Below are 1,153,433 nucleotides of genomic sequence, written 5' to 3' on the forward strand. Positions count from 1 at the left end.
TGCACTTGACCAGTCTTTCTCTGCCTCTCACTAGCTGCTGTCAAAGGAGGAAAGTGCAGGAGTCTTGGGATCCATGTTGCAAAGGTTGATTAATGAGGCTATGGACTTGTTTTGGGGGACTTGGAGGTTTCAAGATTCTGTTTACTCTTATTTGAACTAAGAGTGACAAAAGACAAATGTAGCAGCTTTCTGAAAAAAATAAATTCTTGACTTCTACAACATTACAAAATCTAGTTAGCCTCCTGGTAAGATAAGTTGATTAAAATAAAATCAGCCTCTCCTTCCCATAAAATGTTGGTCCCAGTTGTACAGTTTAATATATAAGAGAAATGATTGGCTGTCTTTAGTAAGACTGGCATTTATATCTGCATGGACCCACTGAATTTTTAACCTGATGCTGTCATGGTCATTTTTATGAGTTTCAATTTTTATCATGGAGAGATTTGTACTCACAACTCCTTTGTTACTAATGTAGATCTCAAAATACAACCAAAAGGATACTATACCTATGAATGAACAATGGAAGCCAAAATGTAGAAGGAACACAGTAATAGTTAAAACGCACCATGAGGAAGTTATTTTCTATTATCTGTAATTGCCCCAAAATATATTATGTCATAACTATTATTTTCAGAGAAGATGAAGCTGTTTTCGTGAATAATCTAAGGGGAGAATGATTGGAGAATTGATAGCCTTTGGAGTAAAGAATAAGTCTAACTTGTTTTTAGCATTTTGGTCTCATTAGTACCAGATTGCAAGAAATGGTCACAATGAAGTGCAGAAGATTGGTACAGTAATGTATATAATTTATATAGTAATATTTAACTGAATGTGTATAGATGTCAGCTGTCCTCCAGGCTAACAGAGTTCACAGTGCTTTTTGGAGCTTACCTTGAGCTATTATTCACTAAACGTCTCTTTGGTTAAAGGGTGTATTTTAAGTATGTGTATTCAGTAGATTAAAAAAATCTTTATAAAAAATGTAACTAAGCCTTTTTTTGTTTGTATAAGATATAATGTTAGCAATAAGGAGTGTTGTTCCTGAAGTCAGGTTGATAAGAGAAACTCTTATTCAATATAAAAACTGAAGGGAGAGAAGCAAGGTCCAACGACTGAGTCACAAGAGACTGCAAACGCTGGGTTTTGATTCAAAATGTCATCAATTCCTTTCCTCCCACTGATGCTGTTCAATCTGCTGACTTCCTCCATGAGTCTGTTCATTGCTTTATAGACTAACAACTGTGCATTTAAAAAAATATATATATACTGTATATACGGTACAGGGAAAAATTGTAGCATTTCATTCTGTAATCTGGATACTGATGGAATATTGCAAGATTCTGTTGCATCTCTTTGCTACAAATTATGTCGATAATGAAAATAAACAAAGATCTACATAACACACACAAAATGCTGGAGGAACTCAGCAGGCCAGGCAGCCTCTATGGACATCTACAGTAAAATTGAAAGTCTATTCCTCAGTGTGGTGATTATATACCAACAAGACAACACGAGTGAATCTGCGGATGCTGGAAATAAATAAAAACACAAAATGCTGACAGAACTCAGCAGGCCAGACAGCATCTATGGGAGGAGGTAGTGACCTCCCATACCAACAAGAGATATGTTAAGCCTGAACGAAAAGGGCATTAAAATAAGGATTTAATGGATTTGTTGAAAAAAGATCAGTTTAACCCCAAAACCAAACAAAATAAGCAAAGAGTTAAAACTGTTTTCATGGCTAAACTATGGTTGATGGAACTGGACAGACTCAGGATCATCCAAAATTCTGAGAATTTCATTGATATGAGTTTTATTGAAGAGGTCAAAATCTAAGGTGCAGGCAGAAAATAGTTTGGTGACCAGCAGGAAACGAAAAGGGCATAGGCAAATAAAGCAAGATTCCTCTGCAACCATTCTCCTCTAAAGCAAGTATACTGTTTGGATACTGTTGGGGGGATGACTGTTCAGGGAAGAAGCAGTAGTAAGGGAAGAAGTACCAGTACTGATCCTGAAGTACTGAAGCAGTAGTAAGTAGTAGTAGTAGTAGATCCTGAAGCAGTAGTAAGGGAAGAAGCACCTTTACTGATCCTGAAGCTCAGTGCAGAAGGCTGAAGGCAGAAAGGACTTTGTGATAAGGAACTTGATAATGTGTTTTTTTTCTTTTGAGGTGGGGGCATACTGGAGATTCCATGATGTCAAAAGGCACTCTAGAATGGTATTTTGCCTCCCCGGTATTTTGCCAAGGTCCATCATGCCAGAGTAACTATAGAATATTCTCAAGTATGAGGAAACCACCCAGAAGATATTGTGCACCTTAGCACTAATGATACAGTGGACAAAAGGGATGATGTGCTGCAGAGTAAATTTAGGGATTCAGGAAAGAAGCAGGACCTCAAGTTTAGTCATCTCTAGATTACTTGCTGTGCCATGTGCTAGTGGGTGTAAGAATAGGAGAATATTACAAAAATGTGGCTGAAAAATCGGTGTAAGGGCTAAGGATTTATTTGGATACTTGGAACTCAAGGCCTGCATATTCCTGTTAGAGTGAAGGAGAAGGCTGGTAGGAGTTGAGCTTGCTGGATGAAGGGTGTATTGAGCCCCTGGTTAGGAAAGAAGAAGGAGTTATCAGTCATGTACAGGCAGCTTGAATCAATCGAATCTCTAGGGGAGTATAAAGGATGTAGACATGCACTCAAGGAAGATACTAGGAGGGCAAAAAGAGGAGATGAAATAGCTTTGGCAGAGAACATTAACAAAACTTCAAAGAGATTTTATAAATATTTTAAGGAAAAAGAGTAACTAGAGAGAGAATAGGGTCTTTCAAAGACTAAACTCTGTGAACTTGCAGGAGTTGATCAAGGACCTAAATAAATATCTCTCCTCTGTTTTGCCATGTAGAAAGACATGAAGATTTCAGAACTAAGACCAATAAATGGAGAAATCTTGGGTTTAGTTTGCATAACTGAAGAGGATGCTTTTGATGCCTTAAAATGTATTAAGTTAGACAAATCTTCAGGAACTAACCAGGTTTATCCAAGAACACCATGAAATAATAGAGAAGAATTTGCATAAGTCCTGCTTGAGAAATTTGCATCATTATTAACCACAGGTGAAGTGCTTCTAGTCTGGAGAGTAGCAAATGTTGTCCCTTTAAGAATGGATGCAAAGAAAAATCTGTGAACTGTAGGTCAGTAAGTCTAACTTCTATAGTAGGCAATATTCTAAGGGATGTGATTTATGTACATATGGAAAGATATGAGCTGATGAGGTATGGTCAGCATGGCTCTGTGCATGAGAGATCAGGTTTTACAAATTGATCAAGCTTTTTGAGGAGACCAATGAAGTTGATGAGGACAAAGTAGTAGGCCATAATATATGGGAGCAAGACTAGGCCATTTAGACCATCGAGTCTGTTCTGCAATCCAATCCTGACGGATTTATTTTCCCTTTCAATATCATTCTCCTGTCTTCTCTCCATAACCTTTAATGTCATTACAAATCAAAAACCTATCAAAGACGGCATTAAATATCCCCAATGAATTGACATCAAAGAAAATAAATTCCACAGATTTACCACTCTCTGGCTAAATTCCTCCTCATCTCTGTTCTAAAGGGATATCCTTTTATTCTGAGGTTGTGCCCTCTGGTCCTAGACTTTTCCACTATTGTTAACATCCTCTCCATATCCACTTTATCTAGGCCTTCAATATTTGGCAGGTTTTGGTGGTAACTCCCCTTGTTTATCTAAACTCCAGTGAGCAGAGGCCCAAAGTAATCAAATGCTCCTCAAACATTAACACTTTCATTCCAATTTTCTTTGTATCATCTGCAAACTTGCCGAACTGGACATTGTTAATATGGGTTAAGTTAATGGCTTTGATAAAGTTCTGAATGATAGGATGCTCTGCAAGGTTAGGGCGCATGGAATCCACAGAAAGCCGGATAATTAGATACACAATTGGCTTGATGGTAGAAAGCAGAAGAAGTCTGGGTCTTGGGCTGGAGGCTCATGAGTCAGAGGTGGGTCCATTGTTGTTTGTCATCTTATATCAGGAATATAGATAAAAATGTGTAGGTAAGTTTGCAGGTGACGCAAAAAACAGTGATATAGTGGACAATATACTGTAGTTGGTATAGCTATCAAAAATTACACTGAGATCTTGATCAGCTGAATAAATGTGCTGACAATGACAAATGGATTAATTCAGATTAAGAGTAAAGTGTTGCAGCTTGAAAAGTAATTATATGTAGGACTTTCACAGTGAACAGTAGGGCCTTGGTGATTGTTTCAGAACAGAGGGACCTTAGAATGGAAGTATATTTCCTTCATCAGGTAGGCATCAGCACAAAGGTTGGGAGGTCATGGTTAGGTTATACAGGATGAACTTGCAGTATTGTGTTCAGTTTTGGTCACCCTCTATAGCAAGTGATATAAGCTGGAAAGAGTGCAGAAAAGGTTCACAGGAATGCTACCAAGACTTGGGACTGAGCTATTGGGAAAGGATGGACAGGCTAAGAGTACAGGAAGCTGAGAGGTGATCTTATTGAGATCCATAAAGGGATAGGTTTAAGGTGAGACTTCAGAGATTTAACAGAAATTCAAGGGCAACTTTTTGACACAATGTGGAATGAAATGCTAGAATAAATGGTTGATGCAGGTAAAATAATATTAAGATGGTAGATAGGTACAGAGATTGGAAAGGCTTAGAAGTTATGGGATAAATCTTGTCAAATGGGACTAGTTTTGATCAGGCACTATGGTAGGCATGGACCAGATGGGGTGAAGGGGGTACTTTGTGCTGCATGACTCTATGACTTTGAACACTTTGAATTCTATGGAAGGAAGGAGTAGAAGGGAGATTGAAAATTTTGTTGAGTGGTGCCATACAACCTCTCACTTAATGTCTGCAAAATCGATAACTTGATTATCGATTACAGAAGCTAGACATCCATGAGCCTTTCATCATTAGGGGATCAGAAGTGAAGAAGGTCCGTAGCTTTAAATTCAATGGTATTATCATATCAGAGAATCTTTTCTGGGAACAGAATGTAGGTGTCATCACAAAGAAGAAATGACAGTGATTCTACTTTCCTTGAAGTTTGCATAGATTTGACATGTCAACTACAACTTTGACAAACTGGTATAGATGCACGTGGAGAGTATCCCTACTGGTTGCACCATATACTGCATGGAAATACCAATGCCCAGGAATGGAAAAGTTTACAGAAAGTGGTAGATGCAATCCATTTCATCGCAGGCAAAGCCCTCCCCACAACTGAGCACATTAACATGGAGTGCCACCATAAGAAAGCAGGATCCATTATTAAAGATCCCCACTCTCCAGGCTATGTGTTTTCTCGCTACAACAGATGCCTTAGATCCCACATCACCAGCTTCAGGAACAGATATTATTCTAAAAACAATCAGGCTCCTGAACCAATGTGGATAACTTCACTTACTACCACTCGGAACTAATCCTACAACCTACAGACTCACTTTCCAGATTTAGGACTGTTTAATGTCATTTCCAGTACATAAGTGAAAAGAGGAAGAGAATAATTGTTACTTCAGATCCAATATATCTAAAAAAACACGATAAAAAACACAATAAATATAAATGGATAATATAGATTATATACTTATAATCTTTCAAGTTTATAATCAATCATGTTCTCAGCATTTGTTTTTATTTTTATAATATGTCTTCTTTTGCACAATGGTTATTTGTTAGTCTTTGTTTATTTATATATAAATATACAGTATGTGTTTATATACAGTAATTTTTTTCATAAATTATACTGTATTTTTTGTAAATGCCTGCAAGAAAATGAATTTTGAGGTAATATATGTAACATATTTTGATAATATATTTTATTTTGACTTTGCTCTAAAATTGACTTTGTTTCCTTTCAGTCTAATTATAGTTTCTTGTAAAAATTGTGCATAATTTAAGTTGAATTTATGTTTTTCTGATGATTGATGCTATATGTGTTTCTGATGCTGCTACAGGTAAAATTTTGATTGTACTTGTACATATAGATGAACAGACTCGATGGACCAAATGGCCTAATTCTGTTCTATATCTTATGGTTTTATGCTTATGCATATGACAAACTCAACTTTGACTTTGAAATGGAACATCATTTAAAATGAAGTTAGCATTATATGTCTTCTGTTGTTGTAGGAGGGAAACATGCCTAATACTTGTTCAAACCATAAAGTATTCAAAATGTCACATGGCCAGAGTTTGAAAGAATAAACATCGTGTAAAGTTGACTTTGAAATTATGAAATGAAAGAAAGCTGTTCAAAATGTCTGAAGTCTCCACCATTTTCACCATCTAAAGCCTATGTGATTGATGGAATGTTCAGAACATTTAATTCAAGGGATGACTTAACATAGGTAGAATTAATGTTGCAATGAAAGACACCTAGAATTTAAGCTTGCCATTGGATGCAGTATTACACTGATGACCCAGATTGAGGAATTATCTTCATGTGCATATAGCACACTGCACTTGGATGTAAGAGAAGTTATTGGCTAAAAGAAATTTCCTGGTTGCAGGTACATTTAGTGCATTGAGATGAGTGAAGCTGGAACATAACAGTGGTTCCAGAGAGACACTTTCAAGGATGATTTGTGCACATTGAAGGGCACATAAGAAGAAATCCATTTTAACACTGACACTACATGAAAGTTCTTCAGGCCCAGATAAGACTTGTATGCAAGGAAAACCAAAATTAATAGCAGAAATTGAGAGGCTACCGATAAGAGAAAATCAGTGAAACTGTGAGATGGCAGTACCCTTTGTATTAAAGAATGATGCATCCATCAGGGATTGTGGAATTTGCAAGTCTTCATCTGGGGACAACATTTTGAGAATGGAGAGTTATTTTCAGGTTTATCATCAAGTCAGCAGTTCACTAACTGAGTCATTATATTGACAGATTATGTTAGATAATGAGTCTGAAACTTTGTTCTCAGTTAATTCAGACAAAGGCTTGTTCACATATAACCAAATATACTTAAGAGTTTTGTTTACACTGACTATTTCAGAGAAAAATCCAGAGTTACAACTGGGCATTGCCAAGGCTGACATACAATTAAATGATATTCTACGTCTGGGAGCCTTGATGACCAACACCTACAGAATCTTTAAATGCAGAGCAGAGTGGAGACTAGGAAATCACTCACTTGATGAATGAAGTACATAATTTAGAAGACTGTCCAGATGTTAAGCAATACTGCCAGTTTAAGAGATTACATGCCATTACTGATGATACCTCTCCAACTAATGTAATTGAGCTGTGGCATATCTGAGATTGTTGATATATTATGATAAATTCTTGCCAAATTTAACACTGTTCTTCACTCTGCTGCACTAAATGTTGTAAACAAATTTGAAGCAGAGATAGACTGAAGGTCAAGAAAGACTAAGGTTTGAATACAATTTGTTGATGTACTACTTGACAGAAAATGGTTTAGCTTTATCTAACAATGCATAGCATTCTTTACCTCATCCTCATTGTCAATATATTATACTCTAGCAGACAGAAAGAAATGGAGGCTGTGCTTTGATTTTTAACCTACCGTATTCTCATGTCTGTAAGCACAGCACTTGTGGAGATCAAATAAAGTGGCAGTTGCCTGAGAACAAACAAGTGACACCACCTCAATCCTCCAAAAATTATGATCCTTGTAAGCTTAGAAAATAATTTTCCATTATATTGCATTAAATTACATTATTGCAGTAATTATGGGTTCGGCTTGTTAATATTCACTGATCTGGCTTGAAGAAAATAAGCATATTTTCTAAAGGAAGAAAGGTAGCCTCTATCTTTTTCTTATGTTATGATATAATCATTGATTTCCACTTCACAGCAGGTAGTTCCCTATTTTTAGGTTAATCGTTCTTCACTGCAAGAACAGTGCTTGCTCCAGCATTGGCTTTCTTGCCATGATCTCTTGGCTTCATCACTTTTCACTCCATCCTTATGCACACTGTAGCAAACAGATTATTAAATGAGTACTACAGAGCCAGGCCTGAATGTATGGCCTTGAGCCTGTCTTGAGAGAAGTGTTGATATTATGCTAAATGATGAGCAGATACGTGTTAAAAGGAAATTGCCTCAAGAGCAGCATGTGGTGCATTCTGTGCAAAATGTTCATAATCTGTCTACAGAACAATTTTCTTCAATAAGCTAGTTACTACAGAAAGAAAACACTGCATTTCATCAGGAACTTGAAGGAAAGGATTCCCCAAACATTGTTTGCTCTGTGCAGGTCCATGGCCACACAGGAACTGAAATGCTACCTTGCACATAGCCTTCAATGCCACATAGCTGGAATTGGATGCAGCTAGAAAAAGCATACAAAATATGAAAGGTACTTCATATACCCTTTAATTCGTAAATAAAATCAAGAGTATATGATTTTTTTAAATGTTCATTCCAAATATAAATAGTATGCACATTAGAAAGAAACATTTAATGAACTGTGCAGTTTTCAAACTCTGTAAAAATTTCCTGCTCAGAGCAATGGTTGGTCAGTGCAGCTGTAAAAAAAAATTAGAGGAAATTTTCTCCCCAAATATGATATTAGCTAAGCCAGCATCTTCTAAAGGAGTATTCAAGTAAATTATCATATTCAAATACTTCTAATCTCAGTATTTTTTTTTAAAAACCTTAGAAAAGATGCTCTTATGATAGTTTTGAAATATGGTTTTCCTGCATAAAAAGGGTAACAATTTGTTTATGGATCATCAATAATTGTTACATTTGTTAAAAAAGGTTCTTCAGTCACAATCTATAAAATATTTAAAAGAATTCTAAATATTACTGCATTAATTCATAGTCTGTTAAAGTCAATAACTGTTTTCCTTTCCAATATTGAAGTCTTTAATAATGCACATGGAATTCTTAGCCAACATTTGCCCCCAGCACAGGATTCTTCAATGTCAGTGTTTCTTTGGTTAGTTCTAAAACTTCAATAAGTATTCAGATAATGAGATAACAACAATTAATAATTTTGTTCAGGATCATAAGAAATAGAAGCAGGAAAAGGCATTCAGCTTTTTTAAGGCATCCTGCCTCAGTACTACCGAAGAATGTCTGCTTGGTGTAATGATCAGGGAACATATGCACTCAATTTCCTCCATAAAATATTTTTGATAACTCTCAGAGGATAAGTTAGTGACCTACACCAAATAGACTGGTTCAGGACAGATATGGCTGTTCATTTTAGATTCAAGTGACAAGATTGAAGACCACTAGACATAATTTCTCCAGTTAAGGTTTAGCCATATCTTCGACAAACCTCAGTTACTTTGCACCTTAACCAACATCAATGCCTAGGTCACCCCTCACCCTGCTGTCAGAATCGGAATCAAAATCATGTTTAATATCATTGGCTTAAGTCATGAAATTTGTTATTTTGTGGTAGCAGTACATTGCAATACATTATTATAAAAACACAAATTACAACAATTATATCAGTATATATTAAAAAGTTAAATTAAACAGGAGATGCAAAATGAAATGAAAATAGCAAGATAGTTTTCAAGCCTTCCTTGTCCATTCAGAAATCTGATTTCAGCGGGCAAGATGCTGTTCCTGAAATGTTGAGTGTGTATCTTCAAGTTAGCAATGAGAAGCGGGCATGTTCTGGTTGATGGGAATCCTTAATGATGGATGCCACCAAGTTCAGGCATTGTCTTTTGGAAGGTGTCTTGGATGCTGGGGAGACTAGTGCCGGCGATGTAGTTGGCTGAGTTCACAACTTGCTCTCCACAGCATTTACCCCAGCTTATCTTGTCCTAAGAGTTATACAATGTTAATATTCTTAACCTTTTTTCACATTCATGGTATGTCTCTTCGCCATTTTTGTCACATTTCTTCCCCTGAAAATTTAAATTCCCCCCTTTCTTTTACAAAATCCTCTTTGCATAGTATTGGTGCAATGCTATCAAATCATTAAGTATTGAATTCACTCACTTAATCATCCTCTCTCCACATTTCGGTAGGCACGTATCAGAGAGAATGTGTTAGTTCTCAGCATGGTGTGGTTGAGAAATTATGGGAAGAGGACTGGGAGGCACAGCAACTGGCTGGATGCAATGCTCTACTTCTGTATCATTTAATTCTGTTTTCACACACCATGATTCATTAAGATGAAAATTAAAACTCAAATGTTTGACCAAGATTTTAGAACCATTCTGTCATCTCTCTTGCTGGAATGCATCAACTTGAGGGCTGACGGAATGTTAAAAATATGGCAAAAATATTATGGTTGAAAACCAGTTTCTCAAGATATCACCTCTTTTCCAACCCCTTCACAACTCTGGTTGCCTTGGCATCAAAAGGAAGAAGTTACTTGATCTGATCATTAATGTCTGTTGCTGCAAAGCAATATGAATTTTCTCCTCTGATTTCCTTTGCTGCACTGGTAGTCTGGCCTAATAATAATGAAACAGTTCACTACTTACTCCTAAATGGATCTTTTTTAAATTAACAATTTGTCATGGCTGCATTGTTATAATAAACATTGCTTTATTCTTTCAGTAGGCATTTAGAGTATTCTGAAACAGACAAGTTCTATCAGAAATTCAGCAACATTGGTATTGATTTTGACAGACTATTTAACAAATTTGTCAATACCAACATGTTGAGTCACAGACATATGACAGTTATGATTTCTGCTGGAAAAAGGAATAATAACTGTATTGCTTTATGTTTGCATGTATTATCTAAACTTTAGTATTTTAATATCTCCGGTTTAAATCCTGTTTGATCCAGGCACTGACACTCAGCATCACAAAAGCAAACCCATAGTAAAGAGAACAGAACTGAGATAGTTAATCCAATCTATCTGCCATCTCCAATGGGATCCCACCACCAAGCTCACTGATCTCCCTCCTGGCACTTATTCTCGTAGGCAGAACAAGTGCTTACACCACAAACCTCACTACCATTCAGGGCCCCAAACATTCCTTCCAGGTGAGATGACACTTCACCTGTGAGTCTGTTGGGATTATCTACTCTATCCAGTGCTCCCGGTGTGGCCTCCTATATAGGTGAGATCCGATATAGATTGCAAGACCACTACGCTAAGCAACTATGTTCTGTCCACTAGAAAAAGCAGGATCTCCTGGTGGCCATCCACATCAATTCTACTTCCCATTTCCATTCCAACATGTCAATCCATGGCCTGCTCTACTGCCGTGATGAGACCACACTCAGGTTGGAGGAGCAACACCTCATATTCCATCGGTGTAGCCTCCAACTTCATTTCACGAACAGTGATTTCTTGAACTTCAGGTAATTGCCTTCCTCCACTTCAGCATTCCCATTCCCATTTCCCTATTCACCTTATCTCCTTACATGCCCATCGCCTCCCAATGGTGTTCCTCCTCCTTCCCCTTTTTCTGTGGATCTTGGGGTCCGAGTCCATAGGACACTCAAAGCAGCTACGCAGGTTGACTCTGTGGTTAAGAAGGCGAATGGTGTATTGGGCTTCATCAATCGTGGAATTGAATTTAGGAGCCAAGAGGTAATGTTGCAGCTATATAGGGCCCTGGTCAGACCCCACTTGGAGTACTGTGCTCAGTTCTGGTCGCCTCACTACAGGAAGGATGTGGAAGCCATAGAAAGGGTGCAGAGGAAATTTACAAGGATGTTGCCTGGATTGGGGAGCATGCCTTATGAGAATAGGTTGAGTGAACTTGACCTTTTCTCCTTGGAGCGACGGAGGTTGAGAGGTGACCTGATAGAGGTGTATAAGATGATGAGAGGCATTATTCTTGTGGATAGTCAGAGGCTTTTTCCTAGGGCTGAAATGGTTGCCACAAGAGGACACAGGTTTAAGATGCTGGGCAGTAGGTACAGAGGAGATGTCAGGGGTAAGTTTTTTACTCAGAGAGTGGTGAGTCCGTGGAACGGTGGTAGAGGCGGATACGATAGGGTCTTTTATAAATCTTTTGGATAGGTACATGGAGCTTAGAAAAATACAGGGCTGTAGGTAAGCCTAGTAATTTCTAAGGTAGGGACATGTTTGGCACAACTTTGTGGGCTGAAGGTCCTGTACTGTGCTGTAGGTTTACTATATTTCTATGGTCATGCGGTGACACCAGGGGCATGGCAGCGGAATACTCTAAATCTTGTTGAGCTGGTTTAAGGTGATCTACCAAAATACATACAGATTTGCCTTTCTTATACATGACAAATGTCTTTTCTTCCCATTGCAAAATGCAGAATGACCCATCGTGAGGGGGCCTAAGGGAATGTTGGTGTGCATCATCATGGATGAAATGTAGGTGGAATGTAGGTCAACAGGAACCCAGGAGTGCTGTACACCATGTTGGAAGGTAGGAATAGAAGAAAAGGAATTTGATTTACTGAGGAGAGTGAAACGCTGTTGTGAGGCTGACTCTGCCTTGTGTAAGAAATGAAATTATCTGGCACTCATTACAGCTGCCTGTATGCCAACTCTGCCAAGGATGACTGCAGGTCCTCTTTTGGAGCAGTTCTGAACCCCAGTTGGATCCAGGGGAGGTGATCACGCCAACACTCGCCAGTCAGAGAAGCCCTCAGAGCAGCCTTTAAGGAGCAGTGAACCTGCTTGGAGAGGCCATTGGACTGCGGGTGATATGTTGTGGTGTGATGTAGCCTCACTCTGAGGTTCTGGGTCATCACAGCCCAGAGGTCAGAAATGAATTGGAGAGTGTGGTCAGAGGAAATATGAGATGGGGTGATGAACCAAGCAACTCAGATGAAGATGCACACCTGAGCCACATCTGCAGTCATTGCTGACGTTAGAGGAATAACCTCTGGCCACCTACTGTATGGTTCACCATGGTAAGAAGGTGTGTGAAATTGCTGGGGGTGGGAGAAGAAGACCAACAAAGTCCACCTTGACATGGTCAAACTGTCGCTCAGGGACCTCAACAGGTGCCAATGGCACTTGAATGGACATGATGGTTGATTTTTGCCCATTTGCACTCCACACAGGCTGAAATCCAAATACGCCCAACCCTACCGAGGCCATGCCAAAATACTTTAGTGCAACCAGTTTCTGTGAGGCCTTCTAGCCTGGATGCAACCCATTTTGTGGGCACAATGGGGTGAGAGTGACCGGTTAAGACATTGTACAGGAGAGAAATCCTAGCTTGCCTGAACCTAATGTCAGCCAACTGCAGCCCATGACTGCTGTTCAGTAAACCTGGACCTCTGGGTCAGTATCTTGGTTGACTGCCATGCCAACATAGTCAACTGCTATGTGTATGGCCTCAATGGCTGGCCATGAGAGGCAGTCAGCCAAAGCATTAATTCTCTCCTTGATATGTTGCATGTGGGCTGTGAACTTAGTCATGTAGGCCAGGTGGCATTGCGGCTGTGCAGACTAAGGGTCTGGTAGTTTGGCCATTGGACGCACGAGAGGTTTGTGGTCAATGAATGCTGTGAAATAGCAACCCTCTAGAAGAAAATGACAGCCAGCTGGAGACTGAGAAGCTTATGCCATCATGCTGTATTTCCTTTCGGGAGGACGGAGCTGCCGACTGACGAAGGTGAGCGACTGTCACATACCTCTGACCAACTGTTCACGCACAGCACCCACAGCATAGTCTAAACTGTCAGTGGAAGTGGCTGTGGGTGTGTTAGAGAGCAGGTGTTCCAATGGGGTTGCATTAGAAAGAGCTGGTTTGGTATCCTGAAATGCCCTGGTCATGTCCACTAACCACTCAAGCACTTGATTAGGGGTTTTGCCTTTAAGTGCACAGTACAAGGGGAGCCTAAGTTCAGCAGCTCAGACTAAAGTGGTGATTGAAATTCACCATGCCTAAAAACTCAGGTAGCTTTTTAGTAGTGCAGGGTGGCAGAAAAATCATAATAGCACTACCTTTGATGGGAGGAGTTTTGCACGTTTTTGTGGAGATGCAGTGGCCGAGGAAGTCAATGTTTGAAAACCAAAACTGGCATTTAGCAGGGTTAATAATCAACCTGTGTTGGTTTAAGCACTTCAAAAGTGTGCAGAAATGAGATACCTGTTCAGATTTGGACACACTGGTAAACAAATAGAAAAATTAAGTCTTTTAATAATAAGTCCATCAGTCATTGGAAAGTTGGTGCTGCATTTTTCAGTCCAAGCGGCATGCATAGAAACTCAAAGAGGTCAAACAGGGTTATCACAGATGTTTTAGGAATGTACTCCAAGCACACAGGCATCTGATGGTAGCCCCTAACTAGATGGACTTCGCAGACATTAACTTTCCAGCAAAATGTGCTGAAAAGTCTTGAATGTGTGGGGCTGGGTAATAATCGGAGGTGGAGGAGGTGGTGATCAGATGTCGATAAGGCATCAGTAATCACCACCATCAGAGTGAAGCCCAGGGACTATTTGACTGGCATACAATTTGGACTCTTTCCATGTTGGCAAACTCATCTTTCTTGGTCCAGTCTACACATGTGGTCATGGACTGGCAGCAGAATGGCAGCAGTCGAGTAAACGTACATGTGGTGGTGCATGCGCATGGCAGAGTCATTGTGGGGAACTTACTGGGGGAGCAGGATAATGACCCAAATCCTTGACATCCTCAAGCCAGCAGTTCTTAAGGTCAACCAACGGTTTACTATGTTCAGGCAAGTGTTCAAGCAAACTCACCACTCTCGCAGCCGTGAAAATGCTGAGTGGGGCTACCATGTAGTAGAATTTGGTGTCTCTAGTGGAGATTTCTCACAGAGCAAGCTGGGCCTCCACTTGTACAAACCAAGCAATGGCATATGGCTCCCAAAACTCCAGTAGTTTTAAAGTGACCTCATTAGCCAACATATTCAACAACTCTAGAATTATCCTTGAGTGTCAGGGTCACCAATATAGGTTTTTGCATATAAAACAAAGTGAAACATTTCATGTTTAATGTAATCCATAACACAATTTATTGAACTTGCAAAACACAAACATGAAAACATGCTAAAACTCCTTACGTAAAAACATTATTCACATCAGACCAGTCTCTTAAAGTGAAACCCCAGCTCAATGTCGGTGGTTGTGAATTGTAAACATTTCTCCCAATTACATTACCCTACAGCAATTCTATATGCATCTACCACATTTTGCCATGAAACTGTCAGGCATTTCTGAATCCAGAGGACCCAAGATTCCTGAGTGAGCATTGTCTCTGTTGTTCCGACAATGATCCAGTTTTGGACTTCTGATAAAGATCAGGATCTGGAGAACCAACTCTTGCAGTTTCCCAGCAGTCATAGCAATGAATCATCTCACTGGACATAACTCAGATTAGATCTGGTCCAGCTTCAGTTCCACCATTTCAACAATCATGGTACTTTAATTTACTAAATGTGTGAACAAATCTGTTCAATTGATTTTAAGTTTAATCCAGTGTACTTTAGTGCTTCATTAAAAAATATATAGTTTAATAACATATACAAATTTCTAAGGAAATGACTAATTTGTCATAGTTTTAGATAATTTTCCTCCAAGAGGACCACAGCTTTACTGTGGTTTGGAGGTTTCTGTGCCTCAATGATGTGGAGAGCTATGTTGACTGGAGGCAGGGTTTTATGCTTTGCTCTTATTTGGATCACCCATGCCAAACAGGTGAATGGGTAGAGGCCAGACTAAGAATGGTCCACCAGTTCTCCAAGTTTGGGGGTTCAGCTTAGGGGCTAACATCCCTGACTGGTAAAATAAAATTTGTTACAGAAACAGCAATGAAGATTCCTTCTATATATGAGTGCGATGGTATTCCAGGGTCTCCACCATGTACATGTATGGCTGACAGTAGTAAAAACTGAAGGGAATCTACTGATATGCTGAAGGAAGCATTGAAAACCACCAGAGATAGAAAACCTTCATTGCTGCCCTAAATACCACTGGTGTAATGGGCAGTAAGCAAGTAGAGTATTTTGACTGATTGTGAATGCTGAATGGATGTTCGAACATTCAGAATTTAATAGGTCTGATCATGGGTCAGCATGTAAGCAGGGCTCAAACAGCTGCCAAAGTATCTCAGTGGTTGAAGCTGCTATTTATGGTCAGTCAGCCTAGTTCTCAGCAGGGAGTTGCTGAAGGTTTGGAAATTACATACAGGGCCAAATAACTGCTCAAACAACTGTTTCAGAAGGTTGCAAACCCTCAGGTTAGCCTGCTTCAGCCAGAAAATTCCAGGTCAATAGCATTAATGGTTCATCAAATATGTTACTCAATCCTTATTAGGGAACACATCAGAGGGAATGTTTTTGTTTTGCTTGCCCATTAACACCTGTCCTTTGTAAACACCAGACCAGTTTTTTTAAAATGTTGCCAATTCTTAATATTTGTTACAAACCAAATTTAATAAAATCTGATTATCAATCTGATTCTTGCTTTAATGTTGATAATTGCTCAAAAGGCCTAGATTTCAATGCTAATGAAATTCAAAATGTTTCCAATGTATATTATGTGTTTTTAAAATTTATTTTATTAAGAGACATAGTATGGACTAGGTTAGTCCAGCAACCCCTGACAATCCCAATTTAACCTCCCAGTCATAGGACAATTTTACAATGACCACTTAACCAACCTGGTACATCTTTGGACTATGGGATAAAACCGGAACACCCAGGGTAAACCCACGCATTCTATGGGGAGGATGTCTACTATGTGGTTGTCATGTCTGTATGCTTGGGATTTGCTGCTGCTACAGTGAGACTGTTTTTCCTTTGAGTTGTCAGGCATTAATTTATAGCTGCCCAACTCCTCTGAGACTAATTTAAACTGACAGCATCCTTGTGAATCATATGATGATTTGCTCACTGAGGACATAACTGCTGTGCCAGGGTTCTCTTACTTGTTGAGTTGGTCAGTCATTAGTTTTGAATCAGTTTCACTGGGATTTTCTTGACTCAGGGAACGTTATTGAGATTTCATGTGGACATTGAGGTCTGAGTTTCTATAGCTGCTTTTACTGAGTACAACTCTCTGTTGATGTGAGATAATCAATGCCAAGCTGTCATTAAGTATTTGTTTGGACATTCAAACAAAATAAAGACACAGTCTACTTGGGCCTACAACAAGATGTCATGATTTATCTCATCAATGGGCCCCAATGGCAACCGTAACTATCTCCACCTGAAATCAATTCCATATTTACCCACTCCTTGTACAAAATAAATAACACATCTTCACAATTCAATATAATTGAGAAAAAATATATTTATTTCTCTTCATTTTCAGGAACCCTCTATTTACTTTAGTAGTCAAGTACTTAAATACTCTTTAAAGTAGCAGTATACCCCATTATATACAGTAAATATTGTGTCTTCTTTAGCAAAATTGTAGAAGTGAAAGGAGAACAGATAGTATAGTGAAGTGCAGTATACATAGAAACATTGAAAATCTACAGCACATTACAGGCCCTTCAGCCCACAATGTTGTGTCGACCATGTATCCTCTAGAGCTGCCTAGAATTTGATGTAAATGTAATTTGTTAACGGTGAATCTAATTTAGATGGTGGTAAACTTTGCCACTGCCTTCCAGATGGACAGTCATGGATATGGTGACAAGGCAGGAAAATACATTATGGGCAGAGACAATCTTGTATTCACTTTCACACATCGCTATGCCTTCTGGATCACATGAGATCTGGTCTTGCTGGTAAAGCAGCTGAATCAGTCTGGGTACAAAACCAAACCATCACCAACTTCAACAAAAGAGAAGGTATATTTCATCAGCTCAGGGTTGGCAATTTTAATAGTCATTTCCTGATCTCTCAACTCAATACCAAAGATTAAGTATGATCATAGCATCGTAAGGATGAAGCCAGCTATAGATTAGGAGAAATTGGAGTCTAAAGTAAAAATGACTAATAGAAAATAAGTTAATTTCAATGATATGAACAAAACTCTACCAGAACAGTGGTGGCTTTAAAGAAAAGAAAGTTCAGATTTGGTTGAAGCACATTTCCATAAGGGACAAAGGGGGAAAAAAACAATTCCATAGCTCTCTGGGTAACAAAATGAAAGTAAAACAAAAATAAAAGGCAGATTATGACATGGTCTGCTGTACATACCAGTGGAAACCAACATCATTACAAAAAAAAAGATGAGGTGAAATGACAATTAAAAAGAAAGATTGCATGAGAAAAAATTAACTTTCAACATTATTGAAAATCATTAAATGGGTGCTGCTTGGGAGAAAATGGCAAACCTGCACACGGTTGCTGAGGGCAATGATGAAATACCAGTTCCATCTTCTCCAGAGTATAAGGTGCTTACAAAATGATGAAGACAGAGATATTTGAGACACAGGATATGTTAAAAATAGATGGCACAAAGTGGGTAGAAGACTTGGTTGAACTTCACATAGGTAGATCACCAGAACTGCATTACAAAACTTGAGGGGAAGTACAGGGAAAAATTAACAGAGGTACTGACATAATTCCAATTCCATTTGGATGTAGAATGATACCTAAATACTGAAGAGTAGCAAATGTTACTCATTTGTTCAAAGAAAGGAACAATGATAAGCTCAGGACATTCAGGACAATCATTTTAATCATGGTGGCGGGAAAACTTATACATATTCATGTAATCAGCAGAAGGAGTATGATTACTTAAGACAACACTGCATGGATAGGCCATCGTCATAATGTCATGATAAATGAAAATAACCCCTTCAGCTTACTGAATCCCTGCTGGTCAGGAAGCACCTACTTACACCAATCTTATACTCATCCAGTGTTATTTCCAGAAAAATTCTACCACTCACCCATACACTACAGGTAACTTATAGTGTCTAACTAACCTTCCAAACTGCAGATCTTTGAGATGAGGGAAGAAACCTAAACAACGAGGGAAAACCATGCAGTCACTGTGGGATGTCCAAATTCCACACTGCAGCACCCAAAGACAAGAGACAGTCCAGCTGGTTGGTTCTGTGGGGTAGTGTCTATAAGAGGTGTTAATGGTATAAGCCATTGTTAATGGGAAATCAGATTCAACTAAACTGATGAGACAGTGAAGAGTGTTGATGAGGATTATGATGTTAGTGTACATGGGCATACTTCTTCAGACTTCCTGCTTCCTCAACACTAATCGCCTCCACACCTATCTTCATATTGTGTACAAAGTGGCCAAAAAGCCATCAATTCTGTCATGCAAATCGTTGACATTTAATCAACAAAAAGAAGCGGTCTATTACCAACCCCGGAGGAACATCACGAGTCACTGGCAGCCAAGCCAGTATGGACCACATTTATTCCTACTGTTTGCTTACTGTTGGCCAGCCAATCTTCTATCTATGCTAGTATCTTTCCTATAATACGATGGGCTTTTAGCTTGTTAAGCAGCATCATGAGTGACACCTTATCAAAGACCTTTTGAAAATCCAACATCCACTCTCTCTACTTTGTCTATCTGTCTGTTATTTCCTCACAGAATTCCAACAGATTTGTCAGGCAAGATTTCCTCTTAAGAAAACCATGCTAACTTTGGCCTACTTTATCATGCGGCTCCAAATACCCCGAAACTCATCCTTTATAATGGACTTCACCATCTTTCCAACCACTGAAGTCCGGCTAGCTAACCTATAATTTCCTTTCTTCCACATCCATCCCTTCTTAAAGAGTGGAGTAACATTTGCAATTTTGCAGTCAACTGGAACCATTCCAGAACCTAGTGATTCTTTGAAAGATCATTACGAATGTTGTTCAGTTATCTCTTTCAGAATGCTGGGGTGTAGTCCATCTGGTCCAGGTGAATTCAGAACTTTCAGTGTCCCAAGCATCTTCTCCTTAGTATTAACCACTACACTCACTTCTGCCCCCTGACACTCCCAGATTTCTGGCACAGTGAAGACTGACGCAAAATACTTATTAAGTACTTCTGCCATTTCTTTGTCCTCTATTACTACCTCTCCAGCATCTTTTTCCAATAGTCCAATATCCACTCTTGCCTCTCTTTTACTCAATATATCTGAAAAAAAAACCTTTGGCATCCTCTTTTATATTATTGGCTGGCTTACCTTCATATTTCATCTTTTCTCTCCTTATATCTCTTTTAGTTACCTTCTATTGGTTTTTAAAATGCTCCCATTTCTCTAATTTCCCACAAATTTTTGCTCTATCTTATGCCCTTGTTTTTTCTTTTATGCTGTCTTTGACTTCCCTTGTCAGCCACGGTTGCCTCCCTTCAAAATACTTCTTCATCTTTGGGATGCATCTATCCTGTGGCTTTCGAGTTGTTCCCAGAAACTCCAGCTATAGCAGATAAGCCATCACCACTGCTAGTGTCCCCTTACAAACAACTTCAGCCAGCTCCTCTCTCATTCCTCTGTAATTCCCTTTATTCCACTGTAATACTGATATATCTGACCTGATCTTCTCTTTCTCAAACTATAGGGTGAATTCTATCGTATTATAATCACTCCCTCCTAAGCATTCCTTTACCTTAAGCTCCTTAATTAATTCTGGTTCATTATGCAACACCAATCCAGAATTCCCTTTCCTTTAGTGGGCTCAGCTGCACAGAAAAGCCATCTCATAGGTATTCTACAAATCCTCACTTTTGGGATCCAGCACTAACCTAATTTTCCCAATTGACTCAGAAATCTGAAATATTACACCCAGCATTGCTGCCTCAGTCACTCATTTATCTGTCCTATTACCTTATTCCTGTCCTGACTAGTACATGGTACTGGGAATAATCCAGAGATCACTACCTGACTCCCCATATGCATTGCACAGAACCTCTTTCCTCTATCTACCCATGTTAATGATGCTAATATGTACAGTGACACCTAGCTGCTCACCCTCCCTCTTGAGAAACTTGTGCAGCAGCTCTAGCAACTCGGAGGCAACAAGCCATCCAGACTTCCCTTTCGTGGCCACAAAAACTGCTACCAGCCCCAGTTTCTATTGAGTCTCCTATCATTATCAGTCCGCCTGACTTAATCCACCCTGCTGAGCCTCAGAGCTGGCTACAATGCCACTGGCCTAGATGCTGCTGCTGTGTCCTGATTGGAAATCCATAACCCCCCCCCCCCACAGTATCCATGTGAGTACAATTGTTGGGGGGGAATGGCCACAGGGGAAACCCTGCACTGACTGCTCAGTGAGGCAGAGAATGTGCTTCATAAATGGGTGATTATAACAGTCATAATCAAAATTGATAAAGTAGATACAGACAGGCTGCTTGCATTAACAAGAGGAAATTGTAAACATTTCTAAGATGATTAGGAAAAAACTGAGATCATGAATGTGTTTGTACAGCAGATCATAAGATTTGGAACATATCTGGGTTCAGTACAAAAATTCCACAGAAATTGGATTTATTTTTAGAAAGCAGTAAATTGCAGAGAGTAAGTAAAGATACGATTACTGTTTGCAAAATTTGGCAAAAGTACAATAGATTAAATAGCTTCCTCCATTGAAACAAATTGTTTTGCCCAGACATTGGACTCCGTTGTACAGGTATTTTGTGCACAGATTGTTTACTCTGTATCTGATGTTTATCTTCAACATCATTCAGTATACAATGGGTATTTCTGTGCTTAGAGACAGAAACCCGATTTTACATTATGACCTACGATCTGCATTTTTCACTTACATAAAGAAAATGTAAGCTCCACAGCAAGTCAAGGAAATGAATGATCTCCACATTTCCTTCAAAGTATTGCATTCTATATCTGTCAACCTTAGTTTTTTTATTACTCAGGATTCAGATCAGTGCTGTTGATTCCAAAAGCAAGGGTGACAGATACTTTGAAATTACATAACTTACCCTTTGCAATATTTGTCTGACTACGACAACAGTGTTTCCTTCAGATGCAGTCTGGCCACGTTGGAAAGAGGTTTATGAAGGAATGTCTTCCTATGCGTTGTAGCAGCTCTGATGTGACATCTGCAATCACTGCATGCAGCTGTTTTGGAAACTGAGCAAGTGAAGTATTGATACATGAATAAGAATGAAAATAACTTTGATGACTCTTTTTTGTGTATCTCTCCCCCCTCGCACCCAATTCCTTCACTGGGCATAAGTATGACATATATGAAATTAAATGGCTTCACTCCTTTTCTATTCATTTGTTCTGATCAGTGATTTTCTTGCAGCACAACACAGTCTGGAAAGAGTTTGATTTCAACTACAGCTTTTTAGGAAAGCGGTTAAACTGCAAAGAAATATAATAAAAGATGTCCAGGTATCAGCCCACACAAGCATGTATTTTAAACATAATACACTTTCACTGTGAAAGCCCTAAAGCCACTTGCACTGAAAGAAGAACTTATCTCTGTCAGCAGATCTGCAATCACTGTCACCTTCCTTTGATTCATATTTTAGATCATTCTTGCTGACATCCTGCTGGTGTCTGCCTGGGCTCTGATCTGTCATTGTGCTCCCCTGCTTTAATCGGTAGCAACTTCCCATCTTAGTTTCTGCAACATCTGGTTTCGATGCAGATCATGCAGCTATGATGTGTTCAAGGCTTGATTCCCTTTCTCTCCACCACCTGCAGAAGCACTTTGTTCTGCCTTTTCAAACTCTAAGAAGGATTTTCTTTTCTTTCCCCTTGAGGGTCAACAATTGTTATGGAACATGAAAATGTGCTTGACCCGAAGCCCCAGCTGTGAACATTTACCTCTCATGGATGGCAAGGCCCTAGATTCTAAACACCTGTTTCTTTTAGCAGAATGCTCCTGAAGACATCTGGCAACAGAAAGGAGCTCATAGAAGCCACAGGGGCTCAGAAAATGTTAAACTATAGTCAGTGCATAAATACTCCTGATTATAATGTCAAAAGCAGACCAGAACCTTAGACAGCTGACTCCATTTTCAAGACTATTTTGCTTCAAGTTGCCAATCATTACAAACAGATTGCAAACTGAAACATGAAAACAGCACAAATGTCTCACTATTGGCAATCAAGACTCAGATGACGAGCCCGTACATTTTCCTTCATAGCACTGTGGTCACTCGGTGATCTGGGAGTTGTCCCAAGATACAACTGCAACTAGCGGCACTAAAACAGGACATGGGGTAGGTTTACTCCACACAGATCTCCTGCTATTGCTTCTGATTAGGCTCCAACACCACTGATCCTCACATACCACAGAATCAATACCTCTCTGCTCCTTTTCTCTTCTACATGCATCAAACCTTGTGCAAGCTTTTGCTAAATGCTCCACAGCTTTAACATTTCCACGTAAGCCTTTTCATGGTGAATGCTACTGCCGGTAAATTGTGTGAGAGGTTTAATTCCAATATTTTTAAGCTTTTCAAATTCTATATCAGGATAAACAGCAGCCAGGTTCACCTGTTATAGGGGTCTGTGCTTATTTTGTTGTTAACAGGTAATAGACCATTCACTCTTTCCACTGTGTGCAAAGAACAATGAGGGTTTTTTTGCTCCCAGGACACAGTTAAGTGAAAGGAATGCCAAAGCCCTTAAAATATACATTAAATTTGAATCTTTTCTTAGAAAAAGTTTAACTTTTATTTTGCTTACTTCCAATTACAAGATTTATTTAACTCATTGCCATAATTTGTTGCAATAGGATCGGAATTTGGATCTCTGAATAACTAGATGGCTACCACACCACAAATAGAACCATAGAACACTACAGCACAGTACAGGCCCTTCAACCCTCCATGTTGTGCTGACCCATATAATCCTTAAAAAAAGTACTGAACCCACACTACCCCATAACCCTCCATTTTTCTTTCATCCATGTGCCTGTCCAAGAGGTTCTTAAATACCTCTAATGTTTTAGCCTTCACCACCATCCCTGGCAAGTCATTCCAGGCACTCACAACTCTTTGTGTAAAAAACTTACCCCTAATGTCTCCCCTAAACTTCCCTCCTTTAATTTTGTACATATGCCCTCTGGTGTTTGCTATTGGCGCCCTGGGAAACAGGTACTGACTATCCACCCTATCTATGCCTCTCATAATCTTGTAGGCCTCTATCAAGTCCCCTCTCATTCTTCTACGCTCCAAAGAGAAAAGTCCCAGCTCTGCTAACCTTGCTTCATGCGTGTGTACCTTTCTGCAAAAGGACATTGATTGTGAGTAAGCACAAGTTTAAACAAGAAGATTCAGCTGAATGAGATGTGAATATAAACTGAGTACCCTGTATATACAGATGTTTTATGGTAATATGTGTTAAAATCTGAAATGAACAAAACTCGTTTAGAACCACTAAGTGATGATGACTAACAGCTGTACAATAGAAAAAAACGTTTAAGACAGGACCCACCATTCAGTTTTGTTGTTAAAACATAGTTAGTCTTTCCCTTAGATTATTAAAAAATGAACATTAGTCAGAAAGAGTGAATATGTGAAATGTGAAGTAAAAAAAAATTGCTTATATATGTGAGAACTTCTATGCCTGATGTGACCTGAGGGGCACCTTTTTTTCACTTTGTCCTGTGCACATATTGACGTACATGATGCACATATTGAGAATGAGCACAACTGCAATTTTTAATAATATTCAGAAAATCATACATTGGAATTCACAATTTCCAACCTTTCTTCTTATTTTGTAATGGCATTGGAGGCCATTTTGCACAATCGGTCAATTCTAGTTCTGAGAACACTCATTCCACCACCTATTTCCTTGCAAACTGCTCTCTCACATCCTCAATAGATCCAATTCTACCACACACTTACACTGCAGGCAATGTACAATGGGCAGCTTTGGAACGTGGGAAGAAAGAGAAGTGTCCAAAGGAAACCTATATAATTCCAGGAAATATCTAAGGTCAAATTTGAACTTGGATCACTGGAGAAGAGAGGCAGCCATCTACAAAACAATTCAGCAATCAATTTTAAAAATGCAATAAAGCACAGAAATAGAAGCAGAACCTAAATACATAAGAATATCAAAGTAGGTGTAGATTACTTTGCCCCTCAAGTCTGCCTGTCTATTCAATAAGCTCTTCACTGACCCTGCCTCTGGCCTTGTCTACTCTTGTTTAGTAGTTCCTCAGAGCTCTCAACTCCTTGATCTTTCAAAAAAGTATCTGCCTCCTGTTTAAATACCACACTTTCACAATCCTCTGCAGTAAAGAAAAACAGTGATTCACCACCCAGTGTTGGAAGTTCCTAAGCCCTTCAGTAATAACCACGATCTAATCTTGTTATCATGTTCCTTTGTGCAAGATTCTTCCATTAGAGGAAACATCTCAATATCTTCTCTGAAGACTGTTTTACTATGTGTGCACAATAAATAATTCAGTTCCCTCTGGGCAAAGCGAGGGGTTCACCTAGAACTGAAGCTATGACAGTGACTGGATTGTGCACCCATAGGGTTGAGCAGTTCAGTAATAAAATGTTCTAATGTAAACCCACGTCAAGTTTGTCTTCATTAAGGAAAAACATAACATGGTGCCGGAAGACAGCATGGGGTACACACGCAGACAGTAACTGAAAACTATGCATGAGTGAGAAAGACGCTGCATGAGTATAAAAGGTGCTAGCAGCGTGAGGTCAGAACAACACCCACAAAATGCTGGAGGAACTCAGCATCAGGCAGCATCAATGGCAAAGAGTAAACGGTCGACATTTCAGGCCGAGACCCTTTTGCAGGACTGGAGGAAAAAAGATGAGGAGTAGAGTTAAAAGGTGGGGGCAGGGGTGGGAGAAACACAAGGTGATTGGTGAAACCAGGAGGGAGAGGGATGAAGTAAAGAGCTGGGAAATTGATTGGTGAAAGAGATACAGGCTGGAGAAGGAGGAATCCAAAAGGAGTTGACAGAAGGCCATGCAAGAACAAAAGGGGGGAGGAGCACTAGGGGTGGGTGATGTGCAGGCAAGGAGATAAGGTGAGAGGTTGTTAAGGGGATGGGGAATGGTGAAGGGGGCTGGGCATTACCAGAAGTTCGAGAAATTGATGTTCATGCCATCAGGTTGGTGGCTACCCAAACGGAATATAAGGTGTTGTTCCACCAACCTGAGTGTGGCCCCATTGCAACAGTAGAGGAGATCATAAATAGGCATATCGGAGTGGGAATGGGAAGTGGAATTAAAATGTGTGGCCACTAGGAGATCCCGCTTTTTCTGGCGGATGGAGTTTAGGTGCTCGGCAAAGCGGTCTCCCAGTTTACATCAGGTCTCACCGATATACAGATATACAGGAGGCCACACCAGGAACACTGGACACAGTATATGACCCCAACATCACTGGGGGATCCCATTTTCCCTCTCTCACCTTATCTCCTTGCACATTGTTCTCAACGTTCAATGGTCACCAGATTCACTACAGTTATTTGGCTGAAAAGTCGGAAGTTCCCATCATGGATAAGCTAATTTCTTCCGCACCTAGGAAGTTTACAGACTAACTAACACTTCCAACAGCGATTCAATATATATCTAGCTGCTAGCAGAGTGGGAAGGACTGATGAAAAATTGAAAGCATGTCATTGGCAAAGATGGTTTGGAAATCTATAATAGTTTTCAAATTGATGAGATAGTTTTTACATTGGACACCCCGATGGCAAAATTTGAGGAGTATTTGTCTCAAGAAAAAATAACGTGTTTGGAAGATAAGTTTTTTTCCCTGTGATTGGAAACAAGGTGTTAGCTTTGACCAATACTTAGCTGAGCTTCACACACTGTGTAAGTCCTTTGAATTTAGAGATTTGAGAAAGTTACTAGTTCAAGAGAGTATACAGTGCCACACAAAAGTTTGGGCACCCCGGTCAAAGTTTCTGTTACTGTGAATAGCTAAGCGAGTAAAACATGACCTGATTTCCAAAAAGCATGAAGTTAAAGATGACACATTTCTTTAATATTTTAAGCAAGATTACTTTTTAATTTCCATATTTTACAGTTTCAAAATAACAAAAAAGGAAAAGGGCCCGAAACAACAGTTTTGGCACGCTGCATGGTCAGTAACACCCCCTTTGGCAAGTATCATAGCTTGTAAACGCTTTCTGAAGCCAGCTAAGAGTCTTTCAATTCTTGTTTGGGGGATTTTTTTCCATTCTTCCTTGCAAAAGGCTTCTAGTTCTGTAAGATTCTTGGGCTGTCTTGCATGCACTGCTCTTTTGAGGTCAATCCACAGATTTTTGATGATGCTTTGGTCGGGGGACTGAGGGCGATGACAAAGCCTTCAGCTTGCTCCTCTTGAGGTAGTCCATTTTGGATTCTGAGGTGTGTTTATGATCATTATCCTTTTGTAGAAGGATAATCTTTTCACCTTTAGCTTTTTTGTAGACGGTGTGATGTTTGCTTCCAGAATTTGCTGGTATTTAATTGAATTCATTCTTCCCTCTACCAGTGAAATGTTCCCCGTGCCACTGGCTGCAACACAAACCCAAAGCATGATCGATCCAGCCCCGTGCTTAACAGTTGGAGAGGTGTTCTTTTCATGAAATTCTGCACCCTTTTTCTCCAAGCATACCTTTGCTCATTGCAGTCAAAAAGTTATATTTTAACTTCAGTAGTTCACAGGACTTGTTTCCAAAATGCATCAGGCTTGTTTAGATGTTCCTTTGCAAACTTCTGACACTGAATTTTGTGGTGAGGATGCAGGGAAGGCTTTCTTCTGATGACTCTTCCATGAAGGTCATATTTGTGCAGGTGTCACTGCACAGTAGAACAGTGCACCACCACTCCGGAGTCTGTTAAATCTTCCTGAAGGTCTTTTGCAGTCAAATGGAGGTTTTGATTTGCCTTACTAGCAATCCTAGAAGCAATTCTCCCGAAAAGTTTTCTTGGTCTTCCAGATCTCAACTTGACCTCCACTATTCCTGTTAACTGGCATTTCTTAATTACATTACGAACTGAGTAAACGGCTAGCTGAAAATACTTTGCTATCTTCTTATAGCCTTCTCCTGCTCTGTGGGCATCACTTATTTTAAATATCAGAGTGCTAGGCAGCTGCTCAGAGGAGCCCATGGCTGCTGATTGTTGGGACAAGGTTTGAGGAGTCAGGGTATTTATAATTTGCATCACCTGGCCTTTCCTAATGATGACTGTGAACAAGCCATAGTCCTAACAAGCTAATTAAGGTCTGAGACCTTGGTAAAAGTTATCTGAGAGCTCAAATCTCTTGGGGTGTCCAAACTTTTGCATGGTGCTCCTTTTCTATTTTTCACTCTAAAATTGTACAAAACAAAAATAATACACCAATCTTGCTGAAAATGTTGAAAAGAATGTTTCATCTTTAACTTGATGACTTTTGGAGATCAGTTCATCTTCTACTCGCTTAACTATTCATAGTAACAGAAATTTTGACCAGGGGTGGCCAAAATTTTGCATGTCACTGTAGTTTGCTGAATTCTGAATAATGGACTCAGAGCATAATGGACTGCAGTCTGCAGCATGAAAAAGATTTGACACTGGAAAAGGCTGTGAATATATGTAGGGTAGCAGAGAACACATGAGCACAAGATAAGGAGATGCTTAGGGTAGACACAGCAGAGCATGCTGTGAAAACAGAGGAACAGCACACAAGGCATTTCCCAAGCAACAGTACAGCAAAGAGGAAAGCTCATGCAGCATATGTAGAGATAGTTACATTCCAAAGTTGTGTAATGCTTATGAAGAATCATGCAACAATTGTGGGAAAAAGAATCACTTTGTAAATTGCTGTAAAGCTGGGGCGATCAAGAGAAAGGTGCACATGGTTGATGAGGAAAGGGAGGAATTATTTGTAGATTCTCTGCAGACTGCTGGTGCTGGTAGAACAGAGTGGATTGTTCAAGTGACTGTGAATGAGACAGTAATTCCATTGAAGCTTGTCACCAAAGCCCAGGTGAATCTGTTATCCATGGATGATTATAAGACTCTCACAGTGAAGTGCAAGATTTACCCAGTGAAGTTAAAACTGACAGGCTATACTGGAGGTATCATTCCAGTAAAAGGGGGCTGTATAGTGACCTTCAAGCACAAAGGGCAGCACCTAAAGGCACACTACTGATTGTAGAAAAGATATTTCAGCCAATATGAGGTCTGAGTGCATGTGAAAAGGTTCACCTGCTGAAGTTTTCACAGTGGTTTGACTGAGCAAAGATGACCACACAACATGGAAGAGTACAAGATGTCTTTGAGGGGATTGGATGCTTACCGGGTGTGCACAAAATTCATATAAATGAGATAGAGATTCCTGTAGTCCATGCATGCAGGAACGATCCCTTTCCACTTAGAGACAGATTTAACAAGAACTAGCATAGATGGAATGGATGAGTGTTACACAGAACACTGAAGAACCAACAGATTGGGTGAGCTCATTGGTCACTGTGTGAAAGAAAAATGGAGCATAGTGGATGTTGAGCTCTCAATAAAGCCATCGAGAGAGTTTAAATTGCCAACACGGGAGGAAATCGTGTCACAGTTTGCAGATGCCAAGTGGTTTAGCAACCTCAACACATCACCTTCATTTTGGCAGATGAAACCTGATGAGGCAAGTTCGAGGCTGTGTACTTATAACACAGCACAGGGAAGATATTGCTTTCTTTGGCTATTGTATGCAATTGTGTCCGAACCAGAAGATTACCATAAAACAATCCACATGAGCTTCGAAGGCATACCTGGTGTCGAAACCATGATGGATGAGATCATCATTTGGGGGTCCAGCAAGCTGAACATGATACATGGCTGAGACAAGTGATTGTCATTGAATGTCAATTTAAAACAAAATAAAGAGAAATGTGAGCTTAGTGTTAAGATACTGACTTTCAAAAGAGATGTCATATCTGAATAAGGAGTGAAGCCTGACCCAAAAAAAGACGTCAGCCACTGAAAACATGAAGAGGCCCCAAAACAAGGAAGAGGTGAGGCACCACTGTCAACTGTGTCAGCACCTCTTAAGTCACTCATTCAGCAGAAGTATGAGCAGATTTGGTTTCATGATCAAGAACAGTGTTTCCAGACTCTGAAAGGGGTCATAAGTGTAGAGCCTGTGCTGAAGTTTTATGATCCAGAAAGGTGTACTAGGATCTCAGCGGATGTGTCCCGGTTCGTCCTTGGATCATTAATACTACAGCAGCATGATGACATATGGCAACCTGTGGCCTATGCATCAAGACTCTAACAACTATGCACAGATGAGAAAGAACTTCTCGCCAACACGTATACATGTGAAACGTTCCATCAGGACATCTATGAACACTTTTTGAAGTGAAGACAGACCATAACACACTGGTCTCAATTCTGTCCAAACCACTGAATGACTGTCCCATGAGGATACAGCTTATGTTGACAAAGCTGCATGAAGATGATCTACACACCAGGAAAATATACGTTTGCTGCTGATGCACTGTCTCGGGCAATTGACAAGAAAGAAAAGAGGATAAGGCCTATGCTGATATGATTGTCACCTCCCTTCTGGTATCTCCTGATAGAAAGAAGCAGATTAGGAAAGCAGCAGGGTCAGATGAAACAATGAAAGAACTTAAACGATGGTCAACAGCTAAGAATGATGCCCAGTGTGTATTCGGGATTATTGGGCATGCAGAGCTGAACTGTCATTAGTGAAAGCTATTGTTTTCAAAGGGAGCAAGGTTGTGCTTCAGTGTCGCTACATAAAGAAATACCACAGAAGATACACAAAGGGACTCTTAGTGAGGGAAAATGTAGAGCTCGGTCAGTGATGTACTGGCCAAGAATGAACCAAGACATCAGCCAGACCATTGCTTCATGTGAAATATGCCTTATCTACAGACCAAAGCAGTAATCAGAACCACTTATACCAAACCTTGTACCAGACAGGCCGTACTTCAATGCTGGAATGGATTTATTTGAATGTAATGGGAAAAGTCACATTGTTGTAACAGACTATTTTGAATTACTCAGAGGTTGCAACCCTGCAATCAACATCCAGCAAAGTGGTCATCCCCTTCCTGAAAGCTGGGTTTGTGAGATATGGAGTTCCATGTGAAGTGGAGTTAGACAATGGCCCACAATTTTCAAACTGTGAATTTGAGTCCATTGCCAATGTTTGGGGGGTTATGACATATAACTTCAAGCCCACATCACCAAAAATCTAATGGCCTATGAGAGAGTTTGGTCAAGGTAATGACGGACTTCATGAAGAAAGTGCAAGATGGATGACTGGTTTTCCATAAAAGTCTAAGGGTTTACAGAAGTGTGCCACTGCAGAATGGCCTTTCACCAGACCAAATGCTGATGGACCGACACAGGCACGCTAACGTACCCTTGCATGAAAACCTGTTGACACCACACAAGGTCAAATTGGCTAAAGTGAAAGGGAAAGAAAAACAGAAGACTGCAAAAGGCCTACCAGTCCTGATGCCTGTAGACTCAGTGCAAATTTGAGATCATGATTCTGATACATGGTCCATGCAAGGAAATGTGAAAGAAGAAGTAACTCCACATTCCTACCAGTTCCAGACAGAGTGAGGGACACCTCTGAGAAGGAACCATGTGGAGTTATAACAACGAGCTCCAATCCATAGCTGTGATGCGTCACCTGTCAGTACACCAAAGGAGCTAGTAGATGTAAAAAAAATTAATATAGTGATCGGAGTTCTCAGAAAGACACAAATATGAATACAGCAAATGAAAGCTATACACCAGAAACAAATAGCAGACCACAAAGAATTGTCAAACCACCTCAGAGTCTGAGTGAAAGTTCATGAGGGACTGTAGCTTCTCATTACAATTGAAGTTGAAATGTTGAACAGTTGAAAATTCAAAAGAAAAGAACTTTCCAAATATCTTTTTGGAAAGGATAATTGTTCCTTACAGGTTTATGAGGACATAGCATTATGTTTGTTTTTCTTTCAAGGGGGAAGTTGTGGTATTATGTATGCATAATAAAGAATTCAGTTCCCAGTGGAGCAGTGTGAGGGTTTCACCTGGAACCAGAAGCTATGATGGTGACTGGGTTGTGCTCACGCAGGGATGAGCAGCTCAGTAATAAAATGTTCTAGAATAAATCCAAACCAAATTCGTCTTCATTAAGAACAAACATAACAATGACTGCTTCCTGCACTAGTGTGAAAACCATTAAATTTATCAGCCTTGTTGGCAACTTCAACCCTGTCCTCCAATTCACCTGGATTAACTCTGGCACTTCCATTTCTTTATAGGATCTCTCTCTGTCTCCATTTAAGGAAATGAACTATCTGCCAATATCTGTTATAAACCTATGGACTCCCACAGTTATCTAACTGCTCTTCTACCCACGTTGTCTCCTGTAAGGGTTCCATCCCCATCTCTCAGCTTTTCTATATAAACACATCTGTTTCAAACATCAGGATTTCTGCTAGGAGGATTCTGAAAAGTTCTCCTTCTTCATGAAACCTGGCTTTGCCTCTGCTACAATTGTTGGAGCTCTTGTTTCTCACTCATTTTCCCTATTTTCTCCACATCCAATCTCACAGCCATCTCACAAACAAAAAAGAGATAGAACTCCCTTCGTCCTCTCCTTGCATCTTACTGGCCTCCACTTCCAGCCTTCATCACTTCCACCAGCTCTAACAGGATCCCTCTTCCACCCACAGATTTTCCTCTCCTACCCTTTCTGTTCTCTACTTATACCTTCCTATGACCCCCTCCATCCCTTTAAACCACAGGAAGTTCAACACTTATCCTTACGCAACAACCCTCACGACTATCTAAAGACCTAAATAATCCAGTCCTTCTGGAGGAGGTAGTGATTCACATATACTTCATGCAATGCATTTGGTACTTGCAACGTGGCCTCCTCTATATTGATAAGAACAAATGTTGAAGAGTTAAATGTTTTACAAAGACACTGCACTTCATCTCTGATAGCTGCCCTGAGCTTCCAGTGGTATATTTCATCTCCTCTTCTCAGTCCCAGACCAACCAGTGAAACCTCAGCCTTCTTCACTGCCAAGGTGTGGCCACGCACTATCTAGAACATAACTGCATATTCCACTTTCGTCACTTGCAGCCCAATGGCATGAACAATAATTTTTCCCAATATCAGGTAAATAACATCTCCTATGTTTCCTTACCACCCACACCAGACCACTTAAGGTGTCAAAATCTTACTTTCTTTGCTCACTGTTTCCAATTCCCAACCCTCCCTCCCCCAACTTCCTAGACTCATCTCCCTCTTCCACCGGCTTCCACCTACCCATTAACTACATATCTCTCCAGCTGCTTTTTCATTCCCTTGGTTCACCCTCCCTTTCTTCTCCCACTCTTGTGTTCACCTGATTACCATCCCTCCCTTGCACTCAATGTCAGTAATTTCAAGTTCCTGGGTGGCAAGATCTCTGCAGATCTAAGCTGGTCACAAAGTATCAATATCCCTATAAAGAGGCTAGACGGAAGCTATATTTCATTTGGAGTTTGAAGAGATTTGGTTTGTCAACTAATGTACACGAAAACTGCTATAGATACACCATACAGAGCGATCTGGCAGGCTGTGTCACTGCCTGGCATGGGGGTGTGGGGGGGGGAGGAGGGGGCTACTGCACAGGACCAAAAGGATCTACATAAATTTCTAAAATTAGTCAGTTCCATCTTGGGTACTAGTCTCTGCAGTGTCCAAGACATCATCAAGGAGCAGTGCCTCAGAAGGGTAATATACTTTACTAAGGACCCCCATCACCCGGGGAGTGCCCTCTTCTTATTGTTACCATCAGGAAGGAGGTACAGAAGTCTGAAATTAGACATTCTGTTATTCAGGAACCACTTCTTTCCCTCTGGCATATGATTCCTAAATAGACATTGAACCCATGAACACTACCTCACTTTTTGTAATATATATTATTTCTGTTTCTGCACTATTTTTAATCTATTCAATATACATATATATATATATATATATACTTACTGTAATTGATTTACTTATTTATTTTCTCTAATATCACATATTGTATGGAACTGCTACTGCTAAGTTAACAAATTTCACAATACATGCCAGTGATAATAAACCTGATTCTGATTATCTGATTCCACCTATCACCTATCAGCCTCTGTCTTACCCTTCCCTCCCCTTCACTTGTCTGTTCTTATTTTTCCAACTATCACCTATGAGCTTCCATTTTGAGATTCTACACACTCACCTTCCCCTTACCCACTTCATCCGCACTCAACCTACCTGTATTCAATTGTAGTGCTCAAATACAGGCTCTTCAATGCAACATAGCCTTTCACCTATTTTATTACAGAACTTAGATACCATCCACTCTGCCTCATCTTCTAGACGATTAATATCAATCATAAATAATTGGTACCCAAGAACTTATCCTTTGGGCACTCCATTACTGACATCCTTCCAACCAGAAATAAAAGCATTTACTCTGACCCTTATATATTTATATCCTTACAGATATAAATAGTCCTTTTTAAGATATCTTCATTCTTGTACTCAAATTCTTTGTTATAAAGACTAGCAGATCATCTGTTTTGCTTATTTGAAGTTTTCTTTTAACACTAGTTAAAACAAAGCTCTTCTGAATACACCTATTTTACCTTTACCATCAGACCAGTCCTGCTCATCTCCGGTGTGAGTATTTTGACTGATAGCTTGTGGGGAGGGACTCTTTCCACTAGCACCATGCCCTCAAGGATTATCGTGTCATTTATACGTGTGCACTGATCATTTCCCCAACATTTCACATCACATGACTTATCCATTATGCCCTGATGGAGATTTATATTTTGCAAAACAGAAAACCAGCATGAAATCTGTTTGTGGAGTCACAGCAACTTAAGCACAGAAGGAGGCAATTTAACCAATTTTATCTTATTTTCCCATATTGGAGCTATCTACTGCTACCTCATTTATAAGTACCCTTATATACTGTATTTTTCCTCACATTTATAAAATTCCCTTTAAAATGAAGTAACCAATGTCTTCAAAAATTTCAGATAATGCATTCTGTTTTCTAAACGCCTAACACAACCTGATAAAAAACTTCTTTGAAAATTGCAAATTTAAGATTTTTTTCACTGATCCAGAACTTACTTGCATTAATTTACAGTCAATCAGCACAAATGATCTTTAAACAAGTGGTTTCCTTAATTATTAGCATACCATAACACAAAATCAATGGCGTAACAATATGTTGTATATAACGAATTCCCACTGCTTGATATTTGCAGAAAAGTGCATATCCTGTTGTAATTATTAAATATTCTGCATGGTAGAAGCAGAACACTTGCATTGAAGTTCTAGGGGAATTTAAATCCAGCTTAACACACCATTGTCGTGCAGGGCGATCAAATGTTCTCAAAAGTAATTTCATGAAAACTAAAAAAAAATCTTGTGATATTTTACCTAATCACTTCCAAATTGGTGCATTTAATCTGAACAACACTATAATCTATTGTTCCAGACTAAGTGCATCTCCAGATCCTTTGCAATATTTATAATAAATTGCACAGAATATATTTCTTTTCTTTTATCACTACAAATAAGACTGTAAAATATACTTCCAAACTGCTATTTATGAAGGCAGTTCTGAAAATTCCCTCTTTTCCAGGTATCCAAGACTTCAGCATGGGAGGCACAAGAGAATGCAGGTACTGGAATCTGGAATAACTGACTGCTGGAGAAACTCAGTGGGTTGAGCAGCATTTCAGTGTTTTGCATCAAAACTCTGCAAAAGGACACAGGGTTTTGGCCCAAACTGATCACGATTCCCTTTCCACTAATGATGTGCTCAGATTGCTGAGTTACTCTGGTTAGTGGTTTATTTGTTACATCGGCATGGGAAGCAGATTATGTAAATCTCTAATTGGCCCATTGCTTCCACCAGCAGCAAATATTCTTTGCAGTTTCCACATTCTAGTGATATTATCTGTATAATTTAAAATGTTGAAAGTGGTATAGAATCATTCATGAGCCAAGGCTCACAACTTTTGATAAAGATTTTATTGAACTTTAGACCACAAGACCATAAGATATGCCAGTAGAATGAGACCATTCAGACAATTGAATTGGCTCCATGGTTTCATCATGGCTGATCCATATACCCTTCAACCCCATTCTTCTGCATTCTGCACATGATCTTTCATCCCTGGACTAATCAAGAATCTATCAACATTCAATTTAAATGCAACCTGTGGCAACAAATTCCACAGATTCACCAAACTCTGGCTAAAAAAATTCCTCTTCACTTCTGTCCTAAATGGACAACCCCCTATTTCAAGGCTGTGTGCACTGGTCCTAGTCACCCCAGTGCAGGTAACAAACACTCCAGATACAATCTATATAGGCCTTTCAACATGGATTACATGACACCTAATCCAGAATAGTTGACCCCTGCGTCAAACACAGGCTGATCTAAAAAAAAGCAATCTCCTTCCGCCTGTCGAAAGATTGCTTTTCTCACTTTGATGGCTAGAAGATCTATTTTGTTGAATTGGAAGGAAATTAATCCCCCCACTGTATTTCATTGGCTTTCTCAAACTATGTTATGTTTAAATTTAGAAAAAATTAGAAGTGGTGTATTCAATACTTCTATTAAATTTGAAAAGATATGGAGACCATTTATTCAATATTTTCATATGATGTAATATGACCCTGTTCCAAGCTTATTGGATTTTTCAGCTTTAATCTTATTTATGTTGAGAGGATCGGAGTTGACGACATTGATGTTTATGTATTCTTGTGAGATATTATAAACAGCCCTTTTTTTCTCTTTTTTTTAGTTTTTCTTTTTTTTGCTTTTTTGCGTTTTTTTCCTTCTTTAGATATTAGATTAGTAGGTTAGTCAATTTTGCAAATATATATTTTTTTCTTTTTTATATTATATATTATGAAATATCTAGATTTACCTCGTTCATACATATACTGTATGGTTTATGTTTTGGGAAAACTTATTTATATTGTAATCATTGCTTATGTATTCTTTCATGTGTAATGGGAATTTGTATGTTTGTAATCACTTTATTAATATATCAATTGTATTTTGTTCATAATATTATTAATACAAATAAAAAGATTGAAAAAGAAAGAAAAAAACCAGTAACATTGTTACTCAGCTCTCTCACCAGTAATCAGCACCGCTACTCTGCTCTGTGACCAGTAAACTACAGTGATACTAAGCTCGGTGACCAGTAAACAACACTGATACCCAGCTCTGTGACTAGTAAACAACATTGATACTCAGATCTGTGACTAGTAAACAACATTGATACTCAGATCTGTGACGAGTAAAGAACGTTGATACTCAGCTGTCTGACGAGTAGACAACTCAGATACTTAGCTCTCTGACCAGCAACAAACATAGTTACTCAGCTCTCTCATCAGTAATCAACGCTGCTACTCTACTCTGCAACAAGTAAGCAACAGTGATAGCAAGCTCTGTGACCAGTGAACAGCACTGATACTCAACTCGGTGACCAGTAAACAACAATGATACTCAGTTCTGTGAACAGTAAACAACACTGATACTCAGCTGTCTGACATGTAAACAACACTGTTATTCATCTCCGTGACAATTAAACAACAGTGATACTCAGCTCTGTGACCAGTAAATTACACGGTTACTCAGTTGTCTGACCAGTAAACAACACTGTTACTCATCTCCATGACCAGTAAACAACACTGATACTCAGCTCATTGACCAGTAAACAACGCTGTTACTCAGCTGTCTGACAAGTAAACAACACTGATACCTAGCTCTGTGACTGGTAAACAACACTGATACCCAGCTCTGTGATGAGTACACAACACAGTTACTCAGCTCTGTGACTAGTAAACAACACTGATACTCAGATCTGTGACAGCAAATGAACACAGATTCTCAGCTCTCAGTCCAGTAAACAACACTATTACTCAGCTCTGTGGCCAGTAAACAACACTGATACTCAGCTCTGTGACTAGTAAATAACACTGTTACTAAGAACTTTGACCAGTAAACAAGACTGTTACTCAGCTCTCTGAGCAGTAAACAACACTGATACTCAGCTCTGTGACTAGTAAACAACACTGATACTCAGCTCTGTGATGAGTACACAACACAGTTACTCAGCTCTGTGACTAGTAAACAATACTGATACTCAGCTCAGTGACCAGTAAACAACACTGATATTCAGATCTGTGACCAGCAAATGAACACAGATTCTCAGCTCTCAGTCCAGTAAACAACACTATTACTCAGCTCTGTGGCCAGTAAACAACACTGATACTCAGCTCTGTGACTAGTAAACAACATTGATACTCAAATCTGTGACGAGCAAACAACACTGATACTCAGCTCAGTGACCAGCAAAAAACACTGTTACTCAGCTCTCTCACCAGTAATCAGCACTGCTACTCTGCTCTGTGACCAGTAAACAACAGTGATACTAAGCTCTGTGACCAGTAAACAGGACTGTTACTCAGCAATGTGACCAGTAAACAACACAATTACTTAGTTCTTTGACCAGTAAACCAAATTGATACTCAGCTCTCTCATTAGTAAACAGCATGATACTCAGCTCTGTGACCAGCAAACAACACAGATACTCTGCTCTGTGTCTAGTAAACAATACTGATACTCAGCTCTGTGACGAGTAAACAACACTGATACTCAGCTCAGTGACCAGTAAACAACACCATTACTCAGCTCTTTGACCAGTAAACCAAATTGATACTCAGCTCTCTCATTAGTAAACAGCATGATACTCAGCTCTGTGACCAGCAAACAACACAGATACTCAGCTCAGTGACCAGTAAACAACACTGGTACTCAGCTGTCTGACAAGTAAACAACACTGATACATGGCTCGGTGATTAGTAAAACAACACTGATACTCAGATCTGTGATGTGTAAAAAGCACTGTTACTCAGCTCTGTGACTAGTAAACAACACTGATACTCAGATCTGTGACCAGTAATCAAGACTGTTACTCAGCAATGTGACCAGTAATCAACACTGTTACTCAGCTCTGTGACCAGCAAACAAAACTGATACTCTGCTCTCTCATCAGTAAACATCATGATACTCAGCTCTGTGTCTAGTAAACAACACTGTTACTCAGCTGTCTGACAAGTAAACAACACTGATACCTAGCTCTGTGACTGGAAAACAACACTGATACTCTGATCTTTGACCTGTAAACGACACTGACACTCAGCTGTCTGACCAGTAAAGAACACTGTTACTCAACTCTGTGAACTGTAAACAACAATGATACTCAGATCTGAGACCAGTAAACAATACTGTTACTCAGCTCTGTGACCAGTAAACAACATTGATACCCAGCTCTGTGACGAGTACACAACACAGTTACTCAGCTCTGTGACTATAAATAACAGTGATACCGAGCTCAGTGACCAATAAACAACACTGTTACACAGCTGTCTGACCAGTAAACAACACTGATTCTCAGCTCTGTGACTAGTAAACAACACTGATACTCAGATCTGTGACCCGCAAATGAACACTGATTCTCAGCTCTGTTACTAGTAAACAACAATGATACTCAAATCTGTGACGAGTACAGAATGCTGATACTCAGCTGTCTGACCAGTAGACGACTCAGATACTCAACTCTGTGACCAGCAAAAAACATTGTTACTCAACTCTCTCACCAGTAATCAGCACTGCTACTCAGCTCTCTCACCAGTAATCAGCACTGCTACTCTGCTCTGTGACCAGTAAACAACAGTAATACTAAGCTCTGTGACCAGTATACAACACCGATACTCAGCTCTGTGACCAGTAAACAAAACTATTACTCAGCTGTCTGACAAGTAAACAACACTGATACCTAGCTCTGTGACTGGTATACAACACTGATACTCTGATCTTTGACCTGTAAACGACACTGATACTGAGCTCTGTGATGAGTAAACAACACAGTTACTCAGCTCTCTGACCAGTAAATGACACTGATACTCAGCTGTCTGATGAGTAAACAACAAAGATACTCTGTTTTGTGACCAGAAAACAACACAGATACTCAGCTCTGTGAAAAGTAAACAACACTGATACTGAGCTATTTGACCAGTAAACAACACTGTTACTCACCTCTGTGACCAGTAAACAACACTGATACCCAGCTCTGTGACGAGTACACAACACAGTTACTCAGCTCGGTGACTAGTAAACAACAGTGATACTTAGCTCAGTGACTAATAAACAACACTGTTACTCAGCTGTCTGACCAGTAAACAACACTGATACCTAGCTCTGTGACTAGTAAACAACACTGATCCTCTGATCTGTGACCAGCAAACAAAACAGATACTCAGCTCTGTGTCTAGTATACAACACTGATACTCTGATATGTGACCAGTTATCAAGACTCTTACTCAGCAATGTGACCAGTAAACAACACAGTTACCCAGCTCTGTGACCAGCAAACAACACAGATACTCTGCTCAGTGACTAGTAAACAACACTGATACTCAGCAATGTAACCAGTAAACAAAACTGTTACTCAGCTGTCTGACAAGTAGACAACAATGATACACAGCTCAGTGACCAGTAAACAACACTGATACTTTGATCTCTGACCATTAAACGACACTGACACTCAGCTGTCTGACCAGTAAGCAACACTGTTACTCATCTCTGTGACCAGTAAACAACACTGATACTCAGCTCTGTGACCAATAAACAACACTGTTACTCAGCAGTCACACAAGTAAACAACACTGAAACCAAGCTCTGTGACTAGTAAACAACACTGATACTCTGATCTGTGACCAGTAAATGACACGGACACTCAGCTGTCTGACCAGTAAACAACATTGTTACTCATCTCTGTGACCAGTAAACAACAATGATACTCAGCTCTGTGACCAGTAAACCACACTGATACTCAGCTCTGTGAACAGTAAGCAACACTGACACTCAGATCTGTGACCCGCAAATGAACACTGATACTCAGCACTGTTACTAGTAAACAACATTGATACTCAAATCTGTGATGAGTAAAGAATGCTGATACTCAGCTGTCTGACCAGTAAAGAACACTGATACTCAGCTCTGTGACCAGTAAACAACACTGATACTGAGCTCTGTGACCAGTAAACGACATTGATACTCAGCTGTCTGACCAGTAAACAACACTGATACTCAGCTCTGTGACCAGTAAACAACACTGATACTCAGTTCTGTGATGAGTAAAAAACACAGATACTCAGCTCCATGTCTAGTAAACAATACTGATACTCAGCTCTGTGACCAGTAAATAACACTGATACTGAGCTCTGTGACCAGTAAACAACACTAATACTCAGCTCTGTGACCAGAAAACAACACAGATACTCAGTTCCGTGACCAGTAAACAACACTGATACTCAGCTCTGTGACCAGTAAACGACACTGATACTGAGCTCTGAGACCAGTGAACAACACATATACACAGCAGTCGGACCAGTAGACAACACTAATACTCAGCTCTCTGACCAGTAAACAACACTGATATCAGCTCTGTGACCAGTAAATAACACTGATACTCAGCTGTCTGACCAGTAAACAACACTGATACTCAGCTCTGTGTCTAGTAAACAATACATATACTCAGATCCGTGACCAGTAAACAACAGTTACTCAGCTCAGTGACCAGTAAACAACACTGTTACTCAGCAGTCTGACAAGTAAACAATACTGATACCTACTTCTGTGACTGGTAAACAGCACTGATAGTCTGATCTGTGACCTGTAAACGACACTGATACTCAGCTCTGTGAACAGTAAACAACACTGATACGCAGCTCTGTGAACAGTAAACAACACTGATACTCAGTTCTGTAATGAGTAAACAACAGTTACTCAGCTCTGTGACTAGTAAACAACACAGTTACTCAGCTCTGAGACTAGTAAACAACACAGATAATCAGCTCTGTGACCAGTAAACATCACTGTTACTCAGTTCTGTGACCAGTAAACAACACTGATACTCAGCTCAGTCATCAGTAAACAACAATGTTACTCAGCTGTCTGACAAGTAAACAACACTGTTACTCAGCTGTCTGACCAGTAAACAACACTGTTACTCATCTCTGTGACCAGTAAACAACACTGATACTGAGCTCTGTGACCAGTAAACAACACTGTTACTCAGCTATCAGACAAGTAAACAACACTGCTACCTAGCTCTGTGACTGGTAAGCAGCACTGATACTCTGATCTGTGACCTGTACACTACAACGTTACTCAGCTGTCAGACAAGTAAACAACACTGATACCTAGCTCTGTGACCAGTAAGTAACACTATTACTCAGCTGTCTGACAAGTAAACAAAACTGCTACCTAGCTCTGTGACTGGTAAACAGCACTGATACTCTGATCTGTGACCTGTACACAACACCATTACTCAGCTGTCAGACAAGTAAACAAAACTGATACCTAGCTCTGCGACCAGTAAACGACACTGTTACTCAGCATCCTAACCAGTAAACAACACTAATACTCAGCTCTGTGACCAGTAAACAACACTGATACTCATCTCTGTGACCAGTAAACAACACTGATACTGAGCTCTGAGACCAGTCAACAACACAGATACACAACAGTCTGACCAGTAGACAACACTGATACTCAGCTCAGTGACCAGTAAACAACACTGATATTCAGCTCTGTGTCTAGTAAACAATACATATACTCAGTTCTGTGACCAGTAAACAACACTGATACTCAGCTCAGTGACCAGTAAACAACACTGTTACTCAGCTGTCTGACAAGTAAACAACACTGATACCTACATCTATGACTGGTGAACAGCACTGATACTCTGATATGTGACCTGTAAACGACACTGATACTCATCTCTGTGAACAGTAAACAACAGTGATACTCAGTTCTGTGATGAGTAAAAAACACAGTTACTCAGCTCTGTGACCAGTAAACGACAATGTTACTCAGCATCCTAACCAGTAAACAACACTAATACTCAGCTCTGTGACCAGAAAACAACACTGATACTCAGCTCTGTGACCAGTAAATAACACTGATGCTGAGCTCTGTGACCAGTAAACGACACTGTTACTCAGAACATTGACCAGTAAACAAGACTGTTACTCAACTGTCTGACCAGCAAACAACACAGATACTCTGCTCTGTGTCTAGTAAACAATACTGATACTCAGCTCAGTGACCAGAAATCAACACTGATACTCAGCACAGTGACCAGTAAACAACGCTGTTACTCTGCTGTCTGACCAGTAAACAACACAGATACCTAGCTCTGTGACTAGTAAACAACACTGATCCTCTGATCTGTGACCAGCAAACAAAACAGATACTCAGCTCTGTGACCAGTAAACAACACTGATACTCAGCACAGTGACCAGTAAACAACAGTTACTCAGCTCAGTGACCAGTAAACTACAATGTTACTCAGCAGTCTGAGAAGTAAACAATACTGATACCTACATCTGACTGGTAAACAGCACTGATAGTCTGATCTGTGACCTGTAAACAACACTAATACTCAGCTCTGTGAACAGTGAACAACACTGATACGCAGCTCTGTGAACAGTAAACAACACTGATACTCAGTTCTGTAATGAGTAAACAACAGTTACTCAGCTCTGTGACTAGTAAACAACACAGTTACTCAGCTCTGAGACTAGTAAACAACACAGATAATCAGCTCTGTGACCAGTAAACATCACTGTTACTCAGTTCTGTGACCAGTAAACAACACTGATACTCAGCTCAGTCATCAGTAAACAACAATGTTACTCAGCTGTCTGACAAGTAAACAACACTGTTACTCAGCTGTCTGACCAGTAAACAACACTGTTACTCATCTCTGTGACCAGTAAACAACACTGATACTGAGCTCTGTGACCAGTAAACAACACTGTTACTCAGCTATCTGACAAGTAAACAACACTGCTACCTAGCTCTGTGACTGGTAAGCAGCACTGATACTCTGATCTGTGACCTGTACACTACAACGTTACTCAGCTGTCAGACAAGTAAACAACACTGATACCTAGCTCTGTGACCAGTAAGTAACACTATTACTCAGCTGTCTGACAAGTAAACAAAACTGCTACCTAGCTCTGTGACTGGTAAACAGCACTGATACTCTGATCTGTGACCTGTACACAACACCATTACTCAGCTGTCAGACAAGTAAACAAAACTGATACCTAGCTCTGCGACCAGTAAACGACACTGTTACTCAGCATCCTAACCAGTAAACAACACTAATACTCAGCTCTGTGACCAGTAAACAACACTGATACTCATCTCTGTGACCAGTAAACAACACTGATACTGAGCTCTGAGACCAGTCAACAACACAGATACACAACAGTCTGACCAGTAGACAACACTGATACTCAGCTCAGTGACCAGTAAACAACACTGTTACTCAGCTGTCTGACAAGTAAACAACACTGATACCTACATCTATGACTGGTGAACAGCACTGATACTCTGATATGTGACCTGTAAACGACACTGATACTCAGCTGTCTGACCAGTAAACAACACTGTTACTCATCTCTGTGAACAGTAAACAACAGTGATACTCAGTTCTGTGATGAGTAAAAAACACAGTTACTCAGCTCTGTGACCAGTAAACGACAATGTTACTCAGCATCCTAACCAGTAAACAACACTAATACTCAGCTCTGTGACCAGAAAACAACACTGATACTCAGCTCTGTGACCAGTAAATAACACTGATACTGACCTCTGTGACCAGTAAACGTCACTGATACTGAGCTCTGTGACCAGTAAACAACACTGTTACTCAGCTGTCTGACAAGTAAACAACACTGATACCTACATCTATGACTGGTGAACAACACTGATACTCGCTCTGTGAACAGTAAACAACACTGATACTCAGTTCTGTGATGTGTAAACAACACAGTTACTCAGCTCTGTGACCAGTAAACGACACTGTTACTCAGCATCCTAACCAGTAAACAACACTGATACTCAGCTCTGTGACCAGTAAACGACACTGATACTGAGCTCTGAGACCAGTGAACAACACTGATACTCAGCTCTGAAACCAGTAAACAACACTGATACTCAGCTCAGTGACCAGTAAACGACACTGATACTGAGCTCTGAGACCACTGAACAACACATATACACAGCAGTCTGACCAGTAGACAACACTGATACTCAGCTCTCTGACCAATAAACAACACTGATATCAGCTCTGTGACCAGTAAATAACACTGATACTGAGCTCTGTGACCAGTAAACGACACAGATACTGAGCTCTGTGACCAGTAAACAACACTAATACTCAGCTGTCTGACCAGTAAACAACACTGATATCAGCTCTGTGACCAGTAAATAACACTGATACTGAGTTCTGTGACCAGTAAACAACACTGATACTCAGCTCTGTGACCAGCAGACAACACTGATACTGAGCTCTGAGACCAGTTAATAACACTGATACTGAGCTCTGTGACTAGTAAACAACACTGATACTCAGCTCTGTGACCAGCAGACAACACTGATACTGAGCTCTGAGACCAGTGAACAACACTGATACTGAGCTCTGTGACCAGTAAATAACACTGATACTCAGCTCTACCAGTAAACGACACTGATACTGAGCTCTGAGACCACTGAACAACACATATACACAGCAGTCTGACCAGTAGACAACACTGATACTCAGCTCTCTGACCAGTAAACAACACTGATATCAGCTCTGTGACCGGTAATTTACACTGATTCTGAGCTCTGTGACCAGTAAACGACACTGTTACTCAGAACTTTGACCAGTAAACAAGACTGTTACTCAACTGTCTGACCAGCAAACAACACAGATACTCTGCTCTGTGTCTAGTAAACAATACTGATACTCAGCTCAGAGACCAGAAATCAACACTGATACTCAGCACAGTGACCAGTAAACAACGCTGTTACTCTGCTGTCTGAACAGTAAACAACACAGATACCTAGCTCTGTGACTAGTAAACAACACTGATCCTCTGATCTGTGACCAGCAAACAAAACAGATACTCAGCTCTGTGACCAGTAAACAACACTGATACTCAGCACAGTGACCAGTAAACCACACTGTTACTCAGCTGTCTGACAAGTAAACAACACTGCTACCTAGCTCTGTGACTGGTAAACAGCACTGATACTCTGATCTGTGACCTGTACACAACACTGTTACTCAGCTGTCAGACAAGTAAACAACACTGATACCTAGCTCTGTGACTAGTAAACAACACTGATACTCGCTCTGTGAACAGTAAACAACACTGATACTCAGTTCTGTGATGTGTAAACAACACAGTTACTCAGCTCTGTGACCAGTAAACGACACTGTTACTCAGCATCCTAACCAGTAAACAACACTAATACTCAGCTCTGTGACCAGTAAACAACACTGATACTCAGCTCTGTGACCAGTAAACAACACTGATACTCAGCTCTGTGACCAGTAAACAACACTGATACTGAGCTCTGAGACCAGTGAACAACACAGATTCACAGCAGTCTGACCAGTAGACAACACTGATACTCAGCTCTCTGACCAGTAAACAACACTGATACTCAGCTCTGTGACCAGTAAACAACACTGATACTGAGCTCTGTGACCAGTGAACAAAACTGATACTCAGCTCTGTGTCTAGTAAACAATACATATACTCAGATCCGTGACCAGTAAACAACAGTTACTCAGCTCAGTGACCAGTAAACAACACTGTTACTCAGCTGTCTGACAAGTAAACAATACTGATACCTACATCTGTGACTGGTATACAGCACTGATAGTCTGATCTGTGACCTGTAAACGACACTGATACTCAGCTCTGTGAACAGTAAACAACACTGATACGCAGCTCTGTGACCAGTAAACAACACTGATACTGAGCTCTGTGACCAGTGAACAAAACTGATACTCAGCTCTGTGTCTAGTAAACAATACATATACTCAGATCCGCTACCAGTAAACAACAGTTACTCAGCTCAGTGACCAGTAAACAACACTGTTACTCAGCAGTCTGACAAGTAAACAATACTGATACCTACATCTGTGACTGGTATACAGCACTGATAGTCTGATCTGTGACCTGTAAACGACACTGATACTCAGCTCTGTGAACAGTAAACAACACTGATACGCAGCTCTGTGAACAGTAAACAACACTGATACTCAGTTCTGTAATGAGTAAACAACAGTTACTCAGCTCTGTGACTAGTAAACAACACAGTTACTCAGCTCTGAGACTAGTAAACAACACAGATAATCGGCTCTGTGACCAGTAAACGACACTGATACTCAGCTCTGAGACCACTGAACAACACATATGCACAGTCTGACCAGTAGACAACAATGATACTCAGCTCTCTGACCAGTAAACAACACTGATATCAGCTCTGTGACCAGTAAATAACACTGATACTGAGCTCTGTGACCAGTAAACGACACTGTTACTCAGAACATTGACCAGTAAACAAGACTGTTACTCAACTGTCTGACCAGCAAACAACACAGATACTCTGCTCTGTGTCTAGTAAACAATACTGATACTCAGCTCAGTGACCAGAAATCAACACTGATACTCAGCAGAGTGACCAGTAAACAACGCTGTTACTCTGCTGTCTGACCAGTAAACAACACAGATACCTAGCTCTGTGACTAGTAAACAACACTGATCCTCTGATCTGTGACCAGCAAACAAAACAGATACTCAGCTCTGTGACCAGTAAACAACACTGATACTCAGCACAGTGACCAGTAAACAACACTGTTACTCAGCTGTCTGACAAGTAAACAACACTGCTACCTAGCTCAGTGACTGGTAAACAGCACTGATACTCTGATCTGTGACCTGTACACAACACTGTTACTCAGCTGTCAGACAAGTAAACAACACTGATACCTAGCTCTGTGACTAGTAAACAACACTGATACTCGCTCTGTGAACAGTAAACAACACTGATACTCAGTTCTGTGATGTGTAAACAACACAGTTACTCAGCTCTGTGACCAGTAAACGACACTGTTACTCAGCTGTCTGACAAGTAAACAACACTGATATCTAGCTCTGTGACTAGTAAATAACACTGATAAACGCTCTGTGAACAGTAAACAACACTGATACTCAGTTCTGTGATGTGCAAAAAACACAGTTACTCAGCTCTGTGACCAGTAAACAACACTGATACTCAGCTCTGTGACTAGTAAATAACACTGATACTGAGCTCTGTGACCAGTAAACGACACTGATACTGAGCTCTGAGACCAGTGAACAACACAGATACACAGCAGTCTGACCAGTAGACAACACTGATACTCAGCTCTGTGTCTAGTAAACAATACATATACTCAGATCCGTGACCAGTAAACAACAGTTACTCAGCTCAGTGACCAGTAAACAACACTGATACTCAGCAGTCTGACAAGTAAACAATACTGATACCTACATCTGTGACTGGTAAACAGCACTGATAGTCTGATCTGTGACCTGTAAATGACACTGATACTCAGCTCTGTGAACAGTAAACAACACTGATACGCAGCTCTGTGAACAGTAAACAACACTGATACTCAGTTCTGTAATGAGTAAACAACAGTTACTCAGCTCTGTGACTTTTAAACAACACAGTTACTCAGCTCTGAGACTAGTAAACAACACAGATAATCAGCTCTGTGACCAGTAAACATCACTGTTACTCAGTTCTGTGACCAGTAAACAACACTGATACTCAGCTCCATGACCAGAAAACAACACTGTTACTCAGCTCTGTGTCTAGTAAACAATACATATACTCAGATCCGTGACCAGTAAACAACAGTTACTCAGCTCAGTGACCAGTAAACAACACTGTTACTCAGCAGTCTGACAAGTAAACAATACTGATACCTACATCTGTGACTGGTATACAGCACTGATAGTCTGATCTGTGACCTGTAAACGACACTGATACTCAGCTCTGTGAACAGTAAACAACACCGATACGCAGCTCTGTGACCAGTAAACAACACTGATACTGAGCTCTGTGACCAGTGAACAAAACTGATACTCAGCTCTGTGTCTAGTAAACAATACATATACTCAGATCCGCTACCAGTAAACAACAGTTACTCAGCTCAGTGACCAGTAAACAACACTGTTACTCAGCAGTCTGACAAGTAAACAATACTGATACCTACATCTGTGACTGGTATACAGCACTGGTAGTCTGATCTGTGACCTGTAAACGACACTGATACTCAGCTCTGTGAACAGTAAACAACACTGATACGCAGCTCTGTGACCAGTAAACAACACTGATACTCAGTTCTGTAATGAGTAAACAACAGTTACTCAGCTCTGTGACTAGTAAACAACACAGTTACTCAGCTCTGAGACTAGTAAACAACACAGATAATCAGCTCTGTGACCAGTAAACAACACAGATACTCAGCTCTGTGACCAGTAAACGACACTGATACTGAGCTCTGAGACCACTGAATAACACATATACACAGCAGTCTGAACAGTAGACAACAATGATACTCAGCTCTCTGACCAGTAAACAACACTGATATCAGCTCTGTGACCAGTAAATAACACTGATACTGAGCTCTGTGACCAGTAAACGACACTGTTACTCAGAACATTGACCAGTAAACAAGACTGTTACTCAACTGTCTGACCAGCAAACAACACAGATACTCTGCTCTGTGTCTTGTAAACAATACTGATACTCAGCTCAGTGACCAGAAATCAACACTGATACTCAGCAGAGTGACCAGTAAACAACGCTGTTACTCTGCTGTCTGACCAGTAAACAACACAGATACCTAGCTCTGTGACTAGTAAACAACACTGATCCTCTGATCTGTGACCAGCAAACAAAACAGATACTCAGCTCTGTGACCAGTAAACAACACTGATACTCATCACAGTGACCAGCAAACAACACTGTTACTCAGCTGTCTGACAAGTAAACAACACTGCTACTCCTAGCTCTGTGACTGGTAAACAGCACTGATACTCTGATCTGTGACCTGTACACAACACTGTTACTCAGCTGTCAGACAAGTAAACAACACTGATACCTAGCTCTGTGACTAGTAAACAACACTGATACTCGCTCTGTGAACAGAAAACAACACTGATACTCAGTTCTGTGATGTGTAAACAACACAGTTACTCAGCTCTGTGACCAGTAAACGACACTGTTACTCAGCTGTCTGACAAGTAAACAACACTGATACCTACATCTATGACTGGTGAACAACACTGATACTCGCTCTGTGAACAGTAAACAACACTGATACTCAGTTCTGTGATGTGTAAACAACACAGTTACTCAGCTCTGTGACCAGTAAACGACACTGTTACTCAGCATCCTAACCAGTAAACAACACTGATACTCAGCTCTGTGACCAGTAAACGACACTGATACTGAGCTCTGAGACCAGTGAACAACACTGATACTCAGCTCTGAAACCAGTAAACAACACTGATACTCAGCTCAGTGACCAGTAAACGACACTGATACTGAGCTCTGAGACCACTGAACAACACATATACACAGCAGTCTGACCAGTAGACAACACTGATACTCAGCTCTCTGACCAATAAACAACACTGATATCAGCTCTGTGACCAGTAAATAACACTGATACTGAGCTCTGTGACCAGTAAACGACACAGATACTGAGCTCTGTGACCAGTAAACAACACTAATACTCAGCTGTCTGACCAGTAAACAACACTGATATCAGCTCTGTGACCAGTAAATAACACTGATACTGAGTTCTGTGACCAGTAAACAACACTGATACTCAGCTCTGTGACCAGCAGACAACACTGATACTGAGCTCTGAGACCAGTTAATAACACTGATACTGAGCTCTGTGACTAGTAAACAACACTGATACTCAGCTCTGTGACCAGCAGACAACACTGATACTGAGCTCTGAGACCAGTGAACAACACTGATACTGAGCTCTGTGACCAGTAAATAACACTGATACTCAGCTCTACCAGTAAACGACACTGATACTGAGCTCTGAGACCACTGAACAACACATATACACAGCAGTCTGACCAGTAGACAACACTGATACTCAGCTCTCTGACCAGTAAACAACACTGATATCAGCTCTGTGACCGGTAATTTACACTGATTCTGAGCTCTGTGACCAGTAAACGACACTGTTACTCAGAACTTTGACCAGTAAACAAGACTGTTACTCAACTGTCTGACCAGCAAACAACACAGATACTCTGCTCTGTGTCTAGTAAACAATACTGATACTCAGCTCAGAGACCAGAAATCAACACTGATACTCAGCACAGTGACCAGTAAACAACGCTGTTACTCTGCTGTCTGAACAGTAAACAACACAGATACCTAGCTCTGTGACTAGTAAACAACACTGATCCTCTGATCTGTGACCAGCAAACAAAACAGATACTCAGCTCTGTGACCAGTAAACAACACTGATACTCAGCACAGTGACCAGTAAACCACACTGTTACTCAGCTGTCTGACAAGTAAACAACACTGCTACCTAGCTCTGTGACTGGTAAACAGCACTGATACTCTGATCTGTGACCTGTACACAACACTGTTACTCAGCTGTCAGACAAGTAAACAACACTGATACCTAGCTCTGTGACTAGTAAACAACACTGATACTCGCTCTGTGAACAGTAAACAACACTGATACTCAGTTCTGTGATGTGTAAACAACACAGTTACTCAGCTCTGTGACCAGTAAACGACACTGTTACTCAGCATCCTAACCAGTAAACAACACTAATACTCAGCTCTGTGACCAGTAAACAACACTGATACTCAGCTCTGTGACCAGTAAACAACACTGATACTCAGCTCTGTGACCAGTAAACAACACTGATACTGAGCTCTGAGACCAGTGAACAACACAGATTCACAGCAGTCTGACCAGTAGACAACACTGATACTCAGCTCTCTGACCAGTAAACAACACTGATACTCAGCTCTGTGACCAGTAAACAACACTGATACTGAGCTCTGTGACCAGTGAACAAAACTGATACTCAGCTCTGTGTCTAGTAAACAATACATATACTCAGATCCGTGACCAGTAAACAACAGTTACTCAGCTCAGTGACCAGTAAACAACACTGTTACTCAGCTGTCTGACAAGTAAACAATACTGATACCTACATCTGTGACTGGTATACAGCACTGATAGTCTGATCTGTGACCTGTAAACGACACTGATACTCAGCTCTGTGAACAGTAAACAACACTGATACGCAGCTCTGTGACCAGTAAACAACACTGATACTGAGCTCTGTGACCAGTGAACAAAACTGATACTCAGCTCTGTGTCTAGTAAACAATACATATACTCAGATCCGCTACCAGTAAACAACAGTTACTCAGCTCAGTGACCAGTAAACAACACTGTTACTCAGCAGTCTGACAAGTAAACAATACTGATACCTACATCTGTGACTGGTATACAGCACTGATAGTCTGATCTGTGACCTGTAAACGACACTGATACTCAGCTCTGTGAACAGTAAACAACACTGATACGCAGCTCTGTGAACAGTAAACAACACTGATACTCAGTTCTGTAATGAGTAAACAACAGTTACTCAGCTCTGTGACTAGTAAACAACACAGTTACTCAGCTCTGAGACTAGTAAACAACACAGATAATCGGCTCTGTGACCAGTAAACGACACTGATACTCAGCTCTGAGACCACTGAACAACACATATGCACAGTCTGACCAGTAGACAACAATGATACTCAGCTCTCTGACCAGTAAACAACACTGATATCAGCTCTGTGACCAGTAAATAACACTGATACTGAGCTCTGTGACCAGTAAACGACACTGTTACTCAGAACATTGACCAGTAAACAAGACTGTTACTCAACTGTCTGACCAGCAAACAACACAGATACTCTGCTCTGTGTCTAGTAAACAATACTGATACTCAGCTCAGTGACCAGAAATCAACACTGATACTCAGCAGAGTGACCAGTAAACAACGCTGTTACTCTGCTGTCTGACCAGTAAACAACACAGATACCTAGCTCTGTGACTAGTAAACAACACTGATCCTCTGATCTGTGACCAGCAAACAAAACAGATACTCAGCTCTGTGACCAGTAAACAACACTGATACTCAGCACAGTGACCAGTAAACAACACTGTTACTCAGCTGTCTGACAAGTAAACAACACTGCTACCTAGCTCAGTGACTGGTAAACAGCACTGATACTCTGATCTGTGACCTGTACACAACACTGTTACTCAGCTGTCAGACAAGTAAACAACACTGATACCTAGCTCTGTGACTAGTAAACAACACTGATACTCGCTCTGTGAACAGTAAACAACACTGATACTCAGTTCTGTGATGTGTAAACAACACAGTTACTCAGCTCTGTGACCAGTAAACGACACTGTTACTCAGCTGTCTGACAAGTAAACAACACTGATATCTAGCTCTGTGACTAGTAAATAACACTGATAAACGCTCTGTGAACAGTAAACAACACTGATACTCAGTTCTGTGATGTGCAAAAAACACAGTTACTCAGCTCTGTGACCAGTAAACAACACTGATACTCAGCTCTGTGACTAGTAAATAACACTGATACTGAGCTCTGTGACCAGTAAACGACACTGATACTGAGCTCTGAGACCAGTGAACAACACAGATACACAGCAGTCTGACCAGTAGACAACACTGATACTCAGCTCTGTGTCTAGTAAACAATACATATACTCAGATCCGTGACCAGTAAACAACAGTTACTCAGCTCAGTGACCAGTAAACAACACTGATACTCAGCAGTCTGACAAGTAAACAATACTGATACCTACATCTGTGACTGGTAAACAGCACTGATAGTCTGATCTGTGACCTGTAAATGACACTGATACTCAGCTCTGTGAACAGTAAACAACACTGATACGCAGCTCTGTGAACAGTAAACAACACTGATACTCAGTTCTGTAATGAGTAAACAACAGTTACTCAGCTCTGTGACTTTTAAACAACACAGTTACTCAGCTCTGAGACTAGTAAACAACACAGATAATCAGCTCTGTGACCAGTAAACATCACTGTTACTCAGTTCTGTGACCAGTAAACAACACTGATACTCAGCTCCATGACCAGAAAACAACACTGTTACTCAGCTCTGTGTCTAGTAAACAATACATATACTCAGATCCGTGACCAGTAAACAACAGTTACTCAGCTCAGTGACCAGTAAACAACACTGTTACTCAGCAGTCTGACAAGTAAACAATACTGATACCTACATCTGTGACTGGTATACAGCACTGATAGTCTGATCTGTGACCTGTAAACGACACTGATACTCAGCTCTGTGAACAGTAAACAACACCGATACGCAGCTCTGTGACCAGTAAACAACACTGATACTGAGCTCTGTGACCAGTGAACAAAACTGATACTCAGCTCTGTGTCTAGTAAACAATACATATACTCAGATCCGCTACCAGTAAACAACAGTTACTCAGCTCAGTGACCAGTAAACAACACTGTTACTCAGCAGTCTGACAAGTAAACAATACTGATACCTACATCTGTGACTGGTATACAGCACTGGTAGTCTGATCTGTGACCTGTAAACGACACTGATACTCAGCTCTGTGAACAGTAAACAACACTGATACGCAGCTCTGTGACCAGTAAACAACACTGATACTCAGTTCTGTAATGAGTAAACAACAGTTACTCAGCTCTGTGACTAGTAAACAACACAGTTACTCAGCTCTGAGACTAGTAAACAACACAGATAATCAGCTCTGTGACCAGTAAACAACACAGATACTCAGCTCTGTGACCAGTAAACGACACTGATACTGAGCTCTGAGACCACTGAATAACACATATACACAGCAGTCTGAACAGTAGACAACAATGATACTCAGCTCTCTGACCAGTAAACAACACTGATATCAGCTCTGTGACCAGTAAATAACACTGATACTGAGCTCTGTGACCAGTAAACGACACTGTTACTCAGAACATTGACCAGTAAACAAGACTGTTACTCAACTGTCTGACCAGCAAACAACACAGATACTCTGCTCTGTGTCTTGTAAACAATACTGATACTCAGCTCAGTGACCAGAAATCAACACTGATACTCAGCAGAGTGACCAGTAAACAACGCTGTTACTCTGCTGTCTGACCAGTAAACAACACAGATACCTAGCTCTGTGACTAGTAAACAACACTGATCCTCTGATCTGTGACCAGCAAACAAAACAGATACTCAGCTCTGTGACCAGTAAACAACACTGATACTCATCACAGTGACCAGCAAACAACACTGTTACTCAGCTGTCTGACAAGTAAACAACACTGCTACTCCTAGCTCTGTGACTGGTAAACAGCACTGATACTCTGATCTGTGACCTGTACACAACACTGTTACTCAGCTGTCAGACAAGTAAACAACACTGATACCTAGCTCTGTGACTAGTAAACAACACTGATACTCGCTCTGTGAACAGAAAACAACACTGATACTCAGTTCTGTGATGTGTAAACAACACAGTTACTCAGCTCTGTGACCAGTAAACGACACTGTTACTCAGCTGTCTGACAAGTAAACAACACTGATATCTAGCTCTGTGACTAGTAAACAACACTGATAAACGCTCTGTGAACAGTAAACCACACTGATACTCAGCTCTGTGACCAGTAAACGACACTGTTACTCAGCATCCTAACCAGTAAACAACACTAATACTCAGCTCTGTGACCAGTAAACAACACTGATACTCAGCTCTGTGACCAGTAAACAACACTGATACTCAGCTCTGACCAGTAAACAACACTGATACTGAGCTCTGAGGCCAGTGAACAACACAGATACACAGCAGTCTGACCAGTAGACAACACTGATACTCAGCTCTCTGACCAGTAAACAACACTGATACTCAGCTCTGTGACCAGTAAACAACACTGATACTGAGCTCTGTGACCAGTAAACAACACTGATACTCAGCAGTCTGACAAGTAAACAATACTGATACCTACATCTGTGACTGGTATACAGCACTGATAGTCTGATCTGTGACCTGTAAACGACACTGATACTCAGCTCTGTGAACAGTAAACAACACTGATACGCAGCTCTGTGACCAGTAAACAACACTGATACTGAGCTCTGTGACCAGTGAACAAAACTGATACTCAGCTCTGTGTCTAGTAAACAATACATATACTCAGATCCGCTACCAGTAAACAACAGTTACTCAGCTCAGTGACCAGTAAACAACACTGTTACTCAGCAGTCTGACAAGTAAACAATACTGATATCTACATCTGTGACTGGTATACAGCACTGATAGTCTGATCTGTGACCTGTAAACGACACTGATACTCAGCTCTGTGAACAGTAAACAACACTGATACGCAGCTCTGTGAACAGTAAACAACACTGATACTCAGTTCTGTAATGAGTAAACAACAGTTACTCAGCTCTGTGACTAGTAAACAACACAGTTACTCAGCTCTGAGACTAGTAAACAACACAGATAATCAGCTCTGTGACCAGTAAACAACACAGATACTCAGCTCTGTGACCAGTAAACGACACTGTTACTCAGAACATTGACCAGTAAACAAGACTGTTACTCAACTGTCTGACCAGCAAACAACACAGATACTCTGCTCTGTGTCTTGTAAACAATACTGATACTCAGCTCAGTGACCAGAAATCAACACTGATACTCAGCAGAGTGACCAGTAAAAAAAGCTGTTACTCTGCTGTCTGACCAGTAAACAACACAGATACCTAGCTCTGTGACTAGTAAACAACACTGATCCTCTGATCTGTGACCAGCAAACAAAACAGATACTCAGCTCTGTGACCAGTAAACAACACTGATACTCAGCACAGTGACCAGTAAACAACACTGTTACTCAGCTGTCTGACAAGTAAACAACACTAATACCTAGCTCTGTGACTAGTAAACAACACTGATACTCGCTCTGTGAACAGTAAACAACACTGATACTCAGTTCTGTGATGTGTAAACAACACAGTTACTCAGCTCTGTGACCAGTAAACGACACTGTTACTCAGCTGTCTGACAAGTAAACAACACTGATATCTAGCTCTGTGACTAGTAAACAACACTGATAAACGCTCTGTGAACAGTAAACAACACTGATACCCAGTTCTGTGATGTGCAAAAAACACAGTTACTCAGCTCTGTGACCAGTAAACGACACTGTTACTCAGCATCCTAATCAGTAAACAACACTAATACTCAGCTCTGTGACCAGGAAACAACACTGATACTCATCTCTGTGACTAGTAAATAACACTGATACTGAGCTCTGTGACCAGTAAACGACACTGATACTGAGCTCTGAGACCAGTGAACAACACAGATACACAGCAGTCTGACCAGTAGACAACACTGATACTCAGCTCTCTGACCAGTAAACAACACTGATACTCAGCTCTGTGTCTAGTAAACAATACATATACTCAGATCCGTGACCAGTAAACAACACTGATACTCAGCTCAGTGACCAGTAAACAACACTGTTACTCAGCAGTCTGAGAAGTAAACAATACTGATACCTACATCTGTGACTGGTAAACAGCACTGATAGTCTGATCTGTGACCTGTAAACGACACTGATACTCAGCTCTGTGAACAGTAAACAACACTGATACGCAGCTCTGTGAACAGTAAACAACACTGATACTCAGTTCTGTAATGAGTAAACAACAGTTACTCAGCTCTGTGACTAGTAAACAACACAGTTACTCAGCTCTGAGACTAGTAAACAACACAGATAATCAGCTCTGTGACCAGTAAACATCACTGTTACTCAGTTCTGTGACCAGTAAACAACACTGATACTCAGCTCCATGACCAGAAAACAACACTGTTACTCAGTTCTGTGACCAGTAAACAACACTGATACTCAGCTCAGTCACCAGTAAACAACACTGTTACTCAGCTCCATGACCAGTAAACAACTCTGTTACTCAGTTCAGTGACCAGTAAACAACACTGATACTCAGCTCAGTCATCAGTAAACAACACTGTTACTCAGCTGTCTGACAAGTAAATAACACTGCTACCTAGCTCTGTGACTGGTAAACAGCACTGATACTCTGATCTGTGACCTGTACACAACAACGTTACTCAGCTGTCAGACAAGTAAACAACACTGATACCTAGCTCTGTGACCAGTAAACAACACTGTTACTCAGCATCCTAACCAGTAAACAACACTGATACTCAGCTCACTGACCAGTAAACAACACTGATATTCAGCTCTGTGACCAGTAAACGACACTGATACTGAGCTCTGAGACCAGTCAACAACACAGATACACAACAGTCTGACCAGTAGACAACACTGATACTCAGCTCACTGACCAGTAAACAACACTGATATTCAGCTCTGTGTCTAGTAAACAATACATATACTCAGCTCAGTGACCAGTAAACAACGCTGTTACTCAGCTGTCTGACAAGTAAACAACACTGATACCTACATCTATGACTGGTGAACAGCACTGATACTCTGATCTGTGACCTGTAAACGACACTGATACTCAGCTGTCTGACAAGTAAACAACACTGTTACTCATCTCTGTGAACAGTAAACAACAGTGATACTCAGTTCTGTGACCAGAAAACAACACAGATACTCAGTTCCGTGACCAGTAAACAACACTGATACTCAGCTCTGTGACCAGTAAACGACACTGATACTCAGCTCTGAGACCAGTGAACAACACATATACACAGCAGTCGGACCAGTAGACAACACTAATACTCAGCTCTCTGACCAGTAAACAACACTGATATCAGCTCTGTGACCAGTAAATAACACTGATACTCAGCTGTCTGACCAGTAAACAACACTGATACTCAGCTCTGTGTCTAGTAAACAATACATATACTCAGATCCGTGACCAGTAAACAACAGTTACTCAGCTCAGTGACCAGTAAACAACACTGTTACTCAGCAGTCTGACAAGTAAACAATACTGATACCTACTTCTGTGACTGGTAAACAGCACTGATAGTCTGATCTGTGACCTGTAAACGACACTGATACTCAGCTCTGTGAACAGTAAACAACACTGATACGCAGCTCTGTGAACAGTAAACAACACTGATACTCAGTTCTGTAATGAGTAAACAACAGTTACTCAGCTCTGTGACTAGTGAACAACACAGTTACTCAGCTCTGAGACTAGTAAACAACACAGATAATCAGCTCTGTGACCAGTAAACATCACTGTTACTCAGTTCTGTGACCAGTAAACAACACTGATACTCAGCTCCATGACCAGAAAACAACACTGTTATTCAGTTCTGTGACCAGTAAACAACACTGATACTCAGCTCAGTCACCAGTAAACAACACTGTTACTCAGTTCAGTGACCAGTAAACAACACTGATACTCAGCTCAGTCATCAGTAAACAACACTGTTACTCAGCTGTCTGACAAGTAAATAACACTGCTACCTAGCTCTGTGACTGGTAAACAGCACTGATACTCTGATCTGTGACCTGTACACAACAACGTTACTCAGCTGTCAGACAAGTAAACAACACTGATACCTAGCTCTGTGACCAGTAAACAACACTGTTACTCAGCATCCTAACCAGTAAACAACACTGATACTCAGCTCACTGACCAGTAAACAACACTGATATTCAGCTCTGTGACCAGTAAACGACACTGATACTGAGCTCTGAGACCAGTCAACAACACAGATACACAACAGTCTGACCAGTAGACAACACTGATACTCAGCTCACTGACCAGTAAACAACACTGATATTCAGCTCTGTGTCTAGTAAACAATACATATACTCAGTTCCGTGACCAGTAAACAACACTGATACTCAGCTCAGTGACCAGTAAACAACGCTGTTACTCAGCTGTCTGACAAGTAAACAACACTGATACCTACATCTATGACTGGTGAACAGCACTGATACTCTGATCTGTGACCTGTAAACGACACTGATACTCAGCTGTCTGACAAGTAAACAACACTGTTACTCATCTCTGTGAACAGTAAACAACAGTGATACTCAGTTCTGTGATGAGTAAAAAACACAGTTACTCAGCTCTGTGACCAGTAAACGACAATGTTACTCAGCATCCTAACCAGTAAACAACACTAATACTCAGCTCTGTGACCAGAAAACAACACAGATACTCAGCTCCATGTCTAGTAAACAATACTGATACTGAGCTCTGTGACCAGTAAACGACACTGATACTGAGCTCTGAGACCAGTGCACAACACATATACACAGCAGTCGGACCAGTAGACAACACTAATACTCAGCTCTCTGACCAGTAAACAACACTGATATCAGCTCTCTGACCAGTAAACAACACTGATATCAGCTCTGTGACCAGTAAATAACACTGATACTGAGCTCTGTGACCAGTAAACGACACTGTTACTCAGAACTTTGACCAGTAAACAAGACTGTTACTCAACTGTCTGACCAGCAAACAACACTGATCCTCTGATCTGTGACCAGCGAACAAAACAGATACTCAGCTGTGTGACCAGTAAACAACACTGTTACTCAGCTGTCTGACAAGTAAACAACACTGCTACCTAGCTCTGTGACTGGTAAACAGCACTGATACTCTGATCTGTGACCTGTACACAACACTGTTACTCAGCTGTCAGACAAGTAAACAACACAGATACCTAGCTCTGTGTCTAGTAAACAACACTGATACTCTGATATGTGACCAGTTATCAAGACTCTTACTCAGCAATGTGACCAGTAAACAACACAGATACTCTGCTCAGTGACTAGTAAACAACACTGATACTCAGCACAGTGACCAGTAAACAACACTGTTACTCAGCTGTCTGACAAGTAAACAACACTAATACTCAGCTCTGTGAGCAGCAAACAACACAGATGCTCAGCTCTGTGTCTAGTAAACAATACTGATACTCAGCCCTGTGACCAGAAAACAACACTGATACTCAGCACAATGACCAGTAAACAACACTGGTACTCAGCACAGTGACCAGTAAACAACGCTGTTACTCAGCTGTCTGACCAGTAAACAACACTGATACCTAACTCTTTGACTAGTAAACAACACTGATACTCAGATCAATGACCAGTAATCAAGACTGTTACTCAGCAATGTGACCAGAAAACAACACTGTTACTCAGCTCTGTGACCAGCAAACAGCACAGATACTGAGCTCTGTGACCAGTAAACGACACTGATACTGAGCTCTGAGACCAGTGAACAACACAGATACACAGCAGTCTGACCAGTAGACAACACTGATACTCAGCTCTGTGACCAGTAAATAACACTGATACTGAGCTCTGAGACCAGTAAACGACACTGATACTCAGCTCTGTGACCAGTAAATAACACTGATACTGAGCTCTGAGACCAGTGAACAACACAGATGCACAGCAGTCTGACCAGTAGACAACACTGATACTCAGCTCTCAGACCAGTAAACAACACTGATACTCAGATCTGTGACCAGTAAACAATACATATACTCAGTTCCGTGACCAGTAAACAACACTGATACTCAGCTCAGTGACCAGTAAACAACACTGTAACTCAGCTGTCTGACAAGTAAACAACACTGATACCTACATCTGTGACTGGTGAACAGCACTGATACTCTGAACTGTGACCTGAAAACGACACTGATACTCAGCTGTCTGACCAGTAAACAACACCGTTACTCATCTCTGTGAACAGTAAACAACACTAATACTTAGTTCTGTGATGAATAAACAACACAGTTACTCTGCTCTGTGACCAGTAAACAACACTGATGTGCAGCACTGTGAACTGTAAACAACACTGATACTCAGTTCTGTAATGAGTAAACAACAGTTACGTAGCTCTGTGACCAGTAAACAACACAGATACTCAGCTCTGTGACCAGTAAACATCACTGTTACTCAGTTCTGTGACCAGTAAACAACACTGTTAATCAGCTGGCTAATGAGTAAACAACACTAATACACAGCTCTGGAACTAGTAAACAACATTGATTCTCAGATCTGTTACGAGTAAAGAAAACTGATACTCAACTGTCTGACCAGTAGACAACACAGATACTCAGCTTTCAGACCAGCAACACACATTGTTACTCAGCTCTCTCACCAGTAATCAGCTCTGCTACTCTGCTCTGTTACCAGTAAACAACAGTTAAGCTCTGTGACCAGTAAACAACACTGATACTCAGCTCTGTGTACAGTAACCAACACTGTTACTCAGCTGTCTGACAAGTAACCAACATAGATAACTAGCTCTGTGACCAGTAAACAACACTGATACTCAGCTCTCTGATGAGTAAAGAACACAGTTATTCAGCTCTGTGACCAGTAAACATCACTGTTTCTCAGCTGCCTGACCAGTAAACATCACTCATACGCAGCTCTGTGACCAGTGAACAACACTGTAACTCAGCTGTCTGACCAGTAAACAACACTGATACTCAGCTCTGTGATGAGTAAACAACAGTTACTCAGTAATGTGACCAGTAAACAAAACAGATTCTCAGCTCTGTGTCTTGTAAACAATACTGATACTCAGCTCTGTGACCAGAAAACAACACTGATACTCAGCACAGTGACCAGTAAACAAAATAGATACTCAGCTCTGTATCTGTAAACAACACTGATACTCAGCTCTGTGACCAGAAAACAACACTGATACTCAGCACAGTGACCAGTAAACAACGCTGTTACTCAGCAGTCTGACCAGTAAACAACACAGATACTCAGCTCTGTGATGAGTGAACATCAGTTACTCAGCAATGTGACCAGTAAACAACACTGATACCTCACTCTGTGACTAGTAAACAACACTGATACTCAGCTCTGTGATGAGTACACAACACAGTTACTCAGCTCTGTGACCAGTAAACAACACTGTTACTCAGCTCTGTGACCAGCAAACAACACAGATACTCTGCTCAACGTCTAGTGAACAATATTGATACTCAGCTCTGTGACCAGTAAACAACACTGATACTCAGCACAGTGACCAGTAAACAACACTGTTTCTCAGCTGTCTGACAAGTAAACAACACTGATACCTAGCTCTGTGACTGGTAAACAGCACTGATACTCTGATCTGTGACCTGTACACAACACTGTTACTGAGCTGTCAGACAAGTAAACAACACAGATACCTAGCTCTGTGACTAGTAAACAACACTGATACTCTGATCTGTGACCAGCAAACAAAACAGATACTCAGCTCTGTGTCTAGTAAACAACACTGATACTCTGATATGTGACCAGTTATCAATACTCTTACTCAGCAATGTGACCAGTAAACAACACTGATACTCATATCTGTGACAGCAAATGAACACAGAATCTCAGCTCTAAGTCCAGTAAACAACACTATTACTCAGCTCTGTGGCCAGTAAACAACACTGATACTCAGCTCTGTGACTAGTAAATATCACTGTTACTCAGAACTTTGTCCAGTAAACAAGACTGTTACTCAGCTGTCTGACAAGCAAACAACACAGATACCATGCTCTGTGTCTAGTAAACAATACTGATACTCAGCTCAGTGACCAGAAATCAACACTGATACTCAGCACAGTGACCAGTAAACAACGCTGTTACTCAGCTGTCTGACCAGTAAACAACACTGATACATAGCTCTGTGACTAGTAAACAACACTGATCCTCTGATCTGTGACCAGCAAACAAAACAGATACTCAGCTCTGTGTCTAGTAAACAACACTGATACTCTGATATGTGACCAGTTATCAAGACTCTTACTCAGCAATGTGACCAGTAAACAACACAGTTACCCAGCTCTGTGACCAGCAAACAACACAGATACTCTGCTCAGTGACTAGTAAACAATATTGATACTCAGCTCTGTGACCAGTAAACAACACGGATACTGAGCTCTGTGACCAGTAAACAACACGGTAACTCAGCTATCTGACAAGTAAACAACACTGCTACCTAGCTCTGTGACTGGTAAACAGCACTGATACTCTGATCTGTGACCTATACACAACATCGTTACTCAGCTGTCAGACAAGTAAACAACACAGATACCTAGCTCTGTGACTAGTAAACAACACTGATACTCTGATCTGTGACCAGCAAACAAAACAGATACTCAGCTCTGTATCTGTAAACAACACTGATACTCAGCTCTGTGACCAGAAAACAACACTGATACTCAGCTCCATGACCAGTAAACAACACTGTTACTCAGTTCTGTGACCAGTAAACAACACTGATACTCAGCTCAGTCACCAGTAAACAACACTGTTACTCAGCTCCATGACCAGTAAACAACACTGTTACTCAGCTGTCTGACCAGTAAACAACACTGTTACTCATCTCTGTGACCAGTAAACAACACTGATACTGAGATCTGTGACCAGTAAACAACACTGTTACTCAGCTGTCTGACAAGTAAATAACACTGCTACCTAGCTCTGTGACTGGTAAACAGCACTGATACTCTGATCTGTGACCTGTACACAACATCGTTACTCAGCTGTCAGACAAGTAAACAACACTGATACCTAGCTCTGTGACCAGTAAACAACACTGTTACTCAGCATCAAAACCAGTAAACAACACTAATACTCAGCTCTGTGACCAGTAAACAACACTGATACTCAGCTCTGTGACCAGTAAATAACACTGATATTGAGATCTGTGACCAGTAAACGACACTGATACTGAGCTCTGAGACCAGTCAACAACACAGATACACAACAGTCTGACCAGTAGACAACACTGATACTCAGCTCACTGACCAGTAAACAACACTGATATTCAGCTCTGTGTCTAGTAAACAATACATATACTCAGTTCCGTGACCAGTAAACAACACTGATACTCAGCTCAGTGACCAGTAAACAACACTGATACTCAGCTCAGTGACCAGTAAACAACACTGTTACTCAGCTGTCTGACAAGTAAACAACACTGATACCTACATCTATGACTGGTGAACAGCACTGATACTCTGATCTGTGACCTGTAAACGACACTGATACTCAGCTGTCTGACCAGTAAACAACACTGATACTCAGCTCTCTGACCAGTAAACAACAGTGATACTCAGTTCTGTGATGAGTAAAAAACACAGTTACTCAGCTCTGTGACCAGTAAACGACACTGTTACTCAGCATCCTAACCAGTAAACAACACTAATACTCAGCTCTGTGACCAGAAAACAGTAATGATACTCAGCTCTGTGACCAGTAAACGACACTGATACTGAGCTCTGTGACCAGTAAACAACACTGTTACTCAGCTGTCTGACAAGTAAATAACACTGCTACCTAGCTCTGTGACTGGTAAACAGCACTGATACTCTGATCTGTGACCTGTACACAACAACGTTACTCAGCTGTCAGACAAGTAAACAACACTGATACCTAGCTCTGTGACCAGTAAACAACACTGTTACTCAGCATCAAAACCAGTAAACAACACTAATACTCAGCTCTGTGAGCAGTAAACAACACTGATACTCAGCTCTCTGACCAGTAAACAACACTGATACTCAGCTCTGTGACCAGTAAACAACACTGATACTCAGCTGTGTGACCAGCAAACAACACTGATACTCAGCTCTGTGACCAGTAAACGACACTGATACTGAGCTCTGAGACCAGTGAACAACACATATACACAGCAGTCTAACCAGTAAACAACACTGATACCCAGCTCTCTGACCAGTAAACAACACTGATACTCAGCAATGTGACCAGTAAACAACACTGATACTCAGATCTGTGACAGCAAATGAACACAGATTCTCAGCTCTCAGTCCAGTAAACAACACTATTACTCAGCTCTGTGGCCAGTAAACAACACTGATACTCAGCTCTGTGACTAGTAAATAACACTGTTACTCAGAACTTTGACCAGTAAACAAGACTGTTACTCAGCTGTCTGACCAGTAAACAACACTGATACTCAGCTCTGTGACCAGCAAATAACACTGATATTGAGATCTGTGACCAGTAAACGACACTGATACTGAGCTCTGAGACCAGTCAACAACACAGATACACAACAGTCTGACCAGCAGACAACACTGATACTCAGCTCACTGACCAGTAAACAACACTGATATTCAGCTCTGTGTCTAGTAAACAATACATATACTCAGTTCCGTGACCAGTAAACAACACTGATACTCAGCTCAGTGACCAGTAAACAACACTGATACTCAGCTCAGTGACCAGTAAACAACACTGTTACTCAGCTGTCTGACAAGTAAACAACACTGATACCTACATCTATGACTGGTGAACAGCACTGATACTCTGATCTGTGACCTGTAAACGACACTGATACTCAGCTGTCTGACCAGTAAACAACACTGATACTCAGCTCTCTGACCAGTAAACAACAGTGATACTCAGTTCTGTGATGAGTAAAAAACACAGTTACTCAGCTCTGTGACCAGTAAACGACACTGTTACTCAGCATCCTAACCAGTAAACAACACTAATACTCAGCTCTGCGACCAGAAAACAGTAATGATACTCAGCTCTGTGACCAGTAAACGACACTGATACTGAGCTCTGTGACCAGTAAACAACACTGTTACTCAGCTGTCTGACAAGTAAATAACACTGCTACCTAGCTCTGTGACTGGTAAACAGCACTGATACTCTGATCTGTGACCTGTACACAACAACGTTACTCAGCTGTCAGACAAGTAAACAACACTGATACCTAGCTCTGTGACCAGTAAACAACACTGTTACTCAGCATCAAAACCAGTAAACAACACTAATACTCAGCTCTGTGAGCAGTAAACAACACTGATACTCAGCTCTCTGACCAGTAAACAACACTGATACTCAGCTCTGTGACCAGTAAACAACACTGATACTCAGCTGTGTGACCAGTAAACAACACTGATACTCAGCTCTGTGACCAGTAAACGACACTGATACTGAGCTCTGAGACCAGTGAACAACACATATACACAGCAGTCTAACCAGTAAACAACACTGATACCCAGCTCTCTGACCAGTAAACAACACTGATACTCAGCAATGTGACCAGTAAACAACACTGATACTCAGATCTGTGACCGCAAATGAACACAGATTCTCAGCTCTCAGTCCAGTAAACAACACTATTACTCAGCTCTGTGGCCAGTAAACAACACTGATACTCAGCTCTGTGACTAGTAAATAACACTGTTACTCAGAACTTTGACCAGTAAACAAGACTGTTACTCAGCTGTCTGACCAGTAAACAACACTGATACTCAGCTCTGTGACCAGCAAACAACACAGATACTCTGCTCTGTGTCTAGTAAACAGTACTGATACTCAGCTCAGTGACCAGTAAACAACACAGATACTCAGCTCTGTGATCTGTGAACATCAGTTACTCAGCAATGTGACCAATAAACAACACTGATACCTCACTCTGTGACTAGTTAGCAACACTGATACTCAGCTCTGTGATGAGTACACAACACAGTTACTCAGCTCTGTGACCAGTAAACAACACTGTTACTCAGCTCTGTGACCAGCAAACAACACAGATACTCTGCTCAGCGTCTAGTGAACAATATTGATACTCAGCTCTGTGACCAGTAAACAACACTGATACTCAGCACAGTGACCAGTAAACAACACTGTTTCTCAGCTGTCTGACAAGTAAACAACACTGATACCTAGCTCTGTGACTGGTAAACAGCACTGATACTCTGATCTGTGACCTGTACACAACACTGTTACTGAGCTGTCAGACAAGTAAACAACACAGATACCTAGCTCTGTGACTAGTAAACAACACTGATACTCTGATCTGTGACCAGCAAACAAAACAGATACTCAGCTCTGTGTCTAATATACAACACTGATACTCTGATATGTGACCAGTTATCAAGACTCTTACTCAGCAATGTGACCAGTAAACAACACAGTTACCCAGCTCTGTGACCAGCAAACAACACAGATACCTAGCTCTGTGACTAGTAAACAACACTGATACTCTGATCTGTGACCAGCAAACAAAACAGGTACTCAGCTCTGTATCTGTAAACAACACTGATACTCAGCTCTGTGACCAGAAAACAACACTGATACTTAGCTCCATGACCAGTAAACAACACTGTTACTCAGTTCTGTGACCAGTAAACAACACTGATACTCAGCTCAGTCACCAGTAAACAACACTGTTACTCAGCTCCATGACCAGTAAACAACACTGTTACTCAGTTCAGTGACCAGTAAACAACACTGATACTCAGCTCAGTCATCAGTAAACAACACTGTTACTCAGCTGTCTGACCAGTAAACAACACTGTTACTCATCTCTGTGACCAGTAAACAACACTGATACTGAGATCTGTGACCAGTAAACAACACTGTTACTCAGCTGTCTGACAAGTAAATAACACTGCTACCTAGCTCTGTGACTGGTAAACAGCACTGATACTCTGATCTGTGACCTGTACACAACATCGTTACTCAGCTGTCAGACAAGTAAACAACACTGATACCTAGCTCTGTGACCAGTAAACAACACTGTTACTCAGCATCAAAACCAGTAAACAACACTAATACTCAGCTCTGTGACCAGTAAACAACACTGATACTCAGCTCTGTGACCAGTAAATAACACTGATATTGAGATCTGTGACCAGTAAATGACACTGATACTGAGCTCTGAGACCAGTCAACAACACAGATACACAACAGTCTGACCAGTAGACAACACTGATACTCAGCTCACTGACCAGTAAACAACACTGATATTCAGCTCTGTGTCTAGTAAACAATACATATACTCAGTTCCGTGACCAGTAAACAACACTGATACTCAGCTCAGTGACCAGTAAACAACACTGATACTCAGCTCAGTGACCAGTAAACAACACTGTTACTCAGCTGTCTGACAAGTAAACAACACTGATACCTACATCTATGACTGGTGAACAGCACTGATACTCTGATCTGTGACCTGTAAACGACACTGATACTCAGCTGTCTGACCAGTAAACAACACTGATACTCAGCTCTCTGACCAGTAAACAACAGTGATACTCAGTTCTGTGATGAGTAAAAAACACAGTTACTCAGCTCTGTGACCAGTAAACGACACTGTTACTCAGCATCCTAACCAGTAAACAACACTAATACTCAGCTCTGTGACCAGAAAACAGTAATGATACTCAGCTCTGTGACCAGTAAACGACACTGATACTGAGCTCTGTGACCAGTAAACAACACTGTTACTCAGCTGTCTGACAAGTAAATAACACTGCTACCTAGCTCTGTGACTGGTAAACAGCACTGATACTCTGATCTGTGACCTGTACACAACAACGTTACTCAGCTGTCAGACAAGTAAACAACACTGATACCTAGCTCTGTGACTAGTAAACAACACTGTTACTCAGCATCAAAACCAGTAAACAACACTAATACTCAGCTCTGTGAGCAGTAAACAACACTGATACTCAGCTCTCTGACCAGTAAACAACACTGATACTCAGCTCTGTGACCAGTAAACAACACTGATACTCAGCTGTGTGACCAGTAAACAACACTGATACTCAGCTCTGTGACCAGTAAACGACACTGAAACTGAGCTCTGAGACCAGTGAACAACACATATACACAGCAGTCTAACCAGTAAACAACACTGATACCCAGCTCTCTGACCAGTAAACAACACTGATACTCAGCAATGTGACCAGTAAACAACACTGATACTCAGATCTGTGACAGCAAATGAACACAGATTCTCAGCTCTCAGTCCAGTAAACAACACTATTACTCAGCTCTGTGGCCAGTAAACAACACTGATACTCAGCTCTGTGACTAGTAAATAACACTGTTACTCAGAACTTTGACCAGTAAACAAGACTGTTACTCAGCTGTCTGACCAGTAAACAACACTGATACTCAGCTCTGTGACCAGCAAACAACACAGATACTCTGCTCTGTGTCTAGTAAACAGTACTGATACTCAGCTCAGTGACCAGTAAACAACACAGATACTCAGCTCTGTGATCAGTGAACATCAGTTACTCAGCAATGTGACCAATAAACAACACTGATACCTCACTCTGTGACTAGTTAGCAACACTGATACTCAGCTCTGTGATGAGTACACAACACAGTTACTCAGCTCTGTGACCAGTAAACAAGACTGTTACTCAGCTCTGTGACCAGCAAACAACACAGATACTCTGCTCAGCGTCTAGTGAACAATATTGATACTCAGCTCTGTGACCAGCAAACAACACAGATACTCTGCTCAGCGTCTAGTGAACAATATTGATACTCAGCTCTGTGACCAGTAAACAACACTGATACTCAGCACAGTGACCAGTAAACAACACTGTTTCTCAGCTGTCTGACAAGTAAACAACACTGCTACCTAGCTCTGTGACTGGTAAACAGCACTGATACTCTGATCTGTAAACTGTACACAACACTGTTACTGAGCTGTCAGACAAGTAAACAACACAGATACCTAGCTCTGTGACAAGTAAACAACACTGATACTCTGATCTGTGACCAACAAACAAAACAGATACTCAGCTCTGTGTCTAGTATACAACACTGATACTCTGATATGTGACCAGTTATCAAGACTCTTACTCAGCAATGTGACCAGTAAACAACACAGTTACCCAGCTCTGTGACCAGCAAACAACACAGATACTCTGCTCAGTGACTAGTAAACAATATTGATACTCAGCTCTGTGACCAGTAAACAACACTGATACTCAGCACAGTGACCAGTAAACAACACTGTTACTCAGCTATCTGACAAGTAAACAACACTGCTACCTAGCTCTGTGACTGGTAAACAGCACTGATACTCTGATCTGTGACCTAAACACAACATCGTTACTCAGCACAGTGACCAGTAAACAACACTGTTACTGAGCTGTCAGACAAGTAAACAACACAGATACTCAGCTCTGTGACCAGAAAACAACACTGATACTCAGCTCCATGACCAGTAAACAACACTGTTACTCAGTTCTGTGACCAGTAAACAACACTGATACTCAGCTCAGTCACCAGTAAACAACACTGTTACTCAGCTCCATGACCAGTAAACAACACTGTTACTCAGTTCAGTGACCAGTAAACAACACTGATACTCAGCTGTCTGACAAGTAAACAACACTGTTACTCAGCTATCTGACAAGTAAACAACACTGCTACCTAGCTCTGTGACTGGTAAACAGCACTGATACTCTGATCTGTGACCTATACACAACACTGTTACTGAGCTGTCAGACAAGTAAACAACACAGATACCTAGCTCTGTGACTAGTAAACAACACTGATACTCTGATCTGTGACCAGCAAACAAAACAGATACTCAGCTCTGTATCTGTAAACAACACTGATACTCAGCTCTGTGACCAGAAAGCAACACTAATACTCAGCTCCATGACCAGTAAACAACACTGTTACTCAGTTCTGTGACCAGTAAACAACACTGATACTCAGCTCAGTCACCAGTAAACAACACTGTTACTCAGCTCCATGACCAGTAAACAACACTGTTACTCAGCTGTCTGACCAGTAAACAACACTGTTACTCATCTCTGTGACCAGTAAACAACACTGATACTGAGATCTGTGACCAGTGAACAACACTGTTACTCAGCTGTCTGACAAGTAAATAACACTGCTACCTAGCTCTGTGACTGGTAAACAGCACTGATACTCTGATCTGTGACCTGTACACAACATCGTTACTCAGCTGTCAGACAAGTAAACAACACTGATACCTAGCTCTGTGACCAGTAAACAACACTGTTACTCAGCATTAAAACCAGTAAACAACACTAATACTCAGCTCTGTGACCAGTAAACAACACTGATACTCAGCTCTGTGATCAGTAAATAACACTGATATTGAGATCTGTGACCAGTAAACGACACTGATACTGAGCTCTGAGACCAGTCAACAACACAGATACACAACAGTCTGACCAGTAGACAACACTGATACTCAGCTCACTGACCAGTAAACAACACTGATATTCAGCTCTGTGTCTAGTAAACAATACATATACTCAGTTCCGTGACCAGTAAACAACACTGATACTCAGCTCAGTGACCAGTAAACAACACTGTTACTCAGCTGTCTGACAAGTAAACAACACTGATACCTACATCTATGACTGGTGAACAGCACTGATACTCTGATCTGTGACCTGTAAACGACACTGATACTCAGCTGTCTGACCAGTAAACAACACTGATACTCAGCTCTCTGACCAGTAAACAACAGTGATACTCAGTTCTGTGATGAGTAAAAAACACAGTTACTCAGCTCTGTGACCAGTAAACGACACTGTTACTCAGCATCCTAACCAGTAAACAACACTAATACTCAGCTCTGTGACCAGAAAACAGTAATGATACTCAGCTCTGTGACCAGTAAACGACACTGATACTGAGCTCTGTGACCAGTAAACAACACTGTTACTCAGCTGTCTGACAAGTAAATAACACTGCTACCTAGCTCTGTGACTGGTAAACAGCACTGATACTCTGATCTGTGACCTGTACACAACAACGTTACTCAGCTGTCAGACAAGTAAACAACACTGATACCTAGCTCTGTGACCAGTAAACAACACTGTTACTCAGCATCAAAACCAGTAAACAACACTAATACTCAGCTCTGTGAGCAGTAAACAACACTGATACTCAGCTCTCTGACAAGTAAACAACACTGATACTCAGCTCTGTGACCAGTAAACAACACTGATACTCAGCTGTGTGACCAGTAAACAACACTGATACTCAGCTCTGTGACCAGTAAACGACACTGATACTGAGCTCTGAGACCAGTGAACAACAAATATACACAGCAGTCTAACCAGTAAACAACACTGATACCCAGCTCTCTGACCAGTAAACAACACTGATACTCAGCAATGTGACCAGTAAACAACACTGATACTCAGATCTGTGACAGCAAATGAACACAGATTCTCAGCTCTCAGTCCAGTAAACAACACTATTACTCAGCTCTGTGGCCAGTAAACAACACTGATACTCAGCTCTGTGACTAGTAAATAATACTGTTACTCAGAACTTTGACCAGTAAACAAGACTGTTACTCAGCTGTCTGACCAGTAAACAACACTGATACTCAGCTCTGTGACCAGCAAACAACACAGATACTCTGCTCTGTGTCTAGTAAACAGCACTGATACTCAGCTCAGTGACCAGAAAACAACACTGATACTCAGCACAGTGACCAGTAAACAACGCTGTTACTCAGCTGTCTGACCAGTAAACAACACTGATACCTAGCTCTGTGACTAGTAAACAACACTGATCCTCTGATCTGTGACCAGCAAACAAAACAGATACTCAGCTCTGTGTCTAGTATACAACACTGATACTCTGATATGTGACCAGTTATCAAGACTCTTACTCAGCAATGTGACCAGTAAACAACACAGTTACCCAGCTCTGTGACCAGCAAACAACACAGATACTCTGCTCAGTGACTAGTAAACAATATTGATACTCAGCTCTGTGACCAGTAAACAACACTGATACTCAGCACAGTGACCAGTAAACAACACTGATACTCAGCTCAGTCACCAGTAAACAACACTGTTACGCAGCTCCATGACCAGTAAACAACACTGTTACTCAGTTCAGTGACCAGTAAACAACACTGATACTCAGCTCAGTCATCAGTAAACAAGACTGTTACTCAGCTGTCTGACCAGTAAACAACACTGATACTCAGCTCTGTGACCAGCAAACAACACAGATACTCTGCTCTGTGTCTAGTATACAGTACTGATACTCAGCTCAGTGACCAGAAAACAACACTGATACTCAGCACAGTGACCAGTAAACAACGCTGTTACTCAGCTGTCTGACCAGTAAACAACACTGATACCTAGCTCTGTGACTAGTAAACAACACTGATCCTCTGATCTGTGACCAGCAAACAAAACAGATACTCAGCTCTGTGTCTAGTATACAACACTGATACTCTGATATGTGACCAGTTATCAAGACTCTTACTCAGCAATGTGACCAGTAAACAACACAGTTACCCAGCTCTGTGACCAGCAAACAACACAGATATTCTGCTCAGTGACTAGTAAACAATATTGATACTCAGCTCTGTGACCAGTAAACAACACTGATACTCAGCACAGTGACCAGTAAACAACACTGTTACTCAGCTATCTGACAAGTAAACAACACTGCTACCTAGCTCTGTGACTGGTAAACAGCACTGATACTCTGATCTGTGACCTATACACAACACTGTTACTGAGCTGTCAGACAAGTAAACAACACAGATACCTAGCTCTGTGACTAGTAAACAACACTGATACTCTGATCTGTGACCAGCAAACAAAACAGGTACTCAGCTCTGTATCTGTAAACAACACTGATACTCAGCTCTGTGACCAGAAAACAACACTGATACTCAGCTCCATGACCAGTAAACAACACTGTTACTCAGTTCTGTGACCAGTAAACAACACTGATACTCAGCTCAGTCACAAGTAAACAACACTGTTACTCAGCTCCATGACCAGTAAACAACACTGTTACTCAGTTCAGTGACCAGTAAACAACACTGATACTCAGCTCAGTCATCAGTAAACAACACTGTTACTCAGCTGTCTGACCAGTAAACAACACTGTTACTCATCTCTGTGACCAGTAAACAACACTGATACTGAGATCTGTGACCAGTAAACAACACTGTTACTCAGCTGTCTGACAAGTAAATAACACTGCTACCTAGCTCTGTGACTGGTAGACAGCACTGATACTCTGATCTGTGACCTGTACACAACATCGTTACTCAGCTGTCAGACAATTAAACAACACTGATACCTAGCTCTGTGACCAGTAAACAACACTGTTACTCAGCATCAAAACCAGTAAACAACACTAATACTCAGCTCTGTGACCAGTAAACAACACTGATACTCAGCTCTGTGACCAGTAAATAACACTGATATTGTGATCTGTGACCAGTAAACGACACTGATACTGAGCTCTGAGACCAGTCAACAACACAGATACACAACAGTCTGACCAGTAGACAACACTGATACTCAGCTCACTGACCAGTAAACAACACTGATATTCAGCTCTGTGTCTAGTAAACAATACATATACTCAGTTCCGTGACAAGTAAACAACACTGATACTCAGCTCAGTGACCAGTAAACAACACTGATACTCAGCTCTCTGACCAGTAAACAACAGTGATACTCAGTTCTGTGATGAGTAAAAAACACAGTTACTCAGCTCTGTGACCAGTAAACGACACTGTTACTCAGCATCCTAACCAGTAAACAACACTAATACTCAGCTCTGTGACCAGAAAACAGTAATGATACTCAGCTCTGTGACCAGTAAACGACACTGATACTGAGCTCTGTGACCAGTAAACAACACTGTTACTCAGCTGTCTGACAAGTAAATAACACTGCTACCTAGCTCTGTGACTGGTAAACAGCACTGATACTCTGATCTGTGACCTGTACACAACAACGTTACTCAGCTGTCAGACAAGTAAACAACACTGATACCTAGCTCTGTGACCAGTAAACAACACTGTTACTCAGCATCAAAACCAGTAAACAACACTAATACTCAGCTCTGTGAGCAGTAAACAACACTGATACTCAGCTCTCTGACCAGTAAACAACACTGATACTCAGCTCTGTGACCAGTAAACAACACTGATACTCAGCTGTGTGACCAGTAAACAACACTGATACTCAGCTCTGTGACCAGTAAACGACACTGATACTGAGCTCTGAGACCAGTGAACAACACATATACACAGCAGTCTAACCAGTAAACAACACTGATACCCAGCTCTCTGACCAGTAAACAACACTGATACTCAGCAATGTGACCAGTAAACAACACTGATACTCAGATCTGTGACAGCAAATGAACACAGATTCTCAGCTCTCAGTCCAGTAAACAACACTATTACTCAGCTCTGTGGCCAGTAAACAACACTGATACTCAGCTCTGTGACTAGTAAATAACACTGTTACTCAGAACTTTGACCAGTAAACAAGACTGTTACTCAGCTGTCTGACCAGTAAACAACACTGATACTCAGCTCTGTGACCAGCAAACAACACAGATACTCTGCTCTGTGTCTAGTAAACAGTACTGATACTCAGCTCAGTGACCAGTAAACAACACAGATACTCAGCTCTGTGATCAGTGAACATCAGTTACTCAGCAATGTGACCAATAAACAACACTGATACCTCACTCTGTGACTAGTTAGCAACACTGATACTCAGCTCTGTGATGAGTACACAACACAGTTACTCAGCTCTGTGACCAGTAAACAACACTGTTACTCAGCTCTGTGACCAGCAAACAACACAGATACTCTGCTCAGCGTCTAGTGAACAATATTGATACTCAGCTCTGTGACCAGTAAACAACACTGATACTCAGCACAGTGACCAGTAAACAACACTGTTTCTCAGCAGTCTGACAAGTAAACAACACTGATACCTAGCTCTGTGACTGGTAAACAGCACTGATACTCTGATCTGTGACCTGTACACAACACTGTTACTGAGCTGTCAGACAAGTAAACAACACAGATACCTAGCTCTGTGACTAGTAAACAACACTGATACTCTGATCTGTGACCAACAAACAAAACAGATACTCAGCTCTGTGTCTAGTAAACAACACTGATACTCTGATATGTGACCAGTTATCAAGACTCTTACTCAGCAATGTGACCAGTAAACAACACTGATACTCAGATCTGTGACAGCAAATGAACACAGATTCTCAGCTCTCAGTCCAGTAAAAAACAGTATTACTCAGCTCTGTGGCCAGTAAACAACACTGATACTCAGCTCAGTGACCAGAAAACAACACTGATACTCAGCACAGTGACCAGTAAACAACGCTGTTACTCAGCTGTCTGACCAGTAAACAACACTGATACCTAGCTCTGTGACAAGTAAACAACACTGATCCTCTGATCTGTGACCAGCAAACAAAACAGATACTCAGCTCTGTGTCTAGTATACAACACTGATACTCTGATATGTGACCAGTTATCAAGACTCTTACTCAGCAATGTGACCAGTAAACAACACAGTTACCCAGCTCTGTGACCAGCAAACAACACAGATACTCTGCTCAGTGACTAGTAAACAATATTGATACTCAGCTCTGTGACCAGTAAACAACACTGATACTCAGCACAGTGACAAGTAAACAACACTGCTACCTAGCTCTGTGACTGGTAAACAGCACTGATACTCTGATCTGTGACCTGTACACAACACTGTTACTGAGCTGTCAGACAAGTAAACAACACAGATACCTAGCTCTGTGACTAGTAAACAACACTGATACTCTGATCTGTGACCAGCAAACAAAACAGATACTCAGCTCTGTATCTGTAAACAACACTGATACTCAGCTCTGTGACCAGAAAACAACACTGATACTCAGCTCCATGACCAGTAAACAACACTGTTACTCAGTTCTGTGACCAGTAAACAACACTGATACTCAGCTCAGTCACCAGTAAACAACACTGTTACTCAGCTCCATGACCAGTAAACAACACTGTTACTCAGCTGTCTGACCAGTAAACAACACTGTTACTCAGCTCACTGACCAGTAAACAACACTGATATTCAGCTCTGTGTCTAGTAAACAATACATATACTCAGTTCCGTGACCAGTAAACAACACTGATACTCAGCTCAGTGACCAGTAAACAACACTGATACTCAGCTCAGTGACCAGTAAACAACACTGTTACTCAGCTGTCTGACAAGTAAACAACACTGATACCTACATCTATGACTGGTGAACAGCACTGATACTCTGATCTGTGACCTGTAAACGACACTGATACTCAGCTGTCTGACCAGTAAACAACACTGATACTCAGCTCTCTGACCAGTAAACAACAGTGATACTCAGTTCTGTGATGAGTAAAAAACACAGTTACTCAGCTCTGTGACCAGTAAACGACACTGTTACTCAGCATCCTAACCAGTAAACAACACTAATACTCAGCTCTGTGACCAGAAAACAGTAATGATACTCAGCTCTGTGAACAGTAAACGACACTGATACTGAGCTCTGTGACCAGTAAACAACACTGTTACTCAGCTGTCTGACAAGTAAATAACACTGCTACCTAGCTCTGTGACTGGTAAACAGCACTGATACTCTGATCTGTGACCTGTACACAACAACGTTACTCAGCTGTCTGACCAGTAAACAACACTGATACCTAGCTCTGTGACCAGTAAACAACACTGTTACTCAGCATCAAAACCAGTAAACAACACTAATACTCAGCTCTGTGAGCAGTAAACAACACTGATACTCAGCTCTCTGACCAGTAAACAACACTGATACTCAGCTCAGTCACCAGTAAACAACACTGTTACTCAGCTCCATGACCAGTAAACAACACTGTTACTCAGCTGTCTGACCAGTAAACAACACTGTTACTCAGCTCACTGACCAGTAAACAACACTGATATTCAGCTCTGTGTCTAGTAAACAATACATATACTCAGTTCCGTGACCAGTAAACAACACTGATACTCAGCTCAGTGACCAGTAAACAACACTGATACTCAGCTCAGTGACCAGTAAACAACACTGTTACTCAGCTGTCTGACAAGTAAACAACACTGATACCTACATCTATGACTGGTGAACAGCACTGATACTCTGATCTGTGACCTGTAAACGACACTGATACTCAGCTGTCTGACCAGTAAACAACACTGATACTCAGCTCTCTGACCAGTAAACAACAGTGATACTCAGTTCTGTGATGAGTAAAAAACACAGTTACTCAGCTCTGTGACCAGTAAACGACACTGTTACTCAGCATCCTAACCAGTAAACAACACTAATACTCAGCTCTGTGACCAGAAAACAGTAATGATACTCAGCTCTGTGAACAGTAAACGACACTGATACTGAGCTCTGTGACCAGTAAACAACACTGTTACTCAGCTGTCTGACAAGTAAATAACACTGCTACCTAGCTCTGTGACTGGTAAACAGCACTGATACTCTGATCTGTGACCTGTACACAACAACGTTACTCAGCTGTCTGACCAGTAAACAACACTGATACCTAGCTCTGTGACCAGTAAACAACACTGTTACTCAGCATCAAAACCAGTAAACAACACTAATACTCAGCTCTGTGAGCAGTAAACAACACTGATACTCAGCTCTCTGACCAGTAAACAACACTGATACTCAGCTCTGTGACCAGTAAACAACACTGATACTCAGCTGTGTGACCAGTAAACAACACTGATACTCAGCTCTGTGACCAGTAAACGACACTGATACTGAGCTCTGAGACCAGTGAACAACACATATACACAGCAGTCTAACCAGTAAACAACACTGATACCCAGCTCTCTGACCAGTAAACAACACTGATACTCAGCAATGTGACCAGTAAACAACACTGATACTCAGATCTGTGACAGCAAATGAACACAGATTCTCAGCTCTCAGTCCAGTAAACAACACTATTACTCAGCTCTGTGGCCAGTAAACAACACTGATACTCAGCTCTGTGACTAGTAAATAACACTGTTACTCAGAACTTTGACCAGTAAACAAGACTGTTACTCAGCTGTCTGACCAGTAAACAACACTGATACTCAGCTCTGTGACCAGCAAACAACACAGATACTCTGCTCTGTGTCTAGTAAACAGTACTGATACTCAGCTCAGTGACCAGTAAACAACACAGATACTCAGCTCTGTGATGAGTGAACATCAGTTACTCAGCAATGTGACCAATAAACAACACTGATACCTCACTCTGTGACTAGTTAGCAACACTGATACTCAGCTCTGTGATGAGTACACAACACAGTTACTCAGCTCTGTGACCAGTAAACAACAATGTTACTCAGCTCTGTGACCAGCAAACAACACAGATACTCTGCTCAGCGTCTAGTGAACAATATTGATACTCAGCTCTGTGACCAGTAAACAACACTGATACTCAGCACAGTGACCAGTAAACAACACTGTTTCTCAGCTGTCTGACAAGTAAACAACACTGATACCTAGCTCTGTGACTGGTAAACAGCACTGATACTCTGATCTGTGACCTGTACACAACACTGTTACTGAGCTGTCAGACAAGTAAACAACACAGATACCTAGCTCTGTGACTAGTAAACAACACTGATACTCTGATCTGTGACCAACAAACAAAACAGATACTCAGCTCTGTGTCTAGTAAACAACACTGATACTCTGATATGTGACCAGTTATCAATACTCTTACTCAGCAATGTGACCAGTAAACAACACTGATACTCATATCTGTGACAGCAAATGAACACAGAATCTCAGCTCTAAGTCCAGTAAACAACACTATTACTCAGCTCTGTGGCCAGTAAACAACACTGATACTCAGCTCTGTGACTAGTAAATAACACTGTTACTCAGAACTTTGTCCAGTAAACAAGACTGTTACTCAGCTGTCTGACAAGCAAACAACACAGATACCATGCTCTGTGTCTAGTAAACAATACTGATACTCAGCTCAGTGACCAGAAATCAACACTGATACTCAGCACAGTGACCAGTAAACAACGCTGTTACTCAGCTGTCTGACCAGTAAACAACACTGATACCTAGCTCTGTGACAAGTAAACAACACTGATCCTCTGATCTGTGACCAGCAAACAAAACAGATACTCAGCTCTGTGTCTAGTATACAACACTGATACTCTGATATGTGACCAGTTATCAAGACTCTTACTCAGCAATGTGACCAGTAAACAACACAGTTACCCAGCTCTGTGACCAGCAAACAACACAGATACTCTGCTCAGTGACTAGTAAACAATATTGATACTCAGCTCTGTGACCAGTAAACAACACTGATACTCAGCACAGTGACAAGTAAACAACACTGCTACCTAGCTCTGTGACTGGTAAACAGCACTGATACTCTGATCTGTGACCTGTACACAACACTGTTACTGAGCTGTCAGACAAGTAAACAACACAGATACCTAGCTCTGTGACTAGTAAACAACACTGATACTCTGATCTGTGACCAGCAAACAAAACAGATACTCAGCTCTGTATCTGTAAACAACACTGATACTCAGCTCTGTGACCAGAAAACAACACTGATACTCAGCTCCATGACCAGTAAACAACACTGTTACTCAGTTCTGTGACCAGTAAACAACACTGATACTCAGCTCAGTCACCAGTAAACAACACTGTTACTCAGCTCCATGACCAGTAAACAACACTGTTACTCAGCTGTCTGACCAGTAAACAACACTGTTACTCAGCTCACTGACCAGTAAACAACACTGATATTCAGCTCTGTGTCTAGTAAACAATACATATACTCAGTTCCGTGACCAGTAAACAACACTGATACTCAGCTCAGTGACCAGTAAACAACACTGATACTCAGCTCAGTGACCAGTAAACAACACTGTTACTCAGCTGTCTGACAAGTAAACAACACTGATACCTACATCTATGACTGGTGAACAGCACTGATACTCTGATCTGTGACCTGTAAACGACACTGATACTCAGCTGTCTGACCAGTAAACAACACTGATACTCAGCTCTCTGACCAGTAAACAACAGTGATACTCAGTTCTGTGATGAGTAAAAAACACAGTTACTCAGCTCTGTGACCAGTAAACGACACTGTTACTCATCTCTGTGACCAGTAAACAACACTGATACTGAGCTCTGTGACCAGTAAACAACACTGTTACTCAGCTGTCTGACAAGTAAATAACACTGCTACCTAGCTCTGTGACTGGTAAACAGCACTGATACTCTGATCTGTGACCTGTACACAACATCGTTACTCAGCTGTCAGACAAGTAAACAACACTGATACCTAGCTCTGTGACCAGTAAACAACACTGTTACTCAGCATCAAAACCAGTAAACAACACTAATACTCAGCTCTGTGACCAGTAAACAACACTGATACTCAGCTCTGTGACCAGTAAATAACACTGATAGTGAGATCTGTGACCAGTAAACGACACTGATACTGAGCTCTGAGACCAGTCAACAACACAGATACACAACAGTCTGACCAGTAGACAACACTGATACTCAGCTCACTGACCAGTAAACAACACTGATATTCAGCTCTGTGTCTAGTAAACAATACATATACTCAGTTCTGTGACCAGTAAACAACGCTGTTACTCAGCTGTCTGACCAGTAAACAACACTGATACCTAGCTCTGTGACTAGTAAACAACACTGATCCTCTGATCTGTGACCAGCAAACAAAACAGATACTCAGCTCTGTGTCTAGTAAACAACACTGATACTCTGATATGTGACCAGTTATCAAGACTCTTACTCAGCAATGTGACCAGTAAACAACACTGTTACTCATCTCTGTGACCAGTAAATAACACTGATAGTGAGATCTGTGACCAGTAAACGACACTGATACTGAGCTCTGAGACCAGTCAACAACACAGATACACAACAGTCTGACCAGTAGACAACACTGATACTCAGCTCACTGACCAGTAAACAACACTGATATTCAGCTCTGTGTCTAGTAAACAATACATATACTCAGTTCTGTGACCAGTAAACAACACTGATACTCAGCTCAGTGACCAGTAAACAACACTGATACTCAGCTCAGTGACCAGTAAACAACACTGTTACTCAGCTGTCTGACAAGTAAACAACACTGATACCTACATCTATGACTGGTGAACAGCACTGATACTCTGATCTGTGACCTGTAAACGACACTGATACTCAGCTGTCTGACCAGTAAACAACACTGATACTCAGCTCTCTGACCAGTAAACAACAGTGATACTCAGTTCTGTGATGAGTAAAAAACACAGTTACTCAGCTCTGTGACCAGTAAACGACACTGTTACTCAGCATCCTAACCAGTAAACAACACTAATACTCAGCTCTGTGAGCAGCAAACAACACAGATACTCAGCTCTGTGAGCAGCAAACAACACAGATACTCAGCTCTGTGTCTAGTAAACAATACTGATACTCAGCTCTGTGACCAGAAAACAACACTGATACTCAGCACAATGACCAGTAAACAACGCTGTTACTCAGCTGTCTGACCAGTAAACAACACTGATACCTAACTCTTTGACTAGTAAACAACACTGATACTCAGATCTGTGACCAGTAATCAAGACTGTTACTCAGCAATGTGACCAGTAAACAACACTGTTATTCAGCTCTGTGACTGGCAAACAACACAGATACTCTGTTCAGCATCTAGTAAACAATATTGATACTCAGCTCTGTGACCAGTAAACAACACTGATATTCAGCACAGTGACCAGTAAACAACACTGCTACTCAGCTGTCTGACAAGTAAACAACACTGATACCTAGCTCTGTGACTGGTAAACAGCACTGATACTCTGATCTGTGAACAGTACACAACACTGTTACTCAGCTGTCAGACAAGTAAACAACACAGATACCTAGCTCTGTGACTAGTAAACCACACTGATACACACTCTGTGAACAGTAAACAACACTGATACTCAGTTCTGTGACCAGCAAACAAAACAGATACTCAGCTCTGTGTCTAGTAAACAACACTGATACTCTGATATGTGACCAGTTATCAAAACTCTTACTCAGCAATGTGACGAGTAAACAACACTGATACTCAGATCTGTGACAGCAAATGAACACAGATTCTCAGCTCTCAGTCCAGTAAAAAACACTATTACTCAGCTCTGTGGCCAGTAAACAACACTGATACTCAGCTCTGTGACTAGTAAATAACACTGTTACTCAGAACTTTGACCAGTAAACAACACTGATACACAGCTCTGTGAACAGTAAACAACACTGATACTCAGCTCTGTAACCAGCAAACAACACAGATACTCTGCTCTGTGTCTAGTAAACAGTACTGATACTCAGCTCAGTGACCAGTAAACAACACTGTTACTCAGCAGTCTGACCAGTAAAGAACACAGATACTCAGCTCTGTGATGAGTGAACATCAGTTACTCAGCAATGTGACCAGTAAACAACACTGATACCTCACTCTGTGAATAGTAAACAACACTGATACTCAGCTCTGTGATGAGTACACAACACAGTTACTCAGCTCTGTGACTAGTAAACAACACTGATACTCAACTCAGTGACCAGTAAACAACACTGTTACTCAGCTCTGTGTCCAGCAAACAACACAGATACTCTCCTCAGCGTCTAGTGAACAATCTTGATACTCAGCTCTGTGACCAGCAAACAACACTGATACTCAGCACCGTGACCAGTAATCAACACTGTTTCTCAGCTGTCTGACAAGTAAACAACACTGATACATAGCTCTGTGACTGGTAAACAGCACTGATACTCTGATCTGTGACCTGTACACAACACTGTTACTGAGCTGTCAGACAAGTAAACAACACAGATACCTAGCTCTGTGACTAGTAAACAACACTGATACTCTGATCTGTGACCAACAAACAAAACAGATACTCAGCTCTGTGTCTAGTAAACAACACTGATACTCTGATATGTGACCAGTTATCAATACTCTTACTCAGCAATGTGACCAGTAAACAACACTGATACTCAGATCTGTGACAGCAAATGAACACAGAATCTCAGCTCTCAGTCCAGTAAACAACACTATTACTCAGCTCTGTGGCCAGTAAACAACACTGATACTCAGCTCTGTGACTAGTAAATAACACTGTTACTCAGAACATTGTCCAGTAAACAAGACTGTTACTCAGCTCTCTGACCAGCAAACAACACAGATACTCTGCTCTGTGTCTAGTAAACAATACTGATACTCAGCTCAGTGACCAGAAATCAACACTGATACTCAGCACAGTGACCAGTAAACAACGCTGTTACTCAGCTGTCTGACCAGTAAACAACACAGATACCTAGCTCTGTGACTAGTAAACAACACTGATCCTCTGATCTGTGACCAGCAAACAAAACAGATACTCAGCTCTGTGTCTAGTAAACAATATTGATACTCAGCTCTGTGACCAGTAAACAACACTGATACTCAGCACAGTGACCAGTAAACAACACTGTTACTCAGCTATCTGACAAGTAAACAACACTGCTACCTAGCTCTGTGACTGGTAAACAGCACTGATACTCTGATCTGTGACCTATACACAACACCGTTACTCAGCTGTCAGACAAGTAAACAACACAGATACCTAGCTCTGTGACTAGTAAACAACACAGATCCTCTGATCTGTGACCAGCAAACAAAACAGATACTCAGCTCTGTGTCTAGTAAACAACACTGATACTCTGATATGTGACCAGTTATCAAGACTCTTACTCAGCAATGTGACCAGTAAACAACACAGATACTCTGCTCAGTGACCAGTAAACAATATTGATACTCAGCTCTGTGACCAGTACACAACACTGATACTCAGCACTGTGACCAGTAAACAACACTGTTACTCAGCTGTCTGACAAGTAAACAACACTAATACTCAGCTCTGTGACCAGTAAACAACACTGATACTCAGCTCTGTGACCAGTAAATAACACTGATAGTGAGATCTGTGACCAGTAAACGACACTGATACTCAGCTCTGTGTCTAGTAAACAATATTGATACTCAGCTCTGTGACCAGTAAACAACACTGATCCTCTGATCTGTGACCAGCAAACAAAACAGATACTCAGCTCTGTGTCTAGTAAACAATATTGATACTCAGCTCTGTGACCAGTAAACAACACTGATACTCAGCTATCTGACAAGTAAACAACACTGCTACCTAGCTCTGTGACTGGTAAACAGCACTGATACTCTGATCTGTGACCTATACACAACACCGTTACTCAGCTGTCAGACAAGTAAACAACACAGATACCTAGCTCTGTGACTAGTAAACAACACAGATCCTCTGATCTGTGACCAGCAAACAAAACAGATACTCAGCTCTGTGTCTAGTAAACAACACTGATACTCTAATATGTGACCAGTTATCAAGACTCTTACTCAGCAATGTGACCAGTAAACAACACAGATACTCTGCTCAGTGACCAGTAAACAATATTGATACTCAGCTCTGTGACCAGTACACAACACTGATACTCAGCACTGTGACCAGTAAACAACACTGTTACTCAGCTGTCTGACAAGTAAACAACACTAATACTCAGCTCTGTGACCAGTAAACAACACTGATACTCAGCTCTGTGACCAGTAAATAACACTGATAGTGAGATCTGTGACCAGTAAACGACACTGATACTCAGCTCTGTGTCTAGTAAACAATATTGATACTCAGCTCTGTGACCAGTAAACAACACTGATCCTCTGATCTGTGACCAGCAAACAAAACAGATACTCAGCTCTGTGTCTAGTAAACAATATTGATACTCAGCTCTGTGACCAGTAAACAACACTGATACTCAGCACTGTGACCAGTAAACAACACTGTTAGTCAGCTGTCTGACAAGTAAACAACACTGCTACCTTGCTCTGTGACTGGTAAACAGCACTGATACTCTGATCTGTGACCTATACACAACACTGTTACTCAGCTGTCAGACAAGTAAACAACACAGATACCTAGCTCTGTGACTAGTAAACAACACAGATCCTCTGATCTGTGACCAGCAAACAAAACAGATACTCAGCTCTGTGTCTAGTAAACAACACTGATACTCTGATATGTGACCAGTTATCAAGACTCTTACTCAGCAATGTGACCAGTAAACAACACAGATACTCTGCTCAGTGACCAGTAAACAATATTGATACTCAGCTCTGTGACCAGTACACAACACTGATACTCAGCACTGTGACCAGTAAACAACACTGTTACTCAGCTGTCTGACAAGTAAACAACACTAATACTCAGCTCTGTGACCAGTAAACAACACTGATACTGAGCTCTGTGACCAGTGAACAACACTGATACTGAACTCTGTGACCAGTGAACAATACTGATAATCAGCTGTCTGACCAGTAAACAACACAGATACTCAGCTCTGTGAGCAGCAAACAACACAGATACTCAGCTCTGTGTCTAGTAAACAATACTGATACTCAGCTCTGTGACCAGAAAACAACACTGATACTCAGCACAATGACCAGTAAACAACGCTGTTACTCAGCTGTCTGACCAGTAAACAACACTGATACCTAACTCTTTGACTAGTAAACAACACTGATACTCAGATCTGTGACCAGTAATCAAGACTGTTACTCAGCAATGTGACCAGTAAACAACACTGTTATTCAGCTCTGTGACTGGCAAACAACTCAGATACTCTGCTCAGTGACTAGTAAACAATATTGATACTCAGCTCTGTGACCAGTAAACAACACTGATACTCAGCACTGTGACCAGTAAACAACACTGTTAGTCAGCTGTCTGACAAGTAAACAACACTAATACTCAGCTCTGTGACCAGTAAACAACACTGATACTGAGCTCTGTGACCAGTGAACAACACTGATACTGAGCTCTGTGACCAGTGAACAACACTGATAATCAGCTGTCTGACCAGTAAACAACACAGATACTCAGCTCTGTGAGCAGCAAACAACACAGATACTCAGCTCTGTGTGTAGTAAACAATACTGATACTCAGCTCTGTGACCAGAAAACAACACTGATACTCAGCACAATGACCAGTAAACAACGCTGTTACTCAGCTGTCTGACCAGTAAACAACACTGATACCTAACTCTTTGACTAGTAAACAACACTGATACTCAGATCTGTGACCAGTAATCAAGACTGTTACTCAGCAATGTGACCAGTAAACAACACTGTTATTCAGCTCTGTGACTGGCAAACAACTCAGATACTCAGCTCTGTGTCTAGTAAACAATACTGATACTCAGCTCTGTGACCAGAAAACAACACTGATACTCAGCACCGTGACTAGTAAACAACATTGTTTCTCAGCTGTCTGACAAGTAAACAACACTGATACCTAGTTCTGTGACTGATAAACAGCACTGATACTCTGATCTGTGACCTGTAAACGACACTGATACTCAGCTGTCTGACCAGTAAACAACACTGTTACTCATCTCTGTGACCAGTAAACAACACTGTTACTCATCTCTGAGACAAGTGAACAACACTGATACACAGGTGTCTGACCAGTAGACAACACTGATACTCAGCTCTGTGGCTAGTAAACAATACTGATACCCAGCTCTGTGACCAGAAAACAACACTGATACTCAGCACAGTGACCAGTAAACAACGCTGTTACTCAACTGTCTGACCAGTAAACAACACAGATACTCAGCTCTGTGAGCAGCAAACAACACAGATACTCAGCTCCGTGTCTAGTAAACAATACTGATACTCAGCTCTGTGACCAGAAAACAACACTGATACTCAGCACAATGACCAGTAAACAACGCTGTTACTCAGCTGTCTGACCAGTAAACAACACTGATACCTAACTCTGTGACTAGTAAACAACACTGATATTCAGCTCTGTGATGAGTACACAACACAGTTACTCAGCTCTATGACTAGTAAACAACACTGATACTCAACTCAGTGACCAGTAAACAACACTGTTACTCAGCTCTGTGAACAGCAAACAACACAGATACTCTGCTCAGCATCTAGTAAACAATATTGATTCTCAGCTCTGTGACCAGTAAACAACACTGTTACTCAGCTCTGTGACCAGAAAACAACACTGATACTCAGCACAATGACCAGTAAACAACGCTGTTACTCAGCTGTCTGACCAGTAAACAACACTGATACCTAAATCTGTGACTAGTAAACAACACTGACATTGTGATCTGTGACCAGTAAACAACACTGATACTCAGATCGGTGACCAGTAATCAAGACTGTTACTCAGCAATGTGACCAGTACCCAACACTGTTACTCAGCTGTCTGACAAGTAACCAACACTGACACATAGCTCTGTGACTAGTAAACAACACTGATACTCTTTTCTGTGACCAGTAAAGAACAATGATACTCAGTTCTGTGACCAGTAAACGACACTGATACTCAGTTGTCTGATGAGTAAACAACAAAAATATTCTGCTCGGAGACCAGTAAACAACACTGATACACAGCTCTGTGAACAGTAAACAACACTGATACTCAGTTCTGTGATGAGTAAACAACACAGTTACTCAGCTCTGTGACCAGTAAACATCACTGTCACTCGGTTCTCTGACCAGTAAACAACATTGATTCTCAGATCTGTGATGAGTAAACAACACAGTTACTCAGCTCTGTGACCAGTAAACATCACTGTTACTCGGTTCTCTGACCAGTAAACATCACTGTTACTCAGTTCTGTGACCAGTAAACAACACTGTTACTCAGCTGCCTAACCAGTAAACAACACTAATTCTCAGCTCTGTGACTAGTAAACAACATTGATTCTCAGGTCTGTGACGAGTAAAGAACGATGATACTCAGCTTTCTGACCAGTAGACAATTCAGATACTCAGCTCTGTGACCAGCAACAAACATTGTTACTCAGCTCTCTCACCAGTAATCAGCACTGCTACTCTGCTCTGTGACCAGTAAACAACACTGTTACTCTGCTGTCTGACCAATAAAGAACAATGATACTCAGTTCTGTGACCAGTAAACGACACTGATACTCAGCTGTCTGATGAGTAAACAACAAAGATACTCTGCTCTGAGACCAGTAAACAACACTGATACACAGCTCTGAGACCAGTAAACAACACTGATACACAGCTCTGTGAACAGTAAACAACACTGATACTCAGTTCTGTGATGAGTAAACTACACAGTTACTCAGCTCTGTGACCAGTAAACATCACTGATACTCGGTTCTGTGACCAGTAAACAACACTGTTACTCGGCTCTGTGACCAGTAAACAACACTGATACTCATATCTGTGACAGCAAATGCACACAGAATCTCAGCTCTAAGTCCAGTAAACAACACTATTACTCAGCTCTGTGGCCAGTAAACAACACTGATACTCAGCTCTGTGACTAGTAAATAACACTGTTACTCAGAACTTTGTCCAGTAAACAAGACTGTTACTCAGCTGTCTGACAAGCAAACAACACAGATACCATGCTCTGTGTCTAGTAAACAATACTGATACTCAGCTCAGTGACCAGAAATCAACACTGATACTCAGCACAGTGACCAGTAAACAACGCTGTTACTCAGCTGTCTGACCAGTAAACAACACTGATACCTAGCTCTGTGACTAGTAAACAACACTGATCCTCTGATCTGTGACCAGCAAACAAAACAGATACTCAGCTCTGTGTCTAGTAAACAACACTGATACTCTGATATGTGACCAGTTATCAAGACTCTTACTCAGCAATGTGACCAGTAAACAACACTGTTACTCATCTCTGTGACCAGTAAACAACACTGATACTGAGCTCTGTGACCAGTAAACAACACTGTTACTCAGCTGTCTGACAAGTAAATAACACTGCTACCTAGCTCTGTGACTGGTAAACAGCACTGATACTCTGATCTGTGACCTGTACACAACATCGTTACTCAGCTGTCAGACAAGTAAACAACACTGATACCTAGCTCTGTGACCAGTAAACAACACTGTTACTCAGCATCAAAACCAGTAAACAACACTAATACTCAGCTCTGTGACCAGTAAACAACACTGATACTCAGCTCTGTGACCAGTAAATAACACTGATAGTGAGATCTGTGACCAGTAAACGACACTGATACTGAGCTCTGAGACCAGTCAACAACACAGATACACAACAGTCTGACCAGTAGACAACACTGATACTCAGCTGTCTGACAAGTAAATAACACTGCTACCTAGCTCTGTGACTGGTAAACAGCACTGATACTCTGATCTGTGACCTGTACACAACATCGTTACTCAGCTGTCAGACAAGTAAACAACACTGATACCTAGCTCTGTGACCAGTAAACAACACTGTTACTCAGCATCAAAACCAGTAAACAACACTAATACTCAGCTCTGTGACCAGTAAACAACACTGATACTCAGCTCTGTGACCAGTAAATAACACTGATAGTGAGATCTGTGACCAGTAAACGACACTGATACTGAGCTCTGAGACCAGTCAACAACACAGATACACAACAGTCTGACCAGTAGACAACACTGATACTCAGCTCACTGACCAGTAAACAACACTGATATTCAGCTCTGTGTCTTGTAAACAATACATATACTCAGTTCCGTGACCAGTAAACAACACTGATACTCAGCTCAGTGACCAGTAAACAACACTGATACTCAGCTCAGTGACCAGTAAACAACACTGTTACTCAGCTGTCTGACAAGTAAACAACACTGATACCTACATCTATGACTGGTGAACAGCACTGATACTCTGATCTGTGACCTGTAAACGACACTGATACTCAGCTGTCTGACCAGTAAACAACACTGATACTCAGCTCTCTGACCAGTAAACAACAGTGATACTCAGTTCTGTGATGAGTAAAAAACACAGTTACTCAGCTCTGTGACCAGTAAACGACACTGTTACTCAGCATCCTAACCAGTAAACAACACTAATACTCAGCTCTGTGAGCAGCAAACAACACAGATACTCAGCTCTGTGAGCAGCAAACAACACAGATACTCAGCTCTGTGTCTAGTAAACAATACTGATACTCAGCTCTGTGACCAGAAAACAACACTGATACTCAGCACAATGACCAGTAAACAACGCTGTTACTCAGCTGTCTGACCAGTAAACAACACTGATACCTAACTCTTTGACTAGTAAACAACACTGATACTCAGATCTGTGACCAGTAATCAAGACTGTTACTCAGCAATGTGACCAGTAAACAACACTGTTATTCAGCTCTGTGACTGGCAAACAACACAGATACTCTGTTCAGCATCTAGTAAACAATATTGATACTCAGCTCTGTGACCAGTAAACAACACTGATATTCAGCACAGTGATCAGTAAACAGCACTGCTACTCAGCTGTCTGACAAGTAAACAACACTGATACCTAGCTCTGTGACTAGTAAACAACACTGATCCTCTGATCTGTGACCAGCAAACAAAACAGATACTCAGCTCTGTGTCTAGTAAACATCACTGATACTCTGATATGTGACCAGTTATCAAGACTCTTACTCAGCAATGTGACCAGTAAACAACACTGTTACTCATCTCTGTGACCAGTAAACAACACTGATACTGAGCTCTGTGACCAGTAAACAACACTGTTACTCAGCTGTCTGACAAGTAAATAACACTGCTACCTAGCTCTGTGACTGGTAAACAGCACTGATACTCTGATCTGTGACCTGTACACAACATCGTTACTCAGCTGTCAGACAAGTAAACAACACTGATACCTAGCTCTGTGACCAGTAAACAACACTGTTACTCAGCATCAAAACCAGTAAACAACACTAATACTCAGCTCTGTGACCAGTAAACAACACTGATACTCAGCTCTGTGACCAGTAAATAACACTGATAGTGAGATCTGTGACCAGTAAACGACACTGATACTGAGCTCTGAGACCAGTCAACAACACAGATACACAACAGTCTGACCAGTAGACAACACTGATACTCAGCTCACTGACCAGTAAACAACACTGATATTCAGCTCTGTGTCTTGTAAACAATACATATACTCAGTTCCGTGACCAGTAAACAACACTGATACTCAGCTCAGTGACCAGTAAACAACACTGATACTCAGCTCAGTGACCAGTAAACAACACTGTTACTCAGCTGTCTGACAAGTAAACAACACTGATACCTACATCTATGACTGGTGAACAGCACTGATACTCTGATCTGTGACCTGTAAACGACACTGATACTCAGCTGTCTGACCAGTAAACAACACTGATACTCAGCTCTCTGACCAGTAAACAACAGTGATACTCAGTTCTGTGATGAGTAAAAAACACAGTTACTCAGCTCTGTGACCAGTAAACGACACTGTTACTCAGCATCCTAACCAGTAAACAACACTAATACTCAGCTCTGTGAGCAGCAAACAACACAGATACTCAGCTCTGTGAGCAGCAAACAACACAGATACTCAGCTCTGTGTCTAGTAAACAATACTGATACTCAGCTCTGTGACCAGAAAACAACACTGATACTCAGCACAATGACCAGTAAACAACGCTGTTACTCAGCTGTCTGACCAGTAAACAACACTGATACCTAACTCTTTGACTAGTAAACAACACTGATACTCAGATCTGTGACCAGTAATCAAGACTGTTACTCAGCAATGTGACCAGTAAACAACACTGTTATTCAGCTCTGTGACTGGCAAACAACACAGATACTCTGTTCAGCATCTAGTAAACAATATTGATACTCAGCTCTGTGACCAGTAAACAACACTGATATTCAGCACAGTGATCAGTAAACAGCACTGTTACTCAGCTGTCAGACAAGTAAACAACACAGATACCTAGCTCTGTGACTAGTAAACCACACTGATACACACTCTGTGAACAGTAAACAACACTGATACTCAGATCTGTGACCAGCAAACAAAACAGATACTCAGCTCTGTGTCTAGTAAACAACACTGATACTCTGATATGTGACCAGTTATCAATACTCTTACTCAGCAATGTGACCAGTAAACAACACTGATACTCAGATCTGTGACAGCAAATGAACACAGATTCTCAGCTCTCAGTCCAGTAAAAAACACTATTACTCAGCTCTGTGGCCAGTAAACAACACTGATACTCAGCTCTGTGACTAGTAAATAACACTGTTACTCAGAACTTTGACCAGTAAACAACACTGTTACTCATCTCTGTGACCAGTAAACAACACTGTTACTCATCTCTGAGACCAGTGAACAACACTGATACACAGCTGTCTGACCAGTAGACAACACTGATACTCAGCTCTGTGGCTAGTAAACAATACTGATACCCAGCTCTGTGACCAGAAAACAACACTGATACTCAGCACAGTGACCAGTAAACAACGCTGTTACTCAACTGTCTGACCAGTAAACAACACAGATACTCAGCTCTGTGACCAGCAAACAAAACAGATACTCAGCTCTGTGTCTAGTAAACAACACTGATACTCTGATATGTGACCAGTTATCAATACTCTTACTCAGCAATGTGACCAGTAAACAACACTGATACTCAGATCTGTGACAGCAAATGAACACAGATTCTCAGCTCTCAGTCCAGTAAAAAACACTATTACTCAGCTCTGTGGCCAGTAAACAACACTGATACTCAGCTCTGTGACTAGTAAATAACACTGTTACTCAGAACTTTGACCAGTAAACAACACTGTTACTCATCTCTGTGACCAGTAAACAACACTGTTACTCATCTCTGAGACCAGTGAACAACACTGATACACAGCTGTCTGACCAGTAGACAACACTGATACTCAGCTCTGTGGCTAGTAAACAATACTGATACCCAGCTCTGTGACCAGAAAACAACACTGATACTCAGCACAGTGACCAGTAAACAACGCTGTTACTCAACTGTCTGACCAGTAAACAACACAGATACTCAGCTCTGTGAGCAGCAAACAACACAGATACTCAGCTCCGTGTCTAGTAAACAATACTGATACTCAGCTCTGTGACCAGAAAACAACACTGATACTCAGCACAATGACCAGTAAACAACGCTGTTACTCAGCTGTCTGACCAGTAAACAACACTGATACCTAACTCTGTGACTAGTAAACAACACTGATATTCAGCTCTGTGATGAGTACACAACACAGTTACTCAGCTCTGTGACTAGTAAACAACACTGATACTCAACTCAGTGACCAGTAAACAACACTGTTACTCAGCTCTGTGACCAGCAAACAACACAGATACTCTGCTCAGCATCTAGTAAACAATATTGATTCTCAGCTCTGTGACCAGTAAACAACACTGTTACTCAGCTCTGTGACCAGCAAACAACACAGATACTCTGCTCAGCATCTAGTAAACAATATTGATTCTCAGCTCTGTGACCAGTAAACAACACTGTTACTCAGCTCTGTGACCAGTAAACAACACTGATACTCAGCACAATGACCAGTAAACAAGACTGTTACTCAGCTCTGTGACCAGTAAACAACACTGATACTCAGCTCTGTGACCAGAAAACAACACTGATACTCAGCACAATGACCAGTAAACAACGCTGTTACTCAGCTGTCTGACCAGTAAACAACACTGATACCTAACTCTGTGACTAGTAAACAACACTGACATTGTGATCTGTGACCAGTAAACAACACTGATACTCAGATCTGTGACCAGTAATCAAGACTGTTACTCAGCAATGTGACCAGTACCCAACACTGTTACTCAGCTGTCTGACAAGTAACCAACACTGACACATAGCTCTGTGACTAGTAAACAACACTGATACTCTTTTCTGTGACCAGTAAAGAACAATGATACTCAGTTCTGTGACCAGTAAACGACACTGATACTCAGTTGTCTGATGAGTAAACAACAAAAATATTCTGCTCTGAGACCAGTAAACAACACTGATACACAGCTCTGTGAACAGTAAACAACACTGATACTCAGTTCTGTGATGAGTAAACAACACAGTTACTCAGCTCTGTGACCAGTAAACATCACTGTTACTCGGTTCTCTGACCAGTAAACAACATTGATTCTCAGATCTGTGACGAGTAAAGAACACTTATACCCAGCTGTCTGACCAGCAAAAAACATTGTTACTCAGCTCTCTCACCAGTAATCAGCACCGCTACTCTGTTCTGTGACCAGTAAACAACAGTGATACTCAGCTCAGTGACCAATAAACAACACTGTTACTCAGCTGTCTGACAAGTAAACAACACTGATACCTAGCTCTGTGACTAGTTAACCACACCGATACTCTTCTCTGTGACCAGTAAACAACAAAGATACTCTGCTCTGTGACCAGTAAACAACACTGATACGCAGCTCTGTAAACAGTAAACAACACTGATACTCAGTTCTGTAATGAATAAACAACACAGATACTCAGCTCTGTGACCAGTAAACATCACTGTTACTCAGTTCTGTGACCAGTAAACAACACTGTTACTCAGCTGCCTAACCAGTAAACAACACTAATTCTCAGCTCTGTGACTAGTAAACAACATTGATTCTCAGGTCTGTGACGAGTAAAGAACGATGATACTCAGCTTTCTGACCAGTAGACAATTCAGATACTCAGCTCTGTGACCAGCAACAAACATTGTTACTCAGCTCTCTCACCAGTAATCAGCACTGCTACTCTGCTCTGTGACCAGTAAACAACACTGTTACTCTGCTGTCTGACCAATAAAGAACAATGATACTCAGTTCTGTGACCAGTAAACGACACTGATACTCAGCTGTCTGATGAGTAAACAACAAAGATACTCTGCTCTGAGACCAGTAAACAACACTGATACACAGCTCTGAGACCAGTAAACAACACTGATACACAGCTCTGTGAACAGTAAACAACACTGATACTCAGTTCTGTGATGAGTAAACTACACAGTTACTCAGCTCTGTGACCAGTAAACATCACTGTTACTCGGTTCTGTAACCAGTAAACAACACTGTTACTCAGCTCTGTGACCAGTAAACATCACTGTTACTCGGTTCTGTGACCAGTAAACAACACTGTTACTCGGCTCTGTGACCAGTAAACAACACTGATACTCAGCGAGTGAATATTGTCATGGGAATGAAATGGTTTAGGAATCTTGAGATATCAATAAAACATGCAGCTCCTTCACTATTTCACATCTATGCACAGCTGAAACAGTATCTATTGATTTCTGATGTCACAATAATTGTTTACAGAATTTGAGATTGTGATGAGGAGGCCTACAGGTACTGAGAGATCAGCTGGCTGTGTGGTGTCACAACAACTTTGCAGTCAATGTCAGTAAGACCAACTAATTGATTGTGCACCTCAGCAAGGGGAATTCTAGGGAACACACACCAGTCCTCATTAAGTGATCAGCAGTGGAATGGGTCTGTAGTTTCTAGTTCCTTGGGTGTCAACATCTCTGAGTTTCTATTCTTACCCAGACATTTTGATGCAATTATGAAGAAGTCATGAGAAAGCTATATTTCATTTGGAGTTTGAGGCTACTTGTTTTGTCACCAAAGACGCTTGCATATTTCTTGAGATGTACCATGGGGAGCATTCTAACTGGTTGCATTAGTATCCAAAATGAAGGGACTGCGGCACAGGATCATAAATGTTGTCAACACAGTCAGCTCCATCATTGGCACTCGCCTCCCCATTACTGAGGACATCTTCAAAGGGCGATACCTCATAAAGGTGACATCCATTATGAAGGACCAAAATCAGCCAAGACAAGCCCACTTCTCAGTAGTACTATCAAGGAGGAGATACAGGAGGCTGAAGACACACACTCAGTGTTTCAAGACCTGCTTCTTCTGCTCCACCATCAGATTTTGGAATAGACAATAGACAACTGCTACCATCTCAGTTTTTTCCCCTCTCTTTTTGCACTACTTATTTAATAAATGTTCTAATATGTTTCTTATTGTAATTTTTTGATTTTTTAAAAATGATTAAATATTGTAATGTTCTGCGGCCACAAAACAACAAATTTCATCACATATGCCATTAATAATAATGCCATTAATTGGTGGCAGCTCAATAGCATAGTGGCGTTACTGAACTGGCGACCCAGGTTCAATTCCCGGCGCTACCTGTAAGGAGTTTGTAAGTTCTCCCAGTAACTCTGTGGGTTTTCTCTGGGTGCTCCATTTGCTCCCACATACCACATTACTGGCTGGTAGGTTAGTTGGTCATTGTAAGTGTCCTATGATTAGGACCTGAATCTAGTCTTGAATCTGAGCTTTATGTAACTGAATGCTTCATTTATTAAAACTCACAAAAGTAGTTAAAATGTGTAGATGATGTAGAATATGCAGTCTGTGAATTACTAATAATATTGTATCTCAATTTTCTTTCTGGGCCTGTTTCTCCACCAGGTCCATGCATTAGTCCAATTCTGCACTGATTCTGCTTTTTAATGTATGGTTTAACTTAAAATGTTATTGATATTGAAGTACTGATTGAAAAATGCTGCATGTGATATTAGCTGATTAAAATCTAATTTATATCCTTAACTACAATGAAAAAAATCACTAAGTATATTACAACCCAATTGTGGACAGTTGTGGATCTTAAATGATTAACCAAATGCAGAAGTAGTAATACACAAATATATGAACAACTGATATCAAGAAAGCTTTGGAGATGTAATTTAGTTTTGGAAAATTCATAGCAGTCTGAAAAGTCTTCAAACATGGCTTAATTTTACATTGCAATTTGTAGGTAACATCTTTCAGATAAGATATAAAATCAAGGCATTTTTGCTCTTTTTAGTGTTGGTCAGATCTGACCATGATCCCACAGCCTTCTTAGAATAATACTGTATCTTTGCAACTTTGACACCTACCAGGAGGATCTCAATTTAACTTCTCATCTAAAAGCTTGCATCTTTAACAGTGCAAAACACCCTCAATGCTGGTCGAGCACGACAGTACTAATCCTTTGGCTCATCCAGTCTGTGCCAGTCTGGTATTCTGCCTAGTCCATATTACCAGCACTTACATCTCTATCATCCATGTATCTATCCAAACATCTATTAAATGTTACAATTAAACTCACATGTATCACTATTTTGGCAGCTCGTTCCATGCTCACATCACCCTCTGAATGAAGAAGATTCACCATTTACCCTAAAGCTATGACCTGGTACTAGAGTCTCAGACTGGATTGTTTAGGCTTTTCAGGGTTTTGAGAAACTTTAGCATTTCAGCCAAAGTGAATATTTTTCTGAATTCCACTTGGGGTGATTTATTCCTTGTAATTAACTCTGATCATAAAATGAAATAAATATCAAGTACCTAAAATGTAAACAATCAGATTGTAATTTCTCATCATGTTGTAAATGCCTTGACTTTGCTTGATTTAAAATGTGTTAATAAATAATTAAAGGAAAGCACAGTAGCCTCTGCAGAGTTGGCTGGAGGACTTTCAAAATTAAATATGTGCAAAGGGAAGTGACAGAGCTATTAAACCCATCAGCAGAAGCTCATTAAAACAACTAGGGCAGTCTGGCTCTGTGGTGTTATGTTGTGTTTGGAGGAATGAAAACTAATGAGCCATGTGTATAACTCTTAATTTTCCTTCTTGTTCCTCTCTGATGCAGTGTGTGTTGTGCCAAACTCTGACATTATCAAAGGTTAAGAACAATCAAAGTCTGCACACATGGGAACTCCCTCTGTGATTATTTGTTTTCAAGTTTATACCATACACACATGCGACAGAAAGCCGTGGGTGAGTTCTGATGATTTATTTCTTCCTGTTTGTTCTCAATTGAGTCTGTCAGAGAGGTTTCAGCATTTTCAAGTATGGTGGGAACTATTTTAATAAAGCCATCAGTTTATTTCAACCAAGTTATTCTCCATTAAAATTCCGCAATAAGTTTACTCAGAGGCAGCAGGGCTGAGAAAGGTAACAGAGTTAGTTTAAATTGGGGAATATGAATTGATTTTAAAACAAGAGTGAGACATTTCAGATCATGGTGCAGGTTCATTAAATGGTATAGGGCAATTTGCCACTGCAATTAAATAGAGCGAATGAAGGCAGAAAGGAGAATGTTAAGTTAGTCAATTTGTGAAGTAACAGAGGTGTGAATGTAGGTTTCTGCACCAGCATTAGGAATAAGGCCAGGTGATGAAGACAACTGGCAGTTAGGATGTCGATACAAGATCAAAAGCACACTTCGGTTAAATACAATACCCCAAGATAGTGACCATTCCAACTGAGCCTTAGACAGTGGTTGGGGAAGTGACTAATGTTGATGGGACATTTATGGTGAGGAGAAGTACCACTGGCTTTGCCTCCCCGGTATGTAGTTGGAAGAAAATACTGGAAATTGGTCAAACAGCCCAAATTTTGTGATGGTGGAAGCGTCAAAATCCAAGGTGGTAAGATAGAGCTGCTTATCATCAGACAATATCTATGATCTAAAGTCTCTTTGAAAGATACTGCTGAGGACCAGTCTGTAGATTTTAAAGAATGAATATGATGGAGAAGGTATGTTTAGTGGCTGATGCTTTCCAAAATTGACCTCATTTGGCACCATGCAGGACTGATGCTCTGGATCTGCTTCTATTTCTCCCCCACATGGCTCAATTGACTTTTGAGTTGATCTGCATTCTGCTTTGTTGGTGTGAAAAGTGCAGAGTGAAAAATGGGACATTGCTGGGTGGTGTGACTCAGAGGGCCAGGAGGACACATTCCATAGTGTATTTCAATAAAATAACATAAATGATCTTCTAATCCACTTGTGCACACCTTTTCCTTTACATCGAGCCCTTCCTTAGTACTCTATGACAACTCATAAGACTTGTCATATTCTTCATTGTTTCAATTTATTGCACCCTCTTCACAACCTCCCCCCCCCCCCCCCCCCGATCTCAATGCCTTTCAGATCACCCCTACATATGACCACATTTGGGAAAATTTCATGGCTCAGATTTGGTATTCTGATTCAGAAGCAATATCTAAATGTCAGGACTTCATCCTTCAGTAAGTCTCAGTTTCCCTCAGTTACTAAGTTATTGGAAAACAGTCAGAATTTCAAACTAACAACAGTGGTAATATTATTTTTTTTAAAAAAACTTGACAGTATTGGACAGCATTTCTTACTGTAACTTTCTTCCACAAAATTGGGCCAATCTTCTCAATGATCATACTAAATGTTGTTGAAACACCACAGAGAACAGTTAATCGCATGGTAAGACCAATAAAACGTTACAGCCTTAAAACAGCAACAATTAATATTGCACATGAATGCTACCAGGCAATTAAGGAGCAATCCAGTTGAGCATGGTGTGGACTGGTCTGGTAAACAATATTGTAGTCAGCATGCTAAAGTCTGCAGAATGATCACTTTTATAATAATTACATAATTTCAAGGTATTTTTGAATGAGTCAATGTTGTACACTGGTGGGGGCAAAGATCTAACTAAAGATTTTTAGGTAAGGAAATCAGGGAAAAATAAGCTTGCAGTCAGGAGATGATAGTGTATTATTTGTCTTTAAAGGGTAAAAAATTAAATTGGAAATGTAATTCTAATTTCTAGTAAAGTGTTTGGACAGGAGACACTATCCAATTTTATTTATAAGTATATGTCACCACCATCACAGACTTTATTAGGAAGTGTGCAGAAGATTGCATACCTAAAAGGTCAATCTGGGTTCTTCCAAACCAGAAACCATAGGCGTATGAAATTTCCACTTCCTACTGAAGTCCAGAACTGCAGCTTTCAAATCCGGTAACCCAGACTTATGGAATGTATCAAGATTTGACCTTGATAAAGCTATCAGAGGTGCCAAGAGGCAATGCCAGTCCATAATTGAGTCCCAGCCCATCTGCAAGTTGTGGCAGTGATTACTGTAGATTCCGGACTACAGAGCGCACCTGATTAAAAGCCGCTGGCTCTAATTTTAGAAAGAAAATCAATATTTTACTTGTACAGGCCGCACTGGATTTTCGGCCACACCGGATTTTCGGCCGCAGGTGTCCCACGTTGTAATATGAGATATTTACACAGAAAGATATTACACATGAGGATTTTTAAACTTTTAATTAAATCCATATGGTAACATAAACAAATACATATTGCAAATGCTTTTTTTCGAACCGTGCCTGTAACGCGGCTACTTTTAAATATACGTTGCGTATACTTTTTTACTGAACAACATTCCAATATCTCCTAACGACTGGTAAAAAATATATATACTGCAGCCTACCAGGAAAAGTTATTGATCGCCTTTAACTTAAAAGCAGCGTTTTGGCTCCGCCGCTCGCCCCCGCCATCCCATTTATCGCAAACGGCATTTTTCCCACAAGACGCGGCGAAACCGGGTGTGACGTCATAGCATCCCGCGATGTAGTACAGAAAACAAATATAGTTAAAACACTTCTAACTTTAACTAACAAATGAATTACTAAGCGAAAATATTATAAACTAAAATAACTGCCATAAAGGCAGCACAATGCTTTTCTTCGAGTGTTTTCCATGTTGATGAGGGTGAGTACAAATGACTGATTTACAATAATTTAATTGTGAAAGTGCGCTTGATTTATCGTACAATTTCATTGGACCTCTGTGAACTACTCATCAATTTTATTGGTCTACTGTTACGAGGCAAAATGTTTTTGGCGGCATGAAAAAAAACCATGTATTAGCCGTTCTGTATTAAAGGCCGCAGTGTTCAAAGCTGTTCAAAATGTGGGAAAAAAGTAGCGGCTTAAAATCCGGAATCTACGGTACATGTTATAATGGACTACAGAACAAAGTTCAGAAGTATTCCTGACAACAGAATACCCCATGCCAATGATCATAGCACAGAAAGGGGCTGCTATATCACCCCCCCCCACCCTGATGGCCTCCACTGCACCTAAACCCACCATTACCACTGCAGTCGTAAAATCAGTCTTCCACAGAATAATCTGCGGAAAGCATCTTGTCTGTATGATGCTCCCAAATGCTGTGCAGATTAGCTGATGGGGATACTTAGAGACATTTTTAATCTCAGTCTGAGGTTCCATTTTGCTTTCAGAAGAACACTGTCACCCTGGCATTGAAGAAAAATAAGGTAACATGGTTTAATGACTGCTGTCCAGTGGCTCTGACATCCATCATCATGAAGTGCTTTGAGAAATTGGTTATGGAACACATTAACTCCAGTAAACCTTGGCACACTGCAATTTACTTATCACCAAAACAAGTGTCATGGTGGACGCTATCCAAGTTCTGAAAAGTAAACTTCACCAATGGCCTGTTCAAGCTGTTCTAGTCCAACCACTTAGAAGGCATAGTCAAGGAAATGCACTACTCTACTTTCTTAGGAGACTAATGAAATTTGCTCCCTTTGACCTTCACGGATCCTGTTTGATGCATCACAGAAAGTGACCTATCTAGGACTATCACAGCTTAGCACGGTAACAGCTTTACCTAAGACTGCAAGAAGCTGCAGAGTTACGCTCATCACGTAATGGAAAGCAGCTGCCCAGGACTGAGAGAGGGGAATGTGCCAAAATGTGGCCAATTTTTGGAGCAGACGGAGCCAATTCAAAGTGACAGATCTGAGGTGAGGTGGTGGGGTCTGGGCCCAAGGGTGAGGAGCAACTGAAATTTGAACAATTTAAGTGATGGGACAGACTGGAAAATCAGGTGTGAGCCCAATAGAGGTGGCAGGTCCTGGGCCTGGGAGCAACCCACTGTTTGAATGATTTAAGCACTGGGGCTGGTGACAGCAGATTCCATCCTTGCAGTCTTGAACCCTGCAATTCTGCTTTTGCCTTTGACAAACCCAAGACTCTGATTGGGACATTTAACTCTGAATTATAAGATGAGGCTCACTCAACATAAAGGGTTAAAAACCTGTATCAGTTTCAGTGTCATTTTCCATTCCTGGCTCATGCATCATGGCATCTTCGTCTGCCTCCTCTGGACTCTATGTCTCTGGTGGCTCCGGTACTGGAAGACCATCATCATGTGGCACAGGTCTCATGGCTGAAAGGAGACTGGGAATTCGATGGATTTCTTGTTTTTAGCAGAGAAACCAGACAGACGAGTCAGAGAGATAAAGCAGTCTGTCACATGATCCTTCAGCTCTCACCACATCATCGGGACAGCGAACTATGTTGACTTCCAAGTACCTCTTTTCTTCTTCAATCTTTCTATTAATTTTCAAATTCATATACATAACAACAGTAATAGTGCAAAGAGATTGGGATTACATCATTGATAATTCTGTATGCGGATATAAACTAGAAATAACATAAGTATACTAAGCCTCCCAAATACATAATATAATTAAACATGATAAAAAAAGAAGTGAAGAAACATTAAAAAAAAACCCAAATTGAAAAAAGAAAAAAACCCAAAATATATTAAACTAAACAAAGCTGGGCTATTATATTACATCGGATAGAATCATTAATGTCGTTAGATCTGCTAACAACATTATATTAATTATATTTAAGGTTGATAAAAGGAATTTGGAAAGGTCAATTTACATCATATGAAAGTGCTAAATAAATGGTCTCCAAGTTTCTTCAAATTTAACTGAAGGGTCAAAAGTGATACTTCTGATTTTTTCTAAACTTAAACACGATATAGCTTGGGAAAACCATTGAAGAATAGTAGGAGGGTTAATCTCTTTCCAATTTAACAGAATAGATCTTCTAGCAATTAATGTAGCAAAAGCAATCATCTGACGAGCTGAGGAGGATGTTCCATCAATGGTAAGCCAAAAATTGCGGTAATAGGATGAGGTTGTAAATCAATACGCAAAACTGTTGAAGTAGTATCAAAAATATCTTTCCAATATTTTTCCAATAGTGGGCAAGACCAGATCATGTGGGTCAAAGAAGCTGCCTCAGAATGACAACTATCACAGACAGGATTTATATGAGAGTTAAAACGAGCTAGTTTAACTTTAGGCATGTGGGCCCTATGCACCACCTTAAATTGTATTAACGCATGTTTAGCATTATTGAGGAAAAGTTAGCATATAGAGGAAAAGTTAACTAATTGAAAAATTTTCTCCCAATCTCTATGGATAATACATGTTGAAGTTCCCTTTCCCATTCATTTTTAATTTTATCAGATATACCTGGCTGTATTTTCATAATCAGATCATAGATAGTAGTTATTAAACCCTTCTGACAAGGGTTTAAACCTAAAACTTTTCCATGATATCAATTGGATATGAAGTTGGAAAAGTAGATAATGTAGTATTCAAAAAGTTTCTAATTTGTAAGTATCTAAAAAAATGGGATCTGGGCAAATAATATTTATTAGATAACTGTTCAAAAGACAGGTAACAGTTATCCAAAAATAAGTCACAAAAGCATATTATGCCCTTCATTTTCCATATCAAAAAGGCTTGATCCATTACAGAGGGTTGGGGGAAAAGTCAATATAATAGGGCTTGTTAGGATAAATTTATTCAGACCAAAAAATTTACGAAACTGAAACCATATTTGTCGTGTATATTTAATTACTGGATTAGCCATTTGTTTATTCAGTTTAGAAAGAACAAAGGGAAGTGAAGTCCCTAAATAGAAACCAATGAAAACCCTCGTACAGATTTACATTCAAGGTTTATCCATTGTGGACTTGGAATTATATCCAAATATTGTGTACAAAATATTAAATATTGGATATTAATTGTCAAATAATAAAATCTTAAATTTGGTAATGCCAAACCACCATCCTTTTTAGACTTCGGTATGTATTTTTTACTTAACCTAGGATTTTTATTTTGCCATATATATGAAGAAACCTTAGAGTCAACAGAATCAAAAAAGGATTTAGGAATAAAATTTGCTACCGTTTGAAATAGATATAAAAATTTAGGTAGAGTAATCATCTTAATAGCATTGATTCGACCAATCAGTGATAAAGACAATGGGACCATTTAGTAAGCATTTGTTTAACCTGATCAATTAAAGGTAAAAAATTGACTTTAAATAAATCCTTATGTTTCTTGGTAATTTTAACACCCAGATAAGTAAAATAGTCAGTAACCCATCTGAATGGTGAACGTTTATAAATTGGAACCTACATATTTAATGGGATGAGTTCACTCTTACTAAGATTCAGTTTGTAGCCAGAAAAATTACTAAACTGAGCAAGCAGGGATATTACTACAGGAATGGATTTATCAGGATTAGAAATATATAGTAACAAATCATCTGCATATAGTGATAACTTATGTATCTCATTCTCACGGGTAATACCAAGTATATTAGGTGAGTCTCGAATATCAATAGCTAAAGGTTCCAAGGCAGTATCAAATAATAATGGGCTAAGAGGAAGCCAAAGGGGTATATGGTATATGAATTTGATCCAAGATATAAATTTCAAGCTAAAATTAAATTTCTCAAGTGTACTAAATAAATATGCCCATTCAGCTCTGTCAAACGCTTTCTCATCCAGCGAAATGACACATTCTGGAGTTCCAGATGAAGGAGTATAAACAATATTCATTAGTCTCCTAATATTAAAGGATGAATAACGATTTTTAATAAATCCAGTCTGATCAATAGAAATAACTTGAGGCAATACATTCTCCAATCTGGTCACCAGTATTATAGAAAAAATCTTGTAGTCTACATTCAGCAAGGATATGGGCCTATATGATGCACATTCATTAGGATCCTTATCTTTTTTGAGAATTATGGAAATAGAGGCTTTGTAAAAAGATTGTGGTAATTTACCTATAAATAATGCATCCTTAAGGATTCTGCATAACCAAGAAGAAAGTATAGTAGAAAAGGATTTTAAAAATTCTACTGTATAGCCATCCAGACCAGGTGCTTTATCTAAATTCATCAAAGAAATAGCATCCTTTATTTCTTCTTCCATGATAGGTGCATCCAATGTTGAATGTTCATTGGATGGTAGTTTCAGAATATTGAATTTCATTAAAACCTCATGCATTGTAGTAGGGTCATCAGGAAATACTGATTGATATAAAGAAGTATAAAATTCTTGAAAAGCTTTATTTATCTCATCATGATTAACCGTCAGAGTACCATCTCGTTTACGAATCTTAATAATTTGGTGTTTAACCGAAGCAGAGTTTTCAATTGATTAGTCAATAATTTACCAGATTTATCACAATGTCATAAAATTGACTCCTAGTTTTAATTAATTGATTTTCAATCAAGGATGTTAATAATAAATTATGCTCCATTTGAAGTTCAACCCTCTTTTTATAAAGTTCCTTACTAGGAGCAGTAGAACATATCAATTTATTTAATCTTGTCAACAAGCTTAAGTATTTCATTATTACTTTGTTTTTTCAATGTCATTTCAGTGTCATTTTCCATTCCTGGCTCGTGCATCATGGCATTTTCATCTGCCTCCTCTGGACTCCATGTCTCTGGTGGCTTCGGTACTGGAAGACCATCATCATGTGGCACAGGTCTCATGGCTGAAAGGAGATTGGGTATTCTGAGCCAAGCTGTTAGATCAACCATGCATGTTGCGTAACAAATGTGAGGACCCCAGGCTTAGAGGTTGCCAGTTTTACACCCAAAGTAGAGTTCGTAGGTTTTTCTTTTAATGAGGAGTCATGCTCTGTCTTTGAGATTTAAGGGTATACGCACCACAAATATAACAGAAAGTATCGTGTTTATCACAATATTAGTGAGACATTTTGCTATCAAAATACTTCTCAAATGCAATTACATTATTATAATGAGAACATACAATGTGCTATGCACGTAGAGCATGCACATCAAAATGATCACAAACCGATATATCTGTAAATGTAATGCACAGAATGGTGTGTGTATGATGCTTTTATAGCCTTTCTAAAACTTGTCCACTCTACCTAAGGGATCTTCATCTGAAAGGCATGTTGCTGAAGAGTTTTCCTACAGAAAGGCTTGCAAAAGCAAAGATCTTACACAATGAACTGAAAATTGAAGGTAATTGTGAATATACTGCAGGCTGGCTGCAGGAATTTAAGGAAAGGTACAGCATTAAATTTTTAAAGATTTTAAACATTTTAAATGTAAAGCATGTGCTGATCATGAAACATTGATATGTTTATGAAGAGCATCACCAATGAAAACCTAACACCAGAGCAAGTTTACAATGCAGATTGTTTTTATACCTTACATAAAACCCCAAAAAAGTACAACCACGTGCCCTGTAACAAAAATAAATAAATAAATAACAATAAAAAGAACGCAGCCTTAAGCAGTGGGCAGCTTCGTTTGCGGGCAGCGGAGTGAGCCGCGAGCAGAGTGTAGGGCTTAGGCTCAGAGGGCTTAGGCGGAAGAGGGCACTGTAGGCTTATCTTTTAATTCTCCTTGTTATTTTCAGTTATTCGGGAAGTATGAGTGTGAGGGCAGCTTGTTGTTCTCGGTGTCGGATGTGGGAGATCCTGGAGTCTCCGAGCCTCCCGGATGTCCACATCTGCGCCAGGTGCGCTGAACTGCAGCTCCTGAGGGACCGAGTTAGGGAACTGGAGCTGCAGCTCGATGACCTTCGCCTGGTCAGAGACAGTGAGGAGGTGATAGAGAGGAGTTACAGGCAGGTGGTCACTCCGGGGCCACGGGAGGCAGATAGGTGGGTCACGGTCAGGAAGGGGAAGAGGCAGGTACTAGAGAGTACCCCAGTGGTTGTACCCCTTGACAGTAAGTACTCATGTTTGAGTACTGTTGGGGACGACAGCCTACCTGGAGGAAGTGACAGTGGCCGGGCCTCCTGCACAGAGGATGGCCCTGTAGCTCAGAAGGGTAGGGATAGAAGAAAGAGGACCATAGTAATAGGGGACTCGATAGTCAGGGGTTCAGACAGACGGTTCTGTGGAGGTGATCGGGAGTCCCGGATGGTAGTTTGCCTCCCTGGTGCCAGGGTTCGGGACGTTTCTGATCGTGTCCAAGATATCCTGAAGTGGGAGCGTGAGGAGCCAGAGGTCGTGGTACATGTAGGTACCAATGACATAGGTAGGAAAAGGGAAGAGGTCCTGAAATGAGAGTATAGGGAGTTAGGAAGGCAGTTAAGAAGAAGGACCGCAAAGGTAGCAAAGGACTAGGAGGGCCGGAATGGCCTGTTTCCGTGCTGTGATTGTTATATGGTTATATGGTTATATGGTTAATCTCGGGATTACTGCCTGTGCCACGCGACAGTGAGAGTAGGAATGGAATTAGGTGGAGGATGAATGCGTGGCTGAGGGATTGGAGCAGGGGGCAGGGATTCAAGTTTCTGGATCATTGGGACCTCTTCTGGGGCAGGCGAGACCTGTTCAAGAAGGACGGGTTACACTTGAATCCTGGGGGGACCAATATCCTAGCGGGGAGGTTTGCTAGGGCTACAGGGCAGACTTTAAACTAGTAAGATGGGGGGGCAGGAATCAATTTGAGGAAACTATGGGAGAGGAGGTTAGTTCACCAGTAGAGCAAGTAAGTAGACAGTGTGTGAGGGAGGAAAGGCAGGTGATGGAGAAGGGATGCGCTCAGCCCAAAGATGTAGGGGAGAAGAAAGAAAAGGATAATAAATTTGAATGCATTGTTAGGGATGAAAAGAGAGGAGGAGGTGGAGAGTATCATAAATGTATCTATTTTAATGCTAGGAGCATTGTAAGAAAGGTGGATGAGCTTAAAGCGTGGATTGATACCTGGAATTATGATGTTGTAGCTATTAGTGAAACATGGTTGCAGGAAGGGTGTGATTGGCAACTAAATATTCCTGGATTTAGTTGCTTCAGGTGTGATAGAGTAGGAGGGGCCAGAGGAGGAGGTGTTGCATTGCTTGTCTGAGAAAATCTTATGGCGGTGCTTTGGAAGGATAGATTAGAGAGCTCCTCTAGGGAGGCTATTTGGGTGGAATTGAGGAATGGGAAAGGTGTAGTAACACTGATAGGAGGGTATTATAGGCCACCTAATGGGGAGCGTGAGTTGGAAGAGCAAATGTGTAAGGAGATAGCAGATATTTGTAGTAAACACAAGGTGGTGATTGTGGGAGATTTTAATTTTCCACACATAGATTGGGAAGCTCATTCTGTAAAAGGGCTGGATGGTTTAGAGTTTGTGAAATGTGTGCAGGATAGTTTTTTGCAACAATCCATAGAAGTACCGACTAGAGATGGGGCAGTGTTGGATCTCCTGTTAGGGAATGCGATAGGTCAGCTGACAGATGTATGTGTTGGGGAGCACTTCGGGTCCAGTGATCACAATAGCATTAGCTTCAATATAATTATGGAGAAGGACAGGACTGGACCTAGAGTTAAGATTTTTGATTGGAGAAAGGCTAACTTTGAGGAGATGCGAAGGGATTTAGAGAGAGTGGATTGGGTCAAGTTGTTTTATGGGAAGGATGTAATAGAGAAATGGAGGTCATTTAAAGGTGAAATTATGAGGGTACAGAATCTTTATGTTCCTGTTAGGTTGAAAGGAAAGGTTAAAGGTTTGAAAGCGCCATGGTTTTCAAGGGATATTAGAAACTTGGTTCGGAAAAAGAGGGATGTCTACAATAGATATAGGCAGCATGGAGTAAAGGAATTGCTCGAGGAATATAAAGAATGTAAAAGGAATCTTAAGAAAGAGATTAGAAAAGCTAAAAGAAGATACGAGTTTGGTTTGGCAAATAAGGTGGAAGTAAATCCGAAAGGTTTCTACAGTTATAATAAAAGCAAGAGGATAGTGAGGGATAAAATTGGTCCCTTAAAGAATCAGGGTGGTCAGCTATGTGTTGAGCCGAGGGAGATGGGAGAGATTTTGAACGATTTCTTCTCTTCGGTATTCACCAAGGAGAAGGATATTGAATTGTGTAAGGTGTGGGAAACAAGTACGGAAGTTATGGAACCTATGACAATTAAAGAGGTGGAAGTACTGGTGCTTTTAAGAAATATAAAAGTGAATAAATCTCCAGGTCCTGACAGGATATTCCCCAGGACCTTGAGGGAAGTTTGTGTAGAGATAGCAGGAGCTCTGACGGAGATCTTTCAAATGTCATTAGAAACAGGGATTGTGCCGGAGGATTGGCATATTGCTCATGTGGTTCCATTGTTTAAAAAGGGTTCTAGAAGTAAGCCTAGCAATTATAGACGTGTCAGTTTGACATCAGTGGTGGGTAAATTAATGGAAAGTATTCTTAGAGATAGTATTTATAATTATCTGGATAGACAGGATCTGATTAGGAGTAGCCAGCATGGATTTGTGCGTGGAAGGTCATGTTTGACAAACCTTATTGAATTTTTTGAAGAAGTTACGAGGAATGTTGACGAGGGTAAGGCAGTGGATGTAGTCTATATGGACTTCAGTAAGGCCTTTGACAAAGTTCCACATGGAAGGTTAGTTAAGAAGGTTCAGTCGTTAGGTATTAATGCTGGAGTAATAAAATGGATTCAACAGTGGCTAGATGGGAGATGCCAGAGAGTAGTGGTGGATAATTGTTTATCGGGATGGAGGCCGGTGACTAGCGGGGTGCCTCAGGGATCTGTTTTGGGCCCAATGTTGTTTGTAATATACATAAATGATCTGGATGATGGGGTGGTAAATTGGATTAGTAAGTATGCCGATGATACTAGGGTAGGAGGTGTTGTGGATAATGAGGTGGATTTTCAAAGCTTGCAGGGAGATTTATGCCGGTTAGAAGAATGGGCTGAACGTTGGCAGATGGAGTTTAATGCTGAGAAGTGTGAGGTTCTACATTTTGGCAGGAATAATCCAAATAGAACATACAGGGTAAATGGTAGGGCATTGAGGAATGCAATGGAACAGAGAGATCTAGGAATAACAGTGCATAGTTCCCTGAAGGTGGAGTCTCATGTAGATAGGGTGGTGAAGAAGGCTTTTGGAATGCTGGCCTTTATAAATCAGAGCATTGAGTACAGAAGTTGGGATGTAATGTTAAAATTGTACAAGGCATTGGTAAGGCCAAATTTGGAATATTGTGTACAGTTCTGGTCACCGAATTATAGGAAAGATAACAATAAATTAGAGAGAGTGCAGAGACAATTTACTAGGATGTTACCTGGGTTTCAGCACTTAAGTTACAGAGAAAGGTTGAACAAGTTAGGTCTCTATTCATTGGAGCGTAGAAGGTTGAGGGGGGATTTGATCGAGGTATTTAAAATTTTGAGAGGGATAGATAGAGTTGACATGAATAGGCTGTTTCCATTGAGAGTAGGGGAGATTCAAACAAGAGGACATGATTTGAGAATTAGGGGGCAAAAGTTTAAGGGAAACATGAGGGGGTATTTTTTTACTCAGAGAGTAATAGCTGTGTGGAATGATCTTCCTGTAGAAGTAGTAGAGGCCAGTTCAGTTGTGTCATTTAAGGTAAAATTGGATAGGTATATGGACAGGAAAGGAGTGGAGGGTTATGGGCTGAGTGCGGGTAGGTGGGACTAGGTGAGATTAAGAGCTCGGCACGGACTAGGAGGGCCGAGATGGCCTGTTTCCGTGCTGTGATTGTTATATGGTTATATGGTAACCTTTTAATCAAAACATGGCAACAAAGATGGAGACTGAAAGCTTGCCGTTGTTTGTTGTTGTTCAACAGCTGATTCAGATATTCTCCTGATGCCACTGTGCTGCTTTTGTTACCCTGCACACAGTATTTCTCATTATGTAATTTTTTTTACTGTTAAGTGCATACGTGTGATGAGCAAGTGTGAGACAAGGACTGCTTACCGGTAGTACATACATTCAGAGCCAGGATTGATGGCGCTCCCAAGCTATCTCATAATATATTCCAAAATCTGAAACTCTTCCAGCCGCAAGCATTTTGGATATGCGGTACTCCACCTCTACTACCTCAGCACTGTTCTGTGGGAAAGGCATGCAAAACAAAATTTTTCACAGTATCTTGGTACATGTGGCAATAATAAATCAATTTACTGACTTTGCAAGCAGATCTTTCTGTGAATCAGTTAAGCAGCTTCCTGCCATACCTCATCAGATCGGATTTCATTTGACAAAGGGGTGAAGATGAGGGCTACAACACCGACAACACAACCTTGCTGTGAGAATGTAATTGTCATCAAAGGACTAAGGTGCCATACATGAAGCTACATGTGGTTATTTAGATTAGTAGCTATCAGAATGGTGAGTATTTGGAGGGGAAATGGTGTACAGCTCAGACTTTTTAAAAGCTGATTCATTGGAAATGGAGAGGGATTTTCATGGGTGAAAATACAAATGGAAGGCAGATTAAAAGAGGGAACAGTGATACAGACAGGGAGCAGTACATGTGATGGCTTGGTCTGATTTTGAATCTGTAAACAAGATGACTGTCAAATCCTTTGGAGTCATAACTATCTGCTTACTTTAATTTTTTCATCCAATTCTTTTCCCATGAAAACTTTATGGAAGAACTGTGGGAACGGTATTGATATTAGTGCAGCCCCCTCACTGGGCTGAAAGCAAACTTGGCTTGTTTACTGGCTCTACTAACAGCCACGGGTCTCGGTTAAATGGCGATTTTTCACAAAAAATCTCCGTTCAACTAAACGGGAATGCTGTGATGTTCTGAATAAAGAAACCTCTGTTGGAGTGAATGGTGTGTGAGGGATGCCCATACACAGTCATTGGTCAGCAATAAATAACAGATCGTACACTGCATAACATTATAAAGGATGTATACATACTAAGTTCCTTTAATTAATTGAATTACTTTAGGAGTAGGTAATGGAGGCAGTAGTTAGGGCAGTTGAGTGCTCCGTTTACAGTATGTGGGAAGTCACGGCGAGCACTGTTGTCCCTGGTGACTACACCTGTAAAAGGTGCATCCAGCTGCATCTCCTGACAAACCGTGTTAGGGAACTGGAGCTGGATGAACTTCGGATCATTCGGGAGGCAGAGGGAAAAATAAACAGGAGTTACAGGGAGATAGTCACCCCTAAGAGTCAGGAGACAGGTAGTTGGGTGACTGTCAGGAGAGGGAAGGGGTTTAGACAGAATGAGCAGAGCATCCCTGTGGCCATCAACATTAAGTATACCGTTTTGGATACTGTTGGTGGGGACGACCTACCAGGGACAAGCTGCAGTGGTTGTGTCTCTGGCACCTAGACTGGATCCTCAGCTCAGAAGGGAAGGAGGGAAAAGAGGAGAACTGTAGTGATAGGGGATTCGATAGTTGGGGGACGGATAGGAGGTTCTGTGGAAGAGATCGAGAATCCAAGATGGTCTGTTGCCTCCCTGGTGCCAGGGTCCACGATATCAGGATCGAGTTCTCTGTATTCTCAAGAGGGAGGGTGAGCCAGACGTCGTGGTCCATGTAGGGACCAATGACGTGGGTAGGAAGAGTGAGGACATCCTCAAAGGTGAGTTTAGGGAGTTGCCAAGTTAAAGGACAGGACCTCCAGGATAGCAATCTCAGGATTGCTACCAGTGCCACGTGCACGTGGGTTTAGAAATAGTAAGATAGTGCAGATCAACACGTGGCTGAAGACATGGTGCAGGAGGGAGGGCTTCAGATTTATAGATAATTGGGCAGTTTTCCAGGGAAGGTGGGACCTGTTCCAGCAGGACAGATTACATCTGAACTGGAGGGAGACAAATATCCTTGCAGGTAGGTTTGCTAGAGAGGCTCCAGTGGATTTAAACTAGATACAAGTTGGGGAGAAGAACCAGAGTGTAGGAACAGATGTATGGGAGAAGGAAGAAAAAGAAGATAGTAAAGTTGTTTGCACCGTTAGTGATAAACAGAGAGTAAGAGGTGGAGAATTTCTTAAACGCATTTATTTTAATGCTAGGAGCATTGTAAGAAAGGTGGATGAGCTTCGAGCATGGATTGATACCTGGAAATATGATGTTGCAGCTATTAGTGAAACATGGTTGCAGGAGGGGTGTGATTGGCAACTAAATGTTCCTGGATTTCGTTGCTTCAGGTGTGATAGAATCAGAGGGACAAGAGGGGGAGGTGTTGCATAACTTGTCAGAGAAAATATTACAGCGGTGCTCTGGCAGGATAGATTAGAGGGCTCATCTAGGGAGACTATTTGGATGGAACTGAGGAATGGGAAATGTGCAGTAACACTTATAGTACACTTATAAGTGTACTGACCACTTAATGGGGAGCGAGAATTGGAGGAGCATATTTGTAAGGAGATAGCAGATATTTGTAGTAAGCACAGGGTTGTGATTGTGGGAGATTTTAATTTTCCACACAAAGACTGGGAAGCCAAATGGTACTGTAAAAAGGGCCAGATGATTTGGAGTTTGTAAAATGTGTGCAGGATAGTTTTTTGCAGTAATATATAGAGTTTCCAACTAGAGAAGAGGCAGTATTGGATCTCCTGTTAGGGAATGAGATAGGTCAGGTGACAGAGGTATGTGTTGGGGAGCACTTCGGGTCCAGTGATCACAATGTCATTAGTTTCAATATAATTATGGAGAAGGATAGGACTAGACCCAGGGCTAAGGTTTTTCATTGGAGAAAGTCTAACTTTGAGGAGATGCGAAAGGGTTTAGAAGGAGTGGATTGGGACAATTTGTTTTATGAGAAGGATGTAATAGAGAAATGAAGGTCATTTAAAGGTGGCATTTTGAGGGTACAGAATCTTTATGTTCCTGTTAGGTTGAAAGGAAAGGTTAAAAGTTTGAGAGCGCCATGGTTTTTAAGGGATATTGGAAACTTGGTTCGGAAAAAGAGAGATATCTACAATAAATACAAGTAGCATGGAGTAAATGAGGTGCTCAAGGAAGATAAAGAATGTAAAAAAGAATCTTAAGAAAGAAATTAGAAAAGCTAAAAGATACGAGGTTGCTTTGGCAAGTAAGGTGAAAATAAATCCAAAGGGTTTTTACAGTTATATTAATAGCAAAAGGATAGTGAGGTATAAAATTGGTGGCTTAGAGAATCAGAGTGGACATCTATGTGTGGAGCCGAAAGAGATGGGGGAGATTTTTTAACAATTTCTTTTCTTCGGTATTCACTAAGGAGAAGGATATTGAATTGTGTGAGGTAAGGGTAACAGGTTGGGAAGTTATGGAAACTATGATGATTAAAGAGGAGAAAGTACTGGCACTTTAAAGGAGTATAAAAAGAGATAAATCTCTTTAAGGAATATAAAAGTGGATAAATCTCTGGATCTTGACAGGATATTCCCTAGGACCTTGAGGGAGGTTAGTGTCGAAATAGCAGGGGCTCTGACAGAAATATTTCAAATGTCATTATAAACGGAGATGGTGCCGGAGGATTGGCGTATTGTTCATGTTGTTCCTGTCATAAGGGGACATGAGACTGGACCCAAATGCAGGACACAGGCACTGAAGTACTAGGGGCAGGACAGGAACAAATAAAGGATAGAACAAGATGGGGAGACCATGGCATGCGTGAGAAACGTGACACTCAACATGATCCTGGGGTTCAGAGATAGTTCATGGCAAGGCTGGATCCTGGAGTTCATGGCAAGGCCGGATCCTGGAGTTCATGGCAAGGCCGGATCCTGGAGTTCATGGCAAGGGGCCGGATCCTGGAGTTCATGGCAAGGGGCCGGATCCTGGAGTTCATGGCAAGGGGCCGGATCCTGGAGTTCATGGCAAGGCCGGATCCTGGAGTTCATGGCAAGGCCGGATCCTGGAGTTCATGGCAAGGTAGGATCTTGGAGTTCATGGCAAGGGGCCGGATCCTGGAGTTCATGGCAAGGGGCCGGATCCTGGAGTTCATGGCAAGGCCGGATCCTGGAGTTCATGGCAAGGGGCCGGATCCTGGAGTTCATGGCAAGGCCGGATCTTGACTAGGCTAGAGGATGGGTCAATGGGACAAGGAATGGGTGGGCCACATAACTCCTGGGTAGGGCCCGGCCTCCCAGGCAGGAACACAGGGGTCTGGGCAGGTCATAGGGCACCTGGGCAGGATGCAGGGCACAACCCGACAGAGGCAAGGAATAGGAAGGGGCAGAGTCCCCCGCCAGGCAATGGTAGTTCAGCCTGCGTACCTGACAGAGGCAAGGAATAGGAAGGGAGCTCAGTCTAGGATGACTCCAAGACTGACTCACAGAACTAGTTGAATTACAGTGGGTACTCCAAGCCAGGGAAAACAGGACGAACAGAACAAAACCAGACAAGCAGCGCAAACAGGACAACCAGGTCAAAACAGGATAGACAGGCAAACAGCACAACACCACAGACCAGCACATACAAGTCTAACATGACAACTCCCAACTAGACTCAGTCCCAGAGCCCCTTATATACACCTGCCAGCTGATAGGCATCAGATATGCCTCCTTAAGTCAAGATGATCCTATTTGGGCTCAAGGGTGAAAGGAAGGATGGCTACAAGACCCGGAGTCCGGAGTCCGCAGACTGGATCAAGACCCGGAATGCGTGCTCCGGACCAGACCATAATAGTTCCATTGCTTAAAAAGGGTTCTAAGAGTAAACCTAGCAATTATAGGCCTGTAAGTTTGACATCAGTGGAGGGTAAATTAATGTAAAGTATTCTTAGAGATGATACATATAATTATCTGGATAGACAGGGTCTGATTAGGAACAGTCAACATAGATTTGTGCATGGAAGGTCATGTTTGACAAATCTTATTGAATTTTTTGAAGAGATTACTAGGAAAGTTGACAAGGGTAAAGCAGTGGATGTTGTCTATATGAACTTCTGTAAGGCCTTTGACAAGGTTCCACATGGAAGGTTAGTTAGGAAGGTTTAATCATTAGGTATTAATATTGAAGTAGTAAAATAGATTCAACAGTGCTGGATGGGAGATGCCAGAGAGTAGTGGTGGATAACTGTTGGTCAGGTTGGAGGCCGGTGACTAGTGGTGTGCCTCAGGGATCTGTACTGGGTCCAATGTTGTTTGTCATATACATTAATGGTCTGAATGATGGGGTGGTAAATTGGATTAGTAAGTATGCAGATGATACTAAGATAGGTGGCGTTGTGGATAATGAAGTAGGTTTTCAAAGCTACTTTAGGTCAGTTAGAAGAGTGGGCTGAAAGATGGCAGATGGAGTTTAATGCTGATAAGTGTGAGGTGCTACATTTTGGTAGGAATAATCAAAATAGGACATACATGGTAAATGGTTGGGTATTGAAGAATTCAGTAGAACAGAGTGATCTAGGAATAATGGTACATAGTTCCTTGAAGGTGGAATCTCATGTGGATAGGATGGTGAAGAAAGCTTTTGGTATGCTGGTCTTTATAAATCAGAGCATTGAGTATAGGAATTGGGATGTAATGTTAAAATTGTACAAGGCATTGGTAAGGCCAAATTTGGAGTATTGTTTACAGTTCTGGTCACCAAATTATAGGAAAGATGTCAACAAAATAGAAAGAGTACAGAGGAGATTACTAGAATGTAACCTAGGTTTCAGCACCTAAGTTACAGGGAAAGATTGAACAAGTTAGGTCTTTATTCTTTGGAGTGTAGAAGGTTGAGGGGGGACTTGACAGAGGTATTTAAAATTATGAGGGGAATAGATAAATTTGACATGGATAGGCTATTTCCATTGAGAGTAGGGGAGATTCAAACAAGAGGACATGAGTTGAGAGTTAGGGCGCAAAAGTTTAGGGTTAACACGAGGGGGAACTTCTTTACTCAAAGAGTGGTAGCTGTGTGGAATGAGCTTCCAGTAGAAGTGGTAGAGGCAGGTTGGATATTGTCATTTAAAGTAAAATTGGATAGTTATATGGACAGGAAAGGAATGGAGGGTTCTGAGCTTAGTGCAGATCGGTGGGACTAGGTGAGAGTAAGCACTCAGCATGGACTAGAAGGGCTGTGATGGCCTGGTTCTGTGCTGTAATTGTTATATGGTTATACGCTTATGGTTATGGTTATGGTTAATTTCAGCTTTATCAAACAGTTACTCAGAGAAAGAAAAGAAAGTAAATAAATAAAGTAACCCATTAGAGTTAAACCAGACTAAATGTGCACACAACACTGGTTATCTTCCAAAACTGGATATCCAGGGGTGTACCTCCTATTCACGCTCAGGATCCTTGATCTGTGTGAAAACACTCACCAACTTTTCGAGCTCCCTCGAAAACCACCTAAAGCAAGCAGGTTCTCTCTCTCTCACTCTCAGGAGTATTGCCCTTCCTCCTTGTAGCCATTCATCTACATAAAATACTTCTTGCCACAAGGACTCACATTCCCACAGTATTCCGATGCATCTTTACTCCAGTCCTCTCCACAGCTCCTGCCAAAAAGACCAAGAACCAGAACACTGTCCATCATAAATCTCTCTCCATACCACACTCTCTAGAACTTTCTCCTGATTCTACTATCCTCGTTGGTTGACACAACATTTCTAAGAAGAACAGTAGGGCTTCTTATTCTAGCTAAAACCAATGCATTTTGCCAGCAGGCCACACTGCTTTTGCAGGAACTGGTGAAATGAGATATCTACAGCATAGCAGTAGAAATCTGAACCAGGGCATTACAGTGAATATATTGCAGCTTCCACAGTAATCCTTGAATTGCAAATAGCATGATTGTTATACCACTCTGGTAATAGTAAAAGTATTAGGACCATTGATCAGAGAAACACAGATCCCAATCCTATTATAGCACTTGGATAGAGTTAAGATGCCTAATTCAACCATGCTAACTCCTAGCTAGTCCCATTTGTCCACATTTGGCCCATATCCCTCTAAACCTCTCCTGTCCATGTATTTATTCTCTTTTTAAGTGTTGTTATTGTATTGGCAGCAACTGCTTTCTGAGGCAGCAACAGGAAAAGCAGGATCTCCTGGTAGCCACCCATTTTAACCTAAGCAACCTGTTCACATATATACCTTCACAGTATGGTCCAGGTCAATTTTGACCTGGCCCAAGAAACCCCTCATAACAAGTGTCTATACCAAATTTTGACCCACAGATCTACTTATGTATAAATAGCCTATCTGACATTAATAAATGGGTGATTAATCATTAGTTAATGTTTCAGAGATCTAAAATCCATTTCAATAGATACGGGACAAATTTGACCCAGAACAGCCTCAATGTACAAAAATTTGTAGCTCTGTACAAAAGTCTAAAATTTTTAAATATTTTCATTTTTGTGCATTTTGGGTCACTTTAGGAAAAGTCATCAAATTTTGGCAAAAAAAATGGTATTTAGGGTGTTTTTACAGCTGTCAAATGTCAAAACGGGTCAAATTTGACCCGAACAGTATGTAAGGCTTAATTCTACTTCCCATTCCCATTCTGACATGTCAGTCCATAGCCTCCTCTACTGCCATGATGAAGCCACACTTATGTTGGAGGAGCAACACTTTATATTCTGTCTAGATAGCTTCCAACCTGCTGGCATGAACATCGATTTCTCCAACTTCCTGTAATGGCCTCCCACTCTCTCCTCATTCCTTATTCCCATTTCCTTCTCTCACCTTATCTCCTTACCTACCCATCATTTCTTTCTGGTGCTCTTCTCCATCCCCACCGTTTCCCTTTCTTCCATGGTCTTCTATCCTATCAGTTTACCCCTACTCCAGCCCTTAATCTCTTTCACCAATCAACTTCCCAGCTCTTAACTTCACCACACCCCCACTCCCAGTTTCAGCTTTCACCTACCACCTTGTGTTTCTTCCTTCCCTTCCCCACACTTCTTATTCTGACTTCTCATCTTTGTCCTTCAGTCCTGATGCAGGGTCTCAGACCGAAATGTTGACTGTACTCTTTTCCATAAATACTGCCTGGCCTGCTCAGTTCCCCCAGCATACTGTGTGTGTGATTTCCAGCATCCACAGTAATTAAATTCTGCCTGGAAGTGTGTTTTCTAGAATGATAAGGTAACTCATAACACCAGACATGTCCAGAGAGCATGACAGACAGCACACTTATAAAGCCACGCTATTCATTCGAGATCAGGATAGGTCCGAAATGATGGGGTACAAAGATGAGTTTGCTTCATATGGAATGTTATGCATTAATCTCCTTATTCTTGCAATACTCTTCCAAGTACTGAAGTATTTTATTGACAACCATTAGCTTATTTCTTTGGAACTTCCTCTTCCAGGATGGCAGACATCTTCTATATTTTGTTTCTCTTCAAGAACCAACAATATGGTACAATCTAGTAGGGTAACTTCCCAATTCAGTATTTCTTCTGAAGTTTTCATCTCTGCTGATTGCTCATTGGTTCTTTGTTCAAAGCTGGAACATCTAGACAGTAAAGATGCATACAGCAGGATGTGCTTTATCAATCAGAAGTCAGCATTTAATACCATCGTCCCATCAGAACTAATCTACCATTTCCTCCACCATTCCTCCACCATGAAGCAGCGCCACCATTCCAACGTGCTTCAAGGCCACCACCATCGTCCCCGTGCCGAAGAAGTCTTCAGTGTCCTGCCTAAATGGATGCACTTACATCCATCATCATGAAGTGTTTCGAGAGGCTCGTCATGAGGCATATCAAGACCCTGCTGCCCCCTCACTGGACCCCCTGCAATTTGCGTACTGTCCGAACTGCCCAACAGATAATGCCATTGCCACCACCCTCCACCTGGCCCTAACCCACCTGGACAAAAAAGACACATACGTTCAGATGCTGTTCATAGACTTTAGTTCAGCATTCAACACAATCATCCCTCAGAAACAAATTGGAAAGCTGATCCTATTGGGCCTGAACACCTCCCTCTGCAACTGGATCCTAGACTTCCTGATTGGGAGACCTCAGTCAGTCCGGATCGGGAGCAGCATCTCCAACACCATCACACTGAGCACGGGGGCTCCCCAGGGTTGCGTGCTCAGTCCACTGCTGTTCACTCTGCTGACCCACGACTGTGCTGCAACACATAGCTCGAACCATATCATCAAGTTCGCCGATGACACCACCGTGGTGGGTCTCATCAGCAAGAACGACGAGGCAGCTTACAGAGAGGAGGTGCAGCGGCTAAATGGACTGGTGCAGAGCCAACAACCTGTCTTTTAATGTGAACAAAACAAAAGAGATGGTTGTTGACTTCAGGAGGGCACGGAGCAACCACTCCCCGCGGAACATCGATGGCTCCTCAGTAGAGATCGTAAAGAGCACCAAATTTCTTGGTGTTCACCTGACGGAGAATCTCACCTGGACCCTCAACACCAGCTCCATAGTAAAGAAAGCCCAGCAGAGTCTCTACTTTTTGCGAAGGCTGAGGAAAGTCCATCTCCCACCCCCAATCCTCATCACATTCTACAGGGGTTGTATTGAGAGCATCCTGAGCAACTGCATCACTGCCTGGTTCGGAAATTGTACCATCTCTGATTGAAAGACCCTGCAGCGGATAGTGAGGTCAGCTGAGAAGATCATCGGGGTCTCTCTTCCCGCCATCATGGACATTTACACTACACACTGCGTCCGCAAAGGAAGCAGCATTATGAAGGACCCCATGCACCCCTCATACAATCTCTTCTCCCTCCTGCTGTCTGGGAAAAGGCTCCAAAGCGTTCGGGCTCTCACTACCAGACTATATTACAGTTTCTTCCCCCAAGCTATCAGACTCCTCAATACCCGAAGCCTGGACTGACATCTTGCCCTACTGTCCCGTTTATTATTTATTGTAATGTCTGCACTGTTTTTGTGCACTTTATGCAGTCCAGTGTAGGTCTGTAGTATAGCTTTCTCTGTGTTTTTTTTTATTACGTAGTTCAGTCTAGTTTTTGTACTGTGTCATGTAAACCATGGTCCTGAAAAACACTGTCTCATTTTTACTATGCACTGTACCAGCAGTTATGGTCGAAATGACAATAAAAGTTGACTTGACTTGACTTGACTTGTCAATAAGCTCCAAGCCCTTAGCTGCAATATCTCCTTGTGCAATTGGATCTTCGATTTCCTCATTTGCAGACCCCAGTCAGTTTGGATTGGGAATAACATCTCCTCCATGATCTCCATCAGCATTGGTGCACCACAAGGCTGTGTGCTTAGCCCCTGCTCCCTGCTCTACTCATTTTACACATATGACAGTGTGGCTAAGCCCAGCCCCAATGCCATATTCAAGTTTGCTGACAGCACCACTGTTGTAGTCCAAACTAACGGTGATGATGAATTAGTAGAGAAGGAAGGAAATTAAAAATTTGCCTTAGTGGTGACAAATCAACAACCTCTCACTCAATGTCAGCAAGAGCAATGAGCTGATTATTGACTTCAGGAGAAGGAAACCAGAGGTCCATGACCTAGTTCTTATCAGGCGATCAGAGGTGGAGAGAGTCACAGCTTTAAATTCCTCAGTGTTAAAATTTTGGAGGACCTGTCCTGGGCCCAGTACTTAAGTGCAATTATGAAGAAACCACAGCAGTGCCTCTACTTCCTTAGGAGTTTGCAAAGATCCAGCATGATATTTAAAGCTTTGGCAATCTTCTATAGATATGTAATGGAGAGTATATTGGCCAGCTGCATCACAACCTTGTATGGGAAAGACGATACCCTTAAATGAAATTTTCTCCAAGAAGTTGTGGATATTGCCCAATCCATCAAGAGCAAAGCCCTCCATACCATTGAGCATATCTACATGAAATGCTGTTGCAGGAAAGCAGCATTCACCATCAGGGACCCCACCATCCAGGACACGCTCTCTTCTCATTGCTGCCATCAGGAAGAAGATACAGGAGCCTCATGTTCATAAACAGTTACTACCCTTCAACCATCAGGGGTTGATCTCACTCAACTTCACTTGCCCCATCATTGTAATGTTCCCACAATCAATAGACTCACTCTCAAGGACACTTCATCTCATGATCTTGATAGTTATTATTTATTTATTTATTTATTTATTTATTATGTCTTTCTTTTTTGTATTTGCACACTTTGTTGTTTTTTTGCATACTGGTTGAATATTCAAGTTGGTGCAATCTTTCATTGATTCTGTTATGGCTATTATTCAATAGATTCATTGAATACACCATCAAAAATGAGTATCCAGATAGTATATGGTAACATACATGTTCTTTGATAATAAATTTACTTCGAACTTTGAACTTCTGAACTTTAAAGAGAACATCATCCTTAACAATAAAAATATGTTCAATATTGGCACACTACAATTGAAATTGAGAAGAAGTCTATGAGGAAATGTTCATTTTATCCAACTTAGGTACTCAAGTTGACAATGGATATTTAAATATAACCACAGACTGGAACACTGAAGACCAATAGTTTTGTTTTTCTCTCCTCTACCCATAAGTAAGTTTTTGAAATATCACGCTGGATTCATCGTGAGTTTTGAAACCTTCCATCATAAACAATATTTGCAACCGAAATGTAATGAAATGGTCCCCGAGCTCTAATGCAGCCTTTGAAATATAGCGACATTTGTTCACTGTACCCTGCCTGAAATCTCTCAGCTCTATAACAGTGTGCAAAAACTTTCACTCCATGGTCTGAAGAGTGGTGAGGGTAGCTCACCACATCGTCACAGGGGATGGCGCATGCCTGCTTCACCAGTGATGCCCATATCTAATGAATTAATTTTTTAAAAATCTGTCAGGATACATTTAGAGTCACATGCATATGAGAATGAAATATTGAAGAGCTTTCAACTCGTTCACATTTCCATTTTTATCACTTCCTCTTGAGCCAGAATACAATTCTTTTGTTCTTTGCCAACCTGTTCTGCCCCATGAAGACCAGTATATTTTGAACTCGATAGCTCGCAATCACTCATCCAGAACAGTGCTGTCATTCTAAAGCCCATTCTTTTTGAATACTTGTTTTCTGTTCATTCTTCAAGTATCATCCACAGGAAAGCTTGCAACCCGCTGTTACTTTGTGATGCTATTTTCACAGAGGCATTGAACTGCCTGGGTGGAGTCATTCAATAGCCATGCTTGTTGTGCACAGATGCTGGTAAAGGTCACTGAAAGCCTGGGTGTAAACTTTGTTGAAGCAGAAATGTGCAACTACACATTTGCTCTCCAGATGGTGGGCACTCAGAAGAATATTTTGAAGTATGCATGAGCATGGAAGATAAAGTGAATACAAACTTGTTCACACTCCATTTGAAACTAACCAGAGATCACAATAACACCCAACATATTTCTGAAGCGAGAAAATCTGCAGATGCTGGAAATCCAAGCAACGCACACAAAGTGCTGGAGGAACTCAGCAGGTTAGGCAGCATCTATGGGAAAGAGTACAGTTGCCATTTAGGGCCGAGACCCTTCAGCAGGACGTATTTCCCAAATGTGTTTAAATGTACTCACTCTTCAAGAGAATTAAGGAGGAAGATATCAGAGAATTTTCATTACTTTTAAGTATAAGAAGTGACTTGCATACTCTTACTTGCCAAACTAAAGTTTGTTGAGCAACAATATGTGCTTATATAGATTAACAGTTCACTTTCTGTGCATGGTGTTGATAACTTGCAGTTTCACTCTGTGCTGATAAGATACTAGTCAGTAAAACGATTTTTAAAAATTGTCTCATCAAAGCACAGCAAAAGCAATGGTCCCTGTTTACCTTAGTTCATGTCCCAGGACAGAAGATTGGTGATTTAGGTAGATGCTGTTAAAAGAAGAGATATTAATTTAGTTCTAGGTTATTGCTTTCAAGCCACAGTGATGCCATTGTCTTTTAGTTAGCATGAGAGATTTTAGTTAGCAGTCTTGTTGGCCTAGCATTTAACATTTTCCTTTGTTCATTACAGTTCTTATTAAAATTCAAGTGATTGTTTATAAGAGCATAAGACATCAGAGCAGATTTTGACCATTTGGCCCATTGAGTCTGCTCAGCCATTTCATCTTGGTTGGTCCACTTTGCCTTTCAACCCCATTCTCCTGCCTTCTCTCCATATTCCTTCATGCCCTGACTAATCAAGGATCTATCAACTTCCACCTTAAATACACCCAGTGACCTGGCCTCCACAGCTGCCTGAGCGATTTCCACAGAATCACAACCCTCTGGCTCAAGAAATTTCTTCTCATCTCTGTTCTAAGTGGATGTCCCTCTATTCTGAGGTTGTACCCTCAGGTCGTAGACTCACTCACTATAGAATACACCCTCTCCACATCCTTTCTATCGAGGCCTTTCTACATCCAATAGGTTTCAATGAGATTTCTCTCTCATTCTTCTAAATTTCAACGAGTATAGGCCCAGAGTCATCAAATGCTCCTCATACAATAAGCCTTTCACTTTTGGAATTATTCTCATGAACTTCCTCTGAACCCCTCCAATGTCAGCACAACCTTTCTTAGATAAGGGCCTGCAAAACTTCTCACGATGGGAGGCCTCACCAGTGCCTATAAAGCCTCAACATTATATTCCTGCTTTTATATTCTTTTGTACTATTTTATAAATGGGGTCTTATATGCCAGACTGCTGCTTATAGACTTTAGTTCGGTGTTCAACACTATTGTATCCTAGAAACTGGGGAAACTGTCCTTGCTGGGTCTCAATACCTCCCTCTGCAATTGGATGCTGAACTTCTTAACGATAAGGGCACAGTCAGTCTGTGTGGGCAGCAAAGTCTCTCGTCCCATTACACTGAGCACTGGTGCTCCCCAAGGCTGTGTGCTTAACCTGCTGTTATTCACACTGCTGATGAATGACTGCATCACAGGATCCAGCTCAAACTGCGTCATCAAGTTTGCAGATGACACTACAGTGATTGGTCTTATCAAGAACAATGATGAGACAGAGTATAGAGAGGAAATGGATCGGCTGGTGGATTGGTGTGAGAAGAGTAACCTAATCCTGAACGTGGAGAAGACAAAGGAAATCATGGTGGAAGGTGCAATAAAACTATCCATGGCTCCTCTGTAGGGACAGTTAAGTGCACCGAATTCCTGGGAGTTCAAATAATGGATGACTTCACCTGGTCCCTTAAGATCATCTCCCTGATTAAGAAGGCACATCAGTGCCTCCACTTCCTAAGAAGATGGAGGTAAGCAAGGATCCTATCGCACTCTTAACTATGTTTTACAGGAGCACCATTGACAGCATCCTGACAAGTTGCAATCTCCATCTGGTATGGAAGCAGTCAAGCATTGGACCAGAAGTCCCTACAAGGACTGTGAGAACAGCTGAGAAGATCATAGGGGTCCCCCTACCATCCGTCGGGGATATTTATCAGGAGTGCTGCATTCACAGGGCCCTTAGAAGTATTAAGGAACCCACCCATCTGTCCAGCATCCTCTTTGGCTTTCTACTGTCAGGCAGGAGACTCTGATGCATTAAAACAAGAACGGTCAGGATGGGAAACAATTTCTTCCCCAGGACATTAGGCTTCTGAACTCGCGGCCACATCATATTCGAAGTGTCTCTGGTTAATATGTTCAGTACCTTACAATATTTCATGTTAATGCACTTTAGTTTGTTATTAATGTGTGCTTCATCTGTAGATTTTATCCTTACCTTCAGATGTTATTGTGTGTAACACGGTGCTTTACACCGTGGTTCAGAGAAACATAAATGCTAACATTGCATTTACCTTCCTCACTCTGACTCAACCTGCAAGATAACCTTTAGAGAATCTTGTACGAGGACTGGCAGGTCCTTTATACCTCAGATTTTTTAATTTATTCACTGTTTAGATAATAGTCTAAACTTTTATTCCTGATATCTGCCACTTCTTTGCCCATTGTCTGACCCTGTTTAAGTTCTTCTGCAGTCTCCATGCAGAACACTACCTGCCCCTCCACCTTTCTTTGTACCGTCCACAAACTTGTCCACAAAGCCATCAATTGCATCATCCAAATCATTGATATATAATGTAAAATGAATTGGTTCCCATACTGACTCCTGCAGAACACCACTAGTCACCGGCAGCCCACCAATAAAGGCTCCCTTTTTTTAACCACTCTTTGCCTTCTGCCAGTTAGCCAATGCTCTAACCATTCTAGTATCTTTCTTGTAATACCATAGACTCTTAACTTGGTAAGCAGCCTCATATGTGGCACCTTGTGAAAGGCCTTCTGAAAATCCAAGTACACAACATCCACCAATTCTCCATTGTCTATCCTGCTTGTTATTTCTTCAAAGAATTCCAATAGATTTGTCATTCAAGACTTCTCCTTAAGAAAACCATGCTGACTACAGCCTATTTTATCGTGTGCCTCCAATTACCTGAAGACCTCACTCGCCCTTAACAATTGATTTCAGCATCTTCCCAACCACTGAGATCATGCTAACTGGCCTATAATTTATTTTTTTCTGCTCCCTCCTTTCTTATTCATTCCAAGTCTGTGTCTTTCCCTCTGCACTGGGGCATTACTGAAATCCTGTTGTGACCATATTAAATCGAAAGTCAGCCCACTTGTACCCTATTCTTCTTGTGTTCATGTCTGAAATCATGTTTGGGGGTTCAGTGAGTGGGGACGTTTGCTACTGGTAAGTAAGTTAACCATTTTTTTACAGGACAAGACAAACACCAATACAGTATACCCTCCAAGTTACACACAGTGGCAAGTACTTATCTAAAATATGTGCCCAAGCCCTCTTACTACAGCACACTTCTACTGCTCACCATTTCCAGGCAACTGTTATGACGCAAGTCTGTGGTGATCCAGAGAGCGAAAAGAAACCCCATGCTTACAGTATGCTAGATTTATACTCTACTAGCACCATGACATCATCATTAAGCGGCTGCTAGTGAAAAGGTAGAAATGTTCCTTGAATGGGCTAGCATGGGTGATCGGCTTTCGATGAACAAGTAAGATGGACACTTATTGCAACAGTGTTCCTCTCTGCAAATTCAGGGTGTTCTATTGTAGCTAATGTCATGCCAGCTATTTCCAGGAAAACCAGGACTACATACAAAAGAGGCCACAGTAGGCTGTAAGAAAAATGGTGTTTCAAGTATATCGTTAAGGAATTATTTTCAGTCAGTGCTACAAATGAAATATAATTGGGTCAGCATCTCGTAAAATAACTGAAAATTAATATTTAAACTTAATTTCCTTACTGGGAGGTTTCATTATATAGCTTCCTGTGTACCTTCCTGTTGTTTGACTGGAGGCGGGGTAGTCTTACTATTTCAGGCAACTGGTAGTAACAATGAGTTCTAATAGCTTTTATATTTTGCATTGTTCTTGTGACGGGTGATATAAGCAGCAACGGGCATTTATTGGCCATCCCTTGTCCGTTGGTGGTGAGTCATGCTTAAATGGCTGTCTTTGAATGATGTTGTCTCCAGTAACATAGGGACTCATTTCTGAATGTCCCTTCTATTTGTATAATAAATTAGATTTGATACAATTATGTGTTACGAAACCAGTAACTGGTTTCACTTACCAGCAAAGATAGATATGTCAGTTGAAGTCCAATGGTACTATTTTCAAACGTTTTATTCAATAAGGGCACAAACGTATGGTTAATACAAACATTCAAATCGTCAAAACTCAATCTAAAACACCGGTGTAACCATAATCAATCAGAAATAAGCTCTTTCGTTGTCTAGGGTATATAATACTGAGTCCAATTGGAAATATAAAGAGTCACTCTGAAGTCTGCAGGCTTTTCCCTTTTTGGTTTCACGTGTTGGAGAGAGAGAGAGATTGTTAGGAAAAGATAACACTTGCCGTTGTCTTTATGAATCAAATCCTCAGCCTCAGGGGATTTGGCTTCCCTGGTGTTAAATAAAAGCGATCTTCCGTTGGTTCCAGCCACAAACCCCGCATTCGGAATTTAACGCACGTGGCTTATTTCAAAATGGCTTCCCGTTCCCATGGGAAGCGGTATCGTGCTTCTTGGTGTCTCCTTGGTGCGTCTGAGGGTCGTCCTCTTTCAGACCCTTCTTTATACTGCCTCACGGGATCTCAGGTGTCAATCAGGTTGCAGGTGGTGCAATCTCTCTCTCAACCAGCCCACTTTGCCCGAGGGCTTTACAATGTCCCTGCGAGTTGGCACGTCTGCAGTCCCCAGGTGTCTCCTGAGAACAATGCCACAGTCACCAGCTTTTGTCCCAGTGGAATGTCTTTCCATTTCCTGTGTCCATTCAGCCTGTCTCTCTCTCTCTCTTGGGTCGTTGACCCCCCTTTTACTAGGGCTCTTGCAATTCTCACAAAGGAGGGGGCTGGTATCATAACACCTCCCCTCTTAAAAAGGTTTTTACCAGCGGTTAAAACCCAGAGTGGTACAGTCTTACAGAAATTTTGAATCTAATACAATACAGAATCTTCTCTTTTCACTACAGAGTAATACAGTTATACATTCAAGTCAGCATCTAAACAGTTAACAAGTACAGTGCCCCTTTAGTTAATATCTTAACATCTTAATATCTTAAAGTCTTGTAGCATCAGACTTCAATTCAATAACCACCTATTTATTTATTGTTTTCAGCCACAAAACTGCGGAGGTGTGATCTTAGCTTAGGTGCATCTACAAAAGTTTATGCGAATACTAATCGTTTCGGTCGGTTTACTTCGCCGGCAGGTCTCCAAAGGTCTGTCTTTATTATTCACAGGCTTTAGCGCAACCCGTAAAACCTGCTTTGCTGTTTAAAAAAAATGGCATCCCCCATTAACCGTCACCTCTTTTCTGGCGAGTCCCCCCGTTGGGACTTTGAGTAATTTGGCGTGGTGAACTCCCGCCCGCCTCGTTCATCGGGGCTATTTTTTCAACACCATGCCCCAAACTGTCAAGACCCTTCAGGCTATTTGTTTTTAATTCCAACTCCTCTTTCAGGTAGCATTTCGAATGCAACCTCTTCACACCCCACCCTGGCGTAACAATAGAGTGGGGGGCCCCGCTATTTCCCGACTCACTCTGTGAGCGATCTGCCAGGTTTAAAATTTCTTCCTTCGACTTGGGAACTACAGACTTTCCGTTTCCTTCAATAACAATCCTCATTCCCCCCTTAAATTCGGCATTAACCTTGGCCCCACTCTCGAATACAAACACCGTGGAACTCACACTTCCCACGGTTACCAAGGTTAACCCTTTTCCTACTGAACCAACCCTATCTGATCCACAAAGACGGCCACCCCGTCCCCCTGAATCAAACACCTCAGACTTCCCCTGAGCTCTGTTACCAGGTTCAGCACCACGTGCGCCCCCATCTTGGACACACTCAAACGGGACATTGGCCCCTTCCAGGCTTTCAATACCCGTACCTTTTTCAAATTCTAACGTCCCCCGATCCTTCCAGTTACTCTCTAGGCAGCCCCCCGTTGGGGAAGGCGCAACCCTGCGAGCTGAAACAACCTCCTCGGCCATTTCAGCTGACTTCTCCACAGCAAGGATACCCTTCCTCTCTAAGACTGCCCTCATTTCACTCTCGGGACAATCGAGAACACCTTTAGAACTCTGAACTTCTTCAAACAATTCTGCCAAACCAGACAGATTAACCATGTCCAACTCTGGACATTTTAACAACTTTATCCGTTTCTCAACTTTAGATCCTACCTCTAGGACCTTTCTCTTCACTAAGGGCAGGGCTATTTCCTCTCCCTTACCCCCTTTTACTATACTGCTTTCTGTTTTACCACCCTCGGAACCCTCATGGTACAGGGTCGGTAAAAACATCTTGGCCAGATCACCGCTGGCTTCATTTAAACTGTCCTCTTTCTCAGCCGCTTTTTCCGACAGGCTGCGAGTGACCGCGCATGCGCGATAGCTTTGGGACTCTAGGGGCGGGGCCACCGTACACGCCGGTCGGCGGGTGAGCATCATGGCTGCCCAAATCCTCCCTCTTGCTAACACACTTTGTAACAACGCGACCCACTGCTCTTGTGGCCACTTCTGGTTCACTGCCACCTTTTCAAAAAACAAGAAATAACTATCAACATCCGTCTTTTCGAACGGAGGTACTACTCTCAGCTCCCGACTAACATCAAACCGCTCTCTCCTTAGCTCCTCCCTCTCTCTTTCTCTCCCCGCTGCCGCTCTCTCGGCTGCTGCTAACTCTCTGATCCGAATTTCATGCTGTCTTTGCCTCTCAGCGTGATTCTGCTCGTTTTCCACCTCTAACCCCTTCGCCAAATTTAACAAGTCTGCTTTGGCGCTCACCTCTAGCGCCGCCACAGTCGCGTTTTTCATAAATTCACACACGTCCATCTTTGCTGGTTTTCTGTCTGGCTACCTGCGAAACCAGATTTAAGTTTGGACTTACAGCCCGATTCACTGACCCTCCCGTTTGGTTTCAAATCCCGAGACGAGAACCCCACTTGTTACGAAAACCCCGTAACCAGGTAACTTACCAGCAAAGATAGATATGTCAGTTGAAGTCCAATGGTACTATTTTCAAACGTTTTATTCAATAAGGGCACAAACGTATGGTTAATACAAACATTCAAATCGTCAAAACTCAATCTAAAACACCGGTGTAACCATAATCAATCAGAAATAAGCTCTTTCGTTGTCTAGGGTATATAATACTGAGTCCAATTGGAAATATAAAGAGTCACTCTGAAGTCTGCAGGCTTTTCCCTTTTTGGTTTCACGTGTTGGAGAGAGAGAGAGATTGTTAGGAAAAGATAACACTTGCCGTTGTCTTTATGAATCAAATCCTCAGCCTCAGGGGATTTGGCTTCCCTGGTGTTAAATAAAAGCGATCTTCCGTTGGTTCCAGCCACAAACCCCGCATTCGGAATTTAACGCACGTGGCTTATTTCAAAATGGCTTCCCGTTCCCATGGGAAGCGGTATCGTGCTTCTTGGTGTCTCCTTGGTGCGTCTGAGGGTCGTCCTCTTTCAGACCCTTCTTTATACTGCCTCACGGGATCTCAGGTGTCAATCAGGTTGCAGGTGGTGCAATCTCTCTCTCAACCAGCCCACTTTGCCCGAGGGCTTTACAATGTCCCTGCGAGTTGGCACGTCTGCAGTCCCCAGGTGTCTCCTGAGAACAATGCCACAGTCACCAGCTTTTGTCCCAGTGGAATGTCTTTCCATTTCCTGTGTCCATTCAGCCTGTCTCTCTCTCTCTCTTGGGTCGTTGACCCCCCTTTTACTAGGGCTCTTGCAATTCTCACAAAGGAGGGGGCTGGTATCATAACATATGTAAGTCCTACTTTGTAACGGTGAGGGCATTCCAGAAGTCCATTAGCCGAGAATTGCTTTGAAACATCCTGTGGTTGTGAAAGGCACCATATGAATGCAAGCCTCTATGCTTTTATGGTTCCTTTGAGGTAAGCTTCCCCAGGGTTCTTTGAAGGAGCATAACAATATATGTTCAACACTGGGTTACATAGTAACATAGACAGTCAGGTCAAAGAGTTGGTTTGGAAATTGTTTTTTAAAGAATTAAAAATTGAGATCTGGAAAAGGGAGGAAACTTCAGAAGTGGGACATTGAGAGCTGGAAGAATCTTAGCCAGTAGTGGAAAGAAGAACATAATGTTATGCAAAAAAGTAGCATATTTAGAGGATCAAAGTCACTGATGCTCTCATTGCACTTAAATGCACAATCATTGCAAATCAAGGCATCAGTATTGTATTCTTTCTTCATAAAATTTTCAATGAGGTTGAAGTATAGTGAATTTGCTTGACTCAATGAGATAAAACCTTTCATCAGATTTACCCCAATATTTCAGTTGGCTGTAGAGGCCCCAAGAGCCCCATTATAGCATTTCAATCTCAGTCAGTATGGACTGCAGCAGAAATCTAATACTAATTAGCAGTGCCAGCCTGACAGGTAAAACATAAAGATGCATATTATTTAGAAGAGTTAGCGGAGGGAGTGTTGATGTACAACAAGAGATGAATGCTCTTCTTTTCCAGTCATTGAAAAGTAAGTGTGCAGGCATAGCAAGAGTTTAAGATGATGTGTTAAGTTGGTCTTTATAGCTATGGGATTCCAGTAAATGAACTAGATAGTTTGCTACAATTATGTATAATGTTGGTAAGAAGTTGCATAGAATAATAAGTGCAATTTTGAGCTTCTTACCTTAATAAAAGATAAACATCATCAAGAGAGTGCAATAAATGTTCACCAGACTGATTCTTGGGATGTCCTTATTCTGGACTTCTGAAGGGGCAGAGATTATGCTGAGCAAGTTTGTATTCACTAGGATGAGAGCGGATCAGAATGCCACCTAGAAAATTCTGAAAGGAACAGGAAAACTGGACGTAGGGCATTTCTAGAACAAGGGCCCACAATCTCAAGCAGGAATATAAAGCTGAGGCTAAAGATCCAATCAACCAGATTCTCACTGAAAGCCCAAACAACCTCAAGCCTACCTCTGCTCTGATTTTTCATATATTCTTAAACAGACCTTAAACAATTTTTAAATTGGTTCCGAGGTCATTTAGTAGTTGAAATTCTAGATGTATGTGTTGTTATTTTGCAATTGACAGAAATATGGGAAGCTCCTACTCTCAAGTTTACACTTCAGTCAGAGCATCAGGTGATAGCTTTTGCTTGAATGGATAATTGAACATGTGCTGTGTGACAACGCTCATGTGTCAACTTGGTTCAGACTTTTTTTGTGGAAGTATGCTTCCTCCTACAGATTCAATTACACTGATTAAAAGATACATTTATATTAACATTATTTTAGCTGCTAATGTTCAAACAAGTAATAGCTTCCAGTGGTTTACATGGTATATTTGTACAGCAAGAAATCAAAATGTTGCTTTGATGTGCTCATCCAGAATTATTTTCTGCCCCGCAGCTAATTGTGTAAGTAAGTGCACTAGTAATGGGCCATTTTAGTAATTCCTTTTGAATTTTGATAGAGCTCACACACCACTCACCAGGCTGTTAAAGTGATCTTACCCCAGCATTTTTTTTTTGTGGCTGTGTCTTTTCTTGCTTTCATCATGAGAGCTTTTAAGGATTAAACCGTTATCCTCACAAAGAACCCACAGAGTCACAAAAGACTACAACACAGAATCAGGCCCTTCAGCCCATCTAATCCATGTCAAACTATTGATCTGCCTACTCCCTTTGACTTGCACCCAGAACATAGTCCTTCATACCCCTCTCATCCATGTACAAACTTATCATTTCAACTTAAGTGTTGAAATCAAACCTACATCTACCACTTCCACTGGCAGCTCATTCCCCACTCTTACCACCCTCTGAGCAAAGAAATTCTCCTGATGTTCCTCATTAACACTTGACCTTTCACTCAACCCATGACCTTTAGTCTTAGTTTCACCCAATCTCAGCTCAAAAAGCCTGCTTGCATTTGTCCTATCTAAACCCCTCATAATTTTGTAAATCTCTTTCAAATCTCCCCACATTCTTCTACACACTAAGGAATAAAGTTTTAATCCATTCAACCTTTCCCAATAAGTTGGGTCCTCAAATGTTGGCAACATCCTTGTAAATTTTCTCTACACCCTTTCAATCTGATTGATAATTTTCCTATAGGTGAGTGACCAGAACTGCACACTATACTCCATATTAGTCCTCAGCAACAACTTGTACAACTTCAACATAACATCCCAATTTCTGTACTTGATACTTTGGTTTATGAAGACCAATGTGCCAAAACTCTTTTTACGGCTCTGTCTATCTGTGATTTTCCTTTCAAAGAATTATAGATCTGCATTTCCAGATACCTCTGTTATACCACATTTCTCAATGCCCTACCACTCACTGTGTAAGACTTACCCTGGTTTCTCCTCCCAAAGTGCAACATCTCACACTTGTCTGCATTGAATTCCATCTGCCACTTTTCAGCTCATTTTTCCAGCCGGTCCAGATCCTGCTGTGGTTTGGAAATGCTGTTGGCTGGGTACATCACAAGGCTTGGCATGGTTATAATTATTCAAGCTGTGAACCCAGTGAAACAGAAGCCTACATGTTTTTAAAAGTCAAAGTCTACACAAATAAGTCAAGACTTAACCTTTGCTTCATTGATCATGCAGTCATGAGAATAACTGTGTTTCCATAGCATTGCGTCCAGTCAATTACTACCTGAAATAGACTGTATGTATACCAAAAGACCTCAGCTATCTATTAAAAAGGACATTTTGTCTGAAGCATTGGATCACTTAGACACCACTATTTTTTTAAATGGCGTTGCTTTTATTAATACTGTAGAAGAGATTATTACACAAGATTGGAATATTTGGTACCCAGTAAAATGGATTGGCTTGGATTTAAGACTGGTTAATGGAATGAAAAACTGAGGATATACACTCACTAGCCACTTTATAAGTACACCTATACACTTGATCATCAGCCAAACATGTGGCAGCAATGCAATATAAAAAAGCTTGCCAATATGGTTAAGTGTTTCAGACCAAATATAACAATGGCGAAGAAATTTGATTTAAATATCTTTGACTGTAGAATGATTGCTGGTGGCTGGAGGAGTGATTTTAGTACCTCAGAAACTGTTTACCTCCTTGTCTCCTGCTACTGTGGCACATCCACTTCAGGGTTCAACGTGTTTAACCATATAACAATATAATAATTACAGCATGGAAACAGGCCATCTCGGCCCTTCTAGTCCATGCTGAACGCTTACTCTCACCTAGTCCCACTGACCCGCACTCAGTCCACAACCCTCCATTCCTTTCCTGTCCATATACCTATCCAATTTTACGTTAAATGACAATACCGAACCTGCTTCTACCACTTCTACTGGAAGCTCATTCCACACAGCTACCACTCTCTGAGTAAAGAAATTCCCCCTCATGTTACCCTTAAACTTCTGCCCCCTAACTCTCAACTCATGTCCTCTTTTTTGAATCTCCCCTACTCTTAATGGAAAAAGCCTATCCACATCAAATCTCACAATTTTAAATACCTCTATCAAGTCCCCCCTTAACCTTCTACGCTCCAAAGAATAAAGACCTAACTTGTTCAACCTTTCCCTGTAACTTAGGTGCTGAAACCCAGGTTACATTCTAGTAAATCCTTTCTGTACTCTCTCTATTTTGTTGACATCTTTCCTATAATTTGGTGACCAGAACTGTACACAATACTCCAAATTTGGCCTTGTACAACTTTAACATTACATCCCAACTCCTATACTCAATGCTTTGATTTATAAAGGCCAACATACCAAAAGCTTTCTTCACCACCCTTTCCACATGAGATTCCACCTTCAGGGAACTATGCACCATTATTCCTAGATCACTCTGTTCTACTGCATTCTTCAATGCCCTACCATTTACCATGTATGTCCTACTTGGATTATTCCTACCAAAATATAGCACCTCACACTTATCAGCATTAAACTCCATCTGCCACCGGTCAGCCCACTCTTCTAACTGGCTTAAACCTCTCTGCAAGCTTTGAAAACCTACTTTGATACCTTGGTATCATCTGCATACTTACTAATCCAATTTACCAACCCATCATCCAGATCATTAATGTTTAGCATTCAGAGATACTCTTCTGCACACCACTGTTGTAACACATGGTTATTTGAGTTACTGTTGCTTTCCTGTCCGCTTGACAAACACAACAGTCTTTAGAATTTGCAGAGAATGGTGCAAAAAACAAAAATCATCCAGTGAATGGCAGTTCTTTACATAAGATAGGTCAGAGGAGGATGGTGAACTAGTTCAAGCTGACAGGAAGGTGTCAGCAACTCAAATAACCATATGTTACAACAGTGGTGTGCAGAAAAGTATTTCTGAATGCACAACACATTGAAACTTGAAGTGGATGGCCAACAGCAGCAGAAGACCATGAACAGACACTCAGTGAATTTATTAGGCACCGGAGGTAACTAATAAAGTGGCCACTGAGCGTAAGTGGGAAAGTTTTGAATTAGATGCTGTTTCAAGTGGGGCGACTGAGAACACAGTGCTTGGGTCATAGTAACTCATAGCATTTATCTGTGATTTAGATGAGAGAATCATGTGTTAATAATCCAGGTTAATAGATGATACCAAACCAGGAGGCAGGTTGAGGTTGCAAAGGGAATTTAAGGATAACATACCCAAGTTAGGTGAATGGATATTGACATAACAAGTGGAACATAAAGTAAAAAATATGTGAGGTCATCCACTTGGTTGAGAAAAAACAACAGGAGAGTAGAGCTTTAAACTGTAAGAGTTTGAAAGATCTTGCTATTCTGAGGAATCTCGACAACTTTATTGATAAATCACTGAAAGTTAATATTGGTCATCAGGAGGCAATAGGAAATGCAAGTATTATGCTAGACTTTATTTCAATAGGATTGAGTAAAGAAGTAGAGAAATATTGCTCGGGTTATGTTGAGCCCTGCTGAAACCTCATCAAGTATATCCTGTGTGTTTAGGGAGCATGGGTAAGGGATAATAGATTGATCCCTGATGATCAATTTCATGCCTTTAGCACATTAACATAGCTTGATAGAATAGTAGTGAGTTTGAACATGTCTGAAACTAGGGAGCATCATCTCAATATACATGAGTGGCCATTCAGGACATAAATGGAGTAATTTCTTTCCCCACAGGGTCGTTAATTCTCTATCCAAAAAAGACCATAGCATCCAACTGGCTGAATATATTCAAGACTAAGATTTAAGCGTTTTTGAATACTTGAGGATTGAAGAGATGTGAGATTAGTGCAGGAACGGGTGGTGAGGTAAGTGATCAGGCATGATCTTAGCGAATGGCAGAGCAAATTCAATAGCTCAGTTTAGCTTCTTTGCTGCATTCATAAGATCAGTTGGGCAGCAAGTCTGCTGGTTTTAAGGCTGCAAAACTATTGACCCTATTTTAAAAGAAAGTAAAGAATGAAAATTGACCCTTTTGGATTAAGGAATTGCTTATTTGTCATATAGGGTGGGAAAGACAAAAAGCATGACAATAAAATCATTTAGCCATGAGAAACAAAGCTTGTAATCATGTCGGCAGGAAGGTTACAGTACATGTTGCTCCCTCCTATTATGCATCTTTCCACAGGCAAAACAGTTGCACAGGAAACTCATAAAAAATCTATTTAAATAGCACTGCCTTAATGGATCTTGGGCAAAATTGAAGACAGAAGGAAATAAAGATTAGGCATATCAGAAACAACTTGGCAGAGAGTAACAGGACACAAAATTGAAAGCCCCAAAGGCCAATCCAAAACATATCATAAGTGAAAATATAAGAGAGTAATGCAGTATGAAACAAAAACAATATGTACATATGGAAGGCAGGAAAGAGATATGAGAATGGGCAGCACATTACTCTGCTGATAGGTAAACAGAGCGTCAGTGAGATTTGCTTTTGTCAGTGAGTCCAATGGAACTATCCAGATAAAAGGATAAACAGACAGCAGTGCTAATGTTGCTGATACACCTGGCAATAACTTCAAAATGTTTCTTATTACTGCACACTTCTGGGCATTTTTTCATTGCTTTTGACCCACTACCAGTGAAATTCTTGGTTTGTTAATGAATGCAGAAAGTATCTCAGGAGCCCCAAGCTGAGTTTATAGCCTGAAGCCATGTGCAGTTTTATGTTTCTTTGAAGATTTGCTGGTCATTCCAATTTCTGTTTCACTTCTTGGTGCAAATAATCTTACTAAACTGGGATTGTGTTGGTCATCAAAAGAAAATGTCTGTCAAATATTGAAGAGATGGATTCAGATCACTTTCAACTAAGTGCACTGCAAAATGCAAAGGACTCACTAAAACACATATCAATATTTTTAGAGCAGATTAACCTCACTGGCTCTGCTCACTAGGGATTTGCTGTCACCCTGGATTATATAAAAAAAACACTTGCAGTATACGAAACCTGCCAGAAAATATGAACAGTTCTTAACAAGCAGTGACTAATCAAAAGCTCCACTGATTTGGGGCACCTTCAGATCTTCAGGCAGTATTAATACATCGTCCACAGAATTAACAATTGTTGAAGGCCATTAGAAAGTGAAAAGTGGAGATTCCAGTTTAAGTTGGCACTCATGTTGCCTAGTGATTACCTAATGGGTGCAATAAACAAAACAAAGGTAACTACCATATACCTTATTAATAAAACTTCATTAATAATGATCAGTGCTAACAACGCTAACAATGAAGAAACAAGCAAAGGGTGGTCGAGGCAAGCAGAGACAAGCAGTGGCAGAGGAGCGAGGAAGGCCTGATGGTGGCAAGTGGAGTCAGGGTCGAAGCAGAACCATGACACCCTCAAGAGCGAGGAAAGTCCCGATGTTTGATTCACTTAAGCTCTGGGCTGAATTGGAAAGGTTGGGTGTGGGTTGAATTGTGGTGGCGCGGTCGAGGCCCAGAACAATCTGAGAGGAAGGAACGACTTGATATATGGACGATTTAAATGCTGGGTCAGATTGAGAAGGCCAGCCTGTTGTGACCGCTGGTGGGGCAAGGACCTGTTCTGTTCACCGATCCATGATGTTTGCTCAGCTCTACACTGAAATGCAGTGTTGGCAGCTGTAATGCCTGGCTTTGTATCTGTGGTGTCACAACATTTACTCAGTCTGCAATGAACTGTGGCTGTATACCTGGCTTCATGTTTTTCATAAAAATCTAGCTCTGCATGCTATTTGCTTGCTTTTACTGTTTGAACGATTTGTTCTCTGCACATTGATTATTTGATATTTTTAATGGGTTTTTTAGAGGTTTCTTTGTTTTGTGGCTGCCTGTTAGGAGACAGATCTCAAGATTGTATATGTGTATATATAATTTGATAATAAGTGTACTTTGAACATTGAATAGTAGAATTTGCTTTGATTGTTCCAGTTTTCAACTATACCCAGTTATGTTCATCAACAGTGCAAACAAATTATTATCACTGTGCAAAGTCCCCATTGTTTTCCGTATACAGTGGTTACTGTTATGTAAAGTACAGTAAGTTGCACATGGACACATTTTGTCAAATTTTCAGTAAACAGAGCTAAGAAATTTATTAAGTTGGTTTCACCCTTGCTACATATTACAAAGAAATCATATACACATTGCAAGCAGAGAGGAAGGTATTCATTCTTTTCTGAAGTTCTTCCAAACTGCACAGAAAAGTTTCGAATAGAAGTTAGAAGTCAATACAAAGCTGGATGGGTAGATGTTCATAATTTTTCAGGAAATAGCAATCATCTTGTGTTACTCACTTAGATCATTGCAGCTTTTATTAGCAAACTAGTAATTTAAACTCATATTCAAACAGTTCATGATTGAACCTCCAAAGTTGATGGGACATCAATTTTGTAATATGATTCTTAACATTGCCAGCTGAATCTATCCCTGAAAAGATTATAAATATTGCATATTTTGTTCTTCACACCATACATTAAATTTTACAACTTTAATTTGATGACATTTTAACTATCTCAAGGTGTTTTACAAGAGCATTGGGGTGAGCATTAGGAACAATATCAGTTATACTAAGCCAAGGAAGGACACATTTTCACAGGTGATTTCAGGGTTAGATTTGAAGTAAATTATTAAACTGAAAGAGAAAAATGTGGAGGTGAAAAATATAAAGTAAGGAATTCCAGAAATCATAGGTAGGCAGATAAAACCAGAGCCCCAATGTTGAGCTGCTGGATATTAGTGTGCACAAAATTAAACAGATGTTAGGTACTCAACAAATTGCAGGAGTGAGGAGGCTCCAGAGATAGGGAGGGTGAGGTCATGCAGGGAAAAATTCATGAGGGTGAGCGTTTTAAATTCAAGGTGTTCTTAACCAGCTTTCACAATATTGCCATTGGTTGAAATTAGCATAAGGTCAGGGTTATCAAAGGTGGAAAATTGTAATCATCAGGTTTAATTTAACAAAGATAGAGTTAAGGGTTTCTGACTATGCCTAAGGTGAACACGGATGGAAAAATCCTAAATTCAAACTAAGGGCATATCAAACTATGTACAATAGCTGGCATAGTTAATGCATTATAAGCAGTAGCTGTGGGAGTTCAGCAGCCACCACCCTGCGACCAGACATTATCCTTGTGTCTGAGTCTACAAGCAGGTGGTGATGCTGGAGCTGACAGTCCCATGGGAAGATCACTTGAAAGAGGCCTTTGAAAGGAAGCTATCTAAGTGCGCAGGACTGGTCAGTGACTGCCAGCAGGCTGGATGGAGAGCGAGGTGTCTCCCAGTCGAAGTTGGTTGTAGGGGATTTGCAGCCCATTCCTTAGACAGAGCCTACAGTAATTTGAGCATCGAGGGAGAGAGGAAGAGGAGAGCCATCCGCAGTACCACCGATTTGGCAGAGAGGGCCTCAAGATGGCTGTGGCTCAAGAGAGGGGAGCCATGGAGTCATGTGTAGCTAGCCATCTGGACACAAGGTGGGGTCTGATCAGCCCCGGCTGGGTCATCAGGAGGAGGATGTATGATGTTGAAAGACCCGAAACACCCGATGATTCCAAAAACATCACTGATGATGTGTCCAGAAGCATCAGTAGATGTATGTACACAGCAGGGTTTCAGCATCAGGTGGACTTTAACAATAATGAAAATGGAAACTATTAAGGAAACTAATGTATCTTCTATAGTATGGAAGATGACCTCAAGGTGAAAATTTGGTTCATCTTAAGCAATAACCAGAAAAGGAGATGGAAGTGTAATTAATGACTGGAGTTGTAGAGAATGTCCAAATCCAGATGTCATGGATGACAATTCTAAACGTAAATCCCAGTTCAGTAACCTTATTTGCACCAATAAGTAAGACAAAAATTGGAATGACCAGAAAATCTTGAAAGAATCATAAAACTACACGAGACTTCAGGCTATAAACGCATCTTGGGGCTCCTGAAATACTTTCTGTATTTATTGACAAATGAAGAATTTCATCTGGGGTTCAGAAGCTCTGAAAAACTGCTCAGAAGGTGTTTTACTAAAGGAAGTGTTTTATTTCAGTTTTTTTTTGTATAGCATCCAAAGATTTTCCTACTCAAGTATATGGGTGCATATGTAGTTCTGAGAATAATGCAGAATGCTCGATGGCACAGTAAGTTAGAGCACGGATGGGTAAAGATAACTTTAGATAAATTATTCAGATACATATTTTATACTCTGCAGTATCAGATATGAATCAAACCACTGACTTTTTAACCAAGTAAAAGTCAATTACAGGACACTTTTTAAACTTTCATACCTTAAAATCAAATAAATGTTAAAGTCGAGAATATTTTGCCATAATGTGCACAAAGTGAGTCACCTGAAGTGCAACAAATACAAGATGTTCCATTTTCAGAAAAAGTGTGCTGTGTTCCCCCGCATGCATTTTTAATTTCGCTATCCTCTTCAAATAGAAATGCAACTTTTCTTGCAAATTTATAAGATGAGGTTACAACTCAGAATCAGAAACTGTGCTACTGCTTTGGATCCGTGCGATTTGCCATCCTGGATTTAATCTAAATAACACATAGGTTATTTGTTTACTTAAATGCTTCCTGAACATGCTCTCTAAGTATTATGAAAGCCATGAGCACATCTGTTTCCAGTATAGCAGAACCAGCACAGTTTTCATTACAGAATTTCTCTCTGATGCCTATATGAGAATACTTGCTCTCACTGAAATTAATGGTTGGAAATCATGTCAAAGACACAGGGAACATAAATATTAGGAGCAAGTCTATGCCATTTCACCTTAGTCCCATTTCCACCACTAAATTGAATCATTGCTACAGATGAACATTATTTACACACTTCTGTTCCATATTCACAGCATTATTATGAAAACTGCCTATGTCTGTCTTGAATTGTTCCAGCAATTATTTCGTCCTTTACGGGCAAATTTCCAAGTTTCCATTATATTTGTATGAAAATGCTAATTTTTTTTACCATCTGCTGTGACGTGAGCATTTCTACCAAGGCCAGCATTTATTGCTTCTCTGTTTTGCCTTTGAGATGATCATAAAAATTAGAGACATTGAGTATCAGTGAGCAGAAACAAACCTTTTGGCGCATCACATTCATGACAACCTTTGATGCTGTGAAAAGTGGAAGTGGGGAGGATGGAAAGATGTGGGATAGTGGAAAGGGGGGAGGAGGCCTTTCCACAGGGATCACTTGTTTACGCAACTCCCTTGTCTACTTGTCCCTCCCCACTGAACTCCCTCCTGTTACTTAGCCTTGCAAGTGGAACAAGTGCAATACCTCGCACTACACCTCCTCCCTCACTACCATTCAGGGTTCCAAACAGTCCCTGCTGGTAAGGTGACACTTCACCTGTGAGTCTGTAGAGTCATCCAGTGCTCCTGTATGACTAGTGAGATCCAAAGTAGATTGGGAGACCGCTGCGCCAAGCAGCTTCACTGTGTCTGCCTCAAAAAGTGGGATCTCCCACTGGCCACCTATTTCAATTCTACCTCCCATTCCCTTTCTGACATGTCAGTCCATGGTCTCCTCTCCTGTTGTGATGAGGCCACACTCAGGTTGGAGGAGCAACATCTTATATTCTTTCTGGGTACCCTCCAACCTGATGGCATGAACATCGATTACTCAAACTTCCAGTATTTTGCCCGTCTCCTCTTCTGCTTCATCATTCCCCCTTCCTGTTTCCCTGTCTCACCTTATCTCCTTACCAGCCCATCAGCTCCCTCTAGTGCTTCTCCCCCTCCCCTTTCTTCCATGGTTTTCTGTCCTCTCCCATCAGGTTCCCCATTCTCCAGTCCTTTATCTCTTTCACCAAGCAACTGCTTGCTCTTTTCTTCACCCCTCCCCTCTCCTGGTTTCAACTATCACCTGCCACTGTGTACTTCTCTCTCCCTTTCCCCTACCTTCTTATTCTGATCTCCCTTGCTGCCCAGTCCTGATGAAGGATCTCTGCTCGAAACATCAGCTGTTTGCTATTTTCCATAGAAATTGCCTGGCCTGCTGAGTTCCTACAGCATTTTGTGTGACTTACTTGGGTTTCCAGCATCTGCAGATTTCCTCGTGTTAGTGGAATTTAAATATCTGGACACAGAGAGATCTTGGATGTTGCAGCAGATTGAATGAAGTTGCTCAACGAAACAATCCCCCAGTCTGCGTCTGGTCTCACCAGTCAGGTGACACTGCACCAGGTGCAATAAATAACATCTATGTACTATTTCACCTGGAAGGACTGTTTAGGGCTCATAATAATGGTGACGAAAGAGATTGAAAGTCAGGTTTAACGCTTAGTATGATTGCAGGATTACGTGCCTGGAGAGGGAATCAGTGGGAAGGAACAAAGGTACAAGAGACTCATGGAGAAAGTAATCCCAATGGAAAGTGTTGCATGGAGGGGAGAGAAAGCTGTACCTGGTGGTGAAATCCCATTGGAGATGGTGAAAGTTGTGGAGGATGATGTGTTGGAGGCATAGGGTGGTCAATTGCAGTTGAGGACTTTATCCCTGTTCTGTCTTGGGAATGATGGAGTGATGACAGACATATGGGACATAGAAGACATGTGGTGAGGTTTCCATTGATAGCAGTGAGGGAAAAGACCCTGCTTTCAGAAAAAAATGGAGTGGAAAGCCTCATCATGAGTACAGATGAGGCGGAATTGTGGGTGCTGATACAAGTGAATTGTGTACTTGCAAGTGACAGGGTAGGGAGAGGTGTAGTCAAGTGGGAGTTGGTGGGTTTGTAGAAGATGTAGTAAGTAATTTCTCTCTTGAGATGGAGACAGAGAGATCAATAAAGGGAAGAGATGTATTGGACTTGTTCGGAGTGAATTTAAGTGTGGGGTGAAAGTTCACAGTGAAATTGATGAAGTTCATGAGATCTGCATGGATCCAGTCATCAATGTAGTGAGGAAAAGAGTTAAGAGACAGTGCGAGTATAGGATGGACCTTTACCAGTTTGAAATCCATGCCTAGCAAGTTGATGTGAGATGTAACAAAATTTGGAGTCAGTTTTAGGTACAATTTGGGCCAGGACAGATGGTGTAGATTAAGGATGTACGTGGTGCCCCGAGGATATTGAAAAGTCAATTGAATTGTCGAAAGCAAACACTAGGAAAATTGGTTAGAAATGGCTCTGTCTGGAATATAGTGGATATCTTGGATGCCCTGACAATAGGGAAAGTAAGTTTAGAAAACAGTATAGGGTGATGCAATTGGTGGAAATGTACATCATTCACAACCACAGACATTGAGTTGGGGTTCACTTTAAGAGGCGAGTCTGACCTGATGATGAAATTACATAAGGTACTTTTACCGCATTTTGAGTTTAGTGTTTGAGTACAATAAATGAGTTGTTATGGTTTTTCTTAATCATAAAACACATTTGCTGTTTTCATTTGTGATACTTTGGTGACCCTGATGCTTTAGGATGATTCCAGAGTTATTGAACATATCGACCAATACAGTCACTTTGAAACTACTGGAGTTTTGAGAACAAAATGTCATTGCTTGGTTTGTACAAACCAAGGTTCATTTCACGCAGCAAGAAATCACCACCGACAACACCAAATATATATCTTTGTGGTAGCATCGCTCAGCTATTCCAAGGCTGTGAGACTAGTGAGTCTACTAGAACACCAGCCTGAACGTGATAAATACCAATTGCTGGAAACTCTCCTTTTAGACTCTCAGACTCTTAGACAATCAGAGTCTGAGCATGGTATACAGTTCCTCTCCTTGCCCAGCCTCAGTGATGCTAAGCCATTGAAGCTAAAAACATGCTGTTTAAAAAAAAACTCTTCTTGTAGCAAATACCTGATTAAGGTTGTATTGCCCTCAGTAAAATACCCATGAAGGACTATAGGGAGCTTACTAAAGTGGCTGATAGATCACACTCAGCCAGGCAGTGGTGCATAATACCCCATCCTTTCCCTATTTCAATAAGCCTGGTCAGCAAGGCCCCCAACAAAAAGTCGCCCACAGCTGCGAAACAGATGACCTTGGGCCTATGTTTTTACCATGCTCACTTGGGTAGGAATGTGAGGATGTGCCAACTGCCTTCCAGTTTTGACAGTGTCAGCATGCCTAGACATCAAAGATCTGTGAACACCGTGGGTTCCAGCTGCCAGGATAGTCTCGGATCCCCTTTCAGGAAACATATGTGAAATGAGTGCTCAAATGAGTGTGCTGCCAGCAATGCCTATCAATGAGAAGGCAAAGACGAATAAATCTCACTCCAGGGAAACAACGGCAGCAGGATCCAGACTTACAGGACACAAAAGGTGACACTTTGCTTCAGTGGGCAATGTTACACATGGGACTTTGTCCTGTCTAAATTGGCTAGACATCTGCTCAGTGGAGTTTTCCTGTGTGTCCATGGCTCATCTTAAAAAGCATGTCATTAGTCAGTCTTAAGAACTGCTGGCTTGTAGATGTCAAGGAATTTGTGGCATAACCCTGCTCCCCCAGTAAGTTGCCCAGAATGACTCTGTCAAGTGCATACACCACAGCATATGAGTTTGCTTGATTGCTGGGTGAATTCCCAAACCTCAGCAAGCACACATTACAGTCACAAAAGATAGGGTCGAGCACCACATTTCTACATCTGACCCACCAGTCCATGCACATGCACATTGACTGGACTCAGTAAAGCTGACAACTGCAAAGTTTGACTTTGCCAACAGGGGAAGTCTTGGAATTCTACGCTGGTCTTATAGCCCCTGAGCATTACTCCTCCATATGGTTCCTAGGCCGAGTGGTGGTTACTGCCCATGTGGTGATTATCAAAGCCTTAACGAGGCCATCACCGCCATCATTACCCGGTCCCACACATTCAAGAATTTTATGGCACCTTTAGCTAGAAAGTTAATTGTTTCGAAAGTCGATCAAGTTAGAGACTACCATTAGGTGCCTGTGTGCTTGGAAGACATTCCCAAAATGGCTGTGATAGTCCTGTTTGTCCTCTTTGAGTTTGCGGTTATTGATATTAAGTTCAGGCAAGCTGGGGTTTCTCCCTTGTGTGAGGTCTCACCCCATCGTGCCTGCAGACTGGTGGCTGATTGTTTTGACTCCATACATGGCATCTCACATCCGGGATGTAAGGCCTCACAGACACTGGTTGCATTAAAGTTTGTGTGTCATGGCCTTAGAAAGGACGTACGTAACTGGGCAGCAGCCTGGGGTGGAGTGCCAGTGGGCAAAACTTAACCATCCTGTTCAGGCACTATTGGCACCATTTGAGATCTCTGAACAATGGTTTGATCATGTCAATGCAGACCTTGTTGATCCCCTTCCCCCTTACTTTGGTAGACTGTACCACCAGGTGGCCAAATTCCATCCCTCTAGCATCAACAATGGCTACAGATGTGGCTCGGACATTCATCAGCACCTGGAGTGCTTGGTTTGTCACACCATCTGATATTTCCGTTGACTCGGTCCCCAATTCAGAACAGACCACTGGGCTACAATGACCCAGAACCACAGCATTAGGCTACATTACACCACGGCATATCACCCGCAGTCTTATGGCCAATGCGAGCAATTTCACCACTCCTTAAATGCTGCTCTGAGGGTTTCCTTGATGGCAAATATTTGCATGATCATCTCCCTTGGGTCCTGCAGGGACTCAGAATAGCTACAAAAGAGGACCTGCATCATCCTTGGCGGAGTTGGTATACAAGTAGCAGTTATGAGTGACAGGTGATTTCATTCCACGACTGCCTGGTTGGCCTCTCATCCGTGTTTCACCCTCTTCAGTAAATTCAGTTCCTCTTCACCTATTCCTACCTCCCATCATGCACAGCATACTTGGGTTCCTGTTGACCTCATTTGTCTTTGGCCACCATTATACAGACCAACATCCCCTTAGGCTCCATTATAATGGCCAGACTCATGTTTTGGAACAGAGAGAAAAGATTTTTATCATAGATAAGAGGGGTAAGCCTGCATGTATTTCAGTAAATCTCCTTAAACTGGCCAACCAAGATGTTGAGGATTTCGCTACCCTGCCCCTGTTGTCATGATGTAACCATGTGTGTATCAACATACCTCTGGATAAGCCAGAGGCCTTTGCTGTTCCTCCACACATGGAATACAGGACCTGAGCCAGCCAGTTCGTCCGAAGTCCAGACAGGCTCAAAATCCAGTTTCAGTGAATTCTGGGCTGGGGGTGGGGGTGCCCAGGTAGGGTAATGTAATTGGTGAAACATACATAATTCACAACAACCAACATTGAGCTGGGGTTCACCTTAAGAGGCTGATCTGACATGATAACATAATTATGTAAAGTACTTTTACTATGCTCTGTATTCAGTGTTTGAGTACAATAAATAAGTTGTTACAGCTTTTCTGAAGCAGAAAACCTCTCATGTTGATTTTATTTGCAAAAGCTTACAATAGAACATAGACCAGTACAGCACAGCATGAACTCTCCATCCCACTATGATGTGCCAACCATATAAACTTACTCCATGATCATTGTAATCCTTCCCACCTCCACAGCCTGTAACTCTCCATTTCTTACATCCATGTGTCTTTCAAAGAATTTTTTTAAATGTCCCTCATGTATCAACCTCTAACACCACCATTGACAATGTGTTCCAAAACCCACCTCTCCGTGTAAAAAAACTACCTCTTCTGGCATCTCCCTTAAATTTTACTCTATCTTAAATGTATCCTCTCAAGCTGATCTAGAAAAAGGTTCTGGCTGTTTCCAGTATCTATACTTCTTGTAATCTAATACACCTCTGTCAAATGGCCTCTCTTCCTTCTCTATTCCAAAAAGAAATGCCCTAGCTTGCTTAATCTTTCCTTGTGCTCTCTATTCCAGGTATCATAGTAAATCTCCACTGAACCCTTGCTAAAACTTCCAAATATTTTCCATAATGAGGTGACCAGAACTGAATATTCCAAGTGTGGTCTAACCAGTGTTTTATAGAGCTGCCAATTTGCCCATTGGCTCTAGAACACAGTCCTCTAACAAATAAAAGCCAGCACACCATAACAACTTGTATGGCAAGGGATCTACAGTAAGCACTTGTTTCACAAGATCTCTCTGTTCCTCCAGAATTCTGCAATTAACCTTATACTCTGCCTTCTCTCCATTGATAATGACCACAGTCACAAGTCACCAACCAGGGAGAATTTAATTCATTTACTACAACCCTCTGCTTTCTATGGGTCAGCCACTTCTGAACCCACATTAGCATCTATAACAAATGACAAGACAAGCCCCAGTCCTCCCTTTAAGGTTTACTTTGGTGTGTGTGGCCCACAATGTTCATTAGCTTCCAAAGTGCACAAAATCCTTTGCACACGTGACACCAAACATGCACATGACTTTGATGACACTGCAGGTGCTTAGTACATGTATGTTATTGGTGCTTAATAGGTGCAAGGATCAAATAAAACACATAAAATTGGATACTGAGCTACAGAAAATGGTTTGGGCAGATGATTGAATATACAGGGATTTGTGAGAGCATTTGAAAATGTCAGAGAAATAGAAATTATTAAGGGCAGCATTAGAATGCTAAGGAGATGATCTAAGAGCTGAAGGACAAGGGAGAAGTTATTAAAATTGAGGATGTGGGCTTCCATTCTGCTGTAAACACTCTGTCATTGAGCTTCATTACTTTCATGTGTATATCCAGGGCTGTGCACTGCAATTTGAATCTGTCAGTCTTCGAAGGGGAGCACTTACATGCTTTTAATGATATGCAGCCAATATGTTCACAAGCATTTATAACCTTAGGTATTTTAGAGATGGTGATTGAGAGACCCCATGCTGCGATTGGTTTTCACTCTCATGTGTATATATTGCAATTGCTTTCTTTCCAAGTTCATCACTATAGGTGGATCATTTGCATAAAGTTTCATATTACTCCTGTCAACTTCCCCATAGCTCCTTGCAAATAATTATAAATCAATTTATGAAATAAATCCATTTTAATAATGATCATTATTTTAAGATCTATTGTGATTTTTGGAGATAATAGTAGAAAACAAATAGGCAAAGCTATTAATAGCTTCCATGAACTCACCCTGGTGTAGATGAAGAAAGATGCGTAATGTTTTTTTTGGGTGACATGAATCACTTATTTTCAGCTTTGCATAAAGTGAGGATTTCCTTCAAAGAATTGGCAATGATAGTCAAACACTAATTTAAAGAGGTGTTAGTTTATTTTAGTTCTTTTCTGACGGCTGTTTTTTCCATAATTTGTTTATATAAGAAACACTGAAGGATTGGTAGCGTAGGTCATAGTTTGGAAATGTCCAACATGTTAATACCACCCGTGTGCAGTAGGTCACTTCAATTTACAACTGAATATCTTTCATATAACTAGAAAAAGAAAGTAAATAATCTAAGTTTTTGAAAGACTAAATTTTGGTGGACGATTGTCCCCAGAGTTGGAGCAATAATGGAAGATGCAAAGGAGACGGATACTGGGAAGAAAGGTTAGCTCAAATGCTCTTAAAAAGAGGATGTACAATGGCACAGAAAAAGGTTCAACATTCACATTAATTCCTGAGACAATTAATAAGTTGTTAGTCTGTTAATTTCAATTAACTCCTTGCATGCCATTTTCATTGGAAGGATCAAACTGGTATAAATATTCACCACCTTGCTTTGACTTCTCATCTTTTTGCTCAGTCCTGTTGAAGGGTCTCAGCCATAAATGTCAACTCTTTACACCTCTCCATAGATCCTGCCTGGCCTGCTGAGTTCCTCCAGCATTTTGTGTGTGTTACTTTGAATTTACAGCATCTGAAGATTTTCTTATAAGTATTGAAGTACAAGTTTCATAATTGGTTACCACGTGGAAGAGTGGTTTAAGCTTGCTCCTACTATTTAGCATTGCTAACATGATGAGGCAGTGCCCCTACTCCATTAGTCAGGTTTGACCATGGATGTTGCGTCCCTGCTGTCTAGATACATAAGTCTGTGCAGTACAATATGGAGAGCAAGCTCCCCCTCTCCGTGCATTTAATAAACCCAAAGCAACCGTTTGGCACCAGCAGCTTCGCATGAGTTGGCAATCATCATTGATCTCAAAGTAGGACTGCTGCAGGGACTCCGGCTCTGGATTTTTCCCTTGAGGTTTACTCATAAAGCCTTCTCCATGAGTGGGTATAGCTGCAAAGTAGTGGAGGTTTAAGATCAGAGTTTTCCTTCTCCTAGGTGAGCTGCCAACCACAGCTGATGAGCCCCATCTGCCCAAAGTGACTGGTTTAAGGTGCTAGAAACCTGCCTTTGCCCCTTCTGCTGTCAGTAGAAACAGACTGTCAGGCTTAGTAGCTAAGCCACATGTAATGGCCAGGAGCTGGACTTGTCTGTCAGAGGCTATTTAAGTCTCACGCCATTGGAAGCATTTAATAGATAGTGGGAGCTTATCCCCATTACCACCCTCGGCTATAACAACCTTAAGGAAACTATGTGCCCTGTAACTGGATAAGATAAACACAATAAAAGAAAGTGAATTAAAAGATGTATCCATAGGAAAATTGCTATCCCTATTTTATTATTCCAGGATGTTAATAAAAAGACACCAGAGTATGAAATAATTTATTTATTTCGAGATACAGCATGGTAACAGGCCCCTCTAGCCCAATGAGCACAAAAAATATTACCAGTCAATTGGATTCATTTCAGTGTTAGATGCAATATTGTCCTTCAAAGAGTCAGCATAAGGTTTATATCTAGTTGGCTGTCACAGCACTTCGTGTAATTCCATCCAGTTGGCATAACACTAACCAAGGCTCACAGATCAACAACTTTTTAATCTTCTTTAAAACATTTATTAAAACTAAATAAACATAATAATAATAATAATAATAATAATAATAATAATAAACTAAAAATAACATTGCATGAAAGATTACAAGAAAGTAAAAGATAACATGATATAAACCACAGGAAATTTTCCTGCATTAATATAACTTTTATACTCTAACCCTTACAAGATTGTAGATCTTAACTGTAGATATAGTTTCAACTTTCTCTAACTTTGATTCTGTGTACTGTACGTTCAAGGGGTCACTCAGAAGATCGGAAATAAAACTGTAGATGTTGGAAAACTAAAATTATAATTTCAATGCTGGAAGTACTCATCAGATTAGCTCACATTTGTGTGAAGAAATTAACATTTCAGGCCAAAGATATTTTTTCAGAAGTGAGGAGAAGACAAAAGGACATCATTAATCTGCATGGAGAGTGGGGAAGAGGGGATATCTCTAACCTCATCCCCCACACTCCATACCGTTAAGGTAGTACTGAGATGCGAGGTTGTGGTTCTGATTTAGTTGACTTTTAAGTCTGTAGGGATGGTTTTTGAGGCAATGTGGGGTGTTAGGGTTTAGGGTCAGGAATGAAGAGAATTAGAGGTCAGGACGGTTAATAAGGAGTCAGTGGCAGGAAGTGGTTGTTGAAGCCCAGGTCAGAGTGCTTCATAGTTGAAGGCCAGTGAACCCCATGGAAGAATGTTGAGTTGGCAGGCATTGAGGATGAAGATCAATCCCCAAGAGAACTGGCCAAGGTCAAGGGCTGGTAACCCCCAGGCTCAGAGGTCCAGGTGGCATAAGGGTTGGTGAACCTCTCAGTCAGTGAGTTCCAGGGCTGGTGGTCCTTGCAAGTTGGATGTTTGAAGACTGGAGGTCAATGTTCCAAGATTTGTGAGTCCTGGGTCAATACCTGAGGCCAAAGCCAGAAGGGAAAAGACCAAAGTTGGTGTGTCTAGAAGTCAGAGGCCCGATGTCTGCAAGTCCAGGCCTTATGTTTATGAGCGTAAGAGTCTGGGGCCAAGATCTCCAGGGGCAGTTAATCCTAAGGTGGGAGGCCTGTCTCTGTGTGTGAGGGAGTGTGAGAGAGGAAAGAAACTGGTTTTGCTTTTATTGTTATGTTTGGATGCTGTTGCTGTGTTGTTGTTGCTTGTGTTATTCTGTAGAATATTTTGAGAATGCTATGTTGGCACTGGAGTGTGTGGCAACACTTGTGGGCTGCCCCCAGAACAACCTTAGGTTGCATTGTTTCACTGTATGCGTGATGAATAAATGAATCTGACCTCTGATGAAGGAAGATGGCGGCATGCATGGACGCAGCGGCCCCTCGGGGAGCGATAAGTGTATCTAGTGATTGTTCTGTTTGTCCTAGACGCATAACATACAGTCGGAATATGCTCGTTAACATCAGGGCAAACCATTTTGGAAAAACTGACGAGTTCTGGTGTGACATGGACAGTTTATGCTGCTACGGGCCACTATCTGCTACCAAGCCGGCTGCTTCCCGAGGGAGGAGGAAGCAAAAGCGCTGTGAGAGAAGACAGAGGAGGGGTAAGAGGCCCGGCATCCATGCCAGGCTAAAAGCTAACCCCACCAGGCCAGCGGTACCGTCCTTCCTGCTCTCAAATGTCCGTTCCATCGACAACAAGCTGGATGAGCTGCATCTGCTAAGAGAAATACTCAAGGAGTTTAAAGACTGCTGTGTGTACGTTTTCACGGAATCCTGGCTCCACGACAACATACTGGACGCGGTGGTACAGCTAGAGGGAATGACATCGTTTCGTGTGGACAGAGAGGCAGCTAGCTCCATTAAGAACCGGGGAGGGGATCTGTGTATCTACATCAATAAAGACTGGTGTGCAAACGCTACAGTAGCTGCTAAACACTGCTCACCTCTGGCTGAATCTCTCATTGTGAAATGCCTGCCGTTCTACCTGCCGAGGGAATTCACCATCATGCTTGTGGCAGCTGTTTACGTAGCTCCCAGTGCCAATGCTGAGGCTAATGCTAACGAAGCACTGGGAGGCCTACATGAAGCCATCAGTGAGCTACTGACTACACATCCTGACAGCTTCGTGGTGATTGCTGGGGACTTTAACCACACCAGCTTAAAGACTGTTCCCCAAATTCCTGCAATATGTGGACCTTAAAACCAGGGGAGACAACACACTGGACTTGGTTTATACCAACACCCCACAGGCATACGAAGCAGTCCCCTGCCCCCATCTTGGCCACTCTGACCACATATCTGTCATGTTAACACCAGCATATAAACCATTGCTTAAACGTGTGAGAGCAGAGAAAAGACAGATAAGGGTCTGGCCAAAAGGAGCAGCCTCAGCACTACCGGACTGTTTTTTGCACACAGACTGGGACATATTCAAGACAGCAGCCTCCTATGATGACCATACAGACATTGAGAGTATGCTGAGGCAGTGATCAGCTATATCCCAAATGCACGGAGGACGTCACTGTGATGAAAACCTTCACTAGGATGTGATATTCAAAAGCCATGGATGACAACAGAGGTGCGTTCACTACTGAAGGCCCGTGACACAGCCTACAGATCGGGGGACAGGAGTGCGCTTCGCTCAGCCAGGTCTGCGCTTTCACTAGGGATCAGGAAAGCGAAAAGGGCCTACGCAGGCAAAATACATGGACACTTCTGTGACACAGGTGACACCAGACGGATGTGGCAGGGAATTCAAGCTCTGGCAGACTACAGGATCAGGCAGAAAACTGATGCCTCTCTTCCAGACAGGCTCAACAATTTCTTTGCACACTTCAAAGCATCAGACACTACAGCAAGGGGGAGAGCCAGTCCCTTCTTACCATCTGACCAGCCAGCTCCAATCATTGATTCAGAGCACACACAGAGGACCCTTACCAGGGTCAACCCACGAAAAGCGGGAGGTCCCGACAACATCCCTGGACGTGTGCTCAAAGAATGTGCTGACGTATTAGCAGATGTCCTGACAGACATTTTCAACATCTCCCTTACTCAAGCCATTGTCCCTAGATGCTTCAAAACCTCCACAATCATCCCTGTAGCAAAGAAATCAGTTGTAGCCTGTCTGAATGATTATCGTCCTTTCGGCCTGACCCCCATAGTGATGAAATGTTTTGAACGGCTTGTCAAGCCTCATATCACAGCCAACCTCCCCTCATCGCTAGATCCTCTACAGTTTGCTTATCGTCCCAACCGCTCTACGGAGGATGCAATATCCACCACACTGCACACAGTTCTCTCTCACTTGGGCAATAAAGACACTTATGCCAGAATCCTGTACATTGATTTCAGTTCAGCATTCAATACCATCATCCCGCAGAGACTAGTGGAGAAACTGTCGCTGCTTGGCCTTAACACTGCTATGTGTTCGCTGGATTCTGGATTTCTTGACAGAGAGAACACAGTCAGTCCGTGTTGGCAGGAACATCTCTGACTCCATCACACTGAGCATTGGATCCCCACAAGACTGTGTGCTTAGCCCATTGCTGTTTACACTGCTAACACATGACTGTGCAGCCAGATTCAAGGGGAACCTGATCATTAAATTTGCTGATGATACCACAGTGGTGGGGCTCATCAGCAAAAATGATGGAACAATGTACAGGGAGGAGGTCAAACACCTGGAGAGCTGGTGCAGTGACAACAACTTGATGCTTAATGTCACCAAAACCAAGGAGATGATAGTCGATTTCAGACGGTCTCAGCCTGAGCATGCACCCCTCAGCATCAGTGGCTTCACAGTGGAGAGAGTGGAAAACATCAAGTTCCTTGGGATGCAGATCTCGGACAATTTCACCTGGTCCAGGAATACCACTGGGATTGTGAAATGGGCCCAGCAGAGATTACACTTTCTGAGGGAACTTAAACAAGCATCACTCCCCAATAACATCTTAACTACATTCTACAGATGCGTGGTTGAGAGTGTGCTGACCTTTTGCATCACAACTTTATACTCCAGCTGCAGTGCTGCTGACAAAAAAGCCTTGCAGAGGGTGGTTAGGGAAGCAGAGAAGGATATTGGGGTCTTCCTACCTTCTGTCCAAGACCTCTTTCAGAGTCAATGCCTCCAGAAGACATGGGACATCATTAAAGACCCTCACACCCTCTCCATAAACTGTTTGTTCTTCTGCCATCAGGCAAACGTTACAGGAGCATCAAAACAAAAACCACAAGGCTACTAAGCAGTTTCCTCCTACAGGCAATCAGACTGCTGAATAGCTGCTCTACCTGACTGTTTGGGACAATTTTAACTTGCACTGGACACTTATAACTTGATTTTAACTGACATGTGGCTGTTGTGTTTTACTATTTACTGATGTGTTTACTATTTGTTGTGTTTGTTATGTTATGATTGCGCTTGCCCCTGGCAACCGCTGTCTCATTCTGCCCTGCAGAGCTGATGTATGGTTGGAATGACAATAAAGTTTTTGAATCTGAATCTTGAATCTTGATACAGTAAATCTTGAGTAAACATGGGTATAAAATGTAAACAAGGTAATCTAGTCAAGAAGTAAATGGGATCAGACTGAATGAGAGTATAGATGGAAGGGCATTGACAAAAGAATACAGCAGTGCTAAACACCCCTGGGCATTTTCTCCACTTGTACAGAGAAAAGAGAAAAAGAAACAAAAAAGCTGAGCCAATATCACAAATGAACAACTGATGCAGACAGAGAAATGAAGTTGTAGAATTCAACAGAGTCCAGAAGGCTGCATCAATTCCAGATAGAAGGTGAAGTGCCATTCTTTGAACTTGTGCAGTGCCGCACACAAAGAGCTGGAGAAGCTCAGCAGGTCAGGCAGCACATATGGAAGTGAATAAACAGGCGATATTTCGGGCTTGGAGCCTGCATCAGTTCTGGAATGGAAGGGGGGAATACAGAATGAGAAGGTGGGAGAGGGGAAAGAGCACAAGCTGGCAGGTGATAGGCAAAGCCAGATAAGAGGGAAGGTGGGTGGTGGGGGAGTGAGAAGCTGGGAGGTGACAGGTGGAAAAGGCAAAGGGCTGAAGAAGAAGGAATAGTTAGGAAAGAAGAGTGGACCATGGGAGAAAGGGAAGGAGAAGGGCACAGAGGGAGGTGATGGGCAAGTGAGAAAAAGGGAAGGGGTAAGAGGTGAGCCCGAATAGGGAGTAGAAAAGGAGAGGAGGAGGAAGGGTGATAAGTTACCAGAGGTTAGAGAAATCAATGCTCATTGTCAAGAGAAAATCTGCAGATGCTGGAAATCCGAGCAACACACAAAATGCTGGAGGAGCTCAGCAGGATAGTCAGCATCTGTGGAAAAAATACAGTCGACTTTTCAGGCCGAAACTCTTCGGCAGGACTGGAGAGAAAAAGCTGAGAAGTAGATTTGAAAGGTGGGGGGATGGGAGAGAGAAACACCAGATGATAGGTGAAACTTGGGGGGGGGGGAGAGATGAAACAAAGAGATAGAAAGTTGATTGGTGAAAGAGACAGAAGGCCATGGAAGAAAGAAGAAGGGGGGGGGGGACAGGTGCTACACCTGCCCCTACACTTCCTTCCTCACTATCATTCAGAGCCCCAAACAGTCCTTCCAGGTGATGCGACACTTCATCTGTTGGGGTCATATACTGTGTTCAGTGCTCCCAGTGTGGCCTCCTATGTATCGGTGAGACCCGACATAGATTGGGAGATTGCTTCACCGAGCATCTACAATCCGTCCACAAGAACAAGCGTGATCTCCCAGTGGCCACCCATTTCAATTCCACTTTCCATTTCCATTCCAATATGTCCATCCATGGCCTCCTCCACTGTCCGGATAAGGCCACACTTAAGTTGGAGGAACAACACCTTATATTCCATTTGGGTAGCCTCCAACCTGATGGCATGAATGTTGATTTCTCAAACTTCCAGTAGTGCCTCCAACCCCCTCACCATTTCCCATCCCCTTGTCCCTCTCTCATGTATTCTCCTTCTCCACCCATTGCCTCCCTCTGGTGTTCTTCCCCCTCCCCCCTTTTTTTCTTCCTTCCACGGTCTTCTCTCTCTTTCACCAATCAGCTTCCCAGCTCTTTGCTTCATACCATCAGGTTTCACCCTATCACCTGATGTTTCTCTTTCCCTTCCCTACTACTCCTTAGCTTTTTCTCTCCAGTCCTGCCGAAGGGTTTTGGCCCAAAATGTCAACTGTGGTTTTTTTTTCATATATGCTTCCTGGTCTGCTGAGTTCCGCCAGTATTTTATGTATGTTGCTTGGTCAGTTAGTAGTAAAGAGGCAAATACTGAGAAGGAGGATGAGAGGGTGTCTTGACAAATGTGGTATAAAATGATAAAAGGCATAGGTAGAATGGAGAGCCAGACACTTTTCCGCAGGGTGGAAAAGGCTAGTGCAAGAGGGCATACATTTAAGATGATTGGAGGAAAGTTCAAGAGGGTTATTAGAAGTAGCTTTTTTACCCAGGGAATGGTGAGTGCATGGAACATGCTGCCAGTGGTGGTGGTAGAGACAGATACATTAGGGACATTTAAGAGGCTTAGACAGGCACATAAATGAAAGAACACTGGAGAATTATGTGGGCAGGATGGGTTAGATTGATGTTAGAATAGGTTAAAAGGTCAGCACAACATTGTGGGTCAAAGGGCCTGTACTGCGCTGTACTTTTCTGTGTTCTGTGTTCCATGTGTTATGCAATGTTTTTGGGATGGTACCAGGGATTATACAACAAATGGGAGGAAATTGAGTGATGAGGAGAAATAGGAGGACCTTGGAGAATGTGTCCACAGACCTGGACAGCTCAATAATTTGATTTGAAAGACATGCATGATGTTTTACTTTATTAGACAAGGGATAAAATGTAAGAACATGGAGATTATGCTGGGAATGTATATTACACTAATTAGGGCACAGATTCAGTATTGTGTACAGTTCTACTCACCATATTACAGGAAAGATATAATTGCTCCTGAGAGGGTGCAGAGGAGATTAATGAAGATGTTGCCAGGATTGAATAATTTGTAACTACTATAAAAGGTCTAATGAATTCTGGTTGTTTCCTTTGAGTAGGACACTGAAAAGGATACTTAACTGAGAGATATAAAATTATGAGGTGCCAAGGTAAATTAAATCGGAAAAACTTATTTCCTTTAGCAGCGGGATTAGAAGCCAAGGGGCATACCATTAAATTAATTGGTGGAAGGATGAGAGAAGATGAAATAAATGTATTTCACATAGAGGTTGGTGGGATTCTGAAGGGTAGGGGGTTCAGAAAGCCTCATCATCTTTAAGCAGTCCTTGGATGTGGTCTTGCAGAGCCATGACCTCTGTAGGGCTCCAAGCATTGTGCTGGTAGGTGGCCTTGGTGTGACCAATTTATTTTTTACCTGCTGTAGCAATTACAGGTGAATGATCTTCTATTGTGCTGTATACGTTCAATGATTCTCTCTTTCCAAGAGGCTATTCATGAGCCAGGGGATAGTATGGCCGCCTAATTTTCCTACATTTCCATTCTCAAATCTCTCGATTTTGATTGAAGCACTTATTTCCCTTTTAATAAGAGGATATCTGTAACATAGACTAATAGGACTACTTCACCTCCTATCAAGAAGGCTGCAGAATTAGATGAGTAAAAGAAAATTAAGTAAATGTACCATCATTACTAGGACAGGCCCTCGTCTACAAATGTTAGTGCCAACCACAAAACCAAAGGAAACTAATTTCACCTGTTTGCACATGATCTATGACAGTTTATCAAAGTGGGCAACATTCTATTATATTGGATATTAATATACTGACATTGTGCCATCAAATAGACTTAAATAATATAATTCAAAAGTTTTATCAATTAATGTGAAGTCATTTAGGAATCAGGATCCTCTCATTTTCTTACATGGTCATGCAGAAAGATGAAAGGGATTAATTCATTAATATTTGCATTTCTAACATGTCAGCAGGCACCCACTGTGACATTAAAATAATTGACAGAGTGAAAATAATTTTTTTATATAATTGGTAAACACTGAATTTTTTGTGTATTTGGAACAGAGAAAACCTGAGCTCAAAAATCCATCAGTGCCATCTTTGAAAGTTTCATTTAGTTGGTTCCTCTTCTTTTGAAGAAGAGATCTCATGAAATCTGAACACATCATTAGTGATGTAACTTAATGTTATCGAGTGTTTCGGGTCTTTCAACATCAGACACCCTCATCAAAACACCCCAGCTGTGAGTGATCAAGGCTCAATTTGTGTTCAGGAAGCATGTGCTGCAGATCCCATGGACTTGCCCTCTTTATCCAAAGCCCTCTTGAAGCTTTCTCTGCTGCCTCGGTGATGTTGCTAATGTCTCTCTGCCTCCTTGTACCAGTGAGACAATGCACTGAGGGCTCTCTGAAGAAGCTGTCCAACAAAGCACCAACAACCTACATCAATGTGCATGCACTTTGCCTTCCATTTCTGCCTCCGACTGTCACTAACCAGCTCCTCGTACCTGGAAAACTTCATCCCACAGCACTGGCAGCTCCAGCAGATGATGTATTTTGCTACCTCTGAGACCTGAAGGATGTCTGGTCTTAAAGTGGCCTTGACGATGAGCTGTGGGAACTTTAGTTGTCTCTCGAGGTCAGTATTGAGCTGCCAGTCATGAGTGGGTGCCATTATCCATGTGGGTGGCTTTCTCTTGCTTCTAGTTGCTCTCCAGCTCTCACTGTTACAAAGGCTTATTTGCTGTTACTGATACTGAAGAAGATTACTTGCGCGAGGATCTTCAGCAGTCATGTCTCCAAAAGGTTCAGCACTTTCTACGAGCTTTCAGGCAGCAGCTCAGGATGTGGTCCAAGCTTCCTCTCCTGGAACACAACAAATAGTCTAAAGTATCAACCTTCCCCCAGCAATGCAGGTTGGATGGGCTGGGCAAGAAGTCATAGACCACCTGGACAAGGAACTTGATTTGGTGTGGCTCTGCTCACTGGAGACCAGTCCATGTCACTTTCCTTTCCATGGCCCAGTCCCGCCTGGTCCAAGCTCCCTGCTGCATCATGCCCACTGCTTTGGTGGATCTCTCTTCATCCATGGCTGCACTAACTTCCTCCTGGATGAACTTGCACTTCTCTCTCCCCTTAGCCACGTCATACCTGGAGAAGCTTCCTAGGCCAGCTGTTCCTTGGGTCCCGCTCCCACCGGGACATTGTGGCCCAGCCGAGCTTCAGCCTGCTGCACAGCCACTTCCACTGTCCACTTCCTCCCCTGCCTGAGTCACCTTTGGGTTACTGGACTCCCTATACTGCATCACCTCTTTAACTCTTATCTCCTTGAACTCTTCATCCAAGTATTTTAAAGGCAGCCACAGCCTGGTGCTGCTGAGAGTCCTGGGCAATCACAGCCATCTCTGCAGAAAGCTGCTGACCTTTCTCTCTCAGTTCTTGAGAGTGGAAATTGGAACTTCGTATACCAGCAGTGGCCAAAGAATCCTTGGTAGTATGCTGTGCTGGTATATACATGCCTTGAACTTGCAAGATAGTCCTGACCAGTCAAATGCTTTCGACCAGCATTTCAGCTCCTGATAGGTTCCCTGGATTGATGATATATCCTTCAGGCTATTGTCAAACACCTTGTCAAGGCTCTTGCTGGCTTCTTGGAGATTGTTGGAATGAGTGTTCCTGTGATGTTAAAATGGAACTTGTCAGTGACTTTGCCTTTCTTCAACACAAATGATCTTGATTTTGTGAGCTTGAAGCTCATTTTTGTCCAGTTGATGAGCTTCTCCAGTCCTTGCAGAATCCACCTGGATCCAGCCATGGACTCCTTGGAGTCTGTCAGGACATCTATGAAAGCTCGAACTGGTAGCTGCTATACTCTAGACTTGGAGTGGGGTCCTCTGCACTCCGGTTCAGCAGAGTAAATTTTGCTGGGGCAAGAGCTTTGGCTTTTCAGTATAATTTGCACACTGGCACTCACAGATGTCTCCACTGAACTCTCACTCTAATTTTGACACATCCACTCATTTTTAACACTGAGGAAACCATTTTTTTCTTCATCAATCCAATCAAATTGTTTGCCTAAGTGGCTTTTGTGAATTTTGAAGACAAAATTGGTCAGATGAATCATATTTTTTATGACTACTATTTTTAAGAATATAAAGTTTTTAAGCTTTGAGCTAAAGTAATGACAGAGACAAGTGTGTGTGTGGAGGGGTGGGGGGTGGTTGGAAATCTGGTTCTATCCATATGAACAAAGCTTGATATAACACACAGCAGGAAATTGTCAAGTTACTGTTGTTAATTTCACAGTTCACTGTTATTGGACATTTCAATGAATCATTATAGAAGTGAATGGAAGTGTGTGAAACAGGGTTCGCTATCTACAGTAGTGGTCACCAACCTTTTTAAGCCCAAGCCTTAGTGAAAGGTGAGATCAACCCCAGATTGATTAGTTACACACGCGCACACTGGAGCAGAAAAGACCGGAAGTAAAACCCCACAACCCGGAAGTAGAAATAATGTATAAACACCAGGGGTTCCCACCCTTTTTTTGCACCGCGGACTGGTTTAATATTGACAATATTCTTGCCGACCGGCTGACGGGGGGGTTGGTGTTAAACACGACGGGAATACAGCGATACTCGAAGCAGGTTCCTTATGTCCAGTCTATTCTGCAATTTAGTTTTTGCGGCTCTCGGCACTTAGCTTCTGTCCCGCGCTGCTCACGGTTTTTTTATCTGAAAAAACTCAAAATGTTTGTCTTTAAGTGCTGGGTGCTTGGACTCAGGGTACCGAAGCAGTTTTGAGTGCTTCATTGCCTCATTAGACAACCTCCGGGCCCAAACTTCAGCCTCCCACCTGCCTGCCACCAGACGCCTTGGCCAGGTGTGGCTGGTTGTGGGTGGGGTAAGAGGACAAGGTCAGGGTTAGAGATCCCCATGCCGGGGCCGCGGCAGTCGCAGTCCGGAGAGAGCGACCGACCAAGCGAGGAGTGCAACAGGGCGCACGTATGCCCCCCTTGTAGGATCCATCGGCCGACAAAAGTTTGTTTCGGTAGATCGCAGCAAGGTAGCTGCTCTGCTATTTATGAAACGCTGAGCCCGAATTAGGTCATCTGCGAATATTTTAGCACCGGATTCCCCACGAACATTCGGTGTGTTAAACAGGTTTAGAGGCAGTGCTCCAGGACAGTAGCAATGGCACTTCCCGCTGGCCGCCTGAGGCCAATCAGTGATCCCTGGCGCGAGGGTGTCACTGCGTTTAGGCGATTGATGACCTCGCATGGGTTCGTTCAACAGTGGGTGTGACAGGAAATGAGGAAAGGTGCAGCTGACTCAAATTGTTTCCTCGCCGCCCGGTGGTTGGGGACCACTGAAGTACACTGTGCAGTATGGGGGGAGATACAAGCATGCGCACTGGGCAGAAAGAACAGAACTAAAACCCTGCAACCCAGAAACAATCTCTCAACAGTATTTGTGCATTTATTTTTCTTTTCTTTTCGGGATCTACTGGGAAAATCTCAGAAATCGGCCAGTCGATCGCGATTGACGGGTTGGCGACCACTAATCTACAGCATGGGACAGCATTACTCCCCTTCTCCCTCCTGCACATCCATACACCATCTCATCCCTTTATAAACACTTTCAAACCAATTGAACAGTAACTGTAGCATCAAACAGACACAATTCAAGCAATTTACTTACTATGTCCTTTCTTTAATCATTTAGCTTTATGATAAACTCAGAAAAAAAAACAAAGAACCTACTTTACTATTTTTTATCTAAATCTGAGGAAATCACCTATGACAGTTGGAGACAACTGAGACACAAGCAAAGAGTCAAATTCAAAGTTCAAAGTAAATTTATTATCAAACTATGTATGTCACCATATACAACCTGGAGCTTCATTTTCTTGCAGGCATTTACAGGAAATATAAGAAACAGAATTGAATCAATGGAAGACAGCACCCAACAAGATGGATAAACAACCAGTGTGCAAAAGACAACTAACTGTGCAAATGCAAAAAGAAAGAAAAATTAATAATAATAATAATAATAATAATAATAATAATAATAATAATAATAATAATAATAATAATAATAATAATAATAATAATAATAATAATAATAAATAAGCAATTAACATGAGATAAAGAGACCTTGAAAGTGAGTCCATAGGTTATGGGAATAGCTTAGTGATAGGGCGAGTGAAGCTGAATGAAGTTAACCCCTCTAGTTCAAGGTCCTGATCGTTAAGAGGTAGTAACTGTTCCTGATCCTGGTGGTCCTGAGGCTGGTGTGCCTCCTTCCTGATGGCAGTACATGAAGCCTGGATGGTGCAGATCCTTGCTGATGGATGCTGCTTTCCTGTGACAGCTCTCTGTGTAAGTGTGCTCAATGGCGGAGAAACCTTCACCTGTGATGAACTGGGCTGTATCCACTAATTTTGTAGCACTTCCATTCAAGAGCATTGGTGCTTCTATACTAGGCCATGATGCAGCCAGTCAATATACTTTCCATTGCACATCTGTAGAAGTGTGTCAAAATTTTAGGTGACGTGCCAAATCTTCACAAACTTTTAAGAAAGTAGAGGCACTGCCATGCTTCAGACATAAAGACACTTATATGCTGGATGCAGGACAGATCCCCTGAAATGATAACATCAAGGAGACCCTCTCCACCTATGATCCCCTGGTGAGGACTGGCTCATGAATTTCCAGTTTCCTCCTCAATAATCCACTGTTTGACCTTACTGACATAGAAAAAGTAACTGTTGTTGCGGCACCACTCAGCCAGATTTGCAATCTCCCTCCTACATGTTGAGTTGGCCAATGACAGTGGTGTTGTCAGCAAAATTAAATATGCCTTGGAACTGTACTTAGCCTTACAGTCATAAGGGTAACACGAGTAGAGCAGAGGGCAAAGCACGTAACCTTGCAGTGCACCTGTGCTGATGGAGATGTGGAGGAGATATTGTTGCCAACCTGAACTGATTGGGGTCTTCAAGTAAGGAAATACAGGATCCAGTTGCATGAGGAGGTATTGAGGCCTAGGTCTTGAAGTTTATTGATTAGTTCTGAGAGGAAACTTTTGCTTCTGTCAACATAGCAAACTGTATTTAAATCTCTGTCCTCTCCATATATTTAGTTCAGGCAAACTTGCAATCATGTATGCCAGAGTAGTATAGGGTTTAGCACAGCACTATTACAACTCAGGGCATTCTGGAGTTTGGAGTTCAATTCCAGCACTGTCTGTAAGAAGATTGTACATACTTCCCGTGACCATGTTAGATTTCTTTGCGTGCCCTTGTCCAAAGACATCCCAGTTAGTGTGTTAATTGGTAGTTGTAATTGTCCTGTGATTAGGCTAGTGTTAAATAGATGGGTTGCTGGATGATGTGGCTGATTGGGATAGAAGGGCCTTTTCTATGCTGTATCTCTAAAAAACAATGTATGGCCAGTGCATTCTCATGAAAGTACAAAAAAAAACATTCAGATGAGGCACAGTGTTTAATCAGCCCTCCTAAAACCAGAGTCTTTCACCATAAGAAAGCTTAAAGAAACTAAATTCTTTGCTGGCTGCAACTCAAGCTACAGACTCATATTTGATACTTCTCTTCACAAGTTAATTTGTTCATTGTAAGTAACAACAAGACAAAAGTAAATTTATAAATATATTATCATTAAGCAATATGGAGCTGTGCCAGAGGTGCCAGAGTCCTCAGGTGCCCAAAGTCCAAGGGCTGACAATTAGGGCAACTCCTCCATGCAAGCAGAAGTTTCATGACTTAATGTAAAAGTGCTTTTCCCTCTTAATGAAAACTGTCCTCAAAATAATGACAGAAGCTTGTTAACAAAGCATGCTTTCTCATTCAGGCTGAATGCCATTACAAATCTGTTCAAGTACTAACTTAAAAGCAGAGTATCTGTAATATTTTTGTCCTCACATCTAAACACATCTTGTAGTCAATGGACTTTGGTAATAAATTTACTTTGAACTTGGAACAGATGGGCTGAAGGGCCTGTTTTTGTGCTGTAGCACAAGCTACAGCACTATAAACCTAAATGGGTGTCCACTGGGAGATCCTGCCTTTATAACCCTAGCTAAGACTTTTGCACAGTACTGTATGTATCCTCCACTTGCTCCAATTCCCTCCCCCATTCCCTAAATGAACAGATTAGTAAGGGTTAGTAAATTGCAGGTGTGCCATATTGGCTCAGGAACCATGGCAACACTTGTGGGCTGCCCCCAGCACATATTCAGACTATACTGGTTGTTACACAGACAACAAATTTCACTGCATGTTTCAATGTTTTGATGTATACATGACAAATTAAACTACTATTCAATCTTTAATCTTTTGAATGCCCTAGTTAACCATTGAGTTCTATTATCACTGCTATGTTGAAACAGGAAATGATTAAAACTGAGTTGCTCATGGTTATATGTACTGAATTAGGATGTGATTGAGTTAGTTCCAGTTCAGTTCATCTTGCAAAGGCCCTTCATAAACACCTCATGGCTCTTAGTAATGGAAGCGCTTAAGTACAAGATTTGTTCCTGAGATTATCCAAGTCTGACATAATCAATCATATATAATCACACCTTACAGACAAGATGTCTGATTTCTCTGTCACCATCCCTGCATACAGGATTAAAAAATAAGTGAATGTTGACCACTGAGGGTACAACATAGAATATTACAGTATAAGAACAGACCCTTCAACCACTTTACCAATCTGAATTAATCCCATCTGCCTGTATGTCCATGTTCCTCCATACCCTGCCTGTTCAGCTGTTTCATGAATGCCCCTTAAGTATCTGCTTCTACAGCCACATGTTCCGTGTGCCATGTTCCAGGCACCTAAAACTCTCTGTGAAAAATACTTACCTTGCAGCTTTCTCTTTCCCCTCTCATTTTAAAGCATTGCCTTCTAGTAGTTCACATTTCCATTTTGGGAAAAAGTTTCTTAGAATCTACACCTTCTAACCTTACATAATTTTATATACTGTACTTCTGTTGTTTCCAATCAGACTTGATGCTCCAGAGAAAACAATCCATTTTTGTCTAACCTCTTCTTGTTGTATATTCTTCCTATCGGGTGTCAACCAGAATTGCACATAATAATCCAAACGTAACCTGACTAAAATTTTATACAACAGCAAAATTACTTCCCGACTTTTGCACTCAACACTCTGAATGCTGAAGGCAAGCATGCAATATGCCTTCTTTACCTTGCTATTTACCTGTTTTTCCTCTTTCAGAGAGCTGTGGATTTGTAACTCAAGATCCCTCTGTACGTCAATGCTCCAAAGGATCTTGCCAATATACTTTGAACTTGATCCTTGCATTTGCCTTCCCAAAAATGCATTCTCTCACTTTTACAGTGTAAACCTTTAATGTATGGATCTATTTCTTTTAGAGCAATGACCCCACCCCTTAGCACTACATATTGATCTGCAGTCTGCACATGCTCTGTTGTCTGTGCATGCACATCATTTTCTCTCTCTCCCACATGCATGCTTTAATCTAATATATAGGTGGTTGTGCACTGATACAACAAAGTGGCGATGAGTACAAACCTGAATATTAGGAACTGCAACAACGGTTACAGGATGAAACAGCAAGAGTACAGCACAAGAAAATTGAAGGGCGTGTAAGTAATAGTGAAAGATGCACTGAATTTAAAGTGAAAATAACGTGGCGATGGCTTCAGTTTGGAAAGTTGACAAATTTGATAGCGCTAATGAAGGTTGGAAGCAGTATATTTAGAAATTGGAACTGTATTGTAAAGTAGTGAGAGGCAAAAGAAAGCCCCTGTGCTTCATAGCTTAACAGATGCAAGTACATAGAGTCTCTTATGCAAGCTAGTAACTCCTGCAAAGCCAGCAAGCAAAAAAAATTCAACAAAAGTGTTACAATTTTACAAAATCACTTGAGCTCTAAACCGCCGGCAATAGCTGAGATATTTAGTTTACAAAAGGAACTAATCAAAAGATGAAAGTCTTTCTAAATACATTGCAGAACTGTGCAAACCTGTACATGTACTGTGAATTTAGAGATGGACTTTCTGAATCATTAAGTGGCATGCATATTCAAAGCACTCAAATGAAGCTACTGGCAGAAAGACATCTAATCTTAGAATAGACATTGACCATTGCAATATTGTTACAGACTGCAGCAAAGGATGCAGCAGAACTACAGAAAAGGTTAGAATGCAAAATGATCAAAATGTCCCTGAATGGTGCAAAAAGCCAGAAATGTTATCAATGTGGCAAATTCTTTCATGATCCAAATGACTGTTGGTTAGAAGAAAAACTATGCGAAAGAATTGTTACAGACAAGGTCACATAGAGAGAGTGTGCAAGGCAGACAAGAAGCACAACAGAGTGAAACGTCTCAAACACAAAACTAAGTAAATGCATAAAGTTACTGAATGTAAAACAGAATTAGACAACACAGAGTGTGACAAAGGTGAACTGTCATGCCTGAAAGTATATAGTATAACTGAAGCAGATCACAGAGTCAACTGGATGCCAATAGATGCGTCCAGTGTAAAAATGAAAATGGAACTGGATATAGGGTCAGCTTTCTCCATAATTCCAGAGGCTGACTACAACAGTCTGCTTTCTAAGATACAATTTGAGAAGACCTCAGTGATACTAAGGACCTATACAGATGAAAAAGTGTCTCCAAAAGGCAAACTGAAGGTAAATGTGATGTATGAAATCCAAACACTGCAGTTAGAGGTTTATAACCATATAACAATTACAGCATGGAAACATGCCATCTCAGCCCTTCTAGTCCATGCCGAGCGCTTCCTCTCACCTGGTCCCACCAACCTGCACTCAGCCCATAACACTGCATTCCTTTCCTGTACATATACCTATCCAATTTTGCTTTAAATGACAATACCAAACCTGCCTCAACCACTTCTACTGGAAGCCTGTTCCACACAGCTACCACTCTCTGAGTAAAGAAGTTCCCCTTCGTGTTATCCCTAAACTTTTGCCACCTAACTCTCAACTCATGTCCTCTTGTTTGAATCTCCCCTACTCTCAACCTTCTACACTCCAAAGAATAAAGACCTAACTTGTTCAACCTTTCTCTGTAACTTAGGTGCTGAAACCCAGGTAACATTCTAGTAAATCTCCTCTGTACTCTCTCTGTTTTGTTGACATCTTTCCTATAATTCAGTGACCAGAACTGTACACAATACTCCAAATTTGGCCTCACCAATGCCTTGTACAATTTTAACGTTACATCCCAACTCCTATACTCAATGCTCTGATTTATAAAGGCCAGCATACCAAAAGCTTTCTTCACCACCCTATCCACATGAGATTCTACCTTCAGGGAACTATGCACCATTATTCCTAGATCACTCTGTTCTACTGCATTCCTCAATGCTAACAGTGTCTTTAATATACACTCAGTGGCCAATTTATTAGGTCCTGTACCTAATAAAGTGGTCATTGATTACATGATTGTGGTCTTCTGTTGCTGCTGCCCAACCACTTCAGGGTTCAATGTGTTGTGCATTCAGAGATGTTCTCCTGCACACCAGATGTATGTCCTATTTGGATTATTCCTACCAAAATGTAGCACCTCACACTTATACACCAAATAGATGTATGTCCTATTTGGATTATTCCTACCAAAATGTAGCACCTCACACTTATCAGCATTAAACTCCATCTGCCATCTTTCAGACCACTCTTCTAACTGGCCTAACTCTCTCTGCAAGCTTTGAAAACCTACTTCATTATCCACAACACCACCTATCTTAGTAATATCTGCATACTTACTAATCCAATTTACCACCCCATCATCTAGATCATTAATCTATATGACAAACAACATTGGACCCAGTACAGATCCCTGAGGCACACCACTAGTCACTGGCCTCCAATCTGACAGTTATCCACCACTACTCTCTGGCATCTCCCATCCAGCCACTGTTGGATCCATTTTACTACTTCAATATTAATACCTAATGATTGAACCTTCCTAACTAACCTTCCATGTGGAACCTTGTTAAAGGCCTTACAGAAGTCCATATAGACAACATCCGTTGCTTTACCCTCATCAACTTTCCTCGTAACCTCTTCAAAGAATTCAATAAGATTTGTCAAACATGACCTTCCACGTACAAATCCATGTTGACTGTTCCTAATCAGACCCTGTCTATCCAGATAATTATATATACCATCTCTAAGAATACTTTCCATTAATCTATCCACCACTGATGTCAAACTTACAGGCCTATAATTGCTAGGTTTACTCTTAGAACCTTTTTTAAACAATGGAACCACATGAGCAATACGCCAATCCTCCAGCACCATCCCCGTTTCTAATGACATTTGAAATACTTCTGTCAGAGCCCCTGCTATTTCTACACTAACTTCCCTCAAGGTCCTAGGGAATATCCTGTCAGGACTGGAGTCTTATCCACTTTTATATTCTCTAAAAGCGCCAGTACTTCCTCTTCTTTAATCATCATAGTTTCCAATAACTACCCTACTTGTTTCCCTTACCTTACACAATTCAATATCCTTCTCCTTAGTGAATACAGAAGAAAAGAAACTGTTCAAAATCTCCCCCATCTCTTTTGGTTCCACACATAGCTGTCCACTCTGATTCTCTAAGGGACCACATTTATCCCTCACTATCCTTTTGCTATTAATATAACTGTAGAAACCCTTTGGATTTATTTTCACCTTACTTGCCAAAGCAACCTCATATCTTCTTTTAGCTTTTCTAATTTCTTTCTTGAGATTCTTTTTACATTCTTTATAATCCTTGAGCACCTCATTTACTCCATGATGCCTGTATTTCTTGTAGATCTCTTTTTCCAAACCGAGTTTCCAATATCCCTTGAAAACCATGGCTCTCTCAAACTTTTAACCTTTCCTTTCAACCTAACAGAAACATAAAGATTCTGTATCCTCAAAATTTCACCTTTAAATGAGCTCCATTTCTCTATTACGTCCTTCCCATAAAACAAATTGTCCCAATCCACTCCTTCTAAATCCTTTCGCATTTCTTCAATGTTAACCTTTCTGTATTGAATTTATTCTGTATTTATGTTTTGAAAAGTGGAGGACCAGCACTTTTCGGAGGTGAATGTGTCATGGTCCCTTCTGGCTATACCTCATCTCGATCCTGTCTCCTTGATTATGCCTTAATTCCATTTGTCTGAGTCCCAGTTGCTGCTGGTTCACTTAATTACAGCACACCTGGTTCTCACCAGAGACTGCAAGGTAAGAACTCTGGCATCACAACCACGGTTCACCAGTTCATTGGTCAATTCCAGTGTGTGTTAACCTCATTTCCTGATCTCGTAGGACTGTTAGTTCTAAGCTCCACTCCACTCTCTAGATATTCTATGAATACCTCATCTCCGAGCCAAGACTTCCTAGGTTATCTGTTCCATGTTTAAGACTGTGCTAACACCTCTTGACCCTGTCTCCCTGCCTGTGTCCTGCACTTGGGTTCATCCCCAGTCACTCCTTGCAACGGAATGGTTGACAAAAATCCAACTAGACTGGCACTCAATCAGAGCTCACAGTGTGGCATCAACAAGGAACTGCAGCCCAAATGGTAGCACTAACCAGAGGCTGTCACAGCTTCTTAATTCTAATCAAAAGGTATTTGAGAAGAGAATAGATAAACAGATCAAAGACTTGGCCAAAAGCTGTTCAGAATGCTAAAAAGTTCAAAATGCACCCCCACAGGCAGCGTTACGCCTGAGGGAGTGGTTAGCCACCATGGCAAAGAGTGCATATTGACTTCGCTGGGCCATTCATTGACTTCATATTCCTGATTGCTGTTGATGCTTATTCAAAGTGGCCAAAGGTTATACCAATGAAATCAACCACCTCTTGTCTTTGCTCTGAGGACTATCTTTGCCAAAAATGCCTTACCAGCTCAAATTGTGAGTGACAACGGACCACAATATACATCAGAAGAATTCCAGCCATTCATGAAGAGAAATGGCATCAGACATTTCAAGTCCCTCACCGCTCAGCAACAAATGGGTTAGCTGAAAGATTTATGCAATTGTAACACCTGTGTTGTGCTTGTCTTATCTCTTATGACTGGTTGCCGCACTCTTTATACAAAAAAAACCAAAATACATAGTACTACACTAGGTTGTAGTAGGCCATCTTGTGCGTAATTGTCAGGTATAGCACTTGAATGCATTGTTAAGGATCGAACATATGTAATGGCAACATCTGCGGCAGGTTTTGCTTGTTGGATAAGACAACTTTCACATGCAGCTTGCACAACATCAGCGCTAACTTCCACCACATCACCCACCCGAGTTCACTAAAAGACTTGCAGTAAACTTCAAAATGTGTTACCGCTCTTTCAGGGACTTTGTTTCACCGAGCAACAAATTTGGGACATGTTTTGCCAACATCTATCCCCATTTGTCCCACAAGAGGAACTGTTTCTGGTTTAAAATGAGGCTCCTGAGTACCATGACATCTCTCCCACTCACTCCATCTTTTTTCAAGCTGCCTTCACTTTTCAGCTGCTAATGCTGGATTGGGTTTGTAGCAGCAGTAGCTGGCTATGTGCCCATCTTCTCCACATCTAAATCAGTACCAAGGATTTGGTTTGACACTTGGCTGTTTGTTAGTGGTTGTGCACTCTAGTTTATCCTTTGTGTCGGCCTTTCCTTTTGGTGGCGTCTCTCTTGCTGACTTAGGGCTCGTCTTTACCGTCTGCTGTTCTGTGGCTTGTGGAGTAGCCAGTTGACTTTGAAGCTCAGCAACCTGTTTAATCAGTTGAGAAGTAACTGAAGTTTGCTGTGCTATATCATCATCTTTACAGGTGCCTGTGGTCTGAGACTGTAGAACGGCACGATGTTTAACTGTTCCTAAATGCTGTTTCATGCGTGTGGTTCGGGAAGCATGCTTGTCTTCCTCGATGCGTAGAAAGGTCACGAGTTCGGTAAACAATGGTGGGTTTTGTTTTTTCTGTTCCAGTTGTAGCTCTACATTGAGAAGTGATTCCAACCTCCCCTACAAAACTGTTTTAAGAGATGCTTGTTAGCCTCAGTTTTGGCAACTTCACCTCACGTTACAGTCAGTGTCAATGCTACTTGTAGCTGCTGTAGGTAGGCAGAGGTAGGCACCACTGTTCTATACCATGTTCATGAATTTGGAAAATAATTCATCACCGTCTTCCATGGCGGCAAAAGCTGAATGTAGAAGTTGTATGTAATTAGTGGGTGAAGTTCCAATGTTTATTGTCTTGATGATGTCAGAAGATGGTGGAAGAATGCTTTCACATATTTTTCGTGTTCTAAGAAGATCAGACACACTTTGGTCTTGCAAGAGTAGTTCAACACTAGCTCGCCAAGTCTCATAATCCACCTCATTAGGTGGACGAGGGATTCTCCCAGAAAAAATTCGGAGCTTTAGAGGTGGATTGCCATGAGCCATCAAGTCATTACTGCATGCAATTTGCTTGACTATGACTCTTTGAATACCTGGAGGGTTTAGATCACTGGGAGAGAAGGATGGCTTCACTGCAGCTCCATTAGATTGAATTTAAGGGATTGAGTTATTCTGCATAGCAGCTGGAGCTGTCTCAGGGTGGTTAGTATCAGAGGAGCCTGCTCTGAATTGAAGAGTTCTGGTCTTGTTACATACATCTCCAGCAGTCTGACCAGTGGCTGTTTCCCTACTCTCAATAGTAAGGGGTTAACTAATCTGGGGTAACATCTCTCTCATGATTTTTTCATAATCTTCCCACTAAAGTTTTCAGCTCACCAAGGTAAGCTTAAGTGGTGACTTTTCCAACTTTCTGAGCATAAACACTGGCTAAAGTAACTATAGGGTAGGAAACTTTTTGGTCACTGCTTGCCTGTTGAGTGTACGGTAGCAAAGGTTGGAGACCTTGCACTGCAGAGTCAAAGTTGTACTCTACTATGAGGGACTTTGGAGACTCCGCATCGGGGTCAGTTAGTAGAATAACTCCAGCATCTAAACCATATTCTTTTAGAAAGTCTAGTATTTCCTCCTCTTTTTTATTCGTTATGCCACTGACTAAAACAGCATTTGGTACTTTGGCATCCTTTTCCTCTATGACTTCCATTTTCTTTCACTGTAGGTCTTAATTGAACGAGTGAGTTGGAACAATAAGATTCTTTGAGTGCTTTGTATATTAATCAATGTGTTATGATTATCTAATACCTCCTGGCTGGCTCGCCAAGTTTTACGTAACACCTGTGCAGCAATTGTCTTATCTCATGTGACTAGTTGCTGCACTCTTTATGGGAAAAATCAAATTACATAGTACTATATTAGGTGGTACTAGGCCATAAGAAGCTCAAGATATTGGAAGGAGGCAGTGAATAGAAAACACACACTTCTGGGGGTAATGTTTTGTTTATATAAAAAAACAAGATATACAAAATATTTACATGAGTAAGAATAATTCAAAATACCAACATTCTGTTTGGGTTCCATATCTCAGATATCAATAGAAAAACAAATTCCTGTTTAATTAGAATCAGCGATATTCATTAGAATAACCTTTGTAACTCAATTTCTCTAACTAATTAGATCTAGTGTTTAAAGGCTTACAGACTAACTTTTCCTTATTATCTATCCCTAGTTAGAAACCTAATGGAACTCTATTTTTAAGTATTATGGTTAACTTCAATTTCAGTTCAATTCAGTATATCTACAAATTGGAATTAAAATTCAAAAAAATTATATATCTATACAGCTTAACTCATTTCACAATTCTCCAACAACACAACTTCTAAACAAAGTAAATCTCATTCATTAACTTACCAAAGTCTTTGCAAAAATAATCAGTTCTTGCAGAAAATCAAGAAGGAACTAGCAATCAGATTGAGTTCATAGCAGGTAACGTGAGAACCATTATGAGGGATAAAACTATTTGACATTTTTCCTCACCAGTTTATCATTGGCAGGTGCATCTGTCCATGAATGTATTGGTAGAAGTGACTTCTAGTCAGTTCATGTGTAGACAGTCTCAGGAAATGTACTGAGGGTACTCTCTGTCATGTTTTGTTTTCCCAGGGCTAAAATGGTTGCCACAAGAGGACACAGGTTTAAGGTGCCGGGGAATAGGTACAGAGGAGACGTCAGGGGTAATTATTTTTTACTCAGAGAGTGGTGAGTGCGTGGAATGGGCTGCCAGCAATGGTGGTGGAGGCAGATATGATAGGGTTTTTTAAGAGCCTTTTAGATAGGTATATGGAACTTAGTAAAATAGAGGGCTGAGGGGAAATCTAGTAATTTCTAAGGTAAGGACACGTTTGGCACAACTTTGTGGGCTGAAGGGCCTGTATTGTGCTGTAGGTTTTCTATGTTTCTATGACAGGCAACTTATTGATAAAGATCGAGCACAGCTCAAAACTGTGTATCCATGAAATTGAACAATGATGCCGTAATAAGTGTGGCTGCTTAACCTGCATTCAGTCTTGTCCTTGACTGCGGTGTGTGTTACTGTCATTACTGCCACTTGCTCCAGATTACACATCATCCTCAGTAAAGACAGGACTCAGCATGAGAGGGCTGGTACCAAAACTGAAACATTTGCAGAAGGGCTGAAGGTTATCCTCCTAGGATCTTTCCAGTCATAGAAACCAGACTTCAGCCAGTTTCAGTTCCCTACTGGAGATTGCTTCCTAACAGCACCATGGGAATACTTTCACCCAGGAAGAATGCAGCAGTTCAAGAAGATGGCTCACCATCATTTTATCAAAGTTAGTTCAGGAGAGGAAGCAAGTGTTGGCTTTGTCAATGATTATCAGTTCGTGAAAAAATAAAGAAATAAGATATGCATAGTTAAATATAAATATTGTTAAATGCAAGCACGAGGAAATCTGCAGATGCTGGAAATTCAAGCAACACAAGAAAAATGCTGGTGGAACACAGCAGACCAGGCAGCATCTATAGGAAGAAGTACAGTTGACGTCTTGGGCCTGAAGGATCTCGGCCCAATACGTCAACTGTACTTCTTCCTATAGATGCTGCCTGGCCTGCTGTGTTCCACCAGCATTTATTGGTAAATGCATCAGTTTTAAAATAAAATGAAATTATTAGTGACAATAAATGTATTTGTATCACGATCCTGTTCCTTCCAGCAGCTGACAGCATGAGATAAAATGCATCCTTTCTCCATCATCAAAGGCCTCAGTGGAGGTGACTTTCAGAAGGAAAGCTCATGAGGAACTCCCAGTGGATTTTAGCCTGGAACGGAGGGTTTTCCAATTTATTGTCTGTACTTACGAGATCTTTAATATTTTAAACTAGCTTCACCTCTTGAGCAAGAAGAGAGGCCTGGAAGACTGCAGTGAGGTTTAACACAATCCGCACACAAATAATTAAACCTGACTGGATCAGAAGAGGATTCTTAGATATGAAAAAAGGTGTTATGCTGAAAATTGCATTCAACAATCTAGTCAAAGGGCAACTGAAGGACAATAACAATAACCGTTGAGAAAAGTCTGAGACAAAGTTTACTAGGGAAAGCAACTGTTCCACTGTTTGGAGGTTGTGGCAAGCTCTGACATGAAAAAAATCTATTGGTATTTCTCAGAATCAGAATCAGAACCAGGTTTAATATCACTGCCATATGTTGTGAAATTTGTTAACTTTATGGCAGTAGTACAATGAAATATATGATAAATACAGAAAAAAACTGAAATACAGTAGGTATATATGTGTATATTAAATAGTTAAGTTAAAATAAGTAGTGCAAAAACAGAAATTTAAAAAATGTGGTGAGGTATTGTTCATGGGTTCAATGTCCATTTAGGAATCAGATGGCAGAGGAGAGGTGCTGTTCCTGAATTGCTGAGTATATGCCTTCAGGTTTCTCTACTCCTACCTGATGGTAACAATGAGACAAGGGCATGTCCTGGGCAGTTGGGATCCTTAATGATGGACATGCCTTCCTGAGGCACAGCTCCTTGAAGATATTTTAGATACCATGGAGCTTAGTACCCATGATGGAGCTGAATAATTTTACAACTTTCTGCAACATATGTCAATCTTGTGCAGAAGTCCCCTCTCCCCTCATATGAGAAGATGATGGAGCCAGTCAGCTATAACCTGGCTGTAATTTTTATATACTATTAAATACAGCTTTGTAGATGTTTCCACAATGTAGCAGTTCACTGTTTAAACATGAATATTAGCTGAGATAGAGATGGAAGATAACATTCCATAAAAGGACTATGTAACTCTAAATCTTTCCTTCTGCATGCACTATGACCCAAAAGAAGCTCCCATTTTCCCTGTTGATATTACATTAAATGAACTGGTTGCTTCTCATACCTACCCTTTCCTTCCATTAATTAGTCGGGGTCCAATATTATTTAGTCCGATGCATTGCATGATAAGATAAAGGTAATACTATTTCAACTGGAAATAAAACTGCAAATGCATTTATTTATTATTCAACTGAGCTCCACTGAAAATGGCACATAGACCTAGACACCCAGTGGAATAACATGCCAGTCATTCCAACATGCAGTGGCATTTAATCACTTCCTTGTGCAAGCAAAACCCACAGACACCAAAGAGATTAATTTTGTCATCCACTTGTCAGATACTTGGAGTCAATGATTGCCTCCCTCAAGCCTTTGAGTCTATAATCTGCCCAATACTTGAGCCCTCTTCAAATTTCCCAACCCTCCAATGTACCCAAACATCCAAAGCCTTGCCTAGATATTAATTATCTTAGCATTTGATTCCCTAGAACACAGAAACTCCACCCTGATTGCCTGACCACCACAACATTCACATGATTTCCGTCCCTGATTTTCACTCTCCCCGTATCTTCAGCCCTGATCCTAGGCCAAAAACATTTACTCCCATGAAGTTCATAGTCAGGGTTCAGAACAGAAATAGTGTACCAGAAGGATACTATAGAACCATAGAACACTACAGCACAGTACAGGCCTTTCAGCCTTCCATGTTGTGCTGACCCATATAATCCTTAAAAAAAGTACTAAACCCACACTACCCCATAACCCTCTATTTTTCTTTCATCCATGTGCCTGTCCAAGAGGCTCTTAAATACCCCTAATGTTTTAGCCTCCACCACCATACCTGGCAAGTCATTCCAGGCACTCACAACCCTCTGTGTAAAAAACTTACCCCTGATGTCTCCCCTAAATTTAATTTTGTACATATGCCCTCTGGTGTTTGCTATTGGTGCCCTGGGAAACAGGTACTGACTATTCACCCTATTTATGCCTCTCATAATCTTGTAGACCTCTATCAAGTCCCCTCTCATTTTTCTACACTCCAAAGAGAAAAGTCCCAGCTCTGCTAACCTTGCTTCATATGACTTGTTCTCCAAACCAGGCAACATCCTGGTAAATCTCCTCTGCACCCCCTCCATAGCCTCCACATCCTTCCTATAATGAGGTGACCAGAATTGAACACAATACTCTAAGTGCGGTCTCACCAGAGATTTGTAGAGTTGCAACATGACCTCTCTACTCTTGAACTTAATCCCCCTGTTAATGAAGCCTAGCATCCCATAGGCCTTCTTAACTACCCTATCAACCTGTGCAGGAACCTTGAGGGATGAATGGATTTGAACTCCAAGGTCCCTTTGTTCATCTACACTCTTAAGTAACTGACCATTAATCCTGTACTCAATCTTCTGGTTTGTACTCTGGAATTTTTTCAAGGATATCTTTGGCAGTGAGAAACTATCTCCATTATTGCACAGAAGAACCACCACACAACTTGTGAGGATTAATCCCACAACCTCTGACCAGAGAGAAAATGGAACTTTACTTGGAGAGATCAACCTTAATTATTATCTCAGTGCTCAAGGTGGGAGAATGAATATTATTTTTCTCTCAATTTCCAATATTTCTCAGAATTCCTTTACCCAGGTAATCTTCCCTCTTGAAATTAATTCCATTAAGGTAACAGCAAACCCTTTTTAACAAAATAAAGCAAAATCTTTTCTTATTGACTGCATAAAGGTGAAACATTTCTAATCATAAACTGCAATTGTCTCTATTTTAATCTAATCTAGCAAACATCAATTAGTAGAATTCATAATGTAAAATCCAAACAAAAATACTGGCAAACGTCTCATTTCAGTGTTGCATTGTCTTTGAGTCCAGTTTTCAGGCGAGATGCCAGATAGAAGGTCTGTTTGACCCCACACCTGAGAATTATTTTTAACAAACAGTAGAAGAATTTCTCTACTGTGCTGGCTAGTAGTAATCCTTTAGACAACAGTATAGAAGCAGGCGGATCACACCTCCAGGCTGACCAACAATTACCAAGCTATAATTATCCCATAATTCTAGCATTCAGCTTGTAAATCTGTATGATATGCTATTTCATGTCTTCTCAAAATGCTTCACATCATATTTTCAGGAGTAAACAATCTGGTACTACTCTACCAGTTCTATTAACTGATTAGTATTATATAAACTTTCATTTAATTGTCTGCAAAATGCTAAAGTATCCTCAAAGGTATGTGAGCTGTGCCAAATAAGTGTAAGCTTTCATTGATCAATCAACCAATAATCAAATTATTGCAATAATATTTGTTAACATAAATGCCTTTTTATTCTTGTTCCAGTTCACTAATTGTATGATTCTAAGATATTCACTTGTCTATTTTATTGATTTATCAACCTTCCTTTCACTTTATTGCACGTCCCACATTTGGCTGAAGCCTTTATCACTTTACTTATGAATGTAGTATAGTTAACGAGACACATAGTTGTAATAATTATTTGAGTTAAAGTACGTGCTTCATTTAATTTTATCCATTGTCCCTTTGCTCTCCAGAGGAAACTATTAATGGAAAAGACTCTGAACAAATTAAGGTATTAGCTCATACAGGAAGGAGACTAATTTAGTGGGGCCACCCTGATAAGAAGTACAGTATCTGTAAAGTCTTAAATTAAAGCTGAACAAAAGTTGCACTTCTTTCAACGTTCTTTGATACACTAACTCCTTCCTATTAAACCTACTGACAAAACACTCTAATGGAGAATTGTTTTCAGGGTAATGCTAGAGTGACAGGAATGCAATTGGAGGAAAAATGCTTTTAAGCAGTTTTCAGCTATCTGAGACACCATTATCATCTTGTCGGGGTGTGTTACTTTGGCGTCGCCTGTCTCTAAGGCAGCACAATGCCCTCAATGTGATGGCTGAAAAATGATCCCAGGCGAAGCCTGGTCTACTTACCTCCACTGACGATCAGTGAAGGGCTGTTTCTGCTAACTCAAGTCTGCTGCTTCTGCACTTTGGTACTGGCTTGATGGCAGAACAACAACTCAGATTCCCTGAGGTTGCATAATCTTCCTGGAAATTTGTTGCTAGCCTACAAAAATATGGAAAAAGAAAAAGCCATCATCTTCAAGCCTTCAGAGAAATGTTTCAGTTAGTGTAATACAAAGCTGTTGTGCCACAATGTGATTCTTCTCCAAGTAAAAGAATTATTATGAATTGCAACTCTTGATTTTTACTTCTCTCAGTCGTTCTCATAAATGTGATAAAACTCTGATATTGATTAAATAGTCAGCATTGTCACTGAACTGTATCAGTATAATCCATTTCCTCAGCTTATTACCTGCAGCATCTGTGTGTTTTAATATGGTCACTTCATCTTTGGGAATTTTGTTAATTACTTGCCATCTTTATTCTATTGTCTTAATTCAGAAAGCTGTGCACTTCCTGGTTACTGTTCAGATGCCTGTATATCACTGCCATTGGGGTCTTTTTACCCTTGCAGTTCTTTAACTCTACCCACCATGATTGTACATCTTCTGATCCTATGTTCTCCAGTGAAACTTGTGCAGCCTGGGTACAGTATTTGCAGATGATGGTCAATAGACAGATACAAAACAAACATTACTGATGGTAAATAGTGGTAATCCATCACTGCAAAATATCTGTGTACAGGGATGATCACATACCATCATATTTTCTCATGAGCTATGAACTAGGAGTGCAAACTACCACGTTATGTATCTTGCCACAAGCATGCCAATAGATGCTAAATGCTTATTGTCTGTTGGCACAGTATTGGTGAATAAACCATAAATAGCAGGAGCATTGAGCAGAAATTTCAGGCCAGTGCATCAACAGAAACACCTGCTTGGAGGAGATGTAGATCCTGAAATTGACATGTCAAAGACATTTTACATAGATGACAAGATTGTTGATAGTGACCTGTTTCTGATTACATTTTCAGCTTCCCAATAACTGTGCTGACGTAAAATCTAACATATTCAATATTTCTATCCCATTTACTAAATAGGCTCTTGATGTTTAACCACGTACAGCATTCGTGGGAAGTACATCTGAAATCCAGTGGAGAGATTGATTTGCAAGGATCTCCTGCTTGTTTTCTTTATGACCTTGGTTACTCAATGAAAACAAAAAAAATAAATATTGATCTCCATTTGATATATGCCTTCCCAGTGGGCATGAACCTTTGAAGAGTGTAGGACTACATAAGTACAGAAAATTTCTGTTAGTCTAAAACTAATGGTCACAGAAAATTCCTGTTAGTCTAAAACTAATGGTCACAGAAAATTCTTTTGTTCCAAAGATTTAATGTCTACACAATGGACTAAAGCACAATTCTCAAAGGTGTTAGCTTGGCTCTGTTGGTTAGAAATTAAATCAATTCCATAGAAAAAGGTGACATAGGATTGGAAGATATAGACTCATTGTGGGCAGACTTAAAGAACTGCAAGGGTAAATAAACCCTGATGGGAGTTACATACAGGCCTCCAAAGAGTAGCCAGAATGTGGGATACAAATTACAACAGGAGATAGAAAATCCATGTCAAAAAGGCAACATTACAATAGTCATGGAAATTTCAATATGCAGGAAGATAGGGAAAACCAAGTTGGTGCTGATTTTGGATCCCAAGGTAGAGAATTTGTAGAATGCCTATGAGATGGTTGAGCCTCCTAGGGGATCAGCTATTCTTGATTAGGTGCTGTGTAATGAACTGGATTTGATTAAGGAGCTTAAGGTAAAGAAACCCTTAGGAAACAGTGATCATAATATGATCAAATTCACCCTGAAATTTGAGAAGGAGAAGCTAAGGTCAAATTTATCAGTATTACAGTGGAGTAAAGCATGAGAGAGGAGCTTGCCAAAGTTGACTGGAAGGGGACACTGACAAGGATGACAGCAGAGCAGCAATGGCTGGAATTTCTGGAAGCAATTTGGAAGGCACACGATAGATACATCCTAAAGAAGAAGAAGTATTCTAAAGAAACCACATCTTTTAAATTATTTCAATTAAATAATTCAATTATTTGCATGATGGAATTGATGGCTTTGTGGCTAAGTATGATGATGAATCAGAGATAGGTGGAGGGGCATGTAGTTTTGAGGAAGCTGGGATTCTGTAGGAGGACTTAGAAAGATCAGGAGAATGGGCAAAGAAGTGGCAGATGGAATATATTGTCAGGAAGTGTATGGTGTTGTCCTTTGATAGACAGAATAAAAGCAATTGCATGTTTTCTAAATGGGGAGAAAATACAAAAATCCAAGGTGCAAAGGGGCTTGGGAGTCCTTGTAGGATTCTATAAAGTTAACTTGCAGCTTGAATTGGTGTTGACAAAGGCAAATGCAATATAGGCATTCATTTTGAGAGGACTAGAATATAAAATCAACAATCTGATGCCCAGGTTTTATAAGGCACTGGTGAGCCCTCACTTGGAGTGTTGTGAAGGATGTACTGACGTTGGAGAGGTGTTAAAGGAGGTTCATGAAAATGATTCCAGGAATGAAAGGCTTATCATATGAAGAGTGTTTGATGGCTCTGGGCCTGAATTAGCTGGAATTTAGAAGAATGACGGGGGATCTCATTGAAACCTATCAAATGTTGAAGGGCCTTGACAGAGTGGATGTGGAGAGGATGTTTCTATAGTGAGGGAGTCCAGGACCAGAGGGCACTAACTCAGAATAAAGGGATATCCATTTAGAATGGTGATAAGGAGGAAGTTGTTTAGCCAGAGAATGGTGAGTCTATGGAATTTGTTGCCACAGGTGGCTGTGGAGGCCAGGTCATTGAGTGTATTTAAAGCAGAGGTTGATAGGATCTTGGTAAGTCGGGCTGTGAAAGGTTATGGGGAAAAGGCAGGAGAATGGGGTTGACAGGGAAATAGATCAACCATGATCAAATGGGCTGAATGGCCTAGTTCTTTGCCTATGTCTTAAGATCTTATGGTTTTAATTCAACTGCAGACATTTTTATAACAAAGGTTAACGTTTGATCTGCTTCAAAGGTAAGGGGAATAAAATTTGAAAGCATTTTTGGGCAGATACATGCAATTGGCTCATTTTCATCTGTCCTGTGTTAGTACATAAGAACAATATTTCATCTGCATTCTTCATTTAAGCGAGAGAATATCTAATTCAAACACACATCCATTACAACACAAGGGAACACTCATTATCATGGATGAGCTGTAGGGTTTAAATGATGTATTTCCTTTAAATTTTGCTGTAAGAATACATTTCAAAACTTCTATTCATTCTACCAGTTAATTATATTTCAATAAAAAACAAATAGTTTCATTGCAAAGAGACTTGGCACAGTGTACTGTTTCAAAATTGGCATGCATGCATATTAAGGTTGTTTGACATGGAAGAAATTTGTTTTAAAATTAAAAAAAACAATAAATCATTCAGGAGATTACACTGCCGGGAAATCTGGGCCGGATATTTGCAATGACAAACAACCATTAAATAGCATATCTTTATGAAAAATGGATGTGTAGAGTGACAGAAGACTAGATCCAAATAGAGTCAGATAAGACCTTATGGTAAGTCATGCCTTTGCTTCCTGTCTGAAATGTCAGACCACACTCTGAGTGGCCAGTAAGGCCATGATTCTACCTCCAGTAACAGAGAGCTTCCAGTTGCATCATTACTGAAGCACGCATTAAGACCATAAGACCATAAGACAAAGGAGCAGAAGTTAGCCATTCGGCCCAACGAGTCTGCTCTGCCATTTTCATCATGAGCTGATCCAATCTCCCCTTTAGTCCCATTCCCCCGCCTTCTCACCATAACCTGTGATGCCCTGACTACTCAGATACCTATCAATTTCTGCCTTAAATACACCCAATGACTTGGCCTCCACTGCCGCCCGTGGCAACAAATTCCATAGATTCACCACCCTCTGGCTAAAATTTTTTTTTTCGCATCTCTGTTCTGAAAGGGCGCCCTGCAATCCTCAAGTCATTATCATTATCATTTAACTTTATTGTCACTAAACAATTGATACTAGAGCATACAATCATCACAGTGATATTTGTTTCTGCGCTTTGTGCTCCCTGAAGTACAAATCGAAGTAAATATAATAAAAATTTAAATTATAAATCATAATTAGAAAAGGGAAAGTAATGCAAGTCAGGTCCAGATATTTGGAAGGTACGGCCCAGATCCGGGTCAAGATCTGTTCAGCAGTCTGATCACAGTTGAAAAGAAGCTGTTCCCAAATCTGGCCGTACGAATCTTCATGCTCCTGAACCTTCTCCTGGAGGGAAGTTTGTTGGCTGGGTTGGTCTTGTCCTTGATTATCCAGGCAGCACTGCTCAGACAGTGCTATAATTTTTCTTATAAGAATTAGTGAGGGTTTTAGGGGACAGGCCAAATTTCTTCAGCTTTCTCAGGAAGTAAAGGCTCTGGTGGGCCTTCTTTGCAGTGGACTCTGTATTGTCATGTCCTCTTGTACTAGACCCCCCCATCATGGGAAACAACTTTGCCACATCCACTCTGTCCATGCCTTTCAACATTCAAAATGTTTCTATGAGGTCCCCTCTCATTCTTCTAAACTCCAAGGAGTACAGTCCAAGAGTGGTCAAACGTTCCTCATATGTTAACCCTCTCATTCCTGGAATCATTCCAGTGAATCTTCTCTGAACCCTCTCCAATGTCAGCACATCCTTTCTTAAATAAGGAGCCCAAAACTGCTCCAAGTACTCCAAGTGAGGTCTTACCAGTGCCTTATAGAGCCTCAATATCACATCCCTGCTCCTATACTCTATTCTTCTAGAAACGATTGCCAACATTGTATTCACCTTCTTCACCACCGACTCGATCTGGAGGTTAACCTTAAGGGTATCCTTCATGAGGACTCCCAACTCCCGTTGCATCTCTGAACATTGAATTCTCTCCCCATTTAAATAATAGTCTGCCCGTTTATTTCTTTTACCGAAGTGCTTGACCGTACACTTTCCAACATTGTAATTCATTTGCCACTTCTATTCCCATTCCCCTAATCTATCCAAGTCTTTCTGCAGACTCTCTGTTTCTTCAGTACTACTGGCCCCTCCACCTATCTTTATATCACCAGCAAACTTAGCCACAAAGCCATCTATTCCATAATCCAAACCATTGGTATACAACTTAAAAAGAAACGGCCCCAACACAGACCCCTGTGGAATACCACTGGTAACCGGCAGCCAACCAGGATAGGATCCCTTTATTCCCACTCTCTGTTTCCTGCCAATCAACCAACGCTCTATCCATGTATGTAACTTTCCCGTAATTCCACGGGCTCTTATTTTGTTTAGCAGCCTCATGTGCAGCATCTTGTCAAAGGCCTTCTGAAAATCCAAATACACAACATCAACTGCATCTCCCTTGTCTAGCCTACTTGTCATTTATTCAAAAAACTGCACTAGGTTTGTCAGGTAGGACTTTCCTTTAAGGAAACCATGCTGAGTTCTGCCTATCTTGTCATATGCCTCCAGGTACTCCATAACCTCATCCTTGACAATCGACTCCAACATCTTCCCAACCACCGATGTCAAGCTAACAGGTCTATAATTTCCTTTATGCTTCCTTGCCCCCTTCTTAAATAGCGGAGTGACATTTGCAATCTTCCAGTCCTCTGGAACCAGGCCAGAATCTATCGATTTTTGAAAGATCATTGCTAATGCCTCTGCAATCTCCACTGCTACTTATAGACAATAGACAATAGGTGCAGAAGTAGACCATTCGGCCCTTCAAGCCTGCACTGCCATTTTGAGATCATGGCTGATCATCTACTATCAATACCCGGTTCCTGCCTTGTCCGCATATCCCTTGATTCCCCTATCCTTAAGATACCTATCTAGCTCCTTCTTGAAAGCATCCAGAGAATTGACCTCCACTGCCTTCCGAGGCAGTGCATTCCAGACCCCCACAACTCTCTGGGAGAAGAAGTTTTTCCTTAACTCTGTCCTAAATGACCTACCCCTTATTCTCAAACATGCCTTCTGGTACTGGACTCTCCCAGCATCTGGAACATATTTCCTGCCTCTATCTTGTCCAATCCCTTAATAATCTTATATGTTGCAATCAGATCCCCTCTCAATCTCCTTAATTCCAGCGTGTACAAGCCCAGTCTCTCTAACCTCTCTGCGTAAGACAGTCCTGACATCCCAGGAATTAACCTTGTGAATCTACGCTGCACTTCCTCTACAGCCAGGATGTCCTTCCTTAACCCTGGAGACCAAAACTGTACACAATACTCCAGGTGTGGTCTCACCAGGGCCCTGTACAAATGCAAGAGGATTTCCTTGCTCTTGTACTCAATTCCCTTTGTAATAAAGGCCAACATTCCATTAGCCTTCTTCACTGCCTGCTGCACTTGCTCATTCACCTTCAGTGACTGATGAACAAGGACTCCTAGATCTCTTTGTATTTCTCCCTTACCTAACTTTACACCGTTCAGATAATAATCTGCCTTCCTGTTCTTACTCCCAAAGTGGATAACCTCACACTTATTCACATTAAAAGTCATCTGCCAAGTATCTGCCCACTCACCCAGCCTATCCAAGTCACCCTGAATTCTCCTAACATCCTCATCACATGTCACACTGCCACCCAGCTTAGTATCATCAGCAAACTTGCTGATGTTATTCTCAATGCCTTCATCTAAATCGTTGACATAAATCGTAAACAGCCGTGGTCCCAATACCAAGCCCTGTGGCACCCCACTAGTCACCACCTGCCATTCCGAGAAACACCCATTCACCGCTAACCTTTGCTTTCTATCTACCAACCAGTTTTCTATCCATGTCAATGTCTTCCCCCCAATGCCATGAGCTTTGATTTTACCCACCAATCTCCTATGTGGGACCTTATCAAATGCCTTCTGAAATGCCTACTTCCTTCAGAACACGAGGGTGCATTTCATCTAGTCCAAGAGATTTATCTACCCTTAGACTATTCAACTTCCTGAGTACTTTCTCTGTCATAATTGTGACTGCGCATATTTCTCTTCCCTGACACCATTGAATGTCCGGTATATTGCTGATGTCTTCCTCAATGATGACTGATGCAAAATACTCGTTCAGTTCCTCCCCCATCTCCTTATCTCCCATTACAATTTCTCCAGCATAATTTTCTATTGGTCCTATATCTACTCTCACCTGTCTTTTACTCTTTATATACTCGAAAAAGCTTTTAGTATTCTCTTTGATATTATTTGCTAGCTTCCTTTCATAGTTCATCTTTTTCTTCTTAATGACCTTCTTAGTTTCCTTTTGTAAGCTTTTAAAAACTTCTCAATCCTCTATCTTCCCACATTTTTTGCTTCCTTGTATGCCCTCTGCTTTGCTTTTACTTTGGATTTGACTTCTCTTGTCAGCCCACGGTTGCATCCTTTTTCCATTCGAAATTTCTTCTTCTTTGGAATATATCTGTCTTGCACCTTCCTTACTTCTCGCATAAACTTCAGCAACTGCTGCTCTGCCGTCCTTCCCGCTAGTGTCCCTGTCCAGTCAACCTTGGCCAGTTCCTCTCACATGCCACTGTAATTTCCTTTACTCCACTGAAATACCAACACATTAGATTTAAATAAGTACCTCAGTAACTAAACACTGAAATAAGCACTGAGGCCATTTAAGAATACACTCTGGTTTGTGGGTAGTGTTTGATCGGCTTGCTGTTACCTCTGTTGACCGAGAATAAGCAAGAAATTTGTGCTCCTGGTGCTACAGAGTCTGTTCAACAAAAGTTGCATGTTGTCTTTTTAAACTTTAGTTCAACTCAGTAAGGGTGGGAATAATACCTTTCATTGTGTGATGATGTTGGGGAAATATGAATCATCCAAAGAGAGGCTGGATTTAATTTCATACCTGATGTGATTTCACCAAGAAAATATGATGTAGTCTTGCTCAAGCTGGACACAAAGCACAGAGCATCTGTTGAATAGGCAACAGTTGCTACAGAGCTTACCTTCTTGAGCCATCAGAGGGGCAAAGCGTGCACACGCCCAGTGAATCCACAGCCACTTCCAGAACAGCGGTGACACGTGGCACATGTGGAAGGGCATCCAGGACATCACCAATTACAGGACAACATCACCTGATTGTACAGGTGATGCCTCCCTCCCAGATGCGCTGAATAACTTCTATGCCCGTTTTGAGGCAGAAAATGACATGGCAGCGAGGAAGTCCACCCCTCCTACAAATGACCAGGTGCTGCGTCTCACCATGGCTGACGTGAGAAGATCCCTGTGCAGGGTCAACCCATGGAAGGCTGATGGACCAGACAACATCCCTGGTAGAGCGCTCAGAGGATGTGCAGACCAGCTAGCAGATGTTCTCACTGGCATCTTCAACATCTCCCTGAGCAGCACCACCGTTCCAACGTGCTTCATGGCCGCTACCATCATCCCCATGCCGAAGAAGTCTTCAGTGTCCTGCCTAAATGACTACCGTCCCGTTGCACTCACATCCATCATCATGAAGTGTTTCGAGAGGCTCGTCATGAGGCATATCAAGACCCTGCTGCCCCCCTCACTGGACCCCCTGCAGTTTGCATACCATCCCAACCGTTCAACAGATGACGCCATTGCCACCACCCTCCACCTGGCCCTAACCCACCTGGACAAAAAAGACACATACGTTCGGATGCTGTCATAGACTTTAGTTCAGCATTCAACACAATCATCCCTCAGAAACTGATTGGAAAGCTGAGCCTATTGGGCCTGAACACCTCACTCTGCAACTGGATCCTAGACTTCCTGACTGGGAGACCTCAGTCAGTCCGGATCGGGAGCAGCATCTCCAACACCATCACAGTGAGCACGGGGGCTCCCCAGGGCTGTGTTCTCGGTCCACTGATGTTCACTCTACTGACCCATGACTGCGCTGCAACACACAGCTCGAAACACATCATCAAGTTCGCCAATGACATGACTGTGGTGGGTCTCATCAGCAAGAATGATGAGTCAGCTTACAGAGAGGAGGTGTAGCGGCTAATGGACTGGTGCAGAGCCAACAACCTGTCTCTGAATGTGAACAAAACAAAAGAGATGGTTATTGACTTCAGGAGGGCACGGAGTGACCACTCCCCACTGAACATCGATGGCTGCTCGGTAGAGATCGTTAAGAGCACCAAATTTCTTGGTGTTCACCTGGCGCAGAATCTCACCTGGGCCCTCAACACCAGCTCCATAGCAAAGAAAGCCCAGCAGTATCTCTACGTGCTGCGAAGGCTGAGGAAAGTCCATCTCCCACCCCTCATCCTCATCACATTCTACAGGGGTTGTATTGAGAGCATCCTGAGCAGCTGCATCACTGCCTGGTTCGGAAATTGCACTATATCAGATTGCAAGACCCTGCAGCGGATAGTGAGATCAGCTGAGAAGATCATTGGGGTCTCTCTTCCTGCTATCACGGACATTTATACTATGCGCTGCATCCGCAAAGGAAACAGCATTATGAAGGACCCCATGCACCCCTCATACAATCTCTTCTCCCTCTGCCGTCTGCGAAAAGGTTCCGAGGCATACGGGCTCTCACGACCAGACTACGTAACAGTTTCTTCCCCCAAAGTATCAGACTCCTCAATACCCAAAGCCTGGACTGACACCTTGCCCTATTGTCCTGTTTATTATTTATTGTAAGGCCTGCACTGTTTTGTGCACTTTATGCAGTCCTGGGTAGGTCTGTAGTCTAGTGTAGTTGTTCTGTGTTTTTTTTTTCTCTGTGCTGTTTTTTTACATAGTTCTGTCTAGTTTTTGTACTGTGTCATTTAACACCGTGGTCCTGAAAAACGTTGTCTCATTTTTACTATGCACTGTACCAGCAGTTATGGTAGAAATGACAATAAAAGTGACTTGACTTGAACTTTTTAAAGTGAGTCCTTGGAAGCCAGACTAGTCACACCTAAAACAATATTGTCTACCAACAGCAATAAGCAACTTTTCTAAATCATTTTCTAAATAAGTATTACAGACAACAAAACTCATACTGGAAAGTAATGCTCACTATTTCATGAACACTGATGTTGGAGCTCTGAAGTGGACTTCTATAACACAGGATTTGATCACTACTCAAGCAAAATTTAGTTTAGAAAATTTCTGTCCAAAGGCACAAAATAGAAGACTGAAGGAGAAAAGGACTGTTTGGTACCCCTTTTCCATGGTGTTCTCCTGGGTCTGTGCGTGGAATGGAAAGATGTGATATCAGGTATTGCAGCACCAGTTGTTGTGGGAGACAAGCAGATTGAGGGAGTTGAAGTAAAAAAAAATTGGACGAATGTTAATGACCGTACCCAGCAGTTAGAGATACCGATCATTCTCAATGTCACATTGGTTTCTATGTAAGTGTGCCCACTGGAAATAAAAGCCACTGCAAAAACAATTTGAATAAATCAATGCTTGCTTGCTGGTTAATTATGGTTGATATCTTTTACTTCACGGCTTGATTGTAAAAGTGATACTTTGTATTTTAGGTTGAATTTTACAAGTCTACGGTTAATGCTGTGCAGATACTGAATGACCTTATGCTACTTTGATAGCTTCTGCACAATCAGTTGTTTCCATGTGTTGGAAATCCAATACATGAAAATGAGTAGATGGCCCATGGTTCAGGAGGTGTTATTAACCCTTACAATACTGTTTGGGTCAAATTTCACCCATTTTGACATTTGACAGCAGTAAAAACACCCTAAATGCCATTTTTTCTTGCCAAAATTTGATAACTTTTCCTAAAGTGACCCAAAATGTGCAAAAATGAAAATATTTTAAAAATTCATACTTTTGTACAGGTGCTACAAGTTTTTGTACATTGAGGCTGTTCTGGATCAAATTTGACCTGTATCTATTGAAATGGATTTTAGATCTCTGAAACATTAACTAATTGTTAATCACCCATTTATTAATATCAGATAGGCTATTTATACATTCTAAATAGATCTGTGGTTCAAAATTTGGTATAGACACTTGTTATGAGGGAATTCTTGGGCCAGGTCACAATTGACCCGGACCATACTGTGAAGGTATAAACGTGAACAGGTTGCCTGGGTTAATAGAGGCAGCTGAGGAAGAATAAGGGAGAAGGATTGAAAGGAAGGTGACAAGAAGAACATGGACAAGTTTCATTTGATTATGTTCTCTGCATCTTTCTTCATTTATTAACAAAGTTGTAAGTGTACAGTTGCCAAATCCAGTATAAATAAGAATAATATTGCATTATTCTGAATGATAGATTTAATTCAGATAGGTTTTGATATATATATCAGTTTACACTTTTACTAGCAACCAATTATCATGCACTCAGATAAACACCCTAGTTATCGGAAGACATACTCTTTCTCTTTAATTTCAAATCTTCAGTAGAGTTTAAAGATTCTCTTTTAAAGTTCATGTAGAAATAAAGACATTGGTTGATTGAAACTATGGTTACTTAGAATATTTTTTATAAACCTCATTTATATAAACCTCATTGGGATTCTGGTTTATGTCTTTTGCACATTGTTAGGTACATATTGCTAGAACCTCTTGTAGAATGATAGCCAGTACCTCACACAGTTACATTGACATCCATCCCCATCTACCACCACCCACAGGATGTCCACAGCCACAGATGGTCGCAGGGTTTTAATTTTTGAAATGCTGTCATTGTTTCCTGTGAGGAAATGCCACAATAAAATTACATGGTTCATGCTTCTACAAAGAGGAAATAAATATTATATGATTTTTATTTTTTGGCAGGCAGCAATATAATAGGAGATATCTGTATCATCTCTCCACATGCTGGTGGATATATAGAACTAACTAGTTGAGGCAGATCTATTAGATGCTTTTAAGAAGTAGATGGACAGGTGTATGGATGACAAGAGTTTAGAGGGAATCAGAATCAGATGTGGGCAGGCTGCTGCAAAATGAGATTAGCTTGAATATACATATTAGTTGGCATGGTCATCTTTGGGCCAAAGGGCCTTTCTTTGCGATGTAAAACTCTATGACACTCTGTCTCTTAAATTTGTAATATCACCCTTCGTCTCCTGTTCATGGGCTCCTCATTAAAGAAAAGATGTGCTGGCATTGGAGAGAGTTCATAAGAGGTTCACAAGGATGATTCCAGGACTGAAAGGGTTATCATACGAGGAACATTTGATGGCTCTGGATCTGTACTCATTGGAACTTAGAAGGATCTCATTGAAAACTTTTGAATGTTGAACGGCCTAGATAGAGCAGATGTGGAAGGTATGGTCCCCATGTTTGACCAAAGGGCAAAGCCTCAGCATAGAGATTTAAAACAGAGATGCGGAGAAATTTCTTTAACCGGAGGGTGGTGAATTTGTGGAATTTTTTTTTACCACAGACAGTTGTGGAGGCCAAGTCATTGGGTCTACTTAAGGCAGAGATTTATAATTCTTGATTGGACATGGCATCAAAGGTTACGGGCAGAAGGCTGGGGAGTGGGGCTGACGAGGGGGAAGAAGGATCAGCCATGATTGAATGGCAGAGCAGACGCAATGGGACAAGTGGCCTGCTTCTGCTCCTATGTCTTATGGCCTTAGGGTCTTATGGTTATGAGTTAAGTGTAGCGTCGGTTTAATATCTTCCCTGGAAAATATTACCTGTGAAAGTCAGTCAGGGGATGAAATGCTTCCAGGGACAGGCTAGAACAGAGAGTTGAGGCTACAACTGAATCAACCATGACTTTATGGAAGAGTGGAACAGGGAGCAGGCTTGAAAAGCCAATTGACTTAGAACTGTTGCTCATTTGTATTTATATTTGTCCCTCAATACTGATTAGGGCCTTGAACCCTGACTTTTTTTGGAATGCATTGCATATGCTGCTGTTATATATTGTTTGTAACCAATTTTACTGACATTTGTCATCATTTGTTATACTTATCATTGATTACACAAATTGCTCTAAGACTAAATTTCAACTCTTAGACGTTTTTAAGAAAAAAACATCCTTTAAAAGTTTCGAAAACTGATATGTTCATTCAATGAAAAGGAATGGCAGAGGCATGTCATCATCTAAAGGAAAAATCACAACTTTAAAAACTATGTTGAGGGACAATGGAATGTGAAATCTGACATCTGACAATTTTTGAGTATCAACTGCAGGACTGTTGAAAAAGATACCATAGTATTTGAGTCTGGCCTGGTGTACTGTAACTGATAAGTAGATGGATTGACTCAAGGAACTCATGCATGGAGGGGGCCTAAGGTTAATTCTGTTTTTTCCTGGTGCAATGTATCCTGTAGTAATTCAATACATCATAGTCCACAAATAAAACTATGGTTGCATGAAAATGTATTTTCTTTTTTCAGTCATCTGCAGGATGACCCTTCTTCTGTGAAGGAGGTTGAGATGTCAACAGTATCTCACTAATGGCATGTTAATAATGCAAAGAGGAATACTCAGAGAACACAAGTAACAGTGACAATAATTATACAGTGAGAAAATAATGCTTACACATAAATCATTTTTTCTTTCTAATAATTATTTGTTAACTACAATAGTAATACATTTATTTAATGGAATTGAAAGACTAAATGGTATGAACTCTGATTTTTCAATTTCAGGAACCCTTATTTCCTATTTCCTCACTTGCTCTCCCTTCCAATCCAGCTCCAGACCTCTTGCTTTTGTGCATTTTTCCATCTGCTTATGCAGCCATCATTGCATACATTTGTTCCTGTCCCTCTCCTGGTTCCACCCACCTACCACCCATGTAATTCATCCCACTGGACTTCCACTTTTATCTGGTTCAGTCTGCTCTCCATTTTTCTCTTCATTGTTCCCATTATCACTTCCCTTACTATCAGATTCCAGCACTGGTAGTCTTTGTGTCACTGTCTCCACCCTCACTGTCCCTCCTTCTCCACCTCATACAACCTGCCTCTGCTTCCATACTCTGTTTCTCCTCCTCTCATCACTTAGCTCATTCTTCCCTTCTTCCATCACCTATCACCTGCCAGCCCTTGTCTCACCACTCCCATTCTCCTCTCTAGATGGGCTATCTTCCCTCTCCATGCTCAGTTCTGATGCAGCTTGTTTTGTTTCCTTTGGTACACCTCTTGTTTCATATCTTGATCTCTATTGTCTTTACACTTATTCAATGAGGAATTGGTTTTGATGATGTCAGAAAATAGAATCTGCTGATGTTTAAACAGCTCACTTCTCTCAGCAATATAATTGAAAATTTACATTTCTTTGATGAAAAGTATACATAAATTGAATATAAATTGTATATACATAAACATACATAAATATGCACTGAAGGAAGAAGGAGCAGAGATACAAATGAGATGCGATCCCAGTGTATAACTGAACAGAGCTGGAGGCTGAATGATCTGCCCCATCCTAAATTTTACATCATACTATTTCACTAGCAGTCAGTCCATAGAAATATGTTAGAGCCTGCTGATTCTAAAATGATTCGCATTGTTGTTGTGGAAATTTTTTTTTTAAGTCAGTCTAGCATCTTCCCTGGTCTACAGATTTATCTTCATGGAATCGAACAAACCTTTTTAAGACCTCGACATCTGATAAACCTATATATAGTTTCACCAAGAGTACTGGAGTGATGAAATGAGCAGGCTCCACATCTGCACCTCTGACCAGGACAGTTTCAGTTTCTCTGAGATTAACCGATATATACCCAGAAAGAATTCATTATCCTTGGAAGCTGATCCCACTTACATTGATTCAGCAAGAAAGCACCCTCCCCAATGCACAAAATTCAGAAAATAGAGATAAACCAAACATGTTTGGTTCAACAGGGCCAAGCCAAAGATTATCTTTCCCCTTAGTTTTGCTGGGGGATATTCCCAGAGAGACTTTTTCTTTTTGATGTAGTAATCAGTACTGATAGCAGATAAATGATGGCGGCCAGCACTAAATCAAAAATAACCTTGGAAAATGTTAATGATGAACACCACATATTTCAGTACTTTAAAGTTAAACATTGTTAGTAATTTGCCAGAAAAAGATTTGCTCATTCTTATGTCTAGTCAATATTAGTTCTTGTATATTAATTCATTTTAATATATTCATGGTGTAATTTATGATTTATTTCATTAACTACCCTTGTACATCATTCCAAGGCATGGTATAACTGAAATTTCAAAAATTTAGTTATTCAGGACTAAAAGTGATGACTGGTCAGAGATTTTGCTACAGAACAGGTCTAACTGGGGCTCTATTTAAATATACTTTTCACAAAAAGCATTCAAAGGTTTGGTTAACTGTCATAGAGAAAGTGTTGTACCTGTATGTCTTTCTTTATGTCCTAAGTATTGATCAACATGTGACAGTGGTAATATTCCAGGGAAACCCTGTAGCTCATCTGTACAGAGGAAGGGCCTACAAGCAATACATAACCAGATAATCTGTTTTTGACAGTGGTAACCATATACCATATAACCATATAACAATCACAGCACGGAAACAGGCCATTCCGGCCCTCCTAGTCCGTGCCGAACTCTTAATCTCACCTAGTCCCACCTACCCGCACTCAGCCCATAACCCTCCACTCCTTTCCTATCCATATACCTATCCAATTTTACCTTAAATGACACAACTGAACTGGCCTCTACTACTTCTACAGGAAGCTCATTCCACACAGCTATCACTCTCTGAGTAAAGAAATACCCCCTCGTGTTTCCCTTAAACTTTTGCCCCCTAACTCTCAAATCATGTCCTCTCGTTTGAATCTCCCCTACTCTCAATGGAAACAGCCTATTCACGTCAACTCTATCTATCCCTCTCAACATTTTAAATACCTCGATCAAATCCCCCCTCAACCTTCTACGCTCCAATGAATAGAGACCTAACTTGTTCAACCTTTCTCTGTAACTTAAGTGCTGAAACCCAGGTAACATCCTAGTAAATCGTCTCTGCACTCTCTCTAATTTATTGATATCTTTCCTATAATTCGGTGACCAGAACTGTACACAATATTCCAAATTTGGCCTTACCAATGCCTTGTACAATTTTAACATTACATCCCAACTTCTGTACTCAATGCTCTGATTTATAAAGGCCAGCGTTCCAAAAGCCTTCTTCACCACCCTATCTACATGAGACTCCACCTTCAGGGAACTATGCACTGTTATTCCTAGATCTCTCTGTTCCACTGCATTCCTCAATGCCCTACCATTTACCCTGTATGTTCTATTTGGATTATTCCTGCCAAAATGTAGAACCTCACACTTCTCAGCATTAAACTCCATCTGCCAACGTTCAGCCCATTCTTCTAACCGGCATAAATCTCCCTGCAAGCTTTGAAAACCCACCTCATTATCCACAACACCTCCTACCTTAGTATCATCAGCATACTTACTAATCCAATTTACCACCCCATCATCCAGATCATTTATGTATATTACAAACAACATTGGGCCCAAAACAGATCCCTGAGGCACCCCGCTAGTCACCGGCCTCCATCCCGATAAACAATTATCCACCACTACTCTCTGGCATCTCCCATCTAGCCACTGTTGAATCCATTTTATTACTCCAGCATTAATACCTAACGACTGAACCTTCTTAACTAACCTTCCATGTGGAACTTTGTCAAAGGCCTTGCTGAAGTCCATATAGACTACATCCACTGCCTTACCCTCGTCAACATTCCTCGTAACTACTTCAAAAAATTCAATAAGGTTTGTCAAACATGACCTTCCACGCACAAATCCATGCTGGCTACTCCTAATCAGATCCTGTCTATCCAGATAATTATAAATACTATCTCTAAGAATACTTTCCATTAATTTACCCACCACTGATGTCAAACTGACAGGTCTATAATTGCCAGGCTTACTTCTAGAACCCTTTTTAAACAATGGAACCACATGAGCAATACGCCAATCCTCTGGCACAATCCCTGTTTCTAATGACATCTGAAAGATCTCCGTCAGAGCTCCTGCTATCTCTATACAAACTTCCCTCAAGGTCCTGGGGAATATCCGGTCAGGACCCGGAGATTTATCCACTTTTAAATTTCTTAAAAGCGCCAGTACTTCCACCTCTTTAATTGTCATAGGTTCCATAACTTCCTTACTTGTTTCCCACACCTTACACCATTCAATATCCTTCTCCTTAGTGAATACCGAAGAGAAGAAATCGTTCAAAATCTCTCCCATCTCCCTCGGCTCCACACATAGCTGACCACCCTGATTCTCTAAGGGACCAATTTTATCCCTCACTATCCTCTTGCTTTTAATATAACTGTAGAAGCCTTTCGGATTTACTTCCACCTTATTTGCCAAACCAAACTCGTAACTTCTTTTAGCTTTTCTAATCTCTTTCTTAAGTTTCCTTTTACATTCTTTATATTCCTCGAGCAATTCCTTTACTCCATGCTGCCTATATCTATTGTAGACATCCCTCTTTTTTCGAACCAAGTTTCTAATATCCCTTGAAAACCATGGCGCTTTCAAACCTTTAACCTTTCCTTTCAACCGAACAGGAACATAAAGATTCTGTACCCTCATAATTTCACCCTTAAATGACCTCCATTTCTCTATTACATCCTTCCCATAAAACAACTTGACCCATTCCACTCTCTCTAAATCCCTGCGTATCTCCTCAAAGTTAGCCTTTCTCCAATCAAAAATCTCAACTCTAGGTCCAGTCCTGTCCTTCTCCATAATTATATTGAAGCTAATGCTATTGTGATCACTGGACCCGAAGTGCTCCCCAACACATACATCTGTCAGCTGACCTATCGCATTCCCTAACAGGAGATCCAACACTGCCCCATCTCTAGTCGGTACTTCTATGTATTGTTGCAAAAAGCTATCCTGCACACATTTCACAAACTCTAAACCATCCAGCCCTTTTACAGAATGAGCTTCCCAATCTATGTGTGGAAAATTAAAATCTCCCACAATCACCACCCTATGTTTACTACAAATATCTGCTATCTCCTTACACATTTTAACTAAGAAATAAATATTGACGAATTAGACATTTATCTGTTTTTCAAACAATGTCATAGATCAGATGTGAAAGCAATGCCTTTTACGATGTTCAGCTCACTTGGTTCTGCATTGAAATGTTCAGCACTGAAACTAAAATAAAGAAACTGCTAGATGCTGGAATTCTGGAAAAAAAATCAAAATGGCGGGAATACTCAACAGGTCAAAGATCATCTGTAGAGAGAGAAACAGAGTTAATATATCAGATTCATAAGCCATCTAGGAGAATGGGTAGTGGACTTTGTCTACATGGACTTTAGTAAGGCTTTTGACAAAGTCCCTCATGGGGGCCTGGTCAACAAGGTTCAGTTGTTCTACATTCAGGATGATATAGTAAATTTGATTAGACATTGGCTTTGTGGGAGAAACAAGAGAGTGGTAGTAAAGGGTTGCCTCTCTGACTGAAGGCCTGTGGCTAGTGCTGGGTCCTTTGCTTTTTGTCATTTATATTAATTATCTGGATGATAATATGGTTAACTGGATCAGCAAATATGTGGATGACACCAAGACTGGGGGTGTAGTGGGCAGTGAGGAAGGCTATCGGAGCTTGCCCGGGGATCTGCATCAGCTGGAAAAATGGATTGAAAAATGACAGATAGAATTTATTGCAGTCAAGTGCGAGGTTTTGCACCTCGGTAGGACCAACCAGGGTAGGTCTTACACAGTGAATGGTAGGGCACTGAGGAGTGCGGTAGAACAAAGGGATCTGGGAATACAGGTCCATAATTCATTGAAAGCGGCATCACAGTTAGACAGGGTCATAAAGAAAGCTTTTAGCACAATGCCCTTCATAAATCACCGTACTTCTGAGGAAGCTGCAGTCATTCAACATCAGTGGTGGTCAGCTTTCTACACTACACTGTAGTCTGCTGGGGCAGCAGAGTGAGAACAGCTGACACAAAGAAGATCGATAAGCTCATCAGCAAGGTTGGTTCTGTTCTGGGGGTGGAACTGGATTCCCTGGGGGTTGTGTCCGAGAGGGGGATGCTGCAGAAGCTACGGAGCATTATTGACAATCCCTCTCACCCCCTCCAAGACATACTGGACAAACAGAGGAGCAACAGACTGATTCCTCTGAGGTACACCACTGAACACCGCAGGAGATTCTTTCTCCCTGTGCCTATGAGACTCTACAACTCCTCCTCCATGAGTATACAAGCATATGGTTTCATTGCACATCTGTACTTTGTACTATTACTCTTTAAGGCACATTTTTTTTTCTTTTTTGTACCTCAATGCTTACATCTTGTATTTTAAAATATTTGTTTCTGACTGAACAACCTTGCAACAATAATGTCCTTTGGCGTAAATAAAGTTCTATCTTATCTTATTGAGTACAGGAGATGGGATGTTATGTAGAAGTTATATAAGATGTTGGTGAGGCCTGATTTGAAATATTGTGTCTGGATTTTGTCATTTACCTACAGGAAAGATGTAAACAAGTTTGAAAGAGGACAAAGAAAATTTACAAGGATATTGCCGGGTCTGGAGGACCTGAGTTATAAGGAAAGATTAAATAGGTTCGGACTGTTTTCTTTAGAATGTAGAGGACTGAGGGGAGATTTGACAGAACTATACAAAATTATGAGGGGTATAGATAGAATAAATGCAAGCAGGTTGTGTGGGACTACAACAAGAGGTCATGGGCTAAGAGTGAAAGGGTCAGACGTTTAAGGGGAACATGATGGGTAACTTCTTCACTCAGAGGATCATGAGAGTGTGGAATGAGAAGCCAGCACAAGTGGTGCAAGCGAGCTCAATTTGAATACTTCAGAACCGTTTGGATAGGTACATGGTTAGTAGGGATTTGGAGGACAATGGACCTGGTGCAGGTCAATGGGACTCAGCAGGTGAAATGGTTTCAGCATGGACCCTCTGTGTCTATTGCCACTTTGCCAGTATTGCTTGCTGCCAATCAACATTTCAAGATTTTCCTTTGAGAACACAGAATATGATATCACCAACCTGGCTAAGAAGCTAGTTACATTAAGGAACTGTGACAGCCAATAATACAGGAAGGAGGAAGTCTTAGCTAATAATTTACATGCTTAATAGAGTATGAAATAATAATTACAGTATACTCAGATATGATTAAAAGAGAAACTGAAATGTCAGAAAGAAACTTGGAAGAGTATTTCTAATACATTTTGAAATATTTATCTGAAATAATTATATAAATACAAAAATATGCTTTTTATTCTCAAAAAATGCTTGCTAAAGAGTAACTGTGGCTTACTCTGGCATAAAAAGTACATTCCACTAAACACAATTTTTTAGCGTATTTTACTGGTTCATGAATACCCTAAATTGATATTTCATGTTTATTGCGGACAAGGCTGGTACAATCAAGGTCAAGATTGTTTAATATCATTTCCAGTACACAAGTGTAATGGAAAATGAAATGATTATTATTCTGGATCTGTTGCAGCACAAAAAAATAAGATAAAGAACACAATAATAATACAAAAAACACAATAATATAAATACTGTACATAAAATAGCTTATACACAGAGATTGATTGTATTCCATGAAGTGACACTACAGTAGAAACAGGAGTACAGATAAGTACAGACAGGAAATTATAAAGTAGTGATAGTTTGGGATGTGAAGGGATGGGTTAATGGGTGGAGATGTTGATCTTTGTTACTGCTTGGAGAAAATGCTTTTGAGTCTATTGGTCCTTGTGTAGATGCTACATAAACTTCTTCCTGATGGGAGTGGGAGAAACAGTGAGCAGGGTGGGTGGGATCCTTCATGATATTACTGGCCAATTTATGACACCTTTCTGTATATATGACCTTGATGGCAGGTAGGCTAGTGCCTGTGATGCATTGGGCAGATTTGACTACCATTGTAGAGCCATCCTGTCTGCTTCAGTGCAGTTTTCATACCATGCAGTGATGTAACTTGTTAGCATGCTTCCTATTGCACACCTGTAGAATGACATGAGTATTGATGTGCACAGTCCAACTCTCTTCAGCCTCCTCAGAAAGAGGAGCTTTCCTGTTCCATGCCTTCCATATTTAATATTAATGCACTTTATGTGTTATAATGTTATTTATGTGTGATTCATTTGAAGATTGTATCCTTACCTTCATAAGTTATCACATGTCATGTGTACTACTGTGCTTTACACCCTAATTCAAAGAAATTTTGTCTCGTTTCTATATACAGTATATATATATATATGTAAAGTTAAATGACAACAAACTTCACTTGACCTGAGCCTGCTACTTTCTCAGCTGAACTGTCGATGCTGGGTCGCTATTGTTAGGTCTAGAGTCTGTAGAAGCGCTATTCCATTGTACACTGCTATTAACTCTGCTGCCAGCAGATTAAAGGTAATTTTGTCTAAAAGTTCAGTGGTGCTGTAATCGTGGTGCTTTAGGTGACTGAAATTCCTAAATAGAGACTTCGAAACACTATGTAAGAATTTAAAACTAGCACTAATATTGGGAGGCCAAGCTGCATCTCTGTACACTGCCATTTTCAAATCAACATCGACTGTGGAAATGTGCTAAAAGACTGACATTTTTATGGCAGCATCCATGTATGAGTACACTGAAGATGCTCAAAGCATCAGTATATAATAATACTAATTAATAGTAGTTTCATTGTCAGTAAAATCATAACATTTGGGGATGATGATATGGTACATTCCATTTGATTAGCTTAACTCAATTCTGAAACTGAAATCATAAAGGGAAACGGAACAACTAGCAGTCGGCTGGAGGAACTCTGTGGATCGAGCAGCAACTGTTGAAGCAGGCCTGTTAAAGAGACAATTCCTTTCCTTCCACAGACCCTACTTGACCTGCTGAGTTCCTGCAGCAGAGCTTCTGTTGCTCCAGATTCCACATGTCCGTAAGTCTCTTCTGACTCGATAAGGGGAAAGGAATCTTTCACTTTCATAAAAACTGTAACTACTGATGCTGCAATTCATTTATGAAAAAAATGAGAGAATAAAAGCACTTCAATTGCTGAAAGTTTGATTGTGATTTACTTTAAAAACAATATAAAATTTACAGTCAGATGCTAATTCTTCATTTGTAGCTCAGTATCTGAATACCTGTCTTTTGTGAGATTGTTGTGTGCATTCTAAGTATATCATTCAATAAAATTCAAATAAATGTTAATCAAAATTAGTTTAAATTAATTATCATAATAGAATAATTTGTCGAGAAGTCCAAGCATTTGTTATGGTCCTTGAGATTACAATAAATTAGGATTGGTAGAGAAAAGAAATGATATTTTGGACTAATACTAAATAAGAACAGATTTTTGTTATAATTTGGTTATCCCAGATCTGATAATATTATTCAAAAGCCTGTGGAAATCCTATACTGAACGGTGCAAGATTCAGTAAACCCTATGGAAATTCTTCATAGCATTGTTTAGTGATAATCCTTTTCCCACCTTTTATTTATTTAATTTGAAAATATTTGAATGTAAAGTTTTCATATAGTTTAACCAACCTTATTCACTACCCTGATGATACTTAAGACACAAGTATTCTTACAGTAGTTCTTTTCAGCTACTATGTAGCACTTTCTTATGTGCAATGTTGATTGGTGAGCCTTTTTTTCCTAATGATACATTTGATTATGTTTGTTAATAATTTAATTGTTAAGGTATAATTACCATTTTGAGAAGTGGTTTTCATTCCTAGTGCTCATGGATTATTGATGATGATTTTGGCTTACATACACAGTAAGAGGTATCATCTGGGAGTATTTTCTGAGCACTGCCTGTTCTATAACATAATCCCTCCATTCAAACATCAGAGAACTTGTAAGGTCTGTCAGTTCTTGACAAGTTGTAATTGATCAATCAGCCAGCTATCAGTCATCCTAGACCTTCAGGTCCATTTCAGTAAATCAGCTTCACTTCAAGATTTTGTATTGATCTAATAAGACCATAAGGCACTCACACAGTGAAGTATCACTTACTTCTTCTCCAATATTGACTTTATTGTGTATTTTCCTTCCTGTAGATCACAGGATATAATATAGAATTAATTGTCTTTTGATGAAAAGCCTGCTAGGCAGTCAGGAATGTTTTACAACTTATTCATATCCTTGCACATTTTGGTTCCAACAATCAAAAAGGTTAATTCTTAGAGAATAAAAACACAAAATGCTGGCAGAACTCAGCAGGCCAGACAGCATCTATGGGAGGAGGTAGTGACGACGTTTCAGGCTGAAACCCTTCATCAGGAGTGACATCTGCAGATTCACTCGTGTTGCCTTTTAATTCTTAGAGATACCTTTTCCCATTACTGTTTCCATTATTAGTGCAATATAACAAAATAGATTTAAATTTAAATAAATATTGTCATGTTGCAGCAAATACACTTTATTTGTGCTTCCTGTATGTAACAAAATACCCACTGAGTGCCTTTTCACCATCTCCTACCGCTGTAGACCTTTCATTCACTTCAAGGCTTGATATGGTGTGTATTCAGAGTTATTTTCTGCGCACAACTGGTATAGTGTGTGGTTATTTGAATTATTACCACCTTCCTGCCAGCTTGAACCAGACTGATCTTTCTCCTTTAACCTGTCTTGTAAACAAGGCACTTTCACCCCTGAACTGCCACTCACTGGATGCTTTCTTACAGGCCATTCTCTATAAATTCTAGAGACTGTTGTGTGTGAAAATCCCAAGAGATCAACAGTTCTTGAGATACTCAAGCCACCCCTTTTGGCACCAATAATCATTCCACAGCCAAAGTCACTTGGATCACATTTGTCCTCCATTCTGGTGTTTGGTCTGAACAACACCTGAACCTCTTGACCATGTCTGCATGTTCTTAAGCATTGAGTTACTGCCACACGATTAGCTGATTAGATATTTCCATTATCAAGTGTGCATCCAGGAGTACCTAATAAAGTGCCCAGTGAGAGTATTATCATTATTTGACAGTCAATCATTACTTATGTAATAATAAAATTTCTACCTATTTCATTTAAATTTCCGCTTCCTAATCAGATCTCAGTACAATATGTTAAAAAGTATTATATCAAATTTCTCAGAAGATATATAGATGAAATAATAGAAAATGCTTTAACAACATTATATAAAATAAGAGTAACAGTTCAACCTCTGTTTTAAATACACTGAATTACTTGGCTTCTACAGCTGCTTGCAGAAACAAATTCCACATATTCATCACGCTCTGGCTGAAGAAATTCCCCCTCATCTCTGTTCTAAATGGACATCCCTTGATTTTGAGGCTGTGCCCTCTGGTGCTAGACTCCACCACCAAAGGAAGCATCCTTTTCACATGCACTCTCTCTAGGCCTTTCAGCAGTCAAAAGGTTTTAATGAAATCTCCACTCATTCTTCTAAATTCCAGCAAATGCAGGCCCAGAGACTTCAATCGCTGCTCACGTGCAATAGCAGCTACATTAACTTCTGCCTCTTTCCACTTTCAAACTTCCAGTTTACAACTCATATCTTCCACAGTGAAGACTGATTCAGTTTGCCTGCCATTTCCTTGTGCCCAGTAATTTTCTCTACTGCGTCATTTTCTAATGGTTCAATATTGACTCCCACCTCTCTTTTACTCTTTATATAGCTGAAAAACTTTTGGTATCATTTTTTATATTATTGGCTGGAATATATTCATATTTCATCTCCTTCCCTTATGTTTTTTTTTAATCCCAACTCTCTAATTTCCCAATAATTTTTGCTGTACTATATGCCCTCTGATTCCCAGGAATAGGTTACATGACTATGTGGAATATTTCAATCAACCTTGAAAGCTGTTTCATTATTCACTTTTGGGGGGGGGGGGGGAGAGAGGGAGAGAGGGAGAGAGGGAGAGAGGGAGAGAGGGAGAGAGGGAGAGAGGGAGAGAGGGAGAGAGGGAGAGAGGGAGAGAGGGAGAGAGAGAGAGAGAGAGAGAGACTGCTCACTGATTGCACTCATTTCTGCACACTCAGTCTTACCGAGTTCAGTAGAAGCAAATGTGCAAGAGATCATTATATCTTGTGTGCAATACTGCATCATGCAAATAACATTGCTGACCAAATAAGATTGTCTCTTATGTTGTTGCCAAACAGATAATAATGAGAAATATACGTACCTCAGTTCCTTAATGAAACAATCCTATAACTTTACTGTTCCTTAATGAAACAGTCCTATAACTTTACTGACTGCTTTTATACTCTCAATGAATCTTCAGCATGTTTTAATGTTAATAATTGGATTGTACTGCAAGTCGAAGTAAATTTTAATTATGGTGATTTGTACAAAAGGCTTTGAACACAGAACAAAAATCAGTATATCACATCAACAGGCCCTTCAGACCATAATGACTGGCAAATTAAACTATCCCTATATGCCTGCATGTGCCCATATACTTCCTTTTCCTGATTCACTGCTTTGTTGTCATCAATCATCATCATTATCCCTTCACAAAAATAATCAATCATTCATCCAGGATGAACTCTACTACAAGAATCATGATGACTGTCTCAAATAAGCCTGTGCTCTCCCAATTATGAGTAAGAATTCTCTCCAATAATCTTCCCTCACACTGAAATAAGTCTCGCTGACCAACTACTTGCGGTATTATCCCTATTTTCCTTTTTGATTAAAGGGACAACACTGTCTCCTCTCCAATCTTCTGGGACCTCACCTATCGCTAGAGAGGATATAAAGATATCCAAAAAGACCTCAACAGTTTCCTTGCTTGCATTCTCAATAACATGGGAAAGATCCCATCCCATCAGGTTCTGGGGAATTATCCACCTTAAATGTTGAATGCTATATTGAAGAAGATCACTATTATAATTTCGTGGCATGGAAGATTAAAGATTCTTTTCTTCATTAGGAGTAACAAATATGTTGCAAATTATTTTATTGCATTCAATACACTTTCTACTTGTCAGGATCCTTTTAGATTCCTTTAGAGTGATATTCTCACTCTACTTCACCTGAATATCGATATTTTACCTAATTGTGGCTTGTTTTACCTGTCAATTGCCCCCTGAAGTTTTACCATGCTGTTTATCGGTAACTGCAGGTTTCTCATGGGACCTTGTACTATTTAGGTTGTGAACGCTGAGCACTTGTTGCTTGGTCATGAACTAACGTCTCCATAGTGACTTCTGATCTGAGTGACTTCTGTACCTACATTGATTCTTCTGTGAATAAACTCTCATTGGTGTTTTATACTCAAGTCTCCAACTACTCCATGTCTGGGATCACTAGCCTGAATATATTGTTACAGCAAGACTGAGCCGTCATAGACCCAGCAGAGTGTGAACAGCTGTGTACGGCATTAGACTGTCAAGCTGTTGGATACATTAATACATGCTCCAGGAGATATTAACCTCAGTGCAAAAGTTCTCTATGTCTGGTGGGCTAGAGTCATGTTCTTCTGGGATTGGTTCTTTTTCCGAGCCTGTGTGTCCTGGCATGAATTTCCTTCACTCCAATGAAGGATCATTAATTCTATTGGCCTCTGAATGGTTTGATCCAGGCAACCTGTTCACATTCTATACCTTCACAGTATGGTCCAGGTCAATTCTGACCCGGCCCAAGAATCCCCTCATAACAATTGTATATACTAAATTTTGAACCACAGATCTATTTAGAATGTATAAATAGCCTATCTGACATTAATAAATAGGCGATTAATCCTTAATTAATGTTTCAAAGATCTAAAATCCATTTCAATATATACAGGTCAAATTTGACCCAGAACAGTCTCAATGTACAAAAATTTGTAGCACCTGTACAAAACTATAAAATTTTTAAACATTTTCATTTTTGTGCATTTTGGGTCACTTTAGTCATCAAATTTCAGCTTAAAAAAAATGACAGTTAGGGTGTATTTACTGCTGTCAAATGTCAAAATTGGTCAAATTTGATCCAAACAGTATGTAAGGGTTAACCCCAAATCTTGCTGGGGGTTTTTGTTACAATCTCCTTAGCATTTGAGTTACAGCCTTCCAAGTTCCCTTCATATTGATTTCATCTCACTACTTTTGGGCAGGGCCTTCTTTTGGGCAATGGCACTAAGGGAGAAAGATTTGCTCAACTGCCTCAACATAGACCTCTTTACTAGAACAATGAGGAAGCTGCTCAATTGCCCCACTGGTGGTCAGGAGGCAGCCAACTAGCTTCATCCATCTAAGTCAGGATGCCCAGTCTGTGGTGGACTACTCCAAAGAATTTCGCACTTTGGCTGCACACAGAGGTTACAACATGGAGGCGCTGACTGCCATAGTTCCACAGGTGCTTAATAACAACCTTAGAAATGTTTTAATGGGCAGAGACCCTGATGAAGACCATCAGAGGTCTCTGAGATCTGGCAATCGAGACTGATAAATGACTATCCAAGAAGAGATGAGAAAGAGGTGGTGAATTTTACCAAAGGACTTTCCATCATGCCTGTTCAACATCTTCTTCGACCCCACATTCAAGAACTTCAATATTTCAAATATATTTGAGTAATCTTGTAAGTATATTGATTGATTAAGAATTCTTATTCATTTAAATAATCCATATGGGTCATACATACAAATACGTGAAATGCATACGTCATCATGGCTACCATGTGATACACCTCGCTTAAATTAAACATTAAGTTGGATTCACATTCCAAGACACCCATTTCTTCCCTTTGAATTAGTTCAATGTTTTGAAGTTACAAAACATGACATTGGTAACGAGGTATTTTTAAAACAAACCTGAGACTGCTATTGAAATGCAGCAAGACGATTGATACAAAATAAAATTAAATACAGTATGTGCAAAGATGGTTGAGTTCAAAATGAAAGCAGCCCACCACATGTTCTTCAGATGAGAAAACATGATTGAGATTTTTTTTTTAAATAGTAAGAAAATGGAAGAATGCATGGATTCATAAAGAGTGAAACCTATTAGAAACATAGGAAACCCACAGCACAGTACAGCCCCTTTGGCCCAAAAAGCTGTGCCGAACATGTCCTTACCTTAGAACTACCTAGGCTTACCCATAACCCTCTATTTCTCTAAGCTCCATGTACCTGTCCAGGACCCTCTTAAATGACCCTATTGTTTCCGCCTCCACCGTCGCCACTGGTAGCCCATTCCACGCACTCACCACTCTCTGCATAAAAATCTTAGCCCTGACATCTCCTCTTTAATTACTTCCAAGCACCTTAAAATTATGCCCTCTCATGCTAGCCATTTCAGCCCTGGGAAAAAGCCCCTGACTATCCACACAATCAATGCCTCTCATTATCTTGTACACTTCTATCAGGTCACCTCTCAACCTCCATCGCTCCAAGGAGAAAAGGCTAAGTTCACTCAACCTATTCTCATAAGGCAAGCTCTCCAATCCAGGCAACATCCTTGTAAATCTCCTCTGCACCCTTTCTATGGTTTGCACGTCCTGCTTATAGTGAGGCGACCAGAACTGAGCACAGTACTCCGTGGGATCTGACCAGGGTCCTATATAGCTGCAACAGTAGTACCTCTTGACTCTTAAACTCAATACCACGAGTGATGAAGGCCAATGCATTGTAAGCCTTCTTAACCACAGAGTCAACCTGCGTAACTACTTTGAGTGTCTTGTGGACTCGGAACCCAAGATCCCTCTGATCCTCCACACTGCCAACAGTCTTGCTATTAATGCTATATTCTGCCATCATAATTGACCTTCCAAAATGAACCACCTCACACTTACCTGGGTTGAACTCCATCTGCCACTTCCTAGCTCAGTTTTACATCCTACCAATGTCCTGCTGGAACCTCTGACAGCCCTCCGCACTATCCACAACACCCCTAACCTTTGTGTCATCAGCAAATTTACTAACCCATCCCTCCACTTCCTCATCCAGGTCATTTATAAAAATCACAAAGAGTAAGGGTCCCAGAACAGATCCCTGAGGCACACCACTGGTCACCGACCTCCATACAGAATACGATCCATCTATGACCACTCTTTACCTTTTGTGGGCAAGCCATTTCTGGATCCACAAAGTAATATTCCCTTGGATCCCATGCCTCCTTACATTCTCAATAAGCCTTGCATGGGGTACCTTATCAAATGCCTTGCTAAAATCCATATACTACATCTACGGCTCTTCCTTCATCCATGTACTTAGTCACATCCTCAAAAAATTCAATCAGGCTCATAAGGACAACTTGCCTTTGACAAAGCTATGCTGACTATTCCTAATCATATTATACCTCTCCAAATGGTTCATAAATTCTGCATCTCAGTATCTTCTCCATCAACTTACCAACCACTGAAGTAAGACTCACTGGTCTATAACTTCCTGGACTATCCCTACTCCCTTTCTTGAATAAGGGAATAACATCCACAACCCTCCAATCCTCTGAAACCTCTCACATCCTCATTGATGATGTGAAGATCATCACTCAAGGCTCAACAATCTCCTCCCTCGCTTTCCACAGTAGCCTTGCGAACATCCTGTCCGGTCCCGGTGACATATCCAACTTGATACTTTCCAAAAGCTCCAGCACATCCTTTTCCTTAATATCTGCATGCTCAAGCTTTTCAGTCTGCTGCAAGTCATCCCTACAATTGCCAAGATCCTTTTCTGTAGTGAATACTAAAGCAAAGTATTCATTAAGTATCCTTACCATCTCCTCTGGTTCCATACACACTTTTCCACTGTCACACTTTATTGATCCTATTCTCTCACATCTTATCCTCTTGCTCTTCACATACCTGTAGAATGCTTTGGGGTTTTCCTTAATCCTGTCCACCAAGACCTTCTCATGGCCCCTTCTGGCTCTCCAAATTTCATTCTTAAACTCCTTTCTGCTAGCCTTATAATCTTCTAAATCTCTATCATTACCTAGTTTTTTGAAACTTTCATAAGCTCTTTTCTTTTTGACGAGATTTACAACAGCCTTTGTACACCATGGTTCCTGTACCCTACCATTCTTTCCTTGTCTCATTGGAACATATCTATGCAGAACCCCAAACAAATATCCCCTGAACATTTGCCACATTTCTTCTGTAAGTTACCCTGAGAACATCTGTTTCCAATTTATGCTTCCAAAATAATAATCATAAATAAAAGCAGAAATGGCTGGCTCTATTGGAAAGATTGACAGATCTAATTAAACAATGGGTAACTGGCTCATGCATATTGAGCTAATTGAACAGCATTTTGAAGCAAATTAAATCGCTAATGAGAAACAAGTACCAATTTTGTTGAGTGCTTTGTGTTTAAAGGCATACAGTTTGCTTCAACATTTCACTGTTCTAACCAAATCAGCAGAAATGAGCTTTACTGCTATTGTCAAAGTAATGCAGGAGCATTTAGAACCAAAGCTATTGTCAATTGCATGACGATTTATGTTTCATAAATCGAATCAAAAGGAAGGGAAGTCCATTTCTGCGTATGTGGCTGAAATGAAGAAGTTGACTGTGAATTGTCAATTCAATGATGGTCATAATGATGCACTGAGAGATAATTTAGTTTTGGAATTTTACAAGAAAACATTCAAAAGTGGCTGCTAACTGAAGCATAACTTACATTTAAAAAGCAGTTGAACTTGCTGTTTCAATGGAAACTGCAAAGATGAAATTGAGTTGCAGTCAAAAGCGAAAGTGAGCATGAACAAAACTGCAACATCTAAACAGAAACCAGCCTGGTCAAACAAATTGTATTACCATTATGGCAGTAACTCACATTCAGCAAACTAGTAGAGGACACTACCAGTATGCTGGGAAGTTCCAGGTGTCAGGGGTCATGAAAATCTAAGAATACAATATCAACCAATTCTCCTTTGTTATTTCTTCAAAGAATTCCATCTGCCATTTCTTTGCCCATTCCCCTAATCTTTCTGTCCTTTTGTAGCTTTTCTACTTTCTCAAAACTACCTACCACTCCAACTACCTTCATGTGGTCTGCAAACCTTACAACAAAACTATCAATTCCATCACCCAAATCATTGACATATAATGCAAAAAGCATCGATCCCCACACAGTCCCTTGTGGAACACCACTAGTCACCGGCAGCCAGTCAGAAAAGGCTCCCTTTATTCCCACTCTTTGCCTCCTGTTAATCAGCCACTGTTTTATCGATGCTAGAATCTTTCCTGTAATACCATGAGCTTGTAGCTTGTCAAGCAGCTGATGCACCATCAATAACTCACGCTGAGACTTAGGAAGTGAGATATCGGCTTTTATTGACTGGAAGAATAAACAGCACTACATCCTGGGGAAAATGAGGGAGAGCAGCAGCCCACAGTTGCCTTTATACAGGGGTCTGTGGGAGGAGCCACAGGAGCAGTCAGACAGGTATATCTAGTTCACCACAGCAGCCTCATGTGTCAAAGGTCTTCTGAAAATCCAAGTACACAGCATCAACCAATTTACTGTTGTTTATGCTGCTTTTTATTTCTTCAAAGAACTCCAACAAATTTGTCAGGCAAGATTTTCCCTTGAGGAAACAATGCTGACTATGGCCTATTTTATCATGTGCATTCAAGTATCCTGAGACTTTATCCTTAATAATCAACTCTAACAACTTTCCAACTGTGGTGAACTACATATACCTGTCTGGACCCGCCCCCTGCTGACTGCTCCTGTGGCTCCTCCCACAGACCCCGGTATAATGGCGATGAGGCCTGAGCCCGGCCTCATCCTCCAGGATGTAGTATGGTGGTCAACTACTGCTTTTCTTTCTTCCAGTCAATAAAAGCCAATATCTCGACTTCACGTCTCAGAGAGAGTTATTGATGGTGCATCACCAACCACTGAGGTCAGACTAATAGGTCTAGAGATTCCTTTCTTCTGCTTCCCTCCCTTCTTGGAGTGTCACTTACAAACTTCTAGTCTTCTAGAACCATTCCAGAATGTAATGATTCTTGAAAGATCATTACTAATGCTTCCACGATCTCTTCAGCTAACTCTTTCAGAACCCTGGGGTTTACACCATCTGATCCAAGTGACATATCTACCTTCAGACCTTTAGGTTTCCTAAGAACCTTTCTCTCTAGTAATGGTAACTTCACACACTTCCTGACCTCTGACACACAGAATTTCCACCATTTTGCCAGTGCCTTCCACAGTGAAGACTGAAACAAAATGCTTATTCAGTTCGGAAGTCATTTCCTTGTCCTCCATTACTACTTCTCCAGCATCGTTTTCCAGTGGTTCGATATCCACACTCACCTCTCTTTTACACTTCATGTACACAGACAGACAGACAGACATACTTTATTGATCCCGAAAGAAATTGGTTTTCGTTACAGTTGCACCAACCAAGAATAGTGTAGAAATATAGCAATATAAAACCATAAATAATTAAATAATAATAAGTAAATTATGCCAAGCGCAAATAAGTCCAGGACCAGCCTATTAGCTCAGGGTGTCTGACAGTCTGAGGGAGGAGTTGTAAAATTTGATGGCCACAGGCAGGAATGACTTCCTATGACGCGGTGTTGCATCTCGGTGGAATGAGTCTCTGGCTGAATGTACTCCTGTGCCTAACCAGTACATTATGGAGTGGATGGGAGACATTGTCCAAGATGACATGCAACTTGGACAGCATCCTCTTTTCAGACACCACTGTCAGAGAGTCCAGTTCCACCCCCACAACATCACTGGCCTTAAGAATGAGTTTGTTGATTAAGCATTCTTGGTCATTTACATAATTCATTATGAGTTGTAATGCTACCAAAAGACACATGAACACCTCACTTAAAGTAAACACAAAATTAGACCCGCATTCCCAGTCTCCTGTGTCTTCCTTATAAAATAATTTAACGTTTTGATGTTACAAAACATAACAGACTCCACCCAGACTTCCACCCACTCCTTCTCCTGAGGGACCAATGCAAATAAGCAGAACTGGATTCTCTCCATCTGAGTGAGAGAGATAAAGAAGAGAGAGGTGTTGTGATTATTCTGGATGGGCTGGCCACAATCACTCTTCTTGCCCTGAACTATTGGGAGAATCTCCAAGACCAAACGGGAAGGGGAGGACTGTGGTGGTCTCTAATTTTTCTCCAAACCTGCTACTTCCAGAGTGGTGCTACCTTCTCTATTACCTGGGAAAGAACAGCACCATGCCCTTGGAGGTACTTAGCAAGAAGAGGGTCACCACGTTTCCACCTCATCAGGATTAATTGAAGTGAGGCGACACTTCACCTGTGAGTCTGTTGGGGTCTTTTACTGTGTCTGGTGCTCCTGGTATGGCCTCCTGTATATTCGTGAGACCCGATGTAGATTGGGAGATCGCTTCGCCAAGCACCAGAAAAAGCGGGATCTCCCAGTGGTCACCCATTTTAATTCCACTTCCCATTCCCATTCTGATATGTCAAACCATGGCCACCTCTACTATCGTGATGAGGCCACACTCAGGTTGGAGGAACAATACCTTATACTCCATTTGGGTAGCCTCTAGCCCGATGGCATGAACATCAATTTCTCAAAATTCTTGTAATGCCCCCCCCCCCCACCTTTACCATTCCCTTTTCTCTCTCTCACCTTATCTCTTTGCCTGCCTATTGCCTCCCTCCGGTGCTACTCTCCCTTTTTCTTTCTTCCATGGCCTTCTGTCCTCTACTTTTATATTCCCCCTTCTCCAGCCCTGTATCGGTTTCACCAATGAACTTCCCAGCTCTTTACTTCACTGCTCCCCCTCCGGGTTTCACCTATCACCTTGTATTTCTCCCTCCCCTCCCCCACCTTTTAACTCTACTCCACATCTTTTTTTTCGCCAGACCTGATGAAGGGTCTCAGCCCAAAATGTTGATTGTTTACTGTTTTACATAGATACTGCCTGGCCTGCTGAATTCCTCCAGCATTTTGTATGTTTCTTGGATTTCCAGCATCTGTAGATTTTCTCTTGCTTGTGATTAAACTAAGTATGTATGTATGTCTATTAGATAGTTAAGTTAAAATAAGTAGTGTCAAAACAGAAATTAAAAAAAGTAGGGAGGTAGTGTTCATGGGTTGAATGTCCATTTAAAAATCAGATGGCAGAGGGGAAGAAGCTGTTCTTGAATTGCTGAGTGGGTGCCTTCAGGCTTCTGTACCTCCTTCCTGACAATAACAGTGTGAAGAGGGCACGTCTGGTGTATTGGGGATCCTTAATGATGGACGCCACATTCCTAAAGCACAGCTCCTTGAAGGTGTCTTGTATACTACAGAAGCTGTTACCCATGAAGGAGCTGACTAATTTGACAAGTTCCTACAACTCCCATGCTCCCCACCCCCCATACCAGACAGTGAAGCAGCCAGTCAGAATGCTCTCCATGGTACATTTGTAGAAGTTTTCGAGTGATTTAGTTGACAAGCCAAATCTCCTCAGACTCCCAGTGAAAAATAGCTGCTGCCTTGTCTTCTTTATAGCTGCAGCAATATGTTGCATTTATGCTAGGTCCTCAGAGATATTGACACCCAGGCACTTGAAATTGCTCACTCTCTCCAGTTCTGATCCCTCTGTGAGGATTGGTTTGTGTTCCCTCGTCTTACCCTTTCTGAAGTCCACAATCAGCTCTTTGGTTGAGTGCAAGGTTGTTGACACCCCTCAGCCAGCTGGTATATTGTATCTCACTCCTTCCTGTACACCCTCTTGACACCATCTGAAATTCTGTCAACAATGGTTGTAGCATCAGCAAATTTATAGATGGCCTTTGAGCTCTCCCTTACCACATAGTCATGTGTATTTGTCAGTACCTCCAGTTGAACTCTGTCTTTTTGTGTGTTTCCCCCTATCAGTCTGTGGTTTTGTATTGCCATGTGCTCTTCTCCCCACTCCTGCTCTACTCTGGCCCCTGCATTACTGAGTATTCTGTCTCTCATCTTTTTCTCATTATTATCTGAATTGCTGCCACCTGTGTCTCATTGTGCTCCACCTATCATCTGCCTCTCTGTTTATTGCTCAGTGTAGTTCAGTCCTGTGTTTTCACCTGTTTGTTATCAGATTGTGCCAATGAATTTTCCTGAGTATTTCCAGCATTTATATCTATACTCTGCCTGTTTCCTGATTTTAAATTTCTCTGGATGTTTTGATCTCTGCCTGAACTTTGATGCTGACTTTGTTTGCACTTCAGGATTTGTTACTCAATTAATATCACTGTGTGCACAGTACTGGGTCTGAGACTGGATCCCTGCTCCAATGTCCTGACAACATTTGAAGGAGTTTTCAATATGAAGGCTGTACTTAGAAGAGAAGAAATGGTAAGGGTGAGAATTTAATATACAGAGAACAAAATTCTGGGTTCAATTATGAATATAGATGTTCTCCTTCTAGTAAAAAAATCTTTCCCCCTCTGTTCCCTCCCCTCTTCTATTCCCCACTCCAGACCCTTAATTTTTCTATTGCTTGCCTATCACCTCCTCATTGGTCCCTTCCTCTTTCCCTTTCTTCCATAGTCCACTTCCTTCTCCAGCCCTTTATCTTCCCATCTACCCAGTTCCACCTATCACCTTCTAGCTATCCCCTCCCACCTTTTTATTTGCCCATCCTCTCTCTTACTCATGTTCTGAAGTATTGTCTTGGCCTGAAACATCAAATGTTTATTAATTTCCATAGATGCTGCTTGACCTGTTTTGTTTTTCCTGCATTTTGTGTGTGTTTCTTTGGATTTCCAGCAATTGCAGACGTTCTGGTGTTTATTTTTGGTTCGTGTTTATTTTTGGTTCTCGTTTATTGAGTATTTTAAAAGAAATTCATCTACATTTCACTTATTGCTCTTGATTACTTTAGAATCTGAGTTTCTGAATATTTCTGAAGTGTCTGGAAACATGTATTAAAAATGGGACATACAGCATATCAGTAAACCTCTTTCATCAGAGCCTGCTGCTACAGAGTTCTTTTGAAACGAGGAACAAACACATCAAGGACAATAGCATTTCTTCTACTTTCTTGTCATTCTAAATAGGGTGAGGGAAGGTGGGAATTGGGTCAATTGGGTCAGGTTAGGGCAGAATGGTGGAATCATGATTGGTTGTGAGTATGATTTGAGGCCATCAGAAGAGGGTGGTGGGGTCCATGGAGAGAAGATTTCTACTCCAAGAGCATCCACCTGAAGCCAGACTGCAGTGTTGGACTCCATGGTCTGGCACCTACTGAAGCAGATTTGCTTTAATTATTCTCCAGATCACACTTGATATACATGCCATGGGGAAAAAAAATAGAATGCTGGCAGTCTAAAATAAAAACTTTTATTTTAAAAAAAAAGTTGAACATCATAAGGACATAAGAATATTAAAAAAAATAAAATAAATAGGAGTAGAGCCCATCTGGCCTATCAAGCCTGCTCTGCCTTTCAATAAGATCATAACTGATCTGACCACGGACTCATTTCCACCTATCTGCCTTTCCCCACAACTCTTAATTCCTCTACTCTGTAAAAACCTATTTAACTTTGTCTTAAATATATTTACAGAGGTAGCCTTCACTGCTTCATTGTGCAGAGAATTCCACAGATTCACCACTCCTTGAGAAAATGTTTCTCCTCATCTGTTCGAAATTTACTTCCCCAAATCTTAAGTCTGTCCCCTAGTTCTAGTCTTGCCCACCAGTGGAAACAACTTCCCTGCTTCTATCTTTTCTACCCCTTTCATAATTTTGTTTCTATAAGATCTCCTCTCATCCTTCTGAATTCTAGCAAGTACAGTCCCAGGTGACTCAATCTCTCCTCTTAGTCTAACTCCCTCATCTCTGGAATCAACCTGGTGAGCCTCCTCTGCACTGCCTCCAAATCCAACATATCACAGTACTCCAGATGGAGCCTGACCATTACCCTATACAGTTGCAGCATAACCTCCCTGCTCTTAAACTCAAACCATCTAGCAATGAAGGCCAACATTCCATTTGTCTTTTTGATAGTCCGCTGCACCTGCAAACCAACCTTTTGTGATTTATGCACAAGCACTCCCAAGTCCCTCTACACAATCTTTTACCATTTAAATAATAATCTGATCTTCCATATTTTCTTCCAAAGTGAATGAGCTCACTTTTACTAAAATTGTACTCCATCTGCCAGGCACTTGCCCTTTCTCTTAACCTGTCTATATCTCTCTGTGGACTCTCCATATCCTCTGCACAATTTGCTTTTCCACTCAATTTAGTGTCATCGGCAAACTTAGATACGCTACACTCATTCCTCTCTTCCAAATTGTTAATATGTATGCATTAATGTGTATGCGGCACACCGCTCACCACTGATTGCCAACTAGAGTAACACCCATGTATCCCAACTTTCTGCTTTCAAATGGTTATCCAATACACTATCTATGCTAATACATCACCCCAACTCTATGCATCCTCATCTTTTGGATGTTTTTTATGTGGCACCTTATCAGACACCTTCTGGAAATCCAAGTAAATAACGTCCATCTGTTCTCTATCCACTGCAAGTGCTAGTTCCTCAAAAAACACCAGTAAGTCTGTCAAACAGGACCTGCCTTTGCTGAATCCATGCTGCGTCTGCCTGATGGACCCGTTTCTTTCCAGTGCCTTGCTATTTCTTTTTTAATGATGGCTTCAAGCATTTTTCCAACTAGAGATGTTAAACTAACCTGCCTATAGTTACTTGCCTTTTGCCTACATCCTTTTTTGAACAGTGGCATGACATTCCCCTTCATGCCAGAACCTGCTCAGAGTCCAGAGAATTTTGGTAAGTTATCACTAAAGCCTCACTACAATTTCTGCCATTTCTTTCAGTACCCTGGGATGCATTCCATCAGGACCAGGGGAATTGTCTATGTTTAGGCCCACAAGTTTGCTCAGCACTACCTCTTTAGTGATAGCTATTGTATTGAGGTCCTCAAACTCCCATTGTATCCATGTCATCTCTCCAGCATGTTAGATATGTCCTCCACAATAAAGACTGATACAAAATAGTCATTCAAAACCTCTGCCATTTCTCAATATCAATTCCCCCTTCTCATCCTCCAAGTCATTCACTTTGGCCACCCTTTTCCGCTTTATATAATTATAAAAACTTTTCCAATCTTCCAGTTTCCCACTACTCTGTGATTTTGTACACGAGCTCTTAGTTTAATGCCTTCCTTTATTTCCTCAGTTGTCCATGGCTGGCTCTCCCCATCCTTACTGTCCTTGCTTTTAACTGGAATATACTTTTGTTAAGCACTGTGAGAAATCTCTTTGGAAGTCTTTCACTGTTCCTCAACCATTCTACAATATAGCTTGTTCCCAGTTTCCCCTATCCATCTCCTCCCTCATCCCATTATAGTCTCCCTTGTTTAGGCATAATACATTGGATTTAGATTGAACTATTGCACAGACTCAATCATACTGTGATCAGTCTTTCCAAGAGTATCCTTAACTACAAGATTGCTAATTTTACCTGTCTCATTGCACAGGACCAGATACAAGATAACATATTCCCTTGTACGTTCAGTAACATGCTGTTCAAGAAATTAATCATGTATGCATTCTATGAAGTCCTCCTCAAGACTGCCTCTACCAATTTGATTCACCCAGTCTATGTACAAGTTAGTCTCCCTCAACAAGTACTGTTCCATTCTTACATGCCGCTGATATTCTGTTTATTGCCTATGCCACTCTAGTGTTATTATTCGGAAGCCTGCAGACAACGCCCACCAGTGATTTTTTTTTTTCCCTTTACTATTCCTAATCTCCATGAAGATGAATTCAACATTCTGCTCCATAGCTCTTGCATCATCTCTCACTATTGCCCTGATTGCATCTTTAATTAAGAGTGTTACCCCAGCTCCCTTACCTTCCTGCCTATCCTTCCATATTACCTGATATCCTTGGATATTTAATCCCCAATCCTCTCCACCCTGCAACCATGTTTCTGTAATGGCCACTAAATCATACCCCTTTATACTGATTGTGCCACAAATTCACTGACCTTGTAACAGATACTATGGGAATTCAGATAAAGTGCCCTTACACTCACTGTTTTTAAAATCCAGTAATCTTTTTCTCTTTTGCACTTGACTTTTCTTTATTCCACTCTTACTTTCCTCTTTTTTATCTTTTGATTTTATCTTTATCTGCACTTTCCTCTTTTACTTTATCCATACTTCTCTAATCTGTTTGAACCCCCCCCCCCCATCTATTTAGTTAAAAGCCCTAACCACAACCCTAGTTATGCGATTCACCAGGATCCAGGTCCCATCACGGTTCAGGTGGAGCCCGTCTCAATGGAACAGTTCCCCCTTCCCCAGTACTGGTGCCCATTTCCCATGAATTCACACCCACTTCTCCCACACCAATCCTTGAGCCATGCATTTAGCTCCCATCTTTTTAAGCCTATGCCAATTTGCATGTGGCATGGGTAGTAATCCAGAGATTACGACCTTTTTGGTTTTGCTCAAATCCCTTCAGCAGAACCACTTTCCTCATTCTACCTATGTCATTGATACCCACATGGACCACGAGAACTGGATCTCTCCTTTCCAACTGCAAATTCCTCTGCAGGTCAGATAAGATGTCCCGAATCTGGGCACTAGGCAGGCAACACAGCCTCCGGGACGCTCTATCCTCATGACAGAGAACGCTGTTTATTCCCCTGAATATACTATCCCCCATTACCACTACCTTTCACTTCTCTACATCTCTTGAATGGCTCACTGAATCACTGTGCCACGGTTAGGTTACTCATCCTTCCTACAGTTCCCACTCTTGTCCACACAGGGAGCAATAATCTCAGACCTGTTAGACAAGCTCAAGGGCAGTCAGCATTTCAGGTCTGCAAAAGCATTGATGTCCTGCTAGTTTTTCCAACAATTTCAATTTTTATTACACCTTTTCTAAGTGCTGTCTGAAAGCCAATGAGTACAAATACATTGTAGAGAATGGTTCTAGGCATCAAACTTCAGAGGGTCAAGTCAATACATCAATTCTTCCTCCTAAAGTTTGCTAAAATTTACAGGGTTCTGCTCAGGGATTGACAGTAACATTAAATGGCAGGAACCTGTTGATGTCTCCCATTACAGTAATATTTGTGCCTCCACCCCTGATTCTGCTTCTTGTCTACCATCCTACCAGCCCAGACAGTTGCTTGTCATGGTAAGAAGGTGCAGTTTAAAGATGAACCTTCCAATTCGGAACCGGACAATGTTATTTTGAGCCGCATGAAGCTTTACCCATTGCAAGTAAACAGCCTTCCATCTTGAGCAGAGTAGACACTGGGGAAAAGCTGCACAGAGCATCAAAAGCAGACAGAAGACCAGCATTTACACAAAGTGTTTAATGATTAATGCTTTGTGACTTCTGTTATAATTAAATGTGTGAATATAATCTGCAATATTGAATTGCAGCATCTCTTATAATCAGGCAGATTGTGATAATCAACAAACAGTGAGAGTATGATGCAAACAGGTGTGCAGAGAATGTTTTTACTTTATAAATTTGGAAGCTGCTATGTGGATGCTGTTAGCAATGTCAAAGTACTGTGTATCATTTATTTCTAATAGTCCTTGTAAAGATGGCAGTGACCCATTATCATGAATAGCTTCAGCCTTTAGGACAAGGTGTAAACATAGTTTAAGGGCAAGGAAATTCCAGAAAAAAGAAAAGGATTTGTACTATATTTTCACTGAGAGAGTTCCCCCATATATGTACTGCTTCTAACTTTGTGTTGGAGAGTGGCAAGAATTGTTGAAGACGCCTTAGTGAATACTAGTGGTAAATTTGTAAATACTATAAAATTTACCACAATGCTCTGTGCATCCATAATGGTCTTGTGGTACAGAGTGGTGTTCTGGCAGTATGCATTGTGGTGTGCAGCTTCAGAAGGAAGTAATTAGATGCAGAGTTGCAGCTGGAATGACATAACACTTTGCGCTGGAGTCAGTGATCTAGTGGTAAACACTGGCCCTGGTGTTCTGGTGATGCACAATGCAGCCTAGTAGTTTGTTTGATGGAAACAGACTTTTTTTTCAAAATGGTGTTGGTGCTAGTTGTTCGTTGCTCTAGTCCAGGGAAATGGGGAAAAAAAACAATTCCCATTAAATTTCCTGTTTCTGAATAGCTCTGTATTTGTGACTGGCCTAGTTAAGCTTGTGTTTAATGAGAATTGTTGAGAGTAGGAGATTCTGCAAAACTAATGCTGTTGAGGGCTAAAAATAATGTTTGACTCTCTCTTAGTAGGAGATTAGTTTCTAATGTTAGTCTGTTGCCAGAGTTACTTACTACTTTTATGCATAAGCCACTATGTTTATACTGATGTTCGGGTAAGACTGAAACATTGGGTCTTAACTACACTCCTCCCCAGTGTCCTCCTGGATAAAGTGTGTCCTTTAGAAAGGAAGACTAAAGATCTAGTATGATTGCAATATCAGATGTGCATGAGGAACTACTTTAATCCCGTTTCACAGAAGCATGGCACTCTCTGAACTCTGTAACACAACGCTGCAAGCTGATGGTTTTACAATCCACTGCATGGACTGAACATCATCAGGTATGGGAAATGATGGCTATGATACCTTTATGATAAACTTGTAGTTGTGCATAGAAGCAGTATTCTTGTCTCATGTGTGCTCCCACACCCACCCTAAACTCTGACCTGTAACGCTTGACAGTGAAGTGCTGACCATTCTACCATCCGCTATTGCCCTGACAGTAGCCTACATCTTACCTAGACAAACATCAAGCTATCACTTGAGGAGTTTGGTGTTGTAATCAATAACAAAGAAGCAGCATACCCAAATCCTGTTACATCAATGCGGCAGACTTAAATACAGCTAACTTGAAGAAGCCTCTGCCTAACTACTGTCAGCATATCAGCTGCAACAGTAGAGATTCAACACACTTGACCACTGCTACACCACCATGAAAAATATGTGACCACCTGGCTGTGCTGCTTCTGCTTTCATACAGGAGCATGGCACTGGTGCAGAGGACTTTGGAAGTCTGGGTAGGAGAGGAGGAGGATCAAATTTAGTGTTGCTTTAAGCTGGTGAACAAGACTAGGTTCAAGGAGTCATCGGCAGACCGAAATGAATATGACACTTCATAAGGGCATATGTGGATGAGTGCTACCATTACAAACATTTTAAGTCTCCTCAACCATAACCCTGATGAACTAGGAGATTTGGCAATGGTGAAGCAGTATCATATAGGAAATTCAGGTACAACCTCTGGATGGCACAAGTAGACAATTTTACACTAAACTGGGACCACAAATGGACTCTTAATAGCTGTGGCAAGAGTTGCACAATGTAACTTCCTCTGGGCCATCAGCCTTCCCAGTCTGAGATATTGCATCGTGCCATGAACACAAGAGTCCAACAGTTGTCTAGCTGAGTAAACCTGTTGTCCGTGGACAAAACAAGGAGTGGGAGGAGCCTTGGGAGCAGGCACCAAGGGACTGGAAAGTACGGGGTTGAGGCCAGAGACATGAAAGGCAGGAAGGATATGCTAGGTTCTGGATAATTGTAAGCAATATGTCACTGCATTGATTTTTTTTTTTTGGAGAAACTTACAAAGATTGATGGTTTTGGAAGCCAATTTCTGAGATTCCATCTGCATGAAAAGGTCCTTGGTGAAATGCAGGATGAAGGACCTGGTCACCTTTGACAGTTAACCTGTTGCTACTGCTGTTGAGATTTGGCCATTAAAGTCGATCTTGCATTAAGAGGTGCAGGCAGACATGTTCTAATCAAATTATCAGCTACCTTGGAGTCCTGCTCCAGGAATAGTGGTAGATTGTAGCCAAACTGGTATTCAAAAGGGGACATCCCAATAGAGGAGCGAAGAAAGATAAATGTGCCCAAATATGATGGTCATTCCATGTAGTGGGACTTCCCAAGGCTCTCTCCAAATCCTTATTCACATTATGTCTGCCTATTAGCTAGTTGATGGAATTCTAAGGATAAACTACCAGTCATCCCAATGAGAAGACCAAAGGCCTTCCAGAATATGGAAGTGAATTGCTACCATAAGGAACAAAGTGACAAGCCTTCAAAAACCGATCCACCACAACCATAATGACAGCATTCCTTTGGGACGGAGGGAGACCAGTGATAAAATGCATTGAAATATGCCACCATAGATGTGGAAATATGTGACATAAGATATGATAAAACTTTATTTATCCCAAAGGAAGTAATTGTTGCAAGGTTGCTCAGTCAGAAATATCTCCTTTAAAATGCAAAATATAAGAATTGAGGTAAAAAAAAATACAAAGTATGTTTAAAAAGTATGTTACACCTGCGCCCCAACTCTGAGGGGCCGAAGGGTAGAAAGTAGCCCCCTCCTTTTTGAGAATCGCAAGATTGCTATTAATTCAGGTCAGGAGACCCAGGAAATGACAGAGAGAGACGCAGAATCCACAGGGGGTTTGGAATGTCCTGGCCCTCAGCGATTTCAAAGCCACGGGAACCGGCCATTGTCTCTTGGAAATGGAATTGTGTATTGAGCGCTGCGCTATTCATCGAAGTCCTCAAGGAATGAGCAACGTGGGCTGGTTGGGGGGATGGCATCCTCCCAACCTGATTGACATCCGAGACCCCGTGAGTAAGGATAAAAGAGGGTCTGGGGAACAACCCCTGACACACGCACCAGGAGAAACGCTAGAAGTCCCGTGACAGCGTTTAATAGCGACAGCCGGTGGAGGGCCCACGTGTGTCCTTTCCCGTTGCCCCGGGATTGAGGCCCTACCATGGAAGGCGGCTTAGCTAAGGAAGAGATCACCACCGACGCCATTTCGAAGGATCAACATCATAAAAAGGAAAAACGGGCAAGTTCTAAACCCCGTCTCTCTCTCCAACCAAAAGCTGCAGCCTGAATGAACTTGAGTGACTTTTATATTTCCATCGGACAATACATTATCCCCTAGACAACGATAGAGCTATTTCTTATTGATTATTATTATACCCGCACCTTTAGATTTAGTATTGACATATATTATCTGTATGTTTGCATTGATATTATTTTTATGTATTTTTATCAATAAATACTGTTAAAAATAGTACCATCAGACTTCAATGGACTTCTCTATCTTTGCTGGTAAGTGACCCGGTTACGAGGTATGTAACAAGTAGTAGTGCAAAATAGAGATGTGCAATGAAACCATATACGTGTATACTTAAGGAGGAGTTGTAGAGTCTCGTAGGCAAAGGGAGAAAGGATCTACCATGGTGTTCAGTGGTGCATCTAGGAGGAATCAGTCTGTTGCTCCTCTGTTTGTCCAGTATGTCTTGGAGGGGGTGAGAGGGATTGTCAATAATGCTCCGTAGCTTCTGCAGCATCCCCCTCGCAGACACAACCCCCAGGGAATCCAGTTCCATCCCCAGAACAGAACAGGCCTTGCTGATGAGCTTATTGATCTTCTTAGCTATAAAATAGAGGCTGTAAAAGCACTTATGACAGTGCTCTGGGTTCTTTATTCCAGGTATACCCATCACATGATGAAGCGTAGTCCTTGAGATCTTTGGTCATGCCTGGTCACCTGAACTGCCTTTTTATAAACTCCAGAGTACATGAAATCCCCGAATGACCGATCATGTTGAAGATACGATCAGGTAGCTTGTTGCCGGGATTAGCCTCATGTAGTTCCTGGACACTCTGTACCATGGAATCGATCCTTGGGAATTCCTCCTTATCCGTTGTTTCAAACATCCTAAAAAGAGCATCCAGTTTCTGATCCTTGTAACCAGGTCTGTATAACATGTTAAAATAGAACCTACTGAAGTACAATGACGAGTGTACCTTCCAAGAGTTCAGTCTCTTGGCATCCTGGATATAAGCTGGATTATTATGATCAGTCTAAATCAAAAAGTGGTGTTTGGCTCCCTCCAGGCAATGCCTCTTCTTCATGTGCCACTATCAAAGGTAGGTCCAGAGCAGGTGAAATAAGTACAAGTATCATGGTAAATCTGTTCTTGAGACAATGAGGTTGGTAGCTGGAGATGTGATCACACTGAAATTGTGAATGAAATGCTGATAGAAACTAGTGAAATCTTAAAAAAAGGCTTTGTAGCTGTCTGACTGGTATAGGTTGTGCCCAGTTTCATACCACTTGGGTCTTCTCCACATCCATCTGTAAATTCCCATTAGAAATGTCAAAACCCAGAAAAGGAACTTGGAAGATGTGAAGTTCACTCTTTTCAAGTTTAACAAATAGATAACTTTGGCAAGTGTTGAAGAACATTCCAAACGTGGTCAACATGCTCCCGAAGCAACCAAGAAAAATATAGAATATTGTCCAAATTAACAAGCACTGCCCAGAATGCATCGTTGACAAAAGTTCTGAAAGTCTGCTGGAATGTTAACTAAATCAGTTGGTGTCACAGGTTACTCATAATGTCCAGTGGGAGTGCTGAAGGTCATCTTCCTGTAATAACTCAAATCCTGTGCTCATTAGAGGAAGTGGGTACTAGTTATTAATAGTAATTCTAGTTAGACCTCTGTAACTGAAACATAGTCTGTCTATCATCCTTCTTGCATAAGAAAAAGAACCCTGCTCTGTCATATGAAGTGTGTGGTTGGATAACCCCAGATATCAAAGCCTCCTTAATGTACTCCTCCATAGATTGTCTCTCAGGTCACTCAGACACTCAGGCCTCTTGGTCTTGGAAACTTAGGTAGGCCTCTCGGAACGGCTGGGTAGGCATATCTCAATGTAGGGTTGACTGACCCTAAATGTTGCCAGAAGACCAGTTAATCCAAGGATTATGAAGATGTAATCACGGATAACCAAGAATTGGGGGAATGTCTGGAGAATGAATGAGATGGAACTCAATCATCTCGTGTTCCAATAGTCAACTTCAGAGTGACAGAAAGATAACAGATTTGTCCAGGTTCCAATGGTCTACCATTCAGGGCCATAGCAGAGATAGGTTGATTGAGGTATACCTTAGGAATCTGGATTCTCTCTGGCAGTCTGATGTCCAAAATTCTTCCCACCAAACTAGAATTTACCAAAGCTCTCTCAGAATGCTGATGTCTCCCCCAAGATAATAGTGATGGTAAAACCCATCTGGCATTTGACAAAATGGGAGGGAGGCATGAGACCACTACATTGTCCCCTTACTGGACAATCCTGGAAGTTTCCTGACAACTTAGGGTGGGTGACTTGGAAATGGCTAGTCTTGCCACATTATAAGCAACAGATCTGTTTCGTATGTCTCTTTCTCTCTGCTGGGGTGACCCAGCTTCTTCCAAGCTTCATGGACTCTTCCAAAGATGACTGTGGGATTGGCATTGGCTGTTGCATTGAGAGCCAGTTGGCAATTCTGAGAACTGGCCCTCTGGGTGATCTCACCACATCTCTCCCTCCCTCCTCTCAGAAATATGGTTGATGATTCTTATGGCCATGTCCATAGTTCCTCCAAATCCTCCATGTGGTCCCTTGTCACAAGAACGGCTTAAACTTGCCATTTAATCCCTGTCTGAACAGAGCAACCAAAGTGTCATTGTTCAACTGGCTCTCTGCTGCTAGGGAGTGAAAATCAATGAAAATGTGTTTGTATCAAAACACAAGGGAGCATCCTTCTCCCATAAAGCCAAGCAAGGCATTCTCTCCTTCTCCAATGCCATATTTAGAAGCATGACAATTATTACCATCTTCAGAAAGACAGGCAATTCTAACTGCAAACTATAGTGGGGACTGCCAAATGAAATGTCATCACCAGGATCCTCAACAGCCTTCTGCCAGTGGATGAAGTCCTAGTCCCCGACTCATTCTGTGAATTCCATTCATCTAGAGCAGAGATTCCCAAATGTTATGCCATGGACACTTACCATCAACCGAGGAACTCCTGATCTAGAGGCATAATCTTCATTTCGGACATACTAGTGTATCCTAACTGGTTGCATTGCAGCCTGAGATGAAAACACCATTGGCCAGGAATGAAGAAGGCTACTGAAAGTGATAGATACAGATGCTGATACAGATAAAAGCCCTCCCCACCACTGAGTATATTTACATAGAGCAGGCATGAACATACCATGGTCCTGCCTTTGTTTCTGTCCTCACTATGCAGGATCATCATGGTGAAATTGCACACCACCACACATGCCTATGTAGTGGAGAGAATCTCTAGTGATAGAGTTGGCAACTGGTGTGTCAATGGAAAGGCCCTCTGTTATTCTGTCCATTGCCAATCAACTCAGACGCTGAAATTTCAGGGAAATAACATCAGTTCAAACATTTATAGATTTGCTGGAGGTTGACTCCACACAATAGTGATGTCCTAAGGAATTTGTTGAAGACTATGAAAGAAATATTCAGGATAATAGCAATGGAGCAATGAAATGATTGGCATTTTGTCCAACATCAGATTAATAACATACAATGAGCAGGATCATGAAGGACTCAAAATTTCACATATCATGGGAGGTTGTGTGGAGCAAAGAAAGCTAGCATCCTTGTGCTAGCTGCTACTGACAATTCAGTGAAACCTCAGTAGAAGCTATTTCCATGGAGGGGCAGGCTATGGAGGTTTAAAACCATCATGCCATTATAGAGTCTGATAGTTAACCCAACAAAGATGTGCTGAATGTGGGCTAGCAATCGGTCATTCCCCAGGAGAAGCTGAGTGGTCTTTGGAGGAATACAGAGGAATGACTCTGGTCAACATTATGTCCAACAATGAGCAAACAATAGTTTGACTGCACCAAATATCTGCTGGAGGAACTCAGTGGAGGGAACAGAATTGCTGGTATTTCTTGACCAAACCCTGCGCCACTACTGAAAGTAAAAGGGGAGGTGGTCAATATAAAGTGAGGAAGGGCAGCTGTGGAAGAGGGACCAGTGTTGTTTGATTGCCTGAGGGGTGAAAAATAACGGGCAGTTTACACCAGTTAAGGGAGAGGAGAGGGGGTGCAATTGGGAGACAGTGGTAGGTAGATGATGGATAAGACACAAAAATAGAGGGGGAGAAAGACTGAGAAGCAGATTGAGGAAAATGCAGGGAATGGAGCATGAAGGCCGGATGCAGTCTCTGGGGGAAGACAAGAGACATTCCCCTTTTGAGCAATTGGCTTTGCATCACATAATCAAAAAATGCCACATGATCAAATGTATACTGGCAATTAAAGTGGACATTCCACTTGTTTTTCAGCAATCTGCGAAAGTCGTAGTTATTGATATTGATCCTCAAAGTATGATGCCTAACGTGAAATGTTCTGACAGGTTTAAAATGGGATAGCTGGTAAATGATTGAATTCTGACCTTCAGTGCTGTGTGTGTGGAGTTTGCATGTTCTCCCTATGATCGTGTAAATTTTCTGTTGGTGCTTCAGTTGCTGTTCATATCCACAATGTTTGCAGGTTTGGAAAGCTCATTGGTCACTGTAAATTGCCCCTAGTGTGTTGGTGTGTCTTATAGCCTAGGGAAATTAATGGTTATGTGAGGAGAACAAAAATTTAATTGTCCACTCACTGTTTAGTAACTGAGTATATTCAAGACAGGTTGATAATTTTTTAGATATCAAGAGTGGAATTAAGGGAAATGGTAAGCTTTGATTCTGTTGAATGGTGGACCAGACACTTCTGCTTCTAGTACTTGTGCAAGAAAACAAACTGCCCAATGAAAGCAGGTAAAGCAACATCTGTGGGGGCGAAGAGATCATCATCATTTTGTCATGGCTCAGCAGCTGGATATAAATGTGCAGCTTTGAATCATTTGAGATTACAATAGTAGCATGGGGAGAAAACCTAAAGTTATCCTTAATGTCCTTAACACCTCGATGCTGATTTGGTCAGATCTGCTGTGCTTTGATTTGAAATTCATCCTCAAGAGGTGGATGCTGCTGGGAAGTCCAGTGTGCAGCTTGTATAGTACTTCTCCTAACATGGTACCCACAGGCTGATTTATTGAGTTGTGGTTGGTGATAAAGTACTTCAAAATGTTATTCGGTAGGAATTTTAAGGGGCTTTCCTGTGGTAAAGTATGCCAATAATTGTCCAAATCAGGCTGAATTGTTACTTGAAAGAGAAGTTGCAGATAATTTCCCTATGTATCTGAGGCAGATGTCCTCCTTGGTGGTGATGGTCAGAGAATTATGAAGTTCTATTGAAGTGGCTCTTTTGAGTTTTTACTGCTATTTCATTTGAGATTTATTTCTAGCATTTTCATTTTTTTTGTTAATGCCAAAAGAAGTAACTTGCAGTGCAGAAATACATACCATTTCTAAAAATTACTGATTAAAGTTTAACTAATGCTACAAGGCCTCATTATTGTACCCATTGATTGGAGCTAAAGTTTACCAAATCAGTTTAATAGGTTCAGCAATGGGCCATTTACCAGCATTGAGTCAATACTTTCCACAGGATCCAGATGTTTCTAATTGTGCTCTACCCAAACATAAGGATCCATTTGCACTCTATTCTAACAGCTGCCTTACCCACCAAATTACAAAGCCCATCCTACAGTTTAAATACTTGACTGTTCCTATAAATTGTTACCTGGTGCTTAAGTAAGGCTCAGGAGAAAATGCAGAGGTGATACTGAAGCATAGCATACATTATTAATTGACCCAGATGTTGGCAAAATCAAAATCTAATTGTATCATCAGATTATATGAAGTCATGATTGTTTTCTTCCAGTCCAATATTCATACCGCTATAAAAGCTTTGACATAAAAATGTTAATAAGAGAAATATTGAATAAATCATGGTACCAACTTTGGGAACTTAATGAATCATTGTATAGCACAATACAGAAGGACATTCTAGTCCACTAACTTTGCACAGATCCTTACAATAACCAATTTAATCAAAGTAAGTGCTAAACGCTGACTTTCTGGTCCTTTCTCAAATCCCTGCAGATCAATATTTCAAAGTATCGAATTTCTCCTAGAAGGACATATTTGATTTTGCATCTGCCATTATCTTTGACAATGTAGCATTATTAGAATACAACCTTTGGTCTTTTTGACAACACCTTCAAGAGGCACTGAAGCTGACCTTTCAGGACCATAAAGATTATAAGAAAAGATCACCTGGAATTGAGTGAACTAGACCATAGAGGTATGATATGTAACTTGGTGATCATAGGTTAGAGATTTATTAAATGGCACAATACTAGATGGGTAAAAGCATGAATACATTGCAATTTCGGAATAAAAAGCACAAAATAAAATGTGACTTAATCATGAGTAACAAAAGAGTTATCAGATCTGAACAGATGTACAAGTTTGCTAGAAAATGTAATGGGTATGAGCATATTGAAGATAAACTTGCAAGGATTATAAACGTTTCTATAAGCTTGAAAATAAAGAATAATGAAGATAAATGTGCTTTGCTTGTTGCAAAAACTGCAAATTAACATTATTATAATAATGATCAAAAATGGCAAAGCAATGAAACAGATACATTGATTCTGCCTTCATGGAAGAGAAGCCAAATGACTTCCATGAAATTCAGGGCACCAGGAATCTAGCAAAAAAAAGAAACTAAAGAAACATTTCTTCAGTAAAATAAACAAAAGATACGGCCCTAATACCTGATAAGTCATCAGCTTCACTAAACTGCATCCCAGAGAACTAAAACTGAATGTTTCAGCTGGCACCAACAATCTGTGCCCTCTGCTTTCTTGCTCTTCATTCAGTGGCAAACATTTTCTTTTGTTCTTTTCATTCTTCTGCTTCTTTATAACTAAATTTAAGCTTGTTTTCTATAATTTACTTTTTCTGATGAAATTTCATTGACTTGAAATGTGAACTATGTTACTCTCTTTTCAGCTGCTGCCTGCCTGGATTTCTTACTTTCCATTTTATGACCCTTGGGTTTGAAATGTCGAGGAATCACTGACAAAAAACCTGGCATTCAAAAACAACTCAGTGATTGGGTAGGATGATAGAGAAGATTAAATAATGAACTTCTAATTCTGGGAACTGTGTTAAATTGCAATTGACATTTTTAATGAATAAAAATCCAATATGGATTGTGCATAGTCCTCAACATCCAAGTATCCAAAAGTTACATAACAAAATTCTCCTCATATGGATCTAATTAGCAGAACTGTCTGAAGAAATCAATTGATAACTGCCAAGTGGTTCTTCTGAATTTGGGCCTGGTGATTTATTCTGACAAGAAACATCTTAAGAAAGAAGAAAGCTTTGATTCTTCACAGGGGCAAACCAGTATACATGATTACACTGGCAACTTTCTCCCAGCATCATGATTGCACATTTGTGTAGATTTCTCCCAATTTCCCATCTTACTGTTAAATTGTAAGATGTTACTAGAAGCATATCGGGAAGATTTACATGTGTTTCTTGGCTTAATATCATACAACTTTTGCAGGTAAATGGGAGTGAAATAAGATCGCTGCAATATTTATATAACTAGATTACTTTAATATATGTAATACCAAAGCACAAAAGAAAATGAAAAAAGATTACAAAAGTAAGGCAAATTTGAATATGCGAATTTTGCAAAACAAAGCTTTATTTTGTTTCTTTGTTCAACATGGTGAGATGATGTAGATACTGGAAAGGTCTACATTGCTATTCATTCAGAGTGCACTAGCTATCTTATAACAACTAAAGTTTCAAATGATATCTGAGGTATAATTGAGCAGAGTCTGCAGTGGCCATTTATACCAATCAGACTGTAGATAGCAGATGAAAATACCTTGGTTACAGCCTGCTGTTATTTTGTGATTATAGCAGGAAGAACAGATATAAACCGATATAAACCCATAAAATCACATTGACTTCTCTTGCATTAACCCTACTCCTGCTCTATTCCACAAAAAATCTGCTTCTGAACTTAATGTGTTCCACCAGTGAGATAATTTGGCAAACAACTGACTATATCTTTGAAAATGAGGACCAACTTTCATCTAAGCTGTCTGTTCAGGCACACGCAGGGACCTCGGCCACAGTCTTAGTATCAGCACATGAGGAAACGATTGATCCAAAACTAGAGCATCATTGGGCTGTCAATGGGTGTCCTGCTGTCGTTGCTGACATTAGGAATGCTTCCTCAGAATCACCTCATTCAGACTTTGACAAAAGTTTACCAAAGTCCAATGAAACTCTTCTCCTTGATTCCAGCCTATTGTGCCCCCACTGAGAATGTGGGGAGTTTCACCATAGACTCTTTTTAAACCTAAATAACTCTTGAGTTTAATAAAGTGTATAGCTGTAAGGAGTGTAAAATTGACATCTCAGAGAGCTGCTCATTCCCACGTTATGATCTTCATGTATGAAGCACAGCTATATAAGCATTCATTTAATTTGTTGTATTCTGTATTGACATCACTTGATTATGCAGATCTGAACATATCTACAGCTTAACCCTCATACCACCTCAGTCAGTGCAGTACTAGAATCTAACTGTATAAATGAGAAACTTTAGAATAAGGTACTGCATAGTAAAAGGTGGATTATTACAATTTGTAGCTTTGAAACTCTATATCAAATATTCATAGTGTATCTTCTGAGACAGAAGAGATATCAAGAAAATAGGGATGGGCTAGTTCCTCAAACCTTCTTATGAAACGTCCCTTGTACTGCAACAAAAACTAAGAAATGAATGGGAAAAAATAAGCCTGGGCTTCTGACACTGAAGTGACTGTACAAAATACAGTAATGTTGCAGGAGCACAGAGGACTTAATATGAAGTAGCAAATGGCTTGTGAGAATGAGTCATTATTCGCTGTAGTTTCAGCAGTAAATGTTGAAAGCAAAATGCACTTAAATATATCAGTTATTTATATTATATGTACAGTATATTGTATATGCTAATTAATGTTAAATAAATATTTAACAGGACGAGCTTAATGGTTAAAATACAAAATAGGAGTCTGCATTTAAATATAGACAGCATGGTTTGTGTGTTTAGTAGCCCTCGTATGTGAATGCCTAAAAGCAGAACAGCACATCTTGCAATCGCTAAGATTTGCTTAATGTAGAGTTACAGAATCTGTAAGTAGCCCTTTCCTGTAATGAGATATCTAAACAACTTCATATGTGAGCAATGAATTGTTCTTCAGCCTTTGTTCAACTGGAAGTAGTGATATTTATAGTGTGGTATGTGTGTAACTTTTTAGTGCTTTAAAATGATAGGGGTTGGAAGGCTGGCAGGAAAACAGCGGAGGAATTCCAGATATCCTAGTTAGTGTCTGCAAAATAACATGGGAATTTAGCCTCCTTTCACCTTACAAGAATGAGTGCACACATCCTGAGCCATCTGTGATGTCACTCTGGATTATTAGCAGGTGATTAATGATGCAGAGCAGAGGACAAAAGTCAGACCATCACTGCAGGCCGTTCTAGATCATTGACTGCACTGCCATTGATAGAAGGGGTAAAGTTCCAGGGAGGCAGACTAGACTCAGCATGTGTGTGCCACAGAAATAAATGGGATGGTCCTTTGGAAGGATTAAAGTGACAGTCTTTCTGCTTTCTTGTACTCTTTAGTCTAGGTGCACAACATAGAAGAAGCAAATAATGTTTATTGATTGCAATATCAGTTGCTAAGCCATTTGGGAGATGGATAAGATGAACTAGTCGAAAGGGTTTACACTGTCTTCATTTTAATTGGCTGTATCTTTCAACATGGTTCCGTCTGTAAACTCTGTATCCATCAAATCCTGCCCCCATCTTGCCATTGCCATTGGCTCTGATTTAATAAGGAGTGGCATAATAAGTTTATGCCAAAAGTTGTGCCAGCTTTACTTAAAATATGTTGGCAAACTGGTGGATGTCACAATGCAACATGCACACATGGTAATGGGTAAAACAGAGGTCAGCTAAACTACAGAAGGAACAGATCGCAGCTCTGAAGCCTAGCCATGTCCAATTGTAAAAGGTGTTGCTCTTTTTTTCTTTTCCATATAAAGGAATTAGAATCTCTTGCTGAATATGCTTTGCCCAGAAATAATTTTTGCGCAATAAGCAATCAACTTTAAAAGAAAATAGTTTTGGAAAACAAGGAGCTTACTGCAAGTTGCATGAAGTCTTTAATTCTCCTTTAGGTCCTCAGTGCAGCTCAGACGCTAAAAATCAAAAAAGAGTTGAGTTCTCTAAGTAGAATGGTGCTCAGTAGTGTCCAAAGCAAGGTTGGGTGTTCTCAATTTTAAGCTGTGCATAAGTGGCACATGAATGAGGAATGCATTCATGAAGAAATAAGTTTTCATGGTGATTGTGAGCCCACTTCTGTGCCTTTGTTAGAGCAGGTCTCAGTGGAGAATCCAATACTGGGAATCTACATCAGCTGGACCAATACTAGATGCAATACTGAACAGTTTTCCACAAGCCCTTCCTCTTTGCCTATCATGATGAAGATAAACACTCATCACTGACAATCCCACACAACCCACCATTACACATTTCAGATTTCTCTGCAAGATTTTCTGTACTGAAATTGGTAGGTACCTGAACTGCACTGCTAAGGGAAGAGGTGGAGGCAGATATATTTGAGAGATACGTGAGTAGGTAGGGACTGGATGGATTTTGACATGTGCAGGACATGGAGGATAGTGAGATGGGACAGACACATCCTAAGGAAATTTGATATTGAGGAGGAGGTGTCTCAAAAATCATGAAAGTGGGTTCCTGGATTTATCCAGGTCAATGAGAAAGGAAAGAAAAGATATTGCTGGGGCCTTGACAACTAGTTCTGTATTCTTTTTAGCCACAGGAAAGGTCCCAGAGGACTGGAAAATAGCTTGTGTTATTCCTCTGTTTAAGAAAATCAACAGGGAAAAATAGGAAATTATAACCCGCTGTATCACATCATTGGGAGGAAAACTATTGCAAAAGATTCTAGGAAAAGAATTTACTTAAACTTAGAAAAGCATAAACTTATTAAGGATAACCAGTATGCAATTGTGTAGGGGAAGTCAATTTTTTGATACCAATTGCAAACAAAAATGGGCCTAACACTGCCCCTGAGGCACATCAGTCTGATCCAAGAAACAATATTCCACCACAAGCTCCTGCTTTTCAGTCAAGCCAACAGTGCATTTGATTTGCCAGCCCTGCTTGGTTTCCATATAATCTAACCTTCCAGAGCAGCCTACCATGAGGTCCATATAAACCACATCTACAAACCTGCCCTCATTGATCTTCTTGGTCACAGCTTTAAAAAAAAAAACTCAATCAAGATTTCAAGACAAGATTTCCCATTTACTGATCCATTAAGGACTATCCTGTAACCAACCTCATCTTTCCAGATGTGTAAGTACTTTATCCCTCAGAATCTTCAGTAAATCACCTACTACAGATCTTTACAGATCCTTAGTTCACAGGGTTTTCTTTGCTGCCCTTAGATGTTTAACTTCACTACTGTCCAATATACCAACACTTCACCCGTGTCTCATGATGATGTAAACATCTCAATCAGGATGTCTACAATTTCTCCTCTAACCTCCTACAATGGAGCTGTTAATCCCTTAGATATCTGTCTAATGTTTTAAAAGATCCACAAGCTCCTCTGTTGTAATGTGGACAGTCCCCAAGACCTGCCTTTTAAATTTTCCTAGTTTTTGTGTCCTTCACAGTAAAATTGATGGAGAACTATTCACTCAGGACCTTCCGCATTTCCTGCAGCACCATACAAAGTTGTCTTCTTTGGTCTTTGCGGGACTACAGGATTTTCTCTCATTTAAATTTTCCCTCAAAATACTTATAAAATCTGTTTTGATTATCCTGAACCTTCTCTGAAATTTTATCTCATGTTCCCCCTTTACTTCTTGAGTACATTCCTGCATCTCCTATACCCCTCCAGAGATGCACTTGATTCCAGATGCCTGTACTCAATCCATTTCTCCTCCTCTATCCTGTCCAAGATCTCAATTTCTCTCATCATATGAGTGTTCCCGTACTCCTACCACCTTTTTAAGCCTCCCACTTGCATGTGGTCCATTTTTCCATAAGCAATGTACTCCAATCAACCTTTGTCAGCTCTTGTCTAATGCCATGTAAATTTGCCTTGCCACAATTTAGAACTTGAACCTATGAATGAGTTCTCTTTCCATAAGAATTTTGAAGCCAATAAAACAATGGTCATTGGTCCCAAAGTTCTCACCGCAGTAATCTTAGTTATCTGCCAAACCCTATTACCCAAGAGTAGGTGGAGCTTTATTCTCTTCCTAAGAGAGTCTTCTTTTCATTGTCCAAAGAAACTTCCTGTATGCACAAATAAACTCTTCTCTGGCTTCCAGCTAGGTACAGGTGTTGATTTTAACCAACTATTCAATGACAAATTTTGTCATCAAAACATCAGTTAAAATCAATATCAGTACCCGGATGGTAGCCGGAGAATAATTTATTTGTCATATACACCAGGAAAGCATTACATCCTTTTCCTGCATGCACTTAGCAAATACTACCCCTTAACAGTGTAGCAGTTCCATTCTATGTTGGAGAAGTTAAAATCACCTACCTTGACAATTCACTTATTTTTATAACTCTCCGCATTATCCCTGCAGTTCTTCCATTCCCATTGATTGCTTGGGGACCTTTAATTCAACCTCAGCAAAGTGATCATGTTCACCTTGTTTCTTCCTGTTTCTCAGTTTCCACCCACAAAGCATTCGCTGGATGATCCTTTAGAAGTTTTGCCTGTGATTATTGCTGTGATATTTCTGTTAATCAAAAATGCAAATCCCTTTCCTCTTCCCCATAAAGCACATATACCCTGGAACATTAGTTAGATTAGAAGTGATTGTTATGTCTGCAGGTGAAACGGAAATTGGTGAGTTGTTGATAGTGATGAAGATTATCAAAGGATTCAGCAGGATATATGTAAATCAATTGGAAAAGTGTTTAAAGACAAGATGGATCTGTTGCAATTTGAATACAAGAGAAAAGTATGCCATAAACAACAGGATATTTAGAGTGGCAATGTACATAGGGAACTTGACGTGCTCCTTTCAAAATAAATGTATTATCAAAGTACAATATGTCATCATATTCAATGCTGAGATTCATTTTCTTTAGGCCATACTTAATAAATCCATATAATAATAACCATAACAGAATTAATAGAAGACAGCATAAACTTGGCTACTCAACCAATGTGTAAAAGATGACAAACTGCAAATACAAAAAGAAAAATAATAATACATTAGAAATAAATATTGGAAACATATGATGAAGGGTCATTGAAAGAGTCTATAGGTTGTAGAAACATTTCAATGATGGGCAAGTGACATTGAGTGAAGTTATCCCTGCTGGTTCAAGAGCCTGATATGGAGGAGTAGTAACTCTTCCTGAATCTGGTGGTGTGAGTCCTGAGGCTACTGACATTCTTCCTGGTGGCAGCAGTGAGAAGAGAGTATGGCCTGAGTGGTGGAGGTCCCTGATGGATGCTGCTTTCCTGTGACAGCATTTCATGTAGATGTGTTCAGTGATAGGGAGGGCTTTATCAGTGATGGTCTGGGCCTTATCCACTACCTTTTGTAGGATTTTCCATTCCAGGCTGTGAAGCAACCAGCCAATACACATCTATAGAAGTTTGTCAAAGTTTTAAATGTCATGCCATATCTCCGCAAACTTCTAACAAAGTAGAGGCATTGCCATGCTTTCTCTGTAATTGCACTTACACACTGGGCTCAGGACAGGTCCTCTGAAATACTAACACCGAGGAATTTAAATTTGCTGACTCTCTCCACTTCTGATCTCTCTATCAGGACTGGCTCATGGACCTCTGGTTTCCTCCTCCTTGGTCTTGCTGACATTGAGTAAGAGATTGCTGTTCTGACACCATGCAGCTAGTTTTTCAGTCTCCCTCCTATATGCTGATTCATTGTCTCCTTAGATTTGACCTATGACAGTGATGTTGTCAGCAAACTTGAATATGGTGCTGGAGCTGTGCTTTGTCATACAGTCATAAGGAAAGAGGAGTAGAGCAGCGGACTAAGAACACAGCTTTGTGCTGCACTTGTGCTGATGGAGATTGAGGAGGCGGTTGTTGCCAATCCGAACTGACTGGGGTCTGCAAGTGAGGAAATCCAGGATCCAATTGCACAAGACGGTATTGAAGCCGAGGATATGAAATTATTGAACAGTTTTGAGGGAATGCTGGTATTGAATGCTGAGCTATGATCGATAAAGAGCATACTGATGTATACGCCTTTGCTGTCTTGCTATTCCTGTTTTGAGTGAAGAGCTAATAAGATGACATCTGCTGTGGACCTGTTGCTCCAGTAGGCAAACTGGAGCAGATCCAAATCAGTCCTCAGGCAGGAGTTGGTATGTTTCATCACTAACCTCTCAAAACACTTCATAACTGTGGATGTAAGTGCAGGATGATAATCACTGAGGCAGGTCCACACAGTTTTCTTAGGTATTAGTGTAATTAAAGCCTGCTAGAAGCAGGAAGGTACCTCAGACTGCTGAAATGAGAAGTTAACGATCTCGGTGAACACTCCAGCCATTTCAAATCAAATTTAATTGTCATTCAAATCATACATGGATATAGCTGGATGAGACAGCATTCCTCAGGAGCCAAGGTACGAAAATATACCCACACATTCAAAATAATGAGAAAGAACAAAAGAGAACATAATTACATAAAAAAAAATAAACTTTAGACCATGCGATCCATGTTTCAAGACCTGCAAATTAATGGTTCCTGACAGCCAGCCTGTAATTCCACTGATCCACCACGGGAGGGCAGCACGGACAGGAGTAAGCATCCCCAGCTGAGTCCGGGTGCTACTCTACAATGCAAGCCCAAGGACTGAGGCCTAGTTCTAATTACAAATGGGCTTCGCTGCCTCCTCACCTCCTGACCCCACCAAACTATGGAAGCCGGCCTGTGGCAATCAATGTGGAGCAGGGTCTTGCAATTGCAGAAGAATCATCCAAGACAGTCAGTCACAGTTTCACTGTAGGCTACCTTTGCGCCAACTCAAAGGCACCAAATTCAGTTCCTCTGAGTAGCAGACAGCAGCACAGCTTCCACCCAGATCAGCTCTTCCAAACCCAGTCCAGTTTCACTTGTAGCCTGATGGGCGACTTGAATCCCCTGGCCCAGTGGCCCGATTCAGCATCCCTGGCCTGACTTGCTCTCCTTCCCTGCCTGACTGGCTGACAGGAAACCCCAGCTGGCTACTCCAGTCAAAGAGCAGCTCACTGATTCAGTGGAACTGCTATACAGAGTTGTTGGAGTAAAGAATAATCTTATGTACAAAAACAGACTTAATATGGAAAAAAAGCACTGGTCTTTAGTTCTTGGCCAGTTACCCAATCTGAGTCAAATACTTCTCGTGTTCACCGTTCTGAAGGCTATGTGCACATCAGCCTCAAAGACTGAAATCATATGATCTTTGGGGGCTGTGGGAGTTCATGAAGGCTCCTCCATGTTTTGACGGTCAAAGTGAGCATAGAAGGCATTGAACTCATCTGGAAGCAAAACCCTGCTGTCACCGATATTGTTTGATTTTACTCTGAGGTGATAGTATTCAAGCCCTGCTAGTATTTTCCAGTAGCAGATAACTGAACGGTCCACTGTGTATCAGTTGTTTGTAACACCTTATTGCCATTATTCAACATATGGAAATGACTTTATGATCTCTGCCATTGTCGTGGTTGGAGATAATTCATGGAATCTCTGCAACCTCTTGTTTCTTTTTTCAGTTGGAAGGCTTGTCAACATTCATGGGCTGATGAGTGTGCTAGTAGGACCTGCACTCGAAATGTGGTGGGTAATCACATTGTCAACAGTATTGAATATTTTCCTTATTCAGTATTGATTTCCTTCAACTTCTCAAGGATTACCAGCAATCACAATCTCAACTAAACATATGTGTGTGTAAGAAGCAGGGCATTCTGCAGGAACAGATTAGTCTTTCCATTAATAGCAAAAAAAAACAACATGAAGAGATGCTTTGTTTACCTAGATAATCACAGTTTAAACATAGTGTATTAAGCTCAAAAAGATGTAGAACAAGGCAGCCAATTGATTAAAACCCAATGCACCAACAAAATTATTCCCTCCACTGCCATTTGCAAGGCTGCAGCGTATGCAATATACAAGATATGTTTTTGTTAGCTCCAAGATTATTCAACAGCACCTCTAAACTTGTAACGTCTACCTTCAAAATGGACAAGGGCATCACCATCCTCTTCATACCTATCACAATCCATGCAATATATCAGCATTATCTCTGTCTCTAAACCTAAATTCTGGAACTTACCATCTTAACTTTCCAGAACCTTCTTAATGACAACTGAAGATGGGGGAAAGCTACTCTCCTCTCCATGTGCATGATCCAACTGATGTTCCTTTGCAAACTTCACTATAATCAAATGGCAGCCATAACTTGTATTTTACATCCATCTAGTATTTACATGCTCCACCTGCACACTGTATGTATTGTGTTGTATGAATAATGTTCCAGGACAAGGTGAACTTCAAGTTTTCAATACAGCTTAATACTGGAAGAATGCCCAAGTATTTTCTGAGTACTTAAAATGGGAAAAATTCTAATTTACCTAGTTTTCCTTGTCCAATTACTCTAAGTAATCTGTTACTTTATGAAATAGTTCACCTATAACAGATGCTAGTTATGAATAATTTATTTAATAATGGGTACCAAGTTTCTGGATTTGGTCCACATTGCACATCAAGCATAAACAAATCAACTCAATTCCAGTAGTCGATTTAGAGTGATTGCCCTCATTTCAAAGCTTCAATAGATTTTTTTTTGTATAAGGGAACCTTTGTAAGACTGAAGTTAATGGGAACTGTGAGAAAATAACTTCACTTTAGAGAGCCAGTCCTTGCATATTGAAAGATGTTGTGGTTAAGGAAAGCTAATCACCCAAGGCCCAGGACATTGGTGCAAGATATATACAGAGCTGTTCCCTTGGCCCATTTTCAGCTGATTCATCATTGTCCTTCTCTCCATGAAACGCTGATGGAATATTCATAGATGATTGCAATTGTTAGTTCCATTTCCATTTCTATTAATGAAGTAGCCTGTGCCCAGAAATCACAACACTTGGAAAACATTGAAGATTGAATTTGAAGTTGCAAATAATTGTAATGTCACACAAATGACAGGCACAGATAAAATTCTAGCATTTGATTAAGTTCCTTTGCTAATTCTCCCACCATTGATATCCAGTTTCATTGGAAATTGGAGGTCATTAGCCAAGAGGATTATGGGCTGTGGACACCAAAGGTAAGCCCCATCATTTTAAGGACCTTCTGGGATCATACAGTAATTTGCAAATATATGGAGATTTTTTTTGGACTGATATGTTGCACCGACAGATTAGAAAGCTCAGAAGTGCAGAAATTTTTCATGAATTCTGTGGATTCACCTTTACATCTAATGTATTGATATAAAAAATACTAATAAGGTAAACAGTGAACAACCTGGTTGAGTAAAAGGCTGAAATGGGAAGGGTAAGATGCTATCCTTCAGTTGACTAGAATTTTGGCAAAACCTCAAATGGAATATTGTGCACATAGGATGTGTGATAGCAATGTGCAGCAAGTGGCAATAATATAGGCTGGGCTGGCTTCAGGATGGTCTTCTCTCACAATGCTTCTTGGAACTCAGCCCTCTTATCGGGGAAACAGATAGTGTGCTGAGCTGCCCTGAGTATCAGAATACAATACCCTGCTTTCCTGGAGCCCCCTTTAATAGCAATGGTTGGTAGCTGGTAGAAACCACATCAATTAGTAAGGTGCAAATAGATTCCTTACAATCCTACCTCAGGCTGAAATTATTCTCAGCCTGTGGCTGCCACATAACTTTACCCTACATGCATTGCCACAGTGGGCTGATGTCAAATGGATACCAGATAATATGCTAAAGGAGGAGGATTTGATTGTCAACGAATTTTATGAATAGGGTTTATTTCCCTTTTTTTATTTGTTGAAATAATATGTAGAGCAAGAAATGGCAGGAAAACTTATTTTAACTAATTAAAAAAACAAAAATGATTACAAAAGGAGATAAGCAAAACAGCAAAAACATGAAGGATATACCGTAGATTCCGGACTACAGAGCGCACCTGATTAAAAGCCGCTGGCTCTAATTTTAGAAATAAAATCAATTTTTTACTTGTACAGGCCGCACCGGATTTTAGGCCGCACCGGATTTTCGGCCGCAGGTGTCCCACGTTGTAATATGAGATATTTACACAGAAAGATATTACACGTGAGGATTTTTTAACTTTTAATTAAATCCATATTGTAACAAAAACAAATACATATTGCAAATGCTTTTTTTCGAACCGTGCCTGTAACGCGGCTACTTTTAAATATACGTTGCGTATACTTCTTTACTGAACAACATTCCAATATCTCCTAACGACTGGTAAAATATATATATACTGCAGCCTACCAGGAAAAGTTATTGATCGCCTTTAACTTAAAAGCAGCGTTTTCGCTCCGCCGCTCCCCCCGCCGTCCCGTTTATCGCAAACCGGCGTTTTCCCACAAGACGCGGCGAAACCGGGTGTGACGTCATAGCATCCCGCGATGTAGTACAGAAAACAAATATAGTTAAAACTCTTCTAACTTTAACTAGAAAATGAATTACTAAGCGAAAATATTATAAACTAAATAACTGCCATAAAGGCAGCACAATGCTTTTCTTCAAGTGTTTTCCATGTTGATGAGGGTGAGTACAAATGACTGATTTACAATAATTTAATTGTGAAAGTGCGCTTGATTTATCGTACAATTTCATTGGACCTCTGTGAACTACTCATCAATTTTATTGGTCTACTGTTACGAGGCAAAATGTTTTTGGCGGCATGAAAAAAAAACATGTATTAGCCGTTCCGTATTAAAGGCCGCAGAGTTCAAAGCTGTTCAAAATGTGGGAAAAAAGTAGCGGCTTAAAATCCGGAATCTACGGTAGATCTATGAGAGGTGTGTGGGGAGGGGTGAGAATAGTAACAACCTTGGCAAATTTGTTCATTTACTTCAACTAATTTATGCACCCAAGTGGGTAACTGCGTGGGGGAAAAGGCATGTTCAGGACAAGCTCATCATTTAAGGTTCTAAGTAAATTTATTATCAAAGTACATATATGTCACAATATAACCCTGAGATTCATTTTCTTGTGGGCATACTCATTAAATACATAATAGAATAACAACTATAATAGAATCAATGAAAGACCACACCAACTTCGGCATTCGACCAGTGTGCAAAAGATTACAGACTGTGCAAATACAAAAATAAAGAAATAATAATAATAATAATAAATAAGTGGCAATTATCAAGAACATAAGATGAAGAATTCCTGAAAGTGAATCTATAGGTTGTGAGAATATCTCAGTGAAGTTGAGTGAAGTTATCTCCTTTAGTTCAAGAGCCTAATTGTTGTGGGGTAATAAATGTTCCTGAACTTGGTGGAGTGAGTACCTCCTTCTTGATGGCAATAGTGAAAAGGGAGCATGACCTGGGTGGTGTGGGACCCTGATGATGCATGCTGATTTATTGTAGATGTGCTCAATGGTGAGGAGGGCTGTATCCACTACTTTTTGTAGGAGTTTCCATTCAAGAGCATTGATGTTTCAAACTCAGGTGTGATGCAGCCAGTCAATACACTCTCCACCACACATCTATTGAAGTTGGTCAAAGTTTTAGATGTCATGCTAAGTCTACACAAACTCCTAAGGAAGTAGAGGAGCTGCTATGCTTTCTTCGTAATTTCAGTTACGTGCCAGGCCCAGGACAGGTCCTGTAAAATAATAACACTGATCTGGATGATGGGGTGGTAAATTGGATTAGTAGGTATGCAGATAATACTAAGATAGTTGTGGACAATGAAGTAGGTTTTCAAAGCTTGCAGAGAGATTTAGGCCAGTTAGAAGAGTGGGCTGAAAGATGGCAGATGGAGTTTAATGCTGATAAGTGTGAGGTGCTACATTTTGTTAGGAATAATCAAAATAGGACATACATGGTAAATGGTAGGGCATTGAGGAATGCAGTAGAACAGAGTGATCTAGGAATAATGGTGCATAGTTCCCTGAAGGTGGAATCTCATGTGGATAGGATGGTGAAGAAAGCTTTTGGTATGCTGGCCTTTATAAATCAGAGCATTGAGTATAGGAGTTGGGATGTAATGTTAAATTTGTACAAGGCATTGGTGAGGCCAAATTTGGAGTATTGTGTACAGTTCTGGTCACCAAATTATAGGAAAGATGTCAACAAAATAGAGAGTACAGAGGAGGTTTACTAGAATGTTACCTGGGTTTCAGCACCTAAGTTACAGGGAAAGGTAGAACAAGTTAGGTCTTTATTCTTTGGAGTGTAGAAGATTGAGGGGGGACTTGATAGAGGTACTTAAAATAATGAGGGGGATAGATAAAATTGACGTGGATAGGCTTTTTCTATTGAGAGTAGGGGAGTTTCAAACAAGAGGACATGAGTTGAGAGTTAGAGGGCAAAAGTTTAGGGGTAACACGAGGGGGAACTTCTTTACTCAGAGTGGTAGCTGTGTGGAATGAGCTTCCGGTAGAAGTGGTAGAGGCAGGTTCGGTATTGTCATTTAAAGTAAAATTGGATAGGTATATGGACAGGAAAGGAATGGAGGGTTATGGGCTGAGTGCGGGCCAGTGGGACTAGGTGAGAGTAAGCATTCAGCACGGACTAGAAGGGCCGAGATGGCCTGTTTCCATGCTGTAATTGTTATATGGTTATGGAATATAAAGTTGGTGAATCTCTCCACCTCTGATCCTCTGAATTAAAGGACTCAGAAATGAATCAGTACTTGGAAAGTGTGCATTGCTCATTTCTTTGGGCCTATCTCTGCAACATGGTATTTTGCTGGCAGCCCAGTATGCCAATTGAATAGAAGAAACTTTGTATAAAGATGCAGTCAAAGATCTATTTTACATGCACTTCACTATGGTAGAATATTCTGAGAAAAGTAAGTGGGAAGGTAGAGGAAACAGTCTAGAGATTGGGGGTACAGGAGGGGCATGAGAGGGATGTCAGTTTTTGAAAACTTTTAAATCAGATAAGGATATTAGGGGGAGGTCACATTCCACCTAAAGGGGAAAAGAGTCATAACTATGAGGAAAATTTACCAGAAAAGATATATTTAGATAGATAGATAAATACTTTATTCATCCCCATGGGGAAATTCAACTTTTTTTCCAATGTCCCATACACTTGTTGTAGCAAAACTAATTACATACAATACTTAACTCAGTAAAAAAAAAAAATATGATATGCATCTAAATCACTATCTCAAAAAGCATTAATAATAGCTTTTAAAAAAGTTATTAAGTCCTGGCGGTAGAATTGTAAAGCCTAATGGCATTGGGGAGTATTGACCTCTTCATCCTGTCTGAGGAGCATTGCATCGATAGTAACCTGTCGCTGAAACTGCTTCTCTGTCTCTGGATGGTGCTATGTAGAGGATGTTCAGAGTTATCCATAATTGACCGTAGCCTACTCCGCCCTTCGCTCAGCTACCGATGTTAAACTCTCCAGCACTTTGCCCACGACAGAGCCCGCCTTCCTTACCAGCTTATTAAGACGTGAGGCGTCCCTCTTCTTAATGCTTCCTCCCCAACACGCCACCACAAAGAAGAGGGCGCTCTCCACAACTGACCTATAGAACATCTTCAGCATCTCACTACAGACATTGAATGACGCCAACCTTCTTAGGAAGTACAGTCGACTCTGTGCCTTCCTGCACAAGGCAGTCCAGTCTAGCTTCTCGTCTAACTGTACTCCCAGATACTTGCCTTAAGTACACCATTCTGATTTGGTTCACAGCAATGGACTTTACAGATTATATCTAGATTGTGCTGATCCATTTTAGGTTTCTTTTAGAACAATGGCTCCCCCCTGCCCCCGACTTAGCATAATATATTGATCTGTTGTTTGCATGTGCATTGTTCTCTCTCGCTCTCACTGTAATGTGAATACACCAGTTAAAGTCATCTTCTGTGTCCATACTTTTGTTTAATTGATATGTAGTTCTGCATAGATACAACAAATTGACAACAAGTATGAACCTAAATGTTATCATCAACTTCACTGACAGAGGATGAAACAGCGAGAGTTAAACAGCATAAGAAAGCAATCACAGAGAATAACAAACACACGAGTACAGTGCATAGTAAGAGCGAAAGATGCATGGAATTTAAAGTGAAAATAGGAAAGTTGATGAATTTGATGGTGCTAATGTAGGCTAGAAGTTGTAAATTAAGATGGCTGAACTGTATTGTAATGCAAGCAATGTGAAAGAGCAAAAGAAAGCCCCTACACTTCTTAATTTAATGGGCCTAAGAACATAGATCTTTTACGGAACCTAGTAACCCCTGCAAAGCCAGCAACCAAGACATTTGATGAAATTGTTTCAATTTTACAAAATCCCTTGAGCCCAAAACAACTGGTAATAGCTAAGAGATTTAGGTTTTACGAAAGAAACCAGTCAAAAGATGAAAGCCTTCCTGAACATATTGCAGAACTGCGCTAACTATCCCAGTACTGTGACTTTAGAGATGGACATTCTGATACATTAAGGGACAGGCTTATATGCAGCATGTATACTCAATGTACTCAGAAAAGTTTACTGTCAGAAAGAGACCTAAACTTAGAATAGGCTTTGACCATTGGAATATCATTAGGGACTGCAGCAAAGGATGCAGCAAAACTACAGTAAAGGAGGTTTGAATATGAAATGCCCAAAATGGTTCAAAAACGCAACGATGCTATTGATGTGGCAAATCCTCCCATGATGCAAATGCCTGTTGGTTCAAAGGAAAAGCCTGAAGAAAGTGTCACAGGTAAGGCCACATTGAGAGAATGTGCAGGCTGAAAGCACAACCAAGTGAGAACTCCCAAACACAAAACTAAGCAAATGCATAAAGTTACCAAATGTAAAACAGAATCAGACAACATAGTGCATGACAAAGGTGAACTGCCATGCCTAGAACTGCATAGTATAATGGAAGCATATCACAAAATCATCTGAATCACAATAGATGGGTCTGGTGTAAAACTGAAAATGGAACTGGACACAGGGTCAGCTTGGTCCATAACTCTGGAGGCTGACTACAACCGACTGTTTTCTAAGATGCCATTAAAGAAGACCTCAGTGATGCTAAAGACATACACAGGCAAAAGAGTGTCTCCCAAAGGAAAATTGAAGGTAGCTGTGATGTAGGGAAGTCAAACACGCAGTTAGAGCTTTATGTATTGAAAAGTGAAGGGCCAGCACTCTTCAGGTGTGAATGGTTGAGACAAATCCAACTAGAAAGACACTCAATCAAAGCTTACAGTGTGGGATCAACAAGCAACAACAGCCCAAATAGTAGCACTTACTAGAGACTGACACAGCTGATTAATGCTAATGAGAAGGTGTTTGAGAACGAAATAGATTAACAGATTGAAAAGTCGGCCAAAATCTTTTCGAGATGCCACAAAGTTCAAAATGTGCTCCCACAGGTACCATGTGAGTGACTGTTATCACCATGGCAAGGAGTACATATTGACTTTGCTGGGCTATTCACGGACTCCATGTTTCTGATTGCCGTGGATGCTCATTCAAAGTGACCGGAGGCCATGCCAATGAAGTCGACAAAGTCAGCAGAGTCTTGGCTCTGAGGGCCAAGAATGGCTTCACCAAAAACATATTGAGAGTGAAAATACATGCCAAAAGAATTCCAACTGTTCATGAAGAAAAATGGCATCAGACATTTCAAGTCATCTCCTCACCACCCAGCAACGGATGGGTTTGCTAAAATATTTATCCAATCTTCAATAAGTCCATTAAAGTAATGGAAAAAGAGGTTGTTTCTCTACAGCACAGGTTAGACAACTTCCTTTTTGTATATTGGAACTCTGTTCATGTGATGACAAATCAAACACCTGAAATGCTGTTCATGAACATGACTCTGAGATCTCATATAGACCTCGTGAGACCAGATCTACTGAGGAAAGTGAAGAATAAACAATTCAGCCAGTTGCCAAGTGAAGCAGCAAGGAGCTTTGAGGTTGGACAGGAAGTCCTAGCATGTGATTACTGAGAAGCCAAATGGACACCTGATAGGATAGCTGCAAGAACTGGCCACTGAGGTACACAGTGAATGTTGGAGATCATTCATGGAGATGTCATGTGAACCAGATACTGGGAACTCAGCCAAAGAACACACCTGAGTCGACTGCATCCAACACGACAGATACGTTACAATCACCGGACTTGCCTCTCAAGGATGATATCACTGACAGCAATATGGCACCAGGATTGAGAACATTGTCTTAGACAAGACATCTGCCAAACCTGATGCCACTCCTCGGGTACAGAGGTGCTATCCCGAAAGAATCAGAACACCACCCAAAAGACTGAGCCTTAGAACTGTGAAGTTAGTTATGGACTGTTATTGTGAAAGCATGTTCATTTGGAATATGGGTTTATGGAAGGGAAATTGAATGTTCTGTACATATACAGTTTTATGTTGTATTAATCTAAAGGGAGAAGAAGTGTAATGTATGGATCTATTTCCTTTTGAGCAATGACCTTTCCCCCCCCCCCCCCCCCCCGCTGCACTACATATTGATCTGTTGTCTATGCCTGCGCATTGTTTTCTCTCTGTCTCGCTCACTGCACTGTGAATACACCAGTTAAAGCTATCTCCCACATTCTCAATGTTCTGGGAGAATGCAAAGCAGAAAAATAAGGCAATAAATGAGAAGAGGAAGTTGATATTGTTGCTATTGACATGCTGGAGATATATGAAATGCTGTTGAATTTACTTTTAATGGGACTTTTAATTTGCTACAACTGGAAGTTTATGGGAGCTAGAAGTTTGACATACTCAAACAAAGACTAAAGGAAATGGAGGGTAATTGCCTGGTCAGGCTGAAGGCATTAGCAAACAGCCCAGACTTCTTCTGATACAATGCTACCAATCATATAATACTTGGAATAGCCAATGAGAGAAAGCAGGTAAAATTAAATAATGCAGAGGACCTGACATTCAAGGAAACACAAAATGGCCATCAGTGTGGTATGAAAAGATTTCATTCTGAGCATAATTGGAAGGATCAAGAAATTTGTCAGGCCACTGAGATGGCAATCATGGGCTGGTATTGATCTAAGGCTGAGTTATTCATGCTTCAATTGGGCCTGCTCTTTACACTGAATACATTCAAAGTAGAATTGAAAGACAGAAAAGAAAGGTCAGAGGAGTCGATCTCATAACTTCAAAAGAGGAAGAAAAATCCAGTGTCTTTGTTGAGTCAGAATGAGAGTTTTGATAAACACAAGAGATCCTACAAATGTTGGAAATCCAAAGTAACGCACACAAAATGCTGGATGAATTCGGTAGGTCAGCCAGCATCTATGGAGAGGAATGAATAAGTCCAGATGAAGGGTCTTGACCTGAAACTTCGAGATTATTGATATATGATACCAGCAAAGGTGTAAAGGTGACGAGCTGTAAGTCACAGCCAAAGTAAAGATCAATGTGACCAAGTTCAGCTCTTTATCAAATACAGTACATAATCATAGTTATTGGTAAGGATTACTGAACTCTGTGCTAAGATTTATGTGAACAGTGTTGGTGACACGAAGAAAATGTTGAACAAGAATACGTAACACCATTGACCACAGGACATAAGAGTAGAATTAGGCCATTTAGCCAATAATTCAATCATGTTTGAATGCAATATGTTCAAAGTCAAGAGATCAGTTGTAGAAGATGTTATGAATGTACCACAGCTCTGAGGGGCCAAAGGGTGCGGGGGTAGCCCCCTCCTTTGTGAGAATCGCAAGATCACTATTGAGTCAATTCAAGAGACCCAGGAAATGAGAGAAAGACATGCAGAATCCACAAGGCGTTCGAATGTGCCTTGGCCTCCAAGAGGCGGACCCATTGATGCTGGCTATTGTCTCTTGGAGACAGACTTGTGTATTGCATCCTGGACGATGCATCGACGCCCCAGGCAATGAACCAAGGAGGAGGTTGGTGGAGGGATTGCATCATCCCCAACCTGATTGACACCTGAGCCCCTGTGAGTCAGGATAAAAAGAGGGTCTGTGGGAACAGCCCGTCAGACGCACCAGAAGAAACGCTAGCGATCCCGTAATAGCGGGAAGCCATTTGAAGGAGGCCACGTGCGTTCAGTTCCGTTGCCTGGGACTGGTGGCTGGTACCACGGAAAACGGCTTTTAGCTAACAACGGGGAAACCAACTCCCCCGACTCAAAGGATTGGCATCATAAAAGACCCGGGCAAGTTTAAACCGTCTCTCTCTTAAACCCAAAATGCTGCAGCTTGAACGAACTAACAGTGACTGTTATATTTCCATCGGACAATACATTATCCCCTAGACAACGTTAGAGCTATTTTTCATTGATTATTATTATACCTGCGCTTTTAGATTTAGTATTGATGATGTATATTATCTGTATATTTGCATTAATCTTATTTTTGTGCCCCTTTATCAATAAATACTTTTAAAAATAGTGCCATCAGACTTCAATGGACCTCTCTATCTTTGCTGGTAAGTGACCCAGTTACGGGGTACGTAACAAAGACAATCAGAGAAGCAGATAGGAAACAGCCCTACCTGTGATTATTAGTGGTTGGATTGGATACCTCAAAGATATCGATTGCCATTTGCTTTAAAGTGGGCAAGAAATCAAGTCAGTTTATAGCTGACTCAGTGTTAATAGTATGAAGAGTTATTTTGCATCAATTACATTTTTATCTTCTGAAACGTTCTATCCAAACACTGTAGTTTTAGTTCAAAGATTCTGTTTTCGACAAAGGATGTTTCAGTTTTTCGCTCAACCTCTTGCTTATGTTTGCAGCATTACCAAAGGACTACAGGGGAGGTGTCTACCATTAATTTTCTGATAAGATCAGGCAATAGAAATATCTATGTATTGATATTTCTATCAACAAAATGCCATATTTATGAAATGCAGCATACAACAATCATGCTGTGATTTTCACAAATGAAAGGGCAATATGGATTGGATTAATTTAAAGCTACAACTAGTGGTGGCTGGATATGTTAACTCTATTTTATGATGAGTATTTCCATATGAGATTTGGTTGACACACAGCAGCGTGATTCTCAAGTTATTGTACTGCACAACATTTTTTGTGTAATACACTGCAAATCTTATCAAAAACCTAATCATGTACATCTTCCTATCCTTAACTTCAAATAAGGCCATGTTAAGTTTAAATTAGAAAACGTGTGTTTAACTTGAAAATATCAAAAGGTTTATAACAAATATACCTAAATGAGTTGCAGTCAGCAATATCCTGGGCAAAGAGTGGGAATAAAGGGGGCCTATTCTGGTTGGGTGCCAGTTACCAGTGTTATTCCACAGGGGTTGGTGCTGGAACTACTTTTTTCACATTATATGTCAATTATTTGGATGATGAGTTTGATGGCTTTTTGGCCAATTTCCTAGATGACACAAAGATAGATGGAAGGACAGGTAGTGTTGAGGAAGCAGGGAGTCTGCAAAAGGATTTAGACAGATTGGGAGTATGGGCAAAGAACTGGCAGATGGAATATAATGCAGAGAATTGTATGGTCATGCACTTTTATAGAAAGAATAAAGGTGTGGACTATTTCAAAACGGGGTGAAGCTCGGGTGCAAAGGGTTTCGGAGAGTCATTGGGATTCCCTAAAGGCTAACTTGTAGGTTGCGTCGGTGGTAAGGAAGGCAAATGGCACCTTCTGGTCAAGATAATGCCTGTGTACAGATTGGATAGATCATGAAACCTTATATTTCACTTCTTTTATGTCTTTTACATCTATCTTTCATCTTGAATGTGACTCTGGAAATGTTGGAGACCAATTTGCAGTTGAAGATCGTTGGGGTGTTCCAGCGCTCTGCAGTCTGTGAGAGGATTCGGAAAGGCACAGACAGTGCCGGGAGTCTTGTGGCAAGAAGGCTATGGGAGCTGTGGGACATGAGCCAATGTTCAACTCCATTTTGATGATTAACGCTTCCATTGTTTGCTGATTAAAGCAACAAGAAAAATTAAAATATTGTAGCAAATGTGAAAGGTGAGTGCCAGCTACCTGCCTTTTGATTTCTGGTGGGATCTCTCTGCTATTGGAGTGCGGAGAGGCTGCCCCTGTGCCCAGAGAATGTTATCAATGTTTTCTGCATTTTGGATATGCACTTGGACTATAGACTTTTTTTCTGTCTTACAATTTTTTATATTCTGTATTTTTCAGTCAATCTTTCTCCTTTTCTTCTGTGGGGGAGGGGGAAGTGGAGGTCAATGTGGCAGTTCCATTTCTGTATTTTTTGTACAAAGAGGAATGATTTGGAGGTATTGACTATCATACTACCATTCTTTTTCTTGGTTTCATGGCTATCTGGAGAATAAAAATTTCAGAGTTGTATACTTTGATAATCAACAAATCTTTGAAATGCAATTTTATCATTCATTTCCAGAGGACTAGAAGATAAGAGTAAGGACATGCTGCTGAGGCTTTATAAGGCACTGGTAAATCCATATTTGGATTATTGTGAGCAGTTTTGGGCCTCTTGAAGAAAAGATATGCTAGCATTGGAGAGGGTTCAGAAGTGGTTCACAAGGATGATTCTGGACATGAAAGGGTTGATGTATGAAAACCGCTTGATGGTTCTGGGCCAGTACTTGCTAGAGTTTAGAAGAATGAGGGGAGGGAACCTCATTGAAACCTATTGGACATTGAAAGATCTAGATACAATGGATGTGGAAAGGATGTTTCCAATAGAGTTAAGACTAAGACCAGAGGAAACAGCATCAGAATTGAGGACAACCATTTAGAACAGAGATGAGGAGGAATTTGTTTAGCCAAAGCATAATGAATCTGTGGAATTCATTGCCATGGATGGCTGTGGTGGTCAAGTCATTGAGTATATTTAAAGCAGAGTCTGACAGGTTCTTAATTAATTAGGGAGTCAAAGGTTATGGAGAGAAGACAGGAGAATGGGGTTGAGAGGAATAATAGATCAGCCGTATACCTGATGGGCTGAATGGCCTAATTCTGCTCCTGTGGCTAATGGTTGTATGGACACAATTGAGAATCTCACTAATGGCTAATTCTGGATTTGCTCAAAATGGGGAAGTAACTGAATTGATGGTAAATGCTTCAATTGAAAATATTTTTCTTTTAATGGTTTAATTGGTTGCACGTACACTGCACCACATTTAAATTTTTGGCCAAACTAAGCTAACTGTGTTTGGAATGACCAATATTTAGCCGCAACTGGGTATTATTGAGACAAATCCAGACCCACTGTAAGTGTAGCACACACTGAGTGACGGATGCAGGAACATCTGTCACTTTGTTCTTTCACTGTATGGTACCATGGTGTTTCACAGTAGAGGCCAAACATGTCAGGAATTTCCAGCATAATACTGAGGAGTCCACCTCACTCATTATGCCTTTCAGACCTGTGAGTAGCAGTGACAATTCGAAAAGGAGTGACAATCCAGTGCTACAGTAGGATGGATACAAGTCATTAAAGGGAAGTTTCATTATTTATTTTCCAATTCTGATTTTACTTTATTTTAGTTATTTATTGGCTTCATTGTGTTGTTTTATTTTTATGGATGTTAATTTTTGATTATGCAAAGGATTTAATTATCCAAAGTACTGTCACGTTCAGTATATTATCTAAAACTTCGACAGACTTCTATAGATGAGTGATGGAGAGTATATTGTCTGGCTGCAACACAGCCTGGTATGGAAAAGTCAATCCTCTTGAATGGAAAACCCAACAAAAAGTAGTGGATATCACCCAGTTCATCACAGGTAAAGCCCTCACAACCACTGAGCATATCTACATGAAGCATTATCGCAGGAAAGCAGCATCCATCATCAAGGACTCTCACCACCCAGGTCTTACTCTCTTCTTGCTGCTGCTGTTATGAAGAAGGTAAGTGAACCTCAGGACTCACACCACCAGGTTCAGGAACAGTTATGACCCCTCCACTGTTAGGTGCTTGAACCAAAGGGATTAACTTCACTCAACTTCACTTGCTCCATTACTAAAATGTTCCCACAACCTATGGATTGCTTTCAATTACTCTTCATGTCATGTTCTCAATATTTATTGCTTATTTATTTATTATTATTATTTCTTTCTTTTTGTACTTACTCAGTTTGTTTTTTTACACGCTGGTTGAATGCCCATGTTGATGTGGTCTTTCATTGATTCTATTATGGCTATTATTCTATTATGGATTTATTGAGTATGTCTGCCAGAAAATGAATCTCAGGGTTGTATTTGGTCACATCCAGTATATGTACCTTGATAATAAATATACTTTTCACTTTGAACTTTGTTCTTACCAGGTTTTAAATATTTCTCAGTATCATTTTGTTTCTCTCATAATTTGATTTATTGAACAATCAGACAGAACTTAATATTCTTTTCAACTTTCCCTTCAGCTGAGGTAGAATAACTTCCTCATTAAATCTACAGTAATTCCTTTATTTCCTATGAGGATATAATGAGCACAGTGGAATAGATGGACGTTATTTACTTGGATTTCTAGAAGGCGTTTGATAAGGTGCCGCATAAAAGATTTATCCATAAGAAAAGGGTGCATAGAATTGGAGGTGATGTATTAGCATGGATAGAGAATTGGTTAACCAATAGAAAGCAGAGAGCTGGGATACATGGGTCTTTCTCTGGTTGGCAATCCATGGTGAGCGGTGTGCCACAGGGTTTGGTGCTGGGCCCGCAACTGTTCACGATATATATTAACGATCTGGAAGAGGGGGCCAAGTGTAGTGTATCTAAGTTTGCTGGTGATACTAAATTGAGTGGAAAAGCAAATTGTGCAAAGGCTATGGAGAGTCTGCAGAGAGATAAAGGTAGGTTAAATGGGTTGGTAAGGGTCTGGCAGATGGAGTACAATGTTGGTAAATGCGAGGTCATCCACTTTGGAAAGAAAATTGAAAGATTAGATTATTATCTAAATGGTAAAAGATTGCAGCATGTTGCTGTACAGAAAGACTTGGGAGTGTTTGTGCATGAATCTTGAAAGGTTGGTTTGCAGATGCAGCAGGCTTTTGAGAAGGCAAATAGAATTTTGGCCATTGCTAAGGGATTGAGTTCAAGAGCAGGGAGGTTATATTGCAGTTGTGTTAGGGTACTGGTGAGGCTGCACCTGGAGTACTGCATAGAGTTCCAGTCTCCTTACTTGAGGAAGAATATACTGGCATTGGCAGTGGTGCAGAGGAGGCTCACCAGGTTGATTCCAGAGATGAGGAGGTTAGACTAGGAAGAAAGATTGAGATACCTGGATTGTACCAGCTGGAATTCAGGAGGATGAGAGATTTTATAGAAACATATAAAATTATGAAAGGTTTAGATAAGGTAGAGGCAAGAAAGCTGTTTCCACTGGTAGGTGAGAATAAAACTAGGGGACATAGACTCAATTTTCAGGGGAGTAGATTTAGGAGGGAGCTGAGCGGGAACAGCTTTTCCCAAAGAGTGCTGAATCTGTGGAATTCTCTACCCAATGAAGCAATGGAGGCTACCTCAGTAAATATACTTAAGGCAAGGTTTGGATAGATTTTTTCATAGTAGGGGAATTGAGGGTTATGGGGAAAAGGCGGGTAGGTGGAAATGAGTCCATGGCCAGCTCAGCCATGGTCCTATTAAATAGTGGAGCAGGCTCAATGGGCCAGATGGTCTGCTGCTGCTCCTATATCTTAAGTTCTTATTTTAAACTGTTACGTATCCCATAACTGGATCACTTACCAGCAAAGATAGAGAGGTCCGTTGAAGTCTGATGGCACTATTTTTTAGAAGTTTTTATTTATAAATGGGCACAAAAATAAGGTTAATACAAACATTCAGATAACATACGTCGTCAATACTCAATCTAAAGCGCAGGTATAGTAATAATCAATAAGAAATAAGCTCTATCGTTGTCTAGGGGTAATATGTATTGTCCAATGTAAAAAGTCTCTCGAGGTCACTGCATTTCCACCAGCTGCCGTCTTTTGGGTGTCGCGGTGGTGCACTTTGTTGGAGAGAGAGAGAGATAGGTATAGAAAGGAACAGTTACCCGGCGGGTTTTCCAACCTTTATGAGTTCGATCCGTCGGAGTCTCGTTGGGGAATGGCCACTCACTTGTGGCCTCTCCTGTAGCTAAAGCCATTCTTCCGTGGTGAGGTCGCCAATCCCAGGCAAGGAAAAGATGCACACGAACCCCCCCACCGGCTGTCGCTATTAAACGCTGTCACAGGATTTCTAGCGTGTCTTCTGGTGCATCTGGGGGGCCGTCTTTACAACCCCTCTTTTATCTGAACTCACGGGGTCTCAGATGTCAATCAGGTTGGGATGATGCAATCTCTCTCCGTCTCTCCACCCACGTTGCCCTGAGGGTATACACGTAGTACAGTTCCCAATTCACAAAGGTGTCTCCACGAGACAATGACCACAGTCGCCAGCTTTTGCCTCGCTGTGAAACGAGGGACACCATACGTATCTTTCTCTTCTCTTGGGTCATTGACCCCCCCTTCACTAGGGCTCTTGCGATTCTCACAAAGGAGGGGGCTGGGATCATAACAAAACTTTGTTGTCTTTTCAGTGGTTTTATCAATTAATTCTACTAGTAATCCCCCAAGGCAGTTTTGATGTTCCCATGTATGACATTCTAATGCTTTTCTTTGGAAGCGTTCAGCTAGTCATGTAGGTCTCCCATTGAAAATCTTCATCTATATTAGTTGATTCATGCACGTGCTAAATATTGGCTGTGATATAGCCACAAAATGTACCCTATACAAGAACAGCAAGATGAATGGGCCAAATATGGATGTGAAGCACCTGAACTAATAGGGTACTATGTTATCTGTATTTTCAGATAAAAGGGAAGTTCATCTCACCTGACTGCAATTTTTCAAATATAAGCAAAATAGAATATCTTAGTCATTAATACATTAATGTTTTTGGAGTTTCCTGCATGTAAATCATTTGGCACATTTCCTCTATTTTGGCAGTGAATACACTAAGATCTATTTAATGTATATTTGGAATTCACGGAAGTTGTTCTTCATTTATTGAGAGAATATATCTTCATGGGATATCTATGAAAATTAGTGCTTCTTTGCACTTACGGCAATTCACATTATCTTCTTTCAATGTAGTCGTTTAGCAGATTCAAGACATGAGAACTGTAGTTTTGTACTATTCTTTGATTTTCCAGGCCATGCAATTACCTAGCAATAGAACCTTCGAGAACCTTCAACTGTAACATTTTTATGAAGGTCTAGGAGATGCTGGTACAGTAGCATAATGAGTTAGTGCAACACTTTACAACATTCACTGTAAGATTAGGGTTTGATTCCTGCTGCTGATGGTAAGAACTTTGTGCGTTCTCCCCATGACCAAGTGGGTTTCCTCTGGTGATCTCGTTTCTATGCACATTCCCAAAGCATGTGGTTAGAGTTAGTGAGTTCTCAGCACGCTATATTGACGCCAGAAACGTGGCTACATTTGTGGGTTGCCCAGCACAATCCTCACTGATTTAATTTGACACATTTCACATGTTTCAATGTACATATGACAAATAAAGCTAATCTTCATATTTAAAATATGTAACAGGTAAGCAAATTAAATTTAATGACACGTATACAAGAGACAAACATTTTTCCCCAAGTGAAACCAACTGGCAACCATTTCCAAAACACTTGACATTCTTTCAGAAATTTAATCAAACATTCAGTGTCATAAGTCATGATTTATTTGTCAAGAATACCAGTTTATAAAAGTTTGAAAAAGAATACCAGTTTATGTCATTTTTTAGCTTTTGAGGCGTGTAGGGTGTTCACAAGCTCCCCCGTTTGGGCACACAAAAGATGACCTGGCTGATGTCAGAGATATGTAACACTCTTGCCTGTTGCATCAGAACCTTTCAGTGAAGGGCTAAATAAAAGAAAACGGCTTGTACCCTGCTGCTAAGCCTGTCTACGGGATCTTTTAGGAGGACCAGAAACTTTTAGCATTGATTCTTATATTCTGTATATTGAAGTGTTCTGTTTTCAGGATGAATTCAGCAATAATATAACCATATTCAAGTAAGCTTCAGCAAAACTTCAAGCCCATAAAACTTAACAGTGACAAGTTAGCACATTGTAAATCTGAATTTAAATTGGGCTGAGTTTTACAGTTGTAAGGTCTACATTTGGCATGTACGACACTCTCTGATGTTAAGTTCTTGGAGACACTGTGCCCAGAGCAAAAGGATGAATGCCTATTCTATTGACTGCTATATATGAGATGATGTCACTCAATTTCAGTTTCTAGAGAGCTAAGTCAGAAATAACATATGAAATGGGTGTCATCAGCTTCACTCAAATGTTACTGTGATTATAAAAACTGATGCTCTGATTCTCCAAATCATGCTTGTAGTTGACTTTTCACATCACTTAAAATGCATATTAAAAATTACCAAGTTTGAGACAATTCTTCTTTTCTGAGAGTATTTTCCAAGATCTGATTTTTAATTAATATAGCTTGTTCAGCAACTGGGCAAAGGGTCTTGAAACCTTGACAAATAACAGTGATAGGGACCTTGTGCTCTCCCTGGAGAAACAGAGTAAAGAATTAAATGTTACAATTGAATGAAAATAAAAACAGACTTACATTAGCACTTTTTTCTTCACAGTTTTTTTCTGGTCAGAATATTATTTCTATAACTCAATATTTTTTTGTTCTTATGATATGGCCATTTGGCCCATCAACTCTATGCTAGTTCCCAGAAAAATTCCTATCAATTCCACTTTCTACTTATATCCCCATTAGTCTCACATCCCTACAAACCTGAATACCTGGAGAAAACCCACATAATCACTTGGGAAGCACACAAATGTCATCCAGGCAGTACTGAGGTCAGAATTGAGCCATAATTGCCAGAGTTGTAAGGTAAAAACAGTAAGTGCTGCCTGCACTACTGTGTGGTTCCTTTCATGTACTTCAACAACACAATCTTTTTCATTCTTTAACTATTAATTTTTCTTTAAAACCAGAGTATTCCAAATTCACAAATATAAGCAAGTTCAAGAAGCATTATCCAAGCAAGGTTATCATTATTGTGGATAGATTGACAATAATTTCAGTTTGTTATTATTGCAAATATTTATTCTCAGTTTCTAGTCTTCCCCCGTCCCCTGTCTATCTTTTGTCCCACTCGTATTAACTTACTGCTTTGCTGATTATAAACAGAACAGCTGTTGTTATTGGTTCCCTCATGGTGCCATAACAAACTGGACAGATGTTGCCAAAAAATTAATTTTGGATTGAACCACTTGCCAGAATTCTGTGATGTTACATCATTAAATATTTGCAAAGAAATTAGGAAATTCTATTCATTATTTTGGCCCAAATTAAAATTCACTACTTGTGACTAGCTGTGAAATTACTTTGTGACACGAAGGTAGGTACATCCATTTATCACTGAACACATACTGTCCTACTGTGCATAAGCTGTCCACTGAGAGTGTGGCATAACAGAATTACACGCCTAGCACTTATTTCTTCACCAACAGGGAGAATTAATTACTGCAGAGTGACAAGAGATGGATCCCACTCCTCATGTTTCTCAACACATAAAATTAATTGTGAGTTGATAAAACTCTTTCAGATGGATCCTGTTTCCTGCTGCTGGTAGCTTCATTAACATGTTCATCGCAGAGAGGAAAAAGTGATGCCTTGTATCCTCACCATTTCTCTCCTTGGAGTTCAATTTATAGAGAAATTAATGGCAGACAACAAGATGTGTTGAATACTTGAGGCACAAAGCCAGAAATATCTACATACAATGCTTTGAGTTTTTGTATTTTGAAAATTAAATTCACAGAAGACTCTAGTAAAGTATAGAGAGCATGCAGGATGTTCTCAGCCAGAGGGAACAGCAGGTGATAAATAATTTGAAAATAACAGTCAGAGATTGAAGTCATCTATGCACCAAATAAATTGGTGCAATATTCTGTTCCAAAGCGACTCTTAGATCACATTTACTCAATATTTCCAACAAGATTAAATAACTTCTTACTATTGTGAGACATCTTTACAGAGACAAGCTGAGGTTGATGTTCTTTGTTCTTTGTTATTGCAGGAAAGGAACAATTTCTAAACCTGCACATTAAAGAAGGTTGTAGAACGCCAAGATTAATAGACACCTATGCTCTAAAGCTAGATTTAAGTAAGATGTATTCAACTCACAAGATTCATTACTTTGGTAAATTGAATTTTCACTATCAAAAATCAAGGATTACATTTATGGTTGTATTCAGATCAATGATTAGTGAAAGGGAAACAAACATTTTATTGGCACTGTTCTCTCCCATGATGCATGTTGTTTTCTCTGTAAGTCGTTCACCACAACAGTTATGTTTTCACAAATATTATCCTCATTTGGTGTCACTGAAGAGTTTTGGAGTGAGCTCATATTTGGCATCCTGTAGAGCATTTTTTTTTAAACAGAGTCGCCTCCTCTCTGAAATTGCATTTATTTAAGTTTTGCTTGTAGCAAGCTTTCAATGAGGGCAAAGCTCCCGTTTCCTTATGAGTGATCACATATCAGATGTTCACCACGGGCTATGACATTACTTTCAATGTGTTATTGTCTAGTTATAACCAAACATGGGTCATTACACAGACTTGCCCATGTTTCCATGACCCCCTTTATTACATAACAGTACATGTTGCCAAGATGTTGATAACAGATGCTTGCAACAATGTGTTTGCTGCAGCGCTTACCACCTATCAATCTACTAAACATTCCAGCAGCAATTTCAATGAAAAAAAACAGCTGAAAACACTATTACTAATAAAGAATGGAATATAATTGAATCATTATGCTATTTATATATTTATAATAACCTGGAAATTTGTGCACTGCCAGAAAAAAAATTTCATTACTGGCTTCTAATTGTCTGTCTCTAGTGGGTGGGTTGAAGTTCACTGCTTGAGTACTGTGACCCACTTACCATCTGGCTCAAAGGGAATGGGCAATATGGCAGCTTTGGGAGTATTATGGGAAATGTTCTTGGTGCTAAATATTTAAGTACATTGGCCTGCCTGTCTAGCTAAATATTTGATTAAAAAGATGTTTAACCTATCACCCTAATTTCCTGACTGCTATCTGTTATCACCATGCTTAAGATTCATCCAGAACCACCTGAATTACATCAGTTGACCAAAATAATCTCGCAAATAGTTTTATGGAATTTCATTGTAATATATGAATCTTAATGTTATGTAAATCTCTTGTGGAAGTAGAGTCAAAGGCTTATGGGTCTTTTGGGGAAACCCTTGCTTGCACTGCTAGTAGAATGCTTCAAACCCTGGCAACTTCTTTTTGAAATTCTGTTCTGATTGCTAATTACTTTTGAACGTGCAGGAGCCACAAGAGACTGCAGATGCTGGAATCTAGAGCATCAAACAATCAGGAAATCAGTATCTGTGGGGGAATGGAATTAGTCAATGTTGCAGATTGAAACGCTACATCAAGTCGTTCATGGACATCCTAGTTCCATTTTCAATGAACACCACTGCTGGGAAAGGATTCAACTACCAGTACTAGTTAAAGCAAATCTCACTTCTCAACTGAATGCACTGAAGTTGGAACTGTATTGAAATAATGCAGGGTTAGATAAGCTAAAGATGGTGAAAGGTTGCAATTATTACAGTGGAGATAATTTTTGTTGCTACTTTAGAGATGGGAATGTTGGGAGTTAGTAGAAATAAGATATGATACCAAAGTTATAATGAAATTAAAAATATCTTCCCATGACCAAATTTAGGTAAGGAAGTATTAGGGCAAAATAAAGATCAGGTAATGAATATTGTATGAGAAGAGATTAAGTATGCATGTTGATATTGAGTAGATATAAGAAGATAATTGAGATTTGAAAAGTGGAAATTTAGGTGAATGTTGAAATATTTCTAGTTCAACATCTCCTGTCCTGACAAGTTCTAAAACTGAAAAGTTTGTTGATCTGCACAAAGAGTGATTTGCATCAAATTCAAGGATGATTCATTGAACTCTACTGAAACGAGTAAGGTCATTCACAGTATTGGTTCTAAAAGCAAAGGACTCATACCATTCGATTTTAGGTAAGAAAGCAATAGAGGCATAGAACTGATGAATACGATTACAGTACATGAAAGTAGGATGCAGTGGGATTTTGCTGTTACTAGTCTGAATTAATTAATATTTCTAACAATATGACACCTGTTTCTTGTTGACTTAACCAATCTGTGTGAGATGAATCTTTGTTAATTTTGAATCTATTATTAAATCTGTTAAACATGGTATTATTGCTACACAATGTTGTCTGTGGAGACCTAATGTAAGGCTTCTATTGCCTTTTCCCTTCGCTCCCTTGATAGCTATGATCAGAAGGTCAGTTATCTCTGATGCTTTATAATGTTGAAACAAATAGCATTACTACAAGAATGCTAAAATGTTAAGTTGCATTGAAATGTTGCTGGATTCACCTACCGTCCATAGACAAGTAACTTATCTTTATTAGTACACCTGCTGAGAAATATGCTGCTGTTAGCATCTGGCAGTTCAATGTGCTTCTCTTCAACATTCACTCCTTAAAAATCTGGAGCAGAAAATCAAACTGATTTCCCTTCCATTTCCCACAGGAAATGGGCACTAGCTCTTACGGAAAATTGCTGGCTTCCATTGATGTCTATGGCTTGTAATGTGAGGCTCATAAAATTGTACAATGAGTGTCTGACAACAAAACAATGTATGCCTGAGAGATCTGCTGTAAAGTCATCTGTCTAAAAAGATGCAGCGGAGACATAAATCCTGATTAAAGCATCCTGTATGGATGCATCTCGGCTTGGGCTGTCAACTGCTCTGCCCAAGATGTCAAAAAATTGTAGAGATTTGCAGACACAGCTCAGTCTATCATGAAAACTAGCCGGTCCACCATTGGTTATGTCTACACTTCTGGATGCCTCCAGAAAGCAGCCAACATAATCAAAGACCCCTCTCACTATTTTCTCTTTGTCCCTCTTTTATTGGGCAGAATATACTTAAGCTTGAAACACATGCACCACCAAGCACAAGAACAGCTTTCATCCTGCTGTTATGATACTCTTGCTAGATAAGTAAGGACTCCTGATATCACAATATACCTCGACATATATTTCTTGCACCTTACTGTCTCTACCTGCTCTTCACCTGCTCAGGAATTGGAACTGGAACACTATATTCTGAAATACTATATTTCAGAATACGCTTACATTTTGCAAATGATCTGTATGGACGGCATGCAACATATAAATTTTCACTGTATATTAGTGCATGTGACAATAATAAGCCAATTACTAATGACCAAATCCAGCAGCTGTAGAACTATTCTTTGTGGGGTTCTATAAAGAGTAGGAGTCATATTTAGTGTCATATTAAATACTATGGGAGTTATTTACTGATTGTATTTTAACTTTAAACACTGCTCAACTAGTGAAGGTTGTTCATTCAGTAAACAAAATATAGCTAAGCAAACATTCTATAACAAGGCACACAATATAATAATAAAAAACTATTCCATTTTCAACTTTTGTTACTCTCCAATCTTACTATCTTCTCTCCAACTTGTACATAAGATTTTCCTCCTGTTCTATAAGTCTCTTTCCATTAAACTGCTAAAAACTAGTGTTTAACACCAAGTGTCATTTTAATTTAAAACATGAACTGTTCAATCTCACTGGATATTGACCTTGTTCTGTTCAAAGCTACTATCCATTAATAATCTCCTCCTCGTCCATTTTGTTCTGGTGTTGTATTCTTAACTTCAACTTCCTTTCATTTCCAATCCATTTTAAGATATTATCGATTTCAAAATGTATTACTACTGTAATCCTAGATTTAAATCTAATCAGGTATCCATCTCTGCTTCATAAATGGAATGGTCAGACACAATGTCACAAGGTCCAGTAAGTGTGACCATTGTTCATTATTATTTTTCCCTCTTTTAACTCCCTGGAACATTTAACACTTTACTCCTTCAGACTGCCTCCTCTCCATTCCAGTTGTTCCAATTTAGTTACTTTTTATTTATTTTTCCAATTGTTTTGTTTCCTTAGTTCTACACCATTACTGTGGCGTCTTCCTCTTCCTCACCTGTATTGAAACCATTGGCAAAATCATGCACAGCTGGGGTCAGACTGACTGTCAGTTATTGCTGATTGCAGTACTGTGGAAAGCTTTGGGATGCTTTGAATTCAAATTATTAATGCATACACACTATAGAGAAGTTTCAACTGCTCAAAATTCCCTCTTGATTATAATTGAATACATATTTTGTGGTTGAACTGTAAATTCTTACCATTTTTTTCAATCTTGGTATCAAGTTCTGAAATACTAAGGTCAGTTAAAAAGTTGCTGGTGGGGAGGGGTCTGGCTGATGATAAGGGATGTGGGGTCAACTGTTTTTGAGGATAAATTTAATGATGCCAACAGTCTTGATCAAAGCAATCATTTACCTGAAATGAAATATTTTGTTCACAATGCCCTGATTCATTCCTTATAATCCAGAAATGAACTACCTATCCTCTTTTCATTAATTTACTTCAGAAATGCTCTCATTGTCTCAATAGATGAAAACAAAAACAGGAAAACCACTGAAGAAGAATATTAATAATGTGTAATCTTCTGGCATTTGAATCTTACATTAAGTGACAACCAATGTTACAATTTAAAAACTCCCCCTTTCTGTTCTTGCTGCAAGATAGCCATTTTATAAGCAGTCAGAAATGAATTCTTTCAATGATTGCATAATTGAAACATATTGAACAAGGTCCCATTGACCTCACAACCTCATCTTCATCTTTATCGCTCAGCTAGATCATCTTGCTATGCATGTTTGGAAACAGCAATGCCAGCACTTCTTTTCTCAGTAAACTAGAACTACCATAAACACGAGAAAATCTGCAGATGCTAGAAATCCAAAGCAGCGCACACAAAATGCTAGAGGAACTCAGCAGGCCAGGCAGCATCTGTGGAAAGTAGTCGGCGATTCGGGCCAAGACCCTTTGTCAAGACTGGAAAGAATGAGGAAAAGTCAGAACAAGAGGGTTGGGGGAGGGGATGAAGAAGTATAAGCTGGTAGGTGATTAGTGAAACTGGGAGAGAGAGAGAGAAAGAGTAGGTGAAGTAAAGAGCTGGGAAGCTGCTAGGTGAAAGAGATAAAGGCCTGGAGCAAAGGGAACCTGATAGGAGAGAGTGGAAAACCATGGAAGAAAGGGAAGGGGAGGAGAACCAGATGGAGTTGATGGGCAGGTAAGGAGATAAGTTGAGAAAGGGAAATGGAAATGAGGAATGGTGAAGGAAAGGGGATGGGGGCAATTACTGGAAATTAGAGAAATCGATGTTCATATCATCAGGTTGGAGGCTACCCAGATGGTTGCTCTGCTCCTCCAACCTGAGTGTGCCCTCATTGTGGCAGTACAGGAGTCCTCTGCCAGTTTCACCTATCACCTACCACCTTGTATATCTTAACACGTGCAAAAGCTGGATGAGCTCAGCAGATCAGGCAGCATCCGTTCAAATGAGCAGTCAACGGATGCTGCCCGACCTGCTGAGTTCATCCAGCTTTTGTACGTGTTGATTTGACCACAGCATCTGCAGTGTACTTTGTGTTTATCCTGTACTCCCTTCCCCCCAACCTTCTAACTCTAACCTCTTTCTTTCCAGTCCTGATGAAGGGTCTCGGCCTGTATCATTGACTGTTTACTCTCTTCCATAAATGTGCCTGGCCTGCTAGACTAGAACTACCTTTAAATGGAGAGTATGTTTCTCATTTTGTATTTAAACAAATACAAAAATAATTGCACCATAGACTGGTAAGGAAACACCAATGCCCTCGAGTGGAAAATCCTACAAAAAATACTGGATACAATCCAGTCCATCTTGGATAAAGCCCTCCCCACCACTGAGCATATCTGCACAGAGTATTGTTGCAGGAAAGCTGCATCCATCATCAGGGACCCCCATCACCTAGGTCATGCTCTCTTCTCAATACTGCCAATCAGGAAGAAGGTACAGGAGCCTCTGAACTCACACTACCAAGTTCTGAAACAAAAAAGATCTCTCAACCATCAGGCTTTTGAACCAAATACTTCCACTACCTATGGATTCACTTTCAAGAACTCTTCATCTTATGTTCTTGATATTTATTGCATATTTGTTTATTATTTCTTTCTTTTTGTATTTGCACAGTTTGTTGTCTTTTGCACACTAGTTGGATTCCCATATTTGTGCAGTCTTTCATTGATTCTATTATGGATTTATTGAATATACCCATAAGAAAATAGATCTTAGGGTTTTATATGGTGGCATATACTGTATATACTTTGATAATAAATTTACTTTGAACTTTAAATTATTCATATTTTCTTATGGCATAGAAAGAGGTCACATTAAACCTATTCAACTTATTTTCTTGTAATACATTTCCTGTCACAGGTTCACCAATCTCTCTATTGACCCTCTGACACCCATTTGCAATACAGGTAATTTACCTACCAGAATGACATTCAAATGTAGGATGACTCAAACACCCAGGTTTCTGTAAAATCAGTACCAACTACTGTGTCACTGCTCAGTTTCCTTCATGCAAGTCTGTCTGTTGATTCCCAGCAAATTCTGTGTCAAGATTATTGTTTTTAAATTATTTTTAATATTCTAAAAGGATCTGAATTCAATACGTATTGACTGCTCATTTTTATTGAACATGCTGATAAAATAAAGGGGGTGAGCATAGTCCTGCTCACTCACTCCCGTTTTTTTTAACCCAGTTTTTGTCTGTACCATTGAGGGTCTATTGAGAAATGAATAACCGGTAAAAGATTGAACATAGAACTACATTTTTAAAAACTGCGCAAGATTATTTTTGTTCAGCATGTGTCTTATTTTTTTTCTCTACTGAGAGTAAGTGTAAAGTTGTGAAAATCTTCATTGGTTGATCAACAGTCTTATAGGTAACAATGTGAATACACCTTTCATTACCAAAACCACTTCAATGATGGTTGACAGAATAGATAGACCTTTATGAAATAAGTGTTCTGTTGACTTTCCCAACCCACTTGATGAAAAGTTTGAGTCATCTCTGGAGATAAGTTTTTGACTCCATGTTAGTACAGGACTGGTGAAATTGAATTGTTTTTTTTTATCTTTCTGAGGCTGTGAGAGTACTTATAAAGTAAAATGATTAAAATGAAAACAAGTCGATCATTTCTGGATTACCATAAATGTGCCAGAAGTCTATGGGCGTGGTATGTCATTTCAGGCAATTAATCTATCTGGAAGACTTGAGGCACAATGACCTCTGCTGTATCATCCACTTTATCATTATTAGAATAGCTTTCTGAACATGGCCCCATCAACCACTCTCCCTGTTCCCTCAGCCTATCCCACAAGCTCAGCTGAGACCGAATGCCACCACTGGGTCATGAAATCTGCTGCTTCACACAAGTCGCTTGCATGGAAAATGAAGAGGTGGATCCTTTGTTAAGATTTCATACATTGCAGGAGCAAAGTTGAAGGAGCTTTACAACTAAACAAGATTAGCTATCAGCTCCATATGTTTAAATGTGCTTCTGTTTACTAAACAAAGAACTAGTAATTGAAACCGGACTCTAAATGTTGTTTGTTTTCATTGAGTGTGTCACTTCCTTAACCTCAGAAGAAGTTTTTGTTAGTATATAAGTACATCCATAGAACACTATCCGAAGACAAAGAGACAACAGATGCTGGAATCAGGACTGAAAAACTAACAGCTGGAGGAATTTAGCAGGTGAGGCAGCATCTGTGAAGGCAAAGGATTGGTGACTTTTTGAATTGAGATCCTGCACAAGAACTCAGTCTGTCCTTGCTCAGTCTCTGTCCTGATACAGACTGTTGACCTAAAACATTTGCCATCTGTTTATCGCCACACATGCTGCTTGCCCCATTGAGTACCTCCAGCAGACCATTTTCTTGCTATACTTACCTGTGCTGTTCTTGCAATACATATGTGCTATTTTGAATGCCCATAGGTTATTTCCTACTAAAATTAGTAAATGTAGGAATTTGGGGACTCCAATATGGAATCTGTCTTCAAACTGCTCATTAGCCCAGATCAAGGGTATTTGATGTTGCTTTCTGTACAATCTCTGGAAAAAGATGTCCGTTCATGAGAGACATTTCCAGCTGAGAGTGGGATAAGGTGGACTGAAGCTTTTTAACTAAGACAGCAAACCAAAGGTGCTAACTATTGTTATGCATCACTTTGGATAAGCATGAAGTAAAATGCAGAATATATGCAACAGTGGCATCTGTCAAGTGCGAAATAAGAGTTTATGTGCTGGAAATAGAATCTTTTTTTGCTGTTGTTGCTACCCTATGGATGGGAAGTGCAAAATTGATCAGGATATGTGATCTGCAATTCCCTGTGAAATTACATCACATTTCTTTGTAAACACAACAGGCTTGGGCAAGGAGCCTGCTCAATACACACTGATATCACTCATAGTGCAAAGCACATTTCATCTTATTGTGGAAACTTCTATATGTGCATGCAGATTGAACAAATTTCACGGGGCTCCAGCAGAACTACAGGCTTGCTCAACAAAACTCAGAGGGCTCAGTTCCAATCTAAAGACCCATGGAAAACCCAGTGGTGAAGATCACAAGGGAATCATCTTTGATGGATTAAATATTTCCTCCATTGTTGATGGGATTTATTGTTGTCATTTTTCAGAAGGGGGGGTTGATTGTCAATGCATTCCAATGACTTCCTCAAATGTCTACTTCCAACAAGACAATTTCATCAGAGAGCCTATATGCCATTCTTGGCAAAACGTGTTCCAAATCAAACCCACTGCTTGAAGGTGTGTTTTGCTCTAGGGGCAATCACTGTCAGGGTTCATATCAAGTGGAAATAGTGCTCTTCAATATTTGTATTTCTTGCACAATTTCTGAAATTACAGACAATTGCCAAAAGCAACGAAGGATCAAGGTTCATGCGGGGTAGGCACACGGCTCCTTGCACACGTAGCAACATTCCTCCCCATCACCTCTCTTCCAAAAGAAAGCATCAGTTGTAGTGTAGCTGTATCTGAGCATGTTAAAATATCTAGGCCAATATTTCAGGCTGAGAGTATAATGTGTTTTATTTTAGTTTTTCTTCAGCATTTGTCCCATAGAATAATCTTCGTTAGTTGTTAATATCTTCCATGAAATTGAAAAAAGACCACTTTACATAAAGTATAATATTATTAATAGCTTCAGATTTGTTGTTATTTGAAGTCTATGCCTAGTTACAAAAAAAGTCATAGTTTTTAGCTTACTGATTTCCATCACTGAGATGTAGAGGAGAGGCGGTGATTTTCATGCATTAGTACAGATTTGCCTTGAGTCACAGTGCTTAATTCAGGTCTAACATGTGTTTCCATGACAGCCCTAAATCTTTCTGAAATGTAGTCACTGCTGGCAAAATGCTCCTCCACAGCCACCTCCACTACTTGTCCATCCTCAATCCCTAAAATAGCATCAAAAATCATTTTGTATCTTAATTTAGCTAATCCAACACAGTATAATGTCTTCAATAGCCTTTCTGCTTTGAAAAAAAATCTAACAACATGCCCAAAATTTTAAACATTTTTTTTAAATTTCTCAGAGTTTTGGAAATCTTTTGCCATTTGACAAATTGAATAGAGTCAAATTGTTAAAAAAATCTGAATGCATCAGAAGGTGGCTGCAAACCTTCAGCTTCTGATACTTAGCAGCCTAGGACAAGTGCTTGGAAGCAGCCCTTTCCATGGTGGCAGGTCATCATTTTAAATATGCTAGTAAGCTTGCTGCCTCTGATTCAAACTGCACCATAGATTTTACTGTGGGAAGCCATGGTTCCAATGGAAGCAAGGTGTTGGCAAATTTGGCATGTGGGTAACAGCCTTCACTATATACCCGGTGGCCACTTCATTAGGTACACCTGTACATCTGTAGGTTAATGCAAATATCTAATCAGCCAATCATATGGCAGCAACACAACACATAAAAGCATGCAGACATGGTCAGGAGGTGCAGTTGTTGTTCAGACTAAATATCAGAATGGGGAAGAAATGTGATCAAAATGACTTTGACCCTGGAATGATGGTTAGTGCCAGATAGAGAGGTTTAAATATCTCAAAAGCTGTTGATCCTCTGGGATATCCACACACAGCAATCCCTTGAGTTTATAGAGAATGGTGCAAAAAACAAAAAACATCCAGTGAGCAACAGTTTTGTGAGCAAAATCACCTTGTTAATGAGAGAGGTCAGAGGAGAATAGTCAAACTGATTCAAGCTGACAGGAAGGCGACAGTAATTCAAATAAGCATGTGTTACAAAAGTGGCGTGCAGAAGAGCATCTTCGAACACACAACACATCAAACCATGAAATGGATGTGCTACAACAGCAGAAGACCATGAATATACATTCAGTGGCCACTTTTTTTAAGTACAGGGGGTGCGTAATAAAATGGCCACTGAATGTATGTCCTATGGGCTATATGACGAGACTGCTACAATGGTGATTTATTTTGCCATTATCCAGTCCACCTCAATTTTAACTCTAAGACCTTATGATCTGATGAGAGAATCTACGATGGGGCTCATTACACCTTGTAAATACAAGGCATTGGTATTTGTGCTACAGTCTGTTCTAGATTCCTTATCACTGAATTGAAACCAAGCTTCTGAATCAGGCTGATGTCTAGATGAAATATTTGTCGTGACAAAGAGAACCTGCTGTTGTTTAAGATGAAGAGATGTGAACATTTCTTCTCTGAAGCTGTTTGTCACCATCTATCCATTCCAGTGAATAGCCAAACCTCCAGCTCTGGAAATATTAACAGTGCACAGGTGAATTTATCCTTAACTTATCCTTAACTTCCATTGTTTTTGTTTGTTTCTTTGAATAGCTGGAAACTAAAATTAAGTTCCTTCAATTGCTACAGAGAATTTCAAGCAACTTTTACAAATTAGCTCACGCACAAAGACAGTGTTAGGAAGGTGGAATTACTAGTCTGTATAGCGATGCAGCACGCTATCTAAAAAATCAGATCTTTCTGCAGTTAGCTGGAAGATACTTTGATTTCTTGTTCACATTAAAATAAAAAGCCACACAAAGCAATGTTGTGAAGTTCATTTAGTTTCAGCTTTTGAAACGGTATCTACTGTACTTGCTCTGAAAATTAAAGAAAATCTCTTGGAACAGAATGTTGAGTCCAACTGCTTGTCACTATTTGTCATTAGTTAAATGCAAATTTAGAGATGTTCCTGATCATTTAAGAACATTCAATTCCAGACATAACACACGTCCAAATAGTTTGCATTTGAAAAAGCAGAAATGAGTTATCATTGTCAGAGTTTCAGGCAACAGAAAATATTTTTTGCACAGTACTGTATTTGTCATGATGGTGTGGTGAGTGAGTTTCTAAGTCTGGCAGGAGTAAGCAATGTTGGGAGGTGAGGATGGAATGCCACAGGAGGATGTGGGACAGCTGACTGAGAAGGGATGCTGGGGGTGGGGATGGTGCAGGTCCAGACACACCTACGTCTAACACCAGGCAAGAATCAAAGAACACACTATCAAAGAATGTATAAGTTATATGCCTTGAGATTTATCTACTTACGGGCATTTACAAAGCAAGCAAACTGAAGAACCCAATTTAAAAAAGAAAGAAAAAGCCACTGTGCAGAGAAAGAGAAAGAAAAAATCATACAAACAGTAGAGGTAAGCGACAGTGTTCCAAACCAGACTGAGTCCTTTGATCCACTCCGTGGAGCAGTCAGATTCGGACCAAGCCTCGGTCCTTTGATCCACTCCGTGGAGCAGTCAGATTCGGACCAAGCCTCGGTCCTTTGATCCACTCCGTGGAGCAGTCAGATTCGGACCAAGCCTCGGTCCTTTGATCCACTCCGTGGAGCAGTCAGATTTGGACCAAGCCTCGGTCCTTTGATCCACTCCGTGGAGCAGTCAGATTCGGACCAAGCCTCGGTCCTTTGATCCACTCCGTGGAGCAGTCAGATTCGGACCAAGCCTTGGTCCTTTGATCCACTCCGTGGAGCAGTCAGATTCGGACCAAGCCTCGGTCCTTTGATCCACTCCGTGGAGCAGTCAGATTCGGACCAAGTCTTGGTCCTTTGATCCACTCCGTGGAGCAGTCAGATTCGGACCAAGCCTCGGTCCTTTGATCCACTCCGTGGAGCAGTCAGATTCGGACCAAGCCTAGGTCCTTTGATCCACTCCGTGGAGCAGTCAGATTCGGACCAAGCCTCGGTCCTTTGATCCACTCCGTGGAGCAGTCAGATTCGGACCAAGCCTCGGTCCTTTGATCCACTCCGTGGAGCAGTCAGATTCGGACCAAGCCTCGGTCCTTTGATCCACTCCGTGGAGCAGTCAGATTCGGACCAAGCCTCGGTCCTTTGATCCACTCCGTGGAGCAGTCAGATTCGGACCAAGCCTCGGTCCTTTGATCCACTCCGTGGAGCAGTCAGATTCGGACCAAGCCTCGGTCCTTTGATCCACTCCGTGGAGCAGTCAGATTCGGACCAAGCCTCGGTCCTTTGATCCACTCCGTGGAGCAGTCAGATTTGGACCAAGCCTCGGTCCTTTGATCCACTCCGTGGAGCAGTCAGATTCGGACCAAGCCTCGGTCCTTTGATCCACTCCGTGGAGCAGTCAGATTCGGACCAAGCCTCGGTCCTTTGATCCACTCCGTGGAGCAGTCAGATTCGGACCAAGCCTTGGTGACAGTAGCACAGCAACTGGAGCAGTTCACAGCAGAGAGATGAATGAACATCACAGGACAGCGAGCAAAACCAGCACAACTCGGTTTCTGACCCTGACACTCAGGCTTTCTGATCTGTCCAGACTGGTGCTTAAATTGTCCAAGCACCGGGTAGTGCCTTGCTCCAGGATCTTGACCCTAGCAGAGCGATACGCTTGGGCTACCTAGCCCAAAGCCATTCTCAATCTCACCAAATCTGCTTGGCATTTGGAGCGATCCAACCTCTACCTGGATTAGGTGGACGGGCATCAAAAGTCCTCTGCATTAACTTCTCTCCTAATCATTCACTCTAACTCCAACTCCGACAGTGAACAAGACTCTGTCTGCAAATTCACTTTTGCTTCAGCTTTGTGATGCACCTTTGAAACAGCTTTGCCTTTGCTTGCTTCTTCATTGTTTGCAGTGATAATTTACCACAACTTCCTTCAGCAAAAATGATATTGTTAATGATTTTAGTTGAATTTCTTGCCATTCCAACTACTAGTGAGCTCCTGCATGCCTTTGGTGGCACTATCTTAAACCAGAAGAAGCCTCCTTTTTCACCAAGATCACCAAGGTCATTTGAATCCAAACAATAGGTTTATTGATTATTACAAAATGACCCTGGTGCTTCCCACTCACTTCCTTCTCCCTTCCTTTTTTCCCAACCATGATTCCTGTCTCTGAGAAAGTCATCATTTATGTCACTGCATCTTCCATGCACTGGCATCAGAGAATTTAGGCTATTACATGCATTAGATTTCCATTATGATCTGCAGCTGATAAGCCATGAAAAACTTAACTTCTTTCCTCCATTGGATAGTTGAGTAAAAGATGATACTGATTTAAAGATAAAATGCTTCCTCAGGAACTAAATGTGATATGTATGCTCTACATTCTACTTTTAACCAAGGAGCATTTTTACAAGATACTAGCTCATACTTTTATTAAGGTAAGCTTGTCTAGAAAGTGGATGACCTTTAGTTTTAGTACATTAAAGCATTCCTGCAGTGAACACAAGATCCAGTTTGATTTCCCCTGAAAAATTTATGGAAGTGTTCATCTTAGTGTTTCCCAAGGGATGTAGAGCCAGGATGCCTTGGTCTCTACTCTGGTGATGATATGTGCTGCTCTACTGGGATCAGCAATAATCCTGTCACATAGCATCTTCTAGATGAGGTGAGAAGTGAATCTTTCAGTTTCAGCGCGATTTCACACTAATCTAGCTGGAGTTCTGTTCTTGACCATGCTAGGGCAGTGTGAAGTTCCTCCAGAACAGCAATAACTACCAGGAAGCAACTCATGGTTCTCATTCAGCTGTGAATGCCATTCATAAATGAAGTAGGGATACCATCCATGAGTAGTACAGTGTTATCCATGAAGGGAGATATTAAACTTGAGATGATAACCTTCTCACATTACCAGAACAATAGCATGCTTGATCCAATTTCTCTCCTACTAAAAAAAAAGATATATAGGCGGAACAAGTGCCACATGTGACCCTACACCTCCTCCCTTACTACCAGGGCCCCAAACAGTCCTTCCAGGTGAGGCAACACTTCACCTGTGAGTTTGTTGGGGTCATCTACTGCATCCACTGCTCCTGGTATGGTCGCCTGTATATCGGTGAGACTCAATGTAGATTGGGAGAGTGTTTCACTGAGAACCTAAACCCTATCTGCCAGAAAAAGCCGGATCTCCTGGAAGCCAACCATTTCACTTCTACTTCCCATTCCCATTCCAACGTGCCAGTCCATGGCCTCCTCTACTGCCATGATGAGGCCTCACACAGGTTGGAGGAGCAACACCTTATATTTCATCTGGGTAGCCTCCTCCAACCTGATGCATGGACATTGATTTCTCTAACTTCCAGTAATTGCTCCCCACCCTTCAACATTACCCATTCTTGTTTCCCTCTCTCACCTTGTCTCCTTATCTGCCCATTACCTCCCTTTGGTGTTCCTCCTTTTTCTTCCATGGTCTTCTATCCTCTCCTATCAGAATCCCCCTTTTCCAGCCCTTTATCTCTGTTACCAATTGACTTCTCAACTCTTCACTTCACCCTCCCCCACTCCCTATCACTTACCACCTGTACTTCTTCCTTCCTTTCCCCCCACCTTCTTCCCCTGGCTACTTCTCTTTATTTCCAATCCAGGGCCCCAAACAGTCCTTCCAGGTGAGGCAACACTTCACCTGTGTGTCTGCTGGGGTTGTCGTGGTTTTTCGTGCCTCACAAATGACCAGGAGACGCAGAAGATTCTTCAAGAAGGGTTAAACTTTAATTTGCAAATCAAAGCTGAGACAGTCAGTGAGCTAGTCGCTGATTGCCCACCGATCCTTGTACATAGCATTTTTTATAGCAATCTCCTGGTTTAGTTGCATTAGCATATCCAATCGGTCTATAGGTGCATATCACAAGTACATCCGCCACTATTGTTTCTACCTATTGACTTATTCATGTTCTAGTCTACATCTCTTAGCTACCTCTCATTAACACACCATTGTCTCCTACATTCTTAAGATTTCAAATAGCAAGTTCAAACTACATAATCTACATCAAGGCTGACTACATAGTTTTGGTTACACAGCAGACAAGTTCAAAGCAAAACATCTCTTAGCTACCTCTCATTACCACACCATTGTCTTCTACATTCAATTGGCTACATGCATAGCACATAGCAAACTTCAAAGCTGACTACATCTCTTAGCTACCTCTCATTAACATATATTAACACACCACTGTCTTCTACATTCCTAGCATTTCACATAGTTTTGGTTACACAGCAAATAATACAAGTTTTATACTCCATAATATTTTATACTCCAATATATCCCCCCTTTGAGACCCAGAGGGTCTCACACAGAGAAAGAAGACTAAGAGTCCGCGCACAAAAACCCCAATAAACTCAAGCACTTATTCCCAAATCTCGGGTTAAACTATAATTTTCTGCGCCAAGACCTCAAAGTATTCTCTCCCTGTTACCCTGGGCCGCTGAGCCAAAAACCTGTCCCTTTGTACCTGAGACAGGGAAAAAGACTCAAAAGCTCTTACAATCTACTCCCACACTGTCATTTTGCTCTTGTTCATCCTGCATGTGTTGTAGGCTGTAACGATACATTTTCGGTGTTTCTTTCTCCACTAAGCTAGCTTCAGTAATTGCCACGAGCATCGGAAATTGTTTGGTTGCAGCACGCACTACAAGAGATTTGAGACAAGGAAGAAAACAGCACAGCACAAGCACACAGCTCAACAATACAATAATGACAGTTATTGCTATTTTAGTCATCCATGCTCCCCATCCTCCGAATCTACTTTCTAACCAATCAAAAAACTAATGTTCAAATCCTGCATTCTGTTTGACCTCCGTCCGCAGATTCTTTAATTTATTCATTGCTCTAGTGAAAGACCCGTCTGGGCTAGTATTGTTCGGTATGAAAGTGCAGCATTGTTCTCCAAACATTACACGCACACCCCCTTTTTCTGCCAAAAGCCAATCTAGTACCTGTCTGTTTTGCCACGCCATCCTGCTAGTTGCATCTAGCCGTTGCCCTAAGGCCTCCAGTGCATCATCGGTGTAGTTGATGAATCTCTGCTGATTATAGTATATATAGTTTATCCATTCAACATTTTTGCTCACCCCTATCACAGGTATGATAGCTTCCCAGCCTGCATCTCATGCGGTGTCAGGCATGTCACTCAATTAGTTTGCATGTGGTAACTCATCAATGCTAACGGTAAAGCATCAACCCAATTAAGTTTAGTGTCTGCACAAATTTTGTTTAGTTTGGCTTTCAGGGTTCCATTAATTCTCTCTACCATGCCCTGCGACTGAGGGTGGTATACACATCCAAATCGTTGCTTTATCCTCAGCGCCTGTAGTACCAGTTTGACCACTTTCTGGATAAAAGCTGAACCATTGTCTGAGCTAACTTCTGTAGGTATTCCAAACCTTGGGATCACTTCATTTGTCAGAAATTTTACCACTGTCTTTGCCCCGTGATCTTTTGAAAGTACCGCCTCCACCCATCTGCTAAAGCGATCAATTACTACCAGCATGTATCTTTTCCCTCTCACTGTCTTTATCATGTCTACGTAATCGATCACTAGATGTTTAAATGGTCCTTCAGGTACAGGAATGTGACCTATTGGGGTTGTAATTCCCTTTTGAACATTATTCTGTGCGCATACCGCACACTGTGACGAGAAAAAGTCCACTGAAGCCTGTAAATAAGGTGACCAAAATCCATCCTTCTTTATTTTCTTTATCACTTGCCCCCTTGCACAATGGTCCATCCCATGCGCTTCTGAAATCAGAATCGTCAGGAGAGGGGTGGGCGCTACCAACAAACCGTCTTCCGTGCTCCACAAGCCTTCTGGGTTCTGCTTGGCCCCCCTTTTTCTTCACATTGTCTGTTCTGCCAAAGTTGCCTTACCTTGTATTTCAATTAGGTCCTCTACGTCAGGTTCTGGAGTTAGGCTTACCTGGGGGGCAATGACAGCTGATGTACATCCAGACGCTTTTCTGGCTGCCTCGTCCGCAGCTTGATTTCCCTTTGTTATTACATCATTTCCCTTTTTGTGTGCCTGGCATTTTACTATAGCCAATGCTTTAGGTTTCATTATGGCTTTTATTAAGTCTAGAATTTGCTGACAATGTTGTATGGGATCTCCATTACCTTTTTTAAAACCTCTCTGCTTCCACACTGCCCCGAACAAATGGCATACTCCGTGAGCATATGCTGAATCAGTATAGATGTCTACTTTCTCACCTTCCATCATTTCACACGCAGCTGTCAGGACTTTGATTTCTGCTAGTTGGGCGGAACACGGTTGGGGACAGGACTCCATCCTAATAATCTTATAGCTCGACTGATCCTGCTGCACAACTGAGAACCCTGCATGATTTCCATCATAGTCCCTATAACAAGAGCCATCTACGAACAGAACCTTTTTATCTATCTCCTCTAGTGGTGCTGACCATAAATCTGCTCTTAATTTGGCAAATGCCATCATCTTCCCTACGCAATCATGGGGTTCTCCTTCATAGCCCAAAGGGACAAAATCGGCTATATTACTGGTAGTGCATCTCTGTATAGTTATGTCAGGAAATGTCAATAGCATCTGATACGCTGCTATCCTGGCTGGCGTCAGCACAAATTTCCCTCTTTCCAGCAATTCTGCTACTTGGTGGTGTGTGTAGAGAATCACAGGATAGCCCAGGGTTACCGATGATGCCTTTTCATATGCATAGTACAGCACCGCCAATCCCTGATAACAGGGTGGATACCCCTGAGCCACCTCATCTAGTCTCGTACTGTAGTATGCTATCGGCTGCTTTGCTTTTCCTGTTCCTGTCTCCTGTGTTAGAACCGCTGTGACATAACCCTCCTGTCGGTTGGATACATACAAATAAAAAACCTTCTCGTAGTCAGGCAAAGCTAATGCTGGTGCTGACTGCAATTCCTGCTTAATAGTACTGAAAGCTATCTCCGCCTCTCCATTCCACTGTAAGCCATTCTTCAAACTTGTATGTCCTGCTTCTTTCATTATCTTTCTCAAAGGTGCCACAATCTCAGCATATTCTCCTATCCAATCTGAGCTGTACCCTGCCATTCCCAAAAACGTCATCATTTGCCCTACAGTCTGGGGTTTGGGAGCCTTAGTTATTGCCTCAATCTGATCTGGTGCTATTGCCTTCACTCCCTTGGATATTACCCTGCCTAAGTATTCCACTTGCTGCGTGCAAAATTGCAGTTTCTTTTTGGATACTTTATGTCCTCCGTGCGCCAGCTTCTCTAACAGAGTTATAGTGTCCTGCTCACACTGTTCCTTACTGTGGGAGCAAATCAACAGGTCATCCACATACTGTAACAATGTACTTTCCAATGGTATGCCCTCTAGGTCTGCTTTCAACACCTGATTAAAAACATGTGGTGAATGTTTAAATCCTTGCGGCATTCTGGTATAGGTATACTGAGCACCTCTGTAAGTAAATGCAAACAGATACTGACACTGGTCGGCTAGAGGAATGCTGAAGAAAGCTGAACACAAATCGATCACAGAAAAGTAACTTGCTTCTGGTGGAACATTAGTCAAAAGCGTGTGTGGGTTGGGGACTACCGCTGGCCAGTCCTCTACTACATCGTTTACCGCTCGCAAGTCATGCACCAATCTCCACTTAGATTTATCTGCTTTTAAGACCGGCAACAACGGGGTATTGCATGGACTGTTTGTTCTTTTAAGCACTCCTATTTCAAGCAACCCCTGCACTGTCGATGCTATTCCCTCTTCCGCTTCTGGTCTTAGAGGGTATTGTGGTCTCCTGGGTGGAATTGCTCCCCTTTTCAGCCTTATTTCCACCGGACTCGCTGTTTTTATTTTCCCTACATCCGTGTCATGCTGTGACCACAGAATAGACGGCAACTCATCTAACCTTTTATCTGTCTGCTGGCTTCTTTCCTTTCCCAGCACGGGCATGTGTGGTTGGGGAGTTATTTTGACCTCTCTCACTGTCCCTACCATATCTACACTTACCATTATTTTAATACAATTGTTGTCTTCTGATATCCACACCTCTGGTGTAATTTTCTTCCACACTGTTATAGTTTCAGCACTCTTAACTAAGGGTCCTAAGTCTTTAGACTGATATCCCTTATTTATCAACAACGTTACATGGGGCGCAGCCTCCGGTATCCTGTACCATTTTTCTAAAAAGGTGTCCCACTTTACTTGTAAAGCTGCCCCTTGCTTTCCAATTATCACAGCCTCCCCTTCCAGGTGCTGCTGGGTACATGCCTCTAGGTGCCATTTCTCCTCTAACTCCCTGTTCTGAGTCTCGTCAAAAATCACTGTACAATGTAACTCAGATTTGGGCATTACAGCCCTGGGTAATATAGCCTGCACACCCTTTTTCCATTTTTCCCAGGTTTCCTGAATCTGATCTGCGATGTCTCCTATCCAAAAGACATTAGCCTTCTTGTCTTCTCGCACTATCAATTGAGCCCCTGCTCTTTCCACATTCAGCCCATTTCTGGTGCATTCTAATTTTAATTCCAATTTCAATAAGGCATCTCTGCCTAACAAATTAATCGGAGTTCCTTTAAATACTAGCACCAGCAAAACAATTTCTTTATTTCCCATTCTCAACTGCACTGGAGCCGTGCACTGTGTCAACTGTGTTTTCCCCGAGAACCCTACCGTCTTAATGAACTTTCCTGACATGGGAAGGTGAAGGGCATACTGTGGCTGTACACAAGTGTACGTGGCTCCAGTATCTATCATCATTGGTGTCAGTTGCCCTTCTAACATACCCTGAACACTGGGTTCCTCATCTGCCTCCCTTGTTATCATTGGGTAATGTCCCTTCCCACTCAAGTTCTCGGGGCACCCCTAATACCTCGCATAGGGGTTCACAGGTCTGCTTGGGCCTGTGGGGGCTGGTCCTTGGCTAAACTTTAGTTCCCTTCTTATCGGTTCCTGCTGGTGTGTGACAGGCCATAGTATAAACGGACAATCTCTTCTCATGTGACCTGGCTGATTACATTCCCAGCACAATCTCTCTACCTCTCTTTCCCACTGTTTCCTCACTGGTCCCCTTTGCCCATAGCTCCTCTGTCCCCCTCCTTGGGACTTCCAGTCCTGTCTGGGCTGTTTGAATTTAGTCTGTTCCTGATAGAGCATTTGTGGGAATGCTCCCTCAAAGTCAATTATTGGCATGGGGTTTTCCAGCCCTTGTCTTACAGTATGATCGGTCCCTCCATATAGCAGTGCTTTGTCCAGTTCGATGGCTGTACTCAAACCGGTGGCTGTTGGCAGCATCTTTTTGTTTTTCTCTTTTTCCTTCTTTTTGAGTTCTTCGAGCTGCATTTGTATTAACTTTCTTTGCACCTCTTCCTGCTGCTCAGCCAACCTTCGTTTGTCTTTCCGGTATTTCTCAACCGCATGGACTACGTGGTCTCTAAATTCTTGTGGGGTCTTTGACGTTAGCCCAATCACTTCCTCCAGTTTGGATTTTACTTGTGGTGGCATTGCATCCAAAATGCTATGTCGGAACAGTGAGGTCATAAATAAGCTATTCTCCACCTCTTGCTCAGTCTCCAGTCTCCACCTTTTCAACTGGTTTTCTACGTAGGCTGCTGGGTTTTCAGTGTCTCCCACTGGATCCCCTTTTAAGGCTTTGGGGTCCACTTTGGGTGGATAAAGCTTTCTGAGGGCCTGCCATACCCTCTGCCTCACTCTGTCAAACCCATCTCCATCAGTTCTCGGGTCGTTCGAGTTTACAATGCCAGTCATTTCCACTAGTTCGTTAAATTTGGAGGTTCCCATCAACTTTATCAACAGTGCCTTCAAATCTCCCATAGCCAATAATCGTCCCGCTGTTTCTTCTTCAAAGGCTCTAATCCATTTCCCTGCTCCTTCATGTAAATTGGGCAGAGTGTTTTTCAGCCCTTCTAGGTCCTTAGATCCCCGAGGGATATACTGCACTTGTCCTGATCCTTTAACTAACAACAGCATCATTCTTCCTCCTCCTTCCCACCTGCCCTGGCTTTCCTCCTCACCTGACTCCCCATCTGTCTCAGGGTATGTCTTTACTGCCTCCCACACAAATGTCTCCGGGGTCCTCTTCTTCCCTCGGTCTCCCTGTGGAGTCCTTCCTTTCTGTCTTGATTCAATACTTGGTTGGCCCCTGGAGTATTTTTCGCATCTCTTCTGGCAACCCCCTCTCAGTAACTTATCTATCTCTCTCTCTATTCCCGCAAGTCGCTCCCCTATCGCCTCCTTCTGTTCTTCTAGGCTTCTGCCCCCTACCTCTTCCCCACAAATTCTCGTATCCTCTCTCTTTCCACTTAACTCTTGCTCCTCCAATGAGTTACCTTCTCTTTCTTCCTGTCCTGATGAGCCACTTTCTTTACTAGTCTGTTTATTTCTATAGTATAACCGATACTCCTCATACTCCTTTACCTCTCTCAAGTATTTCATCCGTTCAATTTGATCTTGCATTTCTCTCTGTACCTGTTCTATCTTTATCCTTTCTGCCTGTATCTCCTTCCATATCGCTGCTTTTTCCTTCTCGTATTGTTTTTTTCCTCCTCATTATCCCAAACTTGGACTTCTCCCTGCATGTTTACTGTTCCCGTCAGCAGGGGGCACTGCTTAGGGGTTCCTTCCTCATTATAGGGAGGGGGCTTTTCTGTTTCTTTCGCATCCGGGTATGGAGCCGAAGCCAGCTTCTCGCCGTACCCTTCTCTCTCTTTAACAGGCTGTTTCTCCAGCACCTTAGTGTCTTCCTCGCTTGTAATCAATATTCTACCTGTCCTCCTCAGCCTTCCTCCGTTCTGAAGAGTTTAAGTACTTCCATTTCTCGTTCTCTTTTTTGCTCTCTTTTCTTAGATTTATCTTTTGATTTGTAATTTTTAATTAGTCCTTCCATTTCTTCGCACAAACTTACATCAAACGTTCCTTCTCTTGGCCACTTTGTGACCAGGTTTTTGGTTCTTTTTTCCCATTTTTCTGAAGTTTTTGTGATCTCATTTTTAATTAACAGGAATTTTTTGCTCAGAATCTCTACTGCCGTTCCTTTACCTGTCATGTTATTCTCTCTTTTAAGGTATTTCAGAGATTCACAGTTTGTTTACTGGATAATATTATTTACTCTAATTCTACACCTAGTCCTAGTCTAACACCACGTGGACTTTTTCTTCCTAGTCTAACACCACGTGGACTTTTTCTTCCTAGTCTAACACCACGTGGACTTATTCTTCCTATAACACCACGTGGACTTTTTCTTCACTAAACTTACTCTAATTCTACACCTAGTCTAACACCTCACCCGTTCAGACCCTTATCTCTTAAGGCGGTATCTACGAGGATTTTCTACTCTGATTCTATTCTAACACCTCGCCCGTTCAGACCCTTATTTCTTAAGGCGGTATCCACGAGGATTTTCTACTCTAATTCTATTCTAACACCTCGCCCGTTCAGACCCTTATTTCTTAAGGCGGTATCCACGAGGATTTTCTACTCTAATTCTATTCTAACACCTCGCCCGTTCAGACCCTTATCTCTTAAGGCGGTATCTACGAGGATTTTCTACTCTAATTCTATTCTAACATCTCGCCCGTTCAGACCCTTATCTCTTAAGGCGGTATCCACGAGGATTTTCTACTCTAATTCTATTCTAACACCTCGCCCGTTCAGACCCTTATCTCTTAAGGAGGTATCGACGAGGATTTTCTACTCTAATTCTATTCTATTTTCCTTTCCCTGCCCGTTCAGCCCTTCGTTTCATACGAAGCGGTACCCACAGGGATTTACCAACACCACGTGGACTTTTTCTTAACTTAACTTCTTATTAACTTATTTGTACTTACCTTCACTGCAGTGTTCTTGATCAATCCTCTGAGCCTCCTGTTAACCCCCAATTCTGCCAGATTCTTTGGACCGGAGAGACCCTTCGGCAGTGGTTCCACACTTCTGAGACTCCCAGACCTCCCCAAAGCCAACAGAATTCTTAGTCCAAATTGTCACAAAAGCGCTTACCTTTTGTTTGGGTGCACCCTTAATTCTGTTAGCCTTGTGGGGTCCCGGAGGACTGGGAAGCGTTCCCAATCTGCCGTTTCCTTTCTGCGGGTCTCTTTCCGGTCCTGCCGCGGTCGCCAATTATGTTGTGGTTTTTTGTGCCTCACAAATGACCAGGAATCGCAGAAGATTCTTCAAGAAGGGTTAAACTTTAATTTGCAAATCAAAGCTGAGACAGTCAGTCGCTGATTGCCCACCGATCCTTTGGACATAGCATTTTTTATAGCAATCTCCTGGTTTAGTTGTATTAGCATATCCAATCGATCTATAGGTGCGTATCACAAGTACATCCGTCACTATTGTTTCTACCTATTGACTTATTCATGTTCTAGTCTACATCTCTTAGCTACCTCTCATTAACACACCATTGTCTCCTACATTCTTAAGATTTCAAATAACAAGTTCAAACTACATAATCTACATCAAGGCTGACTACATAGTTTTGGTTACACAGCAGACAAGTTCAAAGCAAAACATCTCTTAGCTACCACTCATTACCACACCATTGTCTTCTACATTCAATTGGCTACATGCATAGCACATAGCAAACTTCAAAGCTGACTACATCTCTTAGCTACCTCTCATTAACATATATTAACACACCATTGTCTTTTACATTCCTAGCATTTCACATAGTTTTGGTTACACAGCAAATAATACAAGTTTTATACTCCATAATATTTTATACTCCAATAGGGTCAGCCCAAAACATTGACTGTTTACTCTTTTCCATAGATGCTGCCAGGCTTGCTGAGTTCCTCCAGAATTTTGTGTGTGTTCTTAATAGTTGAACTCATTAGCAAAGGTACACACACTCTCCACCCACGCTCAAATACCTGCTTATCTGTGTGCTCTGATTGCACAAATTCTTGACTCCAAGGGGAAGAGTAAAGACAGCAGGGACTAGACACATGTGATTCTGGATTTGCCAGCTGCCTTAGTTCCATGGTGAAACTCATAAGATTGCAGTCTGGGCATCTGAAGACCTTCCACAAAGTCTGAAAGAGTACTTGGTATGCAGGTATAGGTCACTGATTTCTTCTCTCATAGCCATCCTCCTCACATTGCACACTGAATCAAACTCCTTAGCCAATCTTTGTAAGCTGCTCCCTCATATGGAGTATGTAGTCATCTGAAGCTGACCTACAAAGCTTTTTGTGGGTCACTAAGGTCAACTGTGATTCAAAGTGGAAGGGTAATCGTACAGCACCTGATTGCACTCAGAGAGAGGATGCCATGACATAGCACAAGACTATTCAAACCCACCTGCAAGTTTGACAAAAAGGAAAGCCATTGGCCTATGTAACCTTAAAGACAAATGTCATAATTTCCGGGTAATGTATTATTTCATCTTTTGTATAAAATGGCTCTCAGGACACAGCAACATTCTCAACTGTTCTGATTTAACATAAATAAATCCTTTATCACATCGAGATAAGATGCAACTCCTGACAATGCTGCTCATCCACAGATTAATTATCTGGAAAATTGAGGTCTTCTATATTTCATGTCAACATGCTCAAGAAATCCCCAATTGCTAGGGGATTGTGAAATATGTTAATTTTTCATGAAAAATATGATAGCTTCACTACAGAAGATACTGAAGTAATTGGACTGATGCTATTGCTGCCATGTTATTATCGCAATGGTAGAGTGCACTCTCCAATGTGCAGTTGGGATTCTTCTGAAATGTAATCAGTAAATGCCAGATGCTCAGTAGATCATACAAGATCTGTGGAGAGAGAAACAAGGTTTATGTTTGAGGATTGACAATATTTTGCTAGGTTGACAGAGGCTAAAAAACAAAAGCGAGGAGGAACAGATGAAAAGTCTGTGATAAAATAGAGCCAAGAAAGAGTGAAAGATGCAGATGGTGTCTCCAGCAACTGAAAGAGAGTGTGTCTGGAGGTGAAATACCATAAATAGAAGAAGATGCATTCATACAGCTCAGAGACAAAAAGCATACTTTCATGCAGAAGGCTGAAATTGCTAGAATTCTGAGACTTCATTTCTGTCTTGCTTGCTTTGTTCTTACAACCTCTGAAAGGTGGAATACATCCAGAGTTGACATATATAAGTAAGAGCCTATGATGAAATGTGTCATCTGCTCTTTAGAGCTGTTCTCTCAGAGCATTTTCTTATGCTCATGAATGAAAGGAAAAGGAATAGCTGAAGAGGATGATCAAAGTGGTTATTTAGGTAAGTGTGACATGCCATTAGTCACATCCAGTTATTGTAAGTAAATTGAAAGATCTTGAGACAAGGGGACATCACGTGGGTGCCGGGCAAGATGGCTGCATGTTAGTGGAGCTCCGACAACCCAATATAAAATTCTATCAATTAGAGCATACTTATCCCGCCTTATTTGGATACAGCTGTTCTACAGTTAAAGACTGTTTTTTTCACTAAAAAATAACAACTCTGCGAGATAATTCGGTACGATGCCAAGACCTTCGAAGAGCACTACAGCAAGCCACGTGGCTACAAGACAGGGCCCGCAATCTGAAGCTCAAGGCACGCTAACGACACAGACGGACCAAGGCTCCAACATAGAGAATTTACTGGTTGAGTTGTATCAGTTCCATTTTGCTCAGGGTGGCTACCGATGTATCTACAATTAAAGAAACGACAACAGAGTTGAAGAACTCCGTCAATGTCATTCAAGAGAGGCTGATGGAAGCTGAGGGTCACCTTTCCAGTGTGGAGGACACCACGGTGCAACTGGTGGGTGCCAGCGAGCAGAATGATAAATGCCTGGACCCGCTGTGGAACCGTGTCGAGGAGCTTGAGAACAGGAGCAGACGGAACAACGTCAGGCTGGTCAGTCTAAAGGAGGGTGTGGAAACGGGCGGTCTGATTAAGTGTGTGCAAAGAATCATGTCCGAGGGATTTGGCATCGAACTGAACGCAGAGTTTGAGATTGAGAGGATGTACTGATTCCCGGCTCCGAGGCCGGGTGAGGATCGCTCCCCACCCCCAGGTTGGTCCTAATACGATTCTTGTGCTCTTCAGCCAGAGTGAAAGTGCTGCAAGCTGCCAAAGCAAAAAGAGGAGTTGAGTGGGAGGGATGCAAAGTCTCCTTCTTTCCGGATATGTCCAGAGAATTGGCTGAAAAACGGAGGGCATTTACTACGGCTCAGAAAATGCTGCAAAGAGTCAACGTGAGGTAGACATTCATTTATCCAGCAGTTCTATGCTTCACGTGGAAAGGAAAGAAAAAGTTGTTTACTACTGCTGGAGAAGCAGAGAAATTCATTCAGGAAAAGTGCGGCACTGGCATTGACTGAGAGACAGAAATAGGTGGAGATAACTTTTTAGGTACCACAGGTTGGGTGGGGAGCTGGATAAAGCGGTCTGTTTAGTGCTGGGCTTACTAGCTGGCATGGTACTTCGTGAAACATATACTGTATAATTGGCCCAATAGCATTATCAGACCATGCACTGGTTGAAATTCAAATTGATTTAAATACTGAAAGGGGAAGGAGGGGTAGATGGCAAATGAATATTATGCTGTTAAAAGATGAGGATTTCAGTGATAAGCTGGCTGAGGATCTGACTTTGTTTTTTGAACTGAACGTAGGGAGCACAGTAAAGCTGTCCTCGGTATGGGAGGCATCCAAGGTGTGTATAAGAGGAAAATTAATAGCACAAACATCTAAAAGGAAGAAAGAAAGTATGGAGCAAATAAAAAAATCTGCAGGCAGAAATAACCACATTGGAAAAGGTCTTATCAAGACAATATACCGATGACTTATACAAAGACCTGTGCAATTTGAAATTCCAGCTAAATAACATATATAACAAAGAAGCAGAATATGCATTATTTAAATGAAAAACAAGTTTCTATGAAGGTGGTGACGAAGCTGGTAAGCTGCTGGCATGATATTTAAAGCAGCAGAATACGAATAGTGTTATACCTGTAAGTAAGAAAGGGTATTAGTGTCATTAGTGTCATCATCTAAATAAATAAACAAAGTCTTTCAACAGTTCTATGAACATCTCTATGCATCACCGTTTAATCATGACCAGGAGGAGCTGAATCAGTTTTCTGCTAACATAAAATTGCCTACATTATCCCCACAACAAGCTGAGTCTTTGGATGCCCCAATTACTGAGAATGAGGTCAGTTGGGCTATTGCGGCTATGAAAGTGGGGAAATCTCCAGGTATGGATGGCTTCACAGTTGCATATTATAAGAAATTTCTGGACATATTGGCTCCTATTCTAACAAAAATCTATTCAGAAGCATTTAATTTGGAATCTTTACTGAATACATTTAATGAAGCATTAATATCATTGATCCGAAAAAAAGACAGGGATGCAATAGATCCTTCCAATTATAGACCTATAAGCTTAATTAATGTGGACTGTAAGATACCGACTAAAATACTGGCTTCGCGATTAGGGAAAGTATTGCCATCTATAATTAACACTGACCAGGTTGGCTTCATTAAAGACAGATCTCCAACTGACAATTTAAGGAGATTACTGCACTTAATATGGCTGAACTCCCCAAGTAGTATCCCAGTTACTGCCATCTCCCTGGACGCTGAAAAGGCCTTTGACAGGGTTGAGTGGAGATTTTTAACCATGACCTTGTCCTTCTTTGGGTTTGGCTCTATCTTTAAATCATGGATTAGAATTTTGTATAAAAACCCTAAGGTTGCAGTTATTACAAATGGTATCATATCCCCATTTTTCAACATCTCACGGGGTACATGCCAAGGCTGCCCCCTCTGCCCACTGTTATTTACGATTGTCTTGGAACTGTTGGCAGTCATGATTAGAGCAGATCCAAATATTAAAGGGGTGAAGGGAGGCGGAAAGGAGCATAAGTTGCTGCTATATGCTGATGATATTTTATTACTGATTAGTGACCCTCCTACTTCCTTACCCCCACTAATGAAAACAACTCAATTATATTCTGGAGTGTCTGGTTATAAAATCAATCGCAGTAAATCTGAGGCTATGCCAATGTCAAAATTGTGTTATTCAAATTCAGTATCTCAGTTTAATTTCAGATGGGTGCCAGTTGGAATGAAGTATCTAGGGGTCAAACTCAGTCAGAATGTAGATGAGATAATTACTTTAATTTATGATCCATTATTGAGTAGGATAAGAAACAATCTGGATAAGTGGGGGGGGAGGGCACTGCGACTGTCACTCTGGGGTAAAGTCAATGTAGTTAAAATGGTCATAGCACCTCAGTTTAACTATCTGTCTATGATGCTTTCTTTAAATATTTCAGATTCAATCTACAAGCAATACAACAAAATTATCAGTGACTTTCTGTGGGATAAGAAGAAGCCCAGAATTAAAATGAGTATGATGTGTATGTCCAGAGACATGGGTGGGCTCAGTCTACCAGACGTCAGGGCACATAATTTATCCTTTGAAATGACCAAGTTAGCTAAACTTTGGGACAGGGCTGATGTTGATTTAGATTGGGTAGTTATAGAACGGAGCTTGGCTGCACCACATTCTCCCCTTAACATTTTCTCACAACATGTGGGAAACAAGACTAATCTAAATCCTATACTATTTCACTCAAGGAGTGTGTGGAGTACAATTCATAAAGCTTGTAAAATGTCACATTTAAATCAGTTATACTCGCTCTGGAATAACCCTACGCATTGGAAAAAGAATGGTGTACTGGAAAGAATGGAAGATTAAAGGTGTAAATACAGTAGGTGATCTCTATGAGAATGGGATTTTTATGTTGTATGTGGATTTGCAGAAGAAATATAACTTTGTAGGTAAAGGGAATTTCTGGAAGTATTTACAAATAAGACATTGCATTAGTAGCATCTTCAAAAGTGGTGGCCCACAAAGTAACCCTTTAACTGAATACTTTACACTACCACAGGAAGTTCATAAAGCATCAGTGTTTTATAAAATGTTCAAGCACTCTGTGGGTGAACCGTGTAACAATCACAAAGCAGTATGGCAGAAGGATCTTAGAAGTGATATTGAAGATAATGAGTGGTCAAATATTTTATCAAATGTGGGTAGACATATTAGGGAAGCAAGAGGGAAATTTATTCAGTATAAGATAGTACACATATTATTGGGCACCAACTAGACTCTACAAAATGGGGATTGTTGATAATTATTTATGCTGGAAATGTAAAAATAAGGTGGGCACATATTTTCACATGATTTGGGAGTGTTCCATGGTTCGACCATTTTGGTGTAAAGTTCTTGATTTGTTGGGGAATTGGTTGGGTCCTACAAAACTGGTGTACAATGTCCTGTGTATGTTACTAAAAAGGGCTTCTTTGGTTTGTTACGAGTAGGAATGCTTCTTTGTCTGTTAAAAGTTTCTCTCGCCGTTGTTTCACTTTAGAATGGCTGATATGGTAATTGTATTCACTTGTTAATCAATGGGGAATGTTATTGTGTTTTGTGAGGCTGGGACCTTGGGGGAGGGGTTGCGCGGGCTTGAGGAGTCCGGAGGGAGACGCCGAGGAAGGAGGACGTGCGCTCGGGAGACCACCGGGGAGTCCGAAGTGGGAGTTTCGGGAGGATGACCACCTAGGAGTCGAATGGTTCGCTGGATGAGCTCCACCGATGTGCACTAAACTGACTGAACTTTGATAAGTTGGCGCCTTTTGTTTTTTCTTGTGTATATATATATATATATTGTACTGCCTAATACTCTTTTAATTTTAGTAAACTCTTTAAAGTGTATGTCATAACGGTATTTGTTGTGAGTTTGATACTACCGGCGGGGCGCGAGGCATAAACTCGATTCTCACAGCACCTGCGTGAACGGGAGGCGGGGTTGGTGTGTGGCTGGATTTCTTTTTCCCCTAGACATATACCAGCCTGTTGGGTAAGTGTTACACTGGAAAAACTGGAAAAAACCCAGATGTCCCACTGTGAGGGAATGGACTGAGGAAATGGTTAAGATTTCATCATATGAGCACATGTTGGGAAGAATTAACAGTGAGGGAAAAGTGTAAGACGCGTGGGATCAATTTTGGTTGTATGTTAATTTAAACTTAAATTAGGAGATTTTTTCTGTTTCTTAGTTTTATATGTTTTCCTGTCATGAGATAGCTGTACGAATATGCTGTACTGTATCTGCTCTATGATATGCTGTTCTGCTTTGTAAAATAAAAATAAATAATAATAAAAATTTGAATTACAAAAAAAGATCTAGAGACATTATCAGAAATACTGGAAATAGTCAATTAGTGCAAAGGCTTAAAGTTAATGTTTCATGGAGTCGCATTTCTCATCACTGACTGGGCGCAGACCTTACTAGCTTTAAGTTCAGTCCCTCTGTGCAACCATTTTCCCATTGCAGGTAGACAATCAGGTGCAAAGGCTGTGATGAGGTAGACTGTGAGGTCAAGAGTTCATCTGTACCTTGCAAGAGGTCCATTCAAAAGTCATAGAGCCTCAGATAAAACTTCCCTTGAGCCCACTGATGAGTATTTCAAAGATTTTTTTTAATCTCCTACCCAATGAGAGGAGGGAGGAGAGAAGATATCTGGGGTAGAAGTAGTGTTTGGTTATGCAGCGAAGACCAAAATGGAGTCCATGGAAGTGAGATTGGTTATTGTGATGGATGGGACTGTGCCCACAACTCTTTGTAATTGAGGGTATTTGGGACAAGAATGAATTGGTAATATTTTCGAAGAACTATCTTGAAGTTGGTCTGATTGAAGTCACAGGCTATGATGATCAGGGCCTCAGCTTATCCTGTTTCAAGGCTCTTAATCATGGACTATAGGTCCTTCAAAGCAGTCTTCATGTCTACGTGAGGTAGGATGTAGACCACCATCTAAATCAGGTTATCTAAAGCAACAGGTAGTATGGGCGACATTTTACACTAGATATTCCAAGTCTAGTGAGCAGGAACTCAGCAAAACTCTCATGTTGGAACACCACAAGGAGTTGATTATGAAGCAGACGTTTCTGCCTCTTGCTTTGCCGAAGGATGACATGCAGTCTATCCACTGAATTGAGAAGCCCTCAGATTGTATGGTGCAGACAAGTAAAGCAGGTGTAAACCACACTAAAGTGAGATAAAGCACTCAACAATCTCTCCGTTCCCTTTGAGAAGGTAAATCTCTTTGAAGAGGCATGTTTGAATAGATTCTGACAAGACTTGATACATGTGTTGAGTATGGATCTGATTAAGCATATATTCTGATAAAGAATTCATGATTCACTCAGTAGTTGTCCAGCCCAGTCCACAATGTATTCTACATGAGATGATTTGACGAATATGGATGTTGACTATAGGTCAGAATGATTTGATTAAAAATAATTTTGCTCTCTTTCTACCAATAGTTGATACTCCCAGAAAATTGTTATAATTACAACAGTGCTTGGATCAGGTAAAGGAAGTATTTTATATAGATACCATAGGTCAATTTTAATTTTATAACAAGTAGGCCTCAATATTGGAGGTTGCATATGATATATTTGGGCACAGATCCTAACAATATGAAGACTTTACACTATTTGCAAAGACAAGTCAGAAACATTGAAGAAGTTCCTGATAACTCCAAAATCATTGAAAAATGCTAATTATTTGGCTCCTTGTGGAACTTCAAATGCCTTGAAAAAGTTAGAATGTTAACTTTTAGGATTAGGTAGTGCCCTTTAATGCCAATTCCAGTCACAGCCATCATTACACACTGTTAACCGGCCTTCACTCACTGGTTGAAATGTACATCAAGCATCAAATAGAAATTAATATCATTAATAGCGTAATAAGGAGTCTTGATAACACATTAAAAGGCTTTGCCATTCACTACCTTGAAAAGGAAGGGCAGCAACTGAAGACATCTGAATGGGTGTCAAGTTACATTTCATCTTGACCTAAAAATATGGTATATCATCCCTCTAGTGTGGTCTTTCATTTTACTGTGCTAATACTTGCTGCTAGTTTCCCGGAAAAACTCACCCCTTGTGATTGTGAGTGATTGTAAGGAAGAGAAATACCAATTTTTTTGTACAGTAAAGCCTACAAAAGTAATGGATATGGCCCAATCCATCATGGGTAATTCCCTCCCAACCATTGAGCACATCTACATAGAGCGCTGTCGTACAAAGGCAGCATCCATAATCAAGGACAGCCACTATCCAGGCTATACAGTTGTCCTGCTGCTGCCATCAGAAAGAAGGTACAAGAACCTCAAGACCTGCACCACAGGGTTCAGGAACAGTTATACTCCTCAACCATCAGGCTCTTGAACCAGTGGGGATAACTTCACTCACCCCATCACTGACCTGCTCCCATTGACCTGGACTCACTTTCAAGGACTCTTCATCTCATGTTCTTGATATTAATTGCTTATTTATTCTTATTTTATTTATTTTTTCTCAGCTTAAACTGGTAAAATCTGAGCTATAGGTATAGCCAAACACCCACAATTCTCAATTGCTGGAATGTTTGGAATATTCTAGTGGTGTTTAGTATTGTGGCTTTCTGGAAATTTACATAAATATTTCTGTGTAGGCCTAATTGTTAAATACTATTGTGTAGTGACTTTGGGATGATACCAGTTGTAGATATTATTATTGGGTCAATTTATACCCTGTTCATGTTCCACAGTCTTTCAATTTCCTCTTTTAGTTCAACATATTTCTGATGTTTTTCATATATTGATTTCTGTATGTTGGATGTGTTTGGAATGGCTATAACTACTATGTAAGTTGTACGTCCTGTAATTTTATATTGCGGTGGTTATTATAGATTGCCCTATGTGCAATAATGAATTGGTCATAATATAATTTGTCAGACTTCGACTCTAAAACTAGATCAGGTTTGTATTTATAGTAAGGAATGATGTCTTTTATACCTTTATAGGATCCTTTCTGCTCTTCTGTATGTATATTGTGGTTATCTAAGTGAGTGCTGATTAGTTGTGAGATGCATGATGTTACAATTTTATATTTAGGTTGCAATAGGACCATGTTATGATGGGTCGTTTGTGGTTTCTATTTTAAGAGAAAGGAGGTTACACACATCAGCAGTTTAATGAAGATTGCTGATCTTCACTGATGAGCTGCCGAAGAACATCGGCACATTGATATTTATTTCAAGGTCTATATCATCGAGTATTGAGGTGGAATACGTCTCTACCAAAGGAAGTGTAAAGAGCTCCTTGCCTCTGCTAGCCTGCAGGTCACCCTTCAGCGAGATGTAGCACCTGCTTAGCCCCCTGATCAGGGTCACGTGAAACCACGGGAGCAGGTGGTGGATAGTTATATGAGCAATTGGTGCAACCCACTGACACCAGGCAGAGAGTCTCTGAGTAGTATTAATAATGACTGGGATCACCCCTATTGTAAAGACACTGCCCAGAAGAAAGCAAACAATTTCCATAGAAAATTCGCCAAGAACAAACATGGTCATGAATAGACCATGATCACCCACATCATATGGCATGGCAGATAATGATGAATGAATATGATATCACTACACCGATTTTACATTTATAAAATCATTAAAAATTAAATACACTACCAAACCATATTTGTAGGATGTAGTTTTGCAGAAGACCTAAGGGCTCTGCATACTCTAATTAATAAACAACATAGGAGTCAAAATTCAGGAAAGATGCATGAGTTAACAAGATGACATAAAACTTTACAAATCCTTAATAAATCAGTAAAAGCTGAAGTCACTGGAGGTATAGAATTAAAATTTACTGATCATTGTTGAGGAGAAAGTCTTCAGGCCAAAGCTATGCTTGCTGATGTCAAAGAAGATCCCCCAGAGGATTTGATAGAGACGTTCCAAGTTATGAGAGATATTGTGAAATCAGATACTACAAAATTATTTCTATTGCTCAATAACTTCGTAAACAGGAACCATAAAGTGAAATTGTTTTTCACAGTTGGGTAATACATCCAATAATGGATTAGCACCACCATTTTTTTGGGTGCAGATACAAAATATGTTGTCAATTCCTAATTGCCTGAATGAAGCAGAACATGAAAGAACTTACTTATTCTGTAAGTGTCTATCCAGATTAAGTTATTTGACACTATTGTAGTGATAGGTGGAGCAAATAGTGCTGGGGATTGATGAGCAGATGGAGTCAGATTGGGGTTAGGACACAGTGGAGCTGAGAGACAGAGGTAGGTTGGTGGAAGCAGGTAAAGGTAAAAAGGCCAATGGAACCAGCTGAGGGGAATGGAGAATAAAGATGCAGACAGAGCATGGAGGGTGGTAAACAGGGATACAAAGGATTCAAAGTGCTTTGAGTGGTAAGGAAGGTGATGATCGGAGCGTGGGCAGTAATATCAGAGAAGACTGAAATAAGAACTGTTAATTGTAACCAACAAAAGACAAAAGACAAGCCTGAAGCCTGTTGAGTGTTTATTCTATCTAGTCCTTTTGTTTTGTAGTAAGTGAGAGGAATCAAAGAGAAGTTGGTCTGTTTGAGAGCAATATCTACCAGGTGTGAAAGGGAATGTTGGTAGAGGGGAATGAGTTGGATCTTTAATGCAGTAGAGGTGAAGGAATAGGCAGTGGTTAAAATCTTAGCAGAATAGTATGATGGAATCTTAAGTTTTATTCATTACGGACTTTGCCTTTAAGAACCATGACTGTAAGACAGAGAGAGACAGCACCAGCAGCTTGTTTGAGAGAGAGAAAGAGAGAGAAGCTACATGATAGACAGCTGGTGTTCAGATCGATGATATTTAATCGAGCATCACTGCTTGTTTCACAGGAGACAGATGCAAGAAGACTGGTGGTGGAAATTGCCACTGAACTTTTAAGTACCCACAAAGGGTGGGGATCGGTTTAGAAGGAATCGATCTGTAACTATTGGTGCGTGTAAAGGGTGACCCGGTGGAATCTACCAGTGCGTCTAACCCTTGCCTGGGTTGGTAGATTATCACTTGAAGTCGGCGCTGTTAAGTTGGTTATGTTTGAATGACTTGGAAGATTTGGAGGACAATGAGTAGGATCGATGTCACCTGTTTATTCAGATTACAAGTATCTCTCTCTCACTTCAATCCCATGCATCTGAACTGAACTGTTCTTACATACCATTGTAAGACTGTAACTCTTGCCCACCTGTGCTTGAATAAGTTTGGGAACTTTATTTACACCTGTATATGCTGGTTAACTCTTGATTTACCTGGTTTAAGTTACTATATGACATAGTTACTAATAAAATAGTGTTTTGTTAACAGCAAAGCCAGACTCCAGGTGTGTTCTATTGCTGCTGATACTTTTACAGGGTCGTGTGTATGTGACAATAGAATCAAGGTATGAGGAGATAAGTTCAGTGGGGCAAATACAGACAGAGAAAAAAGGCCAACCAGGTCAGTCCTGCAGTGGATCTAGGGTAGAAGATAGAAGCAGGAAGTCCAGGATTTGAGGACCATCAGTCTGGTGGCTAATATGAGATTTGTAACAGTGAGGGAGACCAGCAGTCTGGGTCATAGTCCAGGATAGCTATGAGGAGGTATCCAAGAGCAGTTTGTGGCCTTTGCAAATTAGAGATCAGTCTACTAGACTGCAATGAAACCATCCTTGTCTGTTGCTTTGATAATTCCTGGTTCACATCTCTACTGTTATGCTGTAGGTATTTCATTTAGCAGTTCTGTAACAGCAGTCTGTTCTGTTTTCAGCCTGTTTGGGTTATTGTTGAAGATAAGGGATGATGAGGAATGTGTGCCATCCAATTAGCAGGAGGTTTTTTTGGTGAGGAGCATTAAGGTTAGTCTTGGATTTGTTTTTGGTTCAGCGGGAGAGGGAAGATGCTGGATTTTGGGGTGGGAGAGCTGTCTCAATCTCATGAATTTGGTGGGACTGCTAAGTGTCTTCATTAGACTAATGCAGCCAAGTAACCTGGGGGTTTCCACTAGATTTTTGATTGGGCAATTAAATTATGGAGGAAATCTATCAATTAACTCAAATGGTAGTAACGAGCAAATGAACCCCATCTTTTCTCAAAATCAAACATAGGTTCGAAGGTTTGACTTCTAATTTTCTCCAAACTAAGACATAACATCACTTGAGAGAACCATTGTGACAGAGTGGGAGCCAACGTATCCTTCCACTTCAACAGAATGGCCCTCCTAGCTATCAATGTAACAAACACAATAAATACCATGGATATTTTGAGGAATTATTCCAAAGAGCACAGTTAATTTGTTAGGTTGTAATTAATTTTAAGTGCTTTAGAAATTGTAGCAAAAGCTGACTTCTAAAAACTGTTCCAGTATAGAACAAGACCAAAACGTGTGTCAGTGTAGCTGTCTCAGTTTCACATCTATCACAATAACTATCAACATTAGGAAAGATTTTAGACAATCTCTCCTTCGTCAAATAGTAATGATGTACATTTTAAATTGAATCAGTGAATGACTAGCACAAGTTGAAGAAGAGTTAACCAACTTCAAGATCCGCATCCAGTCCTCCATCGTAAAAGTCAAATTAAGTTCCTTTTCCCAATCTTTTTCTCAGTCAGATGGTTAACAAATGAAATAATATTGTTTATTAATTCTGATCAAATAGATATTTCATAAATAAAATGCAGATTTGCAAGTGAGCAGTTATTTCACGTCAAATTCTGAAGAAACTGTTGCACTGTCAGTGCAGACAAAAATCACATTGAGAGGTGTTACTCGGAGGGGTCACTTTGAAAGGATTAAATCTAAATTTTGTTCTAGAGAGAAGGTATACACTGAGAGCAGTGGTCTAAGATAAGTCACCGGAGACTATGAACTTTTTCCCATATCTCAGAAGCAACACCACTGCAACATTTTACCGTTTGATCAAAGGAACATTTGAACAAATCTTCCAGAAGATTCGCAAAGTAATTTTTTTTTGACAGAATTGTTTTCCTTCATCTGAGATTTTACCTACAAGAGCTAAAGCAAAGCAGTAGGGGGGATATCATCATGCCCCCGAAACAGCCACCCCCAAAAATCCTTTGAAAGCAACCAGCAGAATAAATAAATCAATATCAAATATCTTCTTTGAAGAGATAACAATGATGCTTGATGAGGGTAGGAATGCAAATGTTGTCTACGTGGATGAGTAAAGCACTTGACAAGGTCCTTCATTATTAGATAGGTCAAGAACATTTTCATATGAGATCCACAGTCACTTGGTAATTTGGATCTAAAACTGATTGGATAATAGAAGACAGAATGTAGTGAGGGAGGTCTGTTCTCCTAACCGGAGGTCCAAGACGAATGGTGTACTATAGGATATACCGGGACCTCTGTTGTTTGGAACATAAATTAATGATCCAAATGAAAATGTAAATGGACTGATCAGTAAGTTTGCAAATGATGTGAAGATTAGTGGAGTTGCAAACAGTGTGGAATCTTGTCAAAGAGTACAGTTGGATATAGGTTAATTGGAAATGTGGGCAGAAGAATGTCAAATGTGGTTTAATCTAGTCAAATGTGAGGGATACAGTGTGGAAGGCTAAATGCAGGAGTAAAGCATTCAAGAAATGACAGGACCCTTGGAACATTGATGTAAATGGGACTCTTGGTTGCTCATAGCTCAGAGAAAGTGGGAGCTCAAGTAAGGACAGTTAAAAAGGCAGACATATGTGCCTTCATTTGTCAGAGCATTGAGTTTAAAAAGTTGGAAACTTGTATTGCAGCTATACAAAACTTTATTTAGGTCACATCTCGGGATATTATGTGCAGTTCTGGATTACCACAACAGGATACGTGTGGTGTCTTTGGAGTGTTTGTTGAAGACATTCACTACACCAATGCGATGCCTGCGCTGGATTGGGCAAAATAATAATTGACATTTCAGATTGAAGGTCTACATGGAAATGAAGGTGTAGAGGAGAGATAGGTGGTATACGGAAGAGTGAGGGAGTGTTGTTACTAGGTGAAGAGGGGGGATAATGGAAAGATGGAGCCAGGTGGGAGAGGGAGAAATCATGGAGTCAGGAGACAGTGGTTGGTGAGTGACAGGTAGTGGTAGGTAAGGAAAGAGAATGAAAAGTGCATAAGGAGCCAGGTAGGGTAGAGGAGGGGAAGGTACAGTTTGAGGCAGAAGCTGGAAGGTGACAAATGGATACTAGAGGCATTAGAGACAGAAGCTGGAAGGTGACAAGTGGATTCCAGAGGCAGTAGATGCCAGAATTTAATCCATAAGGAAGGTGATAAATGAAACTAATTTTCAGGAAGGATGATGGGTAGTTATAACTAGGTGGGAGAGAGAATAGGAGAACTAGAAGGTGTACTGTGTGGGTGATAGATATTGATCCTAATTATGTAGTGTTAGCTCCATTCAGCTAGATACTTTGTTCATGTGTCCTACACCAAATTCTTGAAGCAGTCTAAGTACTTGGAGATCTGTCACAGCAAGAAATTACTAGTAGATAGAGGAAACAGTTCCAGAAGCTTTCAAACTCTCCTTGCAAAGTTGTAACTTCCCCACAGACCCCATGGGAATTTCCCAGCCCGTCATCATTCAAAACACAGGATGGCATTGGTTTATTTGTATGAAGTCTTCCAATTTACGTATCTGCTGTTGAAACACTCTCTCCCCTGCCTTTTCTGCTACTGAGACTGTGAGTATTACATTGACTTCACATGAGAGAGAGAGAGAGAGAGAGAGGAGAGAGAGGAGAGAGAGAGAGAGAGAGAGAGAGGAGAGAGAGAGAGAGAGAGAGACGAGAGAGAGAGGAGAGAGAGAGAGAGGAGAGAGAGAGAGAGAGAGAGAGAGAGAGAAGAGAGAGAGAGAAGAGAGAAAGGAGAGAGAGAGGGGGGAGAGGAAGGAGAAAGAAAGAGAGACAGAAAACAAAATAATCATTATCTTTTGCAGAACTGATTTAGAATAGGTTAGATTGGCTTTCTATCACAATTTGTAATCTGATGGCCACACATATCTTTTCTGCTTTCATTATCATTGAGCCAAGATTCAATCTTGGTTCAATAAAGAATGTAGAAATGCCTCATGAGAAGCATCAGGTGTTGGTAAAATGAGATAGTGACCTATTGATATTACAACACCAAACTAATGCCGAACAGTGGCAGCAGCATGATGATCAACACAGGACTAAACAATCTCAGACCCAATCGATCAGATCAAAACTCTACAGCCTTGCTGAAAGCAGTCATGGATAATTAAGTAACCAATGAGAGCAGGATCCTGCTGATTGTGGGATCCTAGCCCTGAGAGTGCAAATGACAATATTGAAACACTTGCAATAATCAACCAGCTGGAAAGCCAAGGTATTGGCTTCAATGTAAAGCTTTCAATGCTACAAATTCCAGCCTTTGGCCAGTATGATTTACTGCAGCTGCCATTAAGAAGCAGCTGAGTGCATTAGATACAGCTAAGGCCAAGGCTCTAACAACATCTTGGCTATCATCCTGATCACTCATGTTGAACTATTTGCTTTTATTTCCAAAATAAGCACAAATGGAAAACTATCTTGTTTGTGTATTAGCTGATTTATTGGTGATAATTTTAAAAAAAAACAAATGTTCTTAGATAAAGGCTTTATGGCTTTGCTTACGCGGCTTCCAGTTCCCATAGATAGTCTGCTGGTAAGGCATCCAATGGGTAATCTGACAGCTTGAGAAAGAGCAGATGCTCATTTCCTTCAAGCACCAATGTTCAATTTTTCAAAAACAATTTCCACTCAAAGTTTTCCATTTTTCACAAGGTCTTTTCTTTGTCTGTTAGGGAGAATTAAGACATTGATGGTAAAGGACCTTTCTTTTTTGACATGCATCCAGTTGGCCCGAGGTTGGTGTGGGAAATCAAACAAAATTCAGCTAGAATGGCACAAATGATCCAACATGTGAACCAACAACATCAATATACTTAAATAGTTCCTTCCTTTAATAAAATATCACTAAGTGCTTCACTAATTTGTAATTAAAGAACACTTGATGCTGTGCTAAATAAGAACAGATGACCAAAAGCTTTCTTTAAAAAATAAGTTTAAGAAGCATGTTAAATACAAAAAAGAAAGTGAAATGAAAATTCTAGAATTCAGCATGGAAATGCTGGAGTTAAGGAATTAAAGATGGATCAAAGACCTAACTCATTCTCCAATTTAAACTCAAAATAGAGGCAACTTTAACTTTTGTATTGGATGAAACAAGGATTGTATACATTGCCCAAATTTCATTTCCACTTATTTCAATGGAATAGAAAATCTTCCATCGAATTGAAGGAATAGCCAACTACTCTGACTGTGCTTTTCTCTCTTCCTGTGTATACCTACCCACGGTCACTCAATGTAGTCAGTCAGTCACATTAGAGTTAGAGACAGGAATTGGAGCTGGCCGTTCAGTTAGATTGTTAAATCTAATTATGTTCCCTGCATTTGTTAAATATCCTTGAAAATCCTGACAACTCAGTCTTGTAAAAAGCAGATTCATGATCTTTCAATAACAATAGGCAGGTACTTTGTTGAAGGCAATGCTCTGTTGTTTCCCCTCTAAAAGTGTTAGCTTCTTTTAAATCATTATGACGATTTTAATTAGGTTATTCTTCAATTTATTTTATTGTGCTTCATCCACAGTCTCATCAATGATCTTTGTTATCCATTCAAATAGTGAAATAAACAAGTTTTCAAAATGCAATGATTTCTAACAGGTTTAACATAATAGAGAGCTAATGCCTGAAAATTCACTCACATGATGCTTTTCATTTCAGTGCTATCTAACCTTTCTGAAGAGTAACAATAACAATTGCTTTGTATCACTTCAGAAACTTGGCGAATACCTCCTTACCATGAGTAACCATCTCTCGTGATAAGGTTAGGCATCATTAGTTGATAAAGCAACACCATTCTTAGCGCCATGTTCCATGTATCAAAAGGAGGCTTAATCTGAATTGCTTTGCAATGTTCCATAAAGACCTTTCAGTATGATAGTGGACTGGGGACTATGTTGGGTAAGTTCTCGATTTTGCTTCTTTTCTTCTGTTGACATTACTTCCCTCTCCCCATAATGTTGCACCAAGCCAACCAAAGTCCTTCCTGTCCCTCATAGACCCAAACGACCAAGGCTACCAGCACCCAATCCACTATACTCCTAAGCCAATGGCTCTCTCAAAATCATTCTTAATTCCTGAACCAGAACCTAACTTTTTCATTGGACACTTCCACCATCTCTGGACCCACAGAACAGAAGTGGCCATAATTATTTTGTCTCATGTTCAAGGCACCAGCTGATTGATTTTTCCCTCACCAGTCATAACTCACACTGTGATTGGCTTTTGTTTACCTTTCATAATCCTCTAGAATTTAGCTTATTCCCAATTCCTGAGCAATATATTAACAAATCCCTTTATTTTTGCTATGCACTCAAAGCCGTGAACTGAAATGGCTGTGGTGAGCTTTTTGCCCTATTGCTATCTTATCAACCCATGCTCAAAGGTTATGAGGCCTGTATCATAACCTGCCCTGTCCCTCTCTCACCATAATTTCTCTATGTTGGCTTAAGAATGAAGTTTACAGAATGCCATGCTCTTTCATGGTATCTCCTTCCCAGTTCATATAAATCTTTACACATAGAAAGCTAGAAACATTATTGTAAATCTGCAAATGTCAAGGTCCAAAAAACAAAAATGATTGGTTGTGATAAAAAAAAAGAGCAGGCAAAAAAAAAAAAAAATGGTTAAGTGTACAATTTGCAAAGTTCTGGTGGTTAGCCTTAGGGTAATGGAATCATATTCGAATAAATCAGGATGCTTGCTATAAATATAGACACTGCAAATTCTAAATGGAATAAAAAGATTAACACAGAAAAATGTGACAAAAACATGACAAAGTCTAATTGTACAGACAGATGGTTGAAGACAGTTGCTGAATACTGCTCAGGAAACAGGATGGGGGCAGGGGCAGTTTGATGAATGGTAATAAAGAAACTGCTGTCAGGTCTTTCCAAAGATCTCCAACAATGAGAATTGTCTGGCAGAAACAGTTCTACTGTGGGAAAGTACATTAACTCTTCACACTACAATGCAGCAGTGTAAACAGGATCAGACTGCGTGGGTACTTGGTAAACAGTGCATGTGTTATCAAATACAGGAAGTTCACTGTCTGTTCATTGAGATGGGAAGTGTGAGTTTGATTGACAAGCTCTGTGGTTAATTAAACATCTCAGTTTTTACCAGTTTATTAGGGCCCCAAAAATAAATATTACCAAGACAGTCAGAACATGAACTTTTTGTTCCACTGTTATTGTTGCTGAACTATATGGAGGAATGTATCCTGTAGCACATAATAACAGAACTCCAAACGTAGAAATGTAATTTATGCTTTTGCTGAAAATGGTGTCATCAGAGTTCCTTAGTGCAGACTTTGCCAAGATCATCTAACCTCATTAATTGCCAGGGCACTTAGCTGCCAATTTATTAATTTACATTCCTAGCCAGGAATACAAATTTAAATGAAGTCCTGTTTGCAACTCCAATATGTTTTCCTCCAAAAAAAAGTAGAGGAAGAAATTCAGTTTCTGGTAGCTGAAACTGTGCTGGAAATACATATTTGTCCACCTTGCAACCATCTACAAATTTATCCATCACCCTGTGCTTACCAACCTACATCGGGGCCTTATAAGTCAATGTCATAATTTTAAAACACTTATCTGTTTTTCAAATCTTCATCTTTCATGTCAGTATTATCTTCAAGATGGTAATGAAAGAATTTATGTCATCCATCAGCATTACTCATTAGTTAGCATATACAAATGAGCCATCTTGTAATAAGGAACTCTTGTAATATAGAAATAGCAGCAACCAAATTGTACAGATTGAAGTCCCATTCATAATGGTGACCAAATAATCTTTGGCTCGAGGTTGAAATATCAGTGTTGTCTTTCAATGAATGTATGGAGCTGTAGGATGTTTTGCAATAGATTCAGAATCAGGTTAAATATCACTGACATATAACATGAAGTTTGTTGTTTTGCTGTAGCTGTACAGTGCAATACATAAAAACTATAAATTACAATACAAAATATATTATATTTTAAACTTGAAAAGAGAGCAAAAATAGTGAAATTGTGTTTATTGTCCATTTAGAAATCTGATGGTGGAGGGGGAAGAAGCTCTTCCTAAAACACTGCACGTGTGTCTTCAGATTCCTGTACCTTCTCTTTGTTGGTAGTAATAAGAAGAGAGCATGAGCAGCTTGATAGGAATCCATAATGATGGATGTGGCCATTTGGAGGCATCATCTTTTAATGATGGAGCTGGTGGAGTTGGCAACCCTATGCAGTTTTTGCCATAACTCTGCAGTGGCCCCTCCATACTTGATGGTGATGCAACCAGTTAGAATGCTCTTCACAGTACATCTGTAGAACTTTGATAGAGTCTTTGGTGACATACTAAACCTTCTCAGATTCCTAATGAAATATAGCCACTGCATCAATATGCATCGATTGCATTGATATGTTGAGCCCAGGATAGATCTTTAGAGATTTTGATACCCAGGAATTTGAAACCACTCACGCTTTCAATGGCTTATCCCTTGATAAGGACTGGTGTGTCTCCCCATGGCTAGTCTTCTTGAAATCCACAATCAATTCCTTGGTCTTACTGCTATTGAGTGTAAGGTTGTTGTTGCAAAACCCATCAACTAGCTGATCTATCTGACTCCTCTCTCCTCAACATCTTCTGAAATTCTGCCAACAACAGTCTGTTATTGGCAAATTTGTAGGCTGTCTTCTAGCCAGAAAGTAATGGGTGTACAGAGAATAATGCAGTGGGCTAAGCATGCTTCCTTGAAGTGTGCCAGTGTTGACTGCTAATGAGGACGAGTTGTTGTTTTTGATTTACACTGACAGTTGTGTCCCAATGAGGAGGTTAAGAATCTATTTGCAAAAGGAGGTTTAAAGGCTCAGGTTTTGAATCTTGTGGATTAGTTCTGAGGGGATGATGGTGTTGAATGCTGAACTGCAATCAATAAATAGCAGCCTGATGGAGGGATTGTTGATGTCCAGGTTATCCAAGGCCGAGTAGAAAGCCAGTGAGACTGTGTCTGCCATAAACCTATTCTGGCAGTAGGTAAATTGCACTGGGTCCATGTCCTTGCTCAGGTAGGAGTTAATTCTGACCATGACCAACCTCTCAAAGCACTTCATCATAGTAGATGTGAGTGCAACTGGGCAATTGCTATTGAGGCAACTCACACTGTTCTTTTTGTGCACAAGTATAATTGATGTCTTTTTGAAGTAGGTAGGAACATCTGACCACAGCAGTGAGAGATTGAAAATATCATTGAATACTCCTGACATTTGCTTGGCACATATTTTCAGTGTCCTACCATATGCACCATAAGGATCACACTAATAGGAGCAGGTGCGGAAGAAAATTAGGACTCTTTCAGGAAATTTTGTAATGTCTTTAAAACTTTAAACCAAACTAAGTCTTAGGAAGATTGGGACCAAGAAGTTAAATATGCTTTGTATCTTGTTTAAGAACTAGACTCTTCAGTCTGTTCAATTCGTTCTACCTGTTATCAAGAAATGGCTGAAAGCATTGGACATAGGGCATTGGGATCAGTCTACCTCCCATTTGCAATAGAGAAGAACTGCACTATGAAACAACTGTATTTGAAGCCAAGCTCTGTAAATATTGTTACAATATCAGTCTAACAGACTAAACATGCAAAATAAATAAAAATATGAGCTTGTCCGTTGACCTATCGATAAATGCAAGCTTCAGAAGCAATTTTAACAAAATCCAGTAGCAAATATTGCACTGAGACTTGCTTACTCCTATGATCAAAGTCTCTCATATAAGCTCTGTGAAAATTGCTGAGTGTTCTGTTCACTCAGGCCTTAAAAGCTCAAAGTACATCTATTATCAAAGCTTGTGTTCTATATACAACCTTGAGATTCATCTCCATACAAGCAGCCACAAAACAAAGAAACCCAACAGAACCAGTAAAAAAGACTGTCAAACACCCAATGTGCAGGAAAAAATACAAAATTATGCAAACAATAAAAGTAAACAAAGAGCATGCAGAACTGAAGTTCACAAAGGTGAGCCCACAGCCATGGAACCTGTTAGTTGCAGGCCACAGCCTCAATTCAGCACAGAAATGAGTAAACCTCGTGAGCAATGAGCTGAAACTGGCCAATCCTTAGCATCTGGCCCAGCGCTTGAATTGGCCAAACAATAGGTCATTCCTTGTTCTTGGACCTGGGCCCTGCTGATTCAATACTCTCTTGAGCCTGGGCCTTGCTGATTCAATTTTGTATTGCCTTGGATCTGCCACTTCAAATTGGCTCCAAGCTCACTCCAGTCCAGCAATGGCCAAACATTGGCTTGGTCTTCGCTCTTGGGCCTGAATTTGGCCTGCACACAACACACTGCAACTGTCCAGTACCTTCAAGACTTCAGTTTACACCACAAAAATGCCAGCTCAACTCCAATAGGCAAGCTACAGGCTATTGATTGTAGTGATTGCTTTCATGAAAAAGTGTGAGTTATAAGGTAATTAGTAGTTTTGTTTGCTGCCAGCAAGTTGTTGCTGTGTTTCACCAGTGTCATCCTAACTGCAGGACAAATCCAATTTAATTAATTGCTACCCAATCTGTAAATCTGCTCATCAAAATGATAAAAAGTGCCATTAATAATGCTACCAAGTTTCCGACTGTAGTAGTAATATGTTTCCAACTGTAGTAGTAATGCTTAGGGAAAATTTAGACAAGCAAATGAACAAGCAGGAAACAGAGGGCATGCATCTAGTGGAGGCAGATGTATTAGTTTATATTGGCATCATGTTGATGCAGATGGTAAGCCAAAGTGACTATCCTTGTGGTGTATTGATCTATATTCTATGTGTTATTTCCTATCTAATAATGGGGATCATCTTCTGAATCAGAATCAGGTTTAATATCACTGTCGTAAAATTTGTTGTCTTTGCGTCAACTGTACTATGTAATACATAATAATAGAATAAAAATGGTGTATCACAGTATATACATAACAGTTAAATTAAATAATTAGTGCAAAAATAGAAATAAAAAAGTAGTAAGTTAGTGTTGATTGGTTCATCTTACTGTGTATGTTAAAGGTGTATGTATACCATGCATGTCATAGTTAAGCAAGTAAAAGAGAAGGGAAGTCTGCTCTCTATGTGTAAGTGTTGAAGCCACAATAAGTGAGTATTACATACTTGAGATGACAGACCAGATTTTTTTCTGTATGATATGAGGATTGATGAATTGTTCTCCGCCAAGGGTTCTGGATCCTCAAGTTATCTCTGTGGCTAATAATCTCGCTGATCACCTCCTTCTATAACTTCATTGTTCCTGTCTTTTATACCTTCCAGAGCAATAGAGTACTCTGATCATCTGTAAAGCTTTCCATGACCCCAGTGAGTGAATCAGGAGTGTGCTTCCATACCTACGTATCATTGCTTCCTGAGCTGCATGTAGACTTGGCTGGGTTTGATGCTCAGCTCTCCTGTGACAGGTGAAAATAAGTCATTAATTATCAAAGGCTGGCATTAACTAGTTTGCAAAGTTCCTGGAATTACTCATTTTTTAATGAATACTATCGAGAAAAGATATCACAATTGGCACCTTGTAAGTGCACAAATCCTCATATCTGCTGTGCCCAAGAAAACACAAGTTAATGTTTTTGTTCCAAACCGTCCCTTAACCCTGTACAGTGTCATTTAAGTACATATTTCTATGGCCTACTTAATTTCTAGCCTTGTATATTTATTTAATGTATTTCACATACTCAGTTTATCATGCAGCAAAAATTAGTTTTGAAAAGCTTGTGTTACATTTAATAGGAATTGGAGGGCGAGTGTTTTTACACCATGTGTGCTATCTATGTGGAATGAGCTGCAGAGGCAAATGGATGAGGCTTTAAAACAGGTAAAGTTGGACAGGTACTTCAACTGCAAAGGTTCAGAGGGTTATGAACTAACACTGACAAATGGGGTGACTTTGTGGTCATGGACCATTTGCACCCAAGGGCCAGTAGTGTGCTGTATGATTCTATCTATGACTCTATTAGTCCAGAGTAAATATTTACTCCAGAAAGTCTTAACAGTAATGAATATATGACTGGCCTCAGAATCCACTTGCCAGTGAAGTTAGTCAAAACAGCTAAGTACTTATTTTCCACAATGTCAACTCTGGACTTTGTAGTTCAGAATCAGGTTTAATATCATTGGTATATATCATGAAATATATTATTTTGTAGCAGCTGGACAATTCAATACATGATAACAAAAAACTACGAATTACAGTAAGAAAATATATTTTAAAAAATTTAAAATAAGCTAAATAAGTTGTGAAAAAAGAAAGCAAAAAAAGAAAAAGAACTGTGTACGTGGGCTCATTGTCCATTTGGAGATCTGATGGAGAGGGAAAAATCTGTTCCTGAAAGGTTGAGTGTGTGTCTTCAGGCCCTGTACCTTCTGCTTGATGGTAACAATGAGAAGAGAGCATGTTCTGGGTGACATCTATCCTTAATGATGGACACAGAATTTTTGAGGCACCACCTTTTGAATATGTATTGAGTGCTCGGGAGGTTAGTGCCCATTAGGGAGTTGGCAGAGTTTTCAACTTTCATGAGCTTTTTTTCCGAACCTGTGCAATGGTCCCTCCGTACCAGATAGTGATACAACTAGTTAGAGTGCTCTCCACAGTAATCTGTAGAATTTTGATAGAGTCTTCTCAAACTCCTGATGAAGTATAGCTCCTGTTGTGGCTCCTTTGTAATTGTATCAATATGTTGGGCCCAAGACAGATCTTCAGATTTGTTGACACCCAGGAACTTGAAACTGCTCACGCTTTCCACTGCTAATCCCTCAATAAGGTCTGGGGCCTGTCACCCTGATTTTCCCTTCCTGAGGTCCGCAATCAATGATCTTACTGATGTTGTGTGCAAAGATGTTGTGACACCAATCAACCAACTCATTTATCTTGCTCCTGCATGCCTCATCACCATCTAAAATTCTGCCTATGATAGTTTTGTCATCGGCAAATTTATAGATAGTGTTTGAGCTGTGCTTAGCCACACAGTCATGGACAAAATATAGTTGGCTGCAGGTAGATGGAATGAGGCAGAAGATCATGTCAGTATAGACTACATAGGCTGATGAGCCTGTTTCTGTGCTGTAGTTCTTCATGACCTTATAACTATCTCTTCAATTCCCAGTTGGTATTTTATGCTTAGATGGAAACTTCATCATCTCTAGCAGTTACTTTTTATTCCAATTCAGTCTCCTGAAATGCAAATAATTCCTCTAGCTCCTGTTGTACATAGAGTCACACAGTCATTAAAAAGTACAGCACTGGAGCAGACCCTTCAGCCCCTCTAGTCCATGTTTAACCATGTAAACTGCCTAGTCCCATTGACTTGCATTCTGACCAAGGCTCCCCCTACCCTTCCCATCCATGTACATATCCAAGCTTCTCTTAAACGTGCACAGCTTCTGGTTTAAGATAGCGCTATTGAACAAGTGCAACAGTTCACTGGTAGTTCAAAAGGCAAGAAATTTGACTAAAAAGGTGTTATTAGCAATAGTAGTTTTATGAAGTAAATTGTGGTAAATTATCACCGCAAACAATGAAGAAGTGAGGAAAGCCAAACAAATTTGAGGGATGATAGTTCTGCAGAATCAACGCAAGTAGAGTGAGCCATTCAGAGAGGAAAAGTTGAGGCAGAGAAGCTTTGATGCCTGTATAACTATCCAGGGTGAGATGTTGAATCACTCTGGGTGCTGAGTCAATTTGGAGAAATCGAGTATGGCTTCAGGCTGGGCGTCAAAATTTGGGCCTGGAGCTAGTCGCTGGGCAGTGCAGTCTAGTCCTAGAGGTCTTCGCTGCAGCATTGCTCTGGTCCTAGTGTGAGGTACAATATATTGTTTGGACAATTCAAACACTGACCAAAATAGACTAGAAAGACAGGGTATCGAGATTGGAGGTGAAAGTCCATTTTGCTCACTCTCTCACACTGTTCACTTATCTTTCCATGGCGTTAACACTATGAATTGCTGTACCTCATGCCCGCTAATATGATGAACTTGTACTGAGGCTTTGGGCCTACTCCAGGCTGCTCCAGGGTTCGGACCCAAGGATTCATTTTAGTTCTGAATGTTGTTGCATGCTTCTATTGTTTGCAAGATGTTTTCCACCTTTCTCTGTATATTGGGTGTTGGTCTTTATTTTATTTTTTGAATTGAGTTATTTTGAGTTTCTTGCTTTTTAGCTGCCTGTAAGCAAACAAATTTCAAGGTTGTATAATTTATACATTCTTTGATAATATATGTAGTTTGAAACTTGAACTTGAGCTGGCAGCTCATTCCACACTCTCGTGACCCTCTGAGTGAAGAAGTTTCTCCTCATATTCCCCTTAAACTTTTCACCTTTTGTCCTTAACCCATGACTTCTTGTTGTAGTCTCACCCAAACTCAGTGAAAAAAGCCTGCTGACATTTACCCCATCTATACTCCTCATAAGTTTGTATACCTCTATCAAATCTCCCCTCAATCTTCTACATTTCTAGGAATAAAATCCTAATCTTTTCAACCTTTCCTGATATCTCAGGTCCTCCAGACTTAGCAGCATCCTTGTAAATTTTTGCAGTACTCACTCAAAATTATTTTCATTTTTTCTGTAGGTAGGTGACCAAAACTGCACACAATATTCCAGATTAGGCCTCACCAAGTTTTTATGAAATTTTAACATAACATCCATCTCCTGTACTCAATACTTTGATTTATGAAGGCAATGTGTCAAAAGATTTCTTTTCGACCTTATCTACTTGTGTTGCCACTTTCAATGAATTATGGACCTTTATTCCCAGATCCCCTTGTTCTACCACACTCCTCAGTTCTCTACCGCTCACTGTGTTGTTCCTACCTACACTTGCCTGCATTAAATTCCATCTGCCATTTTTCAGCCCATTTCTCCAGCTGCTCCATTCTCCTCTGCAAACTATGATAGTCTTCCTCGCTATCTACTGCACCCTCCATCTTGGTGTCATCCACAAATTTGCTGATCTGGATAATCACATTATCATCCAGATCATTACTATAGATGACAAACAACAACTGACCCAGCACTGATCCCTGCCACACTCCATTAGTCACAGGCCTTCAGAGAGCAACCATTACAACCTCTCTCTGGCTTCTCCCACAAAGCCAACATCTAATCCAAGTTACTACCTCATTTTGAATGCCAAGCAACTGAACCTTCCACACCATGTGTGACCTTATTAAATGCTAAAGTCCATGTAGACAACATCCACTGCCTTGCCTTCGTCCACTTTTCTGGTAACATCCTCAAAAATTCTATAATATCAGTGAAATTTGACCTTCCACACGCAAAACCATGTTGAGTATTCCTAATCAGTTCCTATCTATCCAGATAATCATATATTTGAATACCTTCCAATAACTTTCCTACTTCTGATGTCAGGCTCACCAGCCTATAATATCCTGGTTTATAGATTACCATTTTGATCCTCCTGAGGTCCAATTTTGTCCCTTAAAATCCTTTTGCTCTTAACATATTTGTAGAATTACTTACCTGCTAGAGCAACTTCGTGCCATTTTTTAGCCATCCTGTTTTCTTATTTGAGTGTTCTCTTGCATTTCTTATACTCCAAAAGTACCTCATTTGATCTTCCCTGCCTATACTTGCTATGCACTTCCTTTTTTCCTTAACCAGGGCCGGCCTTAATATCCCTTGAGAGGATTGAGTAGGATATCTGCTTGGAGATAATGTGTCGGGAGCTGAATATGATGAGACCAATTCATTTCTCATGTAGGGAAATGCATAAATGAATGCAGAATACTTATCCAGGTTCAATTTGAATACTCCCGGAAACCCTTTTGTGTTAAATTATAAACTCTCAATTACTCCAAGGAATAACAAAAACATACCCTAAAAGCAATTAACTCAAAAATTTAACCTGAGACTGCAACACTCTATCCAGGAAGTGATTGTAATCTGTAGAATGCCTTTGATATAGATCCCCCTACCATTACAAATGGGACAGTCATTTCATAATCTGCATCTTTACTTTGTATCTACAGGGATCAGTGCTTTTGAGTCTGTTGCTACATCAACAAAGAGGAAGTCAGACCTGAGGTAAGAGGAATTAAATTTGCATTGGAAGCGTTGCATGACTGGGGTTCAGTAAGTACTGTATAAAGTGACCACTTAGCTGTTTGGCTAGGAGGCTGCTTGAGATTTTCTTTGTTACAAGTTTTTCAACTATTGGTTTCAGACAGGGCCAGGTGTGCAGCTTGCATTGCAGCCTTCTACCTCTAATTTTTGTGAAGGCATATTCAACACTTCTACTTAAAATCTTCCTGAATTAAATTCGCCATACCTCCAGTCTGCATATATATGAAATAAATGCACGATAAACTCGTTGTAGCTTAAATACCATAAAACCAATCATAGCAAAAAGCAAAGGGATACTATTTTTCACCCAAGTTCATCATTTTGCTTTTGTCTTCCTTCTTCCCTTCTGGGAGCTTTTTGTGAATTAATTAGATCTTTACTATTAAAAAAAGAAAAGAACAGCATATTTAAGGTCTGATATGAGCTTTTTGACTCAATACACACTGTAGATTAATGACATAGTCTTTCACTGAAGCACACATCAACGTTAAAGGCATGCCTGCAGCAATAACTAAATTCTTTCATTGTAACATTGCTGATTTCACCCGTCCCCTACTTTAACAAAATATCTCGCCATGTTTAAAAACACATGTTGTTTTAAATATTGCTATAAAGGAGAAGCATTGCCAAGAGTGAGGGCCAGACACACATGTGCAGCAACTGGTTAGTGTAAGACTATTCAAATCTGAGTAATAATATGGTTTGGCCTTAGTAAATGGTTCCTGGAATTCTTAAAGTACTTTGCATCCTATTTGAAATAATGAGATTCACTCCACACCCCCCTGCCCCCCCCACACACATTTTAACCAATTTTTACAGGTGCACCATCGAGAGTGTCCTGGCCAGCTGCATCACTATCTGGTACATGAATTGCAAGGCATCTGGATTGCAAGGACTACAGAGAGAATCACCAGGGTTTCTCTTTCACCCATCCAAGATAGTTACTAAAAGCACTGCATATGTAGGGTCCTTAGCATTGTCAATGATCCCTCTCATCCGTCAATTAATTTCTTTGACCCCCTACCATCAGGCAAGAGATTCCATGGCATTAGGAGAAGAACTGTTAAGATGGAAAACAACTTCTTCTCATAGGCTGTAAGACTATTGAACTCCCTGCCACCACCCAGGTCTCATGACTTGAGTAGCGTTATACTGTTTACATTCAACTTGTATCATATCTGCACCTTATTATTTGTTAATCTATTTGTGGTAAAATTACTTTATGTGTCATGTATGAAAGTTGCATGCACTGTGTTGTGCACCCTGCTCTGGAGGATCATTGCCTCATTTGGCGGTGTGCAGGCATACAGTTGAAAGGCAATAAACTTAAACTTGAACTTGAAACGCTTTGGTAAATATGCTGGTTAGTTATTTCCTCCTCCTCCTCCCCTTCTGCTGTGGTGAACACTTCCTTAATAAGTATCCTAGCCACAGCCTCCATCACCTGGACAAGCACTGCGTAGAGAGCAATGTGCTCACCAACAGGCATCTTCCCCTCTCTATGATGAGATGCTCTCCCCTCTGTTAAGAGACCCAGGCAAAGAAAGACAATATATTACGCAAAGTATTTTCTTGAAAATATGAAGATTCAATGCAATTGACTACTTCTCAATAAATTGGAAGTGTTCCCCTGTATTGGAAAAAGAGGGATAATTGAAAAGAACCCTTTATTCATTGTATTTCCCTCTGCTTACTCCAAGATGATTCTTTTTAGCAGCATCAACACCTTAAGCCAGAACTACACAACAGGTTGGGAAACAGAGCCAGAGTGTTATCTATTTTAAATAAAGAACAAAAGAAGCTCAGAAGCATCTCCACTGACTGAGCTGGCTGGGTGCTAATGGACACTGTGGCTAAATTGGTACAGTTGGTGAATGGACCAACCATACAGAAAACATCTGCTTAATCCCATCTTCACCACTGGCCAGAAATTGAACTGGAGTGGGTATATACACAATGTTTCTATAAGGGCAGGCCAGCAGCTAAGAATCTTGCAACAAGTATGCCACCTCTTACTCCCCAAAGCATGTTTTCACTACCTACACGTCTCAAATCAAGAACGCGATGGTATACACCCCACCTACCTGGATGAGTGCAGCTTCAAAAACATTTAAGAAGTTTAATACCTTACAAGACCTTGATTGGCACCTCATCCACAAACATTCACTCACTCCACCACTGGTGATGAGGACGCACTGCAGCCCAACAAGACTCCTTACGTAGTACCTTCCAAATCCATGACCTCTACCAGCTAGAAGGACAATGGCAGCAAATGCCACCTGGGTGCTGTCCTTCAACTATGCATCATCCTGACTTGGAAATAGATATATATTCTTTCATCATCACAGGGACAAAATCCTGGAAGTCCTTTCCTAATAGTTCTCTGGGAACGCCTGCACCTTAACTAGTTCAAGAAGTCTCCTCACCCCAACCTCTCAAGGGCAAGTAGGAATAGACAATTAAGTGCTGGCTCTTCCTGCAAAGCGCACATCACTAGAATAAATTTTTAAAAAAACATGAATTTACTTTCTTTAACTCTCCTCATATTTTCAATTTTCCCATAACTGAGAATGTTCAATGGCACTGGTCCAGTACATTACGCTTTGTGTCTTTGTAGACAGGCTATAGATTTCTTCATGCCTTTACTTTGCATCTCTAGAAACAGATTGGGAAAGGTGACCCACTTCAGCTGTTTTATTTTCAACTGACAACATGCTTCATATTTGATCAAACAATGTTTAAACTTTATTGTTATAAATCTTTTACAACATATTCCATATGAAAATTTGGAGCAGGTTGCCGACAGTCCATTGGAGCATTAAACAGTACAAATCCGATCAGTGAGGAGAAGTCTAAGTGCTTCCAGTTGGCATTGATCATGAGAAAAGTGCAAGCCAGCTACTAGAAATTTTGTTTATTACATGGTCTTTTTTGTACCTAATTTTAGCACGTTGTCAATTTTCATAAAAAGGATGTGCATTTAACTCAGAATCCTAACATTTTTACTTCTACAGGACAAGGTCATTCTTAACAGAAGGATCTCTCATCTGCCCAGCACTGCAACTATTTCAGAAACTTTGTGGCAGTCAGAAAAGAAAGACCTGTGGACAAAATGTGAACATAGTCAGAAACTAGATTTACCTGTACACATTGTTCAAACAGAAATCATGCATGAGCGTCATTTTAGCAAGATTAGATTAAACCGGCATCCCTATCGGGTTACAACTTGGGAAGCGTCTGTGTGTAATTGACCTTAGTGAGGCTGATGCTTTCCTGGCCTTACTGTGTGTCTAATGATATCACAGTTCACACATAATCAGCTTTGTTCATTGCTGAAATAAATAGAAGTGTTTGTCTGTAACCTAAAATTCTTGTTGAACACTTAGAAAAACATTAAGGTTACATTGTTCAGGGATCAGTAATGTGACATCAGATGATATATCTGTATTGTGATATCAATGTCTTGCGCACAACATGTGTTCAATATTCAGGATTAAAGAATCTACAGTTCCTTCACTGTTCAATGCCTTTCTGTACAAAAGACATCATAGCTGCAGACTGTGATCAGCCTTGACACTGCAGTGGCATGGGACCACCAGCAACATAATATTGGATCCAGGCAGATATTGAATAGGCATTCCTTACTCTGCATTTCCTCACCTGAATGGCAGCCTTGTCCTTACAATGGAGAGAGTACTTTACTCTCCAGCTCATTTCCCAACAATCAGCAAAGCAATGAAGTGACAAGTTGTGACATTCAGGCAGATTCAGATGGCAACTACACAGATCCCACTCTACCATATTATTCTGTGTGTGAAAAGGCCATAATGATGCTGATAACAGAGTTCACCCAATGTCACAAATTTCTGCAGGGCACTTGAGTAGGTGTTATTGCAACAGGCAGCACATGCCTGATGCACAAAAGGGAGATCAAACACTATTACTACACATTTTTCTTTCAATAATTCCATTAAAATGTGTCCATTTAAATTGAATGGTTTCCCATTCTCCTTCATTCTCTGAACATCTTAAGAAATTCTAGATTAATTACTTGAAGTTAAAGTGGAATACAACATCAATGAATAAAATTAATTTCTTAACCCTTGAGCCACTTCATACAATGATAGAATCAATTAAGTCAATAATGTGTTAAATCTTAGTAAAAATGTCTCAGTCTTCTCACAATGTTCAAAGTTCAAAGTAAGTATACTTTATATAACCTTGAGATTCATCTCCTTAGAGGCAGCCACAAAACAAAGAAACCCAATAGAACCCATAAAAAACAAAAGTTGAAACACTGTCTGCCCAAAGAGCGAGAAAAAAAACCAAATCGTGCCAAACAATAAAAGCAAGCAAACAGTATTCAGGACTGAACTTCACAAAGCCAGGCATCACTGCAGCTGATCCAGAAGGCCACAGCCTCAGTCCAGCACAGCAACCAAGCAGCGAAGGAGTGAGACAAACTGCCCAATCTCTCACCTCCGACTGCAACCATTTCAATCTGGCCCAGTGCTTAAATCGTCCAAACCTCGAGTCATTCCTCGCCCACGGGCTCGGGCTCCGCTGCCTTGTTACGGCCCATACCCAACCTATCCAGTCTGGCTTGGCTTTTAAATCAATCAAAGCCTGGATCTTTCCTTGTTTTGCCTTATGTCGGCTCCGCCGCGTCGAATTACCCGAACTTTCCAGTTTCGATTGGCTCTTAAATAGATCAAACCTCAGATCTTCCCTTACCTCAGCTCTGCTGAAATTAATTGCCTCCAAGTCCTGGATGTGCTGTAACCGTCCTGCCCCAGTGAGACTCCAGCTACATTACAAAAATACCAGATGATTCAGCTCAATTCTGACAGAGAAGCCATGGGCCACTGTTTTCAGAGCTGGTTTACCAGAAAAAGAATGAATCATGAAGTATTTAGTTATGTTCTTTGTTTCACTGACCACCAGAAATATGTCACTTAAGCAACCATCCTAACCTGGAAGTTTAACGTTGTGTTAGAGTTTTTGAAGGCTGGATCAATGATTGACATTCAACAAAGAAAACATTTTTACAAATTGGAAAAAAATTCATTTTGAATTCAAAACCAAAATCAGAAAAAGTGAAATAAAACTAAGGAAATTAATTAAAATAAACTCTACCAAATTAACCAATTTGTAATCTGTGAACAGTGATAATTCACATGTGCCCTGCTTTTAAAAAAAATGTATGGATGTCTTCTTGGAGTAATGAATGATGCCAAAATGTATTCATCAATCACTTTTTCCTTGATCTTTTAAGCCTCCCCACCAGATCTGTAGATTACCACATGGACGTGTCCTTCACAGAGTTGAGCATGCAGTGTGCAAATGGCAAATGTATCAAGCATTACCAAGGCTAATAATACTTGGGTAAAATAAATACTTGAAAGGAGAGATTTTACTTTCAAAAAGGTTATCTTCTGATTCAAAACAAAATAATACCATAAAGATGATCCTGCAGGAAATTAATATTTTGGCATTTATATTAAAAAGTCAAACTTTGGGAAAAATGTACTGTCATATCTGCAATACACAGAAATATACACTCAGAGGCCACTTTATTAGGTACCTCCTGTACTTAATAAATTGGCCATTCATGATCTTCTGCTGCTGCAACCCATCCACTTCATGGTTTGACAGGTTGTGCATTCAGAGATGCTCTTCTGCACAACTTTGTTGTAACACGTGCTTATTTGAGTTCCTGTCACCTTCCTGTCATCTTGAAAAATTCCGGCGATTCTCCTCTAACCTCTGCCATTAACAAGGGATTTTTGTCCATGAACTGCCACTTACTGGATGTTTCTTGTTGTTCTGCACCATTCTCTGTAAACTTTAGAGACTGTTGTGTGCAAAAATTCCCAAGATTTGCACGTTCAGCAGTTTCTACACAAATCACTGCTCTAGCATCAACAATCATGGTCAAAGTTCAAAGTACAATTTATTATCAGAGTACATACATGCTACCACACACAACCCTGAGATTGTTTTTCTGCAGGTATACTTAACAAAGCTATAGAAGTAACTATAAACAGGATCAATGGACAACAAACTGCACCTACACCTTCTACTTGATGACAACAGTGAGAAAAGAGCACTGTCTGGATGGTGAGGATCTCTGATGATGGGTACTGTTTTTCTACAGCAAAATTTCATGCAGATATGCTCAACGGTTGGGAGGGTTTTACCCATAATGTACTAGGCTGGATTCACTGCCTTTCGTAGGATTTTCCTCTCAAAGACATTGGTGTTTCCACCAGTCAGCACACTTTACACCACACATCCATAGAAGATTGCCAAGGCTTTTGATGACATGCTGAATCTCTGCAGACTCCCAAGGAAGCAGAGGAGCTGTTGTGCTTTCTATGCAATTATATTTATATGATGAGTCTAGGACAGGTCTTCTGAGTTAGTGACATACAGGAATTTAAAGTTACTGACCCTCTCCACCTCTGATTCTCCAAAGATTATGGCTCATTGACCTCTGATTTCTGTCTCCTGGAGTCTATAATCAGTTTCTTGGTTTTATTGAATTTGAGTGAGAGATTGGTGTTGTTACCACTCAGCCAAATTATCAACATCCCTCTGTATGCCGATTCATCACCACCTATGATAGAGCCCACAACAGTGGTGTCATCAGCAAACTTTTAGATACTGCTGGAGCTGGACTTAGCCACACAGTCATAAGTATAAACCAAGTAGGACAGGGGGCTAGGTACACATCTCTGCGGTTCTCCTGTGCTGATGGAGATTGTGGAGGAGATGTTTTTGTCAATCTGAACTGACTACAAGTGATAAAATCCTGGATTCAATTGCACAAGTGTGTATTGAGATCCCGGTCTTGGAGTTTACTGATCAGTCTTAAGGGGATGATGGAGTTAAATGCTGAGCTGTAATTGATAAAGAGCATCCTGATGTATGCACCTTTGCTGTCCAGCTGTTCCAGGGTTGTGTGAAGAGCCAACGGAATAGCTTTCACTGTACACCTGTTGATTCAGCAGGTGAATTAGAATGGACCCAAATCACCACTCAGACAGGAGCTGATATGCTTCAACACCAGCCTCTCAAAACACTTCATCACTGTGGACGTAAGTGCCACTGAGGCAGGTTATCACACTCCTTTTGGGCACCAGTATGATTGAAGTCTGCTTGAAGCAGGTGGGTACCACACACTGCTGGAGCGAGAGGTTGAAGTTATCCATGAATACACCAACCAGTTGGTCAGCAAAGGTTTCAGTACTCGTATCGGATGCTTTCCTTGGATTTACTTTCGAGGGCAGCCTGTACGTCATTTTCAGATACTGAGAGCAAAGGTTCATTGGGAGACGTGAGGGTGAGCGATGGTTCCTCCCTGTTCTGGTGGTCAAAACAAGCATAGAAGCATTGAGCTTGTCTGGAAGCAAACCTCTGCTGTCCCCCATGTCGTTAGATTTAAGTTTGTAGATGTTAAGGCATTCAAACCCTGCCACAGCCATCGAGAATCCTTCATTGATTCCAATCTAGTCCAGAATCTCCACTTGGCCTGTGAAATGGCTTTCCTGAGATCATACCTGCACCTCTTGTCGCATGCTTGATCTCCAGACTTGAATGCCTCTGATATGGTTGCGCATTTCATTGTTCTTCCAGGACTCTGATTGGGGAAAAGCCTAAACGATTTTGTGTGAACACATTCATCCACAGTTGTTTTAATAAAGTTTTTTACAAGCCATGTACAGTCATTCAGGTCCTCAGATAAGTTCATGAACATGGCCCAGTTCACTGACTCAAGGCAATCCTGTAACTGTTCCTCTACCTCCCGCGACCACCTTGTAGTTGTCTTGATGTTTGGCTCCTTGCTCTTTAGGCTCTGTCTATATGCAGGTAGAAGGAGTACAGTCACATGATCCAACTTGCCAAGATGCGGTCTCTGGAAGGAACAACATGCATTCCTTATCATAGTGTAGCACTGGTCTAGTGTGGAGTCTGGAGCAACAAATTACGTGCTGGGGATAATTGGGCAGAGTTGCACCTACTGGACTGCTTTGAATCAATGGACTAGACTGTATTCAGGGATTCACCTTTGAGTCTGGATGAGTAATGCTGTAGTTGTTACCAGCTTCATTAAAACCTGTGTGGATGAGTGTGTGCCCACAAAAACTTACTGTACATTCCCAAACCATAAGCTGTGGATGAACCAGGAGGTACGTCGTCTGCTGAAGGCTAGATCTGTGGCATTCAAGTCTGGCAACCCAGGCCTGTACCAGAAAACCAGGTATGATTTGCAGAGGGCTATTTCAAGGGTGAAGAGCCATTTTGAAACTAGGTTGGTGGTGATACCAGATGCACGGCAACTCTGGCAGGGTCTGCAAGACATTACTTCCTACAAAGCAATACCCAATAGTATGAATGGCAGCAATGCTTCACTACCAGATGAACTCAATGCCTACTATGCATTCTTTGAAAGGAAGAACACAACTACAGCTGTGAAGATCCCTGCTGCACCTGATGACCCTGTGATCTCCATCTCAGAAGCCAATGTTAGACTTCTTTAAAGAGAGTGATCCCTCACAAGGCAGAAGGTCCTGATGGAGTACCTGGTAAGGCTCTGAAAATATGTGCCAACTAACTAGCAGAAGTATTCAAAGACATTTTCAACCTCTCACTGCTACAGGCAGAAGTTCCCACTTGCTTCAAACAGGCAACAATTATACCAGTGCCTAAGAAGAATAATGAGAGCTGCCATAATGACTAGCACACGGTAGCACTGACACCGACAGTAATGAAATGATTTGAGAGGTTGGTTGTGACTAGACTGAACTCCTGCCTCAGCAAGGAGCTGGACACATTGCATTTTGCCTATTGCCACAATGCAGTCTCAATGGCTCTCTACACGGCCTTAGATCATCTGGACAACACAAACACCTACATCAGGATGCTGTTGATTGACTAAGCTCAGCATTTAATACCATCATTTCCACAATCCTGACTGATAAGTTGCAGAACCTGGGCCTCTGTAACTCCTCTGCAATTGGATCCTTGACTTCCTAACCAGAAGACCACAGGGGTGTGTACTTAACCCACTGCTCTACTCTCTATATTCACATGACTGTGTGGCTAGGCATAGCTCAAATAACATCTATAAATTTGTTGACAATACAGCCATTGTGGGTAGAATCTCAGGTGGTGACGAAAGGGCGTACAGAGTGAGATATGCCAACTAGTGGAGTGGTGCCACAGCAACAACTTGGCACTCAATGTCAGTAAGATGAAAGAGCTGATTGTGGACTTCAGGAAGGGTAAAATGAAGGAACACATACCAATCCTCATAGAGGGATCAGTAGTGGAGATAGTGAGCAACTTTAAGTTCCTGGGTGGCAAGATCTCTGAGGGTCTAAACTGGTCGCAACATATCGATGTAGTTATAATGAAGACAAGACAGTGGCTATACTTTATTAGGAGTTTGAAGAGATTTGGCATGCCAACAAATACACTCAAAAACTTCTATAGTTGTACGGTGGAGAGCATTCTGACAGGCTGCATCACTGTCTGGTATGGAGGGGCTACTGCATAGGACCCAAAGAAGCTGCAGAAGGTTGTAAAACTAGTCAGCTCCATCTTGGATGATGTACCCAGGACATCTTCAGGGGGCAGTGTCTCAAAAAGGCAGTGTCTATTATTAAGGACCTACAGCACCCAGGACATGCCCATCTCTCACTGTTACCATCAGGTAGGAGGTACGGAAGCTGGAAGGTACACACTCAGTGATTCAGGAACAGCTTCTTCCCCTCTGCCACCTGATTCCTAAATGGACATTGAAGCTTTGGACACTACCTCACTTTAAAAAATATATACAGTATTTCTGTTTTTGCGTGGTTTTATTAATCTATTCAATATACATAATTGATTTACTTATTAATTTATTATTATTATGATTTATTTTATTTGTTATCATTATTTTTTCTCTCTGCTACATTATGTATTGCATTGAACTGCTGCCACTAAGTTAACAAATCTCATGTCACGTGCCAGTGATAATAAACCTGATTCTGATTCTGATTCTGATTTTCTTCAAGCTTAGATCCCATTTCTTGTCCATTCTGATGTTTGGTCTGAACAACAAGTGAACCTTTTGACCATGTCTGCATGCTTTTCTGCATTGAATTGTTGTCACACAATTGGCTGATTAGGTATTTGCGTGACTGAGCAGGTATACAGATACAACTATAAGGTGGCCAGTGAGTGTGTACTAATGATAGATAGGTAGATACTGTATTGATCTCAAAGGAAATTACAGTGTAACAGTAGCATTACAAGTGCACAGATGCAAATATTAGAAGAAAACCAACCCAACCTCGCACAGGTTAGGTGGATGGCATTAAAATTCTTCTGCATTGACTCCTCTATAAATCATTCACTCCAGTGACAGTGATTGTAACCCTGTCTGTGACCATGTCTTGAACACATGGTTTCGTTCCAGATTTATGATACACCAGTACAGCTCATCCTTCCAATCAGCTTAGTCTCTGCTTGCTGCTTCATTGTTTGCAGTGATATTTGATCACAATTTACTTCAGAAAAGATGTTATTACCGTAGATTCCGGACTACAGAGCGCACCTGATTAAAAGCCGCTGGCTCTAATTTTAGAAATAAAATCAATTTTTTACTTGTACAGGCCGCACCGGATTTTCGGCCGCAGGTGTCCCACGTTGTAATATGAGATATTTACACAGAAAGATATTACACGTGAGGATTTTTTAACTTTTAATTAAATCCATATGGTAACATAAACAAATACATATTGCAAATGCTTTTTTTCGAACCGTGCCTGTAACGCGGCTACTTTTAAATATACATTGCGTATACTTCTTTACTGAACAACATTCCAATATCTCCTAACGACTGGTAAAAAATATATATACTGCAGCCTACCAGGAAAAGTTATTGATCGCCTTTAACTTAAAAGCAGCGTTTATCGCAAACCGGTATCCCACAAGACGCGGCGAAACCGGGTGTGACGTCATAGCATCCTGCGATGTAGTACAGAAAACAAATATAGTTAAAACAGTTCTAACTTTAACTAACAAATGAATTACTAAGCGAAAATATTATAAACTAAATAACTGCCATAAAGGCAGCACAATGCTTTTCTTCGAGTGTTTTCCATGTTGATGAGGGTGAGTACAAATGACTGATTTACAATAATTTAATTGTGAAAGTGCGCTTGATTTATCGTACAATTTCATTGGACCTCTGTGAACTACTCATCAATTTTATTGGTCTACTGTTACGAGGCAAAATGTTTTTGGCGGCATGAAAAAAAACCATTTATTAGCCGCTCCGTATTAAAGGCCGCAGAGTTCAAAGCTGTTCAAAATGTGGGAAAAAAGTAGCGGCTTAAAATCCGGAATCTACGGTAGTTGTTTCCACTCAAATTCCTTGCCTTCTGAAGTACCAGTAAGCTGTTGCACAACTTCAACATCATCTTAAACAGTTTTTGCCAGCCCAATCGAAAACCTGAGTGTTATCAGATGCATACTCATGATCTGTCTTCAGTAGGCTGCCTCATTGAAGTCTTTACCTGAGCTTTCCAAAGCAAAGTTAAGTCTGTGACATTGCCAACAATAGGAGAGCAGCATCACACCCATCCCAGGTTCAATACTCACGCTGAAAGCTACTCTGGTCCAGAAGCTCAGCAGATAAAACAAACCTCTCAATTCTGTTCAGAAATTCAAACTTGGGTAGTGCCCTCTGTTTCCAAAATTAAGCTAAATTAAATTAAACTTAATTAAATTAAGTTAAATTAAATTAAATTATGGTTAATTGCTGATTGTCACTCCCACATCTGAGGTATTTGATATTGTTCATTAAAACCATACAAATCCTCAGACATAAGAACAGAATATGGCCATTCGGCCTACCATGTCTGCTCCACCATTTGATCATGACTGATTTATTTCCCCTCCAAACCCCATTCACCTGCCTTCTCCCTGATATTTTTGACATCCTTGCTGATCAACAACCTCTCAACCTCTGCTTCAAATATACCCCAAAATTGAAAGGAATAAAGCACAGGGTTGCTGCAATATGAATGGCAACAGGCAAAAACTTTCACCATATAAACTGGAAAATCAGACGTGATTCTGGCTGAATGGCACATGGGATGTGTGGAGAAGCATGGACTAGGATGACATCAATATGTTCTATGATATCAGTCTGTCACGGTTGAGTTTCTCAATAATAGCTACCCCAGTGGTGATAAATGATGTCTCCTAAATTCAGGTGAGGTGCTGCATGTTGCTCAGATTGGTTACAGATTTGCAATCAATTGTGCATCCACATCCTGCAAGAGGGAGGGACGTGTTTCAGTGAATATTGTGTTGTGCATTTGAGTGATATACCTGACAGTTCAATAGCTGGCAATATATTCAAGGGACAAAATACTGATGAAAAGTTTGTAGCAACATAAAATGCATGAAAGGAAGGAGGGCAAATATGAGATCAGAGAGATTCTTTGGTAGCTGAATAAAGGGTTGTGCCACACAATTTAATTCCACCTTCCTATTGACATTCTGATACGTCAGTGCATGGCCTCCTCTACCGTCATAATGAGGCCACACGCAAGTTGGAGGAGCATCACCTTATATTCTGTCTGGGTAGCCTCCAACCTGATGGCATGAATATTGCTTTCTCAAACTTCCAGTAATGCTCCCCTTCTCTATTCCCCATACCCATTTCCCCCCTCCTCACCTTATCTCTTTGCCTGCCCATCACCTCCTCTAGTACTCCACCACCCTTTATTTTCTTCCTTGGCCTTCTGTGCTTTCCTTTCAGATTCCCCCTTCTCCAGCCCTGTATCCGTTTCACCAATCAACTTCCCAGCTCTTTACTTCACCCCTCCCAGTTTCACTTATCACTTTGTGTTTCTTTCCTCTCCCCAACTTCTTACTCTGACTTCTCATCCCTTTTTTCCAGTCCTGATGAAGGGTATCGACCCAAAACATTGACTGTACTCCTTTCCATAGATACTGTCTGGCCTACTGAGCTCCTCCAGCATTTTGTGATTGCTTTCTGCTATTTTGTGTCAGGCTGCAGCACTGTTACTCAGCTGTTAACAATATCTCTCTGGAGTCAATCAAAATTTTATTTGTTCCTTTTCACCCGATACTTGCTGCAATATCTTTGACTACTATTTGAATGCATCTTTTTCCATAACAGGGTAAGACCCATAATAACTTCCATGGTTTGTTGCAGTAAAATGGACTGCCCTTTCAGTGGTGCTAACTATTCACAAAACCGGGCTCCTGTATGGAGGTATGGTGTATGATATCCTGTATGGCTGGGTTGGGGGAGTGGTGTGATGCACAAAGTTAGAGTCATCTCTGAATAAAGGGAGCATGTGAGGCTGAAACCTGCATCTGATTCCATTTTCAGAGACCACCTACTTTAGAACATAGAACATAGAATAGTACAGTACGTTACAGGCCCTTCGGCCCACAATGTTGTGCCGATCCTCAAACCCTGCCTCCCATATAACCCCCCACCTTAAATTCCTCCATATATCTGTCTAGTAGTCTCTTAAACTTCACTAGTGTATCTGCCTCCACCACTGACTCAGGCAGTGCATTCCATGTACCAACCACTCTCTGAGTGAAAAACCTTCCTCTAATATGCCCCTTGAACTTCCCTCCCCTTACCTTAAAGCCATGTCCTCTTGTACTGAACAGTGGTGTCCTAGGGAAGAGGCGCTGGCTGTCCACTCTGTCTATTCCTCTTAATATCTTGTACACCTCTATCATGTCTCTTCTCATCTTCCTTCTCTCCAAAGAGTAAAGCCCTAGCTCCCTTAATCTCTGATCATAATCCATACTCTCTAAACCAGGCAGCATCCTGATAAAACATCTGGCATAACATTTGTACCATAAAATCACTGGCTTCAGTCAGCCTAGCTGCAGAGCCTTAGAACGCAGCCATGAACAACTAATAAGTTAAACCAATTCTTCAATAGGTTTGACAATTACCCCCTGTTTACATCCCTCTCAGCACACCAGCTCAGGTGCCGAGGCACCCAGTGCTCCCTCAGCATCGATGCCTCCCCTCCTCCCTACTCCCCCCTCCAGTTCAACACATGGATAAACAATACAGGCTACCGCTGTCTACATCCCTCCTTCCTCTGCATCTACCACCCACTCCTCCACACACCAATGGCTATGTGTCGATGTTCACCTCCCCAGCCCCCACCTTCCACCAAGTCCCCAGTCATCATGGACTCACCTTCTGTACTGAGCAGGTGAGAAGGGCTTTGGGGAAACTCAGATAGGGTGAAGCATTGGGAACAGATGGTGTGAACCCCAGGGTCCTGAAGGAGCGTACTGAGTTCTGTGTGGAGTTCTCCAGAGCATTTTCAATCTGAGTCTCAGCCAGGAAAGTGTCCCGCCTGTGGAAAAACGTGTGTGTCTTATTATCCAAGAAGAGCTGACTGAAAGTTTTGAATGACTACCATCCAGTGGCCCTAACTCACATATCATGAAGACCCTAGAGAGGCTGGTCCTGGCTCAACTCTGACCCCTGGTCAGATCAGCCCTCGATCCCCTGCAGTTTGCCTACCAGGAGCACATTGGAGTCGATGATGTTGTAGGCTACCTGCTGAACAGAGCCTACTCCCATTGGATAAGCAAGGCAGCACTGTGAGGATCCTGGTTTGATTTCTCAAGTGTCTTCAATACTACACAGTCCTCATTGCTCGGGGAAAAGTTCCGTTTAATGCAGGTTGGCACTTCCATTGTATCCTGGGTAATGGACTACCTGACTGGCAGACCACAGTTTGTGCAGCTTCAGAGCTGTGTGTCGACATGGCTATAAGCAGCACTGGGGCCCCACGGGGGACTGTATTGGCTCTCTTCCTGTTTACCCTGTGTACCTCAGACTGAGTCATGTCACCTGCAGAAATTCTCTGATGACTCAGCAATAGTTGGGTGTATAAAAAGAGGATGGGAGGGTTAATACAGGGCCCTGGTGGAGGACTTTGTTAAATGGTGCAGGCTGAATCATTTGCCACTCAACATCAGTAAGACAAAGGAGATGGTGATGTACTTTATGAAGACTAAGCCTGCATTGCTCCCTGTTGCTATTGATGGTGAGGATGTGGATGTGGTGAGGACCTACAAGTACCTGGAGTTGCACCTGGATGACAGACTTGAGTGGAGCACCAACACAGAGGCTGTGTACAAGAAGGGGCAGAGTCACCTCCAATTCCTGAGGAAACTGAGGTCCTTTGAATATCCAGGCCTCTCCTTCACATGTTCTATCAGTTTGTTGATGCCAGTACAATCTTCTATGCGGTGGTGTGCTGGGGCAGTGGCATCAACATGGGTGATGCCAACAGGCTCAATAAACTGATTAGAAAGGCTGGCTCTGTTATAGGAGTCAAACTGGACACACTGGAGGTTGTGGTAGAACGAAGGACCCTACAGAAAATCCTAGCTATTCTGGACAATGTTTCCTACCCTTTGCATGCCACCTTGGCTGAACAGAGGAGCACTTTTAGTAATAGACTGAGACATCTGTACTGCTCCAAGGAGGGCTATATGAGATCCTTCTTACCCTCAGCTATTAGGCTCTATAATGAGTCAACCTATAGCCAGGGAAGTGATGACTCCCCCTCCTGTTAAACTGTTATTACCGTCTGATTACAGGAGCTCTTTTTAAGCTCTGCTTAGCTCTGTTTGCCACACCCTGCTATCGTGTACACCCTGTACAATACTGCCATCACCCCTTATCTGGATGGTGTGTATGTGTACCCATTACTGTATAATATTATGGTAATTCTTGCACAACCATCTTATCAGTGTGAACTTGTAAATCTTGTAATCTTTGACTTGTAAATTGGGTACATCTTATTTTTAAGATAACATTTTTCTTACTTCTCTGATAATATTTGTATATCTGTGCACTTGTAATGCCACTGTGACACTGTAATTTCATTTGGGATCAATAACGTATCTATCTGTTGATCTAAATGGTAGCCTATAAGCACCATATTAGAAGTGTCATCATCTAGTTAAATCATTCTAAAGTCTCTTAGTTTGGTGAGCAGAAGGATCTACTTTGAAGCAAGAGAAAATCTGCAGATGCTGGAAATCCAAGCAACACACACAAGATGCTGGAGGAACTCAGCAGGTTGGGCAGCATCTATGGAAAAGAGTACAGTTGATGCTTTGAGCCAAGACTCCTTCAGCAGTACTGGAGAAATAAGATGAGGAGTAGGTGAGAGAGAAACTCCAGGTGAAACCTGGAGGGGGAGGGATGAGTAAAGAGCTGGGAAGTTGATTAGTGAAAGAGATAAAAGGCCATGGAAGAAAGAAAAGGGGGGGTTCAGAGAGAGGTGATGGGTGGGCAAGGAGATAAGGTGGGAAAGGGAAAAGGGGATGGGAAATGGTGAAGGAGAGGAGGGGTGCAGGGCATTATCGGAAGTTCTAGAAATCAATGTTCATGCCATCAATGAAAATTTCAGGCAAATCAGGAAAATGTTAAGACAGAGAACGTACAGAGCATGAGTCCAAAATGTCTGGCACTATTGGAACTTTGTGCACTGTTGGAACTTTGTGTACAATGTGACAACATTCTTCAAGTAAGCATATTATGACCAGTAAAAACAGCTCACAGCTTTACATCTGTTGGCAGAGAAGCAAGTAAATCCACAGCAAACACAGTATGTACAGTATGTGTTATATTTTAAAAAACACCCAAATCGAGAGTAGCAGCCCTCACCACAGTTGTTCTGATAAATGTAGATTAGGATTAGGGAAATGAAGAGTAACTTTTCATTAGCAATAAATATCTAGTAATTATTGCAACAGATTTCCCTTTATAGGATTTAGAGGAAATTATGCCTAATTGGAGCCAATGTAACAAAGCTAACAGTTCATGTTTTTTTATATATTGCAGCCCATAAAACTGTACAGAATGCAGCTTAATTACCACTGTCAAAGTACTGTGTAAAATTCACAGTTTCCAAGATGGTTATTGATACCACTTGGTCTCTATATTGTAAGCCATAAAAAGTAATGTTATCAAAGAAAGGAAGAGAAATGAGCATTAGCCGCCTCAGTGGTATTGTTTGTACAACAGTGAATAAGGTGAATATAATAGTATGATATTGACTCAACAGACTGATAATGCCCGTGAATGCAATGTAATCTTGGTAGAATTACTTACTTTATTCTGACTTATGCTTGTCTCAACTTTAATTGCTGATGCATAAACATGAAGAAAACATGTCCAGGTGCCAATGCAAGGAGTTGCACAGCATCATGATATAGGACCGCCATAAAGAGAGTCAAAGCTTCTGACACCTTCTGTAATACCACAGTATTTCATCACCCCTCCTGATTAAACATAATGAAAAATGTTGTAAGTTATTGTTAACATTCATTGAATCATACATTACTAAATAAGAAAATCATACACATCCAATCATAGCTGAAGGACATCATACACAATGAAACAGACTCTTGTCAGTAAATAAATCACAACCCAGACATCCTGCCAGCTCTCTAAAGTTTTTAAGATGTTTGAAGTGATTCCAAGAGGCAGAGAAGTCTAAAAAAGATTAAAATAGATTTCAATAATCAGAAGAAAAATATTTAAAATCACAAGTAAATAAATAAATTAAATTAAAAATAGTGAAATATCACAATTAATGAAGAATAATAATATATAGTATACATGGTAATATGACTTAAACTATTATCCACACTTAACAAGTCTGAAACAAATATACCACTTCATTCAAATGAGATGACAGTCATCATTTCTCCCTGGAGGTGAGACTGAGGAATGGATCTGAAGATCATCCTGATCTTTTAAAATGTCAGTGCTTCACTGCTAGACTGAGTGGAAAGTCCAGCAATACAGCAGGAGGTCAAATGTGAATGGCTGCTGGCCAGTGATTTAATGTCAGTCTGGTTGATTTAGTTCAGAGATTTGTTTCCACCATCCCTTACAATGTGTTTCCTACTGTTATGCTCCTGCTGATTTAATACTTCTTAACAGTCGACATGGTACATTTTTAAGGTGCCATTCGGGTAGCCGCAGTGCACTGGTGGTGAAGGGAGAGAATGTTTAGAGTGGTGAATGAGTCTGTTCTCTCCTGATGGTGTTGATCTTCTTGTGTTCTGAGAGAACTGTACTCACCCAGGCAATCATTCCATCACACTCTGAACTGTGCTTTTTAAGTGAATTAAATGCTTTGGAGTGGCAGGGGTAAATGCTGTGCTGCATGAAACTGAGCCTTTGACTTGCACTTGTGGCCACAGTGTTTATCTGGTTGGTCTTGTGAACGGTTAAGTTAATGGTGACTCCCGGGGTGTTAACATAAAACAGAAAATATTGGAGATACTCAACAAGTCAAGCAACATCAGCTCATGCTTCAGATTGATGACCCATCATCACAAGGTTAATAGTGGGAGCCTTGGTGATTATAAAGCCCTTGAATAACAATGACAGGTAGTCAAAATATCGCTTTTTAGAGTTGGTTATGGTCTAGCACTCCTGCTTCAATAATATTACTTGCCACTTAGATGTTCAAACTTGGATACTACCTGAATCCCACTGCCTGCAGGCATGGGTGAAACATTTTCTGATGGTTTGCAAATGAACTTGTAAATTTGATAATCTGAGAATGTTCTCATTTCCGATATCTTGATGTAGGAAAGATCATTAAAGAAACGGTTGAACAAGGGTGGGCTTGCTGTGAGGAACTCTAGCAGGGAAGCCTTGCAGGTGGGATAATTATCCTGCAGGCTCTTCTCATTGAAAATGGGGTCCAATATAAGACCATAAGACATAGGAGCAGAAATCAGACTGTCTGGCCCATTGAGACTGCCCTGCCATTCAATCACGGTTGATAGGTTTTTTGCCCCCCTCAGCTCCATTCCTCGACCTACTCCCTGTAATAAGGGAATGTTAGAGATGAAACTGAAGCTCTTCTCATACTCCAAAGTGCCTGTAAATGACCCATCTTGGCTTCCTTCTAACACTTACACAGAATGCTAGTCTTCCACCAACTCAATTCACCCTATGAAATGTTGAAATCCACAAAACTCAGCAGAGAAATCAGATGTTAGCACACCTGTAGTATTGAAGGCCCATTCTCCAGAACCATCTGCACGTTGTGACAGTCAGACTTTTTCTCTACAAATGCTTTCTGACCTGCTGAGTGTTTCCAACAATTTTTGCTTTCCCAATCTATAATCCTCTGTGTTTCAGCATGGAGAGAAGTCCATTGATCTCCAATGATATCCAGTCTAATTGGTCCTCTTTTAATATACTTTTTTTTAAAGTTCAGCTTTTATGTCACTTTGTGGTTGCTTTCACTTCACTTTTGCAATTTGGTGATTATGTAAGACCTCAGGACATCACTGGAGAAATTCTTTCTCAGGGAAGTGTCCAAGGACCAACTATCTTCAGCTGCTTCATCAACGACCTCCCTTCTGTCACAAGGTCAGAAATGGGGATGCTTGCAGATGACTGCACAATGTTCTGCAACATTCGTGACTCCTCAGATAGTGAAGCAGTTCATACACAAATGCAGCAGGACATGGACAAGATCCAGGCATGGGCTGACAAGTGGCAAGTAACATTCAAGCCACGCAAATGCCTGGCAATGGCCATCTCCAACAAGAGAGGCTCTAACTATCATCCCCTGACATTCAGTGTCATCATCATCACTAAATCCCCTACTATCAACATCCTGGGGGTTACCATTGACAGGAAGCTGAAACTGGTCTAGCCATATAAACATCATGTCTACCAGAGCAGGTCAAAGGCTAGGAACCCTGTAGCATGTAACTCACCTCCTGACTCTGAAAGCCTGTCCACCATCTGCAAGGCTCAGGTCAGGAGTGTAATGGAATACTCGCCACTCGTCTGGATGAGTGCAGCTCCATCAACACTCAGGAACTTGACACCATCCAGTACAAGGCAGCCCACTTGATCGGTACCCCTTCCACAAGCATCCAATCCCTCCACAGTTGACAAGTGTGCATTATATCTACAAGATGCGCTGCAACAATACACTAAAGTTCCCAGGCAGCACCTTCCAGACCCACGACCATTACCATCTAGAAGGACGAGAACAGCAGATACCTGGGAACACCACCACTTGGAAATACCCCTCCATGTTACTCACCATCCTGACTTGGAAACATATTGCCATTCCTTCATTGTCGCTGGATCAAAATCATGGAATTCCCTCCCTAACAGCACTGTCCCTCAGGGACTGCACAATTCAAGAAGGCAGCTCATCACCAACTTCTCAAGGGCAACTAGGGATGGGCAATAAATACTGGCTTAGCTGGTGATGCCCACATCCAGTAAATGAATAAAAAAGGATATATCTATATACACATACATACACATGACTATATGTCAAACTGATCAGAAGTGAGTCAGAACTAGTTTGTTTCCAGGAAGTGAATAACACGTTTAGTGGAAGGGCCTACATAAGCAAGACCTATGATTTACTATGTGCAGGATAAAAGAGGGAAATTCCTACATCTTGGGAGGATAAACATTGCATTAAATTTGATTGGGAGCCAGTTACAAACCCAATGGGAAAATTGAAATAACAATTCGCTGAAGATTCAAACATCAGGAAGTACAATTCATGACTAAAGTGTACACTTCCTACACAGGATTTGTTAGTATTCAGCGAGGTTAATGTATCCTGAATATACAGTGCATTGTCAGTTTTATTGGGCATGAAATATATTCTTTAACTACATGTTAAATCATCTGAGCAACTAAAGATACAGAGAATTTGTTTCTATGATTATGGATTCAAGGGCACTATTATGTTACTTAAGATTATGACTCTGATTTATAAACATGTTGACCAGTGACAAACAATAGAAGCACTTTGCATATTTTAGTCTTGCGGTGGAAATTTTGCACATATACTAAATCATTGTCAGTGCAGCTTGCATTTTTTTCCTCATTGTGTAAGGGGCATGAGCATAATGAGTTATTGTGTAAGTCCCACCCAATAGAATGATATATAGACATATTTGTGTCTAGACTGCAACAGCCATAGCTTAGGTTGCAAGTTCACTGTTGGTGAGCAGCATGGAAACTGATGTTTCAAGTGGAAATGATTCCCACTGTGAAGTGGTTAAATCCAGCTCCAATAGGTTCAGGAATGGAGTCAGATAGATGTGAGAAACTTCTGCAGTTCATGATTAAATTAGGGCAAAATGTAACATGATGGCTATCTTTGTGTTGCCCTTAGATAGCACTCTTAAAGAACAAAATATCATAAGGACAAAAGAGAAAAATACAATGTAAACACTGTTTGTTATTAAAGATCCTACAGAACATAATTGCATCACAACAGACATGAAATTAGCATTAAATCAGGGCATTTATTTCATTGCTATTTGTGCAAAATTGAGTGCAACAGAAGCAATATGACTAAAGAGCTAGATTAGATTTAGTGTTTTACAATTTTCCTTTTCTCATCTATCCATGCTTCTATCTTTTCATCTTCATGTTCTTTCTACTTTTTTTATTCTCTGTTCTTCTGATGCCCTTTTTCCATTCTTTCCTCCTTCACATAGATTGTTGGGATTACATTGTTAATAAGTAACAGATATAATTATATATTCAGTTAGTACAAAGGTAATAAACCTCCCAAAGATGTTCAAATACAAATGTAGAGTTCACAAAAAAAGATTAACATATCCAAAAAGACTAAAAAAAGAAAAAAAGAAAATTTACCCCCACCCAAAAAAACTAACCTAACCAATACTAACCTAACAGAAAAAAAAACTAAAAGGAAAGAACATGGACTGTTTATAGCATCAAAATAAAAACAGGACCATTAGTGTTACCAGCTCCAAACCTCCCTACATATATTAACACAAGAATAGGTTTGGAAAGAGGTTAAATCACATCATATGAAAGAGTTGAATAAAAGGACTCCAAGTCCGATCAAATTGAATAGAAGGGTCGTATATATAACATTTCTGATTTTTTCTAAGTTTAAACATAACATAGTTTGAGAGAACCAATGAAATGTGGTGGGAGGATTAATCTCCTTCTAATTCAGCAAAATCAATCTTTTAGCCATTAATGTGAGAAATGCAATCATCCGACGCACTAAAGAAGTTAAATGGTGTGGTTCTATCATTGGTAAACCAAAAATTGCCGTAATAGGATGAGGTTGTAAATGAATATTCAAAACAGTTGAGATAATATCAAAGATATCTTCCCAATATTTTTTCAGAGCAGAACATGACCAAAACATACGAGTTAAAGAAGCAGTCTCAGAATGACATCTGTCACATACTGGACTTGTATGAGAATAATAACGATCTAATTTATCCTTGGACATATGGGCCCTATGAACTACTTTGAACTGTATCAATGAATGTTTAGCACATATAGAGGATGAGTTAACTAATTGAAAAGTTTTTTCCCATTTTTCGATAAGTAAGGTAAGCTTAAATTCCCTTTCCCAATCGTTTTTAATTTTATTAGATGTATCTGAATGAATTTTCATAATTATGTTGTAGATAGATGCTATTGCACCTTTCTGAGAAGGATTTAAACCTAAAATTTTTTCCAAACTATCCATAGACTATAAGTTCAGGAAAGTAGGAAGGACAGTATTTAAAAAGTTTCTAACCTGTAAATATCCAAAGAAATGAGGTCTAGGTAAATTATATTTGTTAGATAATTGCTCAAATGACATGAAACAATTATCCAAAAATAAATCACAGAATCGTGAAATACCTTTAGTTTTCTAAATCAAATAAGCTTGATCTATAATAGAGGAATAGAAAAAATAGTTAGATATAATAGGACGTGCTAGAATAAATTGATTAACCCCAAAAAATTTCTGAAATTGAAACCATATTCGTAAAGTATATTTAACAATTGGGTTATCTAATTGTTTATGCAATTTAGAAAGAGCAAAGGGAATCGAAGTCCCTGGAATAGAACCCAGTGAAAACCCTTGTACCGAATTGCATTCAAGGTTTATCCAGTGAGGGCTTAAAGTTATATCCAAGTCCTATAACCAAAATTTCAAATAGTAAACATTAATTTCCCAATAATAAAATCTAAAATTCGGCAGCCCCAGGCCACCCTCCTTTTTAGACTTCTGTAAGTATTTTTTGCCTAACCTCGGATTTTTATTCTGCCAAATATAAGAAGAGACTTTAGAAACAACACAATCAAAGAAAGATTTTGGAATAAAAATTGGTACCGATTGAAATAAATATAAAAATTTAGGTAATATATTCATCTTGGTAGCATTGATCCGGCCTATCAATGACAAAGACATTGGCGACCAATTAGTAAATAACTGCTTAATCAATTAAAGATAAAAAGTTGGTCTTAAATAAATCTTTATATTTTTTGGTAATTTTGCCCCCTAAGTATATAAAATAGTCAGTAATCAATTTAAAAGGTAAATGTCCATATATTGGGATGTGCATATTTAGAGGAAATAATTCGCTGTTATTAAGGTTCAGTTTGTAACCCGAAAAATTACTAAACTGAGCCAACAAAGATAAAACTGCGGGAACGGATTCCTCAGGATTAGAGATATACAATATTAAATCATCTGCATATAATGATAGTTTATGTATCATTCCCGCGGGTGGGTAATACCAAAAATATTAGATGATTCCTGAATAGCTAAAGGTTCCAGAGCAATATCAAATAGTAATGAACTAAGAGGACAACCTTGCCTGGTGCCCCAAAATAAATGAAAAAAGGGGTTTATTATTAGTGTTTATTATTAGTCAAAAAGGCTTTGATTATTAGTGTTAATCAAAGCTACTGGGGTATGATATATCAATTTAACCCAAGATATAAATGTCAAACTAAAATTAAATTTCTCAAATACAGTAAATAAATATGACCATTCAACTCTGTCAAATGCTTTCTCAGCATCTAATGAAATAACACATTCTGGAGTACTACATGAAGGAGTGTAAACAATATTCATTAATCTCCTAATGGTAAAAGAAGAGTACCTGTTTTTAATAAATCCAGTTTGATCCAAAGAAATAATTCGAGGTAACACCTTCTCCAAACTAGTCACCAATATCTTAGAAAAAATCTTAGAATGTACGTTCAACAAAGATATCGGTCGATATGATGTACACTTAGTGGGATCTTTACTCTTTTTTTAATATTAAGGAAATAGAAGCCCTATAAAATGACTGTGGTAATTTACCCAATCTAATTGCTTCTTTAAAAACTCTACCTAGCCAAGGAGAGAGAATAGAAGAAAAACATTTTTAAAATTCTACTATATAACCGTCTGGACCTGGTGCTTTACCAGAATTCATTGAATGAATAACACCTTTTATTTCTTCATCTGTAATGGGAATTTCTAATACTAAACGTTCTTCAGGTGATAATTTCGGAAAATTAAATTTCCTTAAGAAGTCATACATAGTATTAGGATCATTGGGAAAAATCAGAATTATATAAAGAGGTATGAAAATCTTGAAAAGACTTGTTTATTTTGATATGATTAACTGTCAAATTATCATCTTGTTTATGAATTTTAATGATTTAGCATTTCACCAAGGCAGGTTTCAATAGATTAGCTAATAATTAACCTGATTTATCACTATGTATGTAAAACTCACTTCTGGTTTTCATTCATTGGTTTTCAATCGAGAATGTAAGTAATAAATTATATTCCATTTGAAGCTCGACTCTGTTTATAAAGCTCCTTACTAGGAACAATGGAATATTTCTTATCAATTTCTTTAATCTTATCAACCAATAATAAAGCTTCATTCTTAATACATTTCCTCATACCAACAGAATAGGAAATAACCTGACCTCGGATATATGCCTTAAAAGTGTCCCAATGTATCCTGTTGGAAATTTCTTCTGTAAAATTAGTTGAAAAGAAAGAAAATCAATCTGTTCCTTCATAAACTCAACAAAATCCGAGTCTTGAAGCAAATTGGAGTTAAATCGCCATTGTCTAATGCTAGGAACTGTATCCATTAATTTGATAGAAAGTTTCATTGGAGCATGATCAGAAATGGCAATAATGTCATGATTACAGTAAATCACAGATGGGATGCGATGAGAATCGATAAAAAAAAGTAATCAGTTCTAAAGTAAGAATGATACATATGTGAAAAAATGGAAATACTTTGTCCTTGGGGTGTAGAAATCTCCAAATATCCAAAATTCCAGAATTGTTCATAAAGGAATTGACAGACAGACAGACATACATACTTTATTGATCCTGAGGGAAACTGGGTTTCGTTACAGTTGCACCAACCAAGAATAGAGTAGAAATATAGATAAGATAAGAGTAACCAACTTGTTTGGTAAGGCTTGAGTAGATATGGATCTATCCATCGAAGGGTTCAAACAATTAAAATCACCACCCATTATCAGCATGTATTCATTTAGATCAGGGAAAGTAGTAAATAAATTCTTAAAAAGTTTGGGATAACCCACATTCAGAGCATAAGCATTAGCCAAAACCATTTTTTTTAATTAAAAAGTAACCCAGTAATAAACAAGAATCTGCCATTTGCATTGGAAACAGTATCATGATGAACAAATGTAATTGAGGGATCAATAAAAATTGAAACACCTCTTATTTTAGCATGCAAATTTAAAAGAAACTGATGACCCTGCCAAAACCTAAAAAAACACTGATTATCCTCTTTCCTCACATAAGTTTCTTGTATAAAAATAATATGAACATTTAGTCTTTGGAATACTTTAAAAGTCTTCTTCCATTTAAGTGGATGGTTTAAACCATTTGTATTCCAAGAGACAAAATTAATAATCTGAGCCATAATTACATAAAATCAACCCTTTGGCATGTAAAGAGTTAAGCAAAATGCGAACTCATGAACCCGGAAGAGGAACAAAAGCTCAGGGAGAAACCGGAGGTGACGACACTGTATTCATCTTTGTAGTTCTAAATCAGCCCAAATAAAAAAACTGAAAAAATAGAAAGATCTCCCCCCACCCTTCACCCGCAAAGCCCTCAGACTGAGCCTAAAGAAGGCCAGAAAATGAAATAACACTAAATCTACCCTCATTTCTCCAGAAGGCAACTCCAAAAATATATGTTAAAATAAAGACCACCCAAAATCCAAAAAAATAAAGATTATAATATAACAATCTCCATAAAGTAATTTCTGACAACGAAAAGAAAAAGTAAACGTCAGCATATATTATAAATCGAAAACAAAGACATAAGTAATTAAAAATAACATTAAAAAAAAGGCATTTTGGGAAGGAGAATCCAAAAAGAAAAAAAGATGGCGGAATGGAAGAACAAGAGGAAATATGAAATCAGAACAACGAACGGCCATCTTAATCATATGAAACTAAAAGAGAAACAAGATATTCCTCCCAAAACAAACCCCCATCAATCATTAATAAAAATGTCAAAAATCAAAACTTTTTTAAAAAAGATAAAGAAAATTAAAAGGAAAAAAAAGAACAAGTATTTCAAGTAAAAGAGAACTATAATTAAAATGTAAAATATCACTACACTAGCTTATAAAGATTGAACTTCATAGGAAAATTATAGGCTTAAAAAAAAGGTGCACAAGCACATAACCAGGACTACAATACCATAGATTAGTTAAAAATGAGTGTCTGAAGCAGGTGGATAGTGTTCATCCAAAAAACTTCGAGCGGCAGTTGTAGTAAGAAAAACATAGCATTGTCCATCGGGAGTTGTAATTCTGAGACGCGCATGATAGAGAAATGCTGGTTTGAGACCCTTTTCATAACATTCCGACATCAATGGTTTAAAAGCCTGCATTACTTCTGGGCTATAATCCTCCACAAGACGGAATTGATAGTTGTGGTGATGGATCATACCTCGTTGACAAGCGACATGGATAAGATGTTCTTTAACATGCACATAGTGGAACCGAAAAATCACAGCTCTCGGTTTGGCCCCAGTGCTCAAATATCGGGGAAAAGAGCGATGAGCATGTTCAAGCAATAGAGGCTCATTTGGAAATACAGACGTAAACACATCCTTTAAAAGTTGAGAATTTTTTTTTTTTTTTTTTTTACCAGGTCCCCTTTCTCAATATCCTCAGGGAGCCCGATTATACGTAGATTCTGTCCTCTGGATCGATAATCTTGGATTTGCAACCCTCCAACTGTTTAATTGTGGAAGTCAGAGTTTATTGCAAATGATCAATTTTCTTCTGAGCATCGTCCTTTAGGTCTGTGATTTCAGGTTGTTGTTGTTTAACTTTGTGATCGAGCGCAACCAAAGAATCCTGAAGTACCTTAAAATCTTCTTTAATATTTTGGTGTAGTTCAATAGATTGTGCCTTCAAAAGATCCAACATTGTCTCATAAGTTAATTCAGTTTGCTTAGGTTCATCTCTTTTCTTTTTCCCATTCCCATCAGTATCTTTTTCGCTTTTTGAATCAGTCCCTTTAGCTCTTGTGGTCATCATACTCGTTTCTGTGCATGTTTCTTCAAAAGTTCACAACCAAAGCCTCGAAAAAAGTTCAAAAATAAGAGTCTTCTAGTGTAGATAAAAGTAGGTTAAATAAGGGTGATCCTCGGTTTAAAAAAATGACGGTGATGGAGAGAAGCCGGATGTAACCTCACTCCATGAGCGCCTAGTGGAGAATCTATCCACTTGGATCCCATACCTCCTTACTTTCTCAATAAGCCTTGCATGGTGTACCTTCCCAAATGCCTTGCTATAATTCATATACACAACATCTACAGCTCTACCTTCATCAATGTGTTTAGTCACATCCGCAAAAAATTCAATCAGGCTCGTAAGGCATGACCTGCCTTTGACAAAACCATGCTGACTATTCCTAATCATATTATGCCTCTCCCAATGTTCATAAATCCTGCCTCTCAGGATCTTCTCCATCAACTTATCAAACACTGAAGTAAGACTCACTGGCCTATAATTTCCTGGGGTATCACTACTCCCTTTCTTGAATAAGGGAACAGCATTCGCAACCCTCCAATCCTCCGGAACCTCTCCCGTCCTAATTGATGATACAAAGATCATCGCCAGAGGCTCAGCAATCTCCTCCTTCACTTCCTATAGTAGCCTGAGGTACATTTCATCTGGTCCCAGTGACTTATTGAACTTGATGCTTTCCAAAGTTTTCTGCATATCCTCTTGCTTAATGTCTGCATGCTCAAGCTTTTCAGTCTGCTGCAAGTCATCCCTACAATCACCAAGATCCTTTTCCATGGTGAATACTGAAGCAAAGTATTCATTAAGTACCTCAGCTATCTCCTCTGGTTCCATGCACACTTTTCCACTCTCACACTTGATTCATCCTATTTTCTCATGTTTTATCCTCTTGCTCTGCACATACTTGTAGAATGTCTTGGGGTTTTTTCCTTAATCCTGTCCACCAAGGCCTCTCATGGCCCCTTCTAGCTCTCTCAATTTCATTCCTAAGCTCCTTCCTGCTAGCCTTATAATCTTCTAGATCTCTATCATGACCTAGTTTTTTGAACCTTTCGGAAGCTTTTCTTTTCTTGACTAGATTTACAACAGCTTATTTACAACACGGTTCCTGTACCCTACGGTTCCTTGTCTCATTGGAACGTATCTAGGCAGAAGCCCATGCAAATACCCCCTCAACATTTGCGACATTTCTTATGTACATTTCCCTGAGAACATCTGTTTCCAAATTATGCTTCCAAGTTCCTGCCTGATAGCCTCATATTTCCCCTTACTCCAGTTAAACTTCCCTAACTTGTTTGTTCCTATCCCTCTCCAATGCTATGGTAAAGGAGATAGAATTGTGATCACTATGTCCAAAATGCTCTCCCACTGAAAGATCTGACACCTGACCAGGTTCACCTCCCAATACCAGATCAAGTACAGCCTTTCCTCTTGTAGGCTTATCTACATATTGTGTCAAGAAACCTTCCCGAACCCACCTAACAAACCCCACCCCATCAAAACCCCTCACTCTAGGTACTTGATATTGTTGAGAACCTCCATATTTCACGGCTATCAGAAAGTTATTGAACCTTCTGGATGCTATTTACCCACTACCTATTCTACAGGTCAGAGTCTCTATGCTGGACATTTACCTTCACATTGCTGTAAAGATGCTCTTTTCCATTGAGGCACAGCAGATCTGCCATTCCAAGAACGTTATTTTTTAGAAGTTAATAATCTTCTGGATATCTGGTTTTTCTCATCAAACCAGCCCTTCAGTTTTCTGGTTAAGAACCCAAGAGCTTCTTCACAAGTAACAATTTACTGTTTGTCCATGAGGTGCCAGGCCTTTGAGAACTTTGGTATTGATTATCTATTATTTGATTCAGATTAAGATTCAGTTTATTGTCATTTAGAAACCATAAATGCAATGCAGTTAATAAATGAGACAACGTTCCCCCAGAATGATATCACAAAAGCATATGACAAAACAGACTACACCAGAAAATCCACATAACATTTGGCAATCCCCAATTCAGAGTCTGGAGAGGCTGCTGTGTATTAATATTGTGCTACCGTCTAGTGCGTTCCCCGGAAAGGAGCTCCGAATCTACCAACGAAGAAGGTCTTCCTGGAATTTCCCGATGTTTCTCCATGCTTCCACGTCTCTTTTCAATCAATTATGATTGCGCACGGCACCCCACTTCACAAATAACAGATAATCAGCTCCAGAGTGGCCGCTGCAAGCTGCGTCACACCGCCATTTGATGTTGATTCATTGGAATCAAGCTGATGAGGATTAAGCAGTGGTCAATCTAGTACCTGCTACTTCCTCTCAGAATCCCTTGTAGTCTCCTGCTTGAATAAATCTATAATATAACTGGTTCTAGTAGAGTTCCAAGTAGGTGGGGGAGGGGGGAAAAGGGGTGGTTCTGATGATCAAGAGCTTCAAGCTCATTGACATAGACACAAACTAACTGTTAAGTGACCAATAGTAATTTCTGCCCTTATATACGTTTGCAAGACTTGAATGATCTTCCTTGCATCTCAAGGCACTGGAAAGATACAATCAATACACTCTCCACAAAATCTTTATGATTCCCTAGGTGGTTAATAAAGTCAGCATCACAATCCACTTCCAGTTTAACATCCCCAACATGGAAGGCCGACATGGAGTCATAACTCTCACGTTTGAAGTCTACCTGGGAGAACAGTTGAATTGCCAAGGCATAGAAGTGGTGGCAAATGGGATAGATACTTGTTGGTCAGTAGAAGGCTCTGTTTATTGATTTCTGACTCGATAATTCTAGCTACCTCCATTGGGAAGTCCACATCATTTGAATGCTCAATATCAGGACCCTCTAGTCTGAGTTCTGTCAAAGGAGGAGATCTCTAAACAGAGAGTGGAAAAGATTCAAGGAAGTTTCAAAGCTTCTTTGACAAAAAAAAACACCATCACTCGGCTCTAGGTTTCTTTGACCCTGTGAAATTGGAAAACGAGCATTTGGAGAGACATTAAGAACATTAAGTCCACGAGCTGTGAACACACAGAAGTCTGATTAAGTAGTGGAAGGAATCACCACCTCACAAACTATTAACCCAACCATTGGACTCATTGTCCCACATGTGGGAAAGTCTGCTGTTCCAGGATTGTTCTCAACAGACACCACAGAACTCACAAAACTGAATGGAAGCAAGTTACCCTCAATACCCAGAGAGTGCTAAGAAGGGGAATAAACCTGATTGGAATGGGTTACATGAACACTGTGGTTTAGTTATTTACATATTGACCTTCATGCAGTAAGATCCTAACAAAACACTTCTAAAATGCTGAAAAACAAGTTGAAAGAGTGTAAACAAAAAAAATCATATATTCTTTAGAAGCTATTATCTTGGGTTACTTTCAATAATGAGATTCAAGCAACATCCACTATGTTTTTTTCATTGTGAATAATGTATTGTGCTCTTCAACTTTTCCCAGTAAAATGTATTGTGGACAATTGGGAATAACTGGAGCTCAAAACTACAACAAGCTCTGTAAAATTTCAGGCATAGCATTTTTATCATATCTTCAATAATGACATTGTCACATAGTAGTTACAGACCAGAAATTTTTCATTAAGAATCATTTTTCATGAAGCAAACCCATTTTTACCATTCAATCAACAGACGCACGCCAAGAGTCCACAAACAGAATATGAATGATATACTAAATAAAATGTTTCATGGTTGAAGAAGGGCTACTGGCCAGGATATGATGGCAATGAACCCTTTATGAATAAATGTGTTATGATCGTTGATGCCCCTGAACAAAAAGAACAGTCTATCAGTCTCAATCCGAATACAGCAGTGTGGGCAGCAAGGTAATGCAATGGCTAGCATAACTCTATGACAGTGCCAGCGGCCTGGGTTCAATTCCGCCGCAGGGTGTAAGCTTTCCCCATGAGCATGTTGATTTCCTCCAGGCGCTCCAGTTTCCTCCCATATTCTATAGATATATGGGTTAGTAAGTTGAGGGCCCAGCAAATCTTTGGACTGTGATTGTTGTTGACACAAAAAATGGATTTTACTTTATGTTTTGATGTACATATGACAAAAAAGTTTATATTAAAAATCTTTATCTTCTCACTATCAAATCATCACTAAATCAGTTTGACATTGAAGTTTCACCTTGCAAGATATAATGTTATTATGAAGAGCTTGAACTCATAACCTCATGACTGAATCAGATGAACAAAATTAATATGTAAAGACCAAAGCTGTGAAATGCAATTCTGTTAAACTGGTAAAATTCAGGACTTTAGAGGTCAATTGGTTATAATAATGGATGCAAAGCAATGTTCCCGGTTAAGATTATTTTAGGCCAATAAAGCCTAATTGGAGCAGAATTAGGCCATTCAGCCCAGTGAGTCTGCTTCACCATTCCATCATGGCTGATTTATTATCTTTCTCCCCCAAACCTTTAATGTCTTGATTAATCAAGAAGGTATCAATGTCCACTTTAATTACACTCAATATGTAATGAATTCCATAAATTCACCACCCTCTGACTAAAGAAATTCCTCTTCATCTGTTTCAAAAGGGCGTCCCTGTATTCTGAGGCTGTGCCCCCGGTCCTTCACTCCTGCACATCAGAAACATCATCTCCTTGTCAACTCCATCTCAGCCTTTCAATATTCAATAAATTTCAATGAGACACCCCATCATTCTTCTAGACTCCAGTAAGTACAGTCCAAGATCCATCAACTACTCCCCATAGGTTAACTCTTTCATTCTCAGAATCATTCTCATGGACCTCCTGTGGACCCTCTCCAATGCCAGCATATCTTTTCTGAGATAAGGGGCCCAATACTCCTCACAACACTACAACTATGATCTGAACAATGCCTTATAAAGCCTCAGCAATATATCCTTGAATTTTAAGATATTGATTATAATTTAATCAATTTATCATATAAAATAGATACCGTAATATAGCTTATATCATATAATCAAATCGCTTTTTATTGTCACTTTGACCATAACTGCTGGTACAGTACATGGTAAAAATGAGACAATGTTTTTCAGGACCATGGTGATACATGAACAATACAAAAACTACACTGAACTACGTAAACCAACACAAAAACTACACTAGACTACAGACCTACCCAGGACTGTATAAAGTACACAGAACAGTGAAGACACTACAATAAATAATAAACAAGACAATAGGCACAGCAGAGGTCAGTAGGTTGGTAGTCCGATGGCTTGGAGGAAAAACTGTTACATAAATAATCAGCTGAATGGTGGCATCCGGGATTCCGACTGTTTCTGTACTCTCTTCGAGTATTTCGTTCCCATAGACATAGTCCAATTTAATGTCCATTGAAGAGCACAATGGATGGGAGAGCCGGCCGGCTAGGGCTTGTTTTTCTCCTGGCACGGACTCCTGTTCACTCGCCTCACTTCCGCTTCCTCGCACGCTGCTTACGCTGTCCTCACCTCCGGCCACCGGCATCAGGCGACTCTGACGACTGCAGGCCCGATTCCCTCTGCAAGCCGAGGTCGCGCAATCTAACCAGCAGGTTTTCATGAAGGTTTATTTTTGGGCGATTTCTGTATTGTAGCAGTAACTGGAGATGGTAGATAGTCGCTCTGTTATCCATTGCCCTAAACCCTAATTGTGCCTTAAAATTAAATTAAAAACTAAATTAAAGTAGCACCAGATCCGAAAGGCCGCTGCTGCTGTGTGCCACGCCGCCTAATCCAGGCGAATGCAGAAGGCAAGTTCGAGTTTCAGCGCCTGGAGAAGGAGTGTGTGAGCAGCCAATCACTGTATGGCTCTCTGTGGCAGGTGGGCAGGCCTCTCTGCCTCGTGTGGTGTCCTTTCTTCTCTTTCGATGAATGTTGGTGATATCGGAGGATGGTCTATCGTGGTTCTGTGTTTATGGATTGGACTACTGCATTGATGGACTGTGGACTTCTTCAGAATAATGGTTTTTATATTTTGTATGTCTGTGTTTCTTTATCACCTGCTCCTTTTCTGTTTTGTTGTGCAAGTGAGGGTTATTTTTTGGGGTCGATGTTCCTGTTTCATTTTGCGTAGAGGAGGAGGGTTTTCAAAGGGTTAATGATCTGGATGCCATTCTTTTTTGCATGGTGGTTTGGCGCTGAAGTTCTCTCTGAATAACTTTCAAATTCTTTGTTTGTTTCATGGCTATCTGGAGAAATACAAACATCAGAATTGTATGTAGATACATGCTTTGATACTAATAAATAAACATATTTTAAGATATTGATTAATTTGAAATTTCAGCGTTCTACATAGATATCTTATTCTCAGGCACCTCAGACATCTTACCTACCCCTTGGAAAGGAGCCCACTCCAGACCATCAGGCCAATATCTCCTGAACTATCACTAACCTCATCAGCTCTGAAGATCTCCCATCTTCTGCCACCAACCTCATAGTTCTCTTACTCCACACTGTTTGTTTCCACTTCCTACCCAAGACAGAGAAACATGACTGTCCAGGTAGGCCAACATCTTTGCATGCTCCTGCCCCACTGAAATCATGTCCAAAAACCTCGACTCCGTTCTATTCCCCCAGGTCCAGACTCTTCCCACCTACATGCGTGACACCATACATACTTTCGATCTTCTCAACAACTTACAATTCCCTGGCCCTGATAGCCTCATTTTTACCATGGTTGTGCAGTACCCAAACATTTCTAACCCCCATCAAAAAGGCCTTAAAGATCTTCACTTCTATCATGATGGAAGACACCACTAGTTCCCCTCCACCACCACCCTCATCCATCTGGTGGAATTTGTCCTTGCCCTCAACAATTTTTCCACTGGATCTTCTCACATTCTCCAAATTCAAAGGGTAGCCATGGCCACCTGCATGGGCCCCAGCTATGCCTGCCTCTGCTGGCTACATAGAACAACCCATGTTCCAAGCCTTCCCTGGTAATGCTCCCCAGCTCTTTCTGTGCTACACTGTTGACTGCTTTGGTGCTGCTTCATGCACCCATGCTGAGCTTGCCAATTCCATCAACCTTAACCTTCAACTTCCATCTTGCCCTTAAATTCACTTGGTCCATTTCTGACACCTCCTTCCATTTTCTTGATCTCTTCATCTCAATTTCTGGAGACAAACAGTTTATTTAATAAACCTAGTAATTCCCACAGTCATCTTGACAATACCTCTTCCCACCCTGGCTTCTGTAAAAATGTTATCCTTTTATTCTTTTTTTCTCAGCTTATTTGTCTCAGATGCATTTGTGCCTAGGGTGAGGCTTTCCTTTCCAGGACATCAGAGATGCCCTCCTCCTTTAAAGAATGGGGTTTCCTTTCCTCCACCATTGGTGCTGTCCTCACCCGCATCTCCTCCATTTCCCTGACATTCACGCTCACCCATCTTCCCACTGACTTAACAGGGATAGATTTCCTCTTGTTCTCACCTACCTTCCCATGAGATTCTGCATCCAACACATCATTCATCACAGCTTCTATCAGATTCCACAGGATCCTACCGCCAAATACATCTTTACCTCCCACCCACTCTTTCCTTTCCACAGGGTTCACTAATATGCTAATGGGTGAACGTGTTAATGCTGCATGGTTGGGCTTAAACTAGAGTTGCACAGGGAAGGGAAACAGAGTGCCAGAACAGTTAGTGGAGAGGTTGTTGAGGCAGATGTTAGTAGGACTTCCGACAAAATTAGGAAATAAAATTTTGAGCATAGTGTGACTAGTGTCCTGAGCTGCTTATATTTCAATGCCAGAAGTACCCTAGGAGAGATGGATAATAGTGTTGAAGATGAGGTAGGCGGTTTACAAATAGAGGCAAAGCATAGTGAGGAGAGGCTGTGACAGGGCAAAATTTCAGTCAACAGAATGAGTTGCAACATAAAGGGCAGACAAAATCAAAAAGGATGAATACGAGACTGAAGGTGTTATATTTGAATGCGCACAGTATACGGAATAAGGTAGATGGACTTGCAGCACAGTTGTAGATTGACAGATAAGATGTTATCGGTATTACTGCATTATGGATAGAAACATAGAAATGAAAGAAGATTATAACTGGGAGTTTAATGTCCAAGGATACACATTGTATCCAAAAGACAGGTAGGAGGGCAGAGAGGGTGCTGTTGCTCTATTGGTAAAAAATGAAATAAAATCATTAGAAAGAGGTGACGCAAACACAAGGAAATCTGCAGATGCTGGAAATTCAAGCAACACATAAAAAATGCTGGTGGAACACAACAGGCCAGGCAGCATCTATAGGAAGCAGTACAGTCGACGTTTCGGGCCGAGACCCTTCGTCAGGACTAAATGAAAGAAAAGATAGTAAGAGATTTGAAAGTGGGAGGGGGAGGGGAAATCAGAAATGATAGGATAAGACAGGAGGAGAAGGAGCTGGAAAGTTGATTGGCACATGGGATACACAGCTGGAGAAGGGAGAGGATCATGGGACAGGAGGCCAAGGGAGAAAGAAAGTGGGAGGGGAGCACCAGGCAATGGAGTGACTGTGAGAGGGGCAGAGAGAGAGAGAAAAAAGAAAAAAACAAAGAAAAAAGTGGGGGGGAGAGAGAGAGAGAGAGATATATAAATAAACAAACAAATAAATAAATAAATAAGGGATAGGGTAAGAAGGGGAGGAGGGGCATTAACGGAAGTTAGATAAATCAATGTTCATGCCATCAGGTTGGAGGCTACCCAGATGGAATACAAGGTGTTGTTCCTCCAACCTGAGTGTGGCTTCATCTTGACAGTAGAGGAGGCCATGTATAGACATTTCAGAATAGTAACGGGACGTGTAATTAAAATGTGTGGCCACTGGAAGATCCTGCTTTCTCTGGCAGACAGAGCGTAGGTGCTCAGCGAAACGGTCTCCCAGCCTGCATTGGGTCTCACCAATATATAGAAGGCAGCACCGGGAGCACTGGACACAGTATATCACACCAGCTGACTCACAGGTGAAGTGTCGCCTCACCTGGAAAGACTGTCTGGGGACCTGAATGGTGGTGAGGGAGGAAGTGTAAGGGCAGGTGTAGCACTTGTTCTGCTTACAAGGATAAGTGCCAGGAGGGGAGATCGGTGGCAAGGGATGGGGGGGGGGGACAAATGGACAAGGGAGTCACGTAGGGAGTGAACCCTGTGGAAAGCAGAAGGGGGGGGGGAGGTAAAGATGTGCTTGGTAGTAGGATCCCATTGGAAGAGGTGGAAGTTACGGAGAATTATATGTTGGACCTGGAGGCTGGTGGGGTGGTAGTTGAGGACAAGGGGAATTCTATCCTAAGTGGGGTGGCGGGAGGAGTGAGGTGAGAGCAGATGTGCGGGAAATGGGAGAGATGTGTTTAAGAGCAGAGTTGATGGTGGAGGAAGGGAAGCCCCTTTCTTTAAAAAAAAGGAAGACACCTCCTTTGTCCTGGAATGAAAAGCCTCATCCAGAGAGCAGATGCGGCAGAGACAGAGGAATTGAGAGAAGGGGATAGCATTTTTGCAAGAGACAGGGTGGGAAGAGGAATAGTCCAGGTGGCTGTGAGAGTCTGTAGGCTTATAGTAGATATCAGTAGATAAGCTGTCTCCAGAGATGGAGACAGAAAGATCAAGAAAGGGGAGGGAGGTGTAGGAAATGGACCAGGTAGATTTGAGGGCAGGGTGAAGTTGGAGGCAAAGTTAATGAAGTCAACGAGCTCAGAATGCGTGCAGGAGGCAGCACCAATGCAGTCGTCGATGTAGCGAAGGAAAAGTGGGGGATGGATACCCATATAGGCTTGGAACATGGACTGTTCCATAAAGCCAACAAAAAGGCAGGCATAGCTGGGACCCATACGGGTGCCCATGGCTACACCTTTGGTTTGGAGGAAGTGGGAGGAGCCAAAGGAGAAACTATTGAGAGTAAGGACTAATTCCGCTAGACGGAGGAGAGTGGTGGTAGAAGGGAACTGGTTAGGTCTGGAATCCAAAAAGTGGAGAGCTTTGAGACCTTCCTGGTGGGGGATGGAGGTATATAGGGACTGGACATCCATGGTGAAAGTAAGGCGGTGGGGCGAGGGAAATTAAAATCATTGAAAAAATGCAAAGCGTGAGAAATGTCATGAACACAGGTGGGAAAGGATTGAACAAGGGGGGATAAAACAGTGTTGAGGTATGCAGAAATGAGAGAAAAGAGGTGACATAGGTTTGGAAGGTTGTGAATCATTGTGAATAGAGTTAAGGAACTGCAAGGGTAAAAAGACCCTGATGGGAGTTGTATGCAGACCCCAAACAGCGGTAAGGATGTGGTCTGCAAATTACAATGGGTGTTAGTAAATGCATGCTGATAGGGCAATGTTACAATAGTCATGGGGGATTTCAATATACAGGGGGATTGCGAAAATCAAGTTGGTGCTGGTTTCCAGAAGGGGGAATTTCTAGAGAACCTATGATATCTCTTTTTTAGAGCAGCTCATGGTTGAGTCCAATAGGGGATCAAATATTCAGGACTGGGTGTTGTACAATGAACCAGACTTGATGAGAGTTTAAGGTGAAAAAAAAACCTGAGGATTAAGTGATCATAATATGATCAAATTCACCTGAAATTTGAGAAAGAGAAGCTAAAGTCAGATGTGTCAGTGTTACAGTGGAGTAAAGGGAATTACAGAGACCTGAGAGAGGAGCTGGCCAGAATTGATTGGAAAAGAACACTGGCAGGAACGGTGGCAGAGCAGCAATGGCTGGAATTTCTGGAAGCTGCTTGGAAGGAACAGGATATACATATGTATCGCAAAGAGGAAGAAGTATTCAAAAGGGAAAATGACACAACAGTGGCTAACAAGAGAAGTCAAAGACAACATAATAGCCAAAGAGAGGGCATATAATGGAGCAAAAATTATTGGGAAGTTAAAGGATTTGGAAGCTTTTAAATACCAACAGAAGGCAGAAGAAAGAAAATATAATACAATTAGTCTGACCTCAGTGATTGGGAAGATGATGGAGCCGATTCGTAAGAATGAGATCTCAGGGTACCTGGAGGCACATGATAAAATAGGCTGTAGTCAGCATGGTTTCCTCAAGGGAAAATCTTGCCTGCAAATTCCGTGGGAATTGTTTGAAGAAATGACAAGCAAGAACAACAAATGAGAATCGGTTGAAATTGTATACTTGGATTTTCAAAAGGCCTTAAACAAGGTGCCACACATAAGACTGCTTAGCAAGCTATGAGTCAATTGTGTTACAGGAAAGCTTCTAGCATGGATAAGGCAGTGGCTGATTGGCAGAAAGCAAAAAATTGGAATGAATGGAGCTTTTCTGGCTGGCTGCCGTGGACAAGTGATGTTCCACAGGGGTCTGTGTTGGGACAGATTCTTTTTACATTATATGCCAAAGATTTGGATGATGGAATTGATGGCTTTTTTGCAAAGTTTTCAGATGATATGAAGATAGGTGGAGGGTCAGGTGGATCTGAGGAAGTAGAGGTTACTGAAGGACTTGGACAGATTAGGAGAATGGGCAAAGAAATGGCAGATGGAATACAGTGTCAGGAAGTGAATGGTCATGCACATTGGTAGGAGAAATAAAATGGTTGACTATTTTCTAAGTGGAGAGAAAATTCAAAAAACTGAGGCATAAAGGGACTTGGGAGTCCTTGTGCAGGATTCCCTAAAGGTTAATTTCCAGGTTCAGTCTGTGGTGAGGAAGGCAAATGTGATGTTAGCGTTCATTTCAAGAGGTCTAGAATATAAAAGCAAAGATGTAATGGTGAGAGTTTATGAAGCACTGGTGAGGTCTCCCTTGGAGTTTTGGGCCCCTTATCTTAGAAAAGATGTGCTGAAACTGGAGAAAGTTGAAAGGAGAATCACAAAAATTGTGAAAGGCCTTGATAGAATGGATGTGGAGAGGATGTTTCCTATCGTGAGAGAGTCTAAGACCAGAGGACACAGCCTCAGAATGGAGGGGCAACCATTGAGAATGGAGATGAGGAGGAGTTTCTTTAGCCAGAGTGTGGTGAATCTGTGGAATTCTTTGCCACCGGCAGCTGTGGAGGCCAAGTTTTTTTGTATATTTAAAGCAGAGGTTGATAGATTCTTGATTTGTCAGGACATAAAGGGATACAGGAAGAAGGCAAGAGCGTAGGCTGAGAGGGAAATTGGATCAGCCATAATGAAATTGCAGAGCAGACTTGATGGGCCAAATGGCCTAATTCTTCTACTACATCTTATGGTCTCTGTCCAAGTGATTCATTCATCCATTCATCCTTCCTCATTAATCTCCCTCCTGGCACACATCCTTGCAGGTGATGAAATGATGCACCTGTCCATTCACCTCCACCCTCACCTCTATTTAGGGCCACAACAGTCCTTCCAGGTGGCTCAACACTTCAGCTGTGAATCTATTGGGATCGTCAACTGTATCTTGTGCTCCTGAGGTGACCTGCTCTATATTAGTGAGAACTGACATAAATTGGTGGACGGCCTCATCGAGCACCTCCACTCTGTCTGCAATAAGTGGAATTTCCCATTGGCCATCCATTTTAATTCCTATCCCCATTCCTGTTCTGCCATGTCAGTCCATGGTTTCCTCTTGTGCCGTGATGAGGCCATCTTCAGGGGAGTAGAACCACACTTTATATTCTATTTAGGTAGCCTCCAACCTGATAGAATGAACATCCATTTCTGAAACTTTGAGTAATCACCCACCCCACCCCTCTTGTCCTTTCCCCATTTTTCTTTCTCAACCTATCACCTTACCTGTCCATCCTCTTCCTCTAGCGCTCCTTCCCCTTCCGCAGCCTTCTGTGCTCTCCCATCGGATTTCCCCTTTTCCAGCCCTTTACCTCTTTCTCCAATCAACTTCCCTGTCTTTACACCTCTACCCACACAATTTCATCTATCGCCTGGTACCTTGTTCTTCTTCGTCACCCTCCCCCCCCGCCAACTTCTTACTCTGACCTCTCATCTCATTTTCCCAGTCCTGATGAAGGGTCTTGAAACGCCGACTGTTTACACATATTGTGTTCAATTCTGGTCACCTCCTTATAGGAAGGATGTGGAAGCTATGGAGAGGGTGCAGAGGAGATTTACCAGGATGTTGCCTGGTTTGGAGAACAAGTCATATGAAACAAGGTTAGCTGAGCTGGGACTTTTCTCTTTAGAGCGTAGAAGAATGAGAGGAAGCTTGATAGAGGTGTTATGAATGTACCACAGCTCTGAGGGGCCGAAGGGTACGGGATAGCCCCCTCCTTTGTGAGAATCGCAAGATCACTATTGAGTCAGTTCAGGAGACCCAGGAAATGAGAGAAAGACATGCAGAATCCACAAGGCATTGGAATGAGTCTTGGCCTCTGAAAGGCGGACCCATTGATACCGGCTATTGTCTCTTGGAGACGGACTTGTGTATTGCATCCTGTACTATGCATCGAAGCCCCAGGCAATGAACCGGGGGGGGGGGGGTTGGTGGAGGGATTGCATCATCCCACCCTGATTGACAACTGAGACCCTGTGAGTCAGGATAAAAAGAGGGTCTGTGGGAACAGCCCCTCAGACGCACCAGAAGAAACGCTAGCGATCCCGTAATAGCAAAAACCAGTGGAAGGTCACGTGCGTCCGTTTCCATTTGCCCCGGAATCGGTGGCCTTTACCACGGAAGAACGGTTTTTAGCTAACAACGGGGAAATCAACTCCCAACGACTCTCGAAGGATTGACATCATAAAAGGAATGGGCAAGTTCTAACCCGTCTTTCTCTCCAACCAAAGGCTGCAGCCTACAGCTTGACTGAACTAAAGTGACTTTTATATTTCCATTGGACAATACATTATCCCCTAGACAACGATAGAGCTATTTTTTATTGATTATTATTATACCCGCACTTTTAGATTTAGTATTGACGACGTATATTATCTGTGTGTTTGCATTGATATTATTTTTGTGTAGTTCTATCAATAAATACTGTTAAAAATAGTACCATCAGACTTCAACGGACCTCTCTATCTTTGCTGGTAAGTGACCCAGTTACGGGGTACGTAACAGAGGTCTACAAGATTATGAGAGGCATAGATAGGGTGGATAGTCAGTACCTATTTCCCAGGGCACCAATAGCAAACACCAGAGGGCATATGTACAAAATTAAGGGAGGGAAGTTTAGGGGAAACATCAGGGGTGAGTTTTTTTTATATAAACACAGAGGGTTGTGAGTGCCTGGAATGACTTGCCAGGGATGGTGGTGGAGGCTAAAACATTAGGGATATTTAAGAGCCATTTGGACAGGCACACGGATGAAAGAAAAATGAAGGGTTATGGGGTAATGTGGGTTTAGTACTTTTTTTTAAGGATTATATGGGTCAGCACAACATGGAGGGCTGAAGGGCCTGTACTGTGCTGTAGTGTTCTATGGTTCTATATTGATAGATGCTGCCTGGCCTGTTGAGTTCCTTCAGCACCTTGTGTGTGTTACCTTGAATTCCACCATCTGCAGATTTCTCTTGCTTAGCATATATAAATAGTTCAGAAGAATTACTCTGATTAAACACTTAAATTATTTACTTAGTAACTTAGTAACAGTTACTAAATATGACTAAACCAGAAGTTATTGAGTTATTAGAGCAACATATGTCTTCATATCTTTCATGTTTTAAAGTGCTTAAAGTGAATGATATGAATGTAAAGCCCAGCGATGTCATTACACAAGGCTCAAGTGGCTCCCAGCCAAACTCCACAAATATCAGCAAGATAAGTGACCAATTAATTAGATTTTTATGTTGTGTGCAGAACGACAAGGGCATCATTAGAACTGCCATTCTTCCTAAGTTTGTCTGAACTATATGTCAATAACAGTAATTTAAGACTTTATCTGAATTTCATTTCTTTTGGCAAAGCAACCTCTCTCAGTGCAACAAATTTATTACAATGATGAAAGGAAATCTCATTATTTGTCCTTCATGTGAATATTTACAACATTGTTACCAAAGAAAGGAAATATTCTTATTTACAACTTTTTGGTTGGAGTTTACAAATTAATTGTCCCAATGCAATATTACTATAAAAGATAAACGTATTGAGAAACTTGAGGGCTGAGGTCCAAGCACTGAAGTGTGAGTTTACAACTTGAAAAATTAGATAGGCCATATCAGAGTCCTTAGCTACCAATGTCTGTGCCCATACCTGCCTGGGCAGCACCAATTTTTGAAACTTCTTCCACAGTATATTTAAGTAATGCATCTGAAAATGGATTCACATAAATTTGTTTATCACATATACAGTAAAATGTGTCATTTGTGTTAACAACACAACATTAGGATGTGCTGAGGGCAGCCTGCAAGTGTAGCCACACATTCTGGCATCATCACCAGATGCCCACAATGTCCCATGACCTGTCAGTTTATGCAGCTTTTGATTAACATTAGCATTTGACAATGATAGCACTTCCTTTAAATTGGAAAGCTGAATGAATGTGTGCAAAAAAACTATAAGGTTTTAAAAAAATCACTTTTACAAGGTCTGAGTAATACAATTAAGTTCCAAGTGCAAAATGTATGAACCCAAACTAGCTATTATCATTCAATCAGACCGCTACATTTTATTTCAATGGGATTATTCTATTCAAAACTCTCTCTTTCTCCTGTAGCTGTACATTTCTACTCTCAACAGAATGTCATAATCTCCAACTCCCTGTTCCTGTAATTATACCAACAGTGATGCACATTAAGAAAAAAATTAATGTTCAGTGAAAAACTGTGTGAAAGATCACTGATGTTGAAAAGAAAGAAAAGCAACATTTATCTGAGTTCTCTCTGTTCAGACTAGCAGGAGATATTTGTTCCAGGAATCTGTGATTTTTCTTTTTACAAGGTTGAAATGTGATTTTTAAACAAACTAAACAGTGCTCTACACAATTTAATCAGAGACAATCAGAAGGATTACATTTATAAATCACAAATTCTCACTGAATTGCTATACGAGTGATTTGTTCACCCTAAATGTGCACTTAGTAGAAGCACTGTTAATTTTAAAGGTGATCCTTTAAAGTATTCACAAACTATTTTATATTACATTTGCAACTTTAACCAGAAGTTATTTGATAATCCTAATTTTATCCTTTTAATTGGATGCAACTTCTCTCCACTTTGAACATCTAGGTAATTTTGACAGAAATACAGATTTTGCCCAGATGTATTTAAATCAATTAATCTGTATTGGCTATGATTATGTCGACTAGGACAATTGCATGGTTGTTTGAGTTATATGTATTTCACATTATTTTGAACACTTACCTTTGTTTTAAGGAAATAAGTTGAAATTCTTATCACATTTTCTTTGAATGAAGCTCAACCTGTTTTCTTTCAGGTTTGTTTAGAAGGGCTCAGCTGTGAGTCATTAAATGTAAAGGTCAAAAAAGAGTCAATTTTCAGGTGACAGCATGCTGTATTTCTAGAAGGCTATTTTTATTTTGCTTAAGTACCTACTGAAAATATCAACTGAAAGGTATTTGGCAGCAGTGTCAACCACCAATACCAAAGGCCAAACAAATATAACCATTCAAAGATACCAATCGCCTTTTAGGGATGAGACTGTATATTGGAAGTAGGAGAAAAAGAGATTATTTTATGAGTCAGTGACAATGCTGACTTACTTATCAAAATTCAGATTGCTTTTCTATTGAAATGTAATCAATGCTCTTAAATACAAACCATACAAGTTCAGTGACTTCCCATCCCTTCCCAAGCTGAGGGTTCATTTATCATCAACTCTTTTATAAAAGAAACAGGAGCAGGGGGTGGGCCAATTGGCTTCTCAAGCCTGCTCAGCTAGTTAATGAGATCACAGCTGATCAATCTTGGCATCAGCAACTCTTCCATTGCCTTCCTGAAGCAAGTGATTCCCTTGTAGTTCAAATGTCTGTCACTATATTCAACGACTCCAATCCAATTTGTGGTAGTGAACTGCAAGGAATTGCGGCATACCAAAAGATGAAATTCTTCCTAATTTCCCCCTTAAGTGAGCCATGGGTTAATCTGAAAGCAAGCCTCTAGTTCCAAATATGCCCAATGGGGGAAATATTCATTCAGCATCCACCTTGTCAATCACCCCCAAAACTTATGTTTCTCTAAGATCACCTCTCAATCTTTTAAACCCTGGTAGATCTAGGTCCAAACTGCTTGCCAGGTTTTCATACATCAGCCTTGTGAAACTTCATACTGGCACCAATACATTGTGCTCTTTCTTAATTATGGAGAGGAAAATTGTCTGAAAAACTTAGTCGGTGTGTGGTCCTGGCAAACGCCTCTGCTTTTATAGAAAATACCCTTTACAATAAATGCCAACATTCCATTAGCCTTCCTGATTACTTGCTGAAATCTACATGGCAACCCTTCCTGTTTCAAGCCTCTCATATCCTTTGTACCGCAATCTTGTATCATCACCGAATCATGGCTGGAAGAAGATTATAGCCGGGAGCTTAATCTCTGAGGATACACATTGTAACCAAAAGACAGGCAGTAAAGCAGAGAGGGTGCTGTTGCTCTATTGGTTAAAAAATGAAATCAAATCATTAGAAAGAGGTGATATAGGGTTGGAAGGTTGTGGATCATTGTAGATAGAGTTAAGGAACACCAAGGATAAAAAGACCCAGATGAGAATTGTGTACAGACACCCAAACAGTAGTAAGGATGTGGTCTACAGATTACAATGGGAGATAGTAAATGCATGCCAAAAGGACAATGTTACAATAGTCATGGGGGATTTCAATCTGCAGGTAATTTGAAAAAATCAGGTTGGTGCTGGCTTTCAGGAGGGGGAATTTCTGGAGAGTCTATGATATGGCTTTTTTAGAGCAGATCATGGTTAACCCGGAAAGGGATCAGCTATTCTGGACTGGGTGTTGTGCAATGAACTGGAATGGATTAGTGAGCTTAAGATTTTAAAAAAAACCTTAGTAGCAAGTGATCATAATATGATCAAATTCACCTGAAATTTGAGAAGGAGAAGCTAAAGTCAGATGTGTCAGTGTTACAGTGGAGCAAAGGGAAGGTTGAGTCTGTGGTGAGTTAGGTAAATGTAATGTTAGCATTCATTTCAAAAGGTCTAGAATATAAAAGCAAAGATGTAATGGTGAGAGTTTATGAAGCACTGGTGAGGCCTCCCTTGGATTTTTTTGACCCCTTACCTTAGAAAAGATGTGCTGAAACTGGAGAGGGTTTAAAGGAGGTTCACAAAAATGATTCCAAGATGGAACGGCCTGTCATATGAAAAGTGTTTGATGGCTCTAGGCCGGTATCACTAGAATTCAGAAGAATGAGCGGTGATCTCATGGAAAGCTATCAAATTGGGAAAGGCCTTGATAGAATGGATGTGGAGAGGATGTTTCCTATGTTGCGGGAGTCTAAGACCAGAAGACACAGCCTCAGAATAGAGGGGCATCCAGTGAGAATGAAGATGAGGCAGAATTTCTTCAGCCAGAGTGTGGTGAATCTGTGGAATTCTTTGCCGCAGGTAGCTGTGGAGGTCAAGTTTTTATGTATATTTAAGGCAGAGATTGATAGATTCTTGATTTGTCAGGATATGAAGGAATACAGGGAGAAGGCAGGAGCATGGGCTAAGAGGAAAATTGGATCAGCCATGGTGGAGCCAACCCAATTGGCTAAAATGGTCTAATTCTGCTCCTATATGTTCCGGTCTTATGGCTTATGGTCTTTTTGGGTCCTTCCTTCCTCCTTTAGTTTCAGATCAGAATTGCTAACTTATCATACCATTCCATTACAGCTTACGTCAATAAGTATTATTTTGGGTCAGATGCTCAAACAGGTTTGCCACATCAATGTATACCTCATTCATTAGATATAAAATTTGACTTGGACTACCAGTAGAAGAGTGGTTTATTCAAAACTTTCAAGATTGAGCTTTCTGGGACTGGTTGTTCATAAAGCTTACATGCTACAGTAAAAGATCAAAGGCAATAATCGTAGTTGAGATAAATGTCAGCATGATTGGATTAATAGATTGCACAGGTTCAAAAGGTTGAAAAGCCAAATTCAGCATCTACCTTGCTTACATATGTTAATATTGAATTATTTGAGGGTATCTGGTAAAGGTTCCAGATACAACAGGGATATTACAGCTATTACTCCTGTGTTACATCAACAGAAACTGCTGGGAACAGTTTAAAATCATCAAACGCTTTGCGGCAGCAATGTTGAGAGGCTCAAATTTCAAGATATATCAAAAAGCCAGAGTGCAGCAATTTCTTTCAGGTGATCATCTACTTAACCAATTCTTCAGATTTTGTACCTACAAATGTCCCACTACTAAACATTTCTTTGGTTCCTTAAGGCTTCTATACCCAGGGGTGGTAGTAGGGATTAAGCTCCCACTCCTTTTTAAATGCTTCCGATGATGTGCGTCTCAAATAGCCTCTGACAACCAAGTTCAGCTCCTGGCTTTCACATGTGGCTTAGTTACTAAGCCCAACAGAACCATTTCTACTGTCAGAAGGGACAAAGGTGGGTTACTGGCGCCTTAAAAACAGTTGCTTTGGGCAGATGGGACTCGTCAACCGTGGTTGGCAGCTCATCTAGGAGAAGGAGAACTCTGATATCAAACTCCACTGCCTTGTGGCTATACCCAATTGCGGGAAAGATTTCAGGAGTAAGTCCCAAGGGAAAAATCCAGAGCTGCAGTCCCTAAGGTGGTCCTATGTTGAGTTCATTGCTGACTGGCAACTCCTGCGCCGCTGTTGGGACTACCAAACTGTATCAGTCTCTTAAATGTGTGGAGAAGGGGAACTTGCTACATGGGCACCAACGTGCGTATCTAGACAGCTGGGATGCAACATGGAGACCCTGACCGATGGAGGCCACAGACCAAACATATCTTTACCAGAACACCCCCCCCCCCCCGCCCCTCCTTCATTCCCTTGTCCATTCATCCCTCCCCACTAATCTCCCTCCAGGAACTTATGCCTGCAAACAGCCTAAGTGCTATACCTGCCCATATACCTCCTCACACACCACCATTCAGGGCCCCAGGCACTTCCAGGTGAGGTTACACTTCAACTTTAAATCTACCAGGATTGTCTATTATATCCAGTACCAAACACATTAATTTCAGTTCCCATTCCGTTCTGACATGTCTTTCTGTGGCCTGCTCTTGTGCCTCAGGGTGGAAGAGCAACATGTTATATTCTGTCTGGGTAGTCTCCAATTTGATGGCATGAATATCAATTTCTCCTTCTGGGAAACAAATTTTCCCACCCACTTCCTCTATTCCCCACCCTGACCTTTTATCTCTTCTCACCTACTTATTCCATCCCTTTTGGTCCCCTCCTTCTTCCCTTTCTCTCATGGTCCACTCTCCTCTCCTATCAGATGTCTTCTTCTCCAGCCCTTGTTCTTTCCCACCCACCTGGCTTCACCTATCACCTTCCAGCTAGCTTTGCTCCCACCCACCTTTTTATTCTGGCAATTTCCAAGTTGCTTCTTAGTCCTGAAGAAGGGCCTCAGCCTGAAACATTGACTGTTTATTCATTTGCATGGATGCTGCCTGAACTGCTGAGTTCCTCTTGCATTTTGTATGTATTACTTCAAATATTGCAGTTGGCTGCTTCCATTAATAGCCAATGTAATAAATGTAACAATTACTTTCATGCTGTTGTTAGCTCACCTGAAAATAGTAGTGACTATATTAGCAAGCTAACAGTTCAGTTTGTTACCTTTCACTTTAGCAAATATGGTTATAAAACATTACATTGCTCCCAGCCAATCTGAAATGACAAAGAGGGATGGATGAATTATGAAATATGCTTGGAGCTGACACCACATTACGTTGTCCGGCCTGATCCTGCCGACATCTGCCAACTTGCACATACAGGCACCTCCCAGACTCCACCAAGTTAACAGGATTGACCTGCCACCCATTCCAGTCTCAACACCTGCAGCCTGATGTAAATCTGGCGATCATGGTGGGCTACTAGAACTAGTGCCACAGTCCTTGTTCATTTATCAAACCAGCCACCCTCAACCAGCTGCTTCTAGCCTTCAGTCTACCTGTTGTTTTGTTTCTGTTCTCTCTTCTTTTGTGGCTTTGTTATCTTGAAGTCTACTATTAAAGTTATCACTTACTTCCACATCTTTGCTGCTGCTCTGCTTCTGGGTGAAGCCTCCACCACATTTCCTGACAGGGTGTGAGAACTTGTAGAATATGAAGGAATTTGTCTGTCAACATGATGCACGGGCCACACAGTGGATCTGGGTTTTCTGTGGCACAGGTTCTGCTGGCCCACCACGATCACTGTTTTACATCAGTTCGCTGCTGCCGATTCTCAGAGCGGCTGGTTCATTTCCTCCATCCAGCAGCCTCTACTGGATCTTCGTCCCCCCCGGTCCCATGTGACAATGGGTTTCATCACAGGTTTGCCACCTTCTGATGGGGCCATGGTGATCATAACCATGGAGGATCTGTTCTCCAATGTGGCCCATTTCATTGCTGTTCCCAAGCATCTGTAAGCCACTGAGATGGCTGACATGTAGTTCACCTCCGTGGCTTTCCACAGGACATTATGTCAGACTGGGGCACATAGTTCATCTCTCGCTTCTGGTGGGCTTTCTGCTTCTTCCTCTGCACCTCAGTGCATTTGTCCTTTAGCTGTCATCTGCATACCAACACCCAGTCGGAAAGGGCCAATTAGCAAGTGAAGAATTTTCTGTGATGTTTTGCCACCTCTAACCCTTCCACATGGAAGTAGTATCTGTTCTGGGCCGAGCTGTCCCACAATCTACACCCTTCCTCTGCCATGGGTGTATCACCCTTTGAAGTGCTTCATGGCCACCAACCTCCAGCAGAGGAGCCCATAGTGGAGGTCCCATTTGCCAAGGACCTTTTTCACTGCTGCCAGGATGCTTGGAGGAGGGCAAAGAGGGCCATCCCAGCCACCAGGGCAACTGCTGTCAATGCCCAGCCAGACTCCTTCAGTCTGGAAACCATGTTTTACTGTCCACCTGAGTTCTACCCCTGGACAGTGACTCAAGCAACCTTCAAGGTCAGCCGTTGCATCAATCCAGTCACTTGCCATCTCCAGCTGCCACCGTCCCTCAAGATCACACCTACCTTCCAGGTATCCTTCCTCAAGCCTGTTTCCATGGCTCACTCAACCCAGCTAGGCCTGCAACTCTGGAACCTGGGATGGTGGAAGATGGTCCAGTGTATTTGGCTCACCAGTTGATGGATTCCATTTGCTGTGGTTGGTGTGTACAGAACCTGGTCAACTGGGAAAGGTCTGAGCCAGAAGAGTGGTCTTGGGTGCTATCCAGTCACATCTTGGATCCATTACTCATTGATGAGTTCCACCTGCATCATCATGGGCACTTGAGGACTGGCTGTAGGGGAGTGGTCCTGTCAGGTGTGAACCTGCTGACACCTCCCAGACACCACCCAGCTAACAGGATTCACCTGCCGCTCATTCCAGACTCATCACCTGCAGCCTATTTAACCCCAGTTCTTATCCACGGTCCTTGTTCACTCATTGAACCTATCACCTTCACTCTTCCCTGCCAAAAGTTTATCTTGTTACATGTCATGTTTAGTTTCTTTTCTCTCTTACTTAGTGGCTTGTTATTTTGTGGTCTATTATTAATGTTATTGTTTACTGCTGCATCATCTTCATTGCTCTGCTTTTGGGTCAAGCCTCTGCTACACTTCCTGAGAAACCTGGTCTGTTTACAAAGCTTCAGGAGCAGATGTCTCCTAGGAATCCTGTTATGAATGTGAAACAACTTTTCAAGAGAAAGAATGAATCAACTTTATATATTGAGACTAAAGCATATTGGCCCAGGGTCTTGGTTGTGATTATAAATTAGCAAAGTCAGTACTGGGATAAAATCAGTGTGGTACATTTATTGTGCACAAATACATGCATGTATATTAATGAAACAATTGTTTTATGTCAATCAAATATTTGTGTAATTATAATTTTTTTTGATTGACATCATTTAATCTTTTACTACCCTTATTTTTTAAGGTTATTTCAAACTCTCAAAGAGATATAATAGCCCTGACCCTTTGATTATTAGCCTTGTTTAGTTTCATTAGACCAAGGAGAGAAGCATTGACATTACCACATTAAGTGTACACCAGCAACTGAGAGAAAATTAAGCAATCATAAATGATTACCTTTTTAAAGGACTTTTAACTGAATCTTTTGATCAAATAACCTAGAGATGGAAGAGGCAGAGGTGAAGGCACTTCATTATCTACTTCCATCAACTGCTGTAAATACTATTCTGTTTGATGCCTTCTAACTAGTTTCATCCTGCTCTGTTTTGCTGCTAACTATATAGTCCCTTGTCCACCCAACTGTTCTGCCTTACATGCATTGCCTTCTGACTGAAAGCACCATTAATATTTCCTTACCTACTTTTCCCATCAACATTCCCCAGAGGGTTACCATGTCAGGAGGCATAGTAATGGAACAACTCATACCATCAGGGAGGCTGAAAACCTCATAGATGAAACTTTTACTGCAGTGGTCAGTAAAATACCGATTTAAGCTAGGTGATGGGTGACCACCAGGGTAAGGAAGGGGTATAAGCAGCCAATGCAGGGGTTCCTGTGGCCATTCTCCTCATTCCTCCTTTGGATTCTTGGAGGCATGATTATTGCAGGGCACAGCAGCTGCACTCAGGCTAGTGGCACTGTTACTGGTTCTGAGGCTCTGCAGGGTAGAGCGATAGTGATCGGAGACCCATATTTTGGAGGACAGACGGCTGATTCTCTGGTCGCAAAGAAGACACCAGGATGGTGTATTGCCTGCCAGGTGCTCAGGTCCAGGAGGTCTCAGAGTGGCTGCAGAATATTCTCAAGGGGGAGGGTGAGCAGGCAGAGGCTATGGTGTGCATCAGCACCAATGACATAGGTAGAAAGGGGGAAGAAGTTCTGTGCAGAGTGTGTAGTGAATTAGAAAAGAGGCTGACGAGCAAGGTAATAATCTCTGGATTAGTCCCTATGCCATGTGCTAGTCAAAGCAGGGATAGGATGATGGTACAGGTGAAAGATTGGTTGATGAATTGATGCAGGGGTTAGGGATTCAGATTCTTGGATCACTGGAACCTCTTCTGGGACAGTGGTGATCTGTACAAGAGGGATGGATTGCACCTAAACTGGAGGGGAACCAATATCCTGGCTAGGAGGTTTGCTAGAGCCACTCAGGAGATTTGAGACTAGTTTGACAGGGGGATGGAAACCAGAGCAACAGTTCAGAAATTGGAGAAATGAAGAGGAAGGTAGGTGTCAGGACATGAAAAAACAGGCAAGAACAAAGAAATAGGAATGCTGGAATGGAGTGTTATGGGTAAGGGTGATGAACTTAGAGCATGGGATCAGTACATGGAACTATGACGTTGTGGCTGTTACAGAGATTTGGTTGCGAGAGGGACAGGAATGGATGCTTCCTATCCCAGAATTTTAGAAATGATAGAGAAAGGAGAGGTGAGTTGCACCACTAATCAGAGACAATATCACAGCTGTATTCAGAGAGAACATAATGGAGGGCTCATTCACTGAGTCTATATGGGTAGAAGTCAGGAGTAGGAAGAGTAAAATCACTCAGATGGTATTGTACTACAGGTCTTCCAGTAGCCACGTGGACAATGTAGAACAGATATGTAAGCAGATAATGGAAAGGTGTAAAATCAATAGTGCTGTTGGCATAGGGGACTTCAAATTCCTTACATAAACCAGGACCTTCATATTGCAAGAGGATTAGAAGGGACAGAATTTGTTAGGTGCATCCAGGAGGTTTTCTTAAATTAATATGTAGACAGTCTAACAAGAGGAGGAGCTGTGTTGAATATGCTGTTGGCTAAAGAACTTGGCCAGGTGACTGGGTAAGTAATTATAACCATATAAAAATTACAGTACAGAAACAGGCCATCTCGGCCCTTCTAGTCCGTGCTGACGCTTACACTCACCTAGTCCCACTGGCCCGCACTCAGCCCATAACCCTCCATTCTTTTCCTGTCCATATACCTATCCAATTTTACTTAATGACAATATCAAACCTGCCTCTACCACTTTTACTGGAAGCTCATTCCACACAGCTACCACTCTCTGAGTAAAGAAATTCCCCCTTATGTTACCCTTTAACTTTTGCCCCCTAACTCTCAAATCATGTCCTCTTGTTTGAATCCCTCCTACTCTCAATGGAAAAAGCCTATCCACGTCAACTCGATCTACCCCCCTCATTATTTTAAATACCTCTATCAAGTTCCCCCTCAACCTTCTACGCTCCAAAGTTATGGAATGTGGGACACAGTTTTAAGGTAGCTATTGGATAAGATTAGGTATGGACCTTGTGGGAGAGTATTAAATTGGAGCAGGGCAAATTAGGAGAACATTAGGCAGGAACTAAGGAGAGGTAATTGGGAATAACTGTTTTTGGCAAGTCTTCATCCAACATGTGGAGTGTGTTTAAAGATCAAATGCAGAGACTACAGGGCAGGTATGTTCCAGTCCGAAGGAAGACACAGATGGCAAGGTAAGAGAACCTTGGTTGTCGAGGGAGGTGATAAATTTAGTCAAGAAAAAAAGGAAAAGTATGTAAATCTTAGGAAGCTAGAATCAAACAGAGCCAACAAGAATTATAAAGTAGCCAGAAAAGAACTCAAGAAGGCAATTTGGAAAGCCAGGAAGGGCCCTTGGCAAGCAGGATTAAAAAATAACTGGAGCAAGAGGATAACTAGGCAGAGCATAGGATCACTCTATGATAAAGGTTTGGAAAGCTTACTTGGATGCAGATGGGGGTGAAATTCTTAATGAGTACTTTACACCTGTATTTACCAAGGAGAAGGGCATGGAGGACAGAGATTAGTGCCAAGAGTATTAATATGTTAGGGCATTTTGAAGAAAAGAAAGAGGCAGTGTTGAGACTCTTAAAGAGCATTAAGGTGGATAAGTCCCCAGGGCCTGATGGGATATATCCTAGATTATTGAGAGAGGCAAGGGAAGAGATTGCTGGGGCCTTGACCAATACCTTTGTGTCCTCCCTAAACTTGATTGAGTTTTTGGATGAGCTGATGAGGGTGATCGATGAAGGTAGAGCTGTGGATGTTTTCTACATGAATTTTAGTAAAGTGTTTTACAAGGTCCCTCATGGGAGCCTGACTTAAAAGATTAAGATTCATGGGATCACTATTGAATTGGCCATTTTGATTCAAAACTGACTCACCCAGAGGGTAGTGGTCAAAGGGAGCTATTCAAGCTGGAGAGCTGTGATTAGTGGTGTTCCACAGCAATCCATACTGGGACCTCCATTGTTTGTGATGTATATAAATGATCTGAATGAAAATGTAGATGGGTGGATTAGTAAATTTGCAGATAATATGAAGATTTGTGCTTTTGTGGATAGTGTAGATTACTGACAAAGAAAACAGCAGGATATAGATCAGCTGAGATATGGGTGGAGAAATACCAACTGAAGTTTAACCTGGCCATAAGTGAAGCGTTACACTTTGGTAAGTAAAGTTTAAAGAGGCAAGACCATTAATAGTGTTGAGGAGCAGAGGAACCTTTAAGGCAAATTTCATCTCTCTCTGAAAGTTGTTACACAGGTTGATAGGATGGTTAAAAAGGCATATGTTATGTTTTCCTTATTAGTCAAGGCATTTGAGTTCAAAAGTCAGGAAGTTATGTTCCGGTCAAGATGGCGTCAGCATTCATTGCTCTCTCAGCTGACATCTTCCAGATAGTCAATAAAAATAGCTTTTTTACTTTACTTCTTTTGCATCTGTTTTTCACATTACGTGTGTTACTGGGACTGTTAGATCCTGTGATTTACAGCTTGGAAATCATTTGAATGATCTAGCATTTCGCAGGAAGCAAGAGTATACTCAGATGGCTTCTGTGCGAAGAAATGTCAAGATGGTGTTCCACTCCATTTTGCCACTTAAAGCATCCATTAATCGCCAATTAAAGCATCAAGGAAGACTGTGACATCAAGGTGAACGCAGAAGGCAAGTGAGAGTTTCAGTGCCAGCTGCTTGACTTTTGTCTGCTGCCAGAGGAGGAGTCTGTGTGGCTCGCTGTGGTAGGTGGGCAGGCTTCTCTGCCTCCTGTGGTGGCCCTCTCTTCCCTTTCAGTGAGTGTCAGTGATATCATTGGATGGCATCATGGCTCTGCATTTAGGGACTGGACTATTGAGTTTATGGACTGTGGACTGTTTCAGACATAGTTTTTATATTCTGTGTGTTTTTATTGCCCGTTCCTTTTTCGTTTAATTGTGCAGGGGTAGGGCGCTCGGGGGGTTAATGTTCAGTTGGCTTTTTGTGTGGGGAGGGGTTGTTTTTTTGGTGCCGATGTTCCTATTCCATTGTGTGGCGGGTGAGGGTTGGGTTGATGTTTCTCTCCGAATGACTTTCGTATTTTTTTTTTGTTTCATGGCTATCTGAAGAAATACAAATTTCAGAGTTGTATATGAATGCATGCATTGATAATAAATGAGCTTTTGAACCTTTGAGCTTCATAAAACTCCAGTTCTGCCCATCTGGAGTATTGCATACAGTTCTGGTCACCCCATTACAGGAAGGATGGCGTGGCTTTAGAAAGGGTGGAGAAGAGGTTCACCAGGATGCTGCCTGGGTTAGAGGGCATGTGCTATACCAAGAGGTTGGACAAACTTGGGTGGTTTTCTCTGGAATGCCAGAGACTGAGGGGAAATTCGATGGAGGTTTATAAGATTATGAGAAGCATAGATAGAGTAGACAGACAGTGTCTTTTTCCCAGGGCTAAAATGTCTAATACAAGAGGGCATGCATTTAAGGTGAGGGGTTATTTTCAAAGTAGATGTGAGGGGGAAGTTTTTTACATAGAGGGTGATGGATGCCTGGGGTGGTGGTAGAGGCAGATACATTAGAGACTTCTGAGTGATATTTAGATAAGCACATAAATGTGAGGAAAATTACAGGAGATGATATTATGTAGGCAGTGGGGATTAGTTTAATTAGCCATTTGGTTTTAACTTAACTATTTAATAGACATATATATATATATATATATATATATATATATATATATATATATATATATACATAATGTAACTCAGCACCTCCTCATCCAGCTCTCTCCATTGAGATAGCACATCAAATGCAGAACCATTGTTGCAAGTAGGCGATCTACTCATCAGACTCAGTCAGGTTGCTATTGGTGATAGTTAACATTGCACTGCATGCCCAATGACATCAGCCCCTGCAGCTCTCTACCTACTTGATCATACAGCCTTCCTACCGATGTGATTCACTTTGTAAAAATTATAGTACCTTAGAGGATGATTCTCCTCTTCATACTGCCAGGCAAACACAAATATTGAGCTCCTGCAGCTTGCATTTTATTCTAAATCACTCAGAATCCATGAAAGTACCCAGGGAAGATTCCAGACATTTAACCTCCAATAGCTTAATTCATTTAAAATATTCCTACCAACCATTTTCATTGCACTCCATGCTATTAGTAGTTTCATCATTAATTCCTTATCATTCATTATGACTGTTGTAATGGACTTATTAATATGGCCAGCATTTCTATCAACCAACACTCCTTTATTCTAAGAACATTTAACCCCACTTTTAGCCTTCCCTTTTGGGTGACTTAGAAAATATTATCTATTTTGATGTTCAGACATGTTACGCTTAAGCAAAACAGAAAATACAGAATATCATCAGCACAAGCAGAATCTAGGGGTAGAAATCAGATCTGAAATTCTGAAGAAACCAACTTTTCTTCAGAAGGAATCTGAAATATTGCAGTGAGTCAGACAGATCAGATTGGGTCAGCAGAAAAGTAATTTGTCTAAAATTCACACCCAATTTCCTTTCCATAGACACTCAGTCCATGTACCCATCTATTTGCTCAAACTGAAATCTCAGGACCATCTATGCTGATTTCCATTACCATGAATTCTGGCCCAGTAGCAACTTTTAAACACAAGTAGCAACTAGTCCTTGGGTATTGTGGTACTGAGTTTCACCTTTGGAGCTCCAGACAAATATCAGCAGATGTCAAAGCTGGAGTAATCCTTTATATTCTTCAAAACTGTCACTCTTTCTCTCGAGGCCTCCCTTCCCATGATCCTTTCCCTTCTCCAGGCCAACCATTTTCATTGAAGTGTATAGAATTCCAGACTGCTTTCAATTTCCCACCTTAATATAGGAATCTTATTAAAGCTGAGTCATACCTTTGGACTTTAGATCATAAGACATAGGAGCAGAGTTAGGCCTATGGCCACTGAGTCCACTCTGCCATTCGATCATGGTTGATTTATTATCTGCCTGCCCCAACTCCAACTGGGTTAACCAGCAAGCTAGTCTACATTTGGACCATTATTCTTTAAACTTGTCTGATCAAACCATTTTTCTTGATAGATCTTAAATATTGCTAATCTGCCTGCCAGCGCCACTATTTCTGGTACACCACTCTATTTGTGTGTGTTGTTTTTAATCTCTTGCTGCTGATCTTAAACCTCAGTCTTTTTATTTAAGTACCTTTCCCTGGGCAAACAACTATGTGTTTTCATCCTGCAAATGTTCTTCATGATCTTATATACTCAATCTCCTTCTTTCCAGGGAATAAAGTGCTAGTCTACACAATCTCTCTTTGTAACTCAGGACCTCAAGTCTAGGTAACATCCTGGCAATTTTTTGTGCACTCTTTCTAGTTTAATAGCATCTTTTCTATAACCAGATGACTAAAGTCATACACCATATTCCAAGTCAGCTCACTAATGTCTTATATAACTGCAACATAACTTCACAATGCTGATACTTGATGCTCTGACTCAGAAGGCCAGCGTGCCATGTGCCCTTTTCTTCACCTTGTCTACCTGCGATATTGTTTTCAGCAAACTACGACTTGTGTTGCTAGGTCCCTCAGTTCCATAACACTCCTCAGGGCTGTAGCATTCACTGTATAAATCCTAACCTGCTTTCATCTCATTTACATCCAAACTATTCATATAAATTACAAACCACGAAAGTCCCAGCAACAACCCCAGTGGCACACCGCAAGAAACAGGCCTCCAGTCTGAGAAATAATTCGTATGTGGTCCAAGACACCATCACTGATTTTCCTCATTTCCTCAGCTTCCATCATTTTCTACACAACAAAACCTGAAGAGAAAGATTTATTAAAAGTCTCATACATTTCTCTTTTTGTAAGAACATCTGAAGCTGTTTTGAAATTCTGTGTCACAATTTCTCCTTCCACTTCATTTCAGACATTTTGTATATTTTCTCATAAGAGCCTAATTTTATCGACACTGGAGTGAGGTTGAGTTGGAGGGAGGTTCCATAATGTGACTCTCCATGACCAAGTGTATTAAAAGCATACAGAGTAGATTTTTTAAATTTACCTTTCGCAGAATGAATAATAAACTTCACTTGAATTCCAGACTGAACATGCCTTTAGTTTGATGACATTGATTAAACTCGAGTAAACAATATAAGAATGTCATTATCTTCTTAATTTGGATTAGATATAATAAATTTAAACCTACAAATGTCACTACTTCATGGAATTTTCAGCCAGCCACTATTATATTACATATAATTCATTATTTGATTGGAACAAAGCAATATCTTACTTAAAAGCTGTGTATATTTTAGTGGTAAAGAGTTCTTAACACAATGAATAGATAAAAATTGAAATCAAAGGTTAAATTATCATAGTGGAGCTTCAGCAGAATAGGATTCCACAGTCACCTCAGATCCTGCTTCAAGTTTCTGCAATTACATGCGTGCACTCAAAATAATTTTCTTTCACATTTATTTTTGGGTTATGAATGACACTAGCAAGTCCAGAATTTATCAGCCACTCTCTTTGCTTTGGAGTAGATGATGCTGAGCTGCCTTGTTTAAGTGCTGCAGCCATTCTAGTGAAGAACCTCCTACAGTGCAGTTGGCTAAAGAGCTTAGATCTAGTGATGATGAAGGACCACTGGTCTACTCCAAGCAAAGATGGTGTGTGTGCTAGAAGGGAACCTGCAACACACACAAAATGCTAACGGAACTCAGCAGGCCAGGCCGCACCTATGGACAATAGTACAGTTGATGTTTTGGCCCAAGACCCTAGAGCAGGAACCTGCAGGTGGAACTAAACCCATGTGACTACTGCCCCTCACCCTCTCAGTGGTGGATGTCATGAGATAGGAGGTGCTGTCCAAATAGCCTAGACCTGTAACTACAATACATTTTGTAGAAGGGCAAGTTTTTGGTCACATGTAGAGTAAAGTAATGTTTAGGTTGGTCAGGGGGTGTGGCTGTCTAAAAGATTAATCTGCTTTCTTGTGCATGGTATTGGGCTTCATAGGAATTGTTGGCACTGAACTCACTCATGCTAGTAAAGACAGTTCTATCCCACTCCTGCCTTGGCTCTGACCTCTTCTAATAGCCACAGTATTTATGTGACTAATCTAAATAAATCTCTGTTCAATGTCCAGATCTGGGATATTGATGGTGAGGTCTCAGCAATAATAATGCTATTGAATATGAAAGACAACTATTCCTTTTTACTGGAGCTGACTATTGCCAACACTTTGCTGGTGTAAATGTTCCTTGCCATTTGTTCAGGTTGTTATCGAGATTGCCAACATGGGCAGCATCATTTGCTGAGGAGTTGCAAATAAAAATTATACATTTTACAATGGTGAGCTGACATCCCACTCTTACTTTATGAAGGAAGGAAGGAACAGCAGGTGGTTGGTTCCAGTGCATGATCTTGATGAACTCATGCAGTCAAGTCCTGGAGCTATGAGATGTTTGACCCTTGACAACCACAATTCACCTTCCTTTATGAGACCTATAGTATGACTTTAGTCATTTGGAATTTTTCCCCCTAAATCTCCATTGACTTCCATTTGGCTAGACCATCTTGATTCCACAAGTTACCTTGACTTCACTTTACCACTTGACTTTGGCTATTCAATACACATTTTGACCAAGGATGAAGTCTGGAGCCAAGAGGTCCAAATGAAATCCAAACTGGGCAATAGTAAATAGGTCTTCAGTGAAAAAAATGCCTTGTCATGATATTACCTTCAGCTGTTGATTGAGTGCAAAGTAGTCGGGATGTGATTTGCAAACTGACGTTGTTGTACTATTTGTGACTTAGACTCACTGGGATAGATTTTTTAAACTGTAGTGAAACAGTTTGGCTAAAGATGCAGCTAATACTGTAGTGCAGTCCTTCAGCCAAAAGGGTTGCTACCTCCAATGCTCTCAGTAATTTCTTGATAACATTTTGAATGAATCAAATTAGCTGCTGATTAGCTGTTGTGATAGAAGGGATCTCAAGAAAAAGCCAAGATGAATCTCTTCAAAACTTCTCTTTGAACATGATTATGGATGCTTCAGTCTTTGCTGGTATATTATCTGAAAAATTTGATTCTATGGATACAACTATGTTAAGTTGCTAAGCAACACACACAAATGCTAAAGGAACAGCAGATCAGGCAGCATCTATGGCAATGTATAACTGGTTAATGTCTCAGGCTGAGACCCTTCTTCAGTGCCGGAATGAGGGGAGAAGACACCGGAATAAAAAGCTGGATGTGGTGGGGGAAGGAGGATAGCTAGAAGGTGGTAGGTAAGACCAGGAGGGAAGGAAAGATAAAGGGCTGGAGGGGAAGGAATCATAGGAGAGGAGAGTGGACTGTAGGAGAAAGGAAAGGAGGAGGGGACCCAGGGGAAGTGATAGCAGGTGAGACTAGGTAAGAGGCCAGAGTGGGGAATAGAAGAGAGAAGGGGGAGTGATTTTTTTTACTGTAAGGTGAAATTAATATTAATTTCATCAGGTTGGAGGCTACCCAGATGGAATATAAGGCATCACACCTCCACCCTCATCTTGGCACGAGAAGACATGTCAGAATGGGAGTGGGAATGGGAATGAGAATTGGAATTAAAATGCTTGGCCACTGGGAAGTTCTGCTTTTGGTGGATGTAGTGGAGGGGCTCAATGAAGAGGTCCCTCAATTTATGACAGGTCTCACCAATGTACAGGCTCCCCACTGGGAGCACTGGGTACCATAGATGATACCAGCAGATTCACAGGTGCAGAGTTACCTCACCTGGAAGGACTGTTTGTGAACCCAACAGAGGTGAGGGAGGCAGTGAATGGGCAGGTGTAGTACTTTAGCCGCTTGCAGGGATAAATGCTGGGAGGGAGATTAGTGGGTAGAAACGAATCGACAAGGGAATTGCAATGGGAGTGATCCCTAAGGAGAGCAGAGGGGAGAGGTAAAGATATATTTGGTAGTAGGGTTCCTTTGGAGATGGTGTAAATTGCAGAGAATGACGTGTTGGATGTGGAGGCTCATGGGCTGTTATGTAAGGACAAGAGGAACTCTATCACTGTTAAGGTGGCAGGAAGATGGGGTGAGCAAGGACATTCAGGAAATGAAGGAGATGCGGGTGAGGACAGCATCAATGGTGGAGGAAGGGAACCCCCATTCTTTGAAGAAGGAAGCCCTCTCTGATGTCCTGGAAATTAAAGCCTTATCCTGGGAACAGATCCGGCAGAAACAAAGGAACTGAGGAAAGGAAATAGCATTTCTACAGGAGACAGTGTGGGAAGAGGTATAGTCAAGATAACCCTGGAAATCATTAGGCTTATAAAAGATGTTTGTCAACAGTTTGTCTCCAGAGATGGAGACAAATAGAGATCAAGAAAGGGGACGGAGATGGCAGAAATGGAGGGCATTTAAGTGAATTTAAGGGCAAGGTGTAAGTTAGAGGCAAAGTTGATGAAATCGACAAGCTCAGCATGGGTTCATGAAGCAACACCAATGCAGTTGTCATTGTAGCGGAGGAAGAGCTGCAGAGCATTACCAGGGAAAGCTTGGAACGTGGACTGCTCTATGTAGCCAATAAAAGGGCAGGCATAGGCATACCTCTTGAGTCTGGAGAAAGTAGGAGGAGCTGAAGGAAAAATTGTTGAAGGTGAGGACCAGTTCTGCCAGAAGGATGAGGGTGTGGTGGAGAGGAACAGGTTGGTTCTTTTATTACAAAAGAAGTGGAGAGCTTTAAGGCCTTCTTGATGGAGGATAGAAGAGTATAGGGACTGGGTATCCATAGTGAAAATGAGGTGGTCAGAACTAGGAAATTGAAAATTATTGAGGAGATCAAGAGCGTAAGAAGTGTCACAGATTTTGGCTGGAAAGGACTAAACCAAGGAGAATAGAATGGAGTTGAGGTATGAGAACATGTATTTGAGGGCAGGAGCAGGCAGAGATAATAGACCTAGCCAGTCAGTGAGATTTGTGGATCTTGGTTCGGGAGTAGAAGTGAGCAGTGCAGGGTAAGGGAACTTTGAGTTTGGTGGCAGTTGATGCTGCTTGGGTAGTCGGTGGGTCAGCACTCCTCACCTAAGTGCTGATGTCTAGAGGTTTGTGAGAAGTTCGTTGTATTGTCAACTGTGTTGGAAGAGATGTTATTGCATCTGGATTCAGTGCCAAGTTCAGTGTTGAATCATACATCCAGTTATAGCCTATCTTTGTTTTAGCATATCAAGGTAATGATACAATTGAGTGCTTTCTAGAACATTTCAAAAGACTTTTAAGAGGCAGTCACATGAACTGGATTTGGAGTCAGATATGGGCTTAATTGTAAGGACAGCTGATTCCTAATGCCAGGAGGAAGATGTGCAATATAGGTGGAAATATTAATGCCATTCCTAAGAGAACATAATGTTCTTGCTGTTTCGGAAAGCAGTAGTGTGGAGGAAAGTGATAGGTGGAGAAAAATATTCCAGGTATTCGTGCAGATGAAAAAGCAGGAATCAGATACAAGCAAGGCTATAGAAGTCCCAAACACAAGAGATTCAGCAGATATTGGAAATCCAAAGCAACACACAAAATGGTAGAGGAACTCAGCAGGTCAGGGAGCATCTACAGAGAGGAATAAACAATGGATGTTTCAGGCCGAGGTCACAAGGTCTCAGCCTGAAATTCGATCCTTGAAGTATGGATTTGATCCCAAAATTTTGAGTGAAGAAACTTTCATAATATTCCAAATAACCTTTTAGCAAATGTCTTGTAAGCATACTCTGCTCCACAATCCATAGAAATGAGTTCCCTGAGGTTGTTTCAGTTCCTTCAATTTCTGCTTAGTATTGCTGGTGAAAGCGAAGCAATATATTTAATTTGCTTGCCTTTATTTTTATGGTATATTCATGTAAGTACTAATTTTATTGCATATATTTTCACACAATATGCTCTCATGACTTGGAGCTGTTGAAAAGTGGAAGAAAACAACTTTTAAACATAAATGATTCTGCAGATGCTGGAAATCCAGAGCAACACACACAAAATAATGGAGGAACTCAGCAGGTCCGGTAAGTAGAATGAAAATGAATAAACAGTCAAAAATTTAGGGTGAGACACTTCATCGGGATGGGAATAGAAGGGGGAAAAATGCCAGAATAAAAAGGTGGGGGGGTGGAAAAGGAGGACAAGCTAGAAAGTGATGTGAAGCCAGGTGGGTGGGAAAGGTAAAGGCAGGAGAAGAAGGAAAAGAACAAGTTTGAAACTTCTGAGTTTTTTTTTCACTTTGCTGTTGTCTATTCAGGACAACTTAAATAGGGAACTGAGTGGAACACAATTCTTGAATGCCATTCCAGGAAATCCATGGAGCTAAGGATAAAGTGAGGAATTAAAGGCCATTTCACTCATTTTGATCTAGTAACTATGTTAATATTAAACTGCTTCTCTTAACTAGCCTTTTCCTGATAGTTTAATATGATATTGACTCATGTCATAGAGCACACAAGTAAATTCTTCAGCCCATCATGTCCACGTTAAGTATCATTTACCAATTTATCCCCATCCCCTACCAACAAATGCAACGTCATAGAGGGTTTGAGATGTTAACTACCATCTAGATCAGGATTTCTCAACCGAGGTTCCAGGGAGCTGTAGGGTTCCTTGAGAGGTTGCTAGGGGTTCTGCGAGGGACTGCGAGTAAAAAAATAAACATTGTTTTTTGATTTTTCTGTGGTGGGCCGTGACTGAGCAGCCCTGTTAGCAATCTCGTTAGAGGTCTCTCAGCCCGGTATGTCAGTGTGCAGTAGGAACTTGTTTATTTGCTAGAGTCCAATCTCAGTTTTTAATGCAAGAAAGGGGATGTCTTAATAATTGGTGAGCACGTATTGCATGAAGGGAGGACGGTAGGCTGATAACTGGTGAGTGCTGTATTGAACAGAGGAGAGGACAGTCGGCTGATGGAAGAGGAGGATTCTCAGCCTAGGCCTACGGACAATTCTGATAGGGTTAATGATGAAGAATTACAATCTTCCGAGACATTTCACTGCATGAGTGCACCAATGGACACAAGAAGGTACATCTTTTTTTTTACAAAAGTATAAAAGTTTATTTATACAACAAATACCACAAAGTACAAATATTAAGTACTTACAATGCAGTGAATAAATCCAAATTAAAATATGATTATCACTGTCTATAAAAAAAGTTAATTCCCTGGGGAACACACCGCTCTCAGAAATCCCCCACTGTTCCCATCGTGACCACGTGCTCCCTCTCCAAGGACACCCGGGCACGAACGACCCTCGGAAGAAGAGTGGGCAGTGCCCTGGGCTTTCCGCAGCCTAGAACCGTGAATCAGCTCAGGAGCAAGCTCACCAGGAGATCCTCCTCCTGACCCGCCCCCTCCCCTACCGGGTGCCTGTGTATATAAGCAGTGTGGGCTGAAGTGCAGCCCCTTCAGATACGAGAACGTTTTAAAGCATCACAGAAGAGCACGGTGAGCATCCCGGAGAGATGGCTCATGTTGTGTGGGACCCTCTCCCGCGTGGTATCCCGAAACTTGGGTCTGATGAGCACTCCTGGCCCATCTGGTGGCAGTACAGCAGAAAACCTTCCCCTTCCCCGAGCCCCCTCGACACCCACCCTGACAGGATGGGAACCAGTTCCCCTTGCATCTGGGGCACCATCTGGAGTAGGCACCCTGGCTGGCCTATTCCATTGTTCCTAGTCTGTGGCAAACAACTTACAAAAAGGACAGGGTGGGAGGCAAGAGAGGTGGGTGCATGGTATTTCAAATTAGCGATGGTGTCACGGCTGCAGAAAAGGAGGAAGACATGGAGGAATGGTCTACAGTGTGGGTGGAAGTCAGAAACAGGAAAGGGGCAATAACTCAACTGGGTGTTTTTTATAGTCTCCCCAATCGTAACAGGTATACCAAGGAGCAGATAGGGAGGCAGATTCTGGAAAAGTGCAATAATGATAGGGTTGTTGTGATGGGAGATTTTAACTTTCCTAATATTCATTGACATCTCCTTAGCACAAGGGGCTTAGATGGGGTGCAGTTTGTCAGGTGTATTCAGGAAGGTACCCTGACACAATATGTAGATACACCAACTGGAGAAGAGACTGCACTTGATCTGGTATTGGAAAATGAACCTGGACAGGTATCAGATCTCTCAGTGGAAGAGCATCTTGGATTTAGTGACCACGACTCTATCTCCTTCAACATAGCACTGGAGAGGGATAGGAGCAGATAATTTGGGAAAGCCTTTAATTGGAGTAGGAGGAAATGTGCTGCTGTTAGGCAGGAACTTGGGAGCATAAATTGAGAGCAGATGTTCTCAGGGAAATGCATGGCAGAAATGTAGCAAATGTTCAGGGAACATTTCATGGAGTTCTGCATCGGTATGTTCCATTGAGGCAGGGAATGGATGATAGAGTAAAAGAACCATGGTGTACAAAGAATGTAGAAAATCTAATTAAGAAAAAAAGAAAATCTTACAAAGTCTTAGGAAAGTTGGTACTGTTAGAGCTCTAGAAAATTGCAAGGTTGCTAGGAAGGAGCTTAAGAATTGAATTAGGAGAGCCAGAAGGGGCCATGAGAAGGACTTGGTGAGCAGGATTAAGGAAAACCCCAAGGTATTCTACAAGTATGTGAAGAGCAAGAGGATGAGCTGTGTGAGAATAGGACCAATCAAGTGTGATAGTGGAAATGTGTGTATGGAGTCAGAGGAGGTAGTGGAGGTACTTAATGAAAACTTTGCTTCAATATTCACCAGGGAAAATGACCTTGGCAGTTGTGGGGATGTCTTACAGCAGACTGAAATGCTTGAACTTATAGTCATTAAGGAAGAGGATGGGCTAGAGCTTTTGAAAAACATTAAGTTAGATAAGTCACCAGACTGGATGAGATATACCCCAGGCTACTGTGGGAAGTGATGGATGAGATGGCTGAGCCTCTTGCGATGATCTTTGTGTCATCAATAGGGACAGGAGAAGTATCGGAGGATTGGAGGGTTGCAAGTGTTGTTCCCTTGGTCAAGAAGGGGAGTAGAGATAACCCAGGAAATTATAGACCAGTGAGTCTGACTTCAGTGGTGGGCAGGTTGTTGGAGAAGGACCTGAGAGGCAAGATTTATGAGCATTTGGAGAGACATAATCTGATTAGGGATAGTCAGCTTGGCTTTGTGAAGGGCAGGTTGTGCCTTTTGAGCCTGATTGAATTCTTTGAGGATGCAACAAACCACATCGAGGGTAGAGCAGTGTTGTAGTGTATATAGATTTTGGTAAGGTATTTGTTAAGGTTCCCCACACAAGTCTCCTTCAGAAAGTAAGGAGGCATGGGATCCAAGGAGACTTTGCTTTGTGTATCCAGAATTGGCTTGCCCACAGAAGGCAAACGGTGGTTCTAGATGGTTCATATTCTGCACGGAGGTTGGTGACCAGTCGTGTTCCACAGGACTCCTGGGACTCCTCCTCTTTGTGATTTTTATAAATGACCTGGATGAAGAAGTAGAAAGGTGGGTTAGTAAGTTTGCTGATGACAGAAAGCTTGGGGTGTTGTGGATAGTCTGGAGTTAAAAGTTACAGTGGGACATCGACAGGATGTAGAACTGGGCTGAGAAGTGGCAGATGGACTTCAACCCAGATAAGTGTAAAGTGGTTCATTTTGGTAGGTCCAATGTGAGGACAGAATACAAGATAAATGTTAAGACTCTTGGCAGTGTGCAGAATCTAAGAGATCTTGGGGTCTGTGTCAATAGGACACTCAAAGCTGCTGCGCAGGTTAACAGAGTTGTTAAGAAGGCGTATGGTGTGTTGGCATTAATTAACCATGCGACTGAGTTCAAGAGCTGTGAGGTAATGTTCCAGCTATATAAGACCTTGGTCAGACCCCACAGGGCTATGCAGTAGGGTAATTAGGGGCAGTTTCTAGAGCAGGTTATATAGTCAGCACAACATTGTGGGCTGAAGGGCCTGTAACTTGACTTTGAGAGAAGAGGAAGAGTTTTGTAAGCTGCACTCTGATCTTGCATTCAAGATGAGACTTATTGACCTGCTTCTGGACAAGTTCTGGATTTCTGTGAAAGAAGAGTATCCTGCTAGTCATAGGAAGGCAATGAACATTTGCTGCAATTTTCAACTTCTCACATGTGTGAACAAGCTTTTTCTTGTTTAACAAGCATCAAGAGCAAGGATAGATATTGTCTAATTTCAGATGAAGGCAAAATCCATGTGTGCAGAATTGAGAAATTTATTATGTATGCCTTATTAGTTTTTTTTAAAAAATTGTGGAAGAGGATGAAAGAAATACAGCAAGAAAGGTAAGTTATTATATCTACAACTTACTGATCACACTAATGTACTGTGAGCTCTAGATATAAGAATTTTTATGCAGGGGTTCTCTGAGACCTGAAAATTATTTCAAGGGTTCCTCCAGGGGAAAATGTTGAGAAAGGCTGTTTGGGGTGAAACAAAAAGCACATTCCTCAGATTCACCTTTACCCACTTCCATAAAATTATGTTTTCTAGTTTTTGATACATCTTTTATGGGGAAAAGTTTCCTTCTATCTAAATGGTCTTATAAACTTACATATCTGTATCTGAGTCACTCTCAGTAAAACCATCTCTTCTTCATCTCAGATGACAGTCTGGTGAAAATCCTCTTCATCTCAGATAATATCCTGGTGAAACTCCTCTTCTTCACCTTAGATAATATTCTGGTGAAACTCCCCTTCATTTCAGATGACAGTCTGGTGAAACTCCTCTTCATTTCAGATGACAGTCTGGTGAAACTCCTCTTCATCTCAGATAACATCTGGTGAAACTCTTCTGCATCTTTTCCTGTGTAATCATGATCTCCCTATAGTGTGGCATCCTAACCTCAAGCAGTACCATAAAGCTGTACCATATCTACCTCCTCTTATATTCTGTGCCTTGGTTAATGGTGGTCTTTACCACCTTATCAACCTCAGCTGCCTTGGATATTGTAAACCAAAATCCTCATTTTCCAAGGTTATTGTTTCACACTTGTCTGGATTAAATTCCATCTGACATCATTTTTCTCATCTTAACAACTGAATAATATCTTTCTGTGACCTAAGACTACCTTCCTCATCAGTTTTTATGCCATTGTCAAATGTACTGATCATTCCTCCCAGTTTGTATGCAAATCATTAATGAATTTGACAAAAGCAAAACTCCCATCACTCATCCTTGTTGCACACCACTAGCCAGAGGCTCCGTGCACAGAAATAACCCTCCATGAGACTTCTGTCTTCCATTAACAAGCCATCTTTCGATCCAATCTGCCAACTTGTCATGGATTGCGGGACCTCAAATATTTTAGACCCGTCTTCTATGAGGTACTGGAATCCATGTATCGATCAACAGCTCTGCATCAACATTTCTGTTACCACTTCAAAGCAGAATGCACTGCAGTAAGATGTGGAGAAGCACAAATTGGATCTCATTTCCAAATATGCTGTAAATTTTGACATTTTTAATCTCCCACCTGTTCCCCAACACACATGCTCATGAAAATTAAAATGCAGCCCTCCCTCGCACACTCTTTCTCTCTATGCAGACTTTTTTCTCTCCCCCCATCAGTAGTCTATTTACTTGTCCACAATTGTCCATATTTAAGATAGAGTACAGATGTTTTGATGAGTTCGTGTTATGTTCAATTTTGTTACTGAATCAGGTGAATAAACAATGGACATTCTTCAGGGAGTGAAGGGAACAGTACTGAGAACAAACACCAACAATTTATAATATGACTACATTGTGGTTCCTCTGCTACTTTTCAGCCGTATTCAAAAAGCTGGTAGGTAGTTCAAGTGAGCTGGTATTATCATCATAAGAAAAAGTCTGATTACAATTGTGAGGCAGTCTGTTTGGAAGATAGAATGTGATAACTTACCAGTAGTTTTAATTCCACAGCCTTTGGGAATAAACTACTTGCACCATTTACTGCCTGCAACACCTGAACTTGGGAAATCTTGACAAACAGTAACTAATCTGTGCGTGTTGAAGTGAAAATGAATTTGATTGAGCATGCACTCAGTTCCACAAAACTCAGATTGACAGATCTATGAATCATTCTCCACTCAATTCCCTGTTTAAGGTCCATTGAACAGACAAGTGCAAAGAGAAGAAAGTTATAGAGAGGATTCAAGCTTGGAGAGTCTCTGGGTCTTCGTGGCACAGAATCAAAGAACAATGCGTGAAAAATCCAAAAGCAAAGGCATACTTCCATTTTATTACTGTAAAAGTACAGGCTGTTAAACAGAATCTATCCTGCCTGAACAAGCAGATTGGCACGTCCTCTGGGTTGTTAGTATAGTACTGTAAGTGTTCATCTCCTGTGACACTATCTGCAGAATGGAAACCATACGAAAGAGATGCAGTTAAAAAAAAGATCAGGGAGAGATGTGCAGAGCTGAGGAGTACATTTATGGCAATTAAAAAAGAAATGGGATAGAAGGAGGTAGAAAATTAGGTACCATCTGGGTCACTGGCAACAAAGATGGACAGATGCACAGTTAACAATAGGAAAGGTAAAGTCCAGTGCTTTGAAAGGGAGTAGATGATAATTGAGAAAATGCCAATTATCGGAATTACAAGTACAAAGAATGGGTAGGAATACAATGGTTAGAAATTAGAGAAAGGAGTGAGGGAGAAGCTTGGTGCTGGTTATAATAGAGCATGCAGAAAGTACTGAAACAAGGTAGAAACCAATAAAATAATGAAGACTGGGGGAGGAAACGTGAAAGGTCAGGATAGAAGAAAGCTGTAGTCAAGCCCCATTGTAGATGTTTCTGATATGTCTCACGATGCAGGGTGCCAAATCTAGAAGAACCTTTAGCACTTTTAAGATTGTGTGTCCAATTTCATCCTGGTGACCTAATTTAAAATTCGTATCCAATTTTGGATCTCAGATGCAGTTAACAAGGAGTACATATCACTGCAAACCATTTTGTATGGAAGCTTTTAAATCTGCAAATGAAGGATTAGGATTTTAACAGCGATAGATATTTCATAATGTATGGCTATAGTTTGCACCTCAATTTAGTAATGCACAATCGATTTGGTAAAGGGTAGGCAATAATCCTCCCCAGAAGTGGGAGGAAGTAATCTACTTTTGTCATTGCAAAGGTGTTGCTGGGTGTGGCTGAGGGTGACTGAACATGTCAACAGCACTGTGCGTATAGTATAGTGCAGCTTTGGTATAGTGCAGTAAGTGACATTTACAGAGCATCGAAATGTGAGCATAGTTGCATATTGATATATACTTTTCTTCCCATTTTCTCAAGCCCACCTCATCAAATCTCTTTTCCTTTTTATCTTAGTTTTAAGGGATAACATGCCTTAGCTTCTATGTAGCTTTGTGAACACTTCTACATCCACTTACTACTGCCACTCCATCCTTTTAATGCAATAGGACATGGAATATTAACTGAATTGATGACAATAAGAGCACTGGAAACAGAGATAAAGGATTTGGTTCTAAATCATCAGTTACAGTGATTTTACATCATGAATAAACTAAAAGACTTAAGAATTAAAGAATGGAGCGAGAACAGATTGTTCCAGTTCCAGGAGTGAAGGGTATCTTCTTCCAGGAAATCAGAAAGAAATGGCAATGGATAAAGCAGTGTGAGGTGACTTTCCAAAAGATAAAAGGAAAAGACCACTTGGACAATACAAACCCCTGCATCAGGTTGCTGTACATTGACTATAGCTCAGCATTTAACACCATCATTCCCACGATCCTGTTTGATAAATTACAGAACGTGGGCCTCTGTACCTACCTCTGCAATTGGATCCTTGACTTCCTAACTGGAAGACCACAATCAGTGCAGATTTGTGATAATATCTCCTCTTCACTGACGATCAACACTGGTGCTCTTCAGGTATGTGTGCTTAGCCCACCGCTCCACTCAGTGAGCAGTTTCAAGTTCCTGGGTATCAAGAACTCTGAGGAACTAACCAGGTCCCAACATATCGATGCATCTATAAGGAAGGCAAGACAGTGACTATACTTCATTAGGAGTTTGTAGAGGTTTGGAATGTCAACAAAAACACTCAAAAACTTCTATAGATGTACCGTGGAGGGCATTCTGACAGGCTGCATCACTGTCTGGTATGGGGGGTGGTAGGGCTACTGCACAGGACCAAAAGAAGCTGCAGAGGGTTGTTAATTGAGTCAGCTCCATCTTAGGTGCTAGCCTATAAAGTACCCAGGACATTTTCAAGGAGCAGTGTCTCAGAAATGCAGCATCCATTATTAAAGACCTCCAGCACCCACGGCATGCCCTTTTCTCACTGTTACCATCAGGTAGGAGATACAGAAGCCTAAAGGCACGCATTCAGTGATTCAGGAACAACCTCTTCCCCTCTGCCATCCGATTCCTGAATGGACATTGAACCCATGAACATTACTTTAGTTTTAAAATGTACATTATTTCTGTTTTTGCACAATGTTAATCTATTCAATATATATATACTGCAATTGATTGATTGATTTTTTTCTTCTAGATTATGTATTACATTGAGCTGCTGCTGCTAAGTTGACAAATTTCGCAAAACATGCCGGTGATGATGAACCTGACTCTGATTCTGCAATGGTGATGTCAGACTCTGTGCTAATCCACACCGTCCAGTGAAGCTTGCCTAAGTTACCTTGCCTTACGGTGCAGGTGCAGTCATCTCACATGTTATGGGTGATGGAAGTAAAGGCCCCAAGCCTTTGCATCACATTCCCTTACCGCTGCAGAGAAAAATTACACACAAATTGACAGAGAGGCCTTGAGTCTGATTTGGGGTGTAAAATGTTTCAACCAGTACAATATGAGAGAGAGTTTACCCCCATCGCTAATCATCAAAACCATGAGTGTCCATTTTCAATCCACTGAAGGGTGTTCCACTAATGCAGAAATGGGGTGTTTCTCGGAGGACACAATTACAAGATCAAGCTCAAGAGTTCAACTCATTATGGAAATGCTGATACATTGTCCTGTTTACCCTGGGAAAAGAAAATACCTGAAAAATTTACAAAAGAAGACACTCCTCTTGATGTATTCTCCCTGCTGCAAATCAAATCTCCCTATTAAGGCAGAGATGATTCAAGGGGAAAACAGAAAAAAACAATCAATATCTCAGGTCTACATGGCAAACCAAAATGGCTGGAATGTGCAGGATGAACTTGCCCTTGACAGGAGTTGCTTTATGTGAGGATTGAGAGTTGTTGTACCATCCAAACTGAGAGCTGAAGTGTTGGTGGAGCTACATGCCAGTCATCTAGACGTGGTCAAAATGAAAGTCTTGTCTTGAAGCCTTGTCTGGTGGCCTGGGATAGATCAGACCAAGCAGCTTGTCATGTATCGTTCAGGATGCAAACGTGTCCAGAAAGTGCCCACAGCTGTCAGCACTACTGTCTGCAGTCCCAGAATCAACTCCTAGAACCACCATGGAGGAGGCCCCAGAACCTGAGACAGTTTCACAGCCACAAGTCTCTCCTGTTTGTCAGGAAAGATGGTATCCCACAAGAGTAAGAAGGCGATTAAATCTTCAGGGACAATTTATTGGGACCATTTAAATTTTTCTATGCTGTTGATGTCTATGTAGTAGTTATATTATATTTGGGTTGAAGTACATTCTATAGTGAGTTGGAGTTTATAGCTGATCAGGGAGAAATGTTGTGTATTTAATATTTCAGTAATATTGGGTAATATTGTAAATATACTGTTTGATTCTTTCTTTGTTATGGGTTTATTCATTATGGGTTATATGTAAGAAGTTCGTCAACATGTCATATTTGTGTATCTCACTAAAAAAGTAAAGCTAAGTGTGTAAGTGTACACTTTCCCCAGGCTCCTGTGCTTTTCTTTTGTTTCTGGAGTTACAAGGCATAACACTTGCAGCTAACAATGTGCAGGGAGACAATCAAAGAATCCCGATGATGAACCTAGCACCCATTTGAAATTTTCAAAAGAGATTTTCAAATCTCTTAGTATCTTTCCTTTCTGGTAGTCCTGACGAAGGGTCTCGGCCCAAAACATCGACAGTGCTTCTCCTTATAGATGCTGCCTGGCCTGCTGTGTTCCACCAGCATTTTGTGTGTGTGGTTTGAATTTCCAGCATCTGTAGATTTCCTCGTGTTGACCCATAGAAGTAAAATAGGGGACATGCAAAAGTGAATTCGGAGCTGTCTTTATTTCCAGATTTATACAATGTTGAAAGGTATTAAAATATACCTTTATATTTCATGTTAACATTAAGAATGTACCCAAATTGAAATACAAGTATTAAAATAGAAATCTCTTTTACAATTTTGCCATTTCACACCACACTAATTATATTTCATAGTCATAGTGTGAGGCAGGAGACAGCATCCCCTTCAACCTATTGAGTTCACATTGACCATCAGCCACACCAGTACACAAGTCCCCACTAATTCCAGTAGGTATTCTGCACATATTCGATCAACTCCCCACATATTCTAATTTCTACTATTCACCTACATAGTAGAGACAGTTTTCAGTAGGCAATTAATTGATGGACACATGCGTCATTGAGATGTGAGAGAAAATGAAAGAACCTCGACGAAACCCACATGGTCACCGGGAGAACATGCAACCTCCACACAGACAGCACATGAGATCAGGATTGAACTAGCTTCTCAGGCAACTTGAGAAGCAGTCCTATTGAGATGAATCACAACCAGAAGTACCAGCAATGCTGTGTCATTAATGGGGGTAATGCGGAGGAGGGCAAGGACAGCATTTCCTGAGATGAATTCAGTTGTTGTTTATAGATTAAAAATGGATTGATTTCACAGCTAAATTGTTCTCTTTATAACATTGCTTCTTAATTCCTGGAAAACAGGGGTATGGCACCTGACCTCGCATATGATAAAGATGAACTCTTAGTCTCTCAATCTGTATTATTTTGGCCCTTGCACTTTCTTTGTCTAACACTTTCTCTGTTGTATCCTACACTATCAGCACTATCCTGCATTCTACTTCTTATTTTTATTTTTTGCTACCTTGATGTTATTATTTATGGAATGATCTGCCCAATGGCATAAAGAACAACAGTTGTTTTCACTGTATCTTGGCACATGTGACATCAATAAATAAATTACAAATTACTAATTTTAAGAAACTAGTCATTCTTAGGAAATCCAATCACAAACAAGAGAAAATCCTCAGATGTTGGAAATCCGAGCAACACACACAAAATGCTGGAGGAACTCAGCAGGCCAGGCAGCATCTATGGAAAATAGTACAGTCAACGTTTTGGGCCAAGACCTTTGGCAGGACTGGAGAAAAGAAGATGAGGGGTAGATTTTAAAGTTGGGGGGGTAGAGAGAAACGGAAGGTGATAGGTGAAACCTGGAGGGGGAGGGATGAAGTAAAGAGCTGGAAAGTTGATTGGTGAAAGAGATACAGGGCTGGAGAAGGAGGAGGCTGATAGAAGAGGACAGAAGGCCATCAAAGAAAGAAAATGGGGGAGGAGCACAAGAGGAATGGTGAAGTGGGTGGGCATTACCTGAAGTTTGAAAAATTGATATTCATACCATCGGGTTGAAGACTACTTAGACGGAATATATGGTGTTGTTCCTCCAACCTAAGTGTGGCTTCATTATGACAGCAGAGGAGGCCTTAGATTGACATATCAGAATGGGGATGGGAAGTGGAATTAAAATGGGTTGCCACTGGGGGATCCCACTTTTTCCTGGAGTAGGTGCTTGGCGAAGTGGTCTCCCAATCTACGTCAGATCTCACTGATATATAGGAGGCCACACCAGAAGCACCGGACACAGTAGATGACCCCAACAGACTCACAGGTGAATTGATGCCTCAACTGGAAGGACTCTTTTGGACCCTACCACTCAGGGCCATGATCTACAATTGCACTCAAACCAATTCTACATGGCAGTGGGTTCCTGCTTCTGGAGATCACTGAGTGGCCTAGTGTTTTCAATAACTCCAGGGGTAGCCTGAAAGACATGCACCTTTAGCGTCTTCAGGTGTTCGGTCTCAGGCAGCCCTGTGAATGACTCAGTTCCTTGTTGGTGCCACCAACTCTAATGTAGCTGAAATTGGAACATCGAGACAGTAGGTGCAGGTGTCGGAGACCTTTTACACTTGGGTGATAGCTATTGCTCTCTCTCTCTCTCTCTCTCTCTCATCTCTCTCTCTCTCTCTCTCTCTCTCTCTCATCTCTCTCTCTCTCTCTCTCTCTCTCTCATCTCTCTCTCTCTCTCTCTCTCATCTCTCTCTCTCTCTCTCTCTCTCTCTCTCTCTCTCTCTCATCTCTCTCTCTCTCTCATTGGGGTTGGGGAGGGGAGAGTCTGCTGGTTCTTGAGTCCGGTGAGCTTGAATAAGCATCACTTCAGATTGTAACACTGAAACTGATCTGTTGGTCTCCCTCTCACCATTGGAAGGGTGACAATTATCTGTCCCTTGTTAGTGTGAGAGAGAGAGAGAGAGAGAGAGCCTGTGACAGGTTGAAGTGCTGGGTTATGGACTGTAGTTTTTGTTGGACTACATGCCATGGTTTCTTTGGGGGCTTTGCTATTGCTTGATTGGTGGGTGGAAGGTTTGGGGAAGCATTGGGGAAGGTTGATTCTTTGCTGCTGCTTGTGCTTGGGAGAGGGGTGGGGGTGCTTTGGGGTTCTAACATTTTTCTGTAATTTATTCTTTTTAGTTTTCATCTGTTTCATGGATGTCTGCAAAAAGTAAGAATTTCAGGTTGTATACTGTCTCATTCTCAGATATTAAATGAAACCATTGAACAACTGAACCAAATGCTCTTCCTTTTAAATATGCTTCACCTCACAACACCTTGTCTTTAGACTGGAAACATACTCTCTATTTTCTTTTTCTCATTTTTACTACACCAATCAGCACCAGGATCATTGAAATCCCGCATAAATTTTACATTTATTACTTCGTGTGGCTACCTGATTCCCCACTTTACATTTGTCCATTAGATCTAACTGAATATTGTGTTCAGGCCCACAGAACAGAGCATCACCCAGTAGATCAGTTACCTTGTCTCAGTAGATTGGCAACTTCATTACCAGAGAAAGCACGTTGCAGAAATCATAAGTTCACATGCTCCACTATTCATACTATTAGTGTTAGTCCTTCGGATTGGAAGAAGACACGCTGTTGTGCATTTCATCTGTGAACACGGAGGTTGCTCTGCAGTCACAGTCTGGAAGCATAGAGTCTAGCATAATGGGAGCACTGGAAGTCCGTTGTTGTGATAATTGTGGCTGCGGTTCTGTGACACCGCTCATGGTTTTCCATCAGTTTTTGGCAGTGCCTGTCTTCAAAACTGGTGTAGGTTTCATAGCACAGGGCTCGCCAACGGGTTCTGTCAGCAGCTGCAGCTTCTAGTTCCCTTGGCTGGATGTCACAGCAGCGCAGGGTTTCCTTCACAGCACTTGCGTGGATGACCTTAAAGTCTCTTTCTGGTCTCCAGTTCACCACAGAGCAGCTGACAAGGCATACTTGGTCATCCATTCTGATGACGTATCCCACCCACCCCATCTGGGCTCTGATGATCAGGAACTCAATGCTGGTGGACTCCGCATGATCCAAGACCTCCAGGTTTTAGACACGGTCTTGCCAACGAATGCCAAGGATGGAGCAGAGGGCACACGTGAAATTTCTCCAGTTGTTTGATGTGTCGTGGGTACAGAGTCCAGGTCTCGCATCCATATAGGAGAGAAGGGATGACCACAGCTCTGTAGACTTTCAGCTTTGTGGAGATGTGGATGTTGCGTTGATTGAGCACTCTGGTGCACAACCTCCCCAGAGTCTGGCTGACCTTGCTGATCCTGGAGTCAATTTCTTTGTCCAAAGACCCATCACTCGAGATGATGCTTCCCAAGTATTTGAAGCTGTTTACATTTGTCAGCTGGGTGTCGTCAACAGTGATTCTTGGTTCTATTGGGTTGGTGTTTGGCATGGACTGGTGAAGCACTTCGGTCTTGTTCAGGCTGATAATCAGGCCAAAGGGCGTAGCAGCGTCTGAGAATTTGTTCAGCATCAACTGTATGTACAATGTACTGCATATGTTAATCAAAATGGCTTCTTTGTTTTGTTAAGAGTAGGAATACTTCTTTGTTATGATAAGTGATTTCTCTTGCAGTTTTTTAGCTTTAGAATTGTTGATAATGGGATTGTATTCATTTGTTAACCAATGGGGAATGTTATTTTGTCTTGTGGGTCTGGGAGCTTGGCGGGTTTCACGGTCTTTTCGGGGAATTGGGAAGAAGACACCGAAGAAGGTGGACGTGCGCTGCACTGCTCGGTCGACCAACAGGGTGGTCCCAGGTGCGAGGATGTGGAGGTTGGAGGAAAGCGACGAGGGGTTGAATGGTTCGATGGTTGAGCTCCAACGATGTGCACTAAACTGACTGAACTCTGATAAGTTTGATGCCTTTTACTTTATTTTCTTTTCCTTCATATATACTGTATTGGTAGTATTCAGTTAGTTTTAGTAAAGTCTTTATAGTATATTCCATAACGGTATCTGGTGTGAGTTTGATATTGTGTGTGCGACACAGCATTAACTTGATTCCCACAGCACCTGCGTATACAGGAGGTGGGGTTGGTGAGTGGCTGGACTTTTTTCCCCTAGGTGTGTTACATGTAGATAGATAGATAGATAGATAGATAGATAGATACTTTATTCATCCCCATGGGGAAATTCAACTTTTTTCCAATGTCCCATACACTTGTTGTAGCAAAACTAATTACATACAATACTTAACTCAGTAAAAAAATATGATATGCATCTAAATCACTATCTCAAAAAGCATTAATAATAGCTTTTAAAAAGTTCTTAAGTCCTGGCGGTAGAATTGTAAAGCCTAATGGCATTGGGGAGTATTGACCTCTTCATCCTGTCTGAGGAGCATTGCATCGATAGTAACCTGTCACTGAAACTGCTTCTCTGTCTCTGGATGGTGCTATGTAGAGGATGTTCAGAGTTATCCATAATTGACCGTAGCCTACTCAGCACCCTTCGCTCAGCTACCGATGTTAAACTCTCCAGTACTTTGCCCATGACAGAGCCCGCCTTCCTTACCAGCTTATTAAGACGTGAGGCGACCCTCTTCTTAATGCTTCCTCCCCAACACGCCACCACAAAGAAGAGGGCGCTCTCCACAACTGACCTATAGAACATCTTCAGCATCTCACTACAGACATTGAATGACGCCAACCTTCTAAGGAAGTACAGTCGACTCTGTGCCTTCCTGCACAAGGCATCTGTGTTGGCAGTCCAGTCTAGCTTCTCGTCTAACTGTACTCTCAGATACGTACGCCAGGAGCACAGAGTCATCAGCAAAAAGGGTTTCTTGAATGACTGTATGGAGGCACTTCGTCCATGCATTCAAGCAGCGAAGGTCAAAGAGAGAGCCTTCTAATCGGTACCTGATGCACACTCCCTCCTTCAGACCTTGGACAGCACGTAACAACATGCAAGTGAAGAACAGATTAAACAGGACTGAGGTAGTACACAGCCCTGCTTCACCCCATTGAAAATAACAAATGCAGCTGACATATCACCTCTGCAAAGGATCTGTCCTTTCATTCCATCGTGGAGCAGTCAAATTCATCTTTACGAATTTCCTTGGGAGCTCCAGAGAGCCTCCCTGCTTACAGTTGATGAAGACAGAGTAAAGAGGCTTGTTCTGCTCAATGCACTTCTCCTGGACTTGCCTCATGACAAATATCATGTATGCTGTACTCCATTCTGGCCGAAAGCCCCACTGCACCTCCAGGAGGTTCCTTTCCAAGCCAGTGACAGGTCTGTTCAGGAGAATGCGGGGACAAATCTTGCCTGTGATGGATAGCAGTGAGATACCCCTGTAGTTTCCACAGTCTGATTTGCTTCCCTTGCTTTTGTAGAGAGCCGCAATGAGGGCATCGTGGAAATCATCAGGCATCTCCTCTGTGATCCAAATGTCTTCCAGGATGTCTTGGGATGCCTGTAAGGTGTTTGGGCCTAATGTTTTGCAGATCTTGGCAGGAATGCCATCCTGCCTTGTTGCTTTATTTGAATTCATCTGCGAGATGGCTTTCTTGATCTCATCAGTTGAGGGCGGCAGGTCTAGGTCGTCCAGGACTGGTTGCTGAGGGATCTGCTGTAAGACATCAGGATCAACTGTGCATGGCCTATTGAGTAGGTTGGAAAAGTGTTCAGCCCAGTGATTTTTCAGTCCTTCCTGGTCTTTGGTCAGGCTCGACCCGACAGATGACAGCAAGGGGGAGCATCCTGATTTAGAAGGACTATAAACTGGCTTCATGGTGCTGAAGAACTCGCTGGTGGCATGCATGTCCGCATAGCATTCCACCTGCTCAGCCTTTCTCTGCCACCACTCATCCTGCATTTCTCGCAGTTCCGCCTGTACTTTGGACTGCAGGTGTTTAAACCTGTCTTTCTTTGAGACAGATGATGGGTCATTCTGCCAGTCTGCATAGGCCTTGTTCCTGGCCTGAAGGGCTGCTGAAATGGTCTCGTGGTTTTCATCAAACCAGTCTTGATGCACTCGGGTTTTCAGTCCGAGTACAGATGTTGCAGTCTGTGTGATGACACCTTTGAACTGTGTCTACTTTTCAGAACAGGTTCCCACAAGTGGTGAACTGCCGGAGAGTTTTTCATTAAGTACATCTTGAAAACGTTGGACTTGACCTGGGTCTTGCCGTCTGCCAATGTTGAATGACACTCTGACAGTCTGCGGTTGCTTACGATGCAAAGGGGTTCTGTGCAGGTTGAGGACCGATCGAACCAGCCTGTGATCTGTCCAACACCCAGCACCTCGCATGGCCCGGCTGATGGTGACGTCTTGAAGGTCTCTGGTGTACTATGACATAGTCGAGTAGGTGCCAGTGTTTGGACCTGGGATGCATCCAGGTTGTTTTGTACTTGTTTGCAAGTCTGAGCATCATGTCAGTGATGCACAGGTTGTGCTCAGCACACTTGCTCAGAAGCAGCAGGCCATTACTGTTTGGTTTTCCCACCCCATGTCTCCCAAGGTGCTACCCCTCCCCAGACACGCCATACACCCCTCATACTATAAATTTGATATTAAATAATGAAATAGTTCTATATGAAAACTAAATAACACCAACATACATTATTATACATTAGACAATTTCATTTTCATGAAGAATTAAGTGTTAATTAAAAACTTGGAATTTACCATGCAGAGTGCAAACACATTGATTTTTGTTCTGGGGTGAGATAGGGGTAACCATATGCCAGATGCTTTGAGGACTCTAACATCAGCAATAATATACATACATTACCAGTCATGATTCTGGCTGCTACTCCGTAAGAAAACTGTTGCTTTAAAGACTGGTTCTATGAGACTGAAAGAGGACATCCCTTTAAGTTACTGTCTACTGTTCATATAGATTTCCTGTAGTAATATACTTCCTTGCCTCTTCTTCAGCACTCAGTTTGTGATTCCCCCCAGGACATCCTCACAATCTCCTGACCTGGCCAGATCTGTCGATGGTAGAGCACTCAAAGGACAGGCCTTGCCCATGCTGAGGCTGCTCTGCCTGCCTTCGCAGGAGCTGGTACAATTCTTTTTATTCATCAGCTGTTGCACTGAGTAAAAATATTCAATCAGGGAACATCCATAATGCAGCAGTAGATTAGAGAAACAATAATACCATGATTACACCATGAAGGTAATAAATACTTGGATTTATTCTTTGTGAGTCTAACTGCTTCATTGCTCAATGGAGTGAAAACCCACATTCACTTGAATGAAAAAGGAGAAAAATCAAATTATTTCTTTACAGTAGGCAGTCATATGAAATATTACTAAATCACTTTAAATGCTGCAGTAAATACAAGGGTAATTATGTATTCGCTACTGAAAATATTTTTTTTCAACTGAATAAAACAAATTGGGTCATGGTTCATGCTACATTGCTTTTACTGCATTGGATGGCGCACGCCTGTTTATCCTGTTTATTATGATGGTGCTAATGTTCAGTACAGCGCTGAACATGTGTCTTAGAAAACATTCCTGAAGCTCCAATATATTACTTTATGATCAAACTGTGACCGTAGCTCCAAGGACTGAAGTTAACAACTCTAAGACCAGCAACTTCTACCTACATTGCATTGCCCACCTGCATCTCTACCGTAGAAATTTCCCGGTGACACTAATTAAATCTGTCATTTTTCAATTCACCTTTGCCTCTTGGCTGATGTCCCTCTCCACTCCTTTGTAAATGTCACCATATCTCAAACAAAAATTAAAAATCAAACCAACAGTCATCAGGTCAGGGAGCATCTGTGAAAGAGAAACAGAGTTAATATTTCAAGTGAAAGACCCTTTGTCAAATTATGTAAGAGAGATTATAATAAAAATGTTTTTAAGTTGAAAAGAAGGTGGGGAGGGTTGGGGAGTAATAAATGTGGTATGGTGTGATCAGTCTTTATATTAGATGTACTAAATATTGCTAAAGACAAGGCTTTGAGAAATGTGCAGCAAGTCAAAGTGGAGAGAGAAAATCTGAGCCAATATCAGATGGACGACTCGCAGCAGAAAAGGTCAGCTCTATTTAGAAAGACCCCTAATGCTGGAGAATGTGCTTGATGGTCAACATACATCTAATTACTGTTCTTGCCTGAAGACTTCCACTACCATTTTAAATATACTTCCTCTCACCCTGTTTCAATTATCTCAGTTTTTCTTTTCACAGATGTCCCTGAAATGTTTTCTTTCCCCCAAACCATAGCTTTCCCTCTAGGATAATGGACAGAGCCCTTAACCACATCCCCCATCTCTACTCTCATCCCTTCTCTCCCTGAACAGTTCAAGGACACATTCCCTTGGTCCTCTCCTTGAATTCCAGCAACGTCTTCATTCAACAGATCGTTGTTCACAATTATCACCAACTCCACCATCAGGTGCATGTTCCCTTCACCACCTCTGGTAGTGTTCTGAAGGAATTGCTCCTTCGAGATGCACTAATTGGGTTTTCTGTCTTAATCAACCATTTCCTTCGACTTCATATCATGAAGATCTTTCTTCTTGTTCTTTCAGTAGGTTTTTGGCAAGTTTTTCTAATATCCTAGACTTCAGGCAAGAATCCAGTTATTAGATATGCTTCAATTAATTTTCTTGTAATATTTTAAGCCTTAAAGACATTATACAAATACACAATATTGTTGTTGTTGAATGACTGTGTTCTGAATGTGCACCACTGTGTGATCAATGATGTTCTGCAGTGATGCACCCGTGGGTGTTGGCATTCTCAAATTAGGACAGTGAAATGTGACAGTAGCCCACTGAATGAAGATCTACTTACTCAATAGAAAGTTAAGACTCCTGCAAAAAGAACTGGAAAATCATTAGATGTTAGTCAGAAAATAAAAGGATATAGAGTATTTTATAAATATATACATACATTACTGTGCAAAAAATATATAACTAGGAAGCCTAAGACTTTTGTACTGTAGTAATTTTATGTATTGCACTGTAGTGCTGCCTCAAAAAAAACCTAATTTCATTACAAGCAACACACACAAATTATTAGAGGAACTCAACAGGCCAGGCAGCACCTATAGAAAAGAGTACAGTCGACATTTCAGGCCAAGACCCTTCATCAGGACAGTTTCCTATTTTTCCAGTCATGCTGAAGGGCCTCGGCCTGAAACATTGTACACCAGGCTGCCTGACCTGGTGAGTTCCTCCAGCATTTTGTGTGTATTGTTTGGGTTTCCAGTGTCTGCAGATTTTCTCGTTTGAAATTTCATTACATATGTGAGCGATGATAAACTTGATTCTGATATGGGTCTCTATTGTGGACTGAGAGCAGGAAGGGCATATAGAGAGCAGAATCATGGTTGGCAAAAGGGAAAGGGAGTGGGAGGCCCCAGAGAGACATTCTGTAATGATCAATAAACTAATTATTTGGAATCAAATGATCTTGTCTGGTGCCTCAGTGCCTGCTGTGTCTGCAGCCATACCACCCTATGCCCCCTACAGTCCTTTTCTGTCACATGCCCCACAATCCCCCTTGTGGCACTCCACCCTTGCCACTCTCAACGTTCTTTGTTCCTGCTAGATTTACAAATTCTCTCTCCCTGCTCCATGATGACAAATACAGTACTGTGCACAAGTCTTAGACACCCTAGCTATATATATGTACCTAAGACTTTTTCAAAATACTATATATATATATATATATATATATATATATATATATATATATATATATACATATATATCACACAAATATGCTAAAAGAAGAGTGGTCAGTAAGGGATCAAATAGGGATGTACTTTTGGAGTATGTATGTACTTTACAACCTGAAGTAATCGATGCATTGATGCTTCCTCAGCCCCACCTTCTCTAGGGCAATTAGAATCGGACAATAAATTTTGGACTTCCCATTAATACCAATGGCCCATCCATGAATAATAAAACAAATCACTGCTCCTGGGGAAGTGGTGCCTCCTCCAGCACATGAAGACAGAGACACTATATAAGCAGAGCATAAAAACAAAGAGAGTCCATTGCAAATGAAGATGTACGTATTCAGATGCTGTTGCTAACCAAAGAGCTGATGAGAATTTTTGAATTGTGCTTGGGTAACAACTTTTTCCATTAACATCAATTGCTGATATAAATTCCAGTGCTGGAATAAGAAACTACCTTTTTTTATGTATATATAAATGAATTTTTGTTTCCAATGTGAATCTTTTATAGTACCTCTGTATGCTTAGAATTCTTAATGTTTCCTGTTTGTCAGAAGCTAGATTTCATTATAAGCAGCCGATTTTATAACTGGGTTCATTGAGTTCCAAAGTTTACTACCATGTGTTAATTTTAAAAGCTGCAAAATATTTTATTAGTCATGTACTTTCATGAAAATGTATTATCTATAATCTATCTGAATGAAAATGATATTTGAATAAACCACTTCTTTATTGTGTAACTTAGTTTCTTAAAGCAGAAAAGCAGAAAATTTAAAATTGGACAGTTACCAGACGACATTCACTTTGTTTTGCTATAATTCTCACTCACTTCTTTAATTAGTGACTCTGGGAAATCCAGCTTCAGTCAGTCAGTTGCCCAGTTAATCAAAGCAAACTGTGTCCTCGCACATGCACACAATCATCTTACTTTTTAGAGATTTGACTAAGCACAGTTGCTGGAACTGATGCCCCGCAGCTCCAGTGACCCAGGTTCTACCTTAACCCTTTTGTTGTCTTTTGTGAAGTTTGCATATTTCTCCTGTACTGTAACTGCTTGAGTATCCCCTGGGTTCTTTCACATCCCAAGGATGGCTGATATGTTAGTTGGCCACTGTAAATTGACATTAGTGTGTAGATATGTGGTGAAAAATGAGGGGAAATGATTTGAATGTAGGAGTAACTAAATGAAATTTATGTAGGATTAGCATATGTGGACATAATGCACCAAGGAGCCTGTTTCATGCTGTTCAGCCAGTGAACAATTTGATCTGCAGAGCTTACCCTCTAGGAAAAGTACTCTGACCAAGACCAGTCTTTGTGGACTAGTTGGAGATGGAATGGCCACCTGCCTTCTAATGCCTTCCATCACCGTGATCATCTTTTTTTCAGGTTACTTGATATTGTGTTAATGAGATCACACGAACTGTAATGGTATGTTGGCATGATCGTTTTGAGGGCCAGACTTCAATGCAATCTCTACCTTCCTCCGGAGTTTTAGTCAGGCAGCCAGCTTACTCACAGTAAGTCACTTAACAGACGGAAATCATTCTCAATATTTAAATATTCAGCAGCAATGACTTTGTCTTATTCTAGGATTTATATCTCAAGGATAACTATTAAGGATAAAAGTTACAATCCTGCAAAATTATTAGTACTTAAATGAAAGTGAATTATATTTTGTAGAATTCTATCATGTCAGCTGCACGGTGCATTAATTGAGTTAAACTTGATCTGAGTTGCTTGATCTCAAACCTTTGGAGATTACAGTGCAAGTAGTTGGTTAACATTACTTTCGTAGCAAAATATAATGACAGCATTTTCATATTTTGTACCTAGTGTCCTACTCAGCATGCTAAAGAGAAGATTTGCAATACATAAGTAGAGAAGTCATTAAAAAATCCTGAAAGCAGCATTATGATTAATGCAAAAAGAAACCAGGAAATTATCAGTTGGACAGAAAATAATTCTGTTGGGACATGGCTAGAAACAGCAAGAAATCCCAGAGATCCATTACATTTTGATTAGAGTTGAAAGTATGATCATTGGAGTTATGGCACCAGCTCACATCCATAAATTCATTCAGGGAAATTGCTAGGCTTCTCTGGGAAATTCTGCATTCATACACTTGAATAATGATAATGAAAATCTCCCAGATGTAATAGTGGCCAAAGGAACTAGGGTAAAGGATGAACTGAAGGAAATTTATATTAGGCAAGAAACAGTGTCGGATAGACTGTTGAGTCTGAAGGCTGATAAGATCCCGGGACCTGATGGTCTGCATCCCAGGGTACTTAAAGAGGTGGCTCTAGAAATCATGGACGCATTGGTAATCATTTTCCAATGTTCTATAGATTCAGGAACAGTTCCTGCTGATTGGAGGGTGGCTAATGTTGTCCCACTTTTCAAGAAAGGAGGGAGAGAGAAAACAGGGAATTATAGATTGGTTAGCCTGACATCAGTGGTGGGAAAGATTCTGGAGTCAATTATAAAAGAGGAAATTACGACACATTTGGATAGCAGTAGAAGGATCAATCCGAGTCAGCATGGATTTATGAAGGGAAAATCATGCTGGACTAATCTTCTGGAGTTTTTTGAGGATGTAACTATGAAAATGGACAAGGGAGAGCCAGTGGATGTAGTGTACCTGGACTTCCAGAAAGCTTTTGATAAAGTCCCACATAGCAGATTAGTGGGCAAAATTAGGGCACATAGTATTGGGGGCAGAGTACTGACATGGATTGAAAATTGGCTGGCTGACAGGAAACAAAGAGTAGTGATTAACGGGTGCCTTTCGGAATGGCAGGCTGTGACCAGTGGGGTACCGCAAGGTTCGGTGCTGGGACCGCAGCTGTTTACAATATACATTAATGAATTAGATGAAGGGATTAAAAGTAACATTAGCAAATTTGCTGATGACACAAAGCTGGGTGGCAGTGTAAAATGTCAGGAGGATGTTATGAGAATGCAGGGTGACTTGGACAGGTTGGGTGAGTGGGCAAATGTATAGCAGATGCAGTTTAATGTGGATAAATGTGAGGTTATCCATTTTGGTGGCAAGAACAGGAAGGCAGATTACTATCTAAATAGAGTCAAGTTAGGAAAAGGGGAAGTACAATGAGATCTAGGTGTTCTTGTACATCAGTCAATGAAAGCAAGCATGCAGGTACAGCAGGCAGTGAAGAAAGCTAATGGCATGCTGGCTTTTATAACAAGAGGAATTGAGTATAGGAGTAAAGAGGTCCTTCTGCAGCTGTACAGGGCCCTGTTGAGACCCCACCTGGAGTATTGTGTGCAGTTTTGGTCTCCAAATTTGAGGAAGGACATTCTTGCTATTGAGGGAGTGCAGCATAGGTTCACAAGGTTAATTCCCGGAATGGCAGGACTGTCATATGTTGAAAGATTGGAGCGACTGGGCTTGTATACACTGGAATTTAGAAGGATGAAAGGGGAGCTGACTGAAACATATAAGATTATTAAGGGATTGGACACACTGGAGGCAGGAAGCATGTTCCCACTGATGGGTGAATCCAGAACTAGAGGCCACAGTTTAAGAATAAGGGGTAGGCCATTTAGAACAGAGATGCGGAAAAACTTTTTCACCCAGAGAGTGGTGGATATGTGGAATGCTCTGCCCCAGAAGGCAGAGGAGGCCAAGTCTCTGGATGCATTCAAGAGAGAGTTAGATAAGAGCTCTTATAGATAGCGGGGTCAAGGGATATGGGGAGAGGGCAGAAACGGGGTACTGATTGTGTATGATCAGCCATGAACACAGTGAGTGGCAGTGCTGGCTAGAAGGGCCAAATGGCCTACTCCTGCACCAACTGTCTATTGTCTGTTGTCTATTGAAACTGACAGGCATACAGGTCTTTATTAGAATAAAACAAACACATTCTAAACAGTAAATCAGAACCATGAGAAAGTCTGCAGATTCTAGAAATACAAAGCAACACACATAAAATGATAGAGGAACTCAACAGGTCTGGCAGCATCTATGGGATGGAGGAAACAGTCATTATGGGCTGAGACCTTCATCAGGACTGGAAAAGAAATCAAGTCAAGTCAAGATTATTTATATAGCACATTTGAAAACAACCCACATTGACCAAAATGCTGTACAAATTAGAGCAGATAGCTAAAATCACAAATACAAGAAACAGAGACATAACCAACATGGCAAACAGCTTATAGACACAAAAGAAGAGGGAAGCTGCTTGAATAAAAAGGTGGGGGGAGGGGAAAGAGGCCAGCTGGAAGATGATAGGTGAAGCCAGGTGGGCGGGAAAGTTCATGTGCAAGAGAAGAAGGAATCTGATTGGAGAGGAGAGTGGACTATAGGAGAAAGGGAACAAGGAGAAGGGGACACGATGTACGTATCTCAACTTAGTGTTGAGATTGGTCACCAGGTTTCAGGTGATGTTTCTGTCTTTGCAACAGAATTATTAGCGATCCTCTGGGCCTTATGGTGGATAGAAGACTCTCGACCATGCAGGGTTATCATCTGTTCGAGTTCTGCTGCTGCCTTAGAGGCTATAAAAGGGAATAAATCAAAAGCTCGTCCTGACAGTGTTATTGAGATTCTCCTAGTTTTCTTTAGAGTAGGGAAGATGGGTTGTGAAGTCAGATTTACATGGATACCTGAGCATGCTGGGGTGGAGGGAAATGAAATTGTGGATGGCATTGCAAAGTCTTCTTTACAGAGCGGGCAAGTAGGAATTAGAGTACCCCTAGGCAGAGCAAAATTGAGAAGGATAAAAAAGGCATAGAGAAGAAATGGCAAAAGGATTGGAAAAATGAATTAAATGGACGGCATTTCTTTTCTAGTCACCCTCTTGTTAAAAAGGTCTCAGAGTGTTACTCTTTAAATCATAGAGATATGGTGAAATTAACAAGACTTAGGTTAGGGCATTGTGGGCTAAACTATTACTTAAAGATATTAGGAAAACATCCAGCTGGATTATGTGACTGTGGTAGTCCAGAGACAGTTGAGCATGTTTTGCTGAGTTGCAATCGATATAAAATTGAAAGAAGAATATTGTTCAAGAGGCTGTCTGACTTAAGTGTATTTTGTTTTTCTATTAAATCTTTGTTTGACCACCAAGAGAACCACCTTCTGATTGAAAAGTTTATTATTCTGTTTCTACGTTCGACTAGTTTATATTTGAGAATTTTAGTTTCTTGAAATTCTGTAATTAATTGTACATCCTGCTGAGGGCAGTAATATGCCTGGATGCGTCTAAACTGCTGGAAATAGAAGAAGACGAAAAAGAGAAGGGTACACTGGGGGAGGTAATGAGGCAGTAGCATATCAAGGCAAGTAGACTTGCTGTTCTTTGTCTAGAAGATGTTTTGCCACTCACCTGAGAGACTTTTTCATTTCTAATCCACGGTGGGTAGTTTTCCAGTTTATAAACTCTGTGAGTTGTTTAAATATATACCAATTACATGAGGGTCATTAAGTGTCGTGGAGATAATGAGAGGGTCATTAGTCTTACATTTGCATGAATTGAAGTGTGAACTGTCCTGGAAACACTGGAGCAGAGATGTAAGGACTACATTGTAAGTAGCTGATAGGTGGTGTCGTACCCTGCCCCCTCTGTTCAGGGATGGGTTTTCCAGTTTGACAAAGATGGCTTCTTTACCCCCTCTTTCAAACCACCTGCCCTCCCTGTCCACAATGTGCACATTATTATCATCAAAGGAGTGTCCTTTGTCCTTTAGGTGTAGATACACAATGCAGTCCTAAATGTCCTGAATACAGTAAAGTTCACAGCCACAGATGTGCTGGACTGTCCACCCCTCTGTCTGCGGTGCCCAGCGATTGAAGGTAGTACAATTCCCATACCAAGTGATGACACAGCCAGTCAGGATTACCTCAACGGTGTCCCTGTAGAAAGTTCTAAGGATTTGGGCATTCATACCGAACTAACTCAGCCGTCTGAGGTTAAAGAGGAGCTGCTGTGCTTTTTTTCACCACTCAGCCAATATGTACAGTCCAGATGAGATCCTTGGTGATGTGTATACTGAGGAACTTAAAACTACTCACTCTCTCAACTACAGTCGCATTGATGTCAATAGGGACTAACCTGTTCTCCATTCCTCCTGTAATCTTCGATCAACTCATTTGTTTCTTCAACATTGAGAGAGAGGTTGTTTTCTTGGCACCACTTAATCAGTGCGTTGACTTCTCTTCTGTAGGCTGTCCCATCATTGTTGGAAATAAGGCCTATCAATGTTGTTCATGTGCGAATTTGAATGCAGGTAGATAATTCATTGGAAGTGGTGTCACAAGTAGATAGGGTCATAAAGAAAGCTTTTAGCACAGTGGCTTTCATAAATCAAAGTATTGAGTACAGAAGATGGGAGGTTATGTTCAAGTTGTGTAAGACATTGGTGAGGCCTAATTTGGAGTATTGTATGCAGTTTTGGTCACCTACTTACAGGAAAAATGTAAACAAGGTTGGAAAAGTGCAGAGAAAATTTACCATGATGTTACCAGGTCTGGAGGTCCTGAGTTATAAGGAAAGACTGAATAAGTTAGAACTGTATTTTTTAGAATGTAGAAGATTGAGGGGATATTTGATAGAGGTATATACAATTATGAGGGGCATAGATAGGGAAAATGCAAACAGACTTTTTCCAGTTGAGGTTGGGTGGGACTACAAACAGGCCATGGCTTAACAGTGAAAGGTGTAAAGTTTAAGGGGAACATGAAGGGAAACTATTCCATTCAGAGGGTTGTGAGGGTATGGAATGAGCTGCCACCACAAGTGATCCATGCAAACTCAATGTCAACATTTCATGGAAGTTTGGATAGTAGGGATATGGAGGGCTAAGGTCCTGGTGCAGATCAAAGGGAGTAGGCAGTTTAAATGATTTTGGCATGGGCTAGATGGGCCAAAGGGTCTGTTTCTTTGCTGTAATTCTCTCTGATTCTATAATGTGTTGTATGCAGGGACTAATTGGGTAGTAGGTAAGGACTAGAGGGACTCTATCACTTATAAGGCAGCAGGAAGTCAGGGTGAACGTGGACGTATGAGAATGGAGGAGATGCAGGTGAGGGCAGCATCAATAGTAGATGGAAACCTCATCCTTTGAAGTAGGAGGACTTCTTTGATATCCTGGAATTGAAAGCGGTAATGTGGGAATGGATACTGAGGAAAGGGAATAGCATTTTTACAGGAGATATGGTGTGAAGAGGTATAATCAAGATAGCCAGGGGAATCAGTAGGTTTATAAAAAATGTCAGTTGACAGTTTGTCTCCAGAGGTGGATAAAGAGAGGTCAGGAAAGTGGAGGGAGATGTCAGAGATGGACCAAGTGAAATTAGGGGCAAGGTGGAAGTTAGAGGCAAAGTAGATGAGCTCAGAATGGATACATGAAGCAGCGCCAATGCAGTCATCAGTGCAGTGAAGGAAGAGTTGGGGGAATATAACTGGGGAAGACTTCACACATAGACTGTTCTACATATCCGATGAAGAGGCAGGCAAGTGCCCATGGCTACCCCTCTGTTTCAGAAAGGTGAGAGGAGCTGGAGTAAACTGAATCTATCACTTTGGGGAAGTGGTTTAAACATTGTACAAAATTACTATTGCCATTTTCCATGCTAAAGTCAGTTTCTATTTTGCAAATTCTATATAATTATAAAATTCTAGGGGGCTTCAGTGGATCTTCTTCCAGGTGAGAAAGCCAATGAGAAGATTCAAAGATCTTCCTTTCAGCTGTCAGTGATTGGTGATTTTGACATTTTTATCTCTGGATGGTTGTAGAGGCCAGATAACTAAATATTTAAAAAGAAGATAACTAGATTTGTTGAAAGTTAAGTGACTATGAGGAGATGATAGAAAGAGGAGCTGAGGTCAATGCAGATTAGCCATTGTTGTGTTGAATTGAAAGACAGGCTTGAGGAGTGAGATGGTCTAATCTGGCTCCTATTTTCTTAAATACTAGCATTCTCCATGAGCTGGTAAATACTGAGGCCACTAACTATAATATGAATAATAGGAAACTGTGTATATAAAAAAAATAAGAATGTAGATCTATAATGTGAAGAGAGAAGATATGAATTGATCTGATCATTTTAGTTCAGTTTATTTAAATGAGAATTCAACAAGGAAATGAAGCACAATGTGTATAATCAGGTTTGTTATTATAGGCCTTAATACATTCGAAGAGAATATGGGGTGAGCTGAAATTATCCATAGATTATTTTTTTTAATGCAAGAAAACAGTGCAACAGATGAATTTTTCTTTGTAGCTCATCAGTGATTGGATTCCTCATCTCATTGCAGATACAAAAGGAGCTGAAGTGAACATTTAAGACAAATGCAATTGTAGAGCTTTGCCAGGATGCTCCAGCAGTTAATCAGAGAAGCTGTTGCTGCTGTTTTGTATTTCTGAATCATGCATTTATTGCTAATTTGTTCAGAGAAATTCTACTTATGTTGTGTTTGGTCTCTAGGAGATGGAAACATTACTGTGAGTGTCATAGAGCTCAAACTACATCTACTGGTGCTGCTTTTTTTCCAAATATTTGTATCTTTTCAGACATGGCCAACACTTACTGTATACCAATAATTTCCCTTGTCAAGAAAATAGAGAGCTTCCTTCTTGAATTAATATAATCTTTTCAGTGAAGATATTCCTACAATCTTTGGGTAGGGAGTGCTAGGATTTAGACCCAGTGATAGAGAATACATTTCTAGTCAGCATGTTGTGTGTCTTGGAGAAGAATTTTGGATGTTGTGGATGTCGGATCTTGTGTCCTGGATGATATTATGGTCCTGGTCCACTTGCCCTTCTTGATAGTTGAGGCCACAACTGTGGTCTAGTGGTCTCAGTGGAGAAACCATAATACATTTTGTAATTGGTGCAGACTGCAGTCAGTGTGTGCTGATTCTGAAGGGAATGAAAGTCAAAAGTGATAAATGTTACTCAATTGATCTGTCTTGTTCCTGATGGGTTATTATACTTGAGTGTTTTCGTGTTTCCATTTTTTCTTGTTTTTTTTGGGATGTGCACTGATCCTTGCCAAACATAAATAGTTACAAACTTCCATTTAAGGAAACATCCTTGCACCACTATCCTCTGCCTCTCATAATCAACCTGAAATTGGATCCAATTAGCTAGCTTGGCTTGGATCCCATGTAATCTTCCGGACCTCCAACCATGAGGGACCTTGTAAAATATTTTACTGACATCTAAGCTACTACAAAGAGCTCAATTAAATTACTGAGGTATCATTTCCCTTACAAAAAAAATATGCTGACGATCCGTGATTAGTCCCTGCCTCTCAAAATGTACTTAACTCCTGTCCCTTGGAATTCTGTCCAATAATTTCCCTTCTGCTGATATGAGACTCACCAGCCTGTAAGTTATCTGTCTTACCCCAGATATCCTTTTGAAATAAAGGAACAACAAAAGTTTTTAAAGAGCAAACACGAGGAAATCTGCAGATGCTGGAAATTCAAACAACAACACAAGGGTCTCGGCCCGAAATGTCAACAGCGCTTCTCCCTATAGTTGCTGCCTAGCCTGCTGTGTTCTACCAGTATTTTGTATGTGTTGTTGTAACAAAAGATTTTATTCAGTCTTTATTAGCCACCTCAATTCTCTTCCAGAACTCCAATTATCTCTTTCCTTTCTTCCTAAAAAACCTCATCTCATCTTGGGGTTTTATCAGCTCTTATGTGTCTCATGTTCCCAAAGTGATCATCATTCATATTTCTCCAATATGTCCAGTTTCATTTATTAAGATGAAGTTAAGTACCATCTATAAATTTGCTGATGATGCAGCCATTGTTGGTAGAATCTCAGATGGAGATGAAAGGGTGTACAGGAGCGAGATATGCCAACTAGTGGACTGGTGTCACATCAAAAAGCTGGCACTCATCATCAGTAAGATGAAAAAGCTGATTGTGTACTTCTGGAAGTGTAAGACAAAGGAACATATACCAATCCTCATAGAGGGATCAGGAGTGGAGAAAGTGAGCAGTTTCAAGTTCCTGGATGTCAAGATCTCTGAGGACCTAACCTTGTCCCAATATATCGATGCAGTTATAAAGAAGGCAAAACAGCAACTATACTTCATTAGGAGTTTGATGAGATTTGGTATGTCAATAAAAACATTCAAAATCTTCTATAGATGTATCACAGAGAGCATTCTGACAGGCTGCATCACTGTCTGGTGTGGAGGGGCTACTGCACAGGACTGAAAGAAGCTGCAGAGAGTTGTAAATTTAATCAGCTCCTTCTTGGGTACTAGCCTAGAAAGTACCCAGGACATCTTCAAGGAGTGGTGTCTCAGAAAGGCAGTGTCCATCATTAAGGACCTCTAGCACCCAGGACATGTCCCTTTCTCACTGTTATTATCATGTTGGAAGTACAGAAGCCTGAAGGCACGCACTCAGCAATTCAGGAACAACTTCTTCCCTTCTGCCATCCGATTCCTAAATGGACATCGAACCCATGAACACTACCTCACTTTTTTAATATCTATTATTTCTGTTTATCATGATTTTTAATCTATTCAATATGTGTATACTGTAATTGATTGATCGATTTATGTATTTATTTTTCTTCTTTTTTTCTAAATTATGTATTGCTTTGAACTGCTGCTGCTAAGGTAACAAATTTCACGACACATGCCGGTGATAATAAACTTGATTCTGATTGAAGTATTGCTGGTAAGACTCTTCACATGTTCTTTACAAAACCTTTCTTGAAGGTATTTCACAAATTTTAGCCATTCAATGCCTTAAAACAATCTGAGTCAGTTATGGGAAAGTTAACTCTCTCACTGTTATAACCCTTTTACTTTTATATCTTACTGTGACTTGATTACATATGTTTGTCCTTACCTTATTCCCATATTCCACACATATATTTTCATTATAAGATATCACCAGGATATCTTCTCTGCTTTGATATTCTCCCTAATCAATAATGAGACCCCCACCCATGCCTCTCATCCCCTCTTTTGTATCCCTCTCTATCATAGTTGAAACTTTTATAGCCTGTAGATGACATCCTGCCCTTCTTTAGCCATGTTTCCATGATTGCAACATCATAATTCCAAGTGATGATCTATGATCATCTGATTCATTGTAAATGTTGTGAGCTCGCCAGCCCTCCATTGCTCCCTAACCTGCTTCTGTTTGCTCTGCTCACTGGCCTTGCTTGATTTCTCCTAAACATTTGAGTGACCCACCCAGCTTCTACCAACATGCTATGTTTCAGAGACCCCCACGCAATTTTCAGATTGTTTTAAACCCATTTTGGTAGCATCAGCAAATCTCCCTGAAAGGATATTTCTCCCCTTCCAGTTTAGATCCCACACATCCTTCTGGTACAGGTCCCGCTGATTCCAATGTTCTTACCTAATAACCTTCCCCAGCAGCTTTTTAACCATATATTCATCTATTATCTTTTTCTACCTCTGATTAGCATGTGGAAAATGAAGTAATCCGTAAATCATGATTGTACAGATCATAATTAACCTTCTGCTTAATTGCACAAAGCTAAAAATTCCACAACTATTGTCAGTGACAATAAACTGGATTCTGAACTCCCTAAATTCATGGTGCAGAACTTCATCACTCTTTCTGCTTGTGTAGCACTAATGTGTACTTCAAGTTCTGACTGTTCAGCAGTCAACTTCTGACTGTTTAACAGTCAACTTCCCAATACTTCGGAAATGTCTGCACACATTTCAAGACCTTGCTAACAGGGAGGTGATATACCATTCTGAAGTCTGACTCGCTGCCATTACTGTTTGCTAGACTTGCTAGACTCTGTTGCGCATCAGAGGCAATTGTTGTATGATCGGGTTTGCTGCTGCTACAGTGTTCTTCTGATATTTCAATCAGAATCAGAATTGAATTTAATATCACTGGCACATGTTCTGATATTTGTTAACTTTATGGCAGCAGTACAATGAAATACATGATAAATAACCATAGAAAAAAAACTGAATTACAGTGAGTCTATTAAGTAGTTGAGTTAAAATAAGTAGTGCAAAAAAAGGCTCTTTAGAACAACACAAAAGAAAAGTTCGTGAACTTTGCTTTCTGTTTTAATTTTCTAATACAACCCTATCCTTAACACCACATAGAACATAGATCAGTGCAGTACATGAACAGCCCTTTCAGCCATAACGTTGTTCCCAAGAAAAAGATTGTCTTCTGTATCTCTGCCCCGATAATCTTATGAAAATCTGTCAGGTCTCTCCTCAGGCTCCGCCATGCCAGCAAAAACAACATAACTTTGTCCAATCTCTCACGGCGCGAGATGTGCAATCCAGGCAGCATCCTGTTAAAGCTCTTCTGTACCCTCTTCTAAACCTCCACATCATTCCTATAAGGGGGTGATGAGAAATTAATGTAATACTCCAGCTGTGACCAAACCAGACTTTTATAAAGTTGAAATATAACTTCCTGAGCCTTGACTAATAAAGGGAAATTTGCCATGTGCCTTCTTTACCACCTATCGATGTATTCAGACATTAATCCATTTGTACATCAGAGTGATTAGGATGTTGCCATTAACTGTGGCATGTCTCTTTACATTGGATCTCAAAAAGTATAAATCTCACATTTGGCTGGATTAAACTCCATTTGCTATTTCCCTGCCCATATCTGCAAATGATCTACATCCCACTGTATCCTTCGGCAACCTCCACAATGCCACCAATTGTTTGTATCATTTGAAAACTTATTAAACCACCCATTCACATTTTCATTTATATATGTCACTATGAGCTGAGATCCTAATAGCAATTCCTGCAGAATACAACTAGTCATACACATCCAGCCAGAATAAATCCCCTTGTCCAGTATCCTCTGTCATTTATGGGCTAACAAATTCTGAATCCAAACGGCCAGTTCACCATGCACCCCATGTATCTCAATATTCTGGATTAATCTACTATGAGTTACCTTGATGAATCCCTTACTAAAAACAATATAGAGAATATTCATAGCTCTACCATCATCGATTATACTTGTCAGTTTCCCAAAAAATTCAATTAAGTTAGCAATACAAGATTCACATGGTGCAAAGACTTTCCTTAGTTAAGCCATAGCCCTCCAAATTCTCATAAATCTAATCCTTAAGAATTATCTCCAATAGCTACCATATTGCTGATGTGAGACTCACTGAATTAGTTACCTGAATTATCCCTATTTCCTTTCTTAAAAACAGAACAATATTAGCTACTTACCAGTCCTCTGAGACCTCACCTGTAGCTAGAAATTATTTCAAGAGCTTGATCAATCAAGACCCTGGTAAACTCATTCTTGTCTCTCTCAATAAACTAGGGTCTTTCCCATCGGTGTCTGGAATTTTATCCACCATAGTGTTTGTTCGGACTGTTTTTCTTTGTTAATATACTTAATAAACAACTATATTTTCTACTTTGTTGGGACCACACTTTTTCTCTGTTAATTATGAATTCAACCCTGAAAAATTATGGATGAACATAGAACTAGTACCATGTTTTTAAAAAATCCAGGTGAACTTCCCACTCAAATTTGTTCACCTGTTCCTGAAGTAGATTACCTCATATTACCAAGACTTGTGAAAGACTAAACAAGAAGATCTGCTCAAATTTTTATGTTGTTTATACTTTGAAAGAAGAAACTTAAATCATACACTACCTTTCATATCCTCAGTTTATCTGAGTATTTGCTTTCTCTTCTCAAAATCAGGCAATTGTATTTGGAAGCCCAATTCTTGAACAAAGTCTCAGTTTATGCTTCAATGCAATGTTGAGAAGTTAAAGCAGTTTTGGGAGTGAATTTGGGACACCAAATGAAAGCCCTGCGCACATTCTCAGATAGATATCAAGGAGCCAATACTCCACTTTCTGATCAATACTTATCCTTTTTCCAAAAGTTAATATACAGACTATCTAATCATTTTAAGAATGGTTTTCAATTGTGGTAAACTTATTCCTAACATAGATTATATATATATTGCATTGAAAATTGAAACAAATTCTCTGTTATGAATGAACATTTGTCCCAATTTTAATGATGCAAGTGAAGATCAAAGCTACCAACTTGTTCAGCATTCACCCTCTGCAGCAACCTTCAATAATCATTACATTATTTGTTATGCATTACCTCCATGTGCAAACAAGACAATTTCCAGTTTATTTGTCTAATATCTCAACAGAACATACAAGCTGGCATTTGTTCCATTTGTTGAAATTGATATTGAGAAGTAAAACCTCACATCTGGTGTTATTACAAGATATAGATAAATATTGTTGCTGCCAATTTAATAATAGCATTAGTTTTACTAGAAACCAAACAACAAAGGCTGGCAGTAGGAGTAGTAAAGGTTTAACCAAAGTACACTCATAGATTGGCTGGCATCAGAATCATACAGTTCATATTAACCTTTAACTTTCTCAAGTATGTATTTTGCCAGATACACGTGGCAAAATGTGATAACTTAAAATCTTTATCTGGGCACTCTCAGCAAAACCTTCAAGAAGGTATCTTTAAAACCTGAAGTAAGTATATACAGCACCCACAAAGTACTGGCAGAACTCAGCACAGCAGGAAGAATACATGGAGGGAAATGAACAGTCGACATTTTGGGCAGAGGCCCTACATCAGTACTGGCCTCATCTTCTAAGTTCAAAGTACCCGGTACATTTCTTATCAAAATGTGTATACATTATACAACCTTCAGATTCATCTCCTCACAGGCAGCCACAAAACAAAGAAACCCAAAACAAACAAATAAAAAAGGTAGTCGATCACCCATTGTGCAGAGAGAAAAAAGACATCATGCCCATTAAAAAAACAGAAACCATATAAAATAAAAGAGCCCATATAAAAAAAAGACTATCAAACACCCAATGTGCAGGAAAAAACCCACAAGCAAATAGCATTCTGAACCCAAGTCTGTAAGGAAGTTGCATAGTTCAGTACTGAGCCAAGTAAAGCTCGTAAAGCAGCAGTCTGAACCGGCACGCCTTCACCCCGGGCCTCGGCATTCTGACCTTTTCAGTTTAAACCGGCACATAATCGATGACCAATCATTGGATTTAATCACCAGACTGCGCTCTGCGACTTGGACCTCATCACCTCAATTTGGCCAGTAACTGATCTTTACGATTCGGCACGGCACGTAAGTCTCCATCCAAACATCGAGTTCAGGTGAAATCAGTCTGGGAAAGGCAATTTGCCATATAGTTTTATGTATAAGTATTATTCATAACATGAATTAAATAAATGTGTTTATAGATATTATCAGAGTTATGCTTACATTGCCATTTTGTTTCAGCTATTATATCCAATGGGATTGATTGTATTCATTGTTCAACTGTTTTAATCAACAACAATTTCTGAAAGTGTACTAAAACATAAGCCTAAGAAAAGGTTCAAACAAGTATGCTAAACTAGCATTGAGTGTTTGGATTTGACATGGGGGAGAACAGATTCACTGCCATATCGTAGCATAAGATCAGTCAAAACTCAGGAGAAAGTAGCTCTTGTTAGCCACTCCTACTATTTCTCCAGTGATAACTTCATTGATCTTGACCTTCAGTTGCAAGAAAACTTGTGGAATATTTCATTCTGGTATTAGACCTTGAGGAAGCATACTGTAAGGACATTTGGAGAGACGATTTCTCCAAAGTAATCAGTCACAATATTCTGATAGTGTCGACTGCTGGATTGAATTTGCAAACTGTGCAGAAGAACTAGAGGGTGAGGCAAAAACAGGATAGTTTTCTCTGTCTCTGAAATTAAATCTTCAGGAATGGAGTAAAATCTACGAGGGATGAGATATTCTACTGGCAATGAGCTGGCTTGCTTGAGAAAGTACTTAATTAGTGCATTTGCTAATTAGCACACTAAATACTGGTTGCCCTGATTAATCCTGAGAAATTAGGCTGAATTTATCATGACAGAAGCATTTTAATTGTTAACCAGATAGCACAGAAAAAGAATAATTTTCTTATACCAGCAGGTCATTCTCCACACTTTCTCATCCCACATACTGTATACTTCAGTATTCACGACCATATTTTTGCACCAATTTAATTGCATTATCCCATAAATAACTTCCTTAATCCATGATGGCCTCATATTCTGGAGTTCCGTTCTCCTTGCAGCATGGGGCAGCACGGTAGAGTAGTGGATAGCACAATACTTTACAGTACCAGCGACCTGGGTTCAATACCCACCACTGTCTGTAAGGAATCTGTACGCTCTCCCTATGACTGCATGGGTTTTCCCCAGGTGCTCCAGGTTCCTCCCACAGTTCAAGGACCTACTGGTTGGTAGGTTAATTGGTCATTGTAAGTTGCCCTGCAATTAGGCGAGGGTTAAATCCAGGATTGCTGGAAGGGCTGGAAGGACCTGGTATCTCAATAAATAATTGAATTGAATTGACTTTATTTTTTTACATCCATCACATATATGAGGAGTAACAATCTTTACATTACGTCTCTGTCTAACTGTGCAAAGTGCAATCATAGTAATTTATAATAAATAGAACAGTCAATGTCATATAGAGTACACTCATCAGCGTGAGCTCATCTGCCTGATGGCCTGGTGGAAGAAGCTGTCCTGTTGGTCCTGGCTTTTATGCTGTGGTACCGTTTCCCAGGTGGTAGCAGCTGGAATAGATTGTGGTTGGGATGGCTTGGGTCCCCAATGATCCATTGGGCCCTTTTTACACACCTGTCCTTGTAAACGTCCTGAACCATGGGAAGTTCGCAACTACAGATGCACTGGGCTGTCCGCACTACTCTCTGTAGAGTCCTGCAATTAATGGAGGTATAATTCCCATACCAGGCAGTGATGCAGCCTTTCAGGATGCTTTCAATTGTGCCCCTGTAGAAAGTTCTTAGGATTTGGGACCCATACCAAATTTCCTCAACCGTCTGAGGTGAAAGAGGAATTATTGTGCTTTTTTCACCACACAGCTGGTGTGTACAGACCACGTAAGGTCCTTGGTGATGTGGATGCTGAGGAACTTGAAGCTGTTTACCCTCTCAAACCCAGATCCATTGATGTCCATAGGGGTTAGCCCGCTCCATTCCTCCTGTAATCCAGAACCAGATCCTTTGTTTTTGCGACATTGAGGGAGAGGTTGTTTTCTTGACACCATTATGTCAGAGAGATGACTTCTCACCTATAGGCCACCTTGTTATTGTTTGAGATAAGGCCAATCAATGTAGTGTCGTTGGCAAATTTAATTAGCAGATTGGAGCTATGGGTGGTGATACGGTCATACAGGAAGTAAAGGAGGGGACTCAGTACACAACCCTAGGAGCTCCTGTGTTGAGAGTCAGAGGGTTAGAGGTGAGGGAGCCCACTCTTATCACCCTCTGGTGATCTGACAAGAAGTCCAGGATCCAACTGCACAAGGCAGGGTCAAGGCTGAGGTCTCTGAGCTTCTTGTCGAGCCTGGATGGAACTATGGTATTGAATACTGAACTGTAGTCCAAGAACAGCATTCTCACATAAGCAACCTTCTTCTCCAGATGTGTAAGGGTGGTATGTAGAGCACTGGCTATTGCATCATCTGTTGATCGGTTGTGTCAGTAGGCGAATTGTAGGCCAATAAATAAATAAAGCTGACACTTTTTATAAACTATATTTAACTGGAAGTGCACTTTTAAAATGTACAGCACTGAAAGGAGGAACATAGGTAATTAAGATAAGTGAATATTTTGTGTAACAAGCCATTGATCTGCCTTAATTTTTTTTTCTGATAGAACATTGTGATTGCTTTATTTGAGCTGAGATGGTCAATTTTCATGGTATTTTTCCCATGGACAGATTAATTTAACAACTCCCAGGATTTCAATGCATTGCTGGGAGTTTGGGTCATTACTGGCAAAAATACAAGTCTAACAATTGCTTTTAATGATCTCAATTCCCTTTGTGCATTATGCCTAATTGATGCTATTAGCCCACTGAACATTGGAAAACCAACCCTATTTTCTTCATCCTCAGGTGTGTTTGTGAAAAATCTTTCACTTAAATCACAGTTGTGCCGCCTTATGCAGGATGAACTGTTGTGAAACCAGGAAGTGCTGTAAACACACAGCAGTTCAGGCAGAGAATTCTGGGTACAAAATATGGGTTAATATTTCTGGTCAACACTTCACCAAGTGGCAGAATGAGGTAATAACTGTGTTTCATGTCACTGAGACTGGGATGGGTTGAAAGAACAAGGAAGTTCTGAGAAAATGGACACCAAGGCAGTTCAAGTGACACTTGGTTTGTATAGTTACCTTATTTTCACTCTCCATAGCACAGGGACAGACAATGCTGCACCTTCAAAAGGCAGTGCTTCAAAAAGATCCCATTTATCTTTAAGGTCCCCCATCACCCAGGGCAAGCCCTCTATTCTTTGCTACCATCAAGAAGGAGGTACAACAGGCTGAAGACACACATTCAATGTTTCAGGAACAGATTCTTTCCCCCTGCCATCAGATTCCTGAATGGAAAATAAAACCCATGAACATTACCTTAGTGTTTTCTTCCCTGTCTTTTGCACTACATTTTAAAATATCTTTTCAATAGATACTTATTCTGATTTTTTTTTGTACCTTTTGTTTATTATAGAGTGGTTTATACCGTGTTACACAAAAGTTAATTGTCGTTCTCCATTATCACATCTTTGGATGGACATGACATTGATCTGAAATACTAACTCTGTTTCTCTCTCTGCTGGATTACTCCTTAATTTGCTCAGTATTTCCAGCACTTTCTGTTGTTAGTTAATATTTCTAACACCTTTGAATTTCAAGAAGTGTTCCATTATACCCAGTATGCTAACCAAACTAACGTTATAGTTGACTACAAATAATTGTTCAGATAGATTTTTGTGGAAATTAAACAATTTTAATGAGAATTCCTTTCATCCTATTTAACTGAAAGTTATTTTCCAATATTCTATATGGTACTACAAGTTAATATGTAGCAGAGTACTGAAACTGTCTGAGGATTCATTTTCAACCGATACTTTTCACAACGCATGATACTTGTATGAGTGTTTTTGCTCTTACCTTGCCTGCCCTGTCCTTCAGGAAGCTCACCAGCATCAGGCACAACATAGTCAGCAAATGAATTTCTCTAGATTTGCCTGAGCAATGAAGCAGGCAGTCAATAAATAAAACAACTGTCCAATTCAAATTTCACAGCAGAGATAGAAGATGTGAAATAAATGTCTGATGGCTTGTGTGGCTATAGGCAATTCAGAATACAAGATTTGCCATAGCAAGACAGTCATCAGTATCATTGTCCCCCAAGAGAAGCAGTGACAGCCCGGAGATCTCATTTAATGAAAGATAGTGCTCTTATGTTGGCCTCTTCTATTCAGGAGATAGTTTTAGCAAACTGAACAGGAAAAAAATACTCAGAATCTCTCTTTCTGTGCAAATTATTGTGTGAAGATAGAATCCAGCTAAACTTCAACCTTTGGAACTGCTGCACAACCAACACCAGGAAAATTAAATGTTGATTAACAAAGTCAACATCTAAACAAAACCTAGTGAGTGCTGAACTAGGACACATCCAGAGACAGCAGTCAAAATGTTCACCAACAAAAAGGATAGGTTTGGTTTCAACCAGAAAATGGCTCCAGTTTAAGATGAATCTGGTTAAAGATGGCGCTGGTGAAGCACTGTGACTACTTGCCTGTAGCAAACAAAACAAAGAAACTACTACACACACAAAATGCTGGTGGAACACAGCAGGCCAGGCAGTATCTATAGGGAGAAGCTCTGTCGACGTTTCGGGCCAAGACCCTTCATCAGGACTAACCGAAAGGAAAGATAGTAAGAGATTTGAAAGTAGTGGGGGGAGTGGGAAATGTGAAATGATAGGAGAAGACCGGAGGGGGTGGGATGAAGCTAAGAGCTGGAAAGGTGATTGGCGAAAGTGATACAGAGCTGGAGAAGGGAAAGGATCATGGGACGGGAGGCCTCAGGAGAAAGAAAGGAGGGGGGGAAGCACCAGAGGGAGATGGAGAACAGGCAAACAACTAAATATATCAGGGATGGGGTAAGAAGGGGAGGAGGGGCATTAACGGAAGTTAGAGAAGTCAATGTTCATGCCATCAGGTTGGAGGCTACCCAGCCGGTATATAAGGTGTTGTTCCTCCAACCTGAGTTTGGATTCATTTTGACAATAGAGGAGGCTGTGGAATTAAAATGGGTGGCCACTGGGAGATCCTGTTTTTTCTGGCGGACCGAGCGTAGGTGTTCAGCGAAACGGTCTCCCAGTCTGCGTCGGGTCTCACCAATATATAAAAGGCCACACCGGGAACACCGGACGCAGTATACCACACCAGCCGACTCACAGGTGAAGTGTCACCTCACTTGGAAGGACTGTCTGGGGCCCTAAATGGTGGTGAGGGAGGAAGTGTAAGGGCAGGTGTAGCACTAAACTACTAACTGCTTTTTTAACTACACTCTTTATGGTAAATGATCACTGCAACAATAACTCGTTACTTCCTTTTTGGAGTTGAGCTTTTGAATCCTTTACAACCTGATAATTTTGTGGTATGAACTGAAATTTCAAAGGTGCAGGACAGTTGTGGAGAAGCAGGTACAGGCCAAATCAAGTTGGCGGGGCCCAACCCTGAGAGCAGGGAATGAGCCAATGTTTGGTCATAGCTGGAGCACACTTGGAGCCAAACTGATGTGGCAGAACCGAGGTGAGGCAGAGTCTAGGCTGTGGGTCCTGAACCCAGGCCCAAGAGTGAGGAAAGAACCGAGGTTAATCAGTTTAAGCACCAGGTCGAATCGAAGTGATGGGGCCCAGGCCAGAGAATGTATTGAAGCGACAGGGCCAGGGTCCAAGAGTGATGAATTGACAAAGGTTTGACCATTTAAGCACTGGGCCAGATTGATAAAGTCAGGGTGTTGGTGCCGGAGGTGAGGGATGGGCTGGTTCAGCTTGCTGCTCTGTGATGTTTACTCGGCTCTACACTGAACTGAGACTGCAGTGATGACTGCCTTCATGGCTAAGCATGCACATGTGAGCTTCAGTTGTTTGCTTGCTTTTGTTGTTTACATGGTTTGTGTATTTTCTGCTCATTGGGTGTTTGATGGGCTTTTTAAAAATGGGCTCTATTGGGTTTCTTTGTTTTGTGGCTGCCTGTTAGGAGACAAATCTCAAGGTTGTATACATACTTCGGTAATAAGTATATTTCAACTTTGATTTTTGACTTTGGCTAAATGAGCCAAAGAAATGCCCCATAACAAATCCAGCCAATAAAAATAAGCTCAGGTGAAAATATTGTATATTTCATGTATTTAATTTCATCCTCTTTTACCTGAGAACAGCCTCTTATTTTTGAAATTATGTACTAGGCTTTGTCTGAGCTAGGTAGAATGCAGCCCTTCAGCATTTACTTGAGTAATAATCTGGCTGGGCAATAGGAGAAGATTGATGGGCATCAGATAGTAAATGGTTGCTTCCCCACCCCCGTTTTGCTCGTCACTTTCATGTTTTCTTCAGGTGCATTATCTGTTACTTTGTGAATCTTTTTTATTCTCGTTCTCCTGAACTAGCTTTGAAATGTATTATCATTGTCTCCTGACTTTCTTTAACATCACTAGGTTTGTTTCCAATTTGCTCTTAATTTGTTTTTCAGTGGTCTGACAGGAAGCACGCATTCAGTAAATTTGTGTCCATTTCCCCTGTTCTGTGAATTCCCTCAAACGTGTTGTAAAGCCTTTACTAATTACCTCACATATTCATTATGCAGGCCTTCTTAACTCAGATTTATTTCTAAACAAAATATTTATGCAGATGAAACATTTCTTGGGTGTACCAAAAATAAGCCAATTTGGGCCATCACTTCAGACTGAAAATGACCGATACTGCTTAATGAAGTCAATAGGCTTTTAGTTAGGATTTTACAGGCAGAACCTTGGCTTGACTCAGATAATGGTAGCTCTATGAGGGCACTTACATAATTTCAATGTCAATATGGTAACCAGTTAATCCATCCCTCAGTACGTAAGCTAAAGTAAGACCATAAGACATTGCAGCAGAATTAGCCCATTCAGCCCATCGAGTCTGCTCCACCATTCCATCGGGGCTGATCCTGAATCCCACTCAACCCCATATACCTGCCTTCTCACCATATTCTCTGATGCCCTGACTAATCAGGAACCTGACAACTTCTGCCTTAAATGTACCCATGGGCTTGGCCTCCACTGCAGTCTGTGGCAGAGCATTCCACAGATTCACCACTCTCCAGCTAAAAAAAATTCCTTCTTATCTCCTTTGTAAAAGGTCGCCCCTCAATTTTAAGGCTGTGCCCTCTAGTTCTGACTACCCCCATCATAGGAAACATCCTCTCCACATTTACCTTATCTAGTCATTTCAACATTCTGTAGGTTTCGATGAGATCTCTCACCTCCCGCATTCTTCTAAATTCCAGTGAGTACATGCCCAGTGCTGCCAAGTGCTCCTCATATGTTAACCCCTTCATCCCAGAATCATCTTCATGAACCTCCTCTGGTCTCTCTCCAGTGACAACATATTCTTTCTGAGAGGTGGGGCCCAAACTGTTGACAATACTCCAAGTGCAGACTGACTAGTGTTTTCTAAAGGCTCAGCATTATCTCCTTGCTTTTATATTCTATTCCCCCTGAAATAAATGCCAACATTGTGTTTGCTTTCTTTACCACAGACTGAACCTGTAAATTAACCTTCTGGGAGTCTTGTATGAAGACTCCTAAGTCCTTCTGTAGTTTGTATTTGTCCCCTTTTAGATAACAGTCTGCACTTTTGTTCCTTTTACCAAAATGCATTATCATACATTTCCCAACACTGTATTCCATCTGCTATTTTTTGCTGATACTTCCAATTTATCTAAGTCCTGCTGCAATCATCCTCAGCTCCACCTACTCCTCCACCTACCTTCGTATCATACACAAATTTTGCCGCAAAGCCATCAACTCCATTATCCAAATCATTGACAAATGTGAAAAGTAGTGGTCCCAATACTGACCCCTGAGGAACACTACTAGTCACTGGCAGCCAACCAGAAAAGGCCCCTTTTATCCCACTCACTGCCTCCTGACTGTCAGTCATTCCTATATCCGTGCCAGTATCTTTCCTGTAACACCAGAGAATTTCATCTTGTTAAGCAGTCTCGTGTGTGGCACCTATCAAATGCCTTCTGAAAATCCAAGTAAATGACATCCACTGCCTCTCCTTTAGATAAAGTGATGTATCTGAGCAAGGACTTGGATCAGTGCAATTTGCCTACCCCTGCAATAAGACCACAGTAAATGGAATCTCATTGGCTCTCCACACTGCTTTGGAACACCTAGACAACAACAAAGCATTTGTTAGGCTGCTGTTTATTGATTACATCTTGACATTCAATGCCGTCTATGCCTCAATATTAATCATGACACTTCAAACCCTGGGTCTCTGTACCTTCATGTGCATCTGAATCCTCAGCTTTCTTATCAGGAGATCACTGTCTGTTTGGGCCTGTAATATAACATCTCCTTCTCTGTGACAATCAACACAGGTCCGATGCAAGGATGCATGCTCTACCGACTGCTCTACTCTCCCCATACTCATGACTACATGGCTAAGCTCAAACTCTATCAATAAGTTTGCCAGTTGCACCAATGGTGTTCATAGAATCTCACATGGTGATGGGAAGATATGCAGGAAGAGATACTGGAGTGATACAGGAGTATCACAACCACAGCCTCACACTCAACAACAGCAAGAACAAAAACTTGATTGAGTACTTCAGAAAGTGGAGTAAACGTCTCAAAGGGTCTATCCAGAGCCCAGCACATTGACGCAATCACAAAGAAGGCTTGTCAGTGACTCTACTTGGTTAGCAACTTCAGCAGATTTGGTACGTCACCAAAGACTTTTGCAAGTTTCTATAGATGTATGGTGGAGAGCAACCTAACTGGTTTCAATCACAGCCTGAGTGGAGTTTCTAATGCATGGGATCTCAAGAGGCTACAGATGTGTGTAGACTCAGCCAGCTTCATCAGGGGAACAACCCTGCCTACCACGCAGGACACTTTCAAGCAGGGATGACTCAGGAAGGCCACATACATCACTAAGGACCCATGTTATCTGGGACTTGCCCTCTTCTTATTACTACAGGAGCCTGAAGATCAATACTTGCGTGATTTGGGAACAGGTTCTTCCCCTCCAACATTAGATTTTTGAATGGTCCATGAACTTTACTTATACTGTTTTCAATATTTATTTATTTTGTAATGTATGGTAATTTTATACCTTTGCATTGTACTTTTCTACAGAAAAAAATTCATAACTGAAACATCAGCAATAATAAACCTGACTCTGATTCTGATTACAAGATAGTAGTCCCAGAGCAGTGAGAGGGCTTTTATTTAATATTACTCTTTTACTTTTTAACTCATTTTTAAGATGTACAAAACCTAGTTATCGAGAGAAATTTGTTCTGACTGATTGTCCTCTGTATGCACCCATTTCTTTTGAATAGAGAGAATTATTAAATTATGGAATTCAGATCTATAAGTTGGTTCTGAGGATCAAACAAATGGATGATAGATTTCAACACAGTTGAAGTAGACCAAATTAAACACATTAGAAATCTTTGCTGTGTCAGATTTGATTATCGTGCACATTCAATTAACACTTGCCACTCTCTTTGATGTATTAAAGATTTCTTAATAAAATAAATTTGTCTACATTAATGAGATGTACATATATCGAAGGCACTATCACTTTGTTGAGTTCTAATTCCACCTTACCCTTTTTTTTACCATACTGCTAAGAATCAGGCACACATACACACAAATTTTCTTATCAATTTGTGAACATATCAAAGCTGACAGCTAACATTTATGAATAAAGACATTAAATTGTCCTCAGAAACAAAGTAAGTTGTATATCATCAAAGAACAATGACAGGAAAAAATCATAAAGCAAAGTAAATATTGAGAACTTCCAATATTTTTCAAATTTGAAATATTGAAGAATATTTCTCAGTATATGCAGATGCTGTAAATCTAAGTAATACACACAAAATGCTGGAGGAACTCAGCATCTATGGAAAAGAATAAATAGTTAGCGTTTTGGGTCAGGACTGGAAAAAAGAGAAGTCAGAGTAAGAAGGTAGGGGTAGGGGAGGAAGAAGTACAAGTAGTTGGTGGTAATCGACACTGGGAGAGAGGAGAGGGAGGGATGAAGTAAAGAGCTAGGAAGTTCATTGGTGGAAAAGACAAAGGGCTAGAGAAGGGGGAATGTGATAGGAGAAACAGAAGGACATGGAATGATAGGAAGGGGGTCACCAGTGGAAGGTGTTCAATTGAGGAAATGGGGAATGGTGAAGTTGAGGGGACAATTACCCAAAGTTTAATAAAGTGATGTTCATGCCATCAGGTTGGAGGCTATGCAGATGGAATATAAGATGTTGTTCTTCCAACCAGAGTGTGGCCTCATGATGGCAGTAGAGGAGGCCACGGACTGACATGTCAGAAAGGGAATGGGAAGTAGAATTGAAATGGGTGGCCACCGGGAGATACTGCATTTTCTGGCAGATGGAGTGTAGCTGTTCAACAAAGTGGTCTTCCAATCTACATTGGGTCTCTCTGATGTACAGGAGGCCACACTGGGAGAACCGGACACAGTATATGACCCCAACAGACTCACAGATGAAGAGTCGCTTCTCCTGAAAGGAGTGGTTGGGCCCTGGAATGGAAGTGAGGAAAGAGGTGTAGGGGCAGGTATGGCACCTGTTCCTCTTGCAAGGAAAAGTGCCAGGAGGGAGATCAGTGGGGAGGGACAAATGGACAAGGGAGTCGCGTAGGGAGTGATCCCTGTGGAAAGCAGAAAGTGGGAGGAAGGGAAAAATGTGCTTGGTGTTGGGATCCCGTTGGAGATGGCAGAAGTTACGGTGAATTGCATGCTGGACATGGAGGCTGGTAGGGTGGTAGCTGAGGAGAAGAGGAACCTGGTAGGGTGGTAGGTGGATGAGGTGAGGCAAGATGTGCGCAAAATGGAAGCAATGCAGGTGAGAGCATTGTTGATGGAGGAGGAAGAAAAGCCCTTTTCTTTGAAGAAGGAAGACATCTCATTAGTCGTGGAATAAAAGCCTCATCCTGAGAGCAGATGTGGTGGAGATGGAGGAATTGAGTGAAGGGGATGGCATTTTTAGAAATTACAGGTGGGAAGAGGTATAGCCCAGGTAACTGTGAGAATTATTGGGTTTATAAAAGATATCAGAAGATAAACTGTCTCCAGAGATAGATAAAGGGAGATTGAGAAAGTGGAGGAAGGTGTCAGAAATGGACCAGGTATATTTGAGGGCAGGGTGAAAGTTTGAGGCAAAGTTGATGAAGTTGATGAGCTCAGCATGGGTGCAGGAAGAAGATCCAATGCAGTCATCGACATAGCGTAGGAAAAGTTGGGTAGTGATACTGGTGTAGGCTTGGAACATAGACTGTTCGAGGTAGCTGACAAAAAGGCAGACAGAGCTGGGACCCATGCAAGTGCCCATGGCTACTACACCTTTTGTTTGAAGTAAGTGGGAAGAGCCAAAGAAAACATTTTGAGAGTGAGGACCATTTCTGCCAGATGGAGGAGTGTGGTGGTACAGGGGAATTGGTTGGGTCTGGTGTCCAGAAAGAAGAAGAAAGAATTGAGAACTTAGTCCTCCAGCATTTAACACTATCTTCCCCTCAATAAGCTCCAGGACCTTAGCCCCAATACTTCCTTGTGTAACTGGATCCTGAATTTCTTCACTTGCAAACCCCATTCAGTATGGATTGGCAACAATATTTCCTGCACAATCACCATCAGTACAGGTGCACCAGAAGGACATATGTTTAGCCTCCTGCTCTACTCGCTTTAAACTTATCCCTGTGAGGCTAAGTTCAGCTCCAACAGCATACTTAAGTTTGCTGATGACACCACTGTTGTTAGCAACTCTAAGGTGGTGATGAATTGGCATAGGGGACAGAGATTGAAAATTAGTTTGAGTGGCACAACAACAAACTCTAATACAATGTCAGCAAAACCAAAGAGCTAATTATTGACTACAGGAGGAAAAATTGGATCCTTGACTTCTTAACTGGAAGACCACAATCTGTGCGGATTGGTGATAACATATCCTCCTCGCTGACAATCAACACTGGTGCACCTCAGGGGTGTGTACTTAGCCCACTGCTCTACTCTATATACACGTGACTGTGTTGCTAGCCATAGCTCAATTATCATCTGTAAATTTGCTCTCGATACAACCATTTTTGCACATGATACACTAAACTATGCCTCACCAATTGTCTTCTTCACTCTGGTTGAATGCCCTACTTAGGTTGTCTTTTATTCATTCTGTTACGGTTATTATTTTATAGATTTATTGAGTATACCCACAAGGGTTGAATGTGGTGCCATATATGTACTTTGACAATAAAATTTACTTTGAACTTTGAACTTTATACAATGTCAATGTAACATTCCATCTTCTGACTTACAGTGATACTTTGATTTATGAAGGCCAATGTGCCAAAAGCTTTCTTTACGACCCTATCTGTCTGAGCCACCACTTTCAATGAATTATGGACCTGTATTGTCAGATCCCTTTGTACCTCTGCATTCCTCTGTACTGTACCATTCTCTGTGTATGACCTACCTTGGTAGGTCCTATGAAGTAGAGCACCTCACACTTGTCTGCATTACATTCCATCGGCCATTTTTCAGTCCATTTTTCCAGCTGTGGGTCATGGTCCCACTGTGAGCTCTGATAGCCTTCCATGATGTTCACTACACCCCCACTCTTTGTATCATCTGTAAGTTTTCTGATCCAGTTAACATTATCCAGATCGTTGATATAGATGACAAACAGCAATGGACCCAGCACTGAACCCTGTGACACTCTGCTAGTCCCAGGCCTCCAGTCAGAGAGGTAACCATGTACTACCTCTTTCTGGCTTCTCCACAAAGCCAATGTCTAATGCAATTTTACTACCTCATCTTGAATGCTAAGTGACTGAACCTTCTTGACCAACCTCCCATGTGGGACCCTGTCAAATGCCTCACTGAAGTCCATATAGACAACATCTACTGCCTTGTCCTCATCAACTTTCTTGGTAACTTCCTCAAAAAACTCTATAAGATGGGTTAGACACAACCTACTACACAAAAAGCCGTGCTGACTATCCCTAATCAATTCATGTCTATCCAAATACTCATATATCTAGTCCCCTTACAATACTTTCCAGTAACTTTCCCACTATTGATGTCAGGCTCACCAGCCTATAATTTATGTTATTATTATTATTATTATTATTACTTGTTTCTTTTTTTGTATCTGTGCAATTTGTCAGTCTCTGTGTACAGTTTTTCACTGATTCTATTTTACTTCTTCATTCTACTGTGAATGCCTGCAAGAAAATGAGTCTCAGGATAGTATCTGGTAACATTTGCAGTACTGTGTAAAAGCCTTAGGCACATATATATAGTTAGGCCACCTAAGACTGTTCCACAGTACAGTACGTACTTTGTTAATAAATTTACTTTGAACTTAGAACATATCCACATGCACGCACTGGGTGAGATTTCCATCCAAAAGCTCTGCTCAAAAATTGCTAATATCATCAGATTTCAACAGATTACGCAGTTTGAATTTATACATTGGTGAACCAGACTGTTCGTTTATTAGGTTGGGAGGTTATATTTTAAAGTCTTTTCCTTTCAAAATGCAAGGATAGAAATAAATAAACAGGGGAATAAACCACTATGAGTGCCAGATACAGGTAGGCAAAACAATTAGAAAATTCTCAGAAGTTATTTTGGATATTCCTTCAATTCCTTTGGGAGAAAAAGAATTCCAAAATTTGGAAGTTAGGAGATGTTTCTGATTACCAAGTTGAACTTAACAATGGTACAAACACATACACTGTGGGGAGTACTCAGTAAGAGATGTATCAACTGTGAATGCAAAGGCAAGTTGAACACTTCGGGTCAAGACCATGCTCCAGATTCCAACTTAAGCAAACTCTTCTGTCTCCTTACCCAGACAACAAACAATTTGATTAAAATGGCCCCTATATTTGGCTTTCTACAGAAATTCAGTGAATCAGAATCAGAATCAGGTTTAATATCACTGGCATATGTCCTGAAATTTGTTGTTTTGTGGCAGCAGTACATTGCAATACACAATAATAAAAACCATAAATTACAAGAAGTATATATACTAAGATATAGTTGTAACTTAGTGCAAAATGAGAGGGAAAATATTACTGAAATAGTGTTCAGGATTCAATGTCCATTCAGAAATCTGATGGCTGAGTAGAGGAAGCTTCTCCTGAAACACCGAGTGTGTGTTTTCATATTTCCATACCTTCTCCTTGTTGAAAGCAATAAGAAGAGAACAGTCCTGGGGTGGGGGTGGGGGTGTCCATAATGATGGATGCCATTTTTTTGAGTTATTTCCTTTGAAGGTGTCCTGGATGTTGGGGAGGCTAGAGCCCATGATGGATCTGGCTGAGTTTACAGCTTTCTGCATCTTCTTCTGATCCTGTGTAGTGTCCCCCCACCCCCATATCAGGTGGTAATGCAGCCAGTTAGAATTTTCTGCATAGTAAATATTTATAAATTTGCGAGAGTCTTTGGTGACATACCCATTCTCTTCAAATTCCTGATGAATTATAGCTGTTGTTGTGCCTTCTTTGTAATTGCATCAGTATGTTGGGCCCAGGATAGATCCTCAGAGATGTTAACACCCAGGAACTTGAAAATGCTCAGCCTTTCCACTGCTGATCCTTTGATGAGGACTGGTGTGTGTTCCCTCAACTTCCCCTTTCTGAAGTCCACAATCAATTCCTTGGCCTTAATGATGATGAGTGCAAGGTTCTTGCTGCAAAACCACTCAACCACCTGATCTATCTTGCTCCTGAATGCCTCCTTGTCACCATCTAAAATACTGCCAACAATAGTTGTGTCATCCGCAAATTTATCGATGATGCTTGAGAGCTGTGCCTAACCACACAATCATGGGTGTAGGGAGAGTAGAGCATTAGGCTGTACACATCCGTGAAGCACGCCAGTGTTGATTGTCTGTGAGGGGAGATGTTATTTCTAATCTCACAGACTATGGTTCCCTTGTGAGGAAGTCATGGCCCCAGTGCAGAGGGAGGTAGAAGGGTTCAAGTTTTGGAGCTTGTTGATTAGAACTGGGGGCATGATTGTGATTTGTAGTAGTCAATGAACAGCAGCCTGACATAAGCATTACTATTGTCCAGATGATCCAAGGGCAAGTTGAGAGTCAGTGAGATTGTGGTGATAGACAAATTGTAGCAGGCCCAAGAGTTGATTCTAGCCAATACCAACCATTCAAAGCACTTCATCAGCATAGATGTGTGTGCTACTGGACGATAGTCATTAAGGCTGCTCACCCAGCTCTTCTTGGATATGATTGTCACCCTTTTGAAGCAGGTGGAATCCTCCAACTGCAGTAGTGAGAGTCCTTGATCACTCCTGCCATTTGGCAGGCACAGGCTTTCAGAGTCCTACCAGGGCCTGACACCTTGCAATGGTTCATCCTCTTAAAAGTTGTTCGGACAATGGCCTTTGAGACAGAGACCATAAGATCACCAGGTGCTGCAGGTGAAGCATTTGCACAGGTGAAGCTTTGTTCTCCCTTTCAAAGCATGCATAAAAGGTATGAAGCTCACCTGGGCCTGAAGCATCACAGTCATTAACTATGTCAAGATTCACTTGAGGTTGCACACGCTAGTTTTCTCTTCTTCGGCTGTCCATTGATTTTTGATGATGACTGAGGCCTGGGCAAGGTTGTTTGGAAGACCTGCAGTTGCCCATGCTGCAAGTTTCCTCTCTCCATACCACCGACGTTGTCCAAGGGAAGGAACCCATTAGGAACCATACAGTTTGGCACCGGTGTCAACACAGTGCCTTGCTCAAGGACACAACACACTGCCTCAGCTAAGGCTCGAACTAGCGACCTTCAGATCACTAGACAAATGCCTTAACTACTTGGCCATGCACCACACTAGTAGAGGTGACATGCAACCGATTCTGTCTCTAACCTCAACAGGAATTGATTTCTAACTCTTACAATAGCCCTCCGTAGACTGTACCTGGACTTCTTGTATAGTTCTAGATCCCTCGCAATGATAGGGAAGGCATCAGAGGGCACAGTTTTGTACCTGCTGATTACAGTGCGTGCCTAATGCTGGCTGAAGGTGGAATGTATATCGCCATCAGCATGATGGTGGAAAAGTCCCTCCCAGGTAAAATGGATGTTGTTTAACCGCTAGATGTTTCAGGTTGGTGGGCAGGTTTGAGCTCAAACCACCATGTTTGTTCACCTTCTCTGCCTTTGAAAGACGGAGCTGTCCTGTCTTTGCAGAGAATGGTGAAGTCATTCTATATCTGAAATAGTGGCTGTGAGCCACGTTTCTGTACAGTACACGGCCGTCCCTGATGCCCCTCTGACATCTTCAGTTTTATTTTTCAGGTATTGTACATTCGCCAGCAGGATACTCTGGAGTGGAAGTCTGAAGCCTCTGCCTTTCAATCATACCTGTAAACCAGTGTGGCATCCCCACTTCTGTTTTCTTAAAGGGGAAATGCATTCGCAACCTGAGTCTGCAATCTGAGTTTCATTGATTTTGACTATCGATAGATTTATGAATTATCTTAAAATGATGCTGCTTACTGAAACACCCATGGTAGTGACTGTAGTTTTCATCTATAGTATTCCTAAATTGAATATTTGATGATTCCTGTTGGAGCCGCATGCAAAAAATTGCCACTTAATGGTGCCAATACTTTTCTTAGTTATACCCATGGTTCGATATGCAAGAAATCAATCACTTGATGGATGTGTACATCAGGCATTGAATTAATGTTGAGTTTTTCATTTATTCTCTATAAGGCATTGTGGAAATATAAACGGAAAACTTGCCTTGCATATATGTTGGCAACTTTTGATAAAGCTTATACCTTGGGTAAATTTGACATCTTGTAATAATCTAAGAAGACTGATGCTTTAATATTTCCAATGAAAAAAGCCAACACTTATACAGAGAAGGTTTCTAGTCTGAAAACATTGTAAAAAGTACTGCCGAGTATTAATGCACTATCTAATCAGCAGATAGTTTAAGAGTTGGGTTCCTGTTATTTAGTTTTAGGATTTACGTGAAGATCTGATCGTATTTTAGGTCATATTTATGTAGAAATAGAGAAAATTCTACAGGGTTCACAAACTTTCCAGCACCACTGTAAAGAGGCCTAATCAGGTACAGAGCTCTGAATCTGGCACTAGGAACTTGACTGACATGTGTTTCCTCTGAGCTTGTTATTCCCATGTCAATAGATAGTAACCAGTATAGTAGCATCATTAAAGTTTAATGGGAGCATGGAAATGACCCAGATGAGTCAAACATAGAAACATAGAAACAGAGAAAACCTACAGCACAATACAGGCCCTTCAGTCCACAAAGTTGTGCTGAACATGTCCCTACCTTAGAAATTACTAGGCTTACCTATAGCCCTCTATTTTACTAAGCTCCATGTACCTATCTAAAAGCCTCTTAAAAGACCCTGTTGTATCTGCCTCTACCACCTTTGCTGGCAGCCCATTCCACGCACTCACCTTAAACCTGTGTCCTCTTGTGGCAACCATTTCAGCCCTGGGAAAAAGCCTCTGACTATCCACACGATCAATGCCTCTCATCATCTTGTACACCTCTATCAGGTCACCTCTCATCCTCCTTCGCTCCAAGGAGAAAAGGCCGAGTTCATTCAACCTATTCTCATAAGGCATGCTCCCCAATCCAGGCAACATCCTTGTAGATCTCCTTTGCTCCCTTTCCATGGTTTCCTCACCCTTCCTGTAGTGAGGCAACCAGAACTGAGCACAGTACTCCAAGTGGGGTCTGACCAGGGTCCTATATAGCTGCAACATTACCTCTCGGCTCCTAAATTCAATTCCACGATTGATGAAGGCCAATACACCGTACACCTTCTTAACCACTGCGTCAACCTGCGCAGCTGCTTTGAGCGTTCTATGGACTTGGACCCCAAGATCCCTCTGATCCTCCAACCTGCCAAGAGTTTTACTATTAATACTATATTCTGCCATCATATTTGACCTACCAAAATGAACCACTTCACATCTATCTGGGTTGAACTGCATCTGCCACTTCTCAGCCCAGTTTGGCATTCTATCAATGTCCCGCTGCAACCTCTGACAGCCCTCCACACTATTCACACCACCTCCAATCTCGGTGTCATCAGCAAACTTACTAACCCATCCCTCCACTTCCTCATCCAGGTCATTTATAAAAGTCACGAAGAGTAAGGGTCCCAGAACAGATCCCTGAGGCACACCACTGGTCACCGACCCCCATGCAGAGTATGACCCGTCTACAACTACTCTGCCTTCTGTGGGCAAGCCAGTTCTGGATCCACAAAGCAATGTTCCCTTGGATCCTATGCCTCCTTACTTTCTCAATAAGCCTTACATGGGGTACCTTATCAAATGCCTTGCTGAAATCCATATACACTACATCTACTGCTCTTTCTTCATCAAAATCAAATGCCGGGAATTAGCACGGTGCCAATTTCTGGTTCTCGACTTTCAGGGGAAGATCCCTTGATGCCAACTAAACCTCCTCTCCTGGCTTGAATGGCCTTCCCTGTCGACGGAGTCGATCAGCCCGCTGGGAATGTTGTTTCTGGGTGCGCAGCAGAGAAGCCCTGGATCGTCTCCAGGTGTGCTTGTAGCGCTGGATCAGCTGTTCAGCAGCAGGAACTCCTAAGTCAATCTCCTGATCAGGGAAGAGCGGGGACTGGAATCCCTTTTGGCATTCAAAGGGAGACATATCAGTGGAGGACAAATGGAGGTTATTGTGAGCGATCTCTGCCCAAACCAGTTGGGAGCTCCAGGACGTGGGGTTGGAAGAGGCAAAGCAGCACAGGGTTGTCTTCAACTCCTGGTTCACTCTCTCAGTCTGGCCATTAGACTGAGGGTGGAAGCCAGACGAGCGGCTGGCCGTGGCTCCTACAAGACAGCTGCAAGCCTTCCAAATGAGATCAGACACTATGTTGTGAGCCTGAATACACATTGAACCATGAGGGTGGCAGTCTCATGAGCCGATAGGAGCTTAAGGAGGGCAATGAGGTGGGCAGCCTTGGAAAATTGATCCACAACAACCAAAATGGTGGTGTTTCCATTAGACAGGGGCAGACCAGTGATGGAATCTACTGAGAGATGGGATCGGGGCAGTGGGGCACAGGCAGTGGACATAACAGACCTGCAGGATGCTGGAGTGATGTCTTGTTCTGAGCGCAGGTGGGACAGGCAGATACAAAGTCATGGACATCCTGGGACATAGATGGCCACCAAAACTGTCTCTTTATAAACATGTGAGTCCATTGAATTCATGGATGTCCAGCCAGACTGGAGGAATGACCCCATTCCAACTCTTCAGAAGGCACCGCAGCAAGGGACAAACAGTCAGTTGGCAGGTCCCCCACCTGGGCCTGGATCTGATTGTTGGGCAGCCTTCACCTCTGCCTCTATTCCGCAGATCACTGGAGCAGCGATACACGAGTGAGGAAGAATGGGCTCTGGATCGGTATTGTCCTCAGATCCGTCGAGCTGCCAGGAGAGAGCATCGACCTTTGTATTCATGCTGCTGGAGCGATAGGTGATGATGAAATTGAGCCGTGTGAAGAAGAGAGCCCACTGGGCTTGACGAGAGTTGAATCTCTTAGCATCCTGAATATAGGAGAGGTTCTTGTGATCTGTCCAGACCAGGAATGGATGCTCTGCCCCGTCCAGCCAGTGTCACCATTCCTCCAGGGTGTCTTTGACAGCCAGAAGTTCCTGGTTCCCAACATCATAGTTCCTTTTGACCAAAATCAAATGCCGGGAAAGAAAGGCACAGGGGTGCAGCCAGCTATCCGCAGACAAGCACTGAGAGAGGACAGATCCAATGCCTACATCGGATGCATCCACCCCGACAATGAATGGCTGAGATGGGTCTGGGTGTTGCAGCAATGGGGCTGTGGTGAAACGTCGCTTTAGCTCAGAAAATGCTTGATCAGCAGCGTCTGTCCAGTGGAATCCTGCCGAGGTCTTTCTGGTGAGTGCTTTAAATGGAGCCGCGATAGAGCTGAAATTCTGGATGAAGCAGTGATAAAAGTTCACAAACCTCATGAAGCTCTGTACCTGTTTGACTGTAGATGGTTTGGGCCACTCTGGAACTGCCTGAAATTTAGTAGGGTCCATTTGAACACTGGATGGGGTAAGTATATAGCCCAAAAACAACACCTGGTCTTTATGAAAATAATATTTCTCAGGTTTGGCGTACAGGTTATTTTCAAGAAGGCGTCTACTCTCCGGACATGCTGGACATGCTCCTGATGAGAGTGGGAATAGATAAAGATGTCATGCCTTTCTTTTACTGAAAACCTCAAGGGGATCTGTATATTGAGCTGGAATCCCAGACAGGTCCATATCCTTATCTGACACAGGAGGGGATTCATGGGGTAGAGCTTGAGCTGGACCCAAACAGGCAGACAGGCGTGCCTTGGAGTACCTTCAGAGACCAATCGATCTGTGGATTATGTCGGGATAACCAGAGCAGACCAAGAACCAGTGGCAGTTCAGGCGAATTAACCAGGTAGAAAGGTATTTCTTCATGGTGGTTACCTTCGAGCACAAGTTGGAGGGGTTGGATGGAAAGTGGATCTGACCAGTTCCCAGAGGTCGACCATCCAGCGCCTTGACATTGATCTTTTCTTTTAATTCCCAAGTCTGAACTCCCCATCTTTGAGCGAGAGAGATGAAAAAGAAATTCTCGGCTGCACCGGAGTCAATAAGCGCTTTAAGTTCATGGGTCTGAGATCTCCACGACAAGGAAGCTGTGAGCATTACAAATTAGGGGAAGCTGACTGAAGAGAGAACCAACCCGTCAGGATTCCCCTCCCTGCTGACGGGTATTCTCTCGCTTGGGACATGCTGCCCGGAAGTGTCCTGGATCACCACAATAGAGGCAGGAACCTGTTCTCTGGCGCCTCTCTCATTTCTCCTGAGACAGGAGCATGTGCCTACTTGCATAGAATCTTCTGTGGGCTGGTTGCTGGATGGGGAGGGAGGGGGAGAGGGCGAGGGAAGACGGTGATCAGGCAGCGCGTCGGAAGTTTGAAACATTCTTTCCCTGCGCCACTCAGTTATCCGGTCATCAGCTCGAATAGCCAGATTAATCAAGTCATCCAGACTATCCGGCTTGTCCTGTACAGTGATCTCATGCTGGACCCTTGTGTTCAGTCCACGCTGGAAAGCAGTGATGATAGATCTCTCATTCCGACCTGTCTCTACTTCAAGTGTGCAGAATTTGATTCCATAGACTCTCACCGTTCCTCTGCCTTGGAGCAGGTCAAAGAGTCAGTCGGCAGACTCCTGACCTCATATGGGAAAGCCAAAAACCTTCCTTAATTCTGCCACAAAATGTTAGAACGACTAGGCTGTGAGATAGCCTTGCTCCCATAAAGTGTTGAACAGGCTGAGTGGAGGTCCATCCAGAAAATTGACCATGTATACCAGTTTTCGCACATCATCACCAAAGTGACCAGGATGTGCTTCGAAAGTCAGCTCGCATTGGGAAATAAAATTGTTGCAACCAGAACATCTGCTTGGTGGTCGGATACTCGGTTTCTGTATGGAAGCGGCAGTCTGTGGGGGGGTTAAAGGCAGGAATCTCTCTGCTGGGTCCATCTTGCTGTCACTACATTTGGACATGGCCCAAGTGCAAGCGAGAGACACTGAAGCAGGTCGATAGTTCACAGATTCTAATGCGAACCGAGTTAGAGGGAAAAGAAAACAATAAACGCTAGGCCAAACAGGGCCATTAACTAAAACTCTCAAAGGAAAATTTGAGAGTTGAAAGGAATAACTGCAGCTGAAAGGAATAACTAAACATAAAACAAATACTGCTAGTCTCCAGAGTCAGTTGACTCGACAGTCCAATTTCTCAGGCAGGGCCGAATGCAGGCAGCGAAATGTTGCTGTACAGGGTTTAAGTTTCGACAAGCTCTACGACGAAAAGAATGGAGTTAAATACCATCACAATTAAATAATAATTAGCTGACATGTGCATATTCACGTGTGCAATTCCCATATCTGCTGCACTGCCGAATCTGTGGTTGTGACAGATAAGTGGAAAAAGCAAGGAGTTGAAGAAGAAGGAATCTGATGGGGGAGGAGAGTGAACCATAGAACCATAGAACATTACAGCACAGAAACAAGCCTTCTGGTCCTTCTTGGCTGTGCCAAACCATTTTTCTGCCTAGTCCCACTGACCTGCACCTGGACCATATCCCTCCATACCTCTTATCCATGTACCAGTCCAAGTTTTTCTTAAATGTTAAAAGTGAGCCCTCATTTACCACTTCATCTGGCAGCTCATTCCACACTCCCACCACTCTCTGTGTGAAACCCCTCCCCCTAATGTTCCCTTTAAACTTTTTCCCCTTCACCCTTAACCCATGTCCTCCACTTTTTTTCTCCCCTAGCCTCAGTGGAAAAAGCCTGCTTGAATTTACTCTATCTATACCCATCATAATTTTATATACCTCTATCAAATCTCCCCTCATTCTTCTACGCTCCAGGGAATAAAGTCCTAACCAATTCAACCTTTCTCTGTAACTCAGTTTCTCAAGTCCTGGCCACATCATTGTAAACCTTCTCTGCACTCTTCAACCTTATTAATATCCTTCCTGTAATTCAGTGACCATGGGAAAATGAGAAGGAGGAGAGGCACCAGAGGCAGGTAATGGGCAGGTAAGAAGAAGAGTAGGGGTAGGAGGGGAGCTGGAATGGAGAATGGAAAAACACAGGTAGTGGAGGGGGAGATATTACCGGAAGCTGGAGAAATCGATGCTCATGCTGTCAGGTGAGTGGCTACCCAGACAGAATATGAGGAACTCACACAGATGCTGGAGGAACTCAGCAGGCCAGGCAGTGTCTATGGAAAGAATACAGTCGATGGTTCGGGCCGAGGACTTGAGTCCTGCCAAAAGATCTCGACCTGAAACATCGACTGTGCTTCTTTCCATAGACACTGCCTGGCCTGCGGAGTTCCTCCAGCATTTTGTGTGTGTTGCTTGGATGTGCAGATTGCCTCTTGTTTGCGATTGGAATATGAGGTGTTGCTCTGCCAACCTGACTGTGGCCTCATTGTGACAGTAGAGGAGGAAGTGGACGCCATATTGGAATGCGAATGGGCAGCAAAATTAAAATTGTTGGCACTCGGAAAACCCTGCTTGCTGTGTATGGAGTGAAGATGCTGGACTTTGAACTTTGAAGGGACCCCAATCTGCTTCGGATCCCATCAGCATCGACAACATCAGATACAGTAGGTGATCCAAACAGTTATGCAGGCGAACTGTTCCTCACTTGGAAGGACTGTTTGGGACCCTGAATGGTGGTGAATGGAGAGGTGTAGCATTTCTTTTCTTGCAGGGCAAGAAAGTCTCACCTTCCCTCATTTAGTGATGAAATGGTGTGATCTGATCAATTTGGCTTTCCGAATAATTTCTTTATCAGTTGGATTTACAGTATATCCAGATGAAGTCCACAATGCCAAATTTAGAACCTTGATTGACTTACAAAACTGAATTCCACATTTAGATGTAGGAGTGATGGAACAAGTTATTAATGTAGAATAGGATCTAGGGGTGTACATTATTCATGAACAAAATAACTATATACATAAACGCTACATATTTTAAGCGTTGCTTGCTTTTAAGATTTTATTTATATCTCAAATCAAGGAAAAGTTTTGCCAGATTTTCAAATATGACCATCATCAGGTTTGTAACATTATTGTCACAATGCAAAAGTCTTCTCTAATTTTTATTGTAAAACTTATAAATATAAATCTCCCAGGGAATATAGAGGCTCATCATATTGCCATTCACTGAAGCTGATAACAATATGATTGTATAAAGAGTGAAAGGACAAAGTTTAATATTCCTCTATTAACTTAACTTTAATAATTTAATAATTTAACTGATATTTCAGTATCAGCCCACAAATGACAATATTAGAGTATGTTAGTAACTATGAGTGATTATTACATTAGCTGTGAAATCAGATCTAGCAGAATTGGTACAGATATTTCTTTCAAATCTAGAACAAACAGGAAAAATATTATTGTACTTGTCATACATTCAGAAATTGCAATATATAGACAAATCAGCTTAAAAGCATTTGTTCAAAGCTGAATAAACAGACGGCTTTCAAACAGATTACTTAACACACCTGAAACCTTTTGAAAGGTATTTATATAATAATGAAGGATGTCATAAGACCAACTGAAGGGATTGCAGGTGGAAACACACTGAGTAGGTTGGTAATTTTACCTCAGCTCAACAGTGTAAGTTCATTTGGACTCAAGATGTTCTGCACTTTTAGCTGTACAGCCAGTTTATTGAATAATGAATGGTGTGATCTGATTGAATGACCTTCAATCCGGAAGTTGTGCCCTCTTGTCCTAAATGTGATAGTGTGGAAGTTGGAGGGGTCCAGTAAGGATATCGGACAAAGTCACATCAGATGACCAGAGTGTAACTGGTTACAGTCTGGATGAAAAGTTAAAATGATTCACATTTATATAATGGGAACATTTTGTGAACAGTTATTATGTGTTTATAATATCCATAGAAGAAGATTTAGATAACTCTTAAAAACAATCAAATGTAAAGGGGGATGAGAAGAGATCAAGCACAGAATCAGAAAACTTAAGGCAAACTGCATCTGAACAAAGGAAGTTTAGTATGCCACTGAGCTCTGAACAAACTCCCAGAAATGTACTGCTGAAAATACCCTGACTGGTTTCATCATGACCTGGTATGTCAACGTGAATGCAGAGGAGTGTAAGAAGTTGTAGAGTTGTTGATTCTTCCCAGTACATGACTGGCATATCCCTTACCACCATCAGTAAAGTCTACAAGATGCACTGCCCTATAAAGACACTCTCTATCATCAAAGATCCCCACCATATGCCACCTTCTTCCAACTACTATCAGGCAGGAGGTCCAGAAACCCTAAGTCCAACCACCAAGTATAAGAACAGTTACTCCCCTTTAAATATTTGTTAGTGAACCAGCTAACACAACACTGATCACTACACGAGGAAATCTGCAGATGCTGGAAATTCAAACAACAACACACACAAAATGCTGGTAGAACACAGCAGGCCAGGCAGCATCTATAGGGAGAAGCGCTGTTGACGTTTCAGGCCGAGACCCTTCGTCAGGACTGATCACTACAGTTTAGCAACACCATGACTAATTTGATCACTTTGCACAAATATGGACTTTTTTTTTTTGTTCTAATTGTGTTCCTTCTTGAGTAAATTGAAACTTATAATGAAATGTGAGGGTATGCTGGGGGCAGCCCACAAGTGTCACTACACATTCCTGTGCCAACATAGCATGACCAGAAAGATACTGAATACAACTAAACAGAACACAATAACCAACAAAACCACAATAGTAGAACAAGACTATTTCTCCCTCCCACCACACAGAACTCTAACAGCCCATATCCTTCACACTCCAGCTTTCAGCAAACTCGGTTTCAGACGTAGACACGCAGACATTGGACCTTCAACTACCCCAACAAACTCATGAAGATTCACAGACCTGGGTTTTGAGGGCAAGATCTGGCCTTAACCTCTGGACTTTTGATTCAATTCTCAGGCCTTAGTTCTCAGCATTGGCCACAAGGATCTCTAATTACCGAACACCAGGCCTCAAACTCCGGTCCCACCAATTTGTAAACCCAGGGGATCATCAGATCTTGTTCCTCCTGCCTCTCTGATTCTGGTACCTGCTGAAAACTCGGTGTCCCTGGGAGAGTTATCAGCCTTCATCCATGCTGGTCTGCCAGTCCATCATCCCAGCTTGGTCTGCAGATGTCCATGTTGCTTTCCTTTGAACACAGAATGAAGCCTTAAGTCTCTAGCATGTCCTCTAATTACCTCACATCCCTGTCCTTAAGATCCTAACCTGACCCCTAACTCTTCACTTTGTCCACAAAACTGTTCGTGTGAACCCAAAAAACATTTTAAAAAATGAAAAATCAACAAAAACTGAGCCACAACCTGAACAGAGATTGCAACTCATCACTGTCTAGAGAAATATACATATGCATATGACAATAAACTTGATTTTGACTTTGACATTTGACTTCATTCAGAAAGAGATGGCTGTGAGCTAGGACAACTGTAGGGCAATTACAGCCAAAGCTCACAGCATAACCAAAGAGATAGAAAGTCAAATAAGATCGAAAATATTGAAACATGACGTGTGTCAGCGTGATAACTCTGCTGGACTCTCAAAAAAGGAATATGTACTGAATCTGCCACCAAATAATGTCAAACCGACTGGCATACAAAAATGTACAGGAAATATACAGGAAATATTTGCAACATTTACTGAATAAATCAGTTAATCCAAATGGGATGATACTGGGGAAATGGAAGTGAAAAATACAGAAGTAATGGGCATGATCAAATTCATGTACAGTTGGAGATGTATTATGAGGAATGGAAAACTGCAAATGCAACATCATTGTTCAAAAACACAATGCTGTGATAAATCTAACAATTCCTGGATTGTCAATTTAACCTCAACAGTAGGGAAAACGATTGAATTGGTATTAAGGTACTGAATTGCCAGTCATCTGGAGAAGTAAAGATTGAAAGAAAACAAAAGTAAAGTTGATGTGGTGTATATAGATAGTGAAAAGTTATTTAATTAAATGGTACATTAAAACTTATCATTAAGATTGATGCTCACAAATAAAGCAGCCACATCATGAATAGAATGTGAAAGAGGAAGTAATAATGTTTTAGACTGGAGAGTTCCATCAGGATGCATACTGGCATCGCAGTTATATTCATGACATAGGCTTGAATGTACAGAACACACTTTCTAAGTATGCTAAGCATGGTGAACTGTGAGGAAGATAATAATAGTGTTCAACAGGTTAAAGGTGGAAATGCAGGTAAATGCCCAAGGAAATTTAATGCCAACAACTGAAAGATGTTACATTTCAGAAGGAAGAATAAAGAAGAGTAATATAAATTAAATGTTATCATTTTAAAGGTATAAAGTGAGATCCTGGGAAAGCATACCAAACATATCAAGTAGAAAAGGTTGAGAAAGTGGTTAAAATGGTATTCAAGATCCTGAATTTGATAGGTAGAGATAAAGGGTACAACAGCAAAACGTCACAACTACCCTTTACAAAACCAAAGGTTTACTACAGATGAAGTAACACGTTAAGTTCAGGGAAAGAACCAAAGAAAGAAATAGAGGAAGAGATTCTCCAGAACAATTCCAGAGATGAGGATCCTTCACTATCTGAAGAGACTGGAGAAACTGGGGCTGACTTATTCGAGCACACCAGGAAGTTAATGTCACAAAAGGTAGAGACAGAGCAGATAGAAAGAAGTGTTTCCCGTGCTAAAAGGCTCAATAATCTCAGGATATGAAATGAATATTATTGGCAAAAGAAACCAGAGTGAATAGAGGGGGAATAAAAATAGGAACGGAAAGGGAAGAAGTTAACTATCTTCAGAAATGGTGATGGAGAATCCCACTGTTTCACTTAGGAGGTAACTCATGGCGATGAGTAGGAGTGCCATAAGCCAGAAAACAGATGCAGAGCTGAAAGTAGCTTAATGACCTTACTAGCCCAGAAATGTGAATAAAATGCAAGCAACTCCAGGATGGTGATAACCTGTAAAAATAAACAAAAATCAGCAAAGCTGTGATTACTCCATAGGTCAGGTAGCCTTTCTTAGTTGAGGAAAAAATTATCAGCATGACACATTGCCTCTGTTTCTCCCTCTGCAGATCTTGAGCATTTTTAACATTTTCTGATTTATTTCAATGAAATGTGTACATTTCTTGACACAATTCAATCCTGTGGTTACACAAGAGACCACGGTATCTGTAATCTGCAGTGAGAAAAAAATCAAACTACTGGAGGAATTCAGTGGATCAGGCAGCATGGTTCCAGACCTGCTGAGTTTCTTCCAGCAGTTTGCTTTTTGTTATATCCTGTGGTTTAGCCAAGCTCCTTTCACTCCATCTCTAGCTTTAATATCATAATTCTCCATATACCCAGTCAACTTTCAGCAGTACTCAGCCTTCATGTTTAATACATTTCACCAGCTCTCTCACCCATTGTTTCAGCCAAACCCCTTTCTTTTGCAGCATGCCACCCCCATACAATGCATTATATGTATCAATTAGAAATCAAATCAAATCAAATCAAGTCAAAACTGACCAGTTTTCTTTTGTCCTATACTGGAGCAAAGAATATTAAAAAAAAATTGGAGAAGGATTGGAGATGACCTGGAACAAGATGCAGGAACTGTATTTGCAGTTAAATGTTGGAATTATGAATATCTGTGACATACAAATGCTACATTGATTCTTTTATAACTGAATAAGAGATTTTGATTCTCAAGATTATGGTTTTTTCTACAGTTAATTCATACCCTTTCCCTTCTACTTCTAGAACATCTATGTGGGTAAATACGTGTTCTAAGACATCAGTAAATTTATTTTGAGGAGGATTGCATTCCTTTCTGAAGCTGACTGGTCAAGGGGTGTTACAACTGTACATCAGCCTTGACACTGATCTTCTTCACTCGGGTCTGCAGTTGATTGGTCAGTGTGATGTGATGTTAGCACAGGAGAGGAATAGTGATAAGTGATGAAACTGAAATGGAAACTCCATTTAAAGCCCCATTTTCTCTATACATTGCATCTTCCTGTAATTACCACATCTATTTTGCACAGCTTTGTGAGGTATACCCTTGAAGAAGCCCTCACAATCTCCAAATAGAGAACAGTGGTCACGTGAGGGATCACAGCAACCTGCATCTTTCTTTCGTAAAGGCATACGTGGTGTATCTGTAATGAGTTCTTCAAGCCCATGTGGGGCGCTGGAAAGCACTGGATTCTAAAGTTTCTTAGAACACCTAATTTGGTTAATTGTTGTCCAATGACAATTCTTCATCATTTAGAGTTCCTGGTGTTTTTCTTGAGCAACTCAGCCTTTGTAATTCAGTCTCCTGGTGCCCTCTGTTTAAGCTTATTTTGATAGGCTCAGGGAATCCGTGTTATATGGATGTCTGATTGGTACTAATTACAGGGTCCTAGTTTTGAGAATGTTATTTCTCATGGTGTTGCTTGACTGAGCCACCAATGTTCTTTAGTAATTATTATGAATAAACTTTTGTCACCGTATCTACATCAGAGTCTGCCTTTTTCTCTGCACTTGGGTTCAGATATAGGCAGCGCACATGGTGACAGTATCACAAAGGAAGCAGTAACAAGCAAAACTTGAACTTGTAATTCACCCAGAATATTCATGAGATTGTTTGATGGCAAATTTTGATAATAAATTCCCTTTAGTTTATAATAGCCAATATAAGGAGACAGCATCAAAATACAATGTCAGTTTCCAAACATTTTCAAAGCCTTTCGATATCTCACAACCACTCTCTCTATAAATAATCACAGACTGTGCTTGACATACAAAGTTGGATGAGAAATTTAATTCAAGTGCAATTCCAGACATTGCCATGAGCCATTGTCTCCATCCTCTGACAGTCCCAGACCTGAAATATCAGGAGTTTCTCTTTCCATAGTTGCTGTCTGACCTGCCAAATATTTCCAGCCTTCTATTCTTTTTCAGATTCGCTGTATCATGATACCCTGAACCTGAAAAAGCACAGCTCCCTTGATATCTCAAGAAACTGATCCCCTGTGAAGTATGTGATACCTCTTGCAATTTTGCCTGTTTTTCTGTGCTCCCCTGACTGGAATGGCGACCTCCCCTAGATTCCCCATAAAATGTTCATGCTAATCCCATTGTATCTCATCGTAACTGCTTTCCTAATGAATAATCCAAAATGCCTGCAAACTTAAAAACAAACTTCAAATGCCGGAAGTCAGAAAGAGAAGCAAAAATACTGTTAACACTCAGTAGTTAGACGGCATATGGACTTTGAAACATTAACTGTTTCTCTTTCCACAGACACTGCCCAATTTGCTGAGTGTTTCCCAAATTTTCAGGTTTATATCCAAAGTGTCTCTGGTCATGATATTAAAATTCTCCATGGTTGTTAAAAGCTGCCTCATAGTAACAGTCTGCCAAACAATTAAAGGGAGAACTAAGACAATACTTCTTATTTAGTTTGGGACAATACTTCAGTTCTTTTTCAAGCTCTTTTCTATTTTGTTATACAGTTCTCTGTGTATTGGGAAACCCTTAACCATTTCCCTGTAACAACAACACACACAAAATGCTGGTTGAACACAGCAGGCCAGGCAGCATCTATAGGGAGAAGCGCTGTCGACGTTTCGGGCCGAGACCCTTCGTCAGGACTGACGGAGGATGAAATAATGGACAGATCCATTGCAAACTGAGAAAAAGGTGTCCCGGAGGTGTGGAAGGGATTGTGATAGGGACACCAGGTACCTTCTCATGGCAGAGAGTGTCGCCCTCAGAGCTCGACGGAAGAAACAACGGGAGGCAGAGTCAATTAAATGTGAGTACCTGGGATCCTCAGAAGGTCCAAATTGAGAAGCTCGAAAACGGATCCTGAAGCCAACTGGAGTCAGTTGGCGGTGGAGACACGTTCCAAGGAAGGATATATGGCTGTAATAGCGGGTCTGGGTCAAAATATAATCGAAAAGCTGAAGGGCCGAAGGAATTATAGATGGGGAGCAGTGAGAGAGGGTTTCACTGAACTCCCATCAAAGAGATTTAAACCATTTCCCTGTATCTAGTTTACTGTCAGGTCCACTTTACACTGTTGTTAATTCATGTGAGGCATGTAAGTAAAGCGGCAACTAAGTTCAAAAAGGTAGCTTGTTATTAAACAATGTAATCAAATGAATATAAGTAAATGATACATTTATAAAGATGACATTCTTTTTAACACAAAATGACTTCATGAATTTTTTTTAGATGAATTGAACTTGGGTTGCAAAGACCATTGGTGCAGACATCCGGGAGAGAATAGAATTTGTTCAGTCCATCATTAAGGTCCCCGAGCACCCATGGCACACCCTTTTCTCACTGTTCCCATCAGGTGGGAGGTACAGAAGCCTGAAGGCACCCACTCAGTGATTTAGAAACAGCTTCTTACCCTCTGCCATCGGATTCCTAAAAAAAATTGAATCTTTGAACACTACCTCCCTTTTTTTTAATATACAGTATTTCTGTTTTTGCACTTTTTTCATCTATTGATTTACTTATTTATTATTTTTTATCTTTTTTTTTCTCTCTACTAGATTATATATTGCATTTAACTGCTGCTGCTAAGTTAACAAATTTCATGTCACATGTCGGTGATAATAAACCTGATTCTGATTCTGATTCTGAATGGAAGGAAATGGACAATCCATGTTGCAGAGTAAGACGCTTTACTTTGAAGAATTAGATCATTTAAGGATTTTATTTTTAACTGTTTTTAACAAGGTTTTTTTCTTGAATGACTTAATTGTAAACAAAATTATATAATAATAATTGGATTTTCCGTAGTTCAATTTCAAACAGTAGAGATCTTAGCCCAAAGTATCAGTGTGTCTATCTCAGTTTTGTCAGCACAATCCAAAATAAGTGGCCGGTACATAAAACTGCAGAATTTTAAGACAGGTAATTTGATGTAAATCCAGTTTCTCAGCTGTTTAATACCAAATTAAAGAAACTTTGTCATGTAAATTGCAAAGCTTTTAGAATCAGCCATGTTGAAATAATGACCAGTTTTTGTGTCCTTTTGTCAATATGCAAGGAGTATGAGGGCAGTGGAGGCCTGCTGACTAGTCCATGAAGATGGGTATCAATAGATGTTTCGATATTAAGACAATTCAGGAATATAGGGCTTGTATTAGACAATGACAGTTAAGGGATCAGCAGCAATCTCACTGAATCATGGTGCAGGCATGAGTGGCCAAATGGCCTACTTCTGTATTCATCTCATATGTTCTAATGTTAACTTACTAACATGACAAGTCTACCTCAATGTGACAAACTGAGCTGACAGTAAACTATTCTGTAGAGAATCACCGGATATCATCCATTTGTGGGTCTATTTGATTCGGATTTTTGCTCATGTTTGACCATTTTTGGAAGTCTGAAATCAGTTGCACACCATGTGTCAGCAAATCAAACGAATTACTGAGCTCAGCAACCGAGAACTGATGTGCTGGAGAAAGGGTCTGTATACCCTTCAATGCAGACCTTGTGCACTTTGGCGCTGGGGGTGCCACTGGTTAGTGTAATGCTATTCCAGCTCAGGGTATCAGAGTTTAATTCCAGCATCCTCTGTAAGAAGTTTGTACATTCTTCTCATGTATGCATGGGTTTTCCCCCAGGGACTCCCGTTTTCTCCCACAATCCAAAGACATACTGGTTAATAGGTTAATTGGTCATCGGAATTAGTCTGTGATTAGGAATTAGGTCACCTGTGATGAGGCTAGGTTAAAATAGGTGGGTATTAGGCAGTATGGCTTGTTAGACCAGAAGGGCCTGTTCTGTGCAGTATCTCGAAATAAAATAAAATGATGCAATAGTCGGCTGGCTGGCACATGAGTGATAATTGAATGGATTTACTAACTCTTTAGAGAATAGAGTGTAGTTACACTGTATGTGGAAGTTATTTTACTTCAATTATTAAAATTATTTCTTAGCTCTTTCATGTTCTTTAATTAATTTTATATAGTATTACTTTTTAAATTATTTTTAATTTAATTCTAGTCAGAATGTTTGAGATGTTCTAGCACCTTTCGAGACATCTTTAAAATACGTAAAGCTTTTCCAGTTTGAAAACTCTGAACTGCCATCTGACAATTCAGGCACCAGGTGAATTGAAAGAAACCAGGTACATGGCCCTCTCCTTGCAGAAAAGGGGAGTACGAGCATCATGGTACCGTCGGCTGGAAGTCTGAGGAAATAGCCATAACCCAGTTCACTGAAACTAGCATACCCATGTGTACCTTTAACTTTTGGACTGTTTCAGTTAACAAAACCCATGTTCATTTTTCATGATAAGCTCATTTTTAACTGTCTTAGTACAACTGGACCAAATATGCCAATAAGTACTTGTTCTGAGGCAAAGAAAGAGAAGTTGTTCGCTGATACCACTCTGTCAGTTTGTAACGTACAAAGTGGAAGTCTACACATATATAAAACTAGTTCCTGACCTAAGGCAGACAAAGAGCCTGCTACGAGTGAACCTATAATGTTATTGAACAAGATCAGAGAATTTATCTTGCCTGGACGGGATGATGAAAAGGATTGGCACAGTTTGCCTATTCCAGTACAAACCCAGATGTTTTCATAAAATATGCATCTGACCTGATTTGACTGTCAAATCTTGCCAGGTTGTATCAAGTAGCTAGGTCTATCGTATTTGTACATAGAAGAACAGTGATATCAAAGTAAATTTGGAAGGAGGCTTCTCCTTGGAAAAACAGCTTATTTTGGGTTTATTTATCCAGATATAGCCAAAATAAATTCTATCCCAATCAATACATTGGCTCTTTTTTCCCATCTTGTGAAAATTTCAGACATTTTTGAGATTATGAGCTGCTGATAAATGATTTGTAGATCCATATGCTACCAACATGAATATTCTTAATATTGTTATTATCAAGCAGTCAGAGAGAGACTGGGAATGGCTTACTTCCATTCTGCATCTGTAGTCTCTGACCGTTTAGGAATCTATTTTGGGAATAGCTCCTCAAAAGAGGGAGCTTTGTTTGATAAGGCAGGCTGTTGTGTAGCTTGTAAAGTGGTGTATCCCTTCCACTGCTTTTGATGACCTGAATGCCCCTTCTCCACTTCGAATAGTTAGTGGCCATAAGCTTCTAGGAGTCAGCAAGCATACTACATTGCTCCAAGGAAGCTTTGAGCACATCCAAGACTGGTTTGAAGGGAATGATCATGAGGTCACAGAGTGAATAAAACATGAATGCAAAGTGTATCTGAAGTAGGAGGTCCACCATTTGCAAAGGAATAGTAGCAGCTCTATAGTAGAGGTCTAGCAGAAAATGCACAGACCAAACTGGTCCTGGATGAGGGACTGGAGGATGCTTAGGAAGTTGCTGACTCCCATAACATGTGAAAGCTTTCTTGAGGTGTCACAGCCAACTATTAACCAACTATTCACAAGGCCCACCACATTGAAAGCCAAAAGAGAATAAATTCATCAGGGACTAAGAGACTAAGGGATTAACATTTCCAATACCTCTTCAGCTTCAATGAGAGCACTATTGATTCCTTCCCACTGAAAGTTCTTCTTTCCAGTCTTGAAAAAACTTCTGACTGACAAGCAATAACAAAATAACAAGACCTCAGGAAAAGATGGTATCCCTGCTAAAGCTCTAAAAAACAGCAATGTAAAGCAAAGCTTCATTCACATTGTCCACATCAGAATAGAAAATCTAGAACATGCTAGGGCACTTCTGAGACTCAAGAGATTCTGTAGATGCTGGAAATCTTGAGCAACACACACAAAATTCTAGCAGAATTCATCAAGTCAGGCAGCATCTTTGGTGGAGGTTGGGGAATAAGCAGTTGATGATTTGGGTTGAGACTATTCATCAGGCCTCAACCACCTTCAAGAAAGAACTCAAGTTTGACTGTATAAATACAGTGGGGTCTCTCTGCCACAGTCATTCTCAATCACCTTCTGCCAATGACTGGAGAGCTACTCCCCTCTGAATACTGAAGGACAAAAACCTTAACAGTGTTAATGAGCAGAGGGATCTTGGGGTCCAAGTTCATAGCTCCCTGAAGTAACTACATAGGTTGATAGGGTGGTTAAGAAGTCCTATGGCATCCTTGCCTTTATTAGTGGAGGCACTTGAGTTCAAAAGTCAGGTAGTTAAATTGCAGCTTTATAAAACTCTAATTAGGCTGCATCTGGAGGACTGCATAGAGTTCTGGTCACCCCATCATAAGAAGAATGTTGAGGCTTTGGAGAAGGTGCAGAAGAGGTTTACCAGGATGCTGCCTGGTTTAGAGGGCATGTGCTAGAATGAATTGTTGGACAAATTCGGGTTGTTTTCTCTGGAGACTGAGGAGAGATTTGATAGAGGTTTATAAAATTATGAGAGGCATATATAGAGTAGATAGGTAGTATCTTCTTTCCCATTAAAATATCTACCGGTAATTCCAGAGGACATGCATTAAAGGTGAATGGGGCAATTTTAAAGGAGATATAAGGGGCAAGTTGTTTACATAGAGAGTGCTGGGTGCCTGGAATGCGCTACCTGGGGTGGTGGTAGATGCAGATATATAAGGGACTTCTAAGAGATATTGAAATAGACACATGAATGTGAGAGAAATGGAGGGATATGCACATTCTGTCAGCAAAAAAAAATTAATTTAATTGGCCACAAACAAGAGAAAATCTGCAGATGCTGGAAATCCAAGTAACACACACAAAAGGCAGGAGGAACTCAGCAGGCCAGGCAGCATCTATGGAAAAGAGTACAATTGACATTTTGGCCTGAAACCCTTCGGCAGGACAGATGGCCATTTGATTACTAATTTACAGTGGCATTGTGGAGCTAAGGCCTCTTCCTGTGCTGTACTTTTTCTATTTACAGTATTTTTAAGCCATTACAAGCACATCCCCATGAGAAGGGAGTTCTGGAAAGAGAACAGCACCAGCCACCATACCTGGCCTTCAACAACCTCCATAAAGTTTTTGATTTCATCATTGTGAGGGACCATGGAACAAGTAGAAGGATAGGTTAGTAAGTTTCTGATGAGACAAAGATTGGGGATGTTGTGGATAATGTTAGAGGTTACTGCAGGACATCGATAGGATGCAAAACTGGGCTGAGAAGTGGCAGATGGAGTTCAACCCAGATAAATGTGAGGTGGTTCATTTTGATAGGTCAAATTTGAAGACAGAATGTAATATTAATGGTAAGACTTTTGGCAGTGAGGAAGATCAGAGATATCTTAGAGGTCGTGTCCATAGGGCACTCAAAGCTGCTGCGCAGGTTGGCATTGTTGTTAAGAAAATGTATGGTGCGTTGGCATTCATCAACCATGGGACTGAGTTCAGGAGCCATGAGGTAAATGTTAGTTATATAAGAGCATGGTCAGACCCCACTTGAAATACTGTGTTCAGTTCTGATAACCTCACTATGGGAAGGATGTGGATACAACACACAGAGTGCAGAGGAGATTTACAAGGATGTTGCCTCGATTGGGGAGCAGGCCTTATGAGAATAGATTGAGTGAACTCAGCCTTTTCTTCTTGGAGTGACAGAGGGTGAGAGGTGACCTGATAGAGGTGTACAAGATGATGAGAGGCATTGATCATGTGGATAGTCAGAGGCTTTTTCCCAAGGCTGAAATGGCTAACATGAGGGGTCAAAGTTTTAAGGTGCTGGGAAGTAGGTACTGAGGGGATGTCAGGGTAAGTTTTTCACACAGAGAGTGGTGAGTGTGTTGAATGCACTGCAAGTGACAGTGGTGGAGGTATGTACAATAGGGTCTTTTCAGAAACTCTTAGATAGATACATGCAGCTTAGTAAAACAGATGGCTATGTGTTAGGGTAATTCTAGGCAGTTTCTAGGGTAGGCTACATTGCCGGCACATTGTGGGCTGAAGGGCCTGTATTATGCTGTAGATTTCTATGTTCTATGTTCTAACACCCACCTCAAAATTTAGTATCCACAGACATTTGCCTCAATTTTATAATTTAAATTTTAAACCTGAAATTTTGTACACCATGTTTTTACCCTTTGGAATTATAGAACCATCTCACTGAAGACAAAATCATATCTGTCTGTCAAGTAATTGTCCAAAACTGTTCAAGAAAGGTGGATTTCACTATTACAGACAAACTGATATTTGTACAAATAATTACTTTTAATATGCTGACTAGTGTACAATTATTTGTGAACGATTCAAGAGAAAAACTGCATCCAATGCTATAATAATGATTTGTAGAACTATAGCAGCATTTTATCATATTTACTGCAGAGGAATACTATCAGGCCAAAAGAATGGATATTTTCCTACATTTCAGCATGACAGCTCAATGGAAACATCCATCGGAAAACACTGATAGCTTTTTGTTCATCATCTGCTGATCTTGCAGCAGATATTCAGTAAACCTTTACAGAAACATTACCCTTTCATTTTAGTATTCAGAAACAGACCTCACTGTCCTCCAGCATAAACATCACTGCTACGTTATCCTTTCATTTCAATACAGTACACATTAGTTGTGAAATTGTACTAGCAGTTTGTAACATTACTTAAAAAAATCCTAGGTGCTGAATCACTCTTATTTGATAAGTGCCTTAACTCTATAAAATGATAATATCCTTTGTTAATTAGCCTTAATTACAAGCAATTAATGTCTAGACACTAATGAATCATTTAAAGGGCACCCTCGGGCCTAGCACCTTATGACTTGGTATGAAGAGTAAAATATTTTCTGCAATATTTAGTATGTGAAATCTCATCAATAAAGTTGACACTTATAATTTCACAAAATGGTATTTTAATCTCTGAACAGTATTTTGGGATGCATACAGCTTTACTGTTGAATTAATGATTAATTTTTTGATAAGGTTGAACAAAATGTCTTTGGTTCTCCCCACATTTAGTGGAAAGAAGTTGTGAATCATCTGCGAAATGATGTTGAACAGACTGCCAGATAGTAACAGATGTGGTCATGAGGTCAAGGAAACTGCTGGGGGTGATAGAGCTGTGTGCGTTCAGCATACATATGGAAGCTGACCCCATGCCTGAAGATAACAACAAGAAGAAAGGTGAAGGCAAGCAGAGTCTTAGGAATAGATCCATTGTAGATTCCAAAGTTAATGATGTGACAGCAAGAACATAAGCCCTTTCTTAAGATATCTTGGCTACATTTGGATAATAAATATTGGAATCATAGATGTTCAGTCCACATGGAGATAAAAAAAAGCAGAAAGAAATGTGGAAAATCAGATTGATATTTAGTATGTCAGAAGCAACAGTGCTCACAAGAGACTATTTCATGGTTAGGATCACCAAAAATGCCAGATCTAAATTTGGTCACTGTGCTCTTGAAACTGAAGTAAGACTACGATCAGACAGAAGTTATTTGAACAGTGATTTCAGATATGAACAGTATAAAAACATTATGTTTGAGGAGCATGTAGAGAAAGAAACTGCATTTTTATAGCAAGGGTTGAAAAGGACATACAAGCCTTCAGTAATACAGACGTGATTTTGTTGAAGTACACAGTTCATGCATGTGAAGTGAATTATTTGAAAGCTAATTTCAATGATGATGTGAACTCAGATCAGAGGACTGATATTGTGTGGAAAGTGAATAGTCTCCTTACTGCTTGAAGTTCACCCACCATTCACCAGGTGCAAGTCAGGAATGTGACGGAATACTCACAATTTGCCAATACTGGTGCAACTTTGAAAACATCTTAAACATTTAGTCCATTCACAAAATGCTGGAGGAAATTAGCGTGTCAGGCAACATCCAAGAAAATTAACAAATAGTCAATGTTTTGGACTGTGACCATAAGACATAGGAGCAGAATTAAGTCATCTGGCCCATCGAATTTGCTCTGCCATTCAATCTATCTCCTTCTCAACCCCAGTTCTCAGCCTTCTACCCGTAACCTTTGATGCCATGTCCAAAGAGACCCTTCTTCAGGACTGGAAAGAAGAGGGAAGGAATATACCAGAATAAAAAAAGCAGGGGGAGGGGAAGGAAGACAGGTGGAAGGAGAATAGCATCTGTAAAATTTCTTGTGTTTCTGATTTACACCATTCACCACTAGCATGCACTAATTGTAGTCTATTATTGACAAGATGCACTGCAGCAGTTTAGCAAAGATATTTTTTCCTAACTGCCTGAAATGTGTGGGTTGCTTACGGATGAAAAATTGGACAAGCCAGTCTTGGGATTCCAGTATAATGTAGAAAAATGTAAGAGGTGACTTGCTTGAAACAGAAGTGTATAAACAATGGTTGTATAAGTTCTATTGAAAATGTGAATGCAGTATTCATGTTTCTTAGATCATTCTTTGACTTTCAATCTATCCAATTGGTGTGGCACTATGTTCTTTGAATGCCTGGTTAGTTTCATGTCAGTGAAAGTAGAAGAGTTGTCTTCCTAGCTTCAGCACAAATATTTCCCAGTTCCCTTTATGCTTATCCTCATATCAACTTTACAATGTATATTGACAGTTACATTATTGGACAAAGAATTGGCAAATTGCATCAAAACAATTATCTTAACTGCTTGGCTTTTCCTTCTGAGTTCTGTCCAGATACCATTTTAGGAAGGTAGGGGATAATAGGGCCAGGGATGTGTGACTAATCCATCTGTCAATGCTGTTTCACCTTCTGTGGTTGAGTCTTGACAAAACTACTAATGTCATTTGTATCATGGAGAACCCTGAGGGATTGAGCTGGTTTTCAACTGAAAGATCATTGAGGAAATTCAACTAATAAATCTGAACTATATTTGCAGGTCAGTAGTGATCAAGGTGGAGGTGGGCTGGCAGTTTGGCGTAGGGAAGTTTCCAGTGACAGCAGTTTTTGGGTCAATGACTCTGTATGGAGAAATAACTTTATAATGCTTTGAAGGAAATAAATAATGGTGGACACTCATAACATTACTGGTATCATTGGACTTTTGGATATATGACTATAGGTACTGAATTTCCAAATTTAAATTCAACTTCCCTTAAAAGATCCCCCATTATACTGATTGAACAGTATAAAGACTCATAACTAGTGGGCAAGACTAGTGATAAACAATGACATGTGGAAAAAAGTGAAGCGTTTGGTGCTAAATAATTCTGTATATACAGTGATGGTCATTGATTTACAAATGAATATTGCATAGGCACTGAAGTGAAACAAAATGACTTAATTTATCAAGAGACGGCTGAGAAGTGAATGAGTGAGCTGAAGAATTCTCCACTAGGATGCAAACGATTAATCAGTTTTATATATTTTGATATATATTTCTGAATAATTGGACACAAAGAACTATCATTTCCACAATCAGTTGTGCAATCATGGTTGGCAGAAACTGTTGGATTATCAGCACAGAGCTATTTTTGGAAGGCCAAGCTTATGCTGTAGAACTACTGGTGATAAAAAATAATGATGCTTCTATCATTGGCCAATCAAAATGTCATCTGGATGCTATCACAGTAAATTGAGTGCTGATAGTACTGAAAAGCCTTGCATGTGCACCTTTTACATATTAATCCTTCACTTGTCTCGATCAACTTATCAAGCAATATCACAAGAATAAAATAACGAGATGGATTTCACATTGACCTTTTATGGGATCTTACATTGAGTAAAATTGGTTCCTGTGTTTCTCTGTACCTCTGCTGTGATAACACTTGCAGAATGTTTCACTGGCTGTAAAATGTTTTGATCTTATGAGCATTGCTGTACAAATGCAAATTTTTCCTCTCATAGGAAAGATTCTGCCAGAATATAACTGAGTGAATAATATTACAGAAAGAAATTAATTTATAAAATGCTTTAAGTATTGAATCTTTTCACTATTATTGGCACGTAGTAAGTGACAATGAGCTTGGTGAGCATACAGCTGCTCTTAAGTTATTCTAATAAAGTAAACAAGCTGCTTTCAGTTCAGCACCGCCCGCACAATATTCCCAAAGGTCTGCACTTTACAGCAAAGTTGAAATTCAGCAACTTTGCTTTCCAGAAGAAAGAAGCAAAATGGAGTGAAATCTGAGGTTAATCCTTGAACCTTTAAGTTCTTTACTATGTTGCTACTAATAAGACAAGCAATCAGCAAGCACTTGCACAAACTGGGCTTAATTTACTTTCTGCATCAGTCAGGCTTGCAGGAAAGAAATATTAATTGGCGGAGCTGTTTGGCAGCATTTAAGTACTTGACAGCCCTAATAATTGTGATAAAGAGATGATGGCATCTGAAACAGCTGTGTAGAGTAGTGAAATAGAAATAAAATGCCCATATTTGAACCAAGACCAGGAATTCACTGATTAAGCATTGTCAGTGCTTGTGAATGAATATGTAGCTTGATAAGAGTCGGTATTCAGATTGTCAAGTGGATTTGCTGACTTTGTCGGGTGGTTTTCAGTGCCACTCAGGAACATGGTCCAATAAGTGAAAAAGCAAGATACCTCAGGGAACTGTAGATCAGTGGATCGGGAGCAAAAAGCAAACACCTGAAGAACTCATTGGGTTGGGCAGTCAATATTTTGGGTCGAGGCACTGCATCAGGACTCTCCCTGCTTTCTGCATATTTTTCAATGCATTCTTAAGTTACTGATGAATACAGCAATCGTTAGACCTGGAGATGGTCTAATATACAGAGATATTCAGAGAACTCTTTCAACTTCTAAGATTACACTATGTTCTCAGCAGCAGCGCACTACCCTGGTGATGTTATGATGGCACAAGGTCAAAATAAAATAAGTTTCATAAGGATCAGGCCTGCATTAATCAGGGGTATTTTCACATCTAATTTATTGGAATAGAGCAACCTAGAATATGTCTTTGGCATAGAAAAGTCATTCAGAGTTAAATTGAAGTAAGTACAGGTAAGGCTGTCATAGTGATTGAATAAAAAGTAACTAAATTATGGCTAATTAAATAAAGTAGGGATGATGCAGGATCAGGTGATGTGCTATAGCTGCATGATGTGGGAGCTGGTGGACCCCATTGTGGTTCCTGGTGACCATATCTGCATTAAGTTTTGGCTGCTCGAGGAGCTCAGGCTCAAAGTTGATGACCTGAAAACTGAGCTTCAAACACTGAGGCACATCAGGGAGGGGGAAGGTTACCTGGATTCTCTGTTTCAAGAGGTAGTCTCACCCATTAGATGAGCTGCCGCAGATTTGGTCTGTGGTCAGGGACAAGAAGGTGTGACTGTGAGTGAGGCGGGTACTGGAATTCGAGGGACAGTGCTGGAGGAGCCTCAGCCCTTGAGCTTGTCCAACAAGTCTGAGATTCTTGCTCCCTGTGTGGATGAAAGTGGGGGCTGTCGGAAGGATGAGCAATCTAACTGTGGCATCGTGGTTCAGGGATCCATTCAAGATGGAGGAGAGTAGAGAAATGTAGTGATAATTGGGGATAGTATAGTCAGGGGAATGGACAGAGTTCTCTGTCGCAAGGGTAGAGTGTCCCGAAGGTTGTGTTGCCTGCCTGGTGCCTGGGTTCAAGACATCTTGTCTGATCTGCAGAGGAATTTGCAGTGGGAGGAGAAAGATGCAGTTGTCGTGGTCCATGTAGGTACCAATGACATAGGTAGAATGAAGAAAGAGGTTCTACTGAGGGAATTTTAGCAGCTAGGGACTAAATTAAAATGCAGAACCAAATAAGTGGTCATCTCTGGATTATTTCCTGAATCACGTGCAAATTGGCAGAGGATCAAGAAGCTAGAGAGTTAAATGCATGGCTCAAGAATTGGTGTGGGAGAAATGGGTTTGAATTCATGGGAAATTGACACCAGTATTGGGGAAGGAGGGAACTGTTTCAATGGGACAGGTTCCACCTGAACCGTGATGGGAGCTGGATCCTAATGTATCGCATAACTAGGGCTGTGGATAGGGCCTTAAAATAAATAATAGGGGGATGGCTTCAGCATTCTAGATATCAAAAAATTTACTTTAAAGAGCAGAAAGCAGCAACAAACTGTATCATATCAACATCTGTGTGTGACTGGCTTTAAAACTGCATTGATTCCCTTATGCAAACTGTCATGCAGTTTTATGAGAAAATCAGCCAATACATTGATCCTAACATCTCGGAGAACTTGCCACAGATCTTGTGCAGACTGTGGCCGTCTCACTTGCTTCTGTCTCTCCAGGTAATCCCAGACAGCCTCAATGATGTTGAGGTTAGTGATCTGTGGAGGCCATACCATCTGAAAGCATATAAAGAAAATTAGGGTGCCTAAGACTTTTGCACAGACTGTAGATCACTATACGTTATATATAAGAAAGATGTCACCATGTCATATGTGGGTGCCTCACTGAAAGAAAAATGAAAGAACAAAGAAAGTAGACACATATCCCAACTCCTGTATTTTCCTATTCATTTCTGAAGCTACAAAACATAATGGTGGCGACAATGAAGTTTTAAGATGAGCCGAAGATGACTACCTATGTGTTGAAGCGCAGCACTTTTTTCTTTGGAAGGGGAGAGAATAGTTCGAGTTAAAATAAAAGGCAGAAAAAAGACAAAATTAATAAGCAATGTGTATGGCCAGGGGTTCTTAAACAGTGAGTACAGAGGGATAACAATAATAAATTTAAAAAAGTAGAAATAAGCTAGGTTAGAACCATAAACCATTCAGTTGCACAACAGATAACTGGATGATATATACTGAATGAATTGAGCACTATTTTGAAGCAGATGAAAAATGCGTACCAGTGTTGCTGAATGCAATATGTGGAAAAACATTCACTTTGCTTAGAAGTTTAACTGTTCCAACAAGATGAGCAGAAATTAGCTTTGCTGTATCATGAATGCAATGCAAGAAGAGATCGTATCAAAATCATAGTTGATTGCAGAACGCTTTAGGGTTCATAAGCAGAATCAAAAGGAAGGGAAGCCCATTTCACCTTACATGATGAAATTGAAGAAATCGTTCGAGCATTGTCAGTTCAGTGATGGGCTTAATGATACACTGAGAGATCATTTAGTTTATGGAATCTTCCAATAAAGTGTTCGAAAGTGGCTCCTTACACAAATGGGTTGCATTACAGTCAGGAGTGACAGAGAGCATGAACAAAATTGCAATGTCTAATCAGTCACAACATCAAACAAGTTGCAGCAGAGGCTCACATACACTAGTCCAATGCAGTTTTAAGAAAAAACACAGAAAATTCAATAAAGTAGGACATATACAAAGAGCAGATTGGGCAGACAAAAATAACTGGACTGCACAGGGAAGAGAAAATGTTAAAAAGTCAAGTAGCAGTTTCAAAAAGAGCACTAATCTGCATGCTGTTGATGAAAAATCTGATAATGATGAGAGTAACTTAAACTGAGTAGCCTTGAGATTTAAAATGTGAAAGCTAACAAAAGTAAAGTAATATGACTTACAACAAAAGTGAACAGGAAATGAATTAAAATGGAATTGGACACTGACTCAGCTGTTTCAGTTATTCCACAAAATGAGTTTGAATGCCATTTCAAAGAAACTGAAATGAAGCCTGCAAATATCTAACTAAGAACATACTGGAAAAAAGATAACTCCTGTGGGAGTGTTATTAGTAACAGTGAGATACAATGACCAACAAGCCACGTTGGACTTGTATGAGCTAAAAATAGAACATTGTGGAGCCCGTGACTGGCAGAGACAATGACAACTTGATTGTGGATGCATTCACTATTTGCATGCGACACTCCCTGCAATAGAGTCAACTGAAAGTGAATTAAGGAAGATGTTGGATAATGCTCCAGCAGTGGTCAAGAGTGGCATTGGAAAACTCAAAAATATCAAGGGTTAAATGAAAATGCCACACCCAAGTTTTACAAAGTCCATCTGGTTCCTTATACCAGCTGTGATAAAGTAGCCAGTGAGCTAGATCATTTGGAGGCTGAAGAAATTATTTCCAATGTCAACTGGAGCCCATTGACAATGTCAGTGGTCCCAGTAGCCAAGAAGAATGTGTCTGTCAGGATCTGTGGTGATTTTAATGTCACCATCAAGCCAGTACTGAAAGTAGATCAATACCCTCTGCCCAGGATAGGGGAAATCTTTGCAAACCTTTCTGGAGGGAAAAGTTTCAGCAAAGTGGCTTAACTGAAGCCCACCTATGGAAGGAGATGGAAGAAGAGGCTGAAGTATTTCTCACCATAAACACTCACAAGGGCTTTTACCGCTATTATAGTCTTATTTTTGGATTGGCATCTGTCCGAAAACGATGGACCAGGTGTTGCAAGGCTGCCCAGGCACTCAGAGCTACCTGGATGACATCATTGTTACCAGTCAGAATGACAAGGAACATCTCCAAAATATCAATGCAGTGTTAAAAAGATTTGAAGATTATGGGCTCAGAGCACTATGCAACAAGTGTGAATTCTTTAAGCCAGGCATTATTTAGTGTAATTACACCATTGACATCCAAGTTTTATAAAAGAGTCCTGAAAAATTCCAGCTTATAGTGGATGCCCCAAGGCCAAAGGTTGTGTCACTGTTGTGCTTCTTTTAGGATTTGTCAATTACTATAGCAGTAGCTAATGTTCACCACCCCTTGAAATCATTTCTACAGATTGGGATGAAATGGCAGTGAACAAAGTAATGTGAAGACTCTTCCCAAAAGGCAAAGGAAATGGTAACATAAGACATTCTACTCGCACATTATGATCCACATTGTCCTGTGACATTTTTCTGTGATGCCTCGCCTTACTGATTAGGTGCAGTCATGTCACATGTTATGAAAGATAGAAGTGTGTGCCTCATAACCTTTGCATCACTGTGATGCACCATCAATAACTCTCTGAGACGGGAGGCGAGATATCGGCTTTTATTGACTGGAAGAAAGAACAAGCAGTAATTGACCACCATGCTACATCCTGGAGACTGAGGGCAGGGCTCAGGCCTCAATCGCCTTTATACCAGGGTCTGTGGGAGGAGCCACAGGAGCAGTCAGCAGGGGGGCGTGTCCAGACAGGTATATGTAGTTCACCACACACTGTAGAGAGAAGTATGCACAGATTGACAGAGAGGACCTGAGTCTGGTTTGAGGTGTAAAATGTTTCAACCAATACTTGTATAGGAAGGAGTTTACACTGTTACGGATTCAGGTAACAATAAATATATGAGTTAGGCAGGGGTTTTTATAACAAATAACATGTTTATTAAACACTGAAAACAAACCCCCCAAAGGTAAACAAAACACTAACGTAACCGGAAATCAGCTGCTGTGCGGCAGCTTAAACAGTTCTTAAAGCGATGTTGCAAAAACAGTTCTTCAAGGTAGTATTGTCAAAAGTTCAAAATGCTCACAGTCCATTTAAGGGAGAGACTTTTTAAGACGATTTAAATTCTCTTTTCTGTCGTGTTGTTTCGGTTCCCAAAACCAACTTTTTCCCACAAAGAATTTACGTAACGAAACAAAACGGCTTAAAGGCACTGACCTTTCCTTTACAGAACTATTCCCAATCCTTTCTGCTATTTCGCAGGGATTAACACGAGAACAGTCAATGAATTCCTTCCGAATAAGGATCAAACAAGGTCGAACCTGTTTCACCGTCGAAATCGATTCTCCTTGATCTTTAACTCCCGAACTTCACTCTCCACTGATTCTCAACTAGCAGTATTGTAAAGAAACTGCTGGCAATGACCTTTTAAACTTTAGGCATTAAATAAAACTTCTTCTTTCAACTAAACTGCGTCATAACATTAAATCACGCAGTGGCATGAAGTCAACATGGGAAATCCAGCCACGAACTGCCCCTCCTCACAGGGAGGGGTCCTCCTTTTATACCCTGTAAAAAAGACCTGTCACATGACCTCTACTGGTGGGAAAATGACGTCACTCCACCATCACAAGACCATTACCTCAAGTCCAGTATAGCTTCAATCCCAGTCACGTGACAAGGGTACCACTGTCACGTGTCACAAGTACATAACACCTCCCTCCAAAAAAACATTTTTGGTCTGACAAGAACAAAAATTTTAAAAATTATTTACAAGAAAAACAAATGTATAAATTATATAACATACACAATATACAATACCATCATATAACATCTTACAACTGACAATACAGTAGGAGTGTTACAATCAGAAAAAAAACCACTCCAAAAAAAATTACATTGTACATTCAACATCAAGATAGACAATCAGCAACCACATTATCTTTACCTTTAATGTGAGTTATCACAATATTGTACTCTTGTAACTTCAAACTCTAATTTAATAATCTCCTGTTTTTGTATTTCATCTTACTCAGAAAAACTAACGGATTATGATTAGTGTAAACAATAAGTGGTTGAGTTGTACCAACATATATCTCAAAATATTCCAAAGCTAAAACAAGAGATAACAATTCCTTCTCTATTGTCGAATAGTTTCTTTGATGCTTATTAAATTTCTTAGAAAAGTAAGCTACTGGATGATCAACCTCATCACCCTCATTCCTTTGCATTAATACTGCTCCTGCAGCCTCATCACTAGCATCTACAGCTAATGAAAAAGGTTTTTCAAAGTCAGGTGATTTAAGCACAGGTTGTTGACATATCATTGTTTTCAATTTTTCAAATGCTTCTTGACAAGGCATGGTCCACACAAACTTCACATTCTTCTGCAAAATGTTAATTAATGGAAGGGCAACATTAGCAAAATTCTTACAAAATTTTCGATAATATCCTACCATTCCCAAGAATCTTCTGAGAGTTTTTTTCCCCGTTGGAGTGGGAATCTCTAAAATTGCCCAAACTTTTGCCTGAACAGGAGCTACCTTACCTTGACCCACAACATAACCAAGATAAGTCACAGTGGCATGTCCAAATTCACTCTTAGCTAAATTAATAGTTAAGTTAGCTTTTGAAAGCCTTTCAAACAATTTCTCCACCGCAATAATGTGTGCTTCCCAAGTATCATTTCCTGTCACTAAATCATCAATATAAGCATCAGTATCTTTCAATCCCTGAATCACAGAGTTAATCATCCTCTGGAAAGTACCTGGGGCATTCTTCATCCCAAATGGAAGAACATTATATTCATATAGCCCAGATGGAGTTACAAATGCAGAAATCTCTCTACATCTGTCTGTTAATGGAACACACCAATACCCTTTCAACAAATCAATCTTTGTAAGGAACTTTGCTTTTCCAACTTTATCTACACAATCATCTACTCTAGGAATTGGATATGCATCTGATTTCGTGACAGCATTCACCTTCCTATAGTCCATACAAAACCTAATACTACCATCTGGTTTTGGCACCATAACACAGGGTGAACTCCAATTCGAGTTAGAATGTCTAATAATATCATTCTCTAACATATATTTAATTTCTTTCTCAGCAAGTTCACATTTTTCTATGTTCAACCTATATGGGTGCTGTTTGATAGGTTTGGCATCTCCAACATCTACATCATGTGAAGCTATAGTAGTCCTTCTCGGAACATCTGGAAACAAATCCTTATATTTAAAAATTAATTCCTTCATCTGTTGTTTCTGCTCTAGCTGTAAATGTGCTAGTTTCTCATCAATATTTTCCAGAATGGTTGAATTTGGTAACCTAACAGAAACAATGTTGGATTTAGAATGAAATTCAGATGAATCATCTATCATATTCCTAGTTACATCAAACTCATTCTCACTAACCACAACAGTCACAGTATCAGATTGTTTCTCATAATATAGTTTTATCATATTTATATGGCAAAGTTGTGTTGACCTTCTACGATCTGGAGTTTTTATCACATAATCCACATCATTGATTTTAGACACAATTTCATAAGGACCATGAAATCTAGCTTGTAAAGGATTTGTCTGCACTGGGAAAAGAACCAACACCTTATCTCCAGGCTTAAACATCCTCATCCTAGCTTCTTTATCATACCAAGTTTTCATTTTCTCCTGAGCCAACTTTAAATTTTCCTTGGCTAAGCTACAAGCTTTATGTAACCTGTCCTTAAATTTCAAAACATAGTTCAACAAATTAGTGTGTATTTCCTTATTTCCACTGTTCTTTTAATAAAGCTAAAGGTCCTCTAACTCTATGCCCAAATACAAGTTCAAATGGACTAGAACCTAAAGATTCCTGTACCGATTCCCTTACTACAAATAAAAGTAAGTTTATACCCTCATCCCAATCATTCTCATTTTTCACACAATATGTCCTAATCATATACTTGAGGGTAGAATGAAACCTCTCCAAGGCACCTTGCGATTCCGGATGGTATGCAGATGAAGTGATTTGCTTTGCTCCCAATTTATAAACTATCTGTTGAAACAATCCAGACATAAAATTACTGCCTTGATCAGTTTGTATTTCCTTAGGTAATCCAAAATAAGTAAAGAATTTTATAAGGGCCTTTGTCACAGTTTTAGCTTTTATATTCCTAAGTGGCACTGCCTCTGGAAACCTGGACAAAGTACACATGATAGTCAACAAGTACTGATAACCAGTTTTTGTCTTTGGTAATGGACCAACACAATCTATAATAACTTTAGAAAACGGTTCACCAAATGCTGGAATAGGTTGTAATGGAGCCACTGGTGTAACTTGATTTGGTTTACCCACAATTTGACAAGTATGGCACGTTTTACAAAACATCGCCACATCTTTTCTTAGACCAGGCCAGTAAAAATGTTTTAAAATCTTGTCCACAGTTTTCCTTACCCCTTGATGTCCACCTAAAGGCACACTATGAGCTAAAGTCAAAATCTCATTTCGATAAACTTTAGGGACAACTACCTGGTAAACAACATTCCATTCCTCACTTGCAGGAATTGTAGGTGATCTCCACTTCCTCATCAACACTCCTTTTTTCAAGTAATATCCTACTGGCACCTTCTCAATTTCACTATCTAGTAAAGCTTGTTCTCTTAATTTTATAATCTCAGGGTCTCTATTCTGCTCTGCTATCATCTCCTTCCGAGACAGAGATAAATCTTTATAGTCAGACTTACTCCCAGAATCTTGTTCAAACAACAAAGTCTCTGACACATCCTCAAAACTCGAATCCTGAGTTGAACAGTCATGAGTAACAACCTCATTCTGCACATCAATCTTTTTAGCCATAGCTCTAGTCACAACACAGGAAGAATCTGTGTTAGAATTCATCTCTGGTTCCTCTGACTCCATTGTCAAATGCACTTCAGGAAAAACTTGTCCACCTGCCAAGTCATTACCTAACAATAAAGAAATACCCTTCACAGGTAAGCTATGCTGTAATCCTACTTTAACAAATCCTGTAACTAATCCTGACTTTAAATTTACTTTATGTAAATGTACAGGCATAAAATCACTCCCAACACCTCTTATATAATTTACCTCACCAGTATCAGACTCTTCATTAAACTTCAATACACTGTCTAACATCAGTGATTGAGAAGCTCCAGTATCCCTAAGGATTTTTATTGGCACCAGAGTAGATCCTTCTTTCAAGGATACAAACCCTTCAGATATAAAATGATCATATCCCTTTTTAACTTGGTCAGACTCTAACAAAACCTCATTTGTGTTTAACGAACCCTGTAATTTTACAGGTGCTTCAGTATGTTGCACACAAGCATCTGGAACTGCTTCCTTCTCTTTCTTTTTCAATCTGAAACAGTTAGCTATTACATGGCCAGGTTTCCTACAATAGTTACAAATAAGACCAAACTGTCTTTCCTTCACAGGTTTTCCTTCCTCCTTACCTTTCTCAGTAACTTCTGATTTAATTTCTGATTTACCTTGAGTCTCCATGTTATTTTTCCTCTTAAAAATTCTGCCCTGAGGAAATTTATTCTTATGGATTAAAACATACTCATCAGCTAATCTAGCACAGTCCTGCAATTTATCAGTATCCCTCTCATTTAAGTAGGTCCTTACTTCAACAGGAATGCTTCTTTTAAATTCCTCTATTAAAATCAGCTCTTTCAATGTACCATAGTCCTCATTTACATTTTTAGAAGAAACCCATCTTTCAAAACACACAGCTTTATCATAGGCAAATTCCACATAAGTCTTTTCCACAGACTTCTTGAAACTTCTGAATCTTTCTCTATACGCTTCTGGGACTAATTCGTATGACTTTAAAATATGCATTTTCACAATATCATAATCAAGTGCTTTCGCAGCAGTTAAAGCTGTGCTGTGCTTTGCCTTTAATTACACTCTGTAACAACACTGACCATTTATCTTTCGGCCACTCTGACATCCGAGCAATTGTTTCAAAATGTTGGAAATATCTTTCCACTTCTGTTTCACTAAATGGAGGGACCAATTTAATTTCTTGACTAGCAACAAACGGTTTTCTAGAACCAGAAGACTGACTCCCAGACCTTAATTCCATCATTGCATATTCAAATTCCCTTTTTTTCTGATCAGCTTCTAACCTACAACGCTCCAACTTCATTTGTTCAATTTGCAACTGCATCTCCAGATTACTTATTGGAAACAACTCTAAAGTCGATTCATCAAAAACACCCGAATCCACATAGTGTGACACGATTTTTCTCTGTATTACAGCCTTTGATGTAGTCTTCAAAATACCTTTAAGTTGCAATCTACTAGCTATCTCAGACACCTCAGTTTTTTTCGCCTTCACTAACAACTCCACGCCAGGCGAAACCAGAAACTCATCAATATTCATTGTTGCTGAATACCACTCACAAGCCAATCAAAAGAATCGAGCATTCCCGTTTCCAAAACACCGACTCAAAATTTAACAAGCTTTTAAACTCAAATGATCCAATCCGGACGCAGCCCCCATATTTATGTTACGGATTCAGGCAACAATAAATCTATGAGTTAGGCAGGGGTTTTTATAACAAATAACATGTTTATTAAACACTGAAAACAAACCCCCCAAAAGTAAACAAAACACTAACGTAACCGGAAATCAGTTGCTGTGCGGCAGCTTAAACAGTTCTTAAAGCAATGAAGCTTAAACAGTTCTTAAAGCGATGTTGCAAAAACAGTTCTTCAAAGTAGTATTGTCAAAAGTTCAAAATGCTCACAGTCCATTTAAGGGAGGGACTTTTTAAGATGATTTAAATTCTCTTTTCTGTCGTGTTGTTTCGGTTCCCAAAACGAACTTTTTCCCACAAAGAATTTACGTAACGAAACAAAACGGCTTAAAGGCACTGACCCTTCCTTTACAGAACTATTCCCAATCCTTTCTGCTATTTCGCAGGGATTAACACGAGAACAGTCAACGAATTCCTTCCGAATAAGGATCAAACAAGGTCGAACCTGTTTCACCGTTGAAATCGATTCTCCTCGATCTTTAACTCCCGAACTTCACTCTCCACTGATTCTCAACTAGCAGTATTGTAAAGAAACTGCTGGCAATGACCTTTTAAACTTTAGGCATTAAATAAAACTTCTTCTTTCAACTAAACTGCGTCATAACATTAAATCACGTAGTGGCATGAAGTCAACATGGCAAATTCAGTCACGGACTGCCCCTCCTCACAGGGAGGGGTCCTCCTTTTATACCCTGTAAAAAAAACCTGTCACATGACCTCTACTGGTGGGAAAATGATGTCACTCCACCATCACAAGACCATTACCTCAAGTCCAGTATAGCTTCAATCCCAGTCACGTGACAAGGGTACCACTGTCACGTGTCACGAGTACGTAACAACACTCATTACTGATCATTAATTACTAATGCCCATTTTCAATCCATTGAAGGGTGTTCCATTAACTACAGCATGAATGCTATGTTTCTTGGAGGACACAATAATATGATCAAATTCAAGAGGACAACTAACCACAGAAATGTTAATGAATTGTACTGTTTACCCTTGGAAAAGGAAATAACTGAAGTCTTTACTACAGAGGTCACTCCTCTTGACATATTCTCCCTAATGCAGATTGAATGTCTCCCTATTATGTCACAGATAATCCAGAAGGAAACCAGAAAAGATCCCACACTGTCTCCGGTCCACATGACAACTCAAAATGGCTGGAATTTGCAGCAGAAATTCCAGTTCCCCCATTTTTACCAGCGCTGGGATGAACTTACATTGATAGGGAATTAAGAGTTGTTGTACCATCCAAGCCGAGAGATAAAATGTTGGAGGAGCTACACAATGGTCATCCAGGCATGACCAAAGTGAAAGAGTTGGCTCAAAGCTTTGCCTGGTGTCCTAGGATAGATCATCAGATCAAGCAGCTTGCCATGCACTGTTCAGAATCTGAATATGTCCACAAGATGCCAAGAGCAATGTCTCTCCATCCCTGGAAATGGCCTGCATTGCCTGACAGAGGAATTATGTGGATTTTATCAGACCATTCATGGACACAGACTTCTTGGTAGTAGTGATCTACAAATAGCCAGAAATGCTCCCAATGGCTTTCACTACAGCATCACATATTGTTCATATTGTTAATGTGCTGATAAGCCTTTTCTCAAGGATTGGTGTTCCAGAACAGTTTGTCAGTGACAATGGGCCATAATTTGTTGCAGAACAGTTTCAGTCATTCCTGAAAATAGATTGAATAAGACATATTACATCTGCACCAACACACACAAAATGCTGGACGAACTCAGAAATCCAGGCAGCATCTATGGAAAAAAGCACAGTCGATGTTTTGGCCAAAAATGTCAATGGTGCTTTTTTCCATAGATGTTGCTTGGCCTGCTGAGTTCCTTCAGCATTTTATGTGTGTTCCTTGGATTTCCAGAATCCGCAGATTTTCTCTTGTTTGTGATTTGATGACGTCTGTACCATACAGCTACAAATAGCTTGGCAGATAGGTTTGTCTCGAGTCTAAAGAATGCACAGTGGGCAATGTCAGCAGAACACACCACACCAAATCAGAAGTTCGCCAATCTCCTCCTTACATATTGCTATGCAGCACACTTCACAACCAGCAACGTACCAGTTATGGTGTTCCTGCTTCATCCCGTGTACTCACATTGGATCTCCTCCAACCCAATCTCGAAAGCAGCAGGCAGGACAAACAGCTGAGACAAATGGAGGGCTCCTTAAACTAGGAGGTTCAATGTTTCACTCCTGAATAAGCAGTCCTGGCAAGCGATTACAAGGATGATCAAAAGCGGGTACTTGGAAAGGTTAAGGACAGAAATAAACCAATCTCACTATAGAGCTGATATTCTATATTGAGCTGGAGTTTATAGTTAAGGTGTGTATATTCAATATTTCAGTAATATGTGAGTAATATTGTAAATATGTTGTTTGATTAAGCACTCTTCGTGTGCTTACATAATTCACTGAGGGTTATATGTAAGAAGGGCATGAATGGCATACGTCATTAAGCCAACATGTCCTATGTGAGCGCCTCACTAAAAAATAGAGGAAGTAAAAGCTAAGAACACAATGTCCCATCTCCTATGTTTGCTTTTGATTAGTTTCTGGAGTTACAAAACATAATAATCTCCTTTGAACTCAGCCCCTCTCACCTTTAGCACATACCCATTAGTATCAGACATTTCAACCCTGGGAAAAAGACACGGTGTGTCTATGTCTCTCATAACTTTATAAACCTTGATCAGAATTTCCCTCGGCCTCCGCCGCTCCAGAGAAAACAAACCAAGTACGGCCAACCTATTATTATTGCACATTCACTCTCATCCAGACAGTATCCCAATAAACATTATCTGCACCCTCTCCAAAGCCTCGACATCCTTCCAATCCTGTGGTGACCATAACTGCATGCAATACTCCAGATGCAGCCTAATTAGAGTTTCACAAAGTTGCAACATAACTTCCTGACAATTGAACTAAATAACTCAGCTAAAAAATATAAGCATGAAGTGTGTCTTCTTAATCACCTCATCACCCTGTGTCACCACTTTCAGGGTGTTATGAATTTGGATTCCAAGATTATTCTGCTTATCAACTCTGTTAAAGAGATAGTGTACTGTTTCTTTACTTTTGACATAGCAAAGTGCAACATTTCACATTTGGCAGAGTTAAACTCCATCTGCCATTTTTTGCCCATATCTGCAACTCATTTATTTCTTTCTGTATTCTTTGCCAGTCTTCTACACTAAGCACAGCATTGCCAATTGTCATATCATCTCCAAACTTACTAATCCACCCATCCAGGTAATGAATATACATCACTGAAAGCAGAAGACCTAATTCAGATCCCTGCAGAACAGCACTAATCACAGACCTCCAGGTAAGTCCCATCGACCATCACCCTATGAATTCAATGGGCAAGACAGTTCTGAATCAATTCACCATGGATCCCATGCATCTTAATTTCCCATGACGGACCTTGTCAAATGCCTTACAAAATCCAGGTAGGCAATATCAACAGCTCTATGTTTATCAATCATCTCCTCATCAAAAAACTCAATTAAGTTAGTAAGGCACAACTTGCCCTGCTCAAAGCCATGCTGGATCGCACTAATTAGACCATGGTTTTCCAAATGCTTATAAATCCTATCCCTAAGAATTCCTTCCAGTAATTTCCCTACCACTGATGTGAGACTAAATGGCCTATAGTTTCCAGGATTATCCCTGGTTCCCTTCTTGAACAATGGAACAACATTGGTTCACCAGTCCTCTGGGACCTCACCTATGGCTAGAGATGACACAAAGATATTGGTCAAGGCCCCAGCAATCTTCTGACTCTGTCAAAAACCTGGGGTATATCCCCATCATGCCCTAGGGACTTAACCACCTTAATATACTTTTAGAGAGCACACATTACCTTCTCCTTTACCTCAAAATACCTTAGCATATCAATATGTTCAACACTGGTCTTTCTATCCTCCACCTCCTTCTCCTTGGTAAATACTGATGTAAAGTTCTCATTATGGATCTCCAGAGACTCTTAAGATTGCTCTTGAGAGTCATTAATATATAATCTAAACCTGATATTTCAGCTAACAGCACTTACAGAAGTGCTGTCTATGGGTAAAGAGACCCTGATTGTCCCCTCTCCTCATATAAAACGTTCAAATGCACAATCAAAAGTGAATAATGCAAATTGTACACGTCTTGTTCAACATTTGTCCATCAACTGGGAGAGTTCCTCATTGGTACTTGCAGGTCTGATTATTGTGCCTTCAGAAAACTGGAAAGAAATCACATGTCAATATGCAAAATGCTTTGGGATATCCAATGATTATTGAAGGCATATAAGCCTTAATTGCAAATACTTTTTCTTCCTACTAAACGTATGGTGCCATGACAAAACATCAGCGACTGTGCATACAACTCCTCTGAAGTAAATGAAAATTTTAAAACATAGCAATTGATTAGCTGAAAAAATAGGAAACTGGAGGATGGAATGCATTTGTCTGTGCTGAAGTAAATGTTCTCTTCCTGAAAGATTCAACACTTACTTATATCTCGTGGTTTGCAGCACACCATGCAGACACAGAATATTATATTTGACATTCCTTTTTCTAATCCTTCTGTGTGCCTACAAATCTGAAAGATCTAGTAATTTGCACTTTTTCAATCGCATGTAAGAGAAGACAGCAACAATCCGCAGGAAACTAAGGTGTGGTTCAGGGCTATCCAACTTTAGCTGTCCAGTACTTTGAGGCAACTGTTCAACTTTGAGTTTATTGTTGTCAATGGCATACATACACAAAGTATAAACATCAAGAAAAATAGTATTTTTTGCAGCAGTGAGGGCGGAAATACATCTCTACCAAAGGTGGTTTAAGATGCTCATTCCCTCTGCTAGACTGCAGGTCACCCTTGAGCAGGGTGTAGCACCTGTTTAGCACCCCCCCCCAAGAATCAGGGTCACATGAAGCCATGGGAGTGGGTGGTGGTTACCTGGTTATGTGACCACTGATGCCAGGCAGACAATCCCTAGAGAGTATTGATAATAGCTGGGGTCACCTGTCTTGTAAAGACACTGCCCAGAAGAAGTCAATGGCAAACCACTTTTGTAAAAAAATTTGCCATGAACAATCATGGTTATGAGACTATGATCTCCAATGACATACAACACGACATATAATGATGATGATGGCAATACAATGCAAATGAGGAGACACATAAACTTAAATTAATGTAACTTACTTATCATTTAAACACAAACAAAATAATGAACAAAATAAACATAACAACATTAGTTCAAGATTAAGAGAGAGAAAGAGAAAAATTTATAATCTGACATAGTGTTAATGTTTTCAGGTAAATTCAAGAACTTGATGAGGATGGGGAAGAGTCTGCTGTTGAATCTTGAAGTGTGGGCCATCAAACTCATCAGTATGAAAAATTAGAGTGTACTCCCTGATAACAGATGCCACATTTCTGAGACATCACCTTTTGTAGATGTCCTCAGTGGAGGAAGGATAATCCATGATGGAAATGGCTGAGCCCATCGCTCTCCGTAGCCTCTTGCATTCCTGCGGGTTGTAGCTTCAGTACCAGGCTATGATGTAACTTCCCACAGTACACTTATCAGAGTCTTCAATGACATGCCAGGTCTCCATGAACTTCTAATAAAGTCGAGAAAATGGTGCATCTTCTTCATAGTCATGTTTATGTGCTAGGCCCAGAATAGGATCTTCTAATTCTTTCAACAGCTTTCTTCATTCAAGTTTTCCTGTCATTATAATAGAACTTGAACTTTAGCTTCTCACAATACATAAATGAAGGTGCCACCCAGAATTTCTTGCATCAAATTTAATAAAGCTGTTCTTAAAATCTTCCATCTGCACAGTTTCTGAATGTCATGTTGGAGCCTAAATGAGCAAACACTGAAGTTTTATAGGACAGCCAAAAGATGGTACAAAGAACAAGTAATTTCCATGTCACACAGAGACCAGGCAATGCATCAGAAACAAAAAAAAAACGAAGTCACTGCAGAAAATGACTCATCTCCTGACACCAGAACACATTTTCATTATTTGCAGTACATAGATCAGGAGTAGTTTCTGCTTGTCTGGATGAGTGCAGCTCCAACAACTTACAGAAATTTCAATACCTGCCAGAATAATAACTCACTTGATTGGCATTCTGTATACCACACAGAATATTCTGTTCCACCACTGTGGTTGCAGTGTGTTCCATGAATAAAATGCACAACAGGAGCTCGCAAACATATTCCCAACAACATCTTCCAAATCCAGGAACTTAAAAGACAAGCACAGGAGGCATGTGGGAGCCTTTACAACCTCCATAATATTTGGCATCAGCAGATAATTACTCTCCCACTGTCCACACAGGAGTGATATTCATTTTTACTGGCTGTGACATGGCTTGCTTGATGTGAGTGAGATGGAGCAATGGATGAGCACTGGGAAATTGTTAGTACTGAAAAAATCCTTCCCTGCCTGATTTCTGCTGCTGCAGCTCAGCGCATACTTCAGGAGGATATCTTTTCAGAAACTCTGTAAGGTTATGTGTCCACGAGTGCAAAAAAGTGTGGTTTGTGTTTTGAATAATAGGCATCCGCATTGCAACTACTGTAGACAACTATGTTGCAAACACATAAAAAACATGCATACAATGTTAGAAAAATAGCCATTGGCATTGGAATTACATATTGTCATTAAGTGCATAAAATGTACTTAAAAGCATCCAATGAAAACCTGAAAAAAAATCCAGGGATTTATCCAGTTATTAGCTTTTGTTCTGTTAAATATTAAAATGCTTAGAGATGATGAATATTCAATTCTTGGGGAGGAAATCTAAGTGACTATGTCTGTGGAATGATTGTTGGTGTCAGACGGGGTGATTTGAGTATCTCAGAAACTGCTGATTTCCTGACATTTTCACATACTACAGTCTGATATTTTACAGAGAACAGTGCAAAAAACAAACAAAAAAATCCAGTAAGCTTCAGTTCTGCTGGCAAAAAATGCCTTGTTAATGAAAGAGGACGAAGGAGAATGGCCAGACTAGTTCAAGCTGACAGGAAGGGGACAGTAACTCAAATAGGCACGTGTTACTAAAGTAGCATGCAGAAGAACATCTCTGAATGCACAATACATTGAAGCTTGAAGTTAATGGGCTACAGCAGCAGAAGACCACGAGCATACACTCAGTGATGACTTCATTAGGTACACGAGGTACCTCATAAAGTAGGTTCTGAGGCACCGTCATCAGCCCTAAGATGGAATCCGAGGTACTAGCAATCAGATTTTTTGCAATTATTCCCACTTAAGTAATCATGATATGAATAAGTACCTTAACACCTGCTGGAAGGGTGCCTTCTCATTCAAGGTAAAGACAGGTTACCTCAGAGTAACCCTGCTTTGCATGCTTTCTCACAAGAGCTGTACTGAGGAGATGAAAAATAATGCCAATGCCCAAAATGCCATTGTTCATAAGCCAGAAAATGTCCTCCATAATTAACCATGCACACTTCCCCTATGTTGCTTTAGTGCCAAGTATCTTCACTCAGGCATTGTATATTTTTCAAAGCAATAATGCAACTTGGTGTTGAAAGAAAGCTACTGACTCATCACTGACTTCCTTAAAGTAACAATTGTCTAAAGCTTGTTCAATGATGTTTTACTTGGTTATACGACTGCAGAAAAGCACATGACATTGTACAGAAGCTTCCCTGTCATAACACAAGTGATCATCAACGCTGCTCCAACACTACTGAGAAGCTGAGCGGTAGGATTAGCCTTGTTGTTAGAAAGACTGAGCAGTTTCTTGCAGGGGTTAAGATGAGATGGATCTTTAGAAGACCATGTAACCCTTCTTATCAAGGTGGATCTCCCATGAGCTAACAGATGAAACAGGGCTATGTTGTAGTACCTAAAACAGATATAATACTGTGAAATGTGAGGACACCCTATGCACAGTTCAGAATCTTGCTATTGTCCCCTCATAAACTTCACATTATACACACTGAAAATTAAATGATTTTGATGTGTTCCTTCAGAAGGAGCAGGCAATCATGATCCTTGATTTGCATTTCATAATTTTGGCATGATATATTTACTTACCACATTAATTTCATCATTTTATACATTATCATTATAAAAAGCTTTCAATGAAAATAACAAACATAAGTAGAGGTTTAGGGCATATTTCTATATTTTAACATAATTAATCATTCTAAATGGTCATTTCCAATGTTCTAAAAGTCTTGTAAATCATTCCTACTATTATAACCAGCAGTCATTTATTCACATGTGGGTGGGACTTCAGATTTTAGTAGAGTTTAATGACAGCTTTAATAGATTAATAAATGTAGCTACACAGATGAGAAATAAGTTTAAGCCCAATTGTAAATCAATCACAAGTTAACAAACAAAACAGTATCTCTCAATAACTATTGAGTTCTTGTTTCATAATTCTTCAAAAATAACAGTTGAAACAAAGTTTTGTTTTGGAAAGTAATAGTTTTCCAACAGAAAAACAGTCCCTTCACCCTATCATGACTAATGAACTTTACTCATTTAAGGGGAAAATAATTTAACAGTATCATCATGATATTCCATAATAGGGCTAACAATGTTGTTTTGGTACTATTTTTATTAAATCTTTGGTCTTTAAAGATTTGTGCAAGGTACAATCATACAGAATACAGTAACTTGCAAAAAGAATTATATATCAACTAAAACTGATGTTATCTGAGTTTGTGCAGTGAATCAGGTCTCTGCTTTTAATGAAACACATTGGAGCTGACAGTCTCACTTAAGTCAACATAAATTACTCTGCTACATTAGCTAGTTATATCTTCAAGGACAGACCTAAATATTTCAAACTTCCTTGTAATTCTTATCCTTAAATATTCCAGGAGACTCTTTCACAAATGCTGGCAAATTTGAAGTAGTGCAGAAATTTAAAAGAGCACTGCAGCCATTGCAGCATTATTAATGACATCAATTATCATGGTCATTATCAATGAAAAAATACTTCCAATTGCATTGTGCATATTGACTCTGTTCTGTTGCATTTTTAGCTTTACAGGTACTAATAAAGCAAAAGAAATTTATCTACTGAAGCTGTGTATTGAACTTCTAGAATAACCAGGCAAATGGGACTCATGCTGGACAATTGGGTCTTTCTCATTTCTGCGAAAGCATTCAATTAAAAATGCCGGTCATTTTTATCACCACTGCTGCAATGTCCCTGAGAGTCTTTATGGAATGTGAGAGATTGTATTTCAAAGTAATGAAGGTTAGATGAGATCCAAAGCAACTGAATGGTCTACTCTGCAGAATGTATGATGAGATGAACTTTTAATCCCATGCTATATTTGCAAACAGACAACAGCAAATTGGTTGTAGAGTGAAGCTTGTGCAAGTTATACAAAAGATTAGATGCCATATTTGTAAGGAGCAATTGCCTCCTTCAATTTGTTTTGATTATACTAAAATCAGAAACAGTGAGTAGAATCATACCTTTAGCATCATACCTTTAAATAATCATTTAAAATAAACAACTAATATTTAAACATGCCGGACATTTAGATACTGACAAAAGTAGAGAACTGTTATCTATTGAAATATGGATAGCCAGATATTGTCGATTGTGTGACAATTTTAACTTGGGTTATGGAGGAGAGAACTACCTCTTTGGTTGAAGTGGAAGACGTCTTGATTTCTCTTGTTGCCACACTTCATAATGCAATCTTAGACCTGGCCTAGTGCATCATGAACCAGCTTCTAGGATGCTGACAATAGGAATAGCCATTTGGTTAAGATGTCTTGTGGTATGTTGTTTTTGAATGTATCACAGGGGATCAAACCACCTTTCTTTAACTCCTTTGTTCAAGGATCCTGCTCAAACTGTTTAATCTCACTGTAAGCAATTAAAGAATGGCTGAGGAAGTGGTGAAGGGGGCAGGGTTTCAGACTACTGGATTATTAGGATCTCTTCCGGGGAAGGGATGACCCGTACAAAAAGGATAGTGTACATCTGAACCCAAGGGGGACCAATATCTTTGCCAGTATATTTGCTGGATCCTTAGGCCAGGGTTTGAAATAATTTGTTGGGGGTGGGGATAGGAACCTGAGTGATGAGGCAATTGGTATTCAAATTGATGCATTGTGTAGTGAGACTTTGAGGAAGGATAGGAAGAAGATAGGACAAAATTGCAGTCAGTGGGATGAATTGCAGTGTAACATGGGAGCAAAGCTAAAAAGGATGATGAATACAGGAGTGAAGCTGTTATATATGAATGCATGTAACATACGGAATAAGGTGGATGATTTAGGAATCAAAATCAGAGATGGCAGGTATGACATTGTGGGCATCGCTGAGTCATAGCTGAAAGAAGATCATAGTTGGGAGGTTAACATCCAAGGATATACATTGTATTGAAAGGACAGGCAGGAAGGCAGATGGGATGGGACAGCTCTGTGATAAGAAGTGAAATCAAATCCTTCAAAAGAAATGACATAAGGTCAGATGTTGAATCCTGAGGGTAGAATTATGAAAGTGCAAGGGTAAAAAGACACTGATGGGAGTTACATACAGGCCACTGAATAGTAGCCAGCATATGGGATATAAATTGCAATGGGAGAGAGCAAAGCATGTAGTCAGGGCAATGTTATAATAGTTACAGGGGATTTTAATATACAGTGCTGGATCCCAAGACAGAGAATAGAGAGAATTTGTGAAATGTCTTTCAAATGGCTTTTTGGAGGAGCTTGTGATTGAGCCCAATAGCAGAAAGGCAATTCTAGATTGGGTGTTGTGTAATGAACCAGATTTGATCAGTGATCTTAAGGTAAAGGAACCCTTAGGAAGTAATGATCATAATATGAAAGAATTCACTCTGTAATCTCTGAGGGAGGCAATATTACAGAGGAATAAAGGGAATCACAGAGGTATGAGAGAACCTGGCCAATGTTGATTGGAAGGGGACACTAGCAGGGATGATGGATGAACAGCAATGGCTTGTGATTCTGGGGAAAATTTGGAAGGCACAAGATAGATAATCCCAAAGATGAAGACTCATTCTAAAGGGAAAAATAGACAATAGTGCCTGACAAGGGAAGTCAAAGACATCATAAAAGCAAAATAGAGAGCATATAATATAGCAAAAAATAGTGGGAAGTTAGAGGACTGGGAAGCTTTTAAAAGCCAACAGAAGGCAACTAAAAAAAAGATAAGAAGAGAAAAGATGAAATATGAGGTAAAGTGAGATAATGAAATAAAATAGGATATTTGAAAAAAAAGTTTTTTTCCAAATATATAGAGAGTAAAATACAGATGAGAGTGGATTTTGGACCACTGGAAAATGATACTGGAAAGGTGGTAATGGGGGACAAAGACATGGCAGATGAGCTTAATAAGTATTTTGCATCAGTCTTCACTGTGGGCCACATAAGCAGTAAGCTAGTATTTCAAGAGAGTCAGGGGGCAGAAGTGAGTGTATTGCTATTACTATGGAGAAGGTTCTTGGGAAGCTGACAAGTTTAAAGGTAGATAAGTCATCTGGACCAGATAGACTACACCCCAGGGTTCTGAAAGAGGTAGCTGAAGAGATTGTGGAGGCATTGGTAATGATCTTTCACGAATCAATAAATTCTGAATTGGTTCCTGATGACTGCACAATTACAAACCTCACTCCACTTTTTAAGAAGGGAGGGAGACAGAAGAAAATAAATTTTATGCTAGTTAGACTGACTTCAGTGGTTGGGAAGATGTTGGAGTCTATTATAAAGAATGAAGTTTTGGGGTACTCGGAGGCACGTGATAAAATAGACCAAAGTCAGTGTGGTTTCCTTAGGAGGAAATCTTGCCTGACAAATTTGTTGGAATTCTTTGAGGAAATATTTGGCAGAGTAGAGAAAGGAGAGTCAGTGGACGTAGTTTACTTGGATTTTCTGAAAACCTTTGACAAGGTGCTACACATGAAGCATCTTAACAAGATAAGAGACTATGGTGTTTCAGTAAATATGCCAGCATGGATAGGAGACTAGCAGGAGGCAGAAATTAGGAACGATGAGAGCCTATTCAGGTTGGCTGCTGGTGACTGGTGTTACACAAGAGTTGATATTTTTACCGCTTCTTTTCTTGTTATATGTGAATAATTTAGATAATGGAATTGATGGCTTTGTTGCCAGATTTTCAGATGATACAAAGATAGATGGAAGGGTAGGTAGTGTTGAGGAAGCAGGGATTCTGAAGAAGGACTATTTACTAAACAGGGAGTGAATTCAAAAATCAGAGGTGCAAAGGGACTAGGGAGTCTTTGTGCATGACTCCCTAAAGGTTATCTTGCAGATTGAGTTGGTGGTTGGGAAGGAAATGCAATGTTGAAATTCCTTTCAAGAGGACTAGAATATAAGACAAGGCTGTGATGATGAGGCTTTATGAGTCATTGTTCAGATTGCCCTTTGAGTATTGTGAGCAGCTTTGTGCCTCTTGTCTAAGAAAAGATATGCTGGCATTGGAGAGGGTCCAGAGGAGGCTCATGAAAATGATTCTGGGAATGAAAGGGTTAACATGTGAGGAGCATTTGATGACTCTGGGCTAGTACTTGCTGGAGTTTAGAAGAATGATGGAGGATCTCCTTAAAACCTATTGGATAATGATATGCCTAAATAGACTTCCTATAGTATGGGAATCTAGGACCAGAGCGCAAAGTCTTAGAATAGAGAGACTTATTTAGAATAGAAATGAGGATGTATTTCTTCAGCCAGAGAGTAATGAATCTGTGAATTCATTGTACAGGTGGCTGTAGAAGCTATGGGGTATATTCAAAGTAGAGATTGATAGATTCTTATTAATCAGGGCATCGATGGTTACAGGGAGAAGGCAGCAGAGTGAATTGAGAAGGATAATATATCAGTCATGCTGGAATGGCGGAGCAGGGCTGATGGGCTGAGTGGTCTAATTCTGCTCCTATATTTTATGGTCTGATGATATTAAACCTAAAGTCTTATTCCCACATGAAGTGGCCTCATTTGTTTTGACTAACACACTGTGAGCAACAAAGTGTTAAAAAAAATGGAGGAGTCGATCTGGGTGATGCAAGCATCATCATGCATTTTTGTAATTGCAGGCCTGAAAGGAAAAAAAAAATATCCATTGTCTGTCTGACAGAGGCACCTGCATGCCATCTCAGTGTTACAGCTGTGAGTTAATGTTGCCTTCTCCATTCACTTCTGTGAATTTAGTTGGGCATTAGAAGTTCAAAATCCTTCAGTTGTGTATATCTATATACTCCTCTTTCAGTTAGAGCTAATTCTGAAACAATAAATTTACCTCTTGCCAAACTTGTACAAAATATAGCCCATTACTGAAAAAGCCTGAGTGCTTGCAAAATCTCCATTCAGGCTTACACTAGCAAACAGGAATATTAATCTCTGAAAGTTTAAACCTATGTTCCCATATGAATGAAACTCCTATTAATCATATACCTTGGTGCTCTGATTTATCTATTTGCTTATTAATGAAGCAACTGTGTCCAAACTTCAGAAAGCAGCTCAATAAAATGGAATGAATTTCCATGTAGGATATATTGAGTAGAAGCTTTTGTCAGTCAGGGTTGACCATGGATGTTGTGTCCTAGCTGACTAGATACACAAGCATGGGTAGCACAATATGGAGAATAAGCTGGTGCCTGCCTATGTAGCAAGCTCCCCCGTCCATGGATTGATGAACTCAAAGGAATGGCAGAGACCAATACAGTTTGGCACTGGCAGCATTGCAGGAGTTGCCTGTCTGTCTTGAACTCAATTTGGGAGAGCCTTCAGCACTCCAGCTCTGGATTTTTCCTTGGGGTTCACACCCAAAACCTTCCCCATGAGTGGGTATAGCTGCTAGGCAGCAGGGATCAGAGTTTTCCTTTTCCTAGATGAGGTGCCAACCACGACTGAGCCCCATCTGCCTGAAGCAACTGATTTTAAGGCACCAGTAACCTGCCTTTGACCCTTCTCCTGTCAGTAGAAATGTTTCTGCTGGGCTTACTAGCTAAACCACACATGATGTCAGAGCTGGACTTGGTTGTCAGAGGCTATTTGAAGCACATACCATTGGGAATAATTAATAGCCAGTGGGAGCTTATCCCCACTACCACTCCTGCTCTAACAATCCTATGGAACAAAGAAAATATAAACCCTCACTAAATTGAACGTGTTAGAGAGTACTATATGACCCAGGGCCAGAACTCAAGCGCACTTACACTTTTCTGTTAAAACGCTGTGTGCAGTATCACCAGTGTCTGAAAAATAAGTGTGAGGCTCATTGTAAGTCTGGTATAATCCTCTTTTGTCTCTATGAATTTCTAAAAGCGAGAGTTGTAAATTTCTCCACAACTTTCATGTGTAGACCCCTAATGCATCAAAAAAAAATTTCTGAAGGCACCACTGGAACTTTACCAAGTGAGATGTACAATTCACAGCACTAAATGAACTACAAAGATCTTTGATAGAGATGGTTTTTCAGAAGTGCAGAAATGGAAGATGTTCTGGAGGGAAATTCAGGTAACCACTAATGGTGGAGTAATTACATTTGTTAATGCTTAAGACTGAAGAAGTGCAGATATGCAGAGACCTGGAAGAGATCCTGAGAAGCAGGACTTATGAAAATTTGGAGAGGCATAATATGATTAAGAATAGTCAGTCATGACTTACAAGTCTGACTGAATTTTTTTTGAGATTGTGATTAAACACATTGATGGAGGTAGAGCAGTAGATGTAGTGTAATTGGATTTCAGCAAGGAATTTGACAAGATACCCCATGTCAGGCTTACTGAGAAAGTACAGGAAGCATGGATCCAGAATTTTCTTGCCCATTGAAGGCAAAGAGTGGTTGTAGACAGGTCATATCAGATCTGCATGGAGGTCGGTGACCAGTGGTGTGCCTCAGGGATCAGTTCTGGGACCCCTACTCTTTGTGATTTTTATAAATGACCCAGATGAGGAAGTGGAGGGATGGGCTAATAAATTTCCTGATGACACAAATGTTGGAGGTGCTGTGGATAGTGTGGAGGGCTGAGAAGTGACAGATGGAGTTCAACCCAGATAAGTGTGAAGTGGTTCATTTTGGTAGGTCAATTATGATGGCAGAATATAGTATTAATGGTAAGACTCTTGGCCGGGTGGAGGATCAGAGGGATCCTGGGGTCCGAGTCCATTAGGCACACAAAGCTGCTGCGCTGGTTGACTGTGGTTAAGAAGGCAGACAGTGTATTGGCCTTAATCAAATGTGGGATTGAGTTTAGGAGCTGAAAGCTAATGTTGCAGCTATATAGGACCCTGGTCAGACCCCACTTGGAGTACTGTGCTTAGTTCTGGTCACCTCACTGCAGGAAGGATGTGGAAACCATAGAAAGTGTGCAGAGGAGATTTACAAGGATGTTGCCAGGATTGGGGAGCATGCCTTATGAGAATAGGTTGAGTGAACACGGCCTTTCTCTTTAGAGTGACTGAGGATGAGAGGTGAACTGATAGTGGTGTATAAGATGATGAGAGGCATTGATCATGTGGATAGTCAGAGGTTTTTTCCCAGGGCTGAAATGGCTAACACGAGAGGGCACAGTTTAAGGTGCTGGGGAGTAGATGCGGAGGAAATGTCAGGGGTAGGTGTTTTATGCATAGATTGGTGAGTGTGTGGCTGCTGGCAACGGTGGTGGAGGTGGATACGATAGGGTCTTTTAAGAGACTACTGGATAGGTACGTGGAGCTTAGAAGAATAGAGGGTATGGGTAACCCTAGGTAATTTCCAAAGGAAAGACATGTTCAGCACAGCTTTGTGGGCCGAAGGGCCTGTAATGTGCTATAGGCTTTCTATGTTTCTATTACAATACTGGAGGAGAGGAGCGTGTATGGAGAGATTGGTTTCATGGAAATGCTTGACTTGTAACTTGCAAGTTAACAAGCACAGGAATTCAGATAGGACTATGTACATAGGTCATATAAATCAGTGCTATGGATGATCACATTTACGGGGAATATAAATTGATAGTTTTACTAATGACACTGATGTAAAGCCCTGAACTCAACGCAGCCTGAAATATGGCACTCAGGTTGTACATAGTTTTGTATAGTTCCAGACAGGAGCCAGGGAGCAGGATTAAGCCAATGACAAGGAAATGAAAAATAGTGACAATAGCACTGAAATCGATGGAGCTGGATGTCAGAAAGTGATTGCAACACAAAACTTCCACTATAATGGATGTTTATTGCAATTGTTCAGACAAATATCTAAATGTGTAAAATATCCCCTTTGGTTAGCTATCAACAGATTTCTTATGACTTTTCTCCACACATCTTTAAAAGTAACAATTCCGCTGGATTTGGTACCATCAAGTGCTAGTCCTTTCATTAATTATTATTTATTTTAGATTTATCATTGCTTGAAGATGGTGGTTGTCATTAACTGACTCCAGGATTATTTCATCTATCATCGTTCACATCTCCTCCATCAAAGAACCCATGCTTCTCCATCAATTATCACTGGCAATCTCTGGTAGGGTCAAGGTGTTCAAGATCTGGTTATGACTAGTTAACAGTTAACATTATTTATAGTTACAATTGCATTTTTATTAATAGCCTGACACATTAAAGTGTGAGAAATAACCATTATAAAGTGTTCGTAAAATGTTACAAAAATCATGCAGAAATAAAATATGGTCATGTATTATCAACTTTCAGAGTCGAATATTAGATAGACTGGGCTCACACTCTTTCCTTCAGAGCACTAGGTATAATCTGTTAGATTTCAAGTTCTCCAATATTTACACTTCTACTTTACAGCCTACATTTCATAATAATACTAAATATGAGTCCCTTTTAATGTTATTGTTTGTGTAAAGTAGGTAAATAGCTATATTCACAATTAATTTTAATTTATTAATGTAATGTTAATGTTTTCCTTGGTTTTAATGGCAGTAAATTGAAAGCTCTGACACTGCTTGGTGCAGAAGCTGGAATTCCTGAGAGCTGTTCATACCCCAAGTGACTGAATGTAATGACTGGATGAGCAGAGTGTCCAGCATATAAAAGCAGATGCTTGCAGCCGATCAATTCTGTCACCTGCAGTCCCAACTCTATGGTGCATGTTTGCTGCTGGTGTCCTTGTAGAAATTTCACAGCTCTGCTTTTGCTGGCCTGGATTCCTTGAATGCTTTTTTCCCCAGTGCTTTAAAATCTTAATGCCAAGTTATGACAGGCATTAATGTCATCTGGCAGAAACTCAGTGTCAAACCTAGAAAGTTCTCAGAACAACAGTCTCATGTTAATTGAATGGATGCACATAGGTTTAACTGGAGTTGCATGTGAAGATGATGATGGATGTGTACATGAAGCACGAATGCAGTTAATGAAATGCTGTTTCTTTCAGCGTAAAGTTCGGAAGGCACGAACAAAAGTGAGCCTAGGTTAAGGGAAGTATTCCTAATGACTGCATTTAGATTGGAATATTAAAACCATAAGCTTCAATTGGCCATCACCTTTTGTATGCTTTTCAATCTGTTTTGTTTATTTCTTTAAAATTAAATTTATCAATAATATAGTTTTCAATCAGAACAAGCTACAATGTCAAATTTATCATATTACACAGCAGTTGGCTAGTGACAGATGAAATTAATCACATGAAAAATAGTACATACTGTCATGTTTGCTCAGGAGGCAGAGTATGATGTAGTCACATTTCAACATAGAAAAATCAAACAATTTCACATTTATTATTCCTCCTTAAATAAAAACAAATAATAATTGGTCAGAATCACAAGGCATGCTGAAATTATATTGCAACAATTTGGTCATTTTAATGATATATGTGAATTGTATGTCTCCAGTTATTATTTCAGTAGCCATTTGGACATAAAAATATCTAATGTAGAGATCCATTCCTCCACAAATTATTTTGCCTTTGCAGAAGGATATTTTCTCACAAACATTAAACATCCTTGAAGTGGCTACTCTGAGTTAAACTGATCCTTTGCTATTTAGAGCTTTGATTTATAAGATTAGATTTTCGGTGGTGTGGAGAATACATTTTCCAAAACAAACTGTTAGAATGTCTCCATTATAACTCTGAGCAGAGCAGACAGCATATTTCAGAAGAATAGTTCAGCAAATTTATTAAAAGAAAAGCAAAACAGGGAGCTGAACAATGCGTGTACAATATTCTAAAGTTCAAACCATGTATGTGAGAAGTGGATGTTCATTTACAGCTGATGTTACTGTAAACCATGTTAACTAGCCACTGAGAGAAATAACGAGGATTAATTCCGAGTTTCCATTAACGGGATGCATATTGGGTAGTTGGTTTGTTTTGTCAAATAGAACATTGGAATATTTTTATTTATGGTTGATCTGGATGAAGATTGTGAGTGGCAATGGTATCTTATTCTGGTTCTCTTTTGACAAATGGGTATTTAGCAAAATCAACATTTAGCTTTAGAGATAGTGGATAACTAAAGCAATAGATTAAAAAACTGTTGGATAATATAACTTCTCAAGAATTCTTAAGATGACATGAAAATACATTGTTTGACCACTTTATTAGCTACCTCCTGCACAAATTGGTCACTGAGTGTATGTTTGTATTTTTTCGCTGCTGTAGCCTCTCCACTTCAAGGTTTGATGTGTTGTGCATTTAGATGTCTGCTACACGTGGTTATTTGAGTTACTGTCCACCTTCCAGTCAGTTTGAACCAGTCTGGCCATTCTCCTCTGATCTCTCTCATTAACAAGGCATGTAAACTCTAGAGACTGTTGTGCATGAAAATCCCAGGAGATCAGCAATTTCTGAGACATTCAATCCACTCTATCTCACACCAACAATCATTCTACGGCCATTTCTTCTGCATTCTGATGTTTGGTCTGAAGAACAACTGAACTTCTGGATGTTTTTATGTATTGAGTTGCCGCTATGAGATTGGCTGATTAGATATTTGCATCAATGAGTAGGTGAATAGGTGTATCTAATATAATGGCTACTAAGTATAAGTAACATGTGTCTTGCCATAGGCATATGTCTTAATTACTTGCATGTTTTTGTATAATATCATCAACAAAAATCAGTCTTGGGAAGAAAAATGTCAAAATCAGATGTAGTCTCATTGTAGCTGTGTAAGCCCCATCCCCACAACCTCTCTTTCCTTATCTACTTCCCTCTTTCCTCTATGACTACCGACATTCCTCCCACCCAACTGACATTAAACAGTAATTACACACATAATGCTGGAGGAGCTCAGCAGGCCAGGCAGCATCTATGGAAAAGAGTACAGTTGATGCTTCAGGCTGAGACCTTTCATCAGGCCACTTCATTAAACTGTACTTGGCTATTTGGCATCAGAATTCTATTACATAGAATGCAGAAGTGAACAAATTAAAATGCATTTCCCTCATCACACTAATTAAAATTGTGCTTAAATACCACGATCACTGATGTATCTGATTTCCATGCACTTATAGATATATTTCAGAATTTATTTTAAGTAAGGATAGAAACCCAGCTTTCAATTTGTTTTAGAGTAATCAGAAGGAAGATTACATGTAAAATGAGTCATCCTCCATTCAGCACTCTACTGAAAGCATCAGGTTAAGTCTATGCTGCAATGCCACAATAAATCAGATAGGCAAATAATCTACTAATATAATTGGAATAAGGATTGGTACATTCACTATTTTGAATTAATGTAGACATAACGTAATAACCACTTGCTCATAATCAATGGTGTCCTGAAGGCTCCTCTGAAGAAAACCTGAAATAAAATCGATAAAGTTCAGCGAAGAGGGAAGGCAAATAAATGGGATTGTTGTTAATATATCTTTGTTAAAGTCGATATTCATGAATTTATATAGCTATACAAAAAGGTTTTAAAGATTGAACGTTAAGGTCAAGATTCATTGCACTCAAAAACTGTTAAATCAACAGAAAGATTTTTGTTTACTGACAAAGAGTTTTTAACTTGAAACATTAACTCTGTTTGTGTTTCCAGCAAAATGGTATTACTTCCTGAGTGGTTTATATTTACTTTTAAATTCAGATACTTTTATTGCTTGTTTTAATTTATGGATAAGGGTGGATGTAGGGCCACAACACAGGACCTCAGTTCTTATGTTGCTTTGAGAAATGGTGTCAGTGTACAATTGTCAGATACTGCAATCTCTCTGGTAAAAGTATTCACACAATGTTGCTGGGTTCCAGAATTAAAACACAATATGGTGATAGATAAATAATTTCTAAATCAGGCAGGTGTACAAATTGGAGGAAAATTTGAAAGCATTGGTGTTCCAATGTACACATCACCATTTTCCCTCTCTTGATAGTAGTCACAAGTCTAGGAGGTTCTAAGCAAGTAACTGCTGTGTATTTTATAGATAGGGAATCATACAGTTAAGGTATGCCCATAGTAGAAGGGCTGAGTGATTTGAATGCTCATCAAATGAACAGCTGTGGCCAATCCAGTTAAGTTTTTGATCAATGGTGGTTTCCAGGGGAGTAAATGGAGGGACTCAACTGATTCTATTTCAGCTAAGTGTCAAGAGTACAGGAGCAGATTATTTTTCATTGGCCTTTGTTAAACATTTGTGTGATATGGATGCTATTTACATATCATCAGCAGTACTTGATACTTATCTTCCCATCCTTGAATGCTGTCAAATTTTGCTACATGCAGTCAGGGACAGTTCAGGAGTTGTGAATGAGCTTGAGCAATGCATAATCACCTAAAATTGAAAGGCCACTGATGAAAAAGTTGGATATAATTGGGCCCTGTAGTATTCATTCAAAAGTCTTCTGGGACTAAGAGGACTGGCCTCCAATCTCAATGATCCTTTTTGTATATGTTACGATTCAAGACAGTGACGTTTTCCCTTCACTCCACTGACGCCGTTTCACCAGGACTCAACTCTTTCCTTCATGTTTCAACCGAAGTAAGAAAGAACACAAGAACATAAGAAACAGACGCAGGAGTAGGCCATCTAGCTGTTGAGCCTGCTCCGCCATTCAATAAGATCATGGCTGATCTGGCCATGGACTCATCTCCATCTACCTGCCTTTTCCCCATAACCCTTAATTCCTCTACTATGCAAAAATCTATCCAACCTTGTCTTAAATTGATGCACCGTCAATAACTCTCGGAGACGTGAGGCGAGAGATAGGTTATTATTAGCTGGAAGAGAGAGCACTCACAGCAGCAAGAGACCATCACACAACATCCTTGAGACTGAGGGAGGAGCAGTGCTTTATACAGGGGTCTGTGGGAGGAGCCACAGGAGCAGTCAGCAGAGGGGTGTGTCCAGACAGGTATATGTAGTTCATCACATAAATATACTTACTGAGGTAGCCTCCACTGCTTCATTGGGCAGAATATTCCACAGATTCACCACTCTCTGGGAAAAATACTTCCTCCTCATCTTCGTTCTAAGTCTACTCCCCCAAATCTTGAGGCTATGCCCCCTAGTTCCAGTCTCGCTTACCAGTGGAAACAACTTTCCTGCCTCTATCTAATCTATTCCTTTCATAATTTTATATGATTCTATAAGATCTCCTCTCAATCTTCTGAATTTCAGTGAGTACAGTCCAGGCAACTCAATCTCTTCTCATAGTCTAACTCTCTCATCCCTGGAATTAATCTGGTGAACCTCCTCTGCACCGCCCAAAGCCAGTATATTCTTCTTCAAATAAGGAGACCAGAACTGCATGCAGTGCTCCAGGTGTGGCCTCACCAGCACCCTGTACTGTTGCAGCATAACCTCCCTGCTCTTAAATTCAATCCCTCCAGCAATGAAGGCCAACATTCCATTTGCACCTACAAACCAACCTTTTGTGATTAATGCACAAGCACTCCTAAGTCCCTCTGCACAGCAGCATGCTGCAATTTTTGCTATTTAAATAATAATCAGCTCTTTCATTTTTCCTTTCAAAGTGCATGACGTCGCATTTATCAACATTGTACTCCACCTGCCAGACCCTTGCCCACTCACTTAACCTATCTATATTTCTTTGCGGCCTTTCCGTATCTTCTGCACAATTTGCTTTTCCACTCAATTTAGTATTATTCGCAAACTTAGATATGCTACAATCGGTCCCCTCTTCCAGATCATTCATATATATGGTGAACAGCTGACCACTGATTGCCAACCATAGTAACACCCATGCTCTGCTTTCTATTAGAAACATAGAAAACCAACAGCACAATGCAGGCCCTTCAGCCCACAAAGTTGTGCTGAACACATCCCTACCTTAGAAATTACTAGGCTTACCTATAGCCATGTACCTATCTAAAAGCCTCTTAAAAGACCCTATCGTATCCATCTCCACCACCATTGCCGGCAGCCCATTCCACACACTCACAACTCTCTGAGTAAAAAACTTATCCCTGACATCTCCTCTGTACCTACTCCCCAGCACCTTAAACCTGTGTCCTCTTGAGGCAACCATTTCAGCCCTGGAAAAAAGACTCTGACTATCCACATGATCAATGTCTCTCATCATCTTGTACACCTCTATCAGGTCACCTCTCATCCTCCTTCACTCCAAGAAGAAAAGGCCGAGTTCACTCAACTTATTCTCATAAGGCATGCTCCCCAATCCAGGCAACATCCTTGTAAATCTCCTCTGCACCCTTTCTATGGCTTCCACATTCTTCCTGTAGTGAGGTGTCCAGAACTGAGCACAGTACTCCAAGTCGGGTCTGACCAAGGTCCTATATAGCTGCAACATTACCACACAGCTCCTAAATTCAATTCCATGATTGATGAAGGCCAATACAACGTACGCCTTTTTAACCACAGAGTCAACCTGCGCAGCTGCTTTGAGCATCCTATGGACTCGGACCCCAAGAGCCCTTTGATCCTCTACACTGCCAAGAGTCTTGCCATTCTGCCATCTGCCATCATATTTGACCTACCAAAATGAACCACTTCACATTTATCTGGGTTGAACTCCATCTGCCACTCTCTGCCCAGTTTTGCATCCTATCAATGTCCTGCTGTAACCTCTGACAGGCCTACAAAATCCACAAAACCTCCAACCTTTGTATCATCAGCAAACCTGCTAACCCGTCCCTTCACTTCCTCATCCAGGTCATTTATAAACATCACAAAGAGCAAGGGTCCCAGAACAGATCCCTGAGGCATTCCACTGGTGATCAACCTCCATACAGAATATGACCCGTCTGCAACCACTCTTTGCCTTCTGTGATCAAGCTAGTTCTGGATCCACAAAGCAATGACCCCTTGTATTCCAAGCCTCCTTACTTTCTCAATAAGTCTTGCATGGGGTACCTTATCAAATGCCTTGCTGAAATCCATATACACTACAGCTACTGCTCTTCCTTCATCAATGTGCTTAGTCACATCCTCAAAAAATTCCATCAGGCTTGTAAGGCACGACCTGCCCTTTACAAAGTCATGCTGACTACCTTTAATCATATTATACCTCTCCAAATGTTCATAAATCCTGCCTCTCAGGATCTTCTCCATCAACTTACCAACCACTGAGGTAAGACTCACTGGTCTATAATTTCCTGGGCTATCTCTACTCCCTTTCTTGAATAAAGGAACAACATCCACAATCCTCCAATCCTTGGGAACCTCTCCCGTCCCCATTGATGATGCAAAGATCATAGCCAGCGGCTCAGCAATCTCCTCCTTCACCTCCCACAGTAGCCTGCGGTACATTTCATCGGGCCCAGCGACTTATCCAACTTGATGCTTTCCAAAAGCTCCAGCACATCCTCTTTCTTAATATCTAGATGCTCAAGCTTTTCAGTCTGCTGCAAGTCATCACTACAAGTTAACCAATTCTCTATCCATGCTAATACATCACACCCAACTCTATGCAACCTTATCTTATGGATGTCTTTTATGTGGCACCTTTTCAAGTGCCTTCTGGAAATCCAAGTAAATAATGTCAACTATTCCCCTCTATCCACTACACTTGTTATACCCTCAAAGAACTGCAGTAAGTTTGTCAAATAGGACCTGCCTTCGTTGAATCCATTCTGCGTCTGGCTGATGGGTCCATTTCTTTCCTGATGCCTTCCTATTTCTTCTTTAATGAACACTTCAAGCATTTTCCCAACTACAGATGCTAAACAAACTAGCCTATATTTACTTGCCTTTTGCCTACATTATTTTTGGAACATGACTTTCACCATTCTCCAATCCACTGCGAACTGCCCTGAGTCCAGAGAAATCTGGTAAATCATCACAAAAGCCTCTACCATAACTTCTGCCATTTCTTTCAGTACCCTGGGATGCATTCCATCAGGACCAGGGGAGTTATCTATCTTCAGTTTGCTCAGCACTAACTCTTCAGGCAAAATTATTTAAGTTACCATCAAAGCCTCATCTGAAATAAGATCAAATGACCACATATCTTGGACAAATTTAAATTTGCCTTTTTAAAGTTAAACTATAATGTTATCTGTCCTTTATATCACTTACTATTGTTATATCACAATGTATCTATTACCCTTTGTGTAAACTCACACCTTCGCATATTATTCAGTCAGAATTATTACATTCTGTAATTATATACTCACATTTTATCATGGTTCTATCATAAGATTCACAACTTAATTAACTTAAAAATATTCCTTAAAATTATATTATTGGACATAGAAACCAAGAGGTTACTGCGCTACCTAATCAAGATTGAGTTCACAATTGTAAATTGCACCAAGGCACATTTTAAATTTCTGTCTATTATCTTGACACTGGAATAACATACTTGCCAGATAACTTTTCTATTATCTTTTCCGAGTGACACAACTTTTAGCAGAATTCCAGTAACTGGGTTGGTTCTCTTTATTCAGATTATCAAGTTCCCAGCAAGCCTTGAAACAAAAGCCACACCATAGGTGCAGATGGGAGGAATCATCTATTACAGCAGAAAGTCTGTTCGTTAAATCACCTTACCCCAGAAGTCAAACAGATAAGTGACATTTAATTGCCATTTAGTCACTGAGGTGAAATTGATAACTATTGTTTAATGGTTATGGGGCATTTAGATGCATTTACCTTTGAAGCAAGAACATCGGATATTTTGCACTTCGTGTGTTGGACCTAAGGTTACAGCATTGCAGACTTCAGATCTGAGAACTCAGCTGCTGGAGCTGCTAAGAGACTGCAGTGTGCTGATGTCACGAGGATTAGGTTTTGAATTGTTAGACGCAGGTGCAAGGCTTTATGCTAAAATTAAATCTATGCAGCATTCCCTCAGGAGAAAATACAGTCAGGTAAATGAAACTTGCCTAAGAGGCTAATTAATACACTTAAGTACTTGCCATTTTCATACACCTTTCGACTCAGGCCAAAACAATTGTAAAAATATAACCTACATAAACCTACAGAAATCATCAATTCCTTACAGTTTACATTTGTATTGTGCTTGATTAAAACCAGTTGCTTTACAAAATAAAATTGATTTTGATTTATTTCTGATGCAGCTTTCTATAACTATTTCCAAGGTACTTTCTTACAGGTCCTTGAGAGAAAACAAGAATATTTCCATCTGCCAAGCACAATTTTGTTGTAAAGCTATGGAGGAATAACAGTTGGAATGGCAAATCAAAATGAAACCCAAAGTTGGCAGACTGATCAATCACAAAAAAGGAATAGCAGTCTCAGTTGGAAACAAGACACAGTTATTTTAAAAAGAAGAAAAAGAAGTAGAATAACAGAAAACATGCTCTAATGGCTACTGGCAAATGCCAGGTCCATACTTTCCTCCCTCATTAGACAGATAGACTTTGCAGTTCACTACCCCTGAAATGCAATGAGTAGTTAGTTATCATTAAAGTAGCATGTCTATAATGGTAGAATCACTATTATCACCATCAGGGAATTACTAGCCCGATGGTGACAGCTGACAATCGGCAACGACCCAACACCTGTCAGATCGTTGTACTTGCTCTGGATCTGATAAGCAGCGTCACATCAGGTACATGGTACAAAGTACAGGTACACCCCTACAAGCACATTTACAAAACTGCCATGAACTTTGTGTCACCTTAGACCATAAGACTTAGGAGTAGAATTAGGCCATTCAGCCCATCGAGTCCACTCCGCCATTCCATCATGGCTGATCCCGGATCCCACTCAACCCCATACACCTGCCCTCTCACCATATCCCTTGATGCCCTGACCAATCAGGAATCTATCAACTACTACTTTAAATACACCCACAGAATTGGCCTCAGCCACAGTCCCACTCACTTTTGCGACATCACATGCCCTTTCCTTGGGTTTTATGCGGTCCTTAACTTCCCTTGTCAGCCAGGGTTGCCTAGCCGTGTCATTTGAGAACTTCTGTGGGACACATTTATCCTGCACTTTGTGATGTATTCCAGGAAACTTCTACTGTCATCCCTGTCAGTATTCCCCCCCTCCTCACCATCCACCTGGACAAGCTCCTCTCTCATGCCTCTATAATTCCTTTTATTCCATTGTGATACTGATACATGTGACTTGTACTTCTCCCTCTCAAACTGCAGTATGAATTTAATCATACCGCTTCCTAAGGCTTCCTTTACATCAAGCTCCCTAATAAGAACTGGGTTATTACACAACACACTATCCAAGATTGCCTTTCCCTGGGTAGGTTCAAGCACAAGCTGCTCTAAAAAGCTTTCTCGTAAGCATTCAACGAATTCCATCTCTAACAATTTGACACCAACCTGATTTTACCAATCCCCTTGCAATTGTGACATTACCATTATAACATGTCCTTTCCAGCTCCCTTTATAATCTCAATCCCACATCTTGGCTTCTATTTAGAAACATAGAACCATAGAAAACCTACAGCACAATACAGGCCCTTCGGCCCAGGAAGTTGTGCCGAACACGTCCCTACCTTAGAAATTACTAGGCTTACTTATAGCCCTCTATTTTACTAAGCTCCATGTACCTATCCAAAAGCCTCTTAAAAGACCCTATCGTATCTGCCTCCACCACTGTCGCCGGCAGCTCATTCCATCACTCACCACTCCCTGAGCAAAAAACTTATGCCTGACATCTCCTCTGTACCTACTCCCCAGCACCTAAAACCTGTGGCAACCATTTCAGCCAGGGGAAAAAGACTCTGACTATCCACATGATCAATGTCTCTCATCATCTTGTACACCTCTATCAGGTCACCTCTCATCCTCCTTCGCTCCAAGGAGAAAACAGCAGGTTCACTCAACCTATTCTCATAAGGCATGCTCCCCAATCCAGGCAACATCCTTGTAAACCTCCTCTGCACCCTTTCTATGGCTTCGAGATCCTTCCTGAAGTGAGGCGACCAGAACTGAGCACAGTACTCCAAGTGGGGTCTGACCAGGATCCTATATAGCTGCAACATTACTTCTCTGCTCCTAAATTCAATTCTATGATTGATGAAGGCCAATACACCACATGCCTTCTTAACCCAGAGGGAGGTGATGGGCAGGCAAGGAGATCAGGTAAGAGAAGGAAAAGGGGATGGGGAATGGTGGGGGGGGGGGGGTGCATTACCAGAAATTCGAGAAATTGATGTTCATACAATCAGGTTGGAGGCTACCCAGGAGAAGTACAACGCCTCATTGCAGCAACAGAGGAAGCCATGGATTGACATACCATATTCAAACTACCCATTTTAATTCCACTTCTCATTTCCATTCCAATATATCAATCCATGGCCTCCTCTACTGTTGCAATGAAGCCACACTCAGGTTGGAGGAACAAGATCTTATATTCTGTCTGGATAGCTTCCAGCCCGATGGCGTGAACATCGATTTCTCGAAGCTCCAGTAATGCCCCCATTCCCCTTTTCCCACTCTCACCTTACCTCATTACCTGCCCATCGCCTCCTCTGATGCTCCTCCCTCCCTTTTCTTTCTTCCATGGCCTTCTATCCTCTCTAACCGGACTCCCCCTTTTACAGTCCTGTATCTCTTTCACCTATCAACTTCCCAGCTCTGCCCAGTCCTGCCGAAGGGTCTCAGCCCGAAACGTGATCTGTACTCTTTTCCATAGATGCTGCCTTGCCTGCTGAATTCCTCTGGCATTTTATGTGTGTTGCATCGTCTTTCGAACTTCTGCAACACACAATGTTAGTGCTTGCAGCGTTGAGCCATGACCGAGCAGCCCGTTAGCATCTCGTTAGAGGGCTCTCAGCCCATTATGGCAGTGCGTAGTAGGACCATGTTTATTCGCTTGAGTCAGTTCTCCTTTTTTTAACACAAGTTAGGGGAGGCCATTGATGATTGGTGAGTGCTGTATTGTACAGAGGGAGCACAGTAGGCTGATGATGAGCGTGAAGTATGTTTTACGAGCATTGAATGGACTCGCCCAACTTGGGCTGTGACGTCAACCTCTCCCTCCTGAATCACCCCCCCAACTTCGCCTGACACACCGTGACTGACTTACAGGAGCAAACAAACTACTGGTGTAGGATAAATTGGAGAGAAATTTTCATTCTAAAGACAGTACAGTTCAGCGATTTTCGATGAGGGGGTGTGAGATGGAAGAGAAGGCTTCTAGGCCTGGGCCTACGGACAATTCTGATAGGGCTAATGATGAAGAAATACAATCTTCCGAGACATTTCACTGCACTAGTGCAACAACGGACATAAGAAAGTCTTATTTTTACAAAACTATAAAGTTTACTTATGCAACAAATGCACAAAGTACAAACATTAAGAATTTACAAGACAATGAATAAATTCAAATAAAATGACTGTTACTATCTGTAAAAGTCAATTCCCTGGGGGCCCACCGCTCTCAGAAATCCTCCACTGTACCGATTGAGACCGCATGCTCCCTCTGCAAGAACAGCTGGGAATGAACATACCCTTGGAAGGGCTGGGCAGTCGGCCCGGACTGCGCCCTACACCTTCCGTCGCCTAGACCCAAGACTGAACATCCTAGCCAGGCCCAGGTGTAAGCCCACCAGGGGATTCTCCCTCCGACTCGCTCCCTTCTGCACTGGGCATGGGGTGAAGTACAACCAGAACCCGAGCAGCCCCTTCAGATACTCAAACAACCTCTCACCCTCCATATCAGCGTGGTACACTGACTCCTCCCAGACACAGAATGGACAGGTGGACGGGGTGTCAGTACCTGTTACACGGTACTGTCCTGTGCAACACTTCCCCCCCCACCAGGTCCCCAGTGTACAGGGGAAGGACCCCGGCATAAAGAGATTTCCACTGGGGACCTCCTCTGCTGCCGGATGGTGAAACAGACCGCCGAGGTGAGAAAGGCAAGGAAGTGAAAGGTGTGCAGGAGCAGTCCATACAAGAAATGTTTTGGACCGTCACGGAAGGGCTGTTCCATCCCCACAATATGTGGGACCCCACAATACGTTGTGTGGGACCCTCTCCCATGTGGTATCCCGAGGCCTGGGTCCGACAAGCACTCCCAGGTGGTGGTTCCACCGGAACACCTCAACTTCCCCAAGCTCCCTTGACACCCACCTTGATAGGATGGGGATCAGTCCCCCTTGCAGTTAGAGTACTGTTCCCCACCAGTGCAGGGGTACCCTGTCCAGATGAGACTAGACCCCATACCCTCACAGCTCTTGGTAAAAGCGAGGCAGTTCCCTCAAAGTGGCGCAGCTGATGCTGTCCCGGTGCAGAAGGTGCATCGCCAGTGCATGCCATCTCAGAGTGTGGTCACCTCAGGCGCATCGCCAGCGCATGCCATCTCAGAGTGTGGTCACCCCAGGTGTATGCACCAACGCATGCCATCTCAGAGTGTGGTCACCTCAGGTGTATGCACCAACGCATGCCATCTCAGAGTGTGGTCACCTCAGGCGCATCGCCAACGCATGCCATCTCAGAGTGTGGTCACCCCAGGTGTATGCACCAACGCATGCCATCTCAGAGTGTGGTCACCCCAGGTATATGCACCAACGCATGCCATCTCAGAGTGTGGTCACCTCAGGTGCATCGCCAACGCATGCCATCTCAGAGTGTGGTCACCTCAGGTGCATCGCCAACGCATGCCATCTCAGAGTGTGGTCACCTCAGGGGTATGCGCCAACGCATGCCATCTCAGAGTGTGGTCACCTCAGGTGTATGCACCAACGCATGCCATCTCAGAGTGTGGTCACCCCAGGTGTATGCACCAACGCATGCCATCTCAGAGTGTGGTCACCTCAGGTGCATCGCCAACGCATGCCATCTCAGAGTGTGGTCACCTCAGGTGCATCGCCAACGCATGCCATCTCAGAGTGTGGTCACCCCAGGTGTATCCACCAACGCATGCCATCTCAGAGTGTGGTCACCTCAGGTGCATCGCCAACGCATGCCATCTCAGAGTGTGGTCACCTCAGGTGTATGCACCAATGCATGCCATCTCAGAGTGTGGTCATTGTATCTTGGCAGGGTCCAGAGTCGGAGAGCGGCCAGCTGGGTGCACACACTCACCAATGACTGACCACCCTCCACAATCGAAAGATTCAATGCCTCCTGTTGCCCCTGAAGTCCACCAGCTTCTTCTGGATCCTGGCGACAAAAGCAGTGGATGGGACTAAAATAATCAGCTGGTTCCATATCTTTGCAATGAAACCTACTGTCAATAGGTTATTCATGGACTGGTAATCCAAGTTGTCCTATTCCATTGTGCCTGGTCTGTGACAGACAACTTACAAAGGTAACAATGGCTCCAGCACAATTGAAAAGACATTAAACTACAAATCACAGCCATATGACACGTAAAAGTGCTGATTATTATAATCAACTATTGGAATCTCAAAACAAACAGATTAAAACGTTTGAAAATAAAGTCACAGTCAGTAAAAGACTCCAAGGAGCAAGATATTTAGTAGCTTTAAGATGTGTTTACTCAAGAATGGCTTAGCAGAAGAAAAGTTCTCAATAACGTGTTGAGCTGAAAGGTGAATTGCAGGAATAGAAGGCCAGATTTTGCTAAATGCTTTGAAGATGAAGAATGGCTGCAGAAACTAGCCTACTTAGTAGACTTCTTTCATCATATGAACCAGTTGAACAAGTCTCTGCAAGGTTTTGACTTCAAGTTTCAAGATTCTTGGATTTAAAAGGAAACAGAATCTTGCTGCAAAAGGAAATTTTGAAATTTTCCACTGCTGCTTGGGCTTGAGAGTGAGGAAGGATGTCAGAAATCCTTGATTCTTATTGAAAACCACCTGGAAGAACTGCAGAACAAAATTGAACAGTATTTTCCCTCCCTTTCAATGCAAGTGTATGACTTGGTAAGAGATCCTATCTCCGAATCTGCTGCTCAGCCTGAGAACTTGACTTTGAGAGAAGAGGAAGAACTTTGGGAGCTGCACTCTGATTGTGCACTCAAGATGAGATTTACTGACATGACCCTGCACAAGTTCTGGATTTCTGTGAACGAAGAGTATCCTGCCATTCATAGAAAAACTATGAAGATTTATTGCAGTTTTCAAGCTTTTACATGTGTGAGCAAGCTTTTTCTTGTTTAACAAGCATCAAGAGCAAAGATAGAAATCATCTCATTTCAGTTGGTGAAATCCTGTGTGCTTATCTCAAGTTCAACCCAGAATTGAGAGATTTATTAGGTTTGCCTGATGAGTTTTTAAAATTCATGAAAGAGAAAGAAAGAGTAATTTCAAGAAAGGTAAGCGAAGCTTAACTATCTGTTTTTCCAAGAAAGGTTGGCTAAAGATTCATTCTCTACTCAAAAGAGCATTGACAATTATTTTTGGATTATTATATGTATAACTTACTGATCAAGCTAATGTACTGTGAGCTCTAGATAATAATTATTATGCAGGGGTTCCCTGAGACCTGAAAGTTATTTCAAGGGTTCCTCCTGGGCATAAAGGTTGAGAAGGGCTGGTGTAGGTGAACTTGAATATTCTGTATAGCTAACTAGCATGAAAAATAAGTTTGTGAGTCAGTAATTTATTGTCTCTTGAAACTAAACAGCAAGTTCCTGGTGACCTAAGGAATTTTAATAGACAATAAACAATAGACAATAGACAGTAGGTGCAGGAGTAGGCCATTTGGCCCTTCTAGCCAGCACCACCATTCACTGTGATCATGGCTGATCATACACAATCAGTAACCCATTCCTGCCCTCTCCCCATATCCTTTGACCCCACTATCTATAAGAGCTCTATCTAACTCTCTCTTGAATGCATCCAGAGACTTGGCCTCCACTGCCTTCTGAGGCAGAGCATTCCACATATCCACCACTCTCTGGGTGAAAAAGTTTTTCCGCATCTCTGTACTAAATGGCCTACCCCTTATTCTTAAACTGTGGCCTTTAGTTCTGGACTCACCCATCAGCGGGAACATGCTTCCTGCCTCCAGTGTGTCCAATCCCTTAATAATCTTATATGTTTCAATCAGATTCCCTCTCTTCCTTCTAAATTCCAGTGTATACAAGCCCAGTCACTCCAATCTTTCAACATATGGCAGTCCCGCCATTCTGGGAATTAACCTTGTGAACCTACGCTGCACTCCCTCAATAGCAAGAATGTTCTTCCTCAAATTTGGAGACCAAAACTGCACACAATACTCCAGGTGGGGTCTCACCAGGGCCCTGTACAACTGCAGAAGGACCTCTTTAACTTTTTTAATTTTAAACTTTTGTGTAAGCACACACTAGCCCTACATGACTATCTGGCCAAGAAAACCAATGAAAGTGCTTGAGTTGACTGTTTATTCCAATTTGCTAAAATGAAAGAAATGTTCTTGTGAGAACCTTACAATGTGCTATGTGTGGAATTAACCAAACAGAACGGTATCTAACACATACAGTAAGCTCATTCATTTGAGGAATCATTCTTCTTCCATATTGCACTGCACATTGAAGGAGCAATAAGACTGGAAAGAGCTCAGAAGCTACTCAGTTCATAGGGTTTGATGTTCATTATTAAGTGGCCCAGTAACACCGTTGACAATTAAGCTGGCCTGTCCTGAAGGTCTGTGACATGAGGAGAGTGAGTCAGTAAGAAAAATTCTCGTCCTTTACAGATGTATCAGGCATTGACAGGTTTTGTAGAAACTTTTTCTCTGAGGTTTCTATCCATCCTCTTTTATGACCCTAGTATCATCATGAAAAATGGTATAAACTCACAGCAAATCTGTCAAGTCGAGAACTTAAATCCTTGGACCAACAATTGCAGCAGAAATGTATGCTCAAACATGAGACAGTCTACAGATGCTGGAAATCCAAAGCAACACACACAAAATGCTGGAGGAACTCATCAAATCAGGCAGCGTCTGTGGAAAAGAGTAAAGAGTCGATGTTTCGGGGTGAGACCCTTCATCAGGACTGATACCATGTATAACATCCTATCCTTCGCTCAGTCATTTCTATAGTATAAGTGTCATTAAGGAGTACAATAGACCAATATAAGATAACATCTGAAATGGATAAACATTCACAAAGTCCTGGAGGAATTCAGCTGGTCAGGAGAGCAATAACAAGTTGACATTTGGTGTTGAAATTGAGATTCCGGTCTGATAAAGCTGGCCATCAGACTGTGCGAAGTTATCCTATAATCAGCTTAGATTTATAGAATTATAGACCACTACAGCAGAGAAACAGGCCTTTCAGCAAATCCAGTCCATGCTACCTTAGTTTTCTACCTAGTCCCATCTACCTGCACCAGGGCCATAACTCTTTGTATTTGTCTCATTCATGTATTAATTAAACTTCCCGTAAATACTGCAATTGAACCCATATCTACCATTTCCACTGGCAACCTGTTCCACACTCACACCATCTTCTGAGTGGAATAGATCCTCCTCAATTTCTCTTAAATATTTCACCATTTACCCAAAATGGCCTGTAATTTGGTTTTACACAACCTGAGGGAAAAATACTTGTATGCATTCAGCCTTTCTATAATTCTGTAGATCTAAGATCTCCCCTCGTTCTCCTGAACTTCAAGGAATAACATACTAAAGCTATTCAAATGATCCTTGTAACTCAGGACCTCAAGTCCCAGCAACATTAGTGTAAAAACTTCCTCTGTACTCTTTCAAGCTTACTGATATTTTTTTCCTGTAGATAGGTGACCAGAACTGCACACAATACTTCAAATTAGGACTCACCAATGTCTTTTAAAGTTTAATTTAACATCCCACCCTCTGTAGTCAATGCTCTGACTATGCAAACTCCAGCCCAGGCCAATGTGCCAAAAGCTTTCTTTGTAACACTATACCTGTGATGCCACTTTCAAGGAATATTGGATATGAATACTTTATTATACACGTACCTCATTGCCTCACCATTCACAATATAATTTTTACCCTGGTTTGTTCCACCAAAGTGTAACATATAACACTTGTCTGTATTAAATTCCATATGTCATTTTCACCTCTTTTTCCAAACTATCCAAAACCCTGGCAGGTGTAGCAAAACTGGCAACTACAGAACAATTGCAGAGTTATAGTGTGTGTGTGTGTGTGTGTGTGTGTGTGTGTGTGTGTGTGTGTGTGTGTGTGTGTGTGTGTGTGTGTGTGTGTGTGTGTGTGTGTGTGTGTGTGTGTGTGTGTGTGTGTGTGTGTGTGTGTGTGTGTGTGTGTATATATAATTACTGTAGAAAAAATCTTAGGCATGTGTATATAGCTAGGATGCCTAAAACATTTGAACAGAATTGTAGTAATTTTATGTATTGCACTGTACTGCCGCTGCAAGCCCCCACCCCCCACCACCACAAATTTCATGACATATGTGAGTGATGATGAAGCTGATTCTGGTACAGGTCTCTATTGCACACTGAGAGCAGGAAGGGAGCAGGAGGGGGCAATCGCAGTTTGGAATAGGGGGAGGAAGAGGGAAGGGAGCAAGAAAAGACCAGACAGACATTTTGTATTGATTAATAAACCAGTTGTTTGGAATTAAGTGACCTTCCCTGGTGTCTCAGGGCTGTGTGTGTCTACACCTGCTCCAACCACACCCCTGGCACTCCTTCTCAGCCACCTGTTCCACACCTGTCCTCCCTTGCTATTCCCAACATCCCTTTGCTCCCATCAGATTTACAACCTTGCTCTCCTTTCCATATTGACAAATACAGTACTGTGAAAAAGTTTGAGTCACCCTAGCTAAATATATGTGCCTCAGATTTTTGCACAGTACTGTAAACCAATGTAACTCCAGCCCAGGTCTTGTTCATTCATTCCAGTACACCTGTCTGGGATATAGCCCAGTCCATCACAAGAAAATCCCTCCCCAATATAGAGCACACTTACAAGGAACGCTGCCACAAGAAAGCAGCATCCTTCATCAAAGGACCACCCCCCCCCCCCCCACATCCAGACCATGGTCTCTTCTTGCTACTAACAGCAGGCAGCAGGTACAGGAGCCTGAGGACCCACACCACCAGGTTTAGGAACAGTTAGTACCTACAACCATCAGCCTTCTGAACCACAAACAGGAGAAAATCTGCAGATGTTGGAAATCTGAGCAACACACACAAAATGCTGGAGGAACTCAGCAGGCCAGGCAGCATCTATGGAATAAAGTACAGTCGATGCTTTGAACCAAAACCCTTCAGCAGGACTGGAGAAAAAAGGAGAGGATTAGATTCAACATGTGGGGGAGGGGAGAAAGAACCACCAGGTGATAGGTGAAATCTGGAGGGGGAGGGATGAAGTTCACATGGTCCATTTCCAACACCTCCCTTTCCTTTTTCAATCTCTGGAGACAGCTTATCCACTGATGCCTATTACAAACCCATAGACTATCACAGCTACCTTGACGACACCTCGTCCCATTGTACTACATGTAAAAACGCCATCCCCTTTTCTCAATACCTCCATCTCACCGCATCTGCTCACAGCATGAGGCTTTTCATTTGAGAGCAAACGAGATGTCCTTTTTCAAAGAAAGGGGCTTCCTTTCCTTCACTTTCAATGCTACCCTCAACCACATCTCTTCCATTTCATGCATGTTTGAGGTTCCTCTTATCCTCACCTACCACCCCACCAGCGTCCAGCACATAATTGTCTTAAACTTCTGCCTCCTCCAACGGGATCTGATGACAAGGCACATCTTCCCCCCCACCCCACTTTCTGCTTTCCATAGGGATGGCTTCCACACGCAACTCCCTTGTCCATTTGTCCCTCCTCACTGACCTCCTTCCTGGCAGTTATCCATCTGCCCCTACACCTCCTTCCTCACTACCATCCAGGGTCCTCACCAGTCCTTTCAGGTGAGGTGATACTTCTGTTGGGGTCTTTTGGGGTCTTTTGATGTCTGGTGCTCCCAGTGTGGCCTCCTGTACATCAGTGAGACCCGACATAGATTGGTTCACTGAGCATCTATGCTCTGTTCATCAGAACAAGCAGGATCTCCCAGTAGCCACCCATTTTATTTCCTCTTCCCATTCCCATTCCAGTATGTCCACCCATGGCCTCTTCCAATGTCTGGATAAGGTCACACTTAGGTTGGAGGAACAACACATATTCCTTTTGGGTGGTCTCCAACTTGATGGCATGAACTTTGATTTCTCAAACTTCTGGTAACTCTCCATTTCCCATCCCATTTTCCCTCTCTCACCTCATCTCACCAATCAACTTCCCAGCTCTTTACTTCATCCCTCCCCTTCCCCTATCACCTGGTGTTCTTTCTCCCTTCCCCCCACATTTTAAATCTACTCCTCAGCTTTTTTTCTCCAGTCCTGCCGAAGGGTTTCAGCCCAAAACATTGACTTTTCCATAGATGCTGCCTGGCCTGCTGAGTTCCTCCAGCATATTGTGTGTCAGCCTCCTGAACCATTGTGCATAAATTCTCACACCTTAACTCTGGACTGACCCCACAACCTACAAACTCACTGTCAAGGACTCCAAAACTCATGTTCTCAGTATTATCTTTTTATTATTTGTATGGTTTGACTCCTTTTGTACATGGTTGTTTGTCATTCTTTGTTATTTATAGTTCTTCATAAATTATTTTGTATTTCTTTATGTTCCTGTAAATGCCTGCAAGAAAATGTATCTTAAAGTAGTATATGGTGACATAAGTATACTTTGATAATAAATTTACTTTGATCTTCATACTTTGACCCCAATCACCAGCAAAATAATAGATGATATTGTTGAATGTCCTCCCAAACATCACCTATCAATAACCTGGTCTGGATTTTACCATCACCATAATGCTCCAGTTCTTGGCCCACACATGACAAAAGACCTGTACTCCTAAGATGAGGTGAATTGAGAGATTGACCATATATGAGATATGTGGCAGATCACTTTGAATCTGGCCAATGGTTGTAAATTTAACCGATGTTCAAAGTGGAGTATATCCTGAATGCACACTGGAACTGTGAATCAGAAATTACTTTTTGATTTCAGAACAAGTGTTACCTTCTGAATCTCTGAAAACTGAATTGAAAATTGTCTTAATCAAAATAAAATGTTCGGTTAAAGAAAAAATAAAGATAAAAATAACATAGACTACTAAGAACATTTACCAAAGGTTTTTTTAGAATGAGACCATGTTAATGATTGAAATTAGTATGGATACTACAGCAACAAACTTGGATGACAAAATACTACTTAAGTCACTAATATCTGGTGAATCAGTTTTCAGTAAATGAAATACTTCATATAAATTAGCATAGTACGTGTATTTAACTTAATTTCAATTTAATTTAATAGGTTAATCAAATGAAAATTAAAGGAAGTGCATTGAATGTAATATCACCACTTCTCAATGTGTGAGTGAAGCTTATGCTGCAGTGTTCAATCAGCCACCAACAGACAGATGGGTATTTTGAGCACTCTGTGAAGCATGTGGTCCTTTTATCTTGTGCTGTATTTCAGCTGATCGCAGGAACCTTGTTTATACATCATTTTCCTGCCCTCATTACAACCTTGTTTTACTTATGTTTCTTACGTTCATAGTTTTTTTCATTCTTTTTGCAATATCCAGATGCCATTAGCGGATTTACCAAGGGTTTGTCTCCTGGTGTTGTTTAGTCGCTTGTTGTGTTCTGTGTTGTTCTGTTGAGCATTCTGGGTAAGCTATATTGGTGCCAGAATGTGAGCTGCCCCCAGCACATCCTTAGGTGTGTTGGTTGTAAACACAAACAACACATTTCATTTGATGTTAACATGTACTTGTTATAAATAAGTCTGAATCTGAAATGTTATTCACTAAAATGAAGATGGTTTGCCAAGTTAGCATTTTTTTCCTCCCTGGTAACAATGAGTGTCTTAATTTCTCTGGACAATATACTAGTGTGAGGGTGAGGTGACCTAACTGAATCAAAAAGCCAACTTTTATTATTTAGTGAGTTTATTTTTAATTCAATCCAGTCCCATGATTTTATTCACCAGATGCACGTAAGTTCCATTTGAGTTAAAACACTATAACATAATGCAATATCTTCATCTGCAAATACTATTCTTAATACACCCAGACTCTTCAATGTTTAACTTTTGCAATTGGAGTCTGTTAATAACTCTTTGCCTATAAGTTGCCTTGTGTACTCCATTCAATTACATTCTCAACTAGTTACTTCCATTCTTTTTGTCAAGAAGTAGTTTGAGAAATTTCACTGAAAAGGACAAAACAAGGCTAGTTGATGGTGACTAGGTATGCCAACCCTGGGGAAGCTGAAGCAGTAATCAGAGGGTGACTTCGTATTAAGAGACAGTGAGTTTCATAGTAAGTGAGGTAAGACTGAGGAGCAAATGGAAAAGAAATATGAATAGGGGAGGGAGGTGGAAGAAGAAATGAAAATGAAATAAATGAAAGGAAGATGAAAAAGATCAGGAGATTAGGAAATGTGTTTGAGAGAGAGAATATAAGGTTAGGGGGTGTGGGCACAACCAGAAAATGTCTGAAACACTCAGCATGTCAGCATCATCTGTGGATATGGAAAAGGAACCAATGAAATGTTTGGTGATTCTCTCTCTACAGATATTTCCTTCCAGGTCTATTTTGTTTGTTAAGTAGTTAGTATTCAATGCCAACCACGTAGTGTGTTAGGAAATCCTCAGAAGTGGAGCAGAAAGAAGTCATCTTTGATTCTGTTGTATTGCCTACAGCAAAAAGAAAAGGAACGATTGGAAAATTTCTCCTTGACAAGCTCCCCGGCTACCCATGAGGACCCTTCCAGAGGTCAAATCCATCAGTTACTAAAATCCTAATTTTAATTCGGAACGTAGAAGAATGGCATTCTTCTACCACTAAAAATATCCTTTAATGTCATTAAATATTTCTACATTTTTGTTAGGTACAAAGGTTCAAATTATTGACCTAGATAATAGAAAAGAACCAGATTCATATAGTGTGTGTTAATCAGGGTGGAAATATTCTTGTTCTAACTGGAGGAGTGCATGGAAGTGTTTTGAAGCATTCTTGGTTAATACAAATAACACTTGATAAAAAAACAATGCACTCGCCTAGCATGGATGAAATGTTTAATGTACTGCACACTGTTAATCAAGTAGGTTCTTTGTGCTGGACGGTATGGAATGTCTTAATATAGAACTGCTTCCAGTCAGGCTTCTGGAGTATAATTATGACTTCTTTCTTTCTGTACTCAGTTTCTGTTAACTCCTAATTCCACTTGCTTTCTTGTTATATAGTTTAGCTTATACATGATACTGTATATATTACATATAGTTGTATAACTTATACTTAGGAGCCTTTTCTTTCTCTGCTCCACTGAACAAATAAAAATGTTCACACTTTGTTTTCTTGGAATGTATTCATTTTACCTCTATGTATTGAACTGCATCTGCCACTTGTTAGCCGTTCTCCTGTCATTTTAATTTTGTCCACCTGCAGTCTTTTGCACATGTTTATGCTTTACTCTCCTTCCAGTTTCTTTTTGATAATAAACTATCATCAATCTAGCACATAGGTACTGTATGTGTCACAAAACAAATCTGCCCAGCCAAGCTCAAAGAGGAGATTTTATTGAGTCTGTATTGCTATTTGTCAGTGTTGCCAGCCAATAGCAGATGTCAGAAATATGGGCAATTTGCCCAAAGTTATTTTTATGGCTAGAAAATTACAAAATATTCATTATGTGCAGCCAGCTGGTGAAATTCTCCTTACCTGCTGTGCAAGTTGATGAAACTGGACTTCCCTATAATTGCTAAATTTTGGGCTAAATAATTTTCAATAGAAATACCATATATAGCAGCAAGGATGGATTTGTTAAATACAAGTTGTCTGTTAAGATTGATTTGTCTATGGACAATCAAATCATGAATAATAATGAGATATAAAATAGATTTGGTGATGAAATATGGATCCAGGGATCTGAAAGAGCTGGCTAAAGAGATTGTGGAAGCATTATTAATGATCTTTCAAGAATCACTGGACTCTGGAATGGTTTTGGAAGACTGAAAATTGCACATGTCACTCCACTCAAGGAAGGAGAGAGGCAGAAGAAAGGAAATTACTGGCCAGTTAGTCTGATCTCAGTAGTTGGGAGATGTTCGAGTCGATTGCTAAGGATGTGGGATTGGGGTGCATGGAGGCACATGATAAAATATGCCATAGTCAGCATGATTCCCTGAAGGGAAAATCATGCTTGACGTATCTGTTGGAATTCTTTGAAGAGATAACAAGCAGATTAGACAAAGGAGAACTGGTTTACGTAGTGTACTTGGATTTTCAGAAGGCCTTTGTCAAGTTGCCACACATGAGGTTGATTAACAAGCTACAAGCCCAGGGGAATACAGGAAAGATTCTAGCATGGATAAAGCACTGGCTGACTAGCAGGAGGGAAAGAGTGGGAATAAAGGGAGCATTTTCTGGTTGGTTGCAGGTGAGTAGTGGTGTTCCGCAGGGGTCCGTGTTGGGACAGATTATTTTTACGTTATATGTCAATGACCTGGATGATGGAATTGATGCCTTTGTTGCAAAGTTTGCAGATGATATGAAGATAGGCGGAGACACAGGTAGTTTTGAGGAAGTAGGGAGGCTATGGAAGGATTTATACAGATTAGGAGAATGGGCAAAGAAGAGACAGATTTTGGAAAGTGTATTTTCATGCACATTAGTAGAAAAAAGTGAAAAGGTTGACTATTTTCTAAATAGAGGGAAAATAAAAAGAACTGAGGTGCAAATGGACTTGGGAGTCCATGTGCAGGGTTCCCTAAAGGTTAATTTGCAGGTTGAGTCTGTGGTTGAGAAAAGCAAATGCAATATTAGCATTCATTTCAAGAGCACTGGAATATAAAAGCAAGAATGTAATATTGAGACTTTATAAAGCACTAGTGAGGCCTCACTTGGAGTATTGTGAGCGGTATTGGGCCCCTTGTACTAGAAAGGATGTGCTGAAATGGGAGAGGAGTCAAAAGAGGTTCACAAAAATGATTCCAGGATTGAACGGTTTGTCATATGTTCTTAAATACTCTTTAATGGCCTGTATTCACCAGAACTCAGAAGAATGAGGGATGACTCATTGAAGCCTGTCGAATGGTGAAAGGCCTTGATAGAGTAGATATGGAGAAGATATTTTCTTTGGTGGGAAAGTCTAAGACAGCCTCAGAATAGGGGGCATCCTTTTAGAATGGAGATGAGGAAGAATTTCTTAGCCAGAGAGGGTTGAATCTGTGGAATTCTTTGCCACAGGCAGTTGTGGAGGCCAGGCCTTTGTGTATAATTAAGACAGAGCTTGATAGATTTTTGATTAGTCAGGGCACAAAGGCGTACAGGAAGAAGGCAGGAGATTGGGGCTGAGAGGAAAATTAGATCAGTCATAATGAAATGCTGAAGCAGATTCAATGGGCCAAATGGCCTAATTCTACTCCTATATCTTATGGTGTTATGGTCTTATCCATTTGCACTGGTCAACCAATTATCATTTTCCTTTGGAATACTGGCAAGTAAAGCATCTTTAAGAAGATGAAAGCAAATGTCCTTCCAGTGAAGGTGATCCTGGAATCATGTTATTGGATGGAGCTTTCCAGAAATTTGACTTAGTAACAATCAATGAAGAATACTATAATTCTGAGCCAGGAAAGTTTATCACTTGTAGGAGGTCCACAGGCACATATTATCTTCAATCTCATATAATCATGTTTTGTTCAGTTAAGCTGCCATTGATAAACATCGAAGGAATGTAATAATTTAATATTAATTAGGGGAACAACATCAGTATCAAATTTGCCCCAGACTTTCTACCACCCTTGGATCAGTTGTTTTTGCGGAACTCTTAGAAGAGTTGTGGACCCATGATATAATTTCTGACAACTGATATTTCAGCTGCTGCAACTCAACAATGTGTTACTGTCGTGGAAGAAAACTTCTATCATGTTACATCAGACTGTTAAACAAACTTCCAAGCAGTCACAGAATAATCTCCTGCAACATTCACACATGGGCATGCAGCTTGGTCATTGTTCAAAGTGGCAAGCCAACCATTACAGTGGTTCAGCTATCTGCTGTCCAGTAGGTGACAGGAATTGTTGAGCATCTTTCCTGACTGGTGGGTGGTTGGTTGGGTGGACAAAGTTAGATGGCAACCATGGTAAAACTTCCCTGAAGAGCAATCAACTACCTTCTGTCAGCATGGCTCCCTTCATCATGGAGGTAGCAATGTTGTACTGCAAATGTAGGGTGTTGGCGAGATCACTCGGTGTACTTTGTACCATTTGGGTATTTTCATTTAAGTAGATGCATTACTGCATTGAGGACAATTCAGAAGGGAAGAGTAAAGTCAGGCATCATAACTTTCTGCTGGGGCAAGTCACATCTTTCTAACTTGCCTGCGTTTTTAAACAAGGTGATGAGGTAGATTGATGATGGTAGTGCCATGGATATATTCTTCATGGATTTTAATAAAGCATTTGATAAGGTCCCTCACGGGATGCTTATCCAGAATATTAAGATTCATGAAATCTATTGTGAATTGGAGATTTGGATTCAGAACTGGCTTGCCCAGAGAAGACAGAGTTCAAATTTCAAAGTAAATTTATTATCAAAGTACATGCGTGTCATCCTGCACAACCCTGAGATTCATTTTCTTGCAGATCATTCTCAATAAATTCATAATAAAATAAATTCTGTGATAGAATCAATGAAAAATGCACAAACTTGGGCATTCAACTAGTGTGCAGTAGACAGCAAACAGTCACATACAAAAAGAAATAAATAATGATAATAAATAAATAAGCAATAACTATTGAGAACACGAGCTGAAGAGTCCTTGAAAGTGAATCCGCAGGTTGTGGGAACACTTTACTGATGGGGTAAGTGAATTTGAGTGAAGTTATCCCCTTTGGTTCAAGAGCCTAATGGCTGAGGAATTAAAACTGTTCCTCAACCTAGTGGTGTGAGTCCTGAGGCTCCAGTACCTTTTTATTGATGGCAGCAGCAAGAAGAGAACATGCCCTAGGTGGTGGGCATTCCTGATGATGGATGCTGCTTTCTTGTGACAGTGTTTCATGTAGATGCACACAATAGTTGGAAGGGTTTATCCATGATGGACTGGACCCTCTCCATTACTTTTTTAGGATTTTCTGTTCAAGGGCATTGGTGTTTCCATACCAGGCCAGGATATAGCCAGTCAATATGATCTCCTCAACATATCTATAGAAGTTTTTCAAAGTTTTAGACATCATGTGGAATCTTTGCAAACTCCTAATGCAACTAGAAGTGATACCGTGCTGTCTTCATAAGTGTAGGATAGTGGTTGAAGAGATGTAATCTAGCTGGAGGTTTGTGATTAGTTGTTTTCCATAGGGATCTGTACTGGGACCTCTGCTGTTTGTGTTGTATATAAACAACCCGCATGGAAATGTAGACGGGTGGGTTAGTAAGCTTGCAGATGATATGAAGATAGCTGGCAAAGAAAGCAGCAGGGTATAGAGGAGTTGCAGTTATGGGCAGAGAAATAGAAGATGGAATTTTATCTGCACAAATTTGAAGTTTTGCACCTATGTTGGTCCAATCTAAAAGATACTACACTGTTTGGGCTAGATCCATAACAGTGTTGATGAGCAGAGAGATCTTGGTGTCCAAGTTGATAGCTCCCCGAAAGTGGCTACATGGGTTGACAGGGTAGTTAAGAAGGTTTAAGGCATGCTTGCCTTTATTATTCAAGGCTATGAGCTCAAAAGTCAAGACGTTAGGTTGCAGTTGTATAAAAGTCTTGTTCAGCTACAGTTCTGGTCACACCATTATAGGAATGATGTTGAAGCTTTGGAGAGGGTGCTGAAAATGGATAATGCCTGGTTTAGAGTGCATGTACTATCATAAGAGGTTGGACAAGCATGGACGCAAGGTTTGTAGATGCTGGAAATCCAAATCAGCACACATTAAATGCTGGAGAAACTCAGCAAGTCGGGTAGCATCTATGGAAATGTATAAACAATCAACATTTGCAAACCACCCCCCCCCCATTCCTCACTCTGATCTTTTATCTCTTCTCACCTACCTATCACCTCCCACTGGGTCACCTCCTTGTTCCCTTTCTCCTATAGTCCACTCTCTTCTCCTATCAGATTCTTTCTCCCCCAGCCCTTTACCTTTCCCACCCACCAGGCTTCACCTATCACCTTCCAACTAGTCTCCTTCCCCTGCCCTCATCTTTTAATCTGGCATCTTCCCCCTTCTTGCTCAGTCCTGAAGAAGGGTGTCAGCCCAAGTTGTTGACCTTTTATTCATCTCCATAGATTTACTTGCTCAGTTCCTGCAACATTTTGTGTCTGTTGTTTTGGACAAACATGGGTTGTTTTTTCCAGGGTGATCTAATAGAGATTTATAAGATTATGAAAGGTATAGATAGAGTAGACTGGTAGTATCCTTTTCCCAGGTTTTAAATGTGTAATACCAGAATGTAAACATTTAAGGTGAAAGGGGAAAGTTCAAAGGAAAGGTGAGGAGAAGTTTTTTTACACAGAGAACAGTGTCTGCAATGTGCTGTCTGGAGTATTGGTAGAGACAGATACATTTGGCATGTTTAGGAGATAGATAGGCACATGAATGTGAGGGAAATGGAAGGATGGGGCACTGTGTAGGCAGAAAGGATTAGTTTAGAAAGTATCATAGTAAAGTTGATGCACCATCAATAACTCTCGAAGACGTGAGGCGAGATATAGGCTTTTATTGGCTGGAAGAAAGAACAAGCAGCAAGTGACCACCACACAGCATCCTGGAGACTGAGACTGAGGCCCGGGCTGTGCCTCCAATTGCCTTTATACCGGGGTCTGTGGGAGGAGCCACAGGAGCAGTCAGCAGGGGGGGCATGTCCAGACAGGTATATGTAGTTCACCACAAAAGTACAGCCCAGAAACAGGTCCATAGGCCCATTTAGACTTTGCTGAACTACTTAATCTGCCTACTCCCATCGCTGTACACCAGGACCATGGCCATCCATACACTTATCATCCATGTACCTATCCAAACTTCGCTTGAATGTTGAAATCAAGCTTGCATGCACCAATTGTGCTGGCAGCTTGTTCCTCACTCATGACTCTGAGAAAAGAAGATTCCCCTCATGTTCCCCTTAAACTTTTCACCTTTCACCCTTAGCCCATAGTTGTAGTCCCACCCAATTTCATTTGATTAATAATTTGATTGGTTCCGCACAATTTTGTGGGCCAAAGGGCCTGTTCTCGTGCTGTACTGTTCTGTGTTCTATATTCAGTAAAAATGCATCGTGTTAGCCAGTTCGAAAGAGAGGTTAATAGAATGAGGAAAATTTAAGGAGGATTGTTTCTAGCTCATTAGCAGGTAGAAAAAAGAGAAGTTAACTGGTAGGTTACAAGTTCAGAAGGTGTATTCCCTCATGGAAAAATCTAGAACAAGCAGACATTGTTTCAAAATAAAGAGCCACCTAGTCAAAGCCAAAGTGGAAAGGAATTTCTTCTCTCAGATGGTCATGAATCTTTAGAACTCTCTATCCCAGAGGGTTATGAAAGGTAGTCATTGAATATATACAAGATTGAAACAGACGATATTTTGCATTGCTAGGAAATCAAGGGTTAAAAGAGACAGGCAGCTTGAAGTTTGTAAGGTTATTTGTTTCACTCTGTTCTGATTTCTTATGTTCTTAGGAGAACATATTACTGAAACTTCCACTCTTGTTGTAAAATAATAGGCAGCTGCTTCATTTATGCTTAATTGGTGCAGTCTGAAGCCAGCCCTACTAGGCACTGTGCAGAGCCATCTTGTCAAGTCATGGAATACCAAAACATAGGAATTAGGGCTGAATGTTGTTCAGGCTATAGGAAGAAGGGCAAGAACAATAAGTCAATTTTGTATGTAATTTGCAAATTTTAATTTAGGAAATTGAATGAAATGTCACTAAGAATATGCTTTTATATTTACAAATTGGTCAAATTCAATGATTAGTAAAGGAGGAAAGGTAAGTTATGGACTTGAATGTGCCAAGTAAATTGGGGCTTTGTTTACCACTTAAACAGACATATAAGCTTTTCATGGTCACTCCAAAAGGAATGACTATGTCATTTAAGTCCGTCCTCTTCCACCTTTCTTAATTACTCTCATGGAGTAAGACAGCATGGAAGAAGGCTCTCTAGTCCAACTGCCCTATGCTGACCACAGCATCCTCCCTCCTAGTCCCAGTTTCCAGCAGTCAGCACATAACCCTCCAAGCCCCTTATAATGTAGAGATCTATTTCTTTTAAAGCAGTACCCCCACCACCCCCTCTTAGCACTACATATTGATCTGTTGTCTACACATGTGCATTGTTATCTCTCTCTCATTGCAATGTGAGTACACCAGTTAAAGCTATCTCCCACATGCGTGTTTTTATTTAATCGATATGTAGTTGTGCACGAGCACAACAGTACGGTCTGAATGTCAGACGATATCACGAACTGCGCTGACAGTAATAGGATGAAACAGCAACAGTTAAACAGCAGAAGAAAGCCAAAGGAACACATGAGTAACAGTGAAAGATGCACTGAATTTAAAATGAAAATTATGTGGCGATGGCTTCAGTCGGGAAAGTTGATGTATTTGATGGTGCTAATGAAGGCTGTAAGTTATATATCGAGAGGGTTGAACTGTATTGTAATGTGAACAAAAGAAAGCCCATAACCTTCTTTGTTTAATGGGCCAAGAACATACAGTCTCTTATGCAAAATAATAACTCCTGCAGAGCCAGCAAGCAAGATCTTTGATGAAATTGTTGCAACTTTACAAATCACTTGAGCCCTAAACTACTAGGCAAACTGAAAGTAAACATGACATACGGAGGCCAAACACAGCAGTTAGAGCTTTATGTATTGAAAAGTGGAGGGTCAGCACTTTTTGGATTTGAATGGTTGAGAAAAATTCAACTAGACTGGCACTCAATCAAAGCTCTCAGTGTGGCATCAACAGGCAACTGCAGCCCCAGTGGTAGCACTACATACTGAGCTGGCGTCTACACATGCACATAGTGCTCTCTTGGTCTCTCATTGCAATGTGAATACACCAGATGAAGCCATCTCCCATGTGCTTTCTTTTATTTAATTGATATGTAGTTGTGCACAGACAACACACCCCTCCTTTCCATATACCTATACAGATATCTCTTAAATATTGCAATTGTACCTGTTCAACCACTTCCTCTAACAGGAAGAGTAGGAGAATGCGGAGGAGAGGAACAATGCTTTTCATTACTCAGGACATGAAATTTAGGTATAGGGACATTACTCAACACTCTCTGTGTAAAGAGGTTACCTCTCAGGTCTTTTTAAAATATTTCCTCACTTATCTTGTGAGTCTTATCTTATCTTATCTCACTTATCTTCAATTTATGGACTCCCTAACCCTGAGGAAAACACTGTCTGTCCACTTTATCCATTCCCTCATAATGTTATAAACTCCTTTGAGGTCTCCCCTCATTCTCCTGTGCTACAGTATATAAGGATCTAGCCTGGTCAACCTCTCCCTCTAACACAGGCAGAATCCTTGTAAATCTCTTCATCACCCTCTCCAGCTGGACAATGTTTTTCCTAAAGCAGGGCAACTAAAACTATATACAACACTCCAAGTGTGGCCTCACCAATGACTCTTGTCTTACAACTGTAAAATAACATCCCTGCGCCTGAATTTATTGCCCTGACTAACAAGGGATGTCATTCTTCTCCTCTGTATGCTCTGACTCTTCCTGCTATGTAGATGCTTGCCATAAAGCTGGTGTCATCACCTGAAGCAGAAATGGAGTGCCAAAACGTTGTGTGCAGCAGGCCATGAAAATCTGAACTGCCCAGAAATTTAGGCTCTTCCAAGGTACTCCACCTATCAAAATCCTTGTTTTGTCATATTATGAATTTGCACCATTACATAGTCATTTTTTTCTACGTGTGTTGCTCTCTGAGATTACAGAAAAATAATGAGCCAGGTTCATCAGTGAATACTAAAGGTATTAGTTGATGCCTTTGTCTGTCTGTAGTTGTTCATCTGTATATTGTGATGGATTGTCAAAAGGTTAAGGCAACGTGTCTGCTGCTAAATATCAGGCATTAGCCTGCATTCACACAATTGCAGGGCATTGACGGAGAGGATTTTTTTATGAAGAATTATCAAGGAGGAGTTAACATTGTACAAACTGCTATGCTCAGTTTGCTTCTCAGTGTCTGGAAAGACAGAATCATGTGTTTTATCTCCCTCTTAGCAGTGACACTCTTTATGCTGCATTAACTGACAGACTATGAAATGCTACAGATGACTTCATCTCCAATGTTGGATATAAATGCTTAAAATTTCTTGGCCTAGATGGGCAACAACAGGAAGGTTGCTGTTGTCAGTGACAGACTTCAATGAGGCTCCTCTTGTTGAAATTCAAATTCTAACAAAGTTTCAGCTTTCAAAATTACCCTGCCAATTCCCTGGCTGAAATCTCTGTTGCTGAGATTTGTTCTCCTCTTTCTCTTCCACCAGTCTGTGTAGTGTGCCTTCTGCTCATCTTCCCAATCACATTTGCATTCAAAAGGAATGCCTACTAATACAGTCAAAACTGGTAGCAGCTGCTTTATTCAAGAATTGTTGTAGTCACTATTGAACATGTAATGTTGTTTATTTTTAGAAATTATTTTGGCCCAGAACTTGAATTACATTTTTTTCACAAATGACTTGAATGAATGGAAATGCAAAATCAAACACTGAACATTATCAGCAATTCTGAGTCTGCACAACATATAATCAGGGAGTATGCTATCCAAGGTCAAAGCTACTGCTGCAATATTGAAGTTTGGCTATGAGATGAAGAAACATTATGGATCTTGATTAAGAAAGTAATGTTTAACAGTAGGATTAAGGCATGCACGTCCACATCAGACCATGGGCTTTTCCCCAATGCCTCCGTGTGTTAATTGTGTAGAATGGTGCAGGTGGGACTGAATGATCACTCTGATTTTTGCCTGCGTGTCCATTACTGACACTAAACTATCTTACTATACGTCCAATAAACAGGTTGTCCACTCCCTTGTCCATCACATCCATCCTATGGGTCCACTATTCTTCACATTGATTCTTTTACCAACTCCACAATAGGAATTTCTTCAATGCCAGTGGACCATGCTGGTAAGTTTGTACTCATATGTATCTTAAAATTAGTGTCTTTCATTTACCTGAATAACAACACTGAAGGTTATGGAACAGGTCATTTTGCACATGCACATGCACTTTGCACTTTGCACATGCAGGAACATTCCCTACTCCATTCTCCTGACAGGGACCATCCTCACAGTTATCAACTATCAGAATTACTCCATGTGCCGAATAATTCCTATCCCTTTGTGTTTTACAAGTTGTCTGACATTCAGCTTTTTATGATCTCAGCAGTGTTAAATATTTTGCCCCGGATCATTATATTAGTTGCTACAAAATGTATATCAATATTTCAAATATTATTGCAAAGCTTTTCAAAGATGCAAAGAAAATCAGAAATGCACAAAAGCAGCAGGTCTAATCTCTAAACACTGGATATTGTAAACCTGGTTATACAGCCTTAATCCTTCAAATGTTTAAGTTTTATTTCCCAGTCATTATCAAGGATCAATAAAACTGATCCTTGTAACTCATAACATAATAAAAGAAAGTTGGAACACTTTTTCAGCGTTCAAAGTAAAGTTAATATTAAAGTACAGATACTGTATGTCACCATATACAACTCTGAGGTTCATTTTATTGCAGGCAAGAGAATACAAGAAACACCATAAAATCAATGAAAGTCTGCACAAAAAAGATAGACAACAACCATTGTGCAAAAAATCCCCAAAAAAACAACAAACAGTGCAAATACAAAAGTAAGGAGAAAAAATAATAACAACAACAATAATAGTACAAGGGCTTAAGAAAATCTGCTAAACAGAGCTCAACTGTAAAAATATAACAAAGGCATAAACACTTTTGTTATATCCATATTAACCTTCTCTTTTGGCATAACTTGGTCCAAAACCAGTGGAAAATTTACAAAGAAAAATATAGACTAAAATGACAAACTTCAGAGAACATTATGTACATTAGAATATGGTTAGATTAACGCTTCCTAGAACAGTCGGGGAAGACGGAAAAACAGACATTAAAAATCTACACAACAATCAGATCAAACTTTTTATCACTAAAAACAGGAATTAGCACTCCACACAAGCAAATGCAATTCCAACAAGATGTATATACTACTAAACTTAAATGAGAGCACAATCCATAAAAATGAAGACATTATCACTATTAAAGAAAATGTTAACCAATGAAAGAGCATGAGCCTCCATGGAAGACATCCCCACGATCTGAGCAGACTAGATGTCAACAAAGAAGCAGCAAACACCTGGTTCAGAATTAGAGACCTCTTCCCAAAAACAGAAGGGTTCCTTGGAGCAACGCAGCACCAGGTGGTTAATACAAAAAAAAGTATCAAAATACAGAATAATAATTTCTAGATGATAAATGTAGAAAATGCTAAGGGAAACCAGAAACAACCCAGCACATTACAGGATCCTGTAGCAGTTTAACACAATTTGATTAATGACAGTGGCACAATCAAGTGCCAAACATCCTTTATCAAAAGCTTGCTTTAAAATACAAACTTATACCTGCAGTCACACCTTACTATAAAGACAAGACTAATCCAGTTTCAGAATCAGAATTCCTGTATATTATGACCAATCGTTTTTTTACAGATGGGACAATCATAATAACTATCTGAATATCATAATACAGGATAAGTAAGCAAACACTTGTGTAATAGATACAGCCATTCCAAGCACATGTAACTTACAGAAATCAATAAATGAAAAATACTAGAAATATGCTGAATTAAAAGAAGAAATTAAAGAACATTAACAAGGTACATATTGTCCTGATGGTAATATCTGCAACTGGTATCATCCCAAAGGCACTATGCAATAGCATTAAACAATTAAGGCTCAACAGTAATATCTATTTAAGTCTTCAGAAAGCCACAATACCAAGCACCATCAGAATAGTCTGAAGAATCCTAGCTATTGACAAATGACAATAATAAATAAATAAGCAACAAATATCGAGAACATGAAATGACGAGTCTTTGAAAGTGAATCCATAGGTTGTAGGACTAGTTCAGTGATGAAACAAGTGAAGCTATCCCCTTTGGTTCAAAAGTCTATTAGTTCAGGGGTAATACCGGTTCCTGAACCTGGTGGTGTGAGTCCTGGGGCTCCTGTACCTTCATCCTGATGGCAGAAGTGAGAAGAGAGCATGACCTGGTGGTGTGGATCCCTTATGATTAATGCTGCTTTCCTGCAACAATGCTCCATGTAGATGTAATTAAAGGTGAACAGGGATGAACTGGGCCGTATCCATTACCTTCTGTAGGCTTTTCTGTACAAGGGCATTGTTGTTTCCATACCAGGCCATGTGGCAACTAAGAAACCTTTTGTAAATAATACTGATAAACTTCTTTTCTAAACTATGAATTCATTCAGCAAGCATTTGAATGATGATTGACAGGAAGGTCCCAGATTTGAACTTTGTCCTGTGCTGAGTTAGCCATTAACTGCCATTATATTAAAAAGTGCTGCATTAGCTGAAGTTGTCCAGAACTAGTAAGCACTGTCATGTACGCAGTTTTAGCCAGGACAACTCAATGATGCCTCCCTCCAGCATCTTGATAATTATATTGCACCATTTGTTACCAACACTAAAGTATGCATAATTCCATTATTTGTAATTTGTGTGTGTGTTGGGTTTTAAATTTGCAAGGTATCAACATATTCAGGGGAAGAGAAAACTATGAAGGATGACCAGAAAGACTATTATGCACTAATCTTACCTAACACATTTTGTATCTCCCACACTCTGACGAACTGCCTCCCACAACTTTTGTCACTCATTGACACTACAGATGCAATGTCCAATTAACCTAGCAGCCTAATCTCCTGTAGTTAATATTGCAGGAAACCAGACCACTTGGAGAAAACTCATATTGTTACATGGAGACTCATAGATCCCCTGACATGTGATCATTGGGAGTTTCGAAATGGAAATTTCCAATTGGAAATGGTTTTAAACTGTCTCTACTCCTATATCTGATACCTTTGTTGCAAACCTTCAGAACAAATAACATAGAGAATAAGAGCAACAATGTGATGCTCACTTCACATCTTCCAGCATTTTAGTCCCATAAATTTAATTTAGCAACTCTTTGTTGAAATGACTAAACTGTGATTAATTAACCATTTATTCTTTTTTACTTGCTTCTCAAACCTTGTACTAAGTGATTATTTCAATGGCTTCTCAGGTATATTTTGAAATAAATTATTTGAGAAATTTCAAACTGACAGTCTGCTTTAGTCTCTTCAGCATTGTTTGTCGAACGTGAAAGGCCTATCTTCCTGACAGTCAAGCCGTTAGCATTAAATTTCCATTGAGTAATACCACAGGGATTCAGCAGATATGAAGTTGTTTGTAGAGAGGAAGGTTTGTGACAATTCACAAGTAGCTGAATACTATCCTTAATGCCACTTCCATCATCCCAACTTATTTATAGAATTCAAACTGACAATTTAAACCAAAATAACAGCGATTTATATTTCACTCTTTGGGTTATAAAGCAAACACACCTCACTGAAACTGAATCAAACTTTGGTAGCTAATGTTAATACCGTAAGACTATAAGACATAAGAGCAGAATATAGTTCCTCCAGGTAGGTCACATCTGGAATTTCCAGTTGGCGGACCATTTCCCTCCATGCTGCTCTGATATATTGGGAAATCAAGTATGTGGCAAGTTACTGCAGTTCTGCCAGGTGAGTTTTTTTTTAAGAGATCACTAGCTCTTAACCCAGCATGGATGGAGATCATGCAAGGGAGTTGGCCGGATTCGAACTCGAGACCTCTCGCCCTGAGGTCCAGCGCTGATGCCACTACACCACCATCAAGTCTACTCCACCATTAATAAGCTAGAACCTATCAGGCTCTGCTTTAAACATACCCAATGACTTGGCCTCCACAGCCATCTGTGACAAAGAATTCCACAGGTTCACCCTCCTCTGGCTAAAGAAAATGCTCCTCATCTCTCTTCTAAAGCACCTTCCTTCTTTTATGAAGCTGTGCCCTCTGGTCCTACACTTCCCCACTATAGGAAACATACTCTCTACTTCCACTCTATCTAGTCCTTTCAATATTCGATAGGTTTCATTGAGTTTCCATGAGACCCCCCCTTATTTTTCTAAACTCTAGCTAGTCCAGGCCCATAGCCATCAACTGCTCCTCAAACATTAACCCCTATTGTATATTCCTGGGGTATTCCTCCATACCTTCGCTGGACAGCCTCCAATGATGTCTTGAGAGTTGTACATTCTTGGTCCACATAATCGATAATATAAGTGACAAACAATTGTAGATTAAACATCAATCCTTGTATCACACTACTGGTCCCAGGCATTTAGTCTGAAGAGCCATCCCCTACTGCCCTATACCTCTTAACACTAAATCAATTTTTTATCCATCTTGGATAGCTTGTCATCTAAAATTCTGGATGGGCCTATCATGGAAATGCAAAAGTGCACATAGTCAACATCTATAGTCTCATTAATTCTTTCAGTTACCTCTTCAAAGATATAAATTATTAAAGTGTGATTTCTCATGTTATCACACCACCATGTCCTCCTGGCATCCCTTCCCTTTTTTGCTTTCAATTAGTTTTTTAGTTGGAGTTACAAAACATAACAGTGGTGATGAGTAAGTTTTAACAACGGACCCGTTCAACCTTCCTATTGAAGTCCAGCAAGATATTTGAGTTTAAAAGAGAGCAGCATACTTTCTTCGCAAGAGGGGAAGAGATTAGAGTTTAAAAAAAGCAGGAAACAGAAGAATTTACGATTCATAAACAGTGAGTGTTAGGTGATAATAATCATAAATAAAAGATAAAGCATAATTGATAGCTACATCAGAAAGATTGTATGGCTGTTAACTGGCTGCTGTATATGGAATATGAATTGAGCAGTTATTTGAAGCAAATGAGAAACATGTGCCAGTTTTGCAGTGATTTGGGTTTAAAGACATAAAGTTTTATTCAAAGTTTTACTGCTCCAACCAAACCAGCCAGACTGAGCCTTGCTGATACTGTATCATGAAAGTTATTCAGAAACATTTAGAATCAAGCCTACTGTTGTTTGCAGAGCAAGTTAGGTTTCATAAGTGGAATCAAAAGGAAGAGGAGGCTATTTCAGCGTATGTGGTTGAGTTGAAGAGATTGTCTAAGCATAGTCAGTTTGGTAATGGGCTTAATGATGCACTGAGAGATCATTTAGTTTGAGGAATCTTACAAAGAATTATTCAAATACTGTTCCTAACAGAATCACAACTTGCATTTAAAAGAGCAGTTGAAATAGCTTTATCAATAGAAACAGCAGAGATGCAATTGAGTTTCAGTCAGGAATGAAAGTGAACATGAACAAAATTGCAATGTCAAAACAGACAATGACTGGGTTGAACAAGTTGTGTTACCGTTCTGACAGGTGTAAAGGATGAAACTTGCTGAAAATGCAACGAGGTAGGACACATACAAAAAGCATGTTGGACAGTCAAAAATAAACGAACGAGAAAAAGAAAAAGCTAAAATAAAGTCAATTTGCAGTTTCAAAAAGAGCACTAATCTGCATGCCTTTGATGAGAAATCTGATAATGATGAGAGTGAAGCAGAAATGGGTAGCCTTGAGATTTTACAATGTGAAAACAAACAACAGACAAGCAATGTGGTTTACATTAGAAGTGAATGACAAATTAATTAAAATGGAATTGGATACTGACTCGGCTGTTTTAGTCATCCCACAAAATAACTTTGAATGGCATTTCAAAGATACTAAACTAAAGCCTCCACATATCCAACTAAGTACTTATACTGGAGAAAAGATAACTTCTGTGGGAAAGACATTTGTAACAGTGAAATGCAACAACCAACAAGCCACATTGGACTTGTATGTGGTAAAAACAGGAGGGCCAGCATTGTTACGATGTAATATAACTTGATTTGAGGTCCATCCACCATTTGCGTACCATAGCTCCTGCGATAGAGTCAGCTGAAAGCAAATTAAGAAAGGCACTTAATGATGCCATGGCAGTGTTCAAGGATGACACTGGAAAACTCAAACGTGACAAGATTAAGATAGTGTTAAATGAAAATGCCACACCCAAGTTTTACAAAGCCCACCTGGTTCCTTATATCATTGATGGTAAAATAGCCAGTGAGCTAAATTGCATAGAGGCTGAAGGAATTCTTTATAAGTTTGAGTAGAACTCATGCGCAATGCTAGGGGTCCCAGTAACCAAGAAATATTGGTCTGTCAGTATCAGTGGCAATTTTAAGGTCAACGCCAACCCAAGTAGATCAATACCTCTGACCAGGATACAGAATGTCTTTACAAACCTTTCTGAAGGGCAACACTCTAGCAAAGTGGACTTAGCTGAGGCCTAACTACAGATGGAGATGGAAGAAGAGACCAAAGTGTTTCTCACCATAAATACGATGGGCTTCATCAGAATTGTGGTTTATTTTTGGAAGAGTATTTCATCTACCCTCTGGCAGAAAGCTATGGACCAGATGCTGCAAGGCACCCAGTGTTACCTGAATCACATCATTGTTATCAGTAAGGGTGACAAAGAACATCTCCAGAATCTCAACACAGTGTTAAAAAGCTTAGAGGATTATGGACTCTGAGTACAACATGATAAATGTGAACACGAGGAAATCTGCAGATGCTGGAAATTCAAGCAACAAACACAAAATGCTGGTGGAACACAGCAGGTCAGGCAGCATCTATAGGGAGAAGCGCTGTCAACGTTTTGGGTCAAGACCTTTTGTTAGGACTAACTGAAAGGAAAGGTAGTAAGAGATTTGAAAGTAGGAAGGGGAGGGGAAAATGCAAAATGATAGGAGACCAGAGGGGATGGGGTGAAGCTGAGAGCCAGAAAGGTGATTGACAAAAGGGATACAGAGCTGGAGAAGGGAAAGGATCATGGGACGGGAGGTCTAGGGAGAAAGAAAGGGGGAGGGGAGAACCAGAGGGAGATGGAGAACAGGCAGAGTGATGGGCAGAGAGAGAAAGAAGAAAAAGGGAGGGGGTATACCCACCCGGTATATAAGGTGTTGTTCCTCCAACCTGAGAGTGGCTTTTTCTTGACAGTAAAGGAGGCCATGGATAGACATATCAGAATGGGAATGAGACGTGGAATTAAAATGTGTGGCCACTGGGAGATCCTGCTTTCTCTGGTGAACAGAGCGTAGGTGTTCAGCGAAATGGTCTCCCAGTCTGCGTCGGATCTCACCAATATATAAAAGGCCACACCGGGAGCACCGGACACAGTATACCACACCAGCCAACTCACAGGTAAAGTGTCACCTCACCTGGAAGGATTGTCTGGGGCTCTAAATGGTGGTGAGGGAGGAAGTGTAAGGGCAGGTATAGCACTTGCAAGCGGAACAACCCTTTCATCCCTGGCATCATCTTGTGAACCTCCTCTGGACCCTCTCCAATGCCAGCACATCTCTTCTAAGATGAGGAGCCCAAAACTGTTCACAATACTCAAGGTGAGGCCTCACCACTGCCTTATAAAGCCTCAGCATCACATCCATGCTCTCATATTCTAGACCTCTTGAAATGAATGCTGTCATTGCATTTGCCTTCCTCACCACTGACTCAACCTGCAAGTTAACCTTTAGGGTGTTCTGCACAAGCACTCCCAAGTCCCTTTGCATCTCAGATTTTTGGATTTTCTCCCCATTTAGAAAATAGTCTGCACATTTATTTCTATGATCAAAGTGTATGACCATGCATTTTCCAACATTATATTTCATTTGCCACTTTCTTGTCCATTCTCCTAATCTAAGTCCTTCTGTGTCCTACCTGTTTCCTCAACACTACCTGCTCCTCCATCAATCTTCGTATCATCTGCAAACCTGGCAACAAAGCCAACTATTTCATCATCTAAATCATTGATATACAGCATAAAAGAAGTGGTCCCAAAACTAGTCACTGGCAGCCAACCAGACAAGGATCCTTTTATTCCCACTTGCTGCCTTCTTCTAATTAGCTAATGCTCCAAACATGTTAGTAACTTCGCTGTAATACAATGGGCCCTTAACTTGGTAAGCAGCCTCATATGTGGCACCTTGTCAAAGGCCTTTTGAAAGTCCAAATATGCAACATCCATTGCATCCCCTTTATCTATCCTACTTGTAATCTCCTCAAAGAATTCCAACAGGTTCATCAGGCAGGATTTTCCCTTAAGGAAACCATGCTGACTGTGTATTATCTTGTCCTGTGACACCAAGTACTCTATCACCTCAACCTTAACAATTGACTCTAACATCTTCCCAACCACTGAGATCAGGCTAACTGGCCTATAATTTCCTTTCTGCTGCCTTCCTCCTTTCTTAAAGAGCAGAGTGACATATGCAATTTTCCAGTCCTCTGGCACCATGCTGGAGTCCAATGATTCTAATGCCAACACGTTTGATGGCTCTGGGTCTGTATTCTCTGGAATTTAGAAGGATGAGGGGGGGGGGGGGATCTCATTAAAATCTTTAGAATGTTGGAAGGCCTAGACTGAGTAGATGTGGAAAGGATGGTGGGAGTGTCTAGGATAAGAGGGTATAGCCTCAGCTAGAGGGGCATCCATTCAAAACAGAGATGCAGAGAACTTTATTTAGCCACATCTGCTGTGATCCATATGATTTTGTAATCTTCTTCAGTCATGCTATACAGTTGCAAGCATGACAGCTCACCTTTGTCAGACTCTGTGTTGTCTAATTCAGTTTCACATCCAGCCACTTTATGCATTTGTTTATTTTTGTGTTAAAAACTTCTGACTATGTGGTTTTCTCTCTTTGGATGTGTTGTTTTATCTGACTTGCACACTTTCTCGCTCTCTGTGGCCTTGTCTGTGACACTGCAAACTTTTTCTTTGAAATTTGCCTTTCAATATGGCTCTTTAGAACAGCTTGTCATTGAGCCCACAAGGGGAAAGGAAATTCTGGGTTGGATATTGTGTAATGAACCAGACTTGATTAGGGAGCTTAAGGTAAGGGAACAGTTAAGAGAAAGTGATCATAATATATAATATATCATATATATAACCCTGCAATTTGTGAGGGAAAAGCTAAAATCAGACACAGCAGTATTACAATGGAGTAAAAGGAATTACTGAGGAATGAGAGAGGAGCAGGGGTCTGTGTTGGAATGGTTTTTATCATGTTTTATTTCAATGATTTGGATGATGGAATAAATGGTTTTATGGCCAAATTTGCAGACAATACGAAGGTAGATGAAGGATGGGTGGTATTGAGGAAGCAGGGAACCTGCAGACGGACTTGGACATATTAGGAGAACAAGCACAGAAGTGGAATAGTGTAGAGAAGTGTATGGTCATGCACTTTGATAGAAAGAATAAAGATGCCAACTATTTTCTAAATGTATATCTGTTCTAGGACCTCTGCTTTTTTGATTTTTATAAATGACTTAGATGATGAAGTTTAAGGGCAGGTTAGTAATTCTTCAGCTGACAAATATTGTTGGTGTGGTTAGTGTAGTCATATGTTACAAAGCGATATTAATGGGATGCAGAGCTGATCTAAGAAGTGGCAGATGGAGTTCAATCTGGAAAATGTGTATAGTGATATACGTTGGAAAGTAACTTGAAGGTAGAATACATTGTTAAGGGCATGATTTTTGGCAGAGTATCAGAAGTATCTTGGATTCCACATCCATAGATCTCTCAAAGTTGCAGTGTAAGTTTGTAAGCTGGTTCAGCAGGTGTATGGTGTGTAATGCTTCATTAGTCAGGAGACTTAGTTCAAGAATGAGACAATGTTGCAGCTCTATTAAACTCTGGATAGATCACACTTGGAGTATTGTGTTATGCTTCGGTCACTTCATGACAGGAAGGATGTGAAAGCTTTAGAGAGAGTACAAAGTAGATTTACTAGAATGCTGCTGGATTAGGAAGTATGTCTTATAAGGATATTTTTGAGTGTGATAGGCATTTTCTCTTTGCAGAGAAGGAAGATGAGAGGTAATTTGAAACAGGGGGAGGTAAGGCATCAGTAAGAGGTGATAGGCAGGTGAGAAGAAGGTAAGGGGTAAGAGGGGAGCCAGAATGGTGAATGGAAATAAAAGGGTGAGGTGGGAGACATTTCTCTAGACAATTACCAGCACTAGTGCAGCCTCCCGTTCATAAGACCCGAAATAGATTGAAGGACTGCTTCAGTGATCTCCTTTGCTCCATCCACCACAACGGGTGGAATTTTCCAGTGCCACCAATTTCAGTTAAATTTCCCAATCCCATTCTGACCTGTCAGTTCAAGACCTCCCCTATTGCCATGATGAAGCCACTCTCAGGTTGAGGAGCAACACTTCATATTCTATCTAGGTATTCTCTTAGTTGATGGCATGAACATCAATCCCTCTAACTTCTGGTAATATATTCCACCTTCCACATCTCCCTTTTTCCATTCACTATACTGGTTCCCTTCTCATCCCTTCTCTTCTCCTCAGCTGTCTATCAGCTCTGTCTGCTGCCCTTCCTCCTTCCCTTTCTTCCATGGTGTACTATCCTCTCCTATCAGATTACTTCTTCAGCTCTTCATCTTTTCTATCCATGACCTCCCAGTTTCTTACCTCATTCTCCCTCCCACCCCATCTACCTTCCCCACTCACCTGGTTTCACCTATAGCTGCCAGCTATTAAACCTTTCTTCCCCACACGTCCTTATTCTAGCTTCTGCCTCCTTCCTTTCCAGTCCTAATGAAAGATCTCATCCCAAAATGCCAACTGTTTATTCCCCCCATAGATGCTGTCTGACTTGCTGAGTTCCTTCAGCATTTTGCTTGTGTTGCTGAGTGAAATCACCATTTGTGATCTAATTTCTGTCAAAGCTGTATTGCTAATTCGACCCTCTGTCTTCAGGTAATCACTGGCTAGAGTTACATTTATGACTAAACAATCATTGTAAAAACCATTTAAGAGTAATAACGATTGGCAATGTTCTGACAGAGTTCAGAAAATGACAAATCAGAGTTCATACGTTAACTGGCCAGGGCAGAAATGGATGGAGCAGACGGATGACAGATTCTCAGGAAGAAGTGACAGCTGCTTTGTCAGAGTATTGAAAATGTGTTCTGAAAGGCATTGCAGAGTTAAAAGAGAGGGTCTTTTACTGGTTACAGAGTGACACAAGGGGGTCTTTTACTGGTTACAGAGTGACACAAGGGGGTCTTATACTGGTCACAGAGTTACACAAGGGGTCTTTTACTGGTTACAGAGTGACACAAGGGGTCTTATACTGGTCACAGAGTTACACAAGGGGTCTTTTACTGGTTACAGAGTGACACAAGGGGTCTTATACTGGTCACAGAGTTACACAAGGGGTCTTTTACTGGTTACAGAGTCACACAAGGGGTCTTATACGTCACAGAGTTACACAAGGGGTCTTTTACTGGTTACAGAGTCACACAAGGGGTCTTTTATTGGTCACAGAGTTACACAAGGGGTCTTTTACTGGTTACAGAGTGACACAAGGGGTCTTTTATTGGTCACAGAGTTACACAAGGGGTCTTTTACTGGTTACAGAGTGACACAAGGGGTCTTTTATTGGTCACAGAGTTACACAAGGGGGTCTTATACTGGTCACAGAGTTACACAAGGGGTCTTTTATTGGTCACAGAGTTGCACAAGGGGGTTTTTTACTGGTCACAGTTACACAAGGGGGCATTTTACTGGTTACAGAGTTGCACAAGGGAGTCTTTTACTGGTTACAGGGTTACACAAGGGTATTTTACTCATTACAGAGTTACACAAGAGAGTATTTTACTAGTTACAGAGTTAGACAAGGGGGTATTTTACTGGTTACAGAGTTACACAAGGGGTCTTATACTGGTCACAGAGTTACACAAGGGGTCTTTTACTGGTTACAGAGTCACACAAGGGGTCTTATACTGGTCACAGAGTTACACAAGGGGTCTTTTACTGGTTACAGAGTCACACAAGGGGTCTTATACTGGTCACAGAGTTACACAAGGGGTCTTTTATTGGTTACAGAGTCACACAAGGGGTCTTTTATTGGTCACAGAGTTACACAAGGGGGTCTTATACTGGTTACAGAGTGATACAAGGGGTCTTTTATTGGTCACAGAGTTGCACAAGGGGGTTTTTACTGGTCACAGTTACACAAGGGGGCATTTTACTGGTCACAGAGTTACACAAGGGGTCTTTTACTGGTTACAGAGTGACACAAGGGGTCTTTTATTGGTCACAGAGTTACACAAGGGGTCTTTTACTGGTTACAGAGTGACACAAGGGGTCTTTTATTGGTCACAGAGTTACACAAGGGGGTCTTATACTGGTCACAGAGTTACACAAGGGGTCTTTTATTGGTCACAGAGTTGCACAAGGGGGTTTTTTACTGGTCACAGTTACACAAGGGGGCATTTTACTGGTTACAGAGTTGCACAAGGGAGTCTTTTACTGGTTACAGGGTTACACAAGGGTATTTTACTCATTACAGAGTTACACAAGAGAGTATTTTACTAGTTACAGAGTTAGACAAGGGGGTATTTTACTGGTTACAGAGTTACACAAGGGGTCTTATACTGGTCACAGAGTTACACAAGGGGTCTTTTACTGGTTACAGAGTCACACAAGGGGTCTTATACTGGTCACAGAGTTACACAAGGGGTCTTTTACTGGTTACAGAGTCACACAAGGGGTCTTATACTGGTCACAGAGTTACACAAGGGGTCTTTTATTGGTTACAGAGTCACACAAGGGGTCTTTTATTGGTCACAGAGTTACACAAGGGGGTCTTATACTGGTTACAGAGTGATACAAGGGGTCTTTTATTGGTCACAGAGTTGCACAAGGGGGTTTTTACTGGTCACAGTTACACAAGGGGGCATTTTACTGGTTACAGAGTTGCACAAGGGAGTCTTTTACTCATTACAGAGTTACACAAGAGAGTATTTTACTAGTTACAGAGTTAGACAAGGGGTTATTTTACTGGTTACAGAGTTACACAAGGGGTCTTTTACTGGTCACAGAGTTACACAAGGGGTCTTTTACTGGTTACATAGTCACACAAGGGGTCTTATACTGGTCACAGAGTTACACAAGGGGTCTTTTACTGGTTACAGAGTCACACAAGGGGTCTTTTATTGGTCACAGTGTTACACAAGGGGGTCTTATACTGGTCACAGAGTTACACAAGGGGTCTTTTATTGGTCACAGAGTTGCACAAGGGGGTTTTTACTGGTCACAGTTACACAAGGGGGCATTTTACTGGTTACAGAGTTGCACAAGGGAGTCTTTTACTGGTTACAGGGTTACACAAGGGTATTTTACTCATTACAGAGTTACACAAGAGAGTATTTTACTAGTTACAGAGTTAGACAAGGGAGTATTTTACTGGTTACAGAGTTACACAAGGGAGGATTTTACTAGTTATAGAGTACACAAGAGGGTTTTTACTGCTTACAGAGTTACACAAGGGGTATTTTAACTGGTTACAGAGTTACACAAGAGGTACTTTACTAGTTATAGAGTTACACAAGAGGTACTTTACTAGTTATAGAGTTACACAAGGATGTTTTACTGGGAAGACAAGAGTAATGAGTGGATGGAAGTAATGGGTTCAGATCCAGAGCAGTAGATGTGATGTACGTGTGGGTGCCTCAAACATTGACGCTGGAGCATTCCCTTTGTCAGCAGCAGAGAAATGAAAGTCTATGTTTCTTGGAGTAGAAAGTGGTTTTGCTGGTTTCCAGACAGAAATCGGAATTTCCTAGCCTGGAATTTGAACTGGCCACACCCAATGAAAACTGCTTTTTTGCATGTCAATTTGTTTACACACTGAATGCATAGATAAAGTTCTGATTCCTTTGCAATGTGTGATTACAGTGACTCTGAGTGGCTTTTCTGAAATGTGCCTGATTTGGGGCTCACAAGACAGTCAAATTTCCGTAACACTGCTTGTTCTGAAATATAAAACGGACTTCTTTGAGGAGGTTCAAGGCCAGCATTGAGAATCTAGCACAGATGGGCACCATTTCATCTTATAGGCCCCCACTGCTGAACCCGGAATGTGGCACTGAATCCGCTCTTACTCCAGACCACAAGTCTTGCTTGTTCATCTGATCACCCAGCTACTGGTCAGTCAACTAGAAGGTCCTAATCATGCCGACCTGCTCACAGCAACACCAGATCCTCACTGACTGCAGGTCCCAACTACACAAGCGCTCAGTCAAATTTAACCACCTCCCTATTCTCAACTGACAATCACCATCACACAACCCCTCACATCAGTTCCATTCCTATCAGTGATCCTCCCCCATACTTGGCTCCTTGACTCCATGATTTCCCAAGCAGGTACCTGTACCTTACAGGCTCTCTACAGCTGCAGAAGGTGAAGCAGAGCTATTTCCTGTTAACACCGATTTAGCAGAGCTCGGGATCTGCTGAGTGTTCAGCTGGTAATACGTTATGGTGCAGCTGGCAGTGATAAGTGAGGTGCTAATGGAAGTTAGTTTGGTCAGACACAAAACAAGTCTGATTTTGGGCAATCATATTTAAACAACCTAAAGCTAACTCGTAACTGCAGACTGAAAATAATATCTATGAAAAATCCTCTTGATGTAGATTGTACTTAGACTTGCATCATGTTCTGAAGGCTCAAGGCTAGACTGCTTAGATTCCACTAGTAGAACATGTAACAACGTGATGCCTCGTTCCAGTCTTGTAGCACTGCAGGCATATACCTTGTAGCACATCACTTTTACAATAATAGCATATTGACATGACATACTAGATGAATGGAGCATTTTAGAAGAAATATTGTATATATTAAAGTAAAATAAAAGAAATGCTGATCAAATCAATAACTTGTGACAGCTATATAAGATCTTAGTTCAACCCCACTTGGAGTACTGTGTTCAGTTCTGGTCACCTCATTACAAGAAGGATGTGGATACTATAGAGAGAGTGCAGATGAGATTTACAAGAATGTAGACCGTGCCTTATGAGAATAGGTTGTGTGAACTTGGCCTTTTCTCCTTGGAGCGACAGAGGATGAGAGGTGACCTGAGAGAGGTGTAAAAGATGATGAGAGGCATTGATTGTGTGGATAGCCAGAGGCTTTTCCCCAGGGCTGAAATAACTAACACATGAGGCATTGTTTTAAGGTGCTTGGAAGCAGGTATGAGGGAGAGGGGGATGTGGCATATCAGAGGTAAGTTTTCACACGGAGTGGTGGGTGTGTGGAATGCACTGCCAGTGATGGTTGTAGAGGCAGATACAATAGGGTCTTGCTGGGTCTTTTTAGAGACTTGTAGATAGGTACATGAAGCTTAGAAAAACAGGGCTATGCAGTAGGGAAATTTTAGGCAGTTTCTAAAATAGGTTACATGGTCAGCACAACATTATGGGCTCAAGGGCCTGTAATGTGCTGTAGATGTCTATGTTCTGTGTTCTTTGATATATACATTGATCCTCTATCAATGCTCTAAAATAGAATTATTTTGAGACTTTTCAAGTTGATGAGCTGTTTAAAGACCTTTTTCTGTACAGTTTGGAAGATATTAACGTCCTGGATTCCTGACAATCATCTCATTAAAATTTAATTTACATCAAATTATGCTGCAGGTTCAGCAAACAAAGTATTCAAAGGTATGAAAGATAATAGCATTTCACAACAATGAATTATTGTGGAGTTATCTGAGAAGCACTCGGATCAGGGAAATCACTAGTGGTCTATTTCCTTCCTTACTCCTCACCGGCACCTTCCCTCCCCGGTACAGTCAAATCAGCTCCAGAGAAAGAATATCTTGCACTTCTTGTTTAAAAACAGGATGGAAAAAATATCCTAAGGCAGAGCACAATATATAATGACACAAATTAGTATTCACATAATTTCATATTTATGTGTGGATTGTGGTCTGCGGGATGTATTAATTACTTGGGTACAGAGTATATGCCTTCACTGTTTCCCACAAAGATGGAAAAAAGAGATAAAGGGACAGAGGTGGAGTGATATGAAAGTGTGTGTGAGAGAGAGAGAGAGAGAGAGAGAGAGAGAGAGAGAGAGAGAGAGAGAGAGAGAGGTGGGGGTTGTAGAGGGAGGAGGAATGATGGGAAAAGTGACTATGAGAAGTCAAGAGAATCTGTGTCAAAGTTCATTGGAGAGGAGATGATGGTGAGGAAGAGAGGAATGATTAATTGAGCTGCTTGAGGTAAAATGCATGATGGGTTTGATTTGAGAAGCCTTGGAGCACATTGGAAGCAAGTGAAATCTGATCATGGTTTGGGGCAAGGAAGAATGAAAATTCCATGGAGGATATCAGAATCAGAATCAGGTTTATTATCACCGGCATGTGACAGGAAATTTGTTAACTTAGCAGCATCAGTTCAATGCAATACATAATGTAGCAAAGAGAGAAATAATAATGTCAGGGGGTTTCTTCTTTGTGTGGGGATTTCTTCTTTCTTTATGTTACTGAGTGTGTTAATCAAAATAGCTTCTTTGTTAATGGTAAAAATGCTTCTTTGTTATGCTAACTAGTGAGGGAGTGCTTTCTCTCGAAGCTTGTTTGGGTTATGATTGCTGATAATGGGAATTGTATTCTTTTGTTAACCAATTGGGATAGATGATTTTTTTCCTTGTGGGTCTGTGAGCTGTGGTTTTGCGGGTTTTTTGGGAGATGGCGCGAGGTGGTTAGAGGGAGAAGACGCGATGTTGTAAGCTGGGTGATGGAACGGACCCCGAGCAAGGGGGTCCCAGGCCTAGGGTTTTTGGCAAGGAGAGGAGATAAGGACAGATTCGTGTGGAGCTTCTAGTCGACCACCGTTGCTGGTCCCAGGCGGTGGGTCGAGGAGGTCGGAGGGGATCGAATGGTGGCAAGGAGACTTCGTTAACTGAGCTCCAACGGTTGTGCATGAAGTGGTTTGGACTTCGATAAGTTTGGCTCCTTTTACTTTTCCTTTTATATTGTATCTCTATTAAGTACATAGTTCCAGTAAGTGAACTCATTTAATCACATTTGTTTGGCGTGGTGGGGACATCACACAGCATCTACCAAAGCTGATTATCCAGTGTGGCGGGGCCCAAGGCTGCTCCCCCTAGACGGAAGCGAGCTGAGTGAGCCTGAGGCTTACCGGGGGCTACATTGTGGGGTGCTCGTCCCGGATTGGATTCTGTGGAAGCTGTGTGACCACCCTCTTTAAGTTATGCATGCTGTGGGGACGGAAAGCTGGTGTGCCTCTGTGGGATTGCTGGTTATCACTGCATGTGTGTTGGGTGGGGTGGCTGTTGGTACCCCGGAGGTCTTTGTTCGAGTTCAGACTAGCGCTGATGAAATGGTGGTGGGACCATGGGCTGTCCATACTGATAGGAAAGAATGTTCCAGCTATGGTGGGCTCCGCCCAGTTGTTGGAGTAATGTCCAGCCCTAAAGGGGCGGAGGTGTAGGCGGAGCGGACCTTTCAGTTGTTGGGTGAGTGGCAGTGCTTGGCTGAGGGAAAGCGACAGGGATTGGTTGGAAGTTTGAGTAGGTGGGCTGGTGACATTGGTAGAACTGTCTGGTCCAATTACCTCGAAGTGACAGCTGCTGGTTATCAGAAAGCGGGGGAAAATGCGTTTGGTTCGACTGGAAGTCAAATGCTGCAGCTGGGAGGCTTACCAAATCTGTGGCAGGAGATTGGTGGAAAGTTTTCAGGGTATCTTCTTTGACTAGGGGGGCAGATAAATTGTTTGCAGTGCCCGAGGCATCAGCCCCTCCCTCAGTTGTTCAACTGACCAGAGAGGTGTCGGGAAACTTGGAGGAGGCCCAGTTGGGGAAATGGCTTGAGGTCTCTGGGGGAGCACGTTCCCAGCAATGTACCAAGGACCTCCCAAAAGGAACAGACCCTATTCCTGTAGGTTTAGAGGGATCACGCGCTCGGGTGTCGTTACTGATAGATGGAAGTCACGCTAAAGCCATCCTCGACAATGGGGCGCAGGTCAAGTTGCTGTATAGTTCGTCTTACAACTGGAATTTGAAGCACTTGCCCTTGACAACATTAAGGGCACTGGAGATTTGGGGTACCAGTGCCAGTGATTATCCAGATGACGGTTATTGGTCAGTGAAAATGAAGTTCTTGGAGGCCAATGTGGGGGTGACTGAGGTTCGTGAATCCTTAATGCTGATACGTTCGGACACTGTTGAGACGGGCAGCGTTTTGATTCTGGAGGGGACCAACGCCCTGCTGGTGAGGAGACACCTGGGGGCCTGCCAGTATGAGGTGGGTGAGAGTTGTTTGGAGGCATTGTCGAGGCACCCAGAGTTTCGAGCTGCTTGTGCGGATGTGTGTAGCAGCATTGGGCTGGTACTGAATTCAAACGAGAGCCAGTGATGGTACGGCCTGGGAGAAGTGTCTGAGGTTGAGACCCTCTTAGTGGATGCTCTGAAATACCACGAGGGAGGGGAGTTGACCGCTGAAGACACCTTGGTGAGAGAGAGGTCGTGGTGACTGGCCCCTACAGCCATGGAAGACATAGGCAGTGTGTGTGTGGATTATAGTACTCTGAAGAGGCGCACTGTCATTGACCAGAATATGGCCCTGAGGGCCGAAGAGGTGATGGCCTGTCTGAGTGGTGTGAAGTGGTTTAAGGTGCTGGATCTAAGGAGTGGATGTTGCCAGATCCCGATGAGTGAGGCTGACATGGAGAAGACGGCTGCTATAGGTCCCCTAAGATTCTTTCGGTCCGAAAAGATGCCACAGGGCATATCTGGAGCCCTTGCAACCTTCCTGCAGGGCATGGGGAAGACCTTGGGGGACGTGGAGGTGTTTGGAGTTTTGGCGTATGTCTATGATCTCCTGGTATTTGGATCTCCCTCAGAAGAATATGAAGCAAGGCTGTTGCAGGAGCGGCTGAGAACTAAAGAGTTAAAGCATTCTCTGGCCACGTGCCAGGTCTGGCGAAGGTCACAGCTCGTGAGTGACTGTCTCTACGGGATCAAGTTTGAAGTGACGATGGAGAGACTGGAGGAAGTGATCGGGAACCTGAAGAGGACCATCGACAGTCTAAATGAAGTGAAAAACCTGAAAGTTGACCTGGAAGAAGTCATTAGGAAGAAAAAGCTGGAAATAAGTGCAGTGAACACTAAACTGGAGGCTGACCAATCTTTAACTGCTGCTTTTCAGGTCGGGGTGGAAGAAGCTGGTAGAGTAACTGTGTCCCAGATTGAGATGGCCGGGAAGTGTGAGTCAGAACTGCTGAGACTGTGGCGAGAGTTGGAGGAGCCAGAGGAGAAGCTGACGTCTCGATTGCAGGAGGCTGAAGAGGCTGCAGGCGCAGTCCAGGCCAAGTGCTTCAGTTTGGAGAAGATCAAACAGCAGCTACTGATCACAGAAATGAGAAAGAATATGGATTTGAACGATGATGTGCTGGATGAGTGGTACATGCTGCCTTTTGCTAACTTCCCCTTGATTGAGGAAGAGACCTTTGGTCCTTCTCCCACAGAGTCAGGTGTAGTGGGAAGGGCTAGCTGTGAGCAGTCTGGGTTTCAGTGGGGCCTGGGACATGGGATAGGGGGCTCCAAGTTGCAGTGGGGGCATGAGTGAGAGATTTTAGCCCAGGGGGCTACAATAATAATAATAATAATAATAATAATAATAATAATAACTTAAATAAACATAATAATAATAAATAAACAAGTAAATCACTTATGTATATTGAATAGATTTTTAAAAACGTGCAAAAACAGAAATGTTGTATATTTTTTTTAAAAAGTGAGGTAGTGTCCAAAGCTTCAATGTCCATTTAGGAATCAGATGGCAGAGGGGAAGAAGCTGTTCCTGGATCACTGAGTGTGTGCCTTTAGGCTTCTGTACCTCCTACCTGATGGTAACAGTGAAAAAAGGATATGCCCTTTATTGAGAAAACATTAGAATTGCTTTAAGAGAGAACAACATATGTCACACGAGTTCCCCTCACTTGATGCCTGCGTAACAGTCCAGTCGAGATTAGGCCTTATTGTTCAATAACGTTTCACAATAGGACTTCACAAACCAGTCTGAGCTGATGCACAGTAAGCAATTTTGCAGGAAACTCTTTTCATGTTGTATGCTTACTAATGTTACTGCATATTCCTTGTCACTTCGGTGTGTATCAGATGCATAAGAACCACATTACTATTTAAGATCAGACTCTCTTTTTATGTACTGCCCTTCTTCTCTTTATACAGGCCATCCTGCCTCCTCTTGATGCAGGGATTCATCCAAAAATATCAACAATTCTTTTCCTTCAACAGATGCTGCTTGACCTGCTGAGTTCTCCAGCAGTTCAGCTACTGCTTACTGTTTATGAAGCATGCTACGCATGCTGAATAGATGAATAAATGCGGCATTCTTCCACAGATTTGCCAGACTCCTGAGCTTTTCTCATCAATAATTCTGTCCATCAAGTTGAGGAATATCAAAGAGATAGATGGGAATAATTTCCATCTCAATGAACTATTGCTATTTGGCATCCAAAGACCATACATAATCAAGAAGACAAACAGTATATCACAGCACCAAACTCAGCAATATTCCACACTGACACATCAATATTTACTCCACACAATATCCCATTATTCTCCAAATCAGCCTGATTTGGTTCTTCTCCTTGGTAGACTTTCAACGTACAGGAAAATCAAAGAAGGCCCTTTATCAGTCTGGCGAAATGAACTACATTGATCACATGAAAGCTGCAAAATGCAATGAGAAGACATTGTATTTATAAAATATCACACTCTTTACCTGAAGGCACTCCAGTGTTTTACTGTCAATTGAGAAGTTTTGAAGAACAGTCATGACAATTATTTAAAAACTGTGGCAACCTAATTTCGAAGTGATGAGGAAATAGACCAGATTGGTAATATTATTTAGTTAGGCTTTGTCACGCTACATTATTACATTTCTACTTGAAGAAAGGATGTACAATGAAGGACATTGTGCATTGTCTTGAGAATGCCTGGTATCAAAGGCTTGGTCATTATGAATGCAATATAGTTTCCATCATGCTTCCATGATAATTAAATGTGAGTATAAGGACTAAAGCCTTTATAATGTACAGACAGCAGCCTAGAGATTGACCTGATTCCAAACTGGAGCAATGAAACATTATTGTGTATCACAGTACTGGTGGTTTAGTTTTTTTTTGTCTCCAAACAATTTCATGAAACCTTATTAAACCATATAAAGCTATTTTGCACAGCCACAACATTTAGGCACGAAGCTGCGGACTTCAAATCAGAATGGGATTCATATAAGGTCATGTAAACAGAAAGTGCTGGAAGTGTTCAGCAAGTCAGGCAGTATCTCTGGAGAAAGCAGACTGATGATGTTTGTCACATATAAGAAAACTTTGGCCCATCAAGAAAAAAGTCTAAAATTTGCATGAATGAACAGGAGTCAGTTTTGTCCTCATTAGATAGAATATCTGTCAATTAGGTACACTATTGTCTTGGAAAAAAAAGAACTATCAAATGTTTGAATGAACCTTATGTAACGCCCTGGTAAAGGTTTCACTGCTAACGTTGTAGGGTAGTTCATGTAATGGTCTTTCTGTAGAGCAGTGTTTGGGTTATTATTAGAGATAATGGGTGCTTCGGAATGTGAGCCATCCAGTCAGGGGAGAAGGCTGAGGGAGCAGGGTTTGTTTTTAGCCTGACACCAGTGTGAGCTTTTGTCTTTGGTCAGTAGGAGATGAAGAGAGAACATGCTGGAGCGAACCGGTCAGAGGATTCAATTCGGTGTCACTGTGAGAGTCTACTGAAGATTGGTGAATATGACTTTTGGAAGAGTTGAGCTCCAGCCTGTGCACATTTGACTGTTTAATTATTATGGGCCCTTTTTGTTTTTCTCTTTCTTTACTAACCCTTTAGTCGTCAATATTCATGTTCAATACTTCTTTTAATTATATGCAGTATGCAATCTGTTACTTCCTGCGACAAGCTGTAACAGGACAGCAAATCACACAGTATTCACACAAACCAGGGCTTGGGTGAAAGAGGCGTCCCAATCTCACGGATTTGGCGAGACTGGAACGTGCATTCTCTAGATGTATGTGGCCGGAGAACAGTGGGTTTCTCAGCGCAGAGTCAGGACACTGCCAGTAAGAGCTAACAAGCTGTTTCCTGAGACACCCAGGAAGAAAGAGGGTTTCATTGTGGGCGTATCATCCTGGATTCAGTTAGCTGGATGCTGTGTGATTTCCCTGAGCATTGACGAAGTGGGTGTGTGTTTAAGCCTGTGTTAAATTATTTTCCGGTAAAGTGATTAAGGTACGTGGTTATGGATGCCTCAGGAATTGAGCATTGGTGCAAATCAAAGGGATTACCTGTAGCTTGTGTATTGAGTTGAGTGGATATTCATAGCCCAGATGAATTGTTGCTTAGGACATTAAGTACTGTTAAAACATTAGGAACAGTTAGGATCATGGAGCGGAGGTTTGACAAAATGATGGGCCAAGATTTGCTTTTAGTTCAGACTAGCGCTGACGTAACAGCAGTGGATCTTCCTGTTAGTATTGGGGCCCTGGGAAGTTAGAGGGCCGTATGCTGTCCATACTTTCTGAGAAGAGGGGGGTGTAAGTGAGGGTGCTGAATCAGAAGCCGACTTTCTCTCTACTAGAGCTGAGAGTGGAGACTTTAAAGACAAGTTGCTCTCTTTCTGCAGAGCGAGTGAAAGGAGTGGTTTGATGTGGAAGGTCTAGTGAGTCCAGTGAGGAGTGAGAATTCTGAGTTGGTATTTGCCTTTACATCCCTGGCGAATAAATGGCCAAGTGCTCCAGCTGAGAGCCCCAGTTTTCATAGGCTGAGAATGATCTCAGGTGCAGAGCTCATCCCGAGAGGGAGGAGGAATATGAGACTTGGGCAACTAGTAGAGAGTCTGGAAGGTCTGACTGCTGAAGTAGTGAGATTCTTAAAGACCGAGAACTCCTTGGCTACTTTTGTGAGCTAGATTCAAGCACTAGAAAATGTTTTTGGCACAACAGAAAGCCCAAAGAAGCTTACGACAGGGTTTCAGGAGAAGGGGGAGAAACTTTCCACCTAGATTTTTCAGCTAGAGAGGCAGCTGGGTTGCTTGTGGTGTAGGGGGCCATCTAAATGACTGAGCTAAATCAATTAAGGATGGACCAAGTGGCATATGTTGAGCTGATCAGTGAAGTGAGAGAAGAGAATGCGATGGAGGAGCAAGACGCCTCCGGTCAGCAGGGTACAGTCCTCGGTAGTAGCCCTGTTGCTGAAATGACTCTTGATATCCCACAACTAGGGTGTTAAAGGAGTTCGTGGCAGAATTTAGAACTGAGGTGTCCTAGTTGTTATCAACGGGTGTGGCCTCCAAGCATAACAAAGCCAACAGGGAGCCTACCCACTGTTGGGACATACTAAGAAGAGGGCTGCTGTTGAATGGAATCCCGTGAAAAAGTGGAACAATCGGTATTGTTTGTTACTTCTGTGGTGAAGAAGGACACTTCAGGTGGGAATATGAAAGATGGGAAAACCTTCGGAAAGTGAGCCCCCAGGTAGTTAAGCAGAGAGAGACTGGAAACTTAGAAGGGACCCAGTTAGGGAATGGCCTGGCATCTCAGGGGGGAACATGTTCCAATCAATGTATCAAGGAACACACTAAAGCAAAAAACCCTATTCCTGAAGGCTCAGTGGGGCCAAGCTCCAGTGTATTGCTACGGATTGAGGGCACTTATGCTAGAGCCGTGCCTGACACTAGCTCTCAGGTTGCTCTGCCATACCATTTGTTTTACAACCGGTATTTGATGCATTTACCATTGATGCCACTCAGTGTGCTGGAGATCTGGGGTCCTGGTACTGATGACTACCCGTATGATGGTTACTTGTCATTGAAACTGGAGTTTTTGGAGGTAGATGTGGGAATAGTTGAGGTCCTTGCTACGTTGGTGTTGGTTTGTCCAGACCCGGTGAAGAAGGGTGAATCTTCATTCCTTGTGCGAACATGATTGTGAGGGGGCTAGTGGGAGCCTGCAAGGAGAAAGTTGGAGAGAGCTTTCTGAAAACATTATCCATTCACCCTGTGTTCCGAGCTGCTTTCGAGGAAGTGCACGGCCATGCTAGGCTGGATGATGAGGGACTGTGTGGTACATCCAGTCCAATCCAGTCATTGTAGGACCTAGGGAAGTAGCTAGAGTGACAGGAAACCCCAAATTTCCTGGAATTCCAATGCCGAGGCCCTCTTGGTGGATGCTCCAGAAGACTACAAAGACAAGTCAGGCTTACCTGCTGGACTACTGGTGAGGCCCTCGGTTGTACGGGTGAACAGGATGACAGTGATTGTCAGGAACACTTCCAAGTGGGAGGTTACCCTCAGGCAGGGGACATCAATGGCGCACCTCTTTCCGGTGATGGTAATGTCTAATGTTCCAGTGAGACAAGCTGGGGAGAAACTTTCTCTGAAAAGGGGAAAGTTGACTGCCAAAATCATTTAGAAGAAGAGGTTGATAGAGAAGATGTTGAAACTGGAAGATGTTTTTTCTACTGATGAGTTTGATGTGGGTTGTTCCAAGAGCACTCACCACATCATCTGGGTGACAGAGAACACCCCATTCAGAGAACGATCACAGAAACTGGTGCCTGCAGAGGTGGAAGACATTCAGCAACATCTCTGGAAGCCGAAGGAAACTGAGATCATCCAGGAGTCGTCCAGGAGCTCCTAGACATCTCCAATAGTGGTGATGAGGAAGAAGAATGGGAAAGTACGAATGTGTATGGACTATCAGACCCTGAACCAATGCATAGTCCCTGACCAGTATATGGTTCTGAGAATCAGGGACCTGCTGGCCTGCCTGAGTGGGGCAAAGTGGTTCAGTGTGCTGGACCTGAGGCGTAGGTATTATCCAATACCCATGAGTGAGGCTGAAAAGGAGAAGACGGCATTCGTAAGTCCACTGGAATTCTTCCAGTTTGAAAGAATGCACCAGGCATATCAGGAGCCCTGGCTACTTCCCAACATGTCATGAAGAAGACTGTTGGAGATGTGAACTTGCTTGAGGTGCTGGTGTACTTGGATAATTTTGGAACGTTTGGGTCCACCCTGGAAGAGCATGAGGTGAGGCTACTGAAGGTGTTACGACACCTGTAAGTTAAAGGATTAAAAATGTCCCTGAACAAGTGCCAGTTCTGCAAGTCATCTGTCAACTATGTTGGGCACGTAGTCTCAGAGGTGGAATAGCTATGGATCCATCAAAGATAGAGGCGGTGACCACATGGCCAAGGCCCAAGAGTATGCGTTTCTTGTATTCTGTGGGTACTATTGGAGGTTCATGAAGGACTATTCTAAAGTAACTCACCCTTTGAATCAGCTTCTTTGCGGTTACCCTACCTTGGGGAAGAAAGGGAGAATGAAAGGAGATGACGATAAAGATTATCTTGGCCCTTCAGAGCCTTTTGGAGCAAGATGAGATAATGTGAAGAGGCCTTTCAGTTGCTAAAGGAGCTGCTGGCAAAAGTGCTTGTGCTGGCTTTGCAGACCGCTGATTGCCGTATGTACTGCATACAGATGCCAGTGGACATACAGAGGGCTTAGGGGGTGTTTTGAATCAGGATCAGGGCACAGGGTTGAGACCTGTCACATTTGTCAGCCGGAGTCCATCACCCTCTGTGCAAAACTACCCCACAAACAAATTGGAGTTCCTAGCATTGCAATGGGCTGTGGTGGATAAGTTGAGTAACTATAGCGTCAAGTTTGAGGTGAGGACGGACAACAATCCACTAACTTGTATCCTAATCTCAGTGAAATTGGATGCCACAGGCTGTCGTTGGTTGGCAGTGTTGTGGGCCTATCATTTCAGCCTGATGCACCAGCCGGGGAGCCGGAACATTGACGCTGATGCCTTGTCCAGGTGTGCGCATGAAGGGCTGGAAATGGACGGACAGCAGAAAAGCTTTCCCCTGCACCTGGAGTTAAAGCAATGTGCCAGTATTCCAACCGAGGGAAGTCAGAGGCAAGGCAAGGGAAGGATCGAGAGGTGGATCATTTGGGAGCTTCTGGTTGTGCCATTCCACAAGCTTACTGCAACCTAACCATTCTGAACACAAAGCTGTTGCCCGAGTTGAGTACGGGGAAGTGGCTGTCACTTAGCGAGATGATCCATATAGGTACCATTTGGTCAGCTGTTGCAAAAGGGGATGTGGCCCAAGCTGAAAAGATGAAACATCCTGCCGTATCTCTACTGCTGAGACAGTGTCCCAGATTGGAGTTGAGGAACCAGATTCTATACAGGGTCACGTCACCTCCAGACAGGACTCAGCGTTCCTGGCCAGTTCTGCCTGAGAAGGATTGGAGGATTATGTTGAAGTCACTTCATGATGATTCTGGCCATTTGGGGGTTCACAAGACCTATGGATTGCTCAGAGATCAGTTCTACTGGCCTCGGATGAAGCTGGCAGTCGAAGAGTACTGCAAGTCGTACTTTTAATGTATATGGAGGAAGATGCCGCCTACGAGGGCTGCTCCATTGTCCCACTTGCAAAGTGTGGGGCCACTTGATCTGGTGTGTATAGATTTCCTATCAATAGAGACTGACTCCAGCAACATGGCAAATGTCTTAGTTATTACGGATTACTACACCAGATATGCACAAGAATTCCCTACAAAGGATCAGCGGGCATCTACGGTGGCCAAAGTGTTATGGGAGAAGTATTTCATTTGTTATGGCCTCCCCAGGCAGATACACGGTGTTCAGGGAGAGGATTTTCAGAGTTGGTTCATACAAGAGTTATTGAGAATGCTTGGAGTCGAGAAGTCAAGGACTACACCTTATCACCCACAGGGTGATCCTCAGCCTGAGAGGTCCAACTGGACATTGCTAGACTTTCTCAGAGCCTTGGATATCAGCAAGAAGAACAAGTGGAGTCAACGTATTGGGTATCTGGTCCATTGCTACAACTGTACACAGATTGATGCTACCAGGTATTCACCATATCATTTGATGTTTGGGCACAAAGCAAGGTTGCCTGTTGACCTCTGTTTTGGGACTGATGGGAAAGATTTGCCTCAGAAGACTTATCTGAAGTATGTGTACGATATGAGGAGGGAACTGCAAAGGATTTTTGAACCAGCCGAGATCTCTGCTACCAAGCAAAATCAAGGAAACAAGAGGAGGTATGATCAAAAGTTTAGGTTCTCCCAAATGATGCCTGGAGACATAAAGAATTTCGGGCTACCAGGGAAGCATAAGTTGGCTGACCATTGGGCAGCTACACCTTATGTAGTGGGGAGTCAGAGGCCAAACGTACCAGTTTTCCTGGTGAAACCAGAAGATGGGTCTGTTAAAATTCATCAGAACCATCTTCTACTTCTGGAACAAGAGGTGCGTGTTGACCCAGAGCCTGACCTGGACCCTACACCTAGTAAGAGGACTCTGCAGTGATATGGAAGAACCAAAGGACAAGCAGCAGATGGGTCTGGATAGGACCTCACCACTGAATGTGGTATGGACTCAGGATAAGGAAATGGAGGTGTGGTATATGCTGCCCTTTGCAAACTCCTCAATAATTGATACAGAGATTCCTAACACTCCCCACGCTGATGTGGTTGAAATGGGGGCTGGGGAATAGCTGTGGGCAGGAACATTTGCAGTAGGACAATGACGGGAGACTGGGCTCTAAAGTAACTAGGCAGGAAGCTGAGCTCAGACAAGTAACAAGGGGACCTGAGTTGTTGGGAGACACAAGTAATGGACAAGGAGAGTCCTCTCCATGTAGACAGGAGAGATCCCAGTTCTGAAACTGAAGAAGTAGATGATTGGGTAAGGAGGTCTCAAACAGTCAAGAAATATCCAGATGGGCTGGCCTATGTTGCACCAGGGGAACAGCGTGTGGCACCTATCCCCTTAGTGAGATATGTCACTGCCATTTACACCTGGATCAAAGGTCCTAACATCACAAAATTTCTTTGAAAATTCGTGTTAATCATGAAAGAGTGATAAATTATCTCAAAGTCATGAGGACATGACTATTTTTGGTGGGGGGGGGTGAGTGTAACAAGCTGGTAAAGGTTTCACTGCTAACATTGTAGAATAGCTCATGTAACGGCTTTTCTGCAGAAGCAGTGCTTGGGTTACTGTTAGAGATAATGGGTGCTTCGGAAGGTGAGCCATCCAACCAGGAGAAGGCTGGGGGAGCAGTTTATTTTTTGTGCTTGACACTGGTGTGAGCTTTTGTCTTGGTTTGGCAGGAGATGACAAGAGAAGATGCTGGAGAGAACTGGCTGTAGGATTCAGTCCGGTGGGAACGGTGACTAGATGGAATAAGATGCAGAAGTCTACTGAGGGTCGGTCAATATGACTTTTGGAAGAGTTGAGCTCCAGCCTGTGCACATTTGACTGTTTAATTATAATAGGCTCTTTTTGTATTTTTCTTTCTTTTTAGTTAAGTTAATGTTCATTATCAATATTTCCTTTAATTATATGCAGTGTGCTGTCTGTTATTTCCTGGCAACGAGCTGTAACAGAGCAGCAAATCACACTGCATTCACAGAAGCCAGGGTTTGGGAGGGAGAGACATCCCAATCTCATGGATTTGGTAGGACTGGAATGTGTATTGCCTAGGCGTATGCAGCCAGAAAATGGTGGGTCTTTTGGCATGAAGTTGGGACAATGCCAGTGAGGGTTAACAAACCCGAGAAGCAAGGGGGTTCAATTACACAGCCCATCAGAGCCATCGCTGATCCTTTCCAACATATTTAGTTAAAATAATTGATCCACAGAAACACAATCAAACTTTTTCACTATTCTTGAACATTAGTCAAATCAATTAAATATATCTACTGTATGTTTCTCCAAGGCATGGAGACTCACTCCAGCGAACAGGTCTGGATAATTAAGGGTCTGAACTGGAAATACTATTGTTCTCATGCTCTGTAGCCTTTCTAAAGCCTTAGGTGTCTCCATCACATGAAAAGATCAAAAATGGGCTGTATACAAGACTAAGATCTTATGCATGTGTGTTTCGTTTTGTACTGAATATATATGTTCATTCAGCTTGAGAACATTCAATGTGGACATTACAATATAAGACCATAACACATAGGAGCAGAAATGTGCCATTCAGTCCATGGAATCTGTTCCACCATTCCATCATGGCTGATTTATTATCCCTCTCAACCCCATTTTCCTGCCTTCTTCCTGAAATCTTTGATGCCCTGATTAATCAAGAACCTATCAACCTCCACCTTAAATACAGTATATCCAATGACTTTGCCTGCATTGCCATACACTTCCCTGCACTATTATTCTAGCTGTCACTTCTTTGCCCATTCTCCCAATCTGTCTACGTCCTTCTGCAGACATCCTGCTTCCTCAGCACTACTTGCCTACATACCCCTCCACCTATCTTCATATCGTCTGCAAACTTTGCCACAAAGCCGTCAATTCCTTCATCCAAATCTTCGACATAAAACGTGGAAAGAAACGGTCTCAGCACTGAGCCCTGCAGAACATCACTAGTCACCAGCAGCCAACCTAAAAAGGCCCCATTTATTCCCATTCCTTGCATACTTTCAATCAGCCAATCTTACAGCCATGCTAATATTTTTCTTGTAATACCATGGGCTCCTATCTTGGTAAGCAGCCTAACCCTTCTGAAAATCCAAATAAACAACAGTCGCTGATGTCCTTTGTTAATCACACCAGTTATTTCCTCAAAGAACTCCAACAGATTTGTCAGACAAGATTTCCCAAGACGACTCTGTCATCTGCCTGTAAGTACCCAAAACCTCATCAATAATAATAGACTCCAACATCCTCCCAACCACTGAAGACAGGCTGACTGGCCTATAGTTTTCTTTCTTCTGTTTCCCTCCATTCTTAAAGAGTGGAGTGAAATTTGCAATTTTCCAGTCCTCCAGAACCATGCCAGAAGCTAGATAATAATGAAAGCCTCTACAATCTCTTTAGCTACCTCTTTTGGAACCCTGGGGTATAGTCCATTTGGTACAGATAGCTTACCAACCTTCAGACCTATCCACTTCCCAATCACCTTTTCCTTTGCATTATCAATAACACTCACTTCTTTCCCCCAATACGCTTGCATTTCTGGCATTCTGCTAGTGTCTTTCACACTGAAGACTGATCCAAAATACTTGTTAAGTTCATCCGCCATTTCTTTCTCCCTCATTACTACCTCTCTAGCATCATTTTCCAGCAGTCTGATATCCACTCGTGTCTTTTTACCCTTTATATATATGTGAAAAAGTCTTTTTTATCCTTGTTATATGTAATGGCTGGGTAAGATTTCCACTACTATGCTGTGGGGCATTTTTATTTTAGCAGTTTTTTTGAAAAAGCAGTGTGTCCAGTTAGTAATAATGTCCTGGCTTTAGCTAAAGATAAGGAGCCATGTTGTCCAACTTAGGAATGCTGTGTCAGCCAATCAGGATATTGTACGAGTTGTAACTTTCTGCCCTGTGGAACATCTGGCAGTGCTGGGCAGAAGCAGATTTCTGAAGGACAGTAGTTTGGTTTGGGGTCTTTTTGTCAGTAGCTGCAGAGTGGGACACACGGGAAGATGGCGCAGAATGCCATTCAAAGGAGGGTCCCAGTTGTAAGAAGTGCTTTGTGCAGATGAATGTCTCCAAGGAGGAAAGGCCAACACTCCTGAGAAAGGCAGTTCATTTGAGATAGTCTTCAAAGGAAGATTGGACTGTGGCAGGTGCCTTCATACAGAATGTGGGTTCAGCACATGGATAAAGTGAAACCCCTGATGATTCCAGAAATGAGCTCCAACGCCTATGTGCACATTGGACTGGTTTAACTGTAAGGAACTCTTTTAACTTTTGGTAACTGTTTAAGTTGAAAATTTGGTAAATATACTTTCTTTGTAATTTTATGCTGGTGTATGATCTGCTTTAATTTTATTTCTTTTATAGAGTGTGCCAGATTAACTTTAAGTTTGCCATATTTAAGTTTATGAACGACACGGCTCTTGATGGCTGAATCAATGATGATGCCGAGTCAGCACATGGGAAGTAGATTGACAATCTGGCTGAGTGATGCTACAACAACAACCTCTCACTGGCTGCCAACAAGACCAATTGCAGACTTCAGAAAGAGGAAACCAGAGATCCATCAGCCAGTCCTCATCAGGAGCTAGGAGGTGAAGATGATCAGCAACTTTAAATTCTTCAGTGTTATCATTTCAGGGGACCTGTCCTGGGCCCAGCACATAGTGCAATTATGAAGAAAGTGTTGTAGCACCTTTACTTTCCTTAGAAGTTTGCAAAAATCTGGCATGACATCTAAAACTTTGACCAAGTTCTATAGATTTGTGGTGGAGAATATATTGATTAGTTGCATCATGGCCTGGTATGGAAACACTAAAGACCTTGAACAAAAAAATCCTACAAGAATGTATATGGCCCAGTCCATCACAGATAAAGCCCTCCCCACCTTTGGGCACATCTACATGGAGCGCTGTCACAGGAAAGCAGCATCCATCAGCAAGGACCCCTTCCACCCAGGCCATGCTCTCTTCTCACTGCTGCCATCAGGAAGAAGATACAAGAGACTCAAGACGTACACCACTAGTTTCAGGAACAGTTATTCCTCCTCAGCCATCAGGCTCTTGAACCAGAGGTGATAATTTCACTCAACTTCACTCACCCCAACACTGAACTATTCCCATAGAACTGAACTCTCTTTCAAGGACTTTCTATCTCATATTCTCAATATTTATTTATTAATTTATTTTCTTTTGTATTTGCATAGTTTGTTGTCTTTTACACACTGGTTGTTGGTCCATCTGTTGTATGGGGTCTTTCATAGACTCCATTGTGTTTCTTGGATTTACTGTGTATGCCCACAGGTAAAGGAATCTTGGGGTTGTACATGTTGACATACGTGTACTTTGATAATAAATTTACTTTGAAATTTAGTTATCTATATGAATGGTGCTGTACTTTGCCAAATTCCATATAATTTATAAAACAATGCCCCTGTCCCTCAACATACTGATATCAGATTGCTAAGCACATTATCTCAAGATCACAAACTTGTGGATTATTCCCACACCTGCTATGTTTCGATCATGAATTAATATACCAGAAATAAACGTTCTCCTATTGAGTTAGACAGAACATTATCAGGAATTCGATCCAAGAGGACTTAGGTGAAGTAACATTCAATATCTTGCATAACAATCTGTCACTAAAATTATCACTAATTTTTATCTATGCATTCATTAAAGTGTTTTGTAGATTTCAAGCAACTATGTCCCTGAAGTTACTCCCATCCAATATTGAATACCATATTTAACAAACCTCATGTGGGATATTGTTGGTTAGATTTTCACTACCATTTGAAATTCTCACATTTACATAGACTTAAGTGCCTAAATAACTTACAAAAGGTTCAAGAAACTTGGACTGTTAGAGTTCTAGAAAATTGCAAGGTTGCCAGGAAGGAGCTTAAGAATGAAATTAGGAGAGCTAGAAGGGGCATTGAGATGTCCTTGGTGAGCAGAATTAAGGAAAACCCTAAAGCATTCTACAAGTATGTGAAGAGGTAGAGGATGATCCATATGAGAATAGGACCAATCAGGTGTGATAATGGAAACATGTGCATGGAGTCGGAGGAAGTAGCGGAGGTACTTAATGAATACTTTTCTTCAGTATTCACCAGGGTAAAAGACCTTGGCAATTGTAGGGATGACTTACAGTGGACTGAAATGCTTGAGTATATAGACATTAAGATAGTGAATTGCTGGAGCATTTAAAAAGCATAAAGTTAGAAAAGGCACCTGGATTGGATGAGATATACCCCATGCTACTATGGGAAGCAAGGGAGGAGATTGCTGAGCCTCTGGCGATGATCTTTCAATCAATAGGGACAGGAAAAGTACTGGAGGATTGGAGGGTTGAAAAACTTTGTTCCCTTGTTCAAGAAAGAGAGTAAAGGTAATCCAGGAAATTATAGACCAGTGCATCTGACTTTAGTGGTGGGTTAGATGTTGGAGATGGTCCCGAGAGGCAGGATTTATGAGCATTTGGAGAGACATAATCTGATTAGGGAGAGTCAGCATAGCTTTGTCAAGGGCAGGTCATGCCTTACAAGCCTGACTGAATGCTTTGAGGGTGTAACAAAACACATTGATGAAGGTAGAGCAGTGGATATGGTGTATATGGATTTCAGTAAGGTATTTGATAAGGCTCACCATGCAAGGCTCATTCAGAGAGTAAGGAGGCACGGGATCCAAGGAGATTTGGCTTTGTGGATCCAGAACTGGCTTGCCCACAGAAGGCAAAGGGTGGTTGCAGATGGTTCATATTCTGCATGGAGATCGGTGACCAGTGGTGTTCCATTGGGGTCTGTTCTGGGATCCCTCCTGTTTCTCCTCTTGTGATTTTTATAAATGACCTGGATGAAGAAGTAGAAGGATGGGTTACTAAGTTCTCTGATGACACCAAGGTTGGGGGTATTGTGGATAGTGTGGGGGATTGTCAGAGGTTACAGCAGGACATCGATAGGATGTAGAACTGAGCTGAGGAGTGGCAGATGGAGTTCAACCCAGATAAGTGTGAAGTGGTTCATTTTGGTAGGTTAATTTTGAAGTCTGAGTATAATATTAATGGTAAGTCTCTTGGCAATGTGGAGGATCAGAGCGATCTAGGGGTCCATGTACATAGGACACTCAAAGTTGCTGCGCAGATTGACAGTGTTGTTAAGAAGGTGCATGGTGTGTCGGTATTCATCAGCCATGGGAATGAGTTCAAGAGCTGTGAGGTAACGTTACAGTTTTATTAGACCATGGTCAGACCCCACAGGGCCATGCAGTAGGGTAACTCTGTGCAATTTCTAGAGCAGGTTACATAGTCAGCACAACATTGTGGGCTCAAGTGTCTGTAATGTGCTGTGAATTTCTATGTTCTATCTGATAGTTGTGCATAGTGTGGGGCTTCTTCCCAGCAGTGTAGGAGGCTGTGGGGTGACTCTTTAAAAGAACATAAAAACACAAGGTGCTCAGATAAGGTGAATACTCATTGTCCTTTTCCCTGGCTGGGGGAAGATCAAACCCCACCTGCACAGATGTAAGGCAAGAAGCAATAGATTTAAAGGGACACCATTTTCATAAATAGTTACCGGTAGTTGCCAAAAGAGTGTGGCTGAGGAGTCTGAATTACAACATATGAAAGACATTTTGAAGGGCACAAAATTAAGAAAGGTGTAGAGGAACAGTGGGCAAGGGCAGACGAATGGGACTAGCTCAGGTCAACATGATAAGCTGGGCTGAAGGTCCTGTTCCTCTATAACTTGCTGAATATTTCTGTGCATTAACATATCGCAAGCGAACTGATCAACTGCCCTCCTGACTGAAATCTAGATTATATTTATATCTGACCTTAGTGAGGTACTTTAAGGACGGCTGTTACCTCCATTAATTTGCATTCCCTTCAATAAGGCATTTACCGATTTGACCATGTTGCTCAGACCCTGAATGAGATACTTGCAGGCTGCTGGAATCCGCCAACCCAATTGGTCATTAACTCTTTCATGCCTCTAGTCTGTTTGAAACCACCAGGCTGACAAACAATAAATTCCTAATGTAAAATATCAGCAATGAGATACAATTATGTAAAGTCCTTTCATCAATTCAAACATGAACTATTTCATGCTAGTTTATACAATACAATTGATTGACTTAAATTCCACAAATTCATGTTTGATTGCATATGTGGTAAGCGACTTGAATTTAAATCAGTACATAATTAAACTCCTTGAAACTAAGCTGATTGTAATTGATGTGAACATACTTATAGACTTTCTTATTTTATGCAAATAAAAAATTTAAACAGTGAAGTATTTCCTTTTTATAATAATGTCTGATGAGAAGACTTATCAAGTTTGTATACAAAGGCATCTACTGTAAGAGAATCAGAAATGTAATGATGTCGTTGCATTTCTAATCATCCATATAATCGTAAATTAATCACTGCCTTAATTTGACATCCCTGCCCACAGATTATTCTGCTAGGCTTCTAAAGAGCAACTTTAACATTTGAAATACTTGCTTTGATGCCATGACAATGTCAATCATTGATGTTGTCATGGTAACTGACTGATAGGTAGGATCAGATAAGCAATACCTTTCAGTTCACTTAGGCTCATCCTTTAAGAAAGCACTATATTCATGTATATTTTCCAACTAGATTTTAAAATAATCAAGGATATTCCTTTAGTACTCTAGAAAACCATTGTTCCAAGAACTGAAGCAGTTATACCTGTCCTAGAAACTAACAAACACTGATGATGTTAGACCTGCAGTGCCACAGTTAAAAGGACCAATTTCAAACTGATAATATCATCTAGGAGAGCAGGGATGTGCTCTGTTTCACTTTAACGTTTATATTTCTAACTGTGATGACCTCCAAACAGGATGGAAATAAAAACCTTTCCCTTTGCCTTTGTGCTTGGCAAAGGACTGAAAGTCAATCATGGTTACTGACACTTTTGGGAGTATAGAAATGCGTTCTGGGAATAAACGTGGAGTTCTGCTTTAGATAGTAAAGGCACTTGCAATGCTGTTTCTGTTGTTATTTTAATAACGGCTCCACCTTACTCATTAAAGCAAGTGTTGAAGAAGAACTTTGAGAGGAAGGCACTCATCATCCTTGGACACTTTATACCTTCCTCATCAGACATTTTCCCCAGATATTTCATTGTCTGCTCTTCTATAAAGGATGTGATCCCAAAAACAGAGACTGCCCTCTTCTGAGTGCCTATTCTTCAGAAAATAGGAAACTGCAGCTGGTCCTGTGTCTATTGTTCTCAACAAGATTTATTGTTTTCTTCCCTGTTACTTGGGTGTATGGAAATATAAACAAAGTGACAGAAACATTTTATGCTACTGCTACACTTTCATCACCACTGAATTTGTCTTCTCTCATGTAGGCTGATTATTCTCTGTCTCATTTACTCTTCTTTGCTTCAGCCTATTATTCAATTCAGTGTTGTATAAATCTCAGTCTGAACAGCTCTTCACATTAATCCTGTGACCACTTTTACCTGCTGTGGCATCTACGAAATCCAACATTGTATCAGTGGCTCATTTCAATAGTCCATCCATGAGGCTAAACTGTGTTCATATGCCAACAAAGGTTCAAATTATAGAGCCAGTAGACTAACCCCGAATCACTTTCACACTTTCTAACTCTCCGATTTTTAGAGGTGACAAAAAATAGATAATGAAACAAACTAGTAAAAATAAAACATTTGTCTAAAACACATTAAAATGCAATTCCAAAATAAACAATTAAGTCTTAATGAAGGTTGGCAACCTGATTTAGTTGAACCATTCTGTTATCCCAGAGTTTGCGTCAAGCAGTGGTGGGTGGTGTGTGGGGTGTGTAATGGGGAGGGGAATAGAAAATGATGTACAGTGCATCTGACTGCGTCATCCCAGTAAAATCTGGAAACATTGCTCGACGCAGTGATGATCACAAGGACATTCCCGTGTTGCTGTGCACAGATAAGGAGGGTGAAGACATAAACATCAAAGGGCAAAAAGGCCATAATTCCCAAATGAAACATATATTGGCATTTTGTCCATTGTCTCTCTTCCTCTTCTAACTTCCACTTCCTCCGTCTTTTCAACTCCATTAGCCAAGCTCTCATAACCTACAATTCCTTCAGACATTGTAACCATATGTCCAATGCTGTCTTCACGTATCCAAATCCTACCTCAGCCATATTCTCATGTGTAGTTATCCCCATAACTTCCCACCATGTTTTTCTAATGAATTCCCAATGAATTTATCAGTGTTTACATATATTGCATGTGTGTTCACATCATCCTTACTAATGACTCCATCCTATTTCATATTACACTTCTTTTTGCAGGTTATTGATAGTAATACTAGCCAGGGGCCAATCGTGATATTTGATTTGGAGCAGATCTGTGATAGAATATTTAAATAATATTTAATATATTTATTTATGGTTGTTTATTATAGGAAAACTATACATGTCCAATATATATTACCAAGTGAAGATTGATGGTATAGAAAGTATGAAAATGGTAAACACTTCATTCTCAAGGCTTGTAAACCAATATTTTGAAAATTTAACTTTTCTCAAAAATTGACCAAGATTGACAGCTTTGACACAAAAATAGTTACATTTATTGTTAAAGTGCATCTGAAATAACATGATAATGAAATGAAGTCACTGTCTAACAGTATAGGGATATACACCATCTCAAAATATTTCATTCAGAATCCTCATAATATTTCTCATGGTGACTCAGTAGCCTTTCATAAAACAATGGGTTATCAACAAAGAATTATAGGATAAGAATTGCAAGGATATTAGGATTGCAAATACAAGAAGGAGGTCAAGGCGTAGAAATTTCTCCAAAACATGTCAAAGACATTAAAATTGCATCATCTGCCATCCTAACACTGTTTTCAAATAATCATAGGCAGAGTTATCTTCAAGTGCAGGACTTCCCTAAATTCTCATACACTGAGTAAGTTTCAGTGTGGCAGCAACATACTGATCAGTTGCAAGTTCTCGAAGCTGCCAGTGCTTGACATTGCAACTGCAATCTCAGCAGCTGGTTCTTTAAGAAATATGCCATGATACAAGGACATCTTCAACTAATGGGAAGTGTTACTACACAATGAATGGGTGCTGCAAAGATGGGAGAAGGAAGGTAAGCTCTTTCAGGGGGTTTGAGAGACTTGAATGGACTAGTTGGCAAAGATCTCCAGGATATGCAGGAATCTGTGTGTAAAGGAGCAGCAGAAAACCTTCCATTGCACTATTGGTACAAGTTGCCAGAGACCTCTGTAAGGACATGAACACTAACTGTGAATGCTTGCATTATGAGTAAAATTTCAACTTTGATCCTTGTGTGCATTCTGCCTGCTTCTGCAGACTAAAGGAATAATTGAGTTTTGCTTTTTCTTGTATATGGACTGTGCATGACCTTCTGTATGCATCAGTGACCAGCAAGCTGTGAAATGTGAGAAAGGACAATGGCAACAGCCTGGAATGATCTTAGGATAGGAGGCTGAGAATGGTTATTAACCTAACCTTTGTGATTAAAGCAGTCCATGCTTATTTGTCAGCTTATATTTGAGGTTACAGGTAATCACAGTTCTTCATGAGGATGAGGAATGCAGTTTGGGTGTTAATCTTTTAAATAGCATTACTTCAGGGAACTGAGCTGGTAAAAATTCATTGTTCTGTGATTTATGAATAACTGCTATTTCTTAGATGGACATGGTTAAACTTGGCTGTTGCATTAATGTCAACAGCTCTTGGATGAGTTATTTTGTAAAATAATTGTTGCTCAGGCAAATGAATATTCCATTAAACAAATCAGAGGTTGATTTTTCAATTGCTCTATTATCTACAACATCAGAAATTGTTACAATAACATTCTTCTCTGAGTTAAGCCTATTTATGAATGTGTCGCACTGTTTTTTTTTCAAAAGATGTAGCCTGTACATAAAAACTATGTAATAACTAGCTGGTACAATATAATGTCACTTGCAATTTCAATCACCATTTATATTGTTTCCCTATGGCTTGTGCTAAAGATAGGATGATGCTCTGTGGAAATTTCACCCTGCTATATTTTCTGGGGAATAAAATGTGTTCATTTTTGTATGACAGAGTGATGAAAGGATTGAAAGATTGATTTAAGCTCCCCTAACTAATTGTCAATGTGACTTTAAAACTACCTTATGAAAATTTTGTTTTCATGCTTAAAATGCTTTATGGTTCAAAAGCAGATGTAACTTTGATACAGGAGTACAGACACATCATATTTCTTATTTCTCTCTTCCTTGGCTGCTTTGCCCACCTTTAAATCTACTAATGCTACAAAAAGCTTATTTCTCCTTTCCTTCATGATGATAAGATTGAAGACTGACAAATGATGCACAATACTTTCTTTCAACTTACTATAGTGAACTGTTCTGGTGCATTTTTCCATCAATAAGTGTTATCACTGAAGAAGATGAAGATTTTATATGCCGTATTTTATCTTTTGAAGTCCATGGTCATCTAGAATATTTAGCAATTTCAGCTAAAATTACATGAGCACCATACCCCTGTGCAATTGGCCTCAGAGCCAATGATGTTCAGAGCAGTAAAATATCTCACATTATTTTATGAGAATGTAATCAGATAACAAAGACTACACGCTAAGTAATTATTGTTAGGCTACTAATAGGAACCCATGACTTCAATATACATTTAGCTTCAGAAAATTTGAATGTCACATGTCAAAATCTCACTGCTTATTGATCAATGATCAAGCAAGTGAAAGGAATGCTCTAAACCCAGTTTTCAGCAATAGGGTGGGCCACAATAATTCATTTTGCAACTAGAACCGGCATGGTATATATCATCTGGCAGGTATAAATATCTTCAGCTTTGATTTGCATGCTTTCCTCTAACCCCTTAAATCTGAATTGTGTGCTTGTAAGCAGAAGCACATCAGCTAATGTGAGCTGGTACTTACTCAAGTGAAGGATAGGAAATGACATTCAGACCACTTTCAGGGTTCAATGAAACATAAAATCAGAATGACACCTGATATGTGTAGAAAATTGTTTTCGGGGTGAAAAAATAACTGCAGAAAGCATTCCGATCATCTGAAAGTGATCCAGTTAGAAGCTGGAATGCAGCTTTCAGCCTTATTTGGTATCTGGTCAAATATGATGCTTGGCTATGACTGAGGCGTTTTGGGAGAATGCAATGAAGCATTGCCTGCTAACATATTTTCTGTGTAAGGACAACAGAGTAAGTGCTTGGAAGATGCACTTTGAAAGCTGAAGTGACTACAAGAGTTAAGGTGTCACCTTACAATGATGTCAAAGCTATGTATTGGATTGCTGAAGAGAGTGCAACAGAATTGCTTTTATTCAGGAATATTTGACCTATTTAAGCATTTGCTGAGCCCTGCACATGGTCCCTTGGTCTGAAAATATCAGATTGCTCTGATAGCTAAAGCTATCGTCTATCATGTCAATCACCTGCATACACATGTGTTCCATCATTAAAACCAGCAAGGTGTGGAAATGAAAAAACCTTCACCATGGGATCTGTCTCTCAGTAGACTTCAAGCTGGATGAGTTCACTTTATGATTAATTTATGAGTGGTTTGTGTTGCATTTGTAAGAAATGCATCTGAGTAGAGTATTACTGCTACAACATGTGTGTAAATTGATGAAATTACAGTAAATTTTGATACGCAATGCCCCATGCTCCTTTTCACATGGGAATTGGTTGCCAAGTAGCTGAATGTGTTCTTGGGACATTATATTGTCGTTTGACCATTTGAATCAACTTTTCAATGGGAGGTTCTACAACATGTTAGGTAGAACTGAGCTGGGTTTATACTGTTTGTACTAGTGCAATATCTCCAATCAATTACTAATGGATTCCAGTTTAAAATGGTCATTTTTTTTAATGTTGTTTGAAGATTTGGTGCCTGTGAGGGCCTCTAGATTCAGCAACTGATTGATCATAGCAAAGAGAAAATAGCTAACTTGCTGGGCGCAACTTGAAAATGAAAATTAGTCTTCTAAACTGCAGTGAAATTCAAAGTTCAATGTACATTTATTACCAAAGTATGGATGCCATATACTACCTTGAGATTCATCTGCTTGCAGGCAGCCACAAAACAAAGAAACACATTCGAATCCACGATAAACTCCACACCACAAAGACCATGCAACATCCTATGTGCAGAAAAAGAACAAGTCATGCAAACAATTAAAAAAAGGAAACAAATAATCCCGATGGGAAATTACTTTCTGTGGATTACAGAAATCATAGTCCAGGAAAAAGTATAGTTTGTAGGACAGTTCATAGTTTAGTATGCTGCCTGTAAAACATTGCTGAGTCTCACCAGCATCGGTTTTCCAAAGCACATCCCCAAAATGGCATTTATTTGGCATCCATGAAAAAAGGTTTCAAGCTTCATGTTTATTTACATTTATCTGTTGTTTTAATGCTCTATCATGATATTGTTGACTAGCAAAGCAACACACAAAATGCAGGAGGAACTCAGCAGGTCAGGCAGCATCTTTGGAGATTCAACATTTTGGGTCACGATTATCTCTGGATTGAAATAAAAAAGTGGTGATAATAATAAAAATGGAAAGAAGAAATAGAGTAAGATCTGGCTGTCTTCTGTCTAGATTAAATTTACAACTCAAATCATCCCTTCATTGATGCTGACTGACTTGCTGCGTTTTTCCATCACTGTGTTGATCCAGAATCTAGCATCTGCAGCCTCTTGTGTTCCTGAATAGCAAGTTTTACCACAACTCTCTTCTTTGTTCACATCTTCTGACAAGAACTCTAAGCAACATTTGATGACTTCAAGAAAGTATTACTTCACAGAAGTATAATCAGATTTAAAAATATATCTTAAACCAAATATGGAGTCATTAGGATGAGTGACAGAAAGGTGAGTTTGAAGGAAGTTGATAAAGGAGTAAGCAGAGGTGTGCAGAGGTGAAAGGTGAATTCTACAATGACAACCCAAGGAGATAAAAGCATTCCTTACAATGGATGAGGGATGATCATTAGAGATTATTTGACAGAAGGTAGTTAAGGAGAAAAAAAACATAGAAACATAACATGGAGACTCTTAGGGACTAAAAACCAGTCTAGGTAATGATCATGGAAAAACTGGATGGTGGGGCCTTGGTGCATGTATTGAAAGCAGGTAGTAACATTATAAATGACTATACATTACAGCAGGTTAGCCAGCAGAACACTGAAGCAGTTGCTAGTGGTAGTTAAGTCATGAATTAGGCTGAAGCAGCAGGTCACCTAAAGCTAGACTCTGAGCAGCAATATTGCAAGCGTAGAAGTAGCCCCATTCATTGATACAAAGGATAGTGTGAGAAGCTGATCCAATATTGTAGAACAAGTTCTCCATCTATCATGCAGATCTCTAAATAAATGTAAGCTGATCTCTTAACACTTGTACACCTCAGCTGGGAACACCTACTCATGAACAGTAAAATATTGCTGTTATTATATTTTCATTTTAATTTTGCAATAAATGGCAAGCATGCATGCAGTATGCTGGACTTAAGCACTCAGCCATTGTGCAAGACAAGTTCATGGTCAGAAACAAGTTTGTCAGTAAGATGGTTATTATGTCCAAGTGAACACTCATATTGGTGAGATAGTAAGCAATTCTATTTACAAGGCATCTAGATTCTATCAACAATTGACAAAGGAATGGAAGCAAACATGTAAGACTATAGTTCCTTCAATCTGGTTACAACATCAGATGCAATCGAGCAGTCAGTTAAAATATAGAAATACCACTTATATCAATGTGGCTCATTCTAATTGATCTGCACCCATACATCACCAAGCTAACCTTGCCCCTCGCACGCCCCCCCCCCCCCACACACCGTTTTTATTCACAGGAACTAATTAGGCAATAATCAATCAGTCTTAGTTACTCAAAATCTTTCACTGCTTGCAATGAAACTTCTCACTTGCTCTGTGTTTCCTGAAAGTTTAAATATAGAATATATGATCATCCAGGGATCCATTGTTGTGCTTCAGTTGCCAAGATTGGCTCAGTTGTAGGACTATGAGCACTGAATCAGAAAGTATTCCAAGCATGCTTGCAGAATTTTGGGTGCTTCATTACAGAAGTGAAGAAGCGTTAAACTATCAGAGGTAAGCAGTATACAACTATTTCTCTCCCAATTGAATATGAAAGATTTCAAGGCAGTATTTGAAGTACAAGTGATACTGTGCTTTCACTGGCATCGAATACAGAGAAACTGCATCATAATGTCAACTAGACTACCAAAGTGCTTCACTGACTACAAAGTGCTTTGTGATATCACATCTTTAAGAAGAGTACTCTATAGTTGCTAATTCTTTCACTTGTTAATATGAGACAATGTTTTCACAATTTTCCTTCTGTATCAGCCTCACGTTTATACATATGTAAGTTCCTAGGAGAAGTTTGAATAAGTACACAAATTGGAAGGGTATAGAGGGCTATGGTCCAGGTACAGACTTGTGGAACTAGGCAGAAACACAGTTTTACATGGACTAGATGGGCCAAATGGCCTATTTCTGTGTTGTCGTGCTCTATGACCCTGTGACGTTATATGATTCTGGAGGTAAGTAGTTGCAAAGTTGTTATATTCACTATATATTCACTCCATGAAGTGAATATATTTAGCCTAGTGCTTAGCACAATGATTTACAGTACCAACAACCCAGGTTCAATTCCTGCCACTGCCTGTAAGGACTTCGTATGTTCTCCCTGTGACTACTTTGATTTTCTCAGAGTGCTCTGGTTTCCTCCCACTGTCCAAAGATGTACCAGTTAATTGGTCATTATAAATTGTTCCGTGATTAGGTGAAGGTTAAATAAAGGAGTTGTTGGGTGGAGCAGCTCAAAGGGCCGGAAGGGCCTGTACTACACTGTATCTCAACAAATAAAAATAAATAAATTTAGAAACTTGAGAAGATAAAAAAAAATGATAGATCAATGTAAACTCTCAAGAAGAAAATGTTTGGATAATAACCAGAGAAAATCTTAAACTATAATTTATTGTTCCAGCAATAATTAAATGTCAGGGGAAGCTGTGGCTCATTTAAGATAAGTAAGAACGGTCCCATCTGACAAGGAAAACCACTTGGGGAACCGCATAGGGAAGTATTTGGGCAAAACTGATTAATTCTATAAACTAATAGATTGACATTATTTTTTTTATTTCAGTTCTGTGGGAATTCTGGTTTTATGACTTGTGCTTGTGTGAGCTATAAATGTCAAATGAAGTGGAATGAGGTGCAGATTGTGAAACCATCAGAATAGGATTAACAATCTACTGCATGAAGTCAGCATTCTGTTGAGGCAGTGCTGTGCTTATAGTCTCTCTATAGGTCAATCCCATTTTCCCTGTTGAAACAAAGGTAGTGTTTCAAATTCATGCAGTATAGATTCATTAAAACACAACAAACAATTAACAACATTTTAAATGCAGACGTATTGCAATCATGCATAGTGATATCCACAGTAGCTAAATTCAAACACTGAGTGAATTTTCTCAGCTAGATGTACATAAGGTTTTATCTAGGGACTCTAATTATCACCTTGTCAAATGTAACTTATAATCTAGCAAGTTAATTTCCATAATGTTACTGCTGTATGATTTAACATATGTCTTTTCCCTTATTTCATTTATATCTATGTGCAGTCTTTAATCTTTAGATGCTCTGGCAATTCCTGACAGATCTTGACGTTTTCCATTGCAGCCCTTGTCACATAGATTGTAAGGAACACTCGATTTCAGCAAGAGATGGGCTTGTAAAATATGAGAAAAGCTTACACAAATGACCACCCTGGTCTCATAAATCAAGCTTAGGAGCTTCAGGTATTTCCAAATAGGATCAAATAAGTAGAATCAAAGAACAGGGAAGGGTGATTTAATGAGGTGGAACCTCCAGACAGTCAGCTCTGTTGGGTAAATCATTCTGCAGCTAGGGAAGGCTGGACTGATTCAAAAGATTACTTCAAGAAAAATATCCTAAACTGGGTTGTATCATTTCAGACAAGGAAAACATGCATGGTATGTTCATGCAAGTATCTACTTATAAACCCGTTAGCAGGTATAATCTATCAGAATACCAGAGCTAGGAAAAATACACAACAAGTGACCTTACTGGTTTTTGCATCCATACATTAGCAAATGAAATCAAATGAATGCGCTAGATACTCAGTTCTCAAAGTGGTTTCAAGAATGCAAAGGGCAAACTTTAACTGTTGGCTTGCATATGAAGTACGGAGTATGTTTCCTCAGCAGGGAAGCAGATACACATTGACACAAGCTGTTCACTTCTGGAAAGAAGCACTGACAAAAGGGAATATAGTCTTCTAATAAATAAAATTGCAAGTAATACTTCCCAGTGTCATAATTTTCAATCTGAATAATGATGTTCAAATGTTTCTCCATAAAAAAATCTAACAGTCAGAAGTTTTGTATAAAACAATCTAGAAGCTTGAAGCATTTAATTGGCCATGAATAGAATGTTTTCTTTATTTTAGAGAAAAATTCTATTAGACTATGTCCTGTTCCAACCCCACAACCAAGAAAGCTCACCAAACCCTTTACTTCCTCAGGAAGGTAAAGAAATGTGGCATGTTTTCCTGGAATTTCACCAATTGTTTTGTTGATACACCATATAAAACTCCTACTGAACGCATCATGGCTTGGTATGGTAACTGCTCAGCCTGTGACTGCAAGTATTTTCAAAGTTGTGGACACAGCTCGGTACAACATGGAATCAGAACTGGGATTGACTTATTATTGTCACATGTACCCAGATCCACTGAAAACCTTATCTAGCATACTATTCATAAAGATCAAATGATTACATCATGCTCTGTGTTAGGAGAAGCCACCAGGGAGGAGATACAAGACCATCTAGGCCATGCTCTGCTCCCACTGCTGCTATCAGAAAGGGTGGTACAGGAGTCTGAAGTCCCGTATGACCAGGTTCAGGGATAGTTATTAACCTTCAGCCATTAGGCTCCTGAACCAGAGGGGATAACTTCATTCACCCAGCACTGAACTGATTCCATAACCTATGAACTCAATTTCAAGGGCTCTACAGTTCATGTTCTCCATGGTATTGGTTGTTTGTCTTTGTTTGTACGTAGTTTTCATTTATTCCATTGTGTATCTTTGTATTGGCCAAAAATACCCTCAAGAAAACAAGTCTCGGGGTAGCATATGTTCTTGATAATAAATTTACTTTGTTCAATGCAAAACAATAGCATGATGCAGAGTACAGTGTAACAGCTACAGAGAAAGCACAGCGCAGGTAAACAATAAACTGCACAATCCTAACGAGGTAGATTGTGAGTTCATCATTGTACTGCTTTTGGCCATGGTGGATCTAAAAAATGGAAGAAAATGTCGAACTTGAATGGGTCAAGGACAGTGGAAGCCGAAAGATCGATTCTCGTTGTTCCTGTCAGGTGCTTGGAGATGGAGGCTGCCATTTTGTGGAACTGTTTTACATCCTCCATTTTGTCAGATGGAGTTGCTTTGCTTTCTGTGTTTTAAAGCAGACACAATGATGTTTCAGGTCATCTGCTGAACTAGACATAGTTTCCAAACAAGTTATTTGTGAGGTGTTCTTTGATATAACATAGCATGCAGGTTTGTGAATGTTGGGGTTGGTGCCTGCCTGGAGTGATTTGACCTGGTTACTGAAGAGAACAAAGAGCCATAAATTGCTGACTGTCACTTGCTGGGAAGAGGGCAATAAATGGATGCTGGCCTGGAGCAGAGCCAATAAAAACGTGTTTAATACCAATCAGATGACCTACAGACAATGACACCAGAGCGCAATATTTGAATTGGTAAGGAATGAGTATAAAAGTTAACATTTCAAGGGTTCTATCAGTGATAACTCTCTCAGGAGACCTGCCATCGCAAGGAAGAAGCCTCATGCCAGAGTCTGGACAAAGAAAGGATCGATCATCTGGCCAACAGAGACCCCTATTTTGGTGTTATAAATTGGAAAAGTGGTCTGAGTGAGCATTGGTATAGAGGATCTGTAGAATTCGTGTTCTAAGCTGTTCACCCGCAGTCAACATGGTTACGTTGTTGTTTGTGCAGAGACAATAAAGTGTGACCTTCGATTAATTATGAGTTTCCTGGTGAATTTCCTAACCTAGTTCTGTTGATGAATGGCTAACACTGCAAAACTATTCATTAGTCTTATTACAACAAGGTCGATGCTGTCCTTGAGCATGGTGATATGTGCTTTTCAGGCTTTATTATTTTCTGCCCAGTGGAAGAGGGAAGAAGAGAGAATGTCATGGTGAATGGGGTCATGATTATACTGGCTGTTTACTGAGGCAGCATATATATTCAGAGTCCATAGAGGGGAGTCTAGAGTCCATGATGTGCTGAGCTATGTCTGAAGAGTTACACAAAACATAGTCAAAGTGATGATGTACTCAGTGTAATGCATATTTATTAATATATTGGCTCCGAGCAGAATCTTCAGAGTATGTTATTATTCATTGCATAGTTGTGGCTGGGTTTTGAATTGAATGCAAATATTTAAAAGCACATGAATTGTTCTTACGAAACTCTTTAATTAAAGATACCTGATCACCGAATACAGACAGCCTGGAGTTTGCTGAAAATTATCTGGTTTCATTCTAAGTATACACTATCACCTGCAACAGCAGTGCTTTTGCCTTTGAGAGTCTTGTGAAGCTAATAAAATGCATTGTTGATTGCACCCAGCTTGTCAAGAAGGTTTCCTGCTGTCACCAGATGTGAGGTGGGAGTTCTGCCTCTAAGGTTATCAGCTTATTCTATTAATTCAACAAGACAAGTTATTGTTATCACAGAACTTCTGAGTAAAACCTTTGACTTAAAGCTGCTGACAATCCAACTTAAAAAAGATGCCTTTGCTTATATTTCACATTGAGGTATTTGGAAGATGTTACCTGGGATACCAAAGGTATAAATTCTATCATGCCAATTCTGTCATTAGTTTTCTTTTGAAGAGATAATATGAATATTTTCTGCATAACTTATCTAATAATGCTGCACAGAGCAGCAGACTGAACTTATTAAATGTTATCATTTTCCGATTAACTGAGTTTGGCTACTTCTCTACATATATTTTCTAGGTTGAAGGATTCCCAGTAACATGAGTCAAGCTGGAAATGTCAGATTATTTTGATTTCTTTCTGTTAGATTACTTTGAATACAAAAACACAGGAATTTTCTCTATCTTCGAGCAATTTTAGTACCACTTCCCACATTAAGTTTTACAGCAGATTTCATTCTTTGATAACTGGATACTTAATCCTCTTGCTACTATTTCCTTTCAGTTTAAGATGCTGCAGCTGAAACACAGTGACAATTTGCTGGCAGCAAACACAACTACTAACCGCTCAACTAATCACAGTTTAGTAAACAATCTCAGCAACTGGTATCCTGTAACCTATCTGAGCTTTTGAACCGCCGGTACGACATAGCATTTTTGCCAAGTGAACTTAAGTCTCGAAGGTACAGGACGGTTACAATGTGGCATGTATGGGCTGACTCAAGACAACGGGGCCCGGGCCTGAGAGTGAGGAATGAGTCGATGCATGACCATTATTGAAGTGGATTTGGAGTCAATTCATAGTGGCAGAATCAAGGCGAGGCGAGGCAAGATCAAGGCGGCAGTGCCTGGGCCCCGAGAAGGAAGGATGACTCATTTGGCCAAATTATGCTCCGGGCCAATTGAAAAGGTCAGGATGTTGGGTCCGGAAGAGAGGGATGGGCTGGTGTTCAGCTCACTGCTCACAAGGTTTACTCATCTCTGAGCTGAGCTGAGGCTGTGGCCTGCAACTAATAGTCTCTTGGATCAGTTGTGACTGTCTTCGTTGACGTAGACTCACTTTCATGAACTTCAGTTCTGAATGTTATTGGCTTACTTTTTTATTTTTGAATGATTTGTTTTTTTCTGCTGATAGCATTATTTTACATCAGCTGTGTCAAAGTGGGCTGTGATAATTCTGCCAATTCATCATTGGTCTGTAGAAGTACTGCACCATCGATGCAATTTAAAATGATGCTCAATGATTTGAATGTTTGTTTGCTGATGATTCATAGAAACATGGAATTTAAGAACATCTTACCTATGCTGAGGGTGATGCCTGTCTATGTTAATCCAATTTGCCCATGTTAGGCCCATATCTCACAATCAAGATACACAATGTAGATACTAGAGTCTCGAGCAACACAAGTCGCTGGAAGAACACAATGGATCAGGAAACATCTACAGAGGGAAACAGTCAGTTGACATTGTGGGTTAAGATCCTTCATCTGCTCCCTCCAGAACAGAGTTGAGGTGTTATTTCTTTAGCCGGAGGGTGGTGTATCTGTGGAACTAATTGCTGCAGATGGCTGTAGAGGCCATGTCATTGAGTATTTTTAAAGTGGAGTATGATAGGTTCGGGTGTCAAAGGTTATGGGAGGAAGGCAGGAAAATGGGGATCAAGCCATGATCAATTGGTGGAGCAGACTTGATAGGCCAAATGGACTAATGCTGCTTCTATGTCTTGTGTCTATGTCTATGGACTTATGATCTTGTCCTGAAACATCAACTGTCCAATTCCCACCACGGATGCTGCCTGATCCACTGAGTTCCTTCAACATCTTGTCCATTGTTTCATAGCCTGCAACGCCAATCATTTTTCCAGTATCTGTTCAAATGCTTTTAAACATTGTAAATCTATTTGCCACCACCATTTTCTCTGGCAGATCATTCCAGACATTCCCGATCCTCTAACATACAAGTGCACAACTTTTCACTACAAACAAATATTGAATACGAACACTGTTTTTTGTGATGATAGTTGAGAGATTGATGTTAACTGGAATGATATAGTGGATTCCCTTACTTCCCTTGATAAATACCTCAGCATCTTCTAAATCCACATGAAGTGGCTAGTTGACACATTTTTCACAGAGTAGCCTATGCTTGATAGTGCAAAGAAGCATCAGATTTTATTCTTCATGATCTGGAGTCTAACTCTTACACGAGAGCATTACTTTTGAGCCACTGATGGAAATCAGGAATTGTGCTGGAAATTACTATCTGAGGTTCACAATCTTTTAGAATGTTGAGCAATGCATTATGTAAATAGTGGAACCTCCCATAAGGCAAATTGGACAAGTTGTCATAAATTTAAGGGCACAGTAAGCCTAGTGACCTTCAATAAACAGCATAGTCTTGGATGTGTTCATTAGAAGGCTATAAATCAAATGACTGTATAATGAGCTGATTGGGAGATTATTTCTGTTTAAGAGATTGGTGACGATCAGAGTTAATTTTCTAATTACCGTGTTGTAGTCTGTGGGCTTGCTGAACAACTTGAGTATTACTTGCCCATCAATGTTACATATTACAAGTTACTATGACATACTGTGTTCTTTCATGCCAAATGAGAACAAACTTTAGATAGGCAGCTTGACATTAACAATGAGTCAAATTTCACATAGAATGAATGCAAAATACTTTTATTGAAAAACAAAATTTCAGCCTACTCAGGGAGTTTGTTGCAGATTCAGTGAATGCTGTATTTCAAATGGGAACCTGTGCCCTGTACAATGTCAATGATCTGTCCTTCCATTAGTTTTGATTCATTATGGCAGTTGATTGGATTGATAAGTAACTTCAACATATTCAGCAGCTTGACCTACAGGGATCTTTTTAACTGAAGAGTGTCTTGAATAGAATTGAGAAATGTGAAGTGGGTTGTTGGTATATGGTAGGTTGGGATAAGATGTAGAAGTGGCTCAAAATTTATTGTCAGTTTTTTGTATCTTTTGCCTGCATAAAGCAAGGGCACAATTTATCCTGGAACTAAATCCCTGTGGAATTTGGATTCAGCATTTTTTTTTCAAAACTGATGTTCCTTGCAGCAGTCAATTACAATACTGTGACATCAGCGAATTTAAATTCTTGGCTTTCAACCCATTCTCCTTCAATTTCATTTTTGACAGACATTGTAGAAAGGTATTTCAATGAAGTTTCTCCTCCATATCCCCTTCCAGTGTTTCTGTGATCTGCATTCCAATTACATCAAAAAGAAAGAGGCACCTGCTCAAAATATGCAGACTGGTCTAATGCCAAGGATCACACCAAGCTTTTGCCCATCCCCAGCCAACTGGAGCTGTGGAATTCAAATGGTGCATGACTAGATTGTAAGGAATGAAAGTCGTCATTTCTCCTTAGAACAGGGAGGACAATTGTAATGCTCTCTACACTAAGCACTTGTTTTAGGTGGATCATTTGTGTTTTCTGTGAAACAAAATGTATTCACTGTATCTGTAGACTGGCAATATTAATCAGACAGATTAATTGTATTTAAATCTGTCAAAAACAAACCCTTTATTGGATGGTTTATTTGGAGGTTATCAGAACTAATCTTATATTACTGTACCCCAACCAGTTATTGTAGAAGTATCTTAAAACAAACTGATGGTTTCTGAGAGTATTTACTGTTTAGTTCCAATATGGTTTGTACTAGACAGTTTAGCTAAAACACAATTTAGTTGTTTTAGAAATGTTCTTCAAGTCATTTCCTGAAACATTTAGAGACGGACTTTTAAGGCTGGTTAAGCATCCTTTCTTGGCAAAGGTCCTAGTAAGTTGGCTTTACTAGAGCACTTTTGCAACAGCAACTATATGAGAAATACACCTAGAAGAATGCATTCAGCAATAATGGATTTTATCTAAAATTTAAATAAATTAATGCGTCCATATTTAGAAACTTACAATAGTGGAACAATGTGATGGCAGCTATTGTGGAAGAGCAGGCATATCGAATAACCTTGTTTGATTAAATTTGTTTGAATGTTGTGATGGAAATTTGAAGTAGACCATAAGACATAAGAGCAGAATTAGGCCATTCAGTCCATTGAATCTGTGCTGCCATTCTGTCATAGCTGACTTATTATCCCTCTCAACCCCAGTCTCCTGCCTTTACTCCATAACCTTTTGATACTTTGACTAATCAAGAACTATCAACTTCCACTTTAAAAATACTTGATTACTTGGGTGTCCACAGCCATTTGTGTCAATGAATTCCACAGCTTCACTACCCTCTGGCTAAAGAAATTCTTCCTTATTTCTGTTCTAAATGGATACTTCGCTGTGCCTTCTGCTCCTGGGCTTCCCCACTATAGGAAACATCCACTCTGTCCAGGCTTTTCAATATTCAAAAGGTTTCAATGAGATTCCCCTTTATTCTTCTAAACTTCAGTGAATATAGGCCCAGAGCCATCAAACATTAACCTTTACATTCCCAGAATCACTCTCATGAATCTCCTCTCATGCCAGAAAGGGAAGCCACTGTGCCCGGAGGAAGTTACCCAGGTTTTCTGCGATTTGGATATGGATATGGATATGGACTTGGACATCTTTTTTTCCAGGTCTTATACTTTTTTTTTACATATTCTGTTTCTTTGCCCGATCTTTCTTTTTTTTGTTGTGCAGGGAGAGAGATTTGGGGGTGGATAGTCCTGTTCCATTTTTTGGTTTTTTTTTGTGTAGGGGAGAGGGGATATGGGGGTAAATGTTCGTATTACCATTCTTTTCTTTCTTGGTTTCATGGCCATGTGGAGAACAAGACTTTCAGAACTGTATACTTTGTAATCTTTTAACCTTTGGACCCTCTCCAATGCCAACACATCTTTTCTGAAATAAAAGGCCCAAAACTACTCACAATACTCAAAGTGCGGTCTGACAAATGTCTTACCAAGCTTCAGCATTATATCCTTGCTTTTATTTTCTAGTCCTCTTAAAATGAATGTTAACTTTGCACTTGCCTTCCTTACTAACCTGCAAGTGAACCTTTAGGAAATCCTGCAGTCCACAAATAAGTTCAGAACTACTTGGTCCGTAATAACTTAATTTCAAGTAGGCAGTATGGATTTAGACCTGATCACAGTACAGCCGATCTCCTCACCACCTTATCTCAAACGTGGAACACCTTCTTAGACGAAGGTAGAGAAGTGTGTGTCATAGCCCTGGATATCAAAGGAGCATTTGACAAGGTCTGGCATAATGGACTCTGAGATCCAAGGGAATATCTGGAAAGCTGCTTAAATGGCTGCGGAGCTACCTTCATGGACGGACCATCAAAGTCATTATCTCTGGTCGGGCTTCTGATTCTTCAACCATTAATGCATCTGTACTACACGCTTCAATACTTGGGCCACTTCTGTTCTCCATCTTTATTGACAACTTGGTTGATACATGTAGTAATGAGCAACACCTGTACGCTGATGACTCCACACTATTTGCACCAATTAGAGCAGGAGACAGCAGGCCTGAATAGGGATCTTGACAGGATGAAAGCCTGGGTGGACGACTGGAATGTCACCTTTGAGCCTACTAAGTTCAAGGTGAAGGTGATGTCTAGGAAGAGGAATCCATCTACCCCCGACCTGTATTTTGGGAACTGCAAGCTGGATTTAAAGAAGGAGCTAGTAATCCTTGGTGTTAATATTGACAGCAAGTTGGTGTGGGATAAACGCCTTTCCACTATTTCAAACAAGGCTGGTCAAAGGCTTGGAGCTCTGCGGAGAGTAACATCCAAACTAGACAGAGAGGGCAGAGCCACAGTTCACAAAGCCCAGGTACGAAGTATCATGGAGTTTGCCTGCTCATCATGGATGAATGCCTCCCAGAGTGTCCTCAGCCAGCTCGATTCCATTCAGAGAAAGGCTCTCAGGATTACAGGTGTAGATGAAGCCGCAGCTCGTGAGAAGCTAGCCATCGGTAGCGTACACCACAGACGACAAGTTGCTGCAGCTACTGTGCTATACAAAATGCACACCAGCCATAGCCCTGCAGACCTTCGCGCCATGCTGCCTTCATCTTATGAGAGATGGTGCACCACACGGTCAGGTTTATCTATGCCTGTTCATGCTGTTTCTGTCCCTGATGCGAGAGCCTACACTCTGGATAGAAGCTTCCTTCACTGTGCTATCAGAATTTGGAACAGCCTTCCAGATGCTGTGGTTGGAAACATCTGCGACAATGGGGTCCAAGCCTTGAAGAGCCGAGTGCACAAACACCTATCATCTCTGGGAGGGAAGTCACGTGCTTCTTCATAAGCTATCATGAAGGAGACCAGGATGGCAATGCTTGGTTGTTGGCAGGTAGGGTTAATACCTGACTTCCAAAAGCACTTGTGATTTATGTTCTGGCTGGACTTATCATTAAACTGCTGGAGAACAGTGCAGAAAGATCAGGTGCTGTTTTCTCCCGGTAGGGATTAGCTTTTAGTTCCAAGCGCTCCTGTCACGTTTTGTCACCCTGTAACCTTATCCTTCAATCTCTCTGAATTATGGAGGACAGCATGTGTATAAATATCTCTCTCCAGCAGACTTCATCATGATCATCATGACTCCAGCATTTCTACTATTTTTTAATGTTTCTTAATTGTACATATGGTTTTTTTGTGTTCTATTGCTGAGCAGCAGTGAACCATCTGACTGGTCTATCAGAGTTCTCTTTGGGAACTAGATGACTTGATCAGCATTTCTGATCTGGCTATTGTTCATTATTACACTTAATTTAAAAAAATGCAACTCTGATTTTTGAATTTTTTCCCTGTGTAGAAAATAGTCTACACCTTTATTCCTTCTACCAAAGTGCATGACCATGCACTTCTCGACACTATATTTCATCTGCCACTTCCTTGACCATTCTCCCAATGTGTCTAGGTCCTTCTGCAGATGCCATGCTTCCTTGACACTACCTACTCCTCCACATATCTTTGTAACATCTTCAAACTTGGCCACAAAGCCATCAATTCCATCATCCAAATCATTCACATATGATGCGAAAAGAAGCTGTGTGGAAAGAGCTTCCAGTAGAAGTGGTAGAGGCAGGTTCGATATTGTCATTTAAAAAAAGATTGGATAAGTATATGGACAGGAAAGGAATGGAGGGTTATGGGCTGAGTGCAGGTCGGTGGGACTAGGTGAGAGTAAGTGTTCAGCACAGAATGGAAGGGCCGAGATGGCCTGTTTCCATCCTGTAGTTGTTATATGGTTTTAAGCTGACCCAAAAGGTATTATTAGGCAAAGCCCCTGCACTATCCTTTATGGAGCAGCCAAAATGAATGCATGTGAGGATTAGATGCAAAATATAGTTGAGGATAACACTATACAAATCACAGATTTATGCCCTTTAATATTTATGTTCACCTATATGTCAAATTAAGCAAATTTTATACCACTTGATTTATTTGTAATGGAGTATGTAACATCCTTGTATAAGATAACAGCAGAACATATAATTGCTGAAAGTGCTATTTTACAAAAAAAAATTTTAGTTTTTAATCTGGAGGTATTAGTCTAATTACTTTAAATAACTTCTTAAAAAAAAGTTCAAACAACTGAAAGGAAATTTACCTAAGACAAGTGGTGAAAAAATGAGTTGTCTATTATTTAAAACCATGACACTACACTGTTAGAGAGATGTCACAAAACTTTATACTTCAGCAACAGGAAGATGGTGCTTTTAAATAGGAAAGACACAAAAATACAGGTGGATCAGGTGTTTGTGTAAATGTAGGTGTACATATCTGAAAACAAATTAATAGATTGTGATTTCGATTTAATTTATTATTTAAGTACAATATGTGCAACTCTGCCTGAAGGAACATGAATAAATTATCAGCTTGCCATGCTATTATAAACCTTATGTCATCATTACCACATGTTATGCAGACCCCCTTATTTTTTTGTACAATGTTTTTATATTTTAAATTTAAAAGCTTTATAAGGGGCAGCCAGATTGCTATCCAAATTTTATGCAAGTTGGCAAATTTGAAAACCTACTTTTGAAGGCTAACTTAAGGGAGCAACAAAATGCTAAAAGGTAACCATTTAAAATCACGTTAGAAGTTTCTAGGAATGGCGTATATGGTCCATTCTACACGTGGCAATATAGATGACTTTGCCTCATAGAAATATAGAAAACCTACAGCACAATACAGGCCCTTCGGCCCACAAAGTTGTACTGAAAATGTCCCAACCTTAGAAATTACTAGGCTTACCTATAGCCCTCTATTTTACTAAGCACAATGTACCTATCTAAAAGTCTCTTAAAGGACCCTATTGTATCTGCCTCCACCACCATTGCTAGCAGACCATTGCACGCACTCACCACTCTCTGAGTAAAAAACTTAACCCTGGCATCTCCTCTGTACCTACTCCCCAGCACCTTAAACCTGTGTCCTCTTGTGGCAACCATTTCAGCCCTAAGAAAAAGCCTCTGACTATCCACACGATCAGTGCCTCTCATCATCTAAATTGTTTCCATAATATTTCCAATAAATTTCATTCATGGAGTGCAACTACGTATCTTCAGTGGGGTGTGGGCTCTGGCAAGTTGGATAATGGTAGTATGCATTGCAGACACTTGATAGAATTTTTGTAGCAAAGAGCTGGTGACTTGAAGTTCTTGTAACATTCCAATTTAATGCCAGCTGATTCAAACTGGCCTTCAAGAAGTGATCACTTCATCACTGTTTAACAGGGGTGGAAAGCCTGGCATTTAGCAGGAGGAAAAATCTATCACCCATCAGTGGCAATGACACTGTTCAAAGTAATCCTTAAAGACGGGCAACCTGGTTGTAATTTGGTTATTTTATTGTCTGAAGGGAACAATTTGTGTCCTGTGCAGAAAGTTAGTTCTGTTACATAAACAGCATGTGATGGCTGAGTCAGAACTTTGAAAAACCCGGCATCCATTTAGCCAGATCTTTTGACTGACATCAACAATATGTGTGCAGTTGCTCCATTGGGCTTTCAGGAAGATGGAATAGAGCGAAAGGGAAGAATTTTTATCAAAATCCCTGTCCATCTAGATCCTTCAGGAAGAAAAGATGTTCTACATGTATCTTATTGAAGAACACTCTACTCTGGTATGTTATATCTCCAAGGAGATGATGATTGAGATTGTGATAGGTATTACAGATACAACTTCAGACTGCTTTGGTTGTGAGTGTGAAGTGCTTTGGTTGTGAGTGTGAAGTGTGATGGTGGCTCCAAAGTGTACTCACCTTTGCATTATTCCACTCTTGTCCATGGATCTTAAACATCTGTATATGGCTGCAAACAATGTTTATCTAACAATGCTTGTCAAAAGATGACTACAGTACATAAAGTTCAGGGTGTATTTGCACTACATTAAGAGGGTCTGCTTTGAACGAATGTTACAAATATAATGTATACGCTTTCGGTGTCTGGGCTCAAGACCCAAATACTGTATACAAGGGAACTCATCGAGAGAAATTCTTGGAAGAAACAATCACAATCAAAGGGCTAGAATCAAGCTCCACATATTATTTATGTGGCCAATTATAAACAGTTCAGCTTTATCATGATGTTATATTTATCAAGTGTGACAACAGCATGAAATTTTGGCTACATCATTGCTATCATATCTCTTGATGTCTATATTCCCTTGTTGCTATTTTGTAGTGGTTAGGTAATCATTTCTGACCATATTAGCATTATTTTGGCTTAGTGAATTAAAGCAACATAATCTACTTCAGCACAAGCCAATGATCGAACATAAGATCTGGTAAGTCTGAACTGCTTGGTCAGTGTCTGGTTAAATGATTCCACATCATTCAGTGCTGCATTGCACATAACATTCAGAAAAAGGATACATTACAGGAAAGCCATGTGCCAATGAAAGATTATGTTTTAGTATAAAATAGCATCAAGTTCAATATAAAAGGAGTACTGAGATAAAACTTGCAGCTTAGTTAAGCATTTTAATTAAGTTTTACAGATGAATAGTTAAGAGAAATATGAATGACAAGAAGTTTAACAATCATATGACATAAAGTGAAAAGTCATTTCACTAATCTATTAACAAAATGTTGAATATTTTAAATAACATTTGGATTGTATCTTACACATTTGAAGAATCTATTTTTTAATTTTGCCCTGAATATTTTGTAAGGCCATTTTCTATAGGATTCTCCGCACTGTAAATGCTATGAGCATTTTAAAAAAAAGTGTTCTAACTTCTCTTTCTACGTGCACCAAACCCATAATAGAGTTGTAAAATTTTCACACATAATTTCACAAGACTCAGGAGGATTTCTCACTTGCCCACTCCATGTTCCAGACAACCCCCAGAGCAACAACATGCTTGATGAAGAAAGTAATGTCTCATTTGCATAGGTAAAAAAGAATCCTCTCTGCTTCCACAGCTGTGAAATGAATAATAAGCTTGTGTAATTTTATATAACGGTTGATAAGTGAACAAAGCAAGGCTCTTTGGTCAGTCAGAGAGATATGTAGTTCATATTACTTGCCATTGATCCAGCTTCAAATGTAGGCAATGAGCTGCAGTGGACTGCAAAATTCGATGGTGGTTATGATATGGTATTCTAGGCCAAAACTATTGCTGAAGTTTTTTAAATAGCCTGAAATGGAAATGTATAGTATATGCTTGAAAAAAAAATGTTATTATTAGATTGGATGTGGAGTTAAATAGTACACAAAATTAACCTTACTATGTGTCATGACATTCTTGCATTTTGACAAAAACAAGTTTACTGTAAAATGCACAAGTACTTTAAAAACATTTGCAGCAGCATGCAGATACTTAACATCAGATACACAACATTCACAAGAAACACATAAATCATGCATAAATTACTTAAAAAAATAAACAAGAAAGAACACAATTAGAATTTTTTTAAAGTCCATTGTAGTACAAAGTGGTCTAAGTGTCATTGTGTTGCTATACTGAGCTAGTGATTAAAGTTGTGCAGGAACCAAATGATTAAAGGGAAGTAGCTTTATCATAGTTTCTGTTTGTGAAACAGCTTCTATTATCCAGTTTCATATTCCTTTGCCTTTCAGATTAAATAATAATCATATTCAATCTTGATGAAAAGTCTCCCGAAATCCATTCATACACATATATATCTAACAGAATCCAATTAAAATTATTTATCAAAATTAGTTAACACACACACAAATATCTGGCTGAGACCTGATAAATATGTTTTGATTTTTGTCCTTTGGTAGTATGCATGACTGGTAAGAGTGGTATTTCTCAGCCATCTCCATTTAACACTCAAAAAGTGAGCTGTTGTTTGAAGCTTTGTAATGAAGCTACTGGGTATGAGAATCTGACTCAGAGGTTTTCAAGAACTAGCAACATGATAACCAAGATGATTGCAACTTGAAGTTTCTGATATACTTCTTGCCTTGAAATGTACTGATGAAGTCTTGGCTCTAGATGCTAAAGATGCAGTTGTGGTTTCTAGCAACTTATTCTATAATGGACAAACTGAAGACGTAGTAACGTATATAGTACATAGACTGTGAAAAAGGTTATGTGAAACATGAAGTGTACCATTCCCCAAGTAATACCAGGGTTGTTATTTGCGAAGAAAACAAAGGCATTTTTGCCTCCATTGTGTTTATGCCATTTAAAACACAGCATACCAATAACAAGAGATGATGCTTAGAAAATCCATTGGTTGAGAATGGATAGCAACTTGATCAGAGACAAATGTTCCTTGCTATAGAAATATGCTCCAAGAAAGGATGAGTGTATGTTATCTGAGAACATATCATTGGATATGTTCACTAAGCATTCATTAGTAAACAGCACCAAATGTATTAGATTTGAAACTAGCCTAAGAAGTCTTTGAAGTGATTTGCTGTACAAAAAAACTTACCCCTTAGATTCCTTTTAAAGCTCATATCTCTCACCTTAAGCTCTCCACCATCTTGCTTTTGATGCCTCTACCATGGGGAAAATGTTTGACTAGCTACCCTGTCTATGCCTCTCATAATCTTATATACTTCCATCAGTTCACCCCAGTCTCCTTCACTTAAAGGAAAATAATCTTAAACCATCTAATCTCTCCCCGCAGCTAAAGTTCTCCAATCTAGACAACATCTTGGTGAATCTCCTTTGTACAGCCACATCCTTCCCATTGTGTGACAATCAGAACTACAATATTTGGCCAAAAAGTGTTCTGTGAAATTGTAACATGATGTTATAACTATTACACTCCATGCTCTGATCCATGAAGGAAACGTTCTTTACCAGTATGTCCCCCTGCATTGCCACTTTCAGAGAATGTTGTCCATCAATATTTTAATACAGTCATATGTTTCATTAACATTAAAAGTATTTTGACTTGGCTGGTTCCACTTTCAACTGTGCTCCAGAAGTCAAAGCCATCCCAAAAAAGGAACACACTTGATGGACATGATGCTATCCATTCCCACCACTGCTGCTGAAGATTATTGAGTATGCTTAACACAAGAAAAGGACTGCAGCAATTTCACCAAGGCTTCCTCAGCAACACCCTCCAAGTTCACAACCTTCACCATGTACAATGCAAGAGAATATTGCCACTTGCACATTCCCCTCCCAGGCACACTCCATCATGATTGGAAATATATTGCCCCTCCATCACTGTCCATAAGATTGTGAGATATAGGAACAGAATTATGGCCATTTGGCCCTTCGAGTCTGCTCCACAATTTCATCATGGCTGATCCAATTTTCCTCTCAGCCCCAATCTCCTGCCTTCACCCCATATCCCTTCATGCCCTGATAAAGTTCACAGAATTCCTTACCTTACAGCATGGTTCAAGAAGGCCATTCACAACCGTTTGTCAGGTCAAAAACATATATATTATTCCATCTACTGTGCACGTATAAATTTGAAAATGGGAAATCACCTTCTATTCTTCTCTGGAACCATTTTGTAGCCTTATATGATCCTAGGCTATAAGAAAATTTGGGGCTTATTTTTCCTGACAGAACCCAGTCTGAGGCTCACTGAATACATTTCTGTTAACTGAGTCATTTAGTAAAACTCAAGCTGAGAGACCCATGAGATCATACACTACTAAATAGCTTTTGCATTCTGTGAGACATTCCTTTGTGTTCTGTTCCATCACAAAACATGCAAATGAAATCAAATGAGTCCAGAGCCAGCAAATCCAGGAGTAGATGTGTATAGGTACGAGGTCCAGATTGGAAACTGGGAATTCACATGAGGGCTGAATGGTAAAAATCACTGGTTGTGCTAGTGTACAGTAGTTGGAGTTTACAATCAGTGGTAAAGGATGCATTTGACAGTGGGGAGAGATTGTGTTAATTGAGGAGTGTGATCAGAAGCAGGAGTGTAATAATCAAGGTTGGTGGATATGTATTAAGGCTTGGCACGTCAGTAATTTGGGTAGGTTCAGTTGAACATTACAGGCCTGACAGAGTATACAGTGGACGTCACCATTAATAGATTTGAGAGTGCTAAGGTGTGAACTGATGGGAAACAGGCAAGGAGGTTACTCTTCATCCGAGATATGGTTGAATAAATGATCTGTAAATATGCACCATGACTCTAGATGGAAGCTCCCCGAGGGGGTTGTTCTCACGCTTCATGGGCAGGGACCTGCTGAAGTAAAGTCACCGTTATTATACTTGCACAACTGCAGGAAGAAGTACCTCCATATGTGGCCTGCAACCACATATGCATGGATGAAAATTATGCAAATAATTCCCAGCTGCATGCCCAACACACCACTAAAATCCCACCACTCAACCAATTTTGCTGATTCAAATGCCAACCAATATTAAATATTCTAGCCACCTATCGAATGGAAGGACTGGTGTTCAACAATATGCAAGTGTTTGATTGCAACTTGTAATTTATCTTTCACTGAAACTGAAATAAGTAACACTATTTGATTTCATCTCTTAGTAAAATTGTTCATTTTGTGTAGGCACTTCTGTTCGAGCTTTCCATATTGTTAGAAACAATAGAATGCCTCAGAAGTAAGGATGACTCCCAAATACCTGAAGCTTTAAGAATGCTCACATTACCAAGGAAGACTGCACTTCAGTTTTAATAATATGGAATGTCAGTGGTGGGTAGTTTGCAGATAAGTCTGAGTGACAGCATAAGAAGAAAATTAAAGTATTTCTTTGAGAGACCAAAGTAATATAGAGACTTTGACAGAATGGATTGAATGCTACTTTTGCTGATGGGTTAACTGTTTTGCTTTCAATTTTATTATCTTTTGTTACATTTTAGTAATTCAACATGGTAGAAGTTTACCTTGGTTTGTATTAGAAAAATAATAAGTGACTGTGAATACACAGACCACAGATCTGAATTTCTTTTCCACAGACTTTAGTCAGTAGGGAGAGAAACCAAAAGAGCTCATTTAGAAATTTGGAACAGAAAATACCAGCTTATCCAGGAATTGACATCAGCTAGGGTGTGTCAAATATTGAATTCATGATGGTTACTTCGGTATATACATGAATATTGGTCTGAAAGTTATTATTGAAAAGCATTACATAGTGTGTGTGTGTGTGTGTCTCTCTCTCTCTCTCTGTAGGGTAGGAACAGAGCAAAGTTGTGTGGGACAGCGGTATGGAATCAGGAGAAGCTAGCACAGAGGCTTGGAGATTCGGTGATGGATGGAATGGGATGACTGATTATCTCAAAAGCTGTATACCCATCAAACAGAATGAAGCTGGTTAGTGTCATTTGGTTTCAGCCACCCAGGTGACTGAGGCATCCTTCATGTTTGGATCAAGCTATAAAGTAACTTAAACAGACTACATTGGAAGAAATGGAACTGGAGTTGCCCAGCAATTAAACATTGGAGCAAATCCTTTAGATCTTTACATTGTAAAGGTATATCAAGTATTTTCTCAAGGAATCAATGAATCAACAATTGAAATTGATTTCCTGAGCTGTTTTGCATCACTGTTTTTCTGTTCCTTCACATTGTTTGCTATGTGCATCTATTGGCTGGGGCAAACACAGGCAACAAACTTCTTTCCACAAGTGCCAAGAGCAATGCCAACCCATGAGTCAGCTAACAGGAGGCGAGCATACTACACAACAGGGGCAGATGTCAGCTCCCTCCCGAGCTGGGATACACCTCAGAGGAAACTGGCTGAGAAAGGATAAGACATCTGACATATGGGAGAGATTGTGGTGCTAATCAATGCTGGAATCAGAACCCCTTGCCACAACAGTGTGAAGAGTGTTTTAACTGCTCCACTACTGAGTTGCTAACTGTGCTTTTAATTAGGCCTGTAAGGATTCACTGTTTCAATATTTCAACCTGTCTGTCTTTGGGATTGCCTCTGTGATTGTAACTGAATGGAGCAGGTTGAGACATTTGCCTAAGAATCTTTAAGCTATATTGAATGAAATTCTGCAAGTCTTCAGCCAATAATTAAAAGATAAATCATTTAAAAATCAAGCCTAAATAAGTCACATTGGTATATTTGATAAATGTACCTTTTACTTACTATTTATATTACCATTGATAATAATCAATGAAGACCCTGTTAACTTGGCAGCAAGCCCTAGTTTGAACTGTAACAAAACGTCTCAATACATTTCACTCTAAAATGAATTTATCATCATTTGGGAAACAGATGTATGTCCAAATATGGTTCCAATTTAGTTGTTTATTAAGGTGTTATATCAATTTGCTCAAGATAAAACACTTCTTTCCTTAAGACATGAGTCTGCAGTGGTTTGTATTTTTTATCCACAGTTAAAGTAGAAGTTTTATGATTTACAGAGTGCATACAGAAACTGTGCATAAGTTGCAAATTTGTGTGAAGAAGTGTTATAGTTAAAAGTATAATCTACCACTATTGCTCCAGGTTGCTTTCAAAAGGGCAGGTTTGCTTTCAAGTAGGTAAGGTATGGGAACCAGCACCACACATTTCAGGCATATAACTTATTGGATGTCATTGGACATCTGCACCTGACACAGAGTGGAATGTGCCTGACCTCAATGAATGAATGAATGAAAGGCCTAGTCCAGATGTTGGTGAAGTTTACTCAATGACCGGTTTGACTTTTTTCCTGCACAATAGAATTTCTAGCTCTCTGGGGTTATTTTCCTTAAGATCTGCAGTGGGAAGCTGCACAGCTCGGAATGCAGCAGCTAATTCTGTTGGATAGCGATTTCTCAAGTCTATTGTTCAGTGCATGCTTTACAGAGTAGTTGGTTAGATGGTGTTGGAAATATACAGGAAGATTTCTGAGGCTGCAAGTACTTAAACTTGTGGCTACTCAGAAAATTGGTGATATCTTGTTCCAGGGACACTGTCATAGTCAGAGTATGGAAGCAGCCTGTGCCACAAGGTACATACACAAGCCAGTTCTCTTTGATCCATATCCCTCTAGCCTTTCCTATCCATGTACCTGGCAAACCGTTGTTTAAGTTGCCATTATATCTGCCTCAACCACTTGCTCTGGTAGCTAATTCCATATAGACACCCCTCTGTGTAAAAATGTTGCTTCTCAAGCTCTTATTAATCCTTTCCCCTCTCACTTTAAACCTATACCCTCTGGTTATTGACTGCCTGGGAAAAAGACAATGTGCATTCACCCTGTCTATGCCTCTCTCACCTCTCAGTTTGCAATGCTCTCAGAAAAACATCCTAACCTGTCCAACTTCTCCATGTAACCATCCTTTAAATCTTGTCAACACCTTATCTGTATTCTTTACATAACATTCTTCCTATAGTATGGTGACCAAACCAAACATTGTATTCCAAATGCAGCCTCAACAACAGCCTTTACAACTTCATCGTGACCTTCCAATACCTGACTGAAGGCCAGTGTGGCAAAAACCTTCTTCACCACTTTGTCTATCGTGACTCCACTTTCACAGAACCTGGGTGAACCATGAATTCTGCAATCTGCTGAGGGCCAGATTAGTGGTATTTAGGTCTGGAAAACAAGTTAAATACAAAAGGTCCAGGTACGATCTCAAGACAGACATCTCATATGTAAAGTGTCAATTCCAGAGCAAACCAGAGTTTGGGGAGAATTCCACTGAAGGAGGCTCAACAGCTCTAGCAGGGCTTGAATGCTATCACCTCCTACAAAGTAAAGCCAAGTGGTGACAACAAGGCTTCACCCCAAGATGAGCTCAATGCCTTTTGTGCTCACTTTGACCATAAAAATATGGAGACAACTCCACAAACTCCCACAGCCCCCAATAACCCTGTGATTTCAGTCTCTTAGGCCAACATGAGAGCATCTTTCAGACAGGTGAACCTAAGGAAAGCATCCAGTTCAGATAGGGTACCTAGCAATTACTAAAGACCTCTGCTAAACACTGGCTGGAACATTCACTGATAGCTTTAACCTCTTGTTTCAGCAGTCCAAGGTACCCATCAAGCAGGCTTCAAATGAACCGGTGCCTCACAAGAACATGGTGAACTTCCTCAACAACTATCATCCAGTAGTGCTTACATCAAACATGATGAAGTACTTCGAGGCTGGTGATGAAACATATCAATTCTTGCCTGAAAAGCAACTTGGATCCACTGCAGTTTGCCTACCACCACAACAAGTCAACAGCAGATACCATTTCATCAGCTCATCAGTCAAGCCTAGGGCATCTGGACAGCAGAGATACATACATCACAATGCTCTTCATTGACAGCTCACCAGTTAATGCCATCATCCCCTCAAAACAAATCAATAAACTTCAAGTACTGGGCCTCAATACCTCATCCATAATCTTCCTCTGTTACAGGGACATGGCAGTGGAACAAACCCAAGTGCTGAACACAGGTGCAGAGGCCAAGTCAGGAGGTACTACCATCATAGCAAGCATGGAATCGGTGCCAAGGGAGTCTTTACCCAGAGTCTTGGTTTTAGTAGAAAATTCAGGAATGATGCTAGACTTAGAACTGATAGTCCTGAGAACCATGGAACAACATTACTCATACACAGGTCAGTCAACAAACTGGCACCTCCTAGTTGTGGTCACAGGATTTTTATACTGCATTTGCTGATGGCAAGCAGGTGTTTGTAGTTAGTGGAACCTGGGAATGATTGGGAACTAAACAAGGTGATTGAGGCTCAATTCCTGAGGAAGATAGCCAGGTGCCAGAAGGGACCATGACATCCTCAGCACAAGGCTATATGCATAGTCCCCTACTCTACTCGCTTTATACTTATAGATAGATAGATACTTTATTCATCCCCATGGGGAAATTCAACTTTTTTTCCAATGTCCCATACACTTGTTGTAGCAAAACTAATTACATACAATACTTAACTCAGTAAAAAAATATGATATGCATCTAAATCACCATCTCAAAAAGCATTAATAATAGCTTTAAAAAGTTCTTAAGTCCTGGCGGTAGAATTGTAAAGCCTAATGGCATTGGGGAGTATTGACCTCTTCATCCTGTCTGAGGAGCATTGCATCGATAGTAACCTGTCGCTGAAACTGCTTCTCTGTCTCTGGATGGTGCTATGTAGAGGATGTTCAGAGTTATCCATAATTGACCGTAGCCTACTCAGCGCCCTTCGCTCAGCTACCGATGTTAAACTCTCCAGTACTTTGCCCACGACAGAGCCTGCCTTCCTTACCAGCTTATTAAGACGTGAGGCGTCCCTCTTCTTAATGCTTCCTCCCCAACACGCCACCACAAAGAAGAGGGCGCTCTCCACAACTGACCTATAGAACATCTTCAGCATCTCACTACAGACATTGAATGACGCCAACCTTCTTAGGAAGTACATTCGACTCTGTGCTTTCCTGCACAAGGCATCTGTGTTGGCAGTCCAGTCTAGCTTCTCGTCTAACTGTACTCCCAGATACTTGTAGGTCTTAACCTGCTCCACACATTCTCCATTAATGATCACTGGCTCCATATGAGTGTGACTGTGAGTCTAAGCACAGCTCAAATGCCACATTTAATTTTGTCGTTGACACCCTGTCATTGGCCATATCAAAAGTAGTAACAAATCAACATTTAGGAGGGAGATTGACATTCTGACTGAGTGGTACCACAACAACAACCTCTCACTCAATCCAGCAACAACAAGAAGATGATTATTGACTTCCAGGGAAGGAAACCAGAACTCCATGAGCCAGTCGTCATCGCAGGATCAGAGGCGGAGAAGGTCAGCAACTTCAAATTCCTCGGTGTTATAACTCCAGAGGATCTGTCCTGGGTCCAGCTCGTAATTATCATTATGATGAAAGCATGAACTTTCTTAGAATTTTGCAAAGCTTTGACACGTTATCTAAAACTTTAACAAACTTTTATTGATGTGTGGTTGCATTATAGCCTGGTATGGAAGCACCAAAGCCCTTGTACAGAAAAAAAACTGCAAAAAATAGCGGATACAGGCCAGTTTATTACAGGTAAACCTCTCCCTACCACTGAGCGCATCTACACAGACCGCTATCGCAGGGATGCAGCATCCATCATCAAGGACCCTCACCACCTGGGCCATGCTCTCTCCTCATGGCTGCCATGAGGAAGGAGGTACAGGAATTTCAGGACTCATGCCACCAGGATGAGGAGCAGTTATTTCCCCTCAACCATCAGGTGCTTGAGCCAGAGGGCTTAACTTTATTCACTCCATCACTGAACTGCTCCCACTGAACTGGACTCACTTTCAAGGACTCTTCATCTCACCTGCTTGATATTTATTTTTCATTTATTAATAATTATTTCTTTTTTTTTCAGCTTGTTTTTTGTGCACATTGGTTGTCATCTATCCTGTTGTGTGTGGTCTTTCATTGATTCTAATGTGTTTCTAATATTTACTGTGATTACCCAAAAGAAAATTAATCTCAGGGTTGTATTTGGTGATATACTATATATATATACTTGGATCATAAATGTATTTTTAACTTTGAACTTTGGTCCATGTTATTGTATCCCAAGTCCCTCTGTTCAATTACACTCCCCAGGGCTCTGCTGTTCACTATGTAAGTCTTAACTGGAATTGAGTTTCAAAATCCAGTACCTTGTAATAATCCAAATTAAGCTCCAATTACCATCCTTCTTCCCACTCACTCATCTGATAAAGATCCACCTCTAATTTTTGATAACCTTCTTTACTCTCCACTATATCACCTAATGTAGTGTCAGCTGTGTATTTATTAGGCATGATTTTTACAATCTTATCCAAATTGTTGATATAGATGACAAATAACAATAGGCCCATCATTGATCCCCAAGACACGCCTCTAGTAATGGGCCTTCAGTCCTAGAAACAACCTACCACCCTCTGCTTCCTGCCTTCAAGCTAATTGTGTATCCATTTGACCAGCTATCCCTAGATTCCATCTAACCTTCCAGGGCAGCATACCCTGTGAAACCTTATCAAAGACCTTATTGGTCTATGTAGACCACTTCTCCCACCCTACCCTCTTAAAACTTCTCGATTACTTTATCAATAGACACAGTCCAGTTTGTAAGATATGATCTCACATGTTTAGAACCAAGCTGACTATTACTAGTTAACCAGTGTCTTTCTAGATGTATGCATATCTTATCCCTCAGAATCTTCTCCAGTACCTGCTGCAGATGGTTAACTTATGTCCATGATGTCCATGGTTCACAGGTTTTTCTTTGAAGTTCTTCTTCAATAAAAACAGAACATGCCCTACCCTTCAGTGTAGGGAATGGTATCACACAAGTGGCTAACATCTAAGATGTTAGGAATGAACATTGGAACACTCATCTTCAGAGCAACAATATTTGCCAGGAATCAGAAGCCAGAAGTGCCTAGAACTAGATGCCTGTTAAATAACTGAAATGGACAAAATCGACCAATCATGGAGAAACAAATCAGCCGGAGAGTTGCTCAGCAGAAAGCAAGTTGGATACCTTCAAAGATGTATGGACAGCAACTCTTGGCTTCTCCATGACTTCAGCTGGGTATGGTCTTATCCAAAGCCATGCATTTCACATTTAAGTTCATGGCTACAACAGATTTTGCACAAATTTGTGAAAGAAACATAGTGTGCCTGAAGTGCAGGAGCAGGCATCTGCACAAGGTTAGAGGTCTTCTCCTGCATTAAGTGAACACCCAATTCTAACCTGAGCTGCAATCAGTAAGTCTGTCAACATAATAAAACCATTTCCATGGGATATGTTAGTGATTATAAACCTGAGTCTACTCATAATTCACATAGAAATCAAAGAGCAACAGACCTTATGAATCAGGTCAATCCTCATGGAAATTTCTACAATCTCTTGTTCCAGCAGTTAGGAAGTCTTCATTCATTCTCTTCTGAATTAGAAAAACTATCTGCAGAGTGGCAATAACTTTGCACAACTCTTCCATTCTGTTTGGAAACATGACCCTGAGTTTCTAATTGACTATCAGTTTTTTCTACCACCTACACTTCTCTGACTCTTTGTCTCCAGTCATTATCATTGTTCCAACAAAGCTTAAAGTAAGCTTGAGAAACTACAGTTCATCTCTCAACTAGGCACAGCATCTTGTCCACTCAACACTGATTTCAACAACTACATATAATCAGCAATTTCTGCCTGTATCATATTTTCAGTTTTCAGTGATTTTTATTTTTTCTTCTGGATATTCCAGATTCAATTTTATTTTTTCTGCTTATACCTTCCCTTTGTTATTTGCTAGTCTTAACCACAGAACCAGAGGAAATGGTTGAGATAGTTATAGAAACATTTCAAAGGCTTTTGAATAGTTACATGCATAGGAAAGGTTTAGATGGATTTGGGCCAGTTGCAGACAAACAGAACAAGTTCATATGGGTACCTTGGTTGTCATGGGCAAGTTGTTCCAAAGGGCCTGTTTCCATGTGGTAGTGCTCCATAACACTACCATCGCATTTCATCTGGGTCCACTTGCTTTCTCTCCTGTTTCTCTCCTATTCTTCACATAAGATGTTTGTTTTCTTTCTTCCTCCTTTCTCTGCACCTTAAAATAGTTATTCCTCCAATATTTCACAGTACTATTTCTCATACTATTTCAGCATCCTGAAATATTAACTATGTTCTCCTCTGTAGATGTTGCTTGAACAACTGAAATGTTCTAACATTTCTGTTTTACACCACTGGACATATTCCAGCATGCATCCCACACAGTAACAGCCATAGTTCCCCTGATACTTTGTGGTATTCATATAGATATTTATTAACACAGAAAGTAGGCAGAAGGTTCAGAATTATGTTTCAGATCTGAGGAAGTGACACATGGGAGCTACAGGGAGGTAGTCACTCCTAGGGTGCAGGAGGCAGGTAACTATCAGGAAAAGAAAGGGAAATGGGCAGCCAGTACAGAGTACCCCTGGGGCCATTCCCCTCAATAATAAGTATACCATTTTGGATACTGTTCAAGGGGACAACCTACTGTAGGTGGCAGAGGTGGGGGGGGGGGGCGCATTAGTCACAGTCACAGGGCCTCTGGCACTGAGGCTTGGAAGAGAAGGGAGCTGAAGAGAACTACAGTAGAGCTAGGAAATTCCATATTTAGAGGAATAGAGACAAGATTCTGTGGACAATTGAGAACAGTGCACAGCAGTGAAGCAAAATTATAGTTGCCCTTGAGCCCCACGATGCTTAAACATCTGTGATTTTTGTTGGCACCACTTTTTTTGCATATGCCAGTCAGTGCTGGATTTGGAGAATTAGATCTCAGAGTGGTAAGTATTAAAGCATTGATTTATTTGAATTCCTGCAATCTGCACAATGTTACGTACCCCGTAACTGGGTCACTTACCAGCAAAGATAGAGAGGTCCGTTGAAGTCTGATGGTACTATTTTTAACAGTATTTATTGATAAAAATACACAAAATAATATCAATGCAAACATACAGATAAGATACTTCATCAATACTAAATCTAAAAGCGCGGGTATAATAATAAATAAGAAATAGCTCTATCGTTGTCTAGGGGATAATGTATTGTCCGATGGAAATATAAAAGTCACTCAGTTCATTCAAGCTGCAGCTTTTGGGTTGGAGAGAAAGACGGGTTAGAACTTGCCCATTCCTTTTATGATGTCAATCCTTCGAGAGTCGTTGGGAGTTGATTTCCCCGTTGTTAGCTAAAAACCGTTCTGCCATGGTACAGGGCCCACCGATTCTGGGGCAAACGGAAAAGGATGCACGTGGCCTTCCACTGGTTTTTGCTATTATGGGATCATTAGCGTTTCTTTTGGTGCGTCTGAGGGACTGTTCCCACAGACCTTCTTTTTATCCTGACTCACAGGGTCTCAGGTGTCAATCAGGTTGGGATGATGCAATCCCTCCACCAACCTCCTCCTCGGTTCATTGCCTGGGGCTTCGATGCATAGTACAGGATGCAATACACGTCCGTCTCCAAGAGACAATAGCCGGTATCAATGGGTCCGCCTTTCGGAGGCCAGGACACATTCCAACTCTTTGCGGATTCTGCATGTCTTTCTCTCATTTCCTGGGTCTCCTGAACTGACTTAATAGCGATCTTGCGATTCTCACAAAGGAGAGGGGCTACCCCGCACCCTTCGGCCCCTCAGAGCTGTGGCACATTCGTAACAACAAATACTGAGACAAGGGTTAGAGGTTCTTCTCAGATTGCTCCAGGGGTTTCTGAGTAAGCCATTGGGAATGGCTGTACCTTCCATTCATGCTTTATAGCTCCCAGTATTACTGATTCATTCCAAAACTGTGTGCATTTGGAACTCATTTCACATCTTAATCATAATTCTGCTGTAATTGGAAAACAGGATTCAGGAGGTTGTGCATTTATATTTATTCCTGTAATTCCCTTTTTCCATGAGAAAGTGATTTCCATAATGAAAAACATTATGTATGGAATACAGAAATGGAACATGAATTAGTTGAAAATAAACTCTGGACTAATCAAGACCACAGTATGTTACAGATGTAGTTTACAAGGTGGTTAATTTCTGCAAATCACTACTGTCTGTCAGTCAATGTATGTACTTAGGCTAAAGTTGAGGCAAAATTGCAATCCTCCATGAAGAACTTTGTAGAAAACAAACTGAAGTTAAAGTTTGTACAAACAAATAAGTCGGTGCTACTGCAATTTAATGTTCTATTTTTGGAAAAGATTGACATCTTGTCAAACACTCAGTAATGAGCTGTAATTTTCTTCAGTTCAATCATTCCAGTGAGGAGAGTTTATCAGCACGTTATTTCACTTTCCAAGAATGTTTAGATTATCAGTCCACATCTTGTGCATTGACTGCAAATACTTCAGTGATGTTTTGAGAAGTTAATGGATGAAGATTAGGAACAATCAAAATGAAATAGAAAATGGAACTATGAAGACATTGACGTAAAGACTGACCATGTCAGTCAACACTTCTGAATGGAAGAAGGAAACTGGAGCAGGCTCTTTAAGCAAGTCACCTAAATAAAAATATTCCAAAGCAACACACAGAAAACACTGGAAGAACCAAACAAATCAGGCAGCATCTATGAAAATAACAAGCAGTCGACATTTCGGGCCGAGACCTTCATCGGGACTGGAAAGGAAGGGGGAAGGTGGACCAGCTAGAAGATAATAGGTGAAGCCAGGTGCATAGGAAAAGTAAAGGCTGAAGACAAAAGAAATTGGATAGGAGAGGAGAGTGGACCATAGGAGAAAGGAAATGAGGAGGGGACCCAGTGAGAGGTGATAGGCTGCTGAGAAGATGGAAGAGGACAGAGTGGGAGAGGGGAGTGGGGAACATTTTTTTTTTGCCAGAAAGAAAAATTGATGTTCATGCTATCAGGTTGGTGGTTACACAGATGGAATGTAAGGTGTGGCCCCTCCATCCTGGGGTGGCCTCATCCTGGCACAAGAGCAGGCCATAGTCCGACATGTCAGAGCGGGAATAGGAATTGGAATTAAAACGTTTGGCCACAGGGAAGTTCCACTTTGGCAGATAAAGCAGAGAGGCTCAAAGACGTGGTCTCCCAGTTTACGACAGGTCTGACTAATATAGAGGAGGCTGCACCAGAAGCACCAGACACAGTAGACAAACCTAGCATATTCACATGGGAAGTGTTGCCTCACCTGGAATGTCTGTTTGGGGCCCTGAATGGAGGTGAGGGAGGAGGTGAACGTGCTGATGTGGCACTTCTTTTGCTTGCAGGGATAAGTGCCGGGAGGGAGATTAGTGGTGAGGGACAATTGGTCTCGGGAATCATGGAGGTAAAGATATGGTTGGTGGTAGGATCCGTTGGGAGTTGAGGATAATGATGTGTAGGAAGTGAAGGCTCATGAGGTAGTAAGTAAGAACAAGAGGAACTCTATATCACTGTTAAGGCGGAGGGAAGATGGGATGAGCACAGATGTTTGGAAGATGAAGGAGCTGTGGGTGAGGGCAGCTGTAATGGTGGAGGAAGGGAAACCCTATTCTTTGAAGAGGAAGGTCATCTCTGACATACTGGAAAGGAAAGCCACGTCCTGGGAACAGGTGCAGTGAGACAAAGGAACTGGGAAAAGGGAATAGCATTTTTACAGGAAGCAAGGTTGGAAGAGGTATTGTCAAGATAAATGTGGGAATCAGTAAGTTTATAAAAGATGTCAGTCGACAGTTTGTCTCCAGAGGTGGAGAAAGAGAGATAAAAAATGGAGAGGGAAGGTGTCAAAAATTTCCCTCACAATCTTCTACAATTGTATCCTGACTGGTTGCACCATGGTCTGGTGCAGCAATTTGAATGTGCAGAAATGTAAGGGATGCAGGGAGTGGTGGACATGGGTACATCCCTCCCCACCATTTGTAGTATGTATATGCAGTTCTGCCTCAAGAAGGCAACATCTATTATCAAAGATTCCCACTATCCGTCTTATGCCATCTTCCTGCAACTACTATCAAAATGGAAGCACAGAAGCATGCTGTCCCACACCACCAGGTTCAAGAAAAGCTACATTCCTTCAGTCATTTAGTTCTTGAACTAACCTTCACAATCCTAGTCACTATCTCAATATAGCAAGACAATGACAACTTTGCACCTCTATAGACTTCGCTGTAATGGTCTTCTTTCTTGTATAATTTTGTATAATTTATGCTTTTCATGCAAATATTGTGTCTCCAATGCAATGTGCCTGTGATGCTGCTTCCAGCAAGTTTTTCATTGCAGCTGGCCCATATGACAATCAATTTGACTTTGACTTTGACCTGGAATGGTAGTTAACAAGCTCTTTCTTCACAGATGCAGTGTAATTAGCAAAATATAGATAGGAGATTATGTGCAAGATTCTGTGTTTGATACTGAATGTATTCTGTAAGTACTCAAATTGTTCCACATTATCAAACTTTCTGCTTCTCTCTAAAACAAAGCCATGGACTTGTCAGGTTCATATACTAATGGAAGAACATCTAGGCTGATTGGCCATGAGTCATTTACTATGGATATTGCTGCGAAAACTACAGATGGTTTATGAATGTGAATAAAATCACCATCTCAAATTGCAGACATAAAGTCACTCTCTAAACTTATTTTTACAGTCCAAATTTTATTTAGAATAATGGCTATGTGGGCAGCACAGTGGTTCTACTTGGGATTGTTATTTGTCATATTCTGAAGTGTTTTATCTAGTGGAAGTGTGTAATATTTTAGTCTGAGTAAATTAAAAGTCTCATTTTTCCAAAAGAAGACAGGATCATACAATTCATGATGTACATGACATAGAGTCTGAGTTGCACACCATAGAAACAAGTCCTTTAACCCACCACTTCCAGGATGCTCATTATGCCTAACTATACTGTTCCTGCTTGCCTACACTAATTCCAAATCCCTCTATGCATTACTTATTCAAGTGGCTGTCCAGAATACGTTAGTGGGTTGCTCCTGTTCCTGTCTCTACTAGCTCCTCTGGCATTTCATTTCAGATAGAGATTACTCTTTCTGTGAAAAATTTACCCCATAGACCCGTTTAAAATCTTTTCCCTCTCGTCTGAAACTTATGCTCTTTAGTTTTAGACACCCCTACCATGGCAAACTGATATGAGCTCCCTCTCATAATTGTATATACCGCTATCATATCACCTTTCCAGGGAACAGACCCAGCCCCAGCCCCATGGCCCCACCATGGCAAGAATGATGGGGGCCCCCAGATTCTCCAGAGTGCCTGAGGGCCAAGCCCTTTTAGTGGAAATCGAGATTCCCGGCTGGGGTGCTGGTGAGACCCAAGTTGCAGACGCCCTCAGTGGTACAGGCACGCAGGATGGTGGTGATCGTCAGGATCACCACGAAAAGGGAGGTCACTTTTAAGCGAGGGATGCCCCTGGCGCATTTGTTCCCAGTGACGGTTATGCATAGTGCCCCCTTGAGGCCTGCTGGGGGAGAGCTATTGAAACACAGGGATAAGTTGACCACGGAGGCTTTTAACTTTGGGGCCTCACCTGTGCCGGAGAGTTGGAAGCGAAGGCTGGTGGAGAAGATGTTGATGCTGAAAGATGTTTCCTCCCCAGACAAGTTTGATGTGGGGTGTTCCCGGAGCATTCGCCAAACCATCCGGGTATCTGAGGACACCCTGTTTCAAGAGAGGCCACGACAACTGGCTCCTGCGGACGTGGAAGGTGTACAGCAGCATTTGTGTGAATTGAAGGAAGTTGGGATCATCATGGAGTCCCGAAGCCCTTATGTGTCTCCAATAGTAGTGGCCTAGAAGAAAAATGGGAAGATTCGTATGTGTGTATTGGACCCTGAACAGGCACACTGCCCCTGACCAGTATATGGTCCCCAGGGTTGAAGACGCACTGACCTGTCTGAGTGGAGCGAAGTGATTTAGCATGCTGGATTTGAGGAGTGGGTATTACCAGATCCCGATAAGTGAGGCCGATAAAGCGAAAACGGCATTTGTATGCCCTCTGGGATTTTTCCAGTTCAAAAGGATGCCCCAGGGCATATCGGGAACACCTGCCACTTTTCAGAGGTTCATGGAGAAGACCGTGGGGGATAAGAAACTGCTTGAAGTGTTGGTCTATTTGGATGATCTGATAGTATTTGGATCCACCTTGGAAGAACACGAAGCGAGGCTAATGAAGGTGCTCAACCGACTGAAGGATGAAAGGTTAAACTTTCCCTGGAAAAGTGCCAGTTCTGCCAGACGTCTGTTAACTATGTTGGACACACAATCTCGCAGAATGGAGTAGCTACAGTCCTGTCTAAGGTAGAAGCGGTGACCACGTGGCCGAGGCCTCAGACTGTGAACGCTCTGCGCTCGTTCCTGGGGTTCTGTGGATATTACCAGAGATTCGTGAAGGGCTATGCCAAGGTGCATCATCCCTTGAACCAGCTTCTGTGTGGCTACCCACCTCTGGGACAGAAAGGGAAAGGGAGGAGGGGACGAGAGGTTGAAGAATATTTGAAACCGTCAGAGCTCTTTGGACAGAGATGGGATGACAAATTTGAAGAGGCTTTTCAGTCATTGAAGGAGATGTTGACTCGGGCACCGGTGCTGGCTTTTGCGGACCCCCGATTGCCCTCTGTGCTACACATTGTTGCCATTCGGGACGGGTTAGGGGCCGTCCTGCATCAAGATCAAGGCACTGGGTTGAGGCCTGTAGCATTTGTCAGCCGGAATTTGTCACCCTCCGAGAGGAACTACCCCACCCACAAGTTGGAGTTTCTGGTGTTGAAATGGGTGGTGGTGGATAAGCTGAGTGACTATCTCTACGGGAACAAGTTTGAAGTGCGAACGGACAACAACCCACTTACCTACATCCTGACCTCGGCAAAACTGTATACCACCAGACATCGGTGGTTGGTAGCCTTGTCTGTATATGATTTCAACCTGAAGTACTGGCCGGGGAGCCGGAATGTCGATATGGATGCTCTGTCTAGACGGAGGCATGAGGAACTGGAAAGGGACGAGGAGTGGGAGAGCGTTCCTGCATCCTGGATGAAGGCCGTGTGTCAGTTTGATATCACCGCGCAGGCCGAGGAAAAGGAGAGGCCAGATCGTGCGGTGGACCCACTGGGGGCGTCCAATGACACCCTACCCCTAGTTTACTGTGACATGACTGCTCTGAAGACCCCGCAGCTGCCAGAGTTGAGTCCTGGGGAAAGTGCAGCTGCTCAGCGAGAATAACCTGGCATTGGCAATATTTGGGATGCAGTTGAGAAGAGGGATGTGGCCCAGGTGGAGAAGACACAACATGGTTCAATGTCTCTGTTATTGAGAGAGTAGCCTCGATTGAGGTTGAAGAACCAAATGTTATACCGGGTAACGTCACCCCTGGACCGACCTCAGCGTTGGCAGCTGGTCCTGCCTGAGAAGTATCGGAGGGTTGTGATGAAGTCACTGCGTGATGACTCTGGGCAATTGGGGGTGGAGAAGACCTATGGGTTGCTCAAGGACAGGTTTTATTGGCCCCGAATGAGGTCAGAGGTCGACGAGCACTGCAAGTCCTGCATACGTTGCATTCGCCGGAAGACGCTGCTCCGTGGTCGCACTTGCAGAGTGCGGGGCCTTTGGACCTGGTGTGTACGGATTTCCTGGCCACAGAACCTGATGCCAGCAACACGGCGAATGTTTTAGTCATCATGGACCATGACACTAGATATGCTCAAGCTTTCCCCACCAAGGATCAGAGGGCGACTACGGTGGCGAAAGTGCTATGGGAGAAGTATTTTGTGCATTATGGCCTTCCCCGACAGACACATAGTGACCAGGGATGGGACTTGAAAGTAAGCTCATCTATGAGTTACTGGGCATGCTGGGGGTTGAGAAATCGAGGACCACCCCCTATCATCCGTAGGGCGATCCCCAGCCGGAGAGGTTTAATTGGACCGGGCTCGGGACTCTGGAGATCAGCAAAAAGAGTTGATGGAGTCAACATATCGGGCATCTAGTTCACTGTTACAACTGTACACGCAATTAAGCTATTAGATATTCGTCCTATTATCTGATGTTCGGGTGCGAGGCAAGGTTGCCCATTGACCTTTGTTTCGGGACGGCTGCGGGTGAAGTATCGCTGAAGCCTTACTTGAAGTATGTGAATGATATGAGGAAAGAGCTGCAAAGGGCTTATGAGCTGGCTGGGGAGGTGGCTTCCAAGCAGTATCAGGGAAATAAGAGGAGCTATGACCAGAAAGTGAAATTCTCCCAACTCCTGCCAAGAGACCGAATTCTCCTAAGGAATTTGGGATTACCTGGAAAGCACAAGATGGCTGACTGCTGGGCGGCCATGCCTTATGTGGTAGAGAGTCAGATGCCAATCCTACCGGTTTTCCGGGTGCGGCCCGAGGATGGAAAGGGGCCAGTCAGGATTCTCCATCGGAATCACTTGTTGCCCCCAGGGCAAGACGTACAGGTAGAGCGGGAGACCTGACGTGGCAGCTGCACCTAGCACCAGGACTCTGCGTACCCGTGGGGGGGACAGAAGGGCCCACCCCGGAAGAGATGGGCTTGGCCCCAGCCCCTGTAAGGGATACTGATTCGGAGGATGATGATTTGGACGTAAGTTACATGCTGCCATTCATTGATGCTCCCGTGAGGGAGGAAGAGACTCCTGGCCCTTCCCCCACTGGGTTAGACGGGGTAAGGGGGGTTAGTGATGGGCCGGTGGTGGTACCACAGGGTGCCGAAAGAGAAGGGGTGGGGCCTGAACGAGAGACAGAGGACTCTGGGGTGCAGAAGGGTTTGAGTGACCACTCGCAGGAGGGTTCACCCTGTAGCTCCAAAGGGTCACCCATAGTGTCCGAGGGGGATGAGTATAAGAGGGTGTACGCAGGTCTCAGAGAAGTAGGAACCCCCCAGAAAGAATGGCCTATGTAGCACCCAGGGAGCAGGGTGTGATTTCCACTGTTTTGGGGCGTTATGTCAGTGCTTTCTGCATTTGGATTGGACTTTGTGTTCTGCAGGAAGGGTTGACAAATTATCTGAATGTCATGAGGGTATGACTAAATTCAGTGGGGAGGAGAATGTAGGGCTCTTAGTACCTGTAATGTTAACTGTTAACTGCTAATAAAATGACTTCTCTGTGGTGTTAATAATAAGATAGCTTCTCTGTAATGTTAACTGCTGAGGTGATGGGTTTTCTGTAGCAGCATGTTTGGGTTATGATTAGTGATAATGGGACATATCCAATGGGAGAGGTTATTCTTTCTTGTCTGTCTAAAGCTGTTACTTTGCGCGGGTTTTGGGATCTTCGGAGCAGAGAGGCAAGGAGGAAGGACGTGCGGGAAGTGCTCTGGTTGAACACCGTGGTTGGTCCCCGGCCGAGAGTTGAGGAGTTCGGAGGAGATCAAATGATGGAGAGAATACCCAGCTTCTTGAGCTCCAACGATTTTGTGCACGAACTGATAAACTCTGACAAGTGTGGTGCCTTTTTTTCACTTTTGTATTTGTATTTGTTTCTCTATTAACCTCCTAGTTCCAGTAAAATTATAAAGTGTAATCATTTGCTTGCATATTGTGTACTGTCTGATATTTTATGTTGTGGGTGTGTACCGGAGTGCATCACACAGTGTCCACACCAACGCGATTACGTAGTTGGCGGGGTCGGTGTCAGTTCATCCTAGATGAATGGGAGTCAATTGGGGCATAGTCCCGACACGTGCATTCGACCATGTTAATAATCTTGGATTCTTGGCTCCCGACTGCCACTCCTTTAGCATGGATGCCCCGTCTCTATACGCCTCCAAGCCCCTTCATAAAGGTCCAGAGTCTCTCAGCTCCTCTCTGCAACAAAGATCCTGTCAATCCCCATCCATTACCTCTCTCATTTGCCTGGAGCTAAACAAATTCTTTTGACTTTTCTCACTTCCTTCAAATCTAAAATGTCAACACAGGTACTCACATAGGTATGAGTTCTGCCTGTATCTCTATTGCTACGTATCAACAGTCTCTGTTCTAAACCTTCCTTTGTATCACTCATCAAACAGCTCTCTACCACACCAAAGTGTCACTTCTTGCACCTGTGCAATTTTTGCATTGTCACAATTAACTCCTATTCTGTTCTCAAATTCACTTGGACAATTCCTGAACTTCTCTTCCTTTTCTCGATCTCTGTCTCCATCTCAGGAGGCAAGGCCTAAAAGGACATTTACTGTATGGTGGATGGAGTTCAACCTGGAAAAGTATGAAATGATTCACGTTGGAAGATTGAATTTGAAGGCAGGATTCTTGGCAGTGTGGAGGAACAGAAGGATCCATAGATCTCTCAAGTTATCATACAAATTGAGAGGGTGGCTAAGTCAGGGGATTGCGTTCATGAGCCATTGTTGCACCTCTATAAAGTTCTGTTAGACAACACTTGGAATGTTGTTCCTTTGAAAGGAAACTATCCCTTTCTCTCAGTTTTGTTGTCTCTCAAGGAACAGCCCTCCATTCCAGGACATTTGAAATGTCCTCCTTCTTCAATAAATGTGGCCTCCCACTCTAATGATTGAATAAGCCCACCCTTACATTCATTCTGTTTTTCAGATTGCTGCTGTTGTTGCATGAATAAGCTCATCAGAGAGAGTTACTGGTAGATACAAAGCAGATTCTTTATTCGACTAAACAAAGTACAGCAGGCATCATATGAAGAAGCTTTTGGTGGAAAGATCTGCTGGCCCAATGTAGGGCTCGATATTTATTTGCTCAACACAAAGGACAATTCCATATTTACAAAGTATAGACAATGCTTTCTTCTGAAGCTACATACAAACTTCACACCTTCTGATTCGCATCCATCCCACAGATGCCAGCATCGTCTGGACTGAATCCACAACTTTTAGGAAATGCATTTTTCCAAATTAAACCCACAATACATTATCAAGGAACAGCAGACTGGTAGCCAAAACCAGTTGTTAAATGTAAATGACCTAAACCAAAAAAAAATCACTCTAACAGCTGCTTTCACCCCCACTTCCCTCCCGATGAAACCGAGACAGAGTTCCTCTAGTCCTTACCTTTCACCCTACCAGCCTCATATTTAGCACTTCATCATTATTCACTTCCGCCAGCTTCAACAAGATTCCACCACCAGCCACATCTTCTCTTCCTCACCTCCTCTCTACCCTCTGCAGGCATCACTCCTTTTGCTGGTACCTACCCAACACAACCCCTCCCCAACTCCTAGTGTCTAAAACAGCAGGAAGTGTAACATTTGTCCTTTACCTCTTCCCTCTCCACCATCCAGGTACCAAAACAGCTCTTTGAGGTAAGGCAAAGATTCAAGTACTCCTCCAAACTTCCCAATATGGCCTCTGCTACATCAACAAGATCAGGCATATTTAAGGTGACTAATTTAGAGAGTGTCTACACTCTGTCACAATCACCCATCTACATGCCATTTCAATCCCCCTTCCCACTGACCTCTGCATCCATCCAACCATGTTTCTGTCTTCTCCACTGGCAGGGTGATGTGACAAGTTAAAGGATAAGACACTAAAGATCTGCTAAGTTTAAAAAGTCAGTAAATTCATGGACTGTAATAGGATAAAAAGAATCCTGTGATAAGGTTAAAAAGATCATACGGTAATGAGAAACAATTTATAAGGTGTTTAAAATTTGTTTAAAAACAGTAAAACCCATGTTAAAAAGGGCTAAAATGCTAAAAGGTATTTAATTCATTTCATTATTTATTTCATTCTTTATTGTGTAAAGTTAACCTCTAATAGTATTATCAGTGATCTGCAGAGTAGCCTTGATCTGCTAACCTGAGGTCGATTGCTTCTGTCTCCACTCACATACCCAGGGGAAATCGCAGTATTTTCTTCACTTGAGTAAATGCTCTCAATGAGGAAACACCACATCACTGTCATGATTATTTCCCCCCGTTTTTCAGGGGCGTAACAGTGACACAAACTCAAACTAGATGAACAACATGTTCCTCCTGGGACATCTCTCCTGGGCAGTCTACAACCCAATGACTTGAACACTGAGTTTTCCCAAGTTCAGGTAATGCTTATCTCAATTTTCTGCTCCTGCTTTCCCTCTCCTTTCATTCCTCCTAGTTTCCCTATTTCTGTCCCCTTTTCTCATTGTCCCCAGATTCCCATCACCCATCTCTGTTCCTGTCACTCTCCTTGACCCATCTATCTTCTATCCATATATTTCACACCCCCTTCCACTCACCCCTCCACCGTCTGACTTTCACATCTCTCCTAATAGTTCCTATCTCCTTTACTTTTCAGATTCTAGAAGAAGAAGCCCTTGGTGCATCTAAAGGGAGCATCCTGCAGCAGCTATCTCCACCTTCACCCTTCACTCCCCTTCCTAGCTCCATTTTCTTTCTTTTTACCTGTTTCCATCTTTCATATCTCCCAACTCCGGCCCTCCCTCCATGACCTGCCCATTTATCTTTAATGCTCCCTTTGCCGCTCAAATCACCAAGGCTTCTATCTCACCACCCCACCTCGCCTCTTTATACTGGTCATTACCCCTCTCCACACTCAGTTCTGATGCAGGGTTTTGACTGAAAACAAAAATTCCTTCCCCTCCTCAACCCCATCACTAGTCCCCACCCCACCCACAGGTACTGCTCGACCTACAGAGTTTTTCCAGCAGATTAGTCTGTTTCTCCATCCATTCTTGCCTCTGTACAAGTCTACCATGCAGGACTTTGTCAAAAGACTTGCTAAAGTCTATATAAATAAGATCTACTCCCCTAATCTCCTCAGCTCTCCTGGTCATCTCTTCAAAAGAAAACCAGTCAAATTTGTGAGATATGATTTCACACACCCAAAGCCACACTGACTATTCTTAACCAGTCCCTACCTTTCCAAACAACAATAAATCTGTGCCTCAGGATAATTTGTCCACCACTGATGTAAGGGTCAGAGCTTCTAATTCACTGGCTTATCTCGCCTATGCTTGCAACCCTTCTTAAACAAAGGTGCATCATTATCTGAACTATGGTGTTCCAGTGCCACACATATGCCTAATAAAGATTAAGTAAACCTCTGCCATGTTTCCTGCACCATTCTAGGGATCACCTGGTAAGGCCCTGGGTATTTATCATAATTATGCATTTCTAAACCTGTGGAATTCCCTCCTTCATAATGTTGCTTAGATATTATTATTCATTCCCATGAGTGCGCTCACTTCCACGTCCTTCTCCACAGTAGACACTGATAAGATGTATTCAGTTAATACCTCACCGATTTCCCATGGCCCTAAGCACAGATTACCACACTGATCCTTCAGGGACTCTCCTAAGCTTACCTTGTTGCCTAAATATAGAAACTTTTAGGGTTTTCTTTATCTGCCAAGTATATCTCATGTCACCTTTCTGCCCTCCTAATTTCCACTTAATCCTACATCTATTGTATTCCACATGCACCCAGCTGTTTATACCTTTCAGATGTCTGATGTATGACGTGACATCAATTTCACATCTTATGGTCTATGATAATAAACTTGATTCCGATTTTGATATCTTCTGTTTCCTGGCCAGATCGTCAATACTTCTTATCAATAAAGTTTTTTTTCTATAGATAATTCACTAATTCTATTCTAAAGTTGACATTTAAAACCACTGAATATCATTGTGGCTGCAAGCTGATCTAGGCTAAGACCACCCCTTAATCAACAATTCATTTCTTTATTTCAAACCTGACATTTAGATCTTTGGAGCTTGTTGCCTCAGGGCTCAGATTTGGTTGCACAGTTTGAGGTGTGATATTATTCCATCCAGAAAGACATATTCTAGGACAAGATTTTTTAATGATGCAGATAGGTGTGATTTTTTTAATCGAATTTACAGAACCCTTGACTCTCAGTAATGACTTATGAACTTGAAACACAGTACAGACTACCAGGACATAATTAAGATCAATGCACTTCTAAAGAACTGTTATTTACACATATAGCATTATCTGAGACATCAATATTTCACAGCAGAAATCAGAATCAGAATCACTTTATTGCCAGTATGTGAACTATACCAGGATTGATTGTGGCTCAATGCCAAGCGTAAAACAGAACAATATCATAACAGGCAACTCAACCATTTACAAGAGAATAATGCAAACAGACAATAAGCATTAGATGTAAGAGTTGTCCAACTAGACCTTTGAGAGTGTACTCCATGTTTCATCAAAATCAGGGCAGACCTTCCAGCTCTGCTGTGCCTGCTGCAATCTCACAGGGGGCCAGCCATTTTAATTCCACTTCTCATTCCCACACCAACAGGACCTCCACTGGCAAGTTGAGGCTTGGCTCAGATTAGATGAAGAGTACCCCATACTCCACCTTGGTAGATTCCAACCTGATGCAGTGAACATCGATTTCTCTAACTTCTGGTCACTGCTCCCCTTTGTCCTTACCTTTTTGTCCTTCCTGATCCAACTGACTTCCATCACCCTATCTCTTTCCCTGTCCCCCATGATCTCATCTGCTCTTCACCCAAATATTCCTCCCAGAGTTCTCTTCCCCAACTTCTTGCCTTCCTTTCCTTCATTCCACTGTTGATTGCCCTCTCTGACAGTTTGATCTTCTTTGGCCCTTTGCTATTTCCACATACCACTTCTCAGCTTCTTATGTCATTCCTATTCTCTTCCTCCCCCCAACTGCTTATCAGGCCCCACACCTGGATCTACCAATCACTTTCCAGCTCTTGTTCTACCTCTTCCCCACAAATTTTCATACTGGCTATCCACCCTCTTTCTTTCCAGTCTAAATGAAAGGTTCATTCAATCTATAGATACTGGCTGACCCACTGAGTTCCTCCATATCCCTGGGAACACACACAAAATACTGGAGGAGCTCAGCAGGCCAGGCACTTTTCTGATGTTTTGGGCTGACACCCTTCTTCAGGGCTGTAAATCAAAGAAACAAGTCAGAGTAAGAAGGTGAGGGAGGGGAAGATGAAGTGTAAGGTAGCAAGTGGGAGAGGGGCAGGGGTCAAGTAAAGGGCTGGGAAGTTGATTGGTGAAAGAGATAAAGGGCTAGAGGAGTAGGAATCTGATAGGAAGGATAGAAGACTATGAAGAAAGGAAAGTGGAGGAGAACCAGTGAGAGACGATGGGCAGGTAAGGAGATATAGTGAGAGAGGGAAACAGGAATGGGGATGGTGAAAGAGGGTGGGGGGTAGAATTACCAAAGGTTCAAGAAATCAACGTCCATGCCAACAGGTTGGAGGCTACGCAGATAGAATATCCCTGGTGTGTTTTCAGCATCTATATTCTCTTGTGTCTTCATTCATCGATTTCTGTTTTGAATGAAAATGGCTGATCCTCCACAGATTTCTGGAATAGAGAATTTGAGAGACTCATTACTGCTCAGTAAAGCAATTCCTCCTCATCTCAGCCCAAAAATTACCTAGCCCTCTTGCCAGTGTCATAAAGCTCACGATCATTTATCAAATACCAGAGGAGGACTATCCAAAACACTGCATGTTGAGTCATTTTTCCTAGGGCATATGTTATTAATCTATTGAAAGTGCTTATAGTTACCAGACAAGCTCATGGAAGAGACAAAGTCTTCTCTTGCTGAGGGTGGAACTTGGGTAACCATCCTAGTGCAGCAACGAGTAGCTAATTGTGAGATGTGGCAGAGCAAGCTGGGGTTATCCTGAGGATGAGATGTGGAGAATCACCGTGACCCTCACTTCTATTAGCAAAGAAATCAAGGTACATGTTCAAGTTTTATTTGAAATCACAGGAAGTTACAGTGCCCAATGCAGTTTGAGTGCTAGCCCTTTAAATACCATGGCTCTACAAGAAGAAGGAATCTAGAAATTCATACATCAGCTCAAAAATCAATGGAGTTGATTTTCGAGCAGAGTTGAAAATTATTTTGATGTGAGGTAAAACATCCTTAGGGATGTTTTAGGGTTTCTTAGCAACAGTCACTACCATTGCATGTCTATTTTTGGGCAAGATTTTGGGTTCACTGGTTCTCTCATGCTGGTGTCAAACTTGTCCATACAAGGTAAACCATCAATTTTGCAATCACTGAGATTTTTAAGTCATGGAATCTGAAAAGCAGCAATCACCATTGGTTCCCAGGCCAACATTTGTTGATGCTGAATGCTCAGTGCAGAACAACAAAGGGACACGTAGTCTATCTCATTGCTTAAATATGACGCAAAAACTAATTGCAAAGCAACACACACAAAATGCTGGTGGAACTTAAAGGGCAGGCAGCATCAATGGAAATAAATAAGCAGACAACATTTCAGGCCGAGACCCTTCTTCAGGACTCCTCGGCCCAAAACATCAACTGTTTATTAATTACCATAGATGCTGCCAGACCTACTGAGTTTCTCCAGCACTTTGTGTGCATTATTCTGGATTTGCAAAATCTGTAGAATTTCTTGTGTTTCTTCACTCTGCACACTAATCAGAGAAGAATCCATGAAATTTAACTGTTTCTGGTTTTGATCCAGGTTACCGCAAACAAAACTGATAAAAAAAAGGGTATTTATCTAAAGCTATCATTCATTTGGTGGAAATGCACAAGCCACAGTTATTTCACAAGCAACTTGATTGATCAAACTGTCCAGAATGCAAGAAGCTGGGAAAGACACATTCCTTTAAACCTAATCTTTGGTTTGCATAATATCCATTCCTATCTGGACTTCCTGATGTAAGAATGCCATGTGGTCTAATTTCACCAAAATACACATTTGTGAACTCTGTGAGTTCACAAATCTCAAAATTGAAGTCAAGACATGTCTATTGTCTGCTGCTCTGTTTCAGAATCATTTCAGCCTTTATCTGCTGATATACAGCACACTTCACTGCTGCACCCTGAAGCTCATTGCCTCTTTTTGCATCATTTACGCTTCTATTTCATACCAAACTGCTTATGGATATTTGTTGTTTTTATTTTATTTTAATTAGCGATCCAACACACTATTGGACCATCTGGCCCAATGAGGCTATATCATCCATGTGACCAATAATGTCTTTGCAGTATAGGAAGCCCCTAAAGGAATATATACAAACTCCTTACAGGCAGCAGTGGGACTGAACTGGTCCTGTTAACTGATATGCCACCGTACTTCCCCTCTTATGGCAGGTTTCCTCAAAGTGCAGGCTCTCATAGGCTGCACCTAGATGCTCCAATTCACAACAAACATATACCCCATAAAAGGAAGAGTATACTGTATATTCTCTTTGCCAGTTTGTGTTGGGCCTTCAGAAGTCATTTGTAAAGGTCAAGTTCATTGTGCTGGTAGTTCTCATGATTCATTCATTCTTCATCCACCTTAGATCTTTGAGGATCCACTTCACCCTGAAGGATGGACTCGTTAGCAGAAGTGCCATCCTTTGCTCAACTTGATGCTTACTGAACTCAGAGCTTACAAGGCACTTGCTGAGATGACATTGATGACAGCTATCCTTTTGCCAGGAGTTTACTGGAGACAATAAATCTGTTCAAAATAGGACCTTGCTCTTTACATCACTCTGCGGTATTCACTACCTGGGATCTCTTACAATGGCCTGCTTAAATTGACCACTTCAGTCATTGGCTTCCAACATGGAACTGTAGTCAGGGTTACCAGAACAAAACTAACAGCAAGAAGAGAAGGAGGAGTTGGGGGCACAGGAGATGATGGTGTGTGAGTTGCATACATTTCAAAACCTTAGCAACAGCTGTCATGTATCAGACTGCCCCAAAGAGAACATCTCTCTATGTGTGCTGTGAGGCAATACTTGATCCAGGAAAGATTGGGAAAAAAGTGAGTGTTAGTCTATGTTATTCACACTGACCTTACTCTTCAAGTTTAATGTATTTTGCATCTTGAATGACTTTTTGGGACACAATACCTTCATGTAAAATAGCTCTTAACAAATGCTTGTTAAATGGACTACTTATAGTCACTTACAGAGGGGCACACTGATGAATTTTGGGTCATAATGATACAGAACAACAGGGTTACCCAGTGCTGGAAGAGCATTTTAGATTCTTTTCTTAACTCAGTGGCACACTGAGCCAGAAGCTGCAAATGGCCATAGCTTATCGAATCAAGGAACACACTCAGTAATTTTATGGTGTCATTTGAAATTAGAGACAAGTCTGTAACAATGCATCAATTTAGCATATTGTTCTATTCAGTAACTGACCAGTTCATATTTTGACATCTATATTCATGTCTTAGGGCTCCCATAAAACTTCAGAAAGAAACACTGCAAAGCAGTGTGCTTGAGACAAATGTATCTATACCCAGTCCTGTTATTAGTCAAACAGCAGCGGCTTTTATGTACCAACAGTTCTCAAATTGAAAGGCATGACCTTCTGATGTTTGGCACCTGTCAGTGTGAAGGCTGCTTTGAGACATTTTAAAGAGGCACCTCAGCTCAAAGGCTATTGGCTCTTCCTATGGACCTGCACTTACCAAGTTGTCACTCTGCACTGATTTATAATTTCTGAGGAAATTCTGCTCAACAGTAAGTTGCTATCACGACCCATTGAACCATTTATATGGAAACATGCTTTTTGCTGATATCAAACCATCATGCAATTGGGGAGCCTGACAGCAACAATCATCCACAGGCAGCAGTAATAGTTCTTTGAGAGCAGACCAGGTTACACTACATTATATAACTTAACACCTCAGCCTGCTCTTATTTAGCTAGGTTTATGGTCCATTCCTTTCAGAATCAGAATCAGGTTTAATAACACTAGTATATGTTGTGAAATTTGTTGTTACGTTACAGCTGTACATTGCAACACATAATAATAAGCATGGTAAATTGCAGTAAAACGTAAATATATAATATACTAAATGGATAATTAAACAAGTAGTGCAAAAAGAAGAAAAAAATTAGTTTGGTAGTGGCGATGGGTTCAACCTCCATTCAGAAATCTGAAGGTAGAAGAGAAGAAGCTGTTTCTGAATCAGTGACTGTGTGCCTTCAGGCTCCTGTACCTCCTCCCGGGGAGGACATGTCCTGGGTGATGGGGATCTTTGATGATGGATTCCACATTTTTGAGGTATCGCTCCTTGAGAGTATCCTGGATGGTGGGGAGGCTAGTTCCAGTGATGGACCTGACTGAGTTTACAATTTTCTGCAACTTGTTTCAATCCTGTGCAGTACACCTAACCCCCATACCAGACGTTGATGCAACCAGTTAGGATGTTCCCCATGGTACATTTGTAGAAATTGGTAAGTGTTTTTGGTGACATATCAAATCTCCTCAGTGAAATATATCCTTTGAAGGTTAGTCAAGAAATGCCTGAACATCACACAGAAATAGAATTTTATTCTTTAACAGGGTCAGTTGGCACCATTTACAAAGGCACAAGAGATTTTGCAGATGCTGGAAGTCCAGAGCAATGCACACAAAATGCAGATGGAACTCAACAGGTTAGGCAGGAGTTATGGAAAGGAATAAAGAAAGGACATTTTGGGCCAAGACATTTTGGAATAAAGTTCTGATGAAGGGTCTCAGCCCAAAACATCGACTCTTCATTCCTTTCCATAGATGCTGCCTGACCTATTGAGTTCCTCCAGCATTTTGTGTGTGTTTTTCATCATTTCCGTAGGCATTCATTTTGATCCTTGCATGACATGATGATACAGGTCGATGAGATATAACAGGTAAATAGTGGGAGGAATTGAATATGAGCAGTTAGTTAAATTCTTTGCTCAACGTGAGCTTCACAAAGAGAATAACAACATTAAGGGACTGAAATATTTGCCTGCAAATAAAATTTACTGAAACAATGAATCAAAGTTGAATAAGCACTTAGTTTTCATGGCTGTAGTTGTAGATTCAGAACTTCTACTGCTTAAACCACCCTTCCATCTGCCACTAGGCTGTTGGCTCTGAGATACAGGTGTCTTCTCAGGATGCCTATGATGACCTAGGACCAATTCTACCAGACTTATTATCTAATTGGTGTGTTTGCTGGCCCAACAATTATCCCTTGGAGCTTATACACCTGTTCAGTAATAGCAGCTCTGATGACATGCAGAGTAGCAAGCTTCTACCCCTGAAATCACTCTGGTGCTGGTTCATAGTCTGGAAGTCTGGGGCTCAAGAGAAGCAGAATTCTGATCCCTCAGCTATCATTGTCATTATCTTGAACAAAGGAGAAAATTAATTCAAAGGTATAAGAGAGGTTCTTCCGATTCAGCATTGGCACCTGATTGAATTTTAAGTTGATTCCATTTATCTTCTCATGAAGCTGATTGACAGGTGAATACTGCTCCAAGAAATTTAGAATGTCTATTCAAAAGTCTTCTCATAAGTAATCCCCTATCATGAGACTGGTCTAACCAATTTCAGGTCAGAAATACTGATTGGTCTTGACCTTTAAGGAGCTGAGACAAGAGCTCTCCTTCCTTTCCTGCCCGACTGAAGCCCACTAGTGCCTTCCTGACCACAGTAGTTTAAAAAAATCACAAAAAAATGATGTCAATGCTTAGCAGCTCAGGCAACATCTGTCTTCAGTTTCTGTATTTTTTTTTAAATTTTCATTTGCTGCTGCAATAACTGCCACCTCTCCCAGAAATGCCAGCCTTGAAAAAGTTTTCTTTTGCACTTTTGAATTTGATTTTCATCCCTGGTGCAATTTTGGGCTATCACCAAGCAACCCGTATCATTGGCATGTAAATGCTCGTAGTGTGCTGCAGCATACATCTTTGGCAGATGTTGACTTCTGGATTGGTTAGAAACCATTTATCACTCCTACTAATGCAGGATTGTCTCACTAACTGAACATGGTGGTCAGGGGCAAGCGATTGCAATGAATGCAGAAGTCACCTATAAACCTCCAAGATTATGTGCCTGTGCCTAACCACACACTGTAACTGTATAATCTATGATGCAGCAGCAGAATAAAAGAAATTTGGGCTCCCTTTGTCCTGCATGATGCTTACAAGATTCTTAATTACTGTTCCCTTAAGATAACTGAATGGGATTGAAATGGACAGTGGTGGAGCCTTTGTATATGCAAGCAAAAGTACTGTACATGTTGATGTAGGAACAAGCAGAGTGGTACTGGCTCCTTGACATAGTGTGCTCCATTGTGAACCATCTATGGAAGCATTATTTTTCTGAAATATTGCAGTGCATAAACCTTTCATTTATTCACAGTGTCCATCTCAATGATGCGGGCACTGCAGGTATTTCTTGTCACTTAGCAAATGTACCACATTAATACCCTACTAATCTTTTTAGGATCCATTAATTGAGGGTACTTCAAATTGAACACTCTGGGTTATAGGTGCCACCAATGCAGGCCAAGAGGCTATTGAGATTGTACTAAATTGGAATGAATGCACAGCTCAGAAACCTTGGACAAGATCTGCTTTTCCTTTTGTCTTTGCACAGTACGTCCTGGGGATTTCTATGTGTTTTACATCTCACACATGGTTGACTTGGAAAAAGAATTGAAATAGAATTGCAGGAGATATGAAAAAATTCTAACTTTCTTTAACTTTATGGTAGGAATCAGTTCATCTTGTGCACAGTTATATAATATTGTGTTCTCCAGTTTCAAGGTTCTTAACGTTCCTTCAGCTGTGCTATCTTTCTGCTTGTCACTTTCTTTAATTTATTACAATCCTTTTCATGTTCCCATGACTGCATGGCTTCTTCAACAGCTTTTCTTAATTTCTGACATCTCCGGTGCTGTTCCTGACTAATAAATTTCATGTTAAACTACTTTTTATTCCTGTTGGTTAACAATTAGGTTACAATATTGATCCAGATTAGAAAATAAATGTGAAACTTTTGATGCCTATCTATATAGGTTAAAAGCTGATAATATCTTTCAGTGCTTAGAGAGTTAAAAGATCAGATGCTTGAGAACAGATCAAAAAGTTCACAATTGTTGTCATACTGTCTGAACCCATGAGACTTCTGTGATAAACCTAGGAAAACATCTGTTCTCTTCTCTCGGTTTTGACGGGATTAGCCCTAGGAGGTGTAGATGATATTCTATACTTATGTCAACCAATAATTTTTAATTCCTATCCCTCAGAGTACCAGAACTGAAAGTTTTTCGTAAAATTAAAACGGTAACTATGTTATTGCTAACTTTGCATTAATTAAAACAGCAAAGAAATCTCATTAATCGCTGAGCAATGCAAATTATATTTTAAAAAGTGTTGTCAAGACTTAATTAGCAAGCTTTAAAATGGCATCAATTAACACTGAAATTCTTTTGACACCTTGAGAGAACAAAAAGTAGAAAAATGTTTGACTGTGCAAACATGCTGTGAGCCACAGCAGTTTCTTCCTGCGCACCCATGGAACTACATGATGATTATGTGTAGAAGACATTATTTTTAAAGCTTAAATTACATTGTTCAGTCTTTAAAAATAGAAACAGAATGTTGGTTATCCTCTGTTCCAATTCATGTCTCCAGCCATATTATTTACAACTGCAGACATGTTGGTTTGTGAAGGTGAGCTTATAATTTTAACACAAATACAATAAATCAGTGGAAAATAAAATAGGCTGAATCCTACAATCTCAAAGTAACAACCTGAATATGCAAGTCTGATAGCATGAAATGAGAGAGAGATAAAACCATTAATATTGTCACTGAATGGCTTTCCATCAGAACAGTCATTTGACGGACTTTTTACTGATGAAGAGGTCTTGTTTAATAACTCAAAGAATGTAATTTCAATTGGCTACGGTATTTGAATTTAGCTTAAAATACACCTGCAAATGAAACTACAAGTAAATAACGATGAAACAAATATCGAAAATGCAGAAGAAACTCTGCAGGTGTTGTGTGAAATCAGGTTTGCATGTTCGGTGAGTGGGGACAGAAGACACTTACTACCAGTAAGTAAGTTAACTATTTATTTACAGGGCAAGATAGAAGCTAGACATTCAGTAAACATTTAACATTGCACCTAGTTAACAATGCTTACCTAAAGTGTACACTTAGGCCATCTCTCATTCAGCACACTTCTTCTGTTCCCATGGCACCCAGTCAGTCGCTGAGATCTTGATGCAAAAGACCTTGGGTGTTTTCAGTGCACTAGATTTATACCCTGCCAGTGCTGTGATGTTATCTGCTGGTGTCATGGTGCCAAATGGTGGCCAAGGGAAATGTTGGAATGCTCCTTAAAAAGGCCAATCCCTAGCTAGCACAGAGAAGCAGCTTTCGATGAGCAGATAGGACTGACACTTAATGCAACAGCTGATCAGGCAGTATCAGTGGAAAGAACGAGTCAATATTTGCAGTCTGTGTCTTTTTGTCAGAAATGGAAAGAGAGAGATGGATGTTAGTTTTGAGCAGGTCACTCATTTGAAATGTTGAGCAATACATGAAAGGGCTGGAAGAACACCAATACGTGCAGCAGCATCTATGGAGAGAGAAAAATTGCAGATGTCGCCAAGATTAGGGGTGCAGTGGACAGTGAGGAAGGCTATCAAAGCTGTCAGCAGGATCTGGACCCAATCAGAAAAAATGGGCTGATAGCTGGCAGATGAAATTTAATGCAGAATAGTATGAGGTGTTGCACTTCAGAGGTCAAACCAGCTTAAGACTTACAAAGGGAATCTTAAGGCACTGAGGAGTATGTTAGAACAGAGAGACTGGGAATGCAGATCCATAATTCCCTGAAAGTGGTCTCACAGGTACATAGAGCTTTGGCATATTGACCTTCATAAATCATTGAGTACAGGAGTTGGGATTTATGTTAAAGTTGGATAAGGCATTCGTGAGGCCAAATGTGGAGTGTAAGGCACCACTTTGAGGTCGAAGGCCAGCGATGTGCACATGTTCAGGTGTCGTTGTGGGAGACCAACACGAACACAAGTTGGAGGTGAAGGTCAGCATGTTCTGAGATCAGAGTTACACGTGGGCAGGAGGCACAAGTGACAGCGACCCCTAGGCACGTGAGTTGACACGTCTGCAGTTGGAGTTGGAATCCTCACTCATGTGACAGTTCTCATTTACTGTCATCAGAACATCCTGGGTAGATACCAAATAGCGAAACCCAGTGGCCAGAGCACTGAGTCTGCTGGGGAAATTGGAGGCCCAATGTCTGTGAATCCATGGGTCTGCTGGGAAATTGAAGGACCAATGTCTGTGAATCCAGGAATCTGCTGGGGAAATTGAGGGCCCAGTGTCTGTGAATCCAGGAATCTGCTGGGGAAATTGAAGGACCAATGTCTGTGAATCCAGGAATCTGCTGGGGAAATTGAGGGCCCAGTGTCTGTGAATCCAGGAATCTGCTGGGGAAATTGAAGGACCAATGTCTGTGAATCCAGGAATCTGCTGGGGAAATTGAGGGCCCAGTGTCTGTGAATCCAGGAATCTGCTGGGGAAATTGAGGGCCCAGTGTCTGCGAATCTGTATGTTGCAATGGACGGCTGAAGCGGACCGTGTCAGGACACTGACATGCAGGTAGCATTAACAGAAGTGTGTTTGTTAATAGTTGCAAGGAAAGCCAGAGCGTGAGGATTAGATGTTTACATGGACATGGTCTAGGAAACAGAGCACAGAGTCTGGACTTGGGCTCCGACTTGGACATGGAGCTGGGACTCGAACTTGAACTTGCAACGACAAAACCAAACAATCGACAGACAATTCGTATCTTGACTCGGAGTAGCGGCAAACGGCCGGCAAAACTCAGCTGGATACGACAACGACAGAATTCACAAAGCAACTTAGAGTCCACGATTCTCGGCAGCCTGGAACGTGCATTGCCGCGCTGGCCCAGGTGGCAGTCCAGCCCCAAGTAGATGCAAGCCGGAGATTTTATGCTGCCAGTTCGGATGAGAATCAGGTGACACAATCAAGGAGCCTGACAGGGAAAGGGAATTAACAGAAATGAGGAGTCAACGGACCGGACCATGACACTATGGGTCTGCTGGAGGCTGGAGGCCAATGACGGCCTGACCTGCGTTTAGAGGATTGTGTATGTGCATGGGTAGGTGAGGGGAAGAAAAAGGGAATTCTTTTTCTCTGTTATTGATTTGTTGCTTGTCATGTTCTGTTTTGATGTGTTCTACATTGTTCTGCTAAACATAGTGAGCATGCTATTTTGGTTCCTTACACTTGACAACTGCCCCCAGCATATCTTTGGGTGTGTTGGTTGTTTATGCAAATGATACATTTTACTGTATGTTTCGATGTACATGTGATATATAAGCTTGAATTTGAATATTTTGTGCAGTTCTGTTCACCTACTTACAGGAAAGATATCAATAAAATTGAAAGAGTACAAATAAATTTTTACAGGGCAGCTGTCAAGACTTGTGGAACTGAGTTATAGAAAAAGGTTGAACAAGTTAGGACTTTCTTCCATGGAGTGTAGGAGAATGAGGGGAGATTTTACAGAGGTATACAAAATTAGGAGGAATATAAATATGGTTAAAGCAAGCAGGCTCTTTCCACTGAGATTGGGTGAGACTAGAACTGGAGTCATAGGTTAAGGGTGAAAGTTGAAATATTTAAGGGGAATCTGAGAGGGAACTTCTTCACTCAGAGGGTAGTGCAAGTCTGGAATGATCTGCCAGCAGAAGTGATGGGTGCAGGTTTGAATGCAACATTTAAGAGAAGTTTGGATAAGTACATGGTGGAAGGAGTATGGAGGCTGATGGCCGTGGTGTAAGTCAATGGGACTAGGCAGAGTAACAGTTCAGCCAAGATAGATGGGTGAACAGCCTTGTTTCTGGGCAGCTGTTCCCTATAACTCTATGACTATGATTCTAGGGTTAAAAGAAAAAATCAGGAGGGTATTTAGCCTTGACCTGACAGTGGAGGAGACTGTGCACAGACGAGTTGGAATGAGAATATGAAATGGAATTAAGCTGCCTGGTCACTGGGAGATCTCAGCCAGCGCAATGGATGGAGCAAAGGTGCATTAGATGTGGTCAATCAATCTTTACGTGTTGTTCCAGATTTCCAGAATCTGCAGTCTCTTTGCATTGTTGGAAATATTCACTTTTTCACTTCCTACAGATGCTACCGGACCTGTTACTTCCATTTTTCTTATACTTCTGGTATAAGTCCAGCCTGTCAGGCTAGTCTGACCAGCTGATCATTAACAACTTATCTCACAGATCAAGAAGCTGCCATTAAGGCATTTGATTTGCCTTAGACACTCCCTTTGTTTTGTAAATCTGTCCCTTACCATCTTGCCAAATGAAACCTAATATGTACCCGTCCCTTTCCAGGTCTGACAAAGAGAGTCATATTTGAAATATCGACTATTACTCTTGTTGCCTAACCTGCTGAGTTTTGCCAGCGTTCTATGGTTTTGTTTTGGTTTGAAGTAATTTTTTTAACACACAAGAGATTTCAGATGCTGAGAATCTGGAGTAACACATATAAAATGCTAGCAAAACTCAGACAGTCAGGCAGCATCTATTGAGGGAAATGAACAGTCAAAGTTTCAGGTCTCAGCTTGAGATGTTGACTGTTCACTTCTCTCCATGCATGCAGTCGGACCTGCTGAGCTCCCAGCTTTGGAACCTGATCCCAGTTTTACACACAAGACTACAGAATTTATGTTTAAAGGCAAAGCTGCCAACAATCTCAATTAAAGCCACACATGTGGAGGGATGGATTCAAAGGCCAAACAACTTGTAAATCTTATCTTTCCTTGCATGCATATATTTAATTAAACCCATAGTGCATGTTGACAGTGGTCACATCTCTCAATGCTGTGCAATTGCAGAATTTGCAGTCAGATTATATGTGCCATTGGTAAAGTACCAGCTTCATTTCACATTTGAATTCTGAACCCACATTTAAATAAAAATTCAGTAAAACTGGGCATTAAGGCAACGGAAAAGAGAAGGAGAATTTCTGATTTTTAAAAAAAGCTATTAACAGTATCTGCCCTTAGAGTTTGTTTGAATGCTTCCAAGCATATTGATGGCATGTTTGTGGTGACAGAGCTATCTAATCCACGTGCCAGCTGTCTACCTGGACTCTCACCCATTTTGATGGATTTATACAGATTCAAAGAAAGCAGGAGTTCTGTGTAAGAGATCCTTCAGCTACAAGGCAACACCTAGGGTCCTCGAATTGTTATATCAATGTGATCACCAGTAGCTGAGACATAGCAAGCAACAAGCTCACAGATGTGATAGACAGTCTGTGCTAAATTAGCTGACATGACTAGAGAAGATGAAAGAGGTTTTACAAACCACCTCAGTTTACCTAGGAACAGATTGATTATACCATCTGCTCACCAATGGCAGGAGGAAACAGAACAAAACCTTTTCAGAGACTTGATTATGTATTGTCCAAATGGAGGCTCAGAGTAGATCTTCTTCAAAAATCACCACAGGCATTCTTATCCACTGAAGAGATATAGAGAACTCAAAGTAGGTCTTTACCCCCCCCAAAGAAAGACTCTTCTAAATTTACAGCTTCATAGAGGCATGCCTTGTATATCTACCACAACAAACCCGATCTTGAAACAACAATCTGCTGAGGGAGCTCAATGGATTGACAGCACCATTGGGTGGAATAAAATTGTCAAAATCCTTCACCAGGGCTGAGACTGAAGAGGCAAGATGGCTAGTGTAGGTGGAAGAAGGGGAACGACAAGAAAGGATTCCAAAGCAATTGGTGGACTAAGGAAGGGTTAAGATGACAGTGCTCAGTAGGGGAAACGAGTAGAGGTAGAGTTGGGAGACTGTTGCAGGTGTATGATAGATGAAGGCAGACAGAGAGAGAAAAAATAAACAAAAACAACAACAGGTGCTGGGCTGTATTAAAACGGTGACCAATCAGGAGATCAGAAGCTTGAGAGGATGGCATTCACTCAGGCCGCTGACCAAGCCTAAAAGGTGGAAGCTCGCGGCAGTTTTTTGGAGTTTTGACCAGCAACCACTCGGCCTTTGGGATTGATCAGCAAGAACAAATTAAAGGACGGCAGGGGTCAGCAGAGCGGCCATAATTGCAACGGACAGAGTCCAAGTAGAGGTTTCCAGCTTCAGCAAGGAGCAGCTTCAGTCAGAGAAGGCAAAAAAAGGAAAAAAGCTGTTGATAGTTTCTCTTCCCCTCTTTCAACAGTTTCTCTGTTAGAATAGTAGAGATGCCAGGCAGGATAGGTGAATGCTACTCTTGAGGGACATGGGAAGGCAGGGAGACCTCCAGTGTCCCTGATGACTACAACTGCGAGAAATGCATCCAGCTGCAGCTTCTGACACTCCACATTAAGGAGATGGAGCTGGAACTGGATGAACCCCAATCATTCGGGAGGCTGAAGGGGTAATAGAAAGGACATATAGAGAGGATATTACACCAAGATGCAGGGCACAGGAAACTGGGTGACAGTCAGTAAGGGGAAAGGGGTTAAGGAGTCAGTGCAGAGTATCCCTGTGGCCATCCCACTCAACAAAAGGTATATCACTTTGGATACTGTTGTGGGGGTGTAGTGGGGGAATGACCTACCAGAGGAAAGTCACAGCGGTAGTGTCCCTGGCACTGTGGCTAGCTCTGTGACTTGAAAGGGGTTGGGGAGAGAAGAGGCACGCTGTGGTGATAGGGGATTCATTAGTTAGGAAAATAGAAAGGAGGTTCTGTGGGAAAGAATGAGATTCCCGGATGGTATGTTGTCTCTTGGACATCTTAGATTGAATCTTCAGCATTCTTAAGTGAGAAGGTGAACAGTTTGATGTCATGGTCCATGTAGTGCCATGGGTAGGATGAGTGACAAGGTTCTGCAAAGGGAGTTCAGGGAGTTAGGTACAAAGTTCAAGGGCAGGATCTCCAGGGTTGTGATCTCAAGAATGCTACACATGCCATGTGCTTGAGGCCAGAAATAGGAAGATTATACAGTTTAACACGTGACTATAGAAGTTGGTACAGGAGAGAGGCCATATGGTTTTTGGATAATTGGGCTCTCTTCCAGTGAAAGTAGGACTGGTACAGAAAGGATGCTTTGCACCTGAACTGGAGCAGAACTAACATCCTATCAGGAAGGTTTGCTAACACTGCACTGTAGTGTTTAAACTAGAGTTGCAGGGGGGTGGGAGCTAGAGTGTCAGAACAGTTAGTAGAGAGGTTGTGGAGGCAGATGTTTGTAACATCTTAGACAAAGTCAGGAATCAAAAGGTTGAAGATGGTTGGCTAGTATCCTGAGCTGTGTATATTTCAATGCAAGAAGTATCGTAGGGTGAGTGTGAATCAACTGCTGGAATTATAACTTTGTAGCCATTAGTGAGAATTGGTTGCAGGTGGGGCAGGACTGGCAGCTTAATATTCCGATGTTCCGTTGATTTAGGTATGACTGAGCTGGAGGGGTTAAAGGAGAAGGGGTGGCGTAACTATTCAGGGAAAATGGCATGGCAGTGCCCTGTCAGTAGAGACTGGAAAACTCGTTTAGTGAGGCTTCGTGGGTGGAACTGAGAAAACAGGAAGGCAAAATCATGTAAATGAGGCTTTATTATAGACCACCCAACAGTCCAAGGGATTTAGAGGAACAAATTTGTAGAGAGATCACAGATTGTTGCAAGAAACATAAGGTTGTTATAGCAGGTGATTTTAACTTCCCACATATTGACTGGGACTCCCATGCTGTAAAAGGAGTAGATGGGATTGAGTTTGTCAAATGTGTTCAGGAAAGTTTTTTCATCAGTACATAGAAGTTCCAATGAGAGAGCATGCAATACTGGATCTGTTATTAGGGAATAAGACAGGGCCAGGTGACAGAAGTTTGTGTAGGGGAACAGTTTGCATCCAGTGACCACAATGCCATTAGTTTCAAAGCAAATAGGCAAAAAGATAGGTCTGGTCTGTGGGTTGAGATTCTAAGTTGGAGAAAGGTCAATGTTGATGGTGTCAGAAATAATCTGACAAGTGTAGATTGGGACAGGTTGTTTTCAGGCAAATGTGTACTTGGTAACTAGGAGGCTTTCAAAAGTGAAGTTTTGAGAGTACAAAGCCTGCATTTACCTGTCAGAATGAATGGTAAAGATAACAAGTGTAGGGTTATCAAGAGATATTGAAGCCCTGGTTAAGAGAAAAAAGCAGGTGCATAACAGGGATAGGCAAATAGGAACAATTAAAGTGTTTATGGAGAACAAGAAATGCGAGAGAACATGAGAAAGAAATCAGGAAGGCTAAAAGAAGGGGTGAGGTTGCTTCAGCAGACAAGGTGAAGGAGAATCCCAAGATACTCTACAGATACACACAAATATGTTTAAAGCAAAAGGATTGCAAGGGAGAAAATTGATCCTCTGGAAGATCAGAATGGTAATCCATGTGAGAAGCCAAAGCAGATGGGGGAGCTTCAATAATTATTTTGCATCTGTATTTACTCAAGAGATGAACACAGAGTCTATAGAAGTGAGGCAAAGTGGCATCAACTTCATAGATCCTGTACAGATGACAAAGGAGGAGGTGCTTGCAATCCTGAGGCAAATCAGGGGGATAAATCCCCAGGACCAGACAAGGACCATAGGGGAGACAAGAGCAGAAATTGTGGGGGGGGGGGGCCTCAGCAGAGATATTTAAATAATCCTTAGCGACAGGAGAGGTACCAGATGATTGGAGGATAGCCAACATTGTTCCACTCTTTAAAAAAAGCTCTAAACATAAACCAGGAAATTTTAGGCCAGTGAACCTGACATCAATTGTGGAAAAGTTATTGGAAGGTATTCTAAGGGATGAAATATATAGGTATTTGGATAGAGCTGAACTGATTAAGGATAGTCACCATGGCTTTGCGTGTGGTAGGTCATTTCCAACCAATCTTATAGAGTTTTTCGAGGAAGTTATCAGGAAAGTGGATGAAGGTAAGTCAGTATATGTTGTCTACATGAACTTTAGTCAGGCAATTGTTAAGGTTTCACATGGGAGGCTGGTGAAGAAGGTTCAGTCGCTCAGCATTCAAGATGAGGTAGTAAATTGGATTAGACATTGGCTCTATGGGAGAAGCCAGAGAGTGGTAGTGGAGGGTAACCTCTCGACAGGAGGTCTGTGACTAGTGATATGCCACAGGGATCGGGGCTGGGTCCATTGTTGTCTGTCAGCTGTATCAACAACCTGGATGATAATATGGTTAACTGGATCAGCAAATCTGTGGGTGTCACCAAGATTGTGGGTGTGATGAACTGCAGGGAAGGCTATCATGGCTTGCATAGGGATCTGTATCAGCTGGAAAAATGGGCAGAGAAACGACAGATGGAATTTAGTACAGTCAAGTGAGAGATACTGAACTTCGGTTGGACCTATGAGGGTAGGTCTCACACAGTGAAAGGTAGGGTATTGAGGAGTGTGGTAGAACAAAGGGATCTGGGAATACAGCTCCATAATTCATTGAAATTGGTGTCATAGGTAGATACGGTGGTAAAAATAAGCATTTGGCACAATGGTCTTTATAAAACAAAGTATTGAGTACAAGAAATGGGATAGATGGGATATTATGTTGAAGTTATATAAGATGTTGGTGAGGCCTAACTTGAAGTACTGTGTGCAGTTTTGATCAGCTACCTACAGGAAAGATGTAAATAAGGTTAAAAGAGAACAGAGAAAATTTACAAGGGTTTGGTTGGGCTTGGAGGTCCTGAGTTATAAGGAAAGATTGAATAGGTTAGGACCATATTTCTTAGAATGTAGAAGATTGATAGGAGATTTGATAGAAGTATACAAAATTCTGAGGAGTATAGATAGGGTAAATGCAAGGAGGCTTTTTCTACTGAAGTTGGATGGGTCTACAACCAGAGGTCATGGGTTAAGGGTGAAAGGTGAAAGGTTAAATACGAACATGAAGGCAAAACTTCTTCAATCAGTGGTTTGTGAGAGTGTGGAATGAGCTGCCAGCACTAGTGGTGCATGCAAGGTTAATTTCAACATTTAAGGTAAGTTTGGATAGGTACATGGATAGTAGGGGTATTCAGGCCAATGAATGTAGGCAATTTAAATGGTTTTGGCATGGACTAGATGGGTCGAAGGGCAGGTTTCTATGTTGTACCTCTGTATGACGCTATGACTACATTTGGACATGACAAAAGCACAATGGATTCTTATCTGGAAGGGAAAACTAATGGCTAAATTTGGAAAATTTCCTCAGAAATTTGTCACATACCAGCTAGACATAATCGCACTCAGAGGTACATGCCTTGCAGCTGAAGTCACCACATCATCCAGTGCCACAGCAGCCACAGAGTGGTGTACATTAGGTGCAGCAATGCCCTGCATCGTCTCAACATTGATTACGCACTTGATGAGCTTTCATGGCATTAGGTTAAACATGGGCACAAAAAAATCTTCTTATTATTGCATTGTAATTGAAAATTATTTTTAAAAAATTGTTGTGTTCTTTCCTGGTTCAGCTCAGGGTATTCACATATATATTCGCAAATAGGAGACGACATAGGTGTTCAAGGCCACAAGAAAATACTTAATTTGAACCAGCTAGCACAAATGCAATATAAAAGTAAAAAATGATCTCCACAGCAGTGTGTAGCAGCAATACAGAAATCAAAATAATACTTATCGTTCTCCGAATGAGCTGATCTGTGAAATGCTGACAGACTTCTCACAGCCTTTCTGCTCTCTCTCTCTCCTTTCTAAGTCTAAATCTAGGTCTAACTGCGGTTCGATGTTCTCTGGTTCTCTTTAACGTTCTGTTCCCCGTATCAGCACAAGTAACCAGTCGTTAACAAGCCTGGGACAAAACTCTATCCCCTTGCACCAAGAAGGTTTCCATTTCATACCCATGAAAACCCCTTATATTAGTAATTTTCCAAGCATTTGGTACCTGCATCTGCACAATGACCTCACCTTCCCATGAAAAACATGTTTTTCGCCATTTTCCATTTAAGGCTGTAGACTTGTACTCCCTTAATTTTCTCAAAACACTGCTGTAGACTGGTTCTCTGATACTTTTTCAAAACAACCCTCTCCAAGATAATACCTTTTTTTTTAAAGACTTCCATTTTATTTACCAGAAATCAAGAAGGAATCACATTTAACCCTTTCCTTACACATGTCTTAGTATTACCTTGGAGTATAGCAGAGGTACTTAATGAATACTTTGCTTCAGTATTCACTATGGAAAAGGATCTTGGCAATTGCAGTGATGACTTTCAACAGACTGAAAAGCTTGAGCGTGTAGATATTAAGAAAGAGGATGTGCTGGAGCTTTTGGAAAGCATCAAGTTGGATGAGTTGCTGGGACCGGATGAGATGTACCCCAGGCTACTGTGGGAGGTGTGGGAGGTGATTTAAATAATATGTTTCTATATTATTTTTATCTCTCTATCAATCTTGCACCAATGTCAATATATTTACTTTGCTTGTAATTTTGCATGTGGAAGATATGTATAATTTATTTTAATTTAATGACTTAAAATTTTCCTGCTTTTGCAATGTAATGTGCTGCTGCTGCAAAAATCTACTGACATTTATACTGCACTTGTATACCTAGAGTGGCATACAGAAGTTAGGGCACCCCTGGTCAAAATTTCTGTTACTGTGAATAGTTAAGTGAGTAAAAGATGAACTGATCTCCAAAAGTCATAAAGTTAAAGATGAAACATTCTTTCCAACATTTTAAGCAAGATTAGTGTATTATTTTTGTTTTGTACAATTTTAGAGTGGAAAAAAAGGAAAGTAGCACCATGGAAAAGTTTGGGTACCCCAAGAGATTTGAGCTGTCAGATAACTTTTATCAAGGTCTCAGACATTAATTAGCTTGTTAAGGCTATGACTTGTTCGCAGTCATCATTAGGAAAGGCGAGGTGATGCAAATTTCAAAGCTTTATAAATACCCTGACTCCTCAAACCTTGGCCCAACAATCAATACCTATTGGCTCCTCTAAGCAGCTGCCTAGCACTCTGAAAATTAAAATAAATGATACCTACATACAGGAGAAAGCTATAAGAAGATAGCAAAGCGTTTTCAGGTAGCCGTTTCCTCAGTTCGTAATGTAATTAAGAAATGGCAGTTAACAGGAACGGTGGAGGTCAAGTTGAGGTCTGGAAGACCAAGAAAACTTTCCAAGAGAACTGCTCGTAGGATTGCTAGAAAGGCAAATCAAAACCCACATTTGACTGCAAAAGACCTTCAGGAAGACCTGGTGGAGTGGTGGTGCACTGTTCTACTGTGCAGCAACACCTGCACAAATATGACTTTCATGGAAGAGTCATCAGAAGAAAACCTTTCCTGCGTCCTCACCACAGAATTCAGCGTCAGAAATTTGCAAAGGAACATCTAAACAAGCCTGATGTATTTTGGAAACAAGTCCTGTGGACTGATGAAGTTAAAATAGAACTTCTTGGCCGCAATGAACAAAGGTATGTTCGGAGAAAAAAGGTGCAGAATTTCATGAAAAGATCATCTCTCCAACTGTTAAGCACGGGGGTGGATCGATCATGCTTTGGGCTTGTGTTGCAGCCAGTAACATGGGGAACATTTCATTGGCAGAGGGAAGAATGAATTCAATTAAATACCAGCAGATTCTGGAAGCAAACATCACACCATCTGTAAAAAAGTTGACGATAAAAAGAGGATGGCTTCTACAACAGGATTATGATCCTAAACACATCTCAAAATCCACAACGGACCACCTCAAGAGGTGCAAATTGAAGGTTTTGCCATGGCCCTCACAGTCCCCCAAACTAAACATCATCAAAAATCTGTGAATAGACTTCAAAAGAGCAGTGAATGTAAGATGGCCCAAGAATCTCACAGAACTAGAAGCCTTTTGCAAGGAACAATGGGCAAAAATGCCCCAAACAAGAATTGAAAGACTCTTAGCTGACTACAGAAAGTGTTTACAAGCTGTTATACTTGCCAAAGGGGGTGTTACTAAGTACTGACCATGCTGGATGCCCAAACATTTGCTTTGGGCCCTTTTCCTTTTTTGTTATTTTGAAACTGTAAAAGATGAAAATAAAAAAGTAATCTTGCTCAAAATATTAAAGAAAGGCGTCATCTTCAACTTTATGCCTTTTGGAAATCAGGTCATCTTTTACTCACTTAGCTATTCATAGTAACAGAAATTTTGACCAGGGGTGCCCAAACTTTTGAATGCCACTGTATGACAACAATCAGCATGTACTTGAACTTGAAAGGTCTGCCCACATCTTACATGCTAGCACCATTTTTCTCTAATGTTCCTCTATGTTGAACATGACTTTGAGAATGAGAGCAGAATTGTGCCATGTGTCATAGCGTAGATGTACTTGATTCTAGAATCACCTTTAACCTAGAGAACCAAAGCAAAAAGGGAAAATTAGTGCAAGTAGTCCCCGAGTTACGAACGTCCGACTTATGGACAACTCGTACTTACAAACTGAGGAAGGAGAACGCCGTCCGCCATTTTAAGTCAGATCGTGATGCCGTCCACCATTTTAAGTTGTTGCCGTTGACACTGTGTTGAGTGTTCAACTTATTTGGCTTAAATTTTTCTTCATAAGATTCACCCTGACCCCGTTCCCCTCCCCCCCCCCCCCTCCCCATTCCGGTCAGCTGGTGGCGCAGTGAGATCAGCGCCGGGCTCAAGAAAGGAGGTTTCTGAGTTCGATCTAGTGATGGACCACTTCCGTGCCAGGTTGCTGTCGATCCAGTGACTCGCGTATCATCCGTGCCGGGTTGATGTCGAGCTCACAACTCGACCTCGTTAAAAAAAAACACTGCCACCTCCAGCTTAAATTCCCACACAGAATATTGTGGAGGACCAAATACCCAAACCCAGCACTGCCCACACTTGTCACATTTAGCCTGTCTCAGTGCGGTGGTCCTTAGGACCCAGCGGAGCTTGGGACCTGCCGCCCGCAGTGTTTCTGTTCTGTTGACAGGAAGTGACAGGAAAATAAAGTGGAAATAATAAAATGTTTGGAAAGAGGTGAAACACCACTGGTCATTGGAAAAGCGTTAGGCTACAGTCGGTCAACGATCGGAACAATTTTAAAGGATAATGGATAAAGTGAGAATAATAGAGCATGTGAAAGGTCCTGCCCTGATGAAAGTTCCAATTATTACTAAGCAATGCAGTGTTTTAGTTATTGGAATACATAAGTTTCTTAAGTTTTTTGTATGCATAGAAAGGTGAAATATATTCTATATACTAAGACAAATGTTTGACTAACTGACGCTAAATAATACCGGATGTACTTGTTCCGACTTACGTACAAATCCGACTCACAGACGGACTCAGGAACAGAACTTGTACGTAACCCGGGGACTGCCTGTATTCACGTCTTTGAAAGGCATTTGTAATAAAGGCTTATGGAGATGGGTCAAATGTATTAGAATGGATAAAAATAACAGCTAATAAACAGACAACAGAGAATTGAAATAAGCAGATCATTTTCAAACTGGCAGGCTATGATTACTGAGTGCAGATATTTAAATTAGTAACAGATAAAAAAAAATTGCAATGCTTTCAAGATTACTGATGATGTAAAGTATGTGGAAAAGTAAGCTGTGAGGAGGTTGAGAATGTGAGAATGTTACAGGTTAAGTGACTGGACAGGTAGGGAGCAGGTAGAGTATAATGTGAGGTAATGAGGAAGTCTACTTTGGTGGGAAAAAAGGTTTAAATGGAGTCTTTTTAAATGTTTCAACAAATTAATGTTGATATTCATGATGCTGTGTCAAACAAACAGCTAATCTTTATCAGGCATTAGGATGTTGCTACAGTATTACCAAAGGAAGGTCTAGGTGAGATCCTCAATTAAAATTGATAGAGGAAATGTTAGAAAGATCACACAAAATATATCCAAGGTTTTTGAGCAAATAAGGAAGAAGATTGCCCTGGCTATAAGTTTTTTAACTACCTGGGGTGGCACAGTAACAGAGCCACTGCCTCACAGAACCCCGAGAGCAAGTTTCATTCCTGACCTCTGATGCAGCCTGTGTGGCGCTTCCCCATTCTTCCTTTGACTCTGTGCATTCTCTCTGAGTGCTCAGGTAAGGAGAGGTCACAATTGTGAGCAACACGGGAAGTGTTTATGCTTCCACCTGTACATCTTACAAGGAATGTATAGGTCCCTGGATGGTGGAAAAATGTAAAAAAAATGGGTGTTATTTCTTTTGCTGTGGCATTGATGAGAGCAGAAGGTGATTTGCTGGATATTGCAGGGTAAGCACAAAGCAGTGGAATGAATAGTCCCTTTAGAACATGAAAGGACGAGGGAAGACATGGTCTTGAAAGTTGTTGAATACAACGTTTCAGGGTGGAAAATGAGGCAGCTGAGGTGGATATTGAAATAAAAGGCGAACAGCAACATCCGTATTGTAACTGGGAGGAGGAGTGACAATTGAAATATCGGAAATGGAAGACATACATAAGAGTACTAAATTATAATGTAAAAGAAAACAAAGGTAAACAAAAAGAAAACTTCTCAGAAGCACTGCTGAGAAAAGTGCCATCGTCGAAACATATGCTAGAGCTGAAGAAACTGAGAAAATACAATGAGCTTTTTATAAGCAGTGCGTGAATACAGAATAGTTACGGCCTTGAAATAAAGATTAGTCGCTAAAATATCTCCTCAAAATGTTGTTAGAGAAGTTCAGGAAGTAAGAAGAGCTTCTCACAAGTGTATGTGACTTGATGAACCCACATTTAAAGTGGTGTGGATAGTTCTGGTCTCCTAATTTGAGAAAAGTTACATTTGCACACCAGTCAATGGAATAAAGGCAGATGGGTGAGCAACGTTGTCACTCAAGACCATAAGACATAGGAGCAGAACTAGGCCATTCTGCTATTCTAGTCTGCTCTGTCACTTGAGCATGGCTGATTTATGTTCCTCTCAGCTACATTCTCCTGCATTCTCCCTTAAGTTTTGATACATTCACTTATCAAGTACCTCTCAAACTCTGCTCTAAGAATATCCTGTGACTTGGACTCCATGACTGTCTGTGGCAATGAATCCCACACATTTTCACCATCTCCAGCAGGGTGTGGTACCCACCTGCTTCAGTCATACCATTGACCAGGAAGAGCGTGGTAACCTGTCTAAATGACTATCGCCCAGCGGCATCTACATCCACAGTGATAAAGTGTTTTGAGCAGCTGGTGTTGAAGCATATCAGCTCCTCTCTGAGTAGCAATTTGGATCCACTCCAATAGACCCACTGAAGCAAAAGGTCTATAACAAATGCAATCTTGTTGGCTCTTTACTCGACCCTAGAACATCCAGACAGCAGAGATGCATACATCAGGATGCACTTTATCGATTACAACTCAGCATTTAATACCATCATCCCCTCAAAGCTAATCAGTTGACTCTAAGACCTGGGCCTCAGTACTCCCTTGCGCAATTGGATCCTGAATTTCCACACTTGTGGAGCCCAGTTAGTCCGGATTAACAAAAGCATCTCCTCCACAATCTCCATCAGCACAGGAGCTCCACAAGGATGTGTACTTAGCTCCTGCTTTGCTCACTTTACACCTGTGACTGTGTGGCTAAGTACAGCTCCAACACCACATACAAGTTTGCTGATGAAACCACTGTTGTGGGCTATATCAAAGCTGATGATGAATCAGGAGGTTGAAAGTTTGGCTAAGTGGTGTAATAGCAGCAACCCTCACTTAATGTCACTAAGACCAAGGAACTGATTGTAGACTTCAGGAGAGAGAAACTAGTGGCTCAATCATACTGTAGGTTAGAGGGACATAGGTTTATGAGACACTGTGGCACCTTTTGGGGCAGATAGAACCTGTACTGCCGGGACAGGTTCCATTTGAACCAGAGGTGCACTAATATACTGAGCAAGCACATGCTCCAGTTATTTGAGGACTGTTTAAACTAGGGAACGGGCAGCAGGACACTTAGAACAGGCTAACTCAACAGTTTATAAGCTTTTGCAGAGAAAAACATATTAGGACATAAACCGATTATAGGCTTCAAAAATATAAAATAGGTTGGAAGAGGATGAAAAACATCAGTAATGGACTAAAGATGGCCTGTATAAAGTCATAAAGTATTAAGAACAAAATAAATGAGCCGGATTTATATGCAAGTCCTTATAAGTATGATATAATAGCAATAACTGAAACTTGGCTGACCTCAAAGGGTGATGATGAATATAGTATTAAAGGATATAATTTACTTAGGAACGATAGGCAAGATCATAAAGGTGGACGAGTAGCCATATACATAAGAGAAAATTGAAATGTGAGGCTGCTTATGATAGGAGACGAATCGAGACTTAGTGAAAATATCTGGATAATAATGGAAAACTCTAAGGATAAAGGAATATCATTGGGTGTATGTTATAGACACCTTAATGCTGATAGTAATTTTAATAAACAACTCTATCAGAATATTAGAAAAGCAAGTTCTGAGGGTGATTTTATTGTTATGGGTGACTCTGACTTCCCAAATATTGAGTCTTCATAAGGTAAATTGGAAGGAACTACTTGACGTTGAGTCAGTTGATGAACAATGGGGTCGATTTTAAGAGGTAATACACACAGTACAGAAATTGTTCATACCCAAGGTTGGGAGAAGCAATAAAAACAATAGATCAACTACATGGATGAATAAAGATATACATAAAAATTTATTGAAGAAAAGACAGCCATACAAGGAATACAGAAAAAAAAATAGTAATGATGTTACCCTTAGGGCATATGAAAATATGAGAGTAATAGTCAACTGTGAAATTCAGATTGCCAAAAGGCAGTTTGAGAAGGATATCACTAAGGATGTCATTAAGATTGACCCTAAGAGATTTTTTTAATACTTTAGTAATAAAAGAAAACTTAAGGAGGAAGTTAAGTGTATTAAGAATAATAATTGGGTGTTAAACTAGGTAGAGAAGGACATAATGGATATCGTTAACTCATATTTTGCTGAAGTAGTCACCTGAGAAGATGTCAGCAATATGCCAGTAAGTGTAGAGAAAATAAGGTTGTTATAAGTGACTTAGAGATCTTAGAAAGTGAGGTCCTGCTTCAGCTAAAAAGGCTGAAAGTTAATAAACCTCCTGGGCCAGACAGCATTTATCCAAGGGTATTTAAAGAGGTCTATGATTATATGGAGAAACTTGAACATGTATTTTTCAAAAGTCATTGAAGACTGGTGAAGTGCCTAAGGACTGGAAATGGCCTAACATTGACCCAGTATATAATAAGGATGAGTGCACTGATCCTGGTAACTATAGACTAGTAAGCTTTATGTGTATCATAGGTTAGATAATGGAAACATTAATGAAGAATAAGTTGGAAAAGCAACTGATAAGTACAGGCATGTAAACAGAAAGCCAGCATGGGTTCAAAAAGGGGAAATCATGTTTTACTAATATGCTGGAATCCTATGAAAATGCAACTAAAATTTATGATAAGAATAGGGCAATTGATATAATTCACTTGGACTTTGGCAAGGTACCCCATGAGAGGTTAATAATCAAATTAAGGAGGTAGGGATTCAGGGTAAGGTATGTCAATTGGTGCAGAATTGGTTCAAAAACAGAAAACAACGAGTTTAGTGACACACACAAAATGCTGGAGGAACTCAGCAGGTCAGGCAGTATCTATGGAAAAAAGTACAGTCAACATTTCAGCCTGATGCCTTAAATTCCTGGGTGTCATTATCTCAGAAGACCTGGCCTGGACCAGTCATATAAATATAATTGTGAAGAAAGATCAACAGTTTCTCTACTTCCTCAGGAGTCTGCAGAGTTTTGGCAATTGATCAAAAACCTTGGCAAACCTCTTCAGATGTGCTGTGAAAGTGTGCTGACTGACTGCATTATGACCTGGTATGGAACACCAATACTTTTGAACAGAATATCCTACCAAAGATAATGGATTCAGTCCAGTACATCATGGGTAAAACCTTCCCAACCATTGAGCGCATCGACATGAAACATTGCTGTAGGAAAGAAGCAAACATTATCAACGATCCTCACCACCCAGACCATGCTCTTTACTCACTGCTGCTATTAGGTAGAAGGAACAAAGGCGTCAGGGCTCACACCACCGGGTTCAGGAACAGTTACTACCCCTCAACCATCAGGCTCTTGAACAAAAGGGAATAGCTACACCCAGTTCTATTTCTGGTGTTCCCACAAGTGATGGTTTCACTTTAAGGACTTTTTATCTTGTTTTTTCGTACTCATTATTTATTGCTATTTATTTATTTCTGCATTTGCAGTTTGTTGTTTATTGATCCTGTTTACAGTTACTTTTCTATAGATTTGCAAAATATGCCCACAGTAAAAGAATCTCAGGGTTTTATCTGGTGACATGTATGTACTCTGATAATAAATTTTACTTTGACTTTACTTGGACTTTTGACCTGGCAGAAGGAGTTACTCCTTATTACTGTCCTAAAGGGACATTCTTCTCTACTAAGGCTATGCCCTCAGGTCCTAGACTCTCCCACTATTGGAATCGTCAACATTCCCATTGATCCCAGCTCTCATCCATGCCAGGTTTTCACCATCCCCTCTGACCTTTCTCTCTCTGAGGTAGAACATTCTGTCCTCAGTAAGGGCCTCATTTTGTACCCCATGTCCACACCTCAGTGAGTTCTGTGCCCGCCATGACGCTGAGCTCTTCTTCTGCCACCTCCGACTTTGTGCCTATTTCTCTGGCGAGGACTCCCCACCCTGCACTGATGAGCCCTTCTCCCATCTTCAGCCCTCCTCCTCTACCTGGACACCCCAGTCTGGTCTTTGGCCTGCCTTGGATCTTTTCATTGCCAACTGCTGACAAGACATCAACTATTTTGATATTGCCACTCCTCTCTCCAATTCTAATCTCACTCTTTCCAAAAGTACTGCTCTCCACTCTCTCCGTATTAATCCTAATCTCACTATCGAATCTGCAAATAAGGGGAGTGCTGTAGCAGTCTGGCGGACTGGCCTCTATCTTGCTAAAGCCAGTCGACAAGACTCAGACTTACAGCACGGGCAGGACCCCACTAAAGAGCACCAGGCCATTGTCTCCCACACCATCACTGATCTTATTACTTCTGGGGATCTCCCATCAATTGTCACCAACCTCATTGTTCCCTTATCCTGCATGTCTCAATTCTATCTCCTACTCAAGATCCACAAACCTGTCCCCAGGTAGGCCCATTGTCTTTGCTTGTTCCTGCCCCATCAAACTTAGATCTGCATACCGCAACTCAGTTTTATATCCCAGGTTCAGTCCCTTCTTACCTAGATCTGTGACACTTCACACACTCATGATCTTTTCAGTGATTTCAAGTTCTCTGGCTCTGATCATTTTATTTTTACTATGGATGTCCAGTCCCTATACACCTCCATCTCCCATCAGGAAGGCCTCAAATCTTTCCATTGCTTTCTGGACACAAGACCCAACCACTTCCCCTCCACCACCACTCTCCTCTGTCTGGTGGAACTGGTCCTCACTCTCAATAATTTCTCCTTTGGCTCCTCTCTCTTCCTTCAAACAAAAGGAGTAGCTACGGGCACTCACATGGGTCCCAATATGCCTGTCTTTTTGACAGCTACGTGGACCAGTCTATGTTCCAAGCCTACATTAGTATCACTCCCCAACTTTTCTTACGTTACATTGACAACTGCATTAAAGCTGCTTCCTGCACCCATGTGGAACTCATCAACTTCATCAATTTTGCCTCCAACTTCCACCCTGCTCTCAAATTTAACTGGTCCATTTCCAACAGCTCCCCTTTCTTGACCTCTCTGTCTCTGTCTCTGGATAAAGCTTATCTACTGATATCATTTATGAGTCCAAATGAAGGGCCTCAACCTGAAACATCGACTGTTTAATCTTTTCCATAAATGCAACTTGATTTGCTAAGTTCCTTCAACATTTTCTGTGTGTTACCATGAGCTGTATTATGTTTAGCAGCCTCATGTGTGACACGCAATCAGAGACCTGAAAATCACATAAGTATCCACTGAATCACCCTTTCATTGCTGCCTGACACTTCTTCAAAGAATTCCAACAAATTTTTCAGGCAATATTTTCCTTTCAGGAATCTATGCTGACTTCAACTTATTTTCTCATGTGCCTCCTAATACATAGAACATAGAAATCTAAAGCACACTACAGGCCCTTCAGCCCACAATGTTGTGCCGACCATGTAACCTACTCTAGAAACTGCCTAGAATTTCCATACTGCAGAGCCTTCTATTTTTCTAAACTCTTTGTACCTATGTAAGTCTCTTAAAAGACATTACTGTATCCGCCTCTACCACTGTCACTGGCAGTGCATTCCACATACCCACCGCCCACCACTTACATCTGACATCACTCTGTACCTACTTCCAAGCACCTTAAAATTATGCCCTCTTGTGTTACCCATTTCAGCCCTGGGAAAAAGCCTCTAACTATCCACATGATCAATGCTTCTCATCATCTTATTCACCTCTATCAGGTCACCTCTCATCCTCCGTCACTCCATGGAGAAAAGGCCAATTTCACTCAACCTTTTCTCATAAGGCACACTCTCCAATCCAGGAAATGTCCTAGTAAACCTCCTCTGCACTCTCTATAATATCCACATCCTTCCTGTAGTGAGAAGAACAGAATGAACACAGTACTCCAAGTGGGGACTAACTAAGATCTTATATAGCTGTAACATTACCTCATGGCTCTTGAACTTAATCCCATAGTTGATGAAGGCCAACACACCATACACCTTCTTAACAACACTGTCAACCTGCACAGCAGCTGCGAGTGTCCTATGGATAAGGACACAAGATCTCTCAATCCTCCAGACTAACCACAATACCCCCAATTTTTCTGTCATCAACAAAATTACTAATCTACCCTTCTACTTCCTCATTGAGGCCATTAATAAAAATCACAAAGAGGAGGAGTCCCTGAACAGATCCCTATGGAACCCCACTGGTCACCAACCTCCATGCAGAATATGAACCATCTACAACCATGCTTTGCCTTTTGTGGGCAAGCCAAGTCTGGATCCATAAAGCAAGTTCTCCTTGGATACTATGCCTCCTTACTTTCTGAAGGAGCCATGCATGGGGAACCTTATCATGTCTCACTGAAATCCACTACACTACATCTACTGCTCTACCTTCATCAATGTGTTTTGTTACATCCTCAAAGAATTCAGTTAGACTCATAAGGCACGACCTGACCTTGACAAAGCCATGCTGACTATCACTAATCAGATTATGTCTCTCCAAATGCTCATAAATCCTGCCTCTCAGGATCTTCTCCAACAACTTACCCACTACTGAACTAAGACTCACTGGTCTATAATTTCCTGGGTTATCTCTACTCTCTTTCTTGAACAAGGGGACAACATTTGTAATCCTCCAATCCTCTGGTACTTCTCCTGTCCATATTGGTAATGCAAAGATCACTGCCAGAGGCTCAGCAATCTATTCCCTCACTTCACACAATAGCCTGGGGTATATTTTGTCTGGACCCGGTGACTTATCTAACTTAATGCTTTTCAAAAGCTCCAGCACATCCTCTTTCTTAATGTCTATATGCTCAAGCATTTCAGTCCACTGTACATCATCTCCACAATTGCCAAGATCCTTTTCCCTGTTGAATACTGAAGCAATATATTCATCAAGTACCTCCGCTACCTCCTCTGATTCCATGTACATATTTCCACTATCACACCTGATTGGTCCTATTCTCACACAGCTCATCCTCTTGCTCTTCATGTAGAATGCTTTGAGGTTTTCCTTAATCCTGCTTGCCAAGGCCTTCTCATGGCCCCTTCTAGCTCTCCTAATTTCATTCTTAAGTTCCTTCCTGGCAACATTGTAATTTTCTGCTCTACCCCTCTCTTGCTTATGCCATTGGTACCAAAGTGTACCACGACCTCTGGCTGATCACCCTCCCCTTCAAGAATATTTTGCATCCACTCAGAGACATCCTTGATTCTAGCACCTGGGAGACAACACACTATCCTGACATCTCCTTTGCTGCCACAGAATCTCCTATTTGTCATCCTACATATCGACTCCCATATGACTATTGTTCCGCCTGACTTCACCTTAACCTTCTGAGGCTCAGAGTTGACCACAGTGTTATTGGTCTGGCTGCTGCTGCCTTGCCCATAGGTAATCCCCCTCAACATTATCTTAAGAGGTATACCTGGTGCTGAGGTGAATGGCTACTGGGGGATCCTGCATTGACTTCTTTCTCCCTTTACCTCTCTCGGTGTTGAACCACCTACTCCCTGAATTCTGCATTCTGGGTGTAACCACCTGCTCAAAAGTCATATCTATCAATTGCTCTGCCTCCTGGATGATCCTTAGTTCATCCAACTCCTGTTCCACTTCCTTAATGCATTCTTTCAGGAGCTGGAGTTGGCTGCACTTCCCGCAAGTGTAGTCATCAGGGAGACTATCAGATATTTTTGAATAACTGTTCTGAGACTATTAGAATGATGACCTTTATCATTCTTGTCAGTCACAATGCTGTTGGTAAGATAACATTGTGTTCCTGGGATATCTTGGAGCACTTAGTCCATACCTCTTTCCCAATTTACTAAAGTTAATACAGTGCCAAAAGGATGAGATGATTATACTGGAACATTCCTTTTTGAGAGTTGATTGTGAGGAACGTCCTGCTTGATTCTTCTCTCTCCATTTGCTGATAGGGTTGTGACAAGTCAATCTTTGAAAACCTCTCCCTGCCTGCCAAAGGCACAAAAATATCTTTTATTCATGGCGGGGTATACTGCACAGTATGCAACACAGGTTTTGATGTCCCCGCAAATGAGAATAGCTCTGGCCTTTCCTTTCTTGATCACTAGGAAAATGAGCATGGCCCAATCACTCCACTCAACCCTGGTGAGAATGCCAAATGCCTCCAAGCTCTGCAGTTGGCCTTCCACTTTAGGATGTAGCACAGCATTATGAAATCTTGGTGTTGCTGCTTCATCCAATTCAATTCTGATCTTCATGCCTTTGAGTTTACCAATACCTTCTCAAATACCTTCTCTTTAGCATTGAGCAGCTGTGCCAGTCTCTGGTGAGTGCTAGTGTTTGGCTTGGCATTGCCTGTTGATGTCACACTGAGAGCTTTGACTGAGTGCCAGTTTAGTTGGGTTTTTCTCAACCACTTACCTACAAAAATTGGTGGTCCTCCACTTTTCAACAAGTAAAGCTCTAGCTGTTGTGATTTGCCTCCATACATCATATTCACTTTCAGTTTGCCTTTGGGAAACACTTTTTTTGCCTGTGTAGGTCTTCAGCATCATCAAGGTCTTTTCTAATGGTGGCTTAGAAACCAGTCTGCTGTAGTGAGTCCCTGAAAGTACAGACACAGCTGAACTTATATCCAAATCCATTTTCAGTTTTACACCAGACACATCAGTTGTGATCCATATGATTTTGTGATCTGCTTCAGCAATGCTATACATTTCTATATATTACAGCTCACCTTCGTCAGTCTCTGTGCTGTCTGATTCAGTTTCATATTCGGACCCTTTATGCATTTGTTTAGTTTTGTGTTTGAAACTTTTTGGTGTGTTTTTTTCTCTTTAGTTGAGCTTTTTGTTGGACTTGCACACACTTTCTATGTGGCCTTGTCTGTGACACTTCCTGCAAACTTCTTCTTTGAACCAATCGTCATTTGCATCATAAGTTGATTTGCCACATTGATAAAATGTTTGGCTTTTTGCACAATTCAGGGACATTTTGTGCATTTCATATTCTAAACTCTTTTTCTAAAGTTCTGATGCATCCTTTGCTGCTGCTTCCATTGATACTGCAATGGTCAATGCCTATTCTAAGGTTAGGTTTCTTTCTGACACTAACTTCTTTTGAATGCTTTGACTATGCATGCCACATACAAGCTTCTCCATTAATGCATCAGAAAGTCCATTTCCAAAGTCCCAGTATTGGGGAAGTTTACACAGTTCTGCAATGTATTCAGAAATCCTTTCATACTTTAGGCAAACACGAGGAAATCTGCAGATGCTGGAAATTCAAGCAACACACACAAAATGCTGGTGGAACGCAGTAGGCCACGCATCATCTATAGGAAGAAGCGCTGTCGACGTTTTAGGCTGAGACCCTTTGTCGGGACTAACTGAAAGGAAAGATAGTAAGAGACTTAAAAGTAGGAGGGGGAGGGGAAAATGCAAAATGATAGGAGACCGGAGGGGGTGAGGTGAAGCTGAGAGTCGGAAAGGTGATTGGCAAAAGGGATACAGAGCAGGAGCAGGAAAAGGATCATGGAATGGGAGGCCTAGGGAGAAAGAAAGGGGGAGGGGAGCACCAGATGGAGATGGAGAACAGGCAGAGTGATGGGCAGAAATAGAGAAAAAAGGGAGGAGGGGGGAAAAAAGCTAAATATATCAGGGATGGGGTAAGAAAGGGAGGAGGGGCATTAACAGAAGTTAGAGAAGTCAATGTTCATGCCATCAGGTTGGAGGCTACCCAGCTGGTATATAAGGTGTTGGTTACCACCTCTACCACCACTCTCCTCCGTCCAGCGGAATTAGTTCTTACTCTCAATAATTTCTCCTTTGGCTCCTTCTACTTCCTCTAAACCAAAGGTGTAGTCATGGGCACCCCCATGGGTCCCAGTTATGCTTGCCTTTTTGTTGGTTTTGTGGAACAGTCCATGTTCCAAGGCTATACGGGTATCCATCCCCCTCTTTTCCTTCGCTACATTGACAACTGCATTGGCACTGCCTCCTGCACGCATGCTGAGCTCATAGACTTCATTAACTTTGCCTCCAACTTTCACCCTGCCCTCAAATTTACCTGGTCCATTTCTGACAACTCCCTCCCCTTTCTTGATCTTTCTGTCTCCATCTCTGGCGATGGCCTATCTACTGATATCTACTATAAGCCTACAGACTCTCACAGCTACTTGGACTATTCCCCTTCCCACCTTGTCTCTTGCAAAAATGTTATCCCCTTCTCACAATTCCTTCGTCTCCGCCGCATCTGCTCTCAAGATGAGGCCTTTTATTCCAGAACAAAGGAGATGTCTTCCTTTTTTAAACAAAGGGGCTTCTCTTCTTCCACCATCAACTCTGCTCTCAAATGCATCTCTCCCATTTCTTGCACATCTGCCCTCACCCCATCCACCCGCCACCCCACTCGGGATAGGGCTCCCCTTGTCCTCACCTACCACCCCATCAGCCTCCGGGTCCAACGTATAATTCTCCGTAACTTCCGCCACCTCCAACGGGATCCCACTACCAAACACATCTTCCCCCCCACCCTTTCTGCTTTCTGCAGGGGTCGCTCCCTACGTGACTCCCTTGTCCATTCATCCCCCCCCCCCCCACATCCCTTCCCACTGATCTCCCTCCTGGCACTTATCCTTGTAAGCAGAACAAGTACTACACCTGCCCTTACACTTCCTCCCTCACCACCATTCAGGGCCCCAGACAGTCCTTCCAGGTGAGGTGACACTTTACCTGTGAGTCGACTGGTGTGATATACTGCGTCCGGTGCTCCCGGTGTGGCCTTTTATATATTGGTGAAACCCGACGCAGACTGGGAGACCGTTTCGCTGAACACCTACGCTCTGTCCGCCAGAGAAAGCAGGATCTCCCAGTGGCCACACATTTTAATTCCACATCCTATTCCCATTCTGATATGTCTATTCATGGCCTCCTCTACTGTCAAGATGAAGCCACACTCAGGTTGGAAGAAGAATACCTTATATACCGGCTGGTAGCCTCCAACCTGATGGTATGAACATTGACTTCTCTAACTTCCGTTAATGCCCTTCCTCCCCTTCTTACCCCATCCTTGATATATTTAGCTTTTTTCCCCCCTCTTCCCTTCTTTTTCTCTCTTTCTGCCCATCACGCTGCCTGTTCTCCATCTCCCTCTGGTGCTCCCCTCCCTCTTTCTTTCTCCCTAGGCCTCCCGTCCCATGATCCTTTCCCTTCTCCAGCTCTGTATCCCTTTTGCCAATCACCTTTCCGGCTCTCAGCTTCTCCCCACCCCCTCCGGTCTTCTCCTATCATTCAGCATTTTCCCCTCCCCTCCTACTTTCAAATCTCTTGCTATCTTTCCTTTCAGTTAGTCCTGATGAAGGGTCTTGGCCTGAAATGTCAACAGCGCTTCTCCCTATAGATGCTGCCTGGCCTGCTGCGTTCCACCAGCATTTTGTGTGTGTGTTGCTTTCATCCTTTAATTGGTTGCTTCATTATGGCTCTTGGCTCAAGTGATTTTGTAACATTTCAACAATTTCATAGAACATTTTACTTGCTGGCTTTACAAGAGTTACCAAGTTGCATAAGAGACTGTACATTTTAGCACCCATTAAAGACAATAGACAATAGGTGCAGGAGTAGGCCATTCGGCCCTTTGAGCCTGCACCACCATTCAATGTGATCATGGCTGATCATCCACAATCAGTACCCCGTTCCTGCCTTCTCCCCATATCCCTTGACTCCACTATCTTTAATAGCTCTATCTAATTCTTTCTTGAAAGCTTCCAGAGAATTGGCCTCCACTGCCTTCTGAGGCAGAGCATTCCATAGATCCACAACTCTCTGGGTGAAATAGTTTTTCCTGAACTCCATTCTAAATGGCCTACTCCTTATTCTTAAACTATGGCCTCTGGTTCTGGACTCCCCCAACATCAGGAACATATTTCCTGCCTCTAGCGTGTTCAATCCCTTAATAATCTTATATGTTTCAATGAGATCCCCTCTCATCCTTCTAAATTCCAGTGTATACAAGCCCAGTCACTCCAATCTTTCAATATATGATAGTCCCGCCATCCTGGGAATCAACCTCGTGAACCTATGCTGCACTCCCTCAATAGCAAGAATGTCCTTCCTCAAATTTGGAGACCAAAACCAACACAATACTCTAGGTGTGGTCTCACCAGGGTCCTGTACAACTGTAGAAGGACCTCTTTGCTCCTATACTCAACTCCTCTTGTCATGAAGCCCAACATGCCATTAGCTTTCTTCACTGCCTGCTGTACCTGCATGCTTACTTTCAGTGACTGATGAACAAGAACACCTAGATCTTGTTGTACTTCCCCTTTTCCTAACTAATCTAAGAAGTGTGGAAACTTTCCTTTCTGCATTACTGTACAGTTCAACCCTCTCAATATGTGATTTCCAGTACTCATTACCAATATTAAATTCATCAACTTCCCCAATTAAGTGCATTGTCACGCTATTTTCACTTTAAATTTGCTAGTTGTGCATCGCTCACTCTATACTGTGCATTGTTACTCATGCATCCCCGTGCTAGCATCCATAACTGGTTCATCCTTTCCTTTCACTGTCTCGTTCCCTTCCTCCAAGTTCTGTCATCTTATAACTGTCAGTGCAGTTGGTGAGATTCACTAACATTCAGGTTCATGCTCATCGTCAATTTGTTGTGTCAGTACAACTGCATATCAAATAAGTAAAGGCATGTACTCGGAGGTGAAGTTAACTTGTATATTTACCTTGCAGAGAGAGCAACCGATCAATGTGCCTGGGTAATTTATCAGTCAATAATTAACGCGACACTATTACACTAAAAGAAATAGATCAGTACACTACACTCCTGAATTACTCCTCCAAACTCTACAATATTTCTGCGCGTGTGCACTTCCAATCCATTTTGGCTAACTCATCTCTCATGATTTTGTAACTACCTTTACTGAACTGAGATACTGATACTTCCAATTTTAGCTTCTACCTCTCAAAATTGCAGGGAGAATTCTATCATGATTACTGCCTCCTAGGGACTCCTTCACCTTACGCTCCCTAGTCAAAGCTGGTTCATTGCTCAACATCACTTGAGGTAGACCATAAGTCATAAGACATAGCGGTAGAATTAAATAGAATGCATATCTATTTTCTAAACTTTAGAACAATGAGAGGTCATCTGACTATAGAATGTAAGAGGCAATAGGATAAATGCTGAAGAGCTCAGAACTCATTCATGAAAAAAGATTTGGACACAGAGGATAGAAAGCAAAACCTCCAACCTAAATGTCTTTACTCAGGTTTTTATGAAACTTTAGAATTCCCTTGCCCATTGGGGAGATATGCACAGTAATGCATTCAAAATTGAGGTGAACAGATTTCCAGGCAATTAAGCATTATGGGAAGGTGCTGAGTTAGAAGATCAGCCACATCACAAGTGAATGGTCAAACAGGCTTAAAGGGCCAGGTGGTTAACTCTGCTCAGGTTTGAATTATTCTATTCTAATACCAGGTGGAATGTCAGAACTACCTGAAAATTAAGTGCTAGGCTGGTGAAGTTAAGTATAGGTTCACATCCAATGCAAACAGTGGAAAATGTATGCAGGAGACAAGCCAAAATGACTTCATCACCTGAAGAAAATCAAGGCTCTCTTCAGTCCTGCAAACTATCAAGGTTTACAATTGAATTAAAGTAGTACCTTGTATTCTCTGTCCCATGACAAATAATCCAAAATCTAGAGCTAAGAATTGTCTTTGTCTTAAAGGCAATATTTTCTAAAATGTAGCATCAAATACTGTAGTCTGTTGTATGGGAGTTATGGTAGAAAAAAAAGCCTTTACAAGTTGATATTGTGCCTCATACAGAGAAAATCATTGTGATTCTTGGAGACTAATCATCTCAGTCCCAGGACACTGTTTTCAGCAAGGCTTAGTGCGCAATCAGCTGCAGCAGCTTCACCTTATATCTATCATAATATTAAAAGTACTATGTGTATTATGATTACTGTGCCCTTTGACAATAAAATGAACCTCTTATCTATGCACATTGCTACAAATAATACATTATCATTCAGAAAAATCAGTTATCACCGACCTCTGACTTTATCTTTCCACACATTGACTGAGACTCTCATACTCCCAGATGTTGCCAGTGTACCATGCTTCCTTGCTCAGCATCTTTCAAATAGTTCACGGAAGTGTCTATTTTACTTCTTTTACCACTGCTTTTCACCGTAAATGTGTTTCTGGGACTGTCAGAGCCTGCGATTCACTGCTTGGAGATTGCTTCAGTGATCCAGTGCTTTGCTGTCTCTGAGAAGATTCCGGGAATTAAGTACACACTCGAATGGCCTCAATGTGAAGAAACATTGAGATGGGGCGCAAGCCGATATTCGACTCCATTTCGCCAATTAACGCATCCATTAGTTGCCGATCAATGTGTCGAGAAAAATTGTTCATTAAGGCATATGCAGCTATAGGTGAGGTGCCAGAGGGGTTAGGACAATAGGTAATGTTTCATTGTTAAAGAAAGGCTCTAAGAAAAAGAATATATATATATATATATATATATACACAGTACAGAGTGAGAGAGAGAGAGAGATATTCTGAATGTGGACTATCTTTATTTTCCTTCAGAATTCATTGATTCATTGATTGATAGCAGGCTTCATGCATGGAGAGTCAGGAAGGTGAAGTAATTTCATGACAAAATTGATATTTGAAACCTTGCAGGCCGAAATAAAATTGGAAAGGTTACATTGCAAATGGAGAAGGAATAAGGGCCAAAATGCATAAAACCATGGAGTTGAGTGAGGATTATTGAAGGAGCAGTGGTTGTTCATAAGTAGATTCAGGGATGTCTGAAAACAAATGGACAATGGTCATGGCAGAGGAATGTGGGAAGAGATTGTAATCAAAGTGTTAGTGGAGGGAGGGGGTAAGAATAGATTTGTCACAGCTAGATATTGAAGCAGATTGACGATTACAACAGACAACATCAGAAGTATGTGTAATCACTTGAAAGGAGACTGAAGGAGTTTGTGATTGCAGAAGAGATTCTGATCAGTAACCAAAGGGGGGGGGGTGAAACATCTGGGGTCACAGATCATATATGTGGCCAATTTCTGTTGAAGCTTGCAAAGTAACTTGGTAGGCTTTAAGGAAACACAGCTGGTCCTCCATCCTGCCAACTCCATTTAAATAATTTGCTTCCAAAAGGCCATCAAATCTTACCAAAATGAATGAAAAACAGTAAATCTGTTAAAAAAAAAGGAACATTGCATCTTTAGATTCCTATGCTGAGAGACCAGACAACCTCCCATGCCCACTCACTTCCCCCCAGCTTCTGGTTAGTCATGACAGAGCCTGAATTTTATCTTTTCTCCAGATTCAATTCCATCCTTGTTGAGAATTGTCCTCAAATATCTGAGAAATTATCTAAAAAATATCATAAATCTGGTGAAAGAGATCATGTTCTTTCTCAATTAAACTGTGGGAGTCGTATCAAGAGATAGATTGACCAATAAAATGTAATTTTACAACTGAAATCTGAAAAAAATCTACTTCCCATAAAGAATATTTAACACATCAATTAATGCCCATATAAAACGCTCAATGAAAGTGTCCAAAAATCACTTAAGAATTAATGTTTGGTGTATTTGAAGCGGTTGGCATCTCTGGAGGGATGAATTAAGAGGAGCTGATTAATTTTCCTCATCTATAACTAACTTTTGCCTTTATAATCTCAGAGGAGAAGTGGCATGTGCCTACTAAAATAAAATCTGCTAACATATGTTTCCTAGTGTTAAAGTTGAATGCATTGCACTTCATGTTGCAGGTAAGTGAGAGGAGAACGGGAACAATTTTAAGCAGTGTAAATCACAAAACAGCAAAATCAGAATCTCTTTGGAAAGAGTGTGAAAGTTGGGAAAGTAGCAATTCATTTCCTAATTACTCTTCACACAGCCTTGCCAGCAAATTGTTCCTGAAGTGAGACTAACACACAATTTCATTTTGCACATCTCAGGCATTTAGGAGACATTGTGTATAACTAACAAGAACAGCTAAAGTCTGCCACGTCTGAATAAAATGAGACTTATTTCCTCTCACTGCAAGCAGCAGTTAGACACATTCCACTATCTTATGCTGCAGAGAAGTGCAACAATAAATTAGTATTCTAGTCAAATAAAAGATATAACAAAGTTAGTTTTGAAATTACAATAAATTAATTTACATCAATTGATGACCTTTTGGTTTGAACAGTGGAAACTTTCATGATCTAACCATCACCACTCTTCAATTTAAGTTGCACGGTGCATGGCTGCACAGTAACCAAAATGCTCCCATGCACATTGCTTGTGTTGCCATTCAGCTGGAATTTATTATTATATAATGTTAAAATAATTTTGAAATTATGCTAATCTAATTTTGAAATCTCTGTTAATATATTTGTGAAATAGCCTGTAATTAATTGTGTCAATAAATAAAATTCACACATTTTCAAAATAATACTTTACCACAACCTCTACTTTGAAACTTTTTAGAGCTTCATATTTACCGTAGATGTCGGATTATAAGCCGCTACTTTTTTCCCATGCTTTGAACAGCATTGAACATAGCGGCTTATAATAAGGTGCGGCTAATAGAAGGTTTTTTCCCATGCCGCCAAAACATTTTGCCTCGTAACAGTAGACCAATAAAATTGATGAGTAGTTCACAGAGGTCCAATGAAATTGTACGATAAATCAAGCGCACTTCACAAATTATTGTAAATCAGCCATTTGTACTCACCCTCATCAACATGGAAAACACTCGAAGAAAAGCATATGATGCAGCTTTTAAGTTAAAGGCAATCAATCTGGCGGTTGAACAAGGAAATCGAGCTGCTGCGCGTAATCTTGGCATACATGAATCGATGGTGAGACGGTGGAGATTTAATTTGGGACTGCCGCTTCAGGTCAGGAATGGCTCACGTGATATTAGACAGCAGTACAAGGGAGGGAGGGAGCGAAACTGAGGATTCCGCTGCACCGAAACTGCTAGCGATTCAGTAAACAAAAAAACAGTAAAACTCGTGTGTGAATGGTATCGGGCCAATAAGGACACAAGTGTCCGATGTTACCAAATACCGGTAGGTATAACAAAGTTTAGCCTTACCAAATATGTGTAGCGAGGGTTTGGTTTGGGGGGAAAAGGAGTATAAATAAGAGCAGAATGTAAGGGGAAGGCAAAACGCGTTCTGCAATAAAGCCACGCTGCACTGTAATCCGGTGTTGGTTGTCTCTCTTCCAAAACGAACACAGGGCAGAATTTGAAGCCCAACACGTGTAATATCTTTCTGTGTAAATATCTCATATTACAAGCGGCCGAAAATCCGGTGCGCCGAAAATCCGGTGCGCCGGAAATCCAGTGCGCCGAAAATCCGGTCCGCCGGAAATCCAGTGCGCCGAAAATCCGTTCCGCCGGAAATTCGGTGCGGCCTAAAATCCGATGCGGCCTGTATAATTAAAAAATTGATTTTATTTCTAAAATTAGAGCCAGCGGCTTTTAATCAGGTGCGCTCTGTAGTCCGGAATCTACGGTACATTGTCAGTGTTTGAAGTTACAACACTGCTACAAATTGTAACAATAAATACTGAATGGAAGTCAGTACTCATTATTAATGAGCCAGCTCTCTGAAAGCTGATGACATCTAGTCAAAATATTTTATTTTTGCCATTGTGCCTGTCAGCTGTTTTGACTGCCTGACAGCATTTACTTATGTTGTAAGTTGCAGTTTATGTTTGTTTGATATGAAAAGTTCTATACCCTGACAGTTTTGTAAGTGATATTTTAAAAAGTCATAATCTAATAAGAATTTTTAAATTAAAAAATTGTTAGAACAAGGTAAAAATTGTTTATATAAAATTACAGTGCCTACAAAAAGTATTCACCCCTTCAGAAGTTTTCATCTTTTATTGTTTAATAACATTGCACCACAATGGATTTAATCTGACTTAGTTTGGTGCTGATCAATGGAAAATGACTCTTTCATATCAAAATGAAAGCAGATCTCTACAAAAGATCTAAATTAATTACAAATATAAAATATAAAATAATTGTCTGTATAAGTATTCACTCCCTTCATGTCAGTATTTAGTAGATGCACTTTGGCAGCAATTACAGCCTTGAGTCTGTGTGGATGGGTTTCAATCAGCTTTGTACATCCGGACACTGCAATTTTTCCCCATTCTTCTTTAGAAAACTGCTCAAGCTCTGTCAGATTGCATGGGGATCGTGACTGAATGGTCCTTTTCAAGCCCAGCTAGAAATTCTCAACTGGATTGAGGTCTGGACTCTGACTTGCCCACTCTAGGACATTAACTTAGTTGCTTTTAAGCCATTCCTGTATAGCTTCAGATTTATGCTTGGGTCATTGTCTTGCTGGAAAACAAATCTCCTCAGTCACAGTTATCTAGCAGACTGCATTACATTTTCTTCCAGGATTTACCTGTACGTTGCTGCATTCATTTTACCCTTCCAAGGCCTGCTGCAGTAAAGCATCCCCACAGCATGATGCAGCCACCAGCATACTTCATGGTAGGGATGGTGTGCTTTTAATGATGTTCAGCATTTGGCTTTCGCCAAACAGAGCATTCAATCTGAAGATCAAAAAGCTCAGTTTTGGTTTCGTCAGACCATAGAACTTCCTTCCAGCTAAATACAGAGTCTCCCACATACCTTATGAGAAACTCTAGTTGAGTTCATGTGAGCTATTTTCAAATGGCTTTTTTCTTTCCCACTCTCCCATCAAGCTGCAACTGATGAAGTACTTGGGGACCAGTTGTTGTATGCACAGTCTCTCCCATCTTACCCACTGAAGCTTGTAACTCCTCCAGAGTCGTCATAGGTCTCTTGATGGCCCCCCTCACTAGACCCCTTCTTGCATGATCACTCAGTTTTTGAGGACATTCTGCTCTCAGCAGATTTAAGCTGTGTCATTTTCTTTTCATTTCTGCATGATTGACTTTACTGTGAAACGAGCAGTCAACGAATGTCCTGACGAAGGGTCTCGGCTCAAAATGTTGGCTGCTTGTTTCAATGGATGCTGCCCGACCTGCTGAGTTCATCCAGCTTGTTGTACGTGTTGATATAAGACTGTGTTTGTCGGTATTCTGAAACTAACTGCTTGAGACAGTATCATTATTGATGAAGCAACAAAAAAGTTATATCAACAATAATCTTGATATTCAAAAAATTGTGACGTTTACATCAGACAGGGCTAATGTTACACTTGGAAAGAATAACGGTGTGGCAGCAACTCTTCAAAGAGAAGTAGAGCATCTGTCTGAGCAACAGTGTTGATGCACGCTGAGAAGACCTGGAATTAGATAATGCGTGGAATGAACTATCAATTATGCAGGATATAGAAACACTGCTATGAACTGTGTATACAAAACTTTAGCAATCCATTAGTTAAAAAAGGAAAAACTGGAAGGCTTAGCTAATGTCACAGAATGTGATATTGTGTCATTTTGATCACTAAGTGAAGTAAGATGGCAGGCAAGACATTTTGCCTCTATTACTTCAATGAGGAAATATTAAGTTTTGATACAACATTGCAATGAATAATTTTCTGAATGAAACAATCCAATCAGCCTGAAGATTTTGGCTAATCCAGAACATGAGGTAGCATTAGCTGTCCTTAATGATGTTTAAGAAGATTTGGATTCTGTAAATTCCTTCCGAAAAGCAGGTTGAATACAATTGAACACTGCAGTACGCAAAAGCAAAAATTAACAAGTTACACTCAGAGTATCTTGGTGATACAATTTATTGGAGTGATGAAGTGAAAGGTCACCTTGCATCTGTAAGTTCTGACATCAGTACTGTGCCTATTATTTGATTCTTTCAAAGTGTGTGTTATCACTTGATAATAGATTCCCAGATGAGGAGTTAAGAGAATGGCAAGCTTTAGGTCCTGTTACAATTGCAAATGCAACCAATTATGAATTTGGAAAACAGAATGTTGTACAACTGACAAAAAATGCTCAGCTACAACTATTAACTATGATAAAAGTATTGCCTCAAAAACCTCGCAGTAATACTGGGATTTCAAATTTGTCATTTCCGAGTAAGTTATGATTGGTTCAATTAAGACATTCACTGATTATATTGAACAGCATGCTGAGAAAAAAAGAATTTGAGGAACTGGCAATTTTTGTTGACATCATTGGAACATTTCAAGCTTCTAGTGCCGACTGCAAAGTGTATTCAGTCTTATGAACTTAATCAAATGAAAATGCAGAAACAGACTCGAAGAGGAACATTTGGGTGATCTAATGAGTATTGAGATGTATCTTTCATCTGGATGCAATATTAATCTGGACTGTGTTTATGGACAAAAGATTTGTAATAAAGACAGATGAGAAAAAAGTTTACAAACCATGAAAGAATTTTTTGTGGTACTGTATTTCAATTAATAAATGAAAGTGGATGATCCTTCCATTTTCATTGCAAATATCCATAGTATGCATTTTACAAAAAAATTTAAAGTGCCGAGCAGTTTTCAGGCAATGTAAAGCTTTCCTGCTCAGAGCAATGGTTGGTCTGTGCAGCTGTAAAAAAAAATAGAGGGAACATTGACCATTATCAATCAGTTTTAATATACATTAAATTATAGTGTTTTCATAAATATTTCCAGTTTACATCAGCCCCACTTCAACTTTAGAAAGTTCGCTGAAAATAATTTTTACAATGCAGATGAGCTACTGAATAACTGAAGATGAAATAAAGGCAGCAAACTCAGACAATTACTTTCTTAAAATGAAATGTTAAGCTAAAGTTCCATTCTGCCCATTCCAATGGACATAAATGATCTGATTTAATTCATCAGGGAGAGAGCAGGAGAATTTTCCTGTCATCCAAGGAAATATTGTTCATTCAAGAAAAAACTATTTGTCATTAACCCCATTTGTGAGCACAGTTGGCAGTGGAGTTGTTTAGAATGTACAAAGGTCATGAAATGCCCTAAACATAAATGGGAGTTAAAGCAACATACCCAAAATATTGGAGGAACTTAGCAAGCCAAAGAGCATCTATGAAAAAGAGGACAATCAAAGCATTTCGACCCGAAACATCAACTGTACTCTTTTCCATGGATGCTGCCTGGCCTGCTGAGTTCCTCCAGCATTTTGTGTGTGTTGCTCGGATTTCCAGCATCTGCAAATGTTCTCTTGTTCATAAATGGAAGTTTGTTGTTTTTAGAATGTTTAATATTAAATGAAGATTGTGAACAGGTCCGTTATATAAACATTCAGGCTTTCGTTCCCAATCATGTTTTTTTTAAATGAATGCTGCCTAAAGGTTAGAAGTGTTGTGGCAGGGGGATGGGAACCAGGATGATCGAGCTGAGGATGAGCCTGCAGGTTTACAAGTAGATGATGGGTGTAACATGAATGTAAGGAAGGACAAGCCAATGATTGGGTGCAAACGCAGGCAGGGCAAAGAGTTAAATTGTACCACAGATGCAAAATTTAAAAGGACAAAGAATGCAGAACTGAAGGTGCTGTATTCAAATGCACATAGAATTCTGAATAAGGTGGATAAACTCATGATGCAGTTAGAGGTTGGTTGATATGATGTTGTGGGCACACTGAATCATGATTGAAAGAAAGCCATAGTTGGGAGCTTAACATCAAATGATATACTTTGTATCGAAAAGACATGCAGGAAGGCATGGGTGGTGGTGTGGCTCTGTTGGTAAGAGATGGTATTACATCTTTAGAAAGAAGTGACATAGGATCAAAGAATGATAAATTTTTGTGGGTGGAATTAAGAACCTGCAGCAGCATTAAAAAAAAAAATTACGGGTATCATACTGTATATTGGCTCCCAAATAGTAGCCAAGATGTGGGGTTGAGATTGGAAAGGGAGCTGGAAAGGGCTTGTAATAAGGGTAATGTCATAATTGTAATTCGACATGCAAGGGGATTGGGAAAATCAAGTTGGTGTCAGATTGCAAGAGAGGGAATTTATTGAATGGCTACAAACTGGCTTTTTAGAGCATCTTGTCCTTGAGCCTACTTGAGGAAATGCTATCTTAGATTGGGTACTGTGTAGTAATCCAGATTTTATTAGGGAACTGAAGGTACAGGAATCCTTAGGAGACAGTGCTCATAGTGTGATTGAATTCATACTGCAATTTGAGAGGGAGAAGCATAAGCAATGGAATAAAGGGATTTACAGAGGCATGAGAGAGGAGCTTACCCAGGTGGACTGGAGGGGTCTACTGCCAAGGATGATGGTAGAGCAGAGGTGGCTGAAATTTCTGGGAATATTTCACAAGGTGCAGAATAGGTATGTCTCACAGAAGGAAAAGTTTCAAATGGCAGAGGTAGGCAACTGTGGCTGACAAGGTAAGTTAAGGTCTAGAATATAAAAGCAAGGAGATAATGTTGAGCCTTTATAAGACACTAGTTGGTCTGCACTTGGAGTACTGTCAATAGTTATGGGCTCCATATCTCAGAAAGAATGTATTGTAATTGGAGAGAGTCCAGAGGAGGTTCATGAGGATGATTCCAGGAATGAAGGGGTTAACATATGAGGAGCATTTGGCAGCTCTGGGCTTGTACTTACTGGAATCTAGAAGAATGCGGGGGCATTTCATTGAAACCAACTGGATGTTGAAAGGACTTGATAAGGTGGATGTGGAGAGGATGTTTCCTCTGGTGAGGGTATCCTGAACAGAGTTATTTGAACAGAGTTAAGGAAGAAACTTTTTTAGCCAGAGAGTAGTGAATCTGTGGAATGCTCTGCCACAGACAGCCGTGGAGGCCAAGACTGTCGGTATATTTAAAGCAAAATTTGATAGTTTCTGATTGGGCAAAGCATCAAAGGTTATGGTGAGAGGGCAGGTGTATGGGGTTGAGTGGGATCTGGGATCAGCCATGATGGAATGGCAGAGCAGACTTGATGGGCTGAATGGCCTAATTCTGCTCCTATGTCTTATGGTCTAATGGTCTAAGGTTTAGAGATTCAGAACAATGAGGTTGAATCATATAATTACCATTGAGAAAGAGACCCTTGAACATTAAAAGTAAGAGAATGTGAGGCCCTAACTGATTAATGGTGTGAGAGTTTAAAGCAGAATCAATAAGAGGATCTGTGAGGTCAAAGACTGATGTGTAACTTTAAGCATGGAGCATGATGTTCGCCCTGTGTCTGAGTGTATTTATACTATGTTCTTTTGCAGCAAAGGACAATGTCAGAGATAAACTCGAGCAATCAGACTGAATTAACAGCTTAATTACTCCACATGCAAATAGCTCAAGTGTGCTGCATTGTAATTAAACATCTATCTTTTTGGATTTCTACATGCTGTGTCTCTACATATTTATGAAGATGTCACATAAGATGTGAAAGCAAGAGGGTCTGAGAGGTTAAAGGCATGGTAACTCAGAGACAGATAATCTGCGAAAAGGTAAAGGTGGGAAATTGAGAATCCTCGGGTATTAAAGGTGTGACAGCGGGAAAGCCCTAAGAGATTAAAAACATGTGGTTAAAGATGTTAGGGAGAAAGGCTTTGAGGGTGAAATGTGCAATGGCAAGAAGCATTGAGAATCATGGGAAAGGAAGCAGAGTCTAGAGGTGCCATGTTGAAGACTCCTGAAAGGACAGATGTTCAATAGTGCTGAGGGAATGGTGATTATCCGAGATGGTCTGAGAGGTTGAAGAAATCTTTTGAGGCTAATTTTGAAAAATGAAAGATTTTGAGTAGTTTAAGGTATGATGGCCAAAGGTCTAAAATTAAGGGTTGTAAGAAATGCTAATGATTCAAAAGTGAGGGCCATGAGAGGTTAAAGGTACAACAGTAGTTCTCAGAGTTTGAGGTTATGCGTGATAATTTTATTTTAAATTCATATCGTCATGTGGAGTTTGTCTATTCTCCTTGAGACTGTGGGTTTCTTCAAGTTGCCCTGACTTATCTCCCATGTCACAAAAATGCTCTGATTAGTAAATGAATTATAAACTTTAAAGTCTTCCTACTGTTGGTATTTGGACAGCATAATGAGTGGGAGTTGCTGGGCATGTGATAGAGAAAAGTAAGTAGTTCAAAGAGGATGCTCAGAGAGCTCACAAAAGTGTGATAGGCAAAATGGCCTCCTTCAAATTCATAAACAAATGTGAAATATAAATCTGAAGCTGATACATTGAAGTAAAAGGGCAGGTTTCTATGACCAGAGTAACAATGTCAGGAAGTCATTGAGTAACACAGCATAGAACCAGACCCTTCAGCGTCTTACCCGTGCCAACCTAGGTGCCCGCTTAAGCTAAACCCATTAAAGTTTTCCCATCCAATTACTTATCCAAATGCATTTGACATGTTGCTCTCATCCTGCCTCAATCATTTTTTTCTGGCAACTCTTTCCATGCACTTACCACCAGCTGCATGAAGAAGATGCCCCTCATGTTTCTTTTAAATCTTTCTCGTCTAACTTTACACCTATACCCTCTGGTGACCGGTTCCCTTTGTCTAGGAAAAAACACTGCATGTATTCACGTTGTATATACTCCTCATAGTTTTTTACATCCCTGTAACATCAAAGGATGGTGGGGTGGAGATACATCTCTACCAAAGGAGATGTAACACACTCCTTCCATCCACTAGCTTGCAGGTCACCCTTCAACAAGCCCCCCCCCCCCCCGATCAGGGTCATGTGAGAGCAGGTGGTGGATGGTCATATGAGCAGCTGAAGCAGATCACAAGTCCTGAGTTATGCGACCACTGATGCTAGGCAGACAATTTCTGAAGAGTTTTGATCATGGCTGGGATCACCCATCTGATAAAGACACCACTCAGAAGAAGGGAATGGCAAACTACTTTTGTAGAAAAAAATGCCAGGAACAATCATGGCCATAGATCACCCATGTTATTCAACATGGAACATAACGGCAGACAATAACATCAACCCTCAGTCTCCCATGTCCTAGAGAATAAGGACATAGCCCACCAACCTCTGCCTGTTTTCTGAGGCCCTCAAGTCCTGGCAGCAGTCTCATCAATCTTTGTACTTATTCTAGCTTAATGAGGTCTTTACAGCTCAATCACTTCTAAAAAAAAGGTAACAAAAACTGCACACAATACTCAAGTGCAGCCTCACCAACATCTTGGACAATTGCACCATACCGTCCCAGCTTCTATACTCAATGCGCTGACAGATAAAGGTTATTTGCCAAACACCAATTTAACCACCTTGATCGAAACCTTTGTCTAATTTTTGATGAGACTATCTATCACTATCTATCATGCCACCTATTTTTTAATAATTTTCCAATTTACAAACCACACCTTGTACATTCTCAACTAAATCATTCGTACACATAAGAAAAGATCCCAAAAGGAATCCTTCAGGCACGTGTGCAAATTTAAATGGCAGCAACAAGTACTTTAAAACCAGTAGGTAGAGACAGAAAATAAATAAACTAACTGAAAAAAAAGGAACAGCTGTTTCTCTGGAGAAAGGAAATTTAAAAAAGGATGGCTTCCTGAAGCCGTTAAATCCACTATTGAGTTCCAATTGCTATAATGTGCTCAGGCAGAGGAGGGGATGTTGTCCAATGAGATGACGTTGGGTCTCAATGAAACAATGGCTGAAGTCAAAAATAGACAGAATTCAAGCAGAGGTAAACTGACATGTGAATGGAAGTTCAGAAATAGAAACAATAAATGTCACCATGCCTTGGCAACACCTATGAAAAGAGAAACAGACTTGCAGTTTAAGATCAAAAGCTATTTGATAGAAATGGGAAGGGAACACAACATGTTACTTTAAATTACAGAGAAGGTGGCAGAGGGATCTGTAGAACAAAGGAAATATTCCCAATATAGTGAGGCCAGGGTTTCCATGGTGAGAAACTATTGATTAATTTATCTGATTGGTAGATTAATGAAGCTTGTCAGAACGACAAAAACAATAAAGGCTATTCTAAGAGCTAAAACAAAAGTAGAGCTGCATAAAGCTGAAAAGTGTAATTGGGAGGCTTAGAGGGGGACTAAACAGAGGTTATCTGCAAAGCAGTCACTCTTATAGAGGAGGAGACTACATTGCAAGCACTAAATATAAAGCACTAAACTGAAAGAAGAACAGGTGAACCACTGTTTAGATTGCTCTGAGTCCATGGATGGTGGGAAAGGTAGATGTGGACTTGATGGATTGAATAAATTCCAACCATACTGTAATCACTCTATAACACTGTGGTTCTAAGATTTAAGAAGCCATTCACTTCCATTTAAGAGGCTGATAAGAGAAAAAGACCTTTAGAATAAAGCAATTAGTGGCAGCGTGGATAAGATTTGTTCTTAACAACAGACAGCAGAGAGTAAGGTTAATGATTGGGAAGCAGTGATATTCCCCTTGGAACAATGTCAGAATGCTATTTTCGTCAACAAGGGGTTGGATGCAACAATTTGAGTGTAAAATTGTGGGAAAGAAGTTTGAAAAGTGACCTGCTTGAGCAACCCAAAATAATGGTAAATTCTGTCAGGATAAAGGAAGAGAAGATGTTCCCATTAATGATGGTTCATTAATCTGGGGACAGACTTAAAATAATAGGCAAAAAATACAGGAGCAATTTTGTTTTATTCAGAATGTTACTGTGATCTGTGTTTGCTAAGTGAGAAAAAAAATGAGCCAATCAGGCCATTCAAAAGGGACATCAAAGCAGGTTTGTGGGAAAATAATTTGCAGGTTGCAGGGAAAGAGCAGAGAAAATGTCTGAGTGGATTCTTTACCAAGACTCAGTATATTGCCAATGGACCTACAGGACTACATAACATCCTTTAATTGTGAACAAGTCTGGCGACCCTTTATTCAATATTTTCACGATTTAATTCATTATTTATTTATTTATTTTTCTTTACTCTTTTCGGAAAATCCTTATCCATGAAGGTTCGGAAATGACTGGAAGGATGTTTTTTTTTCTGTCTCTTTTTTTAAATTTTATTCTCAATTGGACTGCCCAACCTTTCTTTTTCTTTCTTCTTTTTCTTTCTCTTTTTGTTCGTCTTAGTTAGTGCTTTTTTCCTTTATCAAATAAAATTTTCAATCTTTTTTTTATGATTGCTATGAGGAGTTGTAGTTTTTTTTTGACCATTGTATATATAACAGTGTAACATTTTACCTATCTGATTTTGACATTATATATTTTCTGGTTTTTTATTGCTGTTTATGTCTTTTATATTATCTGTTTGCTAAACTCCTCCTCTGATTTGTATATTCTTTATTTGAAAATCAATAAAAAGATTGAAAAATGAAATGAAATGAAGGACTACATCAATACTATAAATATATTCTATGTATGAAGGTTTTTGTTTTCAATTATCATGTCAGCCTTTTGTTTCAGCTTATACATGAAATTAAATAAGTTACTAATGTCACATTCTAACTCAACATGAGTAATGTAGTATGGTAAGAAATAATAATTCAAGAAATGGACTTTAGTACACCAACAGTATAAATCCATTATTGAATGACTTCCAGAGAAAAATCTCAATATGTTCACACCACCAAAATCAATGAAAAGCACATTGATTTCTAATCTCCAGAATGAAGATCACTCTCTAGAATTTGTTCTGTGATGTTTTATTTTATATCTGTCATTCTAATGTAAGATTGTGACTTTTCTATTAAAAGGAATATGCTTCAATTGCTAGGGTTCACATGCAGGTTCTGATAGATTTCCTTCTATACTGCAGAACTGACACTGATATACTACAGCTGATGGGAGGAGATAGAACATTGATCACAGAACAGAAGAGCACAGTACAGGCCCTCTGGCCAATGATGTTGTGCCAACCCTTTAAAAGTCGAAGTTCAAAGTTAAAATTTATGATCAGAGTACATACATGTCTCCACATATAATCCTCAGATTCTTTTTCCTGTGGGCATACTCTCGATGGTGCTCCGATATAGTGGTTTTATCAAGCTCATGTTCCTCCCCAACCCTAAGCATCTAATCATCAAATGCTGTCTGTTCTATTTACCTAGGATATCTCATCCATGATCCTCATCAGAGTTTACATACCACCACATACTTCCTTGGGCTTTTACGAAGATTTGGCATGGCATCTAAACCTTTGGCAAATTTCTATAGATGCATGGTGGAGAGTATATTGACAAGTTGCATCACAGTCTGATATGGAAATACCAATGCCCTTTAATGGAAAATCCTATAAAAAGTAGTGGATATGGCCCAGTCATCACAGGCAAAACCCTCCCCAGTATTGAACTCATTCACACGATTGTTGTTTCAGGAAAGCAGCATCTGTCATTGGTCATCCCCTGAGTGAAAGCCTCAAGCAGCCCACTCCAACAATAGCCACTCCAGTTAAACCTAACTTAGTCTTAATGTTTCCTGCCAAGTGCCTAATTGCCCAGTACAGTCTCAACAGGACTTATAAACAGGAGATTTTAAAATCTTGTGGTCACTCACCACAAGCACAGGCTTGTGTAATCTCAAGCCCACTGATGAAATGAGAAAGTAGTTCCACTGGATCAGAGCAACCTGAAGAAGCCATGAGGAGCCATGTCCAGCTGAGGAAGTCTTTGTGAATTCATGAAAATTCTCCAATCACTCCTGGCAGGAAGTTATGACCTCTGTAAGGTCATGAGTAGGTGCTAAATGCCTGCACTAGAGCAATTCTTGTAGTACTGTCTTCTTTGTGGACAGAAGGAAAACTGTATCATTGAGTATTGAGCATCGAGTATTTCCCTAATGCAGCAGAGAGTTATACACCGAGATGTGACCGAGACTCTGCAGCAGGCTGCAGTGAACTTGAAGCTCAAGAGCTAAGAGTGACTTCCACCCCCAGGTACAAAACAGCCCAGTACTTGCTTGAACTAGTTGGAAGTTCTAGATATCAGAGGGCAAATAATGCTAGCCTTTAATTAGCAGGGTTTCCAGAAAAAGTTGGCAGTTCAGTGAATAAATAAAACCAGCAATTATTCAGACTAATGGAGTTAAAATATCACAAAAATATTGGTTGCATCACTCTTCATGTGATTTTGGAGAGTTTTGAGCCAGAACAAAAATACTGGAAAAATAAAGTTCTTGCTGAAATGTGAGGTGATGAATTTCCTTAAAGGTAACAGAGTGCTTGGAATTGTTCACAAAATTGCTTTTCTACAGGTTAATCTGATTTTCAGCAGCACACACTGCTCTTACTTTCAGTAAACACATCTTAATGATTTAGAAAGACTAAGATAAAGTAATATGGAAAATATCACATGTATATTTAGAAGTATGAAGCTAGCATTATCCTTAATTCTGAAAATGATAAGAATTTTTATTACATTACTCATGGTAGTTTGCAGTTAATTACTTCAACTAGGGAAGATTAGCACTGTGTTAATCAACTCAGAAAAGAGTAAATTTTGTAGAGAAAAGGTTGTGGGTGTTGTCAACAAGAACACTTATTTTGGCACGGCTAGTGTAGTGCTTTACGCTGTCAGCAGCCAGAGTTTCATGCTGTCTGTAAATAGTTTGTATATTCTCCCTGTGACCATGTGGGTTTCCTCTGGGTGCTCTGGTTTCCTCTCACATTCCAAAGATGTGCATGTTAGTTAGAGTTAGTAAGTTGTGGGGCTGCTATGTTGGCACCAGAAAGATGGTGACACTTTCTGGCTGCCCCCAGAACATCCTTCGACTGTGATGGTCATTGGCACGAAAGGTTCATTTCACTGACGAAGGGTCTCGGCCCGAAACGTTGACAGTACTTCTCCTATAGATGCTGCCTGGCCTGCTGTGTTCCACCAGTGTTTTGTGTGTGTTATTCATTTCACTGAATGTTTTAATGTTTTAATGCTTCAAGGTGCATGTGTCAAAAATGTTAATGTTTAATAGTTAAGTCTTTTCATAGAATTGAGTATTTATGTGAAAAAAACACATACGAAGATTTTAGTGGTGAAGGAAACAACGTCCAGACAATGGAGGTGAAATGTTGCTGTCTTTTTGATGCATGGTAATATGAGGTCAGCAGAGATCTTCCTAGACATCAAGACTATGTGCCATCTGGTACAGCCAAAAAGATCAGCTTGAGTGGGAGATACATTTGGGAGCAACATTTAACAGTCTGGAATGCAGCAATCAATTTTATTCCACCAGAATTTAAAAGCTGCAGGATTAAGCAAGCACATTATGCAATACAGAAAAAGGTAGAAAGAGTGGAGTAATTGGGAAAACAGCTTTGGAAAACAACAGATTCTGCAGATGCTGAAAATCTTGAAAAACACACACAAAATGCTGGAGGAACATAACAGATCGGGAAGAATTTATGAAGGGGAATAAACAATTAACATTTCCGGCTGAGAAATGCAACATGATTTGTTGAGTTCCTGCAGCATTTTGTGTGTGTTGCTTAAAATAATGTCAAAGTTTACTTCCAAATGACTTCTTTGTTGTATTTACAGAGCCACTAACAGAGAGCAGTGTATCCACAGATATATCATATAGTAGCAACTTGGGAAAGGAAATTTTGGTGAGAAAAATATCACAAAATTTTCAAAATTGAATAGAATAAATAAGATTTCAGTTTTGTAAGAGGAAGCTGAGTCCACGTAATCAATATAATTAATGCTAAATTGAGATTCCTTCAGACCATTTCTCTCAATAGGTTAATGTGTATGAAGCTCATCAGTGATTCTTGTATTCACTCCCTTAGCAATGCTTCATAGTTCTGACTATTTAGGAGCTTTGCACATTACAGAGCACTTTAACAAACAAAATGTAGTCTAGAACTTGCACTTTTAAATCCAATAAATTATCCATTACATTTTGATTTTTACATTGCAATATTTGCAATAATCACTAAATTTTGCTTCTAAGTTCATCTGCATTATCTTAAACATTTGTAATTATAGGTTTAATTACTTTAGCTGTATAACAATATATGTTGCTCGTAAATAGTTTGAAGCTTAGAACAAGAGCTGAAAACAAGTAGCAAATTCCACAAATGATCTCATCGTCTGGCCATGACATTCATTTCAAGTTTTATCAACCCTGCAAAAATATTATTGCTTTAAACAACCATAAAACTCTGCATTGTCCCATACTGAAGCTTTTACTGATTGAGGAAGATCCGTTTTCACTCTCCCGAGAGTTTTGTGAAAATAGGTACAGTATATGAGTCTTTGATAATAGGGTTTCCTGTCTTAATTTTGTTTTAATGATCTTTTAAATTGCTTGCAAATTAACCAATAAGGATTGAAAATCCTGATGTACCAAATTAACAAGTTTTACTAAAGGGTAACAGATGCAGTATCAGTTTTTTTATATAGATGTTCATGCATTATGTCTGCATAGCCAGTAAACTGAAATGACAAGACTGCACAGCAACAACTTATTTTAAAATTCCAAACCATCATTTCAGATTTTAAAAATGGAGGCTAAATTAATTAAATGGGTGAGATAGGGGAGCCAACAAGGTTAGTAAAATAGCAATTCTGAAAGAGACACAATGAAAAGAGTGGACAGAGGATTTAATGGACAATATTGAGCTTGAGAAGAGTGAGAAGAGCTGGAAGTTACTGTATATCACTAAAGGCAGGTGAAAGGATTATATTGAGATACTGTCGATGCTGAGATGAACACAGGCATCTGGAATGCTAAAAATTCTTGGATGGAAATGATGACAGTGATACTGTTCTAAGTCCTGCTAACTGATATATAAACAATTGATGCCCCATTGCAACTAAAAAGATGAATGAATATTCATATGTACTGCATATGTTAATCAAAATGGCTTCTTTGTCGGTAAAAGTAAACCTGCTTCTTTATTATGCTAACTGGTGAGAGAGTGTTTCTTGCAGAGCATACTGGAAGCTTCTAGCAGTTTGTTTAGCTTTAGAATTGCTGATAACGGGGATTGTATTCATTTGTTAACCAATGGGGAATGTTATTTTGTCTTGTGGGTCTGGGAGCTGGGTTTTGCGGTCTTTTCGGGGAGTCGGGAAGAAGACGCTGAAGAAGGTGGACGTGTGCAGCACTGCTCGGTCGACCACCAGGGTAGTCCCAGGTGCAAAGATGTGGAGGTTAGAGGAAAGGGACGAGGGGTCGAATGGTTCGATGGTTGAGCTCCAACGATGTGCACTAAACTGACTGAACTCTGATTAAGTTTGGCGTCTTTTACTTTATTTTCTTTTCCTTCATATATACTGTATTGTTAGTACTCATTTAGTTTTAGTAAAATCTTTAAAGTATATTCTATAACGGTATCTGGTGTGAGTTTGATATTGTGTGTGCGATGTTGCATTAACTTGATTCCCACAGCACCTGTGTTACACTGCGTATACTGCAAGTGTTGCTCATAGAAAGGTGCAGAGAAAACTTACAAGGATGTTGCTTGGATTGGGGAGCATGCCTTGTGAGAATAGGTTGAGTGAACTCGGGTTTCTCTCCTTGGAGCGACGGAGGATGAGACGTGACCTGATAGAGGTGTATAAGATGATGAGAGGCATTGATTGTGTGGATAATCAGAGGCTTTTTCCCAGGGCTGAAATAGTTGCCACAAGAGGACACAGGTTTAAGGTGCTGGGGAGTAGGTACAGAGGAGAAGTCGGGGTGAGTTTTTTACTCAGAGAGTGGTGAGTGTGTGGAATGGGCTGCCGGCAACGGTTGTGGAAGCCGATACAATAGGGGCTTTTAAGAGACTTTCGGATCAGTACATGGAGCTTAGAAAAATAGAGGGTTATAGGTAAGCCTAGTAATTTGTAAGGTAGGGACATGTTCGGCACAACTTTGTGGGCCGAAGGGCCTGTATTGTGCTGTAGGTTTTCTATGTTTTTATTAGAAGGTCCATTTGAGGTCAAACAGAATCAGCTGGATTCTCCTTCCACAGATGCTACAGGACTCATTGAGTTCTTCCAAATGAGATTTTGTTTACAATTCCAGCATCGACAGTTTTATTTGCTTTTCATTTGAGCTCAGATCACTTAAAATTAAAAAAAGATTTTGAAATCCACCACAAGACAGGCAGAACACAACTTATAAAGAAGTAACTGATGTTAAGATGTCTATAGTTTCACTGATCCCTAAAATATTTGGAGTTGGGGTTTTAACTGAAACATTAGCTTACACTTTACACAGATGGTGCTGACCTATTGAGTGTTACCAGCATTTTCTTTTTTATATGCAGTATTTAACTCTGACGGTATGTTACATCCCCATATTAACCAAACCAAGTATTGATATGTATTCAAAGTCCTGATATATCAACGAGAACCATCATCATAGGGAAATAGACTAAGCAAGTATTAGACAGAGTACTGATCTTGATTTTCTGGCTACACTTTTATAACTGGTCCTGTCAAATAGAGAGGATGGGAGGAATGTTTGTGAATGGGGGGGGGGGGTGCTATCTCCAGAATACTATGGCAATCAACCCCAAAGTCAGAGGTCAGATAATTACTGATGAGATAGGATTTATCAGGATAGAAGGGAAAATCTTGGTGGTTTTCTAAGGTCAAGGGGAGAGCTCTTAATCCTAGTTATTCATAAGGAAGTTGAACCATTTTCTTATGAACAATATTGCCCTTTGTCAGCATCTTCAGACTGTTAATTGTACTAAAACAGATCAGGACAGGAAGCAGCCTACAAATCAATGCAACAATACCTATCAACAGAGAAGAATTCATCTCATCTTCAGGGCTTAGTGAATTACGACTAATCCTGAACCTTACAGCTAATGGGTTACGTTCCGTACAATTTTCATATTCTTGACTTTGATTTTTCGTGAGTTTGAATTTTCACGTTTGCACACAGTTAGTGACAATACAGTGGATATTGGTTAATTGGGGCACATTGGGGCCAGTACATTCTGGCCCAGTTAAATGGCGGCTCCAATTAGCTGAAGTCCCATGGAAATAATTAAAAACATATCGAAGACAAACTACTGTTTAACTGACTGACAAGTTATGTATTTAAGTAAGTTAGAATAATCTATTAATACTACTACAGTATAAAACTGTGTATTAGTTCCTTATAGTTGTTGATGGAAGTTTATGCTGTATGCTGCCACATTCTTTGGATTGACTGTAAATGAACAAGGTCAGCACAGGCACCTAGTGTAAATAATCGACTGACTTGATATAATGCTATCGCTGACTGCATCCTCCAAATCTTCATTTTCATTGTTACATTCAAGATGATTGCCAATATCTTCAAAGTCTTCATAGTTTGTAACTTGTTGAAATAATAAAGTAATTTTATTTTCACTCCTGGCCATTTCTGGCATCTCCAAGCTCTGAATTGTCTTACTGCATGTTTCTCACCAGGTTTCAGTGACAAATATTACCACTTTTACAACACAAGCACACGGAGCTTCCACAATTTAAAACTCTCAAAGCTCTCTGCTTCATTTTGGATTCCAGACCTAACCAGTTCCCCTCTACCACCACTCTCCTCCGTCTAGCGGAATTAGTCTTTACTCTCAATAATTTCTCCTTTGGCTCCTCCCACTTCCTCCAAACCAAAAGTGTAGCTATAGGCACCCGTATGGGTCCCAGTTATGCCTGCCTTTTGTTGGCTTTATGGAACAGTCCATGTTCCAAGCCTATACGGGTATCCGACCCCCTCTTTTCCTTCGCTACATTGACAACTGCATTGGCACTGCCTCCTGCACGCATGCTGAGCTCATAGACTTCATTAACTTTGCCTCCAACTTTCACCCTGCCCTCAAATTTACCTGGTCCATTTCTGACACCTCCCTCCAATTTTCTGATCTTTCTGTCTCCATCTCTGGAGATGGCCTATCTACTGATATCTACTATAAGCTTACAGGCTCTCACAGCTACCTGGACTTTTCCTCTTCCCACTCTGTCTCTTGCAAAAATACTATCCCCTTCTCACAATTCCTCTGACTCTGCCGCATCTGCTCTCAGGATGAAGCTTTTCATTCCAGGATGAAGGAGATGTCTTCCTTTTGTAAACAAAGGGGTTTCCCTTCCTCCACCATCAACTCTGCTCTCAAACACATCTCTCCCATTTCACGCACATTGGCTCTCACCCCATCCGCCCGCCACCCCACTAAGGATAGGGTTCCCCTCAACTACCACCCCACCAGCCTCCAGGTCCAACATATAATTCTCCATAACTTCCACCACCTCCAACAGGATCTCACTACCATGCACATCTTTCCCTCCCCCTCTTTCTGCTTTCCGCAGGGATTGCTCCCTACGCAACTCCCTTGTCCATTTGTCCCCCCTATTCCTTCCCACCGATCCCCCATCCTGGCACTTATCCTTGTAAGCGGAACAAATGCTACGCCTGCCCTTACACTTCCTCCCTCACCACCATTCAGGGCCCCAGACAGTCCTTCCAGGTGAGGTGACACATTACCTGTGAGTCGGCTGGTGTGGTATACAGTTGGTCCTCCTTAATCGCGGGGGACTGGGTCTGGGACCCCCGGCGGATACCAAAAAACGCGGATGCTCGAGTCCCTTATTTAACCTGTTCCAGTGCGGTGGTCTTTAGGACTCAGCGGAACTTGGGACTTTATTTAACATGACTCATCACGGTGGACGTTAGGACCCAGTGGAACCCCGGACTTTACTTACCATGTCTCAGCGTGGTGGACATTAGTACCTGGCTGCGCAGCTCTCAATCCGCAGTGTTTCTGTTCACGAAAATAATCATGATCACAATTGAAAATAAGGTGGAAGCAATAAAGCAATTGTAAAGAGGTGAAACGGCATTGGTCATTGGAAAAGCGTTAGGCTACAGTCGGTCAACGATCGGAACAATTTTAAAGGATAAAGCGAGAAAGGCTCTGCCTCGATGAAAGCTACAATTATTACTAAGCAATGCAATAGTTTAATTATTGAAATACATATGTTTAAGTGCTTTATATGCATAGAAAGGTAAAATATGTACTATATACTAAAAAAAATGATTGACTAACTGACGCTAAATAATACCGGATGTACCTGTTCCGACTTCAAATCCGACTTAAAGACGGACTGAGGAATGGAACTTATTCATAACCCGGGGACTGCCTGTACTTTTAAGTCATCTCTAGATTACTTATAGTACCTAATACAATGTAAGTGCTATGTAAATGGTTGTTATACTGTACTGTTTAGGGAATAATGACAAGAAAAAATAGTCTGTACATGCTCAAACAACGAGTGCTGGAGAGAGAACTTCCAGGTTTTCCCAATCAGTGGTTGGTTGACTCTGTGCATGCGGAATCCAAGGATAAGGATGGCCAAGTGTACTGCATCCAGTGCTCCCGGTGCGGCCTTTTATATATTGGTGAGACCCGACACAGACTGGGAGACCGTTTGCTGAACACCTATGCTCTGCTAGAGAAAGCAGGATCTCCCAGTGGCCACACATTTTAATTCCACGTGCCATTCCCATTCTGATATGTCTATCCATGGCCTCCTCTACTGTCAAGATGAAGCCACACTCAGGTTGGAGGAACAGCACCTTATATACCGGCTGGGTGGCCTCCAACCTGATGGCATGAACATTGACTTCTCTAATTTCCATTAATGCCACTCCCCCTTCTTACCCCAACCCTTATTTATTTATTTATTACCCCTACCCTTTTTTCTCTCTCTCTGCCTCTCTCACAATCACTCCTTGCCTGCTGTCCATCTCCCTCTCATGCTCCCCTCCCCCTTTCTTTCTCCCTAGGCCTCCCGTCCCATGATCCTTTCCCTTCTCCGGCTCTGTATCCCTTTTGCCAATCACCTTTCCAGCTCTTAGCTTCATCCCTCCCTCTCTTGTCTTCTCCTATCACTTCGGATTTCTCCCTCTCCCTCCTACTTTCAAATCTCTTACTATCTTTTCTTTCATTTAGTCCAGATGAAGGGTCTCGGCCCGAAATGTCGACTGTGCTTCTTCCTATGTATGCTGCCTGGTCTGCTGCATTCCACCAGCATTTTGTGTGTGTTGCTTGAATTTCCAGCATCTGCAGATTTCCTTATGTTTACAATTCAAAACTGTTGGCTCTAAGCACGGTGTGATGTCTAACAGCCACAGGTCTGACATTAGTTAGAAACTGCTCCACAACTCTCCTGCCCCGATTAAGCGGCAAATAAACGGAGGGAATACAGGCTAATTTTTTGATTTGTTTTTGCCCCAACTAACTGGCTGCCCTGATTAACAGATGGCATGACTACTGGGATTCCACTGTATAGCACTGTATACCAATGTAATTAGCTCTTTAATATTTTGCCTTATATCAGTTTCCTTCTGTGACTGAGAACTTCATAGGTTCAATATTCAGAAGATGAAAAAGTTTCTAAATTTTGTTCCCTAAGGTTGTTATAGCCAGGGGGTGGTAATGGGGACAAGCTCCCACTATCTATTAAATGCTCCCAATGGCGTGCACCTCAAATAGCCTCTGACAACCAAGTTCAGCTCATGGACTTCACATGTGGTTTAGCTTCCAAACCCAGTGGGAATTGTTTCTATTGACAGGAGAAGGGGCAAAGGCAGATGCCTTACTGGTGCCTTAAAACCAGTTAGTTTGGGCAGATGCGGCTCGTCAGCTCATCTAGGAGAAGGAAAGCTCTGATTTCAAACCTCTGCTGCCTTGAGGCTACACCCGCTCATGGGGAAAGCTTTGGGAGTAAACCCTGAGGGAAAAATCTGGAGCTGGAGTCCCTACAGCAGTCCTAAGCTGAGTTCAATGCAGACTGGCAACTCATGCAATGATGCTGGTGCCAAACTGTATGGGTCTTTGTCGTTCCTTTGCGACATGGGCAACAGATTTCTCTCTATATTGTATTGCCCCTTCTTGTGTATCAATAGAACTGGGGAGCAACATCCATGGTCGATACTGACCAGAGGCCCCATCAGCTCTTTAAATTAAAAAAATGTCTTGGCTACCTTAAATAATGGTGCTCATTTTCCATCATGTTACATTCAATAGACAAACATTTTTTAGATAGAAACTTTGAGAGATTGCTTTAGGTCCTTTCTCCAATAATAACCTGTTTATTGATGGTTTCTGATGATTAGCATAGCAAAAATGTTCATCATTCTGTGATTGCAACATAAAATCAACATTTAACAAACGTTCCTTCAAATCCTTTTGATTTGGGTTTGCCAGACTGATTGCTGGGATGGAGGGCTGACATATAAAGCGAGCCTGGATGATTAGGCTCAGAGAGTTTAAAGCACGGGAACAGAATTTTCGGGTCACTGCTTCCACGCTGACAATCAAGCACCTAATCCTATACTAACCCCATTTTATTCTGCCCACATTCTCATCAGATCACACCGGATTCTACCACTCACTAACACTCATTTACAATGTCCAAATAATTTATAAAGCTGATGTTATTGGGATATGGGAAAAATGGAGCATTCGCAGGAAACTTCTCAGTGAGAGCTTCTCAGTTCTTCAGATCAGAACTGAACCCTGGTTATTAGACTTGTTAGGCAGCAATTCTACTAGCTGTGCCATTGTGCTGCCTATTATTTTTATTGGCATTTATAAAATTCTGAGTGAACTGGACAGACAGGATGTAGAAAGCATATTTCCAGGTATTCCCATGGCCTCCTGATATTGTGTATATTGTGTAAAGGCCTACACCATATTCTTACTGAGTTAAGGAGATCATGAGGAAATCTGCAGATGCTGGAAATTCAAGCAACACGCACAAAATGCTGGTGGAACGCAGCAGGCCAGGGAGCATCTATAGGGAGTAGTGCTGTCGACATCTCGGCCCAAAATGTCAGCAGCACTTCTCCCTATAGATGCTGCCTGGCTCGCTGCATTCCACCGGCATTTTGTGTGTGTTGCGTGAGTTAAGGAGATACCTTTTTTTTAGTAAAAAAAAGTACTGAAAGTAAGTATGCAGGTACTGCAGGCAGTGAAGAAAGCTAATGGCATGTTGGCCTTCATAACAAGAGGAGTTGAGTATAGGAGCAAAGAGGTCCTTCTGCAGCTGTACAGGGCCCTGGTGAGACCACACCTAGAGTATTGTGTTCAGTTTTGGTCTCCAAATTTCAGGAAGGACGAGGTTAACGAGGTTAATTCCCGGGATGGTGAGACTGTCATATGTTGAAAGATTGGAGCGACTGGGCTTGTATACACTGGAATTTAGAAGGATGAGAGGGGATCTCATTGAAACATATAAGATTATTAAGGGATTGGACACGCTAGAGGCAGGAAACATGTTCCCGATGTTGGGGGAGTCCAGAACCAGAGGTCACAGTTTAAGAATAAGGGGTAGGCCATTTAGAACAGAGTTGAGGAAAAACATTTTCACCCAGAGAGTGGTGGATATGTGGAATGCTCTGCCTCAGAAGGCAGTGGAGGCCAATTCTCTGGATGCTTTCAAGAAAGAGTTAGATAGAGCTCTTAAAGATAGCAGAGTCAAGGGATATGGGGAGAAGGCAGGAACGGGGTACTGATTGTGGATGATCAGCCATGATCACATTGAATGGTAGTGCTGGCTCGAAGGGCCAAATGGCCTACTCCTGCACCTATTGTTTATTGTCTATTGTCTATTGTCTATTGTCTTTTCTTATCCTCTGAAAGTTGAAGCTATGAAGTACTCTGTCAGCATAGTCAGATAAGGCAAAATATTAAATGCATTTATAGACATTTATATGGGTTCTTAGAGTTTTTAGGATCAAGAGATACAATATTTATGACCTGAAAGTGTTCTTCTAGAATAGATTTGGTCAGTTTTGTTGGTCTCTGAATTGTATTCCAGATCTCTAAGTAATCAAGGATTATTTTATTTGATCATTTGTCCAAAGTTATCACCTTTAGATGAATGGATGTGTATGTATTGTGACGTCCAAGATATCACAATGGAAGTGAATTGAATAGACATATCAGACTATCTGTTGTCTTAGAGCAGGGAGAAGTCTGATGAATAAGCATGTCATGAATAGGAAAGGAGCAATCACTTCATTGTGTGTATTCTATAGACTGAATTGAGAAGTAGATTTTGGAATGGTGCAAAAGTAACAGGATAGTCTTTAGTAACTCCATCTTCCTTAATATGGATTGCAATCTTCTTAGTGCAATATGTGTAAATGGGGCAGAATTTATTAGGTGTGCCTATGAAGGATTCGTGACACAATATGTGGACAAGATAACTAGAGGAGTGGCCATGCTGGATCTAGATCTAGGTAATGAACCTGATCAGGTGACAGATCTCTCAGTGGGTGAGCATTTCAGAGATAGTGACCAAAGCTCCGTGACCATTAGCACAGCCTAGTACAGGGATAGGAGCAGATGATATTGGGAAAGACTCATCCAGGGGAGAGAGAACAAAGATGCTATTAGGCAGGAATTTGGGAGCATAAATTATGAATAGATGTTCCCAAGGAATTGTACAAAGTTGTAGAGGTTGTTTAGGAAACATTTGCATGGGGTAGTTTTGTCCAATTAAGGCAGGGAAACAATGATACGGTGAAAATACCATGGTACACAAGTTACTATCTAGTCATGAGGATGAATGAAGCCAAAATAAGGTATAGAAATCAGGATCAGACGTGGTTCCTGAGTTTATAAGTTAGCCAGGAAGGAGCTTAAAAAGGAACTTAGATAAGCTGGGAGGGGACATGAGAATGTCTTGGTGAATAGAATTAAGGAAAATCTCCAGGCATTCTATGAGTGCATGAAGAACAGGAGGATGATTAGAGTGAGGGAATGGCCAATCAGGAATAATAAGAGAAATCATATGCCTGGAGTTGAAGGAGATGGAGTGAGATGGAGCTAGACAAATGTGAGGTCAGCATTGAACAAGTTAAAATGCTCTTACACATTAAGAGGCTCTGCTGTAAATTTTCACAGATATTTGAGTTCCTGGTCCTGACAGTGTATACCCCTTGTCACTTGTGTTAGCTGAAGGAATGATTTTTTCCATCCTCATTAACCACAGGAGTAGTGCTGGAAGATTAAAGAGTGTAAGAGTTGTTCCTTTCTTCAGGAAAGGTAATAGGGATAATCCTGGGAATTATAGACCATGAGTCTTATGCCAGCAGTGAGCAAACGAATGGAGAGGATTATTGGTGTCAAGATTTCAAGCTCAAGTTTAGTTATTGTTTAACCATACATGAATAACCAAATGAAACAGTGTTTCCCCATGGCCAAGATGCAAAACACATTACCTCCAGCAGACTGCACACTATACGTTGCACATGGAACAAATAACATATCTGGTTACGATTTTAAAAAATCAAACTGCCACAAAGAAAATGAATAAGTAAATAAGTAAACGATATAGCCCAGGTCCCTGAGTGACGTAACCGTAGATTGACGTAAGGTGTCCTGATCCAGTTTGTTCTTCCACTGAGGGCTGCACCAATGGGAAGGGCCAGACCCCAAACCAGTATAGATTGCCGCATACCTACAGAGGCCCTTGTTGTCTCCCACAACACCTCTGGCATCTCCACACCTGGGCAACTGCAAAAGGCAACTAGTCCTTGCCACAACCGAGGCAACACAACTGCCCACCCCCCACTGTCAGTCTTGCTAAGGAACCAGTGAACTGAACTTGCAATGTTCCACATAATGTGGAACATTGGGTCTCGCAATCACAGGAAAAATGTCCAAGACAATCATTCACACTATTCATCACGCAATGGTACACAAGTCCAGACAACATCACAACAGCAGTGCTCAATAAGTCCAGCTCCATTACTATTGAGCAACTGGCAAACAGGGTAGTCCAGCAGTACTTCATGTTCTTGGCATCCAGCAGTAACTTGAGATTATAAACCAGGCATACAAGACTAATGAATACACCTTTAATTGAACCCAGAGTGGCTACTGCATCCAAGTGCATTGCCATCTTACTAGAAATTATACCATATTTATGAGCATTCAAAGAAGCATAGTCTTATTAGATGCAGTCAGGTTGACTTTGTGAGCAACAGGTCATACCCCACGAGCCTGACATATTTCTTTGAGCAAGTGACAAACAGGTTGATAAAGGAAGACCAGTGGATGTGGTGTATATGGAATTTAGTAAGGAGCTCAACAAGGTTCCCTGTTGTAGGTTCATTCAGAAAATCAAGAGACATGACTTGGGTGCATGGCATCAGAGTTAGTTTATGCACAGGAGTCACAGAGTGGTAGAAGATGGAGGATATTCCACTACTACTGGTGTTAAACTGGGATCTCTTCTATGAACCCTGCTCTTTGTGATTTTGATAAATGATTCCGATTAGAAAGTAGATGGATGTGCTAGTAAATTTGCAGATGACATGAAGTTTGTTGTAGAAGTTTGTTCTATGTTACGACAGGATATTTATAGGATGCAGAGTTAGATTGAAAATGGTAGACAGAGTTCAATCTGGAAAAGTTGAAGAGATGTTCTTTGGAAGGTGGAACTTGAAGGCAGGGTACAAGTTTAATGGCAAGACTCCGTGCGGGGGAACAGGTGCATCTAAGGAACTGTGTCCGAGCAAGTTGGTAGGATGGTTAAGAAAGCACATGATGTGTTGGCCTTTATTAATCAGGGGACTGAGTTCAAGAACTGCAGGATAATATTGCAGCTATATTAAATTGAGGTTAGACCACACTTGGAACATTGTGTTCAATTCTGGTTACATTATTATAGGAAGGATGTGGAAGCTTTAGAGAGGGTACAGAGGGAATTTACAATGATGCTGTCTGGTTTAGAGAGCATGTCTTATCAGGAAAAGTTGAGCAAACTAGTGCTTTTCTCTTTGGAGTGAAGAAGGATGAAATGTTACTTGATAGAGGTGAATAAGATAATAAGAAGCAGAAACAGAATGGACACCTGGACTATTTTCTCGGGTGTTGATGGCTAATACAAGACAGCATAATTTTTTACACAGTGGTTTACTGTATGCAATGCTCTGATTGAGTTGATGATAGAGGCAAATACACTAGTGACATTAAAGAGACTCTTCCATAGGCACATGTATGAAAGAAAAATGGAGACCTACGTGGAGGGAAAGGTAAGACTGATTTTGGAGTAGGTCAGAAGGTTGACACATCTTGGGCTGAAGAGCCTGCATTGTGCTATACTGCTTTATGTTCATATTGAACGCTAAATACACAAAATTAATCTGGCAGCATTTGCATGGTTTTTAACTAACGCTCATATATGATAAAAATTACCAATATACTTTCAGAAGAGATAATGTATGTATTGTAAATTATAACTCTTTTTAGTTTAATGATAAGCTGCAGGGTGAGAATTAAAACACACTGACTGTCTAACAATCTGTACCTGCGAATGCAAAGCTCTAGAATGCAGAAATAGCTGAGGATGAAAGGTGTCAGGGAGAAGCAAACATTAATTAAGGCATAGTAAGACACATGGAAACCTCCTGAAGTTTGCTAAGATTTGGATATCGTGTCACTGTTGTCTGCAAAACCATTTTTTTAATCTTTATCTCAGGATTATGGCTGATCTGCATCAAAAGAAACTTCTGTGCAGTTGTTGATCACAGCGAAGCTGGTTTAGCTGGATAGACTAAAGGACCATTTTGTTTAACTCAGCCTACACTGCGGCTATAGGAATTACAGGGGCTGCGGCTTTAAGATTAAATTGTTTGGGCAGTGTAAATTTATCAACTTTGGGCCTGAGTTATAAGTCTCTTGATATATAGTTCCACATTTGACTCAAATGGGGAAATGTATATGAAACTCATTATTTGTGTGCAATGCTCAATTTATCAGACAATAACTTATCGTTTTGGGATGTTAGAACACATAATACCTATCTAGATTGCTGAAACTCTGGCTAGGATCTTTATGTCCTCATTGTCCACGGGAATGGTACCAGAAGATTGGAGGGAGGCGAATGTTGTCCCCTTGTTCAAAAAAGATAGTAGGGATAGTCCAGGTAATTATAGACCAGTGAGCCTTACGTCTGTGGTGGGAAAGCTGTTGGGAAAGATTCTTAGAGATAGAATCTATGGGCATTTAGAGAATCATGGTCTGATCAGGGACAGTCAGCATGGCTTTGTGAAGGGCAGATTGTGCCTAACAAGCCTGATAGATTTCTTTGAGGAGGTGACCAGGCATATAGATGAGTTGATAGTAGTGCAGTTGATGTGATCTACATGGATTTCAGTAAGACATTTGACAAGGTTCCACATGGTAGGCTTATTCAGAAAGTCAGAAGGCATGGGATCCAGGGAAGTTTGGCCAGGTGGATTCAGAATTGGCTTGCCTGCTGAAGGCAGAGGGTCATGGTGGAGGGAGTACATTCAGATTGGAGGGTTGTGACTAGTGGTGTCCCACAAGGATCTGTTCTGGGACCTCTACTTTTTGTGATTTTTATTAACAACCTGGATGTGGGGGTAGAAGAGTGGGTTGGCAAGTTTGCAGACGACACAAAGGTTGGTGGTGTTGTAGATAGTGTAGAGGATTGTTGAAGATTGCAGAGAGACATTGATAGGATGCAGAAGTGAGCTGAGAAGTGGCAGATGGAGTTCAACCTGGAGAAGTGTGAGGTGGTACACTTTGGAAGGACAAACTCCAAGGCAGAGTACAAAGTAAATGGCAGGATACTTGTTAGTGTGGAGGAGCAGAGGGATCTGGGGGTACATGTCCACAGATCCCTGAAAGTTGCATCACAGGTAGATAGGGTAGTTAAGAAAGCTTATGGGGTGTTAGCTTTCATAAGTCAAGGGATAGCGTTTAAGAGACGTGATGTAATGATGCAGCTCTATAAAACTCTAGTTAGGCCACACAGTACTATGCCCAGTTCTGGTCGCCTCACTATAGGAAGGATATGGAAGCATTGGAAAGGGTACAGAGGAGATTTACCAGGATGTGGTCTGGTTTAAAGAGTATGGATTATGAACAGAGATTAAGGGAGTTAGGGTTTTACTCTTTGAAGAGAAGGAGGATGAGAGGAGACATGAGCATATATGTCAAACTCAAGGCCCGCGGGCCAAATCTGGCCCGCGGTGGAATTATCTTTGGCCCGTGAGATAATATCTAATTACTATTAAAGCTGGCCCCAGTAATCAAAGCGCCTATGGCGTATGATATGGCTAATGCTGAGTTTATTCAGGTACCAGGTTTTCAGGGTTTTTAGTGCTTATTCGGCAGTCTTGCTCGGCAGTCTTCTTCACAAGAAACGGAATTTGTAAAGTGAAACAGTTTGTAGTTATAGCAGAGACTGAGACACATGAGAGCAGGCTGAAAAAACGGAGGCAACGAAAGCTGCGTTCGCACGCGTCCGACTGATCCGGCCCGCATGAAGCTGCATTTTGCTCAATCCGGCCCGTGACCTAAAATGAGTTTGACACCCCTGTGATAGAGGAATATAAGATATTAAGAATATAAGATATCTTAATACAAGATATTAAGAGGAATAGACACAGTGGACAGCCAGCGCCTCTTCCCCAGGACATCACTGCTCAGTACAAGAGGACATGGCTTTAAGGTAAGGGGAGGAAAGTTCAAGGGGGATATTAGAGGAAGGTTTTTCACTCAGAGAGTGGTTGGTACGTGGAATGCACTGCCTGAGTCTGTGGTGGAGGCAGATACACTAGTGAAGTTTAAGAGACTACTAGACAGGTATATGGAGGAATTTAAGGCTGTGGGGTTATATGGGAGGCAGGGTTTGAGGGTCGGCACAACATTGTGGGCCGAAGGGCCTGTAATGTGCTGTACTATTCTATGTTCTATGTTCTAAATTTCCGTTGGGTATTGCTGTTATTTACTGCTTTAGATTATTAAACTTCTTCTGCAGGTAGAGATAACCCAACTGCTTCCTGTACTTAATATATACCTTGTCATTCGTAGAGCTCCTTGACTTTTAAGGACATTACCATTTGCCAGCTTTTAAATTTTAGAACTTTTTTTCATTTGAGATGTTATACAATAATTAATATGCTATTTATTAATATAAAACATTATAATTATAGCTATATAATTTAGAGAAGGAACCAATCATTAATTAGTTGTGATATTTATTATAATGAGCCATGGGCATGGGGAGTAAGGGAGATGTAAACTGTAAACTGTAGTAAATTCTAATGTGTAAGCTGTACAGAGAAGAAAGAAGCCATGGGAAAATATTTATTTAAGGCATGTATGGAATAGTTGGCTTAGAATCTATTTTCTCAGAAGTACACAAAATAGACAAAGGAGGAAAGGGATGTGTAACTGATGGACCATTTGTGGAAACTGAAAGCAAAACTTCATTGACTTATGAAATGTGGAACAACCATTATGCTCAATAATGAGATGAAGGATGTTGGCTTCTGAAAGAAAAACTGAAATTGGAAGTAACTCAGCTTGTCAGCCTTCATCTGTAGAAAAAGAAACCAGTCAATGCTTCAAGTCAGTAAACCCTTCCTCAGAATTAAGCTAAGAATGGAGGGTTAGTGATGAAGTGTTTCAGTTGCAAAAAGTAAGATCTAGATACTGTAGATGTCCACACTTTTATATGAATGGCCTAAAACGAGTGTTTGCTTAATTTATCATGTATTCAGAGGAGCACACCCTAGTGAAGAATGAGGTGCGAGGTAAAATGATGTCATTATTGATGTGGAATCAGTTTGAGCCAAATAGCAAATAACAGTTCTTGGACTGACATATGAGAAAAAGGGATTTAAGTAATTGGGCAAGGGAAGGGAAAATTAATTTGAGACAAGAAGAAATAAGTGATGGACCAAGAAGTGACTATTATGGAAAGGAAGCAGAAATGTGCCTTGTTGGGTTAGAAGGCTACAAACTTGGAAGCAACTGGAAAACAGCCTCCAGAAATGACAATATCAGTGATGGCCTGGAAAGAGAGGGTTTGATTTCTTGGGGTAAGTCCTTGGAACTTTAATGGAAAAATTGAGGAATTGTTGCTGACCCTGAGATTGTTCAGATTTGCTCAAACATAAGTAACTCATGTTTACCACTGGCAGGCAACCCAGAGTGTGCTCTCCAGTTTTTGATGTGATGTGATTTTTTTTTATCCTGCTGGATATATCAGAAAAAAAGCACGCACTGTTCCTGACTTCAACTCTAGTCCAGGAATTGACAAGAGATGATGTCTATTCATCAAATGACAACAACTTTAGCATTTCTTACATTTTTGAGACTATGTCAAGCAAAGTTTTAAAGAAGTTAATGTCATTTCATGGGATGTAAACAGAGTGATCAGAGATGGGTGGGGGTGGGGGAGGTGGAGACAGGAAAATGAGCAGGATTATCAGGCAGCTCCTGACAGAAAGGTTAGAAAGAATAAAAAGTGATTTGGACTCCTGACAGAATGTGAATATTGAAGATAGGGAAATGGATTAAGTAGTTAGGGAACAACGCCAAGCTAAAGAAGTAAAAATGGGAATGAAAGTGATGAAGAAAACACCCAATATCATGTTGACTTTATATACTTGGGAGCATCAGGGGATAAACTTGAGTTTAATTGTTTCAAAATAAGAAAGAGAAACACCGGAGTAGTAGGAACACGGCCAAAAGTGCTTCTCAAATGGGTTAAAGATGAAAGAATATCGACATTTTCTTCCAGTTTCTAATCATAGATTTGTGCGATAAATTTCTATGGGAAGAAGTTGATCCAGTTTCAAATGAAGAGCTGGAAATTACACACTAGATTAACCATATAACCATATAACCATATAACAATCACAGCACGGAAACAGGCCATTCCGGCCCTCCTAGTCCGTGCCAAACTCTTAATCTCACCTAGTCCCACCTACCCGCACTCAGCCCATAACCCTCCACTCCTTTCCTATCCATATACCTATCCAATTTTACCTTAAATGACACAACTGATCTGGCCTCTACTACTTCTACAGGAAGCTCATTCCACACAGCTATCACTCTCTGAGTAAAGAAATACCCCCTCGTGTTTCCCTTAAACTTTTGCCCCCTAACTCTCAAATCATGTCCTCTCGTTTGAATCTCCCCTACTCTCAATGGAAACAGCCTATTCACGTCAACTCTATCTATCCCTCTCAACATTTTAAATACCTCGATCAAATCCCCCCTCAACCTTCTACGCTCCAATGAATAGAGACCTAACTTGTTCAACCTTTCTCTGTAACTTAAGTGCTGAAACCCTGGTAACATCCTAGTAAATCGTCTCTGCACTCTCTCTAATTTATTGATATCTTTCCTATAATTCGGTGACCAGAACTGTACACAATATTCCAAATTTGGCCTTACCAATGCCTTGTACAATTTTAACATTACATCCCAACTTCTGTACTCAATGCTCTGATTTATAAAGGCCAGCGTTCCAAAAGCCTTCTTCACCACCCTATCTACATGAGACTCCACCTTCAGGGAACTATGCACTGTTATTCCTAGATCTCTCTGTTCCACTGCATTCCTCAATGCCCTACCATTTACCCTGTATGTTCTATTTGGATTATTCCTGCCAAAATGTAGAACCTCACACTTCTCAGCATTAAACTCCATCTGCCAACGTTCAGCCCATTCTTCTAACCGGCATAAATCTCCCTGCAAGCTTTGAAAACCCACCTCATTATCCACAACACCTCCTACCTTAGTATCATCAGCATACTTACTAATCCAATTTACCACCCCATCATCCAGATCATTTATGTATATTACAAACAACATTGGGCCCAAAACAGATCCCTGAGGCACCCCGCTAGTCACCGGCCTCCATCCCGATAAACAATTATCCACCACTACTCTCTGGCATCTCCCATCTAGCCACTGTTGAATCCATTTTATTACTCCAGCATTTATACCTAACGACTGAACCTTCTTAACTAACCTTCCATGTGGAACTTTGTCAAAGGCCTTGCTGAAGTCCATATAGACTACATCCACTGCCTTACCCTCGTCAACATTCCTCGTAACTACTTCAAAAAATTCAATAAGGTTTGTCAAACATGACCTTCCACGCACAAATCCATGCTGGCTACTCCTAATCAGATCCTGTCTATCCAGATAATTATAAATACTATCTCTAAGAATACTTTCCATTAATTTACCCACCACTGATGTCAAACTGACAGGTCTATAATTGCCAGGCTTACTTCTAGAACCCTTTTTAAACAATGGAACCACATGAGCAATACGCCAATCCTCCGGCACAATCCCCGTTTCTAATGACATCTGAAAGATCTCCGTCAGAGCTCCTGCTATCTCTACACAAACTTCCCTCAAGGTCCTGGGGAATATCCGGTCAGGACCCGGAGATTTATCCACTTTTAAATTTCTTAAAAGCGCCAGTACTTCCACCTCTTTAATTGTCATAGGTTAAAAGCGCCAGTACTTCCACCTCTTTAATTGTCTAAAATGTCTAAAAGTTACCTGGCAACAAGAGAAACCTAGAGACACTTTAAAAAATGGAAAGTAAGCAATGTGATTTTATTAAGTACACACAGGAAGATTTTAATTTCCAAAGCCGTGAATATTTTAAAATCATTGATGAGTTGCCAGTTGGATCAAAAGCCCAGATAATATTGAGTCTCCTGGACTGGTAGGGTTTTAACAATGACTTCAAATATATCATGCTGTTAGACATACATAACACCAACGGGAACCTGCTGAAGTAATTTAGATTGTCAATCTGTTCCTCCTTGTATAAAGTTGTACATCACTGCTCGAGTCCCATCATTGTTTTTTTAGCAGCTTATTTGGCTGTCTCCTGAATGCTCACCTTATTTAAGCTCTAGGGCCTTGCACTATCAGAATTCTTCCTTCATCCCTCTCCCTCTCTCTGTCTTTGCACATGTTTAAACCCCATTACATCCATAATCTTTCTATACTGAAGCAAGGTCAACAAATTAACATGTCATTGATTCCTGCTTTGTGTTTCCAGCACTTTTAATCTCTATTTTCAGCATCTGCCATATTTGTATTTTCGCTGAAGCTATCTGGGAAATAGAGCCAACTTGTGGACATCAACTCCCACAAGAAAATCTCAGTCTTTAATCTGATTGCAATGCTCTTATAAACCTCCTGAGAGATGGATCAACAGGAATGTAAACATGTAAGAGAGAACAGTCCATCTGCCTGTCCTCTCAGCCATGAAATGGAGAACAGCATCATTTCAGGGAATGATCTGTAACAGGAATGAAAAAAATCATACTAAAACATCACATGGTCAAATAAGATAAAATATTGCTAAAGAAAATGATGTTCCAAATTCCTAGCCTGATTGAAAATTCATCACTATCAATCATATCCTTATTGCCAGACCAGAATAAGATGTCAAGGCTCCAGTCACTCTGGATCCAATTCCAGTCTGTATACAAAAAGGTAAATTTTCATAGAAATTCAGACCTGTATCTCAGTTAAAGATGAGATCAACAGACCTGAGGAAACAAGAGAAATGGGCATTTAACTCAAAGAGTTCCATTTCAACAACACACACAGAATACTGGAGGAACTCAGCAGCATTTAGCCTCTATGGAGGAGAATAAGCAGTCAACATTTTGAACCGGAACCCTTCATCAGAACCATAACAGAATGGTGAAACCACCCTTCACCCTTCTTGGTGTAATAATAACACAGTTGTCATGATGGGATATTTTAATTTCCCAAATATCGACTGGCGTCTCCCTAGAGCAGGGGGTTTAGTTGGGGTGGAGTTTTTTAGGTGTGTTCAGGAAGGTTTCTTGACACAATATGTAGATAAGAGGAGAGGCTGTACTTAATTTGGTATTGGGAAATGAACCTGGTCAGTTGTCAGATCTCTCAGTGAGAGAGCATTTTGGAGATAGTGATCATAATTCTACCTCTTTACAACAGCACTGGTGAGAGATAGGAACAGATAAGTTAGAAAAGCATTTAATTGGAGTAAGGGGAATTATGAGGTTATCAGGCAGGAAACTGGGAGCTTAAATTGGGAACGGATGTTCTCAGGGAAAAGTACAGAAGAAATGTAGCAAATGTTCAGGGGATCTTTGAGTGGAGTTCTACATAGGTACATTCCAATGAGACAGGAAAGTTATGGTACGGTATAGGAACTGTGGTGTACAAAGGCTGTAATAAATATAGTCAAGAAGAAAAGAAAAGCTTACAAAAGGTTCAGAGAGCTAGGTAACGTTAGAGATCTAGAAGATTATAAAGCTAATAGGAAGGAGCTTAAGAAGGAAATTAGGAGAGCCAGAAGGGGCTGTGACAAGGCCTTGGTGGGCAGGATTAAGGAAAGTCCCAAGGCATTCTACAAGTATGTGAAGAGCAAGACGATAAGACGTGAAAGAATAGGATATCAAGTATGACAGTGGGAAGGTATGTATGGAACTGGAGGAAATAGCAGAGGTACTTAATGAATACTTTACTTCAGTATTCACTATGGAAAAGGACCTTGGTGATTGTAGTGATGACTTGCAGCAGACTGTAAAGCTTGAACGTGTAGATATTAAGAAAGAGGATGTGCTGGAGCTTTTGGAAAGCATCAAGAAGGATAAGTCGCGGGGACTGGATGAGATGTACCCCAGGCTACTGTGGGAGGTGAGGGAGGAGATTGCTGAGCCTCTGGCGATGATCTTTGCATTGTCAATGGGGATGGGAGAGGTTCCGGAGGATTGGAGGGTTGCGGATGTTGTTCCTTTATTCAAGAAAGGGAGTAGAGATAGCCCAGGAAATTATAGACCAGTGAGTCTTACATCAGTGGTTGGTAAATTGATGGAGAAGATCCTGAGAAGCAGGATTTATGAACATTTGGAGAGGTATAATACAATTAGGAACAGTCAGCAAGGCTTTGAAAAGGGCAGGTTGTGCCTTATGAGCCTAATTGAATTTCTTGAGGATGTGACGAAACATATTGATGAAGGAAGAGCAGTAGATGTAGTGTATATGTATTTCAGCAAGGCATTTAATAAGGTACCCTATGCAAGCCTTACTGAGAAAGTAAAGCAGCATGGAATCCAAGGGGACATTGCTTTGTAGATCCAGAACTGGCTTGCCCATAGAAGGCAAAGTGTGGTTGTAGACGGGTCATACTCTGCGTGGAGATCGGTCACCAGTGGTGTGCCTCAAGGATCTGTTCTGCGACCCTTACCTTTCATGATTTTTATAAATGACCTGGATGAGGAAGTTGAGGGATGAGTTAGTAAGTTTGCTGATGACACAAAGGTTGGAGGTGTTGTGTATATTGTGGAGCGCAGTCAGAGGTTACAGCAGGACATTGATAGGATGCAAAACTGGGCTGAGAAATGGCAGATGGAGTTCAACCCAGATAAGTGTGAGGTGGTTCATTTTGTTAGGTAAAGTATGATGGCAGAATATAGTAGTAATGGTAAGACTCTTGGCAGTGCAGAGGATCAGAGGGATCCTGGGGTTTGAGTCCATAGGACACTCAAAGCAGCTGCTCAGGTTGACTCTCTGGTTCAGAAGGCATACGGTGCATTGGCTTTCATCAATCGTGGGATTGTGTTTAGGAGCTGAGAGCTAATACAGGACCTTGGTCAGACCCAATTGGAGTACTGTGCTCAAATCTGGTCATCACACTACAGGAAGGACGTGGAAACCATAGAAAGGGTGCAGAAGAGATTTACAAGGATGTTGCCAGAATTGGGGAGAATGCCTTACAAGAATAGGTTGTAGTGAACTGGGCCTCTTTTCCTTGGAGTAACAGAGAATGAGAGGTGACCTGATAGAGGTGTAAAAGATGATGAGAGGCATTGCTTGTGTGGAAAGTCAAAAGCTTGTCAGAGGCTTTTTCTCAGGGCTGAAATAACTATCACAAGAGGGCACAGTTTTAAGGTGCTTGGCAGCAGGTGCAGAGGGGATGTCAGGGGTAGGCTTTTTTACAGAGAGAGTGGTGAGTGTATGGAATGGGCTGCTGGCAATGGTGGTGGAGGTGGATATGATAGGGTCTTTTAAGAGACTTTTGGATAGGTACATGGAGCTTAGTAAAATAGAGGGCTATAGGTAAGCCTAGTAATTTCTAAGGTAGGGACATGTTCAGCACAACTTTGTAGGCCAATGGGCCTGTATTGTGCTGTAGGTTTTCTATGTTTCTATAAACCAGAATAAGAAGGAGGGGGAGGGGCAGGAGTACATTGGCAGATGATAGGTGAGGCCAGGTGAATAGGAAGGCGGGTGGATGGTGAAGTAAGTAGCTGGGAGGTGATTGGTGGAAAAAGTAAAAGGGCTGAAGCAGAAAGAATCTGATAGGAGAGTAAAGAGAGGACAATGGGAGAATGGGACAGGAGGGGCTCCAGAGGAAGTTAATGGACAAATGAGGAGGAAGGAAAGTGTAGGAGGGAAGCCAGAATGGGGAATGGAAAAGAGAGAAGGGTGAGGGGAGGAATTACTAGAAGTTAAAGAAATTGATTTTCATGCCTTCAGTTTGTGGTTAATCAGACGGAATAAGAGATGTTGTTCCTCCAACCAAAGAGTGGCCTCATCTTGGCCATGGACCAACAGATTGAAATGGGAAGTGGAATTAAAATGGATGGCCACTAGGAAAGCCCACCTTTTGTTGCAGACGGAGCAAAGAAGCTTGACAAAGCAGTCCCCTAATCTACGCTAGGTCTCAGCGATATAGGTGTGGTTGCAGCAGGAGCACTGGATACAGTAGATGACCCCAACAAACTCACAGGTGAAGAGTTGCCTCATCTGGGAGGACTTTTTGGTGAAGGAGGATGTGTAGAGGCAGCTGTGGTAACTCATCCTGCTTACAGGGTTTAGTGGCAGGAGGGATGTCAGTGGGGAGGGATGAGTGGACAAGGTAGTCACGTAGAAAGTGATCCCTGCAGAAAGCAGAGAATGGTGGACGGAAAGATTCGTTTAGTGGTAGGATCCCGTTGAAGATGTGGAAATTTACAGAGAATGATGATTTGGATGTGAAGGCTCATGAAGAGGTGTGCAAGGACAAGGGGAACTCTATCTCTATTATGGCAGTGGGAAGATGGAGTGATGGTTAATGTACAGGAAATGGAGGAGATATGGGAAAAGACAGCAGGACTGGCAATTCTATTTGCTTCTTTATTCTAAAAACTGCACATCTGTGCATGTGAATATGACACTTCAGATGTCACACCTCATTACAGATGCAAAGTAATCTTAAAACATGAAGTTTTTCACAGCTGACGAATGCATTCCAATCAGTAAAGTTCCATCACCAAGCAAAAGCCTCAGCATGTGTTGACCTATAATTAGACTCTTTAAGATCCAATTAAAAGGCACATCTGCATCTGCCATAGACTAATTCAGTTAGTGTTAAATAGTATGGTGTACCATTATAAAACAATGGAATATTTAATTTACTATGATACAATCACGTTATTCTCAATAGCAGACTTTAATAACTATCTATAAACAGCTCTGTGATCAAGTTCTGAAAAAAAAACCTTCCAGCTGCTTTTTAACCTCTTTTATGTGTGAATCTCCAACTTGGTCTGAAGCTAAAAGTCCCTGAGCTCTAGGGATTTGAAACAGACATTTATTACCGACACATTCACCAGGCCATACAATACGTACTTCCGTTTTTTTAATCTGTAATTTATGCTTTACATTTTATTCTGTTGCAAGTTTTTTTCTTCCTTTTTTCCCTACCTTTCCTAAGCAAGAACATGTTTTAGTAACTAATGTTTTTTTCCTGTTGCAGACCATTCCCTGAAAAGATGCAGTCTTCCATTTCATGGCTGAGAGCACAAGCAGATGGATTAGTCTCTGTAATCAATGAACAAAACTCTAAGTATTTATTCTGTCAGATTTACAGAGACTACTTCAAGTATTGGAGACAAAAACGTATCAATACCAACCCTCTCCCCAAATGAATACTCCTCTGACCAAATTCACAACATAAACCCAGTTGAAGACCACTTTGCCCAGCCATACTTTGTAATCGGTATAGTAGTGCAGTCAATCTGTTGCTAACAGTAGGTTTGTGAGGGTGTGGTAAGAGACTGGACTGTTGGGTTATAATTCTGACTGTTAGAGCATAGTGTAGGTATGCAATGATGTGATTCATTGAATGACTTGTGGGTACTCTTGCTGAAAGATTCATTTGTTAAATTTGGTTGTCATGATAAGGTTGCTAACATTTTCCTGTACTACATTTAGAGCATTTGGCTTGATTCTGGCTGAATTTTCCAATTGTCTTTTGAATGTGAATCTGGGGAGTGGGCAGGTGTGGCGAGGTCTCCCGGCTTCACTGGATGCAGGAGATATCTCTATAATCTCCTCATGAACAGTATCAGAACCATGACTCTCTCTCCTGTAACATGTTATGCAGTTTCTGACAAGCATCTCCATGCTGACTTTCATCATATGATGTAGCCATAAAGTACCTCCAGCAATAAGTGCAGGCTGGCTTTAAACATTTCAGATTAGCTTATAAAAGGCACATGGATGCAGTACTCATGAAACAAACAGGGAGCACAAATTTCACATCCTGCATGCATTGGGCTGAGTGTACTTGAGTTATTCATGCACTGAGATCTCCAAGGTCTGTTAATCATAAATCAATTTAGATACTGTTATTTTCCAGTGCATATTTGATTAATGTGAATGTACTTTGTAGCCAGAAGTAGATCTGATCCATCATATTATTCAGTGTATGGCAGATTGTACTGAACCTGCAGCTCAAAAGGATGACCATACCCAAGACTTCAGCTGTCATTTTCTGCCTTTTCTACTTGATCAATTCCATTTCAGTTCCCACCACCTTCTCTTCTGTTTTGTGACTCATCCTCCTCCTGTGAGTTTCAACATTAACCCCTGCCACAATAACAAACACAATTCTCATTTTTGGAATCAGTATTTTCATGTTATCAAGGTTGAAATCCTGTATGTACTGGACACCTGAAGTAAAATCTATGAGCTGAAAATATTCACCAATGGGAGGCAGAGTGAAAATTTAATGAGTAATTATCAAAGTTCCTTCAATTCTGCAAAACTTGTGGAAAGCTGGGAGATTGCAGATATGACACTAATATTCACAAAGGAAGGAGACAGAAAATATTTTGCATATCTTTAGTCTCTGGAAAAGTGCTGGAGTCTATTATTAAGGAGGTAATAGCAATATATTTTGAAAGTTTTTTCACAGTTCCTGTAGACAATTAACCTAGCCAGTCTATGCCAATTTTCAAAGCAATCCCAATGATCCCATCCCCCCCCAATGTTTTCCATATAACTTCTGTCTGTCACATACTTGAGCAATCCCATCCGTTTCTCCTATTAACTACAAAAACTGAATTAACCTAACAAGCAACATGCCTTTCAAACGTGGAATGAAAGTGGGGTACCTGGGGATAATTCATACTGTCAAAGGTAGACTCCACGCTGTCAGCACCAACCATGGATAATGAGAGCTGTGAGATCCTGGCACTGTCTGTAAGGACGCTAAGCAGAGTCCACGTGATACTGCGAAAGAGGGCATCTGCTTGACTGGTGAGTGATCCTGTTTGGCTGGAGGGTGCCATGGTAGTGCAGTGGTTAGTGTGACACTCTTACAGCTTGGGTATTCTGAGTTTGGAGTTCAATTCCCACACAGCCTGTAAGGAGTTGGTACGTTCTCCCCGTGATACTCTCTGGGTTTCCCCTGAGTGCTCTGGTTTCCTCCCATGGTCCAAAGATGTATCAGTTAGTAAGTTAATTGGTCATTGCAAACTGTCCTGTGATAAGGCTAAAGTCAAATAGGTGTGTTGCTGGGTGGTGCGGTTTGTTAGACTGGAAAGACCTGTTCTGCTCTATATTTCTAAATAAATAAATAGGTGTACTGATGTGGAAAGAGAATTGGCTAATGAACAGAAATCAATGAGTTGGGATAAATAGATAATTTTCAGCTTTATAATCAATAACTAATGAGACTTCAGAAATCAATGCTGAGGCTTCAACTATTATCCATTTTATAAGGAAGAATGATAAAATAAATTCTTATTTAAATTGATTGAAACTATAAAAGAATTGCAATATAAGGCAGCACAGTAGTGTAGTTAGCATAATGCTTTACAGTACCAATGACCTGTGCTCAATTGCCAGCACTGTCTGTAAGGAGTTTGTACGTTCTCCCTGAGACTGTGTGAGTTTCTTTTGGGTCCTCCGGTTTCCTCCCACATTTCAAGGACACACTAGTTGGAAGGTTAATTGCTCATTGTAAATTGTCCCGTGATTCGGCTAGGGCCAAATCGGGGATTACTAGGCATGGTTCCTCAAAGGGCCAGAAGGGCCTGTTCAATGTTGTATCTCAATAAATAAATATATAAAGAGAATTACCAACCCTAACAGATGAAGGCAAAACAATTGGCACACAAGTAATGAGAAAGGCTAATCAAATGTGTTTCTTCTAAAAAATATGCAATTGTAAGTGTAAAGAATATAAAAATAAAGAAGTTATGATGCAACTTTACATGGCACTGCGGTGAAAAGCACCAAGAATACATTATATCATTTTGCTTTATGTCAGTAAGGATGTGCTTGCTTAGGAGCACTGCTGAAGAAGTTTTCTGGACTGAATCCTCAGATGAAAGGTTTGATATGTGAAGAAGAAAGGCTGGTAGATGTAGAAAAGAGTGTTGAATGAAGTGAAATTCCAAGGAGGATTGCCAGAATGGATACTGAGAAGATGTTTCCCATAATGGGGCATCTGGAAGGTGTAGCTTCAGATCAGGGGATCAGATAGTGATAAGGAGGAATTTATTTCTTCAGAAGGGACTGTGTCATGCTTTGTAAATCATAAAAATAATTGCAAGCAAAAGATGGGAGTCCAAGGAACCATGCCTTAGTTTTATTTTTACTTTAGCAAGGCAGGTACTTAAGACGTGGTGGTGTCATGACGTATGGCATTCACGTAGTTTTACATGTAAACCTTCATTAATTATTTAAATAAAGAATGCAGAATCAAACAACATACTTCTAAAATTTCTCAAACATGTCCTAAATATTAAATACAAAACATTCCCCTATGCTTAGCTATAAACTCCAACTCAATATAGAATACATCTCAACTTTATATATATATATATATATAAACAATATACTATGTAATACAACTACTATATAGCAGACATCCCACCTCTCCCAGAAGTTCTGGGAATCTCCCACATATTGATAGCGGCTCCCTGATTCCCGCAAATTATACACAATATCCCAGAAATTGATTTTTTTGAGAGCAAGCGAGAGAGAGAGAGAGAGGGTGAGAGTGGCGAGCAAGAGGGAGAAAGTGAGACATGACAAGAGTGTTCCAAAAAAAATAAAATATAAAACGTACTTCACCCCAGGCTACGCCAAAGTGTATCCCTGCCTAATAGGGGCCAAAAATAATGACAGTGCTTGCAACAGTGACTTTTCTATTGCCCATGGTGGGTTAAAATGTAAACGACATGTTGAAGTGAGTTTAACAGGTGTCATTCGTTAATTAGCATAGCTAACGTTATTTAAACTAGCTGGCTAGCTGCTAAGGAGCTACTCTATTACAGACATCCCCCACCCCTCCCGGGAGTCTCCCGCAAATTGATGGTGCTACCTCCCTGAAATGAGTTTTTGCAGGGTGGGATGTCTGATATAGGCATCCACAGTACAGTAATTTATAAATTGTCCCATTGATTTAATCACTGAGGAGGCTTTCTTGCTCTTGTGATAGTCTTTCTTGACAAAAGGGATCACTCTGCTTGGCAGGTGAGACTTGTGGCTGCAAAACAATCTCAGGTTCTGAGGCTTCCTCCCCTCCTCCATGGTGGTTGCAGGAATTGACTCTGGGACTGTAGGAAGAGGTTCTGACAGCTCTGGCCAACCTTTCTTCTCTAACAATTCACTCTGCTCTCCTCAATTGATCGATGTGACATCTTCAGATGATATCAAATGAAATCATAGCTGTGTAGGAGAGTGGTCCTGTTCTGACCTTAATCTTTCTGAATACACACTTTTGATCACCTCTGTAGTCCCTCAACAGGGCTGCAGGATTTCTATTTCTTACATCCTATCTTCATCTTGATGACCTTTCATCAGAACCTCGTTGTTATTACATCTTTAAGTTCACTGTACGAGATCATGTTAGTGTGTCATTTGACTTTACTACGTCTCAGGAAGAAGAAAGCAGTGGAGGAATTGAATTTGGAAGTACAGTCATATATAATTAATAAAAAAATCAAATGGGTATCTCAATAAGTTATATTTTTGCTGAATAATGAGCAATATACATCCAAGCAAAAGGTGGACGGATGAAGTCAGCAGGTCAAACAGCATCTGTTGAGGAGAAAGCTAGTTATGTTTCTGGTTGAGACCCTCCATCAGAACTGAGTGTGTAGAGAAAATTTGCCTGTACATAGAAAGAGGGATGGGTCAAAGAGACCAGCAGTTGACAGGTGGAATCAAATATAGTCGTGAAAGTGGGTAGATGGAACAGGAAATGTGAATCAAGGAAGAAGAAACTTTGATAGATAGGTATGTGGATTATGAGTAGAGGGGAAAATGTGGAGTAGGAGGATGAGTCTGAGAAAAGGTAAACAAAGCAAAAGGGACCCTGGATGGACTGGCTGGAGTGGTGAGGGAACACAGGTGGAGTGGTTTACCTGAAAATCGGGGAAAATTCAATATTCATACTATTTGTCTACAGGCTACACAAGTGGAATATGAGACGTTGTTCTGCTAGTTTGTGTTTGTGACAGTTGAGAAAGTCTGGGGACAGGTAGGTGATTGTGAGAGTGTGAAAAGGATTTAAAATAACATACAACAAGGAGCCCAATATAGCCATAGAAGATTGAGTGCAGGTGTTCTGCAAGACAGTTGCCCAGCTTGAGCTTGCCAATGTAGAAAAAGCTCTATCATGAGCACCAAATGCAATCATCTCCCCTTATTTTGTTCAACCTATCATCTAGCAGCCTCTGTCTCAACGCTTCTATTCCCCACATTCCTCCCTCAGTTGGCTCCACCTGCTCATACCCTGCCTCTATCTTAATCTACCTATGATCTAAACCTTCTTAACCTTCTTAACCCCTGTGTCTGACTTTCATACTCGCTACACACTCTCAGTCCTGATGCAGGGTCTCAACCCAGAATGTCAACTGCACATATGCTGGTTACCCACTAGATTTTTCAAAGAGTTTGTGTTATTTGTTCCAGATTTCCGCATCTGTATTTTCCAGCTAATCATCAAAGTTGGTTTTTTTTTAATGAAAATTCATTAAGGTTATGGTATAATTCATATTGATTATTTCTATTGTCAATAGTTAACCTACCCATGTTTGTATCACTGAAAGTAAATCTCCTTAATTGAAGCTTTCCTTTTATCCTCATGTACTAACGTCCTTTAAAATAAAATCTATTTTCTCAGATAAAAGTAAATTTTCAATGGTTCATGAGTATTTTATTTACTTGAACAGTGACACGGAAAACAAAATCCAAAATAAAGTATTTCATAATTAGATTAGTAAACTGAAATTACATGCTTTGCATGAAGAATAATATAAATGTCAGCAAAAGGCTGAGAACACATTCAACTAAACCATCATCCACCAGATGCAAGATCATGTCACATTAATTCATGCTGCCATCAATTCAAAAAAATGGGCCATTAGCTTACAAACCTTTTATAAATTGAGTTTTATGGCTATAAAGGGTTTGTATATGAGGCAGGTATTATTAATGTGAAATTGATGTTAATTAACCTGCTCTTTCAGCACTTGCAGTAAAGTATCGATGTTATTACTAGTTCATTAACATGAGAAATAGTAAATCTTGATAAAATACAAGATTATTTGAGGTGTCTGACTAGCCTTTTGAGAATCAGCTATTTCAATCTTGGAAGAAAGTTACATCAATCTTCAAGAATGAATGAAATTTCCCTTCACACTGGAACAAAGGTCATAGAATGCTACAGGAACTCACTACTTAGAAACACATTTCTACATTGTATGCATATTGACAAACAACCATTTTCCCAGTTTTCCCAAGATTTAGTTCAACAGAACTGCAGATGGATCCAAGCATTCCAAAACAGGATGGCTTTAACCCTTTGTTTGCCATGGTAGTGTAGCGGTTAGCGCAACACTATTGCAGCTTAGAGTGTCAGAGTTCATAATTCAGTTCCAGTGCTGCCTGTAAGGAGCTGGTACATTCTTCCTGTACACACATGGGTTTCCTTCAGGTGCACTGGTTTCCTCTCACATTCTAAAGATGTGGCATTGTAAATTGTCCTGCTGGGGTTAAATAGGTGGGTTGCAGGGCGACATGGCTCGTTGGGTTGGAAGGGCTGTTCTGTGCTGTGTCTCTAATTAAATAAATTAATTCTGGGTGAAAAGGGCACCTAGAACTAGGCCAGCTGCATTCAGCACCTGAAGCCTAAGTGCAGCACCAGTAAGAACTAGATCCTATGTTGGATGCTATAATGACTAACTTTCATTAGGATCTTACCGATGGCTATTCTGGAACTTTGGGTCATCTTCAATGTGATCCAACTCCTCTTCCTTATTTTCTTGACCGAGAAAATAAGAACGTAGAGTCAGTCCACTAATAACATTAGTTTAAAACTAAAGAAATTATGGCGACTTGAAACTTCTATATCAACTTACTGCTTTCTTAGAAGGCTGTGGAGATTTGGCATGACTTCAAAAACCTTGCAAATTTCTGTAGATGTGTCATGGATAGTGTATTGACTGGCTGCGTTATGGCCTGAATGGGAGCAGCAATGCCTTTCAACAGAAAATCCTACATAAGGCAGCAGGTGCGGCTCAGGACATAGCAGGTAAAGCCCTCCCAACCATCGAGCACATCTACATGAAATGTTGTTGGAGGAAAGCAGCATCCATCATTAAAGATCCTCACCGCCCAAGCCATGTTTTTTTCTCGCTACTGCCTTCAGGTAAAAGGTACAAGTGCCTCAAGATTGGCCACATTTACAAACTCGCTTTCTGCTCCACGTTGACAAATACAGTTTGGTGCAAAAGTCTTGGGTGCCTGAGCTATATCTACATGCCTCAGACTTCTGCTCAGTACTGCAGAGATTTCAGCACAAAATCTTGATTTGCATCTGATTAGAGCACTGAGTGAATGGTTACAGTCAGCCTTCGAGATGAATCATAAAAAATGAGTCCATATTATTCTCTCCAGTAAATTTTCAAAAGTGGGATCAATTTGAAGAACAAAATTTCTTTCTGATTTTGGTTGGTATTTATCCCTTAAATAATAAATCACTAAATTGGATCATCCATTCATTATTACTGTAATGTATGGATCTAATTATTTTAGAGCAATAACTCCCCCACCCCCTAGCCCTACAAATTGATCTGTTGTCTGCACATGCACATTGTTCTCTCTCTCTCACTGCAATGTGAATACACCAGTTAAAGCCATCACCCACATGTGTGCATTTATTTATTTGACATGTAGTTGTGGACAGACACAGCATTTACTTTGCTAGTGAACAAGTTGTTGGGATTTCTTACAGCTGCGATGGCACCTCAAGATCCTAATTGTAAACTGGCTTGCAATATTGAAAAAAATAGAGTTTATCTTGGGTTTTTAACATAAAAAATACAATATAAATTCTATTTTTTTTCTTTTATTGTTAGGATACTTTGATAACCACAAAAAACACACGCTGTCGGTGTCTATCACTGGACTGAAGTTTTGTCAAATACAGTACGAAGCAAGATAGTGATGCCATGCTATTATTGGGAATATAAGACAGACATAAAAGGATTTTGTGCCTAAGGAGAAGTAGTAAAAGAATATAATGGCTTTTCATGTTTATCGAATGTAAACAAATTTCAGATTTAAGATAAGAAAATGGAAATAATGTAGAAATTCATTTAGAATATAAAAATTAGATATGCCGTGTAAAACATTTTAATTTAATTCTCTGATATCCTTCTTATAGATTTTAATGAATTAAAATTTTCAAGGGATGATCCACAGAATTATTATAGTGGGTCGAGTCATTTCATTGAAAACTATTAAACAATCATACAGTAATATGATAAACAGTAATTCCTACACTTCCATTTATTCTGACACAGGGAAGTCATAAAAAAGGCACAGTTCATCATGAAACGGCTCCCAATGTGACCGTGAAGCCAAAGAACTCAAGCTAGCCAATTGAAATCAATCTATGGGGATATGGATTTCAATTTTGCAATATATGAAAAAAAGTTGTGGTAGCGAAACAGAAATAACATTTTAATAAATGCCAATAGTAAAGCACCTGTGATGGTATTAAAATCCAGAATTTCAAATTTCTAAAAAAATAAATAATTTCTCAGCAGCTGATAGAACTAGAGTACTTAGATGTCAATACTCAGTAAACTGGTTGGATAATAAAGAGAAGAATTTGAAAGAAAAACAAATGAAATTGTTTATTCTTAAAATATGGGCTACTGAGGTAATTAAAGGTTCAAAGGTTTGAAGTAGATATGCAGTATACAATGCTGAGATTCGTTTTTTCAGATAGCCATGGATTAAAGAAAAGAATGGAAGTAGTTCAAAGAAAAATCACCCCAAATTTAAATTGCAATAGCAGCAAGAGCATCAACTCCCCCCCATGCACTCCAAGAACATCAGACCCCGATCCTCCCTGCACAAAAAAAGCTTACAAATCGCACCAAATTTAAATCACGCAGTGGCAGCGAGCATCAACCCACCCCATGCTGGAAAAAGAACAAATTGGATGAACAGCAAGAACACCAAACCCCAAACCCCAATCCCCCATGAGAAAGAACCTTACAAATCACGCAAAAATTTACAGGCAGAAACACAGAAAGAAAACTTGAAAGAAACCAGCCTAGTCCATAAATTAATTAAATTGCAAAACTCCTCTGCAGGGGATTCTCCATGAAGCTGAGGGACACTACTGGAATGCAGAGACAGAGCAGTGAGGGAGATAGGCTATCACACACAGACATCTTATCCAGCAGCATCAAGATATGGGCCGTTACCATATAACCATATAACAATTACAGCATGGAAACAGGCCATCTTGGCCCTTCTAGTCCATGCTGAACATTTACTCTCACCTAGTCCCACCGACCTGCACTCAGCCATAACCCTCCATTCCTTTCCTGTCCATATACCTATCCAATTTTGCTTTAAATGACAATATCGAACCTGCCTCTACCACTTCTACTGGAAGCTCGTTTCACAGAGCTACCACTCTCTGAGTAAAGAAATTCCCCCTCGTGTTAGCCCTAAACTTTTGCCTCTTAACTCTCAACTCATGTCCTCTTGTTTGAATTTCCCCTACTCTCAATGGAAAAAGCCTATCCACGTCAACTCTATCTATCCCCCTCATACTTTTACATACCTCTATCAAGTCCCCCCTCAACCTTCTATGCTCCAAAGAATAAAGACCTAACTTGTTCAACATTTCTCTATAACGTAGGTGCTGAAACCCAGGTAACATTCTAGTAAATCTCCTCTGTACTCTCTCAATTTTGTTGACATCTTTCCTATAATTTGGTGACCAGAACTGTACACAATACTCCAAATTTGGCCTCACCAATTCCTTGTACGATGTTAACATTACATCCCAACTCCTATACTCAATGCTCTGGTTTATAAAGGCCAGCATACCAAAACCTTTCTTCACCACCCTATCCACATGAAATTCCAGCTTCAGGGAACTATGCACCATTATTCCTAGATCACTCTGTTCTACTGCATTCCTCAATGTCCTACCATTTACCATGTATGTCCTGTTTTGATTAGTACTACCAAAATGTAGCACCTCACACTTATCAGCATTAAACTCCATCTGCCATCGTTCAGCCCACTCTTCTAATTGGCCTAAATCTCTCTGAAAGCTTTGAAAACCTACTTCATTATCCACAACGCCACCTATCTTAGTATCATCTGCATACTTACTAATCCAATTTACCATCCCATCATCCAGATCATTAATGTATATGACAAACAACATTGGACCCAGTACAGATCCCTGAGACACACCACTTAGTCACCGGCCTCCAACCTGACAAACAGTTATCCACCACTACTCTCTGGCATCTCTCATTCAGCCACTGTTGAATCCATTTTACTACTTCAATATTGATACCTAACGATTGAACCTTCCTAACTAACCTTCCGTGTGGAACCTTGTCAAAGGCCTTACTGAAGTCCATATAGACAACATCCACTGCTTTACCCTCGTCAATTTTCCTAGTAACCTCTTCAAAAAATTCAATAAGATTTGTTACACCCAGACACAAGGCCTATGCTCGTACCCTGGAATGTTCTCAGAGACAGCAAAGTGCTAGATCACTTATTCAATCTCCAAATTGTAAATCGAAGGCTTGTACAGTTCTAGAAACACATTTAAGATAAAGAGAAGACATTCCAGAGGTAAAATAAACAGTTTTGTGAATTATCTGAAAGAAGTCACCCAAGGTATCATTTACAGCTGGTACCTTCTTGCCAGGATTAAAAGATTCCAATAAATTTCAGACCTATTCAAGCATTTGGTTGACATCATCAAAGAGTACTAGCTGATCTCCTTTATTGGACCAACAAACTGTACTGAGATTTCTCAGATGCGGAGGTGTGGACATAAGTTAAAAACAATCTAGTCCCAAGACAACTGGTTTCTTTAGAGGCAACATGAGTGAATCCAACGTATAGTAATCCTTAACTTCTGCCACCTCCTACGTGATCCCACCACCAGCCACATCTTCCCCTCCCCCCCACTCTCGGTTTCCGCAGGGATCGCTCCCTACCCAACTCCCTTGTCCATTCATCCCCCCATCCCTCCCCACCGACCTCCCTCCGAGCACTCATCCCTGCAAACGGAAGAAGTGCTACACCTGCCCCCAAACTTCTTCCCTCACCACCATCCCAGGCCCCCGACAGTCCTTTCAGGTGAGGCACCACTTCATCTGCGAGTCAACTGGGGTGATATACTGTATCCGGTGCTCCTGATGTGGCCATTTATACATTGGGGAGACCCGCTGCAGACTGGGAGACCGTTTCGCCGAACACCGGCGCTCAGTCCTCCAGCAGTGGCGGGATCTCCCTGTGGCCACACACTTCAATTCCACAGACCACTCCCACACCGATATGTCTGTCCATGGCCTCCTCTACCGTCAAGATGAGGCCGCATGCAGATCGATGGAGCCATACCTTATCTCCCGCCTGGGTAGCCTCCTACCTGCCGACCTGAACGTCCAACTCACAGACCTCCGTTGATACCCCTGCCCCCCCTTACCCCCAACCCTATCTATTATTTCAGTCTGGTTCTCTTTCTCTCTCTTTTTTCCCCCCTCACTATAATCTCCTCCCAGCCCTACCTTTCTTTCTCTTTTATTTCCCATAATTCTCCACCTTCCCCCAGCCCATTTCCCTCCAGACTATCACTTCCTAGCTCTCTACTTTATCCCTCCCCCCACTTCTTATCCCTCCTCGACCATCCCATACTACTTCACTCCTGATGAAGGGTTTCGGCCCGAAACATCGTCACTACCTCCTCCCATAGATGCTGTCTGGCCTGCTGAGTTCTGCCAGCATTTTGTGTTTTAATTTTTTGGTTTCTTTAGAATGTTGTTAGCTTCTTCACTAATGTTAATGAGGCAGTGAAGCTTGTACTCATTCTCATTCTGTCAAAGACAATTAATAAATGATCAAATATGTACTAGCTTTAAAAAGGATAAACATCTGATGTCATATACCGTAGGAGTGAGCGAATAAACCATGCAAGAGTTATGTGCTTAACAAAAGCCACAGCCATTTACTTCCATTATAAACAAAACCAAAAGCAGTTGTCTTACACAAATGTCATTATGTCAGACATCGTTTCTTACAGTGACCACAGCAACTCAATGACAGTGTTTGTATACAATAAGTGTCATCTGTCACCCATTACATTACCCTACAATAATAACCCAAAGTAAATGAGTTTGTACTCAAAATGTACCTCTTCTGCAAAAATATAAACCTTGACATAGAACACACTAAGAAGGTTTGGACTATATGTGGTATTAGTGAACCACCAAATAGCTGACCAATTTTATTTGTTCCTTCCACAAACATTCATTTTGTTTCCTGTTTTTTATTGCAACAGTCTCAGAATGAACCATTTCCTTTTCTACAGTTCATGCAAGTAAACTTTCAAGAGATCTATAGAAAGGAGGATCTTGTAAAATATTCAAATCAAGTTGCTGTTTCTTTAGAAGAAATACTATAGTCACCAATGGATTATCCCATGTAGAATAAGGTGGGATGACCTTATGTCATCCTTGTAAGGTTACATTAGAATAGAATGAAATTGCACTTCTGACAAGGCAACGGCTGTCTTCCTTCTGCATTGCTTGGTTACCAGAGCCAGTATGAGCAACTAGCCAATTCATTCCAATGACACTATGACATTTCCAGCCTGGTGCTAACTGTGGGAAGACAGCAGTTGCCTGACGGTTGGAAGGAATTGAAAAATAAAAAACAAAAGTTGCCAGTAATTGTCATCTACATTGCAATCAGCGCATTTGTATGGAATTGAAACATATTTAATCATTCTGAGGAAAGTATCCATAATTTTGACCTTGATTTACATGTTGGAGTTCAAGCTAAGAGTAGTTATCAGAAAAGAGATTGCCAATATTTTAAAACTCAACTCAATGAAGTCCAGGTTCTTGATAAAATATTGTAAAAGACAAACCTAAATCCTGAATGTCCACCTCCTAGTGTTGACAAACCATTTGGATTATAAGCTTCAAATTCCCTCGCTTCTTCTTTAAGGTATCAAACACTGAGGCGCCTGCTGCAGTACTCATGCAATCAAATCTCCTAATGCTAACTGCTTTAAGGTGTTATTTTGGGGCTTGCTGCTAACGTAATGACAAAATCAAAGCCCTTCATATAACATATCCAAAACATTCATTCACCATCTCAAAACTAAGCAATAGCCATGGGAGTTGAGCAAATCCAGATCAGAACTAAATTTCAAAAAAGGCTTTTCATGGGGGGGGACGAAAAAGGAAGGTGTTGATATGTTGAAGGTGATGAGATAGTTATCATAGAATGTTTGAGGGACAAGGATGGAATATGAATGAGGATATTCATCTGGGATGAGGGCAAAACAATTGCAAGTTAATATTGACAGGCATAACAAGAATCCAGGTCTTTATGCAGGGATGGGAGCCACAATTACTTGAACTTGTTACTGATTTCTATTGGACAAAATTACTTTCAGATTTTTCTCTCTATAACTCACTTTGACATGTGTGAAAAGAGGATTAATTTAAATGTATGGACGGGACATAGTAGAGGTCTGTGAGGAGCTGTCAACACACCGCTGACTGTTTAATCAAATATTGAAACTATGCACACTATTCAAACTGTAAAGTCACGAATACTTTGTTTATAATTTTATAATCGCAATGTTTTGGCTTATTTTCACAGGACAAGGTTTACAGCATATCAGACAAGCATCTGTTTATATACGCAAACCTTCAAAGCGGAAACTGAGAGAAACTCAAATGTCATTAAACACATGTATTTATTTTTTGGCAGAACAATATTATGGTTTGTTTGTATATCTTACAGTTCCATTTATTCATTTAAAAACATGTTTCATTTCATTGTTTTAAGCTGGGGGTCTTTATCCTCCTCATCAAAAACATGCCCATGTTTTCCTGAGTTGTTTTACTCAATAATACACTACTGGTGAAGTTATCTCTGTTGCATTTCACATTTAGGAATAAGTTAGAAGAATTTTTGTAAAACTGTCATTTGTTGCTCTTCAACAGAAAATATCAGTTCTTTATGCTTTAACTAAGTTGTTATTTCAGAGTTATAGGCAAATAAAAGCATATAATTACAGTATGGGATTCTAAAACTGAGTAAACAAGAGACTAAATGGTGAAGAACTAAAGAAAACCTGTGCAAGATCAGAGCAGTGTGATTTGGTGCCAATCCATTACCTAAGTGCTTCCTGTAAGATGTGGATTCTCAGGGAGAGATTCCTAAGAAATCAGACAGGAACAAATGACATCATGTCTGCAAGCAAGATGATTAGCTGAGCTTTTTTCTAGCACCGTGTACACATTGGCTGCAAGGATCATTTCATCCAAGAATACCAAATCATAGAATTCAATTACACGCCAAATTATTTCCTTCCTAAAAGCAAGCTAAAATGTGTCCATACGTTTCTGTATTTTAATTCCACAATGTGACAATGATGGTGGCTGGTTCTTCGCTTGTGAAGATCGAGAGGGAAGAAGGGTCCTTAGGTGCGACTGCATGATCATTTGGTGACTGTAAAGGCTAATTCTGGAGCAGCAGACTCTGGAGCAGTAGTGACATGGGAACAGCTGGGATGTAGGTGCTTGTGTAGGAGGATCCTTCCTGCCTCTCCTCTTGATTTTGGCAGTCACTCTTCTGGATTCCTCAAAATTCCTGGCTGCTCTATGGATCAACATTCTCCAGCGGTCTCTGTCAGAAGCCAGCTGCTGCCACTCATCAACATTGATATTTACCTGAGAGGGCTGCTGCTTAAGTTGGTCTTTGTACTGCTTGTGTGGAGCACCACAATCTCTCTTGCCTCAGAGAGTTCTCCATGGAGTACTGCTTACGGTAACTTGGAGTTGTCCATGTGAGACCTGTGGCCTGGTCAGTGGAGCTGCCTGAACAGCAAAGTGGCTTCAATGCTTGGAGTTTGAGCTTCTCTGGGACCTCATTGTTGGAGACATGATCTTGCTAGCTGATGCCCATAATGGCGTGGAGACAGTGCTTGAGGAATTGGATTTGCTTGTGGTACAAGACCCAGGTTTTGGTGCTGTCTAGCAGTTTTGTGATGACATCTTGATTTTTGTGGCCATGTGCAGCTGGTGGTTCTTCCACACATGTCTCTGGAGGTGCCCAATGGCACTGCTGGCTCTAGCGAGCCGATTGTCAATGTACCTTACTACTGCAGCATCGTTGAAGATGAGAGGGTGGTCATCAATGATGATTCAAGGTGGGTTGTAAACACCACAAGCGAGCTTCTGATGGAATGTCATTGTTTTCTTCAGACTGACCATTAACCCAAAAGCCCTTGCATCCTAGGCCAACTGAGTAACTGCAGCCTGTAGTGTGCCCTCTGTGTGCATAAGAAGAGCACAGTCATCCACATATAGTAGCTCAAGAACGGGCTCTTAAATGGTTATTGTTTGGGTGAGAAGGCGGCGGAGGTTGAAGATATTTCTCTCAGCGTAGAACCAAATGAGGCAGCCTCTTTCACTTCCCATAGCATCATACTGAAAAAGATGACAAATGCATCGGTGCCAAAACGAGTGGGTCAGACGGGTTACTGTTGTGTTTAAACTAACTGCTTTGGCCTTCATGGAGCTGCTGCAGGATGGTGGGGAATTTCGGGGAGTATTCAAGCTTTGACAGAGTCTTCCAGAGAGAAAGGCGGCCTTGGTCAGGTCAATGAATACCGCGTACAATCCCATGTTCTGTTCATGACAGTTCTTTTCTTTTAAAATCTTTTTATTAATTTTTAAGCAAACATAAATGAAACATGAATACAAAGTGTTTGCGAGTACATAGTTGATAGTTTAAAGAGACATTCAAATATATAATAATCAATATATATAGCCTCCCAAACTCATAGTATATATGAACAAAAGAAATAAAAAGAAAAAAAACCCCAAAAAAAGAGAAGGAAAAAAAACACTAACCAACATGGGCCATTGCATAATGTTAGATATATACAGTAGTGCCAATAACTCCGAACCTCCATCCAAATAATTAAGGACTGTTCATGACATTTCTGTGTCTGACGCAGGTTGGAGGTCATGTTGGACGTGTCTCTGTTCACTCTGAATCCACAATGACTCTCTGTGAGGTTGCCATCAGCAATGGTAGGGATGATTCTGTCCCAGAGAATTCTGGTGAAGACAGCAGGGTAATGCCTCTGTAGTTTGAGCAATCCAATTTCTCCCCTTTGTTCCTGCACAGGGAGACAATCACAGTGTCATGTAAGTCAGTTGGGACTGAGCCTTTCTCCCAACAGAGTCTGAATGAGTTTGTGAGTTCACTCAGGGGAATGTCTCCGCCCATTTTGTATGCACTTCTGCTGGGATCACATCCGTTCTTGGGTCTTTATGGCATTTCAACTTGGAAATGGTGGTTTTGATCTCGTCCAGAGTTGGCAGGCCATCAAGCTTAAGCCTGACCTCATACTGAGGGATCATTTCAATGGACGTACTTGTTGATTATCCCCGAAAAGGTTCTCATAGTGCTCTGTCCACCTCCTCATGATGGCTTTGTCTGTCTGCAGGCTGGAAGGGTTGGATCAGTGTAGAAGGCTGGAATCTGATGAGTCTGACCATACACTATGTGCAGTGATTCACAGAAGCCACGAGTATTGCCGGTATCTGCATTGTGCTGTGTTTGTTCTGCTAGAGCAGTCCACCAATTGCTTTGCATCTTTCTCAGTTTGACTTGAAGGATGCCGCATGCAGCTCTGTATTCTGTCTTGGCTGCTTGGTCATCGGGTCTAGACTGCACCACTTGACGGGAGGAGTGTTTTTTCTGCAACAGGTTCAGATTTCAACTTCATTTTCATCAAACCAGTCCTTGTTTCTTCTTGAGGAGTAAAAAAAGTGGTAAGAAAAAGGAAAGTAAATTAAAGAAGTCAACATATCTCAAAATCGCGTGCTGGAACATACACACAATGCAGGACTCTACAGAAGGTGACCGACCCCAAAGACGCTCAGCACTTGTGGCGGGACATTGACATCACTGCTATAAGCTAAGTATGTTTTGCAGCTCAAGGATCTTTGGTAGGGCGTGGTGCAGGCTACACTCTTCTGGTCAAGCAGAAACAACAATGACAGCACACTCTCAGGGATGGGCTTCATGATCAGAAACACCATCATTAATCATCTTCAAGGCCTATCAGTCAGACACTCAGATTGACTTATGTCCCTGTGTCTTCCGCTGCAAGACAACCAATTTGTCACCCTTCTCAGCGTCTACACCTCCACACTGCAAGCAGACCCTGCTGTCAAAGAGGCATGCTATGGGGAGCATGCCCTCCTATTGGAAACAAGATCATCATCCAATGACAGGGTGGGTAGAGATTTTGAGGTATGGCCGCAAGTCTTAGGTCATCATGGTGTCAGAAACTGCAACAACTACGGGAGGATGCTCCTGGCGCTCTGTGCAGAATTAGGTCTGATTACAACAAATACATTGTTTCAACAGGCTCAAGGTGGCATGGAGACGGCCCCGATTCAAACACGGGCACCTTCTGGACTACATCCTGGTGCACCAAAAGGATGTGTTGGATGTTCTACACACCAGTGTCATGCCGAGCTCAGACTGTAATACAGATCTGTATTAGCTCAATACAGGTCACAGACTGGTCAGGGCAAAGTCAGGCTGGTGATCAAGCCAGCAATAAGGAAAAGGGAACCATTGTTTTTCACCCATATAACTTACTAACCTCTATTATCTATTAGATGTTTGTTCAATCAATCCATTTTACTTGGTGTTTGCGCACTAACTATCACCACAACCTCTACAAGCAGCAGTGTCATCTGTGAATTTCTAAGTGAAGTATGAATAAAACAGCACAGTCCAGGCTCTAAAGCCCACAATGTCGTGCCAACCTTTTAACCTGCTTTCAGTTCAATCTGATGTTTCACTCCCACAAAGCATTCCATGTGCCTTCCTAAGAATAACTTAAATGTCTCTAATGTATCTGATTCTATCACCAACTTTGGCAATGCATTCTACACACACACTGTCACTGTGTAAAAAAAACTACTTCTGCATCCAACCATAATTTCTTCTGAAAACTATGGCCTACCTTTTTTAAAAAGAACACAAAATCCTGATGAAGGGTTTCGGCCCGAAACGTCGTCACTATCTCCTCCCATAGATGCTGTCTGGCCTGCTGAGTTCTGTCAGCATTTTGTGTTTTTATTTATTTCCAGCATCTGCAGATTCACTCATGTGGCCTACCTTTTTAGTTGTTTTTGCCCTAGGAAAAGGGTGCTAGCTGTCCAGTTATCATCTAATACATTTTTATCAAACCTCATCCTCTCACTCCAAAGAGAAAAGCCCTAGCTGGTTCAATCTTTGCTGATAAGACATGCTTTCTAATACAACACACATTTTGTCTTGTTTGTGCTTTCTAATGCAGACAGCATTCTGGTAAATCTCTTCTGCATCATCTATAGATCTTCCACATCCTTCCTCAGACTGAACACTACACTCATAGTGTGGTATATCCACATTTGATATTCAGTATGGTATTTGATATTCAAGGATGCGCTTGGGGTCAGAGGGGGGAGTTATGGGTCAGGTTAGCAATTAGGGACAACGATGAGGGCAGGCCAGAGTACAAGTCTCTACTTCCTGTTTGAGGGCCAGCGACATGGGCACGGTTGGGTGTTAGGCTGGCAGACCGGTGAGAACATGTCATTGGCAAGACTGGAGGCCAAGGTCAAGATTTCAGAATCCTGTCATCAGTGAATCCACCATTTGAGGTCAGGAATTCAGGCCCTCATCCAGGATTCTCGTTCAGCACCATTTATGAGTCCGGGGTCGATACTGAAGATCGAAGCCCGGTGGTCAATCATAAGTCTGGATCGTAGCCCAAAGGTCAATCAGAATTCTGGATCGAAGCCCTATGGCTGATTGGAAATCCAGATTGAAGCCCAAAGTTCAAGCAGGAGTACATATGTCAAGGCACAAAGCCCAGAGCCCCGAGATGCAAAACTCTGAGTCCACTGTGCGAGTCGGGGCATAATGTCCGTGAATCTGCAAATTGACTGTAGACTGGGGCAGAAGATGATGTTGCTCAGGGTTAGAAGGCTGTGAATGTGCATGAGTGGGAGAGGGCGAGAACAGAACTGTTCTTGTTTTGTTTGGTACGCTCTAATTTGTTGTGTTCTGTGTTGTTCTGCCAAACATTGTGGGAATGCAATGTTGGCACCAGAATGTGTGGCAACCCTTGTGGGCTGCCCCCAGCCCCACAATGCACCATTGGTTGATAACAAAAATGACACATTTCACTGTTTGTTTGGATGTACAGTAAATGTGATCATTAAATCTGGATCTGAATCTGAATCTGAATCTAACCAGAATGTTATCGAGCTGCAACATTACATCTTTGCTCTTGAGCTCAATCTCACGCCTTACAGGTAAGGTAGATAACACCTTTGAGCAGGTGGTTACACCCAGAGTGCATGGTTCAGGGAGTAGATGGGTGAACACCAAGAGGGGTAAAGGAAAAGGAAGTCAGTGCAGGGTTCCCCTGTGGCCATTCCCCTCAGCCACAGCTATACCCCTTTGGATAATGATGATGGGGGTGACCTATCTGGGCAAGGCAGCAGCAGCCAGACCAATAGCACTGTGGTCGGCCCTGAGCCTCAGAAGAGTGGGGTAAAGTCAGGTAGAGCAATAGTCATAGGAACTCGGTAATTAGGGGGACAGACAGGCAGCCAAAGAGATGCCAACACCATGTTTTGCCTCCTGGTTGCAGAGTCCCGTATGTTCTGAGCAGTTGCAGAATATTCTTGAGGTGGGGGGGTGAGCAGCTGAAGGTTGCAGTACATGGTTGTACCAATGACACAGGCAGGAGAGGGGTTGAGGTCCTGCGCAGTAAGTTTAGGGAGTTAGGAAGGAGGTGGAAGAGCAGGACCTCTATGATGGTAATCTCTGGATTACTCCCAGTGCAACAAGCTCTGGAAGATCAGAACAGGAAGAAATGAGTGATTGAGGAGTTGGTGCAAGGTCAGGGTTCCAAGTTCTTGAATCACTAGAACCTTTTCTGGGGAAGGGGTGACCTGAACAAGTAGGACTGGTTGTTCCTGAACTGGAGGAAAACCAATATTCTGGGAAGGAGGTTTGCTAATGCTATTGGGGAGGCTTTAAACTAGACTTGCAGAGGGTTGGGAACCAAAGCGAAGAGGCAGAGGATGGGGTGGTTGGTGCACAAGTAGAGACAGGTTGTAGGGAGTCTGTGAAGAAGGTTAGGCAGATGGTAGAGCAAAGATACACTCAGCCAGACAGTTTGAAATGTGTATTTTAATGCAAGGAGTATCATAAACAAGGTGGATGAACTTAGAGCGCGGATCAATACATGGAGCTATGATGTTGTGGCTAATACAGAGACTTAGAAGACTCAGGGGCAGGCATAACTGCTGAGTGTGCCAGGCTTTAGAAGTTTCAAAAAGGACAGGGAGGAAGGCAAAAGGGATGGGGGCATGGCATTGCTAATCAGGGATAGTATCACAGCTGCAGAAAAGGAGGTAGTCATGGAGGGATTGTCTACTAAGTCATTGTGGGTGGAAGTCAGAAACAGGAAAGGGCTAAACTGTACTGGGGGGTTTTATTGACCCCCCCCCCCCCCCAGTAGTAACGGAGACATCAAGAAGTGGATAAAGAGGCAGATTCTAGAACGGCGTAATTATAATAGGCTTGTTGTGATGGGAGATTTTGACTTTCCTAATATTGACCAACATCCCCTTAGAGCAAGGGGTTTAGATGGGGAATGTTAGGTGTGTTCAGGAAGCTTTCCTGACGCAATATGTAGAAAAGCCAGCTGGAGGAGAGGCCGCACTTGATCAGGTATTGGGAAATGAACCTGGTCAGGTGTCAGATCACTCAGTGGGAGAGCATTTGGGAGGTAGTGATCACAACTCTATCTCCTCTACCATCGTGCTGGAGAGAGATAGGAGCAGACAATTTCAGAAAACATTTAATTGGGGTAGGGGGAAATATGATGCTATTAGGCAGAAACTTGGAAGCATAAATTGGGAGCAGATGTTCTCAGTGAAATGCACGGCCAAAATATGGCAAAGGTTATGGGAACATTTGCATGATGTTCGATTGAGGAAGGGAAAGGATGGTAGAGTGAAAGAACCATGGTGTACACAAGATGTAGAAAATCTAGTTAAGAAGAAAAGAAAAACTTATGAAAGCTTTAAGAAACTCGGTACTGTTAGAGCTCCAGAAAATTACAAGTTTGCCAGAAAGGAGCTCAAGAATGAAATTAGGAGAGCCAGAAGGGGCCATGAGAAGACATTAGCAGACAGGATTAAAGAAAACCCCAAGGCATTATACAGGTATGTGAAGAGCAAGAGGATGTGAGAATAGGACCAATCGGGTGCAATGGTGGAAACGTGTATGGAATTGGAGGAGGTAGAGGAAGTATTTAATGAATATTTTGCTTCAGTATTCACCAGTGAAAAAGACCTTCACAATTGTGGAGATGACTTACAGTGGACTGAATTCTTGAGCATATAGACATTAAGAAAGAGGATGTGCTGGAGCTTTTGAAAAGTATTAAAGGATTCCAATAAGGCATTTGATAAGATCCCCCATGCAAGGCTCCTTCAGATCCATGGGATCCAAGGAAACTTTCCTTTGGGGATCCAGATTTGGCTTGTCCACAGAAGGCAAAGGGTGGTTGTAGATGGTTCCTATTCTGCATGGAGGTCAGGGACCAGTGGTGTTCCAAAGAAATCTGTTTTGGGGCCCCTCCTGTTTGTGATTTTTATAAATGACCTGTGTGAGGAAGTAGAAGGGTGGATTAGTAGGTTTGTTGATGACACCAAGATTAGGGGATTTGTGGATAGTCTGGAGGGATGTCAGAAGTTACAGCGGGACATTGATAGGATGCAAAACTGAGCTGAGAAGTGGCAGATGGAGTTCAACCCAGATAAGTGTGAAGTGGTTCATTTTGGTAGGTCAAATTTTAAGACAGAATATAATATTAATGGTAAGACTCCTGGCAGTGTGGAGGATCAGCGAGATCTTAGGGTGCAATGTCCATAGGACACTCAAAACTGCTGCGCAGGTTAACAGTGTTGTTAAGAAGGCATATGGTGTGTTAGCCTTCATCAGCCGTAGGATGAGCTCAAAAGCTGTTACAGCCATATAAGACCTTAGACCCCACTTAGAGTACTGTGTTCAGTTCTGGTCACCTTACTACAGGATGGATGTGGATACTATAGAGAGAGTGCAGAGGGGATTTACAAGGATATTGCCTAGATTGGAGAGTGTGCCATATGAGACTAGGTTGAATGAACCTGACCTGTTCTCCTTGGAGTGATGGAGGATAAGAGGTGACCTGACAGAGGTGTATAATATGATGAGGGGCGGTGATCGTGTGGATAGCCAGTGGCTTTATCCAAGGGCTCTAATGGCTAACACAAGGGGGCATAGTTTTAAGGTGCTTGGAAGCAGGTACAGGGGGATGTCAGAGGTAAATTTTTCACACAGAGAGTGGTGGGTGAGTGGAATGCACTGCCAGCACTGATGGTAGAGGCAGATACAATAGGGTCTTTTAAGACACTAACTTAAAAGAGTCTTTTAAGAAACTCTCAGATAGGTACATGGAGCTTAGAAAAGGAGAGGACTATGCATTAGGGACATTCTAGGTAGTTTCTAGAGTAGGTTACATGGTCAGGCCAATATTGTGGGCTGAAGGGCCTGTAAAGTGCTATAGATTTCTATGTTCTATGTAATGCCTTACTAAAATCCATCAACGACACTTCTATGTACAACTGTTCATCAGCTTGTGGTGTCATATCTTCGAATAATTCCATAAGGTTCATAAGACACGATTTGCTCCTCACATAGCCATGCTGACTATCCCTTATCAGACTATGTTTCCACAAATGACTGTAAATCCTGTCTCTGAGAATACTCTCGAATTGCTTGCCCACCATTGACATAAAACTCACGGATCTGTATTTACCAGGATTATCTCTATTACCTTTCCTGGACAAAGGAACAACATTTTCCACCTTCCCATCTTCTGGAATTATTCCTGTGGCCAGTGTGCAAACAATTATCATCGCCAATGATGGGGAAATCTTCTCCCTTGCTTCCTGTATTAACCTGGACTACATTCCATCCAGGTCCTGGGACTTACTACCTATCCTAATGTTTTTCAAAAGTTCCAGCACATCCCTTTTCTTCCACCAACATATACCAGCATATTAGCCTGTTTTACACTGTACTCACATTTGTCAAAGTCCCTCTCACTGGTGAAAACTGAAGCAAAGACCTCTCCACCTCCTCCAACTCCAGGCATATGTTTCCTCTTTTATCCCTGATTGTTCCTACTCTCACCCTAATCATTCTCCTGCTCTTGACATTAAGGTCTTCTCGTGACCCCTTCTAGCTCATCTTAAGTCTATTCTTGGGCTTCTTCCTGGCTGCTTTATAACTCTACAGAGCCCTCTCTTATCCTTATTTCCTAAATGCTTCTTTCTTCCTCTCAACTAGGTGTCCCACATCTCTTGTTAATCATGATTCTTTCACCCTACCATTCTATTTCAATATGTCAACCCTATTCAGAACCCCATGCAGGTACCTCTAAAAAATGCTCACGTTTTCATTGTGTGATCAAGTGACATATTCTTTTGTTGACAAGTGCTCCCTGAACAACCTTCACATTTCTGTTGTGCGTTTCCCTGAGTACATCTGTTCCTAATTTACGCTCCTAAGTTCTTGCATAATAGCATCATAATTCAATTACCATCTGCTCCTATACCACTTTGCTATACCATCTGCTCCTATGGTAAAGGTCACTGACTCTGAAGTTCTCAACTGCCAAGAGATCCATGGCTGTTACCTGACTGGTTTCATAGTCTATTGCTAGATCCAGAATGGCCTCTCCTCTAGTGAACCTTACAAGAAAGATAGCGCTGGTGAGACATGACAATCTTTTACAGGCAGTAACCAAAGCTGCTAACTATTCTATTCATTACACTTTTTCTGGACTAAGATCACTGCAATGCAAAGCCTGTAATTTCCCTTTGGTTGTTGTAATGTGAGCAAAGTGTACTGTACCTTACTCCCATACTGCATTAAATAAAGGTTTGGGAGGTAGGAAGGTAGTGAGCAGCACTGAGGACTTTGCCTGAAGTCCCTCTTTTGTAGATATTGTGAACGCAGACGAGTTACAGTAGTTGCAAAATGAAAGGCCTCTAAAGGAATAAATGCATTGAGGACATTTCACTAACAAGGACCATAGAGAAATTATCTGAAACAACCTTGTTCAAATCAAATCAGGGTTAGGTTTATTATCACTGACAAATGTCAAGAAAGGACAAAATAGAATCAATTATTTAAGACATTGAATATGGTGCCACAGGAGACAGAATGGTGCGTTCATGATGCATAACAAATGTCATGATGGAAAACAAAGTGGTGCAGCAGTTCGTGCTGTTGCTGTACCATTCCAACACCCAGGGGTAGGGATCACTGGGCGATGTCATTATTGCAGAGACACCAGTCAGTAGCTGATGAGTGGAAAGAGGTGGGAGAACATGGGAAATTAAGAAGTAAAGGAAGAGATGAGCATCAAGGAAATGAGAGAAGGGAGTGGGAGCAGCGGCGGACCCTCAAAGAGGTGGGGGACCAGTTAGGGAAAAGTGCTGAGTGGTAGTGAGACTAAAGAAGGGGGGAGATAAAGGACTAAGGTACCTGGATGGAGTGTAGAAGGGAGGGGAGCTGAGGAAGAGCTGTGTGTGTGTGTGTGTGTGTGTGTGTGTGTGTGTGTGTGTGTGTGTGTGTGTGTGTGTGTGTGTGTGTGTGTGTGTGTGTGTGTGTGTGTGTGTGTGTGTGTGTGTGTGTGTGTGTGTGTGTGAGAGAGAGAGAGAGAGAGAGAGAGAGGTCTACAGTTACCCTGGATCTCTTTGCCATGGGACCAAGAATTTACCCTTTTTCAGTCTGTGTTGTCACCGATGTGCAATACCTATCTTTGGGGGAAGATTGCAAGCAGTACGAGCTTCTAATACTTTTCATAAATAGAGTGGGAGGATTTCATGTTTGATATTGAGGAGGGCTGAGAAGATGTCAAACTGTTCAAAACACATTTATTCAGAACATTCTGTGCCACAAACTGTTCTAATCTAAAACCTACATCAATATCCTAATGCAATGGCTTGGAAAATTTTAGAAATTTCTGGAGATTTTGTAGATAGAATTTTCTGCATAAATCTGATACCATACTGAAGAATGTCACATAACTGCTTGTTAACAATTACATTTTCCAAAGGTGATTCTACTTCTTTACATCTTCAGTGGGCTTGCCTGTTTTAGAGTTTCCTTATATTCTGAAACATAACTGAGAAACCCAAGCTCAACCAAAATGTACCCAAAACTGAAGGTTGTAAAGGAAAGAAAAATTACATATGAAAGGGATTTGAATCAATATTAATGGGAAAAAGGCACCAGCTATTTAATTATCCTTACCTGAATAGACTAACATACTATATTTCTGTCCAAAACGTATTTTGTGTGGGGATGGGTTGCACATGAGATGATCTACAATATGGTTATATGAGTATATTTAAACTGGATCTATACAATACTGTGGTGCCTGCGGCTCCCACTCTTTTGATACTCCTATGACTAATCACTAAAGCTTTTATTGTATATCATTAAGGAGGTCATTTTTCATAACAAATTTTTCTGGAGTTCTCCGTTTTAGGTCTCCAAAAAGCTGGTGGCTATATGTCAAAAATAATTAGCACAACCTGCTGTGCTCACCAAAAATGCTAAATTGCGGTCTAACCAAAGGCACTTAGCATAACTAAAGTTCTCAGTAAAGAGGCAGTGTATCTTTGGGATTGTTGAAATGGATATGCAGGAATTACATTTTTAAAATAGCCTTTTGCTAGATATGCCAAAAGAAAGGATAGATAATCGAAACCCCAATCCATCAAAAGGGTGCAACAAAATCCACAACACTGGCCTCCAATACTGTAGCAGTATTATTCAAATTGATTTGAATCAATTAATAAATCAATCTTTCTCTCTCCATTTGATTTTACCCTTCACCTTTAACCTTCCATTGACTTCCTTTAACCTTTTACCTTCAACCTTTAACCCTTATCCATCACCTTTAAACTCCCCTTGTTGGATGTACTGGAGTGATTCAACAATGTTCTGTTCATGGAATTTTTCAATCCCATCATTCTCATCAACCCCTAAACAGGAAATGACATCAGATTTAATATAAATAGCTATATGTCTGTTTTTCATGCCACATACAATCTGTCTGGAAATATACCCCAGTTCACACTGGGTTGGATTTTTCAATTTCCTTACCCGTGGCAGAGTTTTCATGGTAAAATAGCAGCAGTTCCTATGTTCATAATAAAGATTATCAGTTCTCATCGTGCAGTGTGTGTAGCTCACCGGAAACCGGGAGTGACATTAGTAACACACAAAATGCTGGTGGTATTCAGAGGACCACGCAGCATCTATGGCAAAGTTACATATGAAAGGGACTAACTGCTGCACCATTTTGTCTTCCATCATGATACCTGATATGCACAGAGGGTCTCGGCCCAAAATGTCAACAGTTTACTCTTTTCCATAGATGCTGTCTGGCCTGCTGAGTTCCACCAGCGTATTGTGTGTGTCACTTGTCCAGCATCTGCAGATTTTCTCTAGTTTATGATGATTCTGGTAGTTTTGCTTACTCCATGCAGGTTAGTCTTTTATAAAGAACAAACACAACATGGTGTCAGAAGTCAGCGTGAGGTCTAAGCACGAAGAGTAGTTGAATACCACAAGCATCTAAGAAAGAGACACTAGTTCTGACGGAGAGAAGCTGCCAGCAGGAGAGCATGCTGTCTCAAAGTTCACCAAGAAATTGAGGCAAAAGCCTAAATATCTCCTCAATGGATAACCTAGGTTCTCCCATAGCTATGCAGTTTGCCAGCAATCTAGCCGATATTGGAAACACTTCAAACAGCGATTCAATACATTGCAGCAAACAGAGCTGGTGGGACGGAGGAAAAATTGAAAGCGTCTATGCACACGTAATTTGTGAAGATGCTTTGGACATCTATAACAGCTTTCAAATTGATGAGACAGCCTTAACATTGGACACTCTCGTGACAAAGTTCAAGTGTTTTGTCCCAAATAAAAACCACATTTGAAAGATATACAGGTAGTCCCCGAGTTACGAACGTCCGACTTATGGACAACTCGTACTTACGAACCGAGGAAGGAGAACGTCGTCCGGCATTTTAAGTCGGATCACGACGCCGTCCGCCATTTTAAGTCATTGCCGTTGACACTGTATTAAGTGTGTAACTTTGTAATTGACTTAAATTTTTCTTAGCAAGATTCACCCTGACCCCCACCCCCCATTCCGGTCGGCTGGTGGCTCAGTGAGATCAGCGTTGGGCTCGACAATGAGTTCAATCCAGTGACAGACCGCTCCCGTTGCCGGGTTGATGTCGAGCACGCAATTCGACCTCATAAAAAAAACACTGCCACCTCCAGTTTAAATTCCCACACGGAATATTGTGGAGGATCAAATACAGTACCCAAACCCAGTAAAGCCCCCACTTGTCCCATTTAACCTGTCTCAGTGCAGTGGAGTTTAGGACCCGGGGAATTCAGTGAGGTGTTCCTTAGGACCCAGCAGACCTCGGGAGCAGGCGGAGCTCGGGACCGGCCACCCACAGTGTTTCTGTTCCGTTGATGGGAAGCGATCGCAATTGAAAATGAAATGGAAATAATAAAGCGTTTGGAAAGAGTTGAAACGCCATTGGTCATTGGAAAAGTGTTAGGCTACAGTCGGTCAACGATCCGAACAATCTTAAAGGATAAAGTGAGAATAATGGTGCATGTGAAAGGCTCTGCCCCAATGAAAGCTATAATTATTACTAAGCAACGCAGTGGTTTAATTAATGGAATACTTACGTTTTGTAAGTGTTTTATATGCATAGAAAAGTAAAATATATACTAAGACGAACGTTTGACTAACTGACACTAAATAATACCGGATGTACTTGTTCCGACTTATGTACAAATCTGACTTAAAGACAGACTCGGGAACGGAACTCGTACGTAACCCGGGGACTGCCTGTAAATCATTTTCTTGCGAGCAGAGGCAAGGTGTTTGCTTTGACCAATACTTATCTGAGCTTCACAAACTAAATCCTGTGAGTTTAGAGACTTGAGAGACTCGCTAGTCAGAGTCAAAATAGTTTGTGGAATCCCAGATATTTTCTCAGAAAAAGCAAGCCACATGAAAAAAATTTAATGCTAGAAAAGGCTGTGAATATCTGTTGGGCAGCGGAGACCACACAATCTGAAACTAAGGACCTGCCCAGGGCAGAAACACCAGTACATGCTGTGAAAACAGAGGGGCAGAGCACAAGGCAATTCCCAAAGCACTGCATAGGAAAGAGGTAGGATTCAACAGTAGTGCAGCAAACATGGAGGTAGGCACATTCCAAAGACGTAGCCTGCTTATGGAAAGTCCATCAATAATTGTGGGAAGAGGAATCATTTTGCAAAGCTGGGGCTACCAAGAGAAAGGTGCACACAGTTGCTGAGGAAATGGAAAAAGTTTTTGTAGATTGCTGGTGCTGATAAAGCAGAATCGATTGTCCCAGTGACTGAATGAGACATTAATTCCATTCAAACTTAACACTGGAGCCCAGTTAAAACTATTGTTCATGGATGATTACAAGACTCTCAAAGTAAGAAACAAGATTTAGCCACAGAAGTTAAAAGTAACAGGTTATGTTGACAGGGCTGCAGGAGAGAACATTCCAGTAAAAGGAGGCTGTATAGTGATCTTCAACGACAAGGGGCAGCACCTAAAGGACCAGTGCTAATATTATGTCTGAGTGCATATGAAAAGCTCAACCTGTTGAAAGAAGTTTTCATAGCGGCTTCACAGACCAAAGATGACCACACTTCACTCATGGAAGAGTATGCAAATGTCTCTTCATTTGGGCTTGGACGCTTACCTGGTGTACACAAAATGCTGGAGGAATTCAGCAGGCCAGGCGGCATCTATGCCCAGCTTGTAGAGCTCCTCCAGCATTTTGTGCATGTTGTTCGGATTTCCAGCATCTGCAGATTCTGGAGTACACAAAATCCATGAGACAGTAGTTCCTGTTCTCCATGCAGGCGGGAAAGTTCCGTTTGCACTTAGAGACAAACTTATACAAGAACTAGCACAAGTAGTTGACATGATATGGAATGTCAATTTGAAATTAAATAAAGAGAAATGTGAGTTTGGAGTTAAGACTCCAGCCTTCACAGGAGATGCTATATCAGTAGAGGGGGTGAAACCTCACCCTAGAAAGATGTCAGCCACTGAGAACACAGATAGACCCCAAAACCAAAAGCAGGTGAAGCACTTCCTCAAGATGGTGACTCAACTGGCTAAGCTCACCCTCTGACTGTTTACAGTGTCAGCACCACTTAGGTCACTCTTGGAACAGTAAAATGAGTGGATTTGGTCTCACAATCAAGAAGAGTGTTTCCAGAGGCTGAAAGGGATCCTAACTGAAGAGCCCATGCTGAAGTTTTATGATCCAGAAAGGTGTACTAGGATCTCAGCGGATGTGTCCCAGTTTGTCCTTGGATCATTAATACTACAGCAGCATGATGACACATGGCAACCTGTGGCCTATGCATCAAGACTCTAACAAGTGTGGAAGCCAACTATGCACAGAAAGGGAAAGAGCTTCTTCCCAGCACATATGCATGTGGAAGGCTCCGTCAGTATATCTATGCACAAGCTATTGAAGTGGAGACAGACCATAAACCACTGGTCTCAATTATGTCCAAACCACTGAATGACCATCCCATGAGGATACAGTGCATGTTGATAATGCTGCAGAAACATGATGTGAAGATAACCTACACACTAGGAAAATATATGCTTGCTGCTGATGTGCTGTCTCGTACAGTCAACTCGAAAATAAAGAGTGACCAAGAGATGAATGTAGATATACAAGCCTGTATTGATACGATCCAGTATATCCCAATAATGCAGAGCAGATTAGGAAAGCAACAATCACAGATGAAACAATGAAAGGATTCAAAGAGACAATGCAGGAAGGATGACCAGCAACTAAGAATGACTGTCCAATGTGTATTCTGGATTACTGGGCATGCAGAGCTGAACTGTCAGTAGTGGAAGATATGGTCTTCGAAGTGAACAGGTTTGTGATTCCAGTGTCACTACATAAGCAAGTGCTCCAGAAGATACAGCACATGAAGGGCATCTTGGTGAAGAAAAATGTAAATGAAGAGCTCGTGAACTGATATACTGGCCAAGAATGAATCAAGATGACTGCTTCATGTTAGATACTGTATGTCTTCCCCGTAGACCAAAGCAGCAAGCTGAACTGCTTACACCATACCCTGTACCAGACAGGCCATACTTCAAAGTTGGAGTGGATTTGTTTGATTGTAATGGGCTTAGTCACATTGTGGTAACAGACAACTTTTCCAATTAAAAGCAGTCATTGTCTTCCTGAAAACTGTGTTTGCAGGGAATGGAGTTCCATATGAGGTGCTATCAGACAATGGTCCACAATTTTTGAGCCATGAATTTCATTCCTTTGTCAATGATTGGGGTTTCAACATATAACTTCAAGCCTACATCACCCAAAATCTAATGGCCTATCAGAGCGTTCAGTCAAGGTAGTGCAGGGTCTCACAAAGAAAGCACAGAGTGGAGAAGAAGATCACTGAAGTCTGATGATTTATAGAAGTGTGCCACTGCAGAATGGCATTTCACCAGTTCAAGTGCTGAGGAGTAATCCAGAATGCTGATGAGCTTGCTACCATTCCTGTGCACGAAAACCTGATGATACGTAAAGGAGCACACGAGGTTAAATTGGCTAAAGTAAATGGGAAGGAAAAATAGTATCATGACAAGACCGTGAAAAGCCTACCAGTCCAGAAGCCTGGAGATTAATCTGAGATCATGATTCTGGCACTTAGTCCATGCAAGGATATGTGCAAGAGGAAGTGGCTCCACATTCCTATCAGATCCAGACCAAGCGAGGAATACCTTTGTTACCACAATGTGACTCTGCCCATTACAATCAAACAAATCCACTCCAACTTTGAAATACGGCCTGTCTGGTACAGGGTATGGTGTAAGCAGTTCTGCTTGTGGATCTATGATGACAAGCTCCAACCCAAAGTTGCGACACATCACCTGTCAGTACACCAAAGGGGCCAGCAGATATAAAGAATAAACTAGTTGATTAGAATTCTCAGAAAGACACAAAAATAAATACACCAAATACAAGCAATATACCCGTAGAAACATATAGCAGATCAAAAAGGATCATTTAAACACCTCAGAGACTGACTGTGAGTTGTTGATTGAATAAGGGACTATATTTGTTCATTACAATTGGAGTTCATGTAAATATCTATGTTGGAAAGATCATTACAATTGACATTACTGCAAATACTGTATCTTTGTTGGAAAGCATTATTGGTTCTTGCAGGTTTGTGAGGACATAGTATTGCTTATTTTTCTTTAAAGGGAGAAGATGTGTTATCATGTGTGTCCATAATAAAGAACTTCAATGCCCAGCATGCAATGCAAGTGATTCACTGGGAACTGGGAGCGACATTGCTGAACTGGTGGCATGCATTAAAGTGTGGAGTGGGAAGCCATCACGTCTAGAGTGTCTGAATAAATGTGTTAGTTTTTTTTATATACACAAGTTTTTTTTAACAAGAACAAACAGTTTCAGCAATCAGTTCATCACTATCACCTCAAAAGCAGATGATGATGAGGATGAGATGCTGATACTCACACCTAATGAGTGAATTTAACAAAACACCTGATGGCTATACATTTCTACCATAGGTTTTAATAATCTAAGGGTAGTTAAAGAAGACATAATTTGAAGAGTATTGCCAAAAGAACAAAGGGAAAGCTGAGGAGAATTATTTTGTACAGTGTATTTCAAGTATCTGTAAAAGACTACCGGTATATGGCAAAGTAGAATCAAGAATTTTAAAAGAGGGATTAATAAGTATTCTAGAAAGAACCATTAGAAAGATTAATGAACTACAATGTCAGAGAGTTGGTCCCTATCCTTTAGGTTTATGCTGAGGATCTGGTTTGAATAATTAACAGATCCAGTAACGTGTGTTTCTGTATTGTCAGTAATGTTTTGTGTAATTGTCATTAAGTCTTAGAGTTATAGTCATGGAGCACAGAAACAGGCCTCGACCCATCTAGTTTTTGCTCTGGAGATAAGCAATAGCTTTGGTACTCAGTTTTTTTGCTACATTCTTAATGAGAGAGAAATTGTTTACACAATAATTCAGGATTTAGGCCAGAGTAACTGCAATATATTTATTACTAAACATGAGTTGATTTGAGAAAATGTTGGTTGAATCTGCTACTTGAACTGTATTGTCATATGTAGATCTAGGACTGTAGTCCAAATATTATACACATTTGCATCAGCATCCAAGTCAGGATTAGAGTCATAGAAAAGTACAGCACAGAAACAGGCCCTTCAGTCCATCTAGTCCATGCCGAACCATTTAAACTGCATACTCACATCGACCTGCAGTGCAACAAGAGCCCTCCATACCCCTACCATTCATCTACCCATCCAAACCTACGCATTGAAGTCGAGCTTGCATGCACCACTTTCACTCATTATGCTCTGAGTGATGTTTCCCCTTAAACTTTTCACCTTTCACCTTTCTCTGCTAGATTATGTACTGCATTGAACTGTTGCTGCTAAGTTAACAAATTTTGCGTCACATGCCGGTGATAATAAACCTGATTCTGATTCTGATTAACCTATGACCTTCCATGTCACTCTTATCCATGTAATTATCCAAACTAATTTTGAATGTTGAAATCAAAACCACATTCACCTCTCGCACTGGCAGCTTGTTCCACACTCACACCATCCTTTGAGTGAAGAAGTTCCACCTCAGGTTCCCCTTAAATATCTCACCTTTCACACTTAAACTATGACCTCAGTGGAAAAAAGCCCGTTTGCATTTACCCTATCTGTAGTGTTCTCGCACAGGTGTAAAAAAACTCTGAACTAAACACGCAGTATAAACCGAGTCAATGAGGCGCGGTCCCAGTAAGATTAACCGTTTACTGTTCACTCTTCCACATTAACGTATGGTGAAAACTGTTGATAAAACAATACAAAATATGTACAGTATTTGTTTTCTTCTTGGCATCACATTTACATCATAAATACTTGCAAAAGTAAAACTAAACTATATTACATTAAAGTGCAATCGGAATCTACCTACGCCATCGACTGGCTTTAAATACATCAACACAAACTATCTGCAACTCTTTAAATAACAAAGAACATAAACTTTATCAACCGTCATTACTTTTAACAGAATCAGCGTTAACATTTTTACTTCAACATATCGATTATCTTATGAACTTACGGCGTTGCTTCTCTGATGTTTCTAGTGTGTAGAAAGAAAACTTTTCTCGCGCTGATCCTGCACACATAAGCCCCCTCCTTCCCGTTTCTCCAAACCGGTATTTTCCCACAAGATGCGGCGAAACCGGGTGTGACATCATCGCATGCCGCGATATATCACAGACAACAAATTTACTTTAAACAACCTGAACTATAACTAAAAAATAATTACAAATGAATTACTAAAGCGAAAATATAATGAACTAAACAAATGCCTTAAAGGCAACACACTCCCCGCCTGACCTTCGTAAGGTCACTAAGAACATAATAAAAAAATTCAGTCTCTAAATCAGTCCTTAGGTAGAAGTAGAATGACTTCTGCAACTGGCCTTTGGTAAATTTTCACATCACCTTGGTCAGAAGTTTTCAACTTAACCTTCCTGACATGTCCATCCCTACCAGGGAACGTGGCAGTGATTCTGGCCATTGGCCAGCAGTTGCGGGTGATTTGCTTGTCCCTGAGCAGGACTAAATCTCCAACTTGAAGATTCCTGCGAGGTTCTGTCCACTTTTGTCTATGTTGCAACAAAGGTAGATATTCGTGTCTCCAACGAGACCAGCACCGATTTGTAAGAGCCTGAACCTGTCTCCATTGCTTTGTGTACAAATCCTTATTGGAGAAGTCCCCAGGTGGAGGGGGAGCTCCTGCCTTCTGCGTAAGGAGCATTAATGGCGAGAGTATGAAGGGGCTTTCTGGGTCAGAAGAGACAGGTAGGAGTGGTTGTGCATTTATAATGGCTGTGACCTCTGCCATTAGAGTGCACAGTACTTCGTGGGTCAGTCAGGTGCGTTGCTGCAGAAACATTGAATCAAGGATCCTTCTGGCGATACCAATCATCCACTCCCATGAGCCTCCCATGTGAGAGGCGTGTGGTGTGTTGTACTCCCAGTTGCATCCCTGCTGACTGAGGTACCTTTGCACCGTTTTGTCCATCCCAAGCTCCTTGGACGCTCCAACAAAGTTCGTGCCGCAATCAGACCTTAACTGTTTTGCAGGGCCTCTTAGCGCAAAGAAGCGCCTGAGAGCGTTAATGCAGCTGGATGAATCCAAAGATTCGATGACCTCAATGTACACCGCTCTTGAATTCATGCAGCTGAACATGATGGTCCATCGCTTGCTCTCTGCTTGTCCTCCTCTAGTGCGTCTAGTGGTGATAGTCCAGGGACCAAATACATCGAGCCCCACATATGTAAAAGGAGGGCGGGCTTCAAGGCATTCTGGTGGGAGGTCTGCCATACGTTGAGCTTACATCTTCCCTCGCAGTTTCCTGCAGGTTACACATTTGTGGAGTACTGAATTGATCAGTGTGTTACCTCCCAAGATCCACAGTCCCGCTGCCCTGATTGCTCCTTCCGTCAGGTGATGGCCTTGATGCGTTACCTGTTCATGGTGATGGCGAGTGAGCAGTTAGTTACACATGGCTGTCTTTGGGCACGATTACTGGGCTCTTTTCTGCAGCTGGAAGGTGAGAGTGTATTAACCAGCCTCCAATGCAAATGATATCGTTTTTCAGGATCAGGTTGAATTTCCTCAAAGGGCTGTCCTTTGGTATTGGTTTATTAGCTTGGAGAGCTGAAAACTCCCTTGCAAAAGCTGCTCTTTGAGTTGCTTTAAAGATGACATCCTTTGCCTGGGCCAATTCATCTGCAGTGTGAGGTAAGTTACATTTATGCCATCCCTTGCATTTACCATTTCGGGATGAGTGTTTGTGAGATCTGGCCATGTGAATGAGGAACGCAAGTCCTCTCACTAAAGAATTCAAAGTGGAGAACCGCTGAAAGCGTTCATTAGTACGTATTGATTCTTTGAGGTAGGTGACTCCAGTTTGTATTTGCGGCCGAATTTCCGAGTCTCTTTCGGGTTCGATCAGCTCAAATGTCTCGCTCATTTGAGTTTTTTCTGTCGGTGGCTGATACAGAAAGGGGGGTCCGGTGAACCAGGATGTCTGAGCCAGGCGGGATGCAGGTAAGGATCTCGATGCATGGTCTGCAGGGTTATCCTCGGTACGTACATAATGCCATTGTTCAGGCTTTGATGACGGGCAGATACGTTGAACTCTATTATGAACGTACACGTAGAAGCGTTTTGATTCGTTATAAATATAACCAAGCACTACTTTGCTATCTGTGTAGAACTTGATATCATCCAGCTCTAGATCTAGCTCGTCCTGGATAAGATCTGCCATTTCCACAGCCAGGGCAGCCGCACACAGTTCAAGCCTTGGAATTGTCGGCTCAGACTGAGGAGCGAGCTTCGCCTTACCAGTTACAAATCCTACTTCAACTTGACCATCCTTCCCGACTACTTTCAAGTAAGCCACAGCACTGATGGCCTTGGTAGACGCATCTGAAAAACACACAATTCTGTGTGCGCTGCCTCGGTGGGTGAGGTCGCAGTGCACCTACGTTGGATATGAAGCTGTTTTAGATCTTGTTTTAGATCTAGAATCTCTCCAAGCCTCCCATCTGTTTAGCTTGTCTTCTGGTAGGGTGGTATCCCAGTCAGAGAGCTCAGAGGTAAGTTCTCTGAGAAGGACTCTTCCCTGGATCGTAACTGGCACCAGTAGACCCAAGGGATCAAAAACACTGTTGACAGTGGAGAGAACTCCACGGTGGGTGAATGGCTTGATCACGGTTGGCACGGAGAACGTGAATGTGTCAGTTGTAATCTCCCAAAGGAGACCCAAGCTCCTTTGTGTGGGTATGGTTTCTCCATCTAGATCTAGGTCTTTGATTGCCGGAGCACAGTCATCGTGTGGAAAGGCCTCCATTACTGCCTGACAGTTTGATGTGAACTTGTGCAAGCGGAGGTTTGACTCAGCGAGTGGGGCTTGTGTACGTCAGAGCAGATCGATTGCTTCGTCTTCTTTCTGTAGCGATATCAAGTCTTCGTTAACATAGAAGTGCCTTTCTACAAACTTAACAGTGTCATCGCTGTGCTCCTGTGCACCCTCTCTGATGGCTCTTCGCAGCCCATAGGTGGCCACGGCTGGTGATGGACTATTGCCGAAAACGTGGACTTTCATCCGGTACTCAATGACTTCCTTGTTAATGTCATTGTGCTTGTGCCATAAGAAACGGAAGAAGTTGCGATGGTCTTCCTGTACTAAGAAGCAATGGAACATCTGCTGGATGTCCGCTAAGATTGCAACCTTCTCCATCCAGAAGTGCAGCAGGACCCCGAGAAGGGTATTGTTGAGGTTGGGGCCTGTGAGGAGCACGTCATTAAGGGAGATACCAGCGCACTGAGCACTGGAGTCAAAGATCACCCTGATCTGATTGGGCTTTTGTGGGTGGTAAACCCCAAATGTTGGGAGGTACCAGCACTCCTCGCCTTCCCTCGGTGGCGTTGCTACTTCAGCATGTCCTTTAGCAAAGATCTTCTCCATAAATGCTACGTATTGTTGCTGCATCTCAGGTTTCCTTTTCAGGGTTTTTTGCAAAGATGTGAACCGCTTGACTGCCTGCTCTTTGTTGTTTGGCAGTCACTGGCATGGTTCTCTGAAAGGTACTGGGGCAACCCAATTATTTGCTTCATCTCTGAAGACCTTGGTGTCCATTATTTTTAAGAAGATGGAGTCTTGAGCTGACGGAGCAAGTTTATTATCATGCTCAGTTTGAGCGAAGACTGACTGTCCCAGCGTCTTGTCGGTTACTTTACATTTGTTACAGCCTTGTCGTGCTTCCTTAATACACATGAAACTTGTGCAGGGTTGAAAAATTGAAGGCGGCCACTCTCTAGCACATTGGTCTTGAGTGTGTTAACTGTTGGTTTGTGTACATTGCCAAGGCACACCTCTCCTATCACCACCCAGCCCAGATCCAGGCGTTGGGCAAAGGGGGCGTCGTGTGGTCCATTGACCTGCTGCCTGACCTTGTGCACCTGGAGAACGTCTCTTCCAAGTAGCAGGAGTATTTCTGCTTTTGGATCCAGTTCTGGGATGTGCTTGGCAATGTGGTGGAGATGTGGCTGGTGTAGCACCGCACTTGGCGTCGGGATCTCGGTGCGGTTATTCAAAATTTCATTGCACTCTAAGAGTGAAGGGAGACAGATGACAACTTTACCATCCACGGACTCGAGCTGGAAGCCTTCTGCCTTCCTTCCATAAGTTTCCACGCTGCCTGAGCAAGTTCTAAGGTAGTATGGGAAATGATTACTCTCAATGTTGAACAAGTCAAAGAACTCTGGTCTGACTAGTGAGCGATTGCTCTGATCGTCCAGAATTACATAGGCTTTGATGGCCTTGTCTTTGGTTCCCTTAGGGTACACCTTAGTGAGGCAGATCTTTGAACAAGAACGGCTTGACTGAGCTTGACCGCAAACTTCTGTGCAGCTCGAGCTGACAACAGTTGTCCTGGAGTGAGCCTCTCCCTCCCCGCCATCCTGTTGTGAGGGTGAAGGAGCTTTGTCGGTTTGCGGTAACAGGCCGGGATGCATGGCCCCATCGTGATTAGTGCTATTACATTCCAAGCACTTCATGGGGATCGTACACTCTCTAGCAAGGTGAGGGGTAGAGGAACAGCATTTAAAAAATGTTTTTTTCTCCTTGAGAAGGGCCATCCTCTCTTCAAGGGGTTTTTTCCTAAATGTTCTGCATTTTTTGAGGGGGTGGGGTTAGTTGTGCAATGGACAATTCTTGCTACGGTCATTGTTAGTTGTAGATACTTTAGTTTTACGCACTGAGACAGGTTTATTGATGTTAAAATTATTCGAAATGGATTTAACTGGCTTGGTGTGAATGATACTGCTACCTTGACTCATGAAACTAAGGTCGTTTTGATTCTTCGCCTCCTTGCACACAAACCTAGTGAAATACTCAAAGGGAGGAAATCGACCATTGTTCTCTTCCTTGTACTCTGAGCCAACAGACACCCACCTTTCCTGCAGCCCAAATGGAAGTTTGTCCATGATTGGTCTAATCCTGTATGAAGTATCTAGGTATAATAGACCAGTTAAATAGCCATCTTCTTTAGCGCCTTGAATCTCCATGAGTAGATCTCCGAGCTCTCTTAACTTAGTGTGGTCCTTGGCTGACACCTTAGGAAAATTTTCTAGGCGTCAAAATAGTGCCATTTCAATAATTTCAGGGGCCGCATAGCACTCCCAACGTCTCTCCCATGCTTTGCGTAAGGCTAGCTTGGGGTTGTTGATGTACACTGAACGTATGCGTCTCACCTGTTCGCATGATTCTTTTCCCAGCCATTTCATCATAAGATCCAACTCTTGGGTTGCTCCAAGCTGGACTCCGTGGATAGCGTTGGTAAATGAGGAGTACCATGCACGGGAATTTTCAGGTTTATCGTCAAACTGGTATAGTCCTGAAGTGACGAGATCTCGTCGTGCTAAATACTCTGCCTTGGGTTCAACTGCAAGTGGCATGCCGGCTGGGGGAATATGTCGGCGGGTATATGACTGAGGGTGTACATTTGTTATGGGATTTGCTGTTCTGAATTCGGTCTTTGCCTCTCCTCTCGCCAAATCTGGTAAGTTTGGTGTCGAGAAGTATTTGTCGTGAGCCCTTTCATTCTTGAGTTCGTCGCGGAGTTGCAAGGGTAAATTGTTTTCCTCGGATGGATGTGATGCAATTGGGCCTTTCTGAGACCCCTCATGAGGTGGGACGTTAACATATAAGTATGGAGAGGAAGAACAAATCTTCAAGTCCATTTGAGATCAGACATAGTCGCTTGTACGTTCCAATCTGGTCCTTTCTGAAGTAGATTTTACGTCAACCAGAACATGCATTTCTTCAGCATTTTCTAATATCTCTGCTTCCACCCTGGCAGCTTCTGCTTCTCGGTGTAGCGTCAGCACTTCTAACTCTGCTTCTATCCTTACCCTTTCCAAATGGTTTTCGGCTTCTCTGGTAGCCACTTCCTTTTCTCTGGCAGCCGCTTCCTTTTCTCTGGCAGCCACTTCCTTTTCTCTGGCAGCCGCTTCCATTTTCAATTTTGCTTCCTGTTCGGCGTACAAGATTCGCACCTTGGCGGCTTCTGCTTTAGCTCTTGCATGGGCAGCCTTATTTGTTGATGCTCTACTGCTCCTGGCGCTGGATGGCAACGACTTGATGCTGGATCGCGATGCCATCGTAGCACTTGAAACACCTGGTAATGCCGCCTTTTCACTGTAGTGTTCTCGCACAGGTGTAAAAAAACTCTGAACTAAACACCGAGGTAAACCGTAGTCAATGAGGCGCGGTCCCAGTAAGATTAACTGTTTACTGTTCACTCTTCTACATTAACGTATGGTGAAAACTGTTGATAAAGCAATACAAAATATATACAGTATTTGTTTCCTTCTTGGCATCACATTTACATCATAAATACTTGCAAAAGTAAAACTACAACTACATTAAAGTGCAACATACAGTCGGAATCTACCTATGCCATCGACTGGCTTTAAATACATCAACACAAACTATCCGCAATTCTTTAAATAACAAAGAACATAAACTTTATTAACTGTCATTACTTTTAACAGAATCAGCGTTAACATTTTTACTTCAACATATCGATTATCTTATGAATTTACGGCATTGCTTCTCTATGTTTCTAGTGCATAGAAAGAAAACTTTTCTCGCGCTGATCCTGCACACATAAGTCCCCTCCTTCCCGTTTCTCCAAACCGGTATTTTCCCACAAGACGCGGCGAAACTGGGTGTGACATCATCTCATGCCGCGATATATCACAGACAACGAATTTACTTTAAACAACCTTAACTTTAACTAAAAAATAATTACAAATGAATTACTAAAGCGAAAATATAATAAACTAAACAAATGCCTTAAAGGCAACACTATCTATAACCCTCATAATTTTGTATACCTCTATCAAATCTCCTCTCATTCTCCTATGCTTCGGGGAATAAAGTCTTATCTTCTTCAGTCCTTCCCTATAACTCAAATCCTCAAATCCCAGCAATTTTTCTCTGTACTCTTTCAATCTTAATGATATCTTTCATGTAAGTAGTTGACCAAAGTCAGTATGATTTCTTTAAGGGGACATCTTGTTTGACAAATCTGTTGGAATTCTTTGATGAAATAATAGGCAGGATAGACAAAGGAGAGTCAGTGGAATTTGCTTACTTGGATTTTCAGGTGTTTGACAAGGTGCCACATTGAGACTTCTTAACAAGATAAAAGCCCATCGTATTACAATAAAGGACTAGAATGGATAAAAGATTGGCTGACTGCAGAAGGTAAGGAGCGATAATGAAGGAGCCCTTTTCTGGTTGGCAGCCAGTAATTTCTGGTGCTCTGCAGGAGTTGGTGCTGGGATCGCTTCTTTTCATGTTATATGTCAATGATTTGGATTATTTACTTTATTTAGCGATACAGAATGAATTAGGACCTTCTGGCCCTTTGAGTCACACAAGACAACCCCCAATCAATCCAATTAACCCTAACCTAATCACGGGAATATTTGCAATGACCAATTTACTTATCTAGTATGTTTTTGGACTGTGGGAGGAAACCAGAGCATTTGGGGAAAACCCAGCATACCACGGGGAAGAGATACAGGCTCCAGAATTGAACTTCAAGCCCCAAACACCACAAGCAGTAAGAACGTGGCACTATCCTCTACTCTACTGATGGAATTGATGGCTTTGTGACCATGTTTGTAGATGGAGGGGTCAGTAGTGTTGAGAAAGCAGAAGATTGCAGAAGGACATAGATTATGGCAAAGATGTGGCAGATGGAATACAGTGTACGGTGACGCACTTTGGCAAAAGGAATAAAGGCGTGGAATATTTTCTAAATGGGGAGCAAATTCAGCAAGCAGATGTGCAAAGAGACTTGGGAGACCTTGTGCAGGATTTTCTAAAGGTTAACTTGCAGGTTGAGTTGGTATTAAGGAAGGCCAATGCAATGTTAGCATTTATTTTGAGAGTACTAGAATTCAAAAGCAAGGTTGTAATACCGAAATGTTATAAGCCATTGATCAGACTGCAGAGAGTATTGTAAGCAATTCTGGGTGTTTAAGAAAAGACATGCTAGCACTGGAAAGAGTCTAGAGGGGGTTCGTAAGAATGATCCTGGGAATGAAAGTGTTCACATATGAGGAGTATCTGATGGCTGTAGCCCTGTACTCACTGAAGTTTAGAAGAACAAGGGGGAATTTCTTTGAAACCTGTTGAATATTGAAAAACCTAGCGAGGTGGACATGGCGAGGATGTTTCCTATAGTTTTGAAATCTGGAACCAGAGGTTACAGCCTCAGAACAGAAAGGTGTCTGTTTGGAACAGAGGATGTTCTTTAGCCAGAGGATTGTTCATCTGTGGAGTTCATTACTACGGAAAGCTGTAGAGGCCAAGTCATTGTGCATATCTATGCCTCTCATAATCTTTCAAACCTCTATTAGATCTCCCTCAACCTCTACTGCTCCAGAGAAAACCACCCAAGTTTGTCCAGCCTGTCTTGATAGTACCTGACCTCTAAACCAGACAGCATGCTGGTAAACCTCTTCTGCACCCTCTCCAAAGACTCAACATCCTTCCTACAGTGGAGTGACCAGAACTGTATGCAATACTCAAGATGTGGCCTAACCAGAGTTTTATTAGAAACATAGAAATATAAAACATAAAAGTTGTGCCGAACATGTCCCTACCTTAGAAATTACTAGGCTTACCTATAGCCTTCTATTTTACTAAGCTCCATGTACCTATCTAAAAGACTCTTCAAAGACCCTATCATATCCTTGATATTACAGCTGGAAGCAGATATTAAAAATATGATATTGCCACCATTTTAATTAGCCTAATTACTATCAGAATCAGATTTAATATCACTGGCATATGACGTGAAATTTGTTAATTTTACAGTAGCAGTAAAATGAAATACATGATAGATAAATATAGAGAAAAATAGTCTGAGTTTCATTAAATATATATATGTCTTATTACATAGTTATGTTAAAATAGGTAGTGCAAAATAACAGAAATAATAAAGTAATGAGGTAGTGTTCATGGGTTCAATGTCTGTTAAGAAATCGGATGGCAGAGGGGAAGAAGCTGTTCCTGATTCACTGAGTGTATATCTTTAGGCTTCTGTACCTCCTTCCCAATAGTAGCACTGTGAAGAGGGCATGTCCTGGGTGGTGGGGTCCTTAATGATGGACACCACCTTTCTAAGGCACCACTCCTTGAAGATGTCTTGGATACTATGGAGGCTGGTACCCATGATAGAGCTGACTAATTTTACAATCTTGGGCCTCATCATCTTTAAAATACATGTGATCTCTTTTATACTGAAAGGTAGAAATTTTCTGTGTACAAACATGAAGTCAACTTAATCCGAGTACAGTCACACATTGTGTTTCATGCACTCCTGTAGATGTGTTTTTCCCCCAGCAAAGTTTGAGTATAGAATTTGGCTGCTTGTAGAGTTCTGCATAGAGTGGCACAGGCCTCCAATGAAGCAGTGTGTGAACTCAAATGTTGTTGTGTGAATGAAGTCACTGGAGAAAAGTACTGGTAGATATGAAGCAGCTTCTTTATTCAGCAAAATCAGATACAGTAGGCATCATATGGAGACGCTTTTGGTCAAAAGGTCTCATTGGCCCAGTGTGGGGCTCGATATTTTATGTGCTAAACATTAAAAGACTATTTGATATTTACTATGATTTCTTTGAAACTACACACAGACTACACCTCCTGATTCGCACCAACACCACGGACATTGAAATGAATTTTAATCAGCATTGTATGGTTTGTGATATCCAGCTTTTAGGAAGCTGTTGTTCTGTAACTTACATTCAGATTTGAAGATTGGTGCCTGGAGTTGTTTGCTAAATGTAAATGTGCCAAACCCAAAAATCCATTTTCATGACCCTCCTAGACAAAACTGGTTCTAGGAAAGGCCACCCTTAAGGAGGATCTACTCAAATAAACCAGCAGGAATACCCTGCCTTGGAATTCCACCCCCCCCAATTAATTCATCTGTATCCACATCTGTATCAGGGTTGGGGTGTTCTCTATTTGAATGACTGCAAGGACCTCTCCCTGGTGGCACTCCTTTCTGAACAATCCAGTCAGTCGTTGGCCAGATTGCTGAAAGGGCTCATTTGTATTGACTCCCCACTCAGGCTGGGGATGACCATCTTCAGAGGCCATGTGCAATTGTCTGGAATGTTATTGAAGTTGTGGAATCTACTGTCTCTGCTTTAACTTAAATCCCTCCCTATCTATTTTCCCCAATATATTTTTTATTCTATGCTTTTCAACTAATCATCTACCTTTGCAACCAACCTTCATTTCAGAGTACCATTACCATTACACTTCAGCATGGGGTTCTGTCAGTCCTGTCATTGTCTTCTGCCTTTGATTTTCTGTGGGTGTATTTCCATCAGCTGTGGTCAGGTCTGGTGTAGTTGACAGGTTCTTTTAAGTTTTCTGTAATAACATGTTTACTCGGTATGGTTCATTCCCTGCTCTCTCTATAGGAGCAACAAGAAGGTGAGTTGTACGGTTTAACCTGCATCCAGTGTTTCCATTCGTCGAATCTGCACAGAGACACAAGTGTCATTTGTTAAAGGTACCATTTGTGGTCAGGCAGCACCCTCACCATGACATGGTCACCTGTCTGTTGAAGGACATTTCCCTTTGGCTCTCTCTGATCAGCAACATGATGCTGTTGTTTTGCTCAGTCCTTCAACACTAAGTTGGTTACAAAGGTCTTTCACATACTGTGTCATTCCATCCCTGTAAGCCTCAGGCTCCCCACAACACATAATTACCCATTAGGGAGTTTCATTGCTTGACCCATCAATAATTCGTAAGAGCTGAGACCTAGCATGCAGTTCAGGTTTGCTCATAATCTCATCAGGATTCCAGGTAATACATCAACCCATGTCTTATCAGTTTCAGCTACAGCTTTGGCTAAAGCTTTCTTGATTGTTTGATTCATCCTTTCTACCATTCCTGATCCCTGAGGGTGGTAGGGTATGTGGAACTGTTGTCAAATCCCTCACAGTCAATGCATTTCCTTCATCACTTTTGCTGTGAAATGTGCTCTCTGATCCGAGTCTACCTAGACTTGGGTTCCCCACCTTGGGAGGATTTCCTCAACTAAAATCCTTGCAGTGGTGTTGGGGAAAGCCTCTACTCACTGGGTGAAGTGGTCCATAATTATTAGACAAAATCTTTTCTCCCTTTTTTTTGGCAAGAGCCCCATGAAGTCCATTTTGAGGGTCCCTTCAGCCATGCTGGTTTGCCATCTGTAGCTTCACTAGGGCATAAGTGATACAATGTGGCAGAATTTCTCATCATCCCTGCCTATCCCTGGCCACCACCAGTCCTGCCAGAGGGTTGTAATCATGCTCTGCCTTCCCTGATGCATCACCCCATGATATAGCTTCAACAGCGTCTGCCTGGTGGTACCAGGACTACTTCCTCCCCGTGTGTCCAGCCCGCATCTGCTCCCACCTTTTCTCCCTTGCTCCTTCTGCCTCCACCTCTTCATGTAATTTTACTAAACTGGCTTCCATCATTTCTTTATGCACATTTGCAATTTCAATTCCTCTTGTTCTTCTGCTACCTTCTTTGTAGTAATGTCTGCCCACTCATTTCCTTTCTGCTTCATACTATCCCCTTTCTGGAGTGCTTTTTTAAAAACATTGCCACCTCTGCTGGCAGACTCACTGCTTTCAGCAGCTGTTGTATTAGGTTATCGTGCTGAATACCTGCCCTTCTGCTATCAGTGTCTGCTCTCAGCCTCCTGTATTCAGGGGCTCTACAATGGTATGGGGTGTGTGTAGTATGAGTTGGCCCATCATTACAACAGGTCCACTTACTCACACTGCTCACGCAATGCAGTCTAAAGCTGCTACACAACATGGAAGTCCTACTAAAATGGGTTATCTTTTTGCTTGAATAATAGGCCTCTGGCATTCTTGTGTCCTCATGGTCCTGCACCACTACTGCGTTGTGGCACCCTTCCTCATTGCTGCAGTATAAGTGAAAAGGGCAAGCCGCGTCTGGTAATTTTAGTGCAGGTGCAGAGACCAGGGCTTTCTTGATATTTGTAAAAGCCTTTTCCTCATCTGGCCCCCATCTTACTTTGTTTAGAGGGGCTTCCCTCTTTTAATCAAGGCCTGTGTCAGAGCCACTAGTCCTGAGAACTCTGATATGAAATGATGGCAGCAATTAAATAGACCAATTACTTTCCTCACTTGCCTTAACGTTTAGTAGGCTGCGTATGAAGCTGATTGCCAAACATCCTTGGACTAGTAGATAAGTGGAGGGGTAGGTAGTGCTGAGGAAGCAATGTGATTGCAACAGGACTTAGACAAATTGGAAGAATGGGCAAAAAAATGGCAGATGGGATAGTGTTTGGAAATGTATGCTAATGCATTTTGGTAAAAGGAACAATTGTGCATTTATTTCAAGGGGAATAGACTAAAAGCAAGGAGATAACGCTGAGCCTTTATAAGACACTAATCAGGCTGCACTTGGATTATTGTCAACAGTTTTGTGCCCCACATCTCAGAAAGGATGTGTTGTCATTGGAGAGAGCCCAGAGGAGGCTCACAAGGATGATTCCAGGAATGAAGGAGTTAACATATGAGGAGCGTTTGGCAGCTTTGGGCCTGTACTCACTGGAATTTAGAAGAATGTGTGGGGGATCTCATTGGAACCTACCGAATGTTGAAAGGACTAGATAGGGAGGATGCGGAGAGGATGTTTCAAATGGTGGGGGGGATCCAGAACTAGAGGGCACAACCTCAATATTGAGAGATGACCTTTTAGGACAGAGGTAAGGAGGAATTTTTTTAGCCAAAGAGTAGTGAATCTGTGGAATGCCCTGCCATAGACTGCAGGGGAGGCCAAGTCCATGGGTATATTTAGGGTGGAAGTTGGTAGTTTCCAATCGATCAGGGATATGGTGAGAGGGCAGGTGTATGGGGTGGAATGAGATACGGGATCAGCCATGTTGGAATGGCAGAGCAGACCAGATGGGCTGAATGGCCTAATTCTGCTCCAATGCCTTATGGTCTTATATCCGCTTCCACCACCGTTGCCGGCAGCCCATTCCACACACTCACCACTCTCTGAGTGAAAAACTTACCCCTGACATCTCCTCTGTACCTACTCCCCAGCACCTTAAACCTGTGTCCTCTTGTGGCAACTATTTCAGCCCTGGGAAAAAGCCTCTGATTATCCACATGATCAATGCCTCTCATCATCTTGTACACCTCTATCAGGTCACCTCTCATCCTCCTTCGCTCCAAGTAGAAAAGGCCGAGTTCACTCAACCTATTCTCATAAGGCATGCTCCCCAATCCAGGCAACATCCTTGTAAATCTCCTCTGCACCCTTTCTATGGCTTCTACATCCTTCCTGTAGTGAGGCGACCAGAACTGAGCACAGTACTCTGAGTGGGGTCTGACCAGGGTCCCTTGTAGCTGCAACATTACCTCTCAGCTCTTAAATTCAATTCCACAATTGATGAAGGCCAATACATCATACACCTTCTTAACTACAGAGTCAACCTGTGCAGCAGCTTTGAGTGTCCTATGGACTCGGACCCCAAGATCCCTCTGATCCTCCACACTGTCAAGCGTCTTACCCTTAATACTATATTCTGCCATCATATCTGTCCGACCAAAATGAACCACCTCACACTTATCTGGGTTGAACTCCATCTGCCACTTTTCAGCCCAGTTTTGCATCCTATCAATGCCCCGCTGTAACCTCTGACAACCCTCCACACTATCCACAACACCTCCAACCTTTGTGTCATCAGCAAACTTACTAACCTATCCCTCCACTTCCTCATCCAGGTCATTTATAAAAATCGCGAAGAGTAAGGGTCCCAGAACAGATCCCTGAGGCACACCACTGGTGACATAGAAACATAAAAACACAGAGGAGTAGGAGTAGGAGCAGGAGTAGGCCATTCGGCCCTTTGAGCCTGCACCACCATTCAATATGATCATGGCTGATCATCCAACTTAGAACCCTGTGCCTGTTTTCTCTCCATACCCCCTAATCCCTTTAGCCACAAGGGCCATATCTAACTTCCTCTTAAATATAGCCAATGAACTGGCCTCAACTGTTTCCTGTGGCAGGGAATTCCACAGATTCACCACTCTCTGTGTGAAGAAGTTTTTCCTCATCTCAGTCCTAAAAGGCTTCCCCTTTATCCTTAAACTGTGACCCCTTGTTCTGGACTCCCCCAACATTGGAAACAATCTTCCTGCATCTAATCTGTCCAATCCCTTTAGAATTTTATACATTTCAATAAGATCCCCCCTCAATCTTCTAAATTCCAGCGAGTGTAAGCCTAGTCAATCCAGTCTTTCTTCATATGAAAGTCCTGCCATCCCAGGAATCAATCTGGTGAACCTTTTTTGTACTCCCTCTATGGCAAGAATGTCTTTCCTCAGATTAGGGGACCAAAACTGCACACAATACTCCAGCTGTGATCTCACCAAGGCCTTGTACAACTGCAGTAGAACCTCCCTGCTTCTGTATTCGAATCCTCTTGCTATAAATGCCAACATATCATTTGCCTTTTTCACCACCTGCTGTACCTGCATGCCCACTTTCAATGACTGGTGTACAATGACACACAGGTCTCGTTGCACCTCCCCTTTTCCAAATCGGCCATCATTCAGATAATAATCTGTTTTCCTGTTCTTGCAACCGAAGTGGATAACCTCACATTTATCCACATTAAATTGCATCTGCCATGAATTTGCCCACTCACCTAACCTATCCAAGTCACCCTGCATCCTCTTAGCATCCTCCTCACAGCTAACACTGCCACCCAGCTTCGTGTCATCTGCAAACTTGGAGATGCTGCATTTAATTCCCTCGTCTAAATCATTAATATATATTGTAAACAACTAAGGTCCCAACACTGAGCCTTGCGGTACCCCACTAGTCACTGCCTGCTAATCTGAAAAGGTCCCGTTTATTCCCACTCTTTGCTTCTTGTTTGCCAACGAATTCTCTATTCACATCAATACCATACCCCCAATACGGTGTGCTTTGGTTGGTGTAACCGACCTCCATGCAGAATATGACCTGTCTACAATCACTCTTTGCCTTCTGTAGGCAAGCCAGTTCTGGATCCACAAAGCAATGTCCCCTTGGATCCCATGCCTCCTTACTTTCTCAATAAGCCTTGCATGGGGTACCTTATCAAATGCCTTACTGAAATCCATAAACACAACCTCTACAGCTCTTCCTTCATCAATATGTTTAGTCACATCCTCAAAAAATTCAATCAGGCTCGTAAGGCACAACCTGCCCTGACAAAGCTATGCTGATTACTTCTAAACATATTATACCTCACCAAATGTTCATAAATCCTGCCTCTCAGGATCTTCTCCATCAACTTACCAACCACTGAGGTAAGACTCACTGGTCTATAATTTCCTGGGCTATCTCTACTCCCTTTCTTGAATAAAGGAACAACATCTGCAACCCCCCTATCCTCCGGAACCTCTCCCGTCCCCATTGATGATGCAAAGATCATCGCCAGAGGCTCAGCAATCTCCTCCCTCATCTCCCACTGTAGCCTGGGGTACATCTCATCCGGTCCCGACAACATGCCCAACTTGATGCTTTTCAAAAGCTCCAGCACATCCTCTTTCTGAATATCTACATGCTCAAGCTTTTCAGTCTGCTACAAGTCATCACTACAATCACTAAGATTATTATAAATTTATAAAGTTGTAACATAACATCTTAACTTTTGAACTCAATGCCTCAACTAATAAAAGTAAGCATTTCATAAGCTTTCTTAACCACCTCGCTGTGTAGCCACTTTCATGAAGCTCAGAACTTGGACCCGAATTTCATTCTGCTCAGAGACACTCATGAGGGAATGTCCTTAACAATGTACTGTCTCCTTGTATTTGCCCTACTGAGGATCAACACCTCACATTTGTCTGGGTCAAACTCCAGCCACCATTTCTCTACCCATATCTGCAGCTGATCCATAACATGTTTTTTTCTTTGACAGTCTTCTAAGCTATTCATAACTCCACCAATCACCGATCTTCAAATTTACTAACCCACCCATATACATTTTCATCCATTACATCACAAAAAACAATCCTTGTTGAACACCACTAATTACAGACCTGCTGCCTGAATAAGTCCCTTCGACTACTACTGTCTGTCTTCTATGTCCAAGCTGGTTCTGAATCCAAACAGCCAATTCATCACAGACCCCATGCATCTTAATCTTCTGGATTGGCCTCCCATGAGGGACTTTGTCAAAACGAAAGAGAATAGATTCAGTCTGAGAGGAGTAAGCTTTATTGGGAACCCAAGGGGCAATTTTTATTTTAAGAGTGGCTTACATTGGGAACTTGCTGCCAGAGGAAGTGGTGGAGTATGATACAATTATTATGTTTCAGAGAGATATTTAGATGGACACTTGAATAGGCAAGGCATGGAAGGATATAGACCCACAGCAGGCAAAGGAAATGGAGCTGGTGGGATGTGGGATTAAGGGCCCATTGTATGTTGCACCAGTTTTCATCTTTAAAAGCAGTAGAGCAACGTGAGGCAGGGAGGTTATATGATTATCTTCATGTGCATCAGGGATTAATTTATGAAAATGAGTGTAATGAAATATAAAGATAATTAGTAACAGGTTGGTACCTATCAGTTTAAATCAGGGACATCAACCCATTGATTTGGTACTGCAAATTGATTAAATGATCTCCTCTTGCCATTAAACTGGAAGTTATGACACCCAGTAAATGTGATACTTTATTGTGCTGCTGATCAGAAGATCGGGGTTCAATTCTTGCCACTGTCTGTAAGGAGTTTGTATCTTTTCCTTCTGCATGTGTGGATTTTCTCTGGGTGCTCCAGTTTCCTCCCATATTACAAAGACCTACAGATTAGAGTTAGTAAGATGTGGGAATGCTATTGTGGCACAACACATGGTGACAATTCAGGCTGTCCCAGCACATCCTTGGACTATGTCGATAGCTGACGCAAGTGATGCATTTCACTGTATGTTTTAACATTTTGATGTACCTGTAACAAATAAAGTTGATCTAATCTATTATTATATAATATGATGAAGACCTCGTTATTATTATAGTTGCTGGAACACTCACCTCACTGCAGTGTATGTTAATAAAGATGTGAAGTGTTTATAAAGGGCTTTTGACACACTGATATTACAATATTCCTGTCCCTTTTGAAAATCAAAGTAATTATTCTGCAGAGTTTAAGATATTGAAAAATTATTTCCTCATACTGTACATGTGTATTTAATAATTTTAAAATTTCCAGTGGTCTCCAATTTGAATCAAATTAAGTGAACAAAGTAAGACTTCCTTGCAAACACCACATGTGAGTGAACAGCCATGGGGGCATGAGGGGAAAGATAATTGCAAAGTCCAGAAATTAGAAGTCTGGGAACTTCTATAGTGGTGAATTATCAAGATGGCGCCAGTATCTGGCGACTCTGCGCATGCTCTCCCAAACAAACTGCCCTCTACACTATCCTATACCCGAGAAACCCTTCTAAACCTCCAATTTGCCACATCTAGCAAGATCAACAACACACTGGCGAAGCTACTGACCCAGATGGAGATCACTGACGTGCCAGAATTGCTTCTTCAACTCTGGACCGCACCTGGACCCGATCATCGAGGCCAGGTCCGAGGTTCACCACGTTCCCAGAGACCCACAGCCTGCTACTATGTCGGAGCACCTGGAGACGCGGCCCATTCCGACCAGCACCTCTCTGAAGCAGATGACCAGACAGAAGTGACGTCGGAGACCTTAAGGTACCCCAGACGCTTCCCCGGAGCAACCACCGTAGAGCCCTGTTGGTGGCCATCCACAGCTGCCGGAAGTGAGGCGTCTGCCGCTGATCTCGGAGCCCGGGGCTCAGCTGGAATGGAGGTCTCCGCAACCGTGACTCAGTTCACGGACTTGTTTCAGCCGGCAGCCCGGCCCTCTGGGATTAAGTGTTGGCTTCGGGGCCCGACCCAATCGACAGCCCGGGCCCCCGGCAGTTGGAAGTGGCAGCAGAGCCTCCCCGTCACTCGGCCTGACCTGAAGTGCCCGATGACATGACCCACCAATCGATCCCCGCGGAACACGTCCACCAACCTCAAAGAGTTGCCAACAACACAGTAAAACCTAAAAAGATGCACTATTTACCGAGGAAGCGTGGGAAAAGAGCTGGGCTGCCGGTCAGATTGAAGCGGAGGGGCTTTAGGGTTCCTCTGCCCACCATCCTACTAGCTAATGTGAAAGCCATAGAGAACAAGGTGGATGATCTTAAAGGGAGACTCACCTACTGCAGGGAGATGCAGAGCTGCTGTGTATTCTGTTTCACAGAGACCTGGCTCTCCCCTGCCGCCCTCGATTGTGCCATCCGACCAGAGGGATTTTCGATCCATCAGATGGACCACACAGCGTCTTTGGGCAAGATGGAGGGAGGTGGAGTCTGCCTACTGATCAACACTGCGTGGTGCTCGGACACAGTGGCACTGACAAGCTCCTGCAGTCCGGACCTGGAACATCTGTCGGTGAAGTGCCATCCCTATTATCTGCCACGGGAATTCACCTCGGTCATACTGACAGCGGTCTACATTCTCCCCCCCCCCGCCTCCCCAGGCGGACATGGAGTGTGCTGTGAATACACTGTATGCCAACATCAGTGAACTTGAGACCAGGTATTCGGAGGCTGTGCTCATTACAGCTGGGGACTTTAACCAGGCCAACCTCAGAAAAGCAATGCCAAAGTTATACCAACACGTCTCCTGCTCCACTAGAGGCCCGAATATACTTGACCACTGCTACTCAGCAGTCAAGGATGCCTACTGTTCCGTCCAACAATTTCGCTTCGGAAAATTGGACCATCAGGCCGTACTCCTCCTCCCGGTTTACAAACAGAAACTGAAGCAGGAGGTCACGGTGTCAAAAGTGGTGTCGCGTTGGACAGAGGAAATGGATGAGGTCATCTGTGACTGCTTTGAATCGGTGGACTGGTTAGTATTCAAGGACTCGGCAGCTAACCTCAATGAGTATGCCTCAGCTGTCACGGACTTTATCTGGAAATGCACAGAGGACTGTGTGTCTCGCAAGATGATCCGAGTATTCCCTAACCGGAAACCTTGGATGAATTATGAGGTCCAGTCCCTTTTGAAGGCTAGAGCTGTGGCTTTTAGGTCTGGGGATACCAGTCACTGCATGGAATCCAGGTGTGAACTCCAGAAAGCCATCAAGGGCGCCAAGAGGCAATATCGAGCCAATTGGAAGCCCATGCTAACCAGAGGAATGCCAGTAGACTATGGCAGGGTCTAAATGAGATCACTGGGTGCAAAGAAAAGGCTGGGAATATCAATAATTGTAGCCCTTCTCTTCCTGACGAACTTAACGTATTCTACGCAAGATTCGAACAAGAGAGGAGCATCCTGCTCCCTCCAGATGAACCGGACCTGGTGGCACCGAGATTCATCGTCACCGAGGAAGACGTTAGAAGAGCCTTCCTGAAGATAAAGCCAAGGAAGGCGACGGGCCCAGATGGCGTCCTGGGACGGATTCTCCGGGCCTGTGCAAGTGAGCTGGCTGGAGTGTTTGCTGACATCTTCAACTGCTCCCTGCTTCAGTCTAAGATCCCCTTGTGATTTAAGAAGGCAATGATAATCCCGGTGCTGAAGAAAAGCAAGATGGCATGCCTGAATGACCAACGACCTGTGGCTCTGACATCAATTGCTATGAAGTGCTTCGAGCGATCGGTTACGGCACACATCAACCATAGCCTACCGGTCAATCTCGACGCTTTGCAATTCGCCTACCGGAGCAACAGGTCAACGGCAGATGCCATCTCTCTGGCACTACATTCCTGCTTAGAACACCTGGAGAATAAAGACACATATGTAAGGCTCCTTTTCATCGACTACAGCTCTGCCTTTAATACCATCATTCCAAATAAACTGATTCCTAAGCTCTGGAACCTGGGTCTTAGCACTCAGAACTGCAGCTGGATCTTCAACTTCCTCACAGACAGGACCCAGGCTGTAAAAATAGGGGACAAGCTCTCCTCTACAATCACTCTGAGCACCAGTGCCCCACAAGGCTGTGTACTCAGCCCCCTGCTGTACTCACTGTACACCCATGATTGTGTAGCCAAGTTTCCATCAAACTCAATATATAAGTTTGCTGATGACACCACAATTGTAGGCCGTATCTTGGGTAATGATGAGTCTGAGTACAGAGAGGAAATTAAGAACCTGGTGGTATGGTGCGAAGACAATAACCTATCCCTCAGTGTCAGAAAGACGAAGGAATTGGTTGTTGACTTCAGAAGGAGTAACGGACCGGACGACCCCATCTACATCGGTGGTGCACAGGTGGAACAGGTCAAAAGCTTTAAGTTCCTCGGGGTGAATATCACAAATGACCTGACTTGGTCTAACCAAGCAGAATCCACTGCCAAGAAGGCCCACCAGCGCCTTTACTTCCTGAGAAAGCTGAAGTAATTTGGCCTGTCCCCTAAAACCCTCACTCATTTTTATAGATGTACCGTAGAAAGCATTCTTCTAGGGTGCATCACAACCTGCTATGGAAGTTGTCCTGTCCAAGACCGGAAGAAGCTGCAGAAGATCGTGAACATAGCCCAGCACATCACACAAACCAATCTTCCACCCTTGGACTCACTTTACACTACACGCTGTCAGAACAGTGCTGCCAGGATAATCAAGGACACAACCCACCCAGCCAACACACTTTTTGTCCCTCTTCCCTCCGGGAGAAAGTTCAGGAGCTTGAAGATTTGTACAGTCGGATTTGTGAACAGCTTCTTTCCAACTGTGATAAGACTGCTGAATGGATCTTGACCCGGATCTGGGCTGTACTTTCCAGATATCTGGACCTGACTTGCAGTACCTTACTTTCCCTTTTCTATTTTCTAATTATGATTTATAATTTAAATTTTTATTATATTCACTTCAATTTGTACTTCAGGGAGCGCGTAGCGCAGAATCAAATATCGCTGTGATGATTGTATGCTCTAGTATCAATTGTTTGGCGACAATAAAGTAAAGTATCAAGTACATGAATCATAGACATTGGAACAGGTCACTGGAGTGCAACTGGAACTCATGAATGAAATTACACCAAGATAACAATGAATTGAAGGAGAAAATCATATAAATTGGAAAAAAATGAAAATAACAGTTATCTTTAGTTTTCTAAGTCTCACCTATAAAGTTTTCCAGTTTCCTGTCAAGGTGTAAAACTGACATAGCAGATTGACTGCTCGTTATACCGTGGGAATCATCAGATCCTCCATTCCATCAATTCCAAATGGAGAATCAGTGTGCAACACATTTAAACTTGCTACATGAAACGAACTGGTGATGGGATAAAGTTGCAAAGGTAATCTTTGTGCTTTGTAGTGAAAAGGCAATAATTGGAGCTTTGAAATACAACTGATACGGCCCAAACAACGGAGGTGTATGGTGTTGGAAAATCATGGGCCAGAAAAGGTGAGCAGACATTGGCTGAGGCAGAAGAGATGGAAAAATGTACTGAGAGTAGCCATATTAGCCATATAAAAACACTCTTCTGCAACAGATTCAGGAATCACATTATTCAATCTAGCTAGTATAGCTTATTGCTGAAAATGTCATAAAGGGGATAATATCACATTTTTCCTTACCTTGCACAAATTTAAATTGGACAGTATTTGACCAGTTCACATAAATTCATACCTAAGTTTTATAAGGCTGCTGCACCCAAATGTATAATGAACATGATATTGTATAATTACGCACAGTTCCCTTTCTCTCTCTCTATCTCTCACTATATATATATAATGTGAAATTGAATTCAGCTCTGAGTCAGAAGGCTGCAAGACACAGTTCCATCAACGTTGTTTCTATCACAATTTGGAGTAGTCCAAGCCTGGCTAGTAAATATCCAAAGTAGGTAAAATTCACCATAAATCACCCAAAAAAATTCCATTCTCATTTAGAGAGCCAGTAGGGATGAATGATATGAAACATATATTTCATACATCTACATATACATACATATTTCATATATAAACATGTACATACGTTGCATTTAAAATAATACATCTTGAATTTAACAAGGAGCATAAGAGAAAAAAATGGTATTTACCTGGCACCTTTCATGATTTCCAGGCATCCGGAATGGTTTTATATCCAGTCTAGGGTGGCACAGTGGCACGCAGCTGACATTGCGCTAATAGAACGTCAACAACCTGGTTCAATTTTGCCGCTTCCTGTAAGGAGTTTGCATATCCTCTCTGTGACCCCATGGCTTTCCTTGGGGTTCCTCCCATATTCCAAAGACATACGTGCCTGCTGTGGGCAAGCTTTGGCACCAGAAATGTGCAATAACACAGGCCCCCCTAACTTGTTGGTCATTAACGCAAATGATGCATTCCACCGTATATTTTGATGTTTCAATGCACATGTTACAAATAAAACTAATTTTTGTTTTCTTTCAACTACCAATGAACTGGTGCCCTATTTCCAAGAACAAAAGACCAAAGTTATAATGATTGGATATTCTCTATTGAGCGATGATGATTAAACTATGATGTGTATTGTGGATTGGTCAGTGGATGGAGAATAAAGGATTTGAATAGATGGAAACTTCTTGCTTTCAGAGATTATGACAAGTTTAGTGCCCATCCTCAGCTGCTTACAATTTATATCAGCGATTTGGATGAGAGGATGTGTAACTTATCGAGATTTGGTGATGATATAAAGCTACTTGGCAGCGTATTTTATGAAGAGAAGATAGACAGGCTTTAGGAAAGTATAGAAGACCTAATGTATGGGTGAGTGCATTTCATAATAAGAAAACTTATGAGATCAATTGTGTTGATGGAGAAAAAAAATAGAAAAGACATTAAATGTTAGCCTACAAGTAATAGCAAGCAATCAAGAGAGTAAATAGTATGTTGGCTTTTATTCCAAAAAGTTTTGAATACATGAGTAAACTTAGAATACTTTATGTCCAAGAAGAGTGTGTGTACAACTCTGTTCCGTCTATGCACAGATGGATATACAGTATTTGCTATTGAGGGAGTGTGACTCCGATCCATCCAATTGATTCTTGGGCTGGATGTTTGTCCTCTGAGAAGAGATAAAGCAGACTCACCCATACCATCTGTGGTGAACTACATATACCTGTCTGGACACGCCGCCTGCTGACTGCTCCTGTGGCTCCTCCCACTGACCCCGGTATAAAGGCCCGGTCTGAGCCCGGCCTCTCTGTCTCCAGGATGTAGTATGGTGGTCAACCACTGCTTGTTCCTTCTTCCAGTCAATAAAAGCCGATATCTTGCCTTTACGTCTCAGAGAGAGTTATTGATGGAGCATCAATTTTATTGACTGGAAGATTTAAAACATGGAAAGCGTTTTACGTCCGGAAAGATTGGATTTGGACCCCCAAGACCCTGAAGCAGCTCTTGCCTTTGAACTCTGGCTTGCATGCTTCCACTCATACTTGGAGGAGGTTCGTGCAACTGAACCCGCTGTTATGCACCGAATTCTCCTCTCGAGGGTCACCCCGAAAGTTTACTCACTTATCAGGGGCCTGCCGACCTACGAAGGGGCACTGGACGCCCTCAAAAGACAGTACCTGCAGCCGGTGAACACCGTCTACGCAAGACATCGCTTAGCTACGCGACGACAGCGGCCTGCAGGGTCGAGCGCCCAGTTTCTTTGAGCCCTACAGACACTCGTCCGAACTTGTGACTGCAAAACTCTCACGGCGGAACAGCATGCGGAACTCTTGGTACGAGATACCTTTGTTACAGGAATCAGGTCAGTGTATGTGCGTCAGCGGCTGCTGGAAAATGCTGATCTTACCTTACGCTCGGCGATCGAGACGGCCGACACGCTGGAGGCTGCTCTGCACAATGCTGACACTGTCCAGCCGCGTGATTCCCCACCGGTTCCGTGGACACCTCAGACCCCGCCGAACGAATTCGCCAACGCCGCTGCCAGTTGCGATTCCACGAACTCCCCGAACCCGACCACAGCTGCGGCCAGTCGAAAGCCCACGCAGTGTTACTTCTGCGGACTCGAAAAGCACCCCTGAAAACGCTGTCCGGCCCGAGAAGCGACCTGCTCCAGCTGCGGGAATAAGGGCCATTTCGCCAAGGTCTGTAAGTCTAAACCACAAGCGGGGTCGGGCAGCGCTGCATGTGAGGCATGGGGGCCACCATCTTGCCTGCCCGCCTCGTGCGAGGCATGGGGGCCGCCATCTTGCATGCCCGGATGGTGGCAGCCATCTTTGTCAGCGCCAACATGCCCCGCCCCCTACCCACCGGTGCTTACCAGGCACCAAGACGGCAGTTCAACTCTGGCCACCGTAACCCTCGACCAAAGCGCCTCACACCAGCTTGCAAGGTCAATGATGGACATCCTGGTAGAGGGGCACAGGACTAGCTGCCTGTTTGACACGGGCAGCACTGAGAGTTTTATTGACCCGGACACGGTGCAACGCTGTGGACTCGTGACACAGCTGGTAAGCCAGAGGGTCACCATGGCTTCTGGGTCGCATTCCACAGACATCTGGGGGAGTTGTGTAGCGACATTGGTGGTGCAGGGCACAGAATATCGGGACTTTGCGCTACTGGTCATGCCTCAACTGTGCGCGCCTGTGCTATTGGGGCTGGACTTCCAGAGCCATCTCGAAAGTGTGACTATGGCATATGACGGGCCCCTCCCACCAATCACTGTCAGGAATCCTCAGTTTTGTGGGACTTCACCATATACCCCGCTACTGACCACACACACACACCGAACCACACGTCCCACCCAGCACCATGCCGACAGCTGCACTACCAACACCACTTGCAGCCTCTCCACCCTCAAGATCCCTCCCCCACCGCTGTTCGCCAACCTGACCCCCGACTGTAAAACTGTGGCAACTAAAAGCAGGAGGTACAGTGCGGGGGACAGAGCCTTCATTCAGTCAGAGGTACAGCGGCTACTCAGGGAGGGGATCATTGAGCCAAGCACAAGCCCTTGGAGGTCCCAGGTGGTTGTTGTTCGGACCGGGCAGAAAAATAGGATGGTCGTGGACTATAGTCAAACCATCAATAGGTTCACGCAGCTTGACGCGTACCCCCTACCCCGCATCGCGGATACGGTCAACCAGATAGCTCAGTACAAGGTGTACTCGACAATAGATCTGAAATCCGTTTATCACCAGCTCCCCATCCGCCCACAGGACCGCCCCACACTGCTTTCGAGGCGGGCGGCAGGCTCTATCACTTCCTGTGCATCCCATTCGGTGTCACAAATGGTGTCTCGGTCTTCCGGAGGGAAATGGACCGGATGGTGGACCATTGCCAACGGAAGGCCACATTTCCCTATTTGGATAACATCACCATCTGTGGTCACGACTGGCCAGATCACAACGGAAACCTCCAACGATTTTTCCAAGTGGCCGAAGCCCTGAACCTTACTTATAATAGGGACAAGTGTGTGTTCGGAACCACCCGACTCGCTTTCCTTGGGTATGTCGTGGAAAACGGGGTCATTGGCCCTGATCCCGACCGTATGCGCCCCCTGTTAGAACTCCCTCTTCCCACCACTCTCAAAGCCCTCAAATGGTGCCTGGGCTTCTTTTCCTATTACGCCCAATGGGTCCCCCATTACGCAGACAAGGCCCGCCCCCTGGTCAAGTCTACCACTTTTCCCCTCTCTGCTGAGGCCTGCGCGGCCTTCAGCTGCATTAAAGGGGACATTGCCAAAGCAACGATGCATGCGGTGGACGAGACCATTCCCTTCCAAGTAGAGAGTGACGCCTCCGATTTTGCGCTTGCTGCTACCCTCAATCAGGCAGGCAGGCCAGTAGCATTCTTTTCTCGTACATTTCAAGGCTCTGAAATTCGGCACTCCGCGGTGGAGAAAGAAGCCCAGGCCATAGTGGAAGGTATTAGGCACTGGAGGCACTATCTTGCCGGCAAAAGGTTCACCTTGCTGACCGACCAGCGCTCGATTGCGTTCATGTTCAGCAGCCAACAGCGGGGCAAAATCAAAAATGATAAAATTTTGCGGTGGAGAATAGAACTCTCCACCTACAACTATGATATCCTGTACCAGCCTGGAAGGCTCAATGAGCCCCCTGATGCCCTATCCCGGGGAGCGTGTGCCAGCGCACAGCTCGACCAGCTATATGCCCTCCATGCACATCTTTGCCATCCGGGGGTCACCCGATTTTACCATTTCGTGAAAGCCCTGGAACCTGCCGTACTCCCTGGAGGACATCAGGACGATGACCAGGGACTGCCAAGTCTGCGCTGAGTGCAAACCGCACTTCTACCGTCCTGAAAAGGAGCAACTTGTCAAGGCCACCCGCCCCTTTGAGTGACTGAGAGTCGACTTTATGGGCCCCTTCCCTCCACCGACCGCAATGTCTACTTTCTTAGCATAATCAACGAGTACTCACGGTTCCCCTTTGCCATCCCCTGCCCCGACACCACTACCACGTCTGTCATAAAAGCCCTGCGCCAGCTCTTCACTCAGTTCAGATATCCCTGCTGTATCCACAGTGATAGAGGGTCCTCCTTTATGAGTGATGAGCTGCGCCAGTACCTGCTGGCTAGGGGCATTGCTACTAGTAGGACCACGAGCTATAATCCCCGGGGAAATGGACAGGTGGAGAGGGAGAATGCCACAGTGTGGAAGGCCACACTTTTAGCCCTTAAGTCAAAAGGGTTGCCGGTCTCTTGATGGCAGGAGGTCCTCCCTGAGGCACTCCACTCTATCCACTCCCTATTATGTACGTCCACCAATGCCACCCCACACGAGCGCCTATTCTCTTTTCCCAGGAAGTCTGCCACTGGGACCACCCTACCAGCTTGGCTGACGTCCCCAGGGCCAGTGCTGCTCCGGAAACATGTGAGGAGCAATAAATACTCCCCGCTGGTCGAGAGGGTTCACCTTCTACATGCGAACCACCAGTATGCCTACGTGGCCTTACCTGGTGGGCGGGAGGACACGGTCTCCAGCAGACCACTGCCCCGAACACTCCACGGTAACTATGAACCCTGTACCCGAGGTGACACCGCGCACACCGAGCCCTACACAGACTCCTCACGACACTCTTATACCGGGCGTCTCGAACGCGTATATACCAGGCGCTTCGCACATGCGTGAGGGATCACTGATGCCTAGTGGGCTGACACCTCCAGTTAGGTCGGAACCAGCACAACCTCCATCTCCAGTGCAATCACCACAGGCACCTGTGCAATCACAGCCGGTGCTACGTAGATCGCAGCAACAGATTCGACCACCTGATAGACTTAACCTGTAAATATACTTGTAAGAAACTTCGCCACATGGGGACTCTCCTTTAAAACAAAGGGGGGGTGAATGTGGTGAACTACATATACCTGTCTGGACACGCCCCCTGCTGACTGCTCCTGTGGCTCCTCCCACTGACCCCTGTATAAAGGCGATTGAGGTCTGAGCCCGGCCTCTCTGTCTCCAAGATGTAGTATGGTGGTCAACCACTGCTTGTTCCTTCTTCCAGTCAATAAAAGCCGATATCTCACCTTTACGTCTCAGAGAGAGTTATTGATGGTGCATCACCATCCGAACAACAAGACCTTGAGAAATAGGAACAAGAGTAAGCCATTTTGCCCATTGAGCCATCTCCAACATTCAGCAAGCTGATGGCTGATTCATCCTTCCTCAAGTCTGCATTTTTGTTGGGTGTCCATAACTGTTGATTCCATTATTACATAACTACTTATCTCAGCTTGAAATTTATTAAAGGATACAGGCTGTGCATCCTTTTGGATCAAGGAGTTCCTTATACTCACAACCTTGATGGTACAGTGATGGAGCCAGGCAATCTGCTGAGCGGCAGTGCCAGATTCTTGCTTTCAATTCTGACCTTGGCTGTTGTCTTTGTGGAAATTGGACGTTCTCCCTGTGACAGTGTTTTTTTTTTGTCTGGGTGCTCCATTTTCTTTCCACTTCCAAATATGCACAAGTCAGTAGATTACTTGGCCACTGTAAATCTCCCAGTGTGTAGGGAGGCTTTGGAGAAACTGTGGGAGAATAATAAATGGAGCTAATATAGGCTTGTGTAAAATGGGTGGTTGATAATCGGTGCAGAGCCAGTGCACTAAAAAGCTATTTTCTTGGTAAATCACTCTCTAGGACTGCGAGTCTATGACCTTTAAAGGAAGAAGTTAGTTCAAGTATTAGTCTTAAATGGGCCTTTCCCTCTCCCCCTTATTAGGAGGCTATGTTTTCCGGTCTGAGACTCTCCTATGAGGAGAAATGTCCTCACAACATTGAATAAGGTGATCTCATTAAACACAAGATTCTCAGTGGAGCTTGACATGATCGATTCAACTGTAATGTTTACCACGACTGTGATTTCTAGATCAGAGTTCACAACTTAAATCAAAGTATAACTGAAAAGAGAGATTGCTTCACCCAGATGTGGCGAATCTTTAGAATTGTCTTCCCAGAAGTGTTCTGAGAGGTCATATGGAACATGGTGGCAAAGAAAGTGGAAGAAGCAGATAGATTACAATGCTTAAGCAAGCATTTGGATAGGTGTTGATAAAAAAGGAGTAGAGGATTATGGGGCTAATCTGGCCAAATGGGATGAGTGTAAGTAGCCATCATAGGCAGTACGGATGATTTGGGCAGAAGGACTTATTTCAGTGCTGACTGTCCTGTGGAGGCTCATTTGCTGATTGATTATTTTTGAATACTAGGGGAATTATGAGATATGAGGTTAGTTCAGGAATATAAAGCTGAGGCAAAAGATTATCTGTGAATGGGAGATGTGGCAGAAGAGGTGCTGAGCCGACTCCTGCTTCAATTTTTGCTATTATTATTAGCAATGTTTCTGGACCTCAGAAAGTCCTTCTGATGGATTTCTTTTTTGCTCACCAGAATTAGAAATCAAGGCCCCAGCTAACATCTTGACAATTCATCTCTAGCAGCGCTACACACACTACAGTAAGTATTACATTTAATTTTCAGCTTTGATTTTGTATGTCTTTGATTTAGGATTTGAATCAAGAATTTTCTGACCTAGTCATGCATGCAACATTGAACAACCACTAACACCCACATATATATTTGTGTTATGCCTATCTAACATAAAACTCAGTTTTGGTTACATCTATCAGGATGAAGTATGTTCATGAAAAGGTCATGTCGACTGCATGGATGTAAGTTCCTAAATGGAAGCTCCCAACAAAGTACCTCATTCTTTGAAAACACCATTCTGAAATGTAGTTCAGCACTATGCAGAATTTTCAATGTACCTAAATAAATGGTTGAAAATTCAGATTTATCATCCTTCTAATTAAGTCTTCCATTGTAATTATGCAGCCAGGAAAATAACAGTTCAGTGACAACACTGTAAAGAACCAAATCACGTTATATAGTGGTTGGAAAAAATGTAAAGTTCTCCCTAATCTACACTATCAGTGACAATTTTACAATAATATATCAAGGAATTTATTTAAGTGCATTAACGAAATAATACCAAGCCCAGAACTAGGTACCGCTTTGATCTGTGCCCATTAAAACCCAAGTATCATTACATATGATGGTCTTCAGTGGACACAAGAGGCTTTCATCCAAGAAGGTATCAGTAACTCAAGTCAATACCCGACCCACATTTGAGTTTGTCAAGATCACATTGTTAAAAGTGAATTGCTCTGTTCAGGGGCATTGGTATTGTGCACAATCATACAATCATTTTTACGACACACACCCGAGTGTTCCAGTCATCGGGGTTTAGATGCACTAACTCTCTAGAATATGTATAGCAGAGGTGGTGCCTTTAAAGATTCAGGCCTGCTCTGCTAATTGGTGGCCATGTTTTAGCACCAGGATTTAATATTTAATGAGCACCTGAACTGAGGTGCAGTGCTCAATTGTCAGCTCAGCTTTGGATTCTCATCTAGTGTCTAGTTTAGCAGCCTTTCAGTCTCCTATCATGTCTCAATTCTAGACTTGGATAAGCCAGCACTTTGGCTCTAACCATCCTTACCTAGGTCTCTCTTTACAGGACGATTGACCCAGTGGGATATCGGAGCCTCTCGTCAGCTGTGGGCAGACACAGAGAGAAAGTTTCAATTCAGAGCCGGGAGATATACTACCTCCAGGTTTCTATATGCCAAATGTCGTTAGGAGGAAGCCAGAATTGTAAGAGGCTGTGGGTTGTTCTGTGGAATCAGTTCATCTTTCAACCCCAGAGGGTTTCAGCAGTGACCTGAGCTCTTGTCATGGTCTCCTCGCTCAGTATCCATTGGTGTCTGAACGCCAGCTGTCCCAGTTCCCTACAGAACATGGAAAGGTGACCTTCATTATCTCTCTTCTGACTGGGAGAGCCCTGGCCTGGGCCATTACACATTCGGGGCAGAGGCTGGAGATTTGCTCAGATTTGGAGGAACTCATGGCTGACATGAAGAGGACGTTCCATCATCCCGCCAGAGCCAACAGAGCCTCATACCATCTGATGAAGAGGGCGTTCCATCATCCCGCCAGAGCCAACAGAGCCTCATACCATCTGATGAAGAGGGCGTTCCATCATCCCGCCAGAGCCAACAGAGCCTCATACCATCTGATGAAGAGGCATCAGGGCAGTGGGTCAGCAGCTGACTACACTCTTGCCTCAGGAGAACTTTGAGGCTCTGATCAATCAGTCCATTCATCTCAATAACTGCCCGGCAGAGCAAGAGTGGGACTACCTCAAGAGGTAAAATAGGACTAGCCTGAGCTCGGCCTCAGTGCATTGGAGTTCCACCTCTGTCTCCTGCTCAAGATCCCATGGAGCCTAGGCACATCGGATGGCCAAGTTGTTGCTATTACTGCAGGGATGCAGGTCACCTGGGGACCAAATGTCCAATGCTGCAGCTGTCGGGAGGACAGCTAAGACTATCCAGTGTTGGGAGGACTGTAACAGTAGCAGTCTCTACTCCCAACCCCTACTGATTCTGCTGTCATGCTGAAGGCTGTGATCTCCTAGGGAATAAGAGCTGAATGCTTTTGCAAACTTTGGGGTAATTTCCTGGGCTTGAGGACCACTGGTCAGCTCCACAACCCATTGCAGGAGTTGAGCCAGCCCATGCCCACAAATGCCCTGGATGGTTGTCCTCTTGGTTCTAGGCAGATCCTGCTGCAGACATCAGTTTTATGGATAAGGATAGAGGGACATGCAGAACAAATTTGTTTCTAAGTTATTGATTTTCCTCACATACACCTGGTTCTCGGGCACCCTTAGCTGTCCCGGCATAACCCATGCGTGAACTGGATGGAAGGGAGGATTGCTGAAAGGTCCAGTCATTGCAAGAGGGAATGTTTTCAGCTTGGTGTTCTAATTCCCAGATTCTCCTCAGATGAGGCAGAGTTTTCTTTGGGGTAACCTGGAGCCTTCAGCAGACCCAGTCCTGACTCCAAGGGTGGACAAGCCAGCTCGTCAACAGGACCGTGCGACACCTGACCCAGTCCAGACGGGGGTGCATTGGAACTAGTGAAAGAGGATCTTTAGTTCAGGAACAAGTTAAGGAGGTGCTCAAGCAGTCTGGAGCTCTCATAGCCAAGCCTAGTGAACCAGTGGAAAAGTCTTTCCAAGGGAAAGACTCCTAAACATAAACCCTTGGAGCCTAGTCCCAGAAGTACAAAGACAGTTTGTATTTGTGGGACATGTTGCCATTGTCTGAGAATATGGATGAAGATTTTGTCTCTGATTTGGTCTCTGTTTCAACAAGAGACTCTAGTGAACCTATGGAGAAGACTCCGACATCTGCTGAATTATCATCTCTACTTAAGGAGCCTCAGGAGTCATCTTCAGAGGGACGTTTGGGGGTAGTTGCAACAGAAAAGTTGGTAAAAATCCCCTCTACCTACAAGGATTTAGAAGAAGTCTTCAAGCAGAAAAAGGACGGGACCATGTGGTGATGCATTGATTATAAACGGCTGAATCGCATAACGGCCAAAAATTGTTACCCCCTTCCACTCACGAGCACTGCCTTCTAGATTCTATAAAGCAAGAGTATTCTCTTTGTGGAGTGTGTACAATCTGGTTTGCACAAAGGAGGGTGATGAGTGAAAGATGGCACTCAACAGACCGATAGGGTACCATGAGTATCTGGTCATGCACTTTGGCCTTGGGAACATGACAGCAGTTTTCCAGGCCTTTATAAATGATGTGCTCCAGGATGCTCTCCATAAGTATGCCTTTGTCTACTTGGATGATACCCTAATTTTCTCGATGTCCATGAAGGACCACATCTTCACGTCGGAGATATCCTAAAGAGACTTCTTGATTGTGGACTTTATGTTAAGCTGGAAAAATCCAAATTTCACATAATCACCGTTACATTTTTGGATCTTATCATGTGTAAAGGCGATCTCAAAATAGACCCTATTTTGAATTACTATTGACACAGTAATTCAATGATTGACCACAACCATTCAGTTATGGAACAAGTCCAACGATTCCTGGAATTTGCTAATTTTTACAGAAAGTTCAGCAGGAAGTTCATCTCAGTGGCAGTTCTTCTGGCAGCGCTAAGAGTTCCATGGGCCCTTTTTTTTGGACTATTGAAGCAGAGGCTGTTTTTGCAGGGCTCAAGCAGCAGTTCAGATCAGCTTCCATTTTGGTTTCACCTAACCTGGATCTTCCCTTCATCGTGTTGGTAGATGCCTTGGATGTCGGAGTGGATGCGGTGTTGTCTAAACCATCACCTTCGGACAACAAAATGTGCATTATTCTCTAGGTGGCTACCCTGGCAGAGCAGAACTACAACAATGGAAATAGAGAGCTGATCAAAGCCTTGGAGGAATGGCATCACTGGTTTGAGAGGTCTAAAAACCTTTTACTTTAAGGACTGATCACAAGAGCCTGGCATATTCAGGAGGCCAAAAGACTGAATTCCAGGGAGGCCAGGTGGCGTCTTTTCTTAAACTGTTTCAATTTTCTCATGAACTTTCCACAAAAAATCAGAGATTGGATGCTTTGTGTCATCAGTTTGATGAACCTGAAAGAGAGGAGCAGCATACCACCATTTTCCCCCTAGCTAAGGTAATAGCACCAATTAATTGGAAATTAATGCACTTGTTCACAAGGCTCAGGCATAAAGGGAGATTCCAACAACAGTTCTCTGGGTCGTTTGTTCATCCCAGGATCCATCATATCTTAGATATTTCAATGAGGACACGCATCAAGAATGATCACTCATCCAAGGATTGCAGGACACTTGAGTTCATTAAGAAAAGATACTGGTGGCTTGCAATGGTAAGAGAATTCCAATGATACATACAGACATGTGAAGTGTGCACATGTAACATGGAGCCCCGCACCCAACTTCAAAGGCCCCTTCACCCTCTTCCTGTTCTGGACAGACCATGGGCACACATCTCCATAGACTTTGTCATGGGTCTTCTGCCTTCCAAGGGGAATACCATCGTCATGGTAATTGTAGATCATTTTTCAAAGGTCTGCAAATTCATTGTCTTGAACAAGCTACCATCTGCAGCAGAGATGGCTAAATTGTCCTGGACATTATGTTGGATCACAGTCCTCAATTCACATCATGTTTTTGGAGGATATTTTGTACGCTGATTGGAGCAAAAGCAAGTCATTCCTCTGGGTTTCACTCTCAGTTTAATAGCCATATGGAGTGGGTGAACTGGGATTCAGGATGAACCCTAAGATACCTGGCCTCAAAAGAACCAGACTAGCGGTGCGACCATTTGATGTGGGCAGAGGTCACCCAAAACTCTTTACAGCAGTCTGTGCATGGGATGTCCCCGTTCGAATGCCAGTCTGGGTATTCTCTGCCACTTTTCCCTGAGCAGGAGGCTGAGGTTGGGGTTGCTGCAGCCGAAGATCTTGCTCAATGCTGCAAGGAGAGATGGACTAGGGTAAAGGATGTTTTGTTGGCCTCTACTCAGAAGGCAGAAAACTGCAAGAGAAGACAGGAACCAGTTTTACAGCCTGGGCAACAGACCTGGCTGTCTACTCATGAGTTGCCTCACTTGGTGGAGTCTAGGAAGTTGGTGCCCAAGTTCATTGAACCTTTCAAGGTTTTCAAGAAAATATATCAGGTGGCTTACAACTTGTAGCCCCAAATGACTCTCAAGATCAATCCACTGTCCATATTTCCATATTAAAACCTATAAACACCAGTCCTTTAGACCCACCACCATCAGTCACACCTCCAGCCAGGTTTATCAGTGAGAAATAGCTCTTCAGCATACAAAGAATTCTGGAGTCATGAACTGCTCGGGGTGTCTGGCAGTTACTCGTGGTCTGGGAAGGATTTGTACCCGAGGAGCGTTGCTGGGAACCTGAAGGGGACATTTTGGATTTGGTTCTCCTCCATGGCTACCATCGTCATCGTTCTGAGCAGCCAGGGCCGTCAGGAGTCGGCCGTAGGGGAGGGAGTCCTGTTACAGCAAGCATCTGGAGTTTAGATGCTTTAATTCTCTAGATTATGGATAACTTGCACGGCCCTTTAAAGATTCAGGCTTGCCCCACTAATTGGCAGAATGTTTTGACAAAGGATTTTATATCTGAAGAGCACCTGAACTGAGGTTTTGTGCTCAATTGTCTTTGGATTTTCGTCAAGCGTCTAGTTTAGAACCCTGTCTTTGTTTCGGTCTCGTATCGTGTCTCGATTCTAGTCTCAGATACTCCAGCACTTGGGTCCTCACCATCTTCCCTAGGTCCCTCATCACAATCACATCCTCACTTCAAATCAAAAGGCTCCCAAACCTGGACCTCTGTACCTCCCTCTGCAAATGAGTCCTTGATTTCCTCACCAGGAAACAACAGTGCATGTGGATCAGAAATAACAGATCCTCCTCGTTGACAATCAACGCTGACACACCTCAAGGTATGTACTTTGCCCACTGCTCTACTTTCTCTACACCAATGAACAACAACTTTGCACTCAACGTCAGTAAGATCAAGCAATTGGTTATGGACTTCAGGAAGGAGAAGTTGAGGGAACATGCACTAGTCCTCATTGCAGGATCAGAAGTGGAAAGTGTGAGCAGATACAAGTTCCTGGGTGTCAACCTTTCTGAGGATCTATCCTGGACCCAGCATTATGGTGCAATAACAAAGAAGGCACAACAACGGCTAGATTTCGTTAGGAGTCTGAGGGGATTTAGTATGTCTCGAGAAATACTCGCAAATATCTACAAGTGTACTATGGAGAGCATTCTAACTGGTTGCATCACCATCTGGTATGGAACAGCCAATGTATAAGATCAGAAAAAGCTGAAGAAAGTTGTAAACTCAGCCAGCTTCATCATGGGCACTAGCTTACTGAACACTGAGGGCATCTTCAAAAGTCGATGCTTCAAAAAGGCAGCATCCATCATTAAGGACCCCTGTCATCCAGGACATATTCTCTTCTGATTGCTACCATCAGTGAGGAGGTTCAAGGAGCAGGAGTACACACAGTCAATGCTTCAGGAACAGCTTATTCCACTTTGCCATCAGACTTCTGAATAGACAATGAACCCATGAACACTTCCTCAGTGTCTTCTCCCCTCTCTTTTTGAGTTACGTGTTTAATTTATTTTTATATCTACTTTTTATTGTAATTTTTTAGTATTCATTACTATATTTTGCAGTATACTGGTGCCGCAAATCAACAAATTTTGTGACCTATGCTGGTAATATGAAACCTGATTCTGATACTTTGTCTTCTGTTATGAGTCAAATTCTGTTTCATTGTTGTTATAAAAAACTGTTTTCCTAATTTAAATTTGGATCACAAAATTCAAGGCAAATGTACCTTGCCAAGTGTAGGTCAGGGTCTAGATGAGGTGGGTCAGGTGCTATTACACTGGTAAATAAAACTTAACTAGGCCTGATGAAGGGTTTCAGCCCGAAATGTCGTCACTACCTCCTTGCATAGATGCTGTCTGGCCTGCTGAGTTCTGCCAGCATTTTGTGTTTTTATCTAGGCCAAGGTTGTTACGGTTACTTCCACAACTTAATTTTTTAAAATAGCAGCATATGCAATGCTGTTGCTGTGAGGACAAATGGAAATCAAAATCTCTTTGTAGGATAGTTAACAGATAGCAATTCCAAAAGGTGTTTCAACAACTCTGAAGCAGGAAACACCTCCTTAGAGTTTCAGTGAGCCACATTCCCAGGACCTGGGTTCCCAATTGTTTTAAAAGGACTGAACTCTTCAGAGAAGAAGGTTGGATGTTAACTACTTCCTCAGGCCTTGAGTGTAGAATTTTAAACAATAAAATTATATTTTATTCCCTTTAATCTAAAGTTTCAGTTTTAACAATGACTAAAGAGGCACTGATCAGTATACAAAGGGAATAGTATCATCTTGCTGACATGCAAAGCTTATGAAAGTTAATATCTTCCACAAGTCTTACAAGTCATAGATGTATCAAAATAGGCAAAGAAGATAGGTTATAGCTGGAGGTTCTTTTTATATTTAATGTGCCTTTACTTGAATGATGATAAATATATCTTCTATAATGTTAGCCGTAACGTTATCTTGTAGTCCAAACAATTGAATCTAGTCACACTGTTTTTCCCCACAGTATGCAAGTGGAAATTATTAATTTTCAGAGTTGAAGCCAATTAAGACATTTTCCAAATTGGTTTGGATCACACTGGAAATTTGACCAGGCACTTTCTATCTAGGGGAATCACACTTGCATAGGTGTGATTCTTCTTCGCATTGTGTGCACTTTGAAAGGTATAAGTAACTCCCCATGCAATTCCATGCTTTAAGTACAGTGTTACAGCTGGTTACAGCTGCTCCAGATTTCTTGAATTCAAATTATGTTTGATTTACTTGTCTGAAGTTTATAATAATGTATTTACTGAAGTAAAAATTAAGGCCTGTGTAATTAAAGATCAGTAGCATTTTTGTAAAATGACGTAAATGCAGAAAGCACATAGTAATATAGACAGTTACTTCTACTTCTGCTGGAAAATAGCAGATGATGTTGATCCTCAATCGTCCTAGCAATGTGCAGAATATCAATATCATCTTCATCTTTTCTCCTTCTCTTTTGTCTCCTCCTTACTCCTTCCTCCTCTTCGACCTCCATTTCCTTGTCTTCTTCTCTACATCTCCCAACAAAATGGTGTAGCAGGTCCCAGCTGCTGCATTTCTTCAGACATTTGCGCTGGACTTCAGAATCAGAATTCGAAGAACCAGGTTTATTAACAATGACATATAAAGTGAAATTTGTTGCTTGGGGATTATGCATGTTCCAGATTCTAGGCTCTCAATTTGCCAGATGATGGTTCAGGAGCATTATCACCCCTCAACCTTCAGGCTCTCTCAAAGAGGATAATTTCACTCAACTTCACTTGCCCCATCATTGAAATGTCCCCACAATTAATGGACTCACTTTCAAAGACACCTCATCTAATGATCTCGATGTTAATTGCTTATTTGTTAATTATTTATTTCTTTTTGCATTTGCAAAATGTGTTGTCTTTTGCACACTGGTTGAGCACCCAGGTTGGTGCAGTCTTTCATTGATTTTTTAAATTATTATTATTATTATTCTATTATGTATTATATTGAGTATTTGTGCAAGGACATGAATCTCCAGGTTGTACATGATAACATATATGTACTTTGATAATAAATTTACTTTTAACTTTCAATTTCATTATTGATTTCTACTCCTATTGAGGAGTGGAGGCAGAGAAATGAGAAATAGTCCATGTCATCAAGCACCTCAGTGTTATAAAGTAGGATCAGATTGATGGAAGAACCAGTCCTCAGTGGTGATTCTAACCTTCTAAGGCAGAAAAATCATGGTCACCTTATAATAATTCAAGCAAAAAAATTTAAAGAACAGTGCAAAAGAGTATATATATATAGAGAGAGAGAGAGAGAGAGATCACTGTTATCAAACGTTAAGTGCAAGCTGTGAACCTGGCCAACAGGTGCACTGAGTGGAAGTGAGTTGCAGCTTTAGTTCAATAGGTACATTTAATGTCAGAGAAATGTATACAATATATATCCTGGAATTCTTTTTCTTTGCAAACATCCACAAACATAGAAGAGTGCCCCAAAGAATGAATGACAGTTAAATGTTCGAACCCCAAAGCAACCCTGCACCCCCCAGCTCACCCCTCCCAGGCACAACCAGTAGTAAGGCAATGATCTCCCCTCCCCCACCAGCAAAAACGCATCCGCGCCCGCCTCCAAGCACTCAGGCAAAGCATCAATAAAGACACATACTTGCAGTATCCCAAAGACTACTCGTTCACCCGGTAATTCAACGTACCACAGGCTCTCTCTCTCTCTCTCTCTCTAATAAGGGAAAAAGAGTTGTCCCCGTTTCACAGTGAGAGGTGAAACTTAACAAACAACTCTCTGATTTATGATGTTAAAAGTCTGTTGTGTCGTTTTTTCTGAGCTCTGTGCCAGAGATTTGGCCCCAGGGCTCAGGTCTCCAGACACACAGCCGACTGCAGCTAACCCGCTGATCCGTGTTCTCCCGTGACACCTCAGTCAGAGGCAACGGCCTTGACTCAACCCCTCTCCACAGCAATGAAAACCCGGCACTTGTCTTCCAGGCCGCATCCTTGGGATATCAAAATCGGTCGGATGTGAGGCCCTGAGAGCGGGTCCCATTCCCATGAAAAACCATATAGTCAAACTGTAACTCCAGGTCAGGGTCTTCAAAAGAACCTTGAAAAGAGAAAAGAAAAGAGATATCAAAGATAGAAATAGAGCTGTTTCCAAAGATGCAGGCAAAGGCGTCTGAGTTTAGCGCCATCTTGACTTTGCTCCGCCCTCTGAGTCTTAGAATCTCAGTGCACAGAAAACAGTGCTCAGTCCAGAAAACTTTTTTCCATCTCACTTTCATCCTGGAGTGGAGCCAATTAGTCGCAGGACTACCCCTGAGCTGACACAGTGGTGTAGTGGTGAGCATAACACTACTGCAGCATTAGCAACCTGGTTCAATTCCTGCCGCTGTCTGTAAGGAGTTTGTACATTCCTCCCATGATTGCATGGGTTTCCTCCGGGTGCTATGGTTGCCACGCACGTTCAAAGACGTATGGGTTAGTAGGTTTATTGATGAGTGGCTGTACTTGGGTGGTGTGGGCTTATTCGGCCAGAAGAACCTGCTGCTGAGCTGTATTTCTAAATAAAATAAATAATCTACAGGACTAATGGGAAATCTATGTCCCTTCCACCCCAGATCCAAGGACACCCTACCTCAGTAATCAATCTGCAATACACAAATAATGTTCATGTTACTGTGCATATGGCAACCAAGCTGCAATGTCTCATTACCTACTGAAGAAGATGATGGACCTTGTACTCAATAGCCATTGATTCTCTGCTAATTAATATTTTCAAAATTCTGGATGACATGAAAATTGAGAAGATCGTAGGGATGATTCAGAAAAATGCTCCAAGATAAGAAGCATCAGTTGCACTTCTAGTCTGGAGAGGCTGGCATCGATCTCCTTGGAGAAAAGAAGACTAAAAAGAAACTTAGTGGTGTAACACAAGATCATCAGTGGGAAAGAGAAAGTAAGAAAGAGGGAAGAAGGAACCATGGGAAAAGAGAAGAAGGACGAATTAATCCACAATTTAATAATGAAAGAGTTGAGGAACAGGAGTGATAGGACTACCTGATTGAGGGATGGTACAAACATGATGGGCCAAATGACCTCCTTCTGTACGGTATCACCTCTTTGACACAATGGTTTATGTTGTAATGTGAGTATTATTAAAAGTAAGCTAATACTAATCGGGAAGCTGTTGGTAGCAAGAGGCGGGATCCGGGGTTGGCGGGGTTTTTACTTCCACTCTTTTTACTCCCAGTATGCATTGTATATCGTTCCTCCACCCATGCCGCACGAGGTACCTGGAAGCCTTTGTATTGTCCCAGATAAAGGTGTTCTTTTGGCCATCAAAATTGTCAGTGGTCTTTTTGTAAAGTAGAAGTTACCACATATTTTTGGCGACGAGCTGAACTGGTTTTGTGGACAGGTCGGCCCGTTTATGTGTTCGACAAGCAAATCGAGGAGTGGCCAGAGTATAAGAAAAGGTTGGGCCACTTTTTCTGTGCTAATGGAATTACTGAGGAGGCTAAGAAGTGCTCTATTCTCCTGAGTGTGTGGGGGCAAAGACGTACAAGCTGATAAGGAACGTAGCTACACCGCGGAAACTGGGAGAAATTCCATACGACGAACTGGTCAAGCTCGTGGGGAACCACCACAATCCGAAGCCTTCGGTGATAGTCCAACGGTTCAAGTTTCACAGCCATGTCCGGAAGCCAGGTCAGTCTGTGGGTGATTTTGTGGCCAAGCTTCGGCAGCTATCGGAGAATTGCGATCTCGGAGCCGTGTTGGATGACATGCTCCATGATAGATTAGTATGCGGCATTAATAAAGATGCCATACAACGCCGCTTGTTGGAGGAAACCCTACCGTTGACTTTCAAGACAGCCCTAGAGATTTCCCAAGGCATGGAGATGGCTGCCAATAATGCCAAGGATATACAGAAAGGATATGGGAGCCGCAGTCGACGGCAGTGCTCCAAGTCAGGAGGGAGACTGGTAAACAGGCAAAGCGGGTGGAATGTTTTCGGTGTGGAGGAACGTACTTATGCAAATGTTTGTAAATTCAAAGATACTGTCTGCCATGCTTGTAGCAAGAAGGGACATTTAGCTAAAAAGTGCAGGAACATAAAGGGTAAGGTCAAGCCTGGGCAGGGGAAAGCTCAACAGACTCAGGCAGCCACACACCACCTAGGAGGAGCAGACGAAGAGGCAGCGTGTGCCTACAACATGTTTGGGGTGGAAACGGATGAGGGACCACCTGAACGATATTATGCCACAGTCACTGTCAAGGGAAAGGGCATTAAGTTCGAGATTGATTCAGGGGCTACTGCATCGGTCATTAGGGAAGAGACATACAGGAGGACATGGGGATCCAACCTGCCTCCCATCAGACCATCTAAGCTCAAACTCAGGACCTATACGGGACATCAAATACCTCATTTAGGAGTGTTATGTGTGGATATTTCGGCCGGGGGCCAGAAGGCTGAAGCCGGGCTGGTGATAGCTAAGGGCAGTGGGCCCAGTCTTTTGGGCCACGATTGGCTTCACAAAATTTAGCTCAACTGGCATGAAATTAAGTATGCACACACAACGGAGGACATTCTGCAGCGGTATAGTGACGTTTTCAGGGACGAGCTGGGCACACTGAAGGGCGTGAATGTGAAACTCCATGTTGACCCTAAGGCCACACCATGTTTTTTTAAGCCCAGGTCAGTGCCCTGTGCCACGAAAGGCAAAGTCGAGGCGGAGATGGAATGTTTACAGGGGCTGGGCATCATTGAGCCCGTCCAGTTTTCAAGGTGGGCGGCTCCTATTGTTCCAGTTTTGAAGGCGGATAAACGGTGAGGATATGTGGGGACTACAAGCTTACGGTGAATCAGGTCTCTAAGCTGGAGGAGTACCCATTGCCACGGGTGGATGACCTGTTTGCGACCCTGTCAGGGGGTAAGCTGTTCACAAAGCTGGACATGAGCCACGCCTACCAACAGCTGCTGCTCGACGAGGATTCAAAGGAGTACGTCACCATCAATACGCACAAGGGATTATTCAAATACAATCGCCTGGTGTTTGGAGTGACGTCTAGCCCCGCCATTTTCCAAAGGACAATGGACTCTTTGCTGCAGGGGATTCCGCATGTAGCAGTGTATTTGATGATATTTTGATCACGGGAGCCACGGAGGGGGAGCATCTGACTAATTTAGAACAGGTGCTGAAGAGACTCTCAGATGCTGGGCTGCGGTTGAAACGTGGAAAATGTGTGTCCCTGGCTCCGAGTGTGACCTACCTGGGACACAAGATTACAGCTGAGGGGCTTTGCCCAGTGGAGGAAAAAGTGAGAGCTATCATGGAGGCCCCAAGCCCCAAGAGCGTCACTGAACTCAGATCATTTTTGGGCATGGTGAATTATTATGGCAAGTTTCTTCCAGACCTCTCAAAGGTTTTGGCCCCACTGTATAAGCTGCTTCACAATGACACTAAGTGGCGGTGGGGTGAAGAGCAGGAGGAAGCTTTCAAGGAAGTGAAAGAACTTCTCCACTCAGCGAAGCTGCTCGTTCACTGTGACCCAGACAAGGAGATCACCCTTTCATGCGACGCTTTGCCCTATGGAGTTGGGGCAGATCTCTCACACGTGATGGAGGAATGTTCAGAGAAGCCTATTGGTTTTGCTTCATGTACCCTGATGGCTGCTGAGAAGGGATATTCACAGCTAGACAAAGAAGGTCTGGCCATTGTTTTTGCGGTCAAACGTTTTCATCACTATGGACGTGCATTCACAATTTATACGGACCATAAACCACTGATGAGCCTTTTTAGAGAGACCAGATGCATCCCACCGCTAGCCTCAGCCAGGATACAGTGTTAGGCTCTCACATTGTCAGCCTACCAGTATACTATCGTGTACAGAGCGAGTGGGGATAATGCAAACGCCAATGCGCTGAGTCGACTCCCTTTACCTGAGATGCCTGTTACTACATATGTGCCTTCAGAGACTGTGTTTTCATTGGAGAGGCTGTCAGGGACACCTGTAAAGGTGACCCAGATCAAGCAATGGATAGAGAGGGACCCAGTCCTGTCTCAAGTCAAGACTTTTCTTTTACAAGGTTGGTCCAGAGTTGTGGAAGGAGAGGAACTGTGGCCTTATGCCAAACACAAGACAGAACTGAGTCTGCAGGATGGTTGCATGTTTCAAGGGGCGAGGGTCATCGTGCCTCCCCCTGGCTGTTCACAGATTGTGGAAGAAATTCGTGAGACTCACCCAGGGGTGTCTCGAATGAAAAGCCTTGCAAGATCCTACGTCTGGTGGCCAAGAATGGATCAGGATCTGGAGAACAAGGCAATATCATGCACGCAATGTCAGACCAATCAGAACATGCCACCACCAGCTCCTTTGCACCCATAGGAGTGGCCAGTCTACCCCTGGTCTAGGCTACATTTGGACTTTGCTGGACCCTTTATGGGATAGATGTTTCTTGTAATGGTGGATGAGCATTCCAAATGGATCGAAGCTCATATCATGAGCAACATCACAGACCCCTCAACCACAGACAAACTCAGGCAAGTGTTTGCAGTCCACGGGTTGCCTGACACTCTGGTCACTGATAATGGCCCGACGTTCACCAGTGAGCTGTTTGGTGAGTTCATGCGGCAGAATGGCATTCGTCACATTCGGACAGACCCTTTCCACCCAGCCTCAAATGGTTTGGCTGAGCGGGCTGTTCAGACGGTGAAGGAAGGCCTGAAGTGGATAACAGGGGACTCTCTTAGTACCCAGCTTTCACATTTCCTGTTTAAATACTGCCTCACTCCAGCAGAGATGCTGATGGGGCATAGGCCTAAGTCAAGATTGGACCTGCTGCGCCCGGACATGAAGGCAAAAGTGGAGAGAAAGCAGGAAAAGCAGAAGGAGGGACATGATCAACATGCGCGAGACAGACAGTTAGAACCGGATGACAATGTCTATGTGAGAAACAATCAGCAATGGTTACCTGGTGTTATTCTTAAGCAGAGTGGTCCAGTCTCCTATGTTGTTAAGCTGACAGATGGGCATGTTTTCCGCAGACATCAGGACCATGTGCGCCTGCGTCATGATTCCGGCTCAGAGGTAGACAGTTCCATGGAATTTCCAATGGTGAGACAGACTACTGGGGAAGCATGTCCACCAGTGACTTTGCTAGAGGGAGACACACTGGCAGAGGGGGCAGAGTCCCCTGAAGAGGATGGACATTCTCACACGGACACACAGATCCCTCTCATGTTCCCAATACCAGATCCACCCAAAACATCCTCACCAGCGGTGCCTGCTGGGTCACCGGGGGTAGTGTGTAGATCACAGCACCCTCGCAAACCTCCTGACAGACTGAATCTTTGATTGGATAGTTTCTTTTGTTGTTAGATTGAATGTTGAATTTGCCACTTTTTTTTAGGTGTTTTTGTATTGGTAACCTGTTGCTAATGATACCACTGTTTTTATTTCCCAGTTCTTCTATATTTGGGGAATGTTGGATTTTAAAGGGGGAGAAGTGTTGTAATGTGAGCATTATTAAAAGTAAGTTAATACTAATCAGGGAGTTGTTGGTAGCAAGAGGTGGGATCTGGGGTTGGCGGGGTCTTTACTTCCACTCTTTTTACTCCCAGTATGCATTGTATATCGTTCCTCCACCCAGGCCGCATGAGGTACCTGGAAGCCTCTGTATTGTAAATATCATTTGCCGTCCCAGATAAAGATGTTCTTTTGGCCATCAAATTGTCGAGTGGTCTTTTTGTAAAGTAGAAGTTACCACAGTTTATAACACTGTTATAACATAGAACATAGAAAACCTACAGCACAATACAGAACCTTCGGCCCACAATGCTGTGCTGAACATGTTACATAGAAGAGCTCGCTTTAGTAAATTGTAAACACCATAGAGCAGGGGTGTCAAACTCATTTTAGGTCACGGGCCGGATTGAGCAAAATGCAGCTTCATGCGGGCCGGATTGAGCAAAATGCAGCTTCATGCGGGCCGGATCAGTCGGACGCGTGCGAACGCAGCTTTCGTTGCCTCCGTTTTTTCAGCCTGCTCTCATGTGTCTCAGTCTCTGCTATAACTACAAAGTGTTTCATTTTACAAATTCCTTTTCTTATGAAGAAGACTGCCGAGCAAGACTGCCGAATAAACACTAAAAACCCTGAAAACCTGGTACCTGAATAAACTCAGCATTAGCCATATCATACGCCATAGGCGCTTCGATTACTGGGGCCAGCTTTAATAGTAATTAGATATAATCTCGTGGGCCAAAGATAATTCCACCGCGGGCCGGATTTGGCCCGTGGGCCTTGAGTTTGACATATATGCCATAGAGTCTACAGTGGACCATTCTCATATCACTGTCTGTACATTTCTGCAACATTTACTGAAACTGAGGCTTATTAAAAGGATCATCATGGAGATATGCAATACTCGGCTCATACATATGTGTGACTGACCTATTCAGACACATAAGGCTAAGCTCAGCCAGCACCACTAATTCTTTGGATTAAGTTCTTTGCATCTTTCTAGGATATGCAAACATTCCATGTTTATTTCTTGTACAGACCCTCTCTCTTGCTTTATCGTCTGGTTTACTTTAGGGAGGGAAAGGGAAAACCTAGTAAACTGAGATTGGGTCAATGCTTTGTGCAACATCTCCATTCAATCCACACTGATGATGCTAAGTTTCTTTTTAGTTAAAGCCTGCCAGTTTAATTCTTCCTTTTATTTTAGTCTGACATTTTATTCTCTGTCTTACACTGTTCCAATCAATTCTAGCTCAAGCTCAATAAATATTTCACCTTCTCCCATATCTCAGCAATGACTTCAACAATTGCAGCTGATTAGTCTTTCCAGTTTGTGTCAGGACTGGAAAATTCTGATAAAAGGACACCAATCAGTTGCTCTCACTACAATGATGCTGCTCAACCTGTTTCTGCCTTTATGTCAGATTTTCATTATCTGTAGTTTTCTATCTTTTTCAATTGGTGTAGATCAGCCCAGTCTCTTCTATAGTCAGAGCACATCTGAAAGGGCACAGATTCTCATAAGAACAATCTTCCATGTGTCTTCACACCATTCATACATAACTCTCACTAAGGGATCTTTGCTCTCAATTGAATCCAGACAGTATCAGTACCAAAGGGTCCATGACAAGAGGTCCATGATCGTGGTTACTATTCCTTTAATCTTCTGAATAGTATGCCATCAAAATTTACCAAAATATTGCATTTCAGCCACAGCACAGACTCACTGGTGCAGCAGGTGAGATGATTAATGTTCATGTCCTTCTCATGTTTATTCAAATACTGCTTACCTTATGCAAAAGAGTGAATATGCAATAAGCTTTTAATATTGTTGCCGAATTAGAGGTCAAAGCAACTGTATGAGATGTCTCATGAAAATAAATGTTGAAAGCAGAACATCATCTTTGACCCACTGAACTTACCAATAAGCAATTGTTTCTAACATCGCAAATTTAGCTTCAGGAATAAAATAACGTGTGAGTTAACCATCTCAGAGGTAAGAGCCTCAAAATCTGTAGGATCAATTAACAGCCTGACAAATATGTAGGAGGCAATTAGAAGTGTCATGTGTTCTTGTGAACTGTGTCTAAATCAATGTCCATTCGAACCACTATGTACATGTGGGCAGCCATTTCATTGAGCAATGTCTATATAGATTTGCTATGTGTTATTAACTTCATTCTGAATCAATGCGATCACAGATAGGTGAAAACCTTCATTCCATATAAAAGCTGTGCTTTGGACGGTTGTGACTGAGGTTCAGACACACACAGCTCTGAACTTTATTTCATGTGAGTAAAATGAACATAATCAGTGCTAGAACACATAAACTGTGACAATAACAGAGCAATACAGAATGTATGAAATAATGAAAGTTTGGAGTCTCCAGCTTCTTCAGGGTTTGATGTAAACATTGCATTGTCAAACAATCAACATAGAATTCAGTTCTTGTTCTCTACCTATTAATTACCTTCTTCACTTAGATTGCATCCTTAGATAAAAACTGTGTTGATTCCTGTTCATTCAGTCAGTCCATTGAGACTTACCTGTAAGTTGATGCATTTCCTGTTGTCATGAAGACGGAACTTTCTTCAGCTCTACCTCTCGCACTTTAATCTGTCAATGACAATCCATTTTAGCCATCAGTGTGTTCATCACAACCTCTATCTGAAGCACTGGGAATACAACACGAACCTGATGAAAGGGTTGTTGGGTAATGGAATACATGAACTTCTATTGCACTATTGTTCAATGGACCTTTTATTTATTAGGCGTCTTGGTAGCATAGTGGTTAGCACGACACTAATACAGTTCACGGCTTCAGAGTTTGAAGTTCAATCACAGCATCCACTGTAAGAAGTTTGCATGTCCTTCTTTTCTCTGGGTGCTCCAGTTTCTTCCCACAATCCAAAGACATACCAGTTAGTGGGAAGGCATCAGGTAACGATGGGATTCTCCCCGATCTGATCAAGCACTGCATGACTACCCTGCTGCACCTGCTTCATGAAGTCTTCTGTCAGTGCTGGCAGAAGGGAGATGTACCACAGGATATGAGGGACACCAAGATCATTACATTCACAAAAACAAAGGTGAGAGAAGTGACTGTAACAACTACAGGGGCATCTCCCTCTTGAAAGTCGTTGGCAATGTCTTTGCCCGAGTCTTCTTAGTCCGCGAACAGAAGTTGGCTAAAAGTATCTATTCTGATTCACAGAGTGGCTTCTGTCCTGGAAGATCAACTGTGGATGTGATTTTCTCTCTCCACCAACTCCAGGAGAAGTGCAGACAACAAAACAAAGTAAGTCCTACTTCACTAACCTTGTAAGATCTGTCATGTCTATTTTTAAAAATTCAAATGATACATATTTCACAAATTTACCTCAGCACCTAATAATTGAATTACAGAGCAGACTTGATGGGCCATATGGAGCTCATCGGGCCTAACTCTGCTCCTTTATCTTATGGTCTTATATCTCCGGTCTAAAATATAACATGACTTCAGTGCATATCACCAAAGTTAAGTAATGAGTTAATATTGGGTACTTAGCAAGTTTCCTTTAATGTTTAATCATATACATAAAAATCTTCTATTTGTGTTGTTCTAAACCAACCATTCAATGAGATGTACACATTGGCTAATAAAAGGAGACCTCAGAAAAAAAGAACACATCTCCGTACAATGAGTTTTGTGTGCAATGACTTATGTGTGTAGTCTAAACTTTAATTTATTCAAGGTTTATAAATCGATGCAATGTGCAAATTCTGGAAGCACCTTGAAATTCCTTTTCAACAAGCAGGAATTATTACAGGGTTGGAGTGTATGATGGATTGAATTTTCTAAGTTAAAAAACATTATAAGGAATTTATTTTCCCTCGCACCCAATTGCAAGTTTCTCACTTGCATTGCTATCTGAGTCATTAGCCTGAGTCATGAGTGCAGATTTCTGTTGAGTAACCCTGTTAATTGCAAGAGTGGTTCCCTTGAAATCATCTAATGTGGGATACAGAGTGCCAGGTTTGCTTGCTTTAAATGTGTTACAATTCAGGGGTGAGGCCCTGAACAATAGGAAGGCCTTGACTGACGCTATGACGAAATCCATCCTTGAAACTACTCCAACAATTGTGTGCGTTGGGTATTGTAGCCTGCTCTTCCAGTATTGCAGAACGTCAGATTGGTTAGTGCGCTCAGAATAATCTCTTCTTGAATGTACTATACTACTGACCCAATAGGTACTAGTTACCTGAATAAACTCATCAAAAGCTCTGCATATGATCTTCCCTGAAGTAGATGATAAAGTTTATTTTAATATGATGAAAAAATTGTTTTAAACAACACGGTCATTCTTCTGAAATAACAAGAGGCATTTAAAATATGGTGATACTGTGAGATGCACTCAATTTGAATTATGCAGTGAAGGAGTGCTGCTTTGGAGAAAGTCAATAGGAGGACAGGAAGCACAGTACTACTGCCATTAGACATTAGACTAGGGAATCACCAGCAAGGTTCCTTCAGGTTCACAAATTCAGTTTCTAGATTAATATCCAAATCTTAGGGTATCTTATCCAAATGAGGGTAGAGGATCAGATAAGAATGACCCACCATAGAGGGAGTGGGTGGTATGGTAAGGCCGGTGTATAGAGCAAACTCTTGATAATCCAATTATATCCCTTTATTGCACAAACAGAAAACAAAATATTCCTCTCATCTTACCAACATCTCAGAGTAATCTAAGATATGACTCACTATTTGTTTTAGGATATATCTAAAACATGGATAATTAAACAGTTAATTGCATAGACATGCCATATCCTGCTCTTTCTGAGAAAGATTCATTCATTATTAAACGATAGATGCTGTTTCCAAGTATCTCATTGCTTGTTATATTATTAAAATATAATTAGATATAGACATTGAGAGTATTTTAAAATGTATCTTGCTTCCACTCACAATTAAAATGTTCCTTTAAATGGACTCTACATGTTGGATTAACAATTATAATTTAACAACCAAGCTTCTACAGACATGTAGATTTTGAGTTAGTGTTGTTTGCTTATTGAACTATTGTGCATGGATATTTACTGTACATCTCAAATAAAACAGTACACTTGATTCATAATTCACATTGATTTTTGGCCAATGATAATCTTCACCAAGAACTGAACTTTGCAACATTAATCATTAAACATCTTAGGTTTATGACAACCTCCTGAACTTGGATATCCACAGATTTTGCTTTATCTCTCTTAGATCAATTTCCCCATCCTTTACCTTTTTGTAACACTGGATTTTTAAAAAATTGTTGGACTCAAAATAGTATTATTGCACAGGGATTTCAATTGTTGGACCGTTCTGATTTCTTCCAATGAAGGTGATGACCTCTAGAAGAGGGATGCATTAAATTTGAACCAGTATTGTCTGGACTACCTAAAGTGTAGTCTTGGATGGATGGAACATAATTTGTGAACTGTATCTGGGAATCTTTCTTGAATGTTCCTCTCGGAAAGGTGCAATTCTGGACCTTCCCTTAGGCGTCTACCGGCATGCTGCAGGGATTTGTGTTGGTACATTTATTTTACATATATAGACACAACACAGTGACTTATTTTATATATATATAAATAAAAAATCCCTTTTCAATTATAAATTAATAATTATATTTATTTCAATATTTGTATAAATAATTTGGATGCAAATGCATAGACTTAATCGATAACTCTGTGGATAATATGAAATCAGGAATGGAAAATTGAACATTCATACCATTGGACTGCAGGCTAGCCAAGGGGAGTATGAGGTGCTGTTCTGCTATTTTGTGTTTACCTTCACTGTGGCAGTGGAGAAGACAAAGGACAGACAGATCCATTGGGGAATGGGAAAGGGAGAAGCTCATGATGCCCTCTGGGGAAAGAACACAGTGATTTGTTGAATAGCCGTCTAGTCTACGCTTACCTTGCTGACACAAAGGATGACTTACAGTACCACAAGAATCAAATGCAGTAGACCATATTGAAGGCAGTCATGTTAATGTCTGCCTTTAATGAGAAAAGCTATTTTGTTCCTGGATGCAGGTAATAAAAGAGGTGAAGAGACAGGGGAAAGTGCCAAGGCACATGACTGGTTAGAGGGGAAAGAATAAATAATCATGGAGTATGGGGATGGGAAGCTGTGGCTGGTGAAGGGATCCCACTGGAGTTGGCAGAAGTGGTGAGGGATGATATACTGGGTAAGGTGTCTAGGGGGTCAAAGGAAACTCTATCTCTGTACTGTTTGGTAGAGGCAGGAGAATTTATGTAGGAACTGCTTGTGAAAATTCCATCAAATATGATGGAGGAGAAGTCATGTTTCCTAAAGAAGAAGAAATGTTTTAATGCTCTGGAATGAAAAGCCCAATCTTGAGAATAGATTAAGTGGAAACGAAGACACTGAAAGAAAGGGGTGGTGTTCTTTCAAAAGATGGAGTGGGAGGAGGTTCAGTCTGGGTAGCTGTGGAGGCTTGTTGATTTATAGCAGATAACAGTGGATGGTTAGTTCCTGAGATGGAGACTGAAAGACAAAGAAAATGGAGAGAAGTTTCAGAAATAGAGTTCTTCCAGTGCATGTGTTTTGCTCCATATTTCAGCATCCACAGTGTTTGGTGTTTTGGTTTTCCTGAAGTCTGTGGACAACAGAAGAAATTGAGTAAGGTATTTCAGCTGAAGGAGTTAAACCAAGTACAAGTTAATGTTGTGTCAGGGAGCTCACTGCAGCTATCAGCGATCTGTCAGTGTTTCACTAATTAACAAATGGAACTCCATAATAAATTAATCAATAGTCTGAATTAACCATGAAAATCAATGAATAACTTTGAGAATCTTAGAATTACTTAATTGGTACAAAACACTAACATCAATCAATACTTTTAATTCCCACTGAACCTTTGCCAGATTCCAAATATTCTTGGTATTTGTTTTCACTTAGTAGTTAGCTTTATGCAACTGTGTCTAAATAATATGTAAGGAAGAGTGTAAATAGTTGACAGGTTACACAAGTTTCAGAGCATCTTCTTTAAAAATCACTGAATTAGATAAGAAATGACAGCACTATCTGAATAAATTGAAAAATATTTAATGCAAAGTGATTCTAAAAAAATGAGGAATTGTTTAGTAAATATCCAAAAGCACAAAACGATTGAATGTTAAATCACAACCAAAGTATTCTTCAACTGTGTCTATAACAATAGTTTAGATAGATAGATAGATACTTTATTCATCCCCATGGGGAAATTCAACTTTTTTCCAATGTCCCATACACTTGTTGTAGCAAAACTAATTACATACAATACTTAACTCAGTAAAGAATATGATATGCATCTAAATCACTATCTCAAAAAGCATTAATAATAGCTTTTAAAAAGTTCTTAAGTCCTGGCGGTAGAATTGTAAAGCCTAATGGCATTGGGGAGTATTGACCTCTTCATCCTGTCTGAGGAGCATTGCATCGATAGTAACCTGTCGCTGAAACTGCTTCTCTGTCTCTGGATGGTGCTATGTAGAGGATGTTCAGAGTTATCCATAATTGACCGTAGCCTACTCAGCGCCCTTCGCTCAGCTACCGATGTTAAACTCTCCAGTACTTTGCCCATGACAGAGCCCGCCTTCCTTACCAGCTTATTAAGACGTGAGGCATCCCTCTTCTTAATGCTTCCTCCCCAACACGCCACCACAAAGAAGAGGGCGCTCTCCACAACTGACCTATAGAACATCTTCAGCATCTCACTACAGACATTGAATGACGCCAACCTTCTTAGGAAGTACAGTCGACTCTGTGCCTTCCTGCACAAGGCATCTGTGTTGGCAGTCCAGTCTAGCTTCTCGTCTAACTGTACTCCCAGATACTTGTAGGTCTTAACCTGCTCCACACATTCTCCATTAATGATCACTGGCTCCATATGAGGCCTAGATCTCCTAAAGTCCACCACCATCTCCTTGGTCTTGGTGATATTGAGACGCAGGTAGTTTGAGTTGCACCATATCACAAAGTCCTGTATCAGTTTCCTATACTCCTCCTCCTGTCCATTCCTGACACACCCCACTATGGCCGTGTCATCAGCGAACTTCTGCACATGGCAGGACTCCGAGTTATATTGGAAGTCTGATGTGTACAGGGTGAACAGGACCGGAGAGAGTACGGTTCCCTGCGGCGCCCCTGTGCTGCTGACCACTGTGTCAGACCTACAGTCTCCCAACCGTACATACTAAGGCCTATCTGTCAAGTAGTCCACTATCCAATCCACCATGTGAGAGTCTACTCCCATCTCCGTTAGTTTGTGCCTTAAGATCTTGGGCTGGATGGTGTTAAAGGCACTAGAGAAGTCAAGGAATGTAATCCTCACAGCACAACAGACCCCCTCTAGGTTAGAGAGTGATTTGTGCAGCAAATACGTGATAGCATCCTCCACTCCCACCTTCTCCTTATACGCAAACTGAAGAGGATCCCGGGCGTGCCTGGTTTGTGGCCTCAGATTCTGTATTATCAGCCGCTCCATGGTCTTCATCACGTGCGACGTCAAGGCAACAGGTCTGAAGTCATTCAACTCCTTTGGTTGTGGTTTCTTCGGTACCGGGATAATACAGGATGTTTTCCACTGTCTGTATTTATCATTTATCATATTTATCATAATACTGCAGCATTTTGATACATAAATGACTGTTTATGTAAAATTAGGCTAGTGTTCCCAACCAATCTAAGTCCCTCAGAGATGAACAGTAGTTCAAAACAGTCAGAAGTCCATCTGTTTATGCAGGCTATCTAACAGTACCCAGCAGACACAATATGAGAACATCAAGAAAACATGACTGAGTTCTCTTCCATGTCTGATGATGGAACAAATATTGAAAATAACTGTCATTTCATTATTGCATAGCAATGCAATTAAAAATGTCATTACCTCATTAATACATACAAAATGCTGGAGGAACTCAGCAGCTTTTCATAGATGTTGCCTGGCCTGCTGAATTCCTCCAGCTTTTATGTGTGTGGCTTGAATTTTCAGCATCTGCAGATTTTTTCTTGCTTGTGATCAACTTATTAAATTGTTTAATAACGCAACAGTTCAGTTTCCCAGTACATCAAGAGCATTGGTGACCTACATAACATTAGTTAAAATGTCATTTTGCTTATAACTATAATCATACTGTAAAAGAGGCCAAATTGGTAACAATCAAAAGCCACAGTCACCTCAAAAACTGGAGCAGTTTTATGCTTGTCTTGTTTTGAAGTAGTGCATTTGAATGTTCCAACGGACAAACTTCAAACACTTTTGTTTGATGTGAAGAGATTAAGTGCATTAGTTATTTCTGCAGCTGTGATAAGAGAGCCAGGCCTTGAACTTCTTTCAAGCACATTCAAGTTTGTGCTGGGTATGGGCCAAAGAGGTTATTTTGCTACAAAATTTGATGTGCATAGTTTCCAAGGTATAAATTGTGCCTTGTGCCATTAACATATTTATAAGCCTTTCCTTTATACACTCTGAAGAGGAAGAGTCTTCAGGGATGTATTTATCAGTTTTTGCTGTATGAACTTCAACCAAAAAATGCTTTATCATCATGATAGTTGCTTGATTTGCCAAGTTCCTCCAGCAGTTTGTGTTTTATTTTGCTCCAGATTGCAGCATCTGCAGTCTCTTCTGCCTGCAGATTGTTTAATTTAACTGATCAAGATCTGAATATTCTATTTAGCTAATCCATCCTGGATCACATGTGTTCTGGACCAGCTTATTTTGACGGACTTTTGCAAAGAACTATCAATAATTCAAGTAGAAAATGTCAGTTCTTTGCTTAGCAGAGTGCTCTTCATGAAATGCAACCCAGTTATTGGTGAATGAGAAGAGTTTAATAGTGCTATCAATGGCATTCTTTGTCATTGTTTTTTGATTTAGAATAAGCTTTAATCATACACATCGGATTTGTCCTAGTTTTGTGAACAGATATATATTGGGCAATTTTTGGCAAGGTTGGGGATTTTCGAGTGTTGTATTTGTAATTATATCCAAATAATTTGGCTAGAAGGTCAGCTGGTTCTGGAGTGCAGATTCACTGTGCTACAGTCAGATGTCATCTAGTCTCATACAATTTGCTGTTTCCAGTACCTTTGCCCATTTTTGGAGGTGATGAAGTGTGTATCAAATTGACTGAAGATTGTCATCTGTGTGGAAGTTTCAACAGGAAGCCCAGTTGGATCATCCACTCAGCACTTCCAGCTGAACAGGGCTGAGGATGCTTTCGCTTTGCATTTTGTGCTTATTTGCAGGATATTGCATTGTTCAATATGGGGTTCTGAAGTCATCTTCTTCTGTTAGCTATTTAATCTGCTATTCATGACTAGATGTGGTAGGATTGTGACTCAGTGAGATGGTAGTTTCAGATGCAGTGGAGATTAACAATGCCTTTCAGGAAGGAAAGGAGTAATGAAAGTAGAAACCAAGGAATGTATTGTTAATCGGATGTATATTAAAAGAAAACGGTGTTATTTCTTTGTGATTTTTTAGACTGTACAGTTGTTGCATTTCTTGAACTGCAAATCATGACGCACCAGGTCATTTAGGCTACCCAGCAGTTCAATGTTCTGGACTTCATCATTTAAAGTTCAAAGTTCAAAGTAAATTTATTATCGAAGTACATATATGTCACCTTTGCATCCATGAGATTCATTTTCTTGCTGGCATACTGTAGATGTGTTCAATGGTGGTGAGGGCAATACTTGTGATAGACTGGACCATATCCACTACTTTGTGTAGGATTTTCCGTTCAAGGTCATTGGTGTTTCCAGATCAGGCTGTGATGCAGCCATTCAATATACTCTCCACTATAAATCTATAGAAGTTGTCAAAGTTTTAGATGTCATGCCGAATCTTTGCAAGCTCCTAAGAAAGTAGAAGTGCTGCTGTGCTTTCTTTGTAATTGCACTTATGTGCTGGGCCTAGTTCAAGTCCACTGAAATAGTAACATTGAAAAAACTAAAGTTGCTGACCTTCTCCACCTTTGATCCTCCGATGAAGACTGGCTCATGGACCCCTGGTTTCCTTCTCCTGAAATCAATAATCAGCTCCTTGGTCTAGCTACCTTTTAGTAAGGGGTTGGTGTTATAGCACCACTCAGCCTCCCTCCCATATGCAGATTCATTACCACCTTTGATTCAGTCTACGATAGTGGTGTCATCAGTAATCTTGAATACTGCACTGGAGCTGTGCTTAGTCACACATTTATAAGTATAAAGTGAGTAGAGCAGGGGCTAAGCACACAACCATGTGGTTCACCTGTGCTGATGGAAATTGTGGAGGAGATGTTGTTGCAAATCCAAATTGTCTGGGGTCTGCAATTGAGGAAATCCAGGATCCTGTCAAAGGGCTTTGGCCCAAAACATCAACTGTACTTTTTTTCCATAGATGCTGTCTGGCCTGCTGAGTTCCTCCAGCATTTTGTGTGTGTTGCTCAGATTTTCAGCATCTGCAGATTTTCTCTTGTTTCCAATTGCATGAGGAGGTACTGGGGCCAAGGTCTTGGAGTTTACTGATAAGTTTTGAGGTGACGATAGTATTGAGTGCTGAGCTGTAGTCGATAAAGCCCTTCCTGATGTATGCATCTTTGCTGTCCAGATGTTCCAGGGTTGAGTGAAGAGCCAATGAGACAGCATCTGTTATGAGCCTGTTGCTCGGGTAGGCAAACTGGAGCAGATCCAAGTCACTTCTCAGGTAGGAGTTGATACATTTCATCACCAGCCTCTCAAACATTTCAACACAGTGGATGCATGTGCTACTGGATGATAGTCACTGAAGCAGGTTGCCACGTTCTACTTAGACTTCAATATAATTGAAATCTGTTTGAAGAGGGTAAGTACCTCAGACTGCCAAGGCAAGAGGTTAAAGATCTCAGCGAACACTCCAGCTAGCTGATTAGCACAGGTTTTTAGCACTTGGCCAGGTACCCTGGATGCTTTTTGTAGGTTCACCCCCCTGAAGGCTTCTCACATGTCAGCCTCAGGGACTGAAATCACAAGATGATCAGCAGCTGTGGGAATCTGTGATGTTTCCTCCATGTTATGATGGTCAAATTGAGCTTAGAAAGCATTGAGCTTACCTGGAAACGAAGCCCTGTTGTCGCCTAAGTTACTTGATTTAATTTCATAAAAGGTGATAGTTAACAAGCTCTCCCATAACTGTTGAGCATCCTTTGTTAATTCAAGTTTAGTCCAGAATTGCCACTTCACCCATGAGATAACTTTCCGGAGATTGTATCATTTAACTTTTGTTAAATTGTTAAATTTACAATTTACAATTGTTAAATTGTACCATTTAACTTTCTTGGCACCAGATTTGAATGCCTCTGACCTGACACACAGCAGACTGCATATCTCATGGTTTATCCATGGCTTCTGGTTGGGAAAGACTCTGAACGATTTTGTGGGGACACACTTGTCAGCAACTGTTTTAATAAAGTCTGTGACAACCATGGTGCATTCATTCAGATCCACAGATGAGTCCTTGAACATGATCCAGTCTATTGACTTGAATCAATCATGTAGCCACTCTCTGTCTCCCGTGATCTAGCATGTTGGGACCTCTGGTGCTACAGGCATATGCTGATGGCAATTGGGCAGGGTTTTCTTCAAGCAAGCCTGGTTGAAATTCCCCACTATGATTTGAAATGCTTCAGGATGGACTGTTTCTTGTTTGGAGGCAGCATCATGCAGTATCTCAAGTGTTTGATTATAGTTGGCTGCTGGTGGTATGTAAACTGTGGTCAGGATTATAGAGGAGCACTCCTCAGGTAATTAGAAAGGATTGCATTTGACTGGTAGGTGTTCAAGTTCAGGGGAACATGAGTTTGACAAAACCACCACATCAGAGCACCACCAAGAGTTGATCATGAAACGCACATCTCCACCATTTGCCTTTTCAGCAGTTCAGTGCATACAGAAAATTGAGAGGCCTTCCAGTATGATTGCTGTATCTGGCTGTGCCTGGAAAAAGCCACATCGAGCTCAGGTATACAACATAACAATCCCTCATTTCTCTCCAGTACAACAATCTTGCTCTCAGGTTCTCAATTTTGTTCTCCAGTGACTGCACAACAAGGTGCTGGGTAGAGGAGCCTCAATCAGCCTGGTTTGGAGTCTCCCCCTCCTGCCTCACTTCCAGCCAATGGCAATGAACATCTGGCCATTTAAAGGTGCTGTGCATGCTTGGTCCACCAAGCCCTTCAGAAGATCGTGAAATCTGTAAATCATTAAGTTGATTTAACAGTACATTGCTTAAAGGGGAATTACAAGGTGTAGATTGCAATGAGAGTAATTTGAAAGAGGTATATTTCAAAGTATTGTCCGCAGCTGGCAGAACATCGTTTAATGGTACAGCTCCTATCAAGCAGCACATTCTGCAAATGGGTCATCTTTCAATTGAACTTTAGAATCTGAAGCTGAAATCATTTTTATACTATTTTATGAACAGATTGATTTGCCTTAAGTGATATTTCCTGTGACAACTTGTTGTGTTTGTACTGTGATTATTGTCACGTTGTTTTCAGTTGTGACTAGTCACTGATTACTATAGTTAGACAAACACAGTGCCTTCTACATTATTCTAATCATGAATGTCAAGGTCATGGAGAAGGTGTGGAGACTATTTACTCAAATGGCATCAGGAGTGAGAGAGTTGAGCTAAATGAAATCCCGGGGTTTATATCCTTACAAAGAGATTATAGAATACCTAGCAAAGGCATTCAAATCATGAATGGTTTTGCCAGTCAGTTCAGAAAAAAAATGGGATTCAATGGTAGACTAGTTAACAACTACAAAACACAATGTTTTTAAAAGTTGTTTTCTCTCTTACCTGATTCTGATGAAGGTTGGTTGCTTTTGAATGTTTTCAATATTTACTGTTTTTATTTCAGATTTTGAGCATCTGCGGTTTTTAAAATTTTGGTTTCACAATGTGAGTGACTTGAGAAGTGTTTATGCAGTAAGTTATTCAGATTTGAAATAAGATGCCTGACAGGGAGGTGGAAGCAGTTTCAACAAAATCTTTCAGAAGGAAACTCAACATATATTGAAAGGAAAGAGGTTGGGAAAGATGGGGATTGAAGAATGCTCTTTTAAAAAAATTGCCACAGGCATGATGAAGTGGAAAGAATAACCTCAGTCATTGTTCATCAGCTATTTAAACACAGCGAAGCATCATAGTTTAGCCAAATCCTCCCACACTTCATATCTAGAAAAAAAACCTAAGATGTGTCTAATGCTCCACAATTAGTTTAGATTAATAACTCAGCTCTAATCACATAAGCATCCTAATACAATATTTCAGAATCCAATCCAAATCATGGAACTGTTAAAGCACTACTAATTGGGGTGAAGTGAAGTGAGGTGCATAAACTCCACATTTCACTCTTATGGTGTTAATTAAATTGCAAAAAAAACCGAACCTGTTGATATATAGAATAAAATATGCACCAAACCTTACACAGCATATAATCCCTATCAGTGACCTTTCTATGACTCTTAACTAACAGAGACAAGCTGTTCTCTGATTGAAGTGTTTACTACGCACAAATAACGTGAAATAGAAGCTGTAAACCTCACAATTAGCAGAAGAAGGAGATCTGCTGAATATAGCACACTTAAAAATAAATGGCCAAGTCAATCCTTTGTATGAGTATGAGTCATTTCCATCAAGCAAAACACAGTTATTAAGGTGCATGCTATAACAGATATCGGCAGTTCCGGGCATTTTTCAAGAGGTATGCAGGATTGCAGAAATAAATTTACATTTTGTGATATTTCATGTCATCAGCAAAAGTTTTCCTGTTTTCAGAGCCATCAGTCCAGGATTATTATTCCCATTCATTGTAATAAACCAGAAAATCATGGGATGAAAAATACAAAGTCCAAGTAACTATCTTTTCAGTCTGGCCTTCAATGTATCTGACCAGCAAAATTGGGATGAAATGTTACTCGAGCTACTTTTTATCTGAGCATTCACTGCAGGAGGGAGCCTGCACCAACCCCCCCCCCCCCCACCCCCCATCCTCATCACATTCTACAGGGGTTGTATTGAGAGCATCCTGAGCAGCTGCATCACTGCCTGGTTCGGAAATTGCACCATCTCAGATCGCAAGGCCCTGCAGTGGATAGTGAGATCAGCTGAGAAGATCATCGGGGTCTTTCTTTCCATTACGGACATTTACACTACACGCTGCATCCGCAAAGCAAACAGCATTATGAAGCACCCCTCATACAAACTCTTCTCCCTCCTGCCATCTGGGAAAAGGCACCGAAGCATTCAGGTTCTCACGACCAGACTATGTAACAGTTTCTTCCCCCAAGCTATCAGACTCCTCAATACCCAGAGCCTGGACTGACACCTTACTGCCCTATTGTCCTGTTTATTATTTATTGTAATGCCTGCACTGTTTTGTGCACTTTATGCAGTCCTGGGTAGGTCTGTAGTCTAGTGTAGTTTTTTTTTTCTGTATTGCTTTTTACATAGTTCAGTCTAGTTTTTTACTGTGTCATGTAACACCATGGTCCTGAAAAACATTGTCTCATTTTTACTATGTACTTTACTAGTAGTTATTGTCGAAATGACAATAAAAGTGACTTGACTTGACTTGATGACTTTCCTTCTGAACTCCTTTTATTCTCTTCACAGAAGCTGCCAGACCTTGTGAACACTCGCAGTATTTTCTGTTTTTTATTCCACATCCTGATTCAGGTATCATTGACATCCCCCTTCGTCTGCATCATAAAGCAGATTATCAATATCAGAGCTATTTACCTTTGTTCTGCTTTGTATCCACTGCAAGGTGCATGATCTGCTAAGCATAATCTACACTTCTATTACTTTTTCAGCATCTGCAATATATTTGCTATTGTTGTACATGGGAATTATTAATTTACTATTTGCTTGCATTGAGACCAAGAAGGCAGAGCTAGCTGAGCAACTCCTACCAACCATTAATTTACATCCAGTTAGATCAATGCACTGAATATACTCCTATACTAAACCACAGGCCAAACTGCCTGTCATTGGAACTCAATTGAGTCAAATAAGTTTAGCCTTCAGAGTTATTCTGAACAGTTTAAAGTGATTACAATGCCTGCAATAAAAAAGAAATTTTAACAATAAAAGACTTAAATACACCTCCTAATGCAAAGTCAAATACAAAATTACTTCATGAGCCATCCTGTGCAAAATGTCAACTAAGTTCACATTTATTCATCAGAATTATTCAGATAAATTTAGGAAGTTAGAGTCTGTAAATCAAAATACATTCAAGCAATTTTCCCACAATAGCAGCGCTATTGATGTGTATGAATTGACTGTGAATATAAAGAATGTAAAAGTGTTGAAGGGTTTATTCTTGTAAATATCTTTTTATTAGAAATACTATTTAATTTGTTTTAAAAATATTCAAACAATTTTCCCTGTTGATCTTGATCAAATGAGGAAAACCTAACTTTCCACTAAACCTATAAAGTAACAAATACTGTAACTATTATTCTGCAATTGGAGGGATACGCTTTGGCCAGGCTTGCTCTATAGGTAAGGGCTTATCGAATCAGGTCAACAACTATCAAGCCCAATTCACACATAACAACCTGTCTGCATTCTGACCCAACTGATGACAAGGAAATCATTTAGAATCCATATCCCCTTGAACATTTTAAATCATTTTTTCCTTCTGCCTGGTTGTCTGCAATCTCCTAGCTGTGGTGAGTTATAGTGGGGACCTGAGATAAATGTCTCTTCATCCAGCTTTCACTACTTGTTAGGTCTGCTAACCATATATAGAAGTAGTTAGATCTAATCAATCTACCTCTAGCAGGAGGGCAAGAGGTGGATCAGAAAAACCTAAGTGACAGAGTTCCAGTGACATAAGTTTGAAGGTCAGCTGTGAATTATTGTCCTGCAATGCCGTTCCTCAGTTCCTTGTTCATTTGCTGCAGAGCATTGCACCCCAAGTATGCAGTTTCTCATAACTTATGTGTGATATGCACAATCTAATCGCATCTGACAGAATTTATGAGGAACTGCCCGAATTTTTGATCTCGCCCTGATAGATTTTGAAGATGAATATTGCATACAACTGCACCTGCAGTCTGGAATCACTGAGGCATTCCCAGATCTATCTATGGAACCACTTCTCACTTCTGATCCTGAATTATGTTCCCTTCCATTTTCTAAACCATGGCAACCAGCCCATTCCAGTTATTGCCCCAATTGTACTTTCATCTTCTATTTATCCATCTTGTACATGAAGCCCACCTTTTGCTCCGTTGATCTGTTCACACTTCTTGCTTCTGATCTCCTAATTTGAAGAGAAAGTTTACCAGTCACCATTGCTGGTACTGTTCCAAGCAAGGACATAGCTTCTCTGCTGTTGTAAGTTCACCCACAACCTGAAGAGATAGATTTCGTAGGGATGATGAGACCAGTAATTGTGACAGCTTTGGAAGTGGGCAAACCTCCATCCAGGCTGCATGTACATGAGCCAGATTATTCCAACTGCAAAAAAAATCCTGATTTTCCGTCTGCCTCAAAAATCAGGGAAAACTTATTTTTAATTGTTTTCTTATTTAGAAATCCAGCATGGAATAGGCTGTTCTGGGCCAACGAGCCTCACCTCCCGCAACCCACCTATTTAACCCTAGGACAATTTACAATGATCAATTAACCTATGAACGAGTGAGTACGTCTTTGGAACGTGGGAGGAAACCAGAACACCTGGAGGATGTCCACACATTCATGGGAAGAATGTACAAACTCCTCACAGGGGGGCACAGAATTGAGCTCTGAACTCCAATCCCTCAATCTGGAATAGCGTCACCCTGACCGCTGCACTACCGCGGTGCATATCTACCTTTTGCAGACTCTTCCTTTCTGAGCTCCTTTACTGACTGAAGACAGCAGGACTGCTCAGGTGACCTGGGTTTAAGTTTGAACTGGACATTGAAGGCACTATTGTATTCTTAGAGTCCAGTGCCTTCCATGAACGCATTGCCTCTCGTAAAGAGGAGATTAATGAGAATGAACAAGGCAAGTGGCATGTGAACAGTTAAAATATGACATCTTTTCCAACTCTTTTCATAGATTTTTATTTCCATTTTGTAGGGAGTAGAAGTAAGTGGAGAGATTGAAGGATAAAAGGTCATAAATTGTGACTGAGTCTCTCTGACTTACTCTGATTGTTCATAACCAATGATTTACTGAAGATCTTTGCTCTCATCCTTGTGTTTCCAAGATCACAAGTAGCCAGTTTAACTCTTTGCAATACAGTTTGCCGCTCAGATAAAGGGTAATTTTCTGTGCACTACACATGTCTCCGTACCATAGCTAACACTTTAGATAAGTCAACGTGGATCAGGCAGGCACAGCCAACATGGTTAACTTGGATTAAAAAAAACAAGAAAAGAGACACAAAATGCTGGGGGAACTCAGCAGGCCAGGCAGCATCTATGGAAAAGAGTAAACAGTTGATGTTTTGGGCTGAGACCCTTCAGCAGGAGTGAAGAGAAAAAGCAGTCAGCGTCAGAAGGTGGGGGGAGGGGAGGAAGAAACACAAGGTGATAGATGAAACCAGGAGGGGGGGAGTAACTAGCTGGGAAGGAGAGACAGGGCTGGAGAAGGGGGAATCTGATAGGAGAGGACAGAAGGACATGGAAGAAAAAAAAGGGGGAGGTGCACCAGAGGGAGGTGATGGGCAGGCAGGGAGGTAAGGTGAGAGAGCGAAAAGGGAAAGGAGAATGGTGAAAGTGGGGGGGGGGTCATTACTAGAAATTCAAGAAATCGATGTTCATGCCATCAGGTTAGAGGCTACCCAAATGGAATATAAGGTCTTGCTCCTCCAACCTCAGTGTGACCTCATTGCAACAGTGGAAGAGGCCAAGGACAGACATGTCAGAATGGAAATGGGAAGTGAAAGTAAAATGGGTGGCCACAAGGAGATCCCACTTTTTGAGGCAGATGGAGTGTAGGTGCTTGGCGAAGCGGTCTCCCAATCTAGGTTGGGTCTCACTGATATACAGGAGGCCATACCAGGAGCACCAGACACAGTATATGACCCCAACAGACTCACAGGTGAAGTGCTGCCTCACCTGGAAGGGCAGTTTAGTGCCCTGAATGGTAGTGAGTGATGTGGTGTAGGGGCAGATGTAGCACTTGTTCTGCTTGCAAGGATAAGTGCCAGGAGGGAGATCAGTGGGAGAAACGAATGGACAAGGGATTCTCGTAGGGAGTGCAAGTGGGGGGTTTGGGGGGAGAGAAAGATATGCTCAGTGGTGGGATCCCATCGGAAATGGCAGAAGTTATGGAGAATTGTGTGCTGAACCCAGAGGTTGGGGGGGTGAGGTAAGTGAGGACAAGATGAACCCTATCTTTGGTAGGGTGGCAGGAGGATGGGGTGAGAGCAGACATGCGCAAAATGGAAGAGATGTGGTTGAGGATAGCATTAATGGTGGAGGAAGGGAAACATCTTTCTTTGAAGAAGGAGGACATCTCCTTAGTTCTGGAATGAAAAGCCTCATCCTGAGAGCAGATGTGGCGGAGACAGAGGAATTGAGAGAAGGAGCAGACACTTCTACAAGTAACAGGGTGGGAAAAGGTATAGTCTAGGGAGCTGTGAGGGTCCTTGGGTTTATAATACACATCAATAGATAAGCTGTCTCCAGAGATAGAGGTAGCAAGATCAAGAAAGGGGAGGGAGGTGTCGGAAATGGACCAGGTAAGTTTGAGGGTAGAGTGGAAGTTGGAGGCGAAGCTAATGAAGTCAACAAGCTCTGCATGGGTGCAGGAAGCAGAACCAATGGAGTTGATGATGTAGCATAGGAAATGCTGGGGAGTGATATTATTGTAGGCCTGGAACATAAACTGTTCTTGGTAAAGACATGCATAACTGGAACCCATGGGAGGACCCATAGGTACACCTTTTGTTTGAAGGAAATGGGAGGAGCCAGTGGAGAATTTATTAAGAGTGAGGATGTTTCACTAGATGGAAGAGAGTGGTGGTGAATGGGAACTGGTTGAGTCTGCTGTTCAGAAATAAATTAAAAGCTTTGAGGCCTTCCTGATGGGGGATGGAGGTGTATAGGAACTGGACATCCATAATGAAAATAAGATGATGTTACACAGGAGCGACGGAGGAGAACCCAAGTGCAGGACACTGGCACGTCGACTCAGTTGGGGAGACTGGCGTAGACCTGAACGCAGAGCAGGAAACCAGAGGGATCTTGACAAGGAGACGGGATTCACAAGGACTCTCTAGAAACCAGAGCGGAACTTAGAATTACCCGTTCTAATCGGAACAGGGAATGAAGTATCACACGAGAATTGACCAACGAACTGGCAACCTGTGATAGAGTCACCATCGTATTTATTTCCCAGTCTCTGATGAAAGCCAGATGTACGGTAATTGGGTAACTAGTAGCAATTGACTGAGATTGGGGCATATTCAGGGAGAAAGAAGTGTTAAAGGGGAACGGCCAACCGGAACCATAACACAGGGAACTTGAAATCATTGAAAAGATGAAGAGTGTGTGAAGTGTCATGGATGTAGGTAGGAAGGGACTGAACTGGGGGGGATAAAACAGAGTTGAGGTATGCAGATATGAGTTCAGTGGGGCAAGAACAAGCTGAAACAATGGGTCTATCTGGACCAGCAAGTTTGTGGATCTTTGGTAGGAGGTAGAAATGGGAAGTGCAAGCTGAAGCAACTATGAGATTGGTGGCAGTGGATGGGAGATCCCCAGAATTAATAAGGTCAGTGATGAAGTGGTAGACAATGGCCTGGTGTTTCTCAGTGGGGTCCTCTTCAAGGGTTAAGCAAGACAAGGTGTTTGAGAATTGTCGCCTGGCCTCAGCAAGGTAGAGGTCAGTCTGTCGGGCTACTACAGTAGCCCAATATCTGTAGGTTTGATGATGGAGTTAGGATTACTGTGGGGAAATTGGAAAGCAGTGCATTTGGAAGGAATCAGGTTGGATTGGAGCGACGTGCAGCGAAGCTGAGACTGTCAGCAGCTGGCATGGAAAGAACATCGATTTCTTGAAATTTCAGTAATGTCTTCACTATTCCCATTCCCATTTCCCTCTCTCACCTTATCTCGTTACCTGTCCATCCCTGTGTTTCTCCCTCCCCTCCCCTTCACCTTCTTACACTGACTCCTCATCATTTTTTCTCCATTCCTGATGAAGGATCTTTGGCCCAAAATGTCGACTGTTTACTCTTTTCCATAGATTCTGCCTGGCCTGTTGAGTTCCTCCAGCATTGCGTATGTTGTTTGACTTTCCAGCATTTGCAGATTTTCTCTTGGTTATCAAGAAAAGACCTTCATTTAAATATTATCTTCCAGTATCTTGGTATATTAGATATTTCAAGTAATGAGGGATTATTACTCTTATTATGTGGCAGACAAGGTGGTCAATTTGAGCATAGAGATATTAACTTAGAATTTTGTGACACCTACTGTAAGTGAACATCAACTTTAGTGATGTTGGTTGAGGGAATAAATCCATGGAGAACATTTTTTACTGAAAATAGTGCCATAGAAGGGTGTAATTCTCATCAGATCTTGACAGTAATTGTAGGATTGCACTAGAGAGGAGACGAACGCTGCAAAGGGCAAATGGAACTGGGAGGAAAGCTCTGATAGGTTTCCTTACAATTGTGGAGGCTTAGACTTCATTGATATATATATAACTGAGGAGCATAGAAAAATAAGAACTTACTTCCCCTGAAAAACAGGAGCGTGCAAGTGGAAGGATTAGACAGGAGAAAATGAAAGATGTTTTTATCAAGAGGAAAGCTGAAGTCAGGAACTCATTGTCTGAAGGGTAAATATGGTGCATTCATCTCATTTAGGAATTACTTCATGACCAACGAGGCTCAGGTATGGTACTGGGGGAGTAGCATTGCCCTGGGGTACATCTTTCTGAATTACTGTGTATGGATTTAATTGGACTCCTTTGTTGCTGTAAATTTTCTATGACTCTATGAGTTCAATTGTGCCGTTTTACAGCTGTACTGCTCATAAAGTTCAGCACAGTAGTTCAGCCTGGATTATGAGTTTGAGGCACAGGGTTGGGGTTTATACCACAAGATCTAATACTGCAGCAAAGGTGATGCTATTAGATGCAAGGTTGACAAAGTAGCAAATCAATGAAAAATAAATGCCATTGGGTGGACTTGTATCTGCAATATATGTTGTAAAATCTTTAGTCAATTAACATTTAAGTTGTTGTTAATAGCTTAGAAGAATGCTAAAGTTCTTCACTCATTACATATTTGAACTCGTCCTCTCATCTGTCATGAATATAAGCAGCCAATGAATCTCAGTGCTCCGGAGAAATAAAAAGTTATAACTTTAATGGTGATTTTGGCTTTAATCCAAACAGTTAACAAATGCAAAAGATGACTTTAGATTTACTGGGTTCCTGCAATGCCTTAGAGGTGTATGCACCTTTTGTCACTCTGCATGAAAATTGCCTTTTACGCACAGTAAATTATTTTCAACATCTACAAAGGCACACAGTTGCATTAAAAGAGAATGCAGCAGTTTTAAGAAGAAAATTGAGCTTTGCGGATAGTTCAGAAGTCAAGTAGAGGATCAGGGAGCAAGTGTGAGCTTCTGTTCAATGTAACGCATCAACCTAAATGAATACATCACAGTGTCAAACAAGTGCCAATAACCCAACTGATACTACAGTGCACCATTGAGGAATACTCATCATCATTATATGCCAGCTCGTATGACGTAGGTGATCATGGTCTATGACCATGATTGTTCTTGGCAAATTTTCTACAGAAGTGATTTGCCATTGCCTTCTGAGCAGTGACGGGTGAACCCAGCCATCATCAATACTCTTCAGAGACTATCTGAGTGGTTGCATAACCAGAACTTGTGATATTATTGTGATATTCAACAACTGCTCATATGACCTGTGTGTATGTGTAGGCCTCCGTTAGTCTCGATTGACCATGGATTTACACCTTGGAAAGTTGCGCCTTGGACTGGCAGTTGCCATACTGCAAGTCTCCCCTCTCCACGCCACCGATGTTGTCCAAGGGAAGGGCATTAGGACCCATACAGCTTGGCAACGGTGTCGTCACAGAGCAATGTGTGGTTAAGTGCCTTGCTCAAGGACACTCACGTAGCCTCAGCTGAGGCTCGAACTAGTGACCTTCAGATCACTAGACAAACGCCTTAACCACTTGGCCACTTGCCAACACATGCTCCCATGGCTTTACATGAACTACTCCCATGGCTTTACATAGCCCTGAATGGGACGGGGGGTGGGGGAGGTGCTCAGCAGGAGCTACATGTCACCTGCAGGCCAGTGGAGGGAAGGAATGCCTTACACCTCCTTTGGTAGAGACATATCTCCACCTCTCCATGAGGAATACTGATTAGCTAAATATGTCACCTTCAGGACAGGATGTAAAAGTTAAACTTTATCTGCTACCTTATGTTGGCATAAAAGACTCTGAAATTAGCTTTTACTCATTTGCATTAAATATCCAATATAACCACATCTGTGCATCTTACATCACTTCTGAAAATGTGTCCCATTAAGTTCAGTCGAATTGAATTTCTGTTGCCAATTTTATGTCACACATTGCTACCTCATTATGACAGGGTTTCAGGAAGGAAGAGTTTAACTGTTGTGTTGGTCAACATATATAAGCATTAAATAACAGCAATAAGTAGTAAGTTCTGAGTCAGGGTCTCAACCTGAAATGTTAAAAATCCGTTGGCCTCCATAAATGGTCCGTAACCCATTGTGTTAGTCCTGCAGTTTGGTGCTTTTTTGTGCTGTTTCTTCTGTAACCAAATAGTAAAACACCTAAAAATCCCCAAAAAACCACAGGAAATGTGACCTTAATAAAGCAAAACAATGCCTGAGTACATTCTATACATTTCAAACATGAAATACTGAAACGTCTCGGCAAATCAGGAAGTGGAAAAAATGTTTGGGGTTGTGTCCCTTTCTTAGAGCTAAGAAAGAAAAATGCAGGTAGGTTTTCAGTAGCATGGAAAATGTGAGTAGGATGCGGGAAACAAAGTTAATGTCTTTAATAGGATATGCTGGAATGGCTTAATGGGAACCATTAACAGCGCATTAAGTCACTGAGGCTCAGGCTACATCCACACTACGCCGGATAAATCCATAACCGAAGCTTTTCTCTTCGTTTTTACCCTCCATCCACACTAAAACGGTGTTTTCGTCCCCCGGAAATGGAGCTTTTCAGAAACGCTTTCCAGGGTGGGTATTTTTGAAAATGCTGCTCGGGCAGATCAGTGTGGACAGCGTAACCGGAGACTTCTGAAAACGCTATCAGACGGCAGCATGCTGTTTCATTGTTTTCTTGAACACAACCTAACAATTTCAGAACAGACGGCAAAGAGACTGAAGCCAGAAGAATTAGAAATGTACTCACCAAATACTTTGACCCATAACTTACTGAATAAATAAGTATACTCACTTTGCCGTTTTCTGTCCTTGCTTGTATGAAGGTGGTTTACCCATTTATGCAAGTACTTCTCTGACAATAGATGTGTAACAGCCTAATGTAACATTGTTAGCATGGATTTATGAAGGGAAAATCATGCTGGACTAATCTTCTGGAGTTTTTTGAGGATGTAACTATGAAAATGGACAAGGGAGAACCAGTGGATGTAGTGTACCTGGACTTCCAGAAAGCTTTTGATAAAGTCCCATATAGGAGATTAGTGGGCAAAATTAGGGCACATGGTATTGGGGGCAGAGTACTGACATGGATTGAAAATTGGCTGGCTGACAGGAAACAAAGAGTTGTGATTAACGGGTCCCTTTCGGAATGGTAGGCTGTGACCAGTGGGGTACCGCAAGGTTCGGTGCTGGGACCGCAGCTGTTTACAATATACATTAATGATTTAGATGAAGGGATTAAAAGTAACATTAGCAAATTTGTTGATGACAAAGCTGGGTGGCAGTGTGAAATGTCAGGAGGATATTTTGAGAATGCAGGGTGACTTGGACAGGTTGGGTGAGTGGGCAAATGTATGGCAGATGCAGTTTAATGTGGATAAATGTGAGGTTATCCACTTTGGTGGCAAGAACAGGAAGGCAGATTACTATCTAAATGGAGTCAAGTTAGGAAAAGGGGAAGTACAATGAGATCTAGGTGTTCTTGTACATCAGTCAATGAAAGCAAGCATGCAGGTACAGCAGGCAGTGAAGAAAGCTAATGGCATGCTGGCTTTTATAACAAGAGGAATTGAATATAGGAGTAAAGAGGTCCTTCTGCAGCTGTACAGGGCCCTGGTGAGAACCCACCTGGAGTATTGTGTGCAGTTTTGGTCTCCAAATTTGAGGAAGGACATTTTTGCTATTGAGGGAGTGCAGCGTAGGTTCACAAGGTTAATTCCCGGAATGGCGGGACTGTCATATGTTGAAAGATTGGAGCGACTGGGCTTGTATACACTGGAATTTAGAAGGATGAGAGGGGATCTGATTGAAACATATAAGATTATTAAGGGATTGGACACACTGGAGGCAGGAAGCATGTTCCCGCTGATGGGTGAGTCCAGAACTAGAGGCCACAGTTTAAGAATAAGGGTCGGCCATTTAGAACTGAGATGCGGAAAAACTTTTTCACCCAGAGAATGGTGGATATGTGGAATGCTCTGCCCCAGAAGGTAGTGGAGGCCAAGTCTCTGGATGCATTCAAGAGGGAGTTAGATAGAGCTCTTATAGATAATGGTGTCAAGGGATATGGGGAGAGGGCAGGAACGGGGTACTGATTGTGTATGATCAGCCATGATCACAGTGAATGGTGGTGCTGGCTAGAAGGGCTGAATGGCCTACTCCTGCACCTACTGTCTATTGTCTATTGTATGGAAATACAAGATAATACTGATGCAGACATGTTTTATACATTTAACAAGGTGCTTTATTAATGCAATAAAGTTAGTCAGTTTTTCAATGTGCGTCGTCAGCCGGGTCAATCTGTCCGTGAACTCCGTCGGTTGCCTCCGTACGTTCCAGTATTTTTTTTTAGTTTTAAGTTCTCCTGCACGAGAGCCAACAGCTGTCTGTCGTTTTAAGTTTTTCTAGTCTGTAACTACACAAACGCGCACTTTTACGGCGAGATTCGACATCAAACGTGTCACTTGTTTTCGGTAGATGTGTCCTGCGCCTGCGCAGTAGGAGGAGATTCGCCGAAATCTCAGTTTCAGTGTGGATAGAGATATTTTCAAAAATGTATAGTGTGGATGCCTATCATTTTTACATGAAACCGGCGTTTTCAAAATTATCCGGCCTAGTGTGGATGTAGCCTGTGTTAATGATAAGATGGCGGGACCTGCCCATCAGGCTAGATTTAAATGTATACAATAGGGAAATAAAACAGGAAATGGAAGATACTGTAAAAGCTCAGCAGGTAAGTCAGCATGGGTGAGAAAATGGTCAAATGATGAGGGACCCATTATCAGAGAGAATTAAGTTATCTAGGTAGCAAGAAAATGTTTGAGACCAAGGGAATTTCTCTGACAGCTTGAGTACGTGGTAGATGCGAAAATGTATTGCTGTTGTGCAATTTGTAACAGTTATGATTATATTATGTTTGGAAGAGCAGACTACACACAGAGAAGAAAATTAAATAAAATGGATAACAGGTAGAAGTGGTTCTTATAACATCTGGGAAAAAAAGATATATATATATGATATCAAAATTTAAAGGTGATAATGAGTATCATTAGGGGTGAGGTAGCCAATAAGAATTGGATGGAGGAGCGAGGGATCTGTTGGGTAAAATGTTTGTGTATGGAATCAAGAGGGAGACTGGAGTGAAAGTGGGTGATAGGGGACTGGGGAGAGGAGATATGAGGAAGAGGACAAAAGTACAGGACCAAAGGTGAATCAGGAAGGGGAGGGGACATCAAGAATTGGAAAATACAATGTTTATACGATTGGAATCTAGAGCACCAGTCTTAGATAGATATAGATAGACTTAAATTCAAAGAAATAGACTAGTCCCTTTTGAACCATAAAGCCAGACATAAAAAAAGATTAAAAATAACACACATGCTTAAAGCAAATTCCACATATGGAATTTTTAAGGTGAATATTCCTGAAATCTCAGCCTGAGCAGAAGTTAACCCAGCCTATTTATACAGCATATTGCTTCTTCAACATCATCCTTCTTCAACATTTACAGAAATGACATTTGACCTGAACTCTCTCACACAATTTAAGTATAGAAGGATAAAGATAAGTGAAGATGGAGATAGAGATGGTGATGGAATTAAAAATGTGAGCCATAGAAAAATGTTTTTTTATCAGTGAGGCTAATAATCTTGGGTGATGAGAATTTTAAAAAATTACAAAATAGTGCCTGGAGGTGAAAAAAATGATGTCCCAATTGTGTCTAGACTGAGATTTAACTCCAACACTAAACCTGACCCTGACCGCCTCCAGAATTCTAGACATTGCCCTAATCCTAACTGCTTAATGCCTTGTGCACATCTTTAATGTTGACTGCATGGAGCCTGACCCGCACCCAGGCCAAATTCAAAGAATATCCATAATGCCTTTTCTATTCCTCATCTAAAGTAGCCCTGTCCCCTTTCAAGAATCCAGTATTTATCTTCATCCTCAAACCTGCCTGCTAAACCAAATAATTCAGATTCAAATAGAGTTTCTCTGTGGAATAAGCAACCCTAACAACAAAAGCCATTCCAGAATAAGGAGCGAGCACAGTCACAGTCAAGTACATTAACCTGCACCAAATTCTGTTGAATAGCAGGATCTCAATCGAAAATTAATCACTTATTAGCAAATACTAAATATGAGTAGAGAGTCGTCTGCCAATTTTCCAGTTTTAAAATGGCGTCAGCAATCTTCCTAAGTCCATGTATAAAAGCTCTGAAATATTGATAGTCTTATTCAAAAGCAATAATGGTAGAACATCAGATCAAAGTAGTCACATTTCTACAGTATCTGCATCACTGTGTGGTATGGAAGCTACAGTGTGGTGAACAGGTATGCTCTAAAGCAGTTGGTTACTTCTGCCTAATGCATCACCGGCACTAGCCAACCCACCATCAAGGATGTATACACAGAAAGGTGTTGGAGCAAGGTCAGTAGTACCAGGAAGGATCTGACCCTCCATGCTAATGGACTGTTTGTCCCACGCCCATCGTGGAAAAGGCTACATAGCATCCATGCAGGACCAGCATACTCAAAAATAGTTTCCTCCTCTAAGCCCTGAGGCTAATCAATCCTTCCACACCATCACCACTACTTTATCATTTCCTGGAAATCCCCTTACATACAGACAGTCATGTACCTAAAATAACTTTCTGTAAAAACAATCAGTTCATGTAACTAAGCTAATCTTATGTATTTATATTTATTGTGTTCCTTATGCTTATTGTGTTTTTATGCTGCATCAGATCTGGAGTAACAATCATTTTGTTCACCATTACACTTGGGTTTTGAAACATCAAAATAAACCATCTTGAATCAGTAATTTTGAAATGTGTAAAACAAAAAGTTAGTGTAATCTTTGCCTGTCTAACATCTGTATATTCAGTTGACAAAAACCAAGGGTCTAACAGAAAAGACTGGGCAGCCCTTGCTCAGTTAAAGTTTTCTGGGTAAATATAAAAGATGAAAGATGTGTCAATTCTTCTCAATCATGTGCAATCTTTAACAAAGGGGGAAGACCTGCACAATTATACCAAGAGTGCAGAATCACCAAAATTGGAAAAAAAAATGGAAAAATTGTTTGATTGGCATCAGAATGCTAAAATACTGCATATCAATGTGTGTTTGCTCCCATGGGGTGGACATAACCAACCTCTATGTTCTAACATCTTTCTGTCCGTGCTCAGAAATACAGGTACGGACAGAATCCACAACAGAAGAACTGTACCCCTCCTTACCTGACTACACATACAAAGGCAGGCTAGCTCTACAAACGTTTCACTCTGTGTATATTATTATATTGTGAAATCACATAACTTTCTATAATTTTCTATTACTAAAATGTGGGACTACTAATCCTTAGGCAAAAGAGGACAGCAACACTCAATCAGAAACTTGTTTATCAGATTTATTTTCAGAAAACCTGGATAGTGTCCAAAGCAATGTGAATACCCCATGAAAGAACTGAACTATGTATGCTCAGACCAGTGAAGGAATTTCCCAGCTAACCTGATGAATAAAGACAATAACCCAAACTTGCCACAAGGTAATAACCAGAACAGTTTGTGAGGAAGAAGATCTTAAGAGATGGGCTAATATGGACATTGATGCATTATTGTCACAAGTTTATAGAAGAATTACAATGGTAGCTGTGGTGACATTGGGTGTGCTGACTGCAACATTCTAAGCTCATGTGATGGCCTTAAACCCTATCTGATATAAGTAGCCATGGGTGTCATCTTTCTTGATGTCCTTGGACCATTCCTAAAATGCCAGGACTACTCTCTAAATTTATATTATTTCTCTGCCACTTGGGTAACTTCACACACTTGTGATATCTTTTGTGTAATTGTGCACTTAGATACTCAAATTATAATATCTATTATAGACAATAGACAATAAGACAATAGGTGCAGAAGTAGACCATTCGGCCCTTCGAGCCTGCATCGCCATTTTGAAATCATGGCTGATCAATTCCTATCAATACCCGGTTCCTGCCTTGTCCCCATATCCCTTGATTCCCCTGTCCATAAGATACCTATCTAGCTCCTTCTTGAAAGCATCCAGAGAATTGGCCTCCACTACCTTCCGAGGCAGTGCATTCCAGACCCCCACAACTCTCTGGGAGAAGAAGTTTTTCCTTACCTCTGTCCTAAATGACCTACCCCTTATTCTCAAACCATGCCCTCTGGTACTGGACTCTCCCAGCATCTGGAACATATTTCCTGCCTCTATCTTGTCCAATCCCTTAATAATCTTATATGTTTCAATCAGATCCCCTCTCAATCTCCTTAATTCCAGCGTGTACAAGCCCAGTCTCTCTAACCTCTCTGCGTAAGACAGTCCAGACATCCCAGGAATTAACCTCATGAATCTACGCTGCACTTCCCCTACAGCCAGGATGTCCTTCCTTAACCCTGGAGACCAAAACTGTACACAATACTCCAGGTGTGGTCTCACCAGGGCTCTGTACAAATGCAAGAGGATTTCCTTGCTCTTGTACTCAATTCTCTTTGTAATAAAGGCCAACATTCCATTAACCTTCTTCACTGCCTGCTGCACTTGCTCATTCACCTTCAGTGACTGATGAACAAGGACTCCGAGATCTCTTTGTATTACTCCCTTACCCAACTCTATACCGTTCAGATAATAATCTGCCTTCCTGTTCTTACTCCCAAAGTGGATAACCTCACACTTATTCACATTAAACACCATCTGCCAAGTATCTGCCCACTCACCCAGCCTATCCAAGTCACCCTGAATTCTCCTAACATCCTCATCACATGTCACACTGCCACCCAGCTTAGAATCATCAGCAAATTTGCTGATGTTATTTTCAATGCCTTCATCCAAATCGTTAACGTAAATGGTAAACAGCTGTGGTCCCAATACCGAGCCCTGTGGCACCCCACTAGTCACCACCTGCCATTCCGAGAAACACCCATTCACCGCTACCCTTTGCTTTCTATCTGCCAACCAGTTTTCTATCCATGTCAATGCCTTCTCCCCGATGCCCTGAGCTTTGATTTTACCCACCAATCTTCTATGTGGGACCTTATCAAATGCCTTCTGAAAATCGAGGTACACTACATCCACTGGATCTCCCCCGTCTAACTTCCTGGTTACATCCTTGAAAAACTCCAACAGATTAGTCAAGCATGATTTACCCTTGGTAAATCCATGCTGACTCGGCCCAATCCTATCACTGCTATCTAGATATGCCACTATTTCATCCTTAATAATGGACTCTAGCATCTTTCCCACCACCGATGTCAGGCTGACAGGTCGATAGTTCTCTGTTTTCTCCCTCCCTCCTTTCTTAAAAAGTGGGATAACATTAGCCATTCTCCAATCATCAGGAACTGATCCTGAATCTAAGGAACATTGGAAAATGATTACCAATGCATCCGCAGTTTCCAGGGCCACCTCCTTTAGTACCGTAGGGTGCAGACCATCTGGACCTAGGGATTTGTCAGCCTTCAGTCCCATCAGTTTTCTCTTCACCGTTTCCTTCCGAATGTCAATCTGTTTCATTTCCTCTGTTACCCTATGTCCTTGGCCCATCCATACATCTGGGAGATTGCTTGTGTCTTCCTTAGTGAAAACAGATCTAAAGTACTCATTAAATTCTTCTGCCATTTCTCTGTTTCCCATAACAATTTCACCCAATTCATTCTTCAAGGGCCCAACGTTGTTCTTAACTATCTTCTTTCCCTTCACATACCTAAAAAAGCTTTTGCTATCTTCCTTTATATTCCTGGCTAGCTTGCGTTTGTACCTCATTTTTTCTCCCCGTATTGTCTTTTTAGTTAAGTTCTGTTGTTCCTTAAAAACTTCCCAATCATCTGTCCTCCCACTCACCTTAGCTCTGTCATATTTCCTTTTTTTTAATGCTATGCAGTCTCTGACTTCCTTTGTCAACCACTGTGGCCCCTTTCCCCCCTTTGAATCCTTCCTTCTCTGGGGGATGAACTGATTTTGCACCTTGTGCATTATTCCCAAGAATACCTGCCATTGCTGTTCCACTGTCTTTTCTGCTAGGCTATCCGTCCAGTCAACTTTGGCCAGCTCCTCCCTCATGGCTCCGTAGTTTCCCCTGTTCATCTGCAACACTGACACCTCCGAGCTGCCCTTATCCTTCTCAAATTGCAGATAAAAGCTTATCATATTGTGATCACTACCTTCTAATGGCTCCTTTACTGCGAGATCGCTTATCAAATCCTGTTCATTACATAACACTAAATCCAGAATAGTCTTGTCCTTGGTCGGCTCTCGTACAAGTTGTTCCAAGAATGCATCCCGTAGGCACTCTACAAACTCCCTATCCTGTGGTCCAGCACCAACCTGATTCTCCCAGTTCACCTGCATGTTGAAATCCCCCATAACTACTGCAACATTACCTTTGCCACATGCCAATGTTAACTCCCTATTCAACTTGCACCCAATATCCATGCTACTGTTTGGTGGCCTGTAGACAACACCCATTTGGGTCCTTTTGCCCTTACTGTTCCTCAGTTCTATCCACACAGACTCTACTTCTCCTGACCCTATGTCCCCCCTTGCAAAGGACTGAATCTCATTCCTCACCAACAGGGCCACCCCATCCCCTCTGCCCATATTTCTGTCCCTACGATAGCACGTATACCCTTGTACATTCATTTCCCAGGTCTGATCTCCCTGCAGCCATGTCTCCGTTATCCCAACAGCATCATAGTTACCCATTCGCACCTGAGCTTCAAGCTCATCGGCCTTATTCCTGACACTTCGTGCATTCAGATATAGAATTTTTAACCCATTTCTCCTCTCTCTGTTTGAATCGCTGCCTATTGTGCTTAACCCAGCTCCCCGAACTCCCATCGGGCTATACGCCCCTAGAATTTTGTTGTCCTTCCTACATTTACTTATTCTTTCAACACATTTAACTCCATGTTCCGTCAGACCATCCCTCTATACACGAGTCCTCCTTATCACTTGTTCCGCCTCACCTTCCTCTACTACACACTTAATATTCCGGAACCGTGTAGTCCCCACCTGTCCTTTATTCTTCCTCTCGCTATCCTCTCTCACATTCTGGATCCCTGCCCCCTGCAAATTTAGTTTAAACCCCCCCCAAGATGCTCTAGCAAACTTCCCTGCAAGAATGTTAGTACCACTCCAGTTCAGGTGTAAACCGTCCCTTCGGAACAGATCCCACCTTCCCTGGAACAAAGCCCAATTATCTACAAACCTGAAGCCCTCCCTCCTACACCATCCTCTCAGCCACGTATTAATCTTTATAATCCTCCTGTTCCTTGCCTCACTCACACGTGGCACAGGTAGCAATCCTGAGATTGTTACCCTAGAGGTCCTGCTCTTCAGCTTCGCACCTAACTCCCTGAACTCCCTACGCAGGACCCCCTCACTCATCCTACCCACGTCATTGGTCCCTACATGGACCACAACATCTGGATTCTTGCCCTCCCTCTTGAGAATAACCTGCACCCGATCTGAGATGTCTCGGACCCCGGCACCAGGGAAGCAACATACCATCCGAGACTCCCGATCTTCCCCACAAAATCTCCTATCCGCCCCCCTGACTATAGAATCCCCTATCACTACCGCTCTCTTCTCTTCCCTCCTCCCCTTCCTAGTCGCGGGTCCAGCCTCAGTGCCAGAGACAGGACCACTGGCAGCTTGTTCCTGGTAGGTCATCCCCACCAACAGTATCCAAAACAATATACTTATTTTTGATGGGAACGGCCACAGGGGTGCTCTTCTCTCTCTGTCTGCTCCCCCTGCCTCTCTTGACTGTCACCCATTTGCCTACCTCCTGTCTTTTCGGTGTGACTGCCTCCCGATAACTCCTATCTATCTCTGCCTCTGCCTCCCGAATGATCTGTAGTTCATCCAGCTCCTGCTCCAATTCCCTAACTCGGTCTGATAGGAGCTGCAGCTGGATGCACCTATTGCAGGTGTGGTCATCAGGGACAACTGTGTTGACCCTGACCTCCCACATACTGCATACGGAGCACACCACTGCTCTAACTGTCTCCCCCATTACCTGATCCTAGATTAGACTTGTCGAAGTCCTCTTGCGCCGAAGCCCGCTGAGCCAAAGCCCAGCACTCTGCTCCTGCGCACTCCGCTGCCCGCTCCTGAAAGTGGGCCGCTTTTTAAAGCTCGCGCTCGCCACTGACATCACCCGTGCTTGCACAGCTTTACCTTCCTCCTCAGGTACTCTCCAGGTAGGTCCGAGGGTCTCGGCCTACCTACAACAGCTGATCCTCCGATCTCCAGTGGTATGTCGATCACGAGCACTCCTTACTCCCGCTCCGCTGCTCACAAGCTTCCTAGAACTAAGCAATTAAGCAGTGTTGTCAATTTTGAAACAAGCCAAATTAAGTTACCTATTGTCTTATGCTGTACCAATTGAACAAAATGCAGGGGTGCTGTGGGGCCAGTAAGTCTGCTAAATAGGCAATGCTTGTTTGCAAATCTGTCATTTTAACTGGGTTGTATGGGGTGTCTAGGGAGGGGTAGTACGTCTGGTGAAGGGGCTTGTTGTATCTATTCCGGGGCAGCTCACTCATTTTTGGTTCTCTCCAGACACTCAGCTCACACTTGTGGCTGCAAGAAGCTGTTTACCTATAGCAGCAGCCACACACTGGTACACTGCTTTGACAGGTGGGCTAAACCAGGTGAGGGTAGACAGTGAAATAGGGACATGCCTCTCCCAGCATGCAAAGGCAACTCTAGCGGACTGATTCAATGAGATCTACAATGAGATCCAATGGCCAGGAAAGCAGCTCTGCAATGCTCTGTGGAGACTGAAGGGAATGATGAGGCACAGATGAAGCCATGGTCATCCACTTCAATCAAGGAAGACCTTACTTGTGATGCTTGCTCACATCACTAGACCCAGAGAGTGAAACTGCCCCAGTGCAACAGCTTTTCCACTTTAAAAACTCTCCTGCATAGATTACTTGTCATCATCAGACACGATAGATGACCACCAACCATGTTAATTTCAACCTGATTGCTGCTTGCCATTTATATTATGAACTGAAAACTGGCTCCCATTGACAACCAGAATTTTTTAAAAAATATTGTTTGGGTTTAAATTACTCAAAAACAACACTTTGATCTTTAGAAGTGTCAGGTGCTAGTCTTTAGAAAGCTGAGCTTGGCAAAAAAACAAGAAATGTAGGCCTTCTGAACTGTGATATCCATCATGTAACAATTCTCCTAGGTTTCAGAAATATATTCAGCTGAGATTAAAGAAATGAATATTCTAAAGACAAAATTACAGAGAAACCCTGCATTAGAAAGTTCTCAATGAATTCTCTAACACTGTTTGTAACGTTCTCGCTCAGGTGTAATGAAACCCGAGTTAAACGTCGAGGTAAACCGTAGTCAATGAAAACAAGGTCGCAGTAAGTTTAACCATTTACTGTTCACTCTTCACATTAACGTATGGTGAAAACTGTTGATAAAACAATACAAGATTGGTACAATATTTATTTCCTTCTAGATATCACATTTACATTGTGAATACTTGCAAAGGTAAAACTACAATAACTACATTACATTAAAGTGCAGCATACAGTCAGAATCTACCTACTCCATTGACTGCTTTAAATACACTTCAACACAAACTATCCCGACACTTTAACTAACGAAAACATAAACCTTATCGACCGTCGTTACTTTTAACAGAATCAGCGTTAACATTTTAATTCAACATATCGATTATCTCATGACTTACAGTGTTGCTTTCACTGTGTTTCTGGTGTGTAGAGAGAAAACTGCTTGCGCTGAACTGGCATATGTCTGGCCCCCACCCTTGCGTTTATCCCAAACCGGTATTTTCCCACAAGACGCGGCGAAACCGGATGTGACGTCATCGCATGCTGCGATATATTACAGACAAATGAATTTACTTAAACAATCCTAACTTTAACTAAAAAATGCCAACAAACGAATTACTAAGTGAAAATATTATAAACTAAATAACTGCCATAAAGGCAGCACACTGTTAACCCACTAGAAAAGTTGGTGGAGTAGCAGTCTAATCCCAAGAGGAGTTTTGGTAAGAGTCTTATCTCAAAATCCAATGCCATCACAAGTGCAGAACATTAAAACTTGTGTTTCGGTATCTTGTGGGTCTGTAAAGATTCAAGATTCAAGATCATTTCATGTCATGTCCTGTATACAAGTCTAAAGGAAAACAAAATAATTGTTACTCCATATCCAATGTAGCACAATAAAAAACACAAAAGATAAAGAACACAATAATAATAATCATCATAATCAAAATATATCTTTCATGTTGCTATGTTGACTACCAAAAGGCACTTGACTCTGTCCCACACTCATGGTTATTAGAAGTTTGGAAAATATATAAACTACACCCAATACTTGTGAAATTCCTGAAACATCTCAAGAAGCATTGGTGTATTGTAATCACCACATCTATTAACAACTAGAAAAGAACAGACACTGTTATCAAAATAAACCGAGGCATTTTCCAAGATGACTCTCCAAGTCCACTATGGTTCTGTCTAGCTTTAAACCCCCTTTCTAATTTTCTGAATTGGATGAAAATTGTGTATCAAATCAGAAACAACAAAATGAGCTATACCCTAACACACCTTATATACATGGATGATTTGAAATTATATGTTCCTTCATCAGTAAAGCTAAAGCAATTAATTCAAATAGCTGAACTATTTTTTGAGAGATCTAAACATGACCTATAGACTGGATAAATGAAGAACATTAAACATAAAGTAATGTGCAAGAGAGCTAATAGAATACAAAACAGAGTAGCAGGTTACAGTACAACCGATGGATGAATACGAATCTACAATATCAAGTAATATGGAAGGATGGGCAGGAAGGTAAAGGAGGTGGTGTAGCTCTCTAAATTAATGATAAGATCAGGGCAATAGTGAGAGATGATATACGATCTAAGGAGCAAAATGTTGAACCCATCTGGGTAGAGATTAGAAATAGTAAAGGGGAAAAAAATCACTGGTGTGTGTTGTCTATCGGCCACCGAATAGTAATATTACAGTGGCACAGGCAATAAACAGAGAAATATTTGAGGCATGTAAGGATGGAACGGCAGTTGTCATAGGGGACGTTAACTTGCACATAGATTGGGTGAATCAAGTTGGTCAAGGCAGTCTTGAGGAGGGATTCATAGAATGCATACATGATAGCTTTCTGGAACAGCATGTTACTGAGCCTACAAGGGAACATGTGATCTTGGATTTGGTCTTGTGCAATGAGACAGGTAAAATTAGCAATCTTGTAGTTAGGGATCCTCTTAGAAAGACTGATCACAGTATGATTGAGTTTCTCATACAAATGGAGGATGCAATAGTTCAATCTAAAACCAGTGTATTATGCCTGAACAAGGAAGACTACAATGGGATGAGAGAGGAGTTGGTTAAGGTAGATTGGGAACACAGGCTATATGGTGGGATAGTTGAGGAACAGTGGAAGACTTTCAAAGAGAGTTTTCCCAGTGCTCAACCAAAATATATTCCAGTTAAAAGCAAGGATAGTAAGAGTGAGGAGAGCTAACCATGGATAACTAAGGAAATAAAGGGAGAATCAAACTAAAGGTTCATGTGTACAAAGTAGCCAAGAGTAGTAGGAAACTGGAAGATTGGGAAAACTTTAAAAAGCAACAGAGAACCACTAAGCAAGTAATAAAGAAAGAAAAGACAAATTGTGAAAATAAACTAGCACAAATTATAAAAACAGATAGTAAAAGTTTTTATAATTATATAAAGTGTAAAAGGGCGGCCAAAGATCCCTTGGAGATGAGAAGGGGGAATTGCTATTGGGCAATGAGGAAATGGCCGATGCTTTGAATAACTATTTTGTGCCGGTCTTCATGGTGGAGCACACTTCTAAAGAGAGATGTTATGGATCCGATAACCATCACTAAAGAGGTAGTGCTGAGCAAACTTGTGGGCCTAAATATAGATACGTCCCCTGGTCCTGATGGAATGCATCCCAGGGTACTGAGAGAAAAGGCAAAAGTTACAGTAGAGGCTTTGGTGATAATTTACCAAAATTCTCTGGACTCAGGGCAAGTCCTGGTGATTGGAAGAAGGCGAATGTCACACCACTGTTCAAACAAAAATGTAGGCAAAATACAGGTAACTATTGGCCAATTAGTTTAACATCTGTAGTTGGGAAAATGATTGAAGCTATCATTCAAGAAGAAATAGCGAGGCATCTGGAAAGAAATAGATCCATCAGGCAGATGCAGCATGGATTTAGCAAAGACAAGTACTGTTTGATAAACTTACTGGAGTTCTTTGGGGATCTAACAAGCAGAGTGGATAGAGGGGAGCAGATGGACATTATTTACTTGGATTTCCAGAAGGTGTTGAATAAAGTGCCACATAAAAGACTTATCCATAAGATAAGGATGTATAGAGTTGGGGGTGACGTATTAGCATGGATAGAGGATTGGATTGGTTAACCAATAGAAAGAAGAGTACAAGTATAGATTATAACTGACGTTTTGATGAAAGGCTCCAGCATCTTCAACATGAATGGTGCCTGGGCATTTCTAACCAATGGATTGTTTGTCCATAAACTGATGCTAGACACAAGGGTGTCTGTACACATGGTGACCGGCAGGAAATGATAAAGTAGTGGTGGTTGGGGGTGTGGAGAGGTGGGTTTGTGGGTAGTGGTGTTGATCAGCCTTACTGCTTGGGGAAGGTAACTGTTTTTGTGTCTGGTAGTCCCAGCGCGGATGCTATCTTACCTCTTCCCTGATGGGAGTCCGTAAAAGGAAAATTGTGAAGGGAGGTGCCCACTCACCTGACTGTGTCAGTTCACTTGCTGTAATAGTACACTGAATTTCTTCTAGCCATTATTGATGAATATCAAATCCTTCTAGAATATTATTTGTTTTAAGAAATCATTCCTTTAAACTGGACTTGTATTTCTGTCTTGAGATATGTAACATAGATGCACTAATCAAATGACTCCAGGACTCACTTCCTTTATAAATCTTAAAACATGGATGACACTCTGATGATGGTATGTATGAGCCATTTTCATCATAAGAAATGTCTACCTTCTGCATGAACCGAATGTTCACATCAGTGCTATTATGAGAGTGAGCACTGTCAAGGCATGGCTGTACAGGCAGTTTTACTCAAACATTGTTTAAAATATCATGAAAATTGTTAAGGGCCGAATTCTCCTGTTGATGATAATACCATCTCAATGAATACATGGCAATTATTGAAGGCTTGGCTGTGTATGTACAGTAACATTATCTATTTGGGAAATACTCCTATCAGTGGAACCCCAATATTTAACATTACTAATTGGTCTTCAACAATAAAGTTTTCTCTTTTTGGTTGTTTATCCTGTTTTTCAACTTGTAATCAAAGTCTATTGGAAATATAATTGGATTCATAAGAACACTAATAGTTCAGAACTAAGTTTTGTTGTAAGGTATTATTTACACCACAGGATGAATGATTGAAGGAGAATAGGAAATCTGCATAGATACAATAGACTATGGGACTAAAATCTCCAAGAAGTTTATTGGACATCAGTTTTAGTTCACCAGAGAGGAAAACATTTTCATTTTATCTTATCTTCTGCTTCAGTGCATCTTTCCACCTTACCTTCCCATGCAAAAATGCAGATCAAGGGCTTGGCTGAACCATATAGTATAGAAACATGAAATGTGGAAAATTGTTGTCACCCTGACATTCAACAATGGAGTGCTATAGTGGCCATAAATGGAGAAATGGAAATAGCTAGAATTTTTGTAGTAAGTATGTTGATATAAGGATAGTGCAGCGAGATAGCCATCTAATGTGGAAGAGTCTTCATTTAAAAAGTGCTTTTCACAATATTCTAGTCTAATGGTTTCAGTGTCATGTTTCCATAAGTGGGACCATTCAATGACATAACAATGTCTAAACTTTTTTTCAAGTGTAAAGAGATCCATGGCAATATCTGGGTTGGAATCTTTTTTTTTGTTAGGGGGTCATTAATCATGAAGTGATTCTTTTCTTCCCATGTATCTCTGTTCACTTGGTCTGCAATGCAATCAGTTTAAGTGGATGGAAAAAAATATTTTATCAGAGGCAAGGATTAAGGGTTCACATATGACCATGGGGTAAGGGCCATGTGGTTATATTAAAATTAAAATCATCATTGCTCACAGAACTTCTGAATCTAATATTCTCTGAGTCATTAAGTTTAGGGCCATCCGAGCCAAAAGAGACAACTTCCATAGTAAATTCTACTTCATCTACTAAAAAGCAAATGGCAAGTAAGGGGGCACTGAATAATATTGTCATGAGCACAAATATCAAATTTAATATATAGCAAGAGTAATGTCCTGAAGTGTGAGTTATCTCAGTCTGAAAACGATAAAACAGTTTGGGTGTGTTTTCCCTGAGCAACATATCTCTGAGATTTTCCTCATGAGTAGGAATGTTTTTATTTCTTTCTCTGAGTAAATGTGTGTTTTATCCTTTCATTACTTCCTACCCTCCTCTCCTGTCACAGTGTAGGTGCTCTATGGTGAACCCACATACTGGTATAATTTAAGGGTTCTGGGGGGGGAGTAAATCCTGCTGGGGCAAATCTGATGTCATCTGCGGAAACAGTTTTCTTACAGTATTTTTTCCCCTCCCAGTCTCGAATACCATTACTAGCCATGTATATCTCGTACAAAGATCAATTAACACAAGAATGTATCTGTTAGGCCAGATAAGGTGGGTTGCCTTGGAATGTCAGAAATGGGCCTATATAATCAATTTGCCACACCTGCGTGATGCAGTTGGTTTTGTTTGTCTTAAAGGAGATGGTCTTGTGAAGATTCCTTTATTATAGGCCAGGCATTCTTTACAATTTTCAATGAATCACTTGCAATCACTCAACATTAAGGCCACCAGTATAACATCTCTAATTTTGCATGAGTGATTTGTCTGCCACCATGATTGTGTCCAAATCCTTGGTGGGCTTCTTTAATCAGTGCATCTGCTTGAGGACAGGAGATATTTGCTTTTTTTTTGTTTTAGGGCAGCTTATCCAAACCTTACCTTTACCATCAGATTCACACTTGTACCATATTAGAAATTCTTTGGAATTGGGTTTAGTAGTATCTAGGAGAATTCCAAAACTGTTATCCTGGTTATTGTTTAATTGTTGCTTAACTACTACTAAAACCCTAGCTTCCTTTATGGTAAAGTCCATCCTGACAGCTTATTTTACCTGCTCATCGACTAGTTTACCATAGAGGCCTGCTGTATATCCTGGAATACACAATAACTGTACTAATGGTCAAGTCAATATTAATTCATAAATATTTTTCCTTGTGGACAAATGTCAAAATGGCAGGGTTGTAAAGTGGAATTTGATCAGTATAATCTGCATCCTCTCTATGTTCAATCCCTTTATCATTCCAAAGAATAAAATATTCCTCATGTTCAATCTGAGGAGCAGTCGGGGTATTGTCCCATATTTCTGCTAGAATATTTAATATATTCATAATATCAACCAGCATTTGACTGCACAACTACTGAGACCTGGATGTCGACCACCCTATAGTGCTAGATCAACTACACTCGGAGTTGGACTACAGCTAAATAATAATTCTTTCTGAAATGATACTTATAGTATAAGGTGACAACTCTGACAGTACTGTGTTTGCTAACTGCAAAGTTCTAAACTCAGACAAAGATCTTAAGCCCTACCTGATACAGATAGCTACAGGAACACTCGTAAAGGGAGGTTATACTGTAGTCATCTCTTTTTCTCGCCATAAACAGCTAACAAAGCTGTTTAAACACAGCTCATTCATTTTAGTAATATACATATAAATTTAAATAAAATTATTAAAACACATTTAAAGCTCACAGTATTTTATTTTATAAACAATTTCCAAATTACAATTATTAAAACACAAAGGATTTCTAAAAGACAGGTACATTTCCTATAAATTAAAAAGACATGCCAACAAGTTGCTGACAAACAAATTGTCTGTCGCAGAAATCAAAAGCCAGCGGAATGGATTCCGATTAACCCCATTTTCTGTCATTCTTCTTGCTGTTTTTCAGTCATTTGTAACAAGACTGACAGCTCACTAACATTTATACAGTTTTTCTGCCACCTGGGTGACTTCACAGACATGTGATATTTTTTTCAGATACCTTTCCTATACCTGTAGGTGGTCTGAAAGTCTCTAGGGAGAGAGTTCTCAGGTACCCACGATTAATACTGTGGAGATGGCTCCCTTAGTTCAGAACTTTTTCAACTATTAATAGATCAGCTATTTGATGTACTAAGTGATAGTATCAATCTGGTCTGCAAACATTCTTGAACTAAATAACTTAGCTAGTCTTGTCTGGTTTGATATAAGCTCAATTAACACAATCCCACGTCTTACAATGCATCTCTTGAGTAATAAGCCCAGGTGCTATGGGCCAGCATTCTGTACTCTGTAGACAGTCCTGTTTGTTTGCAAACCTGTCCTTTTAACTTCAGATTGACTACTGCTTGCAATTTACTTTAAGAACTGAAGAATGGTTCCCATTTATGCCAAAAAGCTGAACAAAGAATATTAGTTGGAATTTTAACTTGCTCAAAAACAAATACCGTAGATTCCGGACTACAGAGCGCACCTGATTAAAAGCCACTGGCTCTAATTTTAGAAATAAAATCAATTTTTTAATTGTAAAGGCCGCACCGGATTTTAGGCCGCACCAGATTTTCGGCCGCAGGTGTCCCACGTTGTAATATGAGATATTTACACAGAAAGATATTACACGTGAGGATTTTTTAACTTTTAATTAAATCCATATGGTAACAAAAACAAATACATATTGCAAATGCTTTTTTTTGAACCGTGCCCGTAACCCGGCTACTTTTAAATATACGTTGCGTATACTTCTTTACTGAAAAACATTCCAATATCTCCTAACGACTGGTAAAAAATATATATACTGCAGCCTACCAGGAAAAGTTATTGATCGCCTTTAACTTAAAAGCAGCGTTTCGCTCCGCCGCTCGACCCCCGCCTTTCCGTTTATCGCAAACGGCATTTTTCCCACAAGACACCACGAAACCGGGTGTGACGTCATAGCATCCCGCGATGTAGTACAGAAAACAAATATAGTTAAAACTCTTCTAACTTTAACTAGAAAATGAATTACTAAGCGAAAATATTATAAACTAAATAACTGCCATAAAGGCAGCACAATGCTTCGAGTGTTTTCCATGTTGATGAGGGTGAGTACAAATGACTGATTTACAATAATTTAATTGTGAAAGTGCGCTTGATTTATCGTACAATTTCATTGGACCTCTGTGAACTACTCATCAATTTTATTGGTCTACTGTTATGAGGCAAAATGTTTACGAGGCGGCATGAAAAAAATCATGTATTAGCCGCTCCGTATTAAAGGCCGCAAAGTTCAAAGCTGTTCAAAATGTGGGAAAAAAGTAGCGGCTTAAAATCCGGAATCTACGGTAATTGATGTCTAGAAAGTCAGTGCGTGGCCAAGTGGTTAAGGCGTTGGTCTCATGATCTGAAGGTCGCTACTTTGAGCCTCAGCTAAGGGAGCGTGTTATGTCCTTGAGCAAGGCACTTAACAACACTGGTGCCAAGCTCTTTCAGCCCTTGCCCTTCCCTTGGACAACATTAGTGGCATGGAGAGGGGAGACTTGCAGCATGGGCAACTGCCGGTCTCCCATACAATCCTGCCTGGGCCTGCGCCCTGGAAACTTCCCAAGGCACAAAACTGTGGTTTCTCGAGACTAACGGATGCCTATATAGAAATTGAAAGCTGCTGTGTTTAGAAAGTTGAGTTTGGCTGAAAACGACCCCTGGCCCTGGATAGTGAAGATCTATCACACACTTTGCAAGTAAGATGGAAGGGAAACCTTCATGATGTGTTGAACATGAAGCCTGAAACACTCCAAAAATAAAATAGCTTTTACTTATGGAAGCCATTAGGAGTATTTAGCTCATACAACAGAAGATAGCTCTGAGTATTGGAAGTCAACCATCCCAGTGCTAGAAGCAGCAGGAGAGGCCTAGTTCAGTGTACTTAGTCAACCAACTTCAGCTGCTACATCAATAACCTTCACTCTGGCACAAGATCATAAGTTCTGATGATTTCACTGTGTCAACATCATCCATTACTCCACTGTGGTGAACTACATATATCTGTCTGGACATGCCCCTCTGCTGACTGCTCCTGTGGCTCCTCCCACAGACACCTGTATAAAGGTGACTGGAGCACTGCTCCTCCCTCAGTCTTCGAGATGTCGTGCTCCCTTTTGCTGTTAATAAAAGCCTATCGTTGATTTCCAGTCTCCTAGAGTTTATTGATGGTGCATCAATTTTATTAACAGCAATTTTAAAACATGGAGAGCATTTTACAACCAGATAGATTGGATCTCGACCCACAATCCCAGGAAGCTGACGACGCTTTCGAACTTTGGCTAGAATGCTTCGAATCGTACCTGGAGGAGATTCATGGGACCGAGCCTGTCATGATGCGCAGAGTTCTCCTCTCCAGGGTCAGTCCACGGGTCTACTCCATGATCAGGGACCAACCGAGCTACCAGGGCGTGATGGACACCCTCAAAAGACAGTACCTGCGACCGGTGAAAATCGTCTACGCAAGACATTGCTTAGCAACACGGCAGCAGTGGGCAGGAGAGTCGAGTGCTGAGTTTGTCCGGGCCCTACAGACACTCGTGCGGGCCTGCGATTGCGGCGGGCTGATGGCGGAACAGCATGCGGAGCTCCTAGTAAGAGACGCCTTCGTCACGGGGTCAGGTCAGTGTATGTACACCAGCGGCTGCTGGAACACACCGATCTTACCTTATGTTCGGCGATTGAGCTGGTCGACATGCTGGAGGCCCCTCTGCACAACTCTGACGCTCTCCAGGCGTGCGATCTCCCGCCAGCCTCATGGACGCTGCAGACCCTGCAACCCGGTGGCGAATCGACCTCGCTGCTGCCAGTCGCAAGTCCGCGAAGTGTTACTTCTGTGGACTCGAGAAGCACCCCCGAAAATGCTGCCCGGCCCGAGAAGCTACCTGCTCCAGCTGTGGAAAGAAGGGCCACTTCACCAAGGCCTGTAAGTCCAAACTGCGAGAGGGGTCGAGCAGCGCCGCGTGCGAGGCATGGGGGCAGCCATCTTGGTCGGCGCCACCTCGCATCGCCTCTGACCCACGGGTGCTACCGGGCACCCCACCAAGACGATGATTCAACTCTGGCCTCTGTGACCCTCGACCAAAGCGCTCCACACCAGCTCGCAACGTCAATAATGGACATCCTGTTGGAGGGGCGCAGGACTAGCTGCCTGTTTGACACTGAGAGTTTTATTCACCCGGACACGGTGCAACGCTGCGGACTCGTGACACGGCCGGTAAGCCAGAGGGTCGCCATGGCTTCTGGATCGCATACAACAGACATCCGGTGGGGTTGTGTAGCGACACTAGTGGTGCAGGGTACAGAATATCAGGACTTTGTCTTACTGGTCATGCCTCAACTGTGTGCCCCTGTGCTATTGGGGCTCGACTTCCAGAGCCACCTGAAAAATGTGACAATGGAGTATGACGGGCCCCTCCCACCAATCACTGTCAGAAATCCTCAGTTCTGTAGGAATTCGTCACATACCCCGCTACTGACCACACACACACACCGACCTGCGCATCCCACCCAACACCATGCCATCAGACGTGCTATGAATACCACTACGAACCTCCACCCTCAAGATCCCTCCCCCACCACTTTTCGCCAACCTGACCCCCGACTGTAAACCTGTGGCAACTAAAAGCAGGAGGTACAGCGCGGGGGACAGGGCCTTCGTTAAGTTGGAGGTGCAGCAGCTGCTCAGGGAGGGGATCATTGAGCCAAGTACAAATCCTTGGAGGGCCCAGGTGGTCGTTGTTCGGAACAGGCAGAAAAATAGGATGGTCGTGGACTATAGCCAGACCATCAATAGGTTCACGCAGCTTGACGCGTACCCACTACCCCGCATCACGGATATGGTCAATCAGATAGCTCAGCACAAGGTGTACTCGACCATAGACCTAAAATCCGCTTACCATCAGCTCCCCATCCACCCGGAGGACCACCCCTACACTGCCTTCGAGGTGGGCGGCAGGCTCTATCACTTCCTACGCGTCCCCTTCGGTGTCACAAATGGTGTCTCTGTCTTCCAGAGGGAAATGGAATGGATGATGGACCAGTGCCAACTGAAGGCCACGTTCCTATATCTGGATAACATCACCATCTGCGGTCACGACTGGCCGGATCACGATACTAACCTCCAACGATTTTTCCAAGCGGCCAAAGCTTTTAACCTTACTTATAACAGGGACAAGTGTGTGCTCAGAACCAACCGACTTGCTATCCTTGGGTATGTCATGGAGAACAGAGTCATTGGCCCTGACCCCAACCGTATGCGCCCCCTGTTGGAACGCCCGCTTCCCACCACCCTCAGAGCCCTCAGACGGTGCCTGGGCTTCTTTTCCTATTAAGCCCAATGGGTCCCTCATTACGCAGACAAGGCCCGCCCCCGGTCAAGTCTACCACATTTCCATCTCAGCCAAGACCCGCACGGCCTTCAGCCGCATTAAAGGGGACATTGCCAAAGCAGCAATACATGTGGTGGACGAGACCATTCCCTTCCAAGTAGAGAGTGATGCCTCCGACTTTGCGCTGGCTGCTACCCTCAATCAGGCAGGAAGGCCAGTAGCATTCTTCTCTCGTACCCTTCAAGTCCCTGAAATTCGGCACTCCGTGGTGGAGAAAGAAGCCCAGGCCATAGTGGAAGCTATTAGGCACTGGAGGCACTATCTCGCTGGCAAAAAATTCACCTTGCTGACCGACCAGCGCTCAGTTGCATTCATGTTTAGCAACCAATAGCGGGGCAAAATCAAAAATGTTAAAAATTTGAGGTGGAGAATCGAACTCTCCACCTACATGTATGACATCCTGTACCGGCCTGGAAGGTTCAATGAGCCCCCTGATGCCCTATCCCGGGGAACATGTGCCAGCGCACAGCTCAACCGGCTATACGCCCTCCATGCAGATCTTTGCCACCCAGGGTCACCCGGCTTTTCCATTTCGTGAAATCCCCGGAACCTGCCTTACTCCCTTCAGGACATCAGGACGATGACCAGGGACTGCCAAGTCTGCGCTGAATGCAAACCGCACTTCTTCCGTCCTGAAAAGGCACAACTTATCAAGGCCACCTGCCCCTTTGAGTGACTGAGTGTTGACTTTAAGGGCCCCCTTCCCTCCACCGACCGCAATGTGTACTTTCTTAACATAATCGACAAGTACTCGCGGTTCCCCTTTGCCATCCCCTGCCCCAATACCACTGCCACATCTGTCATAAAGGCCCTGCGCCAGCTCTTCACTCTGTTTGGATATTTCTGCTATATCCACAGTGACAGAGTGTCCTCGTTTATGAGTGATGAGCTGCGCCAATGCCTGCTGGCTAGGGGTATTGCTACTAGTAGGACCATGAGCTATAATCGCCGGGGGAATGGACAGGTGGAGAGGGAGAATGCCACGGTGTGGAAGGCCACACTCTTAGCCCTTCGGTCAAAGGGACTGCCGGTCTCTCGCTGGCAGGAGGTCCTCCCCGAAGCACTCCACTCTATCCGCTCCCTGTTATGCACGTCCACCAATGCCACCCCTCTTGAGCAACTCTTTTCTTTTCCCAGGAAGTCGGCCACCGGGTCCACCCTACCGGCTTGGCTGACGTCCCCAGGGCCAGTGCTGCTCCCACAGACCCCTGTATAAAGGCAATTGGGGCACAGCTCCTCCCTCAGTCTTCAACATGGTCATGCCCGTTTTCGCTGTTAATAAAAGCTTATTGTTCACCCAGTCTCCTAGAGTTATTGATGGTGCACCATCCACAAAGTGAAATAACAGAGTGCAGGAAATCTAGAATAACGTCAGGAATAAGGTGAGAAGCAGCAAGTGATTCTTGCATCATGATCAACATTCTGGAGGTAACGTTCTACCAGAAAAAAATCAAATGTGCTTGAAACAGTAGGTCAGAAACCTAAACACAAAGTACACTGCAGATGCTGTGGTCAAAGCAACATGTACAAATAAGCTGGATGAACTCAGCAGGTCGGGCAGCATCCATTGAAATGAGCAGTCAACGTTTCGAGCCGAGACCCTTCGTCTGGACTGAAGAAGGAGGGGGCAGGGGCCCCATAAAGAAGGTGGGGGGAGGGTGGAAGCCCAATCAGAGGAAAGATCACGGGGTGGGGGAGGAGAAGCAGGGAGGGGGTAGGCAGGAGAGGTGAAGAAGGAATGTAAGGGGAAAGCACTATGGGTAGTAGAAGAAGGCAGAATCATGAGAGAGGTGATAGGCAGCTAGAAGAGGAGACAGAGTGAAAGTGGGATGGGGAAAGGATCTGCTCCAAGAATGAGGCTTTCCGTTCTGGGACATCCCAAATGTGCTCTTTCTTTAAGAATCGTGATTTCCCTTCTGCCATCATCAATCATGCCCTCACCCGCATCTCCTCCATTTCCCACACTTCGGCCCTCACCCCATCCTCCCGTCACCACAACAGGGACCGTGTTCCTCTTGTCCTCACCTACCACCCCACCAGCTTCCGGATCCAGCATATTATCCTCCGCAACTTCCGTCACCTTCAACAGGACCCCACCACTAAGCACATCTTTCCCTCTTTACCCCTTTCCGCTTTTCGCAGGGATCGTTCCCTCCGCGACTCCCTGGTCCACACGTCCCTCCCCACAGATCTCCCACCTGGTACTTATCCCTGCAAGCGTAAGTGCTACACCTGTCCCTACACCTCATCTCTTACCACCATTCAGGGCCCCAAACAGTCCTTCCAGGTGAGGCAACACTTCACTTGTGAGTCTGTCGGGGTAATCTATTGTATCCGGTGCTCCCAGTGCAGCCTCTTCTACATCGGCGAGACCCGACACAGATTGAGGGACCACTTCGTCGAGTACCTCCACAACAGACAGGATCTCCCAGTTGCCACCCACTTCAACTCTCCTTCACATTCCCATTCAGATATGTCCATACATGGCTCCTCTACTGCCATGATAAGGCCAAACTCAGGTTGGAGGAGCAACACCTCATATACAGTCTGGGTAGTCTCCAGCCCCTTGGTACGAACATCGAATTCTCCAACTTCCGGTAATTCCCTTCCTCTCCCTTTCCCCATCCCACTTTCACTCTGCCTCCTCCTCCAGCTGTCTATCACCTCTCTCATGATTCTGCCTTCTTCTACCACCCATAGTGCTTTCCCCTTAGATTCCTTCTTCACCTCTCCTGCCTATCCCCTCCCTGCTTCCCCTCCCCCACCCCTTGATCTTTCCTCTGATTCATTTTCCATCTGGCACCTTCCCCCCTCCCCCCACCTTCTTTATGGGGCCCCTGCCCCCTCCTTCTTCAGTCCTGACGAAGGGTCTCGGCCTGAAACATTGACTGCTCATTTCAACAGATGCTGCCCGACCTGCTGAGTTCCTCCAGCTTGTTTGTAGGTCAAAAACCTGATATCCTATGGAAAGCAGCTTACTATCTGCCACTGAAAAGCCTTCTAGCAATTTGCAGGATTATGATGAAATGAGAAAGCAAATAATGCAAGTGCAAGAAAAAGAGAAATGCTGAAAAATCAGACCAGCAGCATCTGAAGAAAGAGCAACATTTCAGGCTGTAGACCCTTTATTAGAACTACTTCATTGGATGAAATAGTTTCCATTTGATAGGCTGACTACAGCATTCTCTCTAAATTATTTTTAACTGTTCCGCAGACTAACCATTGCTCTGAGCATGAAATTTTTACACAGCCTAAAAATTGCACAGATTTTATATAAAAGAAAATTCCAGCTGTGAGAGCATTTCAGTTACTGAATGGCCATACACCCATGCAGCTTAGAGGGAAGAGTGGTTCAGAGTTGTTCCAACAACATCTCAGACGCGTGACATTCTTCAGGATAACATCACTAACATCATGTACACCAGCTGAAACATTCATCCCTTCCGTAACTAGTATGCTATGTATAGTGTTTGCACCATTGATGAAACATATTCCAGTACTAAGTCCCCCTTGAATTCTGTCACCAAGTAAAACAAGGGCTACAGGACATATTGGTTACTCATCAGCATGACTTCAGTCATTCATCATTTTTGGGTCAATGTTCTGGCACTCCTTTCCTAACAACATTGTGAACTACCATCAGCCGATAAAATACAACTCTTAAAAAAGATAGCTCCCTACCAACTTCTCCATCATCCTTCCTAGTCCCTGTCAGAGTCTTTCTTCCGCAGCTATCAGTATATTTCCTTTCTTCACCCTCTTTAGATATGGTGGTGTCTTTTCCTCTCTGAACCCTCTCTAAAATGTCAATGTCTTCTCCTCTTCTAATCTTCTTCATAAATTTGCTTTAACTCGGTCTTTGCACCATCAGTAAGTTTGACTGCCATGCATGTTATTCCTTTAGCTAAGTCATTAACAGAGTTATGATTAATAGGTTAATATTAGAAAGAACATAATGTCATTAATTACAGTTTGCTGATTTGGTAGTCTATTTATTTTTATGTTCTGTTTTTTGTGTTAGATATTACTTCTCTATGTTAATATATTACTCTCGTACCATGTTCAGTGACCTTTTGTATGACGCATTATCAAATGCTTTTAGTAATCCGAATGCATTACATCTATTGGTTACCCATTATGCACTCTGCTCATTAAATACACAAATGAGCAAAAATCCACAAAAAATTCCATCAAATTTGTCAGAACAATATCTCGTTCATTTTGACTCTGTTTGATTTTATTAAGGATTTCTAAATAACCTGATACTATTTCCTTAATATTGTATTGTAATGTTTTCCTAGAGACCTCCATTCGTTTGCGTTATATATGCTGCTTTCCAATTCACTGGGACATTTTCAGAACTTGGGAAGAGTTGGTGGATCAAAACCAATGCACCTTCTGCCTTTGTAGCTATTGAGACCCTTTGATGAGGCATGTGAGTTGTTAGTGTTTCTTCTCTAACAAAAATCATCTTCAACCCTTCCAATCTCTCCTGTCATTTTCACCAATTGACCATCCAACCAGAACCTCCTTGTTGGCAGAACCAGAGAATGCAGAGGAAACCACAGTAGTTACAGAGGAAATATGCAAACACCACAGGATCAAACACAGGTCTCTGAAGTATTGTCCAGGTACCTCAAACATAACGAAAGTATAAAGCTGCAAAAGGCAAGGAAATTAGGTAAATTACATATTTGAATCTTAAAAGAAACATGTCACATCCAAAGAGTGGATCTCTTTATCTTAAAGACCTGAGTCAAGCTGGAAATACTGTGAATTCTGTATACAGTATAGTGGATGGGAGTGATTTTCCAGGCTAGGAACATAAAGGAAGTAACCGATTTTTGTGATAACAAACAGAACAAATCCATCTGTGGGCAATAGCAAACTATTCTTTTATAAGAATTATTTATGTACACAATTCTAGTCAGTTTATCAGTGCTGCCCAGGTCAGTCAATGTCACATTCAGTCAGTTCACTAAAATGTTGCAGAGTGCCTTTAACACAGTGCAGTCAGAAATTTCCACAGCCAAAAGCCATGTAAAGCAGGATGGGTTATGTCATTAGAAGAGTTGTTATGTGCTGTTATTTTGAGATGTTCCAAAGACTTACATTGATTGATTAATCTGTTTGTGAGAATACAGATAGGCTCATTCAGATTCAGTGATCCTGAATGTGCAGGAGTTCACATTTGATAAATCATGTAAGGTTGCTATTGCCATGGAAATGGCATTCAAGAATGCAAGGGCATTTGTTCAGTGCAAGCTGGACATGACTTAGTACCTGTGTAAACCAACAGATACAGCATTGATGGTAACTTTCTCAGAGGGTCTGGGTCATAGCAATGTGGGTAACCATTCAGGACAGCTCAATTTTCCAATTGTACAACATGGAACACATAACTCATGTTTGCAGAAGCACACAAAATGCAGTTGTAGCTGCATCCAAACAGTAAGGAAGTGAGCATATGATATAAAACCTTGTGATGCTGCTCGCTGCACAGTAATGAAGTGAATAAAGATCATGAGAAATTCATGTGCCCTTTCAAGGAGTCCTCCTGTAATTCCATTTTCCCCACCCAGTTTGATGTGAAAGTGACAAATTGACAAGCAGGTTAAGTTGCGCTTGCTCTGAAGACAAAAATCAAACTAAAGAAGTTGGAATACCATGGCATGCTGGCAAAAATTAAACAAGGTTACTGATAGGAATATTAAGTAAAGAACTGAACCCTCAAAAATTTGCCTACTTCCACAATAGGTCTATAATAATAATAATAATACAGATAATAGTAATAATAATAATAATAATACATAGAGACATAAGATGCACCAGACAAAAAAAAACCAGAACTATCAGTTCAGAAACAATGGAAAAGGTTTATACAGAACATTGAAACTAAATTTGACACACAAAATTCAAACACTGAGATAATGAACATTTGATCCAACACCTGGTCAAATGGCAAGAGGCAAACTGAATTAGGGAGGAGAAAAATGCACTGACACAATTGAAGACATGCAACACCTGAAGTTACAATGGATATCCTAAAAGCAGTTATTAAAAATACCTACAACTGCAAAGTACCAGCAGTGACAATATTCATCCTTGCATATTAATACATATCAATGTTCTTTTTCTTTTGAAAAAGTTTCAGAATTTTTGTCAGAAGGTAAAACTTCTCTTGAAGAAATCACAAATGACTCATTATAATTATAGTTACTTCTTTACAAACTATATATAAAATTGTAACATTATGTATCTTGCAATTAATCACCACTCACAAAAATAACCACAATATACTTACAGAAGAACGGAAAGGATGCCAAAAGGGTTTGAAGGAACGTAAAGAACAACTGATAATAGATTCCGTAATTCTAAATCAAGCCTAGCGAGAAAGCAGAAATCTTTCATGTCGTTATAAGTTGAGACATGAGTTGAGTTGGACATGAGCTGAGAGTTAGGGGGCAAAAGTTTAGGGGAAACACGAGGGGGAACTTCTTTACTCAGAGAGTGGTAGCTGTGTGGAACGAGCTTCCCATAGGAGTGGTAGAGGCGGGTTTGATATTGTCATTTCAAAAAAATTGGATAGGTATATGGACAGGAAAGGAATGGAGGGTTATGGGCTGAGTGCAGGTCGGTGGGACTAGGTGAGGGTAAGCATTCAGCATGGACTAGAAGGGCCGAGATGGCCTGTTTCTGTGCTGTAGTTGTTATATGGTTACATTGACTACCAAAAACCATTTGATTCTGTCCCACACTCATTGTTAATAGAAGCTCTGATTATATATAAACTACACCCAATACTTGTGAAATTCCTACAACACCTGATAAGGTATAATTACCTTAAAAAGAACAACCACCATTATAAAAATAAACTGAGGCATTTTTCAGGGTGACTCTCTAATGAATTAGTTTTTCATCATCATTATGTGATGGAAACCGATGTACATTTGCAATATTTCTGATGTGTAGAAATAAGTGTAATGTCACAGTTGATTGGAAAAAATCAGGTTGGAGTTGAATCACGAGAGAGGGAATTTGTTGAATGCCTATGACATGGATTTTTAGAGCAGCTTGTGCTTGAGCCTACTCAGAGAAAGGCTATCTTAGATTGGGTGTTGTGTAATAATCCAGATCTTATTAGGGAGTTTAACATAATGGAACCCTTAGGAGGCAGTGATCATAATATGATTGAATTCATGCTGCAGTATAAGTCACGTGTATCAATATTGCAATGGAATAAAGAGTATTACAGAAGCATGAGAGAGGAGCTTGCCCGGGTGGATTGCAGGAGGATACTGTCAGGGATGACAGCAGAGAAGAGATGGCTGAAGTTTCCGGGAGTAGTTCACAAGGTGCAGTATAGATATGTCCCACAGAAGAAGTTCTCAAATGGTAACCCTGGCTGACAAGGGAAGTGAAGGACTGCATAAAAGCCAAGGAAAGGGCATATAAATGTAGCAAAAGTGAGTTGGAAGTTGGACAATTGAGAAGTTTTTAAAATCCAACAAAAGGCAACTAAAAAAGCTAAAGAAGGGAAAAGATGATATAGGAGGGCAACCTAGCCAATAATATAAAGCAGCATACGAACAGTTTTTTCAGTTACATAAAGAGCAAATGGGAGCAGAGAGTTGATATTGGACCACTGGAAAATGATGCTGGTGAGGTATTAATGGTGGGGCAAAAAAAATAGCAGATAAACTTAACGGGTACTTTTGTATCATTCTTCACTGTGGAAGACACTAGCTGTGTGCCAGAGGTCCGTGAGTGTCAGAGAGCAGGAGTGAATGCCTTTGCTATTACAAAGGAAAATGGGTGAGGCAAACTCAAAGTCACCTGGACCAGATAAACTACATCCCAGAGTCCTGAGAGAGGTTGCTGAAGAGGTAATGCATGCATTGGTCATGATCTTTCAATATTCACTTGATTCTGGCATGGTCCCGGAGGACTGGAAGATTGCAAATGTTACTCCACTCTTTAAGAAGGGAGGAAGGCAAAAGAAAGGAAGATATAGACCAGTTGGCCTAACCTCAGTGGTTAGGAAAGTGTTGGAGTCCAATATTAAGAATGAAGTTCTGGTGTATTTGGAGACTAATGATAAAGTAAGTCAAAGTCAGCATGATTTCTGTTAAGGGAAATCTTGACTGATAAATCTTTTAGAGTTCTTCAAGGAAGTAACAAGCAATGTGGACAAAGGAGAGGCAGTGGATGTTACTTACTTGGATTTTCAGAAGGCATTTGATAAGGTGCCACACATGAGGCTGTTTAACTAGATAAAATCCCCTGGCATTACAAGAAAGATACTGGCATGGATAGAGGAATGGCTGACAGACAGGAGGCAGTAAGTGGGAATAAAGGGACTTTTTTTGGTTGACTGCCAGTTACTAGTGGTGTTCCTCAGGGGTAACTACTGGGACCACTACTCTCATACTTCTTGTCAGTGATTTGGATAATGGAATTGATGGAATTGTTTGTGGATGATACAAAGCCAGGTGAAGGGGTAAATAGTGCTGAGGAAGCAATGCAACTGCAACAGGACTTAAACAAATTGGAAGAATGGGCAAAAACGTGGCAGATGGAATACAGTGTTAGGAAATGTATGATAATGCATTTTGCTAAAAGGAACAATAGTGCAGACAATTATCTAAATGGAGAGAAAATTCAAACATCAGACGTGCAGAGAGACTTAGGAGTTCTCCTGCAGGACTCCCAGAAGATTAATTTACAGATTATAGCAAAAAGATGATACTGAGGCTTTATAAGACATTAGTCAAGCTGCACTTGGACAATCATCAACAGTGTTAGGCCACATATCTCAGAAAGGAAGTGTTGTCATTGGAAAGAGTCCAGAGGAGGTTCACGAGGACAATTTTGGAATTGAAAGGGTTAACAAATGAGGAGTGTTTGAATGTGGGTCTGTACTCAGTGGAATTTGGAAGAATGTGGGGGAATCTCATTGAAACCTGCCAAATGTTGAAAGGACTAGATAAGGTGGATGTGGAAGGGATGTTTCCTCTGGTGGGGATATCCAGAAATAAAGGGCACAGCTTCAAAATTGAGGGGTGATCTTTTAGTACAGAGGTAAGGAGGATTTTTTTTTGCCAGAGAGTAGTGAATCTGTTGAATGCTCTGCCACAGACTCCAGTGGAGGCCAAGTCCACAGATATATTTAAGGCAGAAGTTGATAGCTTCCTGATTGATCAGTGCATCAAGGGGTGGGGCAAGAAGGCAGTTGGATAGGGTTGAGTGGAATCTGGATCAGCCATGATGGAATGGTGGAGCAGACTCATTGGGCTAAATGGCCTAATTCTGCTCCTATGACTTATGGTTTTATGGTCTAAAATTGTTTTCCAAGACTGACAAATAAATTTCTCTCTAAGGTACACAGCATGAGTGAACCAATTACAGGCACTACCAAACAGGACAATGATCTCAGAGATTATTGTGGTCAATTGTGTCAAAGGCAGTACTTAATTCTAGAAGAGTTAGAACTGAGACTCTTTTGGTGTCATTGCTGAGCCTAAAGTCATTCATAATTTTGGTTAAGGCTGTCTCCACGTTAGCTTTTTAAGTAGAGGTTTGACAGCCACAATTTTGGAGGCATCTAGTAAAACTCCAGTTTCAAGGGATGTGTTAATAATTTTCCCAACAGAATTGAAAACTATTAAAAACGAGTTCTTAAAAAGTGTGGTAGGGTTAGGGTTGAGACAACAACTAGATGGTTTACTCTTTGTTACAATCTTATAGAGTTCTGAATCAGAAAAATTTGTAAATTTTGGCATGGTTGCCATATTTTAACAAGGTTGGCTGTACAGCTATCTGTTGCTATATTCTCACTAATGGAAATAAATTTGTGATAAAAATATTGTGCTCATATTTTGTGCAGATGCTTGCCTGAGGACATTGCAGGTATTCTGTAATTTTCTATTCTTGCTGCTATTCTCTGTAATAATCGAGAAAATTAGCTCTTGCAGAATGTAAAAGAATTAAAGGAAGCTGGTCTTTCCTTGAAAATATTACTGTGGACTTCTAGCCTAGTTTTTCTCCATTTTCTCTCAGCTACTCTGCATGGTCTCTTGAGTTTGTGGACAGAATTGTTTAACCACAGCAACGTTTTACTAAGTAATTTATTTTTAACCCTATGTGGGACCACTGTGTTTAATATGGGGGTAGGGGAGGGTCATTGTATTGCTGTTGCTTGAGCATGGAGGGGGAGTAGGGGAGGCTTTGGGTTTCTAATGTTGTTGCTGTCACTCATTCTTTGGGGCACTCTTCTGTTTTCATGGATGTCTGTGAAGGACAAGAATTTCAGTTTGTATATTGTATACATTCTCTGATATTAAATGGAACTATTGAACTATATTGGTCAAGTTATTGTTGAAAGGATCAACCTTTTCATTTACTGAGCAGTTCAAGTTACATGGATCAGATAAACTAGCCTGCTTAGAGAATTCAGGTTGCGTTGCAGCATCAAGAAAAAGTTTTTCACTGTAATCTCTTCTGTTGTCTTGGTCATAGACAGGAGGCCATCAAAAGGTACAAAATGATCAGAAGTAGAGGTATTTGACAGAAAGACATTTATAATATTTAACCCTTTTGTCATTACTAACTCAAGTATATTTCCAAGTCAATGGGTGGGGTCAGTGATCTAGGCCATCTAGTGAGCTCATGAATTCAGCTGCCTTGGTGTTCACATATGAAAGATCATTGATATGAATTTTGAAATCATCAGCAATGACAATCCTGTTATTTTTCTATATTACAGAGGATGAGAATTCTGAGAGAAAGCAGGCATTGGGTTTAAGAGGACGATCAATGATATTGTACACGACAGGGCTCCATACAAAAAAATGTAAGCACATACATTAACACGTGAAAAATTGTTGACAGACAGTAGATTGCACCTAAAATGCTTTTTGAACATGGAGGCAAGCCCGCCAGCTCATCCACTAGGATGTGACACACTAAGGCTGTTACGGTCAAGGGAACACAGTGCAAATAACTGTCTGTATTAATCTGGCTTTAACCAAGACTCAGTTAAGAACATAAAATCAAGGTCTGCAGAGGTAATAAAATCATTTGCGATAACATTCTTAATTGAATGTTAGCTCACATTTCAAAGAGCAGCTTAAACAGAGTAGGTTGGAGTAGGGCAACGGGGAGGCAGTTTTTTAGCACAGAAGGTTATTTCAGTTAACACCTTTAACAGGGTCCTTCAGACTGGGGACCCTTCTAGTGAGAATGGTCTGAACAGGACGGGTAATATTTACAAAACTGGTGGACGGTGAGGAGGAATTAGTTAGGGAAGGTCACACATGCTATTAATTGTAAATAGTCATACATGTGAGTTTGCCAGAGTGTAGTGAGGCATGTTTGCAGACAGCATTCATGAGCCCAGACTGTTGGGTGAAAACCAATGAGTTTGAAAAATGTTGTGTGCTCCCAAAATAGATGGAAGTTGTTGATTAAGCAAAGTTCAGTGCTCTACATTGCGTCTGAAGGCAATCATGCAGACTGAGGAGCATGCTAACATGCCCAGAGCTGCAACCCCGTGTGCAAATTGGTCAGAAGATAAAAATGTGAATGCAATTTCACTGGCTCTCCACTTAGTCTTAGACCAGTTTGACAACAGCAATAGCTAAGTCAGACTGCTGTTTATCGATTCCAGCTCAGCATTCAATGCAATCTTACCCTCACTACTAATCAACAAGTTTCAATACCTGGGCCTCTGAACCTCCCCCTGCAAGTAGATCCTTGACCTTCTCATCAGGAGACCACAGTCAGTGTGGATTGGAAATAATATCTCCTTCCCCTGGGTAATCAAAACCAGTGCACCTCAAGGATGCATGCTCTACTCTCTCTACAGCCATAGCTGTGTGCCTAGTACACTTCAAATGCCATCTGTAAATATGCTGGTGACACAACTGTTGTCAGCAGAATCTCAAATAGTGACAAGGAGGCATATAGGAGTGAGATAAATCAACTGGTTAAGTAGGATCTCAAGAACAATCTTGCACTCAACATTAGTTAGACTGAGGAATTGATGGTGAACTTCAGGAAAAGGGAATCAGAAGAAAACACACCAGCCTTTATTGAGGGATCAGACGTGGAAAGGGTGAGCAGTTTTAAGTTTCTGGGTGTCAGCACCTCTGAAGATCTATCCTGGGCACAACATATTGGTGCAATTACAATGAAGGTATGCTGGAGACAATACTTCAATAGAAGATTGAGAAGTTTGGTATTGCACCAAACTTCTACAGAAGTACTGTGGAGAGCATTTTAACTGGTAAAGCCGCACCAATACACAAAATCAGAAAAAGGTGCAGTGGATTGTAAACTCAATCAGTTCCATCAAGGGCACTAATGTCCCCAACATCAAGGACATCTTCAAAAGTCAATGCCTCAAAATATGGAATCCATCATCTACACCCACCTCCAGGCTGTGGCCTTTTCTCATTACTATCATCAGGAAGGAGGTACAGGAGCCTAAAGGCACACATTCAACATATTAGGGTCATCTTCTTCCCTGCGGCCATCAGATTTCTGAACAATCCATGAAAATTACTTCACTATTTTGCATGACTTATTTACTAACTTACTGTTTTCTTGTGTATTGCACTTTACTGCTATGGCAATCAATAAATCTGACAACAGATGCCAGTGATACTAAACGGAATTCTGATTGTAGGAAACCTTTCCCTGTTTTTAAAGAATGTAGCCTTAGAGAAAGGAGGAAAATGTTCAGAGGGAACACAAAGAACATTTTTTCTTACGTGGTTTTAAGAACTTAGTACATAATGGAAGTGGGTATCTTTAAAACATTCTAGAAAAGTCCAGACTAGCCCTTGACTCACCATTGTAAAGAGGAGTCGGACTTTTTATGGTTGCCATAATGCCATAATAAGAGCCTGTTTCTGTGCAGAATAATTGTGTCTTAATAGCAGGTAGATTCATCAAGTCATACAATAAAACAGCACAGCAACAGGTCATTTGGCCTAACTGGCCCATGCTAACCACAACATCCTCCCTAATAGTCCCAACTACCAGTATTTAGCCCATTACCCTCCCTTCTATGTACCTATCCAAAGGTTTCTTCAATGTTGAAATTGTACTCACATCAAACACTTCCTCTGGTAGGTTATCTACAGTATGTAAAGAGGTTGCAAATTCTGACAAGATTGTTCATATCTTTGGTGCCTATGAGGTTACTTTAAACAGAGTGATGGAAGGCCAGTGTTTATATCAGGAATTTTCTCAGAGTTGACATAGGCAAAGTTTATTAGAAAGCTCATCTTAATCCATGTACTTGCCCAATTCAATGTGGAGCAGACAAATCAAGCTACTTAATAGTGAACACACTGAGTCTTGTCTGCATTCATAACAAAATCTCTCTGACCATCATCTCAGTTACTTCCTTCACCTGAATAATGTTTTCTGTTTGCATCACTCTGATTATTCCCTTCAGATGATCCCTGCCACTGCTCTAGGTGTCCCATCATTCCTAATTCCTGGTTTCCAGCATCAGCAGTTTTCCTTTTTTACTTTTTGTTCACTCCTAATCAAAAACTACCCGATCAATCATACTCAGATCCCTCTATTAGCTCTCATCCAATCAACCTGATTCCCATTTGTCCAGCTCCTTCCTTGTGATGTTCTCTTTCCTTGTGGTTTCATTTTTCCCTCTATGGATTCCTCCTTCCATGCTTCTCGTTGTCCTCCTATGTTGATCACTCACATACAAGAGAAAGTCTGCAGATGCTGGAAATCCAAACAACACACACAAAATGCAGCAGGACAGATAGCATCTATGGAAAAGAGTTCAGTGGATGTCCTTTGGCAGGACTGTACTCTTTTCCATAGATGCTGCCTGGCCTGCCGAGTTCTCCAGCATTGTGTGTTGTGTGGCTTGATACCTCACATCTTCTGTCTTGATCACTCAAAGGTTCATTTTATTGTCAAAGTATGCAACTTCGATAGTTGTCCTCTTTCACAGTCTTCTTTCCTTCCTTTCTATTTTGGGAAGTCAATAATTGAACTAAATGCCTGACAATCATATCTGACATTTCTGGTGGATTTAACCATATGAGCCTTGAGCACAAAGCACTCAATAGCAAAGCAGCATATAGATATTTTACACTTAGAATCTTCAATATTGCTCATGGAGGGAATATCAGCTGAACACAGCTGCCAGCACTTTGCTGTACAAAGTGTAGCAAGGTACACTCCACATGACAGTCAGACAGAAATGCACATTATCACTTCCATAGAAGACAGACAAAGTTTGCAAGGAGAGAGCTTCACAATGAACTGAAGGGGAAGTTAAAGTCGTTTGAACTGACAAACCTGCTGAGTGGGATGCTTAGCACCAAACTGTGAGGTTTAGTAGGGAGGAGGTGTTTGTAGAAGCCTCACTAAGCTGGAAATGACTCATGCGGCCTCTCACACAAACACTTTAAGATGGCACCAACAAGGGGTGACTCTCTGTGTAGCTCCGATGGGAATCATCAAATGTTACCATTCAGGACTACTGCAGCTGAAATCCATTGTCACAGCTGCGGGTACTTCAGTAAGCAATACAATTTTAAGACATTTAAAATAATCTATTGATACTCAAAATGAACAGATCCCGGACTGCAGACTCGGGTCATGAGTGCAATTTCCCTTTAAGAGGAAGCGAGGAAGTGTGCTGGGCTGCAGGTAAGGTTGAAATGCAGAGGCTTTAGACCCCCCCCCCCCCCCTCCCACTCTGACTATCCTTCTGGCAAATGTACAGTCTCTGGAAAATAAAATTGAAGACCTCAGAGCAGGACTGTTGCAGGGACTGCTGTGTACTGTACCCTGCAGAAACATGGCTATCCCACACTAGTTCAGATGCAGCACTACAGCTCAATGGCTTCACCATTCCCTGCAAAGACAGGACAGCTCTGTCTTTCAGAGGCAGAGGAGATGGAGTATGCTTTATAATTAACTCTACACGATGCATCAACGTGGCAGATCTGTCTCAGTCCTGCTCATCCAACTTGGAACATTTAGCAGTCAGATGTTATCCTCTTTAGGTGCCAAGGGAGTCTTCTACCATGATCTTAGTAGTGATGAACATTTCACCCCTGGCCAGTGTAAGGCAGACTCTGGAGGAGCTGAGCAGTGTAATCAGCAGGTGTGAAACTATACACCCTGATGCCTTCCCATTCATTGCAGGAGATTTCAACCAGGCCAGCTTGAACAACTACCATCAGCATATCTCTTGTGAAACCAGAGGAGTTAAAACACTTGATCACTGCCATACAACTATCAAAGACACTTACCGCACCATCCCACACCGGCGCTTTGGAAAGTCCAATCACCTGGCTGTACTTCTACTTCCAGCGTATAGGCAGAGACTAAAGACCACAGCACCAATGGGGAGGACCAAGAACGCAAGGTAAGTGGAGGTGGAGGAGCACTTACAGGACTGCTCTGAGTCAGTAGACGACAATATTCAGGGATTCATCTTTGTGTCTGAATGAATACTACACAGATGTCACCAACTTCGTCAAATCCTGAATGTGCCTTCAAGAACATTGTAGACATACCAAAGTCAAAGGCCAGGGATAAACCAGAAAATTCACAGTCTGCTGAGGCCCAGATCTATGGTGATCCAGAACTATACAGGAAGTCTAGGTACGATCCACAAAAGACTATCTTAAGAGTGAAAAAACAATTTTGATTGAAGGAATCAAACCAACATCAGCTCTGGCAGGGTTTGCAGGCAATTGCCTGCTATGAAGCAAAACCTAACACCGTGATCTTCAGTGTGCTTCACTCTCAGATGAGCTCAATACCTTTGTGCACACTTTGAGGGAGAATAAAACTACATCAATGTAGTCACTGCAGCATCCAGTGACCCTTTGAACTCTGTCCTGAAGTCTGATGTCAGATCATCTTTCTGGAGGGTCAGGCCGAATCGAGAAGCTTGAAAATGGACACATGGCTGTGGTAGTAGGACTGCATGAGCACATGGTCGAAGAGTTGGAGGGCAGCAGAGATCACAGAGGCTGAGCAGTGAGAGGGGGCTCATTGAACTCCCTTTGAATGGAAGATTTGAACTTCTTCATGGTAGGTATCCCTGGAAGAGCCTTCGCAGTGTAGTAATGCAATCACAAACAAGACAAAATCTACAGGTGCTGAAAATCCAAGAAACACACACGAATTGCTGGAGGGACTCAGCAGGCCCTCAAGTCCAAAAATCCTGGAGAATTTTTATGTTACCAAGGACACTTGTAAATTGTTATAGATGTACCGTAGAGAGCATTCCAACTGGTTGCATCACTGTCTGATACGGAGGGGCCACTGCACAGGATAAGAAAAATCTGCAGAGGGTTGCAAACTCAGCCAGCTCCATCATGGGCACGAGCCTGCCTAGCATCCAGGACATCTTCAAAAGGTGATACCTCAAATTGGTGGCATCCATCAATAAGGACCCCATCACCCTGACATGCCCTCTTATTGCTACCATCAAAAAAGAGGTAAAGGAGCCCAAAGACACACACTCAAAATTTCAGGAACAGCTTTTTTCCCTCCACCATTAGATTTCTAAAGGAACATGGAAGCCATGAACATTTCTCAATATTTTTCCTCCTCTTTTTATTCTATTTATTTTTATATACACTTCTTAATGCAACTTATAATTTTTATTACTATGTACTGCTGCTGCAAAACAACAAATTTCACAACATATGCTGTAATATCAAATCTAATTCGGATTTTTTTTCTGATTCATGCACTCGTATAATCATCAAATTCCACAAACGAAGCTGTTAAACATAGGAGCTGTTACTTCTCTCCACCCTCTCCTGAACACCTCCTATGCTCATGCCACTTATGGCATTCTCCCTCTTCCACCTCCTATACAATAGTCAGGCTTCCAAATGTAGGAAATTCTAAATATTACTCAACGTACTTTAACACGTTCATTCCATCAACAAAATTGTTGGAGGTTACTTACACAAACTGAGGCCTCTTGCTAGATCAGTACCTCATGAAATCGGACAATGTTATCTACCTCCTTATAGGCAAGCAGGACAAATGAGCCCAAACCACCTCAAGTGTCAGGGCTATAAGAAGTCTACCAGGTAACTCATTAACAATCTTTCATTAACTTGATTTGATTAATGTATGACACACATTACCATATGTCATCATAAAGACATTTAAGACCTGCCTGCCTTCTGCATCAGAGAAGACCCCCTGTTTTCCACTCCCTGGAGCATTAAGGGTCAAAAGAGAAGGAAGGGAGACAGGACAGAGGGGCAAAGATGGATGAAATTTATGATGGGCACAGGAAATCATTGTATCTCAGTACTACCTCAACGACTGCCACTGAAGGAAATGAGCCGATTACTGGAAAGTACAGCTGACATTCTTGGGTTGCAGTCGGATAGCATATATAAATTTAGTCAAGAAAACACTGTTAATTTGCACAATGATCTTAGTTTGGGATTATGTAGACAAAGCAATTGGATATAATTGTGTCTAAAACCATTTCCTTCAGATGTATTTGGTACTGCTCTGGATTTTAGTGTTCCAAGGGATAGATCTTGCCCTGACTTTAAACTTCCTCCAGTATCCTTTGACCTTTGCAACCAGTTGAAGTGTTGAATGGACAATTTCCCCATGGTGCCATTCTCATTTCCATACTTCCAAATAGGTCATTTTGAAATATTGGATAAAATAGATGAGGTGGCATTATGATGAAATCTGCAGGGGGCACGTGCTTCCAATTTTCATCTCCCAAAATGAGATAAATTATGAGGTAAAATCACCACTGCCATTAATTTTTTCATTGAGTTTGAAAGTAGATTTTGATTAGTTCCAGTGCTATAGAGTGTGATCACTATGATTGAGTAAAAGATACATTTCTAGAAATGCATCTATTAGCAGAGTGAAACTAATTTGACAATAATATTGTCAGATTGGCTTGACGGATTCAAGGAACACTCCCAATGAATGCTATATGATGTTACATATGTACTTACTAATGCAGGGAAATGAATTTGAGATGGTATAAATATTTTTAATCAAAATTTATACATCAGTGAATTAACCTAAAAAGCTTTTATACTATACTATCTGAAATGAATTCCTCCTCTATTTGGTACAATCTTGAGTATTCTCTGTCAAAATCTGAATTCAAATTGTAAAGGATTATAACATTGAAGTATTCGGTGAGGTGAATGGTTTGTGGGCCACTGAGGGACAGGGAGGAGGGGAACACAAGTTGGTGGTGGAGAATTAAATCGATCAAAATATATCAATGTATCCAGATGGAAGCTATAAAGTTGAACTTGGGCACATGCAGCTGGATAGCACCATTCAAGGATATGGGTTCATTTAAATAAAAGTAGAGTACTTGAGTGATATTTTAATCATCATTTAAATTTAACAACACAAGTAAAGGTTCACTGAAGTTATTGAAATGCTCTAATGACAAAATGAAAAAACTAAAGGGTAATCCATGAAGTTCATTGAAAATGAAGCACATAACAGCAATTGCAGCCATGCTCGTTTTCAAATCTCCCACTGGAAAGAATGATTGAGGTGAGGCTAATTTTGATCCTTGGATGAACTGAGATTGTACACGGAGGACTTAAACTGGATTGTGGATGAGGAAAAAGATTCCTATTGTCCAAACAACAGCTACCTGTGGTGAGAGTGAGGGAAGAGACAGCTGCACAGGGTTGAACTCACAGAGTATGCAAAACAGAATGTACAAACAAAAGTTTGGTTTTCTTGAGCTCTCATAAAAGCTGTGTTTCTAAAAGGTTTGATCATCATATTGCTTGATGGTTGATATCAGCATGCAACTAGTCTCAAAGATTACCTACTTTTTGTTAGGCCTGGTGACCATGCTCTACCAACTGAATGTGACTACTGTCCTCAACCATTTTGTCTCAGAATGCTTCTGGGTCTCTTTTGTTGATATGTCTAAGAACTTTGTATTGTTTATAAACTGATGCATAAAGCAACCTGTGTTGGCATTTCGCATGAAAACAGGCTAGTCAGAATGGAAAGGCAGTCAAATTTGTAGTTATAGATGGCTTCCTGCAAGTAAAAAGCATCATCATTTGCAAACATATCAATGTGCATTTGGATGACTTTATGGTACCATTTTAAAGTATTTATTTCTAAACCACAAGGGTGTTTATTTTAATCATGCAACAATAAGATAAGGGTACTCCAGGTGTGTCAAATCTTTGGAACCATCATGACATTTTTCAAGCTCTATGATCTCTATAGATCTCCAAGGAGGCAGAAGTGTCTGCTGAGTGACAAGGGAGCCCAGTCAGGCATAGCTGTTGACACCCAGTCAATGTGGACAAAGGGTAGAGCAAAACTGGCCAATGGCTGCCAATTTTGGAATTGGGCAAGAAAGGTTCATATCTGAGTAATCTTCTTATTGAAATCCTACGTGAATGCTTATGAATGCCACTGATTTGGAAGATCATATCTTGAGTGAAACCGACCATTAAAAACTAGAACTAATCTGACCAGACTGGATTTGATCACTAAACATTAATAATAAAAAAAATGCTGACAATTGGGAACCTCACAGAGGTTCACTGTCCAGACTTCTGTTGTTTAATAGTGAAACAGGAGAGTCTATTGATGTACAAACAAGCTGGATGAAGTCAGCAGGTCGAGCAGCATCCGTATACGTCTTGATTTGACCACAGCATCTGCAGTATACTTTGAGTCTAGTGATGTGATTTCTGTTCAATTCTTTATTGCCACTCTTACAAATAGTATGGCCATTGTCTTTTTAGTACAGTTTTCCAGCAAAATAGACTTCCCCTGTCTCTTTCTTGTTTCATTGTCCAAGCTGTGGCATTTTACTCTTTAGCATCTGTTCTATTTTTTTTCTAACAGCAGATAAAAGTCTCTGGTTTGTTACTGCTGTAGTCTGCAAAGTAGCGAGCATTACCTTTTCTGTTCTTTGTTGCTTGTCTTAACAGCAGACAGAAATCTGTCGGTTGTGATTAAATTCTAGTCTGGACTATTTATTAACTGAAAAGTCAAAAAATCATGACATTTAAACAACCTGAAACAAGCCTCCTCCTAGCATAGCTCATATCTGTTTTAGGTAAATGAGATAGTTGGAAAGCTATCTTTCATATGTTTCTCCAGAATTATCAGAATCAATTTAATATCATTGGCATATGTCATGAAATATGTTTTGATTGAGGCAGCAGAACAATGCAATAAATAGTAATAGAGAAGAAAAATGTGTGTGTGTGTATATATAAAATAGTTAAAATAAGTAAGAAATGCAAATATAAAAATATGAAGTATTGAGGTAGTGTTCATGGGTTCAATTATTTTCGTGACTTCTTCGCCACGTTGCAATGCAGAAGATTTGAAGTAGCCAAAGGTACAGAGTACTGAAATCAATGAAGAAGAACAGGAAGATTAAAAATTAGAGAGTGGATAAAGAGAGAACACTATCACAACAACAGTGCTATAAGGCTCAGATTATCACTTGCAGTCTCAGAAGTAATTGTTCCAAAGTAGCTGATTTCAGTGATTAGCTTTTTTTAAGAGCTGTAACATTAACATCATTTCACATTGGCTAATTTCAAGTATGTTCATTAAAAATCTCACTTAATGTGCAGTAATGGAGAAATAATGTAAATCATGAGTCAAATGACTACACTCATTTGTAAAAAGTGCAAATACAAAAACTGCACCAATGTCAAAGGGACAGGCAAGAGTAGGGATCATTATATTTCTGTTTTATCATTAGCTTTATGGGAATGCAACAGGCATCCTACCTACCATGATCTCTTTACTGTGCTTGCCAGGCACTAACTTCTCCTAGTTGGTATCCATCAATAATTGCTTCGTTCTAGTGCTGGCTGAGTCAGTTGATGCACCCTGGTCCAATTTCTGCTGATAATTCCGAGCAGCTTATGGTCACGGCGTTTACTCAGCTCTGCAAAGTAGCAGTGATGCCTGACTTCATGTCTTTCGTAAACTTCAGTTCTGAACTCTATTTGCTTACTTTGATTGTTTGCACTATTTGTTTCTCTCTGTGCATTGGATATTTGACAGTCCTTTTTTATAGGATCTTTTGTGGTTTCTTAGTTTGTGGCTCCCTGTAAGGAGACAAATCTCAGGACTGTATATGTATTTTGAGAATAAATGTACTTTGAACTTATAAAAGGAGAATACTATCTACTTATGAAGGAGGCAGTCTTTTAATAATTGGTCCTGTTTTCCTCCTGTCTTACACAGGAAAACCATGCTGGGATATTGTTTAGGCCAATACGGTTATTGGCCATACAGAATCCTGTATTATCCACCATTTGCAAACAACACATGTACGTCTGAGAAAATTGGAAAGGTAGGCCAGGTTTTGAATCTATTTGTATAGTTTTTACTTAATTAGAGTTGTTAACATCCTTTTGAGAACAGAAGTTACTGGCTTGGAAAAAGTAAGAGATCTTATTAACAGAGCAGATGGTGGTCTATTGACACCTAATTAATGGGCATGAAGAATCTTAAATGAAAGTTAATACTGAGAAATATAGCCAACACTACCTTTCATGAAAATAGATGTGTGATTAAAAATTAAAAATATATTTTTCAATAAGATGGCTCAGGAAAAGAACGTGTTGAATAATTGAAAAAAATATTAATGTACAGACTTGAAGTAGCAAATAAAGTGACTACTGTAAAAATAGATCTTAGATGGTGTTCCAAGTGTCACCGATGCATCATAAAGAATTAGTTAAAATGCATATCAACCACAGCCTACAACTGGTGCTTTTAAAACAAATCCAAACCATGGAAAGGATTTAGAAAAACAAGTCAAAGATGCATGGAAATGAATAATCAATTAAAATTCTACAGAAGAAATGTCACTCAAAAATCGTGATTAAAAATTTAAATCTAAACTGAAGAGTTGTTATTCAGATGTTGGCAAAAAGGAGGATAGAATTCAAAAACACATAATCAGCGAAAAGTGAAAAAAAGCTCCATTGTTCAGATCTGTCAGCTGAGATGTAAAAGGTTAACTATTTGCTGATGATTAGGAAAAGAATGAAGTATTACCCATGTCAAAGATTCTCTCTTAACCATGCACCATAAAAACGTTTAACTGGGCATTCATTCACAAGCGCTCTGCCACATTCAGCTGCAACAGTGGCTCAGCTCTAAAGTTTCTTGTGGGACACTGAAAATACTGAGGAAACACCACTTAACTCCTGTGCATTCTCTTAATCACCAGGAATAATTTCTGAGTAATTGATCTTCAGTTTGGACCATTTAAAACAGAGTATAATTAATTAATTTTATATATACACACACACACACACACTGTAATTTATTGACTTATTTTTCTATATTTATCATGTATTGCATTTAACTGCTGCTGCAAAGTTAACAAATTTCATGCAGTGATATTAAACCTGATTCTGATCTATTGAAGAGAACTCCCTCATCATTTTCCTTATATTTACAGTAACAATCAATGTTCAGTAAAGAGGCCAGCAGTAACAATATGAACATACACAAAATGCTGGAGGAATTCATTAGGACAAGCAGCATCCAACTTCTTGTGGACAGCCTATGCAGCCAAGCTTGGGAACAAAGCAATCTGAGGACAGTGTAGTCCAACCTAAACTCAAAAAAACTTCAATTACAACTCTCTGTGGTTCAAGAAATCAGGAAAACCTGTCTCATGTGCTTGCCTCAACTCCGCCCCCACCCATATAGGAAGAAAATAAAGCAATTCTCAAAGAGAGTTCTTCCATTCCAGGACATTTGAAGTACTCACATTCTTCAGGAAGATATTTTCCTTTCTACTGCATATGGTGGTGATGACATCCTTTCCCACATTCCCATTGTTACTCAAACCTGTTCTCATCCCACCTTCCTTTCAGACAAAGTGAGGAAACAAGCTCCTTTCCTCCGGCGGATGCTGCTTGACCTATTGATTTCCTCCAGCAGATTGTTCCTTGCGTCTCTCACCTGGATCTCAAACATGAGCTATTTGCTTTGGTGTAGGCTCTACCTAAACAACTTCATCTGCAGAAGGAAAACAGCTCACAGCAGGCCAGTCAAAATGCTAAAGTTCTGAATCCTCGTTCTGACTGTTAACACTATATTCTACAGCAACTAACCCTCACACTTTGTCAATCACATATGATTTTATCATTGATCATCCATTCCAATATGATCTCATTCAAAGTTCAAATTTTATCATCAAAGTACATATATGTCACCATATACAGCCATGACATTCATTTAGCAAACACAACATTCCTGCAGGGTACATCAGCTAATCTATAGAATAGTAACTATATCAGGATCAATGAAAGATCAACCAGAGTGCAGAAGACAACAAACTGTGCAAATGCAAATATAAATAAATAGCAATAAATAATGAGAACATGAGATAACCAAACAAAGAGCCCTTAAAGCAAGATCACTGGATGCCAGTGGATGGCTAAATGAGTGTAGTTACCCCCTTTGATGAAGAGACTGACAGTTGTGGGTTAGTAACAGTTTTTGAACCTAGTGGTGTGAGTCCTGAAGCTCTTGTATCTTTTCCATGATGGCAACAGCAAGAAAAAGCACGGCCTGGGTGGTGGGGATCTCTGATGATGCAGGCTACCATGAAGGTGGTGGAGGTGGATACAATAGGGTCTTTTAAGAGACTCTTAGATAGTTACATAGAGCTTAGAAAAATAGAGGGCTATGTGGTAGGGAAATTCTCAGCAGTTTCTAGAGTAGGTTATATGGTTGGTACAACGTTGTGGGCCAAAGGGCCTGTAATATGCTGTAGATTTCTATATTCTATGTTCTATAATGGTTGGAAGGGCCAAATTTTCTACTTTTTGCAGGATTTTCCATTCAAAGTTTCCATGGGTTGCAATGCCCTCAGTAAAACGAGTCTCTTATCAGTTCTGCAACCTACTCATGCCAGATCAATGAATCTTTGTAGCCTAATGCACTTTCTCAAAATAAGATCAAGAGATCTTCATAATACTGAGGACCAGCCATAGAGTAAACTGTGAAATTGTAATTAAGAGTCAGCACTGATCTCTTTGATCTGATGGGTAAGAGAAAGTACTGGGCATCAAGTAAATGCACCCAGCTCAATAGGAAGCACACAATACTGATCATCTATCCTGATGGATTGAAACTAACACTCGAGAAAATTGGCATGAACACTTTGCAATAATGATTGGCTAAGCTTGGCCTTCCTCCAAAATGGTGCCAGGTGGCAATGAGAACAATCAGCTAAAGATTTAGTCCGTGGTTAAAGATGACAATTTAGTTTACAAGTGTGCTGGAAGAAGCTGTCATTGCACCTGAAAAGGAGGCAGGCATCAACAGGAAGGAAGCATTTTTCACAACTTCTGTGCACTTGTAGTGCTACTGCAACACTGTAATTTCCTTTGGGATCAATAAAGTATCTATCTGTCTATTTCCGGCAGCACTTTATAGACACTCTATAGAAGTTACTGAAGTAGTGTCACCACGTCATGTAGGAAATGCTATTGAACAAAAAATCTTACAAGAAGTACTGGATACAGTCCAGTCCATCATAGATAAAACCCTCCTGACCATCGAGCACATCTACATGGAGTCCTGTTGCAAGAAAGCAGCATCCATAATCAGGGACCCCCACCACCCAGGTCATACCTTCTTCTCACTGCGGCCATTAGGAAGTAAGTACAGGAACCTCAGGACTCACACCAACAGGTTCAGGGACAGTTATTACCCCTCAACCATCAGGCTCTTCAACCACTCTGGATACCTTCACTTGTCCCATCACTGAACCTATGGACTCACTTTCATGAACTCTTCGCCTCATATTCATTCTATCTTTCCTTCTTTATTGTTATTAGTTATTTTTTTCTTTTTGTATTTGCATAATTTGTTGTCTTTTACACACTGGTTGTCTGCCCTATTGATGCAGTCTTTCATTGATTCTATTATGGTTATTGGATTATTGTGTATGCCTGCAAGAAAATGAACCTCAGGGTTGTATATGGTGAGATATATGTATTCTGATTTTTAAAAATTATATTAAACTTAGAATTTTGAAATATATCTGCTAAATTGAGCTCAGAGAGTTCCTCTTCAGCAAAATAATATTGATGTCTAGTTTTTTGCAATGTCTGTCAGGAATCTTATTTGTCATGACAAACAAAACACCCTGCTCTTCTTCAATACCATCCCATGCACTCCATTACATTTACTAGGAGAGTTTTTGTAAGCTTAATTTAACAAAAAATGCCACTGGAATTCACACAGAATTTTTGTACTTGGTTATATCTTAAAACCACAAGACTCTTAACTTCATAGTGAGGGTATAACCATCTGAGGAACTTCAACCTAAGTGCACTAACTAAAAATTATCAGCATATATTATAAAATAAATAATTCTGCATTTTATAATAAAGCAACAACAACAAAAAGGTCCTGTTTGATGAAACCTTATCGATTCTGGTTCCACAGAAAGGCAAAAATATCAAGCTGTAACGTTCTCGCTCAGGTGTGACGTAACGCCGAGGTAAACGTCGAGATAAACCAGAGTCAATGCAAACAAGGCCGCAGTAAGATTAACCATTTACTGTTCACTCTTCACATTAACGCATGGTGAAAACTGTTGATAAAACAATACAAGATTGGTACAGTGTTTGTTTCCTTCTAAATATCACATTTACATTGTGAATACTTGCAAAGGTAAAACTACAATAACTACATTACATTAAAGTGCAGCATACAGTCAGAATCTAGCTGCTCCATTGACTGCTTTAGATACACTTCAATGCAAACTATCCCAACTCTTTAACTGACGAAAACATAAACCTTACTGACCGTCGTTACTTTTAACAGAATCGGCGTTAACATTTTAACTCAACATATCGATTATCTAATGACTTACAGCGTTGCTTTCACTGTGTCTTTGGTGCATAGAGAAAACCTAGCCGGCGCTATGGTGGCACAGGTGAGTGACCCCTACCCTTGCGTATATCTCAAACCGGTATTTTCCCACAAGACGCCGCGAACCCGGATGTGACGTCATCGCAGCCGCGATGTATTACAGATGAATAAATTGATTTAAACAATCCTAACTTTAACTAGAAAAATGCTAACAAATTACTAAGCGAAAATATTATAAACTAAATAACTGCCATAAAGGCAGCACACAAGCTATAATAATAATTACATCAAGGACAAAAGTGTATTTATCAGCCTTAGAAGGATGGGTTAGAATATCTTTAACAGATCTTCCAATTTGAACATGCTAATTTTGACACAAATTTAATTAACACATTTTAGTTTTTCCATTGAACTTAATAATAAATATTTACGAAAATTGATTCAAAAATACTTTTCAAACCCTCATAACAGTTCGCTATAAAGCTTGGTCAGATTTTGGAGTTTGAAGCATCCCTGCTGTTTTGGAAGACTCCAAGCAAAAGAAGGTTGACAAGAATTCAATCCAATAATCAAATGCAAGTATAACTCAAATGGTTTGTTTTTAAAAGTATTACAAGGTTAAACATTATGAAAGAGACCCAAAACATATTGGAACATGGAGCAAAATGCAAGGTGCTAGAGGAACCCAGTAGGTCAGGCAGCATCTGTGGAGGAAAAGGAATAGTCAAAATTTCAAATTGAGACCATGCATCAGTGCTGACACAAGACCTCACCTGAAATATCACCTATCCCTTTGCCTCCATGTTGCTTCCTGGTCTGTTGTGTTCATTCAGCATCTTGTTTCTTTTTCCTATTTTAAGCAGAAGGATGTCCAAATGTAGCACATGCAATTATAATTTTAACAGAAGTATGGATAAAATAAGAGTAAGACCCATAGATCTTAATCATAATGATCAATAGTCTGATAGTTTGCTAATCTTTCATAAATTCCAAGTTGGCCTCTATAAGCAGTCAGATTGGGAAGAGTTTGGTGGCTCCATCATTGAAGTGGGGCAAAGTGCAGGTCTGAAATCAGTTAAATTATCTAATCAGAATGACATGTCAGAGAAAACAAAATGGCACAGAATCCTGACACATCAGCTTTATAACCTCCTGAAGTTCAACAGGCAATCTTGTGGTCGATTGATTCTAATCTCATAGCAGATCAAAATAATGTTTCGTATAAGATTAGGAGCCTCCTAATAATTTTTTGCCCCGTGTACTTCCCAAACTCATGTAAAATCTTTCCTTTATAATGTTAAGCAGGTGCGCTCAGTTGAAGTGAAAATAAGTTGATGTTGAGCCAAAAGAGGACAGGTGACCTTGATTGGTCAAAGACAAGGGTGAAAGGAGAATCCCAAAGGAAAAGAGACAGTGACAGTTAAGAGGGAATTCCAGAGCTTAGAGCTTGCATAACTGAAAACATAACCATGACTGCCACACATATTGGTGAGAAATGGGCAAGGGGTTTTCAAAGAGCTAGAATTCCAAAATTTCTCAGAGCTTATGAAGCTGCAGTGATTGAATGGATTGGAAGGGCTGAGACCGTGGTAGGATTTGACTACAGGGACAATTATATTCAGAGTTGTAATGGTTAAAGCACAATCATGCCTTCATGCCACTATTACGCTTACAAATCAATTTACATGGTCATGAACTGAAGAATTAGATGCAGGACTGCATTATTTTTCCCACATGAATATTAGAGTTTTTTGTTCTGTTCACCTTTTATTCATCTGCAGCAGTAAAGGGAGGAAATACTAATTAAAAGACAAATTGCAACTCTTGCTCTGCTTATAAATTATAAAGTCTCCAAAAATAAAAGGAATGTGGATTAGAAAATTACCCTGGCATTAACAAAGAGGCCTTCAGCGTTCTGAACTGTTAACTTTTCTTTCCTCTGGTACGCATAGCTTGTCGGGCTGCGCAAAGAAAAAAGTATTGTGTAATGCTGATGAATGGAGGCATCATTCACATCACTGTAACACATACAAGATGTTGTACTGTGAATAAGGAACAGTGTGGGGGAAGGATTCAAGCAAAGAGAGCATGCAGAGAAGGACAATATGCCTCACCACAAAGAATGCTTTGTAATCCTGCAGGTCAAGATGAATAAAGATATGCTTGTATATCAAGATGAAAAGGGTTGCAGGTATCCCTATTTCAGTAGGTCAACACTTAATGAGGACAGGAAATCTGTTACATTCTGCAGAAAGTATGTCAAGAGTTGTAGGTCAAAGTTGCACAGAAACAAAATACCCCTAATGTACAAAAACAGTTCAGTTTTATAAGAGCTGTTTTCTTCTTCCATTGAAGGTAGGCATGTGTACTTGAAGTGAAATATGTTCTGTAGTCATGGAAGGAGTTTCTTTCCAACTGGCACATGAGGGAGTCAGAGTCGAATGATTGGGAACCCTTTAATTAATATTATTATCTGGCAAACAAGCTGTGCTGCTTGTTAATTTCTGCCCCATTTCACCCTGACTGTTGCACTTCTTTTCTTTTGGCAGGGTGAGGACATTAGGTTCATTGTCCAAGCTTTCCAGTCTACTCAAAGCCATGTATTATTGTAGAAGATTACAACACTCATTTATTAAAAGTTCCTTTTTGCAATTCTCCCTCTGGGCCACCTGTGATGTTTACTACTTTACAACGATCCCACGATTGCCGCATCACTATCGTGCACTGAGACAGACTGTGGGATCAGACTGTATCTTAAGTGAGTCAAAGTTAAAAAAACCAGATTGATTTAAATCCATTGATTGATCCAAACCATAATGTATCCCCCACAGCTTCCTGTTATGTCTTAGAAGTACCAACTGTGTATTTCATGTGACTACACTGTGATTTGGGATGAGAGTGTTGCATAACCTGAACTGTTATCACTTTCATTTGGTCCCTTTGAACTCAGAATTAAATCATTTTCCCCCACATTGTTGTGGTTTGGTTTAGTTTAGCCATGGTTGTGAAAACCCTCTAACTGCTAATTTCTGTTAACATTGGTTTGCCTGTTGTGACTGTGATCTAAGAAACCAGAGAGACACAGAAGCTGATGATATGGAAGTCTTTATTCATCACAACAAGCAGATATATTTCTGGAGATCCTCCCGGCTGAGTCTTCCAAACACAAAATACATCACATTATTGTACCTTGAAGATCAAAGGTAACAGTAGGTGAATCAATGCAATTTCAGTAGTTACAATGACATTGCTTACATCAATATTTTGCGATGACAATGCTTCCTTTGAATTACATATCTACAGTCTGAATGTTTAAACATCTTTATTGAGACAAAGTAATTCACACAGATGGTCTAAAAGCTTTTGGGCTGGGGACCCTGGACACCCAAAATTAATGTTGTTAGGGCTGACTCCGACTACACAAACATCGAGAATGTGCAACGATCCCAGCTATTCACTGCCTATGCCTGTGACCAAGTTTAATATGCTAAGTGATAACATCCATCTGGTCTGCCAGCTTGAACTCGTCACAATGATGCAAATAATTTAGCCATGTTACCTGGTTTTATGCAGGCCAGTTAACATAACACCATTGTCTTACATTTAGACGATGCATACAAGAATTTCTCATGGTCACTTCACCTTGCACACTGCATCTCTTGAGCATCTTGCCCCTGCTGTGGGCCAGCAGCTTGATGCTGTTTGTCTGTGAAACCCCGCTGGTTTCCTTGGCCGCGTAAGTCTAGGGAATACACACTCCAATCCCACTAAACCCACAAAATGGAGACGGCTCTCCCAGCCCAAACCCTGGATCATGTGGTTGCTGTGTGGTTTGCTACCCTGTTACAGCTCAGTGCCATGGCACAACAGACAGCACACTACCTACGATTAAAGGACTTATCTTAATGAATCTTAACTTAACTAAAGGGTTGGTAAAGAAAAGAAAGAAAAACAAATGGGGTCCGTTATAGTTAAACAGTCAAATGTGCACAGGCTGGAGCTCAGTCCTCTGTCGATCTTGGCGTCCGGCTCCATCGAATCACGGATTTCCCCACCAGGTTGTATCCTACGGCTGGTTCTCTCACGTGCCTTCTTTCTCCATCTCCTGTCGAACAAAAGACCCAGCTAACATTCCAAAGCACTCGTTATCTCTAACCATAACCCAAATACTACTTTTACAGAAAGGCAGTAATACCTTTCCCATGGTGTTACACTCCTCCCCCCCCACCAAAATTAGTCATGTCCTCATGACATTGAGATAATTTGTCACCCCTTCATACACAGCACAAAGTCCAACCCAGGTGTAAATGGCAGTGACGTAGCTCACCAAGGGGATGGGTGCCAGACTCTCTTCCCCATGTGCAAATTAGGCCAGTCTGTCTGGGAGTCTCCTGACTCCTTGGGACCTCCTTACTTCTCTAGCTTCTGACACTCCCTGGGCTCTTTCCTGTCTTTGCAAGGAGGCCCTGCCTGTCCATTACCTGTGCCTCCTGACAACTCAGGTACCCTCATCACTGGGCTGAGCTCATCCTCAAACCCAGGTACTTTAGACTTCAGCCTCCCGTCACTTTCTAACTGAAAACTTGTCTGCCCACTGCTTGTTCCCCCCATCTCACTCGCCTCAGTGTGAGAAGGGTTGGGAATCTCTTCATCGATTATTGGGAAGTTTGCGTGGGGGCAGCATATACCACACCCCCATTTTCTCATCCTCTGAGTCTGTATCACATTCAGGGGTGGGGTCCAGTCTAATGCTTCCCGCTGCTGCTCCTTCAGTTCGCCCAGATCGCTGCAGAGTCCTCTTAGTAGATCTAGGGCCAGGTCAGGCTCTGGGTCAACATGCACCTCTTGTCCCAGAGGAAGAAGGTGGTCCTGATGGAGGATTTTGACAGGCCCATTCCCATCCTCTGGTTTCACCCAGAAAACTAGTGCATTTGGCATTTGAGTCTCCACTACATAGTGTGTAGCTGCTTTTACGTTCCCAGTAACCGGGTGACTTACCAGCAAAGATAGAGAGGTCCGCTGAAGTCTGATGGTACTATTTTCAAACGTTTTTTATTTATAAAGGGGCACAAACGTATGGTTAATACAAAACATTCAGATCATATACGTCGTCAAAACTCAATCTAAAGCACAGGTATAGTAAGAATCAATCAGAAATAAGCTCTATTGTTGTCTAGGGGATAATACTGAGTCCAATGGAATATAAGAGTCACTCAAAGTCTGCAGGCTTTCCCGTTTTGGGAACCGCTGGCATTTCACGTGTTGGAGAGAGAGAGAAGGAACACTTGCCCGTCGTCTTTGCGAAGCAAATCCCTGTTGTTAGTTAAAACGGTTTTCCTTTGGTTCCAGCCATAGACTCCCGATCCGGAATCTAACGCACGTGGCTTCCTTCAAAATGGCTTCCCACTCCGACGGGAAGCGCTATCGTGTCTTCTTCGTGTGTCTCCTTGGTGCGTCTGAGGCCCCACCTCGGCAGCCCACCTTTTATCTGGACTGGCAGGGTTGTAGATGTCAATCAGGGTGGGGGTGAGGCAATCTTTCCCCCATCACCCAGCCCACGTTGCCCTGAGGGTTTGCACGTAGTCCAGTCCCTTATTCCACAAAGGTGTCTCCCAAGTCAATGGCCATGTCCGTGGCTTTTGTCTGGCTGAGAGGCCAGACCACATTCCAAACTGTAAGGCTGCTCTCTCTCTCTTGCGATTCTCACAAAGGAGGGGGCTGGGGTCATAACACCTCCCCTCTTAAAAGTTTTTTACCAGCGGTTAAAAACAAGTTGGTACAGAGTCTTATAGGATTTTTGAATCTAACACAATACACAAGCTTTTCTCTTCACAGAGTACTACCGTTATACATTCCAGTCAGTATCTAAACAGGTAACAATTACAGTGCCCCTTTCTTTAATATCTTAACATCACGTACCGTACTAAAGTTTTGTAGCATCAAACTTCAGCTCAATAACCACCTATTTATTTATTTTCTTCAGCAACAAAACTAAGGAGGTGTGATCTTAGCTTAGGTGCATCTACAAAAGTTTATCCAAATACTAATCGTTTCGGTCGTGTTATTTCACCAGCTGGTCTCCAAAGGGGTTGTCTTTATTATTCACAGGCTTTGGCGCAAACCCGTACAACCGGCGTTGCTGTTTAAAAATGGCATTTTCTATTAACCATCGCCTCTTTTCCGGGGAGTTCCCCCGTGGGGAACTTGAGTAATTTGGCGAGGTACTCTCCCGCCTTTCCTTTCCACGAGGGTTATTCTCTTAACTCCGTGTCCCCAACCTAGTCCATCATGGGAATTTCCACCCAATTCTTTAATGCTACACAGGTAGTTAACCCTTTTGTCAAGACCATGCAGGCTGATGTGTTTCAGTTTGAACCTTTTTCTCCGGCCGCATTTAAATTTCGGCTTCCTCACAGCGCTTTCTTGAATAACAATAGCGTCTGAGGATCCCTTACATTCCAAATCAACCTGTAATCGATGCGCAGGCATCAATCTAGACTTTAACTTTTTTTCATTCGATTTGGGAACTACAGATTTACCGTTCTCCTCCACAACAACAGTTATCTCCCCATTCGTAAACTCCACATTAACTCTGAACACCCCCTTCAGCATAACCATCTGGGAACTCACACTTCCCAACGTTAACCCCTTTTTTCCCGAACCAAGTCTATCTGATCCAAAAGGACGGCCGTCTCGTCCAGCTGAGTGAAATACCTCAGACTTTTTCTGAGCTCCGTGACTAGGTTCAGGACCACGTGCATCCCCATCTTGGACATACTCAAACGGGGCATTGGCCTCTTCCAGGCTTTCAATACCCGTACCCTTTTCAAATTCTAAATTCCCCTGATCCTCCCAGTTACTCTCTGGGCAACTCACTTCCGGAGTAAACTCAACCCCGTGGGCTGAAACAACCTCATCTGCCAACCCAGCAGACTTCTTCAAGGTAATGGCATCCTTTTCATCGAGGACTGCCCTCATTTCATTATCGGGAACACCTTTAGAATCATCCATGTCCAACCCTGGACCTTTTAACAGCTTTATCTGTTCCTCATCTTTATTTCCTACCTCTAGGACCTTTTTCTTCGCTAAGGGTGGATCTACCTTCTCTCTTTTCTCTCCTTTATCCCCTTTTACGTTACTATTCCTCATTTTACCACCCTCGAAACCCTCGTGGCACAGGGTCGGTAAAGACGTCTGGGCCAAATCAAAACTGGCCAATTTTAAACTGCTCCCGTTCTCAGCTGCCGCTCTCGACAGGCTGCGAGTGTCCGCGCATGCGGGATAGCTCGGGGACTCTATGGGCGGGGCCTCAACACACACCGGTCGGCGGGTCATAGTCATGGCCGACCAAACTTTTCCTCCTGCTAAATCGTTCCCAAGGAGGACATCCACGTCAGTTCTCGGGAATTCTGATGGCACCCCCATTTCAACTGATCCATACACCAGCTCACAATCCAAAATGACCCTACGCAAAGACACCCTTTCTGTCCATTTTCCTATTCCTCTCAGGGTTACCTCGCCCGTCGGAGGTCCGAATTGTAATACGTTACGGCTAATTAATGATAGCTCCACCCCCGTGTCTCTCCAAATCCGTATGGGAATTGGCGGGTCCCCCTTCCTCACAGACACGGTTCCGTGTGACAGATAAATCTCCGACCCCTCGTGCTCTCTGCTCCCCTGGGACCCTCTTGCCGATTTTCTGATTACCACTGCACACCCGATAGGGATCGCTGCTTTTCCTCTCTTTGGCTCCTTTCTCGGAGCAAAGCATTTAGATGCAATATGACCCACCTTTCCACAATTAAAACAGGTCAAGCCAGGACCTCTCCTGCCATCTTGCCTCTCCTCCTCAATTTTACCACTAGCTCCCAGCGGGATCTCCGCCTCAGCCGGTGGGCTTTCTCTACCGTTCCCACGGTCTCTCTGGTAACTTTTTGGTGAGGAAAACTTTGTCTTGTGGGTTAGGGCATATTCATCTGCGAACCTAGCAATTTCTGAGATGGACTGATTCGTCCTCTCATTCAAATACATCTGGATCTCTTCCGGAACACAACCTTTAAATTCCTCAATCGAAAATAACTCCCTGAGACGCCCATAATTCTCGGCCACCTTTTCCGCGGTGCACCAATGGTCTAAGAGCACACCCTTCTCATGGGCTAGCTCGGTATACGTTTGATTCCACCCTTTCCTTAAATTTCGGAACCTTTGTCTATACACTTCAGGTACTAACTCGTAACCTCGGAGAATGGCCTCCTTTACTTGGTCATAATTCCCTTCCCCTTCCGGGGGCAATGCTGCATATGCCCACTGTGCTTTCCCTCGTAACACACTTTGTAACAACGCCACCCACTGCTCTCTGGGCCACTTCTGATTCACTGCGACCTTTTCAAAAAGCAAGAAATAACTATCAACATCCGTCTCCTCGAACGGGGGGACCAACCTCAACGCCCGACTAACATCAAACCCCTCCTCTCTCTCTTCCCCTTGAGCTCTTCGCTCTTGCCTTCGCCTGTCCAGCTCCAATTCATGGCTCCTTTGTTTCTCTTTCTCTTCATACTCTCTTTGCTTTTCCGCTCGGTCCTTCTCTTTCTCAGCTGCTTCCAGCTGCTTTAGCTGGAGCTCATGACCCCGTTTCACCTCTAATTCCTTTAGTTTGAATGCCTGCTCCCTTTCCTTTTCCTTCTCAGCTGCTTCTAGCTGCTTTACTTTAAATTCATGTTCCAACCTTACTTTCTCCAACTCTAACTGATCTGTCCCACTCGCTAATCTCTTTTCGGGGATATTTTCCAAATCCTCAGCTGCAAACACCTCCTTTTCAATGTAATACTGATTTATGACCCTTCGCACTTCCTGCTTTTTCATTGATGACCTCACCTCTGCGAGGTCTAACTCCTTTGCCAGATTTACCAAGTCTAATTTGGTAGCCGCCCCTAGCGCATCTACAGTCGGGTTTCTCATAAATTCATCCACATCCATCTTTGCTGGTTTCCTGTCTGGCTACCTGCGTAACCAGATTTAAGTTTGGACTTACAGCCCGATTCACTGACCCTCCCCTTTGGTTTCAAATCCCGGGACGAGGCCCCACTTGTTACGTTCCCAGTAACTGGGTGACTTACCAGCAAAGATAGAGAGGTCCGCTGAAGCCTGATGATACTATTTTCAAACGTTTTTTATTTATAAAGGGGCACAAACGTATGGTTAATACAAAACATTCAGATCATATACGTCGTCAAAACTCAATCTAAAGCACAGGTATAGTAAGAATCAATCAGAAATAAGCTCTATTGTTGTCTAGGGGATAATACTGAGTCCAATGGAATATAAGAGTCACTCAAAGTCTGCAGGCTATCCCGTTTTGGGAACCGCTGGCATTTCACGTGTTGGAGAGAGAGAGAAGGAACACTTGCCCGTCGTCTTTGCAAAGCAAATCCCTGTTGTTAGTTAAAACGGTTTTCCTTTGGTTCCAGCCATAGACTCCCGATCCGGAATCTAACGCACGTGGCTTCCTTCAAAATGGCTTCCCACTCCGACGGGAAGCGCTATCGTGTCTTCTTCGTGTGTCTCCTTGGTGCGTCTGAGGCCCCACCTCGGCAGCCCACCTTTTATCTGGACTGGCAGGGTTGTAGGTGTCAATCAGGGTGGGGGTGAGGCAATCTTTCCCCCATCACCCAGCCCACGTTGCCCTGAGGGTTTGCACGTAGTCCAGTCCCTTATTCCACAAAGGTGTCTCCCAAGACAATAGCTATGTCCAAGGCTTTTGTCTGGCTGAGAGGCCAGACCACATTCCAAACTATAAGGCTTCTCTCTCTCTCTCTCTTGCGATTCTCACAAAGGAGGGGGCTGGGGTCATAACACTGCCCAGTGGACAGCCAATTTATGCTTCCCAGGTAGCCCCAAATTCCTTATGAGGACTTGGCCTCCAGGCATGAGTCAGGAGAACCTAATCTTTTGTTCATACCTCCTCTTACTCCCTTGATTTTGCCTGGGAGCCGAGACCTCAGTGAGTTCATAAGCTTTTTTACAGCTCCCTTCTCATATCAGACACATACTTCTGCTGTAGATCTTCCTCACCAGTTCCAAAATGGAGATCAAAAGGCAGCCTAGCTTTGCACCCAGACACTCCAAAATGATCCAGCATCATCTTTAAGGTTGAACAATAAATCCTAGCTTAAGCTCAGATCTCAAAAATTATTAAAGGATCTTACTACAGAGATGTTTGCACAAACAATCCTCTCTATCTTTTCGTCTCAGAGTACAGTGACCAAAGGTTGTCGTAGCCGAAGGGTGGTAGTGGGGATGAGCTAAACAAATGCTCTTCATGGCGTGCATCTCAAACAGTCTCTGACAACCAAGTCTAACTCCTGGCCTTCACGTGTGGCATAGTTCTGATGTCCAGCGGAGCTGTTCTCACTGACAGGAGAAGGGGCAAAGGCGGACCACTGGCACCTTAAGACAGGCAGATGGGGCTCGTTAACCACAGATGGTAGCTCATCTAGGAGAGGGAAAACTCCGATTTCAAACCTCCGCTGCCTTGCGACTATACCTGCTCATGGGAAAGACTTTGGGAGTAAACCCCGAGGAAAAATCCGGAGTCGGAGTCCCGAAGGCGGCTAACTTCTGTACCCAGCACTGGCACGGCAACTCCTACGATGCTGCTGGCACCAAACTGGATCGACTTTCGTCGTTCCTTTGGACCTGTCATCAGCATGGAGAGGGGGGTCCCACTGCATGGGCAACAGATGGATCTCCCTGTCAACTCTGCCCTGGCTTGTGCCCTGGAGAAGCCACTCTCAGTGACTACCAGAGGCGCAGTACCCATGGTTGACCACAACCGACGGAGGCCACAAACACACCGACACAAAGAAACTTGAAAATAGTTACAGGAACAAAGCCGCCATTTAGCCAATTCATGTAATGTTGAAAAATGTTCTGCATTCTACAGCATCAAATAAATAAAAATAGGAAGTGAATCATATGGATGGGTTAAGGAAGAGCCAAATGAAGGAATTTCCAAAATAATGAAGATATCACTCTTTATTATGGTCTTTCAAAGCCAGACTTTAATTAATCAGGAGCATAACACTGATTTTATGTGGTAAAAAGAAACATAGAAGTTTAAGAATGTTCAGTGCTAAAGCAAAGGAACAATTTGATAGAAATTGTAGGGAATAGTCATGAATTCTACTGTAGCCAAAAATGTACATTTCAATGCATAGGGACAAGAATAGATAGATAGATAGATAGATAGATAGATAGATAGATAGATAGATAGATAGATAGATAGATAGATACTTTATTCATCCCCATGGGGAAATTCAACATTTTTTCCAATGTCCCATACACTTATTGTAGCAAAACTAATTACATACAATACTTAACTCAGTAAAAATATGATATGCATCTAAAATCACCCTCTCAAAAAGCATTAATAATAGCTTTTAAAAAGTTCCTAAGTAGTTTACTTAAATACATTGAGTCCTAACCCCGGCACTTTAACATATCTTACTCCTGGCGGTTGAATTGTAAAGCCGAATGGCATTGGGGAGTATTGATCTCTTCATCCTGTCTGAGGAGCATTGCATCGATAGCAACCTGTCGCTGAAACTGCTTCTTTGTCTCTGGATAGTGCTATGTAGAGGATGTTCAGGGTTTTCTATAATTGACCGTAGCCTACTCAGCGCCCTTCGCTCTGCTACCGATGTTATACTCTCCAGTACTTTGCCCACGACAGAGCCCGCCTTCCTTACCAGCTTATTAAGACGTGAGGCGTCCCTCTTCTTAATGCTGCCTCCCCAACACGCCACCACAAAGAAGAGGGCGCTCTCCACAACTGACCTATAGAACATCTTCAGCATCTCACTACAAACATTGAATGACGCCAACCTTCTAAGGAAGTACAGTCGACTCTGTGCCTTCCTGCACAAGGCATCTGTGTTGGCAGTCCAGTCTAGCTTCTCGTCTAACTGTACTCCCAGATACTTGTAGGTCTTAACCTGCTCCACACATTCTCCATTAATGATCACTGGCTCCATATGAGGCCTAGATCTCCTAAAGTCCACCACCATCTCCTTGGTCTTGGTGATATTGAGACGCAGGTAGTTTGAGTTGCACCATATCACAAAGTCCTGTATCAGTTTCCTATACTCTTCCTCCTGTCCATTCCTGACACACCCCACCATGGCCGTGTCATCAGCGAACTTCTGCACATGGCAGGACTCCGAGTTATATTGGAAGTCTGATGTGTACAGGGTGAACAGGACTGGAGAGAGCACGGAGAGAAAGGCTAGGACCAATTAAGAACAAATTTCTCAGCTATTACAAAACAATTATACAGTGTTTACCCAAGAATATGCTATTGTTCTCTGGTAGGGAGATATTTCATCTGATTTGCCTTACTCTATTCTGGATAATACAATGATAATTGTTCGATTGATCAGAATCAGCTTTGTTAATAAGTCTTCAATTGATTTAGAAAATGGCCAAACGTTATCTGGTTATGATGCATTCAAAACCCCAATGATGGAGAGCACTGGGACCATAGTTATCTTTTGTACTCATGTGTAAGCTATGTTTATCACAGGCCAGGATTAAAATTATTTATATCCTCAATACCAATATATCACTCTTCTTGTTCTATTCCCCACCCAGGATGGATCAGTCTTCTTCTGAAATGCATCTCCAGATGGAGCAAAGCATTACCTATCAAACAGCAACAAAAGATTAAATGTTAGCATTGGTTTTCAAATTAAAATAATTCAGTTTAAAGGTCAATTATACAAATTGCTTCTGTTACCAAGTTGCTGAATTATCATGGGTAAAAAATGAGCTTTTCGGATTGCCCTAGTAACTAACACTTGGGCAAAAAAGACGCAGAACTAGAACAAAGAGCAAAGCATTTCTACCACAAGCTCCCTATAGTTTACTCTCTACTTCTGTCGCAGGGGACAACCAAAAGCTCATTAGCCCAGCTTCACGACAAGCAATTAATTTAAGAGCAATTCAATGATTTGATAATAATTGCACAAGTACAAGGGGCAGAATTTTATGGTTCAAACTGTTAAACATTCATTTTGATAGTAAAGATGAAATAGAACAGCTGCACATCTTTGTATAAACAGAACTCTGATTTATTTCTAAAAGATAAACAAGTTGTAAAAGGAAAGCTCTAGATCATATTGTTTGAACTTTAATTTTCTATTAAAGAAAATTTATATTTTCTTTAATATTCAATATTGTATGCAATATTGAAAGACAGAAGAGAAGTATATGCACAAAGAGTCAACACAAATGAGGTGATTCACTCACTTAATGGGTCTATCAATCTAACCAGTTAACACTACTGGCAGAAGGAATGTACCTCCTTCACAGTAATAACCAGCTTTCAGTAAAACATTGTGCCATGATGGCTTGATCTCTGGCACATTTAAGAAAAGAATCTTGGAAATACATAAACAATGACAGGATTGATATCGAAAGGAAAAAAAAGTATTTATCTTCCTAAACCAATGTAACTTCAGTTGAACAAAAAGGTTGCTGAATGGACTGTACAGCAAATGTTATTAAATAAATCCTCCATGTACTATGTATACCAATGCAAGATTAACGTTTCTTCACAGAAGGTAGCTCTGTACCAATTATTATTCCACACTGTTTTATACACGGAATTAGCATGGTGTGATGCCAGCTTGGAGTTCACTGAGTAGGAAATGAATCTACTGATTAACCAATCCCAGCAACTGTTAGCTACATAATAATTATTCTATTTAATTCTTCTAAGTTAAACAACTGTCACTGCACTTGACTCTCTAAAGTGCTGAACTTAGTCATCTATGGAGTATTAATTTCTTATAACTCATTTGCAGTTTCACATAAAACTTCAAATGTTTGTTTAGGTAAAATGTTATATCTAGATAGATCTCATTTTCAAATGTTGGTGAACAGAACATCGAAGAAGCAATAAAACAACAACTATTTTCAGTTCAGCAGAAAGTATTCCACTAAAAAGTAACATGTGGAAAAAATAATTTGTGAAACCACTAACACAAAAACCACACAATAAGTAACAGTTGTTTGATTTCTTTTGATGGAAATCTTTCCTGTTCCTTTTTTGGTTCACATTAAGACGTGCAAAAATACAAAAAAAAAATCAGCTTTCCTTTTATTGGGATTTTGAACACAATGGACAATAGAAAATCTTTTGAAAAGCCCCTCTAAATCGTAACGTTTTTAAATCTCATTTATAGATGGACAATCTTGTGAACATATTCATTGTTTGCTGCTTTGATGCAAGATAGACGGACTTAATGATAGAGAAAAGTATCCAACAATAAGAGAACCTGTCCCTCCCTCTGCAGGATGGCTGATGCTTGAGTCTGAACTTTGAAAGACAGCTTTTGTCCTGTTAGTATAAGGAAATTCCCTTAAAGCATCCATAGATGTTCTGAGATAATAGCTTCCAGGAATTATTAGTGCCTTATGAAAACAGCCTCTCTTATCAGCTTGGCGGAGGAGAAAAGGGCATCAGGAAGATGAGGTGCTGTTCCTCTATGTTGCATTCAGCTTAATCCTGGCAGTGGAGGAGGCCAAGGTCAGACAAGTTGTTGTGGGGCTGGGGAGAGGAATTAAAATTGGGAGCTGGAAGGCCATAGTGGACAAAGTGCCAGTGCTCAGCAAAGCTGTCACTTACCCTGCACTTGGTCTAGACAGTGTAGAGGAGGCCACATTGGGAATATAAAATGCACTAAACAAGATTGGATGAGATGCCTCACTTGGAAAGGCTGTTCAGGACCAGCATTGTGGATTATGTGACTGAATTTCTGTGATGATACTTAAATGCACAACCAAGGGAATATTGCACTAGTGGAGAAGATATTTTTCCAAATGCCCTGTCTCTCCATTTAGGAGAATCTACAGCATATTTTATCAAAGACCCACAGAATGAATTACACCAGTGGTTCCAGCTGCAAATTGTTGTTATCCTCCTCTTTCGAGAACAGTAATCTAGTTTTAATTAATTTAATTGATTTAGGCTGAGATAGTGTGAGCCACATAGAAAAGTAGGCATTTGAATGAGACTAGTATCTTTGCACTGAAATCAGGATATGAAGCAGTCAAGACATGTTTCGCCTGCAAGTCTCTAGGGGTCTGTTTTATCTGATGCTCACTGTGTGGCCTCCCCTACATTGGTAACACAGATTGGGGGATCACTTTGTTGCACAGCGTTGTTCTGTGTATCACAAAAGGTACAATCTCCCAGTGGCCACTCAGTTCCCATTATCACGTGTCTGTTCATGGTCTCCTCGACTGCCGTGAAGAGACCAAACTCAGGATGGAGGAGCAAAACTTTGTATTCCATCTGCCTCTTTCTTGATTGCATGAACATCATTACCTCAAACTTGTGGTAATCTCTTGCCCGCTCATCAACTCCCCTGGCTTCCTGCCTTCATCCCTTTCTTCCAAGGTCCACCATCCCTCCTATCACATTGCTGTATCTCTTCCTGTTATCCCCTCCCAGTTTCTTACTTCATCCCCCTTTCCTCCAACCACCCACCGTCTCCTTCACCTCTTTTCACGTATCACCTACCAGCTTGTACTCCTTCTCTTCCCCCCACTTTCTTATTTTGGCTTCTATCACCTTTTATTCTAGTCCTGAGGAATTGTCTCAGCACAAAATAATGACTGTTTATTTCCCCCCATAGCAGCTGCCTGACTTGTTGAGTTTCTCCAGCATTTTGAGTATTCTTCATACTTGCTGCCTGGTCTATTTGAGTTTGGCTTGTGTGAGTTCATTATATTTTGCTGATATTTTTCATACACTTGTGTGTGAGATTGCTTCACTCTGGTTGCTCGGATTTTAACTTGATTACAAATGCCATGTATTCCCAATAATGGGCACTGTGCTAGGTTAAGCAGTGGAATAAGCAGATATCCTCACCAGAGCAGACAAAATAAAGATAGGATTCCTTGGGTACTGAATTTTCTCACCAGGTCCATGTTTATCAGGTAATCACTTATATTTCTGTTGTAATCCTTTCAGTCTAAATGTGCATCACTCCCTACTTCCTGTCAGCTATGCTTATATGAAGCTTTAGTTCAAAGATTGAATTAATCTATCATAAATCCAGCCATCACATTCTCTTCAGGTACAAAATGACAAATTGTTTAGAAAAGAAGAAATGAGCATAGCCTACAATTATGGCTGCATAGTCAAGGATACAGGCAATAGCAAAATAGAGTTTTATATTTGCCTACTTTGGGAGGTTGTCTTAAAGGCACTGACAGGTTATAGCTTAAACATCATGAAACTGTTCGTAGCCTTCGGCTACACTGCAGGAGGTCCATGACTGAGATGGAAGTATTAATATTTGAATTGGATTCAATTAATATGTTAAGAAGATGTTAATTGGGAGGAACTACAGGAGCCTTGCAGCTCAGAGGGCTTAGTCTTTTGAACATTTATTAAGTAACCCTAGCTATCTGCCTATCAAGCAAACCTCAGCTGGTTGAGATTTACTTGATTTCTTTCTTTCAACAGGATGAAGCAGATAATGAAATATGAGAATGCTTCACTCACCTATCACGTCTGTGTTCTCTGACACCACAATGAAAAAAATCTCATTCTTGGTCTCAGATCCCTCCATGTTCAATAGTAGACATCCTCAACCTTGGTATTCTTAATGTTAATGGAAAAACAAATAATATTTCACCTCAAAATAGAAGGATGTCTCTTTAGTACTGAGATAAGGAGGAATTTCTTAGCTAGAGGGTGGTGAATCTGCAGAATTCATTGCCACAAATGACTGTGGAGGCCAAGTCATTATGTATATTTAAAGCAGAGATTGATAATTAGTAAGGATGTCAAAGGTTACAGGGAGGAGGCAAAAGAATGGGGTTGAGAAGGATAAAGATAATAAATCAGCCATGATAGAATGACAGAGCAAACTCGAAGGGCCTTATGGCCTAGTTCTGCTCCTATGTTTTGTGGTCTTACGGGCTCAAGCAAATGAAGATGATGTAAAATTATAAACCTCTTAATGATTTATTGAGAACAATTCAAGACAATTCTTGATAAAATTGCTTTTCCATTGTTGCAGCTGGTAAGAAAACAAAATAAGATTTGTTGGTATAAGTGTCAACAAGTTTCAGGAGACATTCAGAATCTCAGAAGATCTGTGCTCCAGGACAATGTTTCCCAGCTTCACTTTGCTGTTGTACTCTACAGTAGATACTAGACATGAGAATACTACAGCACAGTACAGGCCCTTCAACCCTCGATGTTGTGACGACTCATATATTCCTTAAAAAAGTACACTAACTCGAGACCCTCTGTTTTTCTTTCATCCATGTGCCTGTCCAAGAGGCTCTTAAATACTCCTAATGTTTTAGCTTCCACCACCATCCCTGGCAAGTCATTCCAGGCACCCAAAACCCCCTGTGTAAAAAAACTTACCCCGATATCTCCCCTAAACTTCCCTCCTTTAACTTTGCACATATGCCCTCTGATGTTTGCTATTCATGCCCTGGGAAACAGGTACTAGCTATCCACTCTATTATCTATGCCTCTCATAATCTTGTAGACTTCTATCAAGTCCCCTCTCATCCTTCTACACTCCAAAGAGAAAAGTCCCAGCTCTGCTCATAAGAGTTGTTTTCCAAAGATCAAGAGTTTGCAGAGTTTACAACAAAGAATTTGCATTCAGATTTACTGGATGCTTGGAGCTGGCTCTAGATCCAGAAGTGCATGCACAATTTTCAGATCTATTTAGGAAATTTAAAAATCTCAACAGCTTTGATTGACAATAAAGCTCTGTGCAAGGCAATGCTATTGCCAGTGGTTTCCAGAGAAGTTTAGTGTGTGTGGCTTGTGCAAGTCCAAGGTGTACTTAGTTACAACATTTAATATCCTGATAGCCATCAGCTAATATTACATAATATCAGCAACAGAAAACTATGGTTGGAGGAATGCAGAGGTAGATTGTTTACATAGAAAATGGAAGGTGTATGGAATGCGTTGCCAAGGTTGGTAGTTAATGCAAATATGTTATGGAAATTTAAGAGGTTCTTAGATAGGCACATGGATGAAAGAAAATGGGGGTTGTTATGTGGGAGGGAAGAGTTAGATTTATCTTAGTGTAGCTTAAAAAGTTAGCACAATATCATAGGCTGAAGGGCCTGTGTGGTGCTGCACTATGTTCTATGTTCGTTGATTCAAATGACTTTCTCTAATAGTATTCCATGTTGTAGTACACAATCCAACTTATTTCAGGAAGTCATGATGTTATTAATCCCTTTATTTCAATCACACATGGGTTTCCTTTGAAGGTGACTGATGTAATCTTTCAGATCTCTATGAAGGTATCATTGGCTTTGTTCTATGATTTTGACAAATCTTCAAAATCTTTTTTTCAAGCCAGGTCAAAAGATTTGGCAATTGTCTTCATGCACACAATGCCAAAAATCTTAATGTGCGTTTTTTACATACTCTGTCCTCTCAACACATTCAATATGACAACTGCATCCCAATTGAACAAAACTTTGTTCCATTGACAATTCATATCAGCAAATCCAGTTAAAATAGAAACATAGAAAACCTACAGCACAATACAGGCCCTTCGGCCCACAAAGTTGTGTCGAACATGTCCCTACTTCAAAAATTACTAGGCTTACCTATAGCCCACTATTTTACTAAGCTCCATGTACCTATCTAAAAGCCTCTTAAAAGACCCTATCGTATCCGCCTACACCACCGTTGCCGGCAACCCGTTCCACGCACTCACCACTCTCTGAGTAAAAAACCTACCCCTGACATCTCCTCTGCACCTACTCCCCAGCACCTTAAATCTGTGTCTTCTTGTGGCAACCATTTCAGCCATGGGAAAAAGCCTCTGATTATCCACACGATCAATGCCTCTCATAATCTTGTACACCTCTATCAGGTCACCTCTCATCCTCCGTCGCTCCAAGGAGAAAAGGCTGAGTTCACGCAACCTATTCTCATAAGGCATGCTCCCCAAACCAGGCAACTTCCTTGTAAATCTCCTCTGCACCCTTTCTGTGGTTTCCACATCCTTCCTGTAGTGAGGCAACCAGAACTGAGCACAGTACTCCAAGTGGAGCTTGACCAGGGTCCTATGTAGCTGCAACATTACCTCTCAGCTCCTAAATTCAATTCCCCAACTGATGAAGACCAATACACCATACGCCTTCTTAACCACAGAGTCAACCTGCGCAGCTGCTTTGAGCGTCCTATGGACTCGGACCTCAAGATCCCTCTGATCCTCCATACTGCCAAGAGTCTTACCATTAATACTATATTCTGCCATCATATTTGACCTACCAAAATGAATGACTTCACACCTATCTGGGTTGAACTCCATCTGCCACTTTTCAGCCCAGTTTTTGCACCCTATCAATGTCCAGCTGTAACCTCTGACAGCCCTCCACACTATCCACAACACCTCCAATCTTTGTGTCATCAGCATACTTACTAACCCATCCCTCCACTTCCTCATCCAGGTCATTTATAAAAATTACAAAGAGTAAGGGTCCCAGAACAGATCCCTGAGGCACTCCACTGGTAACGGACCTCCATGCAGAATATGACCCGTCTACAACCACTCTTTGCCTTTTGTGGGCAAGTTAAGTCTCAAGATTTCATCTGAACACTTACCTGATTCAGACTATTCTACTGATTCTTTTCTATTTGCCTGCTTAAGAACTGGTGAATCATCTAATGTGAAATTTATGTATGCCTCACTCAGTCTGAATGAATGAATGAATTGACTTCTTACATCCTTCATATACATAGAGAGTAAAATCTTTATGTTATGTCTCCACCTAAATGTGCAATGTGCAATCATTGTAATGTATAATAAATAGAACAGTCAATGTAACATAGAGTACACTCAAATCAGTGTGAGTTCATCAGTCTGATGGCCTGGTGGAAGAAGCTGTCTCAGACCCTGTTGGTCCTGGCTTTTATGCTGTGGTACCACTTACCAGATGGTAGCAGCTGGAACAGATTGTGTTTGGGATGGTTTGGGTTCCCAATGATCCTACAGTCCCTTTTTACACACCTGTCTTTGTAAATGTCCTGAATCACGGGAAGTTCACAACAACAGATGTGAATGACTGTCAGCACCACTCTCTGCATAGTCCTGCAATTAAGATAATGTCCTCCAAATACTCATAAGATAATATTTACATCTGTGAAATTTGTTTCTAATTTACATGTTCATTTGTATAATCATATTGAGATTGAAAATGGACTACCATTGCATCTTCAAAGGGAGGGCATTTTCCTCTCTCAATATAATTACCAATTCAACCAGAGAAATGTTGTTGCCCTTTACTGAACGATTTGCTGCCATGCTGATGCACTGGTAAAGTTACAACACTTTGCCAAGTCTTAGTTAGACAACAAGTCTTGGAATTGTTCTGCTTTCTGTTGGTTGTTATGCAAATACAGTGGAAATACAGTTGTCTATTATACACATTGGGTTAAATACAATGACATCCTCTCTGACTGCTTTACAGTGAAACCCTTCCACAAGGAACTCACGTGACTGCTTTGTCCAACAAGATTTTCTTTCAGATTTGTTTCATGAATATACCTTCTCTTTCAAATAGTGAAACATTTCATTATTTTGCTATAGGCTTGGTTGTTGACTAGTAATAATCTGTAACAATTATTGGCACCAAGGTCACTGTTACTTTGGATTCTTCCTTTAAATTCCAGCCTGCTCAATGACTGTTAATTGGCATTGACAATATACCTCCATGGACGAATCCTTCAATATGCCTTAATTCCATTTCCATATGCATGGCAATTTTACAAGCAATATCAAATTGCTTTCATTGTGTAGGTGATAGTTAGAACTTTTGGGGAGAGGGATATTGATGAAATATGGGAAGAATAAAACAGAATTAGAATAGAATTAAAAGCAATTTGCAGTGGCTGATCAACCTACCAGTGTGCACATCTTTTGACTATGAAATATGCATTTGTGTCAGGATAAGAGAGCATTTTTCTGAAAGTGTCCCAGAGCCTCTCAAGCTGTCTCACCTCACTCCTTATTCAGAATTTTTTCCATTCCCCACACTTGCCAGTGTGCATTGTTAGTGTTTGTGATACTGAGCAATGCTGCCTGCTCTCCAAAGTGATACTGTGGTCGCCAGGAGTTTTGATTTACAACTGAGACATCTTGATTGACATTGTATATATTTGCTTTTTTCAAATGAAGTTTGTTCTTTATAGTCTTTGCACACGTTTGTGAAGTTTACATGGGTTCATATATAACAAGAGTGTTTTTGAATATAATGAACTACAGAGACTGGTCAATACATATTTATTTTAATCCATCCACTCCAACCGCTGAGCATGTGCTCATAAGCCTTGCATATGTCACATATTTACATATGCTACAGCTATGGAATCTGTGCCAGAAACATTTTGAATAAGCAGCTCACTTCAATAATTAACACATTAAACATCAACACAAATCTAGTAAAGGAAGTTCTTTGGAAGTAAATAATGACACAGTATTTTAACAATGACACCAAACTGTACGTCGGTTAGTATTTCATGATAGGTGCCATAATGCTGCCGCTAGTAGAGCTGCCATCTTACATTTCCAGCAACCCAGGGTCAGTCTTGAACTCCATTGTGTCTGTGACAGCACAGGTTTCCTTTGGGTACTTCATCTTCTTCCCTCACCCCAAATATGCGTGCATTGATAAAAGTTCAATATTCAAAGTACATTTATTATCAATGAATGTATACTTTATACAACCTTGAGATTCGTCTCACTACAAGCAGCCTCAAAACAATGAAACCCAATGGAACCTATGTAAAAAAAGACTATCAAACACCCAGTGTGCAGAGAGGAAAAAAAAGACAAATTGTGCAAACATAAAAGTAAGCAAATAGCATTCAAAAGAGAGGTTTATGAAAGTGAGTCCACTTTCAGGAGCAGGTCACAGCCTTAGTTCATCACAGAGCCGTATAAGCATCACGGAGCAGTGAGCTGAAATGGCCCATCCTTTGCCTCCAGCCTCGACATCTGACCTTTTCAATCTGGCCTGGTGTTTAAAATATCCAAACAGCAAGTTGTTCCTTGCTCTCAGTCTCCTGCTGCTATGGTACCTGTACCCGAAATTTCCAGTTCAGCCCAGTGCTTAAATCATCACCATAAATTGCTATTATTGTGTAGGTGCATGATAGAACCTTGGGGGAGGGGCATATCAATTGAATGCAGAAAGAATAAAATTAAATCAGTGTAAGATTAGTTCCATTCGCTGAAGGACTTGGTTCTGTGCCTTATGACTCTACCTCTTTTTGCACAAGAGTCAAGAAGTAATGGAATTTGTGATATCCATGGAATAAATGACAAACAAATGGCACCATAACGCATGAAGTGGACTAAGCCCATCAATACATGCAGACCTTTCGCATTATCATTGCTGTCTTGAATAGAACCAGAGGAAACCGGGTAATTATACAGCACCCTGATGTTACGCTGCAAAGTACCCAGAAGGTCACATTAGCCAGATAATTTGAGTGGGTCAACAGAAATGTGAAGGTAGTGGAGACCACTCGTAATGGAATTTCTATTCTCACCCTCATATCCCTCACTTAACCCTTGACCAGAACCTTATATGCCACCTACATTCTGTTAAGCCTCTCATATTGTAGCTAGCATTTCAGAGGAAACTGACATTTATAGCAGCTGTAATAAAAGAGCCCTTTGTGACTTGTCTTATAAATTTGCAGGCAAAGAAATCCTGCTTATATAACCATATAACAATTACAGCACGGAAACAGGCCATCTCAGCCCTTCTAGTCCGTGCCAAATGCTTACTCTCACCTAGTCCCACTGACCCGCACTCAGCCCATAACCCTCCATTCCTTTCCTGTCCATATACCTATCCAATTTTACTTTAAATGACAATACAGAACCTGCCTCTACCACTTCTACTGCAAGCTCGTTCCACACAACTACAACGCTTTGAGTAAAGAAATTCCCCCTCGTGTTACCCTGCCCCCTAACTGTCAACTCATGTCCTCGTGTTTGAATCTCCCCTACTCTCAATGGAAAAAGCCTATCCACGTCAACTCTATCTATCCCCCTCATAATTTTAAATACCTCTATCAAGTTCCCCCTCAACCTTCTACGCTCCAAAGAATAAAGACCTAACTTGTTCAATCATTCCCTGTAACTTAGGTGCTGAAACCCAAGTAACATTCTAGTAAATCTTCTCTGTACTCTTTCTATTTTGTTGACATCTTTCTTATAATTCGGTGACCAGAACTGTACACAATACTCTAAATTCGACCTTACAAATGCCTTGTACAATTTTAACATTACATCCCAACTCCTATACTCAATGCTCTGATTTATAAAGGTCAATATACCAAAAGCTTTCTTCACCACCCTATCCACATGAGATTCCACCTTCAGGGAACTATGCACCATTATTCCTAGATCACTCTGTTCTACGGCATTCTTCAATGCCCTACCATTCACCATGTATGTCCTATTTGGATTATTCCTACCAAAATGTGGCACCTCACACTTATCAGCATTAAACTCCATGGGCCATCGTTCAGCTCACTCTTCTAACTGGCCTAAATCTCTTTGCAAACTTTGAAAACCTACTTCATTATCCACAATCCCACCTACCTTATTCTCATCTGCATACTTACTAATCCAATTTACCACCCCAACATACAGATCATTAATGTAGATGACAAACAACTCTGGACCCAGTACAGATCCCTGAGGCACACCAGTAGTCACCGGCCTCCAACCTGACAAACAGTTATCCACCACTACTCTCTGGCATCTCCCATCCAGCCACTGTTGAATCCATTTTACTACTTCAATATTAATACCTAACGATTGAACCTTCTTAACTAACCTTCCGTGTGGAACCTTGTCAAAGGCCTTACTGAAGTCCATATAGACAACATCCACTGCTTTACCCTCGTCAACTTCCCTCGCAACCTCTTCAAAAAATTCAATAAGATTTGTCAAACGTGACCTTTCACGCACAAATCCATGTTGACTGTTCCTAATCAGACCCTGTCTATCCAGATAATTATATATACCATCTCTAAGAATACTTTCCATTAATTTACCCACTACTGACATCAAACTGACAGGCCTATAATCCTTTCTTGGAACATGTCTCCACTGCCAACTGACTCCAGTTGGCTTCAGGATCCGTTTTCGAGCTTCTCAATTTGGACCTTCTAAGGATCCCAGGTACTCACATTTAATTGACTCTGCCTCCCGTTGTTTCTCCCGTCGAGCTCTGAGGGCGACACTCAGAAGGTACCTGGCGTCCCTATCACATTCCCTTCCACGCCTCCGGGACACCTTTTTCTCCGTTTGCAATGGACCTGTCCGTTATTTCATCCTCCATCGGATCCATGTGTGCAATCGCCGTTTCTTTGACTTTATCACATCCTGCAAGGATTGCAAGATCTTCCATCTGCAGACTCCAGAGCACGGACTTCGTATCGTGGCCCCGGGCCCAGCCATCGATCTCGGCTGCCCCAGCAACCAAGGGCATGTTCACAACCTGGACTCCAGCACCATCAACGCATGTTCCAATGACCATAGATTGGCCCCGGCTGTCGATCTTGGCTGCCCCAGCAACCCAGGGCATATTCAAAACCCGGACTCCAGCACCATCACCGTGGGTTCCAACGACCATGGACAGCTTCAAAGCGATTGTGCAACCACCGACTGCGACTCCAGCCTTGAACTCCAGGCCGGGTCTTCACATGCTGCGATTGTGACTCCCGTCTCCCCTTCCCCCACCACCACTCTGCAATCCCCTCTCCCTCAGATCCCATCATCAGCTCCTGGGCCCTCAGAGGCTCCATCTTCCTCTCACCCCAACCCTTCCCTCTCCACTGACACTACCAACCTCCCTCCCCCCTCTGATCCGATCTCTCATCCGTGCCGGGTCATTACCATTCCCTCCAACCTTCAACTCTCTGAGGCTTCGCCCACACCTCAGTGAGTTCCGTGTGTGCCATGACGCTGAAATCTTCTTCCGCCGGTTCCGTCTCCGATCTTACTTCTTTGGCAAGGACTCTCCTACCCCCACCGATGACCCCTTCTCCCATCTTCAACCCTCTTCCTCTTCATGGACACCCCGCTCTGGTTTTCTGCCTGCTCTGGATCTCTTTATTGCTAATTGCTGACGGGACATCAACCGTCTCGACTTCACCACACCCTGTTTCAATTCCAACCTAACTCCTTCCGAACGCTCTGCTCTCCGCTCCCTCCGCACCAATCCCAACCTCACTATAAAACCCGCTGATAAGGGGGGAGCTGTTGTTGTCTGGCGTACTGACCTCTACCTGGCCGAGGCACAGCAACAACTCTCTGATACCTCCTCTTATTTACCCCTTGATCATGACCCCACTAAGGAGCACCAGGCCACTGTCTCCTGTACATCACCAACCTTATCAGTTCTGGGGATCTCCCATCCACTGCCACCAACATCATAGTTCCCACACCCCGTACTTCCCGTTTCTACCTCCTACCCAAGATCCACAAACCTGCCTGTCTATGTAGCCCCATTGTCTCAGCTTCTTCCTGCCCCACCGAACACATTTCTGCATACCTTGACACTGTTTTATCCCCCCTTGTTCAATCTCTTCCCACCTATGTTCGTGACATTTCTCACGTTTTGAATTTTTTCAATGTTTTTAAGTTCCCTGGCCCCCACAGCCTTATTTTCACCATGGACATCCAGTCCCTATATACCTCCATCCCCCACCCGGACGGTCTCAAAGCTCTTCGCTTCTTTTTGGATTCCAGACCTAACCAATTCCCCTCTACCACCACTCTCCTCCGTCTAGCGGAATTAGTTCTTACTGTCAATAATTTCTCCTTTGGCTCCTCCCACTTCCTCCAAACCAAGGGTGTAGCCATGGGCAGCCGTATGGGTCCCAGTTATGCCTGCCTTTTTGTTGGCTTTCTGGAACAGTCCATGTTCCAAGTCTATATGGGTATCTGTCCCCCTCTTTTCCTTCGCTACATTGACGACTGCATTGGTGCTGCCTCCTGCATGCATGCTGAGCTCGTTGACTTCATTAACTGCCTCCAACTTTCACCCTGCCCTCAAATTTACCTGGTCCATTTCTGACACCTCCCTCCCCTTTCTTGATCTTTCTGTCTCCATCTCTGGAGATGGCTTATCTACTGATATCTACTATAAGCCTACAGACTCTCACAGCTACCTGGACTATTCCTCTTCCCACCCTGTCTCTTGCAAAAATGCTATCCCCTTCTCACAATTCCTCCGTCTCCGCCGCATCTGCTCTCAGGATGAGGCTTTTCATTCCAGGACAAAGGAGATGTCTTCCTTTTTTAAAGAAAGGGGCTTCCCTTCTTCCACCATCAACTCTGCTCTCAAACGCATCTCTCCCATTTCCTGCACATCTGCCCTCACCCCATCCGCCCACCACCCCAATCGGGATAGGGTTCCCTTGACCTCACCTACCACCCCACCAGCCTCCAGTTCCAACATATAATTCTCCATAATTTCCGCCACCTCCAACAGGATCCCACTACCAAGCACATCTTTCCCTCCCCCCCTTTCTGCTTTCCACAGGAATCACTCCCTACGCGACTCCCTTGTCCACTCATCCCCCCCATCCCTTCCCACCGATCTCCCTCCTGGCACTTATCCTCGTAAGCGGAACAAGTGATACACCTGCCCTTACATTTCCTCCCTCACCACCATTCAGGGCCCCAGACAGTCCTTCCAGGTGAGGCGACACTTCACTTATGAGTCGGCTGGTGTGGTGTACTGCGTCCGGTGCTCCCAGTGTGGCCTTTTATATATTGGTGAGACCCAACGCAGACTGGGAGACCGTTTCGCTGAACATCTACGCTCAGTCCGCCAGAGAAAGCAGAATCTCCCAGTGGCCACACATTTTAATTCCACGTCCCATTCCCATTCTGATATGTCTATCCATGGCCTCCTCTACTGTCAAGATGAATCCACACTCAGGTTGGAGAAACAACACCTTATATACCAGCTGGGTAGCCTCCAACCTGATGGCATGAACATTGACTTCTCTAACTTCCGTTAATGACCCTCCTCCCCTTCTTACCCCATCCCTGACATATTTAGTTGTTTGCCTGTTCTCCATCTCCCTCTGGTGCTCCCCTCCTCCCCCTTTCTTTCTCCCAAGGCCTCCCATCCCATGATCCTTTCCCTTCTCCAGTTCTGTATCACTTTTGCCAATCACCTTTCCAGCTCTTAGCTTCATCCCACCCCCTCCGGTCTTTTCCTATCATTTAGCATTTACCCCTCCCCCCACTACTTCAAATCTCTTAGTATCTTTCCTTTCAGTTAGTCCTGACGAAGGGTCTCTGCCCTAAACGCCTGGCCTGCTGTGTTCTACCAGCATTTTGTGTGTGTTGTTTGAATTTCCAGCATCTGCAGATTTCCTCGTGTAGGCCTATAATTGCTAGGTTTACTCTTAGAACCTTTTTTAAACAATGGAACCACATGAGCAATACGCCAATCCTCCGGCACCATCCCCGTTTCTGTGGACATTTGAAATATTTCTGTCAGAGCCCCTGCTATTTCTACACTAACCTCCCTCAAGGTCCTAGGGAATATCCTGTCAGGACCAGGAGATTCATCCACCTTTATATTCCTTAAAAGCACCAGTAGTTCCTCCTCTTTAATCGTCATAGTTTCCATAACTTCCCTACTTGTTTCCCTTACCTCACACAATTCAATATCCTTCTCCTTAGTGAATACCGAAGAAAAGAAATTGTTCAAAATCTCCCCCATCTCTTTCGGCTCCACACATAGCTGTCCACTCTGATTCTCTAAGGGACCAATTTTTTCCCTCACTATCCTTTTGCTATTAATATAACTATAGAAACCCTTCAGATTTATTTTCACCTTACTTGCCAAAGTAACCTCGTATCTTCTTTTAGTTTTTCTAATTTCTTTCTTAAGATTCTTCTTACATTCTTTATATTCCTCGAGCACCTCATTTACTCCATGCTGCCTATATTTATGTTCCTTGCAGGATCCTGGAATGATCCTGAAGCAGAGATGTTGAGGCCAGAGTTCCTTCTGATAGCAGAATTTGTTCACTCTGTCAGCAAGCAGCAGAGATCTGGCCATCTTGGGTGATAATTTGAGACACAAGTATTTCAAGGAAACGGAGCTTCTGTCTGAATCTTCTATCATCCAGCTGCCAAGTGACTTGCATTAGGTTACTGCTAATCCCAAGGCTCCTTGTTATTACTAACTCAGCACACCTCAGGGTCCCATGCTATTACCGCCTTCAAATGTTCGTGCTGGCACATCAACTGCAATAAGCAAGTTGGCAGGTCCTAAATTGTAGGTAGTGATAAACAGATTCACCACTAATCCTCAAAACCACCCCTCAGTTGTGTTAAGGGAAGAAACAGCAATTTCTATGAAGAAAGTCTTTATTGGAGTCATCCAGGACAGAAAGATGAAAATCTGATGTTTATAGTGAGATTGGACTGTCAGCTTCTCAGTTCCCCTCTAACATTGCTCTCCTCTCACTAGTGTCATGCAGAGTTTCAATAAGCTGGAAAGACCCACACACTGGGTTAAATCCTCAAACTATGGTTAAAGTTTCTCCTAATAAGCAATTAACATTGTTAACTTACTAACCCACATCTCCCAAGGTCTTCCCACTCTCAGACTGATACACTCAGTTAAAATCTGCTACTTGGCAGGTTCACCTTTCATTTTCCAACCCCCCCCCCCAACTGTTTTTGCTAATTTAGTACGGCACCCTCAGAAGTCAGACTCCACAACCCCTCAGCCACAGAGATACCTGCAGATTAGATTTAGTGATTTATAGAGTGGCATTCTTACTCAGGCATTCACTGAATGTGTGAAGTGCAAAGGCTGATACTCAGGAGGAAATTTCAAAGAGAATCAATGCCTGAGAGGATCAATTGCTAGATTTACTGCAAGCACATCGACCAAGCGAGAGTATATGCAGTTTCTCAGACTGCAGTGGAAGAGAAAGAGGAATGCTGTGAAGGAAAGGACTTCCTTCATTCTCATATCCCCCTCTCCTGTCATGGCTGTTGTCATAATACCATCTGCCCTCCCCTGTCACTTAGCTGGGGCAAGGGGCTAGGTGAGATCCCTGAAACATGACCCCATGTGAACTCAGACGTGGACTAAAAGTGTACTCATTATCTTACCATGAGAATTCTGGAAAATGAGCAAACTTAAAGAGTCCCCTTCTGAGTCTAAAACTTTCTCTTCAATCCTTCAAGGAGCATGTAAAGAGTAAATTATGATAGACCCTTATTTTGTGATTAAAATCCTGATGAGTGGTTTCTTTAATCACAACCTGCTGGTCACAGTTAGAGATGGCTGAAGTATTAGCCATCAAAGTGACGTTCGTGTTTGCGAATTAGTTCTAACAAGGAATTGATGTGTAAAGTGGTTATCAAGCAGTTATAGTCCTCCATGTCATTATAAAGTTTTTCAGCTGACCTGTTTCTTCTGCTTATCCAGCCTGTTGGAACTGATGATAACTTGCTTCCACTCTGGTTCTGAGACACAAGAGACTGCTGAAGCCTGGAACAGGATTTTGACCCCTACGTTGTCTGTTTCTTTTCCCCACAAAAACTGCTTGCTCTACTGAGTTCTGTCAACAGTTTGTTTATTATTGTGAATTCTGAGGTGGCTACAGAGACCAATAAGTGAACGTAATTGTGTTCGTCGATTGGGCAGGTAGGTGGATAGTTCATGAGATGGTCCACTTCTTCTGGTACTTAAAGTGAGGCATTTGTATACTTCCAATGCATGGGCTTGACATTCCCAGTACTATCCTAAATGCCCCTTCTTTGCTTTGAGAGATCAGTAGTTCTACAAGGAACTATTGAACACATCTTTGATGTTTTATTGATGATCACCTGGCAGTTTCAACTACTGACGGAGTTCAAAAACTTGTGTCTGTTTTAGGAGTTTCTTGCTGGGGGCATGCAGACTCACATCCAGTACCAAGCTTGCAGCATGGGTTAAATGTGGGCTTACACACAAAGCACTGGTGGAGATCAGCAGGTCAGGCATTCAAGGAGGGAAATAGATAGACCATGTTACAGTTTAGATCATCATGTTTAATGAAGAGTGTTGACCCAGTATCTGCAGTCTATTGTGTCTCTGTTTAAATTTGGTGTTTAACTTCAGAGGCTCTTTTGTACCTAGAGGTGCAAGTAAAAGTGCTTCCAAAACTTCCAAAATACATCAAGTTGTGAAATTTTCTGACGCAGAAGGTCAAGGTACATGGAATCCATGGTCACTTGGCAGACTGGATTTAGATTTGGCTTGCCCATGGAAGACTGAGGTAGTGGTGGAATGGTGTTATTCTAGCTGGAGGTCCTTAATGAGTCATGTTCCACAAGATTCAGTGTTGTTTGTGATGTACTTATACACATGAAGATGGGTGCTTTAGAAAGTTTTCAGACAACACAATGATCAGTGGATTTGTCGACAGTGCAGTGGGATACAGCAGAATATGAATCAGTTAAAGTTAAGGCCAGATGGAGTTTAACATAAACAAGTGTATAGCACTTTGGGAGGTCTAATGTAAGAAGAAAATATAGTTAATGCCAGGACCCCTTAACAGCTTAGTTGTACAGAAGGATTTTGGAGTTTAAGTTCAGAGCTCACTGAAAGCAGTCATATAAATATATAGGATGGTGAAGAAGGTATACAGTACTGTGCAAAGGTCTTAGGCACGCGAGGTTTTTTAAATGGCTTCAAATGACATGGCCTCCACAGAGCCTAATCTCAACATCACCAAGTCTGTCTGGAATTACCTGGAGTTACAGAAGCAAGCAAGACAGCCAAGGTCTGCAGAAGAACTGTGGTAAGTTCTCCAGGACAGCAGCTGACTTTCTTCTAAACCTGCACAACAATACACTTAAGAGAATTAATGCCATTTTAAAGGCAAACAGTAGTCACATCAAACATTGATTTAATTCAGTTTTTTACTGTTTACTGCTCTTTATAGTATTTTTTTCATATTTAGAATTTTTTCAATTCATTATTTTGAAAGCATCTTCAATTTACAGAATTTTTATATGTGCCTAAGATTTTTGCTCAGTACCATATAGCATGCTAGCCTTTACTAGTTCAGGCATTAAGAATAAGAGTCAGGAAGACATGTTGCAGTTGTATGAAATGTTGGTTAAACCGCATGTGTTTCAATAGGTTTCAATAGGTACATTTAATGTCAGAGAAATGTATACAATATACGTCCTGAAATTCTTTTTCTTCGCAAACATCCATGATAAGCAGCAGCAGAACAACAACCCTCCCCTCCCGCACCAGCAAAAAAAAATCGGCACCCCCCCCACCGAGCACTCAAGCATGTAGCAAAGCATTGATAAAGACACAGTCTTGCAGTACCCTAAAAACTATTTGTTCACCCGGTGTTCAATATATCACAGACTCTCTCCTCTCTAATAAGGGATAAAGAGGTGTCCCTGTCTCACAGCGAGAGGGGAGTCATAACAAAACAACTCACTGATTTATGGTGTTAAAAGTCTGTTGCATCGCCTTTTCTGAGCTCTAAGAACCCGGGACTCTGGGCACCCAGCCAGCAGCCAGCTCACTGCTTTGGTCTCATGTCTCCCACGGCACATCAGGTGGCAGCACCAACCTCGAATCAGCCCGTCTCCAGAGCCACGAGAATCCAGCACCCTGCAGGTGCACTAGTCTTCCAGGCTGTCCTTGGCACATCAAAAAGCAGCTGGTCATGAGGCCCCGAGAGTGCGTCCCATTTCCGCAAAGAACCGAAGTCAGCATGTAACTCCAGGTCAGGGGCTTCAAAAGAACCTTGAAAGGGGAAAAAAAGAGATTTGAAATATAGAAATAAAGTTGTTTCCAAAGATGCAAACAAAGGAGTCGCTGATAGGCACCATCATTCTCCTAAGCTACAATACTTGCAGTATTGTTTGTCACTTTTGTCACCATTTTTGAAGAAGGATATAAACACAAGAGATTCTGCAGATGCTGGAAATCATGAGCAACACACACAAAGTGCCAGAGAAACTCAATAGGTCAGGTAGCATTCATGGAGAGAAATAAACAGATGATATTTTGAGCCGAGACCCTTCATCAGGACTGGAAAAGAAAGGAGAAGAATAAGAAAGCATGGGGAGGGAAGGAGTATAAGGTAGTAGGTGATAGATGAAACCAGGTGAAGAGGAAGGTAGGTGGGTGGAAGACAGGGGATGAAATAAGAATCTGGAACTGGAAGTGGAAGATGTAAAGTGCTGAAGACGAAGCACTAATGATAGAGGGGAGTGAACCATGGAAGAAAGGAAAAGAGGAGTGCTATAGAGAGAGATGATGGGTGAATGAGGATAAGAGAAGGGGTTGAATGAAAACATCTGCTGCTGACTGTTGTGAGAGCAGGCAAATTGGAGCTGCTTCAAGTCACTTCTCAGACAGGAGTTAATATGTTTTAAAATCAATCTTTCAAACCACTGTATCACAGTAGATGTACTGTAGGAGCTACTGGATGGTAGTCATTAAGGCAGGCTATCATGTTCTTTTGAAGCCTGCTTGAACTAGGTGTGTACTACGCAGTGCTGAAGTGAGAGGTTGAAGATCTCAGTGAACACTCCAGCCAGCTGATCAGCACAGGTCTTTAGTACTCGGTCAATTGTCCTGTCGGTACCAGGTGTTTTCCGTGGGTTCACCCTCTTGAAGGATACTCTCAACTTGGCCACAGAGACTGAAATCATTGGGTCATTGGGGGCAGTGAGCTTTCGTGAAGGTTCCTCCATGTTTTGATGGTCAAAGTGGGCATAAAAGGCATTTAGATCATCTGAGAGTGAAACCTTGTTGTCACCTATGTTGCTTGGCTTCACTTTGTAGGAGATGAAAGTATTCAAGTCCTGCCACCAGGGTGCAAAAAGATGGTGGGTCTAAGCACCACAAAGAGTGTGAAATACAGACCCCACCTTTTGCCTTCTCTAAGTCAGCAGTCTGGACCACCTTGTGTGTTAAGAAGCCCTTGGGTCTTGTGAACATATCCAGAGAGTCCAGAGTGAGCCATGTCTCCAGGAAATGCAGTACACAGCATTTTCTCATTTCCTTCCGATACAGCAATCCTACCCCTAGGGTCCTCTATCTTGTTCTCCAGCAACTGTACATTTGCTAACAAGATGCTGGATAGAAGAAGTTTCAGACACAAGTATTTTAGTCTGCTTTGGAGTCTTCCCCTCCTCTCCCTCTTTCGGCTGTGGTGATAGACTTTTGTCCGCTTAAAGGTGTCAAACATGCAAGCTTGAGAGTTATGTCCATTGAAGCCTTCAGAAGATCATGAAATTGCACATTCATTAAGATGTTTCAGAAGTACGTTTCTTGAAAGGAAATTGCAGGCTGCAGATTGCAATGAGAGTAGTTCAGACAAAACATATTTAGAAGTTTTGTAACATATCCTGCAACATATCGCTGTGGTCCACCAGCACCATCTTGACTGAAAGTAGAGTCAAGGTATGTTAACATATGTTCAGTGGGGCTGGAGCAGGTAGAAAGAATGGGCCTACCCAGGCAGTCATATTTATGGATATTGGGTAGTGGTTAGAAACCAGTAGAACAGGGTAAGGGGATGATGAGATTGGTAGAAATGGACAGGAGATCTCCAGTGTCTCTGAGGTTAGTGATGGTATGGGAGGAAGAATATGGAGGCTTTGGAAAAGGCGTAGAAGAGGTTCAGCAGGATGCTGTGTGGATCGGATGTTATGAGCTATTAGGATGGAGTGGACTTAGACTGCATCTTCTGAAATGTTGGAGGCTGGGCAGACACCTGATTAAAGTTCATAAGATTATAAAAGACATTTAGAATAGTTTTCTCAGTGTAGAAATATCAAATTCTAGAGGACATGTATTTAAGGTGGGAGGGGAAAGTTTAAAGGAGATTTGCAGGGCAACACTTTTAAACAGAGAGAGGTTGGTGCCTGCAATGGGCTGCCAGTAGTGGTAGGAGCTGATACCACAGTGTTCTTTAAAATGCTACTAGTTAAAAATGTGACTATGCAGAAAACAGGTAAAAGAAACTGAGTTTAATTTGACATTGTGTTCAGCATATTCACTGTGAGCTGAAGAGCCTGTTCCTTTGGCATGCTGTTTGCTCTTTGTTGGATGAACTATGTATTAAACTCAACACAGGTGCCCCTCCTTTACTCTCTGTATACCCACGACTGTGTCGCCACCCACAGCTCCAATCTGCTAATTAAATTTGCTGACAACACTACACTGATTGGCCTAATCTCAAATAATAATGAGGCAGCCTACAGAGAGGAAGTCATCACCCTGACACATGGTGTCAAGAAAACAACCTCTCCCTCAATGTCATAAAAACAAAGGAGTTGGTTGTGGACTACAAGGGAATGGAGACAGGCTTGCCCCTATTGGCATCAATGGATCTGAGGTTGAGAGGATAAACAGCTTTAAGTTCTTTGGCATACACATCACCGAGGTCCTCACCTGATCTGTACATACCGGCTGTGTGGTGAAAAAAGCACAACAGCGCCTCTTTCACATCAGACAGTTGAAGAAATTTGGTATGGGCCCCTAAATCCTAAGAACTTTCTATGGGGGCACAACTGAGAGCATCTGATTGGCTGCATCAGTGCCTGGTATGGGAACTGTACTTCCCTCAGTTGCAGGCTCTGCAGAGAGTGGTGCAGACAGCCCAGCGCATCTGTAGATGTGAACTTCCCACTATTCAGGATACTTACAAAGACAGGTGTGTAAAAAGGGCCCGAAGTATCACTGGGGACCCAAGTCACCCCAACCACAAACTGTTCCAGCTGCTACCATCTGGGAAATGGTACTGCAGCATAAAAGCCAGGACCAACAGGCTCCGGGGACAGCTTCTTCCACCAGGCCATCAGACTGCTTAATTCATGCTGATGCAACTGTATATTGACTATATATTTTATATGTTATATTGTCTGTCCTGTTGTACATACTATTTATTACAAATTACTATAAATTGCACATATAAACGGAAATGTAATGTAAAGATTTTTACTCGTCAGGTATGTGAAGGATGTAAGAAATAAAGTCAATTGAATTAAATAAAGCTTGTGGAAATCAAGCCAAGAGCTAGCTTGCTTAATCCTTTTATGTTTCTCAAGCTATTTTAAATACTTCATAGTACTTATTATGTTTGAAGTGAAGGTACTGTTGTTGAAAAATGCTTATCAGTGTGCACAAAGCAAGATCCCACAGCAAAGAGATGATAATAATCTGTTTTGAATGGTCCTGCTAGAAAGGTAAATGTCGGTCAGTGTACCACATCTCTCCTCTTTAATGAGGGGTGTTGCTTGGAGCAATAGGTGCACTGGTTACCTGCCACTGAACAACATATGACGGCAGTAGACCCTCATTATTGCACAAATTCAGCCAAATCTCTGGTGTTGATCTGAGCCTGAACCTACAGCACTGTAACTAAGAGGCTGAAGAGTGTTTTCTGCAGACCCAACACACTATTAATATGCAATAATGTTGGGAATTAAATGTCCCACAGTTCTTTTGTTTAGGTCTATGGAATAAATATATCTCCTAAAATAATTGGCATAGATGTCCTGCTGACTGGTAATGCGGCTGAGCACAGTGTGCAATTAATGATTTTGTAGCTGAGTTGTCCTTTAAATCACTGTAGCTCAACTAGCACTAATGGCTGGCGATTCGCTGCTTTATAGCCTTACTGAATGAAATACAGCAGTTTCCTTTCAAATTAATTTTACATGCAAATACTTTCCGCGATAGTTCTTCCCCAGTGATGTGTGACCAAAGGCAAAGAGAGTGTGATTTTCACTCAAACAGAATAACCAATCAAAATATCGTTCCAAGTTAATGTGTCCTTGGAGAGAAAAAAGATCTGCAGCATGATTGATTGGAGCAGAAGCCTGAGGCCCAGTGGTTTAGACCTGACTAGTCAGTGAAGGGAGCTCTGATGCCTTCATTATCAACAGATGATTCATGGTTATACACAAAAGAGCAGAATATGTGCTGGCTTTCAATAAACCTGATGAAAAGAGCTGTTGCAAATATAAGCTATTTCAATAACTACAAGACCCAATGGGATATTATCTACATTTTATGCATTTAAAATTCCTCATATTTTATACAAAATGAAAGTGGCTTGGTACTCACCAAGGCAATTACAGTGAAATACAATAACTTCTCATTATTCAAAGAGCTAAGAATATTTACCTTATTTAAAGCTGACGCTGTAACAACTCAGAAGAGAGATTTATCACCGTGGGAACATGAACTAAGGACACAACAGGTTAGGTGATAATGTGCCAATACATTTTCACACATCCTGCACCCTCTTCAACTATGTGGAGGAGATGTTCCCGTTCTTATCAAGTAACAGTAAGTGGATTAAATTTGGCATGAGAAACTCATGCTATTAAATTGAGTTAGGAACAGAATGCAGAAACTGCTTTGACATTCTCCGAAGATAGTCCTGGTAGCTGTGCCTTTTGCAGTCCAGAGATGTAATTATGGTGAATTTGAACCACAGGATGATTTACGGTCCTTTGCATGCAATAAAGGGAGTTGACAACTGGATAATGACTGCTTCCTCTGAGAGATTGACTTACTCGTGCTATCTACATGAGAAATCCTTACATATATGACATTATTAATGTCTGAAACACACTAGCTCTCATCTGCTCTAGATATCTGGGGGAGATTATTGTTGTTTTGTTAGAATACAATGAATAGGTTTCAGAAATGGTAATGACTTTGTTGCCTTATTGTAATGCACAGATGCAATAATTACTCTACATTGTACTGATCATATAAATACAATAGAAATTCTACCTACAGAAGCAGGCATGTATTAGCTTTATTCACTATATGTTGATTAAAATGAAGAGACCCTGAGTCTGAATCTAGTTTTTAGCAGTTGAGGAATGAGGTAATTTTTGTTTTGCAATTTAAAGGATTCCTAGTGATAAAAACAACCAGTTTGCTATTGAAGCTCATCTCTTTCATTAATGACTTTCAGGGGAAGAAATCTGCTATCCTTAGCTAATCTGACCTTCAGGCCAACATATTTATGATTGATTCATTGACAGTGAAAGGGCTTGGCATTCATTTCAAGGCAATTCAGGATATTGGCCCTGCCAGCAATGCCTTCTGTCTGAAATGTGATTAAATAAAACAAAATGATCATTATTAATCTTTTATTTAATCATTGATATTCTAAGGAGATATTTTGTTGTATCAACATGTGATAAAATGACTGAAGACATTTGGACTAAAATATTTTAATTAATTTCGATAAATCAGTGTTCTGATTCTACATAAAGTTTCATCAAAATGAAAATAACTCAAACTGCAGGATTTAAAAAAATATTTCAACCAAGTTATGAATCAAGATTTCAGAGATGATTGCAAAGAATGCTTGAACACTTGGAAAGAAAAAGTGAAGGAAGAAAATGAAAAGAAATGGCAGTAATATCTCACAATGCACCTGACTAACATGGAATTTTATAAGTCTGACATAACTCTCACATAGTTCATATATTTATTTATAGCTCATCAAATAGAGCAGTAATTTGTCCAGTTACTTGTGGTAGATGTACAATATAATGTCTTCCATCAATCAACCATATATCAGAATGCAGAACCTGATTTATTGTTAAATTTAGTGCACGCAACTGAAGATAAATTTCCATCTGAAAGGGCTTCCTCCAAATATTTCTGATTTCGTTAATGATGTTCTTTAATCTGAGCATTGCACATTGAGCAATGACAATTCCAGTTTTGCTGCTGCCCCAGAAAACAGGTGACAATGTTATTCAAATGAACATTGCAGTTCCTTCTCAACAAATTCACCTGCTGGGCATGTGAAAACAATCTTTGTGTCGGAATGAAGGATTTCTATAATACCATTCATGCTAGCTGAGCCTCATGGGCGACTTTCAGCTAAAGCAGTACATTGGAGGTATAGCCATTGTTGGAATAAAGGAGAAAAGGACCTTTTAGGTAATAGGTGTGATACTGTAATGTTATTTGTACAACACCGAATCTTATATGTCATTCCCAAGAGCCTGGAGTACTTTTAAGTTTAAATGTATAATTCTACTGATCAAAAAGCCTTGATTTCTATTAATACTCATGTTAATATTTCAATGGGAGAGCAGCAAATCTTGAGGCAACCAGCACAATAAATGTGGACTTGGAAATTAGTGAGAATAATCTCTTATTTAATCATTGAATACAATTTTATTTCCATTAATAAGTTTAAACACTGCTCACACAAATGTAAAATGTAAATCTTCCTGTCAAGCTGAAATCATGAAATCATCATATTCTGTGATTGGTTAGGTTACTTTTCGGTTGTTTCCCTTTTTACTGGTTGGTAGTTTTCACATGCCTAGCAGGTAAATTTGTTGAGAAGAAAATGCAGTATTTATATGAGCGACATTTATCACATTTTTACTAAGCATCACAGTTTACCATGTACTTCTAGAGCAGTTTGTAAATGTTTCTCAGTTAGGGCTTATTGCTTCCGCTCTCTTCCCAAGTCTGTCCTGTGACAACTTACAGTTAGAGAGCAACTTTAATGATTGTAAGGTGTTATATTTTCTAACTCCAAAACATAAAACTAATCAGAGGCAAAACAAGGGAGTCTGAAATGAGAATCTAACTTCGTGTTTTCTTTGAAGCAAGGCAAGTGCGTATCACATGGTAGCATCATGATTTATGCAATTCATGTATTTTAACATTTAACTGTAATGAATTATTTAAACAAATAAAGAATGCTTAATAAACAACATATTTACAATATTACTCAAATATTACTGAAATATTAAATACACACCAAAAGGAAACACCGATCAACACCAAGCAACGTAGAAAGAGTCAGAAAGAAATAAAGTCATACCCTCACAGGTAACAGAATCAAATGTTTGATCCAGCTAGTCATAGAGTCACAGAAAACCACAGCACAGAAACAGACCCTTCAGTCAGTCTAATCTGTGCTGAACCATTTAAACGGCTTAATCCCATTTACTTGCACCAGGAACACAGCCTTCCATAACTCTACTATCCATGTACCTATCCAAACTTCTCTTAAACATTGAAATCGAGCTTGCCTGCGCCACTTGTCCTAGCAGCTTGTTCCACACTATCTGATAAAAACTTTTCCTGTCATGTTTCCCTGTTCACCCTTAACCCAGTACAGTCCTCCCAACGTCAGTGGAAAAAGCCTGCTTTCATTTACCCAATCTATACCCCTCATAATTTTGTACACGTCCATCAAATCTCCTCTCAATCTTCTACATTCCAAGGAATTAAGTCCTAACCTGTTTAATTTTTCCATATAACTCAGGTGCTCCAGACCTGGCAATATTGTTTTAATTTTTTTCTGTATTCTTTCAAACTTATTAACATCTTTCCTGTAGGGAGGTGACCATAAGTGTACACAGTACTCCAGATTAGCCCTCACCAATGTCTTATATAACTTCGGCATAACATCCCATCATTTGTACTCAATTTTTTGCTTCATGAAGGCCAATGTGGCAAAAACTTCCTTTATGACCCTATCTACCTGTGATGCCACACTCAATGAAATATTGATCTGTATTCCCAGATCCCTTTGATCTACCACACCTATCAGTGCCCTACTATTCACTGTGAAAGAACATAAGAAATAGAAACAGGAGTAGGCCATCTGGCTCGTTGAGGCTGCTCTACCATTCAAAAAGATCATGACTGATCTGGCCATGTACTCATCTCCACCTACCTGCCTTTTCCCCATAGCCCTTATTCCCCTAATATGCAAAAATCTATCCAACCTTGTCTGAAATATATTTACTGAGGTGGCCTCCACTGCTTCATTGGGCAGAGAATTCCACAGATTCACCACTCTCTGGGAAAAGCAGTTCAGAATCAGAATCAGAATCAGGTTTATTATCACCAACATGTGTTGTGAAATTTGTTAATTTAGCAGCAGCTGTTCAATGCAATACATGATTTAGAAGAGAGAAAAAATAATAAATCAATCAATCAATCAATTACAGTATACGTATATTGAATAGATTAAAAATTGTGCAAAAACAGAAATAATATACATTTAGAAAGTGAGGTAGCGTATTCAATGTCCATTTAGGAATCAGCCGGCAGAGGGGAAGAAGCTGTCCCTGAATTGCTGAGTGTGTTCCTTCAGGCTTCTGTACCCCCTACCCGATGGTAACAATAAGAAAAGGGCATGCCCTGTGTGCTGGATGTCCTTAATGATGGATGCTGCCTTTCTCAGACACCGCTCCTTGAAGACGTCCTGGGTACTTTGTAGGCTAGTACCCAAGATGGAGCTGACTAGATTTACAATCCTCTGCAGCTTCTTTCAGTCCTGCACAGTAGCCTCTTCCACCCCCCCCCCCATCAGACAGTGATGCAGCCTGTCAGAATGCTCTCCATGGTACAGCTATAGAAATTTTTGAGTGTTTTTTGTTGACATACCAATCTCTTCAAATTCCTAATGAAGTATAGTTGCTGTCTTGCTTCTTTATAACTACATCGATGTGTTGGGACCAGGTTAGATCCTCAGAGATCTTGACACCCAGGAACTTGAAGCTGCTCACTCTCTCCACTTCTGATCCTTCTATGAGGATTGGTACGTGTTCCTTTGTCTTATCCTTCCTGAAGTCAACAATCAGCTCTTTCGTCTTACTGACGTTGAGTGCCAGGTTGTTGCTGTGGCAATATTCCACTAATTGGCATATCTCATTCCTGTACGCCCTCTTGTCTCCATCTAAGATTCTACTAACAATAGTTGTACCGTCATCAAATTTATAGATGGTATTTGTGCTATGCCTAGCCTCCACATCTCTGTCCTAAATCTATTCCCACAAATCTTGAGGCTATGTGCCCTAGTTCTAGTCTCACCTATCAGTGGAAACAACTTTCTTGCCTCTATCTTATCTACCCCTTTCATAATTTTATATGTTTCTATAAGATCTCTCAATTTTCTAAATTCTGGCAAGTACAGTCCCAGGTGACTCAACCTATCTAGTCTAACCCCTTCATCTCTGGAATCAACCTGGTGAACCGCCTCCAAAGCCAGTATATCCTTCCTCAGTACTCGGCATACCCTGATTAGTCCTACAGAAATGCAACACCTTGCACATGTGTGCATTACATTCCATCTTCCATTTTTCAGCCTGTTTTTACAACTGGTCCATATCCCTCTGCAAGCCATGATAGTCTTTCTCACTGTCCACCACATCCCCAATCTTAGTGTCATTTGTAAATTTGTTGATACAATTAACTACAATATCATTCATATCATTGATATAGATGACAAATAACATCGCACTGATCCTTGCGGCACTCCACTAGTCATAAGCCTCCATTCAGAGAGACAACCCTCTACTACCACCCTCTGGTTTCTCCCACAAAGTCAACGTCTAATCCAATTTACTACCTACTTTGAATGCCCAGCGACTGAACCTTCTTGACCAACCTCCCTTGTGAGACCTTGTCAAGTGCTTCGCTAAAGTCCATACTGACAAATTCACTGCCTTGCTTTCATCAACATTCCTGGTAACTTCCTTGAAAAGCTCCTAAGATTGGTTAGACATGGCCTACCATGCATGAAGCCATGCTGACTTTCCTTAATCAGTTCATGTCAAAGGTTCAAAGGTTCATTTTATTGTCGAAATGTGTATGTATAATACAACTCTGATATTTGTCTAAAGCAGGCAGCCATTAAATACAGAAAGACCATGGGAACTGATGAAAGAAAAGATGTCAACTCTCCCCCAGGCATGAAAAAGAAAAGAAACTAAGCTCACAGACCCCAAAATCCATCCCCCACCCACAGCAAAATAGAGTCACTAAAACAATCAATGATCCTCTACACATAACAATACCCCACCTCTCACTCACAGAAAAGAACAATGGCAGTGGAAAAAGTATACAAAAATGACTTCAATTGGCACACTCATTCACTGAAGTTCATTTGTGAGAGTTCATGCAATCCAGCTGGTTCTCATACACAGATATGTTATGTATTTCGGCCATTTATTGTTGTGAAGTGCTTGTTTTATAGCAATCTTGCTCCATAATGGGGAATAAAGAAATAGCAGGTGAACTGTAGGAGTATTTTGCATCAGTCTTCACTCTGGAAGGCATTAGAAGTATGGTGGAAGTTCCAGCCGTCAGGCATCATAAAGTGTGTGAAGTTACCATAACTAGAGAGAAAGTTCTTGGGAAGCTAAAAGGTCTGAAGTTAAATAAATTACCTGGACCAGGTGGGGTACATCCCAGGGTTCTGAAAGAAGTGGATGAAGAGATTATGGGAACATTAATAATCATCTTTCAAGAATCACTAAATCTGGAATGGTTCCGGAAGACTGGAAAATAGCAAATGTCACTCCTTCCTCAAGCAGAGAGAGAGGCAGAAGAAAGGAAACTATGGGCCAGTTAGTCTGACCTCAGTGATTGGGAAGATGTTGGAGTTGATTGATAAGGATGATGTCTCAAGGTACTTAGAGTCACATGATTAAAATAGGCTGTAATCAGCATGGTTTCCTGAAGGGAAAATCTTGCCTGACAAATCTGTTGGGACTTTTTGAAGAAAAAGGATAGACAAAGGAGAATTGGTCGATATTGTGTACCTGGATTTTTAGAAGGCCTTTGACAAAGTGCCACACATGAGGCTGCTTAATAAGGTAAGAGCCCATGGCTATTACAGGAGAGAATTTAGTATGGATAAAGCAGGGTCATATTGGCAGGAGGCAAAGAATGGGAATAAAGGGAAACTTCTCTGTCGGTGATTAGTGGTGTTCCACAGGGATCTGTTGTATGTTATATTTATATTCTTTTTATGTGGATTCTTTTTATGTTATATGTCAATGATTTGGATGATGGAATTGATGGCTTTGATGCAAGGTTTGCAGACATATTAAAATAGGTGGAGGGGCAGTAGTTTTGAATTACAGAAGGACTTAGTTCGATTAGGATAATGGGCAAAGAATTGGCAGGTGGAATATAGTGCAGGAAAGTATATGGTCATGCATTTTGGTAGAGGGAATAAAGGCATGGACTATTTTCTAAATGCAGAGAAAATTCAGAAAGCAGAGGTGCAAAAGGACTTTGGAGCCCTTGTAATACACACAAAATGGTGAAAGAATTCAGCAGGTTAGGCAGTATCTATGGAAAAAGAGAAGAGTTGATGTTTTGGGTTGAAACGTTTCATCAGGACAGGAGAAAAAGAGATGAGGAGTCAGAGTAGGAAGCTGGGGGAGTGGGGAGAGAAATAAACACAAGATAGGTGAAACCAGGAAGGGGGATGGGGTGAAGTAAAGAGCTGGGAAGTTGATTGGTTAAAGAGATACAGTGCTGGAGCATGGAGAATCTGGTAGGAGAGGACAGAAGGCCATGGAAGAAAGAAAAGGGGGAGGAATACCAGAAGGAGGTGATGGGCAGGTAAGGAGATAAGGTGAGAAATAGAAGAGGAAAAAGGAAATGGTGAAGGGGGGGGATGGGATTTACCGGAAGTTCAAGAAATCAATGTTCATGTCATCAGGGTGGAGGCTGCCCAGATGGAATATAAGGTATCGCTCCTCTATCCTGAGTGTGACCTCATCATGACAGTAGAGGAAGCCAAGGACTGACATATTGGAATGGGAATGGGAAATGAAATTGAAATGGGTGGCCACTAGGATATGACGATTTTTCTGGTGGATGGAGCTTTGGTGCTCAGCGAAGCAGTCTCCCAAACTACGTTGGGTTTCACTGATATACTACTTCTTTAGCAAGGACTCCCCACCCCTCATCCCATCATCAACCCTCCTCCTCTTCCTGAACACCCCGCTCTGGTTTTCTGCCTGCTCTGCACCTTTTCATTGCCAACTGCCAATGGGACAGCAGCTGCCTCAACTTCAACAATCCTCTCTCAAATTCCAACCTCATTCCTTCCTAATACTCAGCTCTCCACTCTCTACATACTAACCCTAATCTCACCATCAAACCCGCAGATAATCAGGGTGCTGTAGTAGTCCGACGGACGGATCTCTACCTTGCTGAGGCCCAGTGACAACTGTCAGAAACCTCCTCTTACTTACCCTCGAACAGGATCCCACTAACAAGCACCAGGTCATTGTCTCCCACACCATCACTGACCTTATTGGCTCTGGGGATCTCCCATCCACTGCCACCAACCTCATAGATCCCACTCATTCTACCTTCTACCCAAGATCCACAAGCCCATTGCCTTTGCTTGTTCCTGCCCCACTGAAATCATATTGGCACCTTGACTCAGTTTTATTCCCCTGCTTCAGTGTCTTCCTACCTACATCCATTTCACTTAACACATTCTTGATCTTTTCAATGATTTCAATTTCCCTGGCCCCGAGGATCTTACTTTCACCCTAGATGTCCCATCCCTATACACTTCCATCCCCCACCAGGAAGGACTCAAAGCTCTCTGTTGCTTTCTGGACACCAGGCCCAATCACTTCCCCTCCACCAGCACTCTCCTCCATCTAGCGGAACTTGTCCTCACTCTCGATAATTTCTCCTTTGGCTCCTCCCACTTCCTTCAAACAAAAGGTGCAGCCATGGGTACTCGCATGTGTCCCAGTTATGCCTGCCTTTATGTTAGCTAGATTCCAGTGTTGAGTGGCTTGTTATATGAAGGGCATTTGATAGCTCTGGTCCTGTATTCACTAGAATTCAAAAGAATGAGTTGTGACCTAATTGAAATGGATTGAATGGTGAAAGACCTTGATAGAGTGGATGTGAAGAGGATGTTTCCTATGGTGGGACAGTCTAAGACCAGCGGATACAGCCTCACAATAGAGGGGTGTTCTTTTAGAATGGAGATGAGGAAGGATTTCTTTAGCTAGAGAGTGGTGAACCTGTGGAATTCTTTGTCACACACAGCTACAGGGGCCAAGTCTTTGTGTTTATTTAAGCCAGAGGTTGATAGATTCTTGATTGGTTAGGGCATGAAGGGATAAGGGGAGAAAACTGGAGACTGGAGCAGAGAGGAAAATTGTATCAGCCATGTTGAAATGGTGGACACAAAGTACACTGCAGATGCCGTGGTCAAATCAACACGTACAAACAAGCTGGATGAACTCAGCAGGTCGGGCAGCATCAGTTCATGAATTTCAACAGATGCTGCCCGACCTGCTGCGTTCATCCAGCTTGTTTGTACCTGTTGAAATGGTGGAGCAGGTTCAATGGGCCAAATGGTCTAATTTTGCTCCTATGTCTTATGGTCTTATATTGGATTAGATAAGGACTTGAAGGAAGTCATGACAAAGCAACAAATCTATGTTTAAGTCATGCAGCATACGTATTGGAATGAAATTTGGTAATGATGTTTCCATAATATCTCTTAATTTTCTCAGTGACAGAAATCTAAATTGATGAGATACTGTTGAGGTAATTAGATTTCCTGCATGTACTGCACACTGTTAATGTTTGGTGCAATTGCAGGACACTAAATAAGCAAATCACTCTATCATCAGTAGCTGAGCTTCTTAATATGGTTATATTTCAGGTGAGAGATTTCACATTCCTGAATTGAACCTAACTGGTAAAGCAACTTTAACAGAGATAGGGCATCAGCTATTCATTAAAAAATAATCAGCGTTAGAAACTTGCCCATAGTTCCCTCTGCCAAATGAACTAAAAAAATCAGTTGAATTAAAGACAACCAAATACCAGAAACCCTTAATATGGCAGGAAAACAGAAAGGATGTGCACAAGCTTGGCAGCTTCATTTTTCTTGCATTAAATGTTTATTCTTAGACACCTTTCATAAGTTTTAATTAACTTTTCATACCCTCATTTGTGAACTCAGTTCCGGTCCTTTTCCATTCTTTTCTAAAAGGGTTTCCCCAATTTGACATTTTGTTGATAAGAATAGCTATTTGTATTGAAGTATGAAAAGCTTCTTTTTGTTTCAACAAACACTGGAAAGGTAACTTTTATATCCATATCAGACAAATAGTGCACCATTTTATGATATTGTCAATTGCATGGTATAGCAATTCCACAATAATATATGGAGAGTTTTACATTTTAAACTCAGTTTTATGATTAAGGAAAATAAAACGTAAATTGTTAACCTCCCTTCTGACTGGCTTTCTCAAATAATTCCAATACAAGAATAAAAGAAAGTCTTTTTGTGCTGAATATTCAATTGCCACCTTTACCAAATCATATTAATACTGTGAGCTACATAAAGTAAGCATGTCACACCACTAATACTGCTAGTTATATTGTAACACCCTTGCACAGAATGTCAGCTAAATCAAGGAATGGATTGTGAACTTCAGGAAGAAGTCAGGAGAAGACTCATTTGGGGTCAGTAATGGAAAGGATAAGCAGTTTCAAGATCCTAGGCATCAGCATCTCAGAAGAACCAACAGATTGATGTAATCATGAAGGAGGTATGTCAGCTGCTCTACTTAATCAGGTACTTGAGGAAATTTGGTAAGTCACCACAGACCCTAGCACATTTCTACAGATGTACACTGAAGGCCATTCTGGCTGACTGCATCACCTCCTGGTATGGAGGCTCCCATGCACAGAATCAAAATAGCCTGCAGAGGAGTGTTGACTCAGCAGCCTCATCACTGTACCGCTGCCACAAATCAACTCATTTCACAATGTATGTCAATGATAATAAATGTGATTCTGATTTTGATTCTCAAGAATAATGATTCTGCCTATGCTGGTCAAAATTAGGACAAGTGGAAGTAATCCTTTAGAACCTGATATGGTATATAATATCAGAGAAAATGGGTTTTGAAAACTTTCTTACCTGAAGATTCTATTTAGCAATTCTATTGCTAGGCTGATCCACAAAAAGTTATTTTCCAAGAATAGCTGGGGGCCTCATAGAAAACAAGTAGCACAATGGCAATAAGCTTCTGTCCAGTCTTTACTATCAATGACTACTGGTGAGATTATCTTCACAGATCCAAATCCCATTTCCAATAAGAAGTTTTAAAACTGAAACCTGAACTTAGAACATAAACACTGAACTGAAGTTACCAAGGAAATATTTCAAAGTTCTGCTAGCTTGAGTTGACAATCAAATCCTGTTGTTTTTATCTTTTGATGAACATTACTTCACTAGGTGCTGTACTGACCTTGTCCAGGCATCATATCTGTGTTAATGCTTTGAATTAGTATAAGCAGATTAACCCAAAGGCAGAACTTCTGTATCTTTGCTTATCTATGGATCAAAGAATCTCCTTGATTTCTAGTAGACAGTTGGACTCAACATACTGTCTATGGTTGCTTTCATCTTACTTATGATGAAATTGATTTTTTTCCTTTTACCTTAGGCCATCCATATTATATACACTGTAGATCCATATTATATAATCTTGCATGTTTGATGGCAGAAATAGTTTTCTTTTATCACAGTTAACACTAATTATTAATAAAAATGTACAAGTCTGAAATAATTTATAGAATCCCTCTAACATAATGTAACAAGGTGCACAGCAGATGTAGTTACAAAAAAAGCTGCTTGAAACTAAGAAGGAGATATCAGAGTGTTACTGGAATTCAAAGTCAAGGAGGTGTTTTTAAAAATAATTTTCAGAGAAGCAGGGCTAGAAAAACAGAAGATATTTGGAACGGTTTTAATGATTAGAACTAGGACAGCTCAACAGTAGACCAAAGAAAATCTGTATAGTGTACCAGAGGAACTTCAGTGCAGAAATCTAATTGTATTTTATTTGCAGATCAGAAAATACTACAAAGATAGAGTTGTGGGGTTGGCAAGTGAGGCTGTAAGATATCTGAAAATGGAGATGTAAACAATGATAATCCATTCAAGATCTGGACATTATTGAGATTTATTTGAGTTTACAGTACAAGTCAGTGACCCTGGTCTATATTAAGGAGATCTGAGTAAGGAACTAAAGAAACTTTTCTATAACTATGTTGGGCATCCAGGAGATGACTGCTGGTGTGCTAGAATGTAGAATATAGGATTCTGCAGTACAGAAACAGGCCCTTCATCTCACATCTTTTATGAGCATTGCCAAATTAAACAAATGTCTTCCACCTACACATGATTCTTTTCCCTGCTTATTCTGGAGTCTACCTAAAGCAGGGGTTCTTAAACTTTTTATGCCATGGACCCCTTTGGTGGTCCAGTGAAGCCTATAAACCCTACTGACAGTCCAGTAAGGCCAATGGAACCCTTTGGTGGTCTGGTGAAGCCTAAAGATCCCCTCTCAGAATAATATATTTAAATATATAAAGTAAAATAGATAGGATTACAAAAGAAATCAATTATATTGAAATAGTTATCAAAATAATAAAAAAAACAAATTTGTGATATATAAAATATGTGCTTCTTATTTACACATTAAATAAGAAAGCTGCAAACACGAGAAAATCTGCAGATGTTGGAAATCCGAAGCAACACACACAAAATGCTGGAGCAACTCAGGCAGGCAGCGTCTACGGAAAAGAGTAAACAGTCGAAGATTCGGGCCAAGACCCTTCATCAGGACTGGACTTTCTGTTTAACAAGACTATATGTTTAAAGTAAAGGCAAGTTGAAAGTTAAATTTCATAACACAGGCCCCCTGGAATTCATCTACCCCAGGTTAAGAACTCTTGATCTAAAGTGTTCTTAATTGCCACTATTCTACCACTACACTTGTCAGCCCATTGCAGACACCTTCTACTCTCTGTGTGAAGAATTTACCCTGCACATCTTTTAACATTCTCCTCTTCCCTTAAATCCATTGTATAAAGTTTTGGTCTCCTTACCTAAAAAATATATGCTTTTCTAAGAAGAAGTCCAACAAATGGATTAATTCCAGAGGAGTCTGAAATGTCTTATGAAGAGGAATTTATTCAAACTTATAACAATTTTACAAACTTGTCAGAGTGGATGGAGGAAGGATATTTCCTCTGTGTGAGGGTTAAAAATCAGGGATCACTATATCAGACTAATTAGGATTGAGATGGGAAAATGTATCTTCACTCAGAGGCTGGTGATTTTGGAGTGCACCATCCCAGAAGACAGTGAATGCTCAGTCATTGAGTTAATTCAAAGCAGAGATTGAAGGGAGTGAAGGGATACAGATATTTTTCAGGAATGGTGCTGAGGCAGAAGACCAGGTATGATCTTTATGAATTGAAGAGGTTGACCTCCACCTACACCTAGTTCTTAAATTCTTATGTTCTCCTGCTATGTGAAGATGATCGGAATAGCAAAGTCTAGACATAACAAGATGTGAGTGAAACTTTCAGCAAGACAGCTGTGTGATGTTACAGAGATGGAGATGGCCAGAAATTAAACGAACATAAGCTTAATTTTATGTTGATCAGGGCAACATGGTTGCAAGCTGCCTGGCTCAGGTTTACATTAGATAGGATATGTGAGCAGAGAGCTGACTGGAGAATAAGATGAGATGAGAGAATGTTCCCAAATGAGTAGACAGACCGACCATCAAATGATTTAGATGATATTGTCAAGGGGTACTTTGTAAGAGAGAAATAAAAAGATACGCAAGATATATTGTCGGATATCCACAGAGGTAAAGAGAGTGAGAAAATAATGATGGAAAGATATCAACTGTAGCACATCTGTGATGTGAAAAGGGTAGACTTACAAAGATATTGCCAGGACTTGAGAATTCGAGTTATAGGAAAAAGTTAAATTGGTTTGGGCTTTATTCCCTGGAATACAGGAGAATGAGGGGAGATTTGATAGAGGTATACAAAGTATGAGGGGTATAGACAGGGAAAATACAAATAGGCATTTTCCACTGAGGTTGGATGGGACTAGGACTGGAGTTTATGGGTTAGGGGTGAATGGTGAAAAGTTTAAATGGAACATGGGAGGGAAATTCTCCATTCAAAGGGAGGTGAGAGTGTGGGACAAGCTGCCAGTGGAAGAGGTGGATGCAGGTTCGATTTCTACAGTTAGGAGAAATTTGGTTAAGTACATGGATGAGAAACATATGGAGAGCTATTGTCCAGGTGTGGGTCAATGGGACTAGGTAGAATAACTGCTTGGCACAGACTAGATGGGCCAAAGGGCCTGTTTCTGTTCTTTATTGTACTTTGACTCTATTTAAGCAAAAATAGAGTGGAAACTTCTTCACTCAGAGGATGGTGCAGATGTGGAATGAGCTGCCAGCGGGAAGTGGTGGATGCAGATTTCGTGTCAATATTTAAGAAAAAAATTTGGATAAGTATATGGATGGGACAGAGATAGAGTGTTATGGTCCAGGTGTGGGTTGATGGGAAGGCAGAATTACAGTTCAACATGGACAAGGTGGGCCAAGGCTGTAGTGCTCTATGACTTTTATGATACACAGCTAGAAATGTTAAAACATTGAAAAGTTTATAAGAGCCAAAGTGTAGCAAATCTTCAGTCATATCTCTGGCAAGGTAAGACAGAAGTGTGTTAGAGTCACAGAGCACTGCAGCTCAGAAACTGGCCCTTCAATCTATCTAGTCCATGCTAGCCTATTTTCTTGCACCCAGACCATAGCCCCTCATGCCTCTCTCATCCTTGTACCGTAGCAAACTTCCTCTGGTGGTAGCTTGTTCCACACTTGCACCAGTCTCTAGGTAAATCCATGGCCTCTAGCTCTAGTCTTACATAAACTCAGTGGGAAAAGCATGCAAGCATTCTTCCTATCCATGCCCCTCATAATTTTATATACCTCTATGCGCGCTAACTCATTCTACATTCCAATAATAAAGTCCTAAGTTATTGAACCTTTCCCTGTAAATCAGCTGTTCAAGTCCTGGAAACATCCATGTAAATTTTCTCTGCTCTCTTTCAAACACATTGATATTTTTCCTGTAGGTCTGTTAGTGGAATTGCACACAGTAATCCAAATTCAGCCTCACCAATGTTTTATACAATTTCAGCATAACATACCATCTCTTATACACAGTACTCTGATTTATGCCCCTAACATTGGTGTCATTTGCAAATTTATTGGTCTAGTTTACCAGATTAACAGCTAAATCATTAATATATATGATAATCACAATGGACCCTGCAGAACACAACCAGTCACAGGCCTCAAGTCAGAGACAACCATCTACTATCACACACTGGCTTTTCCCACTAAGCCAAAATGATCTGTAATGCATTCATGTCTAGCAACTGATTGTACATTTTACATGGAAAGTGCAGAGTGGGTGTGGATAGTCAGTCCATTTATAAATTCCATTCTGTAAGAAATGGAAACAAGGAGGGGAATATGAAGGGTAGTGAAAAGATTAGCTTTCAGCAGGTATGCAAGGAGGGACAGCTGGAGAAAATACTATGAGACAGCTTAGGGGTTCTGCTCACTAACAAATGTTTCTGATTATCTTTGTGAGCCTTTCTAAGGACACCCAGAGGGACAAGTAAAAGTTGTAAGATTATCCAAAAAAGCCTGGGCTAAAGGCAACAAAACAGGTACAATGACAATACTAGAGGCAGCTGCTTGTCCTGAATTGGGAAAAAAAAAATGACTGGTGCCACTGGAATTAAACTGCAGCACAAGTAACACAACCAATGTAACTTACATCTGTGTCATTAAATAGGTCGACCTTCCTGGCGACTGGGTGTTCCTCATTGTTAGTGTCAGGTGCTACCATAGTTAATGGTAGTTCAAAGCATGATCCATTATGTAAGATTGATAAGCTCATTAATAAGGATTAATGAGCCTTGGATATATTTGTGAAGCATGGGCAACATAATTACCATTAAGGTGTCTAAAGGTAAGGGATAACTTTCTAGAATAGAATAATTCGTGAATTCCTTAATTTTTTTTGATCAATTCCTCAAGGCTGTTAAGTGTTATGTTATAAGAATCAAAATAATCAGATCATTGAAGAAATCAGGGCCTAGAGATTATATTGCAATGCTTTTACATGCCACACAATGATATTGTATCTGAAAACGGATCAGTTAATGTGTATAGACAGCTGAGAATGTATTATTGAGAGGACAGCTAGTCATATCCATAAATGCCAATTGTCATACATTGCATGACAGACATCATTTACACAATGCATAACCCTGTTTCAACTACTGGCAAATGTTTCTAGTCCCTATTTTAACAGAAAAGTGAAAGTCTGCTCCAAGTTACAGAGCAGGATTTTCCCATCTGAATTCTTGACCTTATTCCCTGCTTTAACTTCATCTCTGGGGCTTTTAAGCAACGCACCCAACAATCAACAGCGTATTTGACTTTCTTGGATTTGCTGCTCCAGTCAGTGTTGATCTCAGAAACCTGTGGACGGGATGCCCCACTCCCTCATGAAAAACTTGAGCACTGGCAGCAGTAGTGTTCTTCCCTTCAGGATCTTTAAAGGCAATAGACAATAAGTGCAGGAGTAGGCCATTCAATGTGATCATGGCTGATCATCCACCATCAGTACCCCATTCCTGCCTTCTCCCCATATTCCTTGAATCCGCTATCTTTGAGAGCTCTACCTAACTCTTTCTTGAAAGCATCCAGAGAATTGACCTCCACTGCCTTCTGAGGCAGAGCATTCCATAGATCCACAACTCTCTGGGTGAAAAAGTTTTTCCTCAACTCCGTTCTAAATGGCCTATCACTTATTCTTAAACTGTGGCCTTTGGTTCTGGACTCCCACAACATCAGGAACATGTTTCCTACCTCTAGCGTGTCCAATCCCTTAATAATCTTATATGTTTCAATGAGATCCCCTCTCATCCTTCTAAATTCCAGTGTATACAAGCCCAGTCGCTCCAATCTTTCAACATATGACAGTCCCGCCATCCCGGGAATTTACCTCGTGAACCTACGCTGCACTCCCTCAATAGCAAGAATGTCCTTTCTCAAATTTGGAGACCAAAACTGAACACAATACACCAGGTGTGGTCTCACCAGGACCCTGTACAACTGCAGAAGGACCTCCTTGCTCCTATACTCAACTCCCCTTGTTATGAAGGCCAACATGCCATTAGCTTTCTCCACTGCCTGCTGTACCTGCTTGAAAGGTCCAAGAACCTACCACTATCAAAAGCACAAAAGGAAGAGGTCTGGGTCTTCTGTGATGTGTCAACTAAAGCTATTGCTCCTTTGGCATGCAGAAAGGTCACAGGCACTGCTGGATATAGTGAAGTTGGATTCATCCTGAGCAAGGTAAAGCTCTCTCCCAAACGTGATCTCACCACACAAAGGCTGGAAGTTGGTTGGTGCTGCTGGTCAAGCAGCTAAAATGGCAGAGAGGCTAACCAAAGAGCTGGACACAGAATTAGATGATATCAAGTTTTTTACTGACAGAAAGGTTATTCTTGGTTATATATTTAATGAAACAAGGAGATTTTATGTTTATGTACATAATAGCATCCATCGTATAAGATGATCAACTAATAAGAGCCAATGGAACTCTGTTCCTGCTAATCTCAACCTAGCTGATTACGCCACAAGAGGGCTGCAAACCAATCTGCTCATCTTCTTCTCATGATTAATTGGTCCAGCATTCCTTGCTGATCCCCACCAGGGATGTCACCAAGGCCAGTATTTTCAAAGTGAGAAGGTTAAAGACTGTGTAGTATAATTGTTTCAGACAGTCTCCGAGACGATCCTTCTTTTACCAAAGACGTAATGAAATGGTCATTTGACTCTTGGTTTCAGTAGCTAAGTTTGACATCCTATGGATAACAGGCAGGGAGTGTTCTGGCCTCTAGAGGTACAGCTCATATTGTATTAACATCACTTCCTGTACGTAAGCTTTTTTTGATATGATCTCCTGCACAAGTTAGCTTTTGCAGGTTAGATTTTGGATTTGATTTAAAGCATACAGTGGGAAGACAAACATCTCTATCTTCTTGTTATCTGCCCTTAAACAGCAAAATCTGTGAGACTTACATTTTTGGTAATGTTGCTAAACATTTCATAAATATGTTTTGAAGGAAGTAGTATATTGTTGCAGCACAGATTTACTCCTGTTTTTCATGACATTGCTAAGGAGCATTACATATGAGTATTACCTTGGCTAATGCAAATTGTGTTGGAATTTGATGTTTTAATCCAAGGCTCTTTCAGATCAGGAAAGAAACACAAAACCTGTTGTTTCATGGTTACTTTATCAAGCATGGACAGAAGAAAGAGAGAGTTGAAAATGGAGGTCTACTAAGTGGAGGGAGAGACAGAAGAACCAAGATACTGAGGTGGTGCTGCCCTCATGGTCAGCTCTTTTATACTACATACAGTACATAAGGAAAACTTCATTAAAATTCATAGACAGAGGTCAACTACTGAGAAATCTCTTATTCAAGTAATGTGGTACCAAGGAAATCTTCCAGACTTATACCAATATAACCACTAAGGGACACACTAAACTTGCATATACAGTGGCCAACAGGAAGCATAATCTGCAATTACTTTAATATAATTTATTATATTAAATACAAGCAAGCAATTAATTGTTAAACTGCAAAGAAAATAACAAACAGTTGAATCTAAGGATTAGACATTTGGATCCACCGATTGCAAATTATCAACAGTATTAGTATATTCAGGTATGTGACGATTCTGTATTGAATATAATATGTATGATACTAACTTTATGCAGTTTTACAAGTTAGAATTCTCACTAAAAACCCTGAAGAAAGCTCCTGCCTTGGGTGAATTAAGGAAGTGTTTAGCTCACTGCAGAGCTGTGTAGAAATACGTTGCGAGAGCACTAGACTTGATCTCTCACTTGAACTCACTAATATTAAACTGTTGCAATGTCCATCTGAAACTAATGCCCCTGTTTATGTAAAGATTTCCACTTCAAGTTGAGAAGGAACACAAATGCCATCAGCTAAAATCAGCTGAGAAGAGCTTCAGAAGCAAAAGACTCAATTCACTGGAATTAAAAATAATCTTTTTTTTATTATATAAAGTGGTTGCTATATTCCTCAAGACTCCAGAAAAAGTAATGGCTGGGACACTGATTCATAGAACTTTCTTTAACCACATCCTAGACCCAACAGAGGCCTACTTGAGCACTGACATTTCTGTATTTTGGTACTTCATCATTTGAAGTCATCTACGCCATTGAACAAGGCAGCACTTTATCACAGATGAATGAGAATCAACCAAATTAATCTGAATCATATTGACAGTTCAAAGTACAACCCAGATGGCCTCTCCTAGATCTTTACAGCTTCAGGATCACACTATGGGCACAAGACTGCAAAATTTAGCTCCATCCTACACTTATTCATGCACTATGAATATAGTTCCCATATGGTTTCCAATGAGAATGTTTTTATTATTAGCCTTGCTGGATGCCGTGTTGATGATGGCGTTAATGTGTGTTCCAGGAGTGCGAAGAATCAGATAGATTAACACCAATGCATTTAAAATGTGATGCAAATGTTACATATCCACAACGTGCTGCCTGATGTCACAGGAAACCGCCTCTAGTGCTCTGCAGGCGTGCGGTTCCCTCCATGTGGCTCAACTTATGTGAGCAGGAACATTTCACTTAGCTGCCTCCATCGTGGTGACTCTAACCTGGCAGAGGTTCCTGGGAGGAGGAAGGGTGAAGAGTAAAAGTGATCACCCATTTTCAGCATCGTTTCTCTTGCTTTGATAATCTTCACCTCTCCTCCTTATCTACAATTTAAAGTAGCCCTGCTTTCTAGCTTTGCCTGGTTTTAATGAGAGGCTGATGGGGTGAAACATAACTCCATTTCTCCTTCCATGGAGAGGTACTCAGCGTTATTTGCAATTTTGACTTTATTTCATTGAACCATTCTCATTGGTGAAAATACAATGACACTGTAAGATTTTTCATGACATTTTCAATTAGGAAGAAGGTGAGAGGGCATACAGGGTTTTAAAATAAAAGTATGTAGAAATATTTAGAATATAATAGAATAGTAGATAATGTTGGGCTGAGCTATATAAATGTATTCTATGATCATTCTAACTTTTCCCTCCTACGCAGCCCATAACCCTCCACTTTTCTCACCTAGCAGCTCATCCCCAGTCAGTAGTGTTGTCATGAACTCTTCAGATGAGCGGGGGTGGGCGAGGTGGGGTAGGGTGGGTCGTGGCAGATCTTGACACACCTGAACATCATTTATTTGAATTTATTGGAGTTGTTGAATGGCTACTTTATCATTAAGCTCTCACTGTTTTTGTGATGCTTTTTATGTAAATATGTTTCCTTATGTTTCTCGTTTTTAAGTGATCAGATTTTGATTTCAACCCGCACGGGTTTCCTATGATTTATGTTCTATTTAAGGTTATGATGGGATCAGCACTCATTGCTGGGTCCTGGATTGGAGTTCTGTGTGCAGAGGTCCCGAGTAAGAGGTCTCTTAGTTTGATTATTTCTTGTATTCTTCTCCAAATAAATATTAATGTTAATTTCTACTATCCAGTCCCGAGTTTACTCTGCACTTAGATCTGCTCCTCTGAAGGTCGTTACTGCAAAAGGACTCAGCCAATCATAGATCGATCAACTTCACATGGCTTTGTTCTGCCAAGGACAGGCAGTTAAACAGTATGAGCAGTTTCTCCAAGAGATGCTTGTATCATTGCAGAAGGCCTCTGACACTGGTAAGTGGGATTCATGTTCCTCAGGGACTGATTCCGGTTTCAAGCGGTGACCCCAGAGCAGTAAAATGGAGACCCTGAATCTTGTGACGGATCAATGATCCCTAGTCTTAGAATTACAATCTGGTTATATTTTTGTCCATGAAGTATTAAACTAGGGGCGTGCCTCCAACATGGTTGGTCACCCAGGATTTTCATATACTCTGATATTTATAAAGAGGCAGTTCTGTTGGCAAGGCATGACTGAAGATGTCGAAGACTACGTTTTGGCATGCAATGTGTGTGCCCAGAAAAAAACCCAAAGCACTTTCCCAAGGGCTTTTACAGCCTCTGCCTATGTATTTTCACTCGCCCCTGGACACATATTTCGATGGATTTTATCACCGGTATTCCTGCGTCCCTAGAAAATACTGACATTATGGTTGTGGTGGACCAGTTCTCAAAGACTTGCCACTTTGTTCCTCTCCCCAAGCTCCCCATGGTGGTGGAGACAGCTGAGCTGATTATGCAAACTATCTTCTGGACTCACGGCATCCCTTGGAATGCTGACTTGGATTGAGAGCCACAATTCACTACCAAATTCTGGAGGGTCTTTGTTTTTATCATCGGGGCAACTGTTAGTTTATCCTCAGGATTCAATACACAAACTAATAGGCAGATAAAAGGTGGGGGGAAGACAAGTGGGATCTCGCAGTGGCCACCCATTTTAAGTCCACTTCCTGTTCCCATTCCAATATGTCCATCCATGGTCCTTTCCACTGTCGTGATGAGGCTATACTTAGGCGGGAGGAACAACACCTTATATTCCGTTTGGGTAGCCTCCAACCTGATGGCATGGACATCGATTTCTCAAACTTCTTGTAATGAGCCCACCCCGTCTCTATTTCCCATCCCCTTTTCCCTCTCTCACCTCATCTCACCAATCAGTTTCCCAGCTCTTTACTTCATCCCTCCCCCACCAGGTTTCACCTATCACCCGGTGGTTCTCTCTCTCCTCCCCCCACTTTCTAAATCTACTGCTCAGCTTTTTTTCTCCAGCCCTGCCCAAGGGTCTCAGCCTGAAACATCAACTGTATTTTTTTCCACTGATGCTGCCTGGCCTGCTGAGTTCTCCCACTATTTTGATTGAATTGATTGAAATAATTGAATTTCGGTTTATTGTCATTTGGAAACCACAACTGCAATGCAGTTAAAAATTGAAACAACGTTCCTCCAGAATGATATCACAAAAGCACATGACAAAACAGACTACACCAGAAAATCCACATAACATTTGGCAATCCCCAAATCCAGAGTCTGGAGAGGCTGCTGCGTATTAATATCGCGCTACCACCTTAGCGCGTTCCCCAGAAAGGAGCTCCAAATCCACCAGACAAAACAAGTCAGGAGACCAACTCTACCACCCAACAAACCAAAAACTAAAGCTACAAGACCCACACAAAACCACATAGTTACAACATATACTTATAACAATGCAAACAATACCATAATTGATTAAAAAAAAACAGACCATGGGCACAGTAAATATAGTCCAAAGATATTAAAAGACTATAAGTTCAAAAGAAACCACCACACAGTTTCCACAAATCCTCAGGGTCTCGATAGACTCGTCACCCCACACAGGCGGCAGAAGGGAATACCCCCGCTATGGACTTCCATGGCGCCACCGGACCCAGCCTCGCAGATGTAGCACTCAGTGAAAGTGCCCCGACTGCAGCAGACTCCAAGTCTGTCGAAACTCCGAGCCTCAGACCATCCCCTCTGGCACAGCACCATCCTCTGCCGAGCGCACTACGACGCCCCCGCCACTGGCCACCGGCAACGCGACCCTAAGGACTGGGGGCCTGTCATTCCCAGCAGAGACCCGGACCTCAAAACAGCAGCAGCAATGAAGAAGGTCTTCCTGGAGATTTCCAAATGTTCCTCTGTGCTCCCATGTCTGTTTTTCATCAGATTGGGAATGTGCACGGCACCCTGCTTGACAAATAACAGATATCAACTCCGGAGAGGCCACTGCAAACTGTGTCGTGCTGCCATCTTGAACTGAGTGAACTTTGTGTGTGTTGTTAGGCAGATAGAAAGAGTGAATCAGGATTTGGAAAGATCCCTGAGGTGTCTGGTCTCAGGAGATCCAGCTGCATGGGGTGACCATTTTATTTGGGCAGCTAAGCGTCTACTCACTCTCTGTCAGGGCTCACGCAGTGTTGCCGAATATTCCATGGAGCTCCGGATGTTAGCGGCTGACTCGGGATGGAACGATGAGGCACTATTTCAGAATAGTCTCAGCAACATGGTGAAACTGGATTCGATCTCCCAGGTGAGGGCAGCCACTATACAGGATGGTGGAAGGATAGTCTCGGGGTTAGGAAGGCCCTGCTCGGAACCGTATTGATGGGAGAGAGCATCGGCTTCCTGTTCTTGGACCCCGGACGATAGGTGACTGTGAATCTGAAATGACCAAAAAATAATGGCCACAGGCTTGGCAGGAATTCAGGCATTTGGTGGTTTAGATGTATGCGAGATTCTTGTGATCGTTCCAGACTATGAATGGATGTTCCGCTCCCTCCAACCAGTGCCTCCACTCCTCCAAAGCAAGTTTGATGGCCAATAACTCCCGGATCCCTACGTCATAGTTCCGTTCAGCAGGGGATAGCTGGCGAGAAAAGAAGGCGCAGGGATGGAGTTTTTGGTCTGGGCCGGAGCGTTGGGAGAGGACTGTTGCCACTCCAGAGTCAGAGGCGTCGACTTCCACAATGAGAGGGGTCCGGTTGGACCAGAAAGGGAGTGGAGGTGAAATGCCTCTTCAGCTCCAAGAAGGCAGAGTCTGCTTCGGGGTCCCAGTGAAGAGGGGTCTTAGGACAGGTGAGTTGAGTAAGAGGCACTGCAGCTCGGCTGTAACCCCTGATGAAACAACAATAAAAGTTTACGAACCCAAGAAATCGCTGGAGTTGCTTGAGTGTCATGGGTTTTGGACACTCTGCTACCACCCGGATCTTTTCGGGATCTGCCCTCACTTGCCCGCTCTCAATGATGTGCCCCAGGAAACTGACAGAAGGAACATGAAACTCGCACTTCTCAGCCTTCACGAATAGTTTGTTCTCTCAAAGACTCTGCAGAACCTGACGGACATGGTGGGTGTGTTCCTGAAAACTGGGGGAGAAAATTAAGATGTTGTCCAAATAAACAAAAACGAAATGGTTAATGAAGTCCCTAGGGACATCGTTTATCAGGGCTTGGAAGACGGCAGGGGCATTGATGAGTCCAAATGGCATGACCAGGTATTCGAAGTGACCAGGAGGGGTGTTAAAAGCTGTTTTCCACTCATCTCCCTCCCTTATCCTGACCAGATGGTAGGCACTTCATAGGTCCAACTTAGAGAAGATGGTGGCCCCATGAAGGTGTTCGAAAACAGAGTTGATAAGGGGCAGTGGATACTTATTCTTCATGATGATGCTGTTCAGGCCATGGTGGTCAATGAGCCATCTGTCTTCCCCACAAAGAAGAAACCTGCGCCTACAGGGGAAGATGAGGGTCAGATAATGCCAGCCACGAGAGAGTCATTTAGGTAAGCCCCCATTGCTTCCCTTTCTGGCCGGGACAGGTTATACAGCTGACTGGTGGGTAGAGGGGCTCCGGGGAGAAGGTCAATTGCACAATCGTAAGGGCGGTGTGGAGGCAGGGAAAGAGCCCATTGTTTGCTGAACATTTCTCCCAGATCGTGATACTCTGCTGGAACCTTGGACAAATCGGGGGGTTCAGAGGCAGACGAGGTCGTGGTGAATTTCACAGGGGAAAGGGCCAATTGTAGACAAGCGGAGTGACAGAATGGATTCCAGTTAACTATCTTCCCGGTGGCCCAGTCAATGTGTGGATTACGGCAGCTTAACCAGGGGTACCCAAGAACTATGTGGCACATGGCCAAGTTGTTAAGGCATTGGACTAACGATCTGAAGGCCGTGAGTTTGAGCCCCAGCTGAGGCAGCGTGTTGTGTCCTTGAACAAGGCACTTAACCGCGCATTGCTCCAGTCCACTCAGCTGAAAATGGGTACTGGCAAAATGCCAGGAGTTAACCTCGTGATAGACTGGCATGTTATCCGGGGGGGCGGGGTGTAGTCTCGTACTCTCAGTCACTTCATGCCACAGAAACCGGCATAAGCACTGGCCTGATGAGCCTATAAGGCTCGGGACAGACTTTAACTAACTAACCAAGAACTATAGGAGCTTGAGGAGAGGAAGTTAAGTTAAATCATACCTGCTCCCATTGGTTCCCAGAGAGAATAACAGACAGGGGTGGTGTGCAGTGTGTGACTCAGGCCAGAATTCTACTGTCCAGTGCCGGGGCTTCTAGAGGGGTACTCAATGGCTCCCAAGGAATTGTGGAGGCTATGTCTTCATCCAAAAGGTTTCCCTCAGCGCCGGAGTCCACTAGAGCTGACAGGTGCAGGGACTGTTGGTTGTAACGTAAAGTCGCTGGGATCTGCACCCGGGTTTGGGGAATGGAAGGGAATGTTGTCTGGCTCACCAAGGTCCCCCTTTCTATTGGCGGGCCTTCTCTTTTTGGCCAAAGAGGACAGGTAACACAGAAGTGGCCGGACTGGCTGCAACGTATACACTCACCCGCTCTCAATCTCCGTAGTCGTTCTGTGGGGGAAAGACAGTTCCGTCCCAGTCGCATGGGTTCCTCTCCCGGGGTGGTGGAAATGGCTGGACTGGGAGCTATTCTAGGAGCAGGAGGAGAAGAAAGGCTTGTGCTGGTGGGAGATGGTAATGAGTGCCGTGGAGTGGCCAAAGGTGGAGGACAGCCAGATCTCTCTCTAAGGTGCTCTGAAAGACGTCTGTGCAACCTGGTGGCTAGGGAGATCAAGGAATCCAGGCTGTCGTTGTCGTCTCTTGCCACCAACTTGTTCTTCACGAGGTTGCTGAGACCATTCTGAAATACCCCCTGGAGTGCCTCATCATTCCACCCCGAGTCAGCTGCTAACGTCCGGATCTCCACAGAATATTCGACAACACTGCGAGAGCCCTGATGGAGAGTGAGTAGAAGCTTTCTCATTTCCGCGATAAAGGTGGTGAAAGAAGAGCAGACATCCGGTTGATTATCCCAGACAGCTGTAGCCCACGCTAAGGCACTTCCCCGCAACAACCCCATGATGTAAGTTACCTTTGACTTATCCGTGGAGTACGTGGATGACTGCTGTTCGAACACCAAGGAGCACTGACGAAGGAAGGCCCAGCACTTCCCCAAATCCCCAGCATAGTTCTCCAGTTCAGGTACGTGAGGGACAATCAAAAGAAATTAGGAGCAAGACAGAGAATTAATGATCAGGACCGTGACAAGGGGAGGCAGTTCTGTCACAAACCTTCAGATGAGCGAGGGGAGCTGGATAGTGGCAGGTCTCAACGCACCTGAACATCATTTATTTGAGTTTATTAGAGTTGTTTAATAGCTACTTTTGTCATTAAGCTGTCACTGTGTTTTTCATGGTGCTCATTATGTGAATACTGTTTCTTTATGCTTCTCATTCTTTCGTGACTAGTTTCTGATTTCCACTCTCACAGGTATCCTGTGTTTTCTGTTCTATTTAATGTTACTCTGGACCAGCAGTCCAGCTGAGTCCTGGATTCAAGTTCTGTGTGAACTACCGTTCTGTGTGTTCGTCCTGAGTGAGTGAGCTCTAAGTTTGATTATTCCCTGTGTTACTCTCCATACAAATCCTCATCGTTAATTTCTACTATCTCATCCTCAGTTTACTCCGCATCTCGTTCCACTCGTCTGAAGATCGTTACAAGTATCAAACATTCTATGCTATATTTTTGCTTTGTACCCTGCCACAAGAATTCAGACTCCCTTTCTTCTTGATTGCCTTTCCCTTCCATTCCCAATCCAGATCGTATTTCCAACTTAATCTATTATCTGGTGGGAAACTGTCTTCAAACAGAATATGGATCCCTTCTCATATTCCTGGGATCCAGGGCCATGCTTTCTGTTATCTTTATGGTTGCCAGGCAGACAACCCACTGATTCAATTGGCTTTCTTTTGGATGGAAAACTGGAGAAAACTCAACAAGTTTTCTTGTCATGTTTAACAAGAAACCCTCATCCTCAACTTCAGCAAGTTTTTTCAAATATCAAAACCTATGCAATTCTGTAACTGAAATAAACTCTCCAAACCCCAAGGAGAATAAGCACCCTCATGTTATTGTAAGAAATGTAAATGCAATCTTTTTTAAAAAGATAATCATTTCAAGGCAATACCCCTCAGGCTTTGATTTGACTGCTGAATTGTAAATATGATAGCGATCTTTTATAAAAGGTCATGTCATACTTGTGATTTGAAGATTTATAGATGTAGCAGCAGCATCTAAAATGCAAAAATATTGGAATTAGTTTAAAAGAACCAATTTATAGCAATTTAAGAGAAAGGTAAAGGCAACAAATTGAAACCGAAATAGTGTTTTGGAAAGGGAAGTCTCTAAGGATGTAATGGCATGCTAAGGAATGCAAATCGATCTCTTTACAGTCTTATCTTCACAAGAACACTTGACATAGTCATTTACAATAGTCTTGTAGATACAATGAAAATGTTTACAGGTCTGGAATTAAACTTTATAAATTGAGTTTGATTTGTTATTTGTTCCCATCTTATTCTATTAATCTGTGAATTCTGGGAACCCATATTGGGCCAAAGTTATAAGTTTTCTGAATAAATATTCTATTGATCTATTTGAGGTTACTAGTCATGCTAAAATAATCCTCATTTAAATCATGGGTAATTCACTTCTCATATGTTTTATTGTCTGCACAAAATTCAACAATACATTGCATTTAATATGCATGCTTCTTCAACATGCCTTTCATGACGTTTAAATGTTAAAACTAAGACAATTTACTTAGCAAAAAAACAGGATTACCACAAATAGGATGAGATAGGACAAAGTAAGTATAATTTCCTTAAGGGAAAATCTTGCCTGACGAGCCTGTTGGAATTTTTTTATGAGTTAGATAGATAAAGGGGATGCAGTGGATGTTGTATATTTGGACTTTCAGAAGGCCTTTGACAAGGTGCCACACATGAGGCTGCTTACCAAGTTAAGAGCCCATGGCATTACAGGAAAGTTACTAACATGGTTAAGAGGCAGTGAGTGGGAATAAAAGGATCCTTTTCTGGTTGGCTACCAGTGACTAGTGGTGTTCCGCAGGGGTCAGTGTTGGGACGGCTTCCTTTTATGCTGCATATCAGTGATTTAGATGATGGATTTGATGACTTTGTTGCCAAATTTGCAGATGAAACAGAGATTAATGGAGGGGCAGGTATTGCTGAGGAAGCAGGTCGGCTACAGAAGGACTTAGACAGATTAGGAGAACGGGCGAGGAAGTCGCAAATGAAATACAATGTTGGAAAATGAATGGTCATGCACTTTGGTAGTAGAAATAAATGCACAGATCATTTTCTAAATGTTGAGAAAATCCAAAAATCTGAGATGCAAAGGGACTTAGGAGTCCTTGGGCAGAACACCCTAAAGGTTAGCTTGCAGGTAGTGTCAGAACAACCTCAAAAGAGCAGTGCATGCAAGACAGCCCAAGAATCTCACAGAATTAGAAGCCTTTTGCAAAGAAGAATGAGCAAAAATCCACCAAACAAAAATTGAAAGACTCTTAGATGACTACAGAAAGCGTTTACAAGCTGTGATACTTGCCAAAGGGAGTGTTACTAAGTACTGACCATGCAGGATGCCCAAACTTTTGCTTCAGGCACTTTTCCTCTTTTGTTATTTTGAACTGTAAAAGATGGAAATAAAAAAAGTAATTTTGCTTAAAATATTAAAGAAATGTGTCATCTTTAACTTCATGCCTTTTGGAAATCAGGTCATCTTTCACTCGCGTAGCTATTTACAGTATCAGAAACTTTGAACAGGGGTGCCCAAACTTTTACATGCCACTGTATGTATCAAACATAGTTTATCATTGGCCAGTAATTAAGTGGTTAACACAAGCTTCAAAATGACAGCATAGTTCAAATACTTAGACTAGATAGATAGATAGATAGATAGATAGATAGATACTTTATTCATCCCCATGGGGAAATTCAATATTTTTTCCAATGTCCCATGCACTTATTGTAGCAAAACTAATTACATAAGAGCTATAAGAACTTGTGTAGAAATTGGTTTGTTTTCCTTACCCATAAATATCGAACATGAGGGTTACTTTGAGAGATTTAAAGTATTGAAAAGCTTATGTAGTGTTCATACTCAGAACCTACTTCCTCTGACGAGGAATTCAAAAACAGGGGTGTCTTGTCTGTAAATAGATTAGGTTATTTAGCAAGGAAATCAGGAAGCTTCACTTTATGCTCAAGAATAACAGAAATGTCAAATTCTTTTCTAACAGAGGACTAACATAATCAAGATTGAGGTTTTTTTTTTAGATAATAACATCAAGGATTATACAGCTGACATTTACAAATATACATGGAATATAAATCAGTCATTGACTGCAGAGCAGGTTTAAGAGAGAGAATGGCCTGTTCATGTTCCATAGTTTCTGTACAATCTTTTTCTTACAATCTCTTAGGTCTTCCTTTCAGGTCACAATGCACACTTCCACTCCACTTCAGTGGTTCTGAAGTGATTGATGAGGCCAGTGTGGATCTTGCAGACTCACAGAGGTCTTGCCTGATTCGATAAGCAGTTGTGCTGACTTGATGATTTCAATGTCACCTCAAATCTTTCTTCTCCATTCTGTGCTGTTGTGATTTAGAGATTTGAGAATTGGGTCGTAGTGTCCATTCTACAAGGAGCCTTTGAGATCACTTGGAATCTCTTCTCCAGTCTACGTGTAAAACTTCATCAATGTCTACCTCTGTTGAAAAGCGACTTCAAGGTTTGGAAACTTGTATTTCAGAGTCTTGTTGTGCACATTTATTGCTAGAAAACAATGCTAAGCCGGAGGGGCATATTTAGTGGAAGTAAAGTGCAACACAAGTTTTTTGTATGTTTCAGCAAATGAGTAAATACTGATGTAAAGCTTAGCATATCCAAATGCCATCGTCTTGATCTAAATATGCAGTGAGGTTGAGTGTCCCTGATGCTCAAATAGAGGTGGGTTGGGCAGTTTTCTATTTATCCTTTGAAATTGGCTTTGTAGTGTTCTCGCTCAGGTGTAAGAGAACGCTGAACTAAACACCGAGGTAAACCGTAGTCAATGAAAACAAGGTCGCAGTAAGATTAACCGTTTACTGTTCACTCTTCCACATTAACGTATGGTGAAAACTGTTGATAAAACAATACAATATTAGTACAGTATTTGTTTCCTTCTAGATATCACATTTACATCGTAAATACTTGCAAAAGTAAACTACAACTACATTACATTAAAGTGCAGCATACAGTCAGAATCTACTTACGCCATTGACTGCTTTAAATACACTTCAACACAACTATCTGCAACTCTTTAACTAACGAAAACATAAACCTTATTGACCGTCGTTACTTTTAACAGAATCGGCGTTAACATTTTAATTCAACATATCGATTATCTCGTGAACTTACAGCGTAGCTTCACTGTGTTTCTAATGCGTAGAAGACAACTTTTCTTGTGCTGGACTCGCACATGTGAGCCCCCACCTTCCCGTTTCTCCAAACCGGTATTTTCCCACAAGACGCGGCGAAACCGGATGTGACGTCATCACATGCCACGATATATTACAGACAACGAATTTACTTTAAACAATCCTAACTGTAACTAAAAAATGCTAACAAACGAATTACTAAGCGAAAATATTATAAACTAAATAACTGCCATAAAGGCAGCACCCTCCCCGCTTGACCTTCGTAAGGTCACAATGAACATAATACAAACTTCAGTCTCTAAATCAGTCATTAGGTAGAAGTAGAATGACTTCTGTAACTGGCCTTTGGTAAATTTTCACATCACCTTGGTCGGTAGTTTTCAACTCGACCTTCCTGACATGTCCATCCCTACTAGGGAATGTGGCAGTGATTCTGGCCATTGGCCAGCTGTTGCAGTCGATTTGCTTGTCCCTGAGCAGGACTAAATCTCCAACTTGAAGATTCCTGCCGGGTTCTGTCCACTTTTGTCTGTGTTGCAACAAAGGTAGATATTCCTGTCTCCAACGAGACCAGAACCGATTTGCCAGAGCCTGGACCTGTCTCCATTGCTTTGTGTACAAATCCTTATCAGAGAAGTCCCCTGTTGGAGGGGGAGCTCCTGCCTTCTGCATAAGGAGCATTGATGGCGAGAGTATAAAGGGGTTTTCCGGGTCAGAAGACACGGGTAAGAGTGGTCGTGCATTTGTAATGGCTGTGACCTCTGCCATTAGTATGCACAGTACCCCGTGGGTCAATCGGGTGTGTTGCTGCATCTCAGGTTTCCTTTTCAGGGTTTTTTGCAAGGGCGTGAACCGCTTGACTGCCTGCTCTTTGTTGTTTGGCAAGCACTGGCGTGGTTCCCTGAAAGGTAGTGGGGCTACCCCACTATTTGCTTCGTTTCTGAAGACCTTGGTGTCCTCTGTTTTTAAGAAAATGGCATCTTGAGCTGATTGAGCAAGTTTATTATCATGCTCAGTTTGAGCGAAGACTGACTGACCCAGCGTCTTGTCGGTTACTTTACATTTGTTACAGCCTTGTCGTGCTTCCTTAATACACGTGACACTTGTGCGGGGTTGAAAAATTGAATGGCGGCCACTCTCTAGCACATTGGTCTTGAATGTGTTAACCGTCGGTTTGTGTACATTGCCGAGACACACCTCTCCTATCACCACCCAGCCCAGATCCAGGCGTTGCGCAAAGCGGGCGTTGTGTGGTCCATTGACCTGCTGCCTAACCTTGTGCACCCGGAGAACATCTCTTCCTAATAGCAGAAGTATTTCTGCTTTTGGATCCAGTTCTGGGATGTGTTTGGCAATGTGGTGGAGATGTGGCTGGTGTAGCACCGCACTTGGCGTCGGGATCTCAGTGCGGTTATTCAAGATTTCATTGCACTCTAAGAGTGGAGGGAGACAGATGACGACTTTACCATCCAGGGACTCGATCTGGAAGCCTTCTGCCTTCCTTCCATAAGTTTCCAAGTTGCCTGAGCAAGTTCTAAGGTAGTATGGGAACTGTTCACTCTCAATGTTGAACAAGTTAAAGAAATCTGGACTGACTAGTGAGCGATTGCTCTGAACATCCAGAATTACATAGGCTTTGATGGCCTTGTCTTTGGCTCCCTTAGGGTACACCTTAGTGAGGCAGATCTTTGAACAAGAACGGCTTGACTGAGCTTGACCGCAAACTTCTGTACAGCTCGAGCTGACAACAGTTGTCCTGGAGTGAGCTTCTCCCTCCCCGCCGTCCTGTTGTGGGGGTGAAGGAGCGTTGTCAGTTTGTGGTAATGGTCCGGGATGCATGGCCCCATCGTGATTAGTGTTATTACATTCCGGGCACTTCACGGCGATCGTACACTCTCTAGCAAAGTGAGAGGTCAAGGAACAGCATTTAAAACCTATTCTTTTCTCCTTGAGAAGGGCCATCCTCTCTTCAAGGGGTTTTTCCCTAAACGTTCTGCATTTCTTGAGGGGGTGGGGTTTGTTATGCAATGGACAATTCTTGCTAGGGTCATTGTTAGTTGTAAAGGCTTCAGTCTTAAGCACTGAGACTGGTTTATTAATGTTGAAATTATTCGAAGAGGATTTATCTGGCTTGGTGTAAATTGCACTGCTTCCTGGACCCATGAGGCTAGGGTCATTTCGCTTCTTCGCCTCCTTGCACACAAACCTAGTGAAATACTCAAAGGGAGGAAATTGACCTCTGTGATCTTCCTTGTACTCTGAGGCAACAGACACCCACCTGTCCTGCAGCCCAAATGGAAGTTTGTCCACGATTTGTCTAATCCCGGATGGAGTATCTAGGTATACTAGACCAGTTGAGTAGCCATCTTCTTTGGCGCCTTGAATCTCCATGAGTAAATCTCCGAGCTCCCTTAACTTAATGTGGTCCTTGGCTGACACCTTAGGAAAATTTTCCAGACGTCGGTATAGCGCTGCTTCAATAATTTCGGGGGCCGCATAGCCCTCCCGAAGTCTCTCCCATGCTTTGCTCAAGGCTAGCTCGGGTTTGTTGATGTACGCTGAACGTATGCATCTCACCTGTTCACATGATTCTTTTCCCAGCCATTTCACCATAAGATCCAACTTTTGGGTTGCTCTGAGCTGGACTCCGTCGATAGCGTTAGTGAATGTGGAGTACCATGCACGGTAATTTTCAGGTTTATCGTCAAACTGGTATAGTCCTGAAGTGACGAGATCCCGTCGTGCTAAATACCGTGCCATGGGTTCGACTGCAAGTGGCATGCGGGCTGGGGAAATACGTTGGCGGGTATACGACTGAGGGCGTACATCTGTTATGGAATTTGCTGTTCTGAATTCGGTCTTTGCCTCTCTTCTCCCCAAATCTGGTAAGTTTGGTGTCGAGAAGTACTTGTCGTGAGCCCTTTCATTCTTGAGTTCGTCGCGGAGTTGCAAGGGTAAATTGTTTTCCTCGGATGGATGTGATGCAATCAGGCCTCTCTGAGGCTCCTCATGACGTGGGACATTATCAGATAAGTATGGAGAGGAAGGACGAGTCTGCCAGTCTATTTGAGATTGGACATAGTCGCTTGTGCGTTCCAACCTGATCTTTTCTGAAGTAGATTTTCCATCAACCAGATCATGCATTTCTTCAGCATCTTCTATGTAATCTGCTTCCACCCTGGCAGCTTCTTCTTCTCGTTCTAGCGTCAGCACTTCTAACTCTGCCGCTATCCTTGTCCTTTCCAACTGGTTTTCGGCTTCTCTGGCAGCCGCTTCCCTCTGGTTTTCGGCTTCCCTGGAAGCCGCTTTCATTTTCAATTTTGCTTCTTGTTTGGCGTAGAGTGCTCGCACCTTGGCGGCTTCTGCTTTAGCTCTTGCTTGGGTGGCCCTACTTGATGATGCCCTACTGCCCCTGTCGTTGGATGGCAACGACTTGATGCTGGATCGAGTTGTCATTGCAGCACTTGAAACACCTGGTAATGCCGCCTTTTCACTGTAGTGTTCTCGCTCAGGTGTAAGGGAACGCTGAACTAAACACCGAGGTAAACCATAGTCAATGAAAACAAGGTCGCAGTAAGATTAACCGTTTACTGTTCACTCTTCCACATTAATGTATGGTGAAAACTGTTGATAAAACAATACAATATTTGTACAGTATTTGTTTCCTTCTAGATATCACATTTACATCGTAAATACTTGCAAAAGTAAACTACAACAACTACATTACATTAAAGTGCAGCATACAGTCAGAATCTACTTACGCCATTGACTGCTTTAAATACACTTCAACACAACTATCCGCAAATCTTTAACTAACGAAAACATAAACCTTATTGACCGTCGTTACTTTTAACAGAATCGGCGTTAACATTTTAATTCAACATATCGATTATCTCGAGAACTTACAGCGTTGCTTCACTGTGTTTCTAATGCGTAGAAGACAACTTTTCTTGCGCTGGACTCGCACATGTGAGCCCCCACCTTCCCGTTTCTCCAAACCGGTATTTTCCCACAAAACGCGGCGAAATCGGATGTGACGTCATCGCATGTCGCGATATATTACAGACAACGAATTTACTTAAACAATCCTAACTTTAACTAAAAAATGCTAACAAATGAATTACTAAGTGAAAATATTATAAACTAAATAACTGCCATAAAGGCAGCACAAGCTTTGAATTCAAATTATCCAATCTAAAACATAACTCAAAGGAAAATTTGTACTGAGCACAAACTTTTACAACTTGAAAACTGATTTTGTCATATTATCATACTTCATTATGGGGTTCAAGTACTTTGTATTGGATTATATTTAATAATATTGATACTTCCCAAGAATATCAGCAGAATCAGAATCAGATTTAATATCACTGACATACATTATGTCATGAACTTTGTTGTTGATATCAGCCAGGTAAATAACTTTTAACAATAACTACAGCAGTATTTATAAAAGAGCCAGTGAGAGTGATTGTATTTTTAAATCCGTGTATGTGACAAAAGAGGCTTTGTAATTATAATTTCATTGAAAATTTTGGACTGGTTTAATGAAGAAAGAAAACCTTTATCGATGCATGCAGCTCCCTGTTATTATGGGTCATGTTTCCAAGAAGCAAAATATCAGGAATCACTTATATTAACTTTGCTTACTGCTATAAAGTTGTTTTAAATTGTTTACAGTGAGGAAGTTGCCTGTCAAAAACATTGTAATCATTATGAAATGCTATCTGTGATCTATCTGAAATGCTATCCAAGGGCAAATTTCAACATGGCCACTGTTTCTGTTTTACAACTGTTAATTATCGCATTCAGCACTGTAAAGTATTGTCACGATTAGGATTGCAAGTGTTTCTAATTAACCAAGACTAAGCTAGATGCGGAGGCCTGTAAGTAATAACCTCTGTCCAAGCAGCATTTCACAAACAGTGGGGGTCAACAGGCTAAGTTCTAATCTCATGCCAACAGCCACTGATGTGGAAAAAACTAAATCAATTCCAATATAAAGTAATAAAGTACTTAAAAAAATAAGTTTAACTATATATAGGAACATTTTGGAATAATAATCTAATTATTTTATTAAAAATTTTGTAGGCAACTCCATTGTCACTACTCTTTATTCACTTGCAAACTCCAAACACTCTAAGACGAATCAATTTAATACTCCTAACAGAAAACTACATGGAGCATTTTCATTTAATATATCATTCCATACTACCTGACCAGTGAGTCTTACAGCATATTCTTCACTTGGACATATTCTACTAAAGTAGTTTCAAATGCAACAATGCTTTACTTTCTAAGTTGGAGGTTTAAAACAGCCCTTTACTTTGAAACATCTCAACCATTTCAGTATAAGCAGGACTACAAGAACACATTCTTGAAATGAATGTTAATATCTTGCTCAGATTGTAAGAGGATTGGCTTCTGTTGGAAGTGGTCCTATGCATCCTTTTAGATGAGCAATTGTTTTGGGTTTAATTTGTTAGCATGCCAAACTGTTCTCCATTTTCTTCCAGGGAGTGCCTTTAAAGAGATACCTATTGCTGTTACATTCAATATGCAGCTTTTACAGACTTCCTCCACAAATACAGGGAGCAGTACCAGCTCCATACGTAGTGTTTATCAACTTCACTTCAGATGTTAAATGCATCACTTATTGAGGGATGGTGTGGGGAAGAATTGTGGACAACCTTCCACAAATTTGGCAGCTCCATTATATGCTTGGTTCATAATGACACAAAAACCAAGATTTTCACCAAGAAGTTGTCAGCAGATCCAATCTCATTGAAGATGATGGCCAAACATCGTTGTGTCATCTTGCTTCTGTACTGTGCTCCACCTTTAGCAAACTAGAGCTTCAGGGGTGGCTGTTTAATCAATGACAAATGCATTCAATAAGGCAGGTCACCTGTACCTCAGTTGTTGAGCTTCAGTATACAGAAGATGATAAGTTTACAAAGCTGCTCTACCATCCTGTATCTCCTGGATCACATTAAAATAATTCACAGCAAGGCAAACATGAGAAAATCTGAAGATGCTGGAAATCCAAAGCAGGTGGACTTCGGACTCCGGGTCTTCCGGCTTTCCCTTGTTTCAGTTGGGCTTAATCATAGGCACCTGATGCTTGTCTTGAGGCTGGGAATATAAGTGGCCCAGGGTTCATGTGTAGGTGCTGGTTTGTCTGGTCAGTATCCTTCCCCTTCCCTATTCTTGCTGTCAAGTTCTACTGCTGGAGCAAGACTGCAGCATTGTTGTGTCAAGATAAGGAACTGTCTTTTGTTGTCTGGAACTGTCTGTTTGTGTCGTTGCCTTTGCTAGGTAGGTCTGGCAGTTTGCTGCTACCTTGAGTTGGAACTGTCTCTGTGAACACGCCTTCACTAGGTAGGTCCAGCTGCTTGCCACTTCCTTGCGTTGAGAACCGTCTCGTCATGTTCAGCTTTTTGTGTATGAGTCCTGGCCCTACATCCTGTTTCCAAGGAGGGGTCCTGTCTGCCAAGACCAAGGCTCTGTGTTCTGCGTTCCTGTCTCCCAAGGCCAAGGCTGAGCTTCATGTCCTCATCCAGCCCAGGAGTCCCGCATCCAGCCCCCCACTTCCAGTCCTGTTGCCTTCCAACAACTTGTCCTCGCCTAGATCCAGAGTCCGAGCCCGTGTCAAGACCCAGGTTCCGGACCCTGTCCAGTCTCTGGCTCGGAGTGCTTGTCCAGGTTCCAAGTTCCTAGTTCCTCGTCCAGGTCCCACTTACCTATTCTCGTCCAGGGCCTGTGTCTTGACCAGTGTCATTTCTTCCCCACTTCTCTTGTTTTCTTGACACACCTAGTCCTGTTCCTAGTACTTCAGTGTCTTGCATTTGGGTCCGCTCTCAACACCCACCTTATGACAAAAACACAAAATTCTGGAGGAACTCAGCAGGCCAAGCAGCACCTATGGAAAAGGATAAACAGTTGACATTTTGGGCCAAGACCCTTCTTCAGGACTGGAAAGGAAGGGTCTCAGCCTGAAATGTTAACTGTTTACTCTTTTTCAAAGATACTGCCTGACCTGCTGAGCTCCTCCAGCATCGTGTGTGTTTGCTGCAAAGGTTCACAACAAAACCATGTAAAAATGTGAACCCCTTCATTCAGAGCCACCACCTGATGAAGGTGGACATCAATGATTAAAACTCCCATCAGCTTCAATGTACCAGCACAGTTTTTGGTCACTGCTGGAAAAGCCATAAACGCAAGGCCATCCATCGGGATCACACTGAAACTCAGCTATTAGTGGCAGAATGAGTTCATCACCTTTTGTCTGCTCTGTTAGCAACCACCTGCCCCATCTGTGGAAAAATCTGTCATTCCCATATCTGCCTGACCAGTCAACTTATAAGCCCCAAAGTCAGTGCAGCAATGTATCTCTGATTATAACTTACTGCCTAACCAAGAGATTCAATCAGCTGTCAATGGATTGCTGACTGGATAATAATAATTTTTGTGGTAACCACTTGTTATTGGAGTATCTCTACAATGAGTAGGTTAGAAATAGTTATCAAACTGTGGTAAACTATGTATACCTGTCTGGACACGCCCCTCTGCTGACTGCTCCTGTGGCTCCTCCCACAGACCCCTGTATAAAGGCAATTGGGGCACTGCTCCTCCCTCAGTCTCTGAGATGTTGTGCTCCCTTTTTGCTATTAATAAAAGCCTATCGTTCACCTCCAGTCTCCAAGAGTTATTGATGGTGCATCACAAACAGAGACAGATGACCTACCAAACAAAAAATTTTATAAACAGAAAATTTGATTTGAGTATAAATTTGCTACAAATGGGAAAAAAGGTACTAAGTGGAACTATTGGCATTGGTTTGTAATTGTCATATGTGTGGGGAAAAAATTGTCTTGCACGCTATCCATTTCATTATGACAGTGCATTGAGGTAGTACAAAGGAAAACAATAGCAGAAGGCCGAAATTTGTTACACTTAAGGAGAAAGTGCATCACAGCCAGATAATAAGGTGCAAGGCTAGATTATAGCAGACTGAGGTCAAGAGTCCATCTTGTTATACAAGGGGACCATTTTAATAGCTTTATAAAAGCATAATAATAGCTGTCATTGGTCATCATGTTACAAACCTTCAAGTTTGTGTATCTTCTACCTGATGGGAGGGGAAAGAAGAAAAAATGTCCGGGGTGAGTGGGGGCTGATTACATTGTCTGCTTTGCCCAGGCAGCAAACATTTAGACAGAGTCCATGGAGAAGAGGTCAAATTCCATGATGTGCAGGGCTACTGTATGTCCAAAACTCCGAGCAGTTTCTAATGGTTTCAGGCAGAACAGTTACCCTACCAAGTCATGATGTTTCTAAGATAGAATGCTTTTTATGGTACATTGATAAAAATTGGTATGGGTCAATGGCTCAATGTCAAATGTATGTAGCCATCCATAGAGGTGGAGGCACTGTTGCACTTTCTTAGCCATAGCATCTCTGTGGTTGGACCAGGACAAATTATTGGTAATGTACCGTACACTCTTAGGAACTTGAAGCTCTCCACTCTCTTGACCTCAGCATCATTGATCTGAACAGCAGTGCATGCACAACCCCCTTTCCTGAAATCAATAACCAGCTCTTTTGTTATGGGAAAGATGATTGCTCTTACACTATGCCACTACACTTTGTATCTCCTTCGACTCATCATTATAGAGATTCACTTCAATACAGTGGTGTCATCTGCAAACATGAAGATGGAGTTAGAATGGAATATGGAAACTCATGTGTGAGTGTATAGGGAGTAAAGTAAGATGATAAAAGTCTGGTTAGGCCATGCTTGGAGAATTATATTCAGTGGATGCGGATGTGGCAGATTTAGAGAGAGTATGGAGGACAGCATCTGGAATAGAGAGCATACCTTAAGAAGGAAGTCTGAGTGAGTGAAGTCTCCTCTCTTTGTAGCAAAGGAGGATGAGAGACAAGGAGACTAGAGAGAAGTGTTTAAGATAATAAGAGGCATAGAGTGGACAGCCATAGACTCTTTCCCACAGCACAATAGCTAAGATGAGGGAGCATAAGGTGTTTGAAGGAAGGTATAAAGGTGATGTCAGATGTAGGCATTCTTTTACACAGAGAACGTTAAGTACATGGAATGCACTGCCTATGGTGGTGGTACAGGCAGAAACATTGGAGTATTTAAGCGACTCCTAGATGGGCACATAGATGAAGGAAAGGTGAAGGGTTAGATTGACCTTGCTGTTTTTGTCGTTCCTCTCTGTGCTTAGTGGTGGATCAGGTGGCAACCATTGCTGTTTCCTTAGCATTTGTCTGTTTATTACAAGGCTGAGTTGCCAGCTCAATGCTCAACCCAGCACAGATGGAAAGTGTGCAAGGAGCTGGCCAGATTCGAACCTAGGACTAGATTGAACTAGGAATATGTTTTTTAAAAATCAGCACTTCATTGTGGGCCAAAATGTTGTTCTCTATTCTAATACAATGGAATTCAGCACCCAAGGAGAATGTGGTCACTCTAAAGCTACATGGAATTCAGATGAATGGTAAATGTGGGAAGATGCCGAAAATGCCAATATATGTAACACTTTCAAACAGATGTTTTACTGCTCAGTACAAATGGAGTTGTTTACATCATGGAGGAATGGAATTCATGAAGGTTATCATCATCATTGTTGGACAATTGACTCCTCGTCTGGGGCAGAAATGCAGTATGTAGGATTTGATGCTTAGTGACTTTGGAACTGCTGACAAGTTCATTATTCAGAGACAAGTGCCATTGTCTGTTCAATATTGCCTCCTCATTCTGCCATAATTTCAGGAACATTTATTGCACCATCTCTCTTGCCTTTCTATTCTTGACAACACACACAAAATGCTGGAACAACTCAGCAGGTCAGGTAGCATCTGCCGTCTGGGAAAAGGCATTGGAGCATTTGGGCTCTCACGACCAGACTACGTAACAGTTTCTTCCCCCAAGCTATCAGACTCCTCAATACCCAAAACCTGGACTGACACCTTACTGCCCTTTTGTCTTGGTTATTATTTATTGTAATGCCTGCACTGTTTTGTGCACTTTATGCAGTCCTGGGTAGGTCTGTAGTCTAGTGTAGTTTTTTTCTGTGTTGTTTTTTACGTAGTTCAGTCTAGTTTTTGTACTGTGTCATGTAACACCATGGTCCTGATAAATGTTGTCTCATTTTTACTATGCACTGTACCAGCAGTTAGGGTCAAAATGACAATAAAAGTGACTTGACTTAAGAAAGGAATAAATAGTCAATGTTCCATTGTGTGTGTTGCCTTGGGTTTCCAGCATCTGTAGATTTTGTCATGTTTGCCTTTCTACCCTTTTTTGAAAAGTTCAAAGCAAAGTTTATTATCAGCGTACATACATGTCATACCATGCGATGCTGACATTCTTTTCTCAGCAAATCTATTAAACAATAACTGTAAACAGGATCTGTAAACTAGAAAGAAACTGTGCAAATGCAGATAATAGGTAAATAATAAAGAGCATGAAATAACAAAGTAAGAGTCTTTAAATGAGTGCAGTTATCCCCTTTTGCTCAGGAGACGGATGGTTGAGGGGTAATAACTGTTGTTGAACACAGTTGTGTGGAGATATAAACTGTTCACAAAATTCCAAATATAATATAACAAAGAAGCAATATAATTTTTACAATTCCATCCACTTACAATAAAACCTAGTTCTTTGCTTGCATCTCACTCATGATCTCCTTTAGTTTCCTGCATCTTCTAGTTTATCTATGCTCTTAGGTCCTGCAGTTGTCCTACCCATTTAGAAATTAATTTTCTAAGGAGTATGTGATCTCCTTATTGTTTTTTATAACAATTTTGTCATTTATAGTTGCATATTCAAAGGGTTTTTAGATTCCTGGGTCTCATTCTTTTCTATATTAACTCTATTATATGGAAATTTGGTACTTCTCTTCCAATTCCAAGTGAACTTCTATTTGAAAATTATGATCAATGTTACTATCACACTGATCTTCATCAGCTCAAAGTTATTCTTTAGCTGCTTATTCCCCAACTCCACATTTTCTTAATTTAGTCAGATGTCTGGTATTCAGTACCATGTTTTCTACCCTATCACATATAGAGTACAAATTGATGCCATTGAAATTGTGAAATACAGGACACAAAAGAGCCTTGTGGAATAATACAGCAGTCCAGCACCAGATTACTGTCAGAGTATTCATAAGGACAGTGACCGTGTCTTTGGAAAACTGCATTCATCCACCAACATGGTGACTGTGTTAGTAACCTGTCAGCTAAGTATGCAGCTGTACATGTCATTGTGGAGCAGATCACAGCTGGCTGTTCTTGACCTTTGAAGTGATTGCAATCAATCACCAGTCCATTTGTAGTCTCCTCCATTGCTTTCAAAAGACTTCCAGCAGCCATACTGCAGCCACTGGGGCATTATTCTGATGCAACACAGGTTATTTACCAATTAATGGTCCAACTTATAGACGGACTGTACATAAAAACAAGAGTTTGGGAGATTGAAGGAATAGATAAGGATGGATTTAAGGCATCTTCCATCAGGAGGGAACTGGGCAGTTCTGTGTGCCTTCTCTCCTCATTCCAGCCCTACTGAGTCATAGCAATTGGGGGCTGAGTCAAGCCAAGAAAAACTGGTAGTACTGGACAGATTCACTTGTTCACTGAGTCACTAAGGCTGACTGGTGGCCGTTCTTCCTGAGTCTGCTTGCTCTCCTGTCACAACTGTTTCCATGATCCTCACCCACACACTTCATTTCTGACTTACAAACAGCTCTCGAGAATGGAACGCTGTTTTTAGGACCAAGTATCTGATTTCTGTCATATGGATTGTAACATGGTAGAAGCAAATGTGTATAGTTACATTGAGTGGAAAGGGGCTGAGCAATGGAGAACGATTTTTTTTGTTGTTGACCGTTATTAGTATGCTTAAATGCATATAGAACTCTAATCTAGCTTGACTGTGTAGTTATGCTAACTGGGACATTATTAGATTGAGAACTAGATAGGTAACTTCACTTAAATATGTTAGCTCAACCGCTAACTTTGGAACCTTGAATGCTATATCACTAATTTAGTTTTGTTAGTTTTCATCGCTACAAGATTGTTTGCCATTGCTGGTTTCATAATAAAGGATCAAACATACATTTTTCAACTTTGAAACTTCGTTATTTTGAAAGCACACCATTAAGTGTCGAACTTCTGGCTTAGTTTCTCAGTGGTTCTGGTTTCTCAAAGTATCTGCTGTATTTTGTCAGCAAAGGCATAGTGAACACCTGTCTACTGCTAAGGATTGCTTTGGACCTCTTGGCAAAACTGGAGCAGCTTGTGGTAAGTAAATGACCCTTTTTAAAAATTCATGCTGTGTACTTGTGGTTTGCTTAATCATGTGGAGTTTGTTTGACGGTTCACTGCTTTGTTATATTGAAGTGCTGAATTACACCAGTTGCCCATGTTTGAATTGAAGGCTGAGTGTTTGGTCTGGTTTAAATGCTGTGGAGGTACAAACAGTTTGTATGTTGACTACATTTATTGAACGGAATATTGCTAGCGTTGCAGATGAACAAAAAGTTCATTGCAAATGGCACAATAATGACAATATAACATGAGCGTATCAAAGCAGAGAACTGGCACCAACTGGAATCAGGGCTGGCAAAGGAGAAATTAAACTTACTTCTAACTCTTTAGTGTAGAGAATCAAAAATTTTCACAGGGAGTATAAAACAAATGTGAACAAAATTAAAGGTTTAATACCATCCATTAAAGATCTTATGCAAAATAAGAAAAATGGCTTACAAATGCCATTTCATCTTGAGAACTTGACTAGTGTCTGTGAAGCTGTTGCTAAGCAACATTACACATTGATCCCGTTACTTCCCAAGGTACAACAGGATAAGCAGTACTTGTATTTTTCAAAATATGGATGCCTTAGTAGTACATTCATAGAGGATATGAAACAATGGTTGAGCCAAACATTTTCCATTGAAGGTCACGATGCTGCAACAAGTGAAAATATCTTTCTCTTTCTATCAGACAACATTTCTCAAACTTCAAGGCATGTTTTGACTATGCAAATAGCAGAGGACCCACGGGATAATGTAGACCCAAGCAAAAATGTGTCTAATGTCAATGCTTGTAGTTCTGCTGCGGCCAGAGATCCTCCTGTATCTGATACTTCCTCTGCATGCATTAAATTAGAGACTGATAAAACAGAAGCTGATCTGGCTGCATTAATTGAACTTAACCAAGTAGTGAAGGCCAAACAGGTGCTGGAAGAGCAGGAAGGAGGGCAGTGAGAGAGGAAGGAACAGCTTAAGTTGTAGGAAGGAATTGCCTCACAGTTAAAAGTTAATATGCTAAGAGCTTCAAGTGAGGTGAGTGCTAAAGATGGGGGACAGTCCTATGGGCTGAGGTCCTGTATTGATAGGGCACAGAAGAAAACCAAAACACACAATATCAATGTTGATTCATTTGTTCCTCAAGAGTCTGTGAAACATGAGCTACACCCCCAAGAGGTAGTTCAGGAGGTTTACTCTCAATCTGGAGTCACTCTGAACCTATGTCTTATCCAACAGCTCAAAGGGCTCAGGGGACATTACCTTACAGCATGGAAGCACTGTTGTTTCAGAATAGTATTATTGATGTTATGAAGAAGCAAAATAAACTAACAACCTTATTGGCACAAGAACAACACATTTCATCTTTTCCTTAAAGAGATTCAAATCTTTGATGGCGATCCATTGCAGGATTATCATTCATGAAGGCTTCTGAAAACAGTGTCAGTGGTAAGACTGACAGCTATAGTGACTGCCTCTGTTTCCTTGTACAGTACACTAGGGGCTGCCCAAGAGAGCTTGTCAGAATTTGTCAGCATATTGACCCTAAGAAAGGATATCTAAAAGCGAAGGCATGACTACAGGATCTTCTTGGTACTGAACAGAAAATTGCATCTGCCTATATGCAAAAGGCTCTTTCTTGGGTACCTATCAAAGCTGAAGTCATGAGAGTTCTTCAAGACTACAGTCCTTTACTTAGAGGCTTTTGTAAAGCCATGGGAGAGGTGCAGTACACGTGAGAGCTGGACATGCCTGCCAATATATTGATCGTCATAAAGAAATTGCCCTATTTGCTTAGGAATAAATGGGGATGCAGCTGTGAGTAGTGCCCTGGTATCTAATGGCCTTATAGGTGATCATGATTGTAAACTTCCCATTGGTCCAGTACAAGTAAAATCTAAGATGAGTAACATGACTGGATATTTATGCTTTCATAGATCAAAGAAGCACAGCAGTGTTCTGCACAATGGGCCAATTAAACAAGCTCAACCTCACAGGAAAAAAGGACACACATTCTTGTACACACCACGGGTCAAGATCACGAGTAGCTACATTGTTTCAGGATTGGAAGTGGCTGGCTTAGATAGTGAAAGCTATTGTGAACTACCTTACATCTATAAGCAGGAAAGTATGACTGTCCACAAATGGAACATTCTACAACAGAGAGATTTCCATCAATGGTCTCTCATGGAACATGCAAAGGGCTGGTAGGATTTTAACACCTTTTAGCTTTGCCTCAATTCTTGGAGTAGGGTTCTCTCCAGATGCCCAAACATTAACCATAACAATGTTTTGAGATCTGCAGAAGTTGACAAGCAGGTGGAGATCCAGTCCTTCCATTACCTCTTAAAGTTCTTTACCTTTACATCCAGATGTAAGAAGATGCTAAAACATCAAGGCCAATCAGAGAGGCACAGTGAAACATGCAGACACAGTTTGATCCCCTTGCAAAAACAATAATAGAAATTGGCTTGAATATATCAATTGCATTCTATCTGAAAGTGAATATAAACAATATTGGAAAAGATTCTCACACTGATATCTGATGTCATTATAGCAAATTAGCTAATAGTCATTGCCTTTATTTTTATAAGGGGCAAGTATTCTAGTCTAACCTTTGGTGCTTGGCAGGAAGTTGACAATCTCACCAAATGAAATAAATTTTAATTAATACACTGTGGATCCCTACTTATTTTGAGATAATATAATAAAGCAAAAATAGTTGTTCTTATAGCCTAAATGATAGAATGGAATAAATTGTCACAAGTCCAAGCTGATGTCACTGGGTGAACATGTTCCCGCACCTTTCAGCTCACTTTCTACGCCACAGCTTGCTATTGTGGCAGGCACCACTGGCATCCTGCCTACATAGATCAAAGAATATAAACAATACACACTGTACAGATCATTCAACCCACAATGTTTAACGCACCATAAGATCAATCTAACTTTCCCTTCCATTTTGCCCTTCCATTTTCTTTTCATCCATGAGCCTATTTGAAAGTCTCTTCAATGTTTCTACTAGATTTGTCTTTACAACCACCCCGGCAGTGCATTCCACCCATCCACCACTCTCTGTGTTTAAAAAGAACTACCTCTGATATACCCCCCACAATTTCCAACAATCACTTTAAAATTATACGCCTCATATTAGACCATAAGATACAGGAGTAGAATTAGGCCATTTGGCCCATTGAGACTGCTCTGCCATTTCATCATGGCTGACCCATTTCCCTCTTAGCCCCTTTTTCCTGCATTCCCCCTGTCTAATTCATTCATACCCTAACTAATCAAGGATCTATCAACCTCTATCTGAAATATACCCAAAGACCTGTGGCAATGAATTCCATAGATTCACAATTCTCTGGCTAACAAAATTCCTCCTCATCAACATTCTAAAAGGACATCCCTGTATTCTGAGGCTGTGTCCTCTGGTCTTAGACTCCCCCATTATGGGAAACATCCACTCTATTGAGAGCTTTCAACATTCATTAGGTTTCAATGAGATCCTCCCTCATTCTTCTGAATTCCAGTGAGTAGAGGCCCAGAACCATCAAACGCTCCTCATATTCTATTCTATTCATCTATTCCAAGATGGCAGCACGATGCAGTTTCCAGCAGCCACTCCAGAGCTGATTACCTGTTATTTGTGAAGCCAGGTGCAGTGCGCAATCATAATCGGATGAAAAACGGACGTGGGAGCACGGAGGAACATCTGGAAATCTCCAGGAAGAATTTCTTCATTGCTGCTGTGAGGTCAGGGTCTCTGCTGGGAAGAACAGGCCCCCAGTCCTCGGGGTCGCATTGCCGATGGCCATTGGCGGGGGCTTCTTAATACGCTCAGCAGAGGATGGTGCTCGGAGAAGCTGTGCCGGAGGGGATGGTCGGTGGCTCAGAGGTTCGACAGACTCGGAGTCTGCTGCGGTCAGGTCGCTTTCAGTGTGTGCTGTGTCTGTGAGGCTGGGTTCGCCCGAGCTTTCATTGTGTGCTGTGTCTGCGAGGCTGAGTCGGGCAGCGCCATGGAAGTCCATAGCAGGGGTATTCCCTTCTGCCGCCTGCGTGGAATGATGAGTCAATCGGGACCCTGAGGACTTGTGGAAACTGTGTAGTGGTTTCTTTTGAACTTATGGTCTTTTAACATCTTTGGACTATTTTTACTGTGCCCAGGGTCTGTTTTTTTATCAATTATGCTATTGTTTGCACTGTTGTAACTATATGTTGTAACTATGTGGTTTTGTGCAGGTCTTGTAGCTTTAGTTTTTGGTCTTGTTTTGTCTGGTGGGATGCGATATTAATACGCAGCAGCCTCTCCGGACTCTGGATTGGGGATTGCCAAACATTATGTGGGTTTTCCGGTGTAGTCTGTTTTTGTCATGTGCTTTGTTGATATCGTTCTGGAGGAACGTTGTCTCATTTTTTAACTGCATTGCATTTGTGGTTTTTAAATGACAATAAACTGAATCTGAATCTGAATATGATAAGACTTTGAATCCCAGAATCATTTTCATGAAACTCCTTCGAACTCTCTCCAATGTCAGCACATCCTTTCTTAGATAAGGGGCCCAAAACTGCTCACAATACTCCAAGTGAGGCTTCAACAGCATCACATCCTTGTTTTTATATTCTAGCCCTATCAAAATGAATGCTAGCAACATATTTGCCTTTCTTACCACAGACTCAACCTGCAAATTAATCTTTAGGGAATTCTGCATGAGAACTCCCAAGTTCATTGCACCCCCAACGCACTCAACCTATCCCCATAAGACATGCTCTCTAATCCAGGCAGCATCTTCTCTGCACCCACCCTAAAGCTTCAATATCCTTCCTATAATGAGGGACCAGAACTGAATACTCCTAGTGTGGTCTAACTGGAGTCTTATAGAGCTTCAATTATTACCTCACAGCTCTTGAACCCACTGTCCACTGAACGATGAGGATCAACATATTATTCACTTTCTTAACCACTATCAACTTGTGCAAAGACTTTGTGGGATGTAAGGATATGGCCCCTTGGGTCTGTCTGTTGTTCCATGCTGCTATTAACCCTGTATTCTGCATTCAGATTCGACGTTCCAAAGAGAATTATTGCACAATTTTCCTGAGTGAATTCCATCTTCCACTTCTCAGCCCAGCTTTGAATCTATAACAAGTGTTATGATCCCAGCCCCCTCCTTCTTGAGAATCGCAAGATCGCTATTAATTCAGGTCTTGGACCCAGGAAATGAGAGAGAATCCTCAAGGTTTTGGAATGTGCCCTGGCCCCTCAGCAAGACAAAGCAACGGATTTGGCCATTGTTTCTGGGAGACACCTTTGTGGATTGCGATCCTATACTACGTGCCAGCTCTCAGGGCAACGTGGGCTGGGCTACGGAGAGAGATTGCATCATCCCAACCTGATTGACATCTGAGACCCCATGAGTCCAGATAAAAAGAGGAGCTGTAGAGACGGCTCCTCAGACGCACCAGAAGAGACGCTAGCGATCCCGTAATAGCGGGTAGCCATTTGAAGAAAGCCACGTGCGTGCAGTTCCCGTTGCCTGGGAGCCGGTGGCTGTTACCACAGAAATGACTTTCTTGAACTAACAACGGGGAACCAACTCCCCCGACACATCGGATCGGCCTCATCAAAAGACCCGGGCAAGTTTCTCTTATCACAAATCTCTCTCTCTCTCCAACAAGTGAAAACCCAGCGGTCCCCAAAGGCTAAAGCCTGCATGAACTTGAGAGACTTTTATATTTCCATCGGACAATATTTTTACCCCTAGACAAAACGATAGAGCTACTTCTTATTGATGATTATTACTATACCCGCGCTTTAGATTGAGTATTGACAACGTATATTATCTGAATGTTTGTATTAACCTTACTTTTGTGCCCCTTTATAAATAAAAACTGTTAAAAATAGTACCATCAGACTTCAACGGACCTCTCTATCTTTGCTGGTAAGTGACCCAGTTACGGGGTTCGTAACACAAGGTTCTACAATATCCATAACATCACTAATCTTCATCTCATCTGCAAACTTCCTAACCCAGCCTTCCACATCCTCATCCAGGTCTTTTATAAAAATCACAAGAAGCAGATGGTCTATGAACATCTCGGCAGGATATGTTCCATCTACTGCCATCCTCTGCTTCCTGATGGGCAAGCCAAATCTGAATCCATGTAGCAGATTGATCTAGATTCCACGCCTCCTAAATTTCTGAAGGAGTGTACCCTGGGGAACCTTGTCAAATGCTTTACTAAAATCCATATCCACTGCTCCACCTTCATCAATTTGTTTTGACTCTTCAAAGAATTCAATAAAGCTTGTGAGGCACAACCTCCTCTTAACAGAGTCATGTTGACTTTACCTAACCAGACAATGTTTCTCCAAATGCCTGTAAATCCTGTCTCTAAGATCCCTCTCCAATAGTCTGCACACCACATAAAACTCACTGGTTTGTAATTCTAAAGATTAGCCCTATCATCTTTCCTGAACCAAGTAATAGCATTTACCATCCTCCTGTCTTCTGGTGCTACTCCTGTGGTCAATGAGTGTGGAATAATCAACAAACATGCAGCAATCTCTTCCCTCTCCTTTGTAGTAATGGATATATCACATCTTGCCTAGGAGACTTATCTATCTTAATGTTTTCCAAATGTTCCAGCACATTCTCTTTCTCCAAGTCAACATGTTCCAGCAATTTAGATTGCTCTACCTTGCCTTCACATTCACCAAGGTCCTTCTCACTGGTAAAAACTAAATCAAATTATTCATTAAGGTCCTCCCTTACCTTCTGACTCCAGGCATATGTTTCCTTTTTCATCGCTGATCAGTCCTAATCTCATTCTAGTCATCCTTATGTTCTTTATATATGTGTAGAACGCCTTGTGATTTTCCTTCATCCTACTCACCAAGGCCTTCTAATGTCCCCTTGTAGCTCTCTTAAGTCCATTCTTAAGCTCCTTACTGGGTAAGCTATAATTCACTAGAACACTGATCCATGTTTCCTGAAACTTAAGTATGCTTCTTTCTTCTGCTAGATTAGATATTCCACGTCTTGTCAACCATAGTTCCTTCACCCTACTATCCTTTCCCTGACGCAAGGGAACAAACCAATCGACAACCCCATACTAGTTCTCCCTAAACAATATTTGCACTGCCATTGCATATTTCCCTGAGAACTTCTGTTCCCAGTTTACGTTCCCAAATTCCCACCTAATAGCATCATAATTCACGTTTCCCAATTAAGTATTTGTCCCTTACCTTCTGCTCCTATCCTTGTCTGAGGCTGTGGTAAAGAATAGTCACTGTCTCACAAATGCTCATCCACCAAAAGATCTCTCTCCTGGCCAGGTTCATTGCCTAGTATCAGATCCAGTATAACCTCTCCTCCAGTTAGCCTGTCTACATATTGTGTCAGGAATCCTTCCTGGACACACCTAAAAAGTTTTGCTCCATCTATGCCTTTTACACTGTGAAGATGCCAATCAATATTAGGCAAGTTGAAATAATCCGTGTAAACAATTGTTATTTATGTGCATTTATATTTATATAAATTTATAGTTATACATCTATATTTATATTTATTTATATAAATTCTGCCTACCAATCTGCTCCCTAGCGTCTCTGTTGCTATTAGGGGTGGAGGGTGGGGTGTCTATGAATTACTCTCTGTAAAATATATCTCCCTTCTTGTTTCTGACTTCCACCCACACTGACTCAGTAGACAATCCCTCCATAATATTTTCCTTCTTGTGCAGTTGTGACACTATCCCTAATCAACTGTGCCACTCCCCCACCTCTTTTAACTCCCTCCTTGTCCCCTTTGAACACCTATAATTCCGAAACATCCAGCAGCCATTTTTGCCGTTGTGACAGCCAAGGCTCTGTAATTGCCATAGCATTGTAGTTTCATATACTGATTCATGCTCTTTGATCACCACCCTTCTGCCTGACACTTGCATTAAAATCGACACATTTCAACCCATCCAACTGCCTGCTGTTATGCGCTGTGTTTCCTTGCAGTTTGTATACAGACTGCACCTATCTTAATACTAACTAATCCATCCTCTGACCTGTCACTCTGGTTCCCATTTTCCTGTCAGTTTAGGCTAAATCCTCCCCAACAGAACTAGCAAATCTGCCTAGAAGGATATTGATTCCTCTAAGGTTCAAAAGTTATCTATCCCTTTTGTACTGGTCATAAATTCTCCTGAAGAGAACCCAGATCCACAGATCTGAAACTCAGCCCTAATACCAATTTTTCAGCCAAATATTCAACTGCCATATCTCCCATTCTTACCCTCACTGGTGCATGGCATAGGAAGCAATCCAGAGATTACCACCCTTTAGTTCCTGTGACACTGAACAAGGCTCATGTTACATTTCCTTGGCATATAAGATTGAAAACTTCAGGGGAAAAAACAAACAAAGAGAAGAGTGGTTTATTAGATTAAAAATACTTTGGAGTCCTGCCTCCATGGGGATGCCCACCCTCCCCTATCTGACTCTGACTGCAAGTCAGGTTAGGAGACAGCTGGAGAGACCTCATCAAGGCATGGCTGGTGGACCAGACAGTACCATCCCCAGGGTGCTGAAGGCCTGTGTGAGCCAGCAGTCTGGTATTTTGCAGCACCTTTACAATCTGAGTTTGAGTCAGAAAAAGATACTGGTGCTGGAAAATTCCTACTTGGTTCCTGTACCCAAGAAGGTGACGCCATCTGAACTTGATGATTACAGACCAATTGCCCTCACATGTCTTGTAATGAAGGTACTGTAGAAGCTGGTCCTGACTTACCTTGGACTGCAGGTGAGATCTTCATTAGACCCTGTACAGTTTGCCTACCAACCTCATGTGGGCGTGGATGATGCCATCATCTACCTGTTGCAGAGAGCTTACTCCCACCTGGATGGTGCTGCTGACATTGTGAGAATCACAGTTTTTGGTTTCTCTAGTGCCTTCAATACAATCTAGCCACTTCTTCTGAGTGAGAAGCTGCAAAGGATGGGCAGAGAGAAATTCACTGTCTCCTGGATTACTGACTACCTGACAGATAGACCCCATTTTATACAGCTGGGTAGTTCTACGTATGAAGTGTTGGTGAGTGGCACTGGAGCGCCACAAGGGACTGTGCAGTTTCTGTTCACACCGTACATCTCAAACTTTCAGTACAAATCTGAGTCTTGCCACTTGCAGAAGTTCTCTGATGACTCTGTGGTGCTTGGGTGTATCAGAGATGGGCAGGAGTTGGAGAACAGAGGACCGGTGGATAAGTTTGTGGAGTGGTGTTGCTTCTGAGTGTGGCCAAAACCAGATTTTAGGAGGAGAAGGACTGTGACTGGGAGAAGAGGTTGTGGTAATGGAGGTGTACAAATACTTGTGTGTTCACCTTGACAACAGAATTGACTGGAAAACCAACACAAGGTTGTTTACAATAAGGGGATGTGCAGACTCTGTTTTCTAAGGAAGCTGAAATCATTCAATGTGTGTTGCAGTATGTTGGAGATCTTTTACCAGTCCGTTGTAGCGAGCACAGTCTTCTTTGCGGCTTTATGTTGGGGGAGCAGCATTGGTGCTGGTGATGTAAATATATTAAATAAACTCGTCAAAAAGGCTGGATCATCCTTGGCTACAACCCAGACTCTTTTGAGTTGGCGGTGGAGAGGAGGTCACTAAACAAACTGTTATCCAAAATGAACAATCAGGCACATCCTCTCCATGACCTCCCTTTCAAACAGACCCGTTCAGCTCCGGTGTCACAAGGATCATTACAGAAAATCTTTCCTACCAAATGCAATACACATGTTCCACAGTTCATCTCTGTGTGACAGGAGAACACACATCATGGCACAATAGTCTGTTTTATTATTTTGTACATTATTATTGCACTTTGTACATTATTATTGTGTATATTATTAATCTGTACTTTATTCTTAGTTAAATCTGAAGACTGCTAAGTGTGTTTTTAAATGTTGCTGCTGTAACAAAAAAATTCCCTCTTGGAATGAATACTTATTATTTTTTTATTTATAATTAGGGCCCTCTAATTTTTCTTTAATGTAGATCCAACTAGTGCCCCTCCACAAAAACTCTAGATGCTGCCCAGCATATTGTGTGTGTTCCTCTCTACCTCTTTCTGTTTTCCAAAAGATCAACCTCTCTCCATACTGGAAGAATGCCATTGGAGTGATGTCTGTACCACCCACTGGATGAGTATATCAGCAATATCTCTGTGACTCCCTGGTTCACTCATCCCTTCCCACCCACCCTCCCTGTTCTCCATCTCTTCCCACTGCAACTATAGAAAGTGCGACACCTGTCCACCCACCTTCCTTTCCACCATTCTTTTCCATTCTGCGCTCTCAATATGGGTTCCTCTCCATCTGTAAGAACAAAAGCAGACTAGGTTTGCATTGCCGAGCACCTGCATTCTCTCTGTAATGACCATCTGGTACTCCTGCACTCTGTCCATAGTGGCCATCTTACACTCCTGGTTGCTAGTAATCTTAATTCCTCCACCCCTTCCCACATTAAACCATCTCTTCTCATCCTCCTCACAGCCAGGGTAAGGTCAAACGTAAAAAAGGAATAGCACCTCATATTCTGCTTGGATAGTCAGTAACCCAATGGCAGGAACATTCAATTCACTAATTTCTGGTGAACTGCCTGCGTAGGGAATGACATAGGACAAGTAACGAAAATGGAAGCCATGGAGCATTTTGACTCTAGTGACTATAACTCTATTAGTTTTTTAGATAGTGGTGGAAAAGGGTAAGATAGGCTTTTGAGAAATTAGGCAGAATCTAGCAGAGGTCAACTGGGTGAGTTGGTTTGATGGGAAAGAAATGAAGAGCAAGTAGGAGACTTTTAAGAGTGTGATATCAAGAGTCCAGGAGCAGCCTATTCCTGTTAAAATGAAGGAGCAGCCCAATAATGTTAAAGACCCTATTTGTTGAGAGATATTGAGGCTCCAGTCAGGAAAAGAAAGCACACATTCGATTTTTGCAGTTTAGAATCAATGAATCCCTGATAGCTATAAAAATATTTGAAAAATTGTAAAGAAGGAATTACTGTGGGGGTAAAAAGAAAGTATGAAATACATCTGGCAGATACAGTTAAGGAAAATCCCAGGAGGTTCTATCACTACATATAGAATAAAAAGATGACTTGGGAGTTTGTAGGTTCCCTTAGAGATCAGCAGAGTTGCTTATTTCTTGAGCCACAGGGGATGAGTGTGATTTTTAATAAATATTTTTCCTTAATTGTTTACTGATGAGAAAATTATGGTTGCTCAAACAATAAGAGAAACAAGTAGAGAGTATAGGACATTCATTTTACCAGGGAGAAAGTACTTGCAGCTTTAGGGCACATTAAGGTGGATAAGTCCCCAGGACCTGAATGAGTGCATCCTCAAACTTTGGAGGAGGCAAGAGAAGTAATTGTGGAAGTCTTGCGGATATATTTGCTGCATTATTAGCCATTGCTGAAGTTCCCAAAGACTGGAAGATGCTAATGATGATCCATTGTTTCAGAATGGTAGCAGAGACAAGCTGGGGAATTTCAGGTGAGGCAACCTGATATCAGTCAGTGGGGAAGTTACTGGAGAGAATTCTGAGAGACAGGATCTGCCAGAATTTGGATAGACAGAGTTTGATTATAAGGAGTCAGCATGGCTTTGTATGTGGAAGTCATTCTTAATGAAAGATTTAGAGTTTTCTGAAGAGGTAACTGAAAAAGTAGATGACAGTAGAGCAGTGGATGTTGTCTGCTTGGACAACATGCAAGCCTTCAACAAGGTCCCGGATGGCCTGCTGGTCTGAAAGGTTAACTCCTATAGGATCCAGGGAAAACAAGTTGGGATGATTTAAAATTGGCTTGGAGCTAGGAAGCAGAGGATGGTGGTTGAAGTGTGATTTGTGGAATGGAGGACAGTGACTCACAATGCGTAACAGGGGTCAGTGTTGGGACCATTAATTTTCGTTATTTATATAGGAAGTGATTAGGATGCCAATCCACAGGACTTGTTCAGTAAGTTTGTTGAATGACGTAGAATTAGAAAGTGGTGTTCATAGTGAAGAAGATTACTGTAGATGGCTGGTAGTTTCCTGTTCAGTTAGGGAAGATGGCTGAGGAGTGGCAAATGGATTTCAATAGAGATAAGTGTTAGGTGATGCCTTTTAGAAAGTCAAACCAGCATAGGACTTGTACTATGTATGGTAAGGCTCTTGGGAATGTAATGGAACAGAGGGAACTCAGAGTATAAGTGCATAATTTATTGAAATGGTATCACAGATAGACATAATGGTGCAAAAGGCAATTAGCACACTGACCTTCATCCATCAATGTATTGAATTTAGGAGTTAGGACAATATGTTGCAGGAAAATCAGTGATGACCTTAGATAAGTAGTTAAAATTATGAGAGACATTGATAAGGTAACAAACTTTCTCCCAGTGTAGAGTAGACCATAACTGGGGTGAATAGATTTAGGGTGAGAGGGTAAATATTTAAAAAGAGACCTGAGTGGTGAGTATATGGAACAAGCTACCAGAGGAAGTGGTTGAGACACCTACAATAATATCATTTAAGAAGCACTTGGACAGGTACAAGGTTGGGTGAGGTATGGACCAAATGCAGGAAATTAGGTCTAGTTGGTCAGTACCGTGATCAGCAGAGACTCATTGGGTTAAAGGGCTGCATCTGTACAGTATTGCTTTATGAATCTAAGATACTGAGAGGATTTCCACAAAGGGACAGCTGAAATATCTTCCCATTTTTGGAGGTTCACCTCCAGTCCATAACTTCTCTTTCTTAACTTCTCCATCTTCATGTCAGGAGATAGCCAGAGATTCGTATCCTCTATGGATTCATGCTTGTACCTTGACTTGGCTCCTTCCTCCCTCTTCTGTGAGAACCATACTTTATTCACCTAGTTATTTATCTGTGTCACAACTTAGGATGGTGGTGCTCGGTCACAGTGGCTTCAATGGGGCCAACCAAAGGTGTTATTGTCTTCTTTAAACATAATTTTTATAATTGCAAGACCCTGCAGGACATTAAGAGCTTAAAGTACTGCTGGTCCACCCCAGCAGCGAGTTGCTTTCTGGCAGAGAAACTGGAAGAGCTGGATTTGGTGCAGCTCATGCTGCTGCCTGGGCCAGAGAGGTGTTGGAGGAGTCGGTACATGAAGGTGTTTTGCAGTTGACCAGCGAGTGATAATCTTAATCACTTTTCTTGTGACTAAGATTGGTAATGTGGAATGCTGCAAGTCTGATTCAGTGATCTATTCGCGGATAACAGGGTGGACTGCAAAGGATCAGTGTGGCCTCCGTTGTAGGGAGGACACAACCTCAAGCCACAATGTCACCTGTTCACAGCCACCCAGGAGAGTGGTGTTGGGGTCGGTGCGCTCCACCGGTGTGCCAGGGTGGGTGTGGGGAGAGTTTCAGCACGGCATCCAAGCTGGAGTTGATGCTGCCCACAACTGTTCACTTAGCAGAAGAAAAGCCATATTCTGTTCGACTGCAGACTGCTGCAATATTCAGGGTCAGGGTCTATATTGTATTTGTATGACTGTATTCGACTGATACACACCTTATATGTGTATGTGTGGCTTGTGCTGTGTATGACTATTGCTACTTTGTTTTGCAGCTTGGCCCTGGAGTATTGCTCTTTCATTTGGCTGTATTCATGTGTGGTTGAATGACAATTAAATTTGAACTTGAACTTTTCTGATGATGATATCTTCCACATCTTCCTTCTCTTTCAATTATGGGTTTCTCTTTACCATAGTTAATAAACCCCTTACCATATTTGCCTGTTGACCTCCTCTTCTCATTCCTTTTCTTTCCCCTGTCCCTTCAATCATCATTTTCTGCCATTGCAGTGCATCCTTTCTATGCCCTGTCATCTTCCCCCTGAGGCAGAAGAAGTTATTTCACCATTTAGAGAGAAAACACACTTCAAAAGCTGAATTTGTTTTCAAGACAAATTGTAGAAAAGAATTTTAAACTATCACAAGTTGTGGTTCTGAAATGTTTATGCCTATTAGAGTTTTTACAATATGGAAAACTGCTGAGACCAGTCCTTCAATCTATTCTTCATGCTACTGAATTTCATTACTAATTTAATAAACATGCTTTAATAGTCTGGAAGCATGGATTTAAATACTTCTATCTAAAGAAGTAAAATTCCAGGAATTTAATTGAAAACAGAATTTTAGACCATTCCTTTAGTTCTGTCAATGGTGATGATGATTACATGGTGGCAGGAGGGTAGAAGTGGGTGGCTACTGTTTTAATTATTACTACTTTACTATTTCCAAGATATTGTTGTTCACTAGTGGATTCTTTTCGCACTGTCAATATTTTGCAGTAGAGCTATTTGATAGTATTTTATTTCAACAAAATATATTTAGAGATATTTCCTCTGCTCAAGATGGAGGGGTGGGGCTAAAGAGACTTAGAAATGATTACTACCTGTACAAATGTCTAACGCGCTTCTCAAACAATTAGACTTAAATCAGCAGCACCTGTGGGAAAGCAAGAACAAAATAAATTTGGGAACGTAACCACAAAAGACGTGGGCATAGAAGCCCCAAGTTCTTTCTCAACCATTTAATTATATTTGTACTGTGTATAGACATTCGTTTTGCACAGGTAAAGGCAACAGACAATTGCAAAATCAGAAATGGCCACATAAATCGTGCATGAAGGATTATTTCTTCCTAGGAACAAAGCAGATATGAATATATGCTTTGAGTCCCTCCGTTGGCTGGGGTCTTCATGATATGCAAAGAGGTATGCAAGTCAGGGCAGTATGATATGGAGAGCAAGCTGTTACTCATGTGCTACTCATGGGATATGTACTGTATTTGATGGAATAACATAAAAAGAATATAGAAGTCATTTGATGTCTACTTGTTTCAGATATCCGTTACAAGCATGGTTCAACAGGAGGACGGTGAAGTTAGAAAATCACTACTTTTATGGGCATTAATGAATTAGAATTCACAAATATCATCTTTGGGTCAGTGAAGCTGTCCTTACAGCTGGTTCAGAAGATCATGGGTGCAACATTCCCCTAGAGTGTGGGCTTTGGACATGAAGCTGAAGAAAAGTTGCACTGTTGTACATTTCAATCTACAGGAACCAGTGTCAATGTTTAATAAAAACAGTGAATGTTTTCCAGCCAGCTTCTGTAAAATCACAGGGTAATACAATGCTGCAAAACGTAGTGCTACTGTCATACTGCTCCAGTGACTCAGACTCAATCCAGACCTCAGGTGCAGTCTGTGTGGAATTTGGACTTCCTCCCTGTAGCTGCCAAATCAGAATCAGAAACAGGTTTAATATCATAAGTATAGGCTAGGAAATGTATTGTTTTGCAGCAGCAGTATATTGTAATACACAATAACAATTAAAAAACTAAATTACAGTAAGTACACATCAAAAATTAAAGTCAGAAGTTCAAAAAGAGAGAAAAATGGTTCATGGGTTCATTGTCCATTTAAAACTCTGGTGACAGAGAGGAAGAAGTTGTTCCTGAAATATTGAATATGTGTTTTCAGGCTCCTGTACCTCTTCCTTGAATGTAGCAATGGGAAGAGGGCATTTTCTGAGTGATGGTGGTCTTTAATGACATGCCAGCTTTTTGAAGCATCACCTTTTGGAGGTGTCCTTGATTCTGGAGTGGCTAGTGACCACGACGGAGATGGCTAAGTTAACTTTCTGCAGCCTTTTCCAATCCTGTGCAGTGCCTCCTCCAGACAGTCATGCAACCAGTTAGAATGCTCTCGATGGTACATCTGTAAAAATTTGAATGAGACGCTGGTGACATACCAAGTCTCTTCAAAATCCTAATGACATATAGCCTCTGTTCTGTCTTGTGATTGCATCAATATGTTGTGCCCAAGATAGACCATCATAGATGTTGTCACCCAGTTACTTGAAACTGCTCACCCTTTCCACTGCTGATCCCTCGATGAGGACTGGCGTGTGTTCCCTCGACTTTCCCTTCCTTAAGTCCACAATCAATTGCTTGGTCTTACTGACACTGAATGCAAGATTGTTTTTGCGATACCACTCAAAAAGCTGATCTATCTTGTTCATGTACGCCTCCTCATCGCCATCTGAAATTCTGCCAGCAATAGCTGTGTCATCGGCAAATGTGTAGTTGATGTTTGAGTTGTGCCTAGCCACACAGTCATGGGTATAGAGAGAGTAGAGCTAAGCACACATCCCTGAGGAGCACCTGTATGGATTGTCTGCGAGGAGGAGGTGTTAATTCTGATCCGCACAATCTGTGGACCTTAGCTATCCAGGACATGTCCTCAATTCATTATTACAATCAAGAAGGAAGCATAGGAACTTGAAGAACCACTTTCAACAGTTTAGCAACAGATTCTTCCTCTCTGCCATCAAATTTCTGAATTATCCATGAAGCAATGAACACTACCTCGCTATTCCTATTCATCTATTATTTTAACTGATTGTAATTTATTATGCCTGCATTATACTGATGCCATAAAACAACATATTTCACAGCTTATGTCAGTGACAAACCTGATTCTGAAACTAAAAAATAAGTTAACTTCACATTTGATGTTGGGAAAATATGGGATAATATAGTGATATATATAAAATACGTAATATATATTAAGAACGGAACAGAAAAGCAAGATATCAGTATGGGAATATTTATACAGAACATTCTGGAATGTTAATGTTCAGAGAGAATAAAGATGTCTTGTTGCACTTTTGCAGGACTTTGATATTCCACACTTGGGATTGGGTGTGCATCATTGAGCTTTGGAAGACTAAAGCTACCTAAAAGTTGCTGAAAGCTACTTAAATACAAAACATCCTGGAATGAGGTGTTTTCTTGTGAGGGGAAATTGAATAGAAAATGTACCCATATTCAATAGAGATAAATAGAATTGGAGATGATTTCATTGAAATACAATATGCTAGGAAAATAGCCACTCACAGGAGACCTTGCCCACGCCCAGGATTACGGCTGCATAGGTGGAAGGTCAACTGAGGAAGATCTGTACCAGCAAGGCGGCTGGACCGGATGGAGTTTCCCCACGATTACTGAGGGCCTGTGCGACTGAGCTGGGAGAACCACTACAGCGCATCTTCAACATGAGCCTGGAGCAGAGAAGAGTACCCAGACAGTGGAAAACATCCTGTATTGTCCCGGTACCGAAGAAACCACAACCAAAGGAGTTGAATGACTTCAGACCTGTTGCCTTGACGTCGCACGTGATGAAGACCATGGAGCGGCTGATAATACAGAATCTGAGGCCACAAACCAGGCACGCCCAGGATCCTCTTCAGTTTGCGTATAAGGAGAAGGTGGGAGTGGAGGATGCTATCACGTATTTGCTGCACAAATCACTCTCTCACCTAGAGGGGGTCAGTTGTGCTGTGACTTCTCTAGTGCCTTTAACACCATCCAGCCCAAGATCTTAAGGCACAAACTAACGGAGATGGGAGTAGACTCTCACATGGTGGATTGGATAGTGGACTACTTGACAGATAGACCTCAGTATGTGCGGTTGGGAGACTGTAGGTCTGACACGGTGGTCAGCAGCACAGGGGCGCCGCAGGGAACCGTACTCTCTCCGGTCCTGTTCACCCTGTACACATCAGACTTCCAATATAACTCGGAGTCCTGCCATGTGCAGAAGTTCGCTGATGACACGGCCATAGTGGGGTGTGTCAGGAATGGACAGGAGGAGGAGTATAGGAAACTGATACAGGACTTTGTGATATGGTGCAACTCAAACTACCTGCGTCTCAATATCACCAAGACCAAGGAGATGGTGGTGGACTTTAGGAGATCTAGGCCTCATATGGAGCCAGTGATCATTAATGGAGAATGTGTGGAGCAGGTTAAGACCTACAAGTATCTGGGAGTACAGTTAGACGAGAAGCTAGACTGGACTGCCAACACAGATGCCTTGTGCAGGAAGGCACAGAGGCGACTGTACTTCCTAAGAAGGTTGGCGTCATTCAATGTCTGTGGTGAGATGCTGAAGATGTTCTATAGGTCAGTTGTGGAGAGCGCCTCTTCTTTGTGGTGGCATGTTGGGGAGGAAGCATTAAGAAGAGGGACGCCTCACGTCTTAATAAGCTGGTAAGGAAGGCGGGCTCTGTCGTGGGCAAAGTACTGGAGAGTTTAACATCGGTAGCTGAGCGAAGGGCGCTGAGTAGGCTACGGTCAATTATGGATAACTCTGAACATCCTCTACATAGCACCATCCAGAGACAGAGAAGCAGTTTCAGCGACAGGTTACTATCGATGCAATGCTCCTCAGACAGGATGAAGAGGTCAATACTCCCCAATGCCATTAGGCTTTACAATTCTACCGCCAGGACTTAAGAACTTTTTAAAAGCTATTATTAATGCTTTTGAGATAGTGATTTAGATGCATATCATATTTTTTTTTACTGAGTTAAGTATTGTATGTAATTAGTTTTGCTACAACAAGTGTATGGGACATTGGAAAAAAGTTGGAATTTCCCCATGGGGATGAATAAAGTATCTATCTATCTATCTATCTATCTAAGAGAAAGTCACAGAGTAGATAGTGAGAGCATGGTTCTCTTGTGTACAGAATCCAGAAAAATAATTTGGTCACTTGGGACTGAGAAAAGAAATCTACAAATGAATTCTCTGATTTAGTGGACTAAAAATGATTGACCTTTGGGATATTTTCAAGGCTAAAACTGATGATTTTGGACTCTAAAGATTTGTGTATCAAGTAGAAACATGCATAAAGACTTAACCAAAATCTAACAGAAATATGGACAATTTCAAGAGACCAATTTTATTTATTACTTTCCTGTATTCTCAAAGGTCTAAGGTCAAAGTACATATATTATCAAAGTATGTATACTATAAACAACTCTGAGATTCATTTCCTTACAGGAAGCCACCATAACAGAACCCAACAGAACCCATTAAAAACAAGACCATGAAACATCGGTGCAGAAAATAAAGGACAAAATCATGCAAACAGTAGAAGTAAGCGGAACTCAAATTCACGGGAAGTGAGTTCACAGCCACGAAGTCAGGCATTGCTGCAGCCAACTCAGGAGCACATTAGTTGTGGGCACAGCTTCAGTCCAGTGCAGAGACAAATAAACCTTGCAAAGCAGCTAGCTGAACCTGTCTGTTCATCACCTCAGGCCCCGACACCAGGGCCTTTTCAATCTGGCTTGGCACTTAAATTGTCCAAACCTTGGGTTGTTCCTCACTCTTAGACCAGGCTCTGTCACTTCAATATGCTGATTCATCCAGTAGATGACCTTTTCAATTCAGCCTGATATTTAAATCAAGCAAACCCTGGACCTTTCCTCTCTCTCAGGCCTGGGAATATGAGAACTGGATTTCCATATTCCAATCACAGCTGATCAATTATGGCTTAATTGTTATGTGCAATTTAATTTTTTGCTGCTTACTAAGATATATAGAATACATTCTGGTTCTCCTTTCAATAAATATTGAATGTACAAGTTATGTTTTGAAATACAGACAGGAACAGGCACTTCCAGCCCAATGAACTGTCCTATCCAGCAATCCACCTATTTAACCCTAGTCTAATCTCAGTACAATTTACAACGGCTAATTAACCTACTAACTGGTATGCCTTTAGTCTGTGGGAGAAAACCAGATTGCCTGGAGGAAACCAATGTACTCATGGGAAGGACAGACGTTTGTCCAAAAGTTTGTCCAAATACTGGAAGTGCCTGTTCCTGGCTGTATTTCAAAACATAACTTGTACATTCAATATTTATTGAATTCTTACAGAATTGAACAGTGAACTCTGGTACCCCAAGCTGTAGTAGTGTGACACTAACCACTACGTTACTATGGCACGCCCATATTTCATATCAAACACTGAAAACCTTTCCCAAATATAATGTGTTAGGACGATGACCAAATGGGCATTTTGATAACAGCACAAGAAAATTACGTTGAGAATTCCTGAACTCCTAATGATTTATATACTGGGCAAGGCATAATATTGTTTCTCCTTTGGTTTTATACTATAGAATGATATAATCAAAGATTGCATCCAAATTTGTCCTTTGATTACCACTGCAAAAGCAAGTTAGTTTGCGATTTACTTCATTGCTTTTGGTTGAATCACGGTTGCAATAAATGGCTGATATACCTCCCATGCCATAAGTGACTATATTTTAAGTTATGTTACCAACGACTAGTAGATGTACCGTGGAGAGCATTTTGACTGGTAAAGGTGGCAATGCACCGGGGTGCAAACTCAAACAGCTCCATTGTGGGCAGCAGCCTTCACACTATCAAGGACATTTTCAAACTGTGATGCCTCAAGCAACTTCACAACATACGTCAGTGATAAGAAATCTGACTCTAATTCTGGTTCTAAACTATTTTGTGGTTCCAAAGTACGTAATGACACTCTGATGATGTGAAAAAGAATCCATATGAATGCAAACTTGTTCTTTGTTTCACTTAAAATGGATATGTGATATTGAATTTCATGCTCATTATTCCTGTAGACAAATATGTAAAGAGAGGCTCTAATTTCCATAAAATATTAAGAAATTATGGAAGGAAATATTAATACAAATCTCCCTCTCTCTGAATATCCATCCCACAGGATGATGATGGTTCCTTTCAGTCAGTTAATGGGGTTTAGGGTACCCCACTCCTCAGAAAGGAACAGTGTGAGAAGGGGATTGCACAGGTCCAAACCCACCCTCTCGACATCCTCTCCCAGATCCAGAGGAATGGTGGGGTCCAAGATGGCCGGGGAAAGTTCTGTTGCAGTGAATGGCCAGACCAAGCTTTGACACAAGGGATGCCCTTTCCGCGTTTCATGGTACGTGCTTGCTAGATGGCCATTGACCCTACAAAAGGTTTCATCCGCACTTTGACAGGTCTTGTTTTTCGTCCTGAAGGAGGGTGTCTAGCCACCCTCCTCATCAGGCAAGCTTGGGGGTGGGGGGGGGGGTGGTGCCGGTTTAGTCGCCGACCACCCAACCATGTGACAGGTAGTACTGGGTTACAAGGGACCAGTAGTAGTAATACTGAATTGTTGACAGAAATATTACTTTACTAAATTCCAAGCATGTAGTTTCAAATGGAAAAGTGTTGTTTTCCAGGTTTATACTGAGATCCATGGAGAATAAGTATGGAATGCCCACATAGTCAACCTTAATTACTTTACCAGCCAATATGGTCCTTTCATCAGGCTGAAATCTGCATGAGGAGGGAGGAGGTGTAAGCGGAGTGGCTATTGTTGGAGCAGTCATTGTGGAAGTGGGCCATTGTTGCATGGTCCCGATTTGGCTCAACAGGCTTGGATGAGAACAGATGCAGGCTCTAAGTAAGTAAGTTATAACCATATAACATATAACCATATAACAATCACAGCACGGAAACAGGCCATTCCGGCCCTCCTAGTCCCTGCCGAACTCTTAATCTCACCTAGTCCCACCTACCCGCACTCAGCCCATAACCCTCCACTCCTTTCCTGTCCATATACCTATCCAATTTTACCTTAAATGACACAACTGAACTGGCCTCTACTACTTCTACAGGAAGCTCATTCCACACAGCTATCACTCTCTGAGTAAAGAAATACCCCCTCGTGTTTCCCTTAAACTTTTGCCCCCTAACTCTCAAATCATGTCCTCTCGTTTGAATCTCCCCTACTCTCAATGGAAACAGCCTATTCACGTCAACTCTATCTATCCCTCTCAACATTTTAAATACCTCGATCAAATCCCCCCTCAACCTTCTACGCTCCAATGAATAGAGACCTAACTTGTTCAACCTTTCTCTGTAACTTAAGTGCTGAAACCCAGGTAACATCCTAGTAAATCGTCTCTGCACTCTCTCTAATTTATTGATATCTTTCCTATAATTCGGTGACCAGAACTGTACACAATATTCCAAATTTGGCCTTACCAATGCCTTGTACAATTTTAACATTACATCCCAACTTCTGTACTCAATGCTCTGATTTATAAAGGCCAGCGTTCCAAAAGCCTTCTTCACCACCCTATCTACATGAGACTCCACCTTCAGGGAACTATGCACTGTTATTCCTAGTTAGTAAGAAAGTTTCTAGTAAGTTTTTTTTTGTCTGTTGGTACATAGCTAGTACAGTGAGAATGGATCCAGAGGTAGTGGTATGGTCCTTGGGTAAGACATAGGAAATTTGGGAGATCTCCAGTCTCCCTGATAACTACATCTGCACAAAGTGCATCAAGCTACAGCTCCTCAGAGACCATGTTAAGGAACTGGAGCTGCAGTTGAATGACCTTCAGCTTCTTATGGGAAAATGAGGAGGTGATAGAGAGGAGCTACGTTGAGGTAGTTACCCCTAAGTTGCAGGAGGAGGTACCTGTGTGACTCTCAGAAGTGGGAAAGGTACTGGGCAGCCAGTTCAGAGCACCCCTGTGGCTTTTCCCCTCAGTAATAATACACCACTTCCGATACTGTTTGGAGGATGACCTATTGGGGGAGCTGTAGTGAGCAGGTCTCTGGCACTGAGCCTGGCTTCATGACTCAGAAGGGAAGGAGGGGAGGAGAAAAGGAGTGTAATAGCGATGGGGAGTTCTATAATTAGAGATTCTGTGGACTAGAAAGAGACATCTGAATGGTATGTTGCCTCCCAGGTGCCAGGCTCAGGGATGTTTCTGAACAGTATTCTAAGGGGGGAGGGTGAACAGCTGGAAATCATGGTATATATTGTTACCAATGGCATAGGTAGTAAAGGGAGGAGGTCCTGAAGAAAGTATAGGGAGTTAGGTAAAAAGCTAAAAATCAGGACGTCCAGGGTAGTAATCTCAGTATTGCTGTCTGTGCCATGTACCAGTGAGGTTAAGAATAAGATGATCTGGTAGATGAATGCATGGCTGAGGAATTGGTGCAGAGAGCCTTGTCTCATTTTTTGTCGGTGCCACGAGGGTTGGTGTTAGGACCGCTTCTTTTCATGTCAATGATTTGGATGATAGAATTGATGGCTTTGTGGACAAGTTTGTGGACAATACCAAGATAGGTAGAAGACAGGTAGTGTTGAGGAAGCAGCGTGTTTGCAGAAGGACTTATACAGATTGAGGAATTGGGTAAGGAAGCAGCAGATAGAATATAATGTAGGCTCATGGTCATGCACTTTGCTAGAAGAAATAAAGATGTTGACTATTTGCTAAACGGGGAGAAAATTCAAAAATCAGAGGTACAGAGGGACTTGGGCATCCTCATACATGATTCTCTAAAGGATAACTTGTAGGTTGAGTTGGTGATGAAATGTTATCTTTCATTTTGAGGGGACTAGAAAACAAAAGCAAGGATATAATGCAAAGGCTTTATAAGACCTTGGTCAGATCACACTTGGAGTATGGTGAGCAGTTTTGGGCCCCTTATCTAAGAAAAGCTAATCTTGCATTGGAGAGATTGCAGTAGAGGAGATTCACAAAAATGATCCCAGGAATGAAAGGCTTAACACATGAGGGACATTTGACAGCTCTGGGCCTGTACTTGCTGGAGTTTTGAAGAATGAGGGGAAATTTCATTTCAACCTATTGAATATAGAAAGGTGTGGATAAAGTGGATTTGGAGAGGATGTTTCCTATAGTAGTGGAGTCTAGAAAGAGAGGGCACACCCTCAGATTTGAGGTATGTCCATTTAGAACAGAGATGAGGAGACATTTCTTCAGCTAAAGGGCAGTGAATCTGTGGAAACTATTGCCATAGATGACTGTACAGGCCAAGTCATTGGGTAGATTTAAGGTGGAAGTTGAAAGACCCTGATTAATCAGGATGTCAAATGTTTCTAGGATAAGTCAGGAGAATGGGGTTGAGAGCGATAATAAATCAGCCATAATGGAATGGTGAAGCAGACTTAGTTGGGCCAAATGGCCTAATTTGGTTCCTATGTCTTATGGTCTTATAGTCACCCAGAAAGGAAAAAAGAACTTGAATTAATCCAGAAGGTATTGTGGAATGGCACAATTCTGATACAATTTAGATCAGGTACAAGTGTAATTGATGGTTGAGAGAAACATGAACTGGACAATCAGAGCTCAATTTGAATGTATTGCAAGTTAATTTAAATAAATTTCATCAACACCAAATAAATCTTTTAAGCCAGATTCACTTTGGATCGATTGATTTAGCCTGCAGCTACCTGACTTTTTAAATTAAGTCTATTACAGAGATTAAAGGTCAAGTGTTAATTATTGTATTTGATCGCACTGATTCGACAGAGATCTTGGAGTTCAGGCTACACTAGTTTTCTCCTTTATCACGGCATTCAGCAATTTTCAGAAGTAGATGTTATGATTCAATTCCTACCCCTGATGGGTGTGGAATAGTTTCTATTTATAGCAATCACATCATACTCTCAACAACTCCTTTTCAGATGAACTAATGGACAAATAAAAGAAATTGCTAAATAAAAGCAAAGTACTATCATTCTCATTCACTTCCCATCACCTTGATAGATGCATAATTCAAATATCATGGAAAAGGGGATTGTAACAGTGTTAATCTATTTGTCTACAACAGGCTCAGGTATATGGTATGCAGAAGACCAGGTATATGGTATGCTGAGGGGAGAGGATTCAAAACAATAAATGTAAAGACAGTTTGTTTTATTTATAATGTATTATCCCTCAAAAATACTATGACCCTTTGGTATTTTCTTAAGTTAATGACTCCAATTCCCCACATTTAGCCATTAGGAATTTATGCTGAAGCACTATGTAGAAAGACTATCTTTAAAGGGAAATACTAAGGAGCTGAATGTGGTATTATTAGCATATTACTTATAATATTTGAATATGAGTGTTATTTTATGGGAAAATAGTTAATAGGTCCTAAATTAATCCTTTTGATTTCATTGAACATTAATCTAAAGACGAATTAAGCATAATTAAGGAACGGATAATTTGTTTTGACAGAACTAAAGATTAAGGCCAAGAAATTCAATTGTTTAATATGGCTTCTTGATCATCTAATGTCACACTGGAAATATGATTGTCTGTTTTCCAAACTCTTCATCCCTGTAGCCGGAGTGCAGAGTATCCATCTTTACTGATAGGGGAATGCCAAACAGTACAAGGATATAACATAATTTTCACAAATAGAGAACTGACAATTGCTACAATAAGAAATGTATTAATCAGCAATTGCAGGCAAATGATCATTGGATCAACATCAATGTTATAAGTGGCTCTTTGGATAACTAACATTTGTATCAAATCTTGCAGATTTGACATTGTGAATGTTTGATATGAGGGAATTAATGTCCATGGTCTTTATGTGAAATGTTTATGGCAATCACCAGAATCAAAATCAGGTTTATTGTCACTGACAAATGTTGTGAAATCTGTTTTTTCTAGTTCAGTATCACTGACATATGTTGTGAAATTCAAAGTAAAGTGATGACAACCGATGAGATTACCTTGTACCATAAGTTCTAAAACAGATACGAGACTTCTGTGCAAGTCCTGCGGTGAAAGTGTGATACAGTGGAAATGGACCATTTCCGGGTTAGATTTTGAGTTTCATAGATATCTGGTTTAGTTTCAACACTTGCTCTGATTTTTAAAAAATTCTTTCAGATGTATAGTGTGCGCCAAGCAAGAAAATTTCCTGAAAAACGATATATCATTTCCTTTCATGTCCTAGTCTGCTTACTAATATACAGAGATTCTGACTGCTACAATGCCAGGAGCAATTGGTCTCTGTTCAGGGTTTTAAGAGCTTTACTTTCCTTTCTGATCATTTTCCCAGTAGTATCTTGTAGTCTTTCTACCTCAGCTGCACTATGAAATCTCACAGCACCAGGTTCAGAAACAGTTATTACCTCTCACTATCAAGTTCTTGAACCAAAGGGAATAAATTCACTCAACCTCTGCCCATCAGTGAAATGTTCCCACAATCTATGAACTCATTTTCAAGGACTCCTCATTAGATGTTCTTGATATTTATTGCTTATTTATTTATTTATTATTATTATTATTCCTTTCTTTTTGTAATTGCGCAGTTTGTTGTCTTTTGCACGCTGGTTGAACACCGAAGTTGGTGCGTTCTTTCATTGACTCTATTATGGTTATTATTCTATTGTAGATTTATTGAGTATGCCCACAAGGAAATAAATAGATAGATAGATAGATAGATAGATAGATAGATAGATAGATAGATAGATAGATACTTTATTCATCCCCATGGGGAAATTCAACTTTTTTCCAATGTCCCATACACTTGTTGTAGCAAAACTAATTACATACAATACTTAACTCAGTAAAAAATATGATATGCATCTAAATCACTATCTCAAAAAGCATTAATAATAGCTTTTAAAAAGTTCTTAAGTCCTGGCGGTTGAATTGTAAAGCCTAATGGCATTGGGGAGTATTGACCTCTTCATCCTGTCTGAGGAGCATTGCATCGATAGTAACCTGTCGCTGAAACTGCTTCTCTGTCTCTGGATGGTACTATGTAGAGGATGTTCAGAGTTATTCATAATTGACCGTAGCCTACTCAGCGCCCTTCGCTCAGCTACTGATGTTAAACTCTCCAGTACTTTGCCCACGACAGAGCCCGCCTTCCTTACCAGCTTATTAAGACGTGAGGCGTCCCTCTTCTTAATGCTTCCTCCCCAACACGCCACCACAAAGAAGAGGGCGCTCTCCACAACTGACCTATAGAACATCTTCAGCATCTCACTACAGACATTGAATGACGCCAACCTTCTTAGGAAGTACAGTCGACTCTGTGCCTTCCTGCACAAGGCATCTGTGTTGGCAGTCCAGTCTAGCTTCTCGTCTAACTGAACTCCCAGATACTTGTAGGTCTTAACCTAATGTCAGGGTTATATATGGTGACACATATATACATTGATAATACTCAATTCAATTCAAGTTTAATTGTTATTTAATAGCAGTACTCATGAATACTGCCAAACGAGACTGCTTTACTATGGAGTCAAGGTGCCAGCACACATTACCAGCAATTGCACACAGTAAACACACACAAGATCACAATCACGTAATCAGAGACCCAAGGCCCATCTCCACCCCTGCCCCACCCCCCACAATGCAGTGGCTTAATAAATACAATATAGAATATTAGTAAAAATACAGCGATGCAGAATAAATTTACTTTGAATTTTGAAGAGAATATGATTTTTCTCAATGAAGCATCTCAGAGTATTTGTTTTCTATGCCATCATTAATTTGAAGTGATAATGCTTCAAAAGTCACCAGTGATCTTACAGCATTATAATTTAATGGATCTGTTTTCAAGTGAAACCCCTTTTTTTACTGGGCATCTCTGGATTTGTGGCTCGTTAGCACCTCGATAACAGCCACTGCTGAGAAAATTATCTTATCAGGCTCCATACAGCTAGGGTTGACATGACTTAGATGCTGTCAATCCTGTGAGGTTGAGATGTTTCACCCACCTGAACTCTGACCTGTGTGAATACCGTGCCTGTCGTCAAGAAATAACAGACCCTACACTCCATACAATTATAAAGTATATTTATAATCGTTAACTTAACCAAACAGTTATTAAAGAAAAGAAAAAAAACAAGAGAGCCCATCATAATTAAACTGTCAAATGTGCACATAAGTTGGAGCTCATCTTGAAGTTATCTTTAACTCCTGCACTTGACCCTCGGTTTGCGTGAAAACACACCAATTCCCAAATGTCACTTGAAATCCCGTTTGAACAAGTGGACTTCCCCACAGGAGTATCTGTCCTTCCTCCTTAAAACCAATCATTTGCACAAAGCACCTTATGCAACAGGGATGGCATCCTCAGCCATCTTCCCTCTGTCTTTTCACAGCTCCTGCCAAAAATACCTCAACCCACACCAGTGTCCATCACTAAAATAAAACCTCTCCGTCCATCGGAGATGCTAGATGAACTCAGCAAGTTAGGCAGCATCTGTGGAGAGCAATAGGCAGTGGACATTTCTGGTCTTCTGCAGTCATTTATGTCTTGTGTGTTCTTTTTTAAATATCATCAGTGATATCAAAGCTCAGCAACGACCCTTTAAACTATATTTCCCAAGACTGGACCAAGAATGTTTTAGAATGCTCATGGTTTGTCATGACGTTTAGGGATGTTAATGGCTACCTTGGCATCCTAACAGATGCAGAGAACATATTTATGTATTAATGTTTACTTATATGTTTTTTTTATTTTAGTTAACTGGAATATATTCATAGTATTTGAATCAAGTCTGAGTATTTATTAGTTGTTGGAAGATGTAGGTTAAATAGTGGTCTAACTCCCTACTGATCAGTTAACCACATGATAATTCCCAATTCCAGACCTACTGTCCCTGATTTTCTTCAAGCAAGCTGCAGGGCTGATCTTCAATACCCTGATCCTAGCCACAGAACATGAGGTAAATGAAAACCAAAAAATGATGCTGTCTGACCTGCTGAGTGTTTTAACCTTTTTTTGGTACTTATTCCACACCACTGCTATGCTGTCATTAAGTAGAGAAGATTCTAGGTCAGCCTTAAAACCAAATTCATGTGTTACTCACTTCTTAAAATGTGCTTAATCTTTAACAGACTCAGAACATCTAGGAAGGCAAAGCAACTAGTTATCCAGTATGACTCACATCCCAGGGTAGTTTATTTTAAAGATGTCTTCATTAGCTTTTTACCCATTGACTAATTTCAGATGCAACTAGAGAAGTAAAATACCTTCAGATCCTGTGTACCTCCATCTCTGTTTGTTTTCATACTCTATCTGCTCCAGATTTCCACAGTCATTCCAAATTCTGCTGCTGCAGAGAATTTCCTGCATGGCTCAAACTGTGGAACCTTAATGTTTCTCACTATTTCTTTTTTCTTCACCGCTATCAAACTTTTCAAATTTCCTATCACAACTTGAGATTTCCTAATGTTTTCTGTTATCTCATTCTTCCATGGTTGCACTTTGCATTTCAAGACTTTGGCTTAACAATAAAAGAGTATTAAGCAATAAATGTATTAAGTATTGGTTAATAAGAACTTTGACAAGTTGACTCCCACTGATTTGCTCCTTATCACACTCACTTTGAAATTCAACAACAATGTCTACTCATTTTAAGCTACACTAATGATGTGCATCTGACATTGTTACAAGTTAACTAAAATATGAAAGAAAAACAAATGTAAGATTACTTTAGGTAGTTTTGTTACAGCCCAAACAAAATTGTAATAATTTTCTTAGTGCAAAAAATACTTGCTTGCCTTTTCAAGGATTTTATAGGACATGAGATGAAGAATCTAGCTTATTAAAACTGATTGATATTTCATGACACACACTGGTTAAATGTTTAGTCATTTTTCCCAATCTCTCACTCTCTCGCTTGCCAGAAGGTCAAGATTCATGTCAGAGGACTTCTTTTCCTACACTGTAAACAACTGATAAGATGAACCATAGGTCACAACATGCAAGCAAGCACTTCAAAGACAACTAAATAGACCATTTAAAAAGGTCCAAGCCACCCTAATGAAAACAACAGCTGCTTCTCCAGTGCAAGTTGACAAACTCATAGGAAAGCCAACAATCCTCAATCCTTTAAGCCTGCAATAAGTGGAATGCATGGTGCAAAAAAAATCCAATGTAAATTGAAGCAGTCTATTACAGTACTTGTACTCTATATTGAAAGAGGATTACTGCTAAGAATGAAACATAGAAAAACATTATTTTAGAAATTCATGTTTGAAACTGCTTTTCAAACTGTTTAACCAGCTTTGGTAATGATGGCAGTGGGTAACAACAATTGACAAAATACATTAATTTCTATTAAAAACAGTGTATGTATATTTTTGCACCAAAGGTAAATAACATGATTATTGAATGAAATATTAATTCTAGAATTGAAAATACCAATAAAAACAAGTAAGATCATGTTTAACAACTTCCTGTGCATTGTTCTATTGATACAACATAATAATATCCTTTCACCTTTAGAAGAAAATATATAGCAAATGTACAGCAAATGCAAATTCTCCTCACAGCAGAAGGAACTATTGAGGTACTTTATTGTTACATAAACAATACTCATGTCTTAATAAGGATCTGGATCTACTGCAATTTCTTCATTGCCACAATAGATCTACAACGGATGCAATCTCACTGGCTCTCCACTTGGCTTTCAGTCATCTGGACCATATTAATATCTACGTCAGGCTACTGTTTATTTATCACAGCCCAGCATTCAACGCTATCATATCCTCTGAACTTGAGTTCCTCATCGGGAGACCACAGTCAGTGCAGATCAGAAATAACATCACCTCGCTGACAATCAACAATAACATACTTCAAGGATGTGTGCTTAGCCCATTACTCTACTCCCTCTACACATACAACTATGTGGCTAGGCACAATTCAGCTGCTACCTATAAATTTGCTAATACAGCTATTGTTGCCAGAATTTCAGATGGTGTCAAGGAGGTATGCAGGAGATCAGTTGGTTGAGTTGTGCCACAGCAACAGCTTTGTACACAGTGTGAGTAAGACCAGGGAATTGATAGTGGTCTTTAGGAAAAGAAAGTCAAAGGTTTGTACATCAGTCCTCATCGAGGGATTAGCAGTGGAAAGGGTCAGCATTTTCAAGTTCCTGGGTGTCAACATCTCTGAAGATCTATCATGGGCTCAACATTTTGATGAAATTACAAAGAAGGCTTGACAATGCTGACATTTCATTTGGAGCTTGAGGAGGCTTGGTCTGTCACCAAAGACACTTGCAAATTTCTACAGATACACCATGGAGAGCATTCTAACTGGTTGTATCAGCAGCTGGTATGGAGGTGCCACAGCACAGGATCGGAAAAAAATGATTCTGATTCTGAAAATAAGAAACAATAATGCTTTCCAACAAAGATATTTACATTAACTTCAGTTGTAATGAGCAAACACAGTACCTTATTCACTCATGAACTCTCATTCTGTTTCTGAGGTAGTTTGATGATCCTTTTGGTCTGCTATTTGTCTTCTCAGATCTATTGTTTTCTTTTGCTGTGTTAATATTAGTGTCTTCCTGAGAACTCTGAAAAGTTTATTTTTCACATCTGCTGTACCTTTGGTGTATTGACAGGTGATGAGTTACAGCTATGAGCTTGTGGTCACAGATCCACACTGTTCCTTCTCAGAGGTGTTCCTTGTTCTACCTGGATCTGGTAAGAATGTGGAGCAACTTCCTCTTGCACATATCCTTGCATGGACCATGAGCCCGAATCGTGATCTCAGGTTCACATTTGATCTCCAGGCTTCAGGACCTGTAGGCTTCTCACAGTCTTGTCGAGATACCATTTCTGTTTTCCTTTCCCTTTCTCTTTATCCAATTTGACCTCGTATGCCACTTTAGGTAACCATGAGTTTTTGTACACTGAAAGTGTAGTGCGTATGCATCGACCCATCAGAATCTGGGTTGATGAAAGTCCAGTTTGCAATGGCACACTTCTGCAAATTCCATTTTCCTCACCAAGATGCCCTTCTTGTATCTTCTGTAACACTTCCTTATGTAGTTCTTTTATTTTTTCATCTGACCCTGCTGCTTTCCTAATCTGCTCTGTTCTATCAGGAGATACTGGAAGGGAGGTGACAATCATGTCAACATAAGCCTGTATACAGTATATGTACTATCCCCTTCTTTTCTGCACTTTTTTTTCTTGTCAACTGCTCGAGTCTGCACATCAGCAGTAAATATATACTTTCCCGATGTGTAGATCATTTTCACATCATATTTCTGCAACCTTATCAACATGTGCCATATCCTCATGGGACAGTCATTCAGTGGTTTGGACAGAATTGAGACCAAAGAATTATAGTTGGCCTCCACTTCAAAATCTTCTCCATAGATGTACTGATGGAACCTTTCACATGGATAAGAGGTGGCGAGAAGCTCTTTCTCTCTGGCTTTTGCACTTGTTAAAGCCCTTGATGCATAGGCAACAGGTTTCCATGTGTCATCATGCTGCTGTAGTATTAACGCTCCAAGGCCATGCCGGAATGCATCAGCCGAGATCCTAGTACACCTTCGTGGATCATAGAACTATAGCAAGGGTTCTTCGATTAGAACTCGTTTCAGCCTCTGGAAACACTCTTCTTGTTTGTGAGAATAAATCCATTCATTTCACTGCTCAAGGAATGACCTAAGTGGTGCAGACACAGTTGACAGTTGAGCGATGAACTTGGCCAGGTAAATCACCATCCCCAAGAAAGGTCTCACCCCCTCTTTAAGATGTTAGCACTAATTTATTTACAGGACACTGCAGTCATGGCTTCAGGCTGACCTGAGCACGTGCGACCTGCTCGCCAATGTCACCGCCAGTTCTGGGTGAACCGCTCGCATTGCTCACTGGGAACTGCAGTTCAGTATTATGGACACACAAAATAACACAGTGCAGACACTGTCACAACTTCAGCAACAGTTATTTGTTTCCAGTTTCTATGGCTACTGCTGGTATATAATACTGAGATATTATCTCTGATATTGCAGTTGTTAGCTGGGTAAATTCTGCATGAGTTCTCATCTAAAAAACTTGAAAACTCAAAACATATTTAGCTAGCTGTTATATGATACCATTTGCTAAATTTCTTGCAATCACCAACATTAAATAATATCTGATATAAAGAAAATGCAGAATTTGAAATAGGCAATAGAAATACCACTAACAAATGCATACTATTGCACTCACTATGTGAATGCACATATAGGCATATTCTTTTAAATCAGAAAATATACTGTAGCCCTGTTTATAGTTTATTCCCAGCATATGACATTACTAGCATCCATTAGTATCTTTTATTGCCCTGAAAAGATTTTGGTTGTCTTTGCCATTTGTACACAGTCTTGTTGTATTCTCACATCAGAAAAAAATGGTTAGATCTCTCACATCAATAGACAGACAAATATCACTCGCTTAGGGCTACCACAATTGGCCATGTCTCTTTTCCTGAATGTGGTCACATACTGCACAACTTGGCATCCTTTACCCTTTCCAAATGAAGGAGATATGTTCACATGTTCTCTGCATTAAAATTTTAGCCTTGTTTTGGTGCATAATCACGGATTTTAACTGGTCCACTGGGCTTTGTGTCATAGGTGGTTTTGACAGCACTGATTACACTGGAAAACAAATTTCAAAAGTGTGGCTTCCTTAGAATTATTTTGTTTATGATAGATTGGTTGAAGTTGAACACACATATAATTTCAGACTACTTGTAACACGTAGGAATTTGGAGAAATAAGAAATAACATTTATTGAAAGTAATTCATTTAATTGTGTAACAGTGCTGATGCTTTGCAATGGTTCAACATAATCTAAAGTGTTTTGTTGATGACTTTCATTTGTATTCAGTGTCTGAGGCTTCGCACATGAGTGTCCAACAATAATCAGCCAACATTGATGAATTCCAGTTGTCCTGATACCGTATCTCCATGATCTCAATGTCCTGGTCAAACTTTTCACCATGCTCATCACTCACAGCACCAAGGTTCGCAGGGAAAATGTCTTAATGGGAATACAGAAAATAAATCTTTAGCGACATGTTGCACTTCATGGTTTTGTATGTTTGAAGTATGTTGTCAACCAGCTGCACTGAATTTGGTGCCCTGTAGTTGCTGAGAAAATTTTCAATAACATCCTTAAATGCCTTCCATGCGATCTTCTCCAGTTCCACTAGACGTTCTTTGAATTGTCTGTCATTGATAACCTGTTTGCTTTGTGGACCAACAAAAATGACTTACTTAATCTTGGCATCAATTATTCTAAGTTGCACTATGAATTAAAATAACAAGTATCAGCGATTTTAAAAAAAGTGGTGTGAGATAGCAAAACTCCATGGTGATTTTCATGGTCAGTAGTCCGAAAACGGTAAGATATACTCAAAGGTATTCAGGAAGCAAAATCTTTGCTATCCAGTGTTATCAGTGATTTATTGGCTCTTCTGCATTTTTGCATCAACCTTCTGTATTAGGTCACAATATTTTTTGTGGGACCTCTGCATTCAAATGTTCATTGTTCTGCATCTGTTCTGTCTTATGACATAATGATGCTTTCAGTTGAATAAGATCTTGAGTTTACTTAGCTCTTGAATCTCCTGGTGAGTCTCAGTATTTTCTGAATGAGAGGCCAAGATACTTTTCACAGGTGCGAATGAAAGTGGACTTCAGGGCAGATCATTTGCGTGTGGTTTCTGTTAGCTTGGAGTTCTCAGCCTCTCTGCAATGGACTAACTGAGTGGAGATCATTTTTTTAATCAATTCTTAGATTAGATTTTCCTTTAGCAATGCTTTTGTTGCCATCACTGTTTCAGCCTTCTAACCACCAGGACTCTGGTTGTATACAACCATCTAAGTGTGATGATTAGTTACAAAGGGTTCATTAGTTACCTCAGAAGTAAATCCTCCTCAGCCTTGGAGATTGCCTAAGGAAACAAAGGTAAAAAGTACTGGAGTCATGTAGAGAACTACAAGAATACTTTGTTAAAGAAAGATACAGACCTGTTAGGTTTTTTTCCCTTAAAACCCAACAGCTTCAAAGTCACTTGAATAACTGTTACTTAAACACTGTATGATTTCAAATGATCAAGATAATGAAAATGATCATTTAAACATTAGGCTACATTACCCTAGCTTTAATTTATTTAGGTGAGATTTCCTTTTTGGTAAATTATGTAACAGTCTGGTTATTTACACTTCAGTCTCTTGAATATCATTCAGAATTACAACTGACCGATGGCTTTAGCTTTTGTTACTAAAGTGATATTTTCAGTGATCCATGTAAGGAAACCAGTGTTTGATTGATTAATGGGAGGGAATAACTTTGTTAGTTCTCATCTGATTATCTGAGTGGATCAGTATTATTAATCTAGCTCAACACTTGCAGGATAGAAAAGGAAGCATCTCATTTGCAAAATCAAAAAATAATGGATTGATTGAGACTGAACATAAAATACAGATCTCAATGGAATTTTCTCAGTTCCCATACCACTGTAAAAGGTAGTGCGTCACATCACAAACTGGAAGAAGTTTGAACTGACCACTTTTAGTGCCCATGAGATTTCACATAGTCTTTGAGCTTCATTTAAAAGACAAATGATGAAGCAAATGGCAATGCAATGAGATATTGCTGACATGAGTGATATTTTATTTTTCCCTTTGAGTTTGCATTGTTATTGGTAAAGAAATACTTTGCATATGTTGAACAGGTACGACTGGGGATATTTTGTAGTGGTGCTGCTGGAAGAGTTAGCTTTTGGTTATGAAAATTATGATTGCTGTTGCTTTTAGTTCCTAATGTAACATTTAAAGTTCAAAATCCAAAGTACATTTATTGTCAAAGTACATATATGTCACTATATACAAACCTGAGGTTTATTTTCTTGTGGACTTACTCAATAATTCCATCAAATAATAACCATAACAGAATCAATTAAAGACAACACCAACTTGGGTGTTTAAGGACTATGCAAAAGACACCAAACTGTGCAAATACAAAAAGAAAGAAATAATAATAATAATAATAATAAATAAATAAAGGACAAAAATTTAGAACTTGAGATGAAGAGTCCTTGAAAGTGATTTCAAAGGTTACAGGAACATATCAATGACGGGGCAAGTGAAGTTGAGTGAAGTTACCTGCTTTGGTGTAAGAGTCTGATGGTTGAGAGGTAAAAACTCTTCCTGAAATTGGTGGTGTGAATCCTGAGGCTCCTTTATCTTCTTCCTGATGGCAGCATCAAGAAGAGAGCATTTCATAGGTGGTGGGGATCTCTAATGATGGATGCTGCTTTTCTGCAACAGCGTTTCATGTAGATGTGTTCAATGATGACCTGTGATGGACTGGGCTGTATCCACTACTTTTTTTTGGATTTTCCATTCAAGGACATTGGTGTTTCCATACCAGGCTGTGAAGCAGCCTGTCAGTATACTCTCCACCACACATCTATAGAAGTTTGTCAAAGTTTTAGATGTCATGTTGAAACTTTGCAAACTCCAAAGGAAGTAGGGGTGCTGTCATGTTTATTTTGTAATTGCACTTACGTGCTGGGCCCAGGACTGGTCCTCTGAAATATAACAACCAGGAATTTAAAGTTGCTGATTCTCTCCACCTCTGATCCTTTAATGACAACTTGCTCATGGACCTCTGGTTTCTTCTCCTGAGGTCAATAATCAGCTCCTTGGTCTTGTTCCCTTTGAGTAAGAGATTGCTCTTGTGACACCACTCATGCAGATTTTCAATCTCCTTCCTATTTTGCTGATTCATCACCTCCTTTGATTTGGCCAACAACAGTGGTGTCATCAGAATTTTTGATATGGCTTTGGAGCTGTGCTTAGCCACACCATCATAAGTGTAAAGCCTGAAGAGCTGGGGGCTGAGCACGCAGCCTTGTGGTGCAGGTGTGCAGATGGAGTTTGTGGAGGAGAAGCTGTTGCTAATCCAAATTGACGGGGGTTTGCAAGTGAAGAAATCAAGGACCAATTACACAAGGAGGTATTAAAGTCAGGGTCTTGAAGCTTGTTAATTAGTTTTGAGATGAAGATAGTATTGAATGCTGAGCTGTAGTTGATAAAGAGCATCCTGATGTATGCATCTTTGTTGTCCAGATGTTCCATAGTTGACTGCTTTTCAAGTACAAAAGCTTCCTATTGAGCAGACATTCTTTTTATTAAACTAATTGCAAAACACTTAAAATAGCTGTACAGCAATGGCTTTTAGAAATAACCTCCTAGAAAAAACAGCATTGATGATTAAATATAGTTTAAAGCACTCCTCCACTCTTAAAGCATTCTCAGAATTATTACTTTATAGTTTCTGTTATCCAAGCACCCTGTGAACTGTCCAGCTTTCTATAATTGATCGAAATTCTTTACTCCTGTAGAAAATGGTCTAAACAGTAATACAAAAAGTGACCTTTTATTAAACATAAGCTGAACGCACCACTGCCTTGATTTAACAGTTCCTTTCAAGGCTGAATTCACAGCACCAAATCTTTACAAGTCTTGCTATCTTTGAGTTCCATATCATTACTGTTGAAATAGTCAATTATGGTATTTCCTGATGGTTTAACTGCAGGACTGTGGGAAAAATAAAACACTGAAAAAGAGGCAAAGCATGCAAAGCAAAGGTTGTCAGAGGTTTCTATTAAAAATAACTATTCTGGTTGATGTTCAGTTTAAATTGGAAATGTGATTTAATTTAAATAGTGATATTTCCAAATAATGGTGTCAGGTTAAAAACAAAATTCAAAGCAAATGTTTTCAGAGTGAAATCAGCAGAACAGACTGCAGCATAATGCCAGCTTTCAAAATAACAATCAAACTCTATTATATTCATAGTTTCCAAGGACTTCATAGACATTTCCATATGTTTTTATAAATGTATCTGATACAAACCACATTTCATAGTGAAAATAAGATTGGAAATTGGTCATTTCTTTTTCCAGTAGCTGTATGGATTTCAGTTTTCATTTATGAAAACCTTATGCTTTATTCCATAATCCCATAAAATGTTGGTTCACTGCAGTTAGCGTCCAGAACATTCAGTAGCCATTGCTTCATATTTTTAGAATTATACTTTTAAAAATAAGCACCAGTAACTATTTGTCTCAAGAAAACCTTCATCAAACTGAATCCAGATGTAACTATTTAGGATTCCATGCATTTCACAAGCTTCGCAATTATTCGATTTAATGTCACTAGTTTCAAAATATGATCTCAAAATTTCCTCCAGCATGGCACTGTATGAGCAGTTCTGGCTGTCTTCCTTTTTAAGCCTGTTGTGTGTTTGCACTTCTTATTCTCGACCTTGCATTATATTTCCAGCTCCCAGTTTTAAAATAGTAAATGAAGTAATTGCACTTACAGAGCATACCCTTGGACCTTGGATCACACTGATTCTTGTTTTTGATGTAGTTGTGGCCATAATGTGAAAAACATGGAAGCTGATTAGTGCATGTTCTCACAATTATGAAATAGTGACTTGCAATGTTGATTGAGGGATATACAGTATATTCACTTAGACAGTGGGGTTAACAGTCCAGTTCGTCTTTGGAACAGTACCATAACATCCTTTGCATCTACCAGGAGAAGCAGGTAAGATCTAATGCCACATCCAAGTGCAGTGTCTCCAAATATAATGCAACTTTGTTCTTTGTCACGACTTTCTCTACTACATCTCAACTTCAAAATGATAGTAAATTCACACTTGTATCCTCAGAGTGGTAAACTGTCTAAAAAAGGCTTCATTTCACATTTATTATAACATGGTTTTCTACAAATTTCTCATGAGATAGTGCAACATTTATAAAGATCATTTAGCCTCTGTTAATGCTTTGAACCACCTGTTCAATGAGAAAAATTACACTAATCTAACTACAGTAACTTGCAAAGTTCCTATCTTCAGCATAAAACCAATATTATTTTCTGTAATAAAGATAGAAAACACTGGAGAAACTCAGCAGTTCAGGCAGCATATTGGGAAGAGAAACAGTCAATGTTTCATTTTGGGTTTGTGACCCTGCATCTGAACTCAGAAAGGGAAAGGCACAAATTAGTATTTTAGTAGGAGAGAAGGTAGGGGAAGAGTGTGTGGTATAGCAGGAATATATAAGACACTATCAATCAAAATATCTTAATGGCAGCAGAAGTTTATGTATCAAACACTCTTATATCTACATATTAATACATCAATCAAGAAATCTTCAGTTTGTATTCAGCTCACTCATGCATTATCAGAACTAAAATCTAGACACGCGTTTAAAATTTTATTTAAATGGAGGAAACAAATGTACACTGCCAGAAGTTAATGGAGAGCCAGGTCATTGATCGATGGACTAATCTATGACTTTAAATTGTGATCCAGTAAAGTGGACATCTGTGCTTATATTTAGGTGATATGGGTTAAATTAAAATTTATGTTCGATCGTACAATCAATGTTAAAATAAAACCTAACAGCAATATTTCAAAGTAAAGCAAAAGAGTTCTTATTTTTAGTCATGTTATGTCCCTGAGACAACACCATTAAGAGGGATTATCTGGTTATTATTTCACTGTGATTTGGGAGGCCTTGTTACTTACAGAACTGGTGGTTGTAGTAAAGATTCAAAGTACTTCATTCGCTAGAAAGCACTCTGAGACATGCTGTGATTGTGAAAAAGCACAAATACAATTTCCCTCTTTCTGACTGGTGTAGTTTCAGTGATACAGTTAAGTGCTCCTCTGCAGCTGGCATGGCATTCAAATTCACTGTGTGTCAAATATATTGTCAAACTTACTTCCTTTTGTGGAAATTTGAGCAGTTGCCTTGCTTCCTGTGCTCCATTACAGAACACACCAGGCTACCCAGGATTAGTGAACTTTACTTCATTGTGTCATTTTGCCATTCCTTCCAAACAACCATCGGCTCTGTGATTTCAGCGCTGACAGTAGAACAAATGTAACAGTTAAAGTGCACATTAGCTGATTATGCATTTTGAATGATAGAGGGAAACTTCAATGTTCCTTATCAGCATGAGAACATTAGCATTCCAATTGAATTACTTGAAATTATAAGTTTAAATCATCATTAACATAGAAGAATTTCACACAACCACATTACAAATGCATTGACATGGGAAATCACTAATTATTGAAGTGATCTGTAATTGCAATTTGGTGAAATTAATTTCTGTTAAAAGTATACTTCTTGGAGGAATTATGTATAATAAAATAGTGCATTGTGTTTTGTGGGAAGATTAATAATTGTTGGTATGAAGAGGATCATATTGAATGTTGGCAGAGAAAAGGTTTGCCAATGTGTTTATCTTCTGTGTAAAACATCAGCCTACAAAGCAGAAGATGATGCTGATGTGGTCTAGCAATAAACATATTAAACATACGTCTCTGTCTGTATTATGTGATGGCATTATGAATTATTTTCTGAAGAGCATATTTCTAAAAATAATTCCTAACTTCATTACATGAAGTTCACAAATTTATCCTACTCTACAGACTTCAGTGCACAGATGTTTTATTTAACGATTTAGCTGCAAAGTGTTAAAGAATGACTGTTAAAGCTCTGCAGGGATGAAATAAGAGTTAAAAAATACCAGTGATATGGACTTAAAGAAAGGAGTAGAGCAGTTCACACATAATAGAGTGGGAAAAAATGCCAAGGGATTAAAATATGACCTGTGGGAAACAAGACTTGTTTGGAGCTGCTGCAAGACCAGCTTGTGTGAAAGGTCTTGCTTTTATTTTCTGGTTAATCTACTTACAGATGGACTTAACAAAAGGTCAAGTAGAATGAGGACACCTGTTGACCTACTTTTATTCCATGGAATTGACAAGCAGGTCCAGTTCAAGTTTGATGCATTGGTTTCAACTCTTTAATATGAATAGACCTTCCCTTTATTGCCTCCAATTGAATCGGACCACTGACTTTTCCCTGACTACAGTCAATGCCATTTTGTGCTCAGCTCGAGGAGGCTTAATTCAACTACTTATGTTCATATACCATCTAGGCCATTTTACAGAAAAGAAAATAGATAAAAAGTTTCAAAGGGGAAAGAATAAAATTCAAGTGGTGAAATGGCAAAGGTGATTAAAAATTTGATCATGAATATGGGATTTGATGCTTTTTAGAGTTGAAAAGTCTAGGTTAGATATGTTGGAGAGTACAACCTGCCTCAAAGTGTCAATCCAACAACAAAGAATGCAAAGAAAACCAATATACAAAAATGACGAGTGCAGGAAGGACCTTTACTTCTCTGAAGTTCGTTAATTCATCCAATGTTGAGAACATTATTTATGATAAGGCTGTCTCTGAATTGGATTACTCCATGCATTCCTGGCCCAGTTTCCATTTTATTCCTCCATAACCCAAACTCTTCCAGTTCTCTGCGACCGTTGTCCAAACTTAGAGTAAAGCCAATTAGTCCAGCATCTCTGTAGTCACTGATCTGCACCTTCAAAACCATATGCAACATGTCCAGACTCTCCTCTTTGTTATTCCATAATCTTCTCCAGCATTATAAAAACAATTGTATTTTATTGCACATTCCCAATTTCAGTCATTCAGCGATTTGCAGCCATGTATTCAACAACCTGGAGCCAAATTTCTGGAATTGCCAATCCAAACCACTCCTTTGTAGCTCTCTTTCCTCCTGTAAGACATGCTTATCTCTTTCATTATGTTCCGTTTTTGTTATATGTGACATTACCTCTACTCCAAAACTCAGGGATACTGTAAATTGTAATAAATGATTGGCCATTTAAGGCAGAAACACAGAGAACGTGTCTCTCTCAGAGGGTTGTGAGTCGTTAGAAAACTCTTTCTCAAAAGGCAGTGAAAGCTAACTCTTTGAAAATGTTTAGGGTGGGTTAGATTGTTTCCTGATAAACCAGATAGTAAACTGTTGGCAGGTCTGGTGGGAATGCAGAGTTGAAATAGTTACATCAGCCAGGATCTTACTAAGTAGCAGAAGAGGGTTAAAGAGCTTTGCTACTTGCATGTACAAATGTTCATTTAATATCTTATTATGAGTCTTGCAACATAATGGGTCCATATAAATGAAAATTGTTGGTATTATACATAAGATTTGACCAATCTGTGAAGAGGGAAATGAATATGCTAAATGTGGGGATAATAGATTTTGTGAGGACAATGAATCTGGAAAGAGATGGAAATCATGTGTGGAATCAGAGATCATTTCTAAATAAGCTGGAACTTGTGGATGTGAATAGTGGAGGCCTGGTTTTAAGCAAAAAAAAAACTTTTAAATCATCAATACAATGAAATACGGTACAGATCGTGGTGTGACTGAGGGTAATGTTGCAATGAGAAAGTTAGTGGTCTTGGCAAGGGATTTGATACACCAGAGTTTGAAGCTTAGCTTGAGTCAACACAGGTTTCACTGGATTTGCAGATGGCCAGGAAACAAAAAAGGTGAAAGTAAATTTATTATTAGAGTACATATAAGATACCATATACTACCTGAGATTCATTTCCTTGCGGGCATTCATAGCAAATATAAAGAAACTCAATGGAATCAATTAAAATCATACAAGATGGACAAACCAACTAATGAGCAAAAGACAACAAACAATACAGATACAATAAACCAAAATAATGATAATTATAATAAATAAATAAGCGATAAATCTTGAGAACATGTGATCCATTGGTGGTGGAAGCAGTTTGGTGTTGGGGTAAGAGTGAAGCTAGACGGTAGAGCGATATTAATACGCAGCAGCCTCTCCGGACTCTGGATTGGGGATTGCCAAACGTTACGTGAATTTTCTGGTGTAGTCTGTTTTGTCATATGCTTTTGTGATATCATTCCGGGGGAACGTTGTCTCATTTTTTAACTGCATTACATTTGTGGTTTCTAAATGACAATAAACTGAATCTGAATCTGAAGTTATCCCCTTTGGTTCAAGAGCCTGATGGCTGAGGGGTAATAACTGCTGCTGAATCTGGTGGTGTGGGTCTTGTGTCTCCTTCCTGAAGTCATCAATGAGAAGAGAGCATGGCCTTGCTGATGGATGCTGCTTTCCTGTGACAGCGCTCCTTGTAGATGTGCTCAATGGTGGGGAGGGCTTTATCTGTTATGGACTAATTTTGTTGGCATTCTCATTCAAGGTCATTGCTCTTTCCATACCAGGCCATGATGCAGCCAGTCAGTATACTCTCCACCATGCTTTGATAGAAGTTTGTCAAAGTTTCAGATGTCTTGCCGAACCTTCGCAAACTTCTAAGGAAGTAGAGGCTCTGCCATGCCTTCTTTGTAATGGCATTTACATGGTCATTAAATGCAGAGGGAAGAGGGGAGAGAGTCCACAAATGTTCAGTAGGTGTGCAACTAATCATGTCTGAGAACATTTTTTTTTCATGTAGCAGCAAGTCAAGTTGATGGGAGGAATAGTTAGCAGCCAGGTTGGAAAATAGGTCACATGATCAAAACAAATTAGAAACAAGGAGAATTGAATTGTTGAAAGCCACCTCTAGATATTATAATCATTACATGATTAATATACTGTCAGTGGCCACTTTATTAGATACATTGGTGCTCCTGCTCATTAATGCAAACATCAAATCAGTCAATCATGTCCCAGCAGTTCAATGCATAAAGGCATGCAGACGTAGTCAAAAGGTTCATTTGCTGTTCAGACCAAGCATCACACTGGGGAAGAAATGTGATCTAAGTGGCTTTGATGATGGAATGATTGTTGATGCCAGACGGGATGGTTTGAGTATCTCAGAAACTGCCGATCTCCTGGGATTTTCAATCACAACAGTCTTCAGATCTTACAGAGAATGGTGCAAAAAACAACAAAAAAAACAGTAAGCAACAGTTCTATGGGAAAAAATGCCTAATTAATGAGAGAGGTCAGGGTACAATGGTCAGACTGTTTGAAGCTAACAGGAAGGCAACAGAACCTCAAATAACCATGTGTTACAACAGTACAACATCTCTGAACACGCAACACATTGAAACTACGAGTGGATGGGCTACAGCAACAGAAGACCATGAACATACACTCAGTGGCCATTTTAATAGGCATATGTGATACAAAATAAAGTGGCCACTGAGTGAATATTAAGGAAGATAGTGCCCTTCCCCAGAGATACAGTATGCACCACATGCTTCACTCCAGTCCAGAAAGCATTAACTGGTGATCTGAGTTGGATTCATGAAAAGTTGTACCATCTAGTTATGTGTTCTATGTTAACACGAACAAGTACTGGAAATCCCAAAAGAATCATTTAAGTGATCAGATTCTATTTCAATGTAAACACACTTGAAACCAAGCCTCTGTTTACAGTGATATGCTTTTAAGCTTCATTTTATTGACTTCACCCCTCCTCTTTCCAAAACAGAAGAATACACTTAATGAAAATGTTATAACTGTCTTATTGTAACTTTACTGAACTGAAATTGCCAATGTTTTAGGCACTTCTCCGATTGATTTCCACCAATGATATACAACTGGAATACAATATTCATGAAAACCCTACTTCAAAAATTTAAAAAGTAAAGTTAAATTTTTAATCACTGGAAATGTTTTGCTTAACAGCATTGGTTTCTTTCGCATAATATTGGCAATAAAAAACCTGTGCAGAAACAATGCACATGAAAATGTAATACCAGCAGTGAACTATCCTGTTTGGAAGCTCTGACCAAGCATTGCCAGAAATCAAAGCAAGAAGCAGAAAAGTCTGTATCAACTTTCTTGAAACTATTGGTGCAGTCTGGGCGACTCTTTCCCAAATGCACACAGCTATATGTAACAACTGTTAAATATGACACTTTATAAAAATGACAGTTTACAGATATCAAAGACCTTAACCCACAGCTGTGCGATATGTTGCATAACTTAAGATCAACCTACTTAATTGGATAGCTTTCATGGATGACCTTGCTGACAGCTCCTGCAGGTGCCAAAATACTAGCATCACAATTAATATTCCCAGATTAAAGAAAGGTTTAAGGGTAGCATGTCAGCTGCACCACCCGGAATAAAACTGCTGACATCTGATATAAATTGATTCTTCTCATTCTCCCCACGTTTAAAAATCAGAAGATGTTGTTGACAAAGCTTTATTAGACTGAGTTTCTGTTCAGGTTAAAATTGGTAAAAATGTGAATTCTATTTCTGATATAAGTGACAGGAAAGCAGAATTCCACAAAGAATCAGAGAATTATGCATATGGACTGGGAAAATCAAGTTGGTGCAGGATGCCAACACAGGGAATTTCTGGAAGGGGTTTGAGTATTCTGAATTGGGTGTTGTGCAATGAACCAGAATTGATTAGAGAGCTTAAGGTAAAAGAATCCTTAGAACCCATAAAATGATCGAATTCAACCTGAACTTTGAGAAGGAGAAACTAAAGTCTGGTGTTTCAGTATTACAGTGGAGTAAATGGAATTACAGGGGCATGAGAGAGAAGTTGGCCAGAATTGACTGGAAAAGAACACTAGCAGGGATGACAGCAGAGCAGCAATGGCTGGAATTTCTGGAAGTAATTCAGAAGGTACAGGATATATATCCCAAAGAGGAAGAAGTACTCTAAAGGCAAGACGATGGAACCATGGCTAACAAGAGAAGTCAAAGCCAACATAAAAGCCAAAGAGAGGGCATATAATAGAGCAAAAATTCGTGACATGTTAGCGGATTGGGAAGCTTTTAAAAACTAACAGAAGGAAACAAAAAAAACGAATTAAGAAGATAAAGATGGAATACAAAAGTAAGTGAGCCAATAATATGAAAGAGGATACCAGAAGTTCTTTCAGATACATAAAGTGTAAAAGAGAGGTGAAAGTGGATATCAGACTGCTGGAAAACGATGCTGGACAGTTAGTAATGAGGGACTATGAAATGGCGGAAGAAATGAGTAAGTATCTTGCATTTGTGGAAGACACTAGTGGTATGGTGGAAGTTCCAGGTTTCAGGAGTCATGAAGCATGTGAATTTACCATTACTAGAAAGAAGGTTCTTGGGAAACTGAAAGATCTGAAGGTAGATAAGTCACTTGGACAAGATGTGTACGCTCCAGGGATCTATAATTGCTGTCTGAAGAGATTATGGAGGCATTAATAATGATATATCAAGAATCACTAGATTCTGAAATGGTTCCGGAAGATTGGAAAATTGTAAATGTCACTCCACTCTTCAGGAAGAAAGAGGGATGGAAGAAAGGAAACTATAGGCCAGTTAGTCTGAGCTTGTAGGAGTTGATTATTAAGGATGAGGTCTCAGGGCACTTGGAGCTCATGGTCAAATAGGCCATAGTCAGTATGGTTTCCTCAAGGGAAAATCTTGCCTGATAAATCTGTTGGAATTTGAAGAAATAACAAGCAGGATAGATTAAGGAGAATAGGTTGATGTTATGTACATAGATTTTCATTAAAACTTTGACAAGATGGTGCACATGAGGCTAAACAAGCTATGAGCCCATGGTATTACAGGAAAGACTCTAGCATCAATAATTCAATGGCTGATTGGCAGGTGGCAAAGGGAGCCTTTTCGGGTTGGCTGCTGGTGGTTAGTGGTATTCCAGAGGGGTCTGTGTAGGGAGTGATTCTTTTTATGTTATAGGACAATGATTGGATCATGGAATCGATAGCTTTGTTTCAAATGATATGAAGCTTGGTGGCGGGGCAGGCAGTTTTGAGGAAGAAGTAAAGCTATGGAAACACTGAGACAGATTAGGAGAATGGGTAAAGAAATGGCCAATGGCATACAGTCACAAACGAGAAAATCTGCAGATGCTGGAAATCCCAGCAACACACACAAAATGCTGGAGGAACTCAGCAGATCAGGCAGAATCTATGGAAAAAAGTGCAGTTGACTTCTCAGCCTGAAACGTCAACTGTACTTTTTTCCATAGATGCTGCCTGACCTGCTGAGTCCCTCTAGCATTTTGTGTGTGTTGGTTCAATGGAATACAGTGTTGGGAACTGTGTGGTCATACACTTTGCTAGAATAAATGAAAGGGTTGACTAGTTTCTGAGTAAATACAAACAACTGAGGAGCAAAGGGAGTTGTGAGTCCTTGTGCAGGATTCCCTAAAGATTAATTGCAGGTTGAATTCGTGGTGAGGAAGGCTAATGTGATGTTAGTATTCGTTTCAGGAGAACTAGAGTATTAAAGTAAAGCTGTAATGTAGAGACTTTATAAAGCACTGGGTGATGCCTCAGTTGGAGTATTGTGAGCAGTTTTGGGCCCCTCATCTTAGAAAGGATATGCTGAAACTGGAGAGGGTTTAAATGAGGTTAATGAAAATGATTCCAGGTTTGAATGGCTTGTCATATGAAGAGAGTCTGATGGCTCTGGGCCTGTATTCAGTAGAATTCAGAAGAATGATGCATGACTTAATTGAAACCAATCGAAAAGTGAAAAGCTTTCATAGAGTCGATATAGAGGGGATGTTTCCTCTGGTGGGATAGTATAAGACCAGAGGATACAGCCTCAGAATAGAAGGATGTCCTTTTTAGAACGGAGATGATGATGAATTTCTTTAGCCAGAGAGTGGTGAATCTGTGGAATTCACTGCCACAGGAAACTGTGGAGGCAAAGGCAGATTTTGATAGCTTAGATTTTTGATTGGTCAGGGCTTGAAAGGACACAGGGAGAAGGCAGGAGAATGGTGTTGAGAAGATAATTGGATTAGCCATGATGAAACGGCAGAGCAGACTCTGTGGGCCAAATGGCCTAATTCTGTTCCTGCATCTTATGGATTTATGGTCTCATGGTGATGTTAGGTGAGCACTTAAAGAACTACTAAGCAACCAAGAAAAAAATGTTGTCCCCCGGGTGAGCAGCTGTTATCTGCAATGCATTTCCTGCAAAGTTGGTGGTAACGTAATCAACATTAACTTCCAAAAGGGGATTAGAAAAAGCAAATAAACAATGTAAAAGCTATAGAGAAGGAATGAGGAAATTGGAACAAATAGCAGTTCTTCTGAGAAGCCAACACTGTATAAAGGGATTGTAGCCCCTTTCCTTCCACTGACTCCATGACAATAAATCTATTCTCTAAATAATAATCTGCACAGAGTATATTTCACATTTTGTGTTAGTTTGAATTCAGTTACGTATGCTTTGACCAAACATCCAACTACACTAATCAGACCATGCTGATATATGTTAATTGATAAGTTACATATTTAACTAGATTTATGGATTTGCAGATGTCCGATAAATAAATCACTGATTTGTCTGAAATGTCATTGTAATTTTTATTTCAAAATCCAAAGTTCAAAGTACATTTATTATCAAAGAATGTATGCTATATACAAGCTTGAGATTTGTCTCCTCACAGGCAGCCACAAAACAAAGAAACCCAAGAGAACCCATTAAAAGCAAAGTCCGTCAAACACCCAATGTGCAAAAAAACAAATTGTGCAATCAATAAAAAGTAAGAAAATAACTTTTAAAACTAAAGTTCACAAAATTGGTTTCGCAGCCACGAAGCTAGTCATCACTGTAGCGGGTCCAGGAGCCCGTTAGCTGCAGGCCACAGCCTCAGTTCAGTGCAGTGATGAGTAAATCTCACCAAGCAGCAAGCTAAACACTACAGCAAGTCTCTTCAGCTAAGGCCAAGCACTGGCTCATTCCTTGCTCTTGGGCCCAGGCCCCTCATATCGATCATCCTGTATGTGCAACACTGCATTTGCTCTTTCATGAAGTGTTTACTAAAACGTCTTCTTCAAAAAACACCATATACTGCACAATATGTGTATAAGGATTGAACTTACGAAGAAAGTAGTTTAATGTTTTTTTTAAATTCCAGGTTCTTGCTTCAGCAGAGAATATGTTATGTAGTATTTTGTTGCTGAGAAAAACTCTAAAAAGTTCTGTAGATATTTCCATAAATGTAGAGACAGAACGTTACATGAAAAAAACATTGCAGGAGCACCAGTTTACACAGGGAGACCATCATGCTTAATAAATTACTAGAGTTATGTCTACAAAGCTTGGCTGATGGAGAAAAACCAGGGACACCATCATTTCTAGACAGCACTAAGAAGCCAGTGACATTTGGAGCATTGTGGAATTGATTATTGACATTCTGGGACATTTTTAGTCCTGAAATTGCCCATTTGTGAAAGGGCAATGGATTCTGCTTTTTTAATTTACAGTATATGGTCCTTGACCAGATTGGTTTACAAATGACTATTTCTATTTTCTCTGATAATAGTGTTTGATAAGATAAGTGACTGAAGAAGCCAACGCTGTCAAGTTGTGATGGTTTTTTGGAATGATCAGAACTTTAAGCTCCCCTTATTTTTATTTACTTAAAGTTTGAAACTTGTTCTTCATTTACATCACAGCCAAACCAGGGTTATTAGATTTTCCCAAAAGTTCCCTTCGCTTTTTGAGTTAGCTCTGGGAATTAAGAGAATTGAGTTAGCTCTGGGAATTGCACCCTATTGTGCAAGCACCAGTGGTAACTTGGGTTGTGAAACTGCTGCCACAAAGTTCAGTTGATTTTAAGGTCTCGGACTGAGGAGTGTTACTGATTGGCCCTCACAATTTTCCTCTATGTGCTGTTACAGTGGAGTGAATGAGGTAATATCACTGAGATGGTCTGGAACAAAGGGTGGCCCAAAGCCCTGTGACGACCATAGGGCTTCTGTCAGGAGGGAGGAGGAAGGGAAGTGCAGTGGGTTGGAATGGGGGTTGATGCCGAAAGACCTAAATGATTGCTGAATGAACTGTCGAAAGTCTGTGGACTGGGAGCTGTGAGGGTCGGAAGCCCACTTGATGCTACTCTACCACCTGCTTGGTGGTTTCAAAGGCCACCTGCTGCATGGGACCTCTTTGGAAGGCGGTCTTTTTCCAGGAGACCTGTATGGGTCATATCATCATTAGGTGGGGGGTGTGCTGACACCAACAACCCAGGAGCCCCATAAAATGCTGCATCTCCTCTTTGGAGGTGGGCACTGCAGCACCCAAGTGCTTGGCCTGATCTGGTATCCCCTAAAGTCTAGAATGCCACTGTAGTGCAGCAATATGACATTCTGGCTGGGGCCCTGAATTTTATTGGGGTTAATGGGCCAACCCTGCTCTTGCAGGGAGGTGATCACCTTATCCAGGGCCTGCCTCACTATCTCCCGTGTAGATCCCTGCAGCAGCACCAGGTAGTGGGATACAGAGTCGGTGGGGTCTAACTCTATCTCCAGCAGATCTTGGGGAATTACGTCGTGGCACTAGGTTGGACTGTGAACATGCTCCTGTGGGAGTGGCAAAAGTTGTATTGTGTACCCACCCAGGCAAAAGCGAATTGGTTCTGTGACTCTGGACTCAGGGGAATGGAGAAGGCTTTGGCCAGGTCCACTACTGCGTACCAATGCTTCCTCTCCCTACTCGCTATGTCCCAGTAAGGGTCACTACATCACTTTTATAAGAACACAGTAAGGGGCAGTGTGTTCTTATAATCCACGGTCATCTGCATCAGCCACACCAGACTATTGTAGGGGGAGGCTGCAGGGTGGAAAATCTGCTTCCACACCAGAGCCTCCACAGTTTCCCAGTCTCCTTGGTGCCTCCCAGGAGGCAGTTTGCTTGGTGTTAACTACCATGGTGGGGGATGGGGATCACAAAAGACCCCCACTTGGGCAATCCCACCGTGCTCTCACCTATGCCACCCTGAAGATAAAACTACCCTTAATTGTCTGTAGGGAGTTACCCTTCCGCACATTCATGCCCAGAATGCAGTTGGGGGAGGCCCCCACCAAGACAGTCATGGGTCCGAGCTGTCTGATCTGGTGGCCACCTTGCAGGTGGGGAGAAGAGAGCCCCCAAACTCCTCTATTGTAGCCATGGAACCCCACCAGTTATCGTGCTTTGCTGGAATGATGGGGCGCTTGGCACTGGTATTCACCACAGAAATCCATCACTGTACATTCCCTTTCCACCAGAGTAACATAATGGGTGCAGAAACCTCTGGTCCCCCAGCTGAGAGAGGGCTGATCAGCATACTTGCTGGGAGTCCTCACCCACCCCACCCCCATGAGAGTGGAACAGGTGGACCGACACACTGCCTGACCGTGTGGCTGCTGGATGCCCGCCAGTGTTTTTCCCAGAGCTTCCAGACAGGGATACAAGGAACCTTGATGGGATTGTGAGGAATCTACAGAGGGCAGGAAGAGCCCTTATCGGGAGAATGGCCTTTTATCCTAATGGTCTCCTTTCATCTTCTCTGGTAGTGCTCCCTCCACATGGCACAGAGGGTGGGAGTGGGAGCCCTGTCTACCTGCTCCCTTGGGAGTGGGAGCCATGTCTACCTGCTCCCTCAGGAGTGGGAACCCTCTCTACCTGCTCCCTCGGGAGTAGGAACCCTGTCTACCTGCTCCCTCGGGAATGGGAGCCCTGTCTACCTGCTCCCTCGGGAGTGGGAACCCTGTCTACCTGCTCCCTCAGGAGTGGGAGCCCTGTCTACCTGCTTTCTCGGGAGTGGGAACCCTGTCTACCTGCTCCCTCATGAGTGGGAACCCTGTCTACCTGCTCCCTTGGGAATGGGAACCCTGTCTACCTGCTCCCTCAGGAGTGGGAACCCTGTCTACATGCTCCCTCGGGAGTGGGAACCCTGTCTACATGCTCCCTCGGGAATGGGAATTCAATCTACCTGCTCCCTCGGGAATGGGAACCCTGTCTACCTGCTCCCTCGGGAGTGGGAACCCTGTCTACCTGCTCCCTCGGGAATGGGAACACTGTCTACCTGCTCCCTCGGGAGTGGGAACCCTCTCTACCTGCTCCCTCGGGAATGGGAACCCTGTCTACCTGCTCCCTCGGGAATGGGAACCCTGTCTAACTGCTCCCTCGGGAGTGGGAACCCTCTCTACCTGCTCCCTCGGGAGTGGGAACCCTGTCTACCTGCTCCCTCGGGAGTGGGAAAACTGTCTACCTGCTCCCTCGGGAATGGGAATTCAATCTACCTGCTCCCTCGGGAGTGGGAACCCTGTCTACCTGCTCCATCGGGAATGGGAACCCTGTCTACCTGCTCCCTCGGGAGTGGGAACCCTCTCTACCTGCTCCCTCGGGAGTGGGAACCCTGTCTACCTGCTCCCTCGGGAATGGGAACCCTGTCTACCTGCTCCCTCGGGAGTGGAAACCCTCTCTACCTGCTCCCTCGGGAGTGGGAACCCTCTCTACCTGCTTCCTCGGGAATGGGAACCCTGTCTACCTGCTCCCTCGGGAGTGGGAACCCTGTCTACCTGCTCCCTCGGGAGTGGGAACCCTCTCTACCTGCTCCCTCGGGAGTGGGAACCCTGTCTACCTGCTCCCTCGGGAGTGGGAACCCTGTCTACCTGCTCCCTCGGGAGTGGGAAAACTGTCTACCTGCTCCCTCGGGAGTGGGAACCCTGTCTACCTGCTCCCTCGGGAATGGGAACCCTGTCTACCTGCTCCCTCGGGAGTGGGAACCCTCTCTACCTGCTCCCTCGGGAGTGGGAACCCTGTCTACCTGCTCCCTCGGGAGTGGAAACCCTCTCTACCTGCTCCCTCGTGAATGGGAACCCTCTCTACCTGCTCCCTCGGGAATGGGAACCCTGTCTACCTGCTCCCTCGGGAGTGGGAACCCTATCTACCTGCTCCCTCGGGAATGGGAACCCTGTCTACCTGCTCCCTCGGGAGTGGGAAAACTGTCTACCTGCTCCCTCGGGAATGGGAATTCAATCTACCTGCTCCCTCGAGAATGGGAACACTGTCTACCTGCTCCCTCGGGAGTGGGAACTCTCTCTACCTGCTCCCTCGGGAATGGGAACCCTGTCTACCTGCTCCCTCGGGAGTGGGAACCCTGTCTACCTGCTCCCTCAGGAGTGGGAAAACTGTCTACCTGCTCCCTCGGGAGTGGGAACCCTGTCTACCTGCTCCTTTGGGAATGGGAACACTGTCTACATGCTCCCTCGGGAGTGGGAACCCTGCCTACCTGCTCCCTCGGGAGTGGGAACCCTGTCTACCTGCTCCCTCGGGAATGGGAACCCTGTCTACCTGCTCCCTCGGGAGTGGGAACCCTGTCTACCTGCTCCCTCGGGAGTGGGAACCCTCTCTACCTGCTCCCTCATGAGTGGGAACCCTGTCTACCTGCTCCCTCGGGAGTGGGAACCCTGTCTACCTGCTTTCTCGGGAGTGGGAACCCTCTCTACCAGCTCCCTCGGGAGTGGGAACCCTGTCTACCTGCTCCCTCGGGAGTGGAAACCCTGTCTACCTGCTCCCTCGGGAGTGGGAGACCTGTCTACCTGCTTTCTCGGGAGTGGGAACACTCTCTACCAGCTCCCTCGGGAGTGGGAACCCTGTCTACCTGCTCCCTCATAAGTGGGAACCCTGTCTACCTGCTCCCTCATGAGTGGGAACCCTCTCTACCAGCTCCCTTGGGAGTGGGAACCCTGTCTACCTGCTCCCTCGGGAATGGGAACCCTCTCTACCTGCTCCCTCGGGAGTGAGAGCCCTGTCTACCTGCTTTCTCGGGAGTGGGAACCCTCTCTACCAGCTCCCTCGGGAGTGGGAACCCTGTCTACATGCTCCCTCGGGAGTGGGTACCCTGTCTACCTGCTCCCTTCGTAGTGGGAACCCTGTCTACCTGCTCCCTTGGGAATGGGAACCCTGTCTACCTGCTCCCTCGGGAATGGGAATTCAATCTACCTGCTCCCTCGTGAATGGGAACCCTATCTACCTGCTCCCTCGGGAGTGGGAACCCTGTCTACCTGCTCCCTCGGGAATGGGAGCCCTGTCTACCTGCTCCCTCGGGAATGGGAACCCTGTCTACCTGCTTTCTCGGGAATGGGAACCCTGTCTACCTGCTTTCTCGGGAGTGGGAACCCTGTCTACCTCCTCCCTCGGGAGTGGGAACCCTGTCTACATGCTCCCTCGGGAGTGGGAGCCCTGTCTACCTGCTTTCTTGGGAGTGGGAACCCTGTCTACCTGCTCCCTCGTGAGTGGGAACCCTGTCTACCTGCTCCCTCGGGAGTGGGAACCCTGTCTACCTGCTGCCTCGGGAGTGGGAGCCCTGTCTACATGCTCCCTCGGGAGTGGGAACCCTGTCTACCTGCTCCCTCATGAGTGGGAACCCTGTCTACATGCTCCCCCGGGACTCCGGCTCTGAGGAACACTAAAATTATTTCCTTACGGGCCTTGCAGTGCCCTCCACCCATAGGTCACTTTTCTAATTTGCAGATCCAACTGTGGGGGCCTAATCCCTCCAATAGTCTGATGACTCTATCCCCCTCAAATGGAGTGGTGGTCTATCTCTCATTTTTCTTTCTAAAGACATTCATCCTTTGTTCAATCACTGACCCTTCTCGCAGTGCCAATTGTGTGAAATCAGGTTCGTGGGTAAAGGGATTAGGGCAGAAGACACTCACAACTGGTAAGTAAGTTAACTGTTTAATCACAGAACAAGACAGACATTAATCATTCGGTAAACCTTTCAGGTTACACCCAGTTACAGATACCTATCTAAACTGAGTGCCTGAAGTGACAGGACAAAACAGGCACTAAACATACACACAATAACAAATACTTATCTAAATTGTACACCTGGCTCCTCTTTATTGCGGCACACCTCTACTGTTTACTGTTTCCATGGCACCCTGAGGCCAATACATGAAACTATCAGCTAAGTGGAAGCTAGTGAGAGAGGCAGCAGTACACCCTACACGGGCCAAGCCTCATCATCCACAGGGGAGTGGCTTTCCATAAGCGGATACATCAGGCACTTGCTGCAACAGAATCCAGATGCCCCAAACAGACAACATCCCAAATATTGATTGGCAGGACTAATGCGTCCATACCAATACATTAATACACTCGAGATATCTTCACTGATCTCATCCGGGAAATTTCAAATGCCTAGCTACACCTTTCCCCGTGTGATTTACAGTAGTGCAAAACTGAGAATATCCCAGGCATAAGGGCTGGATTCAGAGATCTTGAAGTATTTTTGTTGTTACATTATTTAACATAGAAAGCAGAACACAGAGAACAGGCCCTTCTGTTCAAGATCTTGTGCTGAACTAATTAATGTCTAACTGAATTAATCAGTCTGCCTACACAATGTCCATGGACTCAACTTAACTCAAGTTCTCAGTAATATTTATTTTATTTGTACTGTTTGTCTTCTTTTGTGTATTAATTGTTTATCAGTTGTTCTGTGGAGATTTTTTCATTTATTCTATTGCTTATCTTTGTTTTTCTGTGAATGCCTGCAAGAAAATGAATCTGAAATTAGTTCATGGTGACATATATGCATGTACCTTGCTAACAAATTTACTTTGAACTTTGAATATAACCAGATGATTCTTGAGCTCAGTGCCTCAACCAATAAAAGCAAATACCATATGTCTTCTTTACCTCCCTGTCAACCTGCACAGCCACTTTCAGAGAGCTATCATCTTGGACACCAAGGTCCCTCAGTACAGCACCTTGTAAAAGTATTTAGCCCCTAAAATTTAGTGTCCATACACACAACCTAAATGGTTCACATACATGAGTATTCAATTTAACTGATATTTTTTTATTTGTGAATCACATGCCCCATTCCCCACCCCCCCCCCCACAGTACCACACAAAACAAAAAGAAAAATTGTAAAGCATGAAAAACTGAAAGTTCAAAAACTGGAGTGTCAGCACTTGAAAGGTATTCATTCCCATTTGCTCAGTACTTACTTGAGCCACCTCTTGCAGCTATTACAGCCAGTAGTTTTTTTGGATAAGTCTTTATTAGCTTTGTAAACATGATGAAATAAGATTTTCCCATCCCTCCTTGCAAAATTGCTCAAGCTGTTGCAGGTTAGTTGGGGAGTGGTGGTGGACAGCAATCTTGAGCTCTTGCCAGAGATATTTGATTAGGTTAAGGTCAGGACTCTGACTGGGCCACTCAAATGCATCAACTTGTACGTCTTGATTTGACCACAACATCTGCAGTGTACTTTGTGTTTCCTTCATTTGAAGCCACTCCATGGCTGATCTGGCAGTGTGCTTTGGGCCATTGTCCTCCTGAGAGTTTCCCCCCAGTTTAAACTTTCTGGCCAAGGCTAGCAGGACTTTATCCAGGAAACATTCATCTTCCCATCAATGTTGGCCAGATTTCTAGTCCTTGCTGCTGAAAAGCATCCCCATTGCATGAAGTGACCTTGACCATGCTTTACAGGAGGGATGGTGTTACCTGGCTGATGCACAGTATTAGATCTACCACACATGTACCGTTTAGTGTTCAGCCAAAAAGATCCACTTTAGTCCCATCTGACCACCAAACCTTCTGTCACATCTTTACAGTATCTTCTAAGTGACACTTTGTGAAGTTTTTAAGTGCAAAGATGTGCGTTCTTTTCAGCAAAGGCTTCTTCCTTGCCACTCTTGCCACTACAACACAGTGTTTAACACAACCTCTGTACCTCCCACTGCAGCAGGAAGAGCATTATTGGTGTGGATCAGATATAACATCACTACCTTGCCAACAATCAGTACAGGTGCACCTCAGGGGTGTGTGCTTAACCACTGCTCTGCTCTCTCTACACCCATGACTGTGTGGCTAGGCACAACTCAAATGCCATCTATAAATTTGCTGATAATACATCCATTGTTGTCAGAGTCTCAGATGGTGATGAGACGGAGTACAGGAGTGAGATATATCAGTCAGTTAAGTGGTGTTGCAGCAACAATCTTGCACTCAACATCAGTAAGACCAAAGAATTTATTATGGATTCAGTGGTATCACTCTCTGGTATGGGTGGGGGGTGGGGTGTGTGTGCTACTGCACAGGATCAAAATAAGCTGCACAGAGTTGTAAACTTGCTCAGTTCCACCATGGGCACTAGACTGTAGTATCTAGGACATCTTCAAAGAGCGATGTCTCAGAAAAGCAGTGTCCATCATTAAGAACCCCCATCACAAAAGTCATGCCCATACTCAATGATTCAGGAACAGCTTCTTCCCCTCTGCCATCGGATTTCTGAATGGACATTGAAACTATGAACATAACCTCACTATTTTTTATTTCTATTTTTGCACTACTTATATAATTTAATTAATATAAATATACCTACTGTAATTCATGTTTTTTCTATTATTATGATTTGCTGCAAAGCCAACAACTTTCATGACATAATGCTTTTGATATTCTTCCATAAATACTCTTTTTGTGCAAGGCCTTGGAGATTATGGAGCCATAAACTTCATCTCCAGTTGCAGCCATTGACTTCTGTAGCTCACTCAAAGAAACTGTTAGCATCTCAGTAGCTTCTCTTACAAGTGTTTGGTGACTAAGCGTAGATGTGTTCATAATTTTTTCCACTTTTTCATGATGGACTGCACTGAGCTCTGAGGTATGTTCAGTGCCTTTGAAATAGTCTAGTACCCTTCCCCAGATTTGTGTTTCCTCTATGATAATTTCCCTGTGCTGGTGCGTGGCCAAGTGATTAAGGTGTTGGTCTAATGATTTGAAGGTTGCTAGTTCGAGCCTCAGCTAGGGCAGCGTGTTGCGTCCTTGAGCAAGGCACTTAACTACACATTGCTCTGCGATGATACCGGTGCCAAGCTATATCAGCCCTTGCCCTTCCCTTGGACAACATCGATGGCGTAGAGAGGGGAGACTTGCAGCATGGGCAACTACCAGTCTCCCATACAACCGTGCCCAGGCCTGCGCCCTGGAAACTTTCCAAGGTGCAAATCCATGGTCTCGCGAGACTAACGGATGCCTATTATTTCCCTGACTTGTCTTGAATGCACTTTTGTCTTCATTTTGGTTTGGTCTGTTGAAAACCTACTATACTGCTGGACCTTACAGAGAGAATTTATTGAAAGCAGGTGATCCTCTAAATGTCTACATTAACAAATTGGGTGAATTAGTAAAGTCAATGCACCTGAGGAAAGTTTACACAGTAATTGCAAAGCAGGACAAAACTTTTTCAGCCTCACTATTTTGGTTTTTAATTTTTAGTAAATTGTTGACAGGTTTTGGATTTGTTTTTCTGATTTGACATGAAGCACAAAGTTTTGTAGATTAGCTCAAAAAATCCTGCTTCAATATATTTTAAATTTAGAAAATGAGACAGTAAAATCTAAAAATAATTGCAAGTGCTGAATACCTTTTCAAAGTACATCAACACTGTTAGACATTTTGTGATTAAATGTATATTGTTCCATGACTCTTGATCTCCCAAATGGCTACACTTTACATTTGGCAAGATGAACCTCCATCCACCATTTTCCCACCCACATCTGTAACTGATTCATATATCACTGTATCCTTTGGCAATCTCCTACATGATTCACAATACCAATCTTTGTATGATCTGTGAACTTACTTCCTGACCAATCTGCATTTTTATCCAGGCAATTTACACACAGTGCTTTAAAAAAAATTCACCCCCGGAAGTTTTCATGTTTTTTTTGTTTTACAACGTTGAATCACAGTGGATTTATGTTGGCTTTTTTAAACTGATCAACAGAAAAAGATTATTTCGTGTCAAAGTGAAAACAGATCTCTACAAAGTGATCTAAATTAATTAAAAATATAAAACACAAAATAATTGATTGCTTAAGTATTCATCCCCTTTAATATGTCACACCAAATCATCACTGGAGCAGCCAATTGGTTTTAGAGGTTACATAATTAGTTAAATGGAGATCACCTATATGCAGTCAGTCTTTCAATTGATCACAGTAAAATTATACCTGTATCTGGAAAGTAGAACTGCTGCTGAGTCAAAATCCTAGTAAAAACTACATCGTGAAGACAAAAGAATACTCCAAGCAACTCTGCAAAAAGGTTATTGAAAAGCAGAATTCAGGAGCTGGATACAAAAATATTTCCAAGTCACTGAATATCCCTTGGAGTACAGTTAAGTCAATCATCAAGAAATGGAAAGAATATGGCATAGCTGTAACTCTGCCTAGAACAGGTCTTCCTCAAAAACTGAGTGACCGTGCAAGAAGGGGACTCGTGAGGGAGGCCACCGAGAGATCTATACCAACTCTGGAAGAGTTTCAAGCTTCAGTGGCTGAGATGGGAGAGACTGCGCATACAACAACTGTTGCCCGGGTGCTTCACTAGTTGCAGCTTTATGGGACAGTGGCAAAGAGAAAGCCACTGTTGAAACAAAAACTCACATAAAATCTGGCTAGAATTTGCCAGAAGCCATGTGGGTAACTCTGAAGTCAGCTGGAAAAGGGTTCTGTGGTCTGATGAAAAAAAATTGAGCTTTTCTGCCTGTGGTGAACTAGATATACCTGTCTGACTGCTCCTGTGGCTCCTCCCAAGACCCTGCTGACTACCCCTGTGGCTCCTCCCACAGACCCCTGTATAAAGGCGACTGTGGCCTGCTGCTCTCCCTCATTTTCCCCAGGATGTAGTGTTGTTCTTCAGTCAATAAAAGCCGATATCTCACTACCTAAGTCTCGGCGTGAGTTATTGATGGTGCATCACTGCCTTCAAGCTAAACTTTGTTTTGCGTATGCCAAACACCACACATCATCAAAGACACACCATCCCTGCTGTGAAGCATGGTGGTGGCTACATCATGCTGTGGGGATGCTTCACTGAAGCAAACCCTGGAAGGCTTGTAAGGTAGAGGGTAAAATGAATGCAGCAAAATGCAGGGAAATCCTGGAGGAAAACCTGATGCAGTCCGCAAGCGAATTGTGACTTGGGAGATCTGTTTTCCAGCAAGACAATGGCCCAAAGCATAAAGCCAAAGCTACACAGGAATGGCTTAAAAACAACAATGTTAATGTGCTGGAGTGGCCATATCCGAGTCCAGACCTCAATCCATCTGAGAATTTGTGGCTGGTCTTGAAAGGGGTTGTTTACTCACAATCGCCATGCAATCTCTCAGAGCTTGAACAGTTTTTTTAAAAGTAGAATGGGGAAAAATCGCAGACTCCAGATGTGCTAAGCTGATAGACTCCTATCCACACAGACTCAAAGCTGTAATTGCTGCAAAAGGTGCATTTACTAAATAATGAATTGAAGGGGGTGAGTAATTATGCAATCAATTATTTTGTGTTTTATAATTTTAATAAATTTAGACCAATTTGTAGAAAATTGTTTTCACTTTGATATGAAGGTGTTTTCTGTTGATCAGCATCAAAAAAGCCAAATTAACCTTACATACTGTTTGGGTCAAATTTGACAGCTGTAAAAACACCCTAAATGCCATTTTTTAAGCCAAAATTTGATGACTTTTCCTAAAGTGATCCAAAATGCGCAAAAATGAAAATATTTGAAAATTTTATACTTTTGTACAGGTGCTACAAGTTTTTGTACATTGAGGCTGTTCCAGGTCAAATTTGACCTGTATCTATTGAAATGGATTTTAGATCTCTGAAACATTAATTAAGGATTAATCACCCATTTATTAATGTCAGATAGGCTATTTATACATTCTAAATAGATCTGTGGTTCAAAATTTGGTATAGACACTTGTTATGAGGGGATTCTTGGGCCGGGTCAAAATTGACCCAGTCATACTGTAAAGGTATAGAATATGAACAGGTTGCCTGGGTTAAATCCACTGTGATTCAATGTTGTAAAACAATAAAACATGAAAACTTCCAAGTGGGGGGTGGAGGGGTGAATACTTTTTATAGGAATTGTATATCACAAATTGCAGGGGTTCCAGTATGAATCCCTGAGGAACACCGTCAGTCACAGACCTCAACTTGGATTAAGTTCTATCAACTGCTACACTTTGTCTTCTCTGGGCAGGCCAATTGTGAATCCAAATAGCCAAGTCCCTGTGGATCCCATGAACCTAATCCCCTGAATGAACTTCCTATGAGGGATCTCGTGAAACACTTAGTAAAATGGATGTAGACAACATTCTTGACTCTACCTTCATCAATCACCTTCATCATCTCGTGGAAAAAAATGAATCAAGTTTGTAAGTTAAATCTTGCCCTGAACAAAGCCAGGTTGACAGTATGAAATTAGGCCATGGGTTTTCTAAGTGTTTTAAAATTCTATTTCTAAGAATTCTCTCTAATAGCTTTCCTACAATTTATGTGAATCTTACCAGGTTCCAGGATAATTCCAGTTTCACTTTTGAAACAATGGAACAAACATGGTGCTACTCACCAGTCTTCCAGGAACTCATCTGAGTCTACTGTGGATTCAAATATCTTGGTGAAGGCTTCAGCAATCTCATCTCTTTTACCTTTCATTCAGCTGGGGATTTATCCTCCTTAATATTCTTTAAGGGATTCAACACTACCTCTTTTATCTCAAAATGCCTTGGAACATTAGTACACTCCACTCAGATCTCCATGTCACTCTCCTTGGTAAATGCTCATCTCCAATCTAAAAGGATGCAGCTCTATTCTGAGGCTGTTCTCTGGTTTTAGACTCTCACCATAGGAAACATACTCTCCACATCCGCTCTATCAAGGCCTTTCGCCATTTGACAAGTTTCAATGAGTTCACCCCTCATTCTTCTGAATTCGGGTGAATACAGGCCCAGAACCAACAGATGTTCTTTGCATGATAAGCTATTCAATCCTGGAATCATTTTTGTGAACCTCCTTTGAACCCCCTCCAGTTTCAGCACATCCTTTCTAAGATAAGGAGCCGGAAATTGCTCACAATACTCCAAATGCTTTATAAAGTATTTACATCTTTGGTTTTATATTCTAGTCCTCTTGAAATGAATGCTGATATTGCATTTGCCTTCCTCACCACAGACTCAACCTGCAAATTAACATTTAAGGAATCCCGCACGAGTTTTTGTATTTTCTCACCTTTTAGAAAATAGTCAACCCTTTCATTTCTTCTACCAAAGTGCATGACTATACACTTCCAAACATTGAATTCCATCTACATTATCTTTGCCCATTCTCCTAATCTGTCTAAGCCCTTCTGTAGCCTCTCTACTTCCTCAAAACTGTCTACATATCCTACTTTCATATCCTCTGCAAACTTTGCAACAAAGCAATTAATTCCAACATCCAAATCATTGACACGTAACGTATAAAGAATCGGTCCCAACACAGACCCCTGTGGAACACCACTAGACACCGGCAGCCAACCAGAAAAGGCTCCCTTTATTTCAACTCTTTGCCTCCTGCCAATCAGACACTGCTTTATCCATGCTAGATTCTTTCCTGTAACACCATGGGGTTGTATCTTATTAAGCAGCCTCATGTGTGGCACTTTGTCAATGTCCTTCTGAAAACCCAAGTACACAACATCAACCAATTCTCCTTTGTCTATCCTGCTGTTTACTTCTTCAAGGAATTCCAACGGGTTTGTCAGGTAAGATTTTCCCTTCAGGAAACCATGCTGACTAAGGGCTATTTTATCCGGTGCCTCCAAGTACCTGAGACCTCATCCTCAATAATCAACTCCAACATCTTCATAACCACTGAGGTCAGACTGACTGGCCTATAATTTCCTTCCTTCTGACTCTCACTCTACTTGAAGAGTGGAGTGACATTTGTACTTTTCTAGTCTTCCAGAACATTTTCCAGAATCTAGTGGTTTTTGAAAGATCATTTATAATGACTCCATGATCTCTTCAGCCACCTCTTTCAGAACCCTGGGGTGTACACCATCTGGTCCAGGTAACCTATCTAGCTTCAGATCTTTCAGCTTCCCAAGAACCTTCTCTCTAGTTATAGCAATTTCACACACTTCATGACTCCTGGTCACCCAGTGTGAATATGGCCCAAGTGCAGTGTGAGAGACACTGAAGCAGGTCACAGACTTTAATGTGAACAGTGTCAAAGAGAAAAGAAAACAATAAGCGCTAGACCAAACAGAGGCGTAACTAAAACACTCAAATGGAGAATGAAGCCAACACTGCAGCTGAAAAAAACAACGTTGAATAAAATGAATACTGCTAGTCTTCAGAGTCAGTTGACTTGGCAGTTCAATTTCTCAGGCAAGGCAGAACGCAAGCAGCGAAGTGTTGCTGTGTCCATGTCGCGACAAATACTACAACAGAATGAATGGAGTTAAATAGGAGCACAATGAAATAATGATTAGCTGACACGTGCATACTCTAGAGCGCAATTGCCGAATCTGCTGCACTGCCGAATCAGTGGTTGTGACACTCCTGACACCTGGAACTTTCAGCATGTTGCTTGTGTCTTCCACAGTGAAGAATGATGCAAAATACTTATGCAATTGATCCACAATATTTTTGTACTCCATTACCACCTTCCCAGCATCAATTTTCAGTGGTCCAATATCCACTCTTGCCTCTCTTTTACATCTTACATCTCTGAATTAACTTTTGGTATCCTCTTTAAAATTATTGGCTAGCTTACTTATTTCGTCTTTACCTTCTTAATGACTTTTTAGTTGCTTTCTATTGGTTATTAAAAGCTCCCAAACCTCAAACTTCCCAATAATTTTTGCTCTATTACATGCCCTCTCTTTGGCTTTTATATTGGCTTTGACTTCTTTTGTGTCATCTTTCCTTTAGAATACCTTTCCCTCTGAGATGTATCTATACTGTGTCTTCTGAATTGCTTCCAGAAATTCCAGCCATCTCTGCTCTGCCATCATCCCTGCCAGTGTTCTTTCCCAATTATTTCTGGCCGACTCCTCTCTCATGTCTCTGTAATTCCCTTTACTACACTGTAATACTGATACATCTGACTTTTGCTTCTCCTTCTCAAATTTTATGTGAATTCAATCATATTATGATCACTTTCATCTAAGGATTCTTTTACCTTAAGCTCTCTAATTATTTTTGTTCATTGCATAACACACAATCTAGAATAACTGATACCCTAGTGGGCTCAGCCATGAACTACTCTAGAAAGTCATTCTGTTTGCACTTTAGAATCCCCCCCCCCCCCATCGTTGGAATCTGATTTTCCCAATCTACCTGCAAATTTAAATCCAGTATAACTATTGTAACATTACCCTTTCAGCGTGCATTTTCTATCTCCAATTGTAATTTGTAGACCACATTCTTACTACTGTTTGGGAATCTCTATACATCTCCCATCAGGCCCTTTTAACCCTTGTAGTTCCTTAGCTCTATCCACAATGATTCAACACCTTCTGATCCTATGTCACATCTCTCAAATTATTTGATTTTGTTTTTTACCAATAGAGCAATACCACACCTTCTGCCCTCTTACCTGTCCTTTCAATACAATGTGTATCCTTGGACATTAAGCTCACAACTATAATTTTCTTTCAGTCATGACTCAATGATGCCTACAGCACTATACCTGCCAATCCATAACTGCGCTACTAGTTCATCTACCTAATTTCATATACTGTGCTCATTCAGATATGACACCTTCAGTCCTATATTCATGTTTTCAATTTTGTTCACCTTTAGCATTGCAACTCATCCTGTTGACTGCAATTTTGCCCCATCACCAGCCTCTCCTCACCACATATTGCCTCTGTTTATAACCCAGCTACCTCAAATTCAGCACTATTATCTGCAATTCCTACAATACCACTTGCACTGAAATCTACACAGATAGATAGATAGATAGATACTTTATTCATCCCCATGGGGAAATTCAACTTTTTTCCAATGTCCCATACACTTGTTGTAGCAAAACTAATTACATACAATACTTAACTCAGTAAAAAATATGATATGCATCTAAATCACTATCTCAAAAAGCATTAATAATAGCTTTTAAAAAGTTCTTAAGTCCTGGCGGTTGAATTGTAAAGCCTAATGGCATTGGGGAGTATTGACCTCTTCATCCTGTCTGAGGAGCATTGCATCGATAGTAACCTGTCGCTGAAACTGCTTCTCTGTCTCTGGATGGTGCTATGTAGAGGATGTTCAGAGTTTTCCATAATTGACCGTAGCCTACTCAGCGCCCTTCGCTCAGCTACCGATGTTAAACTCTCCAGTACTTTGCCCATGACAGAGCCCGCCTTCCTTACCAGCTTATTAAGACGTGAGGCGTCCCTCTTCTTAATGCTTCCTCCCCAACATGCCACCACAAAGAAGAGGGCGCTCTCCACAACTGACCTATAGAACATCTTCAGCATCTCACTACAAACATTGAATGATGCCAACCTTCTAAGGAAGTACAGTCGACTCTGTGCCTTCCTGCACAAGGCATCTGTGTTGGCAGTCCAGTCTAGCTTCTCGTCTAACTGTACTCCCAGATACTTGTAGGTCTTTACCTGCTCCACACATTCTCCATTAATGATCACTGGCTCCATATGAGGCTCAGGACTCTAGTCACACCATGCTCAACCTTTTGATTTCTGACTTTGTCTGAGGTATTACCAACATCTGCCTCCACAACCTCTCCACTGACTGTTCTGGCACTCTGTTCCCCATTCCCCTGCAACTCTAGTTTAAACCCCACAGTGCAGCATTAACAAACCTTCCTGCTAAGATATTAGGCCCTCCTATTCCCTCTTCCATCCCCCCCATCTCTCCCCCCCATTCCCCCCTCCTCCCCCTCTTCCCTGCTTCATTATTCTGACTAATTATTTAAGAGGTGTTGACTGGAAGGCAATAGACACTGTCAATATGACCTTTGTAAAGTATTTCTCAAGGTCCCACATCGTAGGCTACATCTGAAAGTTAAGTTACACATGACCCAAGGAAGGTTGCAGAATCAGATTAAAAATTAGTTCAGAGACACATGGAGGGTGGTTCCTTCCCAGTGCTATGAGGTGAATGTCATGAGTAATTTATATTTTAACTGTAAAGATTTTATCCATATTGCACAAACAAATGGCTCTCAATAAATGTGTAGTGCTTGCCATGATCAATTCATTGCATGTTCAGAGGTTAATTCCATTTATTTTTACTGTGGTTTCACACATTGGTTTTTGCCTTAAATGCTACACCTTTTTTTTGAACAGAAAACAACACTATATGTTAATACATATAGTGTACATAACCATCTTGATGAGTATACAGTATCAACCTTGAATGTTAAGATTGTCTTCCTTGAAATCAGCAAAGGTTACATAAGTAAGTATGAATGCAAAACAGAGACCACGCCTGATGGTGTCAAGTACAAAATATTGAACATCAACCTATTCCTCAAGGGACAAGGGGTGCCTTTCATCTCCATCATTTGCATGATAAGCTGATAAAGTTAATCACCTGAATATCATGGAATCCAAATGGAATGCAAATCAGAAGGTTTCTATAGAATCACGTAATTCCCACAGCCAGACTGCTATTCATACAGCAAAGGTTACTCTATTATAATGGACAGCAACTGATAGCACAAATACTGCAGATGGCTCAAATTATCACAGAATTGTTACAGTTTCCACCACTGCTCAGCCCAGAAATGTGTCTGAATACCCTGAATTTATTCATTAGTCATATATAAATATTAAACTTAATATTAAATAAAAAATTAAAACCAGAGCTAACTTTGTTGTGGGAAAGGATTCCTCAGACTACTATGAGATTTATTGCTGTAGCTATTATTCACCATGATAAATGGAACGCATCTCCATTGTGCCAATTATGCTAAGCCTGGGAGTGGCAGATTTAACAATGTATGTATTATTGATGAAGTGAAAAGGCCCAATTCTAGCAGCAATACACTGAAACTTGTGTCTAGTCAAACAGCTTCCTATAAAATCAAAGAGTGAATATCAAGTTTTTCCAGATCTGTAGTGAACCAAAGAGCTATTGTATCCTGGTAGATATCAACGGGCCTTATCTCCTATAAACCAAGATATAACTCTTGACAGTTCATAAGTATCACAATGTTGTCTTACTCTTCTTCAATTTGTACTCAGCGAAGTGAACAATCAACCTCTTTGTTCAAATATAAATGCCAGAAAACCACAACTTGGGAAATATCTCTTCTCTATTTATTTTCCCTCTGAATTAAAGCACATGGCTAAAAGCAAATACATCCAGAGAATTTAATTTTATTGAACACATTAAACTTAGATAGGCATAGAATTTGAGAGAGGTATGGAAGGTTATGGTCTGGGAGTAGCTAATGTGACTTAGCAGAAAACCAGGATGCCACAGACGATCTAAGGTGGACCCATAACACCTCCTCACCACTCAAGAAGGCACAGCGGTGTCTACAATTTCTGAGGAGATGGAGGATGGAGGCCTGCAAGCCCCCCCCCCCATTCTAATATCTTTGTACAGGAATACTATTGAAGAGTTGTCCTGCCTGTTTGCTTCATTGTGTGGTATGAAAGCTGCAAGGTATCAGACCACAAGATCCTACAGGGGACAACAAAAACTGCCAAGAAGATCACCGGGGTTATTTCTGACATTCACCAGGAGTGTTGCAAATGAAGGGCCTAAGGCACCATTCAGCATCCCTACACCCATCCCACGATCTCTTTGACCCACTGCCATCAAGAAGAAGGTGCAGAAGCATCGGGACTAGGGCCGCCAGACTGGGTAACAGCATTTTTCCTCAGGCTGTGAGACTAATGAATACCCTGCCACCATGAGGTCTCATCACTACGATGACAGTGTACTGTTCACTGTTCACCCGTGCTGCACTTACTACATGCATTTAAGTTATATTTTTAAGTTATTTATAGTATAATATTTTGATTTGCGTGCTGTGATCCATAAGAACATTGATTTGTTTGGTTATATATAATATATATGTGTGCGTGTAGGACACTCAAAGCTGGGGCGCAGGTTGACTCTGTGGTTAAGAAGGCATACGGTGTACCGGCCTTCATCAGTCGTGGGCTTAAGAGCCAAGAGGTAATGTTGTAACTCTGTAGGACCCTGGTCAGACCCCGCTTGGAGTACTGTGCTCAATTCTGGTCACCTCACTACAGGAAAGATGTGGAAACCATAGAAAGGGAGCAGAGGAGATTTACAAGGATGTTGCCTGGATTGGGGAGCATACTTTATGAGAATAGGTTGAGTGAACTCGGCCTTTTTTCCTTGGAGCGACGGAGGATGAGAGGTGACCTGACAGAGGTGTTCAAGATAATGAGAGGCATTGATCATATGGATAGTCAGAGGCTTTTCCCCAGGGCTGAAATGGCTAGCATGAGAAAGCATAGTTTTAAGGAGCTTGGAAGTAGGTACAGAGGAGATGTTGGGGGTAAGTTTTTTTACACAGAGCGGTGAGTGTGTGGAATGGGCTGTCGGCAGCAGTGGTGGAGGTGGAAACGATAGGGTCTTTTAAGAGACTCCTGGGTGACTACATGGAGCTTAGAAAAATAGAGAGCTATGGGTAAAGCCTAGGTAGTTCTAAGGTGGGGATATGTTCAGCACAGCTTTGTGGGCTGAAAGGCCTGTATTGTGCTGTAGGTTTTCTAATTTTCTATTCTGTGTTTCTATAACTATTATTCTTAACTTCTATTTCATGGTGAAAGCAAAACATACCAGAACAGAAAATAATTCCAAACCATTGATCAAACCCAACTGCAATCATAAGACATTTCTTTGAAATGACACTTTGAATTAAAAAAAAGACTTGGTGTTTGGACTGACACACAATCACCACAGACACAGAGAAGCTGTTGTGTACAAAGTGTAGTTTCAGTTCAGGTTTATTTATCACACCTACAGTGAAATACATTGTTTGCATTAACAACCAACACAGCTAAAGGTGTGTTGGGAGCAGTCTGCAAACATTGCCACTCATTCTGGCCAAAACAAGAAATACCAAAGGACTGTAATCGGACCAAAAACTCTAGACGTTGGTAATCTGAATCAAAATATAAATGTGCTGCCAGACAAGCAGCTGAGAGATAGAGTCAGTGTTTCATGCCAAGGACCAGAAGGTCAAGCATAGGAAAACTGCAAAATATCATGCTTTTACATTGCAGTTTGAGAGAGGGTGTAACGAATAAAGGAACAAATGGAGCATTTAAGATAATTGTTACCTTGAGAAATATAGCACGCAGTGTCACTTTGTTTGTATTCTCTCTGATATTTAACTTTGAAAGTTCCAGTAGTTTTAGCTTTTGATTTAGATTTTCAATAGCTGCAGTATCTTCCTCCAATAAAAGTTTATTATAGCTGTCCTGTTCCTCTGTCTTTCCTCCATTCTGCATTCTAATTTTGGTTGTGTCAGACTTAACCCTGTACAGAATCAGCAGCTTCTCAGTATTTCAGCCACTATATTTCATTGAAGGTTGGAGGGGATTTGGTATGTCACCAAAGACTAGCAAGTTTCTGCAGATGTATAGAAAGAAGCTGTAGAAATTTGTAGATTCACCTGGAAATTCAAACCAAAACCCAATGAACCTGGTGATTATTTCTTTACAAGACTTGGAAAAATTACAAATACATGCAAATTGGATTAACTCAGCAATTGGGAGACAATTGCAAATCAATAAGGACAACGTCAAGGAAAGTCCTAAGGGATTCTACAGGTATTAAAAGTAAATGGGTGGATAGGGATTTATTAGATCATTTTAAAGACCAGAATGGCCATCAATTTGTGGAGACGCAGAAGATGTTTAACGGATATTATTCAACAATTTTGTTTTCTTTGGGAAAGATCATGAAAGCTAAGGAATTGAGGGAAATAAGTTGTGATGTATTGAACCATATATAAATTCCAAAAATGGGGTACTGGATGCACTAGGTAGATGAAAGTAGATAAATCCTAAGGCCTGAGAAAATACAATGTGGGAACCTAAGGAGGAAGTGGCAGAAGCCTTTGACATCGGTGATGGGCAAGTTACTGTAGGGGATTCTGAGGTTGTATAATGTAACATACAATCAATGGCCACTTTATTATGTACACTATACAATTGCTCGTTAATGCAAATATCTAATTAGCCTATCATCTGGCAGCAACTCAATGCATTGAAAAATGTAGATGCCATCAAGAGGTTCAGTTGTTGTTCAGACCAAACATCAGAATGGAGAAAAAAATGTGATATAAGTGACTTCAACCGTGGATTGATTGTTGGTGCCAGACAGGGTGGTTTGAGTATCTCAGAAACTACTGATATCTCGGGATTTTCAGGCACAATAATCTCTAGGGTTTATAGACAATGGTGTGGGCAAAAAAGCATCCAGTGAGCAGCAGTTCTGTGGGCGAAAATGCCTTGTTAATGAGAGAAGTCAGAGGAGAATGGCCAGACTAGTTCAAACTGACAGGGAGGTGACAGCATCTCAAATAACCATGTATTATCACAGTGATGTGCAAATAAGCATCTCTGAATGCAAAGCACATCAAAGCTTGAAGTTGATGGACTACAGCAGCAGAAGACCACAAATGCATTCTCAGTGGCCACTTTCAAGACACAGGAGGTACTGTACCTAATAAAGTGACCAAGGGTATATGTACTTTGATAATAAATTTAATTTGATCTTTAAGATGGATCTACAAGCATTTGGATAGGCAAAGACTATGGATAATCATCAGGGCTTTGTGCATGGGAAATCATGTCTCATAAATCTGTTAGAGTTATTTGAAAAGCTGAGCAAGAAGATTATTGAGGGTATGGTGGTGGATGTTGCCTACATATGAATTAAGCAAAGTCCTTGACAAGATCCCATATGATAAACCAATCTGAAAGGTTAGATTGCATGGGAGCCAGGAAATTCTAGCCTGTTGATAGAAAAATGAGCATGATAGTAAGAACATTTTGGTTGGTCTGGAGTCCTATTACCAGTAGTGTGACACAGAGATATAGGAATCTGTGCTGGGCCCCTTATTGTTCATTTATAAGACATAAGCAGACTTAGACCACTCAGCCCATTGAGTCTGTTCCATCATTCCATCATGGATGATTTATTTTCTCTCTCAACCCCATTCTCCTGCCTTCTCCCCATAACCTTTGACACCCTGACTATTCAAGAACCTGTCAAGAACCTATTCATATATAAATGTGGTTTGGATGGTAATGTTCAAGCCATGCTTAGTAAGTGAAATAAACAGCCAAAAATTATAGAGGGATCTTGGTTAGTGAACTGAGGAAGAACAAAATAGAGTTTGATTTAGATAAATGTGAAGTGTTGCATTTTGGGAAATCAAACCTATGTAAGACTCTTGCAATGAATCATAGGGCCCGGGAGTGTTGTAGAATATAGGAATACAAGTAAATTGTCCCACAAAAGCTGTGTCACTGGTAGACAGGCTGGTAAGGAGGCATTGGCCACACTGGGTGTCATCATTCGATGCATTGAGTGTGGGAGCTAATCTATACAAGACATTGGTGAGGCTGCACCCCAAACTCTTAAGACTGGTGTGACATCCCCAGAGGAAGTAGTGAACAAAATTTGATACAACTTTATCAACTTCGTCAAGCAAAATTTATTCTCTAAGAGAGTTAGGGGGCAAAAGTTTAAGGGAAACACGAGGGGGTATTTCTTTACTCAGAGAGTGATAGCTGTGTGGAATGAGCTTCCTATAGAAGTAGTAGAGGCCAGTTCAGTTGTGTCATTTAAGGTAAAATTGGATAGGTATATGGACAGGAAAGGAGTGGAGGGTTATGGGCTGAGTGCGGGTAGGTGGGACTAGGTGAGATTAAGAGTTCGGCACGGACTAGGAGGGCCGGAATGGCCTGTTTCTGTGCTGTGATTGTTATATGGTTATATGGTTATAAGAACTAAGAAGAGAATGAAAGCCAGCACTCTAACATCCAACTGAGTTGTTGAGAGGTCAAGCAGTGCATTTATAGCATTTCATTATGAAAACCTCAATCCAAGATAGTTAAAGATAAAGATTAGCTTTTTTGTCACAGGTACATGGAAACATCAAAACATAGAAATGTTCTTTATGCCAAATTAATGTTATTAATACAAATAACTGTTACCTTGAAGATAAATATCATCCAGACTGAGAAAAGTCAGCAGATGAGAAGGAACAGAATCTTTTGAAGCCTACACTAGAAATGATAAACCAGCAGCAAAAGCAACACCATCAGTAATACCGTGAATAACCTCCACAGCAGGGGAAATGATGCTGTGCGTGAGGGATGGTTGCATCCGGGTCCATAAAACACACATGCAACTTTCTACCAAGGGAGCTACAGAATGAAAGATGTCTTAAGATGCATAATAAGCTGAAAGTGCTTATGGATCACAGATTATAAGTTTGAAGCAGGAAAGTGTATTTTTGTGGTCACTTGGCTCCAATGTTATGAAAATGTGCTGTGACATTCTGCAAAAGCGAGTGATCAGCAAGGAGACCAAAGTTCAGATGGTGCAGTTAAAACTCCACCTCACTAATGGCCTTCTGATATTTAAAGAAGTTGTAACACCTTTAAAAGTTTTTTAAAAAAGTCTTAAAGCACAGTTAACTTGTATAAATTATTTAAAATCTCCAACATCAGTTAAAATAAGATTAAAACAAACCTTTTATATGAAGAAGGGTCTTGGCCCCAAACGGTGACTGTCTCTTCATTTCCATAGTTGCTGCCTGGCCTGCTGAGTTCCTGCAGCATTTTGTATGTGTTGCTTTGGATTTCCAGAATCTGAAGAATTTCTCATGTTTTTACCTTAACTTGCCTTTTTGATGATGCACAGATGAATGGGGTTAGTGCTAGCCCTTAAATCAGCCTGTTTCGTTATCATCACTCGAGCATTTACTTGCTCCTCTACACTTTGCACCACTCCATTGTTTTGCGCTCACTATTGTATTTATTATTACTATGTGCACTGTTAGCTCTGTGGGCTTCACACAAGCAAGATGTTTCATCACACTCTGTTGCGTATGGCAATAAATTAATCTGAGTCTGAAATACAAGAGCTTCAGGGATGGGGTGCAAAGTGCATTGAATTCCACATGTCGGTATGGACTTTAGACTCAGTAATGGATCCAACAGCAGGGTAGATGTCAGATTCACTTGGACCTCTCTTCACGTATGTTCCATGCTACCCTACCATAATGTGCTGATGCAAAATTCCGGAATATGCTGACACAAGCATGGTCATCAGTCAAAGTTTCCCTGTGAAACCCAGACATCAACAAAATTCTGTTTTAAGAGGAGAAGATTTTTCATTGAAAGAAAGATTGAGGATCTGTACTGTTAAAGATTCACAAAAAGCTAGTTGTATAAACAGTACACATGAACCTATGATGAACACATTATATTTTAACCAGAAAATATGTATTTTATCTTTTAGCAGCCCCATGAGATATAAAATAAAACACACATAATGTAAGGCACAGAGATAAGTCTTGAAATATAATTAAATGGAGCATAGAGAACAAGTCCTAGCACTTACCGGTAGTTAAATGAATAAAAGTGTATGTAAGATCCCAAAATGGATGTCAAGGTTATCAGATGTGCATATCAGGGATGATCTGAGCAGAACAGGCTTAGAGGTATTGAGTGATGTTCTGTTATTTCTATATGTCAGGAATGGATTACAGCACCCAAGTTCGCAGCCAATAAATTCCTACAGCACTTATTCTTAATGTTCAGAATTCTTTTTCATCATTATCTTCACTGATTTTGAGGTTGACTTGAAGATAAGTACTTAGTTATTTGATGATCTTCTGCAGTGCAGTATGTTGTAGAACCTCCTCATTAATGATGATTTACAAGTCCTTAACAAGATTACTTATCTTCTTTTGACTCCTCGCTTAACTTTTATTTCTGTTTTTGAGAGAAAGCAATGCTTTGAATCACAGAAAATGCAGAAAGTCAATCCATTGATTTGTTGAAACATTATCTCTTTACAAACAACCTTTTAAGCAGGAAGCATGAATAGAAATATATTAGTGCTTGCTTTGGTCTTCATTGAGCAACATTTCTAAAACTCATTTTCACCTGTGAAAAATAAACTTGAAACAATTCTAATATTCAGTGAGAATTTGCACTAAATCTGTTTTCTTTTCAGATTCATGCACCATTACTTTTTTTGCTCCAATAATGCTAAAACCAGGCTGTCATTGGTACTCTTTATAAACCATGAAGATGTTTTCTCATCTTGTGTTGCTTCACATTTTCACAGAGAGAATGGATTTTTACAGACCATTAGGTTGCAATGAAAAATTTCATTAGTTAGGGCACACAGAATGTTGCTGAATTTGTGCAAAATCCTGAAGTCAACCAGACTTACAGCACTGATGAACCTTTTCTTAGAACCAGACCATAACTGCAGTCATTCCCTCATAGATCATTCATAATATTATGGCATGCACACACTCCCAAATTCCAATATTCTGTACACATGCATTGTCCTATTCAAGTTGGTTGAAATTGACTTGCTACTGTTAGATAAAAATCAAGATTTTTATGCTGTCTCTAGACAAAACTGATTAAACTGACAAAGTCCAGCACCCTTGTAAAAGAATTCATATCAAAGTGTAAAATCTAGCAACTGCATCTGTTAACCATACTAAAAGAAGAAAAACATAGACTGTTATTGCCAGCCCTGATATAATGCACAATACATATTCACTTTCCATTCATTCATGCAATACACCAGTAGTTAGAAGCAGCACAGGTGAGAGTGACTGCTTGCTTTGAAGAAGTTAGAAAACTAAGTCTTTATTTTTGAAACTTGTTTTGAATCCAGTCAAAAGTTTGAGATAAATGGTTCTTTTACTGTTTATTGTGTTAATATAAAACAAAATTGGTGTGCATGTTTCATGCAGCTCTGACTATGTTAAGGCTTATTGTATATACTGTTAATAACTTAAGAGCAGTTAAGTGTGACATGCACCATACTGTTGAAGTAAGGGAAATTAATAAAAATTTGGCATCAAGGTAAAGAACATTATATTTGATCTGAGGTTGTTTGGCAAAGGTGCAGTAATGAATGCAAATAAAAATTCTTAATTTCTCTTCCTCTGTCAATCCAAGTGAAAAAATATCCACAGTTGCATACTTTTTTAAGAATAATTGTTCATATTTTTCAGTTTTTAAATCCTGTGCTGATTTTTATTTTTGTTGAAGAGGAGATAAATATAGATGCAAAGTGATACAGCATGATAAGAGACCATTTGTCATATTGAGTCTTCAAGTAAAATCGAAGTACACATTTTTCACTGATTCAAACCTTACTCATTTTATTCTCCCCATATATTCCCCATAACATTCCAGATTCTACCTGTCATCTACAAAATGCTAGTAGAACTCAGCAGTCTTGACCCGAAACGTCGACTGCACTCTTTTCCACAGATGCTGCCTGGCCTGCTGAGTTGCTCCAGCACTTTGTGTGTTGCTCAGATTTCCAGCATTGGCAGCTATTCTCCTGTCATCTGTACACTGCAGGCAATTCAGATACGACCTTGCATATTACTTTTAGGACATGGGATGAAATCATCTGGGCACTGAGAGAAATCCTGCAATTGCAGGCAGAATGTGCAGATTCCATACAAACACATCTGATATCGGGACTGAATCTGGGTGACTACGCCAACCAAAGTATGATGGTGTCTTCCTCTCAGGATTAAAATTGTGGTTTGAGAGAGCACTGAATGAGATCAATATGGGAACTGCAGACTTATGCAGGAATTCTTTTTGTGCTTCTGAGGAGATTCTCGATGCCATCCTGACTGCTCCCTCTCCACTTTCGGCATCATGTTTAAACAGGATTTGCAATGTTTAAATAGGATTTGAATACATCCGTGAATCTTTTCGTCTGCCTTCCGGTAATTCCTTGCCCTGTCAGACATAGAACAGAGCTAGCTGAATGTTACTGAGAACTCAGTGATAGGGAGTTTTGTCTGGGAGAGCACACTAACAGTGGTTTGGTTATCCATCCCATCAATTTGGGCCATCTTGTGGATATGTCTGCTCTCAGTCCTTCTGCTCTCCGAAGTACAGTAAGTAAGATATGAAATTTGATCCAGTTTTGTGGCAGGTCTGGGCTCTTGATCTTCAAACACCTTTGACCAAAATCTGTGTAGGCAGTTGAAGTAAATTGGCTCCACTCACTGTGAATAGACTTCCAAGCTATAAAAGTGTTCACATTTTCTTAGGTGTTACCATAAACCTTTATTGTTGCAGAGCTGTATTTTAAATGTTGGCAAAGGACTTTTGCCCCATGCAAGACCCATCCTTTAATAAGCCTCTGTGAATGGGTAGAGGATGGCATGGAGCTAAGACTCTGATAATGCAAGCATTGATTGCGTACGTGCTGGCTGCTCAGCAGGTTGACCAGTGTGCAGACAGAGTCAGTGTCCGAGGATCTGGGCGTGGCTGGGATCAGGAGTTGGAACGTAGAGCATGGCTTGGAGCACAGGCAGAAGAGTAGGCTTGGATTTGAGAAGAAAGTGGAGAAGGGCCCACATGCATGTGTATCAGGGCCCGTGCCCATTTGACATCAGCATATGCCCAATTACCATCTAAGCCCTGCCCAATTGCCAGCAGCATATAATCTGCAGCACCAGAAATCCCAGAACACAAGGCCACTGTTATAGTAAGGTAAGGAATGCCTAGTGCTCCACGCCCAGACCACATTTCGGTAAATCTAATCACTTGGCTGTCCTTCACTTGTCTTCACAGAGACAGAGGCAAAAGAACAAAGTTCAAGAGATTAGGACAACAAAGAGGTGGTTGTGGGAGGCAGAGGAACAGCTACAGGATTGCTTTGAGTAAGTGGACTGGGCTGAGTTGACCCCAGTCAGTTCAGATTAACAACATCTCCTCTATGATCTCCATCAGCACAGGTGCACCACAAGGCTGAGTGATTGCTCCCCTGCTCTACTCGCTTAACACTTATGACTGTGTGGCGAAGCACAGCTCCAATGCCATATTCAAGTTTGCTGATGTTACCACTGCTGTCGGCCGAATCAAAGGTGGTGATGAATCAGCATATAGGAGGCAGAATGAAAATCTGGTTGACTGGTGCCACAACAGCAACCTTTTAGTCAAAGTCAGCAAGACCAAGATTTACTTATTGATTTCAGGAGGCAACCAGAGTTCTATGAGCGAGTCTTCATCAGAAGATCTGAGGTGGAGAGGGTCAGAAACCTCAAATTCTCTGGTGTTATTTTGGAGAAACTGACCTGGGCACAGCACACATGTGCTGTACAATTACAATGTGCTGTACCACTTAGGTGTTTGCAAAGATTCGGCATGACATCTAAAAGTTTGACAGACTTCTGTAGATGCGTAGTGGAGAGTATATTGACAGGCAGCATCACAGCCTGGCATGGAAAACCAATGCCCTTAAACAGAAAATCCTATGAAAAGCATTGCATACAGCTCAATCCATGACAGCTAAAGCCCTCCACACCACGGCGCACATCCACATGGAATGTTGTTGCAGGAAAGCAACATCTCGTAACCCTTCAGCTCTCCAATATGGAACAAGCATGCCACCATCACTAGTGCAAATGCCCTTCTGGCAAGATGGAATCAGAAACAAAGGATAGGGGAAGTTAATTTCAAGAGGACCTATCTTTTTACAAAATGCTTGTAGTACATTCTTTTCATAATCAGCATCGTGCTTCTCACAAGCACAAGATCTAATGACAACCCAGCCAACCTAAGCATTGGCATTTGTTTATGTCATGATCTGAGCTAGGTATTGTAATGCTCTTCAGAACACCACTGTTATGACTGCTGGTTGAACAGCCTAAAGTATTCTATTACTTCCATTTATGTGGCCCTAAATAGATTTGCTAAAAATCAATGCCATAGCTTTCAAGGATCCAACAAAGATACCGCTCATACAGTCTCCACTCATGGTCACCTGTGTGTCTGTAGGAGCTGCAGAGTGATCACAGCTCATGGTCACCTGTGTGTCAGTAGGAGCTGCAGAGTGATCACAACTCATGGTCACCTGTGTGTCAGTAGGAGCTGCAGAGTGATCACAACTCATGGTCACCTGTGTGTCTGTAGGAGCTGCAGAGTGATCACAACTCATGGTCACCTGTGTGTCTGTAGGGGCTGCAGAGTGTCCACAACTCATGGTCACCTGTGTGTCTGTAGGGGCTGCAGAGTGATCACAACTCATGGTCACCTGTGTGTCTGTAGGGGCTGCAGAGTGTCCACAACTCATGGTCACCTGTGTGTCTGTAGGGGCTGCAGAGTGATCACAACTCATGGTCACCTGTGTCTGTAGGAGCTGCAGAGTGATCACAACTCATGGTCACCAGTGTGTCTGTAGGGGCTGCAGAGTGTCACAACTCATGGTCACCTGTGTGTCTGTAGGGGCTGCAGACTGATCACAACTCTTGGTCACCTGTGTGTCTGTAGGGGCTGCAGAGTGTCCACAACTCATGGTCACCTGTGTGTCTGTAGGGGCTGCAGAGTGATCACAACTCTTGGTCACCTGTGTGTCTGTAGGGGCTGCCGAGTGTCACAACTCATGGTCACCTGTGTGTCTGTAGGGGCTGCAGAGTGATCACAACTCATGGTCACCTGTGTGTCTGTAGGGGCTGCAGAGTGTCCACAACTCATGGTCACCTGTGTGTCTGTAGGGGCTGCAGAGTGTCCACAACTCATGGTCACCTGTGTGTCTGTAGGGGCTGCAGAGTGATCACAACTCATGGTCACCAGTGTGTCTGTAGGGGCTGCAGAGTGTCACAACTCATGGTCACCTGTGTGTCTGTAGGGGCTGCAGAGTGATCACAACTCTTGGTCACCTGTGTGTCTGTAGGGGCTGCAGAGTGTCCACAACTCATGGTCACCTGTGTGTCTGTAGGGGCTGCAGAGTGATCACAACTCTTGGTCACCTGTGTGTCTGTAGGGGCTGCCGAGTGTCCACAACTCATGGTCACCTGTGTGTCTGTAGGGGCTGCAGAGTGATCACAACTCATGGTCACCTGTGTGTCTGTAGGGGATGCAGAGTGATCACAACTCATGGTCACCTGTGTGTCTGTAGGGGCTGCAGAGTGTCCAGAACTCATGGTCACCTGTGTGTCTGTAGGGGCTGCAGAGTGATCACAACTCATGGTCACCTGTGTGTCTGTAGGAGCTGCAGAGTGATCACAACTCATGGTCACCTGTGTGTCTGTAGGAGCTGCAGAGTGATCACAACTCATGGTCACCTGTGTGTCTGTAGGGGCTGCAGAGTGTCCACAACTCATGGTCACCTGTGTGTCTGTAGGGGCTGCAGAGTGATCACAACTCATGGTCACCTGTGTGTCTGTAGGAGCTGCAGAGTGATCACAACTCATGGTCACCTGTGTGTCTGTAGGGGCTGCAGAGTGATCACAGCTCATGGTCACCTGTGTGTCTGTAGGGGCTGCAGAGTGTCAACAGCTCATGGTCACCTGTGTGTCTGTAGGGGCTGCAGAGTGATCACAACTCATGGTCACCTGTGTGTCTGTAGGGGCTGCAGAGTGATCACAGCTCATGGTCACCTGTGTGTCTGTAGGGGCTGCAGAGTGTCAACAGCTCATGGTCACCTGTGTGTCTGTAGGGGCTGCAGAGTGATCACAACTCATGGTCACCTGTGTGTCTGTAGGAGCTGCAGAGTGATCACAACTCATGGTCACCTGTGTGTCTGTAGGGGCTGCAGAGTGATCACAACTATTGGTCACCTGTGTGTCTGTAGGGGCTGCAGAGTGATCACAACTCATGGTCACCTGTGTGTCTGTAGGAGCTGCAGAGTGTCCACAGCTCATGGTCACCTGTGTGTCTGTAGGAGCTGCAGAGTGATCACAACTCATGGTCACCTGTGTGTCTGTAGGAGCTGCAGAGTGATCACAACTCATGGTCACCTGTGTGTCTGTAGGAGCTGCAGAGTGATCACAACTCATGGTCACCTGTGTGTCTGTAGGGGCTGCAGAGTGTCCACAGCTCATGGTCACCTGTGTGTCTGTAGGGGCTGCAGAGTGATGACAACTCATGGTCACCTGTGTGTCTGTAGGGGCTGCAGAGTGATCACAACTCATGGTCACCTGTGTGTCTGTAGGGGCTGCAGAGTGATCACAACTCATTGTCACCTGTGTGTCTGTAGGGGCTGCAGAGTGATCACAACTCATGGTCACCTGTGTGTCTGTAGGGGCTGCAGAGTGATCACAACTCATGGTCACCTGTGTGTCTGTAGGGGCTGCAGAGTGATCACAACTCATGGTCACCTGTGTGTCTGTAGGGGCTGCAGAGTGATCACAACTCATGGTCACCTGTGTGTCTGTAGGAGCTGCAGAGTGTCCACAACTCATGGTCACCTGTGTGTCTGTAGGGGCTGCAGAGTGTCCACAACTCATGGTCACCTGTGTGTCTGTAGGAGCTGCAGAGTGATCACAACTCATGGTCACCTGTGTGTCTGTAGGAGCTGCAGAGTGATCACAACTCATGGTCACCTGTGTGTCTGTAGGGGCTGCAGAGTGTCCACAACTCATGGTCACCTGTGTGTCTGTAGGAGCTGCAGAGTGATCACAACTCATGGTCACATGTGTGTCTTTAGGGGCTGCAGAGTGATCACAACTCATGGTCACCTGTGTGTCTGTAGGGGCTGCAGAGTGATCACAGCTCATGGTCACCTGTGTGTCTGTAGGAGCTGCAGAGTGATCACAACTCATGGTCCCCTGTTTGTCTGTAGGAGCTGCAGAGTGATCACAACTCATGGTCACCTGTGTGTCTGTAGGAGCTGCAGAGTGATCACAACTCATGGTCACCTGTGTGTCTGTAGGGGCTGCAGGGTGATCACAACTCATGGTCACCTGTGTGTCTGTAGGGGCTGCAGAGTGTCCGCAGCTCATGGTCACCTGTGTGTCTGTAGGGGCTGCAGAGTGTCCGCAGCTCATGGTCACCTGTGTGTCTGTAGGGGCTGCAGAGTGTCCACAACTCATGGTCACCTGTGTGTCTGTAGGAGCTGCAGAGTGATCACAACTCATGGTCACCTGTGTGTCTGTAGGGGCTGCAGAGTGTCCACAACTCATGGTCACCTGTGTGTCTGTAGGGGCTGCAGAGTGTCCACAACTCATGGTCACCTGTGTGTCTGTAGGGGCTGCAGAGTGATCACAACTCATGGTCACCTGTGTGTCTGTAGGAGCTGCAGAGTGATCACAACTCATGGTCACCTGTGTGTCTGTAGGAGCTGCAGAGTGATCACAACTCATGGTCACCTGTGTGTCTGTAGGGGCTGCAGAGTGTCCACAACTCATGGTCACCTGTGTGTCTGTAGGGGCTGCAGAGTGATCACAACTCATGGTCACCTGTGTGTCTGTAGGAGCTGCAGAGTGATCACAACTCATGGTCACCTGTGTGTCTGTAGGGGCTGCAGAGTGATCACAGCTCATGGTCACCTGTGTGTCTGTAGGGGCTGCAGAGTGTCAACAGCTCATGGTCACCTGTGTGTCTGTAGGGGCTGCAGAGTGATCACAACTCATGGTCACCTGTGTGTCTGTAGGGGCTGCAGAGTGATCACAGCTCATGGTCACCTGTGTGTCTGTAGGGGCTGCAGAGTGTCAACAGCTCATGGTCACCTGTGTGTCTGTAGGGGCTGCAGAGTGATCACAACTCATGGTCACCTGTGTGTCTGTAGGAGCTGCAGAGTGATCACAACTCATGGTCACCTGTGTGTCTGTAGGGGCTGCAGAGTGATCACAACTATTGGTCACCTGTGTGTCTGTAGGGGCTGCAGAGTGATCACAACTCATGGTCACCTGTGTGTCTGTAGGAGCTGCAGAGTGTCCACAGCTCATGGTCACCTGTGTGTCTGTAGGAGCTGCAGAGTGATCACAACTCATGGTCACCTGTGTGTCTGTAGGAGCTGCAGAGTGATCACAACTCATGGTCACCTGTGTGTCTGTAGGAGCTGCAGAGTGATCACAACTCATGGTCACCTGTGTGTCTGTAGGGGCTGCAGAGTGTCCACAGCTCATGGTCACCTGTGTGTCTGTAGGGGCTGCAGAGTGATGACAACTCATGGTCACCTGTGTGTCTGTAGGGGCTGCAGAGTGATCACAACTCATGGTCACCTGTGTGTCTGTAGGGGCTGCAGAGTGATCACAACTCATTGTCACCTGTGTGTCTGTAGGGGCTGCAGAGTGATCACAACTCATGGTCACCTGTGTGTCTGTAGGGGCTGCAGAGTGATCACAACTCATGGTCACCTGTGTGTCTGTAGGGGCTGCAGAGTGATCACAACTCATGGTCACCTGTGTGTCTGTAGGGGCTGCAGAGTGATCACAACTCATGGTCACCTGTGTGTCTGTAGGAGCTGCAGAGTGTCCACAACTCATGGTCACCTGTGTGTCTGTAGGGGCTGCAGAGTGTCCACAACTCATGGTCACCTGTGTGTCTGTAGGAGCTGCAGAGTGATCACAACTCATGGTCACCTGTGTGTCTGTAGGAGCTGCAGAGTGATCACAACTCATGGTCACCTGTGTGTCTGTAGGGGCTGCAGAGTGTCCACAACTCATGGTCACCTGTGTGTCTGTAGGAGCTGCAGAGTGATCACAACTCATGGTCACATGTGTGTCTGTAGGGGCTGCAGAGTGATCACAACTCATGGTCACCTGTGTGTCTGTAGGGGCTGCAGAGTGATCACAGCTCATGGTCACCTGTGTGTCTGTAGGAGCTGCAGAGTGATCACAACTCATGGTCCCCTGTTTGTCTGTAGGAGCTGCAGAGTGATCACAACTCATGGTCACCTGTGTGTCTGTAGGAGCTGCAGAGTGATCACAACTCATGGTCACCTGTGTGTCTGTAGGGGCTGCAGGGTGATCACAACTCATGGTCACCTGTGTGTCTGTAGGGGCTGCAGAGTGTCCGCAGCTCATGGTCACCTGTGTGTCTGTAGGGGCTGCAGAGTGTCCGCAGCTCATGGTCACCTGTGTGTCTGTAGGGGCTGCAGAGTGTCCACAACTCATGGTCACCTGTGTGTCTGTAGGAGCTGCAGAGTGATCACAACTCATGGTCACCTGTGTGTCTGTAGGGGCTGCAGAGTGTCCACAACTCATGGTCACCTGTGTGTCTGTAGGGGCTGCAGAGTGTCCACAACTCATGGTCACCTGTGTGTCTGTAGGAGCTGCAGAGTGATCACAACTCATGGTCACCTGTGTGTCTGTAGGAGCTGCAGAGTGATCACAACTCATGGTCACCTGTGTGTCTGTAGGGGCTGCAGAGTGTCCACAACTCATGGTCACCTGTGTGTCTGTAGGGGCTGCAGAGTGTCCACAACTCATGGTCACCTGTGTGTCTGTAGGGGCTGCAGAGTGTCCACAACTCATGGTCACCTGTGTGTCTGTAGGGGCTGCAGAGTGTCCACAACTCATGGTCACCTGTGTGTCTGTAGGAGCTGCAGAGTGATCACAGCTCATGGTCACCTGTGTGTCTGTAGGGGCTGCAGAGTGATCACAACTCATGGTCACCTGTGTGTCTGTAGGGGCTGCAGAGTGATCACAACTCATGGTCACCTGTGTGTCTGTAGGGGCTGCAGAGTGATCACAACTCATGGTCACCTGTGTGTCTGTAGGAGCTGCAGAGTGTCCACAACTCATGGTCACCTGTGTGTCTGTAGGGGCTGCAGAGTGATCACAACTCATGGTCACCTGTGTGTCTGTAGGGGCTGCAGAGTGATCACAACTCATGGTCACCTGTGTGTCTGTAGGGGCTGCAGAGTGATCACAACTCATGGTCACCTGTGTGTCTGTAGGGGCTGCAGAGTGATCACAACTCATGGTCACCTGTGTGTCTGTAGGGGCTGCAGAGTGATCACAACTCATAGTCACCTGTGTGTCTGTAGGGGCTGCAGAGTGATCACAACTCATGGTCACCTGTGTGTCTGTAGGGGCTGCAGAGTGTCCACAACTCATGGTCACCTGTGTGTCTGTAGGGGCTGCAGAGTGATAACAACTCATGGTCACCTGTGTGACTGTAGGGGCTGCAGAGTGATCATAACTCATGGTCACCTGTGTGTCTGTAGGAGCTGCAGAGTGTCCACAGCTCATGGTCACCTGTGTGTCTGTAGGGGCTGCAGAGTGTCCACAACTCATGGTCACTTGTGTGTCTGTAGGAGCTGCAGAGTGTCCACAACTCATGGTCACCTGTGTGTCTGTAGGGGCTGCAGAGTGTCCACAGCTCATGGTCACCTGTGTGTCTGTAGGGGCTGCAGAGTGTCCACAACTCATGGTCACCTGTGTGTCTGTAGGGGCTGCAGAGTGATCACAGCTCATGGTCACCTGTGTGTCTGTAGGAGCTGCAGAGTGATCACAGCTCATGGTCACCTGTGTGTCTGTAGGGGCTGCAGAGTGATCACAACTCATGGTCACCTGTGTGTCTGTAGGGGCTGCAGAGTGATCACAACTCATGGTCACCTGTGTGTCTGTAGGGGCTGCAGAGTGATCACAACTCATGGTCACCTGTGTGTCTGTAGGGGCTGCAGAGTGTCCACAGCTCATGGTCACCTGTGTGTCTGTAGGGGCTGCAGAGTCCACAACTCATGGTCACCTGTGTGTCTGTAGGAGCTGCAGAGTGATCATAACTCATGGTCACCTGTGTGGCTGTAGGGGCTGCAGAGTGATCACAACTCATGGTCACCTGTGTGTGTGTAGGGGCTGCAGAGTGATCACAGCTCATGGTCACCTGTGTGTCTGTAGGGGCTGCAGAGTGATCACAACTCATGGTCACCTGTGTGTCTGTAGGGGCTGCAGAGTGTCCACAACTCATGGTCACCTGTGTGTGTGTAGGGGCTGCAGAGTGATCACAACTCATGGTCACCTGTGTGTCTGTAGGGGCAGCAGAGTGATCACAACTCATGGTCACCTGTGTGTCTGTAGGGGCTGCAGAGTGATCACAGCTCATGGTCACCTGTGTGTCTGTAGGGGCTGCAGAGTGATCACAACTCATGGTCACCTGTGTGTCTGTAGGGGCTGCAGAGTGTCCACAACTCATGGTCACCTGTGTGTGTGTAGGGGCTGCAGAGTGATCACAACTCATGGTCACCTGTGTGTCTGTAGGGGCAGCAGAGTGATCACAACTCATGGTCACCTGTGTGTCTGTAGGAGCTGCAGATTGATCACAACTAATGGTCACCTGTGTGTCTGTAGGGTCTGCAGAGTGTCCACAGCTCATGGTCACCTGTGTGTCTGTAGGGGCTGCAGAGTGTCCACAACTCATGGTCACCTGTGTGTCTGTAGGGGCTGCAGAGTGTCCACAACTCATGGTCACCTGTGTGTCTGTAGGGGCTGCAGATTGATCACAGCTCATGGTCACCTGTGTGTCTGTAGGGGCTGCAGAGTGTCCACAGCTCATGGTCACCTGTGTGTCTGTAGGGGCTGCAGAGTGATCACAACTCATGGTCACCTGTGTGTCTGTAGGGGCTGCAGAGTGATAACAACTCATGGTCACCTATGTGTCTGTAGGGGCTGCAGAGTGATCACAACTCATGGTCACCTGTGTGTCTGTAGGGGCTGCAGAGTGATCACAACTCATGGTCACCTGTGTGTCTGTAGGGGCTGCAGAGTGATCACAACTCATGGTCACCTGTGTGTCTGTAGGGGCTGCAGAGTGATCACAACTCATGGTCACCTGTGTGTCTGTAGGGGCTGCAGAGTGATCACAACTCATGGTCACCTGTGTGTCTGTAGGGGCTGCAGAGTGTCCACAACTCATGGTCACCTGTGTGTCTGTAGGATCTGCAGAGTGTCCACAGCTCATGGTCACCTGTGTGTCTGTAGGGGCTGCAGAGTGATAACAACTCATGGTCACCTGTGTGTCTGTAGGGGCTGCAGATTGATCACAGCTCATGGTCACCTGTGTGTCTGTAGGGGCTGCAGAGTGTCCACAGCTCATGGTCACCTGTGTGTCTGTAGGGGCTGCAGAGTGATCACAACTCATGGTCACCTATGTGTCTGTAGGAGCTGCAGAGTGATCACAACTCATGGTCACCTGTGTGTCTGTAGGGGCTGCAGATTGATCACAGCTCATGGTCACCTGTGTGTCTGTAGGAGCTGCAGAGTGATCACAACTCATGGTCACCTGTGTGTCTGTAGGGGCTGCAGAGTGTCCACAACTCATGGTCACCTGTGTCTCTGTAGGATCTGCAGAGTGTCCACAGCTCATGGTCACCTGTGTGTCTGTAGGGGCTGCAGAGTGATAACAACTCATGGTCACCTGTGTGTCTGTAGGAGCTGCAGAGTGATCACAACTCATGGTCACCTGTGTGTCTGTAGGGGCTGCAGAGTGTCCACAACTCATGGTCACCTGTGTGTCTGTAGGAGCTGCAGATTGATCACAGCTCATGGTCACCTGTGTGCCTGTAGGAGCTGCAGATTGATCACAGCTCATGGTCACCTGTGTGTCTGTAGGAGCTGCAGAGTGATCACAACTCATGGTCACCTGTGTGTCTGTAGGGGCTGCAGAGTGTCCACAACTCATGGTCACCTGTGTGTCTGTAGGATCTGCAGAGTGTCCACAGCTCATGGTCACCTGTGTGTCTGTAGGGGCTGCAGAGTGATAACAACTCATGGTCACCTGTGTGTCTGTAGGGACTGCAGAGTGTCCACAGCTCATGGTCACCTGTGTGTCTGTAGGATCTGCAGAGTGTCCACAGCTCATGGTCACCTGTGTGTCTGTAGGAGCTGCAGAGTGATCATAACTCGTGGTCACCTGTGTGTCTGTAGGAGCTGCAGAGTGTCCACAGCTCATGTTCACCTGTGTGTCTGTAGGGGCTGCAGAGTGTCCACAACTCATGGTCACCTGTGTGTCTGTTGGGGCTGCAGAGTGATCACAACTCATGGTCACCTGTGTGTCTGTAGGGGCTGCAGAGTGATCACAACTCATGGTCACCTGTGTGTCTGTAGGAGCTGCAGAGTGATCACAACTCATGGTCACCTGTGTGTCTGTAGGAGCTGCAGAGTGATCACAACTCATGGTCACCTGTGTGTCTGTAGGAGCTGCAGAGTGTCCACAACTCATGGTCACCTGTGTGTCTGTAGGGGCTGCAGAGTGATCACAACTCATGGTCACCTGTGTGTCTGTAGGGGCTGCAGAGTGTCCACAGCTCATGGTCACCTGTGTGTCTGTAGGGGCTGCAGAGTGATCACAACTCATGGTCACCTGTGTGTCTGTAGGAGCTGCAGAGTGTCCACAACTCATGGTCACCTGTGTGTCTGTAGGGGCTGCAGAGTGTCCACAGCTCATGGTCACCTGTGTGTCTGTAGGAGCTGCAGAGTGTCCACAGCTCATGGTCACCTGTGTGTCTGTAGGAGCTGCAGAGTGATCACAGCTCATGGTCACCTGTGTGTCTGTAGGGGCTGCAGAGTGATCACAACTCATGGTCACCTGTGTGTCTGTAGGGGCTGCAGAGTGTCCACAACTTATGGTCACCTGTGTGTCTGTAGGGGCTGCAGAGTGATCACAACTCATGGTCACCTGTGTGTCTGTAGGAGCTGCAGAGTGATCACAACTCATGGTCACCAGTGTGTCTGTAGGAGCTGCAGAGTGATCACAACTCATGGTCACCTGTGTGTCTGTAGGAGCTGCAGAGTGTCCACAGCTCATGGTCACCTGTGTGTCTGTAGGAGCTGCAGAGTGATCACAGCTCATGGTCACCTGTGTGTCTGTAGGGGCTGCAGAGTGATCACAACTCATGGTCACCTGTGTGTCTGTAGGGGCTGCAGAGTGTCCACAACTCATGGTCACCTGTGTGTCTGTAGGGGCTGCAGAGTGATCACAACTCATGGTCACCTGTGTGTCTGTAGGAGCTGCAGAGTGATCACAACTCATGGTCACCAGTGTGTCTGTAGGAGCTGCAGAGTGATCACAACTCATGGTCACCTGTGTGTCTGTAGGAGCTGCAGAGTGTCCACAGCTCATGGTCACCTGTGTGTCTGTAGGAGCTGCAGAGTGATCACAACTCATGGTCACCTGTGTGTCTGTAGGAGCTGCAGAGTGTCCACAGCTCATGGTCACCTGTGTGTCTGTAGGAGCTGCAGAGTGATCACAACTCATGGTCACCTGTGTGTCTGTAGGGGCTGCAGAGTGATCACAACTCATGGTCACCTGTGTGTCTGTAGGAGCTGCAGAGTGATCACAGCTCATGGTCACCTGTGTGTCTGTAGGGGCTGCAGAGTGATCACAACTCATGGTCACCTGTGTGTCTGTAGGAGCTGCAGAGTGATCACAACTCATGGTCACCTGTGTGTCTGTAGGGGCTGCAGAGTGATCACAACTCATGGTCACCTGTGTGTCTGTAGGAGCTGCAGAGTGATCACAACTCATGGTCACCAGTGTGTCTGTAGGAGCTGCAGAGTGATCACAACTCATGGTCACCTGTGTGTCTGTAGGAGCTGCAGAGTGTCCACAGCTCATGGTCACCTGTGTGTCTGTAGGAGCTGCAGAGTGATCACAATTCATGGTCACCTGTGTGTCTGTAGGAGCTGCAGAGTGTCCACAGCTCATGGTCACCTGTGTGTCTGTAGGAGCTGCAGAGTGATCACAACTCATGGTCACCTGTGTGTCTGTAGGGGCTGCAGAGTGATCACAGCTCATGGTCACCTGTGTGTCTGTAGGAGCTGCAGAGTGATCACAGCTCATGGTCACCTGTGTGTCTGTAGGAGCTGCAGAGTGATCACAACTCATGGTCACCTGTGTGTCTGTAGGGGCTGCAGAGTGATCACAACTCATGGTCACCTGTGTGTCTGTAGGAGCTGCAGAGTGTCCACAACTCATGGTCACCTGTGTGTCTGTAGGAGCTGCAGAGTGATCACAACTCATGGTCACCTGTGTGTCTGTAGGGGCTGCAGAGTGATCACAGCTCATGGTCACCTGTGTGTCTGTAGGAGCTGCAGAGTGATCACAGCTCATGGTCACCTGTGTGTCTGTAGGAGCTGCAGAGTGATCACAACTCATGGTCACCTGTGTGTCTGTAGGGGCTGCAGAGTGATAACAACTCATGGTCACCTGTGTGTCTGTAGGGGCTGCAGAGTGATCACAACTCATGGTCACCTGTGTGTCTGTAGGAGCTGCAGAGTGATAACAACTCATGGTCACCTGTGTGTCTGTAGGGGCTGCAGAGTGATAACAACTCATGGTCACCTGTGTGTCTGTAGGGGCTGCAGAGTGATAACAACTCATGGTCACCTGTGTGTCTGTAGGGGCTGCAGAGTGATCATAACTCATGGTCACCTGTGTGTCTGTAGGAGCTGCAGAGTGTCCACAGCTCATGGTCACCTGTGTGTCTGTAGGGGCTGCAGAGTGTCCACAGCTCATGGTCACCTGTGTGTCTGTAGGGGCTGCAGAGTGATCACAACTCATGGTCACCTGTGTGTCTGTAGGGGCTGCAGAGTGTCACAACTCATGGTCACCTGTGTGTCTGTAGGGGCTGCAGAGTGTCCACAGCTCATGGTCACCTGTGTGTCTGTAGGGGCTGCAGAGTGTCCACAACTCATGGTCACCTGTGTGTCTGTAGGGGCTGCAGAGTGATCACAACTCATGGTCACCTGTGTGTCTGTAGGGGCTGCAGAGTGTCCACAACTCATGGTCACCTGTGTGTCTGTAGGGGCTGCAGAGTGTCCACAACTCATGGTCACCTGTGTGTCTGTAGGGGCTGCAGAGTGATCACAACTCATGGTCACCTGTGTGTCTGTAGGGGCTGCAGAGTGATCACAACTCATGGTCACCTGTGTGTCTGTAGGGGCTGCAGAGTGATCACAACTCATGGTCACCTGTGTGTCTGTAGGAGCTGCAGAGTGATCACAGCTCATGGTCACCTGTGTGTCTGTAGGGGCTGCAGAGTGTCCACAGCTCATGGTCACCTGTGTGTCTGTAGGGGCTGCAGAGTGATCACAACTCATGGTCACCTGTGTGTCTGTAGGGGCTGCAGAGTGATCACAACTCATGGTCACCTGTGTGTCTGTAGGAGCTGCAGAGTGATCACAGCTCATGGTCACCTGTGTGTCTGTAGGGGCTGCAGAGTGTCCACAGCTCATGGTCACCTGTGTGTCTGTAGGGGCTGCAGAGTGATCACAACTCATGGTCACCTGTGTGTCTGTAGGAGCTGCAGAGTGATCACAGCTCATGGTCACCTGTGTGTCTGTAGGGGCTGCAGAGTGATCACAACTCATGGTCACCTGTGTGTCTGTAGGAGCTGCAGAGTGATCACAGCTCATGGTCACCTGTGTGTCTGTAGGAGCTGCAGAGTGTCCACAACTCATGGTCACCTGTGTGTCTGTCGGAGCTGCAGAGTGATCACAGCTCATGGTCACCTGTGTGTCTGTAGGGGCTGCAGAGTGATCACAACTCATGGTCACCTGTGTGTCTGTAGGGGCTGCAGAGTGATAACAACTCATGGTCACCTGTGTGTTTGTAGGGGCTGCAGAGTGATCACAACTCATGGTCATCTGTGTGTCTGTAGGAGCTGCAGAGTGATCACAGCTCATGGTCACCTGTGTGTCTGTAGGGGCTGCAGAGTGATAACAACTCATGGTCACCTGTGTGTCTGTAGGGGCTGCAGAGTGATCACAACTCATGGTCACCTGTGTGTCTGTAGGAGCTGCAGAGTGTCCACAGCTCATGGTCACCTGTGTGTCTGTAGGAGCTGCAGAGTGTCCACAACTCATGGTCACCTGTGTGTCTGTCGGAGCTGCAGAGTGATCACAACTCATGGTCACCTGTGTGTCTGTAGGGGCTGCAGAGTGTCCACAGCTCATGGTCACCTGTGTGTCTGTAGGGGCTGCAGAGTGATCACAACTCATGGTCACCTGTGTGTCTGTAGGAGCTGCAGAGCGATCACAGCTCATGGTCACCTGTGTGTCTGTAGGAGCTGCAGAGCGATCACAACTCATGGTCACCTGTGTGTCTGTAGGGGCTGCAGAGTGTCCACAACTCATGGTCACCTGTGTGTCTGTAGGAGCTGCAGAGTGTCCACAACTCATGGTCACCTGTGTGTCTGTAGGGGCTGCAGAGTGTCCACAGCTCATGGTCACCTGTGTGTCTGTAGGAGCTGCAGAGTGTCCACAACTCATGGTCACCTGTGTGTCTGTAGGGGCTGCAGAGTGATCACAACTCATGGTCACCTCTGTGTCTGTAGGGGCTGCAGAGTGTCCACAACTCATGGTCACCTGTGTGTCTGTAGGAGCTGCAGAGTGTCCACAACTCATGGTGACCTGTGTGTCTGTAGGGGCTGCAGAGTGATCACAACTCATGGTCACCTGTGTGTCTGTAGGGGCTGCAGAGTGATCACAACTCATGGTCACCTGTGTGTCTGTAGGAGCTGCAGAGTGATCACAACTCATGGTCATCTGTGTGTCTGTAGGAGCTGCAGAGTGATCACAGCTCATGGTCACCTGTGTGTCTGTAGGAGCTGCAGAGTGATCACAGCTCATGGTCACCTGTGTGTCTGTAGGGGTTGCAGAGTGATAACAACTAATGGTCACCTGTGTGTGTGTAGGAGCTGCAGAGTGATCACAGCTCATGGTCACCTGTGTGTCTGTAGGGGCTGCAGAGTGATCACAACTCATGGTCACCTGTGTGTCTGTAGGGGCTGCAGAGTGATCACAACTCATGGTCACCTGTGTGTCTGTAGGGGCTGCAGAGTGATCACAACTCATGGTCACCTGTGTGTCTGTAGGAGCTGCAGAGTGATCACAACTCATGGTCACCAGTGTGTCTGTAGGGGCTGCAGAGTGATCACAACTCATGGTCACCTGTGTGTCTGTAGGAGCTGCAGAGTGTCCACAGCTCATGGTCACCTGTGTGTCTGTAGGGGCTGCAGAGTGTCCACAACTCATGGTCACCTGTGTGTCTGTAGGAGCTGCAGAGTGTCCACAGCTCATGGTCACCTGTGTGTCTGTAGGAGCTGCAGAGTGATCACAACTCATGGTCACCTGTGTGTCTGTAGGGGCTGCAGAGTGATCACAACTCATGGTCACCAGTGTGTCTGTAGGAGCTGCAGAGTGATCACAACTCATGGTCACCTGTGTGTCTGTAGGAGCTGCAGAGTGTCCACAGCTCATGGTCACCTGTGTGTCTGTAGGAGCTGCAGAGTGATCACAGCTCATGGTCACCTGTGTGTCTGTAGGGGCTGCAGAGTGATCACAACTCATGGTCACCTGTGTGTCTGTAGGGGCTGCAGAGTGTCCACAACTCATGGTCACCTGTGTGTCTGTAGGGGCTGCAGAGTGATCACAACTCATGGTCACCTGTGTGTCTGTAGGAGCTGCAGAGTGATCACAACTCATGGTCACCAGTGTGTCTGTAGGAGCTGCAGAGTGATCACAACTCATGGTCACCTGTGTGTCTGTAGGAGCTGCAGAGTGATCACAACTCATGGTCACCTGTGTGTCTGTAGGGGCTGCAGAGTGTCCACAACTCATGGTCACCTGTGTGTCTGTAGGAGCTGCAGATTGATCACAGCTCATGGTCACCTGTGTGTCTGTAGGAGCTGCAGATTGATCACAGCTCATGGTCACCTGTGTGTCTGTAGGAGCTGCAGAGTGATCACAACTCATGGTCACCTGTGTGTCTGTAGGGGCTGCAGAGTGTCCACAACTCATGGTCACCTGTTTGTCTGTAGGATCTGCAGAGTGTCCACAGCTCATGGTCACCTGTGTGTCTGTAGGGGCTGCAGAGTGTCCACAGCTCATGGTCACCTGTGTGTCTGTAGGATCTGCAGAGTGTCCACAGCTCATGGTCACCTGTGTGTCTGTAGGAGCTGCAGAGTGATCATAACTCGTGGTCACCTGTGTGTCTGTAGGAGCTGCAGAGTGTCCACAGCTCATGTTCACCTGTGTGTCTGTAGGGGCTGCAGAGTGTCCACAACTCATGGTCACCTGTGTGTCTGTTGGGGCTGCAGAGTGATCACAACTCATGGTCACCTGTGTGTCTGTAGGGGCTGCAGAGTGATCACAACTCATGGTCACCTGTGTGTCTGTAGGAGCTGCAGAGTGATCACAACTCATGGTCACCTGTGTGTCTGTAGGAGCTGCAGAGTGATCACAACTCATGGTCACCTGTGTGTCTGTAGGAGCTGCAGAGTGTCCACAACTCATGGTCACCTGTGTGACTGTAGGGGCTGCAGAGTGATCACAACTCATGGTCACCTGTGTGTCTGTAGGGGCTGCAGAGTGTCCACAGCTCATGGTCACCTGTGTGTCTGTAGGGGCTGCAGAGTGATCACAACTCATGGTCACCTGTGTGTCTGTAGGAGCTGCAGAGTGTCCACAACTCATGGTCACCTGTGTGTCTGTAGGGGCTGCAGAGTGTCCACAGCTCATGGTCACCTGTGTGTCTGTAGGAGCTGCAGAGTGTCCACAGCTCATGGTCACCTGTGTGTCTGTAGGAGCTGCAGAGTGATCACAGCTCATGGTCACCTGTGTGTCTGTAGGGGCTGCAGAGTGATCACAACTCATGGTCACCTGTGTGTCTGTAGGGGCTGCAGAGTGTCCACAACTTATGGTCACCTGTGTGTCTGTAGGGGCTGCAGAGTGATCACAACTCATGGTCACCTGTGTGTCTGTAGGAGCTGCAGAGTGATCACAACTCATGGTCACCAGTGTGTCTGTAGGAGCTGCAGAGTGATCACAACTCATGGTCACCTGTGTGTCTGTAGGAGCTGCAGAGTGTCCACAGCTCATGGTCACCTGTGTGTCTGTAGGAGCTGCAGAGTGATCACAGCTCATGGTCACCTGTGTGTCTGTAGGGGCTGCAGAGTGATCACAACTCATGGTCACCTGTGTGTCTGTAGGGGCTGCAGAGTGTCCACAACTCATGGTCACCTGTGTGTCTGTAGGGGCTGCAGAGTGATCACAACTCATGGTCACCTGTGTGTCTGTAGGAGCTGCAGAGTGATCACAACTCATGGTCACCAGTGTGTCTGTAGGAGCTGCAGAGTGATCACAACTCATGGTCACCTGTGTGTCTGTAGGAGCTGCAGAGTGTCCACAGCTCATGGTCACCTGTGTGTCTGTAGGAGCTGCAGAGTGATCACAACTCATGGTCACCTGTGTGTCTGTAGGAGCTGCAGAGTGTCCACAGCTCATGGTCACCTGTGTGTCTGTAGGAGCTGCAGAGTGATCACAACTCATGGTCACCTGTGTGTCTGTAGGGGCTGCAGAGTGATCACAACTCATGGTCACCTGTGTGTCTGTAGGAGCTGCAGAGTGATCACAGCTCATGGTCACCTGTGTGTCTGTAGGGGCTGCAGAGTGATCACAACTCATGGTCACCTGTGTGTCTGTAGGAGCTGCAGAGTGATCACAACTCATGGTCACCTGTGTGTCTGTAGGGGCTGCAGAGTGATCACAACTCATGGTCACCTGTGTGTCTGTAGGAGCTGCAGAGTGATCACAACTCATGGTCACCAGTGTGTCTGTAGGAGCTGCAGAGTGATCACAACTCATGGTCACCTGTGTGTCTGTAGGAGCTGCAGAGTGTCCACAGCTCATGGTCACCTGTGTGTCTGTAGGAGCTGCAGAGTGATCACAATTCATGGTCACCTGTGTGTCTGTAGGAGCTGCAGAGTGTCCACAGCTCATGGTCACCTGTGTGTCTGTAGGAGCTGCAGAGTGATCACAACTCATGGTCACCTGTGTGTCTGTAGGGGCTGCAGAGTGATCACAGCTCATGGTCACCTGTGTGTCTGTAGGAGCTGCAGAGTGATCACAGCTCATGGTCACCTGTGTGTCTGTAGGAGCTGCAGAGTGATCACAACTCATGGTCACCTGTGTGTCTGTAGGGGCTGCAGAGTGATAACAACTCATGGTCACCTGTGTGTCTGTAGGAGCTGCAGAGTGTCCACAACTCATGGTCACCTGTGTGTCTGTAGGAGCTGCAGAGTGATCACAACTCATGGTCACCTGTGTGTCTGTAGGGGCTGCAGAGTGATCACAGCTCATGGTCACCTGTGTGTCTGTAGGAGCTGCAGAGTGATCACAGCTCATGGTCACCTGTGTGTCTGTAGGAGCTGCAGAGTGATCACAACTCATGGTCACCTGTGTGTCTGTAGGGGCTGCAGAGTGATAACAACTCATGGTCACCTGTGTGTCTGTAGGGGCTGCAGAGTGATCACAACTCATGGTCACCTGTGTGTCTGTAGGAGCTGCAGAGTGATAACAACTCATGGTCACCTGTGTGTCTGTAGGGGCTGCAGAGTGATAACAACTCATGGTCACCTGTGTGTCTGTAGGGGCTGCAGAGTGATAACAACTCATGGTCACCTGTGTGTCTGTAGGGGCTGCAGAGTGATCATAACTCATGGTCACCTGTGTGTCTGTAGGAGCTGCAGAGTGTCCACAGCTCATGGTCACCTGTGTGTCTGTAGGGGCTGCAGAGTGTCCACAGCTCATGGTCACCTGTGTGTCTGTAGGGGCTGCAGAGTGATCACAACTCATGGTCACCTGTGTGTCTGTAGGGGCTGCAGAGTGTCACAACTCATGGTCACCTGTGTGTCTGTAGGGGCTGCAGAGTGTCCACAGCTCATGGTCAGCTGTGTGTCTGTAGGGGCTGCAGAGTGTCCACAACTCATGGTCACCTGTGTGTCTGTAGGGGCTGCAGAGTGATCACAACTCATGGTCACCTGTGTGTCTGTAGGGGCTGCAGAGTGTCCACAACTCATGGTCACCTGTGTGTCTGTAGGGGCTGCAGAGTGTCCACAACTCATGGTCACCTGTGTGTCTGTAGGGGCTGCAGAGTGATCACAACTCATGGTCACCTGTGTGTCTGTAGGGGCTGCAGAGTGATCACAACTCATGGTCACCTGTGTGTCTGTAGGGGCTGCAGAGTGATCACAACTCATGGTCACCTGTGTGTCTGTAGGAGCTGCAGAGTGATCACAGCTCATGGTCACCTGTGTGTCTGTAGGGGCTGCAGAGTGTCCACAGCTCATGGTCACCTGTGTGTCTGTAGGGGCTGCAGAGTGATCACAACTCATGGTCACCTGTGTGTCTGTAGGGGCTGCAGAGTGATCACAACTCATGGTCACCTGTGTGTCTGTAGGAGCTGCAGAGTGATCACAGCTCATGGTCACCTGTGTGTCTGTAGGGGCTGCAGAGTGTCCACAGCTCATGGTCACCTGTGTGTCTGTAGGGGCTGCAGAGTGATCACAACTCATGGTCACCTGTGTGTCTGTAGGAGCTGCAGAGTGATCACAGCTCATGGTCACCTGTGTGTCTGTAGGGGCTGCAGAGTGATCACAACTCATGGTCACCTGTGTGTCTGTAGGGGCTGCAGAGTGATCACAACTCATGGTCACCTGTGTGACTGTAGGAGCTGCAGAGTGATCACAGCTCATGGTCACCTGTGTGTCTGTAGGAGCTGCAGAGTGTCCACAACTCATGGTCACCTGTGTGTCTGTCGGAGCTGCAGAGTGATCACAGCTCATGGTCACCTGTGTGTCTGTAGGGGCTGCAGAGTGATCACAACTCATGGTCACCTGTGTGTCTGTAGGGGCTGCAGAGTGATAACAACTCATGGTCACCTGTGTGTTTGTAGGGGCTGCAGAGTGATCACAACTCATGGTCATCTGTGTGTCTGTAGGAGCTGCAGAGTGATCACAGCTCATGGTCACCTGTGTGTCTGTAGGGGCTGCAGAGTGATAACAACTCATGGTCACCTGTGTGTCTGTAGGGGCTGCAGAGTGATCACAACTCATGGTCACCTGTGTGTCTGTAGGAGGTGCAGAGTGTCCACAGCTCATGGTCACCTGTGTGTCTGTAGGAGCTGCAGAGTGTCCACAACTCATGGTCACCTGTGTGTCTGTCGGAGCTGCAGAGTGATCACAACTCATGGTCACCTGTGTGTCTGTAGGGGCTGCAGAGTGTCCACAGCTCATGGTCACCTGTGTGTCTGTAGGGGCTGCAGAGTGATCACAACTCATGGTCACCTGTGTGTCTGTAGGAGCTGCAGAGCGATCACAGCTCATGGTCACCTGTGTGTCTGTAGGAGCTGCAGAGCGATCACAACTCATGGTCACCTGTGTGTCTGTAGGGGCTGCAGAGTGTCCACAACTCATGGTCACCTGTGTGTCTGTAGGAGCTGCAGAGTGTCCACAACTCATGGTCACCTGTGTGTCTGTAGGGGCTGCAGAGTGTCCACAGCTCATGGTCACCTGTGTGTCTGTAGGAGCTGCAGAGTGTCCACAACTCATGGTCACCTGTGTGTCTGTAGGGGCTGCAGAGTGATCACAACTCATGGTCACCTCTGTGTCTGTAGGGGCTGCAGAGTGTCCACAACTCATGGTCACCTGTGTGTCTGTAGGAGCTGCAGAGTGTCCACAACTCATGGTGACCTGTGTGTCTGTAGGGGCTGCAGAGTGATCACAACTCATGGTCACCTGTGTGTCTGTAGGGGCTGCAGAGTGATCACAACTCATGGTCACCTGTGTGTCTGTAGGAGCTGCAGAGTGATCACAACTCATGGTCATCTGTGTGTCTGTAGGAGCTGCAGAGTGATCACAGCTCATGGTCACCTGTGTGTCTGTAGGAGCTGCAGAGTGATCACAGCTCATGGTCACCTGTGTGTCTGTAGGGGCTGCAGAGTGATAACAACTCATGGTCACCTGTGTGTGTGTAGGAGCTGCAGAGTGATCACAGCTCATGGTCACCTGTGTGTCTGTAGGGGCTGCAGAGTGATCACAACTCATGGTCACCTGTGTGTCTGTAGGGGCTGCAGAGTGATCACAACTCATGGTCACCTCTGTGTCTGTAGGGGCTGCAGAGTGATCACAACTCATGGTCACCTGTGTGTCTGTAGGAGCTGCAGAGTGATCACAACTCATGGTCACCAGTGTGTCTGTAGGGGCTGCAGAGTGATCACAACTCATGGTCACCTGTGTGTCTGTAGGAGCTGCAGAGTGTCCACAGCTCATGGTCACCTGTGTGTCTGTAGGGGCTGCAGAGTGTCCACAACTCATGGTCACCTGTGTGTCTGTAGGAGCTGCAGAGTGTCCACAGCTCATGGTCACCTGTGTGTCTGTAGGAGCTGCAGAGTGATCACAACTCATGGTCACCTGTGTGTCTGTAGGGGCTGCAGAGTGATCACAACTCATGGTCACCTGTGTGTCTGTAGGGGCTGCAGAGTGTCCACAGCTCATGGTCACCTGTGTGTCTGTAGGAGCTGCAGAGTGATCACAACACATGGTCACCTGTGTGTCTGTAGGGGCTGCAGAGTGTCCACAGCTCATGGTCATCTGTGTGTCTGTAGGATCTGCAGAGTGTCCACAGCTCATGGTCACCTGTGTGTCTGTAGGGGCTGCAGAGTGTCCACAACTCATGGTCACCTGTGTGTCTGTAGGGGCTGCAGAGTGTCCACAGCTCATGGTCACCTGTGTGTCTGTAGGGGCTGCAGAGTGTCCACAGCTCATGGTCACCTGTGTGTCTGTAGGGGCTGCAGAGTGATCACAACTCATGGTCACCTGTGTGTCTGTAGGGGCTGCAGAGTGTCCACAACTCATAGTCACCTGTGTGTCTGTAGGGGCTGCAGAGTGTCCACAACTCATGGTCACCTGTGTGTCTGTAGGGGCTGCAGAGTGTCCACAACTCATAGTCACCTGTGTGTCTGTAGGGGCTGCAGAGTGTCCACAACTCATGGTCACCTGTGTGGCTGTAGGGGCTGCAGAGTGATCACAAACTCATGGTCACCTGTGTGTCTGTAGGAGCTGCAGAGTGTCCACAGCTCATGGTCACCTGTGTGTCTGTAGGGGCTGCAGAGTGATCACAACTCATGGTCACCTGTGTGTCTGTAGGAGCTGCAGAGTGTCCACAACTCATGGTCACCTGTGTGTCTGTAGGGGCTGCAGAGTGCCCACAACTCATGGTCACCTGTGTGTCTGTAGGAGCTGCAGAGTGTCCACAACTCATGGTCACCTGTGTGTCTGTAGGGGCTGCAGAGTGATCACAACTCATGGTCACCTGTGTGTCTGTAGGAGCTGCAGAGTGATCATAACTCATGGTCACCTGTGTGGCTGTAGGGGCTGCAGAGTGATCACAACTCATGGTCACCTGTGTGTCTGTAGGAGCTGCAGAGTGATCACAACTCATGGTCACCTGTGTGTGTGTAGGGGCTGCAGAGTGTCCACAACTCATGGTCACCTGTGTGTCTGTAGGGGCTGCAGAGTGATCACAACTCATGGTCACCTGTGTGTCTGTAGGAGCTGCAGAGTGATCACAACTCATGGTCACCTGTGTGTCTGTAGGGGCTGCAGAGTGATCACAACTCATGGTCACCAGTCTGTCTGTAGGGGCTGCAGAGTGTCCACAACTCATGGTCACCTGTGTGTGTGTAGGGGCTGCAGAGTGTCCACAGCTCATGGTCACCTGTGTGTCTGTAGGGGCTGCAGAGTGTCCACAGCTCATGGGCACCTGTGTGTCTGTAGGGGCTGCAGAGTGTCCACAACTCATGGTCACCTGTGTGTCTGTAGGGGCTGCAGAGTGTCCACAACTCATGGTCACCTGTGTGTCTGTAGGGGCTGCAGAGTGTCCACAGCTCATGGTCACCTGTGTGTCTGTAGGGGCTGCAGAGTGTCCACAGCTCATGGTCACCTGTGTGTCTGTAGGGGCTGCAGAGTGTCCACAACTCATGGTCACCTGTGTGTCTGTAGGGGCTGCAGAGTGTCCACAACTCATGGTCACCTGTGTGTCTGTAGGGGCTGCAGAGTGTCCACAACTCATGGTCACCTGTGTGTCTGTAGGGGCTGCAGAGTGTCCACAGCTCATGGTCACCTGTGTGTCTGTAGGGGCTGCAGAGTGTCCACAACTCATGGTCACCTGTGTGTCTGTAGGGGCTGCAGAGTGTCCACAACTCATGGTCACCTGTGTGTCTGTAGGGGCTGCAGAGTGTCCACAACTCATGGTCACCTGTGTGTCTGTAGGGGCTGCAGAGTGTCCACAGCTCATGGTCACCTGTGTGTCTGTAGGGGCTGCAGAGTGTCCACAACTCATGGTCACCTGTGTGTCTGTAGGGGCTGCAGAGTGATCACAACTCATGGTCACCTGTGTGTCTGTAGGGGCTGCAGAGTGTCCACAACTCATGGTCACCTGTGTGTCTGTAGGGGCTGCAGAGTGTCCACAACTCATGGTCACCTGTGTGTCTGTAGGGGCTGCAGAGTGATCACAACTCATGGTCACCTGTGTGTCTGTAGGGGCTGCAGAGTGATCACAACTCATGGTCACCTGTGTGTCTGTAGGGGCTGCAGAGTAATCACAACTCATGGTCACCTGTGTGTCTGTAGGAGCTGCAGAGTGTCCACAACTCATGGTCACCTGTGTGTCTGTAGGAGCTGCAGAGTGATCACAACTCATGGTCACCTGTGTGTCTGTAGGAGCTGCAGAGTGTCCACAACTCATGGTCACCTGTGTGTCAGTAGGAGCTGCAGAGTGTCCACAACTCATGGTCACCTGTGTGTCTGTAGGGGCTGCAGAGTGATCACAGCTCATGGTCACCTGTGTGTCTGTAGGGGCTGCAGAGTGTCCACAACTCATGGTCACCTGTGTGTCTGTAGGGGCTGCAGAGTGATCACAACTCATGGTCACCTGTGTGTCTGTAGGGGCTGCAGAGTGATCACAGCTCATGGTCACCTGTGTGTCTGTAGGGGCTGCAGAGTGTCCACAACTCATGGTCACCTGTGTGTCTGTAGGGGCTGCAGAGTGATCACAACTCATGGTCATCTGTGTGTCTGTAGGAGCTGCAGAGTGATCACAGCTCATGGTCACCTGTGTGTCTGTAGGGGCTGCAGAGTGATAACAACTCATGGTCACCTGTGTGTCTGTAGGGGCTGCAGAGTGATCACAACTCATGGTCACCTGTGTGTCTGTAGGAGCTGCAGAGTGTCCACAGCTCATGGTCACCTGTGTGTCTGTAGGAGCTGCAGAGTGATCACAGCTCATGGTCACCTGTGTGTCTGTAGGGGCTGCAGAGTGTCCACAGCTCATGGTCACCTGTGTGTCTGTAGGGGCTGCAGAGTGTCCACAGCTCATGGTCACCTGTGTGTCTGTAGGAGCTGCAGAGTGTCCACAGCTCATGGTCACCTGTGTGTCTGTAGGAGCTGCAGAGTGATCACAGCTCATGGTCACCTGTGTGTCTGTAGGAGCTGCAGAGTGTCCACAGCTCATGGTCACCTGTGTGTCTGTAGGGGCTGCAGAGTGATCACAACTCATGGTCACCTGTGTGTCTGTAGGAGCTGCAGAGTGATCACAACTCATGGTCACCTGTGTGTCTGTAGGGGCTGCAGAGTGATCACAACTCATGGTCACCTGTGTGTCTGTAGGGGCTGCAGAGTGATCACAGCTCATGGTCACCTGTGTGTCTGTCGGAGCTGCAGAGTGATCACAACTCATGGTCACCTGTGTGTCTGTAGGGGCTGCAGAGTGTCCACAGCTCATGGTCACCTGTGTGTCTGTAGGGGCTGCAGAGTGTCCACAACTCATGGTCACCTGTGTGTCTGTAGGGGCTGCAGAGTGTCCACAACTCATGGTCACCTGTGTGTCTGTAGGGGCTGCAGAGTGTCCACAGCTCATGGTCACCTGTGTGTCTGTAGGGGCTGCAGAGTGTCCACAACTCATGGTCACCTGTGTGTCTGTAGGGGCTGCAGAGTGATCACAACTCATGGTCACCTGTGTGTCTGTAGGGGCTGCAGAGTGTCCACAACTCATGGTCACCTGTGTGTCTGTAGGGGCTGCAGAGTGTCCACAACTCATGGTCACCTGTGTGTCTGTAGGGGCTGCAGAGTGATCACAACTCATGGTCACCTGTGTGTCTGTAGGGGCTGCAGAGTGATCACAACTCATGGTCACCTGTGTGTCTGTAGGGGCTGCAGAGTAATCACAACTCATGGTCACCTGTGTGTCTGTAGGAGCTGCAGAGTGTCCACAACTCATGGTCACCTGTGTGTCTGTAGGAGCTGCAGAGTGATCACAACTCATGGTCACCTGTGTGTCTGTAGGAGCTGCAGAGTGTCCACAACTCATGGTCACCTGTGTGTCAGTAGGAGCTGCAGAGTGTCCACAACTCATGGTCACCTGTGTGTCTGTAGGGGCTGCAGAGTGATCACAGCTCATGGTCACCTGTGTGTCTGTAGGGGCTGCAGAGTGTCCACAACTCATGGTCACCTGTGTGTCTGTAGGGGCTGCAGAGTGATCACAACTCATGGTCACCTGTGTGTCTGTAGGGGCTGCAGAGTGATCACAGCTCATGGTCACCTGTGTGTCTGTAGGGGCTGCAGAGTGTCCACAACTCATGGTCACCTGTGTGTCTGTAGGGGCTGCAGAGTGATCACAACTCATGGTCATCTGTGTGTCTGTAGGAGCTGCAGAGTGATCACAGCTCATGGTCACCTGTGTGTCTGTAGGGGCTGCAGAGTGATAACAACTCATGGTCACCTGTGTGTCTGTAGGGGCTGCAGAGTGATCACAACTCATGGTCACCTGTGTGTCTGTAGGAGCTGCAGAGTGTCCACAGCTCATGGTCACCTGTGTGTCTGTAGGAGCTGCAGAGTGATCACAGCTCATGGTCACCTGTGTGTCTGTAGGGGCTGCAGAGTGTCCACAGCTCATGGTCACCTGTGTGTCTGTAGGGGCTGCAGAGTGTCCACAGCTCATGGTCACCTGTGTGTCTGTAGGAGCTGCAGAGTGTCCACAGCTCATGGTCACCTGTGTGTCTGTAGGAGCTGCAGAGTGATCACAGCTCATGGTCACCTGTGTGTCTGTAGGAGCTGCAGAGTGTCCACAGCTCATGGTCACCTGTGTGTCTGTAGGGGCTGCAGAGTGATCACAACTCATGGTCACCTGTGTGTCTGTAGGAGCTGCAGAGTGATCACAACTCATGGTCACCTGTGTGTCTGTAGGGGCTGCAGAGTGATCACAGCTCATGGTCACCTGTGTGTCTGTAGGGGCTGCAGAGTGATCACAGCTCATGGTCACCTGTGTGTCTGTCGGAGCTGCAGAGTGATCACAACTCATGGTCACCTGTGTGTCTGTAGGGGCTGCAGAGCGATCACAGCTCATGGTCACCAGTGTGTCTGTAGGAGCTGCAGAGTGTCCACAACTCATGGTCACCTGTGTGTCTGTAGGGGCTGCAGAGTGTCCACAACTCATGGTCACCTGTGTGTCTGTAGGAGCTGCAGAGTGTCCACAACTCATGGTCACCTGTGTGTCTGTAGGAGCTGCAGAGTGATCACAACTCATGGTCACCTGTGTGTCTGTAGGAGCTGCAGAGCAATCACAGCTCATGGTCACCAGTGTGTCTGTAGGAGCTGCAGAGTGTCCACAACTCATGGTCACCTGTGTGTCTGTAGGGGCTGTAGAGTGTCCACAACTCATGGTCACCTGTGTGTCTGTAGGAGCTGCAGAGTGTCCACAACTCATCGTCACCTGTGTGTCTGTAGGAGCTGCAGAGTGTCCACAACTCATGGTCACCTGTGTGTCTGTAGGAGCTGCAGAGTGTCCACAACTCATGGTCACCTGTGTGTCTGTAGGGGCTGCAGAGTGTCCACAGCTCATGGTCACCTGTGTGTCTGTAGGAGCTGCAGAGCGATCACAGGTCATGGTCACCAGTGTGTCTGTAGGGGCTGCAGAGTGTCCACAGCTCATGGTCACCTGTGTGTCTGTAGGAGCTGCAGAGTGATCACAACTCATGGTCACCTGTGTGTCTGTAGGGGCTGCAGAGTGATCACAACTCATGGTCACCTGTGTGTGTGTAGGAGCTGCAGAGTGTCCACAACTCATGGTCACCTGTGTGTCTGTAGGGGCTGCAGAGTGTCCACAGCTCATGGTCACCTGTGTGTCTGTAGGGGCTGCAGAGTGATCACAACTCATGGTCACCTGTGTGTATGTAGGGGCTGCAGAGTGTCCACAGCTCATGGTCACCTGTGTGTCTGTAGGGGCTGCAGAGTGTCCACAGCTCATGGTCACCTGTGTGTCTGTAGGGGCTGCAGAGTGTCCACAACTCATGGTCACCTGTGTGTCTGTAGGGGCTGCAGAGTGTCCACAGCTCATGGTCACCTGTGTGTCTGTAGGAGCTGCAGAGTGTCCACAGCTCATGGTCACCTGTGTGTCTGTAGGGGCTGCAGAGTGTCCACAGCTCATGGTCACCTGTGTGTCTGTAGGGGCTGCAGAGTGTCCACAGCTCATGGTCACCTGTGTGTCTGTAGGGGCTGCAGAGTGATCACAACTCATGGTCACCTGTGTGTCTGTAGGGGCTGCAGAGTGATCACAACTCATGGTCACCTGTGTGTCTGTAGGGGCTGCAGAGTGATCACAGCTCATGGTCACCTGTGTGTCTGTAGGGGCTGCAGAGTGTCCACAGCTCATGGTCACCTGTGTGTCTGTAGGGGCTGCAGAGTGTCCACAGCTCATGGTCACCTGTGTGTCTGTAGGGGCTGCAGAGTGATCACAGCTCATGGTCACCTGTGTGTCTGTAGGGGCTGCAGAGTGTCCACAGCTCATGGTCACCTGTGTGTCTGTAGGGGCTGCAGAGTGTCCACAGCTCATGGTCACCTGTGTGTCTGTAGGAGCTGCAGAGTGATCACAACTCATGGTCACCTGTGTGTATGTAGGGGCTGCAGAGTGTCCACAGCTCATGGTCACCTGTGTGTCTGTAGGAGCTGCAGAGTGATCACAACTCATGGTCACCTGTGTGTCTGTAGGGGCTGCAGAGTGTCCACAGCTCATGGTCACCTGTGTGTCTGTAGGGGCTGCAGAGTGATCACAACTCATGGTCACCTGTGTGTCTGTAGGGGCTGCAGAGTGTCCACAGCTCATGGTCACCTGTGTGTCTGTAGGGGCTGCAGAGTGATCACAACTCATGGTCACCTGTGTGTCTGTAGGGGCTGCAGAGTGTCCACAGCTCATGGTCACCTGTGTGTCTGTAGGGGCTGCAGAGTGTCCACAACTCATGGTCACCTGTGTGTCTGTAGGGGCTGCAGAGTGTCCACAGCTCATGGTCACCTGTGTGTCTGTAGGAGCTGCAGAGTGTCCACAGCTCATGGTCACCTGTGTGTCTGTAGGGGCTGCAGAGTGTCCACAGCTCATGGTCACCTGTGTGTCTGTAGGGGCTGCAGAGTGTCCACAGCTCATGGTCACCTGTGTGTCTGTAGGGGCTGCAGAGTGATCACAACTCATGGTCACCTGTGTGTCTGTAGGGGCTGCAGAGTGATCACAACTCATGGTCACCTGTGTGTCTGTAGGAGCTGCAGAGTGATCACAACTCATGGTCACCTGTGTGTCTGTAGGGGCTGCAGAGTGTCCACAACTCATGGTCACCTGTGTGTCTGTAGGGGCTGCAGAGTGTCCACAACTCATGGATACCTGTGTGTCTGTAGGATCTGCAGAGTGTCCACAGCTCATGGTCACCTGTGTGTCTGTAGGAGCTGCAGAGTGATCACAACTCATGGTCACCTGTGTGTCTGTAGGGGCTGCAGAGTGTCCACAGCTCATGGTCACCTGTGTGTCTGTAGGGGCTGCAGAGTGATCACAACTCATGGTCACCTGTGTGTCTGTAGGGGCTGCAGAGTGTCCACAGCTCATGGTCACCTGTGTGTCTGTAGGGGCTGCAGAGTGATCACAACTCATGGTCACCTGTGTGTCTGTAGGAGCTGCAGAGTGTCCACAGCTCAAGGTCACCTGTGTGACTGTAGGAGCTGCAGAGTGATCACAACTCATGGTCACCTGTGTGTCTGTAGGGGCTGCAGAGTGTCCACAACTCATGGTCACCTGTGTGTCTGTCGGAGCTGCAGAGTGATCACAGGTCATGGTCACCTGTGTGTCTGTAGGGGCTGCAGAGTGTCCACAACTCATGGTCACCTGTGTGTCTGTAGGATCTGCAGAGTGTCCACGGCTCATGGTCACCTGTGTGTCTGTAGGGGCTGCAGAGTGATAACAACTCATGGTCACCTGTGTGTCTGTAGGGGCTGCAGAGTGATCACAACTCATGGTCACCTGTGTGTCTGTAGGAGCTGCAGAGTGATCACAACTCATGGTCACCTGTGTGTCTGTAGGGGCTGCAGAGTGTCCACAACTCATGGTCACCTGTGTGTCTGTAGGGGCTGCAGAGTGTCCACAACTCATGGATACCTGTGTGTCTGTAGGATCTGCAGAGTGTCCACAGCTCATGGTCACCTGTGTGTCTGTAGGGGCTGCAGAGTGATAACAACTCCTGGTCACCTGTGTGTCTGTAGGAGCTGCAGAGTGATCACAACTCATGGTCACCTGTGTGTCTGTAGGAGCTGCAGAGTGTCCACAGCTCATGGTCACCTGTGTGTCTGTCGGAGCTGCAGAGTGATCACAACTCATGGTCACCTGTGTGTCTGTAGGGGCTGCAGAGTGTCCACAACTCATGGTCACCTGTGTGTCTGTAGGGGCTGCAGAGTTGTCACAACTCATGGTCACCTGTGTGTCTGTAGGGGCTGCAGAGTGTCCACAGCTCATGGTCACCTGTGTGTCTGTAGGGGCTGCAGAGTGTCCACAACTCATGGTCACCTGTGTGTCTGTAGGGGCTGCAGAGTGTCCACAGCTCATGGTCACCTGTGTGTCTGTAGGAGCTGCAGAGTGTCCACAGCTCATGGTCACCTGTGTGTCTGTAGGGGCTGCAGAGTGTCCACAGCTCATGGTCACCTGTGTGTCTGTAGGGGCTGCAGAGTGTCCACAGCTCATGGTCACCTGTGTGTCTGTAGGGGCTGCAGAGTGATCACAACTCATGGTCACCTGTGTGTCTGTAGGGGCTGCAGAGTGATCACAACTCATGGTCACCTGTGTGTCTGTAGGAGCTGCAGAGTGATCACAACTCATGGTCACCTGTGTGTCTGTAGGGGCTGCAGAGTGTCCACAACTCATGGTCACCTGTGTGTCTGTAGGGGCTGCAGAGTGTCCACAACTCATGGATACCTGTGTGTCTGTAGGATCTGCAGAGTGTCCACAGCTCATGGTCACCTGTGTGTCTGTAGGAGCTGCAGAGTGATCACAACTCATGGTCACCTGTGTGTCTGTAGGGGCTGCAGAGTGTCCACAGCTCATGGTCACCTGTGTGTCTGTAGGGGCTGCAGAGTGATCACAACTCATGGTCACCTGTGTGTCTGTAGGGGCTGCAGAGTGTCCACAGCTCATGGTCACCTGTGTGTCTGTAGGGGCTGCAGAGTGATCACAACTCATGGTCACCTGTGTGTCTGTAGGAGCTGCAGAGTGTCCACAGCTCAAGGTCACCTGTGTGACTGTAGGAGCTGCAGAGTGATCACAACTCATGGTCACATGTGTGTCTGTAGGGGCTGCAGAGTGTCCACAACTCATGGTCACCTGTGTGTCTGTCGGAGCTGCAGAGTGATCACAGGTCATGGTCACCTGTGTGTCTGTAGGGGCTGCAGAGTGTCCACAACTCATGGTCACCTGTGTGTCTGTAGGATCTGCAGAGTGTCCACAGCTCATGGTCACCTGTGTGTCTGTAGGGGCTGCAGAGTGATAACAACTCATGGTCACCTGTGTGTCTGTAGGGGCTGCAGAGTGATCACAACTCATGGTCACCTGTGTGTCTGTAGGAGCTGCAGAGTGATCACAACTCATGGTCACCTGTGTGTCTGTAGGGGCTGCAGAGTGTCCACAACTCATGGTCACCTGTGTGTCTGTAGGGGCTGCAGAGTGTCCACAACTCATGGATACCTGTGTGTCTGTAGGATCTGCAGAGTGTCCACATCTCATGGTCACCTGTGTGTCTGTAGGGGCTGCAGAGTGATAACAACTCCTGGTCACCTGTGTGTCTGTAGGAGCTGCAGAGTGATCACAACTCATGGTCACCTGTGTGTCTGTAGGAGCTGCAGAGTGTCCACAGCTCATGGTCACCTGTGTGTCTGTCGGAGCTGCAGAGTGATCACAACTCATGGTCACCTGTGTGTCTGTAGGGGCTGCAGAGTGTCCACAACTCATGGTCACCTGTGTGTCTGTAGGGGCTGCAGAGTGTCCACAACTCATGGTCACCTGTGTGTCTGTAGGGGCTGTAGAGTGATCACAACTCATGGTCACCTGTGTGTCTGTAGGGGCTGCAGAGTGATCACAGCTCATGGTCACCTGTGTGTCTGTCGGAGCTGCAGAGTGATCACAACTCATGGTCACCTGTGTGTCTGTAGGGGCTGCAGAGTGTCCACAGCTCATGGTCACCTGTGTGTCTGTAGGGGCTGCAGAGCGATCACAGCTCATGGTCACCAGTGTGTCTGTAGGAGCTGCAGAGTGTCCACAACTCATGGTCACCTGTGTGTCTGTAGGGGCTGCAGAGTGTCCACAACTCATGGTCACCTGTGTGTCTGTAGGAGCTGCAGAGTGTCCACAACTCATGGTCACCTGTGTGTCTGTAGGAGCTGCAGAGTGATCACAACTCATGGTCACCTGTGTGTCTGTAGGAGCTGTAGAGCAATCACAGCTCATGGTCACCAGTGTGTCAGTAGGAGCTGCAGAGTGTCCACAACTCATGGTCACCTGTGTGTCTGTAGGGGCTGTAGAGTGTCCACAACTCATGGTCACCTGTGTGTCTGTAGGAGCTGCAGAGTGTCCACAACTCATGGTCACCTGTGTGTCTGTAGGAGCTGCAGAGTGTCCACAACTCATGGTCACCTGTGTGTCTGTAGGAGCTGCAGAGTGTCCACAACTCATGGTCACCTGTGTGTCTGTAGGGGCTGCAGAGTGTCCACAGCTCATGGTCACCTGTGTGTCTGTAGGAGCTGCAGAGCGATCACAGGTCATGGTCACCAGTGTGTCTGTAGGGGCTGCAGAGTGTCCACAGCTCATGGTCACCTGTGTGTCTGTAGGAGCTGCAGAGTGATCACAACTCATGGTCACCTGTGTGTCTGTAGGGGCTGCAGAGTGATCACAACTCATGGTCACCTGTGTGTGTGTAGGAGCTGCAGAGTGTCCACAACTCATGGTCACCTGTGTGTCTGTAGGGGCTGCAGAGTGTCCACAGCTCATGGTCACCTGTGTGTCTGTCGGGGCTGCAGAGTGATCACAACTCATGGTCACCTGTGTGTATGTAGGGGCTGCAGAGTGTCCACAGCTCATGGTCACCTGTGTGTCTGTAGGGGCTGCAGAGTGTCCACAGCTCATGGTCACCTGTGTGTCTGTAGGGGCTGCAGAGTGTCCACAACTCATGGTCACCTGTGTGTCTGTAGGGGCTGCAGAGTGTCCACAGCTCATGGTCACCTGTGTGTCTGTAGGAGCTGCAGAGTGTCCACAGCTCATGGTCACCTGTGTGTCTGTAGGGGCTGCAGAGTGTCCACAGCTCATGGTCACCTGTGTGTCTGTAGGGGCTGCAGAGTGTCCACAGCTCATGGTCACCTGTGTGTCTGTAGGGGCTGCAGAGTGATCACAACTCATGGTCACCTGTGTGTCTGTAGGGGCTGCAGAGTGATCACAACTCATGGTCACCTGTGTGTCTGTAGGGGCTGCAGAGTGATCACAGCTCATGGTCACCTATGTGTCTGTAGGGGCTGCAGAGTGTCCACAGCTCATGGTCACCTGTGTGTCTGTAGGGGCTGCAGAGTGTCCACAGCTCATGGTCACCTGTGTGTCTGTAGGGGCTGCAGAGTGATCACAGCTCATGGTCACCTGTGTGTCTGTAGGGGCTGCAGAGTGTCCACAGCTCATGGTCACCTGTGTGTCTGTAGGGGCTGCAGAGTGTCCACAGCTCATGGTCACCTGTGTGTCTGTAGGAGCTGCAGAGTGATCACAACTCATGGTCACCTGTGTGTATGTAGGGGCTGCAGAGTGTCCACAGCTCATGGTCACCTGTGTGTCTGTAGGAGCTGCAGAGTGATCACAACTCATGGTCACCTGTGTGTCTGTAGGGGCTGCAGAGTGTCCACAGCTCATGGTCACCTGTGTGTCTGTAGGGGCTGCAGAGTGATCACAACTCATGGTCACCTGTGTGTCTGTAGGGGCTGCAGAGTGTCCACAGCTCATGGTCACCTGTGTGTCTGTAGGGGCTGCAGAGTGATCACAACTCATGGTCACCTGTGTGTCTGTAGGGGCTGCAGAGTGTCCACAGCTCATGGTCACCTGTGTGTCTGTAGGGGCTGCAGAGTGTCCACAACTCATGGTCACCTGTGTGTCTGTAGGGGCTGCAGAGTGTCCACAGCTCATGGTCACCTGTGTGTCTGTAGGAGCTGCAGAGTGTCCACAGCTCATGGTCACCTGTGTGTCTGTAGGGGCTGCAGAGTGTCCACAGCTCATGGTCACCTGTGTGTCTGTAGGGGCTGCAGAGTGTCCACAGCTCATGGTCACCTGTGTGTCTGTAGGGGCTGCAGAGTGATCACAACTCATGGTCACCTGTGTGTCTGTAGGGGCTGCAGAGTGATCACAACTCATGGTCACCTGTGTGTCTGTAGGAGCTGCAGAGTGATCACAACTCATGGTCACCTGTGTGTCTGTAGGGGCTGCAGAGTGTCCACAACTCATGGTCACCTGTGTGTCTGTAGGGGCTGCAGAGTGTCCACAACTCATGGATACCTGTGTGTCTGTAGGATCTGCAGAGTGTCCACAGCTCATGGTCACCTGTGTGTCTGTAGGAGCTGCAGAGTGATCACAACTCATGGTCACCTGTGTGTCTGTAGGGGCTGCAGAGTGTCCACAGCTCATGGTCACCTGTGTGTCTGTAGGGGCTGCAGAGTGATCACAACTCATGGTCACCTGTGTGTCTGTAGGGGCTGCAGAGTGTCCACAGCTCATGGTCACCTGTGTGTCTGTAGGGGCTGCAGAGTGATCACAACTCATGGTCACCTGTGTGTCTGTAGGAGCTGCAGAGTGTCCACAGCTCAAAGTCACCTGTGTGACTGTAGGAGCTGCAGAGTGATCACAACTCATGGTCACCTGTGTGTCTGTAGGGGCTGCAGAGTGTCCACAACTCATGGTCACCTGTGTGTCTGTCGGAGCTGCAGAGTGATCACAGGTCATGGTCACCTGTGTGTCTGTAGGGGCTGCAGAGTGTCCACAACTCATGGTCACCTGTGTGTCTGTAGGATCTGCAGAGTGTCCACAGCTCATGGTCACCTGTGTGTCTGTAGGGGCTGCAGAGTGATAACAACTCATGGTCACCTGTGTGTCTGTAGGGGCTGCAGAGTGATCACAACTCATGGTCACCTGTGTGTCTGTAGGAGCTGCAGAGTGATCACAACTCATGGTCACCTGTGTGTCTGTAGGGGCTGCAGAGTGTCCACAACTCATGGTCACCTGTGTGTCTGTAGGGGCTGCAGAGTGTCCACAACTCATGGATACCTGTGTGTCTGTAGGATCTGCAGAGTGTCCACAGCTCATGGTCACCTGTGTGTCTGTAGGGGCTGCAGAGTGATAACAACTCCTGGTCACCTGTGTGTCTGTAGGAGCTGCAGAGTGATCACAACTCATGGTCACCTGTGTGTCTGTAGGAGCTGCAGAGTGTCCACAGCTCATGGTCACCTGTGTGTCTGTCGGAGCTGCAGAGTGATTACAGCTCATGGTCACCTGTGTGTCTGTAGGAGCTGCAGAGTGATCACATCTCATGGTCACCTGTGTGTCTGTAGGGGCTGCAGAGTGTCCACAACTCATGGTCACCTGTGTGTCTGTAGGGGCTGCAGAGTGATCACAACTCATGGTCACTTGTGTGTCTGTAGGAGCTGCAGGGTGATCATAACTCATGGTCACCTGTGTGTCTGTGGGAGCTGCAGAGTGTCCACAGCTCATGGTCACCTGTGTGTCTGTAGGGGCTGCAGAGTGTCCACAACTCATGCTCACCTGTGTGTCTGTAGGGGCTGCAGAGTGTCCACAGCTCATGGTCACCTGTGTGTCTGTAGGGGCTGCAGAGTGTCCACAACTCATGGTCACATGTGTGTCTGTAGGGGCTGCAGAGTGTCCACAGCTCATGGTCACCTGTGTGTCTGTAGGGGCTGCAGAGTGATCACAACTCATGGTCACCTGTGTGTCTGTGGGAGCTGCAGAGTGTCCACAGCTCATGGTCACCTGTGTGTCTGTAGGGGCTGCAGAGTGTCCACAACTCATGGTCACCTGTGTGTCTGTAGGGGCTGCAGAGTGTCCACAACTCATGGTCACCTGTGTGTCTGTAGGGGCTGCAGAGTGATCACAACTCATGGTCACCTGTGTGTCTGTAGGAGCTGCAGAGTGTCCACAACTCATGGTCACCTGTGTGTCTGTAGGAGCTGCAGAGTGATCACAACTCATGGTCACCTGTGTGTCTGTAGGAGCTGCAGGGTGATCATAACTCATGGTCACCTGTGTGTCTGTGGGAGCTGCAGAGTGTCCACAGCTCATGGTCACCTGTGTGTCTGTAGGGGCTGCAGAGTGTCCACAACTCATGGTCACCTGTGTGTCTGTAGGGGCTGCAGAGTGTCCACAGCTCATGGTCACCTGTGTGTCTGTAGGGGCTGCAGAGTGTCCACAACTCATGGTCACATGTGTGTCTGTAGGGGCTGCAGAGTGTCCACAGCTCATGGTCACCTGTGTGTCTGTAGGGGCTGCAGAGTGATCACAACTCATGGTCACCTGTGTGTCTGTGGGAGCTGCAGAGTGTCCACAGCTCATGGTCACCTGTGTGTCTGTAGGGGCTGCAGAGTGTCCACAACTCATGGTCACCTGTGTGTCTGTAGGGGCTGCAGAGTGTCCACAACTCATGGTCACCTGTGTGTCTGTAGGGGCTGCAGAGTGATCACAACTCATGGTCACCTGTGTGTCTATAGGAGCTGCAGAGTGTCCACAACTCATGGTCACCTGTGTGTCTGTAGGAGCTGCAGAGTGATCACAACTCATGGTCACCTGTGTGTCTGTAGGGGCTGCAGAGTGTCCACAGCTCATGGTCACCTGTGTGTCTGTAGGGGCTGCAGAGTGATCACAACTCATGGTCACCTGTGTGTCTGTAGGGGCTGCAGAGCGTCCACAGCTCATGGTCACCTGTGTGTCTGTAGGAGCTGCAGAGTGTCCACAACTCATGGTCACCTGTGTGTCTGTAGGGGCTGCAGAGCGTCCACAGCTCATGGTCACCTGTGTGTCTGTAGGGGCTGCAGAGTGATCACAACTCATGGTCACCTGTGTGTCTGTAGGGGCTGCAGAGCGTCCACAGCTCATGGTCACCTGTGTGTCTGTAGGGGCTGCAGAGTGATCACAACTCATGGTCACCTGTGTGTCTGTAGGGGCTGCAGAGTGATCACAACTCATGGTCACCTGTGTGTCTGTAGGGGCTGCAGAGCGTCCACAGCTCATGGTCACCTGTGTGTCTGTAGGATCTGCAGAGTGTCCACAGCTCATGGTCACCTGTGTGACTGTAGGGGCTGCAGAGTGATCACAACTCATGGTCACCTGTGTGTCTGTAGGGGCTGCAGAGCGTCCACAGCTCATGGTCACCTGTGTGTCTGTAGGGGCTGCAGAGTGATCACAACTCATGGTCACCTGTGTGTCTGTAGGGGCTGCAGAGCGTCCACAGCTCATGGTCACCTGTGTGTCTGTAGGGGCTGCAGAGTGATCACAACTCATGGTCACCTGTGTGTCTGTAGGGGCTGCAGAGCGTCCACAGCTCATGGTCACCTGTGTGTCTGTAGGGGCTGCAGAGTGATCACAACTCATGGTCACCTGTGTGTCTGTAGGGGCTGCAGAGCGTCCACAGCTCATGGTCACCTGTGTGTCTGTAGGAGCTGCAGAGTGTCCACAACTCATGGTCACCTGTGTGTCTGTAGGGGCTGCAGAGTGATCACAACTCATGGTCACCTGTGTGTCTGTAGGGGCTGCAGAGTGTCCACAACTCATGGTCACCTGTGTGTCTGTAGGGGCTGCAGAGTGATCACAACTCATGGTCACCTGTGTGTCTGTAGGAGCTGCAGAGTGTCCACAGCTCATGGTCACCTGTGTGTCTGTAGGGGCTGCAGAGTGTCCACAACTCATGGTCACCTGTGTGTCTGTAGGGGCTGCAGAGTGATCACAACTCATGGTCACCTGTGTGTCTGTAGGAGCTGCAGAGTGATCACAACTCATGGTCACCTGTGTGTCTGTAGGAGCTGCAGAGCGATCACAGCTCATGGTCACCTGTGTGTCTGTAGGGGCTGCTGAGTGTCCACAACGCATGGTCACCTGTGTGTCTGTAGGGGCTGCAGAGTGATCACAACTCATGGTCACCTGTGTGTCTGTAGGAGCTGCAGAGTGATCACAACTCATGGTCACCTGTGTGTCTGTAGGGGCTGCAGAGTGTCCACAACTCATGGTCACCTGTGTGTCTGTAGGAGCTGCAGAGTGATCACAACTCATGGTCACCTGTGTGTCTGTAGGGGCTGCAGAGTGTCCACAACTCATGGTCACCTGTGTGTCTGTAGGAGCTGCAGAGTGATCACAACTCATGGTCACCTGTGTGTCTGTAGGAGCTGCAGAGTGATCACAACTCATGGTCACCTGTGTGTCTGTAGGGGCTGCAGAGTGTCCACAACTCATGGTCACCTGTGTGTCTGTAGGAGCTGCAGAGTGATCACAACTCATGGTCACCTGTGTGTCTGTAGGAGCTGCAGAGTGATCACAACTCATGGTCACCTGTGTGTCTGTAGGGGCTGCAGAGTGATCACAGCTCATGGTCACCTGTGTGTCTGTAGGAGCTGCAGAGTGATCACAACTCATGGTCACCTGTGTGTCTGTAGGGGCTGCAGAGTGATCACAGCTCATGGTCACCTGTGTGTCTGTAGGAGCTGCAGAGTGATCACAACTCATGGTCACCTGTGTGTCTGTAGGGGCTGCAGAGTGTCCACAACTCATGGTCACCTGTGTGTCTGTAGGAGCTGCAGAGTGATCACAACTCATGGTCACCTGTGTGTCTGTAGGGGCTGCAGAGTGATCACAACTCATGGTCACCTGTGTGTCTGTAGGGGCTGCAGAGTGATCACAACTCATGGTCACCTGTGTGTCTGTAGGGGCTGCAGAGTGTCCACAACTCATGGTCACCTGTGTGTCTGTAGGAGCTGCAGAGTGATCACAACTCATGGTCACCTGTGTGTCTGTAGGGGCTGCAGAGTGATCACAACTCATGGTCACCTGTGTGTCTGTAGGGGCTGCAGAGTGATCACAACTCATGGTCACCTGTGTGTCTGTAGGAGCTGCAGAGTGATCACAACTCATGGTCACCTGTGTGTCTGTAGGGGCTGCAGAGTGATCACAACTCATGGTCACCTGTGTGTCTGTAGGGGCTGCAGAGTGATCACAACTCATGGTCACCTGTGTGTCTGTAGGGGCTGCAGAGTGTCCACAACTCATGGTCACCTGTGTGTCTGTAGGAGCTGCAGAGTGATCACAACTCATGGTCACCTGTGTGTCTGTAGGGGCTGCAGAGTGATCACAACTCATGGTCACCTGTGTGTCTGTAGGGTCTGCAGAGTGATCACAACTCATGGTCACCTGTGTGTCTGTAGGAGCTGCAGAGTGATCACAACTCATGGTCACCTGTGTGTCTGTAGGGGCTGCAGAGTGTCCACAACTCATGGTCACCTGTGTGTCTGTAGGAGCTGCAGAGTGATCACAACTCATGGTCACCTGTGTGTCTGTAGGAGCTGCAGAGTGATCACAACTCATGGTCACCTGTGTGTCTGTAGGAGCTGCAGAGTGATCACAACTCATGGTCACCTGTGTGTCTGTAGGAGCTGCAGAGTGATCACAACTCATGGTCACCTGTGTGTCTGTAGGAGCTGCAGAGTGTCCACAACTCATGGTCACCTGTGTGTCTGTAGGGGCTGCAGAGTGTCCACAACTCATGGTCACCTGTGTGTCTGTAGGGGCTGCAGAGTGTCCACAACTCATGGTCACCTGTGTGTCTGTAGGAGCTGCAGAGTGTCCACAACTCATGGTCACCTGTGTGTCTGTAGGGGCTGCAGAGTGTCCACAACTCATGGTCACCTGTGTGTCTGTAGGAGCTGCAGAGTGATCACAACTCATGGTCACCTGTGTGTCTGTAGGGGCTGCAGAGTGATCACAACTCATGGTCACCTGTGTGTCTGTAGGAGCTGCAGAGTGATCACAACTCATGGTCACCTGTGTGTCTGTAGGGGCTGCAGAGTGATCACAACTCATGGTCACCTGTGTGTCTGTAGGTGCTGCAGAGTGATCACAACTCATGGTCACCTGTGTGTCTGTAGGGGCTGCAGAGTGTCCACAACTCATGGTCACCTGTGTGTCTGTAGGGGCTGCAGAGTGTCCACAACTCATGGTCACCTGTGTGTCTGTAGGGGCTGCAGAGTGTCCACAACTCATGGTCACCTGTGTGTCTGTAGGAGCTGCAGAGTGATCACAGCTCATGGTCACCTGTGTGTCTGTAGGAGCTGCAGAGTGATCACAACTCATGGTCACCTGTGTGTCTGTAGGAGCTGCAGAGTGTCCACAGCTCAAGGTCACCTGTGTGTCTGTAGGGTCTGCAGAGTGTCCACAGCTCATGGTCACCTGTGTGTCTGTCGGAGCTGCAGAGTGATCACAGCTCATGGTCACCTGTGTGTCTGTAGGGGCTGCAGAGTGATCACAACTCATGGTCATCTGTGTGTCTGTAGGAGCTGCAGAGTGATCACAGCTCATGGTCACCTGTGTGTCTGTAGGGGCTGCAGAGTGATAACAACTCATGGTCACCTGTGTGTCTGTAGGGGCTGCAGAGTGATCACAACTCATGGTCACCTGTGTGTCTGTAGGAGCTGCAGAGTGTCCACAGCTCATGGTCACCTGTGTGTCTGTAGGAGCTGCAGAGTGTCCACAGCTCATGGTCACCTGTGTGTCTGTCGGAGCTGCAGAGTGATCACAACTCATGGTCACCTGTGTGTCTGTAGGGGCTGCAGAGTGTCCACAACTCATGGTCACCTGTGTGTCTGTAGGAGCTGCAGAGTGTCCACAGCTCATGGTCACCTGTGTGTCTGTAGGAGCTGCAGAGTGTCCACAGCTCATGGTCACCTGTGTGTCTGTCGGAGCTGCAGAGTGATCACAACTCATGGTCACCTGTGTGTCTGTAGGGGCTGCAGAGTGTCCACAGCTCATGGTCACCTGTGTGTCTGTAGGGGCTGCAGAGTGATCACAACTCATGGTCACCTGTGTGTCTGTAGGAGCTGCAGAGCGATCACAGCTCATGGTCACCTGTGTGTCTGTAGGGGCTGCAGAGTGATCACAACTCATGGTCACCTGTGTGTCTGTAGGGGCTGCAGAGTGATCACAACTCATGGTCACCTGTGTGTCTGTAGGAGCTGCAGAGTGTCCACAACTCATGGTCACCTGTGTGTCTGTAGGGGCTGCAGAGTGATCACAACTCATGGTCACCTGTGTGTCTGTAGGGGCTGCAGAGTGTCCACAACTCATGGTCACCTGTGTGTCTGTAGGGGCTGCAGAGTGTCCACAGCTCATAGTCACCTGTGTGTCTGTAGGGGCTGCAGAGTGTCCACAACTCATAGTCACCTGTGTGTCTGTAGGAGCTGCAGAGTGATCACAGCTCATGGTCACCAGTGTGTCTGTAGGGGCTGCAGAGTGTCCACAACTCATAGTCACCTGTGTGTCTGTAGGAGCTGCAGAGTGATCACAGCTCATGGTCACCTGTGTGTCTGTAGGAGCTGCAGAGTGATCACAACTCATGGTCACCTGTGTGTCTGTAGGGGCTGCAGAGTGATCACAACTCATAGTCACCTGTGTGTCTGTAGGAGCTGCAGAGTGATCACAACTCATGGTCACCTGTGTGTCTGTAGGGGCTGCAGAGTGATCACAGCTCATGGTCACCAGTGTGTCTCTAGGGGCTGCAGAGTGTCCACAACTCATGGTCACCTGTGTGTCTGTAGGAGCTGCAGAGTGATCACAGCTCATGGTCACCTGTGTGTCTGTAGGGGCTGCAGAGTGTCCACAGCTCATGGTCACCTGTGTGTCTGTAGGGGCTGCAGAGTGTCCACAACTCATAGTCACCTGTGTGTCTGTAGGAGCTGCAGAGTGATCACAGCTCATGGTCACCAGTGTGTCTGTAGGAGCTGCAGAGTGTCCACAACTCATGGTCACCTGTGTGTCTGTAGGGGCTGCAGAGTGATCACAGCTCATGGTCACCAGTGTGTCTGTAGGAGCTGCAGAGTGATCACAACTCATGGTCACCTGTGTGTCTGTAGGAGCTGCAGAGTGATCACAACTCATGGTCACCTGTGTGTCTGTAGGAGCTGCAGAGTGATCACAACTCATGGTCACCTGTGTGTCTGTAGGAGCTGCAGAGTGATCACAGCTCATGGTCACCTGTGTGTCTGTAGGGGCTGCAGAGTGATCACAACTCATGGTCACCTGTGTGTCTGTAGGGGCTGCAGAGTGTCCACAACTCATGGTCACCTGTGTGTCTGTAGGAGCTGCAGAGTGATCACAACTCATGGTCACCTGTGTGTCTGTAGGAGCTGCAGAGTGATCACAGCTCATGGTCACCTGTGTGTCTGTAGGGGCTGCAGAGTGATCACAACTCATGGTCACCTGTGTGTCTGTAGGGGCTGCAGAGTGTCCACAACTCATGGTCACCTGTGTGTCTGTAGGGGCTGCAGAGTGATCACAACTCATGGTCACCTGTGTGTCAGTAGGAGCTGCAGAGTGATCACAACTCATGGTCACCTGTGTGTCTGTAGGGGCTGCAGAGTGATCACAACTCATGGTCACCTGTGTGTCTGTAGGGGCTGCAGAGTGTCCACAACTCATGGTCACCTGTGTGTCTGTAGGGGCTGCAGAGTGATCACAACTCATGGTCACCTGTATGTCTGTAGGAGCTGCAGAGTGATCACAACTCATGGTCACCTGTGTGTCTGTAGGAGCTGCAGAGTGATCACAACTCATGGTCACCTGTGTGTCTGTAGGGGCTGCAGAGTGTCCACAACTCATGGTCACCTGTGTGTCTGTAGGAGCTGCAGAGTGATCACAACTCATGGTCACCTGTGTGTCTGTAGGGGCTGCAGAGTGTCCACAACTCATGGTCACCTGTGTGTCTGTAGGAGCTGCAGAGTGATCACAACTCATGGTCACCTGTGTGTCTGTAGGGGCTGCAGAGTGTCCACAACTCATGGTCACCTGTGTGTCTGTAGGAGCTGCAGAGTGATCACAACTCATGGTCACCTGTGTGTCTGTAGGAGCTGCAGAGTGATCACAACTCATGGTCACCTGTGTGTCTGTAGGGGCTGCAGAGTGTCCACAACTCATGGTCACCTGTGTGTCTGTAGGAGCTGCAGAGTGATCACAACTCATGGTCACCTGTGTGTCTGTAGGAGCTGCAGAGTGATCACAACTCATGGTCACCTGTGTGTCTGTAGGGGCTGCAGAGTGATCACAGCTCATGGTCACCTGTGTGTCTGTAGGAGCTGCAGAGTGATCACAACTCATGGTCACCTGTGTGTCTGTAGGGGCTGCAGAGTGATCACAGCTCATGGTCACCTGTGTGTCTGTAGGAGCTGCAGAGTGATCACAACTCATGGTCACCTGTGTGTCTGTAGGGGCTGCAGAGTGTCCACAACTCATGGTCACCTGTGTGTCTGTAGGAGCTGCAGAGTGATCACAACTCATGGTCACCTGTGTGTCTGTAGGGGCTGCAGAGTGATCACAACTCATGGTCACCTGTGTGTCTGTAGGGGCTGCAGAGTGATCACAACTCATGGTCACCTGTGTGTCTGTAGGGGCTGCAGAGTGTCCACAACTCATGGTCACCTGTGTGTCTGTAGGAGCTGCAGAGTGATCACAACTCATGGTCACCTGTGTGTCTGTAGGGGCTGCAGAGTGATCACAACTCATGGTCACCTGTGTGTCTGTAGGGGCTGCAGAGTGATCACAACTCATGGTCACCTGTGTGTCTGTAGGAGCTGCAGAGTGATCACAACTCATGGTCACCTGTGTGTCTGTAGGGGCTGCAGAGTGATCACAACTCATGGTCACCTGTGTGTCTGTAGGGGCTGCAGAGTGATCACAACTCATGGTCACCTGTGTGTCTGTAGGGGCTGCAGAGTGTCCACAACTCATGGTCACCTGTGTGTCTGTAGGAGCTGCAGAGTGATCACAACTCATGGTCACCTGTGTGTCTGTAGGGGCTGCAGAGTGATCACAACTCATGGTCACCTGTGTGTCTGTAGGGGCTGCAGAGTGATCACAACTCATGGTCACCTGTGTGTCTGTAGGAGCTGCAGAGTGATCACAACTCATGGTCACCTGTGTGTCTGTAGGGGCTGCAGAGTGTCCACAACTCATGGTCACCTGTGTGTCTGTAGGAGCTGCAGAGTGATCACAACTCATGGTCACCTGTGTGTCTGTAGGAGCTGCAGAGTGATCACAACTCATGGTCACCTGTGTGTCTGTAGGAGCTGCAGAGTGATCACAACTCATGGTCACCTGTGTGTCTGTAGGAGCTGCAGAGTGATCACAACTCATGGTCACCTGTGTGTCTGTAGGAGCTGCAGAGTGTCCACAACTCATGGTCACCTGTGTGTCTGTAGGGGCTGCAGAGTGTCCACAACTCATGGTCACCTGTGTGTCTGTAGGGGCTGCAGAGTGTCCACAACTCATGGTCACCTGTGTGTCTGTAGGAGCTGCAGAGTGTCCACAACTCATGGTCACCTGTGTGTCTGTAGGGGCTGCAGAGTGTCCACAACTCATGGTCACCTGTGTGTCTGTAGGAGCTGCAGAGTGATCACAACTCATGGTCACCTGTGTGTCTGTAGGGGCTGCAGAGTGATCACAACTCATGGTCACCTGTGTGTCTGTAGGAGCTGCAGAGTGATCACAACTCATGGTCACCTGTGTGTCTGTAGGGGCTGCAGAGTGATCACAACTCATGGTCACCTGTGTGTCTGTAGGAGCTGCAGAGTGATCACAACTCATGGTCACCTGTGTGTCTGTAGGGGCTGCAGAGTGTCCACAACTCATGGTCACCTGTGTGTCTGTAGGGGCTGCAGAGTGTCCACAACTCATGGTCACCTGTGTGTCTGTAGGGGCTGCAGAGTGTCCACAACTCATGGTCACCTGTGTGTCTGTAGGAGCTGCAGAGTGATCACAGCTCATGGTCACCTGTGTGTCTGTAGGAGCTGCAGAGTGATCACAACTCATGGTCACCTGTGTGTCTGTAGGAGCTGCAGAGTGTCCACAGCTCAAGGTCACCTGTGTGTCTGTAGGGTCTGCAGAGTGTCCACAGCTCATGGTCACCTGTGTGTCTGTCGGAGCTGCAGAGTGATCACAGCTCATGGTCACCTGTGTGTCTGTAGGGGCTGCAGAGTGATCACAACTCATGGTCATCTGTGTGTCTGTAGGAGCTGCAGAGTGATCACAGCTCATGGTCACCTGTGTGTCTGTAGGGGCTGCAGAGTGATAACAACTCATGGTCACCTGTGTGTCTGTAGGGGCTGCAGAGTGATCACAACTCATGGTCACCTGTGTGTCTGTAGGAGCTGCAGAGTGTCCACAGCTCATGGTCACCTGTGTGTCTGTAGGAGCTGCAGAGTGTCCACAGCTCATGGTCACCTGTGTGTCTGTCGGAGCTGCAGAGTGATCACAACTCATGGTCACCTGTGTGTCTGTAGGGGCTGCAGAGTGTCCACAACTCATGGTCACCTGTGTGTCTGTAGGAGCTGCAGAGTGTCCACAGCTCATGGTCACCTGTGTGTCTGTAGGAGCTGCAGAGTGTCCACAGCTCATGGTCACCTGTGTGTCTGTCGGAGCTGCAGAGTGATCACAACTCATGGTCACCTGTGTGTCTGTAGGGGCTGCAGAGTGTCCACAGCTCATGGTCACCTGTGTGTCTGTAGGGGCTGCAGAGTGATCACAACTCATGGTCACCTGTGTGTCTGTAGGAGCTGCAGAGCGATCACAGCTCATGGTCACCTGTGTGTCTGTAGGGGCTGCAGAGTGATCACAACTCATGGTCACCTGTGTGTCTGTAGGGGCTGCAGAGTGATCACAACTCATGGTCACCTGTGTGTCTGTAGGAGCTGCAGAGTGTCCACAACTCATGGTCACCTGTGTGTCTGTAGGGGCTGCAGAGTGATCACTACTCATGGTCACCTGTGTGTCTGTAGGGGCTGCAGAGTGTCCACAACTCATGGTCACCTGTGTGTCTGTAGGGGCTGCAGAGTGTCCACAGCTCATAGTCACCTGTGTGTCTGTAGGGGCTGCAGAGTGTCCACAACTCATAGTCACCTGTGTGTCTGTAGGAGCTGCAGAGTGATCACAGCTCATGGTCACCAGTGTGTCTGTAGGGGCTGCAGAGTGTCCACAACTCATAGTCACCTGTGTGTCTGTAGGAGCTGCAGAGTGATCACAGCTCATGGTCACCTGTGTGTCTGTAGGAGCTGCAGAGTGATCACAACTCATGGTCACCTGTGTGTCTGTAGGGGCTGCAGAGTGATCACAACTCATAGTCACCTGTGTGTCTGTAGGAGCTGCAGAGTGATCACAACTCATGGTCACCTGTGTGTCTGTAGGGGCTGCAGAGTGATCACAGCTCATGGTCACCAGTGTGTCTCTAGGGGCTGCAGAGTGTCCACAACTCATGGTCACCTGTGTGTCTGTAGGAGCTGCAGAGTGATCACAGCTCATGGTCACCTGTGTGTCTGTAGGGGCTGCAGAGTGTCCACAGCTCATGGTCACCTGTGTGTCTGTAGGGGCTGCAGAGTGTCCACAACTCATAGTCACCTGTGTGTCTGTAGGAGCTGCAGAGTGATCACAGCTCATGGTCACCAGTGTGTCTGTAGGAGCTGCAGAGTGTCCACAACTCATGGTCACCTGTGTGTCTGTAGGGGCTGCAGAGTGATCACAGCTCATGGTCACCAGTGTGTCTGTAGGAGCTGCAGAGTGATCACAACTCATGGTCACCTGTGTGTCTGTAGGAGCTGCAGAGTGATCACAACTCATGGTCACCTGTGTGTCTGTAGGAGCTGCAGAGTGATCACAACTCATGGTCACCTGTGTGTCTGTAGGAGCTGCAGAGTGATCACAGCTCATGGTCACCTGTGTGTCTGTAGGGGCTGCAGAGTGATCACAACTCATGGTCACCTGTGTGTCTGTAGGGGCTGCAGAGTGTCCACAACTCATGGTCACCTGTGTGTCTGTAGGAGCTGCAGAGTGATCACAACTCATGGTCACCTGTGTGTCTGTAGGAGCTGCAGAGTGATCACAGCTCATGGTCACCTGTGTGTCTGTAGGGGCTGCAGAGTGATCACAACTCATGGTCACCTGTGTGTCTGTAGGGGCTGCAGAGTGTCCACAACTCATGGTCACCTGTGTGTCTGTAGGGGCTGCAGAGTGATCACAACTCATGGTCACCTGTGTGTCAGTAGGAGCTGCAGAGTGATCACAACTCATGGTCACCTGTGTGTCTGTAGGGGCTGCAGAGTGATCACAACTCATGGTCACCTGTGTGTCTGTAGGGGCTGCAGAGTGTCCACAACTCATGGTCACCTGTGTGTCTGTAGGGGCTGCAGAGTGATCACAACTCATGGTCACCTGTATGTCTGTAGGAGCTGCAGAGTGATCACAACTCATGGTCACCTGTGTGTCAGTAGGAGCTGCAGAGTGATCACAACTCATGGTCACCTGTGTGTCTGTAGGGGCTGCAGAGTGTCCACAACTCATGGTCACCTGTGTGTCTGTAGGAGCTGCAGAGTGATCACAACTCATGGTCACCTGTGTGTCTGTAGGGGCTGCAGAGTGATCACAACTCATGGTCACCTGTGTGTCAGTAGGAGCTGCAGAGTGATCACAACTCATGGTCACCTGTGTGTCTGTAGGGGCTGCAGAGTGTCCACAACTCATGGTCACCTGTGTGTCTGTAGGAGCTGCAGAGTGTCCACTGCACATGGTCACCTGTGTGTCTGTAGGGGCTGCAGAGTGATCACAACTCATGGTCACCTGTGTGTCTGTAGGGGCTGCAGAGTGATCACAGCTCATGGTCACCTGTGTGTCTGTAGGAGCTGCAGAGTGTCCACAACTCATGGTCACCTGTGTGTCTGTAGGGGCTGCAGAGTGATCACAACTCATGGTCACCTCTGTGTCTGTAGGGGCTGCAGAGTGATCACAACTCATGGTCACCTGTGTGTCTGTAGGAGATGGAGAGTGTCCACTGCACATGGTCACCTGTGTGTCTGTAGGGGCTGCAGAGTGATCACAACTCATGGTCACCTGTGTGTCTGTAGGGGCTGCAGAGTGATCACTACTCATGGTCACCTGTGTGTCTGTAGGGGCTGCAGAGTGTCCACAACTCATGGTCACCTGTGTGTCTGTAGGGGCTGCAGAGTGTCCACAGCTCATAGTCACCTGTGTGTCTGTAGGGGCTGCAGAGTGTCCACAACTCATAGTCACCTGTGTGTCTGTAGGAGCTGCAGAGTGATCACAGCTCATGGTCACCAGTGTGTCTGTAGGGGCTGCAGAGTGTCCACAACTCATAGTCACCTGTGTGTCTGTAGGAGCTGCAGAGTGATCACAGCTCATGGTCACCTGTGTGTCTGTAGGAGCTGCAGAGTGATCACAACTCATGGTCACCTGTGTGTCTGTAGGGGCTGCAGAGTGATCACAACTCATAGTCACCTGTGTGTCTGTAGGAGCTGCAGAGTGATCACAACTCATGGTCACCTGTGTGTCTGTAGGGGCTGCAGAGTGATCACAGCTCATGGTCACCAGTGTGTCTCTAGGGGCTGCAGAGTGTCCACAACTCATGGTCACCTGTGTGTCTGTAGGAGCTGCAGAGTGATCACAGCTCATGGTCACCTGTGTGTCTGTAGGGGCTGCAGAGTGTCCACAGCTCATGGTCACCTGTGTGTCTGTAGGGGCTGCAGAGTGTCCACAACTCATAGTCACCTGTGTGTCTGTAGGAGCTGCAGAGTGATCACAGCTCATGGTCACCAGTGTGTCTGTAGGAGCTGCAGAGTGTCCACAACTCATGGTCACCTGTGTGTCTGTAGGGGCTGCAGAGTGATCACAGCTCATGGTCACCAGTGTGTCTGTAGGAGCTGCAGAGTGATCACAACTCATGGTCACCTGTGTGTCTGTAGGAGCTGCAGAGTGATCACAACTCATGGTCACCTGTGTGTCTGTAGGAGCTGCAGAGTGATCACAACTCATGGTCACCTGTGTGTCTGTAGGAGCTGCAGAGTGATCACAGCTCATGGTCACCTGTGTGTCTGTAGGGGCTGCAGAGTGATCACAACTCATGGTCACCTGTGTGTCTGTAGGGGCTGCAGAGTGTCCACAACTCATGGTCACCTGTGTGTCTGTAGGAGCTGCAGAGTGATCACAACTCATGGTCACCTGTGTGTCTGTAGGAGCTGCAGAGTGATCACAGCTCATGGTCACCTGTGTGTCTGTAGGGGCTGCAGAGTGATCACAACTCATGGTCACCTGTGTGTCTGTAGGGGCTGCAGAGTGTCCACAACTCATGGTCACCTGTGTGTCTGTAGGGGCTGCAGAGTGATCACAACTCATGGTCACCTGTGTGTCAGTAGGAGCTGCAGAGTGATCACAACTCATGGTCACCTGTGTGTCTGTAGGGGCTGCAGAGTGATCACAACTCATGGTCACCTGTGTGTCTGTAGGGGCTGCAGAGTGTCCACAACTCATGGTCACCTGTGTGTCTGTAGGGGCTGCAGAGTGATCACAACTCATGGTCACCTGTATGTCTGTAGGAGCTGCAGAGTGATCACAACTCATGGTCACCTGTGTGTCAGTAGGAGCTGCAGAGTGATCACAACTCATGGTCACCTGTGTGTCTGTAGGGGCTGCAGAGTGTCCACAACTCATGGTCACCTGTGTGTCTGTAGGAGCTGCAGAGTGATCACAACTCATGGTCACCTGTGTGTCTGTAGGGGCTGCAGAGTGATCACAACTCATGGTCACCTGTGTGTCAGTAGGAGCTGCAGAGTGATCACAACTCATGGTCACCTGTGTGTCTGTAGGGGCTGCAGAGTGTCCACAACTCATGGTCACCTGTGTGTCTGTAGGAGCTGCAGAGTGTCCACTGCACATGGTCACCTGTGTGTCTGTAGGGGCTGCAGAGTGATCACAACTCATGGTCACCTGTGTGTCTGTAGGGGCTGCAGAGTGATCACAGCTCATGGTCACCTGTGTGTCTGTAGGAGCTGCAGAGTGTCCACAACTCATGGTCACCTGTGTGTCTGTAGGGGCTGCAGAGTGATCACAACTCATGGTCACCTCTGTGTCTGTAGGGGCTGCAGAGTGATCACAACTCATGGTCACCTGTGTGTCTGTAGGAGATGGAGAGTGTCCACTGCACATGGTCACCTGTGTGTCTGTAGGAGCTGCAGAGTGATCACAACTCATGGTCACCTGTGTGTCTGTAGGGGCTGCAGAGTGATCACAACTCATGGTCACCTGTGTGTGTGTAGGAGCTGCAGAGTGATCACAGCTCATGGTCACCTGTGTGTCTGTAGGGGCTGCAGAGTGATCACAACTCATGGTCATCTGTGTGTCTGTAGGAGCTGCAGAGTGATCACAACTCATGGTCACCTGTGTGTCTGTAGGAGCTGCAGAGTGATCACAACTCATGGTCACCTGTGTGTCTGTAGGAGCTGCAGAGTGATCACAACTCATGGTCACCTGTGTGTCTGTAGGGGCTGCAGAGTGATCACAGCTCATGGTCACCTGTGTGTCTGTAGGAGCTTCAGAGTGTCCACAGCTCATGGTCACCTGTGTGTCTGTAGGAGCTGCAGAGTGATCACAACTCATGGTCACCTGTGTGTCTGTAGGAGCTGCAGAGTGATCACAACTCATGGTCACCTGTGTGTCTGTAGGGGCTGCAGAGTGTCCACAGCTCATGGTCACCTGTGTGTCTGTAGGGGCTGCAGAGTGTCCACAGCTCATGGTCACCTGTGTGTCTGTAGGGGCTGCAGAGTGTCCACAACTCATGGTCACCTGTGTGTCTGTAGGGGCTGCAGAGTGTCCACAACTCATGGTCACCTGTGTGTCTGTAGGGGCTGCAGAGTGTCCACAGCTCATGGTCACCTGTGTGTCTGTAGGAGCTGCAGAGTGTCCACAGCTCATGGTCACCTGTGTGTCTGTAGGGGCTGCAGAGTGTCCACAGCTCATGGTCACCTGTGTGTCTGTAGGGGCTGCAGAGTGTCCACAACTCATGGTCACCTGTGTGTCTGTAGGAGCTGCAGAGTGATCACAACTCATGGTCACCTGTGTGTCTGTAGGGGCTGCAGAGTGTCCACAGCTCATGGTCACCTGTGTGTCTGTAGGGGCTGCAGAGTGTCCACAGCTCACGGTCACCTGTGTGTCTGTAGGGGCTGCAGAGTGATCACAACTCATGGTCACCTGTGTGTCTGTAGGGGCTGCAGAGACTCCACAACTCATGGTCACCTGTGTGTCTGTAGGAGCTGCAGTGTGATCACAACTCATGGTCACCTGTGTGTGTGTAGGAGCTGCAGAGTGATCACAACTCATGGTCACCTGTGTGTCTGTAGGAGCTGCAGAGTGTCCACAACTCATGGTCACCAGTGTGTCTGTAGGGGCTGCAGAGTGATCACAACTCATGGTCACCTGTGTGTCTGTAGGGGCTGCAGAGACTCCACAACTCATGGTCACCTGTGTGTCTGTAGGGGCTGCAGAGTGATCACAACTCATGGTCACCTGTGTGTCTGTAGGGGCTGCAGAGACTCCACAACTCATGGTCACCTGTGTGTCTGTAGGAGCTGCAGTGTGATCACAACTCATGGTCACCTGTGTGTCTGTAGGAGCTGCAGAGTGATCACAACTCATGGTCACCTGTGTGTCTGTAGGAGCTGCAGAGTGATCACAACTCATGGTCACCAGTGTGTCTGTAGGGGCTGCAGAGACTCCACAACTCATGGTCACCTGTGTGTCTGTAGGAGCTGCAGAGTGTCCACAACTCATGGTCACCTGTGTGTCTGTAGGGGCTGCAGAGTGATGACAACTCATGGTCACCTGTGTGTCTGTAGGGGCTGCAGAGTGATCACAACTCATGGTCACCTGTGTGTCTGTAGGAGCTGCAGAGTGTCCACAACTCATGGTCACCTGTGTGTCTGTAGGGGCTGCAGAGTGATGACAACTCATGGTCACCTGTGTGTCTGTAGGGGCTGCAGAGTGATCACAACTCATGGTCACCTGTGTGTCTGTAGGGGCTGCAGAGACTCCACAACTCATGGTCACCTGTGTGTCTGTAGGAGCTGCAGTGTGATCACAACTCATGGTCACCTGTGTGTCTGTAGGGGCTGCAGAGTGATCACAACTCATGGTCACCTGTGTGTCTGTAGGGGCTGCAGAGTGTCCACAACTCATGGTCACCTGTGTGTCTGTAGGGGCTGCAGAGTGTCCACAACTCATGGTCACCTGTGTGTCTGTAGGGGCTGCAGAGTGATCACAACTCATGGTCACCTGTGTGTCTGTAGGAGCTGCAGAGTGATCACAACTCATGGTCACCTGTGTGTCTGTAGGAGCTGCAGAGTGTCCACAACTCATGGTCACCTGTGTGTCTGTAGGGGCTGCAGAGTGTCCACAACTCATGGTCACGTCACCTGTGTGTCTGTAGGAGCTGCAGAGTGTCCACAACTCATGGTCACCTGTGTGTCTGTAGGAGCTGCAGAGTGTCCACAACTCATGGTCACCTGTGTGTCTGTAGGGGCTGCAGAGTGATCACAACTCATGGTCACCTGTGTGTCTGTAGGGGCTGCAGAGTGTCCACAACTCATGGTCACCTGTGTGTCTGTAGGGGCTGCAGAGTGATCACAACTCATGGTCACCTGTGTGTCTGTAGGAGCTGCAGAGTGTCCACAGCTCATGGTCACCTGTGTGTCTGTAGGAGCTGCAGAGTGTCCACAGCTCATGGTCACCTGTGTGTCTGTAGGGGCTGCAGAGTGATCACAACTCATGGTCACCTGTGTGTCTGTAGGAGCTGCAGAGTGTCCACAGCTCATGGTCACCTGTGTGTCTGTAGGAGCTGCAGAGTGTCCACAACTCATGGTCACCTGTGTGTCTGTAGGAGCTGCAGAGTGTCCACAACTCATGGTCACCTGTGTGTCTGTAGGAGCTGCAGAGTGTCCACAGCTCATGGTCACCTGTGTGTCTGTAGGAGCTGCAGAGTGTCCACAACTCATGGTCACCTGTGTGTCTGTAGGAGCTGCAGAGTGTCCACAACTCATGGTCACCTGTGTGTCTGTAGGAGCTGCAGAGTGTCCACAACTCATGGTCACCTGTGTGTCTGTAGGAGCTGCAGAGTGTCCACAGCTCATGGTCACCTGTGTGTCTGTAGGAGCTGCAGAGTGTCCACAACTCATGGTCACCTGTGTGTCTGTAGGGGCTGCAGAGTGTCCACAACTCATGGTCACCTGTGTGTCTGTAGGAGCTGCAGAGTGTCCACAACTCATGGTCACCTGTGTGTCTGTAGGAGCTGCAGAGTGTCCACAACTCATGGTCACCTGTGTGTCTGTAGGAGCTGCAGAGTGTCCACAACTCATGGTCACCTGTGTGTCTGTAGGAGCTGCAGAGTGATCACAACTCATGGTCACCTGTGTGTCTGTAGGGGCTGCAGAGTGTCCACAACTCATGGTCACCTGTGTGTCTGTAGGAGCTGCAGAGTGATCACAACTCATGGTCACCTGTGTGTCTGTAGGGGCTGCAGAGTGTCCACAACTCATGGTCACCTGTGTGTCTGTAGGAGCTGCAGAGTGTCCACAACTCATGGTCACCTGTGTGTCTGTAGGAGCTGCAGAGTGTCCACAACTCATGGTCACCTGTGTGTCTGTAGGAGCTGCAGAGTGTCCACAACTCATGGTCACCTGTGTGTCTGTAGGAGCTGCAGAGTGTCCACAGCTCATGGTCACCTGTGTGTCTGTAGGGGCTGCAGAGTGTCCACAACTCATGGTCACGTCACCTGTGTGTCTGTAGGAGCTGCAGAGTGATCACAACTCATGGTCACCTGTGTGTCTGTAGGGGCTGCAGAGTGATCACAACTCATGGTCACCTGTGTGTCTGTAGGAGCTGCAGAGTGATCACAACTCATGGTCACCTGTGTGTCTGTAGGGGCTGCAGAGTGATCACAACTCATGGTCACCTGTGTGTCTGTAGGAGCTGCAGAGTGATCACAACTCATGGTCACCTGTGTGTCTGTAGGAGCTGCAGAGTGATCACAACTCATGGTTACATGTGTGTCTGTAGGGGCTGCAGAGTGATCACAACTCATGGTCACCTGTGTGTCTGTAGGGGCTGCAGAGTGATCACAACTCATGGTCACCTGTGTGTCTGTAGGGGCTGCAGAGTTTCCACAACTCATGTGCCGACTATAAATGACATCTCTGAAAAGACCTTTCACTACTCTATCTAAGAAAAACAGGACTGATTTGAATAGTGTGAATAGGATATCAAGAAGTTAACTTCAAACCTATTTTTGGAAGCTACACTTCTTTAAAGAAAAAGAAGCTGATCCATAAGTATCTGAAGGGACCTATTCCAAAAAAACTCATTAGCTGATGCAAGTAAAGCGTCATTTCAGTGAATGGTATATACTGTATATTTAAACCCTAATTTACAGTTTTAATCACCTATGTCCCGTAAAGATGTAAAAAAAAAAGTTTGAAAGAGTGCAGAGAAATTTTTACAAGGATGTTGCTGGATCTGGGAGACCTGAGTTAAAAGGAAAGACTGTATTCTTTAGAATCTATTGGATGGGGATACACAATGCCCTACAAGACATCTTTAAATGTGAAATACCCTTAGAGAGTAAGACCATATGTTTTGGGTATATACCTCAAGAATGGTTGAAAAGAGATAAATATTTAATGAATATACTGTTGGTGGCTGGTGAAAAGGCTCTTACTAGGAAATGGTTATCACAGGAGAGCCCAACTTTAAATACATGGATGGAAATTACAATGGACATTTACAAAATGGAGAAGATAACAGCATCTGTTAATCATAAGCTGGAACAATTTGATTCATACTGGGAAAAATGGTTTAACTACATAATGCCTCGTAGGCCTGATTTTATTCTCACAAATCAATGAATATGTTGTAAAAAAGATCACTCCCTACTCGTTCATAGTTCTTTCCTTTTGCTTGTTTTTTTTCTTTCCACTCTTTTCTATAAGCGTATACCTCGGATAAATACTTTGTGGAGATTTATGATATATATGATATATATGTACAATATCTGAAATATATCTTATGGAAATGTTTGTTTGATGAACTTCAATAAAAAAATAAATTACAAAAAAAAAGAATGTAGAAGACTGAGTGGAGATTTGATAAAGGTATAAAAAATTATGAGGGGTAAAGGTAAGGTAAGTGCAAGCAGGCTTTTTTCCACTGAAGTCATGGCTTAAGGGTGAAAGGTGAAAAGGTTAATTGGATCATGAGGGAAAACTTCTTCACTCAGAAGGTTGTGTGAGTATGGAATGAGCTGCCTGGACAAGTGGTCCAGGCAAGCTCAATTTCAATCTGTAACAGAAGTTTGGATAGCTTTATGGATAGTAGGGATATGGAGGGCTATTGTCCAGGTGCAGGTCAATGGAAGTAGGCAGTTTAAATGGTTTCAGCATGGACTAAATGGGCTGAAGGGTGTGTTTCTGTGATGCATTTCACTATAACTCAATTACTCTAAAACCATTTGGTCTTCCAGTGAGGGAAGTGAATAATGCTGACAGCCATATTCCAAGGTGAGGGAGACACTGAATATTAGTGTAGCCACTGTGAAGATGGATTTGGAAGTACAGCATATCACTGATTGTTCATTCCCCTTAGGCCTAAATCCCAGAATTCACTATCCAACTCCATAAGGATTATTGGAGCTCAAAAAGTCCGCTAACGACCACATTCTCAAGGGTAATTAGGTTTCGAAAATAAATGCTGATCTTACCATCGCTGTCTGAATCCTGTACAAACTATTTAAAAAAACTATCTTCGGCTCCAATCGGTTCCTTACCCTGAGTGCAAATACTCATCAACCAGGGCTCAGCAAGTCACGAGTAGCCTTCTGAACCACTGCCAGCTAGGCAAAGCCTCCACAGAGCCAGACCAAGTCATGGCATACATCAGTTCAATGTGAAATACAGGACATTGGTACAGATCTCAAACATTTGTAGTGGTTGATTTTGTAGTAAGACCATGAAAGGTGGGGGAGGGGTGTGTGTGTGTGAGAGATAGCATGACAAATTTAAAAATAATTAAAGCAAAACAGGATTTGTTGCTTTCTAAGTAAAATAAATCAGTTCAGCACAATTTCCTTTTTTTCTTCTATTATTACTAATATCATATTTGAACTGTGGCTCATCCAAATTAGAAATCCTTCATAGAGGTTAAGCAAAGCTTCCTTCCCATTCCATGCCTATTATGGTAATTCTGGGCCCCCCAATTAAAAATTATCTTAAAGCCCAAGAGAGGATTCAATGAAAATGAATTAAAATGATAGCAGGCACGAGAAATCCAAACAACATACTCAAAATGCTGGAGGAACTCAGCAAGCCAGAAAGCATCTATGGAAAAGAGTACAGTTGAAATTTCAGCCCGAGACCCTTCATCAGGACTCATAAGTGTCTCAGGCTGAAACATCGACTGTTTGCTCTTTTTCATAGATGCTGCCTGGCCTGCTGACTCCCTCCAGCATTGTTCGTTTGTTTGTTTGTGTGTGTGTTGAAAAACTTCAGTTATGACGAGGGATGTGAGAAATTGAAACTGTTTTCTTTTTAAATATTTTAACATGAATTTTGACAGAATAAATAAAGAAGTAGACTCCAGTGATAGGAGCAGAGTAATAAAAGAATTTAAGAACCAAAGGTGATGAAGAAAGTATGGAGCCAATTGTCATGATCTGGAAAGAATATCAGAAAACATAATGAAAGTAGATTCAATGTTAACCTTCAGAAGGGCAGAAGAGTTTCTCAGCATTTGCAGAGTTATAACAACAGAGCAGTGTAGTACCATGAATTATGTAGCTTCTTCACAGGTCTGGGTCAAGCACAATAGGTTAAGAAGCCTTTTGTGAAACACAATTCCATAACTCTCTGTTTCTATGTTGTTTTAAATATCCTGCAAGAGGGAATAGTTTATCTTTATCTTTCCTAAGTTTGTAAAATTTTTAATAGCTTAATTCCATTGTTTCTTATGTTCATTCCTTTTGCTCTCCAGCCAAACTCTCAAGTCAGGGCAAATTCCTTCAATGAATTAGAGACACAAGGTTTTGCAGGTGCTGAATTCCAGAAAAACACATTCACAAAATGCTGGAAGAATGCAGTAAGTCACTGTGGAAAGAAATAAACAGTGGATGTTTCAGACCAAGGCCCCTCATCAGGACTGGAAAGGAAGGAGAACGAAGCCAGAATAAGAAGGTGGGGAGAGGGGAAGAAGCACAAACTGGCAGGCGATAGGTGAAACAACAGATGGATAAGGGTGGGGAATAAATTAAGAAGCTAGAAGGTATAGATGGAAGGGCTGAAGAGAATGAATCTAACAGGAGAGACCAATGGACCATAAGAGTATAAGTCCATAGAATACAGGAGAAGAATTAGGTTTTCGGCCCATCGAGTATAGCCACTATTCCATCACATCTGATTTACTAGCCTTCTGAAACCCAATCTTCTGACTTCTCCCCATAACCTTTGATGCTCTGAATAATCAAGAACCTACCAACCTCCACTTTAAATATACCTAATGATTTAGCCTCCACAATTGTCCGTGGCAATGAATTTCACAGATTCACCACCCTCTGGATAACGAAATTCCTCCCTATCTTTGTTCTAAAGGGACGTTGTGTTATTCTGAGGTTGTGCCTTCTGGTCATAGACTCCCCAGTATAGGAAGCATCCTCTCCACATCCACTCTATCTAGGCCTTTCAATATTCAATGGTTTTCAATGCCACTTCCCTCATCCCCCATTTCTCCAGACTCCAGTGAGTACAGGCCCAGAACCATCAAATGCTCCTCATGTGTTAACCCTTTCATTCTCAAGACCATTTGTACGAACCTCCTCTGGAACCTCTTCAATGTTCGCACATCCTTTCTTAAATAAGGCAAATGGAATATAGAGCACATGAGAGAACCCTCGCTGCCAGAGAGTGACAAACTCCACACAGACAGCATTAGAGATCTGAACTGAACCAAGATTATTCAAACTATGCAGCAGCAGCATTACCTGCTGGGTCACCAATGCCTTCACACCGAAGGAGTGATAATCCAACAGGATGTGCCCAAGACTTTTGTACAGTCCTTTACTTGTCAACGTAGAGCAAAAAGCAAGTTTGTTAATCTGGTAGGAGCAAAGGATGTTGGGAATAGCAAGGGTGGAGCGCCATGGAAGGTGTGTGGGACGGATGGCAGAGAAGGAGTGCCAAGGGTGGGGGTTGGACACTCCTTGCCCTGAGACATTTGGAAGGCCCTTGGTAGCAGATTTTTCACCCCACTGAATTCTTGGTTACAGCTGCTCCACAAATCATGGGGGGAAAATATAAGTATAGATGTGTAGTGTGTTGTGCTTTTAAAATGAGAAACAATGGATACATAGGTGTATATATAATGGAGTTAATTTGAGGTCTGGGATTTTTACTGTCTATCAAATAACCACAACCATAATTAGCAAGTTCAAGATTTGTATCAAAGTTGCTAATTATCATTAGCTTACAAGCAATTCTTGACTTTTTCCACTAACTTCAGTGTCTGTTGTACAGCTTTCCTTATGTAGCACTGTAGTTAACAGCCTATGAACTTTGTGCTGAACAAGAAGTTCCAAAGATGATTTATCACTTTAAGGTGCAAATCCCCATTAGAAAACACATGGTTAAAATTTACAGAAATTTACTTTGTTAAAGACAAAGTACTGTGCCAATCTTACACTGAAAGTGTTGGTGTGCTTAACAAGTACTACTTTTCTCACATTCCTCACTGTAATAGCTGGTGGTTTTCAAATATATTGCATAAGTTGTAAAGTCACATCTTCTGATGTCATATTCATACTGAGACATTGATTATTCTGAAAGTCTGTCAAATGTCATAAAATTGAAAATAAAACTCATTGCATTTAATCTAAGAAAACGTACACCAAAAATAGTTGAAGCTTCATTAATGACTGATCTGGGAGGATGACTACCATGAAAGAATTACTCCAATTGACCTGCTAGGAACAAAGAGAGTACCTCATGATTATGGATGCGTGTGCATAATATGAACATTTTTTAGTTCTTTTCACACAATCAGGCACAGCTTCCAGTTGCAAGCAAACCTTTCAATAACATGGTTCATTTGTCAGAAACCCAAGGCTCAATAATACAGCTTCCACCTACTGCCATGCACAACCTACGTGTTAATTAACTCTCATACTGAGAGGAGATGTGATTAGCAAGATAGAGTGAATGTGCATTTTAGATTTTCAGCATTTCACATTCAATCATTCACTAACGTGGAAGAATGGAGCAGAGTGCTTAGGAAAAGACCATGTGGCGACTTCATTCGCAGCTCTAAGTCCTCAGCTAACTTTCACGAACATAGGAGTGGGAATATGCCATTTAACCCCTTGGGTGTGTTCCACCATTCAATGCAATTGCTGTTGATTTGTGTCCTAACACAATTACCTCCTACCTCTTGGCAAATTTTGGGAAAAATCAATCAATATCAAAATTAAAATTGTTAACTGCCCCAGAAGTTACTTCTTCTGAATTTCTATTCTAGTTTATGCTGTAATGTTTCCACATTGATCTTGGTTCCAGGATGAGATTAAGCTCATATGTCTTTAACAGCCTAATCAACAAAAAATATTACTTTTTGTCTACCCTCTTGATTCATCATAAATTAATGAGACTTTAATTACATCATCCCTACCACTTCTAAATTTTAGGATATATGATCCTAGTTTCTGCATCCAACATCAATATTGCGATGTCACCAGGGTGATATATTTTGTGACGTGTGCAGTTCGGAATTATTCTCAGCATTCTGGATGTTATCACCCCAAACATTTCCATTGCTAAAGTATAAATTCATCCCTATGCATTGAATTGTTCAATGGAAAGGACAACATTTTTGTCCTTTCTTGATGGCTTCTGTTTTGCCTATCAAGGTATCTATTTGACACATTTCTATCCATCATGCAGTTTAATGTATCCCTTTAATCACCCCTTCCATCAATGCTAGTTGCAGTGCTGAATATTTGTGTCAGCCGGCCTATATGATTTTCTACTTCGTCCTCTGAGTCCTTTAAGCATGTAATAAACTTTTATTTCTAACACAAATCCTTGTTGGACATCAGCAGACAGCTCAGCTAGTTTTATAAAAAGGTCATCTATTTGTTTGTTTGTTTATTTATTTATTTGTTATGTATTTATTAATTGATTGATAGATTAATTAATTCATTCTTATTAAATTTAACAATTTTTAAATAATTGTTTGAAAAAAAAGATGCTGGCTTTGCCAATGATACATAAATTGTCAGAAATGAATAAATGGAAAAAATAACATTCACTTTTTCAAGTAGTTATTCAGAGAACTTAAGTTACCTTCTAATCAGTTAACTTAAACTTTGAGCAATGGTCTCTTCTAATGGACTTTATCAAATGGTTTCCAAAATCAATATAAGCAAAGTCTACTCATATTCTCTGCTGCTTTCCTAAAAAAACGAATTCATATAGTTCATTGGTTATGTCCTAATCTGCTGTATCATGCTGATCATGGGAGAGATTCAATATTCATATCCTTGTTTCCTGGTTCTAATTTCTCAGTTTCAATGTTCACTCAATATAGTCCTTGCTTTCTCTCACTCAACTTTCTGGAGCAGCAGAGTGAGGTAATCAAATTGCCAGCTTACTGTGGAAGACGACTAATCCTAGGCAAAGCTTCAGTTGGCATGGAAGATATTGCTGCTTTTCAGAATATTCTTAGCTTCAACTAATTCCCCAACTCCAATGAAGTGCATTGAGGCTTGTTGAACAGAAACAGGTATGGTCTCTGAAATATACTATGTACAGTATATAAGGTATATGACCTTATTGAATACTAGGCCACCTAATATTGCAGGACAAGCAGGTTAAGTGTAAATTCCATATCCCTATCCCTTATCCTACACAAACTTCTCATTCTCTAACTTTATTTTGGTTAGAACATAAGCATCAGAAGTCCCTCTTACTCCCCTAAAATTCCACACAATGTACTTACCTGACCATCCAAGAGGACCACAACCTTCTTGTAGTTTGGAGGCTTGCATGCCTCAATGACCCGGGGAGTTATGTTGGCTGGAGTCAGGCTTTATGCTTTGGCTCTTGGTAGGGTCACCCATGCCAAACAGGCGAAACGGCAGAGACCAGACTAAAAGTGGTCCACTGGTCCTCCAGGTTTGGGGGTTCAGCTCAGGGCTAACAATCCTGACTGGTAAAACAAAATTGTTATGGAAACGGCAATGAAGAATCCTTCTACATCTGAATGTAATGGTGTTCCTGAGTCTCCAAGCTGGGATTTGAAAGACTGACAGCAGTGAAAACCAAGAGGAAGCTGCTGACACGATGAAGGAAGCTCCGGACACTGCCAGAAGTAGAGGACCTTCATTGCTGCCCTAAACACCAGGGGTGTAATGGGCTGTAAGTAAGAAACGACTTACTTGACACAAAAAAGGTAACCATTCCAAGGTTCAGATGCCTGGCATGCCAGAATATAAAAATGTTCAAACAATCAACAAAAACCTTTTTATATATACGTAAAGAAAACAGGAAATCAATTCAGAGGAACTTCAACATCATTGTTTTGGTGTTTTTCGGTTAGCAGGTGAGTAACAGAGTAAAAATCTGTTTTTTTAATTATTTCTGTGTAATTGTTGGAGATACTACATAGTTAAGATTCATGATTCCTCTGTGAAACTGAGGGTCTTGTTAGCACTGTGATCAGGGAGTAACACACACAAACTGCAGGAGGAACTCAGCTGGTCAGGCAGGATCTATGGAAATTAATAAAATAATTGGCATTTCAGGCCAAGACCCTTCTTCAGGATTTTCAGTATCTGCAGAATTTTTCACGTTTATGTTTTACATCATCAATAATTTTGGTCCAGAAACATTCCCTAGATGAGATCATGAGGAATAAATTAGATGGCTCTGGAACACATTAGTTGGAATTTCAATGCACATGTTACCCTTGCCAGGTCACACCTGAAATCTTGTGCTCTCACCTCATTATCACTATAGGACCATTAGCCACAGTATCTAGGCCTGTAGTCACAACATTTGCATCTTTATCATATTAACATGTACACTCTGGCTGCCAATTGGGAGAGCACCAGCTAAGGTTAACCCCAGATAGCTGAAACTGTGATTGGACCTCTTAAAGGGGTCGTGGTCACCCTCTCCAAGCATTGAGGGAATTCATTCAAAGTCCTAGAAGTTTACAGTTGTGGCATGGAAGAAAACAAGTATTTAGCTTTACTGCCATGATTAAAGTGGACAGATCATCTGTTCCCAGGTCTTTAATAATCTATCCAGTTATGTCATGAAGAACTGGAAGCAAAGGGTGGCTAACAAGGTCAACACCAGGAATCAACAAACCAAGGTCTGGATGCACTAGTAGAAAATATTGCACTCATGGCTATTAAGGTGTTAACAAATGGCATCTACCAACAACAATAGTACTACAAACTTCAAACATTCCCTTAGGATCCACATCTATGGTCATATATCTACAACCAGCCAACAATCACAACATAATAATTCTCCTATCTTCTATTCACATGCATCTTCAGACTCTTACTGATCTATAAGTACCCCACCACTCATTCACTCATACTTAAACATCACAACTTAAAGACAGTCCCAACTATTCAATTATAACAGGCATATTATACCACTTATTATATTATATATAATAACCCAGATGCTTTATATGTATATATAATATCCCGGCTCCAACAGCGAGAGGAACACCGGCCCGCAGGCTCCGAGGACGATGGCTACATTCTCCTGCACCGCACTGCACTGACCTGGACTGGATGGAGGAAAGATTCTATGAGGACCACAAGAACCTGGAGGTGGTATTATAAGGTAGTGTGGGCCACCGCAAGGATGGTGGATGGAAGAATCAGCAAGAGGTTGCCACCGGCATGTGGGCTGAGTCTGAGGACACTGGGAGCGGAGGCTGACACCTGCACAGGGGTCTGGTGTTCAGGGTCCCGGTGATGGCAGTCTGGTAGGGGTCTTGGGCTGGACCCCCTGCTCACGCTACATTTGCCAATAAAAACCTCCGAATGAGAGTGACAAGACCAAGGACGTTGCCTGGATTGACAAGGTTCACGCCAATGGTTACGGAATTGTGACAATCTGGCGAGAAATTGGCTACCTGGACAAACCATAAATGGACGAGACTGGACAAAATGGAACTAATGGAATGCTTCTTCAACAGCAACCCACATGAAAGAAGATACAGCAAGCGCATGTGGGGTCTCTGGCAACAATGAAGTCCATCGTCCATATTCACGGAAAAACAACCAGTTAGCCAGCGATCAAATATTTTCCACAGGGGATTGGTATCACATCCATTCAGTATGAAAGTTAGTGAGGTAGAAGCAACAAGGTGTAAGAATAGGGAGTGGGAAATAGAGGTCATTGAGGGCTCAAACCACTATCTTCAAGGGAAAGTAATAGCTCAAAATGAAGACATGCTCCTCACAAGTATCTGTGTGGAAAGTGTCATCCCCTAAGGGAACCTATGGGAGCTTATGGGCTTGTAATCAAATGTTTCTTGCTAGCTTATTAGCAGCACTGGAGAATGAGAGATCCAGAAAGAGATTGGAAGAATCAGAGATGGACCATATAAAGTTGAGAGCAGGGTGAACATTGGCAGCAATACTTGAGATCTGTGCAGGGACACAGCTCAGGTAAGCTTATGCTACGTATGCAGCTTCAGAAATTACCTTCAATTATTGTCCACATAGCATTGAGGTCCAGGAATCACATCACCCATATCTTCTGTATGTTATAACATGTGAAACTCCTCTCCCACATCCTCACCCAGAACAGGTTCATGTCCCCAATGCAGCAACATTTTGCTATTTATTTCTGTGCACAGTGCTATTTCTATGACAAACTCTCATTCAATGATAACTATTTTGACAAAAATGTGAAAAAGAAGCAGAAACTATTCCACTTGTGGGATATAATCATAAACAGAGTGGAAGACTGTCAAAATAAACAAGAATCATTTTAACCTGTTCAGCTGCCACTGCATTCAACTTCAGACAATCTGTATGACAAAGCGAGCAACAAACTCATGTTCACTGATGGGAAAGATGTCATTAATTCCGACATTTTGATACAAAAGTTCCGCTTCTATAAAACACTCTCATGACCGCTTTATCCCCAGGTATGAAAATCAAGGGCACATATGTGACCAATATGTGTGCAAAACGAGCCAGCATAATAGCATATAACACATAATGCTGTTGTGATTAACCAGCTCGTTATTTTAAAAATATTTTCCAACAAAATGTTGACATTTTTAAATTATTATTCATCAAATTGTTACCTCCATTTATAACATGAATGCAATCATTCACGAATTTAAGTTTTATGCTGAAATGCTATATTATGCAGTTGCTTAAAATAAGATATTTCATTCCATCTAATGCAGCTTTGACAACCTAATCTCTGACTTTGTTTCAGATATAATTATTAAGGTTGTACTGTCATTTGACCAGTACCTAACATCAGTAGATAAAGTATTACACTGGCTAAGGTGGATAATCAGGACGAGCATAGTGATAAGAAGTAAGTCTGACAAAAAAGTGAGTTTTCAGTACCACTTTCACATTGTGATTGCTCTGTACTTAAAGGTGAAGACTGAAGGGCTCAAGGAACATGGGGTCTATTTGATACAAATCCTCAAACCTTTTGCATTTGGCATTCAGTTTGTCCTTCGGTAGGACACAGCACAAGGATATTTAAAAGTGGAAATACACTTTGATTCCAAAGCAGACAAAACAGATGACATTTGCACTTCTAAAATAAAAGTAGATTTTATTTTGCTTTTTAAGAAAGAAGTAAATGGCATTTTAAATTTGAAAATCACAGAATTGCATGCATTTAAGTGTACCAAAAGGTCCTTTCAGCATTTCCAAAAATGTTTGTGTCAAATATAATAATTCTGTCAGTAAATGCAGTGAATGGGAACATCAATTGGTTTGAGTAAATGTTGATCTCTTGCCCCCCCCCCCCGAAGCATCTGCTTTCCTATTAATTTCTTAAATCAAGCTTCCCCAATGAGCTTCAGATTTTCAGATTTTTTTTTTGTTGAATTTCCCTTGACATTCATCAAGAAAGTTTAATTAATTTGTTTCTAGTGGAATGAGTCAAAGGAGAGACAGGTAGCCAGAACACTGAGTGAATCTCTGGTTCTCTGTGAAATAAAATAATATTCGTACCCACCCATGACAAACTCATGGTGGTGTGGTTTTGGATTGAAAACTACTCCATTGGCATAGTGATATTTTTCAAATATTTCACTCAAATACCAATCACAAATGCTGAAGACTTGGAGTTGATACAAAGGTAACTTCGCAAACACCTGGAGGAAGCTGGCAAAGCAACTACTATTAAATGGTTTGCTTTTTTTTATAAAATAGCCTGCTTTGTATCAGTTTCTCTTAACATTCTTTAACTAGCTCTATGCCAAGTGCTAAATTTAACCTTTTCAACAGAATTTTTAACTGAGCCAAAACCAAATATTTAAACCCAAAATTATGGAACACCCAAAATTACTGGATTTACTGTACTTTCTTTAAATTTTCAGTTGATTACTTATTTAATTGTTTACATACTTTTGCTGTACCCGCAGACTCTTGCAAGTTACTTTGCAGTGAAATACCAATATCAAACGTTTAATACAGGGTTGATCCAGAATAAAGGCCAAAGCTCTGACTTAGAATTGATTACTGCTTGAGTTTTGTGAAGATTTTTATGAATGCTATAAGCTTCCATTCCGAATAAGGGCATAGTTAGAAAGACAGAAATCAAGTAATTCTTACCCTTAGAGTAATAGACTGATACAAGCAGAAAAAAGACAAACCTTGAAAGGAATCATGAACATAAAGGAACAGTGTCACAAGTTATAACTAACTGAACAGGCAGAGGACAGTCAGTTTTGCCAGCTGGTGAAGAGTTCATTTCGGCCAATTACCGACTTTCAGGCCATAATGATATCACTTATGCCAGCAGACAAAACTCAGACTACATCCACACTACACTGGATAATTTTGAAAACACCAGTTTCGTGTAAAAACGATAGGTGTCCACACTGTGTGTTTTTGAAAATATCTCTGTCCACATTGAAACGGAGATTTTGGCGAATCTCCTCCTACAGGGCATGTGCAGGACACAACTACCGAAAACAAGCGACATGTTTGGTGTCGAATCTCACCGTGAAAGTGCGCGTTTGTTCAGTTATAGACTAGAAAAACTTTAAACGATGGGCAGCTGTTGGCTCTCACAAATCCCCAGGTCCAGATGGTCTGCATCCTAGGGTACTAAAGGAGGTGGCCCTGGAAATTGCGGATGCATTGGTAATCATTTTCCAATGTTCCTTAGATTCAGGATCGGTTCCTGAGGATTGGAGAATGGCTAATGTTATCCCACTTTTTAAGAAAGGAGGGAGGGAGAAAACAGAGAACTATCGTCCTGTCAGCCTAACATCAGTAGTGGGGAAGATGCTAGAGTCCATTATTAAGGATGAAATAGTGGCATATCTAGATAGCAGAGATAGGATTGGGCCGAGCCAGCGTGGATTTACCAAGGGCAAATCATGCTTGACTAATCTATTGGGGTTTTTCGAGGATGTAACCAGGAAGTTAGACAGGGGAGATCCAGTGGATGTAGTGTACCTCGATTTTCAGAAGGCATTTGATAAGGTCCCACATAGGAGATTGGTGGGTAAAATCAGAGCTCATGGCATTGGGGGGAAGATATTGACATGGATAGAAAACTGGTTGGCAGATAGAAAGCAAAGGGTAACGGTGAATGGGTGTTTCTCGGAATGGCAGGTGGTGACTAGTGGGGTGCCACAGGGCTCGGTATTGGGACCACAGCTGTTTACAATTTACGTCAACGATTTAGATGAAGGCATTGAGAATAACATCAGCAAGTTTGCTGATGATACTAAGCTGGGTGGCAGTGTGACATGTGATGAGGATGTTAGGAGAATTCAGGGTGACTTGGATAGGCTGAGTGAGTGGGCAGATACTTGGCAGATGACGTTTAATGTGAATAAGTGTGAGGTTATCCACTTTGGGAGTAAGAACAGAAAGGCAGATTATTATCTGAATGGTGTAGAGTTAGGTAAGGGAGAAATACAAAGAGATCTAGGAGTCCTTGTTCATCAGTCACTGAAGGTGAATGAGCAAGTTCAGCAGGCTAATGGAATGTTGGCCTTTATTACAAAGGGAATTGAGTACAAGAGCAAGGAAATCCTTTTGTATTTGTACAGGGCCCTGGTGAGACCACACCTGGAGTATTGTGTACAATTTTGGTCTCCAGGGTTAAGGAAGGACATCCTGGCTATAGAGGAAGTGCAGCGTAGATTCACGAGGTTAATTCCTGGGATGTCCAGACTGTCTTACGCAGACAGGTTAGAGAGACTGGGCTTGTACACGCTGGAATTAAGGAGATTGAGAGGGGATCTGATTGCAACATATAAGATAATTAAGGGATTGGACAAGATAGAGGCAGGAAATATGTTCCAGATGCTGGGAGAGTCCAGTACCAGAGGGCATGGTCTGAGAATAAGGGGTAGTTCATTTAGGACAGAGTTAAGGAAAAACTTCTTCTCCCAGAGAGTTGTGGGGGTCTGGAATGCACTGCCTTGGAAGGTAGTGGAGGCCAATTCTCTGGATGCTTTCAAGAAGGAGATAGATAGGTATCTTATGGATAGGGGAATCAAGGGATATGGGGACAAGGCAGGAACCGGGTATTGATAGTAGATGATCAGCCATGATCTCAGAATGGCGGTGCAGGCTCAAAGGGCCGAATGGTCTACTTCTAAACCTATTGTCTATTGACTGACAATGAACATTGAAAAACTGACTAACTCTGTTGCATTAATAAAGCCCCTTGTTAAACGTGTAAAACATGTCTGCACCAGTATTATCTTGTAATTCCATACAATGTTACATTAGGCTGTTATACATCTATTGTCAGAGAAGTACTTGCATAAATAGGTAAACCACCTTCATACGAGCAAGGACAGAAAACAGGGCAAAGTGAGTATACTTATTTATTCAGTAAGTTATGGGTCAAAGTATTTGGTGAGTACATTTCTAACTCTTCTGGCTTCAGTCTCGTTGCCGTTTGTTCTGAAATTGTTAGATTGTGTGGGGGTTGCGTTCAGGAAAACAACGAAATAGCGTGCTGCCGTCTGATAGCGTTTTCAGATTTTTCCGGTTACCCCATCCACACCGATCTGCCCAAGCAGCGTTTTGAAGATTACACACCCTGGACAGCGTTTCTGAAAAGTGGGGGACGAAAACACCGTTTTAGTGTGGATGGAGGGTAAAAACGAAGAGAAAAAGCTTCGGTTACGGATTTATCCAGTGTAGTGTGGACGTAGCCTCAAACTGACGTTATCATAAGGGGTCAGGAGGCTGGTCTCAAGTGCAGGACACAGGCACTGAGGTACTAGGAGCAGGACGTGAATAACTAAACGATAGACAAGATGTGGTGACCGTGGTGTGCATGAGGGATGTGATGTTCAAGCTGATTCTGGGGTTCCGGGAGAGTCTTAGAGTTCAGGCAAGGCAGGCCGCATAACTCCTAGGCAGGGCCCGGACCTCACAGGCAGGAACACGGGGGCCTGAGCAGGTCATTGGGGGGGGGGGGGGGGGTGTGCAATATGCAGGTAGATTGAGAAAATCAGGTTGGTGCAAGATTCCAAGAGAGGGCATTTGTAGAATGCCTATGAGATTGCTTTTCAGAGAAGCTTGTGGTTATACTCACTGAGGAAAGGTGGTTCTGGATTGGGTGCTGTGTAATAAAATGGATTTGATTAGGGAACTTAGGGTAAGGGAACCCTTAGGATGGAGTGATCATAATATGATAAGATTCACCCTGCAATTGGAGAGGGAGAAGCTAAAGTCAGATGTATTAGTATTATAATGGAGTAAAGGGAATTACAGAGGCATGAGAGAGGTGCTGGCATTGTCATAAAGGGACAGGAGGCTGGACCCAAGTGCAGGACACAAGCACTGAAATACTAGGGGCAGGACAGGAACAACTAAACGATAGACAAGATGTGTTGACCATGGTGTGTGTGAGGGACGTGACGTTCAAGGTGATTCTGGGGTTCTGGGAGAGTCTTAGAGTTCAGGCAAGGCAGCATAACTCAAAGGCAGGGCCCAGACCTCCCAGACAGGAACATGGGGGCCTGAGCAGGTCATGGGGCACCTGGTAGGTTGTGGGGCACAACCCATCAGCAGCAAGGGATAGGTAGGGGCAGAGACCTCTGGGCAGGCCACATAACTCCTAGGCAGGACCCAGACCTCCCAGACAGGAACATGGGGGCCTGAGCAGGTCATGGGGCACCTGGGTAGGTTGTGGGGCACAACCCATCAGCAGCAAGGGATAGGTAGGGGCAGAGACTTCTGGGCAGGCCACATAACTCCTAGGCAGGGCCCAGACCTCCCAGACAGGAACATGGGGGCCTGAGCAGGTCATGGGGCACCTGGGTAGGTTGTGGGGCACAACCCATCAGCAGCAAGGGATAGGTAGGGGCAGAGACCTCTGGGCAGGCCACATAACTCCTGGGCAGGGCCCAGACCTCCCAGACAGGAACATGGGGGCCTGAGCAGGTCATGGGGCACCTCGGTAGGTTGCAGGGCACAACCCATCAGCAGCGAGGGATGGAAAGGGGCAGAGTCCCCTGCCAGGCAACAGCATTCCAGCCAGGCTGGCCCAACAGAGGCAAGGGATAGGAAGGGAATTAGGTCCAGGGTGACTACCAGACTTACTCAAAGAACTCATCTTTAACAAGGTGAACTCCAAGCCAGGGCAACCAGAGAAACAGGATAGACAGAACAACTCCACTCAGTCCCAGAGCCCCCTATATACAATGCCAGCCAATGGGCATCAGGTGCACCTCCTAGAGCCCCAGCAAGCCACGATGATCCACAGGTGTGACTAATTGGGCTCAAGGGCGAAAGGAGGGACGGCTACAAGACCCGGAGTCCGGGGTCCGCGGACCAGATCAAGACCCAGAATGCAGGCTCCGGACTGGACCATAACAGACGTCCTATCGTGGTATCTGGAAAAATATGTCCAAATGGGAGAGAATCATAGACTCACATATACTTTGTCATTATAAAAGAAAGAAATAGTATTTATATTACATCTTTAACATTTTCAAGATGATCTATGCGTCTTACTGCCAATTAACTTTACTTTGTTTGATCATACCCCTATGAAGAATGCTGTGGCAAAGTGTTTTATATGTGACATGGATTTGGTTTTCCAGTGTTTTGTAGACTAAAGTGATATGTTTGTGAAAACAACAGGCCACATTTTAGCAAAAGATGAATGAGATACTAACTCTTACCTACAAAAAAGTTCTGCAAATTGTGTAACATTGTGCTCTTCTTTTAAGTAACGAGGAGAGCACAGTTATGACAGCACTAAAAAGGAAGAAGCTTATCACCTGAAACAGTAGCATCGTACCAGAACTCATGGAACAGCCTTCTTTATTTGAGTTTGTGACAGTTATGGCTCACACACACTTAACATGTTATCTAATTTTTTCTCAGCAAAGAAAATCCCAAAAAATCATGACTGAGAGCAAATGTTATTAATTTGAATATTTTTCGGTTACTTGTATAAACTTTGCTGCAAAAAAGCTTCTGTTTATTTAAAATTCCTAAAGAAAAACTATTTTTTCTTGAGGGGGAGGAATAGGACTTGGTGTTTGATTTTTTATCTTTATGGTTTGGTTCCATGTTTTGTGACTGTCTCTGGGGAAGAGAAATCTCAGGGTTATATACTGCATACATACTTTGATAATAAACATGCTTTGAATCTTAAATCATTGAATCAATAAAATAACTTGGTCAGATATTCCTAATCTCTCTACAGCTGATTACACTGGAAAATCTAAGCCCGGTATTGAAACTGTCACTCTGAATTTATTATGTGAGGTTATTATAAAGGAGACAGGCACGAAACAAACATACCAGCATTTGGCTTTGCATTTGTTCTTTTTGTACTTTAAAAAGACTACGGTAGTTTGGGGTTTTGGGAGAACTTGATGAATTCCCCACTGCTCAATGTTTGTGTAAAACAGAGCAGTAGTGTATGCTGGAAATGGTTGTTTCAGTTTCAAGAAAGTTTTACAATACTATTCCATACAATAAGGCCTTCAGATATCTTGCTGGAGCATTTCATGTTGATACAATTGTGAAATATAGAGGGAATATGTGGCAAGTAGATTTGTCAGAACCACTGACTTCTCTGCCACCATTATCTTGAATTTCAAAGTTTTTAACAGGAAAACCATTTGTATCATAGCCATATGTCACCTGCTGATATAATCTGAGAAATCCCCTAACAAGCGTTTTCCTTTACAGCATCATTGAGATACTGGGAGAATGTTATAGTGCTGTCATTTACTCTTGCACAGTAATACAGTATTTAAGCAATAGAGAAAAGGCTTTGTGCCCCACAGCAACTGACATCATAGCTCTGGGTGAAATGTGTAGGTAGCCATAGGCAGTGGGTTTCTGATATTTTATTGCTTTCAAAAATTATTGTAATTTCTGGGTTGTGTATGTAGAACTGTTGTGTTTGTGCATAACTGCATATATGTTAAATAAAAGCATGTACTGTACGCAGAAGATGGCTTTAACTGATGTATTCACATTGCAGTGAACGACAGAGAGAGAGATAGAGAGAGAGAGAGAGAGAGAAACTCCACATGCACAGACAACAGATCAATATGTAGTACTGGGGAAGGGTGATTCATTGCTCTAAAAGAAATAGATCCATACATTACACTCCCTCCCCCTTTAGGTTAATGCAAAACAAAACTGTATTTTCCATTCATAAACCCAGATTCCATATACAGATGCTTTCACAATAACAGTCCATAACTAAGTTCACATTTCTAAATGTTCAGTCTTTTGGGTGGTGCTCTGTTTCTTTCAGAATAGTGCCTCTGGATCCGTGGAGTGGCATTAGGTTTGGCAGGTATCGTGTTAACGATAACGTTCTCATCGCACCTCTGGACCAATGGAGTGACATCAGGTTTGGTAGATGTCTTGTCTAAGACAATGCTCTGGGTTTCTGTTGTCACACTGCTGTCAGTGACATCATCGCTGAGAGGTAAGTTAGGCGACGGAAATGCATCTGTCCTGCTGGATACAGTCAGCTCAGGTGTGTTCCTTGGTTGATCACCCACTATCTGGTCCACATGACATCTCCACGTCTGATCTCCAACATCCACTATGTACATCAGTGGCCAGTTCTTGCAACTATCCTACTGGGTGTCCACTTGTCTTCAGGTAATCATACACTAGGACTTCCTGTCCAACCTCGAAGCTCCTTGCTGCTTCACTTGGCAACTGGCTGAACTGTTTATTCTATACTTCCCTCCATAGATCTGGTTTCAAGAGGTCTATGCGAGATCTCAGATTTCTGCTCATGAACAGAGTTGCTGGTGTTTGATTGATCATCACATGAACAGAGTTCCGATACACAAAAAGGAAGTTATCCAACCTGTGCTGTAGAGAAATATCCTCCTTGTCCATAACTTTAATGGACTTCTTGAAGGTTTGGATGAACTGTTCAGGTAACCTATTCGTTGCTGAGTGATGAGGAGCTGACTTAAAATGTCTGATGCCATTTTTCTTCGCGAACAGTCAGAATTCTTCTGACGTGTACTGTAGACCATTGGCATTCACAATTTGTTCTGGTAGGCTTTTCTGGTGAAGACGGAACTCAGGGAAGAGACAGTCTTTGCTGAGGTGGTTGAGTTCATTGGTATAACATCTGGCCACTTCGAATGAACATCCACAACAATCAGAAATATGGAGTCCATGAATGACCCAGCAAAGTCAATATGTACTCTATGCCATGTGACAAAGGAGACTCCCACAGTTGTAATGGGTGCTGTGGAAGTGCATTTTGAACTTTGTGGCATCCCAAACAGTTTTTGGCCAAGTCTTTAATCTGTTTATCTATTCCCGGCTACCACACATGGCTCCGGGTGACACTCTTCTTCTTGACTCTACCCAAGTGTCCTTCGTGCAAATTTTCTAACACTCTAGTGTGCAGATTAGAGGGAACTACAACACATGATGTACACATCAGCATTCTTCAACATACCAATAGTTGGATTCATCTGTTTGAGATCTCTGGAAACATCGGGTTACCATAAGCTGGCCATCCTTCCATGGTGATGTCATAGACTTTTGACAATGTTGGGTCATTCCTTGTTTCCTTTTGTACAGGTCCACAATCCCTTATCTGAAATTCTGAAATCCAAAAAGCTCCAAAAACCAAAGTTTTTTTTGCCAACAGCTGACGTCACTCAGGTGTGACGTGGCAGCACTAGCAGAGGCCGCCAGACGTCAGTTGTGGCTCAGCGCTCGTACTGGTTACACGTGCATTTGCTGTTCGCTAATATTTTGTGTTCACTGTTGACTTTGTGTTTAATTTCACTGTGAAAATGTCAAAAAGAGCTGCAGATACCCCTATGGGTAACAATGAGAAAAAGAGAAGGAAGCATCTATCATTATCAATAACACAGAAAGTGGAGTTATTGCAGAAGCTTGATCATGGTGTGTCTGTGCGGCGTCTTACTGAAGAATATGATGATGGAACTACCACTGTATATGATTTAAAGAAACAGTGTTATGACCCCAGCCCCCTCCTTTGTGAGAATCGCAAGAGCCCTAGTGAAGGGGGGGTCAATGACCCAAGAGAAGAGAAAGATACGTGCGGTGTCCCTCGTTTCACGGCGAGGCAAAGCTGGCGACTGTGGTCATTGTCTCGTGGAGACACCTTTGTGAATTGGGAACTGTACTACGTGTATACCCTCAGGGCAACGTGGGTGGAGAGACGGAGAGAGATTGCATCATCCCAACCTGATTGACATCTGAGACCCCGTGAGTTCAGATAAAGGACGGGTTGTAAAGACGGCCCCCCAGACGCACCAGAAGACACGCTAGAAATCCTGTGACAGCGTTTAATAGCGACAGCCGGTGGGGGGGGTTCGTGTGCGTCTTTTCCTTGCCTGGGATTGGCGACCTCACCACGGAAAAACAGCTTAGCTACAGGAGAGGCCACAAGTGAGCGGCCTTTCCCCAACGAGACTCCGACGGATCGAACTCATAAAGGTTGGAAAAACCCGCCGGGTAACTGTTCCATTCAATCTCTATCTCTCTCTCTCTCCAACAAAAGTGCACCACCGCGACACCCCAAAAGACGGCAGCTGGTGGAACTGCAGTGACCGCAAGAGACTTTTAGATATACAGCGGACAATATATACATTACCCCTAGACAACGATAGAGCTTATTTCTTATTGATTATTACTATACCTGCGCTTTAGATTGAGTATTGACGATGTATGTTATCTGAATGTTTGTATTAACCTTACTTTTGTGCCCCTTTATAAATAAAAACGTTTAAAAATGGTACCATCAGACTTCAGCGGACCTCTCTATCTTTGCTGGTAAGTGATCCAGTTACGGGATACGTAACAACAGAAAGACAAGTTACTGAAGTTTTGTAGTGACAGTGACGTTCTACATTTATTCCAATAAGTCATTTACCATGTGTTTGGTTCAGTTCATTTGAAGCTGTATATTTTTATGTTTTATTGAATGTTTTTGTTTGAAATAAAATACTTTTCTTGTCATTATTCCCGAAACAATACAGTATAATAACTATTTACATAGCATTTCCATTGTATTAGGCATTATAAGTATTCTAGAGATGATTTAAAGTATACAGGAGGATTTGCATAGGTCTGGAGCTCCGCCGGGTCCTAAAGTCCACCGCACACTGAGACAGGTTAAATAAGGGACTTAAGCATACGTGTTTTTTTGGTATCCGGAGGGGGGGGGGGGGTCCCGGAACCAATAAGGAGGGATTCTGAAATCCGAAAAATTCTGAATTCCGAAATCCAACTGGCCTCAAGGATTTCGGATAAGGGATTGTGGACCTTTATTTTGGAATTTTTTACCAGCAACTTGTCTACCAATGCAGTGTGGAACACTTCTGCTGAGTCACAGCATGAAGACTTTTCTTCTTCAGTTGCCAATAGTGGAAGACGTGACAAGCTGTTAGCATTGCTGTCTTGTCTGGTACCCTTGAACTCCATGTCATTAGAGTGGACTCCCAGGAATAGTGACCAATGTTGTAACTGGGTAGCAGTCACCTCTGGATTTCCTTCCTGGGTCTGAGAATGGCCGTAAGGGGCTGGTGGTCTGCCACTAACATAAACAATTGCCATAGAGGTCGTGATGGAACTTGTTTATTCCCCATACTAGACTAAGGCTGATCTGTGCATGGTTGCGTTCTGACGCTTGGCAGTGATCTTGAAGCAGTCGTAACTGGGTGTTCAGTGGTTCATCAAATGTTATTAGTCTCTTTGTTTCCTTGAACGTTTTTTCACTTCTTTCTGACCATTCCCACTTTGTTCCTGTTGGCAACAATGCGTTCAATGAGTGCATTAAAACCGGTGGTAGTTGTTTATAAGGCCCAGAAATGACCTGGGTTATGACATATTTTCCAGCTTGGGTGCCTACAACACTGCTTCAGTCTTCTCTTGTGATTTCTGTAAGCCCTGCTTGTCGATGACATGCCCACAATATGAGATTTCATTCTTGAAAAGCTCACATTTCTCTCTCTTTGTGTGCAGACCATACTCATTCAGCCTGGTAAGGCTCTGGAGGTGCACTTCATCATTTTTGCCAGTCAGAATGATGTCATCAATGTAACATTATGTTCCTGGGATATCTTGGAGCATTTGGTCCATTGTTTTTTGTCAAATTTCTGAAGCTGATGCGACAGCAAAGATGAGATGATTATACTGAAACAGTCCTCTGTTGAGTGTTGATTGTGAGGAACTTCTTGCTTGACTCCTCAATCTCCATTTGCAGATAGGCTTCTGACAGGTCAATCTCCCCACCTGCCAAAGATGCAAAGACGTCTTCTTTTCGTGGCAGGGGATACTGCACAGTACATAGCACCAAGTTAATGCTCATTTTGAAATGCAATCGGCTCCAGCCTTCCCGTTCTTGACCACCGGGACAATGGGCATGGCCTAATTGCTCCAATCAACTTAGAAGTAGACTAAGCTCTGAAATTCAGCATCCACTTTAGGATGTTGTGCAAAAGGCACTGGATGTGCTTTATGGAATCTTGTTGTTGCGGCTTCATCCAGTTCAATTCTGGCCTTCAGGCCTTTGAATTTACCAATCCGCTTCTCAAACACTATCTCATTAACATTAAGCAACTGTGACAGTCTTTGGTTAGTGCAAACATCTGCCTGCTGTTGCCTGTTGATGCCACACTGAGAGCTTTGATTGATTGCCATTCTGGTTGGATTTTTCTCAACTATTCACATCTGAAAAGTGCTGGCCCTGCACTTTTCAATACATAAAGCTCCAACTACGATGTGTGGCTTCCATACATCACAATTACTTTCAGTTCACCTTTGGGGGAGACTGTTTCACCTGTGTAATTCTTTAGCATCATTGAGGTCTTCTCTAATGGTATCTTAGAAAACATTGTGTTGTAGTCAGTTTTAGACTGGACTCATCTATTGTGATCCTGATGAATTTGTGATCTGCTTCAGTTATACTCTGCAGTTCTAGGCATGACTCTTCACCTTTGTCAGACTCTATGTTATCTGATTCTGTTTTATATTCAGTAACTCTATGCATTTGCTTAAAAATACAACTGCAGATGCTGTGGATCAAAGAATGCGTACACAATGCTGGAAGAACTCAGCAGGTCAGGCAGCATCCGTGAGAAAAGATTAGTCAACGCTTCGGGCCGAGACCCCTCACCAGGAAACCAACGCATCAGCCTGAAGCGTTGGCTGCTCTTTTCTCACGGATGCTGCCTGATCTGCTGAGTTCTTCAGGCGTTGTGTATGCATGCATTTGCTTAATTTTGCGTTTGAGACGTTTCGCTCAGTTGTGCTTTTTGTCTGCCTTGAATACCCTCTCTATGTGACCTCATCTGTGACATTTTCTGCGGACTTTTCCTTTTAACGAACAGTCATTTGCATCATGCGAAGATTTGCCACGTTGATAACATTTTTAGCTTTTTACAACATTCAGGGACATTTTGTGCATTTCATATTCTTGTATCCTTTTCTGTAGTTCTGCTGTTCTGCTGTGCATCCTTTGTGGCACTCTCTAACGATTTTGCAATAGTCAATGCCCATTCTAAGGTTAGGTCTCTTTCCGACAGTAGCCTCTTTTAAGTGCGTTGACTATGCATGCCACATACAAGCCTGTTGATTAATGTGAATCAAAAGTTCATTTCTAAAGTCAATGTACTGGGAAAATACGCGCAGTTCTGCAATGTATTCAGAAATGTTTTCATTTTTTTGACTGGTTCTTTCTGTAAAATCTAAATCTCTCAGCTATAACCGGTAGTTTAGGGCTCAAGTGATTTTGTAAAATTGTAACCATTTCTTTGAATGTCTTGTTTGCTGGCTTTGTGAGGTTACTAAGTTGTGTAACAGACTGTTCGTCCTTGCACCCATTAAGCTATTTTGTTCCTCAACATTTTTCATGTGACAATACAGTTCCACTTTCTTGATAGACAACTCCCAGCTTTCATTAGCACAATCAAATATGTCAACTTTCCCAACTGAAGCCATCTCCGTGTTCTTTTCACTTTAAATTCAGCACATCTTTCTCTTGTTACTCAGGGGTCCTTCGGCTTTCAACCCTCGCTATTTCATCCCATAAATGTCGGTGCAGTTGGTGATATTTTCTGATATTCAGGTTCATACATCACCAATTTGTTGTGTCTGTGCCCAACTACTTATCAATTATATAAAAACACGTATATGGGAGATGGTTTTAACTGGTGTATTCACAGTGCAGTGGAAGAGAGAGAGAAATGGGGAAGGGGAGACGGGGACAGGGAATGGGGGAGAGAGAGAGAACAATGTGCATGTGCAGACGACAGATCAACATGAAGGGCTAAGGGGGGGAGGTCATTGCTCTAAAATAAATAGATCCACACATTACAAGAATCTTATAAAAAGAAACAAAATGAAAGGGTAATGTGCATTTTAGAATGGTGTCAAATACAGAAAACCAGATTTTGTAAATCTGAAAATGAAAGACAGAATACTATAAATATTCAGCATATCAGTTAGAATCTTTGGAGAGAAAATCAAAGTTAATGTTTCAGGTTAATGGCTCTCAAAGCAGAAGCAGTAACTCTGTTGCTATTGACACTGGTGCACCCAATATGCTCAGTATTTGCAGCATGTTCTGGTTTTATCCCAGACTTCGGTGATGCTCAGCACACTGGTTGTACATGACAGAAAAATGAAGTATATGAACGATTGATAAAAAAGTTAAGTAGTGAAGAGATGGACAACATCCAATCATGGAGGATACAGATTCATGCAATGAGATGTATTACATCTCCCTGTACTTGATATATATGAATACATTTTCTTTCTCAGAACAATGATCATCGTTCAAGATGCTGCATGAGCATATCATCACAAAAAATTACACAAGAAGTCATATAACGCAATACTAAAAACACCTTAAATATGAAGGAGGACTTGTAGAGATAGTAAGGTTTTGGGAGGGAGGCTATAGACCCATTCAGCTGAAGGCATGTTGCCATTGTGGGACAAAGAGAAGTGGGGATTGATATGAGGTCAAGTTTGAAGGAATATAACATCCTTTAATGGTGATGGAACTGAAGAACAGAAACAAAGTTTACTCTTTTTGATTGTTTTTGGTACCTCAAATTGAGTTATGAATGATCTTTAAATTTGAGTGGTATTGGTGAGCCAGTGTACAAAATCAGCATATTAAGAGCTGTCATATATTGTGGGTCTAATATAATTGATAAACCAGATGAGGTAGGTAAGGTAGTTGCAATCCCTGAGAGGATATTAATGAAATATTGGATATGTGATAATAACAAAAAAGTCTTAAAGATTATTTTAGAGTCATAAAGCTGTAGAGGGATACAGCATGGAAACATCATGCATCCATGACATTGATCCTACCCTAACATTTTATTTTCTTTCCACAATCTGTTGCTAGTTTTTAATTACCATGTCTTTTAAATTTAGTTTCACAAATGATATAATTAATAACATTACTTTCATTTAAATAGTACCATTCTTAACTTCCTAATGTGCCTTTTAATCATATCTGTACTATTCTTTCAACAGACCTCATGATCCATGGTGATTTGTTTCCACTCTGGATTTGAGGGAGTTTGATTTTCTAATGAAGCCAGCGTGGGAACTGAAGAGTCTCTCACAAACTGGTTGGGAGGAGGTAGATTAGATGAATGTGCGAGTGGTTTGTGAGGTTCTGCATTCCTTGTGTTGTTAAGGCAGGTTTGGGGTGTGCTCCTAATGCACGGACTTGAGCTCTTAATATTATCTGATGCTTCTCTGCTTTGAGAGGTCATTGGTCATAGATCCTGAGGAATCAATGAGGATGTTGCAGTTCTTCATGAAGGCTTTGAGCATATCCTCAAATCTTTCTTGCTGTAAGCCTGATAACCTTTTCCTGTGACAGAGCTCAACAGAGATGGTCTATTTCAGAAATCTGTTGTTAGGCATATGAATGATGTGACTGTCCAGAACAATTAGTTGAAGATCATTCTGCTTTAGTAGTGGAGATTTTCACCCTGGTGAAAACACTGAATTTGGTTTGGTTATTCTTCTAGTGTTTTTTTTGAGGATTCTGCTCAAACAACATTGGAGGTACTTTTCTGGTGTCTTGAGATGCCTGCTGTAAGTAGTGTTCATTACAAAAAGCATAATTGTTGTCCAGTAGACCATGCCTCTGCACCAGCTTTTGAGTTGTACTAGCTCAAAAGTCTTGATTTTCAAATACCCTTTTCTTCAATTGATCAAAAGCTGGCACAATAATGACAGTGGTAGATTTCATTATCAACATCTATCTTTAGGATTGACTCCACTGATATTGGAAGTAGTTGAAAAGGGTATTATTCTGAATCTTCATTGATGAAGGGTAATATGATGCAGTGGGGAAAGTGATAGAGGATGTTTTTCTCATTATATAAGCTGAAAGAGACTTGAATTCACCCTCTCCAAGCACAGATAGAAGGGTCATCTGCATACTGAGGTTTCATAGAGTCAAAAAAAATCACACAGTATAGAAAGAGGTTCTTCCATCACCATGTTGGTGCTAACTGTTCATTTAAACTAATTAATAGCCCCCTCCTCTGTAATTTATTCACACCTCTCCAGAATTAATTCAGATGAGGAAATGAAGCAGCCTTGTTTGACATTGTTGTTGGCTGAGGTTGGTTCTGCTGCATACTCACCAGATGTATACATGAAATGTAGCATCCGTTCATAATATAATAATGACCTAGTAATCTATTTAATAATCTTGCATAGTAAACTTTATTCAACCAGATGCTTAAGAGAATTTGGCCGTACCTCAAAATGGAACGCTAGACTCTGTAAGTCAACCTGACAGTGTAAAACCATGTATTGATTCAAAATTAAATTTTATGCAGGAAGTTCTCAGTACTGGATGAGAGTTCAGCCTGGTTCTGTTGCACAAATCTGTGTCATAGCGCACATTTCTACCTGCACAAAGGAGCCAATGTTTTACCTGATGCATAGCAAAATACCTAAAGCTTTTGAAGCCAACAGTACTGATGTTATAAGAATAGGGCTAAGGTTGCCTTATCCGGTTGAACATGGAATCTATTTTGTTTTTTTAAGTGAGAGCATTACAGATTCCACAGCACAGCATCATTTGTAAGCACATATAGTTTGGTGATGAACTCTTCAGTTAAAATGTCCATTGGTAATCATTAGCTTCAGTTAAAACCCCAAACAAAACCTTATTTAAAACCTTATTTTGTTTTGTTCTAAGTTGAGAAAATCACGTTTTGAGGACATCTTTGAGATCTTTAACACGGGGTGCAGTGGTTGAAGAAGATTTACCATCACTTTTTCAAGGGGAACTATGGAGAGGCAAACAATGTTGGGTTGGCAAAGTAAAGTTAATTCATCATACACATAACCTTCTCTTCTCTGATTTAATATTGGAAGCCTTGCATTTCAAACACCTTTTCTCTTTTTATGATCTGATTCAAGATGGTAAATTGTAATTAAATATCCAAAATGCATAACGACTGGAAATATATTTCCTAATTAGGTTTCAGCTCTTTTAGCACATCCAAGTCAGTGCTTTGAAGTTTTTAATGAATTTGTATCATCTATATTTGAATATTGAGCAATCAGAAACCATCTTTAGAATCCAGAGCTGATGTCCCAAATATATTTGCAATATAATTGAGATTCCAAATGGCAAATGTATGAACAGTCTATAATCTAAATGAGAAATTAATTTTATCAGATGAGTGCTTTCCTTCGTCAACAGCATGGTCTGCCGACTTCTTGATGGTGGAAGAGGGCCGGATGAAAAAGTATTCAGATAAATAATGGAAAGTATAAGGAATGTGAAGGTGGGGGGGGGGGGATTTTCAACTGCTTTAATATTAATTAGATCAATGAGATAGATATGGGAAAAGGAAACTGATAATTTACTAGTTATTACCCAATAACTAACCCCCTCTGTAAGTAAGATCAATAAAAGAGGATTTGCTTTTGGACTTAAATATGCGCAAAGACAGGTAAATTAATTTGGTAGTGAATGCTAAGGAAAGGAATTAATGGAATGTCAATGAGATTGCTTTTTAAAGCAGTTTGTGCTAGAGCCCATTACAGAACATGCAATTCTAGGTTTGGTATTGTGCAGTGGGGCAAAATTGATTAGTAAGTGTAAGACAAAGGAATCCTGTTAAGTACTGCCTTTTGAAGACACTCTCAATGGGGTGGGTGGGGATGTAGGGGTGTAGGGCTGTGCCTGTGATGAAGTGGCTAAATAGGTACTTTGCAATCTTCACAGAAGGAGAAGAGATTCAATATAACATGCAAAATATTCAGGAGAGTTAGGGGGATTAGGTGAGTGTGGTGGCTGTAGCTAAGAACAAGGTGTGGGGAAGCTGAATGGCTTGAAGATAGATAAGTTACCCGCCCCAGATAGACTACACCCCAGATTTCTGAAAGAGGTAGTTGAAGAGATTGTGCAAGCATCAGTCATAATGCTTCAAGGGTTATTGGAGTTTCAAATCACAAACAAGATCTGCAGATACAGGAACATACACTAAATGCTGCAGGAACTCAACAGGCCAGGCAGCATCAATGGAAAAAAGTACAGACTGGAGAAAAAAAGCTGAAGAGTATATTTAAAAGGTGAGGGAGGGGAGAGAGAAACACCAGATGATAGGTAAAACCTGGAGGGGTAGGGATGAAGTAAAGAGCTGGGAAGTTGAGTGGTGAAAGGGGCATAAGGCCATGGAAGAAAGAAAAAGGGGGAAGGAGCACCAGAGGGAGGTGATGGGTGGGCAAGGAGATAAGGTGAGCAAGAGGCAAGGAGATGGGAAATGGAGAACAAGGGTGGGGTGGGGGGCATTACCAGAAGTTAGAAAAATCGAGGTTGATGCTGTCAGGTTGAATATAAGGTGTTGTTTTCTCCAACCGAAGTGTGGCCTTATCACGATAGTTAACGAGGTCATGGCTGGATTTATCCGAATGGGAATGGAAAGTGCAATTAAAATAGGTGGCCATTGGGAGATCCTGCTTGCTTAGGCAGTCAGAGCATCGATGCTCAACTAGGTGGTCTCCCAATCTACGTTGGGTCTCACCGATATACAGGAGGTCACACTGGGAGCACTGGACACAGCAAATGACCCCAACAGACTCACAGGTGAAGTATTGTCTCACCTGGAAGGATTGTTTAGGGCCCTGGGTTGTAGTGAAGGAGGCAGTGTACGGGCAGGTGTAGCACTTGTTCCGCTTGCAAAGATAAGTGCCAGGAGGGAGATCAGTGGGGAGGGACAAATGGGCAAGGGAGTCGTGTAGGGAGAGATCCCTGCAGAAAGCAGAAAGTGGCAGGAGGGAAAGATGTGCTTGGTGGTCCAGCACCACCAAGCACATCCTCCACTCCCCAGCACTTGATGCTTTCTGCAGGGATCAGTCCCTACATGTCTCCCTTGTCTATTTGTCCCTCCAGACTGATCTCCCCAGACTGGAAAATTACAAATACAATGCCCTTGGTTGAAATAGAAGGGAGGCAAAAGATAGGAGATTATCGGCCAGATCACCTACCTCAGTGGTTGGTAAAAATTTAGAGTGCATTATTAAGGATGGAATTTCACAGTACTTGGAAGTATTTGATAAAATAGAGCAGATCCAGAACTATTTTATTAAAGGGATATCTTGCCTGATAAATCTGTTAGAATTCTTTGAGATGGTAACAGCAGCTTAGATAAAGGAGTGTCAAAGGACATTATTTACTCCGATTTTCAGAAGGCCTTTAACAAGGTACCACATACAAGGCATAAACAAAATAACAGCCCATGGTTTTAGTGGCTACAAATACCAGGGTAGTAGTTGATTGGAAGACTGGCTAACTAGCAAAAGTCAGTGAGTATGGATAGAAGTGGCTTTTGGTAACTACTGGAATTCCAAGGGCTCAGTGTTGGGTCCGCTACTTTTCACGTTATATGTTCATGATCTAGATGACGGAAGTGATGGATTTTTGGCCAAATTTGCGGACATACAAAGATAGGTGGAGGGGCAGATAGTTTTGTGGAAGCAGGGAATCTGCAGAAATACTTTGACAGATTGGGAGAATGGACAAAGAGGTGACTGATGGAATACTGTGTAGGGAAATGTGAGGTCATGCACTTTGGAAATATGTGTAAAGTTGTAGACTATGTTTTAAATAGGGAAATAATCCAGAATCAGAGGTGCCAATGGACTTAGAAATGTTAGTTCAGGATACACTTGAGTTTAAATTACAGGTGAGTTGGTAGTAAGGAAGGTTGACATTCATTTCGAAGGGGCTAGAATACAAAAGGAAGGATACAGTACTGAGGTTCTATTAGGTGTTGTTGATTTGACATTTGGAATATAATGAGCAATTTTCAGTTTTAAGCCCCATACATAAGGAAGGATGTGTCAGCCCTACAGTGGAACCAAAGGAGATCCACAAGAATGATTCTGGGAATGAGGAGTCTTTGAAAGCTCTGGGCCTGTATTTTATGGAGTTCAGAAGAATGAAAAAGGAATCTCACTGAAACATATCAAAAACTGAAAGGGCTGCAGAGAGTGGATAGAATGCTTCCATTACTAGGAGAGTCTACGAGGTGAGAGCATAGGCTCTGCAGAAAGGGGTGTTCTTTTAGAATTGAGAAAGAATTTATTCAGCCAGAGGGTGCTGATTGAGTTGCATTCAATGCCATGGAAGGCTGAGCAGGCTGAGTCACTGGGACTCTTTAATTATTTGATAGCTTCTTAATTAGTTAGGGAATTAAGTGTTTCATTTAAAAGTAAGGAGAATGGGCTGGAGAAAAAAGAAAATCATTCATGACTGGATGGTAGAGCAAACCTGATGAGACAAATGCCCAAATTCTGTTGTTACAGTTTATGGTCTTATAGACCTAGCAATGGGAATTGAACCAGAGCAAAAAAAACATAAAGGTTGGGGAGCATCTGCACAATAACGACCATGATGTGTGGCTGAGAAGCTGAAGCAGGGGGCAGGGCTTCAGGTTCTTGGATCATTGGGATCTCTTCTAGGGGAGGTATGACTTATAAAATAGGGAAGGGTTGCACCTGAACCCGAGGAGGACAAATATTTTCATGAACAGCTTTGTTAGAGCTGTTGGGGAGGGTTTAAAGTACAAACTCCATTTCCAGAAAAGTTGGGATATTTTCCAAAATGCAATAAAAACAAAAATCTGTGACATGTTAATTCACATGAACCTTTATTTAACTGACAAAGGTACAAAGAAAAGATTTTCAATAGTTTTACTGACCAACTTAATTGTATTTTGTAAATATACACAAATTTAGAATTTGATGGCTGCAACACACTCAACAAAAGTTGGGACAGAGGCATGTTTACCATTGTGTTACATCACCTTTCCTTTTAATAACACTTTTTAATCGTTTTGGAACTGAGGATACTAATTGTAGCATATTTGCAATTGGAAATTTTGTCAATTCTTGCTTGATATAAGACTTCAGCTGCTCAACAGTCCGTGGTCTCCGTTGTCTGATTCTCCTCTTCATGATGCGCCATACATTTTCAATAGGAGATAGATCTGGACTGGCAGCAGGCCAGTCAAGCACACGCACTCTGTGTCTACAAAGCCACGCTGTTGTAGCCCGTGCAGAATGTGGTCTGGCATTGTCCTGCTGAAATAAGCATGGACGTCCCGGGAAGAGACGTCGCCTTGATGGCAACATATGTCTCTCTAAAATCCTAATACACACCTCCGTGTCAATGGTACCTTCACATACATGCAACTCACCCATGCCGTGCGCACTGATGCACCCCCGTACCATCACCGATGCTGGCTTTTGCACCTTTCGCTGATAACAATCAGGATGGTCATTTTCATCTTTGGCACGGAGAACTCGACGCCTGTTTTTTCCGAAAACTAGCTGAAATGTGGACTCATCTGACCACAGCACACGGTTCCACAGTCTTTCGGTCCATCTGAGATGAGCTCAGGCCCAGAGAACACGCCGGCATTTCTGCATAGAAAGGCTTCCTCCTTGCGTAATACAGTTTCAAGTTGCATTTCTGGATGCAGCGACGGACTGTGTTAAGTGACAATGGTTTTCTGAAGTACTCCCAAGCCCAGGTGGCTATAATTTTCACAGTAGCATGATGGTTTCTTAGGCAGTGCCGCCCGAGGGCTCGAAGATCACACGCATTCAACAGCGGTTTCTGACCTTGCCCTTTCCGCACTGCGATGTCTCTGAATTCTCTGAATCTTTTCACAATATTATGTACTGTAGATGTTGAAAGACCTAAATTCTCTGCAATCTTGCGTTGGGAAATATTCCTTTTGAACTGACTAACAATTCTTTCACGAATTTTGGCACAAAGGGGTGAGCCACGACCCATCCTTGCTTGCAAAGACTGAGCCTTTGATGGATGCTACTTTTATACCCAGTCATGATACCTCACCAGCTACCAATTAGCCTGCTTAGTGTGGAGTCTTCCAAACCGGTGTAACTTGAATATTCTGTGCACTTTTCAATCTTATTTTAACTCTGTCCCAACTTTTGTTGAGTGTGTTGCAACCATCAAATTCTAAATTTGTGTATATTTACAAAATACAATTAAGTTGGTCAGTAAAACTATTAAAATCTTTTCTTTGTACTTTTGTCAGTTAAATAAAGGTTCACGTGAATAAACATATCACAGATTTTTGTTTTTATTGCATTTTGGAAAATATCCCAATTTTTCTGGAAATGGGGTTTGTAATTTGGCAGGGATGGGAACCGTAATGAAGGATCTCAGTATAGGATGGATAGTAAAGAAGCTAAAGATAGCATGCAATCAGACTGTCAGGAAGGGCAGGCAGATGATAGGGCAAATTGCAGTCAGCAAAGTGAGTATGGGTACATTAGTGGATGCATTAGTGATAATTTTTCAAAACTCCTTAGATTCTGGATTAGTTCCTGAGAATTGGAGGGTGGCTAATGTAACCCCACTTTTTAAAAAAGGAGGGAGAGAGAAACCGGGAAATTATAGACCGGTTAGTCTGACATCGGTGGTGAGGAAAATGCTAGAGTCGGTTATCATCAAAGATGTGATAACAGCACATTTCGAAAGAGGTGAAATCATCGGACAAATTCAGCATGGATTTGTGAAAGGAAAATCATGTCTGACAAATCTTATAGAATTTTTTGAAGATGTAACTAGTAGAGTGGATAGGGGAGAGCCAGTGGATGTGGTATATTTAGATTTTCAAAAGGCTTTTGAAAAGGTCCCACACAGGAGATTAGTGTGCAAACTTAAAGCACACGGTATTGGGGGTATGGTATTGATGTGGATACGGAATTGGTTGGCAGACAGGAAGCAAAGAGTGGGAGTAAACCGGACCTTTTCAGAATGGCAGGCAGTGACTAGTGGGGTACCGCAAGGCTCAGTGCTGGGACCCCAGTTGTTTACAATATATATTAATGATTTAGACGAGGGAATTAAATGCAGCATCTCCAAGTTTGCGGATGACATGAAGCTGGGCGGCAGTGTTAGCTGTGAGGAGGATGCTAAGAGGATGCAGGGTGACTTGGATAGGTTAGGTGAGTGGGCAAATTCATGGCAGATGCAATTTAATGTGGATAAATGTGAGGTTATCCACTTTGGTTGCAAGAACAGGAAAACAGATTATTATCCGAACGGTGGCCGATTAGGAAAAGGGGAGATGCAACGAGACCTGGGTGTCATTCTACACCAGTCATTGAAGGTGGGCATGCAGGTACAGCAGGCGGTGAAAAAGGCAAATGGTATGTTGGCATTCATAGCAAAAGGATTTGAGTACAGGAGCAGGGAGGTTCTACTGCAGTTGTATAAGGCCTTGGTGAGACAGCACCTAGAATATTGTGTGCAGTTTTGGTCCCCTAATCTGAGGAAAGACATTATTGCCATAGAGGGAGTACAGAGAAGGTTCACCAGATTGATTCCTGGGATGGCAGAACTTTCATATGAAGAAAGACTGGATCAACTAGGCTTATACTCACTGGAATTTAGAAGGTTGAGGGGGGATCTTATTGAAACGTATAAAATTCTAAAGGGATTGGACAGGCTAAATGCAGGAAGTTTGTTTCTGATGTTGGGGAAGTCCAGAACGAGGGGTCACAGTTTAAGGATAAAGGGGAAGCCTTTTAGGACCGAGATGAGGAAAAACTTCTTCACACAGAGAGTGGTGAATCTGTGGAATTCTCTGCCACAGGAAACAGTTGAGGCCAGTTCATTAGCTATATTTAAGAGGAAGTTAGATATGGCCCTTGTGGCTAAAGGGATCAGGGCGTATGGAGAGAAAGCAGGTACAGGTTTCTGAGTTGGATGATCAGCCATGATCATACTGAATGGCGGTGCAGGGTCGAAGGGCCGAATGACCTACTCCTGCACCTATTTTCTATGTTTCTCTGTTTCTAGAATCAAAAAGAGTAGCAAATACAGTACTCAAAGTGTTATATCTCAATGCACGGAGTATTAGAAATAAGGTGAATGATCTTGTTGCACTATTGAAGATTGTCAGTTATGATGTTGTGGTCATCACTGAATCATGGCTGAAGGATGGTTAAGAGCTGAATGTCCAAGGTTACATATTGTATCGGAGGGCTAGGAAGGTCAGCAGAGGGAGTGACATTGCTCTGCTGGTACAGAATGGCATCAAATCAGTAGAAAGATATGACATAAAACTGGAAGACGCTGAATCCTTGTGGATCATGTTTAGAAACTGCCAGGGTAAAAGGACCCTGATGGCAGTTAAATACAGGCCTCCAAGCAGTGGCTGGGAGGTGGACTACAAATTACAACAAGAGATCGAAAAGGTGTCAAAAGGGCAATGTTATGATCATCAATTTGATAGTAGATGTTAAAAGAGTGAGTTTGTTGAATGCCTATGAGATGGCTTTTTAGAGCAGTTTGTCTTTGAACCTACTAGGGGATCAGCTATACTGGAATGGGTGTTATGTAATAAACTGGAGGTGATTAGGGAGCTTAAGGTAAAAGAGCACTAAGGGGCTAGTGATCACAACGTGATTGAGTTCAACTCTATATTTGAAAGGGAGAGAGTAAAGTCTGACAAGGCAGTATTTCAGTGGAGTAAGGGAAATTACAGTGGTATGAGAGAGGAGCTGGCAGGGATGTCAGCAGAACCGCAAATGCATGTGTTTCTGGGGAAAATGAGGAAGATGCTGGACAACACGAGTGAATCTGCAGATGCTGGAAATAAATAAAAAACACAAAATGCTGGCAGAACTCAGCAGGCCAGACAGCATCTATGGGAGGAGGTAGTGACGATGTTTCGGGCTGAAACCCTTCATCAGGAATGAAATAACATTGGATGGTCGAGGGGGGATAAGAAGTGGGGATAAGGATGAAGTAGAGAGCTGGGAAGTGATAGACTGGAGGGAAATGGGCTAGGGGGAAGGTGGAGAATTATGGGAAATAAAAGAGAAAGAAAGGTAGGGCTGGGGGATATAATAGTGAGGGGGGAAAAAGAGAGAGAAAGAGAACCGGACTAAAATTATAGATAAAGATGGGGTAAGGGGGGGCAGGGGTATCAACGGAGGTCTGTGAGTTGAATGTTCATGCTGGCAGGTAGGAGGCTACCTAGGCGGGAGATAAGGTATTGCTCCATCGACCTGCATGTGGCCTCATCTTGACGGTAGAGGGGGCCATAGACAGACATGTCGGAGTGGGAGTGGTCTGTGGAATTGAAGTGTGTGGCCACAGGGAGATCCCGCCACTGCTGGAGGACCGAGCCCCGGTGTTCGGCGAAACGGTCTCGCAGTCTGCGGCGGGTCTCCCCAATGTATAAGTGGCCATATCGAGAGCACCGGATACAGTATATCACCCCAGCTGACTCGCAGGTGAAGTGGTGCCTCACCTGAAAGGACTGTCTGGGGCCTAGGATGGTGGTGATGGTGAGGGAAGAAGTGTTGGGGCAGGTGTAGCACTTCTTCCATTTGTAGGGATAAGTGCCTGGAGGGAGGTCGGTGTGCAGGGATGGGGGGGATGTATGGACAAGGGAGTCGCGTAGGGAGCGATCCCTGCGGAAAGCTGAGAGTGGGGGGGAAGGGAAGATGTGGTTGGTGGTGGGATCATGTAGGAGGTGGCGGAAGTTATGGAGGATTATGCGTTAGATCTGTAGGCTGGTAGGGTGATAGGTGAGGACCAGGGGGACTCTATCCCTGGTGGGCTGGCGGGGGGATGGGGTGAGGGCAGAGGTGCGTGAAATACGGGAGACACGATGGAGGGCAGAGTTGATAGTGGACGAAGGGAAGCCCCTTTCTTTAAAAAAGGAAGACATCTCCTTTGTCCTAGAATGAAAGGCCTCATCCTGACAGCAGATGCGGTGGAGGCGGAGGAATTGAGAGAAGGGATAGCATTTTTGCAGGAGACAGGGTGGGAGGAGAAATAGTCTAGGTTGCAGGAGACAGGGTGGGAGATGCTGGACATATGTATTCCAAAGTGAAGAAATAATCAAATGGCATAATAGTACAATCGTGGCTGACAAGGGAAGTCAAAGCTAATGTAAAAATGAAAGAAAGAGGATAAAACAAAGTGAAAATTAGTGGGAAGATGAAGGATTGGGAAGCTTTTAAAAACCTATAGAGAGCAAATAAAAGAATCATTAGAAGGGAAAAAATGAAATATGAAAGCAAGCTAACAAACAATATCAAAATGGATAATAAAAGCTTTTTGAAGTATATATAAAAAAAAAGAGAAACGAGAGTGGATATAGGACCACTAAAAAATCAGACCGGAGAAATAATAACAGGAGAGACGGAGATGACAGATGAACTAAGTGATTATTTGTATCAGTCTTCACTATGGAAGACATTAGTAGTGTGCTAGATGTTGTACTGTGTGAAGGAAGAGAAGTGAGTGCAGTTACTGTTACAAGGTGTTCAGAAAGCTGAATTTCCTAAAGATACAGAAGTCACCCAGACCAGAGGAACTGCACCCTAGGGTTCTGAAAGAGGTAGTGTTAGAGATTGTGGTGGCATTAGAAATTATCTTTCAAAATTCATTGGACTCTGGCATGATGTCAGAGGACTGGAAAATTGCAAATGTCACTCCACTCTTTAAGAAATGAGGAAGGCAGCAGAAAGGAAATTATAGACCAGTTAGCCTGAACTGTGTGATTGAGAAGATGTTGGAGTGAATTGTTAAGGATGAGGTTATGAAGTACTTGGTGGACACAGGAGAAGATAGGACAAAGTCAGCATGGTTTCCTTCATGGAAAATCTTGCCTGACAAACCTGTTGAAATTCTTTGAGAAGATTACAAGTAGGATAGATAAAGGGGATGCAATGGATGTTGATTATTTGGACTTTCAGAAGGCCTTTGACAAGGTGCCACACAATAGGCTGCTTACCGATTTAAGAACTCATGGTATTACAGTAAAGTTATTAACATGGTTAGAGCATTGGCTGATTGGTAAGAGGTTGTGAGTGGGAATAAAAGGATCCTTTTCTGATTTGCTGCCAGTGACTAGTATATCAATGATTTAGATGATGGAGTAGATGGCTTGGTTGCTAAGTTTGCAGATGATACGAAGATTGGTGGAAGGGCAGGTAGTGTTAACGAAACAGGTAGGCTGTGTGGCAGTTTTCATAGTTGGACAGCACCCAATTAGTGAATGAGATTCATTAGAAAGGGTGAATAAAAATAAGGCAGGGGCAAGTGGAGCAGCCATTGTGTGAGCGGGCCAGTGTTGGAATTATGCTTCAGCGAGATACAGTAGTGGTAAAAAGCTTGTGAACACTGTAAAGTTTTCTCTATTCTGCATAAATATGACCTAAAATGTGATCAGAAATTCATGCAAATCCTAAAACTAGATAAAGAGAACCCAATTAAATAAATAATACAAAAACATTATACTTGTTCATTCATTTATTAAGAATGTATATTCAATATTACATGTATTTGTTGGAAAAAGTATGTGAACCTTTGCTTTAATTAACTGGTGTGATCTCCTTGTACAGAAATAACTTCAACCCAACATTTCCAGTAACTGTTGATCACTCCAGTACATCAGCTTGATGGCAATTTGGACCATTCCCCCTGGTAAAATTGCTTCAATTCTGCGATGCTGGTGGGTTTCTTGCATGAACTGCTTGCTTCTGGTCCTTCCACAACATTTCTATAGGATTAAGGTCAGGACTTTGACTTGGCCGTTCCAAAACACAAATTTTCTTGTTAAACCATTCTGTTGTTGATTTACTCTTGTCTCTTGCATCATTGTCTTGTTACATTATCCAACTTCCAACTTTAAGCTTCAGGTGATGGACTGTTACCCTGCCATTCTCCTGTAAAATGTCCTGATACAATTTTGAATTCATTTTTCCCTAAATGATTGCAAATGATCCAAGCCCTAAGCCCAAACCATGATGTTCCTTCCATCATGCTTCACAGTTGGGATGAGGTTTTGGTGTGTAGTGCACTTTTTCCTCCAAACAGAAATGTCATTGTAGAAGCATTGTAGAACATCCAGGTAGTCTTTTGTAAACATAAGACATGTAGCAATTTTTTTTTATTTGGAGAGCAATAGTTTCCTTCCATGAACACCATTCTTGTTCAGTGTTTTTCTTATAGCAGACACATAAACAGAGACTTTAGCAAGTTCTAGAGATGTTTTCAAGCCTTTTACTGTTACCCTTGGGTTCTTTTTCACCTCTTTCAGCAATGCAAGTTGTGCTGTTGTGATCTTTGCAGGATGCCCACTTCTAGGCAGAGTAGAAACAGTACTGAGTTTCCTCCATTTGTAAACAATTTCTGTTACCATGGACTGATAGAACCTCAGGTCTTTAGAAATGCTTTTGTAGCCTCTTCCAACTTTATGCATCTCTATAATTCTTCTTCTAAGGATCTCTAAAAGTTGTTTTGATTGAGGTGTGGTGAACATAAACAGATCTTTCTTGAGGACAGCAAATGCTATCAGTAACCTGACTTTGTGTGTCTTTTTTTATATGGCAGGACACCTCTAATCCCACACCTCCAAGCTCATCTCATTGATTCGAACACTTGACTCCAAGTAACTTTTGAGGAAGACATTACCCCAGAGGTTCACATACTTTGTCCAACAAATATGTGTAATATTGGATATTTTTTCTCAATAAATAAATGAACAAGTATAATGTTTTTGTGTTTTTTATTTAATTGGGTTCTCTTTATCTAGTTTTAGGACTTATGTATAGATCTGATCCCATTTTAGGTCATATTTATGCAGAAATAGAGAAAATTCTACAGGGTTCACAGACTTTCTAGCACCACTGTAGGTATCTGGTAAGTTTTGTTTTCATCTTTATTTTTTCATTCCTTGTCTGTTAAGGCACAGTTAATGCAGTGAAAATGGCTCCAGGAGTTGCATTTTGTTCTGTGTATGAGATGTGTGAATTATGGGAGACTGGAGGTTTTCCCAGATAATCACATCTGCACCAGGTGCATCAAGCTGCAGCTCCTCAGACAACATGTTAATGAACTGGAGCTGGGCTCAGTGACCTTCGGGTCTTATGGCAGACCGAGGAAATGATTGATAGGAACTTATAGGGATGTAGCCACCACTAGGTTGCAGGAGACTGGGTGACTATCAAGAGAAAGGAAGGAAATGGACAGCTGGTGTAGAATTACCCTATGGCCAGTCCCCTCAACAATAAGTATACCACTCTGGATACTGTTGAGGGGGACAAACTACCGGGGGGATTTGCAGCACTGAATAGAAGAGAGGCGACGAGGTCTCCAGTAGTGGTTAGAGGAATAGAAATGAGACTCTGTGGAGGTGATATGGACACACAGAGAGTAGCTTGTTTCCCAGGAGCAGAGTCAGGGATGCTTTGGGTCAGCAAACTGCATATTGAAAGGGGAGGGAGTGCAATCATAAGCCTTGGTACATATTAGCACCAATGACATAGGTAGCAAAGGTGAGGAGATCCTGAAGAGAGATTTTAGAGACCTAGGTTGAAAGCTGAGGATGGGGTAGTTGGTTTACCAACAGGGGCAGTGTGCAGTGAAACTGCTAGCAGATGATGCTGGAGAGGTAGTAATGGGGGACAAGGAAACGGTGGTTGAAGTGAGCATTTTGCACTAGGCTTCACTATGGAAGACAGTAACAGTATGCTGGAAGTTCAACTGTGTCAGGGGACAGAAGTGAGTGAAGGTGCCATTGCTAGGGAAAAGATGCTTGTGAAACTGAAATGGCTGAAGGTAGATAAATCATCTGTGGACCAGATGGTCTATGGTCCAGAGTGCTGAATGAGGTGGCTGAAGAGACTGTGGAGGCATTAGTAATGATCTTTCAAAAGGCAATGGATTCTGGCATGGTTTCAGAGAACTGGAATATTGCAAATGTCTCTCCACTCTTCAAGAAAGGAGAGAGGCAGAAGAAAGGAAATTATAGGCCAGTTAGTCTGATCTCAATGGTTGGGAAGATGTTGGAGGTGATAGTTAAGGATGTGATTTTGGGGTACTTGAAGAAACTTCAAGCGGAAGTTGTTGGTGTGAGTTTGATTTCAACATCTAAGATAGGTTTGGAAAGGTTCATGGACGGGAGGGGAATGAAGAGCTATGGTCCAGGTGCTGGTCGATTGGACTAGGCAGAATAATAGTTCAGCAAAGACTAGATGGGCTGAAGGGTCTGTTTCTGTGCTGTAGTGCCCTATGACACTATGACTTTAAAAGCCCTTCAATAAGCTCAAATACATTTAAAGTATGTACAAATTATATGTCTCTTCAGAGGCAGCCACAAAACAATAACCCAAAGGAACCAATTTTATAAAGACTATCAAACACCCAAAAGAGAAAAATGAACACAGATCGTGCAGACAATAAAAGCAAGCAGCAGCATTCGGAATGAAAGAGGTGTCCATAGACACGAAGCCCGGAGCAGCCCATGCAGGCTCACAGGCTCTGCCTCAGTTTATCACACAGGGGAACAGATCGTTGCGGAGCTTGCAGGCATGAAGCCAGAGCTGCCACAGCAGGCCACAGCCTCGGGCTCAGTGCCGCGGAGAGGAAAGTAATTGTCGCAGGGCAGCTGAACCGACCTAATCATTGCTTTTATTGAATGTCAGAGAATGCTGAACCAGAGGATGAGTAGCAGAACAAATTCTCAGCGAGCTTCAGGACAGAAAACACAGAATGGGAGAAGATGGGTGACATTGTTTCACAAGGCTTGGTGTTGAGATCAATTTACTTTAAGTATAATCTCTAACATAAGTCATAATGCAGTTGCTGGAAATCCAGAGCAACATAAACAAAATGCTGGAGAAACTCATCAAGTCAGGCAGCATCTATGGAGAGGAATAAACAGTCAACATTTCAGGTTGAAACCCTTCGTCAGGACTGGGAATAAAGGGGGAAGAACCCGAATAAGAAGGTGTAGGGAGGTGAAATAGTTCAATCTGGCGGGCGGTAAGTGAAACCAGGTGAGGGGGAAGGTGGGTGGTTGGGAGTGGTAGTGAATTTAGAAGCTGGGAGGTGATAAGCGGAAGAGGCAGAGGGCTAAAGAAGGAATTTGATAGGAGAGGACAGAAGTCATGGTAGAAGGGAAGTGTGAGTGTCACAAGAGGGAGGTGGTGGCCTGGTGAGGAGAAAAGAAGGAGAAAATTTAGAGACAGAATGGAGAATGGAGAAAGAGAGAAGTGGATGGGGGTAGAAATTACCAGCAGATGGAGAAATCAATGTTCTCCATCAGGTTGGAATATGAGATTTTGCATCTCCAAACTGAGGGTGGCCTCATCATGATGCTAAAGGAGGCCATGGACCAACATGTCAGAATGGGAATCGAAGTGGAATTCTAAATTTCTAATTTTAAGTGTTGGCATGTTAATGCAGAGATGGTCAATTGCTTGATATCTATTTTGAAAAACAATGAACTGGAGACAATTAATGAACTTGAAGAATAGCAAACAATTGACACATGAATTAAATACAAGGCAATAAATGTTGACCATTAGCTGGTAGGTCATAGCTCTAGTTGAGAGAGAGGAACAAGGGAATCATAGAAACAAAAACTCTTATCATTAAACACTGGAGATTAGCAAAGCCATTGAGAAAAAGATCAAATTTTAGGATTTATTTTTGAGGCTTGTGTTTGAAAGACAGGGTATCTATTATATCATGTTTAGACTTCTCTTAAAGAACTACATTAAGTTCTAGTAATCATAGTATTCAAACACTCTGGAAAAGGGTGAAGAAGTGCAGAGAAGATTTATAAGGATGACACCAGATCTGATATGTACGGCTTACATATTATGAAAGGATGACACCGGATCTGATAAATACAGGCTTACATACATAGAAACATAGAAAATAGGTGCAGGAGTAGGCCATTCGGCCTTCGATCCTGCAGCGCCATTCAGTATGATCATGGTTGATCATCCAACTCAAAACCCTGTATGCTTTCTCTCCATACCCCCTGATCCCTTTAGCCACAAGGGCCATATCTAACTTCCTCTTAAACATAACCAATGAACCGGCTTCAACTGTTTCCTGTGAAAGAGAATTCCACAGATTCACCACTCTCTGTGTGAAGAAGTTTTTCCTCATCTCGGTCCTAAAAGGCTTCCCCTTTATCCTTAAACTGTGACCCCTCATTCTGGACTTCCCCAGCATCGGAAACAATCTTCCTGCATTTAGCCTGTCCAATCCCTTTAGAATTTTATACGTTTCAATAAGATCCCCCCTCAATCTTCTAAATTCCAGTGAGTATAAGCCTAGTCGATCCAGTCTTTCTTCATATGAAAGTCCTGCCATCCCAGGAATCAATCTGGTGAACCTTCTCTGTACTCCCTCTATGGCAAGAATGTCTTTCCTCAGATTAGGGGACCAAAACTGCATACAATATTCTAGGTGCAGTCTCACCAAGGCCTTGTACAACTGCAGTAGAACCTCCCTGCTCCTGTACTCAAATCCTTTTGCTATGAATGCCAACATACCATTTGCTTTTTTCACTGCCTGCTGTACCTGCATGCCCACCTTCAATGACTGGTGTAGAATGACACCCAGGTCTCGTTGCATCTCCCCTTTTCCTAATCGGCCACCGTTCGGATAATAATCTGTTTTCCTGATCTTGCAACCAAAGTGGTTAACCTCACATTTATCCACATTAAATTGCATCTGCCATGAATTTGCCCACTCACCTAACCTATCCAAGTCACCCTGCATCCTCTTAGCATCCTCCTCACAGCTAACACTGCCGCCCAGCTTCGTGTCATCCGCAAACTTGGAGATGCTGCATTTAATTCCCTCGTCTAAATCATTAATATATATTGTAAACAACTGGGGTCCCAGCACTGAGCCTTGCAGTACCCCACTAGTCACTGCCTGCCATTCTGAAAAGGTCCCATTTACTCCCACTCTTTGCTTCCTGTCTACCAACCAATTCTCTATCCACATCAATACCAATACCCCCACTACCGTGTGCTTTAAGTTTGCACACTAATCTCCTGTGTGGGACCTTGTCAAAAGCCTTTTGAAAATCTAAATATACCACATCCACTGGGTCTCCCCTATCCACTCTACTAGTCACAGCTTCAAAAAATTCTATAAGATTTGTCAGACATGATTTTCCTTTCACAAATCCATGCTGACTTTGTCCGATTTCACCTCTTTCCAAATGTGCTGTTATCACATCTTTGATAACTGACTCTAGCATTTTCCCCACCACCGATGTCAGACTAACCGGTCTATAATTCCCCGGTTTCTCTCTCCCTCCTTTTTTAAAAAGTGGGGTTACATTAGCCACCCTCCAATCCTCAGGAACTAATCCAGAATCTAAGGAGTTGTGAAAAATTATCACTAATGCATCCACTATTTCTTGGGCTACTTCCTTAAGCACTCTGGGATGCAGACCATCTGGCCCTGGGGATTTATCTGCCTTTATACTATGAAAGGATGAACTAATAGATTTTGGTTTCTCTTAAGAGAAGAAGACTATGGGTTGACTTTACTCTTGACCCAAAATGTTGACTGTCCATTTCCTTGCAAAGATGCTAACTGATCTGCTGAGTTCCTCTAGCTCTTTGCATGTTTCTGATAGAATGGTTTAATAAAGAAATTACATTTCCATTTGCAGGAAAGAGCAAAAATAGAGACCACCAGTATGAGATAATAACCAGGAGATCTAATGGAAACTTGATGCAAATTTCCTTACAACAGAAATAATAAAAAATTGTAATATTACCATGGTGCATTACCTAGAAAGAGATCAGACAAACATGAAGGAGAAGAAACATGAAAAAATGTTATTCAGGTGATTTAAGTGAAACATAAATGATGGACCTTTTAGGCCTATTAGTCTGTTTCTGTGCCTTGTATTTTATGTTCTATGATAGCTCTTCATATTTCTGCAGACATTCACTCTACATATTTTCCCAATGCATCTCTAGTGCCAAACTCTCATATTGGAATATCATATTAATTATTATCAAGCTTTTAGTTTATGCACCAGAGTATCTTCAGCCCATTCTCCATTGACTTTCTTATTTCTAATTGTCAGGCACTAAATATTAAGTCTTTTGCGATATTTCTGATTGGTGACAAGTATTTTTCACATGCATCATTTTCCTTCTGTAATTATCATGTGAGTACTGTACAACTGAAAATTGTTTACTTTCCCAATTATTGGCATTTGCAGATCTCTCCCATCTTCAAGTTGGCTGAATTTACATAGACTTTTTGCAATTGAATCTTCTTTGATTGAGAACTTTATTGTATTTATTATTGCTGATGCTGGTGTTTTTCCCAGCAGTTCAAACAATCTGAGCAATGGTATAAGCTCTTGTTATCTTTCCACATCTATAAATCACATTTTTTATCACAATGAAGTATCTTAAGGGCTTTCTCACTTTTGTGCTATATTATTTGTGTTGTATCTAAGGTTGAATTATGTGAGATTACCTTTTGTTTGATCACTCATGCATTAGAATTATTTAGTTTACGTGTCTGATTCCTGCTCTGTTTCCTAGACATGACGTGTTTGGACTGCTTTCTCAAGCTCTGTTATTATTAGGTTTAAAGAAATTAAATTACACTGAAAGAGTTAAGGCAATATCAACCTCAGTCATGTTTAATCATGTTTGACACTTAAATATTGTGTCGCAACAGGAAGTGCCTAAGTTTATTTACGCTACAAGTAACCATTCAAGAGCTAGGCAAAGCAAACAACTTTGATATTAAACTTCACAATCAGAGTTGGGGGTGCTATGAGAGAAGAAGGACTTCAAATTTTTTCTAACGTGACCACAACTCAGCACATACACAGTTGACGATTATGTGGCCTGCCTTTGCGATGCTGTAGAAAGATGGGGTATTTTGTTAGGAGATTCATTTGAGTAAAGCTTGAGAAGCCCCATAGATGTTGAAGTTGGGGCTGTAATATCAGGGATCCAATGGTTTCTGAACCTAAGAGAGCAACTGTGCTTCCATCAGACAATCACACAGGCACAAACTACTGTTTACAGTTGTTCAGCATCATTGTTTTAATTGTATATTCCTACTCTGTTAGTCAAGGGAGATTTCAACATGCAGGACGATTGGGAAAATTAGGCTGGTAACGGATCTCAAGAGAGTGAGTTTGTTGAATGCCTACAGGATGGCTTTGTAGGGCAGCTTGTCGTTGAGACTACCAGGGAATTAGCTATATTGGATTGGGTGTTATTGAATTAAATTGAATTGACTTCATTTCTTACATTCTTCACATACATGAGCAGTAAAAATCTTTAGGTTACGTCTCCGTCTGAATGTGCAATGTTCAAATTATAGTGATTTGTAATAAATAGTATATACAGTAAGATATATAACAGAACAGTCAATATAACTTTGAAATACGATTGTGTCAGCATGAATTAAGCAGTCTGATGGCCTGGTGGAAGAAACTGTCCCGGAGTCTGTTGGTCCTGGCTTTTATTTTGGATAGTAGCAGCTGCAACAAATTGCGATTGGGGTGATTCGGGTCCCCAAGGATCCTTCAGGCCCTTTGTACACACCTGTCTTTGTAAATTTCCTGAATAGTGGGAAGTTCACATCTACAGATGCACTGGGCTGTCCGCACCACTCTCTGCAGAGTCCTGCGATTGAGGGAATTATAGTTCTCATAACAGTCAGGATGCTCTCAGTTGTGTCCCTATAGAAAGTCCTTAGGGTTTGAGGACTTCTTTAAATTCTTTGGTATACTTATCACCGAGGACCTCATGTGGTCTGTACATACCGGCTGTGTGGTGAGAATAACACAACAGTGCCTCTTTCACCTCAGACGGTTGAAGAAGTTCGGCAGATTACAGACAGACAGACAGACAGACATACTTTATTGATCCCGAGGGAAATTGGGTTTTGTTACAGCCGCACCAACCAAGAATAGTGTAGAAATATAGCAATATAAAACCATAAATAATTAAATAATAATAAGTAAGTTATTCCAAGTGGAAATAAGTCCAGGACCAGCCTATTGGCTCAGGGTGTCTGACACTCCGAGGCAGGAGCTGTAAAGTTTGATGGCCACAGGCAGGAATGACTTCCTATGATGCTCAGTGTTACATCTCGGTGGAATGAGTCCTGTGCCTAACCAGTACATTATGGAGTAGTTGGGAGACATTGTCCAAAATGGCATGCAAGTCTTTTCAGTCACCACCGTCAGAGAGTCCAGTTCCACCCCCACAACATCACTGGCCTTACGAATGAGTTTGTTAATCCTGTTGGTGTCCGCTACCCTCAGCCTGCTGCCCCAGCACACAACAGCAAACATGATAGCACTGGCCACCACAGACTCGTAGAACATCCTCAGCATCATCCGGCAGATGTTAAAGGACCTCAGACTCCTCAGGAAATAGAGACGGCTCTGACACTTCTTGTAGACAGCCTCAGTGTTCTTTGACCAGTCCAGTTTATTGTCAATTCATATCCCCAGGTATTTGTAATCCTCCACCATGTCCACACTGACCCCTTGGATGGAAACAGGGGTCACCGGTGCCTTAGCCCTCCTCCGGTCCACCACCAACTCCCTTAGAGCTTAATAGAACCTTCAGGAGCCAATGATCACAATATGATTGAAACTTGATAGGGAGAAAGTAAAGCTTGATATAGCAGTAGTTCAGTGAAGTAAAGGATATTACAGTGGTATGAGAGAGGAGTTGGCCAAAGTAAATTGGAAGGAGCTGCTGGCAGGGATGTCAGCAGAGCAGCAATGGCGTGTGTTTCTGGGAAAAATGAGAAAGGTGCAGGATAGATGTATTCCAAAAACAAAGAAATATTAAAATGGCAAAATAGTACAATCACGGCTGACAAGGGAAGTCAAAGCTAATGTAAAAGCAAAAGAGAGCATACAACAAAGCAAAAATTAGTAGGAAGATGGAGGATTGGGAGGCTTTTTTAAACTTACAGAGAGCAACTAAAAGAATCATTAGGAAGGAAAAGATGCAATATGAAAGCAAGCCAGCAAACAATATCGACGTGCATAGTAAAAGCTTTTTCAAGTACGTAAATAAAAGAAAGATGAGTGTGGATATAGAACCACTAGAATATGAGGCTGGAGAAATAATAACGGGGGACAAGGACATGGCAGATGAACTAGATGAATACTTTGCAAAAGTCTCCACTATGGAAGACACTAACAGGGTGTCAGGTGTTGCAGGGTGAGAGGGAAGAGAAGTGAGTGCAGCTACTATTTCAAGGGAGAAGGTGCTCAAAAAGCTCAAAGACCGAAGGCTACATAAGTCACCCAAGCCAGATCAACTGCACCGTAGGGTTATGGAAGAGGTAGTGCTAGATAGAGACTGTGGAGGCATTAGTAATGATCTTTCAAAAATCATTGGATTTTGAGAACTGGAAGATTACAAGTGTCACTCCACTCTTTAAGAAAGGAGGAAGGCAGCAGAAAGGCAATTATAGACCCACTTAGCCTGATCTCAGTGGTTGGGAAGATGTTGGAGTCAATTATTAAGGATGCTAAGGATGGAGTACTTGGTGATACAGGACAACATAGGACAAAGTTAGCATGGTTTCTTTAAGGGAAAATCTTGCCTGACAAACCTGTTGGAGTTCTTCGAGGAGATTACAAGTATAATAGATAAAGAGGATGCAGTGGATTTTATATACTTAGAATTTCAAAAGGCTTTTAACAAGGTGCCACACCTGAGGCTGCTTACCAAGATAAGAGCCCATGGTATTACTGGAAATTTACTAACTTGGCTCTGGGTCTGTAGTCGCTGGAATTTAGAAGGTTGAGGGTGGATCTCATTGAAATCTTTTGAATGTTGAAAGTCCTAGACAGACTAGAAGTGGAAAGGATGTTTCCCATGGTGGGGGAGTCTAGGACAAGAGGGCACAGCCTCAGGACTGTGGGGCATCGATTTAAAACAGACAGGCGGAGAAATTTCTTTAACCAGAGGGTCTTGAATTTGTGGAATTTATTACCACAGGTAGCTGTGGTCAGATTGTTGGGTGTATTTAAGGCAGAGTTTGATAGGTTCTTGATTGGACACGGCATCAATGGTTACGGGGAGAAGGCTGCTGAGTGGGGCTGAGGAGGATAAAGAAAGGATCAGTCATGATTGAATGGAGGAGCAGACCCAATGGGCCAAATGGCCTAATTCTGCACCTATATCTTATGGTCTTATTGTCAATTTTTACTCTAATTATAAATGTTAAATAAAGACTATTTGTTATAATTGTTCCTACATTATTTAGCAGTGTACAAAAATCCTGCTCCCAGTTTCAAACAATCATTATGCAACAAACACCCCTTTTTTACTTTACCTGCCAACCAGTTATCACTATCTTACTTGTGTACATGGTTTAAAATCAATTTTGTAGTATGATTCCCCTCTCTTTTCTCTTCCTATCATCCAAGCATCCCCTTTCAGTGAATTCCCCTCCATCATTTCTACCACATGCTGATATTTTTTTGATTGCCAAAGTAATTTATTCAATGATTAAAAGCTGCAATCTTCTTTCCAGCCAATGAATTCACCCTGTCAATGCAGCTGATTGCTAGATTTAAAGAAGATTAAAAATGTTACATTGAAATCCCATCATTAAATTTGGCAGGTATAAATGCCAAGATTTCCATATTCTCTCAACACATCAGCACCAACCCACTTACTCCAACATCTTAGTAAATGTTAGAGAGCAAAAGTCATGGGTAGAACAAATCAAATTTACCATCGATTGATACTCTTGCTCTATAAATCATAGCTTACCATTTAATTTCTACTGCTGTTGTCACCTCCTCCGTAGATTCATATTCCCATTTGCACTTGTCCAAAGTGTCTCAATCTCTGCTTTGAACTTTTGATAATGTTTTTTTATACCAACATCTCTCCGGGAGAGAGTGTTCTGGCGTTTAACTACTCTTTGTATGAAGATGAATTCTTTAACATTGCCTGAACAGTCCAGCTTTTGTTTGAGACTACTTCACCAATGGAAATGCTGTCTAACAAGCCAGTCAATTCCCTTATCATCTTAAATATCTCAAATCTAATTAAAATCCTGAATCTTCTGTTCTCAAGGGAACACAATCTCTGACTGCATGAGGAACCACTAAAAGACATTTCAAAGACGTATCAGATGTTTTTTGCACTAATCCTCACAAGCTACACGCTTTCAGATGCTGTATCACGACCTACCACTGTTACAGGAAAAGGAGCGGCCTGAAAATCTTCGCAATTATTTCATCATAATTTCACTGTTTGTTTGCAGGGCTAAATTAATTTTTTTAACATAACTTACTGATGATGATTCTTTGCTTGTTGACCATTAAACAAGAAGCACTGAAGGAAATTCAGAACATGAGTTCTGTGAATGGAAAGATGTGGAGAAGATGAGAGTGAGTAAACATCGGTATTGGTAATAGCAATGGCACCTGCATATCTCACTATGGCTCTGGTCTAATCCCAGAATTTAATCACCATAAGCATATGATAGACCCAGTGTGAGTACTAAATGGGACCACTGTAAAGCTTTGAGCTTTGTGATTAATTTGGCAAATTTGTTACTCCATAATTCATAGAATATGGTCTTTTACCAAATTTAATACCATATCAATGAATGACAGGTTCAGAGCTGTACACAGTCTTAAAAAGGAAATACTGTATATGCAATATTCTTAAAGATAAAATATACTGACATAAAATAACAATACAATGCTAAAACCCTGTCCATATTAAGTAAAATATTCATTATCTTCATACCAATTTGTTGCAAACTCCTTGAGATATGATTCCCTTGGTTGATGCTGAGCGACTTCAGAATGAGCCAGCTATGGATTCCCAGATTACTGAGTTTCTTTAGTTCATAGGTTATTAATTTTGAATTCAAGGATGGTGGAAGTAATTTTATGCTTTAAAGAATTGCACATTTCACTTGATTCTTTACAAAGCATGCAATGTTGTGATCAAGGAATCTTTAGTGGCAGCAATTTCACACGGTTCTGTGCCAAATGGAGTTCCTTACTAGCCTGAATGGTTATTGAATTTAACAAATTCTATGTGCCCAGGTTGCGATGATGCAGATCTTGCCTTTAGCATTTGTTTACAGTAATTTTCATGGTACAGTCTTTGGCTTTGTAATATTAACATAATTCTGATAATTTATTTCCTGGGGCATCTCGAGAAGATACATATATAAAGGTCTTACAAAAGCAAATTCATCTGGCAGCATTCCTTTACTGAGTATGCAATGGATCTGTAGTTCTGTAAGATGCTATAAAATTAAAGCTTCCTTGATTTCCTTTTAGATTCTTTATTTTGTTTTCATGCAGACCTCTTTACTTCACCACTGACTTGTGCTCTGTGATGTCTGATTTCTCAATGTGTGAATTCTAAGAAATTTGTACATCTCCTGAAATTATCACTGTTAGATAGAAGCCTGTTATCCATCCCTACAATTTGCATGACATACAGTGAAAAATCCCAAGCAGGTTTTGGAATCCTAACTTCTGTTGTAATATATCAGATATTTTTGAACAGTGGCTTACTAGTGATAGGAAGCATGAGAATATGTAGCTCTCTCATGTTTACTGACTGAATACATAAGTCATCGATTCACAGTGGCTTGGTATTTGGGTGTTTGAGATCAGCAATTGGGATTGATTGGCAAGAACAAATTAAAATAAGGCAAGGGCAAACAAAGCGGGATTGTTGGAGCGGCCTTTGTTGGAGTGGCCAGTGTTAGGGTGATCAACTCCTGCCTGACAGGCAACTTGGATCCTCTCCAATTTGCTTGTTGAAGCAGCAGGTCCACAGCAGATGCCATCTCAATGGGTCTTCACACAAACCTGGACATCTAGACAGCAAAGATGAATACATCAGTACAATAATATCCCCTCAAAACTATTCAATAATCTTCAAGACCTGGGCCTCAATACCTCCTTGTGCAATTGGATCATGGATTTCCTCATGTGTAGACTCCAGTCAGTTCAGATTGGCAACAACATCTCCTCCACGATCTCCATCAGCACTGGTGCACCACAGGGCTGTATGCTTAGCCCCCTGTTCTACACGCTTTACATTGATGTCTGTGTGGTTAAGCACAGCTCCACTGACATGTAAAAGTTTGCTGATGACAAGGTGCATGACACAGGAACTGAGTGACAGTCTGGAGGATGAAAGGAGTTCAACAGCCAGTGCAGAGTACCCCTATGGCCATCCCCCTCAACAACAGCTATGCTACTTTGGATGCTGTTGGTTGGTGGGGGGGGGGGGGGGGGAGTCACAACAGTCTAGTCTCTGTATTGAGTCTGGCTCTGTGACTCAGAAGGGAAGGGGAGAGAAGAGGAAAGCTGTGGTGATAGGGGATTCATTAGTTAGGGGAACAGAAAGGAGGTTATGGGGATGAAAATGAGATTTCCAGATAGTATGTTGCCTCCCGGATGCCAGAGTCCAAGATATCTCAGATCGAGCCTTCAGCATTTTTACGTGGGCGGGTGAGTAGCCAGAGGTTGTGGTCTATGTAGGTACTAATGATATGGTTAGGAAGAAAGAAGTACTCTACAAAGTGAGCTCAGGAATCTAAGAAGTGCTAAGTGAAAGGACAGGTCCTCCAATGTTGTGATCTCAGGATTGTTACCCATTCCACTTGCTGGGGAAGCCAGCAATAGGAAGATCATACAGTTTAACACGTGACCAAGGAGTTAGTGCAGGAGGGAAGGTGTCAGATTTGTGAGGGCCTGACAATGTGTTCTTTGGACCCTGTGGATGTCGTGCAGAAGTTGTTGGAGCCCTAACAGAGATATTTAAATTACCTTTAGCAACAGGTACGGTACCAGAGGATTGGAGAGTAGCCAGTGCGATTCCACTGTTTAAGAAAGGTTCTAAAAATAAATCAGGAAACTATAGGCCGCTGAGCTTGACTTCAATGGTGGTAATGTTATTGGAAGGGATTCTAAGGGACTGGATATATGAGTATTTGAATAGACACGGACTGATTTGGGATAGTCAGAGTGGCTTTGTCTGTGCTAGGTCATTTCAAACCAATCTTATAGAGATTTTTGAGAAAGTTATCAGGAATGTCGATGAGGGCAAGGCAATGGAAGTTGTTTACATGGATTTTGGCAAGGAATTTGACAAGGTCCTACGTGGGATGTTGGTCAAGAAGGTTTGGTTGTTCGGCAACCAAAATGAGTTAGTAAATTGGGTTAGAGATTGGCTTTGTGGAAGAATCCAGAGCATGGTAGTAGAGGGTTGCCTCTCTGACTGAAGACCTGTGACTAGTGGTGTGTCACAGGGATCGGTGCTGGGTCCATTGTTGTCTGTCATCTATATCAATGATCTAGAAGAACATGTGGTTAACTGGATCAGCAAATTTGCAGATGACACCCAGATTGGGGTGTGTAGTGGACAGTGAGGAAGACTATCAGAGCTTGCAACGGGATCCGGACCAGCTGGAAAAATGGGCTGAAAAATGGCAGATGGAATTTAATGCAGACAAATGTGAGCTGTTGCACTTTGGTAGGACAAACCAGAGAAGGTCTTATACAGTGAACGATCGGGCACTGAGGAGTGCAGTAGAACAAAGGGACCTGGGAATTCATTGTTAGTGGTGGTACAGGTAGATAGGGTCGTAAAGATATCACTTGTCACATTGGCCTTCATAAATCAAAGTACTGAGTGCAGGAGATGGGTTGTTGAAGTTGCACAAGACATTGCTGAGGCTTAATTTGGAGTATTGAGTGCAGTTTTGGTCTCCTACTACAGGAAAGATGTAAATAAGTTTGAAAGAATACAGAGAAAATTTACAAAGATATTGCTCAGATTGGAGTTCCTGAGTTACAAAGAAAGATTGAATAGGTTGGACTTTATTCCTAGCAACATCGAAGATTAAGAGGAGATTTGATAGAGGTGTACAAAATTATGAGGGGTATAGATAGGGCAAATGCAAGTAGGCTTTTTCCACTGAGATTGGGCGGGACTACAACTAGAGGTCATGGGTTAAGGGTGAAAAGTGAGAAGTTTAAGGGGAACGTGAGGGAAAACTTCTTCACTCAGACAGTTGTGTGAGTGTGGAATGAGCTGCCGGCATATGTGGCGCATATGTGCTCATTTTCAATGTTTAAGAGAAGTTTCGATAGATACATTGAAGGCAGGTGTATGGAGGACTATGGTCCCAGTGCAGGTTAATGGGAGTAGGCGGTTTGAATGGTTTGGCATGGACTCAACGGGCTGAAAGGCCTGTTTCTCTGCTGTACTTTTCTATGACTTCTATGATTTTACATTTAGATGTTTGATTATCTACTATAGATGTTGATGATCAAACGCAGATCATTACCAGATGTTTGATCAGAAAAATCAACATAACCATTAGCCACAGCACTTTTAACACTAGTGATTTTGTTTTTCTGTTGCTTTGCTGTTGTGGTTTTATGCTTACTGATTTTGTGTTCAACCAAATGATCTATTGCTGGGAACTGTACTTCTTTCTTTATTTAGTTTCCACAGCTCTTTAATAGTCTCTGTGAGCAATACTTGAACAGTTTTGTTAATGGTTGTGATTAATATTATTAACTCATTCCACAATATTTTAGGTTATTGTAATTCTATATTTTGGTATCTTGCAATATGCAAGATCACTGGGAGGTGCATTTTCTATGAGCTGTCACCATTTTAATAACTAAATTGCTGTATAACACAGAGATGAAACAAATCTTGTTTTGTAACAGTTTCAGTTTCTTTTCCCTCATTTTGAGCTTGGCATTTCACATTGCCATGTTGTTCTGTAATCCTTTCTTCACAACTAGTGGGATTCATTTTTAAGCGCTACATGTGTGATCTCTGCAATTTGTCGAGCTGATACCATGCTGAAACTCAGAAAAGTATTACTGTCACCTGAGACTCCATAGGATGTTGTGTTGTCACTAGTGTAATTAAATGTTATTTGCGATGAGAATGTATTCTGAATTGTCAAACACACAGTACAATTGTAACAAAATGCCCTGGCATTCGCTTGCTGAGCTAGAATTCGATGACGGTGAAAGTTAGTTCACTGTCGTGCTGACAGATGTTCCCATATCAGCGAATGCATTGATACATGGATCACAAATGTTTCAAGTGCTCTGACAAGTGTGGCAACAGACAAAAGAGTACTCAAAAAAGTCAGAATTGTTGCTCACTGCTGCATGGGCTTGAACACTCACTATGTAATCGGATGAAATATTTTCTAAAAGACAATTTCTTGCAAAATGGTTGAGCATTTTCAATAACTCAGACAGGTTCCCCTTCATGACTTCATGACTAGAATCACCACTCCAAATCCTACACCTTTTGCTCATCACAATGTTGCTCTCTGTTAGAGCTCTGGGTAAAAAGATCTGGTCTTTCTTTTCTTCGCTGACCCTACTCACAACAGAATTTTGTAGTGTTTCTAACTTCATTGCAATATGTTTTCAAAGTGATAATAGTTTCACCAAATCAGATAGTTAGACATAATTTCCAAGGGTTTTCCATTCAACTTGGCTTAATAAATGCCCATCACACCCCTATTTTCAACTCGATCAAATCAGAAAATGCATATTTTAGCAAATGTTCTCATTCATATGCAGCAGAATGTAATTTTTATTTTACTTAAAGATACAAAGCAGAACAGGCCCTTCCAGCCTAATGAGGCACAACCCCACTATTTAACGCCAGCCTAATCAAAGGACAATTTACAAGGGCCAATTAACCTACAGGTCTGGGAACGCGGGAGAAAGCAGGAGCACCCAGAAGAAACTCACATGTTCGCAGGGAAGGAATGCAAACTCCTAAAAGACAACATTGGAACTGAACTCCAAACTCCAACACGCTGAGCCGTAAAAACACCATGCAAACCACAACACCAAAGAGGTATCCCACTGTACAAACTCCATCCTCCTGAAGTATGCAGTCAGAGTAGTGTTTGATCTTATCAGATTGGCAGCTGTATGTAATATTATTACCCTCTAATTCTCCATTACAGCAGTGGACCAGGAATGCCGTTTCTCCTACATCATCTGTGATTATCCCTTCAATCATGCAGAACCACTTTATCCAACTGGGCAGAGACAAGTATGGATCAGAATGCATATCCAACAGCCTGAGATTAGGCATGATCCTCACCATAATAATGATCTATAAGTGCAGCAATGGTGCTATAAACATACTGAGCTATACTTTCGTATAAACAAGAACAGACTTGGGCAAGCACGGGTGGCTGATCTAAGTAAGTTTCGAGTAAGCTGTTTTCGCTGTTAGTGCAAAGCTAGTGCACTGAGAATGGAATGGGTCCAGGTATGTTCCTTGAGTGAGCTGTGGGAACTTTGGAAGACTTCCAGTCTGCCTGATACTTCTGGGTGAAGTGCACTGAACTGCAGCTCCTGAAAGATTATGTTAAGGAACTAGAGCTGGAAGACCTCTGACTCATACAGGAAAATGAGGAGGTGATAGATTGGAGCTACCAGGAGGTTGTCACTCTTAAGTTGCAGAAGATAGGTGCCTGGTTGACTGTCAGGAGAGGGAAGGGGTATGGGCAGCCAGTGCTGAGTGTCCCTGAGGCCGTTGGGTAGGGAAAATGCAGTGACTTGATCTCTGGCACTGAATCTGTCTCTCTGGACTCTGTGACCACCTGGTCAGTGTCTCAGCAAATTCAAGGAACGTTCCACCCTCCTCAGTAAATTCAATTCCTTTGCAATTTTTCCAATCTCCCATCATGTTGTCCAGTACTCTTGGGTTCCTGTTGACCCTACTGTACATTGTACCTTGTTAGTCCGTTCCACATTTTGGAATGGAGAGAAATGACTTGTATCAAAGATAATGGGTGAACCTGAATGTATTTTGCTAGATCGCCTTGAACAGGCTCACCAAGAAAGGGCGGATTCTGCTACCATGCCCCTGACGTCACGACATGAACAAGAGCATGTGAAGACACCACTGGAAGAGCCAGAGGCCTGTGCTGTTCCTCCACCCATGGAACAGCTGGCTGGTGGCGCAGTGGCATCAGCGCTGGACTCAGGAGCGAAGGCTCCCGAGTTCGAATCCAAGTCGGCCCCCCTCACCCAGGCACGCTTTCCATCCATGCTGGGTTGAGCGGCGAACTAGCCACTTGGCCTCATAAAAAAGAAAACAGGGGTCGAGTCAGGGACATTTGTACCGTGACCCAGTTAATCCGAAAGGAGACCAATCCTGACACTATGCACCAGACAAGAATGGCTGACTGTCTGGTGTGACAAGCTATGAACTGAACCCATGGAACACAGAAGCCAAGCCTGAGCTCTGTACAGGCTCACAATGGCAGTTTCAGTGAACTGGGGGGGGGGGGGTGCGTTGCTGTGTAGGGTAATGAAATTGGTGGAAACAACCACCACTGAGTTGGGATTTCACTTGCAGAGGCGGGTCTGACGTGATAATGTAATTATGTAAAGTACTTTTATCATGTTTCGTGTTCAGTGTTTGGTGTACAGTATATCAGTTGCTGTGTTTTTTTAAATAAAATGCTTCACGTCATCTTATTTGTGCAATCTGACAACGGTAAGAATATTTGGCCGATGAATGTGTGGCTGAAGAATTGGTGCAGGGGGAAGGGTTTCAGATTTCTGGATCATTAGGATATCTTCTGGGGAAGTTATGACTGGTGCAAAAAGGAAAGGTTACACCTGAACCCAGGGGGGACCAATATCTTTGTGGGCAGGTTTGCTAGAGCTGTTCAGGAGGATTTAAACTAATTTGGCAGGTGGATGGGAACTAGAGAGATAGGGCTGAGGGTAGGGCAATTGGTATACAAGTCAATATATGGTGCAGTGAGATTGTGATGGAAGACAAGCAGATAATAGAAGGGATCTCATAGAAATATTCTGAATGTTAAAAGGCCTGAACCGATTAGATATGACAGTTATTTCCCATGGTAGGGGATTCTAGGGCATGAGGGTATGACTTCAGGATTGAAGGATGTTCATTTAGAACTGAGATGCGAAGAAATTACTTTAATCAGAGGATGGTAAATTTGTGGAATTTGTTGCCACGAGTGGCTGTGGAGGCCAAGTCATTGGGTATATTTAAAGCAGAGATAGATAGGTATTGATTAACCAGGGCATCAAATGGTATGGGTTGATGGCAGGGGAGTGAGGATGACTGGAAGAATTGGATCAGGTCATGATTGAATGGTGGAGCAGACACGATGGGCCAAAAGGCCTACTTCTGCTCCTTTATCTTATAGTCTCATGGTCTAAAATTGCCGTCAGTGGGATGAGTTAAAGTGTAACAGGGTCCAAATTCAAAAAGGGTGATGAATAGAGGACTGAAGGTGTTATACATGGTACTTGAATGTATGCTGTGTACAGAGTAAGGAAGATGATCTTGTAGCGCGGTTAGAGATTAACAGGTATGAATTTGTGGGCATTGCTGAGTCATGGCTGAAAGAAGATCATAGCTGGGAGCTTAGCATCAAGGATACACATTGTATTGAAAGGACTGGCAGGTAGGCAGAATGGGTGGAGTGGATCTGTCGGTAAAAAATGAGGTCAAATCATTAGAAAGAGGTGATATAGGATTGGAAGATTATTAGATCCTTGTGGGTAGGGTTAAGAAACTGCAAGGGTAAAAATAACTTGATGGGAGTTATATACAGGTCTCTGAATAGTAGCCAGGATGTGTGCTACAAAATACACTGAGAGATAGAAAAGGCATATAAAAAGAGCAATATTGTGATTGTCATGGGGGATTTCAATATGCAGGTAGATTGTAAAAATCAAGCTGATGCTGGGTCCCAACAGAGGGAAAAATGTCTACGAGATGGCTTTTTAGAGCAGCTTGTGGTTGAATTCACAAGAGGAAAGGCAATTCTAGATTTGGTGTTATCTAATGACCCCAGGTTTGATTAGGGAGCTTAAGGTAAAGTTAAAGGTACCCCAAGGAGGCAGTGATAGATAGAATATGATAGAACTTACCCTGCAGTTTGAGAAGGAGAATCTAAATTGGATGCATCAGTATTCCAGTGGAGTAAAGGGAGCTGGCCAAAGTAGACTAACCGGATACTAGCAGGGTTGATGACAGAACAGCATTGGCTTGAGTTTCTGGGAGCAATTTGCAAGGCACAGGAATGATATATCCCAAAGATGAAGAAGAATTTTAAAGAGAGTGGGTGACAAAGGAAGTCAAAGACAGCACACAGTAAAAGCAAAATAGAGAGCCAATAATATAGCAAAAATTAGTGGGAAGCTAGAGGATTTAGAAGCTTTTAAAATCCGACAGAATTCAACTAAGAAAAGCGACACAGAGAGAAAGATGAAATGTGAAGATAAGCTAGCCAACAATATCAAAGAGGAAACAAAATGGTTTTACAGACATATACAGTGTTAAAGAGAGTCAAGAGTGGATATTGGGCCACTAGAAATGATGCTGATGAGGTAGTAATGGTGGACAAAGAAATGGCAGACAAACTTAATAAGTATTTTGTGTCATTCTTCACTTGGAAGACACCAGCAGAATGCAGAAATGTGAGAGTGTCAATGGGTAGAAGTGAATGTCATTGTTATTGCTAAGGAGATGGTGCTTGGGGAGCTGAAAAGTCTGAAGGTAGATAAATCACCCGGACCAGATGGATTAGACCCCAGTTTTTGAAAAAGGTAGCTGATGAGCTTGTGGAGCCATAGTAATGATCATTCAAGAATCACTAGATTCTGGAATGGTCCTGGGGGAGTGGAAAATTGCAAATGTCACGCTGCTGTTTAAGAAGGGAGGAAAGAAGAAGGAAGGAAATTATAGGCCAGTTAGTTTGACTTCAGTGGTTGGAAAGATGTTGAAGTCTATTATTAAGGAAGAGGATTCGAGGTACTTGGAGGCACATGATGAAATAGACCAAAATCAGCATTATTTCATTAGGGGAAATCTTGCCTGACAAATCTGTTGGAAGTTTTTAAAGAAATAACAGGCAGGATAGATAAAGGAAAGTCAGTGGATATTAATTATTTGGGTTATCAGAAGGCTTTTGAAAAGTGCCATATATGAGGTTAAGAAGATAAGAGCCCATGGTATTACAGGAAAGACACTAGCATGGATAGAATATTGCTGACTGACAGGAGGCAAACAGTAAGAGGAATAATGATGGCTTTTTCTGATTGGCTGCTGGTGACTAGTGCTGTGCCACAGGGAGTTGGTGTTGGGACAACTTCTTTTCAAGTTATGTCAGTGATTTGGATGAAAGGATTGATGGCTTTGTGGCCAACTTTGAGGATGATAGTGTTGTGGTAGGTAGTGTTGAGGAAGTAGAGTGTAGGCAGAAGGACTTAGATAGATTGGTAGAATATGCAAATAAGTGGCAGATGGTTATAATGTAGGGAAGTGCATGGCCATGTACTTTGGCAGAAGGCATAAAGGTTTGGACTATTTTCTAAATGGGAAGAACATCCAAAGGACTTGAGTCATGTGCAGTATTCCTATTTCAACTCCTATGTCTTATGGTCTATAATATATATTTGATCACAGTAGACTTGTATAGACTCTGTATATTAGATTATTTATCTCTTTGGCTGCTGCAGGGTTAACTCTACCATGGAACCATGGAAACCATGGAACTGAATTAAAGAGATTCTGGGTGGTACGTATACACCCAAAACTGTCCAAGTGACATTGTACTCGAAACAACTCTTCTGGTTTATTGAGGCTTGTTGCAAGTGTTAATGGTGAACAGTAGGCCTTTGATGTGTTTAGTTAATTAGGCTTGAGGCAGAACAATGGTTGCTTTCTTAATGACCAAATCATAAAGCTATTCATGCTCAAAACTGTAAAGGTGAGAATACACTAACTTGTGAAATGATGAAGTAGAAACCTAACATAACAGTATCACTGATACATCATTCCTGGGTGCTTCAGACATATGGCCACAGTGAGACTCACAGGGATTCATGGTGGCTCTGGTTTGAGGCCATAATTGTGCCATGATGATTCCAATTTCAGATTGCAATAAGTCTAAAGAGATTCATGATAACGTGAAGCATTTGAAGGTGAGAAGATCCATGAATTTTTGAAAAGTAAATAATGTGCAGGAGAATTACTAAGGAAAGAGAAGAGCCTCCTTGGAAGCCTAAAGGTAATCTGATTGTGATGGTGGTGGAAGATTATTAATGAATATTTTGTAACAGACTTCACAAAAGATATGGTTATATTGTGGCATGGAGGAAAAATTTGAAATATTGAGGCAACAATAAGAAAGAAAATAGAAACGTAGAAAACCTACAGCACAATACAGGTCCTTCGGCCCACAAAGTTGTGCTGAACATGTCCCTACCTCAGAAATTACTAGGCTTACCTATAGCCCTCTATTTTACTAAGCTCCATGTACCTATCTAAAAGCCTCTTAAAAGACCCTATCATATCCACCTCCACCACTGTTGCCAGCAGCCCATTCCACGCACTCACCACTCTCTGAGTAAAATAACTTACCCCTGACATCTCCTCTGTACCTACTCCTCAGCACCTTAAACCTGTGTTCTTTTGTGGCAACCATTTCAGCCCTGGGAAAAAGCCTCTGACTATCCACATGATCAATGCCTCTCATCATCTTGTATACCTCTAACAGGTCACCTCTCATCGTCCTTTGCTCCAAGAAGAAAAGGCCGAGTTCACTCAACCTATTCTCATAAGGCATGCTCCCCAATCTAGGCAACTTCCTTGTAAATCTCCTCTGCACCCTTTCTATAGCTTCCACATCCTTCCTGTAGTAAGACGACTACAACTGAGCACAGTACCCCAAGTGGGGTCTGACCAGTGTCCTATATAGCTGCAACACTACCTCTCGGCTCCTAAATTCAATTCCACGATTGTTGAAGGCCAATACACAGTATGCCTTCTTAACCACAGGGTCAACCAGCGCAGCTGCTTTGAGCGTCCTATGGACTCGGACCCCAAGATCCCTCTGATCCTCCACACTGCCAAGAGTCTTAACATTAATACTATATTCTGCCATCATATTTGACCTACCAAAATGATCCACTTCACACTTATTTGGGTTGAACTCCATCTGCCACCTCTCAGCCCAGTTTTGCATCTTATGAATGTCCCGCTGTAACCTCTGATAGCCCTCCATACTATCCACAACACCTCCAACCTTTGTGTCATCAGCAAACTTACTAACCCATCCCTTCACTTCCTCATCCAGGTCATTTATTAAAATCATGAAGAGTAAGGGTCCCAGAACAGATCCGTGAGGCACTCCACTGGTGACCAACCTCCATGCAGAATATGACCCATCTAAAGGCTTTAGCAAGGTCACACATGGCAAACTGATCAATCAAGCAGAAGCCCTATTGCAAGTCGGAACCCAATGATAAAGGGATCCAAATTTAGAAAATAGAAAAATCTGGTGTTTTTGTGACTGGAAAGTTGTTCTTCCCTCTCTCTTTTGCAGGCAATAATTGTGCACCATCACTTTGTACAATTGTAACATGACATCCTAGTCTCATACTCAATGCCATCCATTATGTTGCATGCTGAACACATTTTTTCACTATCCTATCTATCTATGTTGAAACTTTCAGGGAGCTTTGGAATTTCACTCTGCGGCCTCTCTGTACTTTAGTTCTCCTACTAGAGTTTGACCCCCCTCCCCCAATATATATTACCTGAAATGTACTTAGCTTAAATTCTGTCTGCCACGGCTCAACTCAAGTTTCCAGCTGCTCTATGTCCCACTGTATCTTTAGACAACCTTTTTCATTACCTGTGACCCACTAACTTTTGTGTAATCTGCCAATTTATTAATCAAACCACCTACCTTCTCATCCAAATCATATAAGCAGCAATCCTTGCAGTACACAGCTTGTTGCAGATTTCCAGTCAAAGAACTCCCATTCATCACTACATTGTGCCCCCTCTCAGCCAGCAAATTTTGGATCCAGTTCACGATCACCCCTCAGACCCCTTGTGCCTTACCTTCTTTTCAAGTCTATCTTGTGGGACCTTGTCAAAAGCCTTACTAACATCCATGCAGAGCACCTCTAATGCCCTGCCTTCAACAGCCTCCTCAGTCAGATTTGTCAGACGTTATCTTCTTTGCACAATACCATGCTGACTCCTTTTAATCAAATCCCTAACTCTCTAAATCAGGGGTGTCAAACTCATTTTAGGTCACGGGCCAGATTGAGCAAAATGCAGCTTCATGCGGGCCGGATCAGTCGGACGCGTGCAAACGCAGCTTTCGTTGCCTCCATTTTTTCAGCCTGCTCTCATGTGTCTCAGTCTCTGCTATAACTACAAAGTGTTTCACTTTACAAATTCCGTTTCTTATGAAGAAGACTGCCGAGCAAGACTGCCGAATAAACACTAAAAACCCTGAAAACCTGGTACCTGAATAAACTCAGCATTAGCTATATCATACGCCATAGGCGCTTCGATTACTGGGGCCAGCTTTAATAGTAATTAGATATTATCTCACGGGCCAAAGATAATTCCACCGCAGGCCGGATTTGGCCCGCGGGCCTTGAGTTTGACATATATGCTCTAAATGCACATGAATCCTGTCTGACAGAAAGCTCACCAATAGTCTCTATGTTAGGCTCACTGATTTGTAATTGCCAAATTTTCCCCCCTGTTCTTTTTGAACAAGAATATACTTCATATCACTGATTCGGACTGAAATGTGGAGGTCATTATCATAAAGCATTTTGAATTGTTGCAACAAAGTGGGAGAGTAGTTTATAGTAAGGAGGAAAACTTTTGACTTCTGGAGAATTGAGTTTGGCTGATCAGTTCAAATACTTTTCTAGAATTTAGACATTCAGTATGTAAGAGCCACTCCGGCCCACAGAACCGCACCATTCAGCAATCGACCTACTATATTTAATCCTAGCTTAGAAACAGGACTATATTTAATGACCAATTAACCTACTAACCAGTACGTCTTTCGACTGTGTGAGGAAGCTGGAGCACCCAGAGAAAACACAAGTGTTCACAGGAATAGCCTATGAACTTTCTTAAAGAGGATGACGGAATTGAACTCTGCACTCCAATGGCCCAAGCTGTAATAGTGTCATGTTAACTGCCCTCTACTACCATGGCACCAGATAGTGGAATTCATTATGGGGGAAATGTGGTAATGCACTTGGGGAATAAGGAAAATACTAAATTCTTTGCAGTAAATAGCAGTATAAAGTGGGGTGTGAAGGACCAGAGAAATTTGGAATGAACATCCAAAGGTATGTTAAACATCTTAAAGGTAACAAACTAAATGGCTAATGTGCTTTAAATGGATTGCAAAGGCTTTTCTTTATAAACAAAAGCATTGGTTATAAAAGTAGAAAGTTTATACTGGAACACGCGTTATTCAATGTAGATTCACTACCAGATGAACTCAATGCCTTCAATGCCCGCTTTGAAAGGGAGAACACAACTACAGCTGTGAAGATCCCTGTTGCACCTGATGACCCTGTGATCTCTGTCTCAGAGGCTGATGTTAGGCTGTCTTTAAAGAGAAAGAACCCTCACAAAGCGGAAGGTCCCAATAGAGTACCTGGTAAGGCTGTGAAAACCTGTGCCAACCAACTAGTATTCAAGGACATTTTCAACCTCTCACTGCTATGGGTGGAGGTTCCCACTTGCTTCAAAAAGGCAACAATTATACCAGTGCCATAGAAGAATAATGTGGGCTGCCTTAATGACCATCGTCCAGTAGCACTCACATCAACAGCGATGAAATGCTTTGAGAGGTTGGTCATGACTACATTGAACTCCTCCCTCAGCAAGGACCTGGACCCATTGCAATTTGCCTATTGCCACAATAGGTTAACGGCAGTTGCGATCTCAATGGCTCTCCACACTGCTTTAGACAACCTCGACAATACAAACACCAATGTTAAGATGCTGTTCATCAACTATAGCTGAACATTTAATACTATCATTCCCAGATTCCTGATTGAGAAATTGCAGAACCTGGGCCTCTGTTCTTCCCTCTATAATTGGATCCTCAGCTTCCTAACCAGAAGACCACAATTTGTGTGGATTGGTGATAACATATCCTCCTCGCTGACGATCAACACTGGGTCACCTCAGGGGTGTGTGCTTAGCCCACTGCTCTACTGTCTATATACACATGACTGTGTGGCTAGGCATAGCTCAAATACCATCTATAAATTTGCTAATGGTACAACCATTGTTGGTAGAATCTCTGGTGGTGACGAGATGGGGTACAGGAGTAAGATATGCCAACTAGTGGAGTGGTGCCACAGCAACAACCTGGCACTCAATGTCAGTAAGACAAAAGAGCTGATTGTGGACTTCAGGAAGGGTAAGATGAAGAAACACACACCAATCCTCAGAGGGATCAGAAGTGGAGAGAGTGAGCATCTTCAAGTTCCTGAGTGTTGAGATTTCTGAGGATCTAACCCGGTCCCAACATATCGGTATAGATATAAACAAGGCAAGACAGCAGCTATACTTTATTAGGAGCTGAAGAGATTTGGCACATCAACAAATACACTCAAAAATTTCTATAGTTGTACCATGGAGAGCATTCTGACGGGCTGCATCACTGTCTGGTATGGAGGGGCTACTGCACAGGACCGAAAGAAGCTGCAGAATGTTGTAAATCTAGTCAACTCCATCTTGGGCACTAACCTACAAAGTACCCAGGACATCTTTAAGGAGCTGTGTCTGAGAAAGACAGTGTCCATTATTAAGGACCTCCAGCACCCAGGGCATGCCCCTTTCTCACTGTTACCATCGGGTAGGAGATACAGGAGCCTGACGGCACACACTCAGCAATTCAGGAACAGCTTCTTCCCCTCTGCCATCCAATTCCTAAATGGACATTGAATCTTTGGACACCATCTCACTTTTTAAAAATATACAGTATTTCTGTTTTGGCACATTATTTTTAATCTATTCAAAATACATATTTGATTTACTTGTTTATTAATTATTATTATTTTTAATTTTATTTATTATTTTTTTCTCTCTCTCTGTTCTACTATCTACTGCATTGAACTGCTGCTGCTAAGTTAACAAATTTTGTGTCACATGGCAGGATAATAAACCTGATTTTGATTCTAATATGCAGTTCTGGTCTCCACATTCTGGTCTCCACAGAATGGGACTGTCCTTGAGGAAAAAAAACAGCAGAGATTTCCAGAGATTTTATCAGGACCGGAAACATATAGCAATGAGGAAAAATAACCAGGCTGTCTGTATTTTCTTTGGAACAGAAGACACTGAAGGAGGTCATAATTAAGATGGATACAAATATGATGGCTCTAATATAGTAATTGGAAGCAACAACTTTCCTTAGTAGAGGAGTCAAAAATGAGGAAACATGGATTTACAGTAGCTGGTGGAAGTAATAGGGAAGAGATAAATGAAGTAAAATCGTTCTAAAGGCAATGGGGTAGATTATTGCCAGAAAGAATGATAGGGGCAGAAACTGCCAATACATTTAAAACATACTTTGATATTTTGTTGAAGAGACATGACCTGTAGTGTATTAGAATATCAAATTTTTTTTGTTGACCAGTTCAAAGTAAATTTGTTATCAAAGCATACATATATATCACCATATGCTACCTTGAGATTTGTTTTCTTGTAGACATTTACTAGAAAATAAAGAAATACAGCAAATTTTATGAAAAACTAAAAACTAACAAAGACTGACAAACAACCAATGTGCAAAAGAAGACTAATTGCGCAAACAATTTAAAGAACAAGTAAATAAATAATGCTGAGTTATAGAGTCCTTGGAAGTGAATCTATAGCTGTGGAGTCAGGTGAGTGAAGTTATCCACACTGGTTCAAGAACTTGATGGTTGAAGGGGTAATAACTACTCTTGAACCTGGTAGTTTGGGACCTAAATCTCCTGAACTTCCTGCACAAATGGTAGTAGTGAGAAGAGAGCATAGCCTGGATCATGGGTTCCTTGATGATGGATGCTGCTATTTTGTGGCAGCGCTCCTTGTAAATGTGCTAAATGATGTGAAGGACTTTGCCCTTGATGGGTTGTGCTGCATCCAGTATTATTTGAAGATATTTCCATTCATGAGCATTGATGTTTCTATACCAGCCTGTGATGTAGTCAGTCAGGATAATATCCATTGTGCATCTATAGAAACTTTTCAGAATTTTAGATATCATGGCAAATCTTCATAAACTTCTGAGAAAGTAGAGGTGCTGTCATGCCGTCTTTGCAGTGGTTCTTACTTGTTGGTCCCTGGACTGATCGTCTGATGTGGAAAGCCAAGGAATTTAAAGTTACTGACCCTCCTCACCTCTGATCCCCTAATGAGGACTGTCTAATAGAAATCTGGCTTCTCCTTCTTGCAGTCAGTAATGAGTCTTTGGTTTTGCTGATTTTGAGTAATTAAGTTGTTGATGTGGGGCATTCCACAAAATTTTCAATCTCTCTCCTATATGTCGAACTTTTCATTCCTTCATCAACAGTGGTGTTGTCTGCAAACTTAAATATGTTATTGGAGGACACTTGGCCACACAATCGTAGGTATGATATGAGCGGAGCAGGGGGCTAAGCACAAGTCCTTGTGGTGCACTTGTGCTGATATTGATTGTGGAGGAGATGTCGCTACCAATACGTACTGACTGGGGTTTGCAAGTGAGGAAATTGAGGATCCAATTGCACAGGGAGGTACTGAGGCCTCAGTCTAAGTGCTTATTGATTAGCTTTGAGGGAACAAGCACAGGAAGGATAGCAGAATGGTCTCTTCCTGCACCTCTAAATTTCCATGATCACATGATTCTTTTTATCTGAGCTCACTTTCATTTCAGGAGTAGAATCAAGGCTGATATTCCCACTGAAAAATGAAAGAAACCTTTTCTCTTCTCTATGTGAGAGGCTGTAGGAGGAACTCATATCAGACTATGGTGTAAAATAGTCAATCATGAACTAAAAAATTGTAAATCTCATTGTTTGATTTGTTTCTGTAGGTAAGGAAACTAGTCAGTATATAACAACCTCTGCTAATTCTCTGTTGCCCATTATGTGATATTGGTCAAGAACTCCTTCACTTCCCAACATTTTGGATATTCCTGGTATGAGACATACAGTAGCTGCAGTGTTTTCCTACATAACAACTGTTACAGCATGTCAAAATAATGAATTGATTTTGGGGGTCTTGCAATAATTCTGAGCCACCTCATAAAGTACCTAGCAAAGACTCATCTTTCTTTGTCAGTTATAGTTGTTATCAGCAGTATCTCCTGTTAACTTTAATACCTGTTTCTTATAGAAAACAAAAACAATCCTGAAGTCTAAATTTCCAGGTCTTAGACAAAAATGGGAGACAGCAAGTAATTTTGTAGACTGTAGTTGCTTACTTTGAGTGATTTTTTTAATATACCGACTGTTAAAGAGTTACAGCTTATCGGTGCTGAAAAATATTGGGCTTTTGTCTTGTTGGACCCCAGTGTGATTTAATGAAATATCTTGAGCCAATTAACAGACTGGACATCATTATGTCACATGACTGTATGTGTCTTTTGTCTGCTGTGTATAGCTCACAAAATAAACTCTTGGTTAAAAATGGATTATTTTTTTCTCCATGCACAATCACATTGTGCTGTTATTCACTGAAAAGTTTATCTGCTGAAAGCAGAAGGCATGTAAGAATTGCACAGCAAATTTTTTGTCAAAGAACTGAAAAGCAGTTCTATTATTATAATAAAAGATATGTATCCAACTGTGAATATTTGTCTATTTATATGCAATTCTTCAGAAATCATGGAGATATAAAAATTATGTATTTATATATTCTATTTGCAAAGCTCAACCTTTCCTGGTTTATATTTTTGAAAGTTTTTGGTGTAGGAGGTCACTATCCAAACTAATATTTATGCATACAATTGAATTAGTTTATTCAAATATAGTCATCTGCTGAATGAAGTCCTTACTTTGTCACTGAGTGAACTTTATCAGGCAGAAATATCTTTAATTTTGCCACTAACAGAAGAATTTCAAACATCCTGACAATTAAATAAAAAACAAATTCAGCTAATTTTTGCTTTCATAATCTGAAGAAGTTGAAATTGTTTATGCAAGGTTTCTGTTACCAGCCAAATAATTCTTTTACATATTTTATTGTCTCACTCATTTGCCCAGATTTTTTTTTAAATTCAATTTCAACAATTGGTGAGTTCTGCATTACATCTGCCTTATTTAGCCATAACACCAGCTCTGTGCTGAAATGGCAATTTCAAATGTGAATGTCAATCCTTTTGGAAGGCAGCTGTCAATGTTCATGAAAGGAACATTTCAAATATGTTTTATCTCTCCATTTCCCCAAATAACCTTGGACAGGATTTCAAATGTGCCCGTTAATCTGATAATGAGCTGATATGAATATGAATTGGGCTTTCAAGCAAGGCGGTGGAAGTTGCTGAGAGGTGGACAGGTATAGTTTGTGGTGAGGGTTGAACTGTGCATTTGTAATAGAGAGAAGCCTGAACTCAAATGAACAGGTCAGAATATGTGTTCTCAACTAATATGAACCAGTTTACTTATGTACCAGAGGTGTGAGTGGACATGTGTCAGGAGGGAAATGGAACTGAGAACTGCATCCAGTGCTTCCTATTTCTGACATATTGTTCACACTTGTTGCCTCATCCCTTGATAACTGACCCTGTCCTGCACAGCTTCAAGTGGAGCAGATTGACAGATTCACAGGTTCTAAAATGCTGTATTAAAGACAAAGCAAGAGTCAAGGCAAAGATCTGGCTTCACCTGAAGCCACTTGGTATGCACTAGTAACTATTAAGAAACACAAATGAAAGTGGATGAAAGGAAGGCAGTGGATGTTGTCTACATGGACTTCAGTATGGCTTTTAACAAGGTCCCGCATGGGAGGTTAGTTAGAAAGATTCAGTCGCTAGATTTACATGGTGAGGTAGTAAATTGGATTAGACATTGGCTCAAAGGAAGAAGCCAGAGAGTGGTAGTGGAGGATTGCTACTCTGAGTGGAGGCCTGTGACTAGTGGTGTGCCACAGGGGTCAGTGCTGGGTCCATTGTTATTTGTCATCTGTATCAATGATCTAGATGAAAATGTGGTAAATTGGACCAGCAAATTTGCTGATGATACAAAGTTTGAAGTGAAGTGGACAGTGAGGAAGGTTTTCAAAGCTTGCAGAGGGATCTGGACCAGCTGGAAAAATGGGCTGAAAAATGGCAGATGGAGTTTAATACAGACAAGTGTGAGGTATTGCACTTTGGAAGGAAAAACCAAGATAGAACATACAAGGTAAATGGTAGGGCACTGAGGAGTGCCTGCCCCTGAGCAGAATGTTACTGCAACTTTGCAGTATGACAGAGAATTTCAACACCCCACACAACCTAACAATTTCAGAATAGACGGCAACGAGACTAAAGCCAGAAGAGTTAGAAATGTACTCACCAAATACTTTGACCCATAACTTACTGAATAAATAAGTATACTCACTTTGCCCTGTTTTCTGTCCTTGCTTGTATGAAGGTGGTTTACCTATTTATACAAGTACTTCTCTGACAATAAATGTGTAACAGCCTAATGTAACATTGTGTGGAAGTACAAGATAACACTGATGCAGACATGTTTTATACATTTAACAAGGTGCTTTATCAATGTATTGTTTGTGCAAACATTCAATAGATGCAATTGTCACTACATCCAAATGCCATTTTTCTGAGGATCCCAAATTCGAGCTTCTCAATTTGGACCTTCTGAGGATCCTAAAAACTTCCGTTAATGACCCTCCTCCCCTTCTTAACCCATCCCTGACATATTTAATTGTTTGCCTGTTCTCCATCTCCCTCTGGTGCTTCCCCCCACCTTTCTTTCTCCTGAGGCCTCCCATCCCATGATCCTTTCCCTTTTCCAGCTCTGTATCACTTTCGCCAATCACCTTTCCAGCTCTTAGCTTCATCCCACCCCCTCCGGTCTTCTCTTATCATTTTGCATTTCCCCCTCCCCCAACTACTTTCAAATCTCTTACTATCTTTCCTTTCGGTTAGTCCTGACGAAGGGTCTCGGACCGAAATGTCGACAGCGCTTCTCCTTATAGATGCTGCCTGGCCTGCTGTGTTCCACCAGCATTTTGTGTGTGTTGTTGTTTGAATTTCCAGCATCTGCAGATTTCCTCATGTTTGTCATTTTTAAGTAGTAGCTTATGTTTGGCATAGACCAAAAAAGGAAAATTGTAAGTTTCCCTTTTACTCAAGTAAAAATAAAATCACTTCTGCCCAGTAACTTGTTTTATTGCACATGTTAAATACAGAAAAATAATACAGAAAGACATAGCAAAAATAAGGGCTAACAAATGAGGTAACAGCAAATTTCACTTTTGCCCAGTAACAAGCCTCATTGCATTTAGTTGTAGATGTCGTCCCTTTCATTGGTGAAGAGACTATGGCTGTAGGAAATGTTTCCAATACTGTCCGTGAACTCCCTGTCGGTTGCTCCATATGCTCCAGTATTTGTTTTTTAAGTTTTAAGTCCTCCTGCGTGAGAGTCAATAGCTGACCATCATTAAGCAATTTCCTTTAAAGTTTTTCTAGTCTGTTACTGGACAAACGTGCACCAAGTCTTTCATGGCGAGATTCGACACCAAACACGTCACTTGTTTTCTGTAGATGTGTCCTGCGCATGCCCAGTAGGAGGAGGTTTGTCCAAATACCCATTTTAATGTGGACGGAGGTATTTTCAAAGACGCCTGGTGTGGACGCTTATGTTTTTACGTGAAATTGGCGTTTTCTAAATTATCCGGTCTAGTGTGGACGTAGCCTAGATTGTAGCAGTGGTGCCAAATGTCCACTGCATGCTGACTCATGCATAGCTACATGCACAATAGCCTCCACAGATGATCCTCGATCAGATTCCTATCAGGTGCTCTGGATTTTCAATAGAATTAGCATTTCCATTCAATGAAGTAGCCCAGAAAATCCATGCTTAATCTGATTGTGCTTCTGTGGTAGATTTAGTTTAATGTCTCATGCAAAAGATAGCGGTCTCCAGCTTCCATTGATATGACAGCTCTGATATCAACTTTAAGTCTCTGGAATATGAATTGAACCTGCAATCTGCTGACTCAAAAGTAAGAAAACTCCCACTGAACAAAGTAGAAAGAACACATTTAGTATCATTTTAATACATTTAGAAATCATACAGAAGTCAACATTTTGTATTTTAACCTGGATCTTTATCCATCTCAACACAGGAATAGTTGTCAAAAAATAGGTACAACATAGATAAGTACAGAAAACATGAGAAATACTCTGCATACCACACAATACAAAATAAGTTAATTCTTCACTTTCTTGAGAGATATTCCCTCCACAGTTTGAATACAGCAAATCACCCAGCCTTTAATATTCTACTTTTAATTCTTCCCCTTACATTCTCTTTTACTTTTGTGACACTGTTTATGCCATCTGCTTTCACAATTTCCATTTACTTCATCCCAACTATCTCATCTTTACATTTGATGTACAGTTTATCCACCTTCATCTTACAGAGGGACCCTCTGCTTCTTCCTTAAATCAAGGTACAATCAGTCCCCAGCACCAAGACACTCATTCACCTTGTTTAACTCTTCTCACATTCAACAACTTGGCTTATTTTCTGTAGATTCTAAGTGTAATTATGAGGTATTGTCCTGGGTCCAAACTATGTGTGTTTTTCTCTGGGATATATAGAGTGAGTGAGGCCTCCTCCATCAACGGTTTTTCTGGTACATTCTTGTTCCTTGCACTCAGTCAGAACTGGAAATATCATCACTTTGGTGCCACTTTCCACACAGTTCATCATTGAAGCTTCCTGGACCTCTTCGTCTCAGGCTATAAATAGGTAAAATAGGTATTCATTATGAGCTTATGGAATCCCACAGCTATCCTGCCCATTCTTCCCTCCACACTTCATTGCTTTCCATTCTCCCAGTCCCTCTGTTTCCATCAGATCCACTCTGATGATAAGATTTTCAGCAAACATGCCTCTCCAATAACATTTTCCCCAGTTCTCACTTCCCCTGTAGCCTTATTAACAGAGCTCTTGACTGTGCTTCACCTATTTTCTCACCTTCTGTCTATTAGCTAGTACAAGGTTAGAGTTCTCTTGGTCCTTACGTTCCACCCTATCAGTTCTCACAATCAATGCACCATCTTTCACAACTTCTATCACCTCCATTTGGAGCCCATAATATGGTCTCCCTGTAATGGAAATATCAAAGACAGATTGGGTGATGGTTTTGCTTTCATTCACTCCACAAGGATGATCTTGAGCTTTCAGTTGCCTGGCAGTGATCCAATGAGGCATAACATACACTTGTGGAACATGAGTAATTGATGTTAAGTATGGATAAAACAGCTGAACTCCGCAGCAGTGAAAGTAGCTGCCCTTCACATCAAGATAACATTTGATCCTAGGCCAAAAGTGGGAAATGGTGGGCATGGATGGCTGGGCCAAGGAGCCTGTTTTCATGTTGCATCACTCCATGACTATAATTGTGGAATCAAGAAGCCCTGGTTAAACTGAAGTCGGTTTAACCATTGTTCACTGTTGTGCTAAATATGGGTTTAATCATTAGAGGAAAGCCCCTGTTAGTTAGATCCATACTTACCACAAAGAAAGATAGTTTTGATGGCAGAAAGTCAATCAGCTCGGTCACAGGACATTTCTGATCTAGGTAGCATCATAGACCCGACTCCAACTCCTCAGCTCCTTCTGATGATTGAACAATATTCAGCAGCAGTCATGGCTGCTCAGATAAAGGAGCAGTATACGTCCAAATGCAGCAAGACCTGGAAAATATCCAAGCCCGGTTTGACAGGCAAGGACAATATCCAACAAAATAAAATCTAGCTATTACTCCCCCACTTTAAATAGTATTACTATTACTGAATGCCTCACTATCAATATCTAAAAGCTTACCATTGACAAGAACTAATTGACTAGCATTGTAGACGACACATCTACAAGAGTAGGTCAGAGGCTATAATCCAGCTCCTAAATCCCAAAAGCTGTCCAGCATCTGTGAGGCTCGAGCCTGAAGTGTGATGGAATACTCTTGACTCACCCAGAAGAGTGCAGATTCAACAACTTTCAAGAAGTTTTATATCATATAGGATATGGAAGCCCACTTGTTGGACACCCCAACCACAACCATTCCCTCATTCCACCACCTCTGCTCAGTAGTTGTTAGTTGCACTATCTACAAGATTCATTCCAGCAGCCCATCTCAGAGAGCGCCCCCAAACTCATGAACTTTACACGAGAAAATCTGCAGATGCTGGAAATCTTGTCAACACGTACAAACAAGCTGGATGAACTCAGCAGGTCTGGCAGAATCCGTTGAAATGAGCAGTCATCGTTTCGGGCCGAGACCCTTCGTCAGGACTGAAGAAGGAGGGGGCAGGGGCCCTATAAAGATTTATAGAGCTGATATGGAAATACACCATTGTTCCTTCATTATCACTGGGTCACATTCCTGGAATCGGTCCTCAGCAACATTGGTGTAAATCTGCAGCTCACTACCACCTTCTCAAAGGCAATTATTGACAGAAAAGTAAATGCTGGCTCAGCCTGTGAACCCCACATCTCTTGCATTAATAACAAACTACAATTTTTGTCTGGGGATTTGCAATTTTTCAGATTTAATAGTGAATTCTACGTTTTCAGACAAACAGTTTTCTTTGTTTATATCAGTACTGGCCACCTCTACTGCTAGATTATCTACCTCTACTATTAATTGAGCATTTCTGTCTCCTCAGACACTGCCGAATCTGCTGGATATTTACCTTTTGGTCTGAGTTTTCTACACTCAGACCTGCATTTTGCAATGTCTGCATTTCCTATTTTTGTTTTCTCAGAGTTTCCTCGTCAGAATATCAATCAGATAGTGTGGATAGTCAGAGGCTTTTTTCCCAGGGCTGAAGTGGCTAACACAAGGAGGCTTAGTTTTAAAGTGTTTGGAAGTAGGTACAAGGGGATGTCAGAGGTAAGTTTTTCACACAGAGAATGGTGGGTGCATGGAATGCACTGCCAGCGACGATAGTAGAGGTGGATACGACAGGGCCTTTCAAGAGACTCATTGATAGGTACATGGAGCTTAGGAAAATAGAAGACTATGAGGTAGGGAAATTCTAGCCAGCTGCTAGAGTAGATTACATAGTTGACACAACATTGTGGGCTGAAGGGCCTGTAATGTGCTGTAGATTTCTATGTTCTATATTCTAGATGCTGTAAGAAATACTAAATTGAACTCAGTTTCCAAATTAAAGCTATCCTGATTTCTCACTTTCTCAGCGCTGGACCTCAGTCATTAGCTTTGCTTCTTATTCTACAGATGTCACCAAGATTACTGAGAATTTCCAACATTTTGCTGAGCCTCTGGCAATGATCTTTGCATCACCAATGGGGATGGGAGAGGTTCCAGAATATTGGAGGGTTGTGGATGTTGTTCCTTTATTCAAGAAAGGGAGTAGAGATAGCTCAGGAAATTACAGACCAGTGAGTCTTACCTCAGTGGTTGGTAAGTTGATGGAGAAGATCTTGAGAGGCAAGATTTATAAACATTAGGAGAGGCGTAATATGATTAGGAGTAGTCAGCATGGCTTTGTCAAGGGCAGGTCCTGCCTTACGAGCCTGATTGAATTTTTTGAGGATGTGACTAAACACGTTGATGAAGGAAGAGCAGTAGCTGTAGTGTATATGCACTTCAGCAAGGCATTTGATAAGGTACCCCATGCAAGGCTTATTGAGAAAATAAGGAGGCATGGGATCCAAGGGGACATTGCTTTGTGGATCCAGAACTGGCTTGCCCACAGAAGGCAAAGAGTGGTTGTAGATGGGTCATATTCTGCATGGAGATCTGTCACCAGTGGGGTGTCTCAGGGATATGTTCTGGGACCCTTACTCTTCGTGATTTTTATAAATGACCTGAATGAGGAAGTGGAGGGATGGGTTAGTAAGTTTGCTGATAACAGAAAGGTTGGAGATGTTGTGGATAGTGTGGAGGGCTGTCAGAGGTTACAGCGGGACATTGATAGGATGCAAAACTGGGCTGAGAAGTGGCAGATGGAGTTCAACCCAGATAAGTGTGAAGTGGTTCATTTTGGTAGGTCAAATATGATGGCAGAATATAGTATTAATGGTAAGACTCTTGGCGGTGTGGAGGATCAGTGGGATCCTGGGGTCTGAGTCCATAGAACGCTCAGACCAGCTGTGCAGGTTGACTCTGTGGTTAAGAAGGCATATAGTGTATTGGCCTTCATCAATCGTGGAATTGAATTTAGGAGCTGAGAGGTAATGTTGCAGCTATGTACAACCCTGGTCAGACCCCACTTGGAGTACTGTGCTCAGTTTTCACTACAGGAAAGATGTGGAAGCCATAGACAGGGTGCAGAGGAGATTTACAAGGATGTTGCCTAGATTGGGGAGCATGCCTTATGAGAATAGGGTGAGTGAACTCGGCCTTTTCTCCTTGGAGTGACGGAGGATGAGAGGTGACCTGATAGCGGTGTATAAGGTGATGAGAGGCATTGATCGTGTGGATAGTCAGAGGCTTTTTCCCAGGGCTGAAATGGTTGTCACAAGAGGACACAGGTTTAAGGTGCTGGGGAGTAGGTACAGAGATGTCAGAGGTAAGTTTTTTACTCAGAGGATGGTGAGTGCATGGAATGGGCTGCCGACAATGGTGGTGGAGGCAGATACCATAGGGTCTTTTAAAAGACTTTTAGATAGGTACACGGAGCTTAGTAAAATAGAGGGCTATAAGTAAGCCTAGTAATTTCTAAGGTAGGGACATGTTTGGCACAACTTCGTGGGCCGAAGGGCCTATATTGTGCTGTAGGTTTTCTATGTTACTATGTTTCTATTTTCTGATTTTTATTTCAGCTTTCCAACATATGCAATTTTTGGTATTGTTAACGTGTCAAGTTGATTAAGGGCAGATGGGTCTTGTCAGCTGTGGATGGCAGCTTATCTAGGAGAAATAAAACTCTGATCTCAAACTTCCCCTGCCTTGCAGCTGCACCCTCTCATGAGGGAGGCTTTGAGAATGAACCCTGAGGAAAAATCCAGAGCTCCGAGAAAAAATCTGGAGCTCAAGTCCCTAAGGCAATCCCATGTTGAATTCAACATTGACTGGCAACTCCGCTGTTGTCAAACTGTATCGGTCTCTGCCTTCTTTTGGATTCATCAGCTGTGTGGAGAGGGGGAGCCAGCTACATGGGCAACAGCTCGTTCTGGACATCATATTATCCCGGCTTGTGTATGACTGAGTCAGCTTGGATGTACTATCCATGGTCCATCCCGACCAGCGGAGGGCCTCTCAGGTTGATCACTTATATCAAAATGAGATGTTCCTAAACTACTGACTGATTTTTTCCTCTCTATAACTGCCTGTCTTGCCATGTATTGACATCACTTGTCGTTCTTCTTTTACTATTCAGGCTAATTTCTTTCAAAATATTTGTTTTACACAAGGCATGTGAATGATATTTCAAAAACATTCTATTGCATGTTTTTTATTGCCTCGTACAGAGAGCTAAAAATACAACACCTTCCTGCTAAAGCGTAACCGGGCCAGTCTGCAGTTTAGCTTTGTAAATTTCATCACTATGTGGAACCATTCTTAGCGACAATAAATCAGAACAAGTTTGACCTTTTCTAAAGGGAATAGTATTTACTTGTACTGCAGAGATAACAGTGATGTATTTAATTCTCTGCAATGTACTTTGCTGATTTACTGTCAGTCTGAATAGCGGTGCGGCAGGTAGTGCCGCTGCAATCCAGATTCAGCCCTGAACCGTGCTGCTGACTTTGTAAGGTTTTCCACAACTTCTTTGTGACCAAGCAGATTCTCCCGTTTCTTCCCGCGTTCTGCAAAAATTCTGATTTTGTGAACTAGTTGGCTACTATAAGTTCTCTGAGAAGGTGGCAGGAGCATCACATGGAGTTGATGAGCATGTGATTGAGATCAGGTTGCAGGGAAATAGGTGGAGAAGTGGAACTTTTGGGTATGCTGTATCTGAACTAGCATACCTTAGATAGGCTGAATACCTCCTATGTCATGATAAAAGAATGAAATGAATGATGTTTTTTGTGTATCATGTCAAATGCTAGAAGTTATTTTCTAACCAATATAACAGTAATTCTACTGATGTTAGAAGATTAACAGCTGTGGTATACTTTCCTTCAGAAAGTGTAATTTGGAGTTGTGCCAGGAAGTACAATGACTGACAGACCATCTGATGGAGGCGCTGCTTCCCGTTTAAACCTCACTCATTGTGTTGCGGCTGGGATTTGTGTGCACATATTCCTGCTAATCCAGCTGCAGCCCAGAACGATTCCTCCTTTCTTGTCGTCCTGGAGCAGTTATTTAGTGAACTTCAGACCCACGTGCAGAAATTCAGCATCTTAGTTGCAAAAGATCCTATTCAAGCACTAAGCATGGTCAGAGGCAATCTTTCCTTGCTGTAGTAATTTATTCAGTCTTTGGAACAGATTATCAGTTGCAACAAACTGTCAGAAATTGATTCTTGTTCTGTTTTGATCAAGATATTCTGAAATGATTCATCCAGGAGCTAAAGCAGATTCTTTTGTGCAAGTATCTCTGCTATTGTCTGAACCAGCATTTATAACTGCTCAACCCTGTACACGTACCATGGCGCAGGTCCAAAATATTAGTCTTGCTGCTACCAAGGGACAACACATCAGCATGTAACTTTTCAAGAGGAGCCATTAAGATCCTGATTCTCAGGTGACTCTTTTGTTTAAATCTACTGGTGTTTGCTGGCTTTGTAATGGATAACCCAGGCCTGTGTTCTACCATGGGAATTATGTGCCAGATATTATTCTGCTACACTTCTCTTCCTGCAATCTCAGATTCACTACAGCTGAAAAAGAAAGAGGAAATCTGAGTGAACTTTAAAATTTTGTTCTAGACAACATTTTGCCTAACTAAGGGTATGGGAGAGTGTTTTTCATATCTAAAGGGTATTGCAGATTGGATCCATTGAAGAACTTCAAAAGCAATAACTTTTTTTTCAGACACAAGCCTCTGGATCTGGGGGTGAGGGGGGTCCCAACTATTTTTATGCTATGAAGCAATCCCATTAAGCAAGAGGTCTTTGGACACTCCTGATCTAGAAAATATAATAAACTGACTAGAATTGGTGATGGTGCTTGTTTATGTTCCATAATTTAGTTTAAGGTTTCCTTCAACATACGCCCCTCTCATGTAGAAAATGAAGTGTAGCCTCAACAAATAGGATCACATTTTCTAAGTCAATACTCCAAAGGTACACTCTCATTTATCACAGGTAAAAAAGTTGCAAGTCGAATTCAATGAGCTTGCTGATTTAGTTTCAGCAATGTTGATGTGTAATGGGGAAGACACCGGCGGTTAATAAAACAACATAGGTTTGAATCCTAAGCTATTAAGTGGAGCATAATTAGCACTTCTGTTTTTAAGCTGACCCCATCACGGTAGTGGGTAGATCGGAGCCGGTTAAGGCTAATGATGCAATATAGCTCTGTCGGAGAAGAATCAGTGAAATGGATGAGATGAACACTTGATTTGCCGTTGAAGGTCAACTAAATTATTGAGTAGAACATAACATTAGGAACGCAGCACTTCAAGGCTTGATTTTCGGTTGTTCATTGAAACTCTACACAAGCAATACAATCTTGCAAAGGTCTATTTTCTGGTTTAATTTGGCCTGGAATGTTTACAAGCAGCTAAGAGAGAAAATGATTCATACACTGAAACTGGCCCAGGTGCAGTTCTCCACACAAATTTATTGAATGTGTCTGTGAGTAATTCTGCATTAAGTATAGGAACTGTACCATATTTTTGTTCTTTGATGAAGCTTTGAATTTTCTTCTAAATACCAAAATAAGTGTGATTTTTAAGTAGTAGAAATGATCAGAATTCTGGATGCCAATGCATGATGGGTTACCATTCTTGTAACACAGTTCAGAAATCTACAGAATATCATTTCCCTTTAGTTTTGCTTAATATTGTAAAGCACATATTATATACTAGGAATATAAATAGGCAGTCTGAGAGCAAAGTTAATAGCCGTTAAACAATAGAAGTTAAAATAATCTCCTCTCCACAAAAGAGCAGGTAATTTCAAAGTTCAGAAGTTCAAAGTAAATTTATTATCAAATTACATATATGTCACCACATGAGATTTATTTTCTCATGGGCATTCATAGTAAATACAAGAAGCACAATAGAATCAATGAAAGACCGCACATAACAGGACACAAACAGCCAATGTTTAAAAGACAACAAACTGTGCAAACACAAAAAGAAAAAAACAAATAATAATAATAATAATAATCACCACTGATTTAGATAGCAACAATATACTTACAGAAGAGCAGAAAGAATGTCCTAAAAGTATGAAAGGATGTAAAGAACAACTGATAATAGATTCTGTCATTTTAAAACAAATCCAGCAGAGAAGTAGAAATCTTTCATGTTGCTATATTGACTACTAAAAAGCATTTGAATCTGTCCCACACTCATGGGTAATAGAAGTTCTAAATATATATAAACTGCGCAAACTATGTGAAATTTCTTCACCATCTTATGAAGCATCGGTGTACTACAGACACTCTATCTATTAATAACCAAACAAGAACAACCACCATTATCAAAACAAACCGAAGCATTTTCTAGGCTGGCTCTCTAAGCCCACTACAGTTCTGTTTTGCTTTAAACCCGCTCTCTAATTTACTGAATCAGACAAAAATAAAGTATCAGATGAGAGACAACAAAACAAATTGTACTTTGACACATCTTCTATACATTCGATAATTAGTAAAGCTAAAGCAATTAATTCAAATAGTAGAACTATTTTCTAAAGATATAAATATGAACTTTGTACTGGTAAGTGCAGAATATTAAACATAAAGAAAGGTACAATAACGATAATAGAATACAAATCAGAACAACAGGATACAATACATACATGGAAGAATCCAAAACATATATGAACAAGCAAAGTACGTAGATCATACTGTGATAAAGGAAAAACTTTTGATTGAATTTACTTCAAGGCTTAATAAAATCTGCCAAACAGAGCTCAACAGTAAAGATATAACAAGGACAATAAATACTTTCACTATACCTATACTAATGTATTCTTTTGGCATAATATATTGGTCCAAAACTGATCTGGAAAATTTACAAAGAAAAATAAGAACTGAAATGACAAATTTCAGAAAATATTATGTACATTCCAATGCATTTAGATTTAACACCATCAAGGACAGAAGGGAGAAGAGGAATAACAGATATTAAAAATCTACACAACAGTCAGATAAACTTATAAGGATATATTTTCATCAACAAAAACAGGAGTCAGCACTCCATGTGAGCCTATGCAATTCTGATAAGAAGTACACATCACCAAACTTAAGTGAGAGCACAACCCAGAAAATTGAAGAAATTATCACTATTGAAGAAAAAGTTAATCAAAGGATGATCATGAGCCTCCATGGAAGAGATCCCACTATCTGAGCAGACCAGATGTCGATAAGGAAATGTCCAACGTCTGGCTCAGAGTTGGAGACCTCTTCCCAGAAACAGAAGTGTTCCTTGTGGCAACACAGAATCAGGTGGCTAACACAAAGAAATATCAAAAATACATAATAAAGGACCAACAAATTCAAGACAATAAATGCAGAAAATGCCAAGAAAAGCCAGAAGCAATCCAATACATTAAAGGATCCTGCAGCAGTTTAACTCAATCTGATTACTTACACAGGCATAATCAAGTGACAAACATCATTCACCAAAATCTTGCCTTAAAATACAAACTCATAAAAGAAACCACATAAATAAAGCCTGATCCTGTTTAAGAGTCAGAATCCTACAAATTATATTATGACCTGACCAATCCACTGTTACAGAGAGGACAATCCATAATAACTGTCTGGATATAATCAAACAGGATAAACAAGCAAGGACAACTTATTTAATAGATATAACTGTTCCAAACACACTTAACTTATAGAACTAAGTAAGTGAAAAAAAACCACCAGAAATATGATGAATTAAAAGAGGAAATTGAAAGACTTTGAAATATGAACAGGGTATACATTGCTCCAATAGTAATATCTACAACTGGTGTCATCCCAAAGTCACTACACAATAGTATTAAACAATTAGGGCTACACAGCAATATTTATGTAAATCTCCAGAAAGTCACAATACTAAACACCACTAGAATAGTCTGAAAGTTACTAGAAATTGAAGAATGAGCATACTTGGCTATGCCTAAACCTCAGGATTTACCATCTTTAACTGAGAGAAAAAATAATAATAACAAATAAGCAATAAATATTAAGAACATGAGATGAAGAATCCTTGAGCGGGAGTTCATAGGTTGTGGAAACTGTTCAGTGATGGAGTGAGTGAAGTTGAGTGAAGTTATCAATTGTGGTTAAAGAGCCTGATAGTTAAAACAGAAATTGATTTAATGTTGTATTAATTATTGTGTAATGGAGCCGGGCAAATAGATGGCGCAAAATGAGTTTGTATGCTGCAAGGGAAAATGATCAAATACTTCATGGAACATTACAATATATTCCATTTGGGAACAAGGAAATTTAATTTATCAAAATCAACTGGTTAGCATTGAATAATGTAGATTACAATGTTAGATTAACATCTTAAAGAATTTGCTTAGTTATTTCCAGTCTCAAGGCAAAATTTCACACAGTTTAATCTTCTTTCCATCTACTTCAGAAAACTAATTGGCTGAGGTTTTCTGATTAAAATGCCAAGGGGAAGCTGAATTATTTTAAATGGAGTACTGTCAATGTTCCAATTGAAAATGTTTGACCACTGGGAATAGAGCTGCAAATTACAGAACATAGATACTTAAAGGAACTTGAGTCAACAGAAAATAAAGAAAATAATATGGAAAATAAAGATAATGGCCAGAATCTTCTGACCTGATGCCAGTACTAAGACTAGGACATGTTCCCTTTTGAAGTGCCATTTCCAATTACGCCATAGGCCTATGCTGGGAGGCATACTGCTCTGTCCTGCCATCTGTGCTGCTTTGGTGAGACTATTATAGAGTTCAAAATGATAGTGTGAATTTCCCTGGACTTCAGGGCAATCTTCGTTAGGATGAATGCAAGAGAACAGATGCTATGAAACATATGACTATAGTTTATAGTTATTATTAATTGCAATTGCTTTATTTTTAAATTATTTTTCCATATGTGACTCTTTTTTTGTGTTCAACGTAAGCAAAAACTAATTTATTAAATGTCTTTGAAATTATTTCAGTAGAAAATTAAAGGTCTAAGTATCATTGAATACAGGTGAATTCCAGAGATATTCAATTGCCCCAACAGCAGTAACAACTCTGATAGCCAGTGAGTCTCACTGACTGTTAAAGACTGTGTCGCATGTGCTGACCACCCAGCCTTTGAGCATAATAATTACTCTTAGTCTATTTAGTGCTAGCTGACTGACCCGAATCATCTTCCCGGTTATGTCCCCTACCATGCCCATAGATCTATTAAATAAAACAACATTTAGATTGAGCACAGTTCTGATGCAGAATTACAAAGCTCAGTGCTCTCTCTGATGATAAGTACTCAAATACCTGTCCAGAATTATCTCAAAAAAATCTAACAGTAACAATGCTGATGAATCAGAGATAAGGGTGGGTTAAGAACCACATTCACCCTTTAAGGTCACACTGCCCTGTTTGGTAATGCTTCATTTTTACAGATTCAACAGATATTTCACAAGATCGTGCAACTGGTAAAAGCTTTGCAGAAGCACTACACATCTCACTTGTTTAGATGTTTCTATCGAATGTGATCAGCACCGATAATTACAGAACTGGCATCAGTAAATATCACTATTAAATAAGTATTGGTATTTACTTGCGCTCAGTGACCGCTTTATTAAGTACAGGAGTGAAACCCAGTGTAGTCTTCTTCTGCTGTAGCCCATGCGCTTGTGCATTCAGAGATGCTCTTCTGCACACCTCTGTTGTAACACATGGTTATTTGAGTTACTGTCACTTTCCTGTTAGCTTAAGCCATCCTGGCTATTTTCCTCTGACCTCTCTCATTAACAAGGTGGTTCACCCTCAGAACTGCTGCTCACTCGATATGTATATTTGTTTTTCACACCATTCTCTGTAAACTCTAGAGATTATTGTGTGTGAAAATCCCTGGAGTTCAGCTGTTTCTGGGATACTCAAACCGCCCCGAATAGCACCAATTTAAGATGATTCCAGGATGGAAAGGCCTATCATATGAGGAGTGTTTGATGGCCCTGGGCCTGTATTCACTAGAATTCTGAAGAATGAGGGGATCTCATTGAAACATATTGAATGCTGCATGGCCTCAACAGAGAGGATATGGAGAGAAAGTTTCCTATGGTGGGGTATGGTGAGGGAGTCGAAATGCAGAGGACGCAACTGCAGAATAAAGGGATGTCCATTTAGAATGGAGATGAGGAAGAATTTCCTGAGCCAGAGAGTAATAAATCTAAGGATTTTGTTGCCACAAGCAGTTGTGGAGGCCAAGACATTAGGCATATTTAAGGCAGAGATTGATAAATTCATGATTAGTCATGGCATGAAGGGATATAGGGAGAAGGCAGGAAATTGGAGCTGAGCGGGAAATGGATCAGCCATGATGAAATGGCTGAGCAGACTCAATGGGCCAAATGGCCTGATTGTCTTCCTACATCTTATGGTCTAATGGTTTAGCAATCACTCCACAGTCAAAGTCACTTAGCTCATATTTCTTCCCTACTCCAATATTTGGTGTGAACAACTCAACTTCTTGACCATGTCTGCATGCCTGTATGCATTGAAGTGCTGCCACATGATTGGCTGATTAGATATTTGCATTAATGGGAGCAGGTGTACCTAATATAATGGCCACTGAGTATGTCTTTATATTCCTAAAATTATGTATTTTAAAATTAAAATTATTGAACCTTTTAATAAAGTTGTTCATTCAGTTCCAACAAAATTTATTCAAACCACAACTGAATACAGTAGCTATCATGTAATTTTACAAAGGGCTTTAAAGATAGAATAAATATCTTAATGCACTTCATCAGTGCATGTTTAGGCACAGATAAGAAGAAAATGTTAATGTGTGACTAAATGCTTGATCAAAGTGGTAGATGTTTTAAAATATTTAATGAAGAAAGAGTGGCGCAGATGTTTGACGATCTCTATGAACCGCGGTTGTAATAAATGAAATCATATAGAGATGTGTTCAATCAGGTAAGTGTTCACAAGCATTCAAAGGCATAAGGGGGAATGCTTTTTGGAAATACAGACTTGTTGGGGGATAGTCAGGGGCTACAATGATAAAATAGGATGAAACATACAAAGATAAGAAATAGGTTCTTTCTGTGTGAGGTAAAGGAAATCCTAAATGGTTTAAGCATCAATAAGTTAATTTTATAATGGCCTAATTCATATAATTTTCAGGCAACAATTACTAAAGGGTGCATTAAAAGCAGTCCCATACCCCAACGTGGTTGAGCCTAACTATGCATCATTCCCTGAAACCACTCAGAAATTATTTAATCTATCTGTATGATATTTGATGTTTTCAAATAATGAAATTTACAGTCTTAAAGTCATCAGAGCCTTCTTAACCAGTAGCAACACACAACCATTTTTGACAGAGATTTAAGCATCAATTATGCTGTATCTTGAGTCCAGCCTTCACCTGTGACACATTAAACCATACATATGAATGTATGCTAACTGTATACTGCAATGCATTATCCATCCAAAGGTTCAATTGAAAGCAGATGCTTTCATCCAGTCTGCAGCCAGCTTGAGTATACCATACTCAGTCCTTGTGTTGTGGTTTGCTGTTTTGCACTGTGCCTCAGATCATTGCTGCTACATCTGTCTTGCTACTTTTTACAGAAATTGACAGAACTATTGATTTCACTTTATGGATTGGTCTTGTCATATCAGGGTGTTTTCTGATGTACAAGAATTCTGGCATAACTAGCTATGGATTAGTGCAGCTCAGCTCAAAAGCTCCCTTTTTGGCTGGGAATATTATTATTTCGAACATAGAGCAACAAGCTATGGTTGTGGAGTAGATATATATAGATTAGCGCATCTTCGGCCCCTGATGTTGATGTAAACCTACTCCATGATCAATCTGACCCCTACCTCTCATACAGACTACAACTCTCCAATCTTCTTACATCCATCTGGCTATCTAAGAGTCTCTTACATGTTCTTATTATTATATCAGACTCTCTCACTAACCCCGGCAGCGTGTGCCCGCTGGGTCCTACCACTCTATGTATAATACCTATCTCTGATATCACCCCTAATCTTTCCTCCACTCTCCTCAACTGATATCCTCTGGTAGTGAACATTCCTGCCCTGGGAATAACAATGGTGTTGGCTCTCCACTCTGTTTATGCTGCTTATAATCTTTCACACCATTATCAACTCACCATTCATTTCCCTTTGCTCCAAAGAGAAAAATACTAAATGGCAGAACTTTCCTCATATGACATCCTGGTAAATTTCCTCTTTACTCTTTCTATGCTTCCACATCCTTCTTATAATGAGGTGACCAGAAATGAACACAATACTCCAAGCGTGGTCTAACCAGAGTTTTAGAGAGCTGCAACATTATCATCCAAAACATGCTTATTTCTGCACAGATTCTGCCTGAATGAATGGATATCACTTGGCAACAATGATTTTGCTACCCAAATACTTTTAAGTGTATCTTATGGATTTTGGGCTGTTGCTCTTGCAAATTGAAATGAAATTTCCCTATCATGCAACATATTTTTGGAATCACCTGTAATTGTTATTTCATTTCAGAATTCAAGTTAGAACTGATACCATGATTAAGGAAGACATTTTTGTTGGTCAACAAATCAAACAGTTTGAAAAACTTTTAGTGGGACCAGAGAAAATTGCACAGAAGGTATTCAAGAATGTGGTTGGAAATTTTCTTGGCGACTACAGATCACCAAACTACATACAGCTGGTTGACAACGTGCTTCAAGCGTACAAGACCATGAAGTGGAACATGTCACTCTGGATTCACTTTCTGCATTCTCACTTAGAATTCTTCCTTGCAAATCTTGGCGTTGTCAGTGATTAGCATGGTGAAAGGTTTCACCAGGACATTGTAGTGATGGGAAAATGGTACCACTTACAAAATGGTACTCTACCACTTAGGGTGGTAGGTCCCAGTGGCACACACTGTCGGGGTTAGTGAAAGAGTCTGATATAATAAGGACACGTAAGAGACTCTTAAATAGCCAGATGGATGTAAGAAGATTGGAAAGTTGTAGTCTGTATGAGAGGTAGGGGTCAGATTGATCATGGAGTAGGTTTACATCACCATCAGGGGCCGAAGATGCGCTAATCTATATATATCTACTCCACGACCATAGCTTGATGCTCTATGTTCTATGTTCTAAATGGTACTGGTATTGATCAATGTTGGCTAATTGGACAGATAAGTGAGACGTCTCAGACACTGAGCACAAATGAAAATTATTAACAAAACATTTTTAGCTTAGTTGAATTTTCGAAAAGTGCCAGCACCATTATGCAAACACATTATACTCAATGAAAATTAATTTCTTGTTTCTTGAAGTTCTTACTTGATTCAAGTAGACTGAATTTATATTTGTGTTCACATGAAAGTGGTCTATCATAAGTAAAAAAAAACTCTGAGGAAGCAACAATTTCAGAAAAAAAATTGTTGTTCAGTGTATTTGGAGCATTGTCTGCTTCACTGCAAAGTTCAATGCATAAGTCTTGCGGCTGCCTTCTTTCACTCACCATCAAAAACATCGGCCAAGCACCTAATTGCTTGATCTGGCATGAGGAACTTCTATTATTTAAGAAAGAGCAAATTAGTGCAATGCATTTTTTGATGTTTTCATGAGGAAGTATCTGTCTGTAGTGTCCGGAATCCTGGCAAATGTCACTGTGGCTAGCTGTAAAAAGTTGACTGAATGAATAACACAAGAAAATGTAAATCAAGGTGCTTCACAGAGGTGTGATCAAACTAATATGGAGGGCCACCTTCAGAACGATATGTTAAAAAGGATGACTAAAAGTTTACACAAAGAGGTAGATTGTAAGAGGTTTCTACAAGGATGCTTCAAAAAAAAATTCCAGAATAGTTTTTCAAGACTGTTGAAGGTATAGTGGTAAAAGTGAATAAGACTCAAATTAGCAGACAGTATGACCACAGTATCATTTGTGTTACATTCCTCCACCCTGCAACAATGAGGCAAACTGACTTTGGTGAATATCTTCATTTAATATAGCAGAATAATTTCATGTGAGAGAACATAACATTAATTTAAGATTGATATAAATAAGGTAGAGTTTCTGACTTATAATTTCATTAATGTAATTAATTTTAGTCAGATTTACTGCTTTATTTTTAGCAAGGTAAAAACAGCAAAGCAACATTTTTAGGATTTAATACACTAATTTAAACTGGTTAAAGTAAACATGCACTTTACAAAGAACCAGCAGAGAAAACCTTTACAGACAGTGCAGCAATTCATACAAAAGCACACTTTGAATTTGTGTACTCTAAAGAGAGATTTAAATACCTAGTCTTCTGACAAAGAGACATGATTTTCACTGACTGATCCAAGGGAGGTACAAGAAGCTGCAGGTGCTGGAATATGGAGCAAAGTGCTGGTTGAATTTGTTGGGTTGAGTGGTACCAGTGGGTGCAGAAGGATTTGGGTCATAACCCTGTATCAGGGCCCAAAACACTAAGCTTGTCTTCACAGATGCGGCACAACCCCCTGAGTTTCTCTAGCAGTTTTTTTTTAACCCAAGGCTGTTATAACTGGTATTTTCATTCTTAAAAATATACAAGGAAATTATGTGATGGACTGTGTTGATCTATAGGGCAGCGCGACCCCGGGGATCGGGGGAGACTCGGGCAGCACGGCTCCGGGGATCGGGGGGGGGGGGGGTCTCGGGCAGCACGGCTCTGGGGATCGGGGGGAGACTCCTGTCTCTGTCATGGCCACCACATAATAGCTCCAAGTACTGATCACGCTCTAAGCTCATCTGCTTTGTTCATAACACTCCTTGCATTAAAATAGACACATCTCAAACCTTCGGCCTGAACAAGAATTTAAGTAAGCAAGCAAGTAAGCAAGAGTTTAAAGTTCGAAGTAAATTTATTATCAAAGTACATATATGTCTCCATATACAACTCTGAAATTTATTTCCTTGCAGGCATACTTAATAGAGTGATAACCATAATAGAATCAATGAAAGGCCGCATCAACTTGTGTGTTCAGTCAGTGTGCAAGAGACCATAAACTGCAAATACAAAAGGAAAATAATAATAATATTAAATAAAGAAACAGCAAATAGCAAATATCAAGAACGTGAGATGAAGTGTCCTTGAAAGTGAGTCCATTGGTTGCAGGAACATTTCAATAATGAGGCAAGTGAAGTCAAGTGAAATTATCCCCTTTGGTTCAAGAACCTGATGGTTGAGGGGCAATGACTATTCCTGAACCTGGTGGTGTGAATCCTGAGGCCTCTGTAACTTCTTCCTGAAGGCAGCAGTGAGAAGAGAGCATGACCTGAGTGCTAAGGGTCCCTGATGAAGGATGCTACACTTTCATGCAACAACGCTCCATGTAGATGTGCTCAATTATGAGAAGGTCTTTACCCATGATGGACTGGGCCATATCCACTACTTTTTGTAAGATTTTCTGTTCAAGGGCATCAGTGTTTCCATACCAGGCTGTGATGCATCCAGACCATATACTCTCTGCCAGAGATCTATAGAAGTTTGTCAAAGTTTTAGGTGTCATGCCGAATATTCGCAAACTCCTAAGAAAGAGTTGAGGGATTGTAGCTTTTAAGAAGCTTTCGACAGGTTAAGGAACATGAACCTGCAAGTAAGTACAAGCAGTATACGCAGAATGTTGTATTGCTGGATAGAAAAAGATCATTCAACCCTTCAGGAAATCAGATATGTGCGGGTAACCTATATTTTGGGTTTCATTTATTTGTTTTTTCCATATCTTTTGATATTATTATATCAGTTATAAAAGTTCCACTTAAATCAGAGACCACAACTTTTTAAGGAAAAGAATTTCAGAATTCTTCAGTTCAAACTGTTTCCCTTCTGAATGGCTGGGATCTATTGTTAGGAATGTGTCCTTTTAGTCATGGTTCTCTGAAGGAGAAGTTTCTAGAATCAAATCAATTCACACCTTTTAACATGTTTTAGAATTCCTCTGTCATATTAAGGCCTCATTCTTCTTTACTCGTATCAGTAAATGTACACACAATCCTGTTGCAAGTCTTGTTTCAAAGTTATTGTTGATAGTGCAGTCAATGTTTACAGGAATGAGCCAAATAAATTTTGAGACACTTGACCATATATTCCATTTCTTTTGCTCTGAACTAGAAATTACAGGAACTGATATGCTAATTTAAAATAAATACTTACGCTCAACCTATAGACAATAGACAATAGACAATAGGTGCAGAGGTAGACCATTCGGCCCTTCGAGCCTGCACTGCCAGTTTGAGATCATGGCTGATCATCAACTATCAATACCCGGTTCCTGCCTTGTCCCCATATCCATTGATTCCCCTATCCATAAGATACCTATCTAGCTCCTTCTTGAAAGCATCTAGAGAATTGGCCTCCACTACCTTCCGAGGCAGTGCATTCCAGACCCCCACAACTCTCTGGGAGAAGAAGTTTTTCCTTAACTCTGTCCTAACTGACCTACCCCTTATTCTCAGACCATGCCCTCTGGTACTGGACTCTTCCAGCATCTGGAACATATTTCCTGCCTCTATCTTGTCCAATCCCTTAATAATCTTATATGTTTCAATCAGATCCCCTCTCATTCTCCTTAATTCCAGCGTGTCCAAGCCCAGTCTCTCTAACCTCTCTGCGTAAGACAGTCCAGACATCCCAGGAATTAACCTTGTGAATATACACTGCACTTCCTCTACAGCCAGGATGTCCATCCTTAACCCTGGAGACCAAAACTGTACACAATACTCCAGGTGTGGTCTCACCAGGGCTCTGTACAAATGCAAGAGGATTTCCTTGCTCTTGTACTCAATTCCCTTTGTAATAAAGGCCAACATTCCATTAGCCTTCTTCACTGCCTGCTGCACTTGTTCATTCACCTTGTGCCTGATGAACAAGGACTCCTAACTCCCTTACCTAACTCTACACCATTCAGATAATAATCTGCCTTCCTGTTCTTACTCCCAAAGTGGATAACCTCACACTTATTCACATTAAACGTCATCTGCCAAGTACCTGCCCACTCACCCAGCCTATCCAAGTCACCCTGAATTCTCCTAACATCCTCATCACATGTCACACTGCCACCCAGCTTAGTATCATCAGCAAATTTGCTGATGTTATTCTCAATGCCTTCATCGAAATCGTTGACGTAAATTGTAAACAGCTGTGGTCCCAATACCGAGCCCTGTGGCACCCCACTAGTCACCACCTGCCATTCCGAGAAACACCCATTCACCGTTAACCTTTGCTTTCTATCTGCCAACCAGTTTTCTATCCATGTCAATGTCTTCCCCCCAATGCCCTGAGCTTTGATTTTACCCACCAATCTCCTATGTGGGACCTTATCAAATGCCTTCTGAAAATCGAGGTACACTACATCCGCTGGATCTCCCCCGTCTAACTTCCTGGTTACATCCTTGAAAAACTCCAACAGATTAGTCAAGCATGATTTACCCTTGGTAAATCCATGCTGGCTCAGCCCAATCCTATCACTGCTAGCTAGATATGCCACTATTTCATCCTTAATAATGGACTCCTGCATCTTCCCCACCACCGATGTCAGGCTGACAGGTTGATAGTTCTCTGTTTTCTCCCTCCCTCCTTTCTTAACAAGTGGGATAACATTAGCCATTCTCCAATCCTCAGGAACTGATCCTGAATCTAAGGAACATTGGAAAATGATTACCAATGCATCCGCAATTTCCAGGGCCACCTCCTTTAGTACCCTAGGATGCTGACCATCTGGACCTGGGGATTTGTCAGCCTTCAGTCCCATCAGTCTTCTCATCACCGTTTCCTTCCTAATGTCAATCTGTTTCATTTCCTCTGTTACCCTATGTCCTTGGCCCATCCATACATCTGGGAGATTGCTTGTGTCTTCCCTAGTGAAAACAGATCTAAAGTACTCATTAAATTCTTCTGCCATTTCTCTGTTACCCATAACAATTTCACCCAATTCATTCTTCAAGGGCCCAACATTGTTCTTAACTATCTTCTTTCTCTTCACATACCTAAAAAAGCTTTTGCTATCTTCCTTTATGTTCCTGGCTAGCTTGCGTTCGTACCTCATTTTTTCTCCCCGTATTGCCTTTTTAGTTAAGTTCTGTTGTTCCTTAAAAACTTCCCAATCATCTGTCCTCCCACTCACCTTAGTTCTGTCATAGTTCCTTTTTTTTAATGCTATGCAATCTCTGACTTCCTTTGTCAACCACTGTGGCCCACTTCCCCCCTTTGAATCCTTCCTTCTCTGGAGGATGAACTGATTTTGCACCTTGTGCATTATTCCCAAGAATACCTGCCATTGCTGTTCCACTGTCTTTTCTGCTAGGCTATCCGTCCAGTCAACTTTGGCCAGCTCCTCCCTCATGGCTCCGTAGTTTCCCTGTTCAACTGCAACACTGACACCTCCGAGCTGCCCTTATCCTTCTCAAATTGCAGATAAAAACTTATCATATTATGATCACTACCTCCTAATGGCTCCTTTACTGCAAGATCGCTTATCAAATCCTGTTCATTACATTACACTAAATCCAGAATAGTCTTGTCCCTGGTCGGCAGGGACCTAGGTTGAGCAAGAGGCGGAGGAGATTTTCACAGTTCATGCTGAGTTATCATAATGTAAGGATTTTTTAGATTCTGGCCCGAATGTTTATTTTGTTCTGTAAAATTATTCCACTGCAGGTTGAAATTTTTGTTGCTCCTTTCTCCAATCAGTAGTTTTTCAGTCCATGGGACTGCGACTTCCAGGCTTCTTAATATGAACTCCAGCACTATCGCTGTCAGTGAGATTTGGTTGTTCAGCTCTCAAATTAATTGCTTCCATTAACTTTAAAATCTAGAATGTTAATGTATATTACTATTAAAAATTTAAGGTTTGTAGAATCTTTGATTTGGTTCCCACAAATTTGCCTTTTTTTGTGACTCATGAATCTTGAGTCAATCAAGAGATCTGGTTACCACATGGAAAGAGAACACAGCCCTGCCATAATTATCACACTATTTACCCAAACTATTCTAAAGGTTGACTTAAGTCATTTAAACATTACTCTCAAGAGGAGGTAAAAAGGTAGAATGATTTCTTTATTGAGAACATGAAGTACTTCATTTCAGAATAAGAATCAGAATGTACTAGAAATCATACCTAATCATTTCAAGAACAGTAGTGGGTTATGCACCACTTTTTCCCATGGTACTGCTTAAAGGCAGGATTAAAAAAAACTTTAAAATGAGATGAACTCAATAAAAAAATAAATTTAAAAAAATGATACATTTTGCTCTTAGTTGGTACATCATGCATTTTACAAATTGCTAGCACAAATGGAACATCAAACCAAAATCAAAATTATTAAAGAGTGAAGTTCATGCTTTTCTTGATAATTTATACTTGAAGTTTCCAGATATATATAATCAATCACACAAAGGATTGAAACTGAATTCCCTGGGTCCTGTCATGTATAGCTGCACAGATCACTCCATTTGGAAGCAATTGAGACCAAACTTGAGTTAGGCTAGAACAAAGGGAGGGATCATAAAAGCAAAGTACGCATCGCTGGGTTTCTGAAATATAAACTGAAAATATTGGAAATGGGTGGCAGGTCAGGCAACATCTGTTGGAAAGAAACAATTAACATGACATGTCATTGATATTTCCTCAGAACAACCAGAGTGAGTTGTTTAACTCCTTGAAGTTCATATGTGCCCCCTTTTGCCCATTCAAATGCAATTTACTTAAAGAATATAAATAAAAAGATTAAGATTTTAATGCTTAATGTTCTCTTTTGTAAAAGAGGACATGAAGCTTGCCTTACATTTCTGACAATGGGCTCGCTAATCGATGTCAAAATCAGTTACATGGTTTAAATGTTAAAGAAATCTTGCCCATATGTGGGTGATGTGCTCTTGTCTCCTCAAACTTTTCATGCTCTTCAAACTTACTGCCTATATGAACTTCTGCCCACAAACTGTTCACATTTACAAAACTCAAACACAAATATTCTCTGTGATCAAAATGTCCTAGTAGTTATTCTATTGCAAGTGACAGACAGCTGCTCAATATTGTATTACTCCTGTCAGGCATTTACTTGTACGGTCATTCAGAAGATGAAATGCTTTCCCCGTATAAATTAGTGAACTTTGATGTTGCATTGTTCCCTGAGCTTGGCAATTAGCTTGCAGACGTTTCATCTTCAGTCGAGGTGACATCCTGAGTGTGCAGTTGTTGGTCTTTCTCTTTGGGAGTGCTCGTGTCTTTATAGCACACCCCCCCACCCCCACCCCCCCCCCCCAATCGCTTGCCTTGGTCTTGCTTCAGCTGGCCTTTGAAAAAATGTGAGGCCAGTTTTTTTCGTGGAAAGAGAGAGCATTTTTAATGGTGTGAAGTGTTCAAAGTGATTTGGATGGCTTTGCACATGTATGTAAAGCAGACAATTAAGATGGGAGATGGCATGTGGCCTTTGCAAGTCGATTTGAATATGAGAATAAAGAGGACCTACTATAATAAAATCGTGCTATGGTGCAATGAGAGATATTATATATAAATCTGCTCTTCCAAACTAAGGAATACTTTTTGACACTGATACTTAGCAGTTTGGACAAACTATCTATTGAATTGTACTGGTGTAAAGTTTTGTTAGTGTGGCCAGATTAAGAAGAATTGTCTGGGTCACATGAAAATCACATCAAAAAGTTATTCTTGCAAACTATCTGAAAGCGGTAATCAAAGCTGGTCTGAGAACATGTACTTTGCTTTAGAGGCAATGCTTTTCCAAAGATTACTTGCTTAGAGGCCTATAATTTCCTCATAATATATTTTTCTCTGTTTGCATGAATTACTTAGCAAACTCCTATAACCAATACCACTCCTTTCAACAAGTGCATGCAAGTAACCAGAACTAGAAAGAGAAGCGTACATTTTCTGGAATAACACAGTAAAGACAAGCTTTTACAAACCTTTAAGCTTAGTAGTTCAAAGCTTAAAGTAAATGTATTAGATTAATTTTTTGTAGGCATTCACAGTAGAACACAGAAATATAATAATATCAGTGAAAAACTGCACTCAAAGACCGACAATTGATGTGCAAAAGAAGACAAACTGCAAGCACAATAATAATAATAATAGGAATATGAGTTGTGCAGTCCTTAAAGGTGAATCATTGGTTGTGAAGTGAGTTCAAAGCTGAGGTGAATGAACCTACACAAGCTGGTTCAGTAACCTCATGGTTGAAGGGTATAACTGCTCATCAACGGGAACGGGTGGTGTGAGACGTAAGCCTCCTGTACCTCCTTCTTGATGGCAGCTGTGAGAAGAGACCAAAGCCTGGATAACGTGGCTCCATGAGGATGGATGCTGCTTTCTTGTGTCGGCACTGCTTGTAGATTTGCTCAATGAAGGGGAGGGCTTTTCCTGGGGAGGCAAAGGACTGGGCTGTATTCATTACTTTCTGTTAGCTTTTGCATTCCATACTCGGCTGTCATTACTTTCAACTTTGAAATTCATTTGGGATAATTTAAACCTCTTGTTGACTATACAGTATGATTTTGTAATTCTGCAATATTACATTTATTCACTAAGAACAGGGCATTTCACATTTTCAACTTGGATCAGCAGGGTTCATTATGCTGAGAGTGTATGTGATACTTTGTACCATTTTGTTGAATTGGTGCAGAAAGACACATCATGCTCTGGATTTCCCATGAGACAACTGCAAATACTGTTTTTCATGCTGGTGCGGAACATAGCTTTCAACAGTGAGCATCTGCTTTATCAGACTCTCTTGCTTCCCAGAGCTTTAGTGCAGCCATCAACCAAGACTTCCAGAATATTAATTCAACCCATGGGGGTTGAAGAAGCGTGTTTCTTCCTAAGTGTCAATTTCCTGACATAATTGTCATTTTGGAAAGTTCAATGGGCTATGTGAACTTCAGTAACTTTTTAAATATCCATTGAATCTAATGTTCACTCTTCTCAGTAGTAGTAATATATATACAATATTTAGAGATTCATATCATTGTCATCTTCACCCTTAACTGTTTCTTAAATGATCTTGTTCTCATCCCTCAGCAACTATGAGCTTTAACTCATCCAAAACTTTGTATTATAGACATCAATACTCATAAATCTGTTCATTGCATATCTGCTTAGAAAATTAACACCAACTTATTCAACCGTCATGGTCTTCTGTGCTCAGTATCTTGGAAAATTTCTACAGGCCTGCATCTCTCAGAGAATTCTAACTGATTCCAACTTTTCTACATTGTGTTCACCACCATTTTCCCCTCTCTGCCCAACATCTCCCTAGACTTGATGACTGTGTCGTTAAGCAGCTCACCCCGTGCTTTTCATTTCATCTTTGCCCTTCTCTGGGTCATTGCTTCCTTTAACATAAAGAATCTGCTCAAGTCTTCTGGTGGAGATTCTTCTCTCATGTGAAGGGCCCTGAAACACATGTCAGCGTTAAAACATGATGAAATGTAATTGTTAAACATTTAATATAATTCTGAGAGTTAAAAAATGCAATCCAGTATAAAAGCACCCATAATCGTATGGCCTATACCATGTGTATGTACTCATGAATATTCATGCACTTATTAGCTTATCACAATAGTAACAGATGTCATTGTAAATGTATCCATTTCTCACTGAGTAAGGAAATTCAGACTCTATTTTATTTCGAAGAACTCAGCTTAAGTGCAAAAGGCCAGATTTAACTACCGTATATAAATATGCATAAATTGATAGCTACAGCCCATTCATAGCTCCTTCTAGCTCAGGTAGTAAGGTATAATTTCCCTTAAAATAATGTATTTTTTATGCATTAGTAGAGCAACATAAAATGTGCAGAGGTAGGTTCTATATCTTTCATGAGACACTGAAAATAAGTACAAGAGTGTTAAAGGCCTCCAATGATGATGCATTGAGTGCAATAGAAATCCTCTTTCTTAATTACTTCCAGGGATTTTGCTGGCTGATATAGGATGATATTGGTTTGTATAAATAGCACAAGGTAAGTTAATTAGAAACCTTTGAGATACTTGTCCCCAGCACACTATGATTCACATTTAACAAATTTTACATTAGTCCAATTTCACTTCTATGACTCTGAAATTTTAGTTTCTGGAAAAAAAATGAGTATATTAGGATTAGGATGTAAGCTCATTCCTCAGACTCCAGCTCTAAACTCCATCTGCATACAGAAAACTCCCTCAGTGAAGGAGTTTTTTCACAATCCTTCGGTTGCTGCTTTGGAAACTTTGCAGGTAACTGTGAAAGCAGGGAAGAATACTTTGGATACTTCAGATGTCTGTTAGTACGTTTGATCTCTAGTCTGACCTCTGAAGCAGAGATCTGATCACTGTATGTTTTTTCCCAATGCTGTGTTTCTGTGCCACACGACATAAGAGATACCAAGAAAGCTGATGGCTTGTCTCTCTTAGACTTGTAATTCGGCAGGAGGGAAGGGATCTGCTGAGACGTGCAGCTCATAGGGAGTCAACCTTAACATGGAGGAACTAAAATAGTGCCATGTATTTGTCATGGATGGAACACCACGAAGTTCAAAGTTGAGTTTATCTTCAGAGTACATACATGTCACCACATACAACCCCACCATTATTTTTCCCTGGGCATACTTAGCAAATTTATAGAACAGTAACAGTAAACTGTAAACAAACTGTGCAAATGCAGTGTGGAGAACTACATATACCTGTCTGGACGCGCCCCCCCCCCCCCCCCGCTAACTGCTCCTGTGGCTCCTCCCACAGACCCCTGTCTGACTGCTCCTGTGGCTCCTCCCACAGACCCCCTGCTGACTGCTCCTGTGGCTCCTCCCACAGACCCCTGCTGACTGCTCCTGTGGCTCCTCCCACAGACCCCCGCTGACTGCTCCTGTGGCTCCTCCCACAGACCCCCGCTGACTGCTCCTGTGGCTCCTCCCACAGACCCCCGCTGACTGCTCCTGTGGCTCCTCCCACAGACCCCCGCTGACTGCTCCTGTGGCTCCTCCCACAGACCCCCGCTGACTGCTCCTGTGGCTCCTCCCACAGACCCCCGCTGACTGCTCCTGTGGCTCCTCCCACAGACCCCCGCTGACTGCTCCTGTGGCTCCTCCCACAGACCCCTGCTGACTGCTCCTGTGGCTCCTCCCACAGACCCCTGCTGACTGCTCCTGTGGCTCCTCCCACAGACCCCGGTATAAAGGCGATTGGAGGCACAGCCCCTTCCTCAGTCTCCAGGATGTTGTGTGGTGGTCACTTGCTGTTTGTGCTTTCTTCCAGCCAATAATAGCCTACCTTAACTCACTTCTCAGAGTTATTGATGGTGCATCAATTTTATTGGCTGGATAACATCACCATCTGTGGTCACGACTGGCGGGATCACAACACCAACCTCCAACGATTTTTCCAAGTGGTCAAAGCCCTGAGCCTTACTTATAACAGGGACAAGTGTGTGTTCAGAACCACTCGACTCGCTGTCCTTGGGTATATCATGGAGAACGGGGTCATTGGCCCTGATCCCGACCGTATGCGCCCCCTGTTAGAACTCCCTCTTCCCACCACCCTCAGAGCCCTCAGACGGTGCCTGGGCTTCTTTTCCTATTACGCCCAATGGGTCCCCCATTACGCAGACAAGGCCCGCCCCCTGGTCCGGTCTACCACATTTCCCCTCTCTGCCGAGGCCCGCACGGCCTTCAGCTGCATTAAAGGGGACATTGGAAAAGCAACGATGCATGCAGTGGACGAGACCATTCCCTTCCAAGTAGAGAGTGACGCCTCTGATTTCGCACTGGCTGCTACCGTCAATCAGGCAGGTAGGCCAGTAGCATTCTTCTCTCATACCCTTCAAGGCCCTGAAATTCGGCACTCCGCGGTGGAGAAAGAAGCCCAGACCATAGTGGAAGCTATCAGGCACTGGAGGCACTATCTCGCTGGCAAAAGGTTCACCTTGCTGACCGACCAGCGCTCAGTTGTGTTCATGTTCAGCAACCAACAGAGGGGCAAAATCAAAAATGATAAAATTTTGCGGTGGAGAATAGAACTCTCCACCTACGACTATGATATCCTGTACTGGCCTGGAAGGCTCAATGAGCCCCCTGATGCCCTATCCCAGGGAGCATGTGCCAGCGCACAGCTCGACCGGCTATACACCCTCCATGCAGATCTTTGCCACCCGGGGGTCACCCGATTTTACCATTTTGTGAAAGCCCGGAACCTGCCTTACTCCCTTGAGGACACCAGGACGATGACCAGGGACTGCCAAGTCTGCGCTGAGTGCAAACCTGTAAAGACACAACTTATCAAGGTCACCCGCCCCTTTGAGCGACTGAGTGTTGACTTTAAGGGCCGCAATGCCTACTTTCTCAACATTATTGATGAGTACTCGCGGTTCCCCTTTGCCATCCCCTGCCCCGACACCACTGCCACATCCGTCATAAAAGCCCTGCACCAGCTCTTCACTCTGTTCGGATATCCCTGCTATATCCACCGTGATAGAGGGTCCCCTTTATGAGTGACGAGCTGCGCCAGTACCTGCTGGCTAGGGGCATTGCTACTAGTAGGACCACGAGCTATAATCCCCGAGGAAATGGACAGGTGGAGAGGGAGAATGCCACAGTGTGGAAGGCCACACTTTTAGCCCTTAAGTCAAAGGGGTTGCCGGTCTCTCGATGGCAGGAGTTCCTCCCCGAGGCACTCCACTCCATCCGCTCCCTGTTATGTACGTCCACCCCTCACGAGTGCCTATTCTCTTTTCCCAGGAAGTCTGTCGCTGGGACCACCCTACCGGCTTGGCTGACGTCCCCAGGGCCAGTGCTGTTCCGGAAACATGCGCGGAGCAATAAATACTCCCCGCTGGTCGAGAGGGTTCACCTACTACATGCGAACCCCCAGTATGCCTACGTGGTCTTACCTGATGGGCGGGAGGACAGGGTCTCCATCCGCGACCTGGTGCCTGCAGGAGTAGCGGACCACTACCCCGAACACTCCACGGTAACTATGAACCCTGTACCCGAGGTGACACCACGCACACCAAGCCCTACACTGACTCTTCACGACACTCCCATACCGGGTGCCTCGCACACGCATGAGGGATCACTGACGCCTAGTGGGCTGACACCTCCAGTCAGGCCGGAACCAGCACAACCACCGTCTCTGGTGCAATCACCACCGGCATGTGTGCAATCACAGCCGGTGCTACGTAGATCGCAGTGACAGATTCGACCACCTGATAGACTTAACCTGTAAATATACTTGTAAGAAACTTCGCCCCATGGGGACTCTCTTTTAAAACAAAGGGGGGGTGAATGTGGTGAACTACATATACCTGTCTGGACACGCCCCCTGCTGACTGCTCCTGTGGCTCCTCCCACAGACCCCCTGCTGACTGCTCCTGTGGCTCCTCCCACAGACCCCGGTATAAAGGCAATTGGAGCCACAGACCCTCAGTCTCCAGGATGTTGTGTGGTGGTCACTTGCTGCTTGTGCTTTCTTCCAGCCAATAATAGCCTACCTTAACTCACGTCTCAGTTATTGATGGTGCATCATGCAGATATAAATAAATGGCAATAAATAATAAGCATAAAATAACAAGATAACAGAGTCCTTAAATGAGTGTAGCTATCCTCGTTTGTTCAAGAGCCTGATGATTGAGGGGTAATAACTGTGTTTGAAACTTAGGCTTCATAGGAATAGTGTAAGAGGTCACAGAACCATAGAATCATAGAACACTACAGCACAGTACAGGCCCTTCAGCCCTCCATGTTGTGCCCACCCATATAATTCTTAAAAAAGTACTAAACCCACACTACCCCATAACCCTCTATTTTTATTTCATCCATGTGCCTGTCCAAGAGGCTCTTAAAAACCCCTAATGTTTTATCCTCCACCACCATCCCTGGCAAGTCATTCCAGACACTCACAACCCTTTGTGTAAAAAACTTACCCCGGATGTCTCCCCTAAACTTCCCTCCCTTAATTTTGTACATATGCCCTCTGGTGTTTGGTATTGGTGCCCTGGGAAACAGGTACTGACTATCCACCCTATCTATGCATCTCATAATCTTGTGGACCTCAATCAAGTCCCCTCTCATTCTTCTACGCTCCAAAGAGAAAAGTCCCAGCTCTGCTAACCTTGCTTCATATGACTTATTCTCCAAACCAGGCAACATCCTGGTAAATCTCCTCTGCACCCTCTCCATAGCTTCCACATCCTTCCTATAATGAGGTGACCAGAATTGAACACAATATTCTAAGTGCAGTCTCACCAGAGATTTGTAGAGTTGCAACATGACCTCTCTACCCTTGAACTCAATCCCCCTGTTAATAAAGCCTAGCATCCCATAGGCCTTCTTAATTACCCTATCAACCTGCACAGCGACCTTGAGGGATGTATGCATTTGAACCCCAAGATCCCTTTGTTCATCCACACTCTTAAGTAACTGACCATTAATCCTGTACTCAGTCTTCTGGTTTGTCCTTCCAAAATGCATCACCTCACACTTATCCGGATTGAACTCCATCTGCCAGTTTTCTGCCCAACTCTGCAGCCTGTCTATATCCTCTTGTAACCTTCGACAACCTGCTGCTCCACCCACAACTCCTCCAATCTTCGTATCATCCGCAAACTTACTCACCCATCCTTCCGCCTCTACATCCAGGTCATTTATAAAAATCACAAATAGCAGGGGTCCCAGGACAGATCCCTGCAGCACTCCACTAGTCACCGACCTTCAGGCAGAATACTTTCCTTCCACAACTACCCTCTGCTTTCTTCCTTTAAGCAAATTTTTTTTATCCAAACAGCCAAGATTCCACTTATCCCATGACTCATGACTTTCTGGATGAGTCTCTCATGAGGGACCTTGTCAAATGCTTTGCTAAAGTCCATGTAGACCACATCCACTGCCCTACCCTCATCAATTTCGTTTGTTACCTCTTCAAAAAACTCAATCAGGCTTGTGAGGCACAATCTTCCCTTCACAAAGCCATGTTGACTATCCATGAGTAGACTGCACTTCTCCAAATGCTCGTAGATTCTGTCCTTAAGAATCCTTTCCAGTAGTTTGCAGACCACCGACGTAAGACTCACTGGTCTATAGTTCCCAGGTTTCTCCCTATTACCTTTTTTAAACAAGGGAACTACATTTCCCATTCTCCAGTCCTCCGGCTCTTCCCCTGTAGCCAAAGAGGATTCAAAGATCATAGCTAATGCTCCAGCGACCTCTTCTCTCAATTCCCACAACAACCTGGGGTGTATCATATCCAGCCCTGGGGATTTATCAATCTTAATGTTTTTAAGAAGATCCGGCACTTCGTCTTCTGTAATCTCCACATTGTCCAGCACACAGGTCTGCTGTATTTCGACCTCACCCTGATTAAGATCCTTTTCACTTGTGAATACAAAATCAAAGTATTCATTTATGACCTCCCCAACCTCCTCCGCCTCCAAGCACATGTTGCCCTCTTTATCCTTCATTCTCGTCATCCTCCTGTTCTTCACATATGCATAGTACGCCTTGAGGTTCTCCTTAATCCTACATGCCAAGGCCTTCTCATGCCCCCTTCAAGCTCTCCTAAGTCCTTTCTTTAGCTCCTTCCTGGCTATCCCATATTTCTCATGAGCAACCTCCTACCTCCTGCTTCTTATATCTAACATATGCTTCCTTTTTCCTCTTGACGAGTTGCCACAATTTGTTTCGTCAGTCACAAATACAAACAGAAGTAAAGGCCTGATTGAGAATCAGTTGGAAAATTAATGTAACAGATGACTAGAAGTTCAAGTAGACTGAAATTGTGGACTTGTATTCTGCAGTATAATTAAGTTTCTCCATTATAGGGGAGTCACAACAATGAGGGTATTCTTTACCGCCTAGGCAACACTGCGTTTCTGGGCATTGACTGTAGCATCTTCTTTCTCTTTCTTCCAGAGCACATGGGACTTTGTGCCCATGTCTTGTTCATGCCGAGATTAGCTTGCTGTGGAGTGATGTGCAAAGTACAACATACCAAAAACTATTTGTGTTTTTAAGCATGATTGCAGTAAAACATTCAAAAATGTTTTATTTTATAGGGACCATTCGGGCAATAGATTTAAACTGTCAAAGTGAGAGGGGGTGACTTAAACAAGGAAAGAGAGATGCAAAGAGTGAATTTCAAAGCTCATAGTCTGGGCAATAGAAATCGTGACTTCCACTATTACCATCAAGGAAGAGGTACTGGAACTGAAGACCCACACTCAATGATCCAGAAACAGCACCTTCCTCTCTATTAACAGATTTCTGAATGGCCCATGAACCATTATTCCTCTCTATGCATTATTTATTTATTTTGTAATTATAGTAATTTTATGTCTTTATACTATACTGCTGCTGCAAATTAACAAATTTCATATCAGTTAAGACAGTAGTCACAAACCCAATTCTGACTGTGATTAAAAACGGGGTTGGCACAAACATTGAACTGAAGGATGCCTCAAGACTGATCACCTACTTGTACCAACGGCACATCCAGTATTTACATCTGTTCCCTTCAGTCGGATAGGATGTAGGTTTCAATGATTATGTCAAACAGATTGGGAAAGCCCATGACCTCCAAAGAGCTCTGACCATTCCCCTTGCTCAGTTGTGATTTGGGCAAGAGTACACAAATCATCAACCTGTCAGCAGGGACAGAAAGATTCAGAGCTGTCTCACTTTCATGGCTAAGGACAAGGGACCATGACATGTTGAGTATCACCAAAGGCCATTTCTCAAAGTTTCATAAATTTGATTTATTGCAACATTGTCACCTGTTGTGATACCAGCATCATTTTATGGTTTTGTCTTGGCTCTACATTTACAGAGACCAAGAACATCTGAACATAATGTCCATGAGTCTGACTAGGCTTCACTGGTCAACTGTTACATGAGCAGAATCTAAACAGGATTTTCAGTGAACTTGTTGTCATGCAGCCTTCTTCCCCCTTCAAATAAGGGAAAATGTGACAGGAAAATGAAATATTTAAATCAGTACAGCCAATCAAACAACACTACTCACAGGCACAGGGTGGAGAGCAACACACATTGTCAGAAGTGGAGATCAGAGTTTGCCATCACAAGGTGGAGTAGCCTTGCAATTGAAAGTGTAATATTGCTTCTCATAACAACACAGAGATGAAATTAATTGCTGTTCAACTGTGTGTAACCTTCTTTGTCTCTTTTGCCTCCTCCTGCTGGCTAACCTACACTGCAACGAGCCAAAGTTAATCTTTCATTACTGACACTTCTCTTAAGAAGACTAGACAAGTTTCAAGTATTCATCAACACAGATCATGCCAGTTAATCTTTCTTGAATATAACTCCAAAACAAATCCAGATTATTATGACTTGTTGCTAACTAACAAAGCACAGATATGCCCAATTTCATTGTTTATGCTCTCTGGAACCTTCCTTTGCTGTAAAAGTTGTCATTGTTTGGCAGTAACAACGGCAGGTGTGACCGATGATGATAAGAATGTGAAACAGGTTTTTCCACAGTCCTATACCAGGAGCAGAGTTCTCATTGATCTCACTTGATCTTATTTGCTCTAGAGCATTGGAGGTTGAGGGGTGGCCTGACAGAAGTATATTACAACTATGAGAGGCATAAATTGAGTAAAACTGTCAAATACTAGGATGGGTCTCAATGACCCAATGGTCCAAAATGTCAACTGTTTACTCTTTTCCATAGATTCTGCCTGGCCTGCTGAGTTCCTCCAGCATTTCATCTGTGTTGCTTTGATTTCCAGCATCTGCAGATTTTCTTGTGTTTGAAATAATAGAAAGCAGAGGTTTAAGATCTTGCTACAGGAATCGATACCCACAAACAATGAACTACCACTCCTTCTCACCCCTCAGGCATGTTTCTGTGACAGCTATGACATCACATGGGCCAATTCATGCTCTGAGTTCATCTGCTTTAAAAAGCAAGGCTTCTTGCATTGAAGTAAATGGAGATCAGCCCTCCATGCTCCCTGTCCTGTCCCTACCTGTCCTACTGACTGGGCTTGCTTCAACTTTCATTTCTGTTCCAGCTCAACCAGACTAGATAAATCAGACCAAGTCTGCACCAACAAAATTTCCTGCTACGATGCTAGTCTCCTTCCAGTTCTACTACAACCTGTCCCTCTTGTATAGATACCAGAAGACATCTCAATGAAGTGAGTAATTGAAACCCTCCCACCTGCACCAGTTCTTCAACCACACAGTAAGTTGTCCTATCCTCCTATTCCTGCCCTGGCTAGCACATTGTGCAGCCATAATCCTGAGGTGACAACACTAGAGATCCTGTTTTTTAACCTTTAGACTAATTCCCTATCTTCACTGTGTATTAAGTCGCCCCACTTTCTACTTATGTAGTTACTACCAGTATAGACGACAGCCTCTGGCTACTTCCTGTTGGATAACCAAGACAGACATCGTGCTACTGATCGGGCTTCAGTTGTTTCTTCCACTGAGCAGCCATCAGCATAAGAGCATCGGCAATGTTCTGTCTGCTAGAGAGTGAAACAGCCACAGGGAACACCTATGTTACTTGCCTTCCTCTCCTGGTGGTCACCCATGTATCTGTCTGAACCTATGGTGTGACTACCATCTATAACACTTCCAGCCTCTTGCTCAGGAAAGTTCATTGAAGCAACGAGCCCCCATTGAATAACATCACTCTATTGAATTCCCACTCAACTCTGGAATCCATCTTTGCTTTATGTGCTTTTAAATACAGAAATTGATTTGTGTCATACAAGGCATGTAACCAATTTAAAAAGTTTGGAAATAATATATCAAGGCAATGTTTCAGTCAGAGAACCATTCTCAGATATGCAGCACTTTGACAGTGTGTTCCCTGTCCTCCTCATCTTTGTTCCCAGCACAATTGCAATTTAAAATTCAGCTCTTTGATAAATGAAAGGAGAAAGAGGCCCTAACTCTTGGCATGATACCCGAGGACAGGCTTCATGTCCTTCAATATTTTCAGTGGTCAGCACAAACACCGTTAGATTTGCTTAGCATGAGAGACAATAGCAAGAGATGTGGTCTAAAATGGGAGGGAGTAGTGTTCAGCAGGAAAATAGAAAAATGCAAGTGTGGCCTAACCAGTGTTTAGTAAATTTTCAGCCTGATATCTCAACTTTTATGTAAATGCCCCAGCCTATGAAGGTAGGTGTGCCATATGCTTTCTTCACCACCCTACAGATGGTAATGTCACTGTAATGTGAAGTGTTAGTTTATTTGTCAGTTGGAAGATGTTCTACCATGTTGGTCATTGATTGGCCCATTCGAAGTTTGCAGCAGCTCTTTTCATTGGTTGACTTGTGTGCCACGGTGCCAGTGTCCAGTTCCGGGCACCTCGCGGTACAAGAACAGCACGTGTGAGAGACTTGCTGACTCCAGAGGCTCAGTTTCACACTGAGGTCATGACCAGTACTGACGAACCATTGGGGAAGTTTGTTGCCGATACAGGAGGGCCCAAGTGCACTGTTAGCTAAATACCTGTTTGTTGAATGTTTAGTTTTGTAGCTGTGTAACTTGCGGAGACAATAAAATACCTGTTGAGTTTGAAGTGTTAAAGAATGTTAAGTGTCGTAGTTTTTGTAACGACAACACTTAACACATTTGTGGCTTAGATGTTTGGTGGAATGTTTTACTTGTCGTCTGTAAGTAAATGGTTTATGTTCCTATTCATGATCAGCGTCTTCTGGCTCACTTAACAAACCTGTGAATCTGCTTCCTCATAACAGTTGCCACTTTCAGAGAATCATGGGCTCGAATCCCATGGTTTCTCTATTCATCAACATTGCTTAGCACCTTATTATTTACTGTACATGACCAACCTATATTTGACTTCCAAAAATGCATCTTCTGGCATTCGTTGAGATTAAATTTCACCTCTCAACATTCCACCCAACTTTCTAAATGATTCATATCCTAATGTAGCCTTTGACAACCTTCTTCACCATCACACCCCTACCAACTTTCCACTCATCCCCAGATTGACTAGTCATATCTTCTACATTCACATTCAAGTTGTTAATGTATTTCACACAAACAGCTGAAGTCCCTACAGCACCTTACTGGTCACAGAGTTCCAGTCATGAAAACATCCTTCCACCATTAGCTCCTGCTTCCTTTCACTAAGGTAATTTTAAATCCAGTTACTCAGTTCACCTCGGATCCCACATCTTCTAAACCTGCCTACCATGCATGACCTTATCTAAGTCCGGCTAAACATTGTCCTGCTTTCATCAGTTTTTTGGTTGTCTCTGTTCACTCTGTATAAACAGAGGCAGAAGAGGTCAAAGTTTCCTTGCAAAACGTAATGTGGACAGCTCGTTGCCTAGACTGAAAATAACAAACTATAACAAAAATATAATAACTTGCCAGGGCCTCTTGATCAGGGTTAATGTCAACAACCAACACAAATCCAAGATGTGCTGAGGACAACCCTGAAGTTGCCATGTTTCTGATGCCCACAACTTACCATGTGCTTTTGGAATGTGAGAGGAAGCTAGAGCAACCAGAGGAAACCCACAGTGCCACGGGTCAACAAACAGTGCTGTGGATATTCGAACAGGCCTGTTTAAAATGGCGTGCAAATACTCGGACGATAATAGGCAGGCACCAAAACCTGATGGACTGACTGAAGAGTCTCCACCCTGAGGGGCCTGAGAGTCTGTTACAATGTGACAATGCAAAGGAGATTAGTGTTGTTGCTGTTTTTCTAACTGCAAACTGCAGCCCACTTCCTGAAAATGAAGATTAAATTCTGAATGATTTACATCATATACTGTTGTCATTACAATTTTAAATTCCCTATTGTTGATTTAACTAGACTTCTTAAAGATTTATGTTAAGAGATAAAATAGCTATTGGTCAGAGAAAATCAACACAATCTTGTTTTAAGATTAACACTAACAAAAATACTACTATATCTGAAATAAATTGAAAACACAGATCGATGAATGCTGGGTGAGCTCGCTAAGGCTCTTTCTTCTAACCACAATTCTATCCAAGCAACTGTAAGAGAATTGTCATTTGCAACTTATATTTAAGCCTACATATAACTCCCAAATTAAAGAAACTATTATTTGATATTTAAGTTACAAGTGTTATAGTTCCAATGTATTGAAAAAGAACGATTATAATCTAACAGACTTCAGTCTTGATATTGAAATCACTCTCCTGCCGTTACATCACTTCATAGTGGCTAAACTCAGATCTGACATAAGTGTAATTCCATATATCCTTTACCTATGGATTTCATCTGAAGGTCAGTTGCAGAATGACCAACATAATTATGTTTTATCCACATAATATGTATCTTGCAGGATATAAACCTCTTTATGTAGTTATAAATACAAATGTTGAGGATTAAATAGAGTTCAGACAGCAAATGCCAAATTTTAAATGAACAAGTGCAATAAATAAAACAAAATTATTACTGTGCTTTTTATGCGAGTCCTTGAGTTGAAACTCGTTTCGTATACTAAGCAGTGAGAGTAAAAATAACAGCCATTTTCTTGTATTTCAGTTTCACAAACCAATAATTCATAAAATCATTTCTTGTCTTATCTGATGCTTGGCAGATCAATCTGCAACAGACAGACTCATTCTGAACCATGGCACAAGAAAAAACCTCCTGCATTTATATTGACTTTTTTCCAATCCTCAGCATTTTACGATGAGCGAATCACTGTAAAAAGTACAGTCACTGTTGTAATGGAGAGAGCCCTTAGGTTAATGATGTATCAGCATTCCTGTTTTTGAGTCAGAATGAAACCAGCAATGAGCCACATTGCAGACATTCTCAATAAGATGAGAACAGAGTTTCAGTATTATTTTAAATGTATCCATGATCATCAGAAGGCACCTGAATTTTATCTGCCAGGTGATTTCCTTTTCTACTCGCCTATTCACATCCACTTGAAAGTTATTACCTATTATGATTCTTCACTCTGTTTATCACACTGGGTGGTGTGTGTGTGTGTGTGTGTGTGTGTGTGTGTGTGTGTGTGTGTGTGTGTGTGTGTGTGTGTGTGTGTGTGTGTGTGTGTGTGTGTGTGTGTGTGTGTGTGTGTGTGTGTGTGTGTGTGTGTGGTCACACATGCCCCCTGTACGTCAACTTCAGTACATACTCATGCTGGTCTGTTCTGTCTTGAGAAAACAGTGGCCTCAAAAGAAATATACCCAGTGCAGGGTTTCTGATTCCAGCCTCACACATAACTGTGAGTTTCAGACCTCTTCAATATGTGTTGATACTGAATTTTCCTGAACCAAATGATTATAGTTGATCACTATAACTAAACACAGGGATGTCACTGATTTAATCTTCCATCGCTCTTAAGTCTATGTGAGAAATTTTGCCTTCCTTACCTACACAAATTGTTCTTGGAAATCCTCACCCATTTACCTAAAATTAATAATGTCCGTCTGGAAATCGACACAATTTTCAAATGAAATTTATTCAATCAAATGCTATGATCCATATCAAATCCAAATAAAAACACTTTGGCATGGACTAGATGGGCCAAGGGCCTGTTTCTGTGCTGTACCTTTGAATGATTTAAAGTAAGACTGTTGGCATACTTGTTAAGAAAACAGTCAGTGGACTGACCATTGATTGACCAAAGGTATATTTTGTTTGAATTCATCATATGAGGTTAAATCATGATGCTGGTCTTCTCTGTGAAAAAAATGTTTTCCTTTCATGAGGATTGTTGGCTATTTGCAGTTAATCACATTGAAAAACTGAATGATTTAAAGGAGAAAACTTCCATCTAGAAGGTACTGGAGCCTCAGGACCCACACTACCAGCTTCAGGAACAATTATTAACCCTCAACTATTAGACTCTTGAAACAAAGGGGTAACTTCACTCGCCCCAACACTGAACTGCTCCCACAACCTATGGACTCACTTTCAAGGACTCTTCATTTCATGTTCTTATTTATTGCTTATTTATTTTTATTATTTTTTCCTGTTTTGTATTTGCACAGTTTGTTATCTTTTGCACATTGGTGTTTGCCCATCCATTTGGGTGTGGTCTCTCACTCATTTTATTATATTCCTTGGACTGACTGTGAATGCAGCAAGAAAACAAATCTCAGGGTTGTACACGGTGACACATATGTACTTTGATAATAAATTCACTTTGAACTTTGAGACATCTCAGGAATGGCTGGGAGATGCAGTGAGGAGGAGAAGCTTTGGAGCATATCTGAAGGAACTAATAATCAGCTCCTCACTCACCTTGAGTTGTCTTGTGAAACCAACACTATGAAAAACCTTGAACTAAACACTAAAAAATAAATTAAGTCCCAAACAGCATAGCAACTTCCAGTGAGATACTGAGAAAACTTTCTTTACACAATTGAAACAATCACATCAAATCAATCTCAACTGATTAAAAAGAAACTTGGCCATCAGGTATAGCTGAATCTAGAAATTGTCATTTATTCTCCTGTACCCCAGTAAACTAAAAATTGACTCTGTCAGAAACGACAATTTTCTTCTATGTTGCCACAATAAGAACCCCAATGAGAACAATGGAAAAAGACAAGACATTATCCTGGCTGTATATCAGGGCTCACTATCAATACATGTTGAAACTGATGGTACTTTTTGTTTCCAAATCCTCAGTTAAATGCAGAATCCCAAAACTGTTGTCATTACAACTATTGCTGACAAATTGGATTACTCCTGCTTTTATTGTGTTGCATTACATTTAGAGCTCACACCAATTAAATATCATGCAACGCATCAAGAAATTAGTTTGTAAAACATCAGGTGGGTGTGTTTCAACATAACATGAGCATCTTGCTTCAGAGCAGATAAAGAAAGGCTTGGACTTTAAAGACATATTCCTCAATGCAGTCAGAAATCAACATGTTGTGACGACGTGGGGAAGAGAAAGCATTCAATGAGAGGTATAGGGTTTTGTGATTTTCTGAGGGACATAAAGGTTCAGTTTATGAAATGCCTAGTGGGACAAGCCTTGAGCACCAGCTGTGGTAATGGGATTAGAGGACAGAGTTGGCATCAGAAAGTGATCTCACTTGACGAATAATCGAGAATGAACAATCAGAGGTGTGAGTTCATTTTGCAGAACAGCAGCCATAAAACATAATTCAGTTAACAATGTGAAAAATACAGTAAACAAACTGGACATAGTATCAATGTCTATCAGATTTAGGGTTGCCATAAAATTCTTCTAGTTCAACACAGGTTTTCAGGGGAGGAAATCTGTAATCCTTAGCAGTTAGGTATTAATGTAACCCAGATGTATAATTGCCTTGCAAAGTGGACAAGTAGGCCATTCAGTTCTATCAACATTGCCATGTTGAATTAAACACGATCAACACCCTTAGGAGGTACAGTAGTGATCATAATATGATAGACTTCATCCTGCAGTTTGAGAAGGAAAAGCTAAAATCAGATGTATCAGTATTACAGTGGAGAAGACGAATTACAGAGGGATGAAAAAGGAGCCAGCCAAGGTTAATTGGAAGGGGACATTAGCAAGATGATGGCTGAACAGCAAGGCCTTCTGTTTCCGGGGAAAATTCTGAAGGTGCAGGAAAGACACGTCCCAAAATGAAGAAGCAGTCTAAAGAGAGGATGAGGCAACTGCGGCTAACAAGGGAAGTCAAAGACAGCAGAAAAGCAAAAAGAATCATATAATATAGCAAAAAGTAATAGGAAGGTAGAGGATTGGGAAGTGTTTAAAACCAACAGAAGGCAACTGAAAAACCATAAAGAGAGAAAAAATGAAGTAAGAAAGTAAGCTAGCCAATAACATAAAACAGAATCCAATTTTAGCTATATAAAGCGTAAAAGAAAACTCTATTTCCACCTTTAATATCTTTATTTTTCTCTTCCAGGGTTCTTTTGAAGACCCTGACCTGGAGTTAAATGCAGGCTTTGGTTCTTTGCGGCAGTGGGACTCAATTTCGGGTTTCCATGACGGGCCGTTATTTGACAGGCCGAGGATTTGGCCTGAGAATCTAGATTGTGTTCGGAAGCCTGAGATCTCAGAGCTCTGGTGACGGGCGGATCGAGGGTTGTTGTCACGGCAGGAAACTCGTGTCATCGGGGAGGCCAGAAAATCTTTCGGGAAGACCCAAGGTCTTAGTGATTTTCGGACACAGAGCTCGAAAAAAGTGATGAAATGGACTTTTAACGTCATAACCCAGTGGGTTGTTGTTAAGCCTCCCACTCGCTGTGAAACTGAGGGATACCTCCCTCTTCCTTGCCAGGGAGAGAGAGTACCTGTGGTTTGTCAAATGTAGGATGAAATGCGAAGCCTTGGGCGTAACTTTGGTCTGTGCCTTTGCTTAGCACACACTTGGGCTTGGTTACCGATGTGCTTTGTTTGCTGGTGGGGAGAGGGGGCATCGTTGCTCGCTGCCACTTACGTGCAGGATGGGGGAACAGGGGGAGACTTTGGGATTCTCACGTTTAACCGTCATTCATTCTTTGGGGCACTTCTCTGTTTTCATGGATGTTTGCGAAGAAAAAACATTTCGGGATGTATATTATATACATTTCTCTGACATTAAATACGACCTTTGAACCTTTGAAAAGAGAGCTGAGAGTGAATATCAGTCTGCTGGAAAATGACCACTGGAGAGGTAGTAATGGGGAACAAAGTAGTGCCGGATGAACTTAGTAAATATTTTGCATCACTCTTCACTAGTAGAATGCCATAAATGAGAGAGTGTCAGAGTGAAGAAGTGAGTGTCATTGCTAAGAAGAAGGTGCTTGGGGAGCTGAAAGGTGTGAAGGTAGACTCTGTAGATATTTTATTTCATTTTTACCAACAGAGCCACCACACTCCCTCTGCCTACCTGACTAGATATGATATGTATACTGTAAGTCATGCCCCAGGTTTCTGAAAGAGGTAACTGGAGAGATTGTGGAGGCATTGGTCATAATCTTTCAAGAATCAATGGATTTCAGAGGATTGGTAAATTGCTAATTTCACTCCCCTCTTTAAGAAAAGAAGAAAAGAAATCATAGGCCTGTTAGCCTGATTTCAGTGGCAGGGAAAGATGTTGGAGTCTATTATTATTAAGGTAAAGGTTTTGGGCTACTTGGAGGCACATAATAAAATATGTTGAAGTCAGCATTGTTCTCTAAAGGGGAAATTTTGCCTGACAAATCTGTTGGAACTCTTTGAGGAAATAACAAGCAGCATAGACAAAAGAGAGCTAGTGGATGTTGTTTATTTGGATTTTCAGAAGGCCTTTGACAAGGTGCTGCTCACACTGCTGCTTAACAAGATAAGAGCCCATTGTATTACAGGAAAGGTGCTAGCATGGATAGAAGATCGGCTGACTGGCAGGAGACTGTGAGTGGATATAAAGGGGCCTTTTCTGTTTGGCTGCTGGTGACTAGTGATGTGCCACAGGGGTCATTGTTGGGATTACTTCTTTTCATGTTATATGTCAATAATATGGATGACAGAATTGATGACTTTGTGGCTATGTTTGTGGATGATACCAAGATAGGTGGAGAGGCAGGTCATGTAGAGAGAGCAGGGTGTCTGCAGAAGGACTTAGACCGATTGAGGGAATCGGCAAAGAAGTGGCAGATGGAATACAATGTAGGGAAATGTATGGTCATGTACTTCGGTAGAAGGAATAAAGGCTTGGATGACTTTCTAAATGGTGAGAAAATTCAAAATTTAGTGGTGCAAACAATCTTGGGAGACCCTGAGTAGGATTCCGTGAAGGTTGACTTGCAGGTTCAGTTGATGGTAAAGGTGGCAAATGCAATGCTAGCATTCATTTTGAGAGGACTAGAATATAAAAAGTTTAAGAATATTAAAAGTCTAAGGAGCTGGTGGTGGACCTGAGGAGGGCTAAGGCACCGGTGACCCCTGTTTCCATCCAAGGGGTCAGTGTGGACATGGTGGAGGATTACAAATACCTGGGGATACAAATTGACAATAAACTGGACTGGTCAAAGAACGCTGAGGCTGTCTACAAGAAGGGTCAGAGCCGTCTCTATTTCCTGAGGAGACTGAGGTCCTTTAACATCTGGCGGAAGATACTGAGGATGTTCTATGAGTCTGTGGTGGCCAGTGCTATCATGTTTGTTGTTGTGTGCTAGGGCAGCAGGCTGAGGGTAGCAGACACCAACAGAATCAACAAACTCATTCGTAAGGCCAATGATGTTGTGGGGGTGGAACTGGACTCTCTGACGGTGGTGTCTGAAAAGAGGATGCTGTCCAAGTTGCATGCGATCTTGGACAATGTCTCCCATCCACTCCATAATGTACTGGTTAGGCACAGGAGTATGTTCAGCCAGAGACTCATTCCACCGAGATGTAACACTGAACGTCATAGGAAGTCATTCCTGCCTGTGGCCATCAAACTTTACAACTCCTCCCTCAGAGTGTCAGACACCCTGAGCCAATAGGCTGGTCCTGGACTTATTTCCACTTGGAATAACTTACTTATTATTATTTAATTATTTATGGTTTTATATTGCTATATTTCTACACTATTCTTGGTTGGTGCGACTGTAACGAAACCCAATTTCCCTCGGAATCAATAAAGTATGTTTGTCTGTTTGTCTAAAAGCAAGGATGCAATGCAGAAGATTTATAAGACATTTGTCAGACCCCATTTGGAGTATTGTGAGCAGTTCTGGGCCCCTTATCTCTTTGGCATTGGAGAGAGTCCAGACGATCCCAGGAATGATCCCAGGAATGAAAGGGTTAACATACTCCAAGCCTGTACTCACTGGAGTTTGGAAGAATGTGGTGGGGTTGGTCGGGGTGGTGGAGGGGGTTGGGAATCTCATTCAAACCTATTGAATATTGAAAGGCTAGATATAGCAGATGTGGAGGGGATGTTTCCTGCAGTACATACCAGAGAACACAGACTCGGAATAGAGGGACATCTATTTTAGAACAGATATGAGGAGGAGGAATTTCTTTAGCCAGAGGGTGGTAAATCTGTGAAATTCAGCTCCACAGATGACTGTTCAGGCCAAGTCATAATGTATATTTAAGGTGGAGTTTGATCAATTCTTGATTAATCAGGGCGTCAAATATTTCAAGAAGAACGAAGATGAACGTGGTGAGAGGGAAAATAGATCAGCCATGATGGAATGGTGAAGTTGACTCAGTGGAATGAATGGCCTAGTTCTGGTCCTATATTTGTTGGTCTTATGGTCTAATTGTGAAGTTGGTACCATAATTAAATGAGCTGCCCAAGTCCTAAAGAAAACAGCTGCCAGTGGTGAACAAACCAATATGGATGGTGGGATAGACCTACCTGACCACATCCTACTGCAAAACTTACCTTCCATCACAGCATTGGTGGACTTTGTGAAGTTAAAGCCCGATTACACAAAGTGGACTATGCTGATACCACCAATGGGATGGACTCTGAATAGATTTGGCACCTTGAATCCAAGCACCTGTGACATGTTCTGGTTGATTAATAGAGTCATGGAGCATAGAAACAGGCATGCATCTGAAACAGCAAAAGCAGCATGTGACAGACAGAGGCGACAGATCTTGCAACCAAAATATCAGGCAGATCTGGACTGCAGTGCTACATATTGCCATGGCCGATTAACTAACTAGCTGATGGCTGAGGGGAGGTTTCATACACATTGATGGCGAGGCACAGCAGGAGAGTTTGAGACAAAATAGAACCAACTGCAGTAATCAGCCAGTACCATAGAACCACAGAACATTACAGCACAGTAAGTACAGAATGGGCGGTTCATCTCAGTACCTTAACACCTCCACATTCCAAAAAGCCACTTCCAGCTAATCTTATTCACTCTAGTGTTATCAAGATATGGCAAAGAGGAATGGATTCAGCAAAAAAATGTGGGATCAGACAGCTCTCCAGCTGTTGTACTGACGGTCTGAATCTGCAATTTTCTTTCCAATTCACACAGAATCCAGACATAGAAATATATAGTTGTTCTTTCATAATCCTTTGTATAAATCCTCGAACTACCTACCAAACAGCATTGTGGGAATATCTACACTAGAAGGAGAGAGAGTCATATAGCTAATGATCTGACAAAAAAATCAGATCATTACTATCTCCTCAAGTTCTATTAGCTACAAGCCTTGACAACAATGTCAAAAAAATGAATAATGAGTCATTAAAGAAGTTTGAGATGTCTCTAAAGGGACTGAAAGTTAATAAATCCCCTTAACATAATGATTTTTTTTTCCTGGAATTTAGAAGGAATTAAGTTACAAGATTACAGAATAATGGATAGACTAGACGTCATTTCCCAAATTCCATTCATTCTAAAAGTAGCCCACAGATTGAAGGTGCAAATCTTATTTTACTATTTAACAAAGGAAGAGAGAAAACAAGGAAATGTAAACCAAATGGACTCAGAATCAGAACCAGGTTTATTATCACCGACAGATGTTGTGAAATTTATCATTTTGTGCTAGGAGTACAATGCAATACATTAAAAATGACCTTAAGTTAAAACAATAAGTAGTGCAGAAAGAGAACAGAAACAGTGGTCATCCTCGTGGGTCTATGAGTTGTTCGGAAATTTGATGGTAAGGGGAAAAAGCTGCTCCTAAAACATTGAGTGTGTGCTCTCTGACTTCTTCACTTCCTCCCTCGAGCATGTGTCCTGCAGTGAGGATACCCAGACTTCCAAACAACTCACAGCCATTTTATGATGTTAGGATTTGCCACTTAGGGAGTAATGCTTGCAATCCCTGCCACAGCTGACGTCATCCATTTCTGTCTCTAACATCACTCAGAATTGCTTCATCACTCTTACAAATGTCATACCTGTGCTCTTCTCATGTTCTGAATCTAGCCCTGTGCAGGCTGCAAACTCCTGATTCATCCATGATGTCTGGTTTGGGTACGTCCAGTATATTCATCCACTACACATTCATCCACATCGGTCTTGATGAGGTTGGTGATGAATGTGGTATATTCATTCAGAACCAAAGATGAATCCCTGAATATGAACCATTCCTCTGATTCAAAGCAGTCCAGAAAATGTTCCTCCATGTCCTTGAACATACATTTGCATTCCGAACCACCAGTGCTCTGCTTCTCAAATTCTGACTAACTTAACTGAAAAGCTAAGACAAATCTGCCAAAATGATGGTGTCCAGTTAATAGCAAAATGTGAGGGCACAATTAGAAAAAGACAAAGCAAAGTGGCACCTAGAAGTTCTAAAGAACTGTGTTTGGGAGTTGTGTGCTCTACTACCATGCCAAAAGGTATATTTGGTGAGATGGAAGGCCATCGAAGACCAGGATAGTAGAACAGAAGAGTGCTTTAAAAAATTGAGAGGACTTTCGGTTAAGATGAAGGTAGCTTAAGTCGCTAAAACTATTGCTCCGCTCCATTTCATATACCTACATTTATTTCTTACTCTTCCTCCCACTATTGAAGTTGCTGGCTGCACAATGAGTGTATCTAAGCCTACTAAATCGGCAAAAAAAGACACTCCATCGGGAGCAACCTTGAGTGAAATTGTGTCGCTGTTAGAACAAACCCGACAAGATATGCTTTCTCAATTTAGTTCATTGGAACTGAAACTGAATAAAATCAACTCTACACTGGAGAATCACGATGAACGTTAATCACATGTTGAAGAAGTCACAGAGAAACTAGACCGTCGTTGTAAAGACCTGGAAAGAGTTTGCTCTAACCTAAAGGAGCATAGTAGCAAGTTAACTCTTAAAGTTATGGACCTTGAAAGCAGGAGTAGATGCCAAAATCTTTGAATTCTCGGCTTGCCTAAGACTGTTGAAGAGGGATCTCGCGTCGAATTTCTTTCAAACTTACTATGTGAGATTTTTAGAAGCGAAATACTTTCCAGTCCTCCAGAGATTGATCGAGTGCACCGTATCTTTACTTCTCGTTCAGCGGATGGCCAGAGACCACGTCCAGTGATAAATCGCCTCCATCGTTACCAAATCAAGGATTTATTAATTAAAGAAGCTCGCCGACGTAAAACACTTCAATATAAAGGTCATGCTATCCGTTTAGTAGAGGACTATGCACCTCAAGTTATGAGTCAACGTGCTGAATACAGAGGAGTAATGAAAGTTCTCTACGATCGTGGACTTCATCCGTCTCTCACCTATCCAGCCCGGCTCCGATTCAAGCTTAGGAACGGCGATTTTAAACGTTTTGATTCGGTTGCAGAGGCGCAGACCCTCATTGATAGCCTATCTGCTACCTCGAGTTCCTCAGATACGATATGATATGATTTTTTTTTTCTTTTCAGCCTTTCTTGTTTCTGTTTAGATAATGGTTATTTTTTTCTAATATTCTAATCTTTATTTCTATCTTTTTTATTATCCAATTAACTCAATATATTTCAATACGATGGATTTCTATTTTTCAGTATGGACATTTTCATTTTCCATAAATAGAGCTGATTGTGAAACTATGTAATTAGACACCTCTTAAAGGTCTTTGGAGACTTTGTTTCAAAATGGAGTTGGTGTTGCATTAAAAAATTGATATCGATTCGTAAAGTGACGATGTCTTTGAATGGTTTTTTGTTTTTCTTTTCAGACGTCAGTCTCCAATTTCTACAAATCTTGATATTTTCTTTTTTAAATTTAAAATGTAGCTGTTGTCGCATCTATTTAATTAGTAGCTTAATTATGTTGCATTGTCCTATTGAAGTGTTTTTTTTCCATTTTCTCAATTTTAGTTTCTATCTTACATAATTTTAGTTCTTTAAAGGTGATGATTTTTTTTCTCTCCGGTTAGATTATTTTAACCTTAAGCAGCAGTTGATGCTGTACCTTTAAACTCAGTTTCGGGTTTGGATCAAATTCCTCTCAAATGGATTTTTCTTTGGTGTTTTTTTTTCCTGTGTTTCAAGATGCTATTTGTGTTTTTTTTTTCTTATTTTTATGATTCGGTTGGATCACTTACAGTTTTTTTTCTGTATAACTGAGTTTATAGATTATCTTTTTTTCAGTTTATCAACTCTAGCGGGAAGGTTGGGATAAAGTTTTTTTAGACCATTATTATACTTTAAGATTTACAAACTTTGAATGTATTGTTTTTTCTTGTTAAGGTAAATCTTTGTTTGTAACTCTTAAAGCTTTTTGGTGTTTATTTCCATTACTGTATCAACAGTTGGAGTGGAGATAATTAAGATGTTACCTAATTGGAAGTCTAGTAGGGGGTTAGTTTTTCTCGGGGAGAGCTTGCTGCTTTATATTTGCAGCTTTCTTGTTGTAGGTTTAGAGGGTGTGGGTGGGAACTCCAATGCTAATATTATATATGGAATTTTGACATATTTGTACTATACAGGATGTAATTTCATCCTGTTTTTTTTTCTTCTATACTTTTGCCCCAGAATTACATATAAATTTCAGATATGGTTTAATGCCTGCTATCCTTTTTGTTCTTATGTTCAATGGTTAGTCCATTGAACTTTGTCAGCTGGAATGCTGAGGGTTTGAACCATCCGGTTAAAAGGGGGAAAGTGTTCGCACATCTTAAGCAGCTTAGAGCAGAAGTAGTCTTTTTACAAGAAACACATATTCGTCACTCAGATAATTCTCGTCTTATGGCACAATGGGTAGGACAACACTTTCATTCAGCTTTTCAGGCCAAGGTGAGGAGCGTTTCAATTCTTATAAACAAAAATGTTTCTTTTGAGCTTCATAATAAGATATCTGATCCTAATGGTCGTTTTATTATTGTTTCGGGGAAACTTTATAATACACGGGTGGTCTTAGCCAACCTTTATGCTCCTAACTCGGATGATGTAGGGTTTTTTGACCGTTTTTTTTCTTCATTGCCAGAACTAAGTACGTACTCTTTTATATTGGGTGGTGACTTTAACTGTTGGCTGGATCCAGTTTTGGACAGATCTTCTTCTATCCCTAGACAATTAAGTAAATCTGCTTTATTTATTCAATCTTTTCTTTCTAATTATGGAATATCTGATATTTGGCGTTTCTTTCATCCACATGCTTGGGAGCATGACTTAGGTTTTTCTTTGTCCGACAAGGTTTGGGATTCAATTCTTAAATCCGTCAATTCAATCTCCTTATGTGCTCGTCATTGTCTCCTGCAGTTTAAAGTCGTCCACAGGGCTCATATGTCCAAAACCAAATTGGCGAAATTCTATCCTGATATTAGTCCCTGGTGTGACAAATGCCAAGGAGGTGAGGCCTCCCTTTTCCATTTGTATTGGGCCTGTCCTACTCTGGAAAAATTTTGGAAAGATGTTTTTTTAACTTTATCTTCTATATTAAATTGTCATTTGGAACCTGATCCTTTGATCGCTCGTTTTGGTATTCTTCAAGACCCTGACAAGCATTTGACCCTGGGTAAACAACGAACATTGTCTTTTGCCTCTCTTCTAGCCAGATGAGCAGTACTCCTTAAATGGAGAGATGTAGTTCCCCCTACCCATGCTCAATGGCTTAGGGATATTATGTCTTGTTTAGATCTCAGAAAGATTCACTACTCCCTTTCTAATTCGGACATAAAGTTCCATAGGGTGTGGGGATCTTTTCTCAAATATTTTCATAACTCTCACCTAGGTTGACAGCTGTTTGTTATTTTTTCCTTGATAATCGGACCCTACATTTCCAGCTTTTTTTTTCACTTTTGTTTTTATCTGATCAAGTAGCAGGCTGCCTTTTTTTTATTACAATATATAGTTCTGGGGTAATAAAAGTGTATCTCATATAATGGTTGGCTTGGAGTTGGGTAGGTGATGGATTGAGTGCTTTTCTTTCTTTTTCTCTCTTTTTTTCCTTTTTTTACTATGGGTGACTTGCTCATTTGTTAAGACATGTATTATTATTATTTTTGTTTATATGGCAATGATCCTTCTATATATATTATTGATTTTCTTTTCTTCATTGTAGTTTGTAGAAAATTATAAATAAAATAATTTTTAAAAAATTGAGAGAAGAACAAAGTGGGATTGTTGAACACTGCCTATCATGCTCATGTAGACCAAGGTTTGATGAGGCCAACGTCCTTGGCACAGAAGAGAAAGATTAGGAAATCTAGAGGTGGAGCATGTGGGGGACCTAAATGTGTAGAGTTAGCTCCAGTCTAGGGTCACACATTCCTTAAGAGGGTTTAGCCAAAAAAACCCAATCATAGCAAGGCCAATTCAGATTAATCAATCAGGAGTAGGAAATTCAGATCCAGCCAATCAAGCCCCACCTAGAGAGGGCATATCAGGAGCTGTCTCTAGGGGGATTGTCGTTTGACTAATTTGTGCTTGAGAAAGAGGGTTGGGTTTACTGGTGGAATGTTGTAATCAGTGTAAGTATGTGACTGATATGGCCAAAGGATAGTATAGAGAGACTTCTCGAACCCTGTCTATATGCTTAGTGTAGGAGTACAGCCAGGTGATCAGACTTGCCAAAGTGCAGGCATTGGCTAGGTGTTCTTGATCGTGGTGTAACAGTGGTTGAATGTATTAGCTCCTCTAGTTCAACAGATAGCATGTTGGTGGCTCTTTATCAGACTTCTTCAAGCTAGCCTGGCTGAAGTTGTCCACAATAATCAGCATACACTGTTTCATGACTGCTGATTGGTGTTCAGTCCCTTTCAGTTCCAACTTGACATTAGCCAGAGGTGAATGTACACAGCAGCTGGGATGACAGCAGAACACTCCCTCCACACATAGAATGGATGACACTTGACGCTAGATTCTCCAGGTCAGGGGAGCAGGACTGAGACAGAACCATCATGTCTGTGCACCACGATGAGTTAATTATCAAGTAAACACCACTTCTCCCTTTGCCTGATGCTGCCTGACATAAAGCTTGGCATTAATAAAGCTGGAAACTATTTTTAAGCAATTAATAAGACCAGGCATTCAACATTTATGAAGGGCAATAACCTCAGAACTTTTTTTTTTCATTTTGGAGGATGTAACTAGCAGAATAGATAAAAATAGAGAAGTATGAACCCATCGATGCAGTATCTTTGCACTTTTAGAAGGCCTTGGATGAAGTACCCCACAAGAGATTGTTAAACAAACTTAACTGGCAAGGTACTGGACATACTGCTTGATATGGTTACTAATTAATGGGCTGAGAAAGAAAAACAGGGATCATTGATTTATTTTTTGAGTTGAAAGGTTGATTCAGGTAGGCTGCAGTAGGAAATGATGAAGGGGTCCAAGCTGTTTGTAATCTATAGCAATTAATTTGAGAAGGGAGTTATGTAATACAAGTTTACAAATAGACTAAACAATATGGGAATATGAGCAGAGAAAAAGATGCAGAGGCTTCTGATGACATGGTTAAGCTAAGAAATTGTGCCTGGACATGGCAGATGGAATATGAAGAAGAAGAATGCCCTTAACTCCTGGTGGAGTCATCGGGGAGCTGTCATGACAAGCTTTTTGCACCGATCTTTTTGGTGATTGCTCATCATGTGGCATTTCTGTAGCATTCTCCAGTTTTTTTTTTACGCGGTTCAGTTGCTAGCTCGACGCTCAACCCAGCAAGGGAGCCAGCAGGATTCGAACTCGGGACCATTCGCTCTGGAGTCCAGCTCTGATGCCACTACGCCACCAGCCGGCCTAGATGGAATATAATATGGATCAATGTAAGGATTTGCACTTCAGTGAAAAACTTGAACGATGAGGAATTTTCTAAATAGTGAAAGATTAAATGGTGTGGATGTCAAATGGACCTGGCTGGACTTGTATGTGGATCACTGCAATTTGTAAAGCTAATAATATGTTGGTTTTTATTGTAAGAGGATTTGACTGTAAAAGACTTTTGTTCCAAGTATGTAGTGTGACTGAATCTGGAATATTGTGTACAGTTTTTGAACTATGAAAAGAGATATTTACGTTAGAATTAATGCAACAAAGGGTTTGAGGGTGGTAGATTTAAAGAATAACAAGATATGAAGTAGAACTACCCTGTAATCTCTTAAATTCAGTAAAGTGAGAAGTAATTACTCTGATTTTTTTTGAGGGAATTGACCAGGTTAATGCAAATTCCAAGTGTCCATCCACAATGAGACTAAAGGACAAGCTCATCTTCTAGAAGGGTGAAGGGACCCAAGATGAAGCCTGTGAGAAATGTATCCATAATTTGGGGAGTCTAGTCCCAGGAGATGTCTATCAATGACTCTGCATGGCATAAGGGTGTATACTCAGTGTCTTGACAATTCATGTTTTAGTCAGATACTTCCTAAATGTTTTGAAAGTACCTGCCTGCATCTTATGCATTGCGTTCCAGACTGCAACCACCCTTTGGATATTTTTTTTTTCCTTTTTGGTCCTAGGGAAATCTTATTATTATAAACCCATCCACACCTCACATAATGTTCTGTACTTCTATCAGTCAAACACATCAGAATCATATCTTGCTAAGTGAAATAATGTAATTAAAATGGGCTGACTTCAATAGTTTAATATAAAAGCAAACAATATAGTTGAAACAAACCATATTGCTCAGCTTTTAGACATATTTTAATTTTGAGTCAATGAGGCAAGGAATCAGCTTTTTCTGACCACTTTAAACAGCTCATTTATATGCATTTTTCATATGCAATTTGTGGCCTTTGACAAGAAAAGTACATTTAACTAAATGTGACCTGACCATGCCAAAACTGATGGACTTTTGGGGAAAAAATACTCATCTTTTTATTCAAAACACTTAGTCTAATCCAAGGGTCCCAAAAGGCATTCTTCCCTCCCAACAAACTCTGCTCGGGCTGAAAAGTGAACTAACAACTGAGATTAGGCATTCATTGAGATTATCTCTTGAGTTTTGAAGTCAGATATAAAAATGGAGAATTGTAAAGATAACTTATCACAAATGAAATTATCTGTGCAATAAATAAATTGCTTGCTTATACTGCCTTTCACATTCCCAGACCATGGTAAAATACTTTAGAGAGAAGGTTTGCATTAAGAATAGCCACTGCTGTCATGTGGATAAAATTACAGCTAGCTTGTGTTCCATTCATTTCTAAATGTTATTAACTGAGCAATAACAGTATAACTACTATTATTTTTATTGCAAGTTTCATATTCTATTCTTGATTAAGTAAATTCAAAATAACACACACAAAATGCTGAAGGAACTCAGCAGGTCAGGTAGCATTTATGGGAAGGAATAAAGAGTTGATGTTTCAGACTGAGACCCTTCATCAGGAATTAAAAGTACAGACTTTAAAATAATGTTTCACTGCCTGCATTTTATTGAGTCTGAAAATTCTGTCAGTTAACTTCCCTAAGAAAATGAGACAAGAATCCAAGCAACAAAACAGTCTCACTTCAACACCCATCATATTACTGCACTTGACTCCAAACCAGAATCAGGTTTAATATCACTGGCATTTGTTGTGAATTTTGTTGTTTTACAGCAGCAGTACACAATAAATTACAAATAAGAAATATGCAGTGTTTATAAAAAATTAAATTACTTAAGTAGTGCAGAAATAAAGGGAATATACTGAGGCAGTGTTTATGAGTTCATTGTCCATTCAGAAATCTGATGACGGAGGGGAAGAAGTTGTTCCTGAAACACTGAGTGTGTCTTCAGGCTCCTGTGCCAGCTCCTTGATGGTAGCAATGAGAAGAGGGTATGTCCTGGGTGATGGATGCTGCCTTTTTAGTGTATCACCTTTTTAAGGCGCCCTCAATGCTGGGGAGGCTAGTGCCCATGATGAAGCTCGCAGAGTTTCTAACTTTCTCAAAGGTTTCAAAGGTACATTTAATGTCAGAGAAATGTATACAATATACATCCTGAAATTCTTCTTTTTCACAACCAAAAAGCAAAATCAGAGGAGTACCCCAAAGGATGAATGACAGTTAAATGTTCAACCCCAAAGCCCCCCCAGCTCCCCCCTCCCATATGTAAGCAGCAGGAAAGCAACGATCTCCCCTCCCCCACCAGCAAAAAATGCATT

This window comes from Hemitrygon akajei, chromosome 4 (genome assembly GCF_048418815.1).
Source record: "Hemitrygon akajei chromosome 4, sHemAka1.3, whole genome shotgun sequence".
Lineage (NCBI taxonomy): Eukaryota > Metazoa > Chordata > Chondrichthyes > Myliobatiformes > Dasyatidae > Hemitrygon > Hemitrygon akajei.